This window comes from Pongo abelii, chromosome 16 (assembly GCF_028885655.2).
Source record: "Pongo abelii isolate AG06213 chromosome 16, NHGRI_mPonAbe1-v2.0_pri, whole genome shotgun sequence".
Lineage (NCBI taxonomy): Eukaryota > Metazoa > Chordata > Mammalia > Primates > Hominidae > Pongo > Pongo abelii.
In genome coordinates this window covers 75,028,689-76,182,121 of record NC_072001.2, presented here as the reverse complement: position 1 = coordinate 76,182,121, position 1,153,433 = coordinate 75,028,689, and the positions used below count along the sequence as shown (strand labels likewise).

The following is a 1,153,433-nucleotide window of genomic DNA, read 5'->3' as shown; positions in this document are numbered from 1 at the left end:
TTATATAATGACATTCTTTGTCTTTTTTTTAAGAACTGTTTTTGACTTAAAGCCTGTTTTATCTGATGTAAGTATAGCTATTCCTTCTTGCTTTTGGCTTCTGTTTGCATGGAATTTTTTCCCCCATCCATTTACTTTCAGTCTATATGTATCTTTACAGGCAAAGTGAGTTTCTTGTAGGCAGGATATAGTAGGATTATGTTTTTTAATCCATTCAGCTAGTCTAAACCTCTTAAGTAGAAAATTAGTCCATTTACATTCAAGGTTATTATTGATATGTGAGGGCTTATTCTTGTCATTATGTTAATTGTTTCCTTGTTTTATATATCCTTTTCTTTATTTTTCTTCTTTTATTACTTATCATTGGTTTGGTGGTTTTCTATAGTGGTAACATTTGAGTCCTTTCTCTTTCTCACTTGTGTTTTCTCTACTAGTGAGTTTTATACTTTTGTATGATTTTATGATAGTAGATATTATGGTTTTACTTTCAGGTGTAGGATTCCCTTAAGCATTTCTTGTAGGACTGATTGTTGTGGTGATGAATTTCATCAGTTTTTGCTTGCTGGGTAAGTCTCAATTTCTCCTTTATTTATGAAGGATAACTGTTGGGTATAGTATTTTTGGCTGATAGTTTTTTCTCTTTTTTTAGTACTTTGAATATATCATCCCATTCTCTCATGGCCTGTAAGGTTTCTGCTGAGAAATCCACTGTTGGTTTGATGAGGATTCTCTTATATGTCACTAGAAGCTTTTCTCTTGCTGCTTTTAGAATTCTCTTTGTCTTTGCCTTTTTTTTTTTTTAAGATAAGATCTCACTCTGTCATCCAGGCTGGAGTGCAATGGCATGATCACCACTCACTGCAACCTTGACCTCCCTGGGCTCAAGTGATCCTCCCACCTCAGCTTCCTGAGTAGCTGGGACTACAGGCATGTGCCATCATGCCTGGTTAATTTTTCATATATTTTGTAGAGATGGGGTTTTGTCATGTTTCCCAGGCTGGTCTCAAACTCCTGGGCTCAAGCAGTCTGCCCACCTTGACTTCCCAAAGTGCTACAATTACAGGCATGAGCCACTACACCTGGCTTTTTACTTTTGACAGACTATAATGTGCCTGGAAGACCTTTTTGGGTTATATCTATTTGGGGATAGCTGAGCTTCTTGTGTCTGGATGTCTAAATCTCTTACTACATTTGGGATGTTTTCAGCTATTATTTTGTTAAATAGATTTTCTATGCTATTAAACTTCTCTTCACCTTTTGGAACACCCAAAATTAGAATATTTTGTCATTTTATGATGTCCCATGTGTCATGTAGGTGTTCTTAATTTTTTTATTCTTTATTTTTTTCTTGTCTAGCTAAGGTATTTCAAAAGGCATGTCTTCAAGTTATGAAATTCTTTCTTCTGCTTGATTCTAGTCTATTGTTGAAGTTCTTGATTGTATTTTTTATTTCATTCATTGAATCTTCCAGTTCCAGGATTTCTCTTGGTTCTTTTTTGCATCTTTCTTTTCAGTGAATTTCTCATTCATACCCTGAATTGTTTTTCTTATTTTTTTATATTATATATCTGTGCTTTCTTATATTTCACTGAGCTTCTTTAATATCATTACCTTGAATTATTTTCCAGGCATTTCATAAATTTCTTTTCACTGGAACCTGTTGCTGGAGAATTACTGTGCTCCTTTGGAAGTGTCATATTCCCTTTTTCTTGTTTGTGTCCTTTCATTGATATCTCCATATGTGGTATAACAGTGACTGCTTCCAATTTCTTGGATTGGTTTTCTTTTTTCTTTTTCTTTTCTTTTCTTTTTTTTCCTTTTTTTTTTTTCTGAGATGGAGTCTCACTCTGTTGCCCAGGCTGGAAAGCAGTGGCACAATCTCAGCTCACTGCAACCTCTGCCTCCTGGGTTCAAGCGATTCTCCAGCCTTAACCTCCCAAGTAGCCGGGACTACAAGTGCGTGCCACTGTGTCTGGCTGATTTTTGTATTTTTGGTAGAGACTGGATTTCACCATGTTGGCCAGACTGGTCTCAAACTCCTGACTTCAGGTGATCCACTCACCTCTGTCTCCCAAAGTGCTGGTTTACAGGCATAAACCACCACACCTAGCCTTGGATTGGTTTTCTTAGGGGAAGACTTTTTAACAGGAAAAAGTCCTCCCCTACAGTGTTAGTTGAGTAATGCACTTTGGCTTTGATTCTGGGCGTGTGCAGTAGTGTAGTCTGTGTATGATGTCTTTGGTTGCAAACATCAGTGGTATCTGTGATTTTCTTAGTGGCTTAGGCTATGGCTGCTAGTGGTGGCTGTGGCGAAGTTTTGCTGGGGACAGAACACCAGATGGGCCAGTCCTCAGGCTCTAATGGTGGCAGCAGTGGCCTCAGAAGGTCTGTCTTTGGGCTTCCAGGTGGCATACATGAGCATTGGTGTTAGCAGGTCCAGGCAGGCTCACTCTTGGGCCTCCAGGAGGTTTGCTTGGGTGCTGGTAGTGTCAGTGGTGGACTGGGTAGGTGGGAGAGTCCTTGAGCCCCTGGGCCACATGCTTGGTGTGGGCAATGATAGTAGTGGTGGTGGAACAGCCTTTGGGCTCCAAGATGTCATTCACTGGTGTTAATGGTGGCTGGGAGGGCCAGTCCCCAGGCCCCTAGGTGGCATGTGTGGGTGGGTATCAGCAGTGGTGGTAGAGCAGGCTGGGTGGGCCCATCCTCAAGGCCCCCAGAAGGAGTGTCCAGATGCCAGCAATGGTGGACCAAATGGCATGCTTGGGTGCTGGTGGCAGGTTTTCTGGGCCTGTTGTTGGGCCCACTGGTGGTATGCATGTGCTCTGAGAACAACTGACAGGGTGGGGCAATACTCTGGCTCCTGGGCAGCATGCTCAGGGGCTGGAGGAGCAGTGCCAGGCAGGGCAGACCTGTTCCCAGGTCCTCTCAATGGTGTACATGGGCAAAGGCTTTGGTGGGCAGGACAGGGTGATCCCCAGGCCCTGGGCAGTGTGCTCAGGTGGTAGTGGCAGCAGCGGCAGTGGGCAGGGAAATCCTGTCCTCAGGACACATGCAAGTCCTTGGGGCCCCTGCTGCTAGGGAGGGGAGACAGAGTTGCTGTCTGTGGTAGCTACCCCAGACAGGTGGCTCTCAGGCTCTGGGGAGTGTGTATGTTCAGGTCCCTGCCTGTGGTGGCTGGCTGAGAGAAGCTATCCTCAGAGCACATGCAAGTGTGCTGTTGTGGTAAGGTTGCTGTCAGTGACAGTGGCCCCAGGCAGACAGGTTTCAAGCTCTGGGGCATGCACACTTCAGCAACCTTTGTCTAGGGGACAGCCTCCTCAGTGCACTGCTCTGCCCTCTCCCCAACATACAGGACAGAGTAGGGTAGAGTGCTGGGAACCCTGCTGTTCCACTGGGTCCACCTGCATCACACCACTGCAGCCCTCTGGGTGGATGCAGGGGGATGTCAGTGGGGCTCCAGGGATATGGACAGGCAGAGGCTGTTGGGCCCTGGGGAAGGGGATACAGTCTGGTAGGGGCTGAGCTCTCAAAATGGTACCATTCTGCAGCTGCTTGGGTCTTGGGGGTGATATGGTTTGGCTCTGTGTCCCCACCTAAAGCTCAACTTGAATTTTAATCCCTAAGTGTCAAGGAAAGGGGTGATTGGATTATGGGGGTGGTTACCCCCATGCTATTCTTATGATAGTAAATTCTCACAAGATCTGATAGTTTTATAAATGGTAGTTTTTCCTGTACTCACACACAAACACTCTCTCCTGCCACCTTGTGAAGAAAGTGCCTGCTTCTCCTTCCGCCATGACCGTAAGTTTCCTGAGGTTTCCCCACCCACGTGGAACTATGAGTCAATTAAACCTCTTTTCTTTATCAATTACCCAGTCTCAGGCAGTATTTTTACAGTAGTGTGAAAATGGACGAATACAGGCGTGTGGGACCCAGTGTGTACTTCTATCTGCAGCAGTGTTGTCATGTGGACTCCAGGGAGCTCCCTATACCAGTCTCAGGACCCACAGGTTGAAGGACTCTCCTATGGCTAGGACTGCAGGAGTCCACAGTAGGAAGGTGGACCACTGGAGATCTCTCATGTACCCTTCTTCCACACTGGAGAGTTTCTCCAGGCTCCTGGCCGATCCCAGCCAGGCTGTCTGCCTCACTTCCTTTTCCTTAGGCACCTCAGCTGTTTCCTGCCACTTCGATGCTGAATTCCAGAGTTCTCAGATGTTCTGTTCAAAGTGTTATTATCTAGTCATTATTTTGTTGGTTCTTTGTGGAGAAGAAGGGGTGTTCAGTGCCTCTTAATCAGCCATCTTGAAGCTCCTCCTCACCTAAAATTTTTTTTTTTAATTTCGATGCCTAGACCCTCCTCCCAGAGATTCTGGTTTCTTGAGTCTGGGATGTGGCCTAAGCCTTGGGATTTTAAAGACTGATATGCAGCCAAAAGCAAGAATCCCTGAATTAGAGAAATTGAGATAAACTCATTTTATATTGCAGGGAATCAAAATATGTCCTGTCATCATTTCATTTTGTATAGGTGCATCCAGCTTCATCTGCTGATTTTGATTTACTTTCTGGTTCCTTTTGTTAGGGGCATCCTTCCCATTTCTATTCACTCTCTCCCAATTCCCCGTAGATTCTGAGGTAAGGACATGGCCCATATGGATTCAGCAAGGCTCAATGAGCCAATGAGTTCTGAAAAGAAATTGTTTTTGACACTTGTTAAAGATGGTAAGGCAGACTTTAGTCAGGACCATTATGATAGGTGTAAGGACCACTGCAATAAGATTTTGCAATGGAGAGAGATTGGGCTCAACTCTGAATACAAGGAGGAGTGGGAATGTATAGCCAAGGAGCAAGGTGGGGATCAGTGGATAGAAAATTACTTAGCAGAAACATCACAGGTAAAGAGAACCCTGGCTAAACTGACCAAACAGAATTCATGCTGAAGGCAACCATGGTGATCATACATCACCGGGAGGATGATAGAGTATGAAGAACCTCTGTAGATATGATTAGATTAGGGGAACTGACTTAGCAGGATTCTTACCAAAACTGGACACTGCAGAGGTAAACACTGATGCCCAAATGTCAGAGCTCAGTTGAGAAGAGAGTTCAGGGGAGTCTGCATAGAGTTTGTTCAAGGAGAGAATCTTTGTTGGAGTCGCAACCCTTGGATTTTCTCTGAAGCTATGGGGAAAGAGAAGCCCTCTTTCTTCTGAATTGGAACTGGTAGCCTGTGGCACTGGAGTTTTGGGGACCACCATGGAGAGAGGGTGAGCTTGAAAATGAAGCCACCATAGGGAGAGCAGAAAGAAGAAAAGGCAGAACTATGAAGACATCACCTGAGCACCTGGGTCCTGGCATACATGAAACAAGGTACTCCTGGATTTCACTGTTATTGAGCCAAAAAATTGCAGGTTTTGTTTAATCCATTTGACTTTGAGTTTGTCGTTTGCATCTATAAGAGTCCTATCTATGATAAGAATGTTTCTCAAAACCTTACAGATAGGCTGTTAGGTATGTAAAGTTTTCTTCCTTCCCTTGTGTTAGTTCTGCCTACGTAGGTTGGTGTGAGCAATTTAATGACCAGAGCAAGGCAATATTTTAGATTTAAATAGACCTGGCTCTATGATACCAATCTCAGAGGTTTGCTGTGAGGATCACATGAGATAAATCTTGTAATGGGTGGTCCAACAGGCTTTTGTACAAAAATTTTGTCTGTCATTGTTACATTTTATTGGTTGGTTCATTAGTTTTAGAATAGCTGACAATAGCAACTCTGTCTGGGTTGGGGCAGGGACCACCTCATGCTATCCTTGTTATATAAATTGTCAGGCCAACAGACTACCCACTTCTGGGAAAAAGGAAAGGTATAATAGGACTTTTATTTAATATGGCAAAGACAGATAATCCCTTAGGCATCCAGAACTTTAGACAGTGGGAGAATCAATTTGCAGAAAGCACCCAGACACCCTCCTGGGAAGAATGGACTGAGAGCCCAACTCCTCTCTCAGACCTGGGGCTGGTACCTGTGAAGGCCCAGTGTCACAGAAGGGTGAGAACAGTCTTGAAACAAAGGTATCTTGAGAGCAGAAACAGAACAGCAGGCTGCTCAGTACAGAGTAGTAAGGGAGAAATGGGAGAGAATAGTTCTGGGTTTAGGACACAAGGCATCCTGGAGCCTGCTATAATCACTCTTTGTAGTGAAGAGCTCCACCTTGCACAAGCAACTATATGCGAAAGAACTGGTTACTCTATCCCCTAGTAGCAACCAGATAACTGCAGTAGTAGCAGCAGCAGCAGTAGCAGTAGTAGTAGTAACAGCAATAGCTAATGGTTATTAAAGCACTATGCTAAGCACATTTACATCAATATCTCCTTTAATAATCTCAGCAATCCTATGAGCTTGGTATCATTATTATCATGAATAACAGAAGGTGCTTACTCTTTTCTACAGCTGGGGTAAAAAGATTAAGCACCTAGCCCAAGGAACTCTGACTCCAGAGCTCATACACCCTACCACTCCTTGGCCATCACCCTGCAGACAGTCTGACAAGTGCTTCCTGCCCCTTGCCTGTGCCCCTCCATAGCAGGAATCCTCCTGGGAACAGATTCTCACCCAAACCAAAGCTGGGGAAAGAAACAAGCAGCACTAGGACTTTGGGGGCCTCAGGTTGGAGCCATAATACTAGAGAAGTGGAATCACCTACACCCCTGTTACAGTTTGAATGTGTCCCCCAAAAGTATGTGTTGGAAACCTAATCCCCAATGCAACAGTGTTGACAGGTAGGGCCTAATGGAAAGTATTTAGGTCATGAGGGCTCCAGCTTCATGAATGGGTTAATGCCTTAGAACTTGGGGCCTTAATCCCTTTATTATAGATCTCTTGCTCTTCTGCTCTCTCACTTAAATGCGCTCTCTTGTCTTTCAACTTTCTGCCATGGGATGATGCAGCAAGAAAGCCCTTACCAGATGCAGCCCCTTGATCTTGGCCTCTCCAACCTCCAAAACTGTGAGACAAATAAACTTCTACTATTTATAAATTTCCCAGTCTGTAATATTCTGTTATAGCAGTACAAAATGGCCTAAGACAACTTCAAAGGGCCTGCCACTCAGGCAGCCATTCCATGGAAGAAATCAGAGAGGATGAGTTACTCTGCTTGGGAAGAGCTCCTCTGCACCAAGCAGCTTGTCCACACCGGGCAGCTTCTCCACACCAGGCAGCTAGAGCCCCTCCCATGCCAGGACAACACAATAGATCATGGCAGAGACTAAGTCTTTTCTCCCTGTATCCCTTCCCTCTTTCTTACTTTCTGTAACAGAAATGCACCACCAGCTGTTAGCAGGGCACATTAGCCCAGCTAGAGACTACATCTCCCAGCCTTTCTCATAGGTAGATATGTTCACGTGACTATGTTTTTGTCCAGTGAGATGTGAGCAGAAGTTGTAGGATGTGTTCCACTTTGGGGTCTTAGCTAAAACGAATTGGGTCCCTTTTCCCAGCCCCTTTTATTTTCGTTTCTGGTTAGGAAAGAGTAACAAATGGGTCCTATGCCTTGGACCCAGAGGTGGAAGCCACACATTGAGGATGTACCTTGCCAACTATTGTTAACACTTAAACTTTTATGTTCAAGAGAAATAAGTGTCTGAAATTTTCATTTTACAATCACCATATATTTTGGTTTGTTTGTTTGTAGCCTAACTACTATACTGTTCAAGCTGACTGGAATGTCCAACTCCCTAAGCAAAACTAACCAAAAAGACTTGTAGCACATGGTGATTCCTAGGCAAATAAAGCTTTTGATGGGGGAGAAGAGGCTTATGGGAGGAATACAGAATTTCCTGATAACAACAGCATATGTTTGGCCATTCACGGCAAGGCAAGTTATTAGTTAGGATAGAGTAGATTACGCTGTATTAAACAACAACAAAATTCTGTGGCTTAACATGTAAATACTTAGTTCTTACTCGTGCAAAACCCACCACGGATCCAGTTGACTCTTGATGGCAACCATCCTCCACATGTGGTAACCCAGTGACTTGAGCTCCTCAATCTTTTGTCCATGCCATCTGTACACAAGGTCTTCTCCAAGATTGTTGCAATAGGGAAGGAGAGCATTGGGAAGTCTCACACTATCAATTAAATGCTTCAGTCTAGTATGGACACATGCTACTTCCATTCACAACCCAATGACCAGAGCTGTTCATATGGCTCTGCCTAACTGCTGGAAGACAGAGAAAGAAGCATTGTCCTTTTCATGCCAAAAGAAGAGCACAACTGGGTATGGGCATGCACTGGAAGTCTCCCCAACAAGGGCCCCTCCAATTACACATAAGGTACTCAGTATGGGGCTTAAGTGCTCAATAAATTGGGCAAAGTGGGGAGGTGGGGCAAAAAACCCAGAGAGAGGGAAGAGAGAAGAGAGGAAGAAGCAGGAAGAAAATTTACAAAAAGAAATTAGATCCAGAACCCAAAGCAAGAAGGCCCCAGGGCCCAGCCAGTGGTTGCTGGAGCCAGCTCATGTACTAGCTCATGAGTGTCAGTTGCTAAATTTTCAGGAATGGAAGCCAGTTATTAAACAGAACAATGATTAAAAATTAAATTATATACACTTAAAATCTTATTGAAGACAGAGGTAATAAATACACAGATACATCACATCCTAATTCTCTGACTACATTTTACTGTTAGCTGTGTTCTTGAGGTTATTTCCATTGATTACCGCATGGTGAACCCTACTTCCCAACTCCATGCCCAGCAACATGGCTTGGTAGCCTGTGGGAGTATTTACTCCTTGGCAATCAGGGAATGCTGCAAACCAGGGCTTTTATTCCCTAGAGAGCTGGTGAAACATTTATCAGCCAGGGAGTGGCCTTCCTTCCCCGGTGCATCTAAACTGAGAGTTGCAGTGAAGCTGGTAAGTGTGTCTTGACTTCTCCAGAGCAGTGCTGGGGCAGGACATTTCCATTTGTCACCAGCAACTGGTTGGGAGCAGGTAGTTTAGAGAGTGCTGATGGGTGAGCATTTCCATTTGGAGTTCCTATGGGAATGGGCTACAGGGTTAGCAACTCTAAGTCATAGCATTTTGCAAACACAGACATTCCCTTCCAAGTCTGCAAAGCATGGCCCTCGCTCAGAAGCCCACATCATTGTTATGTTCCAAGGAACCAGAGGCTGGTGCTGAATAGTAATCATCACCTGCCAGGAGCCTATTGACAGGAGGACTGCCTGCTGCCTGTAACTCCTGGTAACAGGGAGGCCCTTCTGGGAGCTATCCTTGCACTGGCTCCTCAATGAGATGGTGATGTCTTTCTCTCTCTCAAAGCATTTTTACTGGGTCTCTAAGACAGTAGCTGCCAGAACCAGTGCCAAGGCTGACAGTGTGAACTGCGAGAGGCCTGGGCTTATTTGGCCAACTCAGAATCTAAATGTGTGAGCATGTGACTTCTTTTTATAGCCACTGTAAAAATTCTCCTTATGCTCGCTACTTCACTTTTCCCTTAAGCCCCAAGCCCTCTCCCCACCCTGTCTGTACCCAGCTCAGCCATTACTGGCCACTTACCCTCCAGTGTGCACGGCCTCTTTTAAAGCACTATTAGATGTCTGGATGGTTTATGGATCTCCGGTCTTCTGACTCCATGTACTGCATTACTTTAAAAGCTCGACCATAAGATGCAATTGCAGAGGGGAAAGTTGGAGGGGGCAGTGCGTGAGTTTACTATTTAATGAGTGAATGTATTACACCAAATGGATGGAAACGCTATGCTAGCACTTTTTACTTCTTTATAGGTTTCTGATTTTTTTTAAATCAATTGGCATGTTTTTACTTATATTAACTCACATAGCCTCAGGATCTTCAGTCTTTTGGAGTCCCTCTCTTCAAGTGGCCAATTAAACATGCTGAAGCCTCCATCCCATGTACCATGGAAAAGCTACTGCCCATCCCAGGATTTCCGAGGGACCCCCAGGGGTTTCATAAACCCTTGGTTACATCACCTCGAATTTCTGCTCCCCTTGAGTTCTTGATTTTCTTTTGTCACCTGCCCTTAATCATTTCACATTCTCCTTTGTTTCCTAAAGCTCCACTCAAATAAGGTTTTCCATGCAGCAGACTTTTTCTAAGAGTTTAGGGATTACTAAGGGGACTATAGGGCAATTCTGAGCAGGAAACAACCCACTGTAGAATTTCTGCAATTCTGGATATTATAGGCTTGAGCCACACACCATAGGAAAGTCTCAGTGGCCGTCGTTTCCCTTGGGGCCCCAGCGTCTGCCATTCTTTGGGCATGTTCTCCCTCTTGTCTAGACTCTTTCCCCATTCCAGGGTCTTGGAGACTCTCTCTGCCTGGTTGCCAGCACAAAACTGGTGGCCTTTTCAGAGTAAGCTAGCCCTCTGGTTTCAAGCCTCTTTCGTTCAGACTATCTCATAACCAAAGAGCCTGTTATGAAATGTCCTAACCAACAGAGCCATCCACCTCACTCAGCCATCCTGGGCTGCACCTCCAGCAACATGAAGAACAGGGAGATGTATGGAAGTTTTTAAAATGTACCTAAGACGTACCTGAAAACATACTTGCTGAAAAAAATTGAAACCACACAGACAAACTACACTTTCCTCCAATGCTTTTCCATACTTCTTACAACCCTAGTCCTCCCCGAGAGAGGACCCCTGTCATCAGTCCATGCTGTGGCCTTCCAATACCTTTTTTATGCATTTACATACATTTGGAAATGCATATCGTTTTGATTTACATGAAACATTTATTTTATACCAGTAAATCCCAGGTGGTGGTCTGCTTTTTCATTGATAACCTGCCCTTTAGATGCATTCATGCCACATTGTGTGGAAACAGCAACACTCAGTTAGGGCGCCGCTGACATGCCCACTGATAGGCAGTGGTTAAATGGTGCTCCTTAAATGCCTTGAACCGCCGGGCGCGGTGGCTTACGCCTGTAATCACGCCTGTGAAGCACTTTGGGAGGCCGAGGCGGGCGGATCACGAGGTCAGGAGATCAAGACCATCCTGGCTAACAAGGTGAAACCCCGTCTCTACTAAAAATGCAAAAATTAGCTGGGCGTGGTGGCAGGCGCCTGTAGTCCCAGCTACTCGGGAGGCTGAGGCAGGAGAATGGCACGAACCCAGGAGGCGGAGCTTGCAGTGAGCCGAGATTACACCACTGCACTCCAGCCTGGGCGACAGAGCGAGACTCCGTCTCAAAAAAAAAAAAAAAAAAAAAAAAAAATGCCTTGAACCATTGCGCAGATAGATTTCACCACTTAGTCAGTGGCTAGGACTAAAATGAGGCAAGTAAGAGCAGGTGTCAGGACCCACTTTCCCCACCCTGGCTTTCTATGCTTGGCCCCAGCATCCTTCCTCTTCCACAGGTTCCAGGACTTCTGCCTTGCCTCCTCCACTCCTCCCACCACCCACTCTGGCCTAGCTCTGGAATGAAGTACAGAATGTTCCACTTCCTCCTTCTTCACTGATCCTCAAAACAAACCCATGAGTCCTTTGGATTTAAGGATTTCATCGTTGCTTGCTCTGCAGACCCCGGTTCCCAGTATGGACAAATGCTAACAGTCCCTGGTCTGCAGCTCTAAACTTCCTCTGAGATGGCAGCTCCTGAGAAGGGTCTGTCCACCCTGGCCATGAAGTTTCTGTTTGTGATCAGGCCCTGTGGTCAGCACAAATATTCAAGTGGACAGTTTGTGTTCCTGTAGCCTACAGGACTAAGCCATCCTAGGTCCTTCAGCCCAGCCGTGGAATGGCTACTTTGGGAATGTTTTCTCAGAGTCCACTGAGCTCCAATGCTGTGGGCTAGGTTTACTGCTGGTGTGGAAGCTGGCAGGACAGTGGGTAAGGAAGAGGAGCAGGAGCCCAGGGGGTGACTGGACTTGGCTGAGAGGCCTGGGTTTGTTCTAGACACAGGGAGGCCTACCCAGCTGTCTCCATTGTGCTTAGGAAACACCCAGCAAGATTACTGCAGAGAGTGCAGCTCCAGGAGGGTGGAGACAACCAGAACAGGCCAAATTTGCAGGTGTTCTCACACACGGTGGCCTAACCTATTGCTGAACCTGAGTAATTGTCAAGTAGAGCCAAGATGATTGCTGCAAAGTGCTACAAAGGGTCAAGTCTGAGATAGGCTGGCAGTGAGCAAGAGTGAGCCAGGTCCCCTGGCATCCTCCTGCACAGCCTTGCCGCCCGTCCCTTCTGGGCTTGGGTTTCTGCTGGGCCCTTGTTTCATCTGTCCCTGAGCTCATCACACTGCATTATGACTGTCAGTTGGCCAGGTCTTGCCTTCCTCCCTTGCTGGACCGTAATAAGAGGGTAGGGAAGCGTGGCTCAGAGCCACAGCCCTGCATGGTCAGCAGTGCTGCTCTTTCTGTGAGGGCTGCAGGGGATGGGGCCCAGAGAAGCATACACAGCTGATGGAACCCCCTGGATGTCAGGGTTGAGGGCCCTGATGCCCAGCTCAGACCTCATTCTAGAGCATGGCGTTGGGTAACCTGCAATGTGTCAGTGGCATCAGACTACAGCTGAGGCACCTGGAGGTAGCAGGGATGAAGGGTGAAAACCATGCTGCTTGGTCTTCCCCTTCTACTTGGCTTCCTGGCAGCAGACCCAGACTCCTGACCACTCCCTCGCTTTATGCCTGACTGATGACCTCTCAAGACTGGCTGTACGTTACCTTGAGGTTATATACATGTCATCATGGAGATCCCAGCCCAAACATCACTTTCTCAGACCTTTCCTAATCACCCTAAAAAATAGTTACCCATCTTCTATCTATCCTATATTACATTAACTTTTTTTTTCATGTTATTTAGAACCATCTAAAGTGATTGATTGATGTGGTCAGTGTGTCTTCCTAACCGGGAGACAATCCCCATGAGGGCGAAGGGTTGTCTTATTCCCTCTTGCAACCCCAGTGCCTAATGTGTACTCTGTGGGTGAGAAGGTGGTGGGGAATGAATGTGGAGTAGAGGGGGCAAGCAATTAATGCCCACTCCATACCTGAATGTGGAAATCAACCTTCACCAGAGAGTTCTGGGAGTATCCTGACCAGGACCACCCACAAGGGTCTTTTTAAAGAGCAATCTCATCTGCCAGAGCTCCCAGTACGCACAACCAAAGAGAGGAAAGAGCTGGGAAGAGAAGAATAGGTCATTATGATGAGTCAGAATTTGCATTATTCTTCACATACCCATAAAAATTGTATCAAATTTTGAAATCTGGTATTCACAATAATCCCATTCTCCACCTGACTGGCAGTGGCGTTGGTGATATCAGTCTCAGCCCCGACTGGAAGCAGAAGAACCCCAAATGGGGTTGGCCTAGTAGGTCAGTTCCCAAATTCAATGGAAGGAAGAGATTGGGGGTGGAGGGAAACCTTGAGATTTTCCCTCAGATTCTTAGACATTCTTGAAAAATAGAAACGATCACCAAAATAACTAAAGAAATCCACTAAGCCTTTTTCCTTCCTCAAGTTCCCACGAGAACATAACCTTTTTGACATCACTCCCTGCCATGGTATAAGGTGCCCGGCAGGGCAGCCTGGAAGACACAGGAAGTACCCCAGGAATGCAGACACCCTCTGCTAATGGAGGGGAATTTCAGCTCTTCTCCTCCTTGGATTTTACCGGGCCTTCCTTTCCAGGGGAAATCCCCTTCCAGGGGCTGTCTTGGGGGTCTGCTCTGTAAAAAGGAAGGTTCTGTTTCTGTTTCTAATTGAAGGCTGGCATTCAAGCCAAGGAAGGAGATATTAATCACCACAAATGGATGGAGATTGCCCCTCAGAGCTTTGTAAATTCCACACCACCTCTTGTTTCGTGGCTGTGGGCCTCGGTTTACGGTATGCCCTGCCAGAAATGAAAACCTTTCATCAGTGCAGAAGCAGGGCCTCACTGCTGCTGTGTTTGGGTTACAGAACTGAGGTGGAACATGATATTTTAGGGTGTTGCCAAGAGTCAGAGCTGTGATTCGAACAGCAAACTCAATTAGCCTCACCTTTTCACTTTTTAAAAATAAGAAATAACATTTTAGGTCATAATTTATCTTGCTGATATTGTATTTATTTATTTAGGTCAAGAGAGGTAATTTAAGTTAAATTCATTCAGTGGACTTTCAGTTATGGGAAGAGGGAAAATAAACTTTCTGTTACCAGAGGGATTTTGCGTGCAAACACACACGAACTTGCACATGCTCGCACAAACAGATGTAAACACACACAGAACTATAGCACGCAAGTCAAACAGAAACATGTCATTTAGGATAGAAACGTACCCTGTAAGCTGCAAGAGAATGTTATTTAAAAATAATAGAGATAGAATCAATTTAAGTGTAAGTTTTCAAATATTTTCCCACAGGATAAAATCAAAGTATAACAGAGTAGTACTCTATATGGCTAGAACATCTGGAAACTCAGCCTTTTAGACAGCACATTGTTTATGAGGCTCCACTGTGTGCACTATTAGGCATTATTTCTACTGAGAGGTGAAAAGCTTGGATCCATGCTAGCGCATGTGAAATCCTAGGGACATGACAAGGAACTATATTGTATATTATATAAGAGGTTGGCAATAGAAGAAAAATGAAATAAGGAGACATTTACAGGGAGAATGAGCAGAAGTTTCTGGGACAAATGGAGAAAGAAAAATGGGAGCCAATAAGGAATTATCAACTGATGAGAAGGAGTAAAATATTAAAAACATTTGAATGGAAAACCCCTCCAGTGACTTGGCCTGCTGGGACATGCCACTTTCTGAGACAAATCACATGATGTCTCAGATCCCATGCAGACCCATGACTCCGGGACATTTCTATAACTACCCATAAACGTGTTCTTCTAGCTATTAAAAGAAAAAGAAATAGAGAAAATTTGGGAGGAAAAAAGAAATATAGATACCTGAGCTTAGAAATCTTTTGGATAAAGGAATTGTAAATGTAAAATAAAAGTCACAGCTGAGCCAACTGTATGCCACATCCTCTTTAAGAAAAGCCATATTTCAGAAAGCAAAGCTGTGGCCAGCCAGTTCTGGCAAGGTCTGGGTTGTAGGAATTCATTTCCTGCATCCAATGCATGCTTTCGGCTTGAGCTATGTGGGCAGCCTCATCTGATCTGACAACCCAGACTTCTACCATCTGAAGGCAACAGCTTGGCATGTTAAAGTTTTGTGGCTTGGTGTTATCCAGTCTTTTCTCTTTTGTGTTTTCTGCTCATGATGAGCTGGCAAACTAGGGATGCAGTATTAGCTTCCTGTGGCTGCTTATAACAAATGATCACAAACTTGGTGGCTTAAAAAAATGTATTCTCTCATAGTTCTGGAGGCCCAAAATCTGAAATCAAGGTGTCATCAGGGCCACGCTCCCTCTGGAGGCTCCAGGAGAGAGTCCATTCCTGGCCTCTTGTAGCTTCTGGTGGTTTCCGAGCAATCTTTGGTGTTCCTTGGCTTGTAGCCCCATCACTCCAATCTCTGTCTTCTCATCCCCTGCTACTCTTCTGTCACTCTCCTCTATGTCTGTTATAAGGATACTTGTCATTGGACTTAGTTCTCACCTGGATAATGCAGAACCTTCTCATCTCAAGATGCTAAACTTAATCATATCTGCAAAGACCCTTTTTCTAAAGAGGGTAACATTCGCAGGTTCCAGGGATCAGGACGTGGACATACCTAGGGACCCCCATTCAAGCCACTACAGGTGCCATCACAGAATTGTCCGTGGTGCTGGTATACCTTTCAAAGAGGCTGACCTCGGGGGATGCTGTGAAAACTTAGAAGGAACATAATGCAGCAAATATCCTTTTAGATGGGAAGAAAGACAATGGTTCCAAATTTGAGCAGCAGGACAGGGGCCACATTTTAAAGTGCATTTGAGCTTTTCTCCCACACTTCCTCCGTGACTTTCTTAACCTTTCAAGTGTCTGTCTGCTAAATAAAATTAGAACTATCTCAGCTAAATTGAAACCCACAGTCACCTGGTTATGAAATCATTTTGCCTGCCCAGACTTTCCTCCCTCCCTCCCTCCATCCCTCCCCACTCCTATTCCATAGAAGGAAAGATTTAGCAGCTTGTGGGCCTTTGAAATGTCAGAGGCTTCGTTATTTTCAAGAATAGGTGTATAGCTGGGGGTGAGTGAAGACACTTCATGCTGCATTAGGCTTAGTTCACTAAAGAGAAGCTGATAGGAGAAGAATTAAGTACAGTTTAACAGTAATAATAAAAAGCAAAACAAGAGATGGAAATAAAATAGCCAAGGGAACAAATGGTATTCCGAGAAGAATGGTGTCTATTCACCGTGGAAAATTTATATGTAGAATAAATGCTGGGAATTGGGACACAGAAGAGGCAATCAAAGGCCCAAGGAGGCTCCAGCAAGCAGGGGCTGCTTTTCATTGAATTGTCTTATTAGCTGGCTGGAGGTATAAATAAATTCCTCCAGTGTCTTTGTTGTCTGACAAGATGGAAAGCAGAATGAGTCCTGATGGGGCAGGGGCTGGGGGATTTGAGGAGAGGGAGGGTGACCCTGACAGCCCTTGGAACTAGGGCTGAGAGGGAGTCTGCCAGTGGGAAAAGAATAGCCAGGGAGGAAGGTGTCCACTTCTTTTCATGGCAGAGGCAACTGGTTGTGGGCTGCACTGAGGGCCCGGGAGGGGCCGGGATTCCCAGGGCTGAGAGGCTTTATCCTGAGGCCAAAAGCATGGCTTTATCATGGCAAATCCTACTCTGTCACCACAGCATGTACTGGGAGCAACATTCGGGAGCCACAAAGCCTTCCTCAGGGTGCACTCAGCCACCAGCTTTCAATCACGGTGCCCTTGATAGACTGCCATGTGTGACTGTTTGCAAGACATTTTACACAAGACTTGTTACAATGAATGGAGTACCAACATTTGTGAATAATTAATATTTTTTAGAATAAGGAGATTCTAGGAAGATGGCAGTTGTGACAATATAGCTGCTTTTAAAAAATCAGCTCTATTGAGGTGTATAATTCACATACTATACAATGGAATGGTATTTAGTATATCCACAGAGTTGTGCAACCATCACCACAACCAATTTAGGTCATTTTCATCACCCCTATAAAGAAACCCCAGGCGCAACAGCAATGACTCCCCATTCTATACCCCACAACCACACCCTCAGCCCTAGGTAATCACTAATCTACTTTCTGTCTCTATAGATTTGTCTATTCTGGACTTTTCATATAAATGGGTCATATAATAGTTGTTCTTTTGTGTTTAGCTTATTACACTTAGCATAATCTTTTCAAGGTTCATCCATATTATAGCATAAGTCAGAATTTCATTCCTTTTTAAGGCTGCATAATATCCCATTGTATGTATATGCTACATTTTGTTTATCCATTCATCCATTCGTGGACATTTGGGTTGTTGCCACTTTTTGGCTATTATGAATAATGCCTCTATAAACATTTGTGTGCAAGCTTTCATGTCGGCAATTCTTGTGATGCTGATTATAAAGTCTGAGAACCACTGATCTACAACATAAGTAGGTGACAAGGTATGGTAACAACTCCAAAATATTAGTAGATGGGTATAAGCTACTGACAACTGCAAGAACCATGTGATTTTGGAAATTGTGTGGGAGGAAAGGGGGAGAAAAGGACTCTAGTATTCCTGAAAGCCAACCCACAAATTGCTTTGGAAATCTCGGTGGCTCAATCTGAGAACATCAACCAAAAGTTGGAGGAAGTTTCATAGGATCCAATTTGCATGTGAGTGCCAAGGGATCTCTGGAAGGTGGAAAGTGTTGGAACACTCTGGGCTCTCTGAGTTTTTTAAACTAACACATCAAATTTTGTTCCAGGATAAACTGCACTGAAAAGTACTCACTGGGAACAGAATTTAAATGAAGCATCACGGGGTTGAGGGAGGAGAAAGAGGGGAGAGATAAAAGTGAGAGACAAGAGCAATGGGGACTCAGCTTAGAAAATATTTGGCCATATTTTTTAAAAAATCACTTTGTGGGCCAGGTGCGGTGGCTCACACCTGTAATCCCAGCACTTTGGGAGGCCGAGGCAGGTGGATTACCTGAGGTCAGGAGTTTGAGGCCAGCCTGACCAATATAGTGAAACCCCATCTCCACTAAAAATACAAAAATTAGCTGGGTGTGGTGGTGTGCTCCTGTAGTCCCAGCTACTAAGGAGGCTGAGGCAGGAGAATTGCTTGAACCTGGGAGGCGAATGTTGCAGTGACCTGAGATGGCGCCACTGCACTCCAGCCTGGGTGACAGAGTGAGACTCCATCTCAAAAAAAAAAAGAAAATTACTTTGTGAAAGTGAACGTCCAGGATAGTAAATCTACGAAGGTTATACCAGCTTACCTTTTTCTCCTGAAAGTACCAAAAAATTCTCATTAAAAATGAGGACATTGAGACAAATATTTTTAAAAATCTAGAAACAAATGAAAGTGAAAACACAACATATCAAAACCTATGGGATACAGCAAAAGCAGTGCTAGGAGGGAGGTTTACAGCATTAAATGCCTACATCAAAGAACTAAAAGGTCACAAATTAATAACCTAATATCATATCTTAAGGAACTAGAAAAAGAAGAACAAAGAAAGGTAGCAGAAGAAATGAAACAACAAAGATTAGAGCAGAACTAAATAAAATAGCAAAATACGGAGGATAAACAAAATTAAAAATTGGTTCTTTGAAAAGATGAACACAATTGATAAACCACTAGCTAGACTAACCAAGAACAGAAGAAAGAAGATCCAAGTAAACACTACAGAAATGAAAAAGGAAACATTACAACTGATACCACAGAATAAAAAAAAAAATCATCTGAGACTGTTATAGACAACTATACACTCACAAAGAGGAAAATCTGGAGGATATGGATAAATTCCTGGAAACATATAACCTCCTGAGATTGAACCAGGAAGAAATAGAACTTACCAGACCAATAATGAGTGGTGAGATTGGATTAGTAATAAAAAAAAACTCCCCCTCCCAAAAAAGCCTGTAATTAGATGGATTCACAGCTGATTCCTACCAAACATACAAAGAAGAACTAACACAAATCCTTCTGAAACTATTCCATAAAATCGAGGAGGAGGGAATTCTCCCTAATTCATTCTACAAGGCCAATATCACCCTGATACCAAAATCAGAAAAGGACACAACAAAAAAACTACAGACTGATATCTCTGATGAACATAGACACAAAAATCCTCAACAAAATACGAGCAAATTGAATCCAATAGCACATCAAAAAGATAATACACCATGATCAGGTGAGATTCATCCCAGAGATGCAAGGATGTTTCAACATACGCAAATCAATAAATGTGATACATCACATAAACAGAGTTAAGGACAAAACCATGTGATCATCTCAATAGACACAGAAAAGGCTTTGATAAACTTCAGCATCCCATCATGCTAAAAGTCCTCAACAAACTAGGCATAGAAGGAATATGTTCTATTCCTTAGAAGGAATAATATGCTTAGGAATAAGTATGCTTAAACATAAGGCCATACATGACAAACCCACAGCCAATATCATACTTAACAGGGAAAAGTTAAAAGCATTCCTTCTAACACCTGGAAATAGACAAGGATGCCCACTTTCACTGTTCTTATTCAACATAATACTAGAAGTCCTCACCAGAGCAATCAAGCAAGAGAAAGAAATAAAAGGCATCCAAATTTGAAAACAGGAAGTCGAATTATTCCTATTTGCTTATGATATGATCTTATATCTGGAACACCCTAAAGACTCCACCAAAAAATTCTTACATTTGATTAATTAATTCAGGAGTTTAAGAATGCAAAATTAGCATATAGAAATCAATAGCATTTGTATACACCAATAACTATCTAGCTGATTACTGAAAAAAGAAGGCAATCCCATTTACAATAGCTACAAGAAAAGTAAATACCTAGGAATATATTTAACAAAAAAAGTGAAAGATCTCTATAAAGAGAACTATAAAACACTTATGAAAGAAATCATAGATGACATAAACAAGTGGAAATACATCCCACAGTAGTGAATTAGAAGAATCAATTTTGTTAAAATAATCATACTACTTAAAGCAATCCACAGAATCAACATAATCCCTATCAAATTACCAATGTCAATTTTTACAGAATTAGAAAAGATAGTCCTAGAATTCACATGGAACCAAAAAGGAACCTGAATGGCTGAAGCAATTCTAAGAAAAAAGAACAAAGCTGGAAGCATCACATTACCTGACTTCAAGTTTTACTACAAGTCTATCATGACTAAAACAGCATGGTACTGGTATAAAAATAGAGACATGGATCAATGGAACAGAATATAACCTAGAAATAAAGCCACATACCTACAACCAACTGATCCTCAACAAGTCAATGTATACTGTGGAAATGACACCCTGTTCAATGAATGGTGCTGGGAAAACTAGATATCCCATATGCAGAAGAATTAAACTAGACCCATACCTCTCACCATATACAATAATTAACTCAAGATGTACTAAAGGCTTAAATGTAAGACCAGAAACTATAGGAATCCTAGAAGAAAACCCAGAAAAAACCCTTGTGGACATTGGCCTAGGCAAAGAATTTAGGACCAAGCCCTCAAAAGCAAAGGCAACAATAACAGAAATAGACAAATGGGACTTAATTAAACTAAAAAGCTTTTGCACTGCAAAAGAAACAATCAATACAGTAAACAAGACAACCTACAGAATGGGAAAAAATATTTGCAAACTATGCATGCAACAAAGGGCTAATCCAGAATCTACAACAAACTCAAACAATTCAACAAGAAAAAACAATCCCATTAAAAAGTGGGCAAAGGGCATGAACATTTTTCAAAAGAAGACATCCAAGCAGCCAGGAAACATATGAAAAAATGCTGAACATCACTAATCATCATAGAGGTAAAAATCAAAACCACAATGAGATACCATCTTATACTAGTCAGAATGGCTATTATTAAAAAGTTAAAATACAACAGATGTTGGTGAGGATGCAGAGAAAGGGAACACTTATACACTGTTGGTGGGAATGTAAATTAGTAAAAACCTTTATGGAAAACTATGAAAGAACTAAAATAAAACTACCATTTGCTCTGGCAATCCCACTACTGGGTATCTACCCAAAGGAAAATAAATCATTATATGAAAAAAGATACTTGCACTCATATGTTTATTGCAGCACTATTCACAATAGCAGAGATAATCAACCTAAGTGTCCATCAACAGAAGACTAGATAAACTGGATAAAGAAAGTGTGGTTTGTGTGTGTGTGTGCGTGTGTGTGTGTGTGTTTATTCATTCCATGGAATACTACTCAGCCATAAAAAAGAATAAAATTATGTCTTTTGTAGCAACATGAGTGGAACTGGAGGCCATTATCCTAAGTGAAATAACTCAGATGCTGGGCTTAATACCTGGGTGATGGGTTGACAGGTGCAGCAAATCGCCATGGCACACATTTACCTATGTAACAAACCTGTACATCCTGCACATGTACTCTGGAACTTAAAATAAATAAATTAATTAATTAAATAACTCAGAAACAGAAAGTCAAATACCACATGTTCTCACTTATAAAGTGAAAGCTAAACAATGGATACACATGGGCATACAGAGTAAAGTAACAGACACTGGAGACTACAAAAGGTGGGAGGGTGGGAGGCGTGTGAATGTTGAAAAGTTACCTATTGGATACAGTGTTCACTATTTGAGTGATGGGTACACTAAAAGCCCAGACTTCACTACTGTACAAAAGATGCAGGTAAGAAATCCGCACTTGTACGCCCTAAACATATATAAATTTTAAAAATGAAACAGAAACAAAATACCTACAAATGAAAGAGATGAGCAACAGAAAATGATCATGAGCAAATTCCATACAAAGTCACTATAAGAGAAAGGAAAATAAGGGATAGAATGTCATGACAGATAATGAAGTCATGTTAGAAAGACGTGCTTATAAAACAGGTAAAACTTGTAATCTAATATATTAAATGAACTAAAAGAAATTAAGAAAAATGATAAGTGTATGAAATAATAGTGTAATCAGATTAGAAAAATTTAGAAAGGAAGTAATTTGAGAAAAGGAAGATTTGAAAAGAGAAATGACAACTCAGGAAAGAAAAAGAAATAAAAAACAGTTTCATAAATGAAGACTAAAATGGAAGGGACATGTTCTAATTTTCTACTGCTACATAATTTATTACCCCAGAATTTAGTGGAATGGACCAACAACAATTGTATCATGCTCATGGATTCTAGGCTTAATTGGGACGACTTGAATGGCCAGGGGCTAAGACAGCTGGGATTAGATTTAGATCTACTTCCAAGATGGCTTCTTTAATTACCTGACACTTGAGCTAGGATGGCTGGAGCAAAGGTTCAACTAGGACTGGCCATTGGAGTGCCGACAGGTGACCCCTCCAGCATGATGTTCTTGAGGTAGTTGGGCTTTATACATGGTGACCCAAGTTTCTAAGAGTAAGTGTTCCGAAGACCAAGGCAGACCAACTTAGTCCTCCATGACCTAGCCTTGGAAGTCTCATAGCATCATTTGCACTGTAGTCTATTAGTCAAAGCAGTCACAGGCCCATCCAGATTTAAAGGGAGGAAACATAGACTCCACTTCTTGGTGGAGGAGTGTCAAAGAATTTTTGTCTATTTTTCTCAGTTTTATTAAAGTATAATTTGCATACAATAAAACAAATCCATTATAATTGTGTAGTTTGATCACTTTTGGTAGTTATATACAAGTTTGTAACTACTAGCAGTCAAGATATAGAATAATTTTGTCACCTTAAAATGTTTCCTCATGCCTCTTTCTAGCCATATTTCAGATGACCATAGAACCCAAATATGAATGAACACCAGCTGTAAAGAAGAAAAGTTTTAAAATCAAAGACAAATGAAGAAGACCCAATATGTGTGGAATAAAAATCCTGAAGATGAAAATCAAACCAATAGAATGAAACAAATACAAACATATTTAAAGTAAGAAAACTTTCCTGAAATAAAACAGACTTGAAACTTTATAGTGAAAGGTATATTTTATATCTAGGAAAATCAACCTAAAACAGCCAATATTCTAGTGAAACTACTGACTTCAAAGTAAAAGAAAAAAAAATCTTAAAAGGCATTGGCAAAAAGACCAAGTCATTTATAAGAGAAAGAAAATTAGATTGCCATTAGATTTTGGACACAACACTTTTTGCTAGAGGACCACGAAGCAACATCTTTAAAATACTCAAGGAAATAAACTATGAAGCAAGGATTTTATAGCAAACAAACTGATCTTCAAATATAAAGGCAGACACACTATTATGAAAATGCAAAAAACTCAGGGAATGTTGTTCTCATGAATCCTTCCTGAGGAATCCACTAGAGAATGTACTTCAAAAGACCAAAATGACCGGAGAAGTATCAGCACAAAGACGGCTGATAAGCATGACAGACATGGTTTCCTGTAGAATTAAGTCTAAATGATGGTTCTTAGCAAGAAAGAATAGTACGAACGGCTTTATGTCCTGACAATATAAATAGAGCACAATTATCAAAAATGGGATAAGAATGGAGAAAGTACATAAGAAGTTCAATAAGCTTGAAAACTGCCTTGTAGAGTACAGCAGGGAAATTATAGTTAATAACAATTTATCATATATTTGAAAACAGCCAGAAGAAAAGAATCGTAATGTCCTCAACACAAAAAGAAAAGACAAATGTTTGAGGTGATGAATACCCTAATTGTCCTGATTTGATCGTTACACATTGCATACATGTATCAAAGTATCACATATATCCCCAAAATATATATAATTACATATATCAATTTTAAAAAAGAAAATCTTCCTTGTAGGTTTTAATGGGGAGTATAAGGATATTATTGCAAATTAGATTTGGAGAAGACATGGAGAAAGAGGAAGTTACTAGGTAACTTCAATATCACTCATAGGGAAAGGGGGATCAGTAGACAAGAGCATGAAAAACAGGAGATTAGGAGTAAAAGTTTTAGAATTGGTATAAAGATAACAATCAGAATCAAAATATAAATTTGCCTACATTCAAAAGATATACCCTCCCTGATAAAAAAAAGGGACAAAATAAAATAAGCCATAAAGGCAAATATTATTTCTATAAGATATACTTCCAATATAAAACAAGATGACAAAACTTTTGAGGTCAACCTATCAATAATATCAGTGTACTCAAATGGTCTTAAAACAAAATGATTTTCAGCTAGCCGAGCAAAATTCATTACCATACTGTACAGAAGAAATAACAGATTTACAAATGTTAAAATAAACATTTAGACAAATATATATCCAGCAAATGCAAATTTTTTTAAAAAAGAGGTCATAGTTTAAATAAAGGACAAGATAAAATTCAGACCAAAATCATTAGAAGAGACAAAGAAGGACACAAGTGCTAAAGGATACAATTCACAATGAAGAAATATTAGTTATTAATATTTATGCACCCAAGACACAGCATCAACTCATGTAAAATTTAGAGGACATGCAAGGAGAACTAGACATATACATACTAAGAACAGAAGAACTTAACACGTTTCGCTCAATCTAAGATTAAGCAGCAAAACTTAGATATAAATCCAACTCGACCCTGATGCTAGAGAATACATCTTCTTTTTCTTTTTATTTATTTATTTTTTAAGAACAGTGTTTCACTCTGTCACCCAGGCTGGAGTACAATGGTGCCATCATGGGTTACTACAGCCTCAACCTTCTGTTCTCAAGTGATCCTCCCGCCTCAGCTTCCCAAGTAGCTGGGAATATAAGTGCACACAAAGACACCTGGCTAATTTTTTATTTTTTGTTCGGACACAGTCTCACTATGTTGCCTATGCTGGTCTCAACTCCAGGCCTCAAGCAACCCTCCTGCCTTAGCCTCCCAAAGTGCTGACATTATAGGCATAAGCCATCTCACATCCAGCCTACACCTTTTTAAATGCCAACATAGAGCATTCATGAACATTGACCAATACATTTCAAAGGACATAGCAAATATAAAGCAAATTATTTATCCATAATGCAATAAAACTAGAAAGTAATACCAGGAAAAGCAAAAAAGCCCTTCTTTCTGGAAATTTTTATATTTTATAAAATAACTCTTCAGTCAAAGAGGAAGTATAAAATGAAATTTCAAAATGTCTTAATAACTATTATAATGAAAACATATCAGAATTTATGAGATATAGCTAATGCAGTTATTGGTAGAAAATGTATAGCATTAAATAGCTAGAAGAAGAGAATTGCAATAAAAATTATAATTTAAAAAAATAAAAATACCTAACTCAAAAAGATAAAAAATAATAAAAAGAAAACACAGGGAAGAAATGTAAGAGATAAATTAATAAACATTTTTAAATGTTAATGAGTTAGAAAACAGAAAGGCAGTTCCAATAAGTTTTTTAATCCAAGTCAACTTCTTAAAAAAATCAACAACATATAGCAATTTTCTAACTTAATTAAGTAAAAAAAGAAAGCATAAATGTACAAAAATACCTATAAAACAGTGTGTTACCAAATGCAGATTCAGCCGGTTGCAAAACCAATTAGCAAGATTGAAATATGGTAGAAGGTGAGTGACTTTATTATAAACCAAAGCTAGCAGTGGGGAAAACAGTCCAGGCTGTTGCCTTAATGGAACCACTTCAAATTTCCAAGCAAAATGCAAGGGCTAAAGAAGGGGAAGCCTTGGCATGGAGGACACACAGGGGGCGAGGCAGTGCAGGTCTACGTGACTTGTTCCGATGACTCGTCTTGAGTTATTGACCCCTCTGGCGAATGGGGTGGCATTATCTCAGGCTTGGTTGGGTTGTAAATTAACTGTATCCTTGAAGCAATCTCCTGGTCAGGGAAATTTCCACAGGTGCCTGAATTGTTTCAAGATTTAGTCTCTGGAACTTTTGTGTAAAAGTGAGATGTTGAGTGAGAGACAAGAAAAAGCACTTTTGCGTAAAATAACATAGAATTAGATGCACTAGCAATGTGAGGGGTTGCCTAGTGATAAAGTGAACACAAAGAAAAAAACTTTAAAAATAGGGTACTCAGTTACAAAATGAAAATTTAAAAATCATGAGAAGTTACTTTGCCCTAATTCTATGAAAATAACTTTGAAAACCTAGATGAAATGACATATTTCTAGAAAAGGTTATCAAGATTGATCCCTATACAGACAATTCTAATAAACCAGTGTTTGGAAAATTTAAAGTAAAAAGATTACATAAAAACCCCATAAAAACCATCAGGTCCAAATGATTTCACTTGGGAATTCTATCAAATATTTTTAAATTAGATAATCCATTGTTTAAAGTTAGGCAATCCAATATAATATAAAATGACAAATTCCAACTTCAATTTGTGAACCAGGTATAACATTAATCTCAAAACCTCACTGAGATTAAACCAAAAAACCATATACTAATGTCATTTATGGATTTCACTGCAAAAACTATAAATTATTTTTATTTGCAGACAATATCACAGATCTCCAAAACCCAAATGGGAAAGGTGCTACAGATGAGAAGAAAATTTTGTAAAGCAGCAAATTATAAAATCAACATATAAAAATCTATAGCATTCATATACACAAACCAAACCAGTTTAAAAAGCTAATGGAAGAGACTATTCCATCTATGATACCACAAAGAAAATAAAATACCTAGGCATAAACTTAATAAATATTCAAAATCTACATGAGAAAAACAATATTCCTGAAAGACTCCATGTGGACCTAAAAAAAAAAAAAAGGTAAAACAGATCATGTCCTTGGATAAGAAGAATATAATAAAGATGGCAATTTTTCCCAAGGTAATTTATAAATTTAATGTATTACTCCTAAAATACCACCAGGCTTTCTTCTGGAGCTACATAAATTGATAGTAAGTTTCACTGTGAAGAAGAAAACTTCTTGAGCTAAGAAAACTCTTAAACAGAAGACATAATGAGGGTTACTGGCCCTAGCAAATGTTAAAATATATTTAATTAAAACAGCATGATGTTAACATATGTGATAATGTGAGATATGTATTTGGTTTTTGACCCGTTTCCAGGCACACAACTCCTAAAATCCTTGAAATCTCCCAAGTGATGTCTTTTTGTATGCTAATAATGATTGACTGGTGGCTGGCAGCCCCTAAGTTGCTGATTGCCAGAAAGACCAAGGCAGGATTAAAGAGTTGGGACTTGTTGCCCCATCCCACAACCTCCTGGGAGGGGAGATGGGCTGAAGGTTAAGTTGATCACCAATGGCCAATGGTTTAATCAACCATGCGTCTGTAATGAAGCCTCCATAAAAACGGAAAAGGATGGTTTTAGAGTGCTTCCATAGGTGAACACGTGGAGGTTCCTGGAGGGTGGTGCACCCAGGGAGAGCATGGAAGCTCCACGCCCCTTCTCACATGCCTTGCCCTATGCATCTCTTCATCTGTATCCTTCATGACATCCTTTATAATACACTGGCAGATGTTAAGTTTTTCCCTGAGTTCTGTGAGCTGCTCTAGCACATTAATTGAACTCAAGGAGGGAGTTATGGTATGGGACCCAATTTGTAGCCAGTCAACAAGAAGCACAGGTAAAAACAACGTGGAGCTTGTTGTTTTTGGCATCTGAAGGTGGGGGCCAATTTTGGAGACTGAACCCTCAACCTGTGGGATCTGATACTATCTCCAGGTACATAATGTCGAAATTGAACTGAATTAGAGGACATCCAGCTGATGTTTGCTGCAGAATTGATTGCTTGCTTGGCGAGCAAGGAAATACCCTACAAACAGCTGGTCATAGGGGTCTCTGTATTGATTGTCGTTGAGTGAGAGACAAGAAAAAGCACTTTGAGTTTGTATTTTTCTACACACATGTATAATAAAATAAACAATGGAACAGAATAGAAATACAGAAGTTGGTTCAATTGCAAATGGAAATTTAGAATATGAAAAAGGCAGCATCTCAAATTAGTGGCAAAAAGATGGCATTTCTAATTTACATTGGGATATCTAGATAGCTACATGAAAAGATAACATTAGTTTCATTTGTTATATCATATACCAGAATATTTTCCAAATGGGTCAGAGATTTAAATATTTTTAAATGAACTAATACAAATTAGTCTTTATAGCCCAGGAGTTGGAAAATATGTCCTAATTATGATTCAAAATCTAGAAATCATAAGGAAAAAGATAAATTTTATTAAATCAAATTTTTTATGACCAAAAAATATGCCACAAGCAAAGTAAAAAGACAACCAGAAAAAAATGTGCGTCTTTTATTACAAAAGGACTAATATTACAAATATGTAAAGAATTTCTAAAAATAGACAAGAGAAAAAACTTACAGAAAAATAGGCTAGAGATAAGGACAATCCATCAGAAAAATAAATGCAAATAGCTCTTAACCATGTGAAAAGATGTTCAACCTCTCTCATAAGAGAAATGCAAATTAAAATACTCTGAGATAGCATTTCACACATGGGATTGGCAAAAATTCATGTTGGATTTTGTCAGGGTACTCCAGAGAAACAGAACCAATTGAACATATATGTAGAGAAAGAGAAAATAGACTTATAAGGAATTGGTTTACATAATCATGGAGGCTAAAAAGCCCCCAAGACCTTCAGGCGGCAAGCTGGAGACCCAGGAGAGTCAATGGTATACTTCTAGTCCAAGTCCAAGGGCCTGAGAATCTGAAAAATCAGTGGTATAAGGTCCAGCCTGAGTTTGAGTCTGAGACTGAAGGCAGGAGAAGACCAATATCCCATCTTGAAGAAAGGTAGAGGGAGAGAATTATCTTATTGAGCCTTTTTGTTCTATTCAGGACTTCAGTGAACTCAATTACTTCAGTGAATTCTTTACTCAAACTACTGACTCCAATATTAATCTCTCCCTCGCGGTCTAGTGGTTAGGATTCAGTGCTCTCAAATGTTAATCTCATCCAGAAACACCCTCAAAGACATACCCAGAAAAAAGTTTAAGCAAATATCTGGGCACTCCTATGACCCAGTCAAATTGACAGGTAAAATTAACCATCACAGATAAATATGTGGAAAAACATGTTCTCATTCATTGCTGGTAGGAATGCAAATTTTTATAACCACTATGAAAGGGAATTTGGTAATGTCTAACAAAATTACATATGTAGTTATCATCTGACCCAGAAATCAAACTTGTAGGAATAAACCTTAAAGATACACTGGCAAAAATATGAAAAGATGCAAGCACAATGCTATTAATTATAGCACTATTTGTAATAGTAAAAGACCAGAAACAATCCGAAAGTTCACCAATAAGGGACTAGTTGAATACACTATGATACAATCATACAATGAGGTTCCATCTAATTGAAAAAGAAACAAGGAATGAGAAATTTCTTCACATACCATTGTTTGGTGATCTTGAGAATATTGTGTTTACTGAGAAAAGAAAATACAGTTAAAAAGATGTAAAATATTCTACCATTTATCTAAGAAAAGAGAGCTACATATATATTAAATATATTTGTATATATTATATGCATATGCATTTATATGTATTAAAAACAATAGAATGATTTAAAAATCTTTAGAATTCTTATGCGGGAAGAAAAGGAATAGGGCAGAGAAAACAGGGTAGGAGTTAGACTTCTTGAAATATATCTTGTTTTATAGATTATACTTTGGAACCAATAAATAATTTATATAATTATAAAACAAATTAATTGGGTTAATGCTGTTACTAAAACTGAAAACTAAATGAAACAAGGAACTCCCACAGGATATCCAGTTTGTGGCTAACCTGACAGAAAGGAATTTTTCCAAGTGATTTTAAAAACCAGTAATTGACGTTCTAATACAGCAATCTATGTATCCTTATACATCCTTAATGGTATATATCCTAACGACAAAAAGAATAGAAAAAAAATACCTAAACTGTTTCTAGTAATGATATTGTTGTTAGTAGTGATGTTTTCATTCTGTCAAACACAGACTGTGCCTTGTGTATTAAGGGGTAAGTCAAATGGATAGTTAAGTTGGTATCAATGAGAACTGAGATTTTCAACAAGATCAAAAGAGATACAGATGTAACATTTTGTTGGAGTTAAGTAAGGAAGCTATAGTTTTGACTTTGAATTGGAATTACCATCATAAATTCATAATGTATTTTTTATATATTCTGAAAACATAAAGCACCTTGAAACAATGATAAACCCCATAGCAATAACCACTTCTTGTCCCAGATTATGTCTGTAAATACCATTTCCCATTAAAAAGAGTCAGGGTTTCTTTAAGGCTCCAAGTCTGGAACAGATAATGTACAGAGTGAGCCTGAAATACCTTTTGAAACTAACAGAAGCAAGGAAGCAATCATAGACTATTATGACCATATCAAAAAGACTCCTGAGCTGGCTTGAAGGCTCACACTGGCCAATATGGGACCATTTTAGCATTGTGTTTCTCCAGAAACTGACCCCAAGACAAATATTTGAATGTAAAGAGTTTATCTGGGAAATGGAAGAACCACTGGTAGGGGAACAGGGAAGAGAGAGAGAAGAGAAGGCAGCCTATAAAAGGTGTATTATCAAGCTAGGTACCACAGTGGTGACTGGAGCTTAATCCTGTGGGGGAATTCTGGGAAATAGTGTAAGGTACATTCTTCAGAGTTATCCCACTCAAGAGGTGAGGAAGTGGGGTAGTTACACACTGACTCCTGACAGTCGCTTATTGAGGCCTATCAGCAGATAGGTGTTAACTCTCCAGCCCTTCTTGATTTTGTATGTAACCAATTTGTAATTTTCTGGTAATCGCCTTTAAAAAAATAAGAAGAAACAGACAAAATTATTTTTAATAATAACTTTTATTTGACCCATCACATCCAAAATATTCTCACTTCAACATGTAATCAATATAAAAATTATTAATGAGATATTTTACGTTCTTTTTCCATACTAAATCCTCAAAATCAGTGTGTATTTCACACTTAAAGCACATCTCAGTTTGAATGCTAAATTCTCATCAGAAATACTTAAACTGTATTTAGATTTCATAAAATTTATGGTTGAAAAAGCAGATTCACATACCCAAGTTGTTTCAAACTTCAGTTTTCCAATAACTGGATCAAGTATCACTTTTAAATTTAGATGTATATTAATTAAAATTAAATACAATTTAAAATGTAGTCCTTCAGTCACACTAGCCACTTTTCAAATGCTCACTAGTCAAATGTGGTTAGTGGCCATTGTATTGGATAGTGTACCGTTACAGGATAAACTTGCTTTCTTCAACCAAAAAACTATAAAAGAAAAACAAAAATATGTAGTGAGAACATGCAGATTAAAGAAACTTAGGAGACATATCAATTCATCATTTTGTATGAATCTTATTTGAATCCATATTCAAATAAACTAAAAAAAAAATTAGGAAAATATCAGCTTGCAAACAATTCAGGTAAAGAATAGTACTTGGGGTACCAATTGGCCTTCTATTGAAAATTGTTGAAGTCATACACTGGGATCCTTACACTATTCACTCTACTTTTGTTTATGTTTGAAATTTTCCATAGTAAAAGATAAATATGTATGTGTGTGTATATATATATTTATATATGTGTGTATATATATATTTATTATATATATATATAAAAAATAAAATAGAGTGGATTCAAAGTTCTCCATAATAGCCTTCAGATCTGTTTTCTTGTATAAAAAAGAAAGTGTCCCCAAGATGGTGCGTGACGTAGCCATGCTATGCATCTGAATGCCATCTGTTGCATTCGAGATCCCTGTTCATTCCCCACTTAATATACTGTGAATGTATTTTTATTTGTGTACATAGAGCTCTACCTCATAATTATAATGTCTATATACCCTTCCATTGTGTGGATGTGTCTTAATTATTTGAACGACTCCTCTATTGATTGCTATTTGGGTTGTTTCCAAACGTTCATTAATATAAACAAGGGTTGTGATGAGCATTCTTCCTTATACATCTTTTCACATCATGTGGTTATTTCCTTAGGATGTGTTCCAAGAAGTGGAACTGCTGGGTAAAACAGTCATTAACAATTTTAAAAGCAGATATTTTAAAAGATGAGGCCCACTGCACCAGAACTGGCCTACTGCCAAAGAGTTCTGTGGTTGCTCTAGGCCCCAGGAATTTGGTCCTATGGCCACAGGGCACTGAGCTCCCTCTCTCAGGGCAGAGAATATCCTACTCCAGATTCTTACCCAGGAGGTCTGCAGTGGCATCCAGGAACATGAATTTTTAAACAGAGGTCCAGCCGATGCTGATGCAGATGGTCCAGGATCACTTCGGTAAATGTCAACCCTGTTTTCTCATCAGTGTCTCCTGAGAAGCTCTGAAAAATACTCAGGCCTGGGTGCGACCCTGGGAAATTTATTTTTCAGTGGCTCTGAGGTATGGCTGGTATATGAATATACTGACTATGTGAATGCAAACATGAGATCATATCATAATGCATGCTCCCTTCTCCTTAATACAGTCTTATTTTCCTCCCTTTTCTATTTTTGCTTGCCTCCTTTCTCTTCCTCTCCTCCCCATCTTCACCTCACCACCCTCCCAGGTAACCTGTCTTAACAACTTCGTTGTTAAACTGAATTGTGAATATGATATGATTTTCTCCATGCCAATGTATCATATGCAAAAATACTATGCATTAGATATACATATCAGCCAGCATTCTTAGGAAGCAGCAGAAACCAACTCTGGCTGGTTTAAACAGAAAAGCAGTGCCTTAAAAATACTGAGTAATTCACAAATTCTCTGTATGGGTTGGAGAAGCAGCCAAGAAGGCCACTGATGGCCTTTTCAGAACCTGTGCAGGAGTGTGGGTAGCAGGGCAGAGATGAGAAGGGATTGGGAGGTGTTGACAGGCAGACTTAATGAAGGAAATTTCAGGCAGCCACAATTAGAAGAGGAAAATCTTGGCAGGAGAAGACATTTCATTTTGTTTGTTAGACCACTTGGAGGTCATCTGGAATAATAATTCCTGGGGAGGGGTATTTCTATGGAAAGAATGTGTAAGGAGTAACTCCAGGCTTCTCACAGTATGTTCAGGAACACAGAGGAATCTCGTTAGGTCCTCCAGAAGGCAAACATCAAGATAGAGTTAGTAGTGCTGTCCTGTGCTGCCACTTAACAAAAGAGATATGTTTTGAGAAATGCTTCTGTAGGCTCAATTTCTTCTTGGACCCACCATAGAGTGCACTTACACGAACGATGGTCTAACCTACTACACACCTAGGCTATATGTACAGCCAATTGCTCCCAGGCTACAAACCTGTACAGCATGTTACTGTACTGAATGTGATAGGCAACCGTAACACAATGTTAAGCATTTGTGTGTCTAAACATAGAAAAGGTACAGTAAAAATATAGTATAAAATATAAAAATGAGGCTGGGCGCGATGGCTCACGCCTGTAATCCCAGCACTTTGGGAGGCGGAGCGGGGTGGATCACCTGAGGTCAGGAGTTTGAGACCAGCCTAGCCAATATGGAGAAACCCCGTTCCTACCAAAAATACAAAAATTAGCCGGGCATGGTGGCGCATGGCCGTAGTCCCACCTACTAGGGAGACTGAGGCAGGAGAATCGCTTGAACCCGGGAGGCAGAGTTGCAGTGAGCTGAGATTGCGCCACTGCACTCCAGCATGGGTGACATATGTATGTGTGTATATATATATGTATGTGTATATATATATGTGTGCGTATATATGTGTGTGTTTATATATGTGTGTATGTGTGTGTGTGTATGTATATATATATATATATATATATTTTTTTTTTTTTTTGAGGCAGAGTCTTGCCCTGTTACCCAGACTGGAGTGCAGTGGCGCAATCTCAGCTCACTGCAACTCTGCCTCCCGGGTTCAAGTGATTCTCCTGCCTCAGTCTCCTGACAGGTAGGTGGGACTACAGGCATGCGCCACCATGCCCGGCTAATTTTTGTATATATGTGTGTATATATATATGTGTATGTATATATATATGGCACACCTGTCTAGGGTACTTACAATGAATGCAGCTCGCAGGACTAGAAGTTGCTCTGGGTGAGTCAGTGAGTGAGTGATGAGTGAATGTTAAGGCCTAGGGCATTACTGTACAGCACTATAGACTCTCTAAAAACTACTCTTAGGCTACATTAAATTTATTTAAACATTAAGTAGTTGCGTACAATGTTACCATGGCTATGATGTCACTAGGTGATAGGAGTTTTTCAGCTTCATTGTAATCTTATGGGACCATGTCGGAAACATGGTTGATCCTTGACTGAAACATCGTTATGTGGCACATGGCAGTACAAAAGATTTAACGGAGTATTACCTATAAAGAATAAAGGGTGAGAGGGAACAATAACAGGTAGGGAAGACCTCAGATTGCCATGCACGTCTGGCCTCTGTGGAAGGAGAAGGGAGAAGGAAGGGTTGGATGGGAAGAGCTTCAGACCACGGGGCAGCTTTGAGAAAGTCTCTGGCAGTCCAGTGGGGAGCTCCAGGACAAAAAGTGCCCAAGAAGACCTCCAAGTGGGGCAGAAGGTGGGAAGTAGTGCCTCTCCATGCTCAGCTATTGGCTGGGGCTGCCCAGGAAGAGCCTTGAGCTTACAGTGGGTCCCCAAGGCACTGCAGCTAGAGGCTGTCAGCTAACCCAACTCCCATAGCTGATGTCAAGTTCCTTCTTGAAGGGGAGATCCAAGTGGCATGCCTCCATGACTGCCACAACAGGTTTTAGCCACATTTCCATTGACAAAGATTATAATTTTTTTTTTTGAGATGGAGTCTTGCTCTGTTGCCCAAGCTGGAGTACAGTGGCCTGATCTCGACTCGCTGCAGCCTCTGCCTCCCAGGTTCAAGCGATTCTCCTGCCTCAGCCTCCCTAGTAGCTGGGATTACAGGCATGCACCACCAGGCCTGGCCAATTTTTTGTATTTTTAGTAGAGACGGGGTTTCACCATGTTGGCCAGGCTTGTCTCAAACTCCTGACCTCAGGTGATCCACTTGCCTTGGCCTCCCAAAGTGCGGGAATTACAGGCATGAGCCACCACACTTGGCCAACAAAGATTATACTTTTTAAAAATCAAAGTGTGATGGTTAATACTGAATGTCAACTTGATTAGATTGAAGGATAAAAACTATTCATCCCGGGTGTATCTGTGAGGGTGTTGCCAAAAGAGATTAACATTTGAGTCAGTGGGCTGGAGAAAGCAGATCCACCCTTAGTCTTTGTGGGCGCCATCTAATCAGCTGCCAGTGAATATAAAGTAGGCAGAAAAACGTGAAAAAGAGAGACTTGTCTAGCCTCCCAGCCTACATCTTTCTCCTGTGCTGGATCCTTCCTGTCCTCGAACATCGGACCTAAGTTCTTCAGTTTTGGGACTCGGATTGGCTCTCCTTGCTCCTCAGCTTGCCGACGGCCTATTGTGGGACCTTGTAATTGTGTAAGTTAATACTTAATAAACTCCCCTTTACATATATATATTTATTGATATATACATTTATATATATATTTATATCTCCTATTGGTTCTGTCCCTCTAGAGAACCCTGACTAATACACAATGCAACAAGTTATTGTGTCAAAGATCATTTGAAACATGATGTAGAGAAACATGTCAAAATCATTTGAAACATGTAGAGAAATACAAAAAAATGAAGACTGTTGTTATCCCATTAGCGATTTCCTATATATAATATGTACAAATAAATATATATTTATTTAAAATAAGATCATGCACTACATGCTGTTTAAAGCCTTTTTTACTTAAAATATATTATGAACATATTCATATTCCCTTTTAATTTACAGAAATCTATTTTTTTCTAATGAGTGCATAGTGTTCCTTGGTATGAATATACCAGCATCTGTTTAAGTGGTCCCCTATGGCTCAACAGTTTGGATGTTTCAAATTGTTTGTGACTATAGCCATCACTGCAATGCCAATCCTAGTACACGTGTCCTGTTCTTGGTCTTGGCCTTGGTCTCTAGGGATTCCAGAGCCTGCCTCTGTGACTCTCTGATGCTGCACTGTCTTGACAGTTAAGATGTTGCCCTACCCGGGAGCTCCCCTGAAATGTTGCCAAGGATGCAGAGGTGCAAAAGGAATGACTCCAAGAGAAAGCCATCTGTGCCAGGTGGCTCTGAAGATCCTTTTGAAACAAAGAGCCAGGACTGGCATCATGGCTTAGGGAAATCAGAACCCTTTCTTACTGGTACATCCCTACCAAGACTCATGGCCCTATTGGGCTATTTGTTTGTTTGTTTGTTTGTTTTTATAGCATCTGCTGCTTTCAGAGATTTAATCCCCCAATTCCAGTGAGGAGAATTAAGGGAAGCAAATCTTCAGAAACTGAGGGCCATTGGTAGAGTTATTAATTACATCATTGTAAGAGTGACTTTTCCCAGCCTTCACCTGGGAACCACCTGCCTCTAAGACCAGCATGGACAATCACTGTATCTTCAGTTTCCATGGTGATTTGTAGGGCTAGCTCCCATGGGGTGCCCAAAGAATGTAGTCCATCCCTCAAACCCTCTCAGGTACCAGGACTGAACCCAACTGAGCCACTGGAAAAGGCTGGTGGTGGGGTGTACCTGAAGTTGGGAATCAGAGGCCAAAGAAGCTGGAAAGAGAATACAAACTAGACTCCAGTGTTCTTTGTTTTCCTACCAATGAAACTGATTTCTATATCAAGTGCCATTCTACTGTGTTATGATTTTTATTTCAGTTTTATGGGTTCCCCCCACCCTTTTCCCTGGAGTTGGAACCAAGTTCTCAGGGCTTATGTAGTGTCAAGCGAGAGAGTTCTTACCAGCCCTCAGACTTTGCTGTATGTCTCCTGACATCTGCTGAGCTGAACATGATCCCTGCTGACCCCACACAGATGTCCACCGAGACATGCACTCTCCATCTGCCAGGCAGGCTGCCATACGTGCTGGTCACTCTGCAGCCTTCCTTTCCTGGTTTCCTAAGGTGTTTTCCACTTTAAACATGTACCACTTTTGAAATCAGATAAAAAGTTATTTAACTATTGTCATTAGGATATGGCTTTAGTATTGCTGTACGTTGTGTTTCTGTCTTAAAAATGTCATAAGGCAGAACCCAGATGGGGTGGGAAATGGGCAGATTTGGAACATGCTCTGGATGAATGTCATCAGTTGAGAGCAAAACTAGGACACTTCAACCTGTAATAGATGCAAAACAAACCCATCTGAAAATGTGTTTATCAACTTGTGGCTACAGAGTCTTGGAGGAGCCCCCTAGATTTAAGTGACTGGGGTGTGGCTGAGAGAAAACAAAGCTGCCCTGTTCTTTGGCTTTATGATTAAGGTAGGGCTGTGTTATAGGGCAATGAACCAGATACAGGCTGGATCGGAGGAGGCTACCACCTTCCAGGAGAACCCTGACTACACATGTGCAAATAGACAAATGGACTTTCTCCTTTCACTCCCTCGAAACAGATACCCAGATTGGAGAATATCGTTACTATAGCCAAAAACCACTTTTGTCCTGTATCTCTGACATTGTTCTGGTTCTCTTGGCTGGCTCTGGTGTGGAGATGGAGCCTTGGACTGATTGAGTTTGATGACAATGTCCATTAAGATAAGCCAATCTGTTACAATTCTTTCTAGAAAGCAAAGTGGCAGCTTGTATTAAGAGCTTTAAAAAGTCCATACCTTTGATCCAGTAACTCCCCTTCTAATAATTGTCAGAAATTCAAGCACACATGTATGCACAATAGTTTCTGTTGTGGTGTTATTCAAAATGGTAAAAAAAAAAAAAGGAAACAACTTTAATGTTCAGTAACAAGGGAAAGAGGTTAATAAATCATGGTGTCCCCATGCATTGGCCTAGTATGAAGCCATTAAAAATGGTTTTACAAGAATTTTACTGGTAATAGGAAATATTCACAGTATAGCAAGTTTAAGAATTAGGATTCAGAATTGGGTAAATAATATTTCAATTTGGTAAAATTATTACATGGAGAATCCTAAGTAAAATATTAAAAAGAAACTTATTAATAATTTAGGTATTTATGGCTGATAATTTTTATTTTCTTCTTTTTATTTCCCATCAGAGAGGAGACTTACTTGTTTGTTTGGTGTAAAGTTGTCCATTCTGGTTTTTATAAGGATAATTGAATATATTTGCCATTTTACCACATTGTTGCATATTATAGAATTTTCTTTTTCTAAAGGCTGAGTAATAGTCCCTGTATCAGGTACTGCATTTCCTTTGCCCACTCCTATTTTAAGTTTACCATTAGGAAATAATACATGAATATACGTTTTATTATTCATATTATTCATTATAAATTAATAAAATGGCCTGACAGTTGTGGTTTTTAAAAGAATGTTTCAAAAATGAGGAAAACCGCTGCACTTGAGGAAGATGGTATGTAATGAAAGGAGGTTTTAGAGAGAATACAAACATTCTGAACTATTTTCATCTGTCTCCCTATCAAGAAGAAATGCCATCAAATAAGAACGAAGGAAATGGAAGGCCAAGATAAGAGAGCAGATAGTGGAAAAATACTTTAACAGAATATACAAATCAGACTGTCTCCCTTTTGGCTGTAATATGAAGAGAAAATATGAAGAGGCGACTGTTCAAATATTTCATAAGTGTCTTTGAATGGGTTGAATTTCTCTTGAACCCCTTAAAACCACAAGGGGGTTAAGGGTCGGGGGTGTAGAAGGGATAGGATTTGAGAGGAAGAGTTATTTGGAGAGAATAGTTTGCGTGGTGCAGGGTATTTCCCCTTCATCTCAAGCTAAGAGGGAGAGAGGTTTCAAAGGAGAGCAGGTATGGGGAATGGGGAGAGGGCGGGATGCAGTAAATTGGTGTCTGATTCTTGCCTGAAAAAATCGAAAGATTAAGAATGCTTGAAACACTTACTAGGCTCAGAGAGTGAAGAGCCATTTTACAAAAGTACCAAAGAAGAGCTTTCCTACTCCTCAGCCTCTCAGCACCGCCCCACCCTAGAGGAATCAGAATTCCAGGTTTATAAGCTGATGTAGGAGAAGAGGTTAAAAAAAAGAAGAAACCAAATGCACACCGTTACCAGCTGTAAGCTTCCTGCCTGCAGCAGACTCAAACTGAAGAGGAAGATTTCACTTTAAACAAAGTGTATAGTTTTGTTTGTTGTATAAAAGTAGATTTCTAATATCTAAATTAAGACTATATTTAGTGACTTAAGGTGATCATAGTTCTTTTATTTATCATGAGTGATATGATCAGATAAGTCACAGGACTGATATATTTTCATCCATACACAGGGAAAGGATATGCCTTACTGAATAAATTTTAAGGGACAATGGGAGAAAAAATAAAGTTGCTTTCTGCTTATATCCCAGGATCACATTTATCCCATGATACTAGCTAGCTTGCTTCAGTGAGTTTAAGCCAGCTGGTGCAGACAGATGACCTCCCAGATGATGGCAAGGGTTACCTGTAACATCTTTGATAGAACCTGGAAAATCAGAGAGAGTAGCCAAAACAGTGAAAATGGAAAATGGTGTCCTGATTTTTAAATGGGGCGATAAGTGAAATTTACAATTTGATTGACGAGCACCCCCAGTGCCAACAAAAATCTAGAAGGGATTATTAAACAGATGGTTTTCTGAGTACTTGAAAAAGAAAGTAATGTTTGCCAGGAACTAGCGTGGACTCACTAAGAACAAGTCTAACCTCATTTCTTTTTCTTTCTTTCTTTGTGATTAAATTAGTGGATTGGGGTATTTCATAGACTCTGTGCCTTGATTTCTGTGATGGCTTCTCCTAAATCTCTCATGATTCTCTTGTGCAAAGGTGGAAACACGTCAATGGAGACTATGAGGTGAATTTATAGTTGGCTGAATACTCATTCTTAGAGAGTGTTGATTAATGAATTGCCAGCACCCTGGAGGCGAGTCTCTGGTGGCATTCCAGTGGGCTTTATTCTGGCTTTGTCCAGTTTAATATTTTTTATTAATAACTCAGGAGATGACATAGAAGCCAATTTTATCAAAAGTGTGGAAGATATGAAGAAAAGATAGTGAACACATTTGGATGACTATAAATTTTTTAAAATTTGCAATCTCAGCTGGGCGCAGCGGCTCATGCCTGTAATCCCAGCACTTTGGGAGGCCGAGGTGGGTGGATCACCTGAGGTCAGGAGTTCGAGACCAGCCTGGCCAACATGGTGAAACCTCGTCTCTACTAAAAATACAAAAATTGGTCGAGCATGGTGGTGCATGCCTGTAATCCCAGCTACTCGAGAGGCTGAGACAGGAGAATTCGCTTGAACCCAGGAGGCGGAGGTTGTAGTGAGCTGAGATTGCACCACTGCACTCCAGCCTAGGCAACAGAGCAAGACTCCATCTTAATAATAAGAATAAGAAGAATAAAATTTGCAGTCACATGTGCTGACATATTTTTAAAATGAAAGTTTGAAATATCTGCAACCAGGACAAGAACTGTTTAGGGTTGATTCCAGAACAGTTTTCTTTCCTCTCAGACAAATGCTAACTTGCACAGCCCGCTGACACTGTGGGCCCTCTCAGTTACGTAGTTCTCTATGCCACTATCCCCAGAGGCAACCTCTGCCTTATTCTCCTCGTTAATTGTAATGACACCCCCAGCTCCTCCCCACTAACTGATCCCAACATTGCCAGGCAGGCCCCACTGAGCCAAATGAGCCCCTTCAGGACCTTCCCCTGCTTAGGCCCCTGCCCTGGCTCAGCAAGGTTTTAACTCCCTGGGCATCCTGCCAGCTCATGGCCCATTATCAGTCTCCCCAGAGCTCTGTGAGCAGGGCCGGGAATACCTTTCCCTCCTTCCACCAAGTGTCTACTTGTTCCAACATCCTAATCCCATATATCCCTGTGCATAAATATACATGTACTTCCTACTGGTATGAAATCTACAGGGATGAATGTCAATCTGCATTGTTTAAAAATTCAATTACACCAGTACAGAATGGGGGAGACCTGTCTTGACAAGAATCTATATCGAGCTTTTGGGCCAATTTGCCTAAGACCTATTTGCCTAAAGTCAACTTGCTTAAAGTCCCAACCATTGAAAATGTATATCCTCAGAGAACATTTGTAGCATTTTACATAAGATAAAATTACTTTATAAAGCATTTTGAATGTTAGATGATTCTTCCTATTTTACCAATTTTTAAAAAATATTTTATCAATATTTAAGCAAAATTTTTTAAAGTCATTTTATTTCACATGTCTATAGTTATTTCTAAACTTACTGTATGTCACTTGGCTGTTTCTAATAAAGTTCTACTTCTAGGTATGTACCAGTGCATTTTAAAACAAAAAGGCTTCTGTAACAAGTATGAACAAAAAAACTCATATCCAGTTTTTATTTTTATTTTTTAAAGTTTTTTTTGAGACAAAGTCTGGCTCTATCATGCAGGCTGGAGTGCAGTGGCATGATCTTGGCTCACTGCAACCTCCACCTCCCAGGTTCAGGCCATCCTCCCACCTCAGCCTCCTGAGTAGCTGAGACTACAGGCACACACCACCACGCCCAGCTAATTTTTTGTATTTTTGGTAGAGGCAGGGTTTTCCCATATTGGCCAAGCTGGTCTTTGTTTTGTTTTGTTTTTGAAATGGAGTCTTGCTCTGTCGCACAGGCTGGAGTGCAGTGGCGCGATCTCGGCTCACTGCAACCTCGGCCTTCCAGGTTCGAGTGATTCTCCTGCCTCAGCCTCCTGAGTAGCTGGGATTACAGGTGCCCGCCACCATGCCCAGCTAATTTTTTGTATTTTTAGTAGAGACGGGGTTTCACTGTGGCAGCCAACCTGGTCTCAAACTCCTGACCTTGTGATCCACCTGTCTCGGCCTCCCAAAGTGCTGGGATTACAGGCATGAGCCACTGTGCCTGGCTTAAAAAAATTTTTTTTAGAGACAGAGCCTTGCTCTGTCAGCCAGGCTGGAGTGCAGTGATATGATCATGGTTTACTGTAACCTTGAACTCCTGGGCTCATGTGATCCTCCTGCCTCAGCCTCCCAAGTAGGCAGGATTATAGGTGCACATCACTGCACCTGGCTAATTTTTAAAATATTTTGTAGAGATGAAGTCTTGCTATGTTGCCCAGGCTGGTGTCAAACTCCTGGCCTCAAGTGATCCTCTTGCCTCTGCCTCCCAAAGTGTTGGAATTACAGGCATGAGCCACTGTGCCCAGCTTCAGTTTTATTCTTAATAATCAAACACTGGAAAGAAAACAAATGTCCATCAGCAGGTAAGTGGATAAACAAATTCAGCTATATTCATACAATGGATTACTACTCAGCAATAGAAAGAAGTTAACTACTGATATCTTCAGCAACATGGATTAATCTCCAAAACATTACATTGAGCAAAACCTGCCAGGAAATTGATAAGTACAATTCCATTTATATGAAGTTCAATGACAGGCACAAATTAAAGTGTGGTGAAAGAACTGGTACAGTTCTTATCTGGTGGTGGAGAGGCACTGGGAAAGAGTATGAAGGAGTTTTCTGGAATATGGAAATGTTCTATCTGTTCATCTGGTAAGTGGCCACATATGCAAAAAGTCATACATAACACAAAAAGTCACGGAGCTCTACTCTTAAGATTTGTGTATTTTACTGTATGTAAAGTAATGCTAAATTACTGTTTCTAAATTTTTATATTTCATATGTTTTCATTAAAAAACACATGAAGTTTTAGTATTTTTACCTCTAGTTTGCTGTTTAATTCAGTTTTTAAAAACTTTTTTGGAAAATGCAGATTTTTAGAGAAAATTAGCCACATGTTCAGGTTGAGACTTATTTAGTGAGCAGATATCATTTGAACAGCAGAAGTGAGATAAATCTCTCAGAGCACATTCAGCTCCATTACAGTTTAAGTTTCATAACATCTAATTGGCAAATTTACGCTGGGCAATGAAACTAAAACACACACGACTTCAGAACACAGCGTCCTAAGTTCAGGTAATTGTGGATATTTGCAGCTGGGCTTCAGCCACATGCAACTTTTTCTAGACTTTCCTCAGTCTCCATGGCCTCCAAGGGCTCTCACCCCCCGCCACAGCCAGTGTTGATCCTGATGGATGGTTGGCAGGCACCAGCTAGCATCCTGCTTCCACAGTCTCATTCATTTGGATCAATCCCAACCTACTGGGCATGCTTTGAGTAACCATAAATTTCCTGAGGTTGCCAGAGTATTGTAGAGGTTGAAATTTTGCATCATCTCTCAGGTTGGCTTGGTGTGGCCAGGAAGCAGGCTCTACAGGGCCCACCTGGCTGTCCATTCAGATTACCCACCTTCTCCCAGGATGATGGAAACTTGTATAAGGAACAGCCCATTCCCCTAAGTCCTGCTGCCTTAACCAGCATGCCAGATGCGACACACATGTAAGTAAAATCCGAATATTTCTCTGTGAATATTCACTTGAGGTTTTATTAATACATGCATAGTGTTGTTGTGGGCCTGGTAAAATCCCCAACAGGAACCCGGTCCCACAGTTCTAGCCATGTAATAATTTCTTCCTTCTTGGAAGACGGGAAGATGTTAATAGATATAATTATTGTTCTTGAGCAAGGTAGGCTGAGTTGTAGTGCTCTTTTTTGTAATGAATCTGTCTGGTGACACTGAGCAGAATGAGCATAATTCAGTAATCCCTTGGTTAGAGACCCTCTTGTTAAGGAATCCTCTTTTCTTTCTTTCTTTCTTTCTTTTTTTTTTTTTTTTCTGAGACAGTTTCACTCTTTTTGCCCAGGCTGGAGTGCAATGGCATGATCTCAGCTCATTGCAACCTCTGCCTCCCAGTTCAAGTGATTCTCCTGCCTCAGCCTCCCAAGTAGCTGGGACTACAGGTGCACGCCACCATGCCCAGCTAATTTTGTATATTTAGTAGAGACAGGGTTTCACCACGTTGGCCAGGCTGGTCTCGAACTCCTGACCTCAAGTGATCTGCCTGCCTCAGCCTCCCAAATGCTGGGATTACAGGTGTGAGCCACCATGCCGGCCAGAATCCTCTTTTCTTGTTCTTTTGCTCCATAAATAGATTAGGGAGAACGCTGCTCCTCTGTGTATCAAATAAGGCAAAAAGAAGTTGTAAAGAGACCGCGTCATGGGCCATATGACTGTTCTGGCAAGAAGAATGAGAGAAATAAGAACTTCTGTCTTTATTTGAAGGGATGCTGAGATCAGGCAGTAGGTGGAAAACAGTATGAACGATGCTGTTATTGATTTTTTTTACTGTAGTTTATTATTTTTTTGATGCTGAATTGGATAGCAATTAAATGGCTTAGCCTAGACAAGAGAGGGAGACCCCATCTCTACAAAATATAACAATAAATTAGCCAGACATAGTGGCATGTGCCTGTGGTCCCAGCTTCTTGGGAGACTGAGATGGGAGGATCACTTGAGCTCAGCAGGTTGAGGCTGCAGTGAGCAGTAAGCCGAGATCACGCCACTGCACTCTAGCCTGGGTGACACAGCGAGTCCCTGTCTCAAAATAATTTTCTTTTGGGTGAGGAGAGACAGAGACTTGCTCTGTCACCCAGGCTGGAGTGCAGTGATGCAATCTCAGCTCACTGCAACCTCCACCTCCCAGGCACAAGCAATTCTCCTGCCTCTGCCTCCCAAGTAGCTAGGACTACAGGCGCATGCTACCACACCTGGCTAATTTTTGTATTTTAGTAGAGACAGGGTTTCACTATGTTGGCCAGGCTGGTCTTGAACTTCTGACCTCAGGTGATCCTCCCGCCTTGGCCTCCCAAAGTGCCAGGATTACAGTCGTGAGCTACTGCACTTGGCCAAATAAAATTTTTTTTAAAAGAAAGAAAAGAGCTTTGGCCAGTCTCTCAAAGCTCAGCCTGGCTCCAGGGAAAGTGGTTACCAGGTGTGGCAGGTCCTGAATCAGATGTCAGGGTGTCAGGCTCTGGGTGAAGGAGACAGCATATCATAAGGTTCTTTAGAAGCACAATCTCTGGAGTCAGGCTGACTAAAGGTTCAATCCTGGCAAGCCGTTTTACCTCTTTAAGCCTCAGTTTCCTCCTCTGTAAACTGGAGTTAAAAACTACTTCACCAGCTCATCATGAAAGTTTAAATGAGATAATAAGTATAAAGTGCCTGGCACATAATAAGTCTTGATGTTGTTGTTCTCTCATGACAAGAACAAGAACACACAGGAAGTACCGGGTCCCTTTCTGAGATTTTGGAGAATTAAGAGGAAATGTAAAGTGGGAAATAGTCAATATCAAAATGGAAGGACTTCCTGGCCATTGAAGGGGCTTTAGAAATCTTGAAATATGAGGAATAATTGAGGAAACCTAGGGTGTTTTACTTGGAAGGGAAAGAATTATCAAATATTTGAAGAGCTACCTTGTATTCGAATAGGGGCTAAAAAGCCCTTTGCTGGCTGTTACCTTTCAACTCTCAATGAAATTCAGATCCCCAAAGCGTCCTGTCCTGAAGCTAGCAGAGATTGGAGGGCAAAGGCCCTGGCTCAGGGTTGGCAGCCGATGATATCCAGGGACCTGGATTGGAGGATGCTGAACAGATACCAGGCTGGCCCTCTGGCTGGGGCAGAAGGACTTGGAACACAGAACAGCCCAAGGAGGGGGGCGGATAGTGGTTTATCCCAATTGGACAATAGCAGCCTTTTGGAGAGATACTAATGCTATTCCTAGTACTTTGTCTACATTTGAGAGAGGCCATTTCAGGTCACAGGAGCATTCCTCCTGGGTGGAGTGGAGTTTGTTTCCTTGTGGTCTGGCCAGGAAACGCCAAGCCGGGTGGCCGAGAGGCTGGCCGTCTTGGCTGGAAGGCGAAATGCCTGGCCAACTGGTCTGTCTCCAGAGAGCAGACTGGCCCGCCTTGACTGGCCGGTCCTCAGGCCGCTGTTGCTGCCTGCAGAGCATCCCCCCTCCAGCCAGTGGATTTTCTCATTGCTAGATTTGTAAGTGGCGTGATTTATGACTCTGCTCATCCATGCTGGCCCCTGGGTATACAAGCTTTTGCTTCCAGGCTGGGAAGTGAATAATGAATTAATCACCCTGCCTCAGGTTCAATACGGAGCTGAGTGTTTGCAGATCTTTATTGTACTGTGCAAGCCAAGTCGAACTGCTCAATTTACACTTCTAATTCATTGGAGTTTGTGCAAGTCTGCCTGTTCCAGGGGAGCTGCAGCCTCGTGGCTGCTTAGTCTCTGAGGAAGCCTCACTTCCCCAATTCCCGGCCATTCCCTCCCTCTAAGAGTGAATGAATGCCCAAGACTTCAGGGTGCTCAGAGAAGCCAAGCCACTTCCTCAGAGACTGCTCCCTTGGATGTCTCTTGTCCTAAATGGTGTTGTTTATGACAGTTCTCAGCGCAAAAGAGATAGCTGCACCGCCTGATGCCAGCCTGTGTGCATGGCATGGAGAAGGCACACAGGAAATGTTGGTTGAATGAATAGCCCTGGCGCCACCAACACAGATGTTTATCAAAACTAATGGTTTGCAGTCAGGGCTGGGGTCTGTCCTCTTCCTTTGTTCTGGTTCTCTAGGACTTGGGGAGAAGAGTTTTTACTAGGTCTCAGAGCTGATGAGATCTGAGTGATGAGATGGGGCAAATTCTCAAGTTCACTGAGAAGCAGTGGGAGGCAAAGTCTGCATTTGAAGATTTGGGGCTTCCCAGCTTTGGCCATTTTTCTTCACCACCCAAAGACATATGCAGGTACTTTTCACTCAATGCTTGAATGTGAAAAGCAGGTGCACAGAGTAAGGCTGACCCAGGCTTTATCCTGATGGGCTCTAAGAAGGGGGCACATCTATTCTGGGGACACATTCTTCCTGACCGAGAGCGGCTGAGATGCTGCCTCGTCCATCTCAGCATCCAACCTCCCCACAATGCACACATCTGGTCCTGCAGCCCAGAGGGACCACCACACCCCCAGTGTCTCTTCTTGGGGCTTATGTTCACCTTGTTCTATTCTCCTACTCCTTGCCTCTTTCCTTGCTACTTGTTAAGATTCCTCCTCCTCCACTCCTCAAGACCTGCCTCTAAAGCTATCCCATCTCAAACCTTTCCAAGCTGCTTCAAATCCATGTGGTTTCCTTTCCCTTTTGGCCTCAGCCACATGCTGCTTGTCCTTCTTTTAGCCCTTCTCTGACTCTGACCCATGTCCTCATCTCCTGGCCGACTGGGCATGGCTTCTGCATTGTCATTCTAATTACTGGTAGAAATGTGAGGACAAGAAAGAGCTGAGGGCAGCCCAACACCCACCATCAGGAACTTGCTTACAGATTAGCTACAGCTACCATCTTCCATTCATCAGACACAAACATTTATAGAGCCCCAAGCACTGGGGTTGCAACAATGAACGTGACTTTACCTCTTCTTGTTTCTCCCCTCCAAGCTCCAGACACATTGACTTTCTACAACGCCCTCAAACCCACCATGTCCTCCTGCCTCAGGCCCTTGATATATGATCTATGCCTGAAACATCCTAACTCTCCTTCTCTTCTTGTTTATTCATTCTGATCTTTTAGAGCTCAACTCAAACACCAATTATTCAGGGAAAGCTATGCGGGAACCCCCACCAACACCACTGCTCCTTGGTCTGGATGTTTTCTCTGAACCCCTAATCACAACTATAACTACAGTCATTAATTATGTTGTCAGTTGTTTCCTATTCATCCCCACCCAAACCCAGGATGGAAGCTCCCTGAGGGCAGGGCCATGCCTTTCTTGCTCACTGCTCTATTTTTATTGCCTACAACAGGACCCTACATAAAGGAAGTGCTCAACAAATATATTTTAAAGAAATAAAATGTATCATTAAAGACATTTTAAAAATATCATCTTGTATTCTAGTCTAGGAGACTTATCAATGGGAGAAGTGTGGTCAGTGGGCATGAGAGGCAGGCACTGGTGATTACCATTTCACATGCCATTCCAATTTCTAGAAAACACTAGAACAGGATGGAGGGGAGGAAATATGCTGGTGAAGGTGCTTTCCTCTTGCAACACACTGCTCCCACAGAACACTGCAGGCAGAGTCTGAGATAGGAGGGGTCCTGGTAACGATGCATGTTGGGGATTGAAATTTTCAGTGTGCTCCGTCATAGAAGACCCAGGGATTGTACCTTATGAGATTCAGCTAGCCGTGGGCTGAGCTGTGCAAGTTCACCTGCTGTCAACTGAAACCAAATGGGTTGTAGAGTAGGGCCTTTGTAGAACTTACAAAAACATAAGATTAGCAGAATATTATTCACCATAGAAATCAGAAAAGAATCCCTGGTGTGATTCTATCCTGCATGGCTGTTCTCTGGAGCAGTAGTCATTTATCTCTCTCCACCTTCTCTCCCACCTACGGGTGTGCCACCATCCCAAGGAAGATTCGATGGACATGGACATGAGCCCCCTGAGGCCCCAGAGCTATCTTTTTGGTTGCGAACTAAAGGCCAACAAAGATAATCACTTTAAGGTGGATGATAATGAAAATGAGCACCAGTTATCTTTAGGAACAGTCAGTTTAGGGGCTGATGCAAAGGATGAATTGCACATTGTTGAAGCAGAAACAATGAATTATGAAGACAGTCCAATTAAAGTAAGACTGGCAACTTTGAAAATGTCTGTACAGCCAACGGTTTCCCTTGGGGACTTTGAAATAACACCACCAGTGGTCTTATGGTTGAAGCTTGGTTCAGGGCCAGTGCATATTAGTGGACAGCACTTAGTAGCTGTGGAGGAAGATGCAGAATCAGAAGATGAAGAGGAGGAGGATGTGAAACTCTTAAGTATATCCGGAAAGTGATGCCCCTGGAGGTGGTAGCAAGGTTCCACAGAAACAAGTAAAACTTGCTGCTGATGAAGAAGAATAAGAAGGAGAAGGAGAAGAAGGAAGAAGAAGAAGATTTTGATGATGAGGAAATTGAAGAAAAAGCACCGGTGAAGAAATCTATAAAGATGCTCCAGCCGAAAATGCACAGAAGTCAAATCAGAATGGAAAAGACTCAAAACCATCAACACCAAGATCAAAAGGACAAGAAACCTTCAAAAAACAGGAAAAAAAAACTCCTAAAACACCAAAAGGGCCTAGTTCTGTAGAAGACATTAAAGCAAAAATGCAAGCAAGTATAGAAAAAGCTGGTTTGTTTCCCAAAGTGGAAGCCAAGTTCGTCAATTATGTAAGGAATTGTTTCTGGATGAATGACCAGGAGGCTATTCAAGATCTCTGGCAGTGGAGGAAGTCTCTTTAAGAAAATAGTTTGAACAATTTGTTAAAAATTTTCCATCTTACTTCATTTCTCTAACAGTTGCTATCTGGCTGTACTTTTTATAATGCAGAGTGAGAACTTTCCCTACCATGTTTGATAAATGTTGTCCAGGTTCGATTGCCAAGAATGTGTTGTCCAAAATGCCTGTTTAGCTTTTCAAGATGAAAATCCACCCTTTGCTTGGTTTTAAGTATGTATGGAATGTTATGATAGGACATAGTAGTAGCAGTGGTCAGACATGGAAATGGTGGGGAGAAAAAAAATACATGTGAAATAAAAGTCAGTATTTTAATAAAAAAATCAGAAAAAAATAGAAAATCACTTGGCATCCTTAATTAAGGGATGCAAGAAGACATCCCATTTCTGCTCTCTAAAGCTTGAGCAGAAAGTCATATGCAAAGGAAGCACTAAAATTTTTAAGAAATGCAATGACCTGTGTGCAAATTCAAATTGGAGAAGTAAAAAACAGAATTGACCCTGAGAAGCCCAAATAGTGACATGAAGGACAAAAAAAATCTGAAAAACTTTTTAAAAGAGAAGAAGAAAGTCATGAAAATGATAAAGATACACAGGGAGGATTTTAAAAATTAGGAATCTGGCTGAGCGCACTGGCTCACACCTGTAATCCCAGCACTTTGGGATGCTAAGGCAGGTGGGTCAGTTGAGGTCAGGAGTTTGAGACCAGCCTGGCCAACATGGTGAAAACCCATCTCTACTAAAAATACAAAAAAAAAAAAAAAAAAAAAATTACCGGGTATGGTGGCGGGTGCATGTAGTCCACTATATACATATATATATATATACTGAGACATATATTTGTAAATATATATTCCTAATCTATATACATATATATTATATATATAGTGAGACTCTCAAATATATATAATATATATGTATATAGATTAGGAATATATATTTACAAATATATATTAGAAACATATATTTATAATATACATTATTTATAAATATTTCATATATATATATTAGGAATCTGCCTTAAGTAAATTAGATGTTTTCAGGGCAACAATCAGAACATTTGAAATAAGCAATAATTGAAGACCCACTAAAGAGATTTCCCTAAGTGGTAAAATGTCCTAAGCCTGCATATTGGAAAATTTTCCTACATTCAAAAGGTAACACACAGAATCAGCATCTAGGCACATCCTGCTAACACTCTTGAATTCTACTAACAGAGAAGATTCCTTTAAGGATATAGGCACACAAAATCGGTTATCTACAGGGACAAAATTAGATTGACCTCAGACTCAACAACATTAAATGCCAGAGAACATGACAGTAATATCTACAAATACTTGAGAGGAAAGCTTTGTGACACAACATGGTTAAGTGCGGCCACGTTGACTTCTATGGATAAAGGCCATGGAAAGATATTTTTAGAAAATATACCATCAACAGTGCCTTCTTATATATCCTTCTTTTAAAAATTACCTGTAGATGTGCTCCTGCAGACTTCAAGATAAACCAAACCAAGAACTCAAAAACAAATGGGGGAAGAAGATAGTTTGGCAGCTTCTTACAAAACTATACATAAACCAGCAATTGCATTTTTTGTTCTTTACCTGAGTGAGTTGAAAGCTTATGTCCCCACAAAGCATACAAATGTTTATAGTGCCTTTACTCAAAACTGGGAAGCAACCAAGATGTCCTTCAGTAGGTGCATGGATAAATAAACTGGGACATCCAGACAATAGAGTATTATTCAGTACTAAAATGAAATGAGCTATCAAGCCATGAAAAGACCCACAGGAATGTTAAATGCATATTACTAAGTGAAAGAAACCAATCTAAAAAGGCTACATTCTGACTGATTCCAACTATATGACATTCTGGAAAAGGTGAAACTATGGAGACAGTGGTTGCCAGGAGATTAGGAAGAGGGAGGGAGAGAAGGATGAATAGGTGCTACACAGGGAATAGTTAAGGCAGTGAAGCTACTCTGTGTGATATGCAATGATGGATACATGGTTGTTACGCATTTGTCAAAGTCCGTAGAATGTGCAACATCAAGAAGGAACCCTAAAGTAAACTATGGACTTTAGTTAATAATAATGCATCACTATTGGCTCATCAGCTGTAACAAATGTATCACACTAATGCAAGATGTTCATAATACAAGAAACTGGGGTGGGGATAAAGGGATATATATGAGTGAGGAGATCTCTCTTTACTTTCCTCTCATTTTTTTTTTTTTTGTAAACCTAAAACTACTCCAAAAAAAATATTGATTTAAGTGGAAGTAATGATATCAATGGATTAGCAAGTCTTCTTAAATTAGATCCCAAATTCAGTTGAACTGCATGTATTCAGTGGTCTTCAGTAGCCTGAGGGCAAAGCTAGATGCCAAAGTCCTTCCCTTGGTTTTCCGCTGTTTTCTTCAAGCTCTGCCATGTCAGAACTCTGTTTGCCATTTTTCTTGCCCTATTTGATGGCTCTTGAACAATCACAGTTCTCTTCTGGTCCAGTTCTTACTAACAGAGGTCACATCCTTTATGTTGTTGGTATTCTATGCTGGGAGAATCACTGAACACTTTTATCTTTCCCTTTACAACAGTGGAGTTGCACATAGTGACATAGCAATCATTTTCACAATCAAGGAAGCTGAATAGCTGAGAAACTAGTCAATTTACATTATCCAATGCCCAAAGGCTCAGATACAGACAGCACCAGATACCTTCGGAAGTAGGAGTAAAAGTTGATCTGAAAAGAGAAAAGTGGGTGAAAGTCTGTTAAAGAAGCACATATCCCCCAGATACCCTCATCCACTCAGCTCAGCTAGGGAGCAGTCTCTCCCTCACTCTGTAGAAAACTGTAGGGTTATTCTCTGGAGAGTACAAAACAAGTTCTCTAGGCTAAAAAATACCAGACACAATTGAAGGCAAGGATGAGATAATGGAAGCTGATGCATCTAGCTTTCTTCTCACACCTGGATTTCAGAATTCTAGAAACCATATACACTTCCAGAAGGAAACTGGGAGAAACTTCTATGGGACTCTAACTAGTCTCTAACAGAAAAATAAAAACAAAGAAATTAGTAGCAGAATTCTTTGCAAAATGACCCAGGAGGACCACTATATCATGAAACCCTCAGTTGACAAGCCTTTTCCACTGGCCTGAATGTCTAACCAGCTTTTCAGTGCCCTACCCCTTTAAGTAGACAGTACATGAAAAAACAACATCATTAATTATCAAGGAAATGCATATCAGAACCATAATGAGGTAACAGTACACACCCTCTAGAATGTCTAAAATTAAAAAACTGACAATACCAAGTGTTGATGAAAATGCAGAGCAATTAGAATGCTCACATTGCTTTTTTAAATTTTTTATTATACTTTTAAGTTCTAGGGTACATGTGGACAATGTGCAGGTTTGTTACATATGTATACATGCACCACATTGGTGTACTGCACCCGTTAACTCGTCATTTACAGACCTTCACTTATCTTCCTTTCTCTGTTCCTCTAATAACTTGATAAAGGTAAAATGTCAACTACGTCTCTAGACAACATTACCTTTGGTAGAAATAACTCCTATTGGATAAATTGCATCTGGACTCAGGATAACCATAAATGATTGGGACAATCATTTGGGACATCATATCTGATTGGGACATCATAGCTTTCGGTTCCCCTGAGTGTGGTGACTCCTGTAACTCCATATGCCTCCACAGGGAGTCTGAAAGCTGTGTCTATGAAGTTATTATAAGATATTGGCTACTGTGATGCACGGATCTTCTAGGCCAGGGTGATTCTTACACCTGCCTGATGTGGATCTTGTTGCTTCACACCTGAAACATCATTTGAGAAGCCTGGGAAGCAGTGTGGCTGCTGCATGGCTGCTCCAAGAACTACTTCCATGGGAGAGGAGCTCCCAACAGTGCCTTGCCATCAAGCTTTGATTTCTGCCTTACATACCTCTGAATAAAATGTTGCCACATGAAAGAGAAAAAAAAAAAGAATGCTCACATTGCTGATGAGAGTGTAAAAGTGGTACAACCACTTTGGAAAATAGTTTGACAGTTTCTTATAAAGTTATGAATACCCTTGCCATAAAACAGTAATTTCACAACTTGTTATTTAGCCAAGAGAAATAGAAATGTTTTTCCATGTAAAGAGTTGTACATGAATGTTCATAACAGCTTTATGCTCCAAACTGAAACCAAGCCAAATGTCCACAAATAAATGAATGAATAAACAAATTGTGGTATATTAATATAATAGAATTAATTAATAGAATAGAATAAAAAGGAAAGTAAACCACAGATTCACACATGATTGAATTTCAAAAACATTAGGTATACTACATTCCTAAGAAATTCTAGAGTAAGCTAAACTAATATATAATGGCATAAAGCAAATCAGTAGTCCCTGGGGCTGGAGGTGGGGGCAGTGGGAGGGGGACTGTAAAGGGGTGCCAAGGGTAATGGAAGTGTTTCATGTTTTGATTGTGGTGGCGGTCACATTTTATTTTTCACATCCCTACCAATGTATGTCACATACCTGCCAATACATGTCAAAATGTATTGAACTTTACATTAAAATTGGAACATTTGTTGTGTGTAAATTATACTAACGGAATGAAAATACAAATTATATCTCAGTGAGGTTGACTGAAAAATAATTCATGAGACAGCCAAGGATCACTGAACATTTAAGGAAAGCATGTAATATGGAAGGCAGAGGCCTAGGGAAAACACATAGAAGAGGCAAGATGAAGAAAACAGACCTTTTATGGACAAGAAAACATTAAAAAATAAAATCTCACCATTAATCTTCAGAGATATCTTCTTCAAAAATGATACATCTACAAAACAAGAAAGGTTGCTATAGGAAAAGAGTATTCAGAGAACAAAAAAGAACTTTTGTAAATTAAAAATACAATAGTAAAAACTTTTTAAACTGAAAAAGGAAAATTGGAAAATTATAAGAAAATCTTCCAGAAAGTAGAAGGAGAAAACTAAAGGGATGAAAATAGAAAATAAAATTAGGGCCCAATTTAGGTCCAAGATGTGAATTATAGGAGTTCCACAAAGAGAAAAGAAAGAAAACAGAGAGGAAAAAACATCATCAAAGAAATAATTCAAGAAAGTTTTCCAGAACTGGAGGCTAAGTGTTTCCAGATTGAAGGAGCCCATTGAATATCTAGTGGATGAAAACAGATTAAATCACATCATGACAAAATTTCAGAAACTAAAGATAAAGGGGAAAGGCTTCCAGAAAGGGGGAATAGTCAAGAACCAGAATTTCTTTAGGCTTCTTGGTTACAGCATTAGAAGCTAGAAGACAGGGACTCTTTCAAAAATTCTGAGGGAGAATTCTAACTGGCATAGAATTTTAAATCTAGCCAAATAGTCAATTATTGTGAGGGTATAATGAATTTTCAGACATGGAGGGTCTCAGAAATGCACTTCTTATATATTCTTTTTAGAATATTAGTAGTTAGGAAACTACTAGAGATTGTGACTCATCAAAACAAAAGATTAAATGTAGAAAGAGATGGGAGCCGGGTGCAGTGGCTCACACCTATAATCCCAGCACTTTGGGAGGCTGAGGTGGGTGGATTCCTTGAGCCCAGGAGTTCAGCCTGGGCAACATGGGGAAACCCCATCACTACAAAAAAATTCAAAAATTAGCCGGCCTTGGTGGCGTGTGCCTGTAGTTCCATCTACTCAGGAGGCTGAGGCGGGAGGATCACTTGAGCCCAGGAGGTGGAGGTTTCAGTGAGCCGAGATTGTGCCACTGCACTCTAGCCTGGGTGACAGAGGGAGACCCTGCCTCAAAAAAAAAAAAAAAAAGTGGGACTCAGAGACTGGAGTATCTAGGAAGGAAATGAGGGAACTCCCCAGATGATGGTGAGGAGGAACCCAAGATAACATCTCTATCACAGCCAGCTGAAACTAGAGCAGGTCAGAGGGCTACAGGGGCAGGTACTTCAAGAAAATGAACTTGAATAAGTTGCTGATGCATCTGGAGATATCATGAGCAGATTTGGTGAAGCAACTGAGAATTTGGGCTTCAGTTGGTGATAATAATGCACAAAAAAACTAAGCAAATAGAAAAATTAAGACAGGTCATTCCAGGGAAAATAAAACCTTATTCAGGAAAGGACAAGTAGCCTTAATTATAGGACATTCATAGTTCAGCTATGAATAATGCTTACATCATCAAAATATTATAAATATTGAATATTAATGTAACCAAATTTATGAAGTAAATGAATTGAGAGCATAAGGAGATGGAAAATATGCGTGCTTGTGAAAAATCTTGAAGTAGCAGTAGAAGCATGTTATTTAATAATTTAGAGGAAAATGGAATCAGCTAAAGAGTGGAATGGGGTTGCTCCTGAGAAGCAAGAAATTAAGGGAAAGGGTAATTACTGTAATTTTTGTAACAAGTCTTGCAGACCTCTTAAAACCCAGCATGTGATATCTAGCTCCTTGGAGAAATGGCTGATTCCAGGGCTAGGACAGGATGGGTACAAGATAAGCCTAGAGCAGATGGTTGTGCCAGAAAGTAACAAAGTGCTTGAAGAATGCTGGAAGCAGGTCACAAGGACATTAGCCAGCTTGAAGGGGCTCCCTCTGGCCATATCTGGGACACCTTGAACACCAAAATACTTAACTACAATAATGTGTTATAAACAGGTTGTTGTGAAAAAAATAATAATTCGCCTACACTGAAAATGCTAAATAACAAATAATAAACACATAAATGGGAGAGAAGGGAGGTCTCCTGAAGAAGGCCAGAAGTCCACTGGTGAATGTGGAAGGAGTGCTGGAGTTAGAAAACCATCATTTTGTAATCATCATGCTAAAGATTGGATCAGGCAAGGATCATCAGTAGATACTAATTCTAAAGGAAATTTTGATGAGAAACAGAATATTTCTATGGTCTTAAAGTGTCTATCCACAGGCCACTCATCAGTTGCAATGAAGAAAAAAAGGAAACTAATTCTATAGTGGGAGAAATAGGATGACACCTTGACAGGATGATCAAAATTAAGCACAGCTATGAGGGATCAGTGAACATTATGTGCTTCCAAATGTGACACCCTGAAAAGGACACAGTATCTCCAATACAGTATTCTGGCCATGAAGACATAGCCATAATTTAATCAAAATGAAGCATTTATATAAATGAGTAACATCCTAGTTAAAAAGGTAGGTGGGAGGGACTGCATTCTCGAAAGAAAAGTCATTGTCATAAAAGTCAAAAAAAGCTGTGAAAATGTTCCAGATTATGACAACTAATCACAATACTTGACCCTAGACTAGATTCTGTGCTGAAGGAGAGAGATGCCATTACAGACATTATCAGAACAACTGACAAAACTGGAATATGGACAGTAGATTAGATAAAATTATTGTATCAATGCAAGTCATAAATGTATGAAATTGATAACTGTACCATGGTTATGTGAGAAAATATCTCCATTCTTTGGAAATACCAAAGTATTTAGGGGTAAATGACCATGATCTATAACTTACCTTCAAATGTTTCCCAAAAAAATATTCTGAGAGAGAGAGAGAGGAGGGAGAGAGAGAGAGAAACACAATCAAGCAAATGAGTTTAAAATGTTATCAATAAATAAATTAAGATATATGAGTGTTCCTTATTCTATTTTTATTTTTTATAAGTTTGAAATTATTGTCAGATTAAAAGTTTGAAAGAAACTACACACATTTTAATAACTCCAAAAGTTTAATTACAAAAGTAATAATACTAAAAAAAGAGTAATAATCCAAGAAACACTGTGTTTCTTGTATTATTAAGAACCTTATAAACCTTAAGAAATAAAATATTACAGAAGGATTTGAAAAAAAATCACATTGAGCAACCTGAGTATTGAATATGTTATTTGGGAAAGGCTAATAAACCACAGACGTCATAAAGATAGAGATCAGTTATAGATTAGGTAGATAGATAGATAGATAGATAGATTTCCACGTCCTGCTTCATGTTTTTTCCATCTAGAATCTGTTAATATGTACTCACAATGCTTAAAGTTCAGCATATACTGTATGGTCTCAGTGATTTGAAAAACACTCAAGTATAGCTACAAAAATTATATTGTATTTAAGAAAATATATACAACTGAATTTCATTTTCTGCTTCATAAATTTATGTATTTTCTAAACTTTCTCTAATAAGCATATATTGCATTTATCAATATGGATGCAATTTTTAAAATCAGCCTTATAATTTTACATGTATTATATGATCACAATCATGTAAAACTACAGACAAAAAAGAAAAGATAATGTATAAAAATGATTATTTCTGGGTGGTGAGAACATGATTTTTTTTCTTCTTTCAGTGTTTCCATATTTTCCTAATTACTGCTATTATGATAAATCATTTTCTTTTTTATCAATAAGAGAGTTACAGATTATTTTTAAAGTGAGGTCTTCACCTCACTCTATGCACCAAAATTAATTCCAGTGATTTTAGAGAATTAATTTTATAAATTTTAGCGAACTAGGAGAACATAAAATTAAATACGAATCAAACCTCTTGAAGGGAGTGGTTTTCAAAATTTAGGAATATTAAGAGAAATCACAAAGAAAAAGATTTGCTATGTAAAAATTGTGTAATATTGTCTTCAGAAAAGCATCTTAAGTCCTGAGGGTGTAACTCCACACATTGGAAGATATGCTGACATAAGCCTCCTAACCATTCAGCCCACTGGCCTTAATCTTCGTCCAGTCCCCTCGCCTTCCCGGCTCAGGTTGGCCCTGGTCGTTCATTCCCTTCACTCCCACCTCTCCTGCAAGACAACCTGAGGGGTTCTGGTGCAACAGGCACCCTTCTTGACCTTGGCATGAAGCAATTACAATTCTTGACACTCTCCATCCCTCTCTTTGCTTCCTGACTCTACTAAGGATGAAAACTAGAGAAAGCCAGTATCCCTTTTTTTTATCCCACTTCCTGCCAGAAGGCTGTCTTCCCAGCTTGGCCAAGGACTCCTGCAGAAGGGCCAGTGCGGCATCTTCCTCTCTCCAGGACGCGTCTTTGTCTCGATCGCAGTGCTGTCTCCGGCAGCGAGGCACACCATCTGCTCATGCCTCCCACCAGCTGCCGTCTCAGCTCTCTGTCTCCCCTGAGAACTCCCTGACTTTCAGGCCCATGGTATTCTCTCCTGCCCTTGCTCAGGAGGGGGCCTTATCTTCTGGAAGCTTTCATAATCTCTCCCCGTCACTTAGCATCACCCTGGTTTCCCTGTGAGGCCTGAGATCTGGAGCCCTCCCTGATGAGTCCCCTACTGTCATCTATGCCATCACACGGGGTGATAGCAGAGGGCGTGCATCTTGGGAAGTGCTTGAGAGAGCTCACAGGGGACTTATAGGTCCGCCAGGAGGAAAACAGATCCTGGGGCTCCAAGTCCCAGGGGATCTTAGTTTCAATTCCCATATGGAGTCTCAAACCTGTGAATCATATCCAAAGTTGAAATTTTACTTTGGTATCTGTCTAGGGAACACTCTCTTCACACCGCGTCTTTCTCTGCTCTCACACCACCATGGCAACAGTCACCTACACAGAAGGCTTCTGTGACCAAAAGTTTCCCACACACACACCAACCATTGGATGCCAGCTGGGTGTCCTCCAATTCAATTCTGATGCTATCCACCTGGAGAGTGTGTCAGATCCCACAAGCTGGGGGCTCAGTGCCCAAGACTGCCCCCAATATCCACAGACACCAGTCACCAGTCTAGGCTTCTGGAACTTCTGATTACCTGGCTTCAAGTTGGGGTCTTCATGATCCCCTCTTTAGGTTCAATTAATTTGCTGGAGTGGCTCATGGAACTCAGGGCAACACTCACATTTGCTGACTTGTTATAAAGGATATTACAAAGGAGGAGATGTGTAGGGTGAGGTATGGGGGAGGGGGCACGGAGCTTCCATGCCCTTCCTGGGCGCCACCCTCCAGGAGCCTCCACGTGTGCAGCTATCTGGAAGCTCTCTGACCCCAGTCCCCTTGAGATTTTATGGAAGCTTCATGATGTCAGTGTCCGTTCCCCCAGTGTATAGGGTGGGACCCTCCCTGGACAAGGTCCTAAGGCTCTAAGGCCCACCATCAGAAAGGTGGAGGAAGATCACAGTCCTGCCTTGAAGCAGGTGAAAGGAAGACAGGAGAAGGTTGGAGAGAAGAGCATGTCCATTTAGCTCAGACTCTTTTTGCACCTAGAATGCTCTCCCTGGCATGTTTCCACATTTTTAAGTCAGGCACATCCGTCAGACCCGGAAGAAATGCTGTCTCCTTCGGGAAGTCTTCTGTGCTCTTCCAGATGAATGTCATCATTCCTCCTTCTCAAATTCCGTAGTCCTGTATTCAGACATCCCCTGGGAAGAATGTATGCCATCCATGCCCTGCTACAATGCCTGTCCCCTTCCTTTCTTGGCCTGCTTCTGAGGCCTCAGCAGCTGCAAGGCCCAGCTTGGTCAAGTTACAGCATCAACCGAATTGACTGAGCCAAGCTGCTTGCAGACCCAGACCCATCGCGGTACTCATTCTCAGTGAATGGCTGCTGAGGGGATGGAGACATGAAATTCCTACCCAGACCACAGAACTCTGTGTGCATGCCTGTCTCATGTCCTGCAACCCTGCAGTCTCCATCATTACCTGCTCTGTGCCAGGCTTAGGACACACAAGCCCAGGAGGTTTCTCATAACACAAATGGGTTACCGGCTTGGCTCACTTTCTTCCTCCCCTCATTATGGGTCAGGTCCCTAGAAGCAGAGTCAGAGATGGAGATTCTTAGGCAAGTGATGTTTTGAGGTAGTGCTCTCAGGAGAAACCCACAGGGGAGTGAGAGGAGCAGGAGAAGGTAGGGGAAGGAGCTCAGTGAGAATGTCAGGGGAAATCCAGCCACAGCTTGATCCCCTGGGGAGCCCTGGAGCACAAAGTGCACCATCAAGGTCATCCTGCCCAGAGGCAACAGGGCTGGGCTGGTAGACCTCCCCCCCACTTATCAGCTATTGGCCACAATGCCTCCAGAGTAGGATAAGAGGGGACTTGTAACCTCCCACACCTCCAGCCTCCAGGGAAGTGTACAGGTGTGTGCAATTAGCAGCCAACACCCACAGAAGCTCAGAGATGGGGGCACTGGCTTGGTTAAAGGGTGTCTAGGTGAGACACCAACAAAATCTATTGTACCCCCTTACTTTTTCTCAACCACACATATTTTCTTTTGGCATGTCTGTCACCAGCTTACTCATTTTTTTTTAAATCTTCATAGTTGGACATGAACACAACCAACTAATTCCAATCTTGATCAATAATACTGAAGTCCCAGACTCCTTGCTTCCATGGACTAGACAAGGGTTCATTTGGAATTGTTACCACCGAATTTTAGACACCATCTAGTGTTGTTTCTCCATTTCGTAGATGAAGAAACCGAGGCACAGAGAGACACGCTTTACCTTGTCCGCAAATTTTGTGGCAGAACTGAGGCAGAGGCTGCTTAACTATCAGGCAAGAGCTATTCCACCATACCTCTATTTCTGCTTATAGCATTGCATTAGGACTATTTTGCTAAGATTTTCCAATCAATCATTATTGGAAATGACTATTAGATGGAATGCTTGGGAAAAAGTTACATGCCAGGAATAGTATTCCCTCCTGTGGTTTATGTCTTAGATGAGGACATGGAGTTAAGCCAGATATAGAACCTACTTTAAACCTTACAGAGTTTTTAAACCAAACTTGAACCTTCTGGAGTTCATTTATTTATTCTTGGCAACTTTCAGCTTCCTGATTCTTGGAAAGTTGCTGGCTCATTTAGAAGAAAAACTCATGAGACTTTTTGTGCATTGAGTAGCTCTTACAAAACAATCTTTTGAAGTGTAAAGTGTAAATGAATAAGAAGCAGAAGACAGACGTTCTCCTAAAATACACATGGATGTAATCATTAAGGCAACAGGCACTCTAGCAAAATGCATAATTGTTTCTTGTGCCTGAAACACTGTGGAAATAGTCTTGTGCTCAGCAAATCCCAATCATGGTAGAGTATTTCCTTTGTCTGAGACTCTCCTTAACTATGTGAGTGACATAGGTTGATGCCAAAGGGCAGCAGAGGGGGCATGGCCAGGCCTAGATTCACTCCACACTGTCTCCCAAGCATTTCTCTTGCAATAATATCCTCTATCAATCGAGCTTCTTTCTGCTTCCTAATTCAAGTTGGTCAGAATCATGTGATGCCTAATTAGGACTACTGCTTTTCTGCATTTAAAGGCCTAATACTCTGAAGTTTGAATGCCATGAAAGAAGGGTCTCCTCAGAACACAGATAATTTCTTTTGATACATATAAAAGTTTTTGCTTCTTATTTGGCCTTTAGGAGACTAAGACCAATTTGTCTTAGTCCTGCTTCACACTTCGGGTTTCTTCTAGACCAAGTTCAGTTCAAGTTTCATTAAGATTTCTTCCTTTTTTTGCAAGGGGCAGGGGGGATATAGGGTTTCACTCTGTCACCCAGGCTGGAGTGCAATGGTGCGGTCATGGCTCACTGCAGCCTCAACCTCCCAGGCTCAAGCAGTCCTCCCACCTTAGCCCATGCCACTACCAAACCTGACTAATTTTTTTTATTTTTTGTAGAGATAGAGTTTCACCACGTTGCCCAGGCTGGTCTCAAACTTCTGGGCTCAAGCGATCCACCCGCATTGGCCTCCCAAAGTGAGATTACAGGCATGAGTCAATGCGCCCATCCCAATTTCTTAAACAGTTCCATTGTGTTGTATGTTATAGAAGATGGCTTTCTTCCTTAATAGCTGGACTATCTGTTGAGGCAAAGAGCAAAATAAGCAACTGTCTAGTGTCCAGAAACTCAGTTTGGTTGTTCTGGACAATTGGTTCCCAGTTCACCACCCATATTACTCCTCTTCAGCATGATCCAGGGAGAGTATTGTAAATTCTCCCTCCATTGCACAGTTAACACGGACCATCACCCCTCCCACACAACTGCAAAAAATGTTCAAGGCCAGTTTTAATTATTTTCCATTTATTTATTTATTTATTTATTTATCTTTTAATTTTTTTAATTTTTTTATTTATTTTTATTTATTATTATTATACTTTAGGTATATCTTCCAATACTATCCCTCCCCCCTCCCCCCACCCCACAACAGTCCCCAGAGTGTGATGTTCCCCTTCCTGTGTCCATGTGTTCTCATTCTTCAATTCCCACCTATGAGTGAGAATATGCAGTGTTTGGTTTTTTGTTCTTGCGATAGTTTACTGAGAAATGATTTCCAATTTCATCCATGTCCCTACAAAGGACATGAGCTCATCATTTTTTATGGCTGCATAGTATTCCATGGTGTATATGTGCCACATTTGCTTAATCCAGTCTATCATTGTTGGACATTTGGGTTGGTTCCAAGTCTTTGCTATTGTGAATAATGCCACAATAAACATACGTGTGCATGTGTCTTTATAGCAGCACAATTTACAGTCCTTTGGGTATATACCCAGTAATGGGATGGCTGGGTCAAATGGTATTTCTAGTTCTAGATCCCTGAGGAATCGCCACACTGACTTCCACAATGGTTGAACTAGTCTACAGTCCCACCAACAGTGTAAAAGTGTTCCTATTTCTCCACATCCTCTCCAGCACCTGTTGTTTCCTGATTTTTTAATGATTGCCATTCTAACTGGTGTGAGATGGTATCTCATTGTGGTTTTGATTTGCATTTCTCTGATGGCCAGTGATGGTGAGCATTTTTTCATGTGTTTTTTGGCTGCATAAATGTCTTCTTTTGAGAAGTGTCTGTTCATATCCTTCGCCCACTTTTTGATGGGGTTGTTTGTTTTTTTCTTGTAAATTTGTTGGAGTTCATTGTAGATTCTGGATATTAGCCCTTTGTCAGATGAGTAGGTTGCGAAAACTTTCTCCCATTTTGTAGGTTGCCTGTTCACTCTGATGGTAGTTTCTTTTGCTGTGCAGAAGCTCTTTAGTTTAATTAGATCCCATTTGTCAATTTTGGCTTTTGTTGCCATTGCTTTTGGTGTTTTAGACATGAAGTCCTTGCCCATGCCTATGTCCTGAATGGTAATGCTTAGGTTTTCTTCTAGGGTTTTTATGGTTTTAGGTCTAACATTTAAGTCTTGAATCCATCTTGAATTGATTTTTTTATAAGGTGTAAGGAAGGGATCCAGTTTCAGCTTTCTACATATGGCTAGCCAGTTTTCCCAGCACCATTTATTAAATAGGGAATCCTTTCCCCATTGCTTGTTTTTCTCAGGTTTGTCAAAGATCAGATAGTTGTAGATATGCGGTGTTATTTCTGAGGGCTCTGTTCTGTTCCATTGATCTATATCTCTGTTTTGGTACCAGTACCATGCTGTTTTGGTTACTGCAGCCTTGTAGTATAGTTTGAAGTCAGGTAGTGTGATGCCTCCAGCTTTGTTCTTTTGGCTTAGGATTGACTTGGTGATGTGGGTTCTTTTTTGGTTCCATATGAACTTTCAAGTAGTTTTTTCCAATTCTGTGAAGAAAGTCATTGGTAGCTTGATGGGGATGGCATTGAATCTGTAAATTACCTTGGGCAGTATGGCCATTTTCATGATATTGATTCTTCCTACTCATGAGCATGGAATGTTCTTCCATTTGTTTGTATCCTCTTTTATTTCATTGAGCAGTGGTTTGTAGTTCTCCTTGAAGAGGTCCTTCACGTCCCTTGTAAGTTGGATTCCTAGGTATTTTATTCTCTTTGAAGCAATTGTGAATGGGAGTTCACTCATGATTTGGCTCTCTGTTTGTCTGTTGGTGTATAAGAATGCTTGTGATTTTTGTACATTGATTTTGTATCCTGAGACTTTGCTGAAGTTGCTTATCAGCTTAAGGAGATTTTGGGCTGAGACAATGGGGTTTTCTAGATATGCCATCATGTCGTCTGCAAACAGGGACAATTTGACTTCCTCTTTTCCTAATTGAATACCCATTATTTCCTTCTCCTGCCTAATTGCCCTGGCCAGAACTACCAACACTATGTTGAATAGGAGTGATGAGAGAGGGCATCCCTGTCTTGTGCCAGTTTTCAAAGGGAATGCTTCCAGTTTTTGCCCATTCAGTATGATATTGGCTGTGGGTTTGTCATAGATAGCTCTTATTATTTTGAGATACGTCCCATCAATACCTAATTTATTAAGAGTTTTTAGCATAAAGGGTTGTTGAATTTTGTCAAAGGCCTTTTCTGTATCTATTGAGATAATCATGTGGTTTTTGTCTTTGGTTCTGTTTATATGCTGGATTACATTTATTGATTTGCATATATTGAACCAGCCTTGCATCCCAGGGATGAAGCCCACTTGATCATGGTGGATAAGCTTTTTGATGTGCTGCTGGATTCGGTTTGCCAGTATTTTATTGAGGATTTTTGCATCAATGTTCATCAAGGATATTGGTCTAAAATTCTCTTTTTTGGTTGTGTCTCTGCCCGGCTTTGGTATCAGGATGATGCTGGCCTCATAAAATGAGTTAGGGAGGATTCCCTCTTTTTCTATTGATTGGAATAGTTTCGGAAGGAATGGTACCAGTTCCTCCTTGTACCTCTGGTAGAATTCGGCTGTGAATCCATCTGGTCCTGGACTCTTTTTGGTTGGTAAGCTATTGATTATTGCCACATTTTCAGCTCCTGTTATTGGTCTATTCACAGATTCAACTTCTTCCTGGTTTAGTCTTGGGAGAGTGTATGTGTCGAGGAATTTATCCATTTCTTCTAGATTTTCTAGTTTATTTGCATAGAGGTGTTTGTAATATTCTCTGATGGTAGTTTGTACTTCTGTGGGATCGGTGGTGATATCCCCTTTATCATTTTTTATTGCATCTATTTGATTCTTCTCTCTTTTTTTTCTTTATTAGTCTTGCTAGCAGTCTTTCAATTTTGTTGATCCTTTCAAAAAACCAGCTCCTGGCTTCATTAATTTTTTGTGTCTCTATTTCCTTCAGTTCTGCTCTGATTTTAGTTATTTCTTGCCTTCTGCTAGCTTTTGAATGTGTTTGCTCTTGCTTTTCTAGTTCTTTTAATTGTGATGTTAGGGTGTCAATTTTGGATATTTCCTGCTTTCTCTTGTGGGCGTTTAGTGCTATAAATTTCCCTCTACACACTGCTTTGAATGCATCCCAGAGATTCTGGTATGTTGTTTCTTTGTTCTCATTGGTTTCAAAGAACATCTTTATTTCTGCCTTCATTTCGTTATGTACCCAGTAGTCATTCAGGAGCAGGTTGTTCAGTTTCCATGTAGTTGAGCGGTTTTGAGTGAGTTTCTTAATCTTGAGTTCTAGCTTGATTGCACTGTGATCTGAGAGATAGTTTGTTATAATTTCTGTTCTTTTACATTTGCTGAGGAGAGCTTTACTTCCAACTATGTGGTCAATTTTGGAATAGGTGTGGTGTGGTGCTGGAAAAAATGTATATTCTGTTGATTTGGGGTGGAGAGTTCTGTAGATGTCTATTAGGTCTGCTTGGTGCAGAGCTGAGTTCAATTCCTGGGTATCCTTGTTGACTTTCTGTCTCGTTGATCTGTCTAATGTTGACAGTGGGGTGTTAAAGTCTCCCATTATTAATGTGTGGGAGTCTAAGTCTCTGTGTAGGTCACTCAGGACTTGCTTTATGAATCTGGGTGCTCCTGTATTGGGTGCATATATATTTAGGATAGTTAGCTCTTCTTGTTGAATTGATCCCTTTACCATTATGTAATGGCCTTCTTTGTCTCTTTTGATCTTTGTTGGTTTACAGTCTATTTTATCAGAGACTAGGATTGCAACCCCTGCCTTTTTTTGCTTTCCATTTGCTTGGTAGATCTTCCTCCATCCTTTTATTTTGAGCCTATGTGTGTCTCTGCACGTGAGATGGGTTTCCTGAATACAGCACACTGATGGGTCATGACTCTATCCAATTTGCCAGTCTGTGTCTTTTAATTGGAGCATTTAGTCCATTTACATTTAAAGTTATTACTGTTATGTGTGAATTTGATCCTGTCATTATGATGTTAGCTGGTTATTTTGCTCGTTAGTTGATGCAGTCTCTTCCTAGTTTTGATGGTCTTTACATTTTGGCATGATTTTGCAGTGGCTGGTACCGGTTGTGCCTTTCCATGTTTAGTGCTTCCTTCAGGAGCTCTTTTAGGGCAGGCCTGGTGGTAACAAAATCTCTCAGCATTTGCTTGTCTGTAAAGTATTTTATTTCTCCTTCACTTATGAAGCTTAGTTTGGCTGGATATGCAATTCTGGGTTGAAAATTCTTTTCTTTAAGAATGTTGAATATTGGCCCCCACTCTCTTCTGGCTTGTAGAGTTTCTGCCGAGAGATCTGCTGTTAGTCTGATGGGCTTCCCTTTGAGGGTAACCCAACCTTTCTCTCTGGCTGCCCTTAACATTTTTTCCTTCATTTCAACTTTGGTGAATCTGACAATTATGTGTCTTGGAGTTGCTCTTCTCGAGGAGTATCTTTGTGGCGTTCTCTGTATTTCCTGAATCTGAATGTTGGCCTGCCTTGCTAGATTGGGGAAGTTCTCCTGGATAATATCCTGCAGAGTGTTTTCCAACTTGGTTCCATTCTCCCTGTCACTTTCAGGTACACCAATCAGACGTAGATTTGGTCTTTTCATATAGTCCCATATTTCTTGGAGGCTTTGCTCGTTTCTTGTTGTTCTTTTTTCTCTAAACTTCCCTTCTCGCTTCATTTCATTCATTTCATCTTCCATCGCTGATACACTTTCTTCCATTTGATCGCATCGGCTTCTGAGGCTTCTGCATTCTTCACGTAGTTCTCGAGCCTTGGTTTTCAGCTCCATCAGCTCCTTTAAGCACTTCTCTGTATTGATTATTCTAATTATACATTCTTCTAAGTTTTTTTCAAAGTTTTCAACTTCTTTGCCTTTGGTTTGAATATCCTCCCGTAGCTCAGAGTAATTTGATCGTATGAAGCCTTCTTCTCTCAACTCGTCAAAGTCATTCTCTGTCCAGCTTTGTTCCATTGCTGGTGAGGAACTGCGTTCCTTTGGAGGAGGAGAGGTGCTCTGCTTTTTAGAGTTTCCAGTTTTTCTGCTCTGTTCCCCATCTTTGTGGTTTTATCTACTTTTGGTCTTTGATGATGGTGATGTACAGATGGGTTTTTGGTGTGGATGTCCTTTCTGTTTGTTAGTTTTCCTTCTAACAGACAGGACCCTCAGCTGCAGGTCTGTTGGAGTACCCGGCTGTGTGAGGTGTGAGTCTGCCCCCGCTGGGGGGTGCCTCCCAGTTAGGCTGCTCGGGGGTCAGGGGTCAGGGACCCACTTGAGAAGGCAGTCTGCCCGTTCTCAGATCTTCAGCTGCGTGCTGGGAGAACCACTGCTCTCCTCAAAGCTGTCAGACAGAGACATTTAAGTCTGCAGAGGTTACTGCTGTCTTTTTGTTTGTCTGTGCCCTGCCCCCAGAGGTGGAGCCTAGAGAGGCAGGCAGGCCTCCTTGAGCTGTGGTGGGCTCCACCCAGTTCGAGCTTCCTGGCTGCTTTGTTTACCTAAGCAAGCCTGGGCAATGGCGGGCGCCCCTCCCCCAGCCTCGCTGCCGCCTTGCAGTTTGATCTCAGACTGCTGTGCTAGCAATCAGCGAGACTCCGTGGGCATAGGACCCTCTGAGCCAGGTGCGGGATATAATCTCCTGGTGCGCCATTTTTTAAGCCCGTCGGAAAAGCGCAGTATTCAGGTGGGAGTGACCTGATTTTCCAGGTGCCTTCTGTCACCCCTTTCTTTGACCAGGAAAGGGAACTCCCTGACCCCTTGCGCTTCCCGAGTGAGGCAATGCCTTGCCCTTCTTTGGCTCGCGCACGGTGCGCGCACCCACTGACCTGCGCCCACTGTCTGGCACTCCCTAGTGAGATAAACCCGGTACCTCAGATGGAAATGCAGAAATCACCCGTCTTCTGCGTCGCTCACGCTGGGAGCTGTAGACCGGAGCTGTTCCTATTCGGCCATCTTGGCTCCTCCCAGTTTTAATTATTTTCATGAGCTATCGAACATTCCAGATCGCCCTACTATTTTGAAAGTTGGCAGATACAGCGTAGCTGAGTAGATGGGTCACAGGCTTTGGAGTCAACTGACCCAGGTTTAAATCCTGGTTTTCCTCCTCATTAGCTCTGTGGCTTTGGGTAAGAGACTTGACATTTCTGAACCTAAGCTTCCTCATCTGTATACTAGAGGTAACATTGCTTAGCTTGCAGGGTACTCGTGAGGGTCTAATGAGTTAATGTTGAAAGATGACCAGCCCATAGTAGGTGCTCAAAAACTGGGAGTAGTTACTATTGTTCTTGTTTTAGTGACATCTGTCCTTCACTGCAGATTGTGCAAGGGTACCCAAATCTTAAAGACCTCTGCTGGCATCTGGGGCCAACCTCTGAACTGTTGCTCTGAGCTACTACCACCAGCCACTTACTGTGCTTTTTCTCTTCCTGTCCCCTCAACTCAGCCACAGTGAGGAGAGTGTAGACTCAGGAAGGACTGAAATGACTTGCTCAAGGTTTCTCAAATGCGGTAGGCCCTCCTGAGTAACAGGATCCCAGAATTATCACGCCTTGTTATTTCTTGAGCTTTTCAATGGAGATGGGGAAATATTTTAAAGCATCAGCTCTCTTCCTTCTGATTTATGTCTACTTCTGACTTAAAAAAAAAAAATCAGCCATTGGCTGCTGTGTACTCTAGCTCCCACCAGACCTGGCCAAATTTCCAGGTATTTCCAACTACATATCAGGTGCCTGGAAACGTGGGCCTGGAGTTTGGAAAAGGGGTAGAAGATGGATACATGGATTTTGACATCCTCTAACTGAGATGTTAGCTGAGCTTCTGGGTGGTAAGTGCAGTCTCATATGCTAAGAGATCACGTGTAATATGTAATATGATCTATTATGTAATAGCCAAGAAAATTTTGATAAAGAAAAATAATGAGAGACGAGCTCACCCCACAGGATGTGAAGACATATATAAAGCTAGTTTGAAAGAAAAAAAATGGTACAGTGCCTGATGGAACAAGATAAGCAGTCAGACCATAGTACACATATAACAACTTAATATATGATCAGTAAATGCCTCCAGGTCATGTAATTGTTGATTAGTTATTTTGAAAAATCCAGTTAAGTCTTGAGGCAGGGACAGATAGTGCTTATCAAATATTCTGTGGGATCCCCCCAGCTGGAAACAGAAGACTTTGAGATGGTAGAGTTGCCAGTAGAAGCAGCCTGGGTCCCTGAGTCACTGCCTGGAAGAGCACCAAACAAGGAATGTGATCCAAACATCACTGGGCTTAATGTGAGTGAAACCTAAGGCTTTGTTGTGTTAAGGCATTAGATTTCAGGGTTTGGCCATTGTAGCAGCTGGCATTAATTATCTCAAATACCAACACCTTTGAGACTTATACCACATATTAAAATGAAAATAAATTATATGTGGCGTTATTTCTGAGGGCTCTGTTCTGTTCCATTGATCTATATCTTAACTGGATCCCTTCCTTACACCTTATACAAAAATTAATTCAAGATGGATTCAAGACTTAAATGTTAGACCTAAAACCATAAAAACCCTAGAAGAAAACGTAGGCGTTACCATGCAGGACATAGGCATGGGCAAGGACTTCATGTCTAAAACACCAAAAGCAATGGCAACAAAAGCCAAAATTGACAAATGGGATCTAATTAAACTAAAGAGCTTCTGCACAGCAAAAGAAACTACCATCAGAGTGAACAGGCAACCTACAAAATGGGAGAAAATTTTCACAACCTACTCATCTGACAAAGGGCTAATATCCAGAATCTACAATGAACTCCAACAAATTTACAAGAAAAAAACCAACAACCCCATCAAAAAGTGGGCAAAGGATATGAACAGACACTTCTCAAAAGAAGACATTTATGCAGCCAAAAGACACATGAAAAAATGTTCATCATCACTGGCCATCAGAGAAATGCAAATCAAAACCACAATGAGATACCATCTCACACCAGTTAGAATGGCAATCATTAAAAAGTCAGGAAAAAACAGGTGCTGGAGAGGATGTGGAGAAATAGGAACACTTTTACACTGTTGGTGAGACTGTAAACTAGTTCAACGACTGTGGAAGTCAGTGTGGCAATTCCTCAGGGATCTAGAACTAGAAATACCATTTGACCCAGCCATCCTATTACTGGGTATATACCCAAAGGACTATAAATCATGCTGCTATAAAGACACATGCACACGTATGTTTATTGTGGCACTATTCACAATAGCAAAGACTTGGAACCAACCCAAATGTCCAACAATGATAGACTGGATTAAGAAAATGTGGCATATATACACATGGAACACTATGCAGCCATAAAAAATGATGAGTGCATGTCCTTTGTAGGGACATGGATGAAATTGGAAATCATCATTCTCAGTAAACTATCGCAAGGAGAAAAAACCAAACACCGCATGTTCTCACTCATAGATGGGAATTGAAGAATGAGAACACGTGGACACAGGAAGGGGAACATCACACTCTGGGGACTGTTGTGGGGTGGGGGGAGGGGGGAGGGATAGCATTAGGAGATATACCTAATGCTAAATGACGAGTTAATGGGTGCAGCACACCAGCATGGCACATGTATACATATGTAACTAACCTGCACATTGTGCACATGTACCCTAAAACTTAAAGTATAATAATAATTAAAAAAAGAAAGAAAAAAAAGAAAATAAGTTATAGTTAGAATAAGAAATAAAATGTTGAAAACAGAAAATAAAGGTGGATGTTTATTCAGTCATTGGAAGGGGTTTTCCTAGGCCTGAAAGCAGTAGAAGAAATTAGAAAAGGGAAGATCCATAGTCCAACTACATACAAATTTTAAAATTCTGTTTGAGACAGATTTGAATTTCAAAACAGAATTGAACAACACTTGGGGAAAGTGTATTTGCAGCAAATATGATAAAGGGTTAATATCTTCAATATTTACTGAACTCATAAAAATGGAGGCCAAGGGAGAGAGAAAGGATTATCTGAAGCAAAGTTTTAATCATAGCTGGCTTGTCCTGTTACCTGAAATGTCTCTGAGTTCCCTGTTGCTGCCAGTTGGTTTGCGTTCTGTACATGCAAACTGTATTTAACCTTGGCTCAAACCCAACCTAATTAGTAAAGTCAATCTGCCGCAAAGAAAAGATCATTATAATGCTTCGTGCGGCCAAATGTCCATGATGTGCTGCATGTGTTATTGGAAGTTCTCCACATGACTGCTCCGCTCTGTTGGTGCAAGAAATTTAGGGCCGGTCATATGCCCCTTTCCAGGAGCTTAAGAGGAATGGTGGGATTGTCCCCTGGAACAGAGGCAGGAGCAGACAATGGAGAAATTTGAGGCAGTTTAAAAAACACATCCTGCTTGTACTCATTGAATTATATTATGGATGCCATTGTGTAGTGCTACTTACTTTCTATGCATTAGCTCATTTAACCCTCACAACAGCCCTACAGCTAGGTATCATTTTCTCTTTTTCAAATAAGGAAACTGAGGCTCAAGTTGATGAAGTAATTTGGCCAAGGCTACACAGGAACTGGCAGAGCTGAGATCTGAACCCCAGTATGTATGACTCCAGGGACACATAACCAGTCGCTGCCCATATTACCTGCTGCTGAAATATAGAAAGGTTCTAAATAAATGACATTTCTTGGCAGTAGCAGGGTTTGAGGGGCATAGGAGGATGTGGGAGAATGGATACAGAGGGAGGCAAGGGTACAATTTCTGTTGCCAGCTACCTTCTGACCTGAAACAACTAAGGAAATTCCAGACAAAATATATTAAACAGCAGTTTTCAAGATACTGGGTACTGGAAGAACAGTGATCCTTAGGAGATGGGAAACAAATTATAAGAGTCCCACGACTGCCCTACCTATCTGCCAGGCCATGTTGCAAGAAGGGGGAACCCAGGCAGAACCCAGAAGTCCCCTTGAGATGGGGAGATGGAGGTGGGATGCCAAGACAACTAGAATTCACACACCAGAGAATGAAAAATAAAAGGCTACACAGGCAGAAAGCTCCAGCGATCTATAGAGAGTCCTCTTTGAGTCTTCAGCTACTTCTCATCAGTTCACATAAGTGAGGAAACAACCCAAGACCAGGGAAAGAATAAAGATTGGGGGGAAATTCCTGGAGCTCACACAAGGCTGCAAATGGTTCTTGCTTTCAACAGCCAGAATGGGAAACCTCAAGATTTATGAGGCATTGGGTAAGAGACCCAAAAGGATTTTACCTAAGTTGTGGGGGCAAAATTAGTCCTAGAATAAATTCTTTTCTGGTTCAAACAAAGCTTAAAAGCAAGATCTAAAAAGATCAAACTGTTTCCAAGTAACTTAACTGAATCCCAGAATAAATCTCGAGGATCTTATAAGAATAAAAAATATATCTATTCGGTACCCAACAAGTCAGATTCACAATGTCTGATGTCTAATAAAAAATTAGGTATGAAAACAAGTTGGACAATAAGATGCATAATAAGGAGAAAATCAATAAATTGAAACTGATGCAGAAATGACACAGATGATAGAATTAATAGATGGGAGAATTAAAAGTTATTATAACTGCATTCCATGTCTTCAAGAAGCCAAATGAAAAGAAAGATTGAGCATGTTTAGTAGAGACGTGGCAGATAGGAAAAAAAAAAAAAGCAATGTCTAGAGATGAAAAACTACAATGTATGAGACGAAATATAAACTGGATAGAATTAAATACCACAGAGAAAAGAATACTGAATTTGAAGATATAGCAATAGAAACTATCTAAAATAAAATACTGAGAGAAAAAAAGACTGAAAAACAAACAGAGCATTAGTGAGCTGTGGGACAACTTCAAGAAACCCAATACACAGGCAGTTGAAGCTCCCAAAGGAGGAGAAGACAAAAAAAAAAAGTAGAAAAAAAATGGCTGGAAATTTTCCAAACTTGATGAAAACTATATAATCACATATTCAGGAAGCTCAACAAACTCAAGCACAAGAAACATGAAGAAAACTACACCACCTATTATAACCAGTTACTTAAAACCTGTGAAAAAGAGGAAATCTTTAACGTATCTGAAGTAAAATACCCCTATGTACAGAGGAACAAAGATAAGCATGGCAGGAGACTAATCAGAAACAATGTGAGCCATAAGAGTGAAACTACATTTTAAAAATACAGAAAAAAAAAAGTTAACCTAGACTTTTATACCCAGCAAAAATATATTTCAAAAGTGAAGATGAAATGAAGACTTTTAAAATCATACAAATGCCAAACGAATTTATCACAAGCAGGCTACAGGAATTTTAAAGCAAGTGCTTCAGGCAGAAGGAAAATGATACCAGATACAAAAGTGGCCCTACCCAAAGGAATGAAGAGCACTGGAGCGGTTATAACTATGCATCTAAATAGACTATTTTTCTTGTTTAATCTCTTTAAAACACGGCTGACTCTTTTTTTGTTTTTGTTTTTGTTTTTTGAGATGGATTTTCACTCTTGTCCCCCAGGCTGGAGTGCTGTGGTGTGATCTTGGCTCACTGCAACGTCTGTCTCCCAGGTTCAAGCGATTCTCCCACCTCAGCCTCCCGAGTAGCTGAGATTACAGGCGCCTAATTTTTGTATTTTTAGCAGAGACAGGGTTTCGCCATGTTAGCCAGGCTGGTTTCGAACTCCTGACCTCAGATGATCCACCCGCCTCGGCCTCCCAAAGTGCTGGGATTACAGGCATGAGCCACCATGCCCAGCCGGCTGACTCTTTATAGCAAAAATGATAGCAAGGTATTTGGGAGGGAAAAATGGAAGTATATTGTTGTAAGGTTCTTATACTTACATGAAATGGTATAATATCATTTGAAGGTGGAATGTGATTATTAAAAATGTATACTATACACCTTGAAGTAGCCCTAAGAAAAGCATAACTGATAACTCTACTAAGGACATAAAAAGAAATAATTAAAAATACACAATTAATTCAAAAGAAGACTGAAAAAGAATACAGAAAACAGCGAGTTATTAGAGTTTAAAAGTTCTATCAAATCTAACCATATGAAAAAAATCACATTAAATGTATATGGTCTAAGAGTCCCATAAAAAGGCAAAAATGATCAAATTGGATAAATAAAGCAAGCTACAACTATAGGCTGCCAACAAGAAACTCATTTTAATTATAAAGACACAAATAGGTTAAAAGGAAAGGGAGGATGTGATGGTTAATTTCAGGTACCAATTTGATTGGATTAAGGGATGTACAGATGGCTGGTAAAGCATTATTTCTGGGTGTGTCTGTGAGGGTGTTTCCAGAAGAGACTGCCATTAGAATCCATGGAGTGGGTTAGGAAGACCCATCCTCACTCAATGTGGGCCCACACTATTCCATCGGCTGAGGCCAAGATAGAATTAAAAAGCAGAGGAAAGGCAAAAGTGAGTTCACTTTCTCTCTCTGTCTTCTGGGCCTGACACCCTTCTTCACTGGCTCTTGGGTATCAGAACTCCAAACTCTCCAGCCATTGGGCCCCAGGACTTGCACTAGCAGCCCCCTGGGTTCTTGGGCATTCAGCCTTGGACTCAGTTACACTGTTGCTTCCTCTGGTCCTCAGGCCTTTGGACTTAGGCTGAGCTAACAGCATCCCTGGTTCTTCAGCTTGCAGTCTTCTGTAAGACTTCTCAGCCTCCATAACCATGTGAGCAAATTTCCCTAATAAATCTCCTCTCCTCTCCTCTCCTCTCCCTTCCCCTCCCCTCCCCACTTTTCTTCCTCTCTTCTTCCTCTCTTCTCTCCCTTTCCTCTCCTCTCCTTGCCTCCCCTCCCCTCTTCTCTTCCTCTCTTCTCTCTCTCTCCTCTCCTCTCCCTCCCCTCTCCTCTCCCCTCCCCTCTCCTCTCCCCTGCCCTCTTCTCTTCTCTTCCTCTCTTCTCTCCCTCTTCTCTCCCTCTCCTCTCCTCTCCTTTCCTCCCTTCCCCTCCCCTCCCCTCCCCTCTTTCTCTCTCTCTCTCCTGCACCTCCCTGCCCCTGTCTCTCTCTCTCTCTTGGTTCTGCCTCTCTGGAGACAGAATGGTAATACCAATGGTAAGAGATACACCATGACCCATTAGACCCCTAGGGCTGATGTAACAAATTACCACAAACTTAGTGCCTGAAAAGAACATAAATTGTTTCTCTCACAGTTCTGGAGGCCACAAGCCTGAAATCAAGGTGTTGACAGAGCCATAGTTCCTCTAAAGGCTCTGAGAAGAATTCTTCCTTGCCTCTTCCAGCTTCTGGTGGCTCCTGGCATTCCTTGGCTAGAGGCAGCACAACTTCAATATCCCCCTCATTCTTATTGGACACTCTTATTGGATTTAGGGCCCACTAAATTCAGTATGATCACATCTCCATCCTTACCTTAATTACACCAGCAAAGACCTATTTCCAAACAAAGGTTACATTCTGAGATTCCAGATAAACGTGAATTTTGGAGGGACATTTTTCAACCCACTAAACCTGCTAACACTAAACAAAAGAAACCTGGGGTGACTACATTAATACCAGATGAAGTAGATTTCAGAACAACAAATATTTCCAGGGATAACTAATGCCATTTTATATTGGTAAAAGGGTCAATTAATCAAGAAATATCAAAATTCTAAACATTTATGCACTTAATAACAACTTCAAAGTACATGAAGCAAAAATTGATAGAATTGGAAGGACAGACAAATTCACAATTATAGTTGGAGATTTCAACACTCTGTCTAAATTGACAGAATGAGTAGAAAGATAATGTGTAGAACATAGAAAACATGAAAAGCACTATCAACTGACAACTTAATTGACATTTATAGAACATTCCACATAACAGCAGCATGTACCTTCTTCTCAAGTGCACAGAGAATATTTACAAAGATAGACTATATTCTGTGCTATAAAATAACTCTCAGTAACTTTAAAAGGAGTCAATTTGGCTGAGTGCAGTGGCTCACACCTGTAATCCTAGCACTTTGGGAGGCCAAGGCGAGTGGATCACTTGAGGTCAGGAGTCCTGGCCAACATGGTGAAACCCCATCTCTACTCAAAATACAAAAATTGCCAGGCGTGGTGATGCACGCCTGTAGTGTCAGCTACTAGAGAGGCTGAGGCAGGAGAATAGCTTGAACCTGGGAGGCAGAGGTTGCAGTGAGCCGAGATGGCGCCACTGCACCCCAGCCTCGGCAACAGAGTAAGACTCCGTCTCAAAAAGAGAGAGAGAAAAAAAAGAGTCAATTCATACAAAATATATTCTCACACCACAGTGAAATAAGATTAGAAATCAATAACAAATATCCCTAGAAAACCCCCAAATATTTGGAAACTAAATGATACACTTCTAAATAGCCCACAAGCCAAAGAAAAAAATCAAAGGGAATTAGAAAGTATTTTGAACCGAATAAAAATAAAAACACAGTGTATCAGAATTTGTGGGATACAATTAAAGCAATACTTAGAGGGAAATTTATAACATTAACTGTCTATGTTAGAAAAGAAAGATCTCAGGTCATTGAACTAAGCCTCCACTTTAAGGAACTAAGAAAAAATAGCAAGTTAAGCCCAAGGTAAACAGAAATCAAATTGATATCAGAGAAACAATAGAGAAAAATTAATAAAACCAAAAGGTCGGTATTTATTGAAAAGATCAATAAAATTGATAAATCTATAGCCACAAAAAAAAAAAACAGAAGACACAAATTGCCAATATTAGGGATGAAAGAGATAAATAAGAGATTCTAGAAAAGGATAAGAGAATATTAATCTAGATAACCCTATATATATTAAAGAAATTTAATTTGTAGTTAAAAACATTCCCACATGCACAAAACAAATTCCAAGTCTAGATGGCTTTACTGATTAATTGTATCAAATCTTAAAAAAGAAGTAATTCCAATCCTACACAAACTTTTCTAGGATATTGAAGATGAGGGAATACTTCCCAATTTATTCAGTGATGAAGGCATTATTACACTGATACCAGTCAGACAGACATTAGAAAAACAGAGGTGAGAACAGATAATTACCAATCTACGTCTCTAATAAATGTCAATTAAAAGCAAAATGTCAATTAAAAACAAAATGTCAATTAAAAGAAAAACAAAAACAAAATTATAGAAAATTGAATCCAGCAATATATTGAAAGGAAAATGGCTATGTTCTTAATGTTTGTATCCGAAATTCATATGTTAAAGTCCTAACTAATGAAATGATAGCATTAAGAGGTGGGGTCTTTGGGAGGTGATTAGGTCATGAGGATAGAGCCCTGCACCCTTCTTCCATGTGAGGATACAGCAAGAAGACCCTGTATGAACCAGGAAGTGGACCCTCACAAGATACCGAAACTGCTGGCACCTTGATCTTGAACTTCTCAGCCTCTAGACCTGTGAGAGATAAACTTCTGTTGTTTATTAGCCACCTAGTCCATAGTATTTTGTTATAGCAGCCCAAACAGCCTAAAACAATAATATATCACAATAAGGTGGGTTTATTCCAGTAATGTAATATTGGTTGAACGTTAAAAATTATTGAATAAGTTGGGTGCAGTGGCTTGCATCTGTAATCCCAGCACTTTGAGAGGCTGAAGTGGTATCACTTGAGCCCAGGAGTTTGAGACCAGTCTGGGCAATACAGGAAGACCCTATCTCAAAAAAAAAAAAAGTTACCTGGGCATGGTGGCATGTGCCTGTGGTCTCAGCAGCTTAGGAGGCTGAGGTGGGAGGATCACTTGAGCCCAGGAGGTCGAGGCTGCAGTGAGCCCTGATTGCACCCCTCACTTCAGCCTGGGTGACTAAGTGAGACCCTGTCTCAAAAAAAATACATTGACTAAAATATGGTCATCTCTATAGATGCAGAAAAAAACGTTTGGCAGAATCTTACATCCATTTCTGACTTTTTTTTAAGGAAAAGAACTCTTCCAGAAAACTAGGAATAGAAGTTTCACAACCTAATAAAGGAGATCAACAAAAGTCTACAAAAACCTAAGCACATCATGTTTAGTGGTGAAAGACTGGATGCTTTCCTCCTAAAATCAGAAAAACCTAGGATATCCACTCTCATAACTTCTGTTCAACATTGTAGTGGAGATTCTAGCCAGTGAAATAAGGCAATGAAAAAAAAAAAAGACATACAGATTAAAAAGGAAAAGATAAAATTGTCTCTGTTTATGGACAACATTATTACCTTATAAAAAATCTTATGCAATCTTCAAAAGTTACCAGAATAAACAAACTTAACAATGTTGTAGGACAAAATAAGTAAAGAAAAGTCAATCTGTTTATACCAGAAATGATGAATCCAAAATTTAAACTTAAAAACCTACACCATTCTCAATAGCATCAACAAATATTAATAAAATGCTTAGGAGTAAATCTGACTTAAAAAAAGGTATGCAAGGACTGTACACTGAAAATTATAAAACACCTGTGAAAGAAATTAAAGATAACCTAAATGAAGACACATGCCATGTTCATGGTTTGGATAATTTAATATTGATATCAGTTCTCCTTAAATGGATCCGTAGATTCAATACAATCTCAATCAGAAGCCCAGGACAGTTTGTAGCAATTGGCGTGCTTATTTTAAAATTCATGTAAGTCAAAAAAAGGACCTAGAGTAGCTAAAAACAAAAATTCATGTAAGTCAAAAAAAGGACCTAGAGTAGCTAAAAACAACTTTTAAAAGGAAGAACAAAGTAGGAGGATATACACTACTGTTACTGGTGGAGGCTGTCCAGGTTCTTGGCAAATTGGACAACATGCACAAACAAAGCAAGGAAAGAAAAGCACAGATTTATTGAAACAAAAGTACACTCCACAGAGTAGGAGCATGCTTGAGCAAGCAGATTAAGAGCTCTGGTTACAGAATTTTCTGGGGTTTAAATACATTCTAGAGGTTTCCCATTGATTACTTGGTTTGTACCCTATGTAAATGAAGTAGTGGCCTGCAACCAGTCTGATTGGTTGTGGAAGATGACTAATCAGAGACTGAAGTTACAAAGTTACACATGAAGACTTGGCCTGAGACCAATCTGATTGGTTGCAGGAGGGGACCAATCAGAGGTACTTTCATTTTTCATCTGCAATGCAGAAAAGTGAAGGGGTTGCAAAGGGAATAGCCTCTGATCCTTTTGTTACATGGATATGGAGAGGTGGGGGTTTTTCTTTTGATTCAGTTCTAGGAAGGCAGCATGAATTGGCCTTAGGTTCCCTGCCTCCAGACCCTATTCTCTTGCCTCACTACTGATTTCAAGACTTCTAAAGTTATGGTATTCAAGAAGGCAAGGTATTGGTATAAAGACAGACAAATAAATTAATGGAACAAAATAGAGTCCTGAAGTAGACCCAAAACAGATAGGCTGATAGATTTTAAAGAAAGACGCAAAGGCAATTACATGTGGAAATGATAACCTTTTAAACAAATGATGCTCAAATTTGAATATTGATAACCTTTTAAACAAATGATGCCCAACTTTTGCCTATTAAATATTCATAGGCCAAAAAAAATCCCCTCCAATTCTCACCTCACACTACCTACAAGAACAAACTTAAAATGGATCATAAAGCTAAATGTAAACTTAAAACTATAAAACTTCTTGAATAAAATCCAGGAGAAAAATCTTTGTAAAGTTGATTTAGGCAAAGATTTCTTAAATGCAACAAAAATTATGATCCATAAAAAGATAAAATTGATAAATTGGACATCAGCAAAATTAAGAACTTCTATTCCTAGATCGACATTATTAGGAGAGTCAAAAACAAGCCACAGACTTAGAGATAATATTTTCAAAGAAGCATATCTGTTAGGACTTATAAACACAATATATAAAGAACTCTCAAAACTCAGTAATAAGACATACAACCCACTTTTTAAAGTAGGTAAAAGGTTTTAAAGAGACACTTCACCAAAGAAGATATATATGGACGGCACAAGAAAACATTCTCAACATCATTAATCATCAGAGAAATGCGAATTATAACCATTACATCCCATTTGAATGTTTAAAATCAAACAGATTGATCATACCAAGCATCAGCAACGAAGTGAAGCCATCATTGTAAGCCTCATACACTGCTGGTGGAAATGTAAATCATGCAACCACTTTGGAAAACAGTCTGGCAGTTTCTTAAAACATTAAACTTACACCTACCATATAACCTGTCTGTTCCACTCCTATATGTTTATCCAAGAAAATGAAAGCATATGTTCATAAAAAGACTTGTACATGAATGTCCATAGCAGCTTTATTCAAACTAGCCAAAAACTGGAAACAACCCAAATGTCCATCAACAGGTGAATACATACATAAATTATGATATATCCATGCAGTAGACTAGTTCTCAGAAATAAAAATGAGTGAACCATTGATACATGCAACAATGTAGATGAATCTCAACATAATTATGTTCAATGAAATAAAAGACAGACAATAGGCCAGGCACGATGGCTCATACCTGTAATCTCAACACTTTGGGAGGCTGAGGCAAGAGGATTGCTTGAGCCCAGGAGTTCAAGACCAGCTTGGGCAATAAAGGGACAGCTCATCTCTACAAAAAATTTAGAAATTAGCCAAGCATGCTGGTGTGTGCCTGTAGTCCCAGTTACTCAGGAGGCTGAGGTGGGAGGATTGCTTGAGCCCAGGAGGCCGAGGCTACAGTGAGCTGTGATTGCATCACTGCCCTCCAGCCTGTGTGACAGACCAAGAACTTGTTTCAAAGGAAAAGAGAAAAATAAAAAGGCCAGTAACAGAGTACATACTCTATGATTCCATTTACATAAAATTCTATAAAATACAAACTATACTGACAGAAAATAAATCAGTAGTTGTTTGAGGACTGGGGGCAGGAAGTGTAGGCAGAGGGAGGAGTGGGAAGGAAAGATTACAAAAGAGAATTTGGGGACATAATGGATATTTTCATTATCTTGATTGTAGTAATGGTGTCCAGAGTGTACACATACATCAAAACATATCACACCATGCATGTTAAGATGCAGTTCATTGGATGTCTATATCTCAATAAAACTGTTAGAAATAGACACGGAACACTAGGAAAGGAGGGTCTAAGATGTTTGGAGAATATCACTGAGAGAAAGTTGAGATTCATGACTCTGGAAGGTGAAGGATCCAATAGGTAATAATAGAAATAATAATTGTTATTATAGCTAATGATTATTGTCTGCCTACTATTATCATTTCACACAAGGGAAGGAACATGAAGCCCAGAGAAGCTAAGCAACTGGCACAGGGTCACAGAGCTGGTGAGAGGTGGAACAGGGATTTGGATCCCACACAGATAACCAGATCACTGGGGAGTTTCTGGAACAGACTGCAGGGAGCCCTGGGTTTTCTATAGCACTGGAGAGATGCTGGCATAAGTTCAGTTGCAGTGACCCCCAGCCCTCTTGACTCTGCTGGGCCCTGCGCGGCTCCACAAGCTCTTCTCCTCCTGTTTCTGCCGCTGGGCCATGCAGGCAGAGCCATTGCTGACAAGCTCAGATTTCGGCAGCATCGTTCTCATGAATTCCAAGCCAGGAGGCTGGGAGCCAGTGCTCCGAGAGACATTTGAGAAGATGAAGACAAAAGCTGTCGGGAAAAGTGACGCAGGAGGGCATGCCTGAAATATCTGCAGGTTCAACTACTTCTCCAAATCATCCCAGAGCAGGCACGTGGCCCAGCAGTGACAGGTGCTCCAGCATGTCTCATGAGGCCTGGGACAGCTTGCCAGAACCAGAAGAGAAAGAAGCAGACACAGGGAAGCCTCAAAGATCCTTTGCAGGAGGAACCAGACACCATGTAGGGGCTGAAGGCTTCATTAGGTCAGCATGGCTGGCACAGGAGTGCCCTCCTGCAGAGCCAGCTGTCCTGGGCAGTGAGAGGAGACTCCCATGCGTCCTTGTACTCCACGGCCACAAGTCAGGATGTGGCCATTCCCAGACTAGAACCCCATGGGGCTTTGCTATAGTCAGAAAGTCTGAGCTGGTTCCACTTCAGGGAAGGAAGGGAGGGGGTCCTGCCAGTTTTCTTGGCAGTAGAATTGTGTTCGAAAGATTGCTATCACCAATCTCCTTCTGCGACTGATGGTAGCTCAGGCCAGTATTTCATCAACAGTTCCCATTAGGGGAGCCTCACTGGAAACACCAAAAGGAATTCCTACCACCAATTCCCTCTCCAATCTCCTCCTTCTCCCCTATATTAGTTTCCTATCCAATTACCACAAACTTAGAGGCTTAAAACAACATGAATGTATTATCTTACAGTTCTGAGGTCAGAAGTCTGAAATGGGCTTCCCTGGGCTAAAATCAAAGCATTGGCTTGGCTGCTTTTCTTTCTGCAGGCTTTGAGTATAAACTCATTTTCTTGCCTTTTCCAGCCTCTAGAGACTGCCTGCATCCTTGGCTCATGCCCCCTCCCATCTTCAAAGGCAACCATGTCTGGTTGAAGCATCTTTCTCATATCACCTCCCTCTCTGTCTTACAAAAACCCATGTGATTTCATCTAGCCCACCTGGATAATCCACGATAATCTTATTTTAAGGGCAGCTGATTGGCAAATTAAATTCCATCTGCAACATTAATTCTCCTCTACCATATGACCTAACATATTAGGACAGGTATTAGGACAGAGATGTCTTTGGGGAGCCATTATTCTCCCGACCACAAACCTGCCAAGAGAACTATATGTCTGGTTAATTAAAAGCATTAAACAAATCTTACGTTTCTAAAAAGTTTTTTTTTCTTTTGAAAGGTGCGTCATGAGAGCCTTCCTCAGATTTGCTTTGGGCAAGGAGGTTGGTGAACAGGAGAAATTTTGCTTTCGTTCTTGGCAGAAAACATCACCAATGACACCCCACTACCCTGTCTCTGCTGAAAAGAGCCTGGGAGCCACCAGGGAAATGCTTGACTTTGTAAACATATTTACAGGCTTCAAATCCAAGCAGGAAGTGAAGCCAAATCCCCCAGGAAAAGATTTTCTAAAATGTCAAGAAGACTGCCATTTCTCAATCCTGAAAAGGTTGTCCACTTTGGGTAGCCAACCGGTTGCCTGTTTACAAAGACCCCTCTCTGTTTATTGTAGCCATGGTTTCCTCTGTGTTAAGCAGCCAAAGGGGAAGGCCTGGCATCCCATGCTCGGGAGAGCCCTTCTTTGGATTCTAGTCTTGCGGGTTGCTGGTCACAGAGCCATGCTGGATCTGGGCTGAGCACTGAGGATGTGTTTTAGTTACCTGTGGCTGCCATAACAATTTTTCACGAGCTGAGTGGCTTAAAACAACAGAAATTTATTTTTTCACAGTTCTGGAAGCCAGATGACTAAAAATCAAGGTGTCAGCAGAGCTGGCAAGGCTCTGCACAGCGCCGTCTGGAGACTCTGAGGGAGAAACCATTCCCTGCTTCTCTTCTAACCTCTAGTGGCTGTTGGCAATCCTCAGTGATCCGTGACTTGTGGCTGCATCATCCCAACCTCTGCCTCCTCCTTCACATGGTCTTCCTCGGGCCTTCTTCCATTGTCTTTGTCTTCTCCTCTTCTTATAAGGACACTTGTTATTGGATTTGGGCCCATCCAGTTAATCCAGGATGATCTCATTTCAAAGAACCCTTAACTCAATTACCTCTGCAAAGACCCTTCTTTTCCAATAAAGTGACATTCACAGGTACTGTGAGTTAGGACTTGGACATTTTGGTTGTGGGGGGCACAATCCAACCCCTCCAGGGAGAGATCTGGCTCCCAAATGGCATTGGGTAGAGTCCTGCCACTGAGTTTAAACCCCATCCCTCCAGGTGCAGTGAACTACTTGAGGCCACCCTGCAGCATCACCACATGGTCCTTTCTAGCCAAAAATACCCTCTCCTCTGCCTGGAAAACTGGTTGCCCTTCAAAATTCATCTGAAGCATCACCTTCTGTATAAAGTCTTCCCTGGCCCAACCCCACAAGTGGTACTGATCAAACAATCTTTGTGTTTTGATTTCCCCAACAAATCAAATCTTGTCTGTTCCTCTGTTGTAGCACCTATTACTATGGTTACTTCACACGTCTGTTTCTCCCACTAGGATGTGACAGCCTGAGGATTCAGAAATCCGCATGTTCACATGCATCTATTCATTCAGCAAATACTTACAGAGAGCCCACTGTGCATTAGGCACGTAAGAATGGCTAAAACTATTCTTAAAAGAAGGCATAGGCCAGGTGCGGTGGCTTACGCCTGTAATCCCAGCACTTTAGGAGGCCGAGGTGGGTGGATCACGAGGTCAAGAGATCGAGATCATCCTGGCCAACATGATGAAACCCCATCTCTACTAAAAAAATAAAAATTAGCTTGGTGTGGTGGCATGCACCTGTAGTCCCAGCTACTCGGGAGGCTGAGGCAGGAGAATCACTTGAACCCAGGAGGCGGAGGTTGCAGTGAACCAAGATCATGCTACTGCACTCAGCCTAGCTACAAAGCGAGACTCTGTCTCAAAAAAAAAAAAAAAAAAAAAAAAAGAAGGCATAAAAACTAAGAGATCTTATGATGTGGGAGCCCAACCTAACCCAGGTCTGGGAGACCAGAGAAACCTTCCCAGAGGTGTCCTTTGAGCTGAAGGCTGAAGAATAAGTAGAAATGAATTAGAAAAAGGAGGGAAGAACATTCTAGGCAGAGGGACTAGCATGGGCAAAGACTCAGTGGTGAGAGGAAGCTTAGCAAGTTCAAGGACCTGTAAGAAGCTAAGCGTGGCTGGTGCAGGGCTGGGAGTTCCTGTCATGGCAAAATGACAATGGGGGTGCAGGTCAGGATCAGAGCACACAGGGCCTGAAGGTCTCGTAAAGGCATCTAGTCATTATTCATCTTTATGTCTGATATGGTTTGGCTCTGTGTCCTCACCCAAATCTCATGTTGAATGGTGATCCCAAGTATTGGAGGTAGGGCCTGGTGGGAGGTGATTGGATCATGGGGATGGTTTCTAATGGTTTAGCACCATCCCCCTAGTGCTGTCTTGTGAGAGAGTTCTCACAAGATCTGGTTGTTTAAAAACATATAGCACTTCCCCCTTCGCTCACTCTTTCTTTTATTGGCCATGTGAAGACGTGCTTGCTTCCCCTTTGCCTTCCTCCATGATTGCAAGTTTCCTGAGGCCTCCCCTGCCATGCTTTCTATACAGCCTGTAGAACGGTGAGCCAATTAAATCTCTTTTCTTTATAAACTACCCAGTCTCAGGTAGTTCTTTATAGCAATGTGAGAATGGACTAATACAATGTCCCTGCTTAATCAGTGTTGAATAAATGAATGTAAATTGATGATTGTCTATTGAGAGACACCAGAGTACTGTATGTGAAAACAAATAAAAAATGTTTGTTTATCCTTTCCAAATGAATTTGCATCCACTAGTGACTATTCAGATTCAGAGTTGAAAGGCTAGTTTCAAGCAAAAATGACTTCTGACATTTAAAAAGTATTTATGAAAAATTACCAGTGTAAGTATTTATTTAAAATTACCAGTGTATTAAGATCTATACCAAATACTGAACTGGCCTTGGTTCAAATCGAAGGTATTTCTAACCTATAAAGGAAAGAGACTAGAACAAAGTGCCTATAAAACAGCTTAAAAATACCCACCCCCAAAAGGAGGTCAGGCTGCAGCCTGATCATCCAGATCACAGACAGTGAGCTGCATCAGTCAACAGTTACCTGGGTAGTTGTTAAAAATATAGCTTGTTAAAAATAGAGTAGTTCAGACTCCACCCCAGACCCAGATCAAAATGTCCAGGGGTGGGGCTCAGGCCACTACCAGATTGCTATTAAGCAACCCCTAAGCAAACCAAAGTTTAAGGATCCCTAATATAGTGACTTTTTTATTATGGTAATATATCTAGTTCTGTGTGTGTGTGTGTGTGTGGCGTGTTAGTGGTGTTATTTATAGTGGAGCTAGAAAGAGGATCAGAACTAGGACAAGCAAGGTGGGGATAGCAATGGATATCAGGAAGTTTGAGAATAGAAAAGGGAATTGAGTAGAGAGGTGAAGGTTAGGCTCCTGAAATAAGCAACCCAGAAAGTACTGATTAGTCTTTCTTATCACTCGACCTCCCCTGGTGGTACTGAAGATGTTTAGGTTTCTGGGATAATTTGAGGTCTTATTCCCTAGCCCTGTACCCAATAAGGCACCACCTTGACATTTCTCCTTCTTGCTCACAAAGTGTAATCACACCACTGAGGATCTGAGAGGTGATGACACACCCCAAGCAGTGGGAGCCCAAGAGCCAGAAGTGGAGGCCAACCCAGAAGCCAGAGTTGCCCTGGCTCCCCATATAGCTGGGGTAGAAGTAGAGGTCGGTCTTATAGGACAAACACCAATCCTTCTGGGGGCAGATGGTGTCTATGGCTAGGGATTTGGTCCATAACAGTGTCCACAGATTGACTGCTTTGCATCCTACAGGCTTGCTACCTGCGAGACTGATAGACCCTTCTGGAGAGCAGGAGGTCAAGGGGCCCAGATGCTGAGCAGGCATACAGGGGAGGGTACACAGAAGCAGCCCATGAACGAGTTCCTGCAGGGTCCCCTGGCTCTCAGCTAGCCCCTGGTGAAAATATTTCATATTTCCAAACACCCCCTCAAACTGTATTTTTTAACATATGAAAATCTTTAATACATATAAATGCTTTCCTAGAGCCTGGTTGTCTGGCCTGGGCTCCCCAGCAAGGGAGGAGAGTTCATAGTCTACTTGAAGCTACAGACTGGGCAGAGGAGTCTATAGAATATTCACACATCAATGTTTGTTTCTGTGTTGCTGGTAAATGGAGAAGTTCTTCCTCACTTTTTCCTACTTTCAACACCCCTAGTGGGATTCCAGCTCTCAAACCAGCCTCCCTTTGGAGAAGTTGTGCAGACAACTTCAAATAAGGGAAACCTTCACCTATAAGCCGAGAAGAGACCTGGCTTTTCTCTTGTGTCCTGGGCTTCTTCCTCACCCTGAGGTTAAAGGACCAGAATTTGTGAGGGGGAGGGAAAGAGGATGCAGAGATGAAGCTCTTGATCACACTCTATGGCAGGCCAAATACTGGCCTCCAAAGATGTCTACACTCCAATCCCCAGAACCTATGATATGTCATGTTACATGGCAAAATGACTTTACAAGTGTGATTAAGATTACCGATCTTGAGACAGAAAGATTGGTAAACTTAATCACACCTGCAAAGTCAAGTGTGAAAGTTCAGCAGAGAAAGGCTGCCAGCTATTAATGGCTCAGGCGATTAGACTGGGGCCACCCAGGTGGCTGGGAGCCTTTCCCTGCTCAACTCAGAGAGATGCAACGAAAGAAAAGGCAGGAGAAATGTAAACTGTGAGAGGACTCTACCCACCATTGGTGGCTTGGAAGATGGAGGAAAGGGACCACCAATCAAGGAGTGCTGGCAACCTCTAGAAGCTGAATGTGACCCTTAGATGGCAGCCAACAAAGAACCCTCAGTCCTACAACTGCACGGAGCTGAATTCTGCCAACAACTTGAATGAACAAAAGCATGGATCCTCCCTTGAGCCTCCAGCAAGGAATGCAGCCTGCAGACACCTCAATTTTGACTCAGGGAGACCCATATTGGACTTCTGCCCTGCAAAATTGTAAGCTAAGAAGCAGATATCATTTTAAGCTGCTGAATGTGTGATCATTTATTACAGCAGCAATAGAAAAACTAATACATCCCCAACACACTCTTGTCCCTACCAGAGATCAGGAGGTCAACGGGTGCTGGGAACCAAGAAGGAACCGGCCTAGGCTTTATGGGCTCATACCTGACTGAAGTAGGTGGGGTGAAAATCTATACCCATGAAGGGGTTGTTGGCTTCCAAGACTCTAGCAAGTGGGGATTTGGGCAAGATGAGAGTAGAATCAAAAGATGATCACCACCTTTACTTTCTGTCCTTTATCCAAATAGATGGTGAAAGGGGTTCAGGAATGATCCCTGATTCCATGGGTGGTCAAGTGGTCTTTCTCCTCTTCACTGGCTTGAGTGCATCCTTGAGAGCTGCAATGATCCCAACTACACAGCTTCTCTCTGAGCTCTGGAAGCAGCCCTTGCTGGGATGGGGGATTAAGATTCATGATCCATTGAAGAAGCAGGGAGGCTTGGAAAGAGTATACCCCAGAATCCCTCCCCAGGCTCAGCATTCTTCCCACCCACTCCGGGCACGGGGGTTTTGATCCACCCCCGGAGATGAGAAAGGCTCCCACTCACTTGTTTCCAAGGGTGGGGGTGGAGTGGGCAGGGGAGGGAATCCCACACTGGACTGTGACTAAGACTAAATACAGATCAGGGCGCAATTTGTGTCTCCAGGGTGAGCACACAGTGCTGAGTGCCAAGATGGTGCAGAAGGAGCACTGTGGGCCCACAGGAGCAGCTGCAAAGCACCTTGGGAAGCTCCTTCTCCCCAGCCATGGCTGGGAGAAGCCAGAGGTCTGCTGCAGCCAGGTCTGCTGACAGCAGTTCTCTCCCTCTTTAAGTGTGTGCTAATGGCCTAAGCAAGAAGGGCTGTTCCCAGGAGACACCAGGGGCCAAGCTCTCAGGAGACAGTGAGCCCATGAGCCAGGGGCAACCCCATCGCCTAGAGTGCACACTCTCCCAGAGCCAGTGTAGGCTCCCATGACTCCTCCAGAGTGGCCAGCACTGGGCAGTTGCTTATCAAGTAGGGTGAAGGGGCTGTACGGACACCTGAGGCCAGGTGGGGATGTCCGTGAGAGGACAGTCAGGACTTCTCCATCCTTTCCTCAGCTCCCTGAAAGTTGCACATTCAAGAACTTTCTCACCCTTGCCCCAACCTCCCTCCTGGCCACTGCTTTGCCACACTTGATTACTTCTGCCAATGTACCATGCACACTAGGCCTCTCTGACTTTGCTTATGCCAGACCTTTGTATAGAATGCCTTCCCTGTCTTGCCAAAATAAATGCGGTCTTCAAAGTCCAGTCCAACCGTCACCCTCCCTGGGGAGCTTTCTCCAACTTTTCCTCATTTCCTACTCCAATTTAAGTAGAATTATTTCTTTGCTATTAAGAGTATTTATATTACTTGGCACAGACTTTATGGGTACATTTGTTGCAGATTAAGATTTTGAAATATTAACCAATGAATTCTAACCCTCTCCCTGTATTTTCCTTCAGCCTGGATTTCTCTCCTGGTCTGAACCAGGTGAGTCATCACTCATTGCCTTAGGCAAAAGTTGACACAGCAGAAGACGAAATCAATTCTCAGCCTTTGAGTTTCAAAAGCCTTGTCATAAAGAATTATGGAAACAATTTGGTTGCTAGAGAGATGTGGGAGAATTCACAATTCACAGAATTCCAAGCTTTCTACCATTCCCTTCACTACATTCCCTTCAGAGACTAGACCAGAGGCTGGACCAGGGCCACAGCTTAACCATGTCACAGTCTATGACAATGGTGCCTCCTAGAATTGTGCAACACACAACCTACATGGCTATACACAGCGGCCTTAGAACCAGGCCCTTATTTCCACCCATTCTCCTTAGCATCGAGTCCTTTATCACTGATCATTGATCATTCTTGCAGCCACATAGTTGCAGGACAGCTGTTGTACCCATTGGCTTTACAGTCGTGTTCCTGGTGGAAAGGAGAGAGAAAGGCAGAGAGCCCTTAGTGAGGACTTTTATTCAGGAAAGGATGCCCTCTCTGTGGACTTCTGCCTTGATCTCACTGGCCAGAACTGTGTGTCCTCTACAAGGGAAGCTGAGTCTTCGTTTTCTAATCTCTATAATAGGAAGGCAAGGGAGAAGATTGTGAGCAGTCAGTTCGCTTTGTCTGCACAAGGGGAGAACATTCCAGGCAGGAGGTACAGCATGTGCAAAGGCTCAAGAGCAAGAGCATCCCTGCTGGGATCACAGTGCCTGCCACTGTGGGGCATAGCAGGCACTCACCAGACACTTGCTGGAGGAGTGAACGGATAGATGAAATGAGATCATAGGTACAAAGGCCACAAGAAGTTCAGCCTGGCTGTATTGTAGCACTTAAGACAAGAAGTGGCAAGACAAGAGGCAAGGGATTACATGGCAGCCAGAGCATCAGGGGCCTTGTGTGTGGATCTTTATACAAAGAACAACAAAGAGCCTTGGAAGAACTGTCTATAGGGTGTAACTTGATTAGTCTGTGTTTGGGAAGATCATGCTACCTGCAGGGAGGGGCACATTTAGGAGGTGAATGAGACAAAAGGTAAGGAGTGCATCTGGAGCCTATTGCAATATCCAAGGTAAAAAAGAAGGTGGCCTGGAAGAGTATGTGGTAATGGGGACAGAAAGTGGTCAGAGTCAAGAGGTATTTTGGAGGCAGAACTGACTGCATTTGGTAAAGGATTGAACATGGGAGAAAAGAGAAAAGTCAAGAAAAACTCTGAATTTCTGGCTCAAGTTACTGAGTCTGGTGCTACCAATCATTGAATCAGGAAGCACAGAAATAGCAGGTTTGTGTTTGGAGTAGAGGGAAGACGAATGCACTTTGGATGTTATACTAGGCCTTGTTATATACATACCCCAAGATTTGCTGATCTCCATCTACCCCACAGGTCTTAATCATTGGTCAATGAGGATCTCCAGCTGCAATCATGAGTGTACCCTCATCTCATCCTTCATCAAGTTGGACTTGGAGCAGTGCCCTTTGGCGATTTGAACTGCTTATAGTGCAGCCATAACAAGGACACTGGCTTCTCATGTAGTAGGCAAGAGGTGGACTTGGGTAGCAATGCCACCAGCACATTCTCCACATGTTCCATGGGCAGCTGCCACAAATGCTTAATTCTTTTCCAGCCCAGGTCCTGCAGCTCATCCACCAGGTTCCTAGGCAAAGCTGCATCTCTAGTTCTTTGTATGCCATAATGTACTACAGCTTTTCTGCCTCATCCCACTCTGTCTGCATCAACAGCTCTTTCAAGCTCCAGTCATGCTTGGACTTGGCTGAACCCCTTGGAGACTATGGCTTCTCTGATCACTTTTTGGTTCAGCTGAAGCACCAGACTGAAAGCTTGCGGTCTGGTTTCTCCAGTGGATCCCTGGAGGGGCCAATTAACACAACCCAGAAATGGGTGGGAGTTAACCATGAAACAGACCTGGCTTATAAGTACAGAAAGAAGCCACCAGCTAAATCTTTTTCTCTCTACCCCCAACCCCAAAGAAGTGTTCCAAGGCATGGTTCTTCTGTTAGTCCTGTTTATAAAACATTCCATGTGACCAAGCAACAGGCTGCATTTTTATTTTATTTTATTTTTTTTGAGACAGGGTCTCACTATCTTGCCCAGGCTGGAATGCAGTGGTGTGATCATGGCTTATTGCAGCCTCAAACTCCTGGGATCAAATGATCCTCCCACCTCAGCCTCCAGCCTCCAAAGTAGCTGGGACTACAGGCAAGCACCACCATGCCCTGCTAATTTTTTTTTATTATTATTTTAGAGATGGAGATCTCACTATGTTGCCCCAGTTGGTCTTGAACTCTTGGCCTCAAGCAATCCTCCCACCTTGGCCTCCCAAAGTTGCCTGCATTTTTAATGAAGTTGTGGCTAGCTTGGTGCGGTCACTTCCTAGTGCTGCCGTAATAAAGTACCACAAACTGGGTAGCTTGAAACAACAGAAATTTATTCTTTCACAGTTCTGGAGGTCAGAAGTTGGAAATCAAGATACTGGCAGGGCCATGCTACTTCTAAGGGCTCTAAGGGATAATCCTTTCTTGCCTCTTACAGCATCTGGGGGCCCCAGGTGTTCCTTGGCTTGTGGCAGCTTTACTCCATCTCTGCCTCTGTCTTGACACGGCAGCCTCCCCTCTGCATGCCCTTTCCTCTTCTTATAAGGACACCAATCATATCCCATCTAATCCAGCTAGGCTTCCTCTTAATATAATTAACCACATCTGCAAAGACCCTATTTCCAAATAAGGGCACATTCGCAGTGCTAAGAGTTAGGACTTCAACATATCTTTCTGAGGACACAGTTCAACCCCAAACACTCGGTAACACACCATCTCATGTTTGCTTCCCTCCTCCTCTGCCCCATGTGCCTACTTCTCTTACACTTTGCTGCCCTGGATTTGTACCACCCAATACAGCCTTATCATAGGCATTTTGTGTAGGGATTTATTTTCCAGGAAATTTGTGTAAAGAAAGACTTGCTGAGTTTGCAACATCCAAATGAAGATATCTGTAATTCTGAAATGCAGGGTAAAGGTCTGGATGGGAAAACATAAATAGGAGCTTTTATGGTAAATATCTGCTTTGTGCATCCTGTATTCCTCTCCCTTCTTCTGGCAGTAGTACTCTTTTTTTCCTTTAGGGATCTGTTCTTCCACAATTCCATGTGGTGCAGGGAGGCTGGCAATTCTTACTACCCCAAATTCATTCAGCTCCTTTGAGTCAGCATGTGATTCCAGTTAGATCAACCACTGTCCTTTCCCAGGAATTGGGAGAAGTTCTTTATTTCCTCCAGAGTAGTTATCTAGGATGCTAAAAGCCTGAGTCATTTATGATCACTCCTGTGCCCTCCCCTGACTCCAAGAGAAATCCTGTGCAATAGAAGAGAATGAGGCCAAGACAATGATAGAGACAGGGCTGGAGATGGAAATGGTGGGAGAGGGATATGTTTTGGCTGTGTCCCCACCCAAATATCACCCTGAATTGTAATAATCCCCACATGTCAAGGGCGGGCCCAGGTGGAGATAATTGAATCATGGCAGTGGTTTCCCCCATACTGTTCTCGTGGTAATGAATAAGTCTCACAAGATCTGATGGTTTGATAAGTAAGAGTTCCCCTGCACAAGCTATCTTGCCTGCTGCCATGTAAGATGTGACTTTGCTCCTCATTCGCCTTCTGCCATGATTGTGAGGCCTTGTCAGCTATGTGGAACTATGAGTCAATTAAACCTCTTTCCTTTATAAATTACCCACTCTAGGGTATGTCTTTATTAGCAGCATGAGAACAAACTAATACAGAGAGAAAGAGGCCTGACAACATCATTTGAGTCTTTAGATCCAGACACGCCGAGTTTCACTCTACTTCTAAACTAGCTTATTATGCTAGCCAAACATTTCTCTTTAGTTTTGCTTGAGCTAGTGTGAATTGGGTTGCTGTCATTTGCAACCCAAAGTCCTGACTATGTAGATGTCATCGTGGTTAGACGGTGACAGAGCCTGGTCAAAGTATGAAGGCTGACAAGAGCAGAGGGCCTAAGGAAGAATCCCAAAGGGCAGGAACATTCAAGCAACATTCAGCAAAAGCATTAAAGGAGACAAAAAATTAGTGACCAGAGAGATGGGAAGAAAACAGGGAGAGTGACAGAAGACAAAGGAAGTGAGACTCAGAAGAAGGGAATGGTCCACAGTGCCAAGTGCAGCTGGTGGGTCACACAAACAGGAAATGGAAATGCCCATTGGATATAGCAGAAGCATGTCCCAGTGATTTTGAGGAAATCAATCTCAATGGACAGGAGGGGACAGAAATTTAATGACCAAGTGTTGAAGAGTAGGCGTGGAAGGAAGTGAGACAATGAGGGCAGAAAACACTCAGGAAGTGTGGTTGCGAAAGAAAGAAAGGAGATGACAAAGGGAGAAAGATGGAAAGTAAAGGAGAAAACTTGAGGTTTTTTTTTTAAGATAATAAAGACTTGAACATATTGAAATGTTGATGAGAAGAGACCAGTAGAGAGGTAAAGCTTACAGATACAAGCAAGGGAGGGAAGAGTGGTCCCTGAAAAATGGGAGAAGGGCTCAGATTTATCCGTGGTGTCTGGAGAGAGAAGGAAAATATAGGTACAAGTTCAGAGAGGTTTAGGTTTGATGGCAGGAAGTTGGGGCATTTGCAAAGTTATTGCTGATGGTGACAGAGGCTGCAGGGCAGCAGGCAGGGGAATGGTGGGGTAGGAGCCTGAGAGAAGAATTGTAATGGCCTGTGTGGAGAACAGGAAACAGAGGCCATTAGAGACATAGAAAGATTACTAGTCATGGAGGGAACCATTGGAGACCATGAAGTTACAATGGCTCCAATGCACATGGCCATGGGAGGCTTTGGGTTAGTGCTCAGCTGTGTCAACTTAGGCACAAAGACAGCAAATGGCTGGAGTATGACAGAACTGAAGGAAAAGGAGTAGAGGCTCTTGGAAAGCTGAGTAAAGATGGAAGGGAAGAGAGAAGGCAGCCCTGAGAGGCTCGAAGTAGAAGGTCTAGGACTCGGATAAAAGCAGGGACTCATACCTGGTAAGTCCCCATATTTTGCCTGGGAGGCTGAAGAACAGGTGAGAAGGGCATGTATCTGGGCTCAGATCACTCATGCAGCCCCTGTCTGACACGGACTAGCACTGCCTACCCCGCTGCCACCCACACTAAGTCTGTCTTCACAATCTGTCCCTGATTTCACAACTTCTCCCCCCACGCTCTGCACATTGTCAGCTGTCTCCTTCCCTCCTCACCCTACATTCCTCATCCTTACTGCCTCTGGGCCCTTCCTCATGGCCTCCCTATCCCAGCCCCCTGTATAACTTCTCCATACACACAAACACACACACACTTTTTGCCCATTCAAATTCTCTCTTACCCTCCAAGGCCCTGGTCAATCCCCTCTCCTTAATGAAGCTTTTATCAGCTATTCTGATTTCCTTTTCTGAATCCCTGGGGCATTTATAAAAGGTACCTCAGCATAACTGTATAACAGTCTCATGGTATCTGTTAATTGTCTTATTTGTGATTTTGGTTTTTGTAACTAGATTATGAGTTCCTTGATATGCAGAGCTACTTGGCCATTGAAGATAGATAGATGATGATGGATGGATGGATGGGTGGATGGATGGATGGATGGATGGATGGATAGATAGATAGATAGATAGATAGATAGACAGATAGATAGATAGTAGATTTTATTAGGAATTAGGTAGATAGATGACAGATGATCTGCATTAGGGAAAATTTTCAATTTCTTTACCTAGGGGGGGACTTGCCAGGTAGGAGTCCCCACTTTTATTGCCTTTATAGATGGGCCCGAACTTATGATGGCTGGACTTAAGATTTTTCGAACTTAGATAGGTTTATCAGGTATTAAGTGCATTTTTCTTTCTTTTTTTTTTTTTTTTTTTGAGATGGAGTCTCACTCTGTCACCCAGGCTGAAGTGCAGTGGCATGATCTTGGCTCACTGCAACCTCTGCCTCCCAGGTTCATGCAATTCTCCTGCCTCAGTCTCCTGAGTAGCTGGGATTACAGGTGCATACCACCACACCTGGCTAATTTTTGTATTTTTAGTAGAGATGGGGTTCCACCATGTTGGTCAGGCTGGTCTCGAACTCCTAACCTCATGATCTGCCCGCCTTGGCCTCCCAAAGTGCTGCAATTACAGGCGTGAGCCACCGCGCCCAGCCGTGCATTTTCAGCTTACAAAATTTTTGAATTACAATGGGGATGATTGGGACGTAACCCCATCATAAGTCAAGGAGCATCTGTACACACAAACACACATAGACACGTGGACACACAACGTTCTGGGTGCAGGGCTCAGGGACGCAGGGACTGAGGCCATGTGAAAATTCACCACTGATCACACTAAAGCCATCCCAACTCTGCTTTTCAAACAAGACTCCAGCCCCACCTGGCCCCCTCCCCAGTGAATGCCTGTGACTCTGCTAGTGCCAATAAGAACTTTCCAGACCAGGAACCTGCTACCCGAGTTCTTGGGACGGAAGCAGTGGCTCCACGGAGGTGACAGGCAATGAACAACAGCCTTGGACCTGCCTACGGGAAGCATCAGAGAGACAATCTTTCTAGAAGACTGGCCTGTGCTGCTCATTTCCACAAAGGAGGATCATGGGGCCTGATAGAAGAGCGCCAATCTTCCCCATATTTTGCCTAAGGAGAGCAGATTTAAGAGAGAACAAGGCTGTGAAAGCAAGAAGCAAAATGCCTGCAGGTGTCCCTCGACTGTCCTTCCCAGGGAAGCCAGCTCTAGACTCCGAATAGCTTCATTAGGCCCAGGACAACGCAGGCCCTCTGGGTCAATGATAGGGAGAGAGGAGAAGAAATGCAGGCTTTCTGGACTTTGACTTGTCAATAGCCTTCACTCCACTCCCCACCCCTCAATAAAGGATACTGTGCTGCTGCTGGAAGATCTGCCTGGCTTAGAGTCTCTAAAAATTAGCCCGTCTCCACACCAGAAATGTGAGCCTCTTCTGTTACAGTTTAAGTGGTGGTCCTACTTATAGAAACAACCCCCAGAGAAGGGCCCTGTGAGCCCTGGGCCAGCAGAGGCTCCCCTCCAGAGCCTGGGGAGGCTGGGACAGGGCAAGTGAGGCAACAGGGGAGGGGTGTGCACTGCTACCGCCCAGTGCTGCCCTAGTGGAAGCTCCAGGCCGAGAACAGTTCTCTTTTATTTCCTCCACACTGGCCAGGCCAGGCCTGCAGCTGACAGCAGGAGAGGGGCTGAGCCACAGAAGCACAGGCGGCCTTGTGTGGGGCAGACCTGGGTGGCTGGGGAGTGCTCGAGGGACAACTTCCCCTGCAATTGCCCACCCTTGCTGCAGCTCCTTAGCCTTAACACTTAGTCTCTGTGATGAGATCACTGGGCAGTTGGTAACTCTGGCCTCAGTGGTGACACAGAAATGGACAGGAGGGCCCATGAGGATGATGGGCTCAGCGACAGGCCAGGGGGTGGTTTCCAAGTGGGCCTGGCACTCTGATCTGACACAGTGAGATTTTTGGGTGCTATCTACCTGAATGGGGTAGTAAGGTAGCAAAAATAGAGACAGGGAGAGCACCTTTCAGAATGTGTGTGTATGTGTGTGTGCATGCATGCATGCGTGTGTGTGTGTGTGTGTGTGTGTCTATACAAAACATTGCTCCTGTATGGTAAAATGGTTGAGCTGTGTGGAGGGGCAGATTTGAATGTATTCAATTACATGATGAGGACAGGCTTCAGTGCATGATGGGGTGTTGGTGGTTGTTTCTCAGTCATCCGTTTGTTGTAATAGTCATCTATTGAAGCATAACAAATGACCCCAATTTAGTGGCTTAAATGAACAGTTATCATCTTGTAGTGTCTGTGGGTCAGGAATCCGGCACAACTTACCTGGTCCTTTGGCTCTGATCCTCTCACAAAGTTCCAATCAAGAGGTTGGCCAGGTCTGCAGTCATCTCAAAGTTTGACTCATGTGGTCATTGCGTGGGTTCCTCATGGGTTGGTGGACTGAGGGTCTCAGTTCCTTACTGGCTGTCACCTGGAGGCTACTCCCAGTTCCTTGCCACACAGTCCTCTCCATAGAGCAGTTTACACATGGAAGCCAGCTGCATCAGGGCAAGCAAGTCGAGGAGAGAGAGAGGACAGCATGGGAACCTGATCACACAGCAACACGTATCCCCATTTGTCTTAGTCCATTTAGGCTGCTGTTGCAAAGTACCAGAGACTGAGTGACTTATAAACAATAGAAACTTACTTCTCACAGTTCTGGAGGCTGGAAACCTGAGATCAGGGTGCCGGCATGGTCAGGTTCTGGTGAGGGTTCTCTTCTGGGTTGCAGACTGTCATCTTCTCATACCCTATATGGCAGAGAGGGCAAGACAGCTCTCTGGGGTTCCTTTTATAAGGACACTAATTCCATTCATGAGGACCCTACCCTTATGATCTAATCACCTCCCCAGGGTCCCACCTCCCAATACCACCCCAGCAGGAGTTAGGATTTCAATATACAAACATTTGGGGGAAACATTCCATCCACTGCACCTTTGCTGTCTTCCATTCATTAGAAGTGAGTCACTCAAGGGAAGGGGATTACACAAGGGCATGAATGTCAGGAGGTAAAGAGCACTGGGCGCTGTTTTAGAATTTGTCTATCACATCCATCAATTCATTTAGCAATTATTTCATGAGGACCTGCTATGTACAAGACAACATGCTAAGGGTGGAAGATAGAACAAAACTGTCCTTGTCACTTGCAGGTTACAGCCTGGTAGGTGAGGCATGTATCATATGCAAATAAATGTCAAATTCCAAGTACAGAAAATGCCTCAAAAGAGGGAGGCACATGGTGCCATGAGAGTCTTTAACCAGGGGACTGGGCCCAGGGACTCCCTGAGGATGATGATTGAAAAGTGGGCCAAGGCATGAGAGAGGACCAGGAGGTAGCCGGGCAGTATGGAGGGGAGGGGACAGAGAGGCAGCACTCCTGGTCCAAAGAACAGCATCATAGGTATGTGATGGTGATGGATGACAGCCCAGAACACGTGTGCATGTTCATGTGCATTCTGTATCTGGGTGAACTTGTGTGTTTACACTGCGTGAGTGAATTTCTTAGTCGCATAACGCTACTGGTGCACTTAAGGACTCTAGAAAAGGAACAGGAAGGTGACAGAGAGAACCAAACCTGAGCAGCCTCTCTGCACTTTCAGAATAATGTTCCTTCACTTTTGTTTCCACTCTCCCACTTTCCTGATCCCCTGTCGGTTAAGGTTTCTTTGGGGAGAGTCATCTATGTCCTCATAAAAGGCAAAAATCTGCTGATGCTGCCTAATGCATCATCCGGAAAGGCAGAGCTGTCTGCAAGGGCTGGCTCTGCACCCACCCCAGCCTTGGAGGCTCCATTTTACAAACCAGCATCTCCCTTGTTAAAGAGATGGTCTATTGATTGAGGCCAAAGTGACTTTTTATGGGGCCTTCAGTCCAGAGACAGGAAAGAGACTGGGAGGAGACGGGAAGGCAGGAGCCCCTGGTGGAGGGAGGTGGGGAGAAGCCCTACAGCCAACGGGAAGGGCAGAGTGGGGTGGGAAGGGAGCTGGGAAAGCCCCTAGCCAGGACAGGACCCCTCTAGGTGTTAGGGGAGCCAAGTTTTGAGAGGGCTGAGGCGGGACACAGTGTGACATGTGGCCCAGCCTCATACACCTGTGTCCGAAGCTGACGAATCCCATGCAAGACCCAGTCATGTGGAGACAAGCCCAGACCTGCTCAAATCAGCAAACATGTGTGGGTCTTGTCTTCAAGGCACCCAAGGAGGAGGCTTTCCTCCTTCCAGTAGCACCTTGATGAACTATGCAAGCTGACCCAGGACCTGGGATTCTAGCTCCACTCAGCCAACGACTAACGGCATGACTCCCACTCATTCCTCTCTTTGTTTATTAAAATAATTATCCATGCCCCTGTGCCAGGCACTGCATTAGCCTCTGGGGGCACAGACGTGGTCCTAGCACTCATGGGCCTAACAGTTTAGATAGAAAATAATCATTGAGCAATATTCATATCACCATAGGATGACAGTTATGAGAGTTACATGAACAAAAAACACAGATCTAACATGGTTTGGAAGACATTATGGAGGCAGGGGGTGCTGAGCCCTGTACAGGTGACTAGGCCTGTCTGAGTGTCAGCCTTGGCTCCCCCTCCATTCCAGCAACAGTGACCATTGCTGCATTTTCTCAGCAGATTAAGTGTATGATGGTCTACTTTCCTCTGACCCACCACCCAGTTTTGCAGTCATGGACCTAGTCAATCCTCTGAGACTGAGCCTGTCCTGCACGGGCCTGGAGCTGTCCCTCCCACTGTCTCTTGGGTTTCCTTGCACCACAACACAGTGGATCCCAACATCAGCCACCTGTGTGACCCCTCTCTGGGGCCCAGGAATATTTCCTCCCTCCCTTCACACACTACTGGAAGGGAAAGGGTCTCAGGGTGAGATGGACTGAAAGGATGCTTCAGGTCCTCCCTGCTTCAGTGTTCCCCCATTGATATTCACAGATTCTGGAAGAAATGAGATAGCCTCCTCCATCTTTACATCTCAGCCCACCCGTAGTCTGAAACATGACACAGGGACTGAGGTGCCAGCCTCCTCCATGTCCTCGCTGATCCTCGTCTGTTGCCACCCAGCGGCACTTGCGTCTCCATCTGTGTCACGCTCTGTTTTCTTCCCTTTTCAGACACCCATCTAAGGCCAGTCATCTAAGCTTAGGATCTTCAGAGCCCACGCATGCTTTTTTCCACCCCCACAAAGCCTGGCTTTTACAAGTGAAAGTCTTGCTTTTCTGACCATTGTCATTTCTATCACTTTAAAACAGTGGCTCTTAACCTTGGCTTAACTTTTGTAGGGACCTGAAAAGTTTCCATTCCCAGAACTTCTGATTTAATTGATCAATTGATCTTAAAGTTCAATTGATTTAGTCGATGATTAAATCAATTTAATCAATTCTACAAGGCAGAATTGATGACTCCACCTTGCAGCCAGGGCCGAGAACCAGCTTTAAAGAGTTTCATTGAAGAATAGCAATGACTTCTTTGTCGCTGCAGATCCTGCCTTCCCTCCCCATGAAGGAAGCTACGCCTCAGCAGCGTGCATTGATTCAACACATGTTAGTTGAGCCCCTTCTATGTGCCAGGCACTGTTCTAGATGCTTGGGACACAGCAGTGAATAAAACAGACAAAAATCTCTGCCCTTGAAGAGCTGTCATTCTAGCCAGGAGAGAGGCAGGCAACGAGCAATAACAATAGCAAATCTTAAATTTCATAGTATATTTATAGGTGATGTGTGCAAAAGGAAGATTTTTAAAACAGGGTAAGGGGTATCAGGTTGCCATTTAAAAAAGGGTGGTCAGTCAGAGACCTTGTGTAGAGGTGACATTTGAGAAAAGACTTGAAGGAGAGGAGAGAGCGAGACCACTCAAAATTCCCAGAATAAAAACCATAGCAGGGCCGGGTGTGGTGACTCACACCTGTAATCCCAGCACTTTGCCAGGCCGAGGTGGGTGGATCACCTGAGGTCAGGAGTTCAAGACCAGCCTGACCAACATGGTGAAACCTCGTCTCTACTAAAAATACAAAAAATTAGCCAGGCATGGTGGTGCATGCCTGTAATCCCAGCTACTCCAGAGGCTGAGGCAGGAGAATCACTTGAACCCAGGAGGTGGAGGTTGCAGTGAGCCGAGGTAGCGCCATTGCACTCCTGCCTAGGTGACAAGAGTGAAACTCTGTCTCAAAAAAAAAAAGAAAAAAAGAAAAAAAAACCCATAGCAGATAGTTCACAATATTATCCTGCTGTACTTACTTAGGAGGGAGAATCAACAGGACTTGGTGATTGGAAGTTGAGACCAGGGAGGAATGAGAAAAAAGGCTCCATCAAGGGTGACTCTCAGTTTCTTGCACAGCAGCTATGAGTATTAAAGGGTCTTTGACGTAGCTGCGGACACTGAGATCTGGAGGTGTAAGTCCGGGGTGACATTTTGGCCATGCTGGTGTGCGACATCTATGAAACATCCCAGTGAACCGACACACAGATGAAGGGACAGCAAACTACAGCCCATGGGTCACTTCTGGCTTGTCATCTGGTTTTTAAATTTTTAAATGATTGAAAATAATCAAAAGGAGAATAATATTTCCTGATGTGTGAAAATTATATAAAATTCAAATTATATAAAATTCAAATTTTTTAATGGTTGAAAAAAAATCAAAAGATGAGCACTATTTCCTGACACATGAAAATTATGTAAAATTCTAATTTCAATGTCCATAAACAAATTTCTTTAGAGCACAGCTGTGCTTATTTGTTCTTTTAGTGTCTATGGTTGAGTCTGCACTAGAATGGCAGAGTTGAATTGTTGCAGAAGACAGCACTTACATAAAATATTTATTATCTGGTCCTTAACAGAAAAAAATTTGCCAACCCCTCTGTCAACAGTCGGATACATGGATCTGGAGCTCAGAGGGATCATGCAGGCTGGAGACATAAATGTGGAGGCATGGAAGCCAAGGAAATGGGTGGGATTGGAGAGCAAGTGTGGAATGAGACGGGAAAAGGATGAGGCCAGGCCCTGAAAAACTTGGACATTTGAAGGTTGGATGGAGGAGAAAGAGCCCAAAAATAAGATGGAGAAAGAGTAGGCAAGAGGATGGAGGAAAATCCAGAGACTATGTCGTCATGAAAGAAAAGGAAAATAAGTTATCACGAGGCACCGAGAGGTTAACAGGTCAATGCTGCTGAGAAATCAAATAATATGAGAATGGAAAGTGTCTAATGAATTCAACAGTGAGAGGGTAATTAGTGGCCCTGCTGGGGCAGTTGCAGTAGAGCAGTGAGAGAGGAACCCACTTTGGAATGGGATGAAGAGAGGATGGGGGAGAAGTAGGGATGAGACATTAGGATAACTTTTTTTGAGTAGCTCAACTGAGAAGAGGAGTTCATCAGCCTGTAAAAAGAAAATGGTGGTTAGAAGTAGAGGAAGGTCAAGGAGGTTTTGTTTTTGTCATTGTTGTTTGTTTAAGCTTCAGAATGATTGGAGGGTGTTTGACTGGAAAAGGGAAAGAATGAAGAGGTAGGAGAGAGAATAGCCAGCAAAGTGACCTGGCCCTGTGAAAGCCAAAGCGCTCCTAGTTCCTGCCTGGCCCCTCCTCCACTGCTGTGAGCCCTTAGAAGTTGGGGAAAGCAGCTGGGGCATGGTAGCTCACACCTGTAATCCCAGCACTTTGGGAGGCCAAGGCGGGTGGATCTCTTGAGGTCAGGAGTTCAAGACCAGCCTGGCCAACATGGTGAAACCCGTCTCTACTAAAAATACAAAAATTAGCCAGGCGTGGTGGTGCGTGCCTGTAATCCCAGCTACTTGGGAGGATGAGGCAGGAGAATTGCTTGAACCCGGGAGGCGGAGGTTGCCGTGAGCCGAGATAGTGCCACTGCACTCCAGCCTGGGCAACAAGAGCAAAACTCCATCTCAAAAAAAAAAAAAAAGAAGTAGTTGGGGAAAGCAGACCCGGCCAGAGAAGCCTGCACCTTACCTTTCTCCTGAGGCAGGTGCAGTGGAAAAGGGCGACCTTCTGGAGCCAAACAATGCAGTTTAAAATCCTGTCTCTGCCCCTTCCTATGTGATCTTTGCAAGTGACTACCTCCAGAGTCTCAGTGTCCTTATCTGTGAAGTGGGGGACAAACCCCTCTTGTTCACAAGACTTGTGAGGATCTTAGGCAGTGACATTCATACACCAGCCATAGTGTCTAACACATCAGAGGCACTCAACTAATGTTAGATTTCCTCCTCCTTGTCCCAAACCATCCCCAGCCCAGCTACTTCTCAGACTTGGTCTTGGAAAAAGAGAAAAGAATCTCGGATAGAAACTTGACCTACATTTAGTGCCAAGTCTCTCGTCTTTCAGGAAGGGATGAGAGGCAATTCCAGGGATGCATTCAGCCAGCTGGCCTGGACTCAGCCAGATGCATTGCTTTGGAAACTCCCAGCTAAGGAAGGACTCTGAGATTCCTTCTTCCAATCAGATCTTGGGCTATCTGAACTCTGGAAGCTTTTGTCAAAACAAGAATTCCTAGCCTGTTTTGCCACGGTTCTAGTATTATAGGAGGTTCTGTAGCATTATAGTGTTTGGAGATTGTCTGGAATTGTCACCAGGCCACCAAACTTTCACCTCAGGAGATGTTTGTTTGTTTGTTTGTTTGTTTGTTTGTTTTGAGACAGAGTCTTGCTCTGTCACCCAGGCTGGAGTGCAGTGGTGCCATCTCGGCTCACTGCAACCTCTGCCTCCTGGGTTCAAGCAATTCTCATGCCTTAGCCCCAAGTAGCTGGGATTACAGGTGTGCACAACCACGCTTGGCTAATTTTTGTATTTTTAGTAGAGACTGGGTTTTACCATGTTGGCCAGGCTGGTCTCAAACTCCTGACCTCAAGTGATCTGCCCACCTGGGCCTTCCAAAGTGTGGGGATTACAGGCGTGAGCCACTGCACCCAGCCCAGGAGATGGTTTTTCTTTCACTCCTGAGAGCCCACAGAGATCAACAGTTCCCAGCACAAAGGAGGGTGTGGCCAAGATCAGGAGGCATGGCTAATGTAGGGTGAGGGACAGCGGAGGGTAGTGTCCACTGTTACCGTGCTTGTGGGGTCATCTGCACAGAACACCTGCCTCCTGCAGTCAACCTCTCAGGCTGCAACCCAGAGCATCCTGTTCTAAGCCTCATCTCCCCAGCCTGTTGTCTAGAAAACATAAAATGGATAGATTTTCCTGGCATTTCCTTGTCAAGCCTGGCAACATGACTGCAGCCTTGGCTTTACACTCAGTTGGGAAAGCATTTCATCATTTTCTACGACAAAAATCCTGTGAAGGGGACAAACCAGGTTGGTCTTTCATCGTGAGAGATCAACTCAGCAGGCCAGGGACGGAGAGAAGCCATTTGTTCTGGGAAGCAAATCAAAGTATCAAAGACGCCTCCTGCAAGTATTTAAATTAAATATTATGTTTCATTGAATGTAAGATATATAATTAATAAAGGTTCCCCACCTTCTTTATAGTCTTACTAAGCTGCAAAGAGATCATTACCAAACAAACCTCTCCACAGTGCTCAGAATGATGGGTGTGTGCGTATGTATGCATGTGTGAGTGACAATGTGTGCCTGAGTATTTCTGACAATTTGTGCCTCAGCAGTCATTTGACTACAAAAAGCCCACCCAAGCCAACTTATGTAAAAGAGAATTTGTTATAAGGAATTGGGAACATCTCACTGTAACAGACAAGTTGGGCAATGTCCCTACTCTGTCAGCATCTCCACCTTCCAATGGGACAAAACCACTCCCCTCACCAACACCCACAGCTCACTGGACCAGGACATCCAACCCATGCTGATTCAGTTGGCTTCTGACTCCCAGAAATTTGAAACTGGGACACAGACATGCAAATTAATTAGTTGGTGGTGCTGTGACTAGGAGGGCATGTCTTGAAGGCGCGTGTCAATGTTTGAATTACGTACCTCCTTAGCACAGTGGTTCTCAAACTTTTGCATGTTGAAGGATCACCTAGGGCATTTGTTAAAAATGGAGTTTCTTTGGCTTCATCCCCAGAGATTCAGGGCTCTAAATTTTTAATAAATGCTTCAAGTGATTTGAATGTAGGTATTTTAGCAAGACAGAAGAGAGAAAGAAAAAAGAGAAGCAGATGACAGATGGAAGACCTTGCTGCCCCAGAATGATTTAAAAAAAGAGAGAGAGAAACTAACTGCCTCGGTTGAAGGCGGCTTCCAGTTTTCAGTTAAAGTCCCTCGTAAGACCCTTCCATCATTTCTGCCCTTGTGTGTTCTGTGGATACCTCTGATTCCTAAGAAACGCTAAGTTGGTTTCTGCTTCCTGCCACCAAAGAATTCCTAAAAGCACTGGTGCTTATGGCACCAAGGGCAAGTAACCATCTGGTCCAATTAGAGGTGGCTGGTGGGAGCAGAGGCAGGACCGCCTGCTGTAAATACAGCTACCTCCTCTGCCTCTCTCGCAGGTACAGTGGCAGGTCCTCGCATCTACTACAGTGGATGTTTCTGAGCGTGTAAGGGCCCCTGAGTGTTTGTGTGCCTGTGTGTGTGTGCAGATGCACAACTCTGGGTCTGCTGCCTGTGAGGCCTGGGTATGGTATTTTCTCAGAGAACAAGATTATAATTGTGAGTGGGTATGTGTTACTGAATCTGTCTGTGCACGTGAGTGGGAGAGAACCAAGCCAAGCTGTATTCTAGGTTATAATTGTCTACATTAGAGACTCATTAACTGTATCCCTGCATCTACCCATAATACACCAGGATTACATTTAGAAATTAGCTTCTTAAAGAGAGAGAGCAGAGAGCCCCCTGTTATATGGGAGCGGGGAGTTCCAGACCATTTGGAAAAGAAAAGGTGGCCAGAGTTGCACTCAGAATGACCTGGGGACTAGGCAGAGACAGACACCAAGAGTCTGCAGGGTCAACGCCAGACAGCCTGAGAAGGCACCAGGTTCCATTGCCATGGTGTGGGAAGCAAAGTTAGAGCACAGAGAACATGGCCCCAGAGCTAGGAGACAACAAGGACACAACGTGCCTGATCCAAAGTCCCCGGGGCTTTAAGAACCCAGTCAGTGATCAGAGGAAGAGATTGCCTCCCACCTCAGCCTCCCAAGTAACTGGGACTACAGGCACACACCACCACATGTGGCTACTTTTTTATATTTTTTTTGTAGAGGTGGGGTTTCACCAGGTTGCCCAGGCTGGCCTCTAGCTCCTGGGCTCAAGCGATCTACCTGCCTTGGCCTCCCAGAGTGCTAGGATTACAGGTATGAGCCACCATGCCTGGCCTTGTGCAGCATCTTAAGGGCACTTCTACATCTACAACAGTCACAACAGCAAAATTCTCTTCACTAACCAGAGCGGAGAAGCAACCTCTCCTTCCCATACAGCACCCCCACCCATGGCACTTTATCTGTCTCTCTCTGAGGTTGTGTATTGCTTTCTACCTCCTGCTTTATCATGTGCATGTCTACGGGAAAGGTCCACCATCCCCTCCCACCCGCACACTCTCTGGCAGACATGCTCGGTCATCTACCCAGATCCCCCGCACATCCCCTTTCTAATGCTGTGGTCCCACCCCCAGCTTCTATGTGCTTTGCTACTCTTCGTTTGCAGCTGTGACCTTCTCCAGAGGCTTGTCCTTGGGCTCCTGGAGCATACAGGCATCCACCAGACTCAGAGCCAGAGGTCCACCCCCTTCCCACCCTCCAGCAAGGACTGACAGGTACAGGGTTAAAAAGCCCACCCTCTTGCCTAAGCAGGCACACACTCTCAGAAGCAGTTTGCACCGCAGACCTCTCCACCGGATCAAATGATGTTCAGTCTTCCCCTGAAATGTCTCCTTCCATTGGCTTCTTCCCTTTCCAACACTGCTTCCCCAGACTCTCTCACTGAGCTCTCCTTGGGACACTTTCTTTATAAATCACTTGTATGCAGGCTGGGCATGGTGGCTCACACCTGTAATCCCAGCACTTTGGGAGGCCCAGGTGGGCAGATCACTTGAGGTCAGGAGTCTGAGACCAGTCTAGCCAAGATGGAGAAATCCTGTCTCTACGAAAAATAAAAAATATATTTAAAAAAAAATTTTTTTAAGCCAGACGTGGTGGTGCACACCTGTAATTCCAGCTACTTGGGAAGCTGAGGCACAAGAATCGCTGGAACTCAGGAAGTGGAGGGTGCAGTGAGCCAAGGTCGTGCCGCTGCAATCCAGCCTGGGCAACAGAGTAAGACCCTGTCTTTAAAAAAAAAAAACAAAAAAAACAAAAAAAACCACTTGCATACAAATCCGTGGCTCAGAGGCTGCTTCTGAAAGAACCTTCTTCTTAGTGTCCCAGCCCTGCCCACAGACCCCAGAAAATCTAAGAGACCTTCCACCCCTCTTTGCCTTGCGTATCTGTGCTCGGCCCATTCTCCTTCACCTTTCTTCTGCTCTGCAGGGCTGCATTTCTCAAGTTTCTCTATCATCTGGTTTTTTATTGTGTTTGGCCACTGGGGAGCATTGGCAGGAAATTGGGTGCTGGTCTCTTTCTCACTCTGCCTCTGCTTTAAGAGAATGTCGGACAGTTGCTGTGTGTTTTCCATTCCTACAGATGCTGCCCGACAAGCCCACTGTGGTTCCACCTCTTGCTGGGTGACCCTGCAGCCTGGGGGTGACAGTGCTTCCTGCTGCTGTTACTTTGAATTGTCTCACTGTCCTCTGTTTAATTTCTCGGCTGGGCGACTGGCTATTACCTGTTTAACAAATTCCCTGAATTAAAGTCCCTGTTTTAAATATTCAAGAGGTTTCCATTTCCTGGTGAGACCCTGACTGATCCAACTCAGAATAAGAAAGGACTTTCTGGTGGGTTGAAGAAGACAGGGGTCAGGGGAGAGTTCTGGAGGAGAGACACAGGTTAGAGAATCACTGACATAGACGTGGAGGATAAAACCAGAGAGGAATGAAGGATACAGCCATGAGAGTCGCAAGGCTGATCACACAGAGGGTAGGAAGCTCACTGCCTCACCAAGCGACCCATCCCAAATTAGTAAAAACTACTGTTTAAAATGAATTGGAATCCGCCTCACTGTAACATGCACCAACTGTTACTACAGATCAAATCTGATTTTTTCCACATGCCAGTCCTTCGGGTTTTCAGTGAGGCATATCTTGCTCTCTTCCACATCTTCGCTAAGATGACATCTCTGAATCTTCAGGCTTTTCCTGGCAGGGCAGGGTTCCTAAGGTCCTTGCTCCCCTGCCCTGGTGACTCGCCTCTGGACATGATCCCATTTAGCAGTATTCCTTACAAATAGGCTCCTACGGGGAAACACTGGTCTCTAGATGTCATCTCACCTTCCTTGCTTCAGAAGGAAGGACACGAAACCTCTACAGAGGCATCCAAGACTGAATTCCAGCCAGGCACAGTGGCTCACGCCTGTCATCCCAGCTCTTTGAGAGGCCGAGGCAGGAGGGTTGCTTGAGCCCAGAAGTTCATGACCAGCCTGGGCAACACGGCAAAACCCAGTCTCTCCAAGAAAAAAAAAAAAGCAAAAATTAGCCGGGCATGGTGGCACGTACCTGTGGTCCCAACTACTCAGGAGGCTGAGGCAGGAGGATCTCGACCCCAGGAGGTAGAGGCTGCAGTAAACTGTGAACACGCTCCAGCCTGGGCAACAGAGTGAGACCCCATCTCAGAAACAAACAATCAAACAAACTGAATTCCATTTTGGAGTTGTAAGCACAACTACTGGTTTACTGTGGATTTGCAGACATGTCACAGAACAGGAGAAAAGATAGGTCTTCTATTTAATGTAAACTCGGCCCCTCCTGTCTGTGGTAGTTGGTTGGATAACTCAACATGCATTCTAATCTCCTTTGCCTTGCCCACCTCCACTCCAGAGACTGGGAAGATGAAATACTTTCTTTCCCAGCTTTCCCTGAAGCTGGAGGTGAGAGGCCTGTAACATAGTTCTGGCCAATTAAATCTGAATGCAAATCTGTTGGGGCTTCTGAGAAAGTTTTGCCTTCCTAATAAGAGACAAGTATCTCTGGAGCCATCCCTTCCTGGTCCTACGTGCCTTTGACATAGTCATAATGTGACTGTGGGGGAGATGCCTGGAGAATCTCAGAAAAGCTGGCCCTGACACAGGGGACCACGGAGCCAGTGCGGACAGTCCCCACCTCTGGACTTCTTGCGTTAGGGAAAAAAATCTGAACCAATACACTGAGGAAAAATAGTCTCAACTTCTAATACAAGGAGTTAATATTCCTGATATTTTAACAAAACTCCTAAAATAGAAAAGACCTCAACTAGATAGAAAAATAGGCAAGTCAGATGAACAGACCATTAACAGAAAAGAAATGCAAATGGCTCTTGACCATATTTAAAGATGCTCAACCTTGCTCTTAATAAGAGAAATGCAAATGAAAGCTGAGATCTCATACTCACCTATTACTGGTAAAAATTCAAAGCTTTGACAACATAATTCTGTTAATGAAGCTCTGGAGAATAGACACTCTCATACTTTGGTGGCAGGAATGCAAAATTGTTGTGCAATCACCATGGAAAGAATTTGGCAAAATTATCTCTGTCTTCACTCTTTGACTCAGCAATCTCACTTCTAGAAACATCTCCCAAATATGACAAAAAGAAAAAAAAAACACATGTACAAGCTTATTCATTACAGAGTTATTTGTAAATGCAAAAGCCGCCCACCCTGACTCACCCAACAATAGGGGATTGTTAAATAAACTATGGTACATCTGAAATCCAAAATGCTCCAAAATCCAAAACATTTTCAGCATGAACATGACACCACAAGTGGAAAATTCCACAAATGACCTCATATGACAGATGCAGTCAAAAGCAGTCAAAACTTAGTTTCACATGCAAAATTATTGCAAATATTATAGAAACTTACTTGTAGTCTCTGTGTTTAAGGTGTATACAAAACAAATGAATTTCATACTTAGATTTGGGTTCCATCCCAAGATATCTCGTTATATATTTGCAAATATTCCAATCCCCTCCCCCAACCCCACCAAAAAAATCCAAAATCTAAAATACTTCTGGTCCCAAGCATCTTGGAAAAGGGACACTCAGCTTATATATCTATATAATGGAATTACATGCAGCTGTAAAAAGGAGTGAGAACCATTTCTGTACATGACTAAGGAGGAGTTTCCAACACATATAATTACATAACGTAAGATGGCAAATGTGTGTATAGTATGCTACCACTTATCCAAAAGGGGGTAGGATACAATTATATTTTTAATGGAAGGTTTTTTTTATTACTAAAACATGGCTACTAAAGAGGCAGGAAAGAGACCAGGCGCAGGGGCTCACACCTGTAATCCCAGCACTTTGGGAGGCAGAGGCAGGTGGATCACTTGAAGTCAGGAGTTAGAGACCAGTCTGGCCAACATGGTGAAACCACAACTCTACTAAAAAAAAAAAAAAAAAAAAAAAAAAAATTAGCCCGGTGTGGTGATGCATGCCTGAAATCCCAGCTACTCGGGACGTTGAGGCAGAAGAATCGGTTGAAAGCAGAAGGTGGAGGTGGCAGTGAGCTGAGATCGTGCCACTGCACTCCAGCCTGGGTGACAGAGACTTGATCTCAAAAAAAAAAAAAAAGAAAAGAGGGAAGGAAAGAAACAAAAATGTGGCAAGGGCAGGGACAGAGCTGGACTTCTTAGAATGTCCCTGGTTTTGTAGATCTGACTTTGGAACCAGGTAGACATTCTCCATAATGATAAAATTTAATGTTAAAAAAAATCTAAAATCAAAACTAAAATGAAACAAGTAAAACAAAAATGAATCTCTATTTCAGTAAGAAAAATTCTAATATTAAGTCAATCTTGCATTCCTAGGATAAATCCGATTTGATCATGATGTATTATCTTTTTTACCTGTGTGGGATTCTGTTTACTGCTGTTTTGTTTAGGATTTCCACTTTGTTACCCACTCGAAATTACCCTATAATTTTCCTTTCTCATACTGTCCCGTCTGTTTTTTTTTTTCTTTAATCAAGCCTGCACAAGTCTCCTAAAAGTTGTTTAAGGGTATGCTACCGTGTTCTATATGCTGGCAGAATTTACATGGCATTGAGATTATTGTTCTTTCACTGTTTAGTAGAATTTAGCCACATGAGGCCAGACGTGGTGGCTTACGCCTGTAATCCCAGCACTTTGGGACTCCAAGACAGGCGGATCACTTGAGGTCAGGAGTTGGAGACCAGCCTGTCCAACATGGTGAAACCCTGTCTTTACTAAAAATACAAAAATTAGCTGGGCGTGATGGCAGGCACCTGTAGTCCCAGCTACTAAGGAGGCTGAGGCAGGAGAATCACTTGATCCCGGGAGGTGGAAGTTACAGTGAGTTGAGATGGCACAACTGCACTGCCAGCCTGGGTGACAGAGAGAGACTCCGTCTCAAAAAACAAAAAAGAATTCAGCAACATGAAACAACCATATGAAACAATGGTTTTCAAGGCACTGGACATTAAGCAATGAAAGACAGGTCTCCCTCAGAGACAGGAAATAAATAAGGTCAGCCATCCTCTTACCCCAGCTTCCTGCTGCAAGGGAATTTCCAGACTCAAAACAGGGATGGGTCTCAGGCAGAGCCTGATAGACACCCCAGCTTGAAGAGATGGAGATGATAGTCCAAGAACATCAAAGTCTTTTGAACGGAATGAAAATGAAAACGTATCAACATACCAAAATTTGTGGCTACAGCTAAAGCAGTACTTAGAGAGAAATTTAAGCAGTAAACACCTATATTAGAAAAGAAAGGTTGACATAGAGCCATAGTTCTTAGAAAAAAAAAGAAATGATTACAACTTCCACCTTAAGACACTAGAAAAAGAAGAGCATATGAAACGCGAAGTAAGCCAACAGACACATGAAAAAATGCTCATGATCACTGGTCATCAGAGAAATGCACATCAAAACTACAATGTGATACCATCTCATGCCAGTTAGAATGTCGATCATTAAAAAGTCAGGAAACAACAGGTGCTGGAGAGGATGTGGAGAAATAGGAATGCTTTTACACTGTTGGTGGGAGTGTAAATTAGTTCAACCATTGTGGAAGACAGTGTGACAATTCCTCAAGGATCTAGAACTAGAAATACCATTTGACCCAGTGATCCCATTACTGGGTATATACCCAAAAGGATTATAAATTATGCTACTTAAAGACACATGCACACGTATGTTTATTGTGGCACTATTCACAATAGCAAAGACTTGGAACCAACCCAAATGTCCATCAGTGATGGACTGGATTAAGAAAATGTGGCACATATACACCGTGGAATACTATGCAGCCATAAAAAAGGATGAGTTCATGTCCTTTGCAGGGACTTGGATGAAGCTGGAAACCATCATTCTCAGCAGACTGTCACAAGGACAGAAAACCAAACACTGCGTGTTCTCACTCATAGGTGGGAACTGAACAATGAGAACACTTGGACACAGGGTGGGGAACATCACACACCGGGGCCTGTTGGGGGGCGGGGGGCTGGGGGAAGGGCAGTATTAAGAGAAATACCTAATGTAAATGACCAGTTGATGGGTGCAGCAAACCAACATGGCACGTGTATACATATGTAACAAACCTGCACGTTGTGCACATATACCCTAGAACTTAAAGTATAATAATAAAAAAAAATGCAAAGTAAGCAGAAGAAAGAAAAAAATAAAAATCAGAAGGCCAACGGATGAAACAGAAAATGGAAAACAATAGAAAAAAATCAATGAAAGCAAAAGCGATTTTTTTGAGAAGATAATAAAACTGATAAACCTCTAGCTGGGCTTCTAAGGAAAAAAAGAAAAAGGACAAAAATTACCAATATCGGGAATGAGAGAGATGATATCACTACAGATTCTACAGATAAAGCAAGGATAATAAGGGAGTATTATGAACAAATTAATATTATAACACCTTAGATAAAAATGAACAAATTATTTAAAAGACACTAATTACCAAAACTCGCTCAAGAATAATAGATAATCTGAATAGCCATATATCTATTAAATAAATTTCTGTTAATTAAAAATTCACACAAAAAGGCTGGCCACAGCAGCTCATGCCTGTAATCCCAGCACTGTGGTAGGTCGAGGTAGGAAGATCGCTTAAGACCAGGAGTTTGAGACCTGCCTGGGCAACATAGCAAGACCCCTTCTCTACAAAAAATTTAAAAATTAGCCAGTTGTGGTGGCATGGACCTGTAGTCCTAGCTACTCAAGAGGCTGAGGCGGGAGGATCACTTGAGCCCACGAGTTAGGATTCAACTTTACAGTGAGCTGTGATTGCACCACTGCACTCCACCCTAGGTGACAGAGCAAGACCCTGTCTCTGAAAAAATTAAACTAAAAAATTTAAAAGTCACACAAAGAAAACTCCAGCCCAGGTGGTTTCACCAAACATTATAGGAGGAAAATTTCCTTCAAACATTATGCTACAGATTAAAGAGAAACATTATCAATTCTGCACAAACTCTTTCAAAACATTGAAGAGCAGGGCATTTTTCCCAACTTATTCCATGAGACTAGCATTACCCTGATACCAAAACCAGGCAAAGCCATCAGAAGAAAAAAAAAATGATAGACCAATATTCCTCATGAACATAAATGCATAAGTTCTAAACAAAATTTTAGCAAATTAAATTCAACAATATGTAAGAAAGGATAATACATCATGACCAAGTGGAGTTTATCCAAGGAAAAGAAAAAAGGCACCAGTCTTTATTGGCAGGTGACATGATTCCCTATGTAGAAAATGTGATGGAATTTACAAAAATAGCTACTAGAATTTGTAAGTAAGTTAGCATAGTTGCAGGACACAAGATCAATATGTAAAAATCAATTCTACTTCTAAATACCAGCAATGAACAATCAGAAGTTGAAATTTTTAAAACACCATTTACAATAGCATCAATAAATATGGAATACTTAGGAGAAAGATATGAAAGATCTCAACACTGAAAAATGTAAAATATTGCTGAGAAAAACTAATGACAACCTAAATAAATGGAGAGATATATCATGTTCATGGGTTGAAAGACTCAAGATGTTTGTTCTCCCCAAATTTATGTATAGATTCCATGCAATCCCAATGAAAATTCCAGCAGGCTTTTTTGGTAGAAATTGACAAGCTAATTCTAAAATTTGTGTTGAAACACAAAAGATCTAGAAAAGCAAAACTTTGTAAAAGAACAAAGTTGGAGGACTAACGCGGCCTGATCTTAAGAATTATTTTAAAGCTACAATTATCAATATAATTACTACTGTAAAGACAAAAAATACATCACTGAAACAAAAAATAGAATTTAGAAATAGATACACACTGATTTTTGGCAATGGTGCAAAAGAAATTCAATGGAGAAAAGATAATATTTTCAGCAAATGATGTAGGAACAACTGGACCATCCACACACAGGAAAATGAAATTCAATCCAACAGCTTGCACCATTTACAAAAATTAACTAAAAATGATCCTAGATTTAAATGTAAACACTAAAACTATAAAAAATTTTAGAAAAAAGTATGAAGAAAATCTTTGTGACCTTGACTTAGGCAAAGATTTCTTAGGTGTGACACCAAAAGTACAATCTGTAAAAGAAAAATTGATAGATTGAACTTCATCAAAACTGAAACATAATGTTCTTTGAAAGACACCATTAGAGAATAAAAGACAAGATGCAGACCAAAAGAAAATGTCTATAAATCATGTATGTGCCTGCCAAAGGACATGTATCCAGAATATACAGAGAATTTTCAAAACCAAATAGGAAAACAACCTAGTTAAAAATGGTCTAAAGACAGACACTTTACCAAAGAAGATATATGAATAGCAAATAAGCACGGAAAGATTTTTAACATCAGTAATCATTAAGGAAATGCAAATTAAAACCACAACAAAATAGCGCTACACAGCCACAAGAATGGCTAAAATTAAAAAGCCTGACCATATCAAGTGTTAGCAAGGAAACAGAGAAATTGAATCTCTCATGCACTGCTGATGGGAATGTAAAATGATTCAGTCACTTTGGAAAATGGTTTGTCAGTTTATTAAAAAGGTAAATATATGCCTACCGTATGTTCTAGCCTTTCCACTTCTAAATATTTACCGAAGAGAAATGAAAGCATATGTCCATACAAAGACTTGTAGATGGATGTCCACAGCAGACTTATTTGTAGTAGCCCAAAACTATTAGTAAATGGCTCAAATGTCCATCAACAGGTGAATGAATAAACAAATTGTGGTGTATCCATACAAATACTATTCAGCAATAGAAAGAATGAACTATTGATAAATGCAACAGCATAAATTAATCTCAAAATAATTATGCTGAGTGTAAGAAGATGGACAAAAAAGACTACATACCGTATGATTCCACTTACTTAAAACTCAAAAAATGCAGACTAATCTATAGTAATGGAAAGCAGATCAATAGTTGCCTGTTGTGGAAGGCAACCTCTAAAACGTCTCCCTATGATTCCCACCCCCTGGCACCGACACCCTTGTGTAACTTCTTCCCCTTGAGAGTGGGCGGGACCTTGTGACCCACTTCTAATGAACAGAATATGGCAAAAATGATGAGATGTTGCTTTTGAGATTAGGTTTCAAAGAGGTGGTGACTTCTGTCTTGCCTATAAAATGAAATCACAGCCCTGGCGGATCCCGTGGTTACAACCTTGGGAGAGAGCCTGAGGCAGAGTCACCCAGGTAAGTTATGCCCCACACTCCTGGCCCACAGAAGATGAGAGATGATAAACATTTGCAGTTTTCAGCTGATAAATTTTGGGGTTATTTTTTATACAGCAATAGATAAGTAATACATCTGTAGATTGGGTATCACTATTAATTACTATTACTATTAATAGTAATTAATAATATATAATACTTATATAATAAATAGATTATAATATATGGATTGCATATAATAAAATATAAATTATATGTAATAAATATATCCAATTTTATAAATAGATAAGTAATACATCTGTAGATTGAGTAATACTATTAATTACTACTACTATTAGGTATTGCTATTAATACTCAGGTGTGAGAATTGGGGGGAACACAGGTGTGACAAGCAGAAGAGAGGGGTTGCAAATGGGCATGAAGAAACTTTTGGAGGTAAAGGATAGAGTCATTACTTTGATGGCCATGATGATTTCATGAGTGTACGCATATGTCAAAACTTACTAATTTGTACACTTTGAATACGTAGAGTTTATTATATGTAAATGATATCTCAAAAAAAGTTGTGTTTTAGAAAGATACTGTGAGGTCCAAGAGAGAACTAAGAATTTATCAATGGGCCATGCACGGTGATTCACTCCTGTAATGCCAGCACTTTAGGAGGCTGAAGTGGAAAGATCGCTTGAACCCAGGAGTTTGAGACCAGACTGGGTAACATACAGAGACCCCATCTCTACAAAAAATAAAAAATTACCCAGGTGCAGTGGCGTGTGCCTATAGTCCCAGCTACTCAGCAGGCTGAGGTGGGAGGATCACTTGAGCCCGGGAGACAGAGTTTGCTGTGAGCTGAGATCATACCACTGCACTGCAGCGTGGGTGACAGAGTGAGACCCTGTCTCAAAAAAAAAAAAAAAAAAAATTATCAACGGATGCAGCAATGTGGAGGTCATTGATCTAGGGTGACCTCCAGTCTGGATTTGCCCAGCACTGTGGTGGTTCCTGGAACACAAGACTTTCCATTTTAAAGCCTGGAAATGTCCCAGGCAATCAGGAATCAGCTGGTTATTCTGCTGCTGATGCTGACAGGATGAGAGGGGCATCTGTCGTGGAAGTCAGTGGCAACCTTGACAAAGGCTGTTTCAGTGGGACTCTGGGGACAAAAATCCTTTGGAATGGTTCAAGACATTGAATAGTCTTGATTTGGAATAGTTCAAGAATGGGAGAAGAATTGGGGATGCTGAATATAGACAACTCTTTTGAGAATTTTTGTTGCAGCAGCAAGGAGAGAATTGTGGTAGTAACTGGGGAGGTTGGGGGGGATAGGGTGTCCAGCAAGTTAAGTTTTAAGATAGGAGTAATTACAGCCTGTGTGTGTGCGAAAGGAAATAATCCAGTAGGGAGAAAGTTTTTGATAATGCTGCACCATACAGACAGAGATCACTGCAGGAGAAAAACCTCCAGTAGCCGACCTACTTCTCAAAGCAGAGTTCCCACATGTGGTCTGCAGCTCCCTGCCAGGCCACAGGAGCTCCCACAGTGGGTCACAGTGACCCCTCACGTCTCTTCTTCACTTCTTACAGGCAAGTGACTCCTGCTTCTATAGACTCTCATACTTTTGGCTTAGAAGGGTTACTTACTAGTAACCTAATAAGTGAGTCGTGAAAAGTTACTAAAATGTACTATCCATAAACTAAAATTACCTAGGACTCTGACTGTGTCCTTTGCTAAAAAACCTGGCTGCCACACAACACTTGGCAACACTGTCAAGCTCCTACACTGCAAGCACACTTGCAGATGGTTAGAATTTCACAACTTTCCGGAAGGGCTCATGGCTACGACTTCATCAGTGTTGCCCACTGGCTGTGGTTTTGTTTCGTTACTAATGGCCTTGCTATTTTTATTATAAAAGCTTCTTTTAGCTTAGCTTTAATATGACCATTCACCTTTTTGTGGGTTGCTAGGTTTACTTCACCGTCTACAATAATCCAGACTGGCATCGATAATATTTAACCTGCAATTTTCCTGAATTTCATCAAGGCCGTCTAAGTTTGGTGTTCAACCCTTAATCACTCATATCCCTATGATGGGCTGTTTGCAAATATCAGCTACTTTCATAAGTAAAACAAAACTATTGAGAGTTATTTTTAAGTTTTTAGGAAATTGTTTTATAGTACAAAAATCCTTTAGTATGTTCATATTCTTTTCTTTTCTTTTTTTTTTTTTTTTTTTGAGATTGAGTCTCCTTCTGTTGCCCAGGCTGGAGGGCAGTGGCACGATCTTGGCTCAATGCAACCTCCACCTCCCGGGTTCAAACGATTCTCCTGCCTCAGCCTCCTGAGTAGCTGGGATTACAGGCACCTGCCACCACGCCCAGCTAATTTTTTGTAATTTTAATAGAGACAGGATTTCACCATGTTGGCCAGGCTGGTCTCGAACTCCTGACCTCAAATGATCCACCCACCTTGGACTTCCAAAGTGCTGGGATTACAAGTGTGAGCCACCGCGCCCAGCCTAGTATGTTCATATTCTAAAGTAACTACTAAGTGAATCATTTATCTATTGCTAGCAGCATGACAAATCCAATCTGTTTTATTTCTTTCCATTCTTTATAATCCTTGAGTTTTTTCCTGAGTGGAAATTTGAGGGGAGAGGAGAGCATGAAGCCTTATACCCTGCCTATGAGTGCCACAATCGAAAGGTTCAGGGGCCCCAATTCTACAATTCTAGAAGGGGTTTTAGGACTTTTCAGGACAGACCTTCATGCCAGCGCAGGCGGAGTTTACAGCTCTCCAAATCCTGTGAGCAGCAGTTTTCCTAATTCCAGCCTGGCCCCCACAAGTGCCCACAGCTATTCCTTCCTGCTTCTTAAGAACCAGCCCAGAGTAGGCTGTGGCTATGCACAACAGGGAATAACATCCCATTTTTCTGGGCTGCATCTTTTATTTTTTTCTTGCCCCTTTGGCTTCTCTCTTCTCCTTGCCCCAAGATTTAGACTTACTGCTCTAAATATAGCTTCCAACAGGTGTGCAGCCAGGGCAGCGAGGCTGTGGTCCAGCTGTCCCCAGACACATGGATTCTCTCCAACCGCCTTGCTGGGTCACGGCATTGGGAGAGACAAAAGGAGGCACAGCTTCTCACTCCCAGAGCAAAGCTGAGCCCAAGAGAGTGTGCAAGCTACCTCCAGACTAGGGAGAACTACTCCACGTCAACAAGGAATCAGGAATTAGGTCCTACGTTCCCATTCGTGGCAGACATTGCCAGATGTCTACTCAATAACTGTGTCCTCCTTTCTTGTTAGTATAAACCTCATTTGGCAGGAAGGTGGGGGTGGAGAAAGGGATCAACAGAACAAAGAGTCCCAACTAAAGACAAAACTAAATTAAACAGCCCAAGCGCAGTGGCTCATGCCTGTAATCCCAGCACTTTGGTAGGCTGAGGCGGGCAGATCACTTGAGGTCAAGAGTTCAAGACCAGCCCGGCCAACATGGTGAAAACCTGTCTCTACTAAAAAAAAAAAAAAAAAAAATTAACCAGGCACGGTTGGGCGCACCTGTAATCCCAGCTACTTGGGAGGCTGAGTTAGGAGAATTGCTTGAACCCAGGAGGTAGAGGTTGCAGGGAGCAGAGATTGCACCATTGTACTCCAGCCTGGGTGACAGAGCAAGACTCTGTCTCAAAAACAAACAAACAAAAAAGGCTAAATTAAACATTATATTTTCTAGCCTAGCCCTGGCCAATAAGACATACATACATTAAAGGTTTCTAAGAAAGACTTGCTTTCCTCTCTTCCTGCCCGTGTCCTGATAAGTGGAGCTGCAGCGGCCATCTTGCGACCATGAGGAAATGGCCAAGAGAAACAGAGACTGCGGACCCAAATCTTTGAACCACTAAAACACTACCACTACTTATCTCTCTTGTTGTGTGGGGTTAAAAAAATAATAAATACTTACAGGTTTAAATTCCATCTCTTGACTGAATGCAAGTCCTAATGGATAAACCATCTGATATGGTATGGTCTGGCTCTGTGGCCCCACCCAAATCTCATCTTGAATTGTAGTCCCCACATGTCGAGGGAGGGACCTGGTGGGAAGTGACAGGATCACGGACACGGTTTCCCCCATGCTGTTCTTGCGATGGTGAGGGAGTTCTTATGAGATCCCATGGTTTACAAGCGTGGCATGTCCTCCACGTGCTCTCTCTCCTGCCACCTTGTGAAGAAAGTGCCTGCTTCCCCTTCGCTTTCCACCATGATTGTAAGTTTCCTGAGGCCTCCCCAGCCATGCAGAACTGTGAGTCAATTAAACCTCTTTTCTTTATAAATTATCCAGTCTTAGGTAGTATCTTTATAGCAGTGTGAACATGGACTAATGCACTATCTTTCACCCAGGGCATGGGGCTGGGCAGGTAACTGAGGACATGCCTGTTTGATATCATCCTTCCTTCCTCCTCTGCTCCTCTTCCCCCTCCTCCCAAATCTCCTCCCTTTCCCCCTTCCCCATTGAGACTGTACTCTGCACAAAGCTCTGGGCCTTGCCCTGAGAGAAAGGAGTGAAGCTTCAAGTAGCCCTGGGGAGAGCCTGTCACCTGCTCTACAGGGCTGCTCTTATCCCCAGAGATAAGCTTGGGTCTCCTAGGTGACTTCTGTAGCTTCTCCCTCTGCATATGGTTTCTTTCTCTTCTTAGAGGGGCAGGTGGTAGAGAGGGAAGAGCATAAATCTCTGTGTCACAGCCCTGTGTTTGAATCCCAGCTCTGCCCCCTATTGGCTGTGAGATCCAGGTGAATCACTGAGTACAGTTTAAGTGTGAACTCCTCTGAACAATGAACTGCCCTGCGGATTAAATCATACAGCAAGAGTTTACCCTTAGTGGGTGCCTACTCTGGGCCAGATGACTTCTAGACATGATTTCTGATCATCAGAGCCAGTGCTTTTTAAATTTGAAGGTGCAAAGAATCACAAGGATCACAAGGAATGTGCAAGGATCTTGTTTAAAGGCAAATTTGATTCAGGAGGCCTGGGGTGAGGGCCGAGATTCTGTGCTTCTAACAAGCTCTCAGGATGCAGCTGGTCTACAGACCACTCCCTGAGTATCCAGGCTTACGTATAAATACATGGGGCAGGTCAGAGGTCACAAACTCAAATATCTCCAGGGGGCCAACAGCAAAACTCACTCTGAGCAAGAGGTGCTGGTGGAACCATGGCAAACCGAAGCAGGGATACCTTGTCTGAAGGAGGTAGCCCTCTGCAGCCTCACAAGAAGGTGGGCTCAGCACTGCCAAATATTTCCCCTCTTTTTCCCCAAAGAAACCAACATTCCAGCGTTCCTGATTGTAAACAACATCAACAAATTCAACTTTTAACAGCTTCATTGAGGTATAACTGACATACAACACACTCCAGATATTTGAAGTTTACACGTTGGTAAGTTTTTATATTTGTAAACACCCATGAATACACTCAATTTTCTCAAAAAAACCACTCAGTCAGCTGACTAAACATAGCTGCAGATCAGATACAGGCTGTAAACCTCCAATTGCATCCTCTGAAATAGGACTAGTACTTCCACTTTAAGATGTGGTCACTGAGGACTAGAATAGTGAGGTGACCATCCTAAGGTCACACAGCCTGCAAGGAAGGTGTCAAGGTTCAATCCTGGATCTGACTCCACAGTTCATGCCCTCCTCCTTCATCCTCTGCCAACAAGGAAAGTCTCTCATGTCACCTGTCTCTGGGACTATAACAAATAAAGGATGACTCCCTGCCCCCTTCTCCACTTCTCATTCTCAGGAAATGATCTCTGAAGTACAAAGGCTTAGCTCACACATGTAACCCCAGAAGAAGTAATAAAACAGGTTCTGCTGAAATCATGAACACTCCTAGAAAATGGATCCAACTCCAGAAGTCTCTGCTCTGACTCCCAAAGCACAGCTCTAGGGAGCTTTCTGCAGCCTAATGACTCCTGTGGGAGAGCCCAGGTCCCCAGAACACACATAGAGGGCAGGAACTGACCAAAGCCCTCAGGGAGCAGATTCCAAATCAGGGAGAATGTTACTTCAGCTACAAGTAACAGAACGCCTCAACTCAAAGTATCTTAGCACGTAAGGGGGTTTATTACCTGATAGATCAGGAAACCCGGAGTTGGGAAGACAGGATTCCAGATAGGGTACTTCAGCACTCTGACTCTTTTCTCAGTGGTTTTCTGAGAGTTGCCCCACTCTGTGTATTGGCTGGAAGCAAGGTTGCCACAGAAGTTCCCAGGCATCACAGCTGTACAAAGAAGAGAAACCATATTTTCCTGAGCTATTTATTAGAAGTGAGGAAACCTTTCTCAAAAGTCCTCCTGCAGACTTCCCCTCATGTCTCCTGCAGTCTTTCCATGGCCTGAACTTCTTCACACTATGGAGATTAGGTTCCAAGGGCAAGCACTGAGAGAGAGAGAGAGAGAGAGAGAATATGAATATGCAAGTGGGACAGATGTCACATCTCCTTTCATGACCTAGCCTGAAAGTCATGCAGCGTCACCTGAACCACATTTAATTCATCAAGGCAGTCACAAAGGGCCACCCAGCTTCAAGGAGAGGAGACACAGAATCCACATCTTGATGGAGCAGTAGCAAGTTCTCGAAAAACAGGAAACAGATTGTGGCCACTTTAGGAAAATATAATTTTCCACATAAAGAGATCTCACCACTGTTTGCATGGCCCCCCTCACACAGCTGACTCCCATACCCAAGTCTTACTGGGCAGGATGGAGACCACCTGCAGAACACTCCCACAAGGGTTCCCTTGTCAACACCCACATTTCCCTGAAATGAATGGCTGGTTTCCCTCGGGACTAAAGTTCTAACCATGGCTGATGTTGAGAAAATCTTAAATGTAAATCTCCTGAAACAAGGGGCTAATGTTGGCCATGGCACTAGAATTTAACACTTCTGTCTTGAGCTAGACTCTGTTGTCTACTCTTATCAGTCTCTGTGTTGTATCTGGGGATGAACTTTCTCATCCCAGAGGCCAGAGCCTCCAATTTGCTTTGTTTAGTGCCAAGTTTGTCCAGATACTGTTGATACTAGTCTGTTTCAGAATTTTACACTTATTTGAACATTTACTTACTTTTACTAATCTCTACTGCTAAACTCTGAGCAGTTCATACTCTACGTAATATCTAGGTGAGCTTTGTCGTATAATGATTATAGAGGATTTATGAAAGACGGCTCAGGCCAATCTCTGATGTCTTAAGTTTCCTCTCTAGCTGGCTAACAAGATATCTATGTGGAAAGGGGAAGTACAAAACACACTACTTCTTTTTCAAAGTCCTTATCACAATTGTAAATAATTATTTAGAATAATTATGTGTTTAAGACGGTCATGCATAGGTTCTAAAATCCCTATCAGTCTTGTTCAAGTCTAGCTTGCCTGGAACATGGAAGATGTTCAATAGATGTTTGCTGAATATTACAGGATAGAATGAAGCAGTAGAAATTAGGAAGGTAGCAGACCCTGTTGGTCACTTCCCTGTCAGTTATTCCTTCTTTCCTAGCTGTGGCAGGCACTGTAAACCTATGTGGGATAACCACACTTGCTAAAGCAAGTGCTGTGTTGATGACATTGTAATATATATTAAATCATATGTTATTTCCTCAATTAATAGATTGAAGGCAAGGGAATAAACAGCACAGCCTCAAACCCATTCTCTTCCTCTCTGATGTTTCCTTCTTAAGAAAGAAACACATGGCTTCATTACCAACAAGCTTAGGATAAATTAATAAGAGCTGAAATCCGTGAAATTAGATTCACTTTTCTAATTAGCTAGAGAATTCACAGATACCAGGGCGGTCTTTATCACGGGCTCTCTTCTTCTTGGGATGGGGATAGCCATTTGTGATCTCAGAAAATTAAACCCTCCCCCCTTACATTCTACAAAAAAATTTCTGATTGAAGTGTAGATGTAAATTTCCTTTGGCCACCTGGAAGGTCATTTTGAAGCTGTGAATCTTGAGCAAATTGCTCATTAATTCCACCCTGTGGTTGGGAGATTGTGTGATACAGCAATTTCCATTTTCAAAGGAATTGTCTTATACTAATAATGTCCTCAGATTAGTTGGCACCCTCCATGGAGTTCAAAGTGATTTTGAGACTTTTTGTCTTTAATTCCCACATGCCAAAGAGAGAAAACACGGGGCCAGGAGAGAAAGTAACTGCTTTCCAGACAGCCAAGTGAAGGAGGCTGAGGTCAGGGAGCCAGGGGCCAGGAGAGACAGAACAAAGTTGTCAAGATGACCCAGTGGGTCAGTGGCAGCCCCAGAGAATCCCAACTCTTATTTCATTTCCTCCTCCAGCCAACCAACCATCCCAATTATTTCCTAAGATTCTGAAACTGTCCAACAGACCCATGAGGCTCAAAGCAAGGACTCTGGAGGCCTGGCCCTGCCTCTTCTAAGGATTCACTACATGACTAAGAATGGGCTCCCTGTCCACAACAGCTAGATGCCCAGTTTCCAGGAGTCCTTTAATTCACGCATGCATTCAGTTATATGACAACTTTTTATTTATTGAGCACCTACTATGTACCAGACACTGTTCTGAGTGCTGAGAATATAGAAGTGAATACATGAACAAAAATCTTTGCCCTCACAGAGGCTATCCCAGTGGGGAAGGCAAACAATGAACAAAAGAAATAAGTAAAATGTAAGTTTTGTTAATAGTGATAAATGCTAGAAAGAAAATAAAGCAAGGACAAGTGATTTAGTGTCAATCCCAATCAGGGTACAAGATGGGTTGAATTTTATTTGGGGTAACCCGGGAACACTACACTGAAAAAGTCCAGGAAGAGAAGAAAGGTCACAATGAATACTATGGAAGGTATCACAGCCTTGGACCAAGCATGGGACCAGGTGTTTCCTACTGTCTCTTTTGAAATAAATTCATTCCTCTCTCATGCGTCTATGCAAGTATTCTTCAGAGGGTTGTAGGAGTTAAGAAATTAATTAATTTTTTACAGGGTTGAATAGTGTCCCCCCCAAAATGCATGTCAACCCCAGGACCTCAGAATGTGACCTTATTCAGAAATAAGGTCTTTGCAAATGTAATTTGCTAAAATGACATTATATTGGATTAGGGTGGACCTTCTGGTATCCTTCTAAGGAGGCCATAAAGTGACACAGAGGACAAACATGGGGAAGACAGTCATGTCAAGATGGAGACAGACATTGGAATGAGGCAACTACAAGACATGAAATGCCAAAGGTTGCCAGTGACCACAAGAAGCCAGGGAGACGCATGGAACGTGTTCTCCCTCACAACCTCCAGAAGGATCCAACCCTGCTGACAGCTTAATCTTGGACTTCTGGCCTCCTGAACTGTGAGATGATAAACTTCCATTGGTCTAAGCCACCTAGTTGGTGGTAACTTGTTACGACAGCTCTAAAAAAAACGGATACAGATTTTGGTACCAAGAGGTGGTGCTGCCTAAAATGTGTAAGGGCTTTGGAATTGGGTGATGGGTAGAGGCTGGAGGAATTTTGAGCCTAGATTGTCGAAAGAGATTATCAGTACAAATATAGGCATTAAAGTATACTCTGGTGAGGACTCAGAAGGAAGAGCACAGCAGAGAAAGCACCTGTCATCTTAGAGAAAATGTATATTGTCATGAACAAAATATCGGTTGAAATATGAACATTAAAGATGTCTTTGGTGATATCTGAGATTGAAATAAGGAGCCTATCATTGGAAACCGGAGGAAAGAGTGGCAAAGAACTTGGCTGAGTTGTGTGCTAGTGTTGGGTGGAAAATAGAACTTGGAAGTAACTTGGATATCTAGCTGAAGAGATTTCCAAGCAAAATATGGAAGGTGCAGTCTGGTTTCTCCTTACTGTTTTTAGTAAAATGCAAGGGGAAAGAGATAAACTGAGAAGGAGCTACTAAGCAAAAAGGAACCAGAACTTGATTATTTGGAATATTCTCAACTCATCCATATTATAAAAGATGCTAAGGCATGCTCTAGAGAGAATACCAAGGGTGTGGCTGAGCAATCTTCTGCTGGAGCTGTTAGACGTACAAATCATGGATCCAACCAACCATATCAGCAGGAGCCGGGAATAGAGATGGGGCTACCGAGGAAGAATCTGTAAAGAACTCTGTGTCTAATGAAGTGGATCCCCTTAATATACATGGGAGACCCACCAGGATTTTGAGAATATCATGTCACCAGCAACACTGCCAGCTTGGACTAAATGGAACAGAGACAGGAAAAAATGAAAGGAAGCTGCCATTATTCTGGGATTCTATAGGCAGGAAACCAGCCAATAGAGTGATTCAGCTGTGAACAAGTATTATCCTTCAAAAAAGGAGAAGATGACTGGGGGAACCCATCAGGGCTGCCTGTGCTTCCCCTATAGAAAGTGTCACCTAAGATATTAGGGCTCCTGTGAAGCAATTCTTGTTCCCTACATATAGCACAGAAGGAGGGGAACATCAAGGAACCACAGAAGCAGAGATTGATCGGGGTACTTAGGTGTCGTTCCGTGGGTAGAGCTTATGTTGATCCAAAGACTTAGGAATTAAAAAGACAAGTTATTTCACCTCAACACACTTAACATACCATAACGAGATGGGGATAGAATATCCCTCAAGAGAAACCCCCATCTAAAAGAGGGGGGTAGGCTAGGCACAGTGACTCATGCCTGCAAGCCCAATATTTTGAGAGACTGATGTGGGAGGATCACTTGAGGCCAGGAGTTCAAGATCAGCCTGGGCAACATAGCAAGATACTGTCTCTACAAAAAATAAAATAAAATAACAAAAAATAAATTATCCAGTCCTGGTGGTGTTTGACTATAGCCCCAGTTAGGAGGATCACTTGAGCCCAAGAGTTCAAGGCTGCAGTGAGCTATGATCCAGCCACTGCACTCCAGCCTGGGTGACAAAGCAAGACCCCGTCTCTAAATTAATTAATTAATTAATTAATTTAACAAAGGGGAGAGGCAAGTGGGAGGTACATGTAGTCACTATTCCATAGTGATTTTGAAATCTAGCTGGGCAGATGTTATCAGCTCCCTCTACTCTAAAGGCAAGGAGTTTTCTTTGACTGGGACCTATTTTCTGCTTCCTGGGAGTGATTTCCTAATCTATTGTTCTCTTTGGTTCTTGGCTTCATACTCTGGGCTCCACTATCTGAGACATCTCCCTTTTCAAAAATGAATAGATCCTATTTGCAGCTGGATCTCTGTTTTCTGCCTGTAAAAAGTTGGAAGCCTAGAGATCTTTTCTCATTTTGTTGTTTCTGTCTTTTTATTTTTATTTTTTGAGACAGAGTCTGTCTCTGTCACCCAGGCTGGAGTGTTGGAGTGTAGTGGTGTGATCATAGCTAACTGCAGCCTCGAACTCCTGGGCTCAAGCAATCCTCCCACCTCATCCTCCCAAGTAACTGGGACTACAGGTGCGCGCAACCACAGCTGGCTAATTTTTTAAAAAAAATTTTAGTAGAGACAAGTTCTCACTGTGTTGCCCAGGCTGCTGGTCTCAAACTCCTGAGCTCAGGCCATTCTCCCACTCCAGCCTACCAAAGTGCTGGGACTACAAGCATGAACCACCACACTCAGCCTCTGTCCCTTTTAATCCAAGTTAGTATTTTTTTCCCCAAGACGATTCTCTTTTTTTGTGGATTTCCCATGAATCTGGCTGGGAGCAACTCCATGCTTCAAAAGCCACATTTATAATACTTTCCAAGCTACATCTCTTTCTACTTTGGGTTGGTGTCCAGATTGTTTTAGAAGCTCCTTTGTCTAGCTAAGAGGATCTACGAGGTACTGGCTTAAATCTTTCTGAGGTCTAAACAGAGTCTTACAGCCACAATATTGATTCATTCTTTACCCTGGGACCATTTCTTATTTTGAGTATCTTTTGCTGGAGAGACTGTCCTAGACTGTCTATATTGCGTCTAGCTTTTGCTTGAAAACTGAATGGCTCCTTCTTGAATTCTTCTCTCCCTTATGATACCTTATCTTATGCTGCTAAAAGAAGCCAGTAGGCACTTTCAATATTCTCTGTGGAAATCTCCTTAGCTAGATCCACAGGCTTATTACCTACATTTTCTATCCTCCAAACAACACTAATTGTGTTATATAACACAGGTTGCCTTTTCTCCAGCCTCCAATAACAGCTTCCTCACTGTTCTCCCATTGTCCACTAACAGTTTCTTTGTCATCCTTCCATCCTCCAGCTGCCATGAAGTCTCAAAGTCTATCTGTGTATTTTATTTTTATTTTATTTATTTACTTATTTTTAGAGACAGAGTCTTTGCTCTATCACCCAGGCTGGACTGCAGTGGCAGGATCACAGCCCACTGCACCCTCAAACTCCTGGGCTCAACCAATCCTCTTGCCTCAGCCTTCCAAGTATCTGGGACTACAGGGGTGAGCCACCAAACTTAGCTAATTTTTGTTTGTTTGTTTGTTTGTTTGTTTTTTAGAGTTGAGGTCTTGCTATGTTTCCCAGGCTGGTCTTGAACTCCTAGCCTTAAGCGATCCTCCTGCCTCAGCCTCCCAAAGTGCTGAGATTGCAGGCTTGAGCTACTATGCCCAGCTGCCATATGTTTTAAATTTTCGCTACAGTAGCACCTCTACTCCTATTTCAAATTTCTATTTCAGTTAGCCTCTGCTACATGAAAAAAAAAAAAAAAAACACAACTATTCCAAAACTTAGTAGCCTAAAATTAGCAATCTGGGCTGTGCTCAACTGAGCAACTTGTTTCTGCAACAGATGGTTTCAGCTGACTCACTCTTGCACTTGCAGCCAGCTGGTACCTCAACTGGAGGTGGAGGAACCAAGACGGCCTCACTCACCTGCTTAGGCCCAGCTGGGATGACTGACATGGCTGAGAGTGGGCTGGGCCTCACTCTGTTTGCACAGGGCTTCCTATATTCAAGGATGTTAGCATGGGCTCCTTTACAGGGAGTCCTAGGGCAACATGAGACTGAAAGCAGAGGTTGTAAAGCTCCATCGTGCCTCAGAACTTGCACGATGTCCCTTTTGCTGCACTGTTGCCCAAGCAAGCCACAAGACTGGCCCGGATTCAACAAGGAGAGAACTACAGAAGGGCAGGAATTCAGGACCTTCATTTCTCAATATACCAGGAGCCTCAAAGATTGAAAATAGTCTGGGTTCTCTGGGCCAAAGGAGAGTCTCTAGCCCAGAGTAAGAGTTCAGTCAACATTAGACGAACGGGCCAAATAAACATGTGCAATGTGCTCTCCTCACTGGCTGAAGAGTCACTTGTACCAGGAGGAAGGCGTCATCTAGCCCCACCCTTGTGGCATCCTCATCCCCTCAATGTGAGCCCTAGCATATGGCTCCCTCCTCTTCCCGCTCACCCCCGGATGTAGGACCAAGCCCAGATGGATCATCTAGGTAACCACAGGTTCCTGCCCACTCGCTTCTGGGGTGTCATGAGGCCTGGACTATCCCAATAGGAAGGGACTCTTCTGCAACGCCCACCAGCACAGCAACATCACTGTTGTGGGGCAAATCACAGAAAGGGAAAGGAGGGGAAGAGTATGCACAGGGGTGTCCCCACTCCTCCTGCTCCCAGAAAGGCCTTACCAGCCCTAGGATCATAGATGGGCGGATCAGGAAGGGCCCTATCCACTGCACAGGAGGAAATAGAGGCACAGAGAGAGAAGCCTGTGGTCAGAGGTCAGTGGCAGAGTCACACCCCAGGATAAGGGCCTGATCTCAAAGTTCATCAGTTTTCTCAGGCAGTCACACAGCAGACACCCACCCAGATGAGAAGACCTGCAAGGATTGCCCAAGACACTGAGGAGACAGTGCAGAGGAAAGGTGAGGAAATAGAGAGGAGTTTTCCCTTCCCCAGGGAAATCCCCAAACAGACCCTTTCCCCACCCAGGGCCTCCTGACAGCAGGGCCTGGCAAGTAGGGTCAGGGCTGGGAGTGTCTCTGGGTGCTGACAGTGCCATGTTCCTCCTGGCCTATCAGTAAGGAATGGGGCCCCACCCCACCCTCAAGGCTCACCCCTCATCCCTGGCCTCTCGCCCCAGTTGCCAACTGAGGCAGCCCCAACACAACCTCCACCAGGCCAGTTCCCTCAGCCACCACCTCTCCTGACCCTCCCACCTCTTCCAAGCTGCAGCCCACCCCCACCAGGCTGCCTGCCTGTGTCAGCCCCCAGGGTGCACAGCCTGCCAGACCCTGAGCTCATCCGTTACTTACCCTACTTGGTGCTGCGCCCAGGAGACAGCGATTACTCAGGTCCAGCCCTGCCCTGGGGTCCTTCCAGACAAGGACAAATGGCCATTTTCCCTTTGACAAGCAGATTGATGCTTTTCTCTCAGGAGAAGCTCTTAGAGCCTGGGAAATGTTGTCCCCTCTGGCTCCAGAGCAGCTCTGAGGCCAATGAGACTATAGCTAAGGGTCTCCCTCCCCAGCCACCACCTCCACCCTGGAATTTTCCATAAATCCTTGGGTAAAAAAGATTAAGAAGAGAGAGAAAGAACTGGAGAGAGGTGCACACTCTCAGGCATCCTCACACACACATAGGCACAAGCCCCACACACATCCCACTCAGACATGGGCACACACACGCCACAAGCATGCACACACAGAAAGACACAGGCACACAAACACCATGAGCATGCGTCACACACAGACACACATACCATGAGCATGCACACAGAGACACATGCCATGAACATGCACACAGGCACACATGTGCCATGAACATGCATACACAGATACACATGCCGTGAGCATGCACACACACAGTGAACATGCACACACAGGCATACAGACACACATGTGAGTATGCATGCACACAGGCACACCCATTATGAGCATGCACACACACAGATACACAAGCACACAAACACCATGAGCATACACGCATAGAGGCACATTCACCATGAGTATGCACACACAAACGCATACCAGGAACATGCACACACACAGAGACACAGGCACACAAACACCATGAGTATGCATGCACACAGCAATGCAAACACCAGACATACAACCACAGATACAAACATACCAGCATACACACAGACACACATGCATACTCAGACACATGAACACCTACAACAAGTCACACCCAAGTGAACATGCATGCATAAACACACATAGAAGCACAAGAGCACCCACCTCATCGCACTGGATCATGTGCAAACACAAAGATGACATGGAGGCCCACACATGCTGCAGCCATGGCACACAGGCATTCACACGCAGGCAAGTTCGCATGAGGTCCCCAAAGTCTCATGATCACGATGTGAGGTGAGTGCATCACATTGGCTCCAGTCCACTTTGCTCCACCTGGGGCTGGGTGGTGCCCCTGCCTACAGTCTGGGGTTTTGCTGCCGTCCCTACCTAGATGGGCTGCAGCCTACTGACAGGAGGATTAATGGAGATCTGGGGGCATCTTTGAGAGGAGGAGAATGCCCTCTGAGGGAGTCCTCAGCCAAGCTGGGGCACATTCAGTGGCCCTGGGTGGGCTTCAAGGGTGGGCTTCAAGAGTGTCAGATGTCATTACAAGCCAAGCTAGCCACACTTCCCCACTTGCACATCAGGAAACTCCAACACAGGGCCCAAACCATGAGGATGCTCCCTGGAGAGATGGGGAGGCTTCAGCATCCCTCCACTTGCCTCTGCTGAGAGGGAGGGAACCAAAGCTACCCCGGCCCCTGCCCTGCCCCATGCCCTTCCAGCCAGGAATCCCAGACAGACTTGCTGCTCCAGCAGATTTCCGGAGATGGGAGTAGAGGAATCGATGATGCTCGGAGCATTTACAGCCAGTGGGAAAAGTCGCCCTGGGCCTCCCTGACACCAGAAATAAATGATTCCGCGAACAGAAAACCACTCAGACGCGGACGAATGACCCACTGGAGAGTGCTTTCACCTTGAGAAATTGCAGGCACTGGCGACAGCCAGGGCTATGAGCTGGGTGGTCTGCGCAGCACAGGGTCAGATCACATTGCATCCAGGCCCCAAGACCCCAACAGCCCAAGCCACAGTCAGCGGCAGTTCTGCCAGGCAGCCTCTCATCTCTGGGGTACATGTGAGGCAGGAACCTACAGGCCCAGCCCTTCTACAGAGCAGCTGCTTGGAAGGATCTGTCTGTGGACAAAAATGGGGTTCTGTTTTCTTCAACAGAAAACCTGGTTTCTTTTTCTTCTCATGTCATTCCAAGGCTGCCAACAAGCAAATCCCCCAACCCAAAGTGTTTCTGGGAGTACCAGCAGGTGTCCCACATATGTTCATGGACATGGCTGGTCAGTTGCTATATGACAGCTGATGTATTTCTCTTCTGCTGGTAACTGTGTCTGCCTGACACTGACGCTTCTGCTGGGTACCACTGGGTCCACCTGGCACCACTGTGGAGCCAGGGCCCATTCCTCCAGATGCAAAGCTGTGCCCCCAGCAGTTGGAAGCAGAGCAGAACCTCCCTCCTCCCATGCCACTCTATCAAAGGGATCTGGAGCAGGGCTGCTTGTGCCTCACTGCCTGACAGAATTTTAGGAAAATGACTTTTGCGATTCCAACCATGCCACCCACCTGCTCTCCCATACCTTAGCACCCAGACATGAGTCTATGGAAGTCAGTGATAGAGACAGAGGACCCAGAACTTTCCTGTCCCCTAATGACTTCTGCTGAGCAAACCTATTGGCCTGGCCGCCTGTTCCCCTAGGTGAGGATTCTTCCCAAAGGACCATAATCCACACAAAAGAGGATCCTGTCCCACTGTTTCCAGAGATATCTAGCCTCACCTGAATTCAAGAGATGGACACTGGTCTGGCTCAAGAGAACCCTGTTACACCCAAATAAATGTTCAGCCTGCAAAAGTAATAACGACACCCCAATAATGATGGGGCAAGAGCCGGGCTTGGGGCTGTTTACCACCAATTCCACCTGCAATGGCCCAAAAGGCAAGAATATTGTCTTCCCTGAGCAGATGCTTGTGCTCCGCTAAGGACTAAAATGGGACCACGACCTCTCAAGGTCTTGGTGTTTCCCACCCCCATAGCCCTCACCCCACTTGCTGCTTTTCCGTATAAAGTGAAGACTCTACTGGTGTGGAAGAAGGGAGGGAATACTAACAGCTATGGTCTCAATGTCCGTTTCCCCCCCAAAATTCATATGTTGATATCCTAACCTCCAAGGTGATGGTATTAGGAGGCGGGGCCTTTGGGAAGTGATTAGGTCATGGGAGCAGAGCCCTCGTGAATAAGATTAGTGCCCATATAAAAGATGCCCCAGGCTAGGTGCAGTGGCTCATATCTGTAATCCCAGTACTTTGGGAGGCCAAGGCAGGCGGATTGCTTGAGCCCAGGAGTTCAAGACCAGCTTGAGCAACATGGCAAAACCCTAACTCTACAAACAATAAAAAAATTAGCTAAGCATGGTGGTGTGTGCCTGTAGTCCCAGCTACTCAGGAGGCTGAGGTGGGAGGATCACTTGAGCCCAGGAGGTCAAACCTGCAGTGAGCTGTGATCGCACCACTGCACTCCAGCCTGGGTGACAGAGCAAGACCTCATCTCAAAAAAAAAGGCCAAAAACCGAAATATAAAAGATGCCCCAGAGAGACCCTTCCTTCTTCCACCAAGTGAGGACACAACAAGAAGTCCATCTAGGAGGAAGCAATCCCTCACCAGACATCGAATCTGCCAGCACCTTGGTCTCGGACTTCCCAGCCTCTAGAACTGTGAGAAATAAATTTCTGTTGTTTATAAACCATCCTGTTTATGGTATTCTGTTACAGCCTGAAAAGACGAAGACACTGATCCATGCTAGAAAACAACATTCTTCCTCCCCAAGCTTCCAGCTCCAGCCTTCAGAACACTTGCTCAGTCTTCCCAGCCCCTGCACTGCTGCTCAGAGACAGGCCATGAAGACTGACGACCCTGCAGTTTTGGGAACTGACCTCCCCAGGGGACTCTGCTCACACTCCAACCTAATTTCCCCTTCAGACTGGCCTGGAGTGATTCTCTTCTGAAAGGCTTAACCCCGTTACCTCTGGTTTCTGCATTTACAGGGAAGTTCCAGTCCAGAGCCACTGGACATCACCCAACTATCCACACTCTTCTTGAATATGATGCTAACAACATCCCCAATGGTGTTCTTCTCAATCTCAAGCAGCCTGACAAGGCTTCCTGGGAGAGAAGAGGCCTCTGAAAGAGTAGGATTGAGTTGCAGCCAGCACAAAGAGAGAGGAAGGCCTCACAGTCAGTGGATCTCCACCCCTGAGGATGTGGAGTCAGCCCAGGACTATGATCCCCCAGCCTTGGACCAGCTGAGGACCATGATCCCCAAATCCTGAGCACCATGGGGACCAGCCCAGGGATATGATACCCCAACCCTGAGGACCATGGGGCCAGCTCAGGGCTATGACCCTCCAGCTGCCCTGAGGACCAGACCGTAGAGACCAGCTTGAGCTTAACTTGGTTAAGCTCTGAGACTAGCACTACAAGGGACATGGAAAGTGCCCTAAATATGAGGAAACAACACCCAGGGTAGGGCCCTCCACTGTAGCCTGTGCTGAGGCACTAGCCTTCCTTTGGGTCAGCCCAGAAGGGGAACTAGGAAAGGCTTCCAAAAGGCAAAGCCCAAAAGGGGAAACAGGAACCAGGAGGGTCATGGAGGACAGGGACAGCAGGGCCCATGTAAACTGCACAGGAAGAAAGGCACTTGGCTGTGGCCTTGAGGAGATTCTTGCATGAAGGTAAAGGCAGGAGTTGGGAGCAGCAGACCAAGAGCTCTTCCAGACCTGAAGGGGAGCCATCTCTCATCCTGGGGTGGAAGCACCAGACATTCCGTCTACCTGACTCCACATTCAGTCTCTACCTGCGGACACAGAGGAACTGCTGGCCACACATGCTTTCCTGGAATCACGCATTCTAGTAAATCAACCCAGCAGCTTCCGGTTACAATCTGTTCCACCTGTACCTCAACCACAGGGAAGAGATGCCTGATGTTTCTGTCTCTCTCTCTCTCTCTTTCATTCTGATGTGTGTGTGTGTGTGTGTGTGTGTGTGTGTGTGTGTGTGTGTGTGTGTGTGTGTGTGTGTGTGTGTGTGTGTGTGTGTGTGTGTGTGTGTGTGTGTGTGTGTGTGTGTGTGTGTGATTATTTTTAAATCTCACCGCAGTTGGAGATGAGAGGATGATAGAATTCCTCTGAGGGAGAAAACTGCTCTTTTGTTTGGGAAAACACCTTAATGGATCTTTTAATTATGCAAAGAGAGGCCCCAGGGCTCCTTTGGACTGGAAAGGATGAGACAAAGAGGAAGCTAAATGGCACTGCATAATAAACTCACAGAAATTTTGGAACTCTCCCGGGAGGTAGCCTGAAGAAAGGGGCCCCCAACAAGAGGAAAACTCAGGGGCCTAAGGAAAAAGGTGGCCAGTGAGGAGCACAGGCTTCCTCCACCACCCTGTTCCCCTACTGATGGCACTGCTGGGAGCAGCACTGGTTTTCCCACAGCAGTCTGGCATCCTTTACCTAGATGTTTGTGGAAAGGGCACCCTAGGAAGCTGGAAGGCTGAGAGGTTTGGATTACAGATTTCAACTATTTCACTCTTGGGTCTGCCCATTTTTATGAAAAGCAATAAACTGACGTTCCGGCACCCACCTCAACCTTTCTGGGAGGTAGCAAAGGGAATGATGAGCTGGAGATGAGGTAACTGGAGATGAGGTCACCAAGGAGAAGTTCACAGTCACGGCGAGGGGGGGTCACTTTAGTTCTGTTTTGTGGTTTACAAGGCCACTCTATCCCATTGCTTCACCAAATCATCAGTAACATCTGCATTACTTGCTAATGATTTGCGGAATCCTATTTGACTTTTGGGGGATGTGATCAAATGTCAAGTCCCGCTCCAGCATGGATGTGGGAAATAGACTCAGTCAGTTACACCTGGGTTCCACTTCAAGCTAAATGTGTTCCATTCAAGGCTTGTCCTTCTTAGATTATGCCCTTCCTATTTTTATGAAATGATGGAATGATGTATTTTTCATGTCCTTAGTTGGCAAAATAAAAATTTTCAACCTAGTATTACCTCCCTTTTTAAAAACATTTTTTACTCGTTTTTGAAATCCCAAAGTCTGACATTGTTAGCAGTGGCAGATCCAAACAGGTCTGCAGCAACCTCAATTCTTGCCTTCTCAGAAGAAAGAATTCGACCAAGGGGCATAAGGAAGAGAAACCGAGGCAAGTTTAAGAGCAAGAGTGAAAGTTTATTAAAAAGCTTTAGGTCCAGCATGGAAAGAAGTAAAGTATACTTGGAAGAGGGTCAAGCAGGCAACCTGAGAGAGTCAAGTGCTCTGTTTGAGCTTTGACTTGGGGTTTTATATGTTGGCATACTTCTGGGGTCTTAAGTCTCCCTTCTCTTCTGATTCTCTTCTTGGGGTGGGCTGTCCATGTGCACAGTGGCCTGCCAGCACTTGGGAGGGGCTGCATGTGCAGTGTGTTTACTGGAGTTGTACACATGCTCACTTGAGGCGTTCTTCCTTTACCAGTCACCTGTTCCTAGAAGGTCATATACCAATTAAACTCTGACATGTTGCCTCTTAGCGCACATGCTTGAACCCACTGGCCCAATTCCTGAGATCTTATTAGGAAGCTGCTGATCACCAGTTTCAGGTATTTCTGTCTATTGGGAGACTGCTTTTCCCTGGAGCTTGCTGTGACAAATTATTAGAGAGACAGTTAACAACAACCTGACCATCACCTGATGGTCACCTGACATTCTTGGTTTGTGGGGAGCCCTCTCCTGCCCTGCTCCTGTCTAACTACCTGCCGTAACAACTTGAAGCCACATTCCTGAAGGCTCTGCCTTGCACAAATCTTACCCAGGTGGGAAATGCAGAGACCCCTTCCAACGGGAGAGGCTCTCCCTTTCCTAAAGATTTCTGCAGTGTCTGCATCAGCACACAGCTTTATTACTCACTATGACATCAGGACAATCTTTCGATTAAAGAAACCCGACCTTACATGCAACAAACAAGGTTTTATAGACACTTTATGTCCTTCGGCAAACTTCTTGAGTTTTTTCTCAATAAGCATCAGACTTAGAGGCACATGTATTTTAGTCTGGTGCTCAGTTCCACAATCTTAGAGTTTTTCATGTCTTTGATCATGCTTAAATGCTTCCTAGTCTTTATTGTACTTCATGGTGAGGAAAGCCTTCCAGGGCCTCTTTTTTTTATTTTTTTAATCTTTGTCGTGAAGTGCCGTGGCCTTTGCTTGCCCCTCATGTTACATATCTCTACCTCCCCAGGCACCCGTAACTCAGCTAGCTCCCTGCATCTCCATCCGGACCTCTTGCATTCAAACCGTCTGGGCAGCCTATTGAGTGCCTGGCTGCCTCCTGCAGGGCTCAGAACCAGCTAGCTGAGAACCAGCTAGAGCTGGAGATAGAACGGACCTAAATTATACAGATCCATCTGGTCCGACAGAGCCTCAGTGGGTGACCACTTGCAGCAGGGCTCCTGGTGGCACATTTATCCCTATCATGTCTTTTGAGAAATCTTCTCCCAGCCGAGTTGTCTAGTGCCCTTTTCTTCTCTCCTCCGCAATCAGCAAGAGCCTGTCTGCAGTGTTGCACTGGATCTTTGCTGCTTTTAGGTGCAGGACAGTTCTCCAGGTGTCCAGGTGGCCTTGGATTGAACCAGTTCTCCCCATTTTTTCACTTATAATTTTTAAATTAACTAGAGGCCAGGTGCAGTGGCTCAAGCCTGTAATCCCAGCACTTTTGGAGGCCGAGGCAGGCAGATCACTTGAGGTCAGGAGTTTGAGACCAGCCTGGCCAACATGGTGAAACCCTGTCTCTACTAAAAATACAAAAATTAGCTGGGTGTGGTAGCACGCACCTGTAATCCCAGCTACTCAGCAGGCTGAGGCAGGAGAATCACTTGAACCAAGGAGGCAGAGGTTGCAGTGAGCCAAGATCGTGTCACTGCACTCCAGCCTGGATGACAGAGCAAGACTCTGCCTCAGAAAAAAAAAAAAAAATTTTTTTTAAAAAAAAGATTAACTGTAGAATGTCCTGGGAATGCAACATCCTGAGATAGGGAGGAAGTGGTTGCAACAGTTCTGGCTCTGTTTTTCTCCCTCGTGGAACAGGATATCCTTTAACACTTTATCCCAGCAAGTCATGTTACCATGGGGTAGAAAAACCAGAGCAGGCTGCTTTCAGGGGTCCCTCAGCTGCAGTGCAAGTGGAGCCCACTCAGACAAGAGTCCATCCAATTTTGCTTCTTTCCTGAGCCATGGGGATTGGCTCGCCAGGAATCCTAGGTTTCTGTTGTCCCTTGCTGCCTACCTATAAGTAATAAACCTGCCCCATGTAACTTGTTATGTGAGAGTGTCCTGTTCACTGGACTCGAGTAAGTGATGGAAATTGGCCAAGGTGCAGTAGACAATGTGATTGATACTGGTGCATAGTGTTATCTGCCTTGCCTTAGGTATTTAAGTCCGAGGTCCAGCGGGCAGTTTCTCAGCTGCTTGACTCTGCCCAGAAGCTCTTGAGAGGTACAGGATCAAAAAGATCAAAAAGACCAGTCCAGTCCCAGAGTTAACCCCAACCCACAAGACAGCTTCCATTGGCCAGATTTGCAGTCCCCTCACCCCCAGCCCAACGCTGAGACACTCTGCTTCCTGGACCTCTCATTCACATACACTTAGGAGAATAGCCCCAAGCCAGGGTGAGGGGCGTGCAAGGCCTGGAAGCTCAATGACCAAGATGCTACAACATTAGAAAGCAATAGTCTGAAAGGGGTCTTCCTGGGAGGAGACAGGCCAATTCTAGAGTTTTATTTAGCTCTGTCAGAAAAGACCGAAGGGAAGTCCAGGAGACACTGGGCTGGGTGCGGAGGGAGTTTGGAACCAAGGGTTCTGGTTCCTTGTCTCTGCTCAGGCCTCTGGCCTCTGGAATGAGGTAAATTATCAAATATTTACCTTCTTGCAGAACACAGGCTCTGGGTTCTCTCAGAAGTGAAGGCAGGATTGGACCACCACGAATGGAGCCTCCACACCAAGAAGGATGGAGGACTGTGTGGCCTTTCACATTTAACCCAGAACCACTCCCTCCACTTTGTGAACACATCCAACATGCATGGGGCACGTGAACACGTTGGGGCTCAGGAAATGATGCCCCAAAGTGAAGACCTCAGAAGCTGCCTCAGGAGCAAAGTTTCTCTGTGACATTCCCCTGCCCTCCTGTTTCTTGCCCCTCATTCTCTCCTGAGGCCAGCCATAGAAACTAGAAGCCCTCTTCCCCCAGGTGGGTCACGGAAGAAACCAAAACCCCCTTACCCCAAAGCCAGCCATAAAACCTAAAACTATTACTCTTACCTTCCCCCCACACCTTTTGGTGTAACAGCTGGCCATAAATAAATTCTCTGACCTACCTTGTTTGGGAGTCATAAGACCCCTATTCCAGAAAGGGTCCTATCCTGTACCTGGGAGAGCGGATGCTGAACAGACAGGCCCAGCAAGAATCTGGACAGACAGGCCCTGCTGGGTTTCCCCACTAAGTCTATTAGCATGAGATCATACCCTTTTTGTGCAATCCTATTTCTACATGGCTGTCCCAGCTTCATCAAACCGAAGCATAAAAATAGATCGTTTTTCCCTGTATTTTGGAATTTTCATTTCTGAAGTCTCCCATGTCACATAAAACTTTGATTAAACAAATCTGTTATGTTTTTCTCTTGTTAACCTGTCTTTTGTTATAGAAGTGTCAGCTGTGAGCCTTATGATGGTGAAGGAAAGATCTCACATCTTTTCTGTTCCTTCATACATGTGTATTACCATGTGTGGTTTGGGGGCATATACTGCTTTATTGCGATGTTGGTGTGTATCTAGGTACTTACATGGCATGCATGTGTGTCTCATAAAGTGAAAGTGATTGTATGAACATGGCTATGCGCAAGCGTGTGTGTGTGTGTGTGTGTGTGTGTGTGTGTGTGTGTGTGCAACTCACGTAAAGGACAAAGCAGAATGAAGTGCCACCGTGTGATAAATGAAGAATATGGGGAGCTCATAAGGAAAGAAGAAAAATGAATTAAAGTTGTGTTTTCCCCTTCTCCTCTTCCACGATTCCTTCTCTGACTTTCAACACATGGTGACTCAGAAAAGGTCTGAAAATATCAACGTTGGAATGAACCATCTAATGCTGGAAACATTTCTGCAACCTCCCCAACAAGTCACTGTCTGTCTTCTCTTTAAGCACCCCTGCTGCTGTTTCTGGTGCTCATTGCTGCTCCAGAGAGTATACCCTATCGTCAGTGGCTCTAATCACTGGAAATACCTTCCTTATATTGCTTGAAATCAGCACCCCTGTAAATTTCGCTTACTGATACAGCTCCTCCTTGATGAGTTTCATAAACCAAGTGTCTCTTCTCTGTCCCAGGCTCATCGTGGTCTCTTAAGATATGAACCTCAGAACTCACCACAGTTCTCAGACCAGACAAATCAGAGTAAGCAGGACCATTGAAAAGTATTTGCCTTGTCCAAAACCAGGTAGAGATAGGGACTGATATCTAGGAAATTCTAAGAACTCCTGAAAATTAATACAAAAAGACAGGCATCTCAATAGAACAATGAGCAGAAGATAATGACCAGACAATTTATGGAGTAGAGAACCCAAAGGCTCACTAGCATTTGAAAATATAATCAGGCAAGGAGCAATGGCTCACTCCTGTAATCCCTATACTTTGGGAGGATGAGTTGGAGGGATCGCTTAAGCTCAGGAGTTTGGGACCAGCCTGGGCAACATAGGGAAAACCCATTTCTAATAAAAGTAAAAAATGTGCAAACCACATCAGTAATCCAAGAAATGCAAATGAAAACAACGGTGAAATATGACTATACCTGTTACACTGGCAAAAACAGAAGCTGAGTAACAAGTATTGGCAGCAGGGTGTGGGAACAATGGAACTCTAACCACTTGTGAGAGTGTTGAATAGTGCACCCACCTGGGACAACAACCTAGCATTGCCAGGTAAAATAAGGATGGACTAGCCTCTGTTCCAGCAGATCCTCACCTGAGCATATATCTCAATTCCATTCTCATTCAGATTCATAAGGCACATGTATAAGGATGTTCACCACAATTGTTTGTGGTTGCAGGAAATTGAAATCAATCTGGGTGTCCATCACCAGGAGCATGGATAGGTAAAATGTGGGGTGGGGATTCAGCATTTAGAAGCAATGAAGTTGGTATACTCATGGCAACATAAGTGGAAATTTAACAGCAAAATGCTGGATGAGAAAAATAAGAAATAGAATGTGCTCCATGACACCACACCACTCACACAAATTCAAAACAACAGCAATACAAACTTTGTAAGTATAGGAAGGCATACAGACAAAAAGAATGTATTCCATATGGGAATGGAATGGAGATAAAAGGAATACACAAACAAACAAAACAAGAAAGGGATATTGTGTGGACTAACGATGGTGGTGTGCCAAGAATCAGAGTTAAAATAGTAAAGAGATAGGGAGAAACAGTATATTTCCATTAATGTGGCCCAAGATTATCTTAGCATTTTTAGGTAGCCACATAAAGACAACTAAGCATCTTTTCCAGATACTCCTACCACCCCCACCCTATACCCAAACAAATGCTTTTTAGACCTCAATATAGGGCTCCACAGTTAGTTCTATTTCAGTTCATCTTGACAGATTTGGTCCATTTTTCCAGGCTACTGAGCTCTTTATGGATTCTCATTCTGTTATCCATGATCCTGGCTATTCTTCCTACCTTGATGACATGCAGGATTAGGGCCCATGTGACATCCACATTCTCCTTATAACTTCTCTCATTCAGCACTTAATAGGGACCCACTCTAGGCCAGACCCTGTACCAGATACAGGCAATACCGAAATGTAAAGAGAGAGTCTCTGTCTTCAAGGAGCTCACAGTCTAGAAGAGAGAGGCATGAAAGCCCAAAGTTACAATGTAGTGGCGGGGCGTGGTGGCTCATGCCTGTAATCCCAGCACTTTGGGATGCCAAGGTGGGCAGATCACTTGAGGTCAAGTGTTCGAGACCAGCCTGGCCAACATGGTGAAACCCCGTCTCTACTAAAAATACAAAAATTAGCTGGGCATGGTGGTGCGTGCCTGTAATCCTAGCTACTGGGGAGGCTGAGGCACAAGAATCACTTGAACCTGGGAAGCGGAGGTTGCAGTGAGCCGAGATCATGACACTATACTCCAGCCTGGGTGACAGAGCGAGACTCTGTCTCAAAAAAAAAAAACAAACAAAGTCACATTGTAGCAGCATCACTGCTGCAAAGCAAAGGACCCTGGGAACAGCAGGAGGTGGGGCCTCCAAGTCTCTGGGGAGCTAGGGAAGGAGGCCCCAAGGAGGCAGCACATAGGCTGCAACTTGATAGAGAAGGAGTCAGCCAGTAGGGAGAGCTGGAAAGAGAGCTGGCACAAGGGACAGTCCTGCAAGAAGGGAGGGTGCAGTGCTCACCTGTGTTGACCAGCCCATTCTCCATTCCATCTGCTCCTAGAGTCAGTTCTCCATTGTTTCTGGGGAAAGCTGCCCTCCCCGACTCTTATTCTATGTGCTTTGGGAAAAGCTGATTCCAACCTGCTCTGGGGATGAGCAAATAATGATTCAGACCAGGATTACCAGAGCATCGCCTTCCTCTGACCACTATGACTGTTTAAGGGGTGCGCACCTGACCCAAGGCAAGCCAATCAGGTCCAAGCAAAGGTAATCCTGGTACTTGGTTTGAGCAGAAATAGGAGAGGGATACTCTTTCTGCTGGATTTGTTCCTGTGAGGAGGTAGCAGTCTAGAGCTGCTGGCAGCTATCTCACCACAACAGGAAAAGAAGCCTGCCAGAGAAGGGAGCTAACAAAGCAAAAAGCAGAGCTGAGAGATGGAAACAGCTTTCTGATGACACTGCTTGAGCCCTTGGATCCAGCCATGCCTGAAACCGAGCCAGATCTTTCCCTGGATGTTCAGTTGTGTGAACCAATATATTTCCTTTTTGTTTAAGTCAATTTGAGTTGGATTTTCTCTTCCTTGCAATGTTAAAAGTCTTAACTGGTCCAAAGTGACAGAAGATGAAGTTAGACAAGTCAGCAGTCACCAGATGGGAATTTAGATGATATCCAATGGGAGAGATGTTGTGGAAAGTGGAGAAGCCAGAACAAGGAGTATAATTTCGTGATCTGCATGGTTCACATCAGATATCACTACGGTGGCCAGGATGAGAGATAAGACCAGAGGCAGTGAGGCCAGTTAGGACACCAATACAGTAATTCAAGCAAATGAGGATGGCATCCCAGGCCAAGGAGAGGAAGAAAAGGGAAGAAAGGATCTGAGAGAGATTTAAGAAGTGGGATCTACTGGATTCTGGAATACAGTAGAGTGGAGGAAGATGTGAGGGTAAGGGAGAGGGAGGATTCTGAAGTAACCCTTGGGTTTCTGGTTCTGGTGACTAGTCTGCTGTATTTAGAAGGATAGCCCCATAGTGCCCTGCCTGGAAACACAGAGCATGGAAGAAGAAGCAGGTTCAGAGGAGAAGAGAGGGAAGGGATGAAGGTGGAAGGGAGAGGGCAATGATGCATTTGGTTTGGGACATGCTGAGTTTGAGGTGCCTATGAAACATCCAATGAAATGACTGATATTAATGAGTGCATAGGTGTGGAGCCCATGGCTCCAGAGTCCATGGCTGTGGATATTGACATAGGATCAGAGAAGACTTCCGAAAGGGAGCTGCAGCTGAGAACCCAAGCATGACTTAAATGGAGCCTGGTGGCCGGGCACAGTGGCTCATGCCTATAATCCCAGCACTTTGAGAGGCTGAGGCAGGCGGATCAGCTAAGGTCAGGAGTTTGAGACCAGCCTGGTCAACATGGCAAAACCCCGTCTCTACTAAAAATACAAAAAAATCAGCTGGGTGTGGTGGCGCTCACCTGTAATCCCAGCTACTCAGGAGGCTGAGGTAAGAGAATCGCTTGAACTCAGGAGGCAGAGGTTGCAGTGAGCTGAGATGGCACCATTGCACTCCAGCCTGGGCAACAGAGCGAGACTCCATCTCAAAAATAATAATAATAAATAAATAAAATAAAAAGAACCTGGTAAGAGGAAGGAGAGAGAGCGTTTTAGGTAAAGGCACTGGGTACACAGAGGCACTGGGTACACAGAGGCCCAAAGGCCCAGGAAGGCTTGGCCTCTACTCTGATAGTCTGGCCATCCTTTTGAAGATAATGAAGAGAATGGAAACTCCTGGAAAATGCAGTACATTCACCTTTGCACATATCTTCTGCTGGTCCCTAGGAGAGTTGGTAGAGAGAGCACAGCTGGTATACAAGAAACCAGCCATGGGAGCTAACAAGCAGAGGTATTTTCTTGTCAACCTTGAGCAGCAAGGTGGCAGACATAAGCAAAAAATAGTTGAAGCTGTTGCAAGAATGACATTCCTTTGAAACATCACAAATGAAAAGCAAAATCCTCTTAACCTATTGACAGTTCCCAGTGGAATAAAACCCTTTCTTTGAAATTACCTCCAAATTAGCAAAACCATAATTAGGATTACTAAATTAATAGATCAGAATTCCATAGAGAAAATACTTACTCTGGCAAAACCTCCCCAATTCAATAGCTCTTTCAATGAATTTCTTCTAAAGTTTTGTATTTCCATTGACTAATCTGCTGTATTTAGAAGGACTAGTAAGCCACTTGCCAAGTAGTTAAAAGGTCTAAAATGTCTTTGCCAGGAAGCTCTTTGGGGACCTTAGCAAGAACATACAGAAAGGCAGTGGGTTGTCCAAAATGCCTCCCTGCAGCCAACAGGACACCACTTTCCCCAATGCCAGTCTATCTGCCACTGGGGTATGCCTTATGAACCATCCAGAGCAGCCTAGGATTGCCCAGTGCCATGGCCATTTCCTAAGGTGGTGGTTGCCCCTGCAAGTGGGAGCCTTCTTACCTATAGAACTGAGGGTTCCATTTGGAAGAAGCTAGTGGATTGTAAGAGACAATATGAATTGCACAATGAAGGTGAATTGTGTTGCTTTGAATGTGATACTGAATCAAGCCTGGGCCACATGGTGCATTGAGGTGTATTTGGATTACCCTAAGATTTTGAGTGGCAGGACAGCTGAGAGGACCTCTGATGTGGAAGATAAGCAAGGCCCTACCTGGAGTCCTAACCTACTGTTATGAGCGGGATGTTTGTGTCCCCACAAAATTCATGTGTTGAAACCCTACCCCCCAGTGTCATAGTATTTGGAGGTGGGGCCTTTGAGAGATAATTAGGATTAGGTGACTTCAAGATGGTGGAGCTCTCAAGAATGGGACTAGTGCCCTTATAAGAATCCTGAGAGAGCTTGCTTCTCTCTGCTCTCCACGGTATGAGACTACAATTAGAAATCAGTAGTCTGCAACCAGAAGTGGGTCCACTGTAGAAATTCAGCCACCAACCAAGCTGGTACCCTGACCTCGGACTCCCAGACTCCAGAACCATAAGAAATAAGTTTCTGTTGTTTATAAGCCACTCAGTGTATGGTGCTTTGTTAGAGCAGCCTGGATGGACTAATTCACCTATTAGCACCATCTTCTGCCTCTGTTCCTCACCCCATTTCCCAACAGACTCACATACATCCCCCACCCACTCTGGTCTCTCCCTCCCTCTCCAAACTTACCTTTTTCTCTGGTCGTGCCCTCTACCTGAAATGTTCTTTTCCTTAAAGAAGGGAATGGCCAGACTGGAGAGCATAGCATACAGGTACCTAGTGCTCCATGTAACCCTGAACCTAGGCGTGGCAGCTTCCACTGGGAGCCTCTGATCCACGCCTCACCAACCTCGAAGCAAGACTCAGCATTCCTCTTCGTTCCTTCAAAGAAAACCCAGTTCACAATGCATTCGAGTAAGAAACTGATAGTGTTCTGAAGTGTCAACAGGAGAGATGTAGTAAAGGATCACATCGCATAGCACACAGCAAACTCTAACTTTTTTTGTAATTCTCCCTGCAAAGTTTCTCCCAAGCCATGTGCATTCCCCTCCCAGTTGATCCTCCTCCACAAGGCTTCAGCCTCTACTTCCCACCCCTCCCCATATATTTCCCTCTCCTTCTGCAGAACAATTTAACTCTTCCCCACCTTGCTTCCAATTTTGTATTCTCCCTTCCATGACCTTCAACGAATAGTCCTGGGGCTTCATTTTCTTTAGAAAGCAATGAGGGGTTATAAATAACAAATATTATATTTCTACATCACACCTTTTCCATGGTGAACGAATGTCAGAGCTCTGGGAGGAGCACAGTGCACGGCCTGGGCTGAGGATGAGTGAACAGCTTGAATGTTCACTCTAGCCATCAGGCCTTCCAGAAGCCACCTGGGCATTTCTGTCCTGGCAGCCCAAGACAGACATGAGGCTACCCAAAGATCCTTCTGAAGACCTCAGCAGAGACAGCTCTACCAAAAGTGTTCTCAGGCCCCACATGTACAAAAATCTCACCAGACCACAAGAGTAGAGTCCCAGACTAAAGCAAGAAAGTAGAATAATCCATTTTACAGGAAAAGATGTTCAAGCTTCAAGGGCAGTTCTGAAAACTAAATAAGTCATAAGACATGCTGGCTGGGTGGCAGCTGGCTTCCCACAGACTGTGGGAAAAGGCGCTAACCACACCCTTCCCCTCCTCTTCAAGCCTACTCATCCATTTCTGTGTGAGTAAGCTGGGGTTGCCATGCTGATCCGAGTCAGGTAACACACTCCCTCCAATGTCTGTTTCCACAGGTGTGGGCCTGAGAGCTGCTGGCAGTAGAACTAAGCTGAGCCTTTAGTATCTAGGTTTTAGTGTAGTTTGCACCACACATTGCTATGGGACAAGCACAATTATCATTCTTGTCCCTTTGAGGACAGAAAAATATGTCTTATGGACCGGGGCAGCCCCAGACAGAGTCTCATTTCAGGAAGGGATAACAGTACTCCTAGAAGGGGCTCACCTTAATGCTACCTGAACTGAGGGCTGTGAGTTAGAGCTCCCGGAGCCTGGGGTGAGAGTAGGCAGCAGTGGCTTGGAGTCCAGGCTTGTGGGGAGTAGCTGAGTCTCTGCCCCACCAGCAGGATGCAGATAGCTGTAAAGTGTCATTTTCTCCAGAGCCATCAAGATCATTCTGAGACCTGGACTTTGCCTGAAATTTCACCCTTACTTGACTTCCTCCCCTTCCCTGTCCTGCTTCCCTACTTCCTTCCCCTGTTCTCTCAGGAGCACTTCCATAACAAATTGCTTGTTTAAGAATCCTCATCTCAGGGTCTGCAACAGGGAACATGAGAACATTTCAACTACACATCCTAGTGTCACAGGGAGCAGACCTCAGTGAATGTATTAGAACAGATGGGATTGGGTGGGAGAAAACAGGGTGGAAAGGGAGACACTGCGTACAGACAGCTCTTTTGAGGGGCTTTGCTACAGAGGGACTAAAAACTAACAGTCATTGGAGAGAAATGAAAGTTGTATTATATTGCTATGTAACACAGAATCTCCCAAACTTAGCAGCTTAAATTTATTTATTATCTCATAGTTTCTGAGGGTAACAAATGCTTCAGAGCAGTCCTGACTCAGTTTCTCACAAGGTTGCTGTCAAGATGCCAGCCAAGGCTGCTCTGTCATCTGAAGGCCCAGCTGAGGCTGGAGGACCCGCTTCCAAACACTCATATGGTGGCTGGCCAGAGTCTTCAATTCCCCTCCACTTGGGCGTCTCCACAGGGCTGCTCATGATCCTGCTCCCCCAGTTTGAGTGATGAGAGAGATAAGTGTTTTGAAATGTGTAGGCAAGAACTGGGAAGGACATGCTGTTAATAGTTGCTAAAACTCCTTAACTCATGGAAATGGGATTGAGGAGCACAGGCCTGTGAGGATGATGAGGGCAGACTTCCACATTCTATACTTCTGAATTCCCTTGTTATTTTAAAACATTAAAGGTGAAAGCTTAAGTGAATTGGCAGTGGTTGGTAATGAGTCAAGCTACATCTACTGGGAAAAGTATCAATGAGAAGGAGAGATGATAAGGGCAGGAAATCGGAATTGGGTCCTTAAAAAACGTAGGTGACAAAAAAAGATACATGCATGATTTTAGAAACATGTATGGTTTCCTGGGAGCACATGGCAAGCTCTAGAACTGCTGCGGACCCCTGGCAGAGTGTGAGTGGGAGTTCCTATCTCTGCTAAGAAATCCCAAGGCCTTCTGGGGAGCTGCCCCATCCTTTCTGTTCCCCCACCACAGGGAGGCATCAGCTCTACGTGGACTCCCTGGTGCTGACCGCTTAGCCCAGGAGAGGTCCTGGCTGGGTGCAAGGCCACAACACATTCTCAGAGTTGACCCCCAGCTCAGAAGCTTCCTCTCTCAGCATGGCATTCAAGGCCCCTCATCATACACTGATATGGGGCCCTCAGGAAGGAGCAGGGACTGCAAGGCTGGTGGAAATGAAGGGGCCATGGGGAGCTACACTTGTATCAGGACAGTAAGAGAAAAGAGAACTTGGTGTGAAATGAGAGCTGCATGTCACAGGCGAAAGTGCTCACACAGAGACTGAAAAAGACTGTGGGGCAGGATTCAGCCTCGTGGTTACCAGTACCACTCTTAGACAGAGGCAAGAGGGGTCCCTACCCTGAATCTGGTGATTCCAGTGACTCGAAGCAGTCCTCCACAAAGAAGTGCGGTCGGTGGACCAGTGCCAGCCCACACGTGGTCTGTTACTTGTTCTTGATGAGGTACACACAGAAACTAACAGTAAAGTTATATCTGTTGAATCTTTAAAACTTGGGGCTTGTAACTTGTATAGATTTTTTTTTTTTGAGATAGAGTCTTGCTCTATCGCCCAGGCTGGAGGGCAGTGGTGTGATCTTGGCTCACTGCAGCAGCCTCCTGGGTTCAAGCGTTTCTCCTGCCTCAGCCTCCTGAGTAGCTGTGATTACAGGAACCCACCACCACGCCTGGCTAATTTTTGTATTTTTAGTAGAGATGGGGTTTCACCATGTTGGCCAGGCTGGTCTCAAACTCCTGACCTCAAATCATCCACCCACCTCAGCCTCCCAAAGTACTGGGACAGGCGTGAGCCACCCCACAGGTCCTCATATAGTTTTTTTTAATTTCATTTTTCTAGTGAATTATTTCTAGTGAATTATTGAATCAAAGAATTGATCTGTATTGGGTTGGGAAATTAAAAACTAATAATTAGAAACTGCGAAGCCCTACTTGAAAAGGTTGCATATATCACAAACACTCATAAAATGTATTGGTTATGGAGCACATGGATTCGAGTGCTCAGCGCTGGCATAGCGCTGCCGGCAACAGAAACGTCAGTTCCAATGACAACACCGGTCAGGTCCCAGGGAAATGCGGCTCCTCACCTTTTGCCCTGTGTCCTCAAAACAGAAAGCAACCATGTCTGAACGTCACGAAGGTTTCTGGGTTGTGCTTCGGCCAATATTGGAGACAGACACTGCTTCAGAGAACAGGGAGGATTTGAGTGGCGGAAGCACTTAGGTAAGGGAAAAGACAAATTAATTAGCTTGTCAAATCCTTTATCTCTGATAGCAAGAATGCAATCCTTTCTTGCACAGTGAAATACCATTTCCCAGTAGGGCCACACGTCCATTTTCATGTTTCTCTTTGTGCTCCAGTTCGTAGTTCAGGAGGTCTCACGAATTAGTGTGGTATTGATTGTTGCACGGTGGCTGAGGAACATGTTTGCAATATGAACACTTTATTTTACCTTCAGATCAGTGGAGGTATGAGTGTAGATGTAATATGTGTGAAGCTAATTCTTCATGTTAGTGCATAAACTATTACCTTAAAAGATAGCAAAAATTGCAGTATGATAGAAATTTCTATTATGAAATTAAAATATTTTGTAGTATTTTCTGCAATAATTACAGTTTACCTAACACAACTCCACTAAAGTATTTGAACAGGATATGTAAAATTCATGGTTCATTTCCAAATGTAAACATTGTTTTAAGATTTTAATGAAAATTCCATTTATTACTAAAACTTTCTCCAAATTGAAATTAATTTTTTTAATTATCTAAGAATTACAACTCAAAAAAGGTAGTCTAATTTGGCGTCATCGTGAATAAAACACAAATTGTGCAAAAATCTTGATTATAACAACATAATTAGGTAATTTTGCAATAAGAAAGGTAAGAAAAACAAATTTAATGAAAAGATAAATAATAATTTGAATGATTTACCATATAAATTAGGTATATGTTGATTTTATAACTTACCAAACCATCACCAGCCCATCAACAGAATATCCAAATAGATGCACAAATAATTAAATTCTGTCATCTTTACTATTTTACCAATTTTTTTCATATAAAAATCGTAGTGCTATACTTTTTAAAAATTTTGATCTTAAGAGGGCATATTTTTCCAGACAGAAAGATGGAACTTTTTACCTAATAGTTTATTGGTCTAGTTTATGATTTTCAATATTTCTACATATGCTACAGGGGCTTTCACTTAGTGTTAAAGGCCTGCTTAGGGCTACCTTCCTAAGCTAGGCCAGGGCTGCCCAACAACTGACCAAATGTTAGGGAATTGACTCTATATTTTAATTCACCTAAGAGGGAGCGATTTTTAGGTAGACGGAGATATGACAAACACAAACTTCAGAAGAGAGGCATGATTTTTAGAAATAATTATTTGCAATTGAGTCCATGTTTCCTTTATTCTGCAGTTAGTAGAGATGTTTGCCTGCCTTTGGCTTAAGAAAGCCATTTTAAATGAGACCCGCAGTGGACGTCAATAAGAGCCACCTCTGTGATCCTTTGTTGATGTCACTTCTTTGATACTGGAGGGATAGGATCTGAGTCCCACCAAGAGGGGACGTGGGAATGTCCGAACTCTAAACAGTCACTTCTCCAAAGCCTGCTCTGGAATCAATGCTACTGGCTCAGGCTAGGAGGAAGAGGGCTTCTGATCATCCATGACTCTGCCCACCCCACTCCCAGACCACCCCCTCCAGAGGTGAAGACCTCCTGTGAACCAGCAAGAGTTTACCCCAGCCCTCTGGACTGTGAGCCTCAAGGGAAAGTACCGCCATTTATACCATTTCCCTGCTGAGAGGCACAGGCTTTGTTTTCTGTGTGTGTGCGTGTGTGTGCATGCATGCATGCACACCATGAATGCACCTCTGCAATCAATGCTGCAATAACCACCCTTCTACATGGACCCTTAGGTAGATCCTTCTATTTCTGTGGAATAGATTCCCAGGAGTGGGATCACTAGGTCAAAGGATATATGTATTTTTAATTCTAATGGATTTTTCCAGATTGATTTGCAAAAAGGCTGTAATAATTTACATCTCCACCAGCAAAGAATGAGAGCGTGCTCCCCACAACCTCACACGCAATAGGTATAGAAACTCTTTTTAATTTTGCCAGCCTGAAGAGCATAAGTGAGTATCTTATTACTACTTTAATTTGCATTCAACTGAATTCTAATGAATCTGAGCATCTTTCCATCAGTTGGATATTTTTCTTCTTTGAATCACCTACTCATATCATTTTGCCTATTTCATTATTGGGTTGTTTGTCTTTTTGCATCAATTTATAAGAGCTTTTTGCATACTATAGCTATTAGCCTTTGTCTATCATCTGCATTACACTTTTTCCAAGTCTTCTGCTTGTCTTTTGACATTGCTTACAGTATCTTTTCCCACAAAAATGCTATATATATGTGTGTGTATATATATGCAAAAATACCTATCTTTTTCATCTTCTAGGTTTCCAACCTTGGTTGAGAAGGTATTCTAACCCTTAGATTATATGATGCCTCCTTGCCAAAAATTTTAATGAGATATGTGTATGAAATAATGCACATCTTTTTATGGATCAATAAATTTTCATGAGGTGAGCACAATCATGTAGCCAGGACTGAAATCAGGAAACAGAATCTTACCAGTACCCTAGACATTCCTTCACTTCATGCCCCCTTGCCAGTCACAACCCTCCTCAAAGATTAACCTCTACCCTGACTTCCAACATCATAGGTTAGTGTTCGAACATTATTTAAATGAAATATCCATGTGTACTCTTTTGTATCTAGCTTCTTTGACTCAGCATTATGTTTGTGAGATGAATTCATGTAGTTCATTCATTCTCGTTGCTGTGCAGCAGTCCCGTATGTAACATACCACACTTTATCTGTTTTACTGTTGATAGACATTTGGGTTGCTTCCAATTTGGGGCTATTACAAATAGTGCTGCTATGAACATTCTTGCAAACTTTCTTTGGTGAATTTATGTCTGCATTTCTGTTGAGTATTTACCCAAGAGTGTAATTTTTGGGTCATAGAGAACGTGTATGTTCAGCTTTTGTGGATATTGCCAGTTATACAACGTGGCCGTATCAATTACACTCTCACCAGTAATGTAAGAGATTTCTAGCTGCTCTACATCCACCCCAATACTTTATATCGTCTGACATTTGCATTTTAGCTATTCTGGCAGGTATGTGCTAGTGTGGCATTGTGGCTTGTCTTGACAGATAGTTAACATTTTTTTACATTTTTAAGCCCTTAATCCCTCTGGAATTTTATATTTGTATATGGCTAGAGATAGGGGTTCACTGTGATTCTCTTCCAGGCAAACAGCCAGATATGTGTTAGACTAAATACTATGTCTTTTGTCCTGATATGTTTTGAGGTATAAGTGAGCATTTGCCAGGTGCAGTGGAGTGGGAGAGAACATTCCAGGCTTCAGGAGCTGCACGAGCAAAGGTACGGAGGCATGAAGTATCACAGTGTGTGCAGAAGATTGCATGAGTGTGGCGAAAATTAAAAACGTGTGGCCGTGAGTGGCACAGAAGGGCAGGCAGGAATGGACTTTGCCGTTCTCACAGTAGTACACAGGCAGAAGGCTGCTGTTGAATGGACACACTAAAGGAAAAAAGACTCCCTCCTCCTCTAATGTTTGGGGATGTTCTTTGAGATCCTCATTTTGAAAAGGTGTGATTATCAAAACGTCACTCTTAAGAGAGGGAACTTCTGTGTTGACTGAGACGCTTATTAAGATCCATGATACATATTATTTAATTTACTCATCACAATGACTTCATGATATGGGCATTGTTTCCCCTTGATTTACAGATAAGGGGATGAGGTACAGAAAAATTAAGTGGCTTGCCCTTGGACATATAGCCAGTAAGTGGCAGAATTAAGGATGAAACAGCCTGTTCCTCTTCCTGTGTTCCCGCTCTTTCCCCTAGATGCACTGCCAGTAGATGCATGAATTGAACTTCCAGCCACTTCCCAAATAATGCACATGTGATGAAGCAGAGATTTACAATCCTTGCATCAGCCCCTGCCAGCAGACCTCTTGATGTCTGCTTCCTTTTCCCCAGTCACACAGAGAGGTTGATTCCTTGGGAAACTGAGTGACTGTTGTAGGCAGCAACTGTTCCTTCAGCTGAAAGGCGTGCAGAGTCAGACTAGGGTGGCTGGCTTCGGCCCATGGGCAAGTTTATGGGTCCGCGGGGAGAAGGCAGCCTCTGTCCTCTATCCCTTTCGCATATGCAGTTCTTGGTTACAGAAAATCCAGTTGTTCTTCTTTTCCCAACTGGGAGAGATCTCTGTATCCTACAGTAAACTTCTTGGTAACCTGGGCTCTCCTGAGTAGGTCTCTGATCCTCAAGGAAGGGAAAGGTAAACACTCACTAACATGAACACACTGGCAGTCAGACACACATCACACACACAGAGGTGGCACACAAGCTACACACTGACACAGAGCAGAGACAAACACACACTTGCAGAGAACCTGCCTCCTGGAATATGAGAGCTCAGGGAATCCGTCGAGATCAAGGGTTTTCGAACTATGCCGCGTGAGTTTTTCTGCAAAGGGAAGTCACAGAAAATAATGAAGCAATTTCCTACCAAAGGGAATATTGTAACAGCTAGAGATAATTGTAGAAAAGTACACTGAAATTATGAGGTGTCATTTTCCCTCTATCAGACTGGCTAAGATTTGGAAGTTTGATAATGCACAACGTAGGCGGGGGTGTAAAGATACAGCATGTAGCAGAAAAAGTAAATGATTGCAATTCCAGGGAAGAGAGCTCAGCAAGGTATATCAAAATGTTAAATGCAGCTACCCTTAAACCTAATGATTCCACTCCTAAAAAGTTTACACAAACACACACACACACACACAATACTGATTAAGGAGGTTCATTGTAGCATTTGTTTATATTACCATAAAATTAGAAACAACTAAAAAAAGTCTATTAATAGAAGCCTAGCCAAATAAGTTAAGGGACAGCCATACCATGGAATACTCTTAATCACTTAAAATGCTGAGGTGGACCTCTATGTTCTGACATCAGAAGATATCCACAATGTATTGTATCCTGTTTGTGTTTTTAAAAATACGTGTTTGCAGCTAGGTGTGGTGGCTCATGCCTGTAATCCCAGCACTTTGGGAGACCAAGGTGGGCGGATCACTTGAGGTCAGGAGTTCGAGATCAGCCTGGCCAATATGGTGAAACCCCATCGCTACTAAAAATACAAAAAATTAGCCAGGCGTGGTGGTGGGTGCCTGTAATCTCAGCTACTCAGGAGGCTGAGGCAGGAGAATTGCTTGAACCAGGGAAGCAGAGATTGCAGTGAGCCGAGATCACGCCATTGCACTCCAGCCTGGGTGACAGAGCAAGACTCCATCTCAAAAAATATGTGTGTGTGTGTGTGTGTGTGTGTGTGTTTGCTATGTGCAGCGGCTCACGCCTATAATCTCATCACTTTGGGAGGATCACTTGAGCCCAGGAGTTCTAGACCAGCCTGGGCAACATGGTGAAACCCCATCTCTACAAAAATTAGCCAGGTGCGGTGGTATGCACCTGTAATCCCAACTACTTGGGAGGCTGAGGTGGGAGGATAGCTTGCGCCCAGAAGGTAGAGTTTGCAATGAGTGGAGATTGGGCCACTACACTCCAGCCTGGGTGACAGAGCCAGACCCTGTCTCAAAAAATATATGCATATGTTTGTATATATCCGTAGAGTGTCTATTGGGTACATAAGAAACTGTTACAGTAAGTGGCTCTGGAGAATGAGAAGGGGACAGGGAGAAAGGGGAAGAGAAAGGAAACAAATGCTTTACTTAACTTTCTGTACTATTTGACATCTTTACAGTAAGCATATATTAGCTGTATAATACATTATTTTAACCCTCTGAGATGTTAAAAAATATATTCGAGTCAAGCGCAGTGGCTTACGCCTGTAATTCCAGCACTTTGGGAGGCCAAGGTGGGCAGATAACTTGAACTCAGGAGTTCTAGGCCAGCCTAGGCCACATGGCGAAACGCTATCTCCACAAAAAATACAAAAATTATTTCTGGGTGTGATGCTGTGCGCCTGTACTCCCAGCTACCTGGCAGGCTAAGGTGGGAGGATCATCTGAGTTTCGGGAGGTCAAGGCTGCGGTGAGCTGAGATCATGCCACTGCACTCCAACCTGGGCAACAGAGTGAGATCCTGTCTCAAAAAATAGAAAATTAAAAATTAAAAAATAAAATATCTATCTATTAGATAGATAGATAGATAGATAGATATTAGGGTTTGCTGTTACATTTCACTTAGAAAAAGAGTTCCACCACTAAAAAGTTTGAAAAACCTTTATGCAACTCAAGCCTGTTGTATAAGCAGCCAGGAAAAATTGTGAAAGACTTTTGAAATGGGGAGAAAATGTACCCTGTGGAATGCAGGCCTGGTGTGCCCTTCCAGGTTATGTCATTCTATGGTAGTCTCCATTTCTCATTGTCTTTGAATCTGTAAACTGTAGAAAACTGAAAATAATACAAATTATTATTGTCTATGGCAATGCAAACAAGTTTTGTCAGGTGGAGATGCAAGTGATCCCCCGCACCCCGCCCCGCCCCCCACCAAACACACACACACACACACACACACACACACACACACACAGTGGATGAAGCCAGTTTTGTATCAATTAACAAACTTACTTCATTATTTCTGATGCCAATGTGTGTATCTGGCCTTTGTGTTGTCCTTTGAATCAGTTTTTAACTTCATTAACTAATGAGTTAAATAAAATCTTTGACACTTGTTCATTTTTTATTTGTATGACAGGCATGATTTCTTCCTTGAAAAAATAATCATTTAGTGGCACTTGCCTGTGGTCCCGGCTACTGGAGAGGCTGAGGTGGGAGGATCGCATGAGCCCGGTAGGTGAGGCTGCAGTGAGTGGTGATTGCGCCACTGCACTCCAGCCTGGGTGACAAAGTGAGACCCTGTCTCAGAAAAAAAAAAAAGGATCATTTAACAAACCAGAAAAACAAACAAACAAACCAGAGACAACGAAGACTATGAGGAAGAGATTTATTTACCCAAGGTTAGACGCCTGTTGTAACAAATACAGCACCAATCCCTAACCCTCAAATGTGAGCTTCTGGACTGAATTCCTTGGCTATTGTATTTACACCATCAAGTAACAAGTATTGAAGTCATTTTCTATTTGACTTGACCATTTACCCTACACAGATATATTCTTCATTTAGAAGATGCTTTCCCACAAATATATACACACAGAGACTTACACATGCACAAACACAAACACCTGCGGGCATCCACAGGCCCCCCCCCCCCCACGCTGACTCGCTGCACAAACTCCCACACAGATCCAGAGCTCCCCTCCCCGCCACTGGGACAGCCGCCCTCCCAGTGCCAAGCCTGCTCTTGGTTCCTTCATCTCAGCGGAGCTTAGGATTGGGGATGGAGCAAGGCCGCTTCCTGCGGACCCTCGCCTGTGCCACGCAGGGAGAAGAGGTGGCTCCCTCACTTATAATCATTGGCCAGGGGTCAGAGTGGCTCTGGGGTGCGACGCTGAGGGGTTCAAGGGGATGGAGGCCAAGCCCCATCCTCAAAGACTGCCGGTCGTGGAAGAGGCCCGCACACGGGCGGAACTAGGTCCGCTGTGGAGCCACGTCCCCGAGTCCTGGGGTAGTCCGGGAAGGCTGCCCGGAGGCGGTGACCTCAGGGCTGAGGTTTGAAAGCGTGGAGGAAACACTGGGAGCTTGGGAGCCGCACAGCCGCTGCTGGGCCGAGGTGTTTGGTGGAATGACTGAGCCAGGGCCTCCTAGCACGGATCTGTTAAGTGGATGACGTTTTTGGTTTTGCGGAAAAAGAAATCCCGCGGAATTCAAGGATCTCCCAGGCGCCAGACCTGACCCGCGGGTCGGGAGCAGCGCGGCGCGCGGCCCGTGCGGCCCCTGCCCCGCGCCGCGGCCGCTCTCGCGGTGGGCTCGCGGCGCCCCCTGCGGGCTCTGAGCCACTCTCCCCGCACTGCCACCCCGGGGAGGCGCCGGCGGGAAGAGGCGGGCCGGCGGGGGCTGCCCCCAGCCTGCGGGCCAGGAGGTCCCGTCTTCCGTTCCCACCAGCCCCCGAGGTCGCTCCTGCAGGCCGGCCTTGGTTCTGTGCACCCCCGAGGGCGCCGCGTCCACAGATCCCCATCACCAGGAGATCCCGTGCCCATTCTGCAGATGGGGAAACCGAGGTTCAGAGACGGAGCCTGATGCATCCACGGCACGAAGAGGAGTCTGTGGCATCCCGAGGCCCACCCTCACCCGTGCTCGTCTCTCTCCGCCTAGGTGTGGCCACAGACTCAATAGCGTGCGGTGCACCCCACGCACCCTCTCTTCTGGTTCTCTCTGGGCCACAGCGTCGCCTGGTTTGGCCTTTCAAGAGCTGTGTGGACAGGAGTGCATGTGGGGTGGGGTTACTCATCCACTTTACAGGAGGGAAATCTGACAACCACAGGGGAGCGCCCTGGGATCTGATAGTTTCACTTGCGTGGTCTATACTAAGGAGACAATTCAGAAACTCAGCAGATTTTGCTGTGTGAGTGCTTCTCCCTGGTTGTTTATAATAGCAAAACTTGTGAATAGTCTTAACTCTCTACCGCTTCGTTAAATAAATGGTATTCTACGCAGCCATGAAAAAATCATTCTGGGTAAAAAGTTTGGATATATTAAAGACGCCATTCTATTGTTAAGCAAATAACAGGTTACAATGCAGCATATACAATAACAAAGTTCCACTTCTGTGAAGATGCATGTGTGTGCACACATTTTTTTAAAACTCTGCAAAGATATACACCAAAAACTTGAATATTAAGAGTTATTATAAAATAAGTATTTGTACCTTTCTGCATTTTCTAAATAATATTATACAGTGACTATGTATCGTTTTGTGTTTGTTTTGTTTTGTTTTGTTTTGTTTTGACAAGGTCTCACTCTGTCACCCACGCTGATCAAGTGCAGTGGTGTGATCAAGCTCACTGCAGCCTTGACCTCCCGCGCTCAAATGATCCTCCCACCTCAGCCTCCTAAGTAGCTGGGACAGCTAATTTTTGTATTTTTGTAGAAACGAGGTTTTGCCATGTTGCCCAGTTTGGTCTCGAACTCCTGAGCTTAAGCAATCCTCTCATTTTGGGATTAGAAAGGAGCCACCATGCCCAGCTCCCTATTTTATTTTCTGTCTAAAACTTATCAATATCTGATATTTTTCATTTGTTTATTATTTATTTGTTGTGACCTTACCCTGTTAGAATATGAATTCCATGAGAACATGGACCTTGTCTGTCTTAGTGACTAGACTAATGTCTGGCACTCAATAAATAATTGTTGAATAATAAAATAATGAATCCTCCAGCAACCACATTATATGGATGTCATTCTTTCCATTTTACAAATGGGAAACTGGGCTGGAAAAGATTAAGCGACTTGCTCCAAACTGCACTGTTAATGGTAGTAGTGGTGGGGATATAGGGTGCTAAGATTTGAATCTCAGATTTCCAAAGACATACCATATTTATTTTTTAAAAAAAATTCTGTTGGGAAGCCGAGGTGGGCAGATCACGAGGTCAGGAGTTTGAGACCAGCCTGGCCAACATGGTGAAACCCCATCTCTACTAAAAATACAAAAATTAGCCGGGCGTGGTGGCAGGTGCCTGTAATCCCAGCTACTTGGGAGGCTGAGGCATGAGGATCGCTTGAACCTGGGAGGCAGAGGTTGCAGTGAGCCGAGATCACGCCATTGCACTCCGGCCTGGGCAACAAGAGCAAAACTCCATCTCAAAAAAAAAAAAAAAAAAATTCTGAGACAGGAAGCAGGATAGACTGAAGCTGGTTGTGTCTATCTCCTTTTATGGCAATAGCCCTTCTTTATACCACAGACCCAGACCACAGTGCCTGGGCTAGGGGCAGCTAACATCCCAAGTGGTCAGCCCTTGGGGTCACTGGCTCTCAGCAGCAGTGGCAAGGCCTGCAGCTTTCTCCTGGATGTTTTTCCCCACCCTCCCAGAAAGAGCAGACAAATCGTTCTCCCCTGCTTGTCCTCATTCATGCTTACTTTTTTTTTTAATGAATTAATACTTTTAATAATTTATTTCTAAATCTTTCTTTAAAAGGGCATTACAGTCTATTACGAACAGATCTGCAAGCCAGTCAGCCTGATGTTGAAACTATAATACATGTTTTTCTTAGTTTTGGCACTATTTACTGTTTAGAACAAAAGAGAATAACTTTTAAAATAACAAATGGATAGTACTTCACTGGGAACATCATCCAACGAATAGATTTTCTTTTCATACCACAAATCTACATATCTTTAGTCAAAGTTATATTAAGAAGTTAATTTCCCAAAAGAAACAAGAGTAAACAGTCATGATGAGACTTAGCTGGGTTTTCTTGAGAAACGAAATTAAAAACAAGCTGTACTGCTTACTTTTCAGCAAATTCTACTTTGCCAAGTTTCAGAAGGAAAAGCCTAACATACTGGAAACTACCACATGTAGTTTCCAGTGTTGTCCCCTTGCCCGAGAGAATCTGGGGGACCTACTTCTTCCTGACAGCCTGCTTTGTCACCACCAAATCCATCAGCATGGTGGCTTCACTCCCTACCACAAGCAGCCTAGCACCTGGGTCGGAGTAGATAAATTCTGCAAACCTGGGTCAGAGTAGATAAATTCTGCTGCCTCTTCAATGGAGCTGTGGATTTCAGGACTCCATCTATGTGCTTCAGTCAGTTTGAATGGAGCTAGTTACTTACTGCAAGTTTGCCAGCTCTCTGCAACAAAAAATCTGGCATATCAGTCCATTTCTCTCCCCATTACAACTTGAGTGGGTACTGAGTAGCAATTTTTTTTCCAGAGCTCCTGATGTCTGTCCACTCTATGATCCACCAGTTTGGTCATGTTGCAAACTCTGTTACAATCAACATTTTGGAAAATTTACCATCCCTGTCATGTTATTCAGAAGCAGCAGCTCTTGGTGACCGTGATTTCTGTGGCTATTCTGGGATTGGGGGAAAGGAAATGCCCCAGAAATTCCCTTTCCTACTTCCTTCATCCAACCCTTTCAGCCTCTCCTTTCCTTCTGCAGTATGTAAGTGAATATTGGAGCTTTTCTGTGTAAGAAAAAAAAAAACTGGCTGGGCATTTTGGCTCACACCTGTAATCCCAGCTACCCAGGAGGCTGAGGTAGGAGATTGCTTGAGGCCAGGGGTTCAAGACTAGTGTGGGCAACATAGTGAGACCCCCTTCTCTAAAAAAAAAAAAAATTAAAAACAAAACATTAGCCCATCAAGGTGGCATGCACCTGTAGTCCCAGCTACTCAGAAGGCTGAGGAGGGAGGATTGCTTGAGCCCAAGTGTTTGGAGTTTGAGGCTGCAGTGAGCTATGATGATGCCACTGCACTCCAGCCTGGGTAACAGAGTGAGACCTCATCTCTAAAAGTAAACAAATAAATAGGGAGAAGCAACAGAGACCTACAAGCTTATTATATTGATTGGTCAGTGTAGCCCTTTTTGAGGAAATTGTATTTGAGCAGAGATATGCATGACATAAAGCAGCCGGGCATGCGAAGATCAAGTCACAGAGTATTCCAGATGAAAGTAAGAGCCAGAGCAAAGACTCTTAGGAAGGGTAGGCCGGGTGCGGTGGCCCACGCCTGTAATCCCAACACTTTGGGAGGTTGAGGTGGGCGGATCATGAGGTCAGGAGTTCAAGACCAGTCTGGCCAACATAGTGAAACCCCGTCTCTACTGAAAATACAAAAAATTAGCCAGTGTGGTGGTGTGCGTCTGTAATCCCAGCTACTCAGGAGGCTGAGACAGAAGAATTGTGTGAACCCAGGAGGCGGAGGGTGGAGTGAGCCGAGATTGTGCCATTGCACTCCAGCCTGGGCAACAGTGCGAGACTCCATATCAAAAAAAAAAAAAAAAGGATGGGTATCAGGTAGCTTTTGTTCAATAATAAACCACTTCAAAATTCAGTGACATAAAAATAATAACCATTTATTTATTATTATTTTGTGGGTCAGTAATTTGGGCTGAGCTCAGATGGGCTGTCTTCTGGTCTCAGATGATCTTACTTTTGTGTCAGTGGTCAGCTACTAATCAGCTAGGTGACTTTGCTTCTTAGGGTTGGCTGGCTATCAGCTGGAGTGATGGGAGCAAGCGGGCCATATATCTTTCATCATCTAGCAGGCAATCCCAGGCTTGTTGATAAGTCTTGTTGATATGTGGCAGTGCAGGGTTGCAAGAGAGAGTAGAAGCATGCAAGGCCTCCTCAGGCTTTGACTCAGAACTGAAACAATGTCACTTCTGCCATATTATATTGGCAAGGCCAGCCCAGATTCAAGAGGTGGAGAAACAGACATCACTCCTTGATGGGAGACTGAGAGACATGGTCACAGAGAAAAGGAGAATTATGATATTTGTAACACACCATGAGCAAGAATGAACAAAGAACAGAAAAAAAAATTCCAGCATGTCCACAGCAATTGCTGGGGAGTGTTATGGGCTGAACTGTATTCCCTTCAAAATTCATATATTGAAGTCCTAATCCCTAGTACCTCAGAATGCGACTGTACAGTATTTGAAGATAGGGTCTTTAAAAAGGTAACTAAGTTTAAATGAGGTCAGTAGGGTGGCCTCTAATCCAATATGACAGGTAAGAGAATGAAAAGACAGACAACAAAATATTTGCAAATCACATGTCTAATAAAGGACTTGCATCTAGAGTATTTTTTAAATTCAGTAATAAGAAAAAACCAATCTAATAAAAATGGGCAAAAGATATGAACAGATACTTGACCAATGAAGATATGAAAAGATGCTCAACATCATTAGTCATTAGGAAAATAAAAATTAAGACAAAGATATACCTACATATTTATTAGAATGGCTAAATTTAAAAGACTTACCATACCAAGTCTTGGCAAGCACACAGAAGAACTAGAACTCTAATAGAATGCTGGCAGGTATATAAAATGGTACAACCACTTTGGAAAACAATTTGATAGTTTGTTAAAAAGTGGAACATACATCTGTTACAGGATTCAGGTATTCCATTCCTAGATATTTCCCAAGAGAAATTAAAGCCTACAAAAAGACCTGTACACAAATGCTTATAGCAACTTTATTTGTAATAGTCAAAAACTAGAAAGAACCCAATGTTCATCAACAAATGAACAGATAAACAAATAATAGTATATCCATACAATGGAATAGTATTCAGCAACAAAAAGCAATAAACTAGCACAATCTATAGAAGAAAAAATAATCAACACATTACACTTCATCAAGAAGAAAATCTTTTATTCTGTGAAAGACTCTATTAAGAGGATGAAAAGACTGGAAGAAAATATTTGCATACCATGTATCTGGCAAAGGACATTTATCTATAATATATGATATATATTCTCAAAATTCAATAACAAAAAACAAACAATTCAATTATAAAATGGGCAAAAGGCTTGAAGAGACGGCCAGCCGTGGTAGCTCATGCCTATAATCCCAGCACTTTGGGAGGCTGAGGCAGGCGGATCACTTGAGGTCAGGAGTTCGAGACCAGACTGGCCAACATGATGAAACCCCATCTCTACTAAAAAATACAAAAATTAGCCGGGTGTGGTGGTGCACACAGATAGTCCCAGCTACTTGGAAGGCTGAGGCTGGAGAATCGCTTGAACCCAGGAGGCAGAGATTGCAGTGAGCCGAGATCGCACCACTGCACTCCAGCCTGGGCAACAGGGCGAGACTCTGTCTCAAAAAAGAAAAAAAAAAAAAGCCTGAAGAGACATTGCACTGAGGAAGATATATGGATGGCAAATAAATACATGAAGAGATGCTCAACACTACTAGCCATTAGGGCAATGTAAACTAAGACCACAAACAAATGTCACTATACACCCATTAGAACAAAACCTCAATTAGTGACAATATCAAGTGCTGGTGAGGATGTGAAGAAACTGGATCTCTCATATGCTGCCTGTGGGGATGTAAAAGAAAACTAAACATACGACCCAGCAATTGTATTCCTGGGCGTTTCTCTCAGAGATATGAAATATGTGCACCCAATACTCTGTACATGATTGTTTATTGCAGCTTTATTTGCAATTGCCCAAAACTGGAAACAACCAAAATGTGCTTCAATGAGTGAATGACTAAGCTAACTGTGATCCTTCCATACCACAGAATTTACTAAGTCAAAAAATAAAAATAAATAACAAAAATGAACTATTGACACATGCAACAGCGTTGGATGCATCTCAAGGGTATTATGCTCTCAAAAGATCACATACTGTATGATTCCATTTATAACATTCTCAGAATGACAAAATTAGAGTGATGCAAAGCAGATTAGTGGCTGCCAGGGTCTAGGAATGGTAGAGGATGGGGGTTGGGTGTGACTCTAAAGGGATAGCATGAGGGAGATCTTAGTGGTGATGGAACAGTTCTTGCAACTTGATTGAGTGGTGATTACCCGAATCTCCATATATAATAAAACGGCACAAAACTATACACATACCTTGCACCAATGTCTGTTTACTGGTTTTGATGCTGCACTATGATTATGTAAGATATATCCATTGAGAGAAACTGGGTGAAGGGTACACAGACCTTACCATTTTGGCAACTTCCTGTGAATATATAACTGTTTTGAAATTAAAAGTTTTTTAAAGAGCAATTAACAATTGATATTCACTATAACCTAGATAAATCTCAAAAATAATTATGCTGTATGAAAAAAAGCCACATCAAAAAGAGTATGTACTGTATGATCCCATTTATATAAAATTCTGCAAAGTGTAAACTGAACTATGGGGACAGAGAGCAGATTGCCTAGGTACAGGGAGTGGGAGGATGTACAGGCAGGAAGGGGTAAGACGGAAGGGTTACAAAGGGCCATGAGGAAACATTTGGGGGTGATGGACATGTTTACTCTATTACGCTGCTTGTGGTGATGGTTTTGTCAGAAGCATTCGAACCAGAGCAACTCCATTTTGAGTGAGGGCTAGGAAAATGAGGCTGAGACTTGCTGGACTGAATTCCCAGAAAGTTAGACATTCCTAGCCTCTAGATGTTTATGGTTAAGGGAACAAAGTAATAATGTTTACTAAAACAGACCCAGACTTGGGAGTGTCCAGATACCCCAATATCTGGGGAACAAAGGCATTCCTAATTTTGCTTGAAAGATAATAATATTGATTCTTGCCAAATATCATAATTAAGAAAATTAATAGTTTATCACAAACCCTTGTAGCAGAGCACATCTCTCCATATATACAAGCATTGTACCTAGGGTGGATGCGTTCCTCCTCTTGGTTTCGGGAACGTCCTGCTCTGTCTATGGAGTAGCCGTCCTTTCACCACTTTGCTTTCTTAATAAACTTGCTTTTGCTTTGCACTACAGACTAGCCCTGAATCCTTTCTTGCATGAGATCCAAGAACCCTCTCTTGGGGTCTGGATCAGGACCCCTTTCCTGTAACAGTTTCAGGGTGTATACATATGTTAAACTTATGAATTTGTACACTTTAAATATTATGCACTTAATGCATATCAATTTTACTTCAATAAGCATACTAAAAATATTAAGTGCCTAGTAATAAAACTTACTAAAGACGTACAAATCCTCCACAAAAAGTCTAATATGCTATTGGGAGACATTTAGGTAGATCTAAATAAATGAAGGGATCTACCGTAGTCCTAGAATGATAAAAATCCTAATTGGGTTTTTTTGGGAAGGAGGGCGACAAGTTGATTCAAAAATGTATATGGGAATTTTAAAAGGCCAAAGATAGCCAAGACATTCTTGAAGAGTAAGGCGAAAGAATTTACATTAACAGATATCAAGACAGTGAGATGCTGATAAACAAATAGACCAATGGAACAGACTGAAGAGCCCCAAAACAGATCCACACATACACAGACACGTGGTATTGGACAGAGGTGGGAATGCAGAGTCATTGAGAAATGACCAGTAAAAGGCACTGGGTCAATTGGGTATCTACAAGCATTCTTCTCACAACACACAAAAATCAATCCCAAGGTAGATTAAATACCTAAACATGAAATGTGAAAGCCTACAGCTCTTAGAAGGTTGTACAGGAAAATACCATCATGATCCTGAGTAAAGGAAGATTTTTAAAATAAGTAACAAAAAGCATCAATGATAAGGGGAAAATAGTAATAAAAAAAGAACAAAATGTTAACTACACTAAAAACTAAGAACTTTAAGCCTGTGCATGGTAGCTCACAGCTGTATTCCTAGCACTTTGGGAGGCCAAGGCAGGAGGATCTCTTGAGGTCAGGAATTCAAAACCATCCTGGGCAACATAGAGAGACCCTATCTCTACAAAAATACATAAATAAGAATAATTTTTCATAGAACTCTACTCACTAAAGATATTATAAAAAGAATGAATAGACAAGTGACTTGGAGGGAGGCAAGATACTTGCAAATAACCAACAAATAGAGACTTGTCAAAACCACAGTAAGATACCACTACACACCCTACAAAATGACAAAGCTTTAAGAATCTGTTGGAGTGTAGCTGGAGCAACAGAAATTCTCATATGCTGCCAGTGGGAAGATAAACTGGCATACCACTTTGGAAAGATGTCAGATATTATATAGTAAAGTTGAAGACAAGCATATCATATGACCCACAAATGTTACTTAGTTTCTACCCTGAAGAAATGGCTATACACGTGTACCACAGCATATACATAGCAACACTGTATGTAATAGTAAAAAACTGGGAAAACTCCAAATGGCCTATTCATAGTACAATAGATAAATTTTAGTATTTTCATTCAGTGGGATATTATATAGATGCTAAGCAGTCAAAAAATAGAAAAGACTACTGCATAGTGACCTATGCAGAAATGGCTGTCTTCCTTATAGTAAGAGAGTGACAGACCAGCAAGAAAGACTAAAAAGAAAATTAAATATAGCTCTCAGAACCAACCATAGCAACAGCAGGGAGTGTTTTGAATTCCAACATGTAGCAGACACTGTGCTAGACTGTCTTAAGATAACTCTACCTCCCACAACCATTCTGCAAAGTAGGAATTATTTTGCATATAAGGAAACTGAAGAACAGAAAAGTTAAATGACTTACCTGAGGGCACACAGATAGCAGGTGACAGAGTGAAGATTTGCGACCAGGAATCGAATCCCACCTTCTTTCCATTGAAGTATGAACTGTTGATTGCAACAACCATTCACCACCCCTCCCTTCTTCCAGAACCCTGATTTTGTTAAGATGCACTGCCTCTTCTGTGCTGTCCATCCTAGGGATGGCAGAGCAAAAGACAGAACAAGCCTGGGCCCCTGAGGACTCTCTCTGGCAATGCTGCCAGGCCATACCAGTTAGATGTTTTTGCTTCCTTTTATTTATTTTTCCTTTATTTTAGTTTTAGGCCCCGTGGTTGTAGAACTGGTAGGGTTCTTGAATCAAAAAGAAAATGTAGTTAGAAGGCAAACTTCCCATTTCCTTCCAAACCATTGCAAATAATACTGAAACCCAAACCAAATCACTACAGCAGATGCTACAAGGGCTACAACAGGACTGGTTTACACAGCCTGCAGAAGAGAACCCAAGCAGGAAGGCCTGTAAGTGTAAAGGGCTCCAGCAGGCAGCCTGGTGGTAGCTTTCCGGGAAGCCTGAGATGGCTAAGAGCACTGTGAGGGTGGAGGCCTATGCTTTATCCTGCCCCCTGATTCATTCGCCCTATGAAGCTCACAGGTCCCTGCCAGACAGAAGCCCACACAGTCCTGTGCCTCCTGCCTTTCTAGGCTCAGCGCTTCTTCCTGGTCCAAAGCAGTTAATTCCAAAGTGAAAATTCCGGGCCACTATGTTGTCACATCCCCTCAAGCTACAATCCGGTTCCCAGTCTGTGTAGGAAGTTCTATCACTATCAAGAAACTCTCATGTTCTTCTTACTGCTTTGCTGCTGACATTCCTCTCATCTGGCTCCTGTGCCTCAACACCCCTGCCTCTCCCCCGCACTGGCCAGAGGCAGTCCATCCTCTGAGCACTTCTAGTCCCCTCCTGACCTCACATTAGTGAGGAGGATGTCTGATTGCCGAGGGCTATGGCTACAGACACAAAGCTTCCTCTTTTCGGGGGCTGGGATCCTTTATTCCATCTCTTTAATCTCTTTGGAGTTTTCTGTAATCTTCAAAATTGTGCTCTGACTCTGGCCTTTGGGTATGGCCTGTGGTGGGCTGTGTCCCTGGCATCAACAAAGGCTTTGACACAGTGTGGCCTTCAAAGAGCAGCTTGGATGAAACCCCAGAGGCCTGGAGCTGCAAGGAAAGTGGGTTAGCCCAGCTTTCACAGGGACTGTTTGGTCCCACTTTAGTTTCTGCTCCACGTGGGAACAAATGTGCCCCTTAAGGCCTTTCAGATTGCAGGGATGGTGCTGATGGGTATTTATGTTAAAACCAAAACCTTCAGCTAATTTGGAAGCTGACAGGATTCTGCTAGTTCTTTGTGTTAATACAGGATCTGCTCCCTGGCCTTCCAGGTCAGGATCTTAGGTGGGACACCTGGAGCCTCCATTTTCCTCTGAATTTTCTAGAACCAAATTGCTTTTCTTCTCTCATTTCAAGGTCCTAGGAGAGAGAACCAATAGCAAAGGCCATGTCTGGAAGCAATTTGGGTGGGGGCGGGGGGTGTCTTGAGGTCTGCCCAGCCCAGCCCTTTCCTCTTTGTTCAGCCTAGGCAAAGGAGCCACAGCTGCCCACTCAGAGCTGTTTTAATTGTCCCCAGAAACCTAACTTCTAGAAAAACAATTGGCTTGCAAAGGATTCCAGACTCTCTGAACAGATAGATGATCAGAATCTTTTCTGATTTTCATTAAGGAAATATTTCAAGAGGGACTGTGGCACCAAGACAGTGAATGCCTGCCCCTGAGCCCCTGATGAGAAGGAATTAAGGGCCCTGTGACTATGTATGTGACCAGAAGCCACATCAGGCTCCACCAGGCCTGGCAACTGTCCCTGATGTTCTGTTCTTCACCTCCTGCGGCTCCTGACTCTTCAGTTCTCAGTTGGAATTGAGGTCAGCTCTCTCGTTTCCTTGTCTGGCCCCCTTCACCACCCACAATGCAAACCCACAGTGAGTGACCAACCAGCAAGAGGCCCACGGCAGGTCCCATAGCAACCAGAGGGGGCCAAGCTTGCTACCACAGCCCACGACATGCCAACACCCCATTTAGACTTCTACATGAGAAATAAACATCCACTTTGTTCAACTGCTATTGTTTTGTCTCTGTGACTAAATCAACAGTTCTGGCAAATCTAGAAAGAAGCAGAAGAATTAGGTGCAAAGTGCTGGAAGTTTAGCAGCCTCTCATGGGAGCAAGAAAGCCCCAGGCAGGTTTCTGTCCACATCACTTTAACGTGGAGCACTCTCCTAGTCCTCTAGATCTGTCTGTTCTATGGCCTTCCCACAGTTCAGCTTCCTGTGCTCCCCAAAACTTCACCTTGGAAACATATCTAACTGGTTCTGACCTTCAGCCTTGTGTGACTTTGTGGGTCCACAGCCAATATCAAATAACTACAAACAACAGACAATTGGTTAAAATTCTCAATAGAGGGAAATGGTCGCTGGACAGTCAGCAGACTCGCTGTTTTCAGGTCAGCTGCTGGCTCGGTCCCCTCTGGGTGCCAGGGAAACCTGACAGCTGAGGGTTGTGAGAAGAAGCAGTTTCTCTAGGAACTGACTGACATGTCTCCCTGAGGAGAGAGAAGTGACAGGCAACTCTAGGGAAGATGGCTTTCATGGCTTCATAAAGATCTGACTGGCTCTTTGGCTTCTTTTCCAAGGTAGCCCTAATCTGTTCCTGTGTGAATATCTTTGTCAAAAAGGATGGCATGGTCAGGTAGCCTGGGTAGGATGAACTGCGGGAAGGTAGATGACCAGGATGGGGAAGTTCTGATGAGGTGGGGCTGAGGAGAATGAAGCCTAATGCCCAAGATCAAAGTTAGGGAAATAAAGTTTCGCTGCCAAGTCTAAAGGTCAGGGTCACAGTGGAAAACTGGACACAAAGCCAAGGTCAGGAGCCGACAGAATTGGAAAAGTGGAAACAGACCAGGGAACAAGACCAGGCTGGGCATTGTGGCTGATGAGAATGAGCTGGTACCCAGCCCAGCTTCACTGTCTCTCAACCTAGCCTCATGCACAGAAAAGTTATCAAGGAAGAGAGGGCTGGGTTTAAGTGATGTCGCCAAGGGGGAACAAAAGAAACCAGCGTTTCTTAACCCAGGTCCGTAACTCTCGTGTTGTGCACAAGATTGTGTACATTTTCCAGAGTTTGTTAAAGGGAACAGCGCCCCCAAAAGGGTTAAAGTTTGATTGTGGAATAATCTGGTTATCCAGAAGAGAACGATCTCTGCGGGCTCTCCTGTCTCGACGAAGTCCTTTAGTGGCTGAGGGTCTCAGCCACCTTCCAAAGGGGCGGAATCCCCCTGCCTCGCGTACCCCAGGGGTCTCGGCAGCGCTGCTGTTCTGTCAGCCTATTCCTCTCAGAAGCGCCAAGCACTAGGCCTGGAAGAGGACGAGTCTAGCAAATGAGGGGACACAGGGGCGGAGGGAGGGATTAAAAGATGGGGGTGTGATCCGTGCCAATGGGGACACCCACTGGTTCGAATATTAACGCAAGGTTTGTCCGCTTCTTCACAATCTGTCCGTTTCGTTTTACTGCGAAAGCAAATGTGTTCCCATCCCTCTATTTGGGGATACGGTTAGAGTTCCGGGAAGGCGGTGCAGCGCCCGGACTGGCACAACCGCCGTTGTCCCACCTCCTCCGGGGCCGCAACACCGCACTGCCAGGACTGGGACTGAGGCGGTGGGTCCCCACCCGCTCCGTCCTGGCGCCGCCGGTCGCCCCGCCCCTTGGGGGGGCCCCGTGGCGCACCCTTGTGACGTAGCGCTTGTTTCGACATCGGCGCGTGCCGAGCCCGGAAGAGGCGCGGGCTAGGAAAGGAGTCGGTTCGCGCAGGTGCAGCGCCTCGGTACCCATGGCGCTGTGGCGCGGCTCCGCGTACGCGGGCTTCCTGGCGCTGGCCGTGGGCTGCGTCTTCCTGCTGGAGCCAGAGCTGCCAGGCTCGGCGCTGCGCTCTCTCTGGAGCTCGCTGTGTCTGGGGCCCGCGCCTGCGCCCCCGGGACCCGTCTCCCCCGAGGGCCGGTTGGCGGCCACCTGGGACGCGCTTATCGTGCGGCCAGTCCGGCGCTGGCGCCGCGTGGCAGTGGGGTGAGTGCCAGCGGGGCCTGGGTCTCTGAGCCTCCGAGGTCCCCCTTGGAGGTCGGGCGGAGCCGCGCAGAAACAGGGCTTCTCAGAGGTCCCCGGGAGGCGCTGCTGTCCGCGCTGGCCCCTTGGCGAGAAGTGTCGGACGTCTGAGTGGAACCCGGTTCGTCACCGCTGCTCTTTCCACTCGGCTGGCCTCTGCGCCTTTCTCTCATCCCGGTAGGACCAGCCCTAACAGCTTCTTGCTAATCCCGCTTTGTCTGACACCTTTCTCCGAGCCTTCTTCCTCGTTCCAACTTTTAGCCCCTTCTCTTCTGGCGACTGTTGTTTAGCAATCAAAGATACTTGACCTTACCCACTATGACAACACTCTTCTTCCTCTTTCTTCTGAACTTCTTGAAGACGCGTGATCTCTGCCTTTACCCACTTTCTTTCGAAACGCCGTGTAGTCTAGAAACCACACGACTGTACTGCAACTCCTCTCTGATTTGCCTTTTTGAGTCTTGATTATCTACTTTCTGCAGCCTTCCACGCATTGAACACGCCCTTCTCCGTGAAACTCTTTTCTTCCCCTGACTTCAGTGACACTGCATATTTAAGGTTCTTCCAAATGACACCACCTCCTTTCTTTGTACTTTTCCTTGGGAATGTAATTATTCCCTTTATAGTATTGATACTGTAAACACTAACTTTAGCCCCTGTCTCAGTTCGATTTGACTTTCTTGCCATAACCTCAGAGTTATGTATAACCACCACATAAAAGCAGGCCCTCTACCATGTAGCTCACTACTTTCTGTGGAGTGTTGGGGCTGGGAGGGGTAAAGTAGAGCAAACTTGTCCTGAAGATTAAATGACATCATTCATGTAATCTCTGTAGCATAGTGCCTGCTTTAAAAAGCATTCGATATTAGCTATAATTTTTTTGTGTTTTTTTTTTTTTTTTTGGACACAGGGTCTCTCTCTCTCTCTCTCTCTCTCTCTCTGTCGCCTAGGCTGGAGTGCAGTGGTGCAATCACTGCTCACTGCAGCCTCGAACTCCCGAGCTCAAGAGATCCTTCTGCCTCAGCCTCTGGAGTAGCTGGGACGACAGGCGAGCACCACCACGCCCAGCCAATTTTTTATTTATTTTATTTTTTTTAGTAGAGTCGAGGTCTTGCTGTATTGCCCAGGCTGGTCTCGAACTCCTGAGCTCAAGCCAACCTCCCATCTTGGCCTCCCAAAGTGCTGGGATTAAATTGTCCTTCCTTGCTTTATGCGCGTTCATTCAGCAGATATTCCACCAACTACATGGTTAGTGTCAGGTCTGTGCTAGGTTCTTAAGATACAGAGATGGGTGAAGCAAGGACCCTGTCTCACTTGTTGGAAACACATATTATTGTATCAGTCATTTGGGCTGCTAGAACAGAATACCACAAATTAGGTGGATTAAACAACAAATCTGTTTTCTCATGGATCTGGAGGCTGATAGTCCAAGATCAAGGTGCTGGCAGGATTGGTTTCTGATGTGGCCTCTGTTCCTAGCTCGCAGCCAGCTGGCTTTTCAGTTAAGTCTGCGCATGCACACTCCTGGTGCCTCTTATTCCTCTTATATGGACACTAGGTCCTTTTGGAATAGGGCTCACCCGTATGACCTTATTTAACCTTAACTACTTCCTTAAAGGCCCTACGTCCAAATATAGTCACATTGGGAATTAGGGTTTCAGCATATGAATTGGTAGGGGGTGGACAATTCAGTTCATAACAATTATGGTTAGAAGAGGAACAACCCACGAGGACCAGGCAGAAGCCTTAGTGCCTTTTACGACCTAACCTTAGAAGCGCATAGGAACTCTTCTACCAGAGTCACAGGTCCACCTGGTTTTAAGGGAGGGGATATAGAACAAACCTTGATGGGAGGAGCATCAGTGTCACATTGTGAAAAGAACATGTGGAATGGGGCATCTTATTGCGACCATCTTGGAAAATATATTTTACTACAGTGACTTTCATAGGACAGACACTAAATAAATGAGATTTCTTCAAGCCAAAGTGGGAACAGGTCCACCTAGGCAAGAGAACCAAATGTGAAAAAGTACATGGTTTGTTTGGGAACAGGTCGGCCTTGTTTTGGAGCAAGAATCTTATGGTAGAGGGTTGTAAAGAGATGATGCTGAGAACGAAGGGTTGGACCAGATTGTGAAGGGCCTTTTATGGGGAAGCCATAAAGGTTTGTAAGCAGTTAACTGATGACAAGTTCTTTATTGAGAATTGGTGGGAATGTGAAGGGTGGATTTTGAGCAGTGGTTCTAAACTGTTTCACTGCTTGTCATCATTTATTACCCAAAGAGGATTTTTAGCCCAAAGATAGGGGGATATAGGAGGGATGAGGGGGAGCAGGTGTAGTACTTGTATCAGAATCTCATTTTGAGGTTGTAGTTTGACTTCTCTAGAGACACACTCGTATTCACACTCTGTGTCACACAGACACACTCAAAATGCAATTTAATGTGATTCATAAGGAGGAATATCTTGACATCCTGACACTGGTTTAAGAGGCCGTTGTGTAGGGTTTGTGTAAAGGGAGAAAGGAGCCCGAACCAAACTTGGCAATGATGTAGAAGAGGTGAGATTTGAGAGATAACCTGAATAATAGGTTGGATGTGGTGGAGTAAAGAAAGGCACTCAAAAACGACAGGCTTTTAGTATTGGATATCTTGTTTAGTTTTTGTTTTCTGTTTGAGACAGCGTCTTACTCTGTCACCCAGGCTGGAGTGTGCAGTGGCATGTTCAGGCTCACTATGGCCTTGACCTGTCATGCTCAGTGTCCCGAGTAGCTGGAACTACAGGCATGTACCACCACGCCCGGCTAATTTTTGTATTCTTGGTAGGGACAGGATTTGCCAAGTTGCTCAGGCTGGTCTTCAGCTATTGGGATCAGGCCTTGGCCTCCCATCTTGGCCTCTGAAAGTGCTGAAATTACAGGTGTGATTCCACACCCAGCCCAGTATTAAATATCTTACAACAACTATATGGTTAGGCTTTGTGTCCCCACTCAAATCTCATCTTGAATTGTAATCCCCATAAGCTAATTAAGGGAGAGACCGGGTGGAGGTAATTGAATCATGGGGGCGGTTCTCCCATTCTGTTCTCCTGATAGTGAGTTCGTTCTCATGAGATCCTTTGGTTTTATAAGGGGCTCTTCCCTGCTATTCACTCTGCACGTCTCCTTCCTGAGACCTTAAGAAGAAGGTGCCTTGCTTCCCCTTCACCTTCCACCATGACTGTAAGTTTCCTGAGGCCTTCCCAGCCATGCTGAACTGTGAGTCAATTAAACCTCTTTCCTTTGTAAATTACCCAGTCCCGGGCAATTCATTATGGCATTATGAAAACTGACTAATGCAACAACTTTATGAGGGAGGCAGATAACAGATATTGTCACCGAGTCTTCACACATTGATTTATTTGCCCAAGATCTTGTAGCTATCAAGTGCCGGAGGAGCAATTGAAGCCTGGTCTTTCCCATTTCTGGTTCCTTGTTGATGCCATGTTGTTGCCATTAAGAGAGATTTAAGAAAAACAAGTTTAAGAAGATAAATTGGATTTCAGAGGAGGAGAAATGTACATACATTGTTACGGGATTTCAGATGAAGCGTCTCTGTCAGCTACTGAAAATGAGAAGCTGGTTTTTAGGAATATATTGAGAAACAGGATTGCAAATTTTGGAGACACTGGCACTTAGGTTGAAGCCAGAGACTGGATAGGATCACCCAGGAAGAGAAGAAGAGGAGAAGGTAAAAATGGTAAAGGTGGAATTCTGGGAGGCACTAGCATTTAAGGGGCTGGTGGAAAGGGGTCAAAGAAGTAAAGGATAGGAGTTTTAAGGCGTTTCTAGGAAACTTCCCCTGCTTCTAAATCAGACTCTGGTACCTATTCATTGGTTTAAAAATGATGAAACCCGGCAGGCACGGTGGCTCACGCCTGTAATCCCAGCACTTTGGGAGGCTGAGGTGGGTGGATCACCTGAGGTCAGGAGTTCGAGACCAGCTTGACCAACATGGAGAAACCCCGTCTCTACTAAAAATACAAAAATTAGCCGGGCGTAGTGGCGCATTTCTGTAATCCCAGCTACTCAGGAGGCTGAGGCAGGAGAATCGCTTCAACCCGGGAGGCGGAGGTTGTGGTGAGCCGAGATCGCGCCATTGCACTCCAGCCTGGGCAACAAGAGTGAGACTCCATCTCAAAAAACAAAACAAAACAAAAACCCTCATGCTAATATTTATTGCCCCTGGAACTGGCTTCACCCTGAACCTTGAAACATATCTTGGTCTTCTCCCCTGTATGAATTCTCCATTCTAGCTAGATAATTCTTTATTGTATCCAAACACAAGGTTAATCCCTTCGTGTACAACTTTGCTTGTGTATACTTCCTACGTGGGTTTCAGTATCAGATAAATCTGGGTTTGAATTTCAGCTCCGCCTGTCTGTGGCCTTTGGAATGTTAGTTAATCCACAGCCTCACTCTTCTCAGCTGAAAGCAGTGATGACTAATTAGCGATCTTACAGCATTTTGCAAATAGGTTTAATCTATCTGAAAACGCCTGCCTAGCATGGGGTGCTTCTTAAAGATCAGCCTCCTTTCTTCTGTCTAGATGCAGGAGCTAGGGTTCAGCACAGGGACCACTGCCCCAGCCTTTTTTCCCCCGCCTCTTTACAGTTCTATGTCTTAACAATTATGATTAGCTCTTATAACAGCTGATGCACATAATGTAAAGCTAGAGAAAACCTTAGAAAACATTTTACAGGTGATGAAACAGAAGGGAGGAGATAAGAAACATCGTCTTTGCCTTAGAGGCACTTATGGTCTAGAAGGGAGAACTGTGCCCTCTTTGCCAGACCCCCAACCCATTTTGACATTCAGCATCTATTGTCTTGACCTATTTTCTAGTTGTTTCATCTGTTTTCTCCAAAATCACAGTCATCTAATATACATTTTTTACTGAAGTGTGAGCTTCTGCTTGCATGTCAGATGAGCATAATTTTGTCTTCTGATTCTTTAACTGTGTCTCCCTTTATTTCCCCTTGACAATACAGCACCTTAGGTAATATGCTTTTTACATTTTGGGATGCTATTGAGTTGAGAAAGTGCAGAGAAAGATTCTTATTCTGGTTAAAGTATTATAAAACAGAACAAGAAAATACATGTAAAATACTTGTTTGGCATCTGGCATGTAGTAGATGTTCAGTGTTTTTTTGAGACAGGGCCTTGCTCTCTCACCCAGGCTGAAGAGCAGTGGTGCCATCTTGGTTCACTGCAATCTCTGCCTCCCAGGCTCAAGTGATCCTCCTGCCTCAGCTTCCTGAGTAGCTGGGGCTACAGGTGTGCCCCACCACACCCGGGTAATTTTTGTATTTTTTTGTAGAGACGGGGTCTTACTGTATTGCTCAGGCTGGTCTGGAACTCCAAGGCTCCAGTGATCCACCCGCCTTGGCCTCCCAAAGTGCTGGGGTTACAAGTGTGAGCCACCGTGCTCAGCTTGGTTTTTTTTAATTGTAAAAAGTTATCAAGTAAACCGTGAACCAGTCTGAAAAACTGGTTATTTTCCCCAAGTATTCCTGGTGTGATTAGGTGAGGGATGGAAAATGTTCCATGATAGTGATATTTTGTAACTCAAAATTAATTCTGTTGGGTTTTGCCTTGTGTTACAAAATATACTGAACAGCTTTCCCCATTCTCATCTTTAAGGAGTCAGACTGTTTAAAATCTCGGCAGTACTAGATATGGAGAGTGGGGTGTTTATAGTTTTGTTTTTTTGTTTTTTGTTTTTTTGAGATGGAGTCTTGCTCTGTCGCCCAGGCTGGAGTACCATGGCACAATTTCGGCTCACTGCAACCTCCACCTCCCGAGTTCAAGCGATTCTCCTGCCTCAGCCTCCCAAGTAGCTGGGATTACAGGTGTCCACCACCACGCCCAGCTAATTTTTGTTTTTCATTAGAGACGGAGTTTCACCATCTTGGCCATGCTGGTCTCGAACTCCTGACCTCATGATCCACCTGCCTCAGTCTCCCAAAGTGCTGGGATTACAGGCTTGAGGGTGTTTATAGTTTTTGAAGTAGTTATTTTCAAAGACAGGTTTCCCTCCATTTCTGAACCTTTACTCTTCAGACTCAGGACCCAAATCCATTTGGATACAATTTTTTTAGACTGGGCTGTCTGGAGGAAATGGTATCCATCCTTACTCAAGCCCTCACTGTCTGAAACTTAGGAACCTACTGGCATCTGAGAGCTACAGATACTTGTATTCCTATTGATTCTACCTACCAATCTAATGTTGCATTCATTAGAAATAAAGGGCACCATGTCTGAGGTAAAATTGAGACCAGTTTGCAAGGTGTGTTTGGTTTCTTAACATTGAAGGTTGTGAAAGGAAAGATTTTAAACATATCTTTAAGCAACTGCCATGTACATGTCCAGAATGGCCCCTTCTGTGTGTGTCATGGAGAAGTTCTGGCTTATATTTTCAGTGTTTCTTTACTGTAAATCATCCCTCTTTTAAAGAGAAGAGCCAAATACAGTAGCTAGATGTTTTATGCACTGAAAGGCATAGTAACTCTTAGGTTATGCTTCTCCAGTTGACCAGAGTCATTATGTGTGCCTTGAACAAGAAACTGAGTATTTAAATGCTATTTGATAGGCAAAACTCCTTTCAAAACATGAATCCCTAGGGGAAGAATTAATAAAAAGGACCCTTATAATGAGGATGCAGTCTCTTTGTGTCTTGAGGGAGGATGTCTCTTCCTTGCCCTTGTAAATCTTCCTTAAGTGATGTAAATAATATCTAGTCTGCATACAAACCTTTTTAAAGTTATGTCATTTTAAAAATTCTAAAAGGAATACATGCATGTTAAAAGTAGAAATATACCTGGTAAAATTCCTCTTCATCCCAGTCTCATTCCTCTTCATTTTTGAAAGAGACTAAAAGGGAAATACAACTATGTATTTTACACCAAAATCTCATCCATTGGGACATTTTTATTAATGAGTTTACCTTGTGGTTTCAGAGCTGCTCAGAATTAACTCTGAAGCCCAGTCACCCGTATCACTAGGGGCTGTCTCAGTTAGCCAGCTGGGAGCTGCCTGTGTGGTAATCCAACCTCACCGGCCAGAATGACATCCCAATAGGCAGAGGCAGGAATAAAGATGACCACGATAGGGATAGGGCGGGAAGACCTCATCTAGCTACCTTAATTATTTGAACATTCTCTTTAAAAGAGGGATGACTTAGCAAAGAAACCCTGAAAATGTAAGACAGACCTTCTCCATACACACATAGGAGAGGCCATGCCAGACAACATTAGTACAAGTTGAGCATCCAAAATGCTCCGAAATCCAAAACTTTGGGGCACTGACATGATGCCACTGATGTATATTAAGTACTTATATGTGAAAATTCCACCCACACGTAAGGAATAAAAACTTTATTTCATGCACAAAAGTATTTAAAACATTGTATAAAGTTACCTTCAGGCTGTATGTATAAAGTATATATGAAATGTGTTTGGACGTGGGTTGCATTCCCAAGATATCTCATGTATATGTAAATATTCCAAAATCAGAAACACTTCTGATCTCAAGCACTTCAGATAAGGGATTCAACCTATACTTTATAATTTCCATCGAGACAACCAGGAGTGGCAGGTCTTTAACGTTCATGGGTCAGTCCTGTGAACACTGGCCGAAGGGTGAGTTCTTAAAATGCTGCAGGTGTGCCTAAGTCTGTAAAACACCACTAAATTCTAAGAGGCAGGGTTTCAGCTGGGAGTACTCAGGCATTTAGGAATTTATTGTATCTTACCACCATCCTCATTTGTCTTTGGAGGGAAGATGTCTGATACCTAGCCTTTGACTGAAACACATATTTTGCTTACTCTGCGCCAATCACTGTTCCTAAGTATACGTTCACGTATTTAATCTTAACCATAGCTCTATGAGTTAAATGCTCATTATTATTGCCATTTTGTGGATGAGGAAACCGAGGCACAGAGAAATTAGTGACTTGCCCAAGTCACACAGCCAGCATGAATCCTGTTTGGCTCTGCCAGCGTTTTCTCAGAAATGTTACATTTTTGTTACAGTAGCTTTGTTCTGAAATGCTAAGCACCTATCTTCTCACTTTGTAACTAGTGTAAAAGTTTGCCAAATTATTGAAGAGTCTTGTGTTCTGATCCTAATACACACATCCAGCTAAAGTAATTTTTCTCCTGCCATGTGCTGTTTACTTTCCAATTCAGATTTCAGATCTACTTCCCGTTTTTCTGTTGAATAAGGTTCTGAGAAACATTTTCCTTTTGTTAAATGCAAAATGGCTACTTGGTGCTTCTGCTGCTTTCACACAGTTTTTTTCCTCCTTCTAGAGTCAATGCATGTGTTGATGTGGTGCTCTCAGGGGTGAAGCTCTTGCAGGCACTTGGCCTTAGTCCTGGGAATGGGAAAGATCACAGCATTCTGCATTCAAGGAATGATCTGGAAGAAGCCTTCATTCACTTCATGGGGAAGGGAGCCGCTGCTGAGCGCTTCTTCAGTGATAAGGAAACTTTTCACGACATTGCCCAGGTTGCGTCAGAGTTCCCAGGAGCCCAGGTCTGTTTGGTTCAGCAATAGTAAATAAAGGGTGGAAAAAGATGCCTTTTTCATATGGTTCCTAGAAGCAAGCAAGCAATTTTTCATTTCAGTTTGAAGAGGAGGAGAGCAAAATCACCCCTGGTTGAAAACTGTGGGTCTAGGTTGATGGTTCTCAGACTTGAGCATGTGTCAGAATCATTTGGAGAGGCTGTTGAAACACAGATTTCTGGGCCTACTACCAGAGTTCAGTATTCAGTAGATGTGGGATGGGACCCAAGAATTTACCTTTCTAGCGAGTTTCCTGGTTGATCCTGTAGGTCTGAGAACCTCCTTTTGAGAACCACTGGTCTGCAAGGTAGAACCTGTCGGAGTTAGAACCTTTGTGGTTTCCAAGCTCACCTGGTGATTATATACAAAGCCCTGCATGGTCCAGGCACTTCCTGGAGGTTCACATGGAATAAGAGGCAGTGCTGGGGCTGGAGACCCAACCATGGCTCTTCCTACCTCACCCCAGTATGCCTGCTCCTGCATGTACCCTCATGCCTCTTGAGGCTGAGTTTTGGTTGGTTGGTTATCTCCCGTGTCTTGCCCCCACCCCATTCTTCCTCCTCATTTAAACCTCCCTTTGGCTGGGCACCCAGTCTGGTTTGGTAGTTCTAGCCAGGGAAGCTCTTGATGCCATTTTTAATTGGCACCTTTCACAGGCAAACCTTTGTGACTGCTTTTATTTTGATGACTTAAGATTTTAGGCCGGGCACAGTGGCTCACGCCTGTAATCCCAGCACTTTGGGAGGCTGAGGCAGGTGGATTGCTTGAGCCCAGGAGTTTGAGACCAGCCTGGGCAACATGGTGAAACCCTGTCTCTACAAAAAATACAAAAAATTAGCTGGACATGGTGGCATGTGCCTGTGGGAGGATCACTTGAGCCTGGGAGGTCAAGGCTGCAGTGAACCATGACCGTGCCACTGCACTCCAGTCTGGGCAACAGGGTGTGACCCTGTCTCAAAAAATTTTTAAAAATAATAAGTTTTTTGTTTTCGAAGCTGCCTATTTGAACATTAGAAATGGACATAGGCATTACCTAGCTGAGTTTCTAAAGGTGACAGCAAGTTAAGATTTCAGTTATTATCATTTTGACAACTGGGATCAGTAGTGAGATTCTTATCTCTTATGAGAGAATCTCGATAGTTCTAACATGATGAGTTCACTGCTCAAAAGTCTTTATGATTATGGAATTTAAACCACCAGTTTGATTTCTCTTCTCTCTTGATTCTGCCTTTATTTCTTGATGAAAAAAATTTTTACAGCAACTTTATCTAGCTTTGTGATGGTCCAGGTTATTTCTTAACATTGTAAAACCCCTTTCACTAGAGGAGTGCCTTTTCATACTTCCTTATAGTTTAAGGCAGGTTGATAAACATTATATGAAAATTCTGAAATTCACTTTGTAGATATCTTACTATTTTCCCAAAATTTTTTTTAGTAAATTCTAACTATCGCGGTTGAATAAAACATTAAAGCTGACATGTTAAAGGGCCAAATTTCAGCCTACATATCACAGAAAGTTTTAAATTATCTCTAAAAAGCTGTTACTGACCCATCTGAATTCAGAGGTTAGTCAGCACAAAATTGGGATAAGAGTGATGTCTACCACCTAGAATTGTTTACTCCAACCTTGTCCAGTCTGCAGCCCAGGTTGGCTTTGAATGTGGTCCAACACAAATTCATAAACTTTCTCAAAACATTATGAGATTTAACCTCCCCCCACCCTTTTTTTTTTAATAACTCATCAGCTGTCGTTATTGTTAGTGTATTTTATGTGTGACCCAAGACAATTCTTCCAGTGTGGCCTAGGGCGGCCAAAAGATTGGACACCCCTGGTTTAGTCTATGCCTCTGCGTGGGCTGAGGACTAGGAAGCTGGGATAGTAGCATTCCACCCAGGTAACACTATTAGGCTTTTCAACTTTTATAAGAGAACAGCAGCCTTAGCTGTTATGTGTCAGATTTCCAAGGCACATGGATCCATCCTTAGCAACATGGAACACCAACCTTGAATTATTTGTTCTCTGGGTCCTCAGCTGAGAGATGTGGTGTTTAAGGGAAAGTACTATCCTATATCAGGGGCCCATTATCTTTAGAATTTACTCCCAGGAAAACTTTTATATTTCCCAACACATCAGTGTGTTTCTTCGTTTCTCAAAATTTAGCAACAAACATTTACTGAACACTTCAGAAGAAGACAGTCCCTGCCCTGAAGGACCTAGTTGTGTACCCAGATGATAGTAGCCCAAGCAGACAAGAGCTGCATTAGAGGTTTGTTCAGATTATAGGGGTAGGAAGAGATCTGTAATCCTATCTGGTGAGGGCAGTTGTGAAGGCTGAGATGTCAGTGGGGTGTAAGGGGAACAGAGAAGGCATTACAGAAGAGGTGACACTGCAGCTGATTCTTCGAAAGTGATCAGGGTTTTGCCTAGTATATGAGAAGGGGAGGGTGTCCTAATGGAAGGAAACAGCATGTGCCAAAGGCACAGAGACAGAGGAAGGCTGACTTGGAGAGCTGTAAGCAAGGTGTGGAAGGGAAGGGCAGGAGATGAAGGTGGTAAGGAAAGCATGGGTTACATAAAGGCCGTATGTGCCTCACTCAAGAGTTAGATTTTAGTTCATTATAGTATCTACTGAATGATTTTCCACGAGTTAGTGAAATTTTTCTTCATTTTAGAAGGACTATAATGTAGAAGATAAGCCCTGTCCACACTTTTCCTGTTTCCTGTGTCTCTTCTGGCTGTCTGTAAGCTCAGAGCTGAATTTGATCAACAGTTAAAGCAATCAGACTCATTTTCATGGTTGTCCTATTTGTTTTCTTCACCTTATTACTCTTTCTATTTCTGTGTTGCATTCATTTCATCTGTGTGTCCTTTGATGTAAAATCACCTCAAAATGTTTTTGGGAAAATGGACTATAAATTAATTTTTTAAATAAAAAATTATTAAACTTGGGTGATATAGTTGTATTAAAATACTGTCTAAAAGCCTTGAACTCTCTTGCAGCACTATGTAGGAGGAAATGCAGCTTTAATTGGACAGAAATTTGCAGCCAACTCAGATTTAAAGGTAGGTCAAATTTTTAGATTAAAACCTATGCCTTTCCCTAGTGTTTCAATCATTTTAGGAGCAAGAATGAGTATCTATTCCTTGATTCAACTTATGGATTACCTACTATGTACCAGACCCTGGGTCTTTTGTTAGGAAGCAGTAATAGTAGGAGATAGTAGTAACTAATACTTTCTGAGTGTTTACTCTGTGCCTGACATTGTCTTTAGTGCTTTGCATAGATTATCTAATCCTTGCAACAAACCCTGTAAGGCTAGTCGGTACTGCCATTGTTCTTCCTTTCTACATGAGAAAACTTGAGGCAGACAGAGGTTCACAACTGATTGGTAATGGAATGAGAAATTTAACCCAGGCATCTGACCCAATAACCCATGTTCTTAGGCACCATATCATGTAATAGTTAGGAGCATGTGGGCCTTGAGACTGAGGATTATACAAGTCGTGAGAGAAAACACAGTTGGCCGTGTTGGTGAGCCTGGATCCAGAGTGCCAAAAAATAAAAACCACTAGATGAGAGTCAGTAGGGGAGTGTCTTCAAGACTTAAATTGTTTGGTTTAAGTAGAATTAAAAATTGTTGCCATGTTCACAGTAACACCTGAGTAAGAAATTTCTCTTGCTACGAGTAGAATAGGCCTGAAGGGAGAGGCCAACAAGAAAGTTATCGCTGTTGTCCTGTAAAATGATGAAGGATTGGATTAGAGCAGTCAGAGAGGAGAAACATATATGTAAAACCTACTACAATACATGGGGAACAAAGAAGAGATTTAACAAAGATGATTCTGCAGTAAATTACCTTGATCAGTGCAGAATGGTTGTGGCCGCTAACACTAGAGAACAGACTGAACAGTCTTCTGCTGTTGGGGGACCAGCCTAAAAATAGAAATGTGAGTCAGAGTGGTGGAACCAGAAGCCAGAGATGAACTCAGAAATACAGATAGGTCATCAGCAGTTTCAGGGAAAAATTCATATGGAGCCACACTATACACCTGGAGATAGATGCACTTTCAGTTTAGAGAGGATATTAAAATGTGAACATTCATATTTTAATAGGAATCAAAGTTCTCATGAAATATTAGGGTAGAAAATACTTTTAAGAAAGAATAATAAAAAGAAAATATAGACTTTTGCAGTCATTATGTTTATAAATTGTAATTAACTCCCAAATACAGAAGATTAGAAATTCCAGGACTGACCTTTGGAAATATTGCCAGCTAATGAGTGGAAGAAAAGGAGATTGATCATAAGCCCTTTAGAGAGAGCCCAGGCCATTCCCATCAGAATCCCAGGAGTTTTCATGGGTTCCTAAGAGGCCACCCTCCTGATCCTGAGAAGTAATTCTGGCCTCTGGGAAGACAATACCCTGGACAGTCATGGCTGTGTACAAGATTGACCTTTCAGTATTGACCTCCCCTGGGACCAGCATTTGCTCTTGGTGTCTGGAGTAGCTGGTCCTGGGACCAGTCTGATTGGAAGGCATTCTAATAAAATAGGTCTGGCCTTGGTAGGAGATTGAGGAAAGAGAAGCGTTCTGTTACTCAGTCCTCACAACAGTCTTATGATTTCAAAGATAGAGGTCTAGAGAGGCTAAGTAAGGTGCCCAGGGGTACCTGGCTAGTAAATGATAGAGCCAGGATTCAAGTGTCAGGCTCTGCCTTTATTTCACCCTGTATGCACTCTCAAAGAGACTCAGTTTAACTTGCTGAAATGCTTCTCAACATGGACTGAGAGATCATCTGAGAACTACAGAGATTAAGAACTAGATATTTTCCAGAGGTGGTAGTCATAGCTAGCACTTCCTTCTATAGTTTTTTTAACCATATACCAGGCACTGTTTTAAGTTAGGTGCTTTAAATATGTATGAACCAATTTAAATCTTCATAGGCCCCTATAAGGGAAGTCTTTTTATTATCCCCATTTTGCAGATAGGAAAAATGAGGCATGGAGAAGTTAAAACTGGTGAAAATCACATACCTAATAATGGGTAGAGGTGAGAATTGAACCCAAGTAGTCAAGCTTCAGAATACATTCTCCTAATAGCCATGCTATATTGCATCTTTGAAATAGATGCTGGTGAATATAGTAAAGGCAGGTTTAGTGGAATGATCGGATAGAAGCCAAATTTCAGGAGAGGAACCGTGCCTTTAAAAAATATACTTGTGTAATCCCAGCACTTTGGGAGGCCGAGGCAGGCGGATTACCTGAGGTCGGGAGTTCAAGACCAGCCTGGCCAACATGGTGAAACCCCGTCTTAAAATACAAAAAAACTAGCCAGGCATGGTGGCAGGCGCTTGTAGTCCCAACTACTCAGGAGGCTGAGGCAGGAGAATCGCTTGAACCCGGGAGGCAGAGGTTGCAATGAGCCGAGATCGCGCCACTGCACTCCAGCCTGGGCAACAGAGCGAGACTCCATCTCAAAAAAATATATACTTGTGGAATTTAGCCAAGAATTAGGAATAGTTATTTTATTTTGTCAAATGCTGCTTTTGTCAAATTCTGCATTCACTGAGGTTATTGTGTGGTTTTTTGTTTTTTAGTTTGATATATGGTAATTATATTGACTTTCACATATTAAACCAACCTTGCATCTTTAGGATAAAGCTTACTTTGTTCTGATGTATTCATTATCCTTTTCATATATTCGGTTTACTAAAATTGTGTTTAAAATTTTTACATCAATGCCCAAGAATAATATTGGTCTGTATTTTTCTTTTCTTGTAATGTCTGTGGTTTTGCTGTCAGGGCAATACTGGCCTTGTAGAATAAGTTGGAAAGTGTTTCCCCCTCTTCAATTTTTTTTTTTGAGAGACAGGATCTGGCTTTGTCACCCAGGCTGGAGTACAGTGGCATGATCTCGGCTCGCTGCAACCTCTGCCTCCTGGGCTCAAGCCATCCTCCCACCTCAGCTGAGTTCCTGAGTATTTAGGACAGCAGACACATGTCACCACAGCCAGCTAATTATTTTGTATTTTTTGTGGAATTGAGGTTTCACCATGTTGCCAGGCTAGTCTCAACTCCCGACCTCAAGCAATCCACCTGCCTTAGCCTCCCAAAGTGCTGGGATTACAGGTGTGAGCCACCACACCTAGCTTCTCTTCAATTTTTTTTTTTTCTTAAGATGGAGTCTTGCTCTGCCCAGACTGGAGTGCAGTGGTGCGATCTCAGCTCACTGCAATGTCTGTCTCTCAGGTTCAAGTGATTCTCATGCCTCAGCCTCCCGAGTAGCTGGGACTACAGGTGTGCGCCACCATGCCCAGCTAATTTTTGTATTTTTCAGTAGAGAGGGAGTTTCACTGTGTTGGCCAGGCTGGTCTCCAGCTTCTGATCTCAAGTAATCCACCTGCCTCAGCCTTCCCATAGTGCTGGGATTCATCTACCACACCTGGCCCTTTCTTCAGTTTTTAAAACAGAGTTAGTGTCAAATTGGTATTGTACCTTCCTTAAATGTTTATAGAATTTAAGCCTTCTAGCGAAGCCTTCTAGGCCCAGGGTTTTCTATGTAGGAAGATTTTAAATAACTGATTTCTTTAATAGATACAGGGAAATCCAGATTTTCCTTTTTTTTTTTTTTTTTTTTTTAAATGAGCATTAGTAGTTTGTATCTTTCAAGGAATTTGTTTCATCTGAGTTGTTGGATTTATTGGCATAAAGTTAATTATGGTATTCTATTATTCCTTTAAGATCTCTACAATTTGTAATGATGTTTTCCTTCTCATTCCTGATATTGGTCATTTGTATCTTCTTTTTTTTCCTGATCAGCTTGGCTAGAGGTTTATAAATTTTATTGCTCTTTTTAATAAGTAATTAGCTTTTGGTTAATTGATTTTTCTCTGTTTTTCTATTTTCATTGGATTTTGCTTGCTTCAGATTTAACTTGCTCTTTTTCTAGTTTCTTAAGGTGAGAAGCTACAGTCATTGATTAGAGACCTTTTCTGTTTTCTCATATAGGGGTTTAGTGCTATAAATTTCCCCTTAAGTACTGCTTTAGCTACATCTCAAAGATTTTCATACATTATTTTTATTTTCATTCATTTCAAAATACTAGTATCCCTTTGATTTACTGAGATGTGCCATTTAATAGCCCATTCATGGACTACTTAGAGGTATGTTATTTAGTTCCTAAATATTTGGGGATTTTCCAGATGTCTTTCTGTTATTGATTTCTATTTCAATTCCAGTATGGTCAGAAAATATGCTTTCTATGACCTGAATCCTACTAAGTTTTTGAGACGTTTTTTATGGTGCAGAATATGGTCTGTCTTGGTGAGGTTCTGTGTGTACTTGAAAGCTTCAAGAATATACATAGGCCTTTCTGTTGTTGGGTCGAGTGTTCTATAAATGTCAGTTAGATGAAGTTGATTGAAAGTGTTGTTCAAGTCTTCTATATTCTTACTGGTTTTTTTTTTTTTTTTGTCTATTTGATCTGTCAGTTATTAAGAGGGATGTTGACATCTCCAACTGTAATAATTTTGGATACTTGCCTATTTCCTTTATAGTTCTGTAACTTTTTGCTTTATGTATTTTGAAACTCTTATTAGGTACATAAATGTTTAGGATTGTTACATCCCTTTCATGAATTCTTCATCATTACTAAGGATAAATAAAATCATTTCATAATATTCTTTGCTCTGAAATCTATTTTGATTGAAATAGCCATTCCAGCTTTCATTTGATTAGTATTGGCATGGTATATTTTTTTCCATCCTTGTGCTTTTAATCTATTTGCATCTTTTTACCTTAAAGTGTATTTTTTATAGACAGAATATAGTTGGGGGTTGCTTTTTAATCCACTTTGACAATCTCTGCCTTTTAATCAGTGTTTAGACCATTTACATCTAATATGATTATTCATATATCAGGTTAGGTTTAAATCTGACATCTTGCTATTTGTTTGCTGTTTGTCCCATCTCTATCTTTTTCCCTCTTTTTCTGTACTCTTTTGGATTATTTTCTATGATTTCATTTTATCTTCTCTGACTTATTAGGTATAATTCTTTTTTTCTTAGTGGTTGCATTAGGGTTTATACTGTACATCTTTAGCTTATCACAGTCTACTTTCAAGTGATAACAGGCATACCTCAGAGATACTGCATGTTTGGTTCTAGACGACTGCAATAAAACAAATACTGCAATAAAATGAAACGCATTAATTTTGTTTCCCAGTGCATTAAAAGGTATGTTTATACTGTACTGTCGTCAAGTAAGTGTGCAGTACCATTATGTCTGAAAAAAAGGGTACACAATTTTAGAGTACTTGGTTGCCAAAAAATGTTAACAATCATCTGAGCTATCAGACAGTCATAATCTTTTTGCTGGCGGAGTGTTTTGCCTTGATGTTGATGGCTGCTGGCTGATTAGGGTGGTGGCTGAAGGTTGGGATGGCTGTGGCAATTTCTTAAAACAACAATGAAGTTTGCCACATCAGTTTACTCTTCCTTTCACAAAAGATTTCTCTGTAGCATGTGATGCTGTTTGATAGCATTTTACCCACAGTGGAACTTCATTCAAAATTGTAATCAGGCCAGGTACAGTGGCTCACACCTGTAATTCCAGCACTTTGGGAGAATGAGGCAGGAGCATCACTTGAGCCTGGGCAACATAGTGAGACCCCCATCTCTACAAAAAAAAATTTTTTTAATTAGCTAGGCATGGTGGCACATGCTTATAGTCTCAGCCACTTGGGACGCTGAGGCAGGAAGATCTCTTAAGCCAGGAGTTTGAGGCTACTGTACTGTGAGCTGTGATTGTGCCACTGCACTCTAGCTTGGGTGATAGAGCAAATTCCTATCTCTAAAAATGAAAAATTAAAAAACTTTTAAAAATTGGAGTCAGTCCTCTCAAACCCTCCTGCTATTTGCCATTATCAGCTAAGTATATGTAATACTCTAAATCTTTTGTTGTCATTTCAACAATATTCATAACATCTTTACTAGAAGTAGATTCCATCTCAGCCACTTTCTTTGCTCATCCACAAGAAGCAACTCTTTATCCGTTCAAGTTTTATCATGAAGAATACAGTAATTCAGTCACATCTTCAGGCCCCACTTCTAATTCTAGTTCTCTGGCTATTTTCACCACATCTGCAGTTACTGTAGTTTACTGAAGTCTTGAATCTCAAAGGTGTCCAAGAGGGTTATAATCAACCTCTTTGAAACTCCTGTTAATGTTGATATGCTTACTTCTTCCTATAAATCATAAATGTTCTTAATGGCATTTAGAATGGTAAATTCTTTCCAGAAGTTTTCAGTTTACTTTGCCCAGATCCATCAGAGGAGTTATTATCCATGGCAGCTATAGCCTTATGAAATGTATTTCTTAAATAATAGACTTGACAAAATTCCAACCAGGTGCAGTGGCTCACGCCTGTAATCCCAGCACTTTGGGAGGCCGAGGTGGGCAGATCACTTGAGGCCGGGAGTTTGAGACCAGTCTGGCCAATGTGGTAAAACCCCATCTCTACTAAAAATACAAAAACTAGCCAGGTGTGGTGGTGCATGCCTGTAATCCCAGCTACTCAGGAGGCTCAGGCACAAGAATCACTTGAACCCAGGAGGTGGAGATTGCAGTGGGCTGAGATCATGCCACTATACTCCAGCCTGGGCGACAGAGCCAGACTCTGTTTCAAAAAAAAAAAAAAAAGTCAAAATAACTTCTTAATTTATGGGTTGCAGAATGGATGTTGAGTTAGCAGGCTTGAAAACATCATCCTTCTCTGTATACATTTCCATCAGAGCTCTTGGGCGACTAGGTATACTGTCAATGAGCAGTGATACTTTAAACATTTTTTTTTTTTTTTTTTCTGAGCAGTAGTTCTGAACAGTGGGCTTAAAATACCTATTAAACTGTAAACAGGTATGCTGTCATTCAGACTTTGTTCCATTTATAGAACACAGGCAAAGTAGATTTAGCATCATACTTAAGGATCCTAGGATTTTTCAGAATGGTCAGTGAGCATTGGCTTTAACTTAGTCACCAGCTGTGTTAGCCCCAACAAGAGAGTCAGTTTGTTCTTTGAAGCTTTGAAGGTAGGCATTGACTTCTGCTCTCCAGCTCTGAAAGTCCTAGATGGCATCTTCTTACAATAATGTTATGTACTTATCCAGCATTACCCTCCAACAGAAGGCTGTTTTGTATACATCGAACCTGTTGTTTAGTGTAGCCATGTTCATCAGTGATCTTAACTAGATCTTTTGGATAACTTGCTGCAGCTTCTACATCAGCACTTGCTGCCTCACCTTGCATTTTTATGTTGTGGGGACAGCTTCTTTTCTTAAACCTCATGAACCAACCTCTGCTAGCTTTAACTTTTCTTTTGCAGCTTCCTCACCTCTCTCAGCCTTCACAGAATTGGAGAGAGTTAGGGCACTGCTCTGGATTAGGCTTTGGCTTAAGGGAATGTTGTAGCTTGTTTGATCTGCTATCCAGACCGTTCAAACTTTCTTCATATCAGCAATAAGGCTGTTTTGCTTTCCTTTTGTTGTTGTTTTTGTTTCTGTTTTATTTTGTCTTGCTTTCTTACATTCGTATGTTCACTAGAGTAGCACTTTCAATTTCCTTCAAGGACTTTTTGCATTCACAACTTGGCTAACAGCATAAGAGGCTTTTCTCAGCTTTCTACATGCCTTCCTCGCTAAGCTTAATCATTTCTAGCTTTTGATTTAAAGTTAGAGATGTGTGATTCTTCCATTCACTTGAACACATAGAGGCCATTGTAGGGTTATTCACTGGCCTAATTTCAATATTGTTATGTCTCAGGAAATTAGTGAGGCCCAAGGAGAGGGCGAGAGATGGGAACAGCCAGTCCATGGAGCGGTCAGAACACATAAAATATTTATTGATTAAGTTCGCTGTCTTATGTGGGAATGATCTGTGATGTCCCAAAACAAGTTATAATAGTAGCATCAAAGATCACTGATCACCATAACAGACATAATAATGAAAACCGTTGAAATGTGAGAACTACCAAAATGTGACAGAGACACGACGTGAGCACATGCTGTTGGAAAAATGGTGCCCATAGAAGACCACAGGGTTGCCACAAACTGTCAATTTGTAAAAACTGCAGTAACCGCAGAGCACAGTAAAGTGAAGCACAATAAAATGAGATATGCCTGTACTTCTCTCCCTCCAATCTTTATACTATTACTGTGATATATTTGACTTCTACATGTTACAAACCTCACACTACATTTGTTAGTACTTTTCTTCAGTTATCTCTTAAAGAGATTTAAATAATAAGAAAAATAATCTTACGTACTTATCTAGCATTACCATTTCTGTTGCTCTTCATTTCTTTGTTTAGAGCCATATTTCTGGCTGGGCATGGTGGCTCATGCCTGTAATCCAGCACTTGGAAGGCCAAGATGGGCAGATCACTTGAGGTCAGGAGTTTGAGACCAGACTGGTGTGGTCAGGTTGTTTCAGCCAACATGGTGAAATCCCATCTCTACTAAAAATATTAAAAAAAAAAAAAAAAAAAAAATTAGCCGAGTGTGGTGGTGCGTGTCTATAATGCCACCTACTTGGGAGTCTGAGGCAGGAGAATCACTTAAACGCAGGAGGTGGAGGTTACAGTGAGCCGAGGTCACACCACTGCACTCCAGCCTGGGCGACAGAGCAAAACTCTGTCTCAAAAAAATATAAAAACATATTTCCATCTCGTGTCATTCTCCCTTCTGCCAGAAAGACTTCTTTTAACATTGCTTGTGGTGCGAGTCTGCTGGTGATAAATTCTTTCAGGTTCCGTATACCTGGAAATTCTTTTACAATAATATGCTAAGACATTTGTAGGGCTTACTAAGTTTATTCCTGTTTCCTTTTTTTTGGAGACAGAATCTCGCTTTGTAGCCCATGCCAGAGTGCAGTGGCACGATCTTGGCTCTCCACCTCCCAGGTTCAAGTGATTCTCCTGCCTCAGCCTCCTGAGTAGCTGGGATTACAGGTGTGTGCCACCACGCCTAGCTACATTTTTTGTATTTTTGGTAGAGATAGGGTTTCACCATGTTGGCCAGGCTGGTCTCGAACTCCTGACCTCAAGTGATCTGCCTGTCTCAGCCTCCCAAAGTGCTGGGATTACAGGCATGAGCCACCATGCCTGGACAGTTTATTCCTGTTTTTTAGGGATCGTCCTTTATTGTCTGATGTTCACACAATGTTTTGAAAACCATTGTTTCATATATTTTGTCTTTTTTGTTGTTTCAGGCAGGAGGGTAAATATGGCCTATGGCCCTCATTGTCTCATCTTGGAAGTGAAGCACTAGCCAAGAATTAGAGAAAGGAATTAAAGTGGTTGGGGCAAGACTTTTTCAGAATTGGCAAGTAATGGGCATGTGTCAAGGCAGAAAAGGGAGAGGAGTATGTTTTTATCCAGAAGCTGGGATTTCTTAGATAACATGAAAGTACCTCTGTATCAAGCAGTCTATATAAACAGTTAATAGCAAGTTAATGCCTTTTGAAGCTTCTGGGTGGGACATATTAAATCTGAAATGGGCCAAGTATGTTGGCTCATGCCTGTAATCCTAGCAATTTGGGAGGCTGAGTTGGGAGGATCTCTTGAGCCCAAGAGTTTGAGACTAGCCTGGGCAACATAGTGAGGCCTTGTCTCTATTAAAAATAAAAAATTAGGCCGGGCGCGGTGGCTCACGCCTGTAATCCCAGCACTTTGGGAGGCCGAGGCGGGTGGATCACGAGGTCACTAGATCGAGACCAGCCTGAACAACATGGTGAAACCCTGTCTCTACTAAAAATAGAAAAATTAGCTGGGCGTGGTGGCACGCGCCTGTAATCCCAGCTACTCGGGAGGCTGAGGCAGGAGAATTGCTTGAACCTGGGAAGCGGAAGTTGCAGTTAGCCAAGATCGTGCCACTGCACTCCAGCCTGGTGACGGAGTGAGACTCTGTCTCAAAAAAAATAAATAAATAAATAAATTAGGCGGGGTGGCTCATGCCTGTAGTCCCAGCTACTCAGGAGGCTGAGGCAGGAGGGTTGCTTGAGCCTGGGAGGTCAAGGCTGCGGTGAGCTATGATTGCACCACTGCACTCCAGCCTGGGCAACAGAGCAAAACTCTGTCTCAAAAAAAAAAAAAAAAAAAAAAAAAATGAAGCAGTGCTGATAATCTCTGTGGACTTTCCTTTAAATCTCAGTGCAGTCCTCATTGTTCAGTGGTTTTGAGTCTGCTAGCCTGGCCTTGAATGTTGTGTCAAAAACAGTGGTTTATTGGAGTTGAGGAACAGGAACAGATAAGAAATGGCTTCTAGAAAGAATAGCCAGAGGGAAGCCCTGGTTGGAGTTGAAGAAAAAGGTTTTGGAAAAGTTGCAGAGCACCTTCCCCTGAAGTCTCTCAGTTGGGATGCTCTTTAATTCTCATATTGGAAAGGCTGTCCTATTCACTTAACAGTTCAGTAATGGGAGAGAATTTTATTCCACAAACGAGGTCACCTGGTTGAGGATATGGTGATCAGAAACTTTTTTATACTGTATAAAAACTCAAACAGTTTTCATCTGGCAGCTTTGTTGCAGACAACATCCCATGTCTTTGCCTGCACAAGGTGTGAGGGAGTAAAGAAAGTGGGGGTAGGGTCTGCTTTGGCTGCCATAGTAGCACAATACCATAGACTTGGGGGCTCAAGCAACAGAAGTTTATCTTCTCACAGTGGAGACTGGAAAGCCCCAGAACAAGGTTCCAGCAAGGTGTGGCTTCTGGTGAGAAGTCTCTTCCTGGCTTGCAGGTGGCCACCTTCTCAGTGTGTTCCCACATGTCCTGTCCTTGGTGCATGTGGTGGGGGGAGAGAGATCTCTCTCTCTTTTCTTATAAGGCCACCAGTTCTATCTGATTAGGACTTCACCTCACCCTTATGACCTCATTTCATATTAATTACCTTCCAAAAGCCCTATCTCCAAATAAGCCACATGGGGGTTTGGGCTTCACCATCTAAATTTGGGGAGGTGACACAAAGGTGCAGTCTGCAGCAGAGGGAATGAGATGCAGCAGCTGCATAGGTGCCTGACAGCTGTGACACAGTTCTTTTGTCAGCCTCTCAGTTCTGGGTACATTATGGCCATACCCTCCAGAGGCCTTAGCCCTGGTGAAATGCCTTCTGCCACACACCTTCAAACCAACAGCTTTCAAAATTAGATTTGGATTCCAATATTTTGTTGAAATGATTAGAATCAGTCTGAATGTACTGTCCTGGGGTGCTGTGGAGGTTCTGTGGGGAAAGGAACGGGGCTCCTGATGGACTTCGTGTTGCTTGTCTCCAGGTTCTTCTTTGCGGTCCAGTTGGTCCAAAGCTACATGAGCTTCTTGATGACAATGTCTTTGTTCCATCAGAGTCATTGCAGGAAGTGGATGAGTTCCACCTCATTTTAGAGTATCAAGCAGGTAAGGAAACGAGTAAGTAATGGTGGCAAGACCAGTCAAGGGACTGTGTATTGTCAGATTGGGGTGTGACCATGCCAGAAATTTATCTTTGTAAATTAGCAGGATCCTGTTTTTGCCATACTGAAAGTTTCCTGACCTATTGGTTCTACTGAGCTGATACTGGCCATTGTCTCAAGGGAGACTGACAGAGTATTACAACATGGAAGAAAATTCCAGGTCTACAAGCAGAATTGCTCTGAACCCAAGATAAATCAGGCCATAGGAAAGCAAGCATCTCAAATAAAAGTGAAAATGTGTTAAACACACATATATAAAGTTTTCCTTTATGACTAAGACGAGAAAGGCAGGTAGCATCCATTCAACTCTGTGCTGGATTCTGCCCTAGGCCTTTCTGACTGACTCTTCCAAGCTGCTTGGGGTTGATTCCATCCAAGCTTCTGGCAAGTTTCTCTGGAGCATTTTATTTTTCCTTGGGTGTGTGAGTGGAAGTGTTTTGTATTTTACATCACTATATTGTTTCCCATCAGATGTTCTAATGTTAATAAATCCACATCCACTGCATCCCATCCCCTTTTCCCAGCAGATTTTATATGTTACATAGATTAGGCATCTGGTTTCTGAGAGAATCTTAAATACTTGGACATACTTTGATCCTGTGTATTTCCTGCTGTAATTTTCCCTCTGCTCAGAACTCAGACTCTTGAGTTTCTGATTCATCACATTGTTAATACACATTAAAGACTCAAGCATCTAAATAGACTAATTGGTACCTTAAAGCAGCACTTAATACTCTTCAGTGAACTAACTACTTCCAAGTCAATTAAGAGAATCTTCTCTACTAGAGTAATTAACTTTAACATAAGATATGAACTATGTTGTTTCTTGAGAATTATGCCTTTCTCCAGGTAGAAAAAAGTGTTGTAACATGTTCTGGTTCTCTTTCGGGTGCTTACTAGAATCAGTTGGGAATTAAAGAAGAATAGGGTCTGAAAATTAGGGACACAGCGTTGACATAGGCAATTCATACTTAATGCTACACAAGTTTTTGAGTTTCTCAGCTTTAGTTTTCCCAAATGGGAAGTAAGAATGATAGTTTTTACTGCCTGATCATTGTGGTAAGGATTAAGAGATTGGTTGGTGTGCGGAAACATTGTGAGCAGCTTGGATGAGAAGATGACCTGGCCGCGCGCAGTGGCTCACGCCTGTGATCCCAGCACTTTGTGAGGCCGAAGCAGGTGGATCACGAGATCAGGAGTTCAAGACCAGCCTGGCCAAGATGGTGAAACCCTGTTTCTACTAAAAATACAAAAATTAGCCAGGTGTGGTGGTGAGCGCCTGTAATCCCAGCTATTCGGTAGGCTGAGGCAGAGAATTGCTTGACCCTGGGAGGTGGAGGTTGCAGTGGACTGGGATTGCACCACTGCACTCCAGCCTGGGTGACAGAGCGAGACTCCATCTCAAAATAAATAAATAAATAAATAAATAAAAGAATGACCTGACTGTGGACTGGAAGGGTCTGGAATTGCTAAAAATGAGCCTCTGAGGTATTGCTGCCATGAGTTCCAGATTCATGTCACTTTTTTTGGCACCCACAGCAGGAACTGGGGACCTTTGTGATTCCTGGTTTGTCATTTTTCCTGGTGACTACAGAGTGGAGAGTCTTATGTCTTCAGCAAGACTTTGATGTTGTATTGGACAGCTGTGCCTTGTATGTAGTTAAGGAAGACAGCACAGTTTACCTCACAAAGAGAGTGTCTCCATCCCTGGGTTTATAAGCTTCACACTTCCGTTTTTCTTTCCTATGCCTTTTCTGCATACAAAGCAGTGGACTTCCATTAAACTTTGTGAGGTGACATTTTCCTAGGTCCAAGGAGGGAGCCTAGTCTGGTGGCAGCAGCCCTGGGCTCAGCTCTCTCAACAGAAATCCATTCCCAGCTTCTCTCTGACCTCAATAGGGAAATTCCAAGGGATTTGTCTGCTTTTTTTTCCACATTCTCTCTTACCAGATCTCCCCAGAGAAGCCCATTGTCAGGCTTGGGCTGGGAATCCAGTGAGTCACTACGCAGAGGTTTTGCTGACTTACTGGCTGAGGGCAGGATGATACATTGAGAAGAGATTGCTTGCAGAAATGAATACAACACTTTGTGAGGAAAGAGGGGCGCTAACTACCATTACAGGCAGAATTAGATCCATTTGCGTCTGCCCCCTGCCCTGGCCTCTCCAACAGGGCCATGAATATGCTGGAGGTGTTTGTGTCTAGCCTGGAGGAGTTTCAGTCAGACCTGCTGGTCCTCTCTGGATTGCACATGATGGAGGGACAAAGCAAGGAGCTCCAGAGGAAGAGACTCTTGGAGGTAATGGCACTGTTACAGAATTTCACAGATCTCAGCTGGTGGTTTTCTTCAGGTTCCAGCCTCTCTTGGCATCTGCTGTCTTGTTTCCTGTGGAAACAGCAAGCAGCTCTGCACGGTTCTTCTCATCCTTGCCTTGCAGAAGCCTGTTTATTTTTGCCTCTGTCACTTCCTGAAGAAATCAGTGTATTTTGAATACAGTGTGGCTTCTTTCTCCTAGGTTCAGTTAGGTCGTGTTTCCTAGCAGTGTCACTATTCAAGGGTTGAGTCCATGTCTTGCTCGCTGGAGAATATCAATGTAATGTATTTTTCCCATCGTACAGAGTCTTTGTTGATTTGCAAAATGTTGGATTTGGGGTTCATACCCATATTTTTTGTTGTCATGGGCATTTAGGTCATCAGTCTGTTCTCTTATTTGCTTGTTCTTTTGTTAATTCATTCCCATGGCTATATGCCAGACACAGCATGATGCAGAAGGAATATGATAGAGGATGACACAGGCCCTGCCCTCAGCTCACAGTCTACTGCTGGAGATAGACACTTGGAAAAAGTAATTGCGGGCCGGGCATGGTGGCTCACGCCTGTAATCCCAGCACTTTGGGAGGCCTAGGCAGGCGGATCACCTGAGGTCAGAAGTTTAAGACCAGCCTGGCCAACATGGTGAAACTCCGCCTCTACTGAAAATACAAAAATTAGCCAAGCGTGGTGGCAGGTACCTGTAATCCCAGCTACTCGGGAGGCTGAGGCAGGAGAATCGCTTGAACCTGGGAGGCAGAGGTTGCAGTGAGCCGAGATCGCGCCATTGCGCTCCAACCTGGGCAACAGAGCAAAACTCCATCTCAAAAAAAAAAAAAAAAAAAAAAGGAAAAAAGAAAAAGGAATTGCAAAATCATGTGCCTCAGTCCTATATTAGGGTACAGTGGTGGCACCGGAAAGGAGGTAATCAAGTCTGCTTAGGGGTGTTAGAGTTAGGAAAGGCTTCACATTTAGGGAGGAACTAGCACTTGAACTTGGGTCTTTAAACAGTCATTCCTCTAAAGCAACTCACTTAGAAGCAACTGGAGCAGCCAGATAGTCTGACCCTTTGGATCAGGTGCCCAGAAACCACTGATGGGCAGCAGGGAAGAGGAGATGCAGTGAGCTTGGCTGTTGGGAAGAAATTCAGCCTGCTTAAGTTCCAACTGAATGAAAGATGCTCAGGGCAATGCTGTGAGGAAGAATGTGCTTTAAACAATGACAGCCTGTACTGTCTGCAGGGCGTGCGTGCTGCGCACTGTATGCTGGTATTTGGAAGTCATGCTGCCGTTCTGTACTGTCTCTCCTGTGTTTGAGAGCTCAAGTAGGGCTCTCCTGGGAGTCAGGGGGAGCTAATTACCTTGAAAAAGGCATATAGCACCCATACTATGTTTCTGTTTCTTGGCTGGGTTTGGGTTTAGGTTTTTGGTTTGTTTCTTGCAGTGCCATGCTGACCTTAGACCATTGTTGCTGGGGTCTCCTCAGCCAGAAACCAGCCTGCTTGGAGCCAAGGCTCCCATGAGGTGCCTGAAAGTGCCCCCACAGCTAGGAGACCTAAAGCCTCTTCCTTTTCTTCCCATTGTGTTGACTGGGTTTTTCCAGGGGAGGAGTGGGGCCAGTTAAAAGCTCCCCATGCCAACCGATTCATCTTCTCTCACGACCTCTCCAACGGGGCCATGAATATGCTGGAGGTGTTTGTGTCTAGCCTGGAGGAGTTTCAGCCAGACCTGGTGGTCCTCTCTGGATTGCACATGATGGAGGGACAAAGCAAGGAGCTCCAGAGGAAGAGACTCTTGGAGGTAATGGCACTGTTACAGAATTTCACAGATCTCAGCTGGTGGTTTTCTTCAGGTTCCAGCCTCTCTTGGCATCTGCTGCCTTGTCTTAGGTCCTGGCCTCCCAGGGACATATCTTGGCAGCTGGCTGTGGAGCTTGCCTCCTGCTGCAGTGAGGCACCTCACTGTATCCCTTCAGACGTGGGCAGCAGCTTGAGTAGGACAGGTCAGAACATCTTCTTGCCTGAGCCTCTGCATCCTGTGCTAAACCGACCATGGCTGCAAGCTGCAGGGTTTGTAGTTTGTGTCCTTTGTGTTATTTGTATCATCTCACGTCACATCAGCTATGCTGCGACTCCTACAGATTCGTACAGCAGTCGAAGTGAACTGCCATCTCTGATTCTGTATCCCTGATGGCTATGCACAGCCTAGTCTTCCCTGGTGGGAAGAGTGTCCCTTGTCCACAGAGGCGGTGGGGGACCCACATTGCTTGTAGCTCCCGTGAGCATGCAAAGAAGGCCATTACCAGGAGGAACCGCCTCTCAGGATCTGATCTTTTCTTCCCTCTTTCTTGACTTCCTTCTATTTCTAATGGCAGTGCTTATCTTCTTCTCTTTGCAGGTTGTAACCTCCATTTCTGACATCCCCGCTGGTATTCCAGTTCACCTAGAGCTGGCCAGTATGACTAACAGGGAGCTCATGAGCAGCATTGTCCATCAGGTAACCTCATGGGACCATTGTTTGGCCCTGATCCTCATAGAGCCTTGCAGAGAAGCTTTTTTGTGCAGTGGGACCATCTGTTTGGGCTCAGGGACTGGCTCACTGACATGTAGGTTTGTGTCACTCAGACCCAAGTCCATGGAGATCCAAATAAGGATCCAGGACTGTTCTGAAACAACAGTATCTCCTACTAGGTTAAAGTTATGGCAGTGTAACTAACAGATTGTCGATCATATTTCCCCTCTGGAATGGAAAAGTTGAAAGTGAGTGGAAAAAACTGAAAGCCCAGCTCAGCTGCTTTCAGTTGAACTTCAAGAAGCTCAAAGCAAAGAAACTTTGAGGGAACCTCCCTCCTTCCTCAGGCATCTGGGTGTTCAGTGCCTGCCTCTGGGCAGCAGCATTGTTAGTATAAATCTGAGCAGGTGAAGCTTCAGAACACAAGCTCTGGAGACCTGGGTTGGCATGCCAGCCTTGCACTCACAGGCTTCATGAACTCAGGCAAGTTACCTCACCTGGCAATCTAGTGTTACCTAATTTTAATTGGTAATATATTCATTTGGTTAAAAAATACCCAAAAACTATGAAAAGATATACAATGAAGTCTCCCTACTTCCTCCCCTTCCCTACTTGTACCCTTCATCAGTTTATTTCCAGAGTTCTTTTGTACAAGTATAAGAAAATATGGAAATATATCCTGATTTTGTTTTCCATCCCCTTTTACCCAAAAAGATAACATAGCCTACTGAATACTCTGTTCTTCACTTTGCTCTTTTTTTCACTAAATATATCTTGGAGATCTTCCTGCATCGCTAACATAGAGAGTATCCTCTGTCTTTTCACAGCCACATGGTTAAAATGAATGTGTAGATGTACCTCCGTTTACTTAACCTGAACCTTCTTGATGGACATATTGGTTATTTACTGCCCTTTGCTGTTACACACAGTGCTGCAGTGAACAACTTTATACATGATTTTATTTTACCTGTGAGCAAGTCCATATTTAGGAGAAAGTCTCAGAAGTAGAACAGCTGGACTGGAGCATAAAAAAGCATTTGTAATTTTGAGATTGCCAGATTGCCCTCCATAAGAATTATATGAGTTTACTTCCCACTGGCAATAATTACAAATGCTTGTTCCCTCATATCCTTGCTACCAGAATGTTAAAATTTGCATTTATATCAGTCTGACAGATGAAAAAATGGTATTTCAGTATACAGTCATCCCTCGTCATCAGCGGTGTGTGGGGTGGTGGGGGCGGTTCCAGAACCCTTCCCAGATACCAGAATCTGCAGATGTTTTAAGTCCTGCAGTTGGCCCTGTGGAATCTGGATTAGACAAGTTGGCCGTCCCTATCTGCAGGTTCCACATCCTTGAATACTCTGTTTTCCATCTGAAGTTGGTTGAACCCACGGATATGGAGGGCTGACTGTCGTTCGTTTTTTTCTGGTTTTTTTTTTTTTGATAGACTTCATTTTTTTAATGGTACTATTAGGTGCATAGCAAAATAGAGCAGAATCCAAGAGCGTTCCCATATACTTCCAGTCCCCTCACACACACAGCCTCCCCAACTACCAGCAGCCTGCACCAAAGTGGTACATTTGTTATAGCTAGTGAGCCTACACAGGCACATCATCAGCACCCAAAGTCCATAGTTTATACTTGGGTTCGCTCTTGGTGTTTTTCAGTATAGCTTTTGTTCGGGTTTTTCTTCTCACCTTTAAAAAAATGAGCCATTTCTATTTCGTTTTCTCTGTAACTGTCTACTTAACCCTTCTGAGGCTTAGTCTGTACAATGGAGGCAGTCCCTCCTTCCCTCAGAAGATTACAGTAAAAATTGGATGAAATAAAGCCTTTAGCTCAGTGCCTGACACAGAAGAACATGCAGTGAAGGAAAGCTGCTATTGCTCCAACAAAGATATAGGCCATTCAATTTTTAAAACCATTTTATACATGCACACATATATACAAGGACTCCTCTCTTCTGCAAAAATTGTTACCTTCAGTGTGGTTCTCTGGTTCTAAGGAGGGAAGTGCTAAGTAAGAAAGACGGGGAGGTGGATATAGTGGTTCCCCATCAGACAGAAAACAGGGGCTCCTGTTTGGTAATCTTTTTCTTACAGTGTTATTGCTAAATTCAGACAGTCTTCCTAACCCACACCTGCTTTTAAAAAGCTTAGCTCTAACATGAAACTGTATGCTTTTTGCTTCTTGGTGTTTTGTACAAAAAAATCATAACCCTGACAGTATGTTGCTTGAGGCCTCCATTTTACTGGTCTAATACTGCTGACATTCAGGAACTGAGAGCCATGCCCCATCAGTGGTAAGAGTATCTCCTATGTGTGCAGTGGCAAAAGCTAGGGACCATGGAAGGAAACACAAAATATAGCCACCTCTGCCTTTTGTCTTACAGTGGCATATCACAAAAGACTGGGTCTGAAACAATGTTACTGCAGCTTTCCAATTTCTCCCAAATGATGATGAAGGTGAAGATAGGGGTGTGATAGCTAGAACAGTGACTTCAGGGCCAGGGAGTCCTGTGTCAAGGAAGAAAGCTGTCTGCTTATGTTCCCTGTCATTTAGTCACTGGCTGTGTCATAAGACATCTTAGGAGCCAGGTTATCTCCATCAGAAAGATACCTGTTGTTGTTTTTGTTAGCAGGTCTTTCCCGCGGTGACTTCCTTTGGGCTGAATGAACAGGAGCTGTTATTTCTCACCCAGTCGGCCTCTGGACCTCACTCTTCTCTCTCTTCCTGGAACGGTGTTCCTGATGTGGGCATGGTCAGTGACATCCTCTTCTGGATCTTGAAAGAACACGGGAGGAGTAAAAGCAGAGTCTCGGATCTCACCAGGATCCATTTCCACACACTGGTCTACCACATCCTGGCAACTGTGGATGGACACTGGGCCAACCAGCTGGCAGCTGTGGCTGCAGGAGCTCGTGTGGCTGGGACACAGGCCTGCGCCACAGAAACCATAGACACCAGCCGAGTGTCTCTGAGGGCACCCCAAGAGTTCATGACTTCCCATTCGGAGGCAGGCTCCAGGATTGTATTAAACCCAAACAAGCCAGTAGTAGAATGGCACAGAGAGGGAATATCCTTCCACTTCACACCAGTATTGGTATGTAGAGACCCCATTCGAACTGTAGGCCTTGGAGATGCCATTTCAGCCGAAGGACTCTTCTATTCGGAAGTACACCCTCACTATTAGGAAGATTGTTAGGGGTAATTTTTCTGAGGAAGGAGAACTAGCCAGCTTAAGAATTACAGGAAGAAAGTGGTTTGGAAGACAGCCAAAGAAATAAAAGCAGATTAAACTGTATCAGATACATTCCAGCCTGTTGGCAACTCCATAAAAACATTTCAGATTTTAATCAGAATTTAGCTAATGAGACTGGATTTTTGTTTTTTATGTTGTGTGTCACAGAGCTAAAAACTCAGTTCCTAAATCCCCAGTTTATGCAGCACCATCAAGTATTTTAAGCCAAACTTCAAACTTCTTCACCCCTGAGAGCATGTCAGCTGGAGAAAAGCACTTCTTCCTTGCCCACTTGAGAAGTGCACGCCCACTCACCCAACATCCTGGTCTCTAGGAAACCTCATGTGAGGTTCCTCTATCTCTCAGCTCAGTGCCCATGGGCAAGGATCATGATTTCCATTCAGTGTTACAATGACAATATTTAATGAGCATAACCTTCTCAGTCTCCTGCCCTCAAATTTAGGACAGAGCCGCTAAGGACAAAACAATCCCTCCTGTGCTTTATGATGGCAGCAGGGGCTGGGGAGCCTCTGAGGGACTCTTTCATTCTGCAGTTGTCTGGAAGCCTGGGTGGCGTCATGAGCTGAAGGATCGTGCTTTCCTGTCCTGGCTCTGTAGGTTATAGGCTGGCTGGTGAAAGGTTCACGTGGCCCAGGCTGAACTTCATTGCCTAGCTTTGGATGTGCTTTCTGCCGTAAAGACTGATTTTTGTTCGTTCTGAGCCTTCAAGGAATTTGCTTTTTAAAACTGGAATATGCTCCTGTGTGTATAACAGATCACGGATGTTTTATGTTTTCATTGATCATTAAAGAGTTTGACATCAGAGCTCCAGGATCATCAGTAAATCTGTCATGTTATATATTTATTTTTTTATAAATCAAGACTTCTGTGTGCTCTTAAATATATTAAAAACAATTTACACTTCAGGAATTCTGTCTGTAATTGGTTTTTGTCTCCATCACCACTCTGGAACCAGATAAGATAAAAATCATTCTGATCTTCATTTGTGATGTGCATGTTACTTTGCTCTTGAGGTGCTTGCAGTCCCTCATGCTGAGCCTGAGCTATAGGCCTGTCCTGTGGGGTTGAAAGTGACAGAAAGTACTAGTATGAAGTAGCCCACTTAAAGCTGAATTGGAGCATAGCAGTTTGAGAGCATGGTGAGCCTTTTCAGCTTGTTCAGAGGGCAGTATGAACATGGCAGCTGGTGGTGGGCCTGCCTAGTTCAGGGGTCTTCATTTCCCCTGGGCCTACAGCAGCTTCTGGAATCTTAAAGCTACCTCAAGCTCTTCACTTGTGACCTCCCTTTCCCTGCTTTGGATAAGAAAGCTTGATTACTCTTTCAAAGTAAATTTAAGCCTAGAATGCAGCTTGTAAGTCAAAGCTGCATTCTAGGCTTAAATTAAGGAAATCTCTGGCTGCTACCTCTTCCTTCTGTTTCCCAGATAAGTTAAAAATAACTACCAACCTTCTAGCCTATTTTTATTAGAAAGGCTCACATGAAATTTTTATTTTCTCAAGAATTGAAACATTTATATTCTAAACCTAAGAAGACTTTATTAGGAGTCCTGAAGTGTTCACATGATCTTTTCTAATGTCTAAGTTGACTAAGCCCCTGGTCCTGAGTGTATATTCTGAACTGATTCTCCATTTTTTGGTTGGTGATGCCAATAAAGACTAGTTCAGGGAGTATAGACTACACATACCCTAGAGCAGTGTTTTTCAAATAATGGATCTTGAACTAATAGCCACTAAATCCATTTGGTGGTTATCACAAAAAGTATAAAAACATCATACATTATAAGGGTAAGTATAAGTATTGTTTTGTAAAATGTCAGTGACTGAGTGTATATAGATTTGAACATACATACATCCCCCTGCAGAATGTCCACCTTTTTTGTGAAGCAGCTAAGCAATAGAAGTGATAGGTATTTATCACACAAGACAGATTATGCAGAGGTGAGTTGGAAGGGTAGGATAAGCTGAACAGGTGGGGGCTTCAGGTTTCTCAACCATTTGCTTTGGTGTTTTACAAAGGTATTTTACATATGATTTTATATGAAGAAATGTTTGAAAATCCATTGGCCTAAAAAGGATGCCTGGTGAAGAGTGAGTCTTCCTGAAAACCGTTGGTACACTTCCTCTGGCTTTCATTTGAAACTGATTTTAGTTTCAGGGAAAAGAAAAGCTGCAGCATACCAAGCACTACCAAGAAGTAAGATACCAAGCACTACCAAGAAGTAAGAGTACAGCCAAAAATCCGTCATCTTATCATGCAGGTACAGTCTGCATTGTATTCTCTCCTGGCAAGTTTGAGAAGAAATCTAAATTCTACAAAAGGTTTTGAGGTGGTGAGTAGTGAATGATGTTGGACAAGTTACCCTTACTGGGCCTTACTTGCTCCTCTGTAAAATGGGGTTAATGACGGTATCTACCTTCATAGGGCTGTTGATTAAAGGAGACTGCCGTGTGGAATATTTAGCACAGTATGGGGCACATATTTAAGAGTTAAATAATTGTCAGTTATAACTAAGCCGAACAGACAATTTCCTTGGTCTCTTTAGAACTATTTTAAATCACTGAAAAGCTACTTGTAATAATTTAACATTTTGTTTTCTGGTCTTTTTTTTTTTTAAGGTAAAAATGTTTATATAGTGAAACTGCACAAATTTTAAGTGTGCCATTTGGTAAATTTGTTTTTGTGTTTTTGTTTTTGAGACAGTCTCGCTCTATCGCCCAGACTGGAGTAAAACGGTGCAATCCCGGAACATTGCAACTTCCACCTCCTGGGTTCAAGTGATTCAACTGCCTCAGCCTCTGGAGTAGCTGGGATTACACGCACCCGCCACCATGCCCAGCTAAGTTTTGTATTATTAATAGAGATGGGGTTTCACCAGGTTACCCAGGCTGGTCTTAAACTCCTGATCTCAGGTGATCCACCCACCTCGGCCTCCCAAAGTGCTGGGATTACAGGCATGAGCCACCACGCCCGGCCTTTTTGTTTCTGAGACAGAGTCTCGCTGTGTCACCCAGGCTGGAGTGCAGTGGCTCAGTCTCGGCTCACTGTAAATTCCACCTCCCAGGTTCAAGCGATTCTCCTGCCTCAGCCGCCCAAGTAGCTGGGATTACAGGTGCCTGCCACTAGACCCGGCTAATTTTTGTATTTTTTGTAGAGATGGGGTTTTACCATGTTGGCCAGGCTGGTCTTGAACTCCTGACCTCAGGTGATCGGACCGCCTTGGCCTCCCAAAGTGTTGGGATTACAGGCGTGAGCCACCACGCCCAGCCAGGTAAGTTTTGACAAATGCATACACTTACCTAACCCAAGTGGCTATCAAGATTCAAAATGGGCCAGGTGCGGTCTCTAAAAATACAAAAATTAGCTGGGTGTGGTGGTGGGTGCCTGTGATCCCAGCTACTGGGGAGGCTGAGACAAGAGAACTGCTTGAGCCCATGGGGCGGGGGTTGGAGTGAGCCAAGATCACATACTTCTGCCTGGGCAACACAGCCAACTCTGTCTCAAAAAAAAAAAAAAAAGATTCAGAATGGACAGCCCCAAGCACATTGCCTGAGTTAGTCTTGATCTGCAAGGAGCAGCAAAAATGAAGTCTCCATCACCCTAGATAGTTCCTTCATGCCACTTCCAAGTCATCCCCACCCCATACCTCAAGCCCCAGAACAACCAGTTATTTTTTTCCACCATAAATTAGTTTTGCCTGTTTTCAGAATGCAACTTAAAAATGGAGTCATTCAGTATTTAGTCCTTTGTATAGAGCTTCTTCCATTTAGCATAGTATTTTTTAGAGTAATCCATGTTGCATGTAGTTGGTTGCTTTTTATAGCTAGATAGTACTCCACTGTGAGTACAGAGCATTCCACTTTGGAATTATTATGAATAAAGCTGCTGTCAACAAGTGTTTGTGTAGATGTACTGTCATTTTTCTTGGGTAAGGGCCTATAGGAGGGAAATTGCTGGGTGAAAGGCCTTTTTTCCAAAATGGTTGGACCATTTACGCTCCCTAAAACAGCATATAACAGTTGTGGTTGCTTTTTTCCCCCACAACCATCTGGAGTTGTCAATGTTTAATTTTACCCATTTTGATAGGTATACAGTGGTATTTCAGCATGGTTTCAATTTGTATTTCCCTAATGACATATGAGCACTTTTTCATGTGCTTATTGACTATTCATATATCTTTCTTTGTGAAGTGTCCAAATCTTTTGCCTTTTTCTCCCCCAGTTGTTTGCTTTGTGTATGTTGTTGTTTGGGTTGTTAGGTTTTTTTGAGTAATAAGAGTTGTATCCAAAATATTTTGGATACAAGTCCTTTGTCAGATATGTTTTGTACTTTCTCCAAGTCTGTGGCTTGATATCCTTTTTCTTAATGTCTTAATGTTCTTCTCTATGCCGAAAGAAGTATTGGACCATGCCTATGTCACAAATATAGTCTCACTTTGTATATAAAATGTATAAGTTTTTATCATGTACAGCATGTTTTGAAATATGTATATATTTACATTAGCTATAGGTATATAGCTATATTGAGCTAATTATGCATTGTTTCAGTTACTTTTTTGTGGTGAGAACACTTGAAATCTTCTGTTGGCAATTTTCAATAATTTATTATTATTTTTTAATTCTTTTGTATTGTATTTTTATATACTAGCAAATTTTCAATAATACATTATTAAGTAGAGTCACCGTGTTGTACATCTCCCCAACCCCTGCCCCCAGATTGCTTTTCCATACAGCTATACAGTCGTTCCAGTAACATTGGTTGAAAAGATTTTCCCATTGCATTGCTTTGGTAACTTTATCAAAAATCAAATGACTGTATAACTGTAAGGTCTGTGTATGCACTCACTTCTGTTTTATTGCTCTGTTTGTCTATCGTTATGCCAGTGCTACATGAGCACTATTATAGTAAGTCTTGAAGTAAGGCAGTGTAAGTCTTCCAATTTTGGTTTTTTTCCATGATTGCTTTACATGTTCTTGGTCCTTTGTATTTCCATAACATTTTAGAGCCAGCTTGTCAAGTCCATTTCTACCCCAAAACCTGCTGGGAATATGATAGGATCTATAGATGAATTTCGGAAGAAGTTTTATCTTAACAGTGTTTAGTTGTACAATGCATGAACATGATATATATTTCTATAATGGCCTTCTGTTTCACACCAGTGCTTTTGCCGTTTTCAGAGTAGAGGTCTTACATGTAGTCTGTTAAATTCCTAACTATTTCATATCAATAGTATTTGACACTTTTGTGATTTTTTTTATTTTCAAAATTGTTCCTTGCTTGTATATAAAAATACAATTGATTTTTGTACATTGACTGTATCTTGTGACCTTGCCAAATCCACTTGGGTGTAGTCACTTTTAATAATTTATTTTTAGGATTCCTTAGGATCTTCTACATAATCATGTCATCTGTAAAGAGTTTTATTTCTTCCTTTCTAGTCTTTATGCCTTTTTATTTCTTGCCTTATTGCACTGGCCAGAACTCTAGTCCAGTATAATGCTGAATAGAAGTGGTAAGAGCAAACATCTTTGCCTTGGTCCTGATCTTAGAGGCAAAGTAGTCAATATTTCACTAAATATGATAATATCCATTGCATTTTTTTCTCATGGATGCCCTTCATCAGGTTGAAGATGTTCCCATCTATTCTTTATTTGCTGAGAATTTTTATGATTTTGTTTTGTTTTTACTTTCTCAGGGGCTGAGAAAGGGTATTGAAGTTTTAGGTTCATAGCAAAATTGAGAGGAAATACAGACACTTGCCATATACCAGCTGCCCCAACACATGCATAACCTCCTCCCTCCCTATCAACATCTCCCACGAGAGTGGCACATTTGTTACAACTGATGAATATATACGGATACATCTTTATCACCCAAAGTCCATAATTTACTTTAGGCTTCAGTCTTGTACATTCTATAGCTTTGGACAGAGTCTCACTCTGTCACCCAAGCTGGAGCACAGTGGCACAATCTTGACTCACTGCAACTTCCACCTCCCAGGTTCAAGCCATTCTCCTGCCTCAGCCTCCTGCGTAACTGGAATTACAGGCGTGCACCACCATGCCCAGCTAATTTTTGTATTTTTAGTAGAGACGGGGTTTTGCCATGTTGGCCTGGCTGGTCTCAAACTCCTGACCTCAGGTGATCTGCCCCCCTCAGCCTCCCAAAGTGCTGGGATTACAGGCGTGAGCCACCACACCTGGCCTGGACAAATATATTAATATAACAACATGCATCCACCACTATGGTATCATACAAGGTAATTTCACTGCCCTAACAACCCTCTGTGCTCTGTTCATCCTTCCCTGCCTACTAACCCCTGGCAACCACTGATCCGTTTGCTGTCTTATAGTTTTGCCTTTTCCAGAAGGCCATATTGTTGGAATCATGTGGGATGCAGCCATTTCAAATTGGTTCCTTTCTATAGTAATATGCACTTCAGTTTCCTACATGTCTTTTCATGGCTCATTTCTTTTTAGAATTGAGTAGTAGTATTTTATCTGGATGTACCACAGTTTATTCATTTATTCACCTATTGAAGGACATTTTGGTTGCCTCCATGTTTTGGCAACTGTGAATAAAGCTGCTGTAAACATCCATGTGCAGGTTTTTGTGTGGACATACATTTCTTTTTTTTATTTTATTTTTATTATTATACTAAGTTTTAGGGTACATATGCACAGTGTGCAGGTTAGTTACATATGTATACATGTGTCATGCTGGTGTGCTGCACCCATTAACTCGTCATTTAGCATTAGGTATATCTCCTAAAGCTATCCCTCCCCCCTCCCCCCACCCGTGGACATACATTTCTAACTCCTTTGGGTAAACAGGAGTGTGATTGCTGAGTTCTAACATTAAAAGTATGTTTAGTTTTGTAAGAAGCTGCCAAACTGTCTTCCAAAGTGGTTATACTATTTTGCATTCCCAATATTGGTGAATGACAGTCCATTGCTCAATATCCTCACCAGCATCTGGTGGTGTCAGTGTTCTGGATTTGGGCATTCTAATAGGTATGTAGTGGTATCTCATTTTAATTTGCATTTCTCTGATGACATATGATGTGGAGCATTTTTAAACATGTTTATTTGCCATCTGTGTGTCTTTGGTGAGGTGAGGGGTTTTGGTCCATTTTCTAGTCAGGTTGTTTTTTTTGCTTTTGAGTCAGTTTTGCTGTTGCCCAGACTGGTGTGCAGTGGTGCGATCTCCACTCACTGCAACCTCTGCTTCCCGGGTTCCAGCGATTCTTCTGCCTCAGCCTCCCAAGTAGCTGGGATTACAGGCACACACCACCATGCCCGGCTAATTTTTGCATTTTTAGTAGAGACGTGGTTTCACCATGTTGGCCAGGCTGGTCTCCAACTCCTGACCTCAAGTGATCCGCCCGCCTTAGCCTCCCAAAGTGCTGGGACTGCAGGCGTGAGCCATCGTGCCGGGCTTCAGGTTGTATTCTTAATGTAGAGTTTTTGAAGTTATTTGTATATTTTATGTAACAGTCCTTTATCATTTAAGAAACATAATGGGTTTTTTGTGTTTGTGTGTTTTAAGACAGGCTCTCGCTCCATCATCCAGGCTGGAGTGCAGTGACATGATCACAGATCATAGCTCAGTGCAGCCTCAACCTCTCAGGCTCAAGTGAGCCTCCTGCCTCAGCCTCTCAAGTAACTAGGACCACAAGATGTGCCACCATGCCCAGCTAATTTTTCTTTTAAATTTTTTTTGTAGGGATGGGGTCTCACCATGTTGCCTGGGCTGGTTTTGAACTCCTGGCTTCAAGTGATTCTTCTGCCTCCACCCCTCAAAGTACTGGGAATACAGGTGTGAGCCACCATGCCTGGCTATGCTGGCTTTTTAAAAATTTATTTTTTTCTAGCTTGAGCAACAAAGTGAGACCCCATCTCTTAAACAAAATTAGCTGGGCATGGTAGCGCATGCCTGTGGTCCCAGCTACTTGGGAGTCTGAGGCAGGAGGAACACTTGAGCCCAGGAGTTCGAGGGTGCAGTGAGCTGTTTGAACCACTGCACTCCAGGCTGGGCAACAGTGAGACCTTATTTATTTATTATTTTTTTGGGGGGTATGCATTTATTTTTATTTTTATTTATTATTATTATACTTTAGGTATATCTCCCAATGCTATCCCTCCCCTCTCCCACCACCCCACAACAGTCCCCAGAGTGTGATGATCCCCTTCCTGTGTCCATGTGTTCTCATTGTTCAATTCCCACCTATGAGTGAGAATATGTGGTGTTTGGTTTTTTGTTCTTGCGATAGTTTACTGAGAATGATTTCCAATTTCATCCATGTCCCTACAAAGGACATGAACTCATCATTTTTTATGGCTGCATAGTATTCCATGGTGTATATGTGCCACATTTTCTTAATCCAGTCTATCATTGTTGAACATTTGGGTTGGTTCCACGTCTTTGCTATTGTGAATAATGCCGCAATAAACATACGTGTGCATGTCTTTATAGCAGCCTGATTTACAGTCCTTTGGGTATATATACCCAGTAATGGGATGGCTGGGTCAAATGGTATTTCTAGTTCTAGATCCCTGAGGAATTGCCACACTGACTTCCACAATGGTTGAACTAGTTTACAGTCCCACCAACAGTGTAAAAGTGTTCCTATTTCTCCACATCCTCTCCAGCACCTGTTGTTTCCTGACTTTTTAATGATCACCATTCTAACTGGTGTGAGATGGTATCTCATTGTGGTTTTGATTTGCATTTCTCTGATGGCCAGTGATGATGAGCATTTTTTCATGTGTCTTTTGGCAGCATAAATGTCTTCTTTTGAGAAGTGTCTGTTCATATCCTTTGCCCACTTTGTGATGGGGTTGTTTTTTTCTTGTAAATTTGTTGAAGTTCATTGTAGATTCTGGATATTAGCCCTTTGTCAGATGAGTAGGTTGTGAAAATTTTCTCCCATTTTGTAGGTTGCCTGTTCACTCTGATGGTAGTTTCTTTTGCTGTGCAGAAGCTCTTTAGTTTAATTAGATCCCATTTGTCAATTTTGGCTTTTGTTGCCATTGCTTTTGGTGTTTTAGACATGAAGTCCCTTGCCCATGCCTATGTCCTGAATGGTAATGCCTAGGTTTTCTTCTAGGGTTTTTATGGCTTTAGGTCTAACATTTAAGTCTTGAATCCATCTTGAATTAATTTTTGTATAAGGTGTAAGGAAGGGATCCAGTTTCAGCTTTCTACATATGGCTAGCCAGTTTTCCCAGCACCATTTATTAAATAGGGAATCCTTTCCCCATTGCTTGTTTTTCTCAGGTTTGTCAAAGATCAGATAGTTGTAGATGTGTGGCATTATTTCTGAGGGCTCTGTTCTGTTCCATTGATCTATGTCTGTTTTGGTACCAGTACCATGCTGTTTTGGTTACTGTAGCCTTGTAGTATAGTTTGAAGTCAGGTAGTGTGATGCCTCCAGCTTTGTTCTTTTGGCTTAGGATTGACTTGGCAATGCAGGCTTTTTTTTGGTTCCATATGAACTTTCAAGTAGTTTTTTCCAATTCTGTGAAGAAAGTCATTGGTAGCTTGATGGGGATGGCATTGAATCTATAAATTTACCTTGGGTAGTATGGCCATTTTCACAATATTGATTCTTCCTACCCATGAGCATGGAATGTTCTTCCATTTGTTTGTATCCTCTTTTATTTCACTGAGCAGTGGTTTGTAGTTCTCCTTGAAGAGGTCCTTCACGTCCCTTGTAAGTTGGATTCCTAAGTATTTTATTCCCTTTGAAGCAATGTGAATGGGAGTTCACTCATGATTTGGCTGTTTGTCTGTTATTGGTGTATAAGAATGCTTGTGATTTTTGTACATTGATTTTGTATCCTGAGACTGCTGAAGTTGCTTATCAGCTTAAGGAGATTTTGGGCTGAGACAGTGGGGTTTTCTAGATATACAATCATGTCATCTGCAAACAGGGACAATTTGACTTTGTCTTTTCCTAATTGAATACCCTTTATTTCCTTCTCCTGCCTAATTGCCCTGGCCAGAACTTCCAACACTATGTTGAATAGGAGTGGTGAGAGAGGGCATCCCTGTCTTGTGCCAGTTTTCAAAGGGAATGCTTCCAGTTTTTGCCCATTCAGTATGATATTGGCTGTGGGTTTGTCATAGATAGCTCTTATTTTGAGATACTTCCCATCAATACCTAATTTATTGAGAGTTTTTAGCATGAAGGTTGTTGAATTTTGTCAAAGGCCTTTTCTGTATCTATTGAGATAATCATGTGGTTTTTGTCTTTGGTTCTGTTCATATGCTGGATTACATTTATTGATTTGCATATATTGAACCAGCCTTGCATCCCAGGAATGAAGCCCACTTGATCATAGTGGATAAGCTTTTTGATGTGCTGCTGGATTCGGTTTGCCAGTATTTTACTGAGGATTTTTGCATCAATGTTCATCAAGGATATTGGTCTAAAATTCTCTTTTTTGGTTGTGTCTCTGCCCGGCTTTGGTATCAGGATGATGCTGGCCTCATAAAAAAAGTTAGGGAGGATTCCCTCTTTTTCTATTGATTGGAATAGTTTCAGAAGGAATGGTACCAGTTCCTCCTTGTACCTCTGGTAGAATTCGGCTGTGAATCCATCTGGTCCTGGACTCTTTTTGGTTGGTAAGCTATTGATTATTGCCACAATTTCAGATCCTGTTATTGGCCTATTCAGAGATTCAACTTCTTCCTGGTTTAGTCTTGGGAGAGTGTATGTGTCAAGGAATTTATCCATTTCTTCTAGATTTTCTAGTTTATTTGCATAGAGGTGTTTGTAGTATTCTCTGATGGTAGTTTGTATTTCTGTGGGATCAGTGGTGATATCCTCTTTATCATTTTTTATTGCGTCTATTTGATTCTTCTTTTTTTCTTTATTAGTCTTGCTAGCGGTCTATCACTTTTGTTGATCCTTTCAAAAAACCAGCTCCTGGATTCAACAAGAACAAAGACACAACATACCAGAATCTCTGGGACACATTCAAAGCAGTGTGTAGAGGGAAATTTATAGCACTAAATGCCCACAAGAGAAAGCAGGAAAGATCCAAAATTGACACCCTAACATCACAATTAAAAGAACTAGAAAAGAGCAAACACATTCAAAAGCTAGCAGAAGGCAAGAAATAACTAAAATCAGAGCAGAATTGAAGGAAATAGAGACCAAAAAAAAACCTTCAAAAAATTAATGAATCAAGGATCCAGTTTCATTCTTCTATTTGTGGCTTGCCAATTATCCCAGCACCATTTGTTGAATAGGGTGTCCTTTCCCCACTTTTTTGTTTGCTTGCCGAAGATCAGTTGACTGTAAGTATTTGGTTTTATTTATGGGTTCTCTATTCTGTTCCATTGGTCTGTATGCCTGATTTTATACCAGTACCACACTGTTTTGGCGACTATGGCCTTGTAGTATAGTTTGAAGTCAGATAATGTGATGCCTCCAGATTTGTTCTTTTTACTTAGTCTCACTTTGGCTTTGCAGATTTGTTCTTTTTACTTAGTCTTGCTTTGGCTATGTGGGCCCTTTTTTGATTTCATATGAATTTTAGGATTGTTTTTTCTAATTCTGTGAAGAATGATTTTGGTATTTTGATGGGAATTGCATTGAACCTGTAGATTGCTTTTGGCAGTATGGTCATTTTCACAACATTGATTCTACCCATACACGAGCATGGGATTTATTTCCATTTGTTTGTGTCATCTATGATTTCTTTCAGTGATGTTTTGTAGTTTTCCTTGTAGAGGTCTTTTACCTCCTTGGTTCAGTATATTCCTAAGTTGTTTTTTTTTTTTTTTGCAGCTATTGTAAAAGGGGTTGGGTTCTTGATTTCTCAGCTTGGTTGCTGTTGGTATATAGCAGGGCTACTGATTTATGTACTTTAATTTTGTATCCTGAAACTTTGCTGAATTGATTTACCAGTTCTAGGAGCTTTTTGGATGAGTCTTTAAGGTGTTTGAGGTATATGATCATGTCATCAGCAAACAGCAACAGTTTTACTTCCTCTTTACTGATCTGGATGCCCTTTCTTTCTTTCTCTTGTCTGATTGCTCTGGCTAGTACCATGTTCAGCTTTTCACAAATTATTTAGGATTAGTTTTGTGTCCCACTACATAAAATATTGAAACCTTGCAACCATATATGCTTTATAGTTGTCATGTTATTTATGTATGTTCAGCCTCACAATACACTGTGATATTTTTTCTTTGAACAATCATATGTATTTTTTAAAAGTTAAACCTAGAGAGTATTTTATATTTACCCACTTGTTTACATTTGTTATTTGTGGAAGGATTGATCCAACATGAACTACTAAGCCATTATCAGACAATAATGAGTTTTCCTTGAAAACAAAATAATCATTGTAGTGACACACTCCAAAGTGGTTTACTGTCTTTGGAATGCACAGTTTTGCCCAATATTATTCAGCAAGAAGGATACTTTTTTCTCATTGCTAGTTCATACTTCTACCTTCCTGCCTCTCTCTTTCAGTTTTCTAAAACCACATCCGTAGCTGTGATTATGTTCTTGGTTTCATTTTCCTAATTCTGTTACAAATTCTGATGACGTGAGCAACCAACCCCCATACTAGAAGTTAGAATAGCTCCTATCTCACCAGAATGAATGAAAAATTGCAAATTCACATGCCCAAAAGACTGACCCTGCACACCCTAGTAGAGTTTATTTTTAAAAGAAAATCTAAGCCAAATTAATGTGGAAAGCATTGCTTCTTTACTGCTATCCGTGGAAGCAAAGCACCATCTTGCCCCCAAATGTGGAAAAACTCAAAAGCCCTGCTCTTGCATTCTCTCAGTTTCCACCATGCTATACTTAAAAAAGACTACCTTTTTACCCTTCTGTCCCCAAATATTAAGTTTCTCAGATCAGAGTAATGAATACAGTTCTGTCCTCTGAAAACCTCTTCCCTCTACATCAAAGCTTTCTGAAATAAAAGTAGTCCAATATCTACTCATTCAGTCTTCAAGTCCTTAAGTTTCTGTTGCCACCACTGCTTCATCAAAGATACATCACTGCTTGATTATTTATGGTTAAGAGCAAGAGCTCTGCATCCAGACGTGGATTAAAATCCTGGTCCTGCCACTTACCTTTGAAAATTTGTTTCGTCTCTCCTAACCTCAACTTTCTCTTCTATAAAATGGGGATAACAGTACCTCTCTGTTGGAAGTGTTCAGTGAGGCTGACCATTCCCTTCCCAAACCTTTCTTCGTTGGCTTCCCATAATACCACTCTCCTGGGTTTTTTCTTGTATCATATGCTTCTTTTTTGTGGGCTCTTCTGCTTCTCCCTTTAAATACTTATTTTCTTTCTTTGGTTGCCTGTCGTCTTATTCCTAGCTTTCCATGGATGACTCCTTTCAAAACTATGGTTTTGATAATTCCTCAAATCTAAATTACTACTGAATCTTAAAAAAAATTTTTCTTTTTTTTGAGATGGGTTCTTGCTTTCTTTCCCAGGCTGGAGTGCAGGGGCATGATCATAGCTTTCTGCCACCTCAAATTCCTAGGCTCAAGTGATCCTCTTGCCTCAGTCTCCCAAATAGCTGAAACTACAGGTGCGCACAACCACGCCTGGCTAACTTTTTAATTTTTTGTAGACATGAGGTCTGAGCCATCTTGCCCAGGCTGGTCTCCAACTCCTGGGTTCAAGTGATCCTCTGGCTTTGGCCTCCCAAAGTGCTGGGATTACATGTGTGAGCCACCATATCTGGCCTACTCCTGAATCTTTATCTTGAAACCAGGTTTCATTCCTGAAATCCAGCTATTCAGGTGTCTGATGGATATCATCATCGGGTATCTTAAACATCTAAAACTAGATTCCACAACCAACCCTCGACCCTAGTCCAATATTCCTTTACTCTCCCTGGTTATCTAAGCCCCGAAATGGGTACCCAATTATTAACCTGCCACATCCAATCAATCCCCAATTCCTGTTGATATTAGCTCCTAAATCTCTCATATTTCTCTCTCCCTCTTTTTTCACCAAGACTTTTCCAGTTTCAGAAAGTAACTAGACCATTTCATTCTAATATACTAGACTCCATGCTGATGTAGGAGTGTTCTCAATTGTTCAGGGTACGAATCCAAGTTTGCCACATACCACCAGCTGAATGACAAAGGCATCACTTCTGATACTTTTTGAGATACAAGAAATGGAGGGGGTCCTGCTCAGTTAGTGCTGCTTCAATGCCAAAACAGACCCTGTAATAAAATAACTCCAAACGGTTTGGTAGTAGGTCAGTTTTCTATCTTTAAATTATGGTGATTAAAGGGCACTTTCAGTGCAAAATGGGGACTGGCCCTCAGTAAGAAAACTGCTGGCTTATCATGCATCAGGGTTGCTGCAGAGGCCATGCCTGTACCAAGCAGGAACTTGGCCTTGAGGTTCCTCCAATTTCAAAATAGGATTAGACACAGGTAAGGGAAGACTGTGATCATAGGTTCTTTTAGGTTTTTATTGTGATCTCGTTTCTATACCTGAATAACAATTTTCCCCAAAATAATAATGATATGTAATCTTTATTCTAAAAAGGACACATAGTGTATTCATAGCATCTGGTCAGTGGTTATCACTATCTTCAATAACAATTACTCATCTAAGAAACTCTTCCTTTTTTCTTTAAAATCGTTGGTGCTGATCCAGATAAGCCCTGGGCTGCTCCTCCTCATACTGATAGGATCTAGCTTCTAGACTGACCCCTCTCAAGAACAAAATACAGGGAGGGACTTGTTCTGGATTCCCTTTGGGCAAATGCAGCTGCAATACTCAGCAGGCTGGGCCTCAACTTACAGGGCTTTTTTTTTTTCTTTTAAATGTATACTTTTAAAGTTGGATTATTAATCTAATATTTGTGTTTGCCTTGGGGACTAATAAACCTCACAACCTGAGGATTACCTCAGTTAAACCAAGGCTTTGTCATCACAGGGCTACTCAGCAGAGGTCTGTCTCAGCTGTTCCTTGAACTAAGGAAGGAGTCAGTCAGCTAGGAGAGAAAAGTTTTGAAAGCAGACAGCAACATGTACCTTGCTGACTCAGCTACATACATAGAGCCTCAAGCCTTGCTGCCAGTTCTTAAAGGAACTGTGTTGTCTTTTCACTGTTCCTGGCTTATGGGGCAATAGAGGGTTTCCGACCTCAAATGCCAATACCAGGTAGGTAGAAGGACCTTAGGCTCAACTGCTGGCTCCTCGTAATCATAACACACACTGTATTCTGTGGTGGGTGCCACTCTGCCTGTGTCATGTCACCTTTCCTAATCCAGCACATCCTCACCCAAGAAAACCCTATTTTGGGGTCATTCATTCTATTCTTATTTCTCTCTTATTTGTTCTGATGTTTCAGTTGGACTTGATTCCACCGCAGGCTCTGGCTCCAGAGGAAGAGATGGGGGCTTTGTGAACTGGGATGTTCCTCCAGCACCTAGTAACAAAATAAAAACTTGAATCCTCATGTTCCACAATTTCAGAAGAAATCATTCTTTTTTGCTGTTAGAGTTCAAGAGGAAACCCCATATTTTCTGGAACCAATGGGACTGATCCATTAGCTATGAGGGAAGACTATAACTGAGAAATAAAGCAACAGTCAAGTTTGCCTTCAATGAGTCACTGAAAAATATTTAGTTACATGTCAAGTTCTGATAAAGCAGTAAAAATTAAACATTGCATAACAGGATATACTTAATAACATATTGGTAAAATTGGAAAGACCAGTGTATTGACCATCCAACTAAGTCTGTGAGTAGCTGTTACCTACTACATAGCTCGCCTTAAGGAAACAAGTGCCAATTTAGCCACCCTGTGTTTTTTTTCTCCCCTTGTGGCCAATACTACATTGGACATATGAGTCTGAAGAGAACCTCACTGAAAGCTATAATCTCTTTGCTGACACATGTGGCTTGTACCTGCCAGGTCTTCATGGAGCTCTGTATGATCCTACCTGAGGGGAGCGTCCTGTATGCAGCTGCTGAAGACATTGCCTGTCCTAGAGCTTGATTAGAGCCCAGAGGCTGCTGGAAACTGGCAGGTTTGCTGGTTGAAGTGATCTGGTGCTTTGATTTGGGATCTTTAACTGGTTTAGTCCAGACCAGTGCCTCCCCAACCTGGAGAGCAGCTCCCAACTTCTGAGCCATCTCCACCATCTTGTGTCCGTAAAGGAAGTAAAAGAATCAAAAGCGTGACTGTCAGAGACAAGCCAACCCACTTCTTTGGTCTTCCAGCTGGGGTTTTAGCTGAAATAGTGTCTGGTCGTACTAGCAGTTGAGGCAGGAAGTACTTATCAAACAGTAGAGAATATAGATTGCCTTTACTGGATGGCACGGTGGTTCACATAGGATCTCAAAACCCAACAATTCAAGCCTGGTGCATTACTGGGCCAAACAGTGCATTTCCTACAAGAATTGAAATAGGGCTGGGCACATGGATCACGAGGTCAAGAGATTGAGACCATCCTGGCCAACATGGTGAAACCCCGTCTCTACTAAAAATACAAAAATTAGCTGGGCGTGGTGGCACGTGCCTGTAGTCCCAGCTACTTGGAAGGCTGAGGCAGGAGAATTGCTTGAACCCAGGAGGTGGACGTTGCAGTGAACTAAGATCGCGCCATTGCACTCCAGCCTGGGCAACAGAGCAAGATTCCATCTCAAAAAAAAGAAGAAATAGAAGGAAGCTACAGACAGACACAGACCTCAACTTTGATGAGTTGAATTAGCAATAACAACTCAGTAAGCCTGAATTTCCTTTTATTATTCTAGGAAAGTTTTTCTCAGGCTGTTATTAATTGATGAACTCATGCTGCTTGGAACATCAAAGCCAGAACAGCCATGAACGTGTAATACCTTGGATTTGGATGATTTGGGCTTGATTTTTGAAAGTTTCCTGAGAGCTTACTTATGACTCTTGGGAGCTAATAAAAGACATACCTCAGAGTCAAATTCCAGAGAGCTATTGTCCTTGAGTAGGTTGACTTTCTTCTCCATCTCCTGATATTGGGCCAGGGCATTCTTCTTCTCGCCCTGATTGTACAGCAGCACAGCATAGTTCAGGTTTACTAAAGGGTTACACCTGTGGCAGACAGAGATTCTATGGAGCTGGGGGCTCTGCAACAAATGGTCATTTAGAGATCCTTCTCATTACACAAAAACAAAACTGGTTAAGTAGAGATTTCTCCCTTATGCAGCAAGGTAGGTACATACATGCTAAGCAGACCTGTGGAGAAGAATCAAGGAATTAATGGCCTAACAAGCAAAGCTGGTATTGGGACCAAATCTGGCATCTCAGCCCTCAACAGAGACTACCTAGGCCAGGGTTGAAAAAGGGATCTCTACCCTGCTGTCTAGAAGATGCCAGTGGAGTAAATCCTGGAAGAGTCAAGTTTTATCTTCAATTAAACAGCCCAGAGTCCCATCTGATATTCCAGCTAGCCCATAGCTATCAGCAACCCAAGCCCACTGCCAGTTCTGACATTCTCTAGCCTCCTGATTACTCAGTTTAGGACTGGAAACATTTTCTCAGAGTGTCAATTCCTGCTGAGCCACCACATACTTAGGAGATACATCCCTCCACACCGAGGTCTGCTGTGTACTAATGCCATAGAGGAACAGCTGGGCTGACTCAGGCAGCACCAATGCTATGGCACCACCTCATGGCTTTGGAGAGTCCAACACCCCCCCCCCCCCGCCCCCAGTACCACTCTCAACAAAGCGCATACTTATCCAGGTGGACTGCTTCTGCGTAGGCTCTCTTGGCATTGTCTATATCTTCCAGATTGGTCAGAGCCACTGCAACAAAGAAAACACTGCAGATGGAGAGCTCAGCTTAGAAGACAAAAGGAATATTAAAGACTGCCCCCAAAGTAAACTTCACCCTCTCAGCTCATGGCACCAGAGTTTACTAAGTCAGTTTAGATACCTGGTGCTATCTTCACCAATCTCTTCCACAGTCAATCAGTTGCCAGGTTCTATGCATCCTTTTTTTGCAGTTTCTTTTCTGACACTGCCCTTGTTCAGACCCAAGTAGTTTCAGGCTTTCCATTTATTCCCCAGTGTCAAAGTCCCCACCTGCCTCCATTCTACTTTCCACAGCGCTGCCAGGTATCTCACTGACTTACAAATCTGACCACATTACCATCCTACTTAGGAATCCTCACTGGCTCCCCACATCTATAACCATGATCTTTACACTTTCATTTAGCAGTAAAACACTCCCCTCACTTTTTAAAATCAGTATTTCCTTGACACCTAATATATAAAACAAAAACAGCTGCTCTGGAAGCCCTGCCCATTCCACCTCCCTACCAGCTATGCACTCACTCCTACCAGGCACGTAAGAGATCTAGGAAGACAGCTGGACAAACATGGCCTCTAAGATAAAGTCCTTGCACTGTGTGCATGACCTCCATAATCTGACCCCAGAATATCTTTCCTGACTCATCTCCCATCATATTCTCTAACACTACCCCCCACTTAACAGCAAGGGACACTGCAGTTTCATGGCTGCATGCCTTTCTTCACAGTGGCTCCTCAGCCATTCTGTGCTATTCCATGCTAGCTTGTTTTTCAGGATCCAGTTTGAATGCCATCTCTACTTTGTAAAGTTAGCATCGCCGTTATGTCTTACATCATTGGCTGTTTACATTTCTATGTCCCATTAGAACCCAGCTATCTAAAAGAAACTATCAACAAGTAAACAGACAACCTACAAAATGGCAGAAGCTATTTGCAAACCATGCAGGTATAATATCCAAGATCTATAAGGAACTTAAGCAAATTTACAAGAAGAACACAAGCCCGTTAAAGTGGGCAAAGGACATAAACAGACACTGTTCAAAAGAAGACATACACGCAGCCAACAAGCATATGAAAAACTCAGTATCACTGATTAGAGAAATGCAAATTGAAACCACAGTGAGATAACCATCTCACACCAGTCAAAATGGCTATTATTAAAAACTCAAAATATAACATCCTGGTGAGGCTGCAGAGAAAAGGGAATGCTTATACACTGTTGATGGGAGTGTAAATTAGTTCAACCATTGTGGAAAGCAATGTGGCAACTCCCCAAAGAGCTAAAAACAGAACTACCATTCGACCCAGCAATCCCATTACTGGGTATATGCCCAAAGGAATATAAATCGTTCTGCCATAAAGACACATGCATGTGTGTGTTCAATGCAGCACTATTCACAATAGCAAAGATGTGAAATCAACCTAAATGCCCATCAATGGTAGACTGGATAAACAAAATGTAAATGTATACCATGGAATACGACACAGCCATACAAAAGAACAAGATCATGTCCTTTGCAGCAACATAGATGGAGCTTGAGGCCACCATCCTTAGCAAATTAATGCAGGACAGAAAACCAAATCCTGCATGTTCTCACTATAAGTAAGAGCTAAATGATGAGAACACATGGAGACATAGAGGGAAACAGACACTGGAGCTTACTGGAGGAGGAGGAGGGCCAGAAAAAAATAACTATTGGGTACTAGGCTTAGTACCTGGGTGATGAAATAATCTGTACAACAAATCCCCATGACACACATGTGCCTGTGTAACAGGATACACATGTACCCCTGAACCTAAAATAAAATTTTAAAAGAGAGGGATGGAGTCTCACTGTGTTGCCCAGGCTGGACTCCCAACTCCTGGGCTTAAGCAAACTGCCTGCTTTAGCCTCCCAAGTAACTAGCACTACAGGTATGTACCATCACACCCCACTTTAGCCTTTTTATTCTGATGTTTGACATCTGGGGCCTTACTGACCCTAGGGAGACTGTCCCTCCCAGGGTTAGTTAATTCCTAGATATAACCCCTACAAGAGTGCCTTCTGTATGCAGACCAACCAATCCAGTGTTCATATTCTTAACTGCCTTCTTTATTGGGCTCTGACACTGGGCCAATATTCCCTAGTTCTAGTCACCCAAGGGTCAGCTACCAGACACCTAGAGACAGCCCTATAGCCCAGAGCCCACTGAAATTATTCAAACTGGCCAATCCTCAACCTGGTTAACCTGCTTTCCTGGTCTTGCCCCAGGGAGGGCATTTCTACCCATGAAAACTACAATAAAGAATCGTGCCCACATTTACCCCTTGCTCCCTCTACCTCCTGATTGACCTGGTACTTCCCCATGTGGCCTTGCATGGTGTAGCATGCCCTCCTTCTCAGGAATTGTAACAGACTATCTTTCCAGTGGCAGATGTCTTCTGATCTGTTGCCCATACCATATCTGAATAATAATAAAACCTTTTTTTTTTTAAGTTATCTTTGTATTCAGGCAACCCTCAAATAACCACAACTGCTTTTGCAAGCTTTCTCTTTTAAATAAGAACCCACAGTAATGAACAAAAAGCCACTGGAAGACGACTGCCAAATGAGGACATGGAAATCTGCTTTGGGTCTTACATTTAGTAAGTAAATGTATATGGAGAAAAAAATTCCTAGGAAGACTATTTAGTCAGTACTTTAAAATTAAAATGGTTGTGCATAATTTTTAAAGTGTTTGATTTATTTTTATGATCAATTTTAGTATTTTCATGGCATAAAATGGAGTTTCAGGAAGAGAATGGCATTCTATATAACATGCTCAGAAGAGATAAGGGTTTCAACATAAGGTAGCTTGACTTGGAAGTATCACCTAGGGGCCAATTCTAGCAACAACAATATTGATAATAATAGACCAATTATATAACCACAGTAAAACCAAGTTTTCAAAAATCAGTATTTCAACAAAACCAGTATTATTAATTGAGTGCTTAATCATGCAATCCTCACATCAGCCCTAGGTACATATAATAAGTAGTAGAGGCAGGACCCCACCTAAAACCCAAGCTCTTAACACTCGCTGTCTGGAACTTAGCTGGACTCAATATATACATAAATGAATTGTCAAGGCAAGAGGAAAAAATTGGTAAAAGGTGAACTAGGGATGATCTTTATTTAACCTGTTGGTCTCTGAGTGAAACTCCCCCAAGTTAGAAACAACCAAGTTCCTTTGTCATCTTTTTCTATTTCTTCAAGCTCCAGGACAGTAATCCAGATTCCTATAGGATCTCTAAGGGAATGGCTCCTATGAGACAGCCACTGATCTTCTAAGATTCTAATCCATTTTTCCCTCATTACAGATGGCAGAGAGAGTTTTCCACATAAATGTTTCTTACCTGCCAAGAGCATGTAGAGCTCCCCCATCTTTGGCTGGAAGTTGATGGCCGCACTGAGAAAATGAAAAGCTGATGCATACTGCTGCATGGTCAAATGGACAAGGCCCAAATTATACAGAATCTTCCAATCAAAGGGTGCCAAGTAGTTGGCTCGTTTCAGGCAGCTGATGGCCTATGAGAGAGAAGGGGCACTCAATGAGAGGGGCAAGCTAAACAGACCCAATAACCCCATGTAGGAATGCAAACAAAGAAGATGAGGGGACACTCACCGCCACATATTTCTTCTTGCCAAAGAAACACATTCCAATGTTATTCCAGAGTGGAGGACTTTCTGGAACAGCACAAGCCACAACTCTGTATTTGGTGAGGGCGACATCAAAGTCCCCATGGGTCTGCATCATGCTGCCTGCTGCCAAGATGGCCTGAAAACATGGCACACAGAAAGTCATTCAGTGATTCCCAAAAGGCTGTAGCAGTGAGGCAGCCTTCCTGAGTCTATACTCAGCAGGCCCATCAGCATAGATGGGACTGGAAAATTTCTTCCAGGGACATAAATATATCCAAGCTATTGGGACAAATGTTCCTGAGGAATGTCCTTGCACCCTACACTGTGGCTCTCTGGCATAGCACAAAAAAAAAAAAAAGATAAAATGTTACTTGCTTTACCCATCTGTTTCCTACTTCTAGCCAGGAAAGTCAGTATTTCAGAATGAATACCAGAGCCCTTTAAGTAAAAACTTCCTTTAATCTGTTCTCTGCAGCCCCTATTTGGTACACCAAGTGTTCTAGATACCTGAAATACCTGTACGTGGCTACTTAAGGTAAATTTCTTTCTACCATAGAACAGAGGGTGAGTCAGCTTAGGCTTCATCAGCCCAGCCCTTTCATTTCTCTAAGGAAAGGTATCAAAGGTGGGAGCTGACAGGCTAATGTTACTTCCTAAATCAGAATTCAGTTTATATCCTTTAATAAACAGCTTGTCTTGCTGCATCTCCTCAATGATATTCATCCATTTGATGCTATTCCTTCTCATTCCCAAAGTCACATCTAGAAAAAAGTTGTAATATCAAATCATTAGGACTCTTGAAGTCATTTCAACATAATTATTGTTTCTTTTTAGAGACAGGGTCTCACTCTGTCACCCAGGCTGGAGTACAGTGGTGCCATCATAGCCCACTGTAGCCTCAAACTCCTGGGCTCAAGTGATCCTCCCTCTTCCACCTTCCGAGTGGCTAGGACTACAGGTGTGTGCCACCATGCCTGGATAATAATTTTTTTTTGTAGAAATGGGGGTCTCACTATGTTGCCCAGCCTGGTCTTGAACTCCTGGCCTCAAGTGATCCTCCTGCCTCAGCATTCCAAAGTGCTGGGATTACAGGCATAAGCCACCATGCCCAGCAGATTTATTTATTTATTTATTTATTCATTTATTTATTTAGAGACGGAGTCTCGCTCTGTCGCCCAGGCTGGAGTGCAGTGGCGCGCGATCTCGGCTCACTGCAAGCTCCGCCTCCCGGGTTCACGCCATTCTCCTGCCTCGCCCTCTCGAGGAGCTGGGACTACAGGCCCCCGCCACCACGCCTGGCTAAATTTTTTGTATTTTTAGTAGAGACGGGGTTTCACTGTGTTAGCCAGGATGATCTCCATCTCCTGACCTCGTGATCCGCCCGCCTCGGCCTCCCAAAGTGCTGGGATTACACGCGTGAGCTACCACGCCCGGCCGCAGGTTTACTTTTGACAATAGTTGTGGAGGCATTGCTAATTTCCTAAGTAACACATAAGCTTTACTAGCACTATGATCTGCCTTCTGCAGGGGTTACACGTCTATTATAACAAATGTGCACTTTTAGAAGATAAGTAGAGCATACTTGACAATATTTTCAAATAAGAAAAGCCACCTTTTATTTATATTTTTTCTATTTCTCAGGTATCCAAATTTAAGAAGCTATTCCTTTGCTTTCCAGGATCAGATCACCTCTAGGAGCAGTGGGACCATCTATATGAAGGCCAGAGCCTTCACAGTCTGTAATACCTTGTAGTTGGTAGGGTCATAAGTCAGTGCATTGCCAAGATGTTCAAATGCCTTCTGGTAAATGCCGAGCTTGGAAAAAAAGCAAACAAAGACAATTTACATCAGCAAGGAGATGGCAGTTAAAAGAGTCTGGCCAGACCGGGCGTGGTGGCTGACGCCTATAATCCCAGCACTTTGGGAGGCTAAGGTGGGTGGATCACCTGAGGTCAGGAGTTCAAGACCAGCCTGACCAACATGGAGAAACCCCATCTCTACTAAAAATACAAAATTACCCAGGCATGGTGGCACATGCCTGTAATCCCAGCTAGGCTGAGGCAGGAGAATCACCTGAACCCAGGAGGCAGAGGCTGCGGTGAGCTGAGATCACGCCATTGCACTCCAGCCTAGGCAAAAAGAGTGAAACTCCGTCTCAAAAAAAAAAAAAAAAAAAAAGTCTGGCAACCTCACCCAGAAATGCTCTGGCTTTTTTGAGTTCTTTTGACAAAAAAAAAAAAAAAAAAAAAAAAAGCAGCTACAGTTACCAGATAATAAAGAAAGAAAACTAAAAATCCCCACAGTCATGGTTTTCCTTCTATTTTTGTTAATTTTTCCCCTGATAAGGTCAAAGTATCTATTTGATAAGAACCATCTCTGCCACACTAGTACTGTTCCACGTTAATGCCTCTTGGCAGGAAATGAGCTGGGTATCCTCATCTCCCGTGGAGCCAACCTCCCAAGTCAAAGCCCAGGAAGACCCAGGGTTAAGCTCCTGATTCCTTTTAAAGAAAAATGAAATAGACATAAAGGCCACCATAGAGGCAGGGCTGGAGGCAGAATCAGCTGAACAAGGAACTTGGCAAATGTGTTTATTGGGGAAGGGGGAAAAGCCCCTTGGATACCTGGGCCCTGGGTCCTCAGCCAGAGAATCAATGGAGCTAAAAGAATCCCATTCACATTCAGGAAAGTGGAGGGGACAGGAAACTTCTTATTCTAGATAAAAGTATACTTTGCCTTCTCTCTTTCCAGTAAGACTCTGGCTGGGAAGAAAGATCAAAAGAAATGGCTTTGCCCCAAAGCCCTAAGTGCTCAATTGTATCTGTTTCTCTCCTCACAACAAAATAACAGCCTCCAAGACCAGAGTTATTTCTCATATATGCTCTTTCCTGGATAGCATAAGAATTTTTTTTTTTTTCCTGAGACAGGATCTGGCTCTGTCACCCACGATGGAGTGCAGTGACTCAATCTCAGCTCACTGCAACCTCTGCCTTCCGAGTTCAAGCAATCTTCCCATCGCAGCCTCCCAAGTAGCTGGGACTACAGACGTATGCCACCATGCCTGGCTAATTTTTGTATTTTTTGTAGAGACAGGGTCTCACTATGTTGCCCAGGCTGGTCTCCAACTCCTGAGCTCAAGTGATCCACCAGCCTCAGCCTCCCAAAGTGCTGGGATTACAGGCATGAGACCACACCCAGCCTAGATAAGAATTATAATTGCACTAGGCTAAAATAGAAATTGCTTCCAATTTAAATGCAGAAAATTAATTCCTTTAGCAAAGAGTATCAAGTAGAGTGTAGTTCATGAACTTTATATGACCTTTAGTAAAATAAATATCAGAATGCAGGAAAACCACCATACACACAAACCCAAAACCATTTCTAACATCAGTGCAAGAATGAGTACAGAGTTTTCATTACCTGTAAGTAGAGTAATCCTAAAGTTGTAAGAAGCTCTGTATTTTCTGGTGAGAACCTGCAACATAGAGATGCTCAGAGGGAAACAAGATGTAGATGAGAAACATGGAGATAAATGCACCGTAATATGCCCTCGTGCAATACTTGACAGACCCCACTGAGCCTCTTCCTCCCCGTGGAAATACCTGAAGCCAATTTGGGAACTGCTATCAAAAGTAGGTCATCTCAACCTTGGTGATAAGGAGAACTGCTCAGCAAGAAAAATGGGGCTTAGAATTCAGATTCCTTTCTTAGGGTAAAAGTCCTAAGAAAGAACCTATAGAATGTTTTGCATGACTGTCTTGGTCACACTGATAAAATTAAAGAACAATGCTTTATAAACCAAGTCAGTCTAGAACACACACAGTTTCACCAGTCCTCTCTTGTGGGATTTTTTTCTATTCTCATTGTGCTCACATCCCAGGCAGCATAATTTTCTATGTAATTTAGGATCCCAAGGCCCCTAATGCTGTTCTCTCCACTTAAACAAAGAGCTATAACAAGTGGCCAAACTAAACAAAAGAAGGAAGATACATACCAATCCTAGGAAAGAAGGTGCTACTGACCTTTGGGAGTAAACACTGATGTAAGTAAAATACTCACATCAGGGATTGCCTGCTCAATCCCTCACCAATATTTGTCTTTGTCACAAAACCAAGGCAACACTGAGTTGAGATGATCTGACTATAGGATCATCAGACAGTTTCAACAGTAAAACACCAAAGGGCTATGAACAATGTCTTCTGCTTCTAAGGAATGATATAGGGCACTGGTTACCTACAGGAAGACCTGAACCAGAAGATCCAAGGCCCCAGCCAGGGGAGGCCTGAGCTGACCAAAGAGAGCTTTCTCAATTCAACTGGGAATCTGCTTTTCACTTTCTGCCATAATAAACATCCATTTTGATCACTTCCCTCCCCAAAGCCAGGTAACTTCTGTAATTCTAGCATTATCGGCTTCCCCACTACAACATGACTACTCTCTTCAAAGCCGTAGGTCATGAATAATGGTCTCTGTCTTCTCAGTACGGCTTCAGATTTTAGCTGTCCACATTTCTCCCTTGGGAAATTTAGTGACCCAAGTCCTTGATCAGTTACTGGAAGAACGTTCCCCTTGGGATTTATGTATGCTATTCTCAAAGAGCTAACCTCTAGAAGGCAGGGGTCAGGGATCAGGGCTACTACCTAGCACCACAGAGGCACTTAACATGTTACATGGCTCCTTACTACTTGCCCATATATACAGCCTCTTGATGACAAAAATCTCTTCTGCAGCTTAACAAACCAAGTGATTTTTCTGTTTTAGACACAGAATATGGTCAAAGAAAATTCAGAAAGCAGTGCTGTGACTGATATAACCAGAAAATTTACTACCATGGTAGAAGAAAAAGATGATTAACAAATTAATAGAAATCTAAGTTTAGTTCAGAATCTAATTATTAGGAATAATAAGCCTTGAAACACAGACCAGACATTCTATTAAGGGACCAAACAAATGAGACAAAGCATTTTGCTACAGCTATCCCATTTAAAAGAAATAACACAAGGCCAGGCGCAGTGGTTCACACCTGCAATCCCAGCACTATGGGAGACCAAGGCAGGCAGATCACTTGAGGCCAGGAGTTCAAGACCAGCCTGACCAACATGGTGAAACCCTGTCTCTGCTAAAAATACAAAAATTAGCCAGGCGTGGTGACGTGCTCGTGCAGTTCCAGCTACTCAGGAGGCTGAGGCATGAGAACCGCTTGAACCCAGGAGGCAGAGGTTGCGGTGAGCCGAGATCATGCCACTGCACTCAAGCCTGGGCAACAGAGCGAGACTGTCAAAAGAAAGGAAAGGAAAGGAAAAAGGAAAGGAAAGGAAAAAGGAAAGGAAAGGAAAGGAAAAAGGAAAGGAAAGGAAAGGAAAAAGGAAAGGAAAGGAAAGGAAAGGAAAAAGGAAAGGAAAGGAAAGGAAAGGAACGGAAAGGAATGGAACGGAACGGAACGGAAAGGAACGGAACGGAAAAAGGAAAGGAAAAAGGAACTGAAAAAGGAACGGAAAAAGGAAAGGAAAAAGGAAAGGAACGGAACGGAACGGAAAGGAAAGGAAAGGAAAAGAAAGAAAGAAAAAGAAAAAGAAAGAAAGAAAGAAAGAGAAAGAAAAGAAAGAAAAAGAGAGGGGAATGGGAGGGAGGGGAAGGAAGGAAAGAAAAGAAAGAGAAAAAGGAAGGGAGGGAGGGAGGGGAAGGGGGAAGGGAGATAGGGAGATGAGGAAAGGGGGAAGGGAGATGGGGAAAGGGGGAAGGGGAAAGGAGGAAGGGGGAAGGGGAAAGGAGGAAGGGGGAAGGGGGAAGAGGGAAGGGAAAACGGGGAAGGGGAAGGGGGAAGGGGGAAGGGAAAACGGGGAAGGGGGAAGGGAAAACGGGGAAGGGGAAGGGGGAAGAGCGAAGGGGAAGGGAAAAGGGCGAAGGGGAAGGGAAAAGGGCGAAGGGGAAGGGAAAAGGGCGAAGGGGAAGGGAAAAGGGCGAAGGGGAAGGGAAAAGGGCGAAGGGGAAGGGAAAAGGGCGAAGGGGAAGGGAAAAGGGCGAAGGGGAAGGGAAAAGGGCGAAGGGGAAGGGAAAAGGGCGAAGGGGAAGGGGAAGGGAAAAGGGGGAAGGGGAAGGGGGAAGGGGAAGGGGGAAGGGGGAAAAAAGATACTGGTCTCATGCTAATAAGGCTAAATGTTTTGTTTCGGTTTTTTTTTTTTTTTTTTTTTAACTGAATCAGGAGATTTCTGTCCCTAATAATATCTCTGAAAACAGAAGATCTGTTATTAACATATGATACCAAAATGGCAGACTGTCAGCCAACTCTTAAATCTGTTATTTCCTTCTTCTTGAGTGCATGTCTGCCCACTTCCCTTGTAACTATCATGTAGTTTTGAACCATGGAATGTAAACAGGAACGATGTGTGCAATTTCTGGGTCATTTAAAACTTATTACCAAGGCCAGGTGCAGTGGCTCACACCTGTAATCCCAGCACTCTGGAAGGCTGAGGCAGGAGGATCGCTTGAGCCCAGAAGTTTAAGACCAGCCTGGGCAACATAGCAAGACCCTATCAACACAAAAAGTTTTTTTAAAATTAGCTGGGCATGGTGGCACATGCCTGTAGTCCCAACTACTTGGGAGGCTGAGGTAGGAAGATCGCTTGAGCCCAAGAGGTTGAGGCTGCAGTGAGCTGCGTTCTCCACTGCACTCCAGCCTGAGTGACGGAGTAAGATCATGTCTCTCTCTCTCTCTCTCTCTCTCTCTCTCTCTCTATATATATATATATATATTGCCAGATGCTTATTCCATGCTTAGCTTCCCCAACCATCTCCTTCCACCACAGCCTGGATGTGGATGTTACATTCAGCATCAACCATGCAGGTAAAGACAACAGCCTAAGGAATGGTGAGTTAATAAGGAAGAAACCTGGATCCTTGGCTGACCTTGTAGAATAGAGCTGCCCAGCTAACCTAAAGCAGCAGTCATCCTTATAGGTAAGAAAGAAACACAGTCTACCTTATTGAAGCCATTGGGAGCTCTTAAACTTCAGCTTAAACTTTAACTCATACAGTAAGTAATTAATCAAACATATTCACTCTTTTAGGCTTGGGAGTTCACATATCCACTCAATTTTTTTAGTTTCTCATTGTTTTAAAGGAAACAGATACACTTACTCTACTGCTTTCTTGTAGATTTCAATGGCCTTGTCCAAGTCTCCCTCCAGCAAGTGGATCTTCCCCAGCATTATATAAGTCAGATCGTGCCTATTAAGATTCAGGGCATTGTGCAACTGGTCTTGTGCCTGACAAGTTTGACAAAGTAAAGAAAACCAAATCACTACCACTGAACAAACTATACCTTTATATGGCTAATGTAAAGACACTTTCTGCTGTATTGACATAGGAACATCACATTTCGGCAAACAGCCCCCACTACCCAAACACCAAAACATACCAAAACTGTCCTTGTTGAAAAGACAGCTGGCAACTGGGATATCTGCTTCTGGAGCCACTTGGAAGAATTTATACAAGACGATTAATCTTTCTGAATGTTTGCTGCCTGATATTCACACCTATGACTCATACTTCATAAGTCAAAAGGGCCATCATAGTACAGTATAGAGTACTACACTAAACTAAATCCCAGCTGTAACACTGACCAAGTGCACAACCTTCCCTATGGTGGGCCCAGATTTCCCCACCAATGTGATGATAAATGAATAAATAGATTGTCCTCATTTATTCACCCAACTGCTTGCTGTTCTAGATGCTAAGTATATTTGAGTTAATAAAACCAACTCCTTGCTCTGGAGGAGCTTACCTTCTCCTGGTAAACAAAAGGGCTTTGTTTAGTCATTCACAGATTCAACAAGTATTTATATAAATGCCAGGTATTGTATTTGCCTAGCCTGTTAGCTGTACAGTAAAATCTAAATATATTTCTTCTCAGCACAGATCCAACCAAAGACTAATCCTTCTTCTCCCCTGACTCAGAATAATCCTGTGAATAGAAATGTGCCTGTTTGAAATTGTCTCTGAAGAGAAAAATCTCCTAACCAAGTATATAAAACTATAGATCCATCTACAAAACCTAAGGGGCCCACTAAATGTATTTTATGTACATATATTGTTATCTCAGGAGAAAAGTTACTTTTACACCCCAACTGCTAATGTGCATATTTTTTTTCACACCAGTGTGGGATACTAGTTACACCAGTCTGCAAATTGACACAAACTAAACATTGTCAAATGGGTACTAACCAATTCAGATTCTCAGTCCTGGTGGCATTGGAGAAAGGAGAATAAAACTTTACAATCACTAACTGTGAGCTCTATGAAGGAAACTACCCAACGCTCTCATCACTAAGTTTTAGAGCTCTCAGTAATTTTGTCTACTCCTCAATTATGATATATACTTTTTCTTACCTGAGTATCAAATTTGAGGTAAGCTCAGCTTGTCTTCTCTGATATAGGAGTCTATAGCTTAATCACAGTGAAATATAAATTCTCATCATGGAAAATAACTACAAAATTAAAACTGAAAACTCAGAAATCAGATCTACTTAAAATTTAAAATTTATTTTCAATGACCCTAAAAACTAAGTTGCTGTCAGGGCATGGAGATAGCTCACATGGTCATGATCACACCTTTAAGACTTAAGGGTCCACTTTTTGATATTTATGTTTTATTAAGCATCTGTTTCTAAACTGGGAAATTTAACTGGAGGTAGAGAAAAAAAAGAAAGGAGAAAAACTGCCATTCCCTCATATTTCTAGAACTTTCCATGTTCTTATTACAAGCAGAAAACAACAGATGAATAATGGCAAGTGAGAATTAAAACAGAAAAAAATGTATAAAGGTACTTTCAATTTTCAGTTCCAAAAACCTCTGCAAGCACTAGGAATGATACCAAATGAGCAATATAACAACTTCTGCAACAAGTGCACCCTCAGTGATATCTATCACCACTTCTATAAATTACCTTGTTGAACTGCTTCAGGTATATGTAGCAAACTCCTAGGTTATGGCTGATCTCCTAGGCTCATAAAAAAAGGAAAACAACTCAGGTGTAATTCCACAGTAAGTATTAGAGTGAAACAATAGACATCTAGAGATTGTTATTGCTCAGCAAGGTTTAAACTTTAAACCATGCATTACAGTCAGCTTTTTATTAGAGTTCATACTCAAATATATTTGTTAAAAATAAGTTCCTCAATATAAAAAAATACAGATTATAAGAAATAAAAGCAGAATAAACAGGTGATCTTCCTGGATCTATGGGGAACCCTGGGACACATACCCAGCCCATCCCCATACCTTTTTACTTTAAGAGTTGCCCATCACCCATACCCTTTGCTCCTTCTTCTCAGGAGAGACTACCCACAGCCCCTGCTGAGAGGGCTGCTAGCCACACATTTCCACCCTTAAGGCAACACAGCTGATAGTGACACCTGACTCAATTGAAGTCCTCTCCCTAGGAATCTGGAACTGGAAGAGAGCTAGATAGTTACAAGTACTAAATTTACTAGGTGATGTGGACTTGAGGACTGACAGTGCCACCTGGAGTCTGCTGTGATGGAATACATGTAATTGGAGCCATCTGCAGAAGTCTAGAGCTGACATGGGAAAACTATGGTCCATGGGACAAATCCATTCCCTGCCCTTTTTTATAAGTACAGATTCATTGGAACACAGACACAACTATTGTTTTTGTATGGCTCTTTTGCATTAGAACTGCAGAGTTAAGTCGTTGCAACAGAGTCTGTATGAAGCTATACAAATTAAAATATTTATTAACTGGCCCTTTACAAAAAAAGTTTGCCAACCTTTGATCTACAGAAAGAAAAGATGAAGCAGAAAAGGCAGAGTAGGTACCTTGGAGGCTGAAGCGTTCCAGTTCTGCTTCACTAAAAGACCAACCTGCATCTCTTGATACTGTTTTATGGACTCTCAAAATCCTTTATAATAAACCTCCCTTTATTTAAGGTAGCTTTGGAAAAGGAGAAAGCAAGGGTAAGGAAAATGCTCTTGGGAAACATAGTAAGAACTACCCTATTAGTAGCAGAGATGTGTCCCTGTCTGAGGAAACATGGACCCCCAGGCTCAGAGCTAACAACTGATTTAATGTTTTCCAAGTCTCCTAAAATAAAAACAACAAAACAGCAACCATTGGTTGAGCACCTACTAACATCAGGCTTTATGCCAGATGTTTTCATATATGTTACTTTAATTTTCAGCAAACCTGCAACATAGTTATAATCTTTCCAATTTTACAGATAAGGAAATTGAAGCTCAGAGAGGTTGAGTAGATTACCTAACTTAAGACAGACAGTATTGGGATTTTTTTTTCTTTTTTAGTTGTATATCCTAGGGAGAATTTCAATCGTACATAAGTGCAGACAGAATCATGTACTCATCATCCTGTCCCAACAACCATCCAATCCACACCCCATCTACTCCCACAACTTTTGTAAGCAAATAACAGCCCAACGTTTTATCCACAAATGTTTCCATATGTATTTCTAAAAGATAAGGCCTTTTTTTTTAAACCTACCCACATCGTCATACTCAAAAAAAAGCAGTGACTGCTTGATATTAGATATTCAATTATGTTAAAATTTCCAATTATCTCACAAATGCCTCACATTTAAAATTTTTTTTTATTCAATCACAAATCATGTCCATATTATAGAACATTGGGATTTGAACTCAGGCCTGCTTCCAAAACTTGTATACTTCCAACTTTGTCATGCTATAAGAATGCATGCATGGAGACAGACAAGACAGAAATAAAGCCTTTCTTGTCCTTTAAATGTCCTGCTCTGCAGTAGGAACTGTCAAGGTAAGTAAGTAAACAGATGTCCTGAAGGCTAACCTCTGACCTTTTAAAATCTTTGATATAGATAGTTGAGAAGGCAGCAATATATCTTTAACAAACTAACTGCAAAAGAAATGTGGAAAGGGCAATAGAACACATCAGACTCAAATCCTATCTTTCAGGAGGTAAAGGAATCCAGCAGACATCCTGCAAAGGCAGTTGTACAGTGGAAAAGATCACAGTCTTAAGACGAGGAATCTTAGATCATCCTAGATCACAGGTCTGAATTCCAGTTCTGGCTCAGCAACTACCTGACTGTAGCAACTTCCTACCCTTCAGCAAGACATTCCATCTTCCAAAGCCTTAGCTTCCTCACTTGTCAATGGGGGAAATTCTCCCTACTTAACAGAACTGTTCCAAAAGTCAAATAAGATAATGGCAGGAGTAATTACTATTCCCCTGTTGCAGCAAGACTATGGAATACCCTGATGAGTCCAAGAAAATAGGGCTACAAGGCTACAAGCAGGGTCTTGCTCTGCTTTCCATGCTGAAGTGCAGTGACACAATCACAGTTCACTGCATCACTGCAACCTCAACCTCCCAGGCTAACGTGATCCTCCTACCTCAGCCTCTAGAACAGCTAGGACTACAGGTGCACGAAACCACTAATTTTTATTTTTTTTTCTAGAGACTGGGTCTCTATGTTGCCCAGGCTGGTCTCAGACTCCTGGGCTCAAGTGATCCTCCCCACTCAGCATCCTTTTAAAGTGCTGGTATTACAGGTATGAGCCACCATGCTCCAGCTACTATAAGGTTTTCTACAGGTACTTATGAAATATGTAGGGTAGAGAAGGGCTGTTAATAAAAGTAAAATTAAAAATCATTAAAATGTTCTAAAAAGAAAATTAAAATGCCATGAAGGGGAAAATTTTAAAGAAAAATTTTAAAGTTAAAAAAAAAAAGGTGGTGGCTCACACCTGTAATCTCAGCATTTTGGGAGGCCAAGGTGGGTGGATCACGACGTCAGGAGTTCAAGACCAGCCCGACCAACATGGTGAAACCCCATCTCTACTAAAAATACAAAAATTAGCTGGGCATGGTGGCAGGTGCCTGTAAATCCCAGCTACTCAGGAGGCTGAGGGAGGAGAATCGCTTGAACCCGGGAGGCAGAGGTTGCAGTGAGCCAAGATTGAGCCACTGCACTCTAGCCTAGGTGACAGAATGAGACTCTGTCTCAAAAAAAAAAAAAAAAAAAAAAAAGAATAGCTGTTTTGTGAATGACCACATCTACTAGTAACAATGGGATGGTTATCCCAAGTGAGTCAGTAATACCAAATGAGCTCTTTCAACCAACTGGATAGATTAAGAAATACGTTCCATTCCTCCTGTGACCCTGAGCGCTCCTGCTTTACCTCTTCCCTATCTCCCTCTATGGGTTCTCTTCTTCTGCTCAGTCCTTCAAAAATTGCTTTTTGATGGCTCACACCTGTAATCCCAGCACTCTGGGAAGCTAAAGCAGGAGGATCACTTGAGGACAGGAGCTTGAGACCAGCCTGGGCAACATGAGACCTCATTTCCACAAAATAAATTTAGCCAGGCGTGGTGGCACGCACCTGTAGCCCCAGCTACTCAGGAGGCAGAGGCAGGAGGATCACTTGAGCCCAGGAGTTGGAGGTTACGTAAGCTATGATCACCCCACTATACTCCAGCCTAGGTAACCTTGTCTCTTAAAAAAAAAAAAAAAAAAAAGTTTAGAAAGTAAAAAACTGCTAGCATCCAGGGATGTTCCAGGGATTACTGGTGGGCTCTGGCTCCTCCCTGGCCTGTATGGTGACCATCTGTGGTGCTGGCCACCCCCGTGGTCCTGGCCCCCATAGAGAGTGCAGGGCTTCCTCCCTGCATTAAAGCAGTAACTTTTCCTGTGCTGTCTCAAACAAACAAAAAAAAAGTAAAAAACTCTTTTTTTCCAGGGTCCCATCCTCAGCTCATTGCAGGGTAATGTCAACCAATCTAACGGTTTCAATTACCACCTTTATGTTGTTGACTCCAGAATTTACATCTCTACTCCAAAACACTTGAGTTTCAGATTTCTATATCCAACCATACTGGACACATCTCAATTTAGATATCCCCTCAGAACCTAAAACTTACCATATCCAAAATCCTCTGAAAGACAGGATTTAACTCTGATTTCTTACCATCACCTTCTTCCAAAACTAGCTCTTCTTCCTTCATTTCCTATTCTAGTTGAGTATCTTATAATCCAACAGTCCGTCTTTGCATCTCCAGGGCATAGACCAGTGCTTGGCATATAGCAGACATACTCATTTTTTGAAAAACCGACTGAATGAAAAGTACATGAATTTTTCTTCATCTGTAGCTTCACTCTGGCTGTTAGCTATAACATACTCCATGGCATAAAGACTCAACTCAATCTTCCAACGTACAGAAGAAAAGCGACTGACAAATTAAACACACTTCAAAAATAATAGTGCCCTGTAAAAACTGCAAAGGAAATCCATGCTAATTCTCTGTACCAATAAATCTAGTCCTTCACTCACAGATATGAATGTCTCTCTGAGAATCACCAAATACTTGAAAAATACCAACAGCATAAAATAGAAGAACCAAAATGCAGAGAGGAAGAAAAAGATAATTCTGAGAAGCAGAAAAGAACTTCAAGAATCAGTCTTTGAAGACAAGACAAGATTTTTGGAAATTAAAAATACAATAAAAGGAAATAAAATAAAAAATATTGGATGGATAGGGTATATAACAGAATACAAATAGCTAAAAACAAAAATGATGATATGGAAGATAAGACTGAATACATGTCCTGAACATATAATAAAAGGACAAGGAGGGTCACGCATGGTGGCTCACACCTATAATCCCAGCACTTTCGGAGGCCAAGGCGGGTGAATCACCTGAGGTCAGGAGTTGGAGACCAGCCTAGCCAACATGGTGAAACCACGTCTCTACCAAAAATACAAAAATTAGCCAGGCATGGTGGCAGGCGCCTGTAATCCCAGCTACTCGGGAGGCTGAGGCAGGAGAATTACTTGAACCTGGGAGAAAGAGGTTGCAGTGAGCCGAGATCACGCCACTGCACTCCAGCCTGGGCGACAGAATGAGCCTCTGTACCCACCCCCCCCAAAAAAAAGGACAAGGAGGTATAAAATGAGAAGCAAGTTAAGAGTTGTAGAGAATAGTTAGAGAACATGTCTCACAGAGAATGGAAACAGTGTGGCAGATGCTGCTAGTTATCTACTTGCCTACCTGCTACCTCTTCTCTTTTTCCTTACTAAAAGAACCCTAATTTTGTTTAGAGTGGCAATGTGACCAGATTAAAAACTACATTTAACCAGCCTTCCTTATAGAAGGGGAGCTGATATGACATAAGTGGAAGTCTGTGGGGGACTGCTGGAAAAGTTGTGCTTTCCCAGTATAGGCTCTGTCCTTTTCTCCTTGTTGCTTTCTCTTTCTCCCTCCCTAGAATGCAGATGTGATGTTGGATGCAGCAGTCTTCTTGTAACCATGGAGAAAAACTCTCAGTCTTGACATCCTAGGACCACCAAATCAACGCCAGCAACCACTTACCTGGACATCTTGTTTCATGAGAATTAAAAAAAAAAACCTAATTTGTAAAACCAATGTTTAGTCAAATTTTCTGTTGCATTTACACACAATCTTCAATTGATACAAAGAGAAGGGAAGGGGAAAGATAAAGAACTACTCAAAGGCCCTGACCCAAAGAAAGGCAAGGGTCTTCAGAATGAAAGAGTCAAGTGAATGTCACACAGATGGGGATGAGAAAAAGACATGAAACACAACTAGATGCCTATTGCTGATATTGTGGAATTCCAATAATAAAAAAATACCCAAAGCTTCTAGGGGTCATCAACAAGAATCAGACTGGTAAGAGACTGCTCGTCAGCAAACCGCTAGAAAATCATGCAGCAATGCCTGCAAAGTTATGAGGAAACATGGTTTTTGATCCTATACTTACACAAATCATGAATTAAGTATGAGGTTAAAATCAAGACATTTTTGGAATGTAAGAATTCAGAAATAAGACAGCCATATGATAAATGGAACCATTAGCATGTTTACTAATAAGAAAGAACTGAAAGTTCTCTACTTACCCAATCTTTCTGGTTGAGTTTAGCTGCTTCATTATATACTTCAATGGCAGCTTTATGTTTTCCCAAAAGAAATCTGTAAAAGATATATTTTCCATAATTATTACCTCAAAATTCTTAGAAGACTAACCCTAATAGTCCCACATTTTACTCATATTTCATCCAGCAGAGAATTCTAGAAGCCTTTTCTCCATGAGCTGGTTGTGCTGGTTTGGTCAGTGAAGCTGCTATACACTAACAGCGGAAGCTCTCTTAGTAGGGATTGCACTGGCAGCTGTTCCAAGGCCTTGGTCTCATTCTATACCAATTTTAGTGAGAGTCTCGTGGAATTTTTCTTCTACAATGTACTATGTATAGACTAATATTTCGTCTACAATGCAGACGAAAAAAGAAATAAGCCTAATGATATACCATGTTAAGCAGTAACTACCATCATTTATCATCACCCATTAGGGACATGTCCTTTCCTTCCAAGACTAAGTCTCTTTCCTTGATATTGGATCCTGAGTTTAGAGAGAAACAGGGAAAGCCAAGCTCTATGCAAAAACAACACAGGTATGAATGGCAATGTGGCTAAGAAAGGGGAGATAGGAACTCCATGGAACAAAAGACTGAAAAGGGAGTACCTAATAGTTTATAAAGACTTGAGATTCTTTCCATTTAGGAATCTTTAGGACATTCACTCAACAAATAGAGATGCTCCTCAACTTGTGATGGGGTTTACATCCCAGTAAACCCACTGTAAATTGAAAATACTGTAATTCAAAAATGCATGTAATACATCTACTCTACCAGACATCATAGATAGCCTAGCCTATCTTAAGCATGCTCAGAACACTTACTCTGCTCCATGGAGTTCCTATCTCCACTTTCTTAACTACATTTGCTGACAGGCAAAATCATCTAACACAATGCCAATTTTATAATAAAATGCTAACTATCTCATGTAATTTACTGAACACTATACTGAAAATGAAAAACAGAATGGCTGTATGGATACTTGAAGTACAGTTTCTACTGAATACATAACAATTTTACATCATCGTAAAGTTGAAAAATTATATAAGTTGAACCATCAGAAGTCAGGAACTCTCTGTTCTTACTAAAAACTTACTGTGTGACAAATATTAAGTGTTAGAAGAGTAGATGAGAAAAATTCCAAGGATTGCCAATAAGTTTAGAAGACTTAGGGTACAAGGTGTCTCTATTTACATGATAAACAATATCGGTCCCCGATCAAACTAGAATGCACAGTGTTTAAAATGCTTAGTTCCTTAACACTAGTTATCTCATTTTCTCAAATTTCAAACTTAATCCGTGCTCTTCAGAGTGAATTCCATTATACCTATTAAACCATTCCCCGCTTGTGTATCAGGCTGATGCGGCTGCCAGCAGCAGGCTGTACCTAGGAATGCATTTTGCACTGTTCTCTGTGAGTGCCCTAGGGCCCCCAGGTTGCCAATACTCACAAAGATCTGGCCACCTGCTTGAGGTTATCAGCACTCTGAGGGCTAAGAACTGCACATGTCTGGAAGAGTTCTAGGGATTCTTGGATATTTCCTTCCAGGCGAAATATCAATGCTGCCAAGAAACAGAAAATACAAAAAAAAAGTAAAATCATGTTCTGGGAAGAATGGAGCCTGGGGTCAGAAAAATTGGAGAAGAGAAAACTGGGAAACCACATCGAGTAAATCCTTTGGGCAACTGTATCCTTAAAACAATCAGATATGGCTTTGGACAGGTTGAAACAACAACCAAAACTGCTGACAAGCTCAACTCTCTTTTAGTAAGGTAGCTCAAACCTACCTACTTCTCTTTCTACTCCCAGGATCCATCACATAGATAATCAGTTCCTTTGCAAATTATCACACAAACTCTTCACATTAAGAACATTTTGGGGCTTCCCCATCAGATGCTTCATTTATCATAATTGACTTCCAATTGACAGTTTTCAGAGCAAACCTCCAAATGGGGCAAATGGAATCAATACCTCAAATTCAACACAGAGATTCTGGAAGAATACAGTAACATTTAAGACTTCGGTTGTCAGTGTAACAACCAATTAGAACCAGAGGTTTTTCCTAGGCCTATGTTTTCAGAAGAATTCACCAGGCACTGAAAGTCTGATATTTGTGACACTGGGAATAAGAGCATTTTTTGCCATGATGTCCTAAATTTGTCAATATCTTAACAATTATGTCAGAAAATTATATGTTAGTCTGAAGACTACAAATGCAATGAATGGTAAACAAAACCATTCATTTACATCCAAGAGTCAAAAAGAAAGTTCCTGGAAAAACTAAGAATGCTACTAATGCCACTAAAGAGGAAAATTTAAGTCAGTGGACCAGGTGCAGTGGTTCATGCCTGTAATCCCAGCACTTTGGGAGGCTGAGGCAGGTGGATCGCCTGAAGTCAGGAGTTCGAGACCAGCCTGGCCAACATGACGAAACCTCGTCTCTACTAAAAATACAAAAACTAGCCGGACGTGGTGGCATGTGCCTGTAATCCCAGCTACTAGGGGGGCTGAGGCAGGAGGATCGCTTGAACCTGGGAGGCAGAGGTTGCAGTGAGCTGAGATCGTGCCACTGCACTCCAGCCTGGGCAACAGAGCAAGACTCTGTCTCAAAAAAAAAAAAAAAAAAGTAAGTGAGTGGTCCTTATCTTTGGTTTCTAATGAGCTGAATTTATGCTCTGCTTTATCTTGTTTATTTCTAGGCTTCTTCCCCTCATCCTGATTCACCTTACAGAAATCCTTAAGCTCTTCTTCATCTCTTTTAGCTTGATTACAAGGAATCCTTCCAAAAGCATCTTCTGGCCCTGAAATCACTGTATTAGGCAGGAATCCTAAGCATCCATTCCAAAAAACACTAGCCAGAAACTAAAAAATGGGTAATCATAGCAATTTTTTAACATTACTAGTCATTTCTGAAGTCAAATCCAACACAGTAATTATATTCGGATTCCATAAAAAGATTAATACTGAATAAAACCTTTCTGGAACATTTAAACTCATGCACCTGTAATGACATTTTGGTCGACAGCTGTATAAATGATGATGATCACTTAAGATTATAATGAAGAGGAAAAATTCCTATTGCCCAGTGACGTCATAGCAATCAAAACAGTGCAATGCATTACTTACCTATCTGTAGTGATGCTGGTATAAACAAATCTACTGTGCTGCCAGTCACATAAAAGTACAGCATATACAATTACGTATATATAGAACTTAATACTTGATAATGATGATAAATGACTACATTACTGGTTTATGTATTTACTGAGCTATACATTTTAATCTTTATTTTTAGAGTGTACTCCTTCCACTTACTAAAAAAAAGTATAACCGCCTCAGGCAGATGCTTCAGGAGATATTCCAGAAGGTATTCCTATTGTTATAGGAGATGACAGCTCCATGTATGTTATTGCCACTGAAGACCTTCCATTAAGAGGTGGAAGACAGTGATATTTATATCTTGACTCTGTGTAGGCCTAGACGTGTGTGTGTGTGTGTGTGTGTGTGTGTGTGTGTGTGTGTGTGTGTGTGTGTGTGTGTGTGTGTGTGTGTGTGTGTGTGTGTGTGTGTGTGTGTGTGTGTGTGTGTGTGTGTGTGTGTGTGTGTGTGTGTGTGTGTGTGTGTGTGTGTGTGTCACAAAGACCTTAGATGGGTTACAAAGCTCTGAATGCCAAAAAAGACAAGGACACATTCTGCATGTTAGTACTACCACTGTAGTAGTGTGTGTGTCTTAGTTTTTAACAAAAAAGTTTAAACGTAAAAAAATAAAAAGTTTTAAGAATAGTATAAAGGGCCGGGTGTCGTGGCTCATGCCTATAATCCCAGCACTTTGAGAGGCTGAGGCAGGAGGACTGCTTGAGCCCAGGAGTTCAAGACCAGCCTGGGCAATAAAGTGAGACTCTCTCTCTCTACTGAGAAAAAAAAAAAAAGAAAGAAAAAGAAAAAAGCTTATAGAATAAGGACCTAAAGAAACTATTTTTGTACAAGTGTACAATGTTGTTGTGTGTTTTAAGTATTACCTCAAAAGAGCCAAAAAGTTTTAAAGTTTATAAAGTAAAAAGTTACAGTAAGCTAATTTATCATTGTAGAAAAAATATTTTTAAATAAATTTAGTGTAGGCTAAGTGTACAGTGTTTATAAAGTCTACATTAGTATACAATAATGTCCTAGACCTTCATATTCACTCACCACTAACTCACCCAGAGCAACTTCCAGTCCATCCATGGTAAGTACTCTATACAGGTATACTATTTTTTATCTTTTATACCATATTTTTACAGTACGTTTTCTATGTTTAGATACACTTACCACTGTTTTACAACTGCCTACGGTATTCAGTATAACACCTGCTCATATAGGTTTGTAGCCTGGGAGCAACAGACTATATCATGTGTATAGTACACTATATCTATGCCTATGTGTATAGTACACTATATCATCCATCTACGTTTGTGTAAGTACACTCTATGTAATGTTCACACAATGACAAAATTGCCTAACACATTTCTTAGAACATATCTCCATTGTTAAGTGGTGCATGACTGTACTTGAACTTGTTTCTTCAATTGCCTGCTCTTTTTCAAGAACCTAGGAAAAGTGTATTTCTCTAGCAAGAAGACAAGAAGTATGTGTCTTACCTTGGACATAGATAGCATATTCACACAATCCCTGAGTCTCCTGAAGCTGTTCTTTGATAACAGCCTGAAAGAGGAAGAAAAATGCTTCTGAGCAGTGGTTAAGTTTCTTCAGGTGTCTTTAAGAAAAAGTGGACATGGACAGGCCAGGTGCGGTGGCTCATGCCTGTAATCCCAACACTTGGGGAGACCAAGGCAGGCAGATTACGAGGTCAGGAGTTCAAGATCAGCCTAACCAATATGGTGAAACCCCATCTCTACTAAAAATACAAAAATTAGCCAGGCGGTAGTGGCGCGTGCCTGTAATCCCAGCTACTCAGGAGGCTGAGGCAGGAGAATCAACTTGAACCCAGGAGGCAGAGGTTGCAGTGAGCCAAGATCACGCCACTGCACTCCAGCCTGGGCAACAGAGTGAGACTCTGTCTGGAAAAAAAAAAAACAAATAGTAATGAAAAAGTAGACATGGACAAGAATCATATGTAAAAAAACCAAGAGTATTAATAATGCCTAGTAAAGTACTAGTTCATTCAGTTTCTTAAAATGTCAACTCCCTTGTTATGATTACTTCTTCTAGAACAGGGATTTGCAAACTACAGGGCTTACAGGCCCTGTATATTTTTGTACAGCTCTCAAGCTAACAGTGGTTTTTCTATTTCTAAAGGGTTATAAAAAATAAGATAACAAATATGATGTAGAGACTGTATGTGGCCTACAAACCCTAAAATATTGTTGGCCCATTACAGAAAAAGTTTGCCAACCCCTGTCTAAAATCTAACTAGGCAAGCTAAGAAAAGTGTGAAAAGATTTCCAAGTATTATCACAGATGAAAAAGAAAGAGAACCTTTCAAGATTCATACTGGTGGCCGGGCGCGGTGGCTCACGCATGTAATCCCAGCACTTTGGTTGGCCGAGGCGGGCAGATCACCTGAGGTCGGGAGTTTGAGACCAGCCTGACCAACATGCAAAAACCCCATCTCTACTAAAAACATAAAAAATTAGCCAGGCGTGGTGGCACATGCCTGTAATCCCAGCTACTCAAGAGGCTGAGGCAGGAAAATCACTTGAACTCAGGAGGTGGAGGTTGTGGTGAGCCGAGGTCACGCCACTGCACTCCACCCTTGGCGACAAGAGCAAAACTCCATCTCAAAAAAAAAGATTCATACTGGTATCTGCCTTCAGATCAGTGGTGTCAAAAAAAAAAACTGGTATGGGCCGGGTGCAGTGGCTCATGCCTGTAATCCCAGCACTTTGGGAGGCCGAGGCGGGTGGATCACGAGGTCAGCAGTTTGAGACCAGCCTGACCAACATGGTGAAACTCCATCTCTACTACAAATACAAAATATAAAAAAAAATTAGCTGGGCGTGGTGGCAGGCGCCTGTAATCCCAGCGACTTGGGAGGCTGAGGCAGGAGAATCGCTTGAAACCGAAAGGTAGAGATTGCAGTGAGCCGAGATTGCGCCACTGCACTCTAGCCTGGGCAATAAGAGCAAAACTCCATTTAAAAAAAAAAAAAAACTGGTATCAATCTTTGTCATACCAGTATGAATTAGTTCTGTGCATTGCCATAGGTATAAATGCCATAGGTATAAATTAAAAACCTTAGATGGGTCACAAAGCTCTGGATGCCAAAAAAGATGACACCAAGGATACATTCTGCATGTCAGTACTACCACTGTCTGCCTGCAAGTTTGTAACATATATGGTATGTTACCAAAGATACAGAGAAAGGGAAATACAAATGGTTTTTAAATATACAAATGATGATCAACCTTGCAATAAGAGGGAAATTAAAAAATAAAACTCAGGGCTGGGCACAGTGGCTCACGCCTGTAATGCCAGCACTTTGGGAGGCCAAGACAGGCAGATCACAAGGTCAGGAGTTTGAGACCAGCCTGGCCAATATGGTGAAACCCCATCTCCACTAAAAATACAAAAAATTAGCCGGGCGTGCTGACACTCATCTGTAGTCCCAGCTACTCGGGAGGCTGAGGCAGAAGAATCACTTGAACCTGGGAGGCGAGGCTGCAATGAGCCAACATCACGCCATTGCACTCCAGCCTAGGTGACAGTGAGACTCCACCTCAAAAAAAAAAAACTCGACAAAATACCATTTTTCATCTATCCAAAGATAAAAAAGTTAATATGCTGAGTTGAACATCTGCCTCCACCAGAAGACCAACATGTCCAAGAGAGTTGTTTGCTCTTGACAAAAGAAGACACATGGAACACACCTGAACCTGACCCACAGCCTGCAGTCAAACCCAGCCAACCCACAGCTGATCTGAAAGCCCATGAGCAATTAATAAATATCTGTTTGTTGAGGGCCACTGAAACATTGAGGTTGTATGTTCAACATCACTACCATAGCAAAAGATAACCAGTGTATGAAGTATGGGTAAGAAGGAATTCATGTTTTATCACTGAGATATAAACTGCCACACTCTGTTCAGCAGGCACTGTTAGTTGCCCACCCAACATCCTGCCTCTCATTTTTATTATCATGGCAATCTCTTACCTTGCAGGCTTCATAATCTTTCCGGATATAATGAAGATGAATCAACCAGTTCTGCTTCTCCAAAATAGGAAACTCTGGAGCTAGGTAGCATATTTTGACAAAACAAACAACACAGTCATTAGATTTTCTCCTTTAGCACTGTCCTCATGTCTAAACTAACCATAAACATACTGCAATATCACATTAAAATTTTGATGCTACTGACTACAAGAATATATTATAGTGCATCAAAAATGTATAGACTATTAAACTAAGATACTTGTTCTACTACTACATGTTGAATACATATCTTGAGCTTTTGAAGCTTGTAATATCAGTTTCTCATCAAATAATGACTGGGACTGAAAAACATAAAATCATCCTTTGTCTCTTCTTCTCAATCTCTCCTTCCCTGGTTATAGAAGGTGAATAGAAAGACTTTCTAAAGGAGATTGCAGGAATGTCACTAAGGAAATATATCAGGGGAATCTGCCCCCAATATTTCAACGTAGGTTCTTTCTATTTTCCATAAGCATTGGCCAGCTGAGAAATAAAGAGTACAAAGATAGGAATTTTACAGCTGGGCCTCCAGGGATGACATCACATATCATCGGTAGGACCGTGATGCCCACCTGAGCTGCAAAACAATCAAGTGTTTATTAAGGATTTCAAAAGGGGAGGGGGCCTAAGAACAGCGAGTAGGTCACAAAGATCACATGCCTCAAAGGGCAAAAAGGAGAACAAAGATCACATGCTTCTGAGGAAACAGGACAAGGGCAAAATCAGAAACTCCTGATAAGGGTCCAACAAAGATCACAAGGCAAAGGGCAAAAGCAAAATTACTGATAAGAGTCTATGTTCAGTGGTGCACAAATTGTCTTGATAAACATCTTAAACAACAGAACACAGTGTTTGAGAACAGAGAACTGATCTGACCTCAAATTTACCAGAGTGGGGTTTTTTTCTCCACCCTAATAAGCCTGAGGGTATTTCAGGAGACCAGGGTGTATTTCAGTCCTTATCTCAACAGCATAAGACAGACACTCCCAGAGTGGCCGTTTATAGACCTCCCCGCCCTCCCCCCCCAGGAATGCATTCCTTCTCCAGAGTATTAATTATTAAAATTCCTTGCTAGGAAAAGTATTTAGCGATATCTTCCCTACTTGCATGTCCATTTATAGGCTCTCTGCAAGAAGAAAAATATGGCTCTATTTTGCCCAACCCCACAGGCAGTCAGACCTTATGGTTGTCTTCCCTTGTTCCCTAAAATTGCTGTTATTCTGTTCTTTTTCAAGGTGCACTGATTTCATATTGTTCAAATACACGTTTTACAATCAATTTGTACAGTTAACACAATTATCATAGTGGCCCTGAGGTGACGTACATCCTCAGCTTACGGAGATAACAGGATTAAGAGATTAAAGTAAGACAGGTGTAAGAAATTATAATATTATTTGGGAACTGACAAATGTCCATGAAATCTTCACAATTTATGTTCCTCTGCCACGGCTCCAGCCAGTCCCTCCGTTTGGGGCCCCTGACTTCCCGCAACAGAAATATATATATAAGATAGTTAATATCACATGTGGCCAGGTGCAGTGGCTCACACCTGTAATCCCAGCACTTTGGGAGGCCAAGGTGGGCGGATCACAAGGTCAGGAGATAGAGACCATCCTAGCAAACACGGTGAAACCCTGTCTCTACTAAAAATACAAAAAATTAGCTGGGCATGGTAGCACACACCTGTAGTGCCAGCTACTTGGGAGGCTGAGGCAGAAGAATCACTTGAACCTGGGAGAAGGAGGTTACAGTGAGCCGAGATCGCGCCACTGCACTCCAGCCTGGTGAAAGAGCAAGACTCCGTCTCAAAAAAAAAAAAAAAAAATCACATCTGATGATCAGAGTACCAAAAATATTTTAAATAGTTAAACACAATCTTTAGAAATAGCTTAAATGAGAACATTATGCTGTTGCCCAGAAATGAGAAGTCAACGATGAAAAAAATCTAGTTGAGTCATTGAAAATGGCTCACAATACAGACACCATAAAATGAGTTAACTGCCCACTGAAATCAGAAGTTTAAAATATGGTCAAATTCATTAAGAAATTACTTTTCTGTGGTAACAAGGAGTAGAAAGATCCAAATTAACCTAAGAATAGTGAAGATCTCAAGGAAGGAAGAGCGAAGAACAGAATTATGAAAAGACAGGAGACTTCAACTCTTTAATGCTTATTTCTCAAAAAAATAAAAAGCTTTAAAGTAAACGTGACTAAATGTTTTTTATTAAGCCTAGCCAGTGAGTACATGTGAGTTTATATTATTTTTTGTGAATTTTAACATGTTGGAGACAGTCCTTTTTAAAAATGGAAAAGAGGCCAGATGTGGTGGCTCATGCCTATAATTCCAGCACTTTGGGAGACCGAGGGGGGCAGATCATTTGAGTCCAGGAGTTTGAGGTCAGCCTGGACAACATGGTGAAACCCCATCTCTACAAAAAATACAAAAATTAGCAGGGTGTGGTGGCGCATGCCTGTCATCCCAGCTACTAGGGAGGCTGAGGCACCAGAATCACTTGAACCTGGTGCAGGGAGGTTGCAGTGAGCCGAGATTGTGACACTGTACTCCAACCTGGGCCACAGAGCAAGATTCTGTCTCCAAAAAAAAAAAAAAGAAAAAAGGAAAAGAAAGGGAAGAGCAGGGGGAAGAGAGGAAAATGACTGCAATCCATTTCTTGATGTTCTGCAACCTAAGGAGAAACAACCTAAAGAAAACCAAAAAACTTCTATGTCCATAATATGACAGGAAGAAAAAAAAAGCTTACTGTGACTCAGAGTTAATGTTGCCTGAAAACAAAAATTAAAAGGTACAACCAGACACACTGGCTCACAACTGTAATCCCAGCACTTTGGGAGGCTGTGGCAGGAGGATCAGTTGAGCCCAGAAATTTGATACCAGCCTGGGCAATATAGCAGGACCCTCATTTCAACAAAAAATTTAAATTTTTTTAAAAAATAAAAAAGAAGTAATGCTGCTCATTGCTATCCAAGAATAGGGATTATCAATGGAATTTGTAAGAAGAAATTACAACAGAAAGTATGGATATGACTTTACATGCCAGGAACAAGAAAAAAAGTAAAATTTTAAGCAACTGACTCTTCATTTTCTGACTACACACATTTTCTTAGTAGAACCGCCCTTCTAGTCGTTGGGGCCTATCTGAAATTCTTCTAAGACTTGTGTTTCCTTTCTTTTCTTCCCCTAGGCCTCACCAATGACCAGACCTTGGCCATTCACATTCTACTTAACCACTTCCAGAAGCAAATCTCCTTTGAAAAAGCCACACGAGTCACCAAGCTTAAAGACATGTGAGTGTGTTAAGTGCATAAAGTGCACCGTCATAAATAGTTCCAGGGTCTGGGGGCGGTCGCTCACGCCTGTAATCCTAGCATTTTGGGAGGTCCAGGCAGGTGGATCATGAGGTCAGATCATCGAGACAATCCTGGTTAACACAGTGAAACCAAGTCTCTACTAAAAATACAAAAAATTAGCCGGGCGTGGTGGCAGGCGCCTATAATCCCAGCTACTCGGGAGGCTGAGGCAGGAGAATCGCTTGAACCCAGGAGGCGGGGGTTGCAGTGAGCCGAGATCACACCACTGCACTCCAGCCTGGTCAACAGAGAGAGACTCCATCTCAAAAATAAGTAAATAAATAAATAAATAGTTCTGAGACAAGTAGCTTACTAAGTAATCTTGGACCAAGTCTCAACTGCATGACCCAGTCCTCTGTCACCTACCTACTAAAGGGAAAGAGTAAAAGAGAATGAGGCACTGAATCCTTTTGAGTTTATACTAAGTATTACAAACCTTAGATACTTAGTATAATATCACTAAGTAGCCTAAAAGAAAATTTATAAAATGTTAATTTTCAAGTCTTAGCTGTATTAAAATCTCACAATAAAAGACAATCAGGGCTAGCCACAGTGGCTCACGCCTGTAACCCCAGCACTTTGGGAGGCCCAGGTGGACGGATTACTCGAGTCCAGCAGTTCGAGGCCAGCCTGGACAAACCCCATCTCTACAAAAGATACAAAAAAATTAGCCAGGAGTGTAGGCACAAGCCTGTAATCCCAGCTACTCCGGAGGCTGAGTTAGGAGGACTGCTTGAGCCTGGGAGGCAGAGGTTGCAATGAACCATGATCGTGCACTGCACTCCAACCTGGGTGACAGAGTGAGACCCAGTCTCAAAGAAAAAAAAAAAGGACAAACCACGTTTTGTGTTTCCTGAGTGAAAGCTGGAGAAAAAAGTGTTCAATTTGTAAGGTAGCTCAAGAACCCAAACGCTCATTAAATGGAACCCTAGGGATTAGAAAAAGGAAAATCCACCAAATCCAGTGCTGAAGGTCATTTCACACTCTTGGAGATGTAGCTGTCCAAAAGCTAAAAGAATTTTCGTTCCATCAAATATTTTAGAGAACATTTCAGTGTACACAACTGTCCTATTACCAAATGTGTGACCTGGGAAATTTATAGTTTTCTCATCTGTAAAACCAAGACTCATTCACTCAACCAATATTTGCTGGGTACCTACCATGTTCCAGGCACTGTTCTAGGCACTGGGAATACAGCAGTGAACAAAACTGACTCCCTGATTTCATGGAGCTTATAATTGAGGGCAGGGGCTGCTACCACACAGGATAGATAATAAAGTATGTGACACTTATGAGTGATATTTTTCTATGGAGAAAAATAAAGCAGGGAAGAGAAACAGTGCCGGGTGGGGTGTTTTACTTTTAAATAGAAGGGCCAGGAAATAAAATACTCATCCTCATAGAGTTGTGAGTATCAAATTACCTAATATATAAAGAGGTTCAAATAGTGCCTGGTACATAGTAAGCCTTAAAGAAATGTTACCTATTATTGTTGCTGTTTTTTTGCTTTCTTTTTTGTTTTTTTTTTGAGATGGAGTCGAGTTCTGTCATAAAGGCCGGAGTGCAGTGGCGCGATCTTAGCTCACTGCAATCTCCACCTCCCAGATTCAAACGATTCTTATGACTCAACCTACTGAGTAGCTGGGATTACAGGCACACGCCACTATGCTCAGCTAATTTTTGCATTTTTAGTAGAAATGGGGTTTTGCCATGTCCGCCAGGCGGGTCTTGAACTCCTGACCTCAAGTGATCCACCTGCCTCAGTCTCCCAAAGTGCTGGGATTACAGGTGTGGGCCACTGTACTGGGCCTGTTGCTGTTATTTTTATTACCATTATTATCTACTTATCATCAAAGATGAAGGAATTCTGGATACCTCAGAAATCCCTAGAATCAATGAATCCTGAACTTACAATTCGAATTTTACCTGTAAATATATAAGTTGAATTTCTGGTATTCCAAATCATTGCTCACTCCAACTCCCCCTAAAAATGGAGATGCTGATTCTTACATGCTTTCACAGGTATTATGAGAATTACTAGTTGAAAGATCCTCCACAAAACATAAGCATGTAAATGCAGAGCAGTCTCCCCTATTTTGCAATAAAGCAGAGTGATCATCTCCAATGCTACATTTCAGGAGCCTGTGTTACCACAGAAGTCAGGTAGCCAGCTGACGAGATGAAGACAAGGTAATGGCTTTTAGTGAGTTATAAAAAAGACCTCATTCATATCCCAGCTACCACACTACCCCTCCACCATCACCAAGACAGTGGGGGCAGAAGGCTGGCAACCTAGCAACAATACTCCCTTGCCACTTCTCTTGCCCCATTCTACTCTTTTGTAACATCTCTTCCCCTTCTTTCTCCCTTTAAGGATGCACCTGACATATTTTAAACAATTCCGGAAGTGAATAAACATGACACCTCAAGAATTCTCCCCTGTAGTTTGCCCTAGGTGCTAAATTCTCTCAGAAGAATTTCAAATTCTGCTTAGGCTCAAAAATCAAACCTTTACATGACACTTTGATTAATGCTAGGGATAGTATGCTAGCTATGTAAGTACTAAGCAGAAAACTATTATGGTTCAGATTTTTCGTTGCAAAATTTACTAAATAAGGCTTTTGTAAATACATTGCAACTAAAGCCTTTTTAAAAAAAAAAATATTCATCAAAGAAAGGATTTCTTCCAGGACTAGCAGACATGTAGCACATAAAAGTTTTCACATGTAGAATTTCAATCTTGATTCAATACCAGCCTTCTATGGGGCCTAGGGCAAGTTATTTCACTTCTCTGGGCCTCCATTTATCCCCCCTATAATTTTCACCCGAAAATCCAAAGAATCTGAAAATGGTCATTCAATAAATGTTAATTTCCTCATGCCAAACAGGAATTATAACACTTTTCTACCTCAATAGGATATTTGCGGTATCAAAAGAGATAACAAATCTTGACAAGAATATAAATGTAAGACATTTTCATTACTATCATTTTGAGCCCTGTATCAGTCAAAGCCTAACAAAAAACCACTTGAGGATTTGAAACACAAGGACTTTAATGCAGAGAACAGGCAATGGAAGAAATGAGAGGCCCAACAGGGAATGGTGAGACAAATCAGAAGTCTGCATGAGCAAAAAGCCACTATGACTCTGAAGCCTGAAGGTCGGGTAGGCAAGCCCTGTCTTCTCCTTCCTCTTGCCTTCTAATCTCCTGCCAGTTCCTCCACTTGCTAATCCAGCCAGAAACTGCTGACACAGAAGCCTGGAAAGAAAAGGAGGCTGCAAGAGTCAGCTCCTCACTATACCAAAAAGAGAAGAGAAGGCAAGGACTGGATCTGAGGGCAAACAGGCCCAGGATCAAGAGAAACATCTACTCTGTTCAGGGACATAAATGACGATGAAGGAAGAGGAAGAGACTAGGCTGAATCAGTATTGACTCAAGAATACATGCTAGAAGCTGGCCTTTAATTTTTTAATTATACTGCTGCTATCCAGTTTGTTTGCTTCTCATTAGCTTGAAATGAGGAAGAAAAAAAGTCATATAAAAGATTAGCTAATTATGGTTTTACTTTATAGCTTATTTCCTCAAATCAAAATTTAACAATTATATCCTTGTTAAGGGTGTGTGTATGTATCTCAAAGTTTTTCTCTCTTATTATTCCACTGAATATTCACATAAGGCCAGTGAGTTATGCAATTCAGAGAACATTCTCACATTACAAAGGAGGAAATTAAGGCCCTAAAGGTTAAGTAAATTGTCCACATTCAACAAGTAGTTAATGGAAGAGGCAGGACTATAACCCAGGTCTCCAAGGTAACCCATTAAACCAAGTTTCTGCCCAATCATAAAGGATTTTCTAATATTACAATGTAAATGTTTGGGCTGTCAATTAGACATAACTGAGCAATACAACATTAATGATTTTAAAGCGGCCAGGCACAGTGGCTCATGCCTGTAATCCCAGCACTTTGGGAGGCCGAGGCAGGCAGATCACGAGGTCAAGAGATCGAGACCATCCTGGACAACATGGTGAAACCCCGTCTCTATTAAAAATACAAAAAAAAAAAAAAAATTAGCTGGGCCTGGTGGCACACACCTGTAGTCCCAGCTACTTGGGAGGCTGAGGCAGGAGAATTGCTTGAATCCGGGAGGCAAAGGTTGTGGTGAGCAGAGATCGCACCACTGCACTCCAGCCTGGCGACAGAGCAAGACTCCGTCTCAAGAAAATAATGATTTTAAAGCTTTTCTGTTTTTTTTTTTTAAACAGCGCTTTTCATATACCAAAGTAGGAAGACTTTCAAATGATTTTTAAAAATAAATAGTTGGTTTTCTTAAAAATACATACTTACAGTAAAACAAAATTCAAAGGGCACATAGGATACTAAACAAAAGACCCATTCCATTCCTATCCCTCACCAGAGGTGAAGCATTTCTTGAGTATTTTCAAGGAATTTCTATGCACATATAAGCATATGAGCAAGTGTATGTGTGTGTTTGTACACCTTTATTTTACACATGGGGATTATATTAACCGCATTTTAAAAATTACTTGCTAATATTTACTAAGCCTAAAAATATCCTTCTTGGTGACCCTGAAAATCCTACTCCTAAGTATGTATGTGTACCAAAAAACATGTACAAGACTCTTCATGGTGGCATTATTCATAATACATCACAATCAAAATATCCCAAATGTTCATCAAGTATAAAATCAATAGACTTAGGTAGAGCCCCATAATAGCATATATATAACAAGGAAGAAAACAACCAACCACTACTACATGCAACAACATAGATGAATCTCACAAACACAATTCTGAGCAAAGAAGCCAGATATTAAAAAGTACACACTGCACAATTCCATTTACATTAAATTCAAAAGCAGGCAAAACTGATCTAGAAGATGGAAGTTAAATACAAGTTACTACCTTCGGGAGGGGTGGTTAATGACTGGTAGGGAATAAGGAGGCGGCCTGGAGGGCACTGATAATATTCTATACCTTAATCTAGGTGGTGATTACATGGGTATGTTTACTTTGAAAAATTCACTGCACAGTACAATTATGATTTATGTATGTACTTTCCTGTATATATATTTCAATAGAAAGATATCAAAAATTACTGATTGAGCCAAATTAGACATTTTCTAAAACCAAAAAATTAACTTCTGCAATATTAATGCAGAAAAGGGAGGGGACACACAACTCAGTCTGGGGTAAGGATCAAGATTTCCTAGACAAGACAGAGAAGGCATTAATCACAAAAGAAAAATAATAGTAAATTGGCCTTCATCAAAATTAAAACTTTTGATCATTAAAAGATACCTTAATAAAACGAAAGTAGTAAAACACAGGCTGGGGGGAAATATTTACCACACATATAACAGACAAAGGACTTACATTCAGAATATATAAAGAAGTCTCACAAATCAATAATAAGGAAAAAAGAAATTTAAAAATAGGCAAAAAACTTGAGCAGGCACTACACAAAAGATATGACCAATAAGTATATGAAAAGGTGTTCAACATCACTAGTCATTAGTGTAATGCAAATTAAAATCACAATAAAACACAATACGCCCACCAGCAAGTCTAACATGAAAAAGACTGATAGTAACAAATGTTGGCAAGAATGTAGGCAAACAGAATCCTCACACGTTGCTGGTGGTAGGGTAAAATTGTACAACCACTTTGGAAAATACTTTGGCAGTTTATTATAAAGTTAAAACAAACAGTTCACATATGACCCAGCAATTCCACTCCTTATTCAAGTGAAAACACATGCCACATGCACACACAAAAAAAGACCAGTAAATAAACGTTCAGGCCGGGTGTGGTGGCTCATGCCTGTAATTCCAGCACTTTGGGAGGCAGAGGTGGGCGGATCATGAGGTCAGGAATTCAAGACCAGCCTGGCCAATATGGTGAAACCCCGTCTCTACTAAAAGTACAAAAATTAGCCGGGCATGGTGGCACGCACCTGTAGTCCCAGCTACTCAGGAGGCTGAAGCTGAAGAATCTATTGAACCTGGGAGATGGAGGTTACAGTGAGCTGAGATCGCACCACTGCACTCCAGCCTGGGCAATAAAGCGAGACTCCATCTCTAAATAAATAGATGTTCATAGAAACTTTCACAGTACTCAAAAACTAGAAACATTGCAAATATTCATTAACAGGAGAATGGACAAACAGTGATATATTCATGCAACTGAATACTAAACAGCATTTTTTAAATAAAAGAACTACTGATACATATAACAACATGGATGAATTTCCAAAACAACATGTTGTATGAAAGTTGCCAAAAGCTAAATAGTAGATACTGTATGGCTCCCTTTGTGTGAAGTTCAAGCACAACTTATAGGAAAGTTCAAAATCAATTTATACAGGCAGAAATCAGAATGGTGGTTGCATCTGGCGAAGTGAAGCAGAAGACTTAACTGGAAAAAGGCATGAGGAAACTTTCTAGGTGATAAAAACATTTAATTTGATCTGATGATTACAGGAATATAAATATGTACACGAGTATACATATCTGTCAAAATTCAAGATATGTGTACTTCAGATTTAAAGATTTACTAGCATTGAAATTAAAAATAATAGGGAAAAATTAGATATATACTACCTTCCATTTAAATTAGAAGTTAACATTGTTCCTCAAAAATTAAACAGAATTGGGCCAGGCACGGTGGCTCACACCTGTAATCCCAGAACTTTGGGAGGCTTTGGGGTGGATCACGAGGTCAGGAGTTCGATGCCAGTCTGGCCAACATATTGAAACCCCGTTTCTACTAAAAATACAAAAAATTAGCCAGGCTTGGTGGTGGGCGCCTGTAATACCAGCTACACGGGAAGCTGAGGCAAGAGAATCACTTGAACCCGGGAGGCAGAGGTTGCAGTGGAAAAAAAAAAAAAAAAAAAAAACAATGCTTAGCTCATCAATTTAATTAGTGGAGCGGTGGGGCAAAAGCCAGATTACAATAGACAAATAGACTCAGAGGTGAGGATACCAAGACAAGTAAGATAAACTATTCTTTCAAAAAGCTAATCAATATAAGTCATTCACTATCACAGTAGAAATAGTGAGATTTGATAACTACTTATCAAAGACTGTGAGACTGGTTTCATGTAGACTTTAGGGTGAATTAGGTAACAACTAAATCACCTTGTAACTCTACAATTCTATATATACAACAACCAAAATTAGCAAAAGGAAAAGATTAATGAAGAGCATGTACAGCATCTAAAAATCAAAATCACGTCTGAGAACCAAATATATACACAGTAATTAGTCTGTAGAATAAATTATTATATACAGTACAGGAAATGACATATTTCTAGAATATCTACAAAATTCCTAGTTTCTACAACTTTTAAATTCTTTAAGAATTATTGACATATAAAGACTCTAAGGAAAACAACACAAATGCCCATCAACAGACAGATAAACAAAATGTGATATATACATACACTAGAATATTATTCAACCTTAAAAAGGAATGAAATTCTGACACATGCTACAACATGAATGAATCTTGAAAATGCTGAGTGGAATAAGCCAGACAGAAAAGGGCAAATATTGTATGATTCACCTTATATGAAAAACCTAGAATAGTCAAATTCATAGATACAGAAAACAGAATGGAGATTACCAGGATCTGGGGAGACAAGGGGATGTGGAGATTTATTGTTTAATGGGTACAGTGTTTCTGTCTGGAATGATGAAACACTTCTAGAAATGGACAGTGGTGATGGCTGCACAACTTTGTAAATGTACTTAATGCCACTGACTTACACACTTAAAAATGGCAAATTTTATGTATATTTTACAATAATAAATTATTCTATTAAACAATTACTCTAAAACCAGATATCAAGCTAAGATCAGGTTTCTTACATAGTGAGTATGTTGTCTCAGGTTGTGGACAAAACTCATCCTCAGCTATGGCCACCCTAAAATGGGTAAAGTTTTCAATGAAGACTCCTTTAAGGAAGGAAATAGACTCAAGCAGTAAATCAGTTCACTCACCTCAATGATGGGTAAGATCTTCAGCTGAAAGCCAAGAAGAAAGTCACCTAAGGTCACATCATGGGGCAAAAGGAAGAGGACTTCAGTAGCCTCATGTAGGATATTATTTTCTCAGAACCACCAAGTAGTTCTGATCAACAATTTCATTGCCTGTTCTTGAAAAAGTCCTGATATATTTGGACAAAAATACCAAATAGAAATCTGTTTATCCCTTCCACAGTTGGCAGTCATCACCCTCAAAACTAAAGAGTCAAACTAGGAATATGGACCTCTCAAGCTGAGGAGGAAAGGGTGAGGGAGAGGCACAATATCCATTCTCAGTCAAAATGCCTCCAATTGCTACTTGTTCAAATAACGTCCCTCAGCTTGCTAATCCAACTTCTGTGTGAATTCTTTATGCACTTACCAACTTCCTGCCTTCTATTTCCAAGTATTATACTACTTAACCAGAGGAGTGGTTCTCAAGTGGGAACAATTTTGCCCCAGAAGGAATAACTGACAACATCTGGAGACACTTTTGGTTGTTAGAATTAAGTGCTACTGTCATCTACCAGGTAGAAGCCAGGGATGTTGTTAACCATCCTACAATATACAGGACAACTTCAACAAAGATTTATCTTGCTCAAAATATCATTCATGCCAAAGCTGAAAAAACCTGAACTAGAGGTTTAGAAAAAAGTCTAAGGATTTCACAGTAAAATGTGACAGCTTTTTATTCAAAGTACTACTTTTTTAATTTGTTAAAGTCCCGTTAATCCTTAAGGATGATAGTTCTTCTGTTAATACTTCCCTATATTGGGCTGGATGCAGTGGCTCATGCCTGTAATCCCAGTACTTTGGGGGGCCAAAGCAGGTGGATCACTTGAGGTCAGGAGTTCAAGACCAGCCTGGCCAACGTGGTGAAACCCCATCTGTACTAAAAATAAAAAAATTAGCCAGGCATGGTGGTTCATGCCAATAATCCCAGCTACTTGGGAGGCTGAAACAGCAGAATCACTTGAACCCAGGAGGTGGAGGTTGCAGTGAGCCGAGATCGCACCACTGCACTCCAGCCTGGGTGACAGAGCCAGCCTCCGCCTCAAAAACAAACAAACCAACAAACATTATATGAGGTTTAAAAGCCACTGAAAAATTTACATAACCCAGTTGCAATAGCCCATGCCTGTAATTCCAGTACTTCAGGAGGCCGAAGATGGATTATCACTTGAAGTCAGGAGTTCAAAACCAGCCTGGGCAACAGAGCCAGACACCCGTTTCTATAAAAAAAATTTTAAAAATTAGCCAGGCATGGTGGCATGCACCTATAGACCCAGCTACTGGGGAAGACCATTTGAACCCAGGAGTTTCAGGTTGCAGTGAGCTATAATCACACCACTGCACTCTAGCTTGGGTGACAGAGCGAGACCCTCTCTCTCTCAAAATAATAATAATGTATGATTCCATTTATTTGGCATTCCAAGAAAGGCAAAATTAGGAAGAAAGAAACAGATTAATGGCTGCCAGCAATTGGGAATGGAAGAAGTAGTTTACTACAAAGTAAAGGTGACTTTTGGGGGAGTAATTAAACTTTTATAACTTGATTATGGTGCTAGTAGTGGTTACATGGCTAGTTTCATTTGTCGAAACTCAGAATTTGTACTAAAAAAAGGGAATTTTACTCTACAAAAATTATACGTTGATACCATTCAAATACTGGCCAAAACAAAACTAAAATGACTAAAACTAAAATATTATCAGGCAAAGTAGACTTCAAACAAGGAATATTATCAGAAATTGAAGAGGAATATTACATAATGACAAACGGGTCAATTTACCAAGAAATCAGACAATCCTAAATGTATATGCATCCAACAACAGATCTTCAAAATACACAAATCAAAAATTGATAGAACTGAAAGTAGAAACAAATCCACAATTACATTTGCACACTTCAACACTCTTCTATCACCCTTCCAATCAGTAACTACATCAGTAAGAATATGAATATCTGTAATTGTAAGTATATACAGAACACTATCAACCAACTTGACCTAATTGACATTTACAGAATGCTACCTCCAACAAGAGCAGAATACACATTCTTTCCAAGTGCACATGAGACATTCACCAACACAGGCCACATTGTGGGCCGTAAAACAAACCATATAAAGAATGTTCTCTACCCACAATAGAATTAAACTAGAAACCAACAAAGCAAAAAGATATCTGGAACTTCATAGAGTGGTTTTTCCAGAAGCAGAAAATTAGTACACACTTACATAATAATCAAACCCCATTTAAATAATTTCCAGGTCAGACCAACCTCCTAATATCTAATAACTCTATTAAATAAAAGCTAGATGTGACAGAACATTTAGACTATTATTTCTTTCCCCAACACTCATTTTGAAATCATATAGAATAGATAAAAGAATCAACAAGAGAGAGAAATCTGCCGGGCGCAGTGGCTCACGCCTGTAATCCCAACACTTTGGGAGGCCAAGGTGGGCAGATCACCTCAGGTGAACACCTGAGGTCAGGAGTTCGACACCAGCCTGGCAAACACAGTGAAACCTCATCTCTACTAAAACACAAAAGTTAGCCAGGTGTGGTGGCATGAGCCTGTAATCCCAGCTACTCGGGAGGCTGAGGCAGGAGAATTGCTTGAGCCCCAGAGGCAAAGGTTGCAGTGAGCCGAGATTGCGCTACTGCACTCCAGCCTGGGCGACAGTGAGACTCTGCCTCCAAAAAAAAAAAAAAAAAAAAGAGAGAGAGAGAGAGAGAAATCTGTGCAAATATACACATACAATGAAATTGCATACAGACCTTTTTTCTGCCGGGGTTTTTGAGACTCAGTAGATACAGGAAATTGAGTTCTCTGAAATAAAATAAGTAGTCTATATTGAAGCACCACAATATAAACTTGCTAACTTAAAGAAGCATCCAAATAACAAGAATAATCAGTAGCTCATCAATTATGCAATTAATCCATTAAATCCATATTCTGATAGAATTATTTTAAATATGGTTTAAAAAACAAATGTCAAGTCATACTTTTGCTATCCAAACTATTAACAATGTATAATGCATATTTATAATATTTACAATGTGCATTTTTAATGTATAATTATAGTATATAGTAAAATGTGCATAAGAAATATACTAAGTTCTTAAACACCTCATATGAGTATTATACTTGATACCATACTTCTCAGCAGCCAAACCAAAAAAGTGATCACTGTTTGATAAAAGGAAGCTTATGAGATCATCTACACAGAAACTGTCTAGCACTCAATTCTAAAAGGGAGATAGTTATTTTACACTATAACCTCATAGAAAACATCAAATGAATTTTTCTTTTATCAACTTCCTATGACATAACCACAATATAAGCAAAAATAATGGCTCAAATTTTTCCAGATGTAATGAGAAACACCAATCCTTAGTTTCTGGATACTCAACAAATCCTGACCAGGTTAAATGAAAATAAATACATACTTAGATACATCATAACGAACTGCACCAGAGACAAGAAGCAGCTCTTAAAAGCAGCCAAACAAGAAAATATATCACTAGATTTCCAACAAAGAAAGGTCAGTTATTTGGGAGGCCAAGGCAAGAGGATCACTTGAGGTCAGGAGTTCAAGACCAGCCTGGCCAACACGGTGAAACCCCGTCTCTACTAAATATATAAAAATTAGCTCGGCATGGTGGCACATGCCTATAGTGCCAGCTACTTGGGAGGCTGAGGCAGGAGAATGGTTTGAACTTGGGAAGCAGAGGTTGCAATGAGCCGAGATCGTACCATCGCCCCCCAGCCTGGGCGACAGAACAAGACTCCGTCTCAAAAGAAAAAAGAAAGGCTAGATGCCATGCCTGGCGCCTGTAATTGCAGCACTTTGGGAGGCCAAGGCAGGTGGATCACCTGAGGTTAGGAGTTCAACACCAGCCTGGCCAACATGGTAAAACCCCATTTCTACTAAAAATACAAAAATTAGCTGGGTGTGGTGGCAGGCACCTGTAATCCCAGCTACTTGGGAGGCTGAGGCAGGAAAATCGCTTGAACCCAGGAGGCAGAGGTTGCAGTGGGCCAAGATTACGCCACTGCACTCCAGCTTGGGTGATAAGAGCACAACTCCATTTCAAAAAAAAAAAAAAAGAAGAAGAAAAGAAAAACAAAAAAGACAGACTGACAGCTGGCTCTTCAACAATTAAAAATGGAAGACAATATCACAATAAGACATCATAAGAATAATTACTCCAGTGTCAGGTACTAAGTAAAATGAATGTTAATTTAGACCAGAGATCAGCAAACTATGGCCCACAGGTCAAATCCATCCTGTTTATTTGGTCTACAAGCTAAGAATGATTTTTACATTTTTAAATGGTTAAAAAAATTCAAAAAATAATATTTTAACACATGAAAATTCTGAGTCAAATTTCAGTGTCTATAAACAAAATTTTGTTGGAACATACCCACACTCATGTTTACATAATGTCTATGGTTGCTTTTGTCCTACAACAGCATTGTTGAGTAGTTGTCACAGAGACTCTATGGCCCACAAAGCCCGCGATATTTACTATCTGGCCCTTTACAGAAAAAGGTTTGCCAACACCTGATCTAGATTCTCTCATCCATCAAAACTAATTTTCAACAACAAAGGCAAATTTTTAAAACTTTCAGAATTTGAGAGTTTTTAGATTCTCACCAAGTAAACTTTTAATGAAAATATATATTAGGAAAAAGAAAAATAATCCCAGAACAAAGGAGTGGAATAAGCAAACGAACTGGTAAAATAAGCAAGTATTCTAAGCATCTACTGACTGAATAAAACAAGAAGCATAATTTGTGGTGTTTAATTAAAATACATTAAGAACTACAAAACTAAACAACAATGGCATACATTTGCAGATGGCAACAGATGGTAGTAAAGCATTTGATGGTCCCTGTATTAGCAACATTTAGGTCTGGACTTACAGTAAACATGTATTTTTTAATTTCTTTGGTACTCATTAAAGGAAGGCAAAGTATAACTTCCAAGGAATGAAATAAGAGGAGCAGAAAGGGAGGGGGAACTGATGGAAATTCAGTTTTTTTAAAAAAAGAAAGGAGGTAGAAAAAAATGAAATTCTCCAGTTTAAGACAGATAGATCAGCCAGGTGTGGTGGCTCAGATCTATAATCCCAGCACTTTGGAGGCCGAGGCAGGAGGATCACATAAGCCTAGAAATTTGAGACCAGCCTGGGCAAAATAGCGAGACCCTGCCTCTATAAAAAAACTTTAGAAATTAGCCAGGCATAGTGGCAGGTGCCCTTAGTCCTAGCTACTCAGGAGGCTGAGGTGGGAGGATCTCTTAAGCCCAGGAGGCTGAGTTGCAGCAAGCCATGATTGGACCACTGCACTCCAGCCTGAGGAACAGGCTCAAAACAAACAGCCAGGTGTGGTGGCTCACACCTCTAATCCCAGCACTTCGGTAGGCTGAGGTAGGCCGATTGCTTGAGTTCAGGAGTTTAAGACCAGCCTGGGCAACATGACGAAACCCTGCCTCTACAAAATATACAAAAATTAGCCAAGTGTGGCTTGCACCTGTGGTCCCAGCTACTCGGGAGGCTGAGGTGGAAAGATCACTTGAGCCCAGGAGGCAGAGGTTGCAGTGAGCCAAGATCACGCCACTGCACTCCAGCCTGGGTGACAGAGCGAGACTCTGTCTCAAAAAAAAAAAAAAAAAATTGCAATGTAAATTATCACATTAAGACATAATTTTACATCCACCATAATGACTGGTGGTAGAAGCATAAATTGTTACAACCACCATATAGTTTCCTATAAGTAATAAAGTTACTCCATTACCTAGCAATCTATTTCTAGGTATACCTTACAGAAACTCTTAGATATTGCATCAGAAGACCTACATAATAATGCCCAGGGCTAAGACTAAAGTGAGGCACGTAAAGAACCTAGGGTACAAACCTTAAGAAGGTACTTACTCTTACTCCATAAAATGTGAACCCTAAGCACCTCACTTACCTTTCCTTAGTCCTGGCCCTATTTATAGCAGCTTTTTTTTTTTTTTTTTGAGACGAAGTCTCACTCTGCCAAGCTGAAGTGCAGTGGCGCAATCTTGGCTCACTGCAACCTCCGCCTCCTGGGTTCAAGTGATTCTCCCGCCTCAGCCTCCCGAGTAGCAGGGACTACAGGCACGCACCACCGCATCCAGCTAATTTTTGTATTTTTAGTAGAGACGGGGTTTCACCATGTTGGCCAGGATGGTCTCGATCTCTTGACCTCGTGATCTGCAGCTTCGGCCTCCCAAAGTGCTGGGATTACAGGCGTAAGCCACTGCACCCAGCAGCAGCATTGTTTTTAATAACTAAAAACCAGAAATAATCCCGATCTCCATCTAGGGGAATGGATAAGTTAATTGACATACTTTACTACAAGAGGATACTATACAGTGTTGAAATAATGAATAAACTGAAGGTTAATAACAAATTTTAAAAACTAATATATTAAGGATATATATAAAAATATATGGTAAAACTATAAAAAATACAAAATATTAATATAAAATTGAAGAAACACTACATCTGATTTGGATGAAGGAAAATGCAGTAGGAGAGAGGCATTTAGGAAGTTTTTAATGACCCATTTCCTAACCTGTGCAGTAGGAACACAAGTTTTCATTATATTATCCTTTAAAGCATACATACGACATTTTAACCACTCTTTTACAGGTAGGATATATTTTACAACAACAAAAATTAATCCTCAAAATAAAAGAGAATACTTATGTGAGGCAGGCCGATTGCTTGAGTTCAGGAGTTTAAGACCAGCCTGGGCAACATGGCGAAACCCCGCCTCTACAAAATATACAAAAATTAGCCAAGCATGGCCTGCACCTGTGGTCCCAGCTACTCGGGAGGTTGAGGTGGAAGGATCACTTGAGCCCAAATGAGGGTTAATGATCTTGATTTTAAAATGCACAAAAATTTATAGAGACATTTCACCAAAGAGATATGGGTGGAAAATAAACATATAAAAAATCTTCAATATCATTATTCATAAAGGAAATACAAATTAAAACCACCATACACCATCACTACCCATCCACTACAATAGCTAAATAAAAACAAACTGACAAACCAAGTGTTGACAGGGATGTGGAAAAATCACAACCCTCATGCATTGCTCATGGAAATGTTAACTCCTATATAGCCTGCAGAAAAGTTAGGCAGACTTGTTTCTGTTTTTTTAAACAAATACTTAAACAATACAACCCAGCAATTCCATTGACACAAGGAACCCTTTTGGAGTGATGGACATGTTTTAAAAGCAGTCTCTGATGACAGTTGTGCAACTATATAAATTTACTAAAACTGATCTAACTATGTACTTAAATTGAGTAAATTTTATGGTATGTGTATTATACCTCAACAATGTTAAAGAACTCAATTTTTTAAAATCTAACTAGAATTTCTTAACTTTGGGGAATATATTACTAAAGAATGTTAAAGACTCAAAAAGCACCTTCAAAGGTCAGCAACCCTTCTTTCTGCACAAAGTAGAATTATTTTTTTGATGAGTCTTTTACTCAAGACTTTCCAGAACATTTTGAGATGGAAAGGATTCTATTAGCCCACTCAACCTCTTTCATAGGATTTATATAGAACAAATTATTTTATCCTGTTATTTCTTCATTTTTATATAGTTTTATGATCATTTATTCATCCAACAAATATTCATGGAGCACCTGATACACAGGCACTGTATCTGAGCCAGATCAACTAGTCTACTAATTTCCGTTTTCTGCTCTTATCAGTTTAATCCTTTAATTTACAGGATGACAGGTATTTATCCAAATACATCAAATAATGGGAACCAGGGCATTATAAAAAAAATTTATAGGCTGGGTGCAGTGGCTCGCCTGTAATCCCAGCACTTTGGGAGGCTGAGGCAGGCGGATCACGAGGTCAGGAGATCGAGACCATCCTGGCTAAGACGGTGAAACTCCATCTCTACTAAAAATACAAAAAATTAGCTGGGCGTGGTGGCGGGCGCCTGCAGTCCCAGCTACTCGGGAGGCTGAGGCAGGAGAATGGCGTGAACCCGGGAGGCGGAGCTTGCAGTGAGCCAAGATCGCACCACTGCACTCCAGCCTGGGTGACAGAGTGAGACTCCATCTCTAAATAAATAAATGAATAAATAAATAAATAAATAAATAAATAAATAAGATTTATAAGCACAAATCATGAAAGCCAGAGCTAGTTGTTCATTCATTTTTTGTTTTTGTTTTTTTCAGACAAGGTCTCACTCCGCCCCTGCTGGAGTCCAGTGGCATGATCATGGCTCACTGGAGCCTCAACTTCCCCCAGACTCAGATGATCATCCCCAGTAGCTGGGAATACAGGCGCGTGCCACCACGTCTGGCTAATTTTTGTGTTTTTTGTAGAAATGGGGCTCCAACATGCTGCCCAGACTGGTCTTGAACCTCTGGACTCAAGTTATCCTCTCGCCTCAGTTTCCACAAGTCCTGGCATTACAGGCATGAGCCACCAAGTACAGCCTGTTTGTTCATTTTTTACGAATTCTAAACTATACTGAAAATACAAATATCAGTCCTCAGTTTTCCTTCTAAGGAACTGGTAGCAATCCGTAAGTAATTTTGGTAGCATATTAGAATTTCTGTGTCCCACACTGGGCTAGTTTTACTCAGTTTTGATGGGGTGTCTTCTGGCCTCAAGGCCTTGACTGTAGCCTTCTTAGATTTTTACCTATACATTTCTTCAAAAATTCTCTGTGAGTTTTGAGTCCTTTCCTTTTCTCGCCTCCATATGCATATATCCCTATCTACAGATCTATATATGTTTTCCTTTGTGTTATGAAATTAAGATCACATAATATACCCCACTTCACATCTACCTTTTATTTAAATGTACACCATGGAAGTCCCTCCAAGTCAATTAGTCGTAACATTCTTTTTTTTTTTTTTTCTTTTCCTGAGTTTAGGAGCGGAGGTTTAATAGGCAGAAGAAACAAAGGACAACAGCTTTCTCTAGTAAGAGAGAGGGGCTTCTGAGAGGAAAAGCAATTAGTTGTAACATTCTTCCAGCCTGGCCAACATGGTGAAACCCCGTCTCAACAAAAATACAAAAATTAGCCGGGCGTGGTGGCGAGGGCCTGTAACCCCAGCTACTCGGGAGGCTGAGGCAGAAAAATCACTTGAACCCGGGAGGTGGAGGTTCCACTGAGCCGAGATCGTTCCACTGAGCCGAGATCACGCCACTGCACTCCAGACAGGGCGACAGAGTGAGACTCCGTCTCAAAAAAAGATAAAATACCACTTCCAAAAAGGACAGAAATTCAAATTTCCATGCATTGGTAACTTGAAAAGATGAAAATTACTATAAACATAACACTACTAGCAATAAATTTGACAACAATGAAAACAGTTAACTTCAGGCTTAATTGCTAAAGTCATATCAAAACAAAAGCTATTCTCTTTAAAACAGTATTAGACATTCAAATGTACAGGACAATTCTGCCGTCACAGACTCAAGTTCATATTCTATTACACAAACACCTGTGATGAGCACTAGAGGATAAGCTATATTTGTAGCAATGTTATGCTACCCGTTATCTTTTACACTTTAAGATTATGTAGAAGTGTTTTCTTTTCTTTTTTTTTTTTTTGAGATGGAGTCTCGCTCTGTCACCCAGGCTGGAGTGGAAGTATTTTCTTTCCTATGTTTTTTAATATTTAAAACCCAGTAACATTAACCATGCTATTTACTTTTTTTTTTTTTTTCTGAGACGGAGTTTCCCTCTTGATGCCCAGGCTGCAGTGAAATGGCACGATCTCGGCTCACTGCAACCTCTGCCTCCTGGGTTCAAGAGATTCTCCTGCCTCAGCCTCCCTAGTAGCTGGGATTACAGGCGCCCGCCACCACGTCCAGCTAATTTTTTGTATTTTTTTAGTAGAGACGGGGTTTCACTAAGTTGGCCAGGTTGGTCTCGAACTCCTGACCTCAGGCGATCCACCTACCTCAGCCTCCCAAGGTGCTAGGATTACAGGCGTGAGCCACTGAGCCCGGCCTATTTAATTATTTTAAAATCTGTTTTTTCTTTCTTTTTAAGGAGGAGTCTGTCTCTGTCGCTCAGGCTGGAGTGCAATGACACGATCTCGGCTCACTGCAACCTCCGCCTCCGGGGTTCAAGCGATTCTCCTGCCTCAGCCTTCCAGGTACCTGGGATTACAGGCGAGCGCCACGATGCCCCGCTAATTTTTGTATTTTTAGTAGAGACGGGGTTTCACCATGTTGGCCAAGATGGTCTCAAACGCCTGACCTCAAGTGATCCACTCACCTCGGCCTCCCAAAGTGCTGGGATTACAGGCGTGATGCACCAAGTCCAGCCTAGCTATTTCAAATTTCTTAGCTTAACAAAAATGTTTCGGCCGGGCGTTGTGGCAAGCGCCTGTATTCTCAGCTAATCCGGAGGCTGAGGCAGGAGAATTGTGGAACCTGGGAGGCGGAGGTTGCAGTGAGCCGAGATCTCGCCATTGCACTCCAGCCCGGGCCGACAACAGCGACACTCCTCCTCAAAAAAGAAAAAAAAAAGTTTCTGTCTTCAGAGTTTTCTAATTAGACTAGAATAATATGACTACTCTGCAAATGAGAGTAGAAAACAAACAAAAGGCCCTCTAACAATAACACTAACCTTGCTGCTTAGCCAAAACTAAATTGTAAAACAGCCAAAGGCTGCTATTGTACTGTTTTCCAGGGCGTTTTTCCAAAGACAATAAATTCCGAATACCTAAAATCATTCTAACAAATGGACAGAACAGGCTTTCAAACCCAACACTAAAGCAAGGTAAACAAGACTTCACACTTGGCACTTTACCGAAATTAGATCCAATTATGGATATATGCCTCAAAAAATAGCGACTAGGTCATCCTGAATTCATCAGGTTCCTCTATATTAGCAGTTCTGCGGAATTAACGCCCAACTCAGCCTTCAGCTGAATTCCAAAACCGTACTTTCCTAAACTTAATCACCACAGAAAAAACACAGTCCTGCTCCACTGGCAGAAGGCAGTGACGCTGCAAGCTTCCAGGCCGTCCTCATGTTAAATTCCCAATTCACGGGATTAACAGAAACGGTCTACACAAATGCTAGTTATTACCTTCCAAACCCCCGAGAGAGAAAAAGATGGGACTAGGGTAAGAGCCATTACTGCTGAAAAGTCTCCCTTCTCCGTCCAGCGCACCCCAAGAGGAACTACAGTCCTAGAACAGGACCTCTGCTGCTAAGTATCCAGACTTGCCCCAGGCGACCAGTTCCCGGGACAGTAGAAAGGGGACCGTGTCGCCCCGCCCACCCTGAGCCGCTCGGCACCCAGCTCCGCCTCTCTCCAGGAACCGCTGCATGGGACAGAAGCCACCCGCCAGCCTGCCTTGCCCTGCGGCCGGGCAGCTAAACAGAATCTCGGCGCTCACCGTCGCGACTCTCTCCTCAGCCATTTTGGCTCAGCCCACTGCTGCGCGGCCGGAAGTCGGCGGTTTCCCAGACGACGAGGCAAGCGGAAGCCGTAGGGCTGCGGAGGACTGTGAGGAGCCGGGGAAGGAAGTAAATCGCCGAGTGACCTAAGGAATCGTGGGGAGGATTAGGGTCTGCTCCACAGAAGGCTTACCTCTGAAAGAGTCGGGGAGGGAATGCGCAGCCACTCGCTGCCTTTATCCCGAGAAGCCCCTAACACCCCTCGCCGTGGTCTGTACATGGTCTATACCTCCGGCCGCGCTGGCTGGATAGGGCCAGTCACCTGGGATGGCAGCCTAGTTCTCCGGCCACCTTGCCCTGCCCTGACTCTAATCTGCATTTAATTCAGTCCTCCTTCTGGGACCCTCCGGCGGAGAATTTCATTCTCGCCTTAGGTACAAAACTCCCTGTTTCTTGGCTATCACTATCGAACTGAGGTACTCACCTTATCAGCTTCCCACTCTTGTTTACTCCAGAGTTTGCAAACACGCTCCCGGTGGGCTGCATTTGAACCGCAGTCTTTTGGTTGGAAATATTTAAAAGTTAGGAGATTTCACAAGAAATCGGCCATGGGATAAAGAGACGACAGTCGGCCTTTTCTGCAAGGCAGTGAAATAGATCTGAATAGCGGCTGCGACTGTAGATAAACATTTCTTCGCCTTTTTACTACAGTCTTCCCTTCCTAACATACTTAAGGCGTTTTCCATTACCTGTCTGGCCGCCGGTGCGGTGAATTAAATGTTTAGTGTTTCTAAACTAGGAAAACGTGTGGGCTTTGGAATCAAACATGAGTTCTGAATTTGACTGCTGCAAGACCTAAGCCCGTCGTTTCTTTGAGCCTCATTTATTAAAGTGCCGGGAGCTGTGTGATGAACAAAACGGAGGATCCCTGCACCTGAGCACTGACATTAGCCCCAATTCATACTTTTAAGTCTCGCCCTTGTAATTTAGACATATGGTCTGCCTCTCCCAATTCATTAACTGGGAAAGCATTTAAGACAAGTTTCTTCAGGTCTCTAAGAGAAGGAGAACCCCATTGACAATTAGAGTTACATAGAAGAAACAAGTACGGTAATCTATCCAAATACAAGGGGAAAGACAGCAATAGAAGAACAGCTCTTCTAAGTATTTCAGTAACACTCTCTCTTTTAATCTTTATAACAATCCCATGAGACTATTGGTCTCCCACTTTTTTCAGATAAATACTCTGCCTTTCATTTACTAAAAAAAAAAAATTTCCAGCTTGGCCAGCATGGTGAAACCCCGTCTCTACTAAAAATACAAAAAATTAGTCAGGCATAGTGGTGCCCGCCTGTAATCGCAGCTACTCGGGAGGCTGAGTCAGGAGAATCACTTGAACCCAAGCAGCAGAGGTTGCAGTGAGCCAGGATCGCATTTCTGCACTCCAGCCTGGGCGATAGAGGGAGACTCCGTCTAAAAAACAAAAATTTGTTGGGCTCGGTGGCTCACGCCTGTAATCCCAGGACTTTGTGAGGCCGAGGTGGGCAGATCACCTGAGGTCAGGAGTTCAAGACCAGCCTGGCCAACATGGTGTAACCCTGTCTGTACTAAAAATACAAAAAATTATCCGGGCGTGGTGGCCGGCTCCTGTAATCCCAGCTACTCGGGAGGCTGAGGCAGGAGAATTGCTTGAACCCAAGAGGTGGAGGTTGCAGTGAGCCGAGATCATGCCATTGCACTCCAGCCTGGGCAACAAGAGCAAAACTCTGTCTCAAAAAAAATTTTTTTCAGAGGCAGGGGTCTCACTATGATGTCCAGACTGGACTTGAACTCCTAGGCTCAAGTAATCCTCCTGAGGCAGGAAAATAGGGTTTGGAGGTAGGGAACATAAGGCCAATTTACACTTCAGCTGTAATAGGTAATATTCTGGCCATAGGGTATAGGCCATAAATGTCTTTGTAACTTTACTTCATCTTCTCCATTTACATAAGGCATACCCGAAGTAACCATGGAATCACCTGGGGGTATTTAAACTCCCCAAAATTCTGTAACTGAGCCATTGAACTTCTAAGCTCAGGCCCGCTCCCACACTGGAGTGTACTTTCATGTTCAGTAAATTCCTTTGTCCCTTCCTTGCTTTGTTTGTGCATTTTGTCCAATTCTTTTTTCAAGACACCAAGAACCTGGACACCCTCCACCTTTAACACTTCCACCTCATCCTCTCAAGTAGCTAGGATTATAGGCAACAGTCACCATGCCTGGTGCTAAATTCTCCACTTTTCAGAGATTAATTAAACACCGTGCCTAAGTGAGCCGAGATCGTGCCACTGCACTCCAGCCTGGGAGACAGAGCAAGACTGTCTCAAAAAAAAAAAGATATAAAGATGAAAAATTATTCATTTCTAATCCACAGTGCTTAGTTTTTTTGTTTTGGGGACAGGATCTCACTCTGTTGCCCAGGCGGAAGTGCAGTGGGACAATCACGGCTCACTGCAGCCTCCACTTCCCAGGCTCAAGTGATCCTCCCACCTCAGCCTCCCAAGTAGCTAGCTGGGACTACAGCTTCATGCCACCACACCCAGCTAATTTTTGTATCTTTTGTAGAGATGGGGTTTCATCATGTTACCTAGGCTGATCTCAAGCTCCTGAGTTCAAGCAATCCAGCCACCTTGGTCTCCCAAAGTGTGGAATTACAGGCGTGAGCCACCCTGCCCGACCCACAGCGCTTAGTTTCATGCAGTTTTTCAGTATTCCAGTCCTCTTCATGGGCAGGGTTACTATGCAACACTGGCAGTCTAGGAAGAAATCATTCCCAAGGATCAAAAAAAAAAAAAAAAAAGAGGAATTGAAGCTAATATCTTCTGCCCTATTCTTTTTATCATCTATTTTTTCTTTTAATACATATTCTTTTTGCCACTTTCAAAAGACTGATTCTCAGTCTGACATGTCACTCCCTGTTCTCTTCAGTTATCCTTTAGTTCTACTTATTTGGGGAATCCCCAAAACTCCTCTACAGAGAATGTACAACATCTAGAACAAAATTTTCCAAAGGCTTCTTCACTAAAGTGTAAGAACCTACTTTCATCTTTTCCTTCAAAGATGCAACAATTTATTTCAGGGACTAAATGTCCAAGGTCCCTTTAACCACCAGATCAAAAAACATTCTAGAGAAACTCTTCTATTATTTCCACCAAATGATAAATAGAAAGTAGAAGCCATTACGTCTCCTTTTTCAGAGCAAAGAACTACAGACTCAGGCCTAGTCCATTTACATGACTGTCCGGGGGTGCCTGCTGCAGTCAGGAGGGCCAGGTGGCAGCTTGGTCAGCGGTGAATAGCGAATAGACTGCAGCATTCTCCTTATAAAGGATTTGCACCTCAATTCCAAACCTTTCCTCAAGGGATTAACAGAAAAGCCAGTAGATGGTGAAACTTAAGTGGGGAATGGATTACAAAGGCTAACTGGTATCTGTAGATGGCTATATGAACATGTAACTTGCAAATACAGAAGAATACATAGTTAAAGTGTTGTGTAGACATCTGGATGAAGTTTTCATTTTATTTTATTTTATCTTATTTTTAGACAGTCTCGCTCTGTCACCCAGGCTGGAGTGCAGTGGTGTGATCTCAGCTCACTGCAACCTCCAGGTTCAAGTGATTCTCGTGCCTTGGCCTCCCAAGTAGCTGGGATTACAAGCATCAACCACCACACCCGGCTAATTGTTGTATTTTTAGTAGAGACAGGATTTCACCATGTTGGCCAGGCTGGTCTCAAACTCCTGACCTCAAGTGATCTGCCTGCCTTGGCCTCCCAAAATGCCAGGATTACAGGCATGAGCCACCATGCCTAGTGTGGATAAAGTTTTAATAAGATATAATAATGTCCTTTATATCAGAGGTGTGGAAGTAGAGGAAGAGGATGGGGAAATGAGAGAAGAGCATCTTTTCTGGGGGATTTTTAAAATACATATTTCTACACAATAAAGATTTGTTTTTCAAATAAATAAATTACTCTACAGCACCCTTATATACTGTCAGTTCAATAAGTTGTTAACATCTTTTGGAAGGCATCTGGCATTATAAATCCTTAAAAATGTGCATACCCTTTGATCAGTTCTATTTCTGAAATTATATGCTAAGGAAGCAATCAAGAAAACAAAGATTTATAAGAAGAGTATTTACTATACATTTATTTTGGATAATTAAAAATAATACTTTAAAACTGGAAAGAAACCCGGGCCCAGTGACTCGTGTCTATAATCCCAAGGCCCAGTGACTTGCGTCTATAATCAAGGTACTGCCACACTCCTGCCTGGGCAACAGCACGAAACTCTGTCTCAATAATAATAGTAATAATAATAATAATAATTTTAAAGGAGTCCAAGTGCAGTGGCTCATGCCTGTAATCCCAGCACTTTGAGAGGCCAAGGCAGGCAGATGGATCCCTTGAGGTCCGGAGTTTGAGACCAGCCTGGCCAACCTGGCAAAACCTCATGTCTGCTAAAAATACAATAATTAGCAAGGTGTAGTGGCAGGCACCTGTAATCCCATCTACTCGGGAGGCTGAGGCAGGAGAATCACTTGAACCCAGGAGGTGGAGGTTGCAGTGAGATGAGATCGCGCCGCCACTGGACTCCAGCCTGGGCGACAGAGCAAGACTTTGCCTCAAAAAAAAAAATTTTTTTTGGTTCAAGGTAACACAGGAAAACAATATTTTCTATTCACTGGGGAGAATGTTTTGCTTGGAGAAAAAAGTTCATGTTTATTTAGCTTATATGTTCCCTATGGATAATAAGGAGTCACTGAGGGTTTTAGGAAAGGAACAAATATCATAAAACCTAAGTTTTAATTATGTTTAGCTGTGCGGTTGTCTTGTGGAATCTAATAGTCACTGAAAAAAGCGAGATGTGGCCACCTCCATGGATCCTGCCATGCCTACATGAGAGTTCTGACTCTAAGCCTCCAAAGGAGGAAAACCAATACTGGATTTTCTGGAAAAGGAGCCTCTTATTTATTCTCCTGAGCTATAGAATTTATAAGGAACTATATACTGGAAATTACACCTGAAGGCTAGTCACAGGGAAGAAGAACTAAGAAGTCTACACTTCTGATTGGAGAGTACAGGGCCACTGAGACTACTGGTCCACACTCCCTGGCAACTTCTCCTTTTCAGAATAATGCTGTCAGTGTGGTTTAGGTGTATCTCCCAGTGAGTATCAACAGCAGAAGCTAAGTGCTATCAAAGTCACATAAACAAGGCAGTAACCAGTGAATCAGACAGGCATCCCCACCTCAGACAGTCCCTTAGCTATTCCCATCCTGTCAGTCCACAGTATGACTCAAGTTGTACATCCCTGTCTCTCACTATCTCAGGTCTCAGTCCTCAATACAGCACTTTTGTTTTTTTTGAAACAGAATTTCACTCTGTCACCCAGGCTGGAGTGCACAATCTCACTGCAACCTCCACCACCTGAGTTCAAGCAATTCTCGTGCCTCAGGCTCAGCCTCCTGAGTAGCTGGAATTACAGGCATCTGCCACCACGGCCAGCTAATTTTTTGTATTTTTAGTAGAGACGGGTTTTCGCCATGTTTGCCTGGCTGGTCTTGAACTCCTGAGCTCAGGTGGTCTGCCCGCCTCAGCCTCCCAAAGTGCTGGAATTAACAGGCGTGAGCCACCTCACCCAGCCCCCAGCCTTTCATCTTTATATCTTGTGTGGATCAGGGTATCTCCTTTTTTTTGACCTCATTTATCATAGTGCATATCAGATTATATTTATTGATTGGTAAATACATAGATGAATTAGTACATGAAACAATAAATGATTATAATACACAGATATTAGATTGAAAAGTTATGAAAGATAAATTTTTTAAAATGTCCAGTTTATTCATGATCTCATTTTTCCTTCGAGTTTTAATAAGATAATTTTCTAAAAGGCATATATGTATGCTGATGTGTGATATGTGTAGGATATCTGTTGAGATAAGAAGTCAGAATAGTTTTTGATCCATAAAACTTACTGTAGACAAGAACTTAAGTTTGTTATTTTTAAAGGTAAATCAGCTTCTAACTTCTTTATTTTGTTTAACCCTTTCTAACTTCTTTATTTTGTTTAACCACTTTTCCTCTAGCTACTGAGGTCAAACCTGAATTAGGCTGTAGACTCCACCGGCTGGGTAAGAATGGGAAGAAGATCAGAAAACCTAAACTTTGGTTGATAGACTATTTTGCCCAGGCAAAAGCAGGGAATCTATGAGGAATATGAAGACATTCGTCGGGAGAACTCTGTTGGCGCTTTCCACTGTTCCATGTAAGTAGGAAATGTTTGGTAGTTGGTTACCAGGATGTGCTGGAGTGCAATGGCACAAGCAGTTGGTTACCAGGATGCTTCTGGCGAGCTCTGGCAACAGCTCCTTCCACCCCTCACTTGCTTAGCAGAGACCCTTCCTTGTGTTAGGGAACATCACTCTCACATAAATGATGGTTTCTCACATGCAGAAAGAGGTACTTTCTGCTTTGGTGCTTCTTACCAACATCCTATACTCTGAAATTTCTGAAGGTTTTTGGTACCAACAGGACAACCCTGTTGGACTTTTTTTTTTTATATTTTCCCAAAATGCAAGTGTTTTTTAAAAAGATAGGCTCAAAATAGGCTACTCCCTATTCCTGTTCTCAGTGTGAGCGCTGGTCTGTTCATTTGGGCAGTTTCTCCCCATAACATTTACGGTATAACATTACATCTTGAGGAGGGGTATCTGGTGCATTTAAAATAATCCATAGTTAGTAAGAGAGAAGAGTTGCCTCTTTAACCTCTTGAGATTTTCATTCTACCCAAATCCTATCACAAAACCATCTGGCTAGTTTATAACTCTGGCTCATAACTACTTAATAACTATATCCTTCCTTCCCTTCCTTCTTTCCTCTTCCCCCCTCCCTCCACCTTTCTTTCTTCTTTCTTTCTCTCTCTTTTTTTTTTTTTTTTTGAGACACAGTTTTGCTCTTGTTGCCCAGGCTGGAGTGCAATGGCACAATCTCAGCTCACTGCAACCTCTGCCTCCTTGGTTCAAGCGATTCTCCTGCCTCAGCCTTCCTAGTAGCTGGGGCTACAGGAGTGTGCCAGCACGCCCGGCTAATTTTTTGTATTTTTAGTAAAGATGAAGTTTCACCATGTTAGCGAGGCTGCTCTCAAACTCCTGATCCTAGGTGATCCACCCACCTCGGCCTCCCAAAGTGCTGGGATTACAGGCGTGAGCCACTGTGCCTGGCTGCCCTCTTTCTTTCCTTCTTTCTTTTTTCTTTTTCTTTTTTTTTCTTCCTTCCTTCCTTTCCTTTTTCTTTCTTTTCTTTTCTATTTTTGAGACAGAGTCTCTTGCTCTGTCACCCAGGCTGAAATGCAGTGGCACAATCATGGCTCATTGTAGCCTCGAATTCCTAGGCTCGAGTGATCCTCCTACCTCAGACTGCTGAGTAGCTGGGACTACAGGCATGCGCCACCATGCTCAGCTAATTTCTTATTTTTTGTAGAGATGGGGTTTTGCCATATTGCCCAGGCTGGTCTCAAACTCCGAGACTTAAGTGATCCTCCTGCCTTGACCTCCCAAAGTGTTGGGATTACAGGCGCAAACCACTGCACCTGATCATATTATTTCTCTTACCGTGTTGCTCTAATTTCTCTATGTTTTAATTGGCTGCCCCCAGGAATCTCTTTTTCTCCAACTAGTGAGCTCTATCTGTTGAAAATTATAGAAACTAGGGCTAGGCGCAGTGGCTCACACCTCTAATCCCAGCACTTTGGGAGCACAAGGTAGGAGGATCACTTGAGTCCAGGAGTTTGAGACCAGCATGGGCAATATATCCAGACCCCATCTCTACAAAATTAAAATACAAAAAAATTAGCCAGGCATGGTGGCACACTCCTGCATTCCTATCTACTTGGGAGGCTAAGGCAGGAGGATCACTTGAGCCCAGGACGTCAAGACCACAGTGAGTTTTGATCATGCCACCAAACTGCAGCCTGGGTGACAGAGTGAGAACCTGTCTAAAAAAAAAGAAAAGAAAATTAGGGAAGCTGTCCTAGTGGGTCCCAGGCTCATATTCCAACTTTACCAAAAATTCCCTCTGTGAGTGACACAAGTTATTTCCCTTCTCAGTACTTCAGTTTTCCTCTGTGTAATATGTGACTATTGGACTCTTTTGTAGCTAGAGTGTTTTAGAAACCCAGGATTCTGTGAGTACCTCTTCCCTCTTGTAACTCCTGTCCAGTGCAGTCAGTGTGCTCTGAATAAGATGCAGGGATAGAGTCTTTTAGCAAAGCAAAGAGGGAAAATAATGAGTTGAGGAAAATAATCACACAAGGAAAGTCAGAGAGAAGAGGCACTTGAGAAAGAAGTCAATCAGAGCAAGAATGCGAAAGAAAGTAAGAGGAGAAAAAGGGGACACAGACCATATATCAACAAGGGAAAGTATTCTTTTCTCCCATAGAGCTCTGTTTCTTCCCTACCAGCTCCAGATCCCTATTTTTAATTTTTATTTACTTTTATATATTCAATTTATTATTTCATTTTTTTTAATTTTTAGAGATACAGTCTTGCCCTGTCGCCCAGGCTGGAGTGCAGTGGCATGGTCATGGCTCACTGCAGCCTCAACTTCTGGATGCTCAATTGATCCTCTTGCCTCAGCCTTTTGAGTCGTTGAGACCACAGGCATGCATTACCATGCCTGGCTAATTTTTTCATTTTTTATAGATACAGAATTTCGCTATATTGCCCAGGCTGGTCTCGAACTCCTAGGTTCAAGTGATCTTCTTGCCTCAGCTTTCCAAGGTGCTGGGATTATAGGTGTTAGCCACCACACCCAGCTACCAGACCCCCTATTTACATGCAATCTCTTTCCCAAACAGAACATTATTCCCTTGCAGTCTTGTTGTTGTTGCCCACCCAGGCTGGAGGGCAGTGGTGTGATCTCAGCTCACTGCAACCTGCGCCTCCCGGGTTCAAGCGATTCTCCTGCCTCAGCCTCTTGTGTAGCTCCTGAGTAGTGTGCCACCATGCCCGGCTAATTTTTGTATTTTTAGTAGAGATGGGCTTTCACCATGTTGGTGGGCTGGTCTCAAACTCCTGGCCTCAAGTGATCTGCTTGCCTCGGCCTCCCAAAGTGCTGGGATTATAGGTGTGAGCCACCATGCCTGGCCTCTTCTTACTTTTTCTTATGAGATAATTGTAGATTCACCTGCAGTCGGAAGAAATAATAGACAGATTACATGTACCCTTTCTACAGTTATCCCATGGTAACATCTTCCAAAACTATTGTGTAATATCACAGCCAGAATGTTAACATTGATACAGTCCACCAATCTGATTTAGACTTCCCCACTTTTACTTCATTTGTGTGTATTTAGTTCTGTGCAGTTTTGTCACACGTGTAGGTTTTGTGTATCTGTCACCATAGTCAAGATACAAAGAGTTCCATCACCGTAAGCCTCCCTGTCATTACCCTTTAATAAACATATACCTCCTTCCACCACCTCCCCATTCCTAACCCCTGCAGCCACTAATCTATTCTCCATTTCTATAATTTTGTCCTTTCCAAGTTGTTATATCAAATAACATTATATAAAACATGTAGGCTGGGCATGGTGGCTCACACCTGTAATCCCAGCACTTTGGCAGGCTAAGGCAGGCAGATCATAAGGTCAGGAGTTTGAGACCAGCCTGGCCAACATGGTGAAACCCCATCTCTACTAAAAATACAAATCCGAAAATTAGCCTGGCGTGGTGGCATGTCCCTGTAATCCCAGCTACTTGGAAGGCTGAAGCAGGAGAATTGCTTTAACTGGGACCAGGGAGGCAGAGGTTTCAGTGAGCCAAGGTTGCACCACTGCACTCCAGCCTGGGCTACAGAGCGAGACTCCATCTCAAAAAAAAAAAAAAAAAAAAGGATTTTCTCCTGCAGCTGTGGCCTGGGCATGGCGACTCCCAGCTTTGTGACTCCGGAGGCCCCCTTTGAATCATTGAAGCCTCCCATCTTTGAGGGGTTTAGCGCCACTGTTTACGGCAATCCAGAGGGTTTCAAGGAAAACTTCCTTCGCAAGACCTGCAAGAACCCGGTGGTACCCATAGGTTGCCTGTGCACGGCAGCCGTCCTCACCAGCAGCCTCTACTGCTTCCACCAGGGCAACAGCCAGTGTTCACAGCTCATGATGCACACCCGGACGCCGCCCAGGCCTTCACCATCGCAGCCATCATGCTGGGTCTAGCTGCCACCTCTATAAAGTCTCCACCCTGAGCCCAGGGTCTTGAAAACTCTGCAGAAATCATTCCAAAACCCAGGAGCAACCAATGGCCCTAACATGGGACTTACTCTTTCCTCTCCTTTGAGAGGTCCCTGTGTCGTTGCGGGAGGAAGTGACCCTTCCTGTAACCATAACTGGAAGGTTTTTTCAAAAATCCCAGATTCTGTTGTTTGAATGTTACATATGTCTATTTGTGCCACATCTCCCCTCCACTCCCCTGCTTAATAAACTCTAAAAATAAAAAAAGTAAAAAAGTACACACATACTGTATGTAATCTTTTAGGATTGCTTTTATGAACTAGGCATATTTGTATGGGAAGGGGAAATTTTTTTTTTATTTTTTGAGATGGAGTCTCGCCCTGTCACCCAGGCTGAAGTGCAATGGCACAGTGTCGGCTCACTGCAACCTCTGCCTCCCAGATTCAAGCAATTCTCCTGCCTCAGTCTCCCGAGTAGCTGGGATTACAGATACGCGCCATCACGCCCGGCTAATTTTTTGTATCTTTAGTAGAGACAAGGTTTCACCATGTTGGCTAGGCTGGTCTCAAACTCCTGACCTCGTGATTCGCCTGCCTTATCCTCCCAAACTGCTGGGATTACAGGCATGAGCCACCGCACCTGGCCAGGAAATTTTTTAAGATACAGAAAAGTACAGAGCATGATCTTGCAAACAACTATGTTCCTACCACAGAATCAACACTGACTATTGTTAATATTTTGTTATATTTGCTTCATTTTTTTAAAAAAGAGAGACAAGTTCTCACTCTGTCACCCAGGCTGGAGTGCAGGTGCAGTAGCACTATCATAGCTCACTGCAGCCTCGACATCCTGGGCTCACATGATTTTCTTGCCTTAGCCTCCCTAATAGCTGGGACTAGAGGCACAGGCTACCATACCTGGCTAATTGTTTTAAAGTTTTTGTAGAGATGGAGTCTTGCTCTGTGGCCCAGGCTGGTCTCAAATTCCTGGGCTCAAATGATCCTCCCACCTCAGCCTCCCAAAGCACTAGGGTTACAGGCATGAGCTACTGTGCCTGGCTGTCTTTTTCATTATTATTATATAAAGGAAAGAATGTATTATAAAGTTGACATCCCTTCTAATCCTCATCCTTATTTCTATTAGTCATAAGCAGCTACTAGTACGAATATGGTCTCCTTCCTTCCTTCCCTCTTTGTTTGTTTGTTTGTTTCTTTCTTTCCTTTCTTTATTTCTCTCTCTCTCTCTTCCTTCCTTCCTTCCTTTTTCAGACAGAGTTTTGTTCTTGTCGCCCAGGCTGGAGTGCAATGGCACGATCTCAGCTCACTGCAACCTCCACCTCCCAGGTTCAAGCTATTCTCCTGCCTCAGCCTCCCAAGTAGCTGGGATTACAGTCACTCACCACCATGCCTGGCTAATTTTTGTATTTTTAGTAGAGACGGGGTTTCACCATGTTGGCCAGGATGGTCTCGAACTGCTGACCTCAGGTGATCCACCCGCCTCAGCCTCCCAAAGTGCTGGGATTACAGGCATGAGCCACTGCATCCCGCCTGTCTGTGGTATATTATACTCTATACACTTTGATTTCTATTATTATTATTATTATTTTTGAGATGGAGTTTACTTTTATTGCCCAGGATGGAGTGCAATGGCGTGATCTCGGCTCACTGCAAACTCCGCCTTCTGAGTTCAAGCAATTCTCCTGCCTCAGCCTCCCGAGTAGATGGAATTACAGGCATGCGCCACCACGCCTGGCTAATTTTGCATTTTTAGCAGACGTATGGTTTCTCCCTGTTGGTCAGGCTGGTCTCAAACTCCCAACCTCAGGTGATCCGCCTGCCTCAGCCTCCCAAAGTGCTGGGATTACAGGCGTGAGCCACCGCACCTGGCCTGATTTCTATTATTTCACATAATTTTTACAACAAATCTGTAAAACGAGGGTTCCATTTACAGATCAGGAAACTAAGAGCCTTGAAATGATTTTCTCAGTGGTAGGTGGTAGTGGTAGGTTAGAACTGGGGAAACAAGCTTACGGTTTGATGTTTACCCACTAGCACTACCTCCTTCAAAGCTGATCACAAATCATGATAGCGAAAGAAGCTTTGAAACTACAGATCTCTAACTCCCTTTTATAGGACTGGAAGGGACCTTAATTAAGACCCTTCTATTTACAGAGGAGGAAACTGAAGCCCAGAGATACCAAGAGTTGGCCCAGGTCACACCTTGGTGATTGTGGAAGGACTAAGAGAACAAGCCTGGCTCTGACTCCCCGCCCTTTCTCCATCCCACCTCTTGCTTCCCCAGCCAGGAGGCTAGATCTCAGAATGCAGTTAGAAAAATCCCTCACTGAGAAATATTAAGACTAGAATGCTAAGAAGAAATGTTAACAGTTCCATAGAAAATGACAAAAAGCGTGCATATATAATTTATGAAAAAAGAGAACAAAGTTTTTTTTGGAAAGTTTGACTTACCATTGCCAAGTAAGAACTGCAAATTAAAGGAAAAACCATTTGAACTCAGTTGACAATGACTTTTTTTTAAGCTAATACTCATTGTTTTGAGGTGTGGGCTTTGCTGTATGACTGAAAGACACTCTTGTAGCTGGTAGAAGTAAAACTATTACAGTCTTTCAAGAAAGCAGTTGAGTATTGTGTATTTAAAACCTTAAAAATATTTAAGGCTTTGACCTAACAATCTGAATTCTAGGGAAGTTTTCAAAGATAGTCAGGTATGTGGCCAAAGAATATTACATGCAACATTATTTATAATATTGAAAAATTGATCATCTTATTATGTCCCAAGTAGAATGGTTTAATAAATCAGTGTAAATTTATATGATGTGATGTTATGCAGCTGTTAAAATCATAGCTTGGAATATTATTTGATAACCTGGGAAAAGACTTATGATATATTAGGTGAAAAGGAGATTTCAAAACTAAATAATCTGATTTTAAAATTATTATTAGTAGTGCACTGAGAAACGGGTTGGAAGGGAATCAGTTAGAGGCTATCATTTCTGGATAGTCAGTCTTGGAACATGCCCTGCTCTTAATAAGGTGTGCACTTTTATTTGTTGCTCAAATAAGCAAATGAATAAATTGTGGGATTATGAATAATTTAAATTTTCTTCTCCATAGGTTTTGGAATTTCCCAAATTTTATGAGAATATTTTTATTATCATAAAAATTAACCAGGCAGGGTGCGGTGGCTCACGCCTGTAATCCTAGCACTTTGGGAGGCTGAGGTGGGTGGATTGCCTAAACTCAGGAGTTCGAGACCAGCCTGGGCCACACAGTCAAACCCTGTCTCTACTGAAATACAAAAAAAAATTAGCCGGGCGTGGCAGTGTACGCCTGTAGTCCCAGCTACTCGGGAGGCTGAGGCAGGAGAATTTCTTGAACCTGGGAGGCAGAGGTTGCAGTGAGCCAAGATTGCGTCACTGTACTCTAGCCTGGGTGACAGAGCAAGACTCCGTCTCAAAAAAAAAAAAAAAAAAAATAGGCTGGGCACAGTGGCTCACGCCAGTAATCCCAGCACTTTGGGAGGCTGAGGCAGGTGGATTGCCTGAGGTTGGGAGTTCAAGACCAGCCTGACCAACATGAAGAAACCCTGTCTATTTAAAAAATACAAAATTAGCCAGGCGTGGTGGTGCATGCCTGTAATCCTAGCTACTCAGGAGGCTGAGGCATGAGAATCACTTGAACCCAGGAGGCGGAGGTTGCAGTGAGCTAAGATTGCACCATTGCACTCCAGCCTCGGCAACAAGAGTCACACTCCGTCTCAAAAAAAAAAATTATGAAAACTTACAGCATGTTGACACTAACTGAACAAGACAGAAAAAAAAACTAGTATTTTTGTTCAATATCCTTCATTTTTACCACTTTCCAAAAGTTTAGAATACTGAAACTCAATGTTGGCTTATTTCCTTTTCATGGAGGGGCTGGATGGATTCTTTAAAGCTGCCAAACCTTTTGTCATTTCTGGACTTCAGTTCCCTCCTTTGTAAATAGAAGGAATTTAATTAAGGTCTCTTCTAGCCTTAAAAAAGGTAGTTATAAATTCATTCCTCCTCAGTGATCCTGGTTGATAGGATTCTTCCTTTATCAAAAGCCTCTGCTAAAGAGCACCCTCAAAGTTAAAGTCATTGTAAAAAACTCTCCCCGGTTTTGCAGAGACATTTTTGTTTTGCTGCATGACTTTCAGACAAGCACTAGACTTGTGTCATTTCCACATGAACAGATACATGTTTTCCGGAGGGCAGGCTGTAGTTAGGGCTGTGTCTGTGCTACTGTGTCTCTGCATAACCCAACGGGCTTGCATGAGAATAGGATTTTTCATCTCATTTCCATTCGTTTCATACATTAAGCAAGTCAATTCACATGTGCTACAGGTCACAGTGGGAACTCTCCATGTAAGGCTATAAGTGGTTCAGATCAACCCATTTCTTATTTCTGAAAACAACTTGAAGCATGCAGCCTATGGCTGGAAGGCAATTGAGTTATATTTATAGAAGGGCAGCTTGATCTCTTTGCATGATATCCTGTCTTTAGAAAGTAAAAAATAAGTTGCTATGTGTCATCATCGGGTATAGGCAACTAGATGCAGAAATTTAAAAAGAACAGATATCTTTACTGAGACCCAAATATGTCCCCTGACATCGCCCCTCCAAAGTGCACCACCTCCAGTGAGTCTCCCTGTCATGTCCAGCCAGTGGACAGCCAGCCCCCACCATTCCTCCAGCACTCCTGTGGCCAAGCATGGGGGTGCTGTGCTGGCAGCCTGTGGCCTGACATCTCTACCAGTCTTCCTGTCCCTTGTATGACAGGGAATGTGTCCTCTGCTGGCTGTGTTCTCTGTGGAGCTCAGGGGAGGGAAAAGGCCAAGCCATTTCTAGGGTGCTGTTGGGAGCAGTGAAAAGGCCACACCCTTTTCAAGGGACACTTTTCCTGGAAAGCCCCTGGAGCTTAGCTGGCTGTTATCCTGTGAAGCCGACTCTGGCCACTAGGGGCAGGGCCATGAACTCAGCCTCGAGGAGCCTGCAGGGCAGCTGGCACTCTGGAGGGACAGACAGAACAGGTCACCAGGTGCACTGGAGGGACAGAGAGAGAAGGAGGCAGGGGGATGGAAGGGAAGACGCCTGGGGTGGATGGAAGTCAGTGCCCTTGGGTGCTGGTATCTGTCTTTCCGGCCACCGCTAGATCAGGCTTCTGAGCCTGATGGCTGTCAGGGCCAGACTGTGCCCTATAGGTGCCATGGCAGTCCCCATGAAATCCACCAGGTGTCACTAGGCAGCATACAGGTAACAGGCCTGGAAGGTCCCCAACAGCCCAGCTGGACATGCTCAGACACTCTGGGGCTCCTCGTTCAGTGGCACAAACTCCAGGACCCAGTGAGGGAAAAAGGAACACACCAGCCCGAGCAGTATGGCTAAATCCATTTATTCCAAAATGAAAAGCAAAATAAACAGAAGTCGCATCCACAGGGAGCCACAATCCCATCCCCGCCTCCTTCCTCTGTCCTATGCTATCAATAAATAAGTTTCCCAGCCACAAATAATGATCAGAGCCTCCTCCCCATATGCCAGCTCCAACCTCCACTAGGTACGATACAGGGGGTGGCCCTATCCCCCGGAATATACAAAATGATACACAGATACTATACGTACACTGGGGCCACCCCAGCAGCCCATGCCCTCGCCTGCTCTACAGTTAGCCCCACTGTCTCCGCCTCAGTTGCCTCTCTGAATAAAAAGATGGGAGCCCCCTGAGGGAAAAGTTGCTTTGGTGAGAGTAGGGAGGCCATCAGGCCTCCTCCAAACAAACCAACTCCACCAGCCTCTGGCTCTTCAATAACAATCATCATCATTCAGAAATTTAAGGACTCAGCCCTGGTTAAGGTGGCAAAGGGTCTGTTTGTCTCTCCCCATTAGACAGGGGTCTTGTGTTGCTACCCTAATGGTGAAGGGGTGACTAGGAAGGGATGGTAGGGACATGGTGGGGGCAGAGACTCCAGCCCCACTTCTCCAGGCTTATGCTGACAGAGGCCTGCTTTTATTTATTTTTATTTATATCCCATGACTTATTTTTTAATTCCATAACTTCTTTTTCATAATACTTTTTTAAACTTTTCATAAAACTTTAAATACTTTTTTCACAACATTTTTTGCTATGACTTTTCTACATTTTTTATCCCATAACTTTTTCATCCTACAATGTTTTCTAAATCCCATAACTTCTTTTTAGTTTGTATTCTTTTAATAAACACACTTGCATAGTTACATTACAATTTTGTAAAAATAAAAACTGATTATCTCATGCCAAGCATGCCCAGCATTTGCACAGTCTCAATACCTCTAATACTATAGTTTTCAAGACATAAAATTTTAAGGCAAAAACAGTACTTTGCAACAATTTAATAATTTATTACATTACAGTAGCATCACAGTAGCAGTCAATAGTGCCACTTTAGGCAACAGTGTTTCAGTATTTCCATTATACATTCTGTTTACAAGAATTCATAAATCGGTAAAAGTCATTCTAAGAAAACTTGGCAAATACAGCTTTGCATTGGAATTGGCATTCCTTTCTCTACTTTTCCTTCCCTCAGTTTCTTTCTTTCAAATTACAGTATTCATATTTTAAAGTGTTTTAACTTATTTCAAAACATTAAGATAGCAGTTACATTTATGAAAAGTTATATTCTTTTAAAATGACTCTTTAAGATAAAGTTTTAGAGAAACTATATTATGGATAGGGCTGATTTATATTTTCACATTTTCTAAATGTAAGCTTTGGTTTTAGAACTGATTTTTTTTTTTTCATTTCTGGAAAACCTATCAGGTTTAATCAAATACTTTAAAAATGTTTATATATTGCATCTTTAAATAGGTATTTTAATTCTTTACTTCCTACAGAAATTCAAATTTATTCAGTTGAACTCACACTTTAAAATTCTTTGTTTCTGATAAACTCTAACCTTCTAATGTTGCCTTCTAAGCAAATTGAAAGCTGCCTTACACTGAATGAGGAAGAGAACAAATACTTGGCTGAATGAGGTATTGCAAAGGACCGCATGCACTTTGAAGAAAGACTTAAGTTATTATCATACAATTTCTATTCTTTTTAGCTTTTTCTAAAATAAATGACAAAATATCTAAACAAAGAGTGGTATTTCAGTTAATATAGTACGTTTATTTTCCAGACTGACATTCAGCTTAAATATGCCAGTGTGTGATTTAATCCATAGGTACCTGATGAACACATTATTGTCAGATTGGTTACAGATGCTAAACGCTATCTGAAGGTCATTCCTAGTCATTTATATGTATCAGGGTAAAAGTGAAGTGAATTGAACTATAAAAATACCTTTGAAATAATTTATCAATGTATTAGGTAAACTCAGTTTCAGAATTATAAAGACAAACTGCTAGACCAAACAAGGTGGCTAATTAACAGTGGTACGATTTCTAGCCCAAGGGTCTAAAATAGACTTAAAGTAACTGTCTTTAAACTGAACTCAAAGAATGCAAAAGCAGCAAGTTCAGAAAATAAAAGGCAAGAACAGGACTTTAAGTCCATTTTAAACTCTCCGGCTAGAAATCATACTACTGTTAATTAGCCACATTAGTTGGTCTAACATTTTTTCTTTATAATTCTGAAACTGAGTTTATCTAATACATTGATAAATTCATACAATTTGGAAGAGTCAGTTGAAGTCACAGGGATTAATATTTGGACCCTTTCAGTGAATGCAGGCAAATCTGTTATTCCATCTGTAAAATCATATTATTGCTCTCCTATTAATGTCATATGTATAAAAGTATCATGAGGATGCCAAATGCTAAAAATGGAGATGGTCTAGTAACTAGAAATGCCCACCCCAGGAAGCACACACATATCTCTCCCTACATCCTAATAATGTGACGTATTTGGAACACAGACATTAGGACTTCATGAAGTTTTAGCTGTTGATTCTTTCCCAAGCATCATAAAGTTATGATTTAGGCAATGTATGACTGAAATAATTCATTCATCATGTATAGGCACATTAACATAAATATGGCACAAAATATGCCTCTAACTGAAACCGAGAGGTATAAAAACATATTTCACTCTTCGTAAAGAACTTTGTGAGGAAATATAACTCTGTGATTGTATAGACACTTTTCCTCATAATACTTTGACATTCACAAACAGTAGATTGCATGGCAGCTTGTAAACATTTTAAGTTGCATAAACTTCTCCTTGATTTTCAAATGTAGTATAATACTGTCTACTAAAACTCCTTTTTGTTTCAACTAAGTACTCTCACATATATTGGTTTTGGTAATGGTGGTTATTATTTTTACAGTGTTTTCCATTCAAGGAAAATAAGTAATTCCTATGTCAGAGTAAGCAATGTGGCTGAAGAATAGGTATTAGCCAGAGAGGTCTAGATGGTAAAATCAATCTTCTAGCCTCAAAGAAGCTCCATGAACATAGAAGAATGCCAGGTGTCACACAGCTTTCCTTCACTCGAATTCATTCTTGACTAGAGCCTGTATGCCTGTTTCAGGGACATTTAAACTCTTAAAGGATTTCTTATGATCTTTACTAAACACATTAAGAAGAATGCCAACCAGTGCCCTTTTGTGTACTGGGACATATACTCATGTGATTAAAACAGGTAACATGAACTCTGACTTTAAAATGTATTGTAGATATAAATGCTCTAAGCTAGAAAAGGTTTTCCACATCCACAGTCAAAGATGGGAGCCTTTCATTTCTCAGAAATAATCCCTTTTTAGGTCACTGAGAAAGAGTACAACTGCTGCAGCTCATGATGCAATATCTTCATGAGCCCAGAGCACATACAAATCCTAAGGGAACTACCATAGTACAGCGCTCATTCTTGGCACCAGAACAAATGAAACACACTCTATCCTACACACACCTGCCAGAGCAGGCCACTTTCCTCTTCTGTGAGATTTTTAAAAACTCCACAAAATGTTATTACGCCCATCCCCAATACACAGAAAATAGGGGAAAGGCTGTTTCCAGTTCTCAGCCTTTAAACAACTCTAAATGTCAGTACTCACAGTGGCATATTACAAAGTAATAAACAGTGCGCACTTGAGGGCAAACCACATATTGAGCTAATGAAGGGCTCACTGTGATTAGGATTTGATCAAACACAATAGCAGAACATAAGCAAATTTTATCTGAATTCCATAATGAATATACGTGCTGCAATAACATTAAAAAAGCATGGCAGTCTATTCCAAACCAGCAAGAATAGTTTTGTGCAAATAGTGGGTCTTTGTATGTTTGAACTCCCACCACCTAAGGGCAAACTCGATATGCATGCTAATGACCTAAAATTATCAAGTAAAAAATAAAAATGCTAAAGGATGCTAGAGTTAACATCAGGGAAAGATCCACTCTCCATTAACTTTTTACAAATAAATTTAAACTAAATTAGAAACACAAATAAACATGAATGGCTCTAACATTCAAATGAGGTAGATGAATTGTGTAGGAGATTAACCCCATAACTTTTTGTTGTTTTTGTTTTTAAATTTCTTGACCAGCTCTTAGATGATGATGATGTTTATCTCCTGTTCTTGGCTGCCCGGTAAAAGAATGGCATGCAGGGTTTGCTGGGCAAGCCTGGGTGCTCCTGGGTGTCCTGCATTACAGGAGGCAGCTGCAAGATCTGCTGTGCAGTGGGGTTGTCATCGGGAGAACCCTCCCTGGCCGCTCCTGGTGCAGGCTCCACGCTGTCATCCAGGCTCACTTCACAAAGATCTTTGGAGAAGGGGAGGCAGGGATCTGAGCGTAGTTTGAGCATCCCCTGCTCCTGCCTGCCCACCCCGCCTGAGGGCTCTACTCACCACCCTGCTCATCGGCAGCCCCAAGCTCCTGGGGGGCTGGGGCCCCTGGAGGGGGCTCATCAGCAGGGTTCTGGGCAGCAGCAACGAATTTGTCATGCCCCTTGTGGTCGCCCACAAGCGGCAATACCAGCTCCTGCAGCTCCAGCAGCTTCACCTGAAGGGAGAAGTGCTCAGCTGCCACGCCGGAGCCGGCGCCAGTGCCCACACCCACCCCCATCCCCGCAGAGATGTTGCACACCCTACCTTCATCTCCTCCTCATTCTGGGCCAGCCTGATGACATCCTCCTTCTCCCGGTGCCGCCTGTTTGGCACTACCCCCTGGCTCTCATATATGGTGAGGTACTCTCCTGCGAGAGGACAAGGCTCAGATGCTGGGGCCCCTCCGACGGCCCTGTAGCTCCCCCTGCCGTGCCCTGGCCTCCCGCTCACTCATGCCTTCTGTTGCTCCAGAGAGCTTGATGAATCCAAGCTCTGGTTTCTCGACCTGCTCCTTCCTGTCCACCTTCTCCTCCAGGAAGTCCATAAACCCGCTCTGGAGCCAAAATAATGGGGTCACATCTCGGGAGTGACCTGTGCTGCCCCGCCCCCACTTTTCTTGGCCCATGCCAGGACTCACTCACCTTCAGCTTCTCCATGGCCCCCTGCAGGGCCCGGTAGATCTCCCTACACACAAACTCACCCCCGGTCCCTGGGACCAGGGCCTCTGCCTCTGGCTCCTTCCAGGCCGAGGCCACCAGGTGAGCCAGGTGCTGGCAGCACAGCCTTCGCACCTTCCGCTGCCCACATAGCCATGCCTGCTTCTCCTGGGCACTGGCTCCAGGGAGTTGAAAAATGCCACCTGAAGGCAAGAGCTGAGTATTCTTGTAGGGGCATACCCAGAACAAATGGGGCAGGGAGGTGGGGCACAGCCCCTTCACTTGGGGTCTCAGAGTGCACCTGTTAGTCACAGGAGAAATGGTGTCTGACTACTGGCTCCCGGAAGGGGTGAGGGTCCACAGAAATCAGAAGGCGGGGAAAGCCAAAAGCATAAGGGGGTCTGGGAGGGACCACAGATGAAAGTGGCAAAGGGGGGCAGGAAAAGTCAGGCTCACCATGGCCTCCTGGCTCTCCAGGTCCTCTGGGATGCTTGGCATAGGCTGAGGTGCCTCCTCCTCCTCACTGTCCAGATGTCCTCCTCCATCTCCTATGGGGAGGTGGCCAGAGGGGTCCTCAGACAACCCAACAAGGAAGGTACTGTGGGGCCACCTCTGTCGCCTACCTCATTGTGTAACCCTGAGCCAGCCCCTCCCCAGAGGGGAATGAGCGGCTGTTCTTTATTTTTCCTTTTAAGAACCAAGATCTTGCTATATTGCCCAGGCATAGTCCCATTACCCATCGGTGCGGGAGTTCTGATCGACTACCTTTCTGATCTGGGCCACTTCACTCATCCTTAGGCAACCCAGTGGCCCCCTGCTCCCAGGAGATCACCATATTGATGCTGAACACAGTGCAGACACCTGGTCAGCATAATGACCAGTTGTTCTAAAGGTCTCTTCCAACTCCTCAATCCTATGCTGCTAACAGTCCCCCCTCCTTCCTCCTGGGGCTCTCTCCTCTTCCTCTGAGTGGTCTCCTGTACCTTCTCCAGGGAGAGCCATGAGGCTCAACTAGGCCTCTAGCTCTTGGTTCTGCTGGCTGCCAGCTTCTAGGTGCTCCTAAGGGGACGGGAAACAGAGTGAGAAGGCACAGAGGTTGCCAAGTCATCCCCCTCGGGGCCCCGTCCTCAGCAACTCCCTCCCCTGGGTCTCCTGCAACTTTTGGCGGCCCATCTCAGCCACCGCGTTGCCCCGAGCTTCCTGCTGCTGTTGCTGGTTCACAAGCTGGGTCTGCAGCAGTAACTGCCTGTGCAGCGCCTCCTTCTCAGAGGTCAGCTGCTGACAGGTGGCCACGTACTGCTACAGGTGACCCAGGTACTAATCTCGCTGCTGCTGCAGACTCTGAGACTCTTGGCTCTTCAGCTCCACCTGCAGGAAGACCCTGGGCATGAGGACACGTGGTGGCTGGCTTCCAGATTCTGGGCCCATTAATAGGGTAGCGAGGGCACCGTGGGGTTCTGTCACCTGCCCAGGCCCCTGGCCCCTTGCTCCAGGCCTTAGAGAATTCCTCCCTTGCCTAGAACCCCATGCCTCCTTCCTCAGCATCAAATCTCACATCCTTCTTCCCACCATTTAAACTGTAGGCCACAGACTGGTGGAAAAGCAGAGGGAGCCAACCACCATCTGCTAAGTGTGCTACATGCCTAATGCTTTCCATGTATTCTCTCATTCAATCCTCAGCACCTCTGCAAGGAAAATGCTAACTTCCTTTTGAAGTTAAAGAAACAGAGACTTAGAGATGAAAAGTAGTTGAATGGTGACCAGTGGAACCGAGGCCGGAATCCAGTTTGAATCTAAGGAGGCTTTTTTGTTTTGTTTTGTTTTGTTTTGAGACAGTGTCACTCTGTGGCCCAGGCTGGAGTGCAGTGGTGCAATCTCAGCTCACTGCAACCTCCACCTCCCGGGCTCAAGCGATTCTCATGCCTCAGCCTCCTGAGTAGCTGGGATTACAGGCATGCACAACCGTGCCTGGCTAAGTTTTTGTTGTTGTAATTTTAGTAGAGATGAGGTTTCGCCATGTTGGCCAGGCTGATCTCAAACTCCTGATCTCTAGTGATTCTCCTGCCTCAGCCTCCCAAATTGCTGGGATTACAGGTGTGAGCCACCGCCCCCAGCATAAGGAGCCTCTTATACCACTGTCTCTTCCCCTATGATTGGGGGCTCCCTGCCTCTAGCTGGGATAATGATGTCCAGACCTGGGAGGAGTCCAGGGCTACCCACCTCTAAAAGTCAGAGGGCAGGAAGCAAGAAACTGTTATAGGGCTGCCCTGGAGGATGCTGGGGTCACCTGCCCCCCAGCTAGAGCTGCCTTTGGCCTGGCACCTCCCCTCCCCAGAGGCTGGTGCCTGCCTCCCAGCCCTTCTTGGATTGGGTGGAGGTTACCGTCTCCTTCACCTTGCTCAGCTTCTCCTGCAACTCCTTTACTTGCTGCTCCAACTGCAGTGTGCTCTTGTTCTTGTTGTTCTGGACAGAAAGAAGCAATCAGTGGCCATTCACTGCAGCTGGAGACCCCTGAACTTGGTGTCTGCCTCCCATGCCCCGGGGAGGTAGAGGCAGCTTAGAAAAATCATCCCCTCTCCCCGACAGCCATCAGAGCAGGGCCTGATGAGCTCTGGCTCACAGGTACCTTTAGAAGTACCATTTCATGTGAGGGCTACACTGCCCCATTTTACAGGTGGGGAAACAAAGGCCTGGAGGGCTAGGGATGAGGGCAGGCTCCCCAGGTGGGGCAACCCACCAGATCCTCGAAGCTGCACTGTGGCTCGGCCAGCTGCTTGTTGAGCTTCTGGTTCCGGGAGAGCACGAGCCTCTCCTCCTGCTTTCGCAGCCTCTCCTCTTGCTTTTGTAGCCTCTCCTCCTTCTCCCACAGCCTCTCTTCCTTCTCCTGCAGCCTCTCCTCCTGCTTTCGCAGCCTCTCCTCCTCCTTTCGCAGTCTCTCCTCCTGCTTTCGCAGCCTCACCTCCTGCTTTTGTAGCCTCTCACCCTGCCCCCGCAGCCTCTCCTGCTGCCCCCGAAGCCTCTCCTTTTGCTCACACAGCCCTTCCTGCTCCCGGAGCCTCCTCTCCTCCTGCTCCTGGAGCCTCTGCTCCTGTTTCCGAAGGCTCTCCCTTTGTTCCTTGCTCAGGAGACTCAAAGCCTGATTGTTTTCCCCCTGAGATTGGAGATTTCCCATCAAACTCTCCACCTCCTTCCTCAGATGTTTGGCCTCATCTTGTAGCTGCTCCACCTCAGAGGGCCCTCCTGGAGGCACTGAGGATGGGGGCTCAGCTGAGAAAGGAAGCAGACAATAAGGGCCTCTGGATTCCCCACCACCACCTTCCCCCCCCCAAAAAAAAACCAACCGTTCTCTTGATGCACAGCTCCTCTCAGGCTTCCCAAACTTGGCCTCACTGCTAATGATTCCTCGCACCCGATGGTAGCCAATTTCCAAGCCACTTTCAGATAGAGAGCACTGTGGGTGGCTGACAACGGGCACTCCTCCCTCTTTGCTGATGGGGACCCTGAGGCTCATGGGGATGACAAGACTTGCTGTCTCCTGGCACAGACCTCTTTCCCTCTGTCTCAAAGCCCTTCCATCCACCCACCTCTCTGGGGCATTCTAAGGCACCCCACAGCCCTCTGATGCCAGTCCTGCTCCCAGGTCACAACAGCCCCATCTTACCCATCTGGTTTTTGAGTTCAGACAAGCTCCTCTCCAGCTCCTGTATCCGATGTGTGTCACGCTTCTTCTCCTCCTTCAATGTGTGAGCCTGCCCAAAGCACAGGGGGAAAGGGCCCTGGAGAGAGGGGCTGGTGGCTGGACAGGCTACCATCTCCCTCTCTGCCCCCACCTCCACAAAGCCCAGACCCATGACCACCTCTGGCTGTACTATTCCCATTTTACAGATGCCCAGAAAGATCCAGTGACCTATCTAAAGTGGGGGCTGAAGGGTCAGGTCTCACCTCCACCGACATTTTCCACATCCTCTCCTGCCATCGGGCCCTCTCTCCTTTTATATGTTGAGCATATTCATCTCTCTCTAGCTGGACTTGTTTGAGTGACTCTGTCACCTGCAAGAATGGGCACAGAAGTTAGGAAGGGCTGTCACTAGTCTTCACCTGCTCCTGGCCACCTGGAGTCATCTTCCTTCCACATCCTTCCCTCTGCAAAGTCTCACCTGTGTCACGTGTGCGTTCAGCAGTGCCCGCTCCTTTATGGACTGATGTAACTGCCGCTGGAGAACTGCTTCACTGCAGCTCGAGGACTGGATGGTGAAGAGTGAGAAGTTTCGATCTGGGAGCCCGGGCAGTGCCCCTTAAAAGGGCTAGGGCTAGGCTTAATATACAACTCGGTCAGTAAAGATCAAGGCATTTCCAAGCCCATGGTCTGGTTTTCAAAAGAACTCAGTAAAGTTGGAAGGGACAGGGAAAGAAATTGAATTTACAGCTGGCTAACAGAGGCCCAGAGAGTTCAGATAATATTGCTGTTGTTATTACTGTTATTACTACCACTGTTTGAGCCGTCATGGAGTGCTTCACCAGGTTCCATGCTACAATCCCATTTCATCCTCACAAACACCACGTGAGACAGTTACTAGGATTACCTCTATTGTGTAGATGAAAAACATGGAGTATTCGAGGTCAAGTTCTTGCCTAAGATCACTTAGACAGAGCTGGGATTTGAACACCCAGGTCTATCCAATTCTCTAAGCCCATTTTTTCTTGTTGGGGATGGGGGCACAGATAGAAAGGGGGAAATTAATCTTTTGTTCACTTTTTGAAAGGATGATACATTTGCATAGTCCAAAACTCAGTAGGTACAGAAGGGAAGTGTCTCCCAGCCACCCTGTTACTCTCTCCTGAGTTTTTTACGAACACTTGCAGACATGTTTTATGTATATTATCATAGTATGTACAGACACACACACACACACACACTACACACACACACCCCTTACCTCTCTCTACAGAAATGGTAACATACTAAAGGTACTCTACTATACCTTCACAGTACAAGTACCCAATACCCCACCTAGGACTTGGCCAAGGCCACAACCAGGTAAGGGCAGGGCAGGCACTTGGCCTCCAAGCTCTGCGTTCAGTGCTCGCTCCCCACAGTGCCCCCCAACTCACCCACAGCAGCTGACTCAGCCCCAGGCTGCCTCTAACAACCATACACAAAAGCAGCGAGAAATGACCATGCTGCCTTCTGGGCAGGACACTCCATCCTGCAGAAGGGACCTTTAGGCTCACTCCTCCATCTGGGAAGCCAGGCTGCCAGGGGATGGGGCTGCTGGTTGGACTCACCCTGTCCTCTTCCTGCTGCTGTGTAGACACAGCAGAGAGAGCCCACTCCAATTCTTTAATACACCACAAAGAGTGTTGCAGGTGGCCAGCCAGATCCTTGGACTCTTCTGTAATGACAGAGGTTGAGATGGGACCCAAAGGACTCCCCTTAAAGACCTGTCAAAGTGACAGGTTGAAGGATGACAGGGTGCCCAGATTCCCACCTTCGAAGTGTCGGGCAGCACGTTTAGTATGGTAAAGGGTGGTCTTCAAGTCTGCCTTTTCCAACGTGAGAATGTTGATTGTCTGGAATTGCATGTTTGGGAGAAAAGCCAAGCAAGCGCTGAAAGAGAAGGAAAGAAACATTCTCTGAAGGACAGGAGAAAACTCCCCACCTTCCCACTCACCTCTAACTGCTCCGTTTGTGCTTTGTGTATTTCACTGTTGGTTTTCTTTTCCTATAGGAAGAGGAAGACAGAGCTCTTACCAGGGGGAGGCAGAGATGGCACAGCAAGAGACATGCCCCCAGAATGCCACCAATGCCCCAGGACAGGGCCACCAATGCCCCAGGACAGGCCCACCCATGGGACCAGGTTATCAGGGACCCTGTGGGCATGGGGTGGAATCTGAGGGGTGAGCCTTCTTTCCCAGGCTGGGGGTGGGTGAGACGAGACTGGCGCCTCTACATCTGAGTGCCCCCCAAACCCAGCAGTCATGTTGTGAGCAAACAAAGAAATCACGTTACTTCTTCCAGCTGATGTTCCACTTGTTTCTTCTGTTGTTTCTGTGGGGAGAGTCAAATTCAGGTGACTGAGGGTGGCCCCCTCAACTCTATTCCCCAGACCAGGAAGCGGTAGGCAGGGGCCAGAAATGGATTTTAAAGGCAAAGTTCTCAGACCCAATGGCAACATGAACTGGTCAACCCTCCTCAAGCTCCCAAGGACAGAGGGTGTGGGTCTTTGTTGGTTTTTGCCCACAGCCACAGAACTCAAAGTCTGAATCTGGATTCTCTCAAAAGTACAGGAACATAAACCTCTAGAGACGGAGTCTGAGAAAGGCCCACCCTTCTGCCAGCTTGTGATTTAGAAAGGTGCGTTCATTCAAGGAACATTTACTGAGCACATACAGGCCAGGTACGGTTCTTCACGGCAGAGATACAGGACAGAAAAGGACAGACAGGAGCCCTTGGCCCTGAGGTTTCCATTCTAGGGGCCTTTAAATCTTGGACTCTCAGAGCTAACAGAGACCTTTGATACTCTCTACCTCTTCCAGAAACATGAGCCCAAGGAGGAGAGGTGGCTTGTGCAGACTCAAAGAGCAAATTAGGGATTGAGTCAGGGCAGAAATATGGGGCCCCTGACAATCCTCACTTCCCTGAGAGGCGACAACCCCAGGGTGTGTGTAGCAAGGACTGGAGCAGGGATGTCTGAAGAAGAGAGAGTCAGCAAAGAGGGCAGCAACAGAAGAGCCATGTTGCATGCTCCTTGCTCTGGGGTCCCCCCAGGTGAGACCTGAGTACTCCAGCTCCCCATTTGCCCTTTGCACCAGGGGCCCTCAGCCCCTTTCTTCAGGGCCCCAAGGGGAAACTAAGGCCCAGGATTAGCAGCGTGGAATCAGGGGACCCCACTGGACTCTTACCAATGATTCTATGTTTTTATTTAGTTGATTGATTGTTGCGGAGCTTGAGTCCAGGGCTACTTCCAGTTCTTGGTACTGGCTCTGAGGCGCATGCAGAGAGGAGTTGGAGGACAATTGCAGGGAAAGGTAGAGAGAACAATCATTAGGGCTGTGGTGTGTGTGGGCTGTCTCAGCTGGCAGAGGGGCACCCAGCCCCCGCTGTGAGAGGAGGTTGGAGGGCTGGTCTGCAGAGTCACTGCACCTCAGCCCAGGGCCTCTTACTTCCAGATCCTTCAGGGTAGCAGATGATGCAGGGGTAATAAAAATGAGAAATTCAAAAAAACAAAAACTTACATGGGAAACAGTTATGGACATAAAGTATAAAAACAGCAAGGGACCAGGCATGGTGGCTTGCACATGTAATCCCAGCACTTTGGGAGGCAGAGACGGTGGATCACTTGAGGTCAGAAGTTCGAGACCAGCCTGGCCAACATGGTGAAACCCCATCTCTACTAAAAATACAAAGATTAGCTGGGCATAGTGGCAGGTGCCTGTAATCCAGCTACTCAGGAGGCTAAGGCAAGAGAATCGCTTGAACCCGGGAGGCAGAGGTTGTAGTGAGCCGAGACTTCACCACTGCACTCCAGTCTGGGTGACAGAGTGAGACTTTGTCACAAAAAAAGGGGGGAAGAAAGCCCTAAATCCCACATGCCTGCTCTGTACATTATTCCCAAATTATTTTTAAACTTTAAGGTATGTCTCATCATTTTGAAGATGACAAAAGATGCAGGGAAGGAAAAAACCCTATCAGTCAAGCAGGTGAAGAAGTGGACATAAACAGGCTGAAGGTTAATGGCAGCAACATAAAATAAGCCAGAGGCAAAGTATCCCCCAAACCAGAGAAGCCTCAGGGGCATGCACAGCTGCAGGCAGCAAGCCAGAGAGGGGTCTCGGCACTGCCTCACCTTCCACTTGTTCAGTGGGGGAGTGCTACCCCATTGGAATGGTTAAGGTTGGACACCAGCACCTTCAGAATGTCCTGAATCTACAGGAGGTGACAAGGGAAAAACAAGCGCAGGAGGCGAAAGACAGAAGTGACTTAGAGAGAAGCAAGAAAGTCAGGGTAGGAGGAAGATGGGGGTTCAGGAAAAGGAAACGCTGAAGAAGAGCAGAGGAGATTAAAACCATGGCCTGTCCCATTCTTCCAAATGGCCACCTGCTGCCTTGCCAGGGGCAGGAACAAATAGGTGGAAAAGTCCCCTGAGTGATGCAGTCACAGAGTGGAGTCAGCTGACCAATGCAGCTCTTAAGATGCTCACTGGACCCCTCTCCTCAGGCCCAGGACATGGGCGATGAATCTGGTAGAGCTCCAGACCTCCATTCCATTAAAATAAAAAACAGACTTCTGAGTAAGGGTTCACTTGAACTAAGGGGGCTCCAGCTAAAAAACAAGTTTGAAAGACACTGATCTTATCCAGTATCATCTTACAGAGGAGGAAACTGAGGCCCAGGGGAAGAAGTGATTTTTCTGTGGTCACCCAGCAAGCTGGTGGCAAGCTAGATCTTCTCTTACTCCTAGTGCCTGGGACTCTCCTCACCACAACCTGGGGCCCTTTCAGTGACTCCTAAAGGGACAGCTTGATGGTAAGTGACAGTACTCATTGGCCCAGCAGTCCCTTGAGACTGGGGATGAGGAAAATCAAGCAGCAATGACCATTTCCTGGGTGTCTTGGGTGTTTACAGCAGGCATGTACTAGGGATTCACATAAAAACAACGACAATAAGAAGTCTCATTTAAACTTCACAAATGGAAGTCAAACCATACTACCCCTATTTTACAGATGTGAAAAGAGAGGCCCAAAGAGCTCAAGCAATTTGCCATAAATCAGATCCCTAGCAGACGGAGAGGCAGGACTCAAACCCAGAATTCTTAACCAGTACCCAGCAACCTTAACAATTACCCTCTACTGCCCCTTGGGCCCCCTGTCCCCAGGAGCCTGGCCAGCCAATACTCACATCCCCAGGTGAGTGGCAACCACCAGAAGTGGTTGTCTGAGGGCCACCGCCAGTTTTTTTCTTTTTCATCTTCGCTCCTGCCGGAACACCAGGGCTGTTCCTCTGCTGATAGTCTTTTAACTGTGAGAAGGAAGAGCAGTAATACTCATGAGAACTACCAGCCCCTACAGCCACACCCTCCTTTACAGTTTTCACAAAATACTCATACATCATCTGATTTAATGCCACCAACAACTGTACAAAGTGTTGTCGCAATCACTTAGTGACTGAGAGGGATTGATGATATGGCTAAAAAAAGTAGGGGGGCAATAATGGAACTTAAACTCAGTCTTCTGACTCCAAGTTCTGGGGTTTTGCCACAAATCAGTAGCTGCCAGGGACCGAAATCAGAGGCAGAGGTAGAAAAGTAAACATTAAGTAGGCAGGAACTCTATACTGTGTGGTTTAGAGTCATACATCCTCACACATCTGTTAGTGTGAAGAAGTGCACCAGTACCTCTCAAACTTTTATATCAATGTGTCCTCATGACAGAAGGCAGCTTTTTTTGTTAAATCTAGGAATTTATCAGAAAGAGGACAACCCAAGCCTCATTTCAGAGAGAAGTCTGGTATACTCTTAGAAACCTATGTGACTGTCATCCCTAAGTACATTAATGTTTTCTGTCTCTCAAGAGAATCAAGGGAAACTGATGCTTCAGAAAGATCTCCTACATTTATCCTGTGGCACACAAAGTGCCCCAGGTTGAGATGATATGAGGAAGATTCAAGCTGTCAAGTTCAGTTTCCCAAGATCTATTCCACAGAAGATGAGCAAATCTCACTTCAGAAACCACTGACTAAAGGGCAGTCTGGTCCCAGAACCACGGAATATTAGAATATGAGGTGGAGAACTCAGAAAAAAATGTTAAAGTCTCTCTGGAGAGTAGAAGCCTGGGAGAAAACCAAACCAAACCCGTTCTCCCATTGCCATCCAGAGAAACTGTCAACATTTTGAGCTCACGGGCGAAGTGTAGGCTTTTCACACTGCCAATGTCTATGTGAAGGGAGTAAGGCAGCCTGAAACCTCTTGCTTGTAGGTCCCATGGTCCCCATTCCCCTTCCAGCTGGAAATTTGTGCTGTGACCAGAGGAACTAGAAATGGGGTGAGAATGCCAAGGGCACTGGGTCGTAAGATCAAAGTCTGGTCTTGCAGCAGTAATGACAGTTCCTAGGGGGACTGTGACATCACTACATTCCACTCCTCCTGGGTGTTGGGGGAACCACATCAGTGTGATGGCTGAGTTGCCGATCCACGATGGTGGAGGGGGATGTAGGGCCAAGACCCAGGTCCTTGGAGATGCCAGCCCAAAGAGGCCAGGGAGGTCAGGCTTGAGTCAGCAGGAGGAGAGAGTAGAGTCTGCAGCAGGGAACCCCAGGAATCACCAGCCCAAAGTCACCGAGGGATGACTGGCAATGTAGGGACTGGGGCTGCAGCTGGGGGACCCAGGTCCTTGGAGAGGTATGCCCAAAGAACCCAGGGAGGTCGGGCTTGGGGCGGCAGGATGTGAGGGCCAAGTATGGAGCGGTGATCCCCAGGAGTTGCCCACCCAAAGTCACCCTGGGGTGACTGGTGAGGACAGGGGCTGGGCTGCTTGCTGAAGGGGTGGGGCTGACTGCCAAGACTTTGGTTGGGGGAGCCCAGAGGCACCAGGGTCGGGGGGCCCAGCCTGGTGTGCCTCAGGAGTGATATGGACTCTGGCAGTGGCCTTGTCATCAGAGGGGTCTCTGGTTCGGTTGGGGCACCATGACCTGGTGTGTTTTACCTTTTTCTTGGCTGCTGCCAATTTGCTCTGTCGAGTTTCTTCTAACATCATGGGGTGGGGAGGGAGGCAGGGTTGGGGCCACATCAGCGAACACCTCCAGTCACTTACTGGGCAGCTGTGTGACTGAGCCAGAGGAGGCGTAACCAGGACCCCACTAGAACACAGAATAGGGGCGTGGCCTTAATGCTCCAAGCCCATTGGTCAATGAGAAAGATGAAAGGGAAAGGAGGTGTGGCCAGGCAGCAGTGTGTCCAGAGGAACCTGTGGCATCACAAGGGAAGCTGTCCATGCAATTGCTGTCCCTGCCCACTTGGGGCGAGGGGTGTGGCCTGCTTACTCTGGGAGCGGGGAGGGGCCACCCACTCCAGGAGAGGGGAGGGGCTGGCTTTTGCTTTAAAACTTTAAAAATAAACTTTAAAATATACATGTGTTTATACTTTATATATATGTGTATCAGTGTGTGTGTGTCTACGTGTTCCTCCAGAGCTGTCTTCATTATCCAGCTTCTATGCATGGTCTGTGATTTTGGCCTACATTTTTCATCTTCAGATGGAGTCCAAGAATTACCAGTATTACCTCAATTGAGACACAAATCGTATAAAAATGGAAAATCCATAGTATGTTTGATGATTAATGAAGCAGACTATATTATCCAACATTCCAATAAGGTAAAATAATCACAAGGATTTCTCTCTTTTGGAAAAACATTTCTCTTACTCTCCTACATTATTAAGATTTTTTTTAAACAAGAAACATGTCTAATATCTTTAAAAACACAAAGCTTTTGGGCCAGGTGTGGCGGCTCACCTTAGGTCAGGAGTTCAAGACCAGACTGGCCAACATGATGAAACCCTATGTCTACTAAAAATACAAAAACTATCCAGGTGTGGTGGTGGGTACCTCTAATCCCAGCTACTCAGGAGGCTGAGGCAGGAGAATCACTTGAACCTGGGAGGCAGAAGTTGCAGTGAGCCAAGATCATGCCACTGCACTCCAGCCTGGGTGACAGAGTGAGACTCCATCTCAAAAAAAATAATAATAATAAAATAAAATAAAAACACAAAACTTTCAATTTAATAAGCACTCAAAGCTCTTTACCAGTTTAAAGCAAATACAAGGCCTATTTTTCTAGAATCACCTGGCCTCTCTAAGCCTTGCAAATGAAACTGAATTTCTCACTTGATACTTGGCTATGACTTGCAATCACGAAAACCAAGAATTGTGTTATGTCACTGTGCATTGCTTGTTACCTGAATTCCACACTAGGCTGGGATCAAGGGTTGAATTTTTCATGATTTGCTCCATAACCTGTGAGCTTCTTATCCCACACCAAACTAAGCTTTTTTCTAGAGTTCTACAATTTACAGTTAGTAGACAAGAGTGGTTCTCCGTAATGTAGTCTCTGGACTAGCAGCACCAGCAGAACCTGAGAACTTTTTATAAGTGCAAATTCTCAGGCCCCACCCTGGACCTGGTGAATCAGAAACTCTGGAGTAGGGCTCAGCAATCTGTGCTGCAGTAATCCCTCCAGGTGTTCAAGAACCTCTGGCATACAGCAGGTAGAAAAATGTGTTTCCTTCTGTAGGTCCAAAGCCAGGGATACCACATGTTCTGTCTTGATATGAAACAATGACATGCAATTAAAAGACATAAATCTCCTTCCTGCTCCCACCCTCCATCCAATGTGTTCTATTTTTATGAGTTAAATAAGAAAACAAGTGGCAATCAGAGATTTAGTCTAAAAAGTATATTTACAAGTGTCAGTTGTCATCCAGCCTGATCTCATACAGTACCATTTACACCCTCTTACCTCTCAAGTTTTAAAAACGTATCTTCCCAATGTAAGTCTCAGGCACACTAGCAGTTCTATAATAAAACACCAAGTAGATCGGAATGTCCAAACTTACCAGAGAAGAAAAGTGGAATCATTGGCTGTATTTTCAAATTGCATTTAACAGGAAATGTAAGTTTTGAATTTTTTTCACCTTCATGCTTCCAAGTTAATAGAATTAAACTAGAATACTCCATTCTTTCAAAACCTCTAGCCAGGCAGTTTCACTGTATTACTTCTCACTTTCAATGGGTATAAAGCAGAGTCCTGGTAGGCACATTTTGTATACATGCAAAGATGCAGAACTAAACAGTTCCACCTGTTCAATATTAAAACAAAAGTCCTGCAAACCTCGGATGGCGAGTGTAATACTTCAGCACTAGCACCAAAGTCTCAAATATGAAAAGATACCAAGAACACACCACTAGCAAACAAAATGAGCTCTCGGCCGGGAGCAGTAGTTCACGCCTGTAATCCCAGAACTTTGGCAAGCCAAGGTGGGAGGATCACTTGAAGTCAGGAGTTCAAGACCAGCCTGGGCAGCATAGTGAATTCACATCTCTATAAAAAGTTTTAAAAATTAGCTGGGCTACTTGGGAGGCTGGGGTAGGAAAATTGCTTCAGCTCAGGAGTACAAGGCTGCAGTAGCTATGACCATGCCACTGCACTCCAGCCTGGGTGGCAGAGCAAGACATAGGTAATTACAGTCTGTCCTGCTCCTATTTACATTAAAATCACTAAGTTAAAATGCTTTCAATCAGCAGGATAAAAATTAAGTGAAATGTGACTTTGGAGGTTGGCCAGAAAATAGGCAATGGAGAAACAGGCACTTCCCACAAGAACAAAAATGGCCAATAAGCATATAAAAAAGATTCAGGGCCGGGCCTGGTGGCTCACACCTGCAATCCCAGCACTTTAGGAGGCCAAGGCAGGTGGATGACTTGAGGTCAGGAATTTGAGACTGGCCTGACCAACATGGTGAAACCCCGTCTCTACTAAAAAACACAAAAATTAGCCAGGCATGGTGGCAGGCACCTGTAATTTCACCTACTCAGGAGGCTGAGGCAGGAGAATTGCTTGAACCCAGGAGGCAGAGGTTGCAGTTAGCTCAGATCGCACTGTTGCACATCAGCCTGGGTGATAGAGCAAGACTCCATCTCAAAAAAAAAAAAAAAAAAAAAAAAAATTCAAAAGCACTAGAAACCAAAGAAATGTAATGAAAACAATGAGATGTTCTGCCTAAATACCAGGAAAGAGGGCAAAGCAAAGGCGGAAACTGGAGCTCTGCCCCTGTTGCTGGGAGTATAAACTGAACCTTTTTTTCTGCAGGATAATTTGAAAATTTTATTAAAAATCCTCAAACTGTTTGTTATTGTCCTCCAGAAATCCTACTTCTATGAATTCAGTCCAAAAATGCTTGCTTGAGTCCATTAAAATATATATATAAGAACATTTACTTCAGGGGTGGAAATGATTAGCTTAATATACATCAAGCTTTTAAAAATGATGATGCCAAGGATATATTTACTGCCATAGAAATATGCCCAAAACATAGTGACAAAAGACTATATATTATGATTCTACTTTTTAAAGTGTTTATGTGCATTAAAAAAGTATAAAAAGCAACAAACAAGAATGTTTTGAGTGGCAAAATTCAATACTTTTCTTCATATTTTGTCTTCCGAATTATTACAAAAAGAATGTGATTTTCTTTATAATCAGGGAGAAGTATTACTTTCATTTATTTCTATTTAAATTTCTTTTCTTTTCCTTATTTTTTTCTCATGGATGTATCACATGTAGTCTAGAGAGCTTGAATCCCTGCCTCTTGAGGTAAATCAGCCCATTTCTGTCTCTATCAGTTTGCCTTTTTTGGACATTTCAAATCAGTGGAATTATACAATATGTGGTCTTGTGTCTGGCTTTTTTACTTAGCTAATGTTTTTGAGGTTGGTCCATGACATATAACAGGTACCGCAGCACCTTCTGGGCCCAGATTGTGCCTTCTCAGAAGTCTGGGAGGCAGGGCCCCGCCTGGCCATAGCCTTCTTGCTCTGCTCCAGGCACTCCTAGCCCCAAAGCCTCCAGCCCCCTGGACGCCTCCATCCCCGGCTATGCCATGGCTCTCCTCATTCTAGGCCTCCTGCACGTCACATTCGCCCTTGTCCTGGTAAGTGTCTGGCTGGGCCTGGGCTCCTTCCTGAGGGGCAGGTTGAGCCTTTGACGCCTTGAGCCTTTGAGCCAAGCTGAGGAGTGAGCAGGCCCCTTTACACCCCTGATTCCCCGACCCAAGCCCAGCATCTCCTCATCCTCCAGCTGGGGCTGCAGGGTTTGGGGCCAGGGGGCTGGGCCTGATCCCAGTGTCCCCGCCCTTCTTGTCAAGGTGCTAAAGTGGAGGGTCTCCCTCGGGGTGTTCAGCCTGGGAGCTTAGATGCGCACAGTGCGGTACAGAGGACTCTCTCCAGACAGGTAAGTGGAGGGCAGTTCTCCCTGACCCCGCCCCAATTGTTTGCTCTGGGTGGGGTCCACCACACCCCCTGCCAAGGCCTTCTGTAAACACTCCCCGGGGGCTGTCATTGGCAGCGCCTGGGTGGTGCAGTCAGTGAGCCAGAAAAGCTCCCCACTACTGTGGGCAGTGGCCCAGGCAGTCAATCAGACTCCCCCAAGCAGGCCCCAGCTACCCCTCGCCTGTTCCCCGCTGCCTCCCACCAACCCTAGAAATGATGCTGGGGGCCGACAGAGACTGAACTTAGGAGCACGGGAGGCCAGGAGACCTGGGACAGAGAACAGGAGGGGTGGGGAGGGAATCTTCCTTCCCCCACTTCCCACTGCATGAGGGCCAGACAGTGGCGCCTCCAGGTCCTGGAAGGACATGTGTGGACCCAACTCAGTTTCCCCTTTGTCTCGTGGCCTCTCTTCTCCCTCCCCCAGGGCCAGGTGGATGTGGGAGGAGACGCAGCACCGTCCTGGGCGCACTCACACTCATTCCTCACTCCTGGCCTTCATTCCCTTTCCTCTACACACAGGTGACCCCTCACGCTGCTGTTCCCTCTGCTGAAACCCGAACTCCAAACCTCTCCTCTCCCCGCCTTCACCTTGCCCCACGGCTTCCACAGACAGTGCCTCAACCCTGAGGAATGAATCCGGAGTTCCAACACCACTGACTTTCCCCGGAGCTCAGAGCCAGAGAGGGCCAGGGTCCAGCCGGAGGTCACACAGCCAGGGCTTCTTCCCTCCGAAACCCCCAAGGACTGGACTTGCAGGGCTGGGACAGAGGTGGGGTGGGGGAAAGCAATGCCTTGTCAACCCACGCGGGGAGCCCCACTCCCATCCCCAAGGTGCATAAAGTCGAGGAACACCCCTGCTCCCGCGTCCATGCTCACTCAGGGTCCTGCTCCAAGTGCTTGGCACTCACACCAGCCTCCCACCCTCCATGTCACAGGTATCGGTCTCATTTACAGAGGGGGAAATGGTGGCCAAGAGCCTCCCCCAGCACACACAGCTAAACCACACAGAGGACTTAGGCACAGCTGAGGGATCTGCAGTCTCTGCTGCCCCTCCTGCCACCAAAGCGTGGTCCTGCTGCCAGGTGGCAGGAAGGGGACGGAAGCCCTCCTCAAAGAGGGCTGGGGCAGGGGCACCCTTATGCCTGCCTCATCCAGCCCAGGGCTGGAGAGACTGTCAGTCCTAAGAGAAATGCTGGCCCTTTGAGGGTATGAAAAAGTCAGGAAGCAATCCAAAGTTGGTATTTAAAATATTGATTTCTAGATACTTAGACAGTCATATGGTGTGAGGAGCTGGGAGGGCCCCAGGGTAGAGCCCACAAGAGGAGGAAGAGTGGGAATGGAGGCTGCTGAGGGCAAGGCCCACCCCCCTCCCTGACCCCCCAAACCCAGCCATAGAGCCAGTCAGCCTCAGGCCAGAGGGTGTGAGCCACGGGGGCCCTGGTGCTCTACAGTGGATCAGAGCCACTGGGTGTGGGGGGTCTTCCAGGGCAGGTGTGGGACCATCAGTGAAAGGTAAGGCAGGCTCCCAGGACAGAGACTGAGGCCGACCCCTGCAGCCCCACTGTAGGGAGGAACACAGGGATACTCAAGGATATTAATCTAGAAAGCCCCAGCAGCTCCTGTGCCCATCAGGACACCATTGAGGCTTGGCGGTGGCGCAACCCAGGAATGGTCTTTGAACACATGACCTGGAAGAGGGAGCCAAGGATAATCCTGGCCCAAAGTCTCCCCTACCAGCAGGCAGCAGGCAGGCCCAATGAGGGGACCCCAGGAGCCCAGACCATGAGCTTACCTGGCCAAAGACAGCAGCCAGCACCAAGACATCAAAGAGGGCAGGTAGAAAGATCATCACATCGGAGTTGACTGCAGCCGGCAACAGGTTCCTCTGTATTCTGGAACACACAGGCCTTTCCTTCCTATCCCTGAAGCACCCCTGTCCCCACCCCAGCACCCCAAAGACCAGCCTAATATATGCATTTGTCCTGGGTCAGCCCCACTGTCCAAGCAACTATAATTTCTGACTAGAGAGCCAGGGCAGGGCAGGGTGTAGGAGGGGTCCCTGGAAGATGCTCCCCAGAATGCCCTGATGCCTAAAACGTTCCCTGTTGGGCCTTCTCAGGGAGGGAGGGTTAAGGCAGCCTTCTTCCCTCCAACTACCTCCATCACCACAAGAGCCCTTACAGGCATCACGGGAGAGAACTGGCTCACTGGAGCCAGGACCAGCGTGGACACAGCCCTGGGGCTGAGGGGCTAAGTGGGCTCTGGGAGACCGTCACTCTCTCTTCAAGCTTTGGTCTCCTGGCCCTCTACAAGCCAGGCTGTTTCAGGCTTTGCAGGAGGCCTTGCGCAGAGACACAGTTCAAACACAGCTGGTGAACACAGCGGGCTTTAGGGAGGTGGCACTACCTGGGGGTGGGGGCTAGGTAACAGGGAAAGGAGGCTCTCGGGGTAGCATGGCCTGTCTGGAGGTGGTGCAATGGGACCTGCACCATGAGAGGGGAGAGGGTCCACCTGGAAGAGTGGATCAGCCAGATGGCCACCAAGCTGGATGGCCACCGCCAGAGCCTGCAGGACAGCAGAAGGGGCTGGAAAGAGACAGAGGACAGCTGAGGGGCAGGCAATGTGGGTTCTTCCATACAGACACATGAGTCTTCCCTAAGTGGGTCTTCACCATGGGGGCGAGGGGGCATTCAAGTCACACCTCCAGCCCACCTCAAACCACCTCAGGAGGCCACCACCAACTCACACAGGCCAGCTGAATTGCCACAGTGATCCCAGAACAGCACAGCCCTATCCTTCAGATGAATAAACAGAGGGAGAGATGCATCTCACAGCCAGGAGATGGGACTCAGACCCAGGTCCAGCTGCAGTGCTGCCTCGATGGCTCTGCCTGCAGCTCCTCTGGGACTCAGTTCCCGCTAACAAGTGAGCACTTGAGTACAGGTGAAATAGGTGCTATTATTCCCATCTGGCTGCTGGGGAAAGGGAAGACAGGCACAAGTGACTTGCCCAAGGCCAAAGTGACAGGGCTGGTTCAACCCCATCTGTCTCCGCCAGCACATCCCCATGGCAGAGGCTATACTGTGATCCAAACCTGGAAGGTAGCACTCCTTCCAATATCCCACCCAGGGCACAGAGCATGCAGCCTCATGTTTGGGGAGGTGACAGTGTGGGGAGGTGACAGTGTGGGAAACAATCCGGCTAGGCCAAGGTCTCATGGAGCCCAGCGTTCCCTAGGGCCAGGAGAGCACTGGAGCCCACGCCGACACCCATTGGAAACCTGGAATCCGCACCTGCAGGAGATCAGGAGAGGAGTTCAGCCTCCGATGCCCTTGCAGCAAGGTGAGACAGGCACAGGTGGGCGCCCTGCTTCTAACCAGCCTCAGGTGGGCAGGAAGCAGATCTCCTGCCTGACCTTCCTCTCCTGCCTCCCCCAAGCAGAGGGGAAGGGGCAGCCACCCATCAGGCCATTGCCCAGATTGAAGCCGCTGAAGCTAGGTCCCAGCAGGTGAGTGTGACTCCTGACTATCCCAGGCCCGGGCCAAGGCAGTCCTGTCTCTGGTGGGGACCTGGTAGACAGGAGATGTGATGTTCCCGAGTGGCTCTATAAACCTCTTATTGAGGATAGTCAAGGAAATGGGCAAGACCATAATACTCAGCCAAGAACCTGGCAGGCACAAGGGGGACCAGGGGCAGGTAAAAGTCAGTTTGGGCCCAGGCCTGGCCCCTGGAAGGCTGGTGGACGAAGGGCCAGCCATGGTGAAGGGGAATGGATGGCCACAGGCTGGGTGGTCAGGGCTGTCAGCTCCTGCAGCCCCTGCAGAACGTCCGCCCAGACCTGGCTCTGCACTCAGCCTTCTGCCTGGAGCCACAGGTGCCTGGACACTGGCCTCAAGTAGGGATGGTGGTAGGAAAGGCACTTGTGGCCACATGTGCACACCTAAGCATGGGACAGAGGGGTATCGTGCCCCAAAGAGACCATAGAGGTCGAGAACTTAAGCAGATGTGACACCATCAATAAACCCCCTTGTCCTGGGTCACATCAATTAAGTCAGAGCCTACCCTGACCCTGAAGCTGCAGCTCAGTCTGGTTGAGACTCACAAAAGAGATGTTAGTGCTGGGCAGAGGGCCTGGGCCAGCCTGTGATGTCCAGCAAAGCTGTGGGCTGGACAAGAATCTCTGAAGATTAGTCCAGGACAAGGCTGTGCCTGGGCAGGGAGTGGGGACAACGCCCAGCGGGCAGGAGGCCTAAGGACCTTTAACTAGGTAGGGTGCCCGATCAGGATATGCAGAAGAGAAGGTGGCAAGGCAGCATTCTGCCCGAGGCCAGGCTATAAACCTAGGGACTGCCTTGTCTAGCCTAAACCATGCTGCCGCCCAGATGCCATCATTGAAATGTGAGGCAGGGCTGGGAGAGCCCCCAGACCCCTCATCCCTCCTGCCCCAAGCTGGTTCCCATCCCTCACCAGAAGGAAAGTGAACTCTTCTATGGGGCACAGCCTGCCAGGTTCTCTATCACCTCTTAGAAGGGGCAGCGGGGAGGGGGGCTGCAGCTGGGTGAGAAAGAACCCGGGTCCACTCTGTCCCTACCTGACAGGTGACCTCTGGCAAGCTGCTTTCTTTGCCTGGGGCCAAGGAGAGTCACAGGGGAGGAGCCAGGTTAAGAGGGCTCCACCCTGGAGCCAGGAGCTACCCACAGAGAAAACCCCCCATCCTCCCAATTCTGCTCTCAGCTCATGCTGCTGGGATAACATCCTCCCCATCAGAGAGGCTGTGGGAGGCAGAGGCTGACCTTTGCTCCTTCAGGCACCTCAGTGGGTTTGGGTCTGCTTTCATCATGATCAGGGAGTGGGTCCCTGGGATCACAAAGGTGAGGGGCAGCTTCTTGGGCTCCAGGTGCTCCAAGGTAGACCCTGAAGGGCACCAGAACTAGAAGGGTGTTGGGGAGGCTGGGCAAGATGGCTCAGTCCTGTAATCTCAACACTTTGAAGGGCTGAGGTGGGTGGATCACGAGGTCAGGAGGTCGAGACCATGCTGGCTAACATAGTGAAACCCCAGCTCTACTGAAACTACAAAAAATTAGCCAGGCGTGGTGGCATGCACCTGTAGTCCCAGCTACTCAGGAGGCTGGGGCAGGAGAATCACTTGAATCTGGGAGGCTGAGGTTGAACAGGGCCAGGACCTGAGCTCTGCCTGGCCATGGTGACTCTGAGCCAGATAACCCTACATTAGTCTCAGTCTGTCACTCTCTCTCATGGGGGATGTCAGCATTACCTCTAGAGTCAAAGTAGGTAAGCCAGGGTAACCAGAGTTCCCAGTAGGGAGCAAGACCAAAGGATTCAGGAGTCGGGCCTGTCCCGGAATGTCAGGCTGGACGAGGGGCTCTGTGAAGCTGGGGCAGCCGAGGGCCTCCCTTCAGGTTACAGGCATCTGGGTCCTGGTCTAGACCCTCATATGCCATCCAGAGACCCAACCCTAGGGACAATTCCTCCCAGGTTGGTAGCAGAGAGTTGATCCTTGTACTCACCCCACCAAAAGCTCTGAAATGAGGGGGCCTGTGGGTGGGGGAAAGACTCTTCAGGAAAAGGATCTCAGGGTCAGGGAAGGTTTGAGCTGGGCGTTAGGGCAGCCAGGGAGATAGGTGACAGGTCGCCTCACAAAGCCTACCAGAGAATGCAGGAGGGACACAGATGTAGCAGTGGGAACGTTCTGGAAGACAGCAGGCAGCCTCCCACTCACCGATGGGGCCGAGTGAGGTCAGGTCCACACACCAGGAGAAGCTGGTATCCACACACCATTGCACTTGGTTTCTTGTTTTAGAGACAGGGTCTTATTCCGTTGCCCAGGCTGGAGTGCCGTGGTGCAATCATAGCTCACTGCAGCCTTGACCTCCTGGGTTCATGCAATCTTCCCACCTCAGCCTCCTGAGTAGCTGGGACTACAGGCGCATGCCACCATGCCTAATTTTATTTTTTATACAGACAGGGTCTGGCTATGTTTCCCAGGCAGATCTCAAGCGATCTTTCCACCTCAGCCTCCCAAAACACTGGGATTACAGGGACAAGCCAGCACTCCTGACTACGCTGGTGCATTTTGGCTGCCATGGTGCACAGGAGGTATGAGCTGGGGGGCCGAATCTGCTCCTGGACCTCTACTCAGGCCTGCACACAGACTGATCCCTGGGCTGCAGGGAGCAGGTGTGGTGAGAACAGAGTGAGCAGAGCAGGCTAGCCAGTGATGGAGACCCAGGCTGGGACTAGGAGAGACAGGGCTCCAACCCTGGGCCTAGTGGCCCTGCCCAACCCCTTGGGGCCAAGATGACTTCCTAGGAAGCCAGGCATGGAGGCCAGCATGCACCTGAACTGAGGACAGAAGATTCTGATGAGAGGGAGGGGGAGGCCTCTGACATAGTTTGGATGCACATATCGTGTTGAAATGTGATCCCCAATGCTGGAGGTGGGGCCTATAGTGTGAGGTGTTTGGGTCATGGTGGGGGATCCCTCATGAATGGCTTAGTGCCCTCCCCATGGTAGTGAGTGAGTTTTCTTATTTTTTTTTTCTTCTTTTTTTTTTTTTTTTTGAGACAGAGTCTCACTCACAGCCCAGGCTGGAGTACAGTGGCACAATCTCTGCTCACTGCAACCTCCACCTCCCAGGTTCGAGTGATTCAATGAGTGAGTTTTCTATTAGTTCACAGGAGAGCTGGCTGTTTAAAAGAGCCTGATGCCCCTCTCTCTTGCTTCCTTTCTCACTATGCGACATGCCTGCTCCCTCTTTGCCTCCTGCCAGGAGTAAAAGCTTCCTGAGGCTTCACCAGACGCCTAGAGATGCTTCTACAGCCTGCAGAAATGTGAGGCAAATAAACCTCTTTTATAAGTTAACCAGTCTCAGGGCCGGGAACGGTGGCTCACGCCTGTAATCACAGCATTTTGGGAGGCCGAGGTGGGTGAATCACTTGAGTTCAGGAGTTCAAGACCAGCCTGGCCAACCTGGTGAAACCCTGTCTCTACTAAAAATACAAAATTAGCTGGGCATGGTGGTGCATGCCTGTAATCCCAGCTACTTGGGAGGCTGAGGCATGAAAATTGCTTGAACCTGGGAGGCAGAGGTTGCAGTGAGCTGAGATCACGCCATTGCACTCTAGACTTGGCCACAAGAGCGAAACTCCGTCTCAAAACCCTGTTTCTACTAAAGATACAAAAAATTAGCCAGGCACGGTGGTGCATGGCTGTAATTACAGCTACTTGGGAGGCTGAGGCAGGAGAATAGCCTGAACCCAGGAGGCAGAGGTTGCGGTGACCTGAGATCTTGTGACTATACTCCAGCCTGGGCGACAGAGCTAGACTTCATCTCAAAAATAAATAAATAACCCAGTCTCAGGTATTCCTCTAGAGCAACGCAAAAGGGACTAACAAGCCTCCACGCTTGGTGTCCACTGGACCTGACACTCAGGGAAGGGCTGGTCTTGACTCTGCCATTAACAGCCAGACTATGACAGAGTTGTTCCCCTGCTCTGCCTCAGTTTGTCCTCTCTCAGTTGAGCAGAGCAGGGATAATTGCTTCTCATGTGGGCCACAGGACAAAACAAAGTCCTGAGTCCCACAGGAAGGTAGGTGGGCTATGTCCAAGGGAAGACAGACCTGGGGCAGTATTTTATGTTCCCGAGGTGGCAGAGGGACATAAAGAAGATGCCTCCTTTGTGGGCAAAGGAGAAGGGAAGATAAGCAGAGAGGCGCCAGACACCCGCCTCACCCCCACCTCCCCCACCCCACACCAGGCCCATTCCCACTTAGCCCCCAACTCAGGCAGCACCGTTCTCCTTACGGTCAGCGTTGACTTCCCAGGCAAGCTGAAGGAAGCTGACAGCTTGGATTCATCAGAGACAGCACGTAGTGTAGGTGATGTGCAGGATGGAAGTGGAGAGGGGACACGGGAACCGTGGTGTCAGGTTGGGGCTGCCAACATGATACCTGCCCAGGCCGTGGGCAGACCATGCTGCTCCACCCTGCCAGATGTGGCCTCTAATACTAAGGTGTCCGAGTTCCAGGCCAGGACTGGAGCCAGACGCCCCTTGGGGACAGGGGACACAGTCCACATAGACATCACCTGTGCTTTGGGCAAAGCCAGATGGACAAATGAATGAAAGGGGCCCTGCTGGAGGGTAAAACTGGGCCTAGACTACTCAGACCTGCCTCTGGGACAGGACGGTCCCATCCTTCCAGTAGATTCCTGAGCTGGAAGCCCACCCAGCCAGGGAGTGGGAAAGGGGTGGCCTGCAGTCTCCCTTGAGTCTGTAGCCCCTCCCACCCAAGGGAGCTCCATAAAAAAGATGCAGAAACACCACGTGCTCCTCCCAGCTGCTGGCTGCTTCCTGGCATGGCCTCCAGGACCCTGGATGAGTCAAGATGGGGCTGCCAGCAGCTGGGGGCAGGAGGAAGCTGGGTCCCCAGGGTGGACGCCTAGCAGGAACATGCAGGCGTGGCGAGTGATGGGCCGTCAGGGCTGAGCCCCTTCAGCCCAGGGGGCCTTGGTGACACGCCTGCTGCTGAGCTCAGCCCAAGGAGTCAGGGCCTGGTGCCAAGCAGCCTCTCTGCCTGTGAAGACAGTCCTGGGATCATCAACCCTCTGCCCAGGGCTCAAGTATCCAGGCTGTGGAAGGGCCAGCAGTCAGAAACAAGGAGGCCGTGGGTGTGGGTCCCCAAGCAGTCAGGGACCTTGGTGGACAAAGCCCCTATGAGGGGGATGAAGGGGAAGGGAGACTGAGCTGTACCTCTCACCCTGAGATCTGTGGTACCAGGCTCCAAAAGAGGCCCTGGGAGAGACCAGCATGACAGGAATGCTACTGATGCCTTTGGGCATCTACTCTGAAGGGCTGGGCCAGCCGGAGGTTTAGGGCCCACATCAGAGGGGTGGGCCAGGTGCCACAAGCAATGAGGCTTCGTTTGGTAGAGCTGTGACCCTCTTCATCCTCTCCTGAACCCAGCTGACCCTCGTCCTCAGGCCTCTGCAGAACTTTGGCCAAGTGGTGGTGGAGGAATTCCGGTGGGTCCAGGGTGGCCCTGGGTGACCCAGGGCTCAGACCAGGGTTCTGGGGTTGAGGGCAGGAGGCTGGAAGAGATGACCTCCCCTAGTCCCCCAAGGCTGCCCAGGCCCCTGAAGTCTGTGATGATCCTCCCACCAGGCCAGACCCACTGACCACCAGAATGGGTGCCACCTTCTTCAGGGTGGTGCCAGCCCAGGCCCTTGTGTGGGATGGTGCACGCCAGAGTCTGCACACCCTGGGGGAGGCAGACGGCCTCTTGGTAGACACCCCTGCTCCCACGTCCATGCTCACTCAGGGCCCTGCTCCAAGTGCTTGGCACTCACACCTGCCTCCCGCCCTCCATGCCACATGTATCGGTCTCATTTACAGAGGGGGAAATGGTGGCCAAAAGCCTTCCCCAGCACACACAGACCACACAGAGGTCTTAGGTGCAGCTGAGGGGTCGAAAGTCTCTGCTGCCCCTTCTGCCACTCGTGCTGCCAGGGACCACGCTTTGGAGAGGGAGGAATGAGAGGGAGCTGGGTGCTCACACATGGGGCATGGGGGACTAGGGAAGGGTCAGCCAGGAGGAAAGGGCAAGGTCTGATCCTGTATGGACACATCACAGAGCCCATGGATTCAGGAGACCCAGGGCCACGTCCCAGCTCTGCGGCTGCTCGGTATGTGACCATGGTTAAGTCGTCTCCCTGGACTCTCCATGCACTTTGTGTGCTGCGTGCACTTTCTAGGATGAGTCCGGACCCTGGCTGGCCTCATACTGCGTAGGATGCAGACCCCAAGTGCTTCTGCAAGGGGCTTTGCTTCTCCTCATAACAGCGGCACAGGCTGGGCACATGCTCTGGCGGTAGAATGGAGTAGCTCTGGAGGTAGCATGTCGGGGCCTGGCTTGGGTTCCTGGCCCAGACATGGCAGGGTACACCTCAGGGTCACAGGGCCTGGCCCGCTCTCTACCAGCCCTTGGCCCACAGGCTACCCAGCTGCCCACCCACAACCTGTACCTTGGGGCAGCCCCAGCTACTGCAGTTCACTGGACAAGGATTTACCATCGACACTGTGCTTGGCCGCACTGGAGAGGATGAAACTCAGCACTGCCACTGTGGCCTTCACATCGCCTGACTCTGAGGGACCCGTGGGTGGGACAGGGGGTGTCACTGTGGGTCCAGCCACCTCCCTGTTGCCCTATTAACTTCAGCTCAAAGCCCCCAGGCCTCCTGGCGCCACAGGCACTGCTACTGCTCCACCAGGAGCTGGCAGAGGACAGGAAGATGGGACTGTCAATGTCTTTCTTTCCCTCATGCTCTTCCACTAGGGAAGGCAGGTTAAGGATGCTGCTGGGATGTGGGGGGGTGGGAGGGGGGTCTGTACCAGGCACCAGGCCAAGGTCCCAGGGTTGCCTGGGGCCTGTGGACTCAACAGGGTACTCACCAAACTTGGTGTCAACCGTGAGCTTCAGGATCTTCTCATACTATGGGGAAAGGAGATCTTCAGGGGGTGCCAGGCCCCTGCTCACAAGCCCCTCACCCCTAGCCTGGATCCTGCAATAAGGAATAGACAGGCTGGAAAGAAGGAAGGGAGGTGACCAGAGAGGTTGAGAGGCTGGTTCACCCGTGTCCCTGGGCCTAGTGCAGAGTTTCAAGTTACTGGGGGTCATAAGGTCATGGGACAATGGGGTGCTGGGTCTTGTAGTCACATCAATCCCCTGTCCCAGTAGCTCCTTTAGTACCTGGCTGCAGAGCAGCCGCAACTTCACAGAGGACTGCGAGGGAAGTCCTTATACCAGCCAGGCTGGCAAACCTCACCCCTCCTTCCTGGGGACTGGCTCAGAGCAGGCCAGCCACTGATCAAGGTCACAAAGCATGGTAGCACAGGCTGAGAGTACTGAGGCCTTAACCCCAGAGAAACCTCACCATCCTCTACACCCACAATCCCCAGCCCAATGCCCTTCCTCCACCCAGACTAGATCCTGTGCACTCAACCATCTTGGCCAGCGTGCTGATCTCTGCCAGGACCCAGTCGAGACAGTCCAGATCACCACAGAACCGGAACCTCTGCAAGGGAGGGAGGCAGGTAATCAGGCTGGAGGGAAGGCTAAGGTGTGGCCAGGATCCATGTGTCTCCCACACTGCTGCCCAGCAGGGATCCCGGTCCCCGTCATAGATGGATAACCTCTGGCCACTTGTTCTCCTCTATCACCAGGCTGTTGAGTAAACTCTCTCACTGACCCACCCTGCCACCAAGCCCTGCTCTGAGGTCTACTCCAGGCATCCATCTGCTCAGCAAACATCAATAGAGTGCCTTCTCTGTGCTAACTCCCACTCTAAGTGCTGGGGGTACAGCAGGGGACAAAACAAAGTCCTGGGCCTCACAGAGATAAGTGACCTCTCTCACCTCTTCCCCATACCCACACAACTCCAGCCACTCCGGCTTCCTTGCTGTCACTCAGGGACATCAGCCTTTCTCCCACCTCCATGCCTGCTGCACTCTGCGTGGCTTGCTATCCTTTATTTCATTCCACTCTCTGCTCAAGTGACAATTCATCAGACCAGTCCCCCCCTCAATTTTTTTTTTTTTTAAGACAGAGTCTCACTCTGTTGCCCAGGCTGGAGAGCAATGGCACGATCTTAACTCACTGCAACCTCCGCCTCCCGGGTTCAAGCAATGCTCCTGCCTCAGCCTCCCAAGTAGCTGAGACTACAGGCATGCACCAACACGCCTGGCTTTTTTTTAATTTTTAGTAGAGACAGGGTTTCACCACGTTGGCCATGCTGATCTCGAACTCCTGACCTCAGGTCATCTGCACACCTTGGCCTCCCAAAGTGCTGGGATTACAGGTGTGAGGCATTGCACCCTGGCAGGCCGGCCCTCCTTGATCATACTTCCTAAAATAGCCCCTCACACGAGGAAATTTTGGGGGCCAGTGGATATGTTCATTAACTTGATTATGGTGATCCAAGAGCCAGGAAGATTTGGTCTTTAGTTGTCCAGCCTCATCCTTCCCTAACCTCCAGATGATACTCTCCCAGCTATGGGAAATGCATTCATTCCTGGGGAGCCATGCTCTCTCTCACCTAAGTCTCTGCACATGCTGTTCCCTGTCTGAAGACACACACCTCCCACCCTTGCCTCCCAACCTCTGGTACACAAACTGTACTTCAGCCAGCCAGCTCCTGCCATCTGCCTTTAAGGTTGATGGCATCCTCAGGGAGCCCCCTCAGCACTACACACAAGGCGCAGTTAGGTCTCTGCCCCTGGAGCCTTAACTATGACTCCAATTCAAGCCTCCCATTTCCCCTTCCCTCGGCAGCTCAAGTCCTCCCAGTGCCTAGTACACTTCATGGTATAGACTAGGCGCTTAGAATGTACGGATGGATGGATTGGATGGAGGGATGGATAAGTCTCAGGCCCAAAACTACTACTTTCTGGGTCTGGAAAGAGCGGAGGGGCTTCCTAACAGTGTGGAAGAGTGAGCCTGATTCTAGCACGTTCTTGTTCAACTCCCACAGCAGGGCTGGGGAACGGGGTGTCCTTGGGAGGTCCTCTTGTGGCTGGGGAAGACCTGAAAGGACTCCCAGCTCCAGACAAGCCCCACTTCCTGCCCCGGGAGTCAGGGTCCCTTCCTTCCGCCAGGGAAGCACGGGGTCTCTAAGCCGGCCGGCCTGCGCTGTCTTACCCGCCCCCACCCCCTCCCCCGCGACTCCCTCTCAGGAGCGGGATGGCGGTGGACTTTTCTCTACCAGACCCGCAGCCCTCACGCCCGCGCACACTGTGTTTGCGGAGAGGCCAGCGCAGACAACCTCCCCCTACTTCCGGAGCCACTGGCGCCCCCTCATTCCCGCTGCAGAAGCCCATGCCTGGCTTCACCCCTGGTGCCTCATCATCGCGCCAGGAAGCCAGGGCCCGGGAATTTCTTTTTCCGGTCGCGTGGGGTCCGGTGAGTCGACGATCACATGACTTGGATTAACGTCCTCTGGGAGGACGACGAGCTGTTCGAGTGAGGTTGAGAGTGGACCGAAGCCCGCTGGAGGTGCCGGGGGCGAAATGCTGGCGTCTCCTCCTCCGTCTTCCAGAATCCTTCCCTGGAAAAAACCAGCGCCAACGACCCGTTTAACTAACAGTGAACGTTATTTTATTTGTTTAATTTAAGGGAGTAGGATCCCGGGAGCCAGGGGAATTCGTGTCATTGCCATGTATTCCACTGTTAAGCGAATAGCATTATACACAGCTGCGGGCTGTGGCAAAAGACATTTTAAAAACTATTGAAATCTACTACACATACAGAAAATTGTACCTATTAGAAATATAAAGCTTAATAAGTTTTCATCAACTGTAGACCTCACATAACCAGCACCCAGATAAGGAAATAAACCAGATAACTTCTTTAACTGCAGGATATTTTATTTCATGTTGATGAATCGTCTAGGTGCCTAGCAAAAAGGGCTGTCGTAATTAACATGCTCAGGAAAACTCCCCGCAGCTTCAACAATAGATGCTTATCTTAATTTTTGCCAATCTGATGGGGAAAAAAATCGATTGCTTAGATTGCAATGGTAGGCTCCTTACTGATAGCTTTGAGCTAATGGGTAGTCTAAAACAACTACCCAATGTCAGTTTCTGACATTGATTTGAAGAGGCAAAAACAAAAAGACAAAACAACAACAAAAATACATTAGAGAATAGACTAATAACCAAAGAAGAAATTGAACACAGTTGTCCCTTAGTAACCTCAGGATATTGGTTCCAGGACCCCAGAGATACCAAAATTCACAGATGCTCAAGTCGCTGATATAATATGGCATAGTATTTGCATGTAACCTATGCACATCCTTCTGTATACTTTAAATCATCTCTAGATTACTGTAATACCTCATACAACATAAATGCTTTGTAAATACCTGTTATAAAGTATTTATAAATTTTTGTTTTTTATTGTTTTACTTTTTCCAAATATTTTTGATGCACAGTTGGTTAAATCCAAGGATCCAGAACCCAAGAATACAGAGGGCTGATCATAGTTTGAGCTCTTCTCAATTCCATGCCTATCCCATGCACCAGGTGCAGCTGGTTTCATTCTTGCAGGCTTTCAAGTTTTCAAAAGACAGAGCTCACGACAAGTAAACTGCTCTATAGAATAGAAAGAAATGGAAAGTGTCCCAATTCATAGTAAAATTGAGCTCATTTCTGAAGAGTTCTTTTACAAGTCATAAGCACTAGCCTGTTGAAAACAACAGTGTGTTAAGTTACTAGACTATCCTACACCATGTCAAACAAAAATTTTAAGAACATAAGATCTGTAATCATAGCACTTTGGGAGGCCAAGGCCAGTGGATCACTTGAGCCCAGGAGTTCTGGACCAGCTTGGGCAACATAGGGAGACCCCAGTCTCTACAAAAAATTAGCCACTTGTGCGGGTGTACACGTGTCATCCCAGCTACCTAAGAGACTGAGGTCAGAGGATCTCTTGAGCCTGGGACGTGGAGGCTGCAGTGAGCCATGATGGCGCCACTGTACTCCATCCAGCCTGAGCAACAGAATGAGACCATCTCAAAAAAAAAAAAAAAAAAAAAATGCTGGGTGCAGTGGCTCATGCCAGTAATCCTAGCACTTTGGGAGTCCAAGGCAGGCAGATCACCTGAGGTCAGGAGTTGGAGACCAGCCTGGCCAACATGGCAAGACCTGTCTCTACTAAAAAAAAAAAAAATATATATATATATATATATATGGCAGGGCGTGGTGCCGGGTGCCTGTAATCCCAGCTACTTAGGAGGCTGAGGCACAAGAATCACTTGAACCTGGGAGGTGGAGGTTGCAGTGAGCCGAGATCGCACCACTGCATTCCAGCCTGGGTGACAGTGAGACTCCGTCTCAAAAAAAAAGATGTAAGAATGGCTCAACTTTTGTTTCATCCTATCAATAGCTTAAAGAAGAGAAAAATGGATAGATTTGGAAGACCATTTTTTATTTAAAAAGAGAAAATTAAGAACAGATGAAAACTGTCTTAAGAGTATTTGAAAAACAAAACAGCAAATTTAATATCAGACACACAAAATATTTAAATTCAGAAATAAAGGTGGGTGGCATGCCCTTTTAATGTCATACTGGAGCATTGATTCATAGATATTTGTTTTACAAATAAAGATTATTTGACTATTTAGAGCAATGGTTCCAACACATTAGAGTGCATCATCATCACCTGCAGGGCTTGTGAAACCGGCTGCTGGGCCCCACACCAGTTTCTAACTCAATAGGTCTGAGGTGGGGCCTGAGCATTGCATGTCTGGGTTCCCAGGTGATGCTGATGCTTCCAATTTGAGACCATGCTTTGAAAACCACTAATGTAGGGGAATATAATAGAGAATATGTTTTGAATATACTTGGGAATATGTATATATGTTAACTTACAGATTTCTGTCCAGTAGAAAAGATAATTCCCAAAGATGACAGTTTTATTCCCTATACGGCGTTTTTTTTTTTTTTTTTTTTTTTTTTTTTTGAGACAGAATCTTATCTTGCTCTGTCGCCCAGGCTGGAGTGCAATGGCATGATCTCAGCTCACTGCAGCCTCTGCCTCCCGGGTTCAAGCGATTCTACTGCTTCAGCCTCTTGAGTAGTTGGGACTACAGGCACCCACCACCGCGCCTGGCTAATTTTTGTATTTTTAGTAGAGACAGGGTTTCACCATGTTGGCCAGGCTGATCTTGAACTCCTGACCTCAGGTGATCCACCTGCCTTGGCCTCCCAAAGTGCTGGGATTACAGGCATGAGCCACCACGCCCGGCCTCCCTACAGGATATTTACAAGTTTTGTCTCTATCTCAGAATGCATTTCAGAATGCCCTTCCTGGAGCACTGCAGACACTGTTTCTCAAAACACTCCTTGAACTAGCTTCACCGTGTTGCTGACTCCCTTGTAAATTAACGAAAATATCTTATACATAGTCCTTCATTATTTGTATGAAAGTCAAGCTTTTCATATTGTGAAAATTATACTTCAGGTTGAGTGCAGTGGCTCATGCCTGTAATCCCAGCACTTAGGGAGGCCAAAGTGGTGGGATCATTTGAGGCCAGGAGTTTGACACCAGCCAGGCCAACATGTAGAACCCCATGTGTACTAAAAAAAAAAAAATTAAAATTAGCTGGGTGTGGTGGCACACACCTGTAGTTCCAGCTACTTGGGATGCTGAGGCACAAGAATTGCTTGAACCTAGGAGGTGGAGGTTGCCATGACCTGAGATCGTGCCACTGCACTCCAGCCAGAGCCAGAGCAAGACTCTGTCTCAAAGAAAAAAAAAAAAAAAGAAAATTATACTTTGATACAGTATGCTAATATAAAGGGTATGATATGGTTTGGCTCTGTGTCCCCATCCAAATCTCACCTTGAAATGCAATAATCCCTACGGGTCAAGGGTGGGACCAGGTAGAGATAATTGAATCATGGGGGGCAGTTTCTCCCATGCTGTTCTGGTGATAGTGAGTGAGTTCTCACGAGATCTGATGGTTTTATTATGGGCTTTCCCCTTTGCTCGGCTCTCCTTCTCTCTCTTGCTGCCCTGTGAAGAGGTGTCTTCTGCCATAATTGTAAGTTTCCTGAGGCCTCCCCAGCCATACAGAACTGTGAGTCAACTTAAACATCTTTTCTTTGTCAATTACCCAGTTTTGGATATTTCTTCATAGCAGCGTGAGAATGGACTAATACAGTGTACTAATAACAGCCCAGACAGTAGTATGCAGGTACTACTACACTTTGATGCTAGAGGTATTCCCATTAAGGTCAGGAGCAGTATGTGCTATCATTACCATGATCTAACATTGTTCCAGAGGTTTTTAGGTCAGCAGTTCTCAACTGGAGGTGATTTTGCCTCCCTGGGGATATTTGACAATATCTGAAATCATTTTGGCTGTCACACTGAGGAGTGCTACTGGCATGTAGCAGGTGGAGGCTGGGGATGCTGCTAAACATCCTGCGAGGCACAAACAGCTCCATAACAAAGAATTATCCAGCCCAAAACATCAATAGTACTGCCGTTGAGAAACCCTAGTCTAGACAAATAAAACATGAGAAATCCACTAACATAAATGTGGGAAAATAATAAACTAGTATTTGCCAATGACAGTCTAGCTAGGAGGTCTAAAAGAAGCACCTGAAGAACAGTTAGATTTTGCAGGGGCTGCATGGTGGCTCATGCCTGTAACCCCAGTGCATTGTGAGGTCACAGTGGGAGGATCTCTTGAGGCCAGGAGTTCAAGACCAGCCTGGGCAACATAGTGAGACCGCATCTCTATCAAAAATTAAAAAATTAGCCGGGTGTCATGGTGCACTCTGAGAGTCCCAGCTGCTGAGGTGGGAGTATCGCTTGAGCCCGGGAATTGGAGGCTACAGTGAGCTGTGATCGTGCCACTGTACTCAAAAAAAATTTTTTTTGAGACAGGGTTTTTCTCTGTTGCATATGGGGTCTTGCTATGTTGCCCAAGCTGGTCTTGAACTTCTGGCCTCAAGCAGTCTTCCTGCCTCAGCCTCTGAAAGTGTTGAGATTACAGGCGTGAGCCACTCCCCTGGCCTTAGGAAATAAAAATAAAAAAATAAATTACAAGGTGTTATGTGGCCAGTTGAAAGATGTTGGAAACAGTTATGCATGTGACCCCGCTGTAACCAGTTATAAAAGTATCAGGATTAAGAAATGTACTGTGTCTGGCTTTCCCAAGTTTAGGTTCCTGCTAAAAGAATAGATGGATCTTTTCTGCCTCCGCTCCTCACCTCCCTGCAAGAACGAGGACTGTGCATTTTGACGGGAAGGCTCTTACCTCTGGCAGGCCACAGGGGGCATGCAGAGCCTTTCCGCGTGTGTTTGCGTGTGTTTTCTGGGCAATCGGATAGAGATCCCCTGTCCAGGCCTTTGTTTAGGATATTTGACCCATGGAGGAATGAGGGTGGAATCACCTGGGAGGGGCAGAGGCTTTGACTGGAAGGAGGAGTAACCTGAACTCCAGGTTCTGGGCCTACACTTTGTTCCCATGCAGCATCCCGTTAGTGGTGACTGGGGCCTGGAAGTCAGGGGCCTTGGTGGCCAAGTGTTGGGTGGACAGGAGGAGCTGAGGGAGGTGAGGGGCATCTCTCCAGCACTGCCCCCCGCCCCGTCCCCAAATCAGTGCCCTCTGATGGCTCAGACACAGCCCTGGCCACCAGCAGTGCAGGTCAGGAAGGGCAAATGCAGTCAGCATGGATCTGCTCCATAGTCTCTGCCTCACTTCATCTCGAGTTGTAGGGAGTGAGTCCCCACAGCACTAATATGATATCCTGTCAGCTGAGAACATTCAGCTTGATTTAGAAAGATAAGGTGGGACATCTCTTGGGCATGGCGTGTGGAGCAGTGCCATCCCTCTGTGGCAGCGAGCCAAGCAATAAACCAGAATGTGCAAAACCTGCGTCCCAGAATCACCATTCCTGGAGGAAAAGCCTATATTGTCAAGATGCCCACTCCTAAATTAACCCAAACTTTCCACCCAGCCTCGAAAAACCAGTAGAACTTTGACATTAATACAGTAACCCTCAGGTCTATACAGAAATGTGTAAGAATGGCCACATACTATAACGTGCGGTCATTGAGAGAGAAGAGCCCATCAGAACAAATGGAACCAAGTCCAGAAACATGTCTGTCTAGGGGCAAGATGCCAGCATGTGTGTCAGCCAGGGAAGAAGACCAGGGGGAGATATTTATTAAGATTTTAAACCAGGCTCCGTAGCTCTGGCCTATAATTCCAGCACTTTGGGAGGCTGAGGTGGGAGGATCGCTTGAGCCCAGGAGTTTGAGGCAGCAGTAAGCTATGATCGTGCCACTGCATTCCAGCTTGGATGACAGAGCAAGACCCCGTCTCTAAAAAAAAAAAAGAAAAAAAAAAAAAAGAGTGCTCAGATGTACCCTTACATGAAGCCACCTTTGGCACAGCTTCCAAGACTGGCGAGGCCTCACTCAGGACCAGGGGGCCCAGCTGTAGCTCGGTTTCCACCACCTGAGTGGCACAGTGTCCTCAGTCCAGTCTCTGCTGGGTCTCAGATCCCCCGATCATGCCCCTTCAGCCCAAGCTCTGCCTCATTATGGCCTCCACTGACCACAGCCTCTTCCACCTTGCCAAAGGGACCCTTAATCATGTTCTCCAGCCCACAGGAGTGCCTGCTTCTTCAGGAAACCCACCCTGCTGGCTCTGGGCTCTATGTAGGAGAGCTGGGAAGGCTGGATCCTGCCACTGAGTTTAGTCTCGGGGGTCTCCACCCATGCTAGGCTTCCACTGATGGGACATAAGTGGCCAGGGGTATTCTTTACATCCACACAAGAGCCACATGGTGACCAGGAGTGGGGTTCTGAGAGGTTAAATGACTTGCCCCGGGCCCCAGAGCTGGCTAGAATTCCTGCACTGCTACAACCAAGGCCGCGTTTGGGCCTCCCACTCAGAGACCTGGAAACCCCTCTCCATCTACCAGGCTGGGAAACACATGTCTGCTGCAGCTTCCTCCCAGTGACTTACAGCAGCTGCAGATTTCTGGGGGGCCTTCTACAGGGCCCACCGCAGCAGGGAGCCAAGAACTCTTACAGAGCCCTGCGTTCTCTCTCTGCCCCCTTCAGCTCCGAACTCATACTAGCTGCTCTGATTAAGAACAGGCCTTGGTGAGGGTGTTGGGGCTCTGGTCAGTAGCCCAGGTCTTCAGGAATCAGGTGATGTCAATCTGGAGAGGAGGTACCTGCTGGGGGAAGCAAGCATGGGCCGGGGCCCTGGCCCTTTGCAGGGGCAGCCCCTCTTCCTTCCCAGGGTCCCCTGAGAATCTGAAGGCATCCAGGGTAAAGTGCAGTTTTCAGCTATGTCCTGAGGTCCAAGAAAGCCAAGGAGAAGTTGCTCTACCTGCTGTCCACCAGGCACCCCAGCAGAGAACAGACTCAGCCTACCCCAGCCCAACACCAGATCCCAGGGACTGATCCACCTGTAAGAGGGCAGCATGAGACTGCCCCCATTGTCCCCAGAGAGTCCCCTCAGTCATGGGCTCTGACCAGGGTGCAAGTGGGCCCAGCAGGCTGGCCCAGCATGGGTGTGGCTGACCACTGGTCCTCTGAAGAACCTCAGGGGCTTGTGGCAGCTGGTGTGTGTCTGGGCTTGGAAGTAGAGGATGTCCCCCAGCCAGAAGGCAGGGGACACTTGTTTTACATTCCAGTCCTCTGCAGGGACAGGGACCCCAGGCTCTGGGCACCCCAGCTCTGCCTGCCCTACCCACAGCCTACCACTGTTTGATCCAGGCAAGTCACTCCGACTCCCACAGAGGGAGCCACCCTTCCCACCTCCTGATGTTTGCCCGCACCAGTCAAGTTCCATTTTGGAAACACCCTCCGTGTCCTTGGGAAGGCACCTCCTCCTTGACTCCTTTTCAGAGCTATCATCCCCACTTCCATTTTCTACATATCATTCGATGCAGAGACCAGCTTCTTCCCTGGGCCAGGGCTGCTCTGGAGGCAGGGAGGTCGTGGTCAGGCCATGGGGTGTAGCAGAGCACCGGGTATAGACCAGGCTCTCCAGGTACACCTGGGCAGAGAAGTCAGAGGCCCACAGGTGAATGCCCCTCCTTCTGGCCCCACCCACCTCACAGGCAGACAGAAGGAGGCTTCACAAGGAGGTTGAGGTAAACAGGGGAGCCCGGGTCACCTCTGTCTGATCTCCTGCCCTCCTGGGAGAAAGCCAGAGGTCTGAGCTGGGAGGTATCGTGAGCCCTGGCCCCGTCCTGGTTTCATTGATGAGGCTCAGGGAGGGGTGGGGTCAGCCCAAGTCACTGAGTCCATAAGGGAGGGTTCTGACCATAACCCAGGACCCTAGAGCTAGCTGAGGCCGCATGCCTTTCCCGTATAGACCAAGGTAGGGCTTCTGGCTTCTAAGGCCGAGGCCCAGCACACCTCTCGCTCCCCTTGCCTGCAGCTGTTGTCACACATCAGAAGTGAGTTTTTCCCTGAGGGGCTGGAGGCACAGCTCCTTGGGCTGGACTGGGTGGCCAATCCAAACAAGTCCCTCTGTGTCTCCACCAGCCAGGCCTTCTCATGCCACACAGCAGCTGGGGGCACCAGGATACCCTGGGGGATTCCAGGGACGAGCCCTCCCTGAGGCTCCCACAGCAGCACTGCCGCCCCCAGACCCGCCAAAGCCCCGTGTCCATGCAGCCCTCGAGAACCTGGCCCCTCACACACACCTGCCCCACTCCTCACACCTGGCTTTCCTGTGAAAAGTAGAACTGGTTCCACCTGGGCCAGCTGGAGAAGGGCCTCAGGAAATTGCCATTTTGGGGATTCATTCCAATCATCCATTCATTTATTCACCAAATACCCACTGTCCACCTTTCTGTACCAGGCCAGGGGTGATGGGTCAAGTGGAACACATGTCCCAAGCTTTCCTCTCTTTAGAGACAGGCAGGTGGACTCTCAGACTATGAGGTGCCCTCAGGGCTAGGGGGTGCCCAGGGCTGGATACAATGGAGGGCCTCGCCCACAGGAGGTGCTGGTGGGTACGGACGTGGAGGCCACCACGGGGTGAGGGTGTCCAGACAGAGGACCTAGCATGTGCCCAGGCCCAGGGTGTGACCTGGGGCAGGTGCAGGGCTGCTCTATCTGGAAGGCTTCCTGAGTCTGCCAACGATAGGCCGTGGCTGGATCAGGCTTCATGTCTATTTTTAACATTTAATACCTTTTGATTATGTAACTAAACATTATTGTGATAAAAATTATGAAATATAGAAGTTAAAAACACAAAAGACCAGCAAACCCCTCCTCTCCGTAAGTAACTGCTTCAACAGTATTTTCTGACTTTTTTCCCCCATGTATCTGCAGCTATAAACATAAGTTGCATAAGATAGTATCCTTCCCCATATTCTGTTTTGAAGCTGGATTTTTCACTCAGCAGTGAATAGAGGCAGGCTTTAAACAGGCCAGGCATTGTGAGGGCCCTGGGAAAGGAGACTGACCATGTTGCTGGGTGACCTTGGGCAAGTCTCGCCCTCCTCAGAGCCTGGATTTTCTCCATCCAGTGAAGGGCAGGAAGGGCTGTAGTAGGACTACATCAACGCTTCCCAAACTCAGAACCGCCACGTGGAGTTGTGTGAGCTGTCACTGCACAACCCCAGGGGCAGGAGCATTCTTGTCAGCCTCTGTGAGTGGGGCTCCCGCCCAAAAGTATGCTGTGCGAACGTGGGGCCCACAAGAGGATTTTAGGCAATAAGCAGATGCATTTATTTTTACCGTTACCTTCTATCTGTAGTAAATGAGAACGATTCTCACCGGGAGGGCTTGTTAAACCACAGATCACTGAACCCACGCCTCAGAGGTTCTGATTCAGGAGGTCTGGGGTGGCACCTGAGAATCTGCATTTCTAACAAGTTCTCAGGTGATGGTGATGCTGATGCTGCTGGCTCGGGGACCACACTTTGAGAACCACTAATCACGAATTTCCTTTAATTCATTTATTTATTTAAGGCAGAGTTTTGCTCTGTCTCCCAGGCTGGAGTATGATGGTGCAATCACAGCTCACGGCAGCCTCGACCTCCCCGGCTCAAGCAATCCTCCTGCCTCACTTCCCGAATAGCTGAAACCATAGGTGCACGTCACCATGCCTGGATATTTTTGTAATTTTTGTAGAGACAGTGTTTCACCATGTTGCTCAGGCTGGTCTTGAACTCCTGGGCTCAAGCAATTCACCCGCTTTGGCCTCCCAAAGCAAAAGTTTCCTTTTTAAATACATGTATTTAGGTTTTAAAAACGAATTGACTTAAAGCACATGAATAGATCTTCAACACTAACCACTGGGGAAATGCAAATTAAAACCACAGTAAGATATCACTATATATCTATTAGAACAGCTGAAATCAAACATAGTGATAATATCAAATATTGGCGAGGATGCAGACAAAACTAACTCTCTCATACATTGCTGATGGGAATATAAAATAGCACAGACACTCTAGAAAATAGTTTGGCAGCTTCTTTAATTAAACATACAACTCAATATATGATCTAGCAATTGCTTCTGGGCATTTGTACCAGAAAATAAATAAACTGATGTCTGCACAAAAACTCATACATGATTGTTTATGGCAGATTTATTTGTGATAGCCCCAAATTGGAAACAACCAAATACCCACCAATAGGTGAATGGTTAAGCAAACTGATACATCCATTCTATGAAATACTATTCAACAATAAAAAGGGGGCCAGACACGATGGCTCATGCCTATAAACACAGCACTTTGGGAGGCCGAGGCAGGCGGATTGCCTGAGGTCAGGAGTTTGAGACCAGCCTGGCCAACATGGTGTAATCCCATCTCTACTAAAAATACAAAAAAATTAGCTGGACATGGTGGGGGGCACCCATAATCCCAGCTGCTCAGGAGGCTGGGGCAGGAAAATTGCTTAAACTCAGGAGGCAGAGGTTGCAGTGAGCTGAGATCGTGCCATTGTACTGGGCAATAAGAGCAAAACTTGATCTAAAAAAAAAAAAAAAGCCAGACATGATGGTGGGTGCCTATAATCCCAGCTACTCAGGAGGCTGAGACAGGAGAATTGCTTGAACCCAGGAGGTGGAGGTTGCAGTGAGCTGAGATCAAGCCACTGCATTCCAGCCTGGGTGACAGAGCGAGACTCCATCTCAAACAGAAAAAAAACCAATAGGAACATGCACAACTTGGATGGATCTCAAAGGGCATTTGCTGAGTAGAAAAAATAAAAAGCCAATCTCAAAAGGCCACATACTATGTGATTCCATTTATATAATGTTCTTTTTTTCTTTGTTTGGTTTTGTTTTATTTTTTTTTTAAGACAAAGTCTCACTCTGTGGCCCAGACTGGAGTGCAGTGGCACAATCTCAGCTCACTGCAGCCTCTGCCTCCTGGGTTCAAGTGATTCTCGTGCCTCAGCCTCCCAAGTAGCTGGGAGTACAGGTGCGCACCATCATGCTGGCTAATTTTTGTATTTTTAGTAGAGACAGCGTTTTGTCATGTTGGCCAGGCTGTTCTCAAACTCCAGGCCTCAACGGTTCCACCTGCCTCGGCCTCCCAAAGCACTGGGATTATAGGTGTGAGCCACCATGCCAGACCTTCATTCATTCATTAATTCATTCATTGAGAGTCTCACCCTGTCTCTCAGGCTGGATTGCAATGGCAGGATCACTATAGCCTCCACCTCCCAGGTTCAAGTGATTCTCCTGCCTCAGCCTCCATGTAGCTGGAACTACAAGCTGATGCCAACATGCCTGGCTAATTTTTGCATTTTATAATGTTCTTGAAGTGAGAAGATTATAAAGACAGAAAGCAGATTAGTGGTTGCCAGGAGTAGGAATAGTGGAGGGGAAGAGCCAGGAATGAGCGCAGAGGAATAGCAGGAGTGGGATTTTTGTGGGAACAGTTCTCTATCTTGATTGTAGCGGTGGTTAAAGGAATCTACATATGTGATAAAATGGCATAGACCTAGACATGTGACATTGTTAGATATTGTCCTACATTTATACAAAATAGAACCTTTGGAGGAAACTGAGTGAAGAGTACATGAAACCTTTGTGTACCATCTTTGAAATTTCCTCTGAATCTATATTTCCAAACAAAGGGTTAAAATTTTTAAAGTTGCTTTAGACAAAAATATTAAATAAAAATAATGTTGATTGTATGCAGGTCTGGCAAACCTTTGAATGACTGGCATCTCTAATCCATCCAATGCACAACTGCCCCTGGCCAGGCCCTGTCCTAGGCTAGGTCACCTGCTGGAAGATGGGACTCTGGATTCTCTCTTGCTTGGCTTTGGGGTAGAGATGCCAGATAAAATATAGGATGCCCAGTTAAATTTAGATTTCTGATAAAAAATAAACTATTTTTTAGTAAGTATGTACCATGCATATTTAGGACATACTTATACTAAATATTTCTCTAAATTCTTTTTTCACCATCTTCACAGGTGTTGATATTTCTCTAAATTCTTTAATGTATGTATGTAGTTACTTGAAAGCTCTTGCCTGCTAATTCCAATGTGTGAGCCATTTATGGGCCCCCCCCTTTTTTTTTTTGAGATGGAGTTTTGCTCTTGTAGACCAGGCTGAAGTAAAATGGTGCCATCTCGGCTCACTGCAACCTCCACCTCGCCTGGCTGGTCTTGAATTTCTGACCTCAGGTGATCTGCCTGCCTCAGCCTCCCAAAGTGCTGGGATTACAGATGTGAGCCACCATGCCCGGCCGTTTTGTTTGTTTGTTTGTTTGAGATAAGATTTCACTCTGTTGTCCAGGCTGGAGTGCAGTGGCATGATCTCAACTCACTGCAACCTCCACCTCCCAGGCTCAAGCCATCCTTCCACCCCAGCCTTCCAAGTAGCTGGGACCACAGGCACGTGCCACCAGCAGTCCTGACTTGTTTTGTGGAAGACAATTTTACCACAGACAGGGTCAGGGGCGGTGGCTTTGGTATGAAACTGTTCTACTTCAGATCATCAGGCATTAGAGTCTCATAAAGAGTGTGAAACCTAGATCCCTCGCATGTGTAGTTCATATTAGGGTTCACGCTCCTATGAGAATCTAATGCCTGCTGATCTGACGGGGGGCAGAGCTCAGGCAGTAATGCTTGTTGCCCACCACTCACCTGCTGTGCAGCCTGGTTCCTACCAGGTCACCGACGGGTACAGTCCACAGCCTGGGGGTTATGGGCCCCTGCACACCACCACACTTGACTCGTTTTGGAATTTTTAGTAGAGATGGGGTTTCGCCATGTTGCCCAGTCTGATCTCGAAGTCTTGAGCTCAAGTGATCTACCTGTCTTGGCCTCCTAAATTGCTGGGATTATAGGCGTGAGCCACCATGCACGGTGGGTCGGTTCATAATGACTGGTTTTCTCTTAATTGTAGGATATATTTTTTCACTTTTTCTCATATCTGGTAAGTATTTCTTGAGCTGTTGGACGTTGTGAACCTTCATTGTAGAGATGTGGATTATGTTATCCTACTCTAGTGTTAAGTTTTGTTTTGCAGGGAATTAAATTACTGATGGGTTAACTTGATCATGTGTGTCAAGGCTACATTTTAGGCTTTGTTAGGGTGAGCTGTTTTTCAGTTTTGCCCTTATTCCCAGGGAATCTTCCTTAATCCCAAGGCATGGCCTTCTAGGCCCTCCTGGGAATGTCTGGGATATTCATCAAGACCTGAGATTTCAAGAGTGGAGATGCTGGCTGAGCCAGAATTCAGATGTGTTTCCAGCACTCCATGATCACTGAAATCACTGTTTAGCTTTCAGCTCCCCATCGGCTGTTCTGTGCTGGGCCTTGCAGAGTCTCAATCCACACATTCATAGTTTGGGATTTGGCCAAGGACCTGCAGCGACCTCTATAAGATTTCTGGGGCTTCTTCTCTGCAACTCCATCCTTTCTGATACTCTGCCACACACATTTTAGCAGCCCTGAGTGGCAGTCTCTGTTTCCTCCACCAAACAAGACTGATCCTCTTTGCCTGGACTCTGCTTCCTCATGCTGTCATTGAGGGTTTGGAAACTTTCCCCACCAGAAAAATGTAGCAGTCACTTCATGTGATTCCCTTCTCTCAGATTGTACCTGGAACTGCCTATTGCCCAATGCCTGAAGACAATTTCTTCATGTACTTTGTCCAGCTTTGTAGTTGTTTCTGCTGGGAGACTATCATCAACACAGGTACTCCACCATGGCCACAATTCGAAGTGTGATCAATATCATATTCATTCTATTCTAAAAGTAGAGAAGACAAAGACCAACAGTTCTAAGAAAAATGGAAAGTTCAAACTAGAAAAATGAAAATTCAAAGAAAAAGAAACACAAATGCTGCTGACACACAGGAAAAAATGTTTAACTTCTCTGATAATAAGAAAGATACAGTTTCAGGATGGGCACAGTGGCTCACACCTGTAATCCCAGCACTTTGGGAAGCTGAGGAGGGAGGATCGCTTGAGGCCACGAAGTGGAGGTGGCAGTGAGCCGAGATGCTGCCACTTGGGGTGACAGAGCGAGATCCTGTCTCAAAAAAAAAAAAAAAGATACAGGTGTAAACAACATCCTGCAACCTCTACATGTGGCCATGATTGCTAACAGGGACCAGATTTGCCTCCCACCTTGAACGACTAGAAAAATGGAACAAAATATAAAACAATAGTTTTCAGACATTGGAGAACAGGTCGAGCAGAACTATGATCCCTAAAAGGTGAACCCTACAGTGTCCTCGGTTTACTGCCGGAAGCAATTACAGGCTCCAACGCAGGGAGGGAAATCCAAAGTCCAGTGGTCTTGGTGGATTGAGGAGACAGAGATCGGAGCTTGGGAAGATCTTCAAGGCCTGTAGAATTTGTGAGGTAGAGTACCAGGGAGGAGGTGGGAGAAGAGAGCGCATGAACTCTGGAGAGCTATGGAAGATGCCCTCAAGCCTTTGGCAAAGGGCTGATGTGGACGTATGTGAGAAGAAAGTACCCAGGGAAAGAACCACCAGAAAGCAGACTGAAGAATCCCCGGAGCTCACAACAGGCTAGAAAGAATTCATATTCTCACTAGTCAGAATGAAAACACCTCATAATACTTAGGAAACGGAAGAGAAGCTTTAGAAAAGTATTGCCTTAATAGTGGGGCTCAATGAGCACTGGAGTAAAGGCTTCTCTGAAACTGTCCTAACAAAGATTGAAAGCAAACCTTGATAGATCCAACTTATTTCAAATAACTTAACTAGTGCTGGAACAGAGTCCCACACTATTTAAAGGAAAACAAAATCCAGCAATCACAACACAAAAACACAGTCAATAAAAAATTACCAGGAAATGGCCAGGCATAGTGGCTCATGCCTGTAATCCCAGCACTTTGGGAGGCCGAGGCGGGCAGATTGCCTAAGGCCAGGAGTTCAAGGCCAGCCTGGCCAACATGGCTAAATGCTGTCTCCACTAAAAATACAAAAATTAGCCAGGCGTGGTGGCACGCAACTGTAGTCCCAGCTACTTGGGAGGCTGAGACACAAGAATTACTTGAACCTGGGAGACGGAGATTGCAGTGAGGTGAGATCACACCACTGAACTCCAGCCTGGGTGACAGAGTAAGACCCTGTCTCCAAAAACACACACACAAACAAACAAACAAAACAAAAACACAGGCAAAATAGGGCCTATAACCAGGAGAGAAATAAATCAATGGAAATAGGCCCAGAAATGACAGAGAGATGTAATTAGCAGATAAAGACATTAAAAAACATATTATAAATATGCTCCATATGTTCAAGAAGGCTAGAAAAATCTGAACATGATGAGAAGAAAGAAATGGAAGATGTATTGAAAAAAAAAAAACAAAAACACAGGCTGGGTGCGGTGGCTCACACCTGTAATCCCAGTGCTTTGGGAGGCTTAGACGCAAGGACTGCTTGAGCCCAGGAGTTCAAGACCAGCCTGGGCAACACAGGGAGACCTATCTCTATAAATAATTCAAAAATTAGCCAGGCATGGTGGCATGAACCTGTAGTCCCGGCTACCCAGGAGGCCAGGCAGGAGGATCACCTGAACACAGGAGGTTGAGGTTGTAATGAGCTGTGATTGTGCCACTGGACTGCAGCCTTGGTAACACAGTGAGACCTTGTCTCAAAATAAAACAAAAAAAGAATTACTAGACATGAAGAAGTTAACTCTGCAGATATGGGATTAAAAGCAGTTTTAAAAAGTCAGTAAGGCCAGGTGTGGTAGCTCATGCCTGTAATCATCCCAGCACTTTGAGAGGCTGAGGCAGGAGGATTGCCTGAGGTCAGGAGTTTGAGACCAGCCTGGGCAACACAGTGAGGCCTCATCTCTACAAAAAAAAAAAAAAAAAGAATAAAAAATTTTCAAAAAATTTAATGAAGACAAAATAAAGACTTTTTCATACAGACAAAAGCCAGGATAATCACGAGCAGGCCTGCACTCTGTGAAGTGTTAAAAGCAGTTCTTTGGTCAGAAGAAAAATGACACTGGATAGAAATTTGGATCTACACAAAGGAATGAAGACCACTGACATAATAAATACATGGATAAATAGAAAAGATCCTATTTTTTTCATTTTTTGATGTCTAGAAATAAATGAGGCAAAAGTAGTAACATATTGTGGGGTTTATAACATGTGGAAGTAAAATGATGACGAGAATGGCACAAGGGACAGGTGGGGAAATGTAAGAATACTATCATTATAAGGCGGCGGTCACAGTTGAGGGAGGTGATAAATCTCTGTGATTCCACCTGGAATACTGCATTGCTCCTGGAAGTGGGAAGAGGGAGTTTCAGAGACTTCCCCCGGGCTCTTCCTACTATAGCGGTTCATACCCACAGGTCAGGGAGTAAAGTGAGAGCTCTGTTAGCTTCTAAGCTTACTCATATCAATTGCATATTTAGGGACAGAGAAATGACAACCAGATGGGGCTGCGGCCTCTTCATCCAGGGATCCATTTATTACCTAGACTTCACATGTCCTCAGTCTTACTGGGGAGGGGACATGGTGGCATTGTGGATCTTATGGTGGCACGGTCAGCTCTAATCCTATATGAATGGCCCTCAAACAGTCTGGGTATTCCCTTCTCACCAGCTACAGTTACTTTCCTCAATGACCCCAGATCCCTTTGGAGAATAATTAATGAATACCATGTGGTAATGTTACAGGATCTTTTTCCAAGAATACCCAGCCTCTCCTACAATCCATGAGCTATAGGTCTCAATTGTCTCAGTCTGAAAACTGGGTAGGAAATTGTAATTTTTTGTTGCAGCCTTCTGTGTGCCAGATCTTGTTGTTGTTGTTTCCTGAATACACAAATCAGGAAATATCCTAGGGCTCACACCTGTAATCCCAACAATTTGGGAGGCCAAGGCAGGAGGATTGCTTGAGCTCAGGAGTTTGAGACCAGTCTAGGCAACATAGCAAGACCTCATCTTCACTAAAAATTAGAAAAAAATATAGCCAGGCATGGTGGTGCATGCCTGTAATCCCAGCTACCTGGGAGGCTGAGGTGGGAGGATCGCTTGAGCCCAGGAGGTTGAGGCTGCAGAGAGCTATGATTGTGCCACTGCACTCCAGACTGGGCTACAGAGTAAGATTCTGTCTCAAAAAAAAAAGAAATACCCTAGTCAACTGCCTATATAACTCTCCCCAGGAATGCCGTCAGTTTTTAGCCAACACAACAGATCCCGGGAGGTCAAGGCATCCTGGTTATCACTCTAGCCTTCCTACCAATTAAGTTAATTACATCCACCTTGCTGATGATGGTGAGGTGCCACCACCTGGCATCCGCTGTTCTCACCTTCCACCATTCCCACTGACACCACGAAGCCTGGTCTCACAGCAGCATCTCCTCTTGTCGATCCTGGCCTACAAAGGTTAGTGCCACTGAGTCTCTCAAAGACTCAGGTGCCCTTCTCACTAGTGCTTCCTTGTTAGCCTAGAGAGGGGAGTTCCTGTGAGCCCTCCAAGGGTACATAGTCAAGTGGTGGATTCCAAATCTGCTGGCATATAACGAACCATTCCAACATTCCTACCTCCCTGTACTTTCCGGCTTCTTTGATGCTTTGCGAATGCAGTTCTATAATCTCCTCTAATTCACTGCAGCAACTGTTCCGTCCACATTTCAAGGAGCCACTCCAGCAGTGTGTCGGAGCCCCAGGTGTCCTTGCCAAGCCATTAAATCCTGAGAGTGCTCCCAGGTTAGTGTATTCTTGTGTATACAGCCTTTAGTCTCCCCCTGATCTAACAGCCTTATGTCCACTCCTTCACCTCCTCTCCCAGATTCTGCCAGTACACACTTTGCGACATTTTTGGCAAAAATATTATTCTGCCAGAGCAGATCGTGCTTGTGACCTTAGGCCATGATGAGGAATGACCATAGCCTGGTGTCAATGTGGGGCAGCAATGATGACACACCTCATCCTGCTGTAAGGCCTTGTTGGAGTCTTTGCCTAGTCTCCAGGCAAGGGGCAGCTGCCCTTCTCTTAGCACAGAAAGGGGGCTACTTCTTTTAGATCAGAGCATTTAGTGGAAACTGGAGGTTCAAAGTTCTCAGATGTATGCACTTAAGTTTTCCCATACCAGATATCAGGATCCCATTGTTCCTCTCCCCTCCTCTCCTCCCCTCTCCCCTCCCCTCCCCTCCCCTCTTTTCTCTCCTCTCTTATCTCTTCTTTCCTCTCTTTTCTCTTCTCTTCTTTCTTTTCTCCTCTCTTCTTTTTCTTTTCTCTTCTCTTTCTCTGTCTTCTTCTTTCTTTCTCTTTCTTTGTTTTTGAGATAGGATCTCACTCTGTCACCCAGGCTGGAATGCAGTGATGTGATCTTGGCTCACTGCAACCTCCGCCTCCTGGGCCCAAGGGATCCTCCCACCTCAGTCTCCTGGGTAGCTGGGACCACAGGCACACACTACCACATCTGGCTAATTTTCATAGTTTTTATAGACATGGCGTTTCACCATGTTGCCCAGGCTGGTCTTGAACTCCCGGGCTCAAGTGATCCTCCTGCCTCAGCCTCGCAAAGTGCAAGGATTACAGGTATGAGCCACTGCACTCATGTCTCCTTTTCCTTAAGCAATTCTAAATAAATACAAGACTAAATCATAAAATAAAATTTGTGTTTTTTGGGGAAATGACACAAAACTTCCATGACAGCTGAAATTAAAATAGTTTATTTCTAGATTTTCTGCTCTGTGTGTGTGCACACATGTGCACACTTGTCCTTGGTTGGCGCCCTATGTGTGTACTTGCTGTAGCTACTGCGTCAATCTGCACAATGTCTGACTGCACAGTTTCCAGCAAACAAAAGCTCTACACAACCTAATTTTCAAGCAGTTGAGACTGAAGGAGCAGTCTTCTTCTGGTTTTAATTTGAATTAACTGCCAGGCTATACTTGTGTGGGAAACTGACAATTTTCAGCAAGAAATTTCCAGGTTAGGCGTGTCACCCTCCAGTGTAACTCTAGGGCCTTCTTGGCAGGGGGACTAGCTTTGGCTGGAGGCTGGGTCAAGAGGGCTCTCCTGGCATGGCACATTCCCATCCCCAGGAGGGAGCTCTGTTGGGAGTATGAGATGGACCAAGAAGACCCATCCATTAGGAAAGTGGCCCTTGGTCTGTCCAGTTTTAATGCAGGAGGGTGATTGGTGCAACAACCACTTCTGATGGGGAAACTAGTCAGAGACACGGGCATTCATGGTCTTTCCCACGTGTGCCCCATTGGGACCCAAACCAGGACCCAAACCTGCTGGTGGCTTCCCGCAACAGAAGCACATAATTTTCTAGTTCAAGAGTCTACCAAGTGACTAGCACAGTATAGGTAGAAAGACCTATAACAAGGCACATCATTGAGAAATTCCAAGAACCCAAAGATAGAAAATCCTAAAATCTTCCAGAGAGAAAGGACAGGTCATATGTAAAGAGCCAAGACTCCGCATGACACCAACTTCTTCCCAACAACACTGGGAACTAGAAAATAATAGAGCAATATTTCCCAATGTGAGGAGAAGTTATGTTTAAATTAGAGCATTACATCCAGCCAAACTAGTAATCAGGAATTGGGGTAGAACAATGACATTCTAAAATATGTGAGGGTCAGAAAGCTTGGCTTCCATTCACTCTTTCTCTGGAAGCCACTGGAAGATGTGCTGCAACACAATGAGAGGATAAACCAAGGAAAAAGAAGATCTGGGGCCAGGGAACAGGAGATGCACCCAGAAGTAAGCAAGTAGAGTTGATCTACTGCCTGCTTGAAAAAACTATTAAAAATTCCCAACCCAAAGAAGGCCAGAGCTCTTGTAAATCTGACCCAACAGATTTTGAAGCCAAAGCTGAGGGCATTGGAAGCCAAAGCCAGGCCAGACAGAGATAAGGCTCCTGGGAGGGAACAGGTGCAGTCCTGCTCAGGCTGCAGTGTCCCCGGGCTACAGCAGGACAAGGGCTCCCTCTGGGCCACAGCTTCTAGGGACAGAATTTGGGGCAGGTTGACTGTCTGATGTGTAGGACTCTGGTGATGAACTCAGCTGGGAAACTGTGTGGTAATGGGAAGGGAATGCTTTTGCTTTTCCAAATATACCCGCTGCATGCTTGGATCCACATTGGAACTCAGTGTGGAAACTGCCTTTGAACAGCCTATGCCTGAACTCTGGTCCATGTGTCCTGTTTCCTTGCCTCCATCTTTGTTCATTCCTTACCCCTACCCATCACTGATTTCAGATCCATCCTCCCAAATATCCTTTCATCATGTTACCCTCCCCACCACCTCATGGCACCTTCTACACAACAGGAAATGCCTCCCACCTCAGCCTGACATTCAAGGTTCTTTTGATGTGGCCACCTCTCACCACCCCACCACATCTCCCTGTGGGCCCTGTCAACTTGGATCAATTTTTCCTACCTACGAGCTGAACTTTCCCACCTCCATACTGTTGCTTACACTGTGACCTTCCTGTGCGTGTTCTTTCCCTCTTCCCAAGTCCAAATGCTATACACTGAATTGTGTCTCCTCAAAATTCATACTTGGAGCCCTAACCCCCTATGTGATTGTATTTGGAAACAGGCTTTCAGGAGGTAAAGTGAAGTGAGGGAGGAGGGGCAGAGCAAGATGGCTGAATAGTAGTCTCTACCAATCATTCCCCCTGCAGGAAAATCAAATTTAACAACTATTTCCACCAGAAAACCATCTTCATAAGAACCAAAAATCAGGCGAGTACTCACAGTACCTGGGTTTAACTTCACGTCACTGAAAGAGGCACTGAAAAGGTAGGAGAGACAGCCTTGAAACACCAATATGACCCTTCCCCCTCCCCCAGCAGTGGTCACTGTGGTGCTGAGAATCTGTGCACCTGGGGGAGGGAGAATGCAGCAACTGTGGGACTCTGCCTTGAACTCAGTGCTGCCCTGTCACAGCAGAAAGCGAAACCAGGTGGAACTCACGTGACACCTGCCCATGGAGGGAGCATTTAGACCAGCCCTACCCAGAAGGGTTCACCCATCCCAGTAGTTAGAAGGCTTGAGGCTTGGGTTTTGATGAGCCTTGGCATGGCAGGCTATTATGCCCTGGGGCCCTAAATACACTTGAAAGGCAGTCTAGACCATAAGGACTTCAACTCTTAGGCAAGTCCTAATGCCATGCTGGGCTCAGAGCCAGTGGACTCAGGGGGCACACGACCTAGAGAGACACCAGCCAGGGCAGCCAAGGGAGTGTTCGCACCACCCCTCCACCAACCCCAGGCAGTGCAGCTTGCAGCAACAAAAGTGACTCCTTCCTTTTGCTTGAGGAGAGGAGGGGGAAGAGTAAAGAGGACTTTGTCTTACGTCTTAGATAGCAGCTCAGCCACAGTAGGATAGAGCACCAGTCAGAGTTGAGAGACCCCCATTCCAGGACCTAGCTCCTGAATTACCTTTCTAGATACACCCTGGGCCAGAAGAGAATCTGCTGCCTTAAAAGATTCTAGTCCTGGCAGGATTCATCACCTGCTGACTCAAGAGCCCTTGGGCCCAGAACAGCCAACAGTGATACCCAGGTAGTATGCTATGGGATGAAGTAAGGCTCTGCGACATGCTGGCTTCAGGTGAGACCCAGCACATTCCCAGCTTTGGTGGCTGTGGTGAGAGACTTCTTCTGCTTGAAAAAAGCAGAGGGAAAGGTAAAAGGGTCTTTGTCTTGCAGCTTAGGTACCTGCCTGGCCACAATGGGGTAGAGTACAAAATGGGCTCTTGTGGTCACTGATTTTAGGCCTTGGCTCTTAGACAGCATTTCTGGGCCTGCCCTGGGCCAGAGAGGAGCCCACTGCCCTGAAGGGTGAGCCCCAGGCCTGGAAGCATTCACCACAAGTGACTTAAGAGCCCTTGGGCCCTAAGTGAACATCGACAGTAGCCTGGCAGCACTCCCTGTGGGCCTGTGGTGGTGGCCACAGGGTGGGGCTCCTCTGCCTGTGGAAAGGGAGAGGCAGAGTGGGAAGGACTTTGTCTCATGGTTTCAGTGTCAGCTCAGCCACCTTAGAATAAAGCACCAGGTAAGTTTCTAAGGTTTTTGACTCCAGTCCCTGGCTCGCAGACAGCATCTCTGGACCCACCAGGGTCTGAGGGAACTCGTTGCCCTGAAGGGAAAGACACAAGCCTGGCTGGCTTTGCCACCTGCTGACTGTACAGCCCCAGTCACTTGGCTTTGAGTGAACACAGGCGATAGCTAGGTAGTGTTGACAGTGGGCCCTGAGTGAGACCCAGTGCTTTGCTGGCTTTAGGTCTGACCCAGTGCAGTCCCAGGGGTGGTGGTGGCCATAGGGATGTTGTGTCAGCCCACCCCCAGCTCCAAGTGGTTCAGCAGAGAGAGAGAGAGAGAGAGAGAGAGAGAGAGAGAGAGAGACTGTTTTTTGGAGAGAAATTCAGGGAGAGAATAAGGGTCTCTACTGCCTGGTAGCCCAGAGAATTCTTCCAGATCTTATCTGAGACCAACAAGGCAGTTCCTCTATGAGTCTGCAAGAACCTTAGCATAACTGGGCTGGAGAGTATCTAATAAAGATGCACTTTAGATCACAATACCCACATCCGTTCAAACACTTGGATAGCCTTCCCAAGGGTGGGTACAAACAAGCCCAGGCTGAGAAGACGGTGGCACTTTGAAATCAGCCATGGAATATTTGCACCACAGAAAATGGCAAACACTACAGAACAGACTTCTGTTCCCTCCCCGACAGAGAGCCTCTTGTGTAACAACAGCACACCACTGCCCCATCCCTGAGCAGAGCACTGTGTGTTGCAGCAGAGTGGGGGCAGGTGTCTTCTCCCTTGGGCTACAGAATACATATTTTTTTCCTCAGCATATGGATCATTCTCAAGGATAGACCATATCTTAGGTCAAACAACAAGTCTTAAAACATTACAAAAGATTGAAATAATATCAAACATCTTCTCTGATCACAGTGGAATAAAACTAGAAATTAGTAACAAGAGAAATGTTGGAAACTATACAAACACATGGAGATCAAATAATATGCTCTGGAATGACCAGTGGGTCAATGAAGAAATTAAGAAGGAAATTGAAACATTTCTTAAATGATAATGGAAACACAACATGCCAGAACCTATGGGATATGACAAAAGCAGTACTAAGAGGGAACTTTATGGCTATAAACGCCTACTTTTAAAAAGTTGAAAAGCATCAAATAAACAACTTAACATGCACCTTAAACAAACAGAAAAGCAAGAGCAAAGCAAACCCAAAATTAGTAGAAGAAAAGAAATAATAAAGATCAGAGCAGAAATAAATGAAATTGAAGAAAACAAAGCATCAATGAAAAGAATAGTTGGTTTTTGGAAAAGATAAACAACATTGACAAACTTTTAGCCTAAGAAAAAGAGAAGACCCAAGTGAATAAAATCAAAGATGAAAAAGGAAACATTACAATTGATACCGCAAAAATTCAAAGGATCACTAGTGGCTATTATAAGCAACTATATACAAAGAAATAGGAAAACCAACTAAAAATGGATCAATTTCTAGACACATCCAGCCTATCAAGATTGAACCATGATGAAATCCAAAACCTGAACAGATGAGTAACAAACAATGAGATCGAAATGGTAATAAAAAGTCTCCCAGCAAAGAAAAGCCTGGGACCTGGTGCTTCACTGCTGAATTCTACCAAACATTTAAAGAAAAACTCATATCAACCTTACTCAAACTATTCCAAAACTAGAGACCTTACCCAAACTATTCCACACTCATTCTACAAGGCTAGTATTACCCTGATACCAAACCAAAGATACATCCAAAACAGAGAACTACAGGCCATTATCACTGATGAATATTGATGCAAATATTGATGCAAATCCTCCACAAAATATTAGCAAATTGAATTCAACAACACATTAAAGTTGGGGTGCAGTGTCCCAGGTTCACTCAACCCTTCCCCTTTTCCTGTGTGCATCTACTTTGGCTGTGCTCCCTGGTGGCAGTGGTGGTGGCAATGTTGGTGTGTGGGCCTCCCAGGACAAGGGGAAAGTGAGTATGCCCTTCTCGCCTCCTGCCAGGCATCTGTAGCCTGGCACCAGCTCTGGCCAGGTCTTCAAGCAAGGGACCTGGAGATGTTCTTTTCCAATTTCTGGATTGGGAAATGGAGGCAAATTCTGGGTACTAGAGTCAGAACTAAGACGAGGCTGAATCAGGGGAGCCTGAGGTCCCAAGAGGCAGAGACCTGAAACCCTCTAGAGCATGTGGGGAGATGGGTGTGTGTTCTGGCCAGTTGCTTCTCCCTGTGCCTCAATGTTCCAGGTACCCTTGGAGGGGCTGAGATCCTGGGGATGTCTGGAGCCTGGCTGCATGGCCTGGCCACCCTGATGCCCTTCTTGTAGGGGCATACACAGAACAAATGGGGCAGGGTGGTGGAGTGCAGCCCCTTCCCTTGGGGCCTCAGAGAGTGCACCTGTTGGTCACAGGTGAAATGGTGTCTGATCACTGGCTTCCGGAAGGGGTGAGGGTCCAGAGAAATCAGAAGGTGGGGAGACGAAGAGCATAAGGGGGTCTGGGAGGGACCACAGAGGAAGGTGGCAAAGGGGGCGCAGGGGGAGTCAGCTCACCATGGCCTCCCGGCTCTCCAGGTCCTCCAGGATGCTTGGCAGGGGCTGAGGCACCTCCTCCTCCTCACTGTCCAGATGTCCTCCTCCATCTGTGGGGGTTGGCCAAAGGGGTCTTCAGACAACCCAACAAGGGAGGTACTGTGGAGCCACCTCTGCCCCCACCCTCACTGTGTAACCCTGGGCCAGCCCCTCCCCAGAGGGAAATGAGCTTCTGTTCTTTTTTTTTTTTTTTACTATTTTTTTACTTTTTTTTTTTTTTTTTTACTTTTTTTTTACTTTTATTTTTACTTTTAAGAACCAAGATCTTGCTATATTTCCCAGGCACAGTCCCACTACCAGTCAGTGAGGGAGTTCTGACCTGCTCCCTTTCTGATCTGGGCCAGTTCACCCATCCTTAGGCAACCTGGTGGCCCCCTGCTCCCAGGAGATCACCATATTGATACCGAACTTAGTGCAGACACCCGGTCGGCATAATGACTAGCTGTTCTAAAGGTCTCTTCCAACTTCTCAATCCTATGCTGCTAACAGTCCTCCCTTCCTCCTGGGGCTCTCTCTTCTTCCTCTAAGTGATCTCCTGTACTTTCTCCAGGGAGAGCCATGAGGCTCAACTAGGCCTCTAGCTGCTGTTTCTGCTGGCTGCCAGCTTCTAAGCGCTCCTAAGGGGCCAGGAAAGAGAGTGAGAAGGCATGGAAGATGCCAGGTCACCCCTCTTGGGGCCCTGTCCTCAGCAACTCCCTCCCCTGAGTCTCCTGCAGCTTTTGGTGGGCCATCTCAGCCATCGGTTTGCCCCAAGCTTCCTGCCGCTGCAGCTGGTCCATGAGCTGGGTCTGCAGCAGTAACTGCCTGTGCAGCGCCTCCTTCTCAGAGATCAGCTGCTGACAGGTGGCCACGTACTGCTGCAGGTGACCCAGGTACTAGTCTTGCTCCTGCTGCAGACTCTGAGACTCTTGGCTCTTCAGCTCCACCTGCAGGAAGGCCCTGGGCATGAGGGCATGTGGTGGCTGGCTTCCAGATTCTGGGCCCATTAATAGGGTAGCCAGGGCACTGTGGGGCTATTACCTGCCCAGGCCCCTGGCCCCTTGCTCCAGGCCTAAGAGACTTCCTCTCTTGCCTAAAACCCCATGCCTCATTCCCTAGCCTCAAATCTCATGTTCTTCTTCCCTCAATTTAAACTGTAGGCCACAGACTGGTGGAAAAGCAGAGGGAGACAACCACCACCTGTTAAGTGTGCTACATGCCTAATGCTTTCCATGTATTCTCTCATTCAATCCTCAGCACCTCTGCAAGGAAAATGCTAACTTCCTTTTGAAGTTAAAGAAACAGAGACTTAGAGATGAAAAGTAGTTAAATGGTGACCAGAGGAACCCAGGCCAGAATCTAGTTTGAATCTAAGGAGTCTTTTTTGTTTTGTTTTGAGACAGTGTCACTCTGTGGCCCAGGCTGGAGTGCAGTGGTGCAATCTCAGCTCACTGCAACCTCCACCCCCCGGGCTGAAGTGATTCTCGTGCCTAAGCCTCCTGGGTAGCTGTGATTAAAGGCATGCACCACCATGCCTGGCTAATTTTTTTTTTTTTTTTTTTTTTGTAATTTTAGTAGAGATGAGGTTTCACCACGTTGGCCAGGCTGGTCTCAAACTCCTGACCTCAAGTGATTCTCCTGCCTCAACTTCCCAAAGTGCTGGGATTACAGGTGTTAGCCACCGCCCCCAGCATAAGGAGCCTCTTATACCACTGTCTCTTCCCCTATGATTGGGGGCTCCACGCCTCTAGCTGGGATGATGATGTCCAGACCTGGGAGGAGTCCAGGGCTACCCACCTCTAAAAGTCAGAGGGCAGGAAGCAAGAAACAGTCACAGGACTGCCCTGAAGGGTGCTGGCATCACCTGCCCCCAGGCTGGAGCTGCCTTGGCCTCACACCTCCCTTCTCCAGAGGCTGGTGCCCACCTCCCAGCCCTTCTTGGATGGGGCGGAGATTACCGTCTCCTTCAGATCACCCAGCTTCTCCTGCAGCTCCTTTACTTGCTGCTCCAACTGCAGTGCGCTCTTGCTCTCTTTGTTCTGGACAAAGAGAAGCAATCAGCGGCCACCCACTGCAGCTGGAGACCCCAGAACTTGATGTCTGCCTCCCATGTCACCAGGAAGGGTGAAGGCAAGTTAGAAAAATCATCCCCTCTCTCTCACAGCCATCAGAGCAGGGCTGTGGCTCACAGGTTCCTTTAGAAGTACCATTTCATGTGAGGGCTACATATGCCCATTTTACAGGTGGGGAAACAAAGGCCTGCAGGGCTAGGGAGGAGGGCAGGCTCCCCAGGTGGGGCAACCCACCAGCTCCTGGAAGTCGTACTGCGGCTCGCCCAGCTGCTCGTCAAGCTCGTGGTTCTGGGAGAGCATGTGGCTGATGGTGGTGCAGTCATTCTGCATGGTTTGCATGTGTGTCTCTGCCTGCTCGTCCCAGAGCTTGGCTTTCTGCTCCAGTTCCAGCAGCCTCTCCTCCTGCTCCCTCAGCCTCTCCTCCTGCTCCCTCAGCCTCTCCTCCTGCTCCCACAGCCTCTCTTCCTGCTCCCACAGCCTCTCTTCCTGTTCCCTCAGCTTCTCCTCCTGCTTTTGCAGCCTCTCCTCCTGCTCCAGCAGCCTCTCCTTCTCTAGCAGCCTCTCCTCCTGCTTTCTCAGCCTCTCCCCCTGTTCCCGCAGCCCCTCCTGCTCCAGCAGCCTCTCCTCCTGCTCCTGCAGCCTCTCCTGTTCCAGGACTGTGTGGAACAGTTCTTTTTAAAAATGAGACCACGGGCTTGGAAATGACTTGATCTTTACTGACCCAGTTGTATATTGAGTCTACCCCTTGCCCTTTTAAGGGGCACTGTGTAGAATGGCCCGGGCTCCCCAGATCGAAACTTCTCATCTTCACCATCCAGTTCTGGAGCTGCTGTGTGGCCTCCAAGCTCTGCGTCCAGTGCTCGCTCCCCACAGCGCCCCCCAACTCACCCACAGCAGCTGACTCAGCCCCAGGCTGCCTCTAACAACCATACACAAAAGCAGCGAGAAATGACCATGCTGCCTTCTGGGCAGGACACTCCATCCTGCAGAAGGGACCTTTAGGCTCACTCCTCCATCTGGGAAGCCAGGCTGCCAGGGGATGGGGCAGCTGGTTGGACTCACCCTGTCCTCCTCCTGCTGCTGCATGGAGACAGTAGAGAGAGCCCACTCCAACTCTCCAATATGCTGCAAGGAATATTGCAGGTGGCTGGCCAGATCTTAGATTCTCCTGTAATGAAAGAGGTTGAGATGGGGCCCAAAGGACTCCCCATAAAGACCTGTCAAAGTGCCAGGCTGAAGGATGACAGGGTGCCCAGATTCCCACCTTCAAAGTGCCTGGTTGAAGGATGATGGGGTGCCCAGATTCCCACCTTCAAAGTGCCTGGCAGCACATTTAGTACGGTAAAGGATGGTCTTCAAGTCTGCTTTTTCCAACACGAGGATGTTGATTGTCTGGAATTGAACCTTTGGGAGAAAAGCCAAGCAAGTGCTGAAAGAGAAGGAAAGAAACATTCTCCAGAGGACAGGAGAAAACTCCCCACCCACCACTCACCTCTAACTGCTCCGTTTGTGCTTTGTGTATTTCACTGTTGGTTTTCTTTTCCTATAGGAAGAGGAAGACAGAGCTCTTACCAGGGGGAGGCAGAGATGGCACAGCAAGAGACATGCCCCCAGAATGCCACCAATGCCCCAGGACAGGCCCACCCATGGGACCAGGTTATCGGGATAACCTGGGAGGATGGGGTGGAATCTGAGGGGTGAGTCTTCTTCTCCAGGCTGGAAGTGGGTGACACGAGACTGGCACCTCTACATTTGAGTGCCCCCCAAACCCAGCATTTATGTCGTGAGCAAACAAAGAAATCACGTTACTTCTTCCAGCTGATGTTCCACTTGTTTCTTTTGCTGTTTCTATGGAGAGAGTCAAATTCAGGTGACTGAGGGTGGCCCCCTCAACTCTATTCCCCAGACCAGGAAGTGGTACGCAGGGGCGAGGAATGGATTTTAAAGGCAAAGTTCTCAGACCCAATGGCAACACAAACTGGTCAACTCTCCTCAAATTCCCAAGGACAGAGGATTTGGGTCATTGTTGGTTTTCGCCAATAGCCATGGAGCACAAAGTCTGAATCTGGATTCTCTCGAAAGGACAGTAACATAAACCTCTAGAGATGGAGTTTGAGAAAGGCCCACCCTTCTTCCAGCTTGTGATTTAGAAAGGTGCGTTCATTCAACAAACATTTACTGAGCACACACAGGCCAGGTACATTTCTTCACAACAGAGATACAGGACAGAAAAGGACGGACAGGAGCCCTTCGCCCTGAGGTTTCCATTCTAGGGGCCTTTAAATCTCAGACTGTCAGAGCTAACAGAGACCTTTGATACTCTCTACCTCCTCTGGAAACACGAGCCCAAGGAGGAGAGGTGGCTTGTCCAGACTCAAGGGCAAATTAGAGACTGAGTCAGGGCAGAAATATGGGGCCACTGACAACCAGTCAGGCTAGCACTTCCCTGAGAGGTGACAACCCCAGGGCGTGTGTGGCAAGGACTAGAGCAGGGGTGCCTGAAGAAGAGACAGTCAGCAAAGAGGGCAGCAATGGAAGAGGCATGCTGCATGCTCCTTGCTCTGGGGTCCCTCCAGGTGAGGCCTGGGCACCCCAGCTTCCCATTTGTCTTTGGCACCAGGGGCCCCCAGCCCCTTTATTCAGGGCCCCAAGGGGAAACTGGAGCCCAGGATTGGCAGAGTGGAATCAGGGGACCCCACTGGACTCTTACCAATGACTGTTTTCAATGAGTTGACTGATTATTGCAGAGCTCAAGTCCAGGGCTACTGCTAGTTCTTGGTACCAGCTCTGAGGTGCAAACAGAAAGGAGGAGTTGGAGGAGGACTGCAGGGAGAGGTAGAGAGAACAATCATTAGGGCTGGGATGTGTGGGCTGTCTCAGCTGGCAGAGGGGCACCCAGTCCCCATTGTGGGAGGAGGTTGGAGGACTGGCCTGCAGGGTCACTGCATCTTAGCCCAGGGCCTCTTACCTCCAGATCCTTCAGGGTAGCAGATGATGCAGGGGTAATAAAAATGAGAAATTCAAAGAAACAAAAACTTTCATGGGAAACAGTTATGGATATAGAGAAAGTATAAAAACAGCAAGGGACCGGGCACAGTGGCTTGCGTGTGTAACTCCAGCATTTTGGGAGGCTGAGGCTGGTGGGTCACTTGAGGTAAGGAGTTCAAGACCAGTCTGTCCAACATGGTGAAACCTCGTCTCTACTAAAAATACAAAGATTAGCTGGGCACGGTGGCAGGTGCCTGTAATCCCAGCTACTCAGGAGGCTAAGGCAAGAGAATCGCTTGAACCTGGGAGGAAGAGGTTGCAGTGAGCAGAGATTGCGCCACACCACTGCACTCCAGTCTGGGTGACAGAGTGAGACTCTGTCTCAAACAAGCAAACAAAAAAGCCCCAAATCCCATATTCCTGCTTTGTACATTATTCCAAAATTACTTTTAAACTTTAAGGTATGTCTCACCATTTCCAAGATGATAAAAGATGCTGGGAAGGAAAAAAACCCAATCAATCAAGCAGGTGAAGAAGCAGACATAAACAGGCTGAAGGTTAATGGCAGCAACATAAAATAAGCCAGAAGCAAAGTATCCCCCAAACCAGAGAAGCCTCAGGAACATGCACAGCTGGAGAGAGCAAGCCAGAGAGGGGTCTCGGCACTGCCTCACCTTCCACTTGTCCAATGGGGGAGTGCTACCCCATTGGAATGGTTAAGGTTGGACACCAGCACCTTCAGAATGTCCTGAATCTACAGGAGATGAAAAGGGAAAAACAAGGGCAGGGGGAGAAAGACAGAAGTGGCTTAGAGAGAAGCAAGAAAATCAGGGTAGGAGGAAGATGTGGGTTCAGGGAAAGGAAACGCTGAAGAAGAGCAGAGGAGATTAAAACCATGGCCTGTGCCATTCTTCCAAATGGCCACCTGCTGCCTTGCCAGGGGCAGGAACAAATAGGTGGAAAAGTCCCCTGAGTGATGCAGTCACAGAGTGGAGTCACCTGACCAATGCAGCTCTTAAGATGCTCACTGGACCCCTCTCCTCAGGCCCAGGACATGGGCGATGAATCTGCTAGAGCTCCAGACCTCCACCTCCGTTAAAAAAAATGAGACTTCTGGGTAAGCGTTCAGTTGAACTAAGGTGACTCCAGCTGAAAAACAAGTTTGAAAGACACTGATCTTATCCAGTATCATGTTATAGAGGAGAAAACTGAGGCTCAGGGGAAATAGTGATTTTTCTGTGGTCACCCAACAAGCTGGTGGCAAGTAAGATCTTCTCTTACACCACACACTGGGGCCCTTTCAGTGACTCCTAAAGGGATAGCCTGATGGCAAGTGGCTTTTCTCATTGGCCTGGCTTCCTCTTGAGACTGGGGATGAGGAAAATCAAACAGCAATGACCATTTCCTGGGTGTCCTGTGTGTTTACAGCAGGCCATGTACTAGGGAGTCACATAAAAACAACAATAACAAATCTCATTTAAACTTCACAAATGGAAGTCAAACAATACCACCTCTCTTATACAGATGTGAAAAGAGAGGCCCAAAGAGCTCAAGTAACTTGCCCTAAATCATATCCCTAGCAGACAGAGAGGCAGGATTCAAACCCAGAATTCTTAACCAGTACCCAGCAATCTTAACAATTACCCTTTACTGCCCCTTGGGCCCCCTGTCCCCAGGAGCCTGGCCAGCCAAAACTCACATCCCCAGGTGAGTGGCAACCACCAGAAGTGGTTGTCTCAGTCCTTGGAGATGCAACCCCAAAGAGCCCAGGGAGGTCAGGCTTGGGAGGGGGCAGGAGGTCAGGGCCTAGTCTGGAGCAGGGAGCCCCAGGAGTCACCTGCCCAAGGTCACCCTGGGGTGACTGTTGAGGGCAGGGGCTGGGCTGCTGAGGGAACAGGGCTGGCTAACAATATTTTTGTGGGGGGAGTGTAGAGGCACCAGGGGGGCCAAACCCAGTGTGCCTCAGGAGTGGCACAGACTCTGGCAGTAGTCCTGCCGTCAGAGGAAGTCTGCAGGTGGGTCAAGGGCTATGACCTGGTGGTTTTTACCTTTTTCTTGGCTGCAGCCAATTTGCTCTGTCAAGTCTCTTCCTACATTGTGGGGTGGGGAGGGAGGCAGGGTTGGGGCCACATCAGCGCAATCCAGGCAAGACTGCTAAACACCTCCAGTCACCTACCAGTTAGCTGTGCAACTGAGCCAGAGGAGGGATAACCAGGGCCACACTAGAACACAGAATAGGGGCATGGCCTCAATGCTGCCTAGCCCATTGGTTGATGAGAAAGATGAAAGGGAAAGGAGGTGTGGCCAGGCAGCAGTGTGTCCAGAGGACCTGTGGCATCACAAGGAAAGCTGCCCATGCAACCGCTGGCCCCTCCCACTCTGGGAGAGGGAAGGGGCTGGCTTTCACTGAGTGTCTGCTTAGCTTTCTGCAAGACTATTCACACTGGCGGTCAGAGTTCCTTTCCAAGAAGACCTGAGAGGCTGCTTTCTGTCTCCTGCCCTGGACCCTCTTGTGCCACTGAACCCTGTTTCCTGGGGGCCTCAGACCCCAGGGCTCAGGAGGTGGGTGAGGAACAGACTCCACAGTTTCTTTCCTGATTCCTCACAGCCCTGCCCCAGACTTCCCCTTCCAAGAAATCACCTCCAAGGACCCCCATACAGTGCTCCCCACAACGTCCCTCTCAGAATGCCCCCTTCCTAGAGGGTCCCACCCTGATCCTGGGAGCATATCTGCCCCCTTTCCAGTTGGATCCAGTCCTAGGCACTCCTACTTCCCAGCTGCTCTTCCTCCTGCACCTCCACAGTACCCCTTTCTCTCAGAGTGGGCCATGGGTCCAATCAGGCATTTCCCTCGGATTCCTCTCCATGACTGAACCAGGACTTACACAAAGTTTCCATGGGGCCTTCTGATCCCCTGCGAGTATGTCTTTCCCACCCCCCTTCCCACCGCCTACCACCAAAGTCCCCATCCCCGACCCTCCCTCCGTGTGAGTCACTGCCTCCCCTGGCCCTCCTTTGCATCCCAACAGCAGCCAATCCCCCCTCTTCCGGGTCTTCTCCCAGCTGACTGACGACCTCCAGGTCATTTCTCAATCCCTCCCCTTCCTTTCCTCCTGCCCACCAGTCTTCAAATAAGTGCTGTCCTGTCCTAGGCCAACTCCTCTACCTCCCCATCCTGTCTCCTGCCTCTACAGATGCCTTTCACTCCAGTCCAGTACCAGCTATCTCTCCTGCTCACTGGTTTCACCCCTTACCCAGCCCTAAACAAACCCACAGCTCTCCAGTCAGGAAAATGCTTGGTGTTCACCCTGGCCACTCCTTTAGCTGCTAATAGTCTCTCCTCTTCTCCTGTGAGCCACCCCCAAAACTCAGCCTCTACCTTCTCTCATCCCCCAGATGGAGTTGCCACTACCACTACCTCCACTGTCAAGTTACATTGTGAAAGACTTGGTATTCGTTTGTTCATTAATTTAGCAACTGTGGAGATGTAGGTTTGTGCCAGATGGCCCCGGCTCTCCAGGAGGCACAGGCAAAAAAAAAAAAAAACAGTTCCAGGACAAGTATGCACATGGTTCTGAGAAGGGGAGCCCAGGCTTGGGCTTGCAAAGAAGCCTCCCCAGAGATGGCAAGGTCAGAGGCGAGGCCAGAAGGGCGAGCCACAGTGAGCCCAGATGACGATGACAGGGAGGCAACCACAGTTTGCCGAAAGCACTGGGCTGATATCATTTCACTCTGAGAATGAGTTGGTATCTGCTGTCTTTGACCATGGGTGACTGACTGCAGATCATGCCTTTCTCATTCATGCTAATTCCTTTCTTCCTTTTTTTTTTTTTTTTTTTTTTTTTTTTGAGACAGGGTCTCACTCTGTCACCCAGGCTGGAGTGCAATGGCACGAACTAGGCTCACTGCAACCTCTGCCTCCCAGGCTCAAGCCATCCTCCCACCTCAGCCTCCCTAGTAGCTGGGACCACAGGTGTGTGCCACCACACCTGGCTAATTTTTTTTGTAAAATTAGCCCCAGTACAGACGGGGTTTCTCCATGTTGCCCAGGCTGGTCTTGAACTCATGAGCTCAAAGCAATCTGCCTGCCTCAGCCTCCCAAACTGCTGGGATTACAGGCATGAGCCACTGTGCCCAGCCTGGAAAAAAAATCCACTTCTAATCTAGCAAATTTTGTGTTCTTGTTTACTATTTTAGCATTAATAACACCAAGTGACTAACATTCTCCTCATGAGCTGTATGCTAGGAATAAAAGCTTGCCACAGTGGAATTATCTAAACTAGAAGAAATCAATGCCATGGATCCCAACAAAAATCACCAAAAGGGACCACATGTTCGTTTTATTTGATATATTTCTGGAAAAAAATGTTTGCCATAGCCAAATGGAGACGGGGAGCCAAGCAGCAAAATACATCCGTAGTGAGGTAGAGAAAACAGTATCCACTAGAAATCTTTTCAGGAAAGGTGCCATTTTGGGTTGGAGAAACTCCTTGAAAGTTAATTTGGGGGAGAAGGAGAGTCCTTGAGGGACGAGGGTAAGGTCAGAACGTTTCCTGGGAGAAAGGGGAACATTTCTCTGGCTAATAAGGGCACAGTGCTGGACAGGGTAAAGAAGAAAAAGTCAAGAGTGGTACATTTCAGAGCATGAAAGGCCTCACACTGCATAAAATGGACTACACCTTAAGACTTCCAATTTTCAGTAAGACTCTTAGGCCCATATAAAATTCAGGAGCCTGTGGATTTTTTGGCATGGAAACCGCTGAAGAAGGCAGATTGTACGTCTAAATTGCAAGGGCGAGACTTAAGTATGAATTGGGAATTTAGAGTATAGCAAATTAGTCAGACATTAGATAATAAGTAAGCAAAGTTTATGAACAGTTCACCAAGAAATACAAATGGCTCTTTAACATATGAAAATATAACTGTGAAAGGAAAAAAAACATGCAAATTAGTTTCCAAGAGATACTTTCCATTTCTTGCATTGGCAAAGAACAAAAATTTCACTGACATAATTGTGAGGACAAATGCATTCACTAGTGGGAATTGGTAAAACTTCCATTGAGAGCAGTTTGGCAATAACTACCAAAATTAAAAATGCACATAATCTTTAAATTAATTATTTCAATTCTAGTAATTTATTCTATAGGCATAGATGTGGGAAATGACTTTACATACAAAGGTATTCAATGCAGCGTTATTTGTAATAACCAATGCCTAAAACCAACCTAGATAGAGGTTAAATAAATTATAAGTCCATACTATATGGCGCATGAAAAAGAAAGAGGCAACTATTTACATATTAATATAGAATAATTGCCAAGATATATTATTAACAGATAAAGTGCAGAAAATGCATATAGTATCTGTATTAATAAAAAGGCAAAAATAAAGAGGAATATTATATACATAATTGCTTGTATACTTAGAAAATATTTCTGGAAGGATATTCAAAATGCTAAAAGTTGTTCTAAAGAGGAGAACTGGGTAGCGGGGGGGACAGGGAAGAGAAGACTTTTTACTCTATACCTTTAATACATTTTGAATTTTGTACTATATGGATGTATTACCTACTCCAATAATAGCGACTAAGAAAATGAAAAGCACAACATATCAAGAATTGTGATAAATGCTAAGAAGGAGAAATATAGAACAGTTAGAACAAACAATGGGGAGCCAATCTAGACTTGTTTGGACAGGGAAATTTTTCCTGGGTAAGAGATGTTTAAAATGAGACCTAAAGAGTAAGGCATTAGCTTAGGAAAAGGGGATGAAGACATGTGCAGGCCAGGAAAGAATTCTAAGGCAAAGGAAGAACTTGTGCAAAAGCCCTGAGGATGGAAGAATCTCAGCCAGTTTGCAGCACAGAATGAAGACCAGTGTGAAAAGAGAAAAAGGTAACAGGGTTGGTTGCAATAGGAGAAGAGGTAGGAGTGCAGATCCACAAAGGCCATATGAGGAATTTTATTGTAAGGGCATTGGGAAGGCACTAGAGAATTTTGAGCAAGGAATGGCATGGTCAGAATGAACACTTAATAAACTCATGTTAGCTCATGAGTAGAGACTGAATTGGGAGGGGGACAAAAATTGATAATCTAGGGTAAACTAAAGGATACTGCAAATGAGATGATGAAACACTTCACTTGGACTAGTGTGATGGCAAAGGAGATGGAGAAAAAGTAAATGGGTTCTCAAGTTTAGAGGTGGAAAAACCTCCAGTACACATAATTGGATATGGGGGAATGAGGGAAAGGGAAATGGATGTTAAGGGAAGACTGCCAGGTTTGTAACTTTGAAAGCTGCTGGATGAGTGGTACAGCCAATTACTGAAATGGGAAGACTTAGGGCAAAGATGTTTGTGGAAAGCTCATGAGGCTGTTTCCCAATATATAAAATCTCCCTGAAAGGGGTCCTGTGAGGAGCAAATGACATTCTTTATTCAATAACTAGAAGCCATTGCTATAATGTTTCAAAATCTCTCCTTTGACCCCAGATCTTGTGAGGAAGATAGAGCACTTTCTGTACAAGGGCCTTTTTCAATAAGAAAGGACATTGGTTTCTCAAATTGCAATCACTAAACTTAATGTGCTCTGATTATATACATAATTAGAACAATCTCTTTTTAAAAAATATAATAGGTTGGATACTACGGTTCACACCTGTAATCCCAACACTTTGAGAGGCTGAGGCAGGAGGATTGCTTGAGCCCAGGAGTTCAATACCAGCCTGGGCAACATAGCGAGACCCGTCTCTACAAAAAATTTTAAAATGAGCCTGGCATGGTGGCATGTGCCTGTAGTCCTAGCTACTTGGGAGACTGAGGAGAGAGGATCTCCTGAGCCCAGGAGCTCAAGGTTGCAGTGAGCTATGATTGCACCACTGAACTCCAGCCTGGGTGACAGAGTGAGAGCCACTGTAAAACAAACAAAAAGTATGTTCACAGGAAAATCCCAGAAATCACATAGAACATGTTTCTTGTGTCACAGATGGATCTTCATTTCCCTTAGCAAATCTCCTCAAATGTGACCCTGCTTATCAAGATTATTCAAATCATATAGCTGTGCTGGGCATACAAAAAACATGGCATTTATCTATTTTTGTGGTGGGGGCTGAGGACATAGAAGATGAATCGGGCATCGGTAACTTTTCAACATCCCCAATATATGTATAAATAAGGAGCTACAGTTGAGTTTTTACATTTTTAATGTTTTATCATTTGTACTGACAAGGTCCATAGCCAACTTTGTTCTGATGCCACCTGCTGGGCAAGTCTGTAACACCTTATTCCTCTTTGGAAGTGTCCAGTCCTCCCAAAACCTATACCACAAACTCTTGAAAGTCCAGCCAACACTTTGGGAAATATCACTTCAAAATAATATGAAGCTTCAGTGGACTTCATGAAGCATTTTCAGTATGCCTATTCTTGATACTATAGATATACTCAATAGCAATCAATGGTGAATGTGGACAAAGGCATAATACTGCATTGTTTGTGAGAAAAAATACTGGAAACATGGAAATGTCCATCACCAGTAACTGTTTAAATAAACTAAGACACATCTCTATTAAGACATATTATGCAGCCTGTAAAACTATTTTATGTAAAATAGTTACATAAAAGAAGTAAAGTATAGAAAATATAGTATGCTTCCATTCATGTTTAAAAAAATAATAAGGGGGAGGCCAGGTACAGTAGCTCACGCCAGAACTACGGGAAGTTCAGGTAGGAGGCCAGGAGTTTGAGACCAGCCTAGGCAACACAGTGAGACACCCTGTCTCTACAAAAAATAAAAAATAAAAGGAAGAGCTATTGACACATTTTAGAAATACAGTTCGGAAAAGAAAACACAACAAACTGGTAAGATATTTGTCTCTGTGGAGGGAGTAGAGGCACTAGGGGAGTTAAGATGGGAAGGTGTTGCTTTTCTTTATGATTCTACAAAATTTAACTTTGTATTATCCATGTACTTTTAATTTTAAAAACAGTTAATGAGGCCAAGCACGATGGCTCACACCTGTAATCCCAGCACTTTGGGAGGCTGAGGCGGGTGGATCAACTGAGGTCAAGAGTTTGAGACCAGCCTGGCCAACATGGTGAAACCCCATCTCTACTAAAAATACAAAAATTAGCTGGATGTGGTGGCGGGCGCCTGTAATCCCAGCTACTCGGGAGGCTGAGTCACGAGAATCACGAGAGGCAGAGGTTGCAATGAGCCTAGATCGTGCCATTGCACTCCAGCCTGGGCAACAGAGCCAGACTCTGTCTCAAAAGAAAAAAATACTAGCTAATGAAATATGTAAATAAAACCATTGTTTAAACTCCCATTCCTAACCAGGCATGGTGGCTCATGCCTTTAATCCCAGCAGTTTGGAAAACCAAGGTGGGAGGATCACAGGCAACATAGCGAGACCCCAACTCTACCAAAAAAAAAAAAAAAAAAAAAAAAGCCAGGCATGGTGGCACATGCCTGTAGTCCCAGCTACTCAAGAGGCTGAGGCAGGAGGATCACTTGAGCCCAGAAGGTCAAGCCAGTAGTGAGCTATGATCATGTCATGGCACTCCAGCCTGGGTGGCAGTGAGACCTGTTTAAAAAAAAAAAAAAATTTTTTTTTTTTTTTTGAGAGGGAGTCTTGCTCTGTCACCCAGGCTAGAGTGCAGTGGCACAATCTTGGCTCACTGCAACCTCCGCCTCCCAGGTTCAAGCGATTCTCCTGACTCAGTCTCCCAAGTAGCTGGGATTACAGGCGCCCACCACCACACCTGGCTAATTTTAGTATTTTTAGTAGAGTTGGGGTTTCACTATGTTGGCCAGGCTGGTCTCAAACTCCTGATCTCAGGTGATCCACCTGCCTCGGCCTCCCAAAGTGCTGGGATTCCAGGCGTGAGACACTGCGCCCGACCTAAAAATATATTTTTATTAAAAAAATAAACTCCTACTTCTGAAATTCACTACTGATATGAACAAAGTCACAAGAGAATATACCTCCCACTCTAGCAAACAACAACAAAAGGCCAGATTAGCTAGAAAATAAAAAATATGTTTAATTCATCAGAAAGCTAAGGACACAAAGAAATCTATGTTGGGTGCAGTGGTTTATACCTATAACCCCAGGACTTTGGGGCGCTGAGGCAGGGAGATCGCTTGAGCTCGGAAGTTTGAGATCAGCCTGGGCAACATGGTAAAACCCTGTCTCAACAAAAAATACAAAAATTAGCCGGGTGTGGTGGTACACGCCTGTAGTCCCAGCTGCTCAGGAGGCTGAGGTGGGAGGATCAACTGAGCCAGGGAGGCAGAGGTTGTAGTGAGCTGAGATCACTACAGGCTGTACTCCAGGCTGGGTAAGAGTGAGACCCTGTCTCAAAACAAAAAACAAAAACCAAAGAAATCTAAATGATCCAAACTCCAGAAAGTGCCAAGTCCTTCATAAGAGAGAAGAGACCCCCTAGCTGTTGTTATTCCTAGTTGAACTATGGTAGGAAGAGGAATACTATAGGGGGAGAAAAGAGAAACCTGCTGAAATTTAACAAAATTTTCACAACGCCTTGGAGGCTGGTTTGACATTAGAACCTAGATGACCCAAATCCACAGAGGAAGGCTTCCCACCAATCTTACCCCTTAGATGATAACCAGGTACAGGAAGGTGTAGTACACTAAAGGTGTGGATAATAGAAGGAAAGCTGAGAGAGCCTGACTTCTCCCAAGGGCAAAATACCCTTTAAAAATGAAAGGGGAGGCAGGATTGTTGTGAAATCCAACAGAGGCACTCTTGGAGGCTAAGTGGGGTCCGAAATGCTGAGAAACCCATCCCCTAGGCATTGTGGGCATTCCTCTACAAAAGGGCAGGGCACACATGAGAGCTGAGAAAAATATCCTCCTGTCTCCAGCCCATTGATTAAAAAAAAATCCTGGCAGCAAGGTTGTAAAGTAGGGAAAAATCTCTCACATTGATAAAAGCTGGTGGCTTAGCTGTGAAGCAAAGTCAGATCTCTGGAATCTTGCCAATGCCCAAAACTCAGGCCCTGGTGATATGAGGGTTCTGATTCTACCTTCATTCAAATATTTGAAGCTAGAGGCAAACTGAATCAAACTAAACTAAAACTGCAGTGAAGCCCCAGTCTAGAATTCATATACATCAGATTGAGCCACCATTCAAGTGGCCTGAAAAAAAAAACAAAGAGCATGCCCTGTTTTGGAAGTAAATATTTGCTTCAATTTCTTTTTTTTTTTTTCCAACATAAAACGTCCATCATCCAATCAAATATACAAGACGTGCAAAAGCAAGAAAATAAGATTCATGGTAAGGGAGAGGAAGGGCTCAATAGAAGCAGAACTAGAAAAGACCCAGATGTTGAATTATCAGTTTGGATCCTTAAAAGAACTGATTAAAAATAAAAGAAAAAACAGAAAAAAAAACAAATAAAATAACTGATTAAAATGCTAAAAAGTAGAATGGAAAATGTGGAAAACATGCATGAAGAATTAGGAAATTTCAGCAGAAAATTGTAACTATAATGAAATGCTAGAAATAAAAATATTAGAAATGAATAATTCAGTACAACTATGTATCCATAAATAACTAAAAATAAAAATTTTTAAATGGAGAATTCAATAAACAAGTTTAACAGGTTAACATTGGAAAGCATCAAAAAACTTAAAGATGGTTAAATGGAAAGTATCCAAACTGAAAACAAAAAGAAAACAGGGCAGGGGAAGAATCATCTGAGATCTGTAGGTTTATATCAAATCATCTAATATACATGTAACTAGAATCTCCAAAGAAGAGGAGAAGCAAGAGAGTATGAGACAAGAGAAAAATGTGAACAGATAACGGCCAAGAAAGAACCAATATTAATGAAAGATATCAACACAGATCCAAGAAATTCAGTAAACTCTATACAAAGAAAAACATACCTAGACATACCCTAGTCAATCTGCTGAAAAGTAAATATAATGCACAGATGCAGTCATTGAGAACAACCACACATTACGGAAAGGGAAATAAAAATTAAAATGATGAATGACTTCTCACCAGAAACAAATGAGGCCTGAGTACAATAAAATAACTTCTTTAAAGTACTGAAAGAAGAAATAAAAGGTCAACATAGAATCCTATATCCAACTAAAATACCCCTCAAAAATAAAAGTAAGGACATTCTCTTATAGACAAAAGCTGAGAGAACTCATCTCTATTAAAAACTGCAATAGGGCCAGGCGCAGTGGCTGACACCTGTAATCCCAGCACTTTGGGAGGCCAAGGTGGGCAGATCACCTGAGGCCAGGAGTTCAAGACCAGCCTGGCCAATATGGTGAAACCCCGTTTCTACTAAAAATATAAAAGTTAGCTGGGCTTGGTGACATGTGCCTATAATCCCACCTACTTGGGAGGCTGAGGCAGGAGAATCGCTTAAACCTGGGAGGCGGAGGTTGCAGATCACACCACTGCACCACAGCCTGGGTGACAGAGCAAGACTCAGTCTCAAAAAAACAAAAACAAAGATTTAAAAAAAAAAAAAAACAGAAAAAACAAAAAACACTGCAATAGGCTGGGCACTGTGTCTCATGCCTGTAATGCCAACACTTTGGGAGTGCAAGGCAGGAGGATCACTTGAGCCTAGCAGTTCCAGATCAATCTGGGCAAATTATCAAGACTCCATGTCTACAAAAAAGAAAAAGAAAAATTAGCCAGCTGTGGTAGTGCACACCTGTGGTCCCAGCTACTCGGGAGGCTGAGGCAGGATGATCGCTGGAGCCAAGAAAGTTGAGGCTGCAGTGAGCCACATTCATGCCACCACACTCCAGCCTGGGTGACAGAGACCCTGTCTCAAAACAAAAACAAAAACAGTCCATGGGAGCCAAGTGTGGTGGCTCACACCTTTAATCCCAGCACTCTGGGAGGCCAAGGCAGGAGGAGTGCTTGAGGCCAGGAGTTTGAGACCATCATGGGCAACACGGCAAGATCTACAAAAAATTTCTTAAATTTGCTTGGTGTGGTGACATGCACCTGTAGTCCTAACTACTCAGGAGGCTGAGGCAGGAGGGTCGCTTGAGTCCAGGAGCTCAAGGCTGCAGTGAGCTATGATCATGTCATTGCACTCTAGCCTGGCAGCCTGAGCAAAAGAGTAAGACTGTCTCTAAAACAACAACAAAACTGTCCATGGGCTGGATCTGGCCCATGGGCCACAGTTTGCCAACCCCTGTAACATACCACCTTAACAAAATAAAAAAGAGAAATACATAATAATCTTATTAAAAGCTAAAAACGCATCTCACAAAATTTAATAACCCTTCCTAATAAAAATTCTCAACAAATTAGGAATAGAAAGGAACTTCTTTGGGCTGGTCTGTGAAAAACTTACAGTTAACATTATACTTAGTGATGAAACATTAAAATCTTTATCCCTAAGATTGAGAGAACAAGGCAAGGTGTCTGCTCTCACCACACGTTAAACATCGCACTAGATATTGTAGCCAGTGGAGAAAGGCCAAAAAAAAAAAAAAAAAAAAAAGAAAAGGCATAAAATCAGAAAAAGAAGTAAAAACATTATTTGCAGACTACACTATTGTGTATCTATTTAATATAAAACTGTATGGAATCTATAAGAACTATTTCTAGAATAAATGAATTTAGCAAGGTGGCACGATTCAAGATCAGCATACAAAAATCAGCCAGGCACACTGGCACATGAATAAAGTCCCAGCTACTTGGGTGGCTGAGGCATGAGAATCCCTTGAGCTCAGGAGTTTAAGACCAACCTGGGCAACATAGTGAGACCCATCTCTAAAAAAACAAAAAATCAATTGTATTTCTAGATACTAGCAGCAAACAACTTAAAAATGAAAATTAGCCAGGCGCGGTGGCTCATGCCTGTAATCCCAGCACTTTGGGAGGCCAAGGTGGGTGGATCACGAGGTCAGGAGCTCGAGACCAGGCTGACCAACATGGTGAAACCCCGTCTCTACTAAAAATACAAAAATTAGCCGGGCATGGTGGTGTGTGCCTATAATCCCAGCTACTCAAAAGGCTGAGGCAGGAGAATCTCTTGAACCCGGGAGGCGGAGGTTGCAGTGAGCCGAGATCGCGCCACTGCACTCCAGCCTAGCCAACAAGAGCAAAACTCCGTCTCAAAAAAAAAAAAAAAGAAAAAGAAAAAAAGAAAATCAAAAATATTTTTTAAAAATCAAATGCTTAAGAAAAAGTCTAATGTAAGATAAGCAAGTGTTATGCAAGGGAAGCTACAAAACATTGCTGAGAAAAAAATTTAATACCTAAATAAATGACAAGACTTAATATGTTCATGAATTAGCTGACTCAATACTATTAAAATGTTCATTCTAAATTGACCTATAGACTCAACAAAACCCCATATCAAGATTCTAGCAGGTTTTTTTTTTTTTTTTTGACAGGATCTTGCTGTCACCCAAGCTGGAATGCAGTGGCAGGAACACAGGTCACCCAGCACAGCTATGTTTGAAAAACAAGATGAGCTAATTCTAAAACTTTTATGACAATCCAAAGAATCGACAATAACCAAAGCAATCTTGAAAAATAACAAAAGGGAAGGATTTACTAATTTAAAGACTTACTAGAAAGCTTCAATAATTCAAAGTGTGGTACTGATGTAAGGATACACAAATAGATTAATGGAACAGAACAGAAAATGTAGAAATACACACACACATGTGATCAATTTTTAACCAAGCTACCAAGTCAATCTAACGGGTAAAGAAAAGTCTTTTTAAGTAAATGTTGCTGGAACAACTGTATATCCATGTTGGAAAAAAACCAAATCTCATTCTGTTCACAAAAATTAATTTGAGATGGATCACAGACCTAAACATAAAATCCCAAACCATAAAACTTCTAGAAGAAAATATGTTCTTTGTGACTTTGAGGTCATGAAACCATAAAATAAAAAACTGATAAAGTGGATTTTATGAAAAAATTTGTTCATCAAAAGATCCCAATAAGTGAATACATAGAGTCTTTAAAAAAAATAGCATATCTATCAAAGGATTTATATTCAAAATACACGAATAATACCTACAATAAAGACACCCAACTTTAAAATGAGAAAAGACATGAAAGACACTTCTCAAAAGATATACAAATGAAAAATAAGCATATGAAAAAGTGCTCAACTCATTAATCAGGGAAATGTAATGTAAATTAAAATCAGTTATTTCATATGTGCTAAAATGGCTAATATAAAAAACACTGACAGTGTAAATGTTGACAGACATGTGAAGCAACTGTCACTCTCATACGTCATTGATAGGAGTACAAAATGGTAAAACCACTTTGGAGAACAAGAGGGCAGTTTCTTATAAACATGCACTTACCATATGACCCAGTAATTTTCTACTCTTATTTATCCAAGACAAATGAAGATGTATATCCACAAAAAACAAAAACAAAAGGCTGTGTAAGAATATCGATAGCATCCTTATTCATAATTGCCCCAAACTGGAAACAACCTAAAGGTCCTTCAATAGGAGAATGAATAAACAAATTGTGGTATATTTATAGAATGAAATACTACTCAGCAATAAAGAACAATGTTCTAATACATACAATATGCATGTCTTTAAAGCATTATCAGTGAAAGAAGCCAGATGCAAAAGAGTACATTATTATATGATTCCACTTATATGTAATCCAAAAGCAGGTAAAACAAATCTTTAGTGATAAAAATCAAGAAGTGATCACTGGAGTGGTGAGGTGCTCAGGGGTGATTTAAAGGTACTTTAGAATTTTCTCAGTTAATTGTTAACGTTTTATGTCTTCTTTTGGTAGTTATTACACAGACGTATACAATTGTCAAAACATCAAACTTAACACTTAAGATGTGTGCATTTTGTAATATTGATTTCTATATATCAATTTAAAATAAAGGTGAGTAGTGGATTCCTATTCCAGGAGTGTTTGTCTCCGACTCTTTACTGGCCTATTATCTTTGCTTCAGTGAGATTTTCGGGCTCCAATCTATTCAGGGCCAGGCCCTTGATTATGGAATTTATCTTAAAGAGCACACAATCCAGTGTCCCAGAGATAGGATTTAGAATCTGTAAAGCAATTTTGTGGAAACAACAGTCATTTATTTCCATTGGTTAATGAGCAACCATTTGACCATTGTTAAGGCACTGGCTTGTACATGGACTTCCTTAAAGTACAGCACTTAGCCTACTTTATTGCAAGCTAGTCAAAATGGAGTAAAATTAATTATTCAAAGGCATGCAGAACACTATCACTTTTCATTAATCCCACTCTCTAGCATTTGCTGCCCTGACCTTTACAACACTCCAAATTAGTACTAGGATTTTTGGATACAAAATCATTTCCTATCCACGGCAGACATCTTTTCCAAAGCAGGTAGACACTCAGATCATTCTTCCTTATTGGAAAACTCTTTAGTGCTTTCCCTAGTTAGATAGAAATAAACCACAAGTCTGGGTATGTGGTAGGAATTTATTAACAAGCAAACATCTTTGTTCATACCAGGAAGACCAGCAATTAGATTATAAATGACTTGAGAGCAAGTGCAAGAACTTAACAATTTTAGAGCATTCCATGAGAATGTCTATTTGCCCAAGAAGGCCCACAAGAAGTGCTCTACAAATGCTGGTTATTATTTTATGCTGTACTTCCTCTGAGAAAATGATTTGACATACAGAGGTGGGAGTACACATAGCAAGGAAGTCTCCCTGTAAAAGGAAGCTGGGAAATTCAAGTAACGGTGTTTTTGGATAAGATCCCTAAGAAAACTTAGGACAAAATCCTGCTCTGTGTGTGTTTGCTCAGTCCTCAGGAATCCCACTTGACCAACTGACTCCAGAGAGCTAGAGCCTCACTGCATAAGCCTCAGATTCATAATTCTAAGAACAGCCATTTAATGTGTACTGAACTGGCTTATAGGGCACTACTCTGTTGTTATACACAAACAAATTTTAGCTATCAGAAGGAAATCTGAAATCTATAGAAACGTTTTCAGCCTAAAAAGCTTTCTGGGGGATAAACTGTCTACTATAAAGAGTTGGTTTTGTATTTCTTCTTCTTTTTTTTTTTTTTTTTTTTTTTTTTGAGACAGAGTCTCTCTGTCGCCCAGGCTGGAGTGCAGTGTTGTGATCTTGGCTCACTGCAACCTCCACCTCCCGGGTTTAAGCGATTCTCCTGCCTCAGCCTCCCGAGCAGCTGGAATTACAGGCATGCACCACCATGCCTGGCTAATTTTTGTATTTTTAGTAGAGACGTTTCGCTATGTTGGCCAGGCTGGTCTCGAACTCCTGACCTCGTGATCTACCTGCCTCAGCCTCCCAAAGTGCTGGGATTACAAGGTGTGAGCCACCATGCCCAGCCTGGTTTTATACTTCTATAAGCACCCTCCAAATTCTCCTTCTGAAAGAAACTTGAATACTCCATGGCTAAAGGCAGGTGACTTGGAGTAAATACCAAACCTTTAAACAGGCATAATCAGTGAAGAAGGTTTTACAGGTGCCAAATAAGACATAAATTGTTGCTGAGGAAATATTATGTATATAAAGCCAATGTCAGCTGGGCATGGTGGCATGCACCTATAGTCCCAGGTACTCAGGAGGCTGTGGCAGGAAGATGGCTTGAGTCCTGGAGTTCACAGCAGTAGTGCACCCTAACTGTGCCTGTAAATAGCCATTATATTCCAGCCTGGGCAACATAGTGAGACCCCACCTCTAAAAAAATACCATCTTTTAAAAAGCCCATGTCATCATATCAAAGTAAGGTTGGACTTCCGGGAAGGGGTTGGAAATGCAGGGCTGGCTTGCTTAACTCATTAAAATGCTAGAGTGACTCTCAAATGTGAGAAAAAAGGAATACTTTGAGTACTTCTGAACAGTGTATCTGAGGTCACCAACAAAAGAGGCATCTGTTTTGAAGAGATGAGCCAAGATAAGAATTAAGTTTCCAGGACAATCTTAGGTTGGTAGTCCCCTAATCAGTCTATATATAATTTTAGCAGGTGCTTTTGGTGACTGAGAAGCGGATACAGTGTGGTGAAAACAATATACTGGTCAAACAGCAGAGCTGGCTCTGATCTTAACTGGTTGAGTGGCCTTGGGCAATCCACCGAGTATATGCAGAATCAAGGTTGAGAGCTTCAAACTAACAGACCTTTTGTTCACTGCTGTACTGCCAGTGCCCGGCACTGTGCGTGGTGACCAATAAAACCTAGGTTTGTAACTTCATTCCGCCACTTACTAACAGGATGGCCTCAGGGAAACTACCCATTTTCTTTGAGCTTCTATTTTCTTATTTATAAAATGAAAATAGTAACTACATCATAAGATTGAGATGGAAGAGCTAGGAGCAGTGGCACATGCCTACGATCCCAGCTACACAGGAGGCTGAGGCAGAAGGGGTTGGCTGAGCCTAGGAGTTCAAGTCCAGCCTGGGCAACATAGCAAGACTGTCTCTTAAAAAAATAAAAAATAAAAATAAACGAGATGGAAACAAACCATTTAGTAAATAGTAAGTAGCCACAAGTATCTACTATATACCAATTCATTACATATATTTAAAAAATTAAAACTTCAGGGTATTTCAGTTTTGTCAGACAATTTCCATGATGTGAACCCAGTGAACTATGATCTCCAAGATCTCCTTCCCGATTGAGTTAAGCTCTCAACACCCATGTTTGTATTGATGATCCTGCCCCATGGATCTGATTGGTTCTCTCTACATGTGTCAGGAACAGTAAACATGTAATACCTAGAGCTATGGGGTAACTGACAGGAAAAGCAGCAGTAAGAGCTGTAAGAGAATGATGTACAGATGGCAGACAATACCACTTTAGGGGTCCAAAATGGTTTTCTAGTTCCCAATCTCATCCTGCCTTTGGGAGTCTCTGAGACAGCTCTGTATCCTTATCTTTTGCCCAAGTTAGCACTGGTGTGCTTATTATTATAACTAGGTTTTGTTTTCACATGTTCTTTGATCCTCACAATATTCCTATGTAACAGACAACAGCATAACATATGGAATCAGACAAGCATGGCCCTGTTATACACTCAATGTGTAACTTTTGAGTAAGTTAGTAGTATATGAGTCTTTCCTCATAAAAATAGGGTAACAATGCCCATTTTGCTTTAGGGCTGCTTAGAAGATACAGACAAAAAGTAAGGCATCTGGCAAAAAGCACTCAACAAATTACAGTTCCTATTAGTATTCCCATTTTACAAAAGGGAAATCTATGGCTGAGAAATACCAATATTCTTACTACTATACCACACTTGAAATAAAAATACAAGATTATCAAAAGAATGATAGACGTGAGAAACTTGTAAACTCTAAGTGCTCATGGAATTGTGCAGACGACGCAAATAGCTTTAATGACAGTTTTGCTTATAACCACTCAACTTCCTTTGCTCAGACTCTGTATTATTTTCCCTAGATAGATTTCTCCCCCTTGGTAAGAGAATGTACTGGAAATCAACATGGCTGCTTGTCAGTTCTACTTCTTGGTAAGACTTTTAGTTTTGTGATTTTCTCCAAGGTGGACCACTTACCAGAAAACAACAAAAAACCAAATTGGGCACTGCACACCCAGACCCTTGGGAGGCACCATTCCACGAAACCCACTCAACTAGGGCCTCCAGTGAGGCCCCATTCTGAGCCAGTCAATTTGCCTTGAATCATTTTGTCCCTTATGATCTGGAGTTGCTCGCTTATATTCTCTTTTTGCAACTATAGAAGGCAGTCTAGATCAAGGATCTCAACCTAGTCTGCATGTGAGAATCACTGACTGGAATTAGGGGTGAGAATGCGGAAAGGGCTTTACAAAAATTACTGATGCCTACCCAAAGCAATTAAATCATAATCTCCATAAGGTAACACTCAGGCACTAATATTTTTTAAAGCTTCTCAGTGATTCCAATTCGCAGACAAGTTTAAGTATCACTGGTCTAGGTAATGCCAGATGGACAGTGGCATTGTTGCAAGCCAAGACTAGTAGAAGCTGGGAAAAAAACTGCCCATGGCCGGGTTTTCTTTGGCCCACATTTAATTAAGAGAATTCACATGAAGTCTGGATTTCACAGGCTCTTCTCAGAGCCCATCTAGTCCAGGGTAGTCTATTTCTAAAATATTTACTTGGCTCTTGTTGACATTTCAGTTTGAGACTCCTGGATTACTTGAGACCCCTGAATTACTATGGTAATAAGGTTGTTGTGGCATTGATAGGGCTGCTACGTATCAATGTGTGACTGATTTACCAACTTTAACTGGCTCCTACCCTGAAAATAGTCCTAAATAAGCATATCTGTGGCCCTAAATAAATGATAGCCTAAAAACTGCTTTTTGCACATATCTCATATTATTTTTTCCCATCCTAAATGCTACTACCTAGAGAAAGGTCAATAATAGTTGCCTTAAAAATTGGACTTAACTTCACACAGAAGCAAAAACTAAAAACCTAAGAGTTGTCTGTTTACTCCCCTGGTAGGCACTATTTGATTGGTATCCAATTATTTCTGAGTTGGCTATTTGATCTTGGGTAACTACAGAAGCAAAATCCCTAAAATAAACCAGATATAACCAACTTTATCCCCAAAGATGTATGAAAAATCTGAGGGGCCCACATATTTTCCTGTTTCTGAAGGAACCAAAATTTTCTCATAAAACTCACTGCTTATCATCTTTTTAAAGCCTCAAAGGCTGAGATCCAATGGACATGGGATGTTCTGTGCATCCTGTAACAATTTCCTGCAGACTATCCAAAATTCTTTACAATGGAAATTCATTTGAATAACTAAACAACTGCAAATTACTTGGGCACTATTAAGCAAATCATACTAAACCATTTATTCTCAACTACCGTGTTGCAAACTGCAACAAATGAAAGATCAGAGATAGTATAGAGCAACCTCTAACAGTAGCAGTGACAGGCATTTGTAATAGTCTTTAATGTGGTTTAAAAGTACAATATAGTTAAGAACTACCTTCCCTGGTACAGAATACTAGGTCATTCTGAGACCAGAATAACAAAATATGATACAAAGAGGTAGTATGATGTTAAGTTTCAGGTAGAAGGAAATGAAAAATTGAGTGAGTTATTTAACCTCCGTGAGCCTTATCTTCCTCCTTTATAAAAAAGGGCAAATTCTTCTCCACTTGTTTTAGACAGTAAGTTGAAGTGCTTTGAAGAGGAAAAGTGATAAACTCCCATAATTACAGATCCAAATAAGAGTAAATTAAATTGTCCTAAAACCTGGACTTGGCCAGAGTATCAATGACAAACGATCTTCAACTTTGGGACCTTCTTTAAGAAAACTCTCCCTTCATCCCTATATAACAGTATCAGCTTTAAGAGTGAGCTAAAATGAAAGTAATGTAAAGGAGTTTTGAGGTTAGCTAAGAATGACTTTTAAAGTATTTTCTTTAAAAAAAAGTGGCATTCAAAGAGCTATTGAGCATTTTTGTATCGCTGTTACAACACAAACAATTTAAATTCAATATTTGAGATGCAGAAATTGGAAAACTTTCAGAAAATGCTCTGAAAGCTTCATTAACTAAGTTAAATGTTGGGGGAATGGGCTCATTCACAGTTCCCTGCAAAGAAACAACCAAATTTTGACATTTTATATTAAGTGGGAACAGTGAATAAGGCACATAATACAGGTGGCTATTAGCCACCTTTAGTCATTTTTTAACTATAAAAATAAACATAAGTAACTAATGGAATAACAAAATAAAAGTTTATTTTATTAGAATTAGGAATGTTCTTTCCCTCTGGGCAACCTGAACAGTCCAGTTACAATGAAATCTAAGAACAGTTATTTCCACAGCACAGGGTGCTCTATGCACAAAATTACAGGGTTAGGAGCATTTAATCAATTTACCAATCTGATTGTCTCACCAACCCACCCCATCCCATCCCCCAAGTGCTCTATTACCGGGGTTTGTAGCTAAAATAATTTGTTACATTAACTCCTTTTCCCTCTTCTACTAAATTTCAGTTCCTAATCATGGTTGAACCACTTTATTACACAGCAGATTCAACCATTTCAAATGAAGTCAGCCAGTCTTGGATCTGTTGTATATGTGTGTATGTATACACATGTGTATCTAACATATTTATTTAAACACACATAAAACACATACAATCTGAGTTGTGGAAAATTACAGATAATTTAGTCTGATATTATATGCTACTCAATTTTACCACTGTGGTTTGTGTCCTGAGCTTTGGATCAAAATTTTATTTTAAATCACTGAAAGTCCATCTGCTGCTGAATGAATTGTTCAAATGAAGCATGCACTTTTTAAAAGACAATGAAACTGACCTCAAGACATGGAGACCTTGGTGCTTACTGTGAATAGATCCCTCAGATAAGACTTATGTAGGTGAAACAGGGAAGCTGTCATGGCTTGCCTATCCCAGCTGCGGGCACTTAATCTACTAACAACATTAAAATTCACTCTGGGAATTCTGTCAAATATGGTGGTATCTGTTAAAAGCTTGGTAGAAAAGGGCCAGTTCATCTTGATCATACAAATTAGGGAATGCACCCACAACTGCAATACCCTCAGGCAGTATGCCAACATTGAAATAGAAAGCATCTCTAAAAAGCACTGTTCCTCCATGGGCGAAGACTGGTATTAGGAAGTGCACACACAATTTTTGGGTATTTGTTGCAACAGGAACACGTGGATTTATGACACTCAAACCTAGACACTGCAAAGTTAACTGGTAAGATTTTTTTTTTAAACACCACACATACACAAAGCATTTTAAAGGAGCCACATGTATCTATATAGCAACTCTGACTGCTTTTCAAAGTTACCAGGGAAAGGAACTTACTCAGGCTTTCTTTAAAAAAATCTCCTTAGTTTTAATGTATGTCTTTTTAAGATTGATGCTGTCATTTGAAGTAAAATAATGTCATATGGATAATGGGGGAAGAGGGGAGGGAGACGAGAAAATGGAAGAAGCAGACACTGAGTTCAGATTTGCACCTGAGGTGGCAAGGGAGGAAAGGAGAAAAGGTACAGGTAAAGTTGATCCTAAAGCGACAAGTGGTTTAAGGAAGCAGCATTTATACTCAGCAAACATTCACTGATTTTTGATGGGAAAAGAATAGTTGCCAGTACATCTCCTGTAACAACCTTTTCTAAAAGGAAAAGTAGGGTTGATTCAGCAAAGCCTAACTTAGGCAAAAGGCCAGAGGAAAGTGAACCTACTTCCCAATGGAGTAATAGGATGTACAGTATAAGAGCAGACAAAGCTGCCTCACAAATGGTAAACACTCCCTAGGCACAAGACATTTAAAGGAAGACAAAGAGGTCCTCAGCCTCAACTGGTATTTCATATTTAGACCTCTTAATCTAGTTGCCTAGTTCACTCTGCACTCCTGTATAAAACTGACAGATTTACGGATGCTGACCTATTGAAAAATACCACAGCCAGAATGGCCTAAACAGGTATATAGTTAATACAACCACCACCATCCTTTACTTTTAACATAGCTCTTAGTAGGAATTTCATAAAAATGGACATCACAGCTAAAATGCATTATTAATTCTATCTGCTGACAATAAAAAAGCAGCAAACTCAGTGATTTCTATTTAAATGCACTAGATGGGAATATCATGTTCTAGGGGTGTTTGCCTTCAAACCAAACCCACAGCAACACACACAAGCAATTTCGGTATCCGCCATTTTAAATTCACAATCTGAGACTAAATGAATGGCTATTTATATTTAAAGCAAAACATTCTCTTTGACACCCTAACGTAGAGAAGGGGTGAGCAGACGAGCCATAACTAAAATCTGAAAAGCAGCAATTAAAGGAAAACCAAAAAGTAAAAGAAATTTTAAAATGCTTCCATTGGATGCAACAGGGAACTTAAGAATGCCTACAGCTGTGTGCATAACATGGGCACACAAAGGCTTGGGTAGAGGCATGATGCCATGGAGGGGGATTAGGTTGGGACAGGTTAATTCATGAGCTGTAGCAACAAAGCTCCCTGCTGTAGCCCTTAATCAGGTCATGGCATTAGTCAGAGCTTGACCTCCCTTGTCCCTGATCAAGAGCAGGAATTCAAGGCATGAGGCCCGTGGCCGGCAACAGACATACACCACCAGAAAGAGCAAAATAAACTCAGGAAAGTGAAAGAGCTCTAGATAGGTCTTCCAGAGGTGCTAAACCAACACACCTTTATCCCAACCCCAACCCGGGAAAGATAAGCAAACTGAAAGAAAATGCACAGCAAATAGACATAATCTTGAAGATTTTTAAAGAATAAATATTTTTTTTGTAATTAAACATTATGCAAACACGTGCCACGCTTGCTTTGTCCATGCATATGCGCTATATACAATTTTGAAAAATACTGTGTTGTCCTCTTGTTTTAAAAGTCATATACAAAGTTTTTATGTTTTTTGTTTGTTGAATCCTCTTGCTGCCTACCCCTTCCCCATCCCAAGATTTTCTTTACAAGGAACTAAGCATCATTCACTCATGACTTTGGGGTATGAGAGAAAGAGAGTCAGTCTGTGTGTGGGTGTATCTGTATGTGTAGGGGAGGAAGGGGAAGAGGTCCTTTACCAAAGTACAACAAAATGGCTGGTTTGAACATGAAAAGCAGTGTCAAGGAGCTGTTTGAAATTTTAACTGTACTACACTCAGGAAAAGGAAAAAGAAAAAGAAAAAAGGAGTCAGCTTTGAGAATGAAGCTACGTTACAAGTTAAAGTTGGAGGGCTTTTAGTGTGTCTGTCACACTTTTGTTGGCGGCCTAGAATACTGTTGTACAATGGTTTATCTACCTTTTATTACAATATAATTTACTTAAACTTTCCGTTAACAAAACAATTCTGGTACTACAGACCAGCGGTGTCAGAATAGGCTTAGTGCCTCCTTGTTTGTGTTTGTTTTGTTTTAATTGCATGAGCACTCTAGATGGTAAAGTTTTCAGAGTTCATTTTATGCAGGGCCATTCTCAGTCCTCAATGTACTCCCACAGATCTTTTTCATAGCCTTCATGCACATGCTGTAACAAAACCCTTCGTCGACTCTCACAGTATCTGTAATCAAAGAGAAAAAAAAAAAACTTGTTGTCAGCCTCTAATAATAAAAAAAGAGGCATTTACTTATTTTTAAGGCATCCCTATAGTTTATCCAGACTCGGAACCAAGCACCTATTTTTTATTTTAATAGGCACATGTTCAGGTCTAGATGTACAGACACATCAAACTGCTTCTAATATTAAAATGGTATTTTCTGAAAGCCATGATTCCATGGGAATTAATTTTAAAGCAATGAAGTGTTACAAGTTCTGATGGACCTTAGAAATCATAATTCAATCCCACAGTTCTGCAGATAAACAGGTTCAGAAATAATTTCATGGGTTCTTTATTCACGTCCTTAAAATCTTTGTCAACTGTAAAAGTACTGTAAACACAATATGGTAGCTAAAATTGGCTAAGGGAAGGGAAGATATCGGTTAGGACTAAATCTCCAAGTCTTCCAAACTCCCCAAGTTTCCTACAACTTTCAAAAGACACTAGCATTTGTCACTTTGGGAGAAAAAGCTTCATGCTGAGAAATAAAACATTTTGCATCTCTAGCTTAAGAGGCGGCACATCTTGAAAAATCGACTCCTAGGACAAGTATCTCCTTAGATTAAAAAAATATATATATATATATAATAAAAACTCTAAAAAGTAAGTTTCCATAGCTCATTTGTGAATAGCCATGACCCATACATAGGATTCTCAGGCTAAGACCAACATTCAATTCTCACTCTCATCCTAAAGGCCACTTGGCCTTTTTGGGTTCTTTCTTCCTTGCAAGGTAGCAACTAAATAATTGAACAGAAGTGGAATTAGCCAATAGAATAAATGGCTGAATTCCTCCTCTATGTATGCTTCACCAGGACTACTACCTGCAATTTAGTGCCCAACGGACAGAAACAATCTGTGAGAAACATGGCAACAGCTCAGTTGCTGGATATGCTAAACCCAGTTTCACTATCACTGAACTTTACCACTAAGGATCATCACTGGCAGAAAGTTTTATTCAACAGTTTAAAAAAAAAAATTACCTGTACTTGTCTTGTACTTTCTGCTTTATATCCTGCAGAGAATCTTGGGAAATATCTCGTTCAAGGTAGCCCGAGAGCACCTCTGTGGCATTCTCTAGATCTGCTTGGTTATTCTGTAAGAAGAATAAAAGCAAATTTTGGCTTCAAAATAAAGCTAAAAGATAAACCATTTTCACTGTTTTGTTGACTACAGACTGATCTCAACACTCATTCTGTAACTTTCATAGGTGGTTTAACTGCACCTATAAAGCTCTATGGCTTTCATCTCTAATAACTTGTTTGTTCTTTTCCAGAACAATTTTTTAAATGTTAAAAGGACGAAAGATTTCACCCATTACTTTTGGAAGAATACTGAAGACCATTTGAAAGGATTTAAAATGTCTTTTGGAATCTTCTCGTTCTGAGAGCTGCTCTTTGCTGAAAACTCAAAGGGAAACGAGAAAAAATAGAAACCTATTATTGCTTACATCTGGCTGTACTTATTTCTTATAAGAGAACACTGTATGGAAGATTCAAATTGTATCATCCTTTACCACTATGGCTAGTTTTGTACCTGTTACCCAACTGAAGTCCCATCTGCTAGTCAGTCTTATTGTTTAGTCATATATAGATACCAATGTTTTATGCATCAATTTTAAATGAGCATCTTTACTTGAGAAAACCTTTACTGCTAAAAGCTGGCTTTTTAGTCATTACTTCTCCACTAAAGATAACCACCACATTAACTTCTAATATTGCAGGGTCAGTTTAGCCTGAATAAAGGCTTTTATTGATAACTTATGATATTCCAGGTGCTGTATAGCAATTAACACAAATTGTCTCACATAAAACACAAATTGTCTCACTTAAACCTCATAACAACCTAGAAGGGTACTATCCTCACTTTAAAATGGAGAAACAATAGGTTAAGGAATTGGCTCCAAATCAACAGAGCTAAAATATAATGAAGTAAAGATTAAAATCTAGGGCTGACTCCAGAACCTGCATACCTAATCACTAGCTGGCTAAACCACATCGATCTGAATATAATTTAGGACAAGAAATAGAAATTTCTTGTATCTTTGTAATAAATACATTTGTCTACCTACATGTTCTGAACAAACAAGAACCCTGAAAACTCTGTATCTTATATATGAAAGATCAGGTAGTCCTATGACACAAGGTGGGCTTTTTCTTCACCCAGAACTACTCCTACCTCAAAGATAATGGACTGGTTATTCTTTTTGAGGTAGAAAGCGAAGACATAAGTGTACATGAGTGTGGCACGACACTGGCAGAGGACATCAACTGCTTTCTTCAGGAACTGCACCTCAATCCAGGACATGTTGTGCTGTTGCATCTCCTCCATTTTCTGTTTCACCTGAGCATATAGTTTGTGCTCAAAGCGCAGGCTCTGCATGTGGTTCATATAGCGATTACAGTAGAACAGGTACCTCTGCAGGGCTGCCCTAGATCGCTGTCCCATTAAGAAAAATTGGGTGATATAATTATAACACATAAACTGTATATAAAAGCTGATTATCAAATTAAAACCATAATGAGGTATCACTTCACACCTGTTAGAATGGTTTTTATCAAAAATATGAAAGATAAGTCTCGGCAAAGATAAAGAAAGAAGGAAACTCTTGATACATTGTTGATGGGAATGTAAATTAGTATAGCCATTATGGAAAATGGTATGGGGAGGTTCCTGAAAAAACTGAAAACAAAACTACCACAGAATCCAGCAATCCCACTACTGTGTATATATGAAAAGGAACTGAAATCAGTATGTCAAAGGCATCTCTGTACTCTCATATTCACTGCAGCATTATTCACAATAGCCACGACATGGAATCCATGTAAGTGTCCATCGATGGATGAACACAGAAAGAAAACGTCATATATGTACACACACACACAAGTACTCAGCCTCAAAAAAGGAATTCTGTTGTGACAACATGGATGAACCTGGAGGACATTACACTAAGTGAAATAAGCCAGGCACAGAAAAGAAATACTACATGATCTCGCTTATATGTAGAAACTAAAAAAGTTGAACTCACAGACATACAGAGTATAATGACGGTTACCAGAGGCTTGGGGGGATAAAGGGGTAGGAAGGGAGAGAATGGGGAGTTGGTGACCAAAGAGTACAAAGTTTCAGATAGACTGGATGAGTAAGTTTTGAGATTTATTGCACAGCAGGGTGAATATAGTCAATAATAATATATATTTTAAAATAAGTATCATTTCAAATGTCTCACCATAAAAATGTTAAGGCAAGGCAATACAACAATTCGTTTGATTTAATCATTGCATTGTTTACATATTTCAAAACATTCCACTGTACTCCATAAATGTGTATAATTATGATTTGTCCATTAAAAATATTAATAATTTTAAAAAGCTGATTTACTGATGAAACAGTACTGTGATCTAGGCTAAAATCAGGAATAGACATCTACTGCTACTTTTGTTATTTAATACTCTTGAGAAATGTCCTATTAATTGTACTTTCCAATACAGTAGCCACAAGCCACACCTGACTACTTAAAATTCAATTTAAGAAACTAAAAATTCAGTTCCTCATTGCTCAATAGTTACATGTGGTTAGTGACTACCAAATTAGACACTGGTGATAAAGAAAATTTACATCATTACAAAAATGTTCTATTGGATGGCACTGTTCTACAGTACGCCACACGATGTAAAACAAGCAAAAAGCAGAGATATTTTTAAGTAGAAAACTACAGAGGCAACTACATACCATGTAACTCCTGACATAATACAATAGAAAGTATAATCAATTAAGTATTCTGGGTTTCCCCCCAACCACTGAATCTGAATTTGATCAAGTTTCTGAATTAATCACCAGTTTCAGAAAATGCAGGGATAGAAGAACCTATTAAATGACACCATGCAGTTGCAACCAGCAAAATCCATAATGTGGGAAACTCTACAGGACAACATGATCTAGTTTCTTCAACAAAGAAAAACAAGCAAGGAGGGGGGAAGAGAAGGAACAACAGGTAGAGGAGACTCAAGAGATATCAATTAAATCCAATTTGTGGACCTATGTGGATCCCAATTTGAACCAACTATAAAAGAAAATTTAAGATAGGCCGGGTGTGATGGCTCATGCCTGTAATCCTAGCACTTTGGGAGGCTGAGGCGGGTGGATTGCCTGAGCTCAGGAGTTTGAGCCAGCCTGGGCAACACGGTGAAACCCGGTATCTACTAAAATACAAAAAATTAGCTGGGCATGGTGGCATGTGCCTGTAATCCCATCTGCTTGGGAGGCTGAGGCAGGAGAATTGCCGAGTCGCACCACTGCACTCCAGCCTGGGGGAGAGAACGAGACTCCACCTCAAAAAAAGAAAACACACCAAAAAACAAAAAAAAAGCAAAATTTAAGATAACTGGGGATATTTGAACAATAGATGGTTGATACCAACAGAGTATTGCTTTAAAACATATACAGTTGACCCTTGAACAACACAGGATTAAACTGTAAGTCCACTTATATGTGGATTTTTTTCAATAAATATATTGAAATATGTTTTGGAGGTTTGCCAACAATTTGAAAACACTTGCGGACAAACCAAAATTAAGAAAAAGAGTTGTCATGAATGCATAAAGACATATGTAGCCTATCTTATCATTTACTACCATAAAATATACATAAATCTATTAACAAAAAGTTGAGATTTATCAAAACTTATGCACACAAACTCTTATAGACTGTATATGGTACCATTCACATTGAGAGAAATGTAAACAAACATAAAGATGCACATGGTACTCTGGAAAGGACTGTCAATGCTATCGAAGAGAACCCTGACAGAACATCATGGAAGTCTGGAAGGAGAGCACCACTGAAGACGTCATCGTTGTTATGGAAAAAACCGTGGCATCATCAAGCCCGAAACAATAAACTCCTGGTAGAGAAAACTGTGTCCAGATGTTGCGCATGACTTCGCAGTATCTACAACAGAGCCCATCAAGGAAATCATGAAAGAGACTGTGGATATGGCAAAGAAAAGGTGGAAGGTGAAGGGTTAGCTAACAGACACCACACCAGAGGAATTAAAAGACCACTTGATGGAGATGAGCTGCTTCCAAACCAGTGCCAGATGATGAGGAAGAAAACGCTAAAGAAGCAGTGCCAGAAAATAAATTGACATTAGACAATTTGGCAGAAGGGTTCTGATTACTTAAGACTGCTTTGGACTTCTTTTATGAATGGACCCTTCTATTATACCAGCACTGAAACTAAAGCAAATGGAAGGAGGATTGTTACTATACAGAACATTTTTAGAGAAACGAAAATGCAAAACAGTTCATAAGGTTTTCCTGTAAAGTTACACCAAGTGTGCCTGCATCTCCTGAATCCCGTTTGACTTCCTCTACCTCTGCCACCTGAGATACAGCAAAACCAAGCCCTCCTGTATTTTCTTTCCTCCTCAGCCTACTCAACATGAAGAACTTTATGATGATCCGCTTTTTTTTTTTTTTTTTTTTTTTTTGAGATGGAGTCTCGCTCTGTCACACAGGCTAGAGTGCAATGGTGCGATCTAGGCTCTCTGCGACCTCCGCCTCCTGGGTTCAAGCGATTCTCCTGCCTCATCTTCCCAAGTAGCTCGGATTACAGGCGCCTGCTACCATGCCCAGCTAATTTTTGTATTTTTAGTAGAGATGGGGTTTCACCATGTTGGCCAGGCTGGTCTCAAACTCCCAACCTCAGGCGATCTGCCCACCTCAGCCTCCCAAAGTGCTGGGATTACAGGTGTGAGCCACTGGGCCCTGCTGATCCACTTCTATTTAATAAAAAGTAAACACATTTTCTCTTCTTTACAATTTTTTAAAATAACTTTTTTCCTAGCATACTTCATTGTTAAGAACACAGCATATGCCAGGCACAGTGGCTCACGCCTGTAATGCCAGTATTATGGGAGGCTGAGGTGGGTGGATCACCTGAGGTCAGGAGTTCGAGACCAGCCTGACCAACATGGTGAAACCCCGTCTCTACTAAAAATACAAAAAAATAAGCCAGGCGTGGTGGCGCATGCCTGTAATCCCAACTACTTGGGAGGCTGAGGCAGAAGAATCGCTTGAACTGGGGAGGTGGAAGTTGCAGTGAGCTGAGACCTGCCACTGGCACTCCAGCCTGAGTAACAAGAGCAAACTCCGTCTCAAAAAAAGAAAAAAAAAAGCACACAGTGTAATAAAACAAGTAACATACAAAATATGTGTTAATTGACTATGTTATCGGTAACGCTTCTGGTCAACAGTAGGCTATTAAAACAGGTAAGTTTTGGGAAAATCAAAAGTGGTATGTGGATTTTCCATTGCGGAGGTAGGGTGGGTTAGTGTCCCTAACCCCTGAATTGTTCAAGAGTCAACTGTAATGGTATTACAGTTATGTAAAAAGAGTCTGTCTTTAGAGATATGTAAAGTATATTGTTATCAAAGCAACAATGTATCTAGTTTAGATCTGTTTTGTATTATTACATTATAATATATAATTATTCATATGAGGCCTCTACCATTATACCATAAATCTCTAGAGGGAACGGACTTTTAAAAAGATAAAGTATTTCCAATACCTGATTTGCAGAAAACGATTAATAAATGCTTACTACATGCAACCACTATCAAAGGGTTTTTGTTTTTTTTTTTTTTGAGACAGAGTCTCGCTCTGTCACCCAGGCTGGAGTGCAGTGGCGCGATCTCGGCTCACCACAAGCTCTGCCTCCCGGGTTCATGCCACTCTCCTGCCTCAGCCTCTGGAGTAGCTGGGACTACACGCGCCCGCCACCACGCCCAGCTAATTTTTTGTATTTTTAGTAGAGACGGGTTTCACTGTGTTAGCCAGGATGGTCTCCATCTCCTGACCTTGTGATCTGCCCGCCTCGGCCTCCCAAAGTGCTAGGATTACAGGCATGAGCCACCGCGCCCGGCCCCTATCAAAGGGGTTCTTAACACACACATGTTCTTTTCCTTTATCCTTACCTCCTCTTTCTCTCCCCATGTTTTAAAGCCTACATAACAGATACTACTTGGCCCTATGGTTGGTCCCTTGCTTAGAAATACTAATTCTGAGCCACATAATTAGCTAAACACATGATCCAGCATTATACAACAATGAAACACTTCAAAAAACCAACATAAGTTGGGCGCGGTGGTGCACACCTCAAGCTGCCTCTAGTTCCAGCTAATGGGGAGGTTGAGGCAGGAGGACCACTTGGGCCCAGGAGTTCAAGGCTACAGTGAGCTATGACCATGCCACTGCGAGACCCTCATCTCAATGAAAAAACAACAAAACCACAGCCATGTTATTTCAAGAGTCAGGTAAGTATCAAACCAATGCTTATGCACAGGAAAATTATGCCAATCTGAAATATGTGGAAAATCTGCTTGGCATTTTATCTTCCCCTAAAGTACTAATATTTTCAAGCCTGTCAAATTCCCCAAATGAAATGAAAACCCTCACTTACCATATTGACATGTATGATGTTATGGGACTTGATTTAATCTAAGAATTCTGAAACTGCTTCTCACTAAAATTCAACATGAAAAAAGAAAACCCATACCATCACTGCTAATCAGACTTTTTTTTTTTTTTTTTTTTTTTTTTTTGAGACAGGGTCTTGCTCTGTTGCTTGGGCTAGAGTGCAGTGGCACAACCATGGCTCACTGAAGTCTTCCCAGGCTCAAGTGATCCTCCCACCTCAGCCGGCGTTCACTACCATACCTGGCTAATTTTTAATAAATTTTTTGTAGAGACAGGGTCTCAGTTGTTGCCCAGTCTGATCTCAAACTCCTGCACTCAATCCTCTCGCCTCAGCATCCCAAAGTGCTAGGATTGCAGGCGTGAGCCACTGAGCCTGATCAAGACAAATTCTCCAATCAAATGCCAGAATCTGGAATAAGAAATGTAATCAGTGACCTGAAAACAGTTTGGGGAGCGGCGAAAAGACAACAAACTTGACTGCTTAGAACAGGGATATACGAACTCTGGCCTGCATGACAAATCCAGCTGCCACCTGTCTTTGTAAATAAAACTGTTTTGCTTTCTTTGTTGTTTTTTGTTCTGAGATAGGGTCTCTGCCATCCAGGCTAAAGAGGGGTGGCGTGATCATGGCTCACTGCAGCCTGGAACTCCTGAGCTCAAACAATTCTCCCACCTCAGCTCCCAAATAGCTGAGACTATAGACACACACCAACATGCATGGCTAATTTTAAAACCTTCTTTGTTTTTTTTTTTTGTAGAGATGGGCAGGGGCGGGGGGGTCTTACTATGTTGCTTAGGGTGGTCTTGAACTCCTGGCCTCAAGTGATCCTTGGCCTTGGCCTCCCAAAGCACTAAGATTACAGGTTTGAGCCATCATGCCCAGCCAGTAAATAAAATTTACTTGGAACAGTTATACCTATTCATTTAAGTCTATGGCTGCTTTTGCATTATAAGGGCAGAGGCAGAGTTGAGCCGTCACAACAGAGATTATGTAGTACACAAAGCTAAAAATATATACCATCTGATTCTTCACAGAAAAAGTTTGCTGACCCTAGTCTAGAGGACAAGAAGATTCAAATATCCACAACTGTCGGCACTGTGGTACAATATAATGAGTCAACAATTTTCTATAACACAGGTACATCTTTTGCAGGGCAGTCAAGGTACGATCAAGGATCTTTTGAATATGTGTCAACCTTCTAGTAATTTTTCAGACTACAACTCCCAGTAAATGCTAGGCCAAGAGCTTGGGAGTGGGGAGAGATGAGGAGGCCAGAGAGGCATGCAATGGTGCGATCCTTTCAGGGAGGCGTGGCTCCCAATCAATTAGTCAATCAACCAACCAACCAATGGAGTGATAGGAAATCTTTCTTTGTACTCCCACAGTTATAGAAGATTCTAGTTTAATTCAACAGATGTGAAACAGAAAAATAATCTATTTTAGTATCTAGAATCTAAACATTAAACTCTGGCTCAAAAGCTATGCACATAACCCACCCTTCCTATAGATCTCAGAAAGGGATTCTACCGGCATCCAAACAAAGATCAGGTGAGGTCAAGGATAACCCACATATATTTTCTTTGTTGATAAACAGCATATCTGGCTAAATAACCACATCAGGTTAATGGAGAAAAAAAGGTGATAAGAACATATATCCATAATACATTCTGGGCAAATCAAGTAATGCATCATAAAAATTAATGTTGGAAATATAGAAATATATAGGAAGTTAGTGGGATATGACTTAAGGGACATCATTTAAGAAAGAAAAGAAAATTGGTGGGAGAACAAGTTATCTCATATTTAACAGTACAGTAATAATACATTTTTAAAATCCCAACAACAGTATCTACCAAATTAACATTTACTTGAGTTTCACTGATTTTGTGGCTCTCTTGGTTTGGCTGTAGAATTGTGCAAGAGCATAAGAATTTATAGCTGGTTTTTGTTTATACATATTTAAATAATATTATAATAAATATAATTTAAACCAATATTGGAATTTGTACGGATTTTTTCCCCTTAAATGGACCCAAACATTGTGAAGGTCTGTGAAACATCATTTATAGTTACAAAATATAATTTCCCAGTCATTTTATTATTTATTTATTTATTTAGAGACGGAGTCTCACTCTGGAGTACAGTGGTGAAATCGTGGCTCACTGCAACCTCCACCTCCTGGGTTCAAGCGATTCTCTTGCCTCAGCCTCCTGAGTAGCTGGGATTACAAGTGCAAGCCACCATGCCCAGCTAATTTTTGTATTTTTAGTAGAGACAGGGTTTCACCATGTTGGCCAGGCTGGTCTGGAACTCCTGACCTCAGGTGATCCGCCTGCCTCGGCCTCCCAAAGTGTGGGGATTACAGGTGTGAGCCACCAAGCCCGGCCGAATTTCCCAGTCTTTTTAAAAAGGGAAAGACAAAACTTTCACTTCTAGCAATATGACAGACTAGGTTACATAAATACTCATTTCTATATATGATACTTTTATTAGAAATACATTTTGAAGATATGTTAACAAGTAAATAAGAAACAGATGCAAACCATGTTTTAGATTGTATCCTGGCTAGGAAAATCATTTGAAAAGAATATTTCTGGGACAACTGGGGAATTTCAATATGGAATGGGTGAATGTAGGAACTATTAAATTCTAGGGTTCTACAATTACAATAAAATCACCAGACTGAAAGGAATGAAAAGTGCTTTAGAATCTAATCCACACCTAGTGTTTGGATCCCTTCTATAACAGTGGGTCATTTCCCTACCTAGCAATAGGGAATTTCTCAGCTCCTGAGACACTCCATTCCAAATCAGCTCACCTATAATCATCAGAGCTTCCTGATGAACAAAAAGGTTTAAAAAAAATTTAAGTAAGTAAGATATTGCCTATAAATAGCACCATGGCCATTTAACAAATACTGTTCGCTACTGTTCTTCTTGGGGTAGGAGGGATCTTGAAAGCAAGACTCTACCAAAAGCTAAAATGTGTTATGTGACTACATTAATGAAAAGAAAATAAACTTACTATAAGAATGTTCTTGATAAATATTTTGGATAAGATTCCCTTTCTAAATGTAAATAGATATCCAATATTTACTGGAATGTCTTTCACAAATCCTTCAGAATTGAAAAGTTCTACTCAATTATTCCCTGGGCTGGGCGTGGTGGCTCACGCCTGTAATCCCAGCACTTTGGGGGGCCGAGGCCAGTGGATCACGAGGTCAGGAGTTCGAGATTAGACTGACTACTAAAAATACAAAAATTAGCAGGGTGTGGTGGCGCGCACCTGTAATCCCAGCTACTCAGGAGGCTGAGGCAGGAGAATCACTTGAACCCAGGAGGTGGAGGTTGCAGTGAGCTGAGATCATGCCACTATACTCCAGCCTGGGCGACAAAGCGAGACACTGTCTCAAAAAAAAAAAAAAAAAAATTATTCTCTAATGAATATGAATATACAATGTGCATTCTTAGTCAACTATTGTCCTGTTATACATATACTTACCTCCTGTGCATCTCTTGCTGCCTTTGCATCATCCTCATTATAGCGGTTACAGTTGTACCTTCAAGTAAATAAAGAGGATTCCACAAAGAAAAAAAAAAATCAATGAAAAGGAAAAAAAAATAATCACAGAATTTTAACCTGGATTTACAGATTATCTAACACCAACGTTATCTTTTATAACAGAGAAATCGAGATGTTAAAACACCCAGGGTTCTACAGCTATAATGACAGAATTAGCAGGCTGAAAGGAACTTTTCTAACCCTATCTAGTGTTTGAATCCTCTCTATAATAAATTAGTTCTCTATCCAGTGATAGGAAATTCCCCACCTCCTGAGGCAGTCCATTTCAAATCAGCTCACCTATCATTATTAGAAAACACTGTCCTTCTAGAACATTTATTGACTGTTGTCTGAATTCCTAACTCAACTTTTTGAAAAAGAGATAATCTTATCTCTTAGGCCATCTGTTACTTAAGCCAAGTATTTCTAATATTCCAGGATTATTCACCTTATCTGCTCTTTTATAAACCACACAGAACCAACAGTTGACAACCTACCATAACAGATGCTGTGCTATGTGCTTTGCTATTATGGTTTTTCAGAGTCATTTAAAACTGCATGATATACAGAATGGTGGGAAGGGGAAAACATACCCAAAGAGGTCAGCTCACAGCACAGATGAGTAAGACTTGCACTTCCCCTGGAGTGGTTACTATACCTCAGTTATGGGAGCCTACATTATGGGAGCAGCTATTTCTTGAGTGCTTACTATATACCATGCACTTGGCTAAGGACTTTAAATGTACTAACACATTTAATCCCTTAAACATTTTATGAAATATGCATTATTTTCTTCATTGAGAAGATGAAGAATAAAATTTAGAGAGGATGGGAAACATATTTAAGGTCACATAACTACAGAGTTTCAGAGCTTAAACTTTTGCTTGTCACCCAATTGAGGCTTATGCCCTTAACCAGTGAGAAAACTGCTTCATATGCTGTGTAAGATTCTTTTTTTTTTTTTTTTTTTTGGAGACAGAGTTTCGCTCTTGTTGCCCCGGCTGGAGTGCAATGGGGCGATCTTGGTTCACTGCAATCTCCACCTCCCGAGTTCAAGCGATTCTCCTGCCTCAGCCTCCCGAGTAGCTGGGATTACATGCTTGTGCCACCACACCTGGCTAATTTTCTATTTTTAGTAGAGACGGGGTTTCTCCATGTTGGTCAGGCTGGTCTCGAACTCCCGACCTCAGGTGATCCACCCACCTCGGCCTCCCAAAGTGCCGGGATTACAGGTGTGAGCCACCGTGCCTGGCCCAAGATTCTTGTATTAGTTCAAGTAAGTCATCAATAAAACAAGGAAAGCAATATATATATATATATATATGCGCTTATTTAAAGAAAAAATATAACAAAGCCTTTTAGCAAGGCTTTAAAGCATTCCATAATGTCTAATGATATGCAGGGTAAAATCCCTGCAAGGTTGGGTTTTGCCAACAGCATCTGAGTTTTCAATTTTGGCCTAGAGAGGCATATTTGATAATACAGTTATTCTCTGAAAAAGTCATGTATTTTCACAACATTCTACCTTTGCTCATGTTGCAACTTTTGCCCTAAATGTTTTTCCTACTACTTTTATAACTAATGAACTCTTGGTCCCCTTAAAGTTCATCTCAATTGTTACCTCCTTTATGAAATATATCTAATCCCTCTATGTCTTGCATATACTTATAACATTAATCACACACTATGTATTTATTTAGCTTGCAAGTTAGATGGTGATATCTATGAGGTAGAAATGTTATTCATAATACATGGCACATACTTATGTAAACACATTCTTCCCTTAATTTCCCCAACCTACCAGGCAGATCCATGTGGTTCCCATGGGCCAAGACACACCCAGCAAAACTCTGCTTTACAATTCTGGTTACGACAGACCATGTGATTACAACCACCATCCTTCTCAATTGTGACATGGCATTTGGGACATTCCTATGAAGAGAAACTATAAAGTTGGTGTCAATGCTACACTAGGTTGCATTACTAACATTAAGGAAAAGCCAGTTCTAGATTTGGTTTGTTTTTAAACATTTTATTTATTGTGGTTAATACATATAAAGCACTTAAAACAGTGTTGAACACTTAAGCACTATTTAAAATGAGCTGTTACTATTATTACCACTGGCTTTTAAGACATACAACAATTTAAGAACTTGTTTTTTTAAACTTAGAAACAGAGTCTTACTACGTTGCCCAGGCTGTAGTGCAGTGGCTATTCAGAGGCCCAATCATAGGTCACTAAAGCCTTAAACTTCTGGAGTCAAGTGATTTTCCCACTTCAGCCTTCCAAGGATTTCTTTTTAAGTAGGGTTGAGAGACAAATCATTTTAAGTACTTTTAGTCATATATATAGTAATAATAGTACTATAGGAGATAAAAGCATTCTATTCATATAAATATGCTATACTCTAGTGTCATCTAGAAATAATTGAGTACTTCCCACATCCCATGTACTGTTCTCAGTGTTTTATATGCATCAACTCATAATTCTTATAGTGGTCCTATTCCTATTTCCATTTGTCAGATGAATAAACTAAGGGAGAGAAAAATTATAAAGAAGCTAGTCCAAGGTCACATAAGTCAAGTCAGGATCCAAATCCAAGCAATCTGACTTCAATGTCAGGTAACTAGGAAATCAGACCTTGATTGGTAAATTCATTTTGTGGCTACTGGATTTTCCAACTTTCTCCTACCAAATACCCATGTTTTAAATTCTTTTCATTGTACTCCTTAACAAGTATGCTACAGAGATCATGTTAGACTGTTTTTTCCAAGTCCAAATCATTTTCTTTTTCTTTTTGAGACAGGGTCTCACTGTCGCCCAGATTGGAGTGCAGCAGTGCAATCACGGCTCACTGCAGCTTTGACCTCAAGGGCTCAGGTCATCCTCCCGCCTCGGTCTCCCAAGTAGTGGGACTACAGGTGCATGCCACAATGCTCGGCTAATTTTTGAATTTTTTGTTGAGGTGCGGTTTCACCATGTTGCCGAGGTTGGTCTCAATCTCTCAAGCTCAAGCAATCTGCCTACCTTGGCCTCCCAAAGTGTCAGGATTACAGGTGTGAGCCACTGCACCTGGCCTCATATCATATTCTTGGTTGCTAGTAAGCCAAAATTACTGCTCTGTAGGCCTACGGATTTTTTGTTTTTGCATTTGTGATTGAGGTTTGTAACTCCCCCAAGGAGGGATCACCCACTATATTAGTATTTGCACAATTTGGCCTTGTGAAATTGACTATGCTGCTCATCAATGATAGCAATTTAAAATAGGCCAATATAGCAATTTTTTAATTATATATTTCAAATCAAATTTTTGAAATCACCCACATAAGAAATTTTACATTTTTCCAAACAAGCAAATTTCAGGCATAAAATATGCTTCATTCTACATTCTACATTTCTTGGTTATAATTAACCTAATAGTATTAAACCTCCAAAATGTTAGGATATCACTGACAATATGCATATCTGTTTAGGGAGCTAATAATCTTAAAAGCTTCTAAAACCTCAAGAGAAAAACTCTTCAGTTTTCTCTCAAAAATACTGAGTAGCTAAATTTGCTTTACAAATTGCCATTCTTCCTTGGTAATCTACAATCTAAACTAAGCCAAACATATTCAAGCCTGTACTCCCTACTTTAAACGTCTTTGGGGCTTACAAGTAGGAATGTCTCTAGATGTAGAAAAAAGGCTACCATTTAATTAAACAATTTAGTGAAAATATAATTGCCTTATTCTAAATATTAGTTTTTCAGAGCACATTAAAGAATTCCGGGACGTAAGGAACATTTCTTGTGGGAAAATCTTCAATTTTCAAAAAAAGAATGCTTGGCTAAGAATTTTTTTTTAGTAACAAAACAAGTAACCACTTTCTGACATTACAGTATATTTATAGTAAGGTTTTCTTTGATTAACATGAGTTATGCTTATCATGATGGTTTTGGAGGGAACAAAAAATATTAATTTCTACCATATATTCCTTAAAGACTTGGGCATTTGTTTTATGTGGCAAGACTCACTGTTTCACTACTTTCTGGGAGACAGAAATGTATATTCACGTTTTATATATAAGTAAGATGTATACTTAAACACACACAGACAACCTGTGTCGGCCTTCATTGTTTACACACTTCTTACTCTCATTGTCCTGTGATAAGTGAGGGAACAGTTCAAAGATAGCTTTATACACTATGGGTCAAACAACTCAGCATTCTTTAAAGCATCATCTTTACATGTACAAAATAATATTAAAAATGAAGAGCCCATGAACCATCCTACCATTCATTACCCAAGTCACTCACTATGTGGATAGGATTGGACTGAATTACAAAAAGGATGGATAATACGACTTTGTATTAAAAGACTAGCTGGGTACACAGTTGACATTCAAATGCTTGCTCATTAGTGATCGAGGAGAAGGGTACTCAAGATTTAAACACTTGTAAGACATTTGTCTGGGGTTAAGAAAGTGAATTTTGAAACTGAATTTTGAAACTAGTATCAAGAGCAACGTACTTCAAAACAAAAAATTAGAAACAAAAATGTAAATTAGCCTAATAGAACCAAGCTAGGCGGAGTAAACTCCAATACATTTGTATACTAAATGGCAGCCAAGCACAAATCCCACACTTGAAAAATTATCATCTTTTTCCTCTATAGAACACTAATTTTTTTTCCAGTAGAAGAAACCTAAGGCAGAAAACTGTGGATACTGTAGTACAGTACTCAATACTCTAAAATCAACTCAAAGAGAAAAAGGAAATAACAGGCAAACATTCTGGAAAAAAAAAAAAACACTCAATGGAGAAAAAGATGAAACAAAGCCCGTAAGAAGGTCACCTTATTGCTTTTGCTGATGCCAAAGCACCAATCCTTATCATTTTTATTACCAAGAGTTACTGAAGGAAAACACCAACCTTTGTGTTGGCTGCAATCCAATTGGAGGTTTCACTGTCATCATCACACTTTTTAATCCATTTCTTTAACCACTGTTTGAAAATAACAACTGTTAGGATACAACAAAAGACTTTTAAAAATAGCAAATTACTTTAGCACTTAACTATAGTCAAGCTTAAATGTAAAAGCCAATGAATAAGATTATCACTAGGCTCCCATCCTCTTAAGCCAGAGAAATCCCATAGCTACAATGTCCAGTACATATAAAATCAACCAAAGCAGGATTTTCCTTGGCAGAAGCTGAGTGGGGAACCTAGAGCTTGAAGAGAAGCCCAACTACAAGGTGTGTATTCCCCTAATTACTACAAAGCCTGACAAAGAGGTGCCTTAGCCTTGGTTATCCTAATAATAATCAGGAACTGACTTGACTTATCCTAAGGAATTACCTTTGAATACATGTAATGATCATCCGAAATTAAAAGGATAAAAAAAAAAATCTGCCGATAGATAACAAAATCATCAGCTATGATTTTTAGTCACTAAGTCTTAGAAGTGTGCCATTACATTATTTAAAAATTGAAATGTCAGACAAACTCACCTTACATTTAACAGGATCATGCCAATTTTCTCCACAGTTAAAGCTGTAAAGTGACACAAATAGTTAATAGAATTAAGGCCTACCTACTGTAAGTAAGTAAATAAGCCAATCATTTCATGCCTTATAGTTCCACAGTATTGTCACTAGTTTCTAGTGACTGGCAAATACAAGGAGAGAACCCATGCCTGTTTTACAGTTAATTACCTAGAATTTAGTAGTAGAACTAGCACATAGTGGGTACTCAATATGTGTGAAATGAAGAATGACTATAAGCATGAAGACACGCTTTGATGACAATTTCATAATAATTGTTGCTAAGGTGCCTCAGACTATATTGAGAAGTTTCAACCCATGCTTTATCAGTGCATTTTTAATCTTTTACTTAACACCCTAAATGAAGAATAAAAGGCTGACTTTGTAGGTTACTTATATAATTTAGTACTAATACACAGTAAACAATATATGGGAAGCAAATAGGTCACATCTTTGCATTATTTAAACAAATGAACCTCAGCCCTGTAGAGGGAAATGGTACTGGGCAAGGTATAAAACAAAAAGACTAAATACTTACTAAACATGTATTAATCGGTAATTCACTTTTGTTTTCTAAGCTCATGACATATACATTTGTAAAAGAAGTATAATTAACAAACACAAATGCTTAAGAAAAAAATAATAAAATGACAGATTAATTAGCTAAGTAAGTAATTTACGAATGGCAAAAAGTCCTTTGCTAAAGAGAGAAACAAACTACTATTGATTTAAATCAGGTTAAGATAAATGGTTATTTCTGAAAAGAAAGATGGGGAATGGGAAGGAGCAAGGAACCAAAGAGCTTCAAATATATGTGTCATGTTTTATCTCTTAATGAAGAAAAACAAAATACTAATTTTGATTTAGCTGGATTGTAGCTATAAAGGTATTCACTGCTGTATTCTCTATACTTTTGTTTGAAATGTGTCACGCTAAAAATACATTGGAAAGTAGGTATTATCCACCTTTTCTCTAAAATAACAATGCATAATCTTTATCAAAACAGTATGTATTTTACACATATTTAAATCTCTGTGAGCTTACCTGCTCTTTTTGGAAATATTTATTATTAATGATGTGTTAAGTGTAATTCTATAGATGTTTGGAGGAAAAAAAGAAAGTTATGGAATACCAATAAAATATTTCCCCCTCCAAACCACCCCCCAGCAAAAAAAATATCTGGCTGGCCATGGTGCTTCTCACCTGTAATCCCAGCACTTAGGGAGGGCCGAGGCAGGTGGATTACTTGAGGCCAGGAGTTTAAGACCAGCCTGGCCAACAAGGTGAAATGCTGTCTCTGTTAAAAATAAATAAATAAATAAACAAATAAATAAATAAATAAAAATTAGCCAGGCGTGGTGGCACACGCCTGTAATCCCAGCTACGTGAGAGGCACAAGAATCACTTGACCCTGGGAAGCAAAGGTTACAGTGCGAGATTATGCCACTGCACTCCAGCCTGGGTGATGGAGTGAGACCCTCTCTCAAAACAAAACAAAACAAAAAATCTATTTGCTGGGTCTAGAGCCCCTTGACTTCATTGGCTTCTTACTCCTCAAGACCCTCAAAGGAACAGAAAATCATCTTAACTTCTAGCAGGATATAAATGTTTGTGTCCCCCTAAAATGTGTATGTTAAAACTTAATAACCAATGTGACAGTATTAGGATGTGGAGCTTTAGGAGGTGAATGGAATTGGCATCCTTTTTTAAAAAAAAAAAAAAGGGCCCAGATAGCTGCCTTGTCCTTTCCACCATGAGGACCCAGCAAGTAGGCACCATCTATGAACCAGAAAAGCGGGCCCTCGCCAGACAACAAATCTTTTGGCACCTTGATCTTGGACTTCTCACCCTTAAGAACTGTAAGAAATAAATTTACGTTGTTTAGAAGCCACCCAGTTTATGGTCTTTTGTTATAAAAGCCTGAACATTAAGACAGAAAATGGTACCAAGAAGTGAGGGTGCCGTTCTAACAAAACCAAAAATGTGAAAGCCGATTTGAAACTAGGTATTAATAGAGGCTGGAAGAGCTTGGAAGTGCAAGCTAGAAAAAGCATAGATCACTGTGAATGAACTGAATTGTTAAGGGTAATTCTGGTGAGGATTCAGAAAGACAGAAGTGCGGGGAATGCCTCAATCATAGAGAAAACCTAAATAAATGGCCATGAACAAAATGTTGTTAGAAATACGGACAGTAAAGGCCATTATGATGAGGTCTCAGATGAAAATGAGGAACATGCTGTTAGAAACTAGAGGAAAGGCCATCCTTGCTATAAAGTGGCAAAGAAGTTGGCTGAATTGTTTTGTGGAAGGTAGAAATGAAACTGAGTATCTGGTTGAGGAAATTACTAAGCAAAGTGTTGAAGATGCAGCTTAGCTTCTCTTGAATGTTTATAGAAAATGCAAGAAGAGATGAATGACCTAGAGATAAACTGTTCATCAAAAGGAAATAAGAAGTCAAAAATTTGAAAAATTTTCAGCCTATCCACTTTGGAAAAAACGAGAACACCTATAAAGGAGCCTGAACTGATTAAGACATCCCCAAATATGTGGCACTGGAACTTCCTGGCAGTTTAAATCTAGAATTCAGAGGCTGAAGAGTATACTATAGAACTCCAAAAGCCCAAGTTACCAAGAAAGCTGGGCGAGAGGAGCCACAGGAAAACTCTTAGTTAAAAAGGAGACCATCAGTCAAATTTACCTGCACATTTCCTTTGCATAAGTAAGGTTAAAATTTGGCAGAGTAAAGAAAAACGTATAGTCCCAGATCTACAAGTTTGCTCCCATTAAGTTACAGTGGAGCATACAAGAAGATATGATTAGAGTTGTATATTTTCTCCATAAAAAAAAATTCAAAAAAGTTAGAACATCAAGGAAAGAGGAAAAATTTAAGATGTGACCTTTTCATTCAATTCTCAAAGAGATATATACTATTTTAAACCAGTATCAAACATCTCCCTGCCTAAGGTAAACACTTTTCTTCCTGCTATTTTACTACCAAGAATAAACAGGAGAAATAGAAACGCTTTGTGCATTATTTCAATTTAGGAAATCACTTGCTTACCAAAATTGGCGCCCACATTTGCAGCGAACAGGTTTAGCATCAGGATATTGGACTTTAACAACATGGTGGCAATCTGGGGCAGGACACCACTTTAACAGTCGATTGCACTGAAATACAAGTTAGAAAATAAAAAATGACAGCTGGCTGGGCACAGTGGCTCACACCTATAATCCCAGAACTTAGGGAGGCCAAGGCGGAAGGACTGTTTGAGGTCAAGCACTCCAGACCAGCCCGGGCAACATAGCAAGACCTTGTCTCTACCTTAAAAAAAAAAAAAGAATTTAGCCAGGCATGGTGGTATGTGCCTGTAGTCCCACTACACAGGAGGCTGAGGCAAGAGGATCACTTGAGCCCAGGAAGTAGAAGCTGCAGAGAGCTGTGATCATCTGCTGCACTCCAGCCTGCATGTTAGAATGAGGCCCTGCCTCAAAAAAAGACAGCAAATTAAATTAGGTCATGATGTAAGATTTCCTAGTACATCAAGCTATTTATATTGCTTCTCTGGTACAAGGGGCAAATGGGGGATAATGACACAAGCTTATGAAAACTTGCTGTGGTCTTCTATAGCAACACTTTCAGATGTACTGTTTTTTTGTTTTTTGTTTTAAAGATGACTGATCCCTGAAGACCTGGTTTTATAAAATATATGAATTACCTCTTGTTCTATCTTCCAAATCCCACTGAATAACTTTAATTAAATATTATGTATGTGATTAAAAAGCACTAATTTATTTACAGTTCTATTTCAGGACAATTTTCAAAAGACACAAGAAAATCAGATATACTCTTTATCAAGGAAGGTGTTTAGATGCTACAGAATAGTTCAAGATAGGCTAAAGGATATACATACAACTTCTCCCATAAAAAGCTCTTGTAAGAAGGAAAAAAAAAAACAAAACAAAACAAAAAACCCAGTTCCTAAACCACAGGCAAAGAGTGCATTTTAGTTCCTCAAAAGGAAATATAACTTTTATAGTATTTTTATTATGAAACAAAACACTCTGCACCAGAATTCAGAAGTCCATTGACCATTTCAAATAATACACTATTTCTAAAATAGGCTGTTTCCAGGTTTAATCTCTAACAGAAATAATTACTTTCTAGAATTAAAAGACCAAGTTACACTGATGTTGTCATACAGGGGCTGACAAACTCCTCTGTAAAGAGCCAAGAGGGTAAAGAATTTTGGTTTTGCAGGCCAGAACAGTCTCTGTAGCAACTACTCAACTCTGCCACCGTAGCACAAAAGGAGTCATAGAACAAATGGGCAAAGGCATGGTCCAATAAAGTATAGCATTCTTTATTAACAAGATTTACTGGTAATGAAACCTAAAACGAGCAGAGAAATAGCAGGGTTAGAATCTCAAACATGATTAAACATGACACAATTAGTAATCTACTACAATTCTCTACTAGGGATAAAGAAAAATAAAGGAAGAATACAGTAAAAATAATTTTATTATCCAAGGTCAAGATCTATGGAGAGGTGTACTTACTGGTTTCTCATACTCTTTTATTTTATTTATTTTTTATTAAGAGGGCGTCTCACTCTGTCACCCAGGCTGGAGTGCAGTGGCGCCATCTCGGCTCACTGCAACCTCTGCCTCCAGGGTTCAAGCAATTCTCCTGCCTCAGCCTCCCGAGTAGCTCGGATTACAGGCTTGTGCCACTGTGCCCAGCTAATTTTTGTATATTTAGAAGAGACAGGGTTTCGCCATGTTGGTCTTGAACTCCTGATCTCAGGTGATCTACCCGCCTCGGCCTCCCTTAGTGCTGGGATTACAGGCGTGAGCCACCACACCTGGCCTTTCATACTCTTTTGAGAATAAAGGTATTTTGGCATGCTTCATAAATATGGTAAAGATGTTTTTTTACTGTCAATAAATTATAATTTTTAAAATAGTATTTCTATTAATAAACAGAATTCCTTCTTACAAGAAGGAAAACAAATCACTTACCTCTACAAAACTATTTGTTATTAAATGCTGATACTTTAATTTAACTTTTGAATCTGTGATCAGGCGCCTGAAACCAAGAATAAAAATAGATTAGAAAGTTTCCAGTCAAGAGTATTTTCCACATTTATAAAACATAGTTTCAAAAGCTGTTTATGCTACAGCTACATGTTTATGCCCTAAGCTGTAAATACTGAAATGCACATAGGCTATCAACAAATATAACTGTACCGATCAGCACAATAATTTCAAAGTTTGTATAGTTTCATTTTCATCGACTTTTTTCCCATGGTTCTTATTTTAGAAATAGTCTACTTTTACCCAGTTTTTATTACAGCCTAATATCTTACCAACTAGTGCCAAGTATAGGTGCATTTCAGGGTCTTTTGACTCTGATATCACATCATGGCTTAAGACAGCAATTCTCAGCCACCTTCCTTCAGACACCCCACCCAAATCAGTATGTGAAATGAGACAGATATTGTTGACAGAAATGTTAAGAAATGGATCCAGGTTTTCTGATACCTAAAGGTGATATAATTTTAAGAGCCTCCTTCTTCTGAGAGCTCTTGGAAATTAACCAGAAATGCTCACTGATTGCATCCTGGCCTCTTCTGAACACTATAATTCACAAGAATTTCCAGAATTCACAGGATCCCACGTAGTGAGGAACCCTGAAGTTTCATTAGTTCTATGGTAAATATTCCTCTGAAGTGTATTACAAGAAAAAGAATTCCCACTGAGAAAGACAGGAAGAACATGCATGTAGTTCAACCCCATTAAAATCTTTTAAATGAACCAGACAATCTGGCCTCATTTGACTCTTGAGCTTCATAGGCCTCTCTCCTTCCACAAGATCCCACCCTGTCCTGTGCCACTTCAGTGCACTCCTATCACATTCGTATTGTATTTCTTCAACACAGTAAGTATCACCCTTCCTCAGAGGCTTTGCATAAGGCTGCCTCCCTTGGAAAGACAAGAATATTGTAATGGAGCTCTAAGGTGGGACAACCTAGGTTTGAACGCCGGCCTCACAACTCACTAGCTATGAATTGAAGGTAAATTCTTTGAACTCTCCATTTCTCAGTTACTAATCTGTAAAATAGATATCAGAAATATGGTTGTGAGACTAGAACAGTGCCTGGCAGATAGTAAGCACTCAATAAATATTAGACGCTATTACTGTATTACTTCACTCAGTTACAATAAAGTATTACTCAAGGAAGCCTTTCCTGAGTTTCCACACTCGTTTGGATATAGATACCCTCTCAGTTCTCATGGCACCTTAAACATCTCCTTTATAGAAATTATCACAATTTTAATTAGACAGTTATCTGTATAATCATTTGTTTAATATCTGTCTTTCTCCTCCCAACCCCATGAAAGGATCCCCAGGTGTCCAGTACAGTGCCTGGCCTGTACAAAGTGTTCAATTAATATTTTTTAAATGAGTAAATCTCCATATTTCACAGAAGTGGAACCTGTGGTCTAAAAATAATTTGTGTATTTGATGGTTCCTCAAAAAGTTAAACATAGCATTACCACATGACCCAGCAATTCTCCTTTGAGGTATATATACTTAAGAGAATTAAAAACAGATGTTCAATGAACAACTTGTACACAAATGTTCATATGTTCACGTAAGACATTTCCATAAAAAATGGAAATGTCCATATAATGGAACCATTATTCAGCAATGAAAAGGAGTAAAGTGATGATTCATGATACAACATGGATGAATCTTGAAAACGTTGAAGAAGCCAATCACAAAAGGCAACATATTATATGATTCCCTTTATATGAAATGTCCAGAATAGGCTAATCTACAAAGACAGAAAGCAGATGAGTGGTTGCTAGGGTCTAGGGGGAGAAAGGAATAGAGAATGACTGCTTAACGGATATAAGGTGATTAAAACAGTCTGCAATTAGGTGATGTTTGTAGAATAATATTATGTATATACTAAAAGCCACTGGATAATATACTTAAAAATACAGTTGCTGGCCAGGCGCGGTTGCTCACGCCTGTAATCTTAGCACTTTGGGAGGCAGAGGTGGGCAATCACTTGGGGTCAGGAGTTCAAAACCAGCCTGGCCAACATGGTGAAACCTCGTCTCTACTAAAAATACAAAAAAATTAGCCGAGCATGGTGGCGGGCACCTGTAATCCCAGCTACTCAGGAGGCTGAGGCAGGAGAATCACTTGAACCTAGGAGGTAGAGGTTGCAGTGAGCCGAGATCATGCTCCAGTCTGGGCAACAGAGAGAGATTCATCTCAAAAAAACAAAAAAACAAAAAAAACCCCATTGCTTCTTAAACAACACAGGTTTGAACTGCATGGGTCCACTTATTTATGAATATTTTTCAACCAAATATGGATCAAAAATAGTTATTTGTGGGATGTGAAACCTGCATATATGGACGGTCGAATTTTTGTATACATGGGTTCTGCTGGGCTGACATGAGCATGCGCAGATTTTGGTATATTCAGGGTGGAGGATGTGGGTCCTAGAACCAATCCCCAGTATCCTAAGGATAACTGTAATTAAAATGAGTTTACATTACAGATTTTATATCAATAAATAATAAGGAATGTATCAGGCCAAAAGTCAGATGCCTTGATTGCCAAACACACACATCTTATTTACACATGTATTACCCATAATGCTTTTCTGGTATGACAAATCCTAATGATTTCTGATAGCTGGCCTTAGACTAAAAAGCTATCTAAACCTGGCATGGACCACTAGGACTGGTGAGAGCAAACATCAGCCAAAAGTTATTAGGACAAGGTTCCACCCTTAGTTTATCTGATATTGATAAGGAAGTAAAAGAAAGTGAGCACCCATCTTCAAGAATAGGCATTCTCAAGAAGGTGGCAACAAGTGTCACTCTGGTCATTAATAAGACAATTCTCTTGACAAAGATTTGTTACCATCACAAATTGAAAATAGTTATTGGCCAGGCACGGTGGCTCATGCCTGTAATCCTAGCACTTTGGAAGGCCAAGGCGGGCAGATCACCTGAGGTCAGGAGTTCAAGACCAGCGTGGCCAACATGACGAAACTCTGTCTCTACTAAAAATACAAAACTTATCCAGACATGATGGTATACACCTGTAATCTCAGCTACTCAGGAGGCTAAGGCAGGAGAATTGCTTGAACCCGGGAGGCAGAGGTTGCAGTGAGCCGATATGGCGCCACTGTACTCCAGCCTGGGCAAACCAATAAATGTAATTCACCACATAAACAGAATTAAAAACCATATGATCATCTCAAATGACACAGAAAAAGCTTTCAATAAAGTCCAACATCTCTTCATGATAAAAACCATCAACAAACTAGGCTTTGAAGGAACATACCTCAAAATAATAAGAGCCATCTATGATATGACAAACCCACAGCCAACTTCATACTGAACAGGCAAAGGCTGGAAGCATTCCACTTAGGAAAAGGATGCCCACACTCACCACTCCTATTCAACATAGTACTGGAAGTCCTAGCCAGAGCAATCAGGCAAGAGAAAGAAATAAAATGTATCTAAATAAGAAAAGAAGTCAAATTATCAGTCTTCACTGATGATGATTCTATACAAATAACCCTAAAGACTCTGCCAAAAGGCTCCTAGAGCTGACAAAGTCAGTAAAGTTTCAGGATACAAAATCAATGTACAAAATTCAGTAGCATTTAATATATACCAATAACATTCAAGGTGAGAGCCAAATTAATAATGCAATCCTATCGATAATAGCCACACACACATAAATGGTTGTTGGGATAACTAGCTAGCCACATGCAGAAGAATGAAACTTGACCCCTATATCTTTCACCATATACAAAAATTAACTAAAGGATTAAATACTTTAATGTAAGAGCTCAATCTATAAAAATCTTAGAAGAAAATCCAGGAAATACCATTCTAGACATTAGCCTTGGCAAAGAATTTATGACTAAGTCCCCAAAAGCAACTGCAACAAAAGCAAAAATTGACAAGTGGGACTTAATTAAACTAATGCGCTTCTGTACAGCTAAAGAAACTATTAACAGAGTAAACAGACAACCTACAGAATGGGAGAAAATATTTACAAATTATACACCCAACAAAAGCCTCATATCCAGAATCTATAAGGAACTTAATCAAACAAGCAAAAAACAGATAACCCCATTTAAAAATGAGCAGGCTGCTTTGTCAATGAAGTAGCCATTCTTTTGTTTCTTTACTTCTCTAATAAACTTGCTTTCACTTAAAAAAAGAAAAAAAAAGGGCAAAGTACATGAAAAGACACTTCTCAAGACGACACACACACAGCCAACAGGTACAAAAAAATGCTCAAGAACACTAATCATTAGAGAAATGCAAATCAAAACCATAATGTACCATATCTCACACCAGTCATAAGGAATATTATTAAAAAGTAAAAAAAATTAAACAAAATAATTTTAAAAAGTAAAAAAATAACAGATGTTGGTGAGATCACAGGGAAAATAAATCATTCTACCAAAAACACACATTCACTAGTATGTTCCCTGTGGCATTATTCACAATAGCAAACACATGAAATCAACCTAGATGCCCATCAACAGTGGACTGAATGTGGCACATGGACACCATGAAACACTATGCAGTCATAAAAAAAGTGAGCACAATCATGTCCTTTGCAGCAATACAAATGCAGCCTAGAGGTCATCATCCTAAATGAATTAACACAGAAATACTCAATACCACGTGTTCTCATTTATAAGTGAGAGCTAAACAGTGAGTACACACGAAGATGAGAGTAAAAGACTATTTAGACTGGGGACTATTAGAGTGGGTAGGGTGGGACGGCAAGAGTTGAAAAACTATCAGGTATTGTTCTCACTACCTGGGTGATGGTATCATTTGTACACCAAACCTCACGGACAAGGAATTTACCCATGTAACAAACCTGCACATGTATACCCGAACCTAAAAGTTAAAAGAAAAAAAAGAAAGAACCTTTCACAAGAAGAGCTGTTAGCTGAAAGCATCCAGCTGTAGTGTATCTGAAATCAGCAGCAGTGTTTCAGCAAAGACCATGACTCCCTGGGTAGTCCCAGCCAATGACTGAGCATATCAAGTGTAACTGGGCCCAGCTCTTTCTACTTATTGAGGTATTCCTCTATGGGCAATCTATGCACTGAAGTTCCCCCATCAGGGCTGCCAAAGACTCTCATAGCTGTATCATACGAAGTCTCTTCCTACTGAATCTTCCTTCTTTCTTGTCTTTTAACAGATGTCAGGCCTACATCAATGTCTATCTGCTCCTGCTGTTTACCTTGCACAGATGCTATTCCACAATAAGTCAGTTTCACCTTTTATTCTATCTTGGGATCTGCTTCCAGGAACACCTCAACTAACACATACACACATTCTAATCTCCAATCCCAAGGTTTATCAAAATCTAGCTACCATGCATTTCTAAGTCTGTAAGAACAGTGATCAGGCATTTAACCAAGTTACAAATGGGCTTTTGTACTACTACTAAGGAACGCAGATTAAAAAGATTCTTCAGACTTTAAGAAGTTTCACTTCCTTTGAGGTACTAAGTAAAAATTAATTTGGTTTAACCAACTAACCAATATTCACATGCAGAATCTATCAAAAATACTTACATAACTGTGTTGTCATCCACTAAGATATCACAACCATGAGCAGGACACGAAATAGTCTGAAAAAGATTGAAATTTAAACTGTCTTCATTCAACAAATATTTAATGAATGCTTACCATCGCCAGGCACTTTGCTAGGTTCTGGGAATACCTTAATGTTTACAGGATCTCAATCCTTCCCTTTCTCCTTAAAGGAAATGTGTGTGAGACTATGTTTATCACCATAAAGTAACTAGACTTGCTAACCTGACTAACTGGTTTTTAAACACACAACTTTAAAGGCAAAAGCGAGATAATCTGACAAAATCGTGCAACAAGTTTAAGTTAACATATACCAATATTGACGCCGGCTGAGAAAACGTTACCTGGAGTGGCTCTTTAACTGGAATGCCACATTACTTTAGGAAAAAGCCTATTATCTTTAGTTGTTTGAATCTAGAATCATGATACACAAAGCTTCACCTGTTTTTATTTGTGCAAATTTGTGCAAGGGTCTTAACACTATAGGAAATTCAACAAAAACTGAAAAACAACTTGATATCTTTACCTGACCCATGCCTTCTTCCATTATTTTGGTAGTTAAATATTCACTCCAGCATTGCATACAAAACTTATGTCCACATTCAAGGCCAGTGAAATACTGTAAGAAAAATAAAACACGAACTTAACACAAAGACATTATCAGAAAAATCACTATAAACAGTGACTCAACAGGGCTCGATAAGGTCACATTTCTTACAGTGGCTAAAATGTCCGATTTGACAATAGATGGGCTCCTAAAATGAACTTTTCATGGTGAAATCTAGACATGCATACACACTGAACACACATACATCTTAGGAAAGGCGGGCAACAATGTTTGTATTAAATATAAAAAGACAAATGAGTATATGAAAGAATGCTCAGTATCATTCAGCATCATGGAAATACAAATCAAAACCACCATGAAGGCTGGGCAACATGGCAAAACCCTGTCTCTACAAAAAATACAAAATGAGTCCGCCACGATGACGCACGCCTGTAGTCCCAGCTACTTGGGAGGCTGAGGTGGAAGGACTGCCTGAGCCTGGGAGGCGGAGGTTGTAGTGAGCTGAGATCACACCACTGCACTCCAGCCTGGGCAAAGGAGTGAGACCCTGTCTCAAACAAAACAAAACAAAGCAACACCACAATAAGACACCACTTCACACTCACTAGAACAGCTATAATAAAAAGACAGATAAAGCAGGGCACACTGGCTCATATCTGTAATCCCAGCACTTTGGGTGGCTGAGAGGGGAGGATTACTTGAGGCAAGGAGTTCAAGACCAGCCTGGGCAACATAGTGAGACTCTGTCTCCACAAAAAATTAAGAAATTAGCCAGGTGTGGTAGCACATGCCTGTAATCCCAGCTACTCAGGGGGGCTGAGGTGGGAAGATCACTTGAACCTGAGAGGTCAAGGCTACAGTGAGCTGTCATCATGCCACTGCACTCCACACCGGGCAACAAAGTGAGACTCTATTTGGAAAAAAAAAAAAGACAATATTAATAACAAGTGTTGGTGAGGATGTAGAAAAATTGGAGCCTTCGTACACTGTTGATGGAAATGTAAAATGGTACAGCAACTTTGGAAACAATCAGGCAGTTCCTCAAAATATTAAACATAGAGTTACCATAGGACCCAGCAATTCTAATCCTGGGTATATACTCGAAAGAAATGAAAACATACATCCATACAAAAACCTGTACACAAGTGTTCATTATAGCATTATTCATAATGGCCAAAAAATGAAAACAATCCAGATGTCCATCAACTGAAGAAAAAAATATTTTTCCATATTTCCATAAATAAAATATTATTCAGCCATAAAAGGAAATAAAGTACTGATACATGCTACAATATAAATGAAACTTGTTTTCAAGGCTGTTCTCCTATCACTTGCATAGTGAAATTTCTTGTAAAAGAGTGAAAATAAGCCAGTCACAAAAGATCACATATTCTTTTTTTTTTTTTTGAGACAGAGTCTCACTCTGTCACCTAGGCTGGAGTGCAATGGCACCATCTCGGCTCACTGCAACCTTCGCCTCTCAGGTTCAAGCGATTCTTCTGCCTCAGCCTCCCAAATAGCTGGGACTACAGAAATGCACCACCACGCCCAGCTAATTTTTGTATTTTTAGTAGAGACAGGGTTTCACCATATTGCCAGGCCGGCCTCCAACTCCTGACCTCGTGATCCACCCACCTCGGCCTCCCAAAGTGCTGAGATTACAGGCATGAGCCACCGTACCAAAGCCTTGTTTGATTCTTTCATATGAAATGTCCAGAATAGGTATATCCATGGACAAAGAAAACAGATGAGCAGTTGCCTAGGGGCTGGGGGACTTGGGAGGAATTAGGGGGTGAATTTAAAAAGGTATCTCCTGGGGGGTTATAAAATGTTTTTAAAATTGTGGTGATGGCACATAACTCTGTAGAATATACTAAAACCACTTTAAATGGGTGAACTGGATAGTATATAAATTATATCTCAATAAACCTGTTATGAAAAGATTTATTCAGAATAGCTAAGGATAATAGTAACTTTTTGTTCTAAAATCTTAAGAGTTGAGGGATCGTTAAATGAAGCAGTATCCTGTAATGGGACATTAAGTAAATACTTTAAATAATATTAGATGATCTGGAGGATTATGTCTTTTAAAAAGATTCAAATAATGGTTACCTTATTTTAAAGAACATTTTGCCATAATTTACCTGTAAATTATTTTTAATTGAATAAGTTACATAGACTTATTATTAAAAACAATTACTTTAACAGTACAAGTTCAGAGTTTATGTTGAAAAATAAGCCTCCCTAGGCCGGGTGCGGTGGCTCACACCTGTAATCCCAGCACTACTGGAGGCAGAGGTGGGCAGCTCACTTACAGTCAGGAGTTCAAAACCAGCCTGGGCAAAATGGCAAAATCCTGTCTCTACTATAAATACAAAAATTAGCCAGGTGTGGTAGCAGGCACCTGTAGTCCCAGCTACTTGGTAGGTTGAGGCAGGAGAATCGCTTGAACCTAGGAGATGGAGGTTGCAGTAAGCCAAGATCGCACCACTGCACACCAGCTTGGGTGACAAAGCGAGACTCTGTCTCAAAAAAAAAAAAAAAAAAAAAAAAAATAGGCCTCCCTCATTCCCATCCCTGTTGTTTGTTTCCTCTACCCAGAGGCAACTGCTATTTCCAGTTTTTTACATATTCTTCCAGAGGTGTTCTAACGTACACACTTACACACACACTGTAACAGTACCACAAATTCTCTTCTGCACCTTGCTTTTTTTTGTTGTTGTTATTTTAAAAAATCCAATAGAGCTGGGCACGGTGGCTCACACCTGTAATCCCAGCACTTTGGGAGGCCAAGGAGGGCGGATCATTTAAGGTCAGGAGTTTGAGACCAGCCAGGCCAACATGGCGAAACCCTGTGTCTACCAAAAATACAAAAAACTAGCCAGGTGTGGTAGTGTATGCCTGTAATCCCAGCTACTGAGGCAGGAGAATCCCTTCAACCCGGGAGGCAGAGGTTGCAGTGAGCCAAGATTGCACCTTTGCACTCCAGCCTGGGTGACAGAGCAAGACTCCGTCTTAAAAAAAAAAAAAAAAAAAAATCCAATGGATTTCTCATATGGTACACCACACTGGTGTGGGTTTGCTTCTTTATAGAACGGTACCACAATTTTATTTATAGTCTACTACTAATGAACCTTTACACTGCCTTTTTTTTTCCTACTACACTACTGCGTTGACTATATATACATCTTTGTGATCTTACGAATGTATCTCAGGACAAATCTGTAGAGGTGACATTATAATAAATATATACATTTACAATCTAATAGCTATCATCAGGCTCCCCTGCAAAGAGGTTGTCGTCATTTATACTGTGCAAGAGTACCTGGTTTCTCATGCCCATGACAATGCAGTATATGATCCAACTCCTTGATCTTTGCCAATCTAATAGGTGAAAAACACACTAACTTCTTTAGTTTTGAATTTTTTATTATAAATGAAGTTATAATATTTCAAAAAAGGTTTTACACTGTATATTTCTTTTTCTGTATACTCTCTTCATATATTTTGCCAATTTTACCTGTGGGTTTTTCACTTATTTACGGAGGCTTTTTACTTATGTAGGAAATTGGCCATTTATAAGTAGGGGAAATCTTTTCCCCCACTTAAATTCTTAGTGTTCATATTTTAATTCTTTCCCCCACTTTAATTCTTAGTGTTCATACAGAAGCTCTTTATTCATACACAGTGAAACTTATCACTGTTTAAATTTACCCATTGTGAATTCATTAACTTTTATTTATGAAGCCAGGTAGGAATCTTAAGTTTCTATTCCATATGGCTACCAAGTTGCTCCAACACCATGTTATCAAATAATCCACCTTATTTGAAATGCCTCCTCTATAATACACTAAATTCTCCTCATGCATATTTGACTCTATCCTGTTCCACTGCTACCATGTATCAAATAATCCACCTTATTTGAAATGCCTCCTCTATAATACACTAAATTCTCCTCATGCATATTTGACTCTATCCTGTTCCACTGTTACCATGTATCAAATAATCCACCTTATTTGAAATGCCTCCTCTGTAATACACTAAATTCTCCTCATGCATATTTGACTCTATCCTGTTCCACCGCTCTGTCTATTCTTGTATCTAGTAGGACTAGTCCTCACTCAGCTCTCCCGTCAATTTAATCTTCTTTTTCAATATTTTCCTATTTCTTCTATCTCAAATATTCAAGTCATCCTTTTATCTTAGTATTTGAAGTTTTCCTCATAGCGATCTTTCACATTTCTTATCAAGTTTATTCCTAGCTCTTTTATTCTTTCCTTTTGTGGCTCTTATAAAGGGTATTTTAAAATTCCCTTAGATTTTCTATTTAGCCATTATGTGACATGTACTTATAAAATTTCTGATGTTACTTATGATATTAGATACAAATATCTGGTTAGGATAGAAATTCTATATACAGCACATCGACTATATTTTTTAAATACACAGACAAAGACATGAAAAGAAATCTATGAGAGGGCTGGGTACGGTGGTTCGTGCCTGTAATCCCAGCACTTTGGGAGGCTGAGGCAGGCGGATCACCTGAGGTCGAGAGTTCGAGACCAACCTGGCCAACATGGTGAAACCCTGTCTCCACTAAAACTACAAAAGTTAGCTGGGCATGGTGGCACACACCTGTAATCCCAGCTACTCGGGAAGCTGAGGCAGGAGAAACACTTGAACCCGGAAGGCGGAGGTTGCAGTAAGCCGAGATCACACCACTGCACTCCAGCCTGGGCAACAGAGTGAGACTTCATCTCATTTAAAAAATAAAAAAAATATGAAGTGTATCAGTCCTGCAATTAGGTTTACTTAAAGAATGACATGTAAAATAAATATCAAGCTTAAAGGGAGTCTGTTATCATTACTCCCCATCAGAGAAGGAGATTTGGCACTAACTTGTTACCACATCACTAATGGAGTCTTTGATTTTTAAGGCTGTTAAAGGAAGGGGTATTCTGTAAAAGACACAAATACAGTAAATATATCAGCAACTCTAAAATGTTTTATTCAAAACTTAAAAACATATACACATGCTTATATGTGCTTCATTCTTTTTTCAAGCAGGAATCCTTAACAGAGATCAACGGTCACAATGGTTACTAAGTGATCACTTTAAGTCTCAACCTTTTTGACTTCTAGTCTAGAGCTCATTTTAAGATAAAAAGATAGAAAAAAAGATAAAAAGATAGTTCATAAATGTAATCATTGGGTTTTCATACTCGTGTGAGATGCACCTCTCTCAACCTTGTTACAACTTCAGTACATAGATAAAAGCTTTTTATTCTTTTTAAATAACTTTCCTAATCAGATAACAAGATTAAACAAGTTAGAAAAATAAATCATACATGGATGTCTAAAGATAGAGCAAAAAAATAAAAACAACAAAAACCAAAAAACAAATCTGTGGTCTAAAGATACATATTTATTGTGCTTTCGAGGAACATATTATTATCGCAGATATCTTCCTGTCTATCTCACTTCCCTTTCCCTCTCCCTCCTCTGATATATTTGTTTCCTCATAACCTTGAGCTATGTTCACCTACATGACTCCCTGGGCTTTCCCCTGTCCCAGGGGATCACATTATCTACTCAGTAAACTTATCCCTGTTTATATCACAAATACATCCGATCAAGAGAGTACATGAAAAATACATGAAATATTATCTGCAAAAGAAATTAATGGACTTAAGGAAACTAAAGAATACACTCTTAAAGGTTTCATTTATCTGCATCACTTTACATACACAGCAACTAATGTCAAATAGCAGTAAGAAAATTAAGAATCTTTCTTCCATAATAAGTTGTCCATATAACCTCTAAAATTGAAACCCCTTTGTTTATAAAAATTGAGCAAATGACCTAGGAATCAGTTCCCTTGTGTGTAAAATGTAATGTGTTAAAAGGAAGATAGGGTGGGACGTAGATATTTTCAAGCAGTTTCCAGCAGCACCAAGATTCCACAGAGGGGCTTCAGGGATGGGGGATGGGATGGTGGACCACTCTTCCTCACAATTTCAACTCTGCCTTTACCTACTTTACATATCTTATTCTTAGAAAATACAAATTATGTACTTCATAAAAATGAGACACTGGCTGGGCATGGCAGCTCACTCCTGTAATCCCAGCACTTTGGGAGGCCGAGGCGGGTGGATCACCTGAAGTCAGGAGTTGGAGACCAGCCTGGACAACATGGTGAAACCCCATCTCTACTAAAAATACAAAAATTAGCCAGGTGTGGTGGTGGACAGCTGTAATCCCAGCTACTCGGGAGGCTGAGGCAGGAGAATCGCTTGAAACCGGGAGGTGGAGGTTGCAGTGAGCCGAGAACGTGCCACTGCACTCCAGCCTGGGTGACAGAGCAAGGCTCTGTCTCCAAAAAAAAAAAAAAAAAAAAAAAGAGAGAGAGAGAAACAGAGACACTGAGACACTGTAGTCGAAGCTACATTTCCTAGTACAGTGGTGGGCCAGTACAGCTATTATCTTAACTACTTTAACCTAAAACATTAAGTTGCTAGGGTCAAAAAAATTTCTGAACTCGCCACAACACACTTGGAAAGGACTGGAGGGGAGAGTGGAATCTACGAATTTACAAAGTGCTCCAATGTCTCAGGACATTGTGTTTAAAGAAGCAGCCACTCAGGACAGTTAACTCCAAAGGGTTGTACACTAAGCTATCAAAAGCACTTATTTTAAAATGTGCATGTGACACTGCATAAAGCAAAAATTGCTTTCTGGAAGGATAAAGATACGGAAGATATATATAATAAAAAAGTACAAATGCTTGGAGAGTAGTAAAATGTGGGAGTTATACAATGTAAGTAAAGAACTCACTTATCCAATAATAAAGCTTCATGAAGAGTTTCAGGTGACATTTACTTCCAAAACTGAAGAGGTTAAAATTATCCTTCTATATTAGTCTAAAAATTATGAGGAAAGGACATCCTAGTTTTGTTATGATACTTTTCGGAACACTTAGCAGTTTCCATAATGCTTTAACTTACTTGCCAACCCATGTTGTTCCTTTTGCTATCTTGTCCTATCACTTGCATAGTGAAATTTCTTGTAAAAGAGTAATTTAATTACATTTATTGCTTCCATTTCCTTTCCCACCTTCAAGTCAGTGACTCTTTAAGCCCATGAAGTCTGGTTTCCCATCCTACCTCACTCCTTCACTTCATTTCAAATTAATTTTTTAAATCTTTTCTCTGAATCTTTTAGTACTATTTACCATCCCCCAATTCTTGAAAGTACATTCTCTCTTCCTTGGACTTGCTACATTTTCCTCCTTAGCCTAACTACCATGCCTTCAGATATTAGTTCAGATTTCTGTGAATTTCTGTGGTAAGTCCTGCCTGACCAAAAACTGCGTTAGGTATCCCTCCAACACGTTCCCACAGTATCGTATCTTATATTTGCCCTACCAAAGCACTTACCATTCTTTCTGAATATGTCACCTTACTACTTATCTACCCAACTAATCTGCAAATTATTTGAAGTTAGGAATTATGTATTTATTCTCCATTGTTTCTTAGAATAGTGCCTAGTGTGTTCAATGAATAAGTTCTCCATCATCAGTTACAAGTACAAAACAAAAATTTACACTGTAAATCTCAAGTCATGATTTTGAATTCTAGTTTGTTGAGACTGTTAGACAATACCAAGAATAGTGAGAAAGTTATAGTGGATATTTGGAAGCAGCTAAGCTTCGGTACTCAAATCAGAATTAAGATTTAAATTAAGAAGGAACTGGCTATGATAGGGCAGGAGGAAAAACGCCAAGAAGTAAGGAAACCTTGTAAAACCTGGGTCTTAGTATTACCTCACAGAAACATTTAACTGTAAGCACTATATAAATGTCAACTGGCAAGGAGAATCTGTTAAAGACAATAAAATAGTCAAAATATTAATTTAATATATTGTAACAGTAGTACTTTTTAAAAAATATTCAAATTAGAATTGTGATTTAAGGTAAGAGAAATGATACAATACTCAAGTTGGAAGAAAACTGAAAGACTATCTTATTCAACTCATCAGAAAGAAAAAGAAACTGTCAGGTGCAGTGGTGCACACCTGTAATCCCAGCACTATGGGAGGCCAAGGTGGGTGGATCACCTGAGGTCAGGAGTTCAAGACCATCCTGGCCAATATGGAGAAACCCCGTCTCTACTAAAAATACAAAAATTAGCCGGGTGTGGTGGCGGGCGCTTGTAGTCCCAGCTACTCGGGAGGCTGAGGCAGGAGAATCACTTGAACCCGGGAGGCGGAGGTTGCAGTGAGCCAAGACTGTGCCACTGCACTCCAGTCTGGGCAACAAGAGCAAAACTCGTGTCAAAAGAAAAGAAAAGAAAAGAGGCCAGGCGCGGTGACTCACGCCTGTAATCCCAGCTCTTTGGGACACTGAGGCGGGCGGATCACGAGGTCAGGAAATCGAGACCATCCTGGCTAACATGGTGAAACCCCGTCTCTATTAAAAACACAAAAAATTAGCCGGGCGTGATGGCGGACGCCTGTAGTCCCAGCTACTCGGGAGGCTGAGGCAGGCAAATGGCATGAACCCGGGAGGCGGAGCTTGCAGTGAGCCAAGATCACACCACTGCACTCCAGCCTGGGCGACAGAACAAGACTCCGTCCCAAAACAAAAAAAAAAAAAAGAAAAGAAAAGGAGAAGAAACCAAAACTGGAGGAGCATGGTGGCTCACACCTATAATGCCAGCACTTTCAGAGGCCAGGTGGGCAGAGTGCTTAAGCTCAGAGAAGTTCCAGACCAGCCTGGGAAACATGGTGAAACCTTGTCTCTACAAAAAAAAAAAAAAACCCACACAAAAAGAAAAATCAGCCAGACATGGTGGCATGTGCCTGTGGTCTACTTGGGAGGCTAAGGTGGGAGGATCGCTTGAGCCCAGGAGTTTGAGGCTGCAGTGATCACATCACTGCACTCCAGCCTAGACAACAGAGCAAGGCCGTCTCAAAAAAAAGAAAGAAAAGAAAAAAGAAAAACCCAGTGACATTAAATGGCTTACCTCCCACTAAGGCCAAAAATTTCACGTTAGAGTTACGATCAGAATTTGAGAATTTGAAAATTCAGTTCACCACTTTACCTACTAAATAACTCACTGATCATTCTATTTCTCTAAGAATACTTTATTTTCTTTTAAAACTTTTCTCATCACTTGTACATGTGAACAAGTTAACTCCCCACAAATGGACCCCATTAGAGATACACATATACAACTCTAAGATAAACAATAAGAATCCTTCAATATAAATATAATATTAGCCAGGCTTGATGGTGCACGTCTGTAGTTCCAGCTACTTGGGAGGCTGAGGGAGGAGGATCACTTGAGCCAGAGTCTGATGAAGGCTGTAGTACACTATGACTGTGCCTGTGAATAGCCATAACACTCCAGCCTGGGTAGCATAGTGAGACCCCATCAACCAAATAATTGTTAAAATAACAGTGTCAAAGACTTGGTATATAGTAATTATTAGAAAGAGCTGCTTAACTATTAAAGCAGAGAATATGAACAAGACAGTTGTAATTATCATAGAATTAAGTTATCTCTTAGACATCTTAAGACTAAACTTCCTTGGTAAACACTCAAGTAAATCAAGTAAGTAAATCATCTCAGTTCAGTAAATTTTATATTTTGAGACGGAGTCTCACTCTGTCGCCCAGGCTGGAATACAGTGGCATGATGTCAGCTCACTGCAACCTCTGCCTTCCAGGCTCAAGCAATTCTCATGCCTCAGCCTCCCAAGCAGCTGGGATTATAGACATGCACCATCATGCCAGGATAATTTTTCTGTATTTTTAGTTGAGACAGGCTTCCGCCATATTGGCCAGGCTGGTCTCAAACTCCTGGCCTCGAGTGATCTGCCCGCCTTGGCCTCCCCAAGTGCTGGGATTATAGGCATGAGCCACTGAGCCCAGCTTCAGTTCAATAAATTTTTAGGAAGGGTATTTGTGCTTAAGGGATTAACATCAGTTCTTTGGTTATCTTCCTATATCACTGGTTCTGCTCCAACTCTGTCCCCACGTACCATATTTAACAATCTCCATTTGAATGGATTTGATTAAGTGAAAATCTTATCTTTTGAAGAATTCTGAGAGTTCCCTAGCAAATAGTATTAACGGTATTTTATGAGTGTTTCCGGATATTTAAAAAACACTTAAAGTTTAAATCTATTTTAATTTGGATGAGAAACAATTCTACTTACTGCCTACTATTACACAATTCTCCCCATGGTGATAAAATAAACTCCAGAAAGATTTAGGTCTATAAATGACAACTTGGACAAGTTGTTGCTGCTTTAAAAAACAAATGGGGGTTGGAGGTAAGAGGAACCAAGCTTTTACTCTTTTTCTTCCTTTCCTCACACTAAACACACTGATAGGTTATGGCTTAGAGGTTACTACTCCCAGACCCACAAATTTTCCTTTGTTTAAATAATGGAAGTTGATTTACCCTCTGAAATACAAAGTCAGCACTAGCCTTAAACTACCAGATACTCACCGAGTTAGGGTAGTTCAAGTAGCAGATCTGACAAGGCATATCCTGTGCTGATGACCTTGTATTCATCTGGCGTGTTCGAGACTTTTTACTTGGATTAATTACATGACACTCAGCAAAGAGCTTCTCCAGGTTTCCATCAAAGTACCTGCATTATTTAAACAGAAAGGATAAGAGCCCAGCAACTGCATACTGTTAGAGCTCTCCAAAAACCTGATTTTCTATAGGGAAAAGCAAGAAGCTGAATTAAAATAAAACAAGATAATAACCTTTTTTATTCAGAGGAAATAAAAGCTATACGGTACAAATTACAGCAAATAAAGGTGTGTGTATACATGTGCATATATATATATATATTGCAAGCATCAAAAATTCAGTCTACTCTCATATATATGAGTGTGTGTGTGTGTGTGTGTGTGTGTGTGTGTGTGTGTGTGTGTGTGTATGTATGTAAACTAGTAGACTGAGTTTTGCTGCTTTTTCTTTCCTAAACTTTGTTTTTAATTGAATCTTGGGAAATTAAACTATTAGTATTTTAACAGTACTGCAACTAAAACTTAAGGATTAAAGTTGTGCTGTTGCTGGGGTACCTATGAAGAGTAATATTTTACATGGGTAGGCTGTATTTTATACAAATGAATTCATTTTATTAATAATTTTAGTTAAAGCAATTTAAACATTAGCTTTAGTAAAGCATTTATCTTACTGCACAAATCATCTTAAAAATTAATTATTACGTGTCTCATTTTACATAATAGACTTGCTTTCTAAACATTCTTTTGAAATATTTTTAATTTACTAAGGAGAAGGAATAAAACAAAAAAGTGTATCTTCAAACATTTTATATAAAATAAATTACATATTAGCTTTTCATAAAATATGTATCTAAATATAGAGTAGTTCCATATCTAAGACATCAAGAGTATATGCCAAGTACTACCTAGAGTTTTAACTAAATACCAAACCTCTGGACAGAAGATAGCAGAGCAGACCTTAAGTGGGGTTGGGGTGGTTAAGATAGTAGTAAATACTTAGCACAATGTTTCCAATTAATTCAGATGAGAAATGTTCCCTGGCCTCCTGAAATAGCTTACTATTCAAAAGGGAAAAGCAATAGATTTAAAAAAAAAAAAAACTTTTCAATCTGTAAAACCAATATAACCAGCAAAAATATTAATGCGCAATCTGGTCAATTACTTTTTGGGTTGTAAAGCCCAGATTACAATAACTATAATGCTCTTTATATACAAACAGGAGATTTTCAATTTTAAAAGTAATCAATACTCAAAAGAAATTTCCAATATTTTTAACTAGGGTCTTGTTTAGGCTTTGCATCAAAGGCTACTATATCTTATTGTACCTCCAGAAAAATCATTCAAATGAGAACAAACCATATCACTTCTCCTAAGACTAATAAATAAATATCTTTTTTATAAATACTTTGACTACAGCATATTTCAATGAAATAATAATATTATCAATCGAAATGCCAACACATTACAAAAAGGAGGATTATCAGAAAGTTAAAGTTGTCAGGAACTCATACAAATAGAAAATTAATGTCTCTGATGATTCAGATAAACAGAATATATTTAAAGCAGAAAATCAAATGCTTTCCTACAATTTTGAGACAGTCTCACTCTGTCGCCCAGACTGGAATGCAGTGACGCCATCTCGGCTCACTGCAACCTTCGCCACCCAGGTTCAAGCGATTCTCCTGCCTCAGCCTCCCGAGTAGCTGGGATTACAGGTGCCGCGGTGGCTCACACCTGCAATCCCAGCACTTTGGGATGCTGAGGTGGGTAGATCACTTGAGGTCAGTAGTGCGAAACCAGCCTGGCCAACATGGCGAAACCCCATCTCTACTAAAAATACAAAAACATTAGCTGGGCGCGGTGGCAGGTGCCTCTAATCCCAGCTACTCAGGAGGGTGAGGCATGAGAACCGCTTGAATCCAGGAGGCGAGGTTGCAGTGAGCCAAGAGGGTGCCACTGCACTGCACTCTAGCCTGGGTGACAGAGTGAGACTGTCTCAAATTAAAAAAAAAAAAAAAAAAAAAGATAATATAAAATACCAAGTTTTACCTGAAAAACTGAAAGCATAAGAGACTAACACTAAATATCAATTCATAAACCAGCTAAACACCTTGTTTTATAAAAATATTCATGCTCCCAAGACAAGAAAACTTCTGTCATCCAAAATTTGACAACAGGGAACTAATGACTCTCATACTTTGGTTAACATTCTAGACAGCATTCTATGAGTATACAGCCACACGGACATGTGTCCCTAATTTCATATAAATAACACCCTAGTCCAGATTTATAACCTGCTTTTTTCACTAGACAATATCTAACAGACATCTTTGTCATTAAATGTCTACATTTTTCATTTTTGCACAATATTCCATTGTAGTTATTTACTATAATATATCTAACCAATGTTATTCTGAAGGACATTTAAATGTGCCACATATAAATAATCCTAGATTAAAATCTTAGCCCATCAGATAGGGAAAAATATCTAGACTTAACTTGTATTTATTTATTTATTAGTGAAGGTGAACACATTTTTCTGTGGTGATCTTATTCCCTATTAAGTTCAGTGTGTAAAGAGGAAGAGTAAATCTTTGTTTCATGGGTTGCTTTCTTTCATTTCTTTCTTGTCTTTCAACCTTCTTTAATGGTGTTTACCACTTTAAAATTTTTATGTAGGCACATTTATCATGCTACTCTACTGTGATTTCTGTAGTTCATATCACACTTTAAAAGACCTCTATACCCAAAGATTTTTTTAATGGAAATTCATTAATGATTTAGATCTCATCTTTAAATTGTTTCCATCAAAACTGTTGATTTATTTTTGCATAATAAGGAGTAAAGCCAGGATTCCATTTCATTTCAATCCAAAAATCTAATCACTTATTGAAGGGTTGTTTCATCTACTGGAAACACTTTTTCTCACCTTTAGGTTCCAGCTTACACCCGACTTCCTCAAATAACTGATCTCTGACAGCTCCTCACTTCCACCCCTATTAGATAAGGTTCCCTTGAATTACATCCCATACTCTGTAGTCCTTTGCAGCACTTACAACATTACTAACTGTAATCACTCTTTATGTTTGCTCTGCTAGAATGTAAACCCCATGAGGACTACTTTATTATTCCTGGAGCCCTTAATGTCTACAGGCATGTTACAAGCACTTAGTTTCTTCTTAAAGTGTAACTGACTAATCTAACTCTCCCCACTGATCTGTTTACTATATACCAAAACTTCCTATTTAGACAAGTTTATTGCTGGACTCTCCATTCTATTCCACTAATTTGTCTGCTCTTGTAGTTGATAAATTCTCAATATTTGACAAAGATCCCTTTATCATTCTTCTCACAGAATTTTCTCTGTTCTTCCATATTTGTTTTTTCAAGTTAAGTACAATCATTGACTTTTTTTTCAAATCCTCTTGGAACTTTTACTACAATTATATCAAGAGTAAACTGACTGAAAGAATTGACTCTATAATATTGTCTTCCTAGCCAAGAACAAAGTATCTTTCAATTTACTTAATTCCAATTCCTATTCAGTCTCTCAATAGTTTTATAACTTTTTTTCACTATGTGGCTCCTGCACATCTTCCAGTAACTTTATTCTCAGGTATTTCAAGTTCTTTTTGTTGGGAGAAAAGCTGAGGCGGGGCTTGCATGTCTGCTAGACTGCTGGCTCCTTACTTCTAGCACTCCCATTATCTCAAGTAGCCATATGTTTCAAAGAAAATGCTAAACCCTCACAGCTGTAGCTCATTTGCTTGATACACCGCTTCCTTTTAACCCCCACATCCTCACCACCTGTTCGTTTGATCACCAATGAACAGCGTGGGCTCCCAGAGCTCGAGGCCTTCACAGCCTCCATACTAGCATTGGCCCCCCGGTCCCACTTTGTCTCGTCTTTTCTCATTCCTTTGACTCCGCCGGACTTTGTCGCCCCCACAGCCTGGTGTTGGGTCCGATCACCCCAACACTTTTACTATCAATCTGAATTCCTCTACTTTAGATAGCATGTACTGGAGTTTGCAGCATTTTTTAAAATAGCGTATACTGGAGTTAATAGCTTTTTTTAAAAAAATGAGTTAGGGTCTCACTACGTTGCCCAGGCTGGTGCACAGCAGCTTTTCACATATACAATAACAGCATACAGCCTTGAACTCTTGGCCTCAAGAGATCCTCTTGCCTCAGCTTCCGGAGTATAGGTGGGACTATACGTGCACACGCAGCATGTGGCTTGGAGTTTATAGCTTTTTGATCCATTCTAGAAGCCACCAAAGGAACTTTCAAATACTGCTAAGTATTTTAAATGAAATATGAGTGGGAAGCTAAGAATCCACTCATATTCTTGGGGGTAGTAGGCCTAGAAATCTTTTTATCAAAGTTTCATGTATTTGTTCTGATCTGTATTTATTATATGGTCCATTCACCCCTGACTCCACAATGTTTATTTGGAAATTACTAAAATCTAATATAGTTTTACTAGGAGTTGCCTATGTAATTAATACTTAAATACATTTCTTAATTTATAAAACTTAAATAATACATTGATCATCCCTTTGGTTTTGGTTGGAACTTCCTAAAGCTCTTCCCAGTTGATTATAGTTTTATATAATTTTTTCACTATTTTTTTTTTTTTTTTGAGACGAAGTCTCGCTCTTGTCACCCAGGCTGGAGTACAATGGTGCAATCTCGGCTCACTGCAACCTTCGCCTCCCAGGTTCAACCAATTCTCCTGCCTCAGCCTCCCAAGTAGCTGGGACTACAGGTGCCTGCCACCATGCCCAGCTAATTTTCGTATTTTTAGTGGAGACAGGGTTTCACCATATTGGCCAGGCTGGTCTCGAACTCCTGACCTTGTAATCTGCCCGCCTCAGCCTCCCAAAGTGCTGGGATTACAGGCATAAGCCACCGTGCCCGGCCCATTGTTTTTATATTATGTAGCCTTTCTTTCAAGAATAACTGTTTTTTGTCTCATAAACTTGATCACCTCCAATTACTTAGACATAATTCTAATGTTTAAGCGTGTTCAATTGCTCACTTTGGCCAAAATCCTTTCCCTCCTCAATATTCATATAGAGATAGTGTTCTATTTTCTTGTTACCTGTTGTTACTGAGGAAGTCTGGCCAAAATAATTTTCTCATTTTATTCTTTCTTTATTCTTGAACTTTAGCAGTTCCACTAGGCTTTATTCTAAGCATTTAACTTTCTCTTTTGAAATGTCTTTTGGATATTAATTACCTCAAGATCCTTTAGTCGTTAAGAATATGTTTGGTTTGCATCCAGTCTCTTAATTTGTCCTCCATGTCTACCATTTGCTACTTACTTCTTTGTCCTTTTCCTGTCTTCCAGATCTATTTTCTGTAATGCCTGCTCTATTTCTTTCTGCTATCAACGTGGTTTCAAGTTCTACAAAATCATTATTTATCCTTTCATTTTTTTTTCTGTTCTGTCAGTTCCCTTTTCACCTTCTTCTGTTGTTTTATCAGTTTACCTCTGATCCCTCATCTCAAGAGTCTTATGTTTAATTTCCTAAGACAAAGCTGATTTCTTCAAATTATGACTGTTTTATTTAAGACTACTATGCCTGGATAGTAGTCCAGGCATAGAATAGGCTGGATTCTTAACTACCCACACTGTTTACCTGGGAACTATATGGAAGTTCCTCCAGTTTGCTGGCTTCTATGTAAATCATTGCTTGTGAAAATCAGACCAAAATAAAAAGGAACTGACTCACAGTGTGAAGCATTGTAGCTGAGGCATCTTTAATGAGTTAACCAAATACTTCTCTCTGCTTCATTGACTTGAAAGAGCTGCAAAGCTTATCCCAGGACTGTGCTTCCCTCCTTCCCTGTAACCCTGCCTATCCTTTTCAGGAAATCATATTGATCAAAGTAAAAAAACAAGCAGCAGTATGGTTTCTCCTTCAGCCTTTCCTTAGTGAAGAAAGGGCACAAAGCAGGGTAACACCCATTCCTATGGCCTATATTTCTCTACATTAATATTTTCATATAGACAATTATCTGTCAATTTAAAAAATATTAGGTTTAAGCAGTTTCTCAGTAGACTGTAAATTCTCTTCTCTCCAGGATTATTTCTGCACATTGAGTATATTTACAGAAATACAGTTGAGCAACCTGGTACTCAGACAACTTTCCAGAATATTTGAATCTTAATTTTTCATTTTACTTGCCTGCTATAGAGAAACATATCAAATAATATGAATTAAATTTCAAGGCAGGAAAGTTACAGCCTAAGAGCTCTTATGTCTGGCTGAGGAGAGAGGAAATGGGGCTGGTAGGGACCACCACGCATCACTGCCATTCTAATATTTAATTTTATCTTCAAAGCTACTAAGTCTTCATACTTCATAAAGACCAACAACTATTGGAGAAGTACTAATTCTCAAAATAGAATCAGAAAAGCAAAATGTAAAACCAATTTAAAGATATAAAGTAGGCTTTTCTACACTGTATTCCTTTTTTTTTTTTTCTTTTTTTTGAGGGCGGGGGAGACCAAGTCTCTCTCTGTCACCCAGGCTGGCTTCATCCCAGCTCACTGCAACTTCCACCTCCCGGGTTCAAACATTTCTTGTGCCTCTGCCTCTGGAGTAGCAGATTACGGATGTGTGCCACCACGCCTGGCTAATTTTTTTGTGATTTTAGTAGAGATGGAGTTTCGCCATGTTGGCCAGGCTGGTCTCAAACTCCTGGGCTCAAGTGATCTGCCCACCTCAGCCTCCCAAAGTGCTGGGATTACAGGTGTGAGCTACCACGCCCAGCCTCTACGCTTATTCTTAAACTATCAGAGCTCAATCCTCCTATCCAGTCTTTTAATGCTTCCATAATACATTTACAAGTCAACTAGCTATTGCTATAAGCCTGAGAGGGAGTAAAAATAAACACACATATGAAAATTTATTTAAAAACACATTATAGATTATATGTATCCATGTATGAAAATGTATATACACGTAACGTTTACTTCTAAATGACCAAAACATTTCTGTTTTAACACTCACATGTGGCAGTTTATGGGTATCAGATTGCAATTTCAAAATACTACAAAAGTCACAATTATTCTATACCTTATAGTTCTGACAAAGAACAAAAATCCATGGTGCCAAAACCCTTCCAAGAACTGCCATTTCAACTCCCCCCAGCCACATTAACCTGTTAATGATGTAATTTTTTTCTACTTTTAGAAAATGTACATTTAAGGGAAAATGTCAAAGGAGCAAAGGAATATCTTAAATTCATTTAAATCATACGAATGAATAAGAACTGCCGTCACATTTATAAAAAGCAAAAGTAACGAGGTATGAAGATGACTGTCTTAAAACAGCAATATGGAATAATAAGTCATAAAAAATACTAAAATAAATATTTCTTTATCTTCTGGGGAATGGGATCGGAACTGAGGGTTTGGAGCACTATTTTTCATTTATAACTCTTGGGAAACTATTGGACTTTTAAAAAATCACGATCGTGTTACTTTGATAAAAAATTAAATTTAAAAAAGGGTTCCTGAGGCAGAATATAAGTTTTCAAACAAATTAAAAGATACTACTGCATCCTTTGTGGTTTTTAAAGTTATTCTTTCAAAAGAATGTAAGATGACTGGCATAACTACATACCTCTACTAGGTAAGTTCAGAATTCCAAAGAACCAAAACACATTAAGGATAGAAAACCTTTTTATCCTAAGGAAAGCTTTTAGCCCTCATGTTACAAAAAACAATAACAACAACAAGAAAAAATCAAATGAGAACTCACACAAATCTGTAACAGCTTGCTTTAAAAGACTTAGGTTTCTTAAGCTAATCTCTAAAAAAAAATGGGTATTCTATGTAGTTTTTATAGCTAAATATACATACTGCTCATATATTTTTCGGAAAAAGTAGAATACTTTCTGAGGCCATAAGATTTTTCTTATTTGCCTAATTTTTTTAAAAAAGGCATTATAATAAAATAAAACCTAAAAAAACAGCATTGTAATAAAATCTCCTGAGTTTGCTTGCTAAGCAAAAGAATGCTTGATAGAGCAGCTACTAATTAATACTACTTCCAAGTGGCAGCACAAAAATCTTACTGCATACTTTATCCTTTTCAGTTCTGAGCCAGGATGAAGGCAGGTGGATTAAGGAACTAACCACAGTGAAACAGATGTTAAGATAACTCTTTCTAGGCTCGAATTCGCAAAATCATAACAGAATCACAATAAACTATGCCATCTTCCAAAGGGATCCAATACCCATTTACAACAGAAAAACCTAAATACCCAAAAGCCAAGTGAACAGTAAATTGACCTCTTACATCCCCCCCATTCAGCTTTTACAATAAAAAATTTTGCTAATCAAAAAGCTTTTTTAAATAATAAAATTTTATTGCTTCTCATGAGTTTTAAAGGTAGATGTAAAACTATGCAGGTAAATAAAATTTCAAAAGAAAAAAAAGGGCTATGTGCAGTAGCTAGTGAGCCTGTGTCCCAGCACTGTGGGAGGACAAGCTGGGAGGATCGCTCAAGCCCAGGAGTTCGGAACCAGCCTGAACAATATAGCAAGACCCTATCTCTATTAGAAATAAAATTTAAAAGATAAAAATAAAAATATGGAGGACATTTACAAAAGAAGTTAATGACTATTCTTTTTCTAACACAGAATGGAGAACATCTCTACAATACAGGCTTTAGAAGACACAGATGCTGGTTTTCACAGGGTGTTCCAGCCACACTTACAAACACATGTGTCATCTTTACTGGTGGTTGTCTACAACTTCTCGCTTATGACTATTTCAGTTTTACCAAGATCATCAAACACATAAATTTGTAATCGGAGCTCCCTGGCATTTCAACAACTGTGAAGAATCCAAACGTTATAACTTATTTACAAATGTTCTCTGTCCCCACCCCACCCCCGCACTCCCAGGAGAAGGTTCAAGATTGTATTACTTTTTTAAAAGAGACTACAGTCCCCAAAACGACAAGAACCATTATTTTTAAAAAACTATTTTTACTTCAAAGAAAACCAAGACAGTGGCTTTTTGTGTCCACCCCTTTCCAAATATGTGCATTAAAGGAAATCTACAACCTCTGCTTAATGGTCTTTTGCTCCTGTTATACATTTTTATCTAGAAAATAAAACACACTACTACTTGTGATTCATGCAACAGTGGATCTGATTCCAACTGAAGAGAAATATCATTTCTTCAAGTATATAAAAAGAAATGTCTTTTTATTGTTTTGATAACATTTTTCAATATATCTAATGGAAGTCCTCAGGCTGTAAAAGTTGAAAGCCTATGAATCAAACAAGTATGTTTAAAATTTAGCTATGTTAAAATAAATTATCCATCAAAACACAAGGTAGTAACATAATTAAGTTCCGTTTAACATAGTTCCCTCACCTATTCAGCAACTATAGGTAGGAATTATGCTAGTTAGTTGTAATGTCAATTGTTTGGAAGGAAAGAGATGAATACCTGTTTGTAGTATGACATGCTACTTATCATGCAAGAATGGGAGAAGAATCCTAGAGAAGTACAGAAACTAACTTCAAGATGTTGAAACAAGTTGGTAAATGCGGTAAGAATATAGACAAGAAGAAGATATAGGAGGCATCGATTTGTGATGTACAGAATTGTACATGATGTCTATGAGCACAACCCCAGAATGAAGTATTCTTGATATGCTCTAATTCTGTACAAAGCTACAGCTCTTAAGACTGAGGCCTGAATAGCAGAGGGCATCCCAAGGAATATACAGTTATAAGCAAAGACATACAGAATGGAGTGAACGTACGCAAGGTTTTCAAACTCCAAATCTGGGGAGTATAGCTTTGATGCGGCAGAAACCACAAGAGTAGCAGAGGTTGCTCAAATAAGTTAACACAATCTAAGTTAAATTTAGGATAGATTTGATATACTAGAGCCTAGGAGAGCAGTGAGAAAAGCTGTCTTGGCAAAATGTAAGTTTACTTGTAGGTACAAAGGAACTATTAATCCTACATGTCCAGGAAAAAAGATGGACCTTCCCTTTAAGATTGATCCTCTTCCTATGTCTGTGTATACGTGTTTTAAAATGATTTTTATTTTGCAATAACACAATTCTAAAGAAGTACATAAACATGCAGCTTACAAACTGTTATAAAACAAACACCAGTATATAAATACCATCCAGGACAAGAAATAGAAAACTGCTAGTACTCTACAAGCCCCCCAAACGTATAATCACTACCCTGTTTTTTTTTTAATAATTACACCACCTAAATATGCATCCTTAAACAATGTAAACTTAGTTTCAACTGTTTTAATCACCGCCCTGTTTTTTTAATAGTTATACCACCTAAACACACATCCTTAAACAATATAAACTTAGTTTCAACTGTTTTTATATTTTATGTAAGTAGAACCATATAGTAGATAGGTATTACTTCAGGTCCTTTTCACTATGTTTTTAAGATTTATCTATGCTGTGGCTTGTAGCTTTTGCTCATTTATTTTGCACTGCTGAATAGTTACTAGGTCAATATACCATAATTATCTATCTAGGGTAATAGTGATAAACATCTGGGTTGTTTATAGGTTGAAGTACGAATAAATACTGCTATGAACATGCTTATATATGACTTTTTCTTTTTTTGAGACAGGGTCTCACTCTGTCGCCCAGGTTGTAGTGCAGTGGCATAAAAATGGCTCACAGCAGCCTTGACCTCCTAGGCTCCAGCAATCCTCCCACCTCAGCCTCCTGAGTAGCTGGGACTACAAGCAGATGCCACCATGCATAGCTAATTGTTTAATTTTTTGTAAATACGGGGTCTCACTATGTTGCCCAAGCTGATCTGTAACTCCTGGCCTCAAGCGATTCTCCCATGTTGCTGAGTCCACAGGCATAAGCCACCACCAGTTTTATATATGACTTTCAATGTAGACGTGCACATATTTCTTTCTATTGGATATATACCTGAGAGCGGAATTATTGGGTCAAAGAAAAAATAAATTTTTCATATTTCTTTCTAAAGACATTTATTCTAACAATTTATCTCTAGATCCTGATTTTTCCACATATACAATCACATTGTTTGTGAATACACAATCACATTGTCAGTGAATATTAACAGCCAGGGGCCGGGCCCAGTGGCTCATGCCTATAATCCCAACACTTCTGAAGACAGGCGGATTCCTTGAGCTCAGGAGTTCAAGACCAGCCTGGCCAACATGGTGAAACCCCATCTCTACTAAAAATACAAAAATCAGCCATGCTTGGGGGCACGCTCCTGTAGTCCCAGCTACTCGGGAGGCTGAGAGAGGAGAATTGCTTGAACCTGGGAGGTAGGGGGTTGCAGTGAGCCGTGATCTCACCACTGCACCCCAGCCTGGGAGACAGAGCAAGATTCCATCTCAAAAAAAAAAAAAAAGAAAAACCCCAACAACACAGGCATTTCTCTTACAACATTATATTTTGTTTTCATTTTTTGATGTTCTACTGGCTAGAATCATTTCTAGTATAATGCTGAATTGAACTGGAGATACGATATCCACATCTTGAACTCCCATCTAAAAGGGAAATCTTTTTTAACATTTCAGTGTATAAACTATGATATCTCCTACAAATGTTTCTGTAAGATTTATGAGGTTAACAAAGTTCTAGATTGCTAATAGCTTCTTTTTAAAATCACGAAGCAAATGCTCCTTGGCATGTCTGAAATGTTTTTCTCCTCAATTTGTTCAAGTGACCAATCATGCTGAATTGTTTCAGGTTAAACCAACCTAGCATTCCCAGGATTCACCTCAGGTGCCCATGCTGGGTTACCCTCCTTTTTATATATGTATTGCTGAATTCAATTTACTAATATTCTGAGGTGTTTCTGTTGTTCCAGTTTTTGTGTGCCTGTGTGTGTGTATGTATGGTTTTTTTGTATCTATGTACATGAGACAAACTGGTGTATAATCCTTCCTTGGGTTTTGGTATAAAGGTTATGATATCCTTATGAAGGCAGAAGATCCTATTTTTCTGTTCTTTAAAATAATATAAAGTTGAAGTTACTGTCATATTAAATGTTATGGTAGAACTTTCCAGTATAACCATTTGAACTTCAACTTTTCTTTATAAAAACATTTTACATTACGGATTTCATTTCTTTATAGTTAATAAGGATACAGGTTTACTATTTCTTATGTCAGTTTTGGGAAATTGCCTATTTCTAGGAATCTACCCATTTCGTCTATCAAGTTTGAACAGTTGTCCATAATTTTAAGAGTTTTTTTTTTAAACCATCCACAAGATTCTAGTGATACTCTTTTTTCATTCCTGATACTGGTTATTTAGGCTCTTTTTCCTAACCTCATTAAAGTGTCAACGTTATCAGTCTTAAAAAAAAAAAAAAAATCTTACGGCTTCTTGATCCCTTCTACTGCATGTTTTCTATTTTATTATATTCTGTTCTTTATTTCTTTCCTTGTATTTTCCCTATATTTATTTTGTCGTTCTTTTCCTAACTTGAGACCTCTAGCTTATTACTTGAGACTTTTAAGATGAATGCTTAGCTCATTATGCATTTAAGGTTATAATTCCAAAGTACAACATTCTGCAAGATTCTTCCCTTTAACAGACAAATAGTTGCTTAAATAACAATTATAAGTATCTGAAACTTCAATAAACACTGGCAGAACAAAATGTTAGTTGGCTTTAAAAAGATACAAAAGCTAGGTACAACATAAAACCATTTATATTAATTAAAACATACTGTTTATGAATGTATTTTCCATGATATAGTATTCTAGGTAAGGTTTATTTTCTTTCAAAAGATTGAGGTATCATCTTACTATCACTTTCACTGTTGCTGCTGAGCTATGCTCTAGAATATTATAATACCTATACTTTCACTCTTTTGAAAGCAGCCTTTCTTCTATCTCATTGCTTTAGATTTTTTATTTTTGCTGATTTTGTAGTTTTACTAAGATGTTTTTAAATGTGGATTTCTGGTCAGGCCCAGTGGCTCACGCCTATAATCCCAGCACTTTGGGAGGCTGAGTCAGGCAGATCACCTGAGGTCAGGAGTTCGAGACCAGCCTGGCCAACATGGCGAAACCCCATCTCTACTAAAAATACTAAAGTTAACCAGGCCTAGTGGCTTGTGCCTGTAATCCCAGGTACTCAGAAGGCTGAGGCCCTAGAATCCCTTGAGCCCGGGAGGTACAAGCTGCACTGAGCTGAGACTGTGCCACTGCACTCCAGCCTGGACAACAGAATGAAACTGTGTTTCAAAAAATAAATAAATAAATAAAAATAAATGTGGATTTCTTTTTACCATATTTCATAAAATCTAAAATGCTTTCGTGCTGAAATTTCATGATCTTAACAGAAGTTGACATAGAAAATTTTTCACGAGTCAAAATTTCAATCTTGTTGGACTGTAAGGTGCTATTAATTGAAAGATGCATCCAGATTTCAGATGTTAAAATGTGAAAAATCGTGTATCTTAGGATCAATGAAACAAGTAGCTATCACACATGGTACTGTTATGTTTCTTGAATCTATGACATTTGGGTCTTTTACCAATCTGGAAAATTCTCAGTCATTTTATCTTAAAATATTGCTTCTGCCACATTCTCTCCTCTCTTTCTAAAAAACTCAATGAGACCTTCTCATTATATCCTCTGTATTTCTTAACCTCTTCTGTATTTTCCATCTTTTAATGGATATACTTAATTCTGGATCATTGTTTGATTTTCAAATACACTAAACTCTCTTCAGCTTTGTCCAGTCTGCTGTTAAACTATCTCACCAAGTTAATTTTGCTTATTTTGTTTAGTTATAAAAATTCTGATTTTTTTCCAAATCTGAATGACAGCTCCCTGGTGATAGCATACTCATTTTGGTCTAGGTCTGACAATTCCAGTATCTTAAGTTCCAGGTTGTTATGTTTTAATTAGAAAAATAATTTGAGAAAATAGTTTAAGGTCTTAAATAATGTTATTTCCCTAGAGAAGATTTACGTTTGTTTCTGTTATATACGGGGGCTATCTTAACCCAAGTTCAAGGTTTAAGGTTTTCTGGACTACCCAAAAGACATGAAGATCATCTTCGGTCTTTAAGGAGCTAGCGTATTCAATTTTCGCTCTTAGTAGACCTAATATTCCAACTTCCCCCTCTACTATCCAAAGGGCAAACAAAACTCACAGCTAAGTCTCTTAGCTACCTCTTCTGGATCAGCATATACTGCTAGGGCAACAAGGACTGGAAGTTTGTTTCTCTAAATTTCTCTTGATTCCCAAACTCTCAACCTTGAACCTCTATTTCCTATCTTACTAATTATTTGATAATCTTACTTTTCAAACATGTTTCAATATTTCACCTAGCCTCTTCTAGTGTATTTAGTGAAAGGAATGGTCAAAATTACCCGAAGTTTCCCAGAGTCTCCTACATTTTGTCTCAGTTAAAACTAATTTTACTTCTCTTCCATCTACCCTCTGCTATCAATTTAGCTGTCATTATTGTAAGTCAGGACAATATTTTCCTTTTACCTGGATAGTTAAAATAGCTCATTTATTACTAGATTTTTTTTCTGAAATAATGCTTTTCCATCATTATTTCTCCATAAAACAACGTTCAACGGCTTCCCAATAAACAGAGAAAAATTCCAAATTCACTTACTTAAAATTCAAGGCCCTTATAACGTGCATTAAACATTTCCAACCATTTCCCCTCTATTCTTCACATACTCCAGACATTCAATCTCATAACTGTTCAACATACATTCCTTAAACTTTATGCCCACTTGGTTTTGTTTTCTGAGCCTTAAATACCCAGGTTCCCATATCACTTCTGCCCTTCCTTGTCCAATCAAATGCCACACCTCATTACTAAATCCTTTCCCACCTAAGTCAAAAATAAAAATTTATCTCTAAGTACCATGGAGCCATAAAAACTTATCTCCACGTACCATGGGGGTCTATTGTATGATACACTGTTGTGTGTAACTCCTCCTCACCAAGCTCCTGCTCAATGTCTTAAACACGATATTTAAAAAATTCCTGGCAGGGTGCAGTGGCTCAGGCCAAGAGAGGAGGACTGCTTGAGTCCAGGAGTTCCAGACCAGTGTGGTCAACAAAGTAAGGTCCCACCTCTACAAAAAATTTGCTAGGTGTTGTGGTGCACAGTCCTACCCACTAGGGAGGCTGAGGCGAGAGGATCAGTTTGAGCCCTGGAGTTCAAGGATGCAGTCAGCTGTGATCACGCCACTGCACTCCAGTCTAGGTGAGATAGTGAGATAGGGGGAGCAAGAATTCTGTGTTCTTAATCACTGTACTATAATGAGATGGTACATTTGCTTTTTTTTTTTTTTTTTGAGATGGAGTCTCGCTCTGTTGCCCAGGCTGGAGTGCAGTGGTGGATCTCGGCTCACCGCAAGCTCCGCCTCCCGGGTTCACGCCATTCTCCCGCCTCAGCCTCCTGAGTAGCTGGGACTACAGGCGCCCATCACCACGCCCAGCTAATTTTTTGTATCTTTAGTAGAGATGGGGTTTCACCGTGTTAGCCAGGATGGTCTCGATCTCCTGACCTCATGATCCGCCCACCTCGGCCTCCCAAAGTGCTGGGATTACAGGTATGAGCCACCACACCCAGCCATACATTTGCCTCTTGCCCTTCACTACTCTCCTCAATAATATGTGAATTGTTTTTTGTTTTTTGTCTGAGACAGGGTCTCACTTGGTCACTCAGGCTGGAGTACAGTGACATGATCACAGATCACATCTCCACCCTCCTGGACTCCAGCAATCCTCCTGCCTCAGCCTTCTGAGTAGCTGGGACTATAGGTGTGCACCACCACACCCAGCTAATTTTTTATTTTTTTGTAGAGATGGGGGTCTCCCTATGTTGTCCAGGCTAGTCTCAAACTCCTATGCTCAAGCGATCTTCCTGCCACAGTCAGCTAAAGTTCTGGGATCACAGGCATGAGCCACTGTGCCCGGCCCTGGATTGTTTAAACAGGAAAATTTTCACTATATTGTAGAATAGTGATAAATGTCATCAAAAAGGCAAGGTTTCTGAAAAACCAAATTTACTTTCACCATCCCTGAGGCTAATTATGAAATTATATATTATTAATAATGTGGCTACAAAAAGTTCCATGTTATCATAATCACATCCAAGTATTAACACTAGTACCTATCCATTAAATGGGTATTAATGCTTCAGAATGAAAAGTGAAAAGCTATTTGTAACAGAGTCCAGGTAAGACAGAAATCCTTCTTCAGGATTCTTTAATTATACCTGTCCAAGTATAATTAAGTTTTATAGGTGGGTTGAAAACTTAACCTTAAGTTTTATAGGTGGTTAAGTTTTCAACCACCTATATTTCATCCCACCTCAAACACACCAATTAATTCATTAGCATTTACCCTATATACTACCATACTATCAACTGAAGTGAGTTTTTAAATGTTATTATAATAGACCTACAAGAAATCTGAGCTGCAGGAAAGACAGTTTTTTTTTTACTTGTTATCAACTTAAAAGTAGCTCCATTGTTGATGCTGTGTTTCTAAAAGCTCCCAAAATGAAATCTGATTTACATTCATGTCATAATTTCAATAAAATTCTATTACAGAAAAGAAAACCTATAAATGGCTGGATTTAATTAAAATACTTAGTAAACAATGGCTATATATTAGGAACTGCATTATGTGTAGGAATACAAGATAAGTAGGATAGTTTCTGCACAAAGAACCTCAAATAGAAGTGGTAAAATACTAAATCAAATAAACAACACGGTGCAAAGCAGGTAGATCTTGAGAAATAAGAAAAGCTGTCTCAGAAGAAAAGGTTAACTTGAGTTTTGAAGGAAAATCAGGAAAAAAGTAAGAAAGGCAAGTCAGGCCTGGGTCAATGACAGTACAATTCCAAAGATGCTCCCTAGAGCTGCACAGTAAACAGAAGCCCTGGGTCAAAACACAATTGCAAAGCTGAGGGAGCAGAAAAATGAATTTGGTGACTATCACAAAAGTTTTGTACTACTAAAGTGTAATATGAGAACAGACATAAGGATACGGAGACAAAAAGAAGCTAGCAAGGTAAACAGAGGACACAATTCACTTTCCCATCCCTCCAGGTGAGAGAATTCCTCCCAGGCAGGAGCAGGGAGACAAACAGTTTATCAAAAACTCAGTACTCAAAGAAGGTTCAATGAGGTAATCTGTCAAAGGAGTAAGGAGATACCCAGCTTTCAGAGGTTGCAGAGGTATTAATTGTGGTGTCATATTCCCAATATTGATGTTATCAGCAGTGATACTTGTGCCCAATGGCAGCAGCAACAGTGCCTCCACTAAAATAGTTTGACATTGTGATTTTGGCATTTTCCTGACAGCACAACCTTCACACCTAAGATTCTCAATCTTTAATGTCTATTTCACTTTTAACTTCTTAAAGTTTGTTTATAATGAAAAATCCTGACTGATGTACCAGGAAAGGAGGAAAAGGTTCAAGATATGACAGATGAAATAATGGTGGCAATATCCCACAAAAATCATGATAGTATCAAAACCAAATGGAAGACTTGACAGATAACAGTTGTTGTTGTATTTCTGATTTTCTGCTTTGCTTTGCTTCATCTGGAGAGGCATGGAAAGAAATTAGTAATTATAGAAAATTCTATTTAGTTTATAAAACAGAAGAGAAATTAATCTGCAGAGATTTAAAAAAAAAAAAAAAGAGCATTAGACAGTAAAAGAAAGAAAATGGCAGTGGTCTGGAAAACTGCTATAATGGATAAAAGAAAGACCATAAAGTTAAAGGTGTCCTTTGTCCACCAGCTCCGACCTTTGCCCAAAATTTATCTTATTTAATTTTTTAAGAGTCAGGGTCTTCCTCTGTCGCCCAGGTTGGAGTGCAAGATCAGGGTTCACTGCAGTCTCTGCACTGAAGTGAGACTCCCACCTCAGCCTCTCTGGTAGGCAGCACTGCAGGCACACACTACCATGCCCAGCTAAGTTTCCTACTTCTTTTTAAAGGCGGAGTCTCACTGTGTTGCCCAGGCTGGTCTGGAACTCCTGGCTTCAAGTGACCCTCCAACCTAAGCCTCCTGCATCACTAGAATTGCAGGGTTGAACCACTGTACCTGCCTCAAAATTTATTTTTAAAAAGAAAAAATCACATTCATTTTTAGGGTCAGCATAAATTTGTTTCAACTACAGACTAAGAGGCATGGGGCAAACAAGAGGAATAACTGGCAAGGATCTATTTATACTTCTATTGCCCTCAGGGGACCATGAGCACCTCCCTCCAGGGTAGGGGCCATGGCTAATGAATAAAATAAAAAGAAATACTAATATGCCTGGTATATGGAAATGACAAAGGAGAAGAAAATTTTAAAATATTTCACAATTTTAACTAGGATAAGATTTATCTTTAAATATATCGAAATAAGGAGAAATGATACTTTAATACATTCAGTGTTACCCATTAGGAAGCATGATTTTTAAAAAATACGATGTTACAAACCTTATGGGCTATATGTAGACTAAAGGTAGGTATATTGCCTACCTTTTCTTACAATTCCTAGGATACTAAATACCTACAGGATTACCATATGGGTAACCTCAATTTTTATATGCAAAAAATATGGAGATTGAACATGGTGGCTCACGCTTGCAATCCCAGCACTTTGTGGGGCTGAGGTGAGAGGATCGCTTGTGTCTAGGTGTTTGAGACCAGCTTGGACAACATAGTGAGACCCTGCTTCTACAAAAAAATTGAGGAAAAAAAAAAGAATGTGGAGGAACACAGGGGTCACTGAAGCTACAACTACTTACATTCCATGTTTCTTTTCATTTTCCAAGGGAACTGAAGGAAGAAGTAATGGAAAGGGACTGGGCACTGTGGGTTTTTTTCACTTCTCAGGTGATTTTAATGGGCAATCACTTTAATAGTTTATCAGTCAATTCTTCTGCGTTTCCTAGATTATACGCTTTACATATAATTTATCTTCCTTTCTAGTCTTCATGTCACTTATTTAATTTTCCATGTATTACATTATTTATCAGAACTTCCAATACATTCAAATGGTGGTGACAGCCATAATCCTTGTTTGATTACAATGGGCATGTTTCTGATGCTTCAACATCAAGTATAATTTTATTGTAGATTTTAGTTGATACCTTTAATCAGTCTGAGAAATCACTTTCTCAGTTTGCTAAGAATCTAGTTTTCACTAAATCATGAGTTAATGCACAATTTTATTAAAATGCATAACTGACATTTATATGGTTATCCTTTATCTTCATAAATCTGTTAATGTTGTAAATGTTATAAACGAAAAAATTTTCCCCCGATGATGATCTATTCTTGCATTCTTAGGAGAAATCCTACTAAATTGGCCAGGCATAGTGGCTCATGCCTATAATCCCAGCACTTTGGGAGGCTGAGGCGGGCAGATCATTTGAGTTCAGGAGTTCGAGACCAGCCTGGCCAACATGGTGAAACCCCATCTCTACTAAAAATAAAGAAAAAAACTAGCCAGATATGGTGGCACACACCTGTAGTTCCAGATACTTGGGAGAGGCTAAGGCGGGAGAATTATTTGAACCTGGGAGGCAGAGGTTGCAGTGAGCCAAGATCGCACCACTGCACTCCAGCCTGGGTGACAGAGTGAGACCTTGTCTCAAAAGGAAAAAAAAAGAAATCCTACTTAGAGTCATTGATTCAATCATTATTTTATTTATAAATTCAACAGCTATGTTTATAGGTATCATTTTCTCATACTGTCTTTGTCAAATTTTGGAACTGGGTTATTCTGATCTGGCTAACATGAATTAATGATGTCCTACTATTTTCAATGTTTGGAGATAATTTTCTACAGGAACTGGCAGTTCCTTGAACATTTATTAAAGAGAACTTACCCATAAAATCATCCAGTACTTTTTGGGGAAGGAGTGGAATCTTTTATTATATTCACCATATTTTTCTGGTTATGGGTTTACTCTATTTTTCTACTTCTTCTTGAGGGACAATTTAGGTAATTTCCATTTCTAAGCTTTCAAATGTATGTAAAAGTGGGCCAGCTTGGGCCGGCGCAGTGGCTCACACAGCACTTTGGAAGGCCAAGGTGGGCAGATCACTTGAGGTCAGAGTTCCAGACCAGCCTGGCCAAAATGGCAAAACCCCGTCTCTACCAAAAAATACAAAAATTAGCTAGCCATGGTGGCGCATGCCTGTAATCTAAGCTACTCAGGAGGCTGAGGTGAGAGAATCGCTTGAACCGGGAGGCAGAGGTTGCAGTGAGTGGAGATTGCACCATTGTACTCCAGCCTGGGCGACAGAGCAAGACTCCATCTCAAAAAAAAAAAAAAAAAAAAAAAAAAGGCCGGGCACAGTAGCTCACACCCGTAATCCCAGCACTTTGGGAGGCCGAGGTGGGCAGATCACGAGGTCAGGAGATCGAGACCATCTTAGCTAACATGGTGAAACCCTGTCTCTACTAAAAATACAAAAAATTCGCCGGACGTGGTGGCAGGCGCCTGTAGTCCCAGCTACTCAGGAGGCTGAGGCAGGAGAATGGCATGAACCCGGGAGGCGGAGCTTGCAGTGAGCCGAGATCGCGCCACTGCACTCCAGCCTGGGCGAAACAGCGAGACTCCGTCTCAAAAAAAAAAAAAAAAAATTGTGTAAAAGTAGCATACACGGTATTTTTCCTACCTCTAATTATGCCTTATTCTCAATGTTGTGTCTTCTCCCCCTCCCCCAACACATTTGCCAACGGTTTATTTCCCCCTTTAAAAGAAAAAAAAACTTATTTTTTTTAGAGCAGTTTAAGGTTCACAGCAAACGTATGCAGAAGCTACAGCTCCCATATAACCCTGCCCTAACACACACACATAGCCTCCCTATCAACATCCCACACAAAGTGGTACATTCAATGAACGTACATTGACACATCATTGTTACCTAAAGTCTGTGGTTTACATAAGGGTTCTTATTTGATGTTATACATTCTATGGGTCAGGACAAATGCATAATGATACGTATCCACCATTATAGTATCATACAAAATAGTTTAGGCCCCCATCCACCCAAAAAAAAAAAAAAAACTGTGCTGTTGATTATTCGTCCCTCCCTCTTCACTAATCCCTAGCAACCACTTATCTTTTCATTTTCTTCATAGTTTTGCCTTTTCCAGAGTGTCACATAGGTGGAATCGTACAGTATACAGCCATTGCAGATTGGCTTATTTCATTTAATAATATGCACTTGAAGTCCCTCCATGGTTTTTCATGGTTTGATAGCTCATTTCTTTAGCACGGAATAATATCCCACTACTGGATGTACCACAGTTTACTCATCCTTTCATCTACTGAAAGATATCTTGGTTGCTTCCAAGTTTTGGCAATTATGAATAAAGCTGCTATGAACATCCATGTGCAGGTTTTTGTGTGGACACAGTTTTCAACTCATTTGGGTAATTATAAAGAAGTGTTGATTGCTGAGTTACATAGTAAGAGTACATTTTGTTTTTTAAGAATCTGCCACGCTGTCTTCCATTTTGTGGCTGTACCATTTTGCATTCCCACGAGAAATGAATGAGAGTTCCTACCACTCCACATCCTAGTCCACATTTGGTAGTCAGTATTTTGATTTTGGCCATTCTAATAGGTATGTACTGGTATCTCAATGTTGTTTCAATTTGCATTTCCCTGATGGCATAGGACATGGAGCATCTTTTCATTTATTCGCCATCTGTATAACTTCTTTGGTGAGGTGTCTGTTAAGCTCTTTGGCCCATTTTTTAATCAGATTGTTTTCTTACTGTTGAGTTTTAAGAGTTCTTTGTATATTTCGGACAACAGTCCTTTGTTACATGTGTCTTTTGCAAATATCTTCTCCCAGTCTGTCACTTATCTTCCAGAAAATTCATGTCAAAGATCTTTATCTTTTTTGTTGTTGTTGCTCTCTAGTTCATTAATATCTAATTTTATCTTAAATACCTTTTCTGCTTTCTTTGGGTTTATTTTATTTTTCTAACTTCCTGTTTCAAAGGCTTGGTCCTTTTTTTCCTTTTTTTTTTTTTTTTTTTTTTTTTACCTCATTCTCTTGTTTTTATTTTTCTTTTTTTTGAGACAGAGTCTCACTCTGTTGCCCAGGCTGTAGTGCAATGGCACAATCTCAGCTCACCACAACCTCCGCCTCCCGGGTTCAAGCCATTTTCGTGCCTCAGCTTCCACGTCCTACATAGCTGGAATAACAAGTGTCCATCACCATGCCTGGCTAACTTTTGTGTTTTTAGTAAAGATGGGGCTTCACCATGTAGGCCAGGCTGGTCTCAAACTCCTGGCCTCATGTGAGCTGCCTTCCCTGGCCTCATGTGAGCTGCCTTCCCTGGCCTCACAATGTGCTGGGATTACAGGTGTGAGCCATGGTGCACAGCCCAGTTTTTTACCTCATTTTCTTTTTCTAATAAAAACCCTTAAGACTGTAAATTTCCCTGTACTTTTTCAGCCACATCTCATATTTGTATTGTCATTATTTAATTCTAATTATTTTAATGTAAGAATAAACCAAGAGAGATAAAGCAAAAATTGTACCCACAAAACAAGAACAAAGTTATTAAAAGGAATAAGATGGATACTGTTGAATAAACAATTCAATACGACTATAAAGTAGAATGGATGCAGGAAGAAAAGCAAGATAAACTGAGGAATTTTCACAGAACAAAGTCAAAAACAAAGATGAGTACAGTCACTGGCACTTGCCCAAGTGTTGGGGGTGGTGAGATGAATACAGAAGAAGTATTTTTTAGAAAGTTAGAAGACATGCTGGATGCAATGACTCATGCCTGTAACCCCAGCACTTTGGGAGGTGGAGAGGGGCAGATCACCTGAGGTCAGGAGTTTGAGACCAGCCTGGCCAACATGGTGAAATCCCCTCTCTACTAAAAATACAAAAATTAGCCAGGCATAGTGGTGGGTGCCTGTAACCCCAGCTACTCAGGAGGCTAAGGCAGGAGGATCCCTTGAACTCACAAGGCGGAGGTTGCAGTGAGCCAAGATGGCACCACTTGCACTCACTCCAGCCTGGCTGGCAGAGACAAGACTCCATCTTAAAAAAAAAAAAAGACGACACGGAAAGAGATCCACAAGTTTCAACATGGATCCAGGAATTCCAGAAAGCATCAAGAGAATGGAGAAAAGGTATGCTCAACAAATAACAGCTAAGAACTTCCAAAACCAAAAATATGAATTGTCAGACTTAAAGGGCCCAACTGTTTATGTTTTCAAAACTCACATCCAGAAATATTACAGTAAGTTTCAGTATATTAAGAGTTTCTATTATAGGACTTAAAGTTTGTCACATATGAAACAATTTATATTACAGGATATATTCTAGAGGAAAAACAGTGTATTTAGAAAAAAAATAGTGGTATGCAAAAAGCAAATTAGCCAGAAAAGGCGGGGCAGGGTGGGGGTGGGTATTAAATACATACACAGTAAAAACGCTTACAATCAAATAAAAAATTCAAATATCGACTGGGCACAGTGGCTCATGTCTGTAATTCCAGCATTTTGGGAGTTCAAGGTGAAAGGATTGCTTGGGTCCAGGAGTTTGAGACCAGCCTGGGCAACATGGTGAAACCCCATCTCTACAAAAAAATACAAAAACTAACTAGGTATGGTGGTGCGTGCCTGTGGTCCCAGCTACTGGGGATGCTGAAATGGAAGGATTGCTTGAGCCCAGGAGGTCAAGGCTTTAGTGAGCCACGATCTCACCACTGCACTCCAGCCTGGGTGACAGAGTGAGACCCTTTCTCAAAAAGAAAAGAAAAAAAAAAAAAAATTCAAACATCAACTTATCAAGCTGATAGGGAAAACGAAAGGACAAAGAAAAAAATTTATGCTACAGTTTTTGTCTTGTACAGAGGATGGATTAAAACTTCAAGTAAATATTGTTAGAAACTTTTATATAGTTTTAAGTAGGCATGTACAAATTGTAAAAGTGACTAGAAAAACTGAAATAGAATACATATATAAATTTGAAATTATTCGAGAAAAAGGAAAATCTGATGAGGCCAACAGAATAAGCGAACAGAAAACATAACAAATATAAAGCACAACTTAAAATGACAGTAATTTAATCTAAACATTAATTATAAAACATGAATATGTTAATCTCAGATATTAAAAGATAATAGTTTTTTCATTCAGATTTTTTTAAACAGCACCTACATGGTATTTACAAAAGATACTCCTAAAACCCAGAAAGGCTGAATATTTAAAAAATGGAAAAGATACATTAGTCAAATGCTTTAAAAAAAAAGAAGTGTGGCAGTGCTAATAGCAGACAACATAAAATATAATGTGAAAATCATTAAATGAGACAAAAAGATATTGCATATTGATTTTAAAGACACTATTTAAAGACTTAATTATAAATCTTTTAGGTACCCAATAGCTTATCTACAGAAACTACAAGGAGAAACTGAAACATTCACATACTCAGAAGTTTCCCAGAAACCTCCTTTTAATTTAAATTCACACTTAACCACCTATTTTTTTAGAGCAATTTAAGGTTCCCAGAAAAACTGAGGAGAAGCTACAGTTCCCATATGAAGTACAAAATTTAGTACAACATTAAATCCAATAGTACATAAATATTAAGTACAATATTTAATGGAAAAATATTTTCAGCAGTGTTATAGGACAAAATTCAGAATGTCTTGGAGAAATACATTAATATGAGAGAAACTCTGAGTAAATCAGTGTTAATTCATTAGAGTTTCACAAGTAAACGATAAAAACTCTTTCTCCTAGTAGAGGTGTCATCAAATAAAAAAACCTGAAAGTAAATGTTACCAAAATTAAGAGACACCACTGATGTCAAAAAAATATGGTCAGGGCTGGGCACAGTGGCTCACAACTGTAATCCCAGCACTTTGGGAGGCTGAGGCGGGCAGATCACCTGAGGTTGGGAGTTCGAGACCAGCCTGACCAACACTGAGAAACCCCGTTTCTAATAAAAATACAAAAATTCGCCAGGCGTGGTGGAGGGCGCCTGTAATCCCAGTTACTTGGGAGGCTGAGACAGGAGACTCGCTTGAAACCAGGAGGTGGAGTTTGCGGTAAGCCGAGGTCACGCCATTGCACTCCAGCCTAGGCAACAAGAGCAAAACTCCATCTCAAAAAAAAAAAACAAAAGAAACAAAAAAAACATGGTCAGTATGCATAAAAAGAAAAATCAAACTAGTTGAACCTGTTATCCTTCATGAACCATGGGAAAGCTTTATATAGTATGTGTTTGTTTTGAGATGGAGTCTCACTCTGTTGCCAGGCTGGAATGCAATGGCGCGATTTCGGCTCACTGCAACCTCTGCCTCCCAGGTTCAAGCAATTCTCCTGCCTCAGCTTCCCAAGCAGCTGGGACTACAGGTGCGCACCACCACACCCAGCTAATTTTTGTATTTTTAGTAGAGACAGGGTTTCATCATGTTGGCCAGGATGGCCTCGATCTCTTGAACTTGTGATCTGCCCACCTCGGCCTCCCAAAGTGCTGGGATTACAGACATGAGCCACCACGCCTGGCCTACAGCATGTGTTTAAGACACAAGTTTTGAAGTCCAACAAACCTGTGTTTGAGTGTTAACGCCTGTGTACAAAACTTAGATAAAAAATTTAAGCTTCAAACCTTAGTTTCCACATTAAATGGGGATAACAGTTTCTAGCCTCATAAAGCTATCAGGAGGATAAAATAAAATGCTTGATAGTTATTATTGTTACTATTAAATTGTAATTTAATTTAATTACTATTAAATTGTAATTTAATTTAATTACTATTAAATTGTAATTTAATAGTAACAATAGATATTATTTACAATGTAATTTAATAGATGCAAGGTGTATGAAATGGGGTGATATTCTCGGTATTATTTATGTTTTATAAAGTACTCTCTGAATTTTAAAATCAAATGGGAAATACTTTCCATTTATTTCTATAATATATGGGTTCTCAGTTCCCAACAACTAGGTTTAATTTTTTATTAAACTTAGAATTGATAATGAAATAAATATAAGTTGTCAACCTACCACCATCAACAAGTTTCCCAAATTTCCATTCAAACAAATTTCCAATCTAAAGAGCAGAACAAGATTAAGAATGACACTAATATTGTCATTCTCCAGTCCCACTAATTTCTTCTCTTTTAAAACTATACAGATTTTCAGAAAGAAAATATTTTTTAAAACCCAATGGAATAGAATCCTGCCCTGAAACCAGAGAACCAGTCCAAGCACCTGGTCTGGTGGCCAGAAAAGCCTAAGCAACTTCTCAATTTTGTTTCTACTGAATAAATGCTACTAATAACAGGTTAAAAGTTTATGAGCAAGAATTTTTTTTTTTTTTTTGAGATGGAGTCTCGCTCTGTTGCCAGGCTGGAGTGCAGTAGTGCCATCTCTGCTCACTGCAACCTCCGCCTCCCAGGTTCAAGTGATTCTCCTGCCTCAGCCTCCTGAGTAGCTGGAACTACAGGCGCACACCACCACACCCAGCTAATTTTTGTATTTTTAGTAGAGACGGGGCTTCAGCATGTTGGCCAGGGTGGTCTCAATCTCCTGACCTCATGTTCCGCTTGCCTCAGCCTCCCAAAGTGCTGGGATTACAGGTGTGAGCCACCACGCCCGGCTGAGCAAGAAATCTTTTTAAGTAATTAAAGGAGGATCTTATTCACGTACTCCAAGAATGTTGTCAGGTGCTTTTTTTCTCTACCTGCTTTCAGTTCTTCGTACCCAAGAGGACATATGTAGAAGATACTGAAGCACCACCCCCAAACACACATACTCCCAAATAAAAAGAAACATTAAGACTGAATTCCCTAACATTAAATTTACTGCAAAATTTACAAAAGGGGAATACAAGAAATTAAAGCAGTCATGAGTTGCACACTGGTTTGTCCACATGCTGGTATATTAATCAATTCCCTTAAATTTGGTTCAATAGGCTTTCTGTGTTACTTCTAAGTACAAAGCTGACAATATAGTTCCTTACCTTTCCATTAGCTTCTCTTTATCCCAATTGAAGTGGCTAAGGAGTATTCTTGTGATAGTTGCTGGATTCTAAAGAAGGAGGGGAAAAAAAGTCATTTTAAGGTAATAGCACTTCATTGACATTTAGTGAACTCCTAGGTTGAAGTTAAATTTTCATAATACTCCACCCAAATTTCCATCCCTAGAGTTATTTCTTTATTCCTCTAAGGAAATATATTTTAATGATAAGATCAAGACTAATTAAACATAGTCTGCCACACTACTATGTCAGGTTTCTTTAGGATTCGAAATAAGCCAAAAAGAAATTAAACAGAAAGTAAGTTACTATAGTAAATCAGGTGCTGTCTTAATTGCAAAAAAAAATAATTTCAACAGACTGCCACATCAGCACACTAAATGTAATCAAGAAAATTTCAGCCAGGCAGGGTGCTCATACCTGTAATCCCAGCACTTAGAGAGGCCAAGGCAGGCTGACTGCTTGAGCTCAGGAGTTCGTGACCAGCCTGGGCAACAAGGCAAAACCCGTCCCTAATAAAAATACAAAAATTAGCCGGGCGTAGTGGTACACACCTGTAGTCCCAGCTACTTGGGAGGCTGAGGCACGAGAATCACCTGAACCCAGGAGATGGAGGTTGCAGTGAGCCAAGATCACACCACTGCACTCCAGCCTGGGCAACAGGGCAAGACTCTTACTCAAATAAAAAGAAAATTGTTTTAAAAAAAGAAAATTTCCAACACTCAGGCACAATCGCATGTGCGTATAGTCCTAACCACTCGGGAGGCTGAGGCAGGAGGATCTCAGGCCCCGGAGTTCGAGTCCAGCCTGGACAACACAGTTAGACCCAGTCTTTTAAAAAAATCATTTAATACCTTGTACACTGAATAGTTCAAATGAGTTCAAATCACTTTTAAGTTAGAAGGATACTTCAGAGATATTTAGCCAAAATGAAAAAATACTGTACCACATAGTAGTTTACAGGGCATACTTTTAGGCTGCTATTTCAAGAAAAAAAAGTTACCACTATGAAATAAAACCAAAGTTTACTGCCTTATCATTCAATGCTGTCACAAATATCTCCATTTCCCAAAAAACTAGTGAGCTTACTATTTGTGCACAAAATTTTAACTCAAAATGCAATGGGGCCTAAGAAATCAGCAAGGCCTGACTCATTCAAAGATACAAGAGCTAGTTACAATAGCAGAAGTGGAACTCAAACATGTGTCTGCTTATTTTTATCTCATATATAATTTTACTACATCAAATAACCTTCCAAAAAAGATCTCTGTGGACTAAAACCACTTTACTTCACCACAAGCGGACCATAGTTAGCTACAGATTTAAAGTAATCTTGTATAAAAATAGTGTCATGAAAGAAATGTCAATTGTTTTCGACAGTACTATTTGTTACAGAAAAATTTACACACATGCATACTCCTCCAAAAGCCAAAGATATAGACACTCACTCACCTTAGTACATCTTGCTAATCTAGGTACTCCTTACTTCTTTGGACCCACACTCCCCTAAGAATCTGTCTTTAACAGAGCACTGCTGATAGACACCACCCATCTATAAGAGTTAAGATGTGAAAAGAAATATTTTAACTGATCCTAAGTTACACGTTTATTTGTAGAGAATAGAGACACTGTCATCTCCAGCTCTTAGAAATGTGATTTAAAACTTTTTTTAAAAGAACTCAGAGATTAAAAACAAGTTTTAACAAGAGGATTTGCCTACAACTGAAATAAAGTCACTAATTTAGATTTAGCTATATGTAAAATAAGCTAAATCTTAAGTCTCTCCATCAATCAAGAGACTTAAGTCTCCTGTTATTAACTAAAATTGCATGACTATAACTTTGTGGCATCCAGTACACTATATTTTCTACCACTGGATAGGGTGCTTGGGGCAAAATATTTCAGGAATTGTTAAGAGCCTCAACTTGCAAAAAGGGAAAAAACAGAGGGGAGGGAGTATAACTTGATGTTGCTAGTGCCAAATATTGCTTCTAGCCACAAGTTCCCAAATCTGTTATTGGTTTATCAAAAGTAACTATGGTAAGATTTGTTAAAACAGATTCCTAGTTTCCACCACCATATTTTTATTTAATATGGTTAGGGCAAGGGCTCCCTAAATGTGCTCACTCTACCATGTGAGGCATGACAGGTAGGAGACTCAAACTATAATTCCATGCTTCTGGCTAGGGGAATAAAGAAGGCCCCTGGGAGCTGAAGAATATAGGTGAAATCACTGATGATTAAGACACAGAAAAGTAGATACCTAAGTCTGTGGGCCCAGCTGCAATCTATCTATATATATGCGGAACAGATCCAAAGAAGTATAAGGGAGGCTTTCACAATAAAATTAGGATATAAATCACTGCTCAAGTGCTAGATCAACCAAAGTGGGAATGGGAGGGGCAAATGCAAAAAAACTGAAGAGATAATGGAACCACTGCCTATGTAAGATGAGAAAGAATTTGCAGGTATAAACTAACTAGGTCGATTTGTCTACTAAAACAAATCTTAAACTTTCTCTACAGCATTTCAACAGGACTCAGAATCTCACAATACAATATTCAAAATGTCCACGATAGAATCTAAACTACCAAACACAGCAAATACAAAAACAAAAAACTGACCAATTCTTAAAGCAGAAGATACAACAGATGCTGACTTCTAGATGACCCAGATATTACAATTATCAAAGACTTTTAAAGCAGTTATTTTATTTTTTTTATTTATATTTTTTATTTTTCAAGATGGAGTTCCACTCTTGCTGACCAGGCTGGAGTGCAATGGCACGAACTCGGCTCCCACAACCTCCACCTCCCGGGTTCAAGCAATTCTCCTGCCTCAGCCTCCCAAGTAGCTGGGATTACAGGCATGTGCCACCATGCCCGTCTAACTTTTTGTATTTTTAGTAGAGACAGGGTTTCTCCATGTTGGTCAGGCAGGTCTCGAACTCCCGACCTCAGGTGATCTGCCCACCTCGGCCTCCCAAAGTGCTGGGATTACAGGCCAGCAGTTATTACAACCATGATCCATTAGGTAAAAAAAGAACACCTTAAAACAAATGAAATATGAAATTATCTTTTTTGTTGTTTTTTTGATGGAGTCTTGTTCTGTCATTCAGGCTGGAGTGCAGTGGCGTGATCTAGGCTCACTGCACCCTCCGCCTCCTGGGTTCAAGCAATTCTCCTGCCTCAGCCTCCTGAGGGATTACAGGGGCATGCCACCACACTCAGCTAATTTTCTTTATTTTTAGTAGAGAGGGGGAAACCCCCTCTACTGGTCTCGAACTCCTGACCTCACATGATGCACCCACCTTGGCCTCCCAAAGTGCTGGGATTACAGGCATGAGCCACTGCACCTGGCCATAATTCTTAAGACAAGGTCTTGCTTTGTTGTCCAGGATGGAGTGCAGTGGTGCAATCTCAGCTTGCTGCAGCCTCAACCTCTTGGTTCAGGTGATTCTCCCACCTCAGCCTCCTGAGTAGCTCAACTACAGGCATGCACCACCGTGTCCAGCTAATATTTTGTATTTTTAGTAGCGACAGGGTTTTGTTATACTGCCCACGCTGGTCTCGAACTCCTAGGCTCAAATGATCCTCCCACCTTGGCCTCCCAAAGTGCTGGGATTACAGAGCTCAGTCTGAAATTCTCAAAAAAGAAAGAGTTTACTATTTTTTTAAAAAATGAAAATTTTAGAACTCACTCACTGGACCAGCTCACTATCAGAAAGAAGATGACAGAAGAGTCAGTGAACCTGAAGATATGGCAACAGAAACTATCCAATCTTAACAAAAGAGAGAAGAAATATGTTTTAAAAATAAACAATCTCTCAGGGCCCTATAGGGTATCAAAAGGTACCAAGCTAGAATTCTGTATTCACTAAAAGTATAGTTTAGAAATGAAGACAAACACATTATCAGACAAAAAAGCAGAAAACAGGCTAGGTGCAGTGGCTCATGCCTCTAATTTCAGTGCTTTGGGAGGCTAAGGCAGGAGGATCACTCGAGCCCAGGAGTTCGAGACCAGTCTGAGCAACATGGTGAGACCCCGTCTCTACAAAAACTACAAAAAATTAGCTGGGCGTGGTGGCGTATTAGTCCCAGTAGCTGAGGAGGCTGAGGCTGCAATGAGCTGTGATCACACCACCGCACTCCAGCCTTCCAGCCTGAGACAAGACTCTGTCTTTGGCGGGGGCAGGGTAGGGGGTAGAGGGAGAGGGGGACAGAGAGAGAGGGAGGAGAGGGAGGGAAGGAGAGAGAGGGAGGAGAGGGAGGGAAGGAGAGAGAGGGAGGAGAGGGAGGGAGAGAGAGGGAGGGAGAGGGAGGGAGGAGAGGGAGGGAGAGAGAGGGAGGGAGAGAGAGGGAGGAGAGGGAGGGAGGGGGGACGGAGAGGGAGGGAGGGGGGAGGGAGGGGAGAAGGAGGGAGGGAGAGAGAGAGCGAGATTGAAACCTGCTCTAAAAGAAAAGCTGTAAGAAATTCTTTGGGTGGAAGGGAAACGATATGGGCGTAAACTTGGAACTACAAGAAAGAAGCAAAAGCGACGGAAATGGTAGATACCTGGGTAAATATTATACACTATTTTTCTCCACTTAAATTCTTGAAAACTTATAAAACTGTTGAAATAAAAAACTAACATCATGCTTGGTAGGAAGAGTTAAATGTTTCTAGACATAACACATACGACAACTGTAATATAAAGAGGCTAGGAAAAAAATCTATGTTTTACTTTGAGGAGGCAAAATATTTACCCTAACTAGAATGTCAAGAATTAGATTATACTCCCTAGAGCAACCACTAAAATAGTAAGACCAAGAGAAAAGCTTTTAAAAAGCCAATAAATACATCAAGTAGAATATTTTAAAAATTTCAAGTAATCCAAAAGGCAGAAAAAGGAGGAACAAAGAGAAAAGTAATTTTAAAAGGCCTAAATCTAACCACGTAAATAATTACATCAAGTGTAAATGTTCAAAACAAACCATTTAAAAGGCAGGGCAACCACTCAGATTTTTTTTTAAAAAGGGCAAAACTCTATGCTGTCCATAACAGCTCAGTTTTCAATGTAATGATTGATATATACAGATTAAAAGTAAAAAGATGAGAAAAGATATATCACGCAAACACTAATCACATGAAGGCTACAGTGGCCATATTTCTATCAGACAAAGCAAACTCCAGGACAAGAAAAATTAGCAGTAGTAACTTCAAAATAAAGAAAAAACTGACAGGAATCAAATAGATGATTCCACAATTATACTTAAGAGATTTCAACACTCCTCTCTCAGTAATCCACTGAATATGTAGACAGCCTACTTCCAAATTAAACCATCTTTTGCTAAATCCAAGCTTGAAAGAGGAAATCTCAAAGAAAATTAGAAAATATCTTGAACTACACAAAAATGAAAATACAACATATCAAAGTTGTGGGACATAACAGTGTTTACAGGAAAATTTATCACATTAAATGCTTATATAAGAAAATCAGAAAGATCTCAAACAGTTCAGGAAAAAAAAGAAAAAGAAAAACCCAAAGCAAGCAGAAGAAAGGGAATAATAAACAGCAGAAGTCAATGAAATTAAAAAGGAAAAAAAAAACAACGAGAAACAAAACCAAAAGCTAGTGCTAAAGATCAATGAAACTAATAAAACTCTACCTAGGATGATAAGCAAATACTACAAACTCTTTGCCCATTAAATTCATCAACTCAATAAAACAGGCCAACTTCTTAAAGACACAAATTACTAAACCTCGCTAAAGAAGAAACAACACGAATACTCCTATATCTATTAAGCAAATTGAGTACGTAATTAACTCTCTTCCACAAAGAAAACTCATGGACCAAAAACGGTATCACTGGAAAATTCTACTAATCATTCAAGAAAGAAAAAAAAAAATTCTACACAACTCTTCCAAAAACTAGAAGAGGAGGGACCACTTCCCAGTTTCCATAAGATCACACTGATATCAAAATCCGACAAAGACATTTCAAGAAAATTACTATATGAACAAAGATGCAAAAATCCTCAACAAAATATTAGGAAATACAATCTAGCAATATATAAAAAGGATAATTACACCACAATCAAGTGGGGTTCGTCCCAGGATTTCAGGGATAGTTTTAAACATTCAAAATTCAATTTAATTACCACACTAAAAGCCTAATGAAAAAAAGTCATAGGATAGGATATAAATAAAGCATTTGACAAAATTCAACATCCACTATTATAAAAATCTCTCAGCAAACTAGGAAACAAAAAAGAAGTGCCTAGAAGAGGCACTTCTAGGCCAGGTGCCTAGTCACTCTTAGTCAACTCTGTACTGGAGTCTTACAAATACAATATGGCAAGAAAAAGAAATAAAAAGAAATTAGAAAGGAAAAAAGTTGTTTCTAATCAGATGACTATGTATGTGGCTATGCAGAAAATCCCATTAATCTACAAAAAATTCCTAGAAGAAATGAGTTTAGAGAAGTCCAAGGCCAATATAAAAAGATCAGCTGGGCCAGGCACGGTGGTTCATGCCTGTAATCCTAGCACTTTGAGAGGCCGAGGTGTGGGGATCACCTGAGGTGAGGAGTTCAAGACCAGCCTAGCCAACATGATGAAACCCCATTTCTACTAAAAATACAAAAAATTAGCAGGGCATGGTGGCGGACGCCTGAATCCCAGCTACTCAGGAGACTGAGGCAGGACAATCACTTGAACCCGGGAGGCAGAGGTTACAGTGAGCCAAGATGGCACCACTACACTCCAGCCTGGGCAACAAGAGCAAAACTCCATCTCAAAAAAAAAAGAAAAAAAGAAAAGATCAGCTATATTTTTACATACTAGCAATGAATAACTGAAGATCAAAAAAATTTAAAGTGTCACAATAGCACCAAAACATAAAATACATACGTATAAATTTAATATGTGAAGAACATGTACACGGAAAACTGCAAAATACTGATGAAAGAAATTTTAATAAGACCTAAATAATGGAGAGAGATGCCATCTTCATGGATTCGAAAACAACATAGTTAAAATGTTAATTCTTCCCAAACTGACCTATAGATTCCACTCAATGCCAATCAAACTCCAAATATTTTTTGGATAAACATCAAAGTGATTCTAAATTTTACATGGAATACCAAGGAAACTAGAGTGGCCAAATTTTGAAAAATTTTAAAACAGAACACCTGATTTCAAAACATAACTATGAAGTTACAGTACTGGCAAAAAGATATACAGATCAAAAAAATGGAATGGAGACCAGAAATAGACCCACATAAATACAGCAAAAGTGATCTTTTACAAAAGTGATAAAACAATTCAATGGGGAAAAAGTCTTTTTTTGTTTGTTTGTTTTTTGTTTTTGAGTCAGAGTCTCGCTCTGTTGCCCAGGCTGGAGTGCAGTGGCGCGATCTCGGCTCACTGCAAGCTCCTCCTCCCGGGTTCATGTCATTCTGCTGCCTCAGCCTCCCTAGTAGCTGGGACTACAGGCACCCACCACCAAGCCCGGCTAATTTTTTTAGTAGAGATGGGCTTTCACCATGTTAGCCAGGATGGTCTCGATCTCCTGACCTCGTGATCCACCCGCCTCGGCCTCCCAAAGTGCTGGGTAGTACTGGAATAATTAAGATGTACATATTTTTAAAATGTACCTTAGCTCATATTTAATACAAAATTAATAATGGATCAGATCCAAATGTAAATCAGACTATAAAACTTAGAGGAGAAAATGTTTGAGACCTTGAGTTACACAAATAGTTCGTACATACATCAAAAGCACAATCCATTAGAGAAAACGGATACACTGAAATCCATCAAAAGTAAAAGATATTGTTAAGAAAATACAAGATATACCACAGACTAGGAGAAGATATCTGCAAAATTACATTTCTGATGAAGAATCTGTATCTAGAATAATTTTTTAAAAATCTAAAAACCTAACAAGAAAGTAAAAGCCCATTTTAAAAACTGATTTACAATTCTATTTATATGACACAGTGGAAAAGGCAAAATTACAGGGCTCAGGCCAGAAGAGGTGGGAGATCCCTATAGTCCCAGGTACTCAGGAGGCTGAGGCAGGAGGATCACTTGAGCTAAGGAGTTCAAAGATGTAGTGTGCTAGGATCCCATCTGTGAATACCACTCTAGCCTGGACAACATAGTGAGGCCCCATCACTCGTTGGAAAAAAAAAAAAAAGGTGGAGCTGGAGTGGGGGATTGGTGTCACACCTGTAATCCCAACACTTTGGGGGGCCAAGGCGGGAGGACTGCTTGAGCCCAAGAGTTTCAGACTAGCCTGGGCAACAAAGCAAGACCTCTACTAAAAATTTTTTAAAAATTAGCCAGGCGTGATGACACACACGCCTGTAGTCCCAGCTACTCTAGAGACTGAGATGAGTAGGATCCCTTGAGCCCAGGAGCACAAGGCTATAGTGACCTATGATCGCATCACTGCATTCCAGCCTGGGCGAAAGAGTAAGACCCTGTCTTGAATGAGTGAAAATAAATAGAAATAAATAAGTAAGGATAGGGTACAAATCCAGAGCTGCCAAATATTAAAGGTGGGGAAGGGTATGACTAAACAATGGGGTAGAAAGAAATTTGAGGGGTGATGGTGAGGGAAAACTGTTCTGTAAATTAACTATGGTGGTGGTTTACACAACTCTAGGCATTTATCAAAACTCAGAGAACTGTATGCTCCAGTGTAAATTTTATTGTATGAAACTTAAAACATAAAGTATTCAACTATAAACGTAATCTAGCCTGCACTGGAGGACCTGTAGTGAAGTTCTTTTAAAAAGAACAATGTGGGCCAGGCGTGGTGGCTCACACCTGTAATCCCACCACTTTGGGAGACCGAGGCAGGTGATCACTTGAGATCAGGACTCCAAGGCCAGGCTGACCAACATGACGAAACCTTGTCTCTACTAAAAATACAAACATTAGCTGGGAGTGGTGATGCACACCTGTAGTCCCAGCTACTCGGGAGGCTGAGGCATAAGAATCACCTGAACCCAGGAAGCAGAGGTTGCAGTGAGCTGAGATCAGGCCACTGCACCCAGCCGGGGCAACAGAGCAAGACTCAGTCTCAAAAAAAAAAAAAAAAAAAAAAAAAAAAAGGGCCAGGCACAGTGGCTCACGCCTGTAATCCCAGCACTTTGGGAAGCTAAGGCGGGTGGATCACCTAAAGTCAGGAGTTTGAGACCAGCCTGACCAATATGGTGAAACCTCGTCTCTACTAAAAATACAAAAATTAGCCAGGCATGGTGGCGTATGCCTGTAGTCCCAGCTACTCGGGAGTCTGAGACAGGAGAATTGCTTGAACTCGGGACGTGGAGGCTGCAGTGAGCCGAGACTGCACCACTACACTCCAGTCTGGGTGATAGAGAGAGACTCCATCTCAAAAAAAAAAAGAAAGAAAGAACAATGAGAGTAAGAAGGGAATGCTGAAAAGGAGAACACAGATTTGAAATTATTTAGTGCCAGGCACCATGCTAGATGCTTTATATACATTATTTCATTTAATCCTCACATCAATATTTTATGCAAGTTAGATATGATTTACATTTTACAGATGAGGTTACAGAGGTTAAGTGTCTTGATCCAAGATAAAATAGGCTAGTAGGATTTGAATATATGGAGAAATTATTTTTTAATTTATGATTATAGCACCACTCCCTACAAGGACTTGTCAAAGGAGAGAAATTCACTTCGGTGTGCCACCAAAACTGATAGTTCAGTGAAAAGCCAATTCAAGCTCTTGGCTAAAATAAAGAGCTCTTCATTCTTTTTAAAGGATATAAACAAACCAAACAAAAACAGTTTGAGTAAAATCACTATAATCAGAAAACTAGTACTAATACTAACAGCAGTACATTTAACTTTTAGGACAACAGAACACCCTAAAACCTTACATCTTGTCTAGTTATAACTCTAAATCAGTACCACCTACCCCTGTCCATTCTGGCTACATATAAGAATCTCCTGAGGAACTTCAAAAATACCATTAATTGGGCTATGCCCCCAGCAATTCTGATTCAACTGTCAAGGGTAGAATATGAGTATATATATTTTCATCCAACATTTTTATCTGAAGGTCCCCAGATGATCCTAACATGTAGCCAGAACTGGGAACTACTGCTCTAAACAATTTCCCACTACAGAGGCTCTGAAAAAGTACATCTGTAGAACTCCCATGAACGTGGCAGTATAGTATTTTAGTAATCTAAAGAAAATAACATTCCAGGCTCAGAGCAGCTGTATTTACTTTAAAGTTTTGCATTCTGAAAAAGCTGATTAGTAAGTCCGATTATGTCAACTGTCCTAGCTGAAGCTTTAACATCAATTGCACCATCATCCCCTATCTTTTCATCAAGTGGTTCTCAATTTTAGTAGCATATAAGAATCAATTTTAGTAGCACATAAGAAGCTCTTAATTGACTGTTACTTATTTATTTATTTTTATTTAAAGACAGGATCTTGCTATGTTGCCCAGGCTGGTCTCAAATTCCTGGGCTCATGCAATCCTCCAGCTTCAGCCTCCCAAAACATTGGGATTATAGGAATGAGCCACTGTGCACAGCCATCTAGGAAGCTTTTAAACAAGCCACACATCCCAGGCCAAATATATCAGAATATGGGGGGAGTGAGGAAGAGGGCTGAGGGGGACACCTGGGCATTACCATTTTCAAAAACTCCCAAGAGATTCCAATAAGCAGTCACAGTGGAGAACCATAATCTGGATGCACACATGTGTGCAGACAGGCCCATATTCAAGAGTGTGACAAACTCTCCAGGTAGAATCACAATCAAAGCCAGGCATGGTGGCTCCTGTAATCCCAGCACTTTGGGAGGCCAAGGCAGGTGGATCACTTTAGGTCAGAGTTCGAGACCAGCCTGGCCAACATGGTGAAACCCCATCTCTACTAAAAATATACAAATATTAGCCGGGCATGGTGGTGTGCGCCTGTAGTCCCAGCTACTTGGGAGGCTGAGGCAAGAGAAACACTTGAACCCAGGAGGCAGAGGTTGCGGTGAGCTGAGAGCATGCCACTGCATTCCACCCTGGGAGACAGGGCAAGACTGCGTTTCAAAAAATAAATACATACATACATACATACATAAAAATAAAGAATCACAACCAAATTGCTGAATGACATTCCTATATTTAGCAGAGTGGGAGGCAACTACTTTTTCAAAAATCTCAAGAGACAACTGTCTTATTTTAGGATAAAGCTAAATAAAAAAACAAAAAACAACAACAAAAAAAACCACTTTTTTATTCCAGTTTACATACACAGAAAACCTCTAAAACCCACCTTTTTATTATTTCAGAATTTGATCTGAAAGAGAATTAAATAGGTTAGAGGCACCACCTTAAAACTCAGTTTTAAGATTTTCCTACAGAAGCATGGGCTCATGTTTGCATAAAATCTACAAGCTCCTCAAATGAGCTGCTTATGGGTCTAAAATTTAAAGAGTATTTTTTAATACTTTTTAAACAATATTAGAAACTCAAAAGTCACAAAGTATAAAAACATCTGTATTCTAAGGAATATTTATAAACTCTACAACAAAAATAAGCAAGCATACCCACGCATAAAAGAAAATAATCCAACAAAAATGGACAGTTTATCAATTCGCATATTACAATTGGCTGAAAAACACACGGAAATATCCAATCGACTTAATACAATGAATGCTTTAAATCTTCCACAATGACTAAGTTAAGTTGTTTTTTTTTTTTTTTTGGAGACGGAGTCTTGCTCTGTCACCCAGGCTGGAGTGCAGTGGCGCAATCTCGCCTCACTGCAAGCCTCCCAGGTTCACGCCATTCCCCTGCCTCAGCCTTCTGAGTAGCTGGGATTACAGGCGCCCACCACCACGCCTGGCTAATATTTTTGTATTTTTTAGTAGAGAAAGGGTTTCACCGTGTTAGCCAGGATGGTCTCGATCTCCTGACCTCATGATCCACCCGCCTCGGCCTCCCAAAGTGCTGGGATTACAGGCCTGAGCCACCGCGCCTGGCCCACAATGACTAAGTTCTTAAAAGCTGATACTATTGGCCGGGCATGGTGGCTCACACCTGTAATCCCAGTACTTGGGAAGGCCAAGGAGGGCGGCTCATGAGGTCAGGAGTTCAAGACCAGCCTGGCCAACATGGTGAAACCCCATCTCTACTAAAACACAAAACATTACCCGCTATGGCAGCGCAAGCCTATAATCCCAGCTCCTCGGGAGGCTGAAGAAGGAGAACTGCTTGAACTCGGGAGGCAAAGGGTGCCGTGAACCAAAATCGCGCCACTGCACTCCAGCTCTGGGCAACAAAGCAAGACCCCGTCTCGGGGGGAAAAAGAAAGACACTATCCAGTGACAAAGGTAAGAGAAATAGGTCACAATTTGTTGATGAGATGGCAACTTTGGTCAAACCTTTTCTGAGGGTAGTGTGGCACAAGTGATCAAAATTTAAAATGCACATGAACTAGGACCTAGAAATACCCATTATAGGAACCTACTCAACAGAAATACCAAGTATAGAAGTATAAGAATTTTCACATTCACATTATTTGGGAAAGCATTTTCCCATTTATACATTTTTTCAAGAGGAGACTGCCTATAAATTATGCTATATTCATACTTGAAATATCATGCAGCCATTAAAAAAATTAAACTGAGCTGTATGCACTGCTATGGAAGGTTATTCATGATATACCACCGAGCGGAAAAAAAACAAGCTACTGAGTAGTGCACAATATTCCATTTTTGTGTTAAAAAAGTAAATTTATATGATATAGTAATATTCAAAAAGAAAGTTCAAATAAATAGAAATTTAAAATATTACCTTTATTTATGATAACTGTAAATACTATAGGCTTTGCTACTTAAAGTAACAAAATTACAATTTTACACAAAATTACAATCACCTGAGTTTGTGAGAAATGTAGAATCCTAGGTCCCAACCGCCATCTACTGAATCTTCACTTCAAACAGACCCTCAAGTGTTCCTAAGGTGATCTGTATGCATGTTAAAGTTTGAGGAGCACTGATATAAGCTACAGGAAGTAATGCTCTCGAGAGTTGGTTAAATTGCAACTGTAAATGGTTTCATTTCCAAATTCTCCTCAGATATGATTAAATACTTAATGCCTTCTAAGAAATTATCATGTGTAATTCAGGTATAGTTTTTCTTCCCTTTAAAGCTATAGGTTTGTTGAGAGCTTTTTATTTAGAGTCACTAAAAGGGTCAATATAATTAATGCTTAGTCAATGACATATCATAGAATAACTTCTTTATATATCTGAAGTTCAATGATAGAGGCAGGACGCAGAGACATTCTAGGCAGACAGGGGTGGGTTCCCAGTGAAACCCCAACTTCGAACCAAAAAGCCTGAAACCTGTGGCCCAAAGTGAGAACTTCTGTCTGCCGACTCTCTCCCAATTGGTTCTTTCCGAATAATGTCTTTTTACCAATCGAATGTTGCTTTTTCCAAAACTACTGATGGCCAACCCACCCCTCATCCTGTGCAGATAAAGACGAACGAGAGAAGCGGCTTGACTGGAGAGAGGTCCCTGGACTTCAGAGGGACAGCTTGACTTCAGGAAAGACTACCTGCCCATCCTCTCCCCTCTCTAGCTCCCTTCTCTGCTAAGAGCCATTTTTATCACTAAAGAAAATTATCCGCCTCCACCATCCTTCAAGCGTCTGGCAGGACCTCATTTTTTTTGGACACCGGACAAGAACTTGGGACCCACCAAGTGCAGGTACCCAAAAAAGGCTGTCTGGCTGGGCACGGTGGCTCACACTGTAATCCCAGCACTCTGGGAGGCCGAGGCGGGCAGATTAACCTGAGGTCAGAAGTTTGAGTCCAGCCTGGCCAACACGGCAAAACGCCATCTCTACTAAAAATACGAAAATTAGTGGGGTATGGTGGCGGGTACCTGTAATCTCAGCTATTCGAGAGACTGAGGCAGGAGAATCGCTTGAACCCAGGAGGCAGAGGTTGCAGTGAGCCAAGATCATGCCACTGCACTCCAGCCTGGGCGACAAGGGCGAAACTCCATCTAAAAATAAATAAATAAATAAAGGCTGTCACACTGGCCTTTTGCCCTCACTAGTGGAGGGCAGCTGCCCCACACAACAAGGCAAGGAGCCTACTGAGCTGATAACACACCACTGTCCACAGACGGTGGAGCTAAGACAGCATTGCAACATGCCCTCCAGGGCTTCAGGGGTTGCAGGCACCCCAACCTGGATGCCATCACAGAGCCCACATGAAACTTGCTCCTGCCAGCACCCAAAGCAGCCAGCCAGATCCCACATTCACTTGCTCACATGCTCCCTCCTGCAAGCGGCTGAGGGCTGCGAGCAGAGTAAATAGGGCACTCCCATCACAAGTCCAAAGAAGGGGTCAAGAAAAATCCTGCATCACATACAGTACCATCTACTAAATGTAAGAGTATCATTTTGTCACCAAAGGATGTTCTTGACTTTGATCAATCAGTATTTGGTGGAGGGAATAGAAACCACTAGATATTCTGAGTAAAGGGGAGGTAAAAAGTAATTAGATGCTTAGTTATGGGAAAGAATGGAGGAATGGGGCTATAGGAATATGTCTCCAGGAGTGACTACCAGAATACTACAGAACTGAAATCATAAGAAGCTACCAATGCGACCACTAAATCCAAGAACACATGGCAGATAACTGTGATCCAAGGATTGGAAAGCTTGAATCAGGAAGTTGCCAGTGTCACAACTGCCTCTAAATACCCAGCTAGGGAATGTACACAATAAAACAGTCTAGCTGCTGCCTTAACCACAAAAGCCTCTTGATAACTCAGGATGCTGGAGAATGAATAATGCTATGCTGCATTTCTGCTACTGTTGGCAAATCTCACTTCTTCATGACCCAGACCACAAAAACGAAGAAAACAAACTCCCTTCAAATCTCCCACATATATATTCTAATTGTCATCAACTATTTTATATCTAGAACCCTAAATGCAAAATAGTCTGAGAAATAGTTTTTGGCCTTCTAGACTACCTAGGACAGAGAAGCACTTAGTGGGGCTGAGGGAGACAATCCACACAATCTCTAGATGGCTTAAAAGTATGTGCATTTTAAAAGAATTTACAACTAAACACTAATCATCAAACTTCCCAGTTTTGAATATTTACTTCTAAGCTACCTCAGGAGAAGGAAGGTAAAAGGTAAAAATGTTGAGGATAATATTCTTGAGAGAACTTCCCCTTAAAGATGCTTCCCAGATTACTTCAGCAGGCAGGAATGTCATACCTTCATCACTCTTTTTTTTTATTTTATTTTATTTAAGACAGGGTCTGGCTCTGTCGCTCAGGCTGGAGTACAGTGGTGAGATCTTGGCTCAGTGCAACTTCTGCCTCCCAGGCTCAAGCAATCCTCTCACCTCAGCTTCCCAAGTAGCTGGGACTACAGGCACGTGCCACGATGCCAGGCTAATTTTTTTATTTTTTTGTAGAGACAGGGTTTCGCCATGTTGCCCTGGCTGGTCTGAAACTCATGGGCTGAAGCAATCGGCCTGCCTTAGCCTCCCAAAGTGCTGGGATTACAAGCATGAGTGAGTGCCCAGCCACTCATTACTCTTGGAGATTATTCAAAGCAAAATTTAACAATGACAAGTTTCAGTTAACTGTTGGTAATCCTATAAATACATGACAATTTGAAATTCTGCTGAGATATGCATTTGATTTAAATATGTAATCCTGATGCATCCAAACTTGTTAATAAATGTGCCTAGCCAATGACACATCTGGGCTTTGCTGTTCTTTCCACATTTATTTTATGAGGGAAATTACTTCCTTCTATGTCATCCCAAATATGTCATAAAGATTTCACCTCTAGAAAACATCAAGAGTTTAATCAGTGTTTAATACAATGTTTCTGTAAGTAGAAGAATGTTATCACTATGTATAATCATTTGATTTCTCCCATAAAAATTCAACGGCAAACCAAAGGGGAGAGAGATAATGGAAGGGTATATTTACATGAACAATAGAAACAATAGGTAAGGTATCGCTCAATGTTATATCAAAAAAAAAACTCAAGACTTAAAATAGCAGTCTATGACTTTGCATCAAGAGACAAGTCACTTCTAATATATATAACACCCTAGTTTTTATTTTATCGTTACCTGAAACCCCATTCAGGCAAGATTTTCTTGGATTGCAGTCTCTTAACTGGCTATTCCTTATAGGGGCAAAAAAGCCCTATTGATAAAAAGGGTACAAACTAAAGGTAGAGCCAAGAACCAGGTAACTTAAATTCCAAACCGCCCTGGCACAGTGGGGCTAATGTAAACCATAAATATAGACCACCTCATGCTACTTTATTATTTTTGTGGTGATTAGAATTGTGAGATGATTAAAGTTATTTTGTAACCTTTCAGTTATTTGTTCACATTCTCACTTCTGGGTTCCAACTGTTAAGCCCTAAGTATCAGCATTCCACGTATCTACTGTGGCACATACTAAAAATGTTCCACCAAACACACAAGTAAAACATTTCCGTGACTTCAATGTAACTCCACTTCTTTAACACAACCACTAGGTCATCAACAAACCATCTAGAGACAGCATACAAAAATTTGATTTTTAACAGCATTTGAACCAGTACTTTCTCAAACCATGCAACTCAAAACACTTACTGATAAGTGGTGGGATTCTGATTAGCAATTCACTGCTTCTTACTCATCCATACTATATATTTGTATATACAGTAAATAAAATTTTGTTCAATAACAAACATAAGATTATTTGAAAACCATACTTCTAATTTTATTTTAAAAGAGTGGGCATTTAAATAAATTTGTCTCTTAAAAACTGTTTTCTAAGAAAAATTCTATTTTTGAAAAAAGCCATTGTAGGCCTCTTTAAAGCTAATAAAAGTCATAAATCCAAATGATCTTGAATTAGACAAAAATATACCCCTGTATCCTTTAAGTTTTAAAACCAAGCAATAACAGGCCATGTAAATCTCCAGTACATTCTCTGTCAATTATTCTCAAAATACACAGCTCAATAATTATGAATCATGACAAAGGAAAACATAGTGTGTGCCTCCTCCCATGAAGGCTGATAGTGAATATTTGGTCTAAGAACACGTCTACATAAACTTCCTGACGATATTTTAAAGAATGAAGGTATCATTAAATGTAGACCTTAAGGATTACATTAAATCACTTTTAAGTTATTTTATTTAATATACATACGTAGTTTTAGAAGTTAATGGTACTGCAAGATTTAACAGTCTTCTTTGCCATACTTCAGTCACTACTGATTTCTAATCCTCTGAGGTAACCATTTTAAACTCTTCTGTGTCTTCTAGTATTTACTTTTATGCTAAATAATATGCTTATGCTCAAGGAGTTATTATTTTTCTATTTTAGATATTATCTGTCACCTTCCTAATGTGAAAGATGAGGATTTAGCACGCTACATGCACCTCTCAATCTTTCTTCCATAACTTATCAGTATTTTAAGTTATATCCATTGTTTTTAACATTCAACTGATAGGAATTCCAAAAGAAGAAGAGAGGGAATGAAATTAGCAAAGCAGTAACAGAAGTTAATTCCCCAAAGCTTTATAAGGACACAAGTCTTCCAGTTGAAAGGGTCCACTAAAGATCCAGCACAATGGATCAGAAGATTCACACTTAACACATCTCTTCAGAATGCCAGAGAAAAGACTGCAACTTTAAAAAAAAAAAAAAAAAGTCATAAAGTGGCTCACACCTGTAATCCCAGCACTTTGGGAGGCCGAGGCGGGCGGATCACGAGGTCAAGAGATCGACATCGTCCTAGCCAACACAGTGAAACCCCATCTCTATTAAAAATACAAAAATTAGCTGGGCGTGGTGGTGTGCGCCTGTAGTCCCAGCTACTCAGGAGGCTGAGGCAGGAGAAATCACTTGAACACAGGAGGCGGAGGTTGCAGTGAGCCGAGATCACGCCACTGCACTCCAGCCTGGCAGCAGAGCAAGATTCCATCTCAAAAAATAAAAATAAAAAGAGAAATGACAACCAGACTACTATCGGTCTTATCACCAACAGTGAATGCAGAAGGCAATGTCTTGCATAAATATTCTAATCTAGAGTTTCCAACCTAGCCAATCTAGCAATCAAGTTTGAAGGAAAATTAAGCACATTATCAGAGCCACAATAAGTAACAGCCTAAGAAAAGTGTTGCGGGAAAAAAAGTGTTGTGAGAGTTAAATTAAGGATGCAGTCCAGCACAATGAGATTCAATCAAGAAAAAGACATGTATCTAAGAATCAGAGGCTCCAACACAGGAGAAGAATGATGCAAAGTCCATGGTTGAGAGCTATACGTAAGAGGCTTAGAAGGAAAGGCATCCTGATTACAAGAGCAGAATGAAGGGCTCCAAGGAGTATAAATAAACCCAAACCATCTTGCTACCAGAGTACTGTTCTTAGGAAGGTTCACAGCATTTGAAATTAGAGCTGTTAAAAACAAAAAGCAACAGTAATCTTAATACACTACTTGGAATGTCATTGATATTTATAAACCATAAAAACAAACATTCAATGATGTCATTTCAAAAATCAAGCTATAAGCAAACTAATAACATTTGGTTATAATCACAAAAGTATTTTGATAACATATAACTATAACTGGCATAAAGTGGGGTTCTCAAGGATGGAGGAAGAAAAAGGAAAGAGATAATGTCAAAAGGAAGAGACATATTAAAGCTATAAATGTAATCATTATAACATTTACATTTGTTACCACATGCATGTATTGCTTTTTTTTCTTACAAATAACAAACTGGAGAAAGAGCTACAATAATTATACATTAAATACCATTACTGGCTGGGCTCAGTGGCTCACACCAACACTTTGGGAGGCCAAGGCAGGTGGGTCATTTGAGATCAGACGTTCGAGGCCAGCCTGACCAACATGGTGAAACCCCATCTCTACTAAAAATACAAAAATTAGCCAAGTGTGGTGGCGTGCGCCTCCCAACTACTCAGGAGGATGAGGCGGGAGAATGGCTTGAACCCGGGAGGCAGAGGTCGCAGTGAGCCAAGATCACACTACTACACTCCAGCCTGGGTGACAGAGCGAGACTTTGTCTCAAAAAAAAAAAAAAATTTTTTTTATGAAAAGTTGCAAACGATATAAAAAGGCAATTCAGAAAAATGTGAATTAAAACAACTAGTATTTTCTTTACCAGATTAATAAAAATTTGAAGAGTTCTTTTTTTTTTTTATTTTTGAGATGGAGTTTCACTCTTGTTGCCCAGGCTGGAATGCAGTGGCACGATCTTGGCTCCCTGCAACCTCCGCCTCCTGGGTTCAAGCCATTCTCCTGCCTCAGCCTCCCAGGTAGCTGGGATTACAGGCATGCACCACCACACCCGGCTAATTTTGTATTTTTAGTAGAGACGGGGTTTCGCCATGTTGGTCAGGCTGGTCTAGAACTCCTGACCTCGGGTGATCCACCGCCTCAGCCTCCCTAAGTGCTGGGATTACAGGTGTGAGACACCATGCCGGACCAAGATTCTTAATAGTTATCAGCAAGGGTATACATAAAATGGTAGTTCACACACATGTAAATGTAAACATAACTTTTGAAAACATTCAGCCTTCTTTACAAAAACTCTGTAAGGGAAGGGAAGAAGACACAAATATGAGTGAATTAAATGTCCAACAGGAAAACTGATAAACTGATATGGTTATATTAGAAAATACACAATTTTTAAATCTGTAGTATACTGCTAAAGGAAAAAATAGCAACTTGCAGAATAAGGTAGAATTGGAACAGAAATGAGAAAGCACAAATGTGCCTCATTTTTATTTTTTAAAAAAAACATTGTGGTTGCAGATTAAAGTCTATTGACATAAGAATGCACCATTTTAAAAAAGTCAAATCTTTCTGAGCAGTGATTTACATCTAGTCAAGAAGTTCACATCTTCACCTCCTTAAGACTCCCCTTTTGTGATCTATTTAGTGGAGCATTAAATACCTAAATACCTTTGGTAGAATCAAAAACAGATAACTGAAAAGGTTTCCAAGAACAGCTGAAAAAAAATCTTAAAAAAACCCAAACCATTTTAACACTATTGATTCGAAACATCCCTACTATGGTATATTATGAAGCTTCACTTCCACATTCAAGAAACCAGATCTCCTCAATATAGTATATGGAGTTTATAAAAGTATTAACTAACATCAGCATTTGAGTCAGAATTTAGGCTGTGGTAAGATCTTAGGTTTTACAGCTAAGATTGCTGGTTTGAAAACCCAACAATCTTCACTGAAGAACAAATACATATTTTTGTCTGATTTTTCATTTGGGAAGCTTTGAGAAGCACTCTACTAACCTATTCGGGAAAACATAGCCTCTTCTTTTTAGAAGCATAACAGCATAGAAAATGATGCAAATATCTGCATCATTCCACCATCTCTATAGCACTCACTTTTCAGCCAATACTAGAATGACACATGCAACCTAACACTTAACCTTATAAGCCTTCAAGTGTTTGCAACGTATGATTAAGTCTTAAAACTTGCCTATAACTGATGTTTTAGGATTCAGTATAAAAATGCTATTGCCCTTCCATCCTAACCCTGTTTTTTTTTTTAAGCCAGAAATTGCTATTATAACTGCTATCATTTAGCAAGTAAACTGATACAAATACTTAAGTAAATGGTACAAACATTTAAATAGAATTTCTTAATCTTCCTCATAGAAGTCAGCGAAATAACAGGAAGATTTAGATTATTTTCATCAAAATATTCCAGAGTCAGGAATATAAATAAACATTAACACATAAATATACACACATAGCTCAATCTATCTTCTCTGTTTCTCCTCCCAGTTTACAAAATAGGATCCTTTATCATAGTTTCTGAAAATCAGCCAGCTCCATGAATAAAATTAATACCATTAATATCCTCCATTTAATTCTCTCTTCTATCATTCGGCATCTTAAAGACAGTGGCAAATGCCATTTACTTTGTTGCCTAAGTGCCAAGTAGGCTTCTGGTTTAAAACATAATAATAAAATTGTGCCCTTTACAAGTACATCACATTTGTCATGTCAAAACAAGCTTTCCCACAAAGATGTATAGGATAAATGATGTGCCCTTAAATAATGAGGTACTGGTTGCCAATGTCTGTGTGTAAGTATGTGTGTTTAATGGTCCTTTAATGACTTGTCTTTGGAATGATTCTGTCCTACCTTTGCTGCTGCAGCCCGCCTGTCCTTTGCATCACTGAATTCATACTTCTGGAAGTACCCAATATGCACTGTAACAGACAGATGGACAGATCAATGGGCCACAGCGGCAAAGGCCAAAGAGACACACTTGATAAAAATTAAAATCAAGGTATATAAAGGGGTGGGGAAAACCAGAAGAAAACACATCTATCTATATTCTATAGTAAAATACCTGAACTTGGTATTTGCAGCCATCCCATGCACATATCCAAATACGCTATTCTTGATTATCACAACAGGCAAAATAAATCAGTATTTTTAATACCACTGACAGTTACAGATACAGCAGGCACTTTTGTAACCAGGCCACACAGTTTCTTCAAATAGAGATTGCTCTTTGGTACATAAACTATCACATCCATAGAAAACTTTCTGCACCAAAATTAAAATGGCAATTATTGCAAGCAGGAAGTTTCTACTGTGACGCTAAGGTCTGTGTGCTTAGAGTATGTTTGTATTTCAGCATTTTGCCATTCTACATTCCTGCCTTTATAAAAATGGTTGCTAGCACCACATCTAGGTAAGACAACTTTGGGGGCTTAAAACAATATGTAACAGTATTATTTAGGTCGATTACCAAGCTATAATAGTAAGACATTTACATACAAAACTATGGCCAGGCACAGTGGCTCAAGCTTGTAATCCCAACACTTTGGTAGGCTGAGGTGGGAGGACTGCTTGAAGCCAGGAGTTTGAGACTAGCCTGGGCAACAGACCCCATCTCTAAAAAAATTTTTTTTTTAATTAGGTGTGGTGGTGTGTGCCTGTAGTCCCAGCTGCTCAGGAGGCTGAGGCGGAAGGACTGCTCGAGCCCAGGAGTTGAAGGCTGCGGTGAGCTGTGATTACACCACTGCACTCCAGCTTAGGCGACAGAAAAACAGTGTCTCTTGAGGAAAAAAATTGTAGGATATATTTTTGTATAGTATATATATATATTTATATATCATAGTTTATATAGCATATATAGTTACACCTCAATAAACTTCTAAGCTATTTTTAAAAAACAAACCTTAAAACAATGTCTCAACATTCTAGCTCAAGTCAGTATAAATATTGTGTTTTGATACAGAAATTTTTGCCTGACATTAACCCAAATACCTGTCTGACCTGTCTTCACCAAGAGCTTACAGTCATGAAAGAACAATTTTAATTTAATCAATTGTTTTATTTTGCATACATCTAAAATAAACTAGATCCATGCTACATGTTTAAGGAAGTTTCAGGAAACTTTTGTTTATAGGAGATCTAACCATTTGTATATTCTTTTGTTTATAGGAGATCTAACCATTTGTATATTCTTTATTATTTTAACCCATCAAGAACATGGACAAATAAAGAGACACGATAACCAAATGCAATCCATGATCCTTGACCAAAGGAAGAAAAGCTATAAAAGACATATTGGACAAATGGGGAATACTGAATTAGACTTTTTTTCTGTGACAACTTGAGATATACCATGAAATTAACTCCCAAAAGTAGTTCAGTGGTTTTGATTATATTCACAGAGTTGTGACATAGTTGTGTCAACCATTAATTTTAGAACATTTCATCACCCCAAAAAGAAACCCTATACTCATTAGCAGTCACTCCCCATTTCCCCCACTCAGCCTCTGACAACCACTGATCTACTTTCTATCTCTACAGATTTGCCAATTCAGGATATTTTGTATAAATGATATCACACAGTATAAGGGCTATCGTGACTGGTTAATTTTGCCACTTAGGCCGACAAGCTGAGAGCCTGTCATGAACATTGCCTAGGTCTCTTTTACTGAGGGAATGGAGAGCAACTATTAACTATTCATCAAGTTAGTTAAATGAAAGTTGCTTAAAGCTTCAACTACACAATTACAATACTCACAGATGATGAAACCGAATTTATTAAAATCAAATTTACACACGAAGTCACAAAGCTGGTAAAAGGCAAAGCTGGAACTGTATGTGGTTCTAAATGATACCAAAGACTTAATCACTAAGTTTTTTTTTTTCCTAATAATTCATCATTTCTCACTGGTATCTTGAATGCCTTCCCTCCTCCATTCCAGCCTTGCTAACCCATTTCTTTCACAGGTTATTCTAATGGATTACTCACTACTCTCCCAGTTTCCTAATCTCGTCCTGTTCTCATGTATTTCCTCTAGTACCAACAGAGTGGCCTTTTAAACTCTTAATTCCTTATTAATTTAAAAGTTTAAAGTTGTTTCACGTAGTCCTAGTGAATTAAGTCCATCTCAACAGCACTACGCTAAAAGCTTTCATAATCTGATCACACTGCCTGTCTAGCCCCAGCTCCTACCACTCTACTTCCCAGTAATTTCAGCAATATTCAATTCCTTATTGTTCATTCAACATACCAGAACTTCTTCCATTCCTCTTCCTCCTTTGTCTGGAATGCCACCTCTAACCCCATCTGCCTAGTAAGCTACCATTCATTTTTCAAAATTCAGCTTCCATTCCTACCAGCAAGTCGTTCCTCCCAGAGAACAGCATTAAATATTCCTTCTCGACCTTATGCTTCTACTATGAAACATACCATCGCATTATAACTTATTTATACATTATTTCTTAAAGAGTCGTCCATTATCTGTATTCCCCCAGCAGTGTGGCAGCTAAAGAAATCTCAGCTGATAAAAATAAATCAAGTACTCAATTTACAAATGGTTCCCAATTAAACTGAAGCATTATATTTAGGGATCCACTAACCTCAGAAATTCATAAACTATAACATGATTATTTAGGATCTTATAAGAAATATAAAAATCAGGTTAGGGAAGGGTTCTGCATTTATGAGAAAAGTACTAAGACATCAATAATACTGTGAGGGAGAGAACCAGGTAGTTGACGTATAAAGGCAGATATATATGTGTTTTTTAAATCTTTTGTGCTTTTCGAATTTGAACCAAGAAAATATATGTATGCATAGTCAAACAATAAAAAATTTAAAATCCTTTAAAAAAGTTTATAAACAGTCACTCTTAGCACACTAAGACTGTTTTAACTTTTAAAAAAAAATCTGAGGTTATGGAGAAAAGCTCAGTATACATCTTATTTCTACATTTTGTTTTGTACATAGAATGAAGAAAAACCTGATTCACAAAGATAAGTTTGCAACGCAATTTCAATAATCTTTGCTTAAAATGACCTAGAATCTTTAAAAAGGTAGCAGAAAACATTCTACTCAGAGCTAACTAGTTAACTGTCTAGAAAGTGCTTTTATTTTTATAAATTCTGAGTCGGAGGAAATATACAGAACTCAAAACTATTAATAATATAGTAATATCAAGATGAATTACTTATTCATTTGTTACTGCAAAACCCACCAACCCTTCAGTATCTGCAAAGAGGGTATGAACAAACAGATCTGCCTGGTGTTTATTTAATTGAGCAGGGTGCACATGTGCTGCTGTAGTGTTCTACCTTATGTAAACTTTGCCTGAACAGACATGCACAGGCCTCAATCCAAAATACCAGTGCAGAATAATCTTTCTAATCAACAATCCATAAGAAGTAAACCCAGAATAAGCAGCAGCTTTATTCTGGGTTCTGACCCCCCCAAAAAAAGTGTTAGTCTGGATTAGGTTATTGCATTGCTAGTCTCCAATATGTTAAATAAGTCTTTAAAATTATAGAATGGCTATCATGAGAAGGGTTAGAACCAGGTAGGTTCAGGTAAAAAGCTACAGGAAGACAAAATCAGAATATGAAAGAACTCCAAATCAGAGGTCTTCTGGAAGTGGCTGTGAAGGTTTAGCCAGAGTAGACATTTAAGAATAGTCTACAGGACCACTTACCAGGGAGGTAGTACTTGATATGTGGTTGGCTAGGATAACCATTAGGATCCTTCCAACCTTGTTAATTTGACTCTATGTGAATCAAAAACTGTGTTGACGGTGGTATGAATCAAAGATTAGGCAAGCTTACTGCCATCCTTAAATCTTCAAATATTGCTTAATGTTGTTACACTTTCATTCCTAAAGGTGACTAGAATACTACTGTATATTTAAAAGTCCTATTTTCACCACTTTGGCTTCATAGCTGGGTGGAATGCAACATTATAATCAAGCTTCACACATTATCATATATCCTAAGGACCCAGCTATTATATTAATGCGATACAATTAGAGATGATTATTAAAAAAAGACAACATTTTTAGGGCCAATGAAATGTAATTATTATATTTAAAAATTCTGTAACAAACCAGTGACTAAAATTATGTACATACATTTCCAAATTTCAAAGGAACATTTCCAAATTAAATAACAAGTAATTTGAGGCCCACTCCCTAAGTTTTCCCCTTCATAAGAGGTGAAGTGGTAAACAGGTTAAAAAATATATTTTCTCACATTTGAAGTTAAACGGCATTAGTAATAAGCTCACCTGAGAACTTTACTAAAGAACTATTTTCTCATTACCGAGCAAAATAAACTGGCTCTTCTCCCTTTAAAGCAAGCATTTGTTATCCAGCGCCTCCATAACAGTTTCATGGTGCTATTCTTCAAGAATCTCTTGGTGCTTCTTTCAGAAGAATGCTGGGCTTTGTAGACCACTAGTCTAAGTTTGTAACTTCATACATAAATCATGAACAAATTTTATGTAATATATGTGTATTCTATTACTTTGGTCAGAAATTATTTTTTACTAAACTTTGTGTTTTTAAATGCTCAGAGTAGAAAACAGTAAATGTTGTAACAGCAATTTTGGCTTGATATTTTCTTGAGGATGGTACATATGTAAGCTGTAAAGTCTTAAATGGGGTATGTAGTAGACTTCTGACTCTATTCTATTCCACTCTTTATCATTTACTTGGATTCAGAGGCCACAGCAATGAAGTCACAAGTCAGAGCCCACTGACTCAGCCTGTATAAGTCAGTCTTCTGGAGCACAGCAGGATGGAAAAAGATAGAAGAGTTCCGCAGAGGCAAACAGAAAATACCCAGCACACACAACAGTAACATTCACACGTTTGTGTATATTTAATGATACAAAATACTGAGTTCCAACTCCAGCTATGAAAAGCTGGTTATTTAATTCCTCTATGCCTCTAATTCCTTAACCACAAAACAGTAAAAATGTCACCTATTTCACATAACAGTTGTGATAACTAAAGTTCCGTAAGATAACTGGTTAAGAGCAAAAAGTAGTACGTTAGAGAATGAGGGAAGGGTTAATTCAGTGAATTCGGTAGAAGAGAAATGTGAACAATTCACAAAGGAAAAAAATAAGGATAGTACCAAGACTTATTTTTATCAATAATAAAATCAATTAGAAAATTCACTCATATCTGACTTTTCAATCAATGTCTATCAGCTATGTTCCAGGAACTTTGTGGGTACAATGTGAATACCAAAATTAACACACTGATCAAACAACCAAGAATTTCAGAGTCTATCTAGATAGGAAATAATGAGATAAGAGCTTTTTATTATAAAAGTATATACAAAATTCTGAGGCTCACAGGGAAAGATTCAAGGAAGAAACAATATTTACAGTGGGTCATGAAGTATGAATGGGTTTATGGGGGGGTAGGGGGGAAGCATTTGAAGCAAAGGAAAAAAACCTTACAAAGGCATACAGAAAATTTCCACAGGGAATGTGATTATTGTGCTATAATATGAATAAGGATAAAGAAATGGCAGCTAAAGTAGACAGGGGCACATTATGAAAAGCCTGATCTATCATGCTAATAAATCTTTTATTTTTTATTTTTATTTTTTTCGAGACAAGAATCTTGCTCTGTCATCCAGGCTGGAGTGCAGTGGCATGATCTCAGCTCACTGCAACCTCCGCCTCCCAGGTTCAAGCAATTCTCCTGCCTCAGCCTCCCGAGTAGCTGGGATTACAGGAGCACGCCACCACACCGGGCTAATTTTTGTATTTTTAGTAGACACGGGGTTTCACCATGTTGGCCAGGCTGGTCTCGAACTCCTGACCTCAGGATCCGCCCACCTCGGCCTCCCAAAGTGCAGGGATTACAGGTGTGAGCAAATCTTTTATCCTAATCTGCATCATTTAGTCATTGGGACTCAAAGGCTCAAAACATGTTTGGCTAAGTAGGTTCCTTTTAAGTTTCCTATCCTATTGGCTGCCCACATAACCACTCCTATCCTTGCTTCCTCTCCCATCCCTGCTTGTCATGAATGATAAAGATTTGATATGCTTCCTCAGACTATAGATTTAGGCCAAATATGAACACTTTTGAGACTACAGTACAGTGGTCCCCAACTTTTTGGCACTAGGGACTGGTTTCATGGAAGACAATTTTTCCATGAAAGGAGGGGGAGGGGAGTGGAGACGCACAATGACAACAATGAATATTCCACCTCAGATTATCAGGCATTAGATTCTCATAAGGAGTGCCAACCTAGATCCCTTGAATGCACAATTTACAATAGGGTTTGCACTCCTATGAGAATCTAATCCCGCTGCCAATCTGACAGGAGGCAGAGCTCAGGTGGTAATGCTGGCTGGCTGCTCGCCTCCTGCTGTGCAGCCCAGTTCACAACAAGCCACAGCCTGGGGATTGGCAACTCCTGCTGTAATAAACTGAGTAAGGTGACTAACTTGTAAGAGAAGGAGACTTTTTTTTTTTTTTGAGGAGACATTTTGGCATTCCCTGAAAAACTTTTTTTTTTGCTAGAGATGGGGTCTCACTATGTTGCCCAGGCTGGTCTCAAACTCCTTGGTTCTATCAATCCTCCTGCCTCAGCCTCCCAAAGTGCTCGGATTACAGGCGTGAACCACCGTGCCTGGCCTCCCTGAAAAATCTGTGGTGACTATATGTATTACATTCACAAGGCTACAAAGGCCTCTTTTCTATTATTATGATCCTTTTCACAGTTCTTTTGATTTTTCCGATTTTTTTCCAAAGAGAGCCTTCTAACAGCTTTTAACAAGACTCTACTTATCCATAAAGACCAATATTTCCCTTCCCTAAAAACCAACTGGTTGCTTTGGAGGGCAAAGCTTTCCGTAACCCACAGAGGTGCCAACATATAACAAAAGTGAACCATAACAGGGTTGACATCTTATAAAAATAATATTTCAAAAGACAAACTGGTAGTGTGTGGAATTTTGAGGTAACAGCAATATGCTAAGATTCTCAACTGTGGAAACCTGCCCAGGGTAGGTCCAGAAACAGAAACAAGCTCACAAGTCAAAAGCACACACAAATGTTTTTATTTTGGGAAGACCACCATACTTCAGTATGCAGAAGTGCTTTATGCATACCTCCCATTTTGTCACACAAGCAATTAAGATGTGTCCTTAAGGAATAAGACTTAGAAAACTAGTAATTTTTACTTCTTCATTTAGGATTAAGTGAAACATATTTTTTTACTCTGAGTGTGTGATAGTGAAGAACACAATGACTACTAGTATAGTTTGGTGCCACTGATATCTTTTGTACTAAGGTGCCAGTGGTTTTACCTACTCATTGCCCTGCAACATCAGCACAAATGCCAGAACATTTTAAGAGACAAATAGTGTCTTTCTGTTATTATTAAATAGTTTTGTTCTTATGGACCATACTTTGAGAAGTACTGTATTAAACTGATTCAACTGTCTTTTTTTTTTTTTTTTTTTTGAGACATGGTCTCACCCTGTTGCCTAGGCTGGAGTGCAGTAGCACAATCTCGGCTTACTACAGCCTTGATTGACCTCCTGAGCTCAGTAATTCTCTTCTCCCACTTCAGCCTCCCAAGTAACTGACTACAGACACATGCCACCAAGCCCAGCTAATTTTATTTATTTTTTTGTAGAGAAAAGGTCTATGTAGCCCAGGCTGGTCTCAAACTCCTGGACTCGAGTAATCCTCTGGCCTCAACCTCCCAAAGTTCTGGGATTGCAGGCGTGAGCCACTGCACCTGGGTGATTCCACTGTCTTTAACATCATCACTGTGTCAGTTCACACAAAGCGCCAGGGAACTATACGCAAATAATAAAGCTTCACCTAAAAGGCTGAATATTCAAGGGCCTTAAGAAGCTTGTCCTCTTGGAATTCAAACATTTCTTCCTTGCCATCTTCTTACACTATCACTTTGGTATTATCTAGAAATCACAAAATAATTTGTTAGTGCCAGAAGAAAATCTTGTCTGGATCCCTTTGGTTTACCATAAGGAAACTGAGAAAGCAAGCATTTACTAGGCAAGGACAAACTTCAACAAATATTTACTGAGTTTCTTCTGTCAGAGAAGAAACTCTGCTATGAACACAAAGATGAAGGAGTTTTAGTTCTCACCTTCAAAACCCTCATATATAGCTAGAGGCTTTGGTATAGGGATAGCTATATCATAACCTCTTATAGGCTATACCAAATATCCATATGAAGCACTATTCAAACATAGATAAGGAAGCACAGGAAAGGTAGAGGAGAAGAACCTGAAAAGAGATGAGCCACCGCAGCCAGCCTGAGCAGATTCTCAATAGGAATGTATCAGGCAGTTAAGAAGAGAAAGAGAGCTGGGCATGGTGGCTCATGCCTGTAATCCCAACACCTTGGGAGGCTGAGGTGGGAAGATCGTTTGAGTCCAGGAGGTCGAGACCAGTCTAGGCAACACGGCAAAAAATTCTGTCTCTACCAAAAGCAAAACAAATAAACAAAAAATAAACAAATAAAAATAATAATACAAAAAATTAGCCAGGTGTAGTGGCATGCAACTGTAGTCCCAGCTACTCAGGAGGCTGAGGTGGGAGGATCGCTTGAGCCCAGGAGTTCAAGGCTGTAGTGAGCCGTGATCATGCCACTGCACTCCAGCCTGAGCGATAGAGCAAAAACCCTGTCTCAAGAAAAAAGAGAGATGGAAAGAAAAGGTATCAAAAGAAGAGGGACAAGTATGAACAAAAGCATGAAAACACAAATATGTGTTACACAGTAAGGAATTACAAACAGTGCAACTGGGGGTGATAAGGGATGAGGAACAACAGCAGATGACATTGAAAAAAATCAGCTATGTTAAGATGGGGAAGCCATGAATGCCACAGTAAGGAGTCTGGGATAGACTTTTGACAGAAAGTCTCTTTTTAGCAGGAGGATGACTATTAAATTTGTGTTTGGTAACAGAATGATACACTGGAAGCCTAGAGACAAGGAGGCAAAATAAAAAGGTCCTAAACTAGGATTAGTTAGTAAAAAGGATAGCAACAACAAGAAACAAATTTCAGAGGTAACTTGATCAGGGATAACTGGATGTGGAAAATGAAGGAAAAAAAAAAAATCAAGGATGACTCAAATCCCAAGAATGGTTCTCAGATAAGCCAATCGGAAAAGCCTCAAAGAGAGAAGGTATTAAATTTGAGTTTCAAGTAAGTTTCAGATAAATATCTGTCCAAATGTCACAAATTCCAAGATAAATGTCCACATTAGAGGCTTTCACTTATAAATACTTGCTAAGAATCAGGTAATACTTCTCGGTTTCTAGTTTACACTTTATCCCTAGAAACACTGTACAATTGTGATTAGGAGAGAAGACATATTACCAGGTAATTAGAGCCAGTTAGTATCTGAGTTATAAGTATGACAGTTCCAAAGGCAATGGCAAAGCAAGCCTGGGGAGAAGTGTCTAGGATGATAGCTATTCTTAGCATTGTCTAAGCAAATGTCTCAGTAACAAGAAAATGTTACCTAATACTTCATTACTTGCTCTGTTTTTTGCCAAAATGTATTGTCAGGGCACTTCTGACACTTTTAAGTGGAACAGAGCAAAAAAGGAAAGAACAATACTACAGAACAATATTTACATACAAAAAAATAATAATAGGAGAAAATTCCTGAATATTTGGCATTTTTCATTTAAATCTTCAAACTTTTGGCCTTAAAACCAAAATTGTCAGGCTGGGCACAGTGGTTCATGCCTGTAATCTCAGCACTTTGGGAGGCTGAGGAGGGCGGATCACCTGAAGACAGGAATTCGAGACCAGCCTGGCCAACATGGTGAAACCCTGTCTCTACCAAAAAATACAAAAATTAGCCAGGTGTGGTGATGCATGCCTATAATCTCAGCTAATTGGGAGGCTGAGGCACGATAATCACTTGAAGCCAGGAGGCAGAGGTTGCAGTGAGCCAAGATCATGCCACTGCACTCCAGCCTGGGCCACAGAGACTCCGTCTCAAAAAAAAAAAAAAAAGTCATTTTTAAAAATGAAAAAAAAAAGTAGGGCTCTGGAAAGCTGATTTGCCAGAGCAGACGTTAGAGCATTAAGAATTTTTTAAGCCACCTTCTGAGATAGCATACTATCCATCAACTTAAACACTAATTGGGCATCAACTATACCCCAAGCTGTATCAAATGAGACATTACAGCAGTCCCCTTCATCCTCAGGGAACATGTCCCAAGACCCTCAGTGGAAGCTTGAAAGTGTATGTAATACCGAACTTATACATGCTATGTTTTTTCAATCTGATAAGTGACCAGCCGAGGCCAGTAGCAGGTAGGTAGTCTATCTACTGCTATATAGTGGATAAAGGGATGATTCATGTCCTGGGTGGGATGGTGAGAGATTTCATCACACTACTCAGAATGGTGTACAATTTAAAACTTACAAATTGTTTTTTTCTGAAATTTTCTATTTAATATTTTCAGACTGCTGCACACCTCAGGTAACTGAAACCTTGGAAATTGAAACTGCAGATAAGGGGAAACCATTGTATGGTCAAGCCAGATGACCACCTATCACTAGGTGAATGACAATTTAGGGAAAAAAAATCAAAAATTTAGGAAGAAACTTAAATCATAAGTGATTATAGAAATCTACTGACTCTATAAAAGTGGCTTGACAGCTTTTTAAAAAAATATACATGAGGCTTTTTAAAACACTAAAAATAATGCAAGGACCACCACTACTATCTCCACGGGCCCCAAAGGATCCAGTCACTCCAGGTTAGAAGCAGCCTGATTACTATCTCGCCCAATAATGTCAACCTAAATAAATTCTCATTCTTCTATTTATCCCATCATTTAATGAAAATAATTAAGCTATTTATACAAAGTTACATAGTAATATAGTGTCAAAATCAAAGGATGAGTTGTGTATATACAGTCAATAATTTAGCAAAGTTATGGCCTATGATACTATGCCTATTATAAGAAAGACAGTGATTACCTAGAAGGCAGGAATGACTGAGGAAAGGGTGGTGATTAACCTCAGGAAGAAAAATTTTTCCTTCAGGATTCCAAAATGATAGTTATATAAAAAACAAAACCATTCAGGGTGCTACAGGCACTAAGAACAATGAGTGAAAGCTAATATGGAAGTAGATTTTCTTTCCATTAAAAAAAAAAAATCAATAGGCAAACACTGGTTTGAGATGCATCACAAAAATAGTTCATTGTTATTTACTTGTAGTTAAGCAGAGACGGCAGTGTTTTAGAAAGATTTCTTACAAAAGCAGGAGCTCTCAACCCTGGATGTGCATTAAAATAATCCAGAAAAGATTCTTGTTTAACGGCAATGCCTGGCCCAAACCCCCCCGAGACCCACTTACTTGGTATGGGGTAGGGCCTGCGTGCCTGCATTTTTAAAAATCCCCAGGTAAGAAAATCTCAGTAAGATCACTAGATCACATCAATGTCATTATCCTCACTGTGATACTGTGCAAGATGTTTTGCAAGATACTGTTTTTATAAGATGTTACCATTGTAGACAAATCGGTAAAGAGTATGTGGGATTCAATGCAATACAACTTTAGTCCCGCCAAGCATGGCCATAATCAAAAAATTAAAAAATAATAGTTGTCGTCATGGATGTGGTGAAAAGGGAACACTTCTACGCTCCTGGTGGGAATGTAAACTAGTACAACCACTATAGAAGACAGTGTGGAGATTCCTTAAAGAACTAAAAGTACAACTACTATTTGATTCAGCAATCACACTACTGGGTATCCACCCAGAGGAAAACTCATTATACGAAAAAGATACTTGCACACACCATTTATAGCAGTACAATTCGCAACTGCAAAAATGGGGAACCAGCCAAAATGCCCATCAATCAACAAGTGGATAAAGAAACTTATGGTGTGTGTGTATACATATATATACACATACACACGTATATACATACAAACACACACACATACATGTATATACGTACACACACGTATATACGTACACACACACATACACGTATATTCGTACACATATACACGTATACACGTACACACATATACACGTATATACGTATACACACATATACGTATAGACGTATACACACACATATACACGTATATATGTATACACACACATATATATATATGATGGAATACTAATCAGCCATAAAAGGGAATGAGTTAATGGCATTTGCAGCAACCTGGATGGGATTGAAGACTATTATTCTAAGAGAAGTAAATCAAGAACAGAAAACCAAACATTATATGTTCTCACTCATAAGTGGGAGCTAAGCTATCAGCATGCAAAAGCCTAAGATTGATATAATGAACTCTGGGGACTCGGGGGAAAAAGGTGAGAAGGGGGTGAGAGATAAAACACTACAAACTGGGTTCAGTGTATATTGCTTAGATGATGGGTGCACCAAAATCTCACAAATCACCACTAAAGAATTTACTTATGTAACCAAATACCACCTCTTCCCCAATAACCTAGGGAAATAAAATTTTTTGGAAAAAAGAATATGTGGGATTTTTGCATTATTTCTTGTAACTGCATGTGAATCTACAATTTTCTTTTTTTTTTTTTTTTTTTTTTTGTAATGGAGTTTCGCTCTTGTTGCCCAGATGGAGTGCAATGGCATAATCTCGGCTCACTGCAACCTCTGTCTCCTGGGTTCAACTGATTCTCCTGCCTCAGCCTCCCGAGTAGCTGGGATTACAGGCGCCCACCACCACGCCCGGCTAATTTTTGTATTTTTTTTAGTAGAGACGGGGTTTCGCCATGTTGGCCAGGCTGATCTCGAACTCCTGACTTCAGGTAATCCGCCTGCCTCGGCCTCCCAAAGTGCTGGGATTACAGGCGTGAGCCACCATGCCCGGCCGTGAATCTACAATTTTCTATTTTAAAAAGAGTAATGAAAAAATCCCCAGGTGATTCCATTACGTAGCTAGAGTTTAAAAAACAAAAAATCAGTAAACTGGAGAATCTCAAATTCCTACCAATTCTGAGACTACAAGCTATTTTAAACTTAAGCCACTGAAAGGTTATTAGGAATGTTTATCATTTACAGGTATAATGTTTTGCAAAGCCAAAAGTAATTAATTTATGGTTAATCCAAAATAAAAAATCCAAAACACTATGTTCTCCCAATAGCATACAAAAAGACTGGACAGAAAGGCATTATACAACAGCTGTAATTTACCTCTTAACAGAGAGAGAGAGACAAAACAGCCGGCCTCTAAGATAGCCCCCAAAGACCCCTGCCTCCTGGTCTTCACATCTTTGTATAATCCCCTCCGATTGAGTATGGGCTGGATTTGGTTATTCACTTATAATAAACAGAATATTGCAAAGTGATGCGACGTTACTTCTAAAATTAAGTTATAAAAACATTGTGGCTTCCATCGTATGGGCCTTCTCTCTAAGATCCCTCACTCTGGAGGAAACAAGCTACTGTGTTGTCAGCCACTTTATGGAGAGGCCCACATGGCAAGGAACTGGTATCTCTGGGCAACAACCAGCCAGTGAAAATCTGGCCTGGTCACAGCCAGATGAGTGAGCTGGGAAGGGGAAGCTTCCCCAGTCAAGCCTTGAGGACTGCTACTCAGGCCAGACATGGTGGCTCATGCCTGTAATCCCAGCATTTTAGGAGGCTAAGGCGGGCAGATCCCTTGAACTAAGGTGTTCAAGAGCAGCCTAGGCAACATGGCAAAACAAAAAAATACTGGTCTCTACCAAAAAACCCACAAAAACAAAAAAATAAGCTGGGGCGTGGTGGTGCACATCTATAGTCCCAGCTACTCAGGAGGCTGAGGTAAGAGGCTCACTTGGACTCAAGAGGTAACGGTCGCAATGAGCCGAGATTATGCCACTGCACTCCAGCCTGGGCACCACAGCAAGCCTCTGTCTTTAAAAAAAAAAAAAGAGAGAGAACTGCTAACCAGCTGTCACCTTGGTTGCAGCCTTGTAAGAGACCATAAGCCAGAGGCCCCCAGGTAAGCTGCATCCAGAATTGTGACTCACAGAAACTATGATATAACAGATCCTTGTTTTTTTAAGCCACTAAGTTTTGGGGTAACATAAGGCAAAAGATAACTAACCTATATAGTTAGCACAGGTCAACCCCAAAAGAATCTAATCTGATGACTTCTGCTTACCTTTCATCACAGTATTTAATCTCCCAGGTTCTACATTATTATCCAGCATTTATGAACTCCATTCTACTTTAGCTGATTTCACCATTACCCAAAAACTCTCCTCATTCTCACCTCATTCAGTTCCTTAGAATGACTTCCTCTTTTTTATCCACCCAAATCCTAGCCATCTTTGACAACACCTACAGACGTCTCTTCCATGAGTATCTATTACTATCCACTTATTTAAATTACTCACTAACCTAACAGCTTTGTTTTAACTCTAAGAGATTGTCAACTCCTTAAGAATAAGTCTTCTCATATTCCTTTAAACAGGTCTTTATATCTCTCCAGGACTTTATATCTCTTCCAGCATACTAATAAATTAGAAAACTCAACATTCTATATTAAAAAATATCTAGGACCGGAAGGGAAATCAAGAACTCCAATCTAGAATGTCAGATGTCACTAGTTTAGTTTGTCTATTTGAAAATACAGGCCGGGCACCGTGGCTCATGCCTGTAATCCCAGCACTTTGGGAGGCCGAGTCGGGTGGATCACCTGAGGTCAGTAGTTCGAGATCAGCCTGGCCAACATGGTGAAACTCCATCTCGACCAAAAATACAAAATTAGCCGGGCGTAGCGGTGGGCACCTGTAATCCCAGCTACTCGGGAGGCTGAAGCAGGAAAATCGCTTGAACCCAGCAGGCGGAGGTTGCAGTGAGCCAAGATGGCAACACTGCACCCCAGCCTGGGCGACAGAGAGAGACTCTGTCTCCAAAAAAAAAAAAAAAAAAAAAAAGAAAGAAAAGAAAAGAAAATATTGAGTAAAGACCACCTTAGCTGAAGGATAGCATAGCATGAAGGATAGCATCTATGATGACAAACACCTTCTAACCCTATGATTAGCCTAGTAAGCGTTGCCTAGGTTCTGGAAATTTTCCCATTATTACCTTCTTTTTTGGAAGCACAGTCTCCCTCTGTCACCCAGGCTGGAGTGCAGTGGCACAATCTCAGCTCACTGCAGCCTCCACTTCTCAGGTTCAAGCAATTCTCCTGCCTCAAGTCTCCCAAGTAGCTGGGATTACAGGCACAGGCCACCATGCCCAGCTAAGGTTTCACCATATTGGCCAGGCTGGTCTCAAACTCCTGACCTCAAGTGATCTGCCTGGCACAGTCTCCCAAAGTGCTGGGATTACAGGTGTGAGCCACCGTGACTGGTCCCCTATTATTAGTTTCTTAAACAATTTATCTTCCCTCATTAATCCACCTCTGTAGTAATCTATCACTACACATAACACACAGAGAAACACTGCTGTTAAATTTCAACTACATCAGCAGTTATCAAACTTTAGCTTGCATCACCATCACCTAGAAGGCTTGTTAAACCAGACAGCCAGACCCCATCCCCAGAGTTTGATTCATAGGACTACTGCCATAGCAATTCAACAAGTCAGTGTAATTTAAACTTACAGCTCAAGGAGATCAGCTGGGAAAATATAAAAGTCCAAGAGAAATAAATCTAAACTATATCAAAGACTTTAATAACTTCAAAACACGTGTGCCTGCACACATCATGCACAGGCTTGTACACCCTCTTCCTCCTCTCCGCATTAATGAATGTAACCACAATATGCACACCTGAATTCAATTTCTTGGAAAAAATGAACATCTCCAATTAACTGAGGTTTTTAAAATGATGTTAAACAAATAAAACACTTAATGTAAAAAAGGACCAATCTAGTATTTCAACTCCCTCATTTTCAGTCCCAGATTAAAAACAAAACAAGGCCGGGCAAGGTGGCTCACTGTGATCCCAGCACTTTGGGAGGCCGAGGCGGGCAGATCACCTGAGGTCAGGAGTTTGAGACCAGCCTGACCAACATGGAGAAACCCCATCTCTACTAAAAATACAAAATTAGCCAGGCGTGGTGGCATATGCCTGTAATCCTAGCTACTCAGGAGGCTGAGGCAGGAGAATCGCTTGAACCTGGGAAGCAGAGGTTGCAGTGAGCTGAGATCGCGCCATTGCACTCCAGCCTGGGCAACGAGAGAAACTCCACCTCAAAAAAAAAAAGCTTGGCTGGGCGCCGTGGCTCACGCCTATAATCCCAACACTTTGGGAGGCCAAGGTAGGTCGATCATTTGAGGTCAGGAGTTCGAGACCAGCCTGGCCAACATAGTGAAACCTCGTCTCTAATAAAATACAAAAACTAGCTGGGTGTGGTGGTGCGTGCCTGTAATCCCAGTTACTTGAGAGGCTGAAGCAGGAGAATCACTTGAACCCTGTAAGTGGAGGTTGCACTGAGCCAAGATCGGGCCACTGCACTCCAGCCTGGGTGACACAGCGAGACTCGTATCAAAAAAAAAAAAAAAAAATTTGAAGGTTCTGAGATATTAACTAGACAGAGTAAAAACCAGGGCTATAACTGACTCCCCAACCAGTAAACAATATGCTAGAATAGTACACTGTCTTCCTTAGTTTAGGCTTGCAAACTCAACTTGAGGTTCTTTAATTAAATCTCTTAATTAACTAAGTGAAATACAGCTTTCGAACCAACAGCCAACAGAAAATTTCTTCAGTAAGGCTTAGATTTTTTTTTCTTTAAAATGAGTTATTTGGCTGGGCACAGTGGCTCACGCCTGTAATCCCCAGCACTTTGGGAGGCCAAGGCAGGTGGATCACGAGGTCAAGAGGTCGAGACCATCTGGCCAACATGGTGAAACCCAGTCTCCACTAAAAATACAAAAATTAGCCGGGCATGGTGGAGCACACCTGTAGTCCCAGCTTCTCAGGAGGCTGAGGCAGGAGAATCACTTGAACCCAGGAGGCAGAGGTTGCACTGAGCCAAGATCGCGTCACCACTGCTCTCCAGCCTGGCAACAGAGCAAGACTCCGTCTCCAAAAAAAAAAAAGTTATTTAGCGTAATACATCTTACAAAAGCAAGATACCTATCCACTGTTTTTTATACCTCCTCTCTGACCACTCACATTCAACAGTCCCAGGTCCATATTCCTCTCGGCACACACTCTAAATATGGTACAGGTTGAGTATTCCTTATCCAAAATACTTGAGACCAGAAGTTTTTCAGATTTGGAATATTTAATTATACTTATAATCAGCATCCCTAATCTGAAAATCCGAAATCCAAAATGCTGCAATGAGCACTTCCTTTCAGCATCACAACAGTGCTCAAAAAGTTTTGGATTTCCAGGCCTACCACTTTGAGAGGCTGAGGTTCAAGGAGCGCTTGAGGCCAGGAGTTTGAGACTGGCCTGGGCAACAAAGCAAGACCCTGTGTCTCTACAAAAAAGAAAAAAAATCAGCCAAGAGTGGTGCCACACACCTATAGTCCTAGCTATTCAGGAGGCTGAGGTGGGAGAATCACTGTAGCTCAGGAAGTTGAAGTTGCAGTGAGCTATGCTCTTGCCATTGCACTTCAGTCTGGGCAACAACACAAAATGATTTCGGATTTTTTGATTAGGTATAACCAATCTGTGCCCCTAAGATTGTGCTGCTCTTCTCACTCTACTCACCCTGCCTGAGTCAAAATCGTGACAGTGGATTAACTATCACTATTCCAGTGGTTTAGTTATCACTAGAAGGCTAAAACACAGAGATGCTCAGGTTTCACCTCAGACTTCATTAATGAGTAAGAATCTCTGGAAGTGGAGTCCGGACAAGGACCTCCATATTCCCTATCCCTATATGCTCCTTAAGCAATAAGCATATCCTCTGCTTAACAAAGTGCCTGGCATACTTAGAAAGCACAATCAACATTTGCTGAACACTGTTGTGGAAATACAAAATGGCAAGTTTAAATACTCCCAACTGCAGAATTGAACAGGGTTCTTTTAATAAATTACCTAGCTACTTATATAGTTACATTAGAAAACTACTTTTTAGGCTGGGTGTGGTGGCTCACGACTGTAATCCCAGCACTTTGGAAGGCCAAGCTGTGCGGATCACCCAGGATCAGGAGTTCAAGACCAGCCTGGCCAACATGGTGAAACCCCTTCTCTACTAAAAAATACAAAAATTAACTGGGTGTGGTGCTGCACACCTGTAATCCCAGCTACTCGGGAAGCTCAGGCAGGAGAATTGCTTGAACCCAAGAGGCAGAGGTTGCAGTGAGCCGAGATCACGCCACTGCACTCCAACCTGGGCAGCAGAGTGAAACTCTGTCTCAAAATAAACAAAAAACAAAAAACACCCTGGCCAGGCGTGGTGGCTCACACCTGTAATCCCAGCACTTTGGGAGGCCGAGAAGGGCAGATCACTTGAGGCCAGGAGTTCAGTACCAGCATGACGAACATGGCGAAATCCTGTAACACAAGAATTAGCTGGGCCTGGTGGCAGGTGCCTGTAATCCCAGATACTGGAGGTGGGGTGGCGGAGAAGCTGAGGCAAGGGGAATCTCTTGAACCTGGGAGGGAGAGGTTGCAGTAAGCTGAGATCATGCGACTGCACTACAGCCTGGGTGACAGAGTGAGGCTGTCTCCAAACAAAACAAAACAAAAAACTCTGATTTTTTTTTTTTTTTCCTTAAAAGCTGAAAAGGTAAGCTAGGTAGCCACAAAGCATTTAAACAAAATACCAAATTAAATAAACTTTAATTGTTTAATTTAGTCTTTTATTCAAATGTTAATTGGGAAATTACAGAAAGCCAGAAAACTGAGTTTTCTGAAAGAAAATAATGTTGACTTATTTGAAGACCAAACCTAACCTGCAAATATCCACAAATAACAGTATTTATGTTGTTGCCCAAAACTCCTCTCCAAGAAAAAGTAATCAAATTCCCAAGGAAATATTAAATTAATTTGGTGATCTTTTTACATTTCAAACTTTTTCACCTGCAAATGTATCTTACCTGATTTCATACTGAAAATTAGAACTGAGAACAGGGAATTTAAACGTTTAACAGTTAACAGTAAGCTCTCTAATGCAAACTAAGTAAAATTCAGTGTTTATCAAACCAACATTAAGAAACCTAGATAACTGCTATTTCCAACCTCTATTAATAGAAAGAAGTCTTACAAACCAGTAAGAGATAAATATCCCAAAGAGGGGCAATGGGCAAAAGAGAATAAAATGAGCAAAAAGCGAGGGGCAATTTAAAAAAGAAATACCAAGACCAATAAACATAAGTTCAATCTCACCAGGTTTTTTTTGCCCATCAAACACTGGTTGGGAAAACTAGCATAACTTTTCTGAAAGCAATGTGGTAGTATGTATCCAATGCATTGAAAATGAGCAAATTCTTTTGACTCAGCAATTCACTTTATCCCAAGAAAATAAGAGCACTCAAAGACTGACCTATGAGGATATTTTCAATGTTTATAAAAGCCAGAAACTAGAAAATAAAAAGGAAGGCAAATAACAGATCGATTAAATCAATTAGTTCAGATCTATAATCATGTAAGTTCTCGAAAAACTTACTTGACAGAAGGCTGTTCACAGTATTTCTGTAATGTTTTTCCACTGAAAACACAAACAGAACATACAGTATGGTTCCACTGTTATTAACGTGGAGCCATATTAATGGCTATCCAAAGGTCTAGAAAAATAACTACAGTTCACATTTTGGTGTACGTCTCTGGGTGGCAGGCTTGTTTTGTCTTTTTATTTTTTCTTACCTAATCAGATTTTTCTTACATGTGCATCTTCTACAGGCCGGGCGCGGTGGCTGACGCCTGTAATCCAGCGCTTTGGGAGGCCGAGGCAGGCGGATCACAAGGTCAGGAGTTCGAAACCAGCCTGGCCAGCATGGTGAAACCCGTCTCTACTAAAAATACAAAAAATTAGCTGAGCATGGTGGCGCGCGCCTGTAGTACCAGCTACTTGGGAGGCTGAGGCAGGAGAATTGCATGAACCCGGCAGGCGGAGGTTGCAGTGACCCGAGATTGCGCCAGTGCACTCCAGCCTGGGCGACAAAGCAAGACTCCGTCTCAGACAAACAAAAAAAAATTATCTTCTACAATCCTCAACTTCCTTCTTAGACTATGTTCTCTATATTAAAAATTAAGACTTCCACTATTTAGTAATGGCACTAGATATCAGAGATTTTTCTATTATGCAAAACACTGTATTGAAACAGTGCCTGAACAGATACTCCAATTTTTAAAACTGTTACTTATAATACTATAAAAATCAGTTAATAATAGAAAGTCAACGAGTTGACAATGACATACTTCTAATTTGTCAATGAATATTTAGCCAACCAATTTAAGTTAAACAAAAAAGAAATAATGACTGACAAAAGAGGCAATAGTAACTTGCTGCTCATATATGTTTCCTTCCAGGTTTTCTAAAAGTTGCACTGAATCAAGCTTCATTTTTATTCTTCAGCCATATCCCTGACTCCTCAGGAGAACTGAGTTTTTTTTTTCCCCAAATGAAAACTTTTGATTTTCTAAAGCTCAAAAATGCAAAACCTGACGCACATGGGTTAAATGAGATGTGGTTATCAACTTACACCAAGTCTAACTTACCACAAAATAGAATATATCAGAGAAGGGAGTTCACAAGCAGAAAACCTCTGCTTTCTAACTCACAATAGAGTCTTGTCCAATATTAGACAACACTGCGTTTTGTTGTTGTTTTAGCTACAAGGAAGGGTATGCAATATGCAGTAACTATTCCAACAGCTTCAAGCAAGTCATATGCTACGACTAGAAAAAGTAGCAGTTAGGTCCCAAACAGCAAAGACATAAAAAAGATGTAAGCAAAAGCCTCACCATCTGAAAAGAAGGCCCATCAGCACCTCTTCCGAGAAATACTTCCCTTCCCCCACCTTTAAGTAGGCACTTGAGACTGCCAAGATCCATTTCTTTATTAACTGGTGCCCACTTGGGGCAACTATACACCAAGCTGCTCTTAGGCCTACTCTAATCCCTTCCAAAAGTGCTCAAATGAGGCTAAGGCCGGGGTGAGCCTCGTCGGGGCCCCATTCTTCCTGACTCCTCTTCTCCACCCCACTTCCTCCGCCCGGCCCCAGTAGGCGATCGCCCGGCCAGAGAAAAGGACACCGGGCCCAGGGACTGGCAGAAATTGCCCGCCAGAGAAGGCTTAGGCGGCCGAAGGCCTCCGCCATAGTAGGACTTGGGAAGCACCGCCCCCAGCGCACCTCCCCACACCCGGCTAATCAGCGAACCTCTGCTTTCGACACCCTCTATCCCCAGCAGAAGCAGCGGAGAAGACAAGGCCGGGAGGCACCGGGCTAGGCTGCGCACCAGGCCCAGGCCTGTCCCTCGGGACCGCGCGTGCCGCCTGAATCCGCTCCCCCGTCGGGCCCGGTCCAGCTGGCGCGGCGGCCACCCTCACCTGGATGACCTCGTTGACCTCCCGGATACATTCCACCATGTGTTGTAGAATCTGCTCGGCCGTGAGCACCTCGTAGCGGTAATCCTCCTCCTGCTCGTGCCCCGGCCCGCCACCACCGCCGCCGCCGCCGCCGCCGCCGCCACCGCCGGGCCCCAGAGCGCTGCCGCCGCCACCGCCCGTCTCCCCGCACAGCAGTCCGTCCCGCTCCCCGCCGACGCCCAGCCCGGGCTCCACCAGCTCCACCTCGCCCAGATCCAGGGTATCATCGTCCGGCTCGTCGTCGTCTTCGTCCTCCTCCTCCTCGGCGCCGCTGTCCTCCTCACTGCACTCCTCGTCCTCGTCGAACTCGTAGTTGTAGCCCTCGTCCGAGTCCATGGCGCGACGCGCGGGGGCCCGGCGGACGCTGGCCGAGGCGGGGAGAGGGCGGGGACGCCGAGGCCCCGGCTCTCGCTCCGGCTCCGGCTGATGTCCGGACGCAGGCCTGGCTCCGGCCCCGCGGGCCGCGGCTCCTCCCCAGGAGCGGCGGTTGGCGTTTGACGGCTGGTGGCGGCGGGGAGGGCGCGGAGGAGGGAGGGAGGGAGCGAGGGTGCCGCTTGCTGCCCGCCTCAGTCAGACGCGGCTCCGCTCCGGCCTCCGAGAGAAAACAGTCCCCAGCGCCACCTCCACGGCCGCTGCTATCGCTACTGAGCCAACAAAGGGGCGTGCGTCACCCCGTCGCGCTGCGTCGTCGCGTCACTCCTCTTTGCGTCACTGCGCCCCGCCCCGCCGCCCCTGCGTGGAGCCCGGGGAGACCCCACGGCCCGGCCTTCCTGGGCCTGGGACCCGAGCGGAGCCGAGCGGGAATTGCTTTCCCGGTTTGGTCCGCGGCCGCTGTGAGGGCCGAGCGGAAACCCGTAGACCTTTTATGTGAAAAGATTGCGGCCTCCTGGTCACCAGTCACCGAGAGAGGGACCCCTGGACCGCCTAGGTGGTGGTGTCTGCCGCAGGCCATAGGGATCCAGCCCACTCAGGCAGTCCCATGGGGACGCGGCCTTCCCACCCGGGCGGAAAGGCGCTTCCCGCCCGCCCTGCGGTAATCCCGGAAGCCCTCAGCTGTTAAGCTAAAATTTCTGTTGCTTTGGCTACTGATGGAAACCTGTTATAAGTGGAACCTCTAAATTGTATGACAGGCGAACCCACTTTAGGTAGCTGTGTGATTCTGTCCACTTGTACAGACGTGCAGTGGTTTTTAAGTCTCCTATAATGACGTCATTTTAAAGAGGCATTTCCTCCACCCAGCTGACAAGAGCGCCTCTTGAGGGCCCTAAACAATGTAAACAGCGATGGTTTTCATGAATTGAACACTGTGTAAGGGCTTTACATGTTTTCTGTCTCATCTTCATGGAGCCATAGTACCCATTTTATACCTGAGGAACCTGAAGCTCAGAAAGGAAAAGGGACCTGGCCAAGACCACATAACCCTTGCCCTATTTTAACCGCTGGATGCCCCAAAACATGAATCATAAAAATGCTTTGTAATGTATATGTATTATATACTATATAGTACATAAAAGACATGAATGCTTCAACAAAATACAGGCAATAATAGAAATATCTACAAGGGCCAAATGTAGCCAGAGAGAGAATGCTTGAATCTCATCTGAAAGTGTGCTATGTGAGCTGAGTGTTGATGAATGGCTAGGAGTTCAACAGAGAAGGTAGAGAAGATGGTCTGGCCGCAGAGAACAAGCAAAAGCGCAGAAGGTGTCAAGTAATTAATAGTTTGGGGAGCTTAAGGTGCATGGAGGATACATGACAAAATAGGAAAGTTAGTCGGGGGTCATGTCAGTTAAGAGCATTTTATGCCTAAGAGTGGGCTTAAGTCTTTGTAAATAGGACATGCGAGCCAGAGAAGTGTTATGAAGGAAGAAGAGGCGTAAGAAGGCTCCCTCTTGAGATAATCTGAAGAAGTGGCCAGATTGAAAACCTTCTAAAATCTAAATCCCTGATTTGTTGATAAATCTTACTGTTCAACCTATAGTTTCCCTTTGGAAATTGATTTTGAAAAGTGAAAAATTCCATTATAATGTTAAAAAGCCTCTACCAATTTGTCCATTTTGTGAGTTTTAAAATACTGATAATTATATTTCTTAACCTCAAGATTTACAAAGTAAAGCATTTAACCTCAATACTGGTAGTCTAGGTTGTTTTTGTTGTGTTGGTTTTTTTTTTTGTTTTTTTCTTGAGACAGAGTCTCGCTCTGTTGCCCAGGCTGGAGTACAGTGGTGATCTCAGCTCACTGCAACCTCCGCCTCCCAGGTTCAAGCAGTTCTGTCTCAGCCTCCGGAGTAGCTGGGACTACAGGCGCATGCCACCACCCCAGGCTAATTTTTGTATTTTGGGTAGAGACGGGGTTTCACCATATTGGCCAGGCTGGTCTCGAACTCCAGACTTCAGGTGATCCACCTGCCTCGGCCTCCCAAAGTGCTGGGATAACAGGCGTAAGCCACAGCGCCCAGCCAGGTCTAGGTTCTTTGATTCAGTGTTTCTATTTAGCAATTCTAGATTGCTGCCACAACTAAGGCAAACCATGGACACAAGGAACACTTCTGTCCACCCTGTCTCCATTGTGATATTACCTATAGAAAAATTCAGTAACACTCATCAGTACCCTAAAGTCCTTTGCCTCACCTTTCTTTTCATTGTACCCCTACCTTGAATGAACCCTACCATCCATAGTCGCCACTTTGATAATGGAGCAGCTGACCACTATTAGAGAAATGTGCATAGCCATCTGTATTCTATTACTAAATTTCTTTTTTTTGGAGGCACTCTTGCTCTGGCACCCAGGCTGGAATGCAGTGGTGTGATCACCACTGAAGCCTCGACGTCCTGGGCTCAAGTGATCCTCCCACTTCAGCCTCCTGAGTTGCTGGTACTACAGGTGCACACCACCATACCTGGCTAATTTTTTATTTTTTGTACAGATACATCTCACTATGTTGCTCAGACTGGTCTGGAATTCCTGGCCTCAAGCAATCCTCCCACTTTGGCCTCCCAAAGTGCTAGGATTACAGGCATGAGCCACTACACCCAGCCTACTTAATTTCAATCACCAAGCACAACTCAACCCTCAATACTTCCCAGCAATCCTATTAAATTTTTCTGGATTGTTCTCCCACTCTCAACAACTCTTTCACACCTTTGCCAGTTTCCTCAAACTTCCAACCCTGCCCTTTCACATCTTGTCAAAGCACGTGACTTTTTAAGTCGCAGAGGACTTTGAAAATATCAGGACCAATGGGACTTGAGACATGCTGGGCAAAGAAGAGGGTGTTAAGGGATAAAGTCAGAGAAAGCAGATCAAGGTAGGGGGCCAGTAGGGGCCTTGTAGGTCATCTTAAGAAGTTTACATTATTGCAGTGGCAATTATTAACGGGTTTTAAGCAGAAGAGTGAAACTATATGATCTGTGTTTTTAAAAAGATAACTGACTGCTTTATGGAGAATGGACTATGAAAACAAAGCAATTATGAGGCTATCTCAATAGTCCAGGTAAGTAGATAATAGCCTGAACTAGGGTTGTGGCAGTGGAGGTGATAAGAAGTGGTCAGATTGAGATGGAATTTGAAAGAAGAGCCAAAATATTTGCTGGTGGCTTGACAGTGGGTTTGATGGAGGAAACAAGGATGCCTACTGTATTTGGAGCTTGAGCAACTGGGTGAATGGTGGCATCACTTACTGAAACATGTTATTTGAGGTGCTCGTTAGACATCAGGGTAGAGATGTTGAGTAGGCAGTTCCATAAACTAAGATACAAGACTGAAAGTCAGGAAAAATTAGAGCTGGAGATAGAATTTTACCAGAGTTTACACCAGCAATGTTGAGAAGCGGCATAGGATAAACGTGAAGAGGATAAAAGTTATTGAAGCAGATGGATCTGAAATTGCCTCTGCACCCCCCCGCCCCGTTGCTGTCTGTAACCTTAAGCAAATTACTAAGCCTCTCTTTTAGAGGTTTACTTTAGAGGATCATAATTCCTGTTCTCATAGGATTATTTTTGAGTATCAAATGAAATTATGTATTTAAAGCATTTGACACAGTACCTGGCACATAGTTAAGTACTCACAATATCAGAGCTTTTAAAAAGTGTCATAAGTCACCTTTATAATCTTTTAATCAGTTTTGTTTGTTTGTTTGTTTGTTTTGAGACGGAGTCTCACTCTGTCGCCCAGGCTGGAGCGCAGTGGAGCAATCTCGGCTCACTGCAACCTCTGCCTCCCGGGTCCAGGCAATTCTCCTGCCTCAGCCTCCTGAGTGGCTGGGACTACAGGCACGCACCACCATGCCTGGCTAATTTTTGTATTTTTAGTAGAGACAGGGTTTTACCATGTTGGTCAGGCTGGTCTCGAACTGCTGACCTCGTGATCCTCCCACCTCGGCCACCCAAAGTGCTGGGATTATAGTCGTGAGCCACCGCACCCAGCCTAATCATTTTTATTTTAATTATGCTTATATGTACACAGCCTGTGTCATCCCCATTTTCTAGGGAAGAAAATTGGTCTGATTTTTTTCTCAGAAACCTTTTCCATGATCTCATGACTTCATTTTTCATTAATATCATGAAAAGTATTACAGTGCTTCTGAATTTTTGGGTCTCCTATCCATGGATAAACCATTATAACCATGGTTTGATAGATAATTAACTTTCGTTCTATACATATTTTTATAGAATTAATTAGTTAACATTCGTTCTATACATATTTTGGAAACCATCTTAGATTCAGGTTAGGTTATGGTGCTATTTAAGGAAAACCAGTAGAACAACTTCTCTCTGGCCCCACATTGGCCAAGGGATGACCCACATACATTATTTTGTTTTGTTTTTTAATGACTTGTTCTTAAAGGTATTGCCTGTGTTATTGTTTTCCCAGCTATGGTGATTACTAGCTAGAAGCACAGTAGTCTCTAAACAACAACAGGAAAAGGTTCTTGAAAAAGAAAATACACAAAGTAATACCTTTTTGGTGCCGAGATAATCATTGTTGGTAATTTGGCACTCCCATTGTCCCCAAGTCCTAGTAAGGTAAAAAAAATTGGTATACATTTATAAAATATCTACTCATGGGACAAAATTCCATAAATATTTATATGCTAACCAAATGATTAGGTACTGAATACCAACAAGAAGACTATGCAGGTGCTTTTCAGATAAATATAAATTACAATAGCACTGGAATTTTTCTAAGGGCAGGTAATAGAAGTGTAAGCTATGGAAAAGCCAACTGTACCAACTGTTCCAGTTGGCTCAGGACAGGGGTTTCCTGGGACATGGAATTTTCAGTACCCAAACTGGGAAGTCCCAGGCAAGCTGGGATGGTTTGGTCACTCTACAGGGCATCTGACCAAAACTTCTTGTATGTAAGCAGTTGTCTCTAAAATCAAGTGAGAAGAAATTGCTTTTTGTCATTTTGTTTATAAAATTAGTTTTAATGCAGCACTTTTTGTTTTTGTTTGTTTTGTTTTGTCTTTTTTTGGTGGGGGGGGCAGAAACAAAGTCTCACTCTATCGCCCAAGCTGGAGTGCACTGGCATGATCTCGGCTCACTGCAACCTCTGCCTTCCGGTTCAAGTGATTCTTCTGTCTCAGCCTGCCGCATAGCTGGGATTACAGGCATGTGCCACTACGCCTGGCTAATTTTTTGTATTCTTAGTAGAGATGGGGTTTCACCATGTTGGCCAGGCTGTTCTCGAACTCCTGACCTCAGGTGATCCACCTGCCTTGGCCTCCCGAAGTGCTGGGATTACAGGCATGAGCCACTGCGCCCGGCCTGTTTTTTTATTGTTTTGTTTGTTTGTTTGTTTGTTTTGAGACGGAGTCTCGCTCTGTCGCCCAGGCTGGAGTGCAGTGGCACAATCTCGGCTCACTGCAACCTCCACCTCCTGGGTTCAAGCGATTCTCCTGCTTCAGCCTCCCAAGTAGCTGGGACTACAGGTGCGTGCCAGCACGCCCAGCTAATTTTTTGTATTTTTAGTAGAGACAGAGTTTCACCATGTTAGCCAGGATGGTCTAAACCTCCTGACCTCGTGATCCGCCCGCCTCGGCCTCCCAAAGTGCTGAGATTACAGGCGTGAGCCACCGCACCCAGCCTGTTTTTTGTTTTGTAATGTTTTAGGTGTTCCTGTGTTTTACCAGGAAGGAGGTAAAGAAATTAAATTTTAATCAAAGCACAAAAAGAGACACTGATAAGCTGAGTACTTTGCATTTCTGTAAAAACATCTATGTATTTCAAATTTTGTTATAGATACCAATTAAGTGTTACAGCATTATTGAGAGATCATATCACACCAGTTCTAAGTGTTAATAATAATAATAAGGTATAGAGAAACTGAAGTTACATGCCACATTAGAAGTCTGGTAGAGATAGTGACAACCAAAAGTAGAACCCAAGATTCTTAACTGCAGCCATTTCTTTACGATCTCCCCATCCTGGTACAGTGACTCATGCCTGTAATCCCAGCATTTGGAAGACCAAGGTGGGACAATTACTTGAGGCTAGGAGTTTTAGACCAGCTTGGGCAACATAGTGACACCCTGCCTCTACAGAAAAATAAAAAAATAAGCAAATTAGCAAGGGCTGAGTGCAGTGGCTCATGCCTGTAATCCTAGCACTATGGGAGGCCAAGATGGGAGAATCACTTGAGCACAGGAGTTCAAGGCCAACCTGGGCAACATAGCAAGACCCTATCTCAAAAAAAAAAAAAAAGAAGAAGAAATGAGCCAAGCATGGTGGTGCATGCATGTACTCCCAGCTACTCAGGAGGCTAAGGCAGAAGGATCCGTTGAGCCTCCAGGAATTTGAGGCTGCAGTAAGCTATGATCATGCCACTGTACTCCAGCCTGGGTGACAGAGCAAGGCCCTGTTTCAAAAAAAAAATAATAAAAATAAAAGATATTCTCCACCTTACCTTTCTTCTAGAAACACAGTTGTCCCTTGATATCTGCAGGAGATTGGTTCCAGGACCCCAACAGATAAGAAAATCCATGGTTGCTCAAGTCCCTTATATAAAATGGCATGCTATTTGCATATAACCTACATACATCCTCTCAAGCACTTTAAATCATCTCTAGATTACTTGTAACCCCTAGTGCAATGTAAATGCTTTGTAAATAGTGGTTATATTGTATTGTTACATTTGATTTTTTTTAATTGCTGTTTTCTTTCTTTTTATGTTTTTTTTTTAAAATATTTTCATTCCATGGTTGGTTGAATCTGTGGATGTGGAAACTGCAGAAACAAAGGGGCCTATTGTACAGGGTCTATAGACTTTATTATTGAGCCTGAGCTTTTATACAAGTAATTATCCAATGTGTGATAAGATAATGCTGGAACTAGAGGGCAGGCACAGTGGCTCATGCCTGTAATCCTAGCACTTTGGGTGGCCAAAGCGGGCAGACCACTTGTGGTCAGGAGTTCGAAACCAGCCTGGCCAAAATCGTGAAACCCCGTCTCTACTAAAAATACCAAAAAATTAGTTGGGCGTGGTGGTGGACACCTGTAATCCCAGCTACTCGGGAGGCTGAGGCAGGAGAATTGCTTGAACCCAGGAGGCAGAGGTTGCAGTGAGCCGAGATCATACCACTGCACTCCAGCCTGGGTGACAGAGCAAGACTCCATCTCAAAAAAGAAAAAAAAAAGATAATGCTGAAACTAGAGTATGTACTATCATACAATTGGACAAATGTACAAAACCATAGTGTCTGTGTGCCCCATGATTGCAATATACATTTATTTGGCCTTAAATGTGTGCTTACACTACAACAAAAAGTAACATATGACCTTCCAAAAAGTGAACGTATATTTATCCTAATGACTTAAGGACTTGAAGGAAAAGTATTTTTGTAACTAAAGTTTGCAAAAGACACATTTCTCTGTAGTTCACAATATCTCTAGTTTATTTTATTGCTTTATGGATGTATTTAAATGGATGAATGGGCAAAAAGTGAGCAAATATATTATTGAGTCTATACTAGATGCCACACTAGATGCATATGCATTTTTTTTTTTTTTTTTGAGACTCACTCTGTCGCCCAGGCTGGAGTGCAGTGGCACGATCTCGGCTCACTGCAAGCTCTGCCTCCCAGGTTCACGCCATTCTCCTGCCTCAGCCTCCCAAGTAGCTGGGACTGCAGGCACCCGCCACCACACCCGGATAATTTTTTGTATTTTTAGTGGAGATGGGGTTTCACCGTGTTAGCCAGGATGGTCTCGATCTCCTGACCTTGTGATCCACCCGCCTCGGCCTCCCAAAGTGTTAGGATTGCAGGTGTGAGCCACCGCACCTGGCTGCATATGCATTTTTAATTTCTTCTTTATGATCTTGTGAAGTTGGAAGTCTTAACTTCATTTTGTAGATGAGAAAAAAGCTCAAAGGTGGAAGTAATTTACCAAAGTACACAACAAGTGGCAGAACCTTGATTCAGATCCAAGTTTTCAGAGTTCAAGTCCAGTTTTTTTCCATATAATTCTCAGTGATTATAATAAGATCTTATTCTTATTCTAAAATTTGTCTTTGTATTTTTATAAGGGAGTAATTGCTATCAATCCTACTGCTTTCTGGATTGGCAGCCATAAACATTGACTGTATGTAGTATTTGTTCCTCCTGGAAATAGGTAATAAAAGTAGCGTAGCGAAAAGACGTGTTATCTTCTCTTCACAACGTTCTACTTTATTCTTATAAATATAATCTTAGCATTCTTTGTTGTTGCTGTTGTTGTTTGAGACAGAGGCTCGCCCTGTCGCCCAGGCTGGAGCACAATTGCGCAATCTCAGCTCATTGCAACCTCCACTTCTCGGGTTCAAGCAATTCTCCTGCCTCAGCCTCTCAAGTAGTTGGGATTACAGGCACCCGCCACCACGCCTGACTAATTTTATGTATTTTTAGTAGACACACGGTTTCACCATGTTGGCCAGGCTGCTCTCAAACTCTTGACCTCAGGTGATCCACCTTGGCCTCCCAAAGTGTTGGGATTACAGGCGTGAGCCACTGCACCTGGCTTAATCTTAGCATTCTTAATGAAGACTTAAAGTACATAAGCCATGATTTTCTTGGTCAACCAATCAATAGTTACTTATTAGTGTCTACTCAATGCAAAGCACCTTTCTAGGCATTCTGGAGAAATAGAGACATTATAATTTAGCGAAGGAGATAAATTAAAAGGTTAATTTTAAAAATGATAACTGCACAGTTGAAGAGATGTCACAAGCCAAGAAGACTGGCGCAAATGGTAGTGCTAAAGGAGTTCTTGGTCATGGTGCCATGTGCCTGTAATCCCAGTTACTTGAGAGGCTGTGACAGGAGGGTTGCTTGAACCAAGGTGTTCAAGACTAGCCTGAGCAACATAGCAAGTCCCGATCTCAAAAAAAAAAAAAAGTTATAGAAAAAAATAGGGTCAAATCCTAGCTAGGAAAAAAAAGGAGCTAGAAGTCACTAGACTGGCATATTCTACAAAAGCATAATATGCTAGACTTTCTTATGCGTCCTGCCTTTGTACCTGCTGTTGCTTCTGCCTGACCTCCTTTCCACCTACTCTTTCCCACAAACTAATTCATGTGCTTCAAAACTACTGTTTTTTTTCATATCATTTCTAACATGGTGCTTGATGCCTAGAACATGTAGTCATCTATGTAATGCCCATTCCCAACAAACTTCCAAGCTTTTGTTAATGCTGGAATGAATTAATATAAACCTAAAGTTTATGAATTAGTATAAACCTAAATGTCTGAAAATAATAGACATGTATTCTTACCTCAAAAGATGTTGAATCTTGCCAACATTAAATCAACACTGGTGTTCTTGCCTGTTAATTCTTCTAGGTGTTCATGAAAACTTGAAGGTTATGTGGAGCAGAAGGAAGAGGGGGTCTAATATGCATGTTCTCCATGGCACTCCTTATCTAGGGTTTCTCTATGGCAAATGCTCATTTTACCTCCCACATCCCCAGTGGTAACTCAGCCTTTAATACTTCATGGCAAGATAGGATTGATGTTGGAATCCAGCTAAATTGGACACAAATGATACAATGCAGCTTGGTTATGAATGAATAAAGGACTGCAACAGGAAGCAGAAATCTTTAGGACTTGAAGATTGTAGTAATAGTAAACCCAGAAATAGCAGCACCTGACAGGACCACACAGCCCCAAAGTTTTCAGAAATGAAAAAGCTTTCTTTTTTTGTCTTTTTGTTTTCTCTCTTGGTTTTTGGTTCTTTTGGTTTCATTTGAGACAATACCATGATTTAGTAGGCATAGTCACCTCTTCCACCCCAGGAATCAAATGCCATTCCTTACAGTTATTTTGCAAAGTGGCATCACAGACCTCTTTAGTAAAGTAATAACGGAGAGCTTGTGATACTTGACAAGAAGTCTTTATAAGCCGCTTCACATTTTGCTTTCCGGAAAAGATAATTTAATGTTGGATACATGGATTGACACGTTTAAATTGCTGAAGCAGCATACCAAGTTCCTTTTTTTTTTTTATTATTTTGAGGTGGAGTTTCAGTTTTGCTGTTGTTGTCCAGGCTGGAGTGCAATGGCACGATCTCGGCTCACCACAACCTCTGCCTCCCGGGTTCAAGCAATTCTCCTGCCTCAGCCTCCTGAGTAGCTGGGATTACAGGCATGCGCCACTATGCCCAGCTAATTTTGTATATTTAGTAGAGATGGGGTTTCTCCATGTTGGTCAGGCTGGTCTCAAACTCCCGACCTCAGGTGATCCGCCCGCCTCGTCCTCCCAAAGTGCTGGAATTACAGGTGTGAGCCACTGCGCCCGGCCTCAAGTTCCCATTTTAAAGAATTTGACAGGACAATAAAGTAATTAAAATCATTACATTGTATCTACATGTTATTAAAACAGAATAGTCCTGGAGGTTTATACCATATTGATTAGTGTATTTGTTTACATTAAGCAAAGCCGAGCATGTGTGGACACATTTTTTTTCTAAATCACAAGCTGCATGTATGAGCCATGAGCCTAGCCTTTGTTTCTCTTAAGTGAGTGTATATAGGAGGTTGCAGGTGGAGAGGGTCAGACAGAGGGATGAGATATTGTGCAAAAGTGAGTATTCTTACTCAGCTGACTTTGAGAGGCACAATAGTGTGGTAGTTAGCACCATACATGCCAGAGCTAGAAACCCTACTTATTAAATATGTGACCTTAGGCAAATTAGTTTACCTCTTAGCCTGTTTCCTCATCTGAGGAAAAAAAAAGGAAAAATAATAAGGTTTTCCTCATTGGATTGTAATAATGAAATGAGTTAGCGTAAAGGACTTACATTATTATTATTTGACACAGGAAGTGTACAGAGCTTTGTTTTGGGTCTGACTATATACAAAGATGATTATTCAATTTTAAAGTGGTGGCCCTTTGAAGAAAACAAAGCAATATTCATTTGTCAAATTGTTGAAAATGCTACTGTGCTCTTCTTGTATGCCTGTATTTTTATTAGTTAATTCAACAAGTCAGTTGTTCACTAACATGTCAGGCACTGTGCTAGATGTTGAGGTTAAGAAGATAAATAGGCCGGGCGCGGTGGCTCATACCTGTCTGTAATTCCAGCACATTGGGAGGCTGAGGCGAGCGGATCGCCTGAGGTCGGGAGTTTGAGACCAGCCTGGCCAGACGGTGAAATCCCGTCTCTACTAAAAATGCAAAAAAAAAAAAAAAAAAAAAAGTAGCCAGGTGTGGTGGCATGCGCCTGTAATCCAGCTACTCAGGAAGCTGAGGCAGGAGAATCACTTGAACCCAGGAGGCGGAGGTTGCAGTGAGCCAAGATCCCGCTGTTGCACTCCAGCCTGGACAACAGAACGAGACTCTGTCTCAAAAGAAAAGATAAATAAATAAAACCATTTCAGCTCTCAAGAAGTTCTCAGACTAGTAAGAGAAGCAAACATGTAAACCATTAATTATAAGTACTATAGTAGAAGTATGATCTGAATGTTAGGGAAGCAAGAATATATGTATCTAACTCAGTGTAGAAGGCACACAAGCGTGTCATGGAGGCCTTCCTAGGGAAAATGTGACCTGAGCTGGCCAGGCATGGTGGCTCACGCCTGTAATCCCAGCACTTTGGGAGGCAAGGCGGGTGGATCACAAGGTCAGGATATCGAGACCATCCTGGCTAACATGGTGAAACCCCATCTCTACTAAAAATATATTTTTTTAAATTAGTCAGGCATGGTGGCGGGCACCTGTAGTCCCAGCTACTTGGGAGGCTGAGGCAGGAGAATGGCGTGAACCCAGGAGGCAGAGTTTGCAGTGGGCCAGGATCGTGCACTGCACTCTAGGCTGGGCAACAGATCGAGACTCTGTCCAAAAAAAAAAAAAAAAAAGTGTGATCTGAGCTGAGTATTGGAGGACAAATAAATGATGTTCTGGCAAGAGGAATGTGAATATATATATAAAATATATAAGTGTGAAATACGGCATATTTGAGCCATGCCCTATTTGGGGAACTGCCAGAAATTCAGCATGCCTGAAATTTTGGGTGTATATAAGACTGTTAGGGCCAGGCACGGTGGCTCACGCTTGTAATCCCAGCACTTTGGGAGCCGAGGCAGGCGGATCACATGAGGCTAGGAGTTCGAGACCAGCCCGGCCAACATGGCGAAAATCCAAAAATCAGCCAACATGGCGAAAATACAAAAAATACAAAAAATTAGCCAAACGTAGTGGCACTTGCCTGTAATCACAGCTACTCGGGGGAGGGCTGAGGCACAAGAATCGCTTGAACCCGGGAAGCAGAGGTTGCAGTGAGCCAAGATCTCACCACTGCACTCCAGCCTGGAGACAGAGCAAGACCCTGTCTCAAACAAAACAAAAACCTGCTAGAAATGCCATTGTCCCTTCTTGTACTCTTCCCCTAGAAAGGTCCCTTTTTTATTCTTTTTTATCCTCTTTCACTTTCTCTTTACATAACTTGGCTCAAGACTCCTCAGCTTGCAAATGATAAGAGGTGGAAATCAAAGCCCTGATTCATCTCTCTGTCTCTAGTCTGTACTCCTTCTCTTATGCTACTTTGAAGATTTTCCATTCTTTGAATAAAATTTGTCATTATTTTACTAGGATTTTTGTGAGGGAGATTGTGATAGGTTGTGCTTTACTAGGCTAATTTTGATCATTACATTTAGATTTTATAGAGCTAATAGGATGAGTGCAAGTAGGGGAAGATGTATTCCATATTAATTCAATTAAATATACATATACTGAATGCAGTTGAACGTAACCATTGTGTTAGCTATTATTGAAAATACAAATCAGGTTACGTTTTCTGTCCTTAAGAAGCTTATATTCTAATACAGGAAATCATGCAGGAAAAAATCTAATGCCAGATGGTTCGTCAAACAGCTGTCTGTTAAGTTTAGCACTAGGGCCATGTTTCTCAACTTTTATTTTCATTATCAACCCCCTTATGGAACCCTTTTAGACCTGTTTTTCCTATTCAGCACCCCACTATAAAATTTTAACACCATAGATACACTGTATATGCTTTAGTGGACTGTATATGTATGTATGCTTTATATGTAAAACATACTGTTTTTCATACCCTCCCAAAAAAACAATTTTTTCCCCTTGGGGAGTAATATTGCCCATGTTGAAAATGTGTACACTAAATTAGAGTTACCATTTCCAAGGTCTAAGATTGGGAGTAAAATTCTAGTTTCAGGATTTTAGTAAATATCTAACCATATAATTTAGAAATTAAATTTTCTGAGTTCAGGTAAAACGCACATCACTGTCAGCATCAGATCAAAAAATAAAATAATTGTATATGCACATACTTGTGTGGCTAAGCTCAGGGTTGTCACATTGTGCAACTTCAGAGAGTATATTTACAGTATAGTCTGTGTGATGGGAAGGAAAGGAGGGAATGAAAAATCATTTGAAATTATAACCATGATGTGGTTAAAAGACAAAATCATATTAAAGTTTTCTTGACATTCCTATCTTGAACAGAATTATGTGTTTGTCCTTTGCAATATATAATTAATTCTCTGTGAATGTTTAAGTCACCCACATATTAATTTACATACAGGCCAAAAATGTATACCAACCAGAATATTCACAGAATATACACACTTATTTTATTCTTGAATATAGAGCTAAGAACATGAATGCTGTGCTAATTTTTACTCCATAAAGACATTATAAATCAGTTTTATCAAAGCTTAAGTACCCACCCTAGGACAAAAATAAATTATTCTGACCTATATGCCAAGGAACTAAAGGAGATCTCCAGCCACCAAAAAACCTGTGAGGAACTGAATTCCTATCAAAGAACTGAAAGCCTTGGCTTAACAGCCTATGAGGAGCTGCATTCTGCCAACAACCATGTAAGCAAACTTGGAAGTGAATCTTCCTGTAGATGCGATTGCAGCCCTGGGCAAGACTTTGTTTGCATCTTTGCGAGAGATCCTGAAACAGAGAACCCAGCTAAGCCACACTCACATTCTGACCCAGGGATACTCTGAAATAATAAATGTTCATTGTTGTTTTTTGTTTACTTGGTTTTGTGTGTGTATGGTTGGGTTTTTTTGGTGTTCCGCCTCCCCTCAGATGAGGTCTCCCTATGCTGCCCAAGCTGGTCTCTAACTCCTGGGCTTAAGCAGTACTTCCACCTCAGCCTCCTGAGTAGCTGGGATTACAAACGTGCACCACTGTGCCCTGTTGTTTTTTAATTGAATTCTCCTTCACTTCCACCAAACCATCTCCTTTTAAAGATCGACTGTTCAATAAGTACCTGAACAGTTGATAGATTCCACATACCGTATACACTACCATAGAACTTAGCACTTCTTCAGCTCACTGCAACCTCCGCCTCCCGGGTTCAAGAGAGTCTCCTGCCTCAGCCCCCTGAGTAGCTGGGATTACAGGTGCCTGCCACCATGCCTGGATAATTTTTGTATTTTTGGTAGAGACGGGGTTTTGCCATGTTGGCCGGGCTAGTCTTGAACTCCTGACCTCAGGTGATCCACCCACCTTGGCCTCCCAGAGTGTTGGGATTACAGGCGTGAACCACTATGCCTGGCTATACATTTTGTCTTATAGTATGTTTCCCGCCTTTCAATCATCCATCCTTTAATTACATGACATTTCTCGGGCAAAAAAAAAAAAAAAAAAAAAGAACTTAGCACTTCTTTATAGCATTTATCAAATTTGCACTTAAACAGTATGTTATCTCTCTGAGTTGGTAAATTACATAAGGATGAGAACATTCCTGCTGTGTTTATTACTACAAACCATATATAACACAGTTTTTGATACTTAGAAGACATGCAATAAATAAGGCAAAAATTTGTCTCCCCATTCGTTTTACCAAGTTATATCCTTGTTCTATGTTATATATAAAAATAAAATCTACATAAAGGTCTGAAGAAAGAAAACATAAAATTAGTAGAAGAAATATTGTTGAATATTTAAATATTTGGGAGTGGGGAAGACCTTATCAAGGATAGTACCAAAGGCAATATCTATAAAGCAAAAGATTGGTAGGTATGACCATATAATTTGATACTTCTGCAAAAACAACATAAATAAAAGATACAAACTGGAAAAATACTTACAAAATATATGACATGAGGTTATTTATCCTTAATGTATAAAAGCCTTATATGAATGAATAAGAAACACATGCTAGTGTTTTGGAGAGATGGACAGAGAACATAAACTGAAATACAAATGTCTAATAAATGACCAAAAGTTCAACTTTATTAGTAATTGAAATGGAAATTGATAACAAGCTATCATTCCTACCTGTCAGAATAATAGAGACTTTATAAAATACTAATACTGGGTTTCGATGGGAGAAGTGCAAGGACAGAATGACTACTTAGAGGAGTATAAATTGGTACAGTTTTTTTAGAGGGCAATTTGTAAGAAAAACCTTTAAATGAGCATGCCCTATGATCTAGCAATAATTCTTTTAGTAATTTAACCTAAAAAAGTTTGTACCAAACTTTAGCTGCAAAAATGTTCAGGGAATCAACTGGTTAAACAAATTATGGCCGAGCGTGGTGGCTCACACCTGTAATCCCAACACTTTGGGAGGCCAAGGCACGCGGATCATGAGGTCAGGAGATTGAGACCATCCTGGCTAACACGGTGAAACCCCATCTCTACTGAAAATACAAAAAATTAGCTGGGCATGGTGGCATGCGCCTGGAGTCCCAGCTACTCGGGAGGCTGAGGCAGGAGAATTGCTTGAACCTGGGAGGCGGAGGTTGCAGTGAGCCAAGATCGCACCACTGCACTCCAGCCTGGACGAAAAAGCAAGACTCCGTCTCAAAAAAAAAAAAAAAAAATTAAAACAAACAAAACAAATTACATAATATAAAATCGAAAACTGTGTCCCCATTTCAAATGATATTGTGGAATATGAATTGACCTGGAAAGATGGTTATCGTATGTGGTTGAACAAAGAAAAAAGAGGCAAATTCATCCATTTTAAGTATATGATTCAATGAGTTTTAATACATGTACAGAGTTGTGCAGCCATCACATTCCAATTAAAATGATCTTTCTTTTCTTGCTTACCTATATTTTCTTCTGCTTCTATGCTAGTTATGTATAGCTGGCCATTTTAAAAGTTAAATTCCCCCTTCAGTACTGACTCCTCCAGAAAAAAAAGGCAAATATAAAATGTCAAAATAATAGTAACGATAGCTAAAAGGTTTTCCAAAGAATGAAAAAGATAACAAGCAAACACACTTTAATTTTTGTAGAGAGATTAAATACTTGCAGAGATTGAAGGACCTGCTTTCAGTCTGTGTAAGTGTGCCTATTTGCAAAAGGGCTTTACTCTCTTATCCCCACCTACCCTCTCTTTCTCTGACCTTGCTGATCCTCCCAATGTATTTCGGCTTTAAAAGGATAAGAAGTTTTAGTATGGGAGTTATTAAAAGTCCTAATTCAGCCTTAATTCCTAAAAGTAAAAGAAACTAGGCTTGATAAACGTAAGGAAACACGAATTCAAGAAATAGATAGGAACACAAAAACACAAAAGAAAATGTTAGTGGGGCACGATGGTTCACACTGTAATCCCAGCATTTTGGGAGGCTGACGCAGGAGGATTGCTTGAACCCAGGAGTTTGAGACCAGCCTGGTCAATATATTGAGACCCCATGTCTACAAAAAATTTAAAAAGTGGTGCTCACTGTGGTCCCAGCTATTCAAGAGGCTGAGGTGGTAGGATCACTTGAGCCTGGGAGATTGAGGATACAGTGAGTTACGATCACACCACTGTACTACAGCCTGGGTGACACAGCAAGACCCTGTTAAAAAAAATGCTAGTGGAATAAATTGCTTTTTCAAAGATCAATATATAATAACCAATTGTTATAGCTGTGAAAATTATACATTATATACAAAATAAAAAGCACTGATTTGCCACATTGGGCAAAACCACAATAATTTTCCAACTTTAAGCCACTTCTGCCATCATCAAGATATCAGATCTAAAAGTACCAGAAAAATAGGGATGAGACTTGAAATTTTCTAAAAATTTTATGCTACTCAGATACATTTTGCTTTATAGAAATAGAAACAGAACACACATAAAATACATATTTACCTGTGTTTCACTGTTAGAATGTAAGCTAGTGCTAGAATAAATACGAAAATATAGGAGAAGGGGCTGAAATGCCAAAGTCCTTTCATATCAGGAGACAAAAGATCAAAAGATACACTTTTCACATAACAGAATCACAGAGTATTATGACACAGTAGTTGTTTCTACTTCAACTTATTTATGAACGAGAAAATCAGAACAATTATGACCTGTCCATAGTGATATATTAGCTAGTTACTATCAAAAAAAAAACACAAAACTCTCGTCTCTTTCATCATAGTCTAGTACACTTTTCTTTTTCTTTTTTTTTTTTGAGATGGAGTCTCACTCTGTGGCCAAGCTAGAGTGCAGTGGTGCAATCTCGGCTCACCGCAACCTCCGCCTCCCGGGTTCAAGTGATTCTCCTGCCTCAGCCTCCCAAGTAGGTGGGACTACAGGCACCTGCCACCACGCCCAGCTAATTTTTATATTTTTAGTAGAGATGGGGTTTCATCATGTTGGCCAGGATGGTCTCGATCTCTTGACCTCGTGACCCACCCACCTTGGCCTCCCAAAGTGCTGGGATTACAGGCGTGAGCCACCACGCCCAGCCTATTTTTCTTTAATCCTTGCTTTTATAGGAGACAATAGAGTAGAGGCTCTGGAGTCTAAATGCTTGATTTCAAATCCTGCGTCACCACCTAACTAGCTATGTAATTTTGGGCAAGTTACTCAATATTTCTCGGTCTTATCTGTATAGTGGAGGATCTAATAGTACTCAAAATAAAAGTGTGACAATTGATATATTGTATGTAAAATGCTTAATACAGTGCCTGGCACATGGTAAGCATTCAATAAACACTAGCTATTTGTTACTCAGTGTAAATAAAGTTTTTTTGGAGTTTTTTTTTCTTTTTTTTTAGATGGAGTCTTGCTCCGTCGCCCAGGCTGGAGTGCAATGGCACGCGTGATCTCAGCTCACTGCAACTTCTGCCTCCTGGGTTCAAGTGATTCTCCTGCCTCAGCCTCCTGAGTAGCTGGGATTACAGGAGCCCACCACTGTGCCGGACTAATTTTTGTATTTTTAGTAAAGACAGGATTTCACCATGCTGGCCAGGCTGGTTTCGAACTCCTGACTTCAGATGATCCGCACGCCTCGGCCTTCCAAAGTGCTGGGATTACAGGTGTGAGCAACCACACCCAGCCTAAATAAAGTTTTTAAATGATAACATCATGGGCAAGAGTGTGACTAAAAATATGTAAAACAAGGGGTTGAAGAAGTTGAATTTGTGTGTGGAAGCACAGAAGAGAGAAAAGGGCATGGTGTGGAGAGGGAAATTATGAGTCAGGAAACAAACTAGATTTAATTACAGCAAGATAATCAGAAGAAAACTGGACCATAGGATAATTTTATTTTGTTTTATTTATTTATTTTTTGAAACAGGGCCTCGCTCTGTCTCCCAGGCTGGAGTGCAGTGGTGTGATCATGGTTCATTGCAGCCTCAACCTCGCGGGTTCAAGTGATCCTCCCACCTCAGCCTCCTGAGTAGCTGGGACTACCAGCGCATGCCACCACACCCAGCTAACTTTTTAAAATTTTTTGTAGGGACAGGGTCTCACTATATTGCCCAGGCTGGTCTCGAACTCCTCGACTCAAGGATCCTCTGGTCTTATTCTCCCAAAGTGCTGGGATTATAGGCATGAGTCACCATGCCCAGGCTAAGGCAAATCTTACCATAACAATTAGTTCTTAACAAACCAACAAACAAACTACATCCAGGCATTGTGGCTCACACCTATAATCCCAGCACTTTGGGAGGTTGAGGCGGGGGGATCACCTGAGGTCAGGAGTTCCAGACCAGCCTAACATGGTGAAACCCCATCTCTACTAAAAATACAAAAATTAGTTGGGCATGGTTGCGGGCACCTGTAATCCCAGCTACTCAGGAGGCTGAGGCAGGTGAATTGCTTGAACCCAGGAGGCAGAGGTTGCAGTGAGCCGAGATTGTGCCATTGCACTCCAGCCTGGGCAACAAGAGCTAAACTCCATCTCAAAAAAAAAAAAAAAATATATATATATATATATATATTCTAAAAGCTGGACCATGTATGCTGTATAACGTGAATTATATCACCCTACCAAACAGTTAAAGGCCGGAAAGTTTGGTTCTGGAGTCAGAGCCAAAACTGTTTCAGGTGGTAGCTGCAGGGATACCCATTAACCACTGGTAACACAAAGAGACTTTTGTCCACATATTTATAGTATTTTGTCCCCAGTTTTTATAGGGAAGTTTGTTCAAAGTTACCAAAACAATGATAGCACTCTTAAGAGTTCTATGGACCCCATCTTGAACCTTTCTTTTGAGATCGCAGTGTCTATGTAAGCTCTTTATGTGCCCTTAAAAACAGCTAGAGGTATTAGAAATTAGAATCTTTATAATCAACTCTTGGTTCCTCAGAATGCCCAAACAAGTAAAATTGACTGGGTTTGGAGCTGGAAGGGACTTTAGACATCCCTAATTTTACAGAAGGGAAAACTGAGGCTCCACAGGGTAAACCAACTTGCCTGTCATCAAAGTAACCAATAGCAGAGCTGGCACTAGAATTTCAGTCACCTAATTTCTAGTGCAATGCTATTTCCACTGTCAAAAGTTATTAAAATTGTATATTTAAATGGGTCTTTTAGAAAATTTAGTCCAGAGATTCCTAAATAATTACCCAGGAGCTGGTCCTGGATTGGTTGTAAAAAATTATTAGTAGTGCTTCTGAGAGATACATATCTTTGGCTCCATCTTCAGAGATTCTGATTAAGTATGATCAGGATATGGAATCTGTATTGTTTAAAACTTTTGAGTTATTCTCTCAATCAGCTAGGCCTAGGAAGCATTCTCCAGACCAGTCATTTATCAGATGTACCAGTACCATCAATAACATTAGTATAGCTTCTGCTTGAATACCTTCAATATAAAATCTATTACATAAAGAAGTCCTTGATAGTATGATACCTAAGCAAAGGAGGATGAGGACGAGGTTTAAATCCTATTTTAAACTTTAGAAACCTCTACTCAAGTTTAGGCAGAGAAGTAGGATTTCTCAGGCAGGGCACCATAGCTCACGCCTGTAATCCCAGCACTTTGGAAGGCCGAGGTGGGCAGATCACCTGAGGTCAGGAGTTCGAGACCAGCCTGGCCAACATAGTGAAACCCCATCTCTACCAAAAATACATTAGCTGGGCGTGGTGGCATCCTCCTGTAATCCCAGCTACTCAGGAGGCTGAGGCAGAAGAATCATTTGAATCTGGGGGGTAGAGGTTGCAGTGAGCCAAGAGTGCACCATTGCACTCCAGCCTGGGCAACAGAGCAAGACTCTGACTCAAAAAAAAAAAAAAAAAGAAAAAAGAAAAAGAAAGTAGAATTTCTCCATGTCTTAATAATCAATTGGGCATATGTGTCAGTTTTCACATAATTTGGGGCTGTGTTAATGGAAACATGGAAATAGGCAGAATATCTGTTGAGTTCATTGGTGAAACCCAGGAAGCTGGATGTAATGGTACTTTTTCACAAATTAAGACTCTGTGTCTTAATTTATGAATTATGGGCTCATACTTCTTGGCACTTGTAATTAAGGTTTCACTATCAAATATATCAGTGTACATCTCACTCTGAGGCTAGCTATATAGAGAACGAGCAACAAATTTATTATAAAAGCTATTATACAATTACTATTAGCATAGTAATATAACTTAGTTAATTTCAGAATTTATTTTCCCCTTCTCCTTCCTAAAGAACTTTGCTTTTGTTTAACATTCCTCCTCTCTTCCATGAGTTCTATATAATTCTTTGAAACTCACCTTATCCCTAGCCCTAGCTGTTTTATTAGGACTAGTGAAAACATGGTATCCCTACTTCCATGCCAATGTTTGTTACTTGCTCCAGAACTAGGCTTAAGGCAATCAGCACATAGCATTCTTATGGTGACTATTACTGGTCTGGGAGAGAACCTACATTGACCAATCAAACTGAAGGGAAAGACTTCCTTTCAATAGTAGGTGAGAGGTTTCCTTTTTCTCCACCTATACTTGAAGAAGGGTGCATGTTATCACTACTGCTGCTGGCAGCCATCATGTGGCCAAGAGGAAAGCCATTTAAGGATGAACCCTACACCCTGAGGAAGGCAGAGCTGAGAGAATAGCATGAAATGGAGCCGGAGCGTGGCTCTAGACACGCTAACCACTGAACTTTGTTTTGCGAGATAATAAAATTCCATATTGTTTTAGCTGGTGTGAATTAGGTCTCACTATATACAGCTGAAAATATCCTAACTGTTCATGCGTAAAATATATTATAAGGAGGGCAGGGGATATGTTGGAAATCTATCTCCTCTTAATTTTGCTGCTCCAAAACTGCTCTAAAAAATAAAGTCTTTTAAAAAATACATATTGCAAGGTTCAGCCCAACAAATACTTTGAGATTAGCATAATGTGACCTGCTGTAATCCTCAGACTATGGCAAAATTATATTTGATCTAACCAATGAGTATTTGACTTAGAGTCTCTGAGTTTCTGGCTGCATCACCAAGACTTCATTCATAAGGCTATTGTCCTATCTACAAAATACGTAAACTCTTATTGAGGGACACAGTCTGAGAAAGGCTCTCTAGAACCATTCAGGAGCTATGGCATGGTGTTCACATCAGTATGTATTATACTTAATAATAGGTAATGAGTCTGCATAAAGACTTACTTATTAAGCACATGCAAAGACTAAAAGGTGAGGACATTGAGGTACAAGCAAAAGTAGGGGACTGTAATGTTAAGGAAGCAGAAGGAAAAGATGTCTTGAGAAGGAAAGAATAATCAGCTGTTCAAGTGCTGCTAGAAGCTTTCTTGGAATTTAAAATACAAGTGAGTAGGCAAGGTATTCACACATTATAAAACAAAGTTGCATGTAGTAAATGTGATGTGAATTCAAAAGCTGTACATTCTAGCTCTTTCCTACTCAAAAGAAGCATCACGTAGGAGCTGTTAGAATTGCAGAACCAGCCAAGCATGGTGGCTCACACCTGTAATCCACAAGAGGCCCTAGGCAGGCAGATCACCTGAGCTCAAGAGTTCAAGACTAGCCTGGGAAATATGGTGAAAGAAACTCCACCTCTACAAAAAAATTCAAAAAATAGCTGAGCGTGGTGGCACATGCCTATAGTCCCAGCTACCTGGGAGGCTGAGGTGGGAGGGTAGGTTGAGGCTGCAGTGAGGTGTAATTGCACCACTATGCTCTCCAGCCTGAGCAGCAGAGCAAGACCCTGCCTCCAAAAAAAAAAAAAAAAAAAAAAAGGAAACACAGAACCTCAGATTCCAATCCCACCAATCTCGCCCAGAATCTACTGAATCACAATTTTACATTTTAACAACAAACTGATGAAGGCTGGCATTTTAGGAATTAACCAAGTGATACATAGTATGAAGTGAAGAGAAGCAGTCTAGAAGTAAGGGGATAGGCTTGGTTTTTGTGTGTGTGTTTTAACCACTTATGTCTTCCTTTTAATCAAAATTTTATATTTTACATATTTACGTATATGCATATATATATATACAAATACAATTCATTTTCACCTATAAATGTATGTATACATATAAAATGTATATATATGCACAATTCTTTTTTACCTTTAAAAATGTGTGGTGTATATATGTATATGTTGGTGTATATATAAATGTTATGATATATATATATGTCTGGCTAAGTCCTATAATCTCAGTACTTTGGGAGGCCGAGGCAGGAGGATCACTTGAGGTCAGGAGTTCAAGATTGGCTTGGGCAACACAACAAGACCCTGTCCTCCTTTTATTTTTTAGATGGAGTCTCGCTCTGTTGCCCAAGAGTACAGTGGTGCAATCTCAGTTTACTGCAACCTCTGCCTCCCAGGTTCAAGCAATTCTCCTGCCTCAGCCTCCTGAGTAGCTGGGACTACAGGCATACTACACCCAGCTAATTTTTGTATTTGTAGTACCATGTTGGCCAGGTTGGTCTCGAGTTCCAGACCTCAAGTGATCCACCCACCTCGGCCTCCCAAAATGCTGGGATTACAGGCGTGAGCCACTGCTCCCAGCCTGAAGTAATTTACTTTTATTTCCTTCACTTTAAGCGAATCATGAAATTTCACAGGGATTCCTGGGGTAGGGGGAGAAGGAAGGCGGTGTTTGGAATCATCGGGGCTGTGGCCCAGTTTACCCGCATAGATGCAGGCAGGTGGGGCCTCACTGGGGCAGCTGGAGGAGCAGGTACTGCCCTGCCTCAGGGGCGTAAGAGCTGACACGCGATATCCCCGGTGGCTTCTGGCTGGCATGGCTCCATCAGACAAGTCCCCACGGTGGCCAGTGAGGTGGCGGTCAGCTCCGCTGCCTTGGAGTCGCCCTCAGCAGATATCATGGTTGCCTTTTTCTGCTGCCCAGCCTTTTCCACCACAAATCTGGCCCTCTCTGCTTCCTGCTGAGCCACCTGTTTGGCTTCCACTGCTTCTGTGAACTCCTTCCCAAAGGTCAGATGTGTTGAGGAGGCATCGTCCAGCACGAGCCAAAATGTGGCTGCTGCTCCGTAAGGTCATCCTTCACCTGCTTGGAGACCACCTCTCTCTGGGTGATTGCTTCCGCAGCCTCAAAGCGAGCCACCACCTGCTTAAGGATGTCTGTAGTGATGGATGGCAGCACAGGCTCATCACAGCCCTCTCCGATGCTGGTGAAGATGCAAGGAAGCTGGCTAGGGACAGGCAGGAAGAGGATGTGCAGTGGGGTATTGACATTCTGTAAATCTTTGCTACTAGTGATGACTGGCACCTTACGTGGTCGAGAAAGACAAAGGTAATTGGTTTCTGTATTCATGGGATGAGAAAAGTGAGTTCTTTCTCCTACCACAATGTCCTGTGCCCCAGAATCAGTCAAAAGATGACAGCTCTGTGCCCAGCATCCACATTACGTAAGGCAGAGTTCACCACGCCTCCTGCAACAGCTAAGGCCAGGCCAATGGACTCAAACACTTTGGCAGCCATGTTTCCTTCTGCTGGACCCTCTCACACTTGCTTCCACTCTGACCTCCACATGAATTCCTCAGCCACACATACAAAATATTTTTTTAAAAATTAGCTGGTGTATATGTGCCACATTTTCTTAATCCAGTCTATCATTGTTGGACATACACAGCCATAAAAAATGATGAGTTCATGTCCTTTGTAGGGACATGGATGAAATTGGAAATCATCATTCTCAGTAAACTATCGCAAGAACAAAAAACCAAACACCGCATATTCTCACTCATAGGTGGAAATTGAACAATGAGAACACATGGACACAGGAAGGGGATCATCACACTCTGGGGACTGTTGTGGGGTGGGGGGAGGGGGGAGGGATAGCATTGGGAGATATACCTAATGCTAGATGACGAGTTAGTGGGTGCAGTGCACCAGCATGGCACATGTATACATATGTAACTAACCTGCACATTGCGCACATGTACCCTAAAACCTAAAGTATAATAATAAATAAATAAATAAATAAATAAATAAATAAAAAATTAGCTGGGAATGGTGGTGCACGCTTGTCATCTTAGCTACTCAGGAGACTGAGGAGGGAGGATTGCTTGCGCCCAGGAGTTGGAGGCTGCAGTGAGCTATGATTGGGCCACCGCACTCTGGCCTGCATGACAGAGCAGGATCCTGCCCCTAAAATTAAACATTTTTAAACTTTTAAAATTTTTTAAATAAAAAATATATAATACATATAATTCTTTTTTCACCTTAAATTTTTTTTTGTCTTTAAGACTTCCTTACTGATTCATAAAAAGCTTCCTTGGCCAGGTGCCGTGGCTCACGCCTGTAATCCCAGCACTTTGGGAGGCCAAGGCAGCGGATCATCTGAGGTTAGGAGTTCGAGACCAGCCTGGCCAACATGGTGAAACCCCGTCTTTACTAAAAATACAAAAAAATTAGCCAGGCGTGGTGGCAGGCATCTGTAATCCCTGCTACGGGAAGCTGAGGCAGGAGAATTGTTTGAACCCAGGAGATGGAGGTTGCAGTGAGCCGAGACCACATCATTGAACCCCAGCCTGGGCAATAAGAACGAAACTCCGTCTCAAAAAAAAAAAAAGCTTCCTTTTTCTCAACAGTTTAACGGTATTCTATTGACTGAATAAATAATAATTTATTTTTCAGTCTCCTATGATAGACTAAGTTGTTTACAGATTTACCAATAATCCTGAAGTGAATGACTGCAAATGCACATCACTTTCCATATGTATGAATTTATCTATAGGATTAAATTCCTAGGAATTGAATTAAAGAGTATATTTTAAACATTTAAACATTTCTCTTGTTGCTGTTAAATTTCCCTCTATAGAGGCAGTGCCAATTTATGTTCCCCACTCTAAGATTGTCTTATCAAAAATTTTAATATTCGCCTGACTGGCGCAGTGGGTCACGCCTGTAATCCCAGAACTTTGGGAGGCCAAGGCAGGTGGATCCCTTGAGGTCAGGAATTCGAGACTAGCCTGGCCAACATGGCAAAACCCAGTCTCTACTAAAAATACAAAAATTAGCTGAGTGTGGTGGCACACACCTGTAATCTCAGCTACTCGGGAGGCTGAGGCAGGAGAATCCCTTGAACCTGGGAGGCAGAGGTTGCAGTGAGCGGAGATTGTGCCCCTGTACTCCAGTCCATGCAACAGAGCAAGATTCCATCTAAAAAAAAAAAAAGTCTTAATTTTAATGAAATCCAAAGTATCAAATGATCTTTCATGGTTACTGTTATTTTTATGTGTGGGTCCTGTTTAAGAAATCTTTGCTTACCCTGATGTCATGGAGATAACTGTTTTCTTCTAGAAGCTTAATTGTACTTAATTCTGTGCAGTTTGATTACATGTAGGTTTGTGTATCCACAACCACAGTGAAGATACAGAACAGTTCCATCAACACAAGGATCTCCTCTTGTTCTTTAATAACCACAACTCCCTTTTATCCTTCTCCCATCCCCCAATTCCTAACCCTTGACAGCTACACATTCTTTCTTTATCTCTGATATTTTGTCATTTCAAGTCTGTTTTATAAATGGAATCATAAATATAAAACCTTTAAGGTTGGCCTTTTCACTCAACATAATTTCTTTGAGATCCATTGAAGCTGTGTGTATCAATAGTTTGTTCCTTTTATTGCTGAGTAGTATTCCATGGTATTTATGTACCACAGTTTAACCATTCACTCATTGAAGGACATTTAGAGTATTTCCAGTTTGGGGCTATTATGAACAAAACTGCTATGACCATTCATGTACATGTTTTTGTGTGTGTGAATATAAGTTTTCTCTTCTCTGGGATAAATGCCCAAGAGTTCAGTTGCTGAGTTATATAGTAATTTCATGTTTAGTTTACAAGAGACTGCCAAACTGTTTTCTAGAGTGGCTGTACTATTTAACATTCTCACCAGTAATATCTGTATGATCTGGTTTCTCTGTATCCTTCAAAGCATTTGGCGGTATCACTAGTTTGTATTTTAGCCATTCCAATAGATGTGTAGTGATGTCTCACTGTGATTTTTAATTTGCATTTTTCTAATGTCTATTGATGTTGAATATCTTTTCATGTGTTTATTTGCTATCTGTGTATCCTCTTTGGTGAGATGCCTGTTCATGTGTTTGCCCATTCTCATTGGATTGTTTCCTTTGTGTGCTTTTTTAATTGCTGGGGTTTGAAAGTTCTTTATATATCCTAGTCCTTTGTCAGATGTGGTTTGCAAATATTTTCTTCCACTCTATAGCTTGTTCTTCCTCCTCTTAATGGGGTCTTTCACAGAACAGAAGTTTTTCATTTTCATGAAATGCAATTTGTCAATTTTTCCTTTTATATATACTTTTTTTTTTTTTTTTTTTTTTTTTTGTAGAGATAGGTTCTTGCTATGTTGCTCCAAGCTGGTCTTGAACTCCTGGCCTCAAACAATTCTCCCACCTCAGCCTCCCAGTGTGTTGGGATTACAGGTATGATCCACTGCTCCCAGCCTACTAGGTAATATTAAGTATTCACTATTTTTAATTTTTAGTTTTTAATTTTTTTTTTCTTTTTTGAGACAGGGTCTTGTTCTGTTACCCAGACTGGAGTGCAATGGCACTATCTCGGCTCACTGCAACCTCTACCTCCCAGATTCAAGCAATTCTCCTGCTTCAGCCTCCCAAGTAGCTGGGACTACAGGCATGTGCCAACACGCCCGGCTAATTTTTTCTTTTTTTTTTCCGAGACGGAGTCTCGCTCTGTCGCCCAGGCTGGAGTGCAGTGGCGCCATCTTTGCTCACTGCCAGCTCCGCCTCCCGTGTTCACGCCATTCTCCTGCCTCAGCCTCCCGAGTAGCTGGGACCACATGCGCCCGCCACCACGCCCAGCTAATTTTTTGTATTTTTAGTAGAGATGGGGTTTCACCATGTTAGCCAGGATGGTCTCGATCTCCTGACCTCGTGATCCGCCCACCTTGGCCTCCCAAAGTGCTGGGATTACAGGCGTGAGCCACTGTGACCAGCCTAAAAATGTTTTTAAATTTTTTTATGGGCAGCCTTTCTAGCCAGAGAAGGCTTAGAGAGACTCCCAAGTATTCACATTTATTTACACGAATTGTATTTGGTTTGGAATATATCATATTATTGGGATATGCTTTTCATGTCTATAGTCTTAATTATTTTCAAAATGTGGTCTGTGTTTCCTTTCCTTTATTTTTGTTTGTATTTATTCCGATAATTTAGAATGTTTGTATTTTTTCTATTGAATGTATTTATAATAACTTTATATATGCCCTAATGATCATTTTCTTTAGATTGATCTAATGACTGTTATAAGAAGGATGCAATTGATAATGGAATCTTTCCTGTTCTTTCCCTTTATTCTTTTTGTCTTCCATCATCTGATTTTATTTTTATTTTTTTAGAAATTGGATCTTACTGCTTATCGGCCTTTTGGCTAAGATCAAGTATGGAGATGGGGTCTTGCTATGTTGCCCAGGCTGGATTTGAACTCCTGGGCTCAAGCAGTCTTCCCACCTCAGCCTCCTGAGTTATTGGCATGTGCCACTGCACCTGGCTGATATTAGACTTATTGTCTTTTGTAGTATTTACACTTTGCTAGAAAAGTATGTAGCTCCCTGTAATAGACAATCCAACTAATACTGGCTTTGAAAATATGGCTTTAATTTTCTCACATAACAAGAATTCTGAAAGTAGGTAGTTCTTGGCAGTTTCCCCTGCTCAACCTCTCATTGAGGACTTACGGTTTTTTTGTATTTCTGCTCTTCCATCCTCAGTATGTTGGCTCTTGACTTCGTGCTTTTTGTTTCATACATCCAAGATGACTGTTGCAGCTCTGGCCATAACAATAGCATTTAAGACCAGAGGAGGCTGGGTACAGTGGTTCACACCTGTAATCACAGTATTTGGGAGGCTGAGGCAGGAGAATCACTTGAGCCCAGGAGTTTAAGACCAGCCTGGATAGCATAGTGAAACCCTGTCTCTACAAAAAATAATTTAAAAATTAGCAGGCAGGTCGGGCGCAATGGCTCACGCCTATAATCCCAGCACTTTGGGAGGCCGAGATAGGCGTATCACCTGAGATCAGGAGTTCGAGACCAGCCTGACCAACATGGAGAAACCCTGTCTCTAATAAAAATACAAAATTAGCCAGGTGTGGTGGTACATGTCTGTAATCCCAGCTACTCGGGAGGCTGAGGCAGGAGAATCACTTGAACCCAGGAGGCAGAGGTTGCAGTGAGCCAAAATCGTACCACTGCACTCCAGCTTGGGCAACAAGAGAGAGCCTCTGTCTCAAAAAAAAAAAAAAAAAAATTAGCCAGGCATGGTGGCATGTACCTGAAGTCCCAGCTACTCAGGAGGCTGAGGCAAAAGCATTGCTTGAACCCAGGAGGTTGAGGCTGCAGTGAGCCATGATCAAGCACAACTGCACTCCAGCCTGGGTGACAGAACGAGAAGATCTCAAAACAAAAAAGAAAAAGCTGAGAGCAGCACTCTTAGTGTTTGCAAAGCAAATACACATTAACTCTATTGTCTCATTGGACAGAAATATATCATATAGTTATCTCTAGCTGTAGAGGAGGAAAGAAAGTGATTATGTGGTATGCCACTATTGAAATCAGTCTTTTGTTATGTCCTGTAGGAAAGTTTTAAAGTTTTCTTCATATATATCTTCTACAGTTATTTTTATTCTTGGGTGTTTTGTTCTTTACTATTTTGAATATATTTTATTGTTACATTTTCTAATTGGTTATATTGCTAATTTTTAAATTAGTTTCTGATTTTTGAGTGTTGATTATTTTGTTCTTTTGTTCATCCATATAAGTAAAGTTTCTTCTTAGTTCTGATGGTAAGTTAGGGTAGTGAGGTAGAAGAGGAAGATGTAACAACCAACACCCTGGAAGTACTGCTTCTTCCATAGATCTTACTGCATATGCTGCCCCTTTGAACTAGCTTAGCTACCCAGCAAGGCCTAGCACAAATCCAAAAGCACAGCTTAAAGAGAGCAGTGGAGCTAATACCCCTCTAAAGGCAGAAAAGCTATAGTCATTTCCCAGAACAGAAAGATGAGCAAGAAAATTACCACAATTAATAATGTGTTTGGTCTTTTTTTCAGTCTACTCTTAGAAAACAATGTGTGCAGCAGCTTTGCAAAACACTCCAAAGAGAAAATGTAATAACAGAATAAACACCTCCTCTAATACTAGGATATGGATCTTTTCTAATGGCCAGAGTTTTAAACACAAGGTTTTCAAATAATTAGCTGAGCTTTTGAATCTCCATAGCCCCAGATCTGATTTTGGGGTAAAGACTAGAGAAACATGAATTGCTGTGTGTAAAAAAATACAAGGAAATAGGATTTTGTTCCATCAAAGAATGGGGCAGCAAAAAGTAAAAGAGGACGAGAAAAGAAGGAAGATAGTAAAGCTAAGCATTTATGACAAGAGGCTAGAGTCGAAGGAATATAAATGGCTGAGGAAATTTCATTTTTTGTTTTTACTTTTTAAGAATATTTATTTAAATACGATGCATGGGAATGCAGGTATGAATAAAAGAAAATGAAAGTTACAGGTTTTCAAGCCAGTCAAACATCTGATACCTCCATGGTTTTAGGCAAAATTATAAGGGAGGTAAAGTTTGTCATTAACAATCTCCTTCATGCCTTCATGCTTTTTCAGTATCCCTGTCGTCCAGGTAATTAGCCCCTTCTTCCTGCCTGAAAGCTCTCAAAATTCTTCCCCTATCTAGACCTTCCCTTTGCAAAGTTTCTTCTTCCTTCTCTTTTCTTAACTATCAAAGCATCTGCTTAGTAATATTTTGGTATATCACTATATGATTGATTTGAATAATCTGATTTAAGGTATGACTGAAATTTTAACTATCTTCTTAGAGAATTCGTACTTTAAAACTGGTCTCTGTTAATTCATATTTACTAAGAGGAATGTCTTTTAATGCTTCTTGCCCTGTCTGTCCTCTATTGTCTCCTTGTTTCCTTTCTTTCTTTCCTTTATTTTTTTTTTTTTCTTGAGACGGAGTCTCGCTTTGTCGCCCAGGCTGGAGTGCAGTGGCGCGATATAGGCTTACTGCAAGCTCCACCTCCCGGGTTCACACTATTCTCCTGCCTCAGCCTCCTGAGTAGCTGGGACTATACAGGCATCCACCACCACGCCCAGCTAATTTTGTGTATTTTTAGTAGAGATGGGGTTTCGCCATGTTGGCCAGGCTGGTCTCAAACTCCTCACCTCAGGTGATCCACCCACCTCAGCCTCCCAAAGTGCTGGGATTATAGGCATGAGCCACCGCGCCCAGCGAAAATTCTCCACAAAAAATCCAAAAATTATCTGGGTGTGTGGCATGCACCTATAGTCCCAGCTCCTCAGGAGGTATCACCTGAGCCCAGGAGGTCGAGGCTGCAGTGAACCATGATCACGCCACTGAATTCCAGCCTGAGCAATAAAGTGAGGCCCCATCTCAAAAAAAAAAAAAAAAAAAAAAAAAACTTTCAGCGAAGTAGGAATAGAGGAGAATGTCTTCAACTTGATAAAGAACATCTACAGAAAGCCTGAACCTAACAACATACTTAAGGTAAGAAACTGGAAGCTTTCTTGCTAAGATCAGGTACAAGGCCAGAATGTTCCCTTTCACCACTCCTTTTCAATGTTGTACTAGAACTCTTAGCTAATGAAATAAGAAAAAAAAGGAAATAAAAGTTATATAGATTTGGACAGAAGAAATAAAAACTCTTTGTTCACAGAAGACATGATTTTCTATGTAAAAATCCAAAAGAATTTACAAAAAAACCTTCTGGAACTAATAAACAATATAGCAAGATTGCAGGATACAAAGTTAATATAAAAATTTCAATCACTATCCTATATACCAGCTAAATATACCAGCAGTAAACTAGTAGAATGTGAAATTAAAAGCATCGTACCATTTACGTTAGCACCACCAAAAATGAAATACTTAGATATAAATCTAATAAAATATGCATATAATCTATATGAAGGAAAATACAAAACTCTGATGGAAGAAATTGAAGAAATAAATCAAGAGCTATTTATTGTTCATGAATAGGAAGACTTAATATTGTATTATTTTTTATTATACTTTAAGTTCTAGGGTACATGTGCACAACATGCAGATTTGTTACATAGGTATACACGTGCCATGTTGGTGTGCTGCACCCATTAACTCGTCATTTACATTAGGTATATCTCCTAATGCTATCCCTCCCCCCTCCCCCACCCCACGACATGCCCCGTGTGTGATGTTCCCCTTCCTGTGTCCAAGTGTTCTCACTGTTCAATTCCCACCTATGAGTGAGAACATGCGGTGTTTGGTTTTCTGTCCTTGCAATAGTTTGCTGAGAATGATGGTTTCCAGCTTCATTCATGTCCCTACAAAGGACATGAACTCATCATTTTTTATGGCTGCATAGTATTCCATGGTGTATATGTGCCACATTTTCTTAATCCAGTCTATCATTGTTGGACATTTGGCTTGGTTCCAAGTCTTTGCTACTGTGAATAGTGCCGCAATAAACATACGTGTGCATGTGTCTTTAGAGCAGCATAATTTATAATCCTTTGGGTATATACCCAGTAATGGGATGGCTGGGTCAAATGGTATTTCTAGTTCTAGATCCTTGAGGAATTGCCATACTGAGGAAGACTTAATATTATTAAGATGTCAGTTCTTCCTGACTTTATAGATTCAATACATTCCCAGTGAAAATCCCAGCTACTGGATACAGGATTCTGGGAAGATGACAGAGTAGAAGGCACCAGGAATCTGTCTCCCAACCTGACAACAATTGCACTGGCAGAATTTGTCTGATGAAACTATTTTGAAATTCTAGAGTCTATTGAAGGCTTGCACCATCCAGGAGAAGGCTTGGATGCTAAAGTCAGTTTAAATTTGGTCAAATTCAGCTCCTGAATACAATAGCAGGTAACCATCCTCCACCCCGAGCCACTTGGCAGGCAGTTTGTGCATGTGTTCCTAGAGCACCTTGCAAACATCTTGTGGGAGCCCAGGTGGGGAAAAAGGTCCCTGTCCTTCAAATATTAGGCATCTAAGCCATGATTGCTGATTACTGCTTCTGACCATAGAGGTGCAGACAAAGAGGTTGGCTGCCATTGTTGTCGCATCTTCCCCAATTGTGGCAAGCCCCTCCCACTCCAGCTGAAGTGACTTCCAAGGGATTGAAAGGACTGGCATTTAAGTGGTTGATGTCCTTCCTTTCTCCCCTTCATTTTTCTCTTTTTTCTTCTTTTGGGATCCAGACTTGAAAGACTAAGACATTGAAACATAACTACACATATGGGGAAAAGCAGAAAGTGACCATGCATGCACAGGGAAAATCTCAGAAAAGATCTGAGAGGACCTTAAGTTTCTACATCAACTGGTACAAAAACAGACACATAGACCAATGGAACAGAATAGAGAGCCCAGAAATAAGGTGGCACACCTGCAACCATCTGATCTTTGACAAAACTGACAAAAACAAGCAATGGGGAAAGAACTCCCTATTCAATAAATGGTGCTGGGATAACTGGCTCACCATATGCAGAGATTGAAACTGGACCCCTTCCTTACATTGTATACAAAAATCAACTCAAGGTGGATTAAATTCTTAAACATAAAACCCAAAACTATAAAAACTATGGAAGACAACCTAGGCAATTACCATTATGGACACAGAAACGGGAAAAGATTTCATGACAAAGACACCAAAAGCAATTGCAACAAAAGCAAAATTTGACAAATAGGATCTAATTAAATGAAAGAGCTTCTGCACAGCAAAATAAACTGTCAACAGAGTAAACAGGCAACCTACAAAATGGGAGAAAATTTTTGCAAACTATCCATCTGGAAAAAAGCCTCATTTCCAGCATATATAAGGAACCTAAACAAATTTGCAAGGAAAAGAAAACATTAAAAGTGGGCAAAGGACATAAATAGACATTTTTCAAAAGAAGACATACATGTGGCCAATAAGCATATGAGAAAAAACTCAACATCACTGATCACTAGAGAAATGCAAATCAAAACCACAATGAGATACCATCTCACACCAGTCAGAATGGCTATTATTAAAAAGTCAAAAAATAACAGATGCTGGCAAGGTTGCAGAGAAGAAGAAACGTATATGTTGTTGATGGGAGTGTAAATTAGTTCACTCATTGTGGAAAGCAGTGTGGTGGTTCCTCAAAGACCTAAAAACAGAACTACCATTTGACCCAGCAATCCCATTATTAGATATAGGACCAAATGAATAGAAATTGTTCTATCATAAAGACACATGCAGGCCGGGTGTGTTGACTCACGCCTGTAATCCCAGTACTTTGGGAGGCCGAGGCAGGCAGATCATCTGAGGTCAGGAGTTCAAGACCAGCCTGGCCAACATGGCGAAACCCCATCTCTACTAAAAGTACAAAAAATTAGCTGGGCATGTTGGCCGGTGCGTATAATCCCAGCTACTCGGGAGGCTGAGGCATGAGAATCGTTGAACCTGGGAGGCAGAGGTTGCAGTGAGCTGAGTTCACGGCACTGCACTCCAGCCTGGGCAACAAGAGTGAAACTCCATCTCAAAAAAAAAAAAAAGACACATGCATGCATATGTTCATTGCAGTACTATTCACAGTAGCAAGGACACGGAATCAACATAAATGCCCATCAATGGCAGACTGATAAAGAAAAGGTGGTACATATACACCATGGAATACTGTGCAGCCATAAAAAAGAACAAGATCAGGTCCTTTGCAGGAACATGGATGAAGCTAGAGGCCATTATCCTTAGCAAACTAACACAGGAACAGAAAACCAAATACCACATGTTCTCACTTATAAATGGGAGCTAAGTGATGAGAACACATGGACACATAGAGGGGAACAGACACTGGGGCCTACCAGAGGGTGGAGGGTGGGAGGAGGGAGAGGATTAGGACAAATAACTAATGGATACTAGGCTTAACACCTGGGTGATGAAATGACCTGTACAACAAACCCCCATGACACAAGTTTAGCTGTGTAACAAACCTGTACATGTACCCCTGAACTTAAAAGTTAAAAAAATTTGCCAGGCATGGTGGCTCACGCCTGTAATCCCAGCACTTTGGGAGGCCAAGGCAGGCAGATCACGAGGTCAGGAGATCAAGACCATCCTGACCAACACGGTGAAACCCTGTCTCTACTAAAAATACAAAAAATTAGCCAGGCATGGTGGCATGTGCCTGTAGTCCCAGCTACTTGGGAGGCTGAGGCAGGAGAATCACTTGAACCCAGGAGATGGAGGTTGCAGTGAGCCAAGATCGCGCCACTACACTCCAACCTAGGCGACAGAGTGAGACTCTGTCTCAAAAAAAAAAAAAAAGTTAAAAAAATTCACATCTCAGATGATTCTTGGCACAGAGACTGCCTACCCAAATAAAAATAAATAAACAGTAATAAAAATAGCAAACCTTGGGAAAGGGTGAGCATCTTCTTTCCAGAGTTAACCACATTATTAGATCCAACTGTCCAGTTTTCAACAAAAGAAAAAAAATTAGTTATACAAAGAAACAGAAAAGTTTGGCCTATTCAAAAAATAATAATAATAAAGCAACAGAAATTGTCCCTGAAAAAGACCTGATAGCAAATATACCAAACAGAGACTTTAAAACATCTGTCTTTTCTCACACCTGTAATCCCAGCACTTTGGGAGGCCGAGGCAGGTGGATCACCTGAGGTTGGGATTTCTACACCAGCCTGACCAACATGGAGAAACCCCGTCTCTACTAAAAATACAAAAAATTAGCCAGGTGTGGTGGCGCATGCTTGTAATCCCAGCTACTCAGAAGGTTGAGGCAGGAGAATCCCTTGAACCTGGAAGGTGGAGGTTGCGGTGAGCTGAGATCATACCATTGCACTCCAGACTGGGCAACAAGAGCGAAACTCCATCTCATAAATAAATAAATAAATAAATAAAACAACTTTTTTTTTTTTTTTTTTTTTTTGAGAAAGTCTTCTCAGTCACCCAGGCTGGCGTGCAGTGATGTGATCTCAGCTCCCCGCAACTTCTTCCCTCCAGGCTCAAAAGATTCTTCTAAAACAACTGTCTTAAAGATGCTCAAATCACTAAAGGAAGGTGTGGGGGAAAAAATCAAGAAAATAATGTATAAATAAAATGGAAATATTAATCTAAAAACAGCAAACCTAAAAAGAAACCAAAAAGGAATTCTTTTTTTTTTTCTTTTTTTTTTTCAGATGGAGTCTCACTCTGTCGCCCAGGCTGGAGTACAGTGGCGCGATCTTGGCTCACTGCAAGCTCCGCCTCCCAGGTTCACGCCATTCTCCTGCCTCAGCCTCCCGAGTAGCTGGGACTACAGGCACCAGCCACCACGCCCAGCTAATTTTTTGTATTTTTAGTAGAGACGGGGTTTCACCGTGTTAGCCAGGATGGTCTCAATCTCCTGACCTCGTGAGCTGCCTGCCTCGGCCTCCCAAAGTGCTGGGATTACAGGCGTGAGCCACCGCGCTCGGCCTTTTTTTTTTTGAGACGGAGTCTCGCTCTGTTGCCCAGGCTGGAGTGCGGTGGCACAATCTTGGCTCACTGCAACCTCTGCCTCCTGGGTTCATGCATTCTCCTGCCTCAGCCTCCTGAGTAGCTGGGACTACAGGCACCCACCACCATGCCAGGCTAATTTTTTGTATTTTTTTTTTAGTAGAGATGGGGTTTCACCGTGTTAGCCAGGATGGTCTCAATCTCCTGACCTTGTGATCCGCCCGCCTTGGCCTCCCAAAGTGCTGGGATTACAGGCGTGAGCCACTGCGCCCGGCCCAAAAAGAAATTCTAAAGCTGAAAGTACAATAACTGAAATAAAAATTTTACTAAGAGGACAGAGCAAGACCATGTCTCAAAAAAAAAAAAAAAAAAAAAAAGGAAGAAAGAAAGAAAAGGCAGGTTTGTGTCGGCAGAAGGAAGAATCAGTGAATGTGAAGAAGGACAATGGAAAGTATTGAGTCTGAGGAACAGAAAGAATAAAGATTGAAGAAAAGTGAGCCAAAGGGACCTGTGGGACACAATCAAGTGGACGAAAGTGTGTATTATGGTAATTTCAGAAAGAGGAGAGAGAGAGAGTTGGGGCAGAGAGAATATTTGAACAAATAATGGCTGAAAACGTCCCAAATTAAATGAAAGACATGAGTATAAACATCCAAGAAGCTCAAAAAACTCTAAGTAAGATGAACTCAGAGATCCACACTGAGACACATTGTAATTAAACTTTTGGAAACCATAAACAATGAGAGAATATTTAAAGAAGCAAGAGAAAAGTGACTCATCACATGTAAGGGATCCTCAATAAGATTATTAGAAGGTTTCTCATCAGGACCTTTGAAGGTCAGAAGGCAGTGGGCCATTATATTCAAAGTGCTAAAAGGCAGGCAGGGGAAAGTCTGTCAACCAAGAATCCTATATTCAGCAAAACTATCCTTCAAAAGTGAGGCAGAAATTAAGACCTTTCCAGGTAAATAAAAACTGAGGGAGCCTGTTACCACTGGACTTGCCCTGCAAGAAATGCTCAAAGTATCACTAGTGAGACAAAATAAGAAAAACACACTCAAGGGAGTCCTGCAGGATGAAATGATCGGACACTCAACAGCAACTCAAAGCCATATGAACAAATACAGATCTAAATAAAGGTAAATTTATGGCAATTATAAAAGCTAGTATTATTGTAACAATGGTTTGTAACTTCACTTTTTGTCTTCTACATGCTTTAAAAGACTAACACTTTTTAGTATTATTGTAACTTTGGTTTACAACCCCATATTGTGTTTTCTACACAATTTAAGAGAATAGTGCATTTAAAATAATTATTCATTTATGGTCAGGCATGGAGGCTTATGCCTGTAATCCCAGCACTTTGGGAAGCCATGGTGGGAAAATCACTTAAGATCAGGAGTTTGAGACCAGCTTGGCCAATGTGGTGAAACCCCGTCTCTACTAAAAATACAAAAATTAGGCAGGTGTGCTAGTGGGCACCTGTAATCCCAGCTACTTGGGAGGCTGAAGTGGAAGAATCACTTGAACCTGGGAGGCAGAGGTTGCAGTGAGCTGAGATTGCACCACTGTACTCCAGCCTGGGTGACAGAGTGAGACTGCATTAAAAAAAAAAAAAGACTTGTTAGTTTATATTTTGGGGCACACAATCTGTAAAATGTAATTTTGTGACATCATCAACCAAAGGGTGGAGACAGAGCTGTAAAGGAGTGGAATTTTTGCATGTTATTGAAGTTAAGCTGGTATAGTTCAAATTAGAGTGTTATAACTCATTATAAATTTCAGAGATTAAAGTATTATGAACATTTGTGTTAGTCTGTTTTGTGTTGCAGTAAAGGAATACCTGAGACTAGGCAATTTATAAAGAAAGAGGTTTATTTTGGCTTATGGTTCTGCAGGCTGTACAAAAAGCATAGTGCCATATCTGTCTATGGTGAGGCCTTAGGAAGGCAAAGGGGGAGCTGATGTATCACATGGTGAGAGAGAGAGTGAGAGAGGAGGAGGAGCCAGGATCCTTTAAACAACCAAATGAAAACTTCTGGAGAAGAAATGATCTGAGTAAAAAAATTAAATAAACAAAAAAATAAACAACCAGCTCTCATGTAAACTAACTGAGTGAGAACTCCCTCATCACCAAGGGAATAGTGCTTGGCCCCACCTGCAACATTGGGGATCACATTTCAACATGAGATTTGAAGGAGGACACACATCCAAACCATATCAGCATTGATATAAAATCGTCAACAAAATACCAGCAAACTGAATTTAGTAACATATAAAAAAGGATTATACACCATGGCCATGTGGTTTTTTTTTTCTGGACTACAACAATGGTTCCATATATGAAAATCAATCAATGGAATACACCACATTAACAGAATGAATGGAAAAAACACATGATCATCTTGATTGATGTAGAAAAAAAACATTCGACAAACTCCAACACCCTTTCATGATAAAAACACTCAACAAACTAGCAATAGAAGGAAATTACCTCAACATAATAAAAGCTATGTGTGAAAAACCCACAGCAAACACCATACTCAGTGGTGAAAAACTGAAAGCTTTTCCTGCAAGACCAGGTACAAGACAAGTTTACCCACTTTTGCCACTTCTATCAACATAGTACTAAGTTCTAGCTGGAGCAATTAGGCAAGAAAAAGAAATAAAAGGCTTCCAAATCAGAAAGCAAGAAGTTAAATTATCTGTGTTTGCAGATGAATGATTTTATATGTAGAAAACCCTAAGGATTACACACACAACTGTTAGAGCTAATAAATGAATTCAGCAAAGTAACAGGATACAAAGTCAGCACAAAAATTAGGTGCCTTTCTATACATTAACAATGAAGAAGCTGGGTGTGGTGGCTTACACCTGTAATCCCATCACTTTGGGAGGCTGAGGTGGAAGGTCATTGAGCTCAGGAGTTTGAGACCAGCCTGGGCAACTTAGTGAGACCCTGTCTCTACAAAAAAATTGAAAAAATTAGGTGTAATAGTGTGTGCCTGTAGTCCCAGCTACTGATGAGGCTGAGGTGTTAGGATTGCTTGAGCCTGGGAGGTAGAGGCTACAGTGAGCCGTGGTCATGCCACTGCTCTCCGGCCTGGGCTACAGAGCCAAGACCCTGTCTCAAAAGAAGAAGAAGAAGGAGAAGGAGAATCTAAGAAGGAAATTATAAATACAATTCCATTTACAATAGCATCAAAAAGAATAAAATACTTAGTAACTAACTTACCCAAGGAGGTAAATGGTTTGTATAATGAAAACTGCAAAACTTACTCAAATAAGTTAAAGAAGATATAAATAAATGCTCATGGACTGGAAGACGTAATATTGTTAAGATCAATACTGTCCAGAGTGATCTATAGATTCAATGCAATCCCTATCAAAATCCCAATGACATTTTTTGAGAAATAGAAAAACCCATTCTAAAATTCATATGGAATCTCAAGGAACTTTAAATAGCCAAAACAATCTTGAAAAAGACAGACAAAGCTGGAGGACTCACACGTCCTGATTTCAAAACTTACTACACAGTTACAGTAATCAACAGAGTGTGGTACTGGCATAAAGACAGACATGTAGCCCATGAAATAAAATAGAGAGCTCAGAAATAAACCCTCATATATATGGTCTTTTCAACAAATTGTGCTGGAAAAACTCAACATCCACTTGCAAAAGAATAAAGTTGGATCCTTATCTAACACTGTATACAAAAATTAACTCAACATGGATTAAATACCTAAAACTATAAAATATTTTTTAGAAGAAAAATGTAAGGAACATGTTTCACAACGCTGGATTTGGCAAGGATTTCTTGGACATGACACCAAAAACACAGGCAACAACAACAAAAAAGTGGAGGCTGAACACGGTAGCTCATGCCTGTAATCCCAACAATTTGGCAGGCCGAGGCAGGTGGATCAGTTGAGCCCAGGAATTCGAGACTTGCCTGGGCAACATAGTGAGATCCTGACTCATAAAAAAAAGATGAAGAACAAGAAGAAGAAAAATAAAAAAATAGACAACTTGGACTTGATGAAAATTTAAAATTTTTCTGCCTCAAATGACAATATAAATAGAGTAAAAGGGCAATCCACAGAATGGGAGAATATATTTGCAAGTCATATATCTGATAAAGGATTAATATCCAGAATATGTAGAGAAACTTCTTCTTCTTTTTTATTCATCATTGTCTTTATTTTATAGTAGGAAAACTAAGGCATTCATGAAAAATGAAATTATATGTACAATGCATAATATAGTCAAAGATCTTGACACAGAATCAGTGTCTTAACCATCATTTCTCACCTCCAATCAATAAGCATTATTCCTCTTTAAAGACAATGAAAAATCACTCATATTAAATATAGTTAAAATAAGCATCATTAATTAAACACTACATCTCTCTAACCTCTTTACATTCATTAACACTCTGGAGTAAAAACAATGATAGTATTTGTTATGCCTTTGTGTTTCTTTAAAATATTAACTAAAATAGATTCCTAATTTGGGAAACATAATAACAAATGCCATTTGGTTTTAAAAAGAATTATATCTTAATCATCAAGCCAAAGACATAGCAAGAAAACAATGACATGGTCACTTGAAGGTTGTCTCAGTCTACTTTCCACCATCTAATCAGACCCCTGTAAAGGAATTCCAGCAAAAAGTTTAAGAAATTCATGGATCAACTTCCAAAGCACATCAGTGAAAGTGCTAATACAGTGGACAGCAAGAACAAGTATAGCAGCAGACCGTCTTATTTAAACTTTTGAGATAATAAAACAATACAGAACTCAACATCAAAAATCCAAACAACACAATTCAAAAGTGGGCAAAAGACTTGAGTATACATTCCTCTGAAGAAGATATGTAAATGACCGACAAGCACATGAAAAGATGCACAACATCTCAATCATTAGGGAAATGCAAATCAAAACTACAGTAAGATACAACTTCATATTCATTATGATGGTTATTATATAAAAATGTTGGCAACGACGTGGGGAAATTGGAACTCTTGTACACTGTTGATGGAATGTAAAATGGTGTAGCCACTGTTTAAATCAGTATGGAAGTTACTCAAAAAATTAAAAATAGAATTACCATATGATCCAGCAATTCCACTTTTGAGTATATACCCAAAATAATTGAAAGAAGGGTCTTGAAGAGACATTTGTACACTGTTGTTCATAGTGGCAGTATTCGCAATAGCTAAACCATGGAAGCAACCCAAGTACCCATCAACAGATGAGTGAATACGCAAAATATGATATATACATACAATGGAACATAATTCACTCTTAAAAAGGAAGGAAATTCTGACACATGCTATAATATGGATGAAACTTGAGGACAGTATGCTAAGTGAAATGCACCATTCACTAAAACTGTTTGATTCCGTTTACATGAGATATTTACATTAGTCAAAATCGTAGAGACAGAAAATAGAAAGGTGGTTTCTAGGAGATGGGGGAAGTGGAGAATGGAGGGTTATTGTTTAACGGGTTTAGAGTTTTGAGTTTACAAGATGCAGAGTTATAAATGGATGATGGTGATGGTTGCACAGTATTATGAAGATATTTAACACTGAAGTGTACACTTAAAAGTGGTTAAGATGGCAAATTTTATGTTGTGTATATTTTACCACAATAAAAAAACTGGAAAAAATCCAAGCATGTTATATTGTAGATATAAACAAATTTATCCTAAAGTTTACATGGAGAAGAGACCCAGAATAGCCAACACAACATTGAAGGAGAAGAACAAAGTTAGAAAACTGACACTAGCTGACTTTAAGACTTATTATGAAGCTATAGTGATGAACACAGTGTGGTATTGGTGAAAAAATAAACAAATAAATCAATGGAACAGATCAGAGAACACAGAAATAGAGCCACATAAACACAGCCAACAGATATTTGATAAAGGAGCAAAGATAACATAATGGATCAAAGATAATCTTTTCAACAAATAGTGCTGAAATAACTGGACATACACATGCAAAAAAATTGAATCTAGATACAGACATAATACCCTTCACAAAAATTAATTCAAAACTGGCCACAGACCTAAATGTAAAATGCAAAACTATAGGACTCCTAGAAGATAACATAGAAAAAAATCTAAGTGACTATGGGTATGATGATGTCTTTTTAGACACACCAAAGGCATGATTTATGAAATAAATAATTGATAAACTGAACTTCATTAGAACTTTCTGCTCTGTGAAAGACACTGTCAAGAGAATAAAAGCAACATGGCCAAACCCCATCTCTACAAAAATACACAAATTAGCTAGGCATGGTGGCATGTCCCACCTGTAGTCCCAGCTATTCTGGAGGCTGAGATGGGAGGATCGCTTGTGCCCAGCAGTTAAAGGCTGCAGTGAGTCATGACGGCACCACTTTACTATAGCCAGGGCAACAGAGCAAGACCTTGTCTTTAAATATATATATGTATATATGTATGTGTGTGTATATATGTATATATACATATACGTATATAATATACGTATATGTATATATACATATATATTTATTTATATTAAAAGCAAGTCACACACTGGGAGAAAATACTTGCAAAAATATATCTGCTAAAGGACTGTTATTCAAAATATACAAAGAATTGTTGAAACTTCACAATAAAAAAACAAATATCCTAATTTAAAAATGGGCCAAAGATCTTAACAGACACCTCACTAAAGAAGATACACAGATGGCAAAAAATATATTAAAAAATAAATAAAATTCATAAAGCAAGTCCTTAGAGACCTACAAAGAGACTTAGACTCCCACACAATAATAATGGGAGACTTTAACACCCCACTGTCAACATTAGACAGATCAACGAGACAGAAAGTTCACAAAGATATCCAGGAATTGAACTCAGCTCTGCACCAAGCAGATCTAATAGACATCTACAGAACTCTCCACCCAAAATCAACAGAATATACATTCTTTTCAGCACCACAACACACCTATTCCAAAACTGACCACATAGTTGGAAGTAAAGCACTCCTCAGCAAATGTAAAATAACAGAAATTATAACAAACTGTCTCTCAGACCACAGTGCAATCAAACTAAAACTCAGGATTAAGAAACTCACTCAAAACCGCTCAACTACATGGAAACTGAACAACTTGCTCCTGAATGACTACTGGGTACAAAAGGAAATGAAGGCAGAAATAAAGATGTTCTTTGAAACCAACGAGAACAAAGACACAACATACCAGAATCTCTGGGACACATTCAAAGCAGTGTGTAGAGGGAAATTTATAGCACTAAATGCCCACAAGATAAAGCAGGAAAGATCTAAAATTGACATCCTAACATCACAATTAAAAGAACGAGAGAAGCAAGAGCAAACACATTCAAAAGCTAGCAGAAGGCAAGAAATAACTAAGATCAGAGAAGAACTGAGGGAAATAGAGACACAAAAAACCCTTCAAAAAATCAATGAATCCAGGAGCTGGTTTTTTGAAAGGATCAACAAAATTGATAGACTGCTAGCAAGACTAATAAAGAAGAAAAGTGAGAAGAATCAAATAGACGCAATAAAAAATGATAAAGGAGATATCACCACTGATCCCACAGAAATACAAACTACAATCAGAGAATACTATAAACACCTCTACACAAATAAACTAGAAAATCTAGAAGAAATGGAAAAATTCCTCAACACATACACCCTCCCAAGACTAAACCAGGAAGAAGTTGAATCTCTGAATAGACCAATAACAGGCTCTGAAATTGAGGCAATAATTAATAGCTTACCAACCAAAAAAAGTCCAGGACCAGATGGATTCACAGCCGAATTCTACCAGAGGTACAAGGAGGAGCTGGTACCATTCCTTCTGAAACTATTCTAATCAATAGAAAAAGAGGGAATCCTCCCTAACTCTTTTTATGAGGCCAGCATCATCCTGATAACAAAGTCTGGCAGAGACACAACAAAAAAAGAGAATTTTAGACCAATATCCCTGATGAACATCTGTGCAAAAATCCTCAATAAAATACTGGCAAACCGAATCCAGCAGCACATCAAAAAGCTTATCCACCACAATCAAGTGGGCTTCATCCCTGGGATGCAAGGCTGGTTCAACATACTCAAATCAATAAACGTAATCCAGCATATAAACAGAACCAATGACAAAAACCACATGATTATCTCAATAGATGCAGAAAAGGCCTTTGACAAAATTCAACAACTCTTCATGCTAAAAACTCTCAATAAATTAGGTATTGATGGGACTTATCTCAAAATAATAAGAGCTATCTATGACAAACCTACAGCCAATATCATACTGAATGGGCAAAAACTGGAAGCATTCCCTTTGAAAACTGGCACAAGACAGGGATGCCCTCTCTCACCACTCCTATTCAACATAGTGTTGGAAGTCCTGGCCAGGGCAATCAGGCAGGAGAAGGAAATAAAGGGTATTCAATTAGGAAAAGAGGAAGTCAAATTGTCCCTGTTTGCAGATGACATCATTGTATATCTAGAAAACCCCATCATCTCAGCCCAAAATCTCCTTAAGCTGATAGGCAACTTCAGCAAAGTCTCAGGATACAAAATCAATGTGCAAAAATCACAAGCATTCTTATACACCAATAACAGACAAACAGAGAGTCAAATCATGAGTGAACTCCCATTCACAATTGCTTCAAAGAGAATAAAATACCTAGGAATCCAATTTACAAGGGACGTGAAGGACCTCTTCAAGGAGAACTACAAACCACTGCTCAATGAAATAAAAGAGGATACAAACAAATGGAAGAACATTCCATGCTCATGGGTAGGAAGAATCAATATCGTGAAAATGTCCATACTGCCCAAGGCAATTTATAGATTCAATGCCATCCCCATCAAGCTACCAATGACTTTCTTCACAGAATTGGAAAAAACTACTTTAAAGTTCATATGGAACCAGAAAAGAGCCCACATTGCCAAGGCAATCCTAAGCCAAAAGAACAAAGCTGGAGGCATCACACTACCTGACTTCAAACTATACTACAAGGCTACAGTAACCAAAACAGCATGGTACTGGTACCAAAACAGACATAGATCAATGGAACAGAACAGAGCCCTCAGAAATAACGCCGCACATCTGCAACTATCTGATCTTTGACAAACCTGAGAAAAACAAGAAATGGGGAAAGGATTCCCTATTTAATAAATGGTGCTGGGAAAACTGGCTAGCCATATGTAGAAAGCTGAAACTGGATCCCTTCCTTACACCTTATACAAAAATTAATTCAAGATGGATTAAAGACTTAAATGTTAGACCTAAAACCATAAAAACTCTAGAAGAAAACCTAGGCGATACCATTCAGGACATAGGCATGGGCAAGGACTTCATGTCTAAAACACCAAAAGCAATGGCAACAAAAGCCAAAATTGACAAATGGGATCTAATTAAACTAAAAAGCTTCCGCACAGCAGAAGAAACTACCATCAGAGTGAACAGGCAACCTACAGAATGGGAGAAAATTTTTGCAATCTACTCATCTGACAAAGGGCTAATATCCAGAATCTACAAAGAACTTAAACAAATTTACAAGAAAAAAACAAACAACCCCATCAAAAAGTGGGTGAAGGATATGAACAGACACTTCTCAAAAGAAGACATTTATGCAGCCAACAGACATATGAAAAAATGCTCATCATCACTGGCCATCAGAGAAATGCAAATCAAAACCACAATGAGATACCATCTCACACCAGTTAGAATGGCGATCATTAAAAAGTCAGGAAACAACAGGTGCTGGAGAGGATGTGGAGAAATAGGAACACTTTTACACTGTTGGTGGGACTATAAACTAGTTCAACCATTGTGGAAGTCAGTGTGGCGATTCCTCACTGATCAAGAACTAGAAATACCATTTGACCCAGCCATCCCATTACTGGGTATATACCCAAAGGAGTATAAATCATGCTGCTATAAAGACACATGCCCATGTATGTTTATTCCAGCACTATTCACAATAGCAAAGACTTGGAACCAAGCCAAATGTCCAACAATGATAGACTGGATTAAGAAAATGTGGCACATATACACCATGGAATACTATGCAGCCATAAAAAATGATGAGTTCATGTCCTTTGTAGGGACATGGATGAAGCTGGAAACCATCATTCTCAGCAAACTATCGCAAGGACCAAAAACCAAACACCACATGTTCTCACTCATAGGTGGGAATTGAACAATGAGAACACTTGGACACAGGAAGAGGAACATCACACCCCAGGGCCTGTTGTGGGGTGGGGAGGGTGGGGAGGGATAGCATTAGGAGATATACCTAATGTTAAATGACGAGTTAATGGGTGCAGCCCGCCAACATGGCACATGTATACATATGTAACAAACCTGCACGTTGTGCACATGTACCTTAAAACTTAAAGTATAGTAAAAAAAAAAATTCCACATCCTATGTCATCAGGGAAATGCAAATTAAAATGAAATACCACAACACCTATTACATTAGCCAAAATCCAGAACACTGACAACACCAAATGCAGTCAAGGATGTGGAGCAATAGGAACCCTTATGCGTTGCAGGTAGGGATGAAAATGGTACAGCCACTTTGGAAGAAAGTTTGGCAGTTTCAATGAATTGGCAGTGGTGGTTGTTGTTTGGTTTTTATGCACTGTTTTCTTTATATTTTCTTTCTTTTTTGTTTTGCATTTATTAAAATTTGAGATAAAATTCACCATTTGAAAGTGTATGATTCAGTTGGGTTTTTTAACAATCATTTTTAATAGGCTTTACCCTTTAGAGCAGTTTTAGGTTCATATTAAAATTAAGCAGAAGCTACAGAGATTTCCCATATATCCCCAAAACAACACCATAACAACAGCCATACCATTAACATACAATTCAGCAATTATGCCCTTTGGTATTTGCCCAGTTGAGTTGAAAACTTATGTCCACACAAAGTCCTGCACATAGCAGCCTTATTTATAATTGCCAAAACTTGGAACCAACTAAAATGTCCTTCAGTAGGCAAATGGATAAATAAACTCTGATACATCCAAACAAAATAACATTACTCAGTGCTAAAAGGAAATGAGCTATCAAGTCATGATAAGATACAAAGGAAACTTAAGTGCATATTACTAAGTGAAAGAAGCCAGTCTGAAATGGCTTCATGCTGCATGATTCCAATGATATGACATTCTGGAAAAGGCTAAACTATGGAGACAGTAAAAAGATGAGTGATTGACAGTAGTTAGCCAGGAGGGAGAGATCATTAGGCAGAGACTAGAAGATGTTTAGGGCAGTGAAACTACTCTGTAAGATACTATAATGGTGGATATATGTCATACAAATTTATTCAAACTTACAGAATGTACAACACCAAGAGTGAACGCAAATGTAAACTATGTGCGTTGGGTGATGATGTGTTAGTGTAGGTTCATCAATTGTAACAAGTGTACACTCTGTTAGGGGTTATTGATAACAGGGGAGGCTATGCGTGTGTGTGGACTGGGGGTATATGGGAAATCTTTATAACTTCTGCTTAATTTTGCTGTGAACCTAAAACTGCTCTGAAAAATAAAGTCTATTACAAATTATCATCAAGAAAGTCTGGAGAATTGTACACTTTCAAATTATGAATTTTATATGGTTTATCTCAATTTTTAAAAATGAAAAAAAGAAAGAAAATGTAAAGAAAATAGTGCATAAAACCCAACACAACAACAAGCAATACTTTGAAGGTACTGAAGAGTGACCAAAAATAGTTACAAACTGGAGGGAAGTCTACCCTTCAAAGGTGTCTGTAAAGTCAGAGATTTGTGGGTTTGTGGGGTTTTGCCTGAGATAACTCCCCAGCCTCTATGCAGTTCAGGAAGTAGAAAGCCATGGCTTACTGGTTTGATGTGTCAGAAAACAAAATATCAGCCTAGTAGAGCATCCAGAAAGTTAGGGGGAAATCGTGAAAAAGAGTGGGCTGCAGAGGAGATGAGCTTTAAGACCTGCATATAAAATCAGACTAAATTCTTGGCTCATGACTAAACTATATATCCATGGGGGTGACTCTGGAGAGCCTTACGGAAAAGCAGCATGTGGAAGCTTAAAGGACTGTGCAAGATTTTACCTGTTGCCTACTGTGTAGGAGACAGCATTTGGAGCATGAGGTCAGGCAGGTTAACTGTCTTTTAGAGCAAACTCATCTTCCGAGGAAGATGGAAAACTGTAGAGGTTGTTACAATGTATCAAACATAATGTACAGTAGTCAATAAAAAAAATCACTAAACCTATGAAGAAACAGGAAAATATAATCCATACTGAAGTAAAAGACTTTGAAACAGCCGTTATCATTTTTATAATAACTTAGAAGATAAATGAATAATGAATGAACAGTTACAGCCTCTTAACATGGACACAGAAAGTATAAAACAAACTAAATAGAAATTCTGGAATTGAAAAATACAATAAGTAAAATTTAAAAATTGACCTATGGGTTAACCCTGCTCCACAAGGAGCAGTAAAAAAATAATTTAAAAAAGAAATGAAATGAAAAATTCACTGTATGTTCTCAACAGCAGGTTGGAGGCAGTGAGGAAAAAAATGTCAGTGAACTTGGGAATAAGTTAATAGAAATGGACCAATCTGAAGAATGGAGAGGAAAAGAAGACTGAAGAAAAACAAACAGCATCAGAGTCCTATTGAATAACAACAAGAAGTAGAACAGGAGTCCTAGAATGAGTAGGATTGAGGCAGAAAAAAATACTTGAAAAAGTAATGGCTGAAAATTGGTCAAATTTTATAAAGATTTTTGACATACAGATCCAAAAAGCTCAAAGAATTCAAAGTAGGATGAATACAAAGAAAACCACACCTAAGCACACCGTAATCAAACTGCTGAAACCAAAGATAAAGTCTTGAAAGCAGCCAGAGGAAAGTCACATGTGACAGAGGAATAATTATATGTGTGTGTGTGTGTGTGTGTGTGTGTGTGTGTATATATATATATACACATATATATATCAGCTGACTTCTCAATGGAAATAATGGAGGCTAGAAAACAATGGAATGACATCACTAAAATGTCAAAAGACAAAATATTGTCAACTCAGAATTCTACATCCAGCAAAATTATCTTTCAACAATTAAAGTGAAATAAAGCCATTCTCAGACACATAAGAACAGAAAATTCATTGCCAGCAGACCTCCACCACAAGAAATGTTAAAAGAAGTTATTCAGTCTGATGAGATGTGCCATCAAGTAGTAACTCAGATCTATAGTGATGAATGCATGTGACTGGAAACTGATATGGTTAATATAATTTTAAAAACTTCTGGTCATTAAAAGACACTGTTAAGAAAATGAGTAGGCAAGCCACAAGTTGGGAGAAAAGATTTGCAAAACATATCTGACAAAGAACTTGTATCCAAAATACATAAAGAACTCCTACAATTAATGATAAAATATAACCTAATTTTAAAAATAAGAAGACAAATTAAAGATACAAAGGAAGTTATACGAATGGGTGTGGAAAAGGTGCTCAAAATCGTTAAACACCAGGGAAATGCAAATTAAAACATAATGAGGTGCCATTTTATATTCACTAGAATGGCTAAATTTAAAAGGATTAACAACCACAAATGTTGGCAAAAATGTAGAATAGCAAAAATTGATGTTATCTTCTGCCACCCTAATCCTCCAAAATCTTGTTCTTGTCTGCTCTTCACATCCTTCCAGCCTCATCTTTGCCACTCTTTTCTGTGACTACTGCTCTCAGGCCACGCTGGCTTTCTTTTAGTATCAGGAACATCCTAAACTCCTTCTTGCAAATGCTGTTCTTCAGGTGCTCCTTCTTCTCCTGGCCAAACTCTACTCTTCAAATCTTAGATTAAATCTTCCTCAGTGAAAGCTTCCCTGACATTACACTTCAGCATGGATTGAGTAATCTCTGTATTACACACTCATAGTATTCTATACTTGTCCTTCTTAGCATTTAACACAATTATAACTAAGTAATTATTTGTGGTATAATCTGCCTCCTCCACTAAATTACAAGCTCCAGAAAACGGCATGAGTCTTTTTATCTCAGATCCATTGTAAGCACTCAAGAAATATTTGTTAAATTACTGAATGAAAAGGAAATTAGATCAAAATAAAACAAGCCAGGGCCAATTTCTGAGTGGTAAACATGATGTTAACATTGTATATAGATTAGTAGATCTGTATCAATGGTCCAAGAATGAGACCAGCTCCCTCCTCCTATGAAGTAGCAAAGTTTTCCTAGACTTGCCTGGTATGATTTTCTTAGTGATTATTCAGGTAGGAGGCAGTTTCTCATTTTTCTGGCTCATCTCTTTCCCAGTATATCATTGATAGAAGCTGAACTTAATGCCCTAAATGACATCAATACTTTCTCTTTTTTGAGACAGGTTCTCGCTCTGTCACCCAGGCTGGAGTGCAGTGGCGCAATCTTGGCTCACTGAAGTCTTCACCTCCCAGGTTCAAGCGATTCTCCCATCTCAGCCTCCCAAGTAGCTGGGATTACAGGTATGTGCCACCACACCTAGCTAACTTTTGTATTTTTAGTAGAGACGGGGCTTCACCATATTGGCCAGGCTGGTCTCGAACTCCTGGCCTCAAGTGATCTGCCCGCCTCAGCCTCCGAAAGTGCTGGGATTACGATGTGAGCCACCACATCCAGCCGGCATCAATACTTTCTTCCATTTCACACTCTTCTTCTTCGTCTCAGAATAACAGGACTGAACACAATATGAGAAAAAGGAGTATTTGGGGCCAGGTATTGTATAATGTGGTAGAAAACAGGATGAATCTTCATGTATAAAGTAGTTACAGATGGAATGTCAATGTCCTAAGTAGTAGCATTCTAGTTTCAACTAAGGTAGATGATGTCTATTTGTCAAGAGGAGAACTATATAGCATCTTTAATTTGAGTTGTCTTTCTGGGCCCTAGTGCTAATTAGTTCCTTTGATCACTAGTGTGTGTCCTGTGGACCTTCTCAGACCTAGTAGTAGATGATTTCAGTGCTCTACCTATATCCTGTTGGCCTTAACGCTGTGTGTTTTCTGGCAGACTTCCGGTAGCCAACATCTGCATCTGTTTTCCTAAAGACTTTTGCTGGAGCCAGGAAAGGATTCTCTCCCTAAGCTGGCCCAGATGTTCTAAGGAATTAATATCTGGCTCTGAGTAGCCCTCAACCAGATCCCTGCCCCTGTGTGTGGGAGGTATAACTCTGAAGCATGGATTTTATGTTGCTTCCATTATCTCTGCAGGATTAAGCTCTTATTGACCATAGTGGAAGCAAGCTTGATAATGCATCCTTTATTAGTTGCCTTCTCTTCCCTTTTTCACTTCCTCACTTACCCTCTTCTCTTTCCCACCTTATGTTCAGCTTTACATCTCGAGGTGGAGATCAAAATATGAAAAGGAAGAACTGTTGATGATGCTAGTTGGGGCATCAGCTCCCCACAGCATTCCATTTGTACCTTTCAAACAACCTACATGTACTTGAATCTTTGTCTAGGATTATTCTGGACATTGGACACCCAGCTAAAGAGGGAGAATCTACTACTTGCTCAAAACTGTTGTTGTTCTTAATCACAACACCTAAGGGAGATAATAAAGTTCCAAGAGAAACAGTATGATAGTTCCTCAACATACCTCCAGTTAAGTCAAAGGACAGTGTAAAGAACAAACAAGCAGCAGAGAGGAGAAGTTCATTCCGGTGGGAAGTAATCTGCCTATGGTCATTCTGGCAATATATGTTCCATTGTCTCACATAAAAACTAGACAATTGCTACTTAAGTCATTCAAGACCACAAAAGTTGTCATGTTCAGGATTAGTCATATTTGGTTTATTTCTGGAAATATGGAAATACTGGAACAAACCATTTCTTTTCCTTTTTTTTTTTTTTTTTTTTTGAGACTGAGTCTCGCTCTGTTGCCCAGGCTGGAGTGCACTAGTGCACTGGCGTGATCTCAGTTCACTATAACCTCCGCCTCCCGGATTCAAGCGATTCTCCTGTCTCAGCCTCTGGAGTAGCTGGAATTACAGGTGTGTGCCACCATGCCCGGCTAATTTTTGTATTTTCAGTAGAGATGGGGTTTCGGCATGTTGGCCAGGCTGATCTCAAACTCCTGACCTCAGGTGATTCATCCACCTCGGCCTTCCAAAGTGCTGGGATTACAGGCATGAGCCACCTGCGCGCAGCCACCATTTCTTACTTGTTACAAAAAATTAGGAAATAATTTCATACTTAAAGAAAAGTTATAATAGTTCAAAAACACCTAAACTCACTTTTTCCCTATATACTTTAACATTTGCTCCCTTGATTTATCTGTACACATTGGGCTGTTTTATAAGGCCTCCTTGACTTCTATTTTTGCCACTAGCCAGCTCATGGATGACTATAGCCCATTTCATTTATTCTGTGGGACACTGAGCTGATGCCCATCTATTTTTGAAAATAGTCTCCAATTCAGAGGTGATGGTAATATTTGAGTAAATATTTTATTGAAATTCTACTGGGACCTTCTATTTTTGATCCTCTTATCAACTATTCTTTGGTTGCATATGTATCTATTGCCAGTTTAAGCTGCTTGTTGATTTGATTGCAGGGGTCATTCACTATACATTGGTGCCAGCTTCTGACTGACTATATTTATAACAGAGCCAATTATATCTGCTGCTTTGCACACTTGAACCCTTGCCTTGCCCTTTGGGATTACAAGTAGTTTTATGGCTTATCACAAATGCATTAATTAACTCAATAAATATTTATTAAACACCTATGCATACTAGACACTGTTCTACTCACTGAGCACATACCAGTGAACAAAACTGTAAAAATCTTGCTGTCCTGAGGTTTACATTCCAGAGGGGTGTATATTAGTCAGCTGCATTGCTGCAACAATGCTGCACAATAAATACTTCGAATGTTCTCAGTGACATACAATAACAGACTTTTTTTTTCTCACTCACAGGTCTGCAGATCAGACAAAGTTTGGCTGATCTTGGCTAGGCTTGTCTATGTTTGGCTGGGCTAGGCTGGACTCCAATCTTCAGGTCAAGTTTACGTCTGCTTCACATGTCTTCATCATTCTAGAACAAGTTGCCTGCCAGAGATACATTCTTCCCACAGTGGGTGACAGAAGTACAAGAGAGGTGAGTAGAAATACATAATGCCTTTTAAGGTCTCAACTCAGGATTGTCATGGTCACTTCTGCTTACATTCCATTAGCCAAACCATGCCATGATATGACTAACATCAAGGAAGCAGAGAAATATATTCCATCAACTACAGTGGGAGGCTTTGCAAAGTCACGTGGTGATAGGCATGGCTGGATAATTCTAATATTGGGATGGGGCAGTAAAAAATTGAGAACAATGGGCCAGGTGCTGTGGCTCACGCCTGTAATCCCAGTATTTTGGTAAGCCAAAGTGGGATGACTGCTTGAGCTCAGGAGTTCAAGACCAGCCTGGACAAAAAAGTGAGACACCATCTCAATTAAAAAAAAAAATTTAATAATTGAAAAACAATTATCCAATCTACCATCAGGAAGAGTGGGAGACAGAAAGTAAACTAAGGTATATCAAATACATAAAGCAAGTTGTGGGCATAGAGAATGAGTAATCTTTAAGATGGAGTAATCTTTAAGATAGGGTGGGTCAGGAAAGGCTTTTTGGAAAAGGTGGCACTAAAGCTGAGTCCTGAAGAAAGTAAAGAATCAAGATAATGGAGAGAACAGTGAATGAAAAAGCCCCAAGATGGGCACTTGCTTGAAAGGATCAAGGAACCACAAGGAAGCCAATGTGGCCGAAGCAGAATGAGGAAGAGGGAGAACAGCAGGAAATGAAACTGTCTAGAGATATAATTGCTGAGTCATATGATATATGTAGCTCCTAGATTACTAAGTATTAAGAAATTAATTTCTAAAATTTTTTTTTGAGACAACGCCTTACTATGTTACCCAGGCTGGAGGAGAGTAGAGTGATCCAACTCTTGGGCTCAAGCAATCCACCTGCTTCAGCCTCCCAAGATAGCTGGGAATACAGGTGTGCACCACCATGGTTGGCTAACTTTTTTCTTTTTAGTAGAGATGAGGTCTCACTATGTTGCCCAGGCTGGTCTTGAACTCCTAAACTCAAGTGACCCTCCTGCCTCAGCCTCCCAAAGTGCTGTGATTACAGGCATGAGCCACTGTGCTCTACCTAAAATGTTTTTTAACCAGTTTGTACTCCCACCAGCAGTGTATAAAAATTCCTATTTTATCAGAAGATAAGGGAAGAAAAAAAGTCTGATAATGTGAGCCTTTTAAATGTAATAATAATTTTATTATATATTTACACATTTTACTATAATGTTATATTAATAATCTCATAATATGTATTATAATTTTATTAAACATTTTATTGTTAGTGTTTTGTTTTTTATTTCCCTAATTACTAGTAAAATTGAACAAACATCTTTCTTGTGTTATTAGCCATTTGGATTTCCTTTTGTAAATTAATTATGCAGATCCTTTGCCAATCTTTCTTTTTCTCTCTCTCTCTCTTCTTTTTTTTAGAGCTGTGGTCTCACTGTGTTGCCCAGGCTGGAGTGCAGTGGTGTGATCATAGCTCACTGCAGCCTTGACCTCCTGGGCTCAAGCAATCCTCCCATCCTGGCCTCCTGTGTAGCTGAGACTACAGGCATGTACCAACACATCCAGCTAATTTTTTTATTTTTTGTTTTTTGTAGAGACGAGTTCTCAATATGTTTTCCAGGCTGGTCTCACACTCCTGGGCTCAAGCAATCCTCCTGCCTTGGCCTCCCAAACTGCCTCGATTACAGGCACGAGCCACCAGACCTGACCCCTTCACCAATTTTTCTATTGGGTAATTTGGCCCCATCCCTCCTTTTTCTTTGCATAGAATTTATTTGTATATTCTAGATACTGATCATTTGTTATGTATAGTAAATATCTTCTTACAAGCCAGCTTATCTCTTTGACTGCTTTATGTTATACCTTGTAGTATAGAAGTTTTAGGTTTTTGTGTTTTGTTCTATTTTGTTTCTTTGTTTTGTTTTGATATGGAGTCTCCCTCTGTTGCCCAGGTTGGAGTGCAGTGGCATAATCCCGGCTCACTGCAACCTTCGCCTCCTGGGTTCAAGCAATTCTCCTGTCTCAGCCTCCTGAGTAGCTGGGACTACAGAAACACACCACCATGCCCGGCTAATTTGTGTATTTTTAGTAGAGACAGGGTTTCACCATATTGGTCAGGCTGGTCTCAAACTCCTGACCTCAGGTGATCCACCCGCCTGGGCCTCCCAAAGTGTTGGGATTACAGGCGTGAGCCACCACATCCAGCTGAAGTTTTAGTTTTAAAACAGTAAAACTTATCAAGACTTTATGTTGTGGTTTGTAAATGTTGTTTCTCCTAAGAACAGCTAAATTCATAAAACTTTTATTATTATTCTCTAATTTTTTACCTTCAAAAATATTCTTGTTTATTTTGCAGAATTTCAAACCCAGAGAAATGTTGAATAGTAAAATGAATACTGTTATACCTCTTACCTATATTTATCAACTATTAACATCTTGACACATTTGCTCTCTCTATCTCTCTGTCTCTGTGTGTATTTTTTTCCTTTTTGACAAACCATCTGGAAGTGAGTGTAGGCATTGTGATGTTTTACCTCTAAATATTTCAGCTTATCTCGGCTGGGCACAGTGGCTCACGCCTGTAATTCCCAGCACTTTGGGAGGCTGAGATGGGCAGATCACTTGAAGTCAAGAGTTCGACACCAGCCTGGCCAACATGGTGAAACCACGTCTCTACTAAAAATACAAAAATTAGTTGGTGTGGTGGTGTGTACCTGTAATTCCAGCTCCTTGGGAGTCTGAGGTGCAAGAATCGCTTGAACCCAGGAGGCAGAAGTTGCAGTGAGCCAAGCTCATGCCACTGCATTCCAACCTGGACGACAGAGTGACACAGTGTCTCAAAAAAAAAAAAAAAAAAAAAGATAAATATTTCAGCATATTTTCCAGGAAACAATGACATTCTCCTACATATCCACGGCATCATTACCATACCTGAGGGAAAAAATTGTTAATTCAACACAACTTCCAACATTCTTTTCACACTCAAATTTCCAAAATTGTCAAAGAAAAAGTTTTATGCATTTTTTTTTTTTGAGATGGAGTGTTGCTCTTATTGCCCAGGCTAGAGTGCAGTGGCGCAATCTCGGCTCACTGCAACCTCCACTTTCTGGTTTCAAGCAAGTCTCCTGCCTCAGCCTCCCAAGTTGCTGGGATTACAAGCGCCCGCCACCATGCTCAGCTAATTTTTTTGTATTTTTAGTAGAGACAGGGTTTCACCATGTTGGTCAGGCTGGTCTCAAACTGCTAACCTCCTGATCCACCCACCTCGGCCTCCCAAAGTGCTGGGATTACAGGCATGAGCCACCACACCCGGCCCAGTTTATACATTTTTTAAAAGTCCAGATTCAATGGATTTCATCTGACTGTTATATGCCTATAGTCTCCAGTTTAAACAATACTATTACCTCTTTCTGCTCTTCATAATATTAAATCCTTAAATAGTGGCCAGTTATCTCATAGACTGTCCCATATTCTCGATTTTTGTTTGACTATTTATCATTAGATTTAGGGCAGACATTTCTAACAAAACACCACACAAGTGATGGTGTATACCTCCTACTGTATCATATCTAAAGGCATGTGATGGGCTGGGTGTGGTTGTTCACACCTGCAATCCCAGCATTTTGGCAGGCCAAGGCAGGAGGATGACTTGAGGCCAGGAGTTCAAGGCTACAGTGAGCTACGATTACACCACTGCACACCAGCCTGGGCAACAGAGCGAGACCCTGTCTCAAAAAAAAAAACCGCACATGGTGACCACTTAGTTAATATTGTGATTACCAAATATTTGCATTGTAAAGATACATTTCCCCTTTGGAACTAATAAATATTTAGCAGAGTGATAATTTGATATCCTGTTTCCAAATAACCATTTAATGATGACCTATCGGTGATCCTTGCCTTAATTAGGTTGGGGATTATAAAATAATGATTTTCAACTTCTGTCATTCCTTCTATATTTATTAGCTGACATTCTTCTATACAAAAAAAAAAATCTACCTCTACTTTTTTCCTTTTTCACTGACTCTATCTTTTGTTGAGTGTCACTATGGACTGGTGGATTTTTTTTTCCCGGAGTATATACTTTATTGGGACAGGAGAGGCTATGTGTGTCATGGTATCCTTTTACTATTTTCTTCTTATTATTTAAGTTCTAGGGTACATGTGCACAACGTGCAGGTTTGTTACATATGTATCCATGTGCCATGTTGGTGTGCTGCACCCATTAACTCGTCATTTACATTAGGTATATCTCCTAATGCTATCCCTCCCCGCCCTCCCCACCCCACAACACGCCCCGGTGTGTGATGTTCCCCTTCCTGTGTCCAAGTGTTCTCATTGTTCATTTCCCACCTATGAGTGAGAACATGCGGTGTTTGGTTTTCTGTCCTTGCGATAGTTTGCTAAGAATGATGGTTTCCAGCTTCATCCATGTCCCTGCAAGGACATGAACTCATCCTTTTTTATGGCTGCATAGTGTTCTATGGTGTATATGTGCCACATTTTCTTAATCCAGTCTATCATTGATGGACATTTGGGTTGGTTCCAAGTCTTCGCTATTGTCAGTAGTGCCACAGTAAACATACGTGTGCATGTGTCTTTATAGCAGCATGATTTATAATCCTTTGGGTATATACCCAGTAATGGGATGGCTGGGTCAAATGGTATTTCTAGTTCTAGATCCTTGAGGAATTGTCACACTGTCTTCCACGATGGTTGAACTAGTTTACAATCCCACCAACAGTGTAAAATTGTTCCTATTTCTCCAAATCCTCTCCAGCACCTGTTGTTTCCTGACTTTTTAATGATCACCATTCTAACTGGTGTGAAATGGTATCTCATTGTGGTTTTGATTTGCATTTCTCTGATGGCCAGTAATGATGAGCATTTTTTCATATGTCTGTTGGCTGCATACATGTCTTCTTTTGAGAAGTGTCTGTTTATATCATTTGCCCACTTTTTGATGGGGTTGATTTTTTCTTGTAAATTTGTTTAAGTTCTGTGTAGATTCTGGATATTAGCCCTTTGTCAGATGGGTAGATTGCAAAAATTTTCTCCCATTCTGTAGGTTGCCTGTTCACTATGATGGTAGTTTCTTTTACTGTGCAGAAGCTCTTTAGTTTAATTAGATCCCATTTGTCAATTTTGGCTTTTGTTGCCATTGCTTTTGGTATTTTAGACATGAAGTCCTTGCCCGTGCCTATGTCCTGAATGGTATTGCCTAGGTTTTCTTCTAGGGTTTTTATGGCTTTAGGGCTAACATTTAAGTCTTCAATTCATCTTGAATTGATTTTTGTTTAAGGTGTAAGGAAGGGATCCAGTTTCAGCTTTCTACATATGGCTAGCCAGTTTTCCCAGCACCATTTATTAAATAGGGAATCCTTTCCCCATTTCTTGTTTTTATCAGGTTTGTCAAAGATTAGATGGTTGTAGATGTGTGGTATTATTTCTGAGGGCTCTGTTCTGTTCCATTGATCTATATCTCTGTTTTGGTACCAGTACCATGCTGTTTTGGTTACTGTAGCCTTGTAGTATAGTTTGAAGTCAGGTAGCATGATGCCTCCAGCTTTGTTCTTTTGGCTTAGGATTGTCTTGGCAATGTGGGCTCTTTTTTGATTCCATATGAACTTTAAAGTAGTTTTTTCCAATTCTGTGAAGAAAGTCATTGGTAGCTTGATGGGGATGGCATTGAATCTATAAATTGCCTTGGGCAGTATGGCCATTTTCACAATATTGATTCTTCCTAGGACTCATGGATTTTTTAAAAAATTCAAAGTGTAATAATCTATTACTTTCATTACTCTTTTTGATGCTTAGATTTCCTCCGGATTGGCCAGTGAAGGTCCCTAAAGTTTGCTTTTCACATATAGGCCTTTGACCTTTTGGAACTTAAAAACAAAAAGACTGCAAAGCAGGGATGTAGTTTTATGTTTTTTCCCTATTTAACCAGTTGTATCAGCCGCATTAGGTGGACAGTCCATAGTTCCCTCATTATGTTTTTTTTAATGTTTCTTCTGTATTTCTAGGCTTTCTATTCTGTTCTGTTTATGTAATCGTGTACCAATACCACATTATCTATTTTTTTTTTTTGAGAAGGAGAGAGAAACAGGGGGTCACTGTGTTGTTCAGGCTGGTTTTGAACTCCTGTCCTCAAGCGATCCTCCCACCTCAACCTCCCAAGTAGTTGGGATTATAAGTGTGAGCCACTGCACCTGACTTCCACAGTCTTAATTACAATAGTTTGATAAGTCATCTTCACATCAGATAACGTAAATGTCCCCATCCTTTTATTTTTCACAATTATCTTGGCCTTTTTGGGCCCTTTGCAAAAAGGACAGAATGAGCTGTCCTGAATTTGGGGACCTGACTCTTGTTCATTTTCCACAGAAAAAAAAAATCTGTGAGATTTTTGTTGTGAATTGCACTGAATCCACAGATTAATTTGGATATTTACCATCTTATAGATTCAAAATATTAAGCGGACATTGATAGTATTGCAAGGAAAAAATTTAAAACGTGAAGCCATCATGGGAGACTTAACACAGAAAAACATAAAACAAAGAGTAGTAAAGATGGTGGGGTGTGGTGGCTCAGGCCTGTAATCCCAGCACTTTGGGAGGCCGAGGCAGGTGGATCACTTGAGGTCCACTTCGAGACCAGCCTGGCCAACATGATGAAACCCCGTCTCTACTAAAAATACAAAAATTAGCCGAGTTTGTTGGTGATTGCCTGTAATCCCAGCTACTCAGGAGGCTGAGGCAGGAGAATCACTTGAACCCGGGAGGCACAGGCTGCAGTGAGCCGAGATCGCGCCACTGCACTCCAGCCGGGGAGACAGAGCAAGACTCCATCTCAAAACAAACAAACAAAAACACCAAAGAGTAGTAAAGAAACAGAAGATTTAAACAATAAAATATGCTTGAGTAATGTATATATAAATATGTATACCTACATACATACTTTAGTTATGTCCTTTTCATGCTTTCACTCCCTTTTTTTTTTTTTTTTTTGCTTAATTAGGTTTACTTGTAGTTTGCCTTTCATTTGTTTTTGTCCAAAGAACTAGATTTTAGTCTGTCATTTGAACCTAAGGTTTTTTTCATATTTTTACAAAGTTTAGTTTAAAAATTTTCTTCCTTCTTTTGTCTTTTCTAGTTATTCTTTTACAGGTTCATGAATTGAACACGTAACTCATTTATTTTAAACTAATTTTTGTTGGTTGTTTTGTTTTTAATGCATCTATGGGTTTTGGTTATAGTAATTCTTTCATGGTTGTTTAGTTCTAAATATTTTATCATTTCCATTGTGATTTTCTTTTTACCCAATTTTTTTAGGGAGCATTATTTTGTCCTAAAAGATGTAGAGCTTTGTTTTTGGTTTTGTTTTTGTTTCTGTTTCTGTTTCGTTTTGTTTTAAACAGTCTCATTCTGTTACCCATGCTGGAGTGCAGTGACGTGATCTCAGCTCACTGCAACCTCTTCCTCCCAGGCTCAAGTGATTCTTGTGCCTCAGCCTCCCAAGTAGCTGGGACTATAGGCACCTGCCATTACACCCAGCTATTTTTTTTTAAGTAGAGATGGGGTTTCACCATGTTGGCCAGGCTGATCTCAAACTCCTGGACTCAAGTGATCCATCTGCCTCTGCCTCCCAAAATGCTGGGATTACAGGCATGAGCCGCCATGTCTGGCCAAGTATTTTTTTTTAATCACTCTCATTATTGAGTTCTAATTTAATTTCATTACGGTCAGGATCCATGGACTAATATATCCTTTGATATTTATTGAAACTATATAGTATTTGATCAATTTTTGTAAATGTTCTAGATAGATCTAAAAATAAAATAGTTTCTCTTTTTGTTGCTTGTGCGATCTAGATTTTATCCTATTGGATTTTTTATTCCAATTAGCACTTTTTCATTTTAATGATTTATAGTTGGTTCTTTCTTATTTAAACCTGTTCTTGTTTTATTTCTACCTAATTTTGTTTCACGGTTTTGGGTCTTTTTTTAAAATTTATGATTCTGTCATATATCTGTGCATCATAAGAATACTTAGTCTTTATCACATTATACCCCAAGTTAATCTAGAATGAATTCATATTCTGATTGTTGACTTTGTTAGTTTTTTTCTGAACTTTTTTCTTTCAGAAAGGGTCTTGCTCTGTCGCCCAGGCTGGAGTGCAGTGGCATGACCATGGTCACTGGAGACCCGACCTCCCGGGCTCAAGGATTCAGAAACTACAGGACTTCCCAAGCTCCTAGGACTACAGGAGTGCACCACCACACTCAGCTAATTTTGTAATTTTTTGTACAGATAAGGTCTCACTATGTTGTCAGGGCTGGTCTCAAACTACTGGGCTCAAGCAATCCTCTTGCCTTGGTCTCCCAAAGTGCTGGAATTACAGGCATGAGCCACCACAACCAACTGAACATTTCTTTACATGTCTGGAATTCCTATTTGTAGGCACAAACATTTGGTTTATTTGTTTTTGTTTCTTTCTCCCTCTATGCTTATTCTATCATATCTGGTAGTTTTGGGGTTTCCTTACATTGGCCAAAGGCCTCAGTCCAGAATCAGGTCTGATAATGTGGTATTTTAGATTTTCTGTTCTATTACGCTACCAAGGAACATCACAGACACAGTTAATGAACCCACAGGCTGCTTAGTTTAGCAAGGTTATATTTGTGTCCTGCTCCCTCTTTAGGTCTGCAGTTCCAAATAAGCTAGTTAGTGCTGGGCAGCAGTTTTTGTTTAGCTTCTTTTCTACAGCTTCTCTTTGATGTAGGGTTGCGAAGCTGGCTTTAGTCCGTGTCTTGAGAAGCACTTTTAGTCCCTTTCACCCCATAGGAGCTATCTTCCTGTTCACCTATGTTTTCTTTGGGACTTATAGCCTACGAAGTCTAGGGCTTAGCTTGAATCATACCATTGCTTTTTTCTTTTTTCCAGTCTATGAAAATGTTTATCTTGTTTTAACTGGACTATTCTCTCTCTCTCTCTCCCTCTGTCTCTTCCCACTTAACCTATTATAAAAGATATATGGAACAAAGAGAGTGTACGAAAGGGTAATTTACTGAGCTATCTGACTGGAAATCCACTTAAGCTTTTTTTTTTTTTTTTTTTTTTTTTTGAGACAGGGTCTCACTCTGTCGCCCAGGTTGGAGTGCAGTGACTCAATCTCAGCTCACTGCAACCTCAGCCTGCCAGGTTCGAGCAATTCTTCTGCCTTAGCTTCCCAAGTAGCTGGGATTACAGGTGCGTGCCACCATGCTTGTCTAATTTTTGTGTTTTTAGTAGAGACGGGGTCTCACCATGTTGGCCAGGCTGGTCTCGAACTCCTGGTCTCAAGTGATCCGCCTGCCTCGGCCTCCCAAAGTGCTGGGATTACAGGTGTAAGCCATCGCACCTGGCCCACTTAAGCTTTTTAAGGAATTATTTACAAGCAAAGAAAAAGAGAGAAAATAGAAAGCATTCAGTTTCCAAAGGAGCAATGAAAGATTGTCTTTGCTTAAAAGATAGTTCTCCAGTAACAAAGTGGAAAACTTAGTTAAAATTACTGCCAATTATCCCCTAATAGCCAGGGCACTTGTTACTTTCTTTCTTTCTTTCTTTTTTGAGGTGAAGTCTCACTCTGTTGCCCAGGTTGGAGTGCAATGGCGCAGTCTCAGCTCACTGCAGCCTCCGCCTCCCGGGTTTCAAGCAATTCTCCTGCCTCAGCTTCCCAAGTAGCTGGGAATACTGGTGCCTGCCACCACGCCTGGCTAATTTTTGTATTTTTAGTAGTGACGGGGTTTCACCATGCTAGCCAGGCTGGTCTCGAACTCCCGACCTCAGGCAATCCGCCTGCCTTGGCCTCCCAAAGTGCTGGGATTACAGGCGTGAGCCATCGTACCTGGCATTACTTTCTTATTATCTCGCTTCTTCCACCTTCACTCAGACTTACTTTCTTCTCTTCACCCCATTTAGAACTTTTATTCCCTGAAGAGTCATCAGTGTTCAGCATCCTGTCAATTTAGTCATACAATTAAAGTATTCAAACTAAATTACAAATAAAGATTGTGAACCCAGTGAGTACTTAACCAGTTAATGTATAGGTTAGAGTTTGCGTGAGTGGTAATGTGAGGAGGGAGAGTTGGCTTTGACTACATGTCTGTTCTTACAACCAGACAAAGGCCCAGAAACAGCCTGAAGAGCCTCTGAACTAAGGCCACTTGAAGTAAGGAGGCACGAGGAATTCTGCCATAACGAAACTCACCTGGTTGGAACAGGGGCATGAAGAAAGGGTTTTCTAAGGCAGGATCAAAATGAGGTGTGTGTATATATGTCTGTTTTTGTATCTGTGTGTGGGTGCATATACATGTGTGCTGTATGTAAGCTCCAACCCACAGGAATAAAAGCATAAGTATTAACTTAAAGGGCTTCCAGTTACTATCTGGAAATGTTTGGGAATTACTGATCAGGACCAGGATTACAAGAATTATATAATTTCTCAATGTCTATTATTTGTGTTTTCTGCAAAGGTTACTAGTGAATCTCTAAATTAAACCAAATAGACCCAAGGGCTTATCTTTACATGCAGCAAGAGGTGAAGCTGGACACTATAGTCCATTTCATTGCCAGCTTTGGGGAGAAGAATGGATCTCAACCAATACAGCAGTAGTGGCAGCAACTAAGGGTATGAAAGACAAAATGAGTATCAGGAACTTTATGTGTGAAATCTAGTCTGAGTGTGAAAGGGATCTTTAGCCATCAAAAGACCTATATGATCGCCTGAAAATACCACCTCCTCCCTCCGTACTTAGCTTTACAGGATATATAAAACATGGAAAATCTTTCAGCTTGTATAGATATAGATGTAGATGTATTATATAGATAGATAGGCCTATCTATCGATCTATCATCTATCAATCTATCATCTATCTATCTATCTATCTATCTATCTATCTATCTATCTATCCATCTGCTGAAGGAAGCCCTTTAGTCCCATTTGGCTCAGCAAAACATAATTGATGCTTAAGGAATCAAAGGGGTCACCAGCCTGTCAAGAATTTGATGGAGTTTACATAAAACTATCTTCCGGGGGCGGGGCGGGGGGAAGGAAGAATCTGATGGAATCTCTGGCTCTCTTCACAGAAGAATACATACACAAGTTTTGTATAGAATTTCAGGGAGTTTTTGGATGCCTGGTTAAGGTATCTCCCTGCCTAGGGAGAAGCAGTGGTTTTACGTAATAGACTGTAAATGTTTCAAATTACCAATCCTCACAGTAAGTGGGACCTCATGGATTCCCTGGAATCTACCCAGCACCTTTCAGTTCCTTTGAGTAGTAGGTCTTATATCCATTGATATTTATTCCATTTCTGGTAATGCTATCACGTTCAGATTCAACAGTATTTGTCCAAGTGCTTTCCATCCTGAGTATACCCAAAGCCACACATAATAAAGAAAATTCCAAAAAGAAGTAATTAACATTCTTCTCCATGGGCCATTCTGGTCCATGAGATCCCTGATACCCAAAGAGGTCTCTGGTCTACACACTGCATCTTTCACTAGTTTCTTTCATTCATGACTGTAAACATTGTTGTTTTCTTTTAGAAATGTTTTTCTTAAGTGAGTTATTATTTACTTTATGACTATCATACATATTTTGGATCCAATGCACGCAAAAGACATTTCATCAGCTTTAATGCTGTCTCCTCCAGTAATATGGACATGATATTAGGAGAGTTTCCAAGAATTTATGTGACCATTCCCAGCTCAGCTTCTCCCCTGCTTTTAAGACAAGCTATAGTTAGGTTTTCCTATCACCATCACAGTCCTGCCTTTGGTAAATTTTTCTCTCTCACACTTAGAGATTCCATTTCAGACCTTGGCCCTTCATCTTTAGCAGGTGATACTGTAGTCACTGGACCAACCCCCAGCCTTGATCTCTCTGTTGGAATCACAGTGACGTTTTCATCACGGGCAGGAGATCTGGAAGTTAAGTAGTTGAGAAGAGAGATGATCCCTAGGGGAAGGGAATAATTTGAGGTGAGGTTCAATAGGCAATGGTCTTTTGGCTTTTAAAATTCTTACTCATCCTTTAATAACCAGTTCAAGAGGCATCTTTTCAGTGAACCCCTCTCTCCCCCAGCAGAGTTACTTTACCCTCCTGTGCTCTAATTGCATTATAATATTTCTCAGACTGATTAGGACAAAGCTTGAACCTCCTGGATTCAGATCATAGTTCCACTATTTTCTGTGTGGTCTTGGACAAGTTACTCAACTTGTCCATGCCTCACTTTGTGATAGAACAGGTTACTAATGCTAGGTTTTCAGACTCTAAAATCCATCCTTTCTTCATTATGCCCCCCTGACTCTCCAAGTATCAGTGTTCCGAAAAGGAACAGTCAGTGCTTCTATTTCTCCTGGATTATACCTCCCTTTCCAGAAGCGATTTCCCTATCCATCCTTCTAGCATAGAGCAGGGAAGTGACTCACCAGCAAACATGTAAAAGATGTCACTGCACCAGTTAAGATAATAGGTCCATAGGAGATCTGACTCCATGGCATCCCTAGTATGCCAGTGAACCTGTGCCACAAACAGGTTGAGGCAGAGGAGCAAGCAGGTAGCTAGGACCAGAAGGAAAGATGTCACAACCCATCAGCATCTTCAGTCTGCCTTCCCCGCCACCCCCAGCTCTTTGGCCTCCAGAGGCCATATGTATAGCAAGGATCAAAAAGATAAAAAACTTGGAGATTGACCAAGATGAGAGAACAGGCTCTATACCCTGGTAAAGTCAGCTAAGGTGTGTTCTATATAATTAGATAAGGCAGATAGCTGGCAAGTTGGTGTAATACTGAAGAAGAGCAAAGAGATAAGAAAAAGAGTATGAGAGTTCCACAGAGAAAATTTGTTACCTTGACTATTTTACCATGGTAAAATACCCTGCCAGTCTAGATCTGTACCTGAGATGAAGCTGAGCATGGATACCTTCAGATCCAAGTTGGTGGTCATGCTTCCTCGACTAGGGAGCCAAGAGCTGAAGAGCCAGCCAAGGCCAATAAGTATGGTAAAGACAGAGATGAGAAAGAAGGCCCTGGAATATTGGAGATAATCTGCATGAAGAAGAGGAAAGGAGGAACATGGTTAGTCCAGTGAGGGACATTCCCTTAAAAAGGCCAGATAGAGTCTTAGAGAAGGATGTAAGAACAAAGGATGATGGAGCAGAGCTTGCTACATGACATCCTTTTTGCTTGGAATTTCTTTACTATGATTGTTAAACTAAAGATAATATACAAATACTTCTGCATGCATTGATTTAGATATAAACTAGCTTATAAGAGGTGTCACCAATGACAAAACAGATTAAATCTTTTTCTTGTTTCTAATTCTAATTCTAAAAGTAATAAATAATACACGTTCAACATAAGTATTCAAAAGACTACAAAAGAACAAAGAAGCAGGAAAAAAATCAGCCACAATTTCACTACCTAGAGGCAACCATTGTTAATATTTTATTTTTCTATCCTCTGTATATAGTAGATATACTAGATATCATGTGGGTTTTTTTTCTTAAGAATATATGATGTGATTTTCCCCAGTATCTGTTGTAAATATTATTTTCAATGGCTACAAAATATTCTATCATATTAATATACTTTGCTTAATGATTTACCCATTGTTTAGTTCCATTTGTTTTTCACTTCCAGCTGTATCTGGCATGTACATGCCTTGTCAGCCTATGACTACAAAATGAAGTCATATTTACTTTATTTATCTATTTATTTTATTATTATTTTTTTGAGACAGAGTCTCACTCTGTCGCCCAGGCTGGAGTGCAGTGGTGCAATCTTGGTTCACTGCAGCATCTGCCTCCCGGGTTCAAGCAATTCTCCTGCCTCAGCCTCCCGACTAGCTGAGATTACAGGCACATGCCACCATGCCCGGCTAATTTTTGTATTTTTTTAGTAGAAACAGGGTTTCACCATGTTGGCCAGGGTGGTCTTGAACTCCTAACCTCAGGTGATCTGCCCGCCTTGGCCTCTCAAAGTGCCGGGATTAAAGGCGTGAGCCACCTCGCCCAGCCTCATTTACTTTAATTCCATATTATGATGATTTCAAGCCCCAATTTACCAAACTGCAGGAACTCACCACAAAGTGTTTTTCCCCCCACTTTTTTTTTTTTTATTCTAAGAGTCCCCCAAAGTCGTATCTCGTATTTGTTCAAGTTGCTCTTATCCAAGTGCCACACCTCTCCTTCTTCCATCTTTGGCTCTAGGTGTCTTCTCTTTGGCTCTGCCACTGCGGACTGGATGTTGGTAAGAGAGCAGCAGGGATATGCTCAACCTTACTTTTTGCTACCACATCCCTAAAATGGAACAGGTTCTTCGACTTCCCCATCAATATTTTACTGAAGATTTAGAAGATAACTTATAATTACAAGTAGCTGTAGCTTTTCTGAGCTACCAGACACCCAGGAATGTCTTCAGTATCCCTTATAAGGTGACTCCTTATCTAGCTTCTTTTTCTGTCCCAATGTAGCAGGGACCAGCTCACCCCCACCCCAGTGGTTAGAAAGTTCTCTAACCACTTATATGCCTAAGAATCCAAGTCCAGCTTCTGAGTAACCCAGAGAGCAGAAATTATGTATCAAGCTTATCCAGTCTAATATCTGCCTCCTTGTTTCATTTTGTTCTCCAGAACCTGCCACTTACTAATATGATGAATTGCAGGAATTTCCATTCAGAGAAACCACAACCCTATCCACAGAGCTTAAGTTGCTCTGTAGCCCCAACAAGTGAGCCACATTAAAACATAGTAATTCACAAGCTGCACATTTTCTGAAGACTGGGTTATTCAGAATTAGCAGTACGTGTAGCCAGCCAGAACATAAGCCCAGATTGAGCTGTATGAAGCCCAGGGTAACAGGCAGCCTTTGTGGTATTTAGTCCACAATCCTCCATGAGCTCTAGCAGCCCTTGTCTATAGCCCTGGACTATTGTCTGTATAGCCCTCTGACTATAGCTAACTGGACTAAGCATGGGAACCTGACCCATCCTGGGACAATTTTATTCTTATGCTTAGAAATTGGATTTCCTCTTTTGCTTGCTTGAACTGAGAAGATGTAAAGTTCGACCGGGGTATCACCTTTTAGGCACTTACACACTAATAAACAGGAAAAACTGAGCTGTAGAGATAAAACAAAGCATAAACAAAGCTGAATGACAAAGTGACTATAGAAAATCTCAGTGACTGGCTGTCTTGATTTTCTTTATCTGAGATCCCAGCCTCCCCTGGAATCCCGTAAGGTCCAGCGAACTTCCTGCCTTGGGAGTCTATGTTATTCTTCTGAGCCACTTTTTTTTTCTTTATTTTTTTCTTTGAGACAGGGTCTCAGTCTGTAACCCAGGCTGGAGTGCAGTAGCATGATCTCTACTCACTGCAGCCTCCAACTCCCAGACTCAAGTGATCCTCCCACCTCAGCCTCCTGAGTAGCTGGGACCACAGGTGCACACCACCACACCTGGCTAATTTTTTGTATTTTTGGTGGAGATGGGGTTTCACCATGTTGCCCAGGCTGGTCTTGAACTCCTGAACTCAAGCGATCTGCCCACCTCAGCCTCCCAAAGTGCTGGGATTACAGGCTTGAGCCACCACACCTGGCCGATTCTTCTGAATCTTTATAAATAAGTTCACTCTTTAGCTTACACTAATTCAACTGATTTTAATATTCAAAACACCAAGGAGCACTGTCAAGGATATTTCCTGTCCAACTCCAGCCTAACATATAAAGTCCAGTTCCTCTTCTACCATGAGAAGACTGCAACTTTATATATTTCTTACAATTCTCTCTGTGTTACCTTCTCATCTCCTGAAAACTACATAAACAAGATCCTCACAACTCCAAAGGAACAATTTAAAGATTTGCAGCATAGAAGAGTCTAACCTTCCCAAAGTAACCAAGTCTATTAGGAATAATCATATACAACAAATTATGTAAACAAACTAAACACTTAGATTCAGAGTCTAAGACATCTGCATTTGGTTAACTTTATAGTTTTTTAATTCATATTACTCTAAATAAATAAATGTCCGAAAGCTGATTTCAAGCTTCTATCTCCTGTAACACCAAAGCTGATTTCAGCTTTTAAACAACAGTTTTTATAACAGCTTACTCATCAAAGTTTCAAAAATCTTAGGATCTAAATTACAAAAGGTTCTGCTTGTATGTTCCAGTAAGAAGCCTTGGTCCAGAAAAAGGAGTGCCTGAGATAAAACGAACACCCTGTGTCACCTGTCTGGGTCAACTGTATCCAAACATTTCTGATGTTTTTCTTACTGATATACTTTGATGCAGACTTAAGTTACAAGAATACCAAGACACCACTCCCAGCTTACTGAAACTAATACCTTGGGAAGAGAAAGGATGTCGCTTTCAATTTGAGGAGGAAGTACAAATCATCTGAAAAACCTGGTTAGATTTTTGTAGATGTTCTTGGGATCAGCCCAGCATCAGTCAGCGATGCTGTACTTCAGAGTACCATCGGGTAAGATGTAAAACCCCTACCAAGATTGGAGGGGGCATCACCCAACCAGAAAGCAGTAGTGTTCTGTGGCATCCCCTCAGATCTCAGTGAAATGAGAACATTCACCATTTGGCAGTTTGAAAATAATGGGCAGGATCTCTTTCTACTGTTGTGGAAGTAAAACTTGGCCAGGGAGCTTCTGGAAAGTGGTGCTGCTGGAGACAAGCTGGGGAATCAGCTCACTTATTTAGCCAAATCTGAACTTCCATGCTGCTGCCATTGTGACCGCTTTCAAGGCACGGAAGGCAACATACAACTTCTCAAGGCTCAGATGAGGTGCCCCAAGTGGGTGGTTTTGGAATGGAAACGATCCCGGGTGGAGACTTAGGACCTTGAAGAGGTATCTGTGAAATCTGCTTAGTATTTAGGTCCCCTTGTAACCCGGTTGGAGTGCCAGAATAAAGCATCCCTACACAGCTTGGCAATGTGTACTATATGGTGGTTCCTAGGGTCCTAACTCTAGGGTGCCCAGTGCCTGACAAAAAGACTTACCCTTTCTTTCCCACGCTCTGCAAAACAGTTCAAACTACTCTCTGTGGCAATATATCCTTTACGTTTCAGCCTGATCTCACCAGTGCTATGGGAAAATAACAGAAGGTTCTGTTCTACACTTGAGACTTCCTAGTAAAAGTGAAGAATACTGTCCTTTCCTCCCCATCCCTTCTTCATCCCATTAGCAACAGCCACAGTAGAGAGGCTATCAGTCATCTAGACCCAGGTGAAGTCAGAGACAGAAGCGCAACACCCTGAAGTGAGCCCAGGGAATAGGAATATGAGCATGCACATTCTTAAACACACCTGAGATAGCCCCTGTGAAACTTACGAAAATGACTTATGAAAGGAAACTGTCAGGGAGGGGAACGAAATTCTTGCAATCCAGTAGGTAAAAGTTTGAAGTCATTGAACTGGACAGTAATTATTAGACAATCATGTATTCGGAGGCCAGGTGCAGTGGCTCATGTCTGTAATCCGAGCACTTTGGGAGGCTGAGGCAGGCGGATCACCTGAGGTCAGGAGTTCAAGACCAGCCTAGCTAACATGGTGAAACCCCATCTCTACTAAAAACACAAAAATTAGCTGGGTGCAGTGGCGCACACCTGCAATCCCAGCTACTTGGGAGACTGAGGCAGGAGAATTGCTTGAACCTGGGAGGCAGAGGTTGCAGTGAGCCAAGATCGCACCACTGCACTCCAGCCTGGGTGACAGAATGAGATTCCATCTCAAAAATAAATAAATAAATAAATATATAAATAAATAAATAATGTATTCGGGCAATAATAACATTATATTGTTGTCACAGGGAGATGAGGCCTGGACATTTTGCTTACATTTTGGGATATTTCTTATGAGATCTGTATTGCAGACTAATTACTGACTCTTGAATTAAAACTAGTTACAATAACATGGAAAATAGGGTGGATACTTGATTTATACTTGTGCACCTTAAGGATTCAGTTGACTTTCTCTAAATAATTGCAGTCTGTAGAGATAAAACAAAGCATAAACAAAGGTGAGTGACAAAGTGACTCTACAAAATCTGAGTGACTGGCTGGCTTGATTTCCTTGATTTTCTTTATCTGCATAAAGGTGAATCCAGGGCTCCAAGAAATAAACTATTCACTGCTTTAAGTGACATAATTTTGGGATTCTAATGTATTAATTTTTTTTTTTTTTTTGAGACAGGGTCACACTGTGTCACCCAGGCTAGAGTACAGTAGCTCAATCTCGGCTCACAACAACCTCTGCCTCCCAGGCTCAAGCAATTCTCCACTTCGGCCTCCCAAGTAACTGGGATTGCAGGTGCCCACTACCACGCCCAGCTAATTTTTGTATTTTTTGTCGAGACAGGGTTTTACCTTGTTGTTCAGGCTGGTCTTGAACTCCTGAGCTCAAGCGATCCCCCACCTCAGCCTTCCAAAGTGCTGATGTCAGAGGTGTTTGAACCAGAACAACTCCATCTTGAATAGGGGCTGGTTAAAATAAGGCTGAAACCTACTGGGCTGCATTCCCAGGAGGTTAAGGCATTCTTAGTCACTGAATGATAGGAGGTCAGCACAAAATACAGGTCATAAAGACCTTGCTGATAAAACAGGCTGTGGTAAAGAAGCCAGCCAAAACCCGCTAAAACCAAGATGGCAACAAAAGTGACCTCTGATCATCCTCACTGCTCATTATACGTGAATTATAATGCGTTAGCATACTAAAAGGCACTCCCACCAGTGCCATGACAGTTAACAAATGCCATGGCAATGTCAGGAATTTACCCTATATGGTCTAAAAAGGGGAGGAACCCTTAGTTCCGGGAATTGCCCACCTCTTTCCCCAAAAATTTATGAATGTAATTCACCCCTTGTTTAGCATATAATAAAGAAATAGCCATAAAAATGGGCAACCAGCAGCCCTTGGGGCTCTTCTTCCTATGGAGTAGCCATTCTTTTATTCCTTTATTTTCTTAAATTTGCTTTCACTTTACTCTACGGACTCATCTCGAATTCTTTCTTGCCCAAGATCCAAGAACCCTCTCCTGGGGTCTGGATCAGGACCCCTTTCTGGTAACACTGGGATTACAGGCGTGAGCCACCACACCCAGCCCTAATTTATTAAAAATTTAAATAATAATCTTAAGGATGAAATTTTAGCCTGGGCACCCAGTTACATAAATATGATTGCAGCTTAATCTTTTTGCCTAAACCTTTTAATCCATTTCTAGTTATTTCCTTGGAATTAATTTCTAGAAATGGAATTATTTACTCAAAGGAGATGAACATTTTTAAGTCTCTGGATACACCTAATCATATTGCTTTGGTTATACCAATTTGCATGGTATGTACAGGAATGTGTATGGGAGTGATAGCAGTTGCATTATCATTTAAAAATCTGTTAATATGGTGGTTGAAAAGTTACATCTTGTTATTCATTTGATTTACCTTTCTTTAATGATTGAGGTTGAATTATTTTTCCTAAGTTTATTAGATAGTTATAGTTCTTCTTTTGTGCATGTCTGTTCAAAAAGAACTTATTTATTTGAGTTTGTGTCTTTTTAATACTTTGTGTATCCTTTTACTATATTAAGGCCATTAACCTTTATCTTTCATAATTGTTGCAAATATTTTCTCTAGTTTCGTTTTATGCAGTTGAATATCTGCCTGCCTTTGATTTTAGTTTCTTCTCAAGATCATGCAGGATACCGTCCCTTAATTTCAAATGTCACAGCCCATGGCCAAACAACTGATGCTCTACCTCAGAGTTGGGCACAGGTGCTCCCCTCCTGCTTATGTGAGGAGAATAGATGGGACCCCTGCTTATGTGAGGAGAATAGATGCTTTACTCACATATGTTTTCTTTCACAATACCCATTTCTTTGTGTAAATTTATATCTTGCGGGTGATGGGAAAACTGTCAGTGTACTGATATCTTTCCTCTAAGTTTTTGGTTTGATTGAAAAATTCATGCATATGATATTTTTAGCCCCAAAAACTTATTTTAAAATATTTTGTGTTGCACTTTCAGATTTATTTAAATTCACATAAAATTTGACATAAATAACATTATCTTCATAGCTGGCATTTGTTATACCACATATCTAACATACATTTAAGTTCTATTCCACTGCTAGGAGAAGAACAAGCTGACCTTGAACGTTAAATCTAATAGAGGTTAAGATATTTCCTTTATCTTCCAGCTATGATCAATCACTTCTCTTCTAATTCTGCAAGCCACATTAGAATACCAATCACATTGCTTAGCAGTAACACCTTGTAAATGAGTTATTCCTAGGGCAGGCATGGTGGCTCACACCTATAGTCCCAGTACTTTGGGAGGATCACTTGAGGCCAGGACTTTGAGACCAGCCTGGGAAATATAATGAGAACGTGCCTCTACACAAAAAAGAAAATTAAAAAAAAATTAAAAATTAGCCAGGAGTGTTGACACACATCTGTAGTTCCACCTACTCAGGAGGTTGAGCGGGAAGATTGCTTGAGCCCTGGAGGTGGAGGCTGCAGTGAGCAATGGTAGTGCTTTTGCACTTCGGCTAGGCGATAGAGCAAGAGCCTGTCTCGAAAAACAAACAAACAAACAAAAACAGTTCTTCCCATAGAGTAAAGAGAGTATAACCTATTATTTAGGACAGGAAACAACCTGGAATAGGAGAGAGAAAGGGCACACTGAGGATACCAAAGAAAGATCCATCCTGCACTTGGAGAGGTGAAGGCCAAAAGATCTTGGAGGAAGAAACATGAAGGGCCAATTTGTGTGAGCAGAAAGCTCTGCAATTGTGTGGGGCCTGTGGCATTTAATTCGGTGGCACTCACAGGGTGGCTTGGGTGTGTGGCTCCAGCACAGCTCATGGTTGCATAAGGTCCAGAGTCCTGCGTAGAGCTCAAGGCCATTCTTGATCACCAGGAACTGTACCCAGTTCAGTGGGGACATGGCGATCAGCGTTAGGAGGCTAAAACTACAGAGGCTGCCACAGAGCGTTCGGATGTAGATGTGTGCCTGATCCATAAGCTGCTGCTGCCTTTGGGATGACATCGAGGCACTTGGATGTTTCTTGGCAGGGAGGGTAGGCTACAAGGATGAGGGAAATATTGCCTACCCGAAAGAATAACCCCTGATCCCCAGGGTCACCTGCTCTTCTCTACCTCAAGCATTCCCATGTGTGTTTTATTTATGGACATCTTTCCCTACTCCTAAAAAAAAAAAAAATCCCACAATTTTCAGGGTGATCTTTTCTGTCTTTAGGATGCTCTGTGTAGCCCCACCTTTAAGTAAGTTCTCTTCTTCCCATCTGACTTCCAATTAGATACCTCCTCACCCTTTGGTATTTCCGGTTCCCCTTTATTTTGGGAACCTCAGGACTGTGGAAAGTCAAGGTTAAATGTTCCCTTCGCTCCATCTTGGCAGTCAGTTCTCTTTCTAACTGCCACGGAATTTGTCTCTGCATCTCCTCACACATGCTGGCAGAAGCAAAAAGGGCCAGGACCCATGGCATAGATCCTGTTTCTGTTTTATATTTTTGGTCTGGTCAGATCAGGAAGAAATCATCACATTTTAAGCATGTGCATGTATGTGTAATGCTCCCCAACCTCCATTCTCCACCTACTCCCAACTCTTTTATTAAATAAATCCACAAATATTTTGTTAGCAGTGGCTGTGTGTCAGGCTTTGTGCTAGCTTCTGGGACGCAAAAATAAATAAGACACAGTTCCCTCATAGCAAATTAAAAAAGGGGAACTCATATGCTTGTTGGCCACATGTATTTCTTCTTTTGAAAAGTGTTCATGCCCTTTGCCCACTTTTTAATGGGGTTGTCTTTTTCTTGTAAATTTATTTAAGTTCCTGACAGATGCTGGATATTAGACCTTTGTCAGATGCATAGTTGACGAAAAAATTTTCCCTTTCTGTAGGTTTTCTGTGTGTGCTATTGATAGTTTCTTTTGCTATGCAGAAGCTCTTTAGTTTAATTAGATCCCATTTGTCAATTTTTGCTTTTGGCATTTGCAATTGCTTTTGGCATCTTCATCATGAAATCTTTGCCGATTTCTATGTTCAGATCATTAGAGAAATTAAAACCAAAATGAGATACCATCTCACACCAGTCAGAATGGCTATTATAAAAAGTCAAAAAAATAACAGATGGTGGCGAGGTTGTGGAGAGAAAGGAACTCATACACTGTTGATGGGAGTGTAAATTATTAATTCAAACATTGTGGAAAGCAGTGTGATGATTCCTCAAAGACGTAAAGACAGAAAAAACTACCATTTGACCCAGCAATCCCATTTTTGGATATATGCCCAAAGGGATAGAAATCATTCTATCATAGAGACACATGCACATGTATGTTCACTGAAGCACTATTCACAATAGCCAAGACATGGAATCAACATAAATTCCCATCAATTGTAGACTGGATAAAGAAAATGTGGCACATATCCACCATGGAATACTACGCAGCTATAAAAAAGAACAAAATCATGTGCTTTGCAGGAAGATGGGCGGAGCTGGAGGCCATTAGCCTTAGCAAACTAATGCAGGAACAGAAAACAAAATACTGCATGTTCCTACTTATAAGTGGGAACATGGACACATAGAGGGGAACAACAGACACTGAGGCCTATCGGAGGGTGGGGGTGGGAGGAGGGAGAGAGTCAGGACAAATAACTAATAAGTACTAGGCTTAATACCTGGATGATGAAATAATCTGTACAACAAACCCCCATGACATGGGTTTACCTATATAACAAATCTGCACATGTACCCCTGAACTTAAAATAAAAATTTAAAAAGGGGGCAACTCAGATGTCTCCAGAACTCTATTGGTTGTGGTTATAATTTAAAATTATATCCCTATCAGTAGCCAGTAGCCTGGAGTTCATGCCAGGTTTGTCTCAATAGGCTCATGAACCAGTCTGTCAGTCATGGTCCTTCATACAGCGTCCATCTTTTTCTTCCTTTTTTGCTCTGGTTCCCTCTACTCATGAAGCCATTTAAGGGTGCTGCTATACCATTGCCACTGCTGACAGGGCCCACTATGAATATGCCAGTATCTATAGCCCAGAAGACTATAAGCCAATGTGCTAAAAGCCACTGCTCTTCAAGTTACTGTAGCAGTGCTGGGTTCAAAATGTTGCATATGGCCCCCAAAGGACATGTATCAGCATGCTCACAGCAGCACTCCATAATAGCCCCAAATCCAAAACTACCCAAATGCACATCAACAGAAGAATGGAAGATCACAGTCTATTTATACAATGAAATACTATACAGCAATACGAGTAATCTACAACCACCTGAGCAAAGAGGGATGAATCTTATCTACATAATGCTGAGCAAAAGAATCCAAACACAAAAGAGTACACATGTATGATTCTATTCATATGAAGTGCAAAACAGGCAAAACTAATCTGTGTTGTTAGAAGTCAGAAACATTCTGGGGAGGAAGATGGCTAGGTATTGGAAGGAGACATGCGAAGGGCTCTTGGAGTACTATAAAGGTTCATTCTTGATCTGTGCACTGATGACCAGTTTTCTGTATGCACAATTTTTCTATATGCATGTTTTTTTGTTTGGTTTTGTTTTGTTTTTTCTTTTTTGAGGCAGAGTCTTGCTCTGTCACCTAGGCTGGAGAGTTGTGGTGAGATCTGGGCTCACTGCAACTTCTGCCTCCCAGGTTGAAGCAATTCTCCTGCCTCAGTCTCCCAAGTAGCTGGAACTACAGGTGCCTGCCACCATGCCCGGCTAATTTTTGTATTTTTAGTAAAGATGAGATTTCACTCTGTTGGCCAGGCTGGGCTTGAACTCTTGACCTCAAGTGATCTGCCCGCCTCAGCCTCCCAAAGTATCTATATGCATGTTATACTTCAACTAAAAGTTAAAAGAGGCCAGATGTGGTGGCTCATACCTGTAATCCCAGCACACTGGGAGGCCAAGGCGGGCAGATCACTTGAGGTCAGGAGTTTGAGATCAGCCTGATCAACAAGGCAAAACCCCATCTCTACTAAAAATATAAAAATTAGCTGGGTGTGGTGGCGGGTGCCTGTAACTCCAGCTACTTGGGAGGCTGAGGCAGGAGAATTGCTGGATCCTGGGAGGCGGAGGTTGCAGTGAGCTGAGATCACACCATTGCACTCCGGCCTGGGCAACAAAAGCGAAACTCTGTCTCAAAAAAAAGAGAATAATTTGAATATATGAATCAGGAAGCTTAAAAATGTTTGTATCTTTTGTCTCAGTAATTTCATCCCTAAAATCTATAAAATCAAGAACTAAGATTATTATAGCTTATTTCTATAACCTCCCATCTACCAGGAACTGTGCTAGGTGCTTTATATACATTAACCTACTTGCTTTATGAATCACATTTTTTCACTTTATTTTCTGATTTGTTATTGCTAATGAATAAGTTATTTTTTCAATGTATTTGGCTTTTATCTGATCATTTGACTGAATTATTTAAATTCTAATATTCTGTTGGCCAATTTCTCTTAGATTTTCTAGGTAAACATCCTATCATCTGCAAATGATGATCATTCTGTTTCTCCCATTACAAAATATGTCATATTGCACTGGCCGGGCACGGTGGCTCATGCCTGTAATCCAACACTTTGGGAGGCCAAGGCAGGTGGATCACTTGAGGTCAGGCATTCGAGACCAGCCTGGCCAACATGGTGAAACCCTGTCTCTACTAAAAATACAAAAAAAATTAGCTGGGTGTGGTGGCATGCACCTGCAATCCCAGCTACTCAGGAGGCTGAAGCAGGAGAAACGCTTGAACCTGGGAGGCAGAGGTTGTAGTGAGCCAAGACCACACCACTGCACTCCAGCCTGGGCAACAAAGCAAGACTCCATCTAAAAAAAAAAAAAAAAAAGTCATATTGCATTGATTAGACCCTTTAGAATAGTCCTCATGAAGTATTAAGGGTGGTGGGCATCATTATATTACTCTTGACTTTAATGGAACTGGCTTTATTGGTCTTTGTTTATTTGTGTATTCATTTTTGTGTTAAAGAAGTTCCATTCCATTTCTATTTTATCAAGATTTTAAAATTTAGAATGGCTGTATCAAACTCCCTCTTAGCCTCTAGAATATGGCTTTTCTTCTTTAATCTATTTAGTGTAAAAATTTCATTGATACATTTCTTAACATTTATCTAATTTTATATTCCTCTAATAACGTATTTATGAACATAGTACATTATTCTTTAATATACTGCTAGGAGTATTTGTTTATATACTCAAGCCAAGAATTATCTAGAATTTTCAAAATATATCCACATGTTTAGATTTTTTTTTTTTTAGTTTTAATATATTATGGTCAAATAACATGTCCTACAAGAACTCTTTTCCTTCTGGAATTTAGTAACATTTGTCATTTAGCCAGTTTTCCTAAATGTCCTTTAAGCATTTAAAGACAATGTGTAAAAATAAAAAAATAAAAAATAATAATAAAATATAAAAACAATATGTAAATTATAAAGTTTTAAATATATTTGTGTAGAATATAAGATTCTAAATCTATCACATTAAAATTATCAATAATATTCAGGTTGTTCCTATTCTTGTTAGTTTTTTCTCCACTTGATAAAATAAAAAATAGTCCGGGCACAGCAGCACACGCCTATAATTCCAGCACTTTGGAGGCTGGAGGCAAATCGCTTGAGCCCAGAAGTTCGAGACCAGCCTGGGCAACATGGTGAAACCCTGTCTCTACAAAAAAAAAAAAAAAAAAAAAAAAAATTAGCCAGGTGTGGTGGCGCATGTCTGAGGTCCCAGCTACTGGGGGGACTGAGGTGGGAAGATTGCTTGGGCCAGGGAGGTCAAGGATTCAGTGAGCCATGTTTATGCCACTACGCTCCAGCCTGGGTGATAGAGTGAGATCCTGTCTCAAATAGATAAATAATAAAAATGAAATAAAAGTAGACTATTAGCTCTTTATAGGTGCACATGAAAAGACTCCCCTAATATATTATCAACTGAAAAATTTACAAAATAGTGGTTACATCATGCCCTGGTTTTTTGTTTTGAAGGATTATAAATGTGTGTATATAGAAAATAGGCTGGGCTGGGCACGGTGGCTCATGCTTGTAATCCCAGCACTTTGGGAGGCCGAAGTAGGTAGATCACCTGAGGTCGGGAGTTTGAGACCAGCCTGACCAACATGGAGAAACCCCGTCTCTACTAAAAATACAAAATTAGCTGGGCATGGTGGCGCTTGCCTGTAATCCCAGCTACTCGGGAGGCTGAGGCAGGAGAATCGCTTGAACCTGGGAGGCGGAGCTTGCAGTGAGCCGAGATCGTGCCATTGTACTCCAGCCTGGGCAACAAGAGCGAAACTCCATCTCAAAAAAACAAAAAACAGAAAGAAAGAGAAAGAGAGAAAATAGACTGGGCGCCATGGCTCATGCCTATAAGCCCAACATTTTGTGGGGCCAAGGCAAGCAGATCTCTTGAACACGGAAGTTCAAGACCAGCCTGTGCAACGTGGCGAAGCCCTGTCTCTGCTAAAAATACAAAAATTAGCCAGGCATAGTCTCAGCTACTTGGGAGGCTGAAGTGGGAGGATCACTTGCGCCTGGGATGTCGAGGCTGCAGTGAGCAGTGATTGCGCCACTGCACTCCAGCCTGGGCGACAGAACAAGACCCTGTCTCAAATAAAAAGAAAGAAAAGAAGAAAAGAAAAGAAAATGATGGTCATACATAGAAATAACCAGCCAGCCGCGGTGGCTCACACCTGTAATCCCACCACTTTGGAAGGCCAAGGTGGGTGGATCACAAGGTCAAGAGTTCAAGACCAGCTTGGCCAACATGGTGAAACCCCATCTCTACTAAAAATACAAAAATTAGCCAAGCGTGGTGGCGGGCGCCTGTAATCCCAGCTATTTGTGGGGCTGAGGCAAAGAACTGCTTGAACCCAGGAGGCGGAGGTTGCAGTGAACCGGGATTGCGCCACTGCACGGGCGCCTGGGAGACAGAGCAAGACTCCATCTCAAAAAAAAAAAAAAAAGAAAGAAAGAAAAGAAAGAACCATACATACTATGTCATACATACATTAACAGATATATGTGCTAAAGTGATGGTAGTCTTTATCTGTCAGGCTTCTATATGGCCTCTTAGCACCATAAAGGGCTCAAGAGCGCGAAATAAGCCCCGGGAAATGCGTAAACATCAGGAAGGACTGTGGTGACATTTCCTTGTAGCCCAGCAGATTGGGGACTTGGGTCATGAAGTTAGAAATTAATTTGTTGTAGAAAACACTTATAATTTCTATATAGCTGAGTTGGTGAACTGAGAGTCATACTTTCTACACACAATATTGTGGTGTTTAAATTTTTCAAAATAAATATGTGTTGCTTTTACGATAAAGAAATGACAGTCATTGCCTGTCCCATATCCTTTTCTAAGTGAATCTGTTCCCCTCCCTAGCACCTGCTCAAAGACAGAGCTTTGATCGTCTATGGACTAGATGACCCTACCATCCTTACCTGTAGTATGTGTCTTTAATTTTTTTTTTTTTTTTTTTTTTGAGACAGAGCCTTGCTCTGTTGCCCAGGCTGGAATGCAGTGGTGTGATCTGGGGTCACTGCAACCTCTGCCTTCCCGGTTCAAGCAATTCTCCTGCCTCAGCCTCCAGAGTAGCTGGGACTACAGGCACACACCAACACACCTGGCTAATTTTTGTATTTTTTTTTAGTACAGACAGGGTTTCACCATGTTGGCCAGGCCGGTCTCGAACTCCTGACCTCAAGTGATCCACCTGCTTCGGCCTCCCAAAGTGCTGGGATTATAGGCGTGAGCCACCACACCCAGCCTATAGTATGCGTCTTTAATGTTTGGCTCAAGAATGACATCTCTTCCTAGCTGGGCCAATCAAATTTTCTCTTTGGGAACACTGGAACACTAAGAGAACAAATTGGAAATAACACGAGAATGAAGCAGATGCAGGAAAAGGGACGAGAGAAGGGTGGGTCCTGAGAGACCAACAGGTAGCTTTGGTTCCTAATAAGGCATTCCAGCCCATTTGACCATTGCTATACTTAAGTTTACTTCTAGATGCTTGTAAAGATGATAAACTCCTCACTCTTGAGCTAGTTGAGGTTCTCTTCCTTGCAACTAAAAGATCTCTGACAAGAACATCAAGTATTTAACCTTTTGCACCTAGAATGCAAAGAATCTTTTTCATTTTCGGAACATTCTTATATTACACAACATCATTTATCACAATGGGAAGAATCACTATTTCTTTGACCTTTGTCTTCATGGTTAGAGCTATAATCACTTCATAGTTACTTGTATATTCACTTATGGCTCTGAACAATGCTTTATCATTCCCCTGGCCTCCTGCCACTGTCTGGCTAATGTTAACTCAAGGAAGGTTAATGGATTTTTAATACTCCCCTAAGCAAACTTTCTTTAGGAAAATAAGTCAGTCAGCTACTACCAGGGAGGAACAGCACTGGCCAAACACAGTGACTCTTAGATTATTCGCATCACTGCTTCTTTCTAGTTCTAGGGTTAATTGAAAGTTGGCCATGCACCTTCAAATCCAATTATCATTCCTTTCTAGAATAAGGCAGTGGGCTAAGAAAAGGATGTAGGCACAGAAAGCTCCATGATTAAACTGCATTCAATGTCAAGGGGGCCAGCCTGGGCAACATAGTGAGACCTCATCTCTACTAAAAATTTAAAAAAAAAATTAGCTGGGTGTGGTGGTGTTCACCTTTGGTCCCAGTTATTTGGGAGGCTGAGATGGGAGGATCACTTGAGCCCAGGAGGTTGAGGCTGCAGTGAGCCGTGATTGTGCCACTGCACTGCAGCCTGGGCAACATAACATTGCAGTGAGCCAAGATCACGCCACTGCACTCCAGCCTGGGCGACAGAGCAAGACTCCGTCAAAAAAAAACAAAACAAACAAAAAAAAACTCCAAACTCAAGGGGGCTAGATGATTGTAGGCATTTCCAGAGGCACAGTTCCAGTGTGGTAATGACAGCCCTTGTCAAGATGGCCACACATCTGTGGTCTGTTTCCAGCCCTGCCACCCTTTGACTGCATTCGACCTTGGTCAAATAATTTCAATTTAAAAATGTATTGGCATGCAAAGCACTATACTATGTACAACAAGGAATAAATTTTTTCATTTGACAAATATTTATTGAGCACCCACTAGGTACCTGGCACTGTGCTAGGTGCTGGAAGTATCACAATAAATAGGATTCTATCCTTAATCTTGAGGAACAGCACTTCACCTCACTGGTTCTCAGTTCCCTCACCGGAGGTCGGGAGTTTGAGACCAGTCTGGCCAACATGGCGAAACCTCATCTCTACTAAAAATACAAAAACTAGCCAGGCTTGGTGGCGTGTGCCTGTAATTCCAGCTACTTGGGAGGCTGAGGCACGAGAATCACTTGAACCCAGGATGCGGAGGCTGCAGTGACTCAAGATCATGCCACTGCACTCTAGCCTGGACAACAGAGTGAAACTCCGACTCAAAAAAAAAAGGAATCTAAGAGAAAGATCCAAAAGGCACTCCAAACAGAGGTAAGACATTTAGACTGTGCTCTTACCACTGAAGAGTCCACTCCCAGCATCAGTGAATTGTGTGTTTTGGAAACCTGTATCACAGTAATATGTCACTAACATTTTATGAAGCCAAATGTTAGTGGATGGCCAAAGGACAGAAATGTTACAGGGATCTGTGCTCTGGGGTTCCTGGAGTGTGTAGCCTGGCTATTAGTCAAGGAAGGAAAATAAGATATAGAGGACTCAAGCAGGAAGAGAATGGGAAGAAGGCAAGGAGTGAGCAAGGCCCACTGGGAAATTCCAGTGCAGAATAACATAAGATCTGAATCACTTTCTGTAAAGGATTTATATATTCCATTTCATCATTGTCCCACCTCCCTTCAGGGGATTTCAGATTATTTTTGTGGATTTGTTCAACATGAGCACTCCTGCCATAAAATGTATCACCATCTCCTCTCTAGGAATGAGGCCTAAGGGACCAGGTTAGACTCAGGATAATCCTAGTCTGAAGCAGCTCTCAGGATGCCTGGGGCAGGAGGATATAGTCTAGGCAGAAGGAGTCCCCACTAAAAGGGCCTTAAACCACATATAGCTGTCATATCCCTATAAATTTGTCCGATTTTGATCTAAAAATCCCAATATGGAGGCCCTGGACTCTTGGTCTAACCCTGGATGGGACTTCTGATGTTTTTCCATGAGTTTAGCCAATCTTGATATAAGCTTAAAGTGGGAAGAGCCCTAATCAAACAGCTGCCATGGTAAAGGGGATATTAACAATACATTCCTCAAGGCACTATTGTGAGAATTAAAGGAAATGACATAGACTTTTTTAAAATACTAAAAAATGTTATAGGTGGAACATATTTACATAGTACAAAATACAAAACACACAAAAGGATATACAGGAAGTCTCCCTGCCATCTTATGCCTTACCCACCCAATATCCCTCTCCAGAGGCACCGGTTTCATATATGTGCTTTGAGACATTGTCTATGCTAATACAGATTAAAACACACATCACATATTTTCCTTCTTTTAATAGCATTTCCTTCTTTATAGCGCCAGAGAAATCTTGTAATTCCTTATTGTTATTGTTAGTGCCTTTCTCAGCACTGTGCCCAACTGATGCCTACTCAATGCATTTTCATAAAGATGCTGAGGACAGTCAGTTGCAGTGACTCATGTCTGTAGTCCCAGCACTTTGGGAGGTCGAGGCAGGCAGATCACTTGAGGCCAGGAGTTTGAGACTAGCCTGGCCAACATAGTGAAAGACTGTCTGTATTAAAAATACAAAAATTAGCTGGGTATGGTGGTGCACACCTACAGTCCCAGCTACCGGCAAGGTAAGATGGCAGGATTGCTTGAGTCCGGGAGGTGGAGGTTGCAGTGAGCCAAGATTGTGCCACTGCACTCCAGCCTGGGCAACAGAGCAAGACTCTGCCTCAAAAAAAAAAAAATCGCTGAGGACATCACCCAGTGTGGCCTAGCACTAGCAAGGTTTCCAAGGTATATCTTGAGTCACTTTCTATCTTGAGTGGAACTTTGTGTCCCTAAAATTGGTCCAATCCTGTTGTACCTTATTTGTAAAAGGTCTAAAACCCTCAAGTGTTAGGAGTTGCATACAAGTCGTTAGTTTTGTTCTTCATATTTTACTGACCTGCAATGGAGATATGGATACAAATATCCCTAAAGTTTCACTGGGGGAAAAATACCTTGAAGACAGAATGAAGGGCAGTTGCTATTTCATTTTATATCTATAGATCTCTAAGGCTCTCAGCCTAGTACACTATAGAAAAATAATAGTTTAAATGTTATTTTAAAATGTGACTGCTGAAGGTGTGTTAATTTTTTCTAACAAAATAAAATCATGGAGCTGGAAGAAATTTTATATATGTTTTAATCAACACCATCATCACACAGATTAAAAAACAGCCTTTTAAGGGATGTGATATGTAAATTCATAGGAATAGTTTATAATTAGCATACATACTGCATATATATATATATATATTTACACATACACACACATATATGTGTGTGTGTATACCATTACAGTAGTATGATAAAGCCAGTTAAAAGAGCTAAGATATGGCCAGGTGCAGTGGCTCATGCCTATAATCCCAGCACTTTGGGAGGCCGAGGCAGGTGGATCACCTGAGGTCAGGAGTTCGAGGCCAGCCTGACTAACATGGTGAAATGCTGTCTCTACTAAAAATACAAAACTTAGCCTGGTGTAGTAGCAGGTGCCTGTAATCCAAGCTACTCAGGAGGCTAAGGCAGGAGAATCGCTTGAACCCAGGAGGTGGAGGTTGCAGTAAGCCAATATGGTACCATTGCACTCCAGCCTGGGTGACAGAGCAAGACTTCATCTCAAAATAAATAAATAAATAAAAAGAGCTGAGATATGGCATGTGCCTTCCTAGATATATGGGAGTGCTGAATATGCATAAATAATCATAACACGAGTTTCGCTGTGGTAAGAGCTGTACTTGTCGAACCCAGACTATGGAATTACAATGGAGGGATTAACTCTGACTGGGAGAACCAGAACAACCTTGATTTGCACAGAGCTTTGGAGGACAGTAGGATCACCACTGGCATAGATGGGAGAATGAGAGGGCCCTGGATCTGGAACATGAGATGGAATAGGGCTGAGGTGGTCATTACATGTCTTGTGCAACACTCCAGTCAGGAGGAAATAGGGGTTATAAGGCAGTTGAAGTAGCTGACAAGCAAAGAGGAAAACTGATGGACATTTTGAGAGGAATAGAAGAACACTGAGAGAGAGGGAGATGAGAGAGTAGCCAGGCCCTTGATTTCTGCTCTTTTTGAAATTTGGTTTTGTACTTTTCTGGGTTTGCTCTGTATATCCCTTTTGTAGACTTCTGTTTTCCTGAAATAACAGAAGTCTCTATTCCTTGCAAGCAAAAGCCCCTGATCATAACAGTGGATTTAATCCTGATAGCATTCCATAGCCATTAAAAGTTCTGGAGAAGGAAGATGACTTGATCAGAAATACAATTTAGATAAATAAAACTCTGACAGTAGTGTAGAGCAGCGGTCCCCAACCTTCTTGGTACCAGGAACTGGGTTTGTGGAAGACAGTTTTTCGTGGAATGGGTGGGGGTGGGGAGGGGGAGAATGAGTTGGGATGGTTTCGGGATGAAACTGTTCCACCTAAGATCATCAGGCATTAGATTCTCATAAGGAGTGGGCAACCTAGATCCCTCACATATGCAGTTCACAATAGGATTCCCACTCCCATGAGAATCTAATGCTGCTGCTGATCTGACAGGAGGTGGAGCTCAGGCAGTAATGCCTGCTGGTCCTCTGATCATCTCCTGCTGTGAGGCCCAGTTCCTAACAGACCACAGACTAGTACTAGTCCATGGCCCAGGGGCTGGGGACCCCTGATGTAGAGGCTGAATTGAGGAGACCTTGAAAAGGTCCTTTCTTGCCTTTCCCCTCATCAACATCACCTCTGATCTGTGTCTACTCTACTAGCCACCATCTCTCCCCTGTTCTCTTGTCTCTCACAAACCTCTCTCACCTTTACCTCTAATTTTTAGCTATCTTTCCCTTTTCCCATTTTCCCTTGACTATATCATACATTGTCATGATTTCAACTGTTATCTCTGGGCAGATGACTCTTAAAGCTCTCTGGTGAGCCACCAATCTCAGCTCTGCTGGACATCCTAATTGTCTGTTAAAATCCCTCAAAACAGGCTAGGCACAGTGGCTCACGCCTGTAATCCCAGCATCTTGGGAGGCCGAGGCAGGTGGATCACCTGAGGTCAGGAGTTCGAGACCAGCTTGGCCAACGTGGTGAAACCCCGTCTCTACTAAAAATACAAAAATTAGCCAGGTGTGGTGGCGTGCACCTGTAATCTCAGCTACTTGGGAGGCTGAGACAGGAGAATCACTTGAACCTGAGTGGTGGAGGTTGTGGTGAGCCAAGGTTGTGCCACTGTACCCCAGCTTGGGCAACAGAGCAAGACTCCCTCTCCAAAAAAAAAAAAAAAAAAAATCCCTCAAAACAGCATGTCTCAGAGCTCATCCTCTTTTCCCAATATCTGCTCTTCCATTTGTACTGAGCCAGTGTACCATCATTCCGTGGGGAAATGTAGTGAGCTGTGATGGTGCCACTGCACTCCAGTCAGGGCAACAGAGATCCTGTCTCAAAAAAAAAAAAGAGAGAAAGAAAGGAAAGAAAAAAGAAATAATCCTTAAATGAATGACTAAAGTCATGCTCTTTTCCTTTCCAAGCTGATACACCCTCACATCTTTTCCTCTCCCCTTTCCTTTGTCCCTATTCCCACAGCACCCAGTTAGCTGCTGAGTTCCATTATTCCATATCTGAAATATTATTGCATTTGTCCCACAGCCTCCTTTCCACTGTCACTCCTTTATTGCATTTGTCCCACAGCCTCCTTTCCACTGTCACTCCTTTAGCTCAGATCTGTTGAAAGTTCCCTTGGGGCTCTAGTTTTTCTAGTTTTATGACACACAAAAAAATCTTTGTAAAAAATTCAGGCCATAAATAAAAGTCTGGCTGGGTGTGGTGGCTCACAACTGTCATTCCAGCACTTTGGGAGGCCTAAGAGGCAGGATTGCTTGAGGTTAGGAGTTCAAGACCAGCCAGGGCAATATTGCAAGATCGTTAAAAAGTACAGCAAGTCTCTACAGACGAGAAAAGAAAAGAAAGGTCTATTTATAGCCTCGGATTGGATGGATATAGTACAAGGCCAGTTATTGTAAGGGGTGTATGTCTAGATTTAGGAAAGTCTGCTAAGACTTAGTGAGTAAACCTGAATAAGATAACTGGGATAATTATAAAACTAGAAGACAGAAGGGGATTGGGCTAAAAAAGAAGGGAAACTGGACACAACATTTTCTTTTTGGTAGAGGTAGAGATGGGGTCTCCCTGTGTTGCCCAGGCTGGTCTTGAACTGCTGGGCTCAAGTAATCATCCTGCCTCGGCCTCCCAAAGTGCTGGGATTACAGGCATGAGCCACCACACTGGGCCCTGGACACATTTTTAGAAACCCTACAGAAAATTGTATATGTTCAGTAGTGATAAATTGGATAGAGTTTTGTAAATCTAGAGATAGGAAGGGAAGGGCTTGGAGGCAACAGGGTAAAGCAGAAGCCGAGGCACGTGAAATGGAATGGGTTCTTAAAGAGTGTCAGGATGGCTGGGCCAGTGGCGCACACCTATAATCGCAGCACTTTGGAAGCCTGAGGCAGGAGGATCGCTTGAGCCCCGGAGTTTGAGACCAGCCTGGGCAACATAGGGAAATCCCATCTCTACAAAAGCTAAAAATTAGCTTGGCGTGGTAGCATGTGCCTGTAGTCCCAGCTACTTGGGAGGCTGATGTGGGAGGATCCCTTGAGCCCAGGAGTTTGAGATTGCAGTGAGCCAATTGTGCCACTGCACCACTGCACACCAGCCTGGGCAACAGAGGGAGATTCTGTCTCTAAAAAATCTTTTTTAATAAAAAATAAAGGTGGGCAGGCACAGTGGCCTACGTCTGTAATCCTCACACTTTGGGAGGCCGAGGTGGGTGGATCACTTGAGGTCAGGAGTTTGAGACCAGCCTGGCCAACATGGCAAAACCCTGTCTCTACTAAAAATACAAAAATTAGCCGTGGGTGGTGGTGGGCGCCGGTAATCCCAGCTACGCAGGAGGCTGTGGCAGAAGAATCACTTGAACCCAGGAAGCAGAAGTTGCAGTGAGCCGATTGTGCCACTGCACTCCAGCCCGGGCAACAGAGCAAGACTCCATCTCAAAAAATAAAATTAAAAATTAAAAAAGGGAGTGGGAGTCAGGGTGCAGAGAGAATTTTGGCAACCTGCACTTCTGTAAACATTGACAAGTTAAACAAAGCTTAAGTCTTGCTGGTCTGGCCACCTAGTGTGGGAGAAGAGAAATGAAACCATCAGTCCCAAGTGAATTTGAGTCTACACTTTCTGAGTCCCATAGCAAGAGAATGGTCAGGTTAAACTCTTAGCTAACAGTCTCAGAGATAATCTCCTAGCACTTGGCTTTCCCATTCAATCTCTCCTACATACGTTCACAGATTAATCTTAATGAATCTTAGCTCTGACCTTGTTGTTCCTCAACTAAGGAAATTTCTCTCGCTTCCCATGGACTCAAGAGTAAAATCTCAATACAATCTGCAGCCTAGCTTTCAAGGAACTGTGATATATATAAAAAGAAATGAACTTTGGGACAGAAGACCTGGGTCCAAACATGGGTTCTGACAATTACACGGGACTTGGGTCAGGTTATTTTAATTCTCAGAGTCAATTACCTCATCTGTAAAATGTAGCTAAGACTCATTTTTACACAGCTGTTGTGAGAGATAAATAAGACAACATATGTCTGGTACCTTACTTGACAATCCAGTTTCAACCTACTTTCTTTCTTTTTTTTTTTTTTTTTTGAGATGGAGTCTTGCTCTGTCGTCCAGGCTGGAGTGCAGTGGCACGATCTCGGCTCACTGCAACCTCCACCTCCCGGGTTCACGTCATTCTCCTGCCTCAGCCTCCTGGGAAGCTGGGACTACAGGTGCTCGCCACCAAGCCCGGCTAATTTTTTGTATTTTTAGTAGAGACGGGGTTTCACCGTGTTAGCCAGGATGGTCTCGATCTCCTGACCTCATGATCCACCCGCCTCAGCCTCTCAAAGTGCTGGGATTACAGGTGTGAGCCACAATGCCCGGCCTCAACCTACTTTCTAACATTCCTTACATTCCTTCTGTTAGTATTTCTCTTCATGCACTATTTGTTCTAGCCAAACAGAATTGCTTACTTCCCTGGTATCTCTCCACATGCTTTAGAGATCTCTGCCTAGGTTCATTTGCCATTTCATTGTATGCATCCAGAAAATATTCATTAAGTGTCTGCTATGTGCCAGGCACTCTTCCAGAACCTGGAGATCCTAAAGTGAACAAGTTACATAGAGTTATCCTTCTAGATTGTGGTCCCCCTCTATAGACTGCTCTTTTCCTTTACACATTGAAATTCAGACTCTTTCAAAATTTAACACAAATGCTTCCTCTTTCATGCATTCATTCAACAAGTACTTGCTGAACACTTACTGTGTGCAGAGTCCTGGCTTAGGCAGTAAGGATACAATTGTGAAAAAGGTACCATTCATTCAGCATGTGGGCTGTGGAGGACACGGACAAGTAAAGAGGCTATAATGAGGGTACTATACAAAAGTACCCAAGAGGAGATGATGTTTCCCCTTGCACACATCACAGCACACACAGGAAGAGACTGCTCTTGACTGGAGGTGACTGGCCAGGATGTCTAGCTGCCCCAGGCCCTACCACCCCAAGGATTGAGGGGCTTGCTGTCTCAGCACACCTGTAAGAGATTCAAGAAATACTAGGCCAGGTGCAGTGGCTCATGCCTGTAATGCCAACACTTTGGGAAACTGAGGGGGGAGAGTCACTTGAGGCCAAGGAGTTTCAGACCAGGCTGGGCAACACGGTGAGATGCCATCTCTTCAAAAAAATTTTAAAAATTAGCTGGGCATGGTGGCAGGCATCTGTGGCCCCAGCTACTGGGGAGGCTGAGGTGGGAAGATTGCTTGACCCCAGGAGGTCCAGGCCGCAGTGAGCTTTAATTGCGCCAGTGCACTCCAGCCTGGCCAACAAAGTGAGACCCTGTCTCAAAAAAAAAAAGAAAGAAAGAAAAACAAAGAGAGAGAGAGAAGAGAAGGAAAGAAGGAAAGAAGGAAGGAAGGAAGGAGAGAGAAAGAGAAAGAAAGAGAAATAAATGCTCTTTTTTTATCTTTTGTTTTTGTTTTTCTTTTGAGATGGAGTTTCACTCTTGTCCCCCAGGCTGGAGGGCGGTGACGCGATCTCAGCTCACTGCAACCTCTGCCTCCTGAGAAGTTCAAGCGATTCTCCTGCCTCAGCCTCTCGAGTAGCTGGTATTACAGGCGTCCGCCACCACTCAAGGCTAATTTTTGTATATTTAGTCGAGACGGGTTTTCACTGTGTTGGCTAGACTGGTCTCAAACTCCTGACCTCAGGTGATCGGCCCACCTCAGCCTCCCAAAGTGCTGGGATTGCAGGCGTTAGCCACCGTGCCTGGACAAGAAATACTCCTAAAATGAATAAAGTCATGCTAAAGAGCATTTACCGTGTGCTAGACACTGTTCCAGGGGCTAGTGAACACAGAAGCTGCCCTTAAGGAGCTCTTACTGTAGTGGAACAGACAGACAAATGGACAAACAATAACAATAGAGCCATACCCTGGTATACTCAAGGGATTGGTTCCAGGACCTGCCTCCCCCACGTCCCCAACCTTCCAAGGATACCAAAATCTGCATATACTCTGCACATACTCAAGTCCTGCATATGATCTTCCATACCCATGGGGTTTGCATCCCAAGAACACTGTTTTCCATCTGCCTTTGGCTGCATAATATCTGTGTATAGATGGACTAGTGCAGTTCAAACCCACGTTGTTCAAGGGTCAACTGTACTTTCAGATACGTGAGATTAACTCAGAGAGTTATGGGATCACAGAGGGGGATCTTACCCAGATTTGAGAAGTCAGAAATTTCCAGGATGGTAAAATATAAGTTTAGACCTTCAAGTAGGTGGAGGGATTGGAAAGTGGGAAAGGCATTGCAGAGAGAAGAGAATATGGTAGAGGACCAGGAAGTGAGGTAATCGTGGCACATTTTCTTTTGCTAGCCCCATAAACCCTTTGTTCAATATGTCATCTCTTTCACATCTCTGTGCTTTGCCTATGCTCCCCTTCCCTGCCTGGCTAACTCATGCTTTGGGAGTCAATTCAAAGTTCACCTCCATTGTAAAAGACTTCCTGAGGCAAATTATTTATTTCCTGCTTCTTTCTGATCCCCTAATTTATGAGCCAAAAACCTGAACACATTGTCTGACAATGAATTATTTTTCTGATATGTAAATTAATTTTATTAGAAGCTATAGATATGAAAATTAAATCATGTTTTTATTCATTTAACAAGCTGCCTTTAATAAAGAAAAAATAGCTCTCAGCTTTCGGCTCAGAGGAGGCCAAGGTGCAACTTTCTTCGGTCGCCCCGAATCCGGGTTCATCTGACACCAGCCGCCTCCACCATGCTGCCGAAGTTCGACCCCAACGAGATCAAAGTTGTATACCTGAGGTGCACCGGAGGTGAAGTCGGTGCCACTTCTGCCCTGGCCCCCAAGATCGGCCCCCTGGACCTGTCTCCAAAAAAGGTTGGTGATGACATTGCCAAGGCAACGGGTGACTGGAAGGGCCTGAGGATTACAGTGAAACTAACCATTCAGAACAGACAGGCCCAGATTGAGGTGGTGCCTTCTGCCTCTGCCCTGATCATCAAAGCCCTCGAGGAATCACCAAGAGACAGAAAGAAACAGAAAAACATTAAACATAGTGGGAATATCACTTTTGATGAGATCGTCAACATTGCTCGACAGATGCGGCACCAATCCTTAGCCAAAGAACTCTCTGGAACCATTAAAGAGATCCTGGGGACTGCCCAGTCTGTGGGCTGTAATGTTGATGGCCGCCACTCTCATGACATCATAGATGACATCAACAGTAGTGCTGTGGAATGCCCAGCTAGTTAAACACAAAGGAAAATATTTCAATAAAGGATCATTTGACAACTGGAAAAAAAAAAAGAAAAAATAAACAATCAAATATTATATACTGTATTATGTTATTATTTTTGACATTCATCCACTGTCCAAATTGATGGCAATGTTGTATATATACTAATTTAAATAATTCATAATGTTAAAAACTGTTTATTCATTTTTTTAATTTAAATTTAATTTTTTTTTGAGACAGAACCTCCACCCAGGCTGGAGTGCAGTAGCGTGATCGTGGCTCACTGCAACCTCTGCCTCCCGAGTTCAAGTGACCCTCCTGCCTCAGCCTCCCAAGTAGCTGAGATTACAGGTGCCTGCCACCACACTAATTTTTGTATTTTTAGTAGAGATGGGGTTTCACCGTGTTGGCCAGGCTGGTCTCAAACTCCTGACCTCAAGTGATTCACCCGCCTCAGCCTCCCAAAGTGCTGGGATTACAGGCATGAGCTACCATGCCTGGTCTAATTTTAATTTTAAGTTTTTTTGGTACATAGTAGGTGTATATATTTATGGGGTACCTGAGATGTTTTTATATAGGCATCCCCAATGTGAAATAAGCACATCATGGAGAATGGGGTTATTCATACCCTCAATCATTTATCCTTTGAGTTATAAACAATCCAGTTACACTCTTTTAAGTTCTTTTAAAATATACAATTATTATTGACTATAGTCACCCTATTGTGTTCTCCAATAGTACGTCTTATTCAGGCTACTTTTTTTGTACCCATTAACCACCCCCATCTCAAAAAAAAAAATAAAGAGAAATGGGGTTTCCTCGTATTACCCATGCTGGTCTTGAACTCCTGGGCTCAAGTGATCCTCCCATCTTGGCCTCTCACAGTGCTGGAATTGCAGGTGCGAGCCACCATCCCCAGCCTGTAATCCATTTTTAATTAAGTTTGTGTATGCTGTGAGGTAGGGGATCATAGTTCATTTTTCCCACATAGGGATATCTATTTTCTTCATCACCTTTTATTGAAAATAACTTGCTTTCCCCACCAAATTAAATTGGTGTCTTTGTTGAAATGGAGTAATAATCAAATGGCTCTTTTCCTGGACCCTCTATTCCGTTCCATCTATTTGACTGCCATTATGCCAAAACCCCACTCTAGTGTATAGTAAGGGGGGATATTTTGGAAGATCAACAAATTTATCTTGTGTAATTTACTTTTATGTATGCATAAGAATATTTGGTTTAAAAATCTGGTTAAGTCTAAAAGAGCTCTTTCAGTAATAATTAAATAACTGAATCCCTGTAATCCACCATGCTCGGCCCCATTAGTAATTTTTATAGCGTCTTTATTTGGATCTAGCTCTTTCATCTTGTGTAACTCTTTTAAGTAAATGACTCCTCCCTTCTGGTACAGGTAGAATATCACATAAAAGGGTGCCTTGGCATGTGCTCAGTCCTGAAATTCTACTTTGATCTACTGCTCTTATCTTTGAAACTGCTCCAAACACTCCCCCAAATTATTGATCCTGTGGGCCTGATTATGAACTTGGCTCTTATGACAATACTTCTCAAATCCTGTACCTTTGGTAAAATCTCTCCTGACTGGCAGAGTACCCAGACACTTAATTAATGCTGATGAAAATTAAGATTTAAGCAAAGAAGAAATTAGTGTAAGAATGCAAGCCTTAGGATCTGAAACTTGATGACTGCGGGATCTAATTTCTGCTTCTTTTGCTACACGCTCTGTTTTCGAATAATCAACTTTCAAAGACAAATTGCTTGATGAATCTGTGTATTGTCAGACTGTTTCTTTGATTTCCCATCAAAGCCATGTATGTGTAACTAGTAATTAGGTACCTACATCGGAATATAAATTATCATTATTTCAGTACCCTTTATTTTATTTGTTTTTGAGAAAGGGTTTCACTATACTGCCCAGGCTAAACTTGAACTCGTTGGTTCAAGTGATCCTGCCGCCTTAGCCTCCTGAATAGCTGGGAGTAGCTGGGACTACAGGGATGTGTTATCATGCCCAGTGAAAGCCCTCTATTTTTAAAAGTTCATTTTCCTGATCTTTACATGTATTTTAATACTAAAATTAAATTTTAAAATTAAAAAAAGTACCTACTAACCAAATAATGCCACCCAATAACAATAGCATTATTTGTATCATGTTCTGGTAATATAGTGGTGAACAAGGAAGACAGGATCTCTGATAACGGTGGAATTCTCCTTGATCACTTCTCAAGCCTCTCTTACGGATACCCACTATTTCTTGGATCTACAGCTCTCTTCCTTCCCAATTTCTGTAGTTCAGTCTCTCATTATTCTCTACCTCCAATAAAAAGGGGCCTCCTAACTGGTTTCTTATGCAACTACTCAACATGATATTTCTAAAATGCAGATCTTTCGGGATGATTTTCAATTGCTCAGAGAATAAATTATTCGACTTCCTACGTAAGGCCCTGCAGGACCAGGTCCCTGTCATTATCTCTGAGCACTCTCCATCTTGCACCCAAAGCCCCATCAATATCTTACTGCTTTCAGTAAATACACACTGGGGTATGTGGGGTTTTGTCTGGGGAAAGGGGATATGAGTTGTAACTATGAGATTTATAGTCAATCTTGAAGGGAAGAGCTCATACTAGAGGCAATGGAATGCCTCAAGCTGGCTCTGAAAGTACACATTTTTTCCAGTCATAAGTAGATCACATTTTTGTGATCTTGTGATCCTCTCTCTAGCAGAGCCGTGCAGACTACCTACTTCCGGCCCTTTCTTGCCCCACGAAATTTCACATCACAACGACTTGTGGTTTTAATCCTCCGTTTTTCTGCTTCTGAAGTTACTTCAGCCTGGGATGTCCTTTACCTCCCCGTAGGCCTGGCGAGCTGCATCACAAGATTCAGCCTAAAGCCATATGGGAAACTTTCTTCTCCAGGTCGCCCTGCGTCCTCGCCTCCTCACCCCGTTCTTCTCGAGTCGGGTGAGCTGTCTAGTTCCATCACAGCCGGCACGGCCGCAGGGGTGGCCGGTTATTTACTGCTCTACTGGGCCCGTGAGCCGTCTGGGGAGCCGAGCAGTTGCCGACGCCCGACACAATCCGCTGCACGCAGCAGGAGCCTCACGTCCAGGCCGGAAGTGAAAGGGCAGCGTGTGGGTCCTCCCGGGGTCGCAGGCGCAGAGCTGCCTTTGGTCACGTGATTCGCCGATAAGTCACGGGGGCGCCGCTCACCTGACCAGGGTCTCACGTGGCCAGCCCCCTCCGAGAGGGGAGACCGGCTGGCCATGGCAAGCTCCAGGCTTTGGTTTTCGCTGCTGCTGGCGGCAGCGTTGGCAGGACGGGCGACGGCCCTCTGGCCCTGGCCTCAGAACATCCAAACCTCCGACCAGCGCTACGTCCTTTACCCGAACAACTTTCAATTCCAGTACGATGTCAGCTCGGCCGCGCAGCCCGGCTGCTCAGTCCTCGACGAGGCCTTCCAGCGCTATCGTGACCTGCTTTTCGGTTCCGGGTCTTGGCCCCGTCCTTACCTCACAGGTGAGTCGAACTTGTCCCGCCCTGTTCCTGGGCTCTGAGAGAGCCTGCCTGGGGACAGTTCCCCCAGGGCTCCAGAGACGCCCTCTGGGCTTTTGTCCAGCCCTTTGATCACAGGCACTCCACTTCCTCCTCGAGCTGTATTAGGTTTTCATCCAAAGATAACTACTATAGGACTACGGTTCAATCAGGAGATTAATTTATGGAAAATACTGTGCCAGCAGAAATCTAAGGTGATCCTTCTGACCGTGTTCAAGCAACCCAGGGTCGTAGTGAGACTGTGACCAAGGGCTGGGTAGAGGAGACCAGAGAAAACACTCAAAATTGGGGAGACATAATACAAGAACTATGCAAAGTTACATACAAGTTTCTGGCACATAGAATGTTTGGCGGGCGGATCACGAGGTCAGGAATTCGAGACCAGCCTGGCCAACATAGTGAAACCCCGTCTCTACCAAAAACACAAAAAATTAGCCAGGCCTGGCGGCGCGCGCCTGTAGTCCCAGCTACTCGGGATGCTGAGGCAAGAGAATCGGTTGAACCCAGGAGGCGGAGGTTGTGGTGAGCCGAGATCGCGCCACTGCACTCCAGCCTGGGCAACAGAGCGAGACTCTCTCAAAAAAAACAACCCACCCCCAAACAAAACAAAACAAAAAAATTGTAAACTGTGGAAGAAATCATAGAACATAAGGAAATGAGTTTCCAGCGGCCACTTGGAATGGGGTGGTAGATGTAATTAGCCGGGACTGAAAAGAAGGTATTCCAGGCAGGAAGAAGGGCTTGAGCAGAGGCACAAAGAGTTATGATTGAGCTCAAAGTTCAGGTCTAGTGGATGTGATGAGTGGGGGCTGGGGATTGAGGAGGGATGAGAGTGTGGAAAATGTGGGGTTGAAAAGTCAAGAGCGCTTTAGACATTGGTTTGACATAAAATGGAAGGGGCTAACACTTTTCTTTTAGGCAGCTATGTAATCAGTACTGAAAATTGTATTTGAGGGTAATTATTCCACAGCACATTTATAAGTCGAGCCAACAATGTAAAGGAATACAGTTCTGCTGCATGGGTTCAAAATTTAGAAGTTTCTTGATAATCTCCTGGAATCTACTCTTTGGTTATATTGTATAGATGTTATGGGGGTGGGAGCCACATTTACGGTTAAGTCTTATAGTAATATCATTTTATATGATGTTTCAAGTGTGTTTAAATTACTTTCACAAAAGTTATCATTTGATATATAGAATTAAAAGCATTTGATTAAACAGATGACCCTTAGAGAGTGACATTTGATTTAGGGAAAGAAACACAATCTCAGCATCAGGGTAGTCCTTAACTGGTAAAATGCATTAAGCTGGATAGGATAAGAGGCCTGCTGTTGAGTGTGGTAGATCACATTTTCCTCTGATTCCTTCATGACAGATAATAGAGTGCCTTACACAAGATTGGCACTCAGAATATGTTGATTTTGGTTATAGAAGAGTTCGAGCCTGGTTTATGGGAAAAAAAAAAATCCGTCTAACTGGTATGTGTCAATCCCAGTGCTGGGCACTCTGAAGGTTACAAGAAAAAAGTCTTAAGACCTAGGCTTAGGCTCTATACTTCAATTGCGGACATGTGAAAATATGAAACAGAGGTACATAGTGAATTATAAGATGCTCAAAAGCTTTATAGGTTGTTTACTACTACTGTATACATGAGAATAATTCCTTTCCTTTTTTTTTTTTTTTTTTTGAGACGGAGTCTCGCTTTATCACTCAGCCTACACTGAGGCTGAGTGCAGTGATACGATCTTGGCTCACTGCAACCTCCGCCTCCTAGGTTCAAGCGATTCTCCTGCCTCAGCCTCCCAAGTAGGTGAGACTACAGGTGCTTGCCACCATGCCCAGCTAATTTTTGTATTTTTAGTAGAGATGGGGTTTCACCATGTTGGCCAGGCTGGTCTCAAACTCCTGGCCTCAAGTGATCCACCCGCCTCGGCCTCCCAAAGTGCTGAGATTACAGGCATGAGCCACCGCACCATACCTAATTCCTATACTTCTAAATTAGGCCTTCACCTCCATTGCTATAGCACCATAGTTTAATCAAGTAGATAGAAATGGAGACGTTGTAAGATAATGGAATACTATAAATTCCCTAACAAAAGAGATTTAGAGCCAGATAAATTCAATAAGATGTTTATTTCCATATATTACCTTCCTGTAAGTTCATTAGCTTTATTAGTTGAGGGTTCTTGTCCATTGAGAGAAAATGAAAACTGGGTTGGGTGAACATTACCAAAGACTTAAAAGTAACTTCTTTCTCTATTGTTCTTCCCATGGAGTCTTCCCTTTGGAATGTAGTTTCCTGTGGAGGCTTTTAGATGACTTTGAGCTAAAATCCTAGTTCTGCAGAAACAAGGATGAAGCAATAGCATGGGAAACAAATAGAGGGAGAGCAATACCAACAAGGCTGAAGCCAGAATACATTCCTTTATGAGTCTGATTTTAGTAAAGAAGGCAACATATGCAGGTTAAATCTTAACTAACAGATTTCCATCCTCTTCCTCCAAACAACTTATTTGTAGGCTCTGGGCCAGTAGGTTTTGTTTGTTTGTTTGTTTTTGTTTTTTTGAGACAGAGTCTTGCTTAGTCACCCAGGCTGGAGTGCAGTGGCACAATCTTGGCTCACTGCAACCTCTGCCTCCTAGTCTCAAGCAATTCTCCCACCTTAGCCTCCTGAGTAGCTGGGACCACAGGAGCATGCCACCACACCTGGCTAATTTTTGTATTTTCTGTAGATGGCATTTCGCCATGTTGCCCAAGCTGGTCTCCAATTCCTGAGCTCAAGTGATCCCCCTGCCTTGGCCTACCAAAGTCCTGGGATTACAGGGTGGAATGAGCCACCCTGACTGGCCCAGTGTTTTTCCTAATGCAATACAACTTCTGGTTTTTATCTGAACCTGAAACTAAGAATTTATACTCCCTTTTCTGAAAAACAAGTCTGGTATTGAGGTTCAGTTCTATTTTGAATTCACCTTCAAGGGTTAGTCCCACCAGTTGCTAAATGGTCTGTGAAAGTATTTAGTATTTGCCACCTTTCTTTGTCATTGAGAGGTGTTTCTACCAATTGGAGGGTGTGTGTTGCATGTTGTCGAACCTGTTAAATAGACTTATTTTAGGAACTAGATACTTGAATGAATCTAGTTCCCTGTTTGATTATTAAGCCACATCCTGTTTGCAAAGCAAAGATGTGATTTTTTGGAATTTGGAATGGCACCCATCTAATGTTGCTCCAGACATTTACTAAGCATGGTGTGGAGCATGGTGCTTGATGGAGCTGATAAAGTCCAAATTTTTCCAAGTAAAGTGGCTAAGTCTAATTCTGCCATTAGACTGCATTTTTTTTTTTTTTGAGATGGAGTCTTGCTCTGTTGCCCAGGCTGGAATGCAGTGGTGTGATTTTGACTCACTGCAACCTCCACCTCCTGGGTTCAAGTGATTATCCTGCCTCAGCCTCACAAGTAGCTGGGATTTCAGGCACCCACCACCATGCCTGGCTAATTTTTTATTTTTTAGTAGAGACGGAGTTTAGTAGCAATGGGGTTTCACCATGTTGGCCAGGCTGGTCTTGAACTCCTGGCTTTATGTGATCTGCCCACCTCGGGATTACAGGTGTGAGCCACTGCGCCCGGCCATGACTGCATTCTTCTTTGCTTTTCCTGAAACTGGTTGATAGAAGCCATAGTATATCATAGATATTATAAGGTTCCCATCCTGGTCTGATGTTCACCTGCACATCCCTATGAGTTGCTGAGGATGCCATTGTCCTTGAACAGAATAATCCTGCCCCCCTTCTCCAGCCCTTTTATTCTGGAATGGAAGTAAGATTATTATGTAAGAATCTGTATCCTTCTGCAGCCATTATCAGTATTTGATTTGCTCATCCTCAGATATTAAAGAAGTGACTAAGTTAATAAATAGCATAGTTCATTATAATCTGGATCTCCTAAAATACCTTCTTTGGCCATTTCTTCTGTATCTGGAACGTTGTAGATATGTAGTAATTATTTGTAAAATATATTAATGTTAAAGAGCTACTTTGTGTAAACATTTATAAGAAGGCTTTATGGGTTTGGGTTTTGTTTTCTTTTTTTTTTTTTTTTTTTCTTTTAGAGACAGGGTCTTATTTTGTCACCCAGGCTGGAGTGCAGTGGCACAAACACAGCCCACTGCAACCTCGAGCTCCGAGGCTCAAGCTGTCCTCCCATCTCAGCCTCCTGAGTAGCTGGGACTACAGGTGCATAGCTAATTTTTGTAGAGATGGAGTACCACCATGTTGCCCCAGCTGGTCTCGAACCCCTGGGCTCAACCACTCTGCCTGCTTCAGCCACCCAAAGTGTTGGGATTACAGGTCTGAGAAGATCATCCAAAAGATATGATTTGCAGGTTTTCATTGAGGATTACCTTTCCTTTCAGGTTTCCAATTTGGGGTGTAAGTGTGTGATTCCAGGCAAAGGATAATCACACTATGCTGCTTATTGTGTGATCCCAACTCGTGCTGCTCTTAACTCAGCATGCAGTGGGAGATGCATTGGGATTGCATCTAGGAGGGAAACAGATAAGATCAGGCAGCTGGGCTGGGGAGAAAGAATAATGCCGATTAGTTCTCTCCACTTTAATTGGGCTAGTGACTAACTATACTTTAACCTTTCCCACAGCAAACACAAGGCATATTCCTGCCAAAGATGGTTGCCACTAAATTTATTGTTTTAAAAGCAAAGAGGAAGAAAACAACATGGGAAGAAGGTTTTGTAGTGGAATTACTTTTCTCATGAAGGGGTTTGTGGAGAACGAGGGATCATAGGAGAAATACAGTGATGAATAAATTGTCTTTAGAAAGAAGGTGATGGCAGAAGCACAGTTTTTAGTTGAAGGGCAAAATAAATGTCATATTTCATTTTGAATCCCAGGGCCTAGATTAGCTTGGCCTGCAGTCTTCCACCAGCCTCTCTTCTCACAGCCCTGTTTTTTTCTTTCTTTTTTTTTTTAAGAAACAGGTCTTTCTCTGTCATTCAGACTGGAGTGCAGTGGTGTGATCACGGCTTACAGCAACCTCGAACTCCAGGACTCAAGCAGTCTTCCCGCTTCACTCATGAGTAGCTAGGACTACAGACGCATGCCACCGCACCCAGCTAATTTTTTTATTTTTTGCATTTTATGGAGATGGGGGTCTTACTGTGTTGCCCAGGCTGGTCTTGAACCCCTGGCTTCAAGCGATCCTCTTGTCTCCGACTCCCCGAGTGCTGACATTACAGGTGTGAGCCACCATTTATTACCTAAAGCATGATACTTTTCTAGTATCCCTGTATAGTACTGAGTCCAGGAAGCTAAACTTGATCAAGGTGTATGTGGGTAGCCTGGGCCTGGTTTATGAAAAATTTGAGTTTTATTTCTGTGAGCTGTAGGTGTTCCCCTGCCTTGGATATTCTGTTTGAACACAGTATACATTGGAGGACTCAGGGTCTGGAACATGATTTATTCAGGAGTCAGCCAAGAAAGTGTTTATTAACCCCTTAACTATGTGCCTTCAGACTAATTGCCTAATTTCCAAGCTGTTGCTGCTACTTCCTTCTTTTTTTTTTTTTTTTTTTTAACTCTGCCTGCCTTCCAGACATTTCTGAGGATAACAAGAAAATAGTTATGAATGTTTTTTCAGTCTTTGAAGGAGGGTATAATAGTGGAAAGAACTTGGTGATTTTAAAAATAAAACAATAAAAATTAAAAGTCCGAGCCCCAGAGATGCCCTTCCTTCCATTTCCTTCTACCCCAGTTCCTTACCTCCAAACAGGAGCGAGAAGCATAGCATTGGAAGGTTTTTGACAATGGATACCTTGTCGTTTTGTTGTTGTTTGTTTTTAACCTTCTCATGCTAGGGCATGTTGTCTGTTTCTTAGCCTGTTCAAGGCATAAGCCTCAATCCCTTTCCTGTTGTTGTATAGAGGGAAAGGAGTTTTACTGCCTTACCAGTACTTCTTTTAAGAAATAAAGCTGGGCATGATGTCTCATGCCTATAGTCCCAGCTACTCCGGAGGCTGAGGTGGGAGGATGGCTTAAGCTCAGGAGGTGGAGGTTGCAGTTAGCCGAGATCGTGTCATTGCACTCCAGCCTGGACAACAGAGCCAGACCTTGTCTCAAAAAAACAAACAAATAAACAAACAAAAACCTAGAAACAAAAACAAAAGAAAGGGATCACTCTCATGTTTCTCCAGTTTCCTAAATTTCTTCTACTGGTCCTGAAAATAAGTGATAAAATAGAGTCAATTTGCATCATCCTCAAGAGGTTCCATGACCTTTTTGGAGCCACTGACAACAAAGTCAGCTGAAGAAAGGTGGTTGGGTCTGTAGGGGTCAGAGAGGTGTATGGGTGAAGAGTTTTCTGTGGTGTGAGCTGTCTCAAGGTTTACATGTTTACAGTCCATTGTAGTACAGAAATGGATTATATTTTCTTCTGCATTCCTGGCTGTAATGAATAAAACCCATTATTGGGTCAGGAACTTGAGTCTTCTCTCTTCTTGTCCTTTGTTCCTGTTTCAAGCTGTGGCATTTGCTTAAGCTTCCTGGCCACACACTCAGCCCTGATCCCCAGCCAACTGCTGTATGCTATTGTTGTGTCCACATCTTGAGGCTGGTTAGGCTTGGGTGTGGTGTAGAGTTCCTTTCTGTGGAAGCGTATACTCAAATGCAGGATGTATGGGTGTTTGTCAGCTGTCATTAAGCAGCCTTCCCCTTCTTTTGTAAAGCTCTTGGGATTGAGGGGGTAAGAGAGATGCCTTACTAGATACACTGTGTTATGCATGAAAAGTTTAACTACTGTACTGTTTGTTCAACCTTGTCCTTGTTGTAACTAGGATTCCCCATTAGTGGCTTTGTTGTTTTGCCTGGAGCTGCAGTCCTAGGTTGGGGGAGATTCAGAGTTCTAAGGCCATGCCCCTTTTGTATTTTGAAGTGTCAGCCTGTTCATATACAGAATGGCATCTCACAGTAGTGAAGCCTTCAGTCTCCTATAAGAGGCTCATGAAAAACCCTTTAGGGAAGCTGCTCCTAGAGTGTGGCTTTGCCATAGGAGACCCTGCCCCAGGACTCCTCTGGCCAAATGAGAGAGTCGAGGTTTGCTGGGGCAAAACTGTCTTATTGGGAAAAGGGAAGTAGAACACGGAAGGAAACTAGCATTTATTGTCTGGCACTTGATGTATATTATTGCCCTTTAATCTTCATAACAGCTCTGTGAGGTCAGTGTTACCCCAGTCTTTGAGAATGGAGACATAGAGGCTAAGTAACATGCCCAGGGTTACACAGCTTGTAGGGATGGAGCAGAAATTCCAGTCATGCATAAATTTTGCTTTTGTCACTGTACAGTCTTGTAGTATACTCATACACGTCTTTGTCAATTCAGTTAGCAATTTGGAAAACTACTGGCCTCTGGCAGGATTAAGCTCTAATCACATCTTAGTGTTAATTACTTCAAATAGGTAGTAACTTCTAACATCTAGTTACTCATTAGCACTCAGCTTATGAATATTTTGATCCCTGGCCCATTGTTACCAGATTCCAGTAGCATTTCTTCCTTCCTCCCATCTATTCTTAGTACAAGTAGTATTTATTAAGTAACTTTAATTGTCAATAGTACTAGGTCCAAGGAATATTAAATTGAACTGCCCCGTCCTTAAAGAATTTACAGTTTCTGGAAGTGGGGATATAGACAGACAAGAGTGTGATATTTTTCTATGCTAACTGAAGCACAAGGTACTTTGGGAGTGCAGAAGAGGAACACCTGACCTAAGTGTGTGGGGGGAAAAGGAGAAGGTGCACATTGAAAAGGCTTTCCTAGAGAGCTGTTGAAGGAGATCTAAAAGTAGAAGTTGGTGGGGGTGAAGATAGTATTCCGCATAGAAAGAACTGTGTGTGGAAAAGGCCTACAGGCGAGAAGCCTTCATGCCATATTCAAGGAACTCAAGGTGTCTAGCTGAAGTACACAACTCTAGGGTGGATCAGCAAGTTCTGAAGCTAAAGAGGTGATAGATGGAAAGGTCATGAAATGGCCTAATAAGCCCTGGTAAGGAATGGAGCTTTATCCTAAGGTCAAAGAAGGCCAGTAAAGTCCAGTCAACAGGATAAGTGATGTGACTAAACTCTGGCTACATTGGGGCTTGCTATAGAGTGGGATTAGAGGCAGGAAACCCAGTTAAAAGACTGCCAACAGTGGTCTAGATAAGAGAGAGTAGTGGCTGAAGTTGGGTTGATGGCTGTAAGGGCAGAGAAAACTAGAAAGACTGAAGAGAGATTTAGGAGGTGGCTGCTTGGAAGTGGGAGTTAGGTTGGAGGGAAAGGGTGCTGAGGATGACTCCCAGATTTCTGACTTAGCAGTTTGAATGTTGGCTCTCATTCACTTGTGCTGCCATTAACAAAGATAGGGAAAATAGTAGGAGAGGAAGGGAAGGAATAAAAGCTAAATTGGCCGGTCGTGGTGGCTTACACCTGTAATCCCAGCACTTTGAGAGGCTGAGGTGGGTGGATTACCTGAGGTCGAGAGTTCGAGACCAGTCTGACCAACATGGAGAAACCCCATCTCTACTGAAAATATAAAATTAGCTGGGCATAGTGGCGCATTCCTGTAATCCCAGCTACTCTGGAGGCTGAGACAGGAGAATCGCTTGAATCCAGGAGGTGGAGGTTGCAGTGAGCCGAGATTGTGCCACTGCACTCCAGCCTGGGCAACAGGAGTGAAACTCCATCTCAAAAAACAAACAAACAAAAAAGCCAGTGAAATTAAGAGGTTCAGAGGTAGAGTGAGAATCATGAAAAGTAAATTTGATTTTGACATGTTGACTATGAGGTATCTAGCAAACAGTTAGCTATGTAGTACTAGAGCTTGGGAGAATGAGTTTGAACACTTCTGAGGAGAAGAAGGTCCAAAAGGCAACCACAGGAGAGTGGTTGAGGAGGAGGAGGATGTTGTTGGATGACTGCTAAGCCAGAACATGGGTTAGTTCTTCCTCTTGGGTGTTAAAATCATCTAGGATAATAGCCAGCCTTGGGGTGGAGAGGAATACTGGGCAACAGGATCCAAAGTATTAAGTAAATAAGATTGGGCGTGGTGGCTCACACCTGTAATCCCAGCACTTTGGGAGGCTGAGGCTGTTGGATCACTTGAGGTCAGGAGTTCGAGACCAGCTTGGCTAATGTGGTGAAACGCCGTCTAATTTGTAAAAATAGAAAAATTAGCCAGGTTGGTAGTGCACACCTGTAATCCCAGCTACTTAGGAGGCTGAGGTAGGAGGATCACTTGAGCCTGGGAGGCGGAGATTGCAGTGAGCCGAGATCGCACCACTGCACCCCAGCCTGGGCAACAGAGGAGGACTCCATCTCAAAAAAAAAAAAAAAAAATTAAGTGAATAAAGAAGTGATCAGGAAGCTACAGAGTGTTGTAACAAGGAGAGCTGGAGATTTAACAGCTGGATGACATGAACCACAGAAGAAAAGTGTTTTATTACTTGGTGGTGGTGGAATGGATGACCCAGAAGCAGCCCCATATCTCAACCCTATGATATGGGAAGTGGCTGCCTCTCAGAGCATGTTGTAGGGGAAGTGGTGTGTGGTATTCCTGGGGAGAGCCAGGCTTCAGTTAGGGAGGAAGTAGAAGAGGCTGAGTAATTAAATAACTACACAACAAGATCTCAGAGGGTTTACAAGGTGAATGATATGTAGTACACAGGTGGTCTGGCGGAGAAGAGGAAGCAACATGTATAAGAATAGAAGTGCAGGACCAGAAGTGAGCAAAGGGGGTTATATATTGGGCAAAGTGACAAAATATGGTAGAGATATGACATGGGGGATTTCCCTGACAATAAGATTACCAAGAAAATAGATTCCAGAGACAAGCAAGCATGTGTATATATGTGGGAATTTAATACATGATCAAAGAAGTATTTCTGATCAAATGTGAAAAGATGTATTAGTCAATAAATACCTAAGGATGACTGGTTATCCAATTGGGAAAAAAATAAATCCTTACCTCATGTCAAACTCAAAAGTAAATTCCAGGTAGATTAAAGATCTGAAGATAAAAGACCATAGAAGTGTTAGAAATGAAGGAAACTATTATTATAATTTTAGGGGTAGAGGAGGCCTTTCTAAGTAAGCAAACAAAGAAACCATAAAGGAAAAGAGTCATAGCTTTGACTACATAAAAATTAAAGCAAAAGAAAGCATAAGGTTAAAAAATAAGGGATAAAATGAGGCAGATATTTGCAACAAGTCAATAAAAGAAAAGTAACTTTAAAAAGTAAAAAGAATGGCTGGGTGCGGTGGCTCACGCCTGTCGTCCCAGCACTTTGGGAGGCCAAGGTGGGCGGATCATGAGGTCAGGAGATCGAGACCATCCTGGCTAACATGGTGAAACCTCGTCTCTACTAAAAATAATAATAATAAAAAAAAATTAGCCGGGCACGGTGGCACGCGCCTGTGGTCCCAGCTACTCAGGAGGCTGAGGCAGGAGAATGGCATGAACCTGGGAGGCAGAGCTTGCAGTGAGCCGAGATCGTGCCATTGCACTCCAGCCTGGGTGACAGAGCGAGACTCCGTCTCAAAAAAAAGAGTAAAAAGAATTTGGCTAGTAAACACAAAGAAATGCTTGAGGCCAAGAGTTCAAGACCAGCCTGGGCAGCATAGTGAGACCCTGTCTCTTCAAAAAATAAAAATAAAAATTAGCCTGACATGCTGGTGCACGCCTGTAGTCTTAGCTGTTTGGGAGGCTGAGGCAGGCGGATCACTTGAGCCTAGGAGGTTGAGGCTGCAGTGAGTTATGATTGTGCCACTGCACTCCAGCCTGGGTGACAGAGCAAGACCCTGTCTCTAAAAAAAAAAAAAAAAATTAAATTAAAACTTAAAAAGAAATACAAATTGAAATGGAAACAATGTATATGTTTTTTTTAAATCCAGCTGGCGATAGTGAAAAAGAATTGAGATGGTCTAGTGTTGGAAAGATGTGGAGAGATGGGCCCATATATGTGGATTTGGGTGTAAGTCAGTACAGTAACTTGGAAGAAGAATTTGGCAGTATCAAAACCAAAACTTTTCTTATCTGTGGCCTAGCATTTCCACCTCTAAGAATTTATCCTACAGATATCTTTCACATTGCTTATATACGTATATATGAATATTTGTTTACTAGAGCATTGTTTATAATACTAAAAACTTAGAAACATTACCAAATGTCCACAAACAGAAGAGAAGTTAGATAAGTTAATGTATATCTCATCATTGGAATTATATTCAACATTTACAAGTAAGGATGTAGATCTATATATATTGACATTAACAGATCTACAGCTCATTTTGGTAAGGGGAAAAATGTTACAAACTAATAGTATTAGGATCTCATTTTTTTTTTCTGTTTTTGTTTTTTGTTTTTGGGTTTTTTTGAGACAGTCTCGCTCTGTCACCAAGGCTGGAGTGCAGTGGCATGATTGCTCGGCCCACTGCAGCTGCCACCTCCCAGGTTCAAGTGATTCTCCTGCCTTAGCCTCCCAAGTAGCTGGGATTACAGGCGCCTGCTACCACGCCCAGCTAATTTTTGTATTTTTAGTAGAGACAAGGTTTCACCATGTTGACCAGGCTGGGCTCGAACTCTTGAACTCAAGTGATCCACCTGCCTCAGCCTCCCAAAGTGCTGGGGTTACAGTTGTGAGCCACCTAGCCTGGGCCCATTTTTATTTTAAAAATTAATAAATTTATGTATTTACAAAAAAATTGGAAAATTGTGCAAAATGTTATAACTAAAGTTATCTCTTGAGATCTAGAATTTTAGGGAGATGCTCTCTTTCCAGTGGGGATAGGGTTGGGAGGGACAGATCAGTTTTAAAAGTAGGGGAAAATAGAAAATTTTTAACTACAACTTTTCCCAAAAAAAGTTGGGTGCAACTTTTACCCAAAAAATATGGGATGAATCCATTCAGGATTCATCTGTGGTCTGGAGAGAGTGATACTTCCAAGTAGGTATTAATAGTCTGTGGAGGGTGAAGAATCTTGGGACTTACAGGAGGAGGTACCATGATCTAGACTGAATTCAGCAGCACTAAGGAGAAGGCCCCAGCTCAGGGCAGTTGGCTTCACAGACTCCCACTTTACTGTGATAAGAAGTTTGACAAGGTTGGCCTTGACTTTTCTCCTAGCCACACCAATTCACTTCCCAGGCTTGGAATACCTTTTCTCCTCTTGGTAGCTTGGTGAACACCAATTCAGGGTTCAAGATCCTACTCAGAGATCCCCTTCAATGTCAAGCCTTCCACCTTTCCTGGACGTGGCTATTAAATCTACCATAGCCCTTATCACAATGTTTGTAATTATTGTTTGTGTTTCTCTCTCCTGCTAGACTGTGATCTCCTCAAGGGCAGGGACCAGGGCTTGTTTTTCTTTTTAACTGCCCCAGCACCTAGCACAGTGCCTGATGCACATTAAATGCTCAATATATCTTGGTTGGAATGAAGAAATGAGTGGGAAATGAGTGATATAATGGGCTTTTATTAGGCAGAATATGGGGGAGATGAAACCTGGATATGATGTGTATAAAGGTGGGAGGGGGAAGAGAACAAAGTGGGCATGGGAACAAACTTTGGTGCCAGCCTAGGAGGGTACCAGGGGATATGGGGGCAGAGTAGACATTAAAGAGTGGGAACGTGGCAAAGGCTGGGTTGCCTTTCTTAGTTTTCAATCCATAAGCAAAATCAAGTACCACTTTATAACCAAAACCAATGTGTTTTTTTCCCATAGTGCTAGGATTCTGTGAATCAAACACATTGATACGATGGAACTGTTTTGATTCAGGAGGGAACAGGGGTGGTAGAGGGAAAGGTTATTGTGCACTGAGGTAAAGATTGATAGTTTCCAGGTTACCCTAATAGTTATTAGTTACCCTAATACAGCAACGAGTTCTTCCTCTCAGAGAAGTAGAAAGACCTAAATCTTAGAATTTATGGATCCAGAGGTCTTCAGAGCAGTGTCTGAAAAGGCACTTTGCGTAAGTCTGGGTGTCTTCTTAGCATCGCCATCCCCAGTCTCAGGGTTTCAGAAATACTAGGTTTGAGGATATAAAAGTAATCTCTACATTAACTACTTGCTATTTATGCCTGATTATCACATAGCACAATCGTAACATTAAATATGCATTTTTTGAATTCCAACATCATTCATTTTTTCAGCAAACATGTACTGAATGACTGCTGTGTGTCAGGCACTGGGAATACAAAGACACTGAGATTGGTCCCTCCTGTTGAGGAACTCACAACCTAGGTGAGGAGACAGACAAATAAACAGCATATCTTAAGATAAGTGTTTTGAAAAATGTATGTATACATTGCTGCATGATCACATAGGAGGGTTTCTTAGGAAAGGGTGGGGGAATAACAGAAAAGTTTCCTAAAAGGAAAACAGAGCTGTTTCTTAATTAGGAGAGATGTGGAGGGAAGGCAAAGTTTGTTTCAATTGGAGGAAGCAATATGTGCAAAGAAAAATATGGAGAAAATATGGCATTTTCAGGGTTCTGTTAAGAGTTCATTGTTCATTGTGAGAGTTCCTGCACAGGAGCAGAAAAAGACAAGACGTTTTCTTATGATTACCCAGTGAATTCTGGACTTTATTCTGAAAGCTATGGGAGCCATTGAAAGATTTTAAGCAGAGACTGTCATGCTCTTATCTTCATATTCTAATATCTCTGAGGATAGTAGATTGACATGGGTATTCCTGGAGGCAGGGGAAGACCGCCTGGGAGATTTTTTGCATTCATCCAGGTGAGAAATTACAAGAGGCTGAATTAAGGCTTTGGCCCAGTGGGGCTGGGAAAATGGCGATGTGTTAAGAGATTATAAGGATTGTGTAATTGTAGGACTTTTTGAAAGTCTTTTTACTGTTGTAATCTCAGTGCTTAACACAATGTTTGAGATATCAGCCCGTCTGTAAATGTTATTTTGAGTTGATGAACTTGTGATCTACTCAGTTAGATGGAAGGTGTAGAAGAAGAAGATTTCTGGTGTAGGTAAATAGATGGGGCTGTTATCAAAGTGAGAGAGAGGATCAGCCAGGAGGAGGAATGAAGAGTTAGATTAGTTTTATGTTTAAGATTCAAGTGGCTTTTGAGACATTTGAGTGGAGGTGTATAAGTCTAGAGTTCCAGAAGAAGAGTTGGCTTGGAAAGACAGATTTGGGAGTCATTGGCCTGCTGTGGGAGTGAATGACATTGTCTAGGGAGAGTGTAAGTGAAGGGAAAAAGAGAAGTTTGGAGCCTTGGAGACCCTGGGTAACATTAGCACCTTGGGGTTGGTAAAGGAGAAGTAGAATGAAGAAGCATATTCAAGGCGTTAGAAGGAAAACCAAGAGAGCAATGTCCCCTAAGGTAAGGAAGTTTAGTTTCAAGAAGGTCAGGGATGTCCGATCCTGTCAAGAAGTCCCAGAAGGAGTGAGTGGTTTCTATTAGCTCTCTGACAGCAGGGATTTTTGTCTGTTTTGACCACTGCTGTATCCCCAGCACTTACAACACCCTGGCACATAGTAAGCATTCAGTAAATTACTGTTGAATGAATGAATGAATTGAAAAGAGTCCCTTGAATTTGGTTACAGAACCACAGGACTTTGGTGAAGCCATTTTGAGAGAAGTGGTGGTGAAGGAAGCCAGATTATAGTGGATTGAGGAATAGATAGGTTGTAAGGAAGCAGCTACAAAATACTAAGCATGACCAACATCATGAGCACATATGATGTACCAGGTACTGAGCTAAGCACTTTACATGTATTAACTCATTTAACCTTCCCAGCAGCCCAATTATATAGGTATTATGATCCCTATTTTACAGTTGAGGAAACTGCAGCTTAGAGAGGGTAAATAACTTGCCTAGAGAAGGCCTGCAGCTAGAAAGTGTTAGAACCAAGATTTGAATCCAGATCTGTTTTCCTTTGGAGTTCAGGTCCTTAGCTGCCCAGGCTGCATTTCCTCTAGGGAGTCTTTGTGGCAGGAAGGCAAAAGAAGGAGTGAGTGAGACCAGGAAGATTGCAAACATTTTAATGCTGATGAGAGTTGAAAGAAATAATTTGAAGGCTTTGGGAAAAGGGGAAATAATTTATACAAGAGGAGACTGAGAAGAGCTCCAGAGCACAGGTAAAAGGAAACCCCTTCCATCGAGGTGGAGGTCCAGGAGAGGGTACAGGCAGGTGTGTGTTGCAGATATTTTTGTCAGTGAGGAGAGGGGAAGAGGGTAGAGATAGTTGAAAGTTCTCTTCTGATTGTCTGCTGAGCATAAGGGAGGTGGTGATCAAGTAGACTTGAGGAAGGTGTAGAGAATAGAATGAAGCAATGATGGAGATAGAAGATTTTCAGGGTAGCATCAAGGGCCCAGCCAAGATGGAGACCATGATTTTGCAGTGGTCCAATCCTGCTGTTTTGTGATTTTTCTCCCTTCCCTCCAGTAGGGTACAGTAGCCAGGGTCAGGGGCACAGCAGGCAGATGTTAGAATGATCCAGGGTTGAAAGTTTTGCCCATTGGTTGTGACAGAAGAAAAGAGACAGATCGTTGAGAGTATTGGCTAGATTGCGTTTGAGGTGATGGATCACTACATGTAGGCCAGCAGGGAAGGAAGCAAGGATGAGAGAAGACTGAGAACAGAAGGCAAATAGAGGGGTCATAGTACTGGAGTCTGGAGAAGGTTCAACAGTAGGACTTTGGTGATAGGAGCATCCTTGTTCTGAGAATTCCATGTCCAGAGATGACCTGTCTGTGATGAATAAGACAAAATTACTCTACAAGGTACTACAGGGGTAGAAAACTACCAGTGATGTTTATCTCTTTACTGAGGGGACTAAGGAAGGGTGCCAAAGATACTTTTATTTTTTTATTGTAAATATTTTCTACTGTTTGGTAGTACTGTTTGATTTTTTTTTTTTAACTTGTATGTACTACTCTTTTTTTTTTTTTTTTTTGAAACAGTCTCACTCTGTTGCCCAGGCTGGAGTGCAGTGGTTCAGTCTCTGCTCACTGTAGCCTCCGTCTCTTGGGTTCAAGTGATTCTCCTGCCTCAGCCTCCTGAGTAGCTGGGATTACAGGGCCCACCACCATGACCAGCTAATTTGTTTGTATTTTTAGTAGAGACGGGGTCTCACCGTGTTGGCCAGGCTGGTCTCTTAACTCCTGACCTTAAGTGATCCGCCTGCCTCAGCCTCCCAAAATGCTGAGATTATGGACCTGAGCCACCTCACCAGGCCTATACAACTGTTTTGATTTAAAAAAAAAGATACAAAGTTTTCAGTGAACCCAAAGAGAAGAGTAGGTTTATATGAAAGCAGGGAGATGAGTGAGCTGCAGAGGTAGGAGGCTGTGGTCCTGGAATGGGACCCTGGAGTGTATTATCTGTCTGTGGAATCACAAGGTCTTAGATCTGAAGAGGAGTAGCTGGAATCTGGTCCCACCCTGCCATTGTTTACAGGGAAGGAAATGGGAGCCCTGAGACTTACTCAGCTTGGCAGCAGCAAAACCAGAACCAGAAGCAACCTGTCCTGATTTCCCAGCCCTCTGGTCTGTTTTTCATGCTACCTTCTAAGCCCTGGAGGCTTCTCAATTTCCTGCTGTTCCAGCTGGACTCATGGCACATGTGCTCATGACATTGCTGGCTGATGGGGCTGTTTGCCGTACTGTGCTTCCCACACGTTGGTGCTTCTCAGTGTTCAGGGTGTGGGCGGGTGTGTGTAGAGGTGGCTGTACTACTGTCCCCTCCCTATTTCCTGCCCTCTTCATAGCCAGGCAAAGTAGCAACTTGGAGGCGGAAAACCACAGTGGTGATACCCTATTTACATCCTTTGCAATGACCTAGTGTCCCTCCTGTTTTGCCAGCTCTCGTGTTGCTGCCTCCCCCAAACATCCCTCTCATAATTTGTTTAAACAGCAGCCATGCCCCTGTATCTACTTCTTTCAGCCCAAACCCAGATGAGTCACTGAGAGAACTTCGGACAGGGATTCTTCACCATGAGATTGATGGCAGGGAGTGGAAGAATTGTAATTCTGGAGAAACAGCCCTTAAATTACGGGCATTGTTCTGGGGAAAAAAGTGCTTTCCTATTCAGCAGATCTGCAAAGGCGTCTGTGACTCTCCAAAAGACTACAGATTTAGGGAGTACAGTGCAGGTGTGTTTTAGAAAAATAAATTTTTTAAAAATTGAAAGATTAGGTATTTTTCTGTCTTCCAAGTAATAGTTCAGATAAACCTGGTGTTTGTGCGGCCTCTCTTGTTTTGTCATGAGGTCAGCGAGCCATGGTAGTTGCATGTGGATTAGTTGTGATTTCTCCTTATGTGGCAGGCTGAGCCCCAGAGGATTAGAACTAAAGCTCAGGACTTCGGCTGTCTTTTGGATGGCTGCCTGGGTAGATATGCAGATGAGCTCTCCGCACAACGATATTGGGGCTCCATGATGTGTGGGGTTGGGAGTGGGGACAAGAAGTCAGAGGATGGGGTATAGTTTTTCCTCACCCTTGCTCCTAGGTTAAGTCCTCATTGGTCTCCCTGTAGAGTCTCCTGTGGAGATGGGTTTGTAGCCTGTCTGCTTGGATGGCCCTACAGATTGGATGCCTTGAGTGTGGTCTTTGCCTTGAAGGTTTGCTTGTCCTTTTGTGTTGTAACAATGTAGTTTTAGGGTTCAAGTATGGAGTTGTGAATTGACCTGGACCAGAGTTGCCTCAGATTCCCTCCTCTTTGCAGAATGTAGGCAGGTATTGGTGTGGGGATCCAGGGTATTTACTGGTAAGGGAAAGAATGTGTTTGTTCATGATGGTAGGAAAGGCCCCCTTATTGGCTTGCTTCTTGGCAGACCTAAGAGCTGAGATACAGCCATGTGGTAGTGCTCAAGAGGTCTGAGCAGACTTCCTTGAGATGATCGGAGCGATTGGATTCCCTCTGCCTGCACATGGGTAACATTTGAGATTCCAGTTTGGTTCTGAATTCTCTCTCATTGCCTTCTGCCAGGCCACCCTATCCCTGACATTGTTAGTGCCATAAGAAGTCATGGATGTTGTGATGCCGGTGGGATGAATATGGCTCCAGGAAAGAATAGAATAGAGAGGGGTTCATTAAGTTAAGGCTTGGGGCTATAACATCAGAGCCACCCTGAAAATCACAGGGAAGAACCAGCAGGAGGGTGAGAAGAGACAGTGTATTCATATTTTGGCTTTGGCATTTTTTCTGCATAGACAAGGGCCTGTAAAGCTATATTAGATACTATGTGGGTTCAACCCTCCACTGTTAGGGTAAAATCTACCTTGGATAGAGAACCTGTTTGGGAAGAAGAAGCAAGATGGGCGGGTGACCCTGACCTTCTCTGAGGTATCAGTTGCATCATCTCAGGCCTCCTCTGCCTGATCCTTCTGTCATCTGCTCCATTAGCTCCTAGGCTTTTGCAAAACTGGAAACCCTTCATCTGTAGCCCTCAAGAGCAGTACTACTTAATATGTCAATCTGCAATGAGATAAGAAGCATATTTACCAGAATGTAAGACTGATCTCTTCATCAAGAAAATCTTGTATGAAAAAATGTTAGAACTAGACAGTGTGTTTACTCTGACATGATTGATTTACATTCAGGCTTCATGTAAGTTTTCTATATAGTGACCAGCCAGTAACACAGTTTGCAGATTGGCAGCTAATCTGCAGACTGTACTTGGAATAGCAATGCTCTAGAGCTGCCTGTCATTCAGAAGCAGTTGTTGAGGTCGTGGAATTGTTTGTTTGTTTGGTACAGGCCAAGGGCAGCCAGAAATATAGAGCTGTCACCCAGAGCATTCAGAAGAGCTGGTTAAGAAGAGCTGTCACCCAGAGCATTCAGACATGGGTCAGGGCAGCTACTGAGGAAAAGAGGGGCACAACGAGAATTTAACAGCTGAACAGATGATCAGGCAGTGCCTATGCCAAGGGTAGATGCCATGTCCTCCCTTTCCTTTACCACAGGCATGTGAGCTGAGGGACTAGAGCTAGGGTCTTGGTTTTGCCTGTTGCTTCTAATGGCAAGTTGGCCGCACCAAGCTTACCCTGTCTTCCCAGGAAAACGGCATACACTGGAGAAGAATGTGTTGGTTGTCTCTGTAGTCACACCTGGATGTAACCAGCTTCCTACTTTGGAGTCGGTGGAGAATTGTAAGTACCATCCTGTTCCCTGTCTTAGAAGAGCAAACACTTGTCTGAAGCTGTAACTCTGGATGGCCTGGCCTAAACTGCTGATGCTCGGCCTGGAGTCCCCCTTGACCATGGGGACCGAGGGTCACCAAGTGCTGAGAGTCATGGAAGATAAGTTTTTCCTATGCAGAAACTTAACCAGTGCTAAAGGTTGGCTGTGGAACATCACACTGGCTCTTCACTGAGTCCCACAGGACACCTACCTGGTGGACTGGATACATTTCTATTTTAGGAAAGTGTATACTTTGCTAGTTTTCTCTAATAGACCCTACACTGGGGAAAGAAGGGGTTCTGGTCACTTATACTGAGATGAAGTTAAGTCATTAGTCCAGTGACTGCCTCCTGTCTTCCCTGAGCAGCATTTGGGGACTTCTCAGTCTCCAAAGTGAACAGTTGAGTTTGGCTCCTTCCTCACATTCTTGGAGGAAGTAGCTGAAGCATAGGGGAAGGGGAAAGGAGGGTGATTACAAAGGCGTTGGGAGCATCGCGTGCTGCACTCATCCCTGCAGGCATCCCTGTTCCCTTTGCCAGGAGAAGACTTCTTTCATCTTTCTGCTGTGGAAACTGACCTATGAGGTAGGTGGTGCTTTGTACAGAACTCCACTCCAGCCTGACTCTTGCTGTACATCATCATCCAGGGTCTACAGAGTCACTGTGGTGACCACCCTCCCACTCTGGCCCCAGACCAGGCCATCCTACAGCTGTCTTGCTCTGGGGACATCTCCTCATTGAAAGATTTTTTAAAATATATGGTCTTACTGGTTTTTTTTTAATCCAACAATTTATATAGAATATCTGGTCTATAATCTGAGAATAGAAAACCTTAACCAACTAAATGAGTTCATTTCTATCATTTCAGATACCCTGACCATAAATGATGACCAGTGTTTACTCCTCTCTGAGACTGTCTGGGGAGCTCTCCGAGGTAACAAATTGGGGCTGATTAAAAGAGAGAGAGAAAGGATGATGTGGGAAGGTTGGTGTTGGTGGAGTGCAGTGTCCCAGTCCCTGCTCACTGCAACCTCTGCCTCCTAGGCTCAAGCAATCTTCCCTCTTTAGCCTCCCAAGTAGCTGGGATTACAGGTGCCTGCCACCATGCCCAGCTAATTCTTGTATTTTTAGTAGAGATGGGATTTCACCATATTGCCCAGGCCAGTCTTGAACTCCTGAGTTCAAGTGATCCACCCATCTCGGCCTCCCAAAGTTCTGGGATTACATGTGTGTGCCACCACGCCCAGCCAGGAAGCTTTTTTTATGGGAACAATTGGCATGTTTTCCCGTCTCTGTGGAGCTGTCCCTGGAAGTTGACAGGTTTTACCCTGTGCAGCATCAGCAACTGCTGCTGCCCTGGTCCGGGGCTCTGGGAAGCAGTGGGAGAGTCTGCGGGCTGATGCTGTAGGTGCCAGCAGGGGACAGGTAGCTGGCGGGCAGGGGGAATGATGCTACCACAGACACTGCCTGTCCAGCTCTTGCTAAAGACATGTAATTGGAAAGGTTTTTTTAAAAGGAAAACTATAACGAAAGAAATAGATACATGCAAAAAAAAGATAAATAGTAGTGAAATATTTAGAACTACATTATTTCTGGAGAAAATGAGTTTACTGGCTAAACTATTGGCCCTTGTCCTTCTTCTGGGTTTACTGAGAAGGTATTTGGTGCCTAGATACAGACTTAGCCAAGTATCTGTCCCACTTTTGGTAAACCCTCTGCTGGTGAATGATGAGGGAAACTCTCTCGGAATTTCACACCTTGCTTTAGTTTGTCTTCATTCCCTTGCCCCACTTCTATGCTTGGAGCAACAGCATGCTGCCTCCCCTTCCTGCCCTCTTGTACCTTTCATGCAGGTGCTGATGGTGAATCAGGCTAGAGGTAAGGGAGCACCTGGAACTCCAGAATGCTGGGTGTCAGAGTCAGAGTGGGGAGAAGCCGAAACAGTACACTAGCAGTCTGCTCAAATCAGGTGCTGAGTGACTGCTGAGGTCTCATGGATTCTTTCACTTTGAAACTGGGGACTCTGATAATTTTCATGGGGCTTCTGCAGGGTTTCCAGAAGAGGGGCCCCAGCTTTTGAGAACATACAATGCTCTGGATTCAACACACCTGTGTGTGGGCCTTGCTAGACTCTAGGAGACAGTGTCAGTGGACTAGGGGAGTCCTTCTGGGGCAGTTGCTGTCCACCACACCTCAGCTCCCTATAGCTGGGTCTCTTCTCAGTCTCTGAAGAGGAAGAGTGGATGATTTTTTTTTATCTTCTAGGTCCAGCCATGAACCCAGACTCCTTGGAAACCCAAGCTTATGATCACTTTCTCACAATTTATTCTGGGACCCCTTTTCTCAGCTCTCTTAGCTCCTGATACGGGTTATCCATGAAAAGCCCAACTCTTGCAGGCTGACTTGTCTCTGTGTCTGTCCTCATGAGTATATGTCTTGGCCTCTCTTCTCAATATTCTTGTCAAGGCACAGGAAATATAGATAAGAGGTATGTGGATTTTGAAGGTTAGTATGTTGTAAGGAGGGGCACTAAAACCCTTACTCTGACATCTCCCAAAATGAAATACAGAAGTAAAGATGGATACTGGCTTCCTAATATCCCCTTTTCATCAGCGTTAAAAATCGTCAAGCCTACACTACATCCATTTTCACTGTGTACCCAAACGTTATGCTCTGCTACATTGAGAACCTTCCAAATAGAGACATCTCTTTTTCCACTCCCTGAGTCTTTACTCTGCCTCTCTACTTCTTCCTAGGTCTGGAGACTTTTAGCCAGCTTGTTTGGAAATCTGCTGAGGGCACAGTAAGTGTGGACCCTCAAAAAGGGCTCCTTTTTCATCTCTGGGGTTGGATCCCAATGTTGAGAATCCTAGAAAAGTCTTGTTTTGCCATAGGATCCTGGTGGCTTGAGATAGCCCCAGTAGAAATGGAAGAGGAGATGTGAGTGGAAAACTGGTTTGGTAGATTTGGTCTGTTTGGAATCACTGTAATTTGGTCCCCCTGAGTCATCATTTAGTAATGAGCTTGAGGCCACACTGCTTTGAAGAAAATAAACTATGTTAACAGGAAAATCCAGAATTTGTAGGCTGAATGGTGTATGGGACAGTTGTATTAGGCTGGCGTTGGGCAATTGTTCTCTGGGAAGGTGGCTGCTTATGGTCATTTATAGAGGTGGAGAGCATTTGGGGAGAGAGTGACCCTGAGAACAGTCACAGATTGGCTTTTTAAGAATCCTGGGAGAGTTGTCTTCATCTCCTTGTGCCCCCGTAGTAAGCTTCCTTTGAATCTGACATGTTCAATGTTTGTTCTGCACAGTTCTTTATCAACAAGACTGAGATCGAGGACTTTCCCCGCTTTCCTCACCGGGGCTTGCTGTTGGATACATCTCGCCATTACCTGCCACTCTCTAGCATCCTGGACACTCTGGTAACCAGGCCTTAAGGCCTTTTTCACACTTAAGAGTTCTGGGGTGATGGAGCAACGGACAGACCAAGTTCCAAATTCTTAAAGAGTTAGAGTGACAATGTATGGACTGGGTGTGGTGGCTTACGCCTGTAATCCCAACACTTTGGGAGGCCGAGGTGGGCGGTTCACCTGAGGTCAGAAGTTCAAGGCCAGCCTGGCCAACATAGTGAAACCCTGTCTCTACTAAAAATACAAAAATTAGCTGGGCATGGTGGTGCATGCTTGTAATCCCAGCTACCTGGGAGGCTGAGGCAGGAGAATCGCTTGAACCAGGGAGGCAGAGGTTGCAGTGGGTGGAGAGCGTGCCACTGCACTCCAGCCTGGGTGAAAGAGTGAGACGCCGTCTCAAAAAAAAAAAAAAAAGAGATTGTATGTAACTCTATGAGCTCCTGGGAAAAATGTAGAAGATGAGCTGCTCCAAGACTCAAAAAATAACAAAGAGTGACTTAAATCTACCTTACAGGCTACTGTAGATCAATGTTCAGGCTGTTTCCAGGGATACAGATGTTTAGTGGAATTGGCTTCATTGGCAGAGCTAACTGTATTTGTTTTTGAGACAGCGTCTCAATTTTTTTTTTTTTTTTTTTTTTTTTTTGTATTTTTTGTAGAGCTGGGGTTTCATCATGTTGCCCAGGGCTGGTCTTGAACTCCTGGGCTCAAGCAATCTGCCCACCTTGGCCTCCCAGAGTGGTGGGATTACAGGCATGAGTCACTACACCTGGCCGGCAGAGCTAACTTTAGTTAGAACAAGGTCATAGGAGAGAGACGTTCAAAGCCTTACCTCGGGGCCGGGTGCAGTGGCTCACACCTATAATCCTAGCACTCTGGGAGGCCAAGGCGGGTGGATTGCCCAAGCTCAGGAGTTCGAGACTAACCTGGCCAAGATGGTGAAACCCCATCTCTACTGAAAATACAAAAGATTAGCCAGGCGTGATGGTGCAAACCTGTAGTCCCAGCTACTCAGGAGTCTGTGGTGGGAGAATCACCTGAGCCTGGGGAGATCAAGGATGCGTGAACTGTGATTGCACCACTGCACTCCAGCCTGGACAACAGAGACCCTGTCTCAAAAATAAATACATAAATAAATAAGGAAGGAAGGAAGGAGGCTGAGGCATGAGAAGCACTTGAACCTGGGAGGTGGAGGTTGCAGTGAGCTGAGATTGTGCCACTGCACTCCAGCCTGGGCGACAACAGCAAGACTCTGTCTCAAAAAAAAAAAAAAAAAAAAAAGCCTTACCTGAGGAAGTTCCTAACTCTCTTGAGTTTAATGTGCAGTCTTATCTGACAGTTCCCGTGTCTGCCTTTTCCTTTGCTCCTGTGATGGAACCAAAGGAGGCGACACATCTGCCAGCCTTGGCTACTGAGATTATGAGTTAAGAGGCTACTAAGTTCCCAGGAGGTCTCACAGTTGGGCTTAACATCAGTCAGACAACCCAACACAAATGGCAAGAGGAAGTGTTGATCTTCAGGCTTTTGGAAGATTCCAGGCTACCACAGTAGCTGCAGCCCTCCTCTTAATGTGGCCAGAATTTATTTCAAAAAGAGGAAAGACCACTTCTATCATCCATCTTTGGATGTGTCTCAAGTGTGCTGGGCCTTCCCTCCATGCCATCCCTCCCTGATGGGAAAGTTTGATAGACCCCATAAACACTTAATTGAGAGCTGAGGCAGGTCAAGCCTGTAGGGGTGTGTGGAGCGGCCTGAGAGCCTGCCCAACATCGCACGTTTGAGGCTGAAACCGGAGAGACTGTGATGGGTTCACAGTGTGCACTTTAACCTACAGGATGTCATGGCGTACAATAAATTGAACGTGTTCCACTGGCATCTGGTAGATGATCCTTCCTTCCCATATGAGAGCTTCACTTTTCCAGAGCTCATGAGAAAGGTATGTCCCCATTTCACTCAGACCAAGTTTATGGGTCAATGTCTGAATCTGGCAGTGGCCCTGCTGGCAAGAACAGGGTCTGTCATCCTAACCAGCCAGTTTTAGACCAATATAGGGGAAGGACACTGGATTTGGAGTCAGGAGACTTGAGTTCAAGTCCAAAACTTTGCCGATAATTTGCCTTGTGACCTTCAGGAGAGAATCTCTTCTGGCCTTATTCCCTTTTTAAGTATTTATATTCTGTTAAATGGACATAATATTAACACCTACCATGATTATCTCACTGGCATTATGATACTCAGATAAAACAGATGTGATAACTTCTGGGAAATTATGATCAAGTTTTTTGAAGATAGTCCCTGACACCAAAGGGCTATGGGCAGGTTTTCTGATATCTGGGGAGTCTTGTGGGCATTTTGAGTATCTTCTACTCTGCTAGCTTTCAGGAAATGTGAACCTGAAGGGTGTCTTGTGCCTTTCAGGGGTCCTACAACCCTGTCACCCACATCTACACAGCACAGGATGTGAAGGAGGTCATTGAATACGCACGGCTCCGGGGTATCCGTGTGCTTGCAGAGTTTGACACTCCTGGCCACACTTTGTCCTGGGGACCAGGTAAGAATGATGTCTGGGACCAGAGGGACTCTGCTTATTATGCTCAGAGTGAAGCTTCAGGGCACTGGCTCATGGAAGTGGCATATCACAGCCTTGGTCCTTGGAAGAATGTTTTCCATCGACTTCTTCCACCTGGGAATTTAGATAAGAAGAACTCACTTTGGACAATGGAGGCTGCTTCTTACTATTAAAATATGTACTGTTAGATTATGTAAGGGCACATTTTTCTCAGATGCCGTTGCAGGTAGTTGTGCCTAGAGTGGATGCTGAGGAATCTGACCACCAGGGTAGAATCTGAAAGAAAGAAGCCCAAGGGCAGCCTGCAGAGGTCAGAGTCAGTCACTACCCCTGCTCCCTTTCTTCTGTATGCCCTCAGCCCTCCAGTGTGAGCCCCCAACACAGGTTAAATGACGGTTTAAAAGGGCTACTGGCCTGATAGAAAACTGAAGATACTGGCCGGGCGTGGTGGCTCACGTCTGTAATGCCACCACTTTTGGAGGCCAAGGCGGGTGGATCACCTGAGGTCAGGAGTTCAAGACCAGCCTGGCCAATATGGTGAAACTCCATCTCTACTAAAAATACAAAAATTAGCCAGGCGTGGTGGCAGGTGCCTGTAATCCCAGCTACTCGGGAGGCTGAGGCAGGAGAATCGCTTGAACCCAGGAGGCAGAGGTTGCGGTGAGCCAAGATCATGCCACTGTACTCCAGCCTGGGTGACAGAGCAAGACTCTGTCTCAAAAACAAACAACAACAACAACAAAAAACCCTAAAGATGTCTTGTGACCTCAGCGTCAGGAACTAGTCTCTGGGCCAGGGGAGATACCCCTTAGGAAATGTGAAAAGATTCTGGGTGATGGTTGACCCCACCTACAGAAGGAGATAGAGAAGAAAGATTTTGCCAGTTTGGCTGGATTAGGCTCGCTCTCTGCCTAAAGGCCTGTGAGGAGAGCAGCCTTGGGAGCAAGGGTGGTGCCTGCTAGAAGCAATGTGTCCAGGCAAGAGTGTGTGCACTGACGGTTGTCTAGCTGGAACTCAGCCTCTGCCTGTCTATGATTGTGGATATATTTGTATCTTTTTACTGTGACTAAATGGTGGTGACTACCAGTGTCTGTAAGTGCCCGGGTGTGCCTACCTAAATGTGTGTGATGTTTATGAATACACTTGTCTTGCTTTGTGTGACTCGTGTCCTTATGTGTAGGACTGTGCATGGGGGTTTATGTATTTGTGACACTCATATGGGGTTTTCTCTTGGCTTAGGTATCCCTGGATTACTGACTCCTTGCTACTCTGGGTCTGAGCCCTCTGGCACCTTTGGACCAGTGAATCCCAGTCTCAACAATACCTATGAGTTCATGAGCACATTCTTCTTAGAAGTCAGCTCTGTCTTCCCAGATTTTTATCTTCATCTTGGAGGAGATGAGGTTGATTTCACCTGCTGGTATGAGCCCTTTGATCTTCCCATTGTGGCCTGATCAGTTGCTTACTCAGAATAGAGGTTAGCACCCGAGGGGCTGCTTAGCTCAGCTGCTGCTCTCAGGGGTCTGTATGGGCTCACATTGCTCAGGTCTTAGGCCTTCCTCTGCCCATCTACATAGAGATCCTATCTGATTTTGGCAAGGCTTTCACTGTGAACCTCTTCCTTCCTACTCTCATATCCTTGAGGTATTGATAGAAAAACCAGCCCTGGGCACAGAATTGTCTTGGAAAAGTTCAGGATAGAGAAAAATAATCCCTGTTTATGAAGGCTTAAAAGTGTCTAGTTGAAGAGTCAAGACACAGAATTCAAGACTAATAGATGACAGTGTCTAATTAGTATTCAGTTGTAAAGTCCAAACCCTTGGTTCTAGTGAGCTCAAAAGAGGCTGAGGGGCTTTGAGAAGAGGGCGCTAGAGCTGAATCTGGGGAAATCATTTGGCTTTTTGGAGATGTGAGCAGGGGAAAATATTCCAGAAAGAGAACAACGTGAGCAAAATGTGGACGTCGTAACGTAAGGGATCTGCAGCAGGTGATAGACAGCAAGGCTTGTCATCCAACTGGAAGAGCAGATAGGAAAGCTGAAATCCAGTGTGCTGGAGCTTTAAGTTAAGACCTTGGATTCTCATGTTGCAGTCCAGAGAGGATTAACATGTTTTCTCTTTGGGAGTTTGAACTTAAAACTCTTTAGGTCCAGACTCAGCCTTTCTCAGCCTGTGTCAACAGCCCACCTGCTTCACATAACTTTGCTTGGCCACACTTTCCACATGTAGGGCTTCTGAGATCCTTGCTTATTTGATTTTTCAGGTGAAAAGAGGAAGTTATAGGGGGCCAGATGACTAATCCCCAGGCATTAGGCTTTCAGGATGTTGAAAGATTAATCTTCATTTTCTCTTGGGATTCAGGAAGTCCAACCCAGATATCCAGGACTTTATGAGGAAGAAAGGCTTCGGTGAGGACTTCAAGCAGCTGGAGTCCTTCTACATCCAGACGTGAGGAAGGAAGGAGGGTGGGTGGGGTCCCTTGGGGGTCCTGTGGGGTCCTCCCTTTCCATACCCAGTCAGTCCCTGCTTGGCCACTGTCTGGTCCCTGCAGGGTTCCCTTGTCCTTTGTCCCATCCTTTCAGGTTTGGAGTGGTTGGTTTTCAACCCTGGGGAAAGACACTGCTTAATGAGGAATAGGCCCCTGGCCAGGCTCAACCCCTAGAGCACTGGCACAAATAGTCTAGAGCCCGTCTGAGCTAAACAGACACTTAATAGACACTCCTCTCCTCTCCAGGCTGTTGGACATCGTCTCTTCTTATGGCAAGGGCTATGTGGTGTGGCAGGAGGTGTTTGATAATAAAGTAAAGGTGAGCCGGGGCAGAGAAAAGAAGAAGTCACCAGCAGTGCCTCCCTCTGGTCTCCCCAGCTCCTCCCTGCTCTACAGAGACTGATCCTCCGGGTTTGGATTGGGCTTTAATGGTCAGAGCACTCTCCTTTTCTCTCTAGAAAGGCCACAGAGTGCTGGGTGCGGTGGCTCACGCCTGTAATCCAAGCACTTTGGTAGGCCAAGGCAGGTGGATTGCTTGAGCCTAGGAGTTCAAGACCAGCCCGGCCAACATAGCGAAACCCTCGTCTCTACAAAAAATACAAAAATCAGGAGGCTGAGGTGAGGGTACTGCTTGAGTCCAGGAGGCACAGGTTGCTGTGAGCCAAGATGTGCCTCTGCACTCGACCCTGGGCAACAGAGTGAGACCCTGTCTCAAAAAAACCAAAGGCCGCTGTGGTATGAGCCCTGGGTTTATGTGTCAGAGTTTCTATCTTCCCTCATTACAAACTTAATTAAGAACTATTTCTGCTGCTAGGTTACTTGGATAGGCTGGATTTTTCTTCCTAAATCATAGATTAGGGTCTTCTGGGTCTGTGGGACCAAGGCTACCTTCTCCTTTATTGTTGATAGTAAGATCCCAGTCTCCTGTCACATGCAAGGACTCTTCAGGAACCTTGTCCCATCCCCAGAAACATCTGGAGACTTTTGGACATGGCAGCTCCTGGGTCCCACTGCTTGCCTCCCTCAGCTCACAGCCGGTATTACTAGTTCTGTGTGGACAGGGAGGCTGCAGAGGGGTGGGGAGGAGAGCTGCAGGGAGGCCTTTTAGGGCCCTGGATTCCTTGGCCTCTGTCCTGAGGTGTGAGCTCAATGGTCAGGAGTCACAGAGACATACTTTTCTGCTGGGAAACAGAGGGAGCACATACCTGTTGTCCCATGTTGCCTGTGTATGAATAAGGCGCAGGAATCTCCTCAGCTTTGTGTCCTTACTGCCATTTGACCTTTTATAACAGATTCGGCCAGACACAATCATACAGGTATGGCGAGAGGATATTCCAGTGAACTATATGAAGGAGCTGGAACTGGTCACCAAGGCCGGCTTCCGGGCCCTTCTCTCCGCCCCCTGGTACCTGAACCGTATATCCTATGGCCCTGACTGGAAGGATTTCTACGTAGTGGAACCCCTGGCATTTGAAGGTGAAAGCAGAGAGCTCTCCTTGCTAACCAAAGGAGGCTGGGCTGGAGCACACGATGGGAGGCAGGAAGATCTGGGCCAGACATTTCCAGTTAGTAAATGAAACAACTTAGCTGGGGTGAGGGCCACATTGGGAAGGTGATTCAGAGGGACCCTGGAGTTACCCCACCATCACCAGACTGTTGTTGCTTGTTTTCCCTCAGGTACCCCTGAGCAGAAGGCTCTGGTGATTGGTGGAGAGGCTTGTATGTGGGGAGAATATGTGGACAACACAAACCTGGTCCCCAGGCTCTGGTAAGGGTTTTCGGCGGGGAGGTGGAGGGTTGGGCCTGAGAGCAGGGGTTCTCCCTTACAGACCCAATCCCATCTAGCCACCTCTGGACTAGTACCCTTCTTTCAGGCCTGAGAGAGAGCAGGCCGTGCAACGAGCCTTCTGAAGATTTGTGTGCAATATTCACTCTCCACATGACTTCCATCTATATCCCTCCAGCCGCCCTTTGATATGTGGGATAGGGATTGTTAACCTCACTTCTCAGAGAGATAATGAGGCCTGAAGAACATAGGTGAGTTGCTGAAGATCCAGCACAAGCATCCATGATTCCTGTAATAAGGCTTCCCTCTGCTGTTTTCACTGCAGCCTTACCAAGTATGGTTGGATGTGCAGAGTTTACATTTTAAGGACCTCTGCTGCTGCCAATGTCATTGTGGTTAATGATGCCTTTAAGGTTTATTCTTATTCCTGTATCTTTGAGAGAGGAAGAGAGTGGGATTGCTACCCACATTTTAATGAAGGTGGAGCTGAGCCCTAGAACTCTCTGGGAGCCATCCAACCTGGCTGTGGCTTATAACAAGGTATTGATCACTTCCTTTGGCCTGAGCGAGTCCAGGGTGCCTAGACAAGAGGTAGCCGCCTGTGGATGTCCAGCACCTTTGCAGGGAATACAGGGCCCAATCTGGCACATGCCCCCTTTCCTCCAGGCCCAGAGCAGGGGCTGTTGCCGAAAGGCTGTGGAGCAACAAGTTGACATCTGACCTGACATTTGCCTATGAACGTTTGTCACACTTCCGCTGTGAGTTGCTGAGGTAAGCAAGCTGTGGGGCCTTCGCAAGGCGGAGTAGGGCAGATCCAGGGCTGGGGAACCCCTTAGAGAGAGGAAGAGAATAATTAACAATAGCTAACACTTACAGAGGCTTATAGTCGGCCCTCATCCACGGATTCAGCCAACTGCGATAAAAAGTATTCAGGAAAAAAAAATACAACAAAAAATAATACAAATAAAAAATACTGTATAACAACTATTTACATAGCATTTATATTGTATTAGGTATAAGTAATCTAAGATCATTTCAAGTATATGGGAAGTTGAACATTGGTTATATGCAAATACTGTGTCATTTTTATATAAGGGACTTGAGCATCCTTGGATTTTGGTATCCACGGGGGTCCTGAAACAAATCCCCTGTGGATACTGAGGGACAACTGTATTTTGTGGCAAACACTGTGCAAAGTTTGTTACACATATTGTCTCATTTAGTCTTCACCACAACCCCATAAGATAGGTGCATTTTAGAGATAGATACTGAAGCACAGAGAAGTTCAGTACCTTGTCCAAAGTCACTAAGAAGCAGGATTTGAACCAGGCTGACTTACAGGATCTCATGACACCTTTGCCTCTGTCAGGGATGTGCCTGTGTAAGATAGTCATTTCCCTGATTCCTTCGTTGGCTAGGTCTTGAGTACTTGGGGTACATAGCCTAGTGCAGAGCAGAGTCCTGGGCCAAGAGTCGAGCATGATGGTATCTAAGCCTCAATTATGTCATTCACTGGGTAACTTCCAGCTGGTTCTCTAAGCATGTTGCTTACTTGGATAATAAGGGAAGCATGCCTAGAGGTTCCCCAATGCCACCATATTTACAGCATTTTAGAGTCAGGAACAGAGGGCTAAGTAGACCAAGAGCATTGGCTGCCTTTCAGACATCCACCTATTTTCTAAAGGGATTGAGTTATTTGGGGTTAGGGTACAGAGATAGGCAGGATAGAAATAGATGTTGCTAATGTTTCTGGATCTCCAAGACCTGTATCAGAATCACCTGAGGCACCTGTTCAGCTTGCAGATTCTTGCCAATACTGTGCCCCACCCCAAGTGAGACTCTCTGGAATTGAGATTCCCAGGTACATTTGGTGTACAGTGACAGTTTGAGAGTCACCGAAATGGGGAAGAAGAGACTGTTGACTGGTGTCAAAAGTGTTTTTGGGGCCCCTTCTGAGGGGCTTATCTTGCCATTTCTTCATGTCCTCTTGCAGGCGAGGTGTCCAGGCCCAACCCCTCAATGTAGGCTTCTGTGAGCAGGAGTTTGAACAGACCTGAGCCCCAGGCACCGAGGAGGGTGCTGGCTGTAGGTGAATGGTAGTGGAGCCAGGCTTCCACTGCATCCCGGCCAGGGGACGGAGCCCCTTGCCTGCGTGCCCCTTGCCTGCGTGCCCCTGTGCTTGGAGAGAAAGGGGCCGGTGCTGGCGCTCACATTCAATAAAGAGTAATGTGGCATTTTTCCATAATAAACATGGATTACCTGTGTTTAAAAAAAAAAAAAGTGTGAATGGCCTTAGGGTAAGGGCACAGCCAGGCTGGAGTCAGTATCTGCCCCTGAGGTCTTTTAAGTTGAGGGCTGGGAATGAAACCTGTAGCCTTTGTGCTGTTCTGCTTAGCCTGTGAGCTATGTCACTCCCCTCCCACTCCTGACCATATTCCAGACACCTGCCCTAATCCTCAGCCTGCTCACTTCACTTCTGCATTACATCTCCAAGGCATTGGTATATGGAAAAAAATGTAGGGGCTTGGAGGCATTCTGGACAGTGGGGAGGGCTCCAGACCCAACCTGGTCACAGACTAGCCTCTCCCCCATGCATACTCATCCACCTCCCTCCCCTAGAGCTATTCTCCTTTGGGTTTCTTGCTGCTTCAATTTTATACAACCATTATTTAAATATTATTAAACACATATTGTTCTCTAGGCACTGTGGTAGTGGATTTTTTTGTTATGTTTTTGTTTTTGAGACTCTGTCTCAAAACCTCTGTCGCCCAGGCTGACAGTGCAGTGGCACAATCTTGGCTCACTGCAGCCTCTGCCTCCCGGGTTCAAGCGATTCTCGTGCATCAGCCTCCTGAGTAACTGGAATTATAGGCACGCGCCATCATGTCCATCTAATTCATGTATTTTGAGTAGAGATGGGGTTTCACTGTATTGGCCAGGCTGGTCTTGTACTCATGACGTCAGATGTTCGCTTGCCTTGGCCTCCCAAAGTGCTGGGATTAGAGGCGTGAGCCACCACGCGCGGGCCTGTGGTAAATTGTTGAATTTGAAGGACTCAGAGGCCCTGGTCAATTCCAAAATAACGCAGGTGACTTCCATCCCCCTCCTCCCAACCATTTTCAGCCCAAAGCATCTTCGCAGGGAATGGATGGCTGCATGGAGGTGGGCTGTGGCTCTGGAGAGAGTCTTTGCAGGTGTGATTTTCTCTAGAAGGAAATGTCTCATCGTGGACCCAGACTGCCCCCTGGTGGTTTCAGGTGCAGAAGTGACACTGTAAGCCAGAGGTGGGGGCAGTAATGCATCGCAGCCATTTTAGGTGAGGATTTCCTTGGCCGTTATTTGTTAAGTTCTCTAGCTGGGCCCTGGGCTGGGGGTACAATGGACAGGTTCCAGGCATTTTTTTCAGAAAGCTTCCAGTGTAGTGGATACAGAAACTTCGGGAAGGCAGGGCTGAGAAGGATCTGAGTAAAACTCGGTCCTTCAACACCATCCTTCAGCCCCTGGGTCATGTTCCTTCGAGGTCCTGGTGGGAGGTAGACCAGCCTAGCCTTGTGCTGTTCCTGTAAGGATAGGGTGGGCATTTTCTACCAACAGAATTCTTGGAATTTTCACACAGCCCAGCCTAGCCAAGTCCAGGGCTGTAGCCCAGATACACAAGTTAAGGTCCCAGCACTGGCACCCACCACAGGAGCCCCCTTACCTCTATTACCCAGAAGCTTGTAGGAGGGGTGGTCCCCAGACAAGGACCCTGCAGAGGTGCGACCCTGCTTCCCTCCTGGTCATAACTTTCATGTTACTATTGCTTGGGATAACTTTAAATAAAAATAGCAGACACTGAGTTTTAAGTCTCAAGTGGATGAAGGCAGAGATCGTGATACACTTGAGTTAAAGCAGTAAGGTTCTGTCATTTTCTATTCCTGTTGTAAACATTTTCTTTAATGTTATTATTTTTACCACTAAATTAATGTGGCCTGGTCACGACTTTCATTGGTAAAGTGTACTGTTCCTCACCCTCCACTGTTGCTCCTTTGGTCCATTGATCATGAGAGCATTTACCTGAAGGTCGTCAGATCCGAATGCCGACAGGTCATAGGCAGTGGCCTGCAGTTACCACCCAGTCTGTTCCAATGCACAGAATCGCTGTTTCCCCAACTCATCTCCCTTCACCTAGGCTGTAAATTGAGAGTCCCACCCCTGAGCGGAACACAGGCCATCTTGTGTGCTGTGCGCCACCAGGAGGCAGGGAAGTTCCCAGACTGACTTCTTGGCTCCAGTCATCCTAGGAAGAGTTCTCCAGTCGCTCCCCACCCCCACCCCTTCATTCCAGGAGTCTATTAAGGAGGCAAAGCAGGCCTAACGGGTATCAAAGCAAAGGAGTGAATGGAAACTGGGAGAATCTTCAGCCTCCCCTCTCCTTGGTAGGAGCTGAGGCTGCATGCCAGGTACCTTCCCTTCTAGGAATCTAGTAAAGCTGTGTCACTGGTGTTTTCAGGTGCGTCTAAAAGGATTGCCGTAGGGATAGGATATCAGGATGTGGGAGCACAGGTGCCACCACAGCACTAGTGATGGAGAGTCATTGCCCCTAGACTTCTGGGACAGTGAGACTGTGAGGAAAGCTGAAATGATACTGGGAAAGGGTGAAAGAAAGGATGTAGGTGGAATTTATTTAGTATTAATGTAGATACACATACCTTATGGCAACATTCTTAGCACTCTAAAATCTAGATTTGTATAGTTTTTGTCAATATCTTTTGTAAGCTTAATCAATACAGGGGATGACAAGTATGTGTCACATACTTTTTTTTCCACGAAAAAAGTAGGAATTGGGTGCTTTGTTTATCAAAACTTGTATTTCCTTTATAAATAAATAAACTTTGAAATAAAGGTTGAAAATTAGTATCTTTTCTAGCCCAGCCACCACTGTTTTTAAAAATCCTCTTTGAAGCAGGTGTGTGTGTGTGTGTGTGTGTGTGTGTGTGTGTGACATTTTTCAACAAAATTTTTAAAAATCGAAATGTCAGGGTCAGGTGCAGTGGCTCATGCCTCTAATCCCAGCACTTTGGGAGGCCGATGTGGGAGGATTGCCTGAGCTCAGGAGTTAAAGACCATCCTGGGCAACATGGTGAGACCTGATTTCTACTAAAAATTAAAAAGATTAGCTGAGAATGGTGGTGTGTGGTTGTAGTCCCAGCTACTCAGGAGGCTGAGAAAGAAGAATCACTTCAGCCTGGAAGACTGAGGCTGCAATGAGTCATGATCACACCACTGCACTCCAGCCTCAGCAACAGGGTGAGACCATGTTTCAAAAAAAAGAAAAAAATGTAAATGTCCAGGAACCTTGCTTTTTTCACAGTAATTACTGTACTCTAACCACACCCATGTTTGGTCTAAACTACCCCAGTAAATACTCCTATTTTTTACTGATTTCAAATGTTTCAAACAACAGAAGAGTCTAGAAAATAGTAAACAGTGTAACCACCCAGCTTCGTTGCATCTCAATAGTCATATTTGCTTCAGATTTGTTTTTTTAAAACAAAAAAAGATTGAAACATTATTAACATCCCCCTTCCCAATGCTATTCCCTTCTCCAAAAACAACTGTTTTCCAGAATTTCTTTTTAATCTCATTTCCTCTGGAGAATCTGATACTTAGCTGTGATTTTTTTTCATCATTGTTAATAAATTCTTTATGGCTCACTCTTTATAGCAAATTAGAAAGAGATGTTTTGGAAGCCACTCAAAAAAGGGAGTGTGTGTGGGAAAGGAGGAAGAGCAGCTGGCAGGCAGACACATGGGAAGGGGTGCCATGCTCGCTGGTGTGCTGCAGAGTGTGTGAGTGAGAGCGTGTGTCTGGATGTCTGGATGATCTATTATGAAAGAGGATATTTGAACATAGGAACTCAGAACTGCTGGTGTTTATCTAGACTCACATGAGTCAGAAATCTGAATGAAGATAGATGTGGAGATCCAGCTAGGAGAACAAAAGTGCTTCGTCATTTTTATGTGCTTGCTGTGTCAGGCACTTTTGGTTTTTTTTCTTTTCTTTTTGAGATGGAGTCTTGCTCTTGTCACCCAGGCTGGAGTGCAGTGGCGCAATCTGGGCTCACTGCAACCTCCACCTCCCGAGTTCGATCAATTCTCCTGCCTCAGCCTCCCGAGTAGCTGGGACCACAGGCATGTACCACCACACCCGGCTAATTTTTGTATTTTTAGTAGAGATGGGGTTTTACCATGTTGGCCACGCTGGTCTCAAACTCCTGACCTCAGGTGATCTGCCCACCTTGGCCTCCCAAAGTGCTGGGATTACAGGCTGAGCCACCATGCCCGACCTGTCAGGCACTATTATAAGCACTTTACTGGATGTTAATGTATTTAATCCTCATCCCAACCAATGTGGTGTCAATATTATCCTCATTTGACAGATAAGGAAACAAACATAGGAAGGTTAAGTGACATCTGTATGGTTACACAGCTACGCTGAGTCCAGATTTGCACTGGGGAGTTGCAGGGGATATGACTCCTAGCTCAGCTACCTAACTCTAGCCCCTACTGCCTTCAGCCACTGTCCTGGGCTGCCCCATATCAGACATCTTCCTCCTCTTGGACACCAAATACAGACATACAGATAAAGCTGGCAACTCAGCTATTTCTGGGCTCGAATCCATTTCTTCTCCTATGTTTAAACAAATAAAATTAAAACCTCTCAGTCCTGCTTTTATTAGTCAAGCTGCCTGAAACAATTGCAAGTTTGTCTATTTCACCACTTTCCATTCAGGCCTCATGACCCCACAGTTGGGCTGTAATCCTCATAAGGGCCGCTTCCACTAAGGCCAACAATAACCTACATGTTGCCAAATCAAGGGACATTGCTCAATAATAAGGAAAAAAATTACTTGACCTTTTCGCATATTTTTGAGATTTTGATCCCTCCCTCTTTGAAATTCTTTCTTCGCAGGCTTTTGTGACACCATTCTTTCCTGAGTTTCTCCATGTCTATCACTGACTCCTTCAGTAAACTCCCAGCCCATAACCAAGATTTTGTCTTCTTCTTTTTTTTTTCTTTGAGACGGAGTCTCGCTGTCTCGCTCTATTGCCCAGGCCCTAGTGCAGTGGTGCAATCTCAGCTCACCTCAGCCTCCGTCTCCCAGGCTCAGGTGATTCTTCTGCCTCAGCCTCCCGGGTAGCTGGGACTACAGGTGTGCACCACCACACTCAGCTAATTTTTTCGCATTTTTGTAAAGACAGGATTTCGCCATGTTGGCCAGGCTGGTCTTGAACTCCTGGACTCAGGTGATCTGCACACCTCAGCCTCCCAAAGTGCTGGGATTACAGGCATGAGCCACAGCACCTTACCTTTCCTCTTATACTTTCTTTTTAGTGATCTCATTTAGACAGTCTTAGTGTACAGTCTTACACCTGGAAAGCCATAGATAGGTAGATAGGTAGGTAGATAGACAGATTAGATAGATAGATAGATAGATAGATAGATAGATAGATAGATAGATAGATAAGATAGATATAGATAGATAGATAGATAGATAGACAGACAGACTGACCGACAAACATATATATAATATATGTATGTGTATTTCCTCTGGGGTCCAAGCTCAGGTAGCCAACATCTTGCTATCATCTGAATGTCCATTACGTACTTAAAGCTCATGTCCCAGGCAGAATTCATCTTGTCATAGCTCCCCACTCTATTCCTCCTGTATGACTATTCTGCTGGTCATTAGAGCCAAAGTCTGGGAATCATCTTTAACTCCTTCCTTCCTATCATAATTGTCACCACAACATCCCTACTCTGTATAAATAACTCTTTAGATTCATGTACTCCTCTCTATCTACACTGCCACCACTCTTTACTTAGGATCCTAATGAATGCATCTGCCTCAATTCTTCCAGTCATCTTTTTAAACTGCAAGTCAGATTACGTGTTTCCTGCTTTGCCCCATTGTCCAATTCACTCAGAAGTATATGCCAGTCTTCCTCTTCAAGATGATGCCTTTGACCACTCCATAATCATTTTCTGACACTCTACCTATATTAGTTACAAGGAAATAGCTCAAACTGGATTATGCAAAAAAAGGTAAAACATTGTGTCATGTTATACATCTCCACATACACATTCAAAATTCTGACTTATGTCAGCCTAGATAAACATCAACAGTACATAATTATATGATCCTAGGGATAAATCTATTAAAAGACCTAAGGACTTTGTGGAGAAAATTACTAAATTTTGGAAAGACACAGGAGATAGAGATGTAGAGACAGAACATCTTCATGAAAGAGAAGACTCAATGTTCATAAGGATTTTAAATTTATCTGCAGGTTCAATGTGGTTCCTATTAAAATTCAATTTTCTTTTTATTTTGGAACTTGAAGCTGATTTTAAAGTAAGTGCAAATCTTTTTTGGGGTGGGGGAAACTTGAAGTTGATTTTAAAGTAAGTGCAAGAATTCCTAAGCATAATGAAAAAGTCAGTTTTCAAGAAGAGAAAAACAAGCTGGGTGCAGTGACTCATGCCTGTTATCCCAGCACTTTGGAAGGCCGAGGCAGGCAGATCACTTGAGGCCAGGAGTTCGAGACCAACCTGGCCAACATGGCGAAACCCTTTCTGTACTGAAAATACAAAAATTAGCCAGGCGTGGTGGCGCATGCCTGTAATCCCAGCTACTCAGGAGGCTGAGGCAGGAGAATTGCTTGAACCTGGGAGGCGGAGGTTGCAGTGAGCCGAGATTGCACCACTGCACTCTGGCTTGGGAAAGAGTGAGACTCTGTCTCAAAAAAAAAAGAAAAACATGTACAACATGGAATAGAGTTGATATCCAGCCAGTATACACTTTGAGTGATCTCATTTACACTCAGATGTATCTTCAGCTACCCTTATATGAAGTCACAGACTCACGCCTGTATTTCCAGCACTTTGGGAGGCCAAGGCAGTAGGATCACTACAGCCTGAGTTCAGGGCTGCAGTGATCTATGATTGCAGCATTGCACTGGAGCCTGGCCAACAGAGTGAGACCCTATCTCTTAAAAATTAAAATATAAAAATAAGTCATTATAAAAGTGTAATTATCAAGACAGTTGGTATTGGTGCAGAAATAGACAAAAAGCCCCGCAAGACAGAATGCAGAACCCAAAAAGAGGCTTATTCATATACAGAAACCTGAAAATATACAGAGGTTATGTAACAAATTGGGAGACTTCAGGTTCTGATAGGAACATGGTAGAAACCTGGTTTTTAATCTTCCAACTTCTGTAAAAACCATACAGAGCAACAAGGTGAATTTAAAAACAAAAAGGCACAAAGTAGTGAAACAAGAAAGAGCCTAAAGACTCCAAACTACCTGAAATTTAATGCTAATCGCTGGTTCAGGAAAATTCACTTTATTCAAGTTTTCTTACATTTATTCAAATATGAGTAAAAATACTACAGATACACACGCAAGAAAAAGATAAAAACCATTTCAAAAATTAAGGCAGGCCAGGTGCGGTGGCTCACGCCTTTAAACCCAGCACTTTGGGAGGCCAAGGTGGGTGGATCACCTGAGGTCAGGAGTTTGAGACCAGCCTGGCCAACATAGTGAAACCCCATCTGTACTAAATATACAAAAAAAACCCCATCTGTACTAAATATACAAAAAAACCCCATCTGTACTAAATATACAAAAATTAGGTGGGCATGGTGTAATCCCAGCTACTTGGGAGGCTGAGGCAAGAGAATCACTTGAACTCGGGAGGCGGAGGTTGCAGTGAGCCAAGATGCACCACTGCACCCCAGCCTGGGCAGCAGAGTGAGACTCTGTCTCAAAAAATATAGGCCGGGCACGCTGGCTCACACCTGCAATCCCAGCACTTTGGGAGGCCGAGGCAGGCGGATCACAAGGTCAGGAGACCATCCCAGCTAACAAGGTGAAACCCTGTCTCTACTAGAAATATAAAAATTAGCCAGGCGTGGTGGCGGGCGCCCATAGTCCCAGCTCCTTGGGAGGCTGAGGCAGGAGAATGGCATGAACCTGGGAGGCGGAGCTTGAAGTGAGCTGAGATTGCACCACTGCACTCCAGCCTGGGCAGCAGAGTGAGACTCCATCTCAAAAAAAAAAAAAAGAAAAAAAAAATATATATATATGAAGGCTACTTTCTCATAGTGGTAGACTAGGTAATTTGGAACAATCTTACCACTGGAGACAATTAGAAAAGCTTGAAGGCATTGGAATAGTAAAATATTATGAAACATTACTTGGATGAGATGTAAGAAAGACTAAAACCCTGAACAGTAAGCCTAGCATTTGGGGGCATGTCTCTTCTGGGTGCAATTGCCAATTCCAAATAAGGCTGATAAAATGCTCTGAAGCACTTTTGACAACCTCACAGGGTTGGGGATTAAAAGTTGTAGTCCATTCCTTATAATTCCAGGAGGTAGGAAAAAATAAGTAAATAAAATGAGAAATAAAGTTTTAATCCAGGACCCACAAAAAAGACCCTGGAAAACTCTCCACTTTTTGGGTTGAGACCTCAAAAGACAAAACTCCACAGGATAAATTGAAAACAGACCATTCATTGCTCAGAAACTGCTCAGATTTGAATCATCTCAATCACTAAAATTAGTTTGATTATCTCAGATTGCTAGAACCCCTAGATGCCTTCCAGAAACAAATGTATATCCATTCTGTAGAAGGAAAATGTACCCTTAGACCTCCAATTATTTCTAAAAATATTTTTCAAACACAATGCCTATCATATAATCAGAAATAACCAGGCACATGAAGAGAATAATAAGGGAGTAATAACAATCAAGAATTTTACAAAATTAATGACAGGCAACAAACCACAGATCCAAGAGTCTCAGATAGCACCAAGCAGGATAAATGCCAAGTAATAATCTATATCTATACATTATTATATTCAAACTGCAGAAAATCAAAGACCAAATCTTGAAAGGAGCCAGAGAAAAATAACACCTGCCTACAGGGGAACAAGGATAAGGATTACATACATTGGCCTTCTCTTCAGAAAACATGCAAGCAAGAAGAGAGTGAAGTGAAATATGTAAGAAAGAAAAAAAGGGGGGATAAACCCACCAGCCTAGAATTCTGTTTCTAGCAAAATTATCCATCAGAAGTGAAGAAGAAATAGATTTTGTCAGACAAAGAAGACTTGAGAAAATTTATCACCAGTAGATCTGCCTTGCAAGAAAATTAAAGAGGTTCTTTACAGAGAAAATGATCTAGGGGCTATATGAAAAAACTTGAGGCTATAGGAAGAAAGGAGGAGCATTAGAGAAGGAGTAAATGAAGATAAAACATTTTATTTTTCTTAATCTGAAGTGATGTAACAAATAGCAGTTTGTTCGAAATAATAATACCAGCAATGAATAGTGATTCACTGGTAATCACTGAATAGTGATTACCTTACGGATAAGTGAAATACATGACAGCAATGTTATAAAGAATGAGGCTGGGCGTGGTGGCTTATGCCTGTAATCCCAGCACTTTGGGAGGCTGAGGTAGGCAGATCGTAAGGTCAGGAGTTCAAAACCAGCCTGGCCAACATGGTGAAACCCCGTCTCTACTAAAAATACAAAAATTAGCTGGACATGGTGTCATGCGCCTGTAATCCCACCTACTCGGGAGGCTGAGGCAGGAGAATCACTTGAACTCAGGAAGCAGAGGTTGCAGTGAGCCGAAATCACACCATTGCACTCCAGCCTGGGTGACCTCTGTCAAAAAAAAAAAAAGAAAAAGAAAAAGGAAAAAAAAAAAGAATGGGAGAGAGGAATTGATAATCTCAATGTTTTCGAAGAACAACATGGGGAGGATTGCTTGAGGCCAAGAGTTCGAGACCAGCCTGGGCAACATAGCAAGACCTGTATTCTCTACAGAAAATAAAAATTAGCCCAGCTACTCAGAAGGCTGAGGCAGGAGGATTGCTTGAGCCTGGGAGGTAAGGCTGCAGTGAGCTATGATTGCACCACTGCGCTTTAGCCTGGGTGACAGAGAAAGACCCTGTCTTGAAAGAAAAAAGAATGAAAGAGAGAGAGAAAGAAAACAAGAGAAAAGAAGACTTGGATTACTTACAAATGTATATCGTGAAATTTAGGGAAGCAACTAAAAATTTTTTTAAAGAGAAGGATTGAGTGCAGTGGCTCACACCTGTAATCCCAGCACTTTGGGAAGCCAAGACAGGAGGATCACTTGAATCCAGGAGTTTGAGAGCAACCAGGACAACATAGTGAGACCCCGTCTCTACAAAAAAATTTAAAAAATTAGCCAGGCATGGTGGCGCAGGCTTGTAGTCCCAGCTACTTAAGAGGCTAAGGCGGGAGAATCACTTGAGCCTGGGAGGTTGAGGCTGCAGTGAGCCGTGATTGTGCCACTGTACTCCAGCCTGAGGGACAGAGTGAGACCCTATGCCCCCCAAAAAATATAACTGCTATATTAAGAGAAAAGAGAAAATGGAATTATATTAAATGATTAGTTAAAACCGAAGAAGACAAAAAAAGAAAGAAAAAAGAAATAGCAAGGGCAAGTTTATCAATGGTCTAAATACATGAATTTTTTAAAAAGGGCCAGGCACAGTGGCTTGTGCCTGTAATTCCAGCACTTTGGGAGGCCGAGGTGGGCAGACTGCTTGAGCCCAGGAGTTCAAGACCAGCCTGGGCAACATGACAAAACCGCATCTCTATATAAAGTACAAAAAGCCGGTGTGGTGGTGTGTGCATGTAGACCCAGCTACCCCGGAGGCTGAGGCGGAGGCTGAGGCAGAGGCAGGAAGATCACCTGACCCCAGGAGGTCGAGGCTGCAGTGAGTTGTGATTGTGCCACTGAACTCCAGCCTGGGTGACAGAGAGACCCTGACTTTAAAAATAATAATAATAATAATAATAATAATAATAATAATAATTTAAAAACAAGACCCAACTTGTGTTGTCTATAAGAAATCAACTTTAAATATAGACACAGATGGGTTAAAAGTAAAGGAATGGAGAAAGACGCATCATGCTAACACTAATCAAAAGAAGGCTGGAGGCTGGGCAGGGTGGCCCAGCACTTTGGGAGGTCGAGGCGGGAGGATCACTTAAGGGCAGTAGTTTGAGACTAGCCTGGGCAATATAATGAGACCCCCCATCTCTATGAAAGAAAAAAGAAAGCTGTATTAGTTTCAGATGGAGTCAGCTTCAGAGCAAGGAAAATTATGAAGGATAAAGAGGGCCAGGTGCAATGGTTCATGCCTGTAACCCCTGCACTTTGGGAGGCCGAGGCAGGAGGATCACTTGAGACCATCCTGGGCAACATGGTGAAATGCCATCTCTACAAAAAATACAAAAGTTAGCCAGGCGTGGTGGTATGTGCCTGTAGTCCCAGCTACTCAGAAGGGTGAGGCAAGAGGATCATTTGAGCCTGGGAGTTTGAGGCTGCAGTGAGCCATGATTGCAACAACACTGCACTTCAGCCTTGGTGACAGAGCAAGACCCTGTCTCAAAAAAAAAAAAAAAAAAGAAAAAAAAAAAAAAGGATAAAGAGAGGGCCATTACACAATGATAAAGAGATTAGTTCTTCAAGAAGACATAATGCTTTATGGGTATGCCCTAGTATCAAAATACATAAGAGAGAAAAAAAACTGATAGAACTGCAAAAAGAAATACACAATCTGCTATTATAGTTGGAGTTTTTGACAGCCCTGTATTAGGAGTTAACAGATCCAGGAGGAAGATTGGTAGTGACATAGTTGAAGTGAACAGCAACATGAGTCAACTTGGTCTATATATTCATTTCAAGTTCACATGGAATATTCACCAAAATAGACCACATTTTTGGGCATAAAACACTCCTTAACATATTTAAAGAGCTTCAAATCATACATTGTATGCCCCCAAATCACAAAAAAATTAAACAGAATTCAATAACAGAAATATAGCTAGAAAATACCCAAATATTTAAAGATTAACCAATACACTTCTTTTCTTTTCTTTTCTTTTTTTTTTTTTTTTTGAAGATGGAGTCTCACTCTGTCCCCCAGGCTGGAGTGCAGTGGTGCGATCTCAGCTCACTGCAACCTCCACCTCCCAGGTTTAAGCGATTCTCCTGCCTCAGCCTCCGGAGTAGCTTATTAACCAATACACTTCTGAATAATACATAGGCCAAAGAAAAAGACTCAAAACCAGCCTAGGAAACATAGTGATACCCCATTTCTAAAAAATAATAATAATAATAATAATAATAAATTAGCTGGGTGTGGCACACACTTGTGGTCCCAGCTACTTGGGAGGCTGAGGTGGGAGGATCACTTGAGCCCAGGCAGTCAAGGCTGCAGTGAGCTATTGTGATGGTTAATATCAAGTGTCAATTTGATTGGATTGAAGGATGCAAAGTATTGTTCCTCCGTATGTATGTCTGTGAGGATGTTGCCAAAGGAGATTAACAAGTCAGACCCATCCTCAATCCAGTGGTCACAATCTAATCAGCTGCCACTGCAGCTGGAATAAAGCAGGCAGAAGAACGTGGAAGGACAAACTGGCTGAGTCTTCTGGTCTTCATCTTTATCCTGTGCTGGATGCTTCCTGCCTTCAAACATCAGACTCCAAGTTCTTCAGCTATTGGACTCTTGGACTTAAGTGATTTGCCAGGGGCTGTATGGCCTGTGGCCACAGACTGAAGGCTGCACTGTCAGCTTCCCTCTTTTGAGGTTTTGGGACTCAGACTGGCTTCTTGCTCCTTAGCTTGCAGACGGCCTATTGTAGGACTTCACCTTGTGATCGTTTGAGTCGATACTCCTTAATAAACTCCCTTTCATATGTACATCTGTCCTATTAGTCCTGGCCTTCTAGAGAACCCTGACTAATACAGCTATGATCATGCCACTGTACTCCAGCCTGGGTGACAGAGTGAGACCCCACCTCAAAAAAGAGAAAAGAAAAAGACTCGAGAAATTTTGAAAATATTTTCAACTAAATGAAAATGAAGAATACAACTTATCAAAATTTGTGGGATGTAGTAAAAGCAATGCTGCAAGAGAAACCTGTAGCATTGAATGTATATATTCCAAAGGGAGAAAGATATAAAATCAATAATTGGCTTCCACTTCTGGAAACTAGACATAGAAAATTAAATTTCAAATAAGGAGAGAAAAGAAATAATAAAAATTAGCCACCCTGGCCTATGTAGCGAGACCCCGTCTCTACAAAAAATAAAAAAAAGCTTACCCAGGTGTGGTGGTACATGCTTGTAAATCCTAGCTTCTCAGGAGACTGAGGCAAGAGGATCACTTGAGCCCAGGAGGTGGAGGCTGCAGTGAGCCGTGATTGCACCACTGCACTTTAGCCTGCATGACAAATTTGTGGGCATAGAATTCTTCATAATATTCCTTTATTATCCTTTTTTTTTTTGAAATGGAGTCACTACCTCTGTTGCCCAGACTGGATTACAGTGGCACAATCTCGGCTCACTGAACCTCTGCCTCCCAGGTTCAAACGATTCTCCTCCTGCCTCAGCCTCCCAAGTAGCTGGGATTACAGGCACCTGTTGCCATGCCCCACTAATTTTTGTTTGTTTGTTTGTTTTGTTTTGTTTTGAGATGGAGTCTTGCTCTGTCACCCAGGCTGGAGTCCGGTGGCACTACCTCGGCTCACTGCAAGCTCCACCTCCCAGTTTCACGCCATTCTCCTGCCTCAGCCTCCCGAGTAGCTGGGACTAAAGGCACCTGCCACCAAGCCTGGCTAATTGTTTTTGTATTTTTAGTAGAGACGGGGTTTCACCGTGTTAGCCAGGATGGTCTCGATCTCCTGACCTCGTGATCCGCCCGCCTCAGCCTCCCAAAGTGCTGGGATTACAGGCGTGAGCCACCGCGCCCGGCCTAATTTTTGTATTTTTAGTAGAGATGGGTTTTCTCTGTGTTGGCCAGGCTGGTCTCGAACGCCTGACCTAAAGTGATCTGGCTGCTTCGGCCTCCCAAAGTGGTGAGATTACAGACATGAGCCACTACGCCCAGCCTCCGTTATTATCTTGTTGATGCTCATGGAATCAATAGTGATGGCCTATCTCTATTTGTTGTTGTTGTTGTTTTGTTTTGAGACTGGGGCTCATTCTGTCCAGGCTGGAGTGTAGTGGCACAATAACAGCTCACTGCAGCCTTGACCGACCCAGACTCAGGTGATCCTCCCACCGAAGCCTCCCAAGTAGCTGGCACTACAGGCATGTGCCACCAAGCTCAGCCAATTTTTATATTTTGTAGAGACAGGGTTTCCTCATGTTGCCCAGGCTGCTCTTGAACTCCTGGACTCAAGCAATTGCCCGCCTCAGCCTCCCAAAATGCTGCGGTTACAGGAGTGAGCCCCATCTCTAATTTTTGACATTAATAATTTGTGTCTTGTTTTTTCTTGGTTAGCCTGGCTAGAGGTTTGTTAATTTTATTATCTTTTCAAAGAATCATCTTTTGATTTTGTTGATTTTTTTCTCTTTATTTTCTGTTTTCAATTTCATTGATTTCTTTTGTAATTTTTAAAGTTCTGGAGATATTGGAGTGGTCTGAACTTTATGAGATCTTGAGACTAACAAATCAACACTTCCTTCCAAGACAAAGCCCAAATAGAGGAGAAACTGCTGGCAGTAGAATCCAAATAGAACTTGGCAGAGACAATAAGGGCAAAAAAAAAAAAAAAAAAAAAGGAGAGAGAAGGTCCAGATAGAAGTAGGTGAGGTAGTAGAGGATGCCTGTCTCGGGAGTAAAAAATCATATTTGTATCACCTATTTTAAGGTAAAGAAAACTCTAAAGCTTTGAAGCTAGAAAAGCTATTCTTGGCCGGGCGTGGTGGCTCATACCTGTAATCCCAGCACGTTGGGAGGCCAAAGCCGGCAGATCACTTAAGGTCAGGAGTTCAAGACCAGCCTGGCCAACATGGTTAAAAAAAGAAAAATTAGCTGAGTGTGGTGGCGGGTACCTGTAACCCCAGCTACTCAGCAGGCTGAGGCAGGAGAATCTCTGGAACCTGGGAGATGGAGGTTACAGTGAGCCGAGATCGTGCCACTGCACTCCAGCCTGGGTGACAGAGCGAGACTCCATCACACAAAAAAAGAAAAAGGCTATTCTTCCTATTGCTCTTTCTAAACAGAAAAACTCATTGCCCTTAAAAATGAGCAATTAGGCCAGGCGCGGTGGCTCACCCTGTAATCCCAGCGCTTCGGGAGGCCGAGGCAGGTAGATCACCTGAGGTCAGGAGTTCAAGACCAGCTTGGCCAACATGGCAAAATCCCATCTCCACTAAAAATACAAAATTAGCCAGGTATAGTGGTGTATGCCTGTAATCCCAGCTACTCGGGAGGCTGAGGCAGGAGAATTGCTTGAACCTGGGAGGTGGAGGTTGCAGTGAGCCAAGATCATGCCACTGCACTCCAGCCTGGGCAACAAGAGCGAAACTCCATCTCAAAAAAAAAAAAAGGCAATTTAAACTACTCAGTTGAAGTCCATACATAAAAGAGGCGGATAAGGAATAATACCATAATGTCCCTGTTGACAATGAAAGCATGACAGAAAGATTTACCCTTAAAACAAAAGAAAACTATTAAGAAAAGAAAAGGGACTATGAAAAATCAATACAAGAATTAGAAAAATTCAAAAATATGATGATTGGAAAAAATAAGATGTTTCAAAGTGAGGTTACAGAACTCAGGAGGGAATTAGAATAAATGAAAAGTTATTTCAGAAATAAAGTCTATTCTAGAAGTTTCACAAGCAAAAATGACAATGGATAATACCTTCAGACAAATAGAAGATTAAATGGAGGTGATCTGCCCTCTTTGACCTCCCAAAATGTTGGGATTACAGGTGTGAGCCACCGCACCCGGCCACGGAGGATTTTTTTAAAAAATTTTTTAAAGAAGAAAGAGATAAAAAAGGATTTGGGAGAAAGTGATTAAAGAAAGAAAACAGAACAAAACAAAAACAAGACAGGCAGAAGATCTAACATATGTATGATAGGATTTCCTGAAGAGGAAAGGGAAAGCAACAGAACAGAACATACACTAAAACTATACTTTCATACCTTTTTTTTTTTTTTTTTTTGAGAGGGAGTCTTGTTCTGTCACCCAGACTGGAGGTCAGTGGCGTAATCTTGGCTCACTGCAACCTCTACCTTCCAGGTACAAGTGATTCTCCTGCCTCAGCCTCCCAAGTAGCTGGGATTACAGGTGCCCACCACCATGCCTGGCTAATTTTTGTATTTTTAGTGGAGATGGGGTTTCACCATATTGGCCAAGCTGTTCTCGAACTTCTGACCTCAAGTGATCTGCCTGCCTCGGCCTCCCAAAGTGCTGGGATTACAGGCGAGAGCCACCGTGCCTGGCCTAACAGTTTTTTTTTGTTTTTTGTTTTTCTGAAATAAAAAGGCTTCAAACTACAGGTTGAATAGACACACATGTACCTGGGGTGAACAAACCCGGAATGGCCAACACCTGAAGAGATAATGACATGTTCAGTGCCAGTGCTGGGGCCATGTTATGCAAATGAACCAAAGATGACCTCTGTATATTGGCCCTATGTTGTTTACTTCTTCAGAGCAGGCTGGGACCCATTAGCTCAAAAGCCCATTGGCACCAAACTCAAATTTTTACATATCCAACTATTTTAAATTTAGCCCAAATAGAATGGCCTTCACCATTGTTCTGATTTAGGCTGAGATAGCTAGACCTTTATAATCCTGTATTAATCAGTCATTGGATTTGGGCTGCCCTGGGAAGGGGCATGACCTTGAGGCAAACTCTGAAGGGGACAGCACTCCCCTAAACTATAACAACACATTCTTCACTGAAGGGTTGGGGGAAGGGAGGTCTTGACCATCACATCACAATGGCAGCACATCACACCACATGGGAGAAAGAAAATAACTGAGGAAACAATGACTGACAATCCTCTAGCATTGAGGGAAAACATAAATGTGCAGATTTAGAAAGCACAAGAAATTTTAAGCAACTAAACACATCCTTGTAAAAGTGAAGATTGCCAAAAGAAATCAAAAGATCTTAAGAGCAGTCAGGGAAACACCAACTACCTGCAAATTGACTGCCAGTTGATGTCTCATAAGCAAAAATGGAAACCAAAGTATGGTGAAATAATATCTTCAAAGTGAAGTAAGAGAAAATAATTATATATTTACTAAGTTATTATTCAAGAAGTGATTCGAAATAAAAGAATTTCCAGATAAGCAAAGCAGAGCTTATCACCAACAGACTCTTGACTAAAGGAACTTCTAAGGCACTAATTCTTAACCTTGCTTCCACACACATTGGATTCAACAAGGGAGCTTTAAAACATGCTGATGCCTGAGTCCCACCCCAGCAATTCTGATTCAACTAGTCTAGGCTATGGATGTAACAACTCCATACATAGCCCCTTCTCCCACCTGCTATCAAGGTGTCATCAGAGAATGTCAAATGAGGAGCTAGGACTTGTATACCCACCCAGCATTAACAGATACATCTCTTATGGGTTCAGTGGAGACCGCATGGGTCTCCTCTCCCTTCTTCATAGAGGAGTATCATAGGAGTCTCTAGTTGGAAGCTTCCACTCCTGCCCAGCAGTGAGGCCACCTTCCCTTTCATTTGAGGTGGTTTCAGCAGAGACCTAGTAGGAAACCTTAACCTCCACCCTTATGTCACAATAACCAAGGCAGTGTCCTTGTTTCCTCACTAGTTGAGGGTCAAAGGAGGCCTGCTAAACATGTTTAAATTAGATATAATGTTTAAATGAGATCCAGAATCTCATAATAAAATACCCAAAATGTTCAGGAATCAATTGAAAATCTCTCATTTTACTAAGAATTGAGAATATCTCAACTTTAATGAGAAAAGAATCAGTAGGCACCAACACTGAGATGACACACTTATTAAAATTACCTGTCAATAATTTTTAAACAGCCCTCATGAAATGCATCATAAGCACTTGCAAACACACTTGAAACAAATGGAAAAATAGAAAGTCTTAGGAAAAAATAGAAAATATAAATGAAGATCACATGGAAATTTGTTTTTCTTCAGACGGAGTCTTGCTCTGTTGCCTATATGGGAGTGCAGTGGTATGATCTTGGCTCGTTGCAACCTCCACCTCCTGGTTCAAAGGATTCTCCTGCCTCAGTCCCCCAAGTAGCTGGAACTACAGGCACATGCTGCCACACCCAGCTAATTTTTATATTTTTAATAGAGACAGGGTTTCACCATGTTGGCCAGGCTGGTCTCAAACTCCTGACCTCACATGATCTGCCTGCCTCAGCCTCCCAAAGTGCTGGGATTACAAGCGTGAGCCACCACACCTGGCCCACAAGGAAATTTTAGAATTAAAAAATACAACCAAAATGAAAAACTCAATGGATTCAATGTCAGAATAGAGAAGATAGAGGAAAGCATCAGTGAACTTGAAGATAGAATAATAGAACTTACCCAATCTGAACAACCGAGAGAAAACAGACTTAAAAGAAAATAGAATCTGACTCCCCAACCCCTTTGGCCATGGCAGGCACCTTTTGGACTGGGCTGCCACTGCTTGGGCAGAGTAAAAGGTGCCAGGAGGAGCATGGGGGTGGAAGTCCTGTCAGCCAAGAAATAAAAGTTTACCTCAGAGCTGCAAAAAAAAAAAAAAAAAAAAGAAAGAAAGAAAATAGATAGAGTCTCAGGGACCTATAGGATTATAACAAAAGATCTAACACTCCTGTCATGGAGAGAGAGGAGAGGGGAGATGGGCTTAAAAAGTACTTGAAGAAATAATGGCTGAAAACTATTCAAATTTAGCAAAATACATAAATCTCCAAATTAAAGAAAGTGAGTCCCAAACAAGATAAAGCCAAAGAAATCCATATCAGGACACATAATAATCAAACTTCTGAAAGTTAAAGACAAACATAGAATTGAGAAAGAGATGACAATCTCTTATGTATAAGAGAAAAACAGGATCTCTCATCAGATACTACAAAGGCCAGAAAGAAGTGGCACATTTTTCAAGAGCTGAAAGAACTGTCAAACCAAAATTCAATATCCAGCAAAAGTATCCTTCAGAAATGGAGGGGAGATCAAGACATTCTCAGATGAAGGAACACTTAGAGAATCTGTCACCAACATAACTACTCTAAAAGAATGGCTAAAGGAAGTTCTTAAAATGTAAAGGAAATGATAAAATAAGGAATCTTGGACTATCAGAAAGGAAGAAAAAACAACTGAAAGAAGGAAAATGTGGGTAAATGCCATAGACTTTAATGCTTCTGGAGTTTTTTATAAATGGTGATTGGATATCATTGTCTAAAGTGGTTCTGAAATATATAGAGGAAGTACTTAAGATAATTATAAATGGGGGAGGATAAAGGGACTTAATAGTAGGTAAGGTTTCTACACTTCACTCAAACTGGCAAAATGTCAATACCAGTAGACTGTGATAAGCTATGTATGTATAGAATAAGAAACACTTTATCCACAAGAGCACAGGAAAACCAAAACAGAAATGAACCAGGTGTAGTGGCTCATGCCTGTAATAATAGCTACTTGGGAGGCTAAAGTGGAAGGATTGCTTGAGGCCAGGAGTTTGAGACCATTCTGGGCAACATAGCAAGACCCCATCTCTAAAAAAAAAAAAAAAAGAAGAAGAAGAAAGATAAAGCAAAGAGAAATGAAGAACGTAGGCAACAAAAAGAAAACAAAAAATTAAGTGACAGACTTAAGCCCTAACATACCAATAATTACATTAAATGTAAATGTTAATTAAATGTAAATGTAAATTACAGGCTCACACCTGTAATACCAATAATTACATTAAACGTAAATGGTCTAAATATGTCAACTAAGACAAAGATTAGTAGAGTGGACTTTAAAAAAATGACCCAATTATATGCTGTCTAAAATAAACTCACTTAAATACAGCTATATATGTAGCTTGAAAGTAAAAGGATAGAAAAAGGTATATTTTGCAAAGATTAATCAAAAGAAAACATAAATTGCTATATAAAGTAGCTCTCCACGCAAAAAGCTTACCAAGAACAGAGTGACATTGCATAATAATAAAAGTATCAATTCATCAAGGCATCACAGTTTTTAATGTTTATGCCCCAAATGACAGAGCTACAGAATATGTGAGGCAAAAACTAGTGGAACTGAAAGGATAAATAGACAAATCCACAATTACAATTGAAGCCTTCAACACCTTTCTCTCAACAACTGATAAAACAACTAGACAAAATCAGCAAGCATATAGGGCCAGGCACAGTGGCTCTCACTTGTAATCCCAGCACTTTGGGAGGCTGAGGTGGGCAGATCACTTGAGGTCAGGAGGTCAAGACCAGCCTGGCCAACATGGTGAAACCGCTTCTCTACTAAAAATACAAGGCTGGGCACAGTGGCCCACACCTTTAATCCCAGTACTTTGGGAGGCCAAGGGGAGCCAATCACTTGAGGTCAGGAGTTTGAGACCACCCTGGCCAACATGGTGAGACCCCATCTCTACTAAAAATACAAAAAAAATAGCTGAGTGTGGTGGCAGGCGCCTGTAGTCCCAGCTACTTGTGAGGCTGAGGTGGGAGAATTGCTTGAACTTGGGAGGCAGAGGTTGCAGTGAGCCAAGATAGTGCCACTGCACTGCAGCCTGGATGACAGAGCGAGACTCTGTCTCAAAAAAAAAAAAAATTAGCTAGGTGTGGGGGTGCATGCCTATAGTCCCAGCTACTCAGGAGGCTGAGGCAAGAGAATCACTTGAACCTGGGAGGCAGAGGTTGCAGTGAGCCGAGATCACACCACTGCACTCCAGCCTGGGTGACAGAGTGATACTCAGTCTCAAAAAAAAAAAAAAAAAAAAAAAAAAAACTTCAGCAAGCATGTAGAAGAACTCAATAACACCATTAACTAACAGAATGTAATCAGCATTTATAGAACACTGCACTCAACAACAGAATACACATTCTTTTCAAACATCAACAAAATATTTACCAAGGTAGACCATATTCTGAGGGTAGCAAAACAAACCTCAACAAATGCAAAAGAATTGAGGCCAGGCTCAGTGGCTCACACCTGTAATCCCAGCACTTTGGGAGGCTGAGGCAGGCGGATCACCTGAGGTCAGGAGTTGGAGACCAGACTGGACTACATGGTGAAACCCCGTCTTTACTAAAAGTACAAAAATTAGCTGGGCATGGTGGCGGGTGCCTGCAATCCCAGCTACTCAGGAGGCTGAGGCAGGAGAATTGCTTGAACCCAGGAAGCAGAGGTTGCAGTGAGCCGAGATCGCGCCACTGCACTCCAGCCTGGGTGACAAAAGCGAGACTCCATCTCAAAAAAAAAAAAAATTGAAATTATACACAGTGTGTTCTGACCACAATGGACTCAAACTAGAAATCAATAACAGAAAAATAATAGGCAAATCTCCAAACACTTAGAAACTGAACAATACATTTATAAATAATATATGGATCAAAGAGGAAGCCTCAAGGAAATTTTTTACTGTATTTTTCTTTTTCTGCAGAGAACTTTGGTCTGCTTTTTGAATTGTTTTACTACTTTTGGGGTAAAAATTTAAAAAAATACATAGGACTGGGCCAGGCGTGGTGGCTCACACCTGTAATCCCAGCACTTTGGGAGGCCTAGGCAAGCAGATCATGAGGTCAGGAGATCGAGACCATCCTGGCTAACATGGTGAAATGCCATCTCTACTAAAAATACAAAAAAAATTAGCTGGGCGTGGTGGCAGGCACCTATAGTCCCAGCTACTCAGGAGGCTGAGGCAGGAGAATGGCATGAACCCGGGAGGCAGAGCTTGCAGTGAGCTGAGATCGGGCCACTGCACTCCAACCTGGGCGACAGAGCAAGACTCCGTCTCAAAAAAAAAAAATTAATTAAATAGGACTGAATGAAAATGAAATGTTCCAGTAACCCATTTCATGGTCAACTTATTACAAGGAGTAACTTTCTGTTAAAGGAGAAAAATAATTTATTTTATTTATTTATTCATTTAGTAAAAATGAGATTTTGCCATGTTGGCCAGGCTGGTCTCAAACTCCTGATCTCAAGCAATCCACCCACCTCAGCCTCCTGAAGTGCTGGGGTTACTGGTGTGAGCCACCGCATCCCACCAGAAAAATAATTTTTGAAAATCATAATTTGCTGCTGCTTTTTTTTTTTTTTTTTTTTGAGATGGAGTCTCACTCTGTCGCCCAGGCTGGAGTGCAGTGAGACGATCTCGGCTCGTTGCAACCTCCACCTCCTGGGTTCAAGCGATTCTCCTGCTTCAGCCTCCAGAGTAGCAGGAGCCTGCCACCATGCCTGGCTAATTTTTGTATTTTTAGTAGAGACGGGATATTGTCATGTTGGCCAGGCTGGTCTTAAACTCCTGACCTCAAGTGATCTGCCCGCCTTGGCCTCCCAAAGTGCTGGGATTACAGGTGTGAGTCACCACGCTCAGCCAGAAAAATAAATCATTTAAAAATCATGATTTGCTTCTGAATTGAATATTGTTTTAAGAACTTTTTGATGATTCCAGTTGCTACTGCTGGTCTCGAGCAGTTTCTTAGAATAGTCAATGGACACAAGTTATGTTAAAATCTCTATTAGGCCAGGTGCAGTGGCATACTCCTGTAATCCCAGCACTCTGGGGCACCGAGGTGGGTGGATCACTTGAGCTCAGGAGTGTTCTAGACAAGCCTGGGCAGAATGGTGAAACCCCCATCTCTACAAAAAAAAAAAAAAAGAAAAAAAAATTATCCAGGCATGGTAGCCTGCACCTGTCATCCCAGCTACTCGGGAGGCTTAGGTGGGAGGATCGCTTGAACCCAGGAGGTTGAGGCTGCAGTGATCTTAGATCGCACCACTGCACTACAGCCTGGGTGACAGAATGATAACCTATCAAAAAAAAAAAGGAAATCTCTATTAAAATAATTAGCAATTTTACTGAAAGAGGCATGAAAATATATTATGGACTAAATATATAATTTATGAAGTATGTGTCTTTATCCAAACATTGTATTACTACTTTGTGCAAACATCACTGATCCATCAAGAGAATACCTAGACATGTGCCACAGTAATAAAATTCCATCAGCTCTGATATTTTGCCAACTTTCAGTCATATAAAAAGCGTAGCTGTACATATGTCTTTCATTTTCGTAATTCTGAACCTGTATTTGTGAAAATAAGAGGGGAAAATATTTAACAAATTGTAATTTGATTTGTATCTTTTAAATATTTAGACACACAGTATGTCGATTTCCATTTCTTCTTTTGCGCTGGGCCCAACAAATGTTGGGGTGGACCTGGCCCTAACCTCCTCGACCCTCAGAACCTCAGCTTCCTTTTCCGGAAAAAGAGAACACTCCTGAGTTCACAGAACTGGGATGAACCGGGCACCTGGTGCATAATGGGTTCTGAGTAAATACGGCTAAGTTCCCTCACTCTCCTAAGGAGGAATCCGTGTTCAAGGACTGTTTAAGGGGTTTTTATTTTATTCTTTCTTTCTTTTTAAGGCTGCAAGGGAGACGAACGTGTCTGATGCTCAGGAGTAAGAAAGTGGTTAAAGACACCGAAGACAGAGATGTGTGATGGGGCGGGGTGGGATTGGCTGCGAGGGACTGGCTCGATAGTGGGAATAGAAAAGAGAAATCCCCATCCACCCCCGCAGGAAACGCGCCAGCGTTTGGAGGTGTGTGTGCCTGCGTGTGCCTCTGTGTGCCTGTGTGTGCGGTGGGGATTAGCCCCGACTCCGGCAGACACCATCACGCATGACGAAGCTGCTTCCCCTCACGCGGCCCAAGGCGCACACGCGCGATCTACGGCCACGCCCGCACACACTCGACACACACAGGGCATTCGAGGGTCCGGTTGCCATGGCGAGCAGGAGCGCATGAGCCCAGCCGCCCCTCCCGCCCCCGGCGAGCCCAGTCAACCCCCACTCTGATTGGCCGCTGCTTCCTCATTATGCAAATCATTTGCGTAGACTCGGCGGCCAGCTGCCTGACGTCACCAAGCATGGGGGCTGGGGCTCGCTCGGGGCTCGGCTCCGGGAGAGCTCGGGCGGGAGCCCAGAGAAAGCCGCACGGGGACCTCAAGCCAGACCCCAGCGTTCTGCCGCCACCTCGGCCCGGGCCCGCCCCGCCCCGGCCCCGCCCCTTTCCTGCCCGCCCCACCCCCTCTACGCCCCTCCACCCGGACCCCGCCCCCTGGGCAGCCCCCCGCCCTCTCCGCCCGGGCCCCGCCCCCTCCCCCTGGCCCTCGCCACCGGTCCAGGGAGGGGACGGCGGGACAGGCGGGACCGGTGGGACCGGCGGGAGGGCTGACAGGGCGGGGACATGGCCGCGGCGCCGGGAGGGTCAGCGCAGCCCTCTGGCCCCGGCCCGCGCCTGGGTTTCAGCACCGCGGACAGCGGCGTCGGCATGAGCGGGCTAAACCCCGGTCCTGCCGTACCCATGAAGGACCACGACGCCATCAAGCTCTTCGTGGGGCAGATCCCGCGGGGCTTGGACGAGCAGGACCTCAAGCCGCTGTTCGAGGAGTTCGGCCGCATCTACGAGCTGACGGTGCTGAAGGACCGGCTCACCGGCCTCCACAAAGGTGCGCGGGGTCAGCCCAGCCCAGCCCAGCCCCAATCTGATTAGAGTGTGGCCCGACCCCAGCCCAGCCCCAGCCCTAGCCCTGCCGAGAGCCAGTCCAACACCAGTCCAATATCAGCCCCACCTCAGCCCAGCCCCCTTCCCAGATCACAGAATTTTCTCTCTGACATCCTCCCTCTGATTATCACTCTGGTCCCCTAACATGTTCTCCACTCTAACCTCCAAATTCCTGGCCTCCACCTCTCACATCCCAGCAGTCCCTGCCTTTCAGCTGGACCTTTCCGCCACCTCTCCCATCAGACCTAAAATTCTGGAATTTGAAAACTTATTCCACCTTCTAGATCTCAAAGACCCTCAATTTCCCAAACCCTGAACCCAAACATTCCTGAATCCTCCATCTGGTGGCACCTCACTCAGGCCTAACCACCCACATGAATATCTGGGACTTGTACCCCTCCTTCTGGCCTCCTAGTTCAGCCATCCCCCTCAAGAGCCTTCTTTTGACTCTCAGACTGCCAATATAAAACACCGCAGACCCAAACCCTCCCCTTCTTCAGAACCCAGACCTGTCTAACACAAAATCCAATTCAATTCCCAGGAGGCTCTCAGTTCCAGATACCCCCCTCATGTTCAACAATAGCCCCAATCTCTCCTGCCCTTCGCCAGAATCCCAATGCACTCTACCTCTTCTGATTTCAGTTCAGAACCCTGACCTCAGCTGGGAACTCCTGCCACCCTGTGTCCCTTTCTTCTTGGATTTCTCTCAGCTAAATCCACACTTCTTTCCTTCTCTAATCCCCCCACTCCTGTGCCTCTTCTTTGCTCCTCCCCAGTCCTCTTTATGGCCTCTTTCTTTCCCTCCCTCGCAGGCTGGTCCCAGTCCAGACCCATTCTCAGGGTGAGTCAGGCTGAAGAGACAGAAGGAGATCTTCTCCCTGCCCTTTCTAGAGAGATACAGGCACCACGGTCCTGTTCGGCCACACCCCTTTCTTCCTGTAGAGAGAGGGAGGAGGCTTGTTTACATGCAGAAAAGTCTGTCCAGGCAGGGCTGGAGTAAGAGAGCCAGAGTCACATGTCATACGTGGGCAGCAGAAGGGGAGATGATTTGAGAAGAAACACTCTTATCTCCTCCCCGACCACCACCACCATGCTGTGGCTTCACGTTTTTGCTGGGAAAGAGTCACCAACTATCCTCCATGGTCTTCCTAAGAGAGGAGTGGTAGGCCTTGGGTAACAGCTAAAGGTACATTCCTAAGGACTGAGAGCTGGAATCAGACTGCCACCTCTTCAACTGGAAGGCCTTGTAGGCTTCCTTGGCACACTAATGTAGGCACTTCGAGAAAATGCCAATAGAAGGGCTAGGACCATCTGGCTAGGAGTACAGCTTCCACCCTTTGGGCTGGGATTGTGTTAATGGGTGTATGAAAGGACAATACCACACCATCTAGAGTCCTTCTAATGCACTCCCACTACCTGCCTGTCTGTCCATCCCTCTATAGCAACTCATTTTCTTATTTTTAGACATTGATTTCAGTAGGTAAGTACAAAGCTAATCTTTGTAGGCCATCTGTACAATAAGGGAAGTGTATAGAATACCCTTAAATCTCACTCTTCTCACTATCAGTCTCTGAACTGTTCCCTCATCCTCTCTCTTTTCATTTAGCTCTAATTCTGCCTGTTATTTTCATTCATCTGTCTCTCAAACCATGCTTCTCTGTCTTTTCTTTCCTTCATTCTTCCACCCTCTATCCTGGCTAGTTCACATGGGGCTTCTTTAGGCAGCAGCTGCTCCCCTGAGCCTTTCAGACAGGCAACCTGCCCGGTTTGGACGTCAGGTGATATGGGTTGGTGGCAAAACACAGAGCAGGGATGTAAGTGGAATCAGGTGTTTGGTGATTTATTTCCAAACTAAATCACAACTCTCCAAGGCAAGTGTTGCCTTCCAAGATGATTGTGGAGGGTCTCCAAGTCAACATCTTCCTCATCCTCTCCCCAGCAACAGTGACTCATTTTCCTTTTGATGGCTGGGTACCGAGGCAGGCAGCCACAGTGCTTTGAAAACAACCCCAGCTTGGGAGTTAAGACATTCCAAATCCTGCCCTGCCACTGACCCACTCTCTGGGCTTCAGTTTCCCTGTTGATGTGATAAGAGTTTTGCTCAGTTCTCTAAGTTCCCTTTAACTCAATGAATGTCCGACAATAAACCCATCTTAAGGGGGCAGCCCTGTAGAAGAGGCCAGAAAAAAATGCTCTCATTTGCCTTTCTAATCTGCTGAGGTCTAAGTGGAAATCTGCCCCAAGTTCCTAATGGCTCACCATATCCACTTTCTCCTCCTTCAGTCCTTCTCCCTCCTACACTCAGAAGGCTCGTTTTGAAAACAGATCTTATCATCTCACAGATCTGCTTAAAACCCTTTAAAGTGGCTCTCTATTGCTCTTAGGAAAAAGTTCAAAATCCAACTGAGGCCCACAAGGCTACATATGACTTGATTCCTGCATACCTCACTAGCCACTCTGCCCCCATGCACCAGCCTCCAGCCACACTAACCTTCTATCCATTTCGCCAACACACCAAATTCTTGATTCAGTCTTCATATATGCTTTTCCCTCTGTCTGAAATAATCACTGTCCTTTTCATCACCTGATTGTTAAGGACTCAGTGTTCTTGTTCTCGAGGACTCAAGGCCTTCTTTGAGACATTACTCAACCCTTTGGACTCGTTTAGGGGTCCCTCATGATTTGTCTAATCCCCATGAGGGCAGGGAATGTGTCTGTCTTGTTGCCACTCTATCCCCAAGCTCATCAAAATGCCCCACCATAATAAGTAAGTGTTCAATAAATATTTTCTGAATGAATGAGTGCTCAGTGACTGTTGGAAAGGAGGGGAGTGCTGCTTCAGTGCTTCCTAGCAGGCTACAGGTCCTGAGGCTGAACAAGGAGAGGGCTAAACTTGACCCTTTGGCTCAACCTAGACCTCTTTGCTGACCCATATATGCTGGCCCTTTTAGAGGAGCCAGATTTGAGGCACAATAACTCTTTAAGAGGCCCTACCTCAAAGCCCTAGGAGGGTTGACAGATCAAGATCCTTGAACAGGATTAGGGGGTCCCTGGAAACTCCCACCTATGGGAAGCCCTTAAACCAATCCCATCTTCTAAGTCTCAAATCAATCCATTCCCCAGCTTCAAACTTAGGGGAGGGAGATATGGAAAAGAGCTGGGGGCTCCTGGGGTGGGCTCCCAACCCTTCTTTTACTCTTTTGCCTCCTCACATCTGAAACTGAGTTGGGAAGGAATTGAGGCTGATCCTGGGAGACTCCATGAGTCTGAATCCAAAAAGGAAGGGGAAGTCTGGGTTAAAGATGATGATAAAGCTGCTTAGGGAGGTTTAACCCCAACAGGACTTGTGACTGGAGTGGGGAGGGGAGATGTGGGATTGTATGCACATGTGACTGGGTGTGGGTACATATGTTCTCTGGGCAGGATGCCAGGAGCAAATGAAAGGGAGCCAGAGCCTGGGACACTGGTCCCCAGGCACATGAAGCCCCTCCCTCCAGAGGTGGGAGGCAGAGAGGGCTTCTCAAAAAGCAGAGTCCTTGTTTAAAGGAGAGTGGCCTTAAGTTTGTCAACTTAGTGGGGTATTTCAAAGAAGAATAGTTGGGGGTTTCAGGAAACCCCCTGAGCCAGCCTCTTCCTCCTCAGGCTGTGCCTTCCTCACCTACTGCGCCCGGGACTCTGCTCTCAAGGCCCAGAGTGCACTGCACGAGCAGAAGACCCTGCCAGGGGTAAGTCCTCCAGGTTGGGGGGTGGGAATCACCTCAGGCTGGGGACAGTGCCCTGTGTGCATGCCAAAGCAGCATGTGGGGGCTGGGTTGGGACAGAGAACTAGAAGCAGAGTCATCTTTCTAGGAGAGGGCTTCCTATACCCTGAACAGCAACAAATTCTTTGTTACATCCAATGTTCTGGCTCAAAACAGGGGCTCAAGATCCTTGGGCCAGGCATTCCACCCATCTTTTAGGAGAGGCATCAGTGTTGAGGGCTAAGCTAGAATTTATTCACCTTGGCTAAAATTATGGCTTTGGGTGTCACTTGTCACTGGTGTGAGCAGGTATGCAGATACCTGGGGTAGAGGTTCTGCTGGACTGGTAGCCCATTTTCTCTAGTCCTAAGGTCCTTGCTGGAACTTCTCTCTAGTCCTTTTCCTGTAATGGTTATTTTTGGTGCCTTGACTCACTAAGATTGTCTTCCCTCCACACTGCAAACACTTGGCTAAAGTTAGGGGAGACCTGATTCTACAGGCAGCTAGGCTTGTAGGCACCAATCGTACCTGGTCTGGTCTTGGCTAATGGATAATCACCCAACAAAAGGCAAGGTGGGACCTACTGACCATATGGCAGAATGAAGGGGTGATTGTTAGTAATTAGCATGGGTTTACCAAGAGCAAGTCATACTATACAGCCTTGTTTTCTCTTGTCCAAGAAGTGGTGTGTCTAGAACAGAGCACTGTTTAAATGCCATTCACAGGCCAAACTTGGGACTATGTCCAGTTCTAGGCCTCTCAAATTTAAGAGAGTCGTTTGTTTACAAGAAAGAGACGAGGATGAAGTAAAGACACAAAATATATTTGGAATAATAGTTTGGAAGAGTTGGGATGATTTAACTGGAGGAGACAGGGCTTAGAGGGACTTTAATAAGGAGGCATCATAAGCTAATAATTACAAATACTGGTTTTTGAGGCCGAGTGTGGTGGCTCACGCCTGTAATCCTAGCACTTTGGGAGGACAAGGCGGGAAGATCACCTGAGGTTAGGAGTTCGAGACCAGCCTGGCCAACATGGCGAAACCCCGTCTCTACTAAAAATACAAAAACTAGCTGGACATGGTGGCAGATGCCTGTAGTCTCAGCTACTTGGGAGGCTGAGGCAAGAGAATCACTTGAACCTGGGAGGCAGAGGTTGCAGTGAGCCAAGATCATGCCACTGCACTCCAGCTTGGGCAACAAAGTGAGACTCAGTCTCAAAAAAAAAACAAAAACAAAAACAAAACAAAAAAACAAAAAAAACACTGGGTTTTGAGTCTCACAGACCTGGATTTGAATCCCAGCTCTGCCATTTATCAGTTCTGTGTCTCTGGGTACGTTACTTGGACTCCTGAGCTTCAGTTTCTTTAGATATGAGGAGTGGGTTATACTAACACCTAGCTCACTTGGCTGTAGTGAGGATTACTTGAGGCTTAGCAAGTGCCTGGCACAGAGTAAGATCTCAATAAGTACTACTGTTGGGGTTGGGGTAACTACCTTCAGATTCTAGAAGAGGGGTTTGGTTTTCTATGAGTGGTCCCAGAAGGCAAGATTCGGATCAGTTAATATAATAAGAAATAGACACTGATTTCGGCTCAGTATAAAGAAGTCACTTCTCTGAATTGGAGCTGCCAAGCAATGGAGCAAGCTTCGCCAAGAGCTAATCAAGCTGTTAATGGGGTGACAGCTCCTAGAACCAAGCACAGTAGCTGAAGCACCTTTAACCTCACTTTTGGGGACTAAGTGCCAAGTAACACCAATTTGTCACCATCACTGATCCTCTGTATGCAAGCTCCTGAGCCAGAGAAACCTGGGTGTGGATCCAGGCCCCACCACTCACTAGCTTTGTGACTTTGGGCAAGCCTTTACTGCTAAGCCTAAGTTTCCTCATCTGTAGAGTTAAACTCATAGGGTTGTTGTCGTGGTTAAATGAGCTAAGTCATTAAGTGAACTCAAGTACTCAATGCTGTTCTTGGCAGAAAATAAGCACTTGATACGAGTTAGCTGGTGGTAGTAGTGATAGTAACAGTAATAGTAACAGCAGCATTAGTAGGAGTAGGAGTAGAACTCATCATTCATCTAATCATGGGAGCAAATGACTTCTGCTGCTAGAACTGAGAGTCAATGAGACAAGCTGTAACATTCCATGTGGGAAACAGCATGGTAAAGGTGCAGACACAGAAGGAACAGGTGGGTGTGAAATGCGGCTGGCACTGTGGGGGGAGGCCTACGTGAGCATGGAGGGAAGCTGGAGGGAAGATCTACAGAGGGCAGCAGTTGAAGATGAAACTTTGAATGCCAGGCTTTACCCTGAAAGGAAATGGGAGGTCCCCCCAAAAAAATTAAGATAGACTTTGAGAGGAAAAAAATCTCCCCTCCACAAGACACAGGGCTCTGCCCAACTAATTTTTGTAATTTTAGTAGAGATGAGGTTTCACCATGTTGGCCAGGCTAGTCTTGAACTTCTGGCCTCAAGTGATCCACCCACCTTGGCTTCCCAAAATGCTGGGATTACAGGCATGAGCCACCGTGCCAGGCCTAAATAAGGTATTGTTATTGGCATTCCCATTTTACAGGTGAGAAAACTAAGTCATAAGAATCAAGTGACTTGCCCAAGGTCATATAGTTAATAACGGGAAGATCTGGACTTTGGGCCCGGCTAATCTGGCCCTAGAACTCATTCACTTAACCACTGTACTGTGACCTGAGACAACCAGGTAGCAGACAGGGGTCTTAGGTTCTGGAGAGAATGGTGACTGGGGACATCTTCCCCCTCTCACTGTTTCATCTGCAGGTCTCCAACATGGCCTGGCTTCCTCTGATACTGTCAGCATTGGCTTTATTCACCCTCTCCAGCTTAACAAAGTGAAAATTAATATTTAATTATTCTCCTAAATGAAAATCAATGGCTGTGTTGGCCAGCCTCAGCAATGCCTGTGCCATCAATCTTTCCTCTGGGCCTGCCAGGGACAGCAGCAACTTTAGTCACCTGGCCTTAGGCCCACCAGCATGGAGGAGGAGTGCCCAGCAGTCTGCTGCCACCGGGTCCTGAGCACAGCTGCCACCTGCTGGAGAAGCAGGGACAAGACTTTAATCTGAATTCCTGCTGGCATCAGGCTGGACTGTCACCATGGGACCAGAAAAGGCTAGGTCAGCCCCCAGAGAGAGAAGTCTGAAACCCCAGGGGGAATTTCATAGTTTGTTTTTTGTTTTTTTGTGTTTTTTTGAGACAAAGCCTCATTCTGTCACCCAGGCTGGAGTGCAGTGGTGCCATCTCAGCTCACTGCAACCTCCACCTCCAGGGTTCAAGTGATTCTCCTGCCTCAGCCGCCCAAATAGCTGGGATTACAGGCACCCACCACCAGGCCCAGCTAATTTTTTTGTATTTTTAGTAGAGACGGGGTTTCACCATGTTGATCAGGCTGGTTTTGAACTCCTGACTTCAAGTGATCTGCCCTCCTCAGCCTCTCAAAGTGCTAGGATTACAGGCGTGAGCCACCACTACCGGCCAAGAATTTCATGGATTCTGATGGACTAAGACCTTCTCTTGCTTGGCTCCTCTCCATTTGTCCCCTGCCAATTTCTGTCCCCTGTGAAAGCTTGCCTCCCTATTTGAGAACTCCTTCAAACCTCGGTTGGTCTGTCCCACCTGGCTCCCACCTCCTGCAGCCTCTTCCTGATGAAGCCAGAATTCCTTCTTTTAGCCTCACTTTATGCTCCAGAATCCACCTGAAGAGGGTGAGGCCTAGCCTCAGCCCCACTTCTGGGATGCAGAAGGTGCCTCCCTATTTGTTTATTCCCCTGTTCCTGACTTCCCTTCCTTTGGGAAGCCAGTCCTTCAAACACTGTGAAGGAGGCAGATGTTACTGAGTAGGGGAGTGCATTTGCTTTTGCAAGTTGTGCCCTGCACAAAACAGCCTGGGTGGAGAGGGCAGATGGGGGCAAAAATTCACCCATGCTCTATTGACCAAGTCATGCACATTATTTCGAGGCTTTGTCAGCCCAGAGGAAAGGGCACATTTTTTCTCATTCATCCCAGGGTTGGGGAGTGCCTTTTTATAATTTACAGGAAGGCACTGTATGTGCTAGCAACCACTTCATGAATGAGTCTGAGTCTTTGCCCTCAAGATGCTTCTTAAAAATGAGCCTCACTGGCCGAGCGCGGTGGCTCACGCCTGTAATCCCAGCACTTTGGGAGGCCAAGGCGGGTGGATCACGAGGTCAGGAGATTGAGACCATCCTGGCTAACACGGTGAAACCCCGTCTCTACTAAAAATACAAAAAATCAGCAGGGCGTGGTGGCGGGTGCCTGTAGTCCCAGCTACTCAGGAGGCTGAGGCAGGAGAATGGCGTGAACCCGGGAGCGGAGCTTGCAGTGAGCTGAGATCGCACCACTGCACTCCAGCCTGGGTGACAGAGTGAGACTCCGTGTCAAAAAAAAAAAAAAAAAATGAGCCTCATTTCATCTCACTCAGGCATACATCTGGGCAAGTAAAAGAGAGACCAGAATTGGGGAGGGAGTCCCAGAGTCAAACCATAAAGGAAAAGGCCAGGCGCGGTGGTTCACACCTGTAATCCCAGCACTTTGGGAGGCCGAGGGGGGCGGATCACTTGAGGTCAGGAGTTTGAGACCAGCCTGGCCAACATGGTGAAACCCCGTCTCTACTAAAAATACAAAAATACAAAATAAAAATTAATAAATAAAGGAATAAAGAAAAGAATAAAAAGAAGTGGGGAGGGAGTAGATGCTTTGCAGAGGAGATGTTATCTGAGCTGAATCATGATCATATTTTATCATATTTGAGGATCTAGAAACCTAAAAGACAAGAAAATTTGGGGACAGTGTGAACACTGGCAGAGAAGGTGTCTAGCAAAGATGGCTAAGGCTCCACATGGGTAGAGAGAATCGTGCATGTTGGGCAGCAGTGGAAGCAAGACTCACAAGTTTTGACAGCCAGTCTTAGAATCTTGGGCTTTAACAGGAGGCTTGCAATGGGGGAACAGAGGTGGATTTTAAGCAGAGAAGAGTAAGAGACTAGTTTCAAAAGATTACTCTGGGCCAGGCATAGTGGCTCATGCCTGTAATCCCAGCACTTTGGGAGGCTGAGGCTGGAGGATCGCTGAACCCAGAAGTTTGAGACCAGCCTGGACAACATAGTGAGACCCCGTCTCTACAAAAGTTTTTTGAAAATTAGCCAGGTGTGGTGGTGTGCACCTGTAGTCCCAGCTACTTGGAAGGCTGAGGTGGGAGGGTTGCTTGAGAGGCTGAGGTGGGAGGGTTGCTTGAGCCCTGGAGGTTGAGGCTGTCTCAAAAAAAAAAAAAAAAAAAAAAAAGATTACTCTGGCTATGGTGTGAAGAAGGTTGGGTAGGAAAGGAAGCAATACTGGAGGCTGGATGACCCTTTAGTGCAGTGTTGCTTGAGTGCAGATGAATGGTGATGCTGGCCTAGAGCTGGAGATAGGCCAGGAAAGGAGAGAAGAGGTTAGACTTCAGAGCTGTTTAGGATATCCACATAGATTCTAGAACCAGTGGGACTTGACAGTGGATTGAATTAGAGGAGGGGGGTGAGGTAAAACAAAGTACTAAAAATTATGAAGTTTGGTTTTTTTATGTCCCACTCTGCCCTGCACCTCCTGACACCTTTCCCAGACCTACCAGTGTTCCCTTCCTTGAGAACGTTCTGATAAACTCTTCCCATGGAATGAGGAGTGCTGAGGGTGTCAGTGCTCAGTGAAAAGAATAGTTGGCATCAGGGCAGAAGAATCTGAAAAGAGCGATGCTGAGCCCAAAGGGAGGAATTTTAGACAAGTCAGGGCAGAGGGTTAGGTAGGGTCTTGCTCTCCCTTCTGCTCACTGGGGCAGAAGGTCCAGTGCCCTGTGCATGTCTGTGCGGCCTCTGACCTACCCCACTCCATTGCCTGCAATAGGTTGTTCTCTCTGACATTCTATCCCTTGAATTCCCCTCCAGGGCTGGGTTGTGAAGCAGACATGGGCCTGGACTCCACCTGGGAAATTCTTAAGGGAACAGGTGCTCAGCCAGGGCAAGAGCTTACCTGAAGTCCCAGGACATGTTTTTAGCCCGGGAGGCAATGTCCTCTTTTCCTCAAGGGGGACTCCTGATTACTTCATCCCACTGCCATGTCACTCCTCTGCCCATGGCAGGAACAAGATATATATATAATAGGTTGCCCAGGAAGCTCATGGGGGCAGCTCTCTTTCTCCTCCAGCCACACATAACATACCTAAATCCCAGGTGTCCTCCATCACCACTGCTCTGTGGGGACTGAAGTCTCAGAGCCCTGCTCTCCCCAACTCTGTTCTTATTCTCTTGGGTTCTTCCCCTGGGGACTTCCTTGTGCCCCCAACTCCCAAACTCCCACCTTCCCCAACTCCCAAGCTATGAACCTGAGACTCAGCCAATATGCCCTCTTCTTCCCAGGTCCACATATCCGATAGAACTATAGTCCAGTTAATTCTTCCTACACATCTGTTAAATCTGTTCATTTCCTTCTATCCAGGTCACACTCACCTCTCACCTGCGCCACTGATCTTCTTGCCTCTAATCACTCTTTTTCCAATCCTTTCTCCACATAGTGACAGCTTATGGGATCCTTCATAAGACAAAACTGACTAGATGATTCCTCTACTTAAAACCCTTTCCTGGCTGGGCATAGCGGCTCACACCTGTAATCCCAGCACTTTGAAAGGATGAAGTCCAAGGATCGCTTGAGCCCAGGAGTTCAAGACCATCCTGGGCAACATAGTGAGACCCAGTCTCTACAAAAAATTTAAAAATTAGCTGGGCATGGTGGCATGTACCTGTATTCCTAGCTATTTGGGAGGCTGAAGTAGAATAATTGCTTAGCCCAAGATTTGGAGTTTGCAGTGAGCTATGATGGCGCCACTGTACTCCAGCCTGGGCAGCAGAGTAAGACCACAGGTCAGGGGTTTGAGACCAGTCTGGCCAACATGGTGAAACCCCGTCTCTACTAAAAATACAAAAATTAGCTGGGCGTGATGGCGGGTGTCTGTAATCCCAGCTACTCAGGAGGCAGATGCAGGAGAATTGCTTGAACCTGGGAGGCGGAGATTGCAGTGAGCTGAGATCACGCCACTGCACTCCAACCTGGGTGATAGAGTGAGACGCAGTCTCCAAAATAAATAAATAAATAAAAATTAAAAAAAAAAAAACATTTAAAAATCCTTCCCTCCCCTGGATCCTCATTGCCTTTGAAATACAACAAAGTCAAAGTCAAAATTCCTTGATGCAGTTTTCACAGCCTTCCCTAATCTGGCCCTTGCCTACCTCTCAGTTTCATATCCTTAACAACAATAACAACAACAACAAAAACCGACCAGGCGCGGTGGCTCACGCCTGTAATCCCAGCACTTTGGGAGGCTGAGGCGGGAGGATCACCTGAGGTCAGGAGTTCAAGACCAACCTGACCAACATGGAGAAACCTGGTCTTTACTAAAAATACAAAATTAGCCGGGCATGGTGGCACATGCCTGTAATCCCAGCTACTCGGGAGGCTGAGGCAGGAGACTTGCTTGAATTGGGAGGCGGAGGTTTTGGTGAGGCGAGATTACGCCATTGCACTCCAGCCTGGGCAACAAGAGCGAAACTGTCTCAAAAAACAAACAAAAAACCATAACTTTTTATATCTGAGGTATGTACTAAGATCTAGCAGTTGTCATTTTCATCACAATGCTGCAAGGTAACATCATGATTCCCCCTTCACTAGTGTGGATATTGAGGCTCAGAGACCTTAGAGAAGCAAGTGATAGAGCCAGGATTGAAATCCACATCTATCTGCTAGGAAGAAATTTGCTCTACCCTGGCTACTCCCATGCCAAGTGCTCACCAGAAACTTTGCTCCTTCAGGCTTGCAGCTCCCTGTCCGTACCCCAGCCATTCAGTGTGCTCAGCCACCACTTCTACCTCTCGTATTACCTCTACATGGCCAATGACCCCAGTCCTGCAAGGCTCAGATCAAACATTGCCTCTTCTATGCAGCTTTCCTGAGTCAGCTTCTTCAGCTGGAGTCTGCCTCTTCCACAGCTCTTGACCGTGCACTCCCCCGAGGCCCTGGTCCCTCTGTGCCTCACTATTTGTGTTCATGCCTTAAGAATGGAGTTGAGCAGCACTCCAATGCAAAAATCATGGGCTTCAGCCTCAGACAGGTCTGGGGATAAATCCCAGCTCAACCACTTAAACCCACCATGGGATCTTAGACAAGTGATTTCACCTCCCTCAGCCTCAGCTTTCTCATCTATGATATGGGGACACCTGTGTTCCCTTGCAGAGTGGATGGAACGATTTAGGAATAATGTATGTAAAGTGTCCCAGGAAGGGCCCGGCACAGAGTCAGCTCTCAGGAAATGGTGACATTATCTTCCCCTCTGTGAGTCTACGAAGAGAGGATCCCCATACAGACCATCACTGTCTCCCATGAAAGGCTGCCTGGGGCTCATCACAGAATTCAGGAAATGCTGGCAGCATGCCTGAGTGGTGGAACGCCTAAGTCAGGTCCAGGGGGGAACATGTGTGTACCACCCGATGCCCACTCTCTGTTGAAGGGTGGTGAAGTGGGTGGGAGGAGAGAAGGGGGTGTCCCCCAAAGCACCATCTCCCAGGAAACACAGCCAGGGAGGCAGCTGCCATGGAAACTGCTGCTGTCACGTGTGCTCGTCACTCTAGGCTCCAGAGAGAAATTCTCAGGATCTATTTAAGAACTAATAAAATAATGATGGTCTTGCTCACCCTCACTGCCCCCCACCCCAGGCTTCTACTCTTTTGGCCTTCTTGCCTACCAGGCTCCTCCCTGCCTCTCCTGCACCCGCTTCCTGACCCTTCATCTCCTCATTTCCTTCCCCTCTCCACCAGTAACTCTCTTTCCTTGCCCCTTTCTAGGACTGTCTTTCTCTCACATCATTTCTGTCTGCCAGTGTTTCTTCATCTCTCCCTGTGTCTCTGCTCTCCATGGCTCTGTCTCTTGGTCTCTCCTCCACAATCACAGGTGGCCATGCCCAGGGACGGGTCCTGTCCTCCTGGTCCCTGGTCCAGGCCAGTCCAGACCTGTCAAGCTCGCCCTGATCTGCTTGGATTGATCTGTCATCCCCTCTAGACTGCAGTCTGAGTCCTGTCGGTGTCTCCGTCCCCACCCACAGCCTGGTACACTGTAGGTGCTCCACCACCAGCGGGTGGGTGTGTCAGAGCCCTGGGTGGGAGGGGAGTTGTGTTGGTTCAGGCTTGGCCTGTTCTCCTTTCCATTTTTTTTTTTTTTTTAGTAAGCCCTCCCTGCCCCTCCCACCCCCAAATTTGATCCAAAGGAAATTGCTCAACTGTGACTGCCAGGGCGTTACCATGGTTACTGGGTAGCACTTGTGGCTATGGTAACAGGAAGCTGCCTGTTGTCTCGGCAACGAGCATATTGGTAAGGGATGGAGTGGCCCCTGATTGGTGCAGAAGCAGAGCATTTCCTGAGGGGAGGGGGTCAGATCATCACCTTCTCAGGCCAGATGGGCATCAGTACCCCTTCCTCCATGAACGGGAAGGCTGCTGTTTTTTCCTCCCGGCACTCAGCTGCCTGCCCCCAAACAATAATTCCTCACCTCCCACGCACCCAGCTCTTGGCAGTTTACAAAGACCTTTTGCGTCCCCATTACCTCATGTGATCCCCACAACACCCATGAGAGGAAGGTGAGATGGGGATTCAATCATGAATTCACTCAGGGTGGTTGGGGGATGGGAATGTGGGGGGGATATATTGAAATCACCTAGGAGCGTTTTCAAATTATACAATACCCCAACTTAAGAGCCTCATCTGGTTCCTGGGTGATTTTTATCTACACCTCATCAGGAACCCCTGAATTAAAAGATGAAGTTGGTGGGAGCGGGGAAGGGATGGAAGGAGAAGTCAAGCTGCTTTCCAGGCTTATAGCTTGGGTGACTGGGAGGATCAGATTGGGGCAAAAAAAAAAAAGAGCTCTTGTTTGGGTGTGTTGAGTGAAGGCGCCTGTGGGACTTTCTAGTGGGGATGTCCAGCAGGCAGCTGGTAACATGGCTCTGAAGCTCAGAGGAGAATGCAGGCTGGAGACACAGAGCTCTAAGTCATCCCTGTGTGGAGAGGAGCTGAGGCTGTGAGTGTGGATGAGACTATCCAAGAAAAGTAGGAAGAGCCAGACAAAAAGGGCTGAGAATGGCACCTTGGAAAACTCCAGCATCCTCAGGGAAGGGGACCCTAGGGAGGGGATGGAGCAGGTGAGTGTGGAGACTCTAGTGATACAGCAGCTTGGGAAATGTTTTCCTCATTTGAAAAATTGAATCTGGCCAGGCGCAGTGGCTCACGCCTGTAATCCCAGCACTTTGGGAGGCCGAGGCGGGTGAATCACTTGAGGTCAGGAGTTCAAGACTAACTTAGCCAACATGGAGAAACCCTGTCTCTACTAAAAATACAAAAATCAGCCGGGCCTGGTGGCATGTGCCTGTAATTTCAGCTACACAGGAGGAAAAGAAAAATTGAATCTGAGAAAGGGTGGCTTACTTAAAGTCATACAACCATTAAATGACAAGAGTTGAGGGCAGATAGCACTGAGTCTGATTCCCAGACTCTCATCTAAATGACACATAGCGTGATATTCTCCATTTTAGACATAAAACACAAATCTGCAGTATCAACTCTACCCTCCTTCCCAATCCTCTCATGCAAAGCCTTTAAGTAAGTCCGGAAGCCAAAGGGACAGGCCTCACATAGCCCCTGCCCAGAGCCCCAGGCAGAAAGTCTCTTTAGCCGCTTCATTCCACCTTGTGCTTGCTACTAAGTTCCTGTCACCCATCCCTGCCAGTTTCAGCACCTTCTAAATTCCTGGGTTTAAGGAAGGAATCTTGGAGAAAATCTGTAATCCCAGTTTGGAAGTGGTGGAGTGCGGAGTTCAAAGGGACTAAGGCTCAGATCCTGAGGAGTCCAGGGTTCGAGAAGCTGGGGGCTCCAGGACCAGGCAGTGTGCTGAATGGGTGTGTTGGTCCAATGTCTTTCAGATGAATCGTCCGATCCAAGTGAAGCCAGCTGCCAGTGAGGGCCGAGGAGGTAACTTCCCTGTCTGACCAACCTCAGGCTGCGACCCGTGTAAGGGAGGGTGGGCCCACACCTGGAGTCTGTCCTACCCATGACTTAGTATGAGAGCCTCCCTGGGTCAAGGGTACAGGTGGGGCTCAGAGTTGCTGACCCCCAGAAATAGCTCAGACTGAGCAGGGCTGGGATTCTGGGGAGCCCAGACCCAGAAGAGGCAAGAAGGGCCTAAACAGATGCCAGTGATAGAGAAAGGGGGTTCTTGCCACTTACCCTTGGAGAGAGATCATTCCTGTTTTGCCACATGGAACTTTCAGGGTTTCGTTGTTGTTGTTGTTGTTTTTAAGAATCAGGTGGGAGTTATTCTCCTTCTCTATATCCTTCTGATATCAGAGAACACAGTCCGTTTCGGATTGAGGCCATTCCTTCATTGTAATTGCTTGGTTGCTCATGGTAAAAGATAAGGCTGGTACGACAGACTTTATGAGCCATAGTAAGTCCTCTATGCTGAGGACCATGGAAAGCTCTGCTAGCTACACCGTTTCCTGGTAGAGAAAAACCAGAGCTCCTTAAGAACAGGAGGTGGGCTGGGCGCAGTGGCTCATATCTGTAATCCCAGCACTTTGGGAGGCTGAGGTGGGTGGATCATTTGAGGCCAAGAGTTCGAGACCAGCCTGGTCAACATGGTGAAACCTCGTCTCTACTACAAATAGAAAAATTAGCCGGGTGTGGTAGTGGATGCCTGTAATCCCAGCTACTCGGGAGGCTGAGGCAGGGAGGCTGAGGCAGGAGAATCGCTTAAACCTGGGAGGCGGAGGTTGTAGTGAGCCGAGATCACGCCATTGCACTCCAGCCTGGGCAACAGAGCGTGACTCTGTATCAAAACAAAAACAAAACCACATAGGACGGTTAGAGAGCCTGTGCTTTCTTCCAACTAGCTGGGTTCTGGCCAGCTTCCAAGCTGTAAAGGCAAGGCTGGCTTCTGTTGTCAGTTCTTGGTGTTTTTCTCACCCTTGGATCTTAGATCCTTCCAGTGTATCAGCCTATAGCCCTCCCTGATGTCTGCTGACTCTTTATCTTGGGTAAGACTCTCTTCCTGTCTTACCCAAGATCAGCCATGGCTTTGCTAGCTGAAAGAAGCTGCCCGAGTTCAGGAACAGAATGGAGCCCAATTGATATAAACATTTATTGAGTCCTACTAATTCTGTACCCCTCTCAGACTTCATGCTCAGTCTAAGAACCCACACACAGAGTTCTGGTGACTTTGTGGTTCCATTGTGAAGTTCGTTCCTCCAAGAAATACTTCCATTATCCTTTTAGATTCTCTGACCTCTGGTCTCTGATTCTTGATTTCTGGTCAAGATGTTATCATCTTCACCTTGTCTTGGAGAGATATTTCCAAGTTTCCTCCTCCATCCACACACACATTCTCCTTTCCCTTTTTATTCTTTCCAGTCAGGTTTTTGAGATGTTCCAGGCTGCATGCAAAACTTCATGTTCATGTAACCCAAGAATCTCTGCCTCTTGGGAAACTCTTTTATGCACCAAGGCCATTTTTGGCCATCTACTAAGCCCGGCCCACAACCATGAGCCAGTCCCACAGCTGAGAAGCCAACTAAGAGTATGTGAGTGAGCTGTGAAGCAGACAGGTTCAACCACACAACCAACATCTTCTGAGCAACTTACTCCACAGCAGGAATACAGATGTGAGCAAAGCAGACCTGGTACCTGGCCTCATGAAGCACGGATGCTATGAGAGGATATGGACAAGTAAACAAGGGAACACAATTCCGTGTGATCACTGCTTTCAAGGGGAAGTCCGGGGGAATTGTGGGGACACAAATAAGGGGCACCTAACCCAGTCTGGGAGATCAAAGGGGGTTCCCAGAGGAGTAATATTTAAGCTGAGACCTCAAGGATGGATAGGAAGTAGTCAGAGAAAAGAGGAGAGAGGGAGCAAGTATGTTGGGCAGAGGAAGAGCATGTCCGCAGGCCCCAGAGCTCAGAAGAACGTGGTGCAATTTGGAGTCTTGTTCAGGAACTAAGTCCACAATGCTAGGGCACTCCTGCTGTATGGAGTCCACTACATCTTGTCAGTGTTTGGGCAGCCGCACAAAGGGGGCCTCCATGCTGATAGTGCTTTTGCTTGGCCTGGTCGATGTGTTCTGGTGGTCTGGGCTCTAAGCAATGACATCAGCTTGAGTTGTAGAATTTTCTTTCCACATTTTTGTATAAACTTTGCAGGTGTCACATCATTGACAAATTCTGCACATATGGCATTTCCACCTATACACCTGTTCAAAAGAACAGGAAAAGCAAATCTAGCTGAAAAAGAGGTTTGCCTGGCAGCAGAACTCATAATTTAGCAGTTGTGTTACACAGATATTTCTGGACAAGTGGTGGCTCTCAAGAAGCATACACTCCAAATGCATCCATGAATAATCCTTCTTGCAGGTTTGGATGACCAGATCTCTCAATTCCTCCCTGCTCCCTACTATATATTCAGGAGAGAAGAGGCCTGTGTACCCAGTCTTGCAGAACAGTTGGGCCTTTACAATTTATAAGTATTTTAATACTAACAGATCTGTGTTAGATAATCATTACTAATCAAAATGTATTTTCTTCAATGCTATCATATATCTCTTCTAAAGTGAGTTCAACCCTCTGCTGAATTTTAACACAACCTAATGCTTTAGAAAGTCAACTTTTTGGCCGGGAGCAGTGGCTCACACCTGTAATCCCAGCACTTTGAGAGGCCGAGGCAGGCGGATCACGAGGTCAGGAGATCAAGACCATCCTGCTTAACACGGTGAAGCCCCATCTCTACTAAAAATCAATAATTAGCCGGGCATGGTGGCGGGCGCATGTAGTCCCATCTACTCCGGAGGCTGAGGCGGGAGAATGGCGTGAACCCGGGAGGTGGAGCTTGCAGTGAGCCAAGATTGTGCCACTGCACTCCAGCCTGGGCGACAGAGCGAGACTCCATCTCAAAAAAAAAGAAAGTCAACTTTTTAAAATGGTATTGGATTTTGCTTTTACAGTGTAACATTTGGCAACAATATGGAACAGCCTGTCCCATTTAAGTCTTATATCTGTGACCTCAAACGTTCTATAAACCTTCAGAGTCAATGGTCACACCTGACCAGATATATTTACGCCAGTGAGCCTGTGTCTTCTAAAATTATTCCTGAAATTAAATCCCTTAGTTGACCATTGGTTAATAATGGTTTCTTTATCTGATAAGAGTACTGATGTCAATGAAAACAATCTAAGGGATATCAAGGCCAACATATTATTTCAAAACCTTCCACTTTCTTCTGGAAGGGATTATGCATGATTTTTCTTCCCATCAAGTAGGGATCATCAGCTCAAATACTACAGGAGCCCAGGTAGGTAACCTTAAATGGATGAGACTCCCATGATTTAATAAAATAATTTACAGCTGGGCATGTGGGCTGGTGCCTGTAATCCCGGCACTTTAGGAGGCCAAAGCGGGAGGATGACTTGAGCTCACAAGTTTGAGACCAGCCTGGGCAACATGGTGAAACCCTGTCTCTGCAAAAAATATACAAAAATTAGCTGGGTGTGGTGGCATACATCTTTAGTCCCAGCTACTCGGGAGGCTGAGGCAGGAGGATCACTTGGGCCCAGGAGTTCGAGGCTGCAGTGAGCTAAGATGGCACCACTGCACTCCAGCCTAGGTGAATGAATGAGACCCTGTCTTAAAAAAAAAAAAATTCATTTTAATTATATTAAATGTTTAATTTTTAAAAATAGACCAGCACTGTGAGAGCCTACCAAACCTATCACAATTGCTTCTTTTTCCGTCTGCCATAAAGGAGGATTACATTGTGCACACATGAGCATTTTTTTTTTTTTCTTTTTGAGATGGAGTTTCGCTCTGTCGCCCAGGCTGGAGTGCAGTGGCGCCATCTCCACTCAACGCAACTTCCACCTCCTGGGTTCAAGCGATTCTCCTGCCTCAGCCTCCTGAGTAGCTGGGATTACAGGTGCCCACTAGCATGCCCGGCTAATTTTTGTATTTTTAGTAGAGACGGGGTTTCGCCATGTTGGCCAGGCTGGTCTTGAACTCCTGACCAGAAGTGATCTGTCCGCCTCGGCCTCCCAAAGTGCTGGGATTACAGGTGTGAGCCACCACGCCCAACCTAGCTTTTTAACAAAAATAGCTACTTTATCTTCTGTCACTTGACTTTTGATGTAACAGTGTAGTAGTAGTCTTACTTTTAATCAATAAACATGAGGTTTGTGGTTGAAATAACCAACATACATATTGTATATTTTATGATTTTTATTTATTTACTGATTTGTCTATTTATTTACTTTTTTTTTTTTTTTTTAGAGACAGTGTTTCACTCTGTTGCCCAGGCTAGAATGCAGTGGCACCATCATAGCTCACTGCAGCCTTGAACTCCTGGGCTCAAGTGATCCCCCTGCCTCAGCCCCCTGAGTAGCTGGGACTACAGGTGCATGCCCCTATGCCCAGCTAATTTTTGTATTTTTATTTTTTGTAGGGACAGGGTCTCACTTTGTTGCCCTGGCTGGTCTCAAACTCTTGGCTTCAAATGATCCTCCCACGTTGACCTCCCAAAACGTTGAGGTTACAGACAAGAACCACCGTGCCCGGCCCCTGTTGTATTACTTTTAATAGTTATTGGTAACACTTGTTAATTCGATGCCTACAATACAATTAATATTAGCAATACACCAGGATCTGCCTGGTGGAAGATGTCAAGGTCCTTTTCTGTCATGGCCATCCCCCACAGCCTTGGCGACACTTTTCTCAGAGTACCAGAGGTGCATCTGGGTCTTTGTGGATATATTATAGCAGCCTTTTAATGTATTCCAGTGAGCTTGCATAAATTCCGTAGCTAAGTTCCACGCTGTTCCTATACTCCACACTCCAGGCCTATATTTTACATCGTGTGGCGGCTACACATTGAGCAGTACACTATTAAAGGAAAATGCATCTAACTTTCTAAAATGAAACTATCTCCTAACATACATTAAATACACATAGTGTCAAAAACTTTTTCCTCAGGGTCGGGCGTGGTGGCTCACGCCTGTACTCCTAGCATTCTGGGAGGCCGAGGCGGGTGGATTGGCTGAGCTCAGGAGTTCGAGACCAGCCTGGGCAACACGGTGAAAGCCTGTCTCTACTAAAATACAAAAAAATTAGCCAGGCTTGGCGGTGTGTGCCTGTAATCCCAGCTACTTGGGAGGCTAAGGCAGGAGAATCGCTTGAACCCGGGAGGCGGAGGTTGCAGTGAGCCGAGATCATGCCACCGCACTCCAGCCTGAACAACATGAGCAAGATTCCATCTCAAAAAAAAAAAAAAACGAAAAACAAAAAACCTTTTCCCTCAGCATTTGTGTGCATTTGAACATGAACATTAAAATGTTTGTATGGGTAAAAATTCAAGGTTCGTGTATTTTTGTTGTTGCTGTGTTGTTTTGTTTTGTTTTTGAGACGGAGTCTCGCTCTGTTGCCCAGGCTGGAGTGCGGTGGCGTGATCTCGGCTCACTGCAAAGTACAACTTGGCTCACTGCAAGGTACAACTCCATTTCCCGGGTTCAAGAGATTCTCCTGCCTCACCCTCCCGAGTAGCTGGAACTACAGGCGCCTGCCACCGCACCCTGCCAATTTTTGCATTTTTAGTAGAAACGGGGTTTCACCATGTTGCCCAGGCTGGTCTTGAACTCCTGACCTCAAGTGATTTACCGGCCTCAGCCTCCCAAAGTACTGGGATTACAGGCATGATCCACTGCGCCCGGCCTAGGTTCACGTATTTTTAAAATGTTAACCACAAATTATATGAGGTCAGAAATAAGGATCTCCAAATCCCTCAGACAATGGTAACTAAATAAGTCTGTTTTATTTGCTGTTCAGCATAGGGACTGTAGTTGATTTTTCCTCACTTAACATTTTCTGTACTTTGGAAACACCAATAAGTTAAACTGTAAGTACCGATCTTATAGGAAAAGTATTTTTTAGTCCTAAAGCAAAATATTAAAAATTATTGAATTGTATATTCTTTCCTCTTTCAAATTTCATAGCATAGAATCAATACATAAATCACAACGGTGATTGCTCTGCTTGTTCCACTTCTCAACTTGGCTGTATCCTTTACTCAGCAAATATTTATGTATCCAAGATGCCTAAGGTACGGAAATGGGTTAGGTAATCAATCCATGCACTCTTTCCACTTCAGTTATTTTCTTTTAACGTTCAAACTTAAAACATTCTCTGAGGATTTTAAAATATATTTTGAGGCATCTCGTTTTTCAATCTTGCAATTTGGTTCAGCTCAAAAGCCAATTATCTGTTATCCAATTAACCCTCCTATCACTATCCTATAATTGCTTAAGTAATTTCTGCCTGAATTTGCAAGGGTTTGATTAGATGTCAGCCTGGATTTTGAGTATAAACATATATGCATATCTGACTATCTCACTAGCAGAGCCATCTTTTCCAAGTACTTTCTAGGATTCCACTTTATTCAGTATTTAACAACTAATCTTTGAGTCAAAACTGAATTTCGTGGTAGAATTTTCAGAATTTCATGGTACTGGGACATATTCTGTGGCCTAAATCAGGAATAGACCTTAGCAACAACTGTTCTGTCACAGTCAGTTGACAGTCATACCTGTTATTGGTCCTTAGATGAATTTAATTCTAAAAAGTATTTTCCAACTAAGATTGGATAGATTTCACCTGTGCTACTTGACACTTTCCTCACATTAACTCTTCACTTCCTGAAATGCATTCTACCCACAAAGGTAATGAGAGGTGCTTTCCTTAGGCTTGGCTCAGAGCAGATCACCCAAAGCTGATTGTCATAACACTTTTAGGTGTACAGTTACTAGAGCTAAGTACATTCACATTGTATAACCAATCCTCAGAACTTTTTCTTCTTGCAAAAACAGTAACTCTGTATCCATTAAATGATTCTCCATTTCCCCCTTTCGCTCAGCCTGGCAACCATCATTCTATTTATTTCTGTGAGTTTAACTACTCTAGATACCTTATGTAAGTGGAATCATACAGTATTTGTCCTTTTGAGACTGGCTTATTTCACTTAGCCTATCTTCAGTGTTCATTCATGTTGTAGGATGTGTCAGAATTTCCTTCCTTTTTAAGACAGAATAATAGTTCTTTGTATGTATATACCACGTTTTGTTTATCCATTCATCTGTTGGATATTTGGGTACCTTCAACCTTTTGGCTATTGTAACTAATGTTGTTATGAATATGGGTGTACAAAATATTTCTTCAAGATCTTGTTTTCCCAGGCACAGAAAGACAAACACTGCATTATCTCACTTACGTGTGGAACCTAAAAAAGGAGCTCATAGAAGCTGAGAGTAGGATGGTGGTTGGCAGAAGTTAGGGGCGGCAGGGGGGTTACAGTATGGAGAAAGGGGAGATGTTAGTCAAAGGATACAAAGTTGTAGTTAAACAGAAGGATGAAGTTTTAGTGATCTATTGCATAGCATGGAGACTATAGTTAATAACAATGCAATATGCATTTCAAAATTGCTAATACAGTTCAATCATTTTCACCATAAAAAAGTGATAAGTAGGCAAGGTGAAGAATATGTTAATTAGCTCCATTTAATCATTTCACAATGTCTACATATATCAAAGCATCACATTGTACCCCATAAATATATACAATTATTATTGGTCAATTGAAATAAAATTATGGATTAATTTTTGAAAAGACCCTGCTTTCAATGTTTTTGGATATATTCCCAGAAAAGGTATTGCTAGATCATATGGTAATTCTATTTTTAATTTTTTGAGGAACTGCCATACTGCTTTCCATAGCAGCGACACTATTTTACATTCCTATCAACAGTGTGCAAGAGTTCCAATTTCTCCACATCCTCGCCAACGCTGTGATTTTCTGTTTCTTTGATAGCAGTCATCCTAATCGGTGTGAGGTGGGTGATATCTCATTGTAGTTTTGATTTGCATTTCCTTAATAATTAGTCATTTTGAGCATCTTTTCTTATGCTTGTTGCCCATTTGTATTTCTTCTTTGCAGAAACATCTATACAAAATCCTTTGCCCATTATTAAATAGAAGGTTTGGTGTTTTTTGTTGTTGTTACTATTTAGTTGTATGAGTTCTTTATATATTCTGGATGTTAACCTCTAATCTTGATATGTTGTTTGCAAATGTGTTCTCCCATTCCAGAGGTTGCTTTTTCATTCTGTTAGTTGTGTCCTTTGATGGACAGAAGTTTTTTAGTTTTTTATTTTTGCCCTCCAATAGATCCTTGTTAAAGCTTTTAATTTTGATATAGTCAGTCCAATTTATTTATTTTTACTTTTGTTGCCTGTGCTTTTGGTGTCATATCCAAGAAATCATTGCCAAATCCTGTCATGAAATCTTTTTCCCCTCAGTTTTCTAAGACATCTATTGTTTTAGCTCTTACATTTAGGACTCACCCATTTTCAGGTAATCTTGTGTATATGGTGAAAGGTAAGAGTCTAACTTCATTCTTTTGTAGATATCCATTTTTCCCAACCCCATTTGTTGAAAAGACTGTCCTTTCCTTATTGAATGATCTTGCCTCCCTTGTTGAAAATCATTTGACCATATGTAAGAGAGTTTATTTCTGGGATTTCTGTTCTATTCCATTGGTCTATATATTTATCTTTATGCCAGTACCATAGTGCTGATTACTATAGCTGTGTAATACATTTTGAAAACAGGGAGTTCTTCTTCTTCAAGATTGCTGGGTATTTGGAGTCCCTTGAGATTCCATATGAATTTTAGGATGGATTTTTCTATTTCTGCAAAAAATGCCATTAGGAGGTTATAGAGATTACATTAAATCTGTAGATCACTTGGAGTAGTATTGACATCTTAGCAATATTAAGTCTTCTAATCCATGAACACAGATTGTCTTTTCATTTATTTGTGTCTTCTTAATTTTTTTTTTTTTTTTTTGAGACAGAGTCTTGCACTATCACCTGGGCTAGAGTGCAGTGGCGTGATCTCGGCTCACTGCAACCTCTGCATCCTGGGTTCAAGCAATTCTGCCTCAGCCTCCTGAGTAGCTGGGATTACAAGCACCCACCACCACGCCCGGCTAATTTTTTTGTATTTTTAGTAGAGATGGGGTTTCACTATGTTGGCCAGGCTGGTGTCAAACTCCTGACCTCGTGATCTGCCCGCCTCGGCCTCCCAAAGTGCTGGGATTACAGGCGTGAGCCACCACGCCTGGCCTCTTAATTTCTTTTAGCAACATTTTGTAGTTTTCAGTGTATGAGTCTTTCACCTCCTGGGTTAAGTTTATTCCCAAGTATTTTATTTTATCTTATTATTTATTTATGTATTTTGAGACAGTCTTACTCTGTCACCCAGGCTGGAGTGCAGTGGCTCAATCTCGGCTCACTGCAAACCTCCACCTCCCAGGTTCAAGCGATTCTCCTGCCTCAGCTCCCCAAGTAGCTGGGATTACAGGTGCTTGCCACCTACACACGGCTAATTTTTGTATTTTTAGTAGAGACAGGATTTCGCCATGTTGGCCAAGCTGGTCTCAAACTCCTGACCTCAGGTGATCCGCCCACCTCAGCCTCCCAAAGTGCTGTGTTTACAGGCGTGAGCCACCATGCCCGGCCTCCAAGTGTTTTATTCTTTTCGATGCTATTGCAAATAGAAGTGTTTGCTTTCATCTCTCTCTCTTTTTTTTTTTTTTTTTTTTCTGAGACAGTCTTGCTCTGTCTCCCAGGCGGGAGTGCAGCAGCGCAATCTCAGCTCACTGCAACCTCCACCTCCCAGGTTCAAGAGATTCTCCTGCCTCGGCCTTGCGAGTAGCTGGGACTACAAGCACATGCCACCATGCCTGGCTAATTTTTGTATTTTTAGTAGAGTCAGGGTTTCACTATGTTGGCCAGGCTGGTCTCGAACTCTTGGCCTCATGTGATCCGCCCACCTTGGCTTCCCAAAGTGCTGGGATTACAGGCGTGAGCCACCGTGCTGGCTTTTGCTTTCACTTCATTTCATTTTCAGATTGTTCATTGCTAGTGTGTAGAAACGCAACTGATTTTTGTGTGTCAATTTTATTTCTTGCAACTTTGCTGAATTGGGTTATTTGTTCTGACAGGTTTTTTTGTGTGTGGAATTTAAGTCCCTCCTGATGCCTGTCACATCTGGCCAGGAGACTCTTCTCATCCTGGCTACTTCCTTCTGTCACTTTCCCTGTGGCTTCTTATGCTGCAGTCGTCACTAAGAGTATCAGGAGAGAGTTGCTTTGCTGTAATACAACTACTGCCACCAGCAAGACTTTCTGGGTTGGCATTTACACTGAAAAATGGACCAGTATTTTTAGGATGTGTGTGGTAGTTGGTACCCCAAGGCTGGACCTTTCCCTACACTGTCCCTACAATCATTACATTTCACCAACATGGAGGTGATTTGGTGTGAGTGGCCTAGAAACCAGAAACTTGAACACCTCAGGAATTTCTTTGGAGCAACTTGAGGCAGACGCTCCTTCCTTGAACAGCATCCTGGTGCCCTTTCTGAAGAAGTAGTCTGGACTGATTCTGCTATGATTACTGGGATGTCAACCCCATCATTTGCTGCATTCGAATCCCTGACCTATATGACCAGCTGCACAAGGCAGCTTCATGGAGATGGGCCTCTGGGAGCCTAAGCCACTTGTTTTGGATTCAAAAAGCATTTGAGACTGGGTGTGGTGGCTCACACATGTAATCCCAGCACTGTGGGAGGCCTAGGCGGGCAGATCACCTGAGGTCAGGAGTTTGAGACCAGCATGGCCAACATGGTGAAACCCTGTCTCTACTAAAAAATACAAAAATTAGCTGGGCATGGTGGTGTGCACCTATAATCCAGCTACTCAGGAGGCTGAGACAGGAGAATCACTTAAACCTGGGAGGAGGAGATTGCAGTGAGCCGAGATCATGCCATTGCTCTCCAGCCTGGGTGACAGAGCAAGACTCAGTCTCAAAAAAAAAAAAAAAAAAAAAAAGCATTTGATAGAAGATCAAGAAGTATACATCGGTTTCCAACAGGAAAATGCAGTTATACCATTCAACCATATGGCTTTCCAACTATGTCTCAACTCTACGCTGATGCTGCCTTCTAATTCTTTCCACTCCAGGAAGGTTGAGCGTCCATGTTTGATATTCCCATCTTTCTAGGATCCTACCCACCACTCATGTTTATTCAGACATTTCTGACTTGCCTCTTGTAGCATCTGCTTTTTACCCAAATGATAGAATTTGATCTAGAGGAAACTGAATTATTTGGGCTACATCCCATCATCATCTCTCTTCGGAGGCAATGATCAGCCATCAGAATGTTCAGATCTGTGGGTTTGGGGGGCTACTCTTAGGGGTCCAGCATGTACTTCTCTTTGGCCAGGTCTCTTAAGAAACGTATCCCACCATTTCTGGGTCACCTGAGGCTCATGACCACTGTGATCCAGCTTATCCTCCTGTCAAACACAATCAAGGTCCCTGTGAAGTGGCAAAGAGGATACTGGGATTTAAGGTGATACCTGGGAAACAGAAGCCTAGAGCCCACCCCATGGTAGATACTCATTTCCATTCCAAACTCTGTACACCCCAGTAGTCCAGATCCATAGGGTCAGTGCCCTGACAGGGAAATGGAAAAAAATTTTTTTTGGTTGGAGTCTCACTCTGTCACCCAGGCTGGAGTGCAGTGGTACAATCTCGGCTCACTGTAACCTCCGCCTCCCGGGTCAAAGCCATTTTCCCACCTCAGTCTCCTGAATAGCTGGGATTATAGGCATGTGCCACCACACCTGGCTATTTTTATATTTTTAGTAGAGATGGGGCTTTACCATGTTGGCCAGGCTTGTCTCAAACCCCCGACCTCAAGTGATCAGCCCACCTTGGCCTTCCAAAGCGCTGGGATTATAGACGTGAGCCACTGTGCCCTGCTGAAAATTCTTAACTTGTGAGATTCTCACTGGAAAAGAGGATCGGAAAATTTCATGGGCCAGGACATGAGTTTCAACTGACCACCATCAGCAGAAAAAGCAACAAGAGGCAGAGCAGATGAAGGATCAGATCACCACTGTCAGTACAAACCTCTTTTCTGTCTTATGGGCTCTATCTCAGCCTGTGATGTCTCTCTTCCTACACAGGGCTACCTGGATTCTGGTCCATGTGGTATGACATCTTATCGGGGTGCCATCACCATTTTTCAGACCCTACCCAATGACACGGCTCCACTACAAATTAGGGCATTGTGAAGTCCCCCTTGGGACTATGGAGGCCCTAGACTCTTCTCCAGCCTCTCCCAGGCCTTCTGCAGCCCAAAATAACTTAGAACAATGGCATGGTCTTTTGGGGTTTGATTCTCTGGCCAAATGAGCCCATTCTCCAATGTCAAGGCAAAGCCATCAGATTGGTCGAGAGACTCATGAAAGACCTTTCCTGTCTTCTCAGGCTCCTGAACAGGATGATCTCAGATCCCCCCTCATACAACAGCTGGAACTCTGTTCTCTATCTTCTAGGTCAGTAATTTCAAAGGGCTTTCCTTGGAGCCCCTCTAGGGAGTATTAGGGGAGGATTAAGCAAGACGAACTCCACCCCTCCTTTTCTGGCTTCAGTCACAGCAGTTCTACTTTTCTCTTACATTTTGAGCTTCATCCTAATATTTATGTTAGAACAATGTATTCCACTGATTTTTCAAAAGGTTGGGAAACCAGTGATCTGTTCCAAGGGCACTATTCTGTGGCTGACACCCCCAGAAGCAAAGCACACCCACCGGGTTGTACTCTCACCACAGAAGGTCAGTGGTGAGACCTTCTTTCCTCCATCAGAATTCCAGCCACAAGTCCATTATCCATCCCCTCCCCAAGGATCATCGGGTAGTACCTCTCCGGACAGAGGGCAGAATTTTGCTAAAACACATTCTGCCTGCCCCTTATGAACTGCAGCCCCTGCTCTCCACACAGACATAGCATCGTCAGACAGATAAACACTTCAGGATCCCCAAGGCAGCCTAGGCCAAACCCCACACCACCCGGGTGACATATGGACACACACATAGTCTTGTTGGAGATTTCTCCCCTGCTAACTTCATTCAGTTTTGAACAGTCTGTTCTTCCTTCGCTGTTACCCAGGCTTCAGTCTATGACCCCCCACTAGCCTTGTTTCCCCTGCACTCAGAATCCAAGGACCCCCATCTGCCTAGCCAAACTGGTCAAGGAGTAGGACCATTTAGGATGGGTTTTCCTGCACTCCAAGATCTTGAAGATGAAGCCTGAAACCAGTTTCCTACCCACTCCTTCTCTCCCAACTTGTATTGTCCCCTACATGGTCAAGCCCCATCCCAAATTCAGAGATTTACCTTGGTGCAGAGAAGAGCCAGACTTTAACAGCAGGCTGGACCCCTCTACCCCACGCTCCCAGAGAGTGTTCCTGAGGCCTAACTTGCTGGATGTGCAACAAAACCCTAGTTTCCAGCCCCAGCTCTCCAGCTTTCTTCGAGGGACACAGGCCCAGCTTGCAGCCCCTTTCCTGCATTTCTGCCACTCCCATAGAAAGGGTGGACACAGGGAGGAATCAGACTGGTTCTCTGGTGGCAATCCAGGTCTACAGGCAGAACTTGTTCTCTCATAGCATGAACATTTTGGGAGGCATCAGGGCAAGAGGACAGGGGAATCAGAGGGAAGGATACAGAGAGGGCACCAGAAGCTTGCTGAAGGGACAGGGTGGTGGAGGTGGAAGTTAAGGAAAGGGGTCAGGGGTTCAGCAACTGTAGTAAGGAAAATGCTAATGTTGGAGGCTCAGGAAACCAAGGTCCTGCTCTCTGTAGGCCTTTGGGAGGGGCATCCAGGTTGGATGTGGTGCAGAGGGTAAAGATTCATCATGCCAGTGCTCAGTGCCTAAAGATGAGGCAGTAGGATGACAGGACTGTTTTCTGTGCTATTTCTAAATCCAGATCCCTCCTTGATATGAGCGGGAAGGGGCATTGATTCTAGCCAGCACTATCAGGCTGACCAGCAAGGATGTACTTCTCTTCTCTGGACCCAGTCTGAATAGAAAGGCTTTCTCTGAGCACTCCCTTCCTTAATACTACAGAAATAGTCCAAAACAGCGTCTCCCAACCTCTAAGAACAGAAAGGTCAAACATGTAAAACAATGCATATAGGGCTCTACTCAGCCAAAGATATCAAGACTGCATCACTCCCCACAAGAGGAGCCCTGAGCCTCTCTGGGTTCCCCCAGGACCCAGGTTTTCCTGATGGAAAGCTGAGCTGAGCTCCCTTCTCCAGATCCCTTCCCCAGATCCTGCCCCTCAATGAAAACCAACCCTGGAAGCCCAGGGCCTTCTCACTCCCTCTGCTTCCCAGAGTGAGACTGGTGAGCTGCCTTCCTAAGTTCCTCAGGCTACTCTTGGGGGTCTAGGAAGACTTGGGGTCCCCAGGTCATTCCTGGCTTTGTCCCCAGAGGACCGAAAGCTGTTTGTGGGGATGCTGGGCAAGCAGCAGGGTGAGGAGGACGTCAGACGCCTGTTCCAGCCCTTTGGCCACATCGAGGAGTGCACGGTCCTGCGGAGTCCTGACGGCACTAGTAAAGGTGACCTGAGCTGACCCCGGGATTTCCGGGTAACCCTTCCTCACTCTGGGCCACATAACTCTTTGGCCCCTGTGGCCTGAGCCACCCGCTCCCTCTGTCCTGCCCCAGGCTGTGCCTTTGTGAAGTTCGGGAGTCAAGGGGAAGCTCAGGCGGCCATCCAGGGTCTGCACGGCAGCCGGACCATGGCGGTGAGGGCGGGTTCCCCGGGCTGAGGGTGAGGCCAGTGGGGTGGGGACGGGCTTCTCCTCCCCGAGTGTGCTCGGTGCCCCGCGAAAGGACCTGATGGGAAAGGCGCTCGGCCCCGGGCCGGGGCCAGGGTCAGGACCGGTCACCACGGCCTCCCCTGCCCTGCCCAGGGCGCCTCGTCCAGCCTTGTGGTCAAGCTGGCGGACACCGACCGGGAGCGTGCGCTGCGGCGGATGCAGCAGATGGCCGGCCACCTGGGCGCTTTCCACCCCGCGCCACTGCCGCTAGGGGCCTGCGGCGCCTACACCACGGCGGTAGGTACCGGGCACCTGCGTGCGAGGGCGCCCCGGTGGGTGGGCCAGGCCTGGGGCTGGGAGCACGGGCAGCTGCCTGCCCCTTGGCCCTCCACTCTCGCCCATCTTTCCTCTTAAAGATCCTGCAGCACCAGGCGGCCCTGCTGGCGGCGGCACAGGGCCCAGGCCTAGGCCCGGTGGCGGCAGTGGCTGCCCAGATGCAACACGTGGCGGCCTTTAGCCTGGTGGCTGCGCCTCTGTTGCCCGCGGCAGGTACGGCGCCCAGGGACGGGGGCGCGCCTGGGAGGGACCGGGCGGGGCGGGGCGGCGGCCTGACTCTCAGACCTCTTCCGCCATCAGCAGCCAACACCCCGCCCGGCAGCGGCCCTGGCACCCTCCCAGGTCTTCCGGCGCCCATCGGGGTCAATGGATTCGGCCCTCTGACCCCCCAGACCAATGGCCAGCCGAGCTCCGACACGCTCTACAATAACGGGCTCTCCCCTTACCCAGGTGGGCCCCCCGCTCCGCCCAAATCCCCCCGAAATGGAGTGGGGAGCGGGGGGTGGGGGGGGGTAGGGCCTGGCTTCCCTGGGAAGAGATTCCCCCTCCTTCCCTGCTGCCTCTCACAGCCGCCGTCCACCTCCCACACTCCCTGAGCTTTTTACCCACTCCGCTCGCCCGCTTGCCTTCACCGTGGGCCTTGCGCCCCTCTCTCCCCAGCCCAGAGCCCCGGCGTGGCTGACCCCCTGCAGCAGGCCTACGCTGGGATGCACCACTACGCAGGTTTCACTTGGCGCTACGCGGCCTGGGGGAGGTTGAAGGGCCCTAGAAAGAAATAGGGAGAGTTGTGGGGGATTTAGGCTGTTCCAAGGAGTTGATCCTCCCATCCCCTCCTACCCCCAGAACGACCTCTCTTGGGGTGAGGGTTATGGTGGACTGGGCTGAATTGGTCAAAAGCGGCCAGGCAGTTGGGTCCCTGCTTGGGGAAGGGCTCCTGGGGATCACTGTCCACTCCCACCTCTGTTTCTAGCAGCCTATCCGTCGGCCTATGCCCCAGTGAGCACAGCTTTTCCCCAGCAGCCTTCAGCCCTGCCCCAGCAGCAGAGAGAAGGTGAGGGACTGGGGGCTGGAGAGCAGAGCCTGGTGGGGCTGGACTCAGGGTCCTTCCCCTGAACCAGCCTGCTACTGTTCCTCCAGGCCCCGAAGGCTGTAACCTCTTCATCTATCACCTGCCTCAGGAGTTTGGTGATGCGGAACTCATACAGACATTCCTGCCCTTTGGAGCCGTTGTCTCTGCTAAAGTCTTTGTGGATCGAGCCACCAACCAGAGCAAGTGTTTTGGTGAGCTGAGAACCTACCCCTAGGCCTCTCTCACCTCTGATTATAAAGGATTCCCTACAGACCCTATGATTGCCTTTCCATAATGCAGTGATTTCCTGAGATTGAATGTATGGCACAAAACGGGGTCACAAACCAGTGATGGGGCTAAGCTTAGGCCAACAACAAGCCTTAGCTGGGCATGGTGGCTCACACCTGTAATCCCAGCACTTTGGGAGGCCAGGGCAGGTGAATCACTTGAGGTCAGGAGTTTGGGACTAGCCTGGCCCACATGGCGAAACCCCGTCTCTACTAAAAATACAAAAATTAGCTGGGCGTGGTGATGGGTGCCTCTAATCCCAGCTACTCAGGAGGCTGAGGCAGGAGAATTTCTTGAATCCGGAAGGGAGAGTTTGCAGTGAACTGTGATGGCACCACTGCACTCCAGCCTGGGCCCCAGAGCAAGACTCCATCTCAAAAAAAAAAAAAAAAAAAAAAGAATGAGCTTTATTTTAGGTTTAGCTGGGACGATCAGGTGTCCACCAGGAATTGGCCAGCTAGGTCAGAGCTTTGGAGTCTGGCCAGGGCAGGAGGAGTCTGGTTCTGAGACCAAAGATCCCCTCCAACTCCAACTATGGTTCTGAGGACCAGAATGGGAGCTGTGGAGGGGAGACAGCCAACCCATGCCAGGAAAAACACGGAAACATCCGAATCAACACACTGACCCTGCACACACACTCAGAGTTGCTTCCTATCCTTCTAAGAATCACACCTTTAGGAATCTCAGGCCATCTGCCTGACTCTGTAGCCACACAAACAGTGGAGGGGTATGTGTTTGATGGAACTGGCCTGAGGGGGCTGGAAGAGGAGGGGGCTGGTCAGAGAGAAAGGAGGCCCTGCTAGGCAGAGTCCCCAGCTAATCTCTTTGCCCATACCCTCCAGGGTTTGTTAGTTTTGACAATCCAACTAGTGCCCAGACTGCTATTCAGGCAATGAATGGCTTTCAAATTGGCATGAAGAGGCTCAAGGTCCAGCTAAAGCGGCCCAAGGATGCCAACCGGCCTTACTGACCTGCTTTCACTGACCAGCCACAGAAAGGTGAGTCCCTGATGGACCCCAGGTAGATGAGGCCTGAGTGATGAGGCCCTCCCAGCTTTGATGGTCCTGCTTTTGGGACCTTGGAGGCACCCACCTCTGAGAAAGTCTGGGATACAGAGAAGAGCCAGGAGCTAGGAGGAATCCTCAGATGGAGACTTTGCTTTTCCTTCAATCCAAGGAGATCAATTGGACAACATTCCTGCCCCGCAGTCTAGGAGAGACAATCAGAGTCTTTCTGCCTGGAGAAGCAGTTCTACTCCAGAGATAGCCAATGACAGTAGAGAACCTATATGCAGGGAGGGTCCAGGAGACTGGAAAATGAGACTAGAAAAGTAGCTTTGGGCCAGTTTTCAAGGGTCTTCAGGCCATGAGTTTGGACTTTATCCTGAAGATGAGAAAGAACTGTTGAGGAGCTTAAGCAGAGAAAGGACTAGAAGTAAGGGCTGAGATAATGGCAGTGAACATGGAGATGGAGGAAGAGAAGCAAACATGCTTCAGAGGTAGAATCTGCAGGGCCTGGTGGGTGATGGGGAGAAAGATGGGCCAAGTTCTTCTACATTTTTGGCAAGGTCATGGGTCCATAGGATGCTGCCTGCAACTTTTAGAGATTTTCTGTCTCAGAAGGCCCACATGGCCCTGCCTTACTTTGAGCTACCCCAGGAACCTTCTGGAGGGGATGTGGGGTTGGGGTCTTTTGCTCAGGACTCAAGTCTAGCTTCAGTGGATGGGGCTGCTGCCTGGGTCCTGCTGCAGCCCTGCTCCTCAGGAAGAGAGGTCCAGCCACTCACCTGAGATGTCACTCATGGGGGCAAGCTGCTCTTCTGGTCTTGCCCTCCAAGGTGATTTTTGCCTTTTTCCCCCCCTCTCTCCTTATCAATTAATACACAACAACAGAAACAGAAGAGTGAGAAGAAAGGAGAGGAAAAGCACAGAAACGCTTGAGCAGCCCTTCCCGAAGGAGCAGCTGCGGACGGAGGTGGATCGGACCCAAGGCTGGTGCCTGGGGCTTAGGCCACTCTAAGGATTGTTTTTATCAAGTGGGTTGTTCTGTGCCTGCAGCATAGAGCGCAGGCTGGCAGAGCAACTAGGGCTGGTGAGGAGTGACTGTCCAGGGGAACCAGCAGAGGGCGTTGGGGGTGCCAAGGGCTTCTCCACAAGGGAAGCCCAGATTTACTTCTTTCAAAATCATATCATTCCTTAGAGTTTAGGGACCAAAGGACTATTGCTTTTTTAAGAATATATATATCTATATAAATTAAAATGAAACAAACAAAAAAAAACCAAGACAAACAACTACAAAAAAAGACAGTATAGAGTCTCATAAAAGCTGCCTTTAAATATCCCTAGGAGACAGGGTGAAGGAGACCCTTGACAGCCCCAGCCTAGGCAGAGGGGGGCTGTGGAAAGATTGTTCTGTGTCTCATTCCCTCTTAAGCCACTCCCCGACCCTGCCCTTTTAAAAATAATTAAGGATTTGAGGTCTAGGCTCACATGCAGGTAATGAGAACGTTATGGAAGCAGTGAACCCACAATCCACAATCCCCAAACTCAGAGTGCATCCCAGAAGAGGCCCCAGGCGGAGCTCAGGTCGGCCCTGGCCTTTGCCATCCCGGGAGGCCCCCTAGCCAGCAAGAGTGGGACTGCCTTTCCTGTGGAACGACTGCTTCCTCAGGCAGGAAGAAAGAGGGAGTTCTGGCCACCTGAGCCTTTCCCTTGCCAATCCAGGTAGACAGAGGCCCTGCCTTTGGCTGAGCTGAGACACCTCCTGTTTCCCTTCCCCTTGAACCAGTCCCAGTGTCCCCTTGCTCCAGGCTACCTTCTGTCTCTTAGTCTAAGTTTGCCCACCTGTAAAGTAGATTCAGGATATCTGTAGAGGGCTGTGACAACAGACTTGGAAGGTTTGCTACTGTATATACTGCCATTGAGAAGGGGAAATTTTTCAATATGTAGAAGCTTCAGAATTAGAGGTCCCTCTTTACCCCGGACCTGGGAGGGAAGTAGATATTTTGCCAAAATACTTCTTCATTCCTTTAAAAAGTACATCTTTCCTATGCAAGAGTGTCTCACATGTGCTTAACCGAGGTGCTTCTAGTTGGTGAGCAGTGTTGAGCTTAGAAGTGGTGTGTGCTCTGTCTGTCTTTGTCTGTCTGTTGTATACAGTGGGTGCCATATAAAGCTGATCAATGGTGGTGCTTCCTGCCTGCTTCTGTGAGATGGGCAAAAGATTCAGCTTAGAACACCATGACTCACCTTGCCTTGGTCAGCCTTTCCTGGGCCTGTAGGGCCTTGCACATATTTTTCCCAGGAGGATTTCCCCTCCACCCCACAGACATGGATCAGCTTAGTCTGAGGCCCCAGGTGTGTGGGGTCCCTCTAATCCCCAGATGTTGCTGAGGCTGAAGGCCTCTGATCTGATAACATGTCAGATAGTAAAAGATGTGGGGGTGGGGTTGGAGGGCTCCTCCTTCATAACAGTTTCTGAGAAAACTTGTTCCCACCTGTTCCTCTGTCTTCGACTCATTTTTGGAGGGAATGGGAATGAAACATAGATCTGGCAGTAATATTACCAGGTAAGGTGTGATGGACATCCACAAATATTTTCCAACTGAGGGAAGAACCAGAGGGTATATGTGCACCAGCACAATGCTGACACCTAGAGTGACCACCCTGGACACAAATAGAGACACACAGTACCTGCACCCTCAAACTAATATTCACATGGAGGCAGGGAGTCCCCTCAGGCTAGGTGCTAAGCACTGTGCTACGTGTTGGGGCTCAGGCATGTTCCAAGTACTCAGAGTTAAGGGGAAAGAGAGACAAATAATCCAGTTACAATGGAGGGCCGTAGAAGGTCTGTGCTAGCAAGAATGAGAGTACCTAATTCAGACTTTATTGGTGGGGGAGGTCTGTGAAATACTTTCTGAAGGAGATTAAGAAGGGGAAAAGTCTTCAAGGATGAACTGGGACATTTGGAAAAAGCCATTTAGACAGCCGCATCATTTTGAAAAATTATCTTTATTACCAAGAAATAATAATAATTACCATTTATTCAGTACCTGTTATGTGGCAGATAATGGGCACCAGATAAGACCCTTTTCCCTTTCCTAACTCTACCCTGAACCTTACCATTACCAAGTCATGTCAAGACACTTGAACCAAAATGACATTTAAAATATCTGGCTTCATACTTTAGAGTATGGGCTAAGGACTGGCAGACTGTGTGATTCCAAAGCTTCAGGGGTTGACATGGTCTAGATCAGGGGTTGGCAAACTATGGCTTCTGGGCCAAATCTGGCCTGTGGCCTATTTTTGTATGAACTACCAAACTAAGAATTTTTTTTACATTTTTGAAGGGTCGTCAAAACAAAACAAGAAAATGAAACAGAGGCCATATATAGCCCACACAGCCTAAAATATCTATCTTGTCCTTTAGAAAAAAGTTTGCTGACCCCTGGTAAGATCATGGAAGACTTGTATAATGTCTGATGAGCTTGAACAATATGGTGTTTGTGTCTCTCTGTGTGCATGTATTAGTCTGGACCTTTTCAGTTGCAAGTGTCAGAAACCCAACTCAAACATGTTTAGGCCAATTGGAAATTAATTGGTTTACATAACTGATAAATCAAAGCATGTATCTGCCTTGAAGCATGGCTGGATCTAGGGGTTCAGAAGATGATGTCTCCATCTCTTGGCTCTGCTTCCTTCCATATGTTGGCCTCATTAGTTCTAGTTCTAAAATCCCAGGGAGGACTTTGGCCAGCTTTGGACACATGCCCGCCATTAGGATAGAAGAGTAGGCCACCATAATTGACAACTTCATCAGGACTGTGTGGAAGGGGAGAAATGGGTCCCTAAGGAAGAGATGATGGGCAGATAAATGATATGCATCCACTATATCCCATCCTTTATTGCATCCACCTATACTTTTCTTGACAAACATACAATTTCAAAAATGTGCCTGCCTGACAATGCAATAATCATAGACCCCAACAAAAACCACATTCACCTATTTCCCAATGGGAGATAAAACAGAATCACATCCAGTTGCTTTATTGAGTCCTCAGTCCAGGGTCCCTTGGTGATGGGCAATTCTTGCTCAGGTCTGGATATGACTTCTTAAGATTTTGCCATCTATGGGTAAAAGATAAACTTAGCTACCCCATACTTGCCCTATAACCAATGTGAAATAAGGAAAAAAAGAAGGTCACAATTTGTTTTAAAGAGATGGGGCCTTGCTAATGTTGTCCAGGCTGGACCTGAACTGCTGGGCTCAAGCAATTCTCCTGCCTCAGCCTCCTGAGAAGCTGGGAATACAGATACACACCACTGAATAATTTTTAATTCTTTTTTTTTAAATTAAGATGGGGTCTTGCTATGTTGCCCAGGCTAGATTTGAACTCCTAGGCTCAAGTGATCCTCTTACCTCAGCCTCCTGACTAGCTGGGACTACAGGTGCATGTCACTGCACCTCGCTATAACAGTTATTTTAAAACCTTCCATTTGGAATAGGGGAGAAGAGAATACAATGGTCACTAATCTGCAGCATATAACACATCCTTCTGGACAGTGGAATGAATTTCTTGGCCAACAAAACCTACTGTTTTTGGTCCTTTCCACTGGGAAATGTCTCTTTTGTCCATTGTTCTTTATGGACATCCCTGAGAGGATGGACCTTTGGAACTGAAGTGTCCCACTTCCCTTTTGACATGATTTTGAGTTATTTATTGAGACAGTCTTCCTCTGTTGCCCAGGCTGGAGTGCAGTGGCACGATCTCAGCTCACTACAACCTCTGCCTCCTGGGTTCAAGTGATTCTCATGCCTCAGCCTCCTGAGTAGCTGGGATTACAGATGCCCACCACCACACCTGGCTAATTTTTATATTTTTAGTAGAGATAGGGTTTCGCCATGTTGGTCAGGCTGGTCTTGAACTCCTGGCCTCAAGTGATACACCTCCCTTGACCTCCCAAAGTGCTGGGATTACAGATGTGAGCCACCGTGCCCAGCCAGTTTTGGGTTTAAAGATTGCCGTAGAGATTAAGCATTCCCAGATCCTTGTTTGTCAGTTGTGAGGATTCTCTGATTCGTGGCTTTCTTTGAGCTGGTAACCATCATGAGGAATCCTTGATAATGTCCTGCTCCATGAGTCTCAATCCTAGCTCATGTGATTTCTTTGTCTTAGCAACAGGTCACACTTTAGCCATTCCCCTACCTCTCAGCTTTGTGGCTTCCGTAATGGTCTGTCTATGGTGGTAAGTCAACCTTAATCTGCTCACTACCCCCAAAGAGAGATTACTCATTCAACGCTTGGCCAACTCACACTCCAGTGACCTTGGTCTTGACCAGATAGTCAAAATCCCTGAGCAGTACTCGCTCCTAGGCCTCAAGCCCCAAGGAGATGCATAGGACAGGATGGAAGCAACCAGTGAAGCACTCTTGGGCCAGCAACCTGCAGCTTGCTGTACTCCTCCAACTCTGGCCATGGCCCATTATTACATTGAGGCCACATTATCGAAAGACTCCTCAGGGGAGTCTCTCAGTTGACACTGAATTTTGGGGGCCCTCTGACAACCTCTAGAACTCGGGGGCTCTGGGCAGAGTCTTCAGCCTCCAGCAGATCCCCTAGAATGAATTTCTCTCACTGGATGCAACCTGGGTGTCTTGGATGTAGGGAGAAAAGTCCTCTGGTCTGAGATAGGACTGGTGACCTCTGACCTTGAAGCAGCTCTGGTTCTGCTATGTCCTCTGACCAGACCTGGGGGCTCACCCCGGCCTCATTGGAGCAGAACATGCATGTAATACCTTCCAAAAGAGGGTGCTATGATGTGGCAATCACAGAATCTCACTTGATCCTTTCCAGCTTGGGCTGTAATCTTTGAGCAACTACTGTCCTGATTGCACTTGCCTCCATAACCCAGCAGGGACTCACAGGCTGTTTCTGGCCTCTGGGCCTCATTCATGGCCAGTATATTTGCACAGTTATGTTACACAGCCCTGTATTATTTGGAAGAAACCACATGAGTTCAGGGAGCTAAGAGGCAATGTGGGCCATTCAGCTGCCCTTCCAGCCTGCAGCCTGAGCCAGCTGGGATCTGCAAAGAGGTGGCCAAGTCTGTGCCAAGTGCAAACTAAGAAGGGGCAGAGGGCCACTCTTTGTCTCCCTAGCCCCAACTCCAGACACAGCTATTATGGCAACCTCTGCCCTCTAGAAGCCTGGGCTGAGCAAAGCCTTTAGCTGGCCATCTGTAGAGGGCACTTTGAACTTCCAGACTCTGGCCTCCTGCTCTCTAGTTACCTAAAAGCACAGAAACTCAGAAGGCAGAACAGGCCACAAGCCTGGGTCTGGCTGTTCCCGAGGGATATCTTAGGTGACCAGCGGAAAATGCAAGAGAGTAAAAAGAAAGCCTGTGGAATGAGCCTCAGCCTCCTGAGGAGTAGTCCCGAGATGGCCTGGCCCAGTGACCTGACACTGGATTCCTGAGAGGAAGCCAGCAGTCTGGGCTGGATTCCCTGCATTTGAGTGGGAAAACTCAGCTGTGTCCTCAGGACCTTTATGTTAGATGGGGACTTAATGTAGAGATGGGGGCTTTGCTTTTATCTCCATATCTTAACCCAAGTACTCTAGAAAGCAGACTCTGTGGCAAGTGCTGACATTTTGAAGGGAGGTGGAAGTCCAGGATGGTGAAAGGGAGAAGAGACGAAGGCAATGCAAGATGACGCAGTACTGTGCTGGCCGCCACTTCATATGAGCCATTAGGAGAGAGCACGTCCCTTGTCAGGCTTGTTTGCCAAGCACATGGTGTTTGAAAGGAGAAATGGCACCTTGGAGCAGTTCCCCAAGGGGAGATATGAGAGGGAATTAATGCTTCTGTTCCACTCTCTTCTCCTGTTTTCTGTTGGCCAAGATTCCACCCCACAAGGAGCTAACTCCCCTGCACTTCTCAGCTGCATCATTTCCTCCCTGGATGGCTGTTGGGAAGTCAGCTCCCATGGTCTGCTGTATGGCATTTCTACTATAGACGTGGAAGTAGAAGGGCTACTTAGCACAGGCAGGGTGCCAACCGAGAGAGAAAGGAGGTGGCTTTGGGAATCCAAGAAGGTGCATAAAGTTCGTGCCCAAGACATCCAATTCTCTCCCACAGGATTCACAGCCAAAGTCCCCAGGCACCAGAACCCCCAACACTGTCTGAATTTCAAGCCAAATACATCTTATTTAATTTGAGGGGGTGGAAAGAGAAGCATTCAGGTATAGCTTGGAGGATCAGGATTCTCCCTTTTTTTTTCTGGAACTTCCCAGACCCTAAACTCACTCCAATATCTCCTGCTGGATTTTCTACCTCTAGGCCTTTGTTCTTATTCACTTTAGTTTGGGGAAAAGGATTTGGTCTTTATAGTCTACAAGATGCATGATTATCTGACCTTTAGCACCCTGGATTGCTCGTCAAAAGCAGAAAAGGCAGCTGGGCGTGGTGGCTCATGCCTGTAATCCCATCAGTTTGGGAGGCCAAGGCGGGCAGATCACCTGAGGTCAGGAGTTCGAGACCAGCCTGACCAACATAGTGAAAGCCCGTCTCTAGTAAAAATACAAAAATTAGCCAGGTGTGGTGGTGTGTGCCTGTAATCCCAGCTACTCAGAAGGCTGAGGCAGGAGAATCGCTTGAAGCCGGGAGGCGGAGGTTGCAGTGAGCCAAGATTGCACCATTGCACTCCAGCCTGGGTGACAGAGGGAGACTCTGTCTCAAAAAAAAAAAAAAGCAGAAAAGTCAACTCTAAACAAAGCTGTATACTGTTCTGATTCTGCCAGCATGGAGGGAAGTCAAACTGGAGGACCTTATTGAAAATCTCAAGAAGAGGTCAACATACTCCAACATCCAAACTTTTTTTTTTCCAGTGCATCCCAGAAATCTCCACTTTGATGGATACATGACTTGAATCTCAAGATAAAATAGATGATCATTTAACCAGCTGGTTTGATACCAAATAGCAGGGGTTTCCAGTTCCCCAGCCAAGTGGGGATCTCCACTGCCTCAACTTCAGTATTACTGACCTCAGGCAAGGCTGATCTTAGGGGCTCAAACAATGTCATCAGATCTCTCTCATTCCATTTCTCAGAGCTCTGCTTCTCTTTATGCCTTGGCCCCATTCTCTGTCCTGTGGCAGGGAGAGCTGGGTGCTAGCAGCTTCAATCTCATATCCTCTTAGCACATTAACCTCAAAAGCAAGAGAGCTTTGAGCAGAAGATTATGATTGGCTTTGCTTAGGTCACAAACCCACACCTGAACTAATCACTTTGGTCAGGATGATGGAGTCCTTTGCCTGGCCTGATGGGTCCTGCATCCATTTGTGTGGGGTAGAAGGGGGCAGGAGGTAGCATTGTGATTGTCAGCTCCACTAAGTACTAATACTTACAAAGTATAAAAGTATGCAGCCGGGCGCGGTGGCTCACTCTTGTAATCCCGGCACTTTGGGAGGCCGAGGTGGGTGGATCACCTGAGGTTGGGAGTTCAAGACCAGCCTGACCAACATGGAGAAACCTTGTCTCTAATAAAAATACAAAATTAGCCGGGCTTGGTGGCGCATGCCTGTAATGCCAGCTACTTGGGAGGCTGAGGCAGGAGAATCACTTGAACCCAGGAGGCGGAGGTTGCAGTGAGCCAAGATCGAGCCATTGCACTCCAGCCTGGGCAACAAGAGCGAAACTCCATCTCAAACAAAAACAAAAAGTATGTCCTGCATGGCCTATAAGAATGTATAATCTGGCCAGGCTGGAGTGTAGGATGCATGTGAGGGGCTGGTGAGAGTCAAATAGGGTTATATCTATAGAAAGGGTGTATTTATCCTGAGAGTAGTAGAGAGACATTGAAAGGTTTTATTTTTATTTTATTTTATTTTTTGAGATGGAGTCTTGCTCTTTTGCCCAGGCTGGAGTGCAATGGCGTGATCTCAGCTCACTGCAACCTCCACCTCCCAGGTTCAAGTGGTTCTCCTGCCTTAGCCTCCTGAGTAGCTGGGATTACAGGCATCTGCCACTATGCCCGGCTAATTTTTGTATTTTTAGTAGAGACGGGGTTTCACCATGTTGGCCAGGCTGGTCTCAAAGCCTGATCTCAAGTGATCCACCCGCCTTGGCCTCCCACGGTGCTGGGATTACAAGCATGAGCCACCAGGCCCGGCCCATTGAAAGGTTTTAATAGAGGAGTGACATGATCAGATTTGAGTTTTAGAAAGATCCCCTAAGCAGCTAAGTGGAGAATAGATTGCAGGAGTAGATACTGGATAAGGAGTCTATTAGGAGGCGAATGCGATAGTTCTGGTAGGGAGGAATAGGAATATAAAGGAGGGATTGATTTAAGATGTATTAATTTGTTCACACTTGTAATCCTAGCACTTTGGGAGGTCGAGGTGGGAGGATAACTTTAGGCCAGGAGTCTGAGACCAGCCTGGGCCACATATTGAGACCCTGTCTACTACTCCTCAGGAGGCTGAGGCTCATTCCACAGGCTTTCTTTTTAGTTTCTTGCATTTTCTGCTGAGCACCTAAGATATCCCTTGGGAAAAGCCAGACCCAGGCTTGTGGCCTGTTCTGCCTTCTGAGTCTCTGTGCTTTTAGGCAGCTAGAGGACAGGAGGCCAGAGTTTGGAAAAAAAGAAAAAGAAGAAGATGTATTAAGATGTAAAATTTAGAATGTTTATGAGGTAAAATTGGTTCCATTTAAATAAGGATGGGAGAAGTCTAAGATGCTTTCTTCTCAGGGTTCAGTCTGAATAAGTCATAGGTGAGATTTACTAACTTAGGAACTTGAAAGAAATACAGTGAGAAGATGTTTGCCTATGTGACATCCAAGTGGAGTTGTCCAAAAGACAACTTGACCAAAGTCAACCTGAAAGTCAAGAAGTACAGGATGGAAGCCGGGCGCGGTGGCTCACGCCTGTAATCCCAGCACTTTGGGAGGCCGAGGTGGGTGGATCACGAGGTCAAGAGATTGAGACCATCCTGGCCAACGTGGTGAAACCCTGTCTCTACTAAAAATACAAAAATTAGCCAGGCATGGTGGCGTGTGTCTGTAGTCCCAGCTACTCAGGAGGCTGAGCCAGAAGAATCGCTTGAACCTGGGGGACAGAGGTTGCAGTGAGCCAAGATCACGCCACCACACTCCAGCCTGGCAACAGAGCGAGACTCCGTCACAAAAAAAAAAGAAGAAGAAGAAGTACAGGATGGAAATATAGATTTGGGAGTTCCAGTCTATAACTGTGTGTCACTCAGGCGGATTTAAACGAGCCATTTGTTGAAAGGGCACTGGGTGGGTCACGGGATTGCCAGGCGAAAGACTCAAGCTTGGAAAATAGGCATGAACAATGAGAGGCCAGTCCACCAGAGCACAGGCCAAATTCAGATGCCAGAACCAGCCCCACAAGACCACTGCTGCTGTCATCATTATTGGACATGGGATGTCACCACTACCAGTATCCACACCATGAAAGTCCCTGGGCATGGGGTAAAGCTGACCCTGCTCTCCTGTCACCATTGCCACTGGCATGAATTCTCCATGATTCTATTTCTCTGAATCACTCCAGAATCTACATTTCTGGAAGATGCTTGGCCAGGCCAAGGTCACATGCCTCTGTCTTAGCTAGAGAGCTGGGAAAGCAAAGATTCAACCTTTTTAGTGTCTCTCATGAAAGATAGGCTCTGCTTACTTCTAAAACTTGTAACATAAGAAGGAGATTCTGTTTCTGGGCAACCCCAAATTATCAAGATCTCCTTCAAGTGGCCATGGAGGCCACCGGGAAGAGTAATAGGAGAAATAGGGGTGGGTTGAACTGCTTTTATACTTAAGTAGGGAATGAAGGAAAGGCAGTATAATAAGGATACTGTGAAGGAGTCATATGAGGTGTAGCAAGAAACTGGAAGAGTGTAGCCCATAAGAGCCAACAGAGGAAAGGGTTGTCAGGGCAGGATGATCAATAATGCCAAATGACACCATGCAGTCGATTGCAGGGGCAAGACAATTGACAATGCCAAATGACACTGTGTGGTCATATAAATGAAGCCTGAAAATTCCCAATGGATTTGTCCATTTGTAATTCATGTGTCACTTTGGTGAAAGTATTTTCAGTAGAAATTTTGGGGAGAGGTCAGATGACACCAGATTTAAGGAACAACTGAAGACAAGGAAGTGGAGAAGGAGAGTATAAGCTACTCCTAGAAGTTTGGTTAAAGGCAAGAAAAATCAGTAGCATGACATATAGGATTCAAATTGGATTTTCTTTTTAAGGTTGGGCTAGTTGATCAAGCTTATATACTGAGATCAATGAGTAGGGGAGAGGAAAAAGTTGAATATAAATGAAAGAGAGAGGTAAGGAGAAAATTTCCCAAGGAGGCAGAAAGGAATGAAATACAGATCACAGTGAAAGGATTAACTTTGTATTTGAAGAGAGACCTCTCCACTTCTGAAACGGAAAGGATGGGAGAGATTCAAATGTTTGGAGGGGACAGAAAATTGAGGCAGTTCCCCCATGGCCTTTTATTTATTTATTTATTTTTAAAGAGATGGGGAGTCTCGCTCCATCGCTGAGGCTGGAGTGCAGTGGCATAACCACAGTTCACTGTAGCCTTGAACTCCTGGGCTCCAGAGATCCTCCTGCCTCAGCCGCCCAAGTACCTGGCACCCATAGCCTTTATTCTTTCTGTGAAGCAGAATGGGGGATGGGGGGAGAGGCTGACATGTGGAAGGGTTGCTAGGTACACTGAGGACTCTGCTGAGGAGACAATGAATTTGTAGGAGCTCTGTACTGAGTGCACATTAAGTTAGCTTAAGCCATTTACTCTAGATAAAAACTGACTCCTAGTCCCCCAAGATCAGAGGGCCTCAGAAAGTGCCTGGGGCAGGGTATAGTGGCTCACATCTGTAATCCCAGTACTTTGGGAGGATAAGATGGAGGACTGCTTGGGCCCAGGAGTTCAAGATCAGCCTGGGCAACATAGGGAGACCCCATCTCCACACACAAAAAAATTGATTAGCCAGATATGTTAGTGCATGCTTAAGCCTTGGAGGCTGCAGTAAGCTATGATCACACCATTGTACTCCAGCCTGAGTAACAGAGTGAGACCCTGTCTCAAAAAAAAAAAAAAAAAAAAAAAAAAAAGGAAGGAAGGAAGGAAGGGAGGGGTGCCTGGGAAGCTGCCAGGAAGCAGAGAGTAGTCTCACCATTTCTGGTCTCTGCCTCTCCATGCTTCATTCTGTGTCCCCAGATGGTCTTTTTCCTTTTCTCATTCATCATAGTAGGTGGGAGGTAGATGTACCATAGCTCCTAAGTCTATGTCTTTTTTCCTTAAGAAACCAGTCCAGTTAGAATCATAATCTGTCAGCTCTAATCTCAGATTTTCAGGAGAACATCTGCTTAACACAGCTTAGACCAGGAATCCACTCACAGTTCAATAAACTGCAGCTAAAGTGCTAGGGGTCACACAAGACGAACATGGCCCTGGGGCCTATGGATCCATAGTGTGGGTGTGGAAACTGTAATTCCCACAGAATAGGGTTCATGGGCTAGACTAACCTAAATGGTGTCCACTCACAAGCTTAAGTGTGCAGGATTGGGTGACTTCCTTTATCCTGGTTTAGGATGGGAGAGTAGAGAAGGTAGATAGCTGGCATGACCCAGGAGTGTGATTTTTACAGAGTAAGTGCAAGCATATTAACAAAAATGTGATTAAAATGACTGACCAAGGATCTGGACTGGGTAGGAAAAGAGGTGAAGCCTGGAAGATACTGATAAACTATGAGGTGGCTGAGATTCATGATGAATAGAACAGCTCGTGGTATGCTGGAAAGGGGGAATCCTAAAGGTTATTGAATACTGGAGTTGGACTTGTCACTCATGGGCACAGTGCTTATGTTCAAACACTCCCATACATACTCGGTTCATCAAAAGCTATTATGGGGCCCTTGATGGTGAGTTGTTTTAGCGAGCAGGCCCAACTCCTTCCCCTACTACTCTGAACTTCCGCACTCTGAAACCGAGGTTATATTGATCCCTCACTTTTTTCAGTTACTATAAGCAATAGGTGTAACAAACTCATACCGAGACGGTGTTGTGGCCCAGGCTGAGTAGCAAGGTGAGCAGACAGGGACATCAAAAGGGAAAGGAGTTAGAAAGGAGAGGCTGCGAATGTGCAAATGTAAATCAACCAACAACAAAAAGTTAACTGGGAAACTTCTGAGGCCAGCTTAGGAGGGATAGACATGACATGTTTATATCATTCAGGGCCAAAGCGTTCTTTGTGTGTACTGTGTCCAGCTACAAAGAGGGAGTGAGGAAACAGAGTAGGTCTAAGATAAGCCTTTTCCCATTAGTGTTGATGGAAAAGAGGGTCACGTGGAAGCCCCAAGACTAATAAGGATGAAGGAGGTCTGGCCATGTCTAGGGTTAATAACCACAATAACCACAATTACAGCTTCCATGTATGGACTACTTCCTAGTCCCAGGTACTCTGCTGGTTGCTTTACATGGATTAGTTGGAATCGTATGAAATTGAAGGTATTTGACTGTTTATAAACTACAAAGATAGCAATTTCATACGGTTCAACCTAACACTATCTCGGTTCATCCTCACCACAGTAGCTCCATGAAACACATATTACTGTCTCCACCTCAAAGAGGAGAAATCAGACTCACAAAGTGAAAGTCATCGCTTAAGGCTGCACCATCAATAAGTGCCGAACCCAAGCTTCAGACCCAGATTGACTAGAAGGCCAGGGTGCTTTCCATCACGCTGCAGCTACCGGGGAACAAATGAATTAAATGCCATAATTTTTAAAAGCCCGAGGTGTTCGACTTCCATTGTCGAACCAGAGAATCCTGCAGTCAGCAAGGCCTCAGGAATTCCCTCAGTCTCTACCTGCCGGCCCCAACCTCCAGCGAGGGGACTCCCTCCCAGCCTACAAGCAACCTGGGTTGCCCTCCCTGCTTGTTCCTCCCAACCACTTGGGGCGCTAAATGCAAGCATTCTCCTTTGGAAGACTCCCCGCACGCCCCCAGAGTCCCTCTTCCTTCTCCACTGCCTCCCCTACCCACGGCGCAGGCGCCACCCCCTGATCCGCACCCTTTCCCGACTAGCGACCGCCGCGCAGGCCTCTTAGGGCTGGCGTCGGCTGCTGAGGCGCGCCCAGGAGCAGGCCGTCAGGCTGTTGGTCAGGAGCGGGCCACGTGCCATGGTGTCACCGCGCGAGCGTGCGCAGAGTGGCTGAGCGCGCCCGTGACGGAACGACGAGGCGTGGGGTGCGCGACCTCGCCCGCCAGGCCCGGCCCCCGCCCCTTGGCCTGCCGCTCCGCCCCCGCGGGGCGTCCCGGGCCGCTCGTCCCGTCGGCTGCGGCCGCGCGCGGCCCGGGGTCGCCGTGAGTACTCGCGAGGCTGGCTTGTGTGGCCGCCACCACGGGCACAGGGCGGTGCGGCCGGGCCGCGGGAAGGGTGCGGGGCTCGCCCCGTCTCCGCAGGGGTGGACGAAGTGAGGGGCTTGGACCGGGAGGTTCTGAGGGCCCCTCCTAGGCTGGACAGGCTTCACTCAGGCCCGGCGGCCGGGCGGCATAGATCGGGCCCAGAGCGTCTTCCCTGGGGAGGCAGGTGTTGGGTGTTTTTGGGGTCTTCAGGGGAGCCGCGGAGAACAGGTGTAACTGCTTCCCCGGGAGAGGCCTCAGGGCCTGTCCTGGAAGCACGGGTGCCAGGGAGTGTTTTCGGGGGGCAGCCGTGTCCTCTCTCCCTACGGGGTGCCCGAGATAGCGCTAACCTGCGGGAGTCGCCCCTCAGTAATTCTTCCTAGTAGTCTTTGTTTAGTGGCCTAGTCCTGAGAAGGGAGCACACGGGATGGAGTGGAGTAACCTCTTCCAGGACCACAAAGCCGGAGCCCAACCCACAATTTAAACATTGAGCTCTGAAGCTTCTTTGACTAGACGTGAAGTTGTCACACCCAGAGAAGCGCCCATGGACCTAGGGAAAGACCTTTGTGATCCAGACTTGAGGCTCATTTACATTTGACTTATTCTCGTGGAAACTCATAAAGCGTTCTATATTAGCCGCTGAGTTTTAACACCTTCTCTGGACACTCATCATATAGTCTATTTTTGGCCCAACGTCTTTTGAAGGGGCCCATTCTTTACCTCATTTAGATAAATCAGATAGGTCTTTCTTGCTTAATTCATTAACAACTCAATTAATTATAACCACATCACATGAAGATTAGATGTAATTAGGACCTGTCCAATGTCTTTACATCCCAGTCCTTCTGTACTCCTAACCTTAAGCAAATTGCTCGACCTCTGTAGGTCTAAGTATTCTGTGTGTAACATGAAAGCTTTGAATTAGGCCACGTTTCCGGCTAATTTTTTAAAAAGTGTTTGTGATCCTGTGAATTCCGTAACCCACCACCTTCCTTTTCCAACTCTTCACCTTTTAAATCCACTTTCCATCTCTCCAGAGGAAAGGGCATTGAGAGTAGAGGGAGCAAGTCCCTTTCACTAAAGCAGCCTGGTTTGAAAAAGCCGGTAATCTCTGAACTGTCTCTTGCTTGAAGAAGAAAAACTCCCTCTGAAATACCTTTTTCTCCTTGTGATAGCAACAGAAACCAAGCAGCAACAGCCCTTGGAAAGAGGCTAAATTTTTCTTGACTTCTGCAGCAACAAAGACCGTGAAAAGTTGGCACTTCTGGCCTAACGCTGCCGTCATCCTACCCCTCGCCCCAGGGCAACCCAGGCTGGACATTTAGTGCCTCCCTCTTTACTCCTCTGTGATCATCCAGATCAGCACTTGACTGTTTATTTTCAAATCTCACGAACCTCACCCCAAGATCTTCACATTCTGGATCTCAGCTGCTCTTGAAGGTGAAGTTTTGCTTTTTAAAATCATTTTTTGTGTGATTTTTGTCTGTGTGTAGAAACATGCAGGTTATTGTATATATCTCCCATTTGACTTAAGTATCCAGCAGAGGGTTCATTCATTCATTCACTCATTCAAGAAATGTGTTAAGGGACTAAGAATGTAGACTGAAAACAGTCAAAGCCTCTGCCACCAGAGGTTACATTCTGATAAACGTTTTATATGTTAGAACGTGGTAAATGGAAAAAAATAAAGCTGGGAAGGCGGATAGAGAGTGCTAGTGTGTGGGTGTTGAGTTGTTGCTGTTTTAATAGATAGGATGGTCAAGGTGGCTTTTGAGCAGAGATCTAGAAGAGTGAAGGAACAAGCCATGTGGATATCTGGGTGGAAAGCATTCCAAGAAAGGGGAACAGCAGGGACAAAGGCTCTATGGCGGGAATATGCTTGGGAATATGGTGGGAATATGAAGGCTCTACAGTAGGAATATGCTTGATGAGTTTGAAGAACAGCAATGAGGCAATTGTGGAGTCTTGGTTAATCTTCTAGTAAACATTTAGACTTGACTCTGAGGAGAGCCCATTAGAGTAGCGTCTGATTTTTTTTTTAACTTTTTATTTTGAAACTTTTCAACTTTACACAAAAGTAGGGAGGTAGGGATTACCAGAAAACCATCATGTATGTCACATAGCTTCATCAGTAATCAACATTTTGCTATTTGCTATATTTATTTCATCTGTTATCCTCCCTTCTTTTTTTATGTGTGTGCCAGGGTAGTATTTTAAACAAATCTCAGTAATCGGGTCATTCCATCTCTAAGAACTTCAGTTATACTTTCCTTTTGCATGTTGTTTCTGAAGGATCAGGCAACACTATCAGCTGGAAGACTCCTGTGCTGGCTCTGCTCTGGCATTGTGTCTTTTGTCCCCATCCTGGCTTAGTTACCAGACTTCAGTTGGTATCTAAGGAATGAACCACAGGTCCTTAGAACACACAAGGATCTAGAACTAGAACAGTGGTTCTCAAATTTTATGCATCAGAACAACTTGGAGGGCCTGTTAAAACATAGATTACTGGGTCCAATTTCTGGAATTTCTTTTTTTCTTTTTTCTTTTTCTTTTTTTTTTTTTTTGAGACAGAGTTTTGCTGTTGCCCCCCAGGCTGGAGTGTAATGGCGCAGTCTCGGCTCACTGCAACCTTTGCCTCCCCAGGTCAAGTGATTCTCCTGCCTCAGCCTCCCAAGTAGTTGGGATTACAGGCATGCACCACCATGCCTGGCTAATGTTTTTATTTTAGTAGAGACGGAGTTTCACCATGTTGTTGGCCATGCTGTTCTCGAACTCCTGACCCCAGGTGTCCTGCCCCCCTGGGCCTCACAAAGTGCTAGGATTTCAGGCATGAGTCTCAGTGCCTGGCCATTTCTGGAGTTTCTAATTCAGTAGGTCTTAGGAGGAGTCTGAGAATTTGCATTTCTAACAAGTTCCTAGATGATACTGATGCTGCAGGTCCACCAACCCCAGTCAGAGAATCACTAATCTGGAAACCTGACATTCAGTAGAACTGTATTAGAGACCAGCCAGGCACAGTGGCTCACACCTGTAATCCCAACACTTTGGGAGGCCGAGGCGGGTGGATCACCTGAGGTCATGAGTTCGAGACCAGCCTGGCCAACCTGGTGAAACGCCGTCTCTACTAAAAATACAAAAATTGGCTGGGCGTGGTGGCGGGCGCCTGTAATCCCAGCTACTTGGGAGGCCAAGACAGGAGAATTGTTTGAACCCGGGAGGTGGAGGTTGCAGTGAGCTGAGATCGCGCCATTGCACTCCAGCCTGGGCGACACAGCGAAACTCTGTCAGAAAACAAAAAAAAAAAAGAAGAACTGTATTAGAGACCGAGAACACCTCTGTTTGAGGTTGGAGTAGCTTCAGCTGAGATATGTGCAAAGCCAGTGACTTGCTGGTCTAGAGAGCAACAGAACGCTTTTTTAGCCTGCTCTTAGGGTATCTTTGCCATCTTCAGCCATTAAAGCCTTCATAATTTCACAGATGAGTTTTTTGTTTTGTTTTGTTTTTCTGCTGTATGTGGAGGTTTTAATGGAGCTAAAAGTTGCTGGTATAGGATTAGGAGTCTGTGGGATTAGAAGTGAGCAGAGAATTGTGTATGAAAGGGCTCTGGGTTAAGTAAAAGTTTTTCTAAGCATTTTTTGGGATAATTATTGCATTTTTATTTGGGAAGATGACTTTAGGGCATTATTTTGGCAATGACAACTGAGATCATAACTGCCAAAAGATGTTCAGTGTTGTTGAGGACTTTTTATTTTGAGATGGAGTTTTTGCTCTTACTGCCCAGGCTGGAGTGCAATGGCGTGATCTCGGCTCACTGCAATCTCCACCTCCAGGATTCAAGCGATTCTCCTGCCTCAGCCTCCTGAGTAGCTGGCATCATAGGCGTGCGCCACCACACCCAGCTAATTTTTGTATTTTTAGTAGAGACAGGGTTTCACCACATTGGTCAGGCTGGTCTTGAACTCCTGACCCCAGGTGATCTGGCCGTTGAGGACTTTTTAAGTTAGCTATCGTTACCATATAATAGCTAGTAATACTGATGTTTAAAGAGAGATAATGGCTAATATGGAGAAATAACTAAGAATAAAGAGTCTAGAAATAATCCGATTCTGAATCTTAACTCTGGTGTGAGTTGGTACTCTGAAGAATTAACTGACAGAGTAAACATAAGCATCTTGTCCTGCGACCATCACTTTTGGCTTTAGGAGTTGTAACATTATGAGCTAGAGCAGGGTCTTGCTCTAATCCCAGCTCTCCAGTTTAAGTAGAACAGCAGTATCTTGCATATAGTGCTTTTGTGTTTCATTATCTATAAAGAAGTGCATGTGCAAGTGTGCATGTATATGCACGCAAGCATGTCTTTTTATATGCAGGTATCTGTATGTATAATAAAAGTGTATTAATGGCCAGGTGCAATGGCTCACGCCTGTATTCCCAGCAATTTGGGAGGCCGAGGCTGGTAGATCACCTGAAGTCGGGAGTTCAAGACCAGCCTGGCCAACATGGTGAAACCCTGTCTCTACTGAAAATATTAAAATTAGCTGGGCGTGGCAGCAGGCACCTGTAATCCCATCTACTTGGGAGGCTGAGGCATGAGAATTGCTTGAACCCAGGAGGCAGAGGTTGCAGTGAGCCAAGATCGCGCCATTGCACTCCAGCCTGGGCGACAAGAGCGAAACTCCGTCTCAAAAAAATGTGTATTGATAAATACGTGTGCCTGTATATATACACCACCCAGCTGTTAAGTGGTGATGAAACCCATTATTATCTACTTTCCACAGGACAGTGACTTGTTACCACCGCAACAGCAGAGCCTGCCATCCCCAACAGATCACCAGTTGTCCCTGACTTCGTGCCCTACCTTGTCTCCCTTTGTGGTCTCCTAAATGCCCATCTCGTTGGCCTTGGTTCGGCTGGTGGTATGGAGGGGTGCTGCCTAGCACTGACCTGAGAGTGTGTGTGACCCACTGACCCAATGGTGAGAACTGACTGCCCACCTCTCCAACTGGTTGTTCAAAGGGTAGAGGAGACAAAGTGCAGATCTCACCCTTTCTTGGTATTTTCCCTTTACCCTTTTGGAAGATAGAGTGGCTATTTGAAGTTAAAGGAAAGGGAAGGGGCACAGAAACAGTATTACTTGGTGTGTTTGTGTAGGTAGGTTTTCTTGGGGAGGGAGAGGAGAGTTAAGTGCTTTAAAGGATAGAAAGAAAATAATGAGACAAGAGAGCTTAGGTGTGCTTGGGAACTGTCTTAGGTAATGATCCTGGAAGAGGCCAGCTCGTACTGGAACCCAGATATGCTTAGGAGTCAACCTTGACATTGAAGTCATTTGCGTTTCTCTCCTACTGGCTACCAGAGCTTCTCAGTCATCATGCTGAGACTTCAGAAGGCCAAAATTCCCTAGATGTTTTCCTCTGTCCCACTAAGAGCTAGTCTATGGATATGATCATATCAGGAAGAGACTGAGACTCCCAAAGGGTGACATGAAAGGTGTAAAGGGATCAGGGCTTCAGTTATTCTATCTTTGTGGGAATCTGTTCCCCATCGTATCATCCCACGCCTTTCCATGGGATAATAGGGACCTAACAAAGCATGATATTCTTATTTCTCGTCACTAGGACATCAAAGGCCAGTTCTGGAATGATGACGACTCGGAGGGAGATAATGAATCAGAGGAATTTCTCTATGGAGTTCAGGTGAGGTTTCATCTCCCAAGACCCCCATGTTGGATGGTCTAGATATGTGCTGCTTTTTGGATACACCAGGAGTGAAAGAGGTTCTGGAGCACAGATGTGATGAGGTTATAATGTTGATGTGGTCTGAGCATGGTCTTGTCAGAGCTGATCCTGTGCCGTTGCTCTTTCTTTGGAGTCATACCTGTTCCAGAGTAAACTACATCCTCTGTATGTGGAAACTACCCATATGATCTTAATTAGACATAATTATTTTCTGACTTTTATAACACTGGCCAGTGGGGGTAGTTTCATTCATTAGGGTCACATCTTAAAAGATTACTCTGCCAGCGATTGCTTAATGCCATCACTACCCAGGGCATAGTCCTGAGCAGAAATACCCAGACTTTCAGAATGCTCTTCACTTAGAACCAATCTTAGGAAACCTGTAACTCTTCAGCCTGTTCTGAGTTGTCATAGAAGGTATCCTGGTCAGGGTCTGAGAGAGAAGCTGGAGATTTAAGGAAGTGAACTCCAAGCAAAGCCTACATTTGGTCTGCTGAACCTTTTTAAAGTCATGATGAGATGGAGACCTCTGTTAATGAAATCCCTTGCTAGGGTCACCACTGAGAACCCCTTCACATAAGTGGCTTTTACTTCCCCTATACTGCTGTCTGATTTCTCCTGTTCCTGGTGTCTCTTCATATTTTTTTTATTATCTCTCTCTTTCCCTCGTCTTTTTCCACCTCTCTCCACCACCATTTTTGCTGTTATCTCAGGGGAGCTGTGCAGCTGACCTGTATCGACACCCACAGCTTGATGCAGACATTGAAGCCGTGAAGGAGATCTACAGTGAGAACTCTGTATCCATCAGGTGGGACTCTACTTCAGGGGTGGCAGGGGAGCAAGTCACTTCTTTCTGAGTTGTTAAGAGGCTGGAGGTTTTTCTTTTTATGATATGATAGTGGGATAAATTATGAACTTAATGATAGAAAATGCTCAGAATAAATGAGCTTGGCTGAGAGTAGAGAGTAAGGCCACTTTTCTTAGGAATTCCCTCTTATCCTAGACCCCTCTGGGCCAGTAGTTTCACCTTTCAGGTAAGAAATGCTTTTGGCCTGGGAGAAGATCCTGATCATGTAAGTGGTGTAAGGCTGTAGCTAAGACCCTAGGTACAAAACTGTCGTCCACTCTTCCCTTTCCCCTGTCCCCAGGCTCAGTTCTCTTTCCACCTCAATTTCTATTCCCTTCTTTCTCCCTTAATGAGTCTCACCTATTGTCACCTGTATCTCTATAGAGAATATGGAACTATCGATGACGTGGACATTGACCTCCACATCAACATCAGCTTCCTCGATGTAAGTGGGGCTAGTACCTGCCAACAACATGTCTAGCTGGACTTGTGGAATTTGTCATGTAGGCCAGGAGTCTTGTTCCCGAGTGCTGTATTTGGAGCACATATTCTTCATCTCTGTCTTTCCTAGACCATCAGCAGACAGTGGTGTGTACTGTCATGTGCATGTGTGTGTCATATAGGGGAAATTTCAGGTCCATTCCTCTATGTTGCTAAACTGGAAACTATTTCCCTTCTTCTTTTAGGAGGAAGTCTCTACAGCCTGGAAGGTCCTCCGGACAGAACCTATTGTGTTGAGGCTGCGATTTTCTCTCTCCCAGTACCTAGATGGACCAGGTAAAGACAGTGACTTTGGGCAAGTGGGTGGTCTGAGTGTGGTCTAATCCAAAGCCCTAAGTTAACTGAGGTAGAAAAAAATTAGGAACAAGGCCCTTGGGCTCAATCTGCAGGCTATTGGTAGGGGATTTTTAGTCCCCTGTAATTGGTATCTTCATCCCCTGTCACCTAATAACCATTCCCTAAAGGCCTTCTTGCCTAATGACATTGTTTTCTCTGGTTCCAGATAAAATTTCTTTCTCCTCTTTTTCTCAACATCCTCCTGAAGATATTTCAGATTCATACGACAGCTTCTAGAATCTGCCCTCTGCCTCAGATGTTTTTTTCTTCCACCATTACTGTTTAGAGTACCCAGCAGCTATGATCTTTAGAATGTACAGAAGCTATTCCACTGAGCTTTGGACTCCAGGAAGACGAGAGATACATACTTACTAGTAGCCTTCTCTTCTCTTTGCAGAACCATCAATTGAGGTTTTCCAGCCATCAAATAAGGAAGGATTTGGGCTGGGTCTTCAGTTGAAAAAGTAAGAACTTTGCTCTTTTCTGGTCATGGACATGTGAAGGAAGGAGAGAGAGATGGAAATATATGGATGGACAGGCAGAGCCTTGGATGGAATGCCTCCTTCCAAAAATGTCTTTCTGAAATATGCCCAGGAAAAGCTAAAATAAATTTAGGGAGCCAGATTTAAGGTTGTGGAGAGAGAGTATATGGTTCTTGGGTGTCAGAACCTGAGACTTTCTAGAGATAAAAGAGGCTCATCACTACTTAGCATTTTTACTACCCTGGAATCAGAGTCATGCTATTCATATTTCTCTAGTGGTTTCTTCAGAGTAAGTCTCTAGGAACTCAATTTTAGTTTATTGAATGTGTTGAGCATTAAGCTAAGTATTTGGTATACAAAGAAATGAAGCATATTTTCCACTCTCAGTGAAGTTTCAAATAGAGTCCACTGGATACATATTCTAATACAGGTGAATATGTGAGGTTTAGAAAGGACACTGAAGAGTGACTCAGTCTGTTGAAAGGGTGATGGTTAATAATTTCCTTTGTTTTTTTTGAGACAGAGTCTTGCTCTCACCCAGGCTGGAGTGCAGTGGCATGATCTTGGCTCACTGCAACTTCTGCCTCCTGAGTTCAAGTGATTCCTGTGCCTCAGCCTCCTAAGTAGCTGGGATTACAGGCACCCACCACCATGCCTGGCTAATTTTTGTATTTTTAGTAGAGATGGGGTTTCTCCATGTTGGCCAGGTTTGTCCCAAATTCCTGGCCTCAAGTGATCCGCCTGCCTCAGCCTCCCAAAGTGCTGAGATTACAGGTGTGAGCCACCGCACCCAGCCAATGATTAGTAATTTTCAAGAATGGATAAGAGTTGTCCATGCAGACAGATTCTGAGGGTGAATAACATTTGCAGGGGCTTAGTCACATAAAGCAGTATGTGTGTAGGGAGCTTCAGGTAGTTAAATATTGCTGGTAAAATACAAGCTGGGGGTGTAGGAGCCAAAGCCAGAGAATAGGGAAGAGTTCAAGTTAGAGAGGATCTTGGACTTTTATCCTGTAGGCAGTGTGAACATTGAAGGGTTTAGGCAAAGAAATGACGTGGTCATATTTATTTTTAAAAACCATTCTGGTAGCATTATACAAAATGGGTAGGAGGGGATGAGACAAGAGACCAGAACTAGTGTAATAGGGTGCTTTTGTAAAAGTCAAGACAAGAGATGCTAAAGGCCTGAGCTAAAGTGTGATTATAGGTGAGAATGGAGATGACAGATAGATTAGAAAGATTTGTGAGGTATAAAATCAATAAGACTTGAAGACTGATTTAGATATATTGAATATAGCCATAAGGGCCAAAGAGTAGTGGAAAATACATTTAGGTTTCCAGCCTAGATGTCTGGGTAAATTGTGATACCACCAGTGTAAATAGGGATATGAGAAGGGAGCAGGTTTGCAGGATGAGGATAGGTAATTAGTTCCATTTTTGACATGTTATTTAAAGGTAACTTTCAGATATGCAGGTAGAGATGCTTATCCGAAATGTCAATTTGCTGCTTACCGGAGTATATGTCAATTTGCTACTTACAGGAGAGGTTAGGGTTGAAGATATGCATCAATGTGTGTGGGAAGAAGTTACAGCCAGTGAATATGAGATTGCCAAAGGAGGGCATGATAGTGGGAAAAGAAGATAGGATCAAGGACAAGATACCCTTAAACACTCAGACGAAATCCTGAAGAAACCAGGGTAGGCAGAGGTAGAAGAAACACTGCAGGTAGGTCAGAGTAGAATAGGAAGAGAATGGTGGCACAGAAGACAAAGGAGGGCAGGTTCTGCAAGGAGGGCCAGATGCCAGAGAAGATAAGGGAAGAACCTGGGAGTTTCCATCGGATTTAGCATCAGGATGAGAACAATTTTAGTGGTGAAGGTAGGAACCAGAATACAGAAAGTTGAGAGGTGAGTGGTTGGCAACAACATAGAAACAATGAGTATGGGTTGAGAAATTTGGGTGGGGATGGGAAGGCAAGAGGGAGAGGTTAACTAGACTAAAGTGCAGAAAGTTGACATTTTTTGTTGACTTTGGGAAAGGAACTGACAGGAAAGGGGAATGATTGACACATCAAGGTCCCTAAAAAGGCAAGTCAGGGCTGAGATCTAGAGCACAAGTTGAAGGATTGATCTTAGGTAGAAGGGTCACCTTACCTCCAGAAAATGGAAGGATCAAGGTAGGGTGGAAATATAAGTAGATTTTATAGTAGGGTTGGAAAATTAAGGGAACTGATATCTGATGGCTTAAGAAGGAAGAGAGGTTGTTGGTTGTAGATGAAGTCAGTAACTTAAAGAAGGTAATAAGGATTTAGAACAATACCTTAAAGTAATGCTAGAGAGAACTGATCAAGGACAAGTGAAAGGATTGACAAATCTAGCTAAGGGCGCAGCTCAAATTGGAAACCATAAATTTGAGAATATAATTTTTCACCTAACAATGTCAGTACCCCTTATGTCCCTACTCCCTTTCTTTATGACTCACAAGGAACAGAGTGGTACTCACCTCCATCCTACCACTTCTGTTTCCCTGTCAAGAGTATAGTCATTCTTAGCAATAGATTTCAAGCTTTGCAGCCTTTGAAGGCTCACCTTTGAAATCTCACTCTAAAGGCAAAGCATCTCTGAATTTTTCTGGCCATTAGGCTCTAGGGCCTAGAGGCTCTTCACCCTCTAGGGTGAAGGGGTGCTCTGGGATGGTGATTTTTTTATTTACTAAGGTCATTTTAAGGGGTCTTCAGATACACATTCCCCTACCACAACTAGCTTTGCAGTCCCTGGGTCTGAATTTTAGATTATTTGCCTCTCTTTAGTCCTTATTTCTTGACCCTGCCTCATCTTGCCTAAGCTCATTCTTTTTGATCCCTCAGGATCCTGGGTATGTTTACATCCCAACAATGGAAACATCTGAGCAACGATTTCTTGAAGACCCAGCAGGAGAAGAGGCACAGTTGGTTCAAGGCAAGTGGTACCATCAAGAAGTTCCGAGCTGGCCTCAGCATCTTTTCACCCATCCCCAAGTAAGTGCTCCCTAAAGCTGATCATCTGTAAACACCTTGTGATAGCCCCCACCCCCACCTTCTTGATTACATAAACTTTTCTGTCTCCTCTCTTCCCTGAATTCTGTCTCTTTTAACTACTGACACCACTCACATGGTCCTGTTCCCTATGTGTCCTTACCTTTCTACTCCTTACCCGAGGTTAATACCTAATCCTTTATGTAAAACAGAATACCTAGCTCATGATAAGTATTTGGAGAAACATATGCTGAATCTTCCATCTTTCTGTTCTTTTGCCCTGATCCATTTCCCCATCCTAAGAAGAAAGTGTGAGACAACAGGCAGTAATTCCTTGCTAGGTTCTGGAAATAAATATTGCTCCATTCTTTGACCCCAGGTCTACATTTTGGGAATATCAGAAGACATTCCCAAAGGCAGACACAAACCCAGATTTGTAGCTTCCCAGGAATCATTGTTGACAGTCAGATAGTCAATATTAGGCCCTTTGGGATGCAACTACTTCTTGCCTAGCGCAGCGTTTAACAATCTCTCTCTCTCTCTCTATTTTTTTCTCTCTCTCTCTCAGTAAGAAAAACAGGCAGCCTTTCCAATGGATTATTCCATACTTGGCTTAGAAACATAATAACCTATCCTCTGCCTCTGCCCACCCTCAGTGTCCCAATGTGAAGAACCCACAGATGATGACATAAAAATTTTAATTCAGATGCGTGATCTACTTGTTTTAGTAGTGTTTAAGATACAATGCAACTTTCCTCAGATATGAGTTTGTCTTTCTTTGGTTTACAACTTTTGACTTAGGGCTCACTTATCTCCAGTCCCCTCCAGGGCTCCTATGAAATCCCCAGTTTTATCACTTCTCTTTGCTCTCTCTCTCCAGGTCTCCCAGTTTCCCTATCATACAGGACTCCATGCTGAAAGGCAAACTAGGTGTACCAGAGCTTCGGGTTGGGCGCCTCATGAACCGTTCCATCTCCTGTACCATGAAGAACCCCAAAGTGGAAGTGTTTGGCTACCCTCCCAGCCCCCAGGCAGGTCTCCTGTGCCCTCAGCACGTGGGCCTCCCTCCCCCAGCACGGACCTCTCCTTTGGTACATGGGCTGGGGAGGGTTTGACTTGGCTATCAAGAGGGTGGGAGTGGAAATGTGGGAGTGTAGTTTCTCAAAATCGGGTGGGGGTACGGTTGTCTAGGTATCATAAATCAAACCTAGGTATGTACCATGAGTGAGTAGAATGGAACACTTCTTTTTTTTGAGACAGGGTCTCACTCTGTCATCCAGGCTGGAGGGCAGTGGCGATCTCTGCTCACTGCAGTCTCTGCCTCCCAGGCTCATGATCCTCCTACCTCAGCCTGTCAAGTAGCTGGGACTATAGGCACATGCCACGACTGGCTAATTTTTCATATTTTTGTAGAGACGGGCTTTTGTCCTGTTGGCCAGGGTAGTCTTGAACTCCTGAGCTCAAGTGATCCACCTTCCTTCGCCTCCCAAAGTGCTGGGATTACAGGCATTAGCCACCACTCCCAGCTGGAAAACATTTTTTAACAGTAGAAAACTTACGTCTAAACTGTCTGGCAAGCTTCTCTGACAGGCCATGAAGCAGAGAGTCTGGAGATGGGAATCTCAAGGAGAAGTCATGTATGATTTTATTAGTTTGTGAGTAGGACTGTAGTTAACTGTAGCTGCTGTACTAACCTATGCCATCTACTTTGAAGGAGGGTTAAGGACAGGTGAGCCCCTTTCCAGAACCTTTGGCAAGAATGTCTAAAAGTCTCCTTTCCAGCTTCGAGATTCTGAGCTAGGGTTTAGCTGCTTTAGGAGAGTCCTAGGTGATGGGCAAGAGTCAGGTCTGTCTAGGCTCCAGCTTCATAGGAGGTTCACGGGGTCTGTCTTTTTACTCTCACCAGGTCAGTGGTCACTGCAAGAACATTCCCACTCTGGAGTATGGATTCCTCGTTCAGGTAATCAAGTCAAAATTGTCACTCCAAAGCCCTTCCCTGTTGTCTGACCCATTTGGTCTCCTAACACCTCCCAGCTCCTCAATCAAGTACTTCCTGAATTGCTTTGCTTCCAGAACTAATGGTAGAACGAAAGAAGGTATTGTTCCCATCTCCAAGAAACTGACAGCATTACTAGAAAGACAATACTTACCACTTATGATCAAGTGCCAATGAGGCACTGCCAATTTTAAGTGTATGGGTGTCAAGACTCATATGACATGAGATGAGAGTGAGATTGACACTAATTTCCTTAATGATTCCCAATAGCCCTTGCTCAAATGATCTTTAGTATTCTTCACAGACCCCTTTCACTGCTCAGCTACTACTGGTCATTTGCTTTTTAAAATCTCTTTATTCCCTGGGCATGCTTTCACTTTTGCATCTCTATTAACCTTTGTTCATGTAATTCTTCCTATCTTCCTCTTGCCATCAAGAGTCAGATGGCACCTTTTCCATAAAATTGCCATTACTCCAGTGCATTAACTAGAAGTGATGTCTCCCCTCACTGAACTGTTACGATTTTTTTTTGTTTCATATGGCACCTGTGTGTCACATACTGTGGGCTGCCTTGAATTGTTATTAATTTATAAACATGCCACATCTCTCCTATTGAAGTTCAGCTTCTGAGAAAACAACCTTTAATTTTATTTCATAATCAAGAAGACCTTTCACAGAGCTGGGTACATAATGGGCATTCAGTAAATCTGCATTAAATGAATGAGGTCTCTTGCATGTCCCATTACCAGCCTAAAATCATGTGAAATGGGAACAACTTGATTGATGCACAAAAGCTATGTTAAGACGGGGTGTCATTAAAAAAACAAGCGAACAAAAAAACGCTGCAGGATATTGCTGCATTAGCTCTGGATTTTCCTATCTTCCTAGCACAGAATTGTCTGTAGTTTTGACCAGTGGACTGGCTAATTGTTCTAGGTAGTTGAAATGGCTTCTCAGGACCTTCTGCCATTTAATTGATTGAATGCTCTCCTATCCCAGAGGGACAGCCTATAATTACAAGTACTTTTAATAGTTTGATTAGCACCCATTTTATATTTTTAAAATGCTTTCATGGACATCATCTCATTTCTTGCAATACCCGTGTGAGGTGAATAATGCTCTGCTATATAAACAAAGAAACCAAGGCTCAGGTTAACTGACTTGCTTAAAGTTATATATGCCATTAAGTATTAGAAGTAGGATGTTAACCCAGGTCTTCTCAATCAAACATCATGTTCTTATTTTTACTATACCATACAGTCTTAGCTCTGCAGTCAGGCCATCAGTGTAAGTACACAGCCTAAGAATATATCCTACCTTAGGCACGGGGCTGGGAGGATGGAGGGTAGCTGGAAAAAAAAGCTGAAATTATTTCCCATATCTGTGTGTGCCAGTACGTCCAAAAGACTTAGAATCTGTTCTTTTCCCAGATCATGAAGTATGCAGAACAGAGGATTCCAACATTGAATGAGTACTGTGTGGTGTGTGATGAGCAGCATGTCTTCCAAAATGGATCTATGCTGAAGGTATTGGTCCCTACTCTATGACCCTCTTCCTTAACCAGGTCCCCTTCACTCCTCTCCTTTATTTCCTTCTTCCTTGGTCTGTGTTCAAGGTAAAATTCTGTCTGTACACCCTGATACTCTAGAAATTGTTGATTTTTCTCAGAAAACAAATCTCAGCAGTACTGTTTAGAGAGATGAGGATATGAGAATATTTATTTAGGATAGAGTCCACCTGACATTTAAAAATGGGGATCAGATATTGACCAAGATGATTGGATATGATGCTGTCCTCAAGGACTGTTAAGTCCAAATGGGAGACAGACAAATCACAATGTATATTAAGTTTATAGAAGAGATATTAGCATTGTTAAAAATCAGGTGAGAGAACATCTGACTTCATAGGAAGATCAGGGAAGGCTTCATAGGGGAGACAGTGTTAACTCCCAAACTTATCAGTAAGGCATTTTAATTAAGACTTTATTGGTAGTTTTCTCCTGATATAGAGGGCCTCAAATTCCTACCCTGTTTTAGAGTTGTCTGAGGTCAGGACTGTCCCTCTCTGCCTACACCTTATTGTACACCCCATCCCACCACCATCTGTTTAATATATCCTTTCAGCCAGCTGTCTGTACTCGTGAACTATGCGTCTTCTCCTTCTACACACTGGGCGTCATGTCTGGAGCTGCAGAGGAGGTGGCCACTGGAGCAGAGGTATGGGGGAGGGAAACGTGGCTGGGGAATTGGGATCAAGAAAGACAGAGGAACCCAGCAATTTCATTCTTGGAATTTAACTTCCAAAAATGCTTTTGTATATAAAATATCCACTGTAGTATTGTTTGTAAAATAAAAAATGGATACAACCCCATCTGTATGGGCTCCAGTTAAAGAAATTATGGGATATCCTTAGAGTAGACGTACTATATAGGTATTGTTTATGGACAGAAAATTTTAACATAGTTATATAAAAAAGCAAATACAACAGTATATGTAGTAAAATTGTCCATATAAGAAAATAAAGGGCCGAGCACAGTGTCTCACACCTGTAATCCCAGTACTTGTGGGAGGCTGAGATAGGATGGCTTGAGCTCAGGAGGTCGAGGCTGCAGTGGGCCGTGATCATGCCACTGCACTCCAGCCTGGGTAACAGAGTGAGCTCCTGTCTCTTTAAAAAAGAATGAGAGAGAAAGAAAAGAAAATATTTCTGTAGGAAAATTATCTGGAAGGATATACATCAAACTCACTAGTACTTAGCTGTGAGGATTGAGATTAGTTTAAGGGCAGGAAGATGGTTTTTAATCTTTTCTTTAATTACTTTGGTATTACTTGAATTTTTATGAGCTTATATTTTCTATTTTAAAAGCCTTAAACATATTTGCTTTTTAAAAGAACATCAGAGAGAAATACTGGATACTCTGTGACTCCCAGTACTGCGAAATCATTTAGCTTCTGCCCCGTTTTTTTCCTTTCCCCTAAGGTGGTGGATCTGCTGGTGGCCATGTGTAGGGCAGCTTTAGAGTCCCCTAGAAAGAGCATCATCTTTGAGCCTTATCCCTCTGTGGTGGACCCCACTGATCCCAAGACTCTGGCCTTTAACCCTAAGGTATGTTACTTGAGAAAGTCAGGGCTAAGGAACAGAAATGGTAAAAGATAGTGGGAGACTATGGGCTGACATTCTGGTATATACAGGGCTTGGAATAAGGGACAGAATTCTTAAACTCTGTGATTTAGCTGTTTCAGTAAATAAATAGCCAAGTTTGACACAGAAAGGGGAGAAGAATTAATATTAGTTACATTATGATAGGGAAAAAGGGCTTTTGGAGCCAGACAGACCTGGATTCCATTTGAGATTCTGCTACTCCCCATTTGAAGGATATTAGGCAAGTCAGTTAACCTTTCTAAACTTCAATCTCCTTATCTTGTAAAAAGGGATAATATTTATTTTGCAGATCGTTATAAAAATGAGAAGTAGGCTGGGCGCGGTGGCTCACGCCTGTAATCCCAGCACTTTGGGAGGCCGAGGCGGGTGGATCACAAGGTCAGGAGATCAAGACCATCCTGGCTAACATGGTGAAACCCCGTCTCTACTAAAAAATACAGAAAATTAGCCGGGTGTGGTGGTGGGCGCCTGTAGTCCCAGCTACTTGGGAGGCTGAGGCAGGAGAATGGTGTGAACTCGGGAGGCGGAGCTTGCAGTGAGCCGAGATCATACTACTGCACTCCAGCCTGGGCGACAGAGCATGACTCCGTCTCAAAAAAAAAAAAAAAGAGAAGTAATATATGTAAAGTACTGTTGTAGGGTTTTCCAGAGAAACAGAGCCAATAGGAGATATATATGGAGAGAGAGGGAGAAAGAGGTTTATTATAAGGAATTGCCTCACATGATTATGGAGGCTGAGAAGTCCCAACATCTATAGTTAGCAGGCTGCAGACCCAGGAGAGCCAGTGGTATAGCTGTAGTCCCAGTCCCAAGGCTTGAAAATCAGAGAGTGGGCTGGGCGCAGTGGCTTCTGCCTGTAATCCTAGCACTTCGGGAGGCCAAGGCGGGTGGATCACTTGACTGGAGTGAAGAATTAAAGACCAGCCTGGCCAACATGGTGAAACCCCGTCTCTACTGAAAATACAAAAAATTAGCCAGGCATGTTCGTGGGCGCCTGTAATCTCAGCTACTTGGGAGGCTGAGGCATGAGAATCGCTTGAACCCGGGAGGCAGAGGTTGCAGTGAGCCGGGATCGCACCACTGCACTCCAGGCTGGGTGACAGAGCGAGACTCTGCCTCAAAAAAACAAAAAAACAAAAAATCAGAGCCAATGGTGTAAGTTCTAGTCTGAAAGCCTGAAGGCTCAATATCCAAGAGGAGCCAATTTTTTTTTTTAGTTCAAATCCAAAGACTGGAAAAGATTGATAATCCAACTCAAGCAATCAGGCAGGAGGAATACCTACAAACTCTACAAACTCATGGCGGGGTAGGGCAGAGGAGTCAGCCTTTTTGTTCTATTCAGGTCATCGATTGATTGGATAAGTTCCTTCCACATTAGGGAGGACAATTTGCTTAGTCTGCTGATTCAAATGTTAGTCTCAACCAGAAACACCCTCACAAACACACCCAGAAATAATGGTTGACCAGATGAGTGGGTACCTCATGGCCCAGTCAAGTTGACACACAAAATTAACCATCACAAGTACCCAGCATAGTACCTCACTCTTACTGTAATTACTATACAGAGTTCTTTATATATGTTATTTAATCCTCAGAACATCTCTACGGGGGTGATAGGAGTTATCTTCACTTGCATAAAGGGATGCTAAAGGTTCTAAGAGGCCAAATAACTTACCCTATTACTCCCAACCGGTAAAAGAGAACTAGCATGTGACCCCAGAACTGTCTGACATTAATGCTCTTCCCATGACATACTGTTGTTTCCTTGGGCCTAGACTTTTTTGGTACATCTAGCCCCTTTTCATCACATCTTACTTTCCTCCACTTTTCTTTATTTGGTTCTTCTCTTCCCATTGATTCTCCACAGAAGAAGAATTATGAGCGGCTTCAGAAAGCTCTGGATAGTGTGATGTCTATTCGGGAGATGACCCAGGTATTCTGCCTTCTCTCTGTCCCCTCTCCTCTGCCTGCCCAGTTCAAGTGTCCTATTCTGTTTGTAATTTGTGGGAGTGGGATGAAGATTTAGAGATGCTACTCACTGTATTTTTTTTTTTTAGTCTTTCCTCTTTAACCTTCCCAATTCCTGTTCTCTGTTTTGTTAGCTCTGTTACTACTCTTTATTCTCTTTAGTCTTTGTGTCTCAATCTTTACCTTTGCTGTTAATTCCTTTACAAGTTGTTCATATTTAATGTTTTGCCATAATTCTTAGGGAGTTAAGAAGTGAAGGAAAGACCTCTGTCCAGGGTTGGGAGGGTGAGGAGGTGGGGGGCTTGAAGGTAAGGAACTAGACACAGGGGCCTACATCTTCTGTCCTTCTAGGGGTGGGGCAGCCACATGGAGCGGTGACCATCCTTTGACTCAAGGCTGTCCCTCACCAGACTTCCCCACCCCTCGTCTGCAATCTCTGCATGAATAGACATTCATTTGTACTCATTTACAGGTGGGCCTCTTCTCAGCAAATCCTGTATATCACAGTTGAGATTTACACATAAGATACACCTAGGAGGAATGATTTACTTGTCAGGAGGACGCTTTGCTTTATTTAAAGATTTACCACAGGATTCCTTAGCCTAATCTTCTTGGGACATTGATTTTATTTATTTTTTGATTTACAATCAACTTTTTAGGGCTGTAGGAATTGCATAAAATGAGGGAGACCCACCTGCATGTTGTTTTGTAAGCATCTTCAGTCATTTTCATATTTATTTATGAGTCTTCCCAGCCTGACTAGGGCTCCTTGAGGGTGGGAACCCTATCTCCTTTTTCCTCTATGTGGCCTTTGGTGCCTACCTTGCCCTGGACCCTAATAGTCACTCTGTGAAAAGCAGAAAGCAGGTAGGCTCCCACCTCTCCAGGGAGATAACGTTATGGCCATTGTCTTACAGGGCTCATATTTGGAAATCAAGAAACAGATGGACAAGTTGGATCCCCTGGCCCATCCTCTCCTGCAGTGGTATGGCTAGAATGGCTCATCCTTCTTGGGTTATGGGGAGGAAGGGAGTTATTGGACATGGAACCTGTACCTTCTTTTAGTGGTGGTTTCAACATCCTTCCCAAGGTTATAGGCAGTAATGGCTGCTTTTTCTTGGAGTTTGTTGATATACCTTGCCTTGAAAATAACACATCCTACAAAAAGCCCACAAATTCTGACATGATTTTTCTTTTAAAAAAATTATTTTTAATCTTATTTTAATTGTTTTCTTTTTTTTTTTTTTGAGATAGGGTCTCACTCTTTTGCCCAGGCTAGAGTGCAGTGGTGCGATCATGGTTCACTGTAGCCTTGCCCTTCAGTGCTCAAGTGATCCACCTCAGCCTCCCCAGTAGCTGGGACCACAGGCATGCGCCACCACACCCAGCTAATTTTTTTTTTTTTTAATAGAGATGGAGTCTCCCTATGTTGCCCAAGCCAGTCTTGAACTCTTGGGCTCAAGTGATCCTCCTGATTGGCTTCCCAAAGTGCTGGGATTACAGCCGTGAGCCACGATGTGCAGCTGACATGATTTTTCAAGTTCTCTTTAGGTTTTCCATGTTTCGCAATAGGTTTTGTTGTTTGTTTTCTTTTTTGGTTTGTTAATTTATTTTTTAAATTGACAAATAGAAATTACACGGCCGGGCGCGGTGACTCACACCTGTGATACCAATACTTTGGGAGGCCGAGGCGGGCGCGGTGACTCACACCTGTGATACCAATACTTTGGGAGGCCGAGGCGGGCGGATCGCCTGAGGTTGGGAGTTCGAGACCAGCCTGACCAACATGGAGAAACCCCATTTCTACTAAAAATACAAAATCAGCTGGTCATGGTGGCCCATGCCTGTAGTCCCAGCTACTTCGGAGGCTGAGGCAGGAGAATCGCTTGAACCCGGGAGGCGGAGGTTGCCATGAGCTGAGATTGCGCCATTACACTCCAGCCTGGGCAACAAGAGCGAAACTCCGTCTCAAAAAAAAAAAATATATAGTGTACAAAATGATGTTTTGAAATATGTGTACATTGCAAAATGGTTCAGTAGAGCTAATAAGCATATGCATTATCTTGCATATGTATTTTTTGTGGTGAAAACACTTAAAATCTATTACCACAGTGATTTTCAAGAATATTACACATTGTTACTAACTATAGTCACCACCAATAGGTTTTTGTGTCCTTTGCATGTAGAAATTAACACTGTTAATTTCAACTAAGTTTTCTTTGCATCCAGAGAGGTCTGTCTCCTCCTGCTATCCCCTTACCCTGTCTCTGGGCCTCCTTGATGATATAGAATGTCCAGAGCCTTGAGGCACTATTGCTGTGCTCTTCTCCTAGCCAAGATTTTGACTGTCCCTGCTGCCCTCCATTCCTGATCTCAATTCCTATTGTTTTCCTGGCATAGCTTTCCCTTTCTAGTTTGCCTCCCTCTTCCTAGTCAGCCTTCAGTACTTCCTCAGTGCAACAGCTTTCTCCCTCTTAGCCTGAGGAATAACTAGGCATAGACCATCTGAGGTGGCATCACAGGTACATGATGAGGCACAAAAAACAAAGACAACAGCAAACTGTATCTACATGGGAGATAGTGCTCTCTTGCTGAGCCCTCAGTGTTTTATGTCTGTTCTCTTCTATCTTCTGTGTTCAGCCTATATAGAGCTTAGTCTGTCCTTGACTCCTAAGGAAGTTCATTCTAGTTTCTTCTGTTTCTTTTTCCAGCCTAGACAGTAACTTTCTCTCCATTTCTCCCCATTCCTGAGAGCTTTCATGTTTTCTCTTAAGCTCAGGAAGGATGGCTTCTGAGGCCAGGTCTGAATCTGAGTCTAAATCCCAGGTATAAGTTGTCACCATTCTAATTCAGACCTCTTCTTTCTGTTTTTTCTTTTCTTTTTTTGTAGGTGGCCTCTGTGCTCTTCCTTTTGTTCTACCCTTTTTACTCCCTACTTGTAGCAGCACTCCTCCCACTCCTTTTTTTTTTCATCCATTGTTTAACTCCCCAGTAATTAGCTTGTGTCTGGTTACTACCTTCCTTTTTACCTTTTTATTCACAAGCATTATCACCCACAGGAATATCCAGATAGTGACCTTGACATTTCACATAATTTGGACAGCCCAGGAATCCTTGTTTATTCTCCCAAAGGCAGAGGAAGACTGGCTTGTTCAGGAAGAATAGCTTAAATAGATAATTATTCTATCCTTTTTATTTTTTTCTCTGTTTCTTCCCAGGATCATCTCTAGCAACAGGTCACACATTGTCAAACTACCTCTCAGCAGGGTAAGTGACCATTCTCTCTCTAAATGCTTTAAATTTCTGGTGAGGGGCAGGGAGGGGCTGTAAGCCAGCTAACCATATTGGTCCTGGATCTGCCTACTTTGGTCTGTCCATCAACTTAGTCTTTGGGCCTTAGCATATTTCCCTTGTGTGGGGTTAATGCAAGCCTGATTTTTTTCCCTATCCCCAACCCTTCCCTCCCTGATCTCGATTTCTGCTCTGTTTTCCTGATTCCACCCCCACCCTGGGCAGCAGCTGAAGTTCATGCACACCTCACACCAGTTCCTCCTGCTGAGCAGCCCTCCTGCCAAGGAGGCTCGGTTCCGGACCGCCAAGAAGCTCTATGGCAGCACCTTTGCCTTCCAGTGAGGAGGCTGGGGGCTGGGCAGTGGGGGTGGTGAGGGGGCGGGGATGAGCGAGAAGGATGCCCTTGAGATATGAGTTTGTGTTACATGTGTCCATCAACCAATCAGCAGATACTTACTAAATGCTATTGTGGTAGGTGCTATAGAGGACAAAAAGATACATATAACGTGGTCTTTATTCTCAAACTATTTATGATGTAGTTGAGGAAAAATGACATTTACATGTGAAAAGATGTGGCTGAAGAAATAGATCAGAGAGAACAGATCTGAAAGCTACTTTGATGGAAAAATCCACAATTTATGCCTAATTTTGAGAGGAGGGAAAGAGAAACAGAGGTATTAAAGAGAACTTATAGGGACTGGTAGTACCCTTTTCTTAAAATAGAACATGAAGTCAGAACTGGAAGCCATATTTGGGGTCAGTGATAAATTTGTTGATTTTCAGATGAATTTATTGAATTTGAAATGTCAGGAGAATGGGCAAATAAAAATACTGAACCAGCAGTTGAGGATTTAGGATGGGAGTAGCTGAAGCACCGAAGAGAGGATGGGACTGGAAATAGAGAAGTAGAGTTTAACCACACACACACATCTTGCGTGCCTGTGACCGTATCCATGTGCATGTCCATCACTAGGTGTACCTGTTCATCTTCATGTCCTGTGTGGGTGAGAATGGGTGGGAATGGCAGTCTTGGGAGTGTTCCTGGGAACCTCATATCATAAGGAGACATGTATTCTACCCTGCCTTACAGTGGGTCCCACATTGAGAACTGGCATTCGATCCTGCGCAATGGGCTGGTCAATGCATCCTACACCAAACTGCAGGTGAGGCTGTGCCCCTTTCTCCTTTATTTCTAGCCACTCCCTTCCCTACTCAGTTTTGTGGAAGGCTGCTCCAGAGTAAGCTGTTTTTGCCTCAGTGTCCTCAAGCCTAACCTGTCTTGTGGAGTTCCCTAGAGAGGAAGTTAGAACTGTATGAATAGAGAACATGGCTGTTGTGTATTTGATCTCAGGCTGCATTTTTTTGGTGGTTTGGGGAATGGGAATGTACCTGTAAGCAGGAATATGGAATTGCTGATTGTAGCCACTGTGATGAATTAATCTATTAGAGCTTTTCAATTTATGTGGCTGTTCATTCAAGGAGTAGATATGGGAGACTTGTTTCTATGCCCTGAGAGACTCCAAGGAGTGTGTATTGGCCCTCCTTCTGGCTACCCGTTCTGTAGTTCCTCTTTTTTGGAATCTGCATGTGTACCAAGGCCTGGAGACAGGAAAAGGAATGCTGAGGGACTGACTCAGTGGTTCTACCATTTCCCACTCTCCAATGCTTCAGTATGTAGCACTTCATAGGCAAGCAGGTTAACCTGCATCCACTTTTCAGCCAGTTGGCTTTCCGAGAATAGGTGCTTAGGGTTACTTGAATGAGAAGGCAGAAGGAGGGACAGAGGGCTGGATAAGCCTTGCTGCTGCCTAATAAATAGCCATGGGAGGGCCCAGGCTCATATTACTCATCCTGGTGTTTCCCTGCAAGCTGCATGGAGCAGCCTATGGCAAAGGCATCTACCTGAGCCCCATCTCCAGTATTTCCTTTGGATACTCAGGTAAGAAATATTCTGTGGCCACCTTGAGTCTATTTACATTGCCTCCATTTGTGAATACATGATTTGTGCTGTCTGTTCCTCCCTCATTATGGATACTTGGTCTGTGTCAGCTCTCTCCCCGATCATGGATACATATTCTCTCTCTCTCTCTACATTTTATTGTTAGAAATTTAGATTCTTTACAAGGTGAGTCCAGTTATTGTTAAAAATGATGGTTTTATTCATAGCAGGGGCTTGGCCCTGGGAATGGGTGGAAGAATAACAGGGACATAACAAGGCTTTTTGTAGGACACATGTTTGGTGTTGGCAATTATAGATTGTGTTTGTGTATACTTGTACATGTAAGTTTACATGTGAAAACATCTGAAGGCCTGAAGGCTTGCGTCCTTTCCTGAAAACATCTGAAGGCCTGAAGGCTTGCGTCCTTTCCATTGGCTTATATTTCTAGAGACACTGTTCTTCTCTCTCTCAACCATCTTTTAAAATTTAAACTGTCTATAATCTTACACTATTATATTAGTCACATTGAATGCAAGATAAAGCATTTTATTCTAAAGATGAGGTCCAGATTCTAATCAGGAGATCAGTCCAGCTCAGAAAAGGAAATCTGATTTAGAGTTCTCTCAGTCTTCCTGGCTCATGTCTTAGTTCCTTTTCAGTCTGCTTTTGTGCTTGTTTGATGTAGTCTCTGTACAAGGTATAGTCACCATGTAGTTGCATGTTCACCACATGAAGGGGATTGTGCTAGATTCTTAATAGATTATTACTTGATATCCTGTAGTAATTTGTAACTGTTACAAAGATCAGAAAATGTAGTGCCATCAGGAGGCTGAGGCAGGAGAATCGCTTGAACCCGGGAGACAGAGGTTGCAGTGAGCTGAGATTGTGCCACTGCACACCAGCCTGGTTGACAGAGGGAGACCCTGTCTCAAAAAAAAAAAAGAAAAAAGAAAGTGCCAGAATCAGAGGCCTAAAAACATCTCTAACAACAGAATAAACCAAACAAAATAGAAAAAAGGAGATAATACAGGTAAGAACTAACACCTGTGAAATAAAAATAGGTACAATAGATAGTACCAAAAAAGTCCAAAGATGATTTCAAAGAACTAACAGAACAGATAAACCCTGGTTAGATTAAGAGAAAAAGGACACAATTAAATAATATAATGACCAAAAAAAGCAGTACAACTATAGATACAGCAGAATTTAAAAAGGTAATAAGGCAGAGCACAGTGGCTCACACCTGTAATCCCAGTACTTTGGGAGGCTGATGTGGGCAGATCACTTGAGGTCAGGAGTTCAAGACCAGCCTGGCCAACAGGGTGAAGTCCTGTCTCTACTAAAAATAGAAAAATTAGCCAGGCATGGTGGCATGCACCTATAATCCCAGCTACTTGGGAGGCTGAGGCAGGAGAATCGCTTGAACCCAGGAGGCAGAGGCTGCAGTCAGCCAAGATCAAACCAGTGCACTCCAGCCTAGACAACAAAGCAAGACTCTGCCTAAAAAAAAATAAAAAATAAAAAGTAATAAGAGAGTTCTCTACACTATGCTAATAATTTAAAAACTTTGATAAAATGGATAAATTCCTAGAAAAAGATAACAAATCTGACAAGAAATAGCCTGTATAGTCATAATACTATAAAAGAAATAGAAATTGTTTAAAAATTTCCATACACAAAATAAACCTCACCAAGCCCAGATAGTTTTACAAATTAATCTTAAACTTTGAAGGAACAAATTATTTTAGTTTTATCCAAAGTCTTCCAGAGAATAGAAAAAATGGAATTACAAATCATAAAAGATTGATAAATTTGACTATATTAAAATTAAAAACTTCTGGCTGGGCACAGTGGCTCACACCTGTAATCCCAACACTTTGGGAGGCTGACATGGGATGATTGCTTGAGCTCAGGAGTTCAAGACCAGCCTGGGCAACATGGCAATACCCCATCTCTGCAAAAAAATAAAAATAACCAGGTCTGGCGGCGCGTGCCTGTAAATCCTAGCTAGTCAGGAGGCTGCGGCAGGAAGATCACTGAGCCCAGGAGGTTGAAGCTGCAGTGAGCCATGATCATGCCACTGCACTCCAGCTTGGGCAGTAGAGCGAGACCCTGTCTCAAAAAAGAAAAAAAATTTAAAACTTATATTCTTCAGAAGACACCCTCAAGAAAGTGAAGAGACAGGCTACAAACCGACAGAAGACATTTGCAGCACATATAACCACAAAAGATTAGTAATAAAAATGTATTTTTTGGCTGGGCGTGGTGGCTCATGCCTGTAATCCCAGCACTTTGGGAGGCCAAAGCAGGCAGATCACCTGAGGTTGGGAGTTTGAGACCAGCCTGACTAATAGGGAGAAACCCCATCTCTACTAAAAATACAAAAAAAATTAGTCAGGCGTGGTGGCGCATGCCTGTAATCCTAGGTACTCGGGAGGCTGAGTCAGGAGAATCGTTTGAATCTGGGAGGCGGAGGTTGCAGTGAGGTGAGGTTGCGCCATTGCACTTCAGCCTGGGTGACAGAGCAAGACTCCATCTCAAAAATAATAATAATAATAAATATGTTCAATAAGAAGAGGGAAGTCCCAGAAGACAGAGTGAGACTGTGATGCCTTTTTTATATTGTTCAAAAGCAAACAAAAGTAAACATTATTTAGGCATATATATGTGTATTATGTGTGTGTGTGTGAAAACTAAAGGAAAAAGAAAAAACAAAAGAAGAATAACTCAAATTGCAGGATAGTGACTACCTCCAAAGGGAGGCAGGTAGTTAGATGTAAGTCACTGGTAATGTTTTAGATTTAGAATTTAGTTCTTTGATTGGGTCTCTGGGTATTCATTGTCTTATTAAAAAATAATAATGAGGCTGGACATGGTGGCTCACGCCTGTAATCCCAGCACTTTGGGAGGCCAAAGCAGGCGGATCACGAGGTTGGGAGCTCGAGACCAGCCTGACCAACATGGTGAAACCCTGTCTCTACTAAAAATAGAAAAATTAGCTGGACGTGGTGGCACACACCTGTAGTCCTAGCTACTCGGGAGGCTGAGGCAGAAGAATCGCTTGAACGTGAGAGGCAGAGGTTGCAGTGAGCTGAGATCGTGCCACTGCACTCTAGCCTGGGCAACAGAGTGAGACTCCATCTCAAAAAAACAAAACAATAACGTGTCATGAAACAAAGATTATGATTAATCCACACAGGGCAAGTGACCAACACATATTTATTGAATATATGAGTGAATCTTAGTCTGTGTGCCTGGCATCCAAAGTGGGGTTAGGGTTGGAATAGTCTTTTTGATTTGTCTGGATTCTTCACTTTTTATCTTTGTCTCAGCCTAAGCATCCCTCTAATTAAGTTCTTTTGTCTTTCCGAGTAGTGAGATTCTCATGGTTCTTGGTGCCCACTGAGATTCTTCTTTTCTGTTTTCTCCCTATGCCCTCCCTTTCTTTCTCTTTTCTCCCCCTGGCCTTTGTTTACTACCAAGTGCCTAAATACCTTTAGTTACCAGATGAAGCCAGAAATCTCTGTTGACCTCTCGTCTTTCTTCATCACTTAACCGATTACATAAAGATATCATAGACACCTTTCATCTCCCTCTCTCAAAGGGTAATTGATTATAGATACAAAATGCAATTGAATTTTACTATTGGAGTTATAGATCATCGAATTTAATTCCTTATTACTTTACAGATAAGAAAGCTGATATACAGAAAAGTTAAATGATTTTCTCATGGTCACACAGCTATGAGTAGCAGAGATAGGGCTGCAATCCAGGTCTCCTAATTTCTAGGCCATTGTTGTTATCACTATATGATACGGTTTGGCTGTGTCTCCACCCAGATCTCATCTTGAATTCCCATGTGTTGTGGAAGGGACCCAGTGGGAGGTAACTGAATCATGGGGGCAGGTTTTTATTTTTTTATTTTTTTATTTTTTGAGACAGAGTCTCACTCTATCGCCCAGGCTGGAGTGCAGTGGCGTGGTCTCGGCTCACTGCAAGCTCTGCCTCCCGGGTTCATGCCATTCTCCTGCCTCAGCCTCCCGAGTAGCTGGGACTACAGGCACCCACCACCACGCCCAGCTGATTTTTTTTGTATTTTTAGTAGAGATGGGGTTTCACCGTGTTAGCCAGGATTGTCTCAATCTCCTGACCTCGTGATCCGCCTGCCTTGGCCTCCCAAAGTGCTGGGATTACAGGCGTGAGCCACTGCGCCTGGCCCATGGGGGCAGGTTTTTCCAGTGTTGTTCTTGTAATAGTAAATAAGTCTCATGAGATCTGATAGTTCTATAAGGGGGAGTTTCGCTGCACAAGCTCTCTCTTTGGCTGCCACCATCCATTTAAGATGTCTTGCTCCTCCTTGCCTTCCACCATGATTGTGAGGCCTCCCCAGCCATGTGGAACTGTAAGTCCATTAAACCCTTTTTCCTGTATAAATTACCAAGTCTTGGGTATGTCTTTATCAGCAGTGTGAAAATGGACTGATACACTATATTAGGCTGACAGAGTAGGCCTTGCTTGAATGACGGGTCTCTGAGGGCCCTATAGATATGTGAGTATGTATAATGGGATGTTGGGGGAAATGTGTGCAAATGTTCCACTTACTGTAGTTACTCCAGCATTTGACCAACTGTCGTGTATGTTTTCTTCTACGCTATTCTGCTCTGCTTTTCTGTTTTTCCTTTCTCACACTATCTTTAGCCTAATGGCATTGGGTGCCCTCTGGAAGTGAGAGTTGGTGTAAATAGCGTTCATATATCTAGTAGAGGTTCCAGTGACTTGGCTATAAAGTTCAGGTTGAAATAGGGACAATGAAAAAGGAGGTGATATACTTCATCTGTTTGTTTAGTCTTGTTTAGGGACTTCTGATAAGTGCATACTCTGGACACAAAACATCTAGGAACTGTTCTAGCCACCATGATCTCAGGGTCTGGGCTCAGGAAATGGACAATCATTGGATCAGTATGGAAAGGACAGTGTACAACAGGATTGAGGTGGGACAAGATTTGGGTTATATCATAAGGGCCATCTCTAAGACCTGCCAGAGAAATCAGATTGTTATTTATTATCTTCTTATCTGCCTCCTCTGGAGTATAACCTGAATGGGAATTTTACTTTTTGTCACTGACATACCCAATTTGAGAGAAGGTCATGATGTTTGGATGGAGAGCTGAACCTAGTTAAGGCTGATGGGGAAGGTGAAAACAGGGGTTATGAGTACCTGTCCTGTAAAAGGAAGAAATTGGCAATTCAAGCCTTGAGGCTCTTGGTGTCCTGAGTTTTGTTCAGGCCCTACCTAAATCTGTCATGAGACTTGAGTGTAAATGCATGATGAATTGACAGCCTGAGCAGTGAAGAATGTCAGTTCAACAGCTGTCAGTCTATTTCTACACCATGGCTATCAGAAAACCAAGAACTGACCAGAGTGGAGTTAATAATAATAGAAAGTTCCAGCGTAGAGTGGTGAGAGTGCTTATGACCTATAATTATAGCATCATTTCCATCTTCATCTCTCTCCCTGGTGGACACACACACACACAGGCACATGTGTCCACACAGGCGTACACACTTTTATCCCTAACTATGGTAAGATTGGGCCTATGATAAAGCTGAGTACAGAGACTTAACATCCTATCCTCAAACCAAAAAGAGTGAGGAGTGAGAGCACACAAGCACATTTTCATATCTAAATAAGAAAAGTCCAAGTTGAGTCTATAAATGTTATAAACAGGAGTAAGGAAGGTAGAGAGTTTATGGATTTAGATAATGTGGAAACTAGAAGGAATGGGCACTTCTTTCTCAAGCCTGGGAAGACTTTTTGAAGTAGGATTCTTCAAGGTAGCTGCCATTGTGATTTCCTGTACAAAATTATTCATCACTTAACTGCTGATGCTTTTCTCTTGAATGACTGGTCAGATTTTTAATGTAACTTTGAGACTAGAGCAAATCTGACTTGTTCTGCTTGCTTCCTTTCCATTCATTTTACTCATCCAGGCACTTGACACCAAGGTATTGATGTCCCACTCTCCTGGGCCCCTCATTCCTGGCTGATTTCATGTGCTACTCCCCTATCTTAGAACCCTGCAGTGGTTCCCTAATGTTCTGAGGATAGACTTTAGTTGCCTTAACATGGCCTGCAAAGCCTGCTTGATCTGATCCTAGCTTGCCTCTTCTACATCATTTCTCGCCACTCCTCTGCAATTCACTATTCTCTATGCAACTAACACACACTACCTTATCTTTCCTTCAGGCCTTCTGTATCCTATTACTTCTGCCCAGACACTTCCCCGCTGTTTATTTAATTAACTCTTCCTAATCCTGCAGTTCTCAGTCTATCTGTCACCACATGACTTCTTTAAACTCTTAGGCTAGGCTACTTGCCCTCCTCTAGGCTCACACCATGCTCTATAATCTGCATCACAACCCCTTACCATACTGTGTTGTTAATTACTTGTTCTTGCTTGTAATTTCCAGCAGACTAAATTCTGTGGGGGAAAATATCTTGTTTGTTTTATTCTCTGCTGTTTTGATGAGCATCTAGCTCAGTGCTGGGACATAGTAGGCACTTCAGTAAATTTTTGATAAATGAAGTGGGTGTATTGTTCTGTGACAGGAATGGGAAAAGGACAGCACAGGATGCCCTCCAAGGATGAGCTGGTCCAGAGATACAACAGGATGAATACCATCCCCCAGGTATTGGAACTGTTCTAATGAGGCAGGACCTTTCCCTGGGGCTCATTTAGGCTCCAGAGCTGGACAGGGAAACAGTGGGGTGAGAATGGGTTGGGGAGTGATTTGAAGATCATTTAAAGGAATCAGGTATATTCTAAAGTGAACACACGTCTGGAGTCATATGTAGCTGAAGTCATGAGTATAAAAGCAGAGGCTGAGTTTAGATGAAAATGGAAAGATGGAAGCTGTGACCCTATCCAGACTGATTATGGGAAAGCAGAATTTTCGGGGGTGGGGGGTTGCTGGGAGCCCAGGATATCTCTGATCCCCACTCCCAATCATCAGCTAACCAGCCTCTCTAGGGAAAGCTGTACCCATCTACCTGGCTCTGGTCTCCTTTGCCTCCTTCTCTTCCAGACCCGATCCATTCAGTCAAGGTTCCTGCAGAGTCGGAATCTAAACTGTATAGCACTTTGTGAAGGTAGGTAGCTTGCCCATGTCCTGTTTTTCTGGGTCTCTAACCCTTGTTTCTGATGTAATTTTGGCACATGATCTGGCCAAGAGTGATGTTGAAGTGGCATGGCTTCCTTCTCTTGCCTGGACTCCGTGCCTTAAGCATTGTATCTATGATTTCTGGCCCTCTTTCTCCCAGTGATTACATCTAAGGACCTCCAGAAGCATGGGAACATCTGGGTGTGCCCTGTGTCCGACCATGTCTGCACAAGGTTCTTCTTTGTGTAAGTCTCGGAGGGACTCTGGGGATTACTCGAGGAGTGAGGTTGGGGGTGTGATGGTGTGTGGCTACTGGGAAAAGTCTATTTCTGTTATCTGAGACATGTCCTTGGCTACCTGAGTGGAGCTGTCACTGGGACTTTACCATTGGAGGATGGGAATGGGTATAGATTGTTGGGATCTATCTAGAGGAAACCAGATAAGCTGAATATCTTCCACTATGAAGCAGTGAGAAAGGGCTTTGACTTCTGGGATGGAATGGCCATACCTTGAAATACAGTTCCACTGACTGATGTTATTCTGGTATTGTTCTCCCTCTTATGCTCACACTTGCCCTATCTTTGGCAGATATGAGGATGGTCAGGTGGGCGATGCCAACATTAATACTCAGGACCCCAAGATACAGAAGGAAATCATGCGTGTGATCGGAACTCAGGTTTACACAAACTGAGGGGGCCCCAGCCCTCGTACCACCCCTGTTACCCCAGGATCCATCTGCCCTCATAAAAGTGTTCAGGTACAGCAGCTGAGGCTGCCCTGAGGAATCAAGGGGCCATTACCAAGGGGCAGGAAAAGGATATGTAAGAGGTGGCCTTCATGGTGGAGCTTGACCCAAGAACTACTCCACATTTGGATGGCCCAGACTGACTCCATCCCCTGACTTTCCCTTTGACTTCACCCTGTTTGTAAATAAAACAATAAAATGGAAGGTGCTGTGGACTGGATATGATCACTGTGGTTTGACTAGCCTTGGAGCAGCACTTGCCCCAAGCCCTCACAAGGGGCAGGGGGTGGGGAGACTGGAATATCCTGTGGGTTGGGACTGTTTATGTTGCATGGTATCAAAGTTGTGTCCATTTATTGTAGTATACTCCAGATGTGTCAGCTTTTTAATCAGTGGATTAAAGGAAAACTTGTCAGTTGTGCAGATGAAACAGACCGAGAATATAGAATACCACTAATGACTATTAGTCAAAATTTAAAAGGGCCATTGAGGCCAGAGCAGCTAAGATTTACTGCCTTTAGGGCCTATTGCTTTCTGCACAAACCTGCCCAGTCTCCCTTGCTCTGTATCTCAGAAACTGGGCCCCTACTCTCTTTCTCCTCCAACCTATTTCTTCAGGGTAAGTGAGGTTAGGGGAGAACTGGTGGGAGCAGGAAGAGGGGTTTGTCTCTAAGTTGAAATCTATAAAGACATCCTAAGGGAATGCAGCTTCACTTAATGAAACAATGCAATTTCACCAACGTTAGCAAGGTGGTAAAGGAAGGCAGCTCTTTCTAGGAAATCTAATTGTTTTAGTGAATTTTTTCTTCTCCCTGTTGAAATTCCCATTTCAGCCTTTTGCTGGCCTTTCAGGCTGTGCTTCATGTACCCCAGATCCTTAGTTATAAGCATAGCTGTGTCAGTTGGACATTTCCAAATATTTTGTGAAAAAAATTTTTTTTGAGACAAGGTCTTACTCTGTTGCCTTGACCTCCCAAGCTCAGGTGATCCTCCCACCTCAGCCTCCCAAGTAGCTGGGACCACAGGCAGGTGCCACCACGCATGGATAATTTCCGTACTTTTTGGGGAGATGGCGTTTCACCATGTTGCCCAGGCTGGTCTCCAACTCCTGGGCTCAAGCCATCCGCCTGTGTCGGCCTCTCAAAGTGCTGGGATTACATACTTTATGAAATATTAATGAAGAAAAACAGGAATATAAGTACAGAGAATACAAAAAGCATTAAATAAGCCTGGCATTTCAAGGATAGGGTTTTTTAAATCTGTTATAGCTTGATTTACAAAGCACACTCTAGACTACCTGTTGTCTTTCATTACCTTCACCGTACTTTAGAGGTACCTTCTTGCCTGGGTACCTTACCCTGGTTTTCAGTTCCTGACCTGCTTTAACATGCAAGTACCATTCTTAAGGTCCATCCCTCTAGAAGCCGTTTCTTAAACTTTGCTCATTCTTGATCAACACTAATACATTCTAATTTACAAGTCTCCCAAGCCCTCTTCTCCCATTCTGGTTTCAGGTCTAGGAAATAACCTCTTCACCAAGTAAATGACCTCATCACTGAGCCCGCTCTAACTGAAATACCTGCCTCCTGAGAGGACTTTGTGCTCATCTCTGTAGTATTAGAGATAGCTGACATTTTCTTTAGTTTTTACTAAGAAGGTGCTGACATTATGCTAAGCACTTTAATAATTTACTAACACTTTGGATTACTTACTGTGTACTTGGTATTAAAAGTTTTCTTTTCTTTTTTCTTTCTTTTTCTTTTTTTTTGAGATGGAGCATCACTCTTTTTGCCCAGGCTGGAGTGCAGTGGTGTGATCTCGGCTCACTACAACCTCTGCCTCCTGAGTTCAAGTGATTCTCCTGCCTCAGCCTCCCGAGTAGCCGGAATTATAGGCATGCACCACTACATCCAGCTAATTTTTTGTATTTTTAATAGAGACTGACCATGTTGGTCAGGCAGGTCTTGAACTCCTGACCTCAGATGATCCACCCACCTTGCCCTCCCAAAGTAGTGGGATTACAGGTGTGAGCCACTGCGCCCAGCCAGTATTATAAGTTTTCTACATATATTTACTCGTAATTCTCAGAACAAGCCTATGAAGTAGGCGTGATTATTCCTATTTTGTAGATGAGAAAGCAGAGGCACAGAGCATAAGTAACTTATATTCCACAGCTAGTGACAGGCAGCCTGACTCCAGACTGCTGTTCTGGTTCTATGCTGAAAAGTGTTCAAACTTTAGAAATATTTTTTCATTTAATCCTGACAACAAAGCTGGAAGATAGGTTTTCTTTAGAGATCTTAAATAATGTATCTAAGGTCCCACAGCTGGTTAATGGCAATGTTAAGTTTTGCTTTTTGGTTTTTTTTGAGACTTGGTCTCATTGTCACCCAGGCTGGAGTGCAGTGGCATGATCATAGCTCATGTAACTTTCAACTCCTGAGTTCAAGTGATCCTCTTGCCTCAGCCTCCCAAGTAGCTATTACTACAGGCATGTGCCACCATGCCTGGCTAATTTAAAAAAATTTTTTTGTAGAAATGGGATCTTGCTATGTTGCCCAGACTGGTCTTGAACTGCTAGCCTCAAGCAGTCCTCTCAAAGTGCTAGGATTACAGGCATGAGCTACTGTGCGCAGCCAGTGCTGTTTTTAACTAGATCTGCCCAACTCCAGAACCTGAGTTCTTTTAACCACTCTGTTATCCTAGATGATCTCCAACTGTTCTCACTGATGTTCCAGCAACTGAACTTTCGTGTGTGGCTACTCAAATGGTATAACAACATTTCTGTTCAATTTTAAAGATTGTTAATAGATTTTTCTCAGTTGTAAGCATTTCTTATAGTTTCTCTGTATCACTGACATCCAATATAGCAGTACTAGCAAATGATGGAATGAGAAGGAACAAATGGTGTATATTACCAGAAAAACTCAAATAGCTGAGCTAGCCTTATGAGTGTCACTTAAAAAAAAAAAATCATCTGTATAATCTTTTTATGCTGATAAAATTGTAATAAAGTCAAATACATCATTTCATAGTGCCACAGAAAAGCAATAGGACTTTTTGGATCTGAGAAGTTTAGAAGCCACAGATGATAATATCTTAACATATATGAGGTAAAACAAATATAGTTAAAACCCCACAAACACAAGAATGCCTTCATTGTAGGGAAACTTGGGTGGGACCCTGAGTTTCTGGAGAGGAGTCCTCCCACAGCCTGGAGGGGGAATTGAGGTAAAGTTGCCCCTTTTCTCTGCCCAGGCCTGGTTCTTCTGGAGGTGGGGAAGCTGGAGCCTGTGAAACCCAGGTGTGAGCAACAAGGCATCATCCTCCACAGGGCCAAGCCTATTACAAACACCATACATACAGGTTGACAGCAGCCTCCTACCTTTCACGTAGTCCTGGGCTCAAGCAGTCTCACTTCATAGATCTGGACATGCTTGGTTAGGACTAGGGTCAGGAAAAGAACTATTTTCTTCATTAGTTCCAGGTACAGAGTAGATGGCTATTTTTATTTTATTTTTTATTTTTGTGGGTACATAGTAGGTATATATATTTATGGGTTACTTGAGTTATTTTGATACAGGCATGGAATGCACAATAATCACATCAGGGTAAATGGGGTATGCATCACCTCAAACATTTATCTGCTTTTTAGGTTGAGAAATTACAAACCCCTGGAGTTTACCCTTCAGTTTCCCTCCTCCTGGTAATTTTCCATCAGGCAGGGTGTGACCATGACTCAGTTTGTGGTGAGGATGTGGCCATCCATTGGGGAGGAGCCTGCTCGATCCTGCCTTTCATTCTGGCTGGTGGGGAGAGGGGAGAAGAGTCTGGTGCTGAGTCATTACTGGGTTTCTTACCGGCTTCTCACAGGATGGATTCTGAGATGGAGGTCTGAGGGATGCCACAGCTTCTGGGACTAATTCAGGAGTGGTGTAGAGGAAGCTCTATGGGTCGTGTAATTCCTCTTAGAGCCCTCCTACCCCAGGAGAAGTGGGAATAAGGTAGGCTGCAGCTCATTTGAAGATTCATTGGCTCCTTTGGAGCACAGGACTTGCCACAAATGCATCAGACCTCTCCTCCTCTCACAGTGAGCGAGAGATGCTGCTCTTTAAGTTAAAAATTATTTTGCTTAGGAGAAGACCCAAAGTCTCCTCAGTCCTAGCTGTCTTTCCTGGGAGAAGTGAGTCAGATTAGCTGGCAGCCAATGAGCAAGGGCAGACACAGGTGGAGAGTGGAAGTGTGTCAGGGAAAAAGCAGACTGGTGGAACTGAAGCCGGAGGGCCCCCTGGGAGGGAGTCACTTGATCAGGGGTTCACTGATGCCTTCTTGTTCTTCCAAATCTTGGTTGATGCACCATCTCATCCCCACATGCCGTGTGTCAGGATGCTCCAGTCTCTGCCTCTCCTTGGGATGGAAAGTGCCAAAGTATACCCAGGCAGATTACTTTTGGGGGGTAGGGTCTGTTTATAGTGCCACTTGCATCTTTGGGGACCTGAGCTCTGGCTACACTTACAGGGAAAAAGCACAGGGCCTCCAAGGGAGTTGCTTGGTGGATAGGATTAGATCACTCTAAGGAGGCTTTGTCCAGTGAGCCCAGCATTTCTGGGCTGGAGAAAGATTGCTGGAGGTCACATTGGCTGACAGGGTCACCTTGGCTAAGACTATACTTCCATCAGAGTGACCAAGGACTCCTTAAGCTTCTCCCTTCCATTCTAAGCACTGATGAGGTTGCAGGAGCCTGGGGAAACCTAGATACACAGTTGCATTCAGAAAACACTCAGTATTTGTTTACTGTCCCTCCCCAGGGCCGCCCCCCACACCATGGCCTTCCCATACCCATCTCTATTCTAACCAATTTTCCATGCCTAGCTTGAATGTCTCCTCCATGAAGCATGCCCTTTCCACACAGACAGCTTGTTCTCTTTATCCGTAACTCCAAAGTCTAACTTTATCTTCCAGGATTTGTCTGGGGAAACTGATATGCCACCCTCATAGGCCTGAAGAAATTGTAGGAGTTTGAAGGAAGACCTAGAAAAAAAGTTCAGGCCTGGTGCAGTTCCTCACGCTTGTAATCCCAGCACTTTGGGAGGCCAAGGCTGGTGGATTACCTGAGGACAGGAGTTCAAGACCAGCCTGACCAACATGGCAACCCCCATCTGTACCAAAAATACAAAAATTAGCTAGGCATGGTGGCGGGTGCATGTAATCCCAGCTAACTTAAGAGGCTGAGGCAAGAGAACCGCTTGAACCCGGGAGGCGGAAGTTGCAGTGAGCTGAGATCACGCCATTGCACTCCAGCCTGGGCGACAGAGCAAGACTCTGTCTCAAAAAAACAAGTTCACCTGGGCTTGGTGCAGTGACCCACACCTGTAATCCCAGCACTTTGGGAGGCTGAGGCAAGCAGATCACTTGAGCCTAGGAGTTTGAGACCAGTCTGGGCAACAGTGAGACCCCATCTCTACATACTATTTATTTAGAGATGGAGTCTCCCTCTTGTCGCCCTGCCTGGAGTGCAATGGCACAATCTCAGCTCACTGCAACCTCCGCCTTCTGGGTTCAGGCGATTCTCCTGCCTTAGCCTCCTGAGTAGGTGGGATTATAGGCGGCCGCCACCACGCCTGGCTAATTTTTTCTATTTCTAGTAGAGACGGTTTCGCCATGTTGTCCAGGCTGATCTCGAACTCCTGATCTCAGTTGATCCGCCCTCTTCGGCCTCCCAAAGTGCTGGGATTACAGGCTTACAGGCGTGGGCCACCAAGCCTGGCCCTGGCTAATTTTTAAATTTCACATAGAGGCCAGGCGTGGTAGGCTGCCCTGGAAATTGTATTGTCCTGAGCGAACGCTGCCATTTCAGATAGAGGCTAAGATGTCACATAATTGATGTAAAGCCTGTAATCTCACCCACTTCATCAGGGCCAAAGCTTGTCTTTAGGCTCCAGGATTAGGTTCATTATGGTTTGTTGACACACTTACCACCCCTTCTCCAAGGACTCCAAATGATTTTAGAGAGTTAAACCATAAAACTGCAGATTCTGTGGTCAAGAATCCAAACAGAAAACATACCAATTTCCACCTTTACTCACACCCAAATCCAGTGAACCTAGCAGTTTCCCCTCCCATCCTGGTCAAGTCCAGGAACACAGTGGAAGGGCTGGCTCTAGAGGGAGAAGCCTGTGTCCTCCTTCAGCAACCCCAGTTTCCTGTAGTCCCGACCTGTTACTGGGTCAAAGGAGTGATGGCCCAGAGAAGGGCAAGCTTAAATTCAGGAAGACATACTGGCTCTGGTCAGAAGGTGTTTGTGGAAAAGCCAGCTCAGACTGTATTTTTCCTCTGTTCTCACACCACCACTACAACAATCAACACAGACTTCTATGACCAAATATGTGGGGGATTTGCCCTCATACCAAACAGGCAATCAGTTCTGCTGCGGGCATCATCTGGGTGTCCTCCAATTCAATTCTGGCACTGTACCTGGAGATAATATCAGATCCCACAGGTTGAGGTCCCAGTCCCCAAGAATGCCCCTGGTTTGGACATCAGTAGTTAGTATGGGCCTCCAGAACTTCTGTCCGACCAACTTCGATTTGGGATTCCCATGATCCCCTTTTTAGGTTCAATCAATTTGCTACAGAGGCTCACAGAACTCAGGGAAACACATTTACTGGTTTATTACAAAGGATATTATAATGAATAAAGACGAAGAGATGCACAGGGCCAGGTATGGGGGAAGGGGCATGGAAGCTCCATGCCCTCCCTGGGAGTGGCACCCTCCAGGAACCTCCTATCTGAAAGCCCTCCAAATCATGTCCTCGTAGGCCTTTTATGGAAACTTCCTTGGATAGGCATGATTGATAACCATGTAGAAATGTGCTTGGACCAAAAGGTATGATCTCATAGTGATACTCTAGACTGAATGAGGGAACCCAGCAAGGCCTGTCGAGATTTGTCTTGGCCTCTGTGCAGCATCCCTGCCTCCAAGGTACAGGGCAGGTACCCTTCTGAAATGGGGGTCTTACAACCTACAATCAGAAAAGGTATGACAAATAACTCATTTATAGCCAGCTCCAAGACACAAAGTTGGGGGAAGATTTCTGCCTTGGGGGAAAAGGAACAGGTGAAAGGAAGGCAGAAGAATGGAGAGAGAGAGAATTCTGTTCTCCGAGGCCTGCTTCTGAGCCTAAAGTGCCCCCAACATTATAAACAAAAGACTAACAAGAGCTGTGGGAGTTATAAGCAAGGAACTTTGGATGAAAACGTGTGTGTGTGTGTGTGTGTGTGTGTGTGTGTGTGTGTGTGTGTGTGTGTGTGTGTGTGTGTGTGTGTGTGTGTGTGTGTGTGTCACACAAGGACAGCCCTCCAGGAGTAGTCAATTCCCAAAGAAAGAGGATGCCTATTGGGCAGTGTTGGAATCATTCACATACATCATCAAACCCCACCATAAAAGTAAATTGTCCTCAATTTACTTTTGAGGAACTGGACTTCTACACATTAAATTACAATATTTGGTCATAGGGAACTGGAACTAAGATATGATGGAACCCAAGCTTGATCTTTTTTTTTTTTTTTTTAATTTGAGACAGAGTCTTGCTGTTAGCCAGGCTGGAGGGCAGTGGCACAATCTCGGCTCACCGCAATCTCCGCCTCTCGGGTTCAAGCAATTCTCCTGCCTCAGCCTCCTGAGTAGCTGGGACTACAGGTGCGTGCCACCACGCCCGGCTAATTTTTTGTATTTTTAGTAGAGATGGGGTTTCACTGTGTTAGCCAGGATGGTCTCGATCTCCTGACCTCGTGATCTGCCCGCCTCGGCCAACCAAAGTGCTGGGATTACAGGCGTGAGCCAACGGTTGACATCTGGCCTCCAAGCTTGATCTTCGATACTGTGCTACTTATCGGCAAAAAGAAAATTACCTTCAGTGTGACAAATTTTTACTATGCACTTATTTATTTATTTATTTGAGACGCAGTCTCGCTCTGTTGCCAAGGCTGGAGTGCAGTGGCGCGATCTCGGCTCACTGCAACCTCTTCCTCCTGGGTTCAAGTGATTCTCCTGCCTCAGCCTCCCCAGTAGCTGGGACTACAGGCACCCGCCACCATGCCCAGCTAATTTTTGTATTTTTAGTAGAGACGGGGTTTCACCATGTTGGCCAGGATGCTCTCGATCTCCTGACCTCGTGATCCGCTCGCCTCTGCCTCCAAGTGCTGGGATTACAGGCCTGAGCCACCGCACCCGGCCTACTATGCATCTAATGTGAGCAAGGATTCGCTGGATTTGTCTTTGCCAGAGGCTCGTGGACAGCATTTCTAGAACTGTCAGATCTAAATCTGCAACTGAGGAGTTACAGTTTGCCATCAATTCTACATGTGCATTTCAGTCTTGGGAACATATCAAGATTTAGAACTTTTTCGTTTGTTTGTTTCTGAGACAAGGTCTGGCTCTGTCACGGAGGCTGGAGTGCAGTGGAGTGATCTCTGCTCACTACAACCTCCACCTCTCGGATTCAAGCGATTCTGCCTCAGCTTCCCGAGTAGCTGGGATTACAGACGTGCACCACCTAGCCCATCTAGTTTTTGTAAAGACGGGGTTTCGCCACGTTGGCCAGGATGGTCTCGACTCCTGGCCTCATGTGATTCGCCGGCCTCGGCTTCCCAAAGTGTTGGGATTACAGGCGTGAGCCACTGCACCCAGACAATTTAGAACTTTAAAATACAATATAGTCCAGCATCGGCCAGAACCTTGCCATCCCAGTGTTGTCCACCACTGTTCTTAGTTTGTCCTCAGCTCAGGGGCCAGGGAGGGCCTTTTATGCCATCCCTCTTTCTCTGATAGGGAGGAATCTAACCCTCCCTAGGGGGGCATGTCTTTTTTCCTTCTCAACAACTTCATGTTCTTTCACCACCTTAATAATAAAGCATTTCCTTCCTAACAACAACTAAAGGGACCAGGAAAGGCTTACAGAAGAAAGTGAAAGATTTTTATCTCACTTCAAACAGAAATTTACTTTTAGGCTGTCACTGTCTCCTTCCAGCTTATCTGAGCCAACAGGAAGCGAATGAAGGCCTGTGATTCAGCTGCAGGCAGCGGGTATGCCTGAGCAGGTCACACCCATTTGGTCTCTTTTGCCAGGAAAAGAAAAAAAGAACCTAAGAGAACGGTCTTCACATTTTGAATGCGCAACATTGTATCTGTGAATGAAGGCAAGAGTTAACAGCTGTTTAATTGATAACTGCTCGCATCATTGGTTGCTGGCTAACAATTGGGAAATCAGAAAATGTCTTGTAGAAAAATGTAAGAAAAGTTCCAACAATACTGACTTAAATTCACGACAAGGGTGAAAACAGAAATGCTGACTCCTGCATAGGTTATCGGCTCTAATGTTCTGACTTGATATTTCCAGATGCCCAGCTCTGCGCTAATATCAACACCGTCTATTTGCTTTCTACTCTCAGGCATTCGCTCTGCAGGATTCCAGACCCTACTAAATTATTCACATGGCCCCAACCTGTCCTTCCTTGTTCCGCGGTCCTTAGACAATGAATGGTCCTAAGAGGAAAACGGCCTCGCGCTCCCGCTCCAGGCCCACTTCGCACTCCCTAGTTCTCCCTACTGCCGCTCCAGTGCCAGAGCCCCTCCGAAGGCGGCCAGGACCTCCAACCACGCACGAGTCTGCAGCTCTCCCCAACTTCCCGTCAGCTCAGTCTCCGAGGGTGCGCCAGGGCAGACACCCCGAGGAGTTGGGAGTGGCAGGGCGGGGCCGGGAGAATGCTGCCCCGGAACTCATAAATCTGGGCCCTGCCCAGGTAGGTCGGGACAGCTGGGGTGGCCTGGGCCGAGAGCCAAGAAAAAACACCCCATCTGGCAGCCCAACTTGGCGGCAACAGGTGGCCGGGTGCCCGGGGGTCTGGGAAGGAAGTCGCTGCGGGGGCGGGCCCCGTTGCCCCGCCGCGTCCCCATTGGCCATCAGGTTTCTTTAACTGTGACTCTGAATCCGTGTCCTTCCGCCGCAGAATTTAGTCCCACCGAAAGGGCAACCTGCCCGCGCGTGCCGCCGCCGCCGCCGCCGCGCTTCCTCCTGAAGGTGACTGCGCCCGCGAGGACGCAGGGGGCGGGGCACGGGTCGCCCGGAGCCGGGATTGGGCAGAGGGCGGGGCGGCGGAGGGATTGCGGCAGCCCGCAGCGGGATAACCTTGAGGCTGAGGCAGCGGCTCCTCGCGCAGCAGCTGCACGCCGCGTGGCTCCAGATCTCTTCGTCTTTGCAGCGTAGCCCGAGTCGGTCAGCGCCGAAGGTGAGCGGTGCAGGAGGCTACGCCATCCGTCCCCACCAAGGGCCAGTGCGCCCGGCTAGTGCGGAATCCCGGCGCGCCGGCCGGCCCCGGGCACGCAGGCGGGGCGGCGCGGGATCCGGGGCGTCTGGGATGCGGTGGAGATCAGAGAGAGGAGAACGGCTTCTCACGCCAGGGGCCTGCGCCTCAGAAGTCCCCAGCGCCGTTCCTTCCAGATCAGGCGGGTCCGCCGGCTCCTTTCCCGCCCCAGCCCTACCCCCTCATTCTGGTCCCATCCTCTTCCTCCTGCCCCAATCCTCAATGCGCCTCCATCCTTGCCTGCCTTCTCTCGGTCCCTCGTGATTGATTCCACCCTTGCCTCCCCTTTCTCCGCGCCGCCTGTTCCGTGCTCGTTTCTCCCTCTTCCTCCTTAAGTGCAGTCCTTCCACCCCCTCCTCTTCAACCTGTGCTTGTCCCCTGATTCTAATGCTTTCCGTGTAACTCATTGAAACTGCGTTCTGGTTCCCCTCCCGCGTCCATTCTCCATTTTTGCGCGACCGCCCTTCCCGCGCCCCAGTTCCCTCTCGCCGCCCCTCCCCCTGCGCGCTGGTCACGTCCGCTCCCCCGCATCCCCTTCCACGCCTGACGTGTCCGCTCCCTCCCTCCCTCTCTGCTCTGGTCGCGCCCGCCCACTTGCTCTGGTCTCCGAGCGCGGTCCCGCGCCACTTTTCCATCACCGCCTCCCAGCTCCCAGCAGGCTCGGGCGGTGCTGGGGCCCCGTGTCCGGGGCGGGCGGGCGGAGGGCTGGGCTGGGTGCCCCGCGCGGCGGGCGGGATGCGGCGGCCCAGGGGGAGCTGGAGGCTTACGTAACGTTGGCCTGCCCCGCTGCCGGGAGGCAGGGCGGGCTGCCCCTACGGCGCGGTGCCGTCCCATGTGGCCGGGATTAGATGGGCGGCCTGCGAGGGCCTGGGAATGGCTCGGGGCCCGAGAGCTCTCCTGGCCCTTGCCGGGTGGCCGCCAGGGACCACGCTCCATCTCGCCGCGGCCGGGCTGCACGTAGCAGCCGCGCCCAGGGCCCACGCCGCTTCACCGGGCGATGGCCTTGGGCCGCGTAACGGGCGGGATAAACCTCTGCAGGCTTTGCTGGGGCCTCCTGGCCCTCGCCGGTTCCGCGCCTCTCCGGCACGTTTCTTTTTTTTTTTCTTTGTTTCTTTTTTTTTTTTTCCCAATTATCCGGCACGTTTTTTAACAAATGCGTCCTGATTGTGGAACGCGGAGGCCGCGGGGTGGGGTGGGGATCTAGTTACGGAGGATGCAGGAAATCTGCCGCGTTCACTGAACGCAAACGGTGTGGGTCAAGGGCTGTTTGGGGGTCGGAGTTAGGGACCAGGATGACTAGACGAGTCATAGCCCACCGAGCTTACAATCTTAAAATGTATCCCCTGGAATGCTGGGAGTGGGGTACGAGCTTCCTGCTGTGGGAGGGAGGGGGACAGGAAGCCTCATAAGGTCTCACCAGGTGGCAAGCACACTGGATTAGAAGATGCAGGAAAGCACCTTCCAGTTTGAAGGTCATTTAAAGACTCAGTCATGTAAAGGCATCCCTTGGCTACCTTGCTGGTACGGGTTAAAGTGAGGCCGACAGTGAAGGTCCACGTGGAGAGAGACATTAGGAAGTTGTCAAAAAGGCGTTTAGAATCAGGTTTGACTCATTAATTTCCTGAGACTCTGAAGAAGTTCAGCCTCTATACCTCAGTTTCCCCTGGGAAAACTGGGAGTAACATTTTCCTCATGATGGTTGAAAGGATTCATGCTTACGTGGATGTTGCACACTCAGTTAAGTGTCTAATCTCTGGCGAAATACCCAGAAGAAAAGCCTGTGACTGAATATATTATTTTTGAGCACAATTACTTAGTCCACAATTGAGCATAAGGGCGTTGATTCATTATCTTCCTACTGTCGCCAAACGCCTACAGCTAATCGTGGGGAATCAGGCTCTCTGAATAACCACATGTCTCCTGGAAACCAGTCCCCCCAGGGATCTGATTTAATATTGGCAAAGTAACTGATAATGTAACTTTCCAACTCTTGCTTGGAGCAGATGCTTTTTGGTCATCTGAGATTGGGACCTCTAGACAAAGGCAGGCAAGGAGGGGCTGAGTTAAGCCTCTGGTGTTCCCCTGTAAGTGGAATACTACTTAACAGGAACATTCCAGCCCTTGACTTGCTCTGCCTGCTGGTGAGATCAGGATTGGAGCCAGGGTCAGTAGCCCCCAGTTGGCCGTCTTGAGGGTGTGGCCACTCCCTAGGCCACAGAGGAGATGGAGGTCAGGACTCCCCTGCTGCAGCATTGTTAGCAAATAATTTGCCCTTTGGTGGCCTGAGGTGCTGTGGGGGCAGTAGTGGGGCTGCCTTGTGGGGAAGGGAAATGTAACCTATCACCAAATCTGTGGGGGAGTGGGGCTCTGTGGGGAGGATGACTCAACCTTTCAATTATTCTGCTTTTGAGAGAATTATCTTCGCTGGGTGAGTGGGGAAACTACATTGTGGTTCTTGCAGGCTTAAAAAGTCCCTTCTCCCCTTTCAGTGAGTCAAATAATGAAGCATGCATTTCCCCTAATTAAAAATGTCTCAACTATGGAGCTTGCAGTGAGCTGAGATCTCGCCACTGCACTCCAGCCTGGGCGACAGAGCGAGATTCCGTCTCAAAAAAAAAAAAAAAAAAGCCTCAACTAATTAAAAAATGATTGGTCCGGGTCACCTGGTTCTCTGTACTGCCTTAAGTGCAGAGTGGCAGAGCCCAGTGCTCAGCTAACGCAGTCTGTGCAGCTTCATTCCTGGCCCTTTTGTAGCGGGCACAGCCATCTCTCCTGGGACTTGATTAATGATGACTTAAAGAAGGTTCTTGAACTCATTTCTCAGTTACTGACTTGAGCCAAAATGTATGGATGTTGGTCTCCTGTCTAGCAAGGCTGCTTTCATTTTAAGCATTGCATTAGAAATAATGTTGTATTCATATTTTAGCAAAGAGCATCATTAGCTCTTTAAGAACCATACCCCAAGTGACTTAGCAAATTTGGTGGCTGTGACTCTAAACAGCTAGCACTTTATGGGAGTTGCTTCTGTGCCTTGAATGTTGTGACACTGATGTGGGGTCACAGGAAAAACCATTCTATTTCCTAAAGCTGTTTATTTCTTAATATTGAGGCAATGGAAGAAATGAGGAAATGGCCATGGGCAGGAAGGTAGAAAAAAATGCAGCACTTACATTACAAACTCACTGTAGTTGGCTTTTAGTTTATTTTGCTTCAGTTTTTTTTTTTTTTTTTTTTTTTTTGAGACAGTTTTGCTCTTGTTGCCCGGTCTGGAGTGCAATGGTGCGATCTCGGCTCACTGCAACCTCTACCTCCTGGGTTCAAGCAATTCTCCTGCCTCAGCCTCCCGAAGTAGCTGGAATTACAGGCACTTGCCACCATGCCCAGCTAATATTTTTGTATTTTTAGTAGAGATGGGGTTTCACCATGTTGGCCAGGCTGGTTTTGAACTCCTGGCTCAGGTGATCCACCGGCCTCAGCCTCCCAAAGTGCTGGGATTAGGGGCATGAGCCACTGCACATGGCCTGCTGCAGCTTTTATGAAGGCAAGTCAGGATGTGTTATCTTGGCCAAGAGTTAAGACTGAGACCGGAGTAGAGGAAAATGACTCATTTAACATTACCCTTCTTTCTGAATCACTCCAAAAGTCCACAGTCAAATCTCAATTAGCTGGTATAACACAAGAATGCGTTGCCCCTGTGAGCAGAGTTTTATTGCAACTTCAAGGGTCTTTGTGAGATTGGTTTATTTGGTATGAGGTCTTAAGGATTTTAAGTTGTTCCTTTAAGCATCAGTTCTGATACAGATGGGAATAGAGCTAAACAACCAGATATATGAAGACCATTTTTGATACCACCATACTTGCGGGGAGCTTGCATTTTTTTACCAAGGGGCAGACTGGATAATTGAGTAATTTGAATACTTGGGGCTTTGTTAAAGAAGCTGTTGTGGGAAGGTGAGCCTGGGTGAGTGGTGGAGGGTGATGTGCAGCATCTGCTGGGCCTTCCGGCCTCTTGGTATGACTGCTCAGCTCAGGAGTTGGGGGCTTTAGGGCCCCTACCATGCAGTGCGGTGAAGCCCCGCCCCTGCAGTGGTTTGTGCTTGTCTGCACGTAGGAGGGAACAAGCCGGCTGCAGTACCTTCGGTGGCCTCTGAGACTCACCTCCCCCACTTCTGTCCATAGACAAAGCTCCTGGGGAGCCCTAAGCCTCTTTCCTCATGCCAGCAAGCAGTCTTGGAAGCAGGCTGGGGCTGCGGTGGGAGAGATGCCAAAACCAGTTATTCAAGGGCAGTGAGGTTGCCAGTCCTAGCATTTCAGACTGTGGACCAGCACAGCTGCTGGCTGAACACTGCAGTCAAGATTCTCTGAAGGGAGTCCTATCCCTTCCAAACATCTTCAGTTTACTTGCAGATAATGTTTCTTCATTTTTTATTTTATTTTATTTTATTTTTTTGAGACGGAGTCTCGCACCATGACCCAGGCTGGAGTGCAGTGGTGCAATCTCAGCTCACTGCAAGCTCCGCCTCCCGGGTTCACGCCATTCTCCTGCCTCAGTCTCCTGAGTAGCTGGGACTACAGGTGCCTGCCACCACGCCTGGCTCATTTTTTTGTATTTTTTAGTAGAGACGGGGTTTCACTGTGTTAGTCAGGATGGTCTCGATCTGCTGACCTCGTGATCCACCCGTCTTGGCCTCCCAAAGTGCTGGGATTACAGGCGTCAGCCACCGCGCCTGGCCATGTTTCTTCAATTTTAAACAACTGATATCTCCCTTGGCCATGAGCGAAAAAGAACTGACCATCAGTGGAGTCAGTCAGGGCACATAAGACACACTGTGTCCACCATGCCATTTCAGAGGAGATTCGATTGAGTTAAGCAGGGAAATAGAGATGTTGTAAATGTTGAAACTATCTGGGTATCCCTCTTTGGTTATTAACATTAGATGAGCAGAAAAACAAATGTCAGCGATGGGCAAACATTTAAAAAGTCTGGCAGTACCAAGTGTGGAAAAAGGTGAGGAAGGCAGCAACTCAGCGTTCATTGATATAGCCACTTTGGAGAGCAATTCAGCCGTATTTAGTAAAAATAGAAATAAACATACTCTATGACCTAAGACTTCAATTTCTGGATATATAGAAACTCACACAGTACAGGGATACATGTACTACAAGAGTATTGATTAATAGAGGAAACTTAGTTTAACAGGGAGGGAGAGTGGCCACCAGTAAGGCAGTCCATAAATAAAATGGTCTGTTGTACGGTAGACTAGTGTAACAGTTCAAATGAATTAGCTAGATCCATATACCCACTGGATGGATCTTAAATGTGCTGCTGAGTGAAAAACAAGTTACTCAGTGATATATACAGTATACCACTTAGGGCATTAAGAAAACCACAATATTACAGGGTTCAGTATAGATATAGATACACTGTACATAGACTTCAGTGAACTGGAAGGATACAGAGTTCATGACAGTGATTGGGTGTCAAAATGCATGATGTGGCTGGGAGCAGTGGCTCACACCTGTAATCCCAGCACTTTGGGAGGCTGGTGCAGGAGCCTTAACTTGAGGCCAGGAGGTCGAGTCCAGCCTGGGCAACATCACAAGATTCCCATCTCTATTTAAATAAATAAAATAGGAAAAAAAGTTTATGTTGGAGGTGGAAAGGGTTGGAGGAGCTTGGGGATGGAGAAAAAATGAACTGTATAAAATTACAATTCTTGTTTTTATTTTTAGAAAGTAAAGAGGGCCAGGCACAGTGGCTCATGCCTGTAATCCCAGCACTTTGGGAGGCCGAGGCAGGCAGATCATGAGGTCAGGAGATCGAGACCATCCTGGCTAACACGGTGAAACCCCGTCTGTACTAAAAATACAAAAAAAAAAAAATTAGCCGGGCGTGGTGGCGGGCGCCTGTAGTCCCCCATCTGCTCAGTAGGCTGAGGCAGGAGAATGGCCTGAACCTGGGAGGTGGAGCTTGCAGTGAGCTGAGATCGCGCCACTGTCCAGCCTGGGCAACAGAGCGAGACTCCATCTCAAAAAAAAGAAATTAAAGAAAATACAGCTCAGCCTTTATTTGTGGGGTTTTTTTTTCCTTTTTTTCTGAGATAGTTTTTCACTCTGTTGTCCAAGCTGGAGGGCAGTGGTGCGATCTCCGTTCACTGCAACCTCCACTTCCTGGATTCAAGCAATTCTGTGTCTCAGCCACCCAAGTAGCTGGGATTACAGGTGTGCGCCTGGCTAATTTTTGTATGTTTAGTAGTGACAGTGTTTCACCATATTAGCCAGGCTGGTCTCGAACTCCTAGCCTCAAGTGATCTGCCTGCCTCAGCCTTTCAAACTGTTGCGATTACAGGTGTGAGCCACCACAGCCAGCCATGGCTCTGTTAATGGTCAGTTCTGGGTGGTAGAGATGCAAATGTTAAAACTTTTTTTTTCTTTAATTCATAACAAAATAGAAGCAAACCTATAAAGGCTGCCGTAGGAAGACCAGTCATACTAACTAGTTCAGTGCTCTTGGAGGAGTTGGCACTGCCTTCCCTCCTTTATCCCCCCCGACTAGAATACAGGGCAGCCCTTCCAGTAAATGCTGAGCCAGTGCCTCAATTGCTGAGGCCATCACCCACCTTAGTTGCAGTTAAGAGGACCCTAAATCAGGATCCCAGGTCCCTTGCTGATTTTAGAGTGTGGATATCATACCCAGAAACGCCGCCCTACTTTTAATCCTAGTAAGGAGGCACCATGTCCCAGGGCAACTAATGCTTCCCCCAAACCACCTCCTTCAGGCTGAAACCTGTTCTCTGCACTGAGCAGCTGGGATAGAACCAGGAAATCCTCGGCATCTGAGGACTTTGAGGGTTCTCTGACTTAGGACTTCTTCACCTGAAGTTGAGCGGTCTTTGAGGGAAGTAGGCCCATTTAGCATCAGCTGCTCTTCCCTATTCCACACTCTAGTTGGAAATAGGACCTTAGGTTCCTGTTGACAAGTCATTTACTTTTAGCCCCGAAGAAATAAAAGAGCCAAGATTTTTTTTTTTTTTAAAGCCAGGGAATTTTACTAGAACCTACAAGTGGGCTCATTTTGTTCTGTGTGGCCTGGTAACACCATACTGCTTTCTGCTATGGGGCCTCCTGGGGTTAAAGTGTGGGCTTCAGACCCAGGTCTCTTAGCTAGAAGATATCTTATCCTCTGTATCCTGCACCCATATGCAAATACATTATTGTCGTTACCCTTAACTGTAGATGAAGACGAACAGTGCCTACTCCAGACCTTACTAGGTTCTGCTGGCCCATCACCCATTTTGATCATGTTGCTGGCCTAGTTTGATTAGGGCAAATCTTAGAAATTCCATTTCCATTGTTGAGGAAGAGAGCTAGAGAGCAGGCTGACCTGAATGCCAGCATATCATGATGCGAACTTTCTAACGGATGCAGGTGTTCGGAAGAGTTGAGGATTGAAAGGCCTTCATGATGGCTTGGAGAGGTGTAGGTAGCAAACTGACGTCACAGGAAGGAACACAGTCTTGGGTACATATTGGCAATGCTGGAGGGAGAAAGTGAGCATCAGGTGCCATCATTTTATAGTTGATCTATGTGATGAGGTTGGTATCGGAGCATAATTGGTACAAAGGAAAAATGACTTAGGCAGATGCAGACTCGCGGGCCAGGCTAGTTTATTAGGGCAGAATGATTTGGTCCTTTGTGAAAGAATTGGTGGAGTGAAGCGTGAATCTTTCCCAGCACAACCCAACAACAGTCCTGGCCCTTAGAAGTGGAGCATGGAAGCTGGGTGTGGTTCGTGCCTGTAGTCCCAGCTACTTGGGATGCTGAGGCTGGAGGATCGTTTGAGGGTGCAGTGAGCTGTAATATAATATAATCACACCACTGCACTCCAGCCTGGGTGACAGAGTGAGACCCTGTCTCAAAAAAAAAAAAAAAAAAAAGGTTGGAGGGAGGAGTATTGGGTATTTTTTATGATTTTTGTCTCCTGGTTTCTGAAGAATGGCCAAAAAATTGTGTCTGACACAAAGGAAACTAATATAAAAAGCCAGGAGCTGTCTGAGATGAGAAAGGAAAGGGAGAATAGGGCACTTGGAGCTGAGCTGTGATTGTGCCTGTTCCAACCTGTCACTGCAGACTAAGGCCTCTTAGAGATAGTGTCTCCTTTCTCACAGGAGACATGGCTCTGAGGAAGATCTTACTGCAGGGGCTCAGGCTCAAGAATAAGGCTCCTGGACCTGGGCATGGTGTGTGCTGCTATCAGTGGATACGCCAGGCTTCCACTGCTGGCTGGGGGTTGGCTCTGCATGTCTGTGCCTTCCTAGGAGGAGGATGCAATAGTGAGTCAGACTGGCATGGGTGGGGCCACATGTCTGGGCAGGCACTGTCCAGGCAGCTGGCATGAGGGAGAGGAGTCTTTCCCAGAAGTCTGCCCTGAGAAACCAAGGCTGGGCTGCTTTCCTGGAGCCAGGGGAGTCCAGTGAGTGTTTTACATACAACTCTAGGTAGGTGGTTGGTGGGATGGGCAGTTTGTGCTGTGAAGAGGCTTGTGGAGGATTTTGGAGAAGACAGGAGAGCTCTGGCCATGCCTGCAAGGGAGGCTTCAGGTCAGAGCCTGAGGAAAGACCTGGGCATGAGATATGAGGTCTCTGGCTCGGTAGAGAGCATGGACACATGAGATCTGGAGTCTGGATGAACTTGCTGACAAGCAAGCTTTTTTTTGACTGCTAATGTGTAAATCCACTATAGAAATCTTCATTTGTCATTTTTGTACTTACTGGCAAAAAATTAGAGTTTATAGGCATCAGATTTAATTTGAGATAGTTGAAATAGGGTTTGTGTTTGAGGCCAATATAATTTTATCTGCTAATGGCATCTCCTGGACTTGCAGGCAGCCCTTCTGTACCAGAACATTGTCAAAAGCTTTTACTGTAAAGCTTGAGAACACACTAGTTTGCTGTATTTGGGCATGTTACTAACAGGTTTGAGGCATGGGATTATCCTATGGACTTTTTTTTTTTTTTTTTTTTTTTTTTGCTTTGAGGTTCTGAATGTATTAAGGTTGACCTTCTTAAGCCATTGAAACTGTTCTGCAGTATATTTGTGATGTAGGGCCTAAGACGTGTATCTTCTTTTTTTTTTTTAATCACAACCCAGTGTACAGAACTTGAGACATGCATCTTTTCTCTGCCACCTTTTAAAAGCAGATTATTCTTGAAGTGCATAGAGCAACAATTGATTAATGGAATTGGTATCTTCACATTTCATTTACTTCCTCCCAACAATTTTATAGGATGCATATAAATATTTCCAAAAGAGGTACACATAATTTCTTACTATAAAAGTATTTTTATATTTATATCAGTAAATTTGTTAATAAAGAAGAATTTTTTTTTTTTTCTGTAATCCTGCCACCCCAATGACATCCTATTAAAATTTCAGTATATATCCTCCCAGGTCTTTTAGGTGTGTTTAATTTGGTGTCCCTTCCCCGCTCCCAAAAGGGGAGGGACCAGGTTATTGTATAGAATAGTGGAATGTTAGTAAATTACAGGTTTAAAGAGACATAACAGCGGAATCTCTAGAGCAGCTGCCACCTGGATACCTGGTTATTAAGGTAATTTTTCCATTACCCCAAAGAGCTTTAGTTACACTCAGCTTTTACCTTAATCCTTGTACAGCTCTTCAGGGCACACCTTATTCAGCTCTGAGCGGTCTTTGCAAGTGAGGCCAAGGAGCCACCCTGAGCCAAAAGGGGAGCATTATGTCACCGGAAGCCCAAGCCCAGAGAACCAAAGGTATGACCTGATATTTAGTGGCCCCAGCCAGGTCTTTACAGGAAGATCCTGATATCTCAGGTCTAAGAAGAGCCAGCTGATGGTTTTTAAAAAGAATGGAATTAGTTACTCCAACCCACTTATTCAGATCTCTTATTATGTTCACAATACAGTCCCTAGATTGTAGGCCCATTGGAGGCCACAGCAAAGCCTTTGTGTTCCAGTTGGCCTGATGTGCCATCTCTCAGTAGTAATGTTCCCTTAACAGCCAAAGCCCAGCTGGGAGCTCTGAAGGTATGCGAGCCCTCCCTCAACCATGAGTGTAGGGAAAGGGACCAGGGGCCCCAGGCTTTCCTGTCCGTAATGCAGAAGTTCCTCAGATTTAGGGAAGGGGGAGCAGAGGCATAACTTTTGATTCTGACAAAGAGGCATTCAGAGAGACTGAAAGGTCATTTAACAAACACTGGAATGCTTCCACATACTAGGTGCTAGGAGATACAAAACCATATAGGTCCTGGAAGAGAGGATTGATTTTTTTTCATTTTGGTACATAGTAGATATTAGGGGCTTAGGAAGTACACATCGAAATGAAGAGTGCATTTGTCATGTTGAACAGTTAGCCGGTATCTTATTTCCCCATTTTAAAGGTTTCAGAACCTGTGGTTGAGGACTTGTGGCCATCAGTTTTCCATAGCCAACAGACTGTTCACTACTGCCTTCAGAGCTCCTTGGACCTTAACGGGCCTTCTTTGGAGATGGCAGAGATGGATTTAGATGCATACTCTACTCGAGCCACCCAGAGAGCCTACAAAGTCAGGGATGGAACAGGGTAAAGGAGTAAGGGTCATATGTGTGAGATGCCTTGATTTGGAACTTTGAGATTTAGGATGAGGTGGGGAAGGGCTAAAGAGGGGCTTGTTCCTGAGCCCTGGTTGGCTGAAGCATTTAGGCTTAAGGGTTTTAGAAAGAGTAGCCCTTGGTCTGAGAACTCAAGCAAACAGCTTTCTGATGAGACATGTAGCAAGCTTCTGGTTCACGTTCTTACCTGATAGTTCTTCAAACACTGCCTGGTCTGGTTCACATCCTTACCTGATAGTTATTCAAACACTGCCTGGAAGCTTCTCCTGAGTCTTTGTCTCTAATCAGCTAACTAACAGGCTGAGTGAGTTTAGTTGTAAGTCATTAATGAAGAAAGCAAAGGTCGGGGCTATTGTCAGGATTGTGACCTGGGCTAGTTAATTACCTGGAACTGATGGTCTGTGTTACAGAGTGGTGTTATACTTGTCAGGCTTAGAAAAGAAATCAGGATGTGTATCAAAAATCATTTGGGGAAAAGATTTGACCAGCAACTTTACTTTCTCTATGTTGCAACTATCTTGTTAATGTAGTTGTGATAATTTTAGAATTATACCAGTGCCCTTATGTTATCCTTGCTTTGCAAATTGCAAATTGCTTTGCGTGTCCTAACGTCCTTCTGGCCAACAGTAGATGTGGTTTTAGGTTTAGACTCCTGGGATGGAAGCTTTTGCATTCAGGGGAATGACTTTGGGTTTGGGTGAGGATTGTAAAGCGGCAATATGGGTGCCCCACGACAAAGCAGCTATTTTTAGCTTTGAGACAGCTTGACATACAGAGATCTAGGCTTATCAGGTCACTAAGCTAGGAGTCAGTTGTTTGTATCACTGGAAGATTGGTTACAACTTCCTTCATTGGAAGCTCCTTCAGTGCATGTTAAATGATGTTATTTATAGATAGGGTGGTGGGAAAGCTGTGTAGGTAGATGTCAGCCCAGTGTAAGAGAGACCTGCTTACTGTGGGTGCTTGGGACTATGTGGAGTGGGTGGGAGGTTTTAACTTGTTCAGTAAGGTCCTTTCCATTGTTCACAATCTTGTGAACCCTTTTTCTAACATGAGGAGCAACCACATAACCAGATCATGTCTGGCTTCCCTGTGGCTTGTGTACAAAGCGTGCTTATTGAGTTAATGTGTAAGCAGGAGACAGCCTTCTATGCTAAATGGTATATTAACCACTTCTCAGTCTTACCACTCCCTTTCAATTTGTCTGGACCCAGGACCTCAGCAGCCATGTCGAAGCCACATAGTGAAGCCGGGACTGCCTTCATTCAGACCCAGCAGCTGCATGCAGCCATGGCTGACACATTCCTGGAGCACATGTGCCGCCTGGACATTGATTCACCACCCATCACAGCCCGGAACACTGGCATCATCTGTACCATTGGTGAGCGGGTGCGCCCCTTCCCCCAAAAAAGGGCTTCATGGGCAGTGACCTTTCTCTCCTGAAAAGAGTAACTAAATGTCCTAACAAACCTAGGTGCTACATGGGATACTACACAGATTCTTATGAAAGGAGTCAGGTCATAGGAAGTTGCAGTAAAGAATTAGTATGTGCACAGGATGGCAAATACAGTTAATAAGAGAGTATTAGACATTTCAAAATTGCTAAGATGGCCAGGTATGGTGGCTCCCAGCACTTTGGGAGGCCAATGTGGGAGGATTGCCTGGGGCTAGAAATTTGAGACCAGCCTGAGCAACTTAGACCCTGTCTCTCCAAAAAGTAAAAAAAAAAAAAAAAAAAAAAAAAAATTAGCTGGGCATGGTGGTGTGCGCCTGTAGTTCTGGCTACATGGGAGGCTGAGACAAAGATCACTTGAGTCCAGGAGATTGAAGTTGCAGTGAGCCGTGATCACACCACTGCACTCCAGTCTGGGCAACAGAGCGAGATCCTGTCTTAAGAAAAAATAATTGTCCGGGCGCGGTGGCACATGTGTGTAATCCCAGCACTTTGGGAGGCTGAGGCAGGCAGATCACCTGAGGTCAGGAGTTCGAGACCAGCCTGGCCAACATGGGGAAATCCCGTCTCTACTAAAAATACAAAAAAATTAGCCGGGGGTGGTGGCGGGTGCCTATAATCCCAGCTACTTGGGAGGCTGAGGCAGGAGAATCGCTTGAACCTGGGAGGTGGAGGTTGCAGTGAGCTGAGATCTGACCATTGCACTCCAGCCTTGGCAACAAGAACGAAACTCTGTCTCAAAAAAAAAGGAAGAAAAAAGAAAAAAACATTGCTAAGAGTAAATTTCAAATGTTCTCACCACAAAAATGTTAAGTATTTGAAGTCATGGATATGTTAACTAACCTGATTTAATTATTCCACATTGTATCCAAACTATGTATTGGATTACATAACTTTGTAACCCAAATTATAAATTACCAGTTTATAATAAAAAATAATTTGTTGCAAAAAGAATGCATATGCTTTAGGTTTTATGCTATAGGCAAAATTTAGAGGATGTTTTCCTTAGCAGGTCTTTGTAGGAGCAACTTAAAGACCTAGGAAAGATCTTCTTAACATGTTCTGTGCTACCAAGATTCTGTGGTTGGACATCTGGCTGGGTTTCAGTGAGGGTGGAGAAGGCTGGCCAAGTCTTAACCTAGGCTTTTCTGATATAGTGGGAGCCTGCAGAATTTGAAGGAAATGGTCGAAGTGTCCCAGTAAATCAAGAAAGTAAGCTGGCACGGTAGTAGCCTTCCATGCACTTTTAAAAGACTTTTGAGCTATTTGGGAGAGGAAAAGTTTTCAGGGAAAAAAATTCTTTAAACTTAAGCAAACTTAAATGTGTTTCCTTCTTTGAATAATTAATACTTGTGGCTTTAAAACTTTTCCTAATAGGCCCAGCTTCCCGATCAGTGGAGACGTTGAAGGAGATGATTAAGTCTGGAATGAATGTGGCTCGTCTGAACTTCTCTCATGGAACTCATGAGGTGAGCTGTGGCTGGACTCTGTGGCCATTTTGATGGCCTGTAGGAAACAGGGAGGGGGTGCAGTGTTCGTTTAGCCACAGTGGACTAGACAAGGATGAGTCTGAGTTTCACAATCAGTGTGAAGTTTGTCTTTACTAGCCCATCCCTACTCTCCTTCCCTCTTGTCCTGACAGAGCAACTGGCTGAGTCTCTTTTAGCAAAGAAGACCCCCTTTGTTGCTGGCCGTGGTTCTCCCACACACCTCTCCTACCCTTAGCTTTCACAAAGGAAGATATGGAAAGGTTCTACTGGAAAACCCTCTAAGCCTTAGGTGTCCTGGCCACAGCGCTTGACTCTCCTGTCCCAGGGTTTCTGCTACAGCTTGTATTGCCATGGTAAACCATTTAGCAGATTGATTCTGGCCTAGCTTAGAACCAAAATAACTGGGCAGGTCCATGAGAAGGGTTTCCACTATTCTAGGTTTTGAAGGACTGAGCCTAATGCACAAGCACTATCTGGTGTATAATACCCCGCTTCCTCAGCACTATATTCCCAGCCTGTGCCTTCCCAGGGGTTCTGGTACATTAAAATAACACCAGTTAGCACTCTTCCTCAGGAGCCTAGTAGGACTATTTGTGCTGGGCTCTTTATTAGCTGGCTTTACCTATGGACAGAGGCCTTGCCCAGGAGCCAGGTAGCAGCTGTTGGGATGGCTCCATTCCTGCCTCCATTGCCAGATTTAGAATAAACCCATTCTGAGGAGCTTGGGGTTCCCTGAAGTACCATGACTTATTTATTTTTTTATTTCATAAAACAAAATTTTGTTCTGTCATCCAGGCTGGACTGCAGTGGTATGATCATGGCTCACTGGATCCTTGACCTCCCAGGTTCAAGTGATCTTCTTGCCTCAGCCTCCCGAGTAGCTGGGAATACAGGCATGCACCACCACACCTGGCTAATTTAAAAAATTTTTTTGTGGAAATGAGGTCTCACTATATTGCCTCGGCTGGTCTCAAACTCCTGGGCTCAAGTGATTCTCTCAAATGTTGGGATTACAGGAATGAGCTACCACGCCCAGCCTGGGATTGTGCCTTTTTAAAACCTTCAGACTTAACCATAGATTTCCCATAGATCATGGGATTTCGTAATGGCATTGATAAGAGGAATTACAGAAGAGGCAAACTTTGCACCTGTCTTGGCTTCTGTATTTCCTGTTGAGAGTAAAGAAAATGCTATCCTGTAAGGCCAAGTGCCTTACAGAGGTTGCCCTCTGGCATTTGGAAGTTGGTATTAAGTTTGGACTAAAAATAAAGCCTCAGGAAATGCAATCCAAGAGTGAATTCCTCCTTTTGGGAAACATGAGACTCTTCATCATAGATTCCCTAACCTGTGTTCATAAACAGCCTATGGCCTGGCTAGTAGCTGGCCCCTAAATGTCATGGGGACCTGACCAAGTCCAGCAGACATACCATGTAGGTTAAGACATGTCCCTGTACCTTTTGGAAAATTCTGTAGTTTTCCAAAAGCAAGGGGTCCTTAGCGGGAGTCACCGAGAATTACTACAACTGTTAGCTTAGCTTAAAGAGAGAGAGCTGAAGACAATGCTGGAGGTCTGTTCGCTGTTGATCTCTGCTGCTATAGTCTGCCATGGGCTCCTGCGTTCAGGGGAAGGAGCAGAAATAGATTTTTAAGAAGTTGACCTTTAAGTAGGCTTTATGGTTCCTTCATCCAGTAAAATAACACCACATAGCTCTAACATGGCAAGGGCGAGTGATACCTGCCGCACTTGCTGGATGAGAGCTGGCTCCGATTTTGGTTTTTTAAACTTTAAGAGGCTTTTGGAGATTATCTCTACTTTCACTCCTATTCCCAGATTATAATTTTTTTTTTATTTTTTATCTATTTATTTTTTAAAGACGTCCCTCTTGTATGTTTATTTTGAAGTTTTAGACCAAGATGAGGTTGTCTGTGGGCTCGGCTTGGAAACTGATCTGAAATTCTAATTTATATAATGTAATGTAAACAGTTTCAGCCTTACCATACGTCGGGGCTGTTGTTTCATATGTACCTTTGACTAGGGGCTGGGGCGTACTTTTTCAGTTTCTGACTATTTTAAATGCTCTTCTGAGCAGAACATTGAGATTACTGTCTTCCCTCTCACTCTGACAGAGGGACATCAGATGTCTGCATCTGATCTTTTAACAGCTTTTTTTTTTGAGACAGAGTCTTGCTCTGTTACCCAGGCTGGAGTGCACTGGCACAATCTCTGCTCACCACAACCTCTGCCTCCCAGGTTCAAGCGATTCTCATACCTCAGCCTCCTGAGTAGCTGGGATTACAGACCTGTGCCACCACGCCCAGCTAATTTTTTTATATTTTTAATAGAGACGGGGTTTCGCCATGTTGGCCAGGCTGGTCTTGAACTTGTGACCTCAGGTGATCCGACTGCCTCGGCCTCCCAAAGGCGTGAGCCACCATGCCCAGCCCTCTTTTTGACAGCTTTGGCAACTAGTCTTCAGCCCTCACTTTTGGCAGTTCACATGGGCAAGGTGCATTCTTGCTGAACATGTGGTTCCATATGTCATGTTTTCCAGATTTATTTATTTATTTATTTATTTATTTATTTATTTAGAGAGGGAGTCTTGCTCTGTCACCCAGGCTGGAGTGCAGTGGCATGATCTTGGCTCACTGCAACCTCCGCCTCCTGGGTTCAAGAGATTCTTCTGCCTCAGCCTCCTAAGTAGCTGAGATTACAGGCACCTGCCACCACACCCGGCTAATTTTTGTATTTTAGTAGAGACGGGGTTTCACCTTGTTGGCCAGGCTGATCTCGAATTCCTGACCTCAAGTGATCTGTCCGCCTTGGCCTCCCAAAGTGCTGGGATTACAGGCGTGAGCCACCGCGCCTGGCCTAGAAATAATGACTTTTAAACAACCTAAATGTAGAGGCTTCCACAGGACAGCATTGATGGATGCTTTACCACATAACATCCCAATAAAGCCACAGCTGTAGTGGAAGGCTCAGTGTACCTCCCAGAGATGCTCTAAGAGATTATGATATATGACATAGATTTGAATAATATACCTAATAATTGGTATGTTTATAATATATGGTTTTACATCCCCAAGACCAAAAATGCATGTTTGCATGAAACACTCATGGTTACAAAAGCATATTAGGCCACCAAAAAAAACCCCAAGTTTCATAAAGTAGAAATTATACAGATACATTCTGTGATAAAATTTTTTAATGGAAATTAAGAACAAAGTCAAAAAAACTGAAGTGTGCTTACTTTAGAAAGCAAAGATCTCAAGGTAGACGAAATAAATATTTAACTCAGAACACTAGGGGAGGAAAACCCTAAAAAGGGGGAAGAAAATAATTTTGTAAGATTATAGCTCAATGAAATGAAAATAAATTTGACAGATTAAGCTAAGAGCTGATTCTTTGTGGGGAAAAAATAGTAAAATAGAAAGTTCTGAGAAGCCAGGTGAAGAATGTGATGAGGATGTGCAAATAAGAGTATGAATAGAAAAGAGAATATTTCCTACACATTGGAGATTTTAAAAGTCAAGAAAGACTTATAACTTAATTCCTATATAGAGAGATGACTCCTGCTATTTTCCAAGAAAAGATAAATATCCAAAAGATAGAAAATATGAATAGACCAGTGGCCATAAGAAGCTGAAAAAGTGGGCTGGATGTGTGGTGGCTCACACCTGCAATCCCAGCACTTTGGGAGGCTAAGGCGGAGGGATCACTTGAGGTCAGGAGTTCGAGACCAGCCTGGCCAACATGGTGAAACCCTGTCTCTACTAAAAATACAAAAATTGGCCGGGCATGGTGGCACATACCTGCAGTCCCAGCTATTCGGGAGCCTGAGGCAGGAGAATCGCTTGAACCTGAGAGGTGGAGGCTACAGTGAGCCAAGATCGCGCCACTGCACTCCAGCCAAAAAGTTGAAAAAGTGATTAAGATCTGGTTCACGTCAGAACACTTAAGTCCAAATGATTTTAGTGGCTGAATTTCTCCCCTTCAAAATTCAGTTACATTGTTAAACCGCTCCAGAGCCTAGAGAAATACAGAAATCTTCCCACTTTGTTCTTTGAAACCAATATACCCTGATACTGAGATCAGACAAGGACAGTACCAAAACCAGGCAGGTACTAACAGTTAGTGTGCTAGACCAGTCTCACTTAGATGCAGAAAACAAATAAAATTTAATAATCCAAATCCAGTAGTGATTGAAAGGAATGTCTTGATCCATGACCAAGTAGATTTTATTCTAGGAGAACAAAATTCTACATTGGGATTAAGTAGAGTTAAGGTTGACATTTCTTTTTTCTGAGACGGAGGTCACCCAGGCTGGAATGCAGTGGCACGATCTCGGCTCACTGCAAGCTCTGCCTTCCGGGTTCACACCATTCTCTTGCCTCAGCCTCCCGAGTAGCTGGGACTACAGGCACCCGCTACCATGCCCGGCTAATTTTGTTTTTGTATTTTTAGTAGAGACGGGGTTTCACCATGTTAGCCAGGATGGTCTCGATCTCCTGACCTTATGATCCCCCCGCCTCGGCCTCCTAAAGTGCTGGGATTACAGGCATGAGCCACCGCGCCCGGCCTGAGTTAAGGTTGACTTTTAAACAACCTAAATATAGCTAAATATAGAGCCTTCCGCAGGACAGCATTGATGTATGGAACTCTTATCCACATGATAACATCCCAGCAAAGCCACAGCTGTAGTGGAACTCAGTACACCTGAGTCTTATCATTATAAGATGATAATAGGTAACATTTATTAGATAATTACCAGTACTTTGTCCTAATACTTCATGTATTCTTTTACTCCTCACATCAACTCTGAAGGAGAGGCACCAACTATCCCCTTAAAAGAAAACAACTATTTCTATTCTTTTTTTTTTTTTTTTTTTTTTTTTTAAGAGACGGAATCTCACTCTGTCTGTCTGTCGCCCAGGCTGGAGTGCAGTGGCACGATCTCGGCTCACTGCAACTTCTGCCTCCTAGGTTCAGGTGGTTCTCTTGCCTCAGCCTCCTGAATAGCTGGGACTATAGGTGTGCGCCACAACGCCCAGCTAATTTTTGTATTTTAAGTCGAGACAGGGTTTCACCATGTTGGCCTGGATGTTGTCGATCTCTTGATCTCATGATCCATCCACCTTGGCCTTCCAAAGTGTTGGGATTACAGGTGTGAGCCACTGCGCCCAGCCTCTGTTCTATTCTATTTTGTTCTATTTCTATTACAAGCCAGTAAGCAAGAAAATATAATTTATAAGGAACCCTATAAAAAACAAACAAGCCAAGGGTCCCTCATTAGGGAGTATGCCTGAATAAGAAGCTGAAGATTTTTAGATACAGGTTTCAGGCAACACTGTCTTTAGAGGCTAAGCTCTGGCTCCAGCTCCCTCCAGCATCCTGTGAATAACAGGCAGGCTTACTTGCAGGTGCCACTTTCCTGGACAGTGGTGGTTAAACGACAAGGCCCAGAAAGTGCTGAATTAGGTGCCCTTGTTATCGGTAATGTCATATTGATTACACTATCTTAGAGCTCTTTTGACATCTTGGCTCTGCGTCTTTTTTTTTTTTTTTTTTTTTTTTTTTTTAGATAGGGTGTTGCTTTGTTATCCAGGCCGGAGTGCAGTGGTATGATCATGGCTCACTGTAGCCTTGACCTCCTAGACATAAGTGATCCTCCCACCTCAGCCTCACAAGTAGCTGGGACCCCAGGCACGCACCATCACGCACAGTTAATTTTTGTGTTTTTTGTAGAGATGGGGTTTCGCCATGTTGCCCAGGCTCATCTCAAACTCCTGGTCCAAACTATCCTCCCACCTTAGCCTCCCAAAGTGTTTGGTTTACAGGCATGAGCCACTGTGCTTAGCCTGAGTCCCTCTTTTAAACAAACAAAATGGTAAATGGAAAGGAGGAAAGGCTTAAGAAAAAAGATTGAAGCCAGGATTTGTTGTAAGCAAGGAGTAATAAAGGGCAGTTCATTTAGAAAAAGGCATATGACCACCTTTCCCCCTCTCCAATCAGAATCTAGAAAGTGATTGAGGCCGGGCTCACGCCTGTAATCCCAACACTTTGGAAGGCCAAGGCAGGCAGATCAGGAGATCGAGACCATCCTGGCTAACATGGTGAAACCCCGTCTCTACTAAAAATCCAAAAAATTAGCCAGGTGTGGTGGTGGGCGCCTGCAGTCCCAGCTACTCGGGAGGCTGAGAGGCAGGAGAATGGCATGAACCTGGGAGGCGGAGCTTGCAGTGAGCCTAGATTGTGCCACTGCACTCCAGCCTGGGCGACAGAGCAAGACTCTGTCTGAAAAAAAAAAAAAAAGTGATTGAGAAAATCAGGTCTGTGTGACCTTAGCAATGAGTTGTCTAGCTTGGGCCACTGTTAGCTTAAGTCAATAACTTCAAGTTTGCATTGTAGTTGGAATCAATAGAGGAAAAGCTCTCAGCATTACCACATATATCAGAATGTGACATTGATTGCCAGACCAGCCTTATCCAAACACAAGTCCTAGGCTTTTTGCCCTGTTTATCAGCTTTATATGCTGAGGGTATTTGATGAGTCTTAGGGAAAAAAGAACAGCCCTGGGGACACAGCTGCTTTTATGATGAGACATGTTTGCACCCATACCTTAATGGGTTTTGGTGGCAGTATTCTGAAATTTGCCACCAACGTTTCAAAGATTGGCCCTTAGGGTGAATTAGTGCTGTAGTAGAAGTGGGTGGAGGCTGAGGAGGTTGGATTAAGCAGGTAGAGGATTTCTCAGTGCATGGATCGTGCTGAGGATGGAGATAGAGCTCTAAGACATCCACAGGCCTTTCCTGAGTGATCAGCTTTGGCTCCTGGGCAGGGGAATTGGAGCTGGATTCTAGTGTGGGAGCATGCTTGTCATCTCCTTCTTTTCCCCCAGTACCACGCGGAGACCATCAAGAATGTGCGCACAGCCACGGAAAGCTTTGCTTCTGACCCCATCCTCTACCGGCCCGTTGCTGTGGCTCTAGACACTAAAGGACCTGAGATCCGAACTGGGCTCATCAAGGGCGTGAGTATTCTGCGGAGAGCGAGGGGAAGGCTCAGTAGGCAATATGCCCCAGAGACATGTCCTCCAAAGCACTGGGTTGCCGTGTTTCTTCCCAGCACTATGAAGGACTGCAGAGGAGTTGAGGTCTACAAATGGGGATTTATTCATCACTGTAAACAATGTTGATTTGATCTACTTTGCTAGGAAATGGTACCACAAAGGAACCTTTTTTTTTTACCCTAAAAACCTAAACTTTAGGCTTTCTAACTCGGGAAACCATCTCTTTGTATCTTTTTCCCCATCATTAAGTAGCATAACTGAAACGTTATATTCTTTTCTTGGATTATTTCCGTGAAGTATACTGAGTTAGAGAATAAGAGCAAAAAACTGTACTAGTTTTAGCAGTGACTTGAACATTGTTCCCTGGAGGAAAGAGCTTTTCCATTCCTTCTGAGGTGATGCTGCTACTGGTGTCTCCAGTTTGGACTCTTGCTTACTCTCTTGTCCCTAGAGCGGCACTGCAGAGGTGGAGCTGAAGAAGGGAGCCACTCTCAAAATCACACTGGATAATGCCTACATGGAAAAGTGTGACGAGAACATCCTATGGCTGGACTACAAGAACATCTGCAAGGTGGTGGAAGTGGGCAGCAAGATCTACGTGGATGATGGGCTTATTTCTCTCCAGGTGAAGCAGAAAGGTACGTATGGGAGCTGGAGTCCAATTGTCTAAAACCATCTTTTGTCTCTAAAGTTCCTTGACACAAGGAAGATGGGAAGGTTGGTTGTCTGGCAGTGAGATTGAGTCTGTGTGTTCTCAGGAATCCCTTTTATAACTCATTTATCCTCAAAGACAGGCTTAATCCAGCATAGTTACGTTCTTCTGGTTCTGGAGAACACAGGAACATATATATATATTTTTTTCTTTTGTTGTGTTTTGTTTTGTTTTCGAGACAGAGTCTCTCTCTGTTGCCCAGGCTGGAGTGCAGTGGCACGATCTTGGCTCACTGCAACCTCTGCCCCCAGGGTTCTAGCGATTCTCCTACCTCAGCCTCCCGAGTAGCTGGGATTACAGGCACCCGCCACCACACCTGGCTAAATTTTTTGTATTTTTAGTAGAGATGGGGTTTTGCCATGTTGGCCAGGCTGGTCTCAAACTCCTGACCTCAGGTGATCTGCCTGCCTCAGCCTCCCAAAGGCAGAACAGTCTTAATTATCCTTATTTATAGGTGAGGAAAGTGAGGTACAGAGAGGTTAAATGGCTTGCCCAGGATTACGCAGTTAGTATAGTAGGGTTTCAACTCTGGTAAAACAGCTCCAGCACCCATAATGCACCACTTCCCAGCTCACTGTACTTGGGGGAAAGGTGCCTGCTTCCTGTTGACCTATTCCCTCGGTGCTCTGCCTCCCCTATTTACCCTTTTTCACACAGGTGCCGACTTCCTGTTGACGGAGGTGGAAAATGGTGGCTCCTTGGGCAGCAAGAAGGGTGTGAACCTTCCTGGGGCTGCTGTGGACTTGCCTGCTGTGTCGGAGAAGGACATCCAGGATCTGAAGTTTGGGGTCGAGCAGGATGTTGATATGGTGTTTGCGTCATTCATCCGCAAGGCATCTGATGTCCATGAAGTTAGGAAGGTCCTGGGAGAGAAGGGAAAGAACATCAAGATAATCAGCAAAATCGAGAATCATGAGGGGGTTCGGAGGCAAGTCTCCGTTGTCCCTGCACCAGTCCCAGCGCAGCTCTCTGAAGGGCATGGTGCATCCTGTGCATGTCTGATTCCCAGCCCCTAGCCCATCAGAATATAGACTGCCAAGCCGTTCCAAACCTGCTGAATCAGAATATCTTAGCAGAGTAGAAGGCATTATGTTTTTTTTGTTTTGTTTTGTTTTGTTTTTTTAAAAAAAGCTTCCCAGGTAATTGAGATGCTGGCAGCTTGATATTGTTCCCTGGGCCTGGGGACCAACATTTGAGAGAACAGGGTCACTGCTTACAGGACCAGGGGCCATGATGTTCTGTTCCTGATCAGAAATACTACCGGTGTTTGCTGGAATGGGGGGGCCAGGGGGAAAGATGACAGCAGACACTTAAGAAGGGGCTCTTTTTGGCCCTTCCTGGGGAGCCATGTGGAATTTCAGGGCCTGGTGTCCATGCTAAAGCTTATGGCCTCCTGGTCTTCACTTGGAACGCAGCTGGCTCAGTGATCATGCTAACTCTGGTATGGTCCATTCCACTCTCGGAGGAAGATGTGTGGTTCTTCTCCAGGTTCAGATTGCCCCAACTTAGCTTACCCCCTCCGAGCCCAGTGGGCATGGCCACCATTTTTGGCATCCTGCTAGGAATACAACTCAGCACAACTAAGATGCTAGACATACTCTTGTGGATTAGAAGTGTGTTTGGGGAGAGGGGGGGAGCAATGTTGTGCACCCACTGTAGTGGCCTTACTGTCTGAGCTTTGTGTAGATATCCTCTGTACCAGGCAATTTGGGGCCCTCCCCTTTGCCATCCTGATAAGCCATAGGCTAGCTGAACTTGGCCCTAGGCCAGGCAAAGCCACATTCCCTCTTGCCTTCAGTAGGTTGGAGTGGGCCACCTCAAAGGGCAGTCCTCAAGTGTCCTTGACTAGATGAGGCCATGGGTCTTTGTGGTGGAAGCAGTCAGCAGGCCTCGGGTTCCCTGTCTTAAAGTGCTGATTGGAGAATGGAGGCCCCAGAGAGACCCCTAACGTGCATGGGATTTGGAGAGGAGACCTTGGGAATGAGCCCATTTGGATTTGCCCTCTCCCCTTTCTTCCGTCAATGAAGCATCCATATTGGTGTTGAAGCCCAGCAGGCAGAAATGTTGGCCCACTCTGGGGGCCTAAGGTAGCTAGACTGCCTTGCCATCTGTGTGCACCCATGATGATATCATGGATGTCTGTCCTGGTACAAGGACATCTAAGTTAGGGAATCCCAGGGAAACTTCTTGTCTACTGCCATACTTGTGGCCCCTGTTCTATATAACCTCTCTCCCCCCAACTTTGTCCATCAGGTTTGATGAAATCCTGGAGGCCAGTGATGGGATCATGGTGGCTCGTGGTGATCTAGGCATTGAGATTCCTGCAGAGAAGGTCTTTCTTGCTCAGAAGATGATGATTGGACGGTGCAACCGAGCTGGGAAGCCTGTCATCTGTGCTACTCAGGCATGTGCCCACCCTTCCCCACATTCCCTGTGCACACTCGCATGTTTGTATGCGAAAGCTCTGGAGGCTGTCTGATCTCTTCCCATGGAATTGTCGCACGTAACACACAGATAATCCCCTTCCCCCTTGCACCTACACAAAGCCATACTCTGTGCACCTACTCACTATCCAGAGGATCAGCTTGCTGTCATTTGTCTCTGAAGACAGCCCAAGCCATGTCTCACTAATGCTCTGTCCCCTCCCAGATGCTGGAGAGCATGATCAAGAAGCCCCGCCCCACTCGGGCTGAAGGCAGTGATGTGGCCAATGCAGTCCTGGATGGAGCTGACTGCATCATGCTGTCTGGAGAAACAGCCAAAGGGGACTATCCTCTGGAGGCTGTGCGCATGCAGCACCTGGTGAGTTCTGGGGCCTGCCCCATCCCCCGGGCTTCGGACTGGGCCTGGGATGGATGCAAGCTCTGGTGCAGAGCTTTTTAGGTTTCTCCATCCTCTTATGCACAGCCTTTCATTATCCTCCAAGTTACAGCAGCAAGAGGGTGGGGGTGGAAGTGGAGGTGGCTTTTTTTTTTCCTCCTGTTCTGCATTCCTGCCTACACCCCCACCCCTCCTTTTCCTTCTGCCCTGGAGACATCCTCTTTCGTTGGACACCACACAGTTTATTTCACTTCTGACTTCCAAGGTTGTGAATTCTTCCCATGGCTTAAGTCCTGGGATATTTCTGCAGTGAAAGGAGGTCTTGTACCTCTTTCTCAGAGTCAGAAGTTCTGAGTACCTTTGCCCTATTCTGAAAAGGGCTAGGGACTCCTGCTCCCAGCTGCCCTCTTCCTTTGGCTTCCAATTCAGTTCCCCCTGCCCCGCATCCTGCAGACAGGCGCTCCCGCAGGGGGCCCTTGTGGACCTGCACTGGAGTCTGTTGCCTGCACTGAGCTGCCTGTGCTGGTCTTGCATGGTGCCTGTAGGGAGATTTGCTTTGCTGTGCCATTGGGGTACAGCTGCTGCTCTTACTCTAGACCAAAAACTCGGGTTGAGTGACTGGTGGCAGGGCCACAGATAGAGACAGCGGGGAGGGTGGCTGACCCTGGCGGCCCTGGACTGAGTGTCTGGAGGAGTCATGGAGGCTGTTTCCCTTCTTCTCTGAGAGCTCGTTCTTCAGGCTCTTCCAGCTTGTCATGTCAAGTGCCTGGCCACTGCTCAGGGTTGGAGGCTCAGTCCCTTTGCCCTGTCTGTTCAGCTCTGGAGCTAACTCAGGGATCCCTAATCAGGGTTACATAGGTTTGGTAAAATGAGTGCTGGAAATTAACTTTCTCCCAGTAGTCTTAGGTCATGCTCAGTGAACTTAAACTTTATCCAGATATGGTTTTCCTTCACCCTTTCTATTCCCTTTCTAGCCAGTGAAAGACCCGCTGCCCTTTGACCTCAGCCCCTCCAAGCCCCCAAGTTTTAAAACGCCACCCCTTGCCACCAGAAAAAAACAAAAAACAAAAAAAACCCGGAAACACCCATCTGGTCTGGGCATCTTCCTTTCCTTTTTCACTATGTATCCTATTACTGGGCTTAAACAGCTTTCAGAGAAGAGATGTCATTTCTATTAAATGCTCTTTCAGTAGCAAACTGAGTTCATACTTGACTAAGGATATTTCCTGGACTGTCATCAGCATCCTTAGTGGGTTTCCCCATATTTAAATTGGTAGAGGCCAGGGATGGTGGCTCACACCTGTAATCTCAGTACTTTGGGAGGCCAAGGTAGGTGGATCGCTTGAGCTCAGAAGGCAGCCTGGGCAACCTGGCGAAACCCTGTCTGTACTAAAAATCCAAAAGTTAGCTAGCTGGGCATGGTGATGCACTTCTGTAGTCCCAGCTACTTGGAGAGGGGGTGGTGCTGGGGCAGCAGGATAGCTTGAACCCAGGAGGTTGAGGTTGCAGTGAGTCAAGATGGTACCAGCCTAGGTGACAAAGTGACACCCTGTCTCAAAAAAGAAACCAAACAAACATAAAAAAACAAGACACAAAAAAATCGGTAGAGAGTGATTTCTCTCCCAGGCCCACTTAATGTAGCCTGGGCCTGGCTGACCTTACCGTTCGTGCGATGTGATTGCCGTTCTGATGCTTAGATACTCTTGGTGCAGTCTCACTATTGCCCCCGTGGTAGGAAGGTGTCCCAGGAGACAGTGCACCTTGAACCAGTCACCACTAAAGTGGCTGCCTTTCTGGGTCTCTCCACACATCTCTCTCTAATTCCCTTACTTAATTGTGTGACTTCATGGCCTCAAAGGTGGGACAGAGGCTGATCTTGACTTAGATATACTGAACCGTGAAATCACTGCATACAATGTGGGGACTTGAATGTGTCTTTGGGCAAGTCATTTAACCTCTCAAGACCTCATCTGTAAAATGGATTAGATATGTTTAATTATAGCCTTAGCATTAAATATTCATTGCTGTTATTACTAAGTGTCTGATAAGTCTCTCTGTACATGGATGTAATCTTCCTAACTCCCATTACATCCATTATAGATGAGGGTTATATGGCCAATAAAGCCTGGGTTTGAATCTAGGTCTACTGACTCCAAAGTCAGTCTCCTCTCCTGCAACATCATTCTCTGTCTAGCAGGAGATGAGAACAGGTCTCCATTTGGAGCCTGTCAGTGGGGTCAGGGACTAAGATTCAGGCTCAGGTTCTAAATTCCATATCCTTTCTTCCATACCCTGGTGTTTCCTATGAACAGACAGATACTGTAGAGCTGCAAGGCTTGGATTGCATGGCACTGCTCAGAAGATACAGGTCTGGGCTAGGCTGTAGCTGCCCCTCCAGGTGGCTAGACCTTTCCTTTCTGTGTCACCAGTTAACACTGGCCAACAGTTCCTTCCATTAACTGTTCACTGCTTTCTCCTGTGTCTAACTGATGCAGTTTATGACCCATAACTAAGAGCAGTACCAGGTATGGCTCTGTTTCCTGTTCATGTCCCCTGTCCTCTGGGCTGCATGCATTCCATTCTTACAGAAAGAATACCTTTAACCTAGTACATCCTGCCACACATCTGCTTCTACTGTGAAATTAATGAGGGGGTATTACCGATTCTTCCCTCACCCATCATTTACTAAGATGCTGGTGGTTGCATTATAATCCTCTAAAGCTTACATTGTCTTTCTGATTCTTGGTCTTATCTGAGCAAGTGATCTATAAATAACTCAGTGGCTTTCTCATGACTGTTTTAATTATTAGATTTTAATCAAGTGTCTGTTAAGTATATCTGCATGCTTCCACAGGCATCTGTCTCTTCACATGGCTGTTCAGTGTGCCTGTCACAAGTTAGCCCAAGTTTTCTGTTCTCCTGCTTCAAACTCAGTTGAGTTGCCTTGCTTTGGCTTTGATCCCAGCTTTCCAGCGCTGCTCAATCTGTTGCCATGGCAGGCCATTGGAAAGGCTCAGTGCATCCCCGTGCCTGAAGCCAAGTGAGTGCTCACTCCATGCATGCATGGAGGCTGGGCAGGAGTCTGCCTAACAGCCAGCCATGTGAGGAGGGAGGGCCTCCTGTTCCTTCCTGTAAGCTGTGTCATGAGGCAGCGTGGTCAAGTCCTCTGCCAGGGAGTGGCCTGGGCCCAGCCTGGGCATGTTTTCATGCCAGGGTGCTAGAGCCTACTGCCAGATTGTCTCCCTCCACCCCCAATCAAAAAATGCTTCCAGAATGGAAGAGCCAATTTCCCCTGTATTGGAGGGGAAGTGGCAGCACCTCCTGAAGCAGTTGGACTTTCATCACCCTACCTCTGCATCTGCCTGAAGGACAGATTTAGCCAATTAACCTAAGGTTACCTTCCTCTCTGATTAATTCCCCATTCTGTCTTCCCATGTGTTGTGTCTCGTTTTTTTCCTCCTCCTTCCCTCTTCCTTGCCTCCTCTTCCCCTAAACCTTACAGATAGCTCGTGAGGCTGAGGCAGCCATGTTCCACCGCAAGCTGTTTGAAGAACTTGTGCGAGCCTCAAGTCACTCCACAGACCTCATGGAAGCCATGGCCATGGGCAGCGTGGAGGCTTCTTATAAGTGTTTAGCAGCAGCTTTGATAGTTCTGACGGAGTCTGGCAGGTAGGGCCCTAAGGGCAGGTAACACTATTAGGATAACCAGCCTCTTGCTCCAGCTGCTCTAGGAGAAGACAGCCAGGCCCAACCTGGCACCTGGGCACAGAGCCTCTTTTCATCTGTAGGAACACTGCCAGGGAGGTCATGGCAGGGCAGGACCAAAGGGTCCTGTGGCTCAGTAGGCACAGTAGATGTCACAGGCACTTGGTGAAGGACTGGTTTCTGTGGAGTCTTGATCTTGGCTCAGCTCAGAATCTCCAGTGATTGGGCTCCTCTTGGCCTTTGTCCCCAGGAGCATGTTCCTCACCAGCTGCCCGGTGACTCTTCCCCTCCCTCTCCTTTTGTGACAAAGCTCTGACAAAGCTCTGTCCCCCTCTCGTCCCTCTGGACGGATGTTGCTCCCCTAGATTGCCCGTGAGGCAGAGGCCGCCATCTACCACTTGCAATTATTTGAGGAACTCCGCCGCCTGGCGCCCATTACCAGCGACCCCACAGAAGCCACCGCCGTGGGTGCCGTGGAGGCCTCCTTCAAGTGCTGCAGTGGGGCCATAATCGTCCTCACCAAGTCTGGCAGGTAGGAGGCGGCAGCGGCTCCCTGGGATGCCCTGCTCAGTGGCACCTCTCCTTGGGGGTCCTGGGAGCAGTCCATTGAACAATGCTCAGTTAGCACTGAGCCAAGGTAAGACCCCTCTGCCTGCCACCTTGGGCCTGCAGGGAGGGACTGAGCAGAGCCTCTTCCCTGGGCCCAAAGGACTCTAGGTAGCACTCATAAGGAATGTCAGAACATTTGGATCAAAAGCAAGTTTATGCTGGAGATTTATTACATAATAGTGCACAGGCTGACTACAAATGGTTATTTGATATTGAAAATTTAGTCCTCTAAGATTGTAAAAGATAACCACTTTTGCTTATTCCAGTTACTATGTGCTCTTTAAAAATTTCTGTTGGGAAATGAATTTATTTAAATGCTGTTTACTGTGCCTCCATTTGGTGCACTAGTTGCTGCTGTTTTCCAGCCCTAAAGACAAATTGGGTTCCAGCTCAGGAGAGGTTGCTGTGCTATCTTGGCTGACATTCTGTGGGGCCTGGCAGCCAGGCTGAGGACTGTGTGGCCTATGCTGGGCCTCCAACTTGGGATCCCTTCCTTGGCCCAGGACATTGAGTTAATGTCCTTTACTCTCCTAGTTAGGCAGTATGCTCCTTGTCCCTGCCCACAGGGCAGCGAGGGTTTCCTGGAAGAGAGGAGCAAACAGGCAGTGCCCACACACTGAGGAGCAGCAGGTGGATGTGGGCAGCCCAGAGAACCAGGACACAAGCTCTGTGCAGATGCCTTCAGCAGAGGGCTCCAGCTTCCCAGTCTTGGCTGAACAGCTCCAACCCGTAGGGGTTGACCTTCCTTAAAAGGTCCAGTTCTTGCTGTTTGGCTATTTTAAGCTCCGGTCTTCTGGGGTTTCACTCAGCTGGCCCTGGCTTCAGCAGTTGCTTCCCTCTGAAGGCCTTGCGTAGAGGCCAAGAGTGAAGTGCAGGGACTTCTCTGCTGTGATGTGGCTTAAGTTTCCCTGACACCTGTTGAGTGTCCTCATAACTTCCCTTCTGGTGCCCCTCCCCAGCTCCTGAGACACAGCTGCAGCTACAAGTGTGCAGTGTCAGTGTTCAAGAAAGTGCCTGGCAGAGGGGCTTCAGAAGGGTCCCCTGCCCTCCAAAGGAGCTTTGGCAGGCAGAGCTGCTCCTGCAGCAACACTCGCATTTCCTGTTCTTGCCTGCTGAGTAGCACCTAGATTTCTAAGCCTCACCTAATAGATACTCAGATTTGACTCTGGGCCTTTTATAGCCCAGTTGCTGGGACTGTTTCAGGAGCTAGGAGCCGTGTGCAGCAGGGAGAGGGCACAAAAGTAGAGAAGCTGATGATTCCCAGGGGGCTGGTCAGCTCTGCTACTGCTCCTTGCAGATGTCAAGAGTCAGGTGCTAGTGACGTGCTACTTGGCTTGTCGCTGTCATTGGCAGCGAGAGGAATGGGTGCTGGTGACATGGGGCCAGGGCTGCCTCTTTGTGTCAGAGTTCAGGGTGTAGGAAGGGTTCTGCCAACCATGGGCTGTGTGGGTAAGTGGGTGAGGCTGACCTTGTTGGGTCAAGATGATCCTGAGCCCTTGGCCTGTGGAACGGGGGTAGAGGGCAAATGGTAGCCTAGCATGCTGTGGGGGATATAGGATGAGGGGCTGCCGGAGCCTCGGGAGGGGTCCTGGGGAGCAGATGTTGAAGAGGCCAGAGCCCTCAGTGAGCTGGCCAGTGAGCTGGATGAGAGGGTGAGCTGTTTGAATGTCCTGAGGTACTTCCTGGGGCCTCGTGTAATGGTCTCTTCTGTATGTCCCCCATCCCATCTCAGGTCTGCTCACCAGGTGGCCAGATACCGCCCACGTGCCCCCATCATTGCTGTGACCCGGAATCCCCAGACAGCTCGTCAGGCCCACCTGTACCGTGGCATCTTCCCTGTGCTGTGCAAGGACCCAGTCCAGGAGGCCTGGGCTGAGGACGTGGACCTCCGCGTGAACTTTGCCATGAATGTTGGTACGTGGCTGAAGCAGGGGCTAGAGCCTAGAGGAGCTGGGGGATGCTTGAGCATTGGCTTCTGTGGGACCTTGAAAGTTTGGGGAATAGAAAGGGGAACACGCGGACCTTAGCAGGGCAAAAGGCCCAGCCGACTGTTCCTCTCCCTCACTGGGAATGTTGGTTCTGAATCTCTCATTCTCCAAAGTCCTAAGCTGAGCCCGGAGGGAAAAGGGTCCTTTGAGTTGTAGGGCTGAGCAGTTCAGTTCCTCTTCTCTTCTAGTCTGGGGCTCAAAGCAAAATTGTCCATTCTTTGGTATCTGCTCATTACTGAGGTTTTTTTTTGTTTTGTTTTTTAAATAAAATTGGCCACAGCTCCTGTGCTGTGGGGTGGCATACACAGATTATGTACTGATGTGGCCATTGTCCCTGTATAAGGTAGGGTATCATCAGATGACAGGAAGCAGCTAGCTCTGACCCTGGGCAAGGCTTTGCACCCTCTCCAGGTTAGTAAATGATGTCCAAAGGTCCCTGCCAACCCTGCCATCTGAGTGATAAGGACATTTCAGGGCCTGCCTCCTGTTTGCCTGGGCTGTGAGTTTGGTGCCACCTTGTGGTGTGAGGAAGTAGTGGTCAGCCAGCCTAGTTCAGTGCTCAGGCTATGGGGCAGCTGCCCAGGTGCAGACCTGCCTGGCTTGGCTTTTACTCACCAACCTCCCTTCTTTTCCTCCAGGCAAGGCCCGAGGCTTCTTCAAGAAGGGAGATGTGGTCATTGTGCTGACCGGATGGCGCCCTGGCTCCGGCTTCACCAACACCATGCGTGTTGTTCCTGTGCCGTGATGGACCCCAGAGCCCCTCCTCCAGCCCCTGTCCCACCCCCTTCCCCCAACACATCCATTAGGCCAGCAACGCTTGTAGAACTCACTCTGGGCTGTAATGTGGCACTGGTGGGCTGGGACACCAGGGAAGATCAACGCCTCACTGAAACATGGCTGTGTTTGCAGCCTGCTCTAGTGGGACAGCCCAGAGCCTGGCTGCCCATCATGTGGCCCCACCCAATCAAGGGAAGAAGGAGGAATGCTGGACTGGAGGCCCCTGGAGCCAGATGGCAAGAGGGTGACAGCTTCCTTTCCTGTGTGTACTCTGTCCAGTTCCTTTAGAAAAAATGGATGCCCAGAGGACTCCCAATCCTGGCCTGGGGTCAAGAAGCAGCCAGCGAGAGTTAGGGGCCTTAGGGCACCGGGCTGTTGTTCCATTGAAGCCGACTCTGGCCCTGGCCCTTACTTGCTTCTCCAGCTCCCTAGGCCTCTCCAGTTCGCACCTGTCCCCGCCCTCCACTCAGCTGTCCTGCAGCAAACACTCCACCCTCCACCTTCCATTTTCCCCCACTACTGCAGCACCTCCAGGCCTGTTGCTATAGAGCCTACCTGTATGTCAATAAACAACAGCTGAAGCACCTGTTTCCTCTCTTTTCTGCTGGGGAGGGGGAGGTGGTTGAACCCTGCCCTCTGAGCAGGCTGGGAATGGCTGCAGCCTCGTGCCCTGCGATGGGAACTGTGGTGGTGTCACCTGCCATCCTGCCCACCTCCTGGTGCAGAGGCGCTGGGAAAGCAGTAGCTGACTATTTTAGGGTTACAGGTTGCCCCCTTCAGTGCTGTGGGGAGACTTTAATGGCTTATGTGAACCAAAGATGGGAAAGAGCAGGCCTCCTCCCTCCCACTCTGGTAGATAAACCCAAATTGGAAAGTGGCCCTGGCCATGGTTCTTCCACTTTGGTCTCCCTGCAATAGCGTATCCCTTAGGAGGAGGAGGAGTCAGCTCTGGGTGCCTGAGACTGGGTTTGGCTCCCAGGTCCTCAGTTGTGGACCTAGGCTCCCCTTGGAACCCCTCCTGTTTGCTGGTGCCCTCCCACCATGATGCTGTAAGTGCCAAGGGGCTGGGGGAGAGAGTTGGGAATGGGACCAAATCTGGCCTGCGCCTTTCCTCTCTCCTGACCACACTCCCAAGGACCAAGTGACCTGGTGGGGATGGAAGAGGAAAGGGCCTGCAGGCCAGGCAAAAGCTCATTGTCACACACTGAGCTGTGCCTCTGCTTCCCTGCCTTTGATTTGTGTCCACCTTCAGCTCCTTTGCAGACTCCTCCAAAAGTGTATTTCCTTGGAGAAACTGCAATGTTAACTCCGGCAAAAGTGCGTGGGAGCATCCTGGCTCCCGGGCTCCAGACCACGGTGTTCAATATCCCCTTTGGTGTTCCCCACTCACCGTAAAATTGAAACTTACCTGGAGCTCTATGTTGGGAAGGGTTAGGTTGGAGAGGGGCCGGAATTGGTTCCGGCAGAGGGACCCAAGCTCCAAGACTAGGACGACAGAAGCGTCCAGAGGGGACACAATACCCTCGACGTGAGGGACAGGAGGTGCCGCGTCAGGCCCTGGCCTCCAGGACCTTCCAGTCCGGTGGACCGAGCGCTAGGATCTGCTCAGAGCTTGGGGCCCCACCTGGGGAAGGTGGGGAAGGAGAGAAGCTGGGGAAGCTGGGGAATGAGGAGGAGGTACGGCCAATGGGCTGGGCCCGGCCCGCGCGACCCGCCAATGGGCGGGCGGGGCGGGCTCTCGACGGGGCGGGCGGGGTCCGGCGGGCGCTGGGTCCCGGCGCGCGGTCAGGGGCGCTGGGTGTAGGCGCCGCGATGACCGCTTTGAGCCGGAGCGAGGCCGCCGAGGCGGGCAGGTAAGGGGTTGCGGCCCGGGGGCCGGTCTCGGGGTTCCGGAGGCCGCCGCGAGGGGCTGCTGCCGCGCGGGGCAGGACGGCTTCTGGGGCCGCGGCAACTCGGCGCGTTCTGCCCACGGGGCAGGCACTTCCCGGCCGCCGGAATGCGGGCTTCGGGCCAGAGCTGCGCCGCGCGCCCAGGCGCCTCCCGGAGCCCGCGAGGTGTTCGCGCTAGGACCGGGTGTCCTGGCTGAGTCTGCTGCGACCTGGGGGATGAAGGACGGTCCCGGCAGCATCGGGGCGGGGAAGGGCACCCTCCTCGGGACGCCCCGCATGGCCCATCTCCGCCTCGCCACTCTGTTCATCCTTTCATTTATTCATTCATCATTCGTTGCCCGCAATATCGACTCCCAGTCCTGACTGCCCCCGACCCAAAGGTTGGATTTCCGTGCGTCCCCTGGAGGGCCAGACTCTTTCCTCTCGCCGCCGAATCCGCACTTGTAGCGGCCCGCGACTGCGGGGAGGCAGCTCGGAGCTGTCTCAGCACGACGCGGCCTCCCCCGGGCGCCAGGCCCATCCTGGTCGGGCGGGCTGGGGCCGGTCTCCCGGCCTCGAGACCTGGTCCAAAGTCGCCCTGGGAAAAAGGGATAAGGAGGCAGGGCAGACAGGAGATGGCGCTGCACGTAACATCCAGGATTGTGGTTTCTGCTGCTTGAGGTCTTGGGGTCCCGGGGGTGACATTGTTTGGGGGAACCTGTCAATTCCTGCCCTGGGTCCAGGTTCCAAGTCGCACAGCCTGAGGTCGGGTACAGCCTGGCATCCTCGGCCAGCTAGCACTGGGGCGGGTAGAATGAATGTGTGAGCCTTGTGTCCAAATCAGCCCGAGACACACAGTGATGTGGACCCCAGCGGGGCTCCCTCTGCCTTATCCTCAGAGGGACTGGTGGGGCTCCACCCCGCTGTCGTTTGTGTCTCTGCTCTGCTTGTCGCCCCACTCACTATGCTTGATTGTTTAAAGGTGCCCCTCCTTGCAGGTGCCAGGCTCCTAGGAAACGAGAGAGGGCACCCTGGCAACCTGATGTCTTCACCCCATGTCCACCTGTAGCCGGCTCTAAAGTCTGGCTCCTTTCAGAGCAAAGACTTATGGCCTTCCTGGGAGAGGTAGAATAGAGGGTGTCTATCCCATTCTTCAGTGAGGAGTCAGTATGCCCCTCCTTCTTTTTTCTTTCTTTTTTTTTTTTTTTGAGACAGAGTTTCACTCTGTCACCCAGGCTGGAGTGCCGTGGTGTGATCTTGGCTCACTGCAACCTCTGCCTCCCAGGTTCAAGTGATCCTCCTGCCTCAGCCTCCCGAGTAGCTGGGATTACAGGTGCCTACCACCACGCCCGGCTAATTTTTGTATTTTTAGTAGAGATGGGGTTTTACCATGTTGGCCAGGCTGGTCTTGAACTCCTGACCTCAGGTGATCCACCTGCCTCAGCCTCCCAGAGTGCCAGGATTACAGGGAATACAGGTGTGAGCCACGTGCCTGGCCCCCTCCATAATCTTCTGATCAGGCTGGCTGGAGACTATGCTGCAGACACTTTTAGGTTTAAGTTTTAGTTTGACAGGCATTGAGGTAGCCTCAGTGGGCACCTCTGGGACAAATGGGCAGGTCCAGAGGGGAAAGCTGACAGAGGCCCCATCGAGCTTCCAGGAGAGTTTAGGCTGGGGCCAAATAGAAGTTCTCCTTCCCAACTTCCCCCTGGGAGAATTTTCTGAATAGCCTGAAGAGGGTAGCTCAAACTCCATCTGTGCCTTGATGTTGCTGGCTGCTTTCAAATTTCTTTCTTTCTTTTTTTTTTTGAAATGGAGTTTTGCTCTTGTTACCCAGGCTGGAGTGCAATGGCGTGATCTCGGCTCACCGCAATCTCCGCCTCCCAGGTTCAAGTGGTTCTCCTGCTTCAGCCTCCCGAGTAGCTGGGATTACAGGCATGCGCTACCACACCTGGCTAATTTTGTATTTTTTAGTAGAGACGGGGTTTCTCCACGTTGGTCAGGCTGGTCTCCAACTCTCGACCTCAGGTGATCCACCCACCTCGGCCTCCCAAAGTGCTGGGATTACAGGCGTGAGCCACCACACCCGGCCTCAAATTTCTAAATTTAGCAAGACCCCAAAGCTTTGGCACAGACCAGAGAGACTTGTATGCTAATTCATCCACCTAGGGTGCTCCCGTGACCCCCTGAGGTGGGTTGCTGCCAGCTGGCCTCTTGGAAGCTCTCCCATGAGCTGCTGAGCTGTTAGTGCCTCCTGGGTGGTTCCACCCCGCCCCTAACCTGCTTAGGTTCGCTCTGGTCCTTGCCTGCCACGGACCATGTTTATCAGCTGGAGGGAAGAGCCTCACTCTGGAATCAGAAGTGAGTTCTAAGCCTCAGGCTGTTCCTGTTTTGCTGCGACTTGGGACAAGTCACTTCCGCTTTCTGGGCCTGCTTTACACCATAAGGTAAAGCGATTGGACTGTAGGTTCCCTAAAGGCCTTCTGCATGCAGTCATCCAGTGATTCTGCTAACTAGACACTTCTAGCAACTTCAGGGGAAGTTTGTCTACACTCAGGCTATGGTATTTTCAGCAAACGTGATTGAATAAGTGGGCCTGTGCCTTATCTTTTGGTGGAGTGAAAAAATTTGAGCCAGCGAAGCCAAATCCTTATAGCAAGCAGCATGCAGCATACCTGGCTCTTTGCTGATTGCAAATAGGCATTTAAAATACGAATTTGAGCCAGGCGCAGTGGCTCACACCTCTAATCCCAGCACTTTGGGAGGCTGAGGCAGGTGGATCACCTGAGGTCAGGAGTTCAAGACCAGCCTGGCCAACATGGTAAAACCCTGTCTCTACTAAAAATACAAAAATTAGCTAGGTGTGGTGGTGCGTGCTTGTAATCCCAGCTACCTGGGAGGCTGAGGCTAGAGAATCTCTGGAACCTGGGAGGCAGAGGCTGTAGTGAGCTGAGACCACGCCACTGCATTCCAGCCTGGGCAACAGAGTGAGACTCTGTCTCAAAAAAAAATAATAATAATAAAGAAAAATAAAATATGAGTTTGGAATCAGATTTCTCCATTACTTCCAGCTAAAGTGTCATCATAATTATTTCCTAAGTTTTAAGTTCTGGATAAAAACTCCACCAGTGCCTACCATCTCCACTAGGAACTCTGTTAAGGAACCTTCACTTTTGTATATGCCTGCTCTTTTCTCTTCATTTCCCTGTCTTCTGCATAAGCATACCCTCTTGCTAAGTAATTCAAGCATAAGGTCTTGGAATACTAAAATCATAAGCTTAGGAGAAAGAATAAAATAAAACTTATTTTCCCTCCCAAAAAAATCCCTCCAATTTCCTTCCCAGTTTCGAAGATGTTTCATTTATTTTCAGAATTTCTCCTTTGCTGTGGCTACCCATGGAAAGCCCTTGAAGTCAAGAATGGTGTAGCATTCCACTCTGACATCTGGTGTGAGCCTGAACACCAGAAAATAATTTTTCTCCCTTCCAGGAAAGTGAAAATGATTTCCCGCAATTCTGCAGCCATCTCTGATGCAAGTGTGAGTTTCACTGGAGGTCGGCCTTGGCCACTGTGCTGCTATTCACCTGGACTTCAGGGCATCAGTCTGTCACCACCTGTCATTGCCAACCTTTGAAGCTTTAATTCCCCAGCTATTTGCTAATGTAGGAAAGGAAGGAGGAAGGGGAGGGCAGAAGCCCCTGGGAATGGAGCTTCCTGTGTAATTAAGAAGTAACAGCCTCCCTGAGGTGCACCTGCGTGCTCCAGCACAGATTCCAAAAGACAGGCATTGTTCTCAGGGTTATAAGCCACTGTAGGAGAAAGTGATTCCTCGCCCCTCCTTCCCACTACTATACATTTTTATTAGTTTAGAAATGCACGGCCTGGCGCGGTGGCTCACACCTGTAATCCCAGCACTTTGGGAGGCTGAGGCGGGCGGATCACGAGGTCAGGAGATCGAGACCATCCTGGCTAACAGGGCGAAACCCCATCTCTACTAAAAATACCAAAAAAAATTAGCCAGGCATGGTGGTGGGCGCCTATAGTCCCAGCTACTTGGGAGGCTGAGGCAGGAGAATGGAGTGAACCTGGGAGGCGGAGCTTGCAGTGAGCAGAGATCATGCCACTGCACTCCAGCCTGGGTGACAGAGCGAGACTCCGTCTCGAAAAAAAAAAAAAGCACAAGCCAGGCGTGGTGGCTCATGCCTGTAATCCCAGCACTTTGGGGGGCTGAGGCGGGTGGATCGCCTGAGGTCAGGAGTTTGAGACCAGCCTGGCCAACATAGTGAAACGCTGTCTGTACTAAAAATACAAAAAATTTGCTGGGCGTGGTGGCGGGCACCTGTAATTTCAGCTACTAGGGAGGCTGAGGCAGGAAAATCGCTTGAACCCGGGAGGCAGAGGTTGCAGTGAGCCAAGATCACACCATTGCACTGCAGCCTGGGCAACAAGAGTGGAAAAAAAAAAAGAAAAAGAAATACTCGGTCATCATTTAGGACTGGAGGCGTGTTTTAATAACCTGTGGAGACTGAACCAATCTTTATTTATTTATTTTTGAGACGAAGTGTCACTCTTGTTGCCCAGGCTAGAGTGCAACGGCACGATCTTGGCTCACTGCAACCTCCGCCTCCCAGGTTCAAGCGATTCTCCTGCCTCAGCCTTCCGAGTAGCTGGGATTACAGGCACACGCCACCACGACCGACTAATTTTTTGTATTTTTAGTAGAGACGGGGTTTCTCCATGTTGGTCAGACTGGTCTTGAACTCCCGACCTCAGGTGATCCACCCACCTCGGCCTCCCAAAGTGCTGGGATTACAGGCATGAGCCACTGCACCTGGCCAACTGAACCAGTCTTTAAAGCCTTGTCGTAAATTAGTGTTTCCTCAGTGATGTTTGTAATTACATTGTTAATTTTTAAGCAGTTTTTGGCTGGCTCTATTTCTTTTTAGCCTAAAGTAAAGATCACATGAAGAATTAGTTTAAATCAAACATGTATTGCTTTTCCTCCTAACATCTATACATGGCCCATCAATGGTATAGTAGTTAATTGTCGAGATCCTACTGGTATTTCATTTCATTGCCTCACCCACCGCACAGCAGCGTGGGCAGTATGCCTGACCAAACAACTGTGACTGATTATTAGGATTTTTTTTTCTCTCTTCTGTAGGAAAAAAGTTTAGATATTTCTAATATGTGTTAGCATTAACCAGATTACTCAAAACCTACCAGTAATCACTCAGGCCACACAAAATGCTATTTTAAAATAAATTTTGAATTTTTGAAGGATTACTTAGAAATTTTATTTTAAAATAACCCAGTGACAATACTTCAGAATTGGTATTCCTATTGGGCTTCCTTCATTACCAGACAAGTTGAAACATGTTTATATTCTGAATTGCTAACTTTTTATTGTGGAAAATTTCAAACATATACAAAAGGAGAGAGAATAGTATAATAAGTGGCATGTACCCATCTCCTGGTTTTAGCAATAATCAAGTCATGGGTAAAGTTTGTTTCATGTATACCTCCCTTCTCCCTGTCTCCTGGATTATTCTGAAGCAAATTGTAGCTATTATATCATTTTATCCAAAAATATTTCAGTGTATATCTATAAAAGAGCCTTTAAAAAATATTTCTACAATATCATTATTACGTCTAAAAAATGACAGTAACTCCTTAATCAGATAGCTAGTCAGCATTTACATTCCCTCCATTGTCTCATAAATGTCTTTGTACCATTTAATAAGGATTTAAATGAAGTTTATACTTTGACTAAAGTCAAAGAGTTGACATTTTGAATCTATATATCTTTATCTCTGTAATCTATTTTAATCTATGGTTTCCTCTTTTCTTCCTTTTCTTTTTTCCTTGCAAATTATTTGTTGAAAAAAACAAGCTATGTTTTCTATAACTTTTTCTGATTTGTTGATGTTGTTTAAACCATTCCTTTGATTTATGTATTTCCTATACATTGGGAGTTGGACCTACAGTCTTGGTCAGATTCTGATGGTATTGTGTGCTTCAAGAAGTATATAATATCACTTATTTCTCTTTGAAGAATGTTAGCAGCCATTGATGATTATTTCATGCAGACCGATTATTTCATTAGGGACTGAAAAATGGTATTAGTCTAATCCTACCAGTTTTTCATCATTTATTAGGAGACTCTTTCTATAAAAAGATGTGTTCCCAGCTGGGCGTGGTGGCTCCTGCCTGTAATCCCAGCACTTTGGGAGGCCAAGGCAGGCGGATCACCTGAGGTCAGGAGTTTGAGACCAGCCTGGCCAACATGGTGAAACCCCGTCTCTACTAAAAAAAAAATACAAAAATTAGCTGGGCGTGGTGGCAGGCACCTGTAATCCCAGCTACTCAGGAGGCTGAGGCAGGAGAATCGCTTGAACCCAGGAGGCGGAGGTCGCATTGAGCTGAGATCACACCATTGCACTCCAGCCTGGGCAACAAGAGCAAAACTCCATCTCAAAAAAAAAAAAAAAGATGTGTTCCCTCTTCAACTATTTGCTTATCCTGAGGTATAGCCAGTACTAGAAAGGCAGAATAAATACTTGACTCTTATTTCTTAGTTTTCAAAATCGTGGTATGGGCTCTAGTAGCCACCAAAGGTGGCCAATGAGTCATTTTGGTGTATTATAACCTCATGGATTTAAACATATTTGATGTGTTTTAATCCATTCTTATTGATGCTCAAATGGTCCCATCTTTAAGTTGGTTCCTGAGTTCTTGAGCCATGACTCCATGCTTCAATGACTTCCTTAGTTTCTGGTATGATTAGACGTTTTAGGCTCCTTTTTGTATTTCCTCAGATCTGGAATCAGCCATTTCCCCAAGGAGCTGCTTAATTAGAGGAGTATTTTCTATCATTTGGGGGTCATAGGCTACGTTGAGAATCTAATAAAAGTGAAATGCTCTCTTCCCAGAAACGTACCCCTTTGTTCAGATCCAACAATTTTGCCCAAAGTTCCAGGAGTACACAGATCCACCCTCCAACTCTTGCCTGGACCTCAGAGGCATGTAATTTACATTAGACTGTCAATCTGCGTCCATAATGATGGAAGACTTGGGAGAATAAGAAATAACCAAGTGTCCCTATGTGAAAACAGAAACTGGAAAAGTTAATGAATCTTGCAATATAAGAAGAAGCAAGAAAAGAGAGAGTTGTGGAGCAGACTTTGCCCTGGTCACACCAGCAGTGGAGATCCAGTTTTATTAAGGAAGGAACATGAGGACAAAGGTTTATTCTTTGGTGAAGGATTATCAGCTAGAAGGAGGTCCATTTAGGTATTGGAAAGAACTTTTTTTTTTTTTTTTTTGAGACGGAATCTTGCTCTGTCGCCCAGGCTGGAGTGCAGTGGTGCAATCTCGGCTCACTGCAAGCTCCGCCTCCCGGGTTCATGCCATTCTCCTGCCTCAGCCTCCTGAGTAGCTGCGACTACAGGTGCCCGCCACCACGCCCGGCTAATTTTTTGTATTTTTTTTAGTAGAGACGGGGTTTCACCATGTTAGCCAGGATGGTCTCAATCGCCTGATCTTGTGATCCTTCCGCCTCGGCCTCCCAAAGTGCTGGGATTACAGGCGTGAGCCACCGCGCCCGGCTAATTGACTATTAGAACTTTCTAATAGTCAGGGCTGCAGTGACAGATCTAATAGATGATATTCATGTATAGGCATACATTTTGAAATTCCTGTTGCCTAGTTACAATGCACCTTTTCTTCCCCACCCACTCGAATATTTATTTCTTTGCATGGAGTTTCTTGATATGGATAACACTGAATAAGGGTTTGGTTTGGTTTTGTCTTTTAAGCCATTCCCAACCACGTAGTCAATGTGATGTGATAGGACAGCCTAAGCTTTCAGACAGACCTGGGTTCACATTCTTGCTCCACAAGTTACTGCTGAGTTACTACTGGCTCTGAGCCTCCGGTTATCCATCTATAAAACAGACTCACATCTAACCTGCTTCAGAGGTACTCTGGCTGTGTAATGGCCTAGTACACAGTAGGTGCTCACTAAAACGTACTTTCCTTTCAGTGCCTCTAACTTTGAGAACCTGAAATGGGACTTCTTAGTGATAGTTCAGCTACAGCTCTAAGAAAAGCTACCTCTGTTTTACTTTTCCAGGCACAAAGTTCACTTTTTAAAATACACTTTTTGTTTTGAGAGAATTGTAAATTCACGTTCACTTTTATAAAATACTACAGAGAGATCTCATGTATTCTTCACCCAGTTTACCCCAATGGTAACATCCTGAATAGCAATGGAACAGTATCACAACCAGAAAATTGACATTGATATAATCCATCTACCTTAGTCAGATTTCACTAGTTTTACATGCACTCATTTGTGTCTGTGCATGTGTGTGGACCTATATTTAGTCTTGTGTGATTTTTATCACATGTAGATTTGGCAAAGTTCATTTTTAAAACCAAGCTTTATTTTTCTGTTGGTTCTGAAGGTTTCCATGTAGTGAAGAATGAGATTTTAGGAATTCTGAATTTCAGAGGTGTCTATTCATTAATAATATTGCAGTGCCTTTGGAACAATTCTTTTTCCTGCCTTCTCCTTCTCCTCCTTTTTAAAAATTCTTTTACTAAATGAAAATAGTATGTTTATTCTAATTATAAAATTCAAGCAAAGTGGCCTGAATACTTTATTTTGTTTGAACTTATTCTAACAGGTGTATAAGACTTTTAAAATCAAAACCAATAAAGCTCTTAAAGGCCGGGCATGGTGGCTCACACCTATAATCCCAGCACTTCAGGAGCTGAGGTGGGCAGATCACCTGAGGTCAGGAGTTCGAGACCAGCCTGGCCAACATGGCAAAACCCCATCTCTACTAAATATACAAAAATTTAGCCGGCTGAGGTGGCGGGCACCTGTAATCCCAGCTACTTGGGAAGCTGAGGCAGGAGAATCACTTGAACCTGGGGGTCAGAGGTTGCAGTGAGCCAAGATCATGCCACTGCACTCCACCTTGGGCGACAGCAAGACTCTGTCTCAAAAAAAAATTTTAGGCAAACTATACCAAAAATACAGAAAAGTATAAAGAAGAAAACAAAAAACATGTAAAATCCCAATTCGTGGAGAAAAATGTTAGAATTTTAGTGATCATCTTTCTACGTATATTATTAGGCACACTGTTCTACAGAACGCTTTTCCAATGTTATATAATGCTATCTTTCATGTGCATATAGACTTTTTAATAAGTTTTAATAAATATTGATGAATATTTTTAATGGTTACATAGCCTTCTAGTCTACAAATAAAACATAATTTGTGCCTTATTGATGGACATTTATAGTACTTCCTTTTTTCTCCTCTACCTACACTTTAATGAGCATTCTTTTTTTTTTTTCTTTGAGACGAAGTCTAGCTCTGTTGCCCAGGCTGGAGTACAGTAGGAGGATCTCAGCTCACTGCAACTTCCGCCTCCTGGGTTCAAGTGATTCTCCTGCCTTAGCCTCCTGAGTAGCTGGGATTACAGGTGCATGCTACCATACCCAGCTAATTTTTGTATTTTTAGTAGAGATGGGGTTTCATCACATTGGTCAGGCTGGTCTGGAACTCCTAACCTTGTGATCTGCCTGCTTTGGCCTCCCAAAGTGCTAGGATTACAGCCATGAGCCACCACGCCCGGCCAGTGAGCATTCTTATTATATATTGTAATTTGTGCTCAATTATTTCCTAGCAATAAATTGTTAGAAATGGAATTTGTGGGTGTGACAGGTGTCTACATATAAAATTTATGTACCTTTTTCATACTGTCGTACCATACAGGTATGTGAGACTGTTCCTTCAAAATATGTTGATCAACATTAGGTAGTATTAACTTTAAGGCTTTAAAATCTAAAAAGTTAAAAAAAAAAAAAGATATTATGGCCAGGCACAGTGACTCACTCACACCTGTAATCCCAGCACTTTCAGAGGCTGGCTGAGGCTGGCAGATCACTTGAGCCCAGGAGTTTGAGATTAGCCTGGCCAACATGGCGAGAACCCTGTTTCTATAAAAAAATGCAAAAATTAGCCAGGCTTGATGGCACGTGCCTGTAGTCCCAGCTACTTTGGAGGCTGAGTGGGAGAATTGCTTGAGCCCAGCAGGCAGAGGTTGCAGTGAGTTTATATCACACCACTGCACTCCAGCCTGGGTAACAGAGTGATACCCTGTCTCAAAATATATATATATAACTTATATCTTTAATTTACTATTTTTTTTTTAGTTTTTCTTTTTTCTCTTTTTTTTTTCTTTTTTGAGACAGGGTCTTGCTCTGTTGCCCAGGCTGGAGTGCAGTGACATGATCATAGCTCACTGCAGCCTCAACATCCCAGACTCAAGTGATCCTCCCACCTCAGCCTCCCGAGTAGCAGATGGGAACTTATACCTGTTAGTATAAGTTCAAACAAAACAGTGTATAAAGAGTGAACATCATCCCTTTATTCTCCTGGATGTAGTCATGATTGATGTATACCCTTAAGTATAGTTTTTTTATGTTATAGATTATATCATACTGATCTGTATCTACTTTTCTTTTCTTTTTTTGTTTTTGAGATGGAGTTTTGCTCTTGTTGCCCAGGCTGGAATGCAGTGGCGCTATCTCAGCTCACTCTACCTCTACCTCTGGGGTTCAAGCTATTTTCCTGCCTCAGCCTCCCAAGTAGCTGGGATCACAGGAGCCTACGACCACACCCAGCTAATTTTTTTTTTTTTGTATTTTTATTAATAGAGATGGGGTTTCACTATGTTGGCCAGGCTGGTCTTGAACTCCTGAGCTCAGGTGATCCACCTGCCTTGGCTTCTCAAAGTGCTGGGATTACAGACATGAGCAACTGCATTCAGTCTGTACCTACTTATCACTTACAATACATGTTGGACTTTTTTTCCATATTAGCACATATAAGAGCTCTAACTTACTCTTTTTCATTAATTGCATAGGAATTCATTATGTTGATAAAATACCATTTTGGTATTCTACATTTTTCCCCATAATTGTTAATCACATGAATATACATTTTTGTCCATTTATTTCCTTACATCAAGTGTCTTAAAGGGAATTGTTGGGTTAAAGAATTTGTATTTCTTGGCTGAGTGCGGTGGCTCATGCCTGTAATCCCAGCACTTTGGGAGGCCGAGGCGGACAGATCACGAGGTCAGGAGATTGAGACCATCCTGGCTAACACAGTGAAACTCTGTCTCTACTAAAAATACAAAAATTAGCTGGGCGTGTGGCATGCTTCTGTAGTCCCAGCCACTCGGGAGGCTGAAGTGGGAGAATCGCTTGAACCCAGGAGGCGGAGATTGTAGTGAGCCGAGATTGCGCTACTGCACGCCAGCCTGGGCGATGGAGCGAGACTCTGTCTCAAAAAAATAAAATAAAATAAAAGAATTTGTATTTCTTAAGGCATTTGATGTATATTAGAAAGGTTAACTCAGTCTTTAGTCTTATAATGGGGAATAATGAATGACTATGTTTCACACCCTTGGTAATACTGAGCACTATAATTTTAGTGTTTACTGATAAGATAGGTAAGATAGATTGTTTTGTAAATTGCTTGTTCATATTCTTTGCTCACTTTTCTATTAGGTTGTTTACCTATTTTTATTGACTTGGATGAGCTCCCTACATATGAAGAATACCAATCCTTTGTCCACTTAAATTTTGAAATACAGAAGTTTTAAATCTTTATACAATTAAATCTTTTATGTGTTCTGGGTTTTATATCTTGCTTAGAAAAACTTTTCCTGATATTTAAAAATATTCTCTTTTATTCTAGCTATTTATAGATTTAGAAAATATTTAGGTGTTTTATCTCCCTGGGTTATCTTTTGTGAATGGTGGGAGGTAGCCAATTGCCCCAATATCATTTATTAGACAACTCATTCTTTCCTTACTTGTATGAAACACGTTCTTCATGCTATACTAAATTCTCATATACTCATAGGTCATTTTCTGGACTGTCTTATGCTCCATTGATCTAGTAATCTTTCCTAGGCCAGTTAATACCTCACTACTTAATTGTCCTACCTTTGTAATTTGTTCTGACATCTGGTAAGGCAAAGCCTTCGCATCATTTTCTTTTTCAAAATTTTCTTGCTCTCTTTCACATGTGTGCACATGCATGTGCACCCTGTTGGAACATTTACAAATTAATTTGGGGTAAATTTGCTCCTTTAAAACTTTGACTCAGGCCAGGAATGGTGGCTCACGCCTGTAATCCCAGCACTTTGGGAGGCTGAGGCAGGTGGATCACCTGAGGTTGGGAGTTGAAGACCTGCCTGGCCAACATGGTGAAACCCTGTCTCTATTAAAAATACAAAAATTAGCCAGATATGGTGGCACGTGCCTGTAGTCCTAGCTACTCAGGAGGCTGAGGCAGGAGAATTGCTTGAACCTGGGAGGTGGAGGTTGCAGTGAGCCGAGATCGTGCCATTGCACTCTAGCCTGGGCAACAGAGCAAGACTCCGTCTCAAAAACAAAACAAAACAAAACACCGGAACAAAATATATTTTTTGTTGTCATATGAATATAGTTATTTTCCCACATATACTTTATAACTGTATTGTAGGTCTACAGGAAAACGATTGATTTTTACAAGTTAAAAAATCAATCGTTTGGGAGGTAGCCAACTGCCCCAATACCATTTATTGGACAAGATCTATTGATCTTGTAACCGTTAAAGTAGTAATTAATTCCATGAGTTAATTATGTGTCTAACCCATCACAGTTCTGCCTACTTTGGTGCCCAAATATAAAAATATCTGTGCCACATTTTTATGATTTGTCGGTTGATTATGTGTTGTTTAGGTAGTTTATCTGACCATTTTCAAACAATAATTGTCCCTCTTTAACATATAAGTGAACCTTTTATTTGTTTTTCTCGCCTGTGTGCGGTGGCTGGAAGCTCCAGGACAAGGTTGAGTAACAGTGGCGAGAGCAGGCATTCCTAAGGAGCGTTCCGGGCAGTTAGACAATCTGGGGTTCTCCCTGGAGGAGGAGGTCCCAGGACCCAGCAAGCTCCTCAAGACGAGGTCATTGGTCAGGAATCTGAGCCCTCGGCCGGAGCCCAGCCTCGGGTAGCCGAGTTGGCAGGAGCCTGGGCAGGGCGCGCAGCCAATCCCCGCTCGGGCGTCCTCAGCCAGGCCAGTTACCACGCGTGGTACAGGCACCGCACCAGGAAGGGGCTCAGAGGGGGCGCGCGCTCCTTTTCCCGGGGGACCAGCAGGTGGGGGCACGGCTGCGGCACTCCTGACAGCTCCCCGGCCTGCGCAAGCTCTGGCTGTGACCACCAGCCTCCTGCAAAGGGTCAGCTGGGGCCAGCCGGGCGGGATCAGTGCCGCCGCGGGCGCCGCTTTGGAGCCACTAAGTGTGGCTCTGGAATGCTGGGTGCGGCTGCCTCACCAGCTTCCCAGCCCTTTCCAAGGCAGGCGCAGAAAATAGGCTTGTGGTTCTTGCCTGTGCTAGCCGAGGGGTGGAGGTGCTGCAGGTGAAGGTGGCTTGGGGAACTGGGGAACCGGGCAGTGAGGCCGTGGGGCGACGGCAGACCCTCTCCCTCCCCGACTGCAAACAACCCCCTCGGGGAACCAGGAGAGAAAGATGCAATCCTATCTACCCGTTCCCAGTATCTCCGTGGTCTTTTCCCGCGAGGGAGGGCGGAGGGCAGGTTCAGAGGGGATGTGGCGCTGAGCTGGGCTGGGACCGGGTTTCCAGCTGTGCTCAGCAGCATCGTTGCTGGTGGACAGAGACCTGTCCTCACCATCCATCCCTGGGGTGCAGTCACCGGCCTAGGAGAAAAGGAGGAGGAGCAGACCCCACTACTGCACCAAAGTTGTCCTGACCAAAGTTACTCATCTGCAGTGTTAAATTCAGGGACTGCCTTTGCCTCCTGCTCTTACTTGGCGTTTCAGCAGACTTCAGCATTGCGTTCTCCTCCATCTTTTGAACCACTCCTTTGGCTTCCATGACAGCCTTACACCTGGTTTTCTACTTTTTGTTGTTTTGTATTTATTTATTTTTATTTTTTTTAGTAGAGACGGGATTTCACCATGTTGGCCAGGCTGGTCTCAAACTGCCGATCTCAGGTGATTCGCCTGCCTCGGCCTCCCAAACTGCTGGGATTACAGGTGTGAGCCACCATGCCCGGGTTTGTTGTTGTTGTTGTTTTTAATGGAGACATGGTCTTGCTCTGTTGCCCAGGCTGGAGTGCAGTGGCACGATCTCAGCTCACTGCAAGCTCCACCTCCCAGGTTCACGCCATTCTCCTGCCTCAGCCTCCTGAGTAGCTGGGATGACAGGCACATACCACCATGTCTGGCTAATTATTGTATTTTTAGTAGAGATGAGATTTCACCCTATTGGCCAGGCTGGTCTCAATCTCCTGACCTTGTGATCTGCCCACCTCGGCTCCCAAAGTGCTGGGATTACAGGCGTGAGCCACCGCGCCCGGCCAAGAGTTCTTTTAGAACAGTTTTAAATTGTAGTTAAAAAAAAACAAAAAACAAAACCCTACCGTCTGGGCACAGTGGCTCACACCTGTAATCCCAACACTTTGCGAGGCTGAGGCAGAAGGATCCCTTGAGGCCAGAAGTTTGAGACCAGCCTGGATAACATAGAGAGACCCTGTCTCTACAAAAAATACAAAAATTAGCTGGGCATGGTGGCATGTGCTTGTAGTGCCAGCTACTCAGGAGGCTGAGGTGGGAGGATCACCTAAGCCCAGGGAGGTTGAGGCTACAGCGAGCCATGATTGCGCCACTGTACTCTAACCTGGGCAACAGAGTGCACAGTTCAGTAGTGTTAAGTATATTCACGTTGTTGTGCAACCTTCAGAACTTTTCTTCTCGCAAAACTGAAACTCTATACCCAAAGAACAACTCATTATCCCTTCTGCCCCGAGGCCCTGGCAACCACCATTCTACTTTGTTTCTATGAATTCAACTACTCTAGATACCTAATTTAATCATGTGTTTGTGTTTTTGTGACTGTCTTATTTCATTTAACATAATGTCCTCAAGATTATAAGGGTTCTCTATATATTTGGGATACTAAATCCTTATCAGACAGATGATTTGCAATTATTCTCTCCCATTCTGTGGATTGTCTTTTCACTTTCTTGATGATATTAACAGCATAAACATGTCTAATTTTGATGAGATCCAATTTGTCTGTTTTTTTCTTCTGTTTCTTATGCTTTCGGTGTCATATCTAAGAGATCATTGCCTGATAGGTCGTAAAGATTTACACCTATGTTTTCTTTAAGAGTTTCATAGTTTTAGCAAATTTTGGCTAATTTTTTTTTTTTTTTTTTTTTTTGAGACAGTCTCACTCTGTCGCCCAGGCTGGAGTGCAGTGGCATGATCTCGGCTCACTGCAACCTCCGCCTCCTGGGCTCAAACAATTCTCTTGCCTCAGCCTCCTGAGTAGCTGGGATTGTAGACATGCGCCACCACGCCCAGCAAATTTTTGTATTTTTAGTAGAGACAAGGTTTCACCATGTTGGCCAGGCTAGTCTCAAACTCCTGACCTCAAGTGATCCACCCTCCTCGGCCTCCCAAAGTGTTGGGATTACAGGCATGGGCCACTGCGCCTGGCCGAATTTTGGCTAATTTTTGTATACAGTATGAGCTAAAGGTCATGTTATTCTTTTCCATGTGGATATTCAGTTTGTCCCAGCATGATTTGTTGAAAAGACTTTTATTTCCCCCTAAGTCTTGGCATTCTTGTTGATAGCTTCTGTTCCTTGTGTACCCACTTTCCCTGGCACAGTCTTACTAGCTCTTCTCACTTATGGGCCAGTAACTCAGAAATTTATCCCTCCTGCCTAAACCTTTCTTCTGAGCTTCTTAGTCATATATAGTTTGACATCTCCACTTAAATGTCTCTCACACATGTTCAAGGCTGAACTCGTGACTGTTTCTTCCAACTAGGCTTTTCTTCTAGTCCATTTTTACCTCATTTAGTCTCAGCAAAAGAGCCCACTATCCTACTCGCTTAAGCCAGAAATCTGGAGTCATACTTGACACATTCTTGTTTTTACCTCTCATCCAATTCATCTCCACGTCAGATCGATTCTATTTGGAAATACATATTCCGAATCCATCCCTGGCCCTCCATCACCACTGCCACCCAGTCCAAGACATCATCTCTTTGCTGAGCTACAGCCTTTCACCCGATCTGTCTCCATGGAAAATTGTAAACATAACAAAGGATGAGAGAGTTGTCCAGTGGCTCCCCACGTATCCATCACCCAGCTACAATAACCAACAACACGAGTCATTTCTGTTTCACCAATATTCACCCTCCACTCCCCTGCCCCACTTCCATGGGATTACTTTGAAGCAAATTATTAACACACAAAGTTGATAGTATACTTTCCTGTTTAAATCTCTACATTGGTTCCCCATTGCTTTTAAGATCATGACCAAAACCATTATAGAGGCCCATGGGCCCTGCATGATCTGGCCCTGCCAACCCCTCCAGCCTTGTTGCTTGCCACTTCGCTGCTCGTCTCTGCCCTCCAGACCCAAAGGCTCTGCTTAGCTTTCTCACACATGCTGCATACTTCTGGTCTTGGGGCCTTTGTATATGGCAACCCCTCTGCAGTGACCCTCTCCGCCCAGCATCCCCCTTCTCCATTTGGCTAGCATCCCTTGGAGATGAGCTCCAATGCTGTGCGTCTTCAGAAAAGTCTTCCTTGCCCTCCATGGTTGAGTCAGGACGCCCTGATAGAGGTCCCTCCTGGGATGGGGGTTCATCTGACCACAGAGGGCCAGTGGCCATCTGCAGTTTATACAGTTCCTGGCCTCTGCTTTTTTCCCTCAGACAGCATTTGTCGTCCCTCCTGGGCCGTGACTTTCTCGCCCCTTTGCAGAGGAGTCACTGAGGCCCAGAAAGGAAGAGTGGCTTACTCAAGGCCCCTCAGCAGTGAGAAGCAGTTGCAGGCCTGCCTTCCTGTCGTCCTGTCCCCAGCCCCAGGCTCTTTCAGGACCCCAAGACCCTTCACACTTGCCTGTGGTCCTGAGAAGAGCCTGATGGATCCACAAAGCCAGAGTAATTCTGAGGTGGGTATCCCAGGGTGGTTGGGGTGGGCTGTCTGGACAGTATCCATGGATTGACAGAACTGACTTGTCCCCAGAGTAGCCACAGCCCCTGGCAGCCCTGAGTGGGGGCGTCTGAGCGGCTCAGCCTGTCTGCGGGCCCCCCCACTTAGCAGGCCTGGCCGGAGGGTGGCCACCAAGAGCACAGGGGTGCTCTGTTCCTTAATGAATGCAAGTCTGTTTTTAGACCTGAATGACCAGCTTTTTGTCTGGAAATGGCCAAGCCCCAAGTGGCCTGCCAAGAAAAAGTGGTCTATGAGCAGACCCGGGGGTGCCAGCTCAAATAGATGCTGCTCCAGCAGCGGGCATGATGGGACGAAGCCAGAGCTGGCAGGGCACTCTCTGCAGAGCCGGCTCTGTGATTTGGCCTATGCTTTGTAGGAAATCCTGGATATCCCCAGGAGGAAAGCTTCCCGGTTTTAGCTGTTTGTCCCTGTCTGTCTCCGTGGCTACTGTTCTCACTGCACAGGCCTTTGAGCTCTGGGCAGGAGGGGGCAGCAATTGCTGGCCTCTAACCTCTGGTGGAGGGAGGAGAAGAAAGGGAGGGACCCTGAGCTTGGCTGGGCCTCAGCTGCGGTCGGGTCATGCCTCCGAGCTCATGGTGGTGGGAGGCAGTCGCTGGGTGTGGCCCAGGCATAGAGAGGGCCTTGCCGTGGCTGGTTCCTTGGACTGTAGTCCCAGTGGAAAGATTCAGGCATGGAGGACACGTATGGAGCTTTCTGGGTGCCTTTGAGGCCCAGTGGTGCCCCCGTCTTCACTTGCCGTGGGTAGATGCCCCTGTAGGTATCCTTCAAGGATGTGATGGGACAGAGGCTAACACAGCGCTCACCGGCACTAGTCGGGGACGTGCTGCTCAATGGGCAGGGTTGTGGGTGTCCCCAGACCCACCCCAGACTGAGTCAAGACCTCTTGCAGATCCTCACAGTAGCTCTGACGATCTGCAGGTCACAGAGGGAATTATTTTTTTCTGTTTGCCATTTTGTAGAGACACAAACGCAGAAGGAGTTAATGGGCATCTTAGGGGAGCAGACCCTCTTCGAGCTTTCCTAGACTGGAGGCCTGGCCCATGGTCCCCTGCTTCTCTCTGCCTCCTGCCCCCTCTTCCCTCGCTCTAGAGCCAGTCTCCGGGGACACCCAGAGGTTCTGCTCTAGTGTAGCTGAAGCTCGCACCTGCCCAGCTCTCTCTCACCTGTTCCCTCCTGGCTGCACACCTCCACATCTCAGATTTCCCAGTTAGGATTCCTTAGGAAGGGAATTTGACAGGCCGGCTCATCTTTTCACTCTAAAGAGGCTGCTGGTCAGCTTGCGATGGCTTTTCCTGGGCCTGGAGCACACCATGCTTCCGCTGGCTGTGGCCAGGGTCACTTGGTAGGTCTTGGGAAGGTAGGCCTCTGGCCCTTCACAACCCCCCTTCATCTCAAAGCTGCTACAGGCAGTGATGGGAGAGCAAGACTGTTCCTGGCCTGGGTGTTCTCAGAACCCTTCCTGGGAGAAGGGATTGTGATGAGGTTGAGTTCCTGCCCCTCTGGAGCCCGCTGCCAGGGGAGCTGAGTGGGACCCCAACTCACTAAGCCTCACCCCCTTACACTCAGTATGAGACTTGATTATGGGATTTTTCTCCCCTCCTCCAGTCAGTGGAAAGGACAAAGCAGTTGTCCTAGATATGGAATGTCACCTGAGAAAATAAAAAGGGAGGTGCAGCTTCTATGAAAGTGCAAGACAGCAATAATGACATTATTTTTGCAAAAGAAGGAAATTACCTTTTATCTTCAAGTTTCAGCACGTTGATGATAAGCCTGCCTCTCTCCACAGAATCCTAGTTTGCCATCAGGAAAGGTCTTATCACCCAGTTTCTGACTGTGTGTGAGGTCTCTGGCCCTGAGAGCATATAGGGAGTCTCTCGGGAAAGACACAGTGTGGTTCAGAGCTGGCCTCTGCCAGCTGGAAAAGCTGGTCTTGTGACTTCGTGGTACAACCTAGGAAATGGGCCCCCAGGCCTTAAACAGATGAAGGAAATCTTATTGACAGTGGGGTTCCCTGCCTTGCCAAGGAAGTTCCTGAAACTCAAGAGGGCCAGGGTGAAGAAGGCTCAGGAGGGTCAGGACTCCAGTTTCAGAGCCCAGGCAGGCAGATTGGCTTTGGAGAGAAGCCACAAAGAAAGGAGGGGTGGGGGCAGGATTCTTCCCGTGGTTTCTTAGTTGGCTGGGGGTTTACAATCACCTGGGAGCCTTTAAAAGCTAAAGCTGGCCAGGTGCGGTGGCTCACGCCTATAGTCCCAGCACTTTGGGAGGCCAAGGTGGGTGGATCACTTGAAGTGAGGAGTTCGAGACCAGCCTGGCCAACATGGTGAAACACAGTCTCTGCTAAAAATACAATAATTAGCTGGGCGTGTTGGCACACGTCTGTAATCCCAGCTACTCAGGGGGCTGAGACATGAGAATCTCTTGAACCTGGGAGGTTGAGGCTGCAGTGAGCTGAGATTATGCCACTGCCCTCCAACCTGGGTGAAAGAGTGAGACTCTGTCTCAAAAAGAAAAAAAAGAAGCTGAACATACACCTGCCTTATGACCTAGTGCTTCTAATCCTAAGTGTTTGCCCACGGAAGTGAATACTTGCGTGCACAAGACTGGTACTAGAATTTTTATAGCACTTTCATAAGAGGCAAAAACCGGAAACTGCCTAAATGTCCATCAATAGTAAAACGAATAAATAAAGTGTGGTCTATCCATATTTCGAACGCATTGCTGAGTAAAAGCAGACACATACACGAGTATGTATGGTATGATTCCGTTCATGTAAAGTCCCAACAGCAGCAAAAGCACTCTGTGATGCTGGAAGTCAGGATGATGGCTATCCATGGCCAGGAGGGTGTGGCCAGTGAAACTAGAGGAAGCAGCGGGTAGTTCTGGGGGCCTGGTTCCCAGGTGTGTACTCATTTGTGAAATGCATTGAATTGTACATTTACTTAACATGTGCTTTTCTATATGTAAATAATACTTCAACAACAATTTAAGAAATCTATAGTTATTTAAATGCTATTCCCAGATATTCTGATTTAACTGGTTTGAGACAGAGCTCAGGCATCTTTTTTTTTTTTTTTAAAGGACTGCAGGCTGAGCACAGTGGGTCATGCCTGTAATCCGAGCACTTTAGAAAGCCGAGGTGGGAGAATTGCTTGAGGCCAGGAGTTCCAGACCAGCCTGGGCAACACAGCAAGACCTTATCTCTATAAAAAAAATTTTAAAAAAATAGCTGGGCATGGTGGCATACACCTGTAGTTTCACCTACTTTGGGAGACTTAGGCAGGAGGATCACTTGAGCCCCAGGAAGTTAAGGCTGTGGTGAGCTATGATTGCACCACTGTGTTCCAGCCTGGGCAACAGAGCAAGACTCCATCTCTTTAAAAAAAAAAAAAAAAAAAAAGCATTGCAGGTGATTCTAATGTGCACCCAGCTGGCTACACTTTAGAGCTAAAAGGAGAGTGTCCTTTCCCCTTGAAGTAGGAGGTGAGCTGAGAGGTGCAGGTGGAGTGAAGAGACCTTGTCGGGGGATCTGGAGCAGCCACTGGGGGGAAGAGTCCCAGGTCCAGCCTACTGAGCCCCAGTTTGCGAAGTTCTATCCAGGACAGATGTCCACGAAGCTTCCTGTCCTTGGATGGCTATTTCCCTGGTTTCTGGGTTTGTACTGTCGGGGCCTGTTGCCATGATGTGTTTTTGTTTGGAAGAGAACAGTGGTGTTTTCAGGTCTCTGCTTGGAGCTCGCTGGGGCTGAGCGTCCTGGCTGGCTGCACAAGAGGGTGGAGCTGTCTTTGGCCTGGCCTTGAGAAGAGTTGGCAGGACCCACAGGGTCCACAAGAAGTCAGCTTGGGAGACTGCGGTCACCTCCTTGGAGGAGGAGACGCCCAAGGGGACCACCCCACCCCAGCTGTGGGGAAGGCCCTGCCTGTGACCATGCAGGCCCGGTTGAGGTTTGTGCTTCAGCATCAGCCATAGGCTTGGCCACTGCCAGAGGCTTGGATGAGTACTGGAGGGAGGTTTGCCCTGTGGTTAGGAAGGGCTGGGAAGGCTGGGGGAGTTTTGCCAGGGCATGGCCCGCCCAGGGGCGTGCAGCCCACTGGAGACAGGAGGGGCCCAGCCTGTGCTTTCACCCAAATACCCCATCCTGCCCAGGCCCTTTATTCTTTGCTTGGGCCTCCTACCTCCCACCTGAGTTCCTCTTTGATCAGTCAACCACCCTGGGCTGAGTGCCTTGAGGTACCGAACCAGAGCTCCTGGAGGAAAGGGCCCTGCTGTGGGGGACCCCATCAGCTCCTGTCCAGCCTGTCCCCTCCTTTCCTGCTGGGTGTGTCATTCTCTGCGCCCCCTCACTCTTACTGCCTTGCTTTTTCCTCTCCTTCTCCCTTTTGGGGTATTGTCTCTTTTTCCCTGTCTCTCCTTCATTCATTCAGCAAACACTGGGTGCTGGCTGTATGCTGGGGATACAGAGATGTACGGGACACGCCCTTGCTGGAGCTCAGTGTCAACTGGGGGACACAGATGTGTAAACAGACAAGCACACTCTGGTGTGTGGTAAGTGCTGGGGCAGCAGCCTGCAAGAAGTGACAGTGGACCACAGAAGAGGGATGAGCCCCTCTGCTGGGGGAAACCGAGGAAGGCTTCACAGAGGTGGTGACATTTCACCTGGGGCTTGAAAGATGACCGGAACTCCCCAGGTAGATAAGCATGAGAAGGGTAAGCAGGTAAGCAGGCAAAGCACGCAGGTGTGAAGGGCTGCTGTGGAAGCGAAGGTGCGGGGCTGCACTGCAGGGGAGGGAATGACGGGGGGTGAGGCTGGAAAGCAGGAAGGTTTGGGAGGCCAGCTGAAGAAGTGACGGGAAGTGAAGAAGGAGCATCACCAGGAGAGTGGCAGGATCAGACCCGGGCACTAGCTGGCCCTCTGGGCAGTGTGCATGTGGGAGAGAGGCAGTGTGTACCCGCACAGCCGGAGGCAGTTTTGGTCAGGGAGCTGTTGCCAGCATCTGGGAAAAGGATCGTGGCCTGGGCTTGTGTGGTGTAGCGGGAATGAGAAAAGAGATGGTTTCATGGGTTATCTCAGGGGGACCTGAGGGCTTGATTGGCTGTGGAGGTGAGGAAAAGAATGAGTGGAGTATTCTGGCCTGGGTAACTGTGGGGAGATAGAGCCTTTTGCAGACATTGGATGCCAAGGAGGAAGTGGGTTTGGGGGGCCGCTACTGAGATTACATGCATGGACACGTCTAGATGGCAGGGTGTGAAGCTCGGGAGGGTGTGGGTGTCAAGATTACAGAGGTAGACTTGGGAGTGACTGCCTGGTGTGGGTATTTGGAGCCTGGGGGAGATGTGCAGAGCAGAGTGCCTGTGTCAGGTGCACCACGAGGCCCCTAGACTCCTGTGTATCTGGGCTCCCACTCACTGCCCCCTCCTCTCCTGCCCTGTCTCCCCATTCTTGACATCTCCCTGTGCTGGTGCCATCCCTGCCCTCTGGCAGCTTCTCAGGCTGGGGAGCTCCCTACCCGCCTCATGATTTGAAAAGCTCAGGGAGTATTTTTTGCTGCATGGGGCTGGAGAGCAGGCAGACACCTCCTGTGCCCTCTAGGGAGGGGCCTTCCTGCCCTCAGACCATGCTCAGCCGGGGGAAGGGCCTCATCGGAGGATTTCCAATCTTTTGTACCCCCTTTAATGTCAAAACACTGCCACTCCCCTGCTCCATACCTCTCCTGACAGAAAATAGAGTTTTTTATGGCTTCCAGGACTCCTGACATGAATTCCACAGCTGGGGCGTGGGGATGGGACGGGACTGGATGGGACAGAGCAGGAGGAGATGTGGTTCACAACCCGCAGGGCATGAACACCTAGCGCGAGAAAAAGTCTGTGAGTAGAGTCTACAGCGGCTGCCTGCTGGATGGGGGACCAGGCTGAGCCCTGTGCTCTTGAAGCCTCCTTCTCGGCCCTCTGGGTCGGGGCCCAGCTGGTCACTGGGTGTCCCCTGCCTGACTGGTTCTGCTGGTGAGTGCTCAGTGACCAGTCTGCCCTGTACTTCTTCATGTGGCACTGCTCCCATTTCTTTATTTTCATTCGTCAAAATAAACACTACAGGGGAGAAGACACCACTATTGAGTGGAAAGTGAACTGAAGATGGTTTTGAGAGCATGGCAGGTTTACTCATTTTGGCCATAGGCAGGGTCTCTGAGCCAAGAGCATTATCAGTGGGCAAACATAAAGGAGTGGCTTGCAACCATCCTCTTGATCATGTGTAAAGGAGTTGGCTTTTTTTTTTTTTTTTTTTAAGACAGAATTTCACTCTTGTCGCCCAGGCTGGACTGGAGTGCAATGGTGTGATCTCGGCTCACTGAAACCTCCACCTCCCGGGTTCAAGTGATTTTGCTGCCTCAGCCCCTTGAGTAGCTGGGATTACAGGTGCCCGCCACCATGCCCAGCTAATTTATGTATTTTTAGTAGAGATGGGGTTTCACCATGTTGGCCAGGCTGGTCTTGAACTCCTGACCTCGGGTGATCCACCTGCCTCAGCCTCCCAAAGTGCTGGGTTTACAGGCATAAGCCACCACACCCGGCCAGGAGTTGGCTTTTAATTTAAAGAGACTTGAAAGTTGGCTGGGTTTGGTGGCTGAGCCTGGTCTGAAGGCAGGAAAGCTCCTCCCCGGAGTTGTCGTGAGCGCCTGCTGCATGCTCAGCACCGGACTCAGGGGATTCAGTGAAGGACCAGGCAGAGTCTGTGAGCCCCTGGAGATGCACAGTCATGGCACACAGACACAGTGTGACAGATGCTGAGCAGAGACTTCCGATCAGGGTGCTATGAGTGAGTATCTGAAGCAGGGACTACTCACCTAGGCTGGGGGAGGGCTGAGGGAAGGCTTTTCTCCCTGAGACAGTCACATTTGAACCTAAGGATGTGTTTGGTTTAGAATCCATGCAAAGATATGGTTATCTATGCAAGATTAGATAATCCATGCAAGATTATAATTACACCCAGTTTCTAAGGCTCAGCTTCCTTTTCTCTAGGAACCCCACTGTATTTCAGTTCCCAGGGATCTGTGCATCCTCTGAGCTCCTGCAGTCCTGAGAATTTGAGTCACACTTTCAAGCAACAGGCTCCCTGCCTCTGAAAGCACTGTCCAAGCTCCTTCCCATTGTCATCCCGTTCTATCCCTCATCCATCCTTCAGGCTGGGGTGCAGGTTCTTCAGCGCTGAGCCCACAGGATTTTTCCCTGGCGGCCCCATGGATTCACTGCCAGGCTCACGCTGTAATGGCTCAGTGGTCTGACTTGCATACGCTACTCCTCCCAGGCCTGTCCTGTGAGAGGGCTTAAACTAAGCGAGAAACATACATGGAAGAAATAGATGGAATCTCCCATGCAGTAATTATACACAGGCACAGCAGAAATACCACAGACAAAAGAGAAATGACAAACTGGGGAAAACATCACAAAAATGATAAACTAAGGATTAACATTCTCAATAAAGAATTTACAGGCCAGGCATCGTGGCTCACACCTGCAATCCCAGCACTTTGGAGAGGCCAAGGCAGGTGAATCACCTGAGATCAGGAGTTCAAGACCAGACTGGTCAACATGATGAAACCCCATCTCTACTAAAAAATTTATATATATATAAATAAATTAGCCAGACGTGGTGGCAGGTACCTGTAATCCCAGCTACTTGGGAGGCTAAGGCATGAGAATCACTTGAACCTGGGAGGCGGAGGTTGCAGTGAGCTGAGATCACGCCACTACATTCCAGCTTGGGTGACAGAGCAAGACTCTGTCTCCAAAAAAAAAAGGCTAGGCATGGTGGTTCACACCTGTAATCCCAGCACTTTGGGAAGCTGAGGTGGGACGATTGAGCTCAGGAGTTTAGGACCAGTCTGGACAACACAGTGAGACCCCCCTCTCTACAAAAAAATTTAAAAACTTAGCCCGGCATGGTGGCGCATGCCTGTAGTCCCAGCTACTTGGGAAGCTGAGGTGGGAGGATCACATGAGCTCGGAAAGTTGAGGCTGCAGTGAGCCAAGATTGCGCCACTGTATTCTAGCTTGGGCGACAGAGTGAAACCCTGTCTCAAAAAAAAAAAAAAAAAAAAAAGGCCTGGCGTGGTGGCTCATGCTGTAATCCCAGCACTCCGGGAGGCCGAGGCAGGGGGATTACAAGGTCAGGAGTTTGAGACTAGCTTGGCCAATATGGTGAAACCCTGTCTCTACTAAAAAATACAAAAATTAGGCACAGTGACGCACGCCTGTAGTCCCAGCTACTTGGGAAGCTGAGGCAGGAGAATCACTGGAACCCAGGAGGCGGAGGTTTCAGTGAGCCAAGATCACGCCACTGGACTCCAGCCTGGGCGATAGAGAGAAACTCCATCTCAAAAAAAAAAAAAAAAAAAAAAGCCAGAAAAAATTTATACAAATGAAGAAAGAACTTCAATACAAATGAAGAAAGAATTTCACCTGTGAATTGTCTATAAGACAATGAAATTCCAGTGGTTAATAATTATTTGGAAAAAAGTGTTCAACCTACCAGTAAGCAGAAATACAAATGAAGACAACGTATTTTCACCTATCAGATTTGCAAAGGTGAGCCAGAGACAATATCCAGAGAAGGGCCTGAATATGGGGAAACAGGCACCCTCATATCGTGCTGATGGCTGGGTTAACTGGAATAGCATCTGTTCATTCTCAATCCACTAATTTCACTTCTGAGAATCTATCCTAGGAATGGACAGTGAGTGACATGGGAAATTTCTCATGAAATCAGGTTAAGCCACAGTAGGGTATACAAATTATAGATTATATAACCATTTACATAGGTTGTATGTTTATCATACATTTTTTTCTTTGGGTGATTTTTGGGGAATCTTTCTTTTAGGTGATTTTGATCTTATATATATTTTTCATATTTTCTATAATCTTTAAAAGTCAAAGGGGGAAAAAAAAACCTCTGTGAAATGTGACATGATGGAACCAAATAAATCCAGAAATCAACTTTGAGAGTCAAATTTCTAGTGAAATCTGTCACTTCACAAGACTGTTGTAGGTATATGTTGATATGTGTGGCAAAATCCTTTCTAAGGTTGAGGACAGAAATAACCAGGCCACATGGCCATGGCTGGGCTGATTTTGTGGGTGAGGTCACTGGCTGTTCACTGTAGTACCGGACACAGCCTGTCCCTTGGCAGGTCTCAGTTTCGTAATCCGTACAATGGTATGGTGGGAGGGGGTGAGGCTGAATCAATCTCTGAGGGTCCTGGCAGATCTTGGGCTGAGGCGAAAACTGTTCTTGAAGAATAGAACTTTGGCTGGCCTAAGTCACAGAGCGGAGTGTGACTGAGCATTGAGATTTGTAGGTTCCAGGCTCCAGCTCCTAATCTGCTGCGGGACCGCTGCACGTGACCTTGTTACCTGTTCCTGACCACCACACTGGCCCAGCATGGCCCTGCTTCTTGGCCACCCTCTCTTTCTTGGTCAGCCCCTGGGCCCACTTGGTTGGGGCTGGTTTGACGGCTCAGGCTTTACTGATGTGTAGCCTGGAGGAGCAGGAACAGGGTAATGATTCTTTGGAGCGATTAGAGGAGGCAGGAACTCGAAGGCCATTGGAGAGCCCCACCTGCCCAGGGAGAGAGGACCTGTTCCCTCCCACGCTCTCCCTCAGGGACATTTTTGAGATGGTTTGGCTCTCATCACCAAGCTGTCCTGACTGCCCAAGGTAACTGAGGCCACTTCCTGGTATAAGACGGCTCCTCCCCTCCTGGCCACACTCACCTGTAGGCTGATGGGCGTCCACCTCCCACACCTTCAGCGCATCAGCTCCTGAGCTTTGATAAGGCCTCCTGTGCTCAGCCTACTTTCCCGGAACCTGATGGTTTACAGTCATGCTGCGCGGGTACTTTGGACACTTTTGTTCTCAGCATAAGCAAGTCTCAGGGACCTCCCTCTCAGTGTGCCTCCTCAAGGGTGGGGCTAGAGGCCTCACTCAGCCTGGCCTACGAGCTGCCTGGCACTGGAGATGAGATAGACAGGTTGATTTTCCTCCCAGCCTAGGCATAAGCAGAACTTCTGGCTTTCGGGAAAGATGCTGTGTGAGACCCCCCTACTCCGTCAGCCATCCCAGAACCTCTGCCTGCGCTGCTGCCTCTGAACTGTGACATCTTCAGTGTCACCCTCAATATCAGGGCCAGTCTTGGGTGGGGGACAGAGGCAGCGGCCCTGGGCATGGTGGGGCTGTTAGGGAAAGGTGTACTCATGAAGCCCCCTTCCTGATAAGGGCCTGTTTTTCCCTAGCAACCAACAAATGCACAGAAAGACAGCTTCTCTGAACAGTCCTGTGTCCTGCAAAGAGAAACCAGACAGAGTTGAGGATCCCCTGGACTACAGGTGAGGACCCCTTTCCCAGTCAGAGATAGACACAGACTAGAGGGTGGGAAGCCCTCAGGAACTGACCCGTTTGTAAGAGGACCTCAAGGCTGAGCCGGGGCCCCTTTGCAGGTCTGTGAGGTCAGGCACAGGCTGCCCCAGGCTTCTTCCTCCCGCCCCTCAGGCCTGTCCCAGTGCACTGGGACCTAGCAGAGTCCATGCTTCTCGCGTTTCCAGCCTCCTCCCTGCTCACCTGTGCTCTGGGCCAACCTGGCCAAGGCAAAGGTTTACCTTTTTTTCTCAGTGCCATCCCCCTCTCCCAGTGTGGCAGCCTCAGCCAGGTCAGGTGAGTCTGTGCCAAGCTCCCCACAACAGAGCTCAGGCCACAGAGAGGAGGCGGCAGGAAGGGCAGTCCTGCTGGCATCATGGCCTGTGGCCAGGCCCCGGAGCTGTGAGTCTGACACCTTCACCTCACCCATACCCCAAACTGGCCCCTATTCCAGCAATGCCTGCTCCCCTGCTTACCCCTTGGCCAGAGAAATGGGACAGGGTCTTTGACACCCAGGTGGGCAGCTCCTCAGCATCTCTGGGAGACCAGGCGCACCTCCAGGAGATGCTGCTCACCCACATCGGGAAAGGTGGGCCCTTGGCGACTCCTCCCTGCCTCCCGCAGTGCCCTCCCCCAGGGATGAGCTGTATAGCTGTGTGCTCGCTGTACTTGTCATTTTGCTGTGTCCCCTAGAGAAGGGTCCTAGTCTCTGATCTCTGCCTCAAGCTTCTGGCTCAAGGCCAGGGCAGAAGTGGCACTGAGGACACATGGGCAGGACTGGGGTTCCTTGTTCCTGAAATGGAATGTCTCCTTTGCAGTCTGCACTGGCCAGAAGGCTTGAAGCGTGAAGAGATAAAGAAGTGTGGCCGAGAAGGGGTAAGTCTGGAGGCTGACTTCTCACTATTCACCCAGGAAGGGGTCCTGGGCTGCCAGAATTCAGTGACTTTTGACTCCTTGGCCACCAGGCCTGTCATCAGGAAATTAGGAGACCTGAGTGGGTATCCCTTCCTGGGTGGGAGTAGTATGTCCACCTCAGCTAGTACAAGCTGCCTGTCAGGACCTAGCAGCACCAGGAGACAAGCTGTGCTTGGCACACAGCCCTCCATACTCACTGGCTGCTTACTAGCTGCCTCATGCTAAGGCCCCAGCATGGGCCAGGGGGCTGTGGCATTTCCTGTTGGCTGGAGCAGGGCCCCTTTGGCGGTCTCATCTCCCAGGGCTTCTCAGACGCAGCCCATGTGTTTGCAGATAACACTGAATAAATACAACCAGCAATACCACAAGCTGTTTAAGGATGTTCCCTTGGAGGAAGTGGTTCTCAAAGGTGAGCTGTCTCCCTGGTATAGCTGGTTAGGCACCCAGAGTGCCTGGGGCCAGGGGCCTCTGCTCTGGAGCCTCCAAAGCACGACTTAGAAATGGGAACTGGCTGTCCTTTAGATGTGGACCACTCCCCTAGAATGTGAGAAGACTGGGCTGGTAAGAAGACTGGGCTGGTTTGGACATAGCATTGCATTTTTGAAGGTTTTCTTGGGGAAACATCAGGGCTTTGGAATCTTGTGTCTGTTCTGCTCTTACCAGTGACTTCTTACCTGCTCTGGCCTCTCACTGAGCATGCGGGGGCATTTGCACAATCAAGGCTCTTGGGGCAGAGCAGAGCAGGGAAAGGTCAGGGATTCTGCCTGAGGTTGTGAGAATGCAGGCTCAGAGATCAGGGCAGGAACTTGCCTGGACCCTCTGGAGCATGGGTGGAGAAGGAAGAAACATCCAGCAGGCTGGTGGAGTGGAGGGGCAGTCAGGAGAAGGACCCTTTGATGCCGGGGAATGGACTGTTTGGGGTTTGGGGCCTGCGGTGGGGAAGGGGGAGTCTGAGGAAGACAGGTCCTGAGGCTGGACTCTGGACTCCAGAGTGTGAGGACCCAGGTCCTGGGGCTTCCTGGGCTGACCTTGCTTATGGCCATTTTCTCTCCTGTGACATCGTAGTGTGTTCCTGTGCCCTCCAGAGGGACCTCCTCCTCCAGGGCCGGCTCTACATCTCCCCCAACTGGCTCTGCTTCCATGCCAGCCTCTTTGGCAAGGATATCAAGGTAGTAATGAGTGGTAAGGGCTGCCATGACCCTGTGAGGGGAGAGCCAGCCTCCTGCCCCACGGGCATGCCTCAAAGTCATGCCTATCTCTCTGCATGCTGGGCCCTGGGTGAAGCCCCTTGCTGGTTGGATGCGCAGCTTCAAGGCATCCCATCCAGTGTTCGGGAAAGTAGTCCTGCCCTTCAAAAACAGGGGCCCCAATCTGGACCCCACATCTGGCCTGAGCTGGCCTGAACAGTTCACAACCAAATCATTCTGCCTCTGGGTATTTCAGAAATGCTTTGAGAATCAGAGTGGGATGTCACATTTAGGCGGAGCCCTAGTTGTGGCCAAGAAGTAGCCTAGGGAGCTCCATTACTAGAGTATGAGATTTACCAGAGCCACCATCCTTGGCCTCCTGGATAACAGGGATCATACCTATGTGACAGCCAAGAGTGACACATCCTGCCAAGGCTGGGGCAGGGTGGTGGGGACAACTGGAAGGGGAGCCTGGATGAAAAGGTAGAAGGTTCAGAGACTTCCCCACATGGGGCCAGGCTTCTCCATGGTGGCCATGCTGGGCTCACAGCTGGGTCCCTAGGCAGGGAGCAAAGGGACCACGTCCTTGGGGGTTAGTCCTGAGAGAAGCATCCCTCTCCCTCTCAGGTGGTCATTCCTGTGGTGTCTGTGCAAATGATCAAAAAACACAAGATGGCACGGCTCCTTCCCAATGGACTGGCCATCACCACCACCACCAGCCAGAAGGTCAGTGCACTGGGCCGTGCTCCCTTGTCAGTCTCCCACTCCCAGCCCTGACAGCCCACAGTCTGACTCGGGCACATTCCCAGGTCTTTATTTCACCCCACCCTGCAGCTCTCCAGTACGTATTTCAGGCCGTACAACAAGCTGGAAGAGAAGTTCCTAGGCAGAGCTCCTGTTGGCTCTCACGGCCTGATACCCCTGTGGGCCTGTGCCCAATCCACAAGGGGGCTGGCTGGCACAGCAAGGAGTCTTATCTCACCCTACCCCTGTCTGTTTTCTTTCCATGTCCCAGTATATCTTTGTGTCACTGCTCTCCCGGGACAGTGTATATGACCTGCTGAGGAGAGTCTGCACCCACCTACAGGTATGGAGCTTGGGAGCAGGAAGGCCAGGAGGTCGCTCAGGCCTGGATGCAGGTCTTGCACAAGGGTGTTGGGGGAGGTCGCCCATCTCTCCAGCACAGGGAACGGGGCAGGGAGAGGGGAGTTAAAGACTCAGGCTCAATGTACAAGAGACAGTACTTGGATTGTGTGTCTATGCTTGCAAGCATGTCTTTGAGGCCAGTGGGCCCCCGTGTGTCCCCATATACAGATGCTCCTTGTTCATGGGCTTATGTCCCATGAACCCATCAAAAGTTGAAAATATCATAAGTCAAAAATGTGTTTAATAGAGGTACACGTCACCTATGGAACATCGTAGCTTAGCCTCACCTCCCTTAAACATCTCAGAATGCTTTCATTAGCCTAGAGCTGGGCAAAATCATCTCAGGCAAAGCCTGTTTTATAATAAAGTGTGGAACATCTTATGTAACTTATTGAATCCTGTACTGAATGTGAAAAACAGAATGGCTGTACGGTCCCAGCACTTTGGGAGGCCGAGGCAAATGGATCACCTGAGGTCAAGAGTTCGAGACCAGCCTGGCCAACATAGTGAAAACCTGTCTTTACTAAAAATACAAAAATTAGCCGGGTGTGGTGGCAGGCACCTGTAATCCCAGCTACTTGGGAGGCTGAGGCAGGAGAATCACTTGAACCCGGGCGGAGGAGGTTGTAGTGAGCCGAGATTGCACCATTGCCCTCCAGCCTGGGTGACAAGAGCAAGACTCCATCTCAAAAAAAAAAAAAACAAACCAAAAACAAAAAACAAAAACCAGAATGGCTGTATAGGTACTTGAAGTACAGTTTCTACAGAAAGCCTATCACTTTTGCACCATCATAAAGTTGAAAAATCCTAAGTGGAACCATCGTAGGTCAGGGACCGTCTCTATGTCCAGGCCCTCACTTGTGCTTCCTTAATGCACAGATAGGAGCGTGTAGCTGCTTCCCAACATGCCCTATGACTCTCTCTGCCTATGGTGAGGAAGAGGGGAGGGGTGGGGCAGCAGGTGGGAGAGTAAGTTGCCTGGGGTTTGCCTCTCTGCTCCAGCATTAAATAGGGGGCCCCCTATAGACCCCGGGGGCTGGGCTTCACCTGACACAAAGTGGCTTATTTGGAGGTAAAGCTCTCTTGGAGAGGGCTGATGCTTCCCCCTGCCTGACCTTGCCTGTTCCAGATGGACAAGTGACTGCTGTTCCCTTTCCTCCTTAGCCTTCCAGCAAGAAGAGTCTGAGTGTAAGAGAATTTCCAGGGGAACCTGAGTCTCTGGTGAGAGCTGAAGTTGGGAGCAAAGACTGCTGGACTGACAGTGCCTGGAGCGCTGAGGCTTCTGGGCCTCCCGGGGGGCCCACAATGCAGAACTGGGGCACCAGGCTCAAGAGTCAGTGGCCATGCTATGTCAGGGCATCTCCTAAACCTGCCACACCATAATGCAGAGCCACCAGGGCCTCAGCAGATAGGCTTTTTTTTTTTTTTTGATGACAGAGTCTTGTTATGTTGCCCATGCTGCAGTGCAGTTGCACCATCTCATCTCACTGCAACCTCCACCTGCTGGGTTCAAGTGATTCTCCTGCCTCACCCTCCCAAGTAGCTGGGATTACAGGCACTTGCCATCACACCCAGCTAATTTTTGTATTTTTAGTAGAGATGGGGTTTCACCATGTTGGCCAGGCTGATCTCGAACTCCTGGCCTCAAGTGGTCCACTGGCCTCTGCCTCCCAAAGTGCTGGGATTATAGGCGTGAGCGACCGTGCCCAGCCAATAGGCTGACTTTCTGAGTAGAACAGAAGTCCAAGCCCTAAAACACTGGCCAGGTTGGGTTGCACACCTGTACAGACGCAGGGCCACTGGCCCATCCTCTTTTCTTCAGCTGAGTCAAGCGGGCCTTCAAGGGGATAAAGATGTCCCTGGGAGTCGAGTGTGGTGGCTCACGCCTGTAATCCCCGCACTTTGGGAGGCCAAAGCAGGAGGATGGCTTGAGTCCAGGAGTTCGAGACCAGCCTGGGCAACATAGTGAGACCCTGTCTCAATAAAAATACAAAAATTAGCAGGGCATGGTGGCACGTACCTGTAGTCCCAGCTACCCAGGAGGCTGAGATGGGAGGATCACTTGAGCCTGGGAGGTTAAGGCTGCAGTGCAAGATCACAACACTGTATTCCAGCCTGGGCAACAGAGGGAGACCCTGTCAAAAAAAAATAAAAGATGTCCCTAGGGAAGAACTCCAAAGACTATCCCTGAAGAACCCAGACAGACTTATTTTAGATTTGCCAAAGTTCCGGAAGTTTCCTTTGGCAGCTGGGACCCTGGGTAGGCAGAACTGAGTTGCTAGGGCAGGGATGGCATAGAAATGACCCTAGGGTGTTTGAAGGCTCCTTTAGTAACTATTAGTGTTTAGCCAAGCATGTGATATGCATAATACTATGTGCCGGATAGAGGGTGAAGTTCCCATTTTCGTGGATGGGGACCCTAAGTCCTCCCTGCCGAGGTTAGGTCTTGGGATAGGAGCCAGAACTTATCCTACCTAAGACATGTTGTGCCGAGCTTTCTTGGCCTCAGATCTGAGCATGTATCTGGGTTGGCTCTCATCTAAGATCCCACTGTGGTTCTACACTAGCAGTGTTCAAAGACATCGTTTGCTGGCAGAATAGCTAGTCACAGCAAGGGAGCAGAGAGGAGAGGCATATGGTTGCTATAGCAACTGCCCTCCCCCCTTGTACCTGCTTCCGTCCCTGGCTAGGCGTCTATATTTGGTAATATCTGGAGAAAACTCTGATAAACCTGGTGTGGGCTCCTTAGGGCAAGTGAGATCCCAAGGGCCATGGTAAGATAGCTTCTCCTGTCTTACTGCAGGAAGTCCTCATCCCTGAGATGAAGTGGAGAAAGGTATGCCCTTCCTCCAGGTCCCTGTCTCTCCCAGACAACATCCCTTGTATCCCTCCATCATCCATGGACTCCACAGACAGTTTCTTCCCCTCCAGGAAGCCTCCGATGTCTGGTAAGTTCGGGAGGGCTTGTCCATGGCAACTACTTGCAAAGGCCAGACTTTCTGTCTTCCCAGTTCCATAAAAAGGGCTCACCACAGCCAGCAGGGCTTCTGAGAGCTGATTTTTTTTTTTCTCCCAATCCATGAAGAAAAGTCAAGAGCCCAAGTAGCTTCAGAAAATGGTGGGAGGTGGGCATGGCCCATGCCAGCCTGGGGTCCTGCCTGCCCTAAGAAGATGCCGAACTGCTCTCCCACTGCAAAGAATGCTGTCTATGAGGAGGACGAGCTGGAGGAGGAGCCCAGGAGCACTGGGGAGCTGAGGCTCTGGGATTACCGGCTCCTCAAGGTCTTCTTTGTGCTGTAAGTGACTATACTGGGGAGGAGGACAGACCCACCTGCGTGTCTAGGTGCTTGGAACAAGGGCCTTGGAGTGTGGGAAGTTCATTATTCAGAACCAGGGGGAAGTATCTAAGTCAAATTCAAGCTCTTGGGTGGTATCTGAAGGCCATGTGGCACGCCCTTCTGTAGCAAGAGAAAGGATCTCCAGTTTTTATTCTTGAAACCCTGTAATTTAGGGTTAAGACTACTTGGTGGAGAGGGGCAGGATATGGAGATGTTGAGAAGAGGAAAAGGATTTGGGAGAAGGAGGGCCAGGAAAATTGGAGAGAGAGAGGAAAAGCTTGGCCTCGCCACTGCCCACCACTAGGGCAGCTTCTGGAACCCCTGACTTGTCTCTACCTCTGTCTAAGGACCAGTAGAGCGGGGAGCATCGTGGGAAATGACATGAACAGCCAGCCCCTGCTTTCCCTCACCTTAGCTCATCAGCCTCCTCTGGCTTTGCTGGCCGAGTTTTGACCATCAACATCAGCACCTGCTGGGGGAATGGGCCCACCGCCTAGGGGGTCATCATCATGGCCTCCCAGAGGCACAGGAAGGACCACGGTGGCTGGTGAGAGGGAGGGTAGGATGACTGCTCTGGCTGTCTGGCCAGAGCTCCCCCCAGGGCTCAGGATGACTGCTCTGGCTGTCTGGCCAGAGCTCCCCCCAGGGCTCTGGCTGAAGGGCCCAGAGCTCTAGCTGGGCTGTGAGGACACTTCCATGGGGACGAATCTGAAGACCCCTACATGGCATCTGGGAAGAAAGATGCTGAGGCCTGAACTGGCTGCAGGACAAAGGGCTCTTTAATTCTTCCAACTGCAGGGGTAGCTTGGTCCCCACTATTTCTGGTGAACTTCCAGAAATGCTCTTTCTGTGGAAGAAATATTTAACTCCGTATTTCCCCTTTCTTCAGGATCTGCTTCCTGGTCATGTCCTCATCCTATCTGGCATTCCGTATTTCTCGGCTAGAGCAGCAGTTACGCTCCTTGAGTTGGGACGGCCCAGTCCCTGGGCACAGGGTGAGGCCTTTTCTCTTTCTAATGCCTTTGATATTGAGGGTTGAGGATAGGAGCCAAGAACCTCAGGCCAGGCTGCCTGGCTGGACTTGGTCCTGTTTTGAGCTGGCTTCTGACCCTAAGCAAGGTTGGGCAGCGTGCAGGGTACGCTGGTCCCATCCTGGCCCACTCTTGGGGGAAGTAAAGTTATCACTGGCCCTTCTGCCCATGTCCGTCTGCATTCTGGGCCCTTTCCCTGATGTGGACATCTTTCCTGTGTGCAGGTAACAGCCACTTGGCCTCTGTCCCCATTCCCTCTCCAAGAAGAATGTTCTGGGTGCTAAGTCTCCACCAATGATCCCTGTGGTTTATGCTGCTGCTGTGCTAAGACTGCCTATGAAGGAAAATATTCCAGATCCCTCCTCCTCCCCGCAGCTCTTCTCTTCCCTCTATGAGAGATCTGAAGTACGTGTTTACAAACTAACTGGCTTCTACGATTTTTGGACTCAAACAAAAAGCCAGATTTTTTGGAACCAACTGAGGAATTCTGTACAAAAAGCTTCAGCAACCACTTAAATGAGAAAAAACAAACAAACAAACTGGGTCCTTGGAAACAGTTCTGGCACACAGGCAGAACACTGGAGGCCACCTCAAGGGACAGAGGCCATGCTTTCATATTTGGAATGTGGCTCTGCCACACAGCTCACTCCTATGGTGGGGTCAGAGGTCAGAACACAAACCACCCATGTGGGCTCTGCTCCCTCCCAACACTGTGTTCCCACAAGGCTTCTCTGCGGGTAGCCAGGCACCTGTTAGGCTTGGGCAGGGGCCTGCTGAGAAGCTGTGAATGCAGAGGGGAGGGCTCATGGCCAGGATTCCAGCCAGAGATGAATTTCCATGCTCTGGGCCAGGGCTCTGTGCCGGCCCCTCATGAGGTGGCTGGCTGCATTATGGGGAGATGCTGCCCACGGCGGAGATGGTGGCAGGGGCTGTGAAGAACAGAGGTACCCGAATTCTGTGTCCTCAGCTGTCACTTTCTGGTGAGACAGGTGGAGCAGGGCCTTTGATCACTGTGGTCACAGACCTGGTACTGGGTTTTGCCCTTGTGTGTTCAAACATTTCTAAGGTGTCCCAAGCCCTGGAAATAGGGAAGGGAAGGGTGGAGGCTTGGATCGGAGGTCTTGCTGTCCACTCCCTGCCTGCCTGCCCGGATCTCAGGCATGGCCAACAGCAGCCCGTTGAGGGGGGCTTGTCTGGACAGCTGCGTGTGATGGTGTTGAGCCATCACAGGGCAGAGGTCACTTGTGTCACCCCCATAGTCATTGGGTTGCAGGCCATGGAGGAGGGACCTCCACTCCATGGAGCCTATTCTCCACTAAGGTGGAAGTGTCTACTGTGGGCCTAGTACAGTGCAGGAACCAGGCCAGGGGGTCTATCTCATACCTCTGGGGACAGGAAAGGTACAGGATGAGGAGGTTGGACGTGGTGGTGGTTTTGCCTTGGATAGTCCTCTTCCTCTATCAAGGCCTTCTCTTCTTCTCTGTGTCCCACAACTCTGGCCTCATCGCCCTGGGACTCCCATCTGCTAAGATAATGGCTTTGGAGGTTCTGGAAGGGCCTTAGTGAGGAGGCCAGAAGTATCAGGGAAAGTTGCTGGTGATGGGGTGGGTGGTGTCAGAAACAGCCACTGTTTTCCCCTCTTCAGACACTGAGAGATTAATCAGGGAATTAAATCCAGGTGGAAATTATTTATTGTGGAGCAGACGACTATCTGTCCTGTTTATGACAAACCCAAATGAGAATTGGAGGGACTACCAGTAAGTGGTCTCTTCATGCTCTCCCCATCCCAGTTTTTAGGATGAAATTTAGAGCCTGGCCTTTTGTGTTGCTTGCACCAAATCTGTATGTCTCAGGTGAAACTCACTGTTCCATGAACGGCCATCCTTTTTTTTTTTTTTTTTGGAACCAGCCCCTTTCACCCTTTCATCTGTCTTTTTTTAGGAAAATAACCCTTCTTGCTTCAGCACTTCTCCCTGGTCCTTGCTGAAAGAGATAAAAATCCATTCTCTGAGCCTTGCTTGGTTGTCAGAGGCCATGAGAGGTGCCAGTTATAGGTGGATGTGCTAAGATGCTGGTGAACTTGGTCTTCAGCTATACCCAGGCTCCGAAAGGGCAAGAGCCATGCCGCAGGGTAGGTGACTTTGGAGGTGCACTTGGGGCCCAGGGCCTTGAGTGTTGTGGGTGTGCCTGTCCCTCCAGATGGTGCTCTGTTTCGCCCTGTTGTCCCCCTGCCTGGTCCTCTGGGGCCACTGAGCCTTCTGCTGTGTGCATTTATAAATGATGTGTATTTTATATAGACCTGCTTGCATTGGCTGATGCTCCTCTAATTCCCTGAGTTTGATTCAACCACCCTTGGGTTGTTTTGCTATGGCCTTAGCCTTTGAAAATATTTTAAAATAAAAAACTTGATTTTTCTAGTGTATTATGGTATAGAAAGTTCATTTTTATCCTCTGACTACTCACTACAGGTACTCTTACTGACATCCTCAGCCCCCAGGAGACTGATGGAGCCCAAGTCATTCCTATAATCCCAAGTACTCTGCAAATCTCAAAGGACTTGGCATATGGGGAAGAGTGAGGGTGGTCACAGCAAACCCCCACAGCCCTCTGCCTCTGTTGGGTGGACACCGGGAATACTTACACATTTTCTCTGAGCAACTCCAAAGCAATGTCCCTGGCTCAAACAGGACTATGCCTCTGATCCAGGAATTAACGTATGGAGTTCAGAGCCAGAAAACTCGTGTGGCCTTTTCTATGACCCAGAGCCTATGTAAGGAGGTAAAATTCCAATTTGGGCCACATCACCTTTCTTCTTTCTCCCTGTGATGCCCCCTCTAGTAGTGATTCATTCATTCAATAAATATTATTGAGCCAAGACTACATGCCAGGTACTAAGCTGGGCACTGGAGCCATGAACATGGTAAGCATGTCTGTGTCCATGGAACTTAACTTACATTCCACGTACGGGTAGATTCCAAGTAAATATGTAAACAAACAAGATAATTGCAGATAGTGATTTTCAAGAAGAAACAGTGACATGATGAAGTATGATAAACAGTGGTAAAGAGGGAGATGGCTTTAGATGACATGGTTAAGAAAGGTCTCCAAAGTGACAAGCTGGTGCTTAAAGGATGAGAAGTCAGTCATGAGAGGAGCTGGGAACAACACATTCCTGGAAGAGGGATCAGCAACTGCAAAAGATAGGAAAGGACATGTTTGTCTCTGAGGAGCAGAGAGACTATCTGCATGTTAGTATCCTAGGATACTAAGTGGGAGAGTGACATGAAAGAGGTTACAGAGGTCAACACAACAAAAAAACCCGATTGAAAAATGGGCAAAAGGCTGGGCCCAGTGGCTCATGCCTATAATCCCAACACTTTGGGAGGCTGAGGCAGGTGGATCGCTTTGAGCCCAGAAGTTCGAGACCAGCCTGGCCAAAATGGGGAAACCCTGTCTCCACTAAAAATACAAAAATTAGGCCAGGTGTTGTGGCTCACTCCTGTAATCCCAGCACTTTGGGAGGCCGAGGTGGGTGGATCACGAGGTCAGGAGTTCAAGACCAGCCTGACCAACATGGTGAAACCCTGTCTCTACTAAAAATACAAAAATTAGCTGGGTGTGGTGGCGGGTGCCTGTAATCCCAGCTACTCAGGAGGCTGAGGTAGGAGAATCACTTGAACCCAGGAGGCGGAGGTTGCAGTGAGCCGAGATCACGCCACTGCACTCCAGCCTGGGTAACAGAGCAAGACTGTCTTAAAAAAAAAAAAAAAGGCAAAGGATTTGAATAGACATTTCTCTAAAAAAGATACACAGAAGGCCAATAACCAATGAAAAGATCTTCAACATCACTAACTGTTAGGGAAATGCCAGTCAAAACCACAATGAAGTACCACTTCACACTCATTAGAATGGCTACTCTCAAAGAACAGAAAAGAAACAGAATATAACAAGTGTTGGTGAAGACGTGGAGAATTAGTAACTCTGGGAATGACTTGGGCTGGGTTGGTGAAGATATGGAGAACTGTACTGTTGGTGGGAATGCAAAGTGGCTTAACTACTGTGTAAAACAGGACAGCAGTTACTCAAAAAATTAAAAATAGAATTACCATATGATCCAGCAATTCTAAGTATATAGCCAAAAGAACTGAGAGAATAATCTTGAAGAAATTTTTCTTTTTTTCTTTTCTTTAAAGACAGGGTCTCACTCTGTCACTCAGTTACCCAGACTGAAGTACAGTGGTGTGATCACAGCTTACTGCAGCCTCGACCTCCAGGGCCCAACCTGAAGAAATATTTGAACACACATGTTCATAGCAGTATTATGTACAAAAACGGAAAAGTAGAAGCAACTCAAGTGTCCATCCATGGATGAATAAACATATATATATGTTTATATATTCTCTATATACACACAATTAAATATATATGTATATTCATCTACTCATGGATATATATATATACACACACACACACAAAATTCAGCCTTGAGAAGGAAAAAAAGTCTGACACATGCTGTAACATTGATGAACCTTGTGGACATAAAGCTAAGTGAAATAATCCAGTCCAAAAAAAAAAAAAATTTCTGGAATCCAGGCTTGTAAAAGGAAAAAAAATAAAAACAAAACCCTGCACAAATACTGGGCAGGGTGCAGTGGCTGGCTCATGCCTGTAATTCCAGCTACATAGGAGGGAGGATCACTTGAGGCCAGGAGTTTGAGACCAGCCTGGGCAACACAGCGAGACCCCATCTCTTAAAAAACAAAGACAAATACTGTATGATTTGGCTTATAGGTGGTATGTGGAGTAGTCAAATTCATAGAGACAGAAAGTAGAATGGTGGCTGCCAGGGGCTGAGGGAAGGGGGAAATGGAGAACTATTGTTTAATGGGTATAGAGTTGCAGTTTTGCAAGATGAAGAATTCTGGAGATTGGTTGCATAATAGTGTAATGTACTTAACACTACTGAAGTATATGCTAAATATGGTTAAGATGGTAAATTTTATGTCATTTTACAACAATTTTTTAAAAGTTAAAAGAGTTTGGTGGGGTAAGCAGAAGAGTTTGGATTTTATATATTCCCTGGGTATTATAGCTCAGATCGGAAAGTTTGGCAGGGCAGATCAGTGGTTTTTGAAACCAAGTGTTTTCCTTTGCTAGAGGAAATGAACACCTGGATATAATACACAGAAAAATATAGCTAATAATCTATAGGCTTTTCAGGGACTTAGAGAAACCAATCCAATAAAATTCTTTAAAATATGTCCACTCCTCACTATTCCCAGGGACTGATTCATAGCAGCAGCATCACAGAGAAGGCATATAATCATATATCTATCATGGCAATGAGCTAACTTTATCAGGGAGAAATAACTGCCTTAAATTTGGGGAAACAGAAGGGAAATATACATTATGCCACAGCCTCAGTTTTGCAACATGGGCCTTAGCAGAAAGGAAGGGTCATGGGAGGGGCAGGATTATTAGTGAAAAAGGCATTCAGGAATGAGGGGGACTCAGGGACAACTTCATCCCACTGAGATGTCCTGGGAATAAGAAACTACCCCCACCCCCTCTCCCAGGTGCCCAGCCAGCCAGGCCATGGCCCCTCTACCTGACTGCCAGACTGAGTGAGGCCTGGAAGCCCATGGTGCTCCTCTCTCCTAGCTGCTGGGCCACAGAACCAGGGAGTCCTAGAGCAGAGAAAGTTCTCAGAGAAGGATCTCCAGGTTGCCTCAGGACTAGACTGAGAGGCTAGATCCTCAAACTCAATCCAAGGCTGGTTGTCTCTCTGAGAGAAGGAAGTGATGACAACTGAGCCACTAGGCGGCAGCAAAGTCCAGCAAAAAGACCCAGAGGCAGAGGGGTGAGTAAGACTTGATTCTCCTCCCTCAGAGAAAGCTACCCCTGTCCCCTTGCTGGGGAAAACGGGCCCAGGGCCCCTCCAGTCCAGGTCACCTACCTATCCAAAGGAAGAAGGGAATCTTCAGGAAGGCTTGTGTGGCCATTTCCCCCGAAAAGAATGGCTCTATCCGCTTCCGCTTTGGTCCTCCTCTCTCTCTTCTCTCATCACCTGGGGAAGGGCCAGTGCTGATTCTGAAAGGACAGCGTTTCCGAGGGCTCTCCAGACTTCCCCCAGCTCTGGCCACTCGGAAGGCAGGCGTGGAGAACAAGTGTGTGTGTTTGTGTTTCTGGGCTGCAAGGGTGGAGAGTGCAGCTTCTAAGGCATAGAAATCCCAGGCTCTTCTCCAACCTGTCCTTGTTTGGAGTAGCATTTTCTCTTAGACACAGAATCTCCGAAATCTGGCTCCTGTGAAGTGTGATTTCATGATGGCAACAGCACTCTTTCCGCTCCTACCTTTATTTAGAGAGCACAGGCTGGGCCCCAGAGCAGAGAGTTTTAACGTTTAACAGTTCCACGTGCCCTGTCCGCTGACAGCGAGAGGGTGGGAGGCATTTAAGCCTCTGAAATGATATTCTAGAGAAACCTGAGTTCATCTGCCTGAGTGCCTGACCTCCACAGAGCCAAGGAACACCTGGTACCCAGCAGAGCCCTGCTTTTGCTGCTGCCTTCGTGCTGGCAGGGCTCCTTGCCTTCCCGGAATGTGTTCCTTCTTGTTTGCCACTCAGTGCCTGGCCCAAAGCCAAACCTGGGCTGCTCGGAATGCCATGCCCCCACTCACTTCTCTCTCAGGATCTGAGACAAGGCTCTCTTCCGCCTGGGGAAAGGCCAGGCCCTCGCTGCAGCCTCATCCCACTGTGCAACTTCTCTAGGCACATCAGACTCTCCACCGGCTGAAAGCAGAAGCACTTAGGGAGAGGACAGCAGGGTCCCCAGGAAAGCAGACAGTGTGGCATATTGATATCCTATTGGCAGCCTTCTAAATTGGGCCAGAGTTGGCAAAGAGTTATTCACAAGCTGTTCATTAACTTGCTAAATGCAGAAAGGTTGGGTTGGGCACGACTCTGGGAAAACATGACACCCCTGCTCCTGGATTCAGCCTAGCATGAAGGCGTGTTAATTGGTGTAGGATTTCTATGGAAGTTTTTCTTTGCTGTTAGTTCCAAATACCAGACTAGTCTGTGTGGCATGCTCTCCCCAATATATAACTACATTTAAACAATTTATTAAGCACCTTCTATGGGCTCCTGAATGCATGCTTCTATAGATACATGACACTATAATTTTCTGAGCACTTAATTGTGTACCAGGCACTATATAGGGTGCTTTTTATACTCATTATCTCATTGAAGAGAATCTCAATACACTAATACAGTTTTCACACTTTACGCTGTGTAAACTGAGATCAATAGGCCAGAAATACAATATGGACCCCTTCAGGGAGTAACTGGGGAGGCGAGGTAGACAGAATAGCAATGTAACAGTGTAAGACGGGTGAATCCGTGTAAGTGCAAAAGGCAGTGGTATGGGCAGACTTAATGTTACAGGGGCATGCAGCATGCGTGGGTCTCAAAGAATGAGTAAGATTTGGATCTGAGGAGAGAGGTGGGGAGGATCTTCCCAAAATGTGTGTTTGCGGGGTAACATCAGTTAAAGTATGGTAGTGCTGAGGGCGGTGCAGATAAAAACTTGAAAGAAGCAGAGTCTGAATATGCATGTGGGCAAAATCCCCAGGATCTAAGTGCCAGGATGACAAGGACAGACTTAGTCTCCCCGGGCTGAGGAGCTACTGCAGTTTAGGAGTGAAGGAGAAAAGTGATGGTTTAGCTATATTGGTTCCTCAGTAGAGTGCAAGGTGGATTAAAAGTTCAGTAGAAGAGTCTAGATCATGGTTTCTCAACCTCAGCACTACTGATATTTTGGACTGGCTAATTCTTTGTTATAGGGGGTTATCTTGTGTATTGAAAGATTCTGGGCCACATCCTTGGTCTCTGCTTACCTGATGCCAGTAGCACCCCCCACCCCTGGTTATGACAACCAAGTGTCTCCAGAGCAGGCAAACTACCCCTAATTGAGTATCATTGCTTTAGATGGCAGGAAATTAGGGCCTGGACCTTATAATATTGGCAGTTATTTTGATAACTGCGTCAGTCTTTTGACTTTCAGAATAGCTGATAAAAGTAAAAAATGGTTTCCTTGCCGCAGGAAATTCATCATCAGTGCCAAAGAACTTAATGGCATACAGAAAAGAGGCTTCAGAAGTAGATCATTCTGCCTATTAGAAACCTCTAGAGGATACTCCAAAGCTTCAGATAATGTGCTCAAGACTCATTAGCAAGACAGCGCCTGATAGCAGGATTTCTCTCTCTACCTCACCCCCCAAATCACAACTTACTCAAGGGCCACATTTAGTAAGGAATGCCCCCAATGTACATGCAGGCAGAGAAGCTAATGATCTAAAATTTTGCTAGGTTTGCATTCACCCTTCTAGAATTTTGTTTTTGGCAATTGGGAGAGGGGATGAATAGACACTGGCCTATCAATGAAGAGAGCTGATTTACCAAGATGTGTCTTTGTCTAAAGCAGGAATCAGCTAAGTACAGACTGCTGTACAGCCTGGCTAGCTTTTTGTAAATACAGTTTTACTGGAACTCAGCCATGCCCCTTTGTTTATGTATTATCTCTGGCTGCTCTAGAGCTCCAACAGCAGGGTTGAGTAGTTATGACAAAGATCATCTGACCATATCTGGCCCTTTAAGGAAAAGTTTGCTGATTCCTGGCCTAAAGGAAAATGCTTTTAGACTCCTAGGGGTGATTTTCTTTTTTTTTTAATGGAGTCTTGTTCTGTCGCCCAGGCTAGAGTGCAGTAGCGTGATCTCGGCTCACTGCAACCTCTGCTTCCTGGGTTCAAGTGATTCTCTTGCCTCAGCCTCCGAGTAGCTGGGATTACAGGTGCACACCACCACACCCAGCTAATTTTTGTTTTTTTTTTTTTTTGAGATGGAGTCTCACTCTGTTGCCCAGGCTGGAGTGCGGTGGTGTGATCTCGGCTCACTGCAACCTCTGGCCCCCGGGGTTCAAGCGATTCTCCTGCCTCAGTCTCCCAAGTAGCTGGGATTACAGGTGCCTGCCACTGCGCCCAGCTAATTTTTGTATTTTTAGTAGAGACGGGGTTTCACCATCTTGGCCAGGCCAGTCTGGACTCCCGCCTTGGCCTCCCAAAGTGCTGGGATTACAGGCATGAGCTACCACACCCGGCCTAATTTTTATTTATTTTTTTTTAGTAGAGATGGGGTTTCACCATGTTGGCCAGGCTAGTCTCGAACTCCTGACCTCAAGTGATCCTCCCACCTCGGCCTCCCAAAGTGCTGGGATTACACGCCCGGCCTTTTTTTTTTTTTTTTTTTTTTTGAGGGAGTCTTGCTCTGTCACCCAGGGTGGAGTGCAGTGGTGTGATTTCGGCTCACTGCAATCTCTGCCTCCTGGTTTCAAGTGATTCTCCTGTGTCAGCCTCCTGAGTAGGTGGGATTCCAGATGCTCACCACCATGCCTGGCTAATTTTTGTATTTTTAGTAGAGATGGGGTTTTACCATGTTGGCTAGACTGGTTTCGGACTCCTGATCTCAAGTGATCCGACCATCTTGGCCTCCCAAAGTGCTGGGATTACAGATTTTCCAGCTCAGATTTTCATTTATTTTTTCATCAGAATAATTATCATTGAGTGCCTACAATGAGCTAGGCACTGTGTTAAAAGCTTGGGATATATTAGTGAACAAAGCAAATACAGGTCTTTGCCTTCGTGAAGTCTACATATTCTAGTGATGAGGGGAGAGAGACAATAAGCAACTAAGATAATAAATTATATAGGCTGGGTATGGTGGCTCATGCCTATAATCCCAGCACTTTGGGAGACCAAGGCAGGTGGATCACCTGAGGTCAGGAGTTCAGACCAACCTGACCAACATGGTGAAACCCTGTCTCTACTACAAACACAAAAATTAGCTGGGCATGGTGGCAGGTACCTGTAATCCCAGCTACTCGGGAGGCTGAGGAAGGAGAATCACTTGAACCTGGGTGGTGGAGGTTGCAGTGAGCTGAGATGGTGCCACTGCACTCCAGCCTAGGTGACAGAGTGAGACACTGTCTCAAAATAAATAAAATAAATAAATAAATAAATATAGTATGTTAGAAGGTGATAAGTGATAAAGAAAAAAGAACAAATGTAGAACAAGAAAAGGGAGATTGGAAATGCTTATAGGGTATCACATTAGATGATTATCAGGGAAGGTCCAACAGAGAAGTTGATATTTAAGTAGACTTATAAGAAATGAGACAGTAGGGCTGGGCACGGTGGCACATGTCTGTAATCCCAGCACTTTGGGAGGCTGAGGAGGGCAGATTGTTTGAAGTCAGGAGTAGAAACCCTGTCTCTACTAAAAATACAAAAATTAGCTGGGCGGTAGTGGCACACTCTTGTAATTCCAGCTACTCAGGAGGCTGAGGCAGGAGAATTGCTTGAGCTTGGGAGGTGGAGTTTGCGGTGAGTGGAGATTGCATCACTGCACTCCAGTCTGGGCGACAGAGTGAGACCCTGTCTTAAAAAAAAAAGAAATGAGAGAATAAGCTTTGTGGAACATTCCAGGTAGAGTGAATAGCCAATGCAACAAGTCTAAAGTGGAAGGGAGGGTGCCTGGCTGGCTTGTTCAGGAACAGCAAGGATGCAGGTGTAGCTGGAAGAGAGAGAACAAGAAGGGGCAGAACTAGATGAAGTCAAAGGGGGAGGGCTGGGAAATCATCTAAGACCATTTTAAGAACTTTGGCTTTGACTCCCAATGAAATGAGTAGATAAGTGAATAATAATCTTTTGTTACTCAGATTTCAAAAGAATCAAACTTGACTGCTAGGGAGGGAAAGGTGGAAGCAGGGAGATCAGTTAGGAGACAGCCTCCGTTACAAGTTAGGGAGGACAATCACTCTGATGACTAGGGCAGTAGTAGAGATGGTGGAAACATGCAGATTCTGGATATATTCTGAACATACAAACGACAGGACTGCCTGTTAAATTGGATATGGGGTATAACAGAAAAGGAGTCATAAGGATGACTTCATGTTTTTTGGCTTGAAAGAATGGAGGTGGAGAAAGCCATGCGTGGTAAAGCTTTTGGAAGGAGAATCAGAAATGTAGTACTGGACATATTCAGTCTGAGATGAATTTTGGACATCCAAGTGGTGGGGATGTCAAGTGGGCAATAGGCTATATGAGTCTGGGGTTCAGGAGAGATGTCTGAAGTCTGGGAGATATAAATTTGGGAGCTGTTGGCTTGACGTGGTGGCTCATGCCTGTAATCCCAGCACTTTGGGAGGCCAAGGCGGGCAGATCACGAGGTCAGGAGATCAAGACCATCCTGGCTAACATGGTGAAACCCCGTCTCTACTAAAAATACAAAAAATTAGCTGGACATGGTGGCACATGCCTATAGTCCCAGCTACTCGGGAGGCTGAGGCAGGAGAATCGCTTGAACCTGAGAGGTGGAGGTTGCAGTGAGCCTAGACTGCACCATTGCACTCCAGCCTGGGCAACAGAGCAAGACTCCATTTCAAAAAAAAAAGACAAAAAACTGGGAGCTGTTGGCTGGGCATGGTGGTGCACACCTGTAATCCCAGCACTTTGGGAGGCCGAGGCAGGCAGATCACGAGGTCAAGAGATTGAGGCCATCCTGGCCAACATGGTGAAACCCCGTGTCTACTAAAAATACAAAAATTAGCTGGGTGTGGTGGCATGCGCCTGTAGTCTCAGCTACCTGGGAGGCTGAGGCAGGAGAATCACTCGAACCCAGGAGGCAGTGGTTGCAGTGAGCTGAGATCATGCCACTGCACTCCAGCCTGGTGACAGAGCAAGACTCCGTCTCAAAAATAAATAAATAAATAAATAAAAATAAAAATAAATAAAATAAAAAAATAAATAAATCTGGGAGCTGTCAACATATGGATGGTATTTAAAAGCATGCTGCTGGATGAGATCATCAAGGGATTGAGTCTGTAGACAGAAGAAAGAATGGACGAGTGAACCCTGTCACACACTGTTAATAAAAGCTCAGGAAGAAAAGGAAGAACTAGGAAAAGGAAACTAAGGATGCCTGATGAGGAAGGAGGAAAACCAGAAGAGTTTGGTGTCCTGGAAGCTAATTATTTCTTTATTTTATTTATTTATTTATTTTTTTGAGACGGAGTCTCACTCTGTTGCCCAGGCTGGAGTGCAGTGGTGCGATCTTGGCTCACTGCAAGCTCTGCCTCCCAGGTTCACGCCATTCTCCTGCCTCAGCCTCCCCAGAAGCTGGGACTACAGGAGCCCACCACCACGCCCGGCTAATTTTTTTTTGTATTTTTAGTAGAGATGGGGTTTCACCGTGTTAGCCAGGATGGTCTCGATCTCCTGACCTCATGATCTGCCCGCCTCGGCCTCCCAAAGTGTTGGGATTACAGGCGTAAGCCACGGTGCCCGGCTGAAGCTAATTATTTCATGATACATCAAGGCAAAGGCTATGACAAGTGCTGCTAATACAATCAAATTTATTTTACTGTGGTTCAAGCTCTTTCTCACTTCAGTGTAACCCAGAAATTTCCAAACTTGGACAACCCTAAATAATTTAGTGTTTAGGGGTCATTTTTTCAATACGAAATGGCCTGAGACCCATTTCTAACCACTGTGGGAAGTCCTGAGACCTCAGTTTCTCCAAGGGTTTTTAAGGTTGCTTCTGTGTCTCCTGCAGATGTGATGCAGCCTGCTTGTCCCCTGTCCCCTGTTCCTTTGGCTATTTCCTTTTTGCCTCATTATGTGCCACTCCTCATCCTTCATTCCTCCAAATGATCCACCACCAACGTGGTTGAGTGTATCCAAATTGCATGGAAGATTTAGTTAATGGAAGGCTATATACAAAGAAGAAAACTTCAAACTCAATACACAGATGATTGCTTAAAGAAATTTAGCAGCCATTCTCTACTACAGTAGGGAGCTTCTCCATGGCCATGTCTTCCAGTAGGCCCCTGTCTCCTGCCATGTTTCTGGAATGCTTCTCATCTCAGTTCTCTTCATTAACCTTTCCCTACTTCTTTCTTTCCTAGGCCTCATTCTCTTTCTCTAGGACATCCAATGAAAATCCAAATTTATTTGATTTTATTATTTGGAGTAACTGATCTCTCTTGTATTGTCCTGGCCTACATAGTTAAACCCTGGGAGTTGACCTTTCTTAACCAAAAAGCTCCATCTGGATGTTTACCTCAATGAAACAAGCTCTCTAGCAATAAATTATACCACATTCTTGGAAATCAGAAAGGTTACAGGTTTTATTAATAATTTTTCCTGTCTGTTAAATATAACAGAAAAAACATTGCCACTAACAACCAGGAGAGACAGTACAGCATAGTAGTTAAGAATACAGGTTCTGGAATCAGTACATCTACATTTAAACTCTTCCAATTTACTTGGACAACTCTAAGCCTTAGTTTCCTCATCTCTAAAAGGGGGATACTAATAGTACTTACAGGTTTATGGTAATTTATCAAATGGGAAGCGTCATGTCAAATCCTTGAAGTTTCTGACACACAGAAATAGCTCAATAGATATTAGTTTTCTGTTAAGTTCCAAGAAATAAATGTAGCAAATGCAAAACCTAATGTTGGCCAGGTGTGGTGGCTCATGCCTATAATCCCAGCACTCTGGGAAGCAGGAGGATCACTTGAGCCAGGAGCTCAAGACCAGCCTGGGCAACACAGCAAGACCCTGTCTCAAAAAAAAAAAAAATTAGCCGAGTGTGGTGGTGTGTCCCTGTAGTCCAAGCTACTTGGGAGGCTGAGGCAGGAGAGGACTGCTTGAGCCCAGGAGTTCGAGGCTGCAGTGAGCTATGATTGTACCACTATACTCCAGCCTGGGTGACACAGCAAGACCCTATCTCTAAAAAAACAAAACAACCCACCCTCAGTGTTGGTAGGGCTATATAGAACTAGAGATAGGTTTGTATCATAGAATTTCAATGGTACTATATATTGATTCTTTCTTTTTAGACAAATCTCTGGCTAGCTACATGATAGGATATAAACTGTTCATATGTTTTGAAATCTTAATCCCACTTTGTATTCAAGGAGAACATGTGAAATAAGTTACTTATGAAGAATGTTTGTAGCACTGCTATTCATAACAATCTCAAATCAGAACTAACCAAAAAGCCTGGCAGTGGGGAAATGGCTAAGAAAATCACAATCTATAAATATAATGTAACCCAATGTTACCTTTAAGCACAAGTAAACAGTGATTAAGGGTGGAAATTTGTAAAAAGCAGAATTAAGATAGTGCTTAGACATGGATTACAACTATGTAAAATGTGAAAATCTCTACGAAGTCAGCAGATAAACTGAAGAGATGTCCACAGTTAGATGTACAAGTTTAGGGAGTTCCCTATTTTCTGTTAGGTTGCTTAAGTTCATCAACCTCTGAGCTTGGTCTTAAGCAAGCATGAATAGTTCTTCTGATTAATGTTGCATTTTGACTTCTGCTGCTATGCCAGGGAGGATGATGGGCTGTTTTTTCTTTGATAAACAGCTTCTACGTTCTCATTTATCCATTCAACAAATAACAATGTTTATGTGCCAGGCACTATATGAAACTGCACGGATTCAATAGTGAACGAGTCAGACATGGTTCCTGGCCTCCATGGCTCTTGTGATTTAGTGGGAAGGAAGGACACAACACCAAAAATCATATGTGATTTGGGCACACTGAAAGGATTCATGATTCTGAGGAATTAACAAGGAAAGCAAATTAGTCAGGTGCACTGGGGAAGATTTCTTTGAGGAAGAGATGACATAGAAGATTCTCTGTTGAGGACTATGGGAGAGAGCACAGGAGGGAATAGCAAATGGGGAGACCGGCAAGGGAGAAAAGAATGTGTGTGTTTGAGGAACTAAAAGAAGGCCTGCAGGGCTGGAACACAGAAAGCTAAGGCAAGAGTGGTATAGACTGCAAAGAGGCAGGGAAAGTGGGAAGGGAGCAGGTTATACAGAGCTTTCTTAAAGATATTGGCAGAATATAAAATGCAGTGGGGGTGAAGAGTATAAGTGAACACTGAAGAGTCCTTTATAAGCTAGTCTAGCAACCCAGATGAGAAGGCATGATTGTCTGGACTAGAGTGGTAGCATTGGCAATAGAAATACATGGATTTAAAGGATTCTTAAGATGTAGAGCAACAGGACTAGGAGGCTGATAAATGCGAAGTGAGAGGAGAGTCAAGGATGACTCCTAGATTTCTGGCTGGAGCTGGGTTGCACAGTGGTGCCATTTTCCGAGGTGGGGAACACTGATGGAGCAAGTTTGATAAGGCAAGAGCAGTTTGGGGGTTTGTTGGGTTTGAGGAGCCTAAGAAATATCTAAGCAAAGATGACTAGCAGGCAGGTAAATGGATTACAAGTTGAAGTTCAGGAGAGAAGTGTACATGTGAAGTGCGTCAATCAGTCATTGACCTTGGTAGTGAATGGGAGAGCCTAGCAAGAATGTACAGGCTGAAAAGAAGAGGGCTTATGAGACAAAACCCTGAGAAGCTATAGCAAGTAAAGAAGAAACTGGCAAATAAGAGAGAGATCAAGCTGGGTATGGTGGCATGTACCTGTAGTCTCAGCTTCTCAGGAGGCTGAGGTGGGAGGATTGTTTGAGCCTAGGAATTCAAGGCTGCAGTGAGCTATGATGGTGCCAGCCTGGGTGACAGACCCTGTCAAAAAAAAAATGTGATTTCAGAGAAAAGGAAAACTAGGAAGAGTGGTTTGAGAAGGAGGGTTTAATGTTGCTAAGAGGCCTAATAAGATAGAAACTACTAGTGATCTTAATGAGAATGTTTTGTTAAGTAGTTGGGGCAGAATCTAGATTAAACTGGGTAGAAAAGTGGGAGGGAAGTGAGGAATCGTGATTGACTACAGACACTTCAGAGCTGGCTCTGAAGAAAAGCAAAAGGTCAATATCTAGAGGGAGACATGGGGTCATGCTTCTATTTATTTTTAAAGATGGGGGAGGCCGGGTGCTGTGGCTCATGCCTGTAATCCTAGCACTTTGGGAGGCTGAGGCAGGTGGACTGCCTGAGCTCAGGAGTTCGAGATCAGCCTGGGCAACATGCTGAAACCTTGCCTCTACTAAAATACAAAAAATTAGCTAGGTGTGGCGGTGTGCGCCTGTAGTCCCTGGTACTTGGGAGGCTGACGCAGGAGAATTGCTTGAACTCAGGAGGTGGAGATTGCAGTGAGTGGAGACTGCAGTGAGCCGAGACTGTGCCACTGCACTCCAGGCTGGGCGACACAGCGAGACTCCATTCCCTCTCATCAAAATAAATAAATAAATAATAGGCTGGGCATGGTGGCTCATGTCTGTAATCCCAGCACTTTGGGAGGCTGAGTCAGGCAGATCACCTGAGGTCACGAGTTTGAGACCAGCATGGACAACATGGCAAAACTCTGCCTCTATTAAAAATACAAAAATTAGCTGGGTGTGGTGGCACCCACCTGTAATCCCAGCTACTCAGGAGGCTGAGGTAGGACAATCACTTGAACCTGGGAGGCGGAGGTTGCAGTGAGCTGTCTCCCACCTGGGAGACAGAGCGAGACTCCATCTCAAAAAATAAAATAAAACAAAATAAAATAAAATAAACAGTAAAGGTAGGGGAGATTTTACACACTTAAATGCTGATGGAAAGGAGGCAATAGAGAGAAGCTGATGGTGATGATGTGTGTAAAGAAATTGTTTGCAGGATATCCCTGTGCAGATGGAGGGATTAGCCTTAGCTCTGACGTCACTCTGTAATAGAAGTGAAGAAGGCGCCAAAACGGGCAGATATAGGTAGGCTTGTAGACCTGGCATCAGGGAAGTTGAAGGAGTTCATGTCTGACAGCTTCTATTTTCTCTCTAAAGTAGGAGTGAGGGTGGAGGTGAGCATTGTCCAGGTTTGAGGAATGAAGACTGAGATAGCAGCTGTGAGGAGCTGAAGCAGGAGCTGGCTAGGGAAGCAAAGCCTAGTGTAGAAAACCTTGCCTGAGCCTGCATCATGGAGAAAGGGTTTTCTTCTAAATACAAGTTGCTTGGTTTTGGTACACGTAGGACAAAGATCCAGGAAACAGCCTTTGTCTTTTAATGCAAACTGCAGGATGTAAGATTTTTTCCAGAGTAATGATAACTCTTCCCTACTGCTGACACTGAAGATGACTACCACTTCGTTTGACACTCTGAGATGTTAGTTTTTCCCTACATAAGAAAATTTAAGTGTATTCAGAACTTGATTTTTCCGCCAGGCATGGTGGTTCACGCCTCTAATCCCAGCACTTTGGGAGGCTGCGGTGGGCAGATCACTTGAGGCCTGGAGTTCAAGACCAGCCTGTCCAATGTGGAGAAATCCCATCTCTACTGAAAATACAAAAATTAGCTGGGTGTGATGGCGGGCACCTGTAGTCCCAGCTACTCGGGAGGCTGAGGCAGGAGAACTGGTTGAGCCCTGGAGGCGGATGTTGCAGAGAGCCAAGATCACACCACTGAACTCCAGCCTGGGTGACAGAGTGAGACTCCATCTCAAAGTGGAATTTCAGCCTCATATTGGAACTTAGTGACCAATTTTACCACTATTGTGCAGGGCATCTTTGCTTAGTCCCATTTATTTGATGCAATTCCTTTAAGCCCTCTTTTTTGGAGATTCCCCACGCTGCTGCTCTTGTTCAACTTCCCGTCTTTCATATACATGGAATATTAAAGGTAATTTAACACAGGACATAAAATGTAGGTGTTTTTTTTTGTTTGTTTGTTTTTTTTTTTGAGATGGAGTCTCGCTCTGTCGCCCAGGTTGGGGTGCAATGGCACGATCTCAGCTCACTGCAAGCTCTGCCTCCCGGGTTCACGCCATTCTCCTGCCTCAGCCTCCCGAGTAGGTGGGACTACAAGGTGCCCACCACCACACCCAGCTAATTTCTTTTTGTATTTTTAGTAGAGACAGGGTTTCACCATGTTAGCCAGGATGGTCTCGATCTACCGACCTCGTGATCTGCTCGCCTCGGCCTCCCAAAGTGCTGGGACTACAGGCGTGAGCCACTGCGCCCAGCCAATGTAGGGCTTTTAAGGTGCCCTACACCAGCAGATCAGTGTAAGGAGCTGATCCAGATATGACTTAATATATAAAACCAAGCCAGTTATATAGGTCCTGCTGCCTAGCAGTTAATTCGGATGACAATTTCTCACTATTAGTTTCTGTAACATACCAGCTGAATATATGAAATTTAGAAACTGAGGCTAGACTACATTTAAAATGTTCAAGTGTGGAGTTCTTGCCATTTTCTAGGACAGGGAAAAAGGAATAGATGGAAAAAGTGTGAGACGAGATGGAGGCCACGTGACTGAGCTTCTGAGTTTATTTATAAAATGAGAATAACAGTACCTGTTGAAACATGAGAACATAAGAATTAATGAGATTATATATTTCTATAGAACCTCAAAAATGTACAAGGTACTTTATATATATGGTAATATATATAATGATGCATATATAATATGCAAGGTACTTGTGTAATATGTGTGCATAAAGTACCCTGCACATTATAGAGTGATAAAAAGGTTAGTTGTTGCTATTCACCATCCTTGAGTAAGTTTCTCTTTTGTACATAACAGTAATTATCAGCCATTTTTTACATAGCTGTTTAGCTGCATAGCAATATAAAACTAAGTTTTCAAACTTGTTGTTAGTCTTAAAATGGAACTGAGTAGGACAGAAGGAAAATAAGGTTTATTTTGTAGATGAGACTACTGAATCTGACAGACCCTGGATTTGACATTCATGCTGTAACACCATAGCATGTACATTTCTGTAAATACTTTTTTTTTTTTTTGAGATAGAGGCTCGCTCTGTTGCCTAGGCTGGAGTGCAGTGGCACAATCTCAGCTCACTGCAACCTCCGCCTCCCAGGTTCAAGCGATTCTCCTGCCTCAGCCTGCTGACTAGCTGGGATTACAGGCGCCCGCCTACCATGCCCAGCTAATTTTTGTATTTTTAGTAGAGACGGGGTTTTGCCATGTTGGCCAGGCTGGTCTTGAACTCCTGACCTCAGGTGATCTGCCTGCCTTGGCCTCCCAAAGTCCTGGGATTGCAGGCATGAGCCATTGTGCCTGGCCTGCCCCATGTAACTGAGAAATTCTACTTTGTCATTTCAATGGAATGTGTTATTAAAACATATGGTCAATATGGATATAGTAAAATTATAGTATATTCAAAATAATTAGGTACATATCAGAAACATAATCCACTTTATCTGATCTAGTTAGGACCAGTGCTTGTGAACTTCAACTATACCTGGCCAAATGGTTGAAATATTTGTGTTTTAAACACTATTACATAGGAAACCCACTGATACTTATATTTTCTACAACCATTTATAGCTGGGTTTATATATGGTAACTTTTCTGAATTCCATATTGAGACACGGGTTGGACAAGTGTGAGTATACTTACCAGGCAATACAACAGGATATCTGAAAGCAGGTTAGTTCAGTTTGATAATTGCTTAGCCCAGTTTTGAAAAACCTGCTTTCCTTTTGAATATTTTGATTAATTTTGCAGAACAGATCCTTTTGACTCTAAGAGAAAAGGGAATGCAATACCAGCAAAAGATTTTTTCCTATTTTGTGTCATGTAACATGAATGGTATGTGGTCAAGCAGGTGTGTAACTTACCGGGTACTATAGTATCCAGTGAAATACAAGTCAATTCTTAAATTCTCCTGCAATTTATAATGCTAACATTTAAAAATGACATACTCAAAATTTTATGGGAGGACACTAATCTGTGGCACAGTCCAATCAGGCTAATGCATTTGGAAAATGCATTATATATATATATATAGATTATATATATATATGTATGTCTATACATGTGTGTATATATATTTTTCTATATATATTTAAAAGACTAGTTTAGTTTAAAAATTTACTTATAAGATGAATCGTAGGGAATTAGGAAAGATTGCTCTCATATGCTTTAACTCTCAGATTGAAGATACTCTGATATTTAAATAAACATACTTTGCATTGTCAGAAAGATAACTTTTCCCAGAGAGGATCTGACTTTAATAGTCTAGATTAGCTGCCTAAGTCAACAGTCACTGAAATAACATTGTTTTCTTATCTTTATCTACACTTGTGGCCTATCAGCGACCTTTGTCACTTCTCTTGCTGTCCCTCCCTCTGTATTTCACCTCTATGGATGACTGCCAGTTCCTAATCTTTTTCCTAGCCCCATCTTCCATTAGGATTGGTTTTTATCCAAAATGTACCAACTTGAAATGGAAACTTTTTTTGATAGCTTTCTCTTTTAGTTTCAGCTCCTGCTCACTCAGGACTGCTATGTAACCTGTACTTATTTACCCTTACTGTGTTTTCCCTTCTTGGCTAAAAGGAACCAAGTCACTTTCTCTGTGGTCGCTGTGTGGTGAGGTTATTTTGGGCCATGAGGGCTGGGGGCAGGGTTAGGCTGGGGAGGTAGCTGAAATAAGTTTCATGGCTGAAGCTCATCTTTGGTTTTCAAGTCTCATAGGCCTTGCAATCTAATTCTCGTTAGGAATAGAATTAATGTGTGTACCTAACATGTCATCTGGTTGTTTACTATTTGAAACAACTGAAACACATCAGTGCTTCTGGAGGGATAGTACTTCGTTTTACTCTTGGTTTCACATTTTACAAATTACATTCCCTGCATTTTTAATTAAGTAAAAGGGCTGAGAAAGGTCGCTTTTATTCCTTTATATTTAAAAAACAAACCAACTCTAAGTCTGTTAAGTTTCAGATACAAAAATCATCCTGAATTACCATGACATAACTAAAAACAATTCTACCAGAATTAAGGACAGAGAGGAAAACCTGTAACTATCAGGAAGCACAAATGTTTATCTGAAACAACAGGTAACCTTGGGAAGGTATCAACTATGAATTTTAGAACCAAAGAACTTTGGATATAAGGAGGAAGTGTGTGCATGGCTAATAGACAAGGCAGAGAAAAGCAGTTATTAATCCAGAGTAGCAAGTCTACCCAATCAGTGAGTAAACTGAGAGGTCCACCAGACATTAATTTTAATGAGGTTACTCAAGACTTCCCCTTTCTTCAAGCATTCCAGGAATCAGATGGAGGAAGATAGGGTAACATCATCTTTATCAAATATTTGCAAACATTATACAGATAGCTGGAAAAGCCTGTGCATGGTGAATGGAAGAGATATCACATAAAACCGAATAACTGAGTCTCATAATATTTAGGTCTTGAATGAAGTTAGGCCTTGATCTGCTTCCAGCCAGTTGATCTCTTAATTATGTAGGCTGTGCAACAAGTTTTTGGTTCTGTTTTATAGTTTTCTTCTCTGCATTTCTCTAGATTTAATATATTCTTGATTTGTTTTATGGATCACTGCTTTTCCTCCAGAATAAGCCAATGTGGGTAAGGGAGACCAAAGGAAATTAATTATATACCAATAAGAAAAGTCTTACTTAAACCTTGTATGTAATAAATGTTCAAATAAGTTGGTTGTAAGGTTTTGGTGTACAATTTCAAGATATTTTCACAGAACATATTGCTCTCCAGTCAGGGTTAAAGTGAAACGTTCCATGGGGATAACGCAGAGGATGATATTCTTTCAGGAAAAATAGTATTAAGCTTTCCTCTACTAGGCATCTTCCCTCAGGCACTGAGATTGCAGCCATCCAACAAATGGGGAAGGGCAGAAAGAGAAGCCTTCAAAAGTTGCAAATATACTTCAATAGCTACTTTTTAGCAAGTGTGGCAATGAGATCTTTCCATTCTCCCCTCTTCTTTGTGATGTATGCAGGGGTGAGTAGCTGCAGCAGTGATTCTGTCTGTTGCCTAAAGAAGTTCTGACACAAGGCCTCAGTGTTACATATCACGTACATCCCACAGTCATAGCTGTTTTGTTGGGCAGGGGCTTCCTCTTCCACAAAGGCCAGTTTGTCTCCTTTTCTGCCTAAGAAAGCCTCCAGTTTCTCTGCTACCTGCTTTGCGTGAACTGAGTTGCTCCTGCTATGGGAATCATAATGAAAAAAGCTATTTTTATCTTGGAGGTAGACCAATAAACTCCAGTGGGTTCCTCCAGCTGCCTGGTTGGAGTTATCATTGATGGCTAAAAATACAACTCTCTTGTGGGGGAGGTCCAGTGGTTCAAGGAACATGGCGATCTCTGCTGGGTTGCTAGTGCACTTGATGAACTGGGTGACTTCAGGGCTGATGAAACTGACATGATCAGAGCAGTCATGAAACTGACTGTTGGCAAAGTACTCAAACGCAAACCCAATAATATGGTCATTGAGCCAGCTTGGCGGATCCAATAGTGAGACATCTGATTGCCGCAGTAGACTGTCCATGTAACTCAAGACTACGGGGTCCATCTTATACTGACGAGGGCTGCTCAGAAATTCCAGAAGCTGAACAAGAGCCAGAAGACAATATTACTGTCAATAAATACCTGACTGTAAAATGCGGCTGGAAAATAATAGTTACTTTTATAGGGTTGTGGTAAAAAAAATACACAGTTGACCCTTGCACAAGGTGGGTTTGATCTGTGCAGATCTACTTACACATGGATTTTCTTCTGCCTCTGCCACCCCTGAGACAGCAAGACCAATTGCTCCTTTTCCTCCTCCTCTTCAGCCTACTCAACATGATGATGAGGAGGATGAAGACCTTTATGACGATCCATTTCCACTTAATGAATAGTAAATATATTTTCTTTTCTTTATGATTTTCTTAATATTTTCCCGTAGCTTACTTTATTGTAAGAATGCAGTATATAACACATTTACAAAACGTGTTAATTGGCTATGTTATTGGTAAGGCTTCTGGTCAACAGCAGGCTGCTAGTAAAGTTTTTTTTGTTTTTTGTTTTTTTTTGAGACGGAGTCGCACTCTGTCGCCCAGGTTGGAGTGCAGTGGCACGATCTCAGCTCACTGCAACCTCTGCCTCCTGGGTTGAAGTGATTCTTCTGACTCAGCCTCCCGAGTAGCTGGGATTACAGGCATGTGCCACCACGCCTGGCTAATTTTTTTTGTATTTTTAGTAGAGACAGGGTTTCGCCACATCAGCCAGGCTGGTCTCAAATTCCTGACCTCGTGATCCGCCCGCCTCAGCCTCCCAAAGTGCTGGAAGTACAGGTGTGAGCCACCGCACCTGGCGTATTTAAGTTTTTAGGGAGTCAAATCCTACACCTAGGCTGGGTGCTGTGGCTCATGCCTGAAATCCCAGCACTTTGGGAGGCCAACGTGGGCAGATCACTTGAGGTCAGGAGTTTGAGACCAGCCTGGCCAACATGGTGAAACCCCGTCTCTACTAAAAATACAAAAATTAACCGGGCATGGTGGGGCATGCCTGTAATCCCAGCTACTCAAGAGGCTGAGGTGGGAGAATTGCTTGAACCTGGAAGGCGGAGGTTGCAGTGAGCTGAGATCATGCTACTGCGCTCCAGCCTGGGCAACAGAGCAAGACTCCATCTCAAAAAAAAAAAAAAGTTTTACCTATAATTTTGACAGCATACGGGGTTGGCACTCCTAGCCCCTGTGTTGTTCAAAGGTCAACTGTAACTATAAGAAATTCTAGCTTATGTGCTACATGTAAACGATTAGTTAGAATGAGAACCGGAAACTTGCCATATACATAGTAAGCATGAATTTTAAATATCCTCTTGAAGCACAGAGATTGATTAAAATTATAGCTAATGTTTTACCAAACACCATACCATTAACTGTATTATTTGGCTCCTTAATGAATATGCATAATGATAACAAATTATTTTTATATTAAAGATGAATTCAAATAATCTAAAGAAAAAAGTTACTAATTTCCAAGGGAAATACTTTCCATTTCAACATTAATTTTCTTTTTCTTTTTTTTTTTGAGATGGAGTCTCGCACTGTCACCCAGGCTGGAGTACAGTGGCGCGATCCTGGCTCACTGCAAGCTCCGCCTCCCGGGTTCACGCCATTCTCCTGCTTCAGCCTCCCAAGTAGCTGGGACTACAGGCGCCCGCCACAACACCCGGCTAATTCTTTGTATTTTTAGTAGAGACGGGGTTTCACTGTGTTAGCCAGGATGGTCTTGATCTCCTGACCTCGTGATCCACCCACCTCGGCCTCCCAAAGTGCAGGGATTACAGACGTGAGCCACTGCGCCTGGCCTCAACATTAATTTTCAAAAGATAAGATAAAATATTGCTTCCTCCTTCCATAATGGAATGTGACAGTGATTACGGTAGTAGTTAAAAGGAACTGTAATTTTAAAAACAGAGAATCATGAGACTAATACAAATGAAATTCATTCCTGATTCTGCCCTGCTATGAGCATGAGTGATATAACATGTGTTTGCCTGTTTCATAGCTTTAGCCTCAAGGGGTATGATAAAGATGAAGTAATGTTTACAATATAACTTAGAACTTCTTTTGACTTCTTTTAAAAGGTAGTATGGAATAAGATTCTGGAAACCTGGGTCTAGTCCTAGTTTTACCACTGATTTGCTGGTATCATCTTGAGCAGTCATTTAAATGACTTTGTCCTTGTTTTTCTAAAAAGGTATACGCCTTTTTTACAGATGGCATATAAAATCATTTAATCATTTTTGTATGCCATCTGTAAAAAAGGCATATACCCACCTTACATACCCTAGAGAGTTGTAGAGAAGACCAAATAATTTTACTTGGAAGTACTAAAAGAGTTTAAGAAGTTGTACAATAATATTGATCAATTAGATGACATTAGTAAGATAATCAGACAATCCAGATAAAGCTCCAAACCAATCAAAGAAAATGAGGTTTGAAAACAAATATCCATTCACATTATCTTGGCTAAATAAAAGAATGACTAATTTAGAGGAGAAGCAAGACAAGTTGTGTGATGAAATTAATATGCTTGTGACCACCCAAAGTGAGACAAGCCTGATGGGTGTAGAATATTTGAGCCTAACAGACTCAACAGAGTTAACAGAGAGTTAGCTGTTATGCACTGACCTGGCAGCACGACAATATTTCTGAAAATCACACAGCAATAAACTGTCACATGCAGATTGAGAGTGCAAAACAAAGCATATTATAAGAAAATAGTAATAATGCTGTAAAAGACAAGTCTAGAATTATGACATCAATTTAATCAATTCTGACCATTAGGCCAGTTACTTTACCACTTGTCTACACTATTAAGCAATAATTTTGTGATATAACCATTTTCGTGTAACAAAACGCTGCAAAAACCTATATGAAAAGTCAATACACCCCTCAAGAAAAAAAAGCCAAAGTAAATGAAGGGGCATCCAACATGGTTTTATGTAGACACAGTATGTCATAATCTGACTACTTGAGAAACAACATAAGGCTGCTTATGAGAAAAAAGAAAAAATATATAATAAGACGGCATGAATTAGGATCTTCTTAAGAAAAAAAGACTAGTGGAGAGACAAACTGGAGCCAAGAATGAAGTTAATGAGGCACAGAACACATTTGTTATGGGTGGGCCACAAATTTGGCTCTAAGCTTTTTGGCATCTGACCAGACAAAGGTAAACATTCACAATGTCCATAAGACAAAAACAAAGCAATTGCTCAGGAGAGGTAAAATAATTCTTTGTATTATGGTCCGATAGTTTTTTCTCAAGAGATTTTCATAAAAGACATGGTGCATCATAACAAATAGTGCCTCACAGTATCCTTACAACAGATGAAACAGACAGGATTGTTTCCTATAATAATCTTTACTATCTAGCCTTATAGCAAATGGGCACAGATCAATCAAACGAAAGCAATTTGACAGAGTTTAGGTAATCAGCTTGTCGATGTGACTTGATGTAAGAGTTTATGAATATAAAGGCAGAATGACTGCTCCCTGGCTACAGCATCTGTCTCCCATGTCTTCAATAAACACTGCATAATTGTGAGTGCCAGGTCATATAGCTTGGCAAAAACCCGGAGACCTACTCTCTACACTGCCTGCTGAAATCACACCCAGTCTTCAACACCAACCCAACTAGGGAAAGGAACCTACAAGAAGACTGCCTCAACAGTCAGTCATCTCTCACCTTGAAGGGAATGTCCACAAGCTGGGCTGAGATTTTCTTCAGAAATAGTTTTTGTGTTTTCTCTGTTTGATTTTTAAAATACCAAGCACATAGACAAAATGTTAATCAAGGCCTTAATTCTGTTCCATACAGCATGACAGCAAGTTTAACTCCAAAAATTCTAATGCAAATAGAACTCAACTAGCCTTTAGCCAAACCCACCCTTTGCCAAAAATAACTCTAAACTTCGTATTTGAAGACTTAAATTTTAGATTCAATTCTGTTACTCATTGGCTGTGTGATCATAAATAAATTACTAAATTTCCTTAACTCTCACTTTCCTTTTCTGTAATGTGAAAATATTTTCTATTTTTATTTTTTATAGTCCAGAGTTTTTTTTTTTAACACCTACCAGCAGCCCAGGCTTCTTTCTATTATTTCTCACAAAGTGTGCTTCTCTGAGGCTGGGCATGGTGGCTCACACCTGTAATCCCAGTACTTTGGGGAGGATGAGGTGGGCGGATCACTTGAGGCCAGGAGTTCGAGACCAGCCTGACCAACATGGCGAAACCTCGTCTCTACTAAAAATACAAAAATTAGCCGGGCGTGGTGGTGGGTGCCTGTAATCCCAACTACTCGGGAGGCTGAGGCAGGAGAATCACTTGAACGCGGGAGGCAGAGGTTGCAGTGAGCTGAGATTGCACCATTGCACTCCAGCCTGGGCGACAGAGCGAGACTCTGTCTCAAAAACAAACAAAAAACAAACAAAAAAGTGTGCTTCTCTGGGTGGGTGCTTCAGGTGAACCCAGGCACCTTTCTCTTTGGCTTCCTTCTTTTTCTGATCATTTTCCTTCACGATTTCAGGAAGCTATCTCTGTTCTCAGAGTGCTTAATGCGCTCAATATGCACGTTAATTCTCTTGGCAAGAATCTTGCCCCTGTTTGTTTATAACAATGCCAACATCATGCTGGGTATCACTGTAAACTCTTCCAGTTTTGCCATGGTAACACTTCTGGGGCATTCCTTTTTGAACAGTATCCATTCCCTTGATGTCTACGATATCATGTTTCTTATAGATTCGCATATATGTGGCCAAAGGAACAACTCCATGTTTTTTCCAAGGCCTAGAGAACATATATTGCATACCTCTCCTCTTTCCCTTTGTGTTAGTCATTTTGGCGAATTACTGGAAGATGGCATTTTGGGCCAAAAGGCAGTATTTTTTATTTTTATATTAAAGACAGGGTTTTGCTCTGTTGCTCAGGCTGAAGCACAGTGGTGCAATCATAGCTCAGAGCAGCCTCAAACTCCTAGGTTCAAGCAAGTTTCCTGCTTCTGCCTCCAGAGTAGCTAGGACTGCAGGTGCGTACCACCATGCCTGGCTAATTTTTACATTTTTGTAGAGACAGGGTCTCACTTTGTTGCCTAGGCTGGTTTCAAACTCCTGAGCTCAAGTTATCCTCCTGCCTCTGCCCCACAAAATGCTAGGATTACAGGTGTGAGCCACCGTGCCCAGCTTAAAGTGAGAATAAGAATACATGACCTTTATCATGTGGTATTTGTCAATATAAAATAAAGAAACATACATAACTAGGATTTTAAAATACAACATAAGGCCAAGGCAGGCAAATTGCCTGAGCTTAGGAGTTCGAGACCAGCCCGGGTAACATGGTGAAACTCCGTCTCTACTAAAATACAAAAAATTAGCTGGGCATGGTGGGTGCCTGTAGTCCCAGCTACTAGGGAGACTGAGGCACAAGAACGGCTTGAACCCAGGTGGCAGAGGTTGCAGTGAGCCTAGATAGCGCCACTGCACTCCAGCCTGGGTGACAGAGCGAAACTCCATCCAAAAAAACAAAACCCCAAAAACAAATAAACAAAAAAAGACAAAGTGTTTCTAGGTATCTATTATGGCATTAGGAAATTTATAACCCAATGACTGATAACTGTAATGTATTTCATTTAACAAATGTTTACTGAGTGTTCTCCTTTGTGTCGGGGGTGGCAATATAGAATGAGAATGAAATAGTTTCTACCCTTACTGAGCTTAAACCTATTTTGGTATAATGAACACATACTGCATATACATTATTTTAGTCAATAAATACCTACTGAGCACCTAATATTAGGTGCTATGGGAGATACAAAGATGTATAAGGTGGCTTCTAGTTAATGAGATAAGAAATCCATAAGAGGCACAAACAGAATGTATGGGAATTCACAAGAGAGAATAATCATTCCTGGCTAACAGGATGAAAAGGAATGAGTGCTCAGATCAGAAATGGCTTTGAGGAAAGTGGCATAAAAGTGGGCTCTTGAAGGGCAGGTGGAGTTGGATGCATGTGGAAGACAGAGAGGCAAAGAAAGTGCTTTCAAATGTGGAGAGAATCCTGAATAGTCTAGCATGCTAGAATGAAGTGGGAGTAGTAGGGGTGCAGGCAAATATTAGAGGATTCTTAGAAGCTAAGTGGTGACAGACTGAATTCCAGTGAAGGAGTTTGAAATTTATACTGGAGGAAGTGGGAGCCATTAATGGACAGGTCAATGCTTTGGGAAGATAATTCTGCTATAATATGTAGAACTGATTGGTAGGGGGAAAAACTGAAAGCAGAGATCAATTAGATATTTTTTTCTTTTTTTTTGAGGTGAGTCTCACTCTGTTGCCCAGGCTGGGGTGCAGTGGCGCAACCTTGGCTCACTGCAACCTCTGCCTCCCGGGTTCAAGCAATTCTCCTGTCTCAGCCTCCCGAGTAGCTGGGATTACAGGTGCCTGGCACCATGCCTGGCTAATTTTTGTATTTTTAGTAGAGACAGGGTTTCACCATGTTGGCCAGGCTGATCTCGAATTCCTGACCTCAGGTGATCCGCCCGCCTTGCCCTCCCAAAGTGCTGGGATTACAGGCATGAGCCACCGTGCCCAGCCCAATTAGATTTTTATTGCAAGTGAAGGTAGGAGGTAATGACCTAAAGCAGGAGAAATGATAGTATGAATGTAGAGGAATAGATATTGTAGACAGAGAATCAATAAGACTCAGTAAGTGATCAGAGGAGGGTAGATAAAAAAGAATTATGAGGCTGGGAGGCAGAGGTTGCAATGAGCCGAGACCTCGCCACTACCCTCCAGCCTGGGGGACAGAGTGAGACTCTGTTTCAAAAAAAAAAAAAAAAGAATTATGAAATGGTCTGAAGGTTTCAGTTGGGGGTGAGTGAGAAGATGATAATAACATTATCAATAGGGTGGGAGAAAAGGAGATGGAAGGCGACCTAGCAAAAAACCAAGAGCCATCTATAATCATTTAGGAATATTTCTTTTCTATATAGTGAGCACTGTGCCTGGCATATCTGAAGTGCAATAAATGTTTGCCAGATGAATGAAATATTTTTAAAGGGAAGTCAGAAAATTTAGATTACGGGAAAAAAAGAAATAAGGCCACTTAAGATTTCTGTATTCTTTGTAACATCCTTATTCTTTGGTTTTATGCTTTGCCTGTTATCCTTTATTGTTCTGCTGTTAATAGTAAATTCATTCAGAGTTAAAAGATCTGTCTACTTGGTCTTGGTGGATGGTAAGCAAGACTAGGGGAAGGGCAAGAAAGGTGAGTCAACTGGGGAGCCAATGACCTCCTTATAATTCTATTTGTAAAATCTTACCAAACATATAGTTCTATGTTTTGGGGCTAGGAAGTCTTGGGTCTAGGCTCTGACCTTGCTGCTTACTATTTAAGTGATCATGGGCAAGTTATTCATCCTCTTTCTGGGCCTCATTTTCCTCATCTGTAAGATGAGGTAGTAATAACATAATCACAGGTTGTTACACGAATTAAAAACATGAGTGAAAACACTCAGCACCTTGTCTGATCTACAGTAGGCTCTCAAAAAAACTTAGTTTCCTTCCCTGTTCCCTATATTTGAGGTGGCAATAATGGACCCCAAAGATTTCTTGAAAATAAAGCACTTGTTTCTTTATATAAAGCCACAAAGTTATCAAAGATGGAACTAGCCATGGCATGACTCTGCTCTTGTGCTTTATCTTTGGCATAAGGAGAGAGAATGCTAAGTCCAGGGAAAATTGTTCTCTCAATCTGAGTGAAGCAATGATGTTAATGTGTTGTCAGTATACACAAACCCTGTCATTACAGGGGTTAGTTTATTGTATCTTCCAAATTCTGTAACTAAATGAAGCTAATATTGAATTCATAAGTGTAGAACACTTCCTTAACGAAGGTTTAATTTTAATAGAAGGAGGAGATTACTTCTTCATATTAATCCTAAAATCTTTAAGATGCATACTACTTGAATATTTGTTATAAAAAAACAAAGTAATTAAATAAAAAGTAATAAAAACCAACTTGAAAGGAAAATTCACAATTCAATAGGAGCCATTCTGATGGCCTGCTGATACAAGGGAAGAAGCTGCTGGTTCAGTAGAAAAAATATTAGTTTGGGAGTCAGACCTGGGATTCAGTTCAGATCTACCATTAACCAGTTGTTTGACTCTGGAAGTCACTTAACCTATGAATTTCAGCTTCATCATCTGTAAACTGAGTGGTCCGGACCAGGTAAACCGTGGTTCTAGCCAGGGAAGCATATTAGAATCATCTATGAGATTTAAAATAATTATTTTAAGAGATGAGGTCTTGCTGTGTCGCCCATGCTGGAGTGCAGTGGTGTAATTATAGCTCACTGCATCCTTGAACTCTTGGGCTCAAGGCCATCCTTCTGCCTCAGCCTCTTGAGTAGCTGGGACTATAGGTATGCACCACCATGCCCACCTATCTGTGGGGATTTTAAAGAGCATACACCTGGGATAGGATCTGGGCTTCTGCATTTTAAAGATATTTCCAAGTTATTCTGATGTCTAAGTTTCCACTAGCTCTTTTCTAAGTTTCCACTAGCTCTATATTCTATAATTCTAAGCTGTCATCTCTGCCAATTTTTAAATTCTGTCATCCTGTTTATAAAAATCCTGCCGGGTGCAGTGGCTCACACCTGTAATCCCAGCACTTTGGGAGGCCGAGGCAGGCGGATCACCTGAGGTCGGGAGTTCGAGACCGGCCTGACCAACATGGAGAAACCCTGTTTCTATCAAAAATACAAAATTAGCTGGGCATGGTGGCGCATGCCTGTAATTGCAGCTACTCGGGAGGCTGAGGCAGGAGAATTGCTTGAACCTGGGAGGCGGAGGTTGCAGTGAGCTGAGATCGCGCCATTGCACTCCAACCTGAGCAAGAAGAGCGAAATGCCATCTCAAAAGAAAAAAAAAACGTTAATCTATCTGGAAACTGCCTTTAAGATAGTTTAATAAATATCCCCAGTGCTTTATTAGAATTGTAAAAGCTATGGCGCCTGGCCAGATTAACTTTTAACTGGAGGTGTTACTGCTGTTTCAGTCTGGATTTTTTTTTTCTCTTTTTGAGACTGGGTCTCACTCTCTGTCACCCAGGCTGGAGTGCAGTGGTGCAATCATGGCCACTGCAGCCTCAACCTCCTGGGCTCAAGTGATTCTCCTGCCTTAGCCTCCTAAGTAGCTGGGACCACAGGTGCCTGCCACTACGCCTGGCTAATTAAAAAAAAAAAATGTGGCCAGACGCAGTGGCTCACGCCTGTAATCCCAGCACTTTGGGAGGCCAAGGTGGGCGGATCACCTGAGGTCAGGAGTTTGACACCAGCCTGACCAACATGGAGAAACCCAGTCTCTACTAAAAAAAAAAAAAATACAAAATTAGCTGGGCATGGTGGCGCATGCCTGTAATCCCAGCTACTTGGGAGGCTGAGGCAGGAGAATCGCTTGAACCCAGGAGGCGGAGGCTGCGGTGAGCCGAAATGGCACCATTGCACTCCAGCCTGGGCAACAACAGCGAAACTGTCTCAAAAAAAAAAAAAATTTGTAGAGTGAGGTCTCATTATGCTGCCCAGGCAGTCTTGAACTCCTGGGCTCCAGTGATCCTCCTGTCTAGCCCTCCCAAAGTGCTGGGATGATAGGCGTGAGCTACCTCACCCGGACTCAATCTGGATTTTTAATGAATGGAAATGCTTAAAAATACTAATTTACAATGGATATTAATGGTAATTGTCTATTTTATAGATGTATAAGTATTTATTTTATGGGATTAAAATATGTATTAGAGTTTTAAATTAATAAGGATTTTATATGGCATACAGCAATTCTCAAAACTTCAGGGAAAATAAGCCTGTTGGCTATTGACTTAAGTAGTACTCCAGATAAATCTGTTTTACTGAAAACATACTATTCCAGAATTGTGACCTTTACTCATTTTTTTCTAATTATTCAGTAAGTGTTCCTTAAAAAAATAAAAAGAGAGAAACAGCCTCATTCAGTATGTTTTTTAAAAACATTACAAAGTAAGTGCAGATTATAAAAGTGAGTTGTTTTTAAATGCAATTGCCTTCCTCACTCCCTTTGGCTACGATTTTAAGTTGCACCAAACTACAAATGCTCAGAGATGCATCTATGCTTCTCTAAATGGGTACATGCCCATGTGCCAGCAGATAGCAACAAAGAAAGTCCAAGAAACAAACACAAGTTAATCACAGGGCATCTTCCTAGAGCTTTAATTTGACCAACTTTAGGGGAAAGAGCTAAACAACTTAATCATTGACTTAAAACATTTAAATCAGCAACTAAAAATATTTTAATTATTAACATAAACTTGGGCATAAAATGCAAAATCAGCATGAAATTTAAAAATAAAATATGAGAGTCTCATAGAACTTTTGCAACTGTGGCAGGCAATTTTTTCTGTTTCATTCAGTCTCTGTTGGCTTGGATACTTCAGGGGAACAGTCTAACAATTACTCATAGCTAATGTGTTTATGACATAAACCTCAAATTCTTAGGAACCAGATTCCCTAATAATAAAGGAATGAGCACAAGTTTATGCTTTAGCAGCTTAAATGTGTACAGGAGAGAAACATTTATTAAAGCAAATTTATTCATTTGGTTAAAATATATTTATTGGTGTCTTATGTGTCCCAATTTTGCCTGCCATAATCAGACTGAAAATTGAACCTGGTACTATATAATGGATTACAGACATCATCCAAGAGTTAGCTTTTTTCTTTCTCTCTCTCTCCTCTCTCTCTGTTTTTTTCTTCTTCCCCTCCCCTCCCCCTCTCCCCTCTGCCCTTTCCCTCTCTCTTTCTTTGAAAACGTCTCACTCTGTTGCCCAGGATGGAGAGCAGTGGCGCAGTCATAGCTCACTGCAGCCTTTAACTGATGGGCTCAAGTGATCCTCCCACCTTGGCTTTCCAAGTAGCTATATGCACTATAGGTGCATACCACCATGTCTGGCTAATTAACTTTTTTTTTTTTATAGAGGCAGGGTCTCACTATGTTGCCCAGGCTCATCCCAGAGTTTTCTATTGTCTTCACACTTCACATCCAATTGACAACAAGTCCTGTTGATTCTATAGCCTAAATGTTCTAAATCTGTCCAATGCTTTCCATCTTCACTACTATCACCTTAGTCAAATCCATCACCATTTCTTTCTTGACCTAGCCTAACAGGTCTCCTATTTCCACTACTGACCGTGCCAATAAATTCTCCATCAAAATAGTTGTTTAAAAATTTAAATTAGGCCAGGTCTGTTCCCTGCTTAGGAGTCTCTAGTAGCTATCATACTCCGAAAAAAATGAAAATTCCCTACCCTAGTTTACAAAACCCTACATGAAAATGTGGCTTCAGCTATTTCTCCAACCTTATCTCCTATTATTTCCCTGCTTGCCCAGTAAGCCCCAGCCACAAAGACTTTCCTTTTACTCCTCAAATACACCAAGCTTTTTCCCTCCTGAGGGTGGTACTAGCTGTGCCTGGACCTTCTAGTAGTTAGCTCCTTCTCTGGACAGATCTTAGTTTAAATGCCACTAAGTCACACAGGTCTCAGGGCAGCCAAAACAAAGAGGCCACCAGTTACTATCACTCTAATTTCAATTCCTTGAATAGCACTGATGACTATGTGATAGTTTTTCAATTTATTTGTTTATTGGTTCATATTCTTTTTTCCTCCCCCTGCCTCTTCTCTTTCCCTCTCCAAAACAAGAATGTAAGCTCTATGAAAATAAGACGACAAGGGGCCTTGTCTGCCTGGTTTACCATTTTAACCCCAGGACCTAAAACAGTGCTTGCCAGGCAGGTACTCAATAAATAATTGTAGAATAAATGAATAAATAATTGAGTATACAGCTCAACATTATATAAATCAAGTTCGGCAGAGAAATGTTTACATTTAGAGTCTCGGAAGTGAAAGCGCCTTTACTATCACTTCTAATCTAATTTCCTACTCCATGCAAGAATTCTTCATTTCTGCTCTCAGGGAGAAAGGTGCAGAACCTTGACTTAAAACTAGGGGTGTGGTATTGGAGCAGAAATAGATAAATCAATAGAATAAAAAAATCATATGTAGATTAGAAATTTTAAATATGATACAAATCAATGAGAGAGTCTGTTCTCATAGTGTAGTAGTAATCATGTTTGCCTGACAAATCAGGAGAAATTATGGATTATTCCAGTGTTTTCAGCATGTTCACGTGTTCCACTGAACATTATGTTCCCATAGCAGTGCTATCCAATAGCACTTCTTGTGACGGAAATTTTCCTTTTTTATTTTTTGAGATGAAGTCTCACTCCGTCGCCCAGGCTGGAGTGTAGTGGCGCAATCTCGGCTCACTGCAACTTCTGCTGCCTGGGTTCAAGCGATTCTCCTGCTTCAGCCTCCCGAGTAGCTGGGATTACAGGCAACTGCCACTGCACCTGGCTAATTTTTGTAGTTTGTTAGTAGAGACAGGGTTTCACCAGCTTGGCCAGGCTGGTCTTGAATTCCTGACCTTGTGATCCACCCACCTTGGCCTCTCAACGTGCTGGGATTACAGGCATGAGCCACTGTGCCTGGCCCGGAAATTTTCTTTTATCTGCAAAATGTTCAATACAATAGCCACTAGCCCCTTGTGGCTATTGAGTTCTTGAAATATGGTCACTGTGACTGAAGAATTCAGTAATTTTAATTAACTAAAATGTAAATAGCCACATGTGGCTAGTGCTAGTATACTGGACAGCTCAGTTCCACAGGCTTTCATAGGTATTTCCTGAAATACCTATGAAGTGAGATTACATGGTTAAAAAAAATAGCTCACACCGGTAATCCCAGCAGTTTGGGAGGCTAAGGCAGGCAGATCACCTGAGGTCAGGAGCTTGAGACCAGCCTGGCCAATATGGCAAAACCCCATCTCTACTGAAAATACAAAACAAGTTGGACATGGTGGTGCCTGCTTGTAATCTCAGTTACTTGGGAGGTAGAGGCAGGAGAATTGCTTGAACCCGGGAGGCAGAGGTTGCAGTGAGCCAAGATCACCCCACTGCACTACAGCCTGGACGACACAGTGAGACTCCATCTCAAAAAAAAAAAAAAATAAATAAATAAAAAAGAAAAAAGATTACATGGTTAATTAAATTAGGAAATGCTAACTCCTAATGCACACACACACACTAGAGGATAACGAGAGTTTGGCGATAAAAAATTTTAACTTTTTTTGGTATGATCTTTTCCCAAACTTATTTGACCATGAAATCCTCTTTCTTTTTTTTGGAGGAATATCTATCAGTACTTTATTATCTGTATATTGAAGTATGGGATATGCTTGCTGGATTTTTTAATAAGTAGCATTGGCACAACTTGTTAATTATTTGATTAAAAAAGTAAAGAGTTTTACCTCATACCTTACATCAAATTATATTTTAGATAGAATACAAATTTAAATGTTAAACAGTTAAAAAAATTGTTAGAAAATATTAGTTAATACACTTACATGACTAGTCAATAAACACATGAAAAGACACTGGACATCAGAGTACTAATCAAATAAATGCAAGTTAAAATAAAATTTCATTTTTTTACCTGTCAAGTTAGCAAAGATGAAGAAAACTAATAATAATTAGCATTGCTGAGAGATTATGGGAAATGAGTAAATGATGCCTCATTTTGATAGGACTGTCATACATGGCAAGCTTTTTCAAGGGTAACTTGCCATCATATTGGAATTCTTAAGAAATTTATATATGTAGGTATTATACTTTCAGAAATTTATCTTAAGGAAAACATTAACAATGTGTGCAAAAATTCAACAAGATAGTCACCATGGCAGTATTTATAACAGAAAAACTGGAAACAATCTGGAGTTCAAAAAAGGACTGGTAAATTAAACAACAGGGTTTCCACACGATGGAATAGTTTTCAGCCATTAAATATAATATTATCAATACAAATTTATTAACAGAAAAATGTTCATAATATGCTTTGATATAAACATCTGTATATGATAAAAATATACAGAAAAATAATCAAGAACGATATCCATCAAGTGTAAATATCATTTTAAGAAATAGGATTAATACTTTTTTGCCTTTTTCCTTCTACCTTTTGATATTGTGCTTTAATTTTTCCCCTTCTTTTAATAATGAACACATAATTAGTAAATACAGTGATTTCCATATTGAAGAGGAAGAAAAGATGTACCAGTTCCCACTCTTACAATGACATAAACTATTTCCATTTTTTCAACTTCTGAGTCTTACTTCTGTCCTCTGGATAAAACAGGTAAATCTAATCTCTTTTCCATAAATGTTCAAACACAAATATTTAAAAATAATTTGATGTTTACTAAAATTAGAAGATTATGTCCAACTTCTAATGTCTGATTCAACTTGCACTTTCACAAAAAGAATCACATCGAAGACCAAATATGCTTTTTATGGCAAAAATATTTTCAGGAAGGAAGTTCATGGCTTTTTTTTGGGGTTTCAATTTCCCCCCAATTAAACGTTTCCTTTTAAAACTAAGCCTAAGCCATCTGGAGATCTGTATAATGTGGCACGTAAGAATGACCATCAAGATTTATTATATAACCCTCTTGAGTACACAGATTAGATTTTACTCATCCTTCTAACTTCAGTGCCTGACAAACTAGAGTTTTAATAAATCAATATTTTTCCTGAGTGAGCAAAATACAGAAGTGAAACATATCTTGAAAAACTCAGGAAAACACAACACTGTTATAAATGTAAGAAATATTCTCAATTTTATAAATGAGCTATGAATTTAAAAAACATTCCTGTAACATCAATATTTCAGAGAGAAATTCAGCTCTCAAAGTACAAAACCTACTTGGTGTGATGATGATGCTTGGTAACTCTATTGCTATAAATTCCACTTTATTCTGTCTGGGGCCAAGGAGATAAAACAGGTGACCTTTTAGGATTTCATCTAACACCAAGGCTCTCCATTTATTGCTCTGTAACTAGGCACAGCTATCAATGGCTAAGATGTCATTGACCATGAAAATAATTTTATTCCTGGTCTACCATTTCTACCTCAAGAGTTCCATGTGTAGGCTGGGTGCAGTGGCTCATGCCTGTAATCCCAGCACTTTGGGAGGCCAAGGCGGGTGGATCACCTGAGGTCGGGAGTTCTAGATCAGCCTGACCAACATGGAGAAACCCCATCTCTCCTAAAAATACAAAATTAGCCAGGCGTGGTAGTGTACAACTGTAATCCTAGCTACTCGGGAGGCTGAGGCAGGAGAATCGCTTGAACCCAGGAGGTGGCGGTTGTGGTGAGCCAAGAGCACGCCACTGCACTCCAGCCTGGGGAACAAGGGCAAAACTCCATCACAAAAAAAAAAAAAAGTTCCATTTGTAATTGTGTCACAGTTTTTGTCCTCAATATAAAGCTGGTGTATACCAAGTTTTTCTTGTGGTGACTTTGTTTTGCTTCAAATTTTCTGAGAAATGACTTTACACAATTGCAAACTTTGAAATGACTAGGAGTGAGGGTCAGGTGTGGAGAGGCCATTAGAATTAATAAGATGTCTGTGTAAGATAATATTTTATAAAGGTGTAGACAGAACTTTATTTTAGTACATGTGGTAACAAAGTCTGATAAGGAGTGGTTAAGCTAAAGCCATGATTTACCTCATTTCACAGATAATCACTGTGGTCAGCACATGGCAGCTCTATGCAAACACACTATTTGAAAGAACATAAAAAAAGCTATGATCTTTTAATCTCATTTGTTCTGAGGATTTCAAATCCTGGCAAGTTATTTTTTTCATAGATAGTTAAGAGGTAAATTGTCATTACAAATTGCTCATTAGTGGGTTTCAAAAATGTGCCTGGCACATAGTAGAGGTTCAATAAATATCTAATGAATGAATGAGTAATGAATCACACGACTTTGAGAGTTTTATTCATTGGCCATCAGGGAAAGCAAGCCTAAGGTTTTCAAACAATAATAGAGATGCTCAAAATAGTAACTATAGTTGGGACAAATTTTTTGGGATCAAGACAATGATCCAGTGCTTTTATAAGTTGATTGTGGAGTAAGCCATTTAATTGGGAGCCAGAGAAAGGAACTTTCAGAAATTTCCTGTAAGTAATAAAAATTATTAAAAAGCCTCATAAAAGTATTATTTCTGATTTCAGATAGACCCACTCCTCCTCCTCCCGTAAAAGGTGTCAGATAGCTGAACCTCAAATTCTGCATAAACTTGATTTTTCATATCACCACCCAAATGGCCTCCAATTATTTGATGGACAGAAAGTCAATATAGGCTAGTCATGTTGAAGAAGGTGGTAATGGTGGCCTCTCTGAGAACCTAGTTCTGGAAGTTAATTTTATAGGGCTCGTTTGGATCAGTAATACCTAAACCCCAAATTCAATTTTTTTAGAATACATTTAAAAAGTACATACTTTGGGTACTAGCTGGATTTGAGCAGTAAGTTTTTATAGTCTGGTATTGATCAGTTTCAAAGGAGATGGGTTGCCTGGGCCTTGAGGACTTTCCATTCTTTCGCTAACGTGTTTAAACTAAACTTCTTTTCCATCCAAGAAGTTTAAGGAATTGGCAAAAAGAGAGGAGTTCTGACTTTTAAAAGTCAGAAATGTAGGACTCACAGGTATAGATGGAATTTGACTGAGGAAGGCCTTGGCAAGATCTGTGAACTTATGGTAAGGCCATTGCTTTATTAAAGTACTAACAATATCATTTATAATACAAAAGACTGGGCTAGCCTCTCGACCACATAAAGTTAACTGACTCCCACACTAGGGTATATATTCCTGTTGAAAGGTATGCCATTTATTCCAATGTATGTTACTCTAGACTGTTCAGCACATTGTGGAAATAAAGGAATTTAGCAGACTCTAGAGATCACCTCAAGATTTTTTCTGGAGACAGGCTCTCTGTCACTCAGGCTGGAGTGCAGTGGCATGAACACTGCAGCCTCGACCTCCTGGGCTCATGTAATCCTCCTGCTTCAGTCTCCCGTGTAGATGGGACCACAGGCAGGCACCACTATGTCTGGCTAATTTTCTTTTTTTTTTTTTTGGAGAGACACGGTCTCACTTTGTTGCCCAGGCTGGTCTTGAACTCCTGGGCTCAAGTGATTCTCCTGCCTCAGCCTCCCCAAGTGCTGGGATTACAGGCCTGAGCCACTGCACCTGGCCCAAGATTCCGTTTTTCAAAAACTAGTTAACTTATTGTTCTAGTCTCTTCATTCCTATCTTCTCTTTTGATAATCTAACCTGCACATTATTCTAGATTTTCAAACAGAACTCTAATCACATTATTCTACTCCAAAAATTTTAACAACCCTCCATTGTCTACCAAAGTAACAACAAATTACAGCCTGGCATTCAATGATTTCCACAAAAATAGCCCCAATCTACCTTTCCTTATTTATTTTCTGGTATTGCTCTCACAGACATATACATCCACAAGCTCAGTCCCTCTGCAGGCCCTGGTTATTAGGAAACAGTGGGATAGTACTGGTTGCTGCCCCAGAGGTAAAGGAGACACAGAAGAAAACAGCCAGCTTCTCATCCCAGCAGAGAGGTTGGGAAGTGAACACTGCTTCATCATTTTTCTGAAACACAGATTTGATGTCATGCTCTTGCTTAAAACCATTATACTGAGATATTTTTAAACTTAGGATCCATAGACCAGGATGTGGCTAGAATATCAGGGTTCTATGAACTTAGACTGGGAAAACAATTGCATCTTTGTTTTCAATAATCAGTAGCTGAAATTTAGCATTTCTTCAATAAGTGTGGACCATAAACTACAATATTAGCACTCTCTTTTTTACCAATAGAAATCTGATATTTTCACATCACATTAAAGTTGCTGCAGGCATTTCAAAATATAATTTATAGTCATCACTACTTAGAAATTATATAATTAGACCTGCTGCCAGATTTTATTTAATGCATAAAGTGCATATATATCACACATTTGTTTTAATATTTTAAAAACTTAACAAAATTAGTTTCCTTTATATTACTATGTATTCTATTTTATACATTTAAGAACATTTTTCTGAGACTGAGTCTATAAGCTGGACTGCCAACGAGGTCCACTGGGTAAAAGAGGTTAAGAATCTTTTTTGTATTTATTAATTACTTCTAGTAATATAATCTAAACTCTTCACCATGGAATTCAAGGCTCCTCATAATCTGTTCACACCCACTTTATCATCTTCATCTGTGTCCCACCTCTACTCTCCATACTATGCTCTAGCCATACTAGACAACAATAACTCGTTCTTATCTGGGTCTGATAGACAGGTTTTTGGATTAACCCTAGTTAATAGATAGCAGCCATACACTGTCTTGGTCTTTACCTCATACAGCTTCTCTGCCTGCTAAGTGAATTCTTTGTTTAAACGCCTGCTTTCCCTAATACGGTAATTTTCGATCCTAATTGAGCTGTATTTTAAATATCTTTATATCTCATTACTAACTTAAATGATAAATAACAGAAAAAGATTCTAAATTGGCAAGGCACTGTATGTAGTAAGCTCTATGAGAGTGGATGTTGGTCTTTGCATCTCATAAATTGGCTTAGCTCTGGATGTTGGTCCCTACATCTCATAAATTGGCTTAGCTCTGATCATTTTGGGGACAGAAGTGGGGATGGCCTTTGAGCTGTAAGGCTGGAGACAACAGCTGACCAATCCTGGACGGAAGGGAACGGGAGAGCAAAGAGACAAGTAACTAATTTGGACCTGATAAACACTGAGGAATGAACAGTGCTGAAGAGAAAGGCAAGAGTGGCTCCTTCTCCCATTTCCCAGACCAGTTATTCCAAACATAACGCCGCTCAAGTTTCTCATTCCATCTCCAAGCCTCTCTGTAGTTAAATGACCTCCATCTTTTTTTTTTTTTTTTGGGGGGGGGACGGAGTCTCGCTCTGTCACCCAGGCTGGAGTGCAGTGGCGCGATCTTGGCTCACACTGCAAGCTCCGCCTTCCGGGTTCATGCCATTCTCCTGCCTCAGCCTCCCGAGTAGATGGGACTACAGGCGCCCGCTACCACGCCCGGCTAATTTTTTGTATATTTAGTATAGACGGGGTTTCACCATGTTGGCCTGGATGGTCTCGATCTCTTGACCTCGTGATTCACCCGCCTCGGCCTCCCAAAGTGCTGGGATTACAGGCGTGAGCCACCGCGCCCGGCTAAATGACCTCCATCTTAATGTTACAGAGCCAACTGTCTCAACTTCCTTCTCTCTAGTTTAGTGAGTCTCAATCTTTAGCATTAGAGTCACCTGTGGAGCTTTAAAACAGTAATGACACCTGGCACAACCCAGAATTTAATTGGTCTAGAGTGGGGCAACAGTATTGGTTTTATTTAACAAAAAGTTTCCCAGGTGATTCAAATGCACATACAAGGTTGCGTTCCACTAGTGATCTTGATCTTATAAATTAGCCTCCCTAACCCTCGAAGAAGCCACTTCTCGGTTTCATGGTACGCTTTTGAGTCTTCTACCTAAACAGAAAACATTCCTGAGGGCCATATTCTCGTTCCTCATTTCTCTCAGTTTATAACGATGCTTCTTTAAAGGGAAGTCTACACAAGTACGGTTTCCACCAGGTTTATTTTACTTCTTTTTTGACTCTTTCAGACCACCACTATCACATGCATTTGCGCCCGTTATTCTCTCTACTTTTACCTCCTTTCTTATTTCTTTGACCAGGTACTGGATTACTAGTCTTTTAACACAGTCCTCTAAAAGTGACCCGAAAGTCACCCTGGAAAGGGCTTCCTCACGTTTTCCTCCTACACAACCTGGGACCCCTCTTCTGTGCGCAGGCAGCATCCCGTGCATTTTTCTCTATTGTCACTTTATTGTACTACCACTGCGGATTCTCTCACGGTCTCCTATATAAAAGCACTTCAAAAAGCTGAGACTTTCACTCGCCTCTGACATTCTGGAACCCAAGGCATGGAAACCACTCAGTAAAAAAGTCTGAGGAATGAATGGAAACGAAGACTTGGAAACGGAGGTCGGGGCGGGGACAATGGAGGGGGGCAGTGGGTGGAGAGAGCGTGCGTGTTTGAAAAGGGGCGGGGGCTATGACCGGCGGCGCTGAGAATCCAGGTCCAGAATCGGGAGGGAGCACGGATACGCCAGAATCTGAGTAGGTGGGAGAGCGATCCACTGCCGGGACAAACTGAGACAAACCGAGGTGGGGAGGAGGCTTCTTACCTGCCTCGGGCCTCACCACCCCAACCAGCCTTCAGGCACCTCTGTATTGGCCGGAAAGCGACAGCTACGGTCGCAAACTCAGAGGTTTCTTCCCCAACCTTGCGACATCCCTCTCCAGTACAGGGAGAATCTAAAGCTGAGTTCCCTGCTCTGCCGTAAGGTGAGGAAGAAAAATTTGGGCGGGCCAGCCTGGGGCGTAGGAGATGGGGCGTGTCCGCGCAAGCGCACGCTGTACTCTCCAGTGGCGTCACGTGCGGGGGCGGGACAGGGCGGGGCCGACCCGTGCTGGCAGTAGGGGGCGTGGGAGGTAAGTGCGCGCGCGCCTGCTCGCCTGCAGCCGTGGAGTCGCGCGGGGCGGGGCCGTGTGCGCGGGGTCGGGGGCGCGCGACCGAAGCGGACAAGGGACGTGGCGGCGGTTGGCTGTGGCTGTTGAGAGAGTACAGGACAGCCAGGACCGCGAGAGGCGGCGGCAGAGGCAGTAGTTGCACCGGCAGAGGCGGCCGCTGGCAGCGGTTGAGGCGGCGGTCCAACGCGTGCTCTCTGGGCGGGGTGCGGCGGGGGATGTGCCTGCCCAGGCCGGGCGGAGTCTCTCTGACAGGGCGGGGGATGCGCCGCGGCAGCTCGCCCGGACCCTGAGGCTGCTGGGCCCACCCTCCCGGCACCGTCCGACCCTCGGTGGCCTCGGCCTCTTCTGCCACCTCCGGTCCGACCCTGGGGCGGAGGGTGGAAGGCAGCTTCCGTCGAAGAGGAGGGGGCTGCGGTGGCCACCGCGGCGGAGCCCGAGGTAAGACCCGCCTAAGTGCCCAGCGGCCCTGCAGCCCGTCCTGGCCCACGTCTCAGCCTTGCTATTTGGCTCCGGTCGGGCCGCCCCGCCCCGTCCCAGCGGAGACGCCCCGCGAGCGGGTCTGCGCCGAGTCTCCCAAACACCAGATCACGGCCCCGGATCCCCAGTAGACCCACCCCCCGTATCTTCCATTGGCCGGGCACCATTCCGGTCCTCCAGCCTCCCCGGAGATTCTGTCACGGTCCCCCCAACCCAGCAGACCCCATTAGTACCCCTCAGAGTCCCTTAGGACTCTTAATGGAGCTTCCAGACTCCGTTACATCCTCCCTTGGGCTGACCTGATTACAGTTCTCAGGCAAAGTCTCGACCGCCCCCTAACCCATTGCGTCTCCCATCTGCCCCTCGCCCTACCCTTCTTAGTAGACCCTCTCCCAGCTCGCTCTTCACCAAGCCGACTAGCGCTAACCCTAGCCATCACGGCTTTCGGATAGCCGCTGTCACGGTGTTCTTACTCCCGGTAGATGTGGTGTCAGCCCCTCTAGACACCGTCACAGACTTTGGCTTCTCTCCCACCACCGACTGTAACCTCTCTCAACAGACCTCTCCTCAAGCAAACCTTGTTATTTTTCTCCTCAGTCGCGATCCTTTCTTTGGTTGAAAGGGCTTTGCCATGAAATCCTGAGGGAATATTTGCTTAGCCTAGTGTATTCCCTCCATTGTGGCTTAAGGGGACCGACCGAGACCCATGTTTGGAGGGGTTGGGCTGAAAAAAGCGGGAGGCAGAGTGAAGTTATGGAAGCATGGGGCCAGTTGTGTGTGTGCCATTATAAGGTCACAGAGCCTGCACCTCGTCTTGTCTGTTCTGTGTAGAACGTGTGAGGTTGTCCAGCTCTGACGTTTTAGGGACCTCTGTAAGGATTAAATCACGTTGCACTAGTGGATATAACTATGTCGTCTTGTAGTATTACTTTACCTGCTTGTCGATTGCTGCAGATACTAGAACTGTTTCTTATTTTTATTTTTAAAGGATACTAGGGGACCTTTTTTGGATTCACTGTTTTTGGATTTGCTAGAAAAATAAGATTTGTAGCTTTCCTTAATCCCTGAAAGCTTCGATGTCGGTTTAATAATAAACTTCTGTTGCCTGGTGCTGTTGTCTTGCTTCTCCGAGAAGCAAGTACAGAAATCATGCAGTGTTCTGTACTTCTCAATAGCAGTAAAATGTTGAATAAAATGTTTGTAGAAGTTGAGCTCCTGAGTTGTCAAGAAAGAAATGTAATGTTGCGTCAAATGATCAGTACGTAATTTTAATATTGGTATAAAGATGAAATATAAAGAGGTCTTTGTAGTTATACACACACACAGTAAAAAATGTTAAAGTAACAGAAGGAGAAAATCACATTAAAATTTTAGATAATAACTAGACGTAAAAGCCAAAAGTTTCGGAAGAGTAATGTAGTAAAAAGTTTCTGTTCCGCCTTCATTCTCCAGCCACCCATTTTTCCTCTTTAGAGGTAACCACTATTTCCAGCTTCATGTGTATCCTTTCTGTGATATTTCCAATATATAAACCTACACATTTATATTTTTAAGACACTATACACAAATGGTTGCATACTTTACATTCTATACATAGCCTGTTTTTTTCACTTAATACTACATCCTAGAGATCATTTATTAACAATACATATGGAAGTGCCTCATTTACTGGCTGGATAGTATTCCATTTTTGTGAACTGGAGGTTATTTTTGGTGTTTTGCTTTTACCAACAATGTTACATGCTTTTCTTTCAAATGTGTCTGCTGTTATATGTATGTTTAAATAATTATGTGATTTGAAAAAAATTCCTGATGATTCTTTTATGTTGAACCTACAGAAAGGATGTAACTAAATTTCTCATTGAACCTCTGAGCTTCCACAGTGTGACTAGCTGTGATGATGATTATAATATTTATTAAATTATTGAAGGATTTTAAAGCAGGGGACTGGAATGATCAGATTTGCATTTTAAAAAAGTCATTCCGGCTGCAGTGAATTGAAGAGTAGAATAAGACTAAAGGCCAGGAATATTAGGGTTATCCAGGCAAATGGTGAGACTGGATCTGAACTTGGATATTGGGAGTTGAGTTGGTGATTTTATTGTATTTGGGGTTGGGGAGAAGTTGCATACAGGATAAAATCTAGGTTTCTAGCTTGTGCCTTTCACTGAGGTGGGGATTCCCATGAAGGAGTAGGATTTTATTTTTATTTTGTCAAGGAGGAGGGATAGAGGGGTTAATTTGTGACATGTTCAGTTTAGGTGACTGTAGTTCTGTCAGATGTAGATGACCATTAGGCAGTTGGATTTGTGGCTGAAGCTCAGTATCAGGTTCTGGGTTGATAGCAGTAGATTTTGGAGGCAAAATCATACAGAAGGGAGGAGAAAAGGTTTTAGGATGGAAACCCAACATTTAAATTACAGGTAGAGTTGAATATTTAAATTAGTAAATTACATGATTAAGTTCCTTAAAAAAATCTTATTCTAGTTTAAGCATTAACAGATTCACTATCTAATATATGAATTTTTAACAGTTATTTTCCCTTAGTTATTTTAGTAGTATATAGTTCCTGAGGGAAATTGGGTAAACTTAGATTTTTTTTAACAAGTACCTCAATAGAAGTTAGCGATATAAACTCCATCTTTCCTAATCATTTGGATTATACTACGTGGAAGTTTGTTCAGTCTTTAATAATTGCAGAGAAATGTAGGAGGTTTGAAAATGTGATTTGCCAAGAATATTAAGGTTTTTAGTTGGAGTGACTTTTGGTTATATTAACTCAGTTTGAAATAAATATTACTCAAAGACTTTTCAGACATTTTAAAAACCACAATATTGACTTAATGTATTGATTCCTAAGTCTAGAACTGCTGTCTAGAGTGCTTGCCTTTGCTCTAGACCCCTGTAAAAGCACTGCCTAATGGATATCACCACTTTGATTCACATTTCACAAACACTTCAATCCAAACATTTAGGAAACAGAACTCTTCCTGCCTCTTTTTCCCCCAAAAACAGTGGAGAGAGAGCCAGGAGACAGAAACTGCAACAAAATTTTTTCTTCCCCCCGATTTCCTACCTTGATTAATGGCACCACTCTTTCCTCATGAAACCTTCAGGAACCTGGGAATTGCCCTCCGCTTCACTCTGTACTTCACTGCCAACATCCAGTCTGTCACTGCCTTGTACATTTTCACTCATGATATTTCAGGTCATTCTTTATTACTTTTTGTTGCCTCTGTCTTATTTTAACTCAAAATATCTGTTTGTTGGGCTTCTGTAATGCTGAGTGGTCTTCTTGCCTTCTGTCTTCTGCCTCTTGTCATAACCTCCAGTTCATTCTCTTGACTGCTGTTGGAGTAAGTATTCTAAAATGCTCTTTTAGTCAGGTTCTTTCACTTGCAGGGAAGAGACTCAAGTTACCTTAAGTAATGAAGTGCTTATTGAAAGGAACCATACACAAGGGAACCCAGGAAAAGTTAAACAACTTGCTCTCAAGAAGAACAAGAACCTAATAAAACTTGCTCTCAAGAAGAACAAGAACCTAATAAAGCTGGAGACTTCACTCCAGTGCTCCATTGTTAACTTGTCTTAGATACCCTTTCTTTCTTCTCCAGTTTTTTCCCCCTATGTCATAGCTTCCATTTATTACTAATTTCTGCTCCTTATAACTACTGTGTGACCCCCATGCCAACATCTTGCCTCCTGGCTGCAATTGTTTTAAACTTCAGCTCCTGTTGCTAACCTCTTCCTTTTCCCTAGGATTTTCTGGTTTGAATTCCCAAGAAACAATTTCTTTGGCTCAGCTCTTTTTCTCACTGATTGCTAACAAGTCTGTGTACTTAGGTTATGTCACCACTCTTGGCCATTTATTGTTGGCTCTGTGTTTGTATGTATATGTGGGTATCAGGAAAGATCGTAATGGTGGAAAGTATGGGACAGTGTGCAGGCTAATTTACCACAAAATGGGGTTGTGAGCATGGCCCACACCATAATTTTGACATGTATAGTACAGATAAAAATCAAATCATGTCCTTTCCTATTGAATAATCTTCAAAAAAGCTGTCTCATTGCTTTCAGGATAGAGTTTAAACTGTAGCATGGCATGTGTATGAGATCATTCATGATCTATCTCTTAATTCTCTAGGCTTTCTTCACTTTCTGTCTTCGTTACATGCTTTAATCCACTCTTACTGACTTTAGGCTTCCTCTCAGGTAACGTGCTTTCTCTCGTCTTTTACATTTGATGTTCTATTTCCCTGATTTCCACTTTCCCCTTTCTTTGCTTGGCTAATTTCTGTCTGACCTTTAGGATTCAGTTCAGGTGTATATTCTTCAGGAAGCTTTCCTTTACCTCTTTCAGATTAAGTTAGGTACCATTCTTATGTGCTCCTGTAGCACGTAGTAATTACTTCTATCATAGTCCTCTAATGAAATAGCTTAATTACTTGTCTGTTTTCTTCACTAGGGTTTGACTACTTTGGTAAGAGGGATGATATCAGTGCTCTTTAGTAAGACAAGTTTTTAGATTGAGCATTTTAAAAAATATAAGTTCAAAAAAAATAGGGTCTCACTGTATTGCCCAGGCTGGTCTTAAAATCCTGGACTAGAGCCATCCTCCTCCCTCAGCCTTTGAAAGTGCTAGGATTACAGGCTGAGCCACTGTGCCCAGCCTAAAAATATAAGACTTTATAAATTATAAAATATACAAAAAGTACACAGCTGGTAAATATATAGCTCAGTGAATTTTCACTAAGAACATACCAGTGTAACTAACATCTACATCAAGTTACAGAATATCACTAGAACTCTACAAGCTGCCTCATGCCTTCTTCTAGTCACTAATCCAGCTCATAGAGGATTTAATTTACATGGGAAACCCTTTAACATACAGGTTTCTGTACCTATTTTGTGTGTATCTTTAGACATACAAGGAGTGTAGGTATTGGAATTTTGATCCTGTAGAAAGACCCTACATAATTTATGTTATAGAAACAATTATGGCATAGTTTCATACCATAGACAAGTTCAAAATAACATACTACTACTAAGGTTTATTTGTGGCATGTTATATTTAGGTAGATGTTTTTGTTTTATACATTTAATATGATTTTAGAGTGGCAGAAAATAATATGATAGAACAAAGTGTATTTGCTGAAAATGGCCTATGAATTATGAGTGGTAAATATGCTTGGGATAGGTATAGTAAACATGTAAAGCACTTTCCAAATAGTGTTAGGCCTCTGGGTTTTAATGTGAATTATGTTGCTGGCATATTTTGGCAGTGGGGTCATCCAGCGGGCAACTGAAGTGTAATTTTACATGTACAGTGAGGAACGGACTAGCTGTCCTGTCATAGACAGCTGGCTTGCTAAAAATTGTGTGTGTGTGTTTTTTTTTTTTTTTTTTTACAATTAGCAATAATTTTGGAGTATACTTTTTCTCAGTTTTGATTTTTCTTAAACTGTAAGATTGTGCAGCTCTTTGAATATATAACTATATTCTTTTAAATGTTCTTTTTCCTTAGATAGGCTTTTATATCTGTGAATCTTAAATCCATTAAGTGGAGAGAATATGGATTCTCAAACCTGGATTTCTAACAGACCTGGATTCAAGTTCTAGCCTTATAACTTTTGAACTGCCATTTATGGGCAGTTAACATTTGAGAGCTTGTCAGAATTTTCATCTCTCAATTGGGGATAATTGGGAGGCAGAGGTGGAGGCAGGAGGATCAGTTGAGCCTAGGAGTTTGAGACCAGCCTGGGCAACATAGGAGACCTTGTCTCTACAAAAATGACAAAATTATTATTAAATAGCTGAGTGTGGTGGCATTCACCTATGGTCCCAGCTACTTGGGAGGCTGAGGTGGGAGGATCACTTGAGCCTGGGAGGTCGAGGCTGCAGTGATCTGTAATCATGCCATTGTACTCCAGGCTGGGCAACAGAGTGAGACCCTGCCTCAAAAAAAAAAAAAAAAAATTGGGGGTAATATTTGCCTCGTAAGACTATCATTGGAGTTAAAAAAATTTTTATGTAAAGCACCAAGCATATAGTAGGTACTCAATAAGTCTTCCTTTTCCCTCTTGAATACGTCTATTTCCTGTTTTATTTATTAATTTTTTTTAAGACAGTATCACTCTGTTACCCAGGCTGGAGTGCAGTGGCGTGATCTCGGCTCACTGCAACCTCCGCCTCCTGGGTTCAAGTGATTCTCGTGCCTCAGCCGAGTAGCTGGGACTACAGGTGCGTGCCACCATGCCCGGCTAATTTGTGTATTTTTAGTAGAGACAGGATTTCACCATATTGACCAAGCTGGTCTTGAACTCCTGACCTCAAGCGATCTGCCTGCCTTGGCCTCCCAAAATGCTGGGATTATAGGTGTGAGCCACTGCGCCCAGCCTATTTCTTGTTATGTTTAAATATGAAATCAATAATTTTTTTTTTTTTTGAGACGGAGTGTCGCTCTGTCGCCCAGGCTGGAGTGCAGGGGTGTGATCTCGGCTCACTGCAAGCTCTGCCTCCCAGGTTCACGCCATTCTCCTGCCTCAGCCTCCCGAGTAGCTGGGAATACAGGCGCCTGCCACCACTGCCGGCTAATTTTTTGTATTTTTAGTAGAGACGGGGTTTCACCATGTTAGCCAGGATTGTCTCGATCTCCTGACCTTGTGATCCGCCCGCTTCGGCCTCCCAAAGTGCTGGGATTACAGGCGTGAGCCACCACGCCCGGCCGAAATCAAGAATTTTAAGAATTTCACTGTGTGGCTTTTAGAATAAATGGCTAATCAAAGTTTGTTGCTAAAAGAAGCAGATATTAGGACAGTCTGTCTACTAGTTGTCTTATCAAGTGTGATTTTTTTCAGTTAAAATATTTCTTGTGGCATTGGGGCATTTAAAAAAAATTTTTGAAAAAATACTGCAAAGAAGTGCTTCTCTTGATATCTTAGCATATAAGATTAATGGATTTTAGAATGTATTTGATTCAGTGTGAGTTATCATAACAAAATGTGTTCTGTTTGTCAATGACAAACATTCCTTAAATAATTGACAGATTTTAGTACTATTGCTGTTTGTAGTGTGTAAGTATTTGTTTGAAATCTGTTTACTTTTATTGATCAGATGATAGTGGGCTGAGTAATCTCTGGAACTTTTTTTTTTTTTTTTTTTTGAGATGGCGTCTTGCTCTGTCTCCCAGGCTGGAGTGCAGTGGTGCAATTTCGGCTCACTGCAACCTCCGGCTCCCGGGTTCAAGTGATTCTCCTGCCTCAGCTTCCCAAGTAGCTGGGATTACAGGTGCCTGCCACCGTGCCCAGCTAATTTTTGTATTTTTAGTAGAGATAGGGTTTTGCCATGTTGGCCGGGAAGGTCTTCAACTGCTGACCTCAGGTAATCTACCTGCCTCGGCCTCCCAAAGTGCTGGGATTACAGGCGTGAGCCACCACACCCGGCCTGGAATTTCCTTTTTGTTTTTTCCTTGAGACAGTGTCTCACTGTATTGTCCAGGCTGGACTCAAGCTCCTGGGCTCAAGCAGTCCTCCCACTTCAACCTCCTGAGTAGCTGCTACTACAGATGTGTGCCACTACGCTGCCTGGCTAGATTTTTTTTTTTTTTTTTAATGTAAGGGAGAAAGTTCTTAGGTGACTGTGTAGACATGTTTATAAACGATTTTTAGATTTTTTTTTTTTTTGCCTTACTTATTTATTTTTTTGTGAGACAGAGCCTTGCTCTGTCGCCCAGGCTAGAGTGCAGTGGTGCGATCTTGGCTCACTGCAACCTCCGCTTTCCAGGTTCAAGTGATTCTTGATTCTTGTGCTTCAGCCTCCCAAGTAGCTGGGATTACAGGTGTGTACCACCACACTCAGCTAATTTTTGTATTTTTAATAGAGACAGGGTTTCACCATATTGGCCAGACTGGTCTTGAACTCCTGACCTCAAGCGATCCGCCTGCCTTGGCCTCCCAAAATGCTGGGATTACAGGCGTGAGCCACTGCACCCGACCAGTATTTTTGTCTTATATTGCTTTTGCAACTGTTTTCTTTTAGTTCTCTTTCTTTCTTCCCCTACTGTTTTATAATTAAGATCTTAAAGAAATAGAAAAGTTGGAAGAGAACACTAATATGTCTACCAACTAGATTGAAAAGATAGCGTTATGCCATCCATATTTGCTTTATTGTTCCGTATGTGATTGTCTCTGTGTGTGTGTGTGTGTGTGTGTGTGTGTGTGTGTGTGTATTTTTTTTTTTTTAGACGGAGCCTTGCTCTGTCACCCAGGCTGGAGTGCAGTGGCATGATCTTGGCTCACTGCAAGCTCCACCTCCTGGGTTCCCACCATTCTCCTGCCTCAGCCTCCCGAGTAGCTGGGATTACAGGCGCCCGCCACCACGCCTGGCTAATTTTTTGTATTTTTAGTAGAGGTGGCGTTTCACTGTGTTAGCCAGGATGGTCTCGATCTCCTGACCTCGTGATCTGCCTGCCTCGGCCTCCCAGAATGCTGGGATTACATGCCTGAGCCACCGCGCCCGGCTGTGATTGTACATATTTTTGCAGAACCTTTTGAAAGTAAGTTGCGGCTGGGTGCCGTGACTCACATCTGTAATCCCAGCACTTTGGAAAGCCGAGGCAGGTGGATCACCTGAGGTCAGGAGTTTGAGACCAGCCTGGCCAACATGGTGAAACCCTGTCTTTACTAAAAATACAAAAATTAGCTGGGCATGGTGGTGGGTGCTTGTAATCCCTGCTACTCGGGAAGCTGAGGCAGGAGAATCACTTCAACCCGCCAGGTGGAGGTTGTGGTGAGCCGAGATTGCACCATTGCCCTCCAGCCTGGGTGACAAGAGCGAAACTCTGTCTCAAAAAAAAAAAATGCTGTATGTATCATGACAAGTTTACTGCAAAATACTTGGTATATATTTTCTAAGAAATACATATTTTTCGTATCACCAGTGTGCTATTACCAACACCTAAGAAAAATAATACCCTAATTTAATATTGAATTTATATTTGAATTTTCCCAACTGTCCTGAAAAATGTTTTTTTCAAGAGAACTCAGTTAAGTTTTTGCATTTCATTTGATTATCTCTTTTTAGTCTCTCAATGTAGGAAGTTCCTTCCCACATTTCTCTTCCCTATGACATTGAAATGTCTTTGAAGAGACCAATCATCTTGTAGAATGGCCTGTTTTCTAGAGTTTTCTCATTGTTTCTTGGATTGTTTAACTTGTTCTTCTGGTGCTTGTATGTCCTGTAACTGGAAGTTATATTGTAAAGGATTGAATAGATTCATATTAAAAAGTTTTGGCAAGGACACTTTGTAGATGATGTTGTATATCATGTTGTGTGTTAATGGGAGGCACATAATGTCAGCTGTCCTCCTATCAGTGATGTAAGTTTGATAGGTTTAAGTTGGTGTTTGCTTATGTCTCCATTTTAAAAGTAAATTTTTTTTCCTGTTATGTACAATAATCTGTGGGACTGATACTTTGGTACCATACAAATATTCCCTTTCTCAGTATTCTTTCTCTAATAATTTTAGCATCTTTTTTGATCCTTAGGTATTTAATTAAGGATTGCAAAATGGCGATTTTTCTAATTCTGTAATTCTTTTTCATTTATTGGTTATTCTTCAGTTAATAAGAGCTTTGTAACCTTTATCAACTGGGAGTGAACAACAGTTCCTATTAAAAGAGAACAGTAAATGCTTAATTTTTTCCTTAATTTTTAGAGTGAGGATTTGTGTAATAGTCATCTACTATAGTAGCAAATGAGGTTTCTAATGGTCTCATGACTTTTGTTGTATTGTAGTCATTTGCAGACATTGTTTTTTTTTTTTTTTGATGCTCAAATTGTCTCAAATAAGGACAGTGGGAGCTTCTTCAAACAGGTTCCTGAATTATTTTTTCCTGAACCCATTAGTCTTTGAATGATTCCTTACTTTTGGGTACATGATATCTTGGCTCACCATGGACTTTTCCTGCTTTAGACTTGGAATCAGCAATTTCTCCAAGAAGCTTGGTCTTCTTACAGTGGAGGATTGTATTTATACATTTATTTAATTAAAAAAAATTTTTTTTGAGGGGAGGGGCAAAGTCTTGCTCTGTCGCCCAGGCTGGAGTGCAGTGGCACGATCTTGGCTCACTGCAACCTCTGCCTCCGGGGTTCAAGCGATTCTCCTGCCTCAGCCTCCGGAGTAGCTGGGATTACAGGCGCGCGCCACCATACTTCGCTAATTTTTGTATTTTTAGTAGAGTCAGGGTTTCACCGTGTTGACCAGGCTGGTCTGGGACTCCTGACCTCAGGTGATCTGCCTGCCTCAGCCTCCCAAAGTGCTAGGATTACAGGCATGAGTCACTACACCCTGCCGAGATTGTATTTAGAAACCACTGTTGAGATGCTAAGTATGCTCCTTGTTATTGGGCTGTCATTGAGGCTCTTGACAGGAGGGAGTAAAAAGCATGATATCGTTTTGATAATTCTTACTCAAATTTAACATTATGGGTTTCTTCCTTCTCTTCTCCCTACTCTTCTTCCTCCTCCTCCTTTTAGTTTGTTAAATTATTTTTGTTTTAATCTTCTTTACGTTGAAAATCATAGTTTTTATTAACATTGATGTATGTTTTTTCTAAGTATTTATAAAATAGTTTCAAAAATAAATGAAAGTACTCAGTGAGACTCAAAATTTCTTTGCATTTCTTTTTGTCCTTAGACTGTATCCTACTAAGAATATACCTATTGTAAGTAGTACTATGTTCAAAAGTCACTTGAAATAATGATTTTCTCAGTTTGATTGTTACCAGTTTGATATGCAGTTAGGTCTACTTATTTTATTTTAGGATTTGCTTTTCCTGTTTTTAGACTTAATTTGGCTGGGTGCTATGGCTCACGCCTGTAATCCCAGCACTTTGAGAGCCTAAGGTGGGAGGTTTGCTTGAGCCCAGGAGGTTGAGGCTACAGTGACCTGTGATTGCGCTGCTGCACTCCAACCTGGGTGACAGAGTGAAACCCTATTTCAAAAAAATAATAAAAAAAACCCCTTGATTTTATTCTTTGAATATGTAAAGCACTTACATAGTTCAGAAAGAGAAACCATATGAAAAAAGGATTCTTATTTTCTTTGTCTTTAGAGATGAGATCTTGCTTTGTCACCCAGGCTGGAGTGATAGAGCAAGTACAGTGGCACAATCATACATCACTGCAGCCTTGAACTCTTTGGGTTCAAGCCATCCTCCTGCCTTAGCCTTCTGAGTAGCTAATACTATAGGTGCGTGCCACTGTGCCTTGCTAATTATTTTTTTAAATTACATTTTATTTTAGTAGGGATGGGGTCTTGCTATGTTGCCCAGGCTGGTTTTGAACTCTTGGCCTTAAACAGTCCTCCTGCCTCAGCCTCCCAGAGTGCTGAGATTACAGGCATGAGTCATTGTGCCTGGCCAGGAATCTCATTTTCATCCCCATATTTTTCATCCTGTTTTCTCACTTCTCTATACGTAACCATTTTTGTAAGTCTTTGATTAATCATCCTAATATTTTTCTTTCAAAAATAAAATATATGTATTCTCTTTTCATATGCTAAAGGTAGCATACCATGTATTCTGTTCTGTACCTTTTCTTTTTTTCCACTTACTGTATGCTGGAGAGGACTTTGTATTGGTACATAAGATGTTTCTCATTCTTTTTTACGGAGACACAATATTCTATTATACGGATGTACCATAGTTTTATTCAGTGAGTTTGGTTCTGAAGGATATTTATGTTTAATCTTTTGAATTATGTATAAGTAATACATATTGAATAAATTGATTAAAAAATAAAGCTTTCCCCGTAGGGCATGGTGGCTCATGCCTGTAATCCCAGCACTTTGGGAGGCCGAGGCCGGTGGATCACCTGAGGTTGAGAGTTCAAGACCAGCCTGACCAACATGGAGAAACCCCATCTCTACTAAAAATACAAAATTAGCTGGGCGTGGTGGCACATGCCTGTAATCGCAGCTACTAGGGAGGCTGAGGCAGGAGAATCGCTTCAACCTGGGAGGCGGAAGTTGCGGTGAGCCAAGATCGCGCCATTGCACTCCAGCCTGGGCAACAAGAGGGAAACTCTGTCTCAAAAAAAAAAAAAAAAAAAAAGAAAGCTTTCCCAGCATTTCGGGAGGCTGAGGCAGTAAGATTGCTTGAGGCCAGCAGTTTGAAACCAGCTTGGGCAACATAATGAGACCCTGTCTCTACAAAAGCAAACAAGAGAACTAGGCAAGCATTGTGGTGTGTGCCTGTGGTCCTAGCTACTGGGAAGGCTGACATGGGAGGATCACTTGAGCCCAGGAGTTCGAGGTTACAGTGAGCCATAATGATAATGCCACAGTAGTAGTCCAGCAGCCTAGGCAATAGAGCAAGACCCTGTCTCTTAAAAGAGAAAAAAGGAAAAAGAAAAAAGTGTTTTTCCCAAGTAACTGAGAAGGAGCTGATTTTTTCCAGAAGAGTCTTGTAGCTTTCAGAGGTATCTTTGTTCTGTTTTGTTGTTGTTGAGATAATTTTAGGAAAAAAACAGTAGATATATTTTGGTATGGTGCCTAGGTCTGAAGGGACAGTAGATGATTTGCCTGCTTTATTTCACTGTTTCCTGACTCCTTGAATCGTTAGAACTAAAAAAAAGCCCATGTCTTGAATGTTTTCATGTAAGGATACATTGTATCTTCACTGGGTTTTCCTGAAAATTCCCCTTACATACATCTTATGTACCATTTCCCCTTAACTTTAACCTTTTTTCTTTCTCTTTTTTTGTCTTAAATCTCAGATTATGTATAGGATTCTAAGCATTTAACGTACAGCTTCTTACAGTATAGTAGGGCAGAACAGATGTATCCTATGAATGAAGAGAAAGAGATCAGAAAAATGCTAAAGGCAGAGGGAATAGTCTGTTCGGTTATAAAGAATTCAGTCTCTGGGCTTGTAGAATGACAGTTGGTTTAGGGAATCATTCAGATCTAAATTGTCTTTTACTCCATTTAGTCAGAATGGAAGTTGTTTCATTTATTGATCAAAATATTTGAGCATCTACCATGACCAACTTCCTGATGTGTAGGCACTGTGGAGGATACAGAACATTTTGTAATTATGGTAGCTTTTAAAAAATGCATACTAGGTACCAGACTTAATATTACCATATATTAAATTACCATACTAGTTATATGCAGTTGTTATTTTTCCTTTTCATTCATATACTGATGCTCCCTGACTTACAGTGGGGTTACATCCTGATAAACCCATTGTAAAGTTGAAAATACCATAAGTCGAAAATGCATTTATTACACCTAACCTACCAAATATAATAGCTTAGCTTAGCCTTCCTTAAATGCGCTCAGAACACATTAGCCTACAGTTGGACAGACTCATCTGGCAACACAGTATATACTATTGAGGATCAGTTGTTTACCTTTGTGAGAGCTGCTGCTTTCTGCTGCTGCCCAGCATTATGAGAAAGTATCATACTGCATATTGCTAGCCTGGGAAAAGATAAAAATTCAAAATTTGAAGTATGGTTTCTACTGAATGCATATTGATTTCGCACTGTGCTAAAGTTGAAAAATTGTAAGTTGAACTGTCATAAGTTGTGGACCATCTGTATACAAGAGAAGGCATAAAATGTTCAGTTTAAGGGAAATAAGAAAGTGAATATTAGTGTTGTCATTGCCCAGGTCAACAAACCAGAAGTGCTTCCCTCCAACCTCACCATCCTTGTCAACATATCCCCCTCAGTGGAGGTAGTTATTATCCTGACTTTTGTGACTGTTTTTTGCTTTGCTTCATAATTTTAAGTCCTAGCTATACATCCTTAAACAATATAGTTTTCCTTGTTTTTGAACTTAATGTGCATATAATAATACTATGTGTATATTATGTAATCTAAAAAATTAGTTCAGTATTTGTGAAATTCTTCTGCTTCTGCTGCTGCTGCTGCTCCTGCTTCTTCTGTTTCTTCTGCTGCTTCTGTTTCTTCTTGTGCTTCTTCTGTTGCTTCTTCTGCTTCCACTGCTTCTGCTGCTTCTGCTTCCACTGCTTCTGCTGCTTCTGCTTCCACTGCTTCTGCTTCTGCGCTGCTTCTCCTTCTGCTGCTGCTTCTCCTTCTGCTGCTGCTTTTGCTTCTGCTGCTGCTGCTGCTTCTGCTGCTGCCGCTGCTTCTTCTGCTGCCGCTGCTGCTTCTGCTGCTGCTTGCTGCTGCTTCTGCTGCTGCTGCTTCTGCTTGCTGCTGCTTCTGCTTCTGCTGCTGCTGCTTGCTGCTGCTTCTGCTTCTGCTGCTGCTTCTGCTCCTGCTGCTGCTTCTGCTTCTGCTGCTGCTGCTGCTGCTTTTTTTTTTTTTCTTGAGACTTAGTCTTACTGTGCCACCCAGGCTGGAGTGCAGTGGCGCAATCTTGGCTCACTGCAACCTCCGCCTGCCAGGCTCAAGTGATTCTCCTTCCTCAGCCGAGGAGAATCACTTGAACCCGGGAGGTGGAGGTTGCAGTGAACTGAGATCGCACCACTGCACTCCAGCCTGGGTGACAGAGTGAGATTCCATCTCAAAAAACAAACAACCAACCAAAAAAACCATATATAATTTGAATTTATCTGTAGATTCTTCTGGATTTTCTATATATATAATTATGTCATATGCAAATAATGACAATTTTGTCTCTTGTTTCTAATCCTTATACCTTTTATTTTTTTCCTGCTTTCCTTTGCTGCCTGAGATCTCCAGCATAATGTTGATAGGACTTTATAGGGCCATCTTTGTCTTGTTTCTCATCTCAAGGGAAAAATGTTCAACCTTTCCTCATTAAGCATGGTGTAGGCTTTGTAAGATACCTTTTATTGAATCAAGGAAGCTTCTGTTTTTCATTTGCCAAGACTCCATTAGAGACGTGTATAACTACTGAATTTTCTTGGATTTTTTTGAGATGTGGTTGTTGTATTGATTGGCTTTCTGATATATCTGTTATTTCTGGATTCAGAGTACAGAGTGCTCACCATTACACCATGGAACCACCTAATCTGTTATTTCTTATGTTAGTTTTTATCCCTTTTTCCATTCCTGTTCCTTTGCTTTTTTTTTTTTTTGAGACGGAGCCTTGCTCTGTCACCCAGGCTGGAGGACTGGAGTGCAGTGGCTCAATCTCGACTCACTGCAGCCTCAGCCTCCTGGGTTCAAGCAGTTCTCCTGTCTCAGCCTCCTGAGTAGCTGGGACTACAGGCGCATGACACCTTGCCCGGCCAATTTTTATATTTTTAGTAGAGTCAGGGTTTCACCATGTTGGTCAGGCCTGTCTCAAACTCCTGGCCTCAGGTGATCCACCCACCTCGGCCTCCCAAAATTCTGGGATTACAGGCATGAGCCACTGCGCCCAGCCTTTTTTTTTTTTTTCTTTTTTTGAGACAAGGGCTCGCTGTTGCCTAGGCTGGAGTGCAGTGGTGTGACCATGGCTGGCTGCAGTCTTGACCTCCCAGGCTCGAGTGATTCTGCCACCTCAGGATCCTGAGTAGCTGGGACTACAGGTGTGTGTCACTAGACCTGGCTAATTTCTTTTTCTTTTTTTTTTTTTTTTTTTTGAGACAGGGTCTTGTTCTGTTGCCCAGCATCTTGGCTCATTGCCAACCTCTGCCTCCCAGGTTCAAGCGATTCTTGTGACTCAGCCTCCTGAGTAGCTGAGACCACAGGTGTGCACCACCACACCTAGCTGACTTTTGTATTTTTTAGTGGAGATGAGGTTTCACCATGTAGGCCAGACTGGTCTGGAACTTCTGGCCTCAGTTGATCTGTCTGCCTCAGCCTCCCAAAATGCTGGATTACAGGTGTGAGGCCCTGCCCCCAGCCCGGACCTGGCTACTTTTTGAGTTTTTGTAGAGATGAGGTCTTGGATGTGTTGCCAGGGTTGATCTCGAACTTCTGGGCTCAAATGATCTTTCTGCCTCCACTTCCCAGTATTGGAATTACAGGTGTGAGCTACTGTGTCTGACCTCTTTTTCTTTTTAATTTCTTAATTATTTTTGCCAGAGGTTTGCCAATTTATAGTTGTTTTTTTTTTGTTTTTTTTTTTTTAATACAACTTCTGGCTTTGATGGCCTTTACTGTTTTGTTTTCTCTCTACTTATCACTTCTTCGTTTTTATCATTTCTTTTCTAATCAATATATGATCATAGCAGTTTGTTTTGTTTTGTTTTGTTTTTGAGATGGGGGGGGAGGTTCTCATTACATTGCCCAGGCTGGTCTCGAACTCCTGGGCTCAAGTAACCTTCCTGCCTCAGCCTCCTGGCTAGCTGGGGCTATAGGTGTGTGGCACCACACACACCTGATCACTTCTGTTATTTCCTTCCTACTTTCTTCAGGTTTATTTTGCTATTCTTTTTTATCTTCTGAATAGATAGCTCTCTAATTTTTTTTTCCTATTATACTTATTTAGGGTTATACATTTTCCCATGAAGTATTGCTTTAATTGCATCTCACAAGTTTTGAAATGTATTTTTGTTTTTTATTTCAAAATATTTTTCATTTACTGGTCACATATATTATTTAGGAGTATATTTAAAAATTTCCAGATAAGTGACAATTTTTAGTATGTTAGTTATCTATTGTTGCATAACCAGTTAAGCCCAAAACTTAGTGGCTTATTATCCTTTACAGTTTTGGTGGGTTAGGAATTCAGGAGTGGTTAAACTTGGCATTTCTGCGTTAGTTCTTTCCATGTGGGTTTTTCCATGAAACTTTTTAACTGTTGTCAGGGCATGGTCAGTGGAATTCCTGAGAGACAGAGCATACCAGATAGAAGCCATGTTGCCATTTATGACCTAGCCTTATTTCTGCATTCTGGTGATCCAGAGTTACAGAGCTCCATTCATGTTTGAGGAGGAGGAAGCATAGGGAAAAGTGTCAAGTCACATTGTAAAAGTATATGTGGGATGGGGTATATACTGGTGTGGCCATCTTTGAAAAATACATTTGTTATGCCCACTCATCTTTTTTATACTGATTACTATTTAATTGTTTTCAGAGGAAATGATCTTATAGTTTCAGTGGTCTTTCTTTTCTTGTTTCTTTTTTTAAAAAATTTTTTTATTTTATTTTATTTATTTATTTTTGAGATGGAGTCTCGCTCTGTCACCAGGCTGGAGTGAAGTGGTGTGATCTCGGCTCACCGCAACCTCCGTCTCCTGGGTTCAAGCGATTCTGCTGCCTCAGCCTCCTGAGTAGCTGGGACTACAGGCGCACGCCACCATGCCCAGCTCATTTTTGTATTTTTAGTAGAGACACGGGGTTACACCATGTTGGCCAGGATGGTCTTGATCTCTTGACCTCATGATCCGCCCACCTTGGCCTCCCAGTTTTTAAATATTTTTGTTTCACCATCTCAGTCTTTCTTTTTCTGGATCTCCAGTTTATATACAGGCATACTTCTGATATATTTAGGTTCAGTTTCAGACCACTGCAGTATAGCAAATATTGGAATATAGTGAATATTGCAATAGAGCAAGTCACATGAAACTTTTGTTTTCCCATTGCATATAACACTTAGGTTTATACTGTACTATAGTCTATTTAAAGTGTGTAATAGCACCATGTCTACAAAAATATACACACATTGATTAGAAAATACTTTATTAAAAAAATGCTAATGGTCATCGGTCATCTGAGCCTTCATTGAATTGTAATCTTTTTGCTGGTGGAGGTTCTTTACTTCATGGTGGTGGCTGCTGACTAATCAGGATAGTGGATGCTGAAAGTTGGAGTGGATGTGGCAATTTCTTGAAATAAGACAATGACGTATGCTGCATCAGTGGACTATTTCTTTAATGAAAGATTTGTCTGTAGCATGCAGTGCTGTTTGATAGCATTTTATGCACAATATAACTTTTTTCAAAATTGGAGTCAGTCTTCTCAAACCCTGCAGCTGCTTTATCAACTAAGCTGATGTAATATTATACATACCTCGTTGTCATTTCAACAGTGTTTTCAGCATCTTCACAAGGAGTAGATTCTATCTCAAGAAACCACTTTCTTTGGTCATCAGTAAGAAGCAGCTTATCATCTGTTCATGTTTTATCGTGAGATTGCTGCAGTTCAGTCATATCTTTAGGCTCCATTTTAAATTCTAGTTATCTTTGTTTCCACCACATCTGCAATTCCTTCTTCCACTGGAGTCTTGAATCCATCAAAGTCATCCATGAGGCTTGGGAACAACCTCTTCCAAACCCCTGTTAATGTTATGTTGACCTCTTCCCACAAGTCGTGAATGTTCTTAATGGCATCCAGAAAGGTAAATTCTTTACAGAAGGTTTTACATTTGCCTTGTCCAGCTCCATCAGGGGAATCACTGTCTATGGCAGCTAAAGCCTCATGAAATATTTTAAATAATACGACTTGAAAGTTGAAATTATTCCTTGATCCATGGGCTGCAGAGTGGATATTGTGTTAGCAGGTGGGAAAACATTAATCCCCTTGTACATCTTTAACAGAGCCCTTGGGTAACTAGGTGCATTGTCAATAAGCAGTAGCATTTTGAAGGAATCTTATTTTTCTGAGCAGTAGGTCTCAACGGTGGGCTTAAAACATTCAGTAAACCTTACTGTCAACAGATGTGTTGTCATTCAGGCTTTGTTTTTCCATTTAGAGAGCACAGGCAAAGTAGATTTAGTGTAATTTTGTTGTTGTTGTTCCCTGAGACAGGGTCTCACTTTTGCCCAGGCTGGAGTGCGGTGGTGTGATCTCAACTCACTACAGCCTCTGCCTCCCGGGTTCAAGTGATTCTCCCACCTCAGCCTCCTGAGTATCTGGGACTACAGGCCTGCACCACCATGCCCAGCTAATTTTTTTTTTTTTTTTTTTTTGAGACAGTCTCACTCTGCTGGAGAGTATAGTGGCACGATCTCAGCTCACTGCAACCTCCGCCTCCTGGGTTCAAATGATTCTCCTGCCTCAGCCTCTCAAGTAGCTGGGATTACAGGCGCCCACCACCATGCCCAGCTAATATTTGTATTTTTAGTAGAGATGGGGTTTCTCCAAGTTGGCCAGATTGGTCTCAAACTCTTGACTTCAGGTGATCTACCCACCTTAATTTTTGTATTTTTTATAAAGATGGGGTTTCACCATGTTGGCCAGGCTGGTCTTGAACTCCTGACCTCAGATGATCCGCTTGCCTCAGCCTCCCAAAGTGCTGGGATCACAGGCGTAAGCCACCACATCTGGCCTCGATTAGCTTTAATTCTCAAGAGCCCTAGGATTTTCAGAATGGTCAATGAGCATTGGTTTCAGCTTAGTCATTAGCTGCCTTAGCCCCTAGCAGGAGAGGTAGCCTGTTCTTTGAGGCTTTGAAGCCAGGCATTCACTTCTTCTAATTATGAAAGTCCTAGATGGCATATTTTTCCAACACAAGGCCATTTTGTCACATTAAAAATCTGTTGTTTAGTGTAGCCACCTTCATCAATTATCTTAGCTGGATCTTCTGGATAACTTGCTCCAGCTTCTATGTCACCACTTGCTGCTTTACCTTGCACTTTTATGTTATGGAGGCAGCTTCTTTCCTTAAACCTCATGCATCAACACTGCTAGTGTCCAACTTTTCTTCTATAACTTTCTCACCTCTCTCAGCCTTCATAGAAGTGAAGAGAGGTAGGGATTTGCTCCAGATTAGGCTTTGGCATAAGGGAATGCTGTGGCTAATTTGATCTTCTTTCCAGACCACTAAAACTTTCTCCATATCAGCAATAAGGTGGTTTTGCTATCTTATTTGTGTGTTCGCTGGAGTAGCACTTTTAATTTCCTTCAAGTTTTCCTTTGCATTCACAACTTGGCAAACTGTTTTGCACAAGAGGTCTAGCTTTTGGCCTGTCTAGGTTTTCAGCGTGCCTTTCTCACTAAGCCTAATCATTCTAGGTTTTGATTTAAAGTGAGAGACATTTGACTCTTCCTTTCATTTGAATACTTAGAGGCCATTGTAGGGTTATTAATTGGCCTAATTTCAATATTGTGTGTTTCAGGCAATAGAGAGGCCCAACGAGAAGAAAGAGTCAGGGAACAGCTGGTCAATGGAGCAGTCAGAACACACATAACATTGATTGATTAAGTTCACTGTCTTATATGGGCATGATTTTTGGTGCCTCAGAACAATTACAGTAACATCAAAGATCACTGATCACAGATCACCATAACAGATATAATAATAAAAAAGTTTGAAGCTAGGTGTGGTGGCTTACACCTGTAATACAGGTGCTTTAGAAGGCTGAGGTGAGAGGTTTGCTTTAAGGCCAGGAGTTTGAGACTAGACTCGGCAACATAACAAGACCTCATCTGTACAAAAACTTAAAAAATAAGCTGGGCAGGGTGGCATGCACTTGTAGTCCTAGCTACTTCAGAGGCTGAGGCAGGAGGATTGCTTGAGCCCAGGAGTATGAGGCTGCAGTGAGCTATGATGGTCATGCTGCTGCACTGCAGCCTGGGTGACAGAGCGAGATCCTGTCTCTAAAAATAAATAAATACATAAAAAAGTTTTAAAAAGCTTGAAATATTGCAAGAATTACCAAAATTTGACACAGAGACAGGAAGTGAGCACATGCTCTTAGAAGATGGCACCTGTTGACTTACTTGACACAGGGTTGCCACAAACCTTTAATTTGTTAAAAAAAAAATCACTATCTGTGAAGTGCAATAAAGCAAAGTGTAATAAAATGAGATATGTCTATATATTAGATTTTCTTACTCTTATGTATTTTTTCTTTTATTCCTCCTTCTCCTCCTCTTCCTTCTTTCTTCTTCCTCCTTCCTCTTTCTTTTCTTCTTTTGACAGGTTCTTGCTCTGTTTCCCAGCTGGAGTGCAGTGGTGTGATTATAGCTCACTGCAGCCTTGAACTCCTGGGCTGAAGTGATCCTCCCACCTCAGCCTCCCAAGTTCCTGGGATTATAGCTACGAGCCACTGTGCCTGGCTTTCTTATATGTTTTTTTTAACCTTTTTTTGTATTTTTGTGTTTTTCTTCTTTTTTTGGGTGTGTATTTTTCTTCTTTCACTGTAGATGATTTCTTCAGATGTATGTTTTAAGTTCACTACTTTTCAATGATTTTATTTTTTATTTGTGTGTTTTTTTTTTTTTTTTTTAGTTTTTTTGAGATGGAGTCTCACTCTGTCATCCAGGCTGGAGTGCAGTGGCACAGTCTCGGCTCACTGCAACCTCCGCCTCCTGGCTTCAAGTGGTTCTTGTGCCTTAGCCTCCCAAGTAGCTGGGATTAGAGGTGCCTGCTGTCATGCCCGGCTAATTTTTCTATTTTTAGTAGAGACGGGGTTTCACCAAGTTGGCCAGGCTGGTCTTGAACTCCTAACCTCAAGTGATCCACCCACCTCAGCCTCCCAAAGTGTTGGGATTACAGGCTGGAGCCACTGTGCGTGGCCTGATTTGATTTTTAATTTCAGTTCCTTGTGTTTTACAATTTTAGAAATTATTTTTAGTTCTTTACATTTGCTAAGTCATTTTTTCTCTGTTGCCCAGGGCGGAGTGCAGTGGTGTGATCTCGGCTCACTGCAGCCTCTTTCCCTTGCGCTCAGGTGATCCTCTTGCCTCAGCCTCTTGAGTAGCAGGGACTATAGGTGCAGGCCACCACACCCAGCTATTTTTAGTTTTATTTTATTTTTTGTAGCGACAGGGTCTCACTATGTTGCCCAGGCTGGTCTTGAACTCCTGGGCTCGAGTGATCAGCCCACCATGGCCTCCCAAAGGGCTGAAATTACAGGCATGAGCCACCACACCTAGCTTGCTAAGTCATTTTTTAATGATTCTTTCCCCTCTCATATATACGACCGTTTCAAGCTTGTTTGTTGCTTTAAACTTTAGAAAGCAGTTATTTTATATTCTCTATATGATCTTTTCTAATATCTGAAATTTTTGCGTGTGTGTTTGTATTCTTTGCTTGCTTGCTTTCATTTGTGGTGCTTTTTTTCTTGTTAATTTTTCCTGGGACATTACTTGTGGGTTTTGCACATGTATTTTCTAAATGTTTATGGCCTGATGTTTTTTACTTCACCTAGGTGATGGGAATTAGAGCCTCAAATCTGTGTGCGTTTGTGTGTGTGTGTGTGTGTGTGTAAGTAAGGTGGTGGCTGAAGTGGTGGTGTGTGTCTTGTTGTTACAAGTAAATGGAAACTGTGGCTTGTGCCACCTGTTTTGTTTGGGCTGCAAGCTAGTAGAGTTTTTTTTACATTTTTAAATGGTTGGAAAAAAATAATTTGTGACCTGAAAATCATATGAAATTCAAACTTAAGTGCCTATAAATCTTTATTGAATACATCCATGCTCACTGGTTTATGTATTGTCTGTGGCTGTTTTCATGCTACAACAGCAGAGCTGATTGGTTACAACAGAGATCATATTGCCTTCAAAGCCTAAAATATTTATTTATTTATTTATTTATTTTTTAGACACAGTCTCCCTCTGTTGCCCAGGATGGTGGGCAGTGGTCGTGCAGTGGTGAAGTCATAGCTTACTGCAGTCTTAAACCCCTGGGCTCAAGGGTTCCTCCTGCCTCAGCCTCCGAAGTAGCTGGGACTACAGGCAGGCACCACACTCAGCTAAGGCCTAAAATATTTATGCCTCTGGCCCTTTATAGAAAAAGTTTGCTGTTTCCTGTTAATAACTTGTCAGGAACTCTTCTTTCTCCCTTCATTCTTTTCTGCTCAGTGCCAAAGCAGCTTTCTTTGAAGTTCTTAGGGGATTAGGTTAGAATAGGACAGGTTTACTTTTGTTCTTTTTACTGGTTCCAGCCATATGGTATAGGGGTGTCTTATCAGACTCACCACTAAGGCTGGGCCATGGGCTTGGCTTCTATCATTATGAGACTATGAAAACCAAAGCCTGAGTTTGGCTTCTGTCAGTAGCTAACCTGGCTTCAGTGCTCTGCTTATCTCTCTGAATTCCTGCCCTATCTTATGTTTTGGGCTTATAATTCTTTAACATTAGCTCTTTGAGGCTTTTAAGAATATATATTTTTCGCTGGGCGCGATGGCTAACGCCTGTAATCCCAGCACTTTGGGAGGCCGAGGTGGGTGGATCACAAGGTCAGGAGATCGAGACCATCCTGGCTAACACAGTGAAACCCCGTCTCTACTAAAAAAATACAAAAAATTAGCTGGGCGTGGTGGCGGGCACCTGTAGTCCCAGCTACTCGGGAGGCTGAGGCAGGGAGAATGGTGTGAACCTGGGAGGCGGAGCTTGCAGTGAGCCAAGATCGCGCCACTGCGCTCCATCCTGGGCAACAGAGTGAAACTCCATCTCAAAAAAAAAAAAAGAATATATATTTTCTGATGTATTTAGTTTTAAAAATCTTAGTGGTAGTTGTGTTCTATGTAATTGGCCATGTTATTGGAGATGGATATCTCCATTCTTTTTTGAATATGAAGAAATTAAGGCTCAGAGAGAGAGAGTAGTTCGGGTAAAGTTGTATTACTAGTAAATAGCAGAGTTTGACTTTCGGAAGCTTATTTATGATCTAGGAGTGCGAGCAGTTAGGCTTGCGTATTCTTTCCCATATATGACTGTAGTCTTAAGGATTTCTACTGTTTCAGCCATGTGGAAATGTCTCAGTTACAGAAGACAAAGAAAGAAAAGAAAAACAAGAAAAGAATAAAGTGTTTAAAAGCTGTTTGGTATAGAAAGCTAACACCCCATATGGATTCTCAAGAAATAAAAACGAAAAAGAAATGGTGAATTTTGTTTGTAAAATTCAGTGAATTTATTAATATCAATGATTAAAATAGGTATGAAAGTAGCCTGGTTTTTTTTTTTTTTGAGACAGATCTTACTCTGTTATGCAGGCTGTGGTGCAGTGGTGAAGTCATAGCTTACTGCAGCCTTGAACTCCTGGGGTCCAGTGATCCTCCTGCCTTAGCCTGCCAAGTAGCTAGGACTATAGGTACGAGCCACCACGCCTGGGTGGATTTTAAAATTTTTTTTTGTGGAGATGAGGTGTTGCTTTTTTTTTTTTTTTGCTGAAGCTGTTCTTGAACTCGTGGGCTCAAGTGGTTTTCCCACCTCAGCCTCCCAAAGTGCTGGGATTACAGGTGTGAGCCACTGGGCCCAGCACCCAATCATTGTTTTTTTATATACAGTATCACACTTAATCTCACAGCAATGATGAACTAGGTGATGGAGATTTTTTTAAACAAGAATATAAACATTTAGGGAAAGTGGTTTATTATCTTTCCAAGATTACACAGCTAGTAAGTGTAATGGTAGGATCTGAACCCCTCACTGTGTGACTACAAAGCCCATGTTTATTTTCAGATTATATTGCAAAAAACCCCAGAGTCTTTAAATGGTTAATGGAGATTATGAAAATATGTTTAACATTTCTATACTTATATGAGATTCCCCCAGGCTTTTATTTAGGGGGCAAGTTTTATTTGAGGTAATTTAAGTAAGAATTTGGTTTCTAAGGTTACATAGTATAGAAACAGTAAATGAGAACAGGGACATTTATGGGTTGTTAGGCTGATAGGATGAAGCACTTGTCTGTAAAAGTAAAGCAATCTGGGAATATTGACAGGGACAGACAACCTTGTTTATATCAGTAGTTTCTAATAAATATTACTGTATCATATCAAAATTAACATTTGTTATGCAATTCTAAGTTTTTAAGAAATGCATGGTATATTTAATATACTCTGTTTAAAAAGATATAAAGTTAGTATGTTATAGAAATAATTAATCCAGAGTATTAAAAAAGTATTAACAAAAAAAGTATTAAAAAAAGTATTAACAAAATAGAGGTGAGATTGTTTAATATCCCACTTGAAGCCATTGGCATGATACAGTTTTTGATACAGAGTGAATATGACACCTCTTAAAAAGGACCAAAACCCAGGAAAACTTTTAAGTTTGAACTTTTTAGTAAGTGGTATGACAACATTGCTGTTGATAAGTTGGTATTTTTTTTGCTTTTGTTTTTGAGGAGGGTCTCACACTGTTGTCCAAGCTAGAGTGCAGTAGTGAGATCATGGCTCACTATAGCCTTTACTTTTGGGGCTCAAGCTTTCCTCTCAACTCAGCCTCCTGAGTAACTGGGACCACAGCAGTATGTCACCACACCCAGCTAATTTTTAAAATATTTTGTAGAGACGAAGTCTCACTATGTTTCCCAGACTGGTTTCGAACTCCTGGCCTCAAGTGATCCTCCTCCCTTCCTTTCCCAGAGTGCTGGGATTACAGGTATGAGCCTCTGTGGCCCAGCTCATAAGGTTCTTGAAGGAATAAAAATGACCCATCATGCCAGGCACAGTGGCTGATGCCTGCAGTCCTAGCACTTTGGGAGGCTGAGGTGGGAGGATCACTTGAGCTCAGGAGTTCAAGACCAGCCTGGGCAACATAGTGAAACTCTGTCTCTACAAAAAAATTTAAAAATTAGCCAGGTGTGGTGCTGTGTGTCTGTAGTCCTAGCTGTTGGGGTGGCTGAGGTGGAAGGATTGCTTGAGCCCAGGAGGTTGAGGCTGTGGTGAGCTGTGATCAAGACATTGCACTGTAGTCTGGGTAACACAGTGAGACCCTGTCTCAAAACAAAAGCAAAAACAAAAACCATTATTTTTCTACATTGTTTTGACTCTTGAGGTAATAAGACAACATTTTATGAGTATTTTGAAGTGTTAACTTAGTTGTCTAGTGTCCCATTCCAGGGAGAACAAGATTTCAGAATTTATTCTTGATTGAGTTCATAAGGGATACTCTGTTTTCTGATCATACTCTTGCCTTTGGAATGTTTTATTGTTGCAAAAGTGTACATCATTGACCAGAGAAGGGAGACTGGATGACTGTGGATAAATGAGCATAGACATACATGTAAGTAGAAAAATCAACCCTGGCATATATTTTGTTGATGGTGGGTTAGCTGGACTGTATTTAGATAGTATTTGAAGAGCAGTGTTTTTAAGTTCTGGTGTAACATTTGAGTTTTCCGAACTCAGGGAACGTCTCCATCAGTCAGAACAAAAATACTACTGGTAAGAGCAATAAGATAATCAGCAGAAACTAGCATATATATATATATATTTTACTGACTGGTAGAGCTCTTTTTGGTTGTTGGTTCTAAATGCCTAATGTCAGTATTAGCAAGGCTGAGAAGTATACATGAAGCAGCTGGTAAAGGAGTGAGTCAAGGGAGGTGAGGGTGTATATGTCACAGTGGTAAGTGGCAAATGTGTTAGATTATAAATTTGATAATGTGTTGGAAAGTAGACCTCTGACAATGGTAAGTACTAAGAGCAGAGATCAGAGATGATCACAGTGGAGGAGATGGAAGAGAAAGGAACTCTAGTAGAATATTTGAAGCACTATCGGAAAAAGAAAGGCAAAGTAGGCACAGAAGGCATTGACCTATGACAGTAGGCCCAGAGGGCATTGCACTTTTTGGGCAATGACAGAAAACTAGTTAGTATTCTATAGAGTTTATTATAAAACAGTGTCAAGTTGAACATATTAATAATTGTGTGCCAAAGCCTGCTGTACAGTTGTGTTAATTTGCTGGGGTTGTCATAACAAAATACCACAGATTGAGTGGCTTAAAAAACAGAAATTTATTTTCCTACACTCCTGGTGACTAGAAGTCCAAGATCAAGGTGTAGTCAGGTTTGGTTTCTCCTGGAGCCTCTTTTTTTGGCTTGCTGGTAGCTGCTGTTTGCTGTATCCTTCCATGACCTTTTTTTGTAGTGCACACATCCCTGACATCTTATAAGGACACCCGTCCTATTGAAGTAGGACCTTTCCTTATGACCTCATTTAACCTTCATTACTTCTTTAAAGGTCCTATCTCCAAATACACTCAAATTGCAGATTGGGGCTTTAACATACAAATTTTGGGAGAACAGCACAGTTCAGTACATAACGACAGTAGTATAAACCCAAACAGCAGAAAAGAATAGAAGGTAAATTTTCTCTGGAGAAAGGCATAGTGGAAAAAAAATATAAGAAAGAAAGGAGGAAGGTGGGCAAGATGGCTGACTAGACACAGCCAGGTGGAATGGCTGCCACGGAGGGACTGGGACCACTGACACACTCCTAACAGATCTTCAGAGGGAAGGCATTGAGAGTAGACAGAGGGAAGACACAGATGTTGGGATGAAGTGGGAGGAACCTGGGAACCTTGCACAGGGCTACTATGTACCGGGACTTGTTCCTGGTGCCCAGTGACTCCAGGGAAACGGGTGAGTTGAACTGGCAAGGAACAGTCTGCTCTCACCACAAACCTCTGGAATCCTGGCAGGAGGAGATCCCTCAACCTTCATGGACACTTGAGTTGGCAGGGAGAGCTGCTTGATTCTCAAGCGCACTTGAGAAGTGGTAGAGGCAGCACTCCAGTCAGTGCAGAGCCCAGAGGGTTTGGTGCAGAAGTATCTGTAGTGGAGCATGGCCAGGGATGCCCATCCCCCTAGGCTTGACTTGCTCTCATAGGAGACTTTAGCCCTAGAGAAAGTCAGACCTGAACTCTGCGGGGCAGTCTTGCCCATCAACCTGAGCATGCTTTGGTCAGCTGGCCTCTTCTGGGGACCCAGCCTGGTTGCGCCTGCTTGCAGTGAAGCCTTGGGTACCCTGGGGACGTGCATCGTAGCTCCTGGGCTGGCTGACCTGACCACACTTGAATGGCAGAGAGCTGCAGTAGAATAGCCCCTGTGGGCCGGGGCGGTGGCTCATGCATGTAATCCCAACACTCTGGGAGGCCAAGGCAGGTAGATCACCTGAGGTCGGGAGTTCGACACCAACCTGACCAACATGAAGAAATCCTGTCTCTACTAAAAATACAAAATTAGCTGGGTGTGTGGTGCATGCCTGTAACCCCAGCTACTTGGGAGGCTGAGGCAGGAGAATCGCTTGAACCTGGGAGGCGGAGGTTGCAGTGAGCTGAGATTGCACCATTGCGCTCCAGCCTGGGCAACAAGAGTGAAACTCTGTCTCAAAAAAAAAACCCAAAAAAACAAAAAACAAAACAGCCTCTGTGGATATGCATCAGCCTGCCTGCCTGCCTGCCTGCCTGCCTGCCCCCTTCCCCTATTGCAGCTTACCCCCCAACCCCTCCCTGCCCACAGGCCACTCCCCCGGCCCCCCCAACACACATCACTTTGCCAGTGTGTGTGCACAGGCGGATCTTGCTTTCCCTTGCCTCGCCAGCACGTGTGCATGTGCACACTACCCTGTGCCACTGCTGCCAGTGTGAGTGCACTCTGCCTCCCTTCCCCTGGTTGTACTGTAATTGCAGTCAGGGTCTTGGCAGGCACAGAGCCTTTCAGCCCTTCCCTGCCAGTGCCCCACCCCCTTGCCAACATTGCTGCTGGAGTGAAACTAGACACAGAGAACAATGAACCCTCCCCCTCCCTGAGCGGCCACCCCCGCCTGTGTAAATGTGCACAGAGGGTGCACACAGACTTGCCCTTACCAGCACTACCCATGCTAACACCACCACCAGTGTGACCACATGCATAGTCGCCAGTGGGGCCCGCTTAAGCCATGCTGCCTGTACCACTGCTACAAACGCCCACACTGAGGCTGACACCCTGGCATCTGCTAGCACACTGCCACAGCTGACAAGTGTGCACCCCACTGTGCTGCCACTGGCACATGGGAATGAGGGTAGATCCCACTGCCACTGCCTTATAAAACTCTTTGGCACCACCCACTGGAGTGTAGTGACCAGTAGTCCAGGGGCACCTTAACACCCTCCTACCCCCAGTGCAGTGGGTTCCTAACATTGAGGAGCCAGAGAACAAAATAGGGTCCCAATACCAGTCCCCCAGATTTAGAGCATGTAATCTGGGAGTTAGGAGGTGAACCTTGGCCACCTAAAATCTTCCAGAAATGAAGCCAGTTGACTGAACCCACCTTATATACCACAATCAAACCCTCAAGGTCATCAAATAGGGTGAAAGGAAAAAAACCAAAAACCCGTTTGAAGGTCAGTATCTTCAAAGATTGAAGGAACATCAGCCCGCAAAGATGAGAAAGGACCAGCGTAAGAATCCTGATAACTTAAAAAGCCAGAGTGCCTTCTTTTCTCCAGACAACCACACTAGCTTTCCGGGAAGGTTTCTGAACTAGGCTGAGATGGGTGAAGTGACAGAAATAGAATTCAGACAGTGGATAGGAATGAAGATCATAGAGATGCAGGAGTGCACTGAAACCCAATCCAAGGAAGCTAAGAATCACAATAAAATAATACAGGAGCTGACAGATGAAATAAACATTATAGAAAAGAATGTAACCAACCCGAATGAGCTGAAAAACATGCTACAAGAATTCCATAATGCAGCTGCAGATTTTTTCTTTTTTCTTTTTTTTTTTTTTGAGACAGACTCTCTCACTCTGTCGCCAGGCTGGAGTGCAGTGGCTCAATCTTGGCTCACTGCAACATCCGCCTCCTGGGTTGAAATAATTCTCCTGCCTCAGCTTCCCAAGAAGTGGGGGCTACAGGTCTGTGCCACCACACCCAGCTAACTTTTGTATTTTTAGTAGAGACGGGGCTTTACCATGTTGGCCAGGCTGGTCTCGATCTCTTGACCTCATGATTCATCCACCTCGGCCTCCCAAAGTGCTGGAATTACAGGCGTGAGCCACCACACCCGGCCAGCTGCAGGTATTAATAGCAGAATAGGTCAAGCTGAGGAGAGAATCTCAGAGCTTGAAGACTGGCTTTCTGAAATAAGACAGTCAATCAGGCAGGAATATGGAAAAAAGAATGAAAATGAACAAACAAAACCTCCAAGAAATATGGGATTATGTAGAGACCAAATCTATGACACCTGACTCATTGGTGTCCCTGAAAGAGTTGGGGAGAATGGAAGCAACTTGGATAATATATTTCAGGATCTCATTCATGAGAACTACAAAGGGAAGCCCATCAGACTAATAGTGGACCTCTCAGCAGAAACCCTACAAGCCAGAAGAGGCTGGGGGTGAATATTCAAGATTCTTAAAGAAAAATTCCAACGAAGAATTTCTTATCCAGCCAAACTAAGCTTTGTAGCAAAGGGAAAATAAGATCGTTTTCAAACATGCAGTTGCTGAGGGAATTTGATACCATCAGACCTGTCTTACAAGAGCTCCTGAAGGAAGCACTAAGTATGGAAAGACTGTTAGCAGCCACTACACAAACACACTGAAGTACTCAGACCAGTGACACTATAAAGCAGCCACACAAGTCTGCATAACAACCATGTAACATCATGATGTCAGCATCAAATCCACACTTAATCAATACTAACCTTGAACGTAAACAGGCTAAATGCTCCAATTAAAAGGCACAGAGTGAGAAACTGGATAAAGAACTAAGAGGTGTGTAGTGCATCTCCTATGCAATGACACCCATGGGCTCAAAATAGAGGGATGGAGAAAAATTACCAAGCAAATAAATGGAAAACAAAAAAGCAAGGGTTGCAATCCAAATTTCAGACAAAACAATTTAAACCAACAAAGGTGAAGAAAGACAAAGAAGGGCATTACATGATGGTAAAGGGTTCATTTCAACTAGAGAATTAACTATCCTAAATATATATGCACCCAACACAGGAGCACCCAGATTCATAAAGCAAGTTCTTAGAGACCTTCAAAGAGATGTAGACTTCTACACCATAATAGTGGGAGAGCTTAACACCCCACTGACAGTATTAGAAAGATCATCAAGGCAGAAAATTAACAGATATTCAGGACCTGAACTCAGCACTGGATCAGATGGACCTGATAGACATCTACAGAACTCTCTACCCCAAAACAACAGAATATACATTCTCATCAGCACATGGCACATACTCTGAAATTGACCACACAATTTGACATGTTTCTCTGCAAATGCAAAAGAACTGAAATCGTAACAACCACTCTCTTGGGCCACAGTGCAATAAAATTAGAAGTCACATCTAAGAAAATTGCTCAAAACCATACAATTACATGGAAATTAAACAACCTTCTTCTGACTTGTGGGTAAACCATGAAATTAAGGCAAAAACCAAGTTCTTTGAAAGTAATGAGAGCAAAGATAAAATATACCAGGATCTCTGGAACACAGCTAATGCAGTGTAAAGAGGAAAATTTATAGCATAAGTGTGCACATCAAAAAGTTAAAAAGATCTCAATTTAACAGCCTAATATCACAACTAAAAGAACTAGAAAACCAAGAGCAAACCAACCCCCAAACTTGCAGAATACAAGAAATAACCAAAATCAAAGCTGAATGGAAGGAGATTGAGACACGAAAAACCGTTCAAAACATCAATGAATTTAGGATTTGGTTTTTTGAAAAAATTAATAGATTGCTCACTAAACTAGTAAGAAAAGAGAGAAGGTCCAAATAAACACAATTAGAAACAACAAAAGGGCTATTACCACTGACCTCACAGAAATAGGAATAATTATCACACTGTTATGAACACCTCTGTGTACAGAAACTAGAAAATCTGGAAGAAATGTATAAATTTGTAGATACATACACCCTCCTAAGACTCAACCAGGAAGAAATTGGATCTCTGAACAGATCAATAATGAGTTCTGATATTGAATCAGTAATAAATAGCCCATCGAGCAAAAAAGCCCAGGACCAGATGGATTCAAAGCCAAATTCTACCAGATATACAAAGAAGAGCTGGTACTATTCCTACTGAAACTATTCCCAAAAATTGAGGAGGAGGGACCCCTCCGTAACTCATTCTGTGAGGCCAGTATCATCCTGATATTAAAACCTAGCAGAGACACAACAAAAAAAATTTCAGGCCAGCATGCTTGATGAATATCAATGCAAAAATCCTCAACAGAATGCTGGCAAACCAAATTCAGCAGCATGTCAAAAAACTTACCCACCATGATCAAGTAGGCTTTTATCACTGGGATACAAGGTTGGTTCAAATCAGTAAATGTGATTCATCACATAAACAACTAAAAAACCACATGATTATATCAATAGATGCAGAAAAGGCTTTTGATAAAATTCAACAACCTTTCGTGTTAAAAACTCTCAATAAACGAGGCATTGAAGGAATATACCTCAAAATAATAAACCCATAGCCAACATCATACTGCATGGGCCAAAACTGGAAGCATTTGTCTTAATCTGGCACAAGACAAGGATGCCCTCCATCACTGCCTAATTCAACATAGTATTGGAAGTCCTGGCCAGAGGAATCAGGCAAGGGAAGGAAATAAAGGGCATTTAAATAGGAAGAGAGGAAGTCAAACTATCCCTGTCCATGTCCCTGTCCATGTCCTTGGCAGATGACATGACTATATTTAGAAAACCTAATAATCTCGGCCCAAAAGCTCCTTAAGCTGATGACATCAGCAAAGCCTCAGGATATAAAACCAACATACAGAAATCACTAGCATTCCAATACACCAACAGTCAAGAAGCCAAGAACCAAATTAGGAACACAAATCCCATTCACAATCATCACAAAAGGAATAAAATACCTAGGAATACAGCTAACCAGGGAGGGGAAAGATATCTACAAGGAGAACTAGGAAACACTGCTCAAAGAAATCAGAGATGACACAAACTAATAGAAAAACATTCCACATTCATAGGAAGAATCACTTTGTTAAAATGGCCATACTACACAAAGCGGTTTATAGATTCAGTGCTATTCCTATCAAACTACCAATGACATTCTTCATAGATCTAGAAAAAAATATTTAAAAATTGATATGGAACCAAAAAAGAGCCCAAATAGTCAAGGCAATCCTAAGCAAAAACAACAAAGTTGGAGGCATCTACCAGACTTCAAACTATACTACAAGGGGCTACAGGAAACAAAACAACGTGGTACTGGGACAAAAATAGACATATAGACCAATGGAACAGAGAGCTCAGAAATAAGGCACACCTACAACCATCTGACCTTCAACAAAGCTGACAAAAACAAGCAGTGGGCAAAGGACTCCCTCCTCAATAAATGGTGCTGGGATAAATGGCTAGCTGTGTGAAGAAGATTGAAACTGGATGCCTTCCTTTCACCATGTACAAAAATTAACTCAAGATGGACTAAAGTCTCTAATTTAAAACCTAAAACTGTAAAAACCATGGAAGACAACCTAGGCACTACCATTCTGGACTCAGGAATGGGCAAAGATTTTGTGACGAAGACACCAAAAGCAATTGCAAAAGCAAAAATTGACAGAGAGCTTAGATTGACTAAAGAGCTTCTGCACAGCAAAAGAAACTATTAACAGAGTAAACAGTCTACAGAATGGAAGAAAAGTTTTGCAAACTGTGCATCTGACAAAGATCTAGTATCTAGCACCTATAAAGAACTTAAATGTACAAGAAGAAAACCCACTAAAAAGTGAGTAAAGGACATGAACACACACTTTTCAAATGAAGACATACCTGTGGCGAACAAGCATATGGAAAAACACTCAACATCACTGATAATTAGAGAAATGCAAATCAGACCACAATGAGATACCACCTCGCACCAGTCAGAATGACTATTATTAAAAAGTCAAAAATAACAAATGCTGGCAGGGTTGCAGAGAAAAAGGAACACATATACAGAGTTGGTGGGAGTGTAAATTAGTTCAACCATTGTAGAGAGCAGTGTGGTGATTCCTCAGTGACCTAAAAAGAACTACCATTCAACCCAGCAATCTCATTACTGGGTGTATACCCAAAGGAATATAAATCATTCTATCCTAAAGACATGTACACATGTGAGTTTGTTCACTGCAGCACTATTTATGATAACAAGGACGTGGAATCAACCTAAATGCCCATCAGTGGTAGACTGGTAAAGAAAATGTGGTGTATATATACACCATGGAATACTGTGTAGCCATCAGAAAGAACAAGATTATTTTCTTTGCAGGAACATGGATGAAGCTGGAGGCCATTATTCATAGTAAACTAATATGGGAACAGAAAACCAAATACTGCATGTTCTTACTCATAAGTGGAAGCTAATTGATGAGGTGGAGGGTGGGAGCAGAGAGAGAATCAGGAAAAGTAACCAATGGGTACTAGGCTTAATACCTGGGTGATGAAATAATCTGTACGGCAGACCCCTGTGATGTGAGTTAACCTTTATAAGAAACCTGTACATGTACCCTTGAACTTAAAAAAAAACCCAAAAAGTATAATTTCACAATTTAGACCTCACTTTTTACATTTTTAAAGTAGCTTACTGGGAGGATCTTTGCGTTTTTGGGGTGACTGGTATTAACGCTTTCTGGCTCTTATTGTCTCCTCGAGCCGTGGAGACAGTCTTCATAGGTTGGTGGACACTTCTCTCCTAGGCTAATTGCTGCATAACTTCCCACTCTCTGTAAATGGCAGATGATGAAACTCCCAAAGAAACTTCTCATGGCCATGTTTGTCCTTATCAAGGAAAATTAAAATACCCACATTTACCCAAAAAAAAAAAAAAAGAAGCATGGTTATTTTATTGATTGGTACGTTGTTAGTTGATTTATATCATAATAGCACATCTCAGACCAGTTTTCTTCCTTATTCTGATATAATGGATGCTGTTGTATTCTGTATTACAACTTCACTATTATATGAATTATATAATGTGAATTAAGGTGTCAGCATCTACACCAGGGAGGAGTGTGTATGTGTTTTAGGGTATAATCAGCTGAGTAATAAAAGGAGGGTGCAATGGAAATACAGTCTTTGTAGGGATAGCATTACAGACAAACTAAGAATCAGCAGATAATACTTGTTCCTTGCCTGATCAATCACTATTGAGTGATTTAAAATTCCTTTTAAATACTTACAGGTAAAAATACTTTTTTATACTTTTAAATACTTTTTTATACTTTTAAATACTTACAGGTGCAGAAATACTTACAGGTAAAAATCTGTCTCCAATGTTAGTTTATGCTGCGGCTGTTTACTCTTAAAGGTTTATAAAACATTTTGAAATTCCTCTTCAGATTCTGAAGCCTACATTTTAAATGTAGTATAAAACCTAATAATAGCCAATTAGAAACATTAATGTAGATCCTCTTAAGAGAGATCGAGACATATGGATTAGGACACACTCCACATCCCCCATCTTTTCCTTTCGTTCCCTTCACAGTAGTGTTGGTTTTCCATAGTGTTCGCTTCCTAGTGGTGCTCTTTCCAGTTTGATATGTGTGTTTTCATATATTTATTTGTGCATTTACTTACATAAATGCATATGCACTTGTAGACCATATGTCACCTTGCATTTTTAAAACACATGCATATCATATTATATCCTTTTTTCGGTATTCATCTTCAGATAGGAGGCCTAAGAGACTGTTGAGTATTACATTTTAAAAAATTAAGTTTTAATTTACAGTAAAATGCCGAAATTTTATAGTATATAGGTTGATGACTTTGTAAACAACTAAAAAATTATTTTAATTAATATACTTTGTTTTTAAAATTTTAAATTTTCTTTTATTTTTAATAGGGTCTATTTTTTAAAGCAGTTTTAGGTTTACAGTGAAATGCAGCAGAAAATATGGAGTTTCCAGATATCACCTTGCTCCTCCCCCTGCCCCCACAGTTTCCCCTATTGTTTAGCATCTTGGTTAATTGAGGTCCATTTGTTACAGTTTATGAGCCATATTAATCCATCGTTATTATTTGAAGTCTGTAGTTTAGGGTTCACTCTCTGTGTCCTACATCCTGTAGGTTTTGACAGATGTGTAATGATATGTCTGTACCGTTACAGTATCATAGAGAATAGTTTCACTGCCTTAAAAATCTCTCATGCTTTACCTTTTCATCCTTTCACCTCCCACAACGCTTTTCAACCACAGTCTTTTTGCTGTCGCCATAGTTTTGCCTTTTCCAGAATGTCATGTAGTTGGAATCATACAGTACATAGGCTTTTTGGATTTACTTAGCAATGTATATTTAAGATTCCTCTGTATCTTTTCATGGTTCGATAGCTTGTTTGTCTTTATTGCTGAAATATATTCTATTGTATGGACTCTAGGGTTTGTTTATTCACCTTTTGAAGGACATCTTGGTGGCTTTCAATTTCTGACAATCATAAATAAAGCTACTGTAAGCATCCATGTGTAGGTTTTTAAAGTTATTTTTTAATTTTTAGCAACAGTTTCTCACCATATTGCCCAGGCTGGCCCCAAACTCCTGGGTTCAAGCAATTCTTCTACCTCAGCCTCTTGAATAGTGAGGACTGTTGCCATGTGCCACTGTGTCTGATTTCTGTCTGCAGGTTTTTGGGTGGATGTAATTTTTGTTTGTTTTGCCTTTTGAGACAGGGTCCCACAGGCTGGAGTGCAGTGGTATGATCTGGGCTCACTCTAGCCTTTATCTTTCTGGTTCAAGGGATCCTCTCACTTCAGCCTCCTGAGTAGCTAGGACCACAGGCATGTACCACCATGCCTGGCTAATTTTATTTTTTGTAGAGAAGGAGGTCACACCACGTTGCCCAGGCTGGTCTCGAACCGATAGGCTCAAGCGTTCCTCCCACCTCAGCCTTCCAAAGTGCTAGGATTACAGGCATGAGCCATCCTGCCAAGCCCTGTAGTGAAGTGAATTTTTAGCTCGTTTGGGTAAATACCGGTGAGCATGGTTGGTAGGTTATATGGCAAAAGTATCTTTAGTTTTGTAAGAACTGCCAAACTGTCTTGAAAAGTGGTTGTACTATTTTGCATCCCCACCAGCAATGAATGAGAGTTCCTGTAATTGCACATTCTTACTAGCATTTGGTTTTGTCGTTGTTTCAGAATTTTGCCATTCTAATAGGCATGTAGTACTATCTCACCGTGGTTTTGATTTTCAGTTCCCTAATGACATATGATTTTGAGTATCTTCATTTAGTTATTTGTTGTCTGTGTATCTTCTTTGGTAGGATGTCTGTTTAGATTTCCCACTTGGCCCATTTTAATTGGGTTATTCATTTCCTTATTGTTGTGTTTTAAGAGTTATTTAAGGTGTGTGTGTTTATGTGTGTGTGTGTGTGTGTATATATATATATATATATTTTTTTTTTTTTTTTTTCTTTGAGACAGAGTCTCACTCTGTTGCCCAGGCTGGAGTGCAATGGCATGATCTTGGCTCACTGCAACCTCTGCCCGCACCGCCCCCCGCCACCCTGACGCCACCCCGCCGCCACCCCGGTTCAAGTGATTCTCCTGCCTCAGCCTCCTGAGTAGCTAGAATTACAGGCAAGCACCACCACACCTGGCTAATTTTTGTATTTTTAGTAGAGATGGAGTTTCAGCCTGTTGGCCAGGCTTGTCTTGAACTCCTGACCTCAAATGATCCACCCACCTCTGCCTCCCCAAGTGCTGGGATTACAGGTGTGAGCCATGGTGCCTTGCATCTTTAAGGTATATTTTGAATACTAGTCCTTTATCATATATGTGTTTTGCAAAGATTTTCTGTCAGTCTGTGGCTTGTCTTTTCATTCTCTTAATGGTGCCTTTTGCGGAGCAGAAGTTTTTATTTTTAATGAAGTACAGCTTATCAATTATTTCTTTTATGGTTTGTGCTTTTGGTGTTGTATCTAAAACATCATTGCCAAGGCTAAGATTACCGAGTCTTCTCTTATACTGTCATCACCAAGCCTAAGTTTACCAAGATTTTCCCCCATGCTGTCTTATAGGAGTTTAATAGTTTTGTGTTGTACGCTCAGATATGCGATCCATTTTGAGTTAATTTTTGGTGAAACATGTAAGGTCTGTGTTTAGATTTTTTTTTTTTTTTTTTTTTTGGATATAGCTGTCTAGTTTTTCCGGCACCATTTGTTGAAAAGATTGTCCTTTTTCCATTGACTCGCCTTTGTTTCATTGTGACTGTATTTGTGTGGGTCTATTTCTGGACTCTCTTTTCTGTTTCATTGATCTATTTGTGTATTGTTTTACCAGTCTTGATTTACTGTAGTTTTATAGTAAATTTGAAATCTTGTAGTGTCTGACCTTGTTTTTCTCCTTCAATATTATATTGGCTACTCTTGGTCTTTTACTTTTCCATATAAATGATATGTTTGTCAATATTCACTAAGTAACTTTGCTGAGATTTTAATTGGGATTGTGTTGAATTTATAGATGAGTTTTGGGAAATTCACATCTTAGTAATACTGAGTCTTCCTCTTCTTGAACATGGTATATCTACATTCATTGAGATTTTAATTTCTTTTAGCAAAGTTTCATAGTTTTCACATTAGAGATCTTTCACATATTCTGGTTAATTTTATTGCCAAGTGTTTGTTTTTTGATTCTATTAGAAATGATATTTAAAAATGTCATTTTCCATTCTTTCATGGAGTATTTAGAAATATACTTGATTTGTGTAGATTGACCTTGTATCTTTTGAACTTGCCAAATTCAATTATTAGTTTTACTAGTTTGTCTATTTCTTTGGATCCTCTATATATAAAGTCTCATTATCTAAGAATAATAAGGTTTTTTTTTTTTTTTTTTGAGACAGAGTCTCACTCTGTCGCCCAGGCTGGAGTGCAGTGGCATGATCTCAGCTCACTGCAACCTCTTCCACCCAGGTTTAAGCGATTCTCCTGCCTCAGCCTCCCTAGTAGCTGATATGACAGGCACATGGCACCATGCCTGGCTAATTTTTGGTATTTTTAGTAGAGATGGGGTTTTGCCATGTCGGCCAGGCTGGTCTCAAACTCCTGACCTCAAGTGATCTGCCCACCTTAGCCTTGCAAAGTGCTGGGATTACAGACATGAGCCACCACGCCTGGCCCATAGTTTTAATTCTTCCTCCAGTCTTCATGCCTTCAGTTCTTTTTATTGCTTTATGGCACTTGCTGTTACCACTGGTACAGTGTTGAATAGAAGTGGTAACAGTAGACATAGCTGTCTTGTTCACAGTATTTTCTAGTACTCTTCGTTCCTTCTTGCAGATCTAGACTTCTGAGATTATTTTCCTTCAGTCTGAAGAAATTACTTTAGTATTTCTTACTTTATTTTTTTTTTATTATAAATTTTTTTTGTAGAGACAGGGTCTTGCTATGTTGCCCAGGCTGGTCTTGAACTCCTGGACTCAAGCAGTCCTCTTGTCTTGGCCTCCTGAAGTGCTGGAATTACAGGCATGAATCACTGTGCCTGGCCTTCTTCGTTTTAATTTGGATAGTTTGTGTTGATCTCTCTGAATTCATGGACCTTTTATGTATCTCATCTGTTATTAAGTCTATTTAGTGAGCTTTTCAAATATTTTTTAACTTGAGAATTTCCATTTGGCTCTTTTTCCCCGAAATTTCTTCTTCTCTGACAAAATATATTTAATCAATATTTTTTCTCTCTATAAGATTATACATAATAATATCATATATTTTTATAAAATTTATTTTAAAGTCTTTGCTCATTCCAAGCTGCATCATCTGTGGGTTAGTTTTGACTTTTTTCTCTTGCCTATAAGTCACATTTTCATGACTGACTATCCTGTAATTTTTATTACATATGAATATTAAATGTAAAAAAAGCAGTGAAGGCTGAGCGTGGTAGCTCATACCTGTAATCCCAGCATTTTGGGAAGCTGAGGCGGGTGGATCACTTGAAGTCAGGAGTTTGAGACCAACCTGACCAACATGGTGAAACCCTGTCTCTACTAAAAAAATACAAAATTAGCTGGGCATGGTGGTGCATACCTGTAATCCCAGCTGCTTGGTAGGCGGAGGCAGGAGAATTGCTTGAACCTGGGAGGTTGCAGTGAGCCGAGATCGTGCCATTGCACTCCAGCCTGGGCAACAAGAGCAAAACTCTGTCTCAACAACAACAAAAAAAGAGCAGTGAAAATGAAATTCCTAACTGCTTCTTCCTGAGAAAAGACATGCTAATTCCTCAGACAGATCAAAAAAGGGACTAAACTATTAATTCCGACATGGAATTGAGTTATGTCTGGGCTGAGCTACAACTGTAGTTAATTTTGGTTTTAAGTGTTTTAAGGGAGGATTCGGTCTTCACTCTACAATAGATCTGGAGATTTAAGTATAGCTAAGTTCCAGGGATCTCTCTGCTTTAGCACTGCACTTGACTTTCTACTCTGCAGATCATCTCACTTTGCCCTCCTAGTCTACCCCTAGATTAGTGCACATTGATGTATACGCTATTAAAGCTCCATGGGGAAGAATTTTTAGGTTGTTTTGATTAACTTTACTTGTGGGGCTTCTTTGGAATTTGGTGCATCCTATCAGTCTATAGGATTATTCATTCCTGTGTTCACCATGATCTCAGAGTTGAAAGTAGTCACTTGTCTGTTAGCCTAGAAAGGGCTTTTCCCTTTCTGGAATTGTTTTTTTTGTTGTTGTTGTTTTCAGACTTCTTTGTATTCTCAGCTCTCTGATGAGTTTTAAAATTTGGATTTTATAGTTTAGCTTTTTCTTTTTAATATAGTGGAGTGATTCTCCCTTGTGACCTTTTACATTCTAACTGGAAGAACTTTCAGTATTTTATTTTATTAGTTTCTTGTTTAGTACAGGTTGAAAAGGTGGTATTCTAAGTTTTTAATAGCATGAACAAATTTGATGGATTCTGAGATGACTTAAGCCTTGCTTTTCTCATTTCCACTGAGAGCATGGTTAATTTATTATTATTATCACACAGTAATGCCTAGTCAAATCTAAATTTCCATCAGTTAATTTTTTTCTAGACTTCATTTTTTATGTGTAAAGGCAGGTGATGTGAGGATAAATTTTTGTTTATAGCTTCTTTCATTCTGCAAAGGAAGAGTTGAGTAGTTGGGACAGAGACCATATGACCTGTAAGACCTAAAATACTTACAGTCTGGCCCTTTATAGAGAAAAAGTTTGTGGACCCCAGAAGTAGACCATGATTAAATCCCAATGAATAATATTTGAAGTTATATAACTTGTCCCAGGTCACACAGCTACTTCTGTTTTTTCAAAAATTTGTGGAGTCTTTTAATTTTATTAGGCTGTGATACCTGCCATATTTACATAATACTTATCATTGGTGGCCTTTCCTTTTGTTTCCTTTCTATTAGTAGATACCTCAATTCGGTCTGTAAGAGTTATCCAAATTACTGTATATCAAATTATATCAGAAGATTACTGTATATCAGTGCTAGGTTTCTGTTTTTATAACTCCCCAGGGACTTTTGCTATAAAATCATTGCCATGTTGAACCATTGTTAAACAGCTAATCTCAGTTATAGGTATGTATTTGTTCAATCAAAATGTGGCTCTTTTGAATCTAAATTTCTTTCAGTTTTTAGGAGGTCGTCCATGGAATATATTTTAAGTTAGATTCCTTGAGATGTGAATAAGAGTTATATGTTGACTCTATGGAACAAAGAGCAGGGGTATGCCTAGATATAATGGCTGTTGCAAGGTGGTATTATTTTGTTCTAATTTTTTGATGTTCCATGGACCCTGACAATTGTGGTGGTAGTTGGTTGAAATAATTACCTCTTCTGATCCATTTTTGTTACAGGAACCAAGTGAATGATTTTTAAGTATTTGGGGCAAATGTTACAAGTTGCTGATCTGAGTCTTAATGATATTTAGAGGTGAATGTGTTAATGTAGTAATGGATGGTCACACTTGAAAGGTGGTAAGTAATGGCTTAGTTTCAGCTTGTGGGAACAAATGGTTTGTTAATATCTCCATACTGTCCTAAGTATTCATATTATTAGAGGATGATTCAGTAAGAATTGATTACTAACCATGACTGGTCTTAAAGGGAAATATGTCTACTTATAGGGAGGTCAGAGAATAATAATGTCCATTGATGGACACTTAAGTTGAGACCATGACTTGTAAACAGTGCTATTTGTGACTAGTGCTATAATAAACATATGAGTGAAGGTGTCTTTTTTTTTAATTTTAGATTCAGGGTGTATACGTGTGGGTTCCTTATAAGGGTATATTGTGTAGCGCTGGAGTTTGGGTTTCTATTGAACTCATCACCCAAATAGTGAACATAATACCCAATAGGTAGTTTTTCAGCCTTTCCCTCCTCCCCTCCCCGCACTCCTTGGAGTCCCCAGTGTTTCATCCTTATGTCCATCTATACCCACTATTTAGCTCCCAATTAAAAGTGAGAATATTTGGTATTTCATTTTGTTTCTGCATTAATTCACTTAGGATAATGGCCTCCCTCTGCATTCATATTGCTGCAAAGGACATGATTTCATTATTTTTTATGGTGGCGTAATATTCTATTTTGTGTATGTATCACATTTTCTTTACTCAATCTGCCATTGATGGGCACTTAGATTGATGATTGATTCCATAACTTTACTATTGTGAATAGCGCTGTGATAAACATAAGAGTGTAGGTATCTTTTGGCTGGACGCTGTGGTTCACGCCTGTAATCCCAGCACTTTGGGAGGCCGAGGCGGGTGGATCACGAGGTCAAGAGATCGAGACCATCCCGGCTAACACGGTGAAACCCCATCTCTACTAAAAATACAAAAAATTAGCCGGACGTGGTGGCGGGCGCCTGTAGTCCCAGCTGCTCTGGAGGCTGAGGCAGGAGAATGGCCTGAACCCAGGAGGCGGAGCTTGCAGTGAGCCGAGATCACGGCACTGCACCCCAGCCTGGGCGACAGAGCAAGACTCCGTCTCCAAAAAAAAAAAGAAAAAGAATATAGGTGTATTTTTTTCTCTTTTATGTATGTTATATATACTTTTTTTTTTTTGACATGGGGTCTCACTCTGTCACCCCAGGCTGGAGTGCAGTGGTATGATTTTGGCTCACTGCAACCTCTCTGCCTCCTGAGCTCAAGTGATCCTCCCACCCCAGCCTCCCAAATAGCTGGGACTACAGGCATATACCGCCACACCTGGCTAAGCAGTTATCTTTTTGATAGAAAAATTTATTTTCTTTTGGGTAGATACTCAGTAGTGGGATTGCTGGGTCAAATGGTAGTTTAATTTTTAGTTCTTTGAGAAATCTCCATACTGTTTACCATAGGGGTTAAACTATAACTGACATTTCTTTTTTTCTTTTTATTTTTTTTGAGATGGAGTCTCTCTCTGTCGCCCAGGCTGGAGTGCAGTGGTGGGATCATGGCTCACTGCAGCCTCTGTCTCCTTGGCTTAAGCAATTTTCCTGCCTCAGCCTCCTCTGTAACCTGCCTCTGTAACTGGGGATTATAGCCGTGTGCTACCATGCCTGGCTAATTTTTGTATTTTTGGTAGAGACAGGGTTTCACCATGTTGGCCAGGCTGGTCTTGAACTCCTGATCTCAAGTGATCTGCCTGCCTTGGCCTCCCGAAGTGCTGGGATTACAGGCGTGAGCCACTGTGCCTGACCCTAATTTATATTACTACCAAATGTGTAAGTGTTCCCTTTTGTTCCACATACTTGCTAACATCTCATATTTTTTGACTTTTTAATAATAGCCATTCTGACTGGTGTGAGATGATATCTCTGTGGTTTTAATTTGCATTTCCCTGATGATTAGTGATGCTGAGCATTTTTTTCATATTTGTTGGCTGCTTGTATGTCATCTTTTGAGAAGTGCCTGTTCATGTCCTTTGCCCACCTTTTAATGAGACAGTTTGTTTTTTCTTGTTGATTTAAGTAGATTCCAGGTGCTAGTCTCTTGTCAGATGCATAGTTTGCATGTATTTTCTACCATTTTGTAGGTTGTCTGTTTACTCTGTGGCTATTTTTATTTTGCTATGCAGAAGTTCTTTAGTTTAAGCCTGATTGTCAATTTTTGGTTTTATTGCAGTTTCTTTTGAGGTCTTAGTCATAAATTCTTTGCCTAGGCAAATGTTCAGATGAGTTTTTTTTCTAGTTTCCTCCTAGGATTTCTATAATTTGAGGTCTTACATTTAAGTGTTTAATCCATCTTGAGTTAATGTTTGTATATGGTGAGAGGTAGCGGTCCAGTTTTATTCTTCTGCATATGGGTAGCCAGTATTTCCAGCAGCATTTATTGAATAGGGTGTCATCTCCCCATTGTTTATTATTATCAACTTTATTGAAGATCAGTTGGTTGTAGGTATGTGGCTTTGTTTCTGGGTTCTCTATTCTGTTCCATTGATCACTGTGTCTTTTTTTCTTTTTTGAGATGGAATCTTACTTTGTTGCCCAGCTGGAGTGCAGTGGCGTGGTTTTGGTTCATTGCAGCCTCCACCTCCTGGGTTCAAGCAATTCTCCTGCCTAAGTCTCAGTATTTTGTTGTGTCATTGAGTATATCTGTATTGTCAACAAGGCCTCCAAAATGTGCAGATATTTGTAGAGCTCATAAGTGGATTAACCTGTAGATTGAGGCCTGCCCCTCATTCTTTTTTTTTGAGGCAGAGTCTCAATCTGTTGCCCAGGCCGGAGTACAGTGGCACAATCTCTGCTCACTGCAACCTCTGCCTTCCGGTTCAAGTGATTCTGCTGCCTCAGCCTCCCGAGTAGCTGGGACTGCAAGCGTGTGCCACCATGTGTGGGTAGTTTTTTTTTTTTTTTGTAGTTTTAGTAGGGATGGGGTTTCACCATGTTGGCCAGGCTGGTCTCGAACTCGTGGCCTCAGGTGGTCCATCTGCCTCAGCCTCCCAAAGTGCTGGGATTACAGGCATGAGCCACCTCGCCGGGCCTACCTTCATTCTTTTTTTTTTTTTTGAGACATAGTCTCACTCTGTCACCCAGGTTGGAGTGCAGTGGCGATATCTTGGCTTACTGCAACCTCTGCCTCCCGGGTTCAGGTGATTCCCCTGCCTCAGCCTCCTGAGTAGCAGGGACTACAGGCGCATGCCGCCACCACGCCCAGCTAATTTTTTTTTTATTTTTATTTTTAGTGGAGACAGGGTTTCACCGTGTTGCCTAGGCTGGTCGCGAACTCCTGAGCTCAGGCAGTCCACCCACCTCAGCCTCCCAAAGTGCTGGGATTACAGGCATGAGCCACCACACCGGCCTCCCCGGCCCCGCGCCCCACCCCCCCCATTCTAATTGAAAGTCGGAAGAGGTACTCAACCGAAGGGTATTCTGAAAGAAAATGAAGGAGGGATAAAAATTCATGAGTATGCAAATTAAAGAAGAAAAAAGAGTCACCGTTTAACTTTACTTTGCTCCTATATTTACTGTTGGGTGTAAGTAATACATGTTTCTACCTTCTATCACTATCTTTCTCTATTCTCCTGTCTGCTTCTATAACCTGATAAGTGGTTTACCACAAATTATTTAATTGCTGTGAATCTCTTATCTAGAGATCTTGTATTGATTCTGTTGATAGTAGGGATTGTGAAGTATAACGCTCTGTAATAGAGTTTTTCACATATTTATTCAACAAACATTTTTTGAATTTTTATTATTTTATTATTTATTTATTTTTGAATGTTGTATAGCAGATGGAAAGACAAAGAAATATTCTACCCTTAACAAGCCTATATACTAGTAGGGGAGACTATCAAATATGTACTAAACAATTACATATACAATTGTAGAGTTCAGTGGCAAGGTTAACCTCAAGAGTCACTACTACAAAGAAGCTTTCCTTAGGACCTCAGTGCACCTTCTAGTTTCTTTTTATTATTTACCAGTTCCTATGTGACGAAAGTCTAATGCTGAGTAGGTTAGAAGTCTTGGTCTTTACTACCTAAGAGCTTGTGAGTTCATAAAGGAGATATGATATGTACCTTATCAGCTATGAGGCAGTATAAGGCAGTTTGTGAAAGGCAAAGTGGCATAGTGGTTTAGCGCCCAGATTCTAGGGCTGGACTGCTGATGTCCACATCCTAGCTCTGCCATGTACTGGCCTATAACCTTAGACAAGTGGCAAAGTCTATGTACTTCAGTTTCTTGATCTGTAAAACAAGACATAATAGTGTGCCTTTCCTTAGGGTTGTTATGAGGATGGAATGATTAAAACATACAGTAAACGCTGTATGAGTGTTTGATGCAGTTATTTATTATCATTAATTATTGTCATGGTTCTTATTTGTGCTAAGAGTAGCATATTGGTAAAGAAATTGGGATATGGCTGGGTATGGTGGCTCATACCTGTAATCCCAGCACTTTGTGGGGCCAAGGTGGGAGGATCACTTGATCCCAGGCTTCAAGACTAGCCTGGGCAACATAGGGAGACCCTGTCTCTGCCAAAAAAATAAAAAAATAAAAAAAATTAACCAGGCATGGTGGCTGTCACTTGTAGTCCCAGCTACCTGGGGGGCTGAGGTGGGAGGATGGCTTGAGCCAGGAAGATCAAGGCTGCAGTGAGCCATGGGCAACAGAATGAGACCCTGTCCCAAAAAGGAAAAAAAAAAAAGAGAGAAATTGGGATCTAGTTTGTAATCATCAACATAGTAGTTGTAGTATCTTGGGAATATCACATCTATGGCATTAGTTTTTTAAATCTAGAAATGGGTATAATATCACATATTTCTTATTAAATGAAGTAATACATATAAAGCACACAGCACAGTGTCCAACTGTATATTCTCAAAAACCTTTTTTAGAAAAATTAGTAAAATAAATATTACAGAATTTCAGAGAAGTACTGCTTAGGTGTAGGACATTCTTTATCTCATAGGACTCACTAGATGCATGTTTACTTAATATCTTTTTTTTTTTGACTTTTTTTCTTTTATTATTATTATTATTGTTATCATTATTATACTTTAGGTTTTATGGTACATGTGCACAATGTGCAGGTAAGTTACATATGTGTACATGTGCCATGCTGGTGAGCTGCACCCACCAACTTGTCATCTCGCATTAGGTATATCTCCCAATGCTATCCCTCCCCCCTCCCCCCACCCCACAACAGTCCCCGATGTTCCCCTTCCTGTGTCCATGTGTTCTCATTGTTCAATTCCCACCTATGAGTGAGAATATGCGGTGTTTGGTTTTTTGTTCTTGCGATAGTTTACTGAGAATGATGATTTCCAGTTTCATCCATGTCCCTACAAAGGACGTGAACTCATCATTTTTTATGGCTACATAGTATTCCATGGTGTATATGTGCCACATTTTCTTAATCCAGTCTATCATTGTTGGACGTTTGGGCTGGTTCCAAGTCTTTGCTATTGTGAATAATGCCGCAATAAACATACGTGTGCATGTGTCTTTATAGCAGCATGATTTATAGTCCTTTGGGTATATACCCAGTAATGGGATGGCTGGGTCAAATGGAATTTCTAGTTCTAGATCCCTGAGGAATCGCCACACTGACTTCCACAAGGGTTGAACTAGTTTACAGTCCCACCAACAGTGTAAAAGTGTTCCTATTTCTCCACATCCTCTCCAGCACCTGTTGTTTCCTGACTTTTTAATGATTGCCATTCTAACTGGTGTGAGATGGTATCTCATTGTGGTTTTGATTTGCATTTCTCTGATGGCCAGTGATGGTGAGCATTTTTTCATGTGTTTTTTGGCTGCATAAATGTCTTCTTTTGAGAAGTGTCTGTTCATGTCCTTTGCCCACTTTTTGATGGGGTTGTTTGTTTTTTTCTTGTAAATTTGTTGGAGTTCATTGTAGATTCTGGATATTAGCCCTTTGTCAGATGAGTAGGTTGCGAAAATGTTCTCCCATTTTGTAGGTTGCCTGTTCACTCTGATGGTAGTTTCCTTTGCTGTGCAGAAGCTCTTTAGTTTAATTAGATCCCATTTGTCCATTTTGGCTTTTGTTGCTATTGCTTTTGGTGTTTTAGACATGAAGTCCTTGCCCATGCCTATGTCCTGAATGGTAATGCCTAGGTTTTCTTCTAGGGTTTTTATGGTTTTAGGTCTAACATTTAAGTCTTTAATCCATCTTGAATTGATTTTTGTATAAGGTGTAAGGAAGGGATCCAGTTTCAGCTTTCTACATATGGCTAGCCAGTTTTCCCAGCACCATTTATTAAATAGGGAATCCTTTCCCCATTTCTTGTTTTTCTCAGGTTTGTCAAAGATCAGATACTTGTAGATATGTGGCATTATTTCTGACGGCTCTGTTCTGTTCCATTGATCTATATCTCTGTTTTGGTACCAGTACCATGCTGTTTTGGTTACTGTAGCCTTGTAGTATAGTTTGAAGTCAGGTAGTGTGATGCCTCCAGCTTTGTTCTTTTGGCTTAGGATTGACTTGGCGATGCGGGCTCTTTTTTGGTTCCATATGAACTTTAAAGTAGTTTTTCCAATTCTGTGAAGAAAGTCATTGGTAGCTTGATGGGGATTGCATTGAATCTGTAAATTACCTTGGGAAGGATGGCCATTTTCATGATATTGATTCTTCCTACCCATGAGCATGGAATGTTCTTCCATTTGTTTGTATCCTCTTTTATTTCCTTGAGCAGTGGTTTGTAGTTCTCCTTGAAGAGGTCCTTCACATCCCTTGTAAGTTGGATTCCTAGGTATTTTATTCTCTTTGAAGCAATTGTGAATGGGAGTTCACTCATGATTTGGCTCTCTGTTTGTCTGTTATTGATGTATAAGAATGCTTGTGATTTTTGCACATTGATTTTGTATCCTGAGACTTTGCTGAAGTTGCTTATCAGCTTAAGGAGATTTTGGGCTGAGACAATGGGGTTTTCTAGATATACTATCATGTCATCTGCAAACTCTTTATGTAGAGAATGGAAGCCTAGTGAGAAAGCTGTTGGAAGTATTCTTTTTTTCTATAAGGACTGTCGACGGGCGATTTGATAGTCCTATAGGCAAGTGTGTTAAACTAGTAAAAGGAAATCTCAGAATAAATGACTTAGAAAAGAAAATCATTTATAATTACTAATAGTTTTTATGTATTTTCACTAAGAATTCTAAGGTTTTTAGTTATTCTGTTAAACTCTGCTTTGTGTTGTTCTTAGGAGTAAACTTAAGGGATTTTCTACAGAGTAGAAAATTTGCAGAGTAAAACAATATAAATTTTTTTTATAGCCTTAAAAGATTTTTAATAGAATGAGTAAACATTTGAAGCTTCTGGAATTGTATTACTTAAATGGATAAAAGCACAGAAGCTTTCTAAGTACTTTATATTACACTGTTTTATTAAGAAAATAAAATCTAATTTTGCAAACAATAGAAATATGTCTTGTGGAGGGAGAGATTTTAAGTTATTTAAGATTCATGTTTTGGTTATAGTCTAGTCTCCATGTGGCATCCCAGTAGAAGGGCAAAAGGTTAGTTTATTTTGAAACTGTTAAAATAGTGTAATATTTTAAAAATAAATATTGGGGGCTGGGCGCGGTGGCTCACGCCTGTAATCCTAGCGCTTTGGGAGGCTGAGGCGGGTGGATCACGAGGTCAGGAGTTTGAGACCAGCCTGGTCAACATGGTGAAACCCCGCCTCTACTAAAAATACAGAAAATTAGCCAGGTGTGGGCAGGCGCCTGTAATCCCAGCTGCTGGGGAGGCTGAGGCAGAGGTTACAGTGAGCCGATACTGCGCCACTGCACTCCAGCCTGGGCAACAGAGTGAGACTCTGTCTCAAAAATAAAATAAAATGAAATAAATAAATTAATTAATATTGGGAATAATATTTAAACCAGATGCTAATATTTGTACTTTTCTCAGGTATTTGGTGATTATGGTAAAATATAATTTTGAGACAGTCTTAATTTATATAGTAATAATATTAATATATTTAATAAGTATATTAAATTAAATATAATATAAATTAATTTAATTAATATAGTTAATAGATATATCATATAAGATTATATTATGTAATATATAATTATCAATATTGCTAATAATTACCTATATATTATATAATGTATTAATATATGATTATATATTGTAATATATAATGTAATGATTGCAGTATAATAATACATTTATTATATGGAATACCAGTTTAACTTCAAATAACCAATCTCTTTTATTTCTTTTTTTCCCTCAAATTCCTTTTTACCACAAATAACTAATTTTTTTTTTTTTTTTTTTTTTTTGAGATGGAGTTTTGCTGTTTGTTGCCCAGGCTGGAGAGCAATGGTGCAACCTCAGCTCACTGCAACCTCTGCCTCCTGGGTTCAAGCAGTTCTCATGTAACATACAGTAAAGTACATAAATCTTCAGTATTTACCGTTAAAAATTTCTTACATATGTATATACCGGCTATCCACCATCCATATTAAGATATAGAATGTTTATACAACTTTGTAAGGCCTTCCTTTTGTGCCCTGCCTATATAACTTCTTCTCTGCTAAGGAAACCATGCTTCTGGTGTCTGTATCCATAGATTTATGTTGTCTGTTTGTGAACTTCATATAAATGGGATAATTTAGTATGTACTCTTTTATCTGGCTTTTTTCTTTCTTTCTTTCTTTTTTTTTTTGAGACCAAGTCTCTCTCTGTCGCCAGGCTGGAGTGCAGTGGTGTGATCTTGGCTCAGTGCAACCTCCGCCTCCCGGGTTCAAGCGATTCCTGTGCCTCAGCCTCCTGAGTAGCTGGGACTAGAGGCACACGCCACCATGCCCGGCTAATTATTGTAGTTTTACTAGAGGCGGGTCTCACCATGTTGGCTAGGATGGTCTCGATCTCTTGAGCTCGTGATCCCCCCGCTTTGGCCTCCCAAAGTGCTGGGATTACAGGTGTGAGCCACCACACTCGGCCTGTATTAGTCAGCTATTACTGCTTAACCTGAAAATCTCCAGTGGTACTCAAGTATTTGTTTCTTGGTTAAGGATTTGTGGGTCAGCTGGGACAGCTCTGCTCTGTGTATCTCATCTTCTTATGTGCACCAGTAGGCCAGATGGGACATGTTCTTTTCATAGTGGTAACATAAATGCAAGAAGGCATATCCAGTTGTTCAAGCATATTTCAAGACCTGTTTATGTCGTGTCTGCTGACCGGAATTCCACTCCTTAAACTAAGTTGTGGTGTAGCCAAAATTCATGGTTGTGGAAGTATAAGTCTTCAATGCATGTAAGGATAAGAAGTGAATATTTTTGAACAATGAGCTACTACAGATGTTGAGTTTATTTTTCATATCCATATTGGCCTTTTATATATCCTCATAATCTGTTTAAGTCTTTTGCTCATTAAAAAGATTGGGCAGTTTTCTTATTTTTTAGCTGTTTTTACAAAAATCTGGGTATAAGTGTTTTGTTTGATATGTGTATTGCAGGTATCTTCTGTGCCTTTTTACTCTCAATGATTTTTTTTATTGAATAGAAGTTCTTAATTTTAATAAAGTCAAATTTATTATTTTTTATGGTTAGTACCTAGTGTGTTTTTTTTGTTGTTGTTGTTTGAGATCCCACTCTAGGTTCATGTAAATATTCTTTTTTTTTTTTTTTTGAGACGGAGTTTTGCTCTTGTTGCCCAGGGTGGAGTACAGTGGCGTGATCTCAGCTCACTGCAACCTCCGCCTCCTGGGTTCAAGCCATTCTCCTGCCTCAGCCTTCCCGAGTAGCTGGGATTACAGGTATGCGCCACCACGCCTGGCTTATTTTGTAGTTTTAGTAGAGACAGAGTTTCTCTATGGTGGTCAGGCTGGTCTTGAACTCCCGACCTCAGGTGTTCCGCCCGCCTCAGCCTCCCAAAGTGCTGGGATTACAGGCATGAGCCACCGTGCCTGGCTCATGTAAATATTCTTATTTGATCTATTCTAGAAATGTTAATTTTATTACCTTTCATGGTCTATGATCCATCATAAAGTAATTTTTGTCCATGAATTGATTATTCTAGACAATCCAGTTGGTGCAGCACCATTGACATAGAAGGCTTTCCTTTCCCCATACTGAATTGCAGTGGCATCTTTGTTTTAAGTTAGAACATCATTGTATAGGAGCCTGTTTCTGGATTCTCTTGTGTCTCTCCTTGTACCAAGTACTATACTTTTTGTGGCTTTGTACTAAGTCTTGATATTTGGTAGTATAAGTCCTCCAACTTTGTTATTCTTTAAGATTGTCTTGTCTATTCTAGGTCCATTAGGTTTCAAATACACATTGAGAATCAGCTTGTTAATTTGTTCAGAACCTACTAGTATTTTGTTTGGAATTGTGCTGAATCTGTAGATCATTTTGAGGGAGAGTTGGCTTCTTAATGATACTGAAGTCAAATTATTGGATATAGTATATTTTTCCGTGTATTTCGGTCTTCTTGCGACCTTATGTATATTTTGTTTTATTCTTAGATGTGTGGCAGTATCTTTTTAAAATTCATTTTAACTGAGAAACAACATACAATAAAATGCACAGATCATAAATGTTCAGTATGAGTTTTGAAATGGTATACACTGGTGTAATTACCACCAAAAAATAAGTTTAACATTTCCATTAACTCCAGAGAGTTCCCTCTTGTTTCAGTCAATCCCTTCTTCTCTGCCCCATCTATGCCTTTTAAAACTTTAATTTTTATGGGTACATAGTAGTTGTATATATTTATGGGGTACTTGAGATATTTTGACAAGCATACGGTGTATAATAATCACATTAGGGCAAAAGGGGTATCCATCACCCCAAGCATTTATAATTTCTTTGTGTTACAAACGTTCCAATTATACTACTTTTAGTTATTTTTAAATGTAAAATAAATTATTGTTGACTGTAGTCACCCTTTTGTGCTGTCAGATACTACATCTTATTCATTCTAACTATATTTTTATACCCATTAACCATCCCCACTTTCTTCCGCCCCTTTACTACTCTTCCCAGCCTCTGATAACCATCACTCTACTCTTTATTTTCATGAGTCCAAATTATTTTCATTTTTAGCCCCCACAAATGAATGAGATAATGCAAAGTTTGTCTTTGTGCCTGGCTTACTTTGCTTAACATAATATCCTCCAGTTCCATCCATGTTGTTGCAAATGATGGGATCTCATTCTTTTTTTATGGCTGGCTGAATACTACTGCATTGTATTATATGCATCACATTTTCTTTATCCATTTGTCTGTTGATGTACAGTTAGGTTGATTCCAAATCTTGGTGATTGTGAATAGTGCTGCAATAAACATGGGAGTGCAGATACTGCTTTGATATACTAATTTCTGTTCTTTTGGTTATATACCTGGCAGTTAATTTGCTTGATCATATAGTAGTTCTGTTTTTAGTTTTTTGAGGAACCTCCAAACTGTTCTTTATAGTGGCTGTATTAATTTACATTCTCATCAGCGGTGTACAAGTGTTCCCTTTTCTTTACATCCTTGCTAGCATTTGTTGTTGTCTGTCTTGGATAAAAGCTATTTTAACTGTGGTAAGATAATATCTCATTGTAGTTTTGATTTGCATTTCTCTGATGTACAGTGATGTTGAGCACCTTTTCATATACCTGTTTGCAATTTGTACATCTTCTTTTGAGAAATGTCTATTCCAGTCTTTTGCCCATTTTAAAATCAGATTTTTGGATTTTTTTCCTATTGAGTTGTTTGAACTCCTTATATATTCTTATTAATCCCTTGTCAGATAGACAGTTTGCAAATATTTTCTCCCATTCTGTGAGTTGTCTGTTCACTTTGCTGATTGTTGGCTTTGCTATGCAGAAGCTTTTTGACTTGATGTAATCCTATTTGTCCATTTTTGCTTTGGTTTCCTGTGCTTTTGGGGTATTACTCAACAAATCTTTGCCCAGACTAATGTCCTAGAGAGATCTCCAATGTTTTCTTTTAGTGGTTTGATAGTTTCAGGTCCTAGATTTAGATCTTTAATCCATTCTAATTTTGATTTTTGTATATGGTGAGAGATAGGGGTCTAGTTTCTCCCTTCTGCATGTGGATATCCAGTTTTCCAAGCACCATTTATTGAAGAGAATGTCTTTTCCCCAGTGTGTGTTCTTAGCACCTTTGTCAAAAATGAATTCACTATAGATGTATGGATTCATTTCTGGGTTCTCCATTCTGTTTCATTCATCTGTTTTTATGCTGTTTTGGTTACTATAGCTCTATAGATGGGATCTCGCTCTGTCATCCAGGCTGGAGTGCAGTGGCATGATCACGGCTCATTACAGCCTTGACCTCTTGGGTTCAAGTGATTCTCCCATCTCAGCCTCCTTAGTAGCTGGGACCACAAGCTTGTGCCACCACATCCAGTTAATTAAAAAATATTTATCTTGTAGAGATGGGATTTCTCTATGTTGTCCTGGCTGTCTTGAACTCCTGGGCCCAAGTGATCCTTCCACCTTGGCCTCCCAAAGTGCTGGGATTACAGGTGTGATCGAGCACCCAGCCTCAATAAGTCTTAGATTTGCCCTTTTGAGGCTATTTTCTAGATCTTGTAGGCATGCTTTATTCTTATGTTATTCTTTTTTCTTTTGTCTTCCTCTGTGTATTTTCAAGTAGCCTGTCTTCAAGCTCATTAATTGTTTCTCCTGCTTCACCAATTCTGCTGTTGAGAGACTCTGATGCATTCTTCAGATTGTCAGTTGAATTTTTCAGCTCCTAAATTTCTGCTTGATTTATAAAAATTATTTTAGTCTTTGTTAAGTTTATCTGATAGGATTCTGAATTCCTTCTGTGTTATCTTGAGTTTTGTTGAGTTTCCTGAAAACAACTATCTTGAATTCTCTGAAAGGTCACATATCTCTGTCTAGGTTTGCTCACTGCTGCCTTATTTAGTTTGTTTGGTGAGGTCATGTTTTCCTGGATGGTCTTGATGCTTGTGGGTGTTCATTGGTGTCTGGGCATTGAAGAGTTAGGTATTTGTTGTAATCTTTGCAGTCTGGGCTTTTTTGTACCTGTCCTTCTTTAGAAGGTTTTCAAGTATTCAAAGTGAATTGAGTATTATGATCTGTCTTTGGTTATTGTAGCTGTCTCTTCATTAGGGTACACCCCAAGCCCCAGTAACGCTGTGGCTTTTGCTGACTCATAGAGGTACTGCCTTGGTGGCCTGGGTTAGTTCTGGCAGAATTCTCTGGATTACCAGGCAGAATCTCTTGTTCTCTTCCCTTACTTTTTCTCAAACTAGTGGAGTCTGTGTCTTCTTGCTGAGCTGCCTAGAATTGGGGAGGTGTGACCCAAGCACCACCTCTTGGACTGTGCTGGGTCAGACCTGAAGTCTGCACAAAACTGGGTCCTGCCCAAGGCCTGTGGTGACTATTGCCTGGCTACTATTGATGTTTATTGAGTGTCCTAGGGTGCTTTAGTCAGTGGATAGTGAATTCAGACAGGCTCCTGTGCTTCTCTTCAGGGAGATAGGTTCCCTTCTGGCCCAGGGTGAGTCTGGAAATGCTGGCTGGGAGCTAGGGCCTGGAGTTGGGAACTTTAGGAATTTCCTTGGTGCTTTATTTTTCTGTGGCTGAGCTGGTGCCTAAGTTGTAGGACAGAGTCCTTTTTACTCTTTCCTCTTCTTTCCTTAGGCAGAAGGAGTCTCTCCCTGTGGCTACCACCTCCCCAGGCCCGTGGTGAGTACTGCCTACTTACCACTGATGTTTTTTCAAGGCCTGAAGGCTCTTTAGCCAGCTTGTGGTGAATCCTGCCAGGCTTGGGTCTCTCTTCAGAGCAGTGGGTTCCCTTCTGGCCCAGGGTAGGTCTGGAAATGCTGTCCATGAGCTAAGGCCTAAAATCAGGGACTTTAAGAGTCTGCTTGGTGCTTTATTTTACTGTAGCTGAGTTGATACCCAAGTTGCAAGGCAAAGTCCTTTTTGCCCTTCTCTCTCCTTTCTCAGGCAGAAGGAGTCTCTCACGGTGGCCACCACAGCTGGGAATGCACTGGGTTACATCTGAAGTTAGCATGGTACTGGGTCTCTCCCAAGGCCCATGGCGAGTACTGCCTGGCCACTGCTGGCTACTGAAGTTTATTCAAGGTCCAAGGACCCTTTAGGCAGGGTCCTGCCAGGACTGGGTCTTTCCTTTCATGGCAGCTGGTTCTTTTCTGGTTCAGGGTGTGTCTAGGAATGTTATCTGGGATGTAGAGCCTGGAATGGGGGAATCAGGACTGTGCTTGGTGCTTTACTGTATTGTGGCTGAGCTGATATCCAAGTTGTAAGACAACGTGACTCTTTCCTCTCCTTAAGCAGAAGGAGGTTCTCCTAGAGCTACAAGCTGTGCTGCCTGGTGCTGGGGGAGGGGTAATGCAAGCACTGTTTGGGCTGCCCTAGCTGGTGTCTCACTGGGTCATGTGCACCTCAAGTCCACTGATTCCAAGTGCACACAACACCAAGACTTGCCCAGGAATTGAAGTCCTGGTGGCCTAGACTGCGTTCTAAGTTTATTTATGATCCCAGAGTACTTTAGCTTGCTATGGTGGGGCTAGCCAGAACTCAGGTTCCAACCACTGGGATGGACAATTCCTCTCTGATTAGGGCTGGTCTAAATGCTCCCTCCATAGATGCCGGCTGAATTCTGCCCTGTGCTGCTTTCCACTGTGACGGGGCAGCACTGAGTTTCAATGCAAAGTCCCACAATTGCTGTGCTGTCTCTCCCACAAGTACACAGATTCTCTGGACAACATGGCTGCCGCCAGAGGATAGGACAGGGGTGGTGTTGGCAGTTCAAGACTGTCTTTCCTACCCTCACCAGTGGCTCTTTTCTTGATAAGATGTTAAAACCAGATTCTGTGATCACTTACCTGATTTTTGGTTCTTATGAAGGTGCTTTCTTGTGTGGATAGTTGTGCAATTTGGTGCTCCTTTTGGGGGTTGGGGGTGATTGCTGGAGGGTTCTATTCAGCCATCTTGCCTCTTCCCTCTTCCCTCCACCTATATGTTTTAATTTCTGTCATTGTGGGTTAGTTTTGTCTGTTCATGGGGTAATCATACCTATGTGCTTTTTGTTTCTGACTTCTTTTGTTTAACATAGTGTTTTAACTGTTGTGATATCCATAGTTCATTCTTTTTTGTTGTTAATATTTTATTATGTGGATATTAATATGTGAATATAATTGCCTATCCATTCTTCATGGTTTAATTTTTTTTTTTTCATTTTCTTTTTTTGTTTGTTTGAGAGAGAGTTTTTGCTCTGTCGCCTAGGCTGGAGTGCAGTGGTGCGACCTCAGCTCACTGCAACCTCTGCCTCCCAGGTTCAAGTGAGTCTCCTGCCTCAGCCTCCAGAGTAGCTGGGGTTACAGGCACCTGCCACCACACCCACAAATTTTTGTATTTTTAGTAGAGACGGGGTTTCGCCATATTGGCCAGGCTGGTCTTGAACTCCTGACCTCAGTTGATCACCTGCCTCAGCCTCCAAACGTGCTGGGATTACAGATGTGAGCCACTGCACCCAGCCTCATTTTCTTATTTCTTGCTCCATTACTAGGGTTATGGGAACTCTATGATTTGGCAGTATTCTTGAGGTTAAAGATGGCTGCATGAAATGGCCACTCTTTTTCGATCCTTATTGGTAGGCATGCTTATTGAATCAGCATCATTGATTGATTACTTCCTTAGGAAAGGACTTTGATACTTGCTCATTTTTTAAAGTTAGGCATTGTCAAATTAATGTTGAAAAGAGCTCTTAAAGGAAGTCAAATAAAGCAGTGTATATACATTATGCATGAAAATAGATGAGAAAGGAAAAAGGGGAAAAAGCTATGTAGTGAATTTTAGTAAAATGACTAAGCAAGAAAAATGATTGCTAAAATAGATTAATGTGTATGTGAATTTATTTCTTCAACAAATAAATTTTTGAGCTGTGGATACCCATGATGGGAATGATGAAGCCACTTACCTTTTAATGGAGAAGTAAGACAATAAACCAAAAAAATCCAAATAAAAATATAATTTTAGGTAATACATCAAATTCTCTGATAAAAATAAATCCGGATAAGGGGAATAGAGTGATGGAAGATGGGGGATAGAGGATTATTTTAGATAGTATACTAAGGAAAACCTTCGCTGAGGATTTGAAATTTGAACAGAGACCTCAGTGATATGAAAGAAGGTCCAAGTAGAGGGACCAGGAAGGAAGTGTAAAGATTCTGAATTAGGAATAAACTTAAAAACAGAAAAAAAAGACCACTGAGGCTTCAGTGGAGTGAGAGAAAGATGAAACTTGAGGGGGTGAAATAATGTAGGCCCTTTTAGACCACAGTAAGAGCTTTCAGTTTTCTTTGTGTTAAGGGGAGCCATTGAAGTAGAGTGGCATGGTGTGATTTTCCTTTAAAAAGGGTGACTCTCCCTGCTGTGTGGAAAAATAGACTATAGCAGAGCAATGATGGAAGGATACCATGCTTTTTCACTAATTCAGGTGAGAGAACGATAGGGCTTTGAAGTAGGTGGTGGAGATGGGAATGATAAGAAAATAGGTTCAGGATGTATTTTAAAGGCAGACCTATAGTGCTTATTGATGGATTGAATATAAGAGGAATTTCCTGACAGGATTCCTTATAGGAGAGGGTTTAGAAAATGTTTACAGTAGTGCATTAGTCACGGTAGTCCAACTACTATACCTAAACAACCTCCAAATATCAGCAGCTCTATACAAGTAAAGTGTGTTTCTCATTTACATCACAGTCCAATTTAGGTGGTTGGAGGTGGGGTGATGGTAGACACTCTTCTCTATGTGGTCCTTTGGGACCCAGACTCCTTCCCTCTAGTGGCTTTGTGTCCCTGAGGGCCTTAGAGCTTGTCCCCAGGTTGTCTCCATTCTTATAGCAGACTAGGAAAGGCAGATCCTTTTAGAGGTATTTTGGCTCAGCCTGGAGAGAATGTACATAATCTCTGCCCCACATACCATTTGCCTAGGACTTGATCATATGTCCACATGTAACCCCAGGGAAGATTGGGAAATAAAGTCTAATTGTGTGCCTAGGAAGAGGAGGAAATGGGTTTGTAAAAAGAGTATTTGGGGGCTTTTAAAAAGAAAATTTACTTCTAAATACATAGTTTGCAAAGTTTACATATCTAAATAAGTTACATATGTGTTTATATATGTGATTAAACATTTGTATGGTAGTGACTATATTTATTTGTGGAACATTCTAATTGCAAGCACTAAAGAATGAAGAAACTTGAATATTAGGTCATGAACACAACTTCCCCATAGTTATTTATCTAAAATAAATTCAAAATGTTTAATAGCTCTCCCCCATGATATTTATAGCTGTACGCAAATCAGTAATGTTTTCTCAAATAGATCTTGCCTTTGATATTACAGTGTTTTCTGTATGTACTATGAGGCCTTTGGTTTGAGTTATTTTTTCAACATTAAAGTTCAATTTTTTTTCTTTTTTACTTTTTAAATGTATAGTACGTTTGCTTGATTCAGTTCTACTTTTCTTGCTACTGGATGACAATGTATAATCTTTTTTCTTTTCCTTTCCTTTCTTTTCCTTTTCCTTTTCTTTCCTTCCCTTTCCTTTTTTTTTTTTTTTTTGACAGAATCTCACTCTGTCACCCACGGTGGAGTGCAGTGGCTCAGTCTTGGCTCACTGCAACCTCTGCCTTCCAGGTTCGGGTGATTCTCATGCCTCAGTAGCTGTGACTATGGGTACATGCTACAATGCCCAGCTAATTTATTTATTTATTTATTTTTTGAGATGAAGTCTCACTCTGTCACCCAGGCTGGAGTGCAGTGGCATGATCTTGGCTCACTGCAACCTCTGCCTCCCAGGTTCAAGCGATTCTCCTTGCCTCAGCCTCCTGAGTAGCTGGGATTACAGGCACATGCCACCACGCCTGGCTAATTTTTTTTTTTTGTATTTTTAGTAGAGACGGGATTTCACCATGTTGTCCAGCCTGGTCTCAAACTCCTGACCTTGTGAGCCACCTGCCTCAGCCTCCCAAAGTGTTGGGATTACAGGCGTGAGCCACCACGCCCGACCTGTATTTTTTATTTTATTTTTTTTAGTAGAGATGGGGTTTCACCATGTTGGCCAGGCTGGTCTCAAACTCCTGACCTCAAGCAATCCACCTGCCTTGACTTACCAAAGTGCTGGGATTACAGGCATGAGCCACCATGCCTGGCCAACAATGTATGATCTTTCTTACTAACATTTATCAGTAGAGTCCTATGATAAAGCACACATAAAGAGAAAGGACACTTTTTTTTTTTTTTTAAGAAAATAACTTTGGGGATTTGATAAAAAAGCAAAAACAACATTAATGTATATATTTTGAAAAGTGAATTTTAATAACACACTGCAGAACACTGCACAGAACACTGCATTAAAAATCCTTAGGTACTTTTTTATTTCTTTAACTGAACTTCTAGTTTAAAGGAAACTCTTTATTCCCTGTTTTCTTTCTTCACCACAGTTTTCCTCTATAATTAGTCCCTTCTAACTCAGTCCAGTGAATAACATCATAAGCTGGCCTATTCTGAACCACACCCTGCTAAACCACAGCAACTTTCTTACCACGTTAGCATATACTGTTAGCATATACTTTTGAAGTGTCTACATTGAGATAGAGAATAAAAAGAATATTAAGTAATTTTCTATATAAAAGATACAGCATTGTCTGATTGCTATATAAATGCCAGTCATGTGCTTAGTTCTTTACGTGTATTGTTTTATTCTTATGGTCAGCTATCCCCACATCATTTATTTAGTAATCGTTTTTTTCTCTGCTGACTTGAAATGTCATCTTTATCAAATATTTTCATAGTTTTTTTTTGCTCTTTAGGTCTTGATTTTCTGATTTGAAAGGTGATAGTTTATTTTTGTCTAAGAATTGCTATTCAACTCAAATTAGGTAATGTATATCAAACTTATTTTTGATTATAACTATAGATGGAAAATGTGAAGATTTCCCAAAAGCCCAGTGTTTTAACCCATTTTAAAATATATGTATACCTCTATGTGCAATTTTCTAGATTTTAAAATTTTACGTTATAAATTCTTTTCCATATTTCTGCATGGTTGACTTTACAGCTATCTCCCACTATTCATGTTTGCTTAATTCTTCAGTTTGGATAGTGAATTTGAATGTCAGGGAGTACTGCCTTATTTGAATCTATTTGTTTCCTCAAGTTTGGATAGCAAATAACAAGATAATGAAGGAAACTCCAGAAGTTTACTCAAACGTATTTGGTTCTTGAGTTTCGGTTGTGAGATTTTTGGAAATCAGGAATTTGGATAACAAGGGCAACCTGTATCCTCAAAGGGTATTGCACTGAAATACTACTCATTATAATGGGTTCTTTTGATTGTAGAGAACAGAAACCTACCTGAGAGTGGCTCAAGGAATAAAAGGGAATTGATTGGCACACTTAACAAGGAATTTCAGTGGTCTAGCTTATTTGAGGCACAACTGGATTCAGTTGCTCAAATATGTTGATAAGATTTTGCTGTGTGTGTTAGTTTCATTTTCTTTTATTGCAGAGGCTTCTTTTATGCATTCAGGGAATATGGCTGCCAGCAGCTGTAGGTTTAGATCTTTCTAGCTTAGCAGCCCTGGTGTGGGAAGAAAGCTGCTTTCCCGATAGTTGCAGCAAAAATTCCAATACAGAATCTCAGTAATCAGCCACTGTGGCTAAGAGTAATGAAATAAATTGATTGACTGGGCCTGGGTCACAGCAAATGTCTCTCTTCTCCCTTATCTGGGGAATGAGGTCAGTTCATTCAAACTATGTTCGATGACAAAGATGGAATGACAAGGAGAAGAAATAGTTTTTCAAAGGAAAACAGTAATTTTGAAGAAGGTACAGAGTACTTACTGGTCAGGCTAAGCTGATACACATATACTAGTGTGTCATACAGTAATTCACGTTATGTTTTATTTTTTATTTTCATAGTTTTTTGGGGAACAAGTGATGCTTGGTTGCATGAGTTAAGTTATTTTTTAATTTTTAATTTTTATTTTTGAGATGGAGTCTCACTCTGTCGTCAAGGCTGGAGTTCAGTGGTGTGATCTCTGCTCACTGCAACCTCCGCCTCCCAGGTTCAAGCGATTCTGCCTCAGCCTCCCAAATAGCTGAGATTACAGGCATGTGCCACCATACCCGGCTAATTTTTTTTTTTTTTTTTTTTTTTTTCCTGAGACAGAGTCTTGCTCTTGTCACCCAGGCTGGAGTACAGTGGTGCAATCTTGGCTCACCGCAACCTCCGCCTCCCAGGTTCAAGTGATTCTCCTGCCTCAGCCTCCTGAGTAGCTGGGATTATAGGCACCCACCACGCCTAGCTAATTTTTGTACTTTTAGTAAAGACAGGGTTTCACCATGTTGGCCAGGCTGGTCTTGAACTCCTGACCTCAGGTGATCTGCCCGCCTCGGCCTCCCAAAGTGCTGGGGTTACAGGTGTGAGCCACGGTGCCCAGCCATTTTTGTATTTTTAGTAGAGACGGAGTTTTGCCATGTTGGCCAGGCTGGTCTTGAACTCCTGACCTCAGGTGATCTGCCCGCCTCGACCTCCCAACGTACTGGGATTAACAGGTGTGAGCCACTGCGCCCAGCTGAGTAAGTTCTTTAGTGGTGATTTCTGAGATTTTGGTGCACCCATCGCCTGAGCAGTATACACCATACCCAATTTGTTATCCCTCACCCACCTCCCACCTTTTCCCCCAAGTCCCCAAAGTTCATTGTGTCATTCTTATGCCTTTGAATCCTCATAGCTTAGCTCCTGCTTATGAGTGAGAACATACGATGTTTGGTTTTCCATTCCTGAGTTACTTCACTTAGATTAATGGTCTCCAGTTCCATCCAGGTCACTGTGAATGCCATTATTTTGTTCCTTTTTATGGCTGAGTAGTATTCCATGGTGTATATTGACCACAATTTCTTTATCCACTCATTGATTGATGGGCATTTGCGCTGGTTCTGTATTTTTGCAGTTGTGAATTGTGCTGCTATAAACATGCCTGTGGGAGTATCTTTTTTTGTATAAATGACTTCTTTTTCTCTGGGTAGATACTCAGTAGTGGCAACTGGGTGATACCCTGTTGTGCAGCCTGGAGTGCAGTGGCATGATTTGGGCTCACTACAACCTTTGCCTTCTGGGTGCAAGTGATTCTTGTGCCTCAGCCTCCTGAGTAGTTGGGGCTACAGGCGCGTGCCACCATGCCCAGCTAATTTTTATATTTTTAGTAGGGATGGGGTTTCGCCATGTTGGTCAGGCTGGTCTCGAACTCCTGACCTCAGGTGATCCACCTGCCTTGGCCTCCCAAAGTGCTGGGATTATAGGCGTGAGCCACCGCACCTGCCCTACTTTTAGTTCTTTAAGGAATCTCCATGCTGTTTTTTATAGTGGTTGTATTTTACATATAGTGAATGTATTTTACATTCCTACCATCAGTGTCAAAGTGTGTTCTCTTTTCACCACATCCCTGCCAGCATCTATTATTTTTTTGATTTTTTTATGGCCATTCTTGCAGGAGTAAGGTGGTATCACATTGTTATTTTGTTTTGCATTTCCCTCATCATTAATGCTGTTGAGCATTTTTTCATGTTTGTTGACCTTTTGTGTATCTTCTTTTGAGAATTGTCTATTCATGTCCTTAGCCTACTTTTTGACGGGATAGTTTGTTTTTTTCTTGCTAATTTGTTTGAGTTCCTTGTAGATTCTGGATATTAGTCCTTTATTGGATATACACATTGTGAAGATTTTCTTCCACTCTGTGTGTTGTCTGTTTGCTGATTTTTTCTTTTTCTGTGCAGAGGCTGTTTAGTTTAATTAAGTCCAATTTATTCATCTTTGTTTTTGTTGCATTTGCTTTTGGGTTCTTGGTCATAAAGTCTTTGCCTAAGCCAAGGCCTGGGAGGGTTTTTCTGACATTATCTTATAGAATTTTTATTCAGGTCTTAGATTTAAGTCCTTGATCCATTTTGAGTTGATTTTTGTATAAGGTGAGAGGTTTTCATTCTACATGTAGCCTGCCAACTATTAACATTTTATTTATTTAGAGATGGGGTCTTGGTATATTGCCCGGGCTGGTCTTGAACTCCTGTGCTCAAGCAATCCTCCCACCTCAGCCTTTCAAATAGCTATGACTATGGGCATGCACCACTGTGCCCAGCCTGATAATTTATTTCTTCCATTACATTTTCTTCAACTGAAATGGTACAAAATGTGTTTTCTTTCACCACCCACTTTTGCTTTTACTTGACATTGATCTGCTATAGGTAAAACTTGGGGTTTTATATTCTTTCTAGTAATGATTAGCTGATATGCAGTCTTGTCACATCTTATCTCAAATTCTGTTTCTCTGCCCATCTTTTTTTTTTTTTTTTTAAATTCTTTCAGTAAAAGTGTCCTTTTTTTTTCCTGTCTGAGAGACATCTGTCCACCTTTGACCTTAATCTCGTTTAGTCTTGCTTACCAAGGAACTCTGGCTTGCCAGTTAGACCTTCTTTTTCTTCAGTTTTATTTTCTGCTTCCTTGCTTGATCTTATTTATAATCATACAGTTGTGTTCCCAAGCCCTCTAACGAATAAACATTTCACTCACAATACTCCTGCTTTTTTTTTTTTGAGACAGAGTCTCGCTGTGTCTCCAGGCTGGAGTGCAGTGGCACGATCTCTACTCACTTTACTCACTTCAACGTCTGCCTCCTGGGTTCAAGTGATTCTCCTGCTTCAGCCTCCCAAGCAGCTGGGACTACAGGCGCGCACCAGCACGCCTGGCTAATTTTTGTATTTTTAGTAGAGGCGGGGTTTCACCATCTTGGCCAGGCTGGCCTCGAACTCCTGACCTTGTGATTCGCCCGCCTCGGCTCCCCAAAGTGCTGGGATTACAGATGTGAACCACTGCGCCTGGCCCTACTCCTGCTTTCTTTGTAGCAGATTCGATCAACATCTGCTAGCTACTTACTTGCCACTCTGTGGCTTCCTCCTTAACTTCTTGTAATCTTTTTCTGTTTTGTACTTCTTTTCAAGAATACCAGTGATATCCAGAGACCTTTGTCTCAGGCCTAAGCCTAAAATAATAGTATGGAAGGGCTAAAAAAAACTCTTAAGAGATGTTTAATTCAATTGTCTTTTCCTGTTTTGCTTGATGTTATTTTGATTATACCAGCTTTCTTTTGGCTAGTGTTTGCATGGTATTTCTTCTCCTTTAAAAAAAAAATACTTTCTGATTCTGTATCCTTATGTTATAGATGTGTGTCTACTGAAAACAGCAGATAGTTGAATTTTAAAACTTTGATCTGACCATCTTTGTCTTTTAACTGGAGCATTTACATGTAATATAATATAATTACTGTTGTATTTAGCTTTAAAACTTTACTATTTGTTTTCTATTTGATATACCTATTCTGACTTTTTTCCCTTCTCCTTTCTTGCTTTCTTTTGAACTCATTATTCTGTTTTTTCACTCTACTAGTTGGAAGTTATACATAATTATTTTTAACTTTTAGTTTCAGGAGTACATGTACAGGTTGGTTCTTTAGATAAATTGTGTGTTGCAGGGGTTTGGTGTACAGATTATTTTGTTACCCAGGTAATAAGCACAGTACTCGATAGGTAGTTTTTTGATCCTTGCCTTCCTTCTACCCTTCACCCTCAAGTAGGCTCTTGTGTCTATTGCTCCCTTCTTTGTGTTCATGTCTACTCAGTTTTTAGCTTCCATTTATAAGTGTGGTGTTTGGTTTTCTGTTCTTGCGTTAATTTACTTAGGATAATGGCCTCCAGCTCCATCCATATTGCTATAAAGGACATTATCTCATTCTTTTTTATGGCTGCATAGTATTCTGTGGTGTATATGTGCCACATGGAAAGTTACACTTAAAAAATCTTTTTTTTTTTTCTTTGAGACGGAGTCTCGCTCAGTTGCCTAGGCTAGAGTGCAGTGGTGTGATCTTGGCTTACTGCAACCTGCGCCTCCTGAGTTCAAGCGATTCTCCTGCCTCAGCCTTCTGAGTAGCTGGGATTACAGGCACACACCACCCTGCCTGGCTAATTTTTTTTTGTACTTTTAGTAGGGACAAGGTTTCACCATGTTGGCCAGGCTGGTCTCGAACTCCTGACCTTAAGTGATCCTCCTGCCTCGGCCTCCCAAAGTGCTGGGATTATAGGCGTGAGCCACCAGGCCCAGCCTAAAAAAAATCTTTTTTAGTGGCTACCCTAGAACAACCATCAGCAAAATTTTCCTGTAAAGGAGCATATAGTAAAAGTTTTTGGCTTTGTGGACCAGCCCGGGCAGCATTCCATCTTGCTATGGGGTGATACTTCTTGGGGTGATACTTTTCTGGCTGGAAACGTCTGTGGCCACTGGCGCCTCTGCCTGAGTTTTTCTTGGGCCTGCTGGGCTTATTCTGATCACTCTGAATGGCAGGCTGTGTTTGGCTTGCACTACCAGCCTGGATCCCACACCTACCAAAGGAGGGTGTGCGAGTGAGTGAGGGGTTTGGCCATTCTACACAACCAAGCATGCTGGCTGCAGCGAGGCAGGCAGCTCCGGGTGCTGGCATAGGCGCTGGCTTCCTTGCAAGGCTGTGGCTGGATCAGGCATACCTCAAGCAGCTTCCACGGCTGGCACTGGGGAATGCAGTGGTGCTTGGAAGCTTGAAGATGCCAGGAACCGCAGAGCCCCAAAGAGGGTGTCAGAGCCCTGGCTTGGGGAGCCCCCAGGTCTGGGCTCCATGAAGGGCCTCAGCTCTTTTCTCCTTCTCTCTTCTCTCCTTCTGTTGCCTACAATGGGACGAACAAAGGGCGTATTTCAGCCCTGTTTGTGTTATAGCTCTTTTAGTCCTGCCATTCGGCAGGTGCTGAATTCTTGTTCTGCACCCAGGAAGAATGAGGTGCACGGACAAGTGGAAGGTGAGCAAGGCGAAGGGGAACTTTATTGAGTGGTAGAACAGCTCAGAGGAGACTCGCAGTGGGTAGCTCCTCTCTGCAGCCAGGGTGTCCTGATGAGTGTTCAGCTCTCAGCAGAGTGGAGACTGTGGAGTGGGTAGCTCGTCTCTGCAGCTGGTAGTTGGATATCTCTTCAGCTCTCAGCAGAGGAGACCCTGGGGTGGATAGCTTCTCCCTGCAGCTGGTTGTCCCGTCATCTTCTCAACTCCCGGCAGAGAGGAGACCCTGGGGTGGGCACCTTTTCTCTGCAACTGGCAGGTGGTTGTCTCCCCAAGTCTGGCTGAGTTCAGGCTTTTATAGGTCTCAGCAGGGAGGGTGTGTGTACTGATTGGTTCATTGACAACCATGGGTGGGCCTGGAGAAAGCACCACAAGTTCCCACTCTGGTCATCGGGTGCCAATGGAAAGCCTGGTCCCCAGGCTTCAGGCCTTCCCTGGCTTGAAGGTGGGGCTTCACCAGGGACCTGCCTCCTTTTCCCCAGGAGCCTGCCTGCCTCCTGCTGCCGTTCATGGTGCCCAGGCTGTTTGTGACAGGGGGTGCCTACAGGTACTGAGCTGCCCTCAGTACCCCCTCGGCCTCCCTCTAGTGTTTGTAGGCACCCAAAGTTTAGAGGGGGCTGAGGTGGCAGGGTGTGGTCTATCAGTGCTATCTGGAGTGTGTGCACACTTGGCCAGGCTGTGACAGTGCCCAGGCTCGGACCCAACCTTGCTCTGAGATTGGAGTGGCTGCTGGGAGTGAGGAGAGTCCAGGCAGTGGGAGCAAACACCTCTGAGCCTGCAGAGACTGGGCGGGGGGCCTTCCCGGGCCTCTGAGAATGCGGAGATGCCTGGGTCTGCAGCTGCAGCTTGGGCGGCTGCAGCTGTGCCTGGGAGGGTGGGGTTCCTGCCTGCTCCCATCCCCCAAGAGCACAGTGATGCCTGGGTCTGCAGCCCACCTGGGCGGGTGGCCGCAGCTGCACCTAGGGAGCGCGAAACTCCTGCCCTGTCAACTCAGAAGGTGGCGGGGTTCCCACCTTTTCTTGGCTTCTGCCACCTCCATGGAGCATGCAGTCCTGGCTGCACCTCCCCCACTGCAGCTGGTGTCATGGCAGTGGCCGCTGTAGATGGGCCGCTGCTGCCATCGGTGGCATGCACTTACAGTCCCAGCTACTCGGGAGACTGAGGCAGGAGGATCACTTGAGTCCAGAAGGTTGAGGCGGCAGTGAGCCATGATTGTGCCACTGTACTCCAGCCTGCATGACAGAGACAGACCCTGGCTCTATAAAACAAAAACAAATACAAAAACAAAACAACAACAAAATAAAGTGAGTTAATGGAAAAGGAGCTGTAGGAGTGAGTCAGAAAAAGAGCAAGACTATCAGGAAGACTACAAGAAAAATAACTATGTGAGTACACTTTCAAGAACTAGAAATTGGCTGCTTTAGTCATGCCATAGTGTGGTGTGTTAAAATGAAGAATGAGGAAAGACCTTTGGATTACCAACTCTGGAATTTTGTGACTTTTCCAGAGCATTGTCAAGTAGCTTGCTATGTGGGAAGAGTGGTAAGGGAGTAGAAAGTGAGTTCCCAAATACTTGGGAATACAGTGATTTTCAAATACTATTTTCTGGACCAGCAATGACAGAATTACCTACATTTCCTCAACTCATAACTATTGTTGAGCCTGGTAATGTACATTTTTAAAAAAATTTTTGTTTATTTATTTATTTATTTAGAGACGGAGTCTCGCTCTGTCACCCAGGCTGGAGTGCAGTGGCATGATCTTGGCTCACTGCAAGCTCTGCCTCCCGAGTTCATGCCATTCTCCTGCCTCAGCCTCCGGAGTAGCTGGGACTGCAGGTGCCCGCCACTATGCCTGGCTAATTTTTGTATTTTCAGTAGAGATGGGGTTTCACCATGTTAGCCAGGATGGTCCTGATCTCCTGACCTCGTGATCCGCCTGCCTCGGCCTCCCAAAGTGCTGGGATTACAGGTGTGAGCCACCGCACCCGGCTGGTAATGTACGTTTTGAAAAAGTTCCCCAGATGATTTTGATGAAACCTCATGTCTCGGATTTGCAAATACAGATTTTCCAAGCTGTTTAGCAAGGACTGGCTTGTGATCAAGATGGATTTCTGAGTGGTATTTTGAGACAAACCCTCCTTTTTGTAAAAAAAAAAAAAAAAAACAAAAAAACCACAAAGCAGTAATTGATAAAATAACAAAGATAAAACCAAACTGACAAAACTAGGACTCATAAAGGTAAACACTTCTATGTTTCAGGAAGGAGCAGGTGTGGTTTTTGGCTGCTTTGAAGTAATGGGGAAGTGTAATTAGAGTTGGACTTATTGTTGGAAACAGTGGACAAAGATAGGACTCCTGTTAAAAAAGATGTTTCTAAGTTTACTTCCAGGGCTGCCATATTATACAACTTTAGGGATTAGATTGCAGTTACTTAGTACAGTGGTCTTTAACCTTTTTGGCACCAGGGACTGGTTTCATAGATGACAGTTTTTCCACAGATGGGGTAGTAGGGGATGGTTTCAGGATGAAACTATTCTGCCTCAGATCATCAGGTATTAGATCCTCAGGCATTAGTTAGATTCTCTTGAGGAGCATGCAGTTTAGATCCCTTGCATATGCAGTTCACAATAGTGCTTAATGCTTCTATGACAATCTCATGCTGCTGACATTCTGACAGGAGGCAGAGCCCAGGCAGTAATGCTTACTTGCCTGCTGCTCATCTTCTGCTGTGCGGCCCAATTTCTGACAGGCCATGGACTGGCACTGGTCCATGGCCCAGAGGTTGGGGACCCCTTAACTTAGTACATCTCCTGGAGTGTTACAGGTCACAGCCTCCCTGGCTGTAAGAAGATTTGCTGCTGACTGCTGCCAGATGCCATAGCTTATATGAACCAAATACTTAGGGATTCAGGAAAGCAAACATAGCTATACAACTAGGAACCTGGTAACTCAGAGTGTATCCTCACTGTTATTGCAGAGCAGAATCTCCGGCTAGACTATCTGTAAGAAAAATATTTATGAGATAACTGAGGAAATTTGGAAATTTGAATATCAATTGATCATTTAATACCAAAATTTTTAATTTTAAAAAATATATTTATGATACTGTGGTTCTCTTAAAAAAGTAGTAAACAGGTTCTCAGTAAGTGTTTGTATGAAAAACAAAAGAAGTTCCATCAAAAGTGCACTTGTAAAGCTAAATTCTCAAATATATGAAGTCATCTCGTGCTAAGGAAGATATGAAATAAACAACCAGAAGAGCAGTTCAGTCTGGATGACATTTCAGTGTTAGTCTGAAAAATATTAAATTACATACTGAGGATTTTCAAAAAGAAAAGGAGTAATAGCCCTTAAGTATAAATAATTTTGAAATGTAAATCGGCAGAAAAAAGATGAGGTGGATTTGAAAATGACAAAAACTTTAGAAGTGAAAAATGTAGTTGTAATTTTTAAAATCCAACAGCATGGTGTTCATGAATGAGAAGAGTCAATAAGATGTCAGTTCTGTCCAGTATTAATCTGTAAAATCAATGCGGTATTAAAATCTGAAAAGGTTTTTTTTCATGATAGTAAACATGCAAACTTAAACATTTTTATGGTAGTGTAAATAGCCAAGGTAAAATTTGTAAAGAACAACACATTAAGGTAATGTGCCCTTCAGATACCAAAATTTATTATAGGACTGTAGTAATTAACAGAGGTTCAGGGGTGGAAAAATAGACCAATGGAACAGACTGTAGAGCCCAGAACAGATTGATAGGTACAGATCCATAGATGGAATCTATTTTCAGTATGCTATGAGATAGGACTGTTAATTTTCTTCACTCCAACTCAGATTAGCAATTGAACCAGTACCACAGTGAATAGTTTATCCTTTCCTCACTAGTTTATTTCTTTAAAAAAAAAATTTTTTTTTTTTTTTTTGGTGACAGTCTCATTCTCTCACCCAGGCTGGAGTGTAGGGGTGCGACCTCAGCTCACTGTAACCTCTGCCTCCCGGGTTCAAGTGATTCTCCTGCCTCAGGCCCCTGGGTAGCTGGGATTACAGGGACGTGCCACCATGCCTGGCTAATTTTGTATTTTTAGTAGAGACAGGGTTTCACCATGTTGGCCAGGCTGATCTCGAACTCCTGACCTCAGGTGATCTGCCCACCTTGGCTTCCCAAAGTGCTGAGATTACAGATATGAGCCACCATTCCTGGCCTATATGGCTGGGTTTTTTTTTTTTTAATATGTTTTGTATTAATCTCTGTTTGAAAGACCATCTAGGCAAAAGGGAAAAAATAGTTTCTTGATTAGAAGACTTTGACAAATATGTAGTAGTATGAGAGGATAGATAGTACCCTGGGCAACATGGTGAAACCCCGTCTCTACTAAAAATACAAAAATTAGCCAGGCAAGGTGGTGCACACCTGTAGTCCCAGCCAGGTTGAGGTGAGAAGATCACCTGAGCCCGGGAGATGGAGGGTGCAGTGAGCCAAGATCTTGCCGCTGTACTCTAGCCTGGGTGACAGAACAAGACCCTGTCTTGAAAAAAAAAAAAAAGGAAGTAACTGAAAGTACTTCTTATTTTTTTAATAGCACATCATCCTTATATGTTAAAGGATGAAATAAATAAGGGAAATATTGATGACACATGAGAGTAGTTTTTTGGGGGCATATAACTAACTAATGAAGATAAGAAATAGGTTTTATCAGCCCTGGAAAGTGTGTGGGGCATATTTTCTCAGTAGAAGACAGGAATGGAATAAGATAGATGAGGTAAAGATAGGAATAAATTTTGAGTTGGAGAAGCCATTTGAAGGAAATCACTATTTTCTCAGTGAGGTATAAAAGTTGAAATCATTCTTCTGAAGTGTGATATACTGTATACGAAGTTCGAGAAGATGGGAAGAAGATGCAGAATACTTGTAAGGAATGCAATAAATGAGGTTAGGTAAAAAGATATAATGGTAGCATTGAAGGACAAAGGGAAGCTGAATAAAATTTGTGGTGGTGCCTAGTTGTATAATTGTGTTAAATTTGCCCAGCAAGTCAGGGGCAGGATTCTTTTGTCGCTCTTGCCAAACTCCCTTCTCCTTCCCACCTTGTGGGAGGGAGTGAGTCAGAGCCTAGAATTCCTTGAAAATATATGTCTATCTCTTTAGTTGGTTTCTCTCATCATTTTCTTGGTTTTATGTAATTTCTGTGTTTATCTATCTTCTTACTGTTTTTAACAAATTTTACAAAATTTTTGCTCCATTGTTGGGATTCTTTCTTGTTTTTGCTTTATCCTTAAGAAATTCTGGGTACAGGGCAATTAGATTTGCATGATTATTCTGTCTTAATCCAGTCTTTGTTAAGTATAAGGAAAGAACTTGGTTCTAATCCCAAGTTCCTTACAAACATTTGAGACAGCAGGGGAAAAATAATTTTTCTTTGTACTCTTTGGATTTTTGTATAATAAAACATTGAAATATATGTTTTTTTGGCAAGTTACTATTTTAGAAAGTGCCTAGATTTGGACAATGAAACTTAATATTATGTGGTCTGAATGAAACTGTTGCTGTGCTAAGACAAGAGTTAGTATTTTGTGTTTTAGAAGATGTAATCAACATGCTGGTTAAGCTTTTCTTTCTTGAGCATCAGAAAGCAATGTGTATTTACTTCTAAATATTTTGCATCTTTTATGTTACAGTTATTTTACCAAGAAAATGGTTTGCACGACTTTGAACATATACTATCCATGCTGATGGGACAGGATCCAATATGAATATAAATGATGGAGGAAGACGACGCTTTGAAGATAATGAACATACATTACGGATATATCCTGGGACTATTTCAGAAGGGACAATCTACTGTCCGATTCCTGCCAGAAAAAACTCCACAGCTGCTGAGGTGATTGAGTCTCTTATAAACAAACTTCATCTTGACAAAACAAAATGTTATGTTCTAGCAGAGGTAAAGGAATTTGGTGGAGAAGAATGGATCCTCAATCCAACAGATTGTCCAGTTCAGCGAATGATGTTGTGGCCCCGAATGGCTCTGGAAAATCGCTTAAGTGGAGAGGACTACCGCTTTCTTCTGAGAGAGAAAAACCTTGATGGATCAATCCATTATGGTAGCCTGCAGTCATGGCTACGGGTAACAGAAGAACGTCGCAGGATGATGGAACGGGGTTTTCTTCCACAGCCTCAACAGAAAGACTTTGATGATTTATGTAGTTTACCTGATTTGAATGAGAAAACTCTCTTAGAAAACCTACGAAATCGCTTTAAGCATGAAAAAATTTATACCTATGTTGGCAGTATTCTAATAGTTATTAACCCATTCAAGTTTCTTCCTATTTATAACCCCAAATATGTCAAAATGTATGATAACCACCAACTGGGAAAACTTGAGCCCCACATTTATGCTGTGGCTGATGTAGCTTATCATGCCATGCTTCAGCGCAAAAAGAATCAGTGCATCGTGATTTCGGGAGAGAGTTGTTCTGGGAAGACTCAAAGCACAAACTTTCTAATTCACCACCTTACTGCTCTCAGTCAGAAAGGATTTGCCAGTGGAGTAGAACAGATTATTCTTGGAGCTGGACCAGTACTTGAGGTAAATATATAGAAATCTTATTTTTGATTTTAATTTTAATTTTTATCCTTTGAGGTAGGGGGGTGTACCATTCCTAGAGGTACTGCAATACCAGGTCGATGTGTGGAGTAGATCAAGCAAGATACTGTTCCATCTCCCAGCTCCAAAAACTCATTTAGGGCCGGGCGCAATGGCTCATGCCTGTAATCCCAGCACTTTGGGAGGCCGAGCTGGGTGGATCACCTGAGGTCAGGAGTTCCAGACCAGCCTGACCAACATGGAGAAACCCGTCTCTACTAAAAATACAAAAAAAAATTAGCCAGGCGTGGTGGCACATGCCTGTAATCCTAGCTACTCGGGAGGCTGAGGCAGGAGAATTCTTTGAACCCGGGAGGCGGAGGTTGTGGTGAGCCGAGATCATGCCATTGCACTCTAGCCTGGGCAACAAGAGCGAAAATCCATCTCAAAAAAAAAAAAAATTGTCTTTGGATAGAAGACATTCTAGATATTAAACTGATAAAAACATAACTATACTTGATCTTAGCCAAAAGGCTGAGAAGCTATAGAAATACTGTTCTTGCTATTCTGGGCACACTGCCTGCAGGGTAGCCCTGCTCCACAAGGAGCAGCGATTTAAAAAAAAGAAAGAAAAATACTGTTCTTATTCTTAAACATATCTTTAAAAAATATTTGATAGATGTAAGAAGATGAAGTAAAACTAAATAGAAGTGTAGACATTATTTTTAGTAACCAAGAGGACCTGGAAGATGGGAAAGCAAAAAAGGTGGTGTGGAAGATTGAAGAGTGTGACAGTGGTAATTTTTTTTTTAAAGAGAATGTCTTTGGGTCATTAATGATGCAAAGAAAGAGATGACTGTAGTCATTGTATATCCCCCTATAAGGGGAGAAAGCAGAGTCAGGTCCTGTCTAACTGCATTGTGATGGTTGGTGAAAATATTTTTGCTGATGTATTTGTATTTCTGCAAGCTTAACAGCTGTGCCTAGCATCGAAACGTAATAATGTAGAGAATATGGGAAAAAATGTTTAGTTGTGGGATGTTTTACAAGTAATACCATCCAATGTCAAAAGGAAAGATAATACAGAAGGACAAGTACTCCACAATCTTACTTATATGTGGAATCTGAAAAAGTTTAATGCATAGAAACAAAGAGCAAAGTGGTAGTTACTAAAGGCTGCGAGGATTGGAGAGATGTTGGTTGTAGGACACAAATTTTTTAGTTATATAGGAGGAATAAGGTCAAGGGATATATTGTACATCATGATGACTACAGTAAGTAACAATAGATTATATACTTGAAAATTTCTTTTTTTTTTTGAGACAGAATTTTGCTCTTGTTGCCAGGCTGGAGTGCAATGGTACAATCTCGGCTCACCGCAACCTCTGCCTCCTGGGTTCAAGGGATTCTCCTGCCTCGGCCTCCTGAGTAGCTGGGATTACAGGCATGTGCCACCACACCCGGCTAATTTTGTATTTTTAGTAGAGAAGGGGTTCTCCATGTTGGTCAGGCTGGTCTTGAACTCCCGACCTCAGGTGATCCACCTGCCTCGGCTTCCCAAAGTGCTGGGATTACAGGCATGAGCCATCGCCCCCAGCCTATACTTGAACATTTCTAAGAGAAGATTTTAATCAGTCTCATTACAAAAAATGATAAGTATTGTGAGGTAATGCATACATTAAGTAGCTTGATTTTGCCATTCTACACTGCAGACATATATGAAAACATCATGTTATACACCATAAATATATGCAGTTTTTGCCTGCCAATTTAAAAAAAAAAAAAAAGGAAAGGGAATATAGTGTTTGTTTTAGATCTGAAAGGAAAAGGTAATACTACTGCATTGTCTTTTTAAAAGATATTTTGTAGGTAAAATTGAAATACAGTAAACTGCGTATATTTAAAGTGTATAACGTGATAAACTTTGACATGTATATACCCATGAAACCACCACCACAGTCAAGAACATATCCATTATCCCCAAAGTTTCCTCATACCTCTTTGTAATCCCTCTTTCACGCTCCTCTCAGCCCACCCATATATGGGAAACCAGTTAAGTGCTTTCTGTCACTGTAGATTAGTTTGCATTTTCTACCATTTTATATAAATGGAACCACATAGTATGTACCCTTTTATATTTGGCTTCTCCCACTTGGTATAATTATTTTGAGATTTATCCATGTTGTTGCATATGTCGATAATACATTCCTTTTTGTTGCTAAGGTAATAGTATTCCATGGGATATCACAATTTTTTAGATCTGTTCACTCGTTGATGGATATATGGGTTGTTTTTAATTTTTGGCTATTACATTCAAGTTTAGATAGACATATGCATTTTTTCTCTTCAGTAAATATCTAGCAATGGAATGACTAGATCAGATGATAAGTATGTGTTTAACTTTTCATTAAGCTCTTTAATTTCTCTTGGCAGTATTTTATAGTTATTAGTGTGCAGGTCTTTTACATCTTTGGTAAGATTTATCTCTCAATTTTTTGAGGATGTTATTATAAATGGTGTTCTACAATTTTCAATTGTTTGTTGCTAGTATATAGATATACAGTTGATAGTTACACGTTGATCTTATCTTCTGCAATCTGGCTAGACTTAAATATTAGTGCCATTAACCTTTTTTTTTTTTTTTTTTTTGAGACAAGGTCTCCCTCTATTGCCGAGGCTGGAGTGTAGTGGTGTCATCATAGCTCACTGCAGCCTCGATCTCCAGGCTCGAGTGATCCTCCCACCTTAGCCTCCTGAGTAGCTGGCACTATCAGCCTGTGTTGCTATGCTCGGCCGTTTTTTTTTTTTATTTTTTGTAGAGACGAGGTCTCACTATGTTGCCTAGGCTGGCTGGTCCTGAACTCCTGAGCTCAGGTGATTCTCCTGTCTTGGCCTCCTAAAGTGCTGGGATAACAGGCATGAGCCACCAAACCTGCCCACCCCTGCATCAGCTTTTTTATAGATTCCATTGGATTTTTCATATAGTCAGTCATGTCTGTGAATAAAAAGTTTTTCTTCCTTTCTAGTTTGGATGTCTTTTTTTTTTTCTTGCTTGATTTCACTGGCTACTCCAGTATAATGTTGAGTAGAGGTGGTTGAAAGCAACATCCTTGTCTCGTTTCTGATCTTAGGGGAAAACATTTAGTCTTTAGCCATTAAGTTATAATGATAGCTGTTGGTTTTGTGTAAATTCTGTGTCAAATTGAGCTTGATCCATTCTGTTCCTAGCTTGTTTAGAGCTTTTGTCAGGAATGGATGTCAAAATTCATTCTGTCAAGTGTTATTTCTGTGTCTTATTAAGATGATTATATTTTAAACTTTGTTAATGTGAATTACATCATGAGGGACATTGTTGTCTTTCTCATTAAAAAAAATTTTTTTTTGAGAGTGGATCCCACTATGTTGCCTCGGCTGGTCTCAATCTCCTGGGCTTCAGTGATTCTCCTGCTTCAGCCTTCCAGGTAGTTGAGATTACAGGCATGCACCATCATGCCTAACATTGTTTTCTTGAATGTCTTTTTTTTTTTGCATTCAATCTTTTGCATTGATAGAATTATCAAGTCTCATAGGATGAATTGGGAAGTCTTTTCTCGTATTTTTGGAAGAGTTGTGTAATACTGATTTTTTTTTTACTGTCAGTGTTGGAATTCATTAATGAAGCCATCTGGACCTGGTGTTTTTTGTGGGAGAATTTTAAACAAGGTTTCAATTTTAAAAGTAGATATAGAGTTATTCATGTGATTATTGTTATTACTGTTTTTTTTAGTAAGCTTTGGTAGTTTGTGTCTTTCAAGAAACTTGCTTAATCTAAGTTATCATATTTATTGTCATAAAGTTTTATGTAATATTCCCTTATTGGCAACTGCTGTGGCTGCCACCGCTGCCACCGGCTCTGCAGCTGTAGGGGACCCGTGCAGGTACGCAGGTGAAAGGCGCTCTTTGCCTGCTGAAAGTTGCCACGGAAAAACCACCATCTCCCCAGCTCACCATGGTGTACAAAATTGATTTAACTACTGGAGATGCTGGGGCTTCCAGCACTTACCCTATGCAGTGCTCAACCTTGCGCAAAAGTGGCTTCATGGTGTTCAAAGGACAGCTGTGCAAAATAGTGAAGATGTTAACTTCCAAAACTGGAAAACATGGTCATGCCAAGGTTCACCTTGTTGGAATTGCTGTTTTCTTGGGGAAAAAAAAAAGAAGAAGATATTTGTCCTTCTATTCACAACATGGATGTTCCAAATATTCAGAGACATGATTATCAACTGATACGCATTCAAGATAGTTGCCTTTCCCTGCTGACAGAAGCTGATGGAGTTCCTGAGGATCTTAAACTGCCAGAAAGTGAACTAGGCAAATAAATACAAGGAAAATACAATGCAGGTGAAGATGTACAGGTGTCTGTCATGTGTGCAATGAGTGAAGAATATGCTGTAGCCATAAAACCCTGCAAATAAATGGGAGCCACAACCTCCCTGGCTTAAGCAATTCTCCCACCTCAGCCTCCCAAGTAGGTGGGATTATAGGCATGTACCACCACGCCTGGCTAATTTTTGTATTTTTTGTAGAGACGGAGTTTTACCATGTTGCCAAGGCTGGTCTTGAGCTCCCAGGCTCAAGCGATCCGCCTGCTTTGGCCTCCCAAAGTGCTAGAATTACAGGCTTTTAAAGTCTTTAGTATGATCTCTGAGGTCATTGATTTTAGATCATTCTTCTTTTCTAATATATTTATTTAGTGCTGTAAATTCTTTCCTAGGTACTGCTTGTACTGCTATCCCACAAATTCTGACATATTGTGTTTTCATTTTTATTTAGTTTAAAACGTTTGATAATTTCCCTTTTGATTTCTTTTTTTGTGACTTATTCTTTATTTTTTTGTTTCCTGCTAGAAAGCCATAATTATATAATCATTGTAGAAAGAAAATGTATAAAATATTGTTGTAGAAAATACCGGGTTCTTCGGGAGGCAGAGGTTGCAGTGAGCCAATATCATGCCATTGCACTCCAGCCTGGTCAACAGAGCGAGACTCCATCTCAAAAAAACGGAAAATACTGGGTTCTTGTCACATGACCAGGAAAGATTAGGCTCGCAGACACATAGAAGGGTGAGGAGTAAAATTAATGAATGAAAAGGAAAAACAACACAGCAAAGTGAGATGAGGTCCTCCTAACAGGCTGTTCACCTCACTAATTTGATCCCAGGTCTTCACATAGAAACAGGAGAGGCCAGGCTCCTCCTCCCTGCAAATGGCATAGACTTCACAAGTCTTCACCCTGTCTTCCCAGTATGCAGGTCAGTTGGAGATTCTCCTGGAACCTTTTGTTACTTGCCTGTCTCATTCTCCCCTCTAAAGAAGTGCATCTAAGTGCCATTAGAATAAGGATGAAGACCGATTTTAACTGCCTCCTGCTGACGGGGCACTGTTTTGGAAAAACAGCAGTCAGATCTTCCTAGAGGCCTATCTACGGGTTCCCAGCAAAAGTGGCCGTTGTCCGAGGCTCCTAGTTGGATGACCATTTGGAGCTTGATGGCCCAGGCAGGGCTATGTTCTGACATATTCCTGTGTCCATGCAGTGGATGAGGTTGTGATTTGTGGTCCACAAGCCTAAGGTGATGGAGAGACCAGATTGCTGCTGCAGGTTCAGGGTTATTTCCCAGCTTCCAGGATGTCCTGGCGTCTTAGCTGTGCATCTCCCAGGACCTGGAGATCACAGAGGAACGGAGGCTGTGACAAAGTCACCAGGGGCTCCTGAGGTGGAGGACGTGGAACAGCAGAGACAGATCCCACCCACCCCCTTTTTTTTCTGTGAGACAGAATCTTGCTCTGTCGCCAGGGCTGGAGTACAGTGGCGCAATCTCGGCTCACTGCAACCTCCACTTGCTGGGATCAAGCGATTCTTCTGTCTCAGCCTCTTGAGTAGCTGGGGCTATAGGTGTGCGCCACCACACCCAGCTAATTTTTGTGTCTTTATTAGAGATGGGGTTTCTCCATGTAGGCCAGGCTGGTCTTGAACTCTACCTCAGATGATCCACCCACCTCAGCCTCCTAAAGTGCTAGGATTACAGGCATGAGCCACGGTGCCTGGCCTGATTTCTTCTTTGAACCATGGGTTGCTTAGATTTGTGTTTAGTTTGTAAATATTTAAATCCTGTCTGGTTTTTTTTGGAAACCTGATTATTTTATTATAAATATATATAAACAAAAATTTTAAAGACACTGAAAAATGTACAAATATAAAACTATTTAAATTTTTTTCCTTAAAGTTTGTATACAACTATAAAGCAAAACAGATTTTGCCAAATTAAGTACAAACGAAACTTCAAATCAGTGAACTTTAGATTAACAGTATTACTTGAAAAGTATGGATGGTATTGTTTTGTTGAAATTAATTTGCTACTCATGAGTGAATACAGTACTTTCTAAAATAATGACATACTTATTTGTGTCACTTTAGTTTCTTTCACATGACCAATTCTCAATAAAGATTTGTGAATTTAATTTTCAGGAAGGTATAATTAATTCGAAATATTTTGGTGTATCAGAAAACCAAAATCTAAAAGTCCCTATCTTTGGCCCACTGCACATTGTATCTATCTAACCTCTGTATAGACTATATGGATAAATATGGATTTCACTCTCCCTATATATAGATATATATCTACTTATATCTGTATCTTATAGGTAAATAAACATATATAGATTATGTATATATTTTAAGTTATTAAACTAATTATACATGCTATAAAACATTCAAACAATGCAGAAACGAATGAAGTAAGAAATGAAAGCCCTTTTGTACAAACATTAAGTTGCTGTAACAAAGGTCAAAACAATAAGGGATTAAAGAAGATAGACTCATTTCTCTTATGTCATAATACACATGGTAGCAGTCTTGGGCTGATCTGGTTGATTGTGCAGTGATGGGCACGGGCTCCTTCTTTGTGGCTCTGCCATTCTCAGTACACGGCTTCCATCTTAGTCTAAGATGGCTGTTTCCATTTACCCTACTGGTTTTTGGTTGTCATGAAGGTGCTTTGTGTGTGTGTGTAGTTAGTTGTTAAATTGGTGTCTTTTTGTGTGGGGGGGAGCAGTCAGTGGATCTGTGGATCTGTTCCACATCTTGCTCTGCCCCAATCCTGTCCTCTGAGATTCTGTCCCCTGTTCTTGATTTATAATTTAATTCCTTTGTGGTTAGATAACACTGTGTTGTATAACTTGAACTCTCTTAAAGTTATTGAGACTTGTGGCCCAGAACACGGTCTTTTGTGGTGGATATTTTTTGTGCATTTAAGAATTCTGTATTTTGGCCAGGTTAAATAACACTGTGTTGTATAGCTTGAACTCTTTTAAATTTATTGAGACTTATGGCCCAAAACATGATCTTTCTTGGTGGATATATTTTGTGCATTTAAGAGTTCTGTATTTTGGCCAGGTGTGGTGGCTCATGCCTGTAATCCCAGCACTTTGGGAGGCCAAGGAGAGTGGATCACTTGAGCCCAGGAGTTCAGGACCAGCCTAGGCAACATGGGTGAGACCCTGTCTCTACAAAAAAATGGGAAAAAAAATTAGCTGGATGTGTTGGTGTGCACCTGTAGTCCCAGCTACTGAGGAGGCTGAGTTTGGAAGGCTGAGATGGGAGGATTGCTTGAGCTCAGGAAGTTGAGGCTCCACTGAGCTGTGATGGTGCCACTGCACTCCAGCCTGAGTGATAGAGTGAGACCCTGTCTCAGGAAAAAAAAAAAAAAAAAAAGCTGGTAGCCTTTGCCTAGTAAGTCCAACATCTGGGCTTTGTCAGGAACGATTGCTGTTTATTGCTATTTTTCATTTTCCCATGCCCATACTTTTGTACTTTTTTGCATGTCTCTTAATTTTTTGGCGAAAACTAGACATTTTTAAATAATAATAATGATGTGGCATCTCAAAATGAGATTTTCCCAAGGTTTGTGGTTGTTTTCTTACCGTTGTTTGGTTGTTTCATGACTTCTTTGAACTAATTTTGTAAAGTCTATATTTTTGTGCATGAGATCATCAAAAACTGTACTCAGTTATGGTGGTTAGTTATGATTAGATTTGGATTTCCTTAAATGCCTGAAGTTAAGGCTTCCAGTCTTTATTATGAGGTTCTGCGTGTTTGTTGACTCACCCCTTCAGTACTCAGCCAGGCGGTTGTCAACTCTGCCTTACCTTTTACTTCCTGCTTACAAAGAACCTCAAGTTCAAAACACAGGTCTCCTGTGTTTTGTGAGCATCGACATATCCTGGGTATGTGCAGTACTGTGCATGCTTATGGCCTTCCATATGCCCATGAATATTTCAGATGTTTTCAGAGTCCCCTTTTTACATATTATTCACCAGCTTTTCCTTTTAAGTTGTTTGGTGTTTTTTTTTTTTTTTTTTTGCCCCATTCTGTTATTGCCACCTTAAGCAGTTATAGTGTTTTAACAATTGCTTCTGATTGTTTTTGACAAGCACACATAGTGATGGTGGGTGGGTGCAGTGGGGAGTGCGAAGAGGCTGTTTACAGCAAGTGATTTCCAAGTAAGGTCAAGAAAGTCCTTATGGCACCACTGCACTCCAGTCTGGGTTGACAGAGTGAGACCCTGTTGCAAAAAAAAAGTAGGATGCGGGGCAGGCACTGTGGCTCATGCTTATAATCCCAGCACTTTGGGAAGCTCAGGTAGGTGGATCACTTGAGCCCAGGAGTTCAAGACCAGCCTGGACAACATAGGGAGATCCCCCTTCCCCCACCGTCTCTACAGAAAAATACAAAAATTAGCTGGGTGGGGTGATGCACGGCTGTGTGTAGTCCCAGCTACTCAGGAAGCTGAGGTGAAAGGATTGCTTAAGTCCTGGAGGTGGGGGCTGTAGTGAGCCATTATAGCACCACTGCACTCCAGCCTGGGCGACAGAATGAGATCTTGTCTCAAAACAAAACAAAACGAAACAAAACAAAACATACATACACACAAAGAGAGAACCCTTTGTGTGAGTTTTTCCAGGGAAGTGCCAGATAAGTCAAATTGTGATGATTTTCTCGGGAACTGGAGTTTGGTTGAGTTCCATCCCTGTTCTGATTCTTCAAGTGGCTTCTTGGATGTCTTTTAAAAAACCCCATCATTGTAGGATGTTTGTTTTTCTCTTCAGTGTGGAGCTAGAGAGAAAGGAGTAGTAATAGCACAAGTTAAAATGCCTGATTTTCCTAACCGAGACTCAGCTGTTTTTTCTTGATTAAATGCCTCTGCCGAGGGTTCTTGCAATCCTTTGGTTAATTTCCAGAGTTCTTAAAAATTTGAGTTGGACAGTTTTTGTCAGCATTCTTGTGCCTTTTATGAAGGAGAGGATGTTTAGAGGTCCTTACTCTGCCATTTTTGCCAATCTCACTCTCAATGATCTTTTCAAAAGATTTAAGTACTAAAAAATATTTTATGTATTTACTAATGGGGCAACCATTTCTGCTGTTCTTCTTTCCTTATATAGATCCATGTTTTAATATGATACAATTTTCCTTCTGCTTAAACGACTTCTTTAATGTTTCTTTTAGTGCAGGTTAGCTTGTGATGAATATTTTCAACTATGTATATCTGAAATTGTCTTTTTTGTGCCTTCTATTTTGAATAAATATTTTGAGTTGTTTTTTTGAAATAAGTAATCTTATATTAAAATTCTATGAATTTAAAACATTCATTTTTATAGCCATCTGTGTATAATTTTGATACAGAATAGTTTCATTACTCCATAAAACTCTTATGATACTCCTTATCTTCATACCCTCTGCCCTGCCATACTTTCATGACTCAGAATCACTTGTCTGCTCTCCATTGCTGCTGTTTTTGTTTTTGAGAATGTCATATAAATAGAGTCCTGTAGTATGTAAAGTTTTTTATTTTTTTGAGACCCAGGTTTCAGTCTGTCACCCTGGCTGGAGTGCAGTGGTACAGTCACAGCTCACTGCTGCCTCTACCTTCCAGGCTTAAGTGATCTTCCCACCTCAGCCTCCAGATTAGCTGAGATTACAGGCGTCTGCCACCATGCTGGTCTAATTTTTAAAAACTTTTTATAGAGACGAGGTCTCCCTATGTTGCCCAGGACAGTCTCAAACTCCTGGCTTCAAGCAGTTCTCCCCCCTTGGCCTCCGAAATTGCTGGGATTACACATGTGAACCACCCATATGTAAAGTTTTGAGACTGATTTCTCTCATTCAGTGTTGTATCTTTGAAATTCATCCAGGTTGTTAAAATATGGCAGTTCTTTATTTTGCTTCTGAGTAGTATTCCATTAGGTAGATGAATCACAGTTTGTTAAATCCTTTATTTGTTGATGGACATTTTGTTATTTTCAAGCTTTGACTGTCACAAAGCTGATGATAATGTTGGTGCCTTGATGTGTATGTATATATAAATTTGTATTTTTCAGTAGTAAACAGCCAGGAGTGGTATCGCTGGGTCATATTGTTAAGAGTGTGTTTAACTTTCTGTGAATGTTTTACTTTTTGTTAGATTGTCTTCCAGAGTTGTTCTACCATTTTGCATTTCCACCAGCACTGTATGATTCCCCTGCATCCTCAGCAGCACTTGGTATTGTCAATTTTTGTTGATTATTTTAGCCATTCTAACAGGTGTGTAGTAGTATCTCATTGTGGTCTTGACAGAATTACTGTAATAGTTGGTGATGTTGAACATGCTTTCTCATGCTTATTTGCCATCCATATAACTTATTTGGTGAAGTAACTATTGCAAGCCTACCTCTCAAAATGGCCCTAAATGACTTTATGTAGTGATAAAAGTTGTATTGCAATCACAGGTTAAGTAACAGGTAAAGCTTCTGATTTGCTGTTGACATTGTAGCCTTGGGCAGAATCAAAAGTGGCATACATGAAAATAGAAGTAGTACATCACACATCCATATTTCGTATCTCCAAGCCCACGGTTTATTTTGTAAGTTTTATCGAAATGTAATGCATTTGACATTTAAATGAATATTTCTTTGATGAAATTTATGTTTCTGTTTCTATATTTTATTAATCTGTGCTGTGTGGTTTTTCTAAATTCCTTGTAAAAAACTTTCTATGGTGGAAAGGGAAAAAGCAGAATGGACAAATTATTCTAGGCGTTCAGGACTCAGCAATGTCAGGCTTTTTTGTGTATATAGTTTGCAGATGGTTCGGTGATGGTTGAGAGCCTGGGCTCTTTTCCATGACTTACTAAGGTACAGTATAATCTAAACATTCATGAGGGACATTTCTGGAGATTTTTATGAATCTTTGCATTTGCTGCTATCATTATAGAATAATTTCTTAAGACATAGTAAAATGTAATTTCACAGAAATTTAAATGCATGCATAATAAGTAGAGCGGTGGTTGCCAAACTTTGGCTTACATCTGAACCACTCGAAGGGGGTTTATAAGCACAGATTGCTGGACCTTATCCTCAGAGTTTCTCATTCAATAGTTTTGTGAGGGACCCAAGAATTTGAATTTCTAACAAATTTTCAGGAGATGCTGATGTTTCTGGTCTCAGGACCATGATACAGTTGTAGTTGAGTACGACTACTTGAGTACAGATGTAGTTGCTGGGGCATCAGCTTGGTTGACGTCCTTGCCATGTCTTGTATGTGTGTGTGCGTCTGTGTATATATGCTCTGCACAGTTACAGTTTAGCACAAACAGCTTTGCATTTAGGGAGGTGTTCAGTAAATGGCTACTTTAGGATTTTGGAGTTAGAGGGCATGCCATTCCCATGAGATTATTATAGGAGAAGAAAAAAGCTCCGCAATGAATCATCTCTATGTCTTTTCTAGTTTTGTTTCTTCAAGTATAATGTGAATGCTCAGGCTAGGGCAGTAGCTTCATTTTTTAAAAACATTTAAATCTTAAATTTCATTGAGCTATATTGAGCTATAACTTACAATAAGATGTACACATTTAAAGTGTACAGCTCAGTGAATTTTGATAAATGTATATATCCATGTGACCACCATCACAGAATTGAGCTACAGATTATCTTTATCACCCATTGTGCCCCTTTGTAGATATTTCTCAGTTCCACCCGGATTCCCAGATAACCACTGATCTGCTTCCTGTTACTCTTGTTTTGCCTTTTCTAGAATTTCATATAAATAGATTATATGATATGTACTTTGTGCCTGGTTTCTTGTGCTTAGCATAGTGTTTGTTGATATCATTAGTTTACTTTTTTTCCTGGGCAGTATTCCATTGCAAGGTACATACTTTGGGTGACGATTTAGGAAGTTTATAGTTCTTATTCTTTTGTAATGAGTACTCTAGCTTTGTTTTAGATAGGCATAATAAAGTATAGTACATTATGTACTGGAATTTCATTTCATTTATTCTATTCTAAACTTGTAATTATTTTGATGTAATTATTATTTTCCTAACTCCTTGTTACTTCAGTTTAGCAAATTTTTTAAAAAGTAAAAGTATAAATATATTAAGACTTTTTTGTAGGGGGGCTCTGGAATGTGAAAGAGAAATCCAAACTATAAAGAACATTAAGTTTTTAAAATTATGATTTATTTTGGCTGGGCGCAGTGGCTCACACCTGTAATCCTAGCACTTTGGGAGGCTGAGGCGGGCAGATTGCCTGAGCTCAGGGGTTCCACACCAGCCAGGGCAACACATTGAAACCCCATCTTTACTAAAATACAAAAAAATAGCCAGGCTTGGCGGCGTGGGCCTGTAGTCCCAGCTACTCGGGAGGCTGAGGCAGGAGAATTGCTTGAACCCAGAAGGCAGAGGTTGCAGTGAGCTGAGATCACACCACTGCACTCTAGCCTAGGCGACAGCGAGACTCTGTCTCCAAAATAAATGAATAAATAAATAAATAAATAACATAAAATAAAATTATGGTTTATTTTACCGAATAGCAGAAAATAAAATCTACTTGGTCTTCTTTCAGTTGTTAATTGCTTTTTTTAAAAAAAATTTTGCCTGAACTGTGAATGAGTCTGAACATACAAGCAAATTGTCTTTTTACTGTCTCTTTAGCATTTTATCTCTGAGCTGACCTAAGCAGCTGACCTAATCCCCCCTCCAAAAAAAAAAATTTTTTTTTTAGTGAAACTAATGAGAATTATTTATTTTGACAGGCCTTTGGAAATGCAAAGACAGCTCATAATAACAATTCAAGTCGTTTTGGGAAGTTTATTCAAGTAAATTACCAGGAAACAGGCACTGTACTTGGGTAAGTACTGCTACTTAGCAGGCGTAGGCTTTGGAGCATGTTTTAATTTTTGTCTTTACCCTTTTATAAACTATGTATTGTTCATTCCCAGACGTTGGTGTCAGCATTAAAATTCTTCCCTGTCAACTTTTTTTAGTTTTGGAAAAGTTAAAACCTCAGAAAAATTTTAACACTAATGTAACAGTCACACATACTCTTAACCTAGATTTAATTGTTGTCAATGTGTTGCATTTGCTTTCTGTATATTATGCACACATTTATTCTTTTAAAAAATTGTTTTCAAGGCCAGGCACGATGGCTCATGCCTGTAATCCTAGCACTTTGGGAGGCTGAGGTGGGTGGATCACCTGAGGTCAGGAGTTTGAGACCAGCCTGACCAACATGTAGTGAAACCCCATCTCCACTAAAAAATACAAAAATCAGCCAGGCACGGTGGCACAAACCTATAGTCCCAGCTACTTAGGAAACTGAGACAGGAGAATCTCTCGAACCTGGGAGGTGGAGGTTGCAGTGAGCCGAGATTGTGCCACTTTACTCCAGTCTGGGTGACAGAACGAGACTCTGTCTCTCAAAAAAAATAAAAAAATAAAAAATTGTTTTCAAGTAAGTTGGTATTTTCTAATCTACATTTTTGTATATAACCATATTATTATATTCAAGAAATTTAATTTTGTTACAATATTGTTTCTTATTATATAATCTATGTTCAGAGTCCTCTGGTTGTGTGAGCAATATTCTTCATAGTTTTTTTTTTTTTTTAAATAGACCTTATTTTTTACAGCAGTGGTGGCTTCACAGCAAAAATAAGTGGAAAAGTACAGCAAATGCCCATATATCCCTTTAAACTCCCCCTACCACCACCCTTATCTGTGGTTTCAGTTTATGCAGTTTCAGTTACCCAAAGATAGTTGAGTATAGTACAGTAAGATGTTTTCCGACAGAGACCACATGCACATACATTTTATTACAGTGTATTGTTATAATTGTTTTATTATTTATTGTTTATTTTTTTGAGAAGGGTCTCACTCAGTCGCCCAGGCTGGAGTGCAGTGGTGCAATCTCGGCTCACTACAGCCTCTTCCTCCCGGGTTCAAGTGATTCCCCTGCCTCAGCCTCTAGAGTAGCTGGGACTACAGGCGTGTACCACTATACCCAGCTAATTTTTGTATTTTTTGGTAGAGATGGTGTTTCACTGTGTTGGCCAGGCTAATCTTGGACTTCAGGCATGAGCCACTGTGCCCAGCCTAGTTGTTCTATTTTATTATTAGTTATTGTTAATCTCTTACTGCAGTGGTCCCCAACCTTTTTGGTGCCAGGGACTGGTTTCGTCAAAGACAATTTTTCCACAGACTGGGAGATGGAGGAATGGTTTTGGAATGATTCAAGCTTGTTACATATATCATTAAATTCTCATAAGGAGTGTGCAGCCTAGATCCCTCGCATGTGCGATTCACAATAGGGTTTACATTCCTATGACAATGTAATGCTGCCGCTGATCCGACAGGAGGTGGAGCTCAGCTTTGCTCAGTTGCTGGCCGCTCACCTCCTGCTGCGTAGTCCGGTTCCTAACAGGCAATGGACTGCTACGAGTCCATGCCCTGGGGGTTGGGGCCCCCTGTCTTCTGTGCCTAATTTACAAATTAAACTTTGTCATAGGTATGTATGTATAGGAAAAAAAGACACAGGCCAGGCACCCCTATAATTTCACCACTTTGGGAGGCTGAGGCATGCAAATCATTTGAGGTCAGGAGTTGGAGACTCACCTGGCCAACATGATAAAAGCCCATCTCTACTAAAAATACAAAAATTAGCCAGGTGTGGTGGCACGTGCCTGTGGACCCAGCTGTTCAGGAGGCTGAGGTGGAAGAATCACTTGAACCCAGGAGGCAGAGTTTGCAGTGAGCTGTGATCGTCTGGGAGACAGAGCAAGACTCCTTCTCCAAAAAAACAAAATTCAAGGAAAAAAACCATATATATGTATATGTAGTATATAGATATGTATTATGTAGAATGGAATATATATGTGGGTTTGGTATTATTTGTGGTTGGCATCTTGGAATGTATCCCCCATGGATAAAGTGGAAGGGGGCTACTATAGTTGAAAAAGAGAGCCTTTGTAGTTTAAACAAACCTGAGTTAAAAGTTATGCTTTTTACTAGCTGTGTGATCTTAATATCTTTCAGCATCAGTTTCTATACTTGTAAAATAGGGGCAGTAATATTTGCCACACAAGGTGGTTGTGAGGATTTAACATATTAGTTCATGTTAATTTCCTTTCTCTCATTTTAGACAGGTAAGAGCCTGTTTTGGTAATTTAGACTGAAAGTGGCAATGGTAATTCAGAAAAAGAAATAAATTTTAATTATTGGTGGTGGTAGTGGCAATGGATTTTCAAAGAACCCACATTTGAGCTTTATTTTAATGAAGGAATGCAATTTACTGGACAGAGACTGGGAATAGACTAGGGAATTGGAAGTGGGAGGAAGAAAGTGAGCAGTGCAGTCAGGAGTGAATGGAATCTTTGGGGGATTCTGTGTGTGTGAGTGACTGAAGTATATAGCATGTGGTGGGAGGGAACTGGGAGAAATACAGCTTAAGAGTCAGATTCTGGCCTCTAAGAGGTTTGTCCTAATAATTTGGATTCAGTAATCTAAAGCTTTTACATTTCAGATTCTAGAACCCCTTTCCAGTGAGATCTTAGCTGATTGCACCCATTTGGGTAAGAAGTTTTAAAGACTTGGAGGGCACAGTCTGGATAAAGAGAAAAAAATATTAGACATACAATTGATGTTTAATTCCTCATTACTTTCAGGATAAAGTTCATTCTCCTGGCATATAGTATATTAGCTCTTGATTGTAGTCCGTCCGCCTATCTCATTCTCTAGTCATACGTAACTTGGGTCATACACCACACAGTGATGTTTCAGTAGATGATGGACCTCATATACTATGGTAGTCATATGAGATTTTAATACCCTATTTTTACTGTACTTTTTCTATGTTTAAATACACAAATACTTACATTGTGTTACAGTTGCCTATAGTATTCAGTGCAGTAACATGCTGTATAGCTATGTAACCTAGGAGCAACAGGCTATAACATAAGGCCTAAGTGTGCAGTAGGCTATACTATCAGGTTTGTGTAAGTGCACTCTATGATGTTGACAAACAACAAAATTGTCTAATGATGCATTTCTCAGAATGTACCTCTGTAGTTAAGTGATACGTAACTAATTGTTTTCCCTGAAGTTGGTATGTGTACCCTCCTTCCTTTATAACTTTACATAAAGGCAGTTCTCCTTTCCTTCTGGTTAATCCTTCAGATTTTGAATTCATTCACCCAGTCACTCTTTCACCAGATATATGTAATGAAAGTTTACTCTGTGCTGTGTACTCAGTATCCATGGGAATTCTTCTTTACATACTTTTTCCTTCTCGGATTGAATCTCAGGTGTCTCTCTTTGTGTATGCATAATATCCTGGTCATTGCTCTACAATAAGCCCTATCAACTCAGTATGATAGCTGCTAGATTACCTCCTTTCTCTGCTAATTTGTAAGTCATTTGAGAACAGGTAGTAGATCACTTATTTCCATATTCCTTGTGCTTGATATAGTGCCCAATAAATAACTATTTATAGAGTAAATAATTATATAATAAATTGATTTTAGGCTGTGACAATAGCATAAATATATAAAAAGAAACTATGTATCTCTTTGAGCCTTATGTAGTAATCTGTCCAAAGTATGTCTGGAAGAATGTGTAGTGGTGTAGTAGCCTAGAAATAATGTAGAGTCTGTCTTCAGGGATCTTGTGTACTATGTTTTAAACTTCTTTTTTTTTTTTTTTGAGACGGAGTTTTGCTCTTGTTGCCCAGGCTGGAGTGCAGTGGCGTGATCTTGGCTCACCGCAACCTCTGCCTCCCGGGTTCAAGTGATTCTTCTGCCTTAGCCTTCTGAGTAGCTGGAATTACAGGCGTGCGCCACCATGCCTGGCTAATTTTGTATTTTTAGTGGTGATGGGGTTTCTCCATGTTGGTCAGGCTGGTCTCGGACTCCCGACCTCAGGTGATCCACCCGCCTCGGCCTCCCAAAGTGCTGGGATTACGGGCGTGAGCCACTGCGCCCGGCCTGGTTTAAACTTCTTATTTTATTTTGCTTTACTGAAAGAAAAAAGACTCATGACCATATGAATTTAACATGGATAGCACTAACAGTACCCATACCACAATTATAATAGTATGTATTTTTATATATATATATATATATTTTTTTTTTTTTTTTGAGACAGATTCTCATTCTGTCACCCAGGCTGGAGTGCAGTGGTGTGATCTTGGTTCACTGCAACTTCCGCCTCCCAGGCTCAAACAATTCTTCTGCCTCAGCCTCCCGAGTAACTGGGATTACAGGTGCCTGCCACCATGCCTGGCTAATTTTTGTATTTTATTAGAGATGGGGTTTCACCATATCAGCCAGGCTGGTCTTGAACTCCTGACCTCAGGTGATCCTCTCTTCTCGACCTCCCAAAGTGCTGAGATTACAGGTGTGAGCCACCTCGCCCGGCCAATGGTGCATATTTTGAAATGATCTGGATAGTATTCTTTATACTTTTACACTGTCTCCAAATATTTTTCTACCTTACATTAAACTTTATTATTTATATCAACCAATTTAATTTTTCTTGTAGTGCCTATGTTGAAAAATATCTACTGGAGAAGTCCAGACTCGTTTATCAAGAGCATAATGAACGGTACGTATTTTTATTTGTGTAATTAGATGAAGTTAATTAACATTTGTATCATGCAGATTGACTTTTAAGGTCTTTGTGTATTATGACCCTTAATTCAGTTTATGTCATGCATAGCTTTATGCATAATTGCTATTTCTGTCATGGGCAGAACTTTGCAGTTTTTCAGAGGCTGCTAGGAGGAGATCTTTATTTGGTATATAGAACTATTGCAAACTGTCAGAACAAGTAAGCAGTTTCTCAGTTGTTCCTCATTCCTCTTGGTGAGCAATGTGCCTTGGGACTTTGCTCCCATTTCCTTAGTGTTCTTTTTCTAACTTGAGAAAAAAAATTTTCAATAAAGCTCTTAATTCCATTGTATTACTTGAGGTATACAGGTCTTTAGAGATGATATATGTGGTATCCTTCAGATGGAGAAATAAGATAAAGAAGTAAATTAATGATTTGTTTCATGCTACAGTGAGATTTGGTTAAGAGAGGGTTTGACTTACATTCAAATATTGGGTATGCCTTGGGCATCTCACTTAACTTTTCTGCTTCTTGGTTATTTATTCCCGTTTTACAGATAGAAAACTATTAGTAACTTTTTCTAACACATTTTAATGATAATGAAATAAGGGGATATAACTCTCATTTCCTTGGTTTTGGAGAATGAATGAGAGGTGAAATCCAGTTTTTACAAACCAGTTCTCTAGAAGAGTTTGTGAAGGATTGGGTTAATTCTTTAAACGTTTGGTAGAATTCACCAGCAAAGCCATCTGGTTCTGACTTTTATTTGTGTGAAATTTTGATTATTAATTGAAACATTTTAGTTATTGTAGATCTGTTCAGACTTTTTGTTTCATCTGTGGTCAGATTTGGTAGTTTTTCTCTTTCTAGGAATTTGTCCATTTCATCTAGGTTATCTAATTTGTTGTCAAAACTTGTTTTATAGTATCCGTTACAATCTTTTTTGTTTATGTAAGATTGGTAGTAATGTTCCGCTTTCATTCATTCCTGAATTTGATTCTCTCTCTGCTTCTTTCTGTGTCTGTCTCATCAGTTTAGGTAAAAGTTTAATTTTGAAGATCTTTTCAAAGAACCAATCTTTAGTTTCATTGATGCTCTCTATTTTTTTTCCTATTTCGTATTTCATTGATTTCTGCTCTGATGCTTATTATTTCCTTCCTTCTGCTTGCTTTGGGTTTAGTTTGCTTTTTTTTCTAGTTTCTTAAGGTGGATTGGTTAGGTTATAGATTTGAGATCTTTTTTATATGGGTTTACAGGTATAAAGCCCCTTAAGCACTGCTTCAGCTGTTTTCCATGTGTTGGTGTAGTGTTTTGTTTTTGTGCATCTTGGAGTATTTTATAATTTTGCTTGTGACTTCTTTAACCCACTGGTTATTTAGGAATGTGTTGTCAAATTTCCATGTATTTGTATTTTGGAAATGTGATTTTTTTTTTTTTTTTTTTGAGACGGAGTCTTGCTCTGAGGCACGGGCTGGAGTGCAGTGGAGCGATATCGGCTCACTGCAAGCTCTGCCTCCTGGGTTCACACCATTCTCCTGCCTCAGCCTCCCAAGTAGCTAGGACTACAGGCGCCTGCCATCACGCCCGGCTAATTTTTTGTATTTTTAGTAGAGGCGGGGTTTCACCATGTTATCCAGGATGGTCTCGATCTCCTGACCTTGTGATCCACCTGCCTTGGCCTCCCAAAGTGTTGGGATTACAGGTGTGAGCCACCATGCCCGGCCATGGAAATGTGATTTCTTATTTCACTGCAAAGTGTTTGGAGTAGTTGTATGATTTCAATCTCCTTAAATTATTGAGACTTGTTTTGTAGTAGACTACACATGGTCTACCCTGGAGGATACTCCATGTGGACTTGAAAAAATATATCCTCCTTATGTTGACTGGAGTGTTCTATAAACATGTGTTAGGTCTAATTGGTATATAGTAATTTTGAAGTCCTCTTTTTCTTGTTCATCTTCTGTCTAGTTGCTTTCTTCATTATTGAAAGTGGAGTATTACAGTCTCTCAGTATTATTGTTGAATTGTGTGCTTCTTCTCTTAGTTCTGTCAAGTTCTTTTTGTGGCTGGGTGCACTGGCTGACTCCTGTAACCCCAGCACTTTGGGAGACCAAGGCAGGCAGATCATTTGAGATGAGGAGTTTTAGACCAGCCTGGCTAACATGGTGAAACTAAAAGTATAGAAACTATCCAGGTGTGGTTGCGTGCGCCTGTATTTCCAGCTACTTGGGAGGCTGAGTCAGGAGAATCGCCTGAACCTGGAAGGTGGAGGTTGCAGTGAGCTGAGGTCTCGCCACTGCACTCCAGTCTGGGTGACAGTGTGAAACTCCATCTCAAAAAAAAAGTTCTTTTAGCTCAATGTTTTTTTGGGCTCTGTTCTTAGACACACATATATATATTTTAAATTGTTATGTCTTCTTGATGGATTGGCCCTTTTGTCATTATAAGATGGCCTTCTTTGTCCCTAGGAACAAGTTTGGTCTTTATTTTTCCTGGTATTAGTAATAATTAGTAATTATTGTTTTATCTGGTATTCTCTAGCTTGCTTTTGGATATTGCTTGCATGGTATCTTTTTTTCCCATCTTTTTATTTTTAACCTATTTGTGTCTTTGAGTCTAAAGCTTGTCTCTTGTAAACAGTATGCAGTTGGGCCATACATTTTCCTTTTATCCATTCTGCCATTTATCTACCTTTAGATTAGAGCATTTAATCTACTTAATGTAATTATTGATAAGGTAGGATTATTAATACCATTTTGCTGTTTGTTCTCCATATGTGTTACGATTTTTTTTTGTTCTTCTGTTCTTCTATTCCTGCCTTCTTCTGCATTAAATAAATGTTTTCTAGTGTACCATTTTAATTTCATTGGCATTTCTTTTTATTATTTTTTATATTCTTATTGGTTACCTTGGGCATTGTAGTTAAAATCTTATAACAATGTAGTTTGGAATAATGACGACTTAATTTTGATAGTACACAACAAACTTTGCTTGTATGTAGCTCTATTCCTTTCTCGCTCCTTTGTCCTGTAATTGTTATGCAAATTACTTCTTTATGTGGTACATCCGTCAACACATTTATAATTACTGCTTTATGTAATTTTTCAAGTTTAATAGGAAAAAAATGTTATACATAAAAAATAGGCCAGGTGCAGTGGCTCCTGCCTGTAATCCCAGCACTTTGGGGAAGCCAAGGTGGGCAGATCACTTGAGGCCAGGAGTTCGAGACCAGCCTAGACAACATGGCAAAACCTTATCTCTACAAAAATTAGCTGGGTGTGGTGGTGCACGCCTGTAGTCCCAGCTACTTAGGAGGCTGAGGTGAGAGGATCACTTGAAACGAGATAGAGGTTGCAGTGAGTCGAGATCATGCCACTGCACTCCAGCCTGGGCAACAGAGTGAGATCCTGTCAATCAATCAATCAATCAATGAGTTAATTAATTTATACTATCTTTTATATTTACCTATGTAGTTACTTTTACCATTGTTCTTTATTTCTTCGTGTTTAATGGAATCTTGTCTGGTATCCTTTTATTTCAGTCAGAAAAATGAACTACCTGTAGTATTTCTTGTAAGGCCCATCTGTAGCTGTGAAGTCCAACTTTGTTTATCTGGCAGTGTTCTAATTTCTCCTTTATTTTTCCTGGATATATACTTCTTGACTGACAATTTTTTTTTCCTTTCAACATTTTGAATACGTTATCTGTCTGCCATGGTTCCTGATGAGAAATCAGCTGTTAATCTTATATTAGGATTCCTTGATGAGGAATTTCTCTCTTGGTGCTTTCAAAATTCTCTCTTTGTCTTTGCCTTTCAAGAATTTTGGTTTGTCAAAATGTGGATTTCTTTGAGTTTATACTCTCTAGAGTTCATTGAATTTCTTGGATGTGCAGATTAATGTTTTCCATCAAATTTGGAGAGAGATTTTGGCAATTGTTTTTTCAAGTATTCTTTATGTCCCTTTCTTTTTTCTCCTTTTAGAACTCCCAGTATGTATAGGAGCCTTTTTTTCTTTTTTTTTTTTTTTGTTTTTTTTGAGACACAGTTTCATTCTTGTCACCCAGGCTGGAGTGCAATGGTGCGATCTCAGCTCACTGCAATCTTCACCTCCCCGGTTCAAGTGATTCTCCTGCCTCAGCCTCCTGAGTAGCTGGGATTACAGGTGTCTGCCACCATGCCCAGCTATTTTTTTTTTTTGTAATTTTAGTAGAGACGGGGTTTCACCGTGTTGGCCAGGCTGGCCTCGAACTCCTGACCTCAGGTGATCCACCCACCTCTGCCTCCCAAAGTACTGGGATTATAAGCGTGAGCTGCGTTGAACTCCTGACCTCAGGTGATCCACCCACCTCCACCTCCCAAAGTGCTGGCATTATAGGTGTGAGCCACCATGCCTGCCATAGGAGTCTTTTTAATGGTGTCCCACAGGTCTCTGAGACCTTGTTTATTATTCTCCATTTTTTTTTCTTCTGTTCCTTAGACGAGAGTCAATTGACCTGTCTTCATGTTTGTTGATTTTTTCTTCAAGTTCACTGGTTCTTTCTTCTACCTACTCATATTTGCCGTTGAGCTCCTCTAGATACTTTTTCATTGCAGTTATATTTTTCAACTCCAGAATTCTTTTTTGATTAATTTCTTAAAAGTCCTGTATATTAGTCTCTATTTGGTGAGATAGTGTTCTCATACTTTTCTTTAGTTCATTAAATGTGACTTTCTTTAGTTCATTGAACACATTTAAAATAGCTGATTAAAATCTTGTAAGTCTAATGTCTGGGTTTTTTCAGGGACAGTTATTAATTAATACTTTTTCTACTTTGTATCGGCTATACTGTCTTCTTTGTTTGCATGCCTTATAATTTTTTTGTTGTTGTTGAAAACTGGATTTTTTTTGGCTGGGTGTGGTGACTCACGCCTGTAATTCCAGCACTTTGGGAGGCTAAGATGGCTAGATCACCTGAGCCCTCACGAGTTCGAGACCAGCCTGGGCAACACGGGGAAACTCTGTGTCTACAAAAAATACAAAAAGTAGCCAGGTTTGGTGGTGCACACCTGTGGTCCCAGCTACTAGGGAGGCTGAAGTGGGAGAATCACTTGGGCCTAGGAGGTCAAGGCTGCACTGAATCATGAGCATGCCACTGCACTCCAACCTGGGTGACAGCTATCCTGTCTCAAAACAAAATTGGACTTTCTTTTTTTTTTTGAGACAGAGTCTCGCCCTGTCACCAGGCTGGAGTGCAGTGGCGTGATCTCGGCTCACTGCAGCCTCCGCCTCCTGGGTTCAAGCGATTCTCCTGCCTCAGCCTCCCAGAGTAGCTGGGACTACAGGCGCAAGTCACCATGCCCAGCTAATTTTTGTATTTTTAGTAGAGACGGGGTTTCACCATGTTGGCCAGGATGATCTTGATCTCTTGACCTCGTGATCCGCCCACCTTGGCCTCCCAAAGTGCTGGGATTACAGGCATGAGCTACCACGCCTGGCTGAGAAATTTGATTTTTAAAATAATACAATGTGGCCACTCTGGAAAGGAGTACTCTCCTTCCCAGGGTTTGATTGTTGTTTTTATTCCTACTGTTTGATTGTTTTGTGACTTTTCTGAGCTAATTTTTATAAAGTTGATTTTTTTTTTTTGAGTGTGGCTATTGAAGTGTCTGCTTATTTAACTTAGATGTCAGGTAATAACTGGACAGAGATTTATTTAAATGCTTGGAAACAATAAGTAAGTCTCTCACTCTTTGCCACAGGGCTCTCTATGTATATTGTTCCATGCCTTCAACACTCAGCTAGGTATTTCACAAATCTACCTTAGCCTTTATTTTCTGCTTGTGCAGGGTTTCAAAGTTAACCAGAGGTGAGAGTTTATATTTCATCTGTTTTTTTTTCTGAGAGCACATACAACCTTGGGCATGTCCACAGCGTTATGCATGCATATGGCCTTCTAGATTCCCAGGAAATTTATTGGAGGTTTTCAAAGCCAGCTTTTCCTTTTAAGTTTCTTGGTTAGCCTATTGTTTGCCTCAACTTTGATCCACTGCTTTAGGAAGTAGGCTGTTCAGCGATTGCCTCAGTTTCTATGGATCCCTCTGGGGAAAAGATCTTTGCACGATATGAAGTCCAAATCAAATCTTGTAGAGTCAGCCTTGAATATGGCTGCTCACAGAGAACCACCAGACAGTTCAAATAATATTTCTTAGGGAATGAGGCTTTGAACAAGCTCAAACCCTGTTCTGACCTTTCTGGTGGCTGCCAGGCTTCTGATCTCCAAGTTTGCAGGCTGTTGGTTTTCAAGGGGATAGAATAGGGCAAGTTTAAAACACTACAAAGCCATTTTTATTGAGATTTAGCTCTTTTTATTGAGTAAACACTCTCTGGGTTGTTGCAAGCTTTCGATTAGTTTCCACAGTTCTGAAAAGGTTAATTATGACAGATTTGCCAGATTTCTCATTGGTTTTATGGAGAAGAGAATTTTCAGAGGTCCTAACTTTGTTAACTTTGCTGCCTTCATCCCTCTCTTTTGTATTCCACATCCAAAACATCATTCAATTTTTAGGAGTACTTAAATGCTGAATTTATCACATTTATATTAAAAAATGAAGCAAAGCTGATACATTTTACTAATTACTGTTTGCTTCCCCCCTCCCCCTGTTAAATGATAACCATAAGTCACACATTATAAAACTGTACTTCTTTGTTTCCCACAGGAACTATCATGTATTCTATTACCTCCTGGCAGGAGCAAGTGAAGATGAGAGATCAGCATTCCATCTTAAGCAACCAGAGGAATATCATTATCTCAATCAGGTGAGAGTTCATAAAAAGCATTTTGAAGTGTAGGGCCGTATTAAATTTAATGCTTGAAAAATGCCTTTTTTCTAGTACTTTCTTTCTCAAACCTAGGAATGGATATTAGCTAGCATTTTCATATGTGTACTGTACAAATTTAGGTGATGCAGTTCTCAAATTTGAGGATGATTACCATCCTCATATAAATGTTAAAAGCTCAGATAATATATGTGCTTTTCGTTTTCTGTGAGATTCTTTGGGAAAATAATAATAAGCTGTTTATTGATACTTCTACTCTATTAGAAAAATGCTTTACTTTTACTAAAGTGATTTACTTTTTACAACCCCCAGAATATTAAATGTTACTAATGATTAATTCTTGTCCTTTGCAAGGGATTACTTGAAACCTAATTTGCATGTTTTGAAGTCTCATACACATACGTCTTTGCATACTATGACACTGACTTAGAGTATGACTGTTTTTATAATTTAATGAACAATCTTCTTAAATATTCAGTATGAAGGTCATCAAAGGCAAATGACTTAGAGAATTTGGATCTTTCCTCAAAACTCAAAATTCATCCCTAAACTTCCACATTGAGGAGTAATTCTTACTTTTCATTACATTGACTTTACTAATTTTATTATTTCTCATAATAACAAAAATTTTACAACCAGCACTAATGGAATTAGTAAAACAAACAATAGATCATTTAAATAATAGATTGTCTCCCCTTATTTTTCCATTGTTGGAGGCAAGATGTAATGTCTACGGAAATAAATTCCTTTATGACAGTTAAAAAAATCCTTACGAAGGTTTTGTAAACAAATTGACACTTTGATGATGGTTCAGATAGCAGTATATATTTAGGGTTATGAAAGTTACATCTTTGGCTGAGTGCAGTGGCTCACACCTGTAATCCCAGTACTTTGGTAAGCTGAGGCAGTTGAATCACCTGAGGTCAGGAGTTCGAGACCAGCCTGGCCAACATCGTGAAACCTTGTCTCTGCTAAAAACACAAAAAATTAGCTGGGTGTGGTGAGGCACGCCTGTAATCTCAGCTACTTGGGAGGCTGAGGCACAAGAATTGCTTCAACCCGGGAGGCAGAGGTTGCAGTGAGCCAAGATTGTGCCACCGCCCTCCAGCCTGGGCGACAGAGTGAGACTCCATCTCAAAAAAAAGAAAAAAAGAAAGTTATACCTTTGGCTTTCTCCAAGTTAATACAGTGTGTTGTATTAACTGTTATTTCTTAATTTTGAAACTACATATATTAATATAAACTAATGACTTTGTATTAATATATGGAGAATTCCAAGTTATTTAAAGTATCCATTTCTGATATATTATTAATTTTTATGCATAGAATTAAATAGCTTTTCAAAAATATTTGCTAATTCAGCTTCTGAGTTTTTTCCTCCCCAGTTTAAACTATTTGCATCGTATTTGGGTGATTAAAGATTTTCTTTTTTATAAAGTAATATTCTCTCATAAATGAGCTGATAGTTGTTAGTATTAGAGAAGTCTGGAATTTTGCTATTCTTTCAGATCTTTTTGTAATTAATGACCATAATATATTCCTGTCATAATGTCAGTATTCCTAGGATGTGGGACTCAGTTTATATAAATAACAGTCACTGGAGCTCATGGTATATATGAGTTCGGTAGTATAGTATACAGTCTCCCAGAATGTGAATACTGACTTCATTATTTCTTGTTTTATGCTGCTATGCAAAATAACTTTTCAGTGGAGAGCAGCAGTACTACTTGCACACCACATCTAAGAGATCATTAGAAAAGTATAATAACCATTACTTCTACCTAACTAATCTGCCTTACTTTCAGATAACAAAGAAACCCCTCAGACAGAGCTGGGATGATTATTGCTATGACTCTGAGCCGGTCAGTACAAGTACCTAAATATTCTGTGTTTCTGTCAAAGGGTACTCACATTGCGCATTTGCATCCATCTGAAGATTTAGAATGCAAATCAGCTGAAATACAAAGAATCCTAGGAAGGAAGATAAATCAATGTTTCATTTCTTTTGAATGATTGATTTATATCTGTATAGTTTGTTGATTTAAAGCCAGTTAATTTACTTCTTTTTGGATATTTTCTGGTCATTAAGACTTAGTCCACATTCAATATTTATTTTGACAAACATTAAATTGATTATGTTCCTGATTCTTCAGCATTGCTGTGGATTTGTATGAACTGTAGTTTTTTTCCCCTTTTATTTTTTAAAATTATTTTTTAGTAGTTTCATTACCTACATACTACGAGTAGTAATTATTGTTTATTTCAAAAAATTGCATCCTTTATGTTTTATATGTGAACAGTCTTTACACATAATGAATGCATGTATATTTTTCTTTGATTTTTTTTTCCCAGTAGCCAGAGTCTGTAGCCTTAATAAAATTATCCAAAAATAAGTATTGAAATTCCTGTAAATAAGGTTTTTTTTTTTATTTTTATTTTTCGAGATAGAGTCTGGCTCTTTTACTGGAGTACAGGACATGATCTTGGCTCCCTGCAACCTCCATCTCCTGGGTTCTAGCGAGTCTCATGCCTCGGCCTCCCAAGTAGCTGGGATTACAGGTGTGTGCCACCATGCCTGGTTGATTTTTCTATTTTTAGTAGAGATGGGGTTTTGCCATATTGGCCAGGCTCGTCTTGAACTCGTGGCCTCAAGTGATCTGCCCACCTTGGCCTCCCAAAGTGCTGGGATTACAGATATGAGCCACTATGCCCAGCCTATTTTATGTTTTAAATTGAGTGATTTAAGGGGATATATGATGTAATATAAAGTGAATAGGTACATTTTGCTTTAATTTTTTAAAAATTGTATTACTATATTTTAAGAAGTATATTTTTAAATTAGTGACAGAGTCTCACTATTTTGTCCAGGCTGGTCTTGAACCTCTGACCTCAAGTGATTCTCTTGCCTTGGCCTGTCAAAGTGCTGGGATTATAGGCATGAGCCACCATGCCCCGCTAAATTTAGCTTTATGTGTTATATTTTATGACAAGTTTGTAACCATAAAAAGAACACAAAACTTTTTTTCTTAAGTTTTCAATTAAGTTACTTGTAAAAAGGCTGAAAACACACACTAATCTTCCTATATCTATTAATTAACTAATGAATTAATTTATTAAATATTCTTTCTGAAAACATTTCTTAGTCCTTGCTTTAAAGAACCACAACTTTGATTCTCACTGCATGTTTATAAACTTTACTGATTGCATAACTAGCTTATTTCACAGGTGAGAATGATCAGTATACATGAATAATAATTTTTTTTTTAGAGAAATTTTGATTGTATTACTATTACATAACCAAGTAATTTTGGAGTTTAGATTTAACATTTTGGGGAAAAAAACACTTGACATATAAATTTATAGATTCTGATACATTTTAACAAAAAATTTAAGTTGTTTTGCCATTCTTAAGAAGCTCCGCCTTTTCCTTTTTCACGTACTACACCAAGTGACCATGCCTCCTTGGAAAGCTGGTAGGGGACTGCAAACACATACTGCAAATAGAAGACTTGATCATCTGTTCTGAGCTTACAGTGAAGTTGCGAACTGATCTGCTACTTTTCAGAGATAGTCTAAGTAATACTTAAGAATTTGGGGGCCGAGAGTAGTGGCTCACGCCTGTAATTCAACACTTCTGGAAGCTGAGGTGGGAGAATTGCTTGAGACTGGGAGTTTGAGACTAGCTTGAGCAACAAGGCGATACCCTATCTCTACAAAAATTTAAGCCAGGTATAGTGATACACGCCTGTAGTTCCAGCTACTCAGGAGGCTGAGGCAGGCAGATTGCTTGAGCCCAGGAGGTTGAGGCTACAGCGAGACAAGATCACACCATTACACTCCAGCCTTGGTGACACAGCAAGACTATTTAAAAAAAAAAAAAAAAAAGGATTTGGGCTCTGAAGCAGAATGACCTAACATAAATATTGGCTGGCTTATTTTCCAGTTTCATTTATTTTAGGGGTTAATAATGGTCTTTAAGTTTTGTGAGTCTTAAAGTTGTGCATGTAAAGAACTTGATAGAGTACATAATCCTTAGTAAGTGCATAGTGAATGTTGTTGCCACCATTGAAGTCATAATTACCCATCTTTCCCTTTAGAAGAACTTTGTAGCCATAATCTCCTCTTCCTTTAATAATACTTTCATCACCATTATCCGTTTATTGTGTTTTAAAATCTATTATAGTTTGAAATTTAATTTCTGATTTTCTTATGTTAATTAATAAAAGCAAGCAGTCTGAGGATCTTTATTCTTTCCTGTTAGCTCTTCCTCATAATATATTTGGGGAAAACTAAACTTTGTTTCCCTGTGAGTTATTAGAACTTATGTGACTAGCATCATAGGTAGAGAGGATTGTTTGAGGACTCTTCTGTTGTACTACATTACTTACGAATTTCGTGGGATTGTATACATGGTCCCAAGGAGACCTATAGTTAGAAAATTGCTTTTTACAAGGTACCTGTTGTTGCCCTTGTATGGTGATTTAGTTCCATTTAAGGGTTATCCTATTAAATAAGCACAAACAGCAGTGTTGCATGGGAGAGAGCAGAGGATTTGGAAGTACATAGATTTTGGATTGGCCAGCCCTGTTATTTATAAGATTTTTTTTTTTTTAAGCTTTGGAAAGTTATTTAACCTGTGAATCTATTTTCTCTTCTGTAAATGTATATATAAGTATCTCCTTGTGTTTTGAGGTTTTAGTAACTCTCATGATGACTGACATGTAGAAGAATATTTAATAAGTGTTAATTTCCCCTCTTCGAGTGGTAATAATCTATTAAATGTCTTTTTTTTTTTATTATTGTTGACATCTCAGCCTTTGTTTCCTCAATTATAAAATATGGAGAATGAATTAAATACTGGTAATATGTTGGCTGATGTCTGCCATTGTACCTTAAAGCTGATCTGAGGCCGGTTGCGGTGGCTCACGCCTGTAATCCCAGCACTTTGGGAGGCTGAGGTGGGCGGATCACGAGGTCAGGAGATTGAGACCATCCTGGCTAACACGGTGAAACCCTGTCCCTACTAAAAAATACAAAAAATTAGCTGGATGTGGTGGCGGGCGCCTGTAGTCCCAGCTACTTGGGAGGCTGAGGCAGGAGAATGGCCTGAACCCGGGAGGCGGAGCTTGCAGTGAGCCGAGATCGCGCTACTGCACTCCATCCTGGGCGACAGAGCGAGACTCTGTCTCAAAAAAAAAAAAAAGAAAACCTGATCTGAGTAACTTCAGTGTAAATGGTCAGTCAGCCTCACCAAATTCTTTTATTTATCTGAGCCTTGAATTTTAGGGTCCAACTATTAGGTAGGGTTTTAATGGTCATTGCCATAAGTGATAGTCTCAGGACACTATTGGTTCCACCATGCTGCAAAGGGATTTGACCTGTATTATTCTGTGGAGACAAAGCTCCAACCTTGGTCACTACTACCTTTACAGGAATCCAAACATCTATAAATAGGTGGAAGCTCGTTTCCTATGAGGTAGACCTCCTATAGTGCTTTCAGAGATCATGATGCAACTTGGGCAAGATACCCTGAAACCATAATGTTTTCATCTACCCTGTTTTAAGTATTTTTGCAGTATAAAGATTCCTACTGCCAAAACCCATCTGTCAGTTTGTAAGTTTGTGGTCACACCCTTAAACATGTCTTTCTGGCTTTATTCCTTACCCTCTGCCAGTCTAGTATAAGGTCTCTGCATACTCCACAACTTTCTCTGCATGTATTTTTCCGTTTAAAAAGCACTTCACATCTGGCCAGGTGCGGTGGGTCACGCTTGTAATCCCAGCACTTTGGGAAGCGGGTGGATCACTTGAGGTCAGGAGTTCGAGACCAACCTGGCCAACATAGTGAAACCCTGTCCCTACCAAAAAAAAAAAAAAAAAAAAAAATAGCAGGGCGTGGTGATATGTGCCTGTAGTCCCAGCTACTCAGGAGGCTGAGGTGAGAGAATCACTTGATCCCGGGAGGCAGAGGTTGCAGTGAGCCAAGATTGAACCACTGCACTCCAGCCTGGGTGGACAGAGTGAAACCCTGCCTCAAAAAAATTTTAAAAAAGCACTTAACATCCTCTTTTCTTCTATTCTCTTTTCTTTTTCTTTTCTTTTCTTTTCTTTTCTTTCTTTCTCTTTCTGTCTGTTTCTCTCTCTCTCTTCTTTTCTTTTCTTTCCTTTCTTTCATGGTGTCTTGCTCTGTCACCCAGGCTGGAGCACAGTGGCACCATATCGGCTCACTGCAACCCCCACCTTCTGGGTTCAAGTGATTCTTCTGCCTCAGCCTCTGAGTAGCTGGGATTACAGGTGCCCGGCACCACGCCTGGCTAATTTTTGTATTTTTAGTAGAGATAGGTTTTCACCATGTTGGCCAGGCTGGTCTTGAACTCCTGACCTTAGGTGATCTGCGTGCCTCAGCCTCCCAAAGTGCTGGGATTACAGGCATGAGCCACCGTGCCCGGCCACTTGTCTCTGTTTCTTAAAATGGTACTTAAGAAATCATACATTTTTATAACTACCAGTGTAGAGTGCAGGACATAAACTGAAACAATTGACTTTGAAGGTTAGTAAAGATGCTGGAGATCACTTAAGAAAAAAGGAGATAAATAACATAGGCTTGGTTGGAATCCCAGCTACACTATTAACAAGCTTCACCACCATAGGAGCAATTGGCTTAAATTCTGAGCCAGTGCTGCTTGCTGCTTGTGTGAAAGGCAATCATAACTACCACCAGAGGTTTTTTTTTTTTTTTTTTTTTTTTTTTTTTTTTTTTTTTTTTTTTTCTTTTATTATTATTATTATACTTTAGGTTTTATGGTACATGTGCACAATGTGCAGGTAAGTTACATATGTATACATGTGCCATGCTAGTGCGCTGCACCCACCAACTCGTCATCTAGCATTAGGTATATCTCCCAATGCTATCCCTCCCCCCTCCCCCCACCCCACAACAGTCCCCAGAGTGTGATGTTCCCCTTCCTGTGTCCATGTGTTCTCATTGTTCAATTCCCACCTATGAGTGAGAATATGCGGTGTTTGGTTTTTTGTTCTTGCGATAGTTTACTGAGAATGATGATTTCCAATTTCATCCATGTCCCTACAAAGGACGTGAACTCATCATTTTTTATGGCTGCGTAGTATTCCATGGTGTATATGTGCCACATTTTCTTAATCCAGTCTATCATTGTTGGACATTTGGGTTGGTTCCAAGTCTTTGCTATTGTGAATAATGCGGCAATAAACATACGTGTGCATGTGTCTTTATAGCAGCATGATTTATAGTCCTTTGGGTATATACCCAGTAATGCAATGGCTGGGTCGAATGGAATTTCTAGTTCTAGATCCCTGAGGAATCGCCACACTGACTTCCACAAGGGTTGAACTAGTTTACAGTCCCACCAACAGTGTAAAAGTGTTCCTATTTCTCCACATCCTCTCCAGCACCTGTTGTTTCCTGACTTTTTAATGATTGCCATTCTAACTGGTGTGAGATGGTATCTCATTGTGGTTTTGATTTGCATTTCTCTGATGGCCAGTGACGGTGAGCATTTTTTCATGTGTTTTTTGGCTGCATAAATGTCTTCTTTTGAGAAGTGTCTGTTCATGTCCTTCGCCCACTTTTTGATGGGGTTGTTTGTTTTTTTCTTGTAAATTTGTTGGAGTTCATTGTAGATTTTGGATATTAGCCCTTTGTCAGATGAGTAGGTTGCGAAAATTTTCTCCCATTTTGTAGGTTGCCTGTTCACTCTGATGGTAGTTTCTTTTGCTGTGCAGAAGCTCTTGAGTTTAATTAGATCCCATTTGTCAATTTTGGCTTTTGTTGCCATTGCTTTTGGTGTTTTAGACATGAAGTCCTTGCCCATGCCTATGTCCTGAATGGTAATGCCTAGGTTTTCTTCTAGGGTTTTTATGGTTTTAGGTCTAACATTTAAGTCTTTAATCCATCTTGAATTGATTTTTGTATAAGGTGTAAGGAAGGGATCCAGTTTCAGCTTTCTACATATGGCTAGCCAGTTTTCCCAGCACCATTTATTAAATAGGGAATCCTTTCCCCATTTCTTGTTTTTGTCAGGTTTGTCAAAGATCAGATACTTGTAGATATGTGGCATTATTTCTGACGGCTCTGTTCTGTTCCATTGATCTGTGTCTCTGTTTTGGTACCAGTACCATGCTGTTTTGGTTACTGTAGCCTTGTAGTATAGTTTGAAGTCAGGTAGTGTGATGCCTCCAGCTTTGTTCTTTTGGCTTAGGATTGACTTGGCGATGCGGGCTCTTTTTTGGTTCCATATGAACTTTAAAGTAGTTTTTTCCAATTCTGTGAAGAAGGTCATTGGTAGCTTGATGGGGATGGCATTGAATCTGTAAATTACCTTGGGAAGGATGGCCATTTTCATGATATTGATTCTTCCTACCCATGAGCATGGAATGTTCTTCCATTTGTTTGTATCCTCTTTTATTTCCTTGAGCAGTGGTTTGTAGTTCTCCTTGAAGAGGTCTTTCACATCCCTTGTAAGTTGGATTCCGAGGTATTTTATTCTCTTTGAAGCAATTGTGAATGGGAGTTCACTCATGATTTGGCTCTCTGTTTGTCTGTTATTGATGTATAAGAATGCTTGTGATTTTTGCACATTGATTTTGTATCCTGAGACTTTGCTGAAGTTGCTTATCAGCTTAAGGAGATTTTGGGCTGAGACAATGGGGTTTTCTAGATATACTATCATGTCATCTGCAAACAGGGACAATTTGACTTCCTCTTTTCCTAATTGAATACCCTTGATTTCCTTCTCCTGCCTAATTGCCCTGGCCAGAACTTCCAACACTATGTTGAATAGAAGTGGTGAGAGAGGGCATCCCTGTCTTGTGCCAGTTTTCAAAGGGAATGCTTCCAGTTTTTGCCCATTCAGTATGATATTGGCTGTGGGTTTGTCATAAATAGCTCTTATTATTTTGAGATACGTCCCATCAATTCCTAATTTATTGAGAGTTTTTAGCATGAAGGGTTGTTGAATTTTGTCAAAGGCCTTTTCTGCATCTATTGAGATAATCATGTGGTTTTTGTCTTTGCTTCTGTTTATATGCTGGATTACATTTATTGATTTGCGTATATTGAACCAGCCTTGCATCCCAGGGATGAAGCCCACTTGATCATGGTGGATAAGCTTTTTGATGTGCTGCTGGATTCTGTTTGCCAGTATTTTATTGAGGATTTTTGCATCAATGTTCATCAAGGATATTGGTCTAAAATTCTCTTTTTTTGTTGTGTCTCTGCCAGGCTTTGGTATCAGGATGATGCTGGCCTCATAAAATGAGTTAGGGAGGATTCCCTCTTTTTCTATTGATTGGAATAGTTTCAGAAGGAATGGTACCAGCTCCTCCTTGTACCTCTGGTAGAATTCGGCTGTGAATCCATCTGGACCTGGACTTTTTTTGGTTGGTAAGCTATTGATTATTGCCACAATTTCAGCTCCTGTTATTGGTCTATTCAGAGATTCAACTTCTTCCTGGTTTAGTCTTGGGAGGGTGTATGTGTCGAGGAATTTATCCATTTCTTCTAGATTTTCTAGTTTATTTGCATAGAGGTGTTTGTAATATTCTCTGATGGTAGTTTGTATTTCTGTGGGATCGGTGGTGATATCCCCTTTATCATTTTTTATTGCATCTATTTGATTCTTCTCTCTTTTTTTCTTTATTAATCTTGCTAGCGGTCTATCAATTTTGTTGATCCTTTCAAAAAACCAGCTCCTGGATTCATTTATTTTTTGAAGGGTTTTTTGTGTCTCTATTTCCTTCAGTTCTGCTCTGATTTTAGTTATTTCTTGCCTTCTGCTAGCTTTTGAATGTGTTTGCTCTTGCTTTTCTAGTTCTTTTAATTGTGATGTTAGGGTGTCAATTTTGGATCTTTCCTGCTTTCTCTTGTGGGCATTTAGTGCTATAAATTTCCCTCTACACACTGCTTTGAATGCATCCCAGAGATTCTGGTATGTTGTGTCTTGGTTCTCGTTGGTTTCAAAGAACATCTTTATTTCTGCCTTCATTTCGTTATGTACCCAGTAGTCATTCAGGAGCAGGTTGTTCAGTTGCCATGTAGTTGAGCGGTTTTGAGTGAGATTCTTAATCCTGAGTTCTAGCTTGATTGCACTGTGATCTGAGAGACAGTTTGTTACAATTTCTGTTCTTTTACATTTATTGAGGAGAGCTTTACTTCCAAGTATATGGTCAATTTTGGAATAGGTGTGGTGTGGTGCTGAAAAAAATGTATATTCTGTTGATTTGGGGTGGAGAGTTCTGTAGATGTCTATTAGGTCCGCTTGGTGCAGAGCTGAGTTCAATTCCTGGGTATCCTTGTTGACTTTCTGTCTCGTTGATCTGTCTAATGTTGATAGTGGGGTGTTAAAGTCTCCCATTATTAATGTGTGGGAGTCTAAGTCTCTTTGTAGGTCACTCAGGACTTGCTTTATGAATCTGGGTGCTCCTGTATTGGGTGCATATATATTTAGGACAGTTAGCTCTTCTTGTTGAATTAATCCCTTTACCATTATGTAATGGCCTTCTTTGTCTCTTTTGATCTTTGTTGGTTGAAAGTCTGTTTTATCAGAGACTAGGATTGCAACCCCTGCCTTTTTTTGTTTTCCATTTGCTTGGTAGATCTTCCTCCATCCTTTTATTTTGAGCCTATGTGTGTCTCTGCACGTGAGATGGGTTTCCTGAATACAGCACACTGATGGGTCTTGAGTCTTTATCCAGTTTGCCAGTCTGTGTCTTTTAATTGGAGCATTTAGTCCATTTACATTTAAAGTTAATATTGTTATGTGTGAATTTGATCCTGTCATTATGATGTTAGCTGGATATTTTGCTCGTTAGTTGATGCAGTCTCTTCCTAGTCTCGATGTTCTTTACATTTCGGTATGATTTTGCAGTGGCTGGTACCGGTTGTGCCTTTCCATGTTTAGCGCTTCCTTCAGGAGCTCTTTTAGGGCAGGCCTGGTGGTGACAAAATCTCTCAGCATTTGCTTGTCTGTAAAGTATTTTATTTCTCCTTCACTTATGAAGCTTAGTTTGGCAGGATATGAAATTCTGGGTTGAAAATTCTTTTCTTTAAGAATGTTGAATATTGGCCCCCACTCTCTTCTGGCTTGTAGGGTTTCTGCCGAGAGATCCGCTGTTAGTCTGATGGGCTTCCCTTTGATGGTAACCCGACCTTTCTCTCTGGCTGCCCTTAACATTTTTTCCTTCATTTCAACTTTGGTGAATCTGACAATTATGTGTCTTGGAGTTGCTCTTCTCGAGGAGTATCTTTGTGGCGTTCTCTGTATTTCCTGAATCTGAATGTTGGCCTGCCTTGCTAGATTGGGGAAGTTCTCCTGGATAATATCCTGCAGAGTGTTTTCCAACTTGTTTCCATTCTCCCCGTCACTTTCAGGTACACCAATCAGACGTAGATTTGGTCTTTTCACATAGTCCCACATTTCTTGGAGGCTTTGCTCGTTTCTTTTTATTCTTTTTTCTCTAAACTTCCCTTCTCGCTTCATTTCATTCATTTCATCTTCCAGGGCTGATACCCTTTCTTCCATTTGATCGCATCGGCTCCTGAGGCTTCTGCATTCTTCACGTAGTTCTCGAGCCTTGGTTTTCAGCTCCATCAGCTCCTTTAAGCACTTCTCTGTATTGGTTATTCTAGTTATACATTCTTCTAAATTTTTTTCAAAGTTTTCAACTTCTTTGCCTTTGGTTTGAATATCCTCCCGTAGCTCGGAGTAATTTGATCGTCTGAAGCCTTCTTCTCTCAGCTCGTCAAAGTCATTCTCCGTCCAGCTTTGTTCCGTTGCTGGTGAGGAACTGCGTTCCTTTGGAGTAGGAGAGGTACTCTGGTTTTTAGAGTTTCCAGTTTTTCTGCTCTGTTTTTTCCCCATCTTTGTGGTTTTATCTACTTTTGGTCTTTGATGATGGTGATGTACAGATGGGTTTTTGGTGTGGATGTCCTTTCTGGTAGTTTTCCTTCTAACAGACAGAACCCTCAGCTGCAGGTCTGTTGGAGTACCTGGCCGGCCGTGTGAGGTGTCAGTCTGCCCCTGCTGGGGGGTGCCTCCCAGTTAGGCTGCTCGGGGGTCAGGGGTCAGGGACCCACTTGAGGAGGCAGTCAGCCCGTTCTCAGATCTCCAGCTGCGTGCTGGGAGAACCACTGCTCTCCTCACAGCTGTCAGACAGGGACATTTAAGTCTGCAGAGGTTACTGCTGTCTTTTTGTTTGTCTGTGTCCTGCCCCCAGAGGTGGAGCCTACAGAGGCAGGCAGGCCTCCTTGAGCTGTGGTGGGCTCCACCCAGTTCAAGCTTCCAGGCTGCTTTGTTTACCCAAGCGAGCCTGGGCAATGGCGGGCGCCCCTCCCCCAGCCTCGCTGCCGACTTGCTGTTTGATCTCAGACTGCTGTGCTAGCAATCAGCGAGACTCCGTGGGCGTAGGACCCTCTGAGCCAGGTGCGGGCTATACTCTCCTGGGGCACCGTTTCCTAAGCCCGTCGGAAAAGCACAGTATTCGGGTGGGAGTGGCCCGATTTTCCAGGTGCCGTCTGTCACCCCTGGAAGGGGAACTCCCTGACCCCTTGCGCTTCCCGAGTGAGGCAATGCCTCGCCCCTGCTTCGGCCGGCGCACGGTGCGCTCACCGACTGACCTGCGCCCACTGTCTGGCACTCCCTAGTGAGATGAACACGGTACCTCAGATGGAAATGCAGAAATCACCCGTCTTCTGCGTCGCTCGCGCTGGGAGCTGTAGACCGGAGCTGTTCCTATTCGGCCATCTTCCCACCAGAGGTTTTATAAGGATCAAATATAATATGGAACTGGACAGTGTCTCATGCTTATAATCCCAGCACTTTGCAAGGCTGAGCTAGGCAGATCGCTTGAGCCCAAGAGTTTAAGACCAGCCTGGGCAACATGGCAAAACACTGTCCCTCCAAAAAAATATAAAAATCAGATGGATGCTGTGGTGTACGCCTGTAGTCCCAGCTATTCCTCAGGAGGGTGAGGTGGACCACTTGAGCCCAGGAGGCGGAGGTTGCAGTGAGCTGGGATTGTGCCACTGCACTCCAACCTTGGCAACAGAGCAAGACTCCATCTCAAAGAAAAAAGAAAAAGAGACAAGATAGTATGATTTCTTAAGTACAATTTTAAGAAATAGAGACAAGATAGAAGAAAATATCTAATTTGACTCTTCTCTTTCTCTTCCTCACACCCACACTAATTGCCTACTACATGCTAGGTTTATCCTAGGCATTTGTAAATGAGAAAATGTGTCACCTCATAGAAAGAGCAAGGTCTGATAGCATGAAAGAGCATTTGGGTATGTTTGTGGGGGGAATGTAGTGGCATGTTATCAAGTACAAAACAAGAACTTAAATGGAGCTGACAGAAGGATTGCCTATGTTCTTTCAGTGGAAGGGGTTGTAACAGTTGTTGGTTAGTTCCCTGCCTTATCCTTGGAACGAACCTTACCATTTCTTTGAATTCTGGCTGACCAGTATTTGGATCCTGGGGCCTGAAGGCTTTTTCCAGAACCCTGGAAGGACTTGGCATTTGTAGGGCCCTCTAGAAGTGACTTGGGAACTAACAGCTGCCTGCTCCCTCTCCAGAAGTCTTCAAACAATGACTGATGAGAGATTAGATGGTATATAAATACAGTAGCTCCCTCACCTCTGTAGGTTTTATATTGTTTCCCAGAGATAACCTTGGGATTAAACTCCATTTAACTACTTTCATAGTAGTTACCACAGACTGTTTAGTCTGTCTTCTCTTTTACTTTCTCACTTTCTCTGTGACTTGTATTTGACTCTTGGTCTGTCTCAAGATCTGCCTCCCAGGGAGCCCAAATTAAGATAAAGTCATTTCTGTTCTGGGAGATATAATTTATCCTTAGTTTTTCTTCTACAGTTATCATCAGAGAAACAGAGAAGGGAATTAATACACTTTTTTTTAAACTATGATTTTGATATTCACTGAGACCACTTTGGGTTTCTAAGAACGTTTGATTAAGGATAAGAGCAAATACAAATATGTTTCAGTGCCTCTTTCGGTGTACTTTCCCACTATTTTATATACATTAATTGTTCCATTCACTTTCGGGGCAGATTAGAACACTGTTAGTTAGAAGAATCATTACTGACACATGTGGAAGCATAGATGCCCCCTGCCTTGCCACTTGTAATAGGAAAATATTTGTTAAATCATAAAGCGAATGAACTGTTTGTGTTTTGAGACTAGGGAGAAGAGTAGCAAGAGAGCTTTTTACAAAAGGTTACTTACTATAGGTAAAAGAAGAATGTGTTTAAAAATTTATCTTAGGGCCAGGTACGGTGGCTTACTCCTGTAATCCCAGCACTTTGGGAGGCTGAGGCGGGCGGATCTTCTGAGGTCAGGAGTTTGAGACCAGCCTGGCCAATGTGGTGAAACCCCGTCTCTACTAAAAAATATAAGAAAATTAGCCTGGCATGGTGGCATGCACCTGTAATCCCAGCTGCTTGAGAAGCTGAGGCAGGGGAATTGCTTGAACCCGGGAGGCAGAGGTTGCACTGAGCAGACATTGCGTCATTGCACACCAGCTGGGCAACAAGTGCGACACTCTATCTCAAAAAAAAAAAACAATTATTTTAATGAGTGGGACATTGGCATGTTAGTAGAATGTCTTAAAATTGCTTATTGAAAGCAATTTTATAGTAATAAAATTAAATGCATGGGTTCTCAGAAAGAACTTTACTTGTGGTGAATTTAAATTTTTAAACTATGCATGTGTAGCTTTCCATGTAGAGAATAAAAATATTATTAACAGCATTTCAAAACTTAATTTTAAGCTTTAGATATTCATTAACTAATGCTTACAGTGCCTAAAACAGATTTTCTTCTACATGGTAAATACTTGATAAATACTTTTTATAAAATAAAATGAGCACTTTCTTTATTTCTGAAAAAGGAATGTTTCATTCAATTCAATATTTATATATTATTCAATAATTCAACGACTATGTATTTACCGAAATAATGACTTGTTTTTGGCACTGACTTCGCACTGGGGATCTGCAGTTAATAAGACAATTAACAGTTCATATACTTCACTGAGTACTTCAGAGAATATTCCCTAGGAAGATAGGCATTAAAAATGTAAATGCAAATATGAGGAGGTTTTTGAAAGTGCAAGGGACTGTGAGAACTTACAGTAAAGAGATTTATGACTCACTTATTGTTTTGAAGATTTAGAGTATGTCTACCACTGTTTGACTATTTTAGGAACTGAAATGCAAGGATTACGCTTAAAAAGTAGTATTTTTTAAATCTGGTATTCCACAACAATTGTTTTTTTCTTGAGATGGTGTCATGCTGTGTTGCCCAGGCTGGTCTCAAACTCCTGAGCTCAAGCAATCCTCCTACCTCAGCCTTCCAAGTAGCTGGGATTACAGGCATATGTGACTATTCACAACTATTTTTACTGACTCATCTGATGTGTTTTCTGAGGGTTTTTATACTTTCACATATACTTCTTTCTTTCCTTGTTTGATTACCATGTTGTCTGTTATTTCATTAGGAAATAATTACATATATAAAATATATGAATAATTATATATGTATATATCTAATGTAGATGTAACAGGCTGGGCACAGTGGTGCACGCCTGTAATTCTAGCACTTTGGGAGGCCTAGGTGGGTGGATTGCTTGAGTCCGGGAGTTCAGGACTAGCCTGGGCAATGTGGTGAAACCCTGTCTCTATTAAAAATACAAAAAACTAACCGGTCATGGTAGGACTAGCTGGGTAGTCCCAGTTGCTTGGGAGGCTGAGGTGGGAGAATCACCTGAGCCCGGGAGGTCGAAGCTGCAGTGAGCCAAGATCATGCCACTGTACTCCAGCCTGAGCAACAGGAATGAGACCCTGTCTTAAAAAAAAAAAAAATCTATATAGATCCATATAAATATAGATTAGATAGATGTAACAAACTATATTATGTAAACCTGGGGTTCACTCTTCAACTAAATTATTGCCTCTTCTAAAATTTATTTTTGTGTCACTAATATCTAGTTCAGTGCCTTACATAGGGTAGGCACTTGTTAAATATTTGTTGAATAAATAATACTTACTGGTGGAATTGAGCACCCTTAAATGCTTTGAATTTCTGAAACCCTTTAGAACCACTCAAAATTAAACTTAGTATCAGCACACTTATTAAGTACAGCTAGCTCTTTATCTTAAGTTAACTTTTGAGATCCTAATCTTGGTGATTGTGAAAGGGAGAGCAAAAGTAACTTATTGGTATTTTAATAAGTATGTGTTTAGTTTCCATACCTGTAGTAAGATAAGAGGTCTAATGAATTTGACTAGCTCTTACTATTCTACCAGCTCTAATTTGCATTTATACATACAGATACCTATCCTAAATTACCATATTTCTGAATGGCCCACATTATTTTAAAATATATGATCTTGATTTTTAAACTTTTATTTTAAATAAGCAGGATTGCTTCACGGTGGAAGGAGAAGATTTGAGACATGACTTTGAGCGCCTACAACTTGCCATGGAAATGGTAGGATTTCTTCCCAAGACACGAAGACAGTGAGTTTACTTGTTGTATTTTTATACCTCTAGTAGAGAACACATGATATGTCTTTGAAAGATTTCTGCCGTTGATCTTTTTAAATAGTTTTCTAAGTGGTATTCCTCATCTAGTACCTCATCCATCTCGAGCATTATTTCTAATTCCTTTTTTTGTCATAAATTATTTTGAGAATCTGATGAAAGCTGACACTGTTGTTGTTGTAAAATGTACATCCTTAACAATTTGCATATAAATGCAGGAATTTATGGTGCCCCTGAAGCCTATCCATGGACCTTACTTAAAACTTTTGCTTTGTAACACTATTTTTATAGCTCTTTATTTTTTATATATCAGTGATCTCTAATCTTATTAAATTATGCATACTTATCAGATGCATAGTATTTAATTTTCAGTGTATTTCCTCTGTATAGTTTATATCTGCACTATTCTATTAAGTCTTTTAATTGTAAATCTAAACAAATTAAAAATATAAAAATTTGAGATAAAGATGAGATAAATTATATTTGAAACAAATTATTTAAAATTAGAGACTCAACCTTGGCTCTCACCAGAAAAAAATAGTTACTTAATAACTTTTTTGAAGGGGAGAGTCGTGTTGATGAATATGTCAGATCTGATTATATTAATTTTTTTTTTTTTTTGAGACAGGGTCTTACTCTGTCACCCAGGCTGGAGTGCTCACTGCAGCCTCAACCTCCCCAGGCTCAGATGATCCTCCCACCTCAACTTCCCAAGAAGTTGGGACTGCAGGCTTATACCATCACACTCAGCTAATTTTGTATTTTTTTTGCCGTGTTGCCTATGCTGGTATTGAATTCCTGGGCTCAAGTGATCTGCCTTTCTCGACCTCTCAAAGTGCTAGGATTACCAGCATGAGCCACTGCGCCTGACCTCTGTTGTTAATTTTTAACCTCATGATTGATGACCCTATACTGAGAGTAGGAGAAAATCACCTCTGCTGTTTTCTTGTTTGCTTGCACTTACATCATTGGTATGACTCTTTAATTAGGAGGCTATTTGCTAGAATCTTTTTATGAGAAGTCAATTAAAATCAAATAATACAATATGTAAGTTGGCATACCAACTCAATTGGTGACATAAACTACAGTTCAATGAAAATTAGTGAATTTCTATTAAAAATCATTTTTAAAAGAGGCTCATGAATTTGTGTTTGTCTTTTGACTTCCATTAGTGTTTATGTTTCAGTTGATAGTTTATTCTTTAATCCAGAATAACATTATTAATTATTTTTATAATAGACTTGTGTTTCCTGTGAGTCACGTGAATGATTCAAAGATTGAAAAACTTTAAATTATTTGAAAAATTAGATTTATAAGTTAGATGGTGATTCAGTACCTCTCAAATGTTCCTAAGGTAATATTTCAGGTTCCTAAAGCAATATCTTAGTTTTAGTTGGAATACTTCCTAATTTTAGGAAAACATAGTGTTAAATTTTCATAAGCCAAATTTTGTAAGCCGTATTTATTCTAAGAAAATAACTGCACGTGACACAAAGCTGTATATGTATAAGGAGACTGAAGAAGAGTTTTTCAATGGATTGTTTAGCTGTGTTAAATGCCTCTGAGATGTCAGATAAGTCAATAACATAATATATTGTTCTTAGCTACATGGAGGTCCTTGGTAACCTAAGGTTCCTGAATTAACAGGAGTTGATGGGATATATAGCATAAGTGGAGGGATTAGTTGTTGATTGGAGGGCACATGCTCTTCTGACTCAGGAGGGAAATTTATAATGGAGGGTCCATATGAAGTTGTTTCACAGTAGAGATTAATATACCCCACATGGCTTCATACTTAACACACACACACACACACACACACACACACAAAATTTACCCCAAGTACCATAATATGGTATAGAAAAGCATTTTAACAACATAACTAATAATAAAAAATCGGCTAGGATACTTGATTAAAAAAATACAGATTCAAGGCCTTTCCTTTGGCAATTCTGATTCAGTGTATCTGAAACAGTATAGGAAAAAAGCATTCCTGGCAGGATAAATAGCATTTAGAGAGGCATGGCCTTTTTAAAACACTGTGACAAATTCAGGCAATAGCAGAAGTCCCTTTGAAATGACTATATAAGAAGTGGTATACTTAAGGCCATGAAAAGCATTTTGAACAGTACCTGACATATACATAAACCCTCAGTAAATTTTAGTAATTATTCCCATATTGCTTATTTTCCAAAGGCGAAATACTTCATATTTGTACTGGTTAATTTGCTTAACTAGAATTTTAGAATGAAATGAGCTTTGGGAATGGACACAACTAAGCTATAATTTGTGTTTTATTTTCCCAGGATTTTCTCTCTTCTCTCAGCCATACTGCATTTGGGTAATATCTGTTACAAAAAGAAGACATACCGGGATGACTCCATTGATATCTGTAATCCTGAAGTTCTGCCTATTGTCTCAGAATTATTAGAGGTGAGTGATTACATTTTCAGTTGTCATTTCAAATCTTTGTAACTTTTTATTTTTTATTTTGTGTATTTTGTAGGTGTAAACGGGTTAATGCTTTCTGTTAATAATGCTTTTATTAGGCACTATTTTAAAATAGCATTTCCAAAAGATCGAATTTTTCCTGATACCTGCCTCAGTTTGCTATTGAGTGTGGCAGAATCCTTATAAAATTTGTGTTTTCTTCTCTGCCTCCACTTGCTCCAGACATCCATAGTCCCTAAATTTGCTGGATAGGATGAATGTTTCCACACTAGACTGTGTAATATTCTGGGACTATGCTAATTTTTCTCTTTTCATATTTGAGATTTCTTCTCATACTAAGATTTTGGTTAGATTATTTTGTTTCAAGATGGGGGTATTTGGGTGGGTGGAGAAAAAAGGATACTACTTTTTTTTTTTCCTTATGGGTTGAATAGGACATAAAGGTTCTCATCTCCTACCATGCTTCTTCTTACACCAAGGGCCTTTATTACCTGATTCTTTCTTCCTGGAGTGATGATTTATCATGTTTTCTTAGCTAGCTTCTCTCTTGCCTACCCCTTCTCATCTTGCCAGATTTATCCCATCAGATGGGGTGTCATTTCTTATAGGTCCTATCATCTGGCATAGCAAGGAAATATATGTGTGTATATACTAACCTGTGTATATACATGTATCTATACATATTTTAATATGTAATCATCTGTATCTATATAAAGGTAAACATGAGTTCATGATAATGTCTCCAGCTGTAATCCATTCCCCACGTGGATCATTCTAGCCTTCTTCCCTTGCTTATCTGTGAACTCCCGCTTCAACAATGAGAAAGCTGTCTTCTGTCCCTTCCATCCATTTACTTATTTAATTCCAGTATACGTGTATAGTGGTATCAAAATTGTTAACCTGTACCCCTCTGGGAAATGACTTTTTCAACTAGAATACAGTACTTATGAGCAATCCCTTCTGCCTTTAATCCTGCAGACTTCACTCATTTCCAAAATTACTTAGAACAGCACCTTTTCCTTCCACCCCATTTGTTGAGGTTTCATATATTTGTCTTGCATGCTGTTTTCTTGTCATGGTCTACATTCCTTCGTGGAATCCCCCGATCTCTTAAATAATTTTTAATATTTGCATACATTAAGTTCCACTCTTCATGCTATTTGGTTTTTGACAGATGCAAGAAGTCATGTGTCCACTATTATAGTATCATACAGAATAGTTTCACTGCCGTAAAAATCCCCTGTGCTTTACCTGTTCAGTCCCTCCCCCTAAACTGCTGGCAACCACTGAGCTTTTTACTAGATATATAGATTTGCACTTTCCAGGATGTAATATAATTGAATCATGCAATATGTAGATTTTTCAGACTGATTTGTTTTACTTAGTAATACGCACTTAAGATTTATTTATGTCTGGAGGCTCATGCCTGCAATCCCAGCACGTTGAGAGGCTGAGGCAAGTGAGTTGCTTGAACCCTAGGAGTTCAAGACCAGCCTGGGCAACATAGGGAGACCCCGTCTCTACTAAAAACAACAACAACAACAAAAAACACAAAGATTAGCTGGGCGTGGTGACATGTACCTGTAGTCCCAGCTGCTTGGTAAGCTGAGGTGGGAGGCTTGAACCCCAGAGGCAGAGGTTGCAGTGAGCTTAGATCGTGCCACTACACTCCAGCCTGGGTAACAGAGCGAGACCCTGTCTCTAGAAACAAAAAAAAGATTCATTCATATCTTTCTGTGACTTGATAGCTCATTTCTGTTTATCATGGGATAATATTCCATTATATAGATGTGCTATAGTTTATTCATTATCTGTTGAAGAACATTTTGGTTGTTTTCAGTTTTTGACAATTATGAATAGCTTGCTTTTTAAAAAAATATTATTCATCTTCCAAATCTTGGTTCATAGGCCACTTCATGTGGTTTAACCTTAAGTGGTCTAAACTGACTCCCTAAATACAGAGCATTTGTTTCTACGTAGCATAATTTAGTTTTAGAGCATAAAGTTAATTATTAGTTTGTGTCTGTTGTAAGGCTGCAGTGCTCTTTGAGAGCAATAGATACCTCTTTCTTATTTATCTAACCATGCAGCATTTATTTTTTCTGTATGTGATTGGGCATTGCTTATTAACTTCAGTGGAATGATAACCTGGCAGAGGAAGAGGCAGGGGAAGGGAGTACCTTGAATTGGAACTAGACTTACTGGAAAGAAGTTCTACCAGGAGTTGGAGTGTGGCATCTGAAGGTTGTGATTTTGAAGATCATAAAGGCCGGAGAACAGACGGCATTTTAGTCAGGTATTTCAGGTGATATTTTAGTCAAGCATTTGGTATTGTGACAGGGCATTGTGGCTAATGGTCTTACTTGTAAGTCTACGCAGTTCAGCAGAAACCAGGGCTTCTGTTTCTAGTGCATCATTTCTTCTTTGGTAAGAGACTGATAAGAACAATTCAGGCAACTCAAAGAGGAACTCAGGTATAGGTTTAAAAAAAAAAGAGAGAAATCTAATTCTGAGAATTGGGCAAACCAGTATCAAAGACAATGGCAAATGGCAAATATGATTTGACAGAAAATCTTACTTTTGAACCCCGGCTTCTTAAATTTCTTCTTGTGTATAGTTTGGATTGGTTCTAGGGCTGAGGTTTAGTATTAAGTAGAAAGAAAATAGCTGCAAAGTTCAGGAACTAAAGAAGATACCTATCCCATCTTTAGTTAGTACTTAGAAATTATTTTAGAAAATGATTGCCTCTAGTTGGTTAAGACTGATAATAATAATTGCAATCTTAAGGCTTTGGTTGAGATAGAGTACAAAGATAAGCACATTGACTGGTTTATTTAACATTCAGACTCTTTAGTTGTGATTTAATTTAATTCCCCTCCTTCCCATGGTGATTTAATTCAGTGCTAAATATAGAATAGAAGAACAAATATTTTTAAAGTAGTGGTTTAACTTTATTTATTTACTTTTCAGTTATTTTTTTGTAGTTACCTGAGGCAATAAGGAATGTTTTGAGCCTTTACTAACGCCTATTTGGCATGGATACTTGTGAAAATTATTGAAAGGTGAACAGGTTCCAATTGATAAATTGTGGGTAATTGTGGAAGATGTTTTAGTTGTGAGATATTAGAACTATCATCATTACCAAAAACTGTTGAATTTTTATCAGGTTTATGTATTTTGAGTATATTTTAACATCTGTTGAAACAATATAAAGAATAGGGGTTTTTTTGTTGTTTTTTTGAGATGGAGTTTTGCTGTTGTTGCCCAGGCTGGAGTGCAGTGGTGCAGTCTCGGCTCAGTGCAACCTCTGCCTCCCGGGTCCAAGCCATTCTCTTGCCTCAGCCTCCCAGGTAGCTGAGATTACAGGTATGCGCCACCATGCCCGGCTAATTTTGTATTTTTAGTAAAGATGGGGTTTCACCATGTTGGTCAGGCTGGTCTCGAACTCCTGACCTCAGGTGATCCACCCACCTTGGCCTCCCAAAGTGTTGGGATTACAGGTGTGAGCCACTGTGCCCGGCCAAGAATAGATTTTTAATTACATATCAGATTTTTAATTAGGTAAATATGAGAAACTTTGTAGAATGGATATTGAACCCATTGCTACTTGTTCTGTATTAATGGTTTTTGAATATTCTAAAAGTAATATATTCAAGAATTTTTAGAAAATTATAGAGGAGCTGATTAAAAAATCATGAATTGGGTAATATTTTATTTAGGATCCTTACCAAATATGATATGCAAGATTAGTATGTTTTGGGGTTGTGTGGGTATGCATAGATCTATGTATAATCTTTGTCAGGTTTTTGTGCTAGTTAAAGAGAACTCATGAAATGAGTTGACAGTTTTTGTACCCTTGTTCCTTTTTCTGCAGTTAGAAGGATCATTAGCAGAGAATAATATGTTCCTCAAGGGTTTGAGAGAGGTCAACCTTATGAGCAACTGTATTTGATGTCTTTTTATTTGTTCCTTTTTAACTAATTTTTTAGGATTTTCAAATCTGGCTTGAGTTATTTGGATGATCTGTGTTTTTCTAAAAATGATGTATTGGATATTTACAATTTGTTGCTTTTGAGTTCTTATTTTTTTTTTTTTTTGAGATGGAGTCTTGCTCTGTCGCCCAGGCTGGAGTGCAGTGGCACAATCTCGGCTCACTGCAAGCTCCGCCTCCCGGGTTCATGCCACTCTCCTGCCTCAGCTTCCCGAATAGTTGGGACTACAGGCGCCCACCACCACGTCCGGCTAATTTTTTTTTTTTTTTGTATTTTTAGTAGAGACGGGGGTTTCACCGTGTTAGCCAGGATGGTCTCGATCTCCTGACGTTGTGATCCTCCCGTCTCAGCCTCCCAAAGTGCTGGGGTTACAGGCGTGGGCCACCGCGCCCGGCCTGCTTTTGAGTTCTTTGTAAACAGTCTGTTAATTTCACTCTTGAAAATTTTTCTCGGCCGGGCGCGGTGGCTCACGCCTTTAATCCCAGCACTTTGGGAGGCCGAGATGGGCGGATCACAAGGTCAGGAGATCGAGACCATCCTGGCTAACACGGTGAAACCCCGTCTCTACTAAAAATACAAAAATTAGCCGGGTGTGGTGGCAGGCACCTGTAGTCCCAGCTACGCGGGAGGCTGAGGCAGGAGAATGGCGTGAACCTGGGAGGCGGAGCTTGCAGTGAGCGGAGATCGAGCCACTGCACTCCAGCCTGGGCGACAGAGCGAAACTCCGTCTCAAAAAAAAAAAAAAAAAAAAATTTTCTCTATGGTATTAGCTGTTTATGTTTCTTAGTTTTTTCTTTTGCTTTGTGTGAGATTTGTCTTTTATGTTTTCTTTTTTTGAGACGGAATTGTGCTCTTGTTGCCCAGGCTAGAGTGCAATGAATGGTGCAATCTCGGCTCACCGCAATCTCTGCCTCCCAGGTTCAAGCGATTCTCCTGCCTCAGCCTCCCGAGTCGCTAGGATTACAGGCATACACCACCACACCCGGCTAATTTTGTATTTTTAGTAGAGACGGGGTTTCTCCATATTGGTCAGGCCGGTCTCGAACTCCTGACTTAAGGTGATCCTCCCGCCTCGGCCTCCCAAAGTGCTAGGATTACAGGCATGAGCCACTGCGCCCAGCCATCTTTCATGTTTTCAAAGAGTTGGCTTTTAGATTGATCAGTTCTAACATTTTACTTGTTACATATTAATTTGTTTTAGGATATTTTCTTCCTTTTTTCCTTGTTATGAAATGTTGCCAGCACACAATATTATATAGAAAACAATATAATCAACCCTTACTCACAGCCCCACTCAAGTAATAAAATATTGCATATAATTGAAGCCCACTGTGTACCCTTGTACCCTGTCTCCACCAGAGGTAACCACTGTTATGAATTTGGTGCTCATCATTCCTATTCTTGTTTCTATATTTTCAGTATAGATAGATGTTTTTTATAAAGAATACATAGTTTTGCATGTTTTCAGTCTTTTATTATATAAATGTTACACTGTATGTATTATTCTGAAACTTGGCTTTTTTTCATTCCATAGTATGTTTTTGAGATCTTTCAATGCTGATTTCTATATTCTATATTCTTCTTTTTTGTTGTTGTATAAGAGTCCATGGTATGAGGCTGGGCACGATGGCCCACACCTGTAATCCCAGCACTTTGGGAGGCCAAGGCAGGTGGATTGCTTGAGTTTAGGAGTTCAAGACCCGCCTGGGCAACATGATGAAACCCCATCTCTAATCCCAGCTACTCGGGAGGCTGAGGTAGAAGAATTGCTTGAACCTGGGAGGTGGAGGTTGCGGTGAGCCAGGATTGTGCCATTGCACCCCAGCCTGGGTAACAAAAGAAAAACTCTGTCTTAAAAAAAAAAAAAAAATTAGCTGGTCGTGGTGGCATGTGCCTGTAGCCCCAGGCTGAAATGCAGTGGCACGATCGTGGCTCACTGTAGCTTTGATCTCCTGGGCTCAAACAATCTTCCCGCCTCAACCTCCTGAGTACTTGTGAGTTCAGGCACATTAAATTTTATTTTTAGTAGAGAGGAGGTCTTGCTGTGTTGTCCAACCTGGTCTTTAACTCCTGAGCTCAAGCACTCCTACTGCCTTGGGATTATAGGTGTGAGCCACCTCACCCAGCCAATATTTACTTTTAATAATTGCAGCAATATACCTCACAATATAGCTTTGGATTTTATTACATTTTTTTTCTTAGCTTTGTTAGTTTTGTCATTTTTGTGTAATCTGGTATTGTTTTTGTTCCTTAATGTATTTTAAATAAATCTAAAAGGTTGAGGCCTTTTATTTAAATTTGGTTGTTGATTTTTGGCTTTACTGCATTTTGTGAACTTAATATGCCTCAAATTATTTCCAGTTTTTGGAATTTGAGAGTTCATCAGTGAATGCTCTGAAAGGTGTTATATTTGCTAGATAATATTTATCCATTCAATATGGTTCAAAGTTGTTCTTTAAAAGATTATTGATCTATCATACGTTGTTGGTGGCAGGGTAATGCCTCTTCCTATCATTTTATAACTCAATCTCCTCCTTATAATCTATTTTTTTTTTTTTTTTGAGATGGAATCTGACTCTGTCTCCTAGGCTGGAGTGCGGTGGCATGGTCTTGGCTCACTGCAACCTCTGCCTCCCGGTTTCAAGTGATTCTCCTGCCTCAGCCACCCGAGTAGCTATGATTACAGGTGTGCACCACCACGTCTGGCTAATTTTTGTATTTTTGGTCAAGACAGGGTTTCCCATGTTGGCCAGGCTGTTCTTGAACTCCTGACCTCAAGTGATCCACCCATCTTGGCCTCCTAATGTGCTGGGAGTACAGTCGTGAGCTACCACTCACAGCTGTTATAATCTAATATTTTTTACCTGATAAATTTTTATATTGCCTACATTTATGAATGTTATGTTTTTATTATGTATGGATACTTTTATAAAATGTCCTTGTTTTACCACTTCATGCCCCTCATCATGACAAAATTCTAAGGTCTGGTAACATTAAGTATAGTCAAGGTTTGGAAGAAATAAGAACTCTCAGTGCTACTGCTGAGAGAGCATATTGGTAAGAATTATATATAGGAGTTTGGTAGTATTCTCTAAAGCTGAAAATATGTATGCTCTACCCTTCTACTTATAGGTTTGTTCTTCACAGAAACTTTTGAACTCATGTGCAACAATATTCATTGTAGTTTATTTTCTAATCATACAAAATTGTAAATAGTGTAAATGCCTACAAAGAGGTGAATGGATTACACACTGTGATATATTTATATGCTGCAACGGTATATAGCAGTTAAAATGAATAAGGTTGATTTAAATTATCAACATGGTGTGTGCCTGTAGTCCCAGCTGCTTGGGAGGCTGAAGCGGGAGGATTGCTTGAGTCTGGGCAGTCGAGGCTGCACTGAATCGAGATCGCACCACTGCACTGCAGCCTGAATGGCAGAGTGAAACTCTGTCTCAAAAAATAATAATAATAAAAAATTATCCACATAGTTAGATCTGAAAAACATATGGGCAATATGATACTTTATAGATAAACATTAAATTCATTTGACAGTATAGCATACTGTTTATGAATATATTTAATACATGTAAAAGTGTAGAAACATTAACTGAAATGATAACATGAAATTCATGATAGTATTTGCCTCTGGGGAGAGAGTGAGAACAAAGGAAGTGTCAACTTTATCTTAAAAGTTTATCATTCATGAATAAGAAGAAATATCTGAAACATAAGTATATTTTGGAATATTCCTAGAATTCAAGATTCATGAAGAAGAAATATCTGAAACATAAATAAATATCCTTTGGAATATTTCTGGAATTCAAGAAGTGCTGTCACTTTTTAGTCCTTGCCTCCAGCTTGTGGGATTATGGTTGATCATCTTAAAATGTTTTTTGTACTATTCTATATTTTCTGTATTCTGCACAATGAAACATGTTTCTCTGTTATGATCAGAAAGCAAACTTTAACTTGAAAAAACTCATTTGTCTTTTGAGTGGGACACTTAAATTCCATTTTGGCCAGTATTAAAATTGCCCAGTGTATTGACTTTTTTCTCTGCTGTATAATTGCTAATCTCATTAAGCTTTTCCTCCTCTATTTGGCTTTTTCAAAAGATAATTCAACCCATTGTCATAAATCTTACATAACTGAGTTTACTTTTCTGTTTTATAGGTTAAAGAAGAGATGCTATTTGAAGCATTAGTTACAAGGAAGACGGTGACAGTGGGAGAAAAGCTTATTTTGCCATACAAGTTGGCAGAGGTATGATGGATTTTCTTTGAAATGAAAGCATTCTGGACATTGTTAGAAGTTTAGGTTTGAAGTTTGGTTTTTCTCTTAACAGCATTAAAATGACAATGGCAAAAAGTTTTGATTGAAATATTTTCTAGGCCTTTAAATTTGATTGTGAATTTTCCATTGATTTAGAAACTTAAATTTGAATGTGATTGTGAGAAATAGGCTTGCATTTTTCTCCAAGGATCTTAACCTCTTCATCATTTCCAATTTTCATATTACTAATGTGGGGTAGATACATGGTAGGTAGAATTATAAATGAGCAGTATTTGACCCAATTAATTATTCTTCTTGAGACAGTTTCGTCTAGCACATCATACTTTTTTGGTTAACTTTTTCATTGTTGGCTACTTGTTTGCAGTTCTTTCTGCTTGTCTTTTCTTTTTTCTTTATCTCTAAAAGGTAGAGTACCCTAGGACACAGTCTGTTTCTTCTTCTCTATATTCTTCATTGAGGTTATCTTACCCAGTCCCATCACTTTAAATATCATCTGTATACTGAGGCTCCTAGGGATACTTGTTGCTACTATTATACCACTCAAATCTATAGGGGTAGGAAAATTATTGAAAAGCCGCTACTTTATGGAGTAATTTTATGAAAGTGATGACAAGTCAAATTATTATAATTATAAAAATTGGACAGGAATATGAAATTAGAAGATTAGAAAACAGAGGTGAGGAAATTGTGATTGAATTCTAGAGAATGTTTTTTAAGCTTAACATTGATCCATTTATCTCACCTTCTGTGTCTCCAAGTCCACATTTCTTCTTATGTCATATTATAGTCTTCCACTGTGAGAGCTTCTTTCTAAATGATAAGAAAGCCAAATCTTTAAGAGTTTTATATTTCTTTTATATAAAATAAAGATTCATTGCTTTTTACATTTTCTTTCACTACCTTTTTCTTCTTTTAAAAAATTTAACTTTTAAGTTCAGGGGTATAGTGCAGGTTTGTTATATAGGTAAACTTGTGTCATGGGGGTTTGTTGTAGAGATTGTTTTGTCACCCAGGTATTAAGCCTACTACCCGTTAGTTACTTTTCCTGATCCTCTCCCTCCTCCCATTCCCTGTCACCCCCTTTATGTCTCCGTGTGTTCTCATCATTTAGTTTCCACTTAGAAGTGAGAACATGCTGTGTTTGGTTTTCTGTTCCTGCGTTAGTTTGCAATGGATAATGGCCTCCAGCTTCATCCAAATTCCTGCAAAGGATGTGGTTTTCTTCTTATTTATGCTGCATTGTATTCCACGGTGTATAAGTACCACATTTATTTATCCAGTGTGTCACTGATGAGCATTTAGGTTGATTCCATGTCTTTGCTATTGTGAATAGTGCTGCAGTGAGCATATACATGGATGTGTCTTTATGATAGAATGATTTCTTTTACTTTGGATATATGCCCAGTAATTGGGTTACTGGGTTGAATAGTAGTTTTGCTTTTAGGTCCTTGAGGAATTGCCACACTGTCTTCCCCAATGGTTGAATTAATTGACATTCCCTCCAACAGCGTATAAATGTTTCTTTTTATCCGCAACCTCACCAGCATCTGTCGTTTTTTTGACTTTTTAACAATAGCCATTGTGACGCGCCTGAGATGGTATCTCATTGTGGTTTTGATTTGTGTTTGTCTAATGACCACACCACCTTTTTCATTACAAAATTTTTTTTAGTATTTATTTTCATTTTTAACTTTGAATGTAACCTTCTGAGATTATTTTGTATTCCCTGCTTTTTTTTGGTTTATATTTGTTTGGTGTATTTATTTCTTTTTTTTGAGACGAGTCTCGCACTGTTACCCGGGCTGGAGTGCAGTGGTGCGATCTCGCTCACTGCAACCTCTGCCTCTCGGGTTCAAGTGATTCTCCTGCTTCAGCCTCCCGAGTAGCTGGGATTACAGGCGCCCGCCACCATGCCCAGCTAATTTTTGTATTTTCAGTAGAGACGGGGTTTCACCATGTTGGTTCAGGCTGGTCTCGAACTCCTGACCTTGCGATCGCCTGCCTTGGCCTTCCAAAGTTCTGGGATTCCAGGCGTGAGCCACCACGCCCGGTTGTTATTTCTTTAATAAATATATAAAAACTCTCTTTTTGTGCCTAGAAATGTGCAAAGCATTAGGGGTACTATGGGGAACAGTACTAAACAGTTTTAGTATTTTATCTGAAGGGTAATGCAAAGCTCTTAAAGTGTTTTAAGAAAAAAAAAAAAATCTTAATTTTTTTTTTTTTTTTAAAAGGAGCACTCTGGCAGATGTGTTTAGAATCATTTGGAGGAATGTATTAGTTTTTTACAGCTATGTAAGCAACTTAGCAACTTAATATAATACAGACTTAATATCTTGACCGTTTCCATGGGTCATAAGTCTGGGATGATCTCCCTTTGATGAAAAAATAAACTGGTTTGGGTTTTTATATCTTTAAAATCCTTTCATTTTTATCATGTAACATCAGGTTCATATGGGAGTGAAATCCATCGTATTTACAGTTCTGCCTACACTTATGAGGAGGGAATTATATAGAACTTGTACCCCCAGGGACTCTTGTGGGCTATCTTGGGTTTTGGTCAAACACAGAAGGCAGGAGTGGATGTAGAGAGATGAGTTCAGAGGCTGCGGTAGTGAGAATGATATTTGCTTTGTAGAATGGTGACATATTGATAGGGAGAAATGTATGGACTTAAAAAGAAAAAAATTTGATTAAATCAACAGGACCGAGTAATGACTTGAATAATGGGAAGCAAGGCAAACAAAGGAGGTGTCAAGGATGAGTCTTACATTTCTGGTTTACACAGCTGTAAGAATATTGGTACCCTTCAATGACATAGGAAACACTAAATGAGATCTTGTTTGGGTGGGAAAATATTACTTGATATTTGGGTTTATTGAGGTTAAGCTATGAAAGACAGACATGCATTTCAGAGAAAAGGGCTGAAAGTATAAAATTTGGAGTTACAAAGTAAACAAATAGGTATCATATTGGCCTACCTGGATTCTATGACTATGGTATTTTATAAAAATGGTACATTATGTAAACCATAAATACTGTAGTTAGACTTTAGTTTTTATCTTTGTCTGAAGGTCTTTTAACTAAAAAATTCAACCCATTCATAAAATTTATTGTGATAATGTTTATATGCTTATTCTATGTCTTACATTTGTTGATTTAGTTTTAAAATATTGTACTTTTCCTGAATTTTATCAGATTATCTTCATTTTTCTTTTCTTTCTGGGGAAAAAATACAGTGGTATTCTGTTATATTTTCGTTCTGCCATTGGTTTTCTTGATAGTTGGTTCACCTTATGCCCAGATTCCACATCCAAGGATTCAACCATTTGCAGATTAAAAATATTCTAAAACTCCACAACAATAAAAAATAATACAGGTTTCTAGTGTTGAAGATAGAGAATTTGGTACCAGTCTTCTTTCTGCTATGTAGGCAGTTATTTTTTGGTCTAGGAACTTGAAGCTTTTTTTTTCCTTCAATATTCAGAAATTAATTCATCACCTATGTGGTAGGTTGTAGTATTACCTTCTTTTTACAGATGTATAACCAGTAGCCCAAGAGGTTAAGTAACTTAGTCATTCATGATTATGCAGCTAGAATAAGTAGAAAAACTGGAATTGGAAGATAGTCTAGTTCTTAATTATTACTATTTTCTTCGTACTTCAAAACAGAGTTATAAATATATACCTGAATATACAAGTTTCAGAATAAGCCCCTAGATAATAAATATGTAAATTACTAGGATTTATATTCTTCTAAGTGCTAAGACTCAATTCGGTAAGACATGTGCCATACCCTACTCCCTTTTTTTTTTTTTTTTTTTGTAAATTTATGCTTTATAAATGGTGAAATTCTTTGTTTTTTAAGAACAATTTCAGACTTACAGGAAAGTAGAGCAGATAGTATAGAGAATTTTCATAAACTTGGAAAGCTTAGAGTGAGGAAAAAATAAATTTTGTAACTACATAATGAGGGAATTGTTTCTGTCTTTGAGGATGGAGTAATTCCAGAAGTTTCTATGGGTGATAAGCTGAAGACAACTACCAATGTAATTGTGGTTGTATTAGTGTATGTTTTAAGAGGGTGATTAGGATTCCACAGAAATTAATGGCTTTTTCCTAACAGATTTATTCCTCTGCCTAGAATACTCTTACCTACTTTAACTGGCAAAGTCATTTGTTTGTAAACTTCCAATTATACCTTCTTTCCTCGGGGGAATATATATCCCAATTTTTAATAAACATGTTTTGAACTGAGTGACCTACATTTTGTTTCTCTTATCTTTAATTGCAGTTTTAACCAAGATTCTCTGAGTGGGACTAATTGAATGAGTACATGTGGAAAACTTCAATTGGCTGGGTGCGGTGGCTCACGCCTGTAATCCCAGCACTTTGGGAGGCTGAGACGGGTGAATCACCTGAGGTCAGGAATTTGAGACCAACCTGACCAACATGGAGAAACCCCGTTTCTACTAAAAATACAAAATTAGCCAGGCGTGGTGGTGCATGCCTGTAATCCCAGCTACTTGGGAAGCTGAGGCAGTAGAATCACTTGAACCCAGGAGACGGAGGCTGCCGTGAGCCGAGATTGCGCCATTGCATTCCAGCCTGGTCAATGAGAGCCAAACTCTCAAAAACAAACAAACAAAAAACTTCAGTTATAGATTTTTTATTTTGAGAGAAAAATTAGTTTCTAATTCAGGATAGTAAGTTTCTTTCTTGAATGGGAGCAAAAAACTTTGTCATAGTATATTAATCATATCATTGTCAATTCTACATGCACTTGTAATCCTTTTGTTTTTCAGGCTGTGACAGTGAGGAACTCCATGGCTAAGTCTCTATATAGTGCCCTGTTTGACTGGATAGTTTTTCGAATTAATCATGCACTTCTGAATAGTAAAGATTTAGAGCATAATACCAAGGTAATGATATATTGGATTATAATATGTTTTTCCCTGAAAGCTATTTTAATAAACTGGTTAATACATGAAATTTAAAAACACAGAATTTTATAGAGTAATAAGTAAGAAATTGCTTTTATTTGTTATTTATTACCCTGTTCAGAAGAATTGTTCTGTGTGTCTTTCCAGACCTTTTTTATTATGTGTTTTTACCTCCCAAACGTGTATATTCAGAGTTGCTTTTAAAAATGTAAATAGAATCATGCTCTCTGTATTCTTTCAAACATAAATAGATGTACTTTTTTTACCTAGAATCTCTTGAAATATTTTGTCTCATTATATATCTGGACCTGGCTATTTAAAAAAAGTTATATAGTAAGATGTGTACCATAAATCCATCCATTAAAAATAGATTTTATGTTATAAACAATGCTGTAACAAATATTCTTTTACTTACCTGTGTATACATTTCTCTAGGATAAAATTATCAAAGTGGGATTGCTGTTTTTTTGAGATGGTGTCTTGCTCTCACCCAGGCTGGAGTGCAGTGGCATGATCTCGCTACAACCTCCGGTTCAAGAGATTCTCCTGCCTCAGCCTCCTGAGTAGCTGGGATTATGGGTGCCCACCACCACACCCAGCTCATTTTTGTATTTTTAGTAGAGACAGGGTCTCACTGTGTTGGCCAGGCTGGTCTTGAACTCTTGACCTCAGGTGATTCATCTGCTTTGGTCTCCCAAAATGCTGCGATTATAGGCATGAGCCACCGTGCCCTGCCGATTGCTGAGTTTAAGGATAGATACATTTTAAAAATTTGACACTTTACAAAAAAGACTGTACATTTCCAGCAGCAGTGTGTGAAAGCACCTGATCCCCTACACCTTTACCCACATTGGATGTTATCAGTATTTACATCTCCTAATCTGATAAGGGGAATGGTTTCATTTTATTGCATTATTTTTAATGATAGATAAAAGTTCAGCATCACCTCATGTTTTCTCTATTTTATTTCTTCTCTGTATTTTTAAAATATCTTTGTGTTATTTTTGTTTTTTGTTTTGTCTTTTTGATACTCGTTTTTATTTTTACTTTATTTTTAATTTAATTTATTCTTGAGACAGTGTCTCACTCTTTTTGCCCAAGCTGGAGTACAATGGTATGATCTTGGCTCATTGCAACCTCCGTCTCCTGGGTTCAAGTGATTCTCCTGCCTCAGCCTCCCAAGTACCTGGGATTACAGGCACGTGCCACAATGCCTGGCTAATTTTCGTATTTTTGGTCGAGACGGGTTTCACCGTGTTGGCCAGGCTGGTCTCGAACACCTGACCTCAAGTGACCTGCCCTCCTTGGCCTCCCAAAGTGCTGGGATTACAGGCGTGAGCCACCATGCCTGGCCTACTCCTTTTTAGAAGGCATTTATTGTGGATATTTGTGGAGGCCTATAGTTTGATATATATTGCAATTATTTTCTCTCTTATTTACTTTTTAGATTTATTTATACTATCTGTTTTTCTGATTTTATCTTGTAATTTTTTTGCAGTTAATTCTGTCATTTTTGTTGTTTTTAGTTTTGCATTTTGTGTATGTATTTTACTTACAGAGGAAGACCTCTTCTAGCCCAAGATTATAAAATATTTATTCTTATATTTTTATAATTATAATTTTTTTATGTTTAGACTTTTTCTAACTATATTTTTAATATGGCAGATTATAGGTATTTAATCATTTCACGTCTAGTTGTATTTTCTGGGCAGCCTTCATGGACTAGTCCACCTTGTCAGACTGATTAAAAATGTCATCTTTTAAATTTAATCCTATTGCCTTAAATGTGAAATTGCTCTTACGTTAATTTTTCATGCTTCAGGTAAACTCACAGTCATAAAAATTAATTTAAATTGTAATCTAATTTATCAAATTGATTTATTTTTATTTTTGAAGGGCATTATTTTAATTTTTTTAAGGGCCTAGACTTAGCAGAATTAAACAAAATACTCTTAGTGCAGGCTTTTAAAAAAGAGCTTACTATTTTTCATTCATTATATCAGTTTGCCCGTTGTTATCTCTTAGCACCAGTGGAGAAAAATTATTTTCATTTAACCAAAATTGTCATACAACTGTATTTCTGGAATGGGTTGCGGTGGTGAGAAAAGTGTTTATATGCAGGTATTAGAGCCAAATCCACAGTAAGAAGTTAGATTATTCCTAGAAGTGAAATAGAAGAACAAGCATTTATGTTCTGTATTCTACCAAACAGCTGAAAGATCTGAATGTGGTTGACTTTAGGGAGCAGACCTTGATGATGAGGCAGGGATTGCTGCCTTTTGTTATAATCCTTTTAGCACTATTCAACATTTTAAACCTCATACTTTTTTTTTTTTTAATAAATATTTTTAACTTTACGAAACCATATGTTCTGGCCGGGCGCAGTGGCTCACGCCTGTAATCCCAGCACTTTGGGAGGCCGAGGCGGGTGGATCACCTGCACTCAGGAGTTTGATACCAGACTGGCCAACACGGTGAAACCAGTCTCTAGCAAAAATACAAAAAATTAGCCAGGAATGGTGGTGCATGCCTTGGTAAACCCAGCTGCTGGTGAGGCTGAGGCAGGAGAATCGCATGAACCCCCGTGGCAGAGGTTACAGTGAACTGAGATCACGTCACTGTACTCCAGCCTGGATGACAGATCGAGACTCTGTCTCAAAAATAAAAAAGAAACCATACGTTCTGACATCTAGTTTCACTCAGTCTTCATGAGGCTGATAAAATATACTAGTTTGGTTCTTAATGAAGAATTCTATTTATTGGGATGTAGAAGTCAAAATAGGAAAAATTGCATTGTCCTCTTGGTATAGCCAGGAGTAACCTATCTCTCTTGATCCTTCATTGAAATAACCTTTTGATTTCCTCATGCTCTGTTTTTTTCCATTCCCTTTTAGATCTTAGGGATTTCTGAGGTTTCTTAAGATAACAGGCCATTAACCTTGCTTCACACATTTCTGTAATCTATAGATTATGTGTATTAACAGTTTGGATATATTTTTTTAATTAGGATAAAAGTAAGATAAAGATAACTAAAATACTTTTAATTCATGATATATTTTGAATACTGGCCAAACACAATCCCCTGTGCACTGCTTTAGAAGAATTGAGCATTTTGTTACTTATGTTGTAGATATTATTCATTAAATAAATTTAAATGTTACTTTTAATCAAAACTTTCTCTTGTTTTACAGACATTGTCTATTGGTGTTCTTGATATTTTTGGGTTTGAAGATTATGAAAATAACAGCTTTGAACAGTTCTGTATTAATTTTGCTAATGAACGTTTACAGCACTACTTTAATCAGCATATCTTTAAATTGGAACAAGTGAGTACCTAAATATGTATACACTTGTCCCCCCATCACACATATCTTTGAGTCATATTCATAATAATTCACTTTATTTTTTCACACATTTTATTGATTTACATAGTGTTTCTATTAAATATTGAAACGTGCCTTTACAAACAAGAATAACCGAAGTAAATTGGCTTGGGAACAAATACCATTGCCTCTTTGTATATGTAAACTCAACTGATGGGGTTAGAAATGTGAGATGCAACAGAGTAGTCTGGTAGCTTCAATTGTTTATCATAATATCAGTTGTAATATTTTACTAAAAGAATGGAGAGCACATAATAAGCATTTTAAATCTTGTCTCTTTTTTTTTTTTTTTGACTAAGTCTTGCTCTGTCACCCAGGCTGGAGTGCAGTGGCCCAATCTCGGCTCACTGCAAGCTCCGCCTCGCGAGTTCATGCCAGCCTCCTGGCTCAGCCTCCCCGAGTAGCTGGGACTACAGGTGTCCACCACCACGCCCGGCTAATTTTTTTGTATTTTTAGTAGAGATGGGGTTTCACTGTGTTAGCCAGGATGGTCTCGATCTCCTGACTTCGTGATCCGCCTGCCTCAGCCTCCCAAAGTGCTGGAATTATAGCCTCCCACTGTGCCCGGCCTAAATCTTGTCTTTCAATACAAATATTGTGGTCCACATATCATTGTAAGCAGATGACAGAGGTTTTATAGTCCCCTAAATAGATTTGCTGGCTGGGCACGGTGGCTCACACTGACAATCCTGGCATTTTGGGAGGCCAAGGTGGGTGGATCTCTTGAGCCCAGGAGTTAGAGACCAGCCTGGGCAGCATGGCGAAACCCTGTCTCTACAAAAAATATAAAAATTAACCAGATGTGGTATTGCATGCCAGTTGTCCCGGCTACTCAGGAGACTCAGGTGGGAGGATCACCTGAGCCTGGGAGGTGTATGTTGCAGTGAGCTGTGTTCAAGCCACTGCATGCCAGACTGGGCAACAGAATGAGACTGTCTCAAAAAAAAAAAAAATTGCTTATATATGCTTATTTGATTGCACCTTTGTTGTTTTTGCAGGGGAGTGTGTTTTTTTAGAGATGGGTCTTGCTCTGTTACCCAAGCTGAAGTACAGTGGCATGATCTTGGTTCACTGTGTCGACCTCTGGGGCTCAAGCAGTCCCCCCACCTCAGCCACTCAAGAGCTGGGACCACAGGTGCACGTCATCACACCCAGCGAATTTTTGTTTTTATTTTTTGTAGAGACAAGGTGTCACTGTGTTGCCCAGACTGGTCTCAAACTCTTAGGCTCAAGCAGTCCTCCCACCTTGACCTCCCAAAGTGCTGGGATTACAGTCAGGAACTACCACTCCTGGCCTTGAATGAACCTTTGATTAAAAAGATGTGTGTGTTTGTTTTGTTTTGTTTTTATTGCTGGTGTTGATTGTTTTTTTCTTTTTTCTTTTTCTTTCACACAGGGGTTTGGAAACAGTGGTGTTGATTTTTAATTGCTACCATGGGCTTGGTCACTGTGTGTAATGCTAAGTACAGTCAGTCGGTCCTCCTTATCCTTGGGTTTTACATCCAAGCATTCAACCCATGGCTGATACAAAACTACTGATACAAACCTGCATATACAGAGGGCTGACTGTACTAAGCCATTTTATATAAGAGACTTGAGCATCTGTGGATTTGGTATTCGCAGGGAGTCCTGGAACCAATCCCTCGAGGATATGGAGGGCCAACTGTATGCTTGTTTGATTGCTTTGGTCTCTTAGTTCTAGGATGGGATAGAGGAGCTTAACAGAATCTCAAGTCAATACAGAGTGTAGATACAAAGAAACTAGGTATGGAGAGACCAAGATGGGTAACTAGATATTTCTTATGAGGATCTCAAGATTGATTAAGTTAGTATAAAAAGAGTGTGCTTTTGGCTGGGAGTGGTGGCTCAAGCCTGTAATCCCAACACTTTGGGAGGCCGATGTGGGCGGACGAGGTCAAGAGTTTGAGACCGGGCTGACCAACATGGTGAAACCCCGTCTCTGCTAAAAATACAAAAATTAGCCGTGTGTGGTGGCAGGAGCCTGTAATCCCAGCTACTAAGGAGGCTGAGGCAGGAGAATCACCTGAATGTGGGAGGCGGAGGTTGCAGTGAGCCGAGATTGCACCACTGTACTCCAGCCTGGGTGACAGAGTGAGACTCTGTCTCAAAAAAAAAGAGTGGGCTTTCAGTTTCCGTGAGAATTATTAGGGTAAAGGGAGGGTCAAACAAAATGTGGACTTTTTCTCCAAACTAAGGTTGAAATCAGTAATAGGTTTACATTGTACCCCAGAATTTGTGTATGAGGACATAGGCAGACACAGGTTTCATCAAACTGAACTCAAGGGAAATGGTTAAGAATAGAGAATGAACAGAAAGACTACAACAGCTAGCAGCTCTACAGAAAAGAGGGAGAAAAGATCTTTATATCATCAAGTCTCCTATCATTGGATCTTGTTGCTGTCTTAGCTTTTTAAAAAAGTGCCTCTATTTTGCTTAAAGGACATAATGGCTGGTTAACAATAGCATGACAATATTAGTCCTGACCAACTTGATGAATGCTTAAAGTTTTAAACATATAACCTTTTAGCTAGATGCTACCCTAGAGCTTTGGAAAGATAATATTATTTGTTATAATATTAGCTAACACTTATGAGTTATGTAGTGTTACTTATCAGTCAGTACTGTTTTTATTCTAGTTTTTCAGATGTTGTCTAAAGCCAGTATTCAAACCTTAACACTCTGGCTCTATAATATTTTCTTTTAATCAAAAGCTAAGCTGGGATTGCCATCCATGTCTCTTGATTCAGTCCAAGACTCTTACATAAATCATATTAAGTTAATATTCTTTATCTCTTGCAAATAAGTACATGTGTTAGAAGGGTGAGGGAATGCATTTTGTTTTCTGGGTTCTGTATTTTACAGAGCAGAACATCAGTTGCTCTGTGGATCATTAAACAGAACATTGGTTAAATTGCTTTTGAAAAAGACAAGCATTCTTTATTGTAAACTGAAATTATTCTTTTCTAGAAGTCTAGATTAGACAGCCAGAAGAAATGCCTTGGCCATAAACGTATTATATATAAAAATAAAAAACCCTAGAGTTTATGGAAAATGTGTTCAAAACTACTTGGAAGATGGGTGATTCTCATTTACTTGCTACCCTGAATGTCAACATCTTGGGCAATGTGGTGCAATTTTGTGTCAGAATCTTGTTAAGTGTCTTATTTATATGTACCTCATTGGTAACTGGTATGAAATGGGTACTCAGTGATTACTTGTTAAGTCAGTTGAGTATAAAATCAGTTAAGGTTAAAATTTTTAAAAAGAAGATACAGTATCACAGGTACATTTGTAGGAAAACTCTTCAATATGATGACTGTGGTTTGGTTCTAAATTTTGTCCAAAAGGAGCACATAGGCATATGGGATGGGAAAGAGATGTAATAATTGCCATGCAGGATGTAAATGCTATAATCAGATATAAGGTAAAGTAGTTACCCAAAGGATGAGGTTGATTGGAACTACCTGAAAGGCTGCAAAAATTTTCCAGGGTTGATTCTGGCATATAATTTCAAATAGTGAGCTGGAGCTCACTAGATTGTCAATGGGAAAAGATATTTTAGGCAAAGGTAACATTATACACATTGTACTTAAAACAGTGGACTTATATGTCATGCAGGGAAGATTAGAATTTTTCAGACAATGAGAAGCTATTTGAAGTATATTTAGCAGAGGACTTGAATTGGACTGAAGAGCAGTGAACTGGAAAGAAGGAGAAAAATGTATGAACTAGTTGAAGTACTGTCATGTGTCACTTAATGATGAGGATATGTTCTGAGAAATGCATCATTAGGTGATTTTGCTGTTGTGTGAACATCATCCTGTATTTACACAAACCTAGGTGGTATAGCCTCCTACACACCTAGGCTATATGATATAGCCTATTGCTCCTAGGCCACAAACCTGTACAGCATGCTACACTGAATATTGTAGGCAATTGTAACACAATGCTAAGTATTTGTATATCTAAATGTGTCTAAACATAGAAAAGATACAGTAAAAATACAACATAAAAGATAAAAAATGGTACAGTTACATAGGGCACCTACCATGATTAGAGCCTGCCGGACTGGAAGTTACTCTGGGTGAGATGTTGGGTGAGTGGTGATAAAGGCCTAGGACATTACTGTACACACACTAGTTAGACTTTATAAACACTGTACACTTAAGTTACACTAAATTTATTAATTTTTTTCTTTTTCTAATAATAAATTAACCTGAGCCTACTGTAATGTTTTTACTTTATAAACTTTTTTTAACTTTTTGACTTTTGTAGTAGCAATTTAAAACACACATTGTACAGCTATACAAAAATGTTTTCTCTTTATATAATTATAAGCCCATTTTCTATTAAAATTTTTTAAAACTTTAAAAACTTTCTTGTTAAAAGCAAAGACACATACATACATATTAGCGTGTATACATACATATTACCATAGCATATTGGCATAGGCCTACACAGGGTCAGGATCAAGACGTCAGTAGATAATATGAATTTTTCGTGAGATTAGGGATCCCTGTTGTATATGCAGTTGGTCCTTGACTGAAATGTGTTTGTGTGGCACATGACTGTAGAATGGATGAGTGATTCTGAACTGAATCAAGGTAGTGGTAGAGACTGTAATGTAGACTAAGAGACAGACCCAAAGAGGTTTGTGATATTTGAAAGTACAGCCATCCCTGGGTATCCACAGGGGATTGGTTTCAGGCCCCCCTGCTGAAGAATACCAAAATCCACAGATGCTCAAGTCCCTTATGTAAAATGGTATAGTATTTGCACATAACCTATGCACATTCTCCAGTATACTTTAGATCATCTCTCAGTTTCTTATACTTAATACACTGTAAATGTTATGTAAATAGTTGCTATACTGGTTGTAAGTTTATATTTTTTGTATTTTTTTCTCTAAATATTTTTGATATGTAGTCAGTTGGATCTACAAATGTGGAACCTTTTGCAGATGTGGAGGGCCAATTGTATGTTTTCTGTTACTTGTATTACTTCCCATTTTTCTTTTCCTTATTTGCTGAGAATTATTCTTCATTTGATTGATTCATCAGTAAATTGAACAACAGTTGTGTGCCAGGCAGTGTGCTAAGCATAGAAGATAGAAAATTTAGAGTGCAGGGATCTTATTTGAGGAGCTCATAGTCTAGCAAGTTTTTGTTTCGTCCATTTTACTTGTTGTTGTCAGACTAGAAACTTTTGATGAACCTTACCTTGGAGAACAACGAAAAAACTTCCACAACATATATTTGAAGGCATTGGAGTACCTTCAAATAAATTTTACAGGGCCTAGACTATAAGAAAGAAATCTAGGGAAGTGAGCCCAGCATTTGGGTGCTGCTTTGTTCCTAGAGACATTTCGTTATTTTTCTAGTGTTTCTGATTCTAAAAGGGCCAGGCTTGAGAGTATGAGGAATTGAGCAGAGTTTTCTTCTGACTCAAAAATAAGGAGGAGGCCCTTGGTAATTCCTATAGGCTTTAGGTTGAGATCCCTAAAGGGTTGCATCTCAGACAAAAGTAAATCAGAAGTAAACCTGGCATCAGAAGGACTGAAGCCCAGTTTAAAATCATCTCAGTTCCCAATTAGGTTAAAATAATATAAAATTTGTAGTATTCTTAGCCACCTGCCAAGAGCAAATACAATCTCCACTAGAAGAAGACATCATCCAACTGCTAAAATTATCTTTATAATTTTTCATATACAGGATCTAACACTCAGTCCAAAACAGAGAGAGAGAGACAGACAGAGACATAAAAACATACATGGAGGCAAACCAGCATGAATAAAAACCACGAGAAATCTGGCCGGGCATGGTGGCTCATGTCTGTAATCCCAGCACTTTGCGGGGCTGAGGCAGGTGGATCACTTGAGGTCAGGAGTTCAAGACCAGCCTGGTCAACATGGTGAAACCCCATCTTTACTAAAAATACAAAAATTAGCTGGGCTTGGTGGCACATGCCTGTAATCCCAGCTATACAAGAGGCTGAGGGAGGAGAATTGCTTGAACCCAGGAGGTGGAGGTTGCAGTGAGCTGAGTTTGTACCACTGCACTGCAGCCTGAGTGACAGAGCGAGATTGCATCTCAACAACAACAACAACAAAAAATCCCAAGAGAAATGAGATAATAGTACCACAGTGGATCCAGCCAATGATATTAGCACTAGACATGGACTGGAAACTAACCATGCTTTCAAGAAATTTTTAAAAATAAGGTGCAATATTTTTATTAAAGAACTACAAATTACTTTTAAAAATCCCAAATTGGGGAAAACCTAGAACTAAAAAGTACTGTGAAATTGAGAAGACACAGATGGTTTTTAATAGTAAGATACGGTTAGTAAAATTAGTAAATTGGAAGATAGACCAGAAGAAAATACTGAGCCTAATGAATGAAGATAAGAAAGAGACTTATACTCTAAGAGCATAGTGAAAAGGTCTAACATGTGCCGTAGGAATTTTGGAAAGATGTGTGTGAGAGACGTAGAATAAGTTAGAAGCCATATTTGAAGACATAATGGTTGAGAATGTTCCAAAACTGTCAAAACAAAAAAACCAACCCAACAAGCATACATTTGAAAAGCTCTTTAAGAATCCAAGGCATGTTAAATACAAAGATATTTATACCTAGAAAATTATACTAAACCAAAGACAATGAAAAAAGTCTAAAAAGCAGCTAGAGGAAACCAGAGACTACAGGTGCTCCTTGCCAAGCTGAAAATATTTTAAGTCAAAAATGCATTTAATACATCTAACCTACCAAGCATCATAACTTGACATAGCCTACCTTAAATGTGCAGGACATTAAATGTGCTCAGAACACTTATATTAGCCTACAGTTGGGCAAAATCACCTAACACAACACCTATTTTATAGTAAAAATGTTGAATATCTCATGTACCACATATCACCAGCCTAGGCAAAGATAAAGTCTGCAGAAATTATGACAGTTTCACCCCATTGTAAAGTTGAATCTTTGTAAGTCAGGGACATCTCTATCTTTAAAGATGCAACAATAAGACTTGGCAGTCAGCCTTTCAGTGGAAATAGTGGAAGCTAGGAGACAGTGGCATATTTTCCTTAAAACCAAAGTATATTGTTTAGGCAGTAAGTTGTTTCCGATTGCAGCTCAGGTACAGGAAGGAATGAAGAGCAATGAAAATTATAAAAAAGTCGTTGAATCTAAATGAGTATTAATGAGACAAAGTTAAACATAACTTTTATGGTTTAAATAGAACTATTTAGGCTGGGCGTGGTGGCTCACACCTGTAATCCCAGCACTTTGGGAGGCTGAGGCAGGTGGATCACCTGAGGTCACGAGTGTGAGACCAGCCTGGCCAACATGGTGAAACCCCGACTCTACTAAAAATACAAAAATTAGCCGGGCGTGGTGGCAGGCGCCTGCAATCCCAGCTACTCAGGAGGCTGAGGCAGGAGAATTGCTTGTAGCTGGGAAGGGTTCACGGAAGTTCCAGTGAGCCAAGATCATGCTATTGCACTCCATCCTGGGTGACAGAGCGAGACTCCATCTCAAAAAAAAAAAAAGGAAAAGAACTATAATGTTTAAATATGACTAAAATACATGACAGCAATAGCATATAAGTTAGGAGTAAATAGAATTTAAGATACTCTAAGATCTTTGTATTAAATGCTAAGTTACAGAGATATTATTTCTCTTAGTGATAAGTTAAGGATACATGTTTTCTAGAATTGCCAAAAATAGTAAAATAATATAAAACTTAAAAAAAATACAGAGGATAAGTAAAATAAGAACACTCAATCCAGAAGAAAGCAAGAAATAAAAGGAATGCCATGAAAGTCAAAGAACAAGTAGTAAGCTGTTTGATTTAATCTCACAAATATTAGTGATTACATTAAATACAATTGATTCATTGCTCTAACTAGAAGCTAAAGATTGTCAGACTAGATATAATACAAAACTAAATTAAACTGTTGCTTATGAGAGACATTTTAAATATAAGTATATACAAAGATTAAAAGGTTGAGTGAAGATTTAGTAAACCTTAAGAAAAAAAGCAGTTGTAGCTATATTAATATCATATTTCAAGCATTACTAGAGATAAAAAGGAATATTTAATAATGCTCCCCTTTAGCATTATTCACTTCCTTGGGAAGTAGTATACAGTCCAAAATTTATAAGCACCTGATAGCATAACCTCAAAATATATAAAGCAATAATGAATAAAACTCGAAGAAGAAAAATATATTTACCATCATAGTGGAATGTTTTAACATACCATGCTGACTTGCTGATAGAATAAGTGTTCAAAAAGTTGGTAAGGATATAGAAGATTTAAAATATCTAGAAGATGAGATTAGTGCCTTTGTGGGCATCCATCACTGACTGTCCTTCAGAGCAGAATGTCAGTTTCCTGCCCTTAGGCCTGAAACCTAATCAATTAAGGATATAGAAGATTTAAAAATCGAATATATAACTGATATGCATAGAACACTGCATCAACAGCTGCAGAATGCACTTTTTTTTCAAGTTTGCATGGAATATTTACAAAATTTGTTTATATCCTGGACCATAAAGCGAAAGTCAGATTTCCAAGGATTGAAATGACACAGATTTTAATACCATAATAAAATTATACCTGAAATCAATAACTAAAAAATAACTGAAAAATACCTATATGTTTAAAAATTAAGAAATATTCTAGGTTGGGCATGGTGGCTTACGCCTGTAATCCCAGCACTTTGGGAGGCCGAGGTGGGCGGATCACGAGGTCAGGAGATCGAGACCATCCTGGTTAACACGGTGAAACCCCATCTTCACTAAAAATACAAAAAAGTTAGCCGGGCGCGGCGGCGGGCCCCTGTAGTCCCAGCTACTCAGGAGGCTGAGGCAGGAGAATGGCGTGAACCCGCGAGGCGGAGCTTGCAGTGAGCCGAGATTGGGCCACTGCACTCCAGCCTGGGCGACAGAGCGAGACTCTGTCTCAACCAAAAAAAAAAAAATTCTAAATAGCCTAGAGGTTGAACAATTAGAAAATATATTGTACTTAATGACATGTTACATATTAAAACTATGGGAAATGCCTAAAGCTATACCTAGAAGAACATTTCATAGCTCTTAGAAGATTTTTGTTTAAAATCAGTGATCCCTGTCAACAATTGGGAAAAAGATCAGCAAACTAAACCAGAGGAAAGTAGAGAAAATGAAATAATACAGATAAAAGAGGAAATTAATAAAAGTGTGAAAACAAATATACCATGGGAGAGGATCAACCAAACCAAAAGTAATACTTTGAAAGGGCTAATAATATTGATGAACCCCTCAAGGAATTCATCTGAGAGAGAGAGAGAGAGAGAGACAAGACAGAGAGAGGGATATAAATAACCAAAATCCCAGTGATGGAGGGTATTACTCTGGATCCTATACGTATTAAAAAGATAGTCAGACACACTGAATAACTTTATGTTAATAGACTTGTCAAATGATGCGAACAAAAGAGCTTTTCAAAACTGACATAGAAGAAATAGGAAATCTGATTCTATAACTATTAATGACATTGAATATGTAATTTAAAACCTTTCCCTGAAGAACATTGCAAGCCCTGGTGGCTCCACTGGTGAATTATACCAATATGGAAAGAAGAAAGAGTATCAGTCTGACATAAGCTGTTAGGTGGAATAGAAAAAAGGACAATTCTCAGTACATTTTAGGGGGCCAGGATAACAATGATACACACATCTGTTAAGGATATTAGAAGTGGAAATTATAGGTCAGTTTCACTCATAAACACAGATACAAAAATTCTAAACAAATATTAATAAAATCCATCAATATGTACAAAAGGATAATACACTGTAACCAAAGGGAGATTTTTTTTCAACATGTGCTTTACATTTAACTGAATCAAGCAATTTAATCATCTGTTAATAAATAAAGAGGAAACACAATTATCTCGAGATATATAAAAAGCAGTTGATAAAACTGCATAGCTATTCCTTTTTTTCTTTTAAACTAGGAGTAGAAAATGATTTTCTGATAAAGGACATCTACAAAATACAGCTAATATCTTATTGAATGAAAAAGACTGAGTGCTTTTCCTCTGAGACTAAGAACAAGGCAATAATGTTTTTCGAGAGTTTTGCTTGTTTGTTTGTTTTTTGTTTTTAAGACAGAGTCTCGCTCTGCAGCCCAGGGTGGAGTGCAGTGGCGCAATCATAGCTCACTGCAGACTTGATCTCCTGGGCTCAAGAGGTCGTCTTGCCTCAGCCTCCCAAGTAGCTGGGACTACAGGTGCATACCACCATGCTCAGCTAATTTTTTTCTTTATTTTTGTAGAGTCAGGGTCTCAATATGTTGTCCTGGTTAGTCTCAAACTCATGGCCTCAAGTGATCCTCCCAGCTAGGCCTCCCAAAGCATTGGGATTACAGATGTAAGATACTGTGCCCAGCCAAGAGTTTTTATCATGAATACAAGCACGTCATACAAGGGGAAATCCAAATGGGCAGTAAACATAGGAAAATGTTTTTTCTTTGTTATTCATCAGGGAAATCAAAGCTAAAATCACAATGAGATACCAGTAGGCATTCACCGAAATGACTAAAATGAAAAAGACAGACAATACGAGTATTGGAGAGATATGTCTATAGGGACATACACTGGGGTGGGTATGTAAATTGCCACAACCACATCAGAATGCTGTTTGGCATTATCTGCTGTGGTTAAACATGTAGTTTATAATCCTGTGTTTTCACTCAAAAATAAGTATAAATGCACACCAAAAGTTTTGTGTGGAAATGGTCATAAGACGTTGTTTTTAATGACCAAATATTAGAATTAAGAGCAGTGTCTATCAGTAGTAGAGTGGGGCTTGACTTGTGCCTATAATCCCGGTGTTGTGGGAGGATTGCTTGAGATTGCTTGAGGCCAGGAGTTTGAGACCAGCCTGGGCAACAAAGAGAGATCCTGTCTCTTAAAAAAAAAGAAAAAAGTAGAATTGGGTGAACAAGTTATTGTATACAGATACAATGGAATACTCTACAGCAGTGATTCTCAAAGTTTATTCCTTCTCTCTCCTCAATAGTAGCATCAGGATCACCTGGAACCTTTTTAGAAATGAAAATTCTAAGTACTCTATACCTACTTATGCAGAAATTCTGGGGATGGAGTCCCAATACTGTTTTAACAAGCCCTTCATGTGATTCCGTTGTATGTTAAAGTTTTAGAACTAATGCTTTGTAGCAGAGTTTGGCACACTTTTTCTATAAGGGCCAGATCTTTTAAGGCTTTTTGGGCCATGTCTCAACTCAGCTGTTAACATTGAGAAAGTAGCCATAGACAATATGTAGCTGAGTGATTGTGTTGTTTCACAATGCAATTAAAATTAATGAACTTCAGGTACATCCAACAAAATGGTTGTGTCTCTGAAACATTAGTTGAATGAAAAAAGAAAAGAGAGAGACAAAATGAGTATGTGTCATGTGATTCCATTTAGATACTATTTATAAATAGGGGAATCTTATTAATTGTATTAGAAGCTGACTTTGGGTCGGAGGGTTTGGATAGTCGTTGGGAAGAGATGACGAGGAAGACTTTTGGACTTCTAGTAATGCCTATAAAAATCATTAAGCTAATACTATCTAGTGTGTATATTTTTCATGCTGCAAAAAATTGGAGGGAAATACCTTTCTTACTGCCATTGGGGAGTGACCTTTATATGACTATTTCTTACGTGTGAAATTGTTAATTAAAAGAAAAGAGTTAAATATTTACCTTTCCTAGTTAGAGTAACTGTAGTTTATGTTAGTGTTCATTCTTCTTTACTGGATAATAATGAATACAGAAAGAATGATGGAATTTCAAAATCAAAAAGAACAACAAAAAAGAATTTCAAAATCACTATTTGCAGATTGGTAGTTGACTTGTGCTGCAAGTACTGTAAGTGAATGCTAAAACAATTAGGTACATGGGATATTTTACTTGATGCCTAAATATCACTGCAGTGCAGAAACATATCTCCTTTACATTCTCAGGTGCATTTTTTCCTTAGAAAACCGTCTAAAAAGTAAAAGTATCACAAGGATGAATAGAAGAATATATCTCAGTACAGGAAAGAATAAGAAAAAATGGAGTGCTTTGTAAGATGATTTTAAGTAGTTACTCAAGACCTGAACCTCGAGTTTTTAACCTTAGAATTCAAAACCTTTTCTTTAAAAAAAAAAAAAAAAAAAAGTCCTAAAGATTCTATTTTGCCAAAGTTAAGTGTGTATGAATTCCATATAATTACTGGAGGGTGATGGGGTCCCACTTTTCCCAGAAATTGTTTCATTAAATTCATTGTTGATAATCCAGGAAATATAGTCCTTTTTGACGGCTTAAAGTCATGTGGGAGATATTAGCCTTCTTTCTTCATTGTATGTTTTTACTTAGTGGAGTCATCAGATAGTGAGACTAAAACAAATCTAGCCCTACATTTTGATTAGAATGAACTTAGAACTAGGATTCTAACAAAAAAAAATTTGTGGCATGTCTTTTTAAGAGAAAACAAATACATTGTATTAAGATTTGTACAACTGAAATTATGCATTCTTTCATTTTGTGGATTGGTGATTTTTAAAATCTTAGAATTTTAAGCAGGGTAAAAACTTTTCAATCTATATTATGTACCAATTTTCTGCAAGATGAATAAATTGTTATTTTATTTTTTGGTTTTTCTAGGAGGAATATAGAACTGAAGGTATCAGCTGGCACAACATAGATTACATTGATAATACCTGCTGCATAAATCTTATTAGCAAAAAACCAACAGGACTGCTTCATCTTTTGGATGAAGAAAGCAAGTGAGTGTGATTCTTTTCAATTTTGTTATTGGCTGTGTTGACTTTTTATCTCTTTTTAAGTTTAAGCTTTTTTCTTACATTACCAAATAAAGAGCCAAATTTTTTTTGTACAGTTTTTTTTTTTTTTGAGACGGAGTCTTGATCTGTCACCCAGGCTGGAGTGCATTGGCCCCATCTCGGCTCACTGCAACCTCCACCTCCTGGGTTCACGCCATTCTCCTGCCTCAGCCTCCCAAGTAGCTGGGACTACAGGTGCCCGCCACCATGCCTGGATAATTTTTTGTATTTTTAGTAGAGACGGGGTTTCACCGTGTTAGCCAGGATGGTCTCGATCGCCTGACCTCATGTCCACCCGCCTTGGCCTCCCAAAGTGCTGGGATTACAGGCGTGAGCCATCGTGTGTGGCCACAATTTTTTTTTTATGTCTGTGTGTTTCTAGGTAATTAGGATGGGCTTCATTACTTGAATTCATTTTTTTCTTAAGTTTTTCTAGATTTATTCAATACACATTGATGTCAAACTTGTTGACTTTTTTTTTTTGGTTACATGTTTCTTTCTTTGTAAATTGAGCTTCATGTATGAGATGTGTTTGTAGTTTTCATGTTTAGCAGAAAAGAATATCGTGATAGGCCAAACATGGTGGCTTATGTCTGTAATCTCAGCACTTTGGGATGCCAAGGCGGGAGGATCACTTGAGGCCAGGAGTTCGAGACCAGCCTGGCCAACATGGTGAAATCTTGTCTGTGCTGAAAATATGAAAATTACCTGGGCATGGTAGTGCAGGCCTGTAATCCCAGCTGCTTAGGAGGCTGAGGCATGAGAATCGCTTGAACCCAGGAGGCAAAGGTTGCAGTGAGCTGAGATGGCGCCACTGCACTATAGTCCAGCCTGGGCGACAGAGCAAGAGTTTGTCTCCAAAAAAACAAAACAGAAAAAAGAATGTTATGGTAAATTAGTAATGTCTACCATGATCGTGCAGTGTAAGTGGCAACATCTGCCAGTTATTTACTATTCCTTGTTAACACTGTTCAATATAACTGAGTTAAATATATGCTTCAGAAATAATGCTTTATGTAGCATTCTTCAGAGTATTCTCAACAATGTATAAAATACAGTTGATTATCCTAAGAGATGGCAAATCTAGATTTGGAGAAACTGAGATGAGGAGGTTGTGAGGTTTTTATGACTGTTTAGTAAAAAATTTAGAAATTGAATTTATTTACCTGATTTCTAGTTTAATATTCATTATGCAAGATAGAAAGTATTGAGGATTTACTATTAGAGGTAAGATGATTGTGTAAGGTGGTAGAATAAAAAGCCAACAGAAAGAATACTGCTAACAGTTTAGTGTCACTCTGACCTACTCTATCACTAGTCAACTTCCATTAATCTAAAGAAATTAAAATGCTGTTAACACAAGTAAAAAGTACCTTAACTTTCTGTCCAGAGTTTTGTAAAAGTTTCTTGCATTACTCTATATGCCCCAACATAATTATTATCTCTCATAAAATTGTAAGGTTTGTAATTCACTGTTTGTATACCTTACCTCTGGTATATGTTTATTTGGGAAGGCTTTATAGGTGATTTTGATATTCCGTGTTGAGAACCGTTGTGGTTGATAATGGAATGATTAGCATTTCTTTTTGTTTGGGGAATTTTATAGTAACAAAAAAAAGTTTAAGAAACAATCCAAGAAAAAAGATTATATAGGTAGGAAATGGAGGACCTGAGAGTCAAACCTGTCAAGTATTTCTGACTAATAAGCTTGTGCTTTGAAGTATTATATTGCTTCCCTGTAATATTTAGGTGTTAGAGTCAGAAGTCCAGGATTTGTATCCCATTTCTATAACTATTGTTACAGAAAAACTCTCAAACCGTGTTTTTCCTCTACTCTCACACCGCAGTAATCAACACAGAAGACTTCTGTGACCAAATATGTGGGGTTTTTTCCCTACTAACAAGCAGTGGACACCAGCTCGGTATCCTCTATTCAGATTTGACACTATCTACCTGGAGGTAGCATCAGATCCCACAGATCGAGGGCTCAGTCCCCAAAACTGCACCCCACCCCACCTTCAGACCCCAGCCTGTAATCCATGCCTCCAGAACTTCTGACCAACCAGCTCCTCCTTGGGTTCAATTAATTTGCCTGAGCAGCTTGCAGAACTCAGGGAAAACGAAACAATGAGGAGATAATGAGGAGATGCGTAGGACGAGGTGTGGGGGAAGGAGCACAGAGCCTCCATGTCCTCCCTGGGTGTACCACCCTCCAGGAACTCCCACACGTTCAGCTATTCAGAATCTCTCTGAATGCTGTTTTTTGGGGTTTTTATGGAGGCTTCATTACATAGGCATTACTGACAACTGTGTAGAAATGTGATTGGACAAAAAGAGTATGATCTCATACTAATAGACTGAGTGAAAAACCCAATAAGGCCTGTTTGTCTAGATTCTTCTTGGCCTCTCTGTGCAGCATTCTTTCCTTCAGAGTATGGGGCAGGACCCTTTCTGGAATGAGGATCTTTTGATTCACAATCAGACTAGAGACCTGCCTTGGGCAGGTAAAAGGAAGACAGGAGGTTAGAGAGAAAGATTCTGTTTCCTGAGGCTTGCTCCTGTGACCTGCTCCTGAGACTTAAAGCACCCCAACATTATAACAAAAGACTACAGCAAGGGCTGTGGTAGTTAATAAGTCAGGAACCATGGACGAAAACCTACACACACACACACACACACACACACACAGGAACCATGGACGAAAACACACACACACACACACACACGATAAAATCATCACACACACACACACACACACACACACACGATAAAATCATATCATAGGCCACGCCCTGGCTTTCAAACATGGATCCTTTACATCATCAAAAGAAAATACAACTCAAACATACTGCTTCATTACTAGAATCCCATTCAGTCATTAGTAATTGGTCCAGTTCTTTATCATGTTGTATGAATATGTCTCCCAGGGAGAGACCACTCAAGTTTGCAGGCTTCCTTTCAGTCTTGTCAGATTCCAGAAGCAGGAGCAGTCTCCGCAAACATACACCTTTTACCTTTTGAGCATCTCTTATAACTGAGTTAAAGACAGTGTCATCTCTTGCTCTGAGCTTCTTTAAATGTGTTAATGTAATGTTGGATTTCCCTCAGTGAATAACCCGTTTATTCCTATCTTTACCCTCAGCTGCTATTCCTCCTCTCCATTAGTTCCCAAACCTTTCCTCCTTTGGAAGGCACATTAAGAATTGCCACTGTGCTGGTTTAGATTGCAGACAACAATTCTAGTCTAGCAAGTACCTCCTCCTCAGTCCACTCCCCTTTAGATAGGGTAAATTACATGGGTGCAGAACTAGTGAGCTGTTTTTATGGCCAGGAAAAGTAGTTGCATTCACTCTTAGCCCCAATTTTGCTAGATAGAGTGAAGGTGCAACCCACCCCCATCATGCCCTTAGGAATTTTGACTTAAGGTTTAAAAATGTAGTTACAGTTTCTTGCTTAGAAATCATCCCTGCTTCCAGCACTTGCAGTTGCAGCCCTAGTCCTAGGACCACTGCATCTGGTAGGGGAGAGAAAAGTTTTTTCTTTTTGAGGTCATCTGGGGAAGAAAAAAATTATAGTTGTTACACCAGTGTACTCCTCCCTTGGGAAGAACTGGATAGTCATACCAGCACCTTCCCCAACCGCCTCTTTCCCAGATGAACCAGAAAAACAAGAAAAACCTAAGGGGATGCTCCTTTAGTCCCACGCATGTTGAATGTGAGCACACACTCGTGAAAGCATGCAAGCCAGCCCTTCATTCTTTTATCTTCCCGTGTTTTAGACAACCAGTGTTTTAATTGCCCATCCTCCTCCTTCATCAAACTGTTACTCTGAGGAGGATTTTTTTTCCTCTTTGTTGGACGTGGTAGGCTGTACAATGTGTTTCTCGTTCTGAAAAGATGATGATTGTCCAAATCCATGCGATATTTTCTGTTTTTTGGTTTTTGTTTGTTTGTTTTTTAAATGGCACTCTGAGCATTTGCATCTTCCACTGGGTAAGAAAAGCTCACTTCAGAGTCAGTGACTATTCCTGTCAAGACCCATTCATTTGTAGCCCCCCAGGGCTACCAGCAGCAGTCTCACTTACCATCTACATTCAGGGTCTTCCCACTAGGGAAACTGCCACATAGCCATTGGAAGTCTCGACTCTCTTGCTGACAAAAAGAACAGTTCTTATTGGCATTTTGTGCTTGAGAGAAGGTGCAAGAGGAATGTCTAGATTTAGCCCTTCTCAGCACTGCTGTAGTACCCCCATATCTGCTCATTTCATGGACCTGTGTAGAAGGGACCCCTTAACTACAGCATTTCCTGTAACCTCGTAAATAGGTAACAGTCACATTCATTGGGCGAATATCCTTATCATCATAAAGCTAGTCTTACGTAGCTTGCATATGAAGCATATCAGCTGCTTCATCTGGGTTGTTCTGCTTGGCATTTCTAGGGAAAGTTGGGCAATCCCCCTTTCCAGAGTAAAAAGATCGTACAGTGGCTTTTATCCAGTCCACTATGCTGGCTGTTCCCTTAGGAATAACGTCCTGTGTGTCTCAATCATGTATAGATGTCTGAGATTGCTTAGTAGTGAGCTCTGTGTCCTACATCAACCCAAACATGTTTTCCACTGTAGCATTTAAACCAAAGCTGCTGCCCCTAATGTAGTTACTCTCATAATCCATTTTAGTAAAGGTTCTTTAGGAAGCTAATGATACCAATCTACAAAATGGAACTATTCCTTCACACTATGCAAATTAATTGAACTCAAGGAGAAGCTGGTTGGTCAGAAGTTCTGGAGGCATGGATTATTGGCTGGTGTCTGAAGGTGGGGTGGGGTGCAGTTACTTCATTTAGCCCTTTTTCCACATTGACTACCTTCTTGGTAACCACATGTCTCAGAGGTATTTTGTTGTCCCTGCACAATTCTGTCCTTGGAGGGTGACTTTGAGGCCAGCAGCCTGAGCTCAAACAGACCGAGATCTGAGGTTGATCCAGCTTCAAGGACCAACACAGTACTCTCTTTAAATTTCATTTTAGCTATTATAAATAACAATAATTAAGGGATTATTTATTTATAATAGCTAGTTTTATGGCTATTTATTTATAACAGCCAGTTCATTTTTTTCTTATTAGTTTGCATTTCCTTATGCAGCCAGTGAACCAATTCCCCAGGAGTTGGAACCATCTCTAAATTCCACTGATAACTTTTACCTTTAATAACCAAGCATAACATACCTTGGGTGACCATGTGGCCACACCAGAACAAAGGTTTCTCATCTTCTCCCCTTTTATCCTTTTTCTTCCCAAACCACATGTTTCAGTGAGCCAGGGCCTTTTTAGCAAATCTCACTTCTCTGACACCAGTTATTTGGGAAAAACATTAAAACCATGTTTTCCTCTGCTCTCACACCATAACCATCAACATGAAGATATCTGTGACCAAACGTGTGTGGGGTTTTCCCCACCAGCAAGCAGTGGACAGCAACTGGGTGTCCTCTAATTCAAATTTGATACTATCTACCTGGAGGTAGCATCAGATCCCACAGATCGAGAACTCAGTCCCCAAAACTGCACCCCACCCCACCTTCAAATGCCAGTCAATAGTCTACTCTTCCAGAACTTCTGACCAACCAGCTTTTCCTTGAGTTCAATTAATTTGCCAGAGTGGCTTGCAGAACTTGGGGAAACACTTACTTACATTTACCCCAGTGTATTATAAAGGATATTACAAAGGATACAATGAAGAGATGTGTAGGGCAAGGTATGGGGGAAGGAGTAGAGAGTCTCCATGTCCTTCCTGGGCACTCTACCTTCCAGGAGCACCCATATGTTCGGCTGTCTGGAAGCTCTCCAAGTGCTGTCCTTTTGGGTTTTTATGGAGGCTTCATTACATAGGCACTATTGACAACTGTGTAGAAATGTGATTGGACAAAAGAACATGATCTCATGAGTGGGAAACCCAGCAAGGCCTGTCTGTCCAGATTCTTCCTGGCTTCTTGTGCAGCATTTTTTCTTTCAGAATATGGGGAGGGACCCTTTCTGGAATGAGGGTCTTTTAACCGGCAATCATATTAGAGGCCTCCCTTGGGCAGGTAAAAGGAGGACAGAAGAAGGTTAGAGAGAGAGATTCTGTTTCCTGAGGCCTGCTCCTGAGGCCTAAAGCACCCCAACATTATAAAAAAAAAGACTACACCAAGGGCTGCAGGAGTTGTGAGCCAGGAACCATGAATGAAAACCTATATATATATATATATAATATCACAACTGTATATATCAAAACTACCCTTGGCAGATCTCATAATATCCTTAGTCCTCAGTTTTCTTGTATGCAAAAGGCAAATGACAATGATAAATGATGATGTTCTGTCCTATATATCTTAAGGTGTTTGTAAACAGCAACTGAGGTAGTAGAATTACTTTCGTTTTTTTTTTTTTTTTTTAAGACAGGGTCTCGCTCTGTAGCTCAGGCTGGAATGCCCTGGTGCGGTTATGACTCACTGAAGCCTTGAATTTATGGGCTCGAGTGATCTCGCCTCAGCCTCCTGAGTAGCTGGGACTACAGGCACATACCACCACATCTGGCTAATTTCAAAATGTTGTTTTAGAGACAAGGAGTCAACTTTGTTGCCCAGGCTGGTCTCAAACTCCTGGGCTCAAGCTGTCCTCCTACCTTAGCCTCCCAAAGTGCTGGGATTACATATGAGAATCACTGTGCCTGTCCTGTCCTGTCATTCTTTAAACAAAATTTCATTGAATGCACATCTTACTATACAAAGACTATAATTTCCTGACCAGTTGCTACTTCACATAGATTTAACCCAATAATGAGAATGTCACTTCTTTTTTTTTTAAGTTTTTTTTGATACGGAGTCTCGCTCTGTCGCCCAGGCTGGAGTGCAGTGGCACGATCTCAGCTCACTGCAAGCTCTACTTCCCGGGTTCACGCCATTCTCCTGCCTCAGCCTCCCGAGCAGCTGGGACTACAGGCGCCTGCCCCCATGCCCGGCTAATTTTTTTGTATTTTTTTAGTAGAGATGGGTTTTCACTGTTAGCCAAGATGGTCTCGACCTCCTGACCTTGTGATCCACCCGCCTCGGCCTCCCAAAGTGCTGGATTACAGGTGTGAGCCACTGCGCCCGGCTGAGAATGTCACTTCTTTGCTGTTACCCGAAAGCTACGGGGGTTGAGCCATGTGGCCATAAATATCAGGGAGATAAATTCTGGCTCAATAAAATGAAGAACTTTATAATTATTAGAGCTGATTGGCAGCTGCTTTAACAATTAATATAATTTCCTATTATTATAATTACTTTGCATCATCTGTCAGCGTATTGTTGTAGGTAGGATACTGGACTGAATAACCTTTTTATGAGTCAGTCCTGTAGTTATTACCTGTCCTTGTAAAGAATTTCTGTGCTTTAACATTCCAGAAGATGCAAAGGCATGAAATATTTTTTCTCTGCCATTTACCTGTAAAAAAACTAGATTGAAAATAAATTAGTCACGTGTAGGAAGAACTATTTTGGGACTTATATTGAGTATTTTTTCTCTAAAAATATTTTTTATAGGGAATATATAATGTCAAATATATCCTTAGTTGTGTTCTTCATGCAGTGTGTTTGTAGTGCTCTAGGTGTATGGGTTTAGAATCAGAGGTCTTGGTTTAGCCTTCCTACTTAATGGCTGTATGATATGGGGCAGGTTACTTTAGCTAGATTCTGTAGGATGTAGGGTGGCATTTAGGAAGGAGGAATATTGTGTCAGAGTTACATATGAATAGGATGTTAGGAATATTATCAGTCTTCCCATAGTATTCAAAGTGTCATCTTCTGTCAGCAGCAGTGGACCACTTTGATTCTTGTTAGAAATGTAGAATCTCAAGCTTTCATTCCAGATCTGTATTCAACAGAATCTACATTTTAACAACTGAAGTTAGGATTAGAGCATTCATTTAAGGCAGCATTTTGTGAATCTTGCCTGCTCGTAAGAATTACCTTGGAACTTTGTAAATACCACTCATGCTAGGTCATCCCCCTAATCAGTTAAGTCAGAATTGCAGTAGTTGGGATCCAGGCATTGGTAGTTTTCAAATCTCTAGAGATTCTCCTGATGCTACCCTTCCAGATAGTCTTTGAGGAACACTAGATTAAGAGCTTTGATATGAGCAATAATGAATGATTTTCTTGTGTTCCAAATTTTTTTTTTGCCTGGTAATGTAATAGGTATCCATACATGTCTGTTGAATGCAGGAACTTTCCATCTTTTTTAGTTTCAAGTAACGACTGTTTTCGTGTCTCCCTTCCTTTGAAAATTTCTATTATCCATTTAAAAGTAAGAGAAAATATATCATAAGCTTTTCAGTTACTCAGATGATTAGAAGGCAAATAAACCCTGACCTAGAGACAATGAAGTGAGCATCCTGCCTTAAGAGAGGCACACTGCTGTGAAGTAGTGAGATATAAGTTTGCAGAGGTTGAGTTGGCCTATGCTTTGGAGCTTGGAGTCAAGTCTTTTTGCCTTGGTGATCTATACATTTCGGAGCAGAGGGGGCACATGATTAAAGCACTATTATAGGAAAATTTATTTTGATAATATGCTTTGGTGACTTGAAAGAAGATTGATGAGACTGTTACAGGAGCTGTGCTGTTGTCTCTGTTTGAAATAGTAAGTTATATTCCATTGTAAAATGGCTTTAAAGTTTTGGAGTGAGCTAGATGGTAGAGATGTTTTGAGGAAGAGATATTATTTGAATACAAAAGCAGGTCAAGGTGACCAGGAAAATATCAGTGTTGGCAATATAAAGTCGATAATGTTTGTTTAATCCCTAGAGGATGCCTGCTGTTGCCAGATGTTTTTACTAGTTTTATTTAATTCTACTGGCACTATGATAACTGGTATCTCATTTTGTGGGTTAGAAGACCCCTTCTCAAAGAAGGTTACCTAGTTTGCCCCAGGTCACTGATAGAATGCGTAATGTAAACTATGATTATCTGATGCTAAAGGCCATTCTCTGTATGGTTTGCAATGTATACTATGTAATTAACTATGTTTGTTGTAATTTTGGAATGATTTTTACACATTAGATTTGTATTAAGCAACTTTACAACCTCATGTCACATTATTTTTCATTATTTCAGCTATCATTAAATGAAGCTATTTTCTGAAACTTTCTTTCTCCTTTTTCTGTCAATGATATTTTCTCTATTTGAAACCCTTCCCAACCTTTAACATCACAGTCTTAACACCTACTATGTCCTGTGTGAACTTTTTCATTTTTTACACCAGTGATGATTTTTTTCCTCTTTTGAAATTTTGTGTTTCCATATTTCCTATTATGCAATTAAATAATAGATATTGTTTGTGTGATTCCTGGATATTAAGTGCTCAGTTGATCAGTACAATCAATGAGTACAAATAATTGGTATAGAAAGAAAATGACTACTTATTTATGCATGAAGGAATAGCAAGTCAAATAATTTTTATGGATTTTTAGGACCTGCGAGAATCGAGATATTATTCTCTTATTTGGAAGTTGTTGGCCCCAAAGAGTATATGATTTGGATTTTATTTTCCTTTGGGTTTTACAGTATTTCAGAACAATGCAATCTAAGCTAAATATGTAATGAGTTAATTTCTTGGTACTGCTACTTGCAAAGTATAAGTACAGGCAAATCATAACTTTTGATCCCTCATCTATAAAATAGTAACATCAATATTTATTATTACTTTCTAGTTTGTTATGAGAATCAGATTAGATAATATAGGTGAAAACTTTTGTAAACTGCTATATGTGTAAGATGGCAATGTGATTATAATGTACTTTGAAAAGGGCTGTACTAATTACCGCATCTTTCTCATCTTTCTGTAGTGATATTTTTTCTTTTTTTTTTTTTTAAATTCAGCTTTCCACAGGCTACAAATCAAACGTTGCTAGACAAGTTTAAGCATCAACATGAAGATAATTCTTACATCGAATTTCCAGCCGTGATGGAGCCTGCTTTCATTATAAAACATTATGCTGGAAAAGTAAAATATGGGGTAAAGGTCAGTAAATTTCTCACTGAATATGCTTACAGGGCAGAGGTGTGTTCTTAACTATGTCACTGTCCCCAGCACACTGCCCTCTTTGTAGTTTGTGAAGGCTTTTGATCAGTAATAACTGGAGATATTGTATAAGGATACTACTAAAACTTAGATTCTGCTTTTCAGCACATTACTGTCTTAGGTAAGGTAATGTTTCTGTTGGTTTCTGCCTAGAGATAAACCTGATGTTGTCAGTTGATCCCGATAAACTTTAGATCTGAAAGAATAGATTGCATCTGTATGTCCCAAACTCACTTGTTTATGCACAAAATTTGTTGAATTTTTCCCTTCTCTACACTCATAAGGTCTTCATGTCTCTGTTCACCATTAGGGATTTGTCAGTTCTTCTTTTCATGAATATACTGAAACTCTTAACTTCTGTGGAGTGGAATCTTAATAATTTTGTCCATTTCTTGTGTAATTTGTGAGTCTGTTATTCTTTAACTACTTGATGTTTAAGCCTGCTATTTAAGGCATTTAATTTCCCAGGTAAGGCAGCTGATGATATGGAGAATAGTGGAATTAAATGTTTTCTCCTGGGTCTTGAGTCGAGTGTCTTAAGATCATTTATTCATCCACTTATTGATTTATTTAAGAAGTATTTGTTGAACACAGAACATGTGTCAGACTTTGTGCTTGGTGTTTGGAATGATCTAATGACAAACTAGACAGATGTAGTCCTGATTCTCTATACATATGTGCATATATACATATTGTGTGTGCATATATATATGTGTGTGTATCTATTTATATAACATAGATAAATGGGCTATGTGTTATAAATAAGTTAATGGGTCCTATGAGAGAAAGTAGTAAAATAGTGGATTTTGAATTTGTGAATACATGAACACCTCTCTAAGAAACTTAAATTTTGAGAGATGACCTGAAATAAATGTTACCTTGATGAGGAGTTCGGATGATGAATATTATAGGCCATGAGATAGGAAAGAGTTTGATATGGTGAAATAATTGAAAACAGGTAAGTGCTACTAGATTATAATGAACTAAGGAGAGTAACATGAAATGAACTTAGAGAATAGACAGGGGGTTATTGTTCAGGGCTTGTAAGCCAAGTTGAGTTTGGCTTTTATCCAAATTAGTGGCACTGTGATAATATTTTAAGCAGAGGATATGACTTGTGTTTTTAAAAGATTGCATGGATTACCTTGAGAAGGGATAGCAGAGGGTAAGAGTGGAATCTGGGAGATCAGTTAAGTCGCTTTTTTTTTTAAATTGAAGTGAAATGTTAAGGTAAACTGAAGCACTGGAGTGGCAGTAGAGGTTGGGGGGGATCCTGGTGGTAAACCATCCGCGGACTTTATTGATGGACTCTAAATGAGTAAGTGACCTCTGGCTAGAGCTGATGGGTGCTTTGGAGGTACCATTTCCTAAGATGGAAAATACTGGAAGGAATGGATTTTAGAATAGAAATTAAGACTACAGTTTAAAAAGTAAAACAAAAGCTTGAGCTATAGCAAAACTTGAGGATATTGTGCATAAAGTACACAAATAAAGTGTTTAGATTTCTTTTATACCCCTTCCCAGTCAGCTCCCCTCAGAGATTACCACTACCCTAATTTTTATCATTCTTAATTTTACTTTTAATTAAATTTCAGATAAATAGAATCATACACACACACACACACACACACACACACTTGCCTGGGATATTCATCTGCGTTATCAGATAGGTTGAAAGTAAAAAGATGGAGAAAGGATAAAAGCTGGTGTATATTATTTCAGGACAGGCCGGGCATGGTGGCTCACGCCTGTAATCCCAGCACTTTGGGAGGCTGAGGCGGGTGGATCGTCTGAGACTAGCCTGGTCAATGTGGTGAAACCTCATTTCTACTAAAAATACAAAAATTAGCCAGGCATGGTGGTGCACGCCTGTAATCCCAGCTACTGAGGAGGCTGAGATAGGACAAGTGCTTGAACCTGGGAGGAGGAGGTTGCATTGAGCCGAGATAGTGCCATTTCACTCCAGCCTGGGAAAGAGAGTGAGACTCTGTCTCCAAAAAAAAAAAAAATTGTGGGACAAAATAGACTTCAAGACCAGAAATATTACCAGAGATACAAAGGGACATTTTATAATGATAAAAGGGGCCAGTTCAACAGGAAGACATAATCACTAAATTTTGGGGGTTTTTTTTGTTTGTTTGTTTGTTTTGAGACGGAGTCTCGCTTCGCTCTTTTGCCAGGCTGAAGTGAAGTGGTGTGATCTCGACTCACTGCAACCTCCGCTCTCCAGGTTTAAGCGATTCTCTGCCTCCTGAGTAGCTGGGATCAGAGGCGCACTCCACCATGCCCAGCTAATTTTTGTATTTTTACTAGAGACGGGGTTTCACTATGTTGGCCAGGCTGGTCTCGAACTTCTGACCTCAGTTGATCCATCCTCCTCGGCCTCCCAAAGTGCTAGGATTACAGGCATGAGCCACTTGATATTATATGTAGCTAATGACTGATTGAAAATATGTAAAGCAAAAGGAAAGCAAAAGTAGACCTAGATAAGTGCACCATCGTAATTGTAGATTTTTTTCTTCAATATTTTTCCAAGGAAAAAGAAAAAAAACTTAAAAAAGAAAAAATTGTAGATTTTAACACATCTCTGTTAGTAACTAACAAAACAAGCAACACACAATCAATACAAACAGCACTGTTAAACAGCTGACCTAATTAGCACATCATAAGGATAACTTAGAAAATCATTGGATATTTAGAAACTAAGCAAAACTCTTCTGAATAACCCTTGAGTCAAAAAAGAAATGACAATATAAATTACTTATAATAAATTATTAAAATTATAATATTTTATACTGAACATTAATGAAATCCAGCATATCAGTAACTTGTAGGATACAGTTAAAGCAATGAATGTAGGAAAATTTATAACTTTAAATGCATATGTTGGAAAGGAAGAAAAGTTGAAAAGTGGTTATCTAAACTTTTTTTTTTTTGAGTCAAGAGTCTTGTTTTATCACCCAGGCTGGAGTGCAGTGGTGTGATCTTGGCTTACTGCAACCACCACCACCTGGGTTCAAGCAATTCTCTTTCCTCAGCCTCCCAAGTAGCTAGGACTACAGGCTTGTGCCACCATGCCTGGCTAATTTTTTTGTTTTTGTTTTTGAGATGGAGTCTCACTCTGTCGCCAGGCTGGAATGCAGTGGTGCGATCTCGGCTCACTGCAACCTCTGCTTCCTGGGTTCAAGTGATTCTCCTGCCTCAGCCTCCTGAGTAGCTGGGATTACAGGCGCATGCCACCACGCCCAGCTAATTTTTTTTTTTTTTTTAGTAGAGATGGGGTGTCACCATGTTGGCCAGGATGGTCTCAATCTCTTCACCTCGTGATCCGCCCGCCTTGGCCTCCCAAAGTGCTGGGATTACAGATGTGAGCCATCGCGCCCAGCCAGTTTTTGTATTTTTGGTAGAGATGGGGTTTCGCCATGTTGGCTAGGCTGGTCTCGAACTCCTGGCCCCAAGTGATCTGCTCACCTCAGTCTCCCAGAGTGCTGGGATTACAGGTGTGAGCCACCATGCTTGATTGAAAAGTGGTTATCTAAGCTTCTATGTGAGAAACTAGGAAAAGAAGAGCAAATCACATGCAAAGGAATTAGAGAAAGGGTATAAAAATAAGACCAGAAATCAGTGCAATATAAAGCAGACATTGAACAAAGAAATCAACTAAGCCAAAAGTTAATTCCTTGAGAAGATAACACAAAATAATATAAATTAAATGCAATAGGAAAATAACTGATAATATAAAAAAATTTATAGATTACAGATACCAGGAATGAGAAAAGAACTTTACTACATAACCTACAGATATTAGAAGGATATGAATATATTTTGTCAGGAAATTTGAAAACAAAAAATGGATAAATTCCATTAAAAAACACTTTACCAAAACTAACACCAGAATAAATAGAAAAACCTGAAAATTCTGTTGGCTAAATAATTTGAATCAGTAGTTCAGAACTTTTCCACAGAGGAAATCCCAGGCCCACATGGTTTTACTAGTGAATGCTTCCAAACATTTAAATGTACTACTGGTCTTACACATTTTCTTTCAAATTAGACATATCCTTTAAGATTTGTTAATGGATATCAAGAAATAATAAGAAAGATCTGATCTGGAAATTTGCATTTGGGAGATAGTGTTAATTTAAAGTCATAACTTCACGCCTGTAATCCCAGCACTTTGGGAGGCCAAGGCAGGCAGATCACCTGAGGTTGGGAGTTCGAGACCCGCTTGATCAACATGGAGAAACCCTGTCTCTACTAAAAAATACAAAATTAGCCAGGTGTGGTGGCGTGTATGCCTGTAATCCCAGCTACTCGGGAGGCTGAGGCAGGACAATGCTTGAACCGAGGAGGTGGAGGTTGCGGTGAGCCAAGATCAAGCCATTGCACTCCAGCCTGAGCAACAAGAGCAAAACTCTCTCTCTAAATACATAAAATAAAGTCATAACTCTGGTTCTGATCACTTGATATAAGAGGGTTGAGTGAAGAAATGAGTGCACAGCCAGGTGTGGTGGCTCACTCCTGTAATCCCAGCACTTTGGGAGGCCGAGGTGGGTGGATCACTTAAGTCCTGGAGTTCGAGACCAGCCTGGGGAACATGGGAAGACCTAGTGTCTACACAGAATACCAAAGGTTAGCTGGGCATGGTGGTGTGTGCCTGTAGTCCCAGCTACTTGGGAGGCAGAGGGGTAGAATTCACTTGAGCCCGGGAGGCAGAGGTTGCAGTGAATTGAGATGGTGCCACTGTACTCCAGCCTGGGCAACAGAACAAGACCCTGTCTCAAAAAACAAATAAACCAAAAAAAGAGCAATGAGTACACACTATTAAACCCACCCTTGAATTTCCAATATGAACTAGCAATGAGGACTTAAAAGGGCAGTATAGGAGGTAAATAGTAAACCACAAAGTATGTTCTTGTGGAAACTAGAGAGAGATTTTGAAGAAGAATGATATGGTCAGTTGATAATGTACTTAGAAATCTAGAAATATGAAGACAGACTATTTCATTTTGAAAATGAAGGTCACTGGTCACTCTCAACACTTGGCAGTCAGCATTGAAAGGAATCCTAGATTTTTAGGTTGTACAGTGTAGTTATTAATAGGAGTAGGGCAGACTGGTGTTTCAGTTCCTGCACTGGTACTTATTGTCTCTTTGACCTTGGCAAGCTGCTTTACCTTTCTGTTTACTTATCAGTAAATTATGGCTTATGACTAAATCTGCTTTATTGAGTAGTTGTTAGAATTGGGTAAAAATATGTAAAATACATTAAGTTCATTCCTCACAGCTTGTCTGCCATCAGTAGTTATTAGCTGCTGATTATGGTGTCAGAGGTTATTTGGATTTGAGTACTCTTATTCAGTTTTTCTAATTTTCTTTTATAATACATACGTTTGCTCTGAGGGTATGTAAGGACAAGCCAAGGACCAAAATTCCTGGCTTGTTTCCTGTTTTTCCTTGTTTTCAGGAGAATAAAGAAGAATTAGGAAAGGAAAGCCCTAAAAGTAATAGGATGAGTGCAAGCTGACTTCTGTACATGAGGATAGATGACATGATACTAGGTATATTTCTCATAGAATTCTGAGTTAGAGATATTCTATGAAGCTGTACCAACTTGGAGCGATTCACTTACCAAATTTTTAATCCTTCCATTTGGTAAGATTATAGTCAATGCCTATGCTGTAGTATCAGTCTGGGCCCTTGTTCCCAGAGTGGAAGCTTACTCTCCCCATTTATTTATGGTGCATTTTAACCCATTTTCTTATGTTCTAGCTCCTCCAACCTCTGTTCTTTGGTAGATGGTTGTTCCTACCTATTTACAATCCTTCTTATTCAGCTTTCAAAATCTATGTGCTGGCTGGGCACAATGGCTTACACCTGTAATCCCAGCATTTTGGGAGGCTGAGGTGGGGGAATTACTTGAGGCCAGGAGTTCAAGACCAGCCTGGGCAACATAGCAAGACTCTGTCTCTACAAAAATAATGTAAAAAATTAGCCAGACGTGGTGATGCACGTCTGTACTCACAGGTACATGGAAGGCTGAGGCAGAGGATTGCCTGAGTCCAGGAGTTACAAGCTGCAGTGAGCTATGATGGTGCCAACTGCACTCCAGCCTGACCTGTATTGAAGAGCGAGACCTTGTTAAAAAAAAAATCTATATGCTGATAATAACCAAATATGTTTTCTGAAATCTCCCTAGCACTCCAGTCTCACACGTCCCTTTGGTTATGAGTGAATGTTTTTGAGCCCTTGCTCTTCCACTTATTGTGTGATAGGAGCCAAGATATTTCACCTCTCTCTGATTCAGTTTTCTCATCTATAAAATGGGAGTAGTAATATCTATCTGAAAGGATTATTAGGAGTATTAAATGAGATTACATGAGACAATACATGTAAAATACATAGAAGAGTGCCAGACACATACTAACCTCTCAATAAGTGTTACCTACTATTATTATCCTCACTGGCACAAACTTCACTTGGACAAAACTGATCTCTTGATCTTCATTTCTTATCCTCATAACTTTTCTTTCTCTAGTCTTCTCCTTATCAGTATATGGCATCTCCATCCACTAAATACCCAACCCCAAAATGTAAGTTTTAACCTGATTTCCTCATTTTCTCATCACACCCTAATTAATCAGTAGGTTTTTTGCCTTTACATGTCCCAAATATAGCTATTTTTCATTTCTGCTGTTAGAGCTGACCAAGTCCAAGTCACTAGCAGTTCTTACTGGTTTACTCTAATATTGAGCCTCCTTTTTTCCATTCTTTCTTTGAATAATTCATTTCCTATGCAGCAACCAATGTATAAGACACCAGTTAGCTCATGTCGTTACCTTTCCAGGGCTTTCCTTTATACTTGAATAAAATCTGAACAAACAACTGAAGTTCAGAGTCTAAATAGCCTGTTTATTTATCTAATCTTCCACACTTTCTTCTTGTCACCAGTGCTCCAGCCTGTGGTTTTTATCCTTTTTCTCCTAACTTGTCCAGCTTATCATCGTCTATAGGTTATAGGTGTTACACTTGCTTGCTCTTCCCAGTTTTCTCATCTCTGGTTTCTTTTTGTTATTCAGCTCTCCTGTTGCTGTATGTGATACCTCTTTGGAGAGGCTGTCCCTGACCAGAGTTTAGCAAGCTGCTATAAAATTGTAGAATATTTATTCTTATTTACATGTATTATAGAAATCAATAGTTTTAGGATTGGGTGAGACCTTATAGAAGATACCCGGTCCAGTTAGCTACCTGGAGCAGACATTTCTTCTATCTCATTGTTCAACCACTGTTCAAACATGTCACTTGGGTTAGTCCATTCTTATGTTGCTATAAAGAAACACCTATGGCTGGGCAACTTATAAAGAAAAGAGGTTTAATTGGCTCACAATTCTTCAGGCTGTACAGGAAGCAGAGCACTGATATTTACCTGGCTTCTGGTGAAGCCTCAGAGAGCTTTTACCTGTGGTGGAAGGCAAAGTGGAAGCACATGTGTCATATGGCAAGCGAGAGGGAGCAAGAGATGGAGAAGTAGGAGTGCCACACTTTTAAATAACCAGATTTTGGTGAATTCAGAGCAAAAACTCATTCATTACTTTGAAGACAGCCCCAATCCATTCATGAGGGATCTGCCTCCATGACCCATACACCTCCTACCAGGCCCTATCTCCACCATTGGGGAATCACATTTCAATATGAGGTTTGGAGGGACAAGCATCCAAAGTATGTTATCACCCATCATCTTGTTTTTCATAATTTTTTTTCCCATAAGTAACACTGGTACTTTTCTCATATAGGATTTCCGGGAAAAAAATACAGATCATATGCGCCCAGACATTGTAGCTCTTCTGAGAAGCAGCAAGAATGCATTTATCTCTGGTATGATTGGAATTGATCCTGTAGCTGTTTTCCGATGGGCAATTCTCCGAGCTTTTTTCAGAGCCATGGTTGCTTTCAGGGAAGCTGGGAAAAGAAACATTCACAGAAAAACTGGTAAGTAGTAGTTACTAGTATTCTACCATACTTCATCTTTTTTTTTTACCTTTCTACTTCTCCACAAAAAGGAGTAGAATTCTTGCTACGAGATTCTCAAGGACAAAAATCCTGCTTCTGTAGTCAATCTAGTGTCATCTCTTAACTGATTTGTGACTATGAACAGTTTTTCTTTTCTGTAAAAGAGTTATACTGCCTTTAAAATTATGAGGATAAAGTCAGAGCATCTGTTCATGAAGTGTTCATTTTCTTTTCCTTTACTCTTAGTTCATGGATTTTTAAAAACTTTGAAATTTAGAAATAGATAAAGCAGGATACTTTTTCTGGATGCCTCCCCCTTCAATCATAAAATCTCTCATCTCATGTTCTGTGGGAGGGCAACTTCATAAGCACTTTTGGCCTACTGGAAACCAAACTGTTGTTTGCTGTAGCTCTAGTCTTAGGTAGGGCCATTGCTGCATAGAGAAGATTTTGTGATACATATGCAGTTGAGATTTATGCCTTTCAGTAGCAATGTTATAGGGCTCACCTGTGCTTTCAGGACTCCCAAAGTGACTTACGTGGCTTTTTGGGATGTGCACTAGTAGTAAAACTTTTAAGTTTAGCTTTTAAATGTTTGAGACAAATAGATATATTTGAGAGAGTGTATTTCTAAAAATACATGTAAAATAATTGAACCTAGTTTCCGTTTTTTAGATTGTAAGGTATTTGGACTGGTCTTTGTAGATATATAGGGAGAATTATAGTTTATTAGAGAAATAAAAGGACTATCTCAAACCTGCTTTGCCTTTTACAAAGTGATTTCTAAGAGGTTATCTTTGTAAAAAGCTTTAAGGAAAATTTTTTTTCTTTAAGATGCTTTCTTGTTTATTATGACAAACTTCTAATCAAGAAAACCACTCAAAATTGATTAGCATCCTGCTAAGACATAATTAAGAGAAGAAACTTCTTGTATTTACGGTCAAAGCCTATTTACTTTATTCACATTATCTGTATGTTCCTTTGGCATTTAAAATCTATTATTTGTGAAAGCTAGTTCTTACATATCTGTTATTATCAATATCGGCAATGACATGCAATGTTATTAATGATAAACAACCTGTATTTTCTCTACCTTGATAAAGTCTAGATTCCTTATTTTCTAATCTTGTTTTCCCTTCTGGCTAGTACAGAGCTTCCATATAATAATCTCTTTTTGAAAATTTGTATTCAACATAACATGCATATAGAAAAGTACACAAAGCAAAAATGTATAGTTCAGTGAAGTACCACAAAGTAAACACAACCCTGGAACTACCACCTAGGTTAAGAAACACAACATTCCAGCCACCCAAAATTTCCCCTTGGAAAAAACTGTAAAATTTTTACTTTTTATAAAGGAAAAGAAAAACTCTAGTTTGTTTGCATTTTGAGGCCTGAGCAGATTTGTTTCCGAAAGTAATTGTTTATATTACAATGTATCAGTGTCAATGCCAGCATTCACCCTAACATTTTATTTTCTCCACACCGCTTCCTACCTACTCTCTTTTGGTAGGTTTAGGATAAAAACATATTATAAAGTTGGAACATTGTATCACTGTAAAAACTAACAGATTGTGAAAATGGTTTAAATGGTAGATCCAGAATTTTTATAATGACTGTAAATATTATGCAGTCATATTAAGATGAAATAGGAATTACAGATTAAGACGAAGTAGAAAATATGAAAGGCAGAAAAGGTGAGGTGACCAATTCTAGATGTTGGATATGAGAATAAGAGGGCAAAGATAATACTTTCGAAAGAAGAAAGAAGATGAAATCTGCAGAATTACAGTATATTTTGATTTCCTTTGATGATATCTTAATTAAAAACTTCAGTGGACTCTTAGTTAATTGTCAAGAAACACCCTGATGGTAAACAGGTGTGTTCACCAAACAATGCCCTGGATTTCTTCAAGGAATTCCCTGACATTCTTTTCGTCAAGCCAACTGAGCATAATTTACGATATCAAATTAAAATCTACTTTTTACTCTTGTTATTGTTTTCTTCTTTTACAGACTTTCATATTAAAAGACACAAGGCCATTTTAAGGCCTTTAAATCAAAAGTAATTCAACTATTTTTGAGAAAATGTTATTGTAATTGTAAAATGTATATTATGGTGATCAGGCTGTTGGAAACCATAAAATGTTCTTAGTGGAGTCACATCAATAGGCAGTCTCAGTGAAGTTGCATGTTGGCCCTGCTGAAAAGTAGAATGAGAAATGGTACTGGTTTGTCTGGTCAGCAATGAGGTAATAGACAACAGATGCTCCAGTTGTATCATCAGCCTTGCCTGTGATTTCCTCCTCATAAATAAGGAAGAGCCCAGAGTAGAGAATGCTATTTAAGGATCCTGAAGAGAATATAGCAGAAATCATAACCTGACTGGGAATTATACAGTATGTAGAACTGAGTACAATGATGCTTTATTTGATTCTTTTGGAGTTATTAATAAATAAAAGTATAGCCAAATAGGAATTTAAACTAGTCTAAAAAGGCTAGGCAAAGATGGGTAATTCAGCTGTGCCATCAGGATGAGACATGAACAAGAGGGTCCAAAGTGTTTTTCAGTTTCTTCATCTACAAAGAGAGAAGCTGAAACCCTTTATATAGTGTCTGCAGATGAGAGAGCTTCAAGGGTTTCCACAGAACCTGTTTCTCTTCTTCATCCCACTCAATAGACTATGTAACTCTGATGTACTTCTGTTTGTTTATGTAAGTGGGAGAAGCGTTCTAGTGACCCTCTATTTTCAAAAATGACCAGATACTAAAATTGATTTGGGTATCACCATAAGTCTAGAATCTCTATGCTGTACTCTGTACACAATTCTTCCTAGTACTTAAGAGATTTAAATAAACTTTTGTTAAAAAAAAGGACTATTTTTTATAAATTACTTCTGTATTGGGCAGTATAGTAGGGCAATTAAGAATAAGGGTTTTGGATAGACATCAGTGAAATGGTGGGGTAAGGACCTATAAATTTTTTTTCGTAATAGCAATGAGAAAATTGGCAAAAATTGTCAAAACAACTTTGTCAGAACCCTGGAAATTAATCAAAGGCGGCTCCCAGTAACCTGAGAAGTGTTTATACAAGAAAAAAGGCTGAATATCAGTAAAGACAGTGCCTAATACATATTTTAGTGAGGATATGGAAAATTAGAAGTCTTGTATACTACTGATGTAGCCACTCTGTAAAACGTTTTGGCAGTTCCTCAGAAAATTAAATATAGAATTGTATTTGACCCACCAATTTTGCTCCTAGGTATGTACTTAGAAGAACAAACAAAACAAAATGTGTAGACAGATATTCTTTACAGCATCTTTCTAATAGCCAACAAGTAGAGACAACCCAAATGTTCCATCAGCTGATGAATGGATGAAAAAAAGGTGGTGGTACATCCATACATGGCATGTTATTTGGCCATAAAAGAAATGAAATACTGGTACATGCCACAATATGAATGAACCTTGAAAGCATTAAGATATATATATATTTGTGTGTGTGTGTATATATATATACATGTACATATATAGCATACATATATACCTATATAGCATATATGCTACCTATATGAATATATGCTATATATGCTACATATGTGTATATATGTAGTATATACTGCATATATGTAGATATATGCTAATATCCTTTATATGCTACACACATATACTACGTGTATATAAGATATATATATGTGTGTGTGTGTATATATATATATATATATATTTTTTTTTTTTTTTTTTTTTGAGACGGAGTCTCTCTCTGTTGCCCAGGCTGGAGTGCAGTGGTGCAATCTTGGCTCACTGCAACCTTCACCTCCCAGGTTCAAGCGATTCTCTTGCCTCAGCCTCGCTAGTAGCTGGGACTACAGGCACTCGCCACCATGCCCAGCTATTTTTATATTTTTTTATTTTTAGTAGAGGTGAGGTTTCACTATGTTGGCCAGACTGGTCTTCAACTCCTGACCTCAGGTGACACACCCGCCTCAGCCTCCCAAAGTTCTGGGATTACAGGCGTGAGCTACCACACTGGGCATGCATATATATATATATATGTATATATATATATATATTTTTTAAGAGCTGGGTTTCGCTGTGTTGCATGTGTTGGAATGCAGTGGTGCTGTCACAGTTCACTGTAGCCTCAAACTCCTGGGCTCATGTTATCTTCCTGCTTCAGCGTCTCAAGACACTGGAACTACAGGCACATGCCACCATGCCTGGCCTTTTCTTTTTTTAAATTTGTTTTTAGAGGTGGGTCTTGCTGTATTACCCAGGCTGGTCTTGAACTCCTGGCCTTAAGTGATCCTCGCTGCTCAGCCTCCCGAGTGTCTGGGATTACAGGTGTGAGCCACCAGGCCTGGTTCTCATTATGATATATCAAAGAAATACAGTTTCCGTATTTGTAATATGGAATCATACAATACTCTATATTACAAAATGGAATATTGTATGATTCCATTTATGTGAATTGTCCAGAATAAGCAAATCTGTAGAGACAGAACTTAGATTAGTGTTTGCCTAGGGCTAGAGGGTCAGGTATAGAGCTAAGAGATGGGGAGGATGATAGAGAGTGTGAGTATCTTTTTGTATGATCAAAATGTTCTAAAATTGATTGTGGTAATGTTTATGTAGCTTCATAAATTATACTAAAAGCATTTAATTGTATACTTTAAATCAATGAATTGTTTAGTAGGTGAATTGTATTTCAATAAAACTGTTACAAACATACAAAAAAGAATATTCCAAAGTGCTTTTATTCATAATAGTTCCTGAATGTTCATCAGTGGAAGAATGGATGACGAAATTGTGATATACTCCTACCATGTAATATTACTCAGCAATGAAAAGAAACAAACCACTGATACTCAGAATGAATGAGTCACAAAAAATCCTCAGCAAAAAGCTAGATATGAAAGAATATATGCTGTGTTATTTCTTTAGTTTAAGAACAGACAACATGGCTGGGCCCAGTGGCTCACGCCTGTAATCTCAGCACTTTGGGAGGCCAAGGTGGGTGGATCACCTGAGGTCAGGAGTTCAAGACCAGCCTGACCAACATGGAGAAACCCTGTCTCTACTAAAAATACAAAAATTTAGCCGGGCTTGGTGGCACATGCCTGTAATCCCAGCTACTTGGGAAGCTGAGGCAGGAGAATGGCTTGAACCCAGGAGGTGGAGATTGTGGTGAGCTGAGATCGAACCATTGCACTCCAGCCTGGGCAACAAGAGCGAAACTCCATCTCAAAAAAAAAAGTAATAAATTGTGACAAATCAGAACTTGATTACTTCTGGTGGGATCAGGGGCAAGGGTAGTATTGATAGGAAGGGAGATAAAATAACTTGGGGGGGTGATAGAAATGTTCTCTATCTTGATTCAGGATTTTTTGGATGTAAACGTTTGTTTAAATTCATCAAACTGAGTACTTAAGAAAAGTGTATTTTATGTTTGTGAAATACAGCTTTAAAAAATGGCCTTAAGGCCTTTGAGTTGACATTACAGAAACTTTTATAGGGCCAAAGATATTGCCTAAGGTCTGAATGATACTTTGGAGCTGGGATTGAGCTTCTGTTACATAGTCCAAGTCCTTCAAAGTTATGGAACTTTTCTGTCACTAAAAAAATTATTGAAAAATGCTGGTCCTGCGTAAGAAAAAACGAGGAGCCTTAGCAATCTGTGTTAGGCCTTAGATAAGGTTAAAAAGAAGTTACCTTTAAAAAAACCAATGCCCCACATCTGCACCATATGTGAGTATGGGGTCTGAATTTATACTGTGTGTTTGGTGCATATTGTCAGACTAAGAAATTATCATCACAACCAGTCTAGCAACTAGCATAAGCAAATACTAAATAAATCTCTTTTAAGAGTTGATGATGAGTAGGCTGGGTGCGGTGGCTCACGCCTATAATCCCAGCACTTTGGAGGCCGAGTCGGGCGGATCACGAGGTCAGGAGATCAAGACCATCCTGGCTAACACCGTGAAACCCTGTCTCTACTAAAAATAAAAAACAAAATTAGCCGGGCGTGGTGGCTGGCGCCTGTAGTCCCAGCTACTCGGGAGGCTGAGGTGGGAGAATGGCATCAACCTGGGAGGTGGAGGTTACAGTGAGTGGAGATCGCACCACTGCACTCCAGCCTGGGCGACAGAGCAAGACTCCATCTTAAAAAAAAAAAAGAAAAAGGAGTTGATGATGGCCGGGCATAGTGGCTCATGCCTGTAATCCCAGCACTTTGGAGGGTTGAGACAGGCAGGTCACGAGGTCAGGAGATCGAGACCATCCTGCTCAACATGGTGAAACCCCGTCTCCACTAAAAATAAAAAAATTAGCTGGGCATGGTGGTGCGTGCCTGTAGTCCCAGCTACTCCGGAGGCTGAGGCAGGAGAATCGCTTGAACCCAGGATGCGGAGGTTGCAGTGAGCCGAGATTGCACCACTGCACTCCAGCCTGGCGACAGAGTGAGACTCTCTCTCAAAAAAAAAAAACAAAAACAAAAAACAAAACAAAACAAAAAAACAGTTGATGAGACTCCTCAGAAAAGAATCCCCACTGAAAATATAAACCATCCTAGGAAACCAAACTACCTTGGCAGGGGTTTGGTACATAAAACAAACAGGGAATATCACTTTAAGATTTAGAAATTATGTCACAGTCTGGAAAATAACGTTCAAAACTGTAAAAAGGTATAGAAAGCAGAATGAAAGAACAGGAGAGAGGTTAAAGAAACTAATCTAGGCATGGTGATGAGACAAAGCAGTCACAGATACAAAAATACCCATTTTTAAATGGCAGTGCCACAGTTTATTAGATGAGATAGAAAATAGTTTGGTGGTTGTAGTAATGTTGATTGATTTTTTAAAACTCTACATAATAATTTAGTGTATTTTAATATCCTGAGCTCTTATACAGAATACTTTAACACATAATATTCTTGAATTATTTTTGACTAGCAGATTATCAGATTAGCTGTTGAAAGGCGTGATTGTTTAGTGATAACTTCTTCAATTTACAATTTGAATGGAGTCTGACTAGAACTCACTGGGTGTTTTTTCCTCAACTGGTCCCCTTCAGCTGACTGCCAAACCAAGTGCAGTGGAGTCTAAGGCCTAAGCATTCTTTCTCCAAGCAATCCATCAAGGGGGGATTACTGGTAATAATGAGAATAGATCATGTTTATCGAGGTATCTTTTGAGTAAGAAATGATGTTAAGCTTGGTTATACTTCTCTTTTTGAAACATTCAACCTTTGTACCTATTGACTTTTTGTATTGTGCAAATAATATAGTATTTTATTAGTTACTTTTTATTATTATGAAAAATATTTCAAATTCACTTTATTTTTTAAAAGCCTGTTTTCTGTGTATAATATTACATGATTTATGGTATTAGATTCCCTCTCCATTGCTATATATGGCTGCCTATTCTCTGAATATATAAATCCAATTTAGGGAATTAGAGCAAGACTAAAATATGCCCTACAAACCTCTTTGAATTAATATGAGACTGTCTAACTTTTAAAATGATTCTGCTATGAGATTTTTCCAAAGATTGTTCTTTTGTATCTCATTCCTAATTATACAGTAAAATGCAGTAATAGAACTTTAGTTCATTTTAATGTGTTACTTAATTTGCCTCTATATTATTATGTACTTTATTTTTTAAAAGCAAACTTATTTAAATTTGAACATTATGCCCTAACTGTAGAGGTGATCTCTGAGTAAATGATACACAACCACCACCCTAAAGCCTGGAAACTCTTTATTGCTAATATTTATGGCACTCATCTCCCATTCACTTTATTTCCTAAGTACTCACTTTAAATAACACTAATCTGGGGCTTTGGTCTTTACTTGAATGTGCTCTCTTCTTTTTTTCACTGGTAGCTGATTTCTGTCCTATTTTCCTAAGAAGTGATAATGAGGTACAGATTCTTCAGCTTTGTTTTCAAATTTATAATTACAGAAGTGCTGCTGGGCTTTCCTGCTCTATGGTGCTTTTCTTCATGTTTTCATTATTGACACACTTGTTGGAATTCCTACAAGTGTGGTTAATTGCAGGATTTGTGAAAGAATCGTTTAAGTAAATTGTTCTGGGTATATTTCTCTTTGGGGTTCCATCAGTGTTGCCAACTATATGTTAATTATATTTGAGACCTGATAAAAGTGAGTCCTTTTAAAAAATAAATCATACAAATTGCTTTTGAATTTTTGCTTGTATTGAGAAATTTCTAGTATGGTGTTAACTAACAATACTTTTTGAGTACTGAAAAGGACACTTTGAATATCTGAAAAACGCCTTTATTTTTTCCTGTTATTTTTAAGCATTTTCCTCAAAATAATTGGACATTCACATATAACCTCTATTATTTGATACATTTTTATACACCCTTAAATAGTTGGCAGCATTGTCCTTGATTCTCTATTGGTTTGGGCTTATATAATGTCTTTTTCTTTTCTCCTTTTTTTTTTGTTTTTTTTGCTTCCTAAGGACATGATGATACAGCGCCGTGTGCAGTTTTGAAAAGTATGGATAGTTTTAGCTTTCTCCAACACCCAGTCCACCAGAGGAGCTTAGAGATTCTGCAGAGATGCAAGGAAGAGAAGTACAGTAAGGCTACAAATCCTGATAAACTGTTATCACATATCCATTTGGAAATGGAAACCAGGAGCATCCTACACCAGGGTGGGATATAGATTGCATGGGCAACATGGCCTCCATAAACCTCTGAGCAGTCTTTGAATATTTCTGTTGAGTCTTTAGTACTTTCTTTTGAAAATACTGATATACTTTTTTAACTTTGGTGACTTTTCTGTTTGCCTGTGATCATTGGATTGTTAATTATACTTGGTTACAGTCACTGGATTGGTTTCTAATTGTCTTTCAAGTAGCCAAGTGATGGATAGGAATCAACAATGTTTTCTTTCCTGCTCATAAAAACAAAAAACAAAAAACAAAAAAAAAACTTATTGAGGTCTAATTGAAGTAAAAAACTGAATGCAAAGAGAACAATTTGGTAAGTTTTGACGTATGTAGGCACCCATGAAATTATCTCCAGAATCAAGATAATGAATATATTCAGCATTCCCAAAAAGTTTTCTCATAGCCCTTTCTAAATCTGGATGATTTTTGTGTTTGCTTATGCTTGAATTTCAACATTAGCAAATGTTATTTTTGTGTATCATTGGTAAATCCACTTAGTTTGATTGCAGTGCTTCAGCCAGCCTTTCCTATGTCTGGTTTAGAGCAAAGCCACCGCATTAATGTTTTGGCTTGAGGAAGAATAACAGAATCACGGTGCATATTCTTTTTTGTTTGCTTTTTTATAAAATCGGTGTGAAAAGATGCCCTTGGTCTCCGTTTCCTTTCTTGCTCTTTACTTGTTGTACTCATTCTGCATGAAAATTGATTCTTTTGCCAGTTGTAAGATTATTATAATTGAGGCACTGCTGTTGTGAGAATAAGTGCATCCTTCAAAATACTCAAAGACAACTCAGCAATTTGCGTATAATGGACCTACATAATCTGTTCTGAGCTTTTAATAAATTACCAATGATTTAGTTTGCTAATTTCACAGTTTTCTGGTTGAAATTCCATGAAATTTTACTATCCAGTTGTCAGTGAGAGGAGAATATAAGTAGAATTCCTAAGAGCAAATGTTGTGGATTCTTTTTCAGTTGCCATTGCTGTCTTGGTTAAAACAAAAGTGTGTAATGTATTTTGAAAAACAGTATTTAAAGTATTTTCTCGTTTTAAGAGGAACAAAGGTAAGTGTTTTGTTTTAAAAAGACATCCTTAAAATTATTCTTAATTGTTGCTGTTGTTTCTAAGAGGAATGTAACAAATCCTCATTCCAGTTATTCATCTTCCTATTCTGTCTTTTAATCCATGGGACATTATTTAAAATAGTCTATAAAACATTTTGGGGCGCTTAATTTCTATTAACTCTTAAATAGTTGCAAATGGTTTATTTGCTTTGTTTTTTCATGACTCAGCCTGACAACCCCAGACCTGATTGTATGCCAACTACATATGGAGCTTGAATAGGAGGGCACCAGTTTCAGCATAGGTAGCATAAGAGACCTTATAAAGTGAAAATCAAGGAGAAAAAAATGAAAGAGTGAAATAAATGAGAAACATGAAATAAAATGCCAGAAACAAGTATTATTTAAAATTAATATAAATGGTTTACACTCACCAGTTAAACTCTCAATGAATTTTTCAGTAGTTTAAGTGACAGCTACATGATTTTTAATTAAAGAGGTGAAAATAAAAGGATGGACAGTGATGTAGCAGGCAAATATGAATGATAGCAATTATTAAAGCTAGATAGTAATCTGAACAGATGCTCACCTATATAGAATTTAAAAATTTAGTTGAGCAAGATAGAAGCTGAACCCACTAGAAAGTTTTGATATTTAATAAAGAACTTGGTAAATGTATATATAAAGCTAAATAAGCACAATTTTATAAAACTTATACCTAATTTGCTTGATGAAGGAAAAGAAACAAGGTGAATGTAAGTATTGGGTAGCAATAACATCCCTAATGAGAAGGGAATGACTTTAATGAAAACATTTGAAGGTTCTTGTACTCTTCAGGGAAAGAGAACAGATTATTAGTTTAGGATTCATGAGTATGTTAAACATTTAAGGATAAATAAAGCAGAAAATGTATACAATTTGTGGAACAAAAGAAGTCAAAATACAAAGAAAACAATAGAAGCCTGGATAAAAGCATATAATAGTTAAGGTAAATAAAAAAATATAAACTAAGATGTCAGAAAAAAATTCCAGATGTATCAATTATAGCAGTAAGTTAAAATGGACTAAACTGAACAGTTTAAAAAAATATTATGAATTAAGGAAGATGAGCAAAATTTAGCTGTAGAATGCTTACAAGAGACAAACCTAAAGCATATAAACACAAAGAAATTAAGAATATTAGGAAAGAGTTATATCAAAATTTATCCTTATTCTCTTGTACATTTTCCCACCTCCTTAAGGTAACCACAGATTTATTACTATAAGTCAGTTTTACATTTTCTAAAAATTTTACGCAAGTGGGATTACGTAGTATGTATTTTGTGTTCTGGTTGTGTTATGCAACATAGTTATGGATGTATTCATACATGTTTTTCCATATATCATTTGTTGCTCAGGTGTGTTCCATTGTATATGTATATACACACATTATATTTAATTTATATGGTATATATATAATGTATATAATTGTGCTTATTGATTTGTTGATGTAGTTGAGTTATATATATTGTCAGAGCTATTGTGAACAACAGTGCTATAAGCATTCTTTTTTGAGTCATTCTGCAGACATATATTTTTATTCCTCAGTAAATACTTAAGAGTGGAGTTACCTCATGAAGTAGGCATATGTTTAACATCATTACGAACTCTCAAATTTTTGGCATTTTAAAGATGTTCGATGTTCTTAGGGCTTTATTTGTGATGATTACTCAGATGGCCATCCCATCTGAGTAAGGAACGACAATGAAGGAATTGTCATTCCTTCATATGTCGTGTACCTTTTTTTCCTTTGACTTTAAAATTTTCTCTTTATATTTGGCATTCAGCAATTTGATTCTCATGTCCCTAAATATGATTTATATTAATTTTCTTTGGGATTTGCTGTACCTTTTGGATTTTCATTGTTTTTCATCAAATTTAGAAAATTTTTGGCCAATATTTTTCAAACATTTTTTCTGCTACAATTTCTTTTTTCCTTCTGAAACTCGTTACATGTTGTTAGACTATTTGATACCATCTCAAGATAGCTATTTTAAAATTCTTTTTTTGCTAATTCGAACAAATGGGCGATCTTGGGATCTGATGGGTTTGTTGTTGTTGTTGTTGTTGTTGTTGTTTTTGAGATAGAGTCTCGCTCTGTCATCCAGGCTAGAGTGCAATGGCACGATCTTGGCTCACTGCAACCTCTGCCTTCTGGGTTCGAGCGATTCTCCTGCCTCAGCTTTCTGAGTAGTTGGGATTACAAGTGTGTGCCACCATGCTGGGCTAATTTTTGTATTTTTGTAGAGATGGGGTTTTACCATGTTAGCCAGGCTGGCCTCGAACTCGTGACCTCAGGTGATGCGCCCACCTCGGCCTCCCAAAGTGCTGGGATTACAGGTGGGAGCCACTGCACCTGACCAGATCTGATGATTTTCAAATGGGATCAGGGAGTGGGCTGCACAGGGCTTCATTTTTTAATCTGAGTGATCCATCATAAGTGTTTAGTGTATTATTCTTTAGGCCACTTTTATGTTTAAAATACTTAATAATTGATGTAAAAATGGTAACCATTGCCTAATCTATTGTCTAGAAATTTACTCCTCCTCCCCCTCCTCCTTTCTTCTGTCTCTTCTTTCTTCTTCCTTCTTCTTTGAGATGGAGTCTTCCTCTGTCATCCAGGCTGGGGTGAGATGGCATAATCATAACTCACTGTAGCCTTGAACTCTTGGACTCAAGCCATCCTCCTTGAAGATTGTTTGCAAGATTGTTTCAGCTCTTCTGGATCCGTTATATTTCCTTGTTAATTTTAGGATTGGCTCATTCATTTCTACAAAAATAATTATCTGGAATTTTAATAGAAAATGCATTGATCTGTAGGTCAGTTTGGGGAACATTGACATCTTAACAATATTATATTTTCCAATTCAGGCACATAGATAGCATTCCATTTAGTTGGGTCTTTATTTTCTTTTGATGATGTGTTATAGTTTTCAATGTAGACATTTTATACTTTTAAAAATTTCATTTCAGAATATTTATTGCTATTTCCGCCTTTCCTCCCCCAACCCCATCCCCACTCCAAGACAGGGTCTCACTCTGTCGCCCAGGCTAGAATGCAGTGGCACGACCTCAGCTCACTGCAGCCTCGACCTCCGGGGCCCAAGCAGTTCTCCCACATCAGCCTCTCAAGCTGGGACTATAGGTGTGAGCCACTACACCCAGCTAATTTTTGTATTTTTTTTAGAGGTGGGGTTTCAGCATGTTGCCCAGGCTTGTCCTGAACTCTCAAGGCTCAAGTAATCTGCCTATCTTGGCCTCCCAAACTGTTGGGATTACCAGCATGGGCCACTGTGCCTGGCCCGTTTGCATGATTTAAACAGCACAAAGAGTCTTCGGTGGGTTTTCAGTTTCCCTCAGTCATACAGAAAGATAACAATCACTTCATGTGAATATAGTGTTGACTATGTGCCAAGCACTCTTCTAAGCACTTGCATGTATTTTTTATTTTTAGTATAGATGAAGTCTAAGTTGCCCAGCTTGTCTTGAACTACAAAGCTCAAGTGATCTGCCTGCCTTGGCCTCCCAAAGTGCTGGGATTACAGACATCTGTGACTACACCTGGCCATCACTGTATATTTATTTGTTTCCTGTAGTTTTGCAGAACTCGTTTATTAGTCCAAATCAGTTTTTTTTTTAATTATTCCATAGGATTTTCTGCCTACAAGATTGTCATCTTGAATAGAGATACTTTTACTTCCTTTTTCTGGTGTATCTTACATATATGAAATGTTTGTGTGTTATAAAAATTGATAGCCTTATGCTTATGGAACTTACATGTTTATCATATGATTTGAAGAACATTACATTTTTTAAATATTGGTAATTCTTAAGGAAGCAATTTGTCTTTTATATTCATTGTATTTATAACATTAATTCTCAATACATTGATAGTCATTGTATTTATCTGAACATGTCAGAAATGTATTGCTAAAAAATGATGCATCAAAATAAGAAATGAATTTGTGCAGTCATAAAAAGAACAAGATCGTGTCTTTTGTGGGAACATGGATGGAGCTGGAGGCTGTTGTCCTTAGCAAACTAAATGCAGGAACAGAAAACCAAATACTGCATATTCTCTCTTATAAGTGGGAGCTAAATGATAAAAACTTATGAACACGAAGGAAACAACAGACAGTGAGGTCTAGTTGAAGATGGAGGTTGGGAGGAGGGAGAGGAGCAGAAAAAATAACTATTGAGTACTGGGCTTAATACCTGGGTGAAATAATCTGCACAACAAACCCCCGTTACATGAGTTTACCTTTGTAACAAACCTTCATGTGTACCCCCCGAACCTAAAAATAAAAATGAACTTGTACACTTCTAGGACTTCAGTCCAGTCACCCTTGTATTTCCTGAAGTTAATGATTCAATGAAAGAAGAAATAAAAGATTTCATTATTAAATTTTCTGATTGGGTTCATTGTTAACTAAGATCTATGACAGTTATGAGACTTGGGTCATGTAATTATTTAGATATTTCTGAAATATTTAGCAAATACTCGTTATTAAATTTTCATTTGTCTTTAGAAAAATTATTTCACGTTTCATTTTTCTTTGCACTGATTTCAAATTTTCTGTTTTTTAAATTTTGCTAGGTATAACCCGAAAAAATCCCAGAACACCTCTTTCTGATCTCCAGGGCATGAATGCTCTAAATGAAAAAAACCAACAGTAAGTGTGTTTGGTTTATGTTTTCAAGGACGTATAGAAGAAATAACTGGCATTCTTGTTGATATTTTTGTGACTTTAAAAGTTTGAAGTAATTCAGGCTTGTTTTGTTTTTTTATTTCTTGAATCCTTTATAAGTGATGTAATAACACATTAATAGGTTAAAGTTAACAAAATTTGTCTACAGTTGCTTCTGGTAAAATGGCTTTACAATTTTGAAAAAGTTTCTTCAGAATAAATGAGCTCATATATTTTAATTGCTGAGACCCTTCTTGCATTTTATGTCTTTTACAAAATTTAAGGGTTATTCTGCTGCTTTCTGTGGAGAAATCTTATTGGGAAGTAATAATTGAATAGTTTGATTTACATCAAACCATCCAATACCTTTTTTGGGTGAGTGCGATTACCAAAGCTTACCTTTTACTATTTTCAATGACGAATTCCTGAGAACAATTTGACAGTAACAAATATAAATAATTTTATGAGTTCATAAAGTCTCTTTGTTTTTTATATATACTATTTAATAAAGATTGTAATTTGTATGAGGAGAACATTGTTTCTAGAATGTATTCTCTATGTTTTAAACATCATCAAAAAATTGAGCTTCCTAATACTGTGGTAATAAGGATGGTCTGTCATTAAAATGAAGGTATAACTTCATTGATCATTTTTTCCAATTGAGTCATTATGTCTTTCTAATACATAATTGTCACTTGTCTGCTCAGTAACTTTTTCATGACTCTTTATTGCTTATTTAAAAGTCTAGGTTCACTAACTTCATATGCAAGATCTGTCACAGCCCAAGTATCTAGCCACAAATATATTCACTTTGAATGCCACAAATTAAGCTATTTGCTATCTTTATATTGTATGTCCTTTGTTTTCTTAACAGTAGTATTTGGCTAATTATGGTATCTACCACCATATTTGCATGTTAAATTTTACCCGAACACAAATTAGATAGTTAACCTTGACCTGTGTACCTTCAGTTTCATCTGTTGGCAGTATTCTCACCCTGGTCATCAGATGGGAACCCAATTTTCTTGATTATATAAAAAAGAAACTGCAATATGCCTCATTTCACAAAGCAGTTTAGTGGTTTTAAGTTTCCTAATTTCTAGTTCGTGCTTCTTTCTTTGTACTTTCCATTTTGGATACCTGAAGTGATCTATATGGGTTTCTGGTTCAGTTCCAGACCACCACAATAAAACGAATTCTCGGTAAAACAAATCACACAAATTTTTTGGTTTCCCAGTGCATATAAAAGTTATGTTTACACTATACTGTAGTCTGTCAATTGTGCAATGGTATTATGTTTAAAAAATACATACACACCTTAATTAAAAAATACTTTGTTGCTAAAAAAAAATAACAATCATCTGAGCCTTCAGTGAGTCATAATCTTTTTGCTGGTAGAGGGTCTTTCGTTGATGTTGATGGCTGCTGACTGATTAAGGTGGTGGATGCTGAAAATTGGAGTGGCTATGGCAATTTCTTAAAATAAGACAATGAAATTTGCAAATCAGTTGCCTCTTCCTTACAGGAAAGATTTCACTGTAGCATCCAATGCTGTTTGATAGCCTTTTATCCACAGTAGAACTCCAGAATTGGAGTCAATCCTCTCAAACCCTGCCACTGCTTTATCAACTCAATTTATGTAATGCTTTGAATCCTCTGTTTTCTTTTTTTAAAGAATTTTTTCCTCACAGTCCCTACCACAGAATATGTTGTCATTTCAACACTTTTCACAGCATCTTCACCAGGAATGTATTTTCCTACTGCATTTTTTCCTCCCTCTCCCTCCCTCCCTTCGTTCTTTCCTTCCTTCCTGCTTTCCTTCTAACCTCACTTGCTTCCTTCCTTCCTCTCACTCTCTTCTCTCTCTCTCCTCTTGTTTTTTTTTTTTTTCTAAAGCCAGAGTACCACTCATTTTTTTAAATGAGAAAAATATAAGTGCACACACAAACCATCTTAAGTGCAGTATGATTCTCCCGTTTGAGAAGACACATTATCTTAGGGATAATGATTCACTGACTTTTTTTTAATGGTTTAGCACAAAATAATGAAAATACAAGCGTTTCTAAATGGTTTATTGATTACATGCCATTTATATATCTTGAATAAATGCTCTAAGCAAATGGAAGCTGAGATTTATAAATATGGACAAATGTGAAATTGTTTTAAGTAGCTATCTCCTGATATTTCTTTTAAAAAAATTTTAGTTCACGCATAATAATTATACATATTATCGTGTACAGTGTGATGTTTTGATACCTGTATACATTGTGTAATGATCAAATTAAGGTAATTACCATATTCATCATCTCAAATATGTGTCTTTTTTTGTGGTGGGAACATTTCTCTTTCAAAATTTTCTCTTCTAGCTATTTTCAGGTATGCAATACCTTATTATTAACTATAGTCACTTCATTGTGCAATAGAAGACCACAATTTATTCCTGTTGTCCTACTGTAACTTCATACCCATTGACCAACCTCTCCGCTTACTGCACCCCTCCACATCATTACCTTTTCCAGTCTCTGGTAATCACTGCTCTATTCAGTACTTCTGTGAGAGCAGCTTATTTAGATTCCACATACGAGTGGGGTCATGCAGTATATGTCTTTCTGTGTCTGGCTTATTTCAGTTAACGTAATGTACTCTATGTTTGTCCATGTTGTCCAAATGATAGGACTTTATTCTTTTTTTAATGACGGAATAGCATTCCATTGTATGTATATACCACATTTTCTTTATCCATTCATTTGTTGTTGGATACTACTACTTTACCTGGTGAGTCCTCCATTAATTATTATGTTACAATCACTGATAATGTTATGTTTTGTTCATTGCTATATCTGCCGTGTCTAGAGTCTCATAGGACTTAGTAAGTTTAATGGGGTGTGTGAGTAGTGAGTGTGTGTGTGTGTGTGTGTGTGAATAAGACCTTTCAGGAGGAAATTAGATATTCCATAGGATGGGATAGTGTATTAGGATTACAAATTCCTATAGTAGCATTTGAAAATTCTAAAATCTAACAAAGAGGGAAGATACTATAATCCATTATATTAGTTACTAGTTGTTGAATGATAATATATTTAAAGATATCAGCTACATGATGTGCTCATCTACATGCACATTTGTATGTGAATATGACGGAATTCATAGGAATTTGTTCTGAATGAGACTACGGTTAGTCCCAACTGATTGGCAGTCATTTGGATGAAATCATTTTTTTGTCGGTTTGGCATTTTTTTCTAAATTTTAACTTTAGTATTTAAAGTTTTATTTTACTTATTTAAGCAATATAGTGTTAATTAGAGACGTCTTGATTAACTAAAGCAAATTATATTTTTTACAGTGATACATTTGATATTGCCTGGAATGGCAGAACTGGGATTCGCCAGAGCAGACTATCAAGTAGCACCTCCTTGCTTGATAAAGATGGAATATTTGCTAATTCAACTAGCAGCAAACTCCTGGAGAGAGCCCATGGAATTCTCACGTCAGTACTAATCAGTAATGTAAATTGTTTTTTGTTTTTTGTTTTTTTTTTTGGTCTGGTTTAAAATTTCTGGCAGAAAAAAATGAAGAAGGAAGATGGTGAAGTGTTATTTTCGTGGGAAGAATTTTGACTGAAACAAGACTCAAAGTTATTTAGGTAGCGTTTACAGCCATGAGTCTCATGTGTTATAAAGCTTGTGTTTTTGTTGATTTTTCTCCCCCATATTACCAGGAGAATCATGACTGAGTATATTTGTTATGGAGATGATAATAAAGGTCTTATTGTTTAGACAGGCCCTACCTTCAGAGAAAGAAAAAACTGTTACCTCCTTTTAGGAGTCCCAATTTTTACTACAATTATCCTTTAATTCTAGCAATCTTAACAAATTAGGCAAGAAAATCTATAAATGGTGAATGGTTGAGTGATATGTAACACTTATCCAAGCTTTCCATTTCTCATTAACTGATTATGGAGTTGGTTTGAAGACATAGCTATAACCATGCTCTACCATGCTTCATAGAGACCCAATCTCTCCAAAAAAAAAAAAAAGAAAAGAAAAAAATTAGCCAGGTGTGGTAGTGCATGCATGTAGTTCCAGCTACTCAGGAGACTGAGGTAGGAGGATCAGTTGAGCCAAGGAAGTTGAGGCTGCAGTGAGTCATGATCTTGCCATTGCACTTCAGCCTGGGCAACCGATTAACATCCTGTCTCTGAGGAAAAAAAAAAAAAGGAAAAAAAAGTTATTAGTTATTAGCATTAACATGTTTTAGACATTTCCCAAGCATATCATTTGACCACTAGCTAGAGGTGTGACTGAATTGGATTCCATAATCCTTGTCTGAATCACTGCTTAATAATATTAGTAGGTTCTATTTATGTAGGTCTTGCTCTAGCCCAGAGATACACATTAACTCATTTAATCCTCGCAACAACTTTTAAGCTATAGGTAGTATTGTCCTCCCTGTTTTACGTTATTACATAATGAAAAGTTAAAGAGGTTAAAATCATACGTTAATAGATGGTAGACCATAGATTGTTGTCCAGGTCTTTCTAACTTCGCAGCCCATATTCCTAAGCGTTGGACTTTATTCCTTCTTTTCTGTGGCCATAAAAAAGGCTAAAAATAAATTTAAAAGACTTGATTTAAGTATGGTATTGAGGTTTGAATAAGGAAAAAAATGAGTGGAATAGAATTTTTAATGACCAAAAATGGAAGATTACATTTTGGTGATAAGTACGTTTTTTAAAAATTTATGAAACTTAGACATCTCATTTAGTCTTGGTATGATAGAAATAAGTCTTCTGTAGGTACAAGAAGCTACTAGCAACTGAAGAAAATGAACCTGTAGCGTAGAATGTACAACACAGTGTTACTAATCATCAGGTGTAAATCTATTTATACTTATATAACAAGGCAGGTATCTTTTCCTTGTTTATTCTTCCTTCCCAAGGTGCCTGCTTGGCTGAATCAGATAGTGTTTTCATATAAAGGACCTACAGTCTTGGTAATGGGTGTATAATCTGTTGTTTTAGGAAAGACATTGAAATCTTTCTTCTCTACAGTAGCTTTTGTTTTTGTTTTTATACAGTAGCTTTTTTTAATGAATGATTTATCTCTATAGGAGAAACAAAAATTTCAAATCCAAGCCTGCCCTTCCAAAGGTGAGTACTATGAAAACTTTTTTTGTATTGGTATTCTGCTACACAATTATTTTTTATTACTCATACAATCTTCATACATCAAAAACAAGAAATAACCTTATTTGTATCCAAGATAGTGATCGTGCACTTAGTTGAATCCATTTTAGAAATAACACTGCTATGAAATGGCTAAGCCTAATGGTTCAGGTAAATATTTATTTGTGATATATACCATTTTCTAGTGTTTTAATAGCTCCTGAATATAAATGTTGTTTAGTTATTGCCTCTTTATGTAAGGTCTTTTCATTTCTCCTTGAGCCAAGTTAAGGTCAAATTCTGAATGGTACCTGATTTTAAAATAATTTCTGATTAGTGCTCACCTAATCCAATTATCTATAATAAATGTTTGCCAGATTTTTCTATAAAAGGACATTGTCTTTTCACGCTTATGGTTTCTGATATAACTAGTTGGCTCTGCTGTTGTAGCAGAAATGCAGCTATAATTTGCATTCCAATAAAACTTTATTAATGGACACTGAAAATGGAATTTTATGTAATTTTTCACATGCCATAAAATATTATTATTTTAACCCATATAAACCATGTATAAATAGTGGGCAGGATTTGGTGAGCAGTACTTGCCCCTCTGTTAATATAGCTCTGTTTGTTTGTTTGTTTGTTTATTTATTTATTTATTTGCAGGGGTTGTTGTTTCATTTTGCTTTGTTTATTAATGTTTATAGCAGCTTTATTTGTAATAGCAAAAAACTCGAAGCAACTCAAACTTTCATCAACAGAAATATGGATAAACACACTGTGGTATACCCATATAATTGAATACTTAACTCACAATAAAAATTAATAAACTATTGATGCGTGTAACAACATGAATGAATCTCAAAATAATTACATGCAATAGTAAATACTGTATATAAATCTTAGAAAATATGAATTGCAGTGACAGAGAACAAAGAGGTGGTTTTAAACACACAGACATTTCCAGGGACTACAGCCCCCTGGATCAATGCAGATAAGCAGTTAAAAAGCACACTCCCCAGTTAATTTCTGGAAGGGGTTTGTCCGTATACTTCTGTAGCTGTTGTTTGAGGATTGGGCTCCTCTCTAGGCTGCATCTGGTAGCCAGTGGGCAAACAAACAGCAGAACCCTGGGATGCTGACTGTGAGTTCCAGCGTTTCCTGAGTTTTTTCATCTGGCTTGCTCCAGCAATAAAGCTAGAGCAGATTATCTCTGTAGATTATCCCTGGAAGGAGTTCATTCATGGATTGATCACAACTGCCACTGCTCCCTCCCAAGGGATGGCCTCCTTAACCATATAGTTCTGGGAATTGATGGGACACTGAATTTCTGAGTCTGTAGACCACTGGGAATTGATGGGACACTGAATTTCTGAGTCTGTAGACCACTGAAAACAAATAAATGAGCATTCAGTGGGCCCACTTTCTTCCCCCAAGATGAGATAATGCAGTCTGATCTAAAATATAGGCGTTTGCTAAAATTCCTCTCTTCAGCATAGTGCAGAGAGAATCCTACTCTCAGCTTCACCCCGAGGATAGAAGGAACTGGAACACACTTAACACTTCAACCTTTTTAGCTGTGTCTAGGGGGAATGACCTCTCTCAAATGTTTTGAGGTAGTAACGGAACTTGGCACATCCTAATTTCCTGGAGGCAACAAAAAACAAAGGCAGCAGTTTGGACAAACACAAAGGTTTGAGAGGTACCCTAGAGTTTCTGGCCAGACTGGTTAGGTTCTTCTACACTAAATAGGATTGGGAGAAGCTATTAGGTTATCTAATGTGCAGAAAACAACACAGAGGGTAAAGGCAAATGAAGAAATGGGGAAGTATGTTCCAAATAGAGAAACAAGATAAATTCAAAAAAATACCTGAAGGAGAAGAAAGAAAAAGTGAGAGAAAACACTTTCAAAGATGTAAAGGCAGAAAACTACTCAAGCCTGGGGAAATAGAACTCCAGATCTAGAAAATTCAAAGGACACCAAATACTGTCCATCCAAAGAGATCCTTATTAAGACATGTTGTAATCAATTTGTCAAAAGTTAAAGACAGAGTATTTTTTAAAAAGCAACAATGAAAAAGCAACATGTTAAATACAAGGGTCCGCCACAAGACTATCATCAGATTTTTCATGAGAAACCTTGCATGCCAGACTTAGTGGGATTCAAAATCCTCTGAGAAAAAAGACCTGCCAACCATAGTACTATGCCCAGCAATTTTGTCTTTCAAAAATGAAAAGGAGATAACAACTTTCTCAGACAAACAATGGCTAAGGGAATTCAGCACTACTAGACCTGACTTACAAGAAAGTAGAACTCTACTTTCTTGATCTTCTTTCTTGAGAGTTCTCTAAAGAAAGTTCTTCAAGCTAAAGGACAATGATAATTAGTGCCATGAGAACATGAAAGCAGAAAATTCACTGATAAAAGTAAGTACACTGTCTAATTCAAACATTTTAATTATGTAATGCCAGTGTGTAAATCAATGATATCTCTAGTATAAAGGTTGAAATACAAAACTGTTGAAACAATGGCAGCTACAATAGTTTGTGAAGGGACACAAATTATAAAAAGATATAAAATGTAACATCAAAAAGATAAAACATGAAGCGTGAGTAAAAGTGTAGGGTTTATGCATGCAATGAAAGTTTAGTTTTTATAAGCATAAAATAGCCAGTTGTAAGTATATGACTGGCTTTTATGTAAGCCTCAAGGTGACCACCTTTAGTGGATACAGAAAAGATAAAAGGATGGAAGTCATACCGCTGTAGAAAACCATCAAACCACAAAGAGAAGACAGAAGTATTGGAAGAAAGGCTCTACAAAATGGTAAAATAACGAACAAAGTGGCACTAGTAAATCTTTACCTATCAATAACTGGTTTGAATGTAAATGGATTAAATTCTCCAATTAAAAGCCACAGAGTGCCTGAATGCATTAAAAAAAGAGAGACCCATCTATATGCTACCTGCAAGAGACTCACTTTAGCTTTAACGATGTACAGAGAATGAACATTAAGGGATGGAAAAAAGTATCCCATGCAAATAAAAGCCTAAAGAGAGCAACAGTAGTTATCCTTATAACAGACAAAATAAAGTCAAAAATGTAGATGAGATAAAGAAGGTCAATATATAATAATAAAAAGGGGTATGGTCATCAAAAGGATGTAACAATTTTAAATATATATGCACCCAGCATTGTAGCATCTAAAAGTATAAAGCAAATATTGAGACATCTGAAGAGAGAGATAAACTACAATACAGTAATCCTAGGGGATTTCAGTACCCCACTTTCAACAATGAACAGACCATCCACACCAAAAATCAATAAGGAAACAATGGATTTGAAGAAAACAGTGGACCAAATGCATTTAATAGACATATACAGAACATTTCAGTCAACAACAGCAGAATACACATTCATCTGAAGCGCACATAGGACATTCCTCAGGACATTACAGGCATTGAGCCACCATGCCTGGCCAGCAATAGAAATTCTTTCATAAAAGATTAGCCCAGGACCAGATAGTTTCACGATGCAACACTACCAAACATTTAAAGAAAAATGAATACCAGTCCTATTCAAACTCTTTCAAAAAATTGAACTGGAGAGAATACCTCAAACTCATTTTATAAGGCCAGCATTACCCTGATAGCAAAGCCATACAAAAATACTACAAGAAAATTAGTTCAGCTACTATGGAGAAGTTTGGAGATTTTGCAAAGAACTAAAAGTTGAACTCCCATTCAACCCAGCAGTCCCATGACTGGGTGCATGCTCAAAGGAAAATAAATTGTTCTACCAAAAACACATGCACCTGAACATTCATTGCAGCACTATTCACAGTAGTCTTTGCTATTGTAAATAGTGCAGATATCCTCATCAAAATGCTATTACACCATATTCAATACAACATTCAAAGGATCATTTACCATGATCAGTTGGGGTTTATTCTTGAGATACAAGAATGGGTCAATATATGCAAATCAATAAATGTGATTTACCATATTAACACAGTGAATAGCAAAAACCATGCTGTCATCTCAACACATGCAGAAAAAGAATTTGACAAAATTCAACCTTTCATGGTAAAAGCTCAACAAATTAGATATAGAAGGACTGTTCCTCAATATAATTAGGCAGTATGTGACAAGGCCACAGCTGACATTATACTCATTGGTGAAAAGTTGAAAGCTTTTCTCTTAGGATCAGGAACAAGAAAAGGATGCCCACTGTCACCACTTCTGTTACACTTCAATTCAATGTATTACTGGAACTGTTAGCCACAGAAATTAGGTAATAAAAAGAAATAAAAGGCATCCAGATTCAAAAGGAAGAAGTAATATTGTGGTTGTCAACAACATAACGTTACATAGAAAATCCTCAAGACCCCACTAAAAAGCTGTTAGAACTGATATATAAATTCCGTAATGTACTTCAGTAATGTTTCAGGATACAAAGTCAACATTCAAAAATCAGCAGTGTTTCTTGCTTTTTTTTTTTTTTTTTTTTTAATAGAGACAGGGTATCACTCTGCCACTCAGGCTGAAGTGCAGTGGCATGATCGTAGCTCACTGTACCTTGAACTCATGGGTTCAAGCAATCCTTCCACCTCAGCCTCCTCAGTAGCTAGGACTGCAGGTGCATGCTACCACATCTGGCTATTAAATTTTTTTTTTTTTTTTTTTTTTTTTTTTTGTAGAGATGGAATCTTCTTTCTCTGTGTTGCCCAGGCTGGTCTTAAAGTCTTAGCCTCAAATGATTTTCCTGCTTTGGCCTCTTAAAGTACTAGAATTACAGTCATGAGCCACTGCACCCAGCCTAAAAATCAGTAGCATTTTATAAACTAAAAATGAACTCTCTGAAAAAGAAATTAAGGAAACCATCCCATTTACAATAGCATCAAAAAATATAAACTATTTTATAGTAAATTCAACCAAAGAGGTTAAAAATCTGTATACAAAAAAATCATAAAACATTGATGAAAGAAATTGAAGACAACACAAATGAAAAATGATATCCTGTGTTAGTGGGTTGGAAAAATTAATATTGTTAAAATCTCCATGTTCCCCAAAGTGATTCACTGATTCACTGCAATCCCTATAACATTCCATTTTCATTTTTCACAGAAATAAAAAAAAGCCTGAAATTCATATGAATACACAAAAGACCCCAAATAACCAAAGCAATCTTGAACAAAAAGAACAAAGCTAGAGGCTCACACTGTCTGATTTAAAAATATATTAGAAAGGTCTTGTAATCAAAACAGCATGGAGCTGGCAGAAGAAAATATACATTAACCAATGGAAAAGTATTAAAAGCTCAGAAGTAAACCCGTACATTTATGGTCAGTTGACTTTAAACAAAGGTGCCAAGTACACACAATGAGTAAAGTATAGTCTCTTCAATAAATGATGTTGGGAAAACTGGATATCCACATGTAGAAGAATGAAATTGGGACCATATCTCACCCCACATAAAAAATCCAACCCAAGTAGGTTAAAGACTTAAATATAAGACCTGAAACTGTTAAACTTGAACACAGGTTTGAGCTGTGCAGGTCCACTTATACATGGGTTTTAAAAAATAAATGCAGTCATCCATATCAGCGGGATCTACATCTGCGACCAAATGTGGATCAAAAATATGGTATTTGTGAGATGCAAAATCCACCCTTATGGCGGGCCAACTTTTTGTACCTGTGGGTTCTGCAGGGCTGGCCATGGGATTTGAGTATGTACATATTTTGTTATCTCAGCGTGGTTCTGCAACCAATCCCCACGGATATTGAGGGACAATTATAGAATAAAACATAGGGGGAAAACTCTTATGACATTGGTGTGGCCATTGATTTCTTGACTATGACCCCCAAAACACAGATAACAAAAGCAGTAATAGACAAATGGGATTGCATCAAACTCAAAAGCTTCTGCACAGCAAAGGAACTAATCAACAGAATGATGAGACAAACTGTAAATGGGAGAAAATATTTGCAGACTATGCATCTGGCAGTGGGTTAATGTCTAGAATATATAAGCAGTCCAAACAAATTAATAGCAAAAAAGCAAATAATTTAATTTAAAAATAGCCAAAAGACTTAGACATTTTGCCAAAGAAATGTCTTAGGGCCTGAGGATCAGCCTACCTGGCAGCCCCACCCCTGACAGTGCAACTCCTGTGATCATTGGATTTGTGCCCTCCCCGAGGGCCTGAGGATGGGCCCACTTGGTGGCCCCACCCTTGCCAATGCCACCCCCATGATGAGTGGATTTGTACTCTTACCCCAGGTCCTGAGGACAAGCCCACCCAGCATCCCCACCCCTGATGATGTTGTCCCTACAACTGGCTGAACTGGTGCATTTTGTGTGTGCCTTCCAGAGCCAATGGACTGGTGTGTATCCAATGATGCCACCTCTGAAACCTACAGAACCACTATGCTTTGCATGTGTACCCTGCAGGGTCTGAGGGCCAGGCTGTCTGGTAGCTCTGCTCCTGGTGACACTGCCTTTTCATTTGCTTGAACAACCATGCTTTGGACATACACCCTTGGCATCAAGATAGCTTGCGTGGCGGCTTTACCCACAGCCACACTGTCACCCAGGCTGGAGTACAGTGGTATGATCGTGGCTTACTGCAGCCTCTGCCTCCCAAGTTCAATCAGTTCTCCTGTCTTAGCCTCCCAAGTAGCTGGAAATACAGGCACATACCACCATGCCCGGCTAATTTTTCTATTTTTGGTAGACAGGATCTCACTGTATTGCCTAAGCTTGTCTTGAACTTCTGACCTCAAGCAGTCTTTCTGCCTCGGCCTCCCAAAGTGCTGGGGTTACAGGTGTGAACCACTATGTCTGGCCCACTGCACTTTAAAACAAACAAACAAAAACATGCAGAGTCTCATTATGTTGCCCTGGCTGGACTTGAACTCCTCAGTTCAACTGATCCTCCAGCCTCAGCCTCCCAAGTTGCTGGGATTATAGGCATATACCACTGTGCATGGCTTGGAACTGTCACTCATCCCTTGCGCATGCCCCCCAGGATCAGAGGACTGGTTTGCTTGGTGGCATCAACATAGTACTGGAAAAGCACACCAACTTTGTAAACACCCATAGCCTAAGTCACTGAGGCAGTAACATCGGATGTTGACTACAGGTAAAGAAATTACACAGAGACTACACTGCTGCACCTACCTAGAACCAAAGCTAAAAGCACCCTACCCATTTACCACCTTAGGATCCATCTACAGAAAATGTCTTCTTATGAAAGTTACCCCATAAAATTGGAAGAGGCAGCTGTTTCACCAAATGGCACAGGTCAATACAGGGACACAAGAAATATGGTAAGATAACTACCATGATAAAAATATGCAAAAGAATAAAACTCACTGGTAGAAGTAAATTCAGAATCCAATTTAGAACCGTTAGAGGTAATTTCACTTTCAAACTCAGAATATATTATTAATGTAATGGTGGCATATAGTCTTTTAAATCTCTAGTGTGATGGTTATAACTCAAAATGGTAAGTGATGTCTATAGCTACAATTAAATGTTAAGTAACACATGATTTTAAAAAGATGTAAATTAAGGCAGCAAGTTATAAATTGTGGGGGGATGGGGATAAGTCTAGCGTATTTGTATGCAAAGTTGTTATCTGTTTAAAATCGTCCATTATAAATACAAGATTTTAAAATGTAAGCCCCATAGTAACATGAAAGAACAAAACGACAGCAGATACATAAATAAGAAAGAGAAAAGAATTAAAGCTTAACTCTCCAGAAAACCACCAAAACAGACAGATAAATAGTAAGAGAGGAAGAAAGGTTATATATATATATATATATACAACTAGAATAATGGCAGGAGTAACTCCTCACCTATCAACAATGACCTTGAATGTAAATGCATTAAATTCTCCAGTTGAAAGATACAGATTAGTGGAATGAATAAGTAAACAAGACCCAATATATGATGCATTCAAGAAAATCACTTTTGCCTGTAAAGACTCATAGAATGTAAGTGAAGGAATGGGAAATGATATTATACACAAAAGAAACCAAAAGAGAGCTCAAGTAGCTATAGTTAATTGTCAGATAAAATAGACTTCAAGTCAAATACTGTAAATGAGACAAACAGGCCATTATATAATGACAAAGGGGTCAATTCAGCAAGAGGATGTAACAATTGTAAATATATATGCAGCCAACACCCAAGCACCCACAAATATGTGAAGGAAATATTATTAGCCCTAAAGGGAGAGAGAGATAGCAATACTGTAATTATAGGGGACATCAACACTCCACTTTCAGCAATGGATAGAACAACCAGACAGAAAATCAGCAAAGAACGATAGAGTTAAACTGCACTCTAGATACATGAACCTAACAGACATTTACAAAACATTCTGCCCAGCAGTTGTAGAATACACATTTTTTTTTTTCTTTTTTTTTTTTTTTTGAGACTAAGTTTCACTCTTGTCACCCAGACTGGAGTGCAATGACACGATCTCAGCTTGCTGCAATCTCCACCTCCCGAGTTCAAGCGATTCTCCTGCCTCAGCCTCCCAAATAGCTGGGATTACAGGCATGAGTCACCACACCTGGCTACTTTTTTGTATTTAGTAGAGATGGGGTTTCACCATGTTGGTCAGGCTGGTCACGAATTCCTGACCTTAGGTGATCCACCCACCTTGACCTCCCAAAGTGCTGGGATTACAGGTGTGAGCCACCACGCCTGGCCCACATTTTTTTCATTAGCACATGGACCTTTCTTCAAGATATGTCATGTGTTGGGCCACAAAACAAGTCTCAATAAGTTAAAAAATTTCAAATTGGGAGCCGGGGGTGGTGGCTCACATCTGTAATCCCAGCACTTTGGGAGGCCAAGGCGGGCAGATCATGAGATCAGGAGATTGAGACCCTCCTGGCTAACACGGTGAAACCCCGTCTCTACTAAAAATACAAAAAAATTAGCCAGGCGTGGTGGCGGGCGCCTGTATTCCCAGCTACTCAGGAGGCTGAGGCAGGAGAATGGTGTGAACCTGGGAGGCGGAGCTTGCAGTGAGCCGAGATCATGCCACTGGGCTCCAACCTGGGTGACAGAGTGAGACTCCATCTCAAAAATAATAATAATAATAAAAAAATTTCAAGTTGGGGAGTATCTTTTGTGACAAGGGATTAAACTAGAAATCAATAATAGGTTCTTTAGAAACTATATGCAAATAGTTTTTAAACAACATGCTTCTGAACTACAAATGAGTCAAAGGAGATACTAAAAGGGAAATTTAAAAAAATTTAAAGAAATGAGAATGCAAATGCAATGTACTAAAACCTGTGGTCTACAACAAAAGCAGTTCTAATGGGGAAGTTTATAGCAATAATTGTCTACGTTAGTAAGTGAGAAAGATCTCCAGTAAACCACCAATAACATTATTCCTCAAGGAACTAGGAAAAATGAGAACAAAATAAACCTTAATAGAAGAAGAGAAATGATAAAGATCATAGCAGAAATAAGTGAAATAGAGGCTTAAAAAATACAAAACGTTACTGAAATTAAGAGTTAGTGTTTTGAAAAGATAAAAATTGACAAATTTCTAGCTAGACAAAATTTTAAAAGGAGAAGATTCAAATAAATTCAGAGATGTGAAAAGGTGACGTTATGACTGATGTTACAGAAATATAAGGGATCATAAGAGTCTATTACTAACAACTATAAGCCAACTATTTGGAAAACCTAGAAGAAATGGGTAAATTCCTAGTCACATACAACCTACCAAAATTGAATCATGAATAGAAAATCTGAAGAAACCAGTAACAACTATGAGTTCAAATCAGTAATAAAAAGTCTCCCATCGAAGAAAAGTCCAGTACATGACAGCTTCACTGCTCAATTCTACCATACATTTGAAGAAGAATTAGTCTCAGTCCTTTTAAAACTATTTCAGAAAAATGGAGAGGAGAGAATTCTTCCAAACTTATTTTCAAGGCCTTGATAAGAAAACCAGACAAGAACACAACAAAAAAGAAAATTATAGGACAGTGTCTCTGATTGAACATGGATGCATAAATCCTCAACAAACTACTAGGAAACTAAATTCAATAGCACATTAAAAAGATAACATCATGACTAAGTGGGATTCATCCCAGGGATGCAAGAATGGTTTAACATACGCAAATCGGTAAATGTGATACATTAACAGAATTAAGGGAAAAAATTATACAGTTATTTCAATAGACACAGATAAAACATCTGACAAAATTCAACACTCATTCATGATAAAAACTCTCATGATCTAGACAGAACGAATGTACCTCAGCATAATAAAGACCACATGACAGTCTCACAGACAGCATACTAAACAAGGAAAAATGGAAAGCTTTTCTTCTGTGATCTAGAATAAGACAAGGATGCCCGCTTTCACCACTTTATCTATTCAACATAGTACTGGAAGTCCTAGCCAGAGCAAGTAAGCAAGAGAAAGAAATAAAAGGCATACAAATTGGAAAGGAGGAAGACACTAACTTAATTATCTAATGTTAAGTACATTAGTAATTATCAATTATATAGTGCTTGATATTTGTACATATTTGCTCCCCAGGAATTAAAAACTGGCTACTTAATGAATGCTAATTAAAATTAAAATGTCATATTGTTTTTAAATAAAAGGTTTCTTTTAACCATAACAACAACAAAAAGCCAAACTCATAGCAGTATATAATAGAGTTATGATTCCCAAAGGTTTGGGGTGTAAGGGTGGGATAGGAAAGGGACAACACTGGTCAAAGGATAATGTTTCAGTTAGACAGGTTCTAGTGATCTTTTGTGTAGCAAGTTGAATATGGTTCATAATAATGTATTATATATTTCAAAGTTGCTATACAAGTAAATTTCAAGTGATCTCACCACAAAGAAATAAGTATGTGAGATATTTTATTTAGCCTGATTTAATCACTACTCAGTGTATACATGTGTCATAATATCACATTGTGCCCCATAAATATATACAATTATTATTCGTCATTTTAAAAAAGATGAAAAACCAAAAATATACAGTGACCTAAAGTAGATTAAAGATTGCCAGAGGCCGGGTGTGGTGGCTCACGCTTGTAATCCCAGCACTTTGGGAGGCCAAGGTGGGCAGATTGCCTGAGGTCAGGAGTTCGAGACCAGCCTGGGCAACATGGTGAAACCCTGTCTCTACTAAAAATACAAAAAATTAGCTGAGCATGGTGGCACGTGCCTGTAGTCTCAACTACTCAGGAGGCTGAGGCAGGAGAATTGCTTGAACCTGGGAGACGGAGGTTGCAGTGAGCCAAGATCGTGCCACTGCACTCCAGCTTGGGCGACAAAGTGAGACTCCACGCTCGAAAAATAAAAAAAAAAAAGAAAAAGATTGCCAGGAAGCAGCATGCAGTGTTTAGGGAAAAAAGAGGACTTGCAAAGTGGGAGAAGGAACAAAGAAAGCATTAGGGGCTATGGATATGTTCATTATCTTGATTGTGGTGATGGCTTCATAGCTATATAAATACGTCATAACTTACAGTGTATACATTAAATATGTGCAGCTTATTTTGTTTCAGTAAAGCTATTGGAAAAAAGATCATTGAGGGAAAGGAATTTAGACTTATACTAACTTTTTGACCTTTTTACTTATTGAATATATATCTTTTAAACTTCTTACTACTTTTAATTCATTTTAACTTTTTATTAAAAATATCTTCTGTTTACACAGTCTATGCTAGATAAGATATATCCCTATCCTGAGGAATTGTTTGAGTATATAGTAGGAGACCAAATATCCTCAACTAACTAATTTCGTCTCAGACTAAGTTCTCTATTTAAGAAGTAGGGATGAGTTAGGTAGGGGATGGAGTGCGGGAGAAGGAGTGGGTGGAAGGGATGACATCTAGGTTGGGTTTTGCAGGATAAGTCAAAATGATCTGAGATCCTTGTTATTACAGGAAGCCTTTCCATCAAACCTCTTGACAGGAGCCACAGTCAGCACTTAGTTTGTACAACTGTGTCTCTGAGATGACACACAGCTCTTCCCTTTTGGATAACAAGTTAGCCTAGTTTGCTTCAGACAAGCATCCACTTGAAATGCAGAGGCAGCTTTCATGAGCTCAAGTTCATCCTTCCACAAGATGATAGCTCTGTTTTGGTAATACTTTCCCATTTTTCTTGTTAGAATTTATTCCCTCATAACTTGAAACTGTCACCTGTATTAGATCTACTTTTCTAACATGACCTATTTTTTTTAGTTACATTGTTTTAGTGACAGCTGCATTGTCCAGTTATACATTTGTACTTTGATGTCTTCCTTGTCTCAAAATTCATGCTCAAACTAATTTTACTGTGTTGCTCCCCTAGTACATTTTTATAGTCACTTGGGCTCAAATCTTGAAGTTACTATTTTTTTGAGACAAGGTCTCACTCTGTCACCTAGGCTGGAGTGCAGTGGCACGATCTTGGCTGACCGCAACCTCCGCCTCTTGGGTTCAAGCAGTTTTTGTGCCCCAGCCACCCAAGTAGCTGGGATTACGGGCATGCATCACCATGCCCGGCTATCTTTTTTTTTTTTTTTTCCCACTAGAGACAGGGTTTTGCCATATTGACCTCACTGGTCTCCAACTCCTGGCCTCAAGTGATCTGCTTGCCTCGGCCTTCCAAAGTGCTGGGATTACAGGTGTGAGCCACTGTGCCCAGCCTTGAAGTTAATTTTATTACCCATTTTAGTCCTTTTTAATAACATGAGAAATGCCTTAGTTTGTTTGGGCTGCTATGATAAAATGTTTTAGATTGGGTAATTTATAAACAAAAGAAATATATTACAGTGCAAGAGGCAGGGAATTTCAAAATCAAGTTTTCAGAGTTGATGTCTAGTGATGGTCCATTCCTCATGGAATAATACCTTCTATGTGTTTTAACATGGCAGCTTTTTTGGGCCTCTTTTATCAAGGTACTAATACCACTACCCAGCTACTTCCCAAGGGCCCCTCCCATTCACCTCTTAATACTATCACACCAGGATTAGGTTTGAATATATGAATTTTGGGAGACTCAAACAGTTAGACTATATTCAAGCAATATCTTATTAATCTTTTTGCCTACAGCACCTTGCACAGCAAGTGGTAGATAATTGTTGAAAAAAATAATAAACTGGTTAACTAAGCTTAATAAACTCAACCATAATGATGGAATTAAGAAAGGAATGAAGTAGACAAGGAACTGAAGCCCTAAGAAAGGAAATAACTCTGTATCCCTTTACCTCTAGATTTATGGTCCTATTTTATCTTTTTTTCATAAATCTTATGCACGATTGAATTATTTTTTAATGTCCTAATAGCCTGGACTTGAATGCAGTGTATCCCTAGCACTTACAACAGAGTCTGACCTTTAGTAATGACTCTGAACATTTGTTGATTGACCAGGTTATTGTTAGGTATATGGGAAGAAGTCTGGTCTCCACTTGCTAGGGAAAGCATTGCTCAAAGTTCATTAGTTGCTAGCTTTTTTTTTTTTTTTTTTTGAGATGGAGTCTTATTCTGTCGCCCTGGCTGGAGTGCAGTAGTGCGATCTCAGCTCCCTTCAACCTCTGCCTCCCAGGTTCAAGCGATTCTCCTGCCTCAGCCTCCCGAGTAGCTGGGATTATAGGCACCTGTCACCATGCCTGGCTAATTTTTGTATTTTTAGTAGAGATGGGGTTTCGCCATGTTGGCCAGGCTGGTCTTGAACTCCTGACCTCTGGTGATCCACTCTCCTCGGTCTCCTCACGCCTGGCCAGTTGCTAGGTATTTAATTCATTCAAACTAATATTTATTGAATCCTACTCTAAACCAGACAGTATTTTAGAAATTGAGGGTATAGGGATGCACAGTACAGTCAGAATCCTTTGGGAGGTTATCTCTTATTTATTTTTTCTTTTTTGAGTCAGGGTCTCGCTCTGTCACCCAGGCTGGAGTGCAGTGGCGCGATCCCAGTTCACTGCAGCCTCTGCCCCCTGAGCTCGAGCAATCCTCCCTTATCTCCACCTCCCGAATAGCTAGGACCGCAGGCACTCGCCACCACGCCTAGCTAATTTTTGTACTTTTAGTAGGGATGAAGCCTTGCCATGTTGCCCAGGCTGGTCTCCAACTCCTGAGCTCAGGTGATCTGCCTACCTCAGCTGTTCTGGGATTATAGCCCTGAGCCACAGTGCGTGGCACTCCAGGAGGTTATTTTTTAGAGAAAAAGAAGACAGTATACAAATTAACAAATAAATGAAAAAATAATTTAGATGATATTATGTGCAGTGTTGAAAATTAAGTGACATGTAATTGACATAGAACTGGGCTATTTTTTAAGTATTTAAGAAAGAGCTTTCTGAGAAAGTTACATTTAAACTACAAATTCAGTGCCAAGTAAAACCAAGTCTTGTGAGGGCCTGGCTATAGAGTATTCCAAGCAAATGAAAAAAATTGGAATGACTCTGAGGCGGAAATGAATGTCATGTTTGGTTTTTCAAACTTTTGCAATATACATGACAGCAAAGATTTTTTAATAGTTATTTTATTTTACATAGTCCCTCTGGTGTTTTTTTTCATAGTGAAAAACAATTTAAACTTGAACTTTATTTCCAAGGTCTTTTTCTCAATAGTATCTTAAAAGTGGAAGTGGGGGAATTATTTTAGGCTTCAATGCTAATTTGTTTTCACATATGGGTAACCTATAAATTATTCTAATTGATTCTTGACCAGTATGAAAAATTACTTTTCATGAATATACATACCGTGAAGCTGTGATAATTCAAAAGTGCCAATAAAAGTAAAACAAAAACTTTCTAATTAGCACAAATGCCCTTTTTACATGTATGTTGTTTTACATGGCTTTTTTTTTATCAATAGTGCTTGCAAATATTTTCCCATGTCTGGAAATATAGGTTTACAGTAACTTTATGAGCTGTGGAGTATTCAGTTGTGTAAATGAAGCATACTTTATATAAATAATTCTATATAATTGCATATCTATAATTTTTCACTATTTTTTGAAGTATATTGTTATAAACAACATAGATCTTGTTTGATAACTCCTTAGAATAAATATCTAGATGTGAAATTTCTTGTCAGGAAAGTTATAATAATTTACATTCCTAAGAACAGTGAGTATATAGTATATGTCTATTTCCCCACCACCTCATGAATACTGGCTCTTGTCAGTCTTTATTGTATTGGCCAATCTGATGCAGAAAACCTCTTATAAAAGAAATGGCATTTTCCTTCAATACAAGTGAGATCGAATGGATTGTGGTTTTGTTACTTGCCATTTTTACTTTGAGAATTGCCTTGTCAGATAATCTTTGCCCTTTCTTTTATTGTGGTATCTGTCTTTTTAAGAATTTTTAAAAGTTTTTTTTTTTTACATACAGATGATAAGCCTTTTCATTTGTAGGAAATAACATTTCCTTAATTCAGGTTGTTTACATGTGTGTTGTACTTCTTCAATTTGCATGGTTTTATTAATGTTTATATTGTCAAAATAAATACCTTTAGACTTGAAAATTTGTCATGTTTTTAACACAATCTTTTGTTTCTCATACATTAAGATTTTTTATTACTTTTTAAATAACATAGTTTACATCTGTATAGATATATTCTTTTCATTTACAAACTCACTACCATAAATATTGTGTGGTTTAAAAAATTATGATTGGCTCAAAAAGCTCCCAAATACTTTTGTACTGTCTTTGTATACTTTAGTTGCTTCATGTCTAACTCCTATTTTCCTAATTTATGGTGTAGTATATCATGATGAGGGTTAATAGGGACTATGCTTTGGTTTTTTTGTTTTTTGTTTTTTGTTTTTGACAGAGTCTCTCACTGTTGCCCAGGCTGGTGTGCAGTGGCTCGATCTTGGCTCGCTGCAGTCTCTGCCTCCCAGGTTCAAGCAGTTCTCCTGCCTCAGCCTCCCGAGTAGCTGGGACTACAGGCACGCGTGCCACCATGCCCGCCTAATTTTTGTATTTTTAGTAGAGATGGGGTTTCACTGTGTTAGCCAGGCTGGTGTCGAACTCCTGACCTCATAATCTGCCTGCCTCAGTCTCCCAAAGTGCTGGGATTACAGGCATGTGCCACTGTGCCCAGCCTACTTTGTTTTTGTATATGTCCCTGGCATACCAACTGTCGCCCTGGTATTTAATTGTTGTCTCTGTGAGTCAGGATTGAGATAACAGAAATTACGGTAGATATTTTTAAGTAGAAAGGGAATTAAGTAGGCACTTACAAAATCATTAGAAGTCACATGTTAAAATAACATTTGCAGAAATGTCCCTCGATGTAATTAGAAAGCTAGGAAATCAGGAAGCTGTCAGTGCAGCTGCTACTTGCGATATATACTGCCTGTGGTGTAATGTAGCCATCTGGAAGAAACTGCTACAACTATTTGCTCCAGGGCTAAGCTGCATTTAGTATAGTTGTGATGACAACACAAATGTTCTGCACTCTGAGCATTTACAAAACTAGTGCCTGGATGCTGGAACCACAGAAAAAAGGTACATAAAGTGTGCATTTTTGCTAGCAGAAGCAGAACTAGTAGCCAGAGCCTCTGCCTCAGTTATACCTTCCCAGTTTCACATGTGGGCCTTTTATTAGTAAACTTAAACCATATCCAGAACTCTAGATGCAAGAGAGTTTGTGAAGTGTACTTTTCTTTTTAGCTTTCTAGCTTCTAGAGGAAGACAGGAGAATAGAATGAATGTTGGATATCAGTCTTTCATATTCATTACAGTCATTTAAGATGGGAAATGATCATATAGATAGGAAATGATGAAAACTGGCTGAGAATTTTGGCTTATTGTTAGATTAATTTATGTGAGCAATTTATTTTTTCTCTTCTTTCAGCACTTGCTAGAAGTAAATTCTTTAAAGCACCTGACAAGACTGACACTACAAGATCGCATTACCAAGTCTCTTCTTCATTTACACAAGAAGAAAAAACCTCCCAGCATCAGTGCCCAGTTTCAGGTTATTTCTTGTTTTGCTTAAAACAAATAAGAATCTGTATCTTTCAGATTGTCATTGAAAGGTTAAAGTGATCTGCAGGGTACTCGAATGGGATTTTAATTTATGTGACTAAAAAGCCATATATTACTGATCATTTTGGAAAGAAGAACCAAAGATGAAAAAAAAAAAAGTCAGATGCCTTTGTTTTTCATCCACATATGTCTGGATAATGGATATCTCAATATTTGTTATTTTCAGTGTGAGGAGAAAGCAGAAAATTGATGTTATAAACAAATCTGCCTTTAAATCCTGCTCTTAGATAATGTCACTGTTAGCATAATGATGTATGTTTTTTTCCCTGCTTAAACCTCATGCTGCTACCATCGATAGTTAACTAAATGAGGCTGAAGGTTTTTTTTCTGTGTATTTATTTTATCTTTGTATAAATAGAAATCCAGTTCTTTTTTTGGGCTTTTAGGAATAAATATGATAATAGTTAACCAAATTTCTTCCAGAATAATTTTTTCAAATTCCTTTTTAAATTGCCTCTTCCATTCTTCTCAAATCATCTATCTCCTAAGATCTTTTCATTTGGTAGATATTATGAAAGTAAGCAAAATATCTGGTAGGTAACAATGCTTTGCATAATTTTACTCTATTTCATGTTTATATCACAGAAGCAGTGTTCACTGTTGTATAAAAATTTCCTTATTCATGATAGGTGTATCTGTGTATGTTAACACTTTAAAATGCTTCTTTTGCAGCTAGGATGTTTGAACATAAATTATCTACTAATGTATCATTGTATATGATCTTGTTTGATTTATAAGCACAGTTCTTCAAATTGTGGGCTAGAAATGTCATTTTATTTTAGATAATTCTCACCATAGCCTTAAAGAAAAATCTGAATCTGTGAAGGCTATTTGGTCACATGCTTTCTCTTTAAAAAAAAAAAAAAAAAAGAAATGGAAGACCAAGAAGCCAAATAACTCATTATGTGCAAATAAGCTTAAAGGAAAGGGAATTGAGTATAATGAAATCACTGCCATGAATTTTAAAAATCCTTCTTAATAATCATATGGGTTAATGGCATTTGGTTGGGAAGAATGAGAAGATAGTGCTTGGGGAAGTCTGTCTTTACCTTGCTGCTGTCCTCACAATCCAGAGTCTGGATGTTCACTTTGTAGATTAGAAATGCAAAGATTAATGGGTTATAGAAAAAAAATCATGTTGAGTGATATAAGTTTATTAATATACAACATAAATATGAGTCATAAGCAGACTTAATACAATTTTTTAGTTTATTAGCATATTTCTTCCTGATTAGCAAATCCACATGGGGAGCCAAATACTGGTCAAAAGGTAATTTGGTGAGCTCAGTGTCTGAAAAGGGAACATTAATCTCGTGATTATGAAAGGTAGAATTATTAAGCTGTTAAGTGTCCTTTGTTTTGTTACCTTGGATGTTTTACAGATGCCATGTATACTGAAATCATTCTTTAATCTGAAGAATACCATATAGCTAGTACAATAAAAACTTAGTTATAATCACAATCCTATTGTGTCTTTTAAAATCGTTCTAAATTTACATATTCTCAATTTGTATTCATGAATTATATTTAATTTTTAGAAAAAGAGTCCTCTTTAATATTTCTAATCGGCCATTAAGTTATTACAAAAGTAATGAGTTAATTTTTGATTATTTAGAAAATATAGATGAGCAAAAACAAGTGAAAGTCATCTGCCATCCATAGATAATGACCAATGTACGGTATGTTTTCCAGGCCCTTTGCCAAAAATTTACACATACGCATTGTCTAATAGGTGTTGTCTAAGTTTTTCTCCAATTATTCTAGGATAATTACTATTATACTTATTATAAAGGTGAGGAAACCAAGTAACAGATGACTAAATTGCAGGTGGTCAAAATGGATGGCACCCAGCCGTCTTTGTGCCCTTCCTTGAATGCTTATTTTCATGAAAATGATATCATAGAACTCACAAAGGATTAATTGATATAGGAATTGCCCTTCTGCTATAAACAACCAGAAACTGGACAAAAGATATGAGTCAAATATTTTCAGATATTAGACAGTAAGCATTACGGGACTCCAATCTCTGAGAATAGGGGAAATAAATGAGGAAAGCCCCAGATTAACACCTAAAGATAATTTGCTATGGCTCAGGAAGAGGAAACCCAAACAAATGCCAGTGGTCTTGCTAATTGAAGAGATGGAGATAGAAAGGTAGAGGCAACTACAATTTGTGAGGCAGAGTAAAGAGGAGAAGGAAATTGTATGAAGAGAAAGAGCTAGAGATCTGCTGAGGGGTCTCCTTGAGTCTCTGTGGCTGACTACTGATCTGTGCATATGTGAGTTAAAATTCCATGAGATTGGGGAAAGAATGATTATTCTAATCACCTAAATCCTGTAGACCTAACAATTTCTGGTACTTACACAGGATTAGAGGAGTAGTTCTGTTCTCATCAGCCAGAGTGAAACGACCTTTTATTACATGAGGCATTAGGTAGAATCCTCAGAAAGACATTGTTTTAGCAATGGGACCAAAATAGTCCGAATGTAAAGGCTGCTCTGGCCCTGCTCTCACAAAACTAAAAATTAAGTCTTAAAAGAATCAGACTGATCCTAAGTAACTTAACAGCATGTTAAGAAAAATGTTTGTCACTCTTTAAAGGAATACAACAAAATCCAACAATGTAAAACACAGTGTCTAACATCCAATGAGAAATTACAAGGCAGGCAAAGAGTCAGGAAAAAAATAACCCATAACAAGGGGGAAAAAAAAATCAATAATCAGAGACAGACTTTAAAATGATGGAGATGATGTAAATAGTAGGTAAGAATATCAAATTAGCTATAATGTATCTTTTAAATATGCCCAAAGATAAAAAACATGAATATGATAAGAACAAAATAGATTTTTTATTTCGGAAGGTGATGACAGAGTCTCTGGACACTTCCTCAGGAGATGGAGTTGTTCTGTCCTCTCTTTCTTTCACTGCCTGTTGCAACCAATAAGGGCCATTTGTATTATGAAAATGAAAAAAATGAAGATATGAAAAAGACTCAAATGGAACTTTTAGAGATTAAATATGTAATATTTGACAATAAAAAATAAGCTAAATTGGATTAATATCTGTTAGACAGTTCAGAAGTAGTACATTTGAAGTCATAGTTTATTAAAGCCCAGAGAAAGCAACAAAGATGTAAAAAAACGAAAATAGCAATAACTTATGGAGCAATATGATGCAGTCTAACATAGATGTAACTGGAATCTCAGGAGAGGAAAGAGAGGAGGGCACAAAAAAACATATTTGAAGAAATAATGACCAAAATAATGACCAAAATATTTTCTGATTTGATGGAAAAAAAAACCCAAAAAACTACAGAGCTCAAAGAATCTCAGTAAACCTCAATCAGAGCAAACAAAAACACACCAAGATACATTATATCAAATTGCTAAAACCGGTTAAAAAGAGAGCATCTTAAACTTAGCCAGAGGGAGAAAAGAGACATTTTGTGTAACTAAGTGAAGATCATCAGAAACTATCAAAGCCATAAGACAAGAGTGATATCTTCAAAAGACCAAAAAGAGAAAAAAAGTCACCCTAGAATTCTATGCGTGGTGAATGTATCTTTTAAAAACTAAGGTTAAGTAGAGACATTTTCAGACCAAAAAAGCTGAGAGAATTTATTACCAGCAGATCTATAATATCAGAAATTTTAAACATGGAAGAAAAATGATGGGAAAACCACATGGAAATTTGAATTTACACAAAACATGAATAGTGCCAGATTGATAGAAATGTAGGCTAATATTTTAAAAATATGTTTTCTTGGACAGGCATGGTGGCTCACACTTGTAATCCCAGCACTTTGGGAGGCCGAGGCAGGCGGATCACCCAAGGTCAGGAGTTTGAGACCAGCCTGGCCAACATGGTGAATCCCCATCTCTACTAAAAATACAAAAATTAGCCAGGCATGGTGATGGGCGCCTGTAATCCCAGCTACTTGGGAGGCTGAGGCAGGAGAATCGCTTGAACCCAGGAGGTGGAGGTTGCAGTGAGCTGAGATTGCACCACTGCACTCCAGCCTGGACAAAAGAGCGAGACTCTGTCTCAAGAAAAAAAAAGAAAAAACCTTTTCTCTTTTTAAAATAATTGGCTATAGAAAACAAAAATAATAGTATATTGTGGGGTAGAAATAAAATATATAATAAAAGTATCACAAAACACCTAAAGTGGGGCTAAGTGGAAATACACTGTTGTTAAGCTTTTACACTATACAGAACATGGTATAGTATTATTTGAAGGTAGACTGTGATAAAGGTGCAAATCCTAGAATAATCTTTTAAAAAAGAGTTAACGGTTAGTAAGGTAATAGCAGAACTAAAATGGAACCATAAAATATACTCAATAAAAAAGAGGAAAAAGAAAATTCAGACTGATAAATAGAAATAAGTAACAACATGGTAGACTATAATGTATATTTTCTGTATTATTTCAGCCTTTTGTAGTAAATTACCACCTTCACTATACTCTAAAACATTCCCTCTTGAGAGTTTGTCTTCTGCAGGCTAATGTTAGATTTTAATGAGTCAATCCCTTTGACCACCAAACTTTCAAAGTAGGTAAAGCCTTAAGTTATGACTGGGATGATACAGCTTGATCATAAAGAACTGTGCAATGTTTATGCATGGACCTGTATGTCAAAGTCTGGTCACTTCATAGCACTATGTCTCTACTTAGTAGTTTTTTAAAAGAAGTTTTGTGGCTTTCTCCTAATATAATCGGTCATACACATGCTGTTGCTTGTTATAGCTACTAAAACTTACTGGTAAAGCTGCTACTCCTCTCCATACTCAGCTGCCTAGGGATACAGAAGTTGCTAGGAAATATATCAGCCGTTATGTCAACAGTCAACATACTCTTTGCTTCAAGCGGTGAAAACTAAATTTTTCTCTTCCCTAGGAGTCTTTCTAACTGTGGGTATAAGGAAGATGTAGGATACATTAAGCTTGTTTTCATATTTGAATTGAATTCATACTTGTAAAAGTATGAATTCCCTTTGAAAAGGCTGATTGGTTTGAAGAAATTAACCTGCTTTTAATTATAGCTCTTAGAATTTAGTCATTAGTCAAATTAAACCCAAGCTGATATTCTCTGAACATATATGTATGTATTAAGTTTTCTAGAATAGCTACATATTACTTTTATAATCAGAGGAAAAGCCATCTAAAAAAGAATGTATTTTTTTAAAAGATAGTTTATAGCAGCAGGAAGCAGATTGGTAGTTGCCTGGGGCAACTATTCAAGTGGTTATTGACTGCAGATGGGCAGGAGGGAGGTTTTTGGGGGTGATAGAGGAGTTCTAAAACTGGACTGTAGTGATAGTGGCATAACTGTGTAAATTTACTAAAACTCATTGATTTGTGAACTACAGTGTGTATATTTTAATAGTATGTAGATTTTATTCCAATAAAACTTTAAACCAAAAAAGTCACCGTTAAAAGAAGAAAAAGAGCAAGACTAAAAAAGGACTTGTATAATATGAAGAACTAAAAATCAGTGTTTTAAAAGGAAGAAAACCTAATAGACAAATGGACAAAAGTCTCAAATAGGCAATTTATAAAAGATAATATCCAGAAGGCCAATACACCTATGTAAAACCTGTTCAACATTATTATTCATGAGGGAAATGCCAATTAATACCACAAAGCAATACTATTACATACTTGCCAACATGGCTGAAATAAACTGATTATACAACATGTTGGCAAGATTGGGGAGCATTCAGAACTCTTATATGGTACTGTTGAAATGTAAATTGATACAAGCATATTGGAAAACAGTTAAAAGAGACAAGTATAAGTATGTTCATAGCAAAATTTTTCATAATAAACTGGAAACAACAAAATACTCATCTCTTAATGGATAGTTTAACGGTAGTATAGCCAGTATAGCCAAATAATGGATCACTAATATACAGCACTGGAAATTTACAAAATATAATTGTATGCAACAAATACAAAATAGTACATGGTGTATTTTCCATTCATATGAACTTTAATAGTAGGTAAAATTAATTTATCATCTTAAAAGTAAGAATAATAATTACCCTTGGTTGGGGTGTGGAAATAAGAGTACATAGCTTATGTACAGTGACCTTGCTAAAGTCAATGGGATGGGACACAAAGGGGCTTCTGAGGTTCTGATTTTATATATATATATAAAAATTTGGGCTTTCGTTACAACAATGTCTTCCTTTTGTAAAAAGTCATAATTTATACTTACGATTTTAATATTTTATGTGTATTATTATTATCATTATTTTGAGACAGGGTCTCATAATAAAATGTTGCCCTGGCTGGACTCCAACTTCTGGGCTTAAGCTATCCTCCCTCCTCAGCCTCCCAAGTAGCTGTGGCTACAGGCATGTGACACTGTGACAAGCCCTATGTATATTATACTACAATAGCATTTGCAAGAAAAACGAATACTTAAAAGTTTAAAAATTTGTATGTTGATGTAATTTCACAACAGTAACAGGGGTCTATATATAGTTGTAAGACTTCTTTGTTTTACTTGAACGTGTGAAATGTCGACTCTTAAGTAAGTAGACTGTGACAAGTTAGGTTTGTATATTATAATCTCTAGAGCAGCTACTAAAATGCAGTACAAAGATAGCTGAAAAGTAGATAAATTAATATGGAATACTAAAGTATATTGAACAGAGGGGAGGGGCACCTCACCAAAGAAAGTACACAGATGGCAAATAAGCATATGAAAAGATGTTCCACATTATATGTTATTAGAGAATTGCAAATTAAAACAAAAATGAGATACCACAGCACAGCTATTGGAATGGCAAAAGTCCAAAACAATGATAACACCAAATGCTGGTGAGAATGTGGAGCAACAGGAACACTCATTCATTGGTGGTGGGAATGCAAAATGGTACAGCCACTTTGGAAAACAGTTTGACAGTTTCTTATAAAACTATATTTTTACCATATGATCCAGCAGTAACAACTTCTTGGTATTTACCTAAATGAGTTGAAAACTTATGTCCACACAATAACCTGTACACAGATATTTATAGCAGCTTTATTCATAATTGCTAAAACTTGGAAACAGTCAAGATGTCCTTCAGTAGGTGAATGGATAAACTATGGTACATTCAGACAATGGAATATTATTCAACACTAAAAAGAAATGAGCTTTCAAGCCATGAAAAGGCTTGGAGGAACCTTAAATACATATTACTGAGTGAAAGAAGCCAATATGAAAAGGCTACATACCATAAGATTCCAAATATGTGACATTCTGGAAAAAGCAAAACTATGGAGACAGTAAAAAAGATCAGTAGTTGCCAGGATCTAGTTGGGGGAGGATGAGTAGGCAGAGCATAGAGGACTTTAGGTTAGTCAGATTAATCTATATGATACTGCAATGGTGAATAAATGTCTATATATTTGTTTAAACCCAGAGAATGTGCAACATAAAGAGTGAACCCTAATGCATATTATGGACTGTAGTTAATAATCGTGTCAGTATTGGTTCATCACATATAACACACTAATGCAAGATGTTAATTATAGGGGAAATTGTGCACATGAGCGTAAAGGGGCATATGGGAATTCTCTCTATGTTCTGCTTATTTTTGCTGTGAACCTAAAACTGCTCCAAAAGTCTATTTTAAACAGACAGGGAGTAAGAGGAGGAAGGGAGGAACAAATGAGAGAGGACAAACAGAAGGCCAGTAATAAAATTGGTAGCCCTAAATCCAACCATACTAATTATTAACAATGTAAATGCTCTAAACAGTCCAATTAAGAAATGGTTATTATTGGCCAGGCATGGTGGCTCACGCCTGTAATCCCAGCACGTTGGGAGGCCGAGGCAGGCAGATCACGAGGTCAGGAGATTGAGACCATCTGGCTAACACGGTGAAACCTCATCTCTACTAAAAATACAAAAAAAAATTAGCCGGGTGTGGTGGCGGGGCTTGTAGTCCCAGCTAATCGAGAGGCTGAGGCAGGAGAATGACGTGAACCCGGGAGGCGGAGCTTGCAGTGAGCTGAGATTGCGCCACTGCATTCCAGCCTGTGTGACAGAGCGAGACACTGTCTCAGAAAAAAAAAAAAAAGAAAGAAAGAAATGGATATTATCTGATTGGATAAAATAAGACCTAACTGTATGTTATCTACAAGACACCTCTTTAAATACAATGATACTAAAGGTTTAAAAAATGGAAAAAATAAACCATGTGAACAAAAACCGAAAGAAAGCTATAGTGACTATAGTAGAGTCAGACAAAGTAGACTTCAGAACAGAGAAAATTAACAGGGATAAAGGGAGATAATTTCATAGTGATAAAAGGTGCAATTTACCAAGTCTTACATGTATATTCATCTAATAACAGAACTCCCAAATATCTGAACCAAAAACTGATAGAATTAAAAGAAAAATGGACAAATCTGCAGTTATGCTTGGAAACTTCAGCATACCTCTTGGTAACTGATAGGGTAAATAGACAATTAGGAAGGGTATGGAAGACTTAAATAGAATTAACCTACTTGACCTAACTGAAATTTGTAGAACACCCTAGCCAACAATTGCAGAATATACATTTATTTTAAGTGTCCATGAAATACTTGCCAAGGTAGATCATAAACTAGGCCATAAAACCTTAACAATTTTGAGTTAAAATCATACAAAATGTTGTATTTATAATAGAATTAAACCAGAAATCAAAGAAAGATATCAATCCCCAAATATTTAGAATATGTAAAAGCGACTTCTAAATAATACATATTTTAGAGGAAGGAAAATTTTATAATATTTTAAATGGAATGAAATGTCAAAATTTGTGCAATGTAGCTAAAGCAGTGCTCCAAGCTTAAATTATAGCACTAAATGCTTTTATTAGAAAAGGAGATATGTCTCAATTCAATAGTCTAAATTCCTGCCTCGATAAACTATAAAAAGAATATATGAAACCCAATACAAGCAGAGAGAAGTAAATAATAAAGATAACAGCAGAATTCAATGAAATGAAAAACAGAAAAATAGACAAAAAAAAAAAACAAAAAACACTGACACCAAAAGCTGGTTCTTTAAGCAGATCCAAATTTTTTTTTTTTTTTTTTTTTTTTTTGAGACAGAGTCTCACTTTGTTGCGCAGGCTGGAGTGCAGTGGCACCGTCTTGGCTTACTGCAACCTCCACCTCCCAGGTTTAAGTAATTCTCATGCCTCAGCCGGGCACCACCACGCCTGGCTAATTTTTGTATTTTTTAGTAGAGATGGGGTTTCACCATGTTGGCCAGGCTGGTCTCAAACTTCTGACCTCAGGTGATCCTGCCCTCCTCGGCCCTCCAAAATGCTGGGATTATAGGCATGAGCCACCATGCCTCGGCTGAGCAAATCAAAAAGTTGATAAATTTCTAGCCACTAATCAGGAAGAAAGAGAGAATGTGCAAATTACCATTATCAGGAATAAAAAAAGGGATATCATTACATACTCTGTAGACATTTAAAGTAAAGCAAGGGAGTACTACCTTACTGGATACCCTCCTGAATCATTTTAAAAGTTGTAGGATACATGAGTTTGAATAAAATTGTTTGATGAAATGTGAAGAAAAGTGAAAAAAAATTCTATATTTGATTATTCTGGAAACATCTGCAATATTTACTATTTCCAGGCTATCTACTTTAATACTAAACTACCATCTTTATCCTTAATTATCCATAATTTAACCAGTATGAGAATATACACAATATGCTTTTCAGAAACAAACCTCTTTCTATGTGTGCCTCTACTTTTTGAATGTTTTGCCAGCATATTGATTATATTTATAAATTATTTGTTAATAGTTTGGAATGGGAGAGTATGATAATTATATTGCTTTCTGTTGCAGGCATCATTAAGCAAGCTAATGGAAACACTTGGTCAAGCAGAACCATATTTTGTAAAATGCATTCGCTCTAATGCTGAAAAGGTAAAAATATCCTATAAATGAGAGCACATATCTCAGCTTACTTCAAACTGAGCTTTAAATACTTTTAAGCAGAATAAGTGGAGGGGAAGCACTATAATATTTGTAAGGAAAATAGTATGTTATTAACACTTTCAATGGATTTTTCCACACTTCCCTGCCTGTAAGGTGTTTATATGGATTTGATTTAGCATCACCCAGAATTTGAGAAGCAAATACCTCCTGAAGTCCTGTCAGAAAAGCAGAAAAGAATTTTCTTTGTTTTTTTGTTTTTGTTTTTTTTTGAGACAGTCTCACTCTGTCGCCTAGGCTAGAGTGCAGTGGCATGATCTCAGCTCACTGCAATCTCTGTCTCCTGGTTTCAAGCAGTTCTCCTGTCTCAGCCTCCCGAGTAGCTGGGACTACAGCTGTGCACCGCCACGCCTGGCTAATTTTTGTATTTTTAGTAGAGACGAGGATTTGCTGTGTTGGCCAGGCTGGTCTTGAACTCCTGACCTCAGGTGATCAGCCCACCTTGGCCTCCCAAAGTGCTAGGATTACAGGCGTGAGCCACCACACCCAGTTGTAGGTTTTCTTGTTACAGATTTTGTAGTGATTGGACTATGTGGCCTCTGTGGGTGACTACATTCTTTTTGAGCCTTTAAGGTCCTCTCTCTTCACAACCAGAGAAGCCTGGAAGCTTGGTTTCTCTCTTTTCCCTAGGGTTGGGCAGTCAGAACTTTTCTGAAGCTACCAGCTGAGAGGTGAGCTTGCCTTAATATACTTAGTTACTATATATCTTAACCAGACAACCTCCAGTCAATCTCTAGATACTCAACAGTTAGCCATGCTTATAAACAGATAATTAATTTGGAGATCTACTGTTCTGGGTTAATCTTTTTGCCATTTGCTTTAGCTGCCCTTAAGGTTCAGTGATGCCTTGGTACTTAGACAGCTTCGATACACCGGGATGCTGGAAACAGTTCGAATTCGCCAATCAGGATACAGCTCCAAATATTCTTTCCAGGTTCTGTTTTTATAGTGATATTTACATATTTAGACACATCAAGTAAATGATTCCCACATATCTTGCTTATTATTTCTTTGGGGCTTACTTATTTCCCTTAATTCTTCCTTTCCATTTCACGTTTTGTATACAGAATTGAAAAGGGATAGACAGTATTTACTTTGATTGAATGGCAGCAATCTCATTAAGCTTATTGTAATAGAATCCAGTACTTGGCTATTCTTGTTTGATCAGAATGTTTGCTAATACTAAATTTACTCCTGGTATAACAATTCTTTGCACTGACTTCTCCAGTAACTGTAATAGTTCAGTGAGAATTATCTAGTGAAAAGATTCCATTTGGTTTTCCCTGAAGTTTTCTCAGCAGGATTATCTTTCATAGTAAGCTGCCAGCAAGGCTCACAGCTGCTCGTATCAGCAATTGCTGCTATGGGTATGGAAACTATATTGAAGCTGTTCAGCAACTGAGCAAGTCTTTGCTGTTACTGGGACGGAAAGCCTCATTCTCAGTGATACCCTGTCCCCATCCTGCCACGTTTGCTTTTTTTTTCCTGATAGAAATTTTAGGTTCTTGTTAAATAACCTTTTCTTTGGTCTTTTATAAAGCTTTCTCAAAAGGGATAATTAGCCTCTGCCCTTTTTTTTCTCTCATTCCCTTTTGATGACATGATATGTAGAACCCAATATCTTTCTCCGCCTCCTATGTTTTTCTAATTAACCTTTTATCATATCTTAAATTAACATGCACTTCTTGGTTTCACCCTTTTTAAAAGAAAGAGAAAAGATTAATAAAATGATAATTAGTTTAAGGTCTTGTTTACATACACTGTTTTCTGATTTTACAATATTTTTTAATTATTTTTCAGGATTTTGTGAGCCACTTCCATGTACTTCTTCCCCGAAATATTATTCCATCCAAATTTAACATCCAGGATTTCTTCAGGAAAATAAATCTTAATCCAGATAATTATCAAGTTGGAAAAACCATGGTAAATATAATCTGTATAGCTCTGGTCGAAATTGAGTGCATTTATTTAAAAAATAATAATTTTTGTCTATGAGATTGTTTATTAAAAAGATAGTGAATCAGATATCAGCAGACAATTGGTTAGGCCCAGGTTTTTATTTAATTACATAGTCAGTATTAATCACAGAGCTCTGGCCAGTGCTCTAGTTCTGACTATAATTTTAACTGCCTAAAAATCATCTCTCTATAGATATTCTACTGTAATCTCCAAGCCAGCTTGCCCAAGGTGACCATATCTGGATTCATCTGCTCTTAAATTTATCAAATACTGTCTTTCTCTGTCACCCTTTTTCCAGTTTCTCAGTCTAGAAACCATAATTGTCTTTGGCATACCATTCACTTTAACTTTAATCCTTTCACAAAGTTTTAGGGATTTTTTTTCCTTTTACAAAGAGATTCTTACATCGCTTCCTGTTTCTCCATTACTACTGCTTCCATTTTATTTTTATTCCTTATCTCTTCTCATCTACATTGCTTATACAGTGAACAGCTTACTTATCTGATTCTAGTGTATTTGTCATTCCATTTAATTTATTCTACTCATAATATTAAAATTATTATCTTAATATACTTAGTTTTTTATGTCTACCTCCTGCTTGATAATAACCTCCTGATAACCTCCTCATTAAATCCAAACATCTTTCTCTTTTTTGAGAACCTTCATATTGTGGCTTCACATTACTTAATATCTTTTTTATGGAGATTAATTGTCACATTGTCTCCTGTGCATGCCTTTATTATTATTTTCAACTCTTTGTGTTACTCAGGTGGGATCTTTTGTCTCTGGCCCTTATTAGTTTATCCTCTTCCTCTTTGGGTATATAATATCTACCTGCTCTCAAATGAGAGGTATAATTCCTGTTTCTAAAGGGATATGTCTCCTTCACCTTTGTAGCCTCCCAAACCCTAAACATGGGATGAAGGAGTAAATAAAATAAACTTATTAATAACTTTGGAGAGTGAGAAGCTTTTAATGCACACTGGATTTCAGAAAGACTATTATCATTGGTTTATTCATTATATGATTCAAGCTTCAAGATCTATGGTTTTCAACTTTTTTCCCCATCCCAACACCCTTGAAAAATATGACTTATTACCAGTAGTACATTTACTCAGAGCAGTGGTTTCCCCAATGGAGTAATGTATCATAATCTCTGGCGCTGGAATTTTGATATTCTTGCTCACCTTGTCATTTCTCCCTCCCTTCCTCCCTTCCTTACCTTCCTTTTTTTCTTTGTCTTTTTTTTTTTGGAGACCGGGTCTCTCTATTTTGCCATAGAACTTGAACTCTTGGGCTTCAGCAAACTTCCTGTTTCAGCCTTCTGAGTAGTTAGGAGTATAGGCATGTAGCACCACACCCAGCTCACCTTCCGTATTCTACTCTCTCCATTTCAGTTTGAGAATGACTACTTAGGATAAATCTGTAGGAATATTTATCAGTACTTCATTTACATGCCTGCCACTGTGTTTGTTCTTCTCTAAAAGCTTATCACAGAAAGGATGATTCATGAAATAAATTTCTCATTTCTTCTTAAGCTGCATTCCTCATCTTTCTTCCTTTTGGTAGGTCTTTCTAAAGGAGCAGGAACGACAGCACTTACAAGATCTCCTTCACCAAGAGGTGCTCCGCAGAATCATATTGTTGCAGCGATGGTTCAGGGTCTTGCTGTGTAGGCAGCATTTCCTCCATCTGAGACAAGCATCTGTTATTATCCAGGTGAGAAGCAAAGGATTCTTTGCATGAGATTGACTAGTTTATTTGGCCTTTGTTTAGTAACCAGAACCTTTTTACTGTAAAACATTTTCAATAATAATGTAAACTTCAGAAATGAGAATATGTCTTACCCAATTTTGAAGTGCTCATAACACCCAACACATTATCTAGCATATAATAGACTATTAATAAATATTGATTCCATTGAATTTAAATTAAATTGAATTTGTAGTTATAATGTCTTGTGAGATCTGAGTAGGGGCTAAGGAGTTACCTAATATTTGTTGACATAGTTGTTTTTATTTAATAGTTTTTGGAGTGATGTTTGAGAGTTGTATATATACCGTTGGTTTTAGACACTCATTTTGGATGATAGGTACCTTATTTTACATTTTATTTGTTTTATTAACTCCCTCATTGATTTATATCATTTCCATAAGATCTTTTCCATTTGTGCAAGAAAATCTTTAGTATCTTCATCTTTGGAATGTGTGTCAGGATTACCTTAAACCCATTAGTGTTATTTGGGAAAATTGTAACAAAAGAATATAATATGTTAAAGTTACTAATAATTTGAAGGACATGAAATCATCCAAAAATTTTAAATTAGGTTCTGTAATTAACTTCTTCAAGGTTATATTATTTAAAATAGCTGTGTTAGCCAAACATATCTGGAAGAGAAAACTTTTTTCTATTTATCTTTTTCAGGTGCAGTTTCTGCTTTTGTAGAAAACTAGTTTTTTTATTTTTATTTTTTTGAGACAGAGTCTCACTCTGTTGCCCAGGCTGGAGTGCAGTGGCGCGAATTCGGCTCACTGCAAGCTCCAGCTCCCAGGTTCACGCCATTCTCCTGCCTCAGCCTCCTGAGTAGCTGGGACTATAGGCGCCCACCACCACGCCCAGCTAATTTTTTTGTATTTTTAGTAGAGACGGGGTTTCACCATGTTAGCCAGGATGGTCTCGATCTCCTGACCTCATGATCCGCCTGCCTTAGCCTCCAAAAGTGTTGGGATTACAGGCGTGAGCCACCGCGCCTGGCCAGAAAACTTATTTTTAATCACCAAGAATTTAGCTGCATAGCCACTTAACCTGTAATTATGGCATAAGAAATTTATTCTCTTTTTTTCTGTGAAAATGCAGTGTAAGATATGACAACCAGTTTCTGTTATTTTGTCTTCCCCACAGAGATTCTGGAGGAATTACCTAAATCAGAAGCAAGTCAGAGATGCAGCTGTGCAGAAGGATGCTTTTGTTATGGCTAGTGCAGCTGCTCTTCTCCAAGCTTCCTGGCGTGCTCACTTAGAGAGGCAGCGGTACTTGGAGCTACGGGCTGCAGCCATCGTTATCCAGCAGAAATGGAGAGATCACTATAGGCGCAGGCACATGGCTGCTATTTGCATACAAGCAAGATGGAAAGCCTACAGGGAAAGTAAAAGGTACCAAGAACAAAGGAAAAAAATTATCCTTTTGCAATCGACATGTAGAGGATTCAGAGCAAGACAAAGGTAATCTCTGTTACTATAATAATTGCTCTTTTTCTTCTTCCCAAGTACTTTGTTTATACCTCTGCATTAACACTTGTCTAATTTGTATTAGAATTGGTTGTATACAATTTGTCTTTTCCACTATACTGTGATACCGATTTTAACCCACATTGTATTGTCTATAATGGAAGTTAAATAAGGTTTTATTGAATTAAATTGGATTGAAAAGCTACGTGGTCTGTGATCATAACTGCTAAGAATTAACTTTTACATTAGGCTGAATCTTATAAAATTGGCAATATTCAACTGTTGTTACTTTCAGAAACTTTAATTTCACACTTAAAGTTTCACTTTAATTTCACACTTAAAGTTTCACTTTAATTTCACACTTAAATTAAAGTTTCACTTCAATTTCACACTTAGTTTCACTTTAATTTCACACTTAAAGTTTCACTTTAATTTCACACTTAAAATTTCACTTTAATTTGAGGTTTACTTTAAAATAAAGGCATTATTAAAATGAGAGCTTTACTTCTGAATTAGTTTACATTTTGACTGAAATGCCTAGGTACAAGTAATACACTTAATGAAATATCATCTGACTCATGGAAATAGGAAAACTATGAAATGCGCATTCAAGTTAGTTTAAGAAGTACTTAGGTATTATAAAAAGATTTTACAACTCTGCATTTTTTTCTTAAATTCTCAGGAAATATGTTCTTTTCAGTGGTAACTAAGATATTTCTGTAACCCATTTTGTTTGTTCTTATATAGATTTAAAGCTTTAAAAGAACAAAGGCTAAGAGAAACAAAACCAGAAGTTGGATTGGTGAATATTAAGGGATATGGATCTCTGGAAATTCAGGGTTCAGACCCTTCAGAATGGGAGGATTGTTCTTTTGACAACAGAATAAAAGCCATAGAGGAATGTAAATCTGTAATAGAGGGTAATCGAATTAGCCATGAAAGTTCAGTGGACTGCTTGAAGGAGTCACCAAACAAGCAGCAGGAGAGAGCCCAAAGCCAGAGTGGTGTGGACTTGCAGGAAGATGTGCTTGTAAGAGAGAGACCCAGATCCTTGGAGGATCTCCATCAGAAAAAAGTAGGCCGGGCTAAAAGAGAAAGTAGGAGAATGAGAGAACTAGAGCAAGCTATATTTAGCTTAGAATTGCTGAAAGTTCGTTCTCTTGGTGGTGTTTCTCCTTCAGAGGATCGCAGATGGTCTACAGAATTGGTGCCTGAAGGCCTTCAATCTCCACGGGGTACACCTGATAGTGAGAGTTCTCAAGGAAGCTTGGAACTTCTGAGCTATGAGGAAAGCCAAAAGAGCAAACTAGAGTCTGTCATTTCAGATGAAGGAGACTTGCAGTTTCCATCACCTAAGATATCCAGCCGTCCAAAATTTGATTCACGGGACAATGCCTTCAGTGCCTCAAATGAGACTAGCAATGCAGAGCATTTGAAGGATGGAACTATGAAGGAAAAGGTGGTCTGCAGTTCTGAGTCTATTACCTGTAAACCACAGCTGAAAGACTCCTTCATTTCAAATAGTCTACCTACTTTTTTTTATATCCCCCAACAAGACCCACTGAAAACAAATTCCCAACTAGACACAAGTATCCAAAGAAACAAACTATTGGAAAATGAAGACACACCAGGGGAAGCTCTTACTTTGGATATCAACAGGGAAACTAGAAGGTATCACTGCTCAGGAAAAGATCAAATTGTTCCTTCTTTGAATACAGAGTCTTCTAATCCTGTGCTTAAGAAGTTAGAAAAGCTAAACACTGAGAAGGAAGAAAGGCAAAAGCAGTTGCAGCAACAGAATGAAAAAGAGATGATGGAACAGATTCGCCAGCAAACAGATATTTTAGAGAAGGAGCGCAAAGCCTTCAAGACAATTGAAAAGCCAAGAATTGGAGAGTGTTTGGTGGCACCATCTTCCTATCAGTCAAAGCAAAGAGTAGAGAGGCCATCCTCTCTCCTCAGCTTAAATACCTCAAATAAGGGAGAACTTGATGTACTGGGGTCCCTATCAGCAAAAGATGCAGCCCTTGCCCAAAAAGACAGTTCCTCTGCTCACTTACCCCCAAAGGACCGACCTGTCACCGTGTTCTTTGAAAGAAAAGGAAGTCCATGCCAATCTAGTACTGTCAAGGAATTATCCAAGACAGACAGAATGGGCACCCAGCTGAATGTAGCCTGTAAACTCTCTAATAATCGCATTTCAAAAAGAGAACACTTTAGGCCAACTCAGTCTTATAGCCACAATTCTGATGACCTTTCCAGAGAGGGAAATACTAGGCCCATTTTCTTCACTCCAAAGAACAATATGAGTATTCCCCTGTAAGTGAAATGTTTATTTATGTTTATGTATAAATGGGAAACTTCTTGGAGTACTTTTATTAAGGTGCCTTGTTCTGCTCCAACTATTTGTGTAAAGTGGCTGCTCAACTTGGCCATTTTCTCTTTGTAAAAATATTCCCTAATTGTTGACTCTACCATCACCTGCAGTTGGATGTAGTTATACCCTAGGAATCCTTGACTAATCATGAATAGCAGAGTAAATACTGGGTTCCTCCCCATTAAGGGAGAAGCATTTGTGAAGGGCAGTACAGTGCCTATAAACATAGTAGGCATTCACCAAATACTGGTTGCTTTATAGCTGTGAGGTTTAGTAGTCGAAGGTTGTTCGTTTCAGGCTTTAAAGAAGTTAATTTGTTTTGTTACAGCTGTTGGCCTATTTATGGTCATCATTACGTTCATTATACTTCTTTGTGTGTGATAAACACATAACATAAAATTTCCCATCTTAACCATTTTTAAATAATACAGTAAGTAGTGTTAACTGTATGTACATTATTTTGCAAAAGATCTCTAGAACTTTTTCTTCTTGTAAAATAAAACTGTACCCATTGAACAACTCTGCTTTTCCTTGTAGCCCCTGGCATCCGTCATTCTACTTTCTGTTTCCAAGAGTTTACTTTTTATACCTCATATAAATAGAAATGAAATTTTTTTTTTTTTTAAGATGGAGTCTCACTCTGTCACCCAGGCTGGAGTGCAGTGGTGTGATCTCAGCTAACTGCAACCTCTGCCTCCTGGGCTCAAGCAGTTCTCCTGTCTCAGCCTCCCGAGTAGCTGGGACTACAGGTGCACGCCATCATGCCTGGCTAATTTTTGTATTTTTAGTAGAGATGGGGTTTCACCGTATTGGTCAGGCTGGTCTCGAACTCCTGACCTCAGGTGATCCACCTGCCTCTGCCCCACAAATTGCTGGGATTACAGGTGTGAGCCACTGCACCCAGCCCTAAGTAGAATTTCTTTATACTTTTTTAAACTAGAGGTAGTCATGAGAAAAGCATTTTTAAGTGGTACATAAAAACAAATTTAACAAAATTGAAGATACTTGTATTGTCTTTATATTTGGTAGATTCTTTTGGTTCTTATGGGAGAATGTCATCATTGAAATGAAAGGAGGGCTGTATCTTTGGGCTAAAAAAAATTTTACATTAACAATGAAAATAACCTTTTCTCTCCTTTTATATATAACCCAAACATTTAAATGTTCCACCCTTTAAAATTTCTTATGGATTTTAGAGAAATCCTTTGTAAATGTGGGCAAGAGATGATCAATAATATATTTTTCCACCAAGAGTCTCTATTGTATTACAAAGTGCAGTTGAGCTCAATGACAGTTTTAAGTATTATTCTTACCCATTAACCTACAGATTTCCCAGAAGTTCAAAGGCTCTGTGTAGCATATGCATCCATAAGAGAGTGTTAAAAACATATTCCCTGTCATTCTAAGTTTAGTGATACATGGTATTCCATGCATATCTGTAAGTGAGCTCTTTAATATTCTTTAATGTCTGTTAATTATGACATTTATGTGTATGTATGTATTATAGGTGTGTACACTTACAAAGTAGCTGTTGGATCCATGAATTTGTTTTGTAGAAAACAAATTGTGGATTCTAAAAAATATTAATCATCCTTGTGAAATATTTATCTTATTTTTCCAAGATATATAGTTGTAGGTGTATTTGAGCTGATTTCCATTATTGCTTTATTAATGATCTACTTATCTTTAAAATTATTGTATATTAGATTATATTAAACTCTACAGATAAAATTCATACTTTAAATCTCATCCTGTTGTATAAGTAATATTAGAAACATTAACATTTTGTAGAATCATAAATGTTGGTGCTTCTGAATTATGTAGTCCAGTTCTCACATGTTACAGATAAGGTCACTGGGGCCCATAGAGGTGAAATGACTTATTCAAGATCATATATTTAGAGAAATGGCTGGGACTAGAACTTGCATTTCATCGTTAAGGATCGGCATTGGGTTTTATGATTAGAAAGTAATACTAGGTTAGTGTCCCTTTTGTACTGTAGTGGTGATGAGTACACAGTAGTTTTTAACTGTTCATTGAGAAAAGACAAAAAAAATTCATGGTGAAGTCTAAAGAAAATGTTGTGAGTTAAAAGGTTAATTGCAGTGGTCAAGTACTATCAAGATCCTATTAATTGTTGTTTCTCTTTGGAGGATAAATGAAGGTCCAATAGGCTCAACTGTGGCAAGAGAGATTTTGATAGCCAGAAGAGAATCCTTTAGGACAAGCTAGGATTGCTAGGCTTACACACATTGTACATACATTGCTCAAAAAGGGAGATCTCTAAGAAGCCTTTAGCTAGCAAAGATTGCATCTATTTGTGTTTGTTTCAGGCCTATTGCATAGAGGCAAAGGGCAAGATAATTTCTTATGGTTCCTAGACTTTCTTTTATAAAAATTAAATGAAAGATTTTGAATGGAAGAACAATTAATCTACCAACTAGTATCGTAAGTTAGTGTCTAATTTTAGCTAGCACTATCCTTGGAAGTGAGATATGATTCTCAAGGAGCTTACAGTTCTGCTCAGGAGAGATTATCAATATGTTGTTGATGAGACTCATGGTACTGAGTTAATATAGGTAATTGGAGCCATGAAGGTGTAGGTTATATATACTTTTTCATCAGATTCTGGCATCTATTTCTGCCCAGAATTTAATGATCAAGCATTCTCATCATACAGTTACTCAATCAAAATTAAATTTTCATAAGCTAACACTGTAACACCTGTATTGTCTGGAGCATACTTTTAGTTTGATAACAATTTCTTATCCTGCCAGTGTTGATTTTATGCTATTCAACATCAAGCTTTTTGTTTGTTTTTGGTTTTTTTGAAACAGAGTTTCACTCTTGTCACCCAGGCTAGAGTGTGCAGTGGCACGATCTTGGCTCACTGCTACCTCTGCCTCCTGGGTTCAAGTGATTCTCTTACCTCAGCCTTCCAAGTACCTGGGACTACAGGCACCTGCCACCACACCCAGCTAATTTTTGTATTTTTGGTAGAGACGGAGTTTTGCCATGTTGACCAGGCTGGTCTCAAACTCCTGACCTCAGGTGATCTGCCTGCCTCGGCCTCCCAAACTGCTGGGTTTACAGGCATGAGCCACCGCACCCGGCCTCAACGTCAAGTTTTAAAACTCAGACAGTGGATGAAAGCTACAAAGAGAGATTTCAGAAGGCGTTTTCTAACCCAATAGGAACCATCTCAGTATAAAATATAATGAGATCCTCATCACTGGATGGCTATTTTTCAGGTATTTTATAATGATTAGATGGAAAGGCCCCTTGTAAGACTAGTATTCTAAAGATTCAGGGGTTTGGTATTTTCCTTTCCTCATCATCAGATCTATTTTATTTCTTGAGTTTATTCTGCAGCTACTATTCTTAAACATATATCATATTCATAGTGGAATATACCCACTGATCATCAGGACAAGGCCTCTAGTAATTCAGTCATATGCGTAGGTTCAGGATTATTATTACTAATTAGCTAAGCAGAAAATATATGACTTAATTGTCTTGGGAATTGACTAAGATCTGAAAATATTTATGGAATTTGCTGGAAGTCTTTAACCTGGCTGCCATGGGATATCTGCTAAGAACTGAAATGTAATTTCATTGTTTTATTTAAAGTGTCAGCAAAGAAGCCTTAAACAGTAAAAATCCTCAACTCCATAAAGAAGATGAACCAGCATGGAAACCTGTGAAGTTAGCTGGGCCAGGCCAAAGAGAGGTAAGTTTTGAGTCCTGTTTATCTATCTTCTATGCGAAAGAGATGTACATTATTTTGGAAATTATTATGCTTGTAGGTAGAGCACCTCATCTACCCATTTACTCCCAAGTGTTTTTAGAGAAAGAAGCCATGAGCGGAGATTGTTATAATTATGAAGGTGTACTCCAGGCAGGGAATGGTGCCTAAAAACCCAGTTGCTAAGAAAAAGAAGGCAATTTGTGCAAGAGACTTTGTTGACTTATTATGGCAGTGAAAGATGACTTCTTTGGCTATGTAGAACAGTGTAGATTTAGCTTCCATTCTAGTCCTTCATCCAGAGTAATGTATACAGATTCCTTTTGGTCATCCCTGTCACTTCTGCTAGTGGAAAGGGCATGGTTGGGTGGAGGGATATTTCAATAAATTCATGAGCCCTCTGATGTCTTTCATTGGCATCATCTCAAAAAGAACAAAAACCCCAAACATTGTTGTGTTATTTGTTTTATCATTTGGTCAAGCAGGTTGCCAGACCGGCCCATAAAAAGAAAGCTCGAATGGCGCGGACGCGCTCCGATTTCTTGACTAGAGGTACTTTTGCCGATGGGGAGGGGGATACAGAGGAAGATGATTACGATGACATTATTGAGCCCCTTCTCTCCCTTGACCAAGCTTCTCACTATGGGCTAGGGCCTGCACCCAGCCTGGGTCAGGCCTCTCACAGTGACTCCGAAATGGTAATTTTACAGCAATATAAGAAAAATAGCAAGCAAATCTGATGGAAATAGTCTTTGCTAATCTAAAGCTAACCTTCACAGCTTCTTCCCATGTAATGGTTTGTACATGGGAAACCTCAGTGAACACAGCAACTAAGCTAAACCTTAATTTAATAGAACTCAAATAAAGGGCACTTTAAAAAGCTATAAATTAGGCAAAATTAAGATTATTTGACTTGGCACTAATGTAGAAATTTTCCATGTTGTATCCTAAAAGGTCTAGAGCAGTGGTCCTTACATTTTTTCTGTAAAGGGCCAGATAACAAATATTTTAGACTTTGTGGGTCATATAGTCTCTATTGCAACTACCTAACTTAACTACTTAACTCAGCCACTGTATTGTGAAAGCAGCCATAGACACTAAGTAAATAAATGGGCATGACTGTCTTGTAATAAAACTGCAAAAACAGACAGGGGATTGTATTTGACCTGTTGGCCAGTTTACTGATCCGTAGTTTAGTTTACTGATCCTTGGTCTAAAATAATCCAGTAGCTTTTAGCTACAATGCACTTTTACATTTTTTGCCTGTAAACTTTCTTCCTCCACCTCACTTTCCACTAATAAGAAATAAACATGAATTTTAAAACATATAGTGAGCAAAAAGTGTCTTCCTGGACCAACCCAGCCAAATAAAAGGCTATATGTGATGTGAATTTGTATTAATCACACAATATAACATTGGTGTTGTGTTTGAATAAAGCTGCACTATTTTAAGCTAAGAATATAACTATATCATCTTCTTAGCCCAAATCAGGTGTATATGTGGTTTGACAAGTATTAGTATACTGATGGGTATATTAATGCAAAGAGTTTCATTTTGGAATTGTCCTAGAAATATATAATATAAGGACCATATGTCTAATATGAACCAGAACATCACTGATGAAGTAGAGTGAAATAACATTTTATTTCCATGCATATCTGTAACTGAGCTCTCTAATATTCTTTAGTGTCTGTCAATTATTAGAGAAAAATTTTAGAATGGTCTTTATTTGACTCATTAAATATTCTATCTTTGAACTGTTTTAAGCTGTTTGAATTGTCAAAGATCTAATTAATTGAAATTTCTCCTATTGTCCAGAATACTCTCGTTGTTTTTATCTTTTGTTGGAGGTAGACCCAGTTTTTAAGTGACAAAAGTGATGTTTTATGAAGGCAAAAACAACAACAACAAAAAGAGAAAAATGCAAAACAAGTCCCTTGATTAGATAAATGAGTCATTAACCTGAGCCGAACTGTAGGATTATAGAAATTGGAAACATTCTGTGTATCTGATAATATGTATAATTAGAGTCAAAATCTTCAGTGTAGAATAAAATAATAGCATTTTGGAGGTGCCCTGTATTTGAGTTATAAATAAGGAAATATACTGTGTTATCTGATTAACAGTTAAATACGAAATTATGTAATGGAACAAATTTTAATGAAAAGTCCTGCTTTGTCTAGTATACATAGATTTATTTTTTGCAGAAAAACTTTGGCATTTATGACTGCTGTTTTGTTCCTGAGAGTTTCCTTTGTAACAACCCTTAGTCCTTTTGGTGATAGACTTCTTTTACACTGGGAACCTTTACTGAGATGAACCAGGAAGTTGGGCTTTCTGCTTGGAGCATTCAGCTCCTTTCAGTGTTCTAGCCTCTGTTCACCTGCTTGACAGTCACTGCATGCCAGTAGTTGTAGAGCACTTCCCTGCACAGTGTGTTAGTCACGTCCCCAGCTTTCTCATTTCCTTCTCTTTCACCACGAGCTATTTTAGGAACAGGTGGTGGTGCTTGTTTCTGGTGGACACTGCATGAAGAAGCTTTGCTTTGTAGAATATGTGGATAGATACCAGGGCTGGGGATGGGGTGGGTAGGAATAATTTTTAAATGTGTTTCTCTTTTTATTTATCTTGAGAATATTCCATGTTCTAACATTATCTGATATTGTGAAGATGAAGATGTATTGTGTCTAAATAAAATCTACTACAATCTCACAATATTTTCTGGATTTTAAATGGATTTGATTTTCTAGGTACATGGAGTTTTAAAAGCTGGATTTTTTTTTTCTGGACAAACTGATTTTATTACTCTGAAGTGTGTCATTAAATCTTGGAAGAAATTGCTGTATGACCTTTTTAATTGTGAAGTAACTCAATCTAATGGGATAAGGACATTCACAAATGAATTGAAGGAGATTTGAGTTTTTAAATTATTAATCAGTTGTTACCTGCTGTGGGAGGGGAAACAAGTGTAGTAGTTTCCCTCCTTAGTGACTTTGGTGTTTTTTAACCTCTTACTTCAAACGCTGCCGTTTGAATAACTGTTTAGTCTCTATGTGCTGCTCTCACTCCATTTTTATACACACCACATTGGCATTTACTCAAGAAGAATGGCGTTTTCTGCTAAGCAGTTTTTTTTAAGGTAGTTTTTTTTTAGTTTCTATCTTCTGGATGGTAAGTGGGTTAGTAAAATCATTTCTATTCCTTATTTATAGGATTAGTATAGGAAACATTATACTTTTCTCTGTACAGTTTTCTTTTATCATCCCCCAGATTTAAAGCAATCATCTGTATGGATATGACTTCTGAATGGCTCTCGAGAATTTCAATCTTCATTACTTCCAGCATAGTAAAACTAAATTTCTCATTATTCCCCCCAGACTGCTGTCACTTCTTATATTCCTATTTCTGCTATTCTCTGAGATACTCTCTGATCCTTGTCTGTGTTGAATTTTCTTTCTTTCTGATGTCTACTCCATAGACTGCCAGAAAAACCTGTCGATCAAACAAAGCTGTTTATTAGCTTATTACAGTAAGAGAAAACCCACTTTGACTGTGTCTTAGTAATATCTCACAAGGGAGAAGTCAGGAGAGGATATTCATAAAGTTTTAGGACCTGGGCTAGGTGATTTTGAGGTCGGTCTTTCGTGGTAGAAAACTGGTTGTTATTGAACAAAGTTCATTACTTAAGAGTTTTGGATTGGCAGCCTTAAGACAGCAGCCACACTGTTGACTATACACTTAGTATTTATATGTGTATTTTATTCCTCTAAAAAAAGTCAGGACCAGTTTATAGCATTGCAGCTATCTGTTCTTTGAAGATTTGGCAGAATTTTTCTATGAAACGACCTGGGATTTTGTGGTGTGGTTCCTTGATAAGTTTTCTTTTTTTCTTCTAGGGAATTCGGTCTTTTTTAAACATTTTATCTAACAGGGGCAATTTTGGTAAACACTTTTTTCTTACAAAATTATCAATTTCATCTAACTTTTCAGTTTATTTGCACAGAGGTCTGGAAAGTAAGATCTGGGCACAGAGGCATGTGCCTGTAGTCCCAGCTACTCAGAAGGCCGAGGCAGGAGGATAACTGGGGCCCAGGAGTGCAAGGCTGCAGTGAGCTGTGATTGTACCACTGCACTCCAGCCTGGGCAACAGAGCAAGACCATGTCTCTTAAAAAAAAAAAAAAAAAAAAAAAAAAAAAGAAGGTTTGTTAGACCCAAACAGTACTCAGTCTAGGGCTAATTATTCTTGACTATTGAGATGAGATCCTCTCTATACTTTGCCCATTGCCCTGGGAATCATAAATTTACATGCTCTGGCTCTTGGGCCAGACACTATTACTGACACTATTACTGACCTTTTGTGAGTGATGGGCTCAATTACCTTTAATCCTTTCGAGTGATCTTTTTCTTGGTCTTGGATTGTTTTCTCATACAAAGTGTTGATTAGTACTCAAGCTGAATATTCAATGTGGACCTTCTGTAGATCTCTAGAGTTCTATCTTTGTGCTTATCACTCCTCTCCAGTACTCTGTCTTTTGATCTCTAGTCACTGTGCTCACCTTGGACTTTCAGCTTCATGGGTTCCACTTAGAGTCTGTCAAGTTTCACCTGGGTTCCTCCTCTCTGCATCACAGCCTAGAAACTCTCAAGGCAGTAAGATGGGACAAGTGTAGAACATACTTCCTTTTTTTCCCATCCCTCAGGGATATCTGTCCATTGTTTTAAACATTGTGGTTTCATATTATTTTGTCTGGGTTTTTTGTTGGTTTCAGGTAAGAGGGTAGACCAGATCCCTGTTACTTCATCTTTGCTAACTTGAGGTATTTCCTCTTTCTGTTAATAAGGCTATAGTCAGGCAGACCAAAAGGCTAAAGAAAGAATATTATAACTACAGAAAAATGAAATATTAGGAAATGACTTGAATAGATAACAAGAAATTCTCTCCTCAGAACAGGATTGTCTTTAGAGGGACACATTTTAAACAAATGGAACAAGAACTGCCAATGAAAAATCAGGTCACAGTTTGATAGCCTTATAAGTTGTTTATAATTTAGAACATTAATAATGTTCTAAATTTGAATAAATAATGAGCCTTTATTCTGTCATCTTTTGGCTCTTTAAAAATCATTGCATATTCCATCTCTTTTAAATTATTGATTAGATATATGAAGAATTTATAATAGCAAGTTAAGCCATAAAAGTAATCACCTTTTGGGATAAATAAAAGGAGATTTGAAAAACAATACTTAGCATTCTAGATTTATTAGATCCTGCATCTTTTGTCTCTATCTTTAAATGGTTTTCACTTTCTTGCCTTTCCACTTGAGATTCTTTTTTAAATTGTCAGAAAATATGAACTGGTAGATCCTGTTTATTTTCATTGACCAAGTCCTCTTTATTTCAGATTACTTTATATAGAGTTTTCAGTGGGCTCTATTATTTCAATGAATCTCTGAATAATATGAATGTTTTGTGTGTTTTTAAATAGCTCAAGTAATTCTGTAACCCAAATTTTAATTACAGTGCTATCATATATTTACTTGGCATTAAATCTTTCACATATGTAATTATTACAGACATCACAGCGATTTTCGTCAGTTGATGAACAAGCAAAGCTTCATAAGACTATGTCTCAAGGAGAGATTACCAAGTTGGCAGTGAGACAGAAGGCTTCAGATTCAGATATAAGGTATAAAGTATACACAGAGTTAACAGGGGTAATATAATTTTATTTGATAATTGACTATAGTTAAGTACTGAGCTTTTTTTAAAAACCATAATTGATAGGCCATTTTTGAAATTAAACTTATTTACCAATTTTTCAAGAAATGGTAAGTACCTACTGTTTATAGGCACATAGTAGTTAAGATATGTATTGAAGAGAAGAAAAGAACAATTTCCCTCAACCCTCATAAGTTCATAGTTGGGACAGAATCCTGTAACAAAAGACAGATTAACAAGAGAAAAATACGCAAATTAGCGCATACAGTGCATGCACATCATGCAGAGGAAAGGTAACTCAAAACAGTGGTTTAGGAATCTGGCTTATACATTGTCTTCAACAATGAACAATTAATTTTAGAGAAGTGACAAGACAAAGATAAGCAGTTTCAGGCTTCCAAAGGTAACAAAACTGTGGGAAGGTAAATTTATGGGGTAACTAACGGAGTGAAGTTGGTAGATTCCTGTGATGTCATTTCTAGCTGATAAAGGTCTACACTGTCTCCAGTGATTAACTTCTGTCCTTGTTGGTAGAGAGGGAAGAAAGAACACCTTTACAAATTTATATCCTGCTTTTAGGCGAACAGGGGAGTGTAGAGAGCTTTTCTGCATCTACTTCTTAATTGCCTTTAGCTTTAAAATATTTATCTCAAAGAGGAATATTTTGGGGTGGCACATACTGGTTCCCTTCAATATAATGGGCTTTATCTCCCTCTATACTTAGCAGTATGATTTGGGGAAAGTCTCCAAATTGTTATATGACTTATGGTATTTCGTTGTAAAAGAGGATGAGACTAAATAAGATTGAAAATAGGTGCCAGCTTTGGACTTGGATTCTGTTCTGAGGTAGTCATTTTAGAAATGGAACTGAAAAGGCCTTTCAGGAGATAATTCTGTTCTCTTTAAGAGAGCTTATGGAATTTTTATTTTTCAAATAAATATCTTTGTCCCTCATTATGTTGTATAAGCATTTGGGCCTCGCCAAAAACTTACAAGATTATGTTGAAATTTTTCTGGTTCATAACCATATTAAAGACCACTTTTTCACTGACTGTAGAGGTATAATCTAAGGTAACCCAAATCCAGAGCAGGTAATACTAGAAACCAAATATTGAGAAATAAGATGTGACACAGTAGAAGAACATAAATCTGGAAATAATAGATTATATGTATTTAGTTTCCACGTCCTCCCCCACAATTGCTAAAATGACAAAATCTACAAAGGACTCTTCTCCTCCTCAAAAAAACTTAGAAGTGAAAACAACTGCAATAAAACTGTGGAATCCAAAAAGTAAATGGACTTTAAATTTTAAATATGTTAATACATACTAGAAGGCCAAATCCTAATCCAGCTAAGTAAAGCTGAGAAAGATACATCTAGCTGGCTGACCTTCCCCAATTACAGCAGAACAAGAAATTTATTATCTGGAAAGTATAAAACAGAGTATCTCTGGACCTGGAGTTTACTAGATACAATTGAGGGCTGGGGCACACATTTGGAACATAGGGATTTAATGACTGTTTATATACAGAATGTTAAGATTTGCCAGCCTTCTTCATTTCCCATACCCTCTAAGCAAATGGTTCTAAGCAAATGGTTCAAAGAGTTTTGGGGACTTCTGTCCAGCCCTTAAGGAAAAACCTGAATATATTACTATCAGGAGCTCTCCCTGCAAAGTCAACCAACCAGATAACCCTGTAAGGAAGACCATACTTTAGCAGCCCCACCAAGGCACACTAGAGCTTCCAAGCAGCCTCTTTTTTTTTTTTTTTTTTTAACCCTACTTTGAATAATAATCACATACCACTGATCACCATACATTTGAGGAAATACCTTATATTGAAGAAACCAAAATTAACAGATAAAATACATCTTAGAAGAAATAAACTATACAGGGAATAGAACACTTCAAGATAGACAAATGTAACTATCAACAGACCTTTTGCGTAACAAATACAATTGTATTCATGAAACCAAATGGTGCATGAAAGAGAAACATTCATAATAAAAAGAGCTTTGAAAATTAAAAATATGATGAAATAAAGGAGCAACTCAAGAATCAAAAGGAAATTTGAGGACATATCTCAGAATGTTGAGCAAAAAATGAAGAAATGGAAGAGATGGGAATATTAGAGGCTCCATTCGGGAGATCCAATGACCCAATAGTAGGAACTTTGGAAAGATAGAACCAAGAAAACGGAGGATAAATTATTTAAAAAGTAATTCAGCCAAATTTTACAGAACTGAAGGACACAATTTTCCAGATTCGAAGACGCCACTGATTGCCTAACATAATGGATGAAAATAGACCCATACCAAAAGACATGTTATGAAACAAAAGAGACAAAAGGAATCTGTTATAATGACGAAAGTAGCTTTTCAAATGACAACTGCACAGCAGGCAATGAGGGAAACCACTCCAAATTGGAGCAAGTTAGAAGGCTCTGGGAGAGATTTTTTTCAATAAGATGAAACTGATAAAATACCTAATATATTTGAATGTATTGAGAGTTGATACAAATGGGGAAACACGTGGAAGTGAATTGTATGTAGAAAAGTAAGCAAATGAAAAATCAAACAGTTTTCATGAGCAAATTTTAAAAATCCTCTAGAATAAAGTAGATCATTTAGGGAATTACATCCCTCAACTGTGAATATTATTTACATAATAAAAATAAATACTGAATATTATTAAAAGTAAATACTGAATATTGATCTAACTAAAATTACAGTATAGTTCTTTGGGGGCACATGTTTATGGTTAGGACTGGAATGGTGGAACATGCCTAATCATTATCTGTGTCCATGAGTATGATAGTTACAGAAGCACACTAAATATCAGAAGAATTAGTTAAAGCAATTCAAAAGTGTTGCCTCTAGGGAGCAGAAAATGGGGTGAGCGTGGCAGAGAGATACTGTTGTTTTTAGTAAGTCTTGTAGAACAATTTCTCTTTTTAATGTATAAATATATGAATTTAGTAATAAGCTTTTTTTTTTTAAAAAAAAAAAAAAAAAAGAAAGAAAGAGTGCATGGGCTTCAAAACCAGATAGACTTGATTTTAACTTCCATCTCCATCAGGCCTCTAAGCCTTAGTTTGCTCATGTGTAAAGTAAGGATAATACTGTTTATCACGGTAGTTGTGAAATTAGGAATATCATATATAAGGCATAGTACCTGTCACCTAGTACATATTCAAAATTTTTTAATTGAATGATTGAACAGACAAATGAACAGATAAATTAATTTACAAATAAACCCCCAACTATGAGGTTAGAATACGTAATATATGATCAGTAACTACATGCCATTGTTATCGCAAGGTACTTCTTTGATGTATATGATGAAAGCGTGTATAAGCACTAAGAAGAGGCAATACAATATAATAGATGTGGTTCTGAATTTTTCACTCACTGTGAAACTTTGGGAAAGTTACCTAATGTATGTCTCCAGTTTTTCACCTGTAACATATTTATAGTAGTTTGTTAAAAGCAAAGTTGTTACGATCACCTGTTCTTTAAGAAAAAAGAAAAAAGCAAAGTTGAAATTGTAATTTAATTTTGTAAGCACTGTGCCTGGAGAAAGATACAAGTTCAAATAAGTGGCTGTTAATAATACTAATAACTCATGAATGTAAATAGTGACATTAAAGCTTTTATTATGTAATGGTGAGTGGAAAGATTTAAAATGCTATGTGCATCATGATAACAGTGATGTAAAACTTGCCATACTTATGAATAAAGACTGGAAGGAAATGAAAAAAGAAGGTAAACTAATGTTTTTTAGAGTGGTAGGATTATTAGTGATTTCTTTAAAAAGTATTTTCTTTGTTGTTAAATTGTGTATATACTAAATCCAAGCTGGATGGGGGACAAGAATGAAAATAAACCAGTTTAGGAGTTAGAAAACTTGAGTTAGAATTCTAGCTCCACTGCTTTGTGGCTGTTTCATCTTAGAAAAAATATTTAACTTCTCTGGGTTTTGTTATTTCTGTATTCAAGATGTTTCCTCATCTGAATATAGAAATAACAAAACCCAGAGAAGTTAAATAATTTTTCACCTTTCAGGTGAAGTTTAAATGCAAAAGTAAAGATAAATACACTTAATTTAAATGTGAAGCTTAAATGAGCTAATATACATAGAAGATTTGTAAAGCTTAAAGTGATATATACAAATATTATCACTGAGATACTCTAATTTCCATTTTTACCTTTATTTCTTTAAACAGACCTCAGAGAGCTAAGATGAGATTCTGGGCCAAAGGGAAACAAGGGGAGAAGAAGACTACCAGAGTGAAACCTACTACCCAGTCAGAGGTTTCGCCACTCTTTGCAGGCACAGATGTGATTCCAGCTCATCAGTTTCCAGATGGTAAAAGTGACCAAAGGGTGGAACTTGTGTTCATAATTTCTGTTCACTCTTTCTGAAAGTTTGCTATTCCTGTAGTATTCATAATGTCAATTCTGTTGGCTGGATGTTCTAATCCTTCCTTAACTAAAAAATAAAGTTACATTTTTCCTACAATAGAAGTTCCCAAAAAATGCATCACAAAACAATGAAGCAGCAACCACCTCAAAAATGACTATGTATCATAGGTTAGCCTTAATTTTCTAAACTATAAAAATGTAGCCATTATTCATTCATTTAACAAATATGTATTACTGGTTATAACTAATAGCAGCTAATATTTGAGTGCTTACTACATGCAAGGCACTGTGGTAAGCATGTTGTGGTTATTAAGTCAGTTGCTCCTCACAACAGTTTTTTGAGAGTTGGTGTGATTATTATTCCCAATTTATGGATGAGAAAACTCAGGCACAGAGAATTTTTTTTATTAGGCCAGGCACGATGGTTCACACCTGTAATCCCAGCACTTTGGGAGGCTGAGGTGGGCAGATCACATGAGTCCAGGAGTTCAGTACCAGCCTGGGCACATGGTGAAACCCCTTCTCTACAAAAAATACAAAAATTAGCCAGGCATGGAGGCATGTGCCTGTAGTCCCAGCTACTTGGGAGGCTGAGGTAGGAGAATCTCTTGAGTCTGGGAAGTTGACGCTACAGTGAGCTGTGATCACACCACTGCACTTGTGGGAGAAAGAGTGAGACCCTGTCTCAAATAAATAAATAAAAAAGAAAAGTTATTTATTTATGCACATATAGTAACTGGAAGAGCTAAGAGTTGAATCTAGGCAGTCCTGCTCCAGAGTCCACAGTCTTAACCACTGTATTGTATATTAAGTACTTGCTATGTTTCAGTACCTAGCAGATGCCTGGCACTTTATAATAGCTCTTATTTTTCAATTTTAGAGACAAGGTTTCCCTATGTTGCTTAGGCTGGAGTGGTGTGATCATAGCTCACTGTAACCTCTTAACTTCTGGGCTCAACCTATCCTCCCACCTCAGCCTTCCAAAGTGCTGGGATTACAGCCATGAGCCACCATGCCCAGTCCCATAGCTCTTATTTTAACTTTCTGGGCATGCAGCATTACACATTTGAGAAGTACTCAACAGTTAGTTCATCGTTCAGAAAACTGACCTCTCTAAATGGGAAAATTACTTACTCTCCAAGTTATCCTAATGTTAGAAGACTACTGCTTCTTCTCAAGCCCTTTTCTCAGGTATGCCTGAGAGTTTTTAGCTACTATGTAAAGATACCAACTTCTTCAACAGGGATGTACATCCAAGGTGGATATATGGTAATGTGGGTGAAATACCAGCATTGACTAAAATAGAAAGAGGTCCTCGGAAGAAAGCTTAAGGCAGGATAGAACAGACCTAGTTACAATAAGAAACCAAAATCTTCTCATATCTAGGATAAAATAGAGAAACAAGGAGGAAAGATCATCAAGCTTCCCAGAGGGATGGATGGGCTTGAGCTCTCTATGCCAGAGGAAAGAATGGTGGAAAGGTAGTTAGACCCCTGTTTTTGTATCTTATGGCTTTGCCTCTATCAGTTGAGAAATGGATGTGAATCAAACCAATAACAAGTTAAATGAATACTACAGATATGGGAAACTGGGAATTCCCTACTATTGAGTGACTAAGGTTATCAATTTCTTATATCTTGTCTGGTTGACAGTCATCCTTCTAGGTTTTTTATTTCCCACAATTATATTCTTTGCTGCTAATTCTCAAGAAAGAAGTATAAACTCTAATTGAAAATTCATATTACAAGCAGACTTTGTTGTGTGTTTGCTTCATAATGACACATGTATAAAACTTAGGATTATAGCTTTTTATTTATATTTGGAAAAAATGTATTAAGGTAGGCCTTGTTTTTAATGCTAATACGGGATTATGGATAATTTCTTTAGTAAACATTTATTAATAAGAAAGATATTGACTTTGCTAAATAAAATAATTAGATAATATATCTAAGCTGTATAATAGAATTAAAATCAATTGATATATGTTTGAATATAATTGTATCCTGTATCTTTATATTCTTTACTCTTGTGTCATAGTTGAGATTGGGTTTCTCTCAGTTCCTGCCTGAGGTGGTATTTAGCATGTAGGGGGCTACTTTTTTCCTTTATTATCAAAGTTAGTTTGGATAGAAACAGGATATACCATTGGACAGAGGGTAAAGAGCATACACATTGGGAAGACAAGCATGTGAAATGAGAGGAGGTAAACATTCTCATCAAGCTCCAGATAGGGTTTGGCAAATCTGGTCTAGTTCTAAATTGTAATGGGCTACATAGAACCTAATTTCTCTGTTATTGGAGAGAAAATAAATTGACAGTTATTTGGGGGATGTTTAAGAAAATCCTAAATGCTGAAGAGACCCAAGCAGAAGTAAGCCAGTTGAGTTACTTGGCTCCCTAACAGGTTGCCAGCAATCACCAAATGTTATCACAGAAGTATTCAGGACTTTAGACTGTAGTAAAGAAATAATAATAATTATCAAACTCCACTGGTTTGTTGGACTTGTATATAGCTACACATATTGTTTCAAACATGTAGCAAAGCTGTGACTTTGTTAACAGTAAGCATTTAATATGCTAGTATGGTTGTATATTCTCTTCTTTTCTTTGGGACTGAGGTCTTTGGGATCTAACTTAATGTCCTGCAAAGCATTTCTATCCAGGTTTTTAATATCAGACCTCAGCTTCTTGGGAGATATGATATCATTTCCCTTTGAAAAGTGGTAATTTTTAAATACGCTTTCTGTACAAATGTGCCATCTGGATTTATTGCTTAGCTGCCTAACCTCAAACATTAATGTTACTTTGCTTTTCATATATTTGCATGTTTCCTTCAGTGACTTATTAAAGGAACTTTAAAAAGAAGGATATGAAGATTATCAATATGTTTACTAAATGTGTCTTTTTGGGTCTTCTATCTTGAATTGTAGAATTAGCTCCATATCACCCAACACCTCCTTTGAGCCCAGAACTGCCCGGCAGTTGCCGGAAGGAGTTCAAAGAGAACAAAGAACCTTCTCCAAAGGCTAAGCGCAAGCGAAGTGTGAAGATTAGCAACATGGCTTTGGATTCTATGCATTGGCAAAATGACTCTGTCCAGATCATAGCAAGTGTCAATGATTTAAAAAGCATGGATGAATTTCTTCTGAAAAAGGTACACTTTATTTGCCAAGTCAGGCCCTGGAGCAGCTCTGTGTATGGAATACTTGTGTATATCAGGATATACCCTCTAGATATCAAAATTACATATGCTTCCATGCTTTAGATGATCTGTTCTTTACCAGAAAGGTGTGAATAATAGGATATGCATTAGTTAGACTGGGTAGACAGGATTTAAGGTTGTAGCCTTTAGTAGTGACTTTAATTTTACTAAAATTGTCAAATTTCAAATGGGAAGGTACAGCTTGTTGCACACGGGAGTTTTCTTGTAACAGAACTATAGAATCATACAATGTTAGAAGGAACCTTAGAAATCATAGAGTAGTAATTATAGTTTGACTGTCTAGTCATACTTTTACCTGAGTCCTATAATAGCCTGTGGCTTGCACTTTGAGGACAGTCATTGTAGAAGAAACAATACATGCCTACTGTTGTATTTACTTCTTTTCAATTAGTTGATTGTGTACTAAAACTCATTTTGTGGTTCCCAGGTGAATGACCTAGATAATGAAGACAGCAAGAAGGATACACTAGTGGACGTTGTATTTAAAAAAGCCCTGAAGGAATTTCGGCAGAATATCTTCAGCTTTTATTCATCTGCATTGGCAGTGAGTTGGACTATGTTAGGAGATATTTAGTAGTTCAACATATGAAAAATTTGATAGTGCTGTAGAAGATAATACAAAAGCCATGTTTCATAAGAGATTTCTCCAGTTCCTTGTTTTTGTTTTAGGGATAGACACAGAAAATTAATGGTTTTTGTTTTAGGGATAGACAAGGAAACTGGTTTCAGATTAAAAGCTCCCTTGAATTTCCTTCAGTAGCTTTTTCCCACCTTACAGCTGTTTTTTCCATCTTTTAAGATACTGACTTCAGATGTCCTGGGTATGATTCTGTTTTTCCCTGTGACTTTTCATAATCCTTTTAGCTCTATTGCTAGGCTATAATGTCTAATTTTCCTGTGTGAGGAATACATTATATGTTTTCTTTTTAATGGAATTAGGGCAGTTAGTTTATGGTCACTGATTTCTACATATCAGTTTATATCACTTTGAGATTTACCTTATACTTTCACATGATACTGGTCATGTTTTAGAAAATTTATTTTTGGTGTGTGCAATTAATGCTTTGGTCTATAGAAGCATTAGTGTTTATGAATTATCATATTCTGTAAAAGAATTCATATTTTATTGGCTTTTCATTGTTCAATATATTCTTTAATTCACTGTGAAGAGAAAAATCAGGAAAGCTTTTTAATTTATACTGTACTTGGCTGAGCACAATGGCTCAAGCCTGTAATCCCAGCACTTTGGGTGGCTGAGGCGGGTAGGTCATGAGGTCAGGAGTTCAAGACCAGCCTGGGCAACATGGTGAAACCCCGTCTCTACTAAAAATACAAAAATTAGCTAGGTATGGTGGTGCACGCCTGTAATCCCAGCTACTGGGGAGGCTGAGGCAGGAGAATGGCTTGAACCCATTCAATAGCTTGAGGTGGAGGTTGCAGTGAGCCGAGATCATGCCACTGCACTGCAGCCTGGGTGACAGAGCAAGACTCCGTCTCAAAAAAAAAAAAAAAATTCCAGATCTCATTTAAATAAAAGAAATTCTATTTCAGTTCCTTGCAAATAATATGATGTTACTGTGGGCATGTCACTCTTCTTTGGAAAAATAAATTGGTTACTTAATATATCCTTAGGCAATGATTCAAGTATTCATTCTTTCAGTTTTAGAGTAGAACCATCTAAACAAGGTTCATTTCTGGGGAGGTAAGTAATTAAGAGGGATGTAAATAACCTTTATAGCTACATAAAATTAAAAAGTCACACTTAGGAGAGAAATTCGCAAGACTTTCTCAAATTATTACAGTCAGGTTTTTTACTAAAATTTAGCATGTTTTATTCTGCATTCATCCCATACTAGAATGGGAGTTTACAAATACCACATGACCTCATGGGCATGCTCATTAGAAATTGTATCAGGATCCTAATCTTTATTCTAAATACTACCCCATTACAAGTGTAACCATTTCTCTATATTTAAAGAGTTTCTTTATAAAACCATACATTTCTTTTCTTATTGCTTATAGGTGGATGATGGGAAAAGCATACGGTATAAAGACCTCTATGCACTATTTGAACAGATTCTGGAAAAGACGATGAGGCTTGAGCAGCGTGATTCACTGGGTGAATCTCCAGTGAGAGTTTGGGTCAACACTTTTAAAGTGTTTTTAGATGAATATATGAATGAATTCAAGACTTCAGATTGCACAGCCACAAAGGTAAATGTGATATATTTTGATTACTAAAAGGATTTAATTATGAATTCTTTTTAAGAGCGTTTGGGACATCTTGTATTTGAGAAATTTGAGAAAAATTTTATTTTGAGAAAAACATTACAGGGAACATGTCAACTTAGCACCACTTTAGATCCTCCAAACTTCATTCTGTCTTATAATTTATCAGACCATGTTTTCTAAACCGTCTGCAATCAATACTTTGTTCACTGAGTTAAAACATAATGTTCTGCCCTCAAGATTATACTCTTAGCTTTAATAGAGATCGGGGTGGGGCGGGGGCTCATGCCTGTAATCCCAGCACTTTGGGAGGCCTAGATGGGCAGATAACTTGAAATCAGGAGTTCGAGACCAGCCTGGTCAACATGTCAAAAACCTGTCTCTACTAAATACACAAAAATTAGCCGGGCATGATGGCAGGTGCCTGTAATTTCAGCTACTCAGGAGGCTGAAGCAGGAGAATCACTTGAACCCAGGAGGCAGAGGTTGTAGTTAGCCAAGGTCACGCCACTGCACTCCACCCTGGGTGACAAAGCGCGACTCCGTCTTAAAAAAAAAAAAAGAGATAAGTATCTGAATTTCCTTTTGAAAAGTTATAGTTAAAGATGTGATTCATTCTATTACCCAGTGGCCTCTTTATAAAAACCTACAAATTATATTTATTCTTGAATTAGGTTTTAGGAAAATATGTTTTGGGAAGTCTATATAATAATAATAACCTTTTTATTTTGAGTGCCTGTTATGGCCTGAGAATTGTACTCAGTGTTGTGTATTTTAATTCTTGCTTCAGCCTCCTTAAATAATTTTTATAAAATCCATATTACAGAAGAGACATCAGGCTTAGACAAAGTTATCAATGTGTTTCTTTTCAGTACCCCAGATGAAATAATTAGATACCTATTCATATCAAGAATACCGTCAATATTTTGTATTGATTATGTTCCATTTTATTTTTAGTTATTCTACCTTATATGTATTTAAATTTCCAAAACCTCTTCAATCCCATTTTTGAAGTTGTCAGATATAAATAAGTTTTGGAAAGTTCTTCAGTTCTAGATCTAGGTTAAGGTCTTTATGCTGAAGAAGATTCTTAGTAGGCTTGTACTGCCTTTGTTTTTAAGTTTAAAAGGTTGGGTTTAGATTGTTCTGTACTATGGTTATCAGGAAATGTCATATGTAAAAGAGTTTTTCCATGTCCCAAATGTTGCCTTTTTGTATGTATTTTATATTTAGCTCCATGGTAGTTTTCTGCAGCTAAAATATGGGAAGTAAAATCTTTAAAACAATCAACTTGGCACAGTGGCTCATGCCTGTAATCCCAGCACTTTGGGAGGCTGAGGTGGGCGGATCACGAGGTCAGGAGTTCGAGACCAGCCTGGCCAACATAGTGAAACCCCGTCTCTACTAAAAATACAAAACTTAGCCAGGTGTGGTGGCACACGCCTGTAGTCCCAGCTACTTGGGAGGCTGAGGCAGGAGAATTGCTTGAACCTGGGAGGTGGAGGTTGTGGTGAGCCAAGATTGCAGCACTGCCCTCCAGCCTAGGCAACAGATCAAAACTCCGACTCAGAAAAAAAAAAAAAAAATACCCGCCGGGCTTGGTGGCTCAAGCCTGTAATCCCAGCACTTTGGGAGGCCGAGGCGGGTGGATCATGAAGTCAGGGGTTTGAGACCAGCCGGTCTCAAAAAATACAAAAATAGCCAGGTGTGGTGGTGTGTGCCTATAATCCCAGCTACTCAGGAGGCTGAGGCAGGAGAATCACTTGAACCTGGGAAGGGGAGGTTGCAGTGAGCCTAGACTGTGCCAATTGCACTCCAACCTGGGTGACAGAGCAAGACTCCATCTCAAAAAAAAAAAAAAATCAATTAATGATTAAAATAAAAGAATCATTTAAATTAATATGGCGGTGGCTTCTGGGCAGAACTGAGGTTTAAAAAAGAATAATCTCTAAAGTATCCTTCCGTTCTGTTGCTGTTATTGGCAATTATGTTTTATCAGATTTTAAATTTTTTTTTCACATTTGCTTATTAGCACTGCACGTTCCTCTTGGAGAATAAAGAAATGACTATTGTGTTACCTGTTGAGCAAGTATCTTAACATTTGCAATGAAGTAAGAAAGTATGTTAGTCTTTGTTATCACAATTTCTGTATTTCTCCTGTCCCCCTGTCAGGTGCCAAAAACAGAAAGAAAGAAAAGAAGGAAAAAAGAAACTGATTTGGTAAGTTATAATCTGTTTTTTTAAATTAAAAAAGTAATTTTCAGATCAGTTGTCTGAGGTATATCATACAATATATATGTGGATATATTTATGAAATAAGTTTATCAGGTACCTGGGCAATAATCATATTTATATCTTTACAAAAATTTGAATGATTAGATATGACTGGACTTGTTATCAATGATAGCTTCCTAAAATGGCAGAAAACTGAAATTGTTTACTCATGAAAGAAAAAATATTATTTCTTTTCAGAACTAGGGGTGGGGAAGGAGCTCTTCAGGAGTTTTCTCTCCCTTCTAAAGAAAACAGGGGTTATTTAGGATTTTACAATTATAAATACTTTGAATTCAATAGACATTTCTGAAGGCATTTGAACAAATTTTATCATTGTTCATGTTTATATACAATCACACAATATATACAATCACTCTTTTTCACGCTGACATGTTGACATGTATGAGGTTCTTTATTGAAGAGGACTTTGTAAAAGCAAAAGACTGCAAACAACCTAAATATATAGGGAAATGATTAAATAAATTAGACACATCTATATATATCCAATATATGATGTTATCATATATACATCATCATATACACAACATCATATATAATATCTATCATATATATAATACAATAGAAACATAGATACAAAATATATATCACATATATATTATGTGGTTTATGATAATTTGTGCAATTACAAGGATGAATTAAGCCCTTAAGGTATGCATAATCTACAAGTGGAGGCAGTAAAAAGATTTCAAATTATTACTGTCAGGTATGATAAATATTATAGTAGGAATAATGCAAAGTGCTGTTGGATACAGAAAGGGGAAATGAAGGAATGGTTTACAGAAGAAAAAAATACTTTTGCTAATTCTCGACAAGTGAGTAGTGGTTTAGACAGTCAATATCTAGCCATTGGGAAAAACAGTATGTACAAATGTGTGTGGATGAAGAAGCTGCTATGTTGAGCCAGTTGCTTTGATTGGCTGAAGTGTTGCATGTTCATATGAAGGTGTTCGGGAGGAGTCTGATCAAGACTCTACCTTCAAAATATTTTGAATACCTTACCATTTCACATCACCTCCACTGCTATCACAACAGTCCAATGAACTATGAGTCTCATACTGGTCTACCTTCTTATACTCTTCTCCCATTATAGTTCTCTATGTAATAGCCATAGTTACTTTTTAATCATAAAAATCAAATCATATCCTTTCTCTACTCGGAACTGTTTAGTGATTTCCAGTGTTTGTCAGAATGAAACCCAAAGTTCTTACCATGCCTACAAGGCTTGACATGATCTTGAGCGTGACTGCCTCTCTAAGCTTCATTTCCTGCTACTCTCCCCCTGGTTCCTTCTGTTTAAGCTACATTTGCTGCCATCACTTCCCACTTCCCCTCCTCCCCCTATCTTCTTTACTTTCCTCTGGAAACTTTAAACTTTACGGCCTACAAAACCTGGATTCAACCCTGCCAAAAATTGCAAATTCTAATTGTAGAATATTTATCATCTACCTTACTAATGTTCAGGATTATAAATCATCCCCTCTTGCTTGTAAACAAAATTCCCAAATCTTTTACATCCTTACTTGTAGCTTTTCCACTATCTGTGTTAGAAGTGCGATCTGACTGTTTTATAGATTATTTGCCTATTGCGAAGTTTCTGCCTTTTCACAAGTACAGAATTTTGAAAGTAGTATACCTAACTCCTTAGCCTGGTTTGCTTTGGTTCTCCAAGAGGATTTTCTCATTGAGAAACATTGGACAACTTAAGCTCTGAGTCTCAATGTCCTCATCTATAAAGCAGGAATAATGCCACCCACCACTGAGATTTTTGTGAAAATAAATGAGATTGTATACAAAGGAAAGGGTAGGGAAGACAGAGAACCTGTTACTAACAGATATGTTTAGGCACTTTATACGCTTTAAGCCTTAAAAGATTAGTTATTCATATCAATAAGGGAAAGAACAACACTTCAAAATAAAAATGTACAAGAATATGAATACATTTATTCAACAACTATTTTATTATAATTCAGGAACTATAATAAGTGCAATTCATAGAAATGTCTAGAAATACACAAATAAATGTTTATTAGCAGTCAAATTAAAGTGAAGTAACAGTGATTTTCTACTTTTTCCATCAATGAACAAAGCTGAAAATAAATTGGTTACCTAGAGTTTGGAAACATAAGACAGATTTTTCAATAATACAAATAGGAGTGTAATTTGCATAATCTTCTTGGAGAATGTACTTTAGCAATGATGTATTAAAAACCTTAAAAATGTTAAAGGAAAAAAAAACTGACCCAGCAATAACATATCTAAGAATTTGTTTAGTAGGCATATCAATCACATTTTTTCACAGTAACATGCTGACATGTATGAGGTTCTTTATTGAAGAAGAGTTTGTAATGGCAAAAGACTGAAAACAACCTAAATAGATTGGGAAATGATTAAATAAATTAGATACATCTATATAATAGGATGTAGCATAACATTAAAGGAAAAGGGGACATTCACCAAGATGTTTTGTTAAGTAAAAAGTACAAGGGCTGGACAGGCGCGGTGGCTCACGCTTGTAATCCCAGCACTTTGGGAGGTTGAGGCAGGTGTGGATCACCTGAGGTCAGGAGTTCGAGACCAGCCTGGCCAACATGGCGAAACCCCATCTCTACTAAAAATACAAAAAAAAATTAGCCAGGTGTGGTGGTGGGCGCCTGTAATCCCAGCTGCTTGGGAGGCTGAGACAGGAGATTCGCTTGAACCTGGGAGGTGGAGATTGCAGTGAGCCACGATTGCGCCACTGCACTCCAGCCTGGGCGACAGAGCGAGACCCTGTCTCAAAAAAAGAAAAAAAAAAAGTACAAGGGCTAAACACTATAGAAAGCTACTATTTGCGCAAAAAAAGAAAAAAAAAGTATAAGGGCTAAACACTGTATAGAAAGCCAATATTTGCATATATTTTTAAAAATTTTAATATCTGTACTCACACACAGACATATACACACATATAAAATATCTGGGAGTATACTGATAGCAGTGATTATTTCTATAAAGAGGAACTAGACAGCTGGGGTACAGAGACAGGAAAAAGACTTATTTTGCTTTGTATACCTTTTGATCAGAGGTTCATATTATATCCATTCAGAATAAACTAATTTTTAAATTGACATATATTTTACATATTTTGGAGGGCACATGAGTATTTGTTACATAAATAAAATGTGTAATGACCAAGTCAGGGTATTTGGGGAATGTATCACCGTGAGTATCGTTTCTGTGTGTTGGGAACATAGCAAGTCCTCTCTTCTACCTACAGAATAAAGTAATTTTTAATGAAAATTTTAATGAAAACAACTTTAATATTAGAGTTTAGTAGAGGAAAATAATGTTTGTGTGATTTATAATTAGAAGGATATCTGTGAGAGAAGATGTTATTATCTGGGAATATTTGAGATACCATAGAGCAAGGCCATATTATGAAACTAGGATGGATGAACCATGAGTTGAAGTATTTTTTTTCCTTCCTCCCTTGATTTTTTTTAAGTTAGTTGATTATTTACTTAATTTCTTAAGAAAAAAAATGACTGCCAATCTTCTTGTGCCAGTATGGTTTGATAGAGGCAATGGTGTCAATCAAGATTAATGGCATTCTTGGTCTAGTTCTGTTTTATCATCATAAATTTTGAACTAAGTTTTTTCAGTTGAGAAAGTCACATAAACATAATTTAAAATTATATACATTATAAAGTAGACCTCTTTCCCAGCCCTTCTTCCCAGCGATACCGTTTTTTGGTGGTATTCCAGAAATACAGTGTCCCTATAAAATCATTTATATATAAATGATTATATATATTTTATACACATATATATTACACATACATTCCTCCTCTGTTTTCAGGATATTCTGAGTGGAATTATGTTGTTACTTTGTTTATAGTAGATTTATTTATTACTAATTTTAATTCCTTTAAATTCTTTATGCTACTGGAGTTTTTTGTCCTTCTTAGATAAATTATTTACATAATTTTTACCATTTTTTTTTTTTTACTTTCTTCTTTCTTTTTTTTTTTTTCTTTTTGAGACAGGGTCTCACTCTGTTACCCAAGCTGGAGTGCAGTGGCATGATCACAGCTCACTGCAGCCTCACAACCTCACCAGGCTCAAGTGACCCTCCCACCTCAGCATCCCAAGTAGTGCACCACCATGTCTAGCCAACTTTTTTGTATTTTTTGTAGAGATGGGGTTTCACCATGGTGCCCAGGCTGGTCTCAAACTCCTAGGCTCAAGCAGTTCACCTACCTCAACCTCCCAAAGTACTGGGTGGTGTGAGCCACCATACCTGTCCATTCATACCTTTTTTCCAGTACATTTTCTTTCTTTCTTTTCTTTTTTTGAGACTGGGTCTCGCTCTGTTGCCCAGCCTGAAGTGCAGTGGCGTAATGACATCTCACTGCAGCCTTGACCTCTTGGGCTCGAGCAGTCCTCCCATCTTAGCCTCCTGAGTGGCTGGGACCACACGCACACCTATCATGCCTAGCTAAATGTTTTTTCATTTTTTGTAGAGATGGGGTCTCACCATGTTGCCCAGTCTGGTCTCAAACTCCTGGGCTCATGATTCTCCTGCCCCAGCCTCCCAAAGTGCTGGGATTACAGGCATGAGCCACCACACCTGGTCTAGTATGTTTATTATTTCATTTTTTTCCTACAAAAATATTTAACCATTCTTGAATTTATTTTAGTCTCAAGATCGAGTTATGGACCAAGGCACCAAAGGATGATGCTTTTTTTCTTTAATAGTATATCAGTTGTCTGCCCACTGTTGAATGATATGTTTCTTTTTCACTGGTTTGAAATACCATTTTTATAGTACAGTTGGCCCAGCACATCCATGGGTTTAACCAACTATGAATCCAAAATATTTAGAAAAAGAAATTCCACAAAGTTCCAAAAAGCGAACTTGAATTTGCTGTCCATTGAGTGAATCCACACAAATGGAGTGATGTATAGGCATTGTATTAGGCATTGTAAGTAATCTATAAAGTATATGGAAGGATATGCAGATATGTCTAAATAATATGCAAATACTGTGCCATTTTATATAAGGGACTTCAGCATCTGCAGTTTGGTATCTGCAGGGGGTTGCTGGAACTAATTCCCCACAGCTACTGAGAGACAACTGTATACTCACATCTTAATGTATTTGGATTTAAATTTTTAGTCTCTCTTTTTATTCATTGATGTGTTTATTCTTGTATCAGTACCAAATCTCTTACATTACTTTTTATTTTATCGAATATATATGTACATGTATACCCCTGTATACACATGACTCTAAAAAGTCTTAAAGGCTATTGTTGCATATTTTCCAGCTTAAATAGAAACAATTACTATTCCCTAAATATATCATTCTTTTTTTTTATGTCTTTGCTCAGTTCTTTGTATTCATCTCAAGCATTCCCTCTATGACACCTTTTTTCCTATGGAACCATTTAATTACTCCTTTCTTTGTGCTTCCACTATACTTTGGAACTTTCACCACTTTTTTTTTTTTTTTTTTTTTACCATGAAAGTAATACAAACTTTGAAAATCACTGCTTCAGGTCTCAATTTCTTGATTCCCATCTTAGCTTGCAGGACAGAAAAAAGGACAAGAGAGCCCATAATGTTAGGCATGGCTTGGAAGTGTCACTCATCACATATGTTCACATTTCATCATTCAGAGCTACTTATGCAGCCATTTATAGATGCAAAAGAAGCTGAGAAGTAAAGTTTAAATAGATTGTCACATGCCCAGATAGGGCTTGGGAAATCTGTATTTAAGGAAGAAAGAAAGAATGGATATTAGTAGGCAGTTAGCATTCTTTTCCACAACAAGTTCATGCCAGTTCCTGACACATAGTAAGCATCTATAAATGTTTAATTGAATGAGTAAATGTTGAGTGACTTGAAAGACTTTCATGGTCCCTGCTACACTACTGTCCAGCCTTATTTTTCATTACTCTCTGCCAACTTGTTCTAGCAGCCGTAATTGTCTCACTGTCCTGGATCAGTTCTTTTTGTTTCATTTTGGTTTTGCCTTCCTTCCATTCGCTCCTCTCCCCTTCTTTTTGTTTGACATAATATAATTGCAGCGTTATAGAAAAGTTGCAAGAGAAGTACAAATAAACCGTATCCCTTAACCCAGATTTATTTAGATTCCACCGTTTGTCCCAGTATTGTTCCTTTTTGACAAGATATTTCTTACACTTAATTGTTATACCTTTTTAATCTCTTTTAATCAAGAACAGTTCCTTAGCCTTCTTAGTTTCCATGACATTGACATTGTTGAAGAACATAGGTCAGTTATTTTATAGCATGTTTTTCCATTTGAGTTTGTCTTATATTTCCTCATGATTAGATTCAGGTTACACATTTTTGGCATGAAACATCACAGAAGAAATGCTGTGATTTTTCATTGTGTGATATCAGGAGATATATGATATCTGTTTGTCCTATTGTGGTTGATATCTGCAAGGATGTTTCAGAAAACTCAGCAAAGATACTATTTTCCCTTGTAATTATTATCTTGTGGGGATATACTTCAGACCATGTAAATAAATATCCTCTTATTCCTCAAACTCTTACTAGTTTTGTTATTACTTGATGATTCTTGACTGAATCAATTGCTGTGATGGTTGCTAAATAGTGATTTTTAAAAATTCCATCAGTCATTCTGCATTTATTAGTTGAATTTTTGCTCTAAAGACAAACATTCCCTTTTTATTTACTTAGCTCAAAGGAAGTCCCACTGGACAAATTTGTGATAATTAGAACATCAAACTAAATGAGAGTAGAACTATTGAATAAAAGAAGAATTCCTTAGCCTGCACTGATATAATTTATTTTTACAGTGTTTTTTCTAATAGATATATTTTTACCATTCAAACTTTTTTTTAAAGTATATATACTGAGAAGTCTAACTCCAACCCCCTTTGTCTTCTAGTGGTAAATTTTTGTTATAACTTTCTAGTGTTTCTTTCTCCAGTATAAACTTATTTGCTATCCTTTCTCACATAAAATGTAGCATGTTATATAATAACAGCATAGTACTCTTTTGTGCCTTGCTTTTATCATTGAACAATATATTCAGAAGACCCTTCTCTATCTATGGTAGGCAGAATTCTAAAGATGTTCCCTCAAAGGGTCTTGTCACCTGGTTATTCATTCACACATAATCTGGGTACTGCTGTGAAGGGACTTCACAGATGAAATTAAGATTGCTAATCAACTCAGTTTAACCTAACAGTTTATTTTGGATTATGCAGATGAGCCCAGTGTAACCACATAGGCTCTTAAAAGCTGAAGAGGAAGACAGAAGAGTCAGTCAGAGAGATGAGGTAGAAGATGATGCAGGAGACATAGGTAGTAGAAGACAGAGAAATACAAGCATGAGAAGGACTCAATCCTCTTTTGATGTCTCTGAAGATGGAGAAAGGAGGGTGTTGAGCAAGGGAATGTGAGTGGCCTCTACAGGCTGAGAACAACTACCAGCTAATAGTCAGCAAGGAAATAGGACCTCAGTCCAACAACCACATGGAACTGAATTCTACCAACAATCTGAATGAGATTGGAAGCAGATTGTTCTGCAGAGCATCCAGAAGGGCACACGCCCTTGTCGATATCTGATTTTAGCCTGGTGAGACTAAAAGTCTCTGACTCTGAGAAGTGTCAGACTTCTAGCTTACTGAACTGTGAGATAACAAATGATAGGTGTTTTAAGCCACTGAATTTATGGTAATTTGTGGCAGCAGCAATAGAAAACTAATACAGTAGCTATACACAGAAATCTATTTCACAGCTGGCTACCATTCCTTACTGGACTATTAGGCTGCTTCTAGTCTGCTATTACAAAGAGTGACACAATGAATAACCATGTCTGTATGTGTGTGTGATGGATTCCTAGAATTGAAATTACTGGGTCATAGGGTGAATACATTTGTTATTTTGATAAATATTGCTTCATTTCTCTGTAATAGAGGTAGTCTCATTTTGTAGTTTGTATCTCTACACAGTTTTTATTTGCTTTTCTCTTACTGTCAGTGAGATTGAATATCTTTTCTTATGCTCAAGTACCATTTGCTTTTTTTTTTTTTTAACTGCAGTCTGTATGTTTTTGTTCGTTACTCATTTTTCTTTTGGCGTTGGTCTTTTCCTTCTCAATTTGTAGCAACTCTACATTAGGGAGATTACCCTTTGTCTGTGATATAAGTTGAAAGTGTGTTTTCCTGGTTTGTCAGTTGTCTTTTCACTTGGCTTATGATATTTTTTGTCATGTGGAAGATTTTTAAGAAATTAAACTTGTGAATCTTTTTTTTTTCATAGCTTCTGAATTTTGAGTCATAGTTAAGACTTTCCTCGCTTCAGGGTTATAAAGGAATTCTCAGTGTTTTCTTCCAATAATTTAGTGGTCACATTTTTTACATTTAAATTGCGATCTTTATGGAATTGTACTGGTGTGCAGTGTGAGATATGAATCTAATTTTGCCTCTTATCGATGGCTACCAACATCATTTATTTTAAAGTCCATCTTTACTTATCAACTTTGAGATGTCACCCTTTTGACATTCTAAATTTCCCATTATGCTTGTTTTGTGTGTGTGTGTGTGTGTGTGTGTGTGTGTGTGTGTGTGTGTGTGTGTGTGTGTGTGTGTTTTCTGATACAGAGTCTCACTGTGTTGCCAAGGCTGGAGTGCAGTGGTGCAATCTCGGCTCACCACAGCTTCCGCCTCCCGAGTTCAAGTTATTCTCCTGCCTCAGCCTCCTGAGTAGCTGGGACCACAGGTGTGCGCCACCATGCCAGGCTAATTTTTGTATTTTTAGTAGAGATGGGGTTTCACCATGTTGGTCAGGCTGATCTCAAACTCCTGACTTTGTGATCCACCCGCCTCGGCGTCCCAAAGTTCTGGGATTACAGGCATGAGCCACTGCGCCCGGCCCGCTTGGATCTTTTTTATCCTGTTTCATTAGTTGATCTAAATAGTCATGAGCCATTCCAACTATTTGATTGTCTAGTTTGAGCAGAAAAAAGATCTATTAGTACTTCTATTTCTGTTACCTTATATTTATAAATTAATGTAGAGAGAACTGACGTCTTTATTATTTTGAATCTTTTCTTCTGATTAAGTCTATTTTTGTGTCCTTCAAGAGGGTTTTAAAGTGTTTCATATACAGGTTTAAAAAAAAAAAAACTTTGTGTTACATACATACATTTATTTATTTAAGAGATGGGGTCTGTTGCCCAGACCAACCTCAAACTCCTGAGCTCAAGTGATCCTCCCACCTTACCCTCCCTAGTAGCTCAGACTACAGGCACACACCACCACACCCAGTCATGTTACACTTACTATTGAGTGTTTTATCTCAGCACGGATAATCACTATAGTTAACAGTATCACATATATCCTTTTGTACTAGATCATTTATAAACATATATAGTCTATATAAACTCGAGTCTATGTCTAGTTTATATATGATCCAGTGTTTCAAAGTGTGGTCTACAGGGGTTTCTGGTAGACTTTTAGGGGTTTTATGATATTACAACTGTTTTTGTATAATAAAACATCATTTTCCTTTTTCATTGAGTTGACACAAAAGCAAACATGGGTAAAACTGCCATCAACATGAATCAAGGCAGTGCCTGCAAACTTTATTAATGGGCATTATAATTTTTACAGTCACACACTAATAGTTTAAGAAAAATAGAGAAGCTTTACTTAAGAAGGTGAAATAATAAAAATGTTAATTGTATTAAGTTTTGATTCTTGAATTCACATCTCTTTAATATTCTGTGTAATGAAATGGGAAAGATGCAAAACCATGATATGATGGTTGTCTCAAGAAATTACTTGTACAATTAGATTGCAGGCTGATCTAGCATTTTTTAAAATTGAGATAAAATTCATATAACAAAATTTAACCATTTAGACATTTTAACTACGTAAAGTATACAATTTAGTGGGTTTTAGTACATTCACTATGTTAAGCAATCTTTACCACTATATAATTTGAGAACATTATCCCAAAAAGAAACTGTACTTTTAGAGCACTCACTCAATCCCTCTTCTCTCTTCCTCTGAGCCCCTCACAACCACCAGTCTACTTTCTGTCTGTATGGATTTGCCTATTCTGAACATTTCATATTGACTTAAAAAATCATATATATGGCCTTTTGTGTCTGCCTTCTCTCACTTAGCATAATGTTTTCAAGGTTCATCCATGTTGTAGCATGTGTCAGTACATCATTCCTTTGTAAAGCCAAATATTCTGTTGTGTGGATATACAACATTTTATATATCTGTTTATAAATTGAAGGACATTTCAGTTGTTTCTACTTTTTGTTTGAATAATGCTGCTATGAAAATTCATGAACAAGTTTTTGTGGCAACATGTTTCTAGCCACTTTTTTCATAGAACATTATTTTTACTTAAACTATTCATTAAGATTTTGGCATATGCATTTATCCTGTCACTTCAAGGAAAACAACTGACAGTATTTATTACCAGTGATAAAACTTGTGTATTCAAGCAAAAATTCAAATTTTGGAAAACTTGTATCTGCCAAGTTTTCTAATGAGGTCAGTTATAAAGTTAAGGACTATGACTTTCTACTAGTGTATAATGAAATGTGTCAACATTTGGAAGTTTAATTTAGTGAATCAGTATATTCCAAATGATCAACATGTACCACTGTAAAATCATGTACAGGTAAAATGTCCAAATACAAAATAGACCAATTGGTATTGTAAACCAGCTTTCTTGAGGTAAATTTACTTACCACAAATTTATCCCTTTTTATGTGTACAATTCAGTGATTTCAGTAAATTCACATACTTTTCCCATCATCTCAATCCAATTTTAGAAAAATCCCAAAAGGATTTTTCATGCCAGTTTACAGTCACTGCTCTTTACTAGCTTCAGGCATTCTTACTCTACTTTCTGTTTCTATAGTCTTGCCTTTTCTGGATATTTCATGTAAACAGAATCATACACTGTGGTTTTTGCATGTGGCTTTTTAGCATAATGTTTTTGAAGTTCATTTATATCATTGTGTTTATCCATAGTTCAGTCTTCTTTAATGCTAAATAGAACTCCATTGCATGGATATGTCACATTTTATTTATCCTTTTATCAGTTGGTAGACATTTGAGTTGTTTTGTATTTTTGGCTACCATGAATAATGCCACTATGAACAGTTACGTACAGGTTTTTTTGTGGACGTACATTTTCAGTTATCTTGTGTATAAACCTGAGAGTGGAATTTCTGGGCCAAGTGGCAACTCTGTGCTTCTAGTTTTCAGAAACTGCCATGCTGTTTTCCAAGTGACTGCACCACTTTACAATCCCACCTGCAGTACCTGAGGGTTCTAGTCTATCCACATTCTTACCAACATTTGTTATTGTTTACCTTTTTTGTTATAGCCATTCTGGTAGGTATGAATTAGTATTTCATTGTGGTTTTAGTTTGCATTTCTTTGATAACTAATGATGTTGAACATCTTTTCATGTGCCCATTGGCCATTTGAACTGCTTCTTTGGTGAGCTGTCTATTCAGTATTTTGCCCATTTTTGAGTTGGGTTGCCTTATTATTGGGTTCTAACATTTCTAACATAATTACATAACATTCTAATATAATGACTAGAAGTCATTTATCAGATATATGATTTGCAAATGTTTTCTCTGAGTCTGTGGTTTATCTTTTTTTCTTAATGGTGTCTTTGAAGGTTAAAGTTTTAAATTTTAATTAAGTCCAAAACAATAGATTGTACTGCCATAGACAGGAAGGGTTCATTGGTTATGGTTTTTTACTTAACTTTTAAGTTACCATTTGTAAAGTTTTGGTGCCGTATTACTATCTGAAAGGACTGTTAAAATATTACTCCACTGACTCGGAAGAGTGAGGGGGTGTGAGGGGGATGGATGATGAGAGATTACTTAATGGGTACAATACACGTTATTTGAGTGGTTGATACCCCACAAGCCCTGACTTCACCACTATGCAACCTATGCATGTAACAAAATTACACTTGTACCACATACATTTATACAAATAAAAAAATTTTAATTAAAAAATTATATTCCTTCATTTTCCACTTTCATATCTGTATTAAGCTAGATTATATATTTCAAACTAAACTGCATATTGCAACAGATTGAGTGCAGAAGTAGATGTGAGAATCCAGGTGTCTTTTATTAATCCAGACGTTAAAGAAATTTACAAAAATGTAAAACAATACCCCTTTTGCCACTATTTTTTTTTTGCTTTAAAGATATAGTTGTTTTTAATTAAAATGTTATGTTCATGTATAATGTATTTATTGTTCATTTTAAATAAATTAATGAATATATACTTTAAATTTTTTTCAGCTTTAATTGCTAGCATAGTAAATATTAACAGGTATAACTCATGTAAACAAAAGCTCTCTGAGGTCATCAGTAATTTTCAACTGTAAAAGTTTCCTGAGATTACAAAAAAATATATATTTTAGCCAGGCGCAGTGGTTCACGCTGATAATCCCAGCACTTTGGGAGTCTGAGGCAGGCGGATAACTTGAGATCAGGAGTTCAAGACCAGCCTGGCCAACATGGTGAAACACCGTCACTAATAAAAAAAAAAAATACAAAAATTATCCAGGCGTAGTGGCAGGCGCCTGTAATCCCAGCGAGGCAAAAGCAGGAGAATCGCCTGAACCCGGGAGGCGGAGGCTGCAGTGAGCTGATAGCACCACTGCACTCCAGCCTGGGCAACATAGCAAGACTAAGTCTCAAAAAAAAAAAAAAAAAAAACCAAAAAAAGAAAAAGAAAACATACTTTGAGAACTGCTTTTTTTTTTTTTTTTTAATTATTATTATACTTTAGGTTTTATGGTACATGTGCGCAATGTGCAGGTTAGTTACATATGTATACATGTGCCGTGCTGGTGCGCTGCACCCACTAACTCGTCATCTAGCATTAGGTATATCTCCCAATGCTATCCCTCCCCACTCCCACCACCCCACAACAGTCCCCAAAGTGTGATGTTCCTCTTCCTGTGTCCATGTGTTCTCATTGTTCAGTTCCCACCTATGAGTGAGAATATGCAGTGTTTGGTTTTTTGTTCTTGCAATAGTTTACTGAGAATGATGATTTCCAATTTCATCTGTGTCCCTACAAAGGACATGAACTCATCATTTTTTATGGCTGCATAGTATTCCATAGTGTATATGTGCCACATTTTCTTAATCTAGTCTATCATTGTTGGACATTTGGGTTGGTTCCAAGTCTTTGCTATTGTCAATAATGCCGCAATAAACATACGTGTGCATGTGTCTTTATAGCAGCATGATTTATAGTCCTTTGGGTACATACCCAGTAATGGTATGGCTGGGTCAAATGGAATTCCTAGTTCTAGATCCCTGAGGAATCGCCACAATGACTTCCACAAGGGTTGAACTAGTTTACAGTCCCACCAACAGTGTAAAAGTGTTCCTATTTCTCCACATCCTCTCCAGCACCTGTTGTTTCCTGACTTTTTAATGATTGCCATTGTAACTGGTGTGAGATGGTATCTCATTGTGGTTTTGATTTGCATTTCTCTGATGGCCAGTGATGGTGAGCATTTTTTCATGTGTTTTTTGGCTGCATAAATGTCTTCTTTTGAGAAGTGTCTGTTGATGTCCTTCACCCACTTGTTGATGGGGTTGTTTGTTTTTTTCTTGTAAATTTGTTGGAGTTCATTGTAGATTCTGGATATTAGCCCTTTGTCAGATGAGTAGGTTGCGAAAATTTTCTCCCATTTTGTAGGTTGCCTGTTCACTCTGATGGTAGTTTCTTTTGCTGTGCAGAAGCTCTTGAGTTTAATTAGATCCCATTTGTCAATTTTGGCTTTTGTTGCCATTGCTTTTGGTGTTTTAGACATGAAGTCCTTGCCCATGCCTATGTCCTGAATGGTAATGCCTAGGTTTTCTTCTAGGGTTTTTATGGTTTTAGGTCTAACATTTAAGTCTTGAATCCATCTTGAATTGATTTTTGTATAAGGTGTAAGGAAGGGATCCAGTTTCAGCTTTCTACATATGGCTAGCCAGTTTTCCCAGCACCATTTATTAAATAGGGAATCCTTTCCCCATTGCTTGTTTTTCTCAGGTTTGTCAAAGATCAGATAGTTGTAGATATGTGGCGTTGTTTCTGAGGGCTCTGTTCTGTTCCATTGACCTATATCTCTGTTTTGGTACCAGTACCATGCTGTTTTGGTTACTGTAGCCTTGTAGTATAGTTTGAAGTCAGGTAGCGTGATGCCTCCAGCTTTGTTGTTTTGGCTTAGGATTGACTTGGCGATGCGGGCTCTTTTTTGGTTCCATACGAACTTTAAAGTAGTTTTTCCAATTCTGTGAAGAAAGTCATTGGTAGCTTGATGGTGATGGCATTGAATCTGTAAATTACCTTGGGCAGTATGGCCATTTTCATGATATTGATTCTTCCTACCCATGAGCATGGAATGTTCTTCCATTTGTTTGTATCCTCTTTTATTTCCTTGAGCAGTGGTTTGTAGTTCTCCTTGAAGAGGTCCTTCACATCCCTTGTAAGTTGGATTCCTAGGTATTTTATTCTCTTTGAAGCAATTGTGAATGGGAGTTCACTCATGATTTGGCTCTCTGTTTGTCTGCTATTGGTGTATAAGAATGCTTGTGATTTTTGTACATTGATTTTGTATCCTGAGACTTTGCTGAAGTTGCTTATCAGCTTAAGGAGATTTTGGGCTGAGACAATGGGGTTTTCTAGATATACAATCATGTCATCTGCAAACAGGGACAATTTGACTTCCTCTTTTCCTAATTGAATACCCTTTATTTCCTTCTCCTGCCTAATTGCCCTGGCCAGAACTTCCAACACTATGTTGAATAGAAGTGGTGAGAGAGGGCATCCCTGTCTTGTGCCAGTTTTCAAAGGGAATGCTTCCAGTTTTTGCCCATTCAGTATGATATTGGCTGTGGGTTTGTCATAAATAGCTCTTATTATTTTGAGATACGTCCCATGAATACCTAATTTATTGAGAGTTTTTAGCATGAAGCATTGTTGAATTTTGTCAAAGGCCTTTTCTGCATCTATTGAGATAATCATGTGGTTTTTGTCTTTGGTTCTGTTTATATGCTGGATTACATTTATTGATTTGCGTATATTGAACCAGCCTTGCATCCCAGGGATGAAGCCCACTTGATCATGGTGGATAAGCTTTTTGATGTGCTGCTGGATTTGGTTTGCCAGTATTTTATTGAGGATTTTTGCATCAATGTTCATCAAGGATATTGGTCTAAAATTCTCTTTTTTTGTTGTGTCTCTGCCAGGCTTTGGTATCAGGATGATGCTGGCCTCATCAAATGAGTTAGGGAGGATTCCCTCTTTTTCTGTTGATTGGAATAGTTTCAGAAAGAATGGTACCAGAGACTGCTGCTTTTAATGTAACATTAGGGTCATATAAGACAGCTGTTATATGTCTGTTGCATTGCTTTCTGTTTTTCATATAATTTGGTCATGTTTATCTAGATTCTTAGCTTTTGGAAAGCAGGAAAAATATATTTTATTTTATGTTATTTCTCAAAAGATCATAATTGTCCCCCTGGAATTAGTGCCTAGTGAAGACTTAACAAGAGACTGAAGGATTTCCCACCACGTTAGGGCAGCATTTACTGTGTTGGCTTTAATATAAGTAGCTAAATTTTTTCATTCAGGTGGAAGAACACAATGGTCACATCTTTAAAGCCACCCAATATAGCATCCCTACATACTGTGAATACTGTTCTTCTTTGATATGGATAATGGACCGAGCCTCTGTTTGCAAATGTAAGTAAGAGATCTTTGAGGAATATTTTTGACCGCTGACATTTCTGTTTCCTTGAGTTGTCTTATATCTCCTTTAACATAAAGGAGTTATTTATACCACCTAAATTTTTAGCCTCATCTCTTGCTATACTCTCTTCACCTATTCTTTGTATCTAAACCAGATATTTTTATGTTATTTGGTCACTGAGAGCCTCGTACATGTAATTCACTCTGTCTAAAATGGTCTTGTCCCAGATTTTAGTATGACTTAATATTTCAATTACTTCATGCCTACACTCACATCTCACCTTCTCAGAGAGCTCTCTTTTTTACCCCCAGTTTAAATGCCACCTTGTCCCCAAATTCTCTATTCTTTTTTTTTTGAGATGGTGTCTTGCTCCATCACCCAGGCTGGAGTGCAGTGGTGTGATCTCAGCTCACTGCAACCTCTGCTTCCCAGGTTCAAGTGATTCTCCCTGCCTCAGCCTCCCGAGTAGCTGGGATTACAGGCACATGCCACCACGCCCAGCTAATTTTTGTGTTTTTAGTAGAGACAGGGTTTTGCCATGTTGGCCAGGCTGGTCTCGAACTCCTGACCTCAGGTGATCGTCCCGCCTTGGCCTAAAGTGCTGGGATTACAGGCGTGAGCCACTGCGCCCGCCCCTCCACCCTCTGAAATTCTCTGTTCTTTCACTCAGATTTAATAGTCTTTATAGAACTTAATTACCACCCAAAATTATATTAAGTATTTGTTTTCTTGTTTTTCAGTCTACGCCTCTAAAATATATGCTCTATAGGTCAGGAAACTTATTTGTCTTTTTTTTTTTTAATATATCATCAGTGCCTAAAACAGTGATGGCACATAGTAAGTTTTAATAAATATTTGTTGGTTAGATAGACCTATAGATGGATGGATGGATGGATGGATAAATGAATAAATTAGATTATAGTCAAAAAGGTACTTTTTCTACTGTAATCCTTTTAGCAGATTACAGTAGAAAAAATAAATATATAAAAAATATATAAATATAATATATATATTATTTTACATATAAATATATAAATCCTAAAATGTGAGTAGAGATTCTTTGTAGATAAGTTGGTTCTGGCTTACAGTGAACCTTTAGCCTCCACTCATCTTATTTTATGCATCTGCTCTGGTGCTATTATTAGTTCTGTGAAGCTTTGCTTTTACTAGTGGGCTAAAATTGAATGAAGCAAATACTAGGAAAGGACTGGAACTAGTATGACAGCAGTTTGCCACAGAAAAATTGCCACTATTACTATATATTTACTTATTCCATGGTTCAACAGCAGTTTTGCTTTGGTTTTATTATCAGTAGTCTAAAAAATTATAATGAGTCTGAAAATAGGAAGTAGTTTGAAATGTATTTGACTCTTTAGTGTAACTATGATTTTTATAGGTTTAGTTTCTTCTGTAACTTAAAGCTAAAAATGTAAATAATTTTCTTTATTATGACTATGTTGGGCTGGTTTGATTTTTTTTTTTTTTTTTGTGAGATGGAGTCTAACTTTGTTGCCCAGACTGGAGTGCAGTGGCACAATCTCAGCTCACTGCAACCTCCGCCTCCCAGGTTTAAGTGCTTGTCCTGCCTCAGCCTCCCCAGTAGCTGGGATTACAGGTGCCCACCACCATGCCTGGCTAATTTTTGTATATTTAGTAGAGACAGGGTTTTACCATGTTGATCAGGCTGGTCTTGAACTCCTGATCTCAAGTGATCCACTCACCTTGACCTCCCAAAGTGTGCTAGGATTACAAGCATGAGCCACTGTGCCTGGCCTGATTTGATTTTTTAATAGAATTAGCTAACTTTCTTTGTTGTTATCCTGATTATTTCACCAGTACAGTGACATGGCCTCCCTTACTTGATCTTGGCCTTCAAAAGCCTACAAGTTATATTTTACAAGCTCAAGAAAGGATATTCAGGTATTGATACACAGAAGCCAGAGCTAGTGTAACAAAATGACATAAGCCAGCTGTGTTCTCAATACGCTCCTCTTAATGTGCCTCTTCCTGTTCACCAGCTGCCCAGCCACCCTGGGTTATCACCACTCCTCTAAATTATTTTAGCTCTGAACCTTTTCTTTATCCCATCTTCCCAATCACAACGGAATATTCTTCATGTTCTGGTTCTTCAGAGCTCTGTTCTGAACCTTTAGAGATGATAAATAAGACCTTTCTTGTATCTTAAACTGTGCTACCCAATTTGTTTTCATTTCAGGAAGGATCTTTGACAGTAATGCCTTCCTTATCTATAGGAATGATTCTTAATAGGCATTTCTGAGATTTTAGTATGTTGTAGAGCATATATGTGGTAGAACATGAACACTAATTTGTGAATCAAACCACAAAGATAAGTATCCTGCTGGAATTTGTTGGGGAGTGGCACTGTGTGGCATAGGGGCAGGATGAGCAGCTTTGAAAGAACAAAAAGCTTTTTCATTGACTGTGGCTAGAAATTTTGATCATGTTTTCAACTTCATTATACCCCATAGAATGGGTTAAAATTCTTTTTAATTATACCATTGTACAAAGTATGTATGTCGTATTACAGCAGTCTGAGATTTAAAGAAAAAAATGTAGGTCTAAAATAAAGGATACTTGATAAATTCTTATCACTGATGTACAGACTTCTAAAAATGTTGCATTCCTCACCTGTTTTTCAGTATGCAAGTATGCTTGCCATAAGAAGTGCTGTCTGAAAACCACAGCCAAGTGCTCTAAAAAGGTAAGAAATTATCACCTATCAGTAATAGATAACAGACCTGTTGGTCTTTTGTGCCTTATGGAAATAAATTAAGGCCTTTTTGATAGTTTTACAGATAAGTGGTTTTTAAACTTTTTGACCACAAATCACAGTAAGAAATATGTTTTATGCCATGATCCAGTTCACATGTTTGGTGATATATGTACAAAAATGAATTGATTTTCATAGAATTATTTTACCGTTACTATATGTGAGTTACTAAATTAATTTTGTAAACCACAATTTGAAGAACACTGCATTGAGGTTTCATACTTCCTTAAACACTTGTAAATCTTCCTAGGAATTATCCTTAATGCAGTAAGCTACAATTAAAGATGAACAAATTTAAACACGAATAGCAAAATTCACTAGCATGGATGGTTGGTGTGTTTACATATATCTCTTGGATACACAGAGATCTAAAATATACTGTACACATACTGTTTGATACCTTATGTTTCAAGGAAGTAGTCTTTTTAAAAAATTCAGGCTCTTATCAATGTATGATTACAACATTTTCTTATTCATTAATCACATACTGACAGTTGTTACAATAGCATGCAAATCTGAAATATAAATGTGTGTGCATGTTGTTTGCAGTAGACCAATCATGGCAAAGTACAAAGAGAAATTTGATTCAGGAATTAAAATGCAAAGAATATGAGTGAGACATTTGCTTCCAGCTAAGGTGGAGCAGCTTATGTCAGACCAATACTAAAAAAGTTTGTTGGCAAGCATCAGGGAGCTGCCCGGGCAAATTGTACTTTAGGAGACTAGATTTTAGAGAGAAGAGAATACAGAGTAGTGAATCTACATCTGTGAGATGTTTTTCTTCTAGTGGGAATTTTTCTTTCTTTTTTTTTTTTTTATAATACTTTAAGTTCTAGAGTACATGTGCACAACGTACAGGTTTGTTACATATGTATACATGTGCCATGTTGGTGTGCTGCACCCATTAACTCGTCATTTACATTAGGTATATCTCCTAATGCTATCCCTCCCCCCTCCCCCGACCCCACGACAGGCCCCAGTGTGTGATGTTCCCCTTCCTGTGTCCAAGTGTTCTCCCATCCAAGTGCTAACGAGGCCCGACCCTGCTTAGCTTCTGAGATCAGAAGAGATAGGGTGCATTCAGGGTGGTATGGCCGTAGACCCAAGTGTTCTCATTGTACAATTCCCATCTATGAGTGAGAACATGCGGTGTTTGGTTTTTTGTCTCAGCAATAGTTTGCTGAGAATGATGGTTTCCAGCTTCGTCCATGTCCCTACAAAGGACATGAACTCATCCTTTTTTATGGCTGCATAGTATTCCATGCTGTATATGTGCCACATTTTCTTAATCCAGTCTATCATTGATGGACATTTGGGTTGGTTCCAAGTCTTTGCTATTGTGAATAGTGCCGCAATAAACATATGTGTGCATGTGTCTTTATAGCAGCATGATTTATAATCCTTTGGGTATATACCCAGTAATGGTATGGCTGGGTCAAATGGTATTTCTAGTTCTAGATCCTTGAGGAATCACCACACTGTCTTCCACAATGGTTGAACTAGTTTACAGTCCCACCAACAGTGTAAAAGTGTTCCTATTTCTCCACATCCTCTCCAGCACCTGTTGTTTCCTGACTTTTTAATGATTGCCATTCTAACTGGTGTGACATGGTATCTCATTGTGGTTTTGATTTGCATTTCTCTGATGACCAGTGATGATGAGCATTTTTTCACGTGTCTGTTGGCTGCATAAATGTCTTCTTTTGAGAAGTGTCTGTTCATATCCTTTGCCCACTTTTTGGTGGGGTTGTTTGTTTTTTCCTTGTAAATTTGTTTGAGTTCTTTGTAGATTCTGGATATTAGCCCTTTGTCAGATGAGTAGATTGCAAAAATTTTCTCCCATTCTGTAGGTTGCCTGTTCACTCTGATGGTAGTTTCTTTTGCTGTGTAGAAGCTCTTTGGTTTAATTAGATCCCATTTGTCTATTCTGGCTTTTGTTGCCATTGCTTTTGGTGTTTTAGACATGAAGTCCTTGTCCATGTCTATGTCCTGAATGGTATTGCCTAGGTTTTCTTCTACGGTTTTTATGGTTTTAGGTCTAACATTTAAGTCTTGAATCCATCTTGAATTAATTTTTGTTTAAGGTGTAAGGAAGGGATCCAGTTTCAGCTTTCTCCATATGGCTAGCCAGTTTTCCCAGCACCATTTATTAAATAGGGAATCCTTTCCCCATTTCTTGTTTTTGTTAGGTTTGTCAAAGATCAGATGGTTGTAGATGTGTGGTATTATTTCTGAGGGCTCTGTTCTGTTCCATTGATCTATATCTCTGTTTTGGTACCAGTACCATGCTGTTTTGGTTACTGTAGCCTTGTAGTATAGTTTGAAGTCAGGTAGCGTGATGCCTCCAGCTTTGTTCTTTTGGTTTAGGATTGTCTTGGCTATACAGGCTCTTTTTTGGTTCCATATGAACTTTAAAGTAGTTTTTTCCAATTCTGTGAAGAAAGTCATTGATAGCTTGACGGAGATGGCATTAAATCTATAAATTACCTTGGGCAGTATGGCCATTTTCATGATATTGATTCTTCCTATTCATGAGCATGGAATGTTCTTCCATTTGTTTGTGTCCTCTTTTATTTCGTTGAGCAGTGGTTTCTAGTTCTCCTTGAAGAGGTCCTTCACATCCCTTGTAAGTTGGATTCCTAGGTATTTTATTCTCTTTGAAGCAATTGTGAATGGGAGTTCACTCATGATTTGGCTCTCTGTTTGTCTGTTATTGGTGTATAGGAATGCTTGTGATTTTTGCACCTTGATTTTGTATCCTGAGACTTTGCTGAAGTTGCTTATCAGCTTAAGGAGATTTTGGGCTGAGACGATGGGGTTTTCTAAATATACAATCATATCATCTGCAAACAGGGACAATTTGACTTCCTCTTTTCCTAATTGAATACCCTTTATTTCTTTCTCCTGCCTGATTGCCCTGGCCAGAACTTCCAACACTATGTTAAATAGGAGTGATAAGAGGGGGGCATCCCTGTCTTGTGCCAGTTTTCAAAGGGAATGCTTCCAGTTTTTGCCCATTCAGTATGATATTGGCTGTGGGTTTGTCATAAATAGCTCTTATTATTTTGAGATATGTCCTATCAATACCGAATTTATTGAGAGTTTTTAGCATGAAGGGCTGTTGAATTTTGTCAAAGGCCTTTTCTGCATCTATTGAGATAATTATGTGGTTTTTGTCTTTGTTTCTGTTTATATGCTGGAATACGTTTATTGATTTGCATATGTTGAACCAGCCTTGCCCCAGGAATGAAGCCCACTTGATCATGGTGGATAAGCTTTTTGATGTGCTGCTAGATTCTATTTGCCAGTATTTTATTGAGGATTTTTGCATGGATGTTCATCAGGGATATTGGTCTAAAATTCTCTTTTTTGTGTGTGTCTCTGCCAGACTTTGGTATCAGGATGATGCTGGCCTCACAAAATGAGTTAGGGAGGATTCCCTCTTTTTCTATTGATTGGAATAGTTTCAGAAGGAATGGTACCAGCTCCTCCTTGTACCTCTGGTAGAATTCAGCTGTGAATCCGTCTGGTCTTGGACTTTTTCTGGTGGTAGGATATTAATTATTGCCTCAATTTCAGAGCCTGTTATTGGTCTATTCAGGGATTCAACTTCTTCCTGGTTTAGTCTGGGGAGGGTGTATGTGTCCAGGAATTTGTCCATTTCTTCTAGATTCTCTAGTTTATTTGTGTAGAGGTGTTTATAGTATTCTCTGATGGTAGTTTGTATTTCTGTGGGATCGGTGGTGATATCCCTTTATCATTTTTTATTGCATCTGTTTGATTCTTCTCTCTTTTTTTCTTTATTGGTCTTGCTAATTTTTGTTGTAGGAGAAGAAACCAATATTCTGGGCAGAGGCCACATTTAAGTTTCAGAGAAGCCAGCAGAGCATTTAGCAATCTCATAGGACTTTAGAGACAAAAGTTGAAATCTGGGACTGACAGGACTTGAGGGACCATGATCCAGTCATCTGGAGAAGGCAACCTGAGACTCAGAGGTTTTCCACTCAAGGCATTTTCTTTTTTGAATTCTTAAACTGTACAGGGCAAAAGTCTAAGATGTTAATCAGAAAAGAAGATTGAAGTTTTCTGCAGTCTCTCAATGCTAATGAGAGAAAAATTAGAATTATAGTGTCCACCTTTGAAGCAGGGGCCCTAGGCAATACTGTAGACTCTCAATGAGACCTGTGAAGAAGTACACTCTAGGAATGGGGGTAAACTACTGATAAACTGAGCTTAACAAAAACTACAAACTAACTTTGAGCCACTCCTTGATTGTATTAAAGTGATCTGTTCCTTATTCTAATAAGCCACCCATCAGAAAGAATAGGATGAAGCCTCTCTAGAAAGATAACATCATCCAGAGGCTTTGTAACTTTTTTATGTATAATCTCAGACATAAAAGAAATAAGATTAAGAGAAAAACCAGTGGGCAATATCAATAGACTTACAGATAGCCCAGTTAGTGAATTACCAGATACATATGCTAAGGGATTTTTAATTAATATGTTTAAATAATAGATAAAAAGATGAAGAAGTTAGCCAAAGAACTGAAATACATTTGGCCCTCTGTATCCATGGGTTCCATATCTGTGAATTTAACCAACTACAAGTCAAAAGTAACTGGGTCCGGACACGGTGGCTCATGCCTGTAATCCCAGCACTTTGGAAGGCTGAGGCGGACGGATCACCTGAGATCAGGAGTTAGAGACCAGCCTGGCCAACATGGAGAAACCCCCTCTCTACTAAAAATACAAAAATTAGCCGAGCGTAGTCGTCAGCACCTATAATCCCAGCTACTCAGGAGGCTGAGGCAGGAGAATCGCTTGAACTAGGGAGGCGGAGGTTGCAGTGAGCCGAGATCCTGCCACTGCACTCCAGCCTGGGTGACAGAGCAAGACTCCATCTCAAAAAAAAAAATAATAATAATTGGGAAAAAACATTCCACACGGTTCCAAAAAGTAAAACTTCAGTTTTCTGTGTATTAAGTACTACATTGAATCCACAGAATAAAATAATGTGAGGCATTATATTAGGTATTATAAGTAATCTAGGGCTGATTTGAAGTGTGCAGGAGGAAGTATATATGTTATATGCAGATACAGCACCATTATATATAAAGGACTTGAGTATCCATAGATTTTGGTATCCATGGTTCCATGTCCTGGAACCATTCTCCAAAGGATAACTGTATATATTTAAATATATATTTTTAAAGAATCAAATGGAAATTGCAGAAATACAAAATGGAGTTGAAATTATAAACCTTAAATACAGGTTTAATGGTCATAGCGGAAGAGAAGTTTGGGCCGGGTGTGGTGGCTTATGCCTGTAATTTCAGCCCTTTGGGAGGCCAAGTTGGGTGGATCACCTGAGCCCAGGAGTTCAAGACCAGCTTGGGCAACGTGACGAAACCCCATCTCTACTACAAAATCAGTTGGGCATGGTGGCACATGCCTGTAGCCTCAGCTACAAGGGGATGCCATGGCGGGAGGATCACTTGAGTCTGGGAGGTCGGGGCTGCAGTGAGCTGTGAGCATGCCACTATACTTCATCCTGGGTAACAGGGTGAAATCCTGTCTCAGAAAAAAAAGAGGAGAAATTTGGTGAACTGAAAGATAGGTTGGTAGAAATATCTAGGCATGGAAAGCAAAGAGAATGGAGAAATACAGAAATAGATGTGAGAGACATAGGGTAAAGGATGAAGGTTCTTAAATGTATATAATTGGAGTCCAGGAAAAAAGTAGAGAGAACAAGGCAGAAGCAACGTTTTAAGAGATAATGGCCAACACAGCAAGTCACAGGTTCATAAAAACCTTTTAACCTAAAGTGGGACAAATATAGAGAAAACTACACCTAGATGTACAGTGCTCCAAACAAAAGAAAAAAATTATTAAAAGCATTCAGAGGGAAATAAGCGTTACCTAAAGGAGCAATGAAATTGCTTGACAATTGACAGCTGACTTCTGGGCAGAAGTGATGGAAGCCAAGAAAACAGTGACTTGTTATCTTTTAGTGTAAAAAAAAAGACAACCCAGAATTCTGTACCCAGTGAAAATACCCTTCAAAAGTGAAAGTGTTGTGAAGACATTTTCAAACAAAAACTCAGCAGCAGACCTGCACCAGAATTTGTCACCAGCAGACCTGAACTAAAAGAAATACTAAAGGAGGTTCTCCAGGAAGAAGGAAAATGGTCTCAGATGGAAACAGAAATACAGGAAGGAATGAAGAGCAATAGAAAGAGTAAATAATATGTAGAAATATAAATGTATAGTGGCTGAAAACAGTCATAATGTCTTGTGGGGCTTAAAGTGTATAAAGAATTAAAATGCATGACAGCAACACAAAAATGGTTAAGTGAAGTCAAAATATTCTGAGGTCTCTGTGTCATGTGGAAACTGGTAAACATGCGAAAAATATATTAGATTTAAATATTTTGTGAGTATTTGCTAAAGTAACCACCAAGTAAAAGAATATATAACTTAAAAACAAAGTGGAAAAACAAAAGTAGTTTATTAATGTATTATAAAAGATGGCAAGAAATTAGAGAAAAACACAAAACAGGTTGAGAAAGAAAAAATAATAGCACATTGACAGATATAAATTGAAATATATTGGTGATTACATTAAATGTTAAAAGGGTAAATGCTCCAAATGGGAGACTAAGTTAAAATCAACCGAAAAATCTCAGTGATATGATATTCATAAGAGACATACTTAAATATAAAACTATAGAAGGATTGAAAGCAAAAGGATAGAAATAGATAGCATGCAAAGAATAACCAATAGATGTTATAAAGTCTACTTTAAGGCAAGAAGCATCACTTCAGATAAAGGTGTATCATAATGAAGGGTCAAACCATCAGGGAAATATAAAAATTCTAACATTATAAGCCTCTAATATTTAGTTTCAGTATCTGGCAGACAAATTTAGAAGGATGCAGGTGATAAGAAAAACTTGATGTAATTGGCATATATTGAACTCTGTCTGCGTCGTACAACTGCTAAATGCACATTCTTTTCCAGTGCATGTGAAACATTTGATAAAATTAATCGTGCTGGACCATAGAGCTAGTTCCTATAAATTTCAAAGGATTGAAAATATTGATAGTATGTTCTTTGACCACAGTGGAATTGAGCTATAAATGAACAAAAAGATAAGTGGACAATTCTCAAATGTTTAGAAATTAAGCAGCATATTTCTAAATTACTATAAAAAAGGAAAAACATTTTGAACTAAATGGTAATGAGTATGATATTACAAAAGATATGGAGTACAGTTAAAATTGTGCCTTAGCTTTTAAATGCATACGTTAGAAAGTGAACAGGTTTGGAAATGATCTTAACTTTCATCTCAAGAAGGTAGGAAAAACCTCCAAAAACCCAGCAAATTAAACCTCACGACAGGGGAAGGAAGACAATAATAAAGAAATAAATGAAATCAAGATCATTTGTACAATAGAGGAAAATCTATAATGCCAAATTTTGGCTCCTGGAAAATACTTAAGAAAATAAGTAAACAAGCAAGAATAATAAAGAAAAAAATTGTTTTCAAAAACAGAAATTGTCAATATCAAGAATAAAAATGTGCATATCACTGCAGATACTGCACAGATTAAAAGGATACCCCAAGGCGGGCGGATCACAAGGTCAGGAGATCAAGACCATCCTGGCTAACCACAGTGAAACCCCATCTCTACTAAAACACAAAAAATTAGCCAGACATGGTGGCATGCACCTGTACTCCCAGCTACTCGGGAGGCTGAGGCAGGAGAATCGCTTGAACCCGGGAGGCAGAGGTTGCAGTGAGCTGAGACTGCGCCACTGCACTTCAGCCTGGGCGACAGAGCAAGATTCTGTCTTAAAAAAAAAAAAAAAAAAAAAAAAGGCTATTATGGATAAATTGATACCAATAAATTTGATAATTTAGATCAATTGGACAAACTCCTTTGAAAATACAACTTAGTTAAACTGATTCAAGAAGAAGTAGGAAATCTGATTGAAATCTATTAAAATAGAATTTGTAGTTTAAAATCTCACAAAGATATCTCCAGGCCCAGATTTCACCATTGAATACTTCCACATATTTAAGGAAGAAATAACACAAATCTTTTTATAAACTCTTTCAGAGAAATGGTAAAAGAATGTATCATAACTTTTTTTCCCAACTTGGCTTATGAGGACAGGGAAACCTTCAAGTCAAACATAAATTTAGGATACTGTAATAACAGAAAATTGCAAGTCATATCTCATAAGCATAGATGTAAAAGTCTTAAACAAAATATTAATACATTGAATCCAGTGAGCTATAAAAATGATAATACCTCATTCCTTAAATTCAAGGTTAATTTACCATTCAAAAATTAATGAATGATTTATTACATTGTACAAATAAAAGAACAGTCATCTCAATAAATACAGGAAAAATATTGGGTAAAATTTAAAACTCATTCATCATTCAAAAAATCACAGAATGGAAGAGAGAGATATATATATGGATCGATGGATATGTATAGAGAGAGAGCTTGGATCTAAAATATATAAAAAGCACCCACAGATCAGTAGCAAAGACAATTTTCATCTCCGTAAAAAACTGACCAAATGTACTTCACAAAAGTGGATTTCTCTTTTTCTTTTCTTTTCCCTTTTTTTTTTTTTTTTTGAGACAGGAGACAGGGTCCCACTCCTGTTGTTGTCCAGGCTGGAGTGTAGTGGTATAATCTTGGCTCACTGCAGCCTTGACTACCTGGGCTCAAGTGATCCTCCCACCTCAGCCTCCTCAGTTGCTGGGACTACAGGTGTGCACCACCATGCCCGGCTAATTTTTTTGTATTCTTAGTAGAATAGAAGAAACAGAGTTTCACCACGTTGCCCAGGCTGGACTTGAACTCCTGGGCTCAAGCAATTCGTCTCCCTAGTCCTCCCAAAGTGTTGGGATTGCAGTCATGAGCCGCTGTGCCTGGCCTAAACTGGATTTCTAAATAACCAATAACATACAAAAGGTCTTCAGCATCACTAATCATCAGGAACATGCAAATTAAAACACAGTGAGATATATTATATACTCATTTGAATGACTAAATGGAAAACAAAACTTTTAATACATTGCTGGTAGGAGTGTAGGTTGGGCTAAACACTCTTTAAATTATTTCGTAGTATCTATCAAACCTTTTAAGCATAAGCATTTCTCTTGACTCAGCAATACTCCTGCAAGTTATATACTCAGCAGATATACATATATATTTGTGCCAAAGGACAATATGAACATTATATGAAATATACCAAAACTTAGAAGAAATGTGTCTATTAGCAGTAGAATAAATAAAATATAGTGTCTTTATATAATGGAATAAAATATAGTAATGAAATTAAACTATTGATACTCATGCATAAGATGGGTGATTTCTGCATTTCCAGCTGAGGTACCTGGTTCATCTCATTGGGACTGGCCAGACAGTGGGTGCAGCCCACAGAGGGCGAGCCAAAGCAGGGCAGGGTATCACCTCACCTGGGAAGTGCAAGGGATCGGGGGATTTCCCTTTCCTAGCCAAGGGAAGCTGTGACAGACTATACCTGGAAAAACAGGACACTTCCGCCCAAATACTACACTTTTCCCACAGTCTTAGCAACCGGCAGACCAGGAGATTCTCTTCCGTGCCTGGCTTGGCGGGTCCCACACCAACGGAGCCTTGCTCACTGCTAGCACAGCAGTCTGAGATAGACCTGCGAGGCTGCAGCCTGGCAGGGGGAGGGGCGTCCACCATTGCTGAGGCTTGAGTAGGTAAACAAAGTGGCTGGGAAGCTCGAACTGGGTGGAGCCCACCACAGCTCAGCAAGGCCTACTGCCTCTATAGACTCCACCTCTGTGGACAGGGCATAGCTAAACAAATGGCAGCAGAAACTTATGCAGACTTAAACGTCCCTGTCTGACAGCTCTGAAGAGAGCAGTGGTTCTCCCAGCATGGTGTTTGAGCTCTGAGAATGGACATACTGCCTCCTCAAGTGGGTCCCTGACCCCTGTGTAACCTAATTGGGAGACATCTCCCAGTAGGGGCTGACAGACACCTCATACAGGCGGGTGCCCCTCTGGGATGAAGCTTCCAGAGGAAGGATCAGGCAGCAATATTTGCTGTTCTGCAGCCTCCGCTGGTGATACCCAGGCAAACAGGGTCTGGAGTGGACCTCCAGCAAACTCCAACAGACCTGCAGCTGAGGGACCTGACTGTTAGAAGGAAAACTAACAAACAGAAAGGAATAGCATCAACATCAACAAAAAAGACATCCAAACCAGAACCCCATCTGTAGGTCACCATCATCAAAGACCAAAGGTAGATAAAACCACAAAGATGGGGAGAAACCAGAGCAGAAAAGCTGAAAATTCTGAAAACCAGAGCGCCTCTTCTCTTCCAAAGGATCGCAGCTCCTTGCCAGCAATGGAACAAAGCTAGATGGAGAATCACTTTCACAAGTTGACAGAAGTAGGCTTCAGAAGGTCAGTAATAACAAAGTTCTCCAAGCTAAAGGGGGATGTTCTAACCCGTTGCAAGGAAGCTAAAAACCTTGAAAAAAGGTTAGGTGAATGGCTAACTAGAATAAACAGTGTAGAGAAGACCTTAAATGACCTGATGGAGCTGAAAACTGTGGCAGGAGAACTTCGTGATGCATGCACAAGCTTCAATAGCCGATTTGATCAAGTGGAAGAAAGAATATCAGTGATTGAAGATCAAATTAATGAAATAAAGTGAGAAGACAAGATTAGAGAAAAAAAGAATGAAAAGAGAGGAACAAAGCCTCCAAGAAATATGGGACTGTGTGAAAAGACCAAATCTACATTTGACTGGTGTACTGAAAGTGACAGGGAGAATGGAACCAAGTTGGAAAACACTCTTCAGGATATTATCCAGGAGAACTTCCCCAACCTAGCAAGGCAGGCCAACATTCAAATTCAGGAAATACAGAGAATACCACAAAGATACTCCTCAAGAAGAGCAACCCCAAGACACGTAACTGTCAAATTCAACAAGGTTGAAATGAAGGAAAAAGTATTAAGGGCAGCCAGAGAGAAAGGTTGGGTTACCCACAAAGGGAAGCCAATCAGACTAACAGCAGATCTGTCTCCCTACAAGCCAGAAGAGAGTGGGGGCCAATATTCAACATCCTTAAAGAAAAGAATTTTTCAACCCAGAATTTCATATCCAGCCAAACTGAGCTTCATAAGTGAAGGAGAAATAAAATCCTTTACAGACAAGCAAATGCTGAGGGATTTTCTCACCACCAGGCCTGCCTTACGAGAGCTCCTAAAGGAAGCACTAAACATGGAAAGGAATAACTGGTACCAGCCACTGCAAAAACATGTCGAACTGTAGAGACCATCAATGCTATGAAGAAACTGCATCAATCAATGGGCAAAATAACCAGCTAACATCATAATGACAGGATCAGATTCACACATAACAATATTAACCTTAAATGTGAACGGGCTAAATGCCCCAATTAAAAGACACAGACTGGCAAATTGGATAGACTCAAGACCCATCAGTGTGCTGTATTCAGGAGACCCATCTCATGTGCAGAGACACACATAGGCTCAAAATAAAGGGATGGAGGAAGATCTACCAAGCAAATGGAAAGCAGAAAAAAGCAGGGGTTGCAATCCTATTCTCTGATAAAACAGACTTTAAACCAACAAAGATCAAAAGAGAAAAGGCCATTACATGATGGTAAAGGGATCAATTCAACTAGAAGAGCTAACTATCCTAAATATATATGCACCCAATACAGGAGCACCCAGATTCATAAAGCAAGTCCTAAGAGACCTACAAAGAGACTTAGACTCCCACACAATAATAATGGGAGACTTTAACACCACACTGTCAATATTAGATCAACGAGACAGAAAGTTAACAAGGATATCCAGGACTTGAACTCAGCTCTGCACCAAGCGGACCTAAGAGACATCTACAGAACTCTCCACCCCAAATCAACAGAATATACATTCTTCTCAGCACCACATCACACTTATTCTAAAATTGACCACATAATTGGAAGTAAAGCACTTCTCAGCAAATCTAAAACAACAGAAATCACAACAAACTGTCTCTCAGACCACAGTGCAATCAAATTAGAACTCAGGATTAAGAAACTCACTCAAAACTGCACAACTACATGGAAACTGAACAACCTGCCCCTGAATGACTACTGGGTAGATAACGAAATGAAGGCAGAAAAAAAATGTTCTTTGAAATCAGTGAGAACAAAGACACAACATAACAGAATCTCTGGGACACATTTAAAGCAGTGTGTAGAGGGAAATTTATAGCACTAAATGCCCACAAGAGAAAGCAGGAAAGATCTAACATCACAATTGAAAGAACTAGAGAAGCAAGAGCAAACAAATTCAAAAGCTAGCAGAAGGCAAGAAATAACTACTATCTGAGCAGAACTGAAGGAGATAGAGACACAAAAAAACCCTTCAAAAAATCAGTGAATCCAGGAGCTGGTTTTTTGAAAAGATCAACAAAATTGAAAGACTGCTAGCAAGACTAATAAAGAAGAAAAGAGAGAAGAATCAAATAGATGCAATAAAAAATGATAAAGGGGCATCACCACCGATCCTACAGAAATACAAACTACCATCAGAGAATACTATAAACACGTCTATGCAAATAAATTAGAAAATCTAGAAGAAATGGACGAATTCCTGGACACATACACCCTCCCAAGACTAAACCAGGAAGAAGTTGAATCTCTGAATAGATCAATAACAGCCTCTGAAATTGAGGCAATAATTAATATCCTACTAACCAAAAAAAGTCCCAGACCAGGCAGATTCACAGCCGAATTCTACCAGAGGTACAAAGAGGAACTGGTACCATTCCTTCTGAAACTATTCCAATCAATAGAAGAAGAGGGAATCCTCCCTAACTCATTTTGTGAGACCAGCATCATCCTGATACCAAAGTCTGGCAGAGACACAACAAAAAAAGAGAACTTTAGACCAATATCCCTGAGGAGCATTGATGTGAAAATCCTCAACAAAATACAGACAAACTGAATCCAGCAGCACATCAAAAAGCTTATTCACCATAATGAAGTCAGCTTCATCCCTGGGATACAAGGCTGGTTCAATACACACAAATCAATAAACATAATCCATCATATAAACAGAACCAAAGACAAAAACCACATGATTATCTCAATAGATGCAGAAAAGGCCTTTGACAAAATTCAGCAGCCCTTCATGCTAAAAATGCTCAATAAACTAGGTATTGATAGGACATATCTCAAAATAATAGGAGCTATTTATGACAAACCCACAGCCAATATCATACTGAATGGGCAAAAACTGGAAGCATTCCCTTTGAAAACTGGCACAAGACAGGGATGCCCTCTCTCACCACTCCTATTCAACATAGTGTTGGAAATTTTTGCCAGGACAATCAGGCAGGAGAAAGAAATAAAGGGTATTCAATTAGGAAAAGAGGAAGTCAAATTGTCCCTGTTTGCAGATGACGTGACTGTATATTTAGAAAACCCCATCGCCTCAGCCCAAAATCTCCTTAAGCTGATAAGCAACTTCAGCAATGTCTCAGGATACAAAATCAAGGTGCAAAAATCACAAGCATTTCTATACACCAATAACAGACAAACAGAGAGCCAAATCATGAGTGAACTCCCATTCACAATTGCTTCAAAGAGAATAAAATACCTAGGAATCCAACTTACAAGGGATGTGAAGGACCTCTTCAAGGAGAACTACAAACCACTGCTCAACGAAATAAAAGAGGAATGGAAACATTCCAAACAAATGGAAGAACATTCCATGCTCATGAATAGGAAGAATCAATATCATGAAAATGGCCATATTGCCCAAGGTAATTTATAGATTCAGTGCTATCCCCATCAAGCTACCAATGACTTTCTTCACAGAATGGAAAAACTACTTTAAAGTTCATATGGAACCAAAAAAGAGCCTGTATAGCCAAGACAGTCCTAAACCAAAAGAACAAAGCTGGAGGCATCACGCTACCTGACTTTAAACTATACTACAAGGCTATAGTAACCAAAACAGCATGGTACTCATATCAAAACAGTTATATAGACCAATGGAGCAGAACAGAGGCCGCAGAAATAACACCACACATCTACAACCATCTGTTCTTTGACAAACCTAACAAAAACGAGAAATGGGGAAAGGATTCCCTATTTAATAAATGGTGCTGGGAAAACTGGCTAGCCATATGTAGAAAGCTGAAACTGGATCCCTTCCTTACACCTTAAACAAAAATTAATTCAAGATGGATTCAAGACTTAAATGTTAGACCTAAAACCATAAGAACCGTAGAACAAAACCTAGGCAATACCATTCAGGACATAGGCATGGACAAAGACTTCATGACTAAAACACCAAAAGCAATGGCAACAAAAACGAGAATAGACAAATGGGATCTAGTTAAACTAAAGAGCTTCTGCAGAGCAAAAGAAACTACCATCATAGTGAACAGGCAACCTATAGAATGAGAGAAAATTTTTGCAATCTACTCATCTGACAAAGGGCTAATATCCAGAATCTACAAAGAACTTAAGCAAATTTACAAGAAAAAAGTAACCCCATCAATAAGTGGGCAAAGGATATGAACAGACACTTCTCAAAAGAAGACATTTATGCAGCCAATAGACACATGAAAGAATGCTCATCATCACTGGTCATCAGAGAAATGCAAATCAAAACCACAATGAGATACCATCTCATGCCTGTTAGAATGGTGATCATTAAAAAGTCAGGAAACAACAGGTGCTGGAGAGGATGTGGAGAAATAGGAATGCTTTTACACTGTTGATGGGAGTGTAAATTAGTTCAACCATTGTGGAAAACAGTGTGGCGATTCCTCAGGGATCTAGAACTAGAAATACCATTTGACCTAGCAATCCCATTCCTGGGTATATACCCAAAGGATTATAAATCATGCTGCTATAAAGACACATGCACACGTATGTTTATTGCAGCACTATTCACAATAGCAAAGACTTGGAACCAGCCCAAATGTCCATCAATGATAGACTGGATTAAGAAAATGTGGCATATATGCACCATGGAATACTATGCAGCCACAAAAAAGGATGAATTCATGTCCTTTGCAGGGACATGGATGAAGCTGGAAACCATCATTCTCAGCAAACTATCACAAGGACAAAAAACCAAACACCACATGTTCTCACTCATAGGTGGGAATTGAACAATAAGAATACCTGGACACAGGGTTGGGAAAATCACACACTGCGGCCTGTCAGGGGGTGAGGGCCTCGGGGAGGGATAGCATTAGGAGAAACACCTAATGTAAATGACGAGTTGATGGGTGCAGCAAACCAACATGGCACATGTATACCTATATAACAAACCTGCACGTTCTGCATATGTACCCTAGAACTTATAATAAAAAAAGAAACATCTATTAAAAAAAAATTTTCATTAAAGCCTTAAAATCAAATCTTGACCCTAGGTATTCAAAAGGAAGTCAGAAGTTAAATCAATTAAAAATTATCAGTTGTGTGTCATAGAGCAAATTAGAACAGGTGCAAAATTAATAATACCTTTGTATTATTAATTACCTAGGTATTGTATTCTAACTTGCTTTGCATCATTTTCAAACTGTTATTTTTCCATGTACTTTTACATATCAATAATATTCACTAAATGTAAAAAGTGCAAAAGAAAAAAAAAACTATTGATACAAACATAACGTTGACTGAAAGCTAGAGACAAAAGAGTACATTTAAACAAAGTTCAAAAATAGATTAAACTAACTCAAGGTGCACATACTCTGTTTTTCCATTTATATAATATCCGAAAGCAGGTAAAACTAATTTTTAGTGACAGAAGTACAGATACTGGTTATTTGTGAAGGGTAAATAAAGGGCATAGTGGCTGGAAGGGACCTGGGGAAATTTTAAACTGGTAATATTCTGTTTCTTAATTTGGGTCTGTGAACATCCATTAAGCTGTAACTTGGCAATGTGTGTATGTCATAGCTCAATAAAGATTTTATTTAAAATACACATTGAAGTTAGTTTAAATGAAAAATAACTATGAAACAAAAACTATAAAAATATATTTTTAGAAAAATACTCAGAATTTTTTTTTTCCATTGAAAATAGTAAGATTAATTTGTCTCTTCATTTCAAGATATAGAATGTTCTAGCATGTTTGCTTTAGATTACTTAGTTTCAAATCAAGTTATTTTTAAAGTTTTTATTTAATACCTAAAAGTATTTTGTTATTTTGCTTTCACAAGTCATAACATTTCTAATGCCGTTGGGATTTAAATAAACAGAATATATATTTGCACATCTGTGTCCCAGCATTAGGAAAACATTTGACTAAAATTTAATCATTACAGCAAGCCTTATTCTATTCTATTTCTATAATAATTTTTTCAGTGTTTGACGTATACCAGGTTGTCATGCTGTGTATGTTCAACTTAATCTCTACAGCAACCCTCTGAAGTAGAAAGGAGGTATTTCTGTTGCAAATGTGAAATAACCTAGCCAAGTTCACATAGTGACAAGGCAAAACTTTTAATATGCATCCTCTAAATATTCCAAGATTGTGTCCTATTCTGCCTCAGACTTGGAAATGCTTTTCAGAGATGTTGTCTGATATTAAGATAATTTAATGTATGTCAAAATAGACATGAAATTAATATTCTAAGGATTAAGAGCTGGAATGCAGAGCATGTAGATACATGAATGATGCAAAATAATACTGATAATACTGCTAAAACTAATAAACTGATTATTCCTTTATTTAAAATTATCTGGTAGCTTCCTTTCCGTAGCCACTTTGCTCTGCCTACCTTTGTAGTTTTATATTTCCTCTGCCTAAAAGATCCTGCTTTCTTTACTTATCTATTACTTGCTTTCCAGCACTAAGGTTGAACATCAGGTCTTTTCAAGATCATCAGTTGTTTGTTATCCAGCCCAGTCTTTCCTGATCTAGCTATCTCTCTTCTGTGGTTCCATAATACTTAATAAATCTATTTATAATTTTACTTATCTCCACACACTAACACTACTAGTCTTTTTCTTTTTTTTTCTTTTGAGACAGAGTTTTGCCCTTGTCGCCCAGGCTGGAGTACAGTGGCGCAATCTTGGCTCACTGCAACCTCTGCCTCCTGTGTTCAGGTGATTCTCCTGCCTCAGCGTCCTGAGTAGCTGGTACAGGTGCCCGCCACTATGCCTGGCTAATTTTTGTATTTTTAGTAGAAATGGGGTTTCACCATCTTGGCCAGGCTGGTCTTGAACTCCTGACCTTAGGTGATCCACCCACCTCAGCCTCACAAAAGGCTGTGATTACAGGTGTGAGCCACTGTGCCGGGCCTAACACTACTAGTCTTAAGCAGAAGGCCTTGATTTTGTTTCCTTGGTACCTAACACATAAATGACAAATGTATGAATGTAAGGCTGGAAAGTAGAAATTAGAATCAGTTCAAGTAAGTTCTTGGGTATGAGACTCAAGAATTTTTGCACTTTAGTTTGGTATATACTAATTAGCCGCCAAAGGTTTTTGAGGATAATAAAACAGATTATATATACTACAGAATATATTAAAAGGGGACATATGAATATGGGGAAAACTGACCAAGAAACTGTTGAAATAGTCTAATTGGTTAGTGATATAGTTTTGAGCTGGGGTGATGACACTTAGAACAGAAAAGAAAAAATAGAGAGGATGAACTGATTGACTTGGCAACTGGTTGGATGCAGGTTAAAGGAGAAAATGGAATATATAGTTAGGGAAGGACAATGGTGCAGGAGAAGGAAAGACAGATTTGCAAAACAATTTTCAGTCTCAGAGATAATACCTGCCATTTTTCTTTTCAGTGAATTACTTCAAATAATCTTAAGGGTAAGCTGTTCTGTTGCAGTCATATAGGATATAAAGTAACCTATAGGTTAATAAAGTGTGATATTGGCTGGACGCAGTGGTTCACGCCTGTAATCCCAGCACTTTGGGAGGCAAAGGCGGGCAGATCACTTGAGGTCAGGAGCTCGAGACCAGCCTGGCCAACATGATGAAACCCCGTCTCTACTAAAACTACAAACATCAGCTGGGCGTGGTGGCATGTGCCTGCAGTCCCAGCTACTTGGGAGGCTGAAGCACGAGAATCGCTTGAACCTGGGAGGTGGAGGTTGCAGTGAGTTGAGATCGCATCACTGCGCTCCAGCCTGGTGACAGAGCGAGACTCTGTCTCGAATGAATGAATGAATGAATGAATGAATGAGTGAATAAATAAAGTATGATATCAGATACGCTATTCAAGTCCATACAAAAGAGCTGTAACAGTAGTTATGGGCTGATCTGTGTGTACCTCTGCCTTTAATTATGAAATCATTTTTCAGTTAAACTTCCATAAAGTTTATATAAACATCAAAGCATTCTTATGCTTAAGAACTTGCTGACAACTCTAATTCTTATCAAATCAGTAGATTTTCTAGTGGTATCTGGTAGGTGGTCAAGCTGTTTGCATATAAAATCCAATCCTTTTCCCCACACCCAAATCCCACCTTTGCTTTTGAAGCAATTTTTTGATAGGAGAAGCTGTAGCCCTTTGCCACTGCCTTCATTCTTCACTCCATTATTTTCTTTTGGAGATTCTGGTGAAAAAGGATTGAAACTAATATCTCACTTATTTATACTTACTTAAATATAATTCCCTTTCTCCCAACTCTTGTTACTATTCTCATAAAACTTTAGAGAAATAAAAAAGTAGCTCCTGGTAAAGAAATGGTTAAACATGTTTCAAGATGTTTGAATGCATTTGGAAACTAAAAATTATCTTTCATTTAGTATGATCCAGAGCTGTCATCTCGACAATTTGGGGTTGAACTGTCCCGTTTGACCAGTGAAGACCGAACTGTTCCTTTAGTAGTGGAAAAGCTCATAAACTACATTGAAATGCATGGACTGTATACAGAAGGTATTTATCGAAAGTCTGGTTCGACTAATAAAATCAAGGAGCTTCGGCAGGGTCTAGATACAGGTAAGATAGTGCCCTCTAAATCATAACGAAATACTTTTATTTAAATAGTTCCTTTCATGCTCTTAAAGTTTTCATTACATGTCGATCCTTTACTTAGCAGCCAGAAGAATGCATTCTTTTCTGTGATGCTTTGTTATCATATTTTGGCTTTCTAAAGAGTCTTTGGTTTCATTTGGTCAACTCAGCAGACATATATTGAGCATATAATTTGCACTTGGGACAGATCTCATTTAATTTTTGTAATAATTCAGTAAGATTGTGATACCTCTGATTGACAACGAAAAAAACTAATGTACAGGGAAATTAAATAATGAGCTGCTGATGATGATGCAAGGTGCTGTACTAATGTTTTTATAATATTCACAACAATCCTATGAATTAGGGATATTATTATCCCCATTTACAGAAAAAGGAACTGAGGCTTACAGAGGATCTTGCCCAAAGACTGATCACCAATAAGTGACCAAACTGGAGTTAACCCCAGATCTTCTGAATTCATAATCTATTTCCCCCTTCTCTTTATTATTCTGACTCCAAGGGGTACTCTCTCCTGTGTATCATCTTCTTGCCTGCCTACATTGATGACAGTTACTCAAACTGATAATTAGTGAGTTGAGCGTGTATCTTTGTAGAGCTGTAGTTTTAGTACTGGAATTCATGCAGGGGACTGACTCTGGTTTCATTCTCAACTTCTACACTTTACCATTGTTGGGAAGGAATAGATCTTTTTGAACTAAACAGAGTAAAGCGTGTCCTTGTGTGGGCAAGAACCTATGTACGATGCTGTTTCTTATGAACAAATCAATGAGAAATGAATTGAGTATGAAAATAATAATAATGACTGGTAAGACTCAGGCAGGAGGTTCTGTCTACAAGAGACTTGGTCTACTTTGGTTTACAGGCAGTTACTGACTTTGTCTCTGATACCTTGAAATAGCACAAGTGAAAATCAACATCCTGAATCTTCCCCAGTCATCTAATCTGTATAACCTTAGGGAGTTTATAAGTGAAACGGGTAAAGGTGTTTCCTTTACATTTTCTAAGCTCAGTTATCACTGTCCTTTTATCTCTAAGAATGGCTTAAAATTAGCCTTACTTTCAGAAAGTGTCCTGTATGCTTTTATTCATTTGTCATGTAAACCATTGGTACTCAAAAGTGTGGTCTGTGGACAAATCCATAACCGGGTAAGTACAGAAATTGAGAGCAAGCATGTAGAGACGTTTATAGCAGTTTAACAGTGCTTCAGCACCAAAACATTCATTCATTCATTCATTCATTTAGAGACAGTCTTGCTCTGTTGCCCAGGCTGTAGTACAATGGTGTGACCTTGGCTCACTGCAGCCTCCGTCTCCCAGGTTCAAGCAATTCTGCCTCAGCCTCCCAAGTAGCTGGGATTATAGGCATGTGCCACCACACCCAGCTAATTTTTATATTTTTAGTAGCGACAGGTCTCACCATGTTGGCCAGGCTGCTTTCTGTCTCCTGGCCTCAAGTAATCGGTCTGTCTCAGTCTCCCAAAGTGCTGGGATTACAGGCGTGAGCCACCGCTCCTGGCCATGATCTTTTATTTTACACATTTCAGTCCACAACAGATTTGGAAAACAAATACACAAGACGTATTCTTTCACCACAGTTAGAAGCACCGTTCCAAAGCATGGAATTACATTGTGGAAAATAGGTTAGTCAGTTTGATTAAGAAACATGAAGCCGGCTGGGCATGGTGGCTCACGCCTGTAATCCCTCCACTTTGGGAGGCCAAGGCAGGTGGATCACCTGAGGTTGGGAGTTCGAGACCAGCCTGACCAACATGGAGAAACCCCGTCTCTACTAAAAATACAAAATTAGCCAAGCGTGGCGGCACATGCCTGTAATCCCAGCTACTCGGGAGGCTGAGGCAAGAGAATCACTTGAACTCGGGAGGCAGAGGTTGTGGTGAGCTGAGATCACACCATTGCACTTGAGCCTGGCCAACAAGAGCGAAACTCCGTCTCAAAAAAAAAAAAAGAAAAAAAAAGAAACATGAAGCCTTCCTTTAATGATGATAGTTTCTAAAGTGAATTATTTGAATCTCTTTGCATGTTTTGGCTTTGTTAATCTAACTCTTGTCTCTTAATAGATGCTGAGAGTGTAAATCTAGATGACTATAACATACACGTCATTGCAAGTGTATTCAAACAATGGCTTCGAGATTTGCCCAATCCTCTCATGACCTTTGAACTCTATGAGGAATTTCTTCGAGCTATGGGTAAGCATAGGCTTCCTGGGTTAGAGAGAAGGCCTATAGTTGGGAAAGAAATACCATCTTGAGTATACATTATCAAGCCATCCTCTAGTGGTTTAATTCTTATAGAGCCAAAGGTAAGCTTTTGACAGTGAATACAAAATGGCTAGTATACTGTCACCTATTCAAGTGTTGACTTTTTAGAGACTCATCAAAATGTTAGTGTCCTAAAAATTTTCTGAGTGAGCCACTTGGTTGCTTCTTACAAAGAAATTGAAAGACTGGGGTTATAAAACAGATTAAAATATTAAAAATAAGTTTTAAGATTACGCTTATGTTAATTTAAATTGGAAATCTAGGCAAGAACTATATGTAAAGCTGGCTGTTTTATGCCAAGCTTAACAGGTTTCAGAGTTTAGTTTCTCAGTGCTATAGGTGCGTAGGATATTGAAAAGGCCTTCCTAGAGGTATTTAGGCCCTGAGGATTCATAAATTATGTTGACTTTAATAGTAAATCAATCTGCTACACAATGACTGAAAAACTAGAACATCTCTATCCCCTTGCTGTTATTAAGGATTACTGCGATATAGGTTCAAACTAAGGAGACTGTTTATGAATATAGAACTCAAGCAAAAGGAGTTAAATAGTTACTGTGAGTTGCTCTTCTCCTGCCGTACAGGTACAACTACCCCTAAAACTCTGTAGCCAGCCTTCTTTGCTTCATAGTGTCTGGGAGGAAGATACACTGTATAAGAGGGGATATTTAGTCTTAGTTTCTGCTCTTACTGTTTTTAGGCCTTCAGGAGAGGAAGGAGACAATCCGTAGTGTATACTCTGTGATTGATCAACTCTCCCGAACTCATCTCAATACACTGGAACGCCTCATCTTTCATCTAGTCAGGTAACTTTAAGAAGCAAGGGAACAATTTTTAGTAGTTTCTCTTGGATTATTTTAAATAGATAAGGAATTTCTCCATTTGGAAAACTGACAGATATTTATTTTTTCTTCTGTTTATAAAGTCAGTGTCTCAAACAGGTGGTTAGGATACCTTGGAGCAGAAATCTTCAGCTGAGCTGGAATGCATGGCAGTTGCTTTTCTGCCCTTGTTTGAACCATGTAACAGCTTCAGCCTCATGGTGGCAGTGTGTAGTTTAGCCTGTTTTCTAACAGCTGAACTAGAAAGGATATATAATCTATTGAAATGACCTGATTCATATGAGGGGTTCAGATCATTCTCAGGAATTGACCAAAGAGGCGTCAGGAGTAGTGTCTCTTCCCCTGTGTGTAAATATCAGCAGTAGTTGAGAAGAAAGCCATCTTTATTTTTGGTTAAAGCCTCTACTCTGCATTCTTTTTTTTTTTTTTTGAGACACAGTTTCAGTCTGTCACCCAGGCCGGAGTGCAGTGGCGCAATCTCAGCTCACTGCAACCTCTGCCTCCCCGGTTCAAGTGATTCTCCTGCCTCAGCCCCCTGCATGGCTGGGATTACAGGTGTGCGCCACCACACCTGGCTAATTTTTGTATTGTTAGTAGAGACAAGGTTTTGCCATGTTGGCCAAGATGGTCTCAAACTCCTGACCTCAAGTAATCTGCCCACATTGGCCTCCTAAAGTGCTGGATTACAAGTGTGGGCCACCGTGCCTGGCCGATTCTGCATTCTTTGGACATGTTCATCTAGTGATCTTGGCCTTGAGCAGGTAGGTCACAAATTTCCCTTGGGAAGCTATCGGCTGACCTAAACTGCTTCAAGGAAAGAACAAGTGAAAATACATTTTCCAGAGACAAAGGAACAAAGGAACAACTTGGGAAAAGTCTGCAGACCCTTAAACTTAATGGATATCCTTCTAGTACTATGCAGTTCATGTCATACTGTCTTCTTTTGCTCATCTCTTCTGCCTGTTTCCCTATGGTGCTCCCTTTTTATCCCTTAGTCACTTGTTTTTTGTTTTGTTTTAATTCTTAGGATTGCTCTGCAGGAAGACACTAATCGAATGTCTGCTAATGCTTTGGCCATTGTGTTTGCGCCCTGCATTCTCCGCTGCCCTGACACCACTGACCCACTACAAAGTGTACAGGACATCAGTAAGACTACCACGTAAGGCCAGTTACCATAACCTTTACAAGACCTCAGGGACTTCTGACTGTAGTCACTGTATCCAGATATCAAACATAGTGAATGGGTTCATAAATTCAGGTGTTTTTAAGAAGATTGTTGGACACTGCTGGGTTTTCTTATGCTGAGGATGCAAACTCCTGGATTCAACTGAGCATCATTTGTCTTAAAGCATCTTATTTTTAAAATCTGGCTTTTCTTTAGGACTGCTTATAGTTTCTAAATAGATTTTAAATTTCCATTTTACCAAATTATGGACACTTAGTATCTTCCTGTAATCTAGTCCAGCTGTGGTCTTATGGCTCTGAATCCTTTGGTCTTAATACTTCAATATTCCTGTATTTCACCTTGGTCTTTTTTCTTGGGGCTCTGCTTTCCTTCTAACGTGGTTTTCTTTTGCTCTCCTCAATCTTGACTGCAAAAGGAACTTTAAAAAATATATCAATGTTTGGATCCCATCCCCAGAGAGTCTGATTTAATTGGTGTAGGGTGTAGCCTGGGCATTGGGATGTGTTACTGCTCTTTATTTTTTATTAATTAATTAATTAATTTATTTATTTTTTGAGATGGAGTTTTATTCTTGTCGCCTAGGCTGGAGTGCAGTGGCATGATCTTGGCTCACTGCAACCTCCACCTTGCAGGTTTAAGCAGTTCTCATGCCTCAGCCTCCCAAGTAGCTGAGATTATAGGTGTGCACTACCATGCCTGGCTAATTTAGTATTTTTAGTAGAGACAGGGTTTCACCATGTTGGCCAGGTTGGTCTCGAACTCCTGACCTCAGGTGATCCACCCGCCTCAGCCTCCCAAAGCGCTGGGATTACAAGCACGAACCACTGTGCCCAGCCGTAACTGCTCTTTAGATGGCTTCTAAAGTGCAGCCAAAGTTGTGAACCACCATTCTAAACCTTGTCTCTGAGTTTATCAAGTAAGGGATGTTAATTTTTTCCTTCATCTTTCAACTGTCTACCACAAAAGCAGTCTGTGAGTGCTGTACTTTATTTACTTCACCTCTTAACAGTTTTTTTCTCTTTGCTCCTGTTTCAGTTGTGTGGAGCTGATCGTTGTGGAACAAATGAATAAATACAAGGCTCGTCTCAAAGATATCAGTAGCTTGGAATTTGCTGAGAATAAGGCAAAGACCAGGTTGTCACTGATTCGTAGATCAATGGTAAGATGCAACACATGGAATAGTGGAAAAATGGGAGTTGTCTTGGGAATTTAAATGTGCTTTTGTGGTGTATACAAGGATTATTTTATCAGAATCTTTTTTATAAAAAACAAGTAAAACGTCACCAAATCTCAAGGTGCTATGGATTCCTCATGTTTAATCTGCTGGCTCTCTTTAGTTACATTATTGAATCTATGTGATTAAGTGTGTAGAATTTTTCAAATCAAGTATTTAGATAAAACGTTGATGTCTTAATAATCTGCCCTGCTTTCTTTTCATGTCCTTTCTATGAAAACGTAATCCTTTTCTAACTTTTTCTCCACTTGCTTCCACTGTCTATTCCCACCTTTAATCATGTCACTTTTGGTGGTCCTGCCAAGACTCCTGGAATGTAGAGAACTTAATCATTTGTAACTGAATTTAAATGGAATCATTTGATTCTTCAGGAAATGGAATTCCATCTATGAGTCTACTGTAATCAAAAAGTATTTCTTTGAGTTTAGGGTTAGGTTTTGAGACAGTCCTTGTAAAACTGATAATTTATTTCCTTGGTTTGCCCACTTTTTAATATCTTCCTTTGCAACCAGTAACATATAACTCCAGTTCTCAATGACCACTAATCAATAGCTTCAGCCCTATTGATTAGTGGTCATTGAGAACTGGAGTTATCCATATATGTTACCCTGAAGTCAGTTTTCAGGATAACTGGAAAACTGCTGCATTAAGGTTTATTTATTGCCCATTTGCCACCCTTCCTCTCAGTTGTAAAATAAAATTGTGACAATGAGCACGCATTTCAGATTCCCAATAAATCTCTAAAGAGAAGCAGGCTTCATCATGCCCTTACTCTTTCAGGGGTCCAGCAGTACTTCCTCCCATATCTTCACAGTTTGCATTTAGATTAGCACTAAAATAATTCTTTTTCTTCATTTATTATTTAATCTGCCTGGCACAGAATAAGTGCTTAACAAAGGTCTGTTGATTAAGGTAGTGAAGGGTCTTCTGTAAAAACAAACATAAGCATGGGCTTTTTGCAGGCAGTAAAGATATTAAATAAAACTCATCATAGGGGATACTATCTAAATCTTTTCCCCAGAAATTAAAAACAGAAATCCCACTTAAAAGTGAAACATTTCTGTAGTATGAATTTTCAGGAGCTCAGTTCTGAGAGGCCCAATTTAGTGGTGGCTCTCCAGGCAGGAAGGGAAGAGCCTTTTGCTATAAACCTACTTTTCAAAGCAGATAGATAAGCTGCGCTTTTTTCCAGTGCTGCAGAAGATGGATATTCAGTCCATTGCAAGATTAAACCTTCTCTTTTAATGAGGCAATGACATGTACATTCTAACCTTCTGCTTTCCTTTTCATGTCCTTCCTAATCCAGAAACCTGTACTAATTGCAGTTAGATTCATGAACATTACCCGCAATTCAGTCTCGGTATGTATTAATAATGCAATGTGTCACAGCCACTCTACATTATTGTCTCTCATTCATCCAGGAATTGTTCCGCCCTGTCTATCATTCATGCCTGTCCAACCTCCATGTTCGGCCCCAAGTCAGGTTCTACTTTTTGATGACCTTTCACTTGCTTTTCTCTTAATCTCTTTCTTTAGATCCTTCATTTTCCTTCCTCTGTATTGTGTAGTTGAACAGCATCCATTTAAAATACACTGGTTTTTCCTCTTTGTTAGATGAGCCTCCTTTTGGGTTTCTTCTTTGGTTGAATCATTAAAAGGTGAAAGTTAAAAGCATTGAGATATCAAATTAATTTCTGCTCTATGAGCTGTGTTCCCAGCAATCTCCTCCACTTTATTATTTGAAATACTTATTATTACTTTCAGCATCTCCTATCATTAGTAATGCTTATTTGTCCATTCATATCTGTGACTCCGATGGTGTCCTCCCAAGATGTAGAAATATGGTTCTTATCCACTTAGCATTTATCAGACAGAGCTACAAATAGGAGTGAACTAATCCAAATTGGTGGACTAGTTCTAGACTTAAATATTATGGTTGCTAGAACTCATACCAGGATCTCATTGCTGGTATCCCTTTTCAGTTCCATTGATTGTACAAAAAAAGGAATGGGGGGATGGAAGGCTGAGAACACCAATCTTTGTGGAAAACTGTCCACCTGTGTGTAACCATTTTATTGAGGAGGCTTAACTTGGGATACTAATACAAGTCAGTTTTTCTTTTTGTCTATAACTGCCTCTCAACTCCACCTGTCAAACTTCCTTTTCCCACTAGATATCAATTACCTTAACAGCATCTTGAAACCAATTCTATAATTTTCAAAAATTCATTTCATTCTAGTATTTAAGAGTCAGTTCTCTTCATATTAAAACTTCAGTCAGTTTTAATCCAGTGCTCTTCTCACTTCCTCCCAGGGCAGACTAGACCTTTATCTGGAACTTAAAACTTTGGGGGGTAGGTGGGTAATTTCTGTTTGTCAGACACTTCTGCCCTTCGTCTTTCTTGACCCTTTCTCCCCTGATGTTGAGACTGGGAGGAGTGATAGGGGAGGCAGAATTCTGTATGATATCTTGGTGTTGAGATGGCAGTCTACTTTCTTGGTTGTTCAACACTGCTATTCTGGCTCATTGTCAGTAGGCTAAGTAAAGATAAGTAGTAGCTCCAGTTTACCCTGTTGACAATGAACTCAGTTCTATCTCATTTCTGTAGGCACTGATAGTCCCTTGCAAGATATGGTTACATCTTCTGGCTAAACCCTGGGTGTTGGCATTCACACCATGTGGGAAGCTGTCAAACTCACAGGGCAGTTACAAGTTTTCCAAAATTCTAATATTTGTTTGAAAGCTCAAAATTTACTCACTTACAACAAATATCGCCATTTGTTTCACTTGCAGTAACAGATTCCCTTCATACAATTTCAAACCACGTACTCAAGAAGAATAATCAAACTTTGTCAATTATTGTAAATACTGTTTCATGAATAAAGCAGCTAATTTGGCTTGCAATTCAAAGAATTGCACAAATACTCTTTCTTGAGATAACCATCAGTATGTGACAGAGTTGCTGTATGTGTAATTTCCAGTTAATCATACAGAAAGTTGAAAATAGTTAATTTAACAGTTAAGAAGTAATAAAATTAATTTACACCTCTTGTTCAATGACATGAAATGAAACTGACTTTTTAAAAACTAAATGTGTGGTAGCAAAAGAATATGAAGACTGCTAGAACCATTTGGTATCATTACCTTGATTCATGTAAAGGTGACAGCAGTTGAACCCACAATTGCTTGTATGTAATTAGTACAGATGTCAACAAGTGAAAATGGCAAATAGCATCTTAGTATACTTATGAAAATAATTTTGACATTGTAGACCTTGTGAAATGGTTTTGAGGACATCATCACACCTCAGCATCTTTGCTGGGGATCTGTGGGCTACACTCTGAGAACCACTGCACTATAATACATATAATACTACTGGCTCACTGCACTTCACAGAAATATTTGATGAGAATAATTCCTTTTTATATGCAAGATATAAATACCTACAAACAGATACTAGCTGTGTTTAAAGTGCTTACTAACCCTGATTATCTGCTGAACCATAACTGCAGGCATTGGGATATGATTTTTGAACAAGCTTGGATACCTAATTATAATACCACACAAAACAACCAGTCTTTTCAAAAAAAGCCTTGGATAAAGGATCTCTCCTTATCAGGAAAGCAAACTCCTCAGGAAGTGGTCTGATAATTCAGTTCTTTCCTGTTTTTGTGACTTAACAAAAGGCACTCAACAGTGATCTTCCGTCTTGCCCTGAAGTGCTATTTTTGAGTAAAATTTCATTAGGATTCTGAGATTTGTGTTTTAGCTAGTTATATTATTGTTCTGTCTAGATAATGCATAGTTCCTCCTCCTCACACATTTAACCCATAGACAAACCCTAGTAACATGTACTTTCTTTGGGTCTTCATAAAGTATCGTGACTTTCTGCATGAAGGTAATATATGTCTTTTTCTAAATAGTCATCAGGTTTATTAAAGGCAATGCAATTCATTCCTTCATTATCACCATGAGTGTCTTTTACTGTTTAGGCTTACTTCGATTTATAGTATTTAATTTCCTTGTGCCCATCAATCATGCCTTGCCATTCCTTCTTGCATTCTTTCGCTATCATGAGCCTTATAGAATTTTCAGAAGAAATCAAAGCTCTCCTTATAGGCCTTATTCATTCTAACACTGGAATATCTTCTATTTGTCTCCACTGTTATCTTCTTAAGTCTTAGGAGAAAATGAAAAAGCGAGTTTCAACTGATTCCCTCAAATAGGTATCACTCAGATCCCCCACATTAGAGCATTTGACTCTCAATATTTTTGTTACAGTCTGAGAAGCCTATAATGGACTGGTCCCACAGAATTCTCACCCAAATTAAATAATTAAGACTGTCTGTTTCAGAATATCATTCTTAGAAAAAATAGACAATAGAATCATATATAGACTTCCTTAGACAGAGCATGGCAAATCTATATGATTAGGTGATTGAATGTGGGTATTAGAAAGCCTGTCCCAAAAGAAAGGAGGGAGAGATGGATTAGACAGTACTGTTTGCCAAATATGGTGAGAATACTAAGAAGTACTTAATTCTGCCTGGTGGCACAGGGAAAGGCTGTAGAAGTGACATGTGAGCTAGCTCTTAAGGGATGAGTTTAAATTAAGCAGATGGAGAAAGAACTACCAGTTGGTAAAAGTCAACAAGGTTTAATTCTATAAAAAGCTATATAGCTTACATGTAAACTTGTATATGTAATTGTGCAGAAGGGAAACCTTAAGTTAAAACCGAAATAGGCTTTGTTTTGAAGCAAACTCTAAGACATTAGTACTATGGGGCCTTGAAGAGTGAGCCAGGACTCACAAAGTCTCAGAGTTTAGTACTTAATGTAAATTTTGGTGCTTTATATCTTGTATTTATGATAGGGAATGGGAACTGATGTTAGCTACTATTTTTTAGCCATAAAAACAATTTCCTCCTGGGTCGTCTTCAAGGTTCTTAATAAGAATAGCCGAAAAGGGGCTGGGAGTGGTAGCTCCCAGAACTTTGGGAGGCCGAGGCGGGTGGATCACTTGAGTTCAAGACCAGCCTGGGCAATGCGGTGAAACCCCATCTCTACCAAAAATACAAAAAATATTAGCCAGATGTAGTGGTGTTTGCCTATGGTCCCAGATACTTGGAAGGCTGAGGTGGGAGGATCACTTGAGCCTGAGAAGCAGAGGTTGCAGTGAGCCAACATAGCACCACTGCACGCCAGCCTGAGTGACAGAGTGAGACCCTGTCTTAAACAAAAACAAACAAAAGAGTAGCTGAGAAGAATCCTAAGACTAATCTATTTACTTATTTTATTTATTTTTGAGACAGAGTCTTGCTGTTGTCAGCCCGGGCTGGAGTGCAATGGCATGATCTCAGCTCACTGCAACCTCCGCCTCCCCGGTTCCAGCAGTTCTTCTGCCTCAGCTTTCCAAATAGCTAAGATTATAGGCGCCTGCCACCATGCCCGGCTAATTTTTTTATTTTTAGTAGAGACAGGGTTTCACCATGTTGGCCAGGCTGTTCTCGAACTCCTGACCTCAGGTGATCCACCCACCTCGGCCTCCCAAAGTGCTGGGATTACAGGCATGAGCCACCACGCCTGGCCAAACAGACTAATTTAAAAAGAAGAAGAGATAGGAGAGTTGTCTAAGAACTTCCTCTCATAAAAACACCAGACATAAATAGTTTCACAGAGAAAACGTCCCAACTCTTTAAATACATAATTACAATATAATTTAAGCCGTCTCAGAGCAGAGAGGGGAAAAGGTCTTTTTTTTTTTTAACTAAAAGAGTCTAACATTGATCCTCACCACCGCCCCCATACACACACACGCATACACAAAGAAAAGCTAATAAACATTGCATATAGAAATTTTTTTTTTTTTTTTTTGAGATGGAGTCTTACCCTGTCGCCCAGGCTGGAGTGCAGTGGCGCCATCTCGGCTCACTGCAAGCTCCGCCTCCTGGGTTCACGCCATTCTCCTGTCTCAGCCTCCTGAGTAGCTGGGACTACAGGTGCCCGCCACCACACCCGGCTAATTTTTTTGTATTTTTAGTAAAGACGGGGTTTCACCGTGTTAGCCAGGATGGTCTCGATCTCCTGACCTCGTGATCCGCCCATCTCGGCTCCCCAAAATGCTGGGATTACAGGTGTGAGCCTGTAATATTAATAATAGAAATATATTAATATTTCTATTTAATATAGAAATATTAAAAGCAGCAGAGCACAGCATGGACTCTGGACTAGACTTTTGGGTGTAAATCCTAGCTCTGGTTTACTAGTAGTTGTGATATGGGCAAGTTATTTAATCTCCATGCCTCAGTGTTCTCATCTATAAATTGGTTAATAGTACCAAACTTAGGATTAAATGAGTTAATTTTTTGTTTGCTTTTTAATTGAGACAGTCTCGCTCTGTCACCCACGCTGGAGTTCAGTGGCACGATCTTGGCTCACTACAACCTCTGCCTCCTGGGTTCAAGCAATTCTCATGCCTCAGCCTCCCGAGTAGCTGGGACTACAGGTGTGCACTACCATGCCTGGCTAATTTTTGTATTTATTTTTAGTAGAGATGGGGTTTTGCCTTGTTGGCCAGGCTGGTATCGAACTCCTGACCTCAGGTGATCTGCCCTCCTTGGCCTCCCAAAGTGGTGGGATTACAGGCGTGAGCCACCATGCCCAGTCTAAATGAGTTAATATTTGTAAAACCATTAAGAATTATGCTTGTTATGGACCTCTCTCCATAGAGAGAAAGAGAGTTCTTATACACACACCCCCATACACACAGAGATAGCACTTGATATATAAATGTAGGACTGCCTCATCTATGAATATTAATTCAAAAATCCTACGTTAAAATATCACTGGCACTTTGGGAGACCAAGGCCTGTGGATCCTTGAGCCCAGAGTTTGAGACCAGCCTGGGCAACATGGTGAAACCCCGTCTCTACAAAAAAAAACAAAAAAAAACAAAAAAAAAAAATTAGCCCTGGTGGCGAGCACCTGTAGTCCCAGCTGCTAGGGAGGCTGAAATGAGAAAATCACCTGAGCCTAGGAAGTCAAGGCTGCAGTGAGCCATGACTGCACTCCAGCCTGGGTGACAGAGGGAGACGCTATCTCAAAAAAATAAAAAATTAAAAAAATTAAAAAAAAAAAAAATGAATCAGCAAGCAGAATTCAATAGCCTATAAATATAAAAATATAAACCTTGACCAAGGAGGATTTAACCTAGGAATGCAAGGATGACTCTATATTAGGATAGCTGTTAATGGAATTCACCATGTTTGTTGATCTGTGGAGAAAAATCATATTATCCTCATAGATATTTTAAAGGTATTTGATATATCAGCATTCTTTTTAAAAACATTCTTATTAAAACAGGGATATCTTATATTTGTAGCATGATAAAAAATATATCTGAACCCAAAATCCAACATCTTGCTTAATGGAAGAACACTGGAAGCATTCTGATTAAAATCAGAAAAGGCAATGCTATCCATTATCCCCACTATTATTTGACATTGATTTGAAGGTACTAGATAAAGCAATTAAGAAAAAAGAATTGGAGATATAAAATAAAGAAATAAAATTATCACTATTTCCATTATGATTATATACATGCAAAACTCAAAATCAACTAAAGAACTTAAAGATGATAAGAGAATTCAATAAGGTGTCTGAGTACAATTAATAAATTTTACTTATACAAACAACCACTTGGATGATATGATGGAAGAAAAATGCCCATTTGTATATTGTACACACACACACTTTAAACATCAACATCAAATACCAAAGAACACACTTAACTAGAAATGTAAAAGATTTGTACAAAGAAAGCCTTAAGGCTGGGCGCAGTGGCTCACGCCTGTAATCCCAGCACTTTGGGAGGCCGAGGCGGGCGGATCACGAGGTCAGGACGTCGAGACCATCCTGGCTAACATGGTGAAACCCTGTCTCTACTAAAAAATACAAAAAAATTAGCCGGGCATGGTGGCAGGCGCCTGTAGTCCCAGCTACTCAGGAGGCTGAGGCAGGAGAATGGCATGAACCCGGGAGGCGGAGCTTGCAGTGAGCCTAGACCGCACCACTGCACTCCAGCCTGGGTGACAGAGCAAGACTCCGTCTCAAAAAAACAAAAAAAGAAAGCCTTAAAACCTCAAATATTACAAAAGAAGACTTAAACAAGTACATTTGGAAAGAAAGGCTAAATTTTGTAATGATATCAGTTCTTCTAAATTAATCTATTCATATATTGTTTCAATACCCACTAGGAGGGAAAGAGGATATTTTCTTAGGCTCAACTTTCAGACTCATATGACTACCATGGGCTCCACTTGGCATCAGAATCACTTAGGATATGGGACTGGAAGTATAGCATGCCTGCAGAGAGCATAAGATCATCTTCGTGTGGGAGCCCTTACAGCAGTCCACAGAACCATCAATGAGTTATCTTTGGCCTCTAAGTCACAACTCAGGTGCAAGGAAAAAGGACTCCACATCCAATGGATGCAGAACTATTCTGCCTTAGAAGTTTTATGCCCGTACAGGAATTAACCTCTTGTGAAATTCCATAGATATTGTTTCCAGGGTCCCCTCAAGGGGTATGTCCAATTACAACAGACTCCACTTTCAGGGAATTCCAAATATATGACTTCCTATGGGATATTTACAATTTACTTCTTCTCCAGATGCAATTTATCAATCAGATTAATTTTTGCCAGAGGTGATGTTGCCTAATAACATCATTTGCATCCTGCCTTTATCAGGTTTCCAGGGGTCCTGAGCTAGAACATTTGACCAAAGATCAGTTCTTACACAGACAAGGAAAGAGTTTCATAACTCTTTACTTACAAATGTGATCTCAACAAAAATAGCAAAAGAATACTTTGGGGATCTTTACAAGTTGATACTAAAATTCATAACAAAATAAAGAAGCAGAATAACTAGGAAAATTCTAAAAGAGAAAAATAAAGGATTATAATGTGAGTGGCATTTCAAAGGTCTGGTATTCACTAAATGATGTGGGGAAAATGAATATCCATGTAGGGAAGAAAAGAAACAAAAAAAAGTCGATTCAGGCCAGGCACAGTAGTTGATGCCTATAATCTCAGCACTTTGGAAGGCCAAGGCAGGAGGATTGCTTGAAGCCGGAAGTTTCAGACCAGCCTTGGCAACAATGCAAGATCTTATCTCTACAAAAAATTTAAAAAGTTAGCTGGGCATGGTGGTACATGCCTATAGTCCGACGAATTGGGGACACTGAGGTAGAAGGATCCCTTGAGCCCAGGAGTTCAAGGCTGCAGTGAGCTATGATTGTGCCACTGCACTCTAGGCTGAGCAAGAGTGAGACCCTGTATCTTTAAAAAAAAGAAAAAAAAAACCTGATTCACATCAAAGACTAAAACATAAAAGTACTGGAAGTACAGCTCTGGCACTCCATCCTGGCAGAGGTTCTCACTGCCCTGCATCCTGTAGAACTCAAGTACCCTACCTCTCTACCTTAATACTGCCAAAATATCCAAGTAGTTTAACTCAGCTCAAAGGGCAATTGGGAAAGAGCTCAAGGGGAAATCAGCAAAGTTATCAGCTAAACCTTTTCATGCAAAAGTTGAAACCAAGCCATAAAAGGTGGCTGAAGAGGATACATCTTTAGGGTGAAAAAAGTGCAAATAAAAAGGGAAAAGGGGAGCAAATGGAAAGAGATTAACCAAAAAACAGTTATCTTCATAAAACAGAAACTGAAAACAAGCAAGAAAGAAGCTTAAGTGTGATTAAAGATCTCTTATTAAGTCAGGGGTCCCAGTATCTCATTGTACAATTCAGAAGAATTTTTAAATGAACTATTTTATAAGTGTACCTTTTTAGAGCTCTGAAAACACAGCTTTTAAGAGGAGAACTCCACTTCCTCCCACTTGAAAGGAATGAATTAAGTGCTAGTTTATTTTTCTGTACAAACTGAGAATAGTTAGCTCTCTATAAGCCTAATAATGTCTTAAACTGCTTCCTGATCTTGGCTCTCTGTCAGAAGCATATTATCTGTGATGTCTTTGGTAGTGGTAGTCCAGTCCAGATTTTTCTGATAATCCTGTTAATGTGCTGTAAAGATTGGAAATCTGGGTATTGTGTATAATATTAAATTATGATTTAGTAGGACTTGAGACCTACTACTTATCAACAGTTCAAGATAATTGTATTTGATATTCTCATTTTAGGAACAGTTTGCCTGCAAAGTTTAAGCCAGGAAGTCACTGGAATAGTTACTGAGAAAAAGGATGACAATATGGCTTTATATTTTTTCCAGTACTTGCATTAAGAGTTGGGTACAAATTATTCATGTAGTCTGTGATCAGTCAAAACCAGTACAATCCCTATTATGATGGACAAATATAATCTTGGACAGGGCTTTGCTATTATATAAGACCATTAAAGAAAAAAGTTGAAAGGTTCGGCAACAAAAACCAAGTATTACTGTGTGACAAAAATGACCATAAGGAAAGTAAAAGGGAAGTGACGTACCATAAGAAAATATTTTCAATTCCTATTTCAAAGTCTAATTTTCCTTAATAAAGAGAAGCTCCTATAAGTAAATAGAAAGATTAGTTACCCAGTGAAAAATGAACAAAGGATACTATAAACCACTTCTCAGTGTTATCTACAGATCCTTTTCAGGGAGGTCTACAAGGTGAAATTTATTTTTATGATACTGTCAAGAAAATATTTGCCTTTTTCACTCTGTGACACACTGACGGTAGAAAAACAATTATGGAAAAAACCACTACAAGAGAATATACAGTCAACATGGATCCAAAAGAAAAAATTCCAGTTTGAAAAAAGTAAATTCATGCTTATAGGAAAGTGGGAAAGTGAAGGATATTATTCCAGTCAGGAAACTACTGTTAATAATTTAGTGTATTTGCAAATTTTGTATTACTCATTTTTAAAACCAGTGGTATACAACCTTATGTACTGTTCTTAACACAGTATTAGTATTTTCCCGTGTTTCTAAAAGCTCCATGTAATCAACTTTTTAAACATTAATCTTTTTAAGATAATTCTAGGCTGTAGGAGTTTCCATTTTTCTTTGTTTTGTTTAATGCTTCTTAAAAGAGATCAGATCTGTTGAGCTTGTTTGATTTTCTTCAGCTATATTAAAAGATTTGCAGCTAACTCATGGTGAAATACTCAGTGGCCAGCTGATGGTATGAACACTGAAAAAAGGCAGCTCTTTTATTGAATACTGGAATGTGGACACTAGGAATAAACTCAGATTTTCAAGCTCCTTGAGGCTTTTAAATCATATTATTTATTCATTTGGCTGTAAATAGTCAATGTCAAATGGAACTGGATGATGTCCTGGAATTTATAAAGAATGCTTTGTCATTTTTTGTTAAATTTGCAGACTGATCTGTTTTCAGCTTGTTTTTCTTAACATGTTTTTTCCTTGTTGATTTTAGAACTAAAAGTGGAATAGCAATATTGTAATCCTCCTGATTTTATCCCATTAAGTGTTTTAGTTTTGGAGGAGTTAGCCTGAATGCCTTTAGAACTACCCTCCAGCCTTTACCTTATCACCTGCCCTAGATCATGGATTTCTATTTTTTGAGCAGCACTTTTCCTTTCTTTCTTGCCAAAATCAACTCAGAAGTTTGTCAGTTTAAAGTCACATAATTTTCAAAGGATATTCTTGTATTTCCATAAATAGCTAACTCTGAAAAGGAACTCTTAAATATCTTTTTTATTGCAAAATACAACACATACTGAAAAACACAGAAACATATTCAGTTTAAGGAATTATTATAAATGAACATCCACATACCACCCCAGCTCAAGAAATAGGACATTGCCAGCATCCCCAGAAGCTCTCCTCTTTCCCTTTCTAGTCACAATCCTCTTTCTCCTCCAAAGGTAAGCAGTAACCTGATTTTTACATTAATGACTTATTTTGTTTTATTTTTTGTTCGCTACCAAAATATGTATCCCTGAGCACTATAGTTTTGCTTTACCCAACTTTGAGCTTTATATAAATGGTATCATCTAAGATGTATTATTTTGTCTCTGATTCATTTCAGTCAACCTTATGTGTGTAAGACTTATTCATATTTTGTTGTAGCTCATTTTCATAACTGTATAGTTTATCAGTGTATGCATTATACCACAATTTAGTCTACTGTTGATGGATATTTGGGTTGCGTTTTGGGGAATTACGATTTTAATGGACTTATACATGTATTTTTGTTGGAGAAATATACAGGAGTGGATTTGCAGGTCACAAGATATATGTATCTTCAACTTTAGTAGATAATGCCAAACTTTCTTCCAAAATAGTTGGTTAATATGTTAGCAGTGTGTAGGAATTCCCAATTGCTCCACCTCCTCCCAGCACTTCTATTGCCAGATTCCTTAATTTTAGCTATTCTGATGGGTGTGTTATTTTTAAAAATTGTATTTTTTGTTGTGACTCTAACATGTATAATGTGTGTGTATATATACATGTTGGCCATTTCTATATCCTCTTTTGTGAGGAGCCTGTTCAAAGCTCTTGCCTGTTTTTCTAATTGGATTGTCTGTCTTTTTCTGATGTTCTGTAGGGATTCTTTATGAATTCCAGATACATATCCTTTATTGTTACTTTTGTTGCAAATTTTCTTCCATTCTATGGTTTGCTTTTTTCCGTTCTTTTTTGATGAACAGAGGTTCTGGATCTTAATGTTGTTAATCAGTCTTTCCCTTTAGGATGAATACCTTTTAGGGTCATGTTTAAGAAAATGTTTCCTTTCCACGATGCCCTGCAGTTCCCCTTTTGTTATAAATTGGGAGCCTTCTTATGTGTGGGTCTGTTTCTAGGTGCTCTGTTTTGACTATCTTTGTACCAACACCACCACTATTTTATTTACCCTAGCTTTCTAAAAATATCTGGTAGAATAAGTCATCCTACCTTCTTCAATGGTGTTTTGACTATTCTTGGCTCTTTATATGCCATATAAATTATGGAATCAGCCTCAAAAAATTCTCTTGGGACTTTTATTGAGATTGCATTGGATCTATAGATTGCCTTCTGGAGAACTGACATTTTTACGATACTGATTTTTCCCATCTGTGAACATGATATATCTCTTCATTCATGTAGATCATTAGCTACTCTCAAAAGTGTTTTATAGTTTTGTATGATGAGATTTTACACATCTTTAGTTTGAATTACTGCTAGGTATTTAATATTTAAATGCAATCATAGGTATTTTAAAATTTTTATTTTCTGTTGCTTGTATAAAAATACAATTGATTTTGGTATTTTTCATCTTGTATTCAGTGACTTTGCTGAATTCACTTATTCTAATAAGTTTTTTGTGGACTCCTGTGGATTTTCTACCTGTACAGTCATATCATTCATGAATAATGATTCATTTGCTCTTTTGTAATCCTTATACCTTTTCTTTCTTTTTCTTATGTAAGTTAGAACCTCCAGTATAGTGTTGAGTGGAAGTGGTGATAGTGATCATTACTGGCATGTTCCCAGCCTCAAAGGAAAAGCTTTCAATCTTTTACCACCAAGTGTCATGTTTGCTATAGAATTTTTGTAGGTACTTTATGAGATTAAGCATGTGCCTTCCCATTCCAGGTTTTCTAAGAGTTGTTATTGTGACAGAATGTTGAATTTTATGAAATGCCTTTACTGCATGTATTGAGGTTTTATCAGACTTTTTTATTGCGTTGATATGACACATTACACTGAGTCCACTTCTAATGGGCCACATTAGACTACTACATTATAATGTAGTAGTATCATTGTATTATGTGTATGTAGTAGTATCATACTATACAATAAATCCAACTTTTCATATATTTAAAATTTTTATATTACATTTTCTATATTACTTGATTCCGTTGTAGTTAGGATATTGTTTAGGATTTTTGCATGTGTTTATGAGTAAAGTTAACCCATAATAATCCTTTTTTGTTTTTGTTTGTTTGTTTTGAGACAGGCTCTCACTGTTATCACCCAGGCTACAGTGCAGTGGCATGATCTTGGCTCACTGCAGTCTCAACCTCCTGGGCTCCCGCCTCAGTCCCTCATGCAGCTGGAACTACAGGCACGTGCCACCACACCTGGCTAATTTTTGTATTTTTTTTTTTTTTTTGTAGAGAAGGGGTTTTGCCATGTTGCCAAGGCTGGTCTCGAACTCCTGAGCTCAAGCGATCCACCTGCCTCAGCCTCCCAAAGTTCTGGGATTGTGGGCATGCACTACTGCACTTGGCAATAATCCTTCTTTTTAATGTATTTGTTTTGTTTTGTTATCAAAGTTAATGCTTGCCTGTAAAGACAAGTTAGGGAATAGTTTCTTTTTTAATTCTGTGGAAGAATTTGTTATTTCTTCTTGTTTGCCGCTGAAATGTAGGCCTAGAGTTTTGATTTTGGAAAGATTTTGATTCTGGATTCAATTTCTTTAATATTGTTCACATTCCTAATTTCTTCATTGATGGTATTAATTAGATTTTTGTAGAAATTCTCCACTTTGCCTAAAATTTTATATTTATTGACATGAAGTTGTTTTTAGTAGTCTCTTATCCTCTTTGGGTCTACAGGATTTGTAGTGATATCCCCCTTTTCATTCCCACCTTTGGTTATTTGTGACGTCTCTCTTTTAGTCTTGCTAGGGTTTTAAAAATTTTATTAGCCTCTTCAAAGAGCTACATTTGGCTTTGGTTGTCTTTATTCTAATGTTTGTTTGCTCTTTTCTTTACTGCTTTTGTTGCAGGGGGAATTTATTATGTTGTTCTTTATCTAGTTTCCTGTAATAGATTCTTAAATCTTTAATTATGAATATTTCCTTCTTTTCTAATGTATGTATTTAAGGCTGTAACTTTAAAGTAGACAGCTTACATGGGTTTTTATATTGTTTCATTCAAAATATTTTCTAATTTCTGTTGTGATTTCCTCTTTGACCATGGTTTGTTTTAAAGTCTATTTCCTAATTTCTGAGTATACAAGAATTTTTAATTTTCTCTTTGCAACTACATTATTAGAAAACTTGTTTTAAATTACTTTAATGGTCAGATAAATTATTTCAACCCTTGGAATTTTGTTGTCTTGCTGTGCGTGCTTTAAAATGAGTATTCTGTAGTTAGATACTGAAGTCTGTATATGTCTGTTAGATTGCTTATATTAAGTTCAGTTTTATGTCATTTCTGATTGCGTGTGCACACTTGTTCTCTCAGTACTGATTATAGTCTATTTTTTTTAATAGTTTTGTCAATATTTTACTTTAAATTTTTTGAAGCAATTTCTTAGGTACATACATATTTGGAAATGTTATTCTTCATAATATGAACCTTTGTCATTGTGAGGTATCCCTCTTTATCACAGGTAATACTTCTTAAAGTTTACTTTGTTTACAGTTAATATAGCTGTACTAGCTTTATTTTGGTATTTGCATGGTATGTCTTTTTTTTTCCCATTTCTTTACTGTCAGCCTTTCTGAATTCACATGTCTCTTATAAACATCATATAGTTAGGTTTTCTTTTTTTTTATACGGCCTGACAATCTTCAAATTTTAATAGGAGCATTTCATCTATTTATATTTAATATACTCACCAATATATTTGGGCTTAAAATCTACTGTTTTTTATGTGCTTTTTATTTGTCCTGCCTGATATATGTTCCTTTTTCTTTTCTTCCTTGCCTTTTTTGCTCTTTCTTGCATTTTTTGACTACTTTTTTATTCCATTTTTTCTTTTGTTTGGAAGTTTTACTCTTTTACTATTATTTCAGTCATTAACCAAATGGTGAAAACAGATCTGTGATCTATCAGTGTTTGTTAACTAGTAGTTTTATCTTTTTCCCAGATAATACAGGTGTTTTAATATGCCTTACTATGATATGATTTTGTTCCTCTTGTTGTTGTGTATCTTAATTATCTGTATGTTTTAAATTCAACACATCGCTATTATGTTTTATGCAGTCACTATTTAAACATACTCACTTTTCATTGCCTTTCGTTATTTCTCACACCTCTAACTTTTCTTCGAGACATTTTCAATCTTTCCTTCAATATTTCCTTTAGTGCAGGTCTGCTGGTGTGAGATTCTCCTCTTAGTCTGTCTGAAATGTCTTTATTTCACCTTCATTCCTGAAAATTATTTTCTACATATAACAGTCAAGCTTGGCAGTTACTTTTTCATCACCATGAAAATATTCCATTGTTTTCTGTATTCCATTGTTTCTGTTGAGAAATAAACTTTGAATCTAATAGTTGTTCCTTTTTTGCAAGGAATTTGCTTTTTGTAACTGCTTTTAAGTCTTTCTTTCGCCTTAGACCTTTAGTTTTTAACAGTAGTTTGTCTAGGTATAGACTTCTTTTTATTTCTCTTTCTTAGGGGTTGTAAGCTTTCTTAAATTCCTAGGTTAATATCTTTAACTGCTTTTAAAAAATTCTCTGCCATGATCTCTTCAATATTTATTCTATAGGATCTCTCTCTTGTCCTGATATTTGCCCAGGCTGGAGTGCAGTGGCGTAATCTTGGCTCACTGCAACCTCTGCCTCTTGAGTTCAAGCAGTTCTCTTACCTCAGCATCCTTAGTACTGGGACTACAGGCGCATGCCACCATGCCGAGCTAATTTTTGTATTTTCAGTGGAAATGGGCTTTCTTCATGTTGGCCAGGCTGGTCTTGAACTCCTGACCTCAGGTGATCTGCCCGCCTCAGCCTCCCGAAGTGCTGGGATTACAGGCATGAGCCACTGCGCCCAGCCATTCTTTTACTTTCTTTTGTGAATTTTTCCATTCTTTTGTTTCTTCCTGCTTGGTTCAGGATTTTTCTTTTGACCTAATTTCCAGTACACTACTTCAGCTATGTCTTCCTGTCTCCTTCAGCATGGTTATTTTAAATCTGATAGCCACAATATCTGGAGTCTTTTAGGGTTTCTGTTTTCTGTCATTTTTACTAGTTTTCATTTACATTGTCCTGTCTCCTTTTGTGCCTGTTACCTTTGATTATTTGTCAGAGTATTTGAAAAACTATTTTTAAAATATTTTGAGGCCTAGATAATGTTACTTTCCTCCAAGAATGTTTTCATTTTTTTCTGCCTGGTCCTAAAGTATTAGCAGTCTGAGATTACTTTAATTCATTTTTAGGGATTAGAATTTTCTGGACTATTCAGATGACTTGAAGCTAGACTATAGTATCTGTGAGGACTTTTATAATTTCAGTTTACTCTTATGTCTAAGAAACAAACCTTGGGGATCCCAGTGTCAGGCACGGAGGTTTTGCCAGGCAGCAACCCACACCATTGTGTGGGTCTGGCTCCAACTTTTATTCTCTACCCCAAGATGATGGCAAACTTTTTCTGTAAAGGACTAGAGAATAAATATTTTAGTCTTTGTAGGCCAATCTCTGTCTCAGCAATCAACTCTGCCATTGTTCTGCAAAAGCAGCAATAAACAATAAGTAAATTGATGAGATGAATGTATTCCAATTAACCTGTATTTACAAAATATGTGCAAGGCTAGATTTGCCACACGGGCTATAGTTTGCCATCCTCTGCTGTAGTATGTCAAAAGCTCTGTTTAGAGTCACAGCCACCTCTGACATTTAGATTAGCACTGAATGCTGGACTAGCGTCTCCTTAATCTATCTTGTTAGCTCTTCAGTGCCTTCTAGCATATGTTGAGTTTTTATGTTTCTTAGCAGGAGATTAACCTAAAAAGTTTATTTTGCCACTACCAGAAGAAAGTCATATATAAAGTAACCAATGTTTAAAAAAAAAAAAAAAAAAAGGAAGAAGCAGCAATGAGATTTTCACACTCTGATCTCAAGAATAGAAGTTTCCTAAGAAAATATATCTCACTAGCACCCTGTGTTCTATAAATGACTACATTTTGTTTTTGTTTTTCAAAACTGAGTTTTAGAACATACTTCTATGGTCTTTCTAGAGAGATTATGCATTCCAAGGCTACAGTTATAGAGCACTGTTATCCATCAGAACTTACTATGATGATCGGAAATGTAGATCTGTACCAGTCAGTGTGGGGGTCAAGTGGCTATTGAGCACTTGAAATGTGGCTAGTGTGACTGCAGAACTGAAATGTTAGTTCAATTTTAATTAATTTAAAAATAAATATCCAGATGTGGCTATTTTGTTTGGAATGGATGCAGCTTATATTAAAAGAAGAAACTCATCTCAGTACACAATGGGTTCTTACACTCCCACCTACCAAAGTATCCATTTTCCAGTACTCTTGGAAGAAATATTTTAACTTAAATGTGTTGTATGAATATGTCTCACTAAATATCCTAGGCCTCGCAGAGTGTTTCCATTTATTCTTACCATTCACCTGGTGTGATGGAAATACACTTATTATCCTAAAAGAGCAACATAAAACTGATGCTGTCACTCAATTTACTTTCTAACATGAATTTTTCTCTGCAGGGAAAGGGGCGTATTCGTCGAGGAAACTATCCAGGTCCATCGTCTCCTGTTGTAGTTCGGTTGCCTTCTGTGTCTGATGTCTCAGAGGAGACCTTGACTAATGAGGCAGCCATGGAGACTGACATCACAGAACAGCAGCAAGCAGCTATGCAGCAGGAGGAGAGAGTACTGACTGAGCAGATTGAGAACCTACAGAAGGAGAAGTGAGTATCCAGGAGGAAGGGGAGAGACAGTTACAGTCTGTTTTCGTTTCCTTCCTTCTATCGTTTCTTTATTTTTTCTTATTTGTTATCTCCTGTGTGTTAAACACCGTGTCAGATGATACAGGAGATGTTGAGATGACAAAGACGTGTTGTCTATACTCAGGTAACAGTGTGAGAGTTGCTCCCTCTGGGAAGCCAGTTCTATGAGCTGGAAAACCTGAGGCTGCTACAGTGATGGTCTGTAGAGGCTGACTGCGAGGAGGACACAGTATCCACAGGGCATGTCAGTCTTAGTCATGATTCATCTAGCAGTAACAGTGGGGAGCCAAGATGAGGTACTGGAGTCCTAACAGGTCAGAGACCAGCCTCCGTGAACAGATTTATTTTGCAAAGAAGAGTAGGAATTCTTAGGCTAAGCCAAAGTCCCTTTCAAGAATAGGCATTATTTACAAATCCATGAAGGAAGGTTATTAGCCAAAGATCCATATGACCATGGGAACAGCAACTAGATGGTCATAGTAAGGCTATAGCCCTAGAGGTGCTAGGATACTGGATAGGGAAATTGGTTGCAATTTAGGAGAGAGACAAATAAGAAGCTCTTTTACCTCCATTCATCACTGTTGCAGGGATTGGGTGACAGTATGCCTTGGGGATAATATGAACATGCCATGGTTCTCCCTACAGGTGCTGTGTAATAGTTCTGGTCGACATTGATGACTCTTAGGAAGTCTTAATGGGATCTTTATTCCTGAGTTCCAGGATCCCAGGTCTTGAGTTTGGTTTACAAGGGGATGTAAGACTGTTAAAGTACTTTCTTGGTCTCTCATGCTTGATTCTGGAATATAGGCCAGCTAAAAAAGCAGCTGGGGCTCAGCTGTAAAAAACATGATAAGGCAAAGATGATGTACATTGACCAGGGGCTATTTGCTAGAAGAGTGATCTGAAAAGAAGACCCAATTTGGCTTTGATGCAGATGATATTGGCAGTCTTGAAGGATTAATAGGAATTTTCAAGGAAGGGGAGAGTCTCTAGAAAAAGAAAGAAGAACGAGCAGAGTCTCAGAATGTACATGGCCTCAGACAATTGTAATGCTGGTGATACTATTCTTGAAATGATTGTTCATGGATCTCAAGCCAGGTAAAGTGGAAGTAAAGGTAAGGGGCTCTGTTAGGGAAGAGACTTGATTAGAAGGTGAGTAAGAATTGGAAGGATAAGGAGGTTGTTAACAGGGTAGAGTGTTGGATTCAGAGTTGGTGTATTCAGGTAATGACAAGCTCCAGGATCTGCCCATTGGAGAAAGTAGCTTAGATAAAGTGGAGGAAAATATTGTTAAAAGTTGCAGACATAAAGGAACTTCAGTGTTAGAATATTGAGATGAGTTTTTAAAAAGATATTAATTGAATAGATCAGGTGATGTCAGGCATTAGTGAGAAAGCAAGATTAGGAGCTGAGTACCAAAGACCTCACGGAATGTGGGGCGTTACTGAGAGGTAGCTGGGTGACCGTGATGAAGAAGGGAGACTAGAGAATATGACAACTGAAGATGGCATAAGCTTCAAAGGACAGAAAAGATCAATCAGTGTTTTTCTTCGTCTAGAGGTGTCTGTGGTGAAGATAGAGGGTATAGTCTATAGCCAGTTAGTAAGCTTCATGGAAAATAGTTTAGGAGCTGGAAGGAATCTTAGAGATTATCTAGTTTAATCTCTTTGTTTTGTGGTAGGAAGCTGAGGCCCAGAAGAGAAAGGTACTTTCCTGATGCATTATGGATATTATGAACAAGGTTAGAGCCCTCATCTCCTGCTTATCAGTCCAGAGTTCATTTTACTGAAAGATCTCACCACTACATCTTTCTTCACCCTACCCTTACCCCTATTATTGGTCCTAGATTGGCTATCTGTCATTTTGTCCTTTAGTCCATATAGTTTTAGCCTTCACCATATTTGGCATAGAGGTCCTCATCACCACCTGGATGGGGACAGTAAAAATGGACTCTCTTTGCTTCTTAGATTCCTGACTTCCATGGAGAATCTTTTTTTCTGTTATCTTCCTTCCACTTCCTATCAAATGCTAATGGTTTCTTGATTGTATCTTACAGGGAGGAGCTAACATTTGAGATGCTTGTACTGGAACCCCGTGCCTCTGATGATGAAACCCTTGAGTCTGAGGCCTCCATTGGGACTGCTGATAGCTCAGAAAATTTGAATATGGAGTCCGAATGTGCTATCTCTGAGAAATCAGGTAAGTGAACATGGTAGACCAAAGACTCCAGATTTGTTTTGCAAAGGAGGAATAAAGATTCCAAAACTAGGACAAAGTCTTTTAAGAATTTACTGACCGTACATCAGCAATAACAAAGTCTTGAGGAATTTTGTCCTTTTATCCATATAATTTTAGCCTTCATCGTTTGGCATACAGGTCCTTATCACTACCTGGATGGGGATAAGAAATATAATTATCTTTGCTACTTAGATTCCTGACTTCCACGGAAGGTCTGTTTTTTCCTGCTGTCTTTGTAAAGCTTCCATATACATTGTTTATCAAACCAACTCTTCAGTGTGATTGAGTTTTTTGTTTTGTTTTGTTTTTTTGGTAATTTAATGTTTTATCCTGTACTTACCACAGAGAAAAGCCAATAAACACAATATATGTTGTCTTACTGACCCATAACCCATTTTCTGAGGGTGGCAGGCATTGTGCCCCACTGTGAGGTGGGACTATATACATATACAAAGGAGGTGTTTAACTGGGTGGCATGTCTCAGGGAGACGTAGGACTTACCTACATATCCTGGCAGTTTTTGAAATGATAGTGACTGTTCTAGGCCTCCGCTGGTGGCATAGTCAAACACCAGATTTCCTTGGGGATGATTCGGAAATGCTATATAGAGAAATGGATGGTGAGCTCTCTTTGACTGTGACTGTGCCTATAGTAAGTCATCCTGGACCCTCTGAATTTTATCCCACCCAATTTCATGTGTGAACAGTGACACCTATTCATTATATGATGATTTGCTTTAGAGGGCACTGTCATTTACATCTTTGGTCTCCTTTTTGCATTAGAGAGAAGCTTAGCCCTTAGCTCCCTGAAAACAGCTGGCAAGTCTGAACCTTCCAGCAAGTTGCGAAAGCAACTTAAAAAGCAGCAAGACTCTTTAGATGTCGTGGACTCTTCGGTCTCCTCTTTATGTCTGTCTAACACGGCATCATCTCATGGGACCAGAAAACTATTTCAGATTTATTCCAAATCTCCATTCTACCGAGCTGCCTCAGGTAATGAGGCCCTGGGAATGGAAGGACCACTGGGCCAGACCAAATTCCTGGAAGACAAGCCTCAGTTCATCAGCAGAGGAACCTTCAACCCGGAAAAGGGCAAACAAAAATTAAAGAATGTGAAAAACTCACCTCAGAAAACCAAAGAGACCCCAGAGGGGACAGTCATGTCTGGCCGCAGAAAAACTGTGGACCCAGACTGCACCTCCAACCAACAGCTAGCACTCTTTGGAAATAATGAATTTATGGTCTGAACCGGCAGATGTGTGTCCCTCCGTGGCTACAGAGTGGCAAACACATCTCACCTTTGGGGCTGTGTTTCATCACCTCGTCCACAATAGTCAATCCTAATTGTGGTCCTGCCTCTTTTCTAAGCATATGGCTAAGACTGTATGTGCTGAATTCCTGGGCCTCCTGCAGAAGCAGAAAGCCTGCTGGGGATGGTGCCAGCTGTGCCTTGGCTGCTGTATTTGAATTGAGATTTTACTATACAAAGCCACTTAGGGCCTGGGGATTTGGGTCAGTTGTAGTTGCCTCTCCCCCACCCTCTTTTCCCTTCCCAAAGGTGGGTGTTGAAGTAGGGGGGATATTGCTGTCCTGAGGGACCCTCTCATTTCTGACATTTGAAGAAAACGTATAAATCTTTCTTAACCATGAAAGCAAAAGCCTTTGGGTTTATTTTGGGATAGTTAGGAGCTAGGGTAGAATATAATTTTTTTCCAAAAACTTACAAACAAAAAGCCTAATCCCTCTATTTTAAGATTTCTGAAAAAACACTCCATGTTATATTCTGGGGAAAGCAAAAAAGAAAAACGTGATTGTTTCCATTAAGCCATCAGAGCGTGTCTCAGATATATTGTTATACAGTGAAGAAGAGAATACCTATTTTGTTTTTTGATGTTTGATGTCATAATAATCAGTGCTGGTTTAACTCCTGTTTAGTTCCTGCCAAATACATTGCATGGGCTGAAGTGTCAGTAGCCATACTGTTCTCATGTTTCTTGGTCCTAGGATCAGATTCTTCTACATTATTTTTTAGTTTCCTGGAGACATGGTGATCCCTAAACTTATGAAGGTTTCATCCTGAGCCATTCAGGCTTTTCTCTTTGTATAGATTAAACCGAAAACCGCATATGAGCCTGTTCATCTGCTGGTGGATTCCCACTACAGACTCAAACAAATAATGTGACCGTTTAGTTAGTTTCCAAAAACATTCACATACAATATTGCATGAATAAGTGTTACAGAAAGCTGCCAAAAAATAAAAAGGTTTTTAATATGACCTATCTAACTTTTATCTTCCTTTTCTCAGACCATCAGTATTAAATAGATGGAAAAAAATCAAGGACTACTTGAAGCTATTTTTGTTAATATTCTGGTTACTGAAGTTTATTGTAAATATGTATGTATAGTAGGCATATTTCTTTTTAACCTTGTGCTTCCCTCCTTCCTATGGAATTTCTTCCCACAGATTAGGGGCCACTGGACAGGGGGATGAGAGCCATTCATCCCTGGGTTGAGAGCCATTCATCCCTGGGTTGAGGGAATAGTAAGACATCATTTTCACCACTGGGTGGTCTTCATACACATGAGTTATAATAGCATTTTAAGTATCTTAGCATTTGTGGGATTAGAAATCTGTTTTTGCTATTTATAATATATGAAAAATGAAACATGATAGCCTTTCTTGAGATAAGTATGTGAAATGTTTATTTTTAAAGTTACTAAATGCATCTTGTCTTGCTACTACATGCACTGCTCTGAAAAAGAGCCTTTACCATCTATAACCTGTATTTTGGTTATTCTTCCTTTTCATACTTCTTTGAAGTTGTGGAAATATTAAGTCTTTTGTTAAGGCAGAGTCTCTCCTGTTACACAACACTGAACCTCATGCCACTGCCTCAGTGGTTATTGGCCAGCCCCAGAGGTTAGACTTGGAGCATAATTCTGAGTGGCAGCTAAAGGTAGCAGGAGTCTTACCTCTCCCTACTTTGGGTTCAGAATTGAGCCAGAGAAAGGAAGCTTTTAAAATCTCCAGAATAATGATGGTTAATGAGCAAATGTTATGCTTTATATCCCACAGACATCTGCCACCTTGTTCATCTTGTCCTGAGGAGTAATAAATGTTAAGCTTTTAAAAATCTGAATTTCAGAGAATCTCCTAGAGGAGAGAGGAAAACCCCTCAGCATGGTGTGTCAGAGTGGGATTGCTGGTTCCTTAGCCCCGTGCCAGGTTGCACAGTCTGTGTTTCAGTGTTCTTGGGAGAGTAGTGTACTGCTGGGCATTAATTGTTACTCTGCTCTTGCTCCAGAATGTTGGTTAAATCCTGTATAGAAAAAAAGAGATTGCCCTTATAGAATAATTTCCTGTGGCCCAGAGGAATGGCCAGAAGAACACATTAGCACATGTTCTTCCTTCTAAATCTTTGTGGGGTTTTTTTGGCAAAATAAGTTTGTTGGCAGTTAAAAAACGACTGATGTAGGTCACTTTATAGGAACTAGGTGATGGATGTTAAGAGACGTTATAATTTTTCTCAGGGACCTGAAACTCCAATTTGGGTAAAATTCAATTAAAAAAAAAAACAACTTGTTTTTTCAGTTGCTAGATTTGTGGATTTCTAGTTATTTAATCTGCCAGGATTGGGGTGGGTGGGTGAGGAGGAGAGATCCACAAAATGATAAGATTGGAGAGCAGTGTGGGGCCCTCCCTTTGAGGGAAAGCCGTTGTTTACATAGGGTAGTAGGCCTTGTTGGCCCGATCAAGAGATGAAGCCATAACTCTTAAAAACCTTCAGAACCAAACGCTATGTCTGCATCCATCTGTTCTCACTGGCCCTCTGCATGGTAAAGTTATGTCACCACAAAGTGATGCCGCATTACAATCAATCACTTATGAAACTGTTAGCCCTTAATATGCATCACATTTGTGGTTCCATAGTGCTTCTCCTTTGCTTGTTTGCTTTGATCTCTGCGTGGCAGCAGTGGGGCAGCTCCACATTTGGAGCCCATACTCCAAAATGCAGAGCACTCTACTCACAGCACACATTCCCAGCCCCAAACAAAACCTGAATTTTCAACTCTGCCCATTAAAGTGAATGTATCCCTGTAATTAATTTAGTATGTACTTATTATGGAAAATGTAACAACAAAAGCAGAGAAGTGTGATTTCATTCTGTATCACTAATTGAAGCAAATTAACAGCAAATACAGCAGGATTCAGGGAGGCTTAGTTTACAACATACTTTGTACCTCCTGCCATTTAAATTATTTTGCCACTCTGGGCTTCTGAAAACCCAAAGGGAGATACAGCCCTCCAACTATGAGCCTTGCAGAGAGAGACAAAAGGGCCAGAGGTCCTGGGATGGAATACTAGAGCCCCACCTTCTCATGCTTTGGAAACCTGCCAGAGCGCTTACCCTGCTGGAAGATTAATGAAGACTCTGTTCTGTGTTTCAAAACAGTAGAGTTGTTTTCTCCGTCAAAAACAGAGGGTCACAGAAATGTGCTGAAAAGATGTGGTCCAGCAAGGTTCTGTAGTCCCACCTCAGTGCCTGTGGGCTGTGTTTTTAACTGTAACAAACAAGCACTTTGGTAAACTAGAAAGAAGAAAGGATTCTCAGGATGTGTTCAAAGCTAAGAGAGTTTTCATTTTAAAAAGAAACATACTCCATGGCTTTCCTCATCCTCCTCTCTTTTCTCTTCTTGGTGGGAAGCTGGATGCGGGGCATGCATCATTCTGTATGGACAAATGTGTTATGTCCACCCATACTCTTGTGACAACTCCCGAGCACTGTCGCGCAATACCATGCTGGCCTTGGTAGTAAAACTCCTTGGTATCCGTGAGAGTCCTCTTTTTCTATGCCCTAGACTTCTTTTAACCACTTTTCTCTGGAATGACTCCCACATTTGATTGGGTGTTGAAAGTGTAACAGCAAAATGATGATTGTGGAGATGGATCTATTAGGTCTCAAATTGGTCCCCTGGTTGAAACTATTTTCATAAAAGCCCCAACAATGGGCCTGTCACCTTGCTAGTCATCCATTCTTAATGCCTATTATTTATCAGCCCTCTGAGGTCATATAAAAGTTGCACCTTTTGAACCAAGTATTTGTATTTACTATGGGAAAGGTGTGGACTACAGATTAGTATTATATTATTTTAATGGATTTTAAGTAATTTATAAGTATGCTGAGTGTAAATTTTTTAAAAAAACTGTATTATAAAAGGACATATCCTGTGAAATATAACATTTTACTGTTTAATAGAATAATTCTATAAGAAGAATGATTTATCTCACCCACGGAACTGATTACATTCCGGATGCAATCAACAGGCACTTTGTAATTTCCTTTTTGTTTTTTTTCTTTGCCGGGGGGTTGAGGGGTAACAAGATATCATCTGTATAAAGTGCAGTTTGTGTCACTCAAAATATGCACTGTATGGCTACACAAAAGCAGCTTGATGAACAACTATCACCCCACGGCTCATTAAAGAACAAAGCTTCCAGAAGCAGCAATATGTGTGGTTTGTTTTCCAACCATCCTGGCTCCCACTCCAACTATTCCAACCCAACTCCAAGAAACAGCAGTGACTTCTTAGTTACACTGATGTGTTTTCAGGAAAGGACTCAACCCAACGTTGACAAAGCACAGAGGTGGTAGTCACTGGAACTCAACTGAATTCAAGTGAAGGTGTGATTCAATGTGTCGTTTTTTCTGTAGTGGATGCAGGCTGCTGGCCGTCAAGACTTCATTTAATCGGTTTAAGGCTAGAAGGGGAGGAAAAGCAGTAAATCTGCATTTAGGATCCTCCCCTAAATTGGCCACTTGAAGTAGCAAGGTTGCTAACAGAAGGCCCAAGGATTCTCACTGAAAAGCAAAGCAACACATTACAATAGAAACAGAAATTTTAACTCAGTTTGCCATTTTTGTTCTGCTACCAACTGTACTGCATGACTGGGAAAGGCATTCGCTCTCTCTCAATGTTAGTTTTCTTATCTGGAAGTCATTTGTTTCCCAAACTCCCAGCTTTGGAGAACTCCTACTGACTCTCAGGTTTTAGTGTAAAAGGCAGTTGTCCTAGGAAGTTTGCTCTGACCCCGTGAATTGGGTTAGAGGTCTGTGTTCTCAACAGTTCTCAGTATTCACAGTGTCAAACACTTGCCTGTCTTGCTGACTCTTGGATCCCAGCACCTAATAAAAGGTGCTGGCTGGGCAGATATTGGATGAGAGGATTGACTAGGATCAGTGGTTCCAAAATGCCAAATCAGGTCTAAGGTTACGTGGGGAAAAAAACGTAGTGATTTTTTTTCTTCCCCTAATGCCAAATGTATTCAATTTTTAAAATTCTGGGGTCATCCTTCTCACTTCTTTTTACGTTACATTTACGTTTACATTTTTGCATTAAATTCATATTACATTGAAATATGAAGTGTTAATTGTTTAAAATTCCCTTGGTTGCCCAAATAGAACCTAGAAATACCATTTTTATTTTTATTTTTTTGAGACGGAGTCTCACTCTCACCCAGGCTGGAGTGCAGTGGCACAGTCTCGGCTCACTGCAACTCCCACCTCCCAGGTTCAAGTGATTCTCCTGCTTCAGCCTCCCAAGTAGCTGGGACTACAGGCGCCTGCCACCATGCCTGGCTAATTTTTTTATTTTTAGTAGAGATGGTGTTTCACCATGTTGGCCAGGCTAGTCTCGAACTCCTGACCTCAGGTGATCTGCCCGCCTTGGCCTCCCAAAGTGCTGGGATTGCAGGTGTGAGCCACCACACCCAGCCAAAATACATTCTTAAAACTTGCCCCTGAGATTACTGAGTCGACAACTATTGTGATTATGAAGACCTGAGAACAGAAAGGTATATAAGGAGAGGCAAGTTAAAAGTGACCAGAGCTTTGGTTTGGTTTGTTTTTTAAATTGCTTTTGCTCCTAGAATGGGTGGCAGTACAGTGTCTTAGAGCCAGAGATGATATAAACATGAAAGTAGATAAAGTACATGTAATATCTGACTGTTGAATCTTGTAGGTATCTCAGACTCACAGTCGAGGAGTGTGTCACTTCCAGGTAGCACCCACAGGCATTGTCCTAGGTGCTTAGGGTACATTAGTGAACAAAACAAAAGATCTCTGCCCTGTGAAGCCTGCATTCTAGTGGGGAACACCAGTGATGTCCACCAGATAGAGACTAGTCATCCATGATACCTGGGTTTGACTATGAGGTTGCGCTTCTCGGCATCCTTGAGTCTTTCCCTGCCCTTCCTACCTTGAAATATCCCCTTGTGGGTAGAGAAGTGTCTCGTGAATCTAAAAACTAGCTTTATTTGAAAAGAAAGGCCCAGATAGTCCCACAGGGACTACCTCTGTGGTGCTTCATAGCCAAAGATATTTCTGGCATTGAGGGGGGAAAAAAAAAAGCTTTCAAATTCTCTCCTAATAAGGACCCTAAATGCAATGAAAAAGCCATTACTCATCAGAATTTCTGTAGAGCCAATCTACAACAAAAAGTTGAATAATGGCTGCCACCATCCTAGGTGGTTTACAAACGGGAGTTTGTATTCTTGTCTGTAAGACATGCTGAGAGCTGTACCAGGTTAGGAAAACAGAGGCCACTTTTGTATTCCAGGTGAGATGGACTTAGTACAGAAATTAGGATCTAACAAAGGTCAGAGATATTCCCACAGGTCAAGAAAGCCAACGCAAATCTCAGCTAAAAGTTCCAGAGTTCTCAAGAGCTTGCCTGGAAGCTAGTGCAATTCTAGCCAGGAGGCTGCTATGAAATCTATTTTCCCACAACGTGACTGCAGTGTCTCCAAAGAAAAATGGCTTCTCTTTTTCCTAATGCCAAATTTAATCAGTTTGGCATTAGGGGGAAAAAATCTCCTGTGAGTGCCTTTCATTAGCAAATCCTAGGGGAAAGGGTTTCTGGGAAATGTAGTTCCTTCCTGGCATCTCTGCAATGAAGAAAAGCCCTTAGAAGTGGGGGAGGGTGGTATTGATGCCAGATTGACTGACAGCGGACAATCCAGCTTATGTACTTCCTCTAATTCTCCAAGACTTCTTGGAGAGCCCTCAAATCTCCTTCCCAATGTAGATGTGCTGTGCTCACACATCCCAGATGCTAGCCTGGGAACTTCAGCAGGCTACCTTTGCAGTCTTACCATGTCCTCCAAAGCCAAACTGTAAGATAAATATGCAGGGCTGGTCGTGTCATAGTTCAACTATGTGTCTTACTAAGGTGGCTTTGCTCAGGGCTTAGCTCATATGGATAAAACTTTTAATAGGGAATTGGACTGTATAATGGCATTATAGACATTAGTTGACCGATTAACTGAGGCCACTCTGATACTTTCAAAAGTTGGAGAGAATCTGAAGTAGCCTGGGGGCTGAAGTAAGAAGGGCTTCAGCTGGGCAGCATTTGCCATACTCTTTCCTCTCTGGCACCAGCCCTAGCTGTTCTGAGTTCCTGAGTAGACAGGACATTTCTGTCAGCTAAGGGAATTCAAACACAAGCCAAAGGACAGGGAACCCCTAGGATTTCTCAGACTTCTCACATGACCCTTTCTGTCTTGATTTCAAGCACTTATCCTTTGAAGGCAGAAAATGCAACAGAATTGTTCAGTCTTTCATTCCAAAAGTGAAGGGGAAGTGGGAAAGGTGGTGCCAGAGTTAAGCAGCATTAGGTAGAGTCACACCAAGGTTTGAGTCCTCCCTAAGCATCAGTTTTTTCATTTATAAATGGAGAAAATTAGCTCTTCCCTCAGAGTTAATCTGAGGATTAAATGGCAATTTAAAAAGTGCCCAGCTCACTGCCTGCTATTAATATATACATTGCCTGATCTATGTTAACATGTTAAAATATTATTTTCACAGTCATCTGGGTCCACCTTCAAAAAGGATTAGGTTCACACCTATAATCCCAGCACTTTGGGAGGCCAAGGTGGGTGGATCACCTGAGGTCGGGAGCTCTAGACCAGCCTGGCCAACATGGAGAAACCCCGTCTCTACTGAAAATACAAAATTAGTTGGGTATGGTGGTGCATACCTGTAATCTCAGCTACTCGGGAGGCTGAGGCAGGAGAATCACTTATACCTGGGAGGCAGAGGTTGTCGTGAGCCGAGATTGTGCCATTGCACTCCAACCTGTGCAACAAGAGCAAAACTCCGTCTCAAAAAAAAAAAAGAGAGAGAAAGAAAATGATGAGGTTTGTCTGAGCTGTATCTTTCCATAAGGACCTAAGAAGTGATGAAGAGTCCCTTTAACAAAAAGTACCTGTAGCTGCCTTATGTTGAGTTGGAAGGTGTTCTTTACTTAGGAAGGAGATGAGGAAGGAGATAGGAGATAAAGGTTGAGATGCTGCGGATGATGGGATGCCATCTGGAGAGAAGCTGGGTGGTTGAATTCTATGGGAGATTTTCCACTGGGCTTGAATTCATTGCCCCTGGTCTCTGACTTGGAGTGGAACCCAGATGGAACTCAAAGACCTTGCGCTCATTCCTTCGGTGTCCTCAAAGGGAGAGCCTTGACCAAACGTTTTTCTGTTTTTTTTTTGTTTTTTTGTTTTTACTTTTTTATTGAGGTCTAACAAAATAAAGTGCACAGCTCAATGAATTATTATGTATGAATACATTTGTGAAACCACTGCCCAGATCAAAATCAACATTTCTGGTACACCAGAGGGCTCCCATGAGCCCCCTCTGTATCAATCCCCCACCACCCAGAAGTAACCACTATTCCAACTCCTATTATTGTCAATTAGTCTTGCCTGTTCCTGAACTCTGCATAAATGGAACTTCTGCCTGGCTTCTTTCATTCAGCTTTTATGTCTGTGAAGTTTACCTGTTACCTGTGTTGCCACATGTATCCATAATTCATTCTTTTTAAATTATTTTTCATTATATGAATATACCACAATTTGTTAATTCATCCTACCATCAATATACAGTTTGGGGCTATTATGAATAAAGCTGCTATGAATATTCTTACAATATCTTTCGGTGGGCATCTCTGCTGGGTACACACACCTACGAGGAACTGCTGGGGCAAAGAGCAGGCAAATGTTTCGTTTCAGTAGATTGCTTTCCAGAGTGCTTGGAAACATTTCACCTCCACCCCCACTAGTTTTTGAACATATCACAAAGGAGCTTCTCCATTGGAGTATTCCCTATGGTCTTGCGGAAAAAGAGGAGCTCGATGCGTTCCGCAGTGATAAACCTCAAAGACGGGAGGAGCAGGAGCAATTTCCCAAACCTGAACAGGAGAGAGGACGCCATCAGTTTTACGACCAGCTTCTGAGCACTAGTCCCTGGGGCGGTGCCCTCCCAGGAAAAGCAGGGGAGGAAGGAGAGGAGAGATGAGGTCCCCAGAGCAGGTCAGGAGGAATTTCGAGGAAAAGCTACATTCAGGCCAGGCGTGGTGGCTCATGCCCCTAATCCCAGCACTCTGGGAGGCCGAGGCGGGTGGATCACAAGGTCAGGAGATCGAGACCATCCTGGCTAACATGGTGAAACCCCATCTCTACTAAATATACAAAAAATTAGGCGGGCATGGTGGCAGGCACCTGTAGTCCCAGCTACTCGGGAGGCTGAGGCAGGAGAATGGCGTGAATCCGGGAGGCGGAGCTTGCAATGAGCCAAGATCACACCACTGCCCTCCAGCCTGGGCGACAGAGCGAGACTCTGTCTCAAAAAAAAAAAAAAAAAAAATTAGCCGGGTGTGGTGGTGGGCGCCTGTAGTCCCAGCTACTCAGGAGGCTGAGGCAGGAGAATGGCATGAACCCGGGAGGTGGAGGTTGCAGTGAGCTGGGATCCCACTACTGCACTCCAGCCTGGGCTACAGAGCGAGACTCCATCTCAAAAAAAAAAAAAAAAAAAAGGAAAAAGAAAAGCTGCATTAACCAGAGGAGTTGCCTCCACCTACCTCGACCCATTGTGAGCCGCCACCCACTATTTAGTTTAGGAGTGCAATGAAAATAATGAGTAAATATTGTTTATTATATGTAAAGATTATAAAGTGAAATTTATATTAACTCTGTACAGATGGTTCGACTTTATCATAATGTGAAAGTGATAAGCATTCAGTATGCTCCTTAAGATGGGTTATGTATGAAAATTCATCTTCAACTTACAGTAGCTTCAACTTAACAATGGGTTTATCCAGATGTAACCCCATCATAAGTCAAGGAGCACCTGTATATGAATATATTATTATTAATCTCATATATAAGTATTATAATTATATGATTAGTTTTTAATAGATAAGAATATGTTTATAAGAATACAAATTCCTGTCTGTATACCACCTAGGATGATGATAGCCATTACTGAAAATGTCCTGAAGTTGAAGGATAATTTTGGTGGCTGAGATAGTCATTGTAAAAAATGTTTATTGTTTTAAATAAGAACTATTTGCTGGCCGAGTGCAGTGGCTCACACCTGTAATCCCAGCACTTTGGGAGGCTGAGGTGGGCGGAGCACAAAGTCAGGAGATCGAGACCATCCTGGCTAACATGGTGAAACCCCGTCTCTACTAAAAATACAAAAAATTAGCTGGGTGTGGTGGTGGGCGCCTGTAGTCCCAGCTTCTCGGGAGGCTGAGGCAGGAGAATGGCGTGAACCCAGGAGGTGGAGCTTGCAGTGAGCCAAGATCACGCCACTGCGGTCCAGCCTGGGCGACAGAGAGAGACTCCATCTCAAAAAAGAAAAGAAAAAAAAGAACTATTTGCTAAGACAGGAGTCCGCGACACAAAAGACGGATGGTGAAGCCCCAAGAGACAGATGTGGGGACCAAACCTTCCCTGGGTAGGTCTGATGGCCAGAGTCAACGCCCAGCATCGAGGAGGCTACTCCACATTGGGCAGTCCCATGCTCCCCTCACTGCGAATTTCGGGGAAGACGTCCCCACCACTCAGTGATCTGCTGGACTTGCTTTGCCAACCTAAGGCCTTCCTTTCTTTTGCTAGTGCCAAGTCAGCAGCACTGAGCAAGTCGTATACCCCTCCCATCTGCCTTCCCTGCTTCTGTTTTTCTGATCTAAAGAGTGGGAGGAAGAAGAAATAACTATAAAGTCAGTTAAAGAATGTTTTTTCCAAACTGCAGGTATTGCCTCACTTATTGGGTCTGAAACTAAATTCAGTGGGTCACAATCAGCCTTTTCAAAAAAAGAAAAGAGAAATATCAGGTAAATTGTACAAGGTAAAGGTAGGAATTACTTTGTGGAACTTCGCTTTGGTGCCTGTGTGCATATGAGGGGGTGATGGTAATTGTGTTTCTTCCTGGGTGTTTCAGTTTTTAAAAACTGAAATAATATGCTGGATTAGAGAACCCCAAACCACTATCTTCACGTTCAATTTGCTTGTAGTAGGCAATGAACTGCTATAAAAGGGACATAGGAAATCTTAATCAGCATTTTAAAATTTGACGCAAAACCAACATGCCAGGACATCTCTGGGAGTTGGTTCCAACAGAAACTTGGCAGAGAAAGGCTGCTGGTTTCTGAATGTCTCTGATACCCACTCTTCAGATGCTAAGTCAAGTCTTAGTAGTATTAGCGTTCTCCCTATGCTCATAAGCAGCACAAATCTTCCTGTGCTATATGGCATATACTTTGTATACTGTGGCTTTTCTTAAAAGGAAATTACCTTTTCTCCTTGTAATCATTTCTTGGATTAGAGGTGATGCAAGGATGCCCATATTAGCTCGCTTCTTCAGAAAGAAACTGCCGGGAGCCCCAAAGATTGCAGATAACATGGTCTAAAATAGCCAGTAGATGCCGAAGGCCAAGTGCTCCAACCTTGCTGAGGCTCCATGACATCTGCCTGTGCTGGGCCAAACAGCATAGTCCCAGAGCACTGGCTCCTGCCCCACCCTCGCACAGCCACACTCAGCCTACAGCAACATCTCCCCCAAACCTAGCCAGGGCCATCCATGTGCTTGGCATCTCTACAGGATGCTCAAAACACCTTATCATCTTCCCTCAAAACCATCTTTCCTCCTGGCTTTCCTTTTTATTTTTTTAACAATGTCTTCTCCCACAGAGCTCCTCTTCCCTCATTCCTTACTTTCACCCAAACACCGGGTCTGACCCATTTCAACTCCTAGAGTCTCCCTTCTGCTCCCCCTGGCCATGCCCAAAGATCAGAACTCCAGGGAACCACCTGGAAGGTGGCAGTAGCTGCCATCCCCTTCCCAGTAGTATCCTCTGGACCCATGGCCATGCCAATCTGCATGAGGTCCAGCCCTGTGTATGACCCTCTGCTCGGAAACCTGCAGTAGCTGCCCTCTGCCTCCCAAGTCAGACGTGGCCTTTGGCTAGCATTCAAAGTCCTGAACGGGCTGGTCCTGGGGTACTTTTCTGGCTTATTCTCCCCATTTCTCACTGGCAGGAACCTGTTATACCTTCAAAGTGGGCTCCTGTTCTAACAACATATCATGCTTGCCCCTCTCTCCCTTTGCAAATGATGTTTTCTTTTAGACTTCTTCTTCTTTTCAAGTCCAGCCCTGTCTCCACAAAGTCCCTCCCAATTCTGCTTTATGTTTCCCATGCCAGGGGGTCTCTGTCTCCTGCAGATTCATGCAACCCTCAGTACCTGGCTAGGGCAGTTTGTGTCTTCAGTGAGGTCACTGCCAGTTGTCTCTAGAAGGCAGTAGCTTTGTCTTATGTACATCTTGGTCCCCACTCCCGGGGCCTGGCACTGTGCCTGGGACACCGTAGATGTTGGCTGTATGCTGTTGAACTGAGACCCTTGTGCTGTCTAATCAGTGAGCTCTGGGAGGGTGTGGGAGAGGCAGGGAAAGGTTAGAGGGCAGGGACAGATAAGTGGGTGGGTGCATGCTCAGGTCACCTCACAGGCTGGCTGGGGTGGTGGGCCTTGCTGTGCTGGCTCAGCATCACTTGGGACTGGTCCTGCAAGGCCTCTACGTGCTCAGGATCCTTCAGGCCCCGCGTCTCTGGGGAGAAGCAGCACCAGTGAGCTTAGCACCGGTTTACGGCTGTTATAAGGCTGGCCATGAAGTGGTGGCCCAGGGCTCTGGCTGCAGACATGGGCATGGGGCCCTGTGGGGGTGGGCTCTGCCAGGGCCAAAGGAGCCACCAGGGGCTCCGGCTGGGGCTCAGGGGCTCCCAGGGGCTCCCAGCCTGCCCTGTCCCCTCACAGTCAACCAGGAGTGGCCCCAAGGAGAAGGGAGTACAGCCTCACCACTCTCCTCCCGCCCCCCAGGATAGAGGCCTACACACATCTGCACACATGGGGGTGGTGGAGGGAGAGTGAGAGGTAGATGGAAGTCACCAGAATTCCCACTCAAGGTTTGGGCAGAGACTCAGTTACCTGGCTTGAAGAGGACCAAGGCCTTCATGCAGGCGAACTCCGTGGGGTCCACCGCCAACGCCCGGAACCGAGAGATAGTTTCCCGCAGGACACGCGTCTCCATGCTGGCCAGCGTGAGCCGGCCCTGGGCACCACCGGCAGCAGAGGCCTCGGGCGGTGCCAGCAGAGGACAGCTGTCCAGAGGCAGAGACCACTGGATGGCCCCGAGGAGAAAGAGTTCACTCCACGCCTCTTCCAGCAGGATCACCTGTGCTCAGACACGGGTGCCTGTTATAGCAGACACACAGCTTCTCTGGCTCAGTGTGGAGCCTCTGCCACCATCTCAGGCACCCAAGGAATGGAAGTGCTGTCCTGGGACCCGAGACTGCTCTCCTGACATCAGCCAGAGGCCCAGAGCTCTGGGATTTGGCACCATCCAGCTCAGCTGCCTACCATCCGAGACACTGTCTGGGTTCCATCCAGCGCTGCAGCTGGGACATTTAGGAACGCCCAGAGCCATTGGAAGTGGGGCAGCCTCAGAAACATGCCTCATGAGTGTCCTAAGTTGAGTGTATTCAAGTGGTGTGGCCTGACTCTTCTGAGTTGCTCCACCCCAGCACACAGACTGGCTGAGGGCCTCAGACCCTCCTCGTGCCTCTCCTCCTGGTTTTCCTGAAAGATCTGCTTGCCCATTAGAAGCCAAGAGGGATGGCCCAGAGCTGAAGAGATTGGACTAAAATGCAAGCCCTGAAGTCGTAGGCACTTGTGCTCCAAGGGGGCCTAGAGTCAGCCACTCAGCCTGTTCAGAGTGTGCAGGTCACTTGTCACCCACAGAATGTCTGCAGGGCCTGAGGGTCTTCCAGAACTTAAGAAGACCCTGGGCCCTGTGGGTCCCTGGCCATGATCATTTCCTAGGTGTGCACCCCGGCCATCATCTCTGTGCCAGAGATGCATGCACCCCCACCATCACCATCCCTGAGATGCACCGTGGCCATCGCTGAATCAAAGGTATGTGTGTCCCCAGCCATCACCATCCAAGCTGTGTGCACCTCCATTCTTACTGGCATGGGGATGTGTGTGCCCTGTCTGGTTGACTCGAGTGGGCCGCCTGACCCCAGCCCAACCTAGCTCCCCAGCAGGCAGGCCGGTAGGTACCTGATCCCGGAAGGGCAGGCCGGAGAACACAGGCAGGTTCTTGGCCCACTTGACGGCCATGAAGAGCAGGCGAGCCGAGGTCTCATGGATGCTGTCCAGGCCGCAGGGGGAGGAAGAGGAGTATGGAGAGGAGGGGAACTCAGGATCATTGCTGGTGACATCAATATTCTCATCAGCTGTTGGAGGAGGAGGTTGTGATCTTAGCGCCTGCTTCTCGGGAGGTAGCAGGGAGTGCTTGGGGCTCCGGGGAGTGAGGATCAAGGTGAGGCGCTGCAGCCCTGCTGTGACCCCGGAAGCCAAGCCCTGCTGTGCCCTCAGCTGCTCTCCCACTTACCATCCTCTGGCTCCAGCTTAGCACAGGTTTCAGCTGTTATAAGGCTGGCCATGAAGTGGTGGCCCAGGGCTCTGGCTGCAGACATGGGTGTGGGGCCCCGTGGGCTGGGCCCTGCCGGGGCCGGGGGAGCCACCAGGGACTCCGGCCGGCGCTCAGTGTTGGACTCCATGCTGTCCAGGCGGACCTGGGCTGTGCTTCGCGGCTGGCGCTCGTTCTGCACGGCTGGGGAGGCAGGAAGGGTCAGGACAACACGCCAGTCCCGCTGCCCATCTCTTGTCACGTCCCCCCGGGCCAGCCCCCTGCCTCACCGTCCTGGTTCATCCCCGCCTGCAGGCACTTCTTCAGCCGGCAGGCCTGGCACTGGTTGCGATGGGCCTTGTCCACGGGGCACATCCCTGCCCCCACCTGGCACCTGCAGGTGAAGAGGAGACCCCAGGGGTCAGTGTCCCTCCCAGGCCCTGAGCCATGGGTTTGGACATTTTTGCCCAAGCCCCTCTTCCCCTGAGCGCCCGCCCCCTCACCCCTCCAGAACCCCTCAGGGGCAGACGCGCAGCAGGGCCCACCGCACTCACCTGTAGATGAGCCTCCGCCGCACGCTCCTTTTGAAGAAGCCGCTGCAGCCATTGCAGGCGTAGATGCCATAGTGCTTCCCGCTGCTGCTGTCTCCGCACACGCGGCACTGGAGCGAGGCGCTCACACCTGAGGGGCAGGGGGCAGGGCTGCGCCGCGGCAGGGCTGCACGCTCCCCTCCTTCCCTCAGGTCCCTTTCCCAGTCCTCAGGCCCCGCTCACCCACATTTGAACGTACTCACGCGTGACTCTTCCATCCGGAAAAGTGTCTCCCTCATTGTGCATCCACACCCCAGCCCCCACCCCCATTCCCTGCCCGCTCTCCTCCCTCAGCTGCCCATTTTCAGCAAGAGTCCAAGCCCCACCTCCACTTTCCCAGCTCCCAGCCCTTCTCTGTGGGTGGCTTCAGGCTCCATCATCCCACAGAAACATTCTTGTCAACGCCACTAGGGACCTCTGTGCTGTTAAGCCCTAAGGGCGCTTCTCTGTTCTTTCCTTCCCCATCGGCTGGGCTGTCCTGTCCTGGCTCTGCAGCCTGCCCGCCCCCAACCCCCATCCCCGCCCCACTGTGTTTCTAGGATTCTGGGTTTACCCGCAGGCTACCCCACCCTTGCCCACAGCCGGCGGGGCTGGGTCTGAGTTGCTCTGGCTCCTTCCATGGTCCCTGCAAACCTCTGGCCCTTACCCTGCTCCCCAAGGGCCCAAACCCGACCCTACCTCCAGGAGAAGCCATACCTGTCTGATCCTCCCCCAGGCCCCACCTGCCTGGAGACTCCTTCCTGGAGGCAGCCCCAGCTGCAGGCGCAGCTGCAGCCACTGTGGAGCTCATCAGAGCTGTTGGTCTGGTCTCCGTGGGTTCCAGGGCAGCTTCTGCCTGCCTGCGGGAGGCCTGGGTTGCTGAGCCAGGCCCAGCCTTATGCCTCAGTCCATGAACCTCTGTCTCTCTGTGCCCCTGTCTCCCTGCCTGAACTCTGTCTGAACTCAGGAGCTGCCCCAAGGTCCTGAAGCCCCTCACAGCACAGGCTCTGGCTTGAGACTTCTCCCGGGGCAGCCGCTGGACGCAGTTTATGATCCTCTTAATCTTTACTGTCTCCACAGGGGATCAACTGGCCACACCTGCAGCATTACCAAGGTGCCCCGGGAGCCCGTCAGTCCTGCTACCCCATGCTGGTTCCCGGGCTGCCCAAGGTCCCCCGGGGCCCTCCTGCCCTGTGTGCTCAGCTGTTCACCATTGCATGCCGCATCTTGAAGAGAGGTGTGGACTCCACTTCTCCCAAGGACTTTAAATCTTTTTTTTTGTTTTGATACGGAGTCTCG

General features: G+C 41.9%; 15 protein-coding genes, 6 long non-coding RNA genes, 1 other non-coding gene and 3 pseudogenes across 86 annotated transcripts; 11 read left to right on the top strand and 14 right to left on the bottom strand.

Annotated features, from left to right (window-relative positions):
* The first annotated feature begins 48,340 nt into the window (after positions 1 to 48,340).
* LOC100443440 (nucleophosmin-like) lies at positions 48,341 to 49,203 on the top strand (annotated as a pseudogene).
* A 103,511-nt stretch (positions 49,204 to 152,714) lies between these two features.
* On the bottom strand, positions 152,715 to 155,514 carry LOC129050154 (uncharacterized). Its single transcript, XR_008513679.1, has 3 exons — positions 155,382 to 155,514; positions 155,063 to 155,165; positions 152,715 to 153,531 (listed from the first exon to the last, which is right to left on the bottom strand). It is a non-coding gene; the product is annotated as an uncharacterized LOC129050154 (long non-coding RNA).
* A 5,464-nt stretch (positions 155,515 to 160,978) lies between these two features.
* Positions 160,979 to 164,134, bottom strand: LOC129050155 (uncharacterized). Its single transcript, XR_008513680.2, has 2 exons — positions 163,523 to 164,134; positions 160,979 to 161,386 (listed from the first exon to the last, which is right to left on the bottom strand). It is a non-coding gene; the product is annotated as an uncharacterized LOC129050155 (long non-coding RNA).
* Positions 164,135 to 168,469: 4,335 nt separating this feature from the next.
* ADPGK (ADP dependent glucokinase) lies at positions 168,470 to 202,393 on the top strand. Of its 7 annotated transcripts, none has more exons than XM_002825636.4 (7): positions 168,470 to 170,260; positions 178,646 to 178,871; positions 181,903 to 181,965; positions 193,223 to 193,343; positions 197,312 to 197,508; positions 198,106 to 198,204; positions 200,861 to 202,393. In XM_002825636.4, the coding sequence occupies exons 1-7, from the start codon at positions 170,028 to 170,030 to the stop codon at positions 201,413 to 201,415; spliced, it is 1,494 nt and encodes a 497-aa protein (XP_002825682.3). In that variant the 5' UTR covers positions 168,470 to 170,027; the 3' UTR covers positions 201,416 to 202,393. The 7 variants fall into 7 exon arrangements, with proteins under 7 accessions (XP_002825682.3, XP_009248270.3, XP_063572781.1 ...); XM_009249995.3 differs by having other exon boundaries at positions 169,929 to 170,260; positions 200,864 to 202,393; XM_054531642.2 differs by lacking the exon at positions 168,470 to 170,260 and adding an exon at positions 170,298 to 170,473.
* Positions 202,394 to 215,935: 13,542 nt separating this feature from the next.
* On the bottom strand, positions 215,936 to 268,086 carry BBS4 (Bardet-Biedl syndrome 4). Of its 5 annotated transcripts, none has more exons than XM_024232712.3 (16): positions 267,945 to 268,086; positions 259,275 to 259,326; positions 245,035 to 245,114; positions 242,522 to 242,585; positions 239,335 to 239,446; positions 237,869 to 237,941; positions 231,888 to 231,941; positions 230,080 to 230,207; positions 226,363 to 226,417; positions 224,689 to 224,757; positions 222,926 to 223,078; positions 222,657 to 222,828; positions 219,205 to 219,274; positions 218,417 to 218,558; positions 217,435 to 217,636; positions 215,936 to 216,918 (listed from the first exon to the last, which is right to left on the bottom strand). In XM_024232712.3, the coding sequence occupies exons 1-16, from the start codon at positions 267,966 to 267,968 to the stop codon at positions 216,809 to 216,811; spliced, it is 1,560 nt and encodes a 519-aa protein (XP_024088480.3). In that variant the 5' UTR covers positions 267,969 to 268,086; the 3' UTR covers positions 215,936 to 216,808. The 5 variants fall into 5 exon arrangements, with proteins under 5 accessions (XP_024088480.3, XP_024088479.3, XP_054387614.2 ...); XM_024232711.3 differs by having other exon boundaries at positions 267,632 to 267,989; XM_054531639.2 differs by lacking the exon at positions 231,888 to 231,941.
* Positions 267,875 to 278,464, top strand: HIGD2B (HIG1 hypoxia inducible domain family member 2B). Its single transcript, XM_009249994.3, is given in 4 exon segments — positions 267,875 to 268,074; positions 274,078 to 274,256; positions 277,898 to 278,154; positions 278,157 to 278,464. Coding segments are annotated over 2 exon segments (318 nt in total). The 5' UTR covers positions 267,875 to 268,074; positions 274,078 to 274,256; positions 277,898 to 277,910; the 3' UTR covers positions 278,231 to 278,464.
* Positions 268,161 to 274,260, top strand: LOC100939694 (small nuclear ribonucleoprotein F-like; annotated as a pseudogene).
* Positions 278,465 to 287,638: 9,174 nt separating the features above from the next.
* On the bottom strand, positions 287,639 to 316,679 carry LOC100442707 (golgin subfamily A member 6C). The gene is given in 21 exon segments (XM_054531637.2): positions 287,639 to 287,998; positions 288,085 to 288,238; positions 288,328 to 288,431; positions 288,514 to 288,616; positions 289,176 to 289,267; positions 289,703 to 289,778; positions 291,114 to 291,182; positions 291,457 to 291,986; positions 292,381 to 292,468; positions 292,662 to 292,769; positions 292,877 to 292,963; positions 294,006 to 294,112; positions 294,209 to 294,290; positions 294,392 to 294,442; positions 294,730 to 294,768; positions 295,623 to 295,703; positions 297,618 to 297,737; positions 299,420 to 299,573; positions 305,550 to 305,649; positions 314,227 to 314,336; positions 316,564 to 316,679. Coding segments are annotated over 19 exon segments (2,274 nt in total). The 5' UTR covers positions 305,582 to 305,649; positions 314,227 to 314,336; positions 316,564 to 316,679; the 3' UTR covers positions 287,639 to 287,801.
* Positions 316,680 to 326,795: 10,116 nt separating this feature from the next.
* LOC129050152 (uncharacterized) lies at positions 326,796 to 347,440 on the bottom strand. 2 transcript variants are annotated; one of them, XR_008513675.2, is made up of 6 exons: positions 346,175 to 347,440; positions 344,957 to 345,007; positions 344,729 to 344,868; positions 344,527 to 344,632; positions 341,375 to 341,463; positions 326,796 to 330,544 (listed from the first exon to the last, which is right to left on the bottom strand). It is a non-coding gene; the product is annotated as an uncharacterized LOC129050152 (long non-coding RNA). The 2 variants fall into 2 exon arrangements; XR_008513676.2 differs by lacking the exon at positions 326,796 to 330,544 and adding an exon at positions 330,706 to 330,826.
* Positions 347,441 to 367,161: 19,721 nt separating this feature from the next.
* ARIH1 (ariadne RBR E3 ubiquitin protein ligase 1) lies at positions 367,162 to 479,461 on the bottom strand. Of its 2 annotated transcripts, XM_002825635.6 has the most exons (14): positions 478,758 to 479,460; positions 435,915 to 435,982; positions 408,856 to 409,000; positions 398,297 to 398,389; positions 397,753 to 397,808; positions 392,126 to 392,192; positions 390,168 to 390,274; positions 387,074 to 387,116; positions 386,496 to 386,567; positions 383,384 to 383,514; positions 381,523 to 381,580; positions 372,720 to 372,980; positions 371,525 to 371,637; positions 367,162 to 370,505 (listed from the first exon to the last, which is right to left on the bottom strand). In XM_002825635.6, exons 1-14 carry the CDS (start codon positions 479,130 to 479,132, stop codon positions 370,421 to 370,423), a joined length of 1,674 nt encoding a protein of 557 aa, XP_002825681.1. In that variant the 5' UTR covers positions 479,133 to 479,460; the 3' UTR covers positions 367,162 to 370,420. The 2 variants fall into 2 exon arrangements, with proteins under 2 accessions (XP_002825681.1, XP_024088212.1); XM_024232444.3 differs by lacking the exon at positions 435,915 to 435,982 and having other exon boundaries at positions 478,758 to 479,461.
* A 23,134-nt stretch (positions 479,462 to 502,595) lies between these two features.
* LOC100440509 (prohibitin 1-like) lies at positions 502,596 to 503,443 on the bottom strand (annotated as a pseudogene).
* Positions 503,444 to 544,237: 40,794 nt separating this feature from the next.
* Positions 544,238 to 554,068, bottom strand: TMEM202 (transmembrane protein 202). 2 transcript variants are annotated; one of them, XM_002825634.4, is made up of 5 exons: positions 553,955 to 554,068; positions 553,452 to 553,707; positions 545,518 to 545,667; positions 545,050 to 545,181; positions 544,238 to 544,576 (listed from the first exon to the last, which is right to left on the bottom strand). In XM_002825634.4, the coding sequence occupies exons 1-5, from the start codon at positions 554,033 to 554,035 to the stop codon at positions 544,380 to 544,382; spliced, it is 816 nt and encodes a 271-aa protein (XP_002825680.3). In that variant the 5' UTR covers positions 554,036 to 554,068; the 3' UTR covers positions 544,238 to 544,379. The 2 variants fall into 2 exon arrangements, with proteins under 2 accessions (XP_002825680.3, XP_054388837.2); XM_054532862.2 differs by lacking the exon at positions 545,050 to 545,181.
* A 17,031-nt stretch (positions 554,069 to 571,099) lies between these two features.
* Positions 571,100 to 571,834, top strand: LOC100439412 (large ribosomal subunit protein uL11-like). The gene has a single exon (XM_054532861.2). The coding sequence runs from the start codon at positions 571,278 to 571,280 to the stop codon at positions 571,773 to 571,775; it is 498 nt and encodes a 165-aa protein (XP_054388836.1). The 5' UTR covers positions 571,100 to 571,277; the 3' UTR covers positions 571,776 to 571,834.
* Positions 571,835 to 572,214: 380 nt separating this feature from the next.
* LOC112129044 (uncharacterized) lies at positions 572,215 to 574,602 on the bottom strand. The gene is made up of 2 exons (XR_002911452.3): positions 574,520 to 574,602; positions 572,215 to 572,678 (listed from the first exon to the last, which is right to left on the bottom strand). It is a non-coding gene; the product is annotated as an uncharacterized LOC112129044 (long non-coding RNA).
* A 36-nt stretch (positions 574,603 to 574,638) lies between these two features.
* Positions 574,639 to 630,713, top strand: HEXA (hexosaminidase subunit alpha). 6 transcript variants are annotated; one of them, XM_054531281.2, is made up of 15 exons: positions 574,639 to 575,294; positions 594,392 to 594,484; positions 595,383 to 595,448; positions 597,271 to 597,317; positions 597,830 to 597,940; positions 599,763 to 599,864; positions 600,347 to 600,479; positions 601,737 to 601,917; positions 602,858 to 602,944; positions 603,231 to 603,303; positions 604,277 to 604,460; positions 604,662 to 604,752; positions 605,437 to 605,541; positions 630,254 to 630,323; positions 630,409 to 630,713. In XM_054531281.2, exons 1-15 carry the CDS (start codon positions 575,042 to 575,044, stop codon positions 630,682 to 630,684), a joined length of 1,872 nt encoding a protein of 623 aa, XP_054387256.2. In that variant the 5' UTR covers positions 574,639 to 575,041; the 3' UTR covers positions 630,685 to 630,713.
* Positions 590,358 to 594,394, bottom strand: LOC129050498 (uncharacterized). Its single transcript, XR_010137483.1, has 2 exons — positions 593,669 to 594,394; positions 590,358 to 591,083 (listed from the first exon to the last, which is right to left on the bottom strand). It is a non-coding gene; the product is annotated as an uncharacterized LOC129050498 (long non-coding RNA).
* Positions 602,412 to 624,392, bottom strand: LOC103892552 (uncharacterized). Its single transcript, XR_008514170.2, has 3 exons — positions 624,228 to 624,392; positions 604,190 to 605,601; positions 602,412 to 603,102 (listed from the first exon to the last, which is right to left on the bottom strand). It is a non-coding gene; the product is annotated as an uncharacterized LOC103892552 (long non-coding RNA).
* A 214-nt stretch (positions 630,714 to 630,927) lies between the features above and the next one.
* On the top strand, positions 630,928 to 669,983 carry CELF6 (CUGBP Elav-like family member 6). 15 transcript variants are annotated; one of them, XM_054532848.2, is made up of 13 exons: positions 630,928 to 631,337; positions 635,036 to 635,118; positions 646,175 to 646,223; positions 660,687 to 660,815; positions 660,924 to 661,003; positions 661,172 to 661,315; positions 661,435 to 661,567; positions 661,658 to 661,804; positions 662,015 to 662,077; positions 662,325 to 662,405; positions 662,492 to 662,635; positions 663,554 to 663,709; positions 664,604 to 669,983. In XM_054532848.2, exons 1-12 carry the CDS (start codon positions 631,076 to 631,078, stop codon positions 663,679 to 663,681), a joined length of 1,443 nt encoding a protein of 480 aa, XP_054388823.1. In that variant the 5' UTR covers positions 630,928 to 631,075; the 3' UTR covers positions 663,682 to 663,709; positions 664,604 to 669,983. The 15 variants fall into 15 exon arrangements, with proteins under 15 accessions (XP_054388823.1, XP_054388824.1, XP_054388826.1 ...); XM_054532849.2 differs by having other exon boundaries at positions 661,655 to 661,804; positions 662,328 to 662,405; XM_024232484.3 differs by having other exon boundaries at positions 630,988 to 631,337; positions 661,655 to 661,804.
* A 7,984-nt stretch (positions 669,984 to 677,967) lies between these two features.
* PARP6 (poly(ADP-ribose) polymerase family member 6) lies at positions 677,968 to 709,542 on the top strand. 13 transcript variants are annotated; one of them, XM_024232137.3, is made up of 24 exons: positions 677,968 to 678,106; positions 679,321 to 679,585; positions 682,924 to 683,120; positions 683,761 to 683,838; positions 684,594 to 684,688; positions 685,112 to 685,172; positions 685,414 to 685,504; positions 685,962 to 686,028; positions 688,914 to 689,063; positions 689,941 to 690,091; positions 690,967 to 691,020; positions 692,487 to 692,582; positions 693,180 to 693,272; positions 694,036 to 694,161; positions 696,086 to 696,151; positions 697,104 to 697,171; positions 699,405 to 699,453; positions 699,706 to 699,815; positions 700,568 to 700,640; positions 701,347 to 701,416; positions 708,027 to 708,106; positions 708,503 to 708,566; positions 708,738 to 708,822; positions 709,166 to 709,542. In XM_024232137.3, the coding sequence occupies exons 3-24, from the start codon at positions 683,118 to 683,120 to the stop codon at positions 709,266 to 709,268; spliced, it is 1,833 nt and encodes a 610-aa protein (XP_024087905.1). In that variant the 5' UTR covers positions 677,968 to 678,106; positions 679,321 to 679,585; positions 682,924 to 683,117; the 3' UTR covers positions 709,269 to 709,542.
* Positions 709,543 to 719,450: 9,908 nt separating this feature from the next.
* PKM (pyruvate kinase M1/2) lies at positions 719,451 to 751,517 on the top strand (the record flags this gene model as incomplete). The annotated part of the gene is given in 11 exon segments (NM_001133611.1): positions 719,451 to 719,609; positions 731,527 to 731,693; positions 733,143 to 733,234; positions 740,155 to 740,286; positions 740,777 to 740,963; positions 741,695 to 741,965; positions 743,291 to 743,441; positions 743,687 to 743,839; positions 747,360 to 747,526; positions 749,904 to 750,085; positions 750,798 to 751,517. Coding segments are annotated over 10 exon segments (1,596 nt in total). The 3' UTR covers positions 750,905 to 751,517.
* Positions 751,518 to 751,610: 93 nt separating this feature from the next.
* On the top strand, positions 751,611 to 790,373 carry GRAMD2A (GRAM domain containing 2A). 3 transcript variants are annotated; one of them, XM_009249993.4, is made up of 12 exons: positions 752,676 to 752,789; positions 780,214 to 780,306; positions 781,153 to 781,210; positions 781,583 to 781,658; positions 782,315 to 782,418; positions 783,064 to 783,162; positions 783,452 to 783,523; positions 784,747 to 784,803; positions 786,386 to 786,530; positions 786,668 to 786,878; positions 787,810 to 787,915; positions 788,176 to 790,373. In XM_009249993.4, exons 1-12 carry the CDS (start codon positions 752,749 to 752,751, stop codon positions 788,233 to 788,235), a joined length of 1,122 nt encoding a protein of 373 aa, XP_009248268.3. In that variant the 5' UTR covers positions 752,676 to 752,748; the 3' UTR covers positions 788,236 to 790,373. The 3 variants fall into 3 exon arrangements, with proteins under 3 accessions (XP_063572780.1, XP_009248268.3, XP_009248267.3); XM_009249992.4 differs by having other exon boundaries at positions 752,678 to 752,789; positions 789,893 to 790,373; XM_063716710.1 differs by lacking the exon at positions 784,747 to 784,803 and having other exon boundaries at positions 751,611 to 752,789.
* An 18,255-nt stretch (positions 790,374 to 808,628) lies between these two features.
* SENP8 (SUMO peptidase family member, NEDD8 specific) lies at positions 808,629 to 832,109 on the bottom strand. 4 transcript variants are annotated; one of them, XM_054532842.2, is made up of 3 exons: positions 831,911 to 832,092; positions 813,971 to 814,032; positions 808,629 to 810,338 (listed from the first exon to the last, which is right to left on the bottom strand). In XM_054532842.2, the coding sequence occupies exon 3, from the start codon at positions 810,300 to 810,302 to the stop codon at positions 809,664 to 809,666; it is 639 nt and encodes a 212-aa protein (XP_054388817.1). In that variant the 5' UTR covers positions 810,303 to 810,338; positions 813,971 to 814,032; positions 831,911 to 832,092; the 3' UTR covers positions 808,629 to 809,663. The 4 variants fall into 4 exon arrangements, with proteins under 4 accessions (XP_054388817.1, XP_054388815.1, XP_054388816.1 ...); XM_054532840.2 differs by lacking the exon at positions 813,971 to 814,032 and having other exon boundaries at positions 831,911 to 832,109; XM_054532841.2 differs by lacking the exons at positions 813,971 to 814,032; positions 831,911 to 832,092 and adding an exon at positions 831,706 to 831,812.
* Positions 826,291 to 1,138,037, top strand: MYO9A (myosin IXA). Of its 16 annotated transcripts, none has more exons than XM_024232451.3 (44): positions 826,291 to 830,670; positions 903,417 to 904,327; positions 917,429 to 917,523; positions 922,209 to 922,271; positions 928,975 to 929,074; positions 930,901 to 930,957; positions 945,573 to 945,670; positions 948,001 to 948,127; positions 956,314 to 956,403; positions 961,239 to 961,355; positions 964,568 to 964,702; positions 977,480 to 977,601; positions 987,549 to 987,690; positions 995,543 to 995,738; positions 1,004,246 to 1,004,365; positions 1,010,156 to 1,010,231; positions 1,013,590 to 1,013,733; positions 1,015,356 to 1,015,395; positions 1,032,276 to 1,032,398; positions 1,042,318 to 1,042,398; positions 1,043,291 to 1,043,401; positions 1,044,268 to 1,044,390; positions 1,045,996 to 1,046,145; positions 1,047,328 to 1,047,647; positions 1,048,401 to 1,049,972; positions 1,053,661 to 1,053,760; positions 1,054,258 to 1,054,473; positions 1,059,351 to 1,059,463; positions 1,063,723 to 1,063,865; positions 1,066,852 to 1,067,075; positions 1,067,572 to 1,067,688; positions 1,069,167 to 1,069,358; positions 1,071,546 to 1,071,593; positions 1,087,348 to 1,087,459; positions 1,090,127 to 1,090,188; positions 1,109,102 to 1,109,294; positions 1,111,412 to 1,111,540; positions 1,112,313 to 1,112,418; positions 1,113,482 to 1,113,613; positions 1,114,676 to 1,114,799; positions 1,116,181 to 1,116,234; positions 1,133,284 to 1,133,486; positions 1,135,582 to 1,135,724; positions 1,136,546 to 1,138,037. In XM_024232451.3, the coding sequence occupies exons 2-44, from the start codon at positions 903,488 to 903,490 to the stop codon at positions 1,137,007 to 1,137,009; spliced, it is 7,917 nt and encodes a 2,638-aa protein (XP_024088219.3). In that variant the 5' UTR covers positions 826,291 to 830,670; positions 903,417 to 903,487; the 3' UTR covers positions 1,137,010 to 1,138,037. The 16 variants fall into 16 exon arrangements, with proteins under 16 accessions (XP_024088219.3, XP_024088217.3, XP_054388811.2 ...); XM_024232449.3 differs by lacking the exon at positions 826,291 to 830,670 and adding an exon at positions 830,751 to 830,817; XM_024232452.3 differs by lacking the exon at positions 826,291 to 830,670 and adding an exon at positions 831,091 to 831,294 and having other exon boundaries at positions 1,054,261 to 1,054,473.
* Positions 904,685 to 904,870, bottom strand: LOC112129232 (U2 spliceosomal RNA). Its single transcript, XR_002911646.2, has one exon. It is a non-coding gene; the product is annotated as a U2 spliceosomal RNA (small nuclear RNA).
* A 4,984-nt stretch (positions 1,138,038 to 1,143,021) lies between the features above and the next one.
* On the bottom strand, positions 1,143,022 to 1,153,174 carry NR2E3 (nuclear receptor subfamily 2 group E member 3). Its single transcript, XM_009249988.4, has 8 exons — positions 1,152,852 to 1,153,174; positions 1,152,120 to 1,152,246; positions 1,151,856 to 1,151,959; positions 1,151,548 to 1,151,769; positions 1,151,214 to 1,151,389; positions 1,150,080 to 1,150,326; positions 1,149,597 to 1,149,702; positions 1,143,022 to 1,146,004 (listed from the first exon to the last, which is right to left on the bottom strand). The coding sequence occupies exons 1-8, from the start codon at positions 1,152,943 to 1,152,945 to the stop codon at positions 1,145,872 to 1,145,874; spliced, it is 1,209 nt and encodes a 402-aa protein (XP_009248263.3). The 5' UTR covers positions 1,152,946 to 1,153,174; the 3' UTR covers positions 1,143,022 to 1,145,871.
* Between the last annotated feature and the right edge of the window lie 259 nt (positions 1,153,175 to 1,153,433).

Bases quoted from the DNA above. Each gene is read 5' to 3' on its own strand.
- ADPGK (XM_002825636.4), top strand. From the start codon at position 170,028: ATGGCGCTGTGGCGCGGCTCCGCGTACGCGGGCTTCCTGGCGCTGGCC. The intron at 197,509-198,105 runs GTAATGGCACTG...TTCTCTTTGCAG, and splicing joins AGAGGAAGAGACTCTTGGAG to GTTGTAACCTCCATTTCTGA. The intron at 198,205-200,860 runs GTAACCTCATGG...TGTTTTTGTTAG, and splicing joins TGAGCAGCATTGTCCATCAG to CAGGTCTTTCCCGCGGTGAC.
- BBS4 (XM_024232711.3), bottom strand. From the start codon at position 267,679: ATGGCTCTTACCCTAGTCCCATCTTTTTCTCTCTCGGGGGTTTGGAAG. The intron at 230,208-231,887 runs GTAATTTATAGA...CAAACTTGTCAG, and splicing joins ACCTGAAGCAGTTCAACAAG to GCACAAGACCAGTTGCACAA. The intron at 219,275-222,656 runs GTAAGAAACATT...TCTTTGTTGCAG, and splicing joins GCTCTACATGCTCTTGGCAG to TGGCTCTGACCAATCTGGAA.
- ARIH1 (XM_002825635.6), bottom strand. From the start codon at position 479,132: ATGGACTCGGACGAGGGCTACAACTACGAGTTCGACGAGGACGAGGAG. The intron at 435,983-478,757 runs GTGAGGGTGGCC...CTCCTTCTTTAG, and splicing joins AGGTCAACGAGGTCATCCAG to AATCCAGCAACTATCACAAG. The intron at 409,001-435,914 runs GTAAGGAACTAT...TAAATAATGCAG, and splicing joins AAAGAGAAGCTAATGGAAAG to GTACTTTGATGGAAACCTGG.
- TMEM202 (XM_002825634.4), bottom strand. From the start codon at position 554,035: ATGGAGCGAAGGGAACATTTAACCTTGACTTTCCACAGTCCTGAGGTT. The intron at 553,708-553,954 runs GTGAGGAGGTAT...TCATCCTTGTAG, and splicing joins GGAACCGGAAATACCAAAGG to CCTACCCTCCCTGCCAAGAA. The intron at 545,182-545,517 runs GTACAGATCTAG...TTCTGGTCCTAG, and splicing joins CATGCTCAGCTTCATCTCAG to CTACCTGCTTGCTCCTCTGC.
- LOC100439412 (XM_054532861.2), top strand. From the start codon at position 571,278: ATGCTGCCGAAGTTCGACCCCAACGAGATCAAAGTTGTATACCTGAGG.
- HEXA (XM_054531281.2), top strand. From the start codon at position 575,042: ATGGCAAGCTCCAGGCTTTGGTTTTCGCTGCTGCTGGCGGCAGCGTTG. The intron at 595,449-597,270 runs GTAACAAATTGG...ACTTCTTCCTAG, and splicing joins TGTCTGGGGAGCTCTCCGAG to GTCTGGAGACTTTTAGCCAG. The intron at 597,941-599,762 runs GTAACCAGGCCT...TTTAACCTACAG, and splicing joins CTAGCATCCTGGACACTCTG to GATGTCATGGCGTACAATAA.
- CELF6 (XM_024232484.3), top strand. From the start codon at position 631,076: ATGGCCGCGGCGCCGGGAGGGTCAGCGCAGCCCTCTGGCCCCGGCCCG. The intron at 661,004-661,171 runs GTGAGGGCGGGT...TGCCCTGCCCAG, and splicing joins ACGGCAGCCGGACCATGGCG to GGCGCCTCGTCCAGCCTTGT. The intron at 661,805-662,014 runs GTGGGCCCCCCG...CTCTCTCCCCAG, and splicing joins CGGGCTCTCCCCTTACCCAG to CCCAGAGCCCCGGCGTGGCT.
- PARP6 (XM_024232129.3), top strand. The intron at 685,505-685,961 runs GTAAAGACAGTG...TTCTCTTTGCAG, and splicing joins CCAGTACCTAGATGGACCAG to AACCATCAATTGAGGTTTTC. The intron at 694,162-696,085 runs GTATGTTACTTG...GATTCTCCACAG, and splicing joins CTCTGGCCTTTAACCCTAAG to AAGAAGAATTATGAGCGGCT.
- GRAMD2A (XM_063716710.1), top strand. From the start codon at position 752,623: ATGGGCTGGGCCCGGCCCGCGCGACCCGCCAATGGGCGGGCGGGGCGG. The intron at 781,211-781,582 runs GTAAGTCTGGAG...ATGTGTTTGCAG, and splicing joins AGAAGTGTGGCCGAGAAGGG to ATAACACTGAATAAATACAA. The intron at 783,524-786,385 runs GTATGGAGCTTG...GTCTTACTGCAG, and splicing joins GAGTCTGCACCCACCTACAG to GAAGTCCTCATCCCTGAGAT.
- SENP8 (XM_054532840.2), bottom strand. From the start codon at position 810,302: ATGGACCCCGTAGTCTTGAGTTACATGGACAGTCTACTGCGGCAATCA.
- MYO9A (XM_024232451.3), top strand. From the start codon at position 903,488: ATGAATATAAATGATGGAGGAAGACGACGCTTTGAAGATAATGAACAT. The intron at 977,602-987,548 runs GTGAGTGTGATT...TTTTAAATTCAG, and splicing joins CTTTTGGATGAAGAAAGCAA to CTTTCCACAGGCTACAAATC. The intron at 1,135,725-1,136,545 runs GTAAGTGAACAT...TTTTTGCATTAG, and splicing joins TGCTATCTCTGAGAAATCAG to AGAGAAGCTTAGCCCTTAGC.
- NR2E3 (XM_009249988.4), bottom strand. From the start codon at position 1,152,945: ATGAGCTCCACAGTGGCTGCAGCTGCGCCTGCAGCTGGGGCTGCCTCC. The intron at 1,151,960-1,152,119 runs GTGAGTGCGGTG...CTTCACCTGCAG, and splicing joins CGGCGGAGGCTCATCTACAG to GTGCCAGGTGGGGGCAGGGA. The intron at 1,149,703-1,150,079 runs GTAACTGAGTCT...GCTTCTCCCCAG, and splicing joins CTTGGTCCTCTTCAAGCCAG to AGACGCGGGGCCTGAAGGAT.